Genomic DNA, 1,153,433 nt, shown 5'->3' on the forward strand with positions numbered 1-1,153,433 from the left:
TGTTTAATGACAAACATTCAGTGGATCGAATTATTCTAAAGCATAACATACCTTCTGCCTTGAGCTGTACTTGCCTCCCCCGTTACGAGCTATCGCCTGTCGTCCGAGCCTATAGCTTGTGGCTGGAAGTTTAACAAATGGTTTAACCCTTGACAGAGAGCAGTAGTGCTATAGTAACTCATTTAGTACTTCTACACATTGCAAAATTTGAGGATATTATGTTAAAAACATTGTAAATAGGACTGTAGCCTAACCACCCATTGTACATGTAAAGGGCGCACGTAAATATGTATAAAGTGTTAACACTTTTTGCCACCTTCACTTACTCCATTATTAACTCATAAAAATAGTCAGCACTTTTTGTTCATGTATATTTGGAAAGATAATAAATGTATTTTCGAATTGGATCCAAAACTGCAATTCTAACGCAAGTCATAGTTGTCCTTCTTACCCTCAAGACAAAAAATGTGTCATTAAAATCGAAAAAAATGTTGAGTTCTGCCTTTTCAGGCTGGTATTGAAATACCACAAAATGGAGTACTGAAATGGCCGTTTACCAACTTAACATGGCTGTCACTAACAGACTTGAACGGTCAAATTGGAATACAATGGTCACTGGTTGGCTGATTGAGGAGAGTCTGGTCATAGAGTGGGTGCATGACGGTGAATTCAAAATTACTGCCCACCACTTAGATTTAGAACCTTTTCCTTCAGTCTTCACTGTCAAGCAGGAATGACATTTGGAACTAGTTCCAACTGTTTGGGATTAATATAAGTATTTCTTTGCAGCAAGAAAAAGGGAGCTCTCCCATAAAGCACTTAAAACATCGGTAAATCATGGATTGGAAAGAACTTTACACAGTTTGTTCATGTTTCAACTATGTGGTCAAAGAAATGAGTTGATTCAACAAAAGTAACAGTCCTAAAAGAGAGTGCCTCGACTTGTGCAACAATGGCCAAAAAAGAGCAATGGGTACATAGTTCGTCTTTGGCAGTGGACCTTTCCTGGAGACAAGAAGAAGCACCAATCAAGAATACGCCCCAGATTCCTTGCGATTTCTCAACAAAAGTGCACAGTTTGATATTGGTTACGTACTCCAAGGTTCGTTTTTAGTAGCAGGCAGTGGCATTTGGTTAGTGATCAAGAAAACAGGTTGTGCTGTGATGAATGACTAGCTGCAAAACACCCTGCTGACTGTTGAGCAAAGTTAACTAGTATTCTGTTCAACAGGTGAACATTTTGCAGAATGTTTGCAATTCTTTTGTCAGTCCTATCACTTGTGCCTCCGAAGCGTCCATGATTATTGTAGCGTACTATCATCTGTTTTCTATGTTCACTGTATACTGCTAGCATATGACATGCTCTCTTCTTCTGACTTAGAACAGCCACACAGCCCTACAGCGAAGGTAAGGTCGCATTTGTCCAGTTTGGTGATGAACATTGGCACTAGTTAAGGAATGGTGCCCAAATCAAAGAATAGTGCAGAAGATACTCCCATTGTTGTGGCATCCCCCCTCAACGCGCGCAGCTATCCTTGTTGTCATCGTTGTAACTCGTTGACTGTTTTGTGTGGCAGAGACAACCCTACTCGATCCTTCAATGTGGGGCCTTGCTGGAGGATTCTCGAGTTTCCACGTTGCATCAGATCTGAAAGCATTAAATACAACTCAGTTAGTTATCAGGAACATATAAGCTCAATATCCTTGGGTAGTAACCCTGGGAGATTAAAGGTAAAGTTCAAGAAAAATGGGTGTCCTAGGTGCAAATGTTGGGGAAGCAATATTTGACAACAAGTACTGTTGACCAAGAAACGGAATAGTGGCAACTTTGAGGAGAGATGTGAAAGAGGTCAGTGTATTACTATAACAGGAAACTCATACTTGCTATCAAAAGCTGTGCGTCAATTCTCCCATGAGGTGAAAATATAATTTCATGTTCAGTTGTTGGGATTGCCTCTTTGGATACAACCATCACAACCAAAAATACATTTTCATGCGAAAAAGACTAATGGAAAATTCAGTTGTTAAAGTAACCAATCCATCACCAAATGTAGGAACAAGACATATTTATTTTGGACCATAATTTGTTGTCCGAACTCACTTGAAAAACCACTTATAGAGCTGGCGAAATTAAGCAAATTTGAACTATATTCCCATTCTTTACAACACCAACAACTGGTAAACAAAGACACCGCAAATTGTTTTAAAAATCTTCACATTGTTGGGGTGTGTTCCACTGAATAACCTGTATAGAGTTCTCGTCATTTCAATGGCCGATCCTCCGATTAAGTCTTTTTCTTGTCACCATGATAAGATAATTGAGACCACTCCACACTTTGCGGGGAACATTGAACAAAAGTAATGGGAATTGATGACCCATTCCACAGCGGTGTTGGCTACACTCGGCCATCTTCTGTAACGTTTTTGCTGCTGGTGGTGGCAATAGAAGCCAGGTAATTCTGTATGCAAGTAAGGCCTGAGAACCAGTATCACACTTACTGTAAAAATATTGTTGATCTGAAGATGTTAGTTACTCGTACAATCCTTATGTACCAGAGCCTAAAAATTATTTGAGAACTTTCATGTAAGATTGCGTCATGAAAATGTATACAATGGAAAGAATATCATCAGCAAAAATATGTTCTATGTGGGTTGTTTACCAAGAAGATCCCTCTACTTCTCACATATAGAAAAATAGATGGGCAGCAGTGAACAACAGGGATATTTTTCACCAAATATTCTGAGTAACACTAAATAGACAACATGCGCTCTAAGAAGTCACTCAGAACCCTCAGGTGACAAGATTTGCAATGCAATAGGTCTCACATTAAAGTTAAAGCTCTTGGAGTGGAACTTGGCAGTGTTTTTTACTTTTGTTTTTTCATTTGCATGCTCTGTTCTGTTGCTTGCAGATAGATGGCCATGGAGGCACTGTGACAAACAGCAAGGGAGCGAGAGGGATAGAAAGGATCCTAGCACGTGAGAGCAGTGCTTTAAGTGATGAGAAAAGCTGGGATGGGCGATTAGGGAGGTGGTGGTGGGGGGAGTTTAAGCTGCAAAGCGGGAGGGTGTTGGGGGACGGAAGACGGAACAGGAGCCCTCAAAAAACAGTGCCATGCCTACAAAAATGCACACTCTATAACAAGAATTTGCAATGCAATAGGTCTCGCATTTGTTGCAGTTGGAGCTACTGGGATTGTAAATGGCAGTGTTTTTTATCAATGTTTTTGTTTGCAGTGGAGTGATTATTTAAAAATTACACACTATACCATATTTTAAGCTATTCTAGCAACTGTACAGTAAAGCTATGGCTATTTTAACGTAAAGGAGTGTGAATGGATGAATAAAAATACAAAAAACAGGATCTAAAAATTTACGATGGAATGTATAGCAGGGGACAGGGACTACCGATCACAACAAATGTACTTGAAGTGATTGGGGCATCATATGCAATAAAAAAATCGGTAGTACGGGGTGTCAGCGACGCTTGTGCAAATGTTGTTCAGCTGGTGAAGTGGTCAGCTCTGTTTGCAGATGCAAAGTGGTGAAAGGTGAAGTATTCAGCTCTGTTTGCAGGCACAAAGGGATGAATGGTGAAGTGGTCACTCTCTTCAGCGGTGAACATGCTCTTTACTGTTGCTCATGGGCATCAAGAGACTCTGCCAGGTCTAAGGCATTCCAGAGACCTTATATGATGGCTGGGGTTTGTAAATGAACCTACATTAAACACCACTAAGAGATGAAGCGATTTCTGCAACATCACATGATTTTTCTCCAAAATGTGTTTTTTCAGTTTTACTTTTTGGATTCCTGGGATGCTCTGGCATAAGATTCCCGGTTCCACCATGATTCATTTGGTACAGTAAATAAACACAATAACCAAAAATACTCTCAAACTGCAGTTTAACGGAGACGTGGTTTTCTGTGTAACAGACAAACGCCTGACCATGGTCCCAGCAGGGATACGTGCCACCTAATCTAGAGACACTTCTCTCACAGGAGTTGTGCCAACTCACCTGCAGCCAAAGCTATGGGTCACGGGAAAATGGGATGGAGAGTATGGGGGGTACAGGGAGAGAGAGAAAGGGGGCACAGGGAGAGAGAAATGGGGGCATGGAGAGAAATGGCGGACCGAGAGAGAATGGGGGAAGAGAGGCTGGAAGGGTGAAAACGAAAGGGAGAGAGGGCACTAGTGAGGGGGGTACCGGAAGGGGAAGGAGGTGGACAGGTGATATACATTTTAAAAAGCAGGTCTTTGGCAGTAGGTAATGACTGCTGGCAAGGACCAACACCCGGAAAGGAGGTTTGACATCCGAGCCCCCACTATTATAATGTGAAACTATCATGCACTACAATATCACAAAAAGGTGCTAGTTTTCCAAAGACACATGACCCGCCTGATGTACACACTACAAGATTCTTATAAGTCCCAAGAACATAAAGACAAATTCATCTGGCACATTGGAAAAAAATTATACTTTTCAAATAGCCCTCCGTATTAAATTTGCTCCATTTCTACGCTCGGTTAACAGATATAACTACTACCCAATCAATGGTATTCAATTGATCCACCTCGGAAGAATGAAGGCTGAGACAGACTTGCCGGGAGTGTAACCTCTGCCCCTTACAAGTGTACGTCTCACTGAGCCCTTCTGCCGGTATTGTATTGGACAGCTGGTTACAATTCGATCAGTTGAGCCCCTTATGTGTAGCCTTTAAACAGAAACACAGCAAAGCCAGCTTTTGTATTCGCCAGATAACTAGGAAAACCAGCTATACACGAGGCGCAAGCAGCAACCGGAGTCACAGAGGTAGAGAGACCAGCCTTGGCTCCTCCGGTTATGAATAACTTAACATCCACGTACCTACCAAACATGAATGTGTCCTTCTATAATGGATGTGGTATACATGTAAAGTGCTCCAATACCTACGGATTGAGTTTGCGCTAAATAAAAAAACTAAAAAATAAATACAAACACCTAACAGATCTGTTCCAGGTCAGGCAGCGGAGTCATAGTTCGCCCGACCCTTGTGAAGACAGAGCAGCCGTCCCTGAAAATCAACAGGGCAAGGGCGAGGATGTGGTCCGTTGGCTAAACTGCCGACTTTGGTGCTGGAAACCAGAGTTTGAGCCCCGAGGTCGCATCAACATCCTGTGATTCTGGGCAAATCACTTAATCTCCCCGTGCCTGAATGTGTAATGTAAATACGGTGCTCGTGTAAAGCGCTCCAATAAACTTCGGGTCGAATTTGTGCTATATATATATATGCAAAAAAAACAAGTGCAAAGGCAAGTAACACTACAAGGACATGTCGCCAGCTAGTCACATGCACTCATAACCATACCTACAGGCGACACAACAGCACAGTGAACCCATCTGCCCAACACCGGACATTTTGCAACTTGCTTTTATATGGTGTACGCATAATTATACATTTGCCACACTTGCCTCATACCATCATCTCCTGCATATTTTTCCTTTTCTCGCATAATTTAGCCAACCCTGCCAGTTATACTATAATAAAGTAAACAAACTAAACAGTTCACAGAACTTACCCCAGTAAAACAAGCGTCTTCAAATAGGGCGTGTCTCCAATGAATGTCGCTGATTCGCCTTCTTTGAAAATGTTCAGTGCTGCACGTTTAAATAGAGCATTGGATGCACGAAATATATCACTAATAGCACTAAGTTAACAAAGTAATTGCTAAAAATGTCCTAAAACATGCCGCCCTAATCATCGCTTGCCATGCAGCTTTTATGACTAATGAAGGCGTGGCGGTGGCGCCAGTAATATGCCTGCTCCCGATCAGAACACAGAAAGTGAGAATTATCACAGCATGAGACCCCACAGTAATCATTAGCACAGCATGTCGACAGGCGCCCCAGGCTGCTGGAGCACTCAACTATAATTAATGCGCAGCACGTCTTCCGGAGACGAGCACTCAACTGGAATTAACGCGCACAAGCTGTTCCACTGTGAAGCGCGTTCACAGATCAGAATCGGCTCGTGCCCAGACCAGAATCGGCTCGTGCCCAGGTCTGTCTCCCTTGGGAGTAAACACGGCAACAATAGTCTCGTTGGCGGCAGCGCTTCGCGCTGCAACGCCAGCGAGACCTAAAAAAAAAGTAAGAGAGGGGGGACTAGGAGCTTGGGAAGGCCTAGGACCCATGCTCCTTGGGTTGAAATAAATGCAAACATAAGGGTCACTGTTCCTAGAGAGGGGAAGGAAAACTATCTGAAAGTTGGATAGATTGTGAGGGACAGTCAACAAGACTGTTTCATGTTGCCCTCACACATCCCGAGAGATGTAATGCTTCATCACAGGGCAGTTGCTCCTCGGCGGGCCGGCTCTGCAATGACCTATGGGTCCCCCAAAGGGTCACTTTAGCTGAGATCTTTTGTGTTTTTTGCTATTTGATGAGTGCAAGTAGTATGTAAGTGGGGTGGTATTGGGTGTGCTGTGATGCAAGTTAAAACTGATTGGTTATATCACCTAAACATTTAATACATGGATTCCACTGTCAGACTAAAAAGCCTCATAGGTTAGTGCTACTAATGAGGTAGTATTGTACCCTAGTAGTCTGGTGTTTGCACCCTTAATAGAGTCAAACTCTGGTCAACATGTTTTGCGCCCCTAGTGGTCAAAAAGGAATGTAGCGCTTCTTCAGGACAATAAATAAGGGTGAATTTCCTACCCCACACTTGTGTCAAAAGATGTACCCTAACAGTGTTACCTACTTTGTCTTGGTGTTGGATGTTCACTGATTTTGTATGAGTGAAATCTAAGCCTAACTAAAATGGCCCTGTAACCTTTGTTTTTTTCAATGAATTTCAGTTTTTTAAAATGTTATGTCCTAACTAGTATCTGTAACGTTTGAGAGTTGGTATGTGAGTGGCTGTATGGGTGTGTGAGTTGCTGTATGGGTTGGTGAATGGGTGTCTCAGTGACTCTATGGTCTGTGAGTGGGTGTGTTTGTGGTTTTGTGGGTGAGTGAGTGTGTTTGTGAATGAGTGGCGTATGGGTCTGTGAGTAGTTTTGTGGGTGTGAGTGGGTTTGAGTCGCTGTATGAGTCGGTCAGTGGGTGTGCGCGCGACTGTATGGCTCTGTGAGTGCATGTGAGAGTGGTGAGTGGGTGTTTGAGTGTCTGTGTGGGTGTGTCAGTAGCTGTGTGAGTGACTGGGTCAGGTTGAAACCTCACCTGCCCCTTTTATCCAACAAGAGTCCACAGTTCTGCACAAAATGTCTACCCAACTGGAGTACATTGTACTGGCTAATTAGTAAGTGCTACCTTGTTGGGTAAATGTCTAGTACAAAATTTACACTACGACTGCATAATGGACCATGAGGAAATGTCTCCAGTGATCTTGTGTGCATGTAATTTCGGATATGTGATTGTTCTTCGAGGTCTTGAGCCAAAAATCTGTGATAAGATGAATCCTTGCTAGAGAAGACGACAAGACTACAACTAGGGGAATCTCCACCAAACAAGGGTACTTCCTTTTAACTCTTATGAAGTAATGCTTCTTTGTTTGGTGCAGATGTGCTCGCCTTCCTCATTAGGGAAATACACTCGGGCCATTTGGCAAGCTGTCCATCAACGTGGGAAAAAGCGAGAAGACCTTGGCATACTACTAAGGAAAACGGGGCAGGGCAAAACAGGCGGAACTTGCAGGTGATTTTGGGCTTTTGCATACTCCGGGTAATTAAAAGGGAAAACCATTGACTACTTTCACCAGGAGACAACAAGAAAGAAACCACTTTTCACAGTCACCCCAGATCAGATCGCGATCCAAAGGATGAATGATGCATTCATCTCCATTAAGGATTTTAGATCGTTTTTAAACGTAGATTACAGGAGGAAACACACTTGCTTTGCCTTCACTAAGCCCAAGAAGTTATGATCGCTTGCGCTGTACTGAAGTGGAGCTTCAACTGGGGCACCTGCTATGTTTTAATTTGTAAGGGCTTCCTGTTTAGGTTTATTTTCTGTGAAACTAGCATCAGGGCCAGAATGAAACCTCATTTTTTCCAAAAAGAGTCCACAGTTTTGCCGAAAATGTCTACCCAACTGGAATACTTTCTACTGGTTAATTAGTAAGTGCTGCCTCGTGGGGTAAATGTCTAGTGCATACTCTATACTGCAGCTGCATAAAGGACCACGAGGTAATGTCTCCAGTGACCTTGTGTGCATGTGATTTCGGCAAAGTGATTGTTCCTGCAGCGTCTTCATCCACAAATCAGTTATAACATGAATCCTCGTCAAGAGAAGACGAGACTACAAAGTGATGACTCTCCACCAGAGGTACTTCCTTTTAATGATATGAGGTAAGTGCTTCTTTGTATGGTGGAGATGTTATCAAATTTCTCTGAATCAAGAATGCGTCCCCAAAATCAGTGGGAAACGCGCTCGGGGCATTTTGGTAAGCTGTCCATCAACGTAGAGAAAGGCATCAAGACCTTTGCATACTACTAAGGAAAATGAGGCAAGGGCCAAATAGGCGGAGGTTGCAGATGATTTGGGGAATTTAGATACTCAGGGTAAATACAAGGGAGAAACACCGACTCTGCTCTTACCAGGAGACAAGAAAGAAACCACTTGCCACAGTCACTACAGATCAGATTGCTCTAAAATAGATCAACGATGCTTTCACCTCCATTAAGGATTTCAGGAAATTTTTCACTGTGTAATACAAGAGGAAACACACTTGCTTTGCCTTTCCCAAGACCAAAAAGTTAGGATCCTTTGAGCTGTAAAAAAGGGGAGGGGGGCAACGCGGCCATTGTTGTAGTACACTAAAAATCATTAATTTTCATGATTCATAGTTATTCTTAATGCTTGATCGAACTCCCTTAGCATACCACTCAAATGGCTTAATTCAAAAATATAATCAATTAATTAACAATCCATTTTCCATTTTCTCAATCTATTTCTATCTAGTACTCGATTATGTACATCAAACTTATTACATCGTACTGGTGTTGTGCACGAGGTTTATGTAATACACGATTTCAAGCAAAATTTAAAACATCATTTAGTTGCATGATTCATAATTCTTTTTAATGCTGGATCACACTATGTATTTTTTATATACGGTTTACCAACATTGATATGTCAACTATTAACACACTGGTTGTAACGCCATTGTGGCTAAGTTTTCAATTTTTGCATAGTGCTTTATTATAGATCTCTAACATATTTCATCATAATGATTTTTGGTGCAAAATTATTACTGCTTAATAAAGCATTCCCTCAACTCATGAAGAAAATCATTTGACCTTTGTTTATTCCAGCATGTTCATGTGATTCACAATAATTCAAATCCAAATTTTAGGAAATCACAACTATTTTGGGAATCAATTTTTCAGCATACACTAATCTCTTATTGGAAGATGAATTATCCTGACATTGAGAATTGCATCTCATATTAAAAACTAGCTGAAACCAGTGACATTTGTCCATTCATGATAGGTCCAACAGTTTGGAACCAATTCCTAGTTCATAATCTTGACTATAACTCTTCGTCCATATTTAAACCTTTCGGGGGTTTGCAATACAATTTGATAATGTTTTTCATTTCTAGTGCCCTCAATCGTTTCTCCCAGTCTCCCCCTCGCCTATTATGCGGTATTGCATCAATTACAAAACAAGTGATCTTACTGGGGTCTTTGTTATGGTGGATCGCACAATGCCGAGCCACCGGGTATGAGGGGTCATTATTTGCAATTGCTTGCATATGCTGAATAATTCTTTTACACACCGGCAGGGTAGTGCTGCCGATGTATCTCAGCCTACACGTACACGCCTATAGAATGCACTGTGGCCCAACTTGACTTAAATCGCTCTATGGCAGAGTCAGTATTTTTCCCAAATAGGTGGGATTCATCCACAGTACATCTCTAAGGGCAGCCTACACATCCATAAACTGTCATCATCATAATGTGGCAGTAAATCATCTACAACATGATCATCGTCATCTTCTGTTGGAAGTAAATTCTGGTCAAAATGGGAACCATAAACCTGAAGGAGCCTCTGAGGACAGCTCCAAGGTAGTGGGAGTGTATTATTTGAAGCGGTCTGAACCGGGTGCACAGGAGTGAAGTCCGAGTGCGACCTTGGTCAGGGTCTATACAGATTTGGTTCATGGTATGACATTGTTGTCATCACCAGACATCCCTCTGGTACCGTCAATATTGGGACCGGCGTCGACAGAAGACGAACCAGTGCATGTCTTCGGGCTGGAATGGAAGTTGGCACAGGAGTCTGTGCGGAACCCCGAGACGAGTTCTAGGGGTTTAGACAACAAAGAGGATGGATTTGCCAGCGGCAACCCTACTGAAGGCTCCTGTGGACTTCTGCAGCCCAAAGGATTGCTAAAGGAAGCTGGGACAGTGCACAAATATGCAGCATGGCCTTCTTAAAAGCCTCAATCTGCTGCAGAGTCTCCAATAGCCCTGGGAACTTGGACATCATCAGAATCAACTAAGTAATTGACTCTTCAAATGGGGGCAAGGTCGAGTGGCACATTGTAACTTCTCTTTAGATAGAGAGAAGATGTATGGTGTTCATTCCCACTTTAGCCTGTGTTTTCTCTTAGACGCAGACTTCACTATACTGGATGACTTTGACCCTGAAGAAGACCTGTTGCTTGAGCGGCCTCTAGAGGTAAAAGGCCCGCACCCTTGCTTTGGAGTTGGACTTATGTGAGGTCTGTGAATTCTTTCGATGTTCAGCTATATGAACTTTCGCTATACAGTCTTGGAGCACTTTTGGGTACATGAGGCACATTCATTATATGATTTGGAATCGGAAACCAAGTAAACTTGAGATTGCAATAGACAAAGCCTGTATATGAAAGAACATATCAACGCTGTTGCAAAAAAGTGCCTTCTACACCCTAAAACCCATAATAAAAGAATAAAACATTTTATTCCCTCTGAGGACTTGAAGACTGTAATCCAAACCCTTGTCCTATCCAAGCTGTTCTACAGCAAAACAACGATCATGTGCATGCCCAAAAACCCACCTTCTGCCAATGAAGTCCACACTCAACACAGGAGCTATACTGATCTCTGGAGAGAGACGATTCAACCACATCACTCCCACCCTCAAGAAACTCAACTGGCTACCAATCGAAGTGAGAAGTATATTCAAAACAGCCTGCATAACACACAAAGCTGTTTACCCTGGTAAGCATCACATACCTTGCTAACAAACTCACTAAAGCTGGCCAAAAAAGACCACTACGAAGTTCCAACACCCTTCTCCTCATCCCTCCATAATTCAAGAAAATCAAGTCCCTCACTTGATCCTTCTTGGGTAACGCCCCGAGAATTTGGAATGCCCTTCCTAAAGAACTGCGTGACAACCAATCCTACCTTTACTTCAAGAGAAATGTAAAAGAAAATCTCTCCTCAATAAATTCCTAAACCAATCCACCTAATTTACCCTGCCTGACCTACCAAGTACCCCATTTAACAAACTCACTGATCACTCTGAATTCAATCTCAACCCCTCCTCTGGATACCCCACCACCATATACTGTACTAATATTCACTCCCTTCTTTTATCTTGACCCTGTAAACAAGCCCTGTTTTGATGCTTCCTGCCCTATATTGTATGACTTTTCTCTTCCTATATTGTATGACTCTTTGCTGTGCCTACTGTAAACGATGTAAACAATGGACATGTAATTCTTGTAAAACTGTATACTATGGTTATAGTTCTTGTAATCAATCTCTGTCATTCTTGTAAAGCGCTCTGATGCCCTTTGGTCTAGTTTGTGCTATAAAAAACTCAAATAAATAACACATCAAAGGCACAACACATGAGGGTCAGTCACAAACATCTGTTTTCGACAGTCACAGCATGGTTTGAAACCTGTAGCTTTATGTGGGTGCATCGTTTTCTTGCCCATTGGAATTTAATTTGAAAAACCTGCCAAACTGTCGAAAAAGCAATGCTCATGTACTCTATCTAACCACAGACTCCACATGGCCCTCCCACTGTCCTGTTTTGTTGAGTGATCCCCTTTCTATCATTTTAAAAGGTCCCAAATTAGAGATGTGTACACTGGTATCAACAGTTATTTGTAATCCATGTCAGAGGGCACTGAAAACGTTAATCAAGAAATTGACGTTGGGATGCAGGGGTTATATAAGACTCCGCTCTATCACTTCCTGGTTGGAAGAAAGCCTATTCAGAGCTGCAGGATGCCACTTAGAGGGATGTAGCACTGCTATGAAATCTTCCGTACTCAGTATGGCATCTGGGGAATATTCTCAAGGTGAGGAATCTGCGGCCAGAAGTATGTTATGTTATGTTTTTTAACAGTAATTTACGGATACTCGGAAGTGTCCCGGCGCGAAAAGCCTATGTAGGGGAAAGCGGAAGTTGCGGCGGCAGCTAAACGATTTAGTCAAAAAGCAGGGTTTTCAGCTGCTTCTTGAACATCCTAAGATCGTGATTATTTCTGAGCTCAAAAGGCAGACTGTTCCAGGCCCTCCTATTCTGGCAAGGCGGTAGCGTGGAAGTATCCATCCATAAGTAACAAGCAACTCGTCAAGTGTAGCCCACCCTCTAAAATTGGCATGATTGCTTTAACAAATTATGTCCTCAAGTCTTAAGACCTAGAGCTTAGTAAATGAAGTGATATGTTCATAAGATGGTTTTTACAACATCAAACTTACAAATCAACATCATAACGAGACACACTAAACCACAAATAAAACAACTGACAAAAGACTCCTTGTGTCTTTGCACAAGTATTAAAGTCCTACAGATGTCCATTCTCCCTACACATTGTTTGGCACCACTGGTAGGTTTCTGTCAAACCGCTTACCTTTGTTTATATGCCAGGATCTTGTTGTGTTGGACAATGCAGTCTTCTGTGTTGGACACCTGCTGCAAAATGGACTTCCCTGTTTTTCCTTGGAAAATAAGGTTTTCCTGTATCAGTCCCTTGCTTTGGTCTAGCAGAGCAATAGCATAGTTGTTGAAGGAGTGGATCCTGTTTCTGGTAACCTGGAAGTGAACACAAATAGCACACATATTAAACAAGTGTCATTGATTTGAGACATGAGACAGCTAAAAGTAAGACTAAGAGTCTTTAGATATTGGTGGGAGGCCATTTTCTCTGACAAGGAGACAGAGTAAAATACTTAGTTTCCCTAACGGAGATGCCACCCGCTGAACTTAGAAATGACCACAAAGCTGGTGGTCATTTTGAAAGCATTCGCAGGGGCTAATGTGATGGCAGTTCCTGTCAAGGCTTTTCACATTTGGCGAGGACTCCATCAACATGAAGGGAGCCTTCCACCAAATAGTTTTCCTTCTTATTTTCAAATTTAAAATCCCAAAGCGAGATATTGCCCTTGTCGCAATGCAACTCATTTCCCATCATGAGGGGTCCTTTTTTGTTTTTCACTATCCCTTATCTCCAGGGTTTGCCTGGTGGTGACAGAAAGTAAAGAAACAGCTGTATAGCCGCCCATCCTAATTAGGCAGACAGACATATAACCAATTCTCGCCGTGCCCTTACTCCATTTGACTGTTGAAAAAGTTTGGCTATGGTGCTGATGAAGTAGTCACCACCGTAGCCAAACCTATTGTCCTCCCACATTTAAATCAGGGGCGGGGGGGGGGGAAACCACTGTGTTGGCAGGGAGGAAACTCCTCAGGGCTGCAACCAAGTTCTCTCTCGTCCAACATCGAAATCGGCCCCTTAGTTACTTTACTGTAAAGGTGATTCTCCAGCATAGTTTCTTTCACAACACTCACAAACATTTGGACATTAAAGCCCTCATTAAGAGTGGCCCAAAAAAGGGATGGATTTCCTCCACCCCCTGTGTTACTGATTCCAGGTGTGCCAGTAACCCAAGTACTAGTAAGTCTAGGGTGGGGAAAATCTGGCTCATTACGAGTTGGACCCAGAAGGTTCCCTAAGAAATGAGAAATCACTAACACAGTTGGTAACTCTGTGTTCGATTCTCGCGTAATTCCTCATTTTGGGTCAAAATTTTACCCAGAGATCACCAGGTGAAAGTTAAGAGATCTGTAGGGGTTCCGCACATCTCGTAATCACAATGGGGGTGGTAACTGCTATTACCTGCCCTGTCAGAATTAAGAGGCCACTTGTGATGAGGACGTATGTCTGGTTAATTCTATGTGATAGGAAAAGCATTGCCAATACTATTTGCATTTGCTGATATCAAAGAAATTGCTAAAGCTAAAGTCACAGAAAACCAGACATTTTACATTGTGATCATTTGGTGATTTAACAAACATGTTTACATTACTAATCTAAGCCTTACAAATCTGGTGAGTTGACATTATACTAACTATAACAAGCAATTCACCAGAGGCATAAACAAAACTATACATGTATCAACTCATAGGCAACTCGCCATAAGCAAAATAAAAGTTCCAAAAACAATACACAAAGTAAACACTTACGAAGAAGGGTTGAACTGAACTGCACCACAAACAAGAGGATATGGAAGGAGAGTTGGTGAGTTCAGCAGGCCTCAGCAGTTCAAATGTAGTGCTGAGGTGGGCTAGTGGGAGATTATCCCATTTGAGTTAATTTACCAGGTTAGATACACAGAGTTGTTTAGTACAGACTTAGAATATGCCATGAGGCACAATTTTTGAAGCAGCAAAAAGAAATTTCGAAAAATGCTGCATAGCCACATATATTTCTTACACGTGGCTACTGGATTGATGTGGGCGTGTTTGCAACCGGGGATGACCGCAGCTTAGTTCAGTGATATAATAAACATTTTACATGTACAAAAAACATGTCCGCAAGACTGGCCCCACAAAATGAAACAGCTAATTTCCGAGAATTCATTCAGTGACATATAAATGTAAAGAAATTACTCTTTATGTAAGCAACAGCACCACAGTTTACACACTAAGCCCAGGACCAGGGGGCGTACACTAAGACTGGTGCAACAGGTTCAGTGGCACCGGGGCCCAGAGCGTTGTGGGGCTATTGATCCTTGATAATGACTGCATTTAATAAACACAGCAGCAGTCAAACGGGACATTTTCCTTGATTACACCAGGACATGTGACATCCTTGATACGCTACAGTCCAGAACATCTTGTAGAGCAACAAATGAGTGCTGAAGAAGGGTCAGGCGGTTTTTGAGGCAGTAAAAGGAGTCTAGAGTTATGCAACATTTAAATGTAATGTGTACAAGTAGCTAGGCCAGAAACCCTTTTCAGGGGGGGGGCAGAATGGTCTGAGCAAGGTGTAACACCACTGATTAACCGGAAAGATATGTTGACAAATACTCTTACATCAAAGGAAATAGAAAAATGTTGGGTAACTCCTTTGACTCATTTGTGAGACCCAAATGAAGCCAGAGTCTCAGATAGTCACATCTTCGTTCTGGGTGGGGCATTAGAAAGCATGCACACTACTGCGTATAACTAAACCAAAAATATACTCCTTGCTTGATCGGTATGTAGGGTACCTACTGAATGAATAAAGGATGCAAGGATAATCCTTTTTTAAAGGCCGAAACCCTCTCACCCATGTTTGAGTGGCATGCTTCATCACAGGGCTGCTCCTTGCACCTTCATAAAGAGTGCTGGTGCGAATAACTACCTCAAGATACTCGAACTTCACTATCTTCTAGACAACAGTCAATCATAATTCAGAAAGAACCACATCACCGAAACAGAACTCGTCACGGCCACGGCCATCGATGGCATTTGAATCATCCTACACTAGATCCCGGTGTTTTTACAGCAGTGCTCCTGCACGCCGCTAAGTGACGTTGTGTGTTTCTGCATTGGTATTATTCTGCCCCAGAATTGAAGGAGCAGAGCCTGCACACTGATGTAAGTTTCTTGAGTGTTCTTTCTGCGCCCTTGGACACAGAGCACAAACCAATAGTAGATACCTATGTGCAGCTCCCAGTCAGTGATTTGCCTTTGATGTTTTACCATTCCCAGATTCATCCGGCGCCAGTAGGTAAGCACAAGCCGCGGTTGGTAGCCTTTATCTCTACTAAAATAACGAGGCCTTACTGTGTTTAAGAGCCATATTTCACCATTTAACCCACGGTATTCCTCACTATTTACGGGATGCCTTCCAGGTTCTAGCATGACTTATTTTTTCTGGGTTTGCGGAATTACACACGCCCTCCCTCACACTCTAAGCTACGAATGGCTCCCCATCCTTCCTTTAAGTTTTTCTAGATTTTGGACGTCTGGTGAATTGGTAATGCCTCACACGCGTTTTCCGTGTCAGTCCTCTCCTCATTATCCCTCATTAGATGTTTTATGCTGTCATCCATACTAGGTTTGACCTGAGACGCTGTAGGATCCTCGGACCCACCTCCCATTATGTATTTGAATGATTTTGTCAAGGTGACCATCTGCACCTTCCCTTGGTTTGAGAACTCTCAACCCATTACCATATGCTTGGAGGGTCACGCTAAAGTGCATGGCTGCACCAACGCCCATGTTCCGAGTAAGTTTTTATCTCGATCTCTGAGGCTCTGTTTCCCCGAATTTGTCCCCTTTTAAACTAATGTTAGCTCTCTTTGACCTAGGAGCTTTAAGGAGCCCTTCAACTACTCCACCCAGCCTGATTCCTCCTGCTGTTCAATTTTTGCTAGCTACCATCTTGTTACTTTTAGCATTCACATTCAGCCTGTGGCTCTCGATTCATACTGAGTACTCAATCTCTTCTAGCAGCTCGCTCCAACTGTCCTGAAGAAGACCCCATACTAAGGATCTAACAACTTTGCGTACTGGAAGGGGTCGAAACGTGGACTTTGGTTATTTCTATTAGCAAGCGCTAACGACTGTGATGTGTTCTCAGCGTACATAGACTGCTATGTTTTTGTCAGTGATTTGCCTTTCCTTAGGCTGGACAGGCCCTATTATGTAATATGATGTATATATGGCACATTACCTCTCCTCTTCTTCCAACTCTCACTAAACACATTTACCCTGAACACTTTACTTTTCCTTCACCCTGAGCACCATATAAAAAAATTACTTTCTGTCTGTATAGACAGCTGTTATGTCTTCATAATTTATGTTGATACTTTGAGAATAAACAGCATTGAATGCAGAAGTACTTGTATAATCTTGTGAATTCTTTCATTTCTCTATATGGTTATTTTGAAGTTCTATTGCTTTTGTGACCAATTTTTTACTGTACTACAAACATTACATACAGCACACTGTAAAGCTGTTTGTGACTTATGTTAGTGTCTTCCAAAAGATTATAACCAACTTTATAAAAAGTTTTGCAGCAAGACACAGCATCACACAGTGCAATGTGCTGTCATTGTACATGTATGACATAGCAACAAGCTCAAACATTAATAAATAATATGCAACATTGAGATATCAGAGCGTTAGCCCATAGTAGCTGCACCATTTCCCCCATATATGCTCATGCTTCTTAGGGCAGCACCGAGCCTCAAAAATTGGCTTCTCCTGGTGAGTACACCATTCCAGTCCTGCACGCCACCCCCAACAGTGGGAAGCTTCTGTTGTTTCCATGCACAGGCTATGTCCTGCTTGGCAACCAGGCAAGTCATCTCCAGGAAGACACGCTCAGCTCTGGGGCTCCCACCTCATCCAACAACCCAAGCCGGGCAATACGCAGCATTAGCTCCAAGGAGCAGCCTAAGACAGCCAAAAGGATATGACCAGCCTCCCTCCAGAAGGGCCTCAGCACCAGACAATCCCAGGCTACATGATAGAAGTCCGCTGTGGGGAGCACACACTGGGTGCATGCTGCTTGTACATGGGGAAGAAAGCCCTTCGGGGTGAAATATGCCGCGTGCAAGTAGTTAAACTGTATCATACGCAACCCCGTCGAAATCACTTGCTCACTCAGCGCCATACAAGCCTTCCTCCAGTTGTTTTCGTCCAAGTCCCCCACCCAGGACGCCCACCTCTGTCGGGCCCTCCCAAGGCAATCAGGGACATGAATTACTAGCGACCTGTAAATCGCTGCTATAGCCCCTTGACCTAGTTTCCCCTGGAAGATCTTTGCCTCAAACGGGCTGTACTCGGCAAAGAGTCCTCCGGCAAGTCGTGGGCCACGGCGCAATTGAAGATACCGAAACAATTGCGAATTAGTCAAGGAGTATTTGACCGTCAACTCCTGGAATTACATAATGCCCCCCCTCATAAACATCTCCGAGGTATGAGATCCCAATACGGTCCCATGGCATGAACCACTGCAGGGCTGACCAAGTCACGTTCCTTGCCATAAGGTGGTCATGCGGTTAGGCGGCGGTTCCAACCTGTAAGGCGAAGGGCAAACCTCCGTCTTTCAGAAGATAATGCCACAGCCCTTTGCCTTTTAGTAGTTAGCTAATATCTGTTTTTTTTTGTTTTTTTTTTTAAAAACCTTTATTTGTGCATAGTAAAGGAACAAATACGGGCCTACAACCATCAGGCCGGCCACAATACGGTTGAGCACAGAGACAAACAATACATCCCCTGTGCGTCAAGGTCAAGATTAGCAACGATTCAGGATTCATACACTGGAGGGATCCTTGACACCGGGGGAAGGAGAAGTGAAGGTTAATTTTAAGGTTTTCAAAAAAAAATTTTATCGGGAAAAAAGTCAGTAAAGGATAGAAACAAGGAGATTCGAGTCCGCAAGTCGACTTCATACACTGGAGAGCAGCAGCATCATTAAAACAGCCATAGAAATCTCATACAGTAAGGCGATGCAATTAGATAACAGGATCATTACAGTAGTAAATACGCACCCCCTAAAAGCCGCCCCCACTCAATCCACCCCACACCCGGACCCCGAATCGAAACAAGTATAGCGCAGAGACATGAAAGAAAGAGGCCCATAGAACTAAAAAAGAAACAGTAAATTACCCCCCCACCCTACACCAATGCGGAGGCTATGGCCTACCCCCCCCCAGCATAGTGCCTGTCGCCCAATGAACCCGAAATATAGACGAGAGAGAAAGTAGGAATAGAGTAAAGAAACTAAGAGAAGAAAGAAGAAAGGAGGCGGGGAGGAGCCCACGTATCCTCAGGAGCGCCCGACACCACCGGCCAACCAAGCCTCCACACACTGAAACCCCACTACACCCAAAGGCGGTCGTGGGAAGATAGCATGTAACACCACGGAAATGAAGGCAGACAGATCGCGACGAGTGCGCACAACATAAGTAGACAATTCCAGTCCCAGTCCAGCCCGGCCGTGAAGCCATTATGATAGAAAGTAATCTAGCCCTGGCCCGATCGCGGGCGTACGATTAGACCCGCCCCCTCGTGAATGCCCCGCATCCCGAACAGACAAAGACAATATGGCCACTTGGGAGAAGATGGAGAAGTAGAGTCACAAAATGGCCGCCGATCATCTATTGAGGTCCCCCTGCACACCATATAAAATCCAGACCTGGCTTGTAAAGTACATGAGTTCCACATAAAAGGAGTCGTAGGCCACCGTGAACAGTTCCTCGAGGTAGCCAGGTGTAGTTCGGCTGGAAACTCCTGCGGGCACGGTGAGGCAGGCAACAACAAAGCAGGCAACAATGACCGGGGAAACAAAGTATCTGCCATTGAGCAGGAGAGCGATTGATCCTGAGCGCCGGGAAAGCCAAATGCAGACACCAGTGTAGCACCGTTATACCCAGTCGTTGCTTCCCCGCAGGAGGACCACAGCACTGGCAGACTCACGTCTTGTTGATCACAAACGGGGCGCTCACGGCCCGCAGCAGACAGTGTAGAGTCGAACCGCTCACTCAGCGTTTGCAAGCCGACACACAATTGCAGACGAAAGTCCCGCAGGGCAGCCAGAACGGAGCCGTATGTCAGCGGAAGCTGCGTCCCCCCAACGGCAGCAATCCGGGACGGCACTGGGGAGCTGGAGTCTGGTAGAGGGAGGGCGAAGCGGGCAGCGGGCGAGACCGGAGCATCACCCCCCAGCAGCGAGCAGGCAATCAGCGCCATGTTTTACCGTTGAACGGTACCGTGGCCAGGGGGGGGATCGTGACAAGGAGGCAATTCCCAACAGGTCTGCGCCGCAACAGGTGAAAGCCAGCAGTCTCTTCCCCTCCCTCAGGCTCTCTTTGCAGCCGACTAGACCATAGAAGAAGGGGGTCTGCAGCCTTCTACAGCGTGGTCCACAGAGCGGGGTAGGAGACCCGCCACACCGGGGCTTACCCTCTGGCTCCAGCCCATCAGATGCAGGGTACAGGAGGTGTCCGGGCGTCTCTCTCCCGGCTCTTCTGGCGACCGTGCGTGGCGTGAGGCGGGATCGGGACCTCGGGCTCAGATTTGCACCAGCGGGTCCGGTGACTGCAACGATTCCAGGGGGCCGGCCGAGGCCACAGTAGAGCAAGGGTCCAGGGCGGGGAACAAAGGCACCAAAAACTCCGGCATCCGGGCGGGCTAAGACTTCGGGAAAGCGGCGGCGCAGTCAGCGCGTCGTCGCACGCGTTGCACCTCGAAAATCGGCAAGGATAGGAATCAGGATGATAGTCCGAGGCCAAGGGCCGACGGAGCCGGGCGCTCAAGCGACTGCTCCGGTCGCCATCTTGGCTCCTCCTCAATATCTGTTTTTTTAAACTTATTTTTATTATACTACTGAATTGTTAATCACAGAAATCGTAACATTCTACATTTACTCGTAATCTGCCCATAGGCTCTCAACATGGATTACATTGCAATATGCGTGTTGCAGCAGGGTTTCCTCACCCACTCATCATTTATGTCTACTGTCCACATGTACCAATGATAAAAATAGGAATCATACAGTATAAGAGAAAAAAAACATAACATTGCGCAGCAGTGACAGGTGAATTCACTTTAAGTATTGGAATTAGCAATCTGTTAATGATCTATTTCACGGGATCGGGCGACCGCCCATCATTCAGGGCTCATTTGACCAGTGTGGTAGAGGGTCCCACTTCTAAGCAGTATCTGACTCTCCTGCGCATGTTTGTCCGGGCTATCCCTTATCTCTGTATGTGGAAAAGAGGTGTTTGGATGTGTTCTTTGTGTAGTATTCGATTCTAATACCAGTTGTGAGTCTGACGTTCACAACCCTTCCAAGATGTGTCCCCAGCATTCTAAGTCTCGCTCGGCATGTTCGTCTGTGCGTACTGTTTTTAGACGACTTTCCTCCACTACCCCCCACTCCCTCATGTCTGATAGCCATGTGTTAAATTTGGGAGGAAGTGTTTGAGTCCAGTATATCACAATGCAACATTTTGCTAATACGAGGCCTAGGAGGGCGAATGCGTGTCTGGTGCGTGTTCCCTTTTTTGGTAAAAGGAGTACCCCTAATAGGCAATGTTTAACTGTTTGTTCTATCCGAACTGCTGTGGTAGTATGGAGTGTCCGAATAACTTGATGCAGTACCTTTGTAACCTGACACAGGTCCAAGACAAATGCAAGAATGTGGCAGGGTCAAAGCTGCATCTGGGGCAGTGGGAAGGGCGTGTTGAATTAAAGCGAGCTAGTTTCTGAGGGGTCAAATAAGTTTGATGCAAGTAGTGGAACTGGGTAAGTTTAAACCTAGCATTACAAGCTATCTCCTGGACCTATGCAAACGCCCTCTTCCATTCCCCTTCCGTGAGAGGGACTGTTAGGGCAGCAGACCAACTGTCTTTGATCTGTGAAGTCTCAGTAATGGAGTCTTCCTTAAGGGCCTTATATACAGGAGATCAGGCCTCTCGTTGACCCCGGGTTAAGCAGAAGGGCCAATGTGTGCAACTCAGCTGGCTCATCCAGAAAGGAGGGCCACATTTCCCTGACAATATGCATAATCTTGGTGTATTGCAGGAAGTGTCCTTCAGGTATTTGTTACCATTCCCTCGCTTCCTCATACGTTAGAAAGGTCCCATTAGCTAATAGATCCCCGGTCGTTGATCATCCACCCCATACCACTTGGAGATGCTCATACCTGACTGAATTTGACAGTACCCCTGCAACCATTGCAGGAGGAGTGAGGACGTGTAAGGCGCCTTACGGACCACCCAGGTGACCGCCCGTTCCCAGATCGCTGCCACCCGCCAGACTATAAACAGGCATGAGCTGGGGGCCCGAGTGCCCATCATCAGATATTTGGGTAAATCAGAATCGGTACTGCGGTTCACTAGTAACGCTTTCTCCATTATGTGTCCCTCCATACACCAATGTACTGCATATTGAAGCAGCAGTTAGCTAATTTCTTACTCTTCAAGGATATGTGAAGCCCTTCACATTTACGCAGGGAATTTTGACTGAATGCTTTATCGTCATTAGGAGATATGAGTACAGATTTGTGGACAATACTGTAAACAGCATTAAATGTTAATACTAAAAGTAATAAATGAGAGAGATGAATGACTACATTTATTTAAAGAAAGGAACGGTTGTTTAAGGAGCTGAACAAAGATGTGGAACCCAAAGTAGACCACACTAATGGCCTACATATAAAGTAGGCAAGGGGCATGAATGGTAGGTGAACCATGTTTTTGTCTTGAGAGATGCCTTAGCCCTCTCTGGAATAGGAATAAATATTAAGCTCAGATTTACAGCAGGGACCATAATATAATTTCAAAACAACTGTGAGACTTCCTTCATCCGATTGAACTACTTATAACAATAAAGGGAAATAGTGATGAGTGAAACTGGTCACTCAAAAGAATTTCTGTGTCGCTAGCATAAGGAGTCCAATCTACAGAGTATGACTCCTACAATTACCATGATTCTTGAAGGCACACATCACAGAACAGGATAGAATTTGCAGATTAGATCCTCATGTGGGGGAGCTTGTGGACTCTGGTTGTTATTTATTCAAGAAGGCTATCAGTTCTGAGAACTGGTCAAGGTGTTGATCAATATATTAGGTAAATCCTCATGATGGCTGGAGTAATTCATAAATCACATCAGGGTATCAGGAATTCAGAGAGCAGTAAAATATAGTGGCATCCTATCTTCCCTCTGTATATCTCCTACGATGCCTTAATGGATATATTCTAGAACTAAATGGAAAGCCACAAGGTATTATACGATCAGCTTTTACATGTTTGCAGTAAAGAATATTGAGGAGAAGCTGTCTTGGTATTTGTTGGTTTAGTGGGCTAACTCCACTTGAATTTGTTTTAAAAAAGCTTAACTTGAGGACACCTGAAAGGAATTTCTGAAGAAAGGGTGACAATTTGAGTTGACTCCCTCCTGTAGGCCAAAAATTAAGTTACAGTTGAAAGAAAATCCTTCCAAGGTAAGAGAGGACCAATGGGCACTTTATTGTCACTGTTTTTTTTATCTCTACTCTGAGACTGTCAAAGTGATGTGAGCCATTTCAATACCATAAGGAAAGGTTTACGTATCAAGAACAATAGTTTTGCAGCTTGACAGTTTTCTGGATTCATATACTGTGCATTTTAACGCCCACCTAGTGGTTGGATATGTATCTCTATTTTCTGTTTCTCTCATTTCTTTCCTATTGAGCATCACCCAGAGGTGGGCAGTGCCAGGTCCCTACTATGCCTCAACATAAGCTTATAAAGGCCTAACAATTGGACACCTTCTTTAGACTATTTTTTTCCTTGATGTGGTAACCTAACTCTATTATCACTGATATCAGCACCACTGCAAAAATAAGGACCTCGGGTCATGCCATGCTTTGTACAGTCTAATCAGCGCCAGGTGGACTGGTAATCTGGGATCTTTGGCTCAGTGCCAGGAGCTGGCACCAAGGCAATAAAACTCAAGCAGCTATTATGATCAGGCCAGGGACTAGAGTTGAACTCAATAGGGTTGTTTCCTGTAACCCGAAACAAATTAATAACCATAGTAAGTTTAGATCTATGTAAGCCAGAGCTCAAATAATCTTGCTTCAGGAAAGCTTCTACTAAGCAACCAATAATGTCCAAATCTGTATATCATACATTTTATGCGTCCACAAACGCAGCGGTCTGGGGGTGGCTATTTTGTTAACTTTCCTGAAGAAGTGATTTAGGTCTGACCACGCTGTTCCATTTTTAGATTTAAAGCTAAGCAGCCCTTCGAAAGAGCAAACACGGTGGACATTAGAAAAATCCTTATTAATGCAGGAAGGTTGGATTGCAGTCATGGGTGGGCATTAGAGGAATGTATCTAGAGAAACGTTGGCACAGCCTCCAGTATTACCGTTTGGAGGGCTTGTAAGGCCATCATTCGGAGAAAAGCGATCTCCTATACAGCTCAAGTTAACAAATTGAGATGAGAGGAAATCGCTGCCCTGCAGCCGGCTTTAGAGCTAGCTCATAGGAAGGACTACATTTTTCACACAGTTAAGTCTAAAGCTAATTTGGTGTAGGCAAGTCAAAGACTTCTTCACCTCCAAGGAATTGTTCAATCAGAAGTCTTACTTCCAGAAACTCTACGAAGAGAGCAAATATGTAGGGGGCTTTTTGGCATGGTTTGTCAAAAAGAAACTGAACCAGGGAGCCATTAAAGCAATCTTTGATGAGGAGCAGAATCGCACTGTGATGGACGCCAATCAGATTGGCAGGGTGTTCTTAGATCACTATGCAGATCTCTATGCTTCTACAATCAATCCCTCACCTGGGTCAATTGGAGCCTTTCTGCACCAGATTGTTGTAGGGATTCTGCGTATGCACAGAACTATGCGCAGGAAACCAGAACCTTAGAGAATTGTGGTGTACCAGAAACTCCCCTCAGAACTAAGAACCCCTTATCCGACTAGCTTAGTGTCACATTTGTTATCCGAGATTTAGCTCGGCGGTCCCAATGTATAGACAACCCAGAACATGCGACTTAGTTATTCTCAGGAATGGTGGAAACCCGAAATACCCGTTTGCACATATATATCAGTCCACAACAGAATAACTAAGACACAGTAAAGTTTAAAGAATTTATTCATAAACCTCGAGTCCTGTTATACAGTACTTTGGCTAACATAAGCAGACAAATGGTTAAGATCATTACCATTAGCATTGTTACAATTCCATAGAAAATGAAAGGAGCGATCATATTAATAATGACAGTGGAAAACAACCACCCTCCTTTCTCTAGTAACTAATAAAATATTATTAGACTATTAGAAGGTCTCATAGGCTTGCATAGGGGACCCCATACCGTATAGATCAGCTTAGGTGTATCACATCACAGGATCAGCTCAGTGTTCTCTGCAACAGCTCTTCGATCGAATGCCCTCACAATATGCTGCGCTGTAATATTAAAGCCCACGACTTTCTGGTATTTGCAGCTGCGTGCATGTTATGACTAAACAGTGGTACGATCACCCTGAACACAATCAGCCGGCACCGTCTAGTGTCCTAGAACAGTTCTTTACTTGATGTACAGACCAAGGGCACTAGCAACTGTTAAGGATGTATAAATAACATTCACTTGAGACAAGAGCGAGTCTGCAATTCTCAAATGAATAACATGTAACAACAGTGTCGGGTGCAAAGGCAGCAAAAGCAACAAGATGGCTTTCCAACAGCTAACGTGATTTAGCTAACTTAGCACTGTAAATAGGGAGTGGCCTAAAACCATGTGACAAGATAAAGCTACCCTCACTGAATAGTGATCTTCGAGTAAGGGTGGGGGCTCCCATCACAACCACATAAATCAAAGACACCATCAAACTCTTGCCAAATGCCAAGGCTTGTGGCAATGATGGCCTACCGGCCAAATTTTATAAACTATTTGCAGTACAGCTAGTGAATATTTTAGCTGTACTATTCAATGAAATCCTGGAAGGATGCAAAATCCTTAAGGAGTTCACGGAGACGGTTATTGTAAGCTTCCTTAAAAAGGACAAATCTCATGAACAACACTGTTAGTACCATCCAATTAGCCTTTTAAATTGCGATTATAAACTGTTCACCAAAATCATGACATTAAGATTAGCTCCTTCTGCACTATTGGTAGTAGATGGCGACCAAAATGACTTCTAGCCTGGGAGATCAACGACACTAAAGACAAACTTCCTTGTGCAGGCAAACAACTATTATTCTACTAATAATACTAATGCTGCAATACTTATGCTCGATACCGACAAGGCTTTTGATTGTGTGCAATGGGATGTACTGTTTGCCATCCTACTTCACTTTGAATTCCCCTCTAAACTATTTGTACTGTTGAACAATCTATACACCAAGGCTGTGGCCAAAATTATGATCAACACCCAAGCTGTAGGGCTTATTCCTATATGAAGAGGCACAATACATGGCTGTCCAATGTCACCTGTGCTTTTTGCTCTTTTTTTTTTCTTTAGAGACCCTTGCGAAGGCTCTTAGGCAAGACTCCAAAATTCAGTCTCCGCTTCCAGGTGCCCCAAAAGTAAAGCTGTTCGCTGATGATATAATTCTTTATCAAGCCGGCACAGGTTGCAATATTTGAAACACCTTTGTCAAAATAAAACTTTTTCAGATATCGGGGGCTATAAGATCAACCACCCCAAATCGGACGTTCTTCTATATCATTGTCCTCCTTCAATTTTACCCATGGATATGCAACAGCACATTCCAGCTACTCAACCTATTAGGTATTTGGGTATGTTTGTCTCACATAAGTTTTCAGATTTCTTTAAGCTAAATTACATCCCCACACTTAATAAGTCGCGCCTATCACATACTAATTGGCACAATTTACAACTAAGCATTCTAGGGTCTGTAGCACTCATTAAGATATAGATCCTTCCCTTGTTTACCTTTGTCTTTATAAATGTTTTGATAAAAATTCGCCTATCGTTTTTAATTGAGATTGACCAAATTGTGTGTCATTTTTTATGTGAAGGGTAGAAGGCCCGCACCAAACTTACTACAATCTGGCTCAACAAAGAGGATGGAGGTTTGGCACTTCCACATATGAGGAAGTATTTGGACTGGTTAAATCATGCCATGACCGAGAATAGCCGTCAAACTGTTTTTACCTACAATGCATCCTTAGTGAGGTAGATACCCAACTTCTCGTCTTTTGAAAAATCCAGAAACTGCCGAAACGCTCTCAAAATAAGTTCCCGCATATGGTGGTTAGCAAGTTTGTGTGACTCCAAGATGAGCATCAGTTTCCCTTACTACACCCTTTGATGCCATTGAGAGGGTGCACGTTTTAAAGCTTACCTTTGAAGTAGAGTATTATGGAAAAATGGAAAAGGGCAGAGTACACTAGGTTCGGCATTTTTCTATTGGCTGGGCACATAAAAGCTTGGGATCAGGTGACTGAGCGGTAATGTCAATATATTGCCTACCCTCACACTCTCCTATTTTCAAATTAGTAAGTATATACACTCTTATACAAGTGTATCTAGTGTAGCTAAAGAGCATATGAGTAAAGCCCATTTTGTGAGGATGCTAACGGGACTGGGCAATTAGTATCTGGTACTGTATCTCTACCTACATTAATCGGTCGCTCCTGTAGCATGTGCCTTGATTTCACAATGCATAGAGGGCAAAATGGATTTCGGTTTCTGGGGCCGTTACAATTTCATGGACCACAAGGCGGTCCGAGGAGCAAACTTCAAAAGAATGGGCTTCTATTGTAAATGGGCACTTTATTATACCCCGCATCGCTTGCAGCAAATGCTTCCAGTCACGTCGGCGATATACTTACGATGCGGGTACTCTCAAGGTGATTGGCCCCATTTTGTGTTCCTTTGTACTGCATTATCCATCTTTTGGCATAAGACCTGTGCTTCAATCAGTGAATATCTACAATCCCAGGGGGCAAGATGGCCGCAGACAGGCTGGACTGAGTAGTCGCTGGTGACCTCTTCCATCGGTAGCAGGAAAACAGTGATGCCTGACGACGCGCTGGTTATCATTACTTAGACCCCCTGATGGCTCGGACCTGCAGTTGGTACACAAATCTACTGCCGCTGGTCGGACCTTCAACTATAGTGCCTAAACTATCTGAGTTGGTCCGGCTGAAGGAAGGCTTCGTGAGATTTTGGAACGCCTGTTGGAATACCTGCTGTTCCCTAAAATTACGTTATACACAGGCCTGCAAAATGCCTCCGCGCCCTACTAAAGTTGATAAACTGAAGGAGAAAGTAAAGGATCAAGCACATTCCGGCAAAAATCCCCCCTTGAAAGAGACAAACGAAGTGACGGCGGCGACTACAAAGGAATTGGGGGCGATACGAAAGACAACGGCTTCGCAGCGATCCAAGAACATTGAGACACAGAGGACAGAGAAGATCATCGCAACCACCTCTACGGACTCAGGTAGCCGGTCAGATGGCACCACTGGGGTAAGGAACCAGAGGCTGGTAAACCACGATGATGGGACAGAAAAGATGACGAGAGCGGATAAACTCAAGGTAAAGGGCAGGGAGACCCCCCTCAGACAGCCTACCTTATCGGAAGTATTGTCTGCACAACCTGTGGCACCAGACGCTCGGCGAAGCGAAACAAACAGAATCGGCGGTCTTGGCGTTCATGGAAGCGTCCTCGAGGACGCGCGAGGCACGTCAAGCACAGACGCCCTCGTTGCTCAGCAACAGCAGTCCCAGCAATCGAACAACATCACCGGGGCCCAGGAGCAGGCTGCGCTTCAGACAGACACTGACTCTGCCTACACACATACCAAGCATACCGAGGAGCCCCAAGCAGGTAGTGCAATTTCGCAGGAAAAGCGGAGTGTGGATGCAGAAATGATGGAGGTAATTATGATGCTCGAGTCAGAGTTGGGTGCTCCTAAAGCCCCCCAAACGGTTGAAAAGGCCAAGGGATCTTTGCTCACGGGTGGAAATTCTATAAATCTGGCAATAGGGGCAGGACGGCTTGAGCATAAGGAGGCTGAGATAATGGAAAAAAGTGATCTCGGTGAAGGTGAAGGGGAGAGATTTTTCTCCCTCAATGAAGACTCAGACTCTCTCTCAATGCAACCTAGCGAGGAGATAACAGAAGATGAGGAAGAGGAGGAGGCGGAGGGAGCTGAGGAGTTTTTAATATCTGACTCTAGCACTTCTGGGGGGGAAAGTGGTTTAGCTACAGGTAACGACTCGACCTTGAGGAAGAGACAGGTAAAGTCCAAACTAAGTGTTCATCGGGCTGGTTCATTGGGAGGCATAGAGAAAGGATTGCTGTGGGATTACTCAGGAACCTCCCAGACATATCAGGAGAATGAAATCACCGGCTCACCGACACAGAATGCTCCCTTTGACACCCTGCTCAATATGCTGAAACAGATGCAAGTAGAAGCTAGGGTTGTTAGCCGGAAAGCAAGGCAAGACGCAAGGAAAATACAATCCTCACTGAGGAAAACTAATAAACTTTACGAGGATTTGGTCGGCAGAGTGACGGAGGTGGAGGAGCGCACAAGTAAGCTCGAAGATGACCTTGGAAGTTGGCAGACTTTTAAAACAGATCAAGTAAAGCTTACAGAAGATTTACAATGGAAAATGGAGGATTTTGAAAACCGCCAACGGCGGAACAATGTTCGAATTTTGGGTGTGGCAGACGGGGTTGAAGGGCAGGACATAATGCGGTTTATTGTTAATCTATTTAGAGGAGCTTTCCCGGAGTCTCAGTGGCAGTGGAACAGGGAAATTCAGAGAGCGCATAGGTTTCCCTTTACACTCAAAAAGGGAAATGGGGTAGATGGTGGAAGGAAGACATCTTTCCCGCGAGCCATCTTAGTCTATCTCGGATAGACTAAGATGGCTCGCGGGAAAGATGTCCTCCTTAGACAGGAAATCATTGAGAAGGCTAGACCTAACAACAAAAGATCATTTGAAGGCATCTCCTTCTTTGCTAGACCGGATCTCTGCCATGTGACGGTTGAACGGAGGTGGAGGCTGAGGCAGTTGATCTCAAATTTTCAGGAGCTAGGCTCTGAGGCTTATCTTTTGTTTCCTGCCAAATTGAAAGTAATCACTCAGGGAAGAGTCAGGATGTTTTTCTCTGAGATCAAAGCCCAGCAATTTATGGATGATCTGAAAAAAGTATGAAAAAGTATGGCTCACAGGGAGGATATGTATATTTATTGTAAATCAGGGGGATAGAAACCCCTTTTTTTAGTCTTAGGTGGCATTAGCTTAATTTAGCATAAGACTTGAGAAGAAGATGGGAGAGGGATGCGATTATTAGCAGCCCGGAACCGGCTACATATAGGTCTCATTGACCTATTTGCCTGTAAAGGGGAGGGTGGGGGGGGGTCCTAGGGAAGGGAGGGGGAAGGGATTGGGTGGGGGGTGGTCCACCTTGGGTTAAAAAAATCGGTGTTTTTTCTGGGTCTATAGTGCACATTTTAATGCACATTCTTATTTTCTCTTTTTTTCTGTGTGATTCTTGGTATATGCAAATTAGTTGGTACAGACGGTATCAAAGGAATCTAGCTCATTGTAGTTTTCTGATGCTTATTTTCTGGCTGACTAGATGTAGGAACCCCGCTGATCTCCTGTAATGCCTTGTAAGATTGCTTCAATTAATGTATGTGGCCTGAATAATCCTGGGAAGAGAGTGAAAGTAGCAGGGCTGCTGAGGGCCTTGAAATTGGATCTGGTTTGCCTCCAAGAAACCCATATTGAGGCAACACAGATCTACCTTTTAAAACAACTTGGTTTTGATGTATTAGCAGCAACTAAACAAGGGACTAGAACTAGGGGGGTAGCTAAACTAGGGAGAAAAAGCGAGTTGGTGGTGCACCGAAAAAGTGAGGACCAATGGGGGAGATGGGTGATTGTAGACTTGAGCATAAAAGGGGTATGGATTACATTAGTCACAATATATGGCTCCACAGAAGATGATCCAGATGTTTGGCAGTTTATGGATTTGGAACTGGCGCAGTGGCCAGAACCCATTATATGCTGTGGAGATTTCAATATCCATGATCCAAGGAGTACCTTTACAGAATCCAGGGGGAGTTACCTAGGGAGGAAGAGGAAGACATTCAGAGCCCTGGTTAGCATGGTTCAACACAACTCCCTTGTTGATCCATGGATAAAGTTCCATCCCTTTTTAGATGGTAGTACCTACTTTTCGGCTCCGCACAAAATTCTGGTTAGGCTGGATTATTTTTTGATTTCTAATTCCTTAATTTCTCACTCAAAAATAGAGAAACAGCCTAGAATTGTCTCGGATCATAGCCCTCTAGTTTTAACATTAAATTCTACACATATAAATGTTAGGAAGTCTCAGTGGACTTTTGAGCGAACACTCCTAAAGGATAGTGCCTATCAGAAGCACATGGAATCTTGGATAAAGTTTTACTGGGATGCTAACAGAAACACGGCCCCCCCTGGTGTGGTTTGGGATTGTTTTAAAGCAGGGGTTAGAGGAGAAACGTTGAGTTACGTACTGGCTAAACAAAAAAGGGAAAGAAAACATTTGGAGGATATAAGGCTTGGTTTGTTGGCAGCAGAAGAAAATCTTGCTAGAGCTATAAGTCTGGGTCTTCCACTTGAGCCCTATTTAGTTAGTATAACTGCCCTTAAAGGAGATGCTACGGAGGGTATAAGTGTGAAAGCCGCTGAAAAGTACCTGGTGCATAAACAAGGTTCCTACGAGCTGAGTGAGAGAGTTGGACATATACTCGCTGTCAGAACTAGGCAGCGTATAGCCACGGCTGATATTAAAGAAATTTATGATAGTCAGGGCAATCTAGTCACAGATCCTGATCTTATCCGGGAAGTGTTTCGGAAGTTTTATGCCAAACTTTATACTCGGGATGAGGAGAGTAGCTTCACAGAGGAAGAAGCGGAGCGGTATCTTAGGGACACTCTAGCTCCCTCCCTGCCCTTACAGGATAAAGCGGGACTGGATGCTCCTTTTTATCTAGATGAGTTTAAGGGAGCTATCGGGAGCTTACCCTCAGGGAAAGCGGTGGGCCAGACCAAATCCCGGTGGAATTTTATAAATTGTTTCAAAACATTTTAATCGTAGATATGTTTAATGTTATGCTACATACACAGAGGGGGGGGGCTCTCCCCCGGAGTCCTGGGGGGCGGCAGATATTATAGTTATCCCCAAAAAAGGTAAACCTTCGACACTCCCGGGCTCATATAGACCTATCACCCTTATGAACTCTGACATAAAACTTTATTCTAAAATGCTGGCAATGAGGCTTGCAGGTAACATAGAGCAACTAGTAAGTCCTTCACTGCACGGTTTTATACCAGGCAAGGGAACTACTCAGCATGTTAGGACGGTCATTACAATGTTTGATGTCGCTGGGTCCCTGGGTGACCCTGCGGCAGCCTTGTTGTTAGATGCTGAAAAGGCTTTCAATAGGGTTGCCTGGTGATTCCTTTGGGCAGTTCTGAGGTGGAGTGGTATTGGAGAGGGCTTCGTAACAGCTATTCGAGCTTTATATGACGGTCCAACAGCTAAAATTAGAGTAAATAGAGGGCACTCGGATGCAGTAGCAATATCTAGGGGAACGAGACAGGATTGTCCCTCATCCCCCCTGCTATTTGCGCTATTTTTGGAGCCTTTCTTACGAAGATTGGAAAGAAATAGAGAGATTTCCCCAATGGTCTCGAATGGTTGTGCAATTAAAATACTGGCGTATGCAGACGACGTTGCCATACTCACCCCGAATCCGGAGTTGGCTATTATAGAGGTCGAAAGGGAAGCTAGTATGTTTGGGCAAATTTCGGGTTACAGCTTGAATAGATCTAAGACCCAGATAGTCAGGAATAAATATATCTCTTGTATCGATACTAGGATCGCTACTTCTGTTACTTATTTAGGTATAGTAATAGCTGCAAATTTGGATACTCTTGTTGAGATTAATATAACCCCTCTGCTTGATAAAGTTAAAACGGATTTGGATAGAATTAATAATTTACATCTTTCTTTAGTAGGCTGTACCAATGTTCTAAAAATGAGTATTCTACCAAAGTTTCTTTACTTATTCAGAGCGATCCCGTTAACTTTTGAAGCCAAGTGGTTTAATATATTGGAAGGTATCCTCAATAAGTTCATATGGGCCCATGGGAAAACTCGTAGGGCTTACAGATTTATGTCTTTACCGAGAGATAGAGGGGGCTGGGGAGCCCCGGATTTTAGATTATATTATTTGGCCACCGCCCTCCAGTATATGCAGGGCTTAATCGGAGGAGGGGGGATACTACAGAAAACTGCTTTCTTATCTACAGATGTTTATGCAATTTTGTTGGGAGAAGAGGCAGAAAATTGCTTTTTATATTATACTGATCTTGGGCATTTTAGAAGCAAGCAGTTCAGGACTCTCAACGCGGCCATAAATGTATGGAAGGTTTTTCTGAGGAAGACAGGACTTGGTAGATATAATAGATATGTTAAATTATATAATAATAAGTCGTTTCCCTCAGAGATTTTCTCAGATAAAGTTATGGCCGCATGGAACCGAAAAGGAATCAACCAAATTGGGGATTTAAGAGATGATGTGGGTGTGGTACTGTTTGATGTTCTGGTAAATAAATATGATTTAAATAGGAGAGATTTTTTTAAGTATCTACAAGTGAGAAGCTTTTTGGGTGATAAACGGGGCGGCTCAGCAGGCTATAAGGTTGATGACTTTCTGGAGACTTTAATTAAGGGCAGTTTTCACACTATTAGGTCAGCGTATGCGCTACTAGTCCAAACTAAAGTGGATGACCTGGACAAACATAGGCGTAAGTGGGCTGAGAAGCTTGGAGGAGAAATAGAGGACTTTCAGGAGTCGCTGGAAATGGGTAGGAACATCTTATGCTCAGCACCTTTACAATCTCAGCATTATAAAACCCTATTCTCATTATATCATACGCCTGCTAGAATTGCTAAATGGGGGGGTACAACTGGGATAAGCTGCCCCCGATGCAGGGCCTTCGACGCAGATATAGTTCACATGTTTGCCACCTGCCCGCAACTATATACCTTAATTGGGGATATAGAAGTTTTTCTGGATAGGGCGTTAGGGTTACAGATCTCCCTATCCCCCTCGCGGATTTTGCTCGGAATAGGACACGATGGAAGTAGTAATGTAGAGAGGGAGTTTGTCTTTATGGCAATGGCAGTGTATAGATTTATCTTAGCCAGGGCTTGGTTAGATAAATCCCCTCCGCCCATGCGACTATGGCTAGCAAATTTAATTGCTACATTTAATCTGGAAAAATCTATATATGCAAAAAAAGGCAGAGCAGGGAGAGTTCAGGGTATAAGAATTTGGGAGCCTCTCGCGAGGTGGAGGGAGGGGATAGGATAAGTGGGTAACACTTGAATTAGGGTTCGGTCAGGCTTGTTTAGTTGGAATATATGTTATATAAAATGTTATATAAAATGTGTAAAAAGGATCATGATGTGTTAATGAACAAATGAATGTATTAAATGTGCATCGATGAAAGTATAAAATAAAAAATATAAAAAAAATAAAAATAAAAAAAATCTACAATCCCAAACAGAGCCTGACTTGCAGCGGGCTCTATTTGTGATTTAGACATCCAACCCCCATTCAACACTATGACAGCAACAGTATCTTTTTACTGACTCGCTGGTCACTAAGTCGTTAATTCTTCAACGGTGCAAGTCTTCTATTTCCCCCCATCTTCGAAGCATGGGCAATAAAAATGGGTTGGGTAAAACAGTGAGAAGAGCTTTATGCGCTATGGGTGGGTGCGTTGAAAAAAGTCAAGGGAATTTGGAATAATGTAAGTGTTGAAATCGATTCTCCCTGAAGTTCCCATTTCCTATCCCCCTAAAAAAAAGGTAGACTAAGGCGAGCAGCCAAACTCTTAGGACTTCTCTTTTGAATTTTTGCACTGCGAGTGATTCAAATTAATGTGCTAACCAAAATGCATTGAAATGATTTGCTTGATGCCGGATTATCAATGACAATATTTTTTATAAAAGAAGAGTAATGGCAGTACCAGGATGAGGCTGCACGTGAGAGTGAGGGCCAACCTTGGTGGTGAAATTCGCTTCACTTTCACTAGTAACCTTTTAATTAAGTGTTCCTCCATGAGTATATGTGACTACAGCAGAGAGGTGCACTCATATAGACTCATAAAATAGTTTTTCAGCAAATAAATGCATCAAGCACTTGATGATGGTTGTGTCTCCTGTCAGGTTGCGCAGCAGGTAGTCATTTGAGCACCAGAATATAAATCTGGTCCGTTTAACTGCAGGGTATGTGTGTAGTAGGCTATCATGTCTCCCTCAGAACTTCCATGTACCTAACTGGAAGCAATAGGCGGCCAAATTCTAGGGGGCATAGTCATCAAAGTAAATCTGCTAGGTAGATGTATACTTGCTATTACATCCAGCAGTAACATTACACTTCTTTTTATTATTTACCATATCTGAGTGTGAATTTACTACTAGCTGTATACTCGCATGTCCAACAAACCCTCAAAACTGGGAGTGGAATCTGCTAGAACAAGATTTATGAGTGTAATTTTACTCCTAGTAGCTTTCAATATGTAGGCCGGGTCTCCACTATTGGTTGAAAGATCTACCTTTGCTATAGGCAAAAATAGCATGTTTAATAATTGTGACAGAAATTACGATTATTTTAATTTAAAATAAGGCTGTAAATTAACTTAAAAAATATTATTAACCTAAAACTAAAATGTTACAGTACATTAATTCATCACATTAAATGTGTTCTAATGAAATAAAATATATTAAGTACATTTTTGTTTATTATTTATAAGAAAAAAATCCCACTCATTACTATTTTTAGATGCATTATTTAGTAAATTATCTTTAAACAACAATTTATATAGTAATTTATATCATTTAAAATAATTAACGGAATATAACTTTCCATTATATTCACTGAGCAAACAACGGTTTATGTGCTGTTCTAGTTAGGTGAAAATGTCAGTCAAAACGTGACATTTAACATTTTGAAAAACACAAAAATTCACCACTAATAGTTTACTGAGCTAACTAGAGCTTTGTGCCTCACCCTGTCCAGCGTTATCATCAATTATGCCATTTGAAATGTTATCAGTGATGTCATCAGTGTTATAATTGAACATGGCATGAGTGATGCAATCTGTGAAGTCAGAAGCAGAGAATGGTGGGAGCACAAGTATAGTTAGCTCGGTAAACATGAACAGGAGGCTCCGGGAGGGCTCCAAAAAATATTTGCGCATATTCATGGACTGCAAGAGCGACCACGCCATCTCCAGAGAAAATTGGAATCCGTGACCACCTGAAAAGGGCAGCGACCAATGTCGTCATCTTGAAGACCCATGTTGCTGACAGTAGGCCAAAGGGAAGAACTCCAAATTGATAGTAAGTTGTGCCCACCTCAAACTGCAATTACTTCCTGTGGGATTTCAGGATTGGTATGGGGAAATACGTGTCCTGTAAGTCGAGTGACACCATCCAGTCTCTCAGTTCCAACGTCAGAAGAACCTGAGTTTGGGACAACATCTTAAATTTCTCCTGCCAAAGAAAAAGGATCAAGTAACTGAGGTCCTGGATCGGACGATGACCGCTGTCCTTCTTTGGGACAAGGAAGTCCTAGGAGTAGCATCCGTGCACAATTTCCTGCTTTGGCACCAACTTCACAGCTCCTTTTTGTAGGATCGCTGCCACCTCTTGCTGCAGGAGAAGGAGTTCCAGCAAAAGGTCTGGCGCGGGGGAGGGGGGGCGTTTGAATTCAGGGAGGTGTCTGTTGGAAGTGAAGGGAATACCCCTTTTCTACAATTTGGAGGACCTACTGGTCCGAAGTTATTGTCTTCTAGGTATGTAGAAATGGCGACACCGGCCTCCCACTGCTGGAAAAGGGCAAACTAGAGCTATTTCCCTCTGGTGGCGAGGGTAGAGGAGTCATTTATGGGTTGAGAGGGGGTCTGGTCTGATCTTTTCCTTTTCAGTGGTCCCTGTACTGCTGCACGAAAGGGTTATATTTCTGCTGCTTCACAATGTCTGCTTGATGATGGCAGACATTAGGTCTTCTTCCAAAACCTACAAAATCCCTGGCACTCTCTCTTTGGGGGCTGTAATACAAAGGATTGGGCAGTGGCCAAGCTGTTCTTAAAATGCTTTAATACAGAGTCTGCTTTTTGTCCGTAAAGGTTGGAAGCTTTGAAAGAGAGGTCTATCAGGGTCGATTGGAAATCATTAGAAAACCCAGGAGTCTAGGGCAATGTACGCATATGCACCACCACTGATGTCCCCATTGCGCTAGCTACTGAGTACGCACCGTCAAGACCAGACAGGATAACTGTCCCGAAGCCGTCTGACCATCACTTACAAGGTCCATAAAGTGTTTCTGGAGGTCGTCAGCAGTTTGGGAATGAAGAAACTGGAAATGTCCAATGGGATGTGATTATACCTGAATAAGAGGCAAGTGGCACTCAGGAACTAAAAAGCTAGACTCCCAGCAGCAAAATCCTTCCTGGACTCTCTGTCAGCTAGGGCCAAAGGTAAGGATTCCACAGAAACATTTAAACAGAAAGCTGCTTGAATAACCAGACATTCAGGGCAAGGGTCCTCTGAAATGAACTGAGGATCACCTAGTGCTGATTGTATGTTTTGGCTATCGTCCTGTTAGCACCTGGAATATACAAGGGTTTGGTCCAGGTGGCAAGGACATGATACAGTATGGCTTCATTAAAAGGAAGGAGAGGCACTTCTGAATGGGATGGAGTCTGAAGGACATCTGTTAAAATGTTGCGTCTTTGATTCCTACAGGGAGCAGGGATAGGCCCAATGTTTCTGTGGCCTTCCTAATGGTGGTATGATATAATGACACTTCTGAGGGGCGGAGGACCGAAGGGTCTGAAATTCCAGCCTTTGTGAGGTTTCGCGCCCACTGGCCTCTACAAGCTCTAGAAATCCCTCAGGGATTTCACTGGGGTCTCCTGCTTAATTCTGATCAGAATCCATTTCAAAGAGGTCATTTAAGGGTAGCTTTTCATCTTATATTACTGCTCCTACAGAAGACAAAGTGCTGTTCTTCTCGATCTCTGAAAGCTCTTTGAAAATTGTAAAGCGGTGGAGCCATTTCTGGAGCTGGTTATGGCGTCGGTATTGACATCGATGGTTTCAGAGCTACGATTGGGACCCGTGTCGGTGGCGCAAAGGGTCTGCCACTGATTGGGGCAGGAGGGATGCAAACGATGCTGGGCAAAGAACCAATGGGGAAAATCCGCAGGGCAACCCAATAGGACCCATTAGGACCGGAGGCACTACAGAAGGACCACAGCCCGCCTGAATACTTTTAACATGGCACTCAAATATGGTACCGGAAAATCCAGGTTGCATTGTGCGCTGTATGGAGGAGGCACCGGCCCTGAAGAGGCCTGAATTTTGACCATCTGTAGCTCATATTAGGATCATGAGGGATGAAAAGAACCCCTCCGAGACTTACCTCTTTTTCTTTTCACTACTTATCTCCTCTTCTTCTTGTGCTTGTGTCAGGAAGACCTCGAAGTCATTGACCCAGAAACCTCAACCTAGATCTGGATCAAGGTCGTAACTTGTGTTTGTCTCTCCAGTCATCCTTTGCCCGGGCCATAAAAAGTTTGACTTCCTGTTCATTAAAGCACACTTTGACATGACTCACCGACCTGAAAGTTAGACACAGAGGCAATTTGACATTTGACTCCTGCACAGTCTTTACACCATTTGTATCCTGATCATTTGGGGGAGTGGGGTGGGAGAGGGACAGGATGTTGTTGCACTGTTTTATAAGATTAAACTCTCCGAAGAGTTCTGTCTTGAAGGTGGGGGTGCTTTAAGGGTCTTCTTTCGTCACATGGAATCACCTCTGGCACGGATACGTTAATGCCCCTGCTGTCGGGGGAGACCTATGGAACAAGTTTTTACATACCAGTCTAGCACCTGGAAGGATACTCTAGAGGTGAAGAATCTGCAGGTAGAAGCATCTATAACAAGAGTCAGGACAGCTGTCCGAAACCACATCTCTATAAACTGCTGAGTTAGAAAAGGTTTGGGGGAGTTAGAAGAAAAGGTTTGGGGGAGAGGCTCCTCCCTATGGAATTCGCCTTCACACTGAAGAAATATTATAAAAATGTAGGAAATTCCTGAACTTGAATCTCTTCTATGAGGCTTCTGACCAGCACACCAGTTGACAACACTGGCTATGGTTATTGCTGTTATTATGTCTGCTGATTACCCTCTTACCCGCTCTCTGTAACCCACTCCCATTTACAGCTCTCTCAATCACCTTTTAGGCTACACTGAAAATATAAGCAAAAATAAATAAAAATGTATATACAGGTGACCAGTTCAGTATACAACATCATGCTCTTTTCAAATGGTCACACATTTGTCTTTGTCAATACTCAGGGTACAATTCTGTGTTTTCTTTATCTACTGAAATACATTATCTAAGACATTTCTGCTTCCCTGACACTGAGTGGCACGATCATATTGGCAGAAATATGTTGACCATTTGAAAGACAGAGAAGGGACAAAATATCCCTAAGATGTCATTTTTGTGTTTTTTTTCTCATGAGATGAGAGGCATAAAAATAAATTACATAAATTATGTTCCTCTATACAATTTTAGACTATTTAAACCCCTTAGTGAAAAATTATCTTCATCACAAAATAAAGTATCTGTATAGCAACCTTAGTATCAGAAGCTCACTGTAGAGCAGTAACTACAGTCAGGATTGACTTGATGATCAAGCATGCCACAAAATGTATGTGGGAGTCTTGTATCTTTATAACAAAATATTTCTTAGCCGAAAAGACACTCATAAATAGGTTGGTCATGAATAATAATGCGACGAGCAGATTCCATTACAAGGACTGGCATATTTTAGTCAGGTATGCAGTTCTGTTCTTATCTGTCAAGTCGTTAATAAATGCCCATGAAATTTGTATTAAAAACATTTTTAAATGTTACTACTACCAGTCCTGCTCAAAATCTAAATTTTCTTCAACATCTGTTTTAGGCATCTTAACCACCTCATCAGATCCACATCAGTCGCTTTTTAAATGTATGGAGACGATACTCGAATTTCCATTGGAACCTTCAAAGAAAAAACAAAAAATGCCACAACTTGCACTATCTGCCTCAGATATATTTAAAAACCGAGTCTTGTTGAGAGCAAACAAAACATGGATACACTGAACCAAAGACAATTGCCCAAACTCCTTTCGTAATCTCAGCAACGTGCTCTGTCCTACCATAATCTCACCAACTGTGATGCAGCAACTTAGCTGTGTTGACGGATAATCATTTTTAATGTTCTGCTGATGCATTCGCAACAGAGATTGCTTGTTCTTGTTTTTAAAGAGAATTAGTTATACATAAGAGAACTGACCATACTCCTCCTCACTCCGATCCTGTTTTTCCCTCTTCTTGTGTTTGCTCCTTCCCTGCTCGTTTGTTCAGGTTCTTCTTTTTAGGTCTCGCCTAGCATTGCAGCGCGCATGCGTTGCACGCGTAGCGAGCATATTGAGGTAAAAGTATTTTAGGAGAGGGACTTGTAATCCAGCCCATGCTTTCTATTGGGCAATGTCAATATTTATTTAAAACCCTGTGTTCTCATTGCTCTGCAGGGTTTTTGGTTACCGCCCTGTGGCTTTTTTGTACATGCCCTTGGGACACCGAGCCTACGGCGTCTTTCAGTATTATGGTTGTTCTGTTATCTGAGGAGACGTGCTAAACTAAGGTTCAGGCAGAGTTCAACAAGGCATCTGCTTTCCAGGCCGTCATGCGCGTCTTCTCTTTCCCTCCCCTCCCCTCCCCTCCCCTCCCTCCTCCACCCCCACCCCACTCTCTCTGATGTTTCTCCCCCTTCCTCAAGTGCTGTGTGGGGCGCACCGGCAACAGCTTGTTCAAAATCCCGGGACAAGGAGCAGAGACAGCGTTGGCTCCTTTATATGGGAGAAGGTAAGCGGGAAGTAACGCAGCTCTCTTCACTCCCACAATGCTCGCAGGACCCTTCCACTGCACACAATCTATCAATGCACTAAAAGCATGAATGGGGTAATGTTACTCCTTTCTACACAGCGGTATCCTTGAGAATAAAGATGCATACTGGGTGATGGTTTAATGAGTAGGGCGCCTGCCTGATGCATATACTATACTTTTCCGTCACTAATATAGACAGTCCGTAAACACTGGAATGCATATATTGCTGATAAGGTAGCTCATTGGGTTGCGCGCCTGCTGAGGTGCCATTTTACTTCTCTACATAGCAGTGATTCGAGCATATGAATTACTACTTGTTAATAGCTCCTTGAGTTTTCTGTTTAGCTGCTGTCGAGGTTGTTGTAAATCACTGGCTAGTGGCCCCAAATAAGGATGCCTAATTAGGTGATAATACCTCTATGGGCTGCACGAGGCGCTGGATGTGCATCAGCTTGGGTAATAACGTGCATATTTGTGGAAGCAGGCCTCTTGGCGCTATCGATAGGCTAGCAGGTATTTATTGTTACCCAACGCAGTGGTACGCATCTTATCACCCTAAGAAGGATGGATGGCTGATTGAACCTGCCGGGATTCGAACATTCGAACATTTTCCGGATGTGGCTGCATTCAGCCAATGAACTACCAGACCTGGCTACATATGGGGCATTAAGAATAGCGTAGCTCTGTGGGCTGCACAAGGCGCTAGATGTGCATCAGCTCGGGTAATAACGTTGCCATGAATGATAATTTCAAATTTAGCGGCCCTGCTTAATGACTGGCTGTACTTCAGGAATATGCCCAACACGTCTAAAAACGCTCAAATAAGAGTATAACTCGTCCGTGCCTACCAAAAATAAAATGAAGTTTCTGGGCATATCACTTAATCCTCCGTGTCTACCAAAAATTAAATGAAGATGTCGTTGTTCAGTTTAGCAATACAGAACGCCCAAAAAAATATAAGTTACATCAACAATAGTGAACTGCTGCAGAGTTAAGATTTTTTTCTATTCTCAGACTGAGGACGAAAATAGAGAGTCTGATACGGACCTGTCTTGGCTCCTGCTTTTACCAACTGCCGGTGGTGAGCATCGGCAGGACCCTGCCCATTTAAAGCCCTGTGTGATATGCTGTTTTCAAAGGTGTGTTTTACCTAAAGCGCCATATTGCAGCCTGCAACACGGGGAGGACAGGGGTATTCCGACAGAATGTGGGGCTGTGCATCGGGTAATTTTTGCTATAAATGATCATTTCAACTTTAGCGGCCCTGCTTAATGACTGGCTGTACTTCAGGAATATGCCCAACACGTTTAAAAACGCTCAAATAAGAGTATAAGCGTATCGGCTCCGAAGCCCAAAAGCTTTGTGGGCCGAAGAGCAAAATAAACAGCAACTATAACACAGAATCGCCTCAGCCCGGAGCAGTTAGCACACAAAAACCGATGGAAAAATAAAAACAGCCAGCTCGTGTCCTGTATGGCAGGGGGGATAAAGCCAGGCGTGCTTGTGCACAGGGGCTTTCTAAAAACGTGTTGTGTGGCTCATATTTCGGTTTTCAATAAAAGGACCACCCACCACGAGCTTGTTGCGTAATGGCTACAGCTGCCAAAGTTCTCAGTCTGTTGGCTTCATAAACAAGAATAACTGGTTTTGACACACTCACTGCACTAAGTCAGTGACTTTGCGATTCTAGCAATATTAATTGTTATACAGTATGAGATAAGCATGGATAAGCATTATAACACCTAGTAGTGAGTGACCCAATGAAAGCTCGAGCCTTGCTCAATCCAGGTGACCGGCTCTGGCTCAACTCGAGTTTTTCTTGGACCCTCAATCTAAAAAATAAAACAAAACTTAATGTGCTGTCTGCCTAGTACTCTCACCTGAGACGAGGGGAGGGGATCTTTTAGACTGACTGATCGTAATAAAGCAAAATGTGAGCTCTTTGCAGTTTCCTTCAGCAGAACTCTTCACTTCTAGTTCAGTGAAGACAAATAACAAGGGGGTCTCTGAGGCGTACTGATTTGCTAATTTGTTTAATTGCCTTCACTGAGGTGTTGAGTCTGTCATCAGGAGTAATTCTTTTTAAGTGAGGGAAGCTATGAAAGCAGCATAACAATTTCTTGAAACAATAATTGTGTTAAAGGGATTTAAGGTGTGATAAGGGTAATTGATTTAGCTCTAGAAAAATAAACACGAAAAAAGTGTGGAAGGGTTTCTAAAAGGGGTGTGGCCTATGCAATTAAGGGCGTGGTTTAAACAAAAACTAAATTTCTGTGATTTTAATAGTGTGCCACCTAACTGGTATTTTGGTGCCTCTGCGTACTTTTTGTTATTGAATTGCAATATATAACACAACAGATGGCATACACCTAAAACCAGGCAAGACTGTTGGCTTTCTCATTGGTTGTTAGATACTTAAAATTAACGAGTAACAACAATCATTCTGTTGTAAATAATTATTATTGAAAATATTTCAATTCTGAAATTGAGACACTGAATTAAACATTACTGAGGACTGGAAAGGTTAGTAGTCTTCAGAGTCTCAATTACTCTTATTGTGTGCTCTTTTTGCTTTCCACATCTCCTCCACCCGTCATATCTTACACCTCATCTCTTTCTTCTTCAGCACCCTCTTTTAACTCTCTCCTGAATGCTCTCATTACCATCTCCTTCCCTTCATAACTCCAAAACACACAACGCACCCACTCAGCTGCACGCACAGCATTTTCTTTTACTTCTCGCACAGTCATTATTTTGACAACCGTGTACCTCCTTCCCACACATTTGCACAGAATCACAACTCCAGTTGGAATACATGACCATTGCTGTGTGTGCTCTGCAGAGCAGCCAAGGGTTGGATGACCATGTACTATGAACACCTTTCTGACCACAGACCGGAATTGTGAAAAACTTACATTCAGGCTCCACTTCAAAAATCTCAATCGTGCCTATTACTAAACATTTGGAGGCGATTCAGTTCAATGTATGCACTATACAAGAGTGATTTATCACACGAAAAAAACACAAAAACACCATAATGGTGGTAGTAAACATTCTTAGGGACTGCAAGACTAAAACAAGCATTGGCATAGCCAATAGGTCTCGCCTTTGGGCCCTTATAAGAGTTTTGCCATGCAACAGTTGCATAACTAAACACTTATAAGGTCCCAAAAGCGAGACCTATTGGTTATGCCAAGCAGCCGGCCGTGTGGCCATGAAAGTGATCACGATCAAACATCAAAGCGGCCGTGAAGCCGCGAAAGTGAAAGCAATCGCGGTCAAGCGCTGCGCGCGCCCGCGCACATGCACTGTAACTCTAGGCTGGCCTGGTAGCACTTTTTGGAGCCCTATCAATAAGTCTCGCCAGACCAGCGCATGTGCTGGGTCAGGCGAGACCTAAAAAATGTGAAATATAAATGGGCATTGCATCACTGGCATGGATTACCTTAACCTTTTTTATATTCATTGTTCAGAAATCGATCAGTGTTTTTACCAGTAGAGTTAGGGACAATAATGTAGGGCCCGATAGAGACCCATTTCAATGTCTGTTTTTAATTCCTAGGTAGGAGGCCAAGAAGTTCCTGACTCACTTAAAGCCCTGCACAAGGCACTGTCATTTGGTTATATAATGAGGAGAGAACTGAGCAACTGGCTTGTCTTAAGATTCACTCAGTGCTTTAAATCGGACGCTACTGACATGTATGAGTATCGGCACCTCTTATTTTTATCACTCTGAGTACCGGCACTTCTCTATTGCAAAGAGTACACCGGTAATCATGAATGGTAGGCTTATTGTTTGCTAGCACTGGTGAGCACTAGGCTGTCAGGATTGTAACCGGTCTCTGACAGACAATAGCTCTGAGCTGAGCCACACTCAACTATTCTGCGTGGGCAATTTGCATAATGTCCGGGTCTTCAATATCACGCTGTGTTTGGCAGAGGAGGGTCCATTAGAGCCCTGTGCTGTTAATCACATTCCACATTCACACTATTGTGTAAATCAGTGCAAATACAGGAATCGAGGCAGCCAGCTGACAGTGGCAATTCAGAATGCCATGATAGGAAAGGAGTTTAAAATGGCCTTAATCCCACCTGAGACTTTTGTGCGAGTTTCTGCTTATGTTTGTGTCTTGTGTGTGCATGTTTTTGTGTGAGATAACAGTGAGAGAAAGAGGGAGAGAATCAGGACACTCTCAGGAGATATTTTAAAGAAAATGTGTAGAATGCTGTGTGTACAGGTCTGCTAGTTTTTTCTGAGTGTGTGCATGCTTGAAAATATATAGAATTGTGCCAAACAACAACAAATTACAGTAAGGCATTAAGAAGAAGCAAATATTACAAAACAAGGAAATGTTAAAATATTGCTGAGTTTGGTTTTCATTTTATGTAACAAACTAACCTGTTTTATTAACTTAACGCATTTTTCATGTGTTTTGGTATGTGCTGCATTTGGTATAGAATTAATTAGGTATCATCATGTCTTGCCCTTAGCCCGACCCTTACCCTGCCCATTTGCCACAGCTGTAGCTCATTTTTTCCCATTTAATGCACTGGGTTCACTCGTGGCGTCTTTGGCAGGAAGGAGAGTTGGGGGTTCATGAGCGTTTTTAACTTCGGGTTTGGAAGCCATCACTTTTGATAGATGGCACTCTGTGCAGTGATCTACTCTGGTGTGCAGGGGTGAAGCTCATCCACATGTTGGGGGGGTTTGAGCTTTTTGGATTTTAAGGAGTTTTTATCATGTTTTTTATAGACGTTTGCATAGCTGCCAAGATTCCCAGGTCCACGGGTGCTTAGTTGGTCCCAGGGTGCTTGCTTCTGTTCCAGGGAGGACCTGGCCTCGCAGTTCGGGCTGGACTGTTCCTATGAGGAGCAGGGTCAAGACTGATTTGCATATAGCTTGGTCCAAACTGGGGTGATATAGTGAGCAAAAGAACAATGGATTCAACCCAGATCTTTTGACTGTGGGTGAATGGTGGAAAGTTTCAGCACTCTGTCCATAATTTTGTTGTGTTTGCTATGTTCGCTCCAAGGGTATCCCTAGACGTGGGTCCGTTGCTCATTGTGCTACTGGATTCAAGCTAGCCAGGCTGATGATGAGTGATATCCCGAAACCGGTCCGAGAATGGTTGTTTCTGGGCCAGGGAAGACCTGGCCTGGCAGCTTGGGCTGGACTGTTCCCATATGGAGCAGGGCCAAGATGGATTTGCATAAGGCTGGGTCCAAACTGGTGTGGCATAGTGAACAAAAGAACGATGGATTCAACCCAGATCTTTTGGCGGGGTGAGTGGTTGAAATGTTTCAGCGCTCCGTCCGTCATCTTGTTGTGTTTGCTGTGTTCCCTCTTAGTGGCGATAGGTATGCCTAGACATGGGTCTCACGCTCACTGTGCCACTGGATTCAAACTACCATGAGGGGTGATATCCCGAAACCGGTCCAAAGATTGCTTGTTTCTGGTCCAGGGAGCATCTTGTTGTGTTTGCTTAGCTAGTATGTTCCTGTTTTTTTTTTCTTCGCATTGTGGGACTTGGGAAATGTGTCACGTCTGTGTTTGATGGATGATCTGCAGCTCAGCTTATGCACTGGCTAGTGTGGACACCTTTCTCAAGAAAAAATAGAGCCATTTGTTCATACTCTGGAGTTTAACTGTGTTAAACTTACAGTTAAAATGAGAAAAACACAGAATTTTTTATGATTTTAACCTTGACATAACTTCTTGACAATTCCAATAAAATGCTGGCTAGATGGCCCACCCTAGAGACAAGCCAGACCGTTGACTTTGGTCGGCTCTTCCTATTTCTTGGTTTGCCTATTATGACAACACTATTTATTTTACACCCCCTCCTGAAAATGGTGTTCACAATCAAAAATGCAGTTTTACAACATAAAATTAATATATTTATAGTCTTTAAACATGTGCATTCAAACTGCGAAGGCAGCAGCCATGCTCTCGCTGCGTAGTGATGTAACTAGTGGTGCATTATAAATTATTTTTTTAAATTGAACCGAACGCTTCCACATTAATTCTGCATAGCTGCCAAGGTTTTAGATTGCTTATGTGTGACATTTTCATAATTACAGTGTAATTATGAGTGACATTCAACAACTATGAGTGACACTTTTTTAAGAGCTAAATAAAGCATATACATTCATATATAAAGTTCCCCACAAGGCTGATCATTAAATCCAAACTCTTATTTTCAAAGGTAAATACAAAATTACACCTCTCCAAAGAAACATAACTGTCTAACTAACTAACCAGTGTATGCCCCTTCTGGACTGTCTGCTACTTACCCACTGATGGGAAATGCTGGCGCTCAGCTGGAGTGGTTTCTAGCAGTGGTGGACTGCTGTGCTCTGCTACATTACATTTGCCTCAATGCTGCTCAGTCAGTGCTTTACTTTTTTGGCCCTGCTGGCATCGCACAAGTCAGCGGACCCGCACATGTTACTTACAGCCAGCTAGGGCCCTGTATTATAATTTCTGCAACATAACGCCGACGAAAGTACCGAACAGAGCTGAGCGGGCGGGGCCAACCCGGGTGACTCACAAATTCCCTTCTCTTACTTACGCTTTCGAAATAGGAACCAAAGCGGAGAAACGAAACTAAATGTGCGGACCGCGCGACTACATGAAAGCGGACCAGTGAGCAGCAGCGACCTCGGCTTCGACTGCAGCCCGAAACTTCACACATTACTCCTACTGCATCCGGGATAAAATACCCTGAAACTCCTTCCAAGCTGAGGAGGCAGAGTAGCCCAAACTCTGAGGTCAAATGAAGCGGCGCCCCGAGCTTTGCAGCAGAAACCCTTGCAGCTCCGGAGCCACAATACCATCGCTATAGGCAGACCTGCAACTGTAATGTTGCGCAACGGACCGAACCATTGCCCGAGGGTCCGCGCGCGTGTGTTAGGGTCACACCCCCCCCCCCCCTAGCGTAGCCGGAGTTGGGTGAGCCCGACGTCCCCTCGGACGGCACGCACAAATGTTAATAAAAAGCCCAGGGCTCTGGGCGTGGCAGGCATTACACTGACCACCACTAGCACACCTGTGTCCACGAGTGTTTCATTGATAGGCCCGGGGCCCGACATTACAGCAACCAGAGTACCTGCGTCACCAGCTCTGCAACGGGGATACCCTCGCCCTTCACCCCGAAGGCGGAGCCTATTATACGGCAAGAATACCTTCACTGAAAGCGGTGGTTAGCGGCAGAATACCTCGACCCTGAGAGCAGCTCCTGTTCTGTCCCCATAACACCGGCTCTGCAGCCAGAATACCCTCTCCGCAGAGTAGCTGGAATACCAAAACACCGCAGGCGGCTTCGTCTGGGCAGCAGAACGCCATAACCCTGAAGGCATCTTCAGCTCTGCAACCGGAAGAGAACACCTTCATCCGCAGGTAGGCACAGAGGTGCACAACTCCCTGGCAGAGCGGCGGTATGGCAGCCTCAGATGAGGACTATGCGGTAAACCTGGGCTTGCTTCACTGCTTCCGCCCTCGGCTGAAAAAGATGATTCTGGCGGGACCGCTGCTGGATTATTTGTTCTTTTTGGGTAAAGACGTAAAGGAGCAAATAAAAGACACAGAACGGAAGAAGGGTAGAATGGAGGCCGCCGATCTCCTCCTCCAGAGAATCGTGGAAGTGCCGCAGCCGCAGAGCTGGTTCCCCGCGTTTGTCACCGCCTTGAGAACCTCAGGGTGCACCGGGGCCCTCCAGTACTTGCACCCTAATAAGCTCCCTTCGCCTTCTTTGGAAGCTCAGAACGACACTTTCGAGTACCTGTTGACAATCCTGAGCCCCAGCATCATAGACCGGCTGTCAATGGAACAAGTTGAACGCTGCCTTCAGTGTAGACTCTGCAGCCAAGATGACTATGAACACATAAGGGCAACATTTATGAAGTGTGGAACAAGAGAAAGTGCAAGGGAGCTGCTGAGCAGAATAGTGCTAAAGCGTGACTGGTTTTCTCAATTTTTGGAAGTTCTCCGAGACACTGGCCTGGTGGATCTTGCTAACGAACTAAGTGGATACACAGATGAAACTAGGGAAGGGACTGGAAAAAAGAACATCAATAAAATAAAACTAGAACATGCTCAAATGGAAACCAACGGCAACATATCTTTGGAGAGCTCCGGTGAAGGCTCTGGAGTACTTTCAGACTGCGAAACCAGTTTGGTAGAAACAAGTGTAAGCACTATGAATGGAAGCCTTGAACAAGATGATGAGAGTGACTCTGATCTAGAGGAAAGAGCAAATAAGAGTATCGCCTCGCCTGACTTCACTATAAAACTTCGGGATTATGAAATGGAGGTTGCAGGGCCTCCTTTGCAAGGGGGAAATGTTATAATTTGCCTGCCTACAGGTAGCGGAAAAACCAGAGTGGCAGTTTACATAACCAAAGAGCATCTGGACACAAGGAAAAGAAATCAAATGCCTGGAAAAGTGATTGTACTTGTAAATAGTGTACCGCTCGCTGAACAGCGCTACAGCAAAGAGTTCTCTCCATACCTGAAGCAGTGGTACAGCGTTACTAAGGTAAGTGGTAAATCCCAGCACAAGATCTCATTTCCTGAAGTTGTTTCTAAAAACGACATAATTATCTGCACAGCACAGACACTTGAGAACTCGCTAAGCAAAACAGGCACAGGTGAAAAAGGAGTGGAGTTATCAGACTTTTCCTTAGTAATAATTGATGAATGTCACCACGCCCAGAAGGGAGAGGTCTACAATGATATCACACAATACATCAAACATAAGAGGGAAAATAAGAAACTAAGCAAAGAAAACAGTCCACTAGAATGCCTTCCTCAAATCCTGGGACTCACTACATCACTGGGTGTCGGAGATCTCGCAACCACGCAAGAAGCTCAACAACATATTCTGAAAATCTGTGCAACTCTTGATGCCAACAGAATTATGACCGTGATAGAGCATTCGGCTCAACTGAAAAATAAAGTAAAGGAACCTTATAAAAAGGTTGAGACTCCAGGAGAAAGACAAGAAAATCCATTTAGAGATAAATTCACTGTAATAATGACAAAGATCCAGCACTATTCCGGCATTGCTCCAACTTCAGAGATTGGGACCCAAACCTATGAGCAGTGGCCAGTGCAAAAGGAGAAGACGGATTGAATTATTTTACAAGAATGAGAAAGAGCTTGTAACTGTAGCTGTAAAATCAGATTATAAAAATGAAAAGCTCCCAAAACAGAGACAAATTATTATGGAGTAATTTACAAAGAATGAAGAAGCCAGGGGAATTATCATCACAAAGACTCAGGAGAGTACTTTCACCTTGTTACAGTGGATAAACAAGAATAAAAAATGTTTAGAAGTAAGAGTGAAGGCGGGCTACCTTATTGGAGCAGGAAGCACTAGTGAAGTCAAACCCATGACTAGAAATGAACAAAAAGAAGTAATCCACAAGTTTCACGTTGGCAAAGTAAACCTCCTTGTTGCTACTAATGTGGCAGATGAAGGTCTGGACATTAAGGAGTGTAATATTGTTATCCGCTATGAAACTGTGACTATTGAAATCGGGATGATGCAGACCCGAGGTCGAGCCCGAGCTGATGGCAGCACCTATGTTCTGTTAGCCTCAAATGGATCTGGAGTTCAACAACGGGAAGTTGTTAATGCATCTCGTGAAAAAATGATGCACACAGCAATTCAAAATGTTCAAAAAATGTCCTCCGAAGACTACTAGTCTGCATCATGCGTGATTGAGTTACCAGACCTACATAAAGTATTTGTGAATGAACTTGTGCTCTTTTTAACGAAATATAACTCCCCACAGAACCAATTGTTGTTGCATACTACTAGATTTCTCAGGTTCCGAGGGATACTGGGTCACCCCATTACTATTAATGCTCCGAAGACTACAGTCATGTGATCCATGAGTTTCAGGTGCAATCATTCAGTGAAAAAAATTAAAATGAAGAAAAAGAACTGCACGAAATATCAAGGAAATCCTTCATTGGGATATTTTATTTACCAACACTGTAATGTGTTGGTGTGCACAGAAGAAAAAATCAAGGTGATTGAAAACATGCACCATGTTATTGCCAACCCAGAGTTCAAACATAGGTACATAGAAAGAGAGAAAAACTGTCAAACTATGAAACAAATGGTGAAATCATCTGTAAAACATGTTCACACCAATGGGGAACTATCATGGTCCACCACGGACTGGACCTGCCTTACCTAAAAATAAAAATGTTCGTAGTGGAGTTTAAGGATGAGAACAATTCAAGTCATAGTTACAAACAGTGGTGTGAGCTGCACATTAGCTTTCCACAATTTGAAATCAGAGAAATAGAAATCAGCGATGACTATGAATAATTTTGTCAACAATAGAAAATAATTACCTGTTACTGTTATAAATGTTAACATCTAGCATGCAGTCTCTAAATTGCAAAATACAAACACAGAAATTTTTTCTCATATGATTGCTGAAAAAATAATAAGGTAAAGTATATCATTCAGATATACGTTTAAAGTTTTATAGGGGGCAGGTCGGGAACATCCTATATGAAGTATTTGATTTAGGGGATGTGTCCTTTGCAGTCTTGTAAGTCGGAATGTCTATTCTATTCCACATTTGATCAGCTAATAAAGGGAATAATCATATTGATTGTTAATTCAGGGTTCATTCACAAGGCGTGAGAATTTTAAGTCATTAGCGACTTTAAATGTATTTATTAAATCCATATTTGCTAAGCAGAATAATTATTGTTGACTATTGTCAGTTGTGAGCCTTGGTGTAGTTTGAGGAATTCTACTGGAAAAAGCTGCCTTTTTTAAGGTTCACTCTATTATAGTCTACGCCCTTTCTCTAATTTCTTTGCCCTTCCTTACCTGACCACTTTATAGAAAATACTTAGTTTAACCTTTACTTGGCACAAATACGTAAAAGATACTGCACCCTTTTACCAATGAGCTACGTTATCAGGTTAATGGATTCTCACAAAAGAACTGCCAATTATTCATTTTGTAGAGGGGGTGATGATGTGCAAATAGGATATTTTAATATGGCACTAGCATGTATATTCTTAAACATTGTAAATATTTACTACGCTATATTAGTGGTAAGAGGGCACTGAATTGTTAGTGATTAAACCGTTTAATATTTGAGAGCCCTAATCTTTGCATTCATTTTTGAATAATGTTTGCTGCCTTAGTTTTGGTACTTCTTCACATGGCGAATAAGTACGGCTTCTTTTTTCATTGCTCCTTCTTCCAATGTATTAAAATGATTGCCTTCACTGGAGGTCACCATTTCCCCCAATTTGGCCATTACTGGCCCCACTGCTGGTTGTCATTTGTCTCCTTCATCATCCTGTTTATTGCAAGCTCCCGTTTCCACCAACCCGTAACATTGGTCATTGCTGCCCCAGTGCTATATTAATCCTTGCCTTCCTTTCAAATGATCACTGGCCTCCACCTGCAACACCATTCCTCTCAATGTAAACACCACTACTTCCACTGCAGCAGTCATTACTTTGCCAACCTAGTGCCAGCATTTTTACCCTTAGCAAAAAACACACAAATGATGGACGGAAAGCAGAAGAAATCAAACATTCACGCCCAGTCAAGAGATCTGGGTTAAATCCATTATTCTTTTGCTCACCATGCCACCTCAGTTTAGACCCAGCCATATGCAAATCACTCTTGACCGTACTCCTGATGGAAACAGTCCAACCCGAACTGCCAAGCCAGGTCCTCCCTAGACCAGAACCAAGCATCCTGGGACCTGTTTCAGGGTATCACCCCTCATCAGCCTGGCTAGCTTGAATCCAGTGGGAAAGTGAGCCCGGGATCCATGTATGCGCATTATCCGGAGCACTTAGGCAGAGAAATCAAAAAACACACAAATGATGGACAGAATGCGAAATAAATCAAACATTCACACATTGGGAGCAGGGTCAAGACTGATTTGCATATGGCTGGGTCGAAATTGGAATGGCATGGTGTGCAAAAAATACGATGGATTTAGGCCCAGATCTCTGCACTGGGGGCGAATGTTTGACATTGTACAGCATTCCGTCCATTAATTGTTCTTTTTTGCAATTCGTCGTCCTATGTGGGGAGGATATGCCCAGCCGTGGGTCCCATGCTTACCATGCCACTGGAGTCAAGCTATCCTGGCTGATGACGGCTGATAGCCAGAAACCGGTCCTAGGATGATTGTTTCTGGTCCAGGGAGGACCTGGCCTGGCAGTTCGGGCTGGACTGTTCCCATGGGGAGAAGGGTCAAGACTGACTTGCATATGGCTGGGCCTAAACTGCAATGGCACGGTGTTAAAAAAAAACCTGGCCCAGATCTCTGTACTGGGGATGAATATTTGACTTTTTTCAGCATTCTGTCCATCAATTGTTCTTTTAGCATGGTTTCCCTTATCATAACCATGGAGGTCATTACTGCCAGCCATTGAGATTGATATTGCACTCCACCATTTGAGTTTACTGACAATAATAAAGCAGTCTTTGCTTCTCAAGCTTCACTCTGATCCTCATTGACTCACTGCCCCTCTATGCCTACCTCCACCTGTGGTCATTTTTGCCATTTCCCAGTATGATTATCAGTGACCATAATACTGTGGTTGTTACTTACGCAGCCACAAAGTCTTTATGATTGCTAATGTCATAATGCCATATCTATGGTCATCTCTGCCCTCTCAATGTAACCATTTTTACACCATATTGCAGTCAATACTTGCCAACCTCTGTCAAAATCCTCATTGTCTCTCTTTAAATCTCGGGGCTATTTCTCCAAACACCCTAAAAAAAGTAATTACAGCCAAAAGTTTAACATCACACTTGCCTCCGACAGACATGCATCAGTATTACTCTCCACTATGATCAACCTCCCTTCCCTTCAGGTATGACCGTAAATGCCTCTTTGTTGTGGGCATCTCTGCTACCCCGACTGTGAGCATTGTAGTCCACCACATCGTGATTATCAGTGGCCCCTCTCTGTGGTAAGCACGCTTCCCCTTCACTGGAACCATCATTAACAATGGTTAACACTGGGGCCCTATTCACAAAGGTAAACTTGCATGTGTCGATTTGCTTACGTCAAAACTTGCTACTGCACCTAATAGTAACTTTACACTTTTTTTGCTATTTGTTTCAGAGTGTTAATTTACTACTAGGGGTAGACTTGGATGTTTACACTCCAGCTAAACAAGGGGTGGAACCTGACGGCACAAGACTTACGAGTGTAAAGTGAATACAAATACTTTTTCACACATGTTCAGAGCTCTCTGCCACCGGGGCGGAGATCTCCCTATATTAAAGTATAGAGAAAAATAATACAGTTTAATATTGATTAAATAATATCTTCTATTGTGAAACATAAATGTAAATTAACCTAAAATAATAATTATGTAACTACAACTAACAAAATAAAATGTCACAATATAGTATCTCATTAGATTAAATGTTTTTATAAATAAATACGATATTTTAATCTATATTAAATTATTATATTTTTTTGAACATTTAATTAATTAATTTTACTAGTTCAAAAAAGGGTTTTATTTATTTTTAAGAAATACAGATGTGTAGTTTGTGAATAGCAAAGGCTTACTCTTTTGTGGGCGGGTGTTTTTATTTGCATGTCACTCCCTAAGCCCCTCCTAACCCGTTTAAGCCCCGTCTTACCACTCCATAATCCCCTCCTATTTATTCGCACGTATTCCCCATATTCCCTCCACGCGCCCACGTTCCTCCCACATTTATTATTAAAATGTATACCTATGTGTGCAGAGACCTCCACAACAGGCACAAAGAACTCAGCTCAGAAAAGACAGCAGAGGTTAGGTCTCTGCAAGTCGGTTTGTGAGTAGCATTTTGTGGTATGTGAACATACTACAAAGTACAACTTGTGAATTGCCCTTGTGGCTGTCTATGTTCGTGATTGGTCTCAATTGGGTCAGTCTTTCCTCTTATTACTGTGGCCTCCGCTACCACATCCCCCCACCCCCAAGAGCTTGTCAAAGATGCTCTGCTGTCGTTCACTGCCTCCAACTTTGGTCATCACTCCCCCCCACTGGGGTTTTTACGGCACTCCATGGTGGACCTCACTCACTGACCCTCCCCAGTGTTCACCTCACTCACCATCAGACAAAGTGATCGTCACCCACCTCTCCACTGAGACCTTTACTGCTGCAGCACTATGGTCATTATTTTTCTCTTGCTTATACACTTATTGACCCATTCAACTGTGGTCATTGTTGCCGCCCACAAAAAAATCGAATTGCCCTAACACAACAAACCTAATTGCCACACCAGTAAGATCACTGCCCACCTCCTCCCTTGGTCATCAGAATTGCAATGATCAACACTCCTTCTGCCCAAACTACTATCACTACTGCTTCGACTGTGGCCATCCCAACCTCACGTTGTGATCACTATGGCCACCTCCCTGGGTTCATCACTGACCACCACTTGCACTGATTAGATGCTACAGTGGTCACCATTGCTCCTCTTCTGGCTGTGATTATCATTACCTCAATTGACATTATTGCACCCCTCATTACAACCGTCATTTTTAAATTGTTGCAGTTCTCGTTGCTCCCGGTTGCAAACTTCCCCCCAGCATCCTCAGTGTGGTCACTATTGTGGCCAGAATGAAACTAGCGTTGCAGAACCAATAGTTTTGATGCTCACACTAGAGTGCTGACAGGAGCAATAGAAATGGCTGTTGCAGTGCAAAACAACACAAAAAAAGAGGGATTGGTCTGTATGCATTGTGACTGTGCGATAAAGGATTAAATGAATGATGACAGAGTGTGCTTTTAAGATGTAAAATCGTCTTCACATGTGGTACCGTCAACCCTGCAAGCCTAACATGCACCCGAGCACCACGTACTGGTGTGTAGGTGAACGTTGGGAGCCGGCAAACACTAACCACTTTTGTGTGTGGAAAAGGCCGCTTTTTTGAAACAGGTGCAATTTACTGGCCAACCGCCTTACAAAACTAAAACCTTGCCATACATCCAGAGTACTGCCCCTATCCCACCCCCACCCCTACGATCCCCCCAAACATGCCCACCTTGCAGCTAACTCATTAACTGTATAGGATTTCAACATTTCCAAATGTAATCCCTCTACATCCTATGAGTATCTCTATGAACCTGTAAGTAACCAAATGTCCTAGAGTGAACCTTTAACTACCTGCCTACCCTCCCCTTGCACATGGATCCCCTACTGGCAATGCCAAGCAACTTCTGCAAACTCCTGTCAAACTTTGCATGCTGCCCCAATGCACCTGTTCAAAGCAACAAACCCCGGCCCCTGCACACCTGTTTCAACTCACAGCCCCAAAGTAGTCAACCAAAAATTCCCCCACTCCCCCGAGCTCTATTTAAAGGGACAGGAGGGCGGGACAAAGAAAACCATTGACAAGGGTTACCAGCCACTAGGTCACCTGAACCTAAAATGGTGGCTGGTAGCCCAAAATGCACCCCTAAATAGATGTTGGGCTATCTTTGGGCTGGTATATAGGCCAAGACAAAATGGCAGTCGTTAAACTGCACCACCCTCCCAATCTGCCCAGGCGGCAGACTTCCTTCTGGTCAGCTGTCCCCCAAACCCCCCTTGTGACTTTTGCCTTCTCTGCTGGGGTCATGCATGCACGCTGCTGTACAGCAGAAACAGGTGCACGTGCTGTGGAACTCTCAGGCATTGGTGGTGCGGGACGGAGCCCCTGCACTGAAGCAGCCATGGAGCCAGGCCTCTCGCTGCTGGGGAGCTGTGGCCTGGTGCTGCACACTGGCAGTGAATCTGGGGTACAGGCTGTGGAATGGGGAGCTATGTTTACACCTGAGGGGCACAACAGAGAGGTGTATGAGGACGATGCTATGCTGTCTCCTCGTGCAGTGGTTTTAAGACCTTACAACATCTGGAAGAACTTTAGGGCGAGTTAAGAGTAGGAGGAAGCACCTCACATCTTTTGTGATTCTTAAGGACACAGCCAAGGTCCTGAAGCCTCACTGTGCAGCTGTCGAGGATCTTCCTGCTTGCAACTCCTGCCCCCCTCTAAAAGTCTACGCATTAGGCGTGGGTCCAACTTGCACATGCTAAAGGCTATCCTGCCCAGTCATGGTTCTAAAACCATGTTGTGCGTCTCGTGAGGATCTTCCTGACTGCAATCACAGTTCAGGGTGCCCAGTGTCAGTACTACTTAGCCTGGTCTACAGGCTGCACAAACACTGCCCTCTGTCTTGATGTGACCGAGCTGTACGGTCTGCGCCTTTAGCAAACTACAGCTTGCCCCTGCTCCATCCATGCATGTATACACCTTGCATTGACTGAGCGGAAAGTACATGTGCAGAAAGAACCATGTACGAACTGCTAGGCAGTGTACTAAAGTATAGACTGCTAGTTGCAGCTGTGTGTGTTGGTCTTACATTACATGCATATACAAACAGCTACTACAAAATGCACTTATGCATGCTATTTGAACACATGTACAGACTGCAAACGTTGATTATATGCATGCACAGTGTTAATGCTTTGTGTGCAATGCATAGAATAGGATTTTATGTCTGCTTGCTGCAGCGCCAATTTACGTATATACAAACTTCCCACATTTGGGTTTGCCCATACCGATTTCTCATACTTTGCTTTTGTGTATGAATTGTTGTACAATGCACAAGTATAGGTTACTGCAACATCAAGTTTATGTACAAATTGCTACTACATTGTGAGCATTCTCAGATAACTTAATCTGTCTATGTGCGTGTACAGACTGCGCATACAACCCACAGACCCAGACTGCTGATTCAGTGTGCACACGTTCATAATACTCATACTTTGTGCACGTGCACAGATTGTCCATACGGTTGTGCACATATGTCCAGACTTCTCTGGGTTTGCTTATACATAGACAGACTGCTCATTTGAGTTTGTTTGCACTTGTGCATGCTGCATACCGATCACTGAGCTCATGCTCAAGCTTCCACTACAGACCTCATGAGCAGGGTGATCCTGTAGGGTTTTGTGACAGCTGCTCCTACAGGTCTCATGCACGTACTCACTCCTCCTAAACGTCTCATATACTACATACCCACGCAGGTCTTGTGTGCAAGCAGCTTTTCTAAGACTGCATGCAAATGCACTCTCTGCACATGCATGCTTCGACGGCTCATTCTCTGGGTTTAAAATACAGTCTGCTTGTGCATGATATCTGTGTGCACACAGAGATTCTTAAGTGCACACATGCCGTAACTGCACTTGCAGCGCATATGTGCCTCATAAGTGTGAACACTTATAGTCTGCATAAAAGCACTATAGGGGCGGAGCTTATTTTCAGGTCTTTGTGCATGCACTTTTCACTGCACAAGCCACTTTTATACCACACTGTGGTTAGTAGGCTGCCTATAGCTTATGTTGACTCTTAAAAGAACATTGAGAAACGTGCCCACCTCTCTGAGAATATGTGGTGTTGCTCCATTTGTATTTGTCAGGATATGTAAAATGCGCCTTGGTTTTGTCGACACTGGTATCTTCTGTCCGCCATTTGATTTTGTGACTCTAACAATTGACGTATCCGCATTGAAAAAATCAACAGATGAGTCGGCTCTGTGAAATACAGACCTCTCCCATGGACTTTGCGCTCAGAGCTCAACAGAAAGTGCCCAACCCATTGGTCCATCTCACCAGCATGTATTAAACCAACAGGTAGGCAGCTAGAGAGATAAATAGTTTTAAAACCGAACACTTCACCTTTTGAAACTTTGTCTATGTTCCAAATCCTTATTTTTAGTAGTTGTGAGCTATCCCATTCATGGGGTTCAATCTTCTAACTTTGCTGTACGTGGATTAACATGTTCCAGGCTGCTCTCCAGGCAGTGCCTTTGTGTAATTTAAAGATGTTCCACACAGCAGGGCCCGTCTTCAGCCTGGGGCATCCACAACAGAAGCACAAAGAGGTGTGAGCTTTCTGCACTTGTCTGTCATCTGCCAAACTGAATGTGTGATCAAAGAATACTGATCTGGGCTTCTCCTAAAGGGTCCCATTCACCCTCCAAAACAGAATCTGCAGGCTCACGCATTACTTCTATCAGCTACCAAAGGGCAGTGCTTCAGGAGGTCTAATCAGCCGGCCCTTAATAACTGAATAGCTAAAGGGAGCCCTGTGACCATCCCAGTCACCCTAGTGTATGGATATCCGCCCTCCAGCCACAGGAATGGAGGCAATACACTTTCACTGCAATGTTAACCACAGGCATCCAAAATAGATCCCACTTTGCCTTATAATTAATACCGTGAACCAAAATAGACGAACATCAGAAAACGTCAACTCCTGCACTTGCAGAACGTCAGTTTTTGATGTTGCTTTAGTTACCTATCTATTTCCTCACATTGCTATGATGTTAGGGTTACTGCTTCCTTTGAGCGCAACCTGAAAGCTCTTGAGACTTCCCTATATAGGCATCCAATCATTACTTTACGTTTCCAACACCTGAGCTGATCCGCGCTCCTTGCTGAAACAGTGGTCTAATGGCAGGTTAGCAGTTGACAGACTGTTCTCTGTAAATAGAACTGTAATAGATGAAAACTACTTTCTGAAACATTACAATACTAAAACATTTATGAATACAGAGATCAATAAGTTAAGTCTCATAGGAAGGAGTGCCACAGGATGTTTAAGTGCACACAAGGGCATGGGTGCCTATCAAAAGTGCCTAATACAGCACTATCTTCACATGCAAATAATATTTTTTCTTCCTACAGTCTTACATCCTCAAATTGCATGATGTCTCAAAAAAGCATAATCTGTATTTCTAAAATCCAGCATGAAAATTGACTGCTACTCAAAACTTGATTGTCGCCTTAACTTTCTTTCAAATGGCCCTCTTCTTCCCTTCCATCCTTTCCATGCCTCTCAGTACGACCTTCTCTGTGTCACAAGTCTGTTTGCCATATTTTTTATTAATGTGTTTTTGCAAATTGCCCACAACATATTTAAAACATCATAATCTCACCATCTTTGAAAGTCATGGACCTGCAAGCTAACAATACCTAAATCTCTTCTAGCGCATCTGTTAACCACGCCAACCATCTGCATGACCTCATATACACCACCCGCCCCACTAATTATCTCACGTAAATCCTATAATTTTTTTTTTTTTTTTAAAGACCTTTATTGAGAGATACACAATACACAGCTGACAACCTACAACCCAGTGGGCCTGCAGCGGAAGTAATCTTATAAGTGTAGCCAGATAACACAGCCCTGTGCCGTCAACCCGGGGGTACGGCAGCGTTAATAAACAAGTGTATCAAATTGTAGGGAAGAAGGACATATGTCTTAGGTCTTAGTTTCTCTTAGAACCACTTTTAACACAAGCATGTGCCCCAACAGGCGTAAACGTATCTAACAGTCAAAACTCCCCCCCCCCCCCACACTTCCAACTAACGGTCCACACTGTACGCACCGTAGACCTGTACTTCCCGGTGGTGCGACCTACGCATCACTATCTTAACCCTCGGAGCGTCAAGAGCAGTGGTATATTACACATCCCCGGGGTCTGCCTGTTCGACAGATGGAGGCACACAAATGCCCCCTCTGAAATCATTCCACTTGGACCACACCTCGACCCACTTACGGGGGCACCCTCTCGCCACATAGACGGTCTTTTCCTGCAGCATGCACCAGTCCATGTCTCTGTTCCAGTCTGACAATGTGGGCGGAATAGAACTTCCCCAGAGTCTAGCTATGTTCCTCTTCGCCACCATTTGCCCGAGCGTCACCCAGAGCCTCCCCTTTGGTGGCAGGTCCGTTGGCAACTCCTATAAATTTAATCTACCACAAAGAAGCTGGAGTGAATGCATGGAATGGTTTGCTTGAACACATAAGACTAATCCTTAAACCAATAATAATTGCATATATTACGTTACTACGCATACTAATACCATGCATGCCATTACAAAGTGGGTATTACTACGCAAGTACCTTTACAACGACCTACCATTACAACGCAAACTTTTACCACGTATGCGCCTTTACCACGCATGCCATTACAACGCAAAGGCATGCGTGAATCATTATATATATATATAATCTACTGGCGGTCGCCAGTAGATAGTTATAGTTACAACCTAGTTTCCATAGGAAATCTCAACATTCTATTTTGAATAACTTTGGCGCCGGTTGACGAATCCTCGCGAAATTTTCAAAACTAATGGGGCGCTCCGTTCAGCTCCTACCCTGAAAGTCTCGGGGTGATTCGTCAAGCGGGCGCCGAGAAAAAGGGGGGGTCCCAAATCGCGTTTTCCCCATGCATTTTTCCATAGGACCTTTAGTCGCAGCTACAGCCCAAACGGCTGAACAGAATTACGTGGAATTTGGCAGAGAGGTAGCCATAAGGTCAAGGAAGTGCCTTTTGCAGGTCTGGTGTAAATCTGTTCAGTATTTCCTGAGAAAATAGCATTTAAAAGCATATCAATATCTATACGCGCACCCTGCCGTGCGCGAGCGCATTTCTGATTGGTTGTTAGATGTCGGTAAACATTCGAATCGGTCGAAACCAGGAAGTGTCGGCGGCCATTTTGTCTCTCGCAGTCTGAGGGGGTGAAAAACAAAGGTGGAGAACGTGAAAAGGGGGCAGAGTGGACAGTTCCTGACCCCCTAACCTTGGTCAGGGGGTCACAGAAGGACCCCCAAGGGAGAAAAAAACAATATATATATATTTTTTTTAAATCGCGAGGTGCGCGCACCCAGCGCGCACTGCGAACCGTGTGCGCTCGGTGCGCGAAGCGCACCATGTGCGCACGGTGCGCGCACGGTGTAAAACCTGAAAAAAATTAAAAAAAATAAAAACATAACTTAGCATTTAAAAAAAACGTACAAATTCACTGAAAAAACCATAGGTTTCACACACGTTATAGTTACGAATTAGCATTTAAAAAACCTTGCAAATTCACTTAAAAAACCATAGGTTTCACACAAGTTATAGTTAGCTGGACATTTCACTCGTAAAAAACCAATGAAATTCCCCCGTTATAGTTACTGCAGGCAACTATAACTCACGCGACCGCAATCCTTTGCTGATGACGTCAGATATTACATCACTGATGACATATGTGTCTTTCTGAAAAATAAATATTTGTAATATATGTATAGCTAAAGATTAATGGAAGAAGACATGGGTAAATAAGTGTCTAAATACAGTGATGTAATATCTGACGTCATCAGCAGAGGATTGCGGTCGCGTGAGTTATAGTTGCCTGCAGTAACTATAACGGGGGAATTTCATTGGTTTTTTACGAGTGAAATGTCCAGCTAACTATAACATGTGTGAAACCTATGTTTTTTTAAGTGAATATATATATATATATATATTTGTTTTTTTAAACATATATATTTTTAACCCCCTTAAACCCTAATGTTACCCTTACCACCTCAATACCCATCCCCACCCTAAAATAACCCTTTTCACCACAATACCCATCCTGAACCCTAAATTTATCCTTGCCACCCCAAAACCCATACCCACCCTAAACCCTAAAATTACCCTTTGTCACCCAAAACCCATACCCACCCTGAACCCTAAAATTACCCTTGCCACCCCAAAGCCCATACCCACCTTAAACCCTAAAATCTCCCTTGCCACCCCAAAACCCATACCCACCCTAAAATGACCCTTGCCACCCCAAAACCCATACCCACACTGAACCCTAAAAATACCCTTGCCACCCCAAAACCCATACCCACCCTAAACCCTAAAATTACCCTTGCCGCCCCAAAACCCATACCCACCCTAAACCATATACACTACTTACATGTAAAATACATATACCTGTATGCCGTTACAATGAAATTTGTTGTAAAGGCATGCGTGATAAAGGCATATGCATTGTAATGGCATGCGTTGTGATGGCAGTGCATTGTAATGGCACGTGTGTTGGAATGGATGCTATGTACGTTGTGATAGATTTGTTGTAATAGATGTTTCCAATAATAATCAATGACACAGGTATACCACTAACCTTGGGTTCCGGACAAGTGTGCTGCCCAGCGTAAAGTGCTTCAACGCATCATAACGGGTGGTAAGTGCTATATAAATGCAATTATAATATACAATGTAGGACATTAGGACATAAACCTGAGGCTCACCTGTTTGTGAAAAGAAGGCTTGGCATTGATTTTATTTAGAGCAGGAGTTCTGTAATGATTGCATATAACATCAGGGTAGTAAGCGCTATATATAAATGCAATTACAATACAGGGTGCAAAATTGAGGCTCATCTGTTAGTGTACGGAAGGCTTGGTATGGATTTTATTTGGAGCAGGTGTTCTGTTGTGTATAATTATTGCATATAACTATCTTGGTCATTGAGAGGTCCAGTACGAAGGCTAGCTGTCATTGAGCATGAAATGAGTAGAGCCTGTCTTCCATTAAGAAACGAGCATTGGCAAAACCAATAGGTCTGGCGCTATTTGGGGGTGCCATTATCTGTTTTGTTTTGTCATTGTTTTCAAAAACATTATTGTTTGGGTCTGCAGGCCAGCACCAATATTAAAAAAAAAAAAAAAACTGGCAAACAGCAAAAAAGAAAATTTGATCTTAAAAAGCATACATCATCATAGTAGTTTGTGACACATAAAGGGTCTTCTTTCTATGCAGAAGAGTTCCACGTGGAAAGAACAGAATACAATCACTCACAGCAAAGTAAGCTAATGGCTGAAGTGGACTACTCCACTGCCCCATGGTGTATGCTGTAGTGGGCAGAAATTATGTGAATATCACAATGACAGACCAATGGATGAAGAAGGCTGGCTATAAGCCCTTTATTTAAGTATATTATATAAATAATTTTAGTAAAATCAAAAGGTTTTGGTTAGTGCCAGACCCAATAGACAATCCTCTTAGATGTGAACATACTACATAATTATCTTCTGTCGCCAATGTATCCTAATGTGTTTTTTCTTAGGAATAAGTGTTTCTTCAATAATTACTTCTCTTATTAATTCCCAGTACATCATATGGCTGTAGTAATACCTTGTTTTAATTATATAGAGCATCTTGCCAGGGCAAAAATAGTAAAAATACAGATGTTACTAGAACACAATGTGCTTGCGCTCTCCAAGTGTAACTTGGCCTGTCCAAGATTCAACCTTGGGCGATGCAGATCATTGTTAACTTGTGCTACCAGAATTACCAGTACTGTCAAAAAAATCGTATCCCTCAGATATATTTTGACAGGTCAAACCCGCCAATATTTATGAGAACAAAAATCCCTTGTAAATACCAGGACAGTGGTAAATAGATGCAAAAAGTCCCTAAATCTGCAGGGTAGTCCCCATTATAGGGGAAACACTCAAAATTGGTTCTATTCAATACACCCAATGAATTGAAACCCAGTAGAGTGGGATTTTATCTGATGTGATGAATATCGCAATTACAGGCTGACTCGTAAGTCTGTTGTCCAGACTGGATATTTTACAACCCAGCTACTCCTACTTTCAATGACATGCAGCTGATTAAGTACTCCTCTGGGCTCATCCTTGGTTCCTGGATTAGAAAGCAGTAGTCTTCATGTATATCAATAATATTCAATGCTACTTTGCCTTCTTTCTACCATGTTCCCCCAAACCCATACAGGTCAATGAAACTGGTGAATATGCACTACCCTTTTATTTTCATTAACCAACATGCGATGTTGGGGGTGGGGGAAGAAAGATGGAATTAACCGGTATGCACATGCGCTGATATTTTTACTTCACTTTATCATGATGATCTGGGAATATCTGATTCATGGGGTGAGTCCTACATGCTTTAAAGTTGGTCTGCTCCCTATATGCGCTATGCTCCTTTCCCCTTTGTCACTGGGTTTTCAGGGTTCCTGGCGTAGCTTCAAATAAAGTACAGCTAGCTCCCCCACTTCTTTTAGAACATATAGGTAACTTACACTTTTGAGTTAGTTTACTACTTTTTGGCTTTTCACAAAGTACGAGTGTAAATTTACTCTAAAAGCTTAACTTACATGTCTCCACCAATGTGAAAGGCCTGGGGGCTATTCACAAACCGCAGGGGTTATTCACAAAGGTAACTTACACTTTTGAGTAATTTATATATGTAAGTTACTCTTATGATTTTGAGTAATTGGCCGGAGCAGCACAGGAGAGGAGCCTTTCCCACATGGCACGCGGCAGACCCACTGGATGCAAGCAATTGGTGGCCAAGCAGAAAGTCCTGTGAAAGGTTGTGGCAGGTGTTTTTGGCATTGGCCTTCTTCTAGACTCAAACATCGGTTGATGTGGCCAAGCCCAGAGGCTTTACCAGGCCAGGTCCTTAAACTCCAGTGAGTCTATTGGGGTCAGTCGATTGGGAACGCACAAGGCAGGGTCAGTCCTCTACTCCTTGTGCAGGACTCTGGCCATGGCAATACACTTCCAGGGGCTGATCAGGGAAGCACCAGCAGTGACCTGATTGGGCTCCGTAGTCTTCAGTGCCTCAGCTGTCAGGCACTATTGTTATCACGCAGCACTTCAGCTGCCAGGCGCTATCTTACGCATGTAGTGCTGAGAGGTGGCAGTCTTGAATCTTCATAGCAGGGTGGCCCTGGGGCACATCTGTGCAATGCAGGGTCTTCGACTTGTTATGGAGCATCTTGGTGCACTTCAAGTTTGGTAGTTGTTACTTCTTGGGGCCACACTGCGCTTATTGGAATCAGTGCCAAGGTCACACCAGCCACGTTCTTGGAAAAAAAGAAAACATACACACACAACCCAACACTTATCCAGGCTTCAGTAGAGGCTACCTATCGGGCATATCTGGAGCCTTGATGGTGACAAATGGGATAATGAGATCGGCCAAAGCACTTTGGCAGCATCACAGCTCTTTCAACAATGCTGCATAGACAGATCAGTGATCCCGGTCTAGTCAGTCATCTTAGATGACCAGTCTCTACTGGAAGGAACCCTATGCCACAGCAATTTCTACAGTCACTTCGTCTGTCAGCTTCTCCTCCAGAGTTGGCACTTTCCTCCCTCTTGCACATACAGGACTCCTTGGTTCTCAATACAAGTTCAGAAATTCCTCAAGGTGATGTTCCCTCACTTCTGTGGAGTTGGCTGGCATATGCACACAAACTCTTGGTTGCGCAGCAGTCCTCTGAATGCTCTGCAGAGTATCTCCTTGGTTAAAGAGAACTTGGAACTGGAATAACAAGTGGGTCAGTGACTTCCATTTTTATATGATTTCTTACTGAACTGTTTTGCATCATTTTCTTTTTCATGTCTCCCTGCTAGGCGATCTTACTGACCTAGCCTGTACCTGAAGTGATGCTCTTCACAGCAAGGCAGTCCCCCACTGGAGCACCCACCACAGAGGTTCAAAAGAGGTGTGAGTAGGCGGCACTCTGGCTGTTTATATTCACTTCTGACAGAGATCACAAAGTGATGCAAAGGTCTACTCCTCTTCAAACAAGCTCCTCATCCATGACAACAAATACTGCAGTCCTCAACCTTCACCACTGCCATCCACCAAATGGCAATTACAGGAAGATTAACAACCCTCTGTAAGAAAGGACCTAAACAACTTTGCCAGTGGCAGGTTTCCCCTCCAATCTCAGGAATGTCAGAAATAAATCCTTTCTGCTATTCAGGGAAACGGACCTCCCCTCCATCGTGTACACAGGTCTTGGACAGCGGCTTCCAAAATGGAACGCAGAGGCCTGTGTCACTCTGGCTCATTTGGACACTCATGTACAGCTTACTAACATGCAAATGCTCAGTGCAGAGGATCTCGGCCCTAGGATTCCAGGTGCACCTTGAGTAGCAGTACATTCAGATGAATGGGCCAGCAGGCTTGCATTTACAGGACACATAAAAAGGCTTGGTCACTATAAGCATTAAAAAATACATGGTATGCTCCCACCACCGCACCACAAAAGTGAAACCAATGACTGGGACACTAGACTTTCGGTCACTATGAGACCTTGCTTTGTGTGCCTGTCCAGGCTTAGGACAAGTAAAGTATCTATGTAGCCAAGAGCAGCCCTAACCCTTCGTGCACATGCTAGATCTGTGCGCAGTGAGGCCAAAAACCAGGTTCACAGATTCTCTTAGTTTTAGGCACGCAGAACAGAGGACTTGACTAAACACCATGCATGAGACATTGTGTATCTAACAGAGGTTGGGATACAAATACCTCAAACTGAAAATGAACATTGTACAAGACTTTAAGGCACTACAGTCATTTCAGTATGGCAACCTGGTAACATGAAACACACACACATCCTGATGAGTACCGCTTAACACGGCTTCCCTACTAGGAACAACCCTTTGGATGTCATGGGAGAGCTCTTTGTTGCTAGTGAGAAAAGTTGAGATGATCATGGTGGGCCGCCCACAGGAACCAGGAGGACCAACCGCTTGAGGACGTGCAGGTGCTGTCACAGACTGGACACATCATAATGAGCATCAAGGCGAAGCATGGGTGTAATATGTCAGTCACCAAACCACATGCAGTGAGTGAAAAAAACTGGGAGACATTCTAGGAAGAAAAAAATCAACTGGATCTGGGAAGAACACATCAGAGTCAAACATACCCCGAAAAGATCCGACATGACAAAAGAGTGCTTACTAGAACACTGAAAAAAGGGTTTGAAGGTGGGAACAGAGGATTTCATCAACAAAATAAGTTGTGATGAAGGATGACACTTGAAGCAGAGGTAGCATGTAAGAGAAACTACTTCTTGCTCCTGGTGCTCCTCGAGGAACAGATCAACTGACAGAATTCAGTCACTCCTGTAACATCCTACACCAACATGGCAAAGTATTCGAGTGCCCAATGCGAGGGAGAAATTACTTAAAGGTTCTCTCCCACATCTCTCAAACAGGTCATAATATGGTACAACAGTCAACAACTAAGGTCATGACCAGCATTTGAGCAATATGTGCAATAAACACAGATCACAGCCTTAGTTTGGGATCCTATTGGGAAGAACTGTACTGTAAACACTGCCTACAGTCTAATTTCACACTCTAATGATTTTTTTATTCAAATGTTTTGCATGCGCTTAGGACAGAAGCCACTTCATGCCATTGTTAAAAACTAGAAAGGAGGTTCACAAGCAAAACTGTTGCTTTCCCCATCATTAACATGTCCAGGTCTGTAGTAGGTTTGGATCATCTGCTAGCTACTAAATAGTGGTCTTCATTGATAGTTGCTTTGCACACTTCTAGCCCATGCCTCCTAAGGTGGGAGATCGTCTGAGAGCTTAAAGAAAGGATGGGAATACCTCTTTGAACAGGCTTGTTCTGGGGGACACATTGTTTCACAGCTCAGCATAGAGCTCCCTGATCGACCTCTTTCCATGTTTGTTGTGGTTAAAACTGGATTCTGGAGGCTGTGGCCAGGAGTCAAAGATAGCAGATGCTTAGACATGGAGAGCCCTGGACCAAGCCCAGAATCCAGTCCTCCCAACAGCTGGAACACCATCCAGGGCCCTAGTGGGCCAGAAACACACTGTCCCACACCGAGCTCTAGGGAGATCGCACTTAGCCCTGGTGTTTGGTGAGGCCCACTCGGCTGAACATGGGCCATGCCGTGGGGCACAGATAAAGGCTGTCAGACCAGTGACTGCTCGAGCACACATCGAGCAGTTGTGGTTCTGATGTCTCCAGGTAACAATGGAAGTGGCAGTCTGTCAAGTGGATGGCTCTCCTCACTGGGCACAACCGAGATTAGGCTCGATTTTGACATACCAGTCACATTATGGATCTGGAGTAGCTTGTCTTTAGTGTCCTGCTTCTCTGCCTTGCTGCTCAGCCAGTGTGGATGTACTGTGGAATGTTGGTATGTGTGGTGAGGTAATAGAATGCTGGAATGCCTGTGGTTGGAGTGTCTGTTGAGAGGATTGGCTGAGTAGCAAGGAGGCTGTTCCTGGTGGGCTCTACTTTACTCTGTACGGATGACTTATTCTATATCTGGTTCTGTACTGCTTTATGATTGAAACTTACCTACAACTAAGAACTGTATCAATAAAGCATTCTTCTTTATATTTCACCTCGACTACATGGACTCATTACATTTGGCGACGATCTGGAAAGAATCTACGTGTACCTTCTCATGGATTACAAACTTCAAAATATAAAGAAACTACAAGGTAACTACAGGAACCTACTCAAACTTTAAGCTACGAATTTTAAAGAAACTTGGCACCCTTGAGCCCCACCAGTGACCCTGCTATCGGTCGCCCACAACTGATGTGTGTCAGTTTCTGCCTGCTGTTCCTGGCTGCTGACCTGCTGTCTGCCATTTCCTGGAACACCAGTCGCCCACAACTGGAATGTGCCAGTTCCTGCCTGCGTGTCCTGCTGCTTCCCTGTTCTGCGAACTGCCTGCCTTGATGACTGCTTGTTCTGCTGTCATTGGAGATCTGTTTTCCGTTCTTTTTCCTACCTCACTACTGGATCTGTGCATGGAGCTGATCCCTCTGAGATTTGTACCAAGTCTAGGCAATGCTAGAAATATGGAGTTCGGGGGCAATGATCGAGCCCCCGCTGTTTTCTGTGGACCAGGTTATGGTGCAGTCTGCTGCTCGCTGTGCAGTGTGTCACCCAAGGGAATTAATAGTGCATTTTGGGAATTGCTTTGTATCTTCATTGGAAGCTGTTGCAGTGCTTCAATTTATTGGAACCACAGAGTCATTAACTTCAATACTCGCGATATTCAAGTGCTTATATTTGTTGTGGTGATGCCTCATGCCGGTATTCTGTACTTATGCCGTGAGTACTTTTCCAATTCCTACATTGGCACTTTGCCTCAGTGCATTTATTAAAGTTTTAATGTGCCATTGCCATTTTTAACGTTAAAGACAGTTGAACCGTCACAGTCTTACTTTTAAATATTTTCACACGCGCGCACAGATCCTGCGTGCGCGCTTACGGTCATTATGCAGCCTTCATGTCCTTGTGACGTCTCTCGTCCTGCATTGCTTCCTCTGGACGCCTGCATGCTCCAACGTGCCTGGAGCCATCCGGCACGTTGTCACAATACGTGCTGCCATCTTGCGTTTGGAGGCACCATCTCTTCACAGGAGTCACTCTGTTCCTTTTTTGCCAGCGACGTTAACATCACTTCTGCGACGTTTGTTTTCAAGAGTAAGTGACTGATTTTGTTTTCTCACTCCACTGCACGGGTGTCAAGTTCACTGCTTCGTGGTGAGTGTGCTTCGTAAATGACTTGCTTGCTGTATCATTCTTTCGTTAGCCATCAGACGTTGCTGCAGCTCTACAGGACTCCAAGTTACATTCTATATTTAGCCACCAAACCAGCGTCAGACCAGTGACTGCTCGAGCACACATCGAGCAGTTGTGGTTTTGATGTCGTCTTCAGGTAACAATGGAAGTGGCGGTCTGTCAAGTGGATGGCTCTCCTCACTGGGCACAAGCGAGATTAGGCTCGATTTTGACATACCAGTCACATTATGGAACCTACATTGATCTGAGCTCAGGTTGTTCCCCTTGCATATGAGCATCGGAGGTGCCAATGATAGGACTACTTAAGCATGCCTGTTTGCAACTGGGGACACCAAGATTCAGCAGTTATGATCCTGAGAGGGGGCCCAGTCAAGCACTCCTTGCCTACCTAGACACACCGGGGCTCTGGTGACCTGAAACCAGGGAGGGCCCATACTTTGTCAGGGTCCAGCAGGCAGAAGCATACCTCCCGGCACCACTTATGAAAAGACTGCAACTTGATGTCTGAGACCAAGGTGGCCACCCAAACTACATATAGCAAGCCCCAGTGGGGCAACCCAGGGACCATCTAGTTTTGAGACTAGGTGCTCCTGGGGACTGAGACAGGGTGGGAGGGTTTAAACTCTGAAACAGCACAGTAATTACGTATGCACACCTCAGAACCTGCAGGTGTGCCTGCAGTGGACCATATAGACCAGTTAAAAAAACCTTCCCAGTCTCAAGCACCCAGAAATAGGACCTACAATAAACCTGCTCATGGCCTGCCTCAGATGAGACGTTGCCCCCAGTGACCTCGAACAACCAGCAGCTAGACAGGGGCGCTGAGGGAGTGGTCGGTGACTATCTCCTCCAACAGCCTGCTGGCACACTTGGGGGAGGGGCTTTGGCTTGAACAGAGGTGGTGATGTGATGATCCCCCCCAAGTGACACAGCACTCATCAAAATGCTGGAGAGGCGGCTAATTCCTGACCATACACAACTTTAGACCTGGTCACCTAGACCCAGATTAGTTTTCTAACACAGCACAGCAACAGAGCTCTGCAGATATGACCCGTGGAAAGACATAGAATGAACGAACCATGACATATCTACTGCATCAGACCATACGTGTGGGAATATCATGGACGATAGAAGTGGCTTAGAGGCAGCCCCTGGATGATAGAAGTGGCTAAGAGGCAGCTCCTGGTTGCTAAATGTGGGGTAAATCCCGACCAAGGCATCAATAAAGATTTCTCCCTACAAAACATCTGGAAAACTAAGGTTGACATTCAAACAATCAAAAAGGGTCTCAGCAGCGGCGCCCAAGACATCTGGGAACTGCTTCGACAATGTGGAAAAAGGTCTCTACGAGCAAGTTGATGACTTCGACCACATGCAGCAATGTATTGTTGCACTCAGAGAGCACCATATCGTCCTTCAGGAGAAAAGCAAAGACATCAAGAACAGATCACAATGAAATAATATCCGCATCCAGTGTATACTCATGATGATACTGAGCAGCGACCTATCAGAATATGTCCAGAACTTATATGACCAACATCGGGGCCCTAGCAACCATATCAGAAAATAGAAAAGCAAGAGCATCTAGAAGAACAATAAAAAACAGACAAACTCAAAGCCCGGCAGAGAGGAGATTGCAGCACGTAACAAAAGCATACTGAGCCATTTGCGAAGGGTCCAGGAATGCCCCAGATTTTCTATATCCCAGCCAAGATCCAGATGAACTATAAAAGCAGATAGGTGAATGGCTATTGTGTTGGTTGCCACAAATCTTGACCTTAGAGAGCAGTCCGACTATCGGGCTGGAGCAGAGGGGCCTGGGTGGGGACTAGCAGATTTGAGTCGACAGGGCTGCAACACCTCTTTTTGGTTAAAGGTTTTTGTAAGGTTTGGGAGGGGGATATAAAAAAGGGTGGTGAAATGCTCGAGCTCTCACGCCTGCCAATCTTTCCCACTTACCAGCTTACTACATGGTTAGAGAGCTATGTTTCTCTAAGGTCCCTAAAGTCATTTGGTGGGGGGGAATGACACCATCATCTAACCCACACATGTCGTAGGTATGCAAGCAAACAGCAATGTCTGCCTCTTACCATAAAAGGCCCATACAGTAGTGCCCGCAATGGCTAGAACCCCACAATTGAAGATCACTTCATATAATGTTGAACATGTTAAATATTTGAATAACCTTAAAAAGTATTTGAGTGTTGTTGGGTACTCACAAGATCAGAACCTAATATAAGCCTCTGACAAGAGACCCACCTGTGAAAACAAAAGACCATCACAGACTTAGCTATATGCATTTCCCAGTACAACACCATGCGGTTGCCCTCAAGAAGACTAATCTGTCATACATATAAATTTGTTAAGTGGCAAACCGTTGACTACTCAGAGGTTGAATGGAAATGCTGATTACAATAGCAACTATTTACATCCTAAACGTAGGGCAATTTTGCGATGTACCCTCCAGAAACAAAATCACACCAACAGGTAAGGGGGGGCACCAGTCTTATCAGCCTCTTGAAATGCCCTACTAAATGACCTGGGATTAGTCAATTTGTGGTGCCACAAAAATCCATGACAGACAAGCTATTCCAATTTCTCAGCTGCAGCTGCCCACCAGAAATATGAATGCACAGATCTATGTTCTACATCTTGCATCCAGACTAGTGCTGAGGATTCACGAGGTAGAGAAGAGGCCACAAATGATCCAATGGAGATTAAGATTGAGTGGCTAGAGAAATGCAGGAGACCTCTGGTACCTAAACCGCTCATTCTTGAAGGACCCGGTCACCCTTTATGAAGTACAAAAAACTATAAAGAAGCACCTTACTTTAGCTGACAAGCTTAACCAGAGGGTGATCTGGGATGCCCTACAAATGGTTGTAAGGGGGACACTTATTCAGGGGCTGGTTGTCTCCGCAGCACAGAAATTTGTCTTTCTTTAGATAAAACTGATACCCCATGGAACAGAAACACAAACCAAGCCCCAATAAGAAAACTGAGAGACATTTGGCTTCTATAAAGGGCCAACTATGCACCCTAGAATACGATAAAGCTAGCTACATCCTCACTAGAGTTGGAGCTCGGTTACACGAGGGAGGAAATAAAGCAGGCACTTTGTTTACGAATACCCACGAGCACAGATTCATTGTGGAAATCCGAGATACTACAGGGGTAATCTAAACAGTCAGTGTTGGCCAACTGTGCTAATTTCACACATATTATGAGCAGTTATACATGGGGTCCCAAACAGATCCAGCAGCAATACAAACATACTTGCACTAAGTCTCTGACACTGGAGGCTGAACAATTGGATGAGTCCATTTCGGGTAATAAGATCCTTTTGGTGATTAAAAATCTGAAGTTGATAACAGCGCCCGGCCCAGATGGACATGTACTACAATTTAATTAGCAATTTGGTTCCTTGTTGACCCCACGTCTTGCTGAGGTCTTTAACTGCCTGAACTGGCTCCAGGGGCTGTCCCGGTCCGTGGCTGAAGCAACAATCGTCCAGATTGTAAAGCCGAATAAAGACCCTCCCTTGTACACATCATATTGCTCAATATACCAGCACCCTCTGCTCAATAGGGCTGAAGCAGAAACATCACAAGGAGGCAGAGTGCTTTGTCTCTAGATGCAGTGAAAGTGTTTGACCGGGTGGATTGGGGCATGATGAAGGCAGCATTTGCTAGATATCCTGTATTGGGTGTAGATTCAACGGCTTCAATGACACACTCTACACTTCACCCTGGCCAGAGTACGCATTGATTGTTACACCTCCCTAAGGATAGAGATCCAGAGGGGTACAAAACAACGCTGAACCTTTCGCCTAGCCTCTTTGCACTCTATTTAGAACCACTCTAGCAAAATTTGTGGGAGAAACAGCGAATTCATGAAATCAATTTTCAACAAACTACATTTTTGGTGTCAGCCTTTGCTGATGATATTTTGCTATATCTCACCACACCTAGGCACTGACGGAATTGAGCACTATTAGAGGAAATTCACACACTGGCAGAACAACACAATCTTCACAAATCAGAGACTGGTACTAGCAGGGGGGCAAAAATTGACTGCAACTTTATAGGTCGATACTCCCTTCAGATGGCATCTACAGGGGCTTATCTAGCTGGTTTTTTTTTAAACTCCCAACCTGTATGAATGTACAAGGAGCAATTCTAAGACTTTACTGATGGCAACTAATGCTCTCCTGAACTTGTGGCATTATCACCATTTATCATGGCTGTGGTGGATAGCGTCACATAAAATGTTGATCCTCCAGAAGATATTATACATCTTCCTGGTCCAATCTCCCCCTCTTATTAAGGGTGAGATTTCACAGCTATAAGACATTTGCAGTGCCTTCGCATAGGGTGGGGAAAAAATATGATTACATAAATGAGTATGCACGACACATCCTAGATAGAGAGTACTGAGTTTGCTAGATGTACGCCACTACTATGACTCACCTTAGGTACGCTATTAGATCGAAAGGCTCCTGTGAGAAAAAGACAATGTGGAGCTGTTTAGATCAAAATCTAAAAACCCGTCCACTAGGGGAGTTCTCTAGTTCCCCTAGGGACAATGGTGTCAGAACATAGATGTATCTCCCTAAACCAGGGGAATCGAGGGGTATTTCTGATGCCTTGACTTGTACCATACTAGGGAAATGTGTGCTTTTGATGATATCAAACCTACATATCAAATCCCCCACAGATAGACAATGTTATTTGCAATCTAGACACTGGGTCACACTGCTCCAGAAGGCCACCAACAGCATTTGAAAAACCTTTACCACAAAGAGGCATTTAGCCTCTAGATTCTATGGTATATACAGCAATCGACGTCCACAGTTAGACTTAATCTTTTGTAGGTAAGGGGAGAAAGATCTCAACATCACACTAACTCCTAGGCTTTGAGATGCCACCTATACACGGGCAAACACTTTAGCACACAAGTACAGGGGCAAGAAAGGCTTTACAAAATATGATACCTCTGCCACTAGACCCCTCACAATTCCATTTAGTAGATAAGACATGCCCTAAGAACTGACAGACGCAATGTGGAGAACTGGGCACCCATACCCATATGTTCTGGTCATGCTCCAAGCTCAAGGGGTTCTGGGAGAACATGCTAAATAGAATATCCCGAGATAACTGCAAAGAGGTAGTTAGAAGCCCAGCGTCAATCTTTTTATTCAATCTTTTTAGTTGTCCAAGTAGTTGCCACATATTACCTTACTCAATTATTACTACACTCAATCAGAGGGGAAAACATTCTAATATGCTATTTGCTGCTAAGCAAACCATTTTCAGGCTGTGGGGTAAGGCAACTTCAGAACAGTGGCTCCTGGAACTTTGGCAACTATTTGTCTGAGAAATTAGTATATGATTTCAAATGGGAGGCCCACAAATTTAACAAGTTGAGAAACCACCCATTTCTAAAATCTTGCAGTCCCAGGCCTTCTGGACAATGAAATGTATACACTAGCAGCAAGCCCAACATAAAGCGTTTCTCAGGGGGAGGGGTTGGATGGAGCTTGTGATTTGGACTAGATATATACTACAACATTGGTGTGTCTGGGGAAAGTTCTGGGGGATAAATGTGGGGGGCGGGGCTGTTTGTCCTACGTTTGTGGCAGGTATGCTTGCCCAAGTTTTTTATTATGAAAACTCCATATAAAATTATTGAAACCTAAAATTGGCTTCTGTAGCCTGATTTTCCTTGCTTCTTCTCATGTTTCGTTTCTGCAGGGACGGTGAAACTAAAACCAAGGCCCTCGCCTGCTTTGAAGGTCAGTACAGAAAATGTAGACTTTTACTTTCATAACAACCTGAAGCCAATAGAGGTCTATCAGAAATGAAGAGGGGCAATTCAATTTCGTTATAATGAAGCACAGTACGGCTGCTTGATTTTGTATTCTCTGTAATACTGAAACCTCTTCAAGGTTCTGGCACAGACAATGTTGAATAAGTTGTGATAGAGCAACAACAGAATCTTCTCAGTAATATGAAACAAAACTTGATATTTTTAACACTGTGTTGATTTAAGTGGCAAAGAAAAGCACCAAAGGCCTAGGTTTTTACTGCACGAGTAGAAAATATAACGTCTCTCTGTTGTTTTGGTCAAACGAGTAGCATACTGTTAACTGAGAGATGCCACATAGACGTTAGTCTTAGAGCTGTTCAGTCAAAGAAAGGTCCCTACCATTCCCAGTACATATGTTTCAGGAAGGCAGAGACTATTCTCCTAGGATGTCAAAATATACATGAAGTTGAATCTCTGTGTTTGACAGATCTCCTAATGTACACTGACCACTAGCCAAAAATCTATGTTTGTAAAATCTCTGAGGTTCACACAGGCTTTGGTCTTGACAGTGGTCAATGATCACTACTTGCAGACACAAAACATGGACTGCTAACTGCACTTGTGATCCATGGTTGGTGGCCTAAAATTGCAATCTGATGTGAGTGATGGTAGAAGAATCTGACTGGTAAACTAACGAGAAAGGGAAGTTGAATTCCGTAAGGACCACACCGAATGATCTACAAAGCCAAACAATTTTTCACTAAGGTTAGCCTTGGCTCTCCTTTGGTAGGGTCGCCCAAACAGCATGACAATTCCTAGAGAAATGTGTATCAGGTGTTGTGTATCAAAGAAACCAAACAATCATATCAAAGAAATAAAGAATGTTCAAATCAAATTTTGTTATAACTGTAAAAAATTATGAAAAAAAAGTTAAGGGAGAAACAGGAACTAGATGTACTGTTATCAAAAGTGTTCACTAACTGGTGAGGCCTCGGTACAGTGAAATATGGATGCTCTTCTTAAGAGCTCCCAGCCCCAGAAGGCAACGTTTGGTGAATCCTTGCTGTCAAGGGTGCAAAATCACATTACAGTATGTAACAACTACAGCAGAACTGGAACACTGTTTAACAAGCATTGGCAAAACTAATATGTCTTGCCTTTGGGACCTACTGGCTTTGTCAATGGTTTTAGCAATGCTGTACAGCATGGCTGAAGAAGAATTAAAAAAAAAAAAAACTGCACAGTCACCCACATAATTTTGAATGCGCAACCACCTACAAATAGATGAAGGAGCGCTTTTCTACTTTTTATTTAGTGATCAGAGTTTGAACAGTAAATAAATATTACAAAAAAACAAAAGGCGTTTAAAAAAAAAAATGTGGTTGAAGGGAAGCAACCCAGGGGCACGAGTGAGGGGAACAGGCATGGATGATGCGGGTGGGGGAAACAACATGCAGGATGTGGGTGGGGGGGCGGAGAAAAGCAATCGGGTGATAGAGAAAGCAACGAGGAGCACGGGGAGGAAAGCAGATGACTAAGAAAGAGCATGGGGAGGGCAAATAATGGTGTGAGAGCAATGTGGATCTGGATGGAGTAGTACACAGGCAAGAATACAATGCAGAGTGAAGCACACAAGGGCAAGTACATCGCGGAGGGGGTTGGGGTTGAAGCACGCAGGTTAGAGTGAGCAACATAGGGCACAGGGGGAAGAGAAGCACAGCATGGAGACAGCTGAAAAACGGGGAGGCGTGGCTAGCTAGCCGAAATGGCGGACGCGGGTCCGTTAAGCTTAAGCCGTTCATCCCCCAACTCCAGTAATTTCTCCTGACATCCCCGTACCTGCAAGCTGAAATCTGGTGGCGGAAGGGCTACTGCATCTGGCAAACTGTGCCCGAACCTTCTGATTCACCGGAGCCGCGGCAGCGGCGGTGTAAGTGGTGCGGCCTTGCCAGCTGTCAGCCCGCGCGCGGTTCCCCGAACTGTGAGAAGGCTGCCAGCACCTGCACGACGTAACCAATGGCGGCAGAGGACCCTAGCCCCCCGTCGGAACCGAGTGGGCTGCACGGGGGAGACACTGCGGTCAGCGGTGAGCATCGGACCGCGCGGGCCCCCACCCCCGGAGTCAAGATAGCTGCGGTGTGTGATCCGTGGTTTCGCCTGGCCGGAGGAGTGTTTCCTGCGTGTAATGAAGACCCAGAGGCCGGAGGTGAGCGGGACAGTGACTCGCGCCGCCATCGGGTGAATCTGGGCGGCGCTGCACCCGGCAGGGCCCCCACCTGCTCACACAGCCCCTCTGGAGGCGACACAGCCCGGAAGCCAGGGGCCTTTCGGCAGTGGTGGCTGGCTGAGTTTGTGCCTGCCCGGACTTTGACACGGGGCACCAGCAGGGTTCGGCGCTGGAGGGTAACATAATGCCACGCACTGGACACCTTCCGGAACACTGAAGGTATAGTCCCTGGTGAGTCGAGGGGGCCCCTCATGCACTGTCAGGACTGATTAGAGTGTGCGGCCAAGACGTGGCGGGACTGCGTAGGGCGGGCGCAACCAGTGGGGATACCTGGAGAGGCCTGAGCAGAGGTGGGCCGCCCGCACCAGTTTGTAGCGCCAGCAGGAGCAGCCCCTGGCGAAAGAAAAGGGGAGTCAAGTCCAAGGAGAGTCACCTGGGGGACTCCGCCGGGACTGCCCTGCTACGGTCCGACACCCATACCACCACAGTGGTCACGTACGTACCGGCTGGTGCCTGGACGTGTGGCACCACGGTGCTGCGCCCTAGAAGCGGTTGTCAGCGCGGGGTGGCGCGGGCGGGAGCCCTATGTTCACACCGCACCCAGGAGGATGTTGACTGGTGATCCCTGTTGCTGCAGTGGTGGCCTCCACAGAGTAAAACTGGAGGGTGCAGAGGCCGTCCTGGGCGAGCGTAGAAGATAACAAAATCCACAGTCTGCGCACCTGAGGTTCAGCCACTGGAGAGGGAAACACCCACGTGGGCTGCCAATCCTTGGGACCAGCGTGCCGCCTGCACTGGCTTGTAGCTGCGCGGCGTGACAGCCTCACTCCTTGGCTTAGCAATTGCCGTGATCCGACGCCTCTCCACCGCTGACAAACTTGAGACGGAGCCCATATACAGTCCTTGCAGGCTGATACCCGAGCACTGATCACAAACAACAGGGAGAGGTCGTCACACTCTGTTCCGCCGAACCATAACCCACATGCGGGAGCGGCCTTCCCTGTCAGCCATCTCTCTGCTGGCACACCACCCCGCTGGTGCACACCTGCGAATGCCCACGGAGCAACAGCTTGTGATGGGCCGAATGAGAGCCAAGATGCAGCAGAGGCCATCACGTGGGAATGCCCTGGATCCTACGAATCCGAACACTGGTGGAGCGGCAGAACCTGCGACCACGGCCCTAGCAGCCAAAATGGACTTTGTTCTTGCAGCAGTGGAAAAGATAGGCGATGCGCTGGAACACACCAGAACCTCCCTGGAGACCAAGATAGACAAGGTCACTTCAGACTTCACCCTCCTCCATGCTGACCATCGTAAGCTGGCCGAAAAAGTCACAGCGCAAGGCCAAACAATTAAGGAGCTCCAGCCTATCACGCACAGTCACGCTGCTGCGCTGCAAGACCTAATGGATCGTGTTCACGATCTGGAAGACAGAGCGGATGATGCGGAGGGCCGCTCCCGCCGCAACAACAGCCACGTGGTGGGCCTGCCGGAAGGAGAGGAAGGAAGACACCCGGAGCAATTCACGGAATGTTGGCTACGCGATCTCCTGCCTCAGGGAATACTGTCACAGCAGTTTGTGGTCGAGAGAGCCCACCGCATCCCGTCTCAGAGACCTCAGCCGGGAGCCAGACCACGGCCGTTCATCTTCAAGCTGCTCAATTATAGAGACCATGATGCGGTCCTCCGTGAAACACGCAAGATGGACAACCTTAAAGTAGGCGGCAACCCAGTTATGCTCTTTCCTGATTACACAGCTCGAGTACAGAGGCGTAGGAGCAACTGCACGGCGGTGAAACGACAGCTCCGCGCCTTAGAACTACCTTACTCATTGTTGTTTCCAGCCCGACTGCGTGTTGTCACTAAGGAGAGGACCCGCTTCTTCGACTCACCAGAAGAGGCGTGGGACTGGCTTGAGGAGTCGGGACTGTGGTCGGGCGTGAGACCTTCGAACTCAGAGGGGGACGCCTCGACGGGCAGGAGAACTCGGGGACGACGGCGGCGGGGGACAATGAAGACCGCCCAGCCCGCGACAAACGCCCGAGTCCGGAAAACATGCGAAGGGAAAGAATGGAAGCCCTAGAAGCAGTCTCCATCCTCGGCTCCCCACACACCCAGCGGCTCCTCCTCGCCCTTCACAGAAGTATTGGAAGATCTCGGATTACCAGTGGTGACTCCGCAAACTGCAGATGACATAATCTGAATTGTCTCTATCGCGATAGCCTTCAGCATGGACAGCTCATGCAAGTAGATCACTGTCTGTTAACTCTGTGTTTTGGCTGTAGTTAGGTAGAGGGATCGGCCTACTGCACGAGCTGCAATGCCCGGATTACACGGTGGCAGAGTTGCCAGTGCACGCCCGCCACCGGTCAGGTTCCATACAACGTCCCATGGAGACGGGGGGAGGGAGTGAACGTGAGGGGAAGCACAATCGCCTGGCTCGCCGGCCCGACTCACAGTCTGCTGGGTCCCGCGTGACGCCACCGATGTTCACACAGATGACACATTACACGTACAGGAGCAAGGGGGGCGGCCGCAATACGACACCGCTAGTGCGCGCAGTCCGCCCCAGATGTTACACCGTTTTTAGTTAATCGGTTATGTTTTTTGTTGCAGGACACCGACATGACATTACCTGCCCTCGTCCTCCACGCCACCTGGGCCTGCCCTGGTCCCGGCACCCTCACTGCATCGACTCACCCGGGATGGCGCGCACCGACATAATCACGTGGAACATACGAGGCATGTACACACCCGCACGTCGCTACTCTATTTTCGCATATCTTCAAAGACACTCCGCTGCCATTGCCCATCTGCAGGAAACGCATATGACACAGCAGGAGCTAGACAGGCTGCCCAAGCGATGGAGGGGACAATTATATGGCACAACATACTCCGCACACGTGCGGGGCACACTAATCTGGGTGAGGGCTGGTACTCCGTTTATTTGTACAGACACAGTGATAGATCCTGCAGGCAGGTACACTCTGGTGCGTGGAACGCTTAATGGTCAACAAATCCTGTTGGGTTCCATTTATGCTCCAAACACTGACCAACCCTCATACCTAGTGCAACTGTCCACGACATTAGCTCCCTATGCTGGGCTCCCCTGGCTGTTGGGTGGAGATTTCAACTCGGTGCTAGACGTACACCTAGACAGGTCCTTTCCACCCCTCCGAACAACAACAGCTGTTTCAAACGCACAGGCCCTCACAGACTGGCTATTACACTGGGCGTTACTGGATATGTGGCGTCACCTACACCCCAATGACCGTATCTATTCTTATTACTCAGCAGTGCACGACATTTACGTGCGGTTAGATAGGGTGGTGGGCTCCCACACACTAATCCCGTTGATCGAGGATGCGGAATACTTAGGGCGGACACACTCTGACCACAACCCCCTGAGGCTGCGGCTGAACTGGGAACCTGATCACCCCCCTGTCCCCACCTGGCGTCTCCAATCAGTTGCACTGGAGGATCCGGAATTACGTGCATCCCTGGGGACGGCTATTCTGGAGTATTTTGAGCTGAACGACGGGACGGCGACTAACACATTGGTGGAGTGGGACACCCACAAAACGGTTATCAGGGGCCACTGCCTCGGTGCCACGTAGAACATATGCAAAAATCTGGCGCTGTCACTTACTCGCATTGAATCGCAATTACTCCAATATGAATGGGAGGGCGAGGGCGGAGGTCGCCACTCAATCCACCTGGCGCGCCTTCGGGCACGCTTGCATTGCCACAACTATACAGCCCACACGGCCCGTACAAATGCCAAAGCCGACAGGGCGGGACGCTTACTGACCTGGGTGCTCCAGCAGGAGAGCAAACATGTCCCAATCGGGGCCATACGCACGCCTGAAGGGACACTGGTATACACGCAGCGTGAGATGCACGCGGTGATGTCCGACCACTACACACAACTGTATCGAACCGTGGGGCGCTGCTCTGGGCCTGATCTGGACAGATTCCTGGAGTCTGTCCACCTGCCCACGGTCCCTGAGGACCACCAAGAATCGCTCGACAGTCCCCTCACTTTGGAGGAAATCGGGGAGGCGATCGGCTCCTTGGCCTCTGGGAAGGCGCCGGGGCCGGATGGCCTCCCTGTTGAATACTGCAGTGGGGGACGCAATGCGGAACACACACTCAAAAGTCAAACTATGCTGCTGTTCTTGGTTATCGGGGTTTTCTTGAGTTTTGCCCCCCCCTTCTCTTATAATGTTCTTTTCTCTAACATCTGTGCATACATGTATCCTGAAGACTTTAGGTAGTCTCTGTAGACCATACTACTGGAACTATGTCACTAATACATGACTTTGTTTATCCTATCTAGATTCAACGTGTCACTAAGCCATTACACGATGAATGTTGCCTGTTTATAAGATGTAAAACTTTTCAAAACAATAAAAACAGATTTATAAAAAAAAAAAATGTAGACAGCTGAAAAACACATGCACTCTTGTAGAATGGTTAAGATTAAAACTTAGATACCCAAAAGTAAGCAGTGGATGGACACCAGCACATTGGCAATGCTTATGGGGAGGGAAAAGTATAAAGATACAATAGGCAAAGCCACCGAATAAGAAGCAGGCAAACGAGAGTGACAGTATAGCTCACCAATGGCAAGCAATGGGCAGGCTGCAAGCGCTCTAAGTTCTTGGTAAGTCCACACAATATGTCTTTTGCAACCAGATATATGCGCTAAGATCAACCTAATAAAATTCTCTTCCAGAAATACATCTTTTTTCAACATGAGTTAACCTGAAATCCATGTTTTTGTTTACTAAGCTATATTGGTTTAGCTCCTCAACGAACTGAATACAAAGCATTGCACTTTTCAGTTGAATAGAATAGAGAATAAGACACCCATCCAGAGGCTGACCTGCTGAGTGCATAACTGATTAGCAACAATACCAGACTTTGTTTGAGTAATTTTCTCTTTCGAATAAGCATCGATACAGCAAATATTGGCAAAGCCAACATGTCAAGCCTTTGGGACCTATTGATGGAAGCGACATAGAGGGCAGCAAATGAGGAGAGAGCGACGTGAAGCTGGGAGAAAGCCACTATGCGTTCAGGGGGTGGAGTGGGGGAATAGGAAACACAAATGGGCAGTGTATCTTGGCGGGGGAACATGGGCGAGAGAGAGCAACACGACCTGGGTAGGGACAAGAAGTACACAAGTAATACTGCTGGAAAACAGGCAATCTTGTGGAGTGCTTCAAAAAAAGAAAAAATAGATGCTGAAAAATGAGCAGTGAAAGGACACAGGTAATGTGCACATGCTCCAGGCCAGCTCAAACACAATAAGAGGAAGTAAAGCCCATACAGAATAACAAATAAGAAGTAAGCAAATGAGAGTGACAATAAAGCCAACCAGTGGTAAGTAATGGGTAGGCCAAAACCCACAGTAAACTGACAATAGGACGTTTCACCTACCGACAGCTTGCACTGTTTGGTAGGCAAGACAAAACAAGCATTTGCAATGCAATAGGTCTCGCATTTGGTGGAGTTGAGAAATCTGCTGCAGTCATCTACAGGACACTGTTTTAAACACATGTTGAGGCTGCAGTCGCCATGCACACGGAGCCGAGGCAAGAAACAATTAAAGCAGGCCATGGTCATATAAAAAAAAGCAAAAGAAACTAACAAACAGGAGGCAGAAAGCAATTACAATAAAATAAGCGGGCGCCGTGCTGAAATTTAAATTGTAAAACCAAAGGGGATGATGGACGGAGTGTTGAACATTGCAAGCACTCACCCCCAGTCAACTGATCTGGGTTTAATCCATAATCATTCTTTAGCTGACTCCATCACCCTAGTTCAGACATGGCCATATGCAAATCAGTCTGACCCTGTGCCTCATGGGAACAGTCCAGCCCGAACTGCCAAGCCATATCTTCCCTGGACCGGAAACAAGCATCCTGGGACTGCTTTCTGGCTAATCAGCCGTCATCAGCCAGGCTAGCTTGAATCCAGTGGCAAAGTGAGCACGGGACCCACGTCTGGGCATACCCTGCCAACTTGAGTGAACAAAGCAAACCCAAAGGGGATGACGTTAAGTACAGTTTTAAATTATTAACTTATTACAGTTTTAAATGCTTCCCACATTATCTGGTGGGAGTGTACCGATCCCTAATTTTCCTGAAAATAGAGCTCCATTGCTTCGTGCAACGCTTTACGGAACTCCGGGTTACGGAGGTGCCAGGGGTTAATGGGGGAGACTCTACCCACCCAGTGTTGACCAATAACAAACTGGGCCCATATCGGGGAGTGATCTGAGATGCCCCGCGCCATGTGTCTTACTTCCTGAACGTGTGCAACTTGGGACGCTGGTATCAGCAGGTAATCGATTTGTGACAGGCTATGATGCACCCCTGAGTGGTAGGTGTGCTGGATACTGTCAGGGTGAAAAGCCCGCGAGACATCGATCAATTCTAGGGTCTCTAAGAATTCTGGCAACCAACGGTTCAAGGGGCCTAGCTCTCAGGGTGGGTGATGGTCCAACGTGCTCGAGACCACAGAATTAAGATCTCCTCCCACTATCAGGAGGACGTCTAGGATTGATAGCAGTATAGAGCCCATGTCTTTGAATGTAAGCCCCTGGAGGCCGGGTGGCACATACTCCGACATCAGGGTCAATGTTTTCCCGTCCCATGATTCCTATGTATCTACCTCATGTATCAGTCCATGTTGAAGCTATTACCATTGGAAAGGAGTTCCTCAGCAGTATTCCCGCTCCCCTCGAGCCCATGGTGAAGCCCGAGTGTGCCATCAGCTTGTATCCCCACCTATTTAGGGACTTGCAAGTGTTACCCACCAAATGCGTTTCTTGGAGCAATACCACGTCTGGGGCGTCGCTTAATATGTTGCAATACTACACACCTTTTAACTTTGTCCCCCAGACCATCAACATTCCAGCTCATCAATTTAATACTCTTTACCCATTGCGTACTCATCAGGACCTACGTGTTCCCAGCCATGCGTCGCGATGAATCTATGGCACCTTGTCGATTCAACACAAACAAACAACAATTCAACAGCCCAAACCAACTACCCCCCTCCCTGTTTCCCTGCACTCTGGTCTCGAAACTGCCCATTACTCTCTTAATGCGGAGTGCCTCTCGCCCAACGACTAAACTAAAAGAATAAAACTGGGGGAGAATATGGTGTCCCGTACCTCCCTCCCCTCTCCAATTATACGGTCCATTAAGTTCCCCGGGTAGGGTTAGGCCGCAGTATCATTACAGTTTACTAGTCCAGAGCCCTCAAGTCTGTGACTGCCCCAACGGCGTTCTACCTGCTCCTGCATCAGGCAGGCAATGTTCGGTGGCAAGTTGGTGTCGTCACGGTCATCACTCCCGACTCCAGTTGCAATTGTTCAGCTTGGTCAAGCTCAGTGTCAGCGGGAGTTGTGCTCCGCTGCGTCTCTCCAGCCGTCCAGCCACTCAGCTGCGGTCTCTGGGAAGTCAAAAAATCGTGTTTTTCCTTCGGCTTCCACTCGGAGCCGGGCCGGGAACAGCATCGCGTATTTCAGGCCTTTTTCTCAAAGACTGTTTTTGACTGTCTCAAATGACCGCCTCTGCCTTTGTACCGCCTGCGTGAAGTCCGGGAAGAAGATGATTTCCGTGTTCTCATACCTGAGCGGTGGTGCTACTCTGGCCGTTTGTAGGATAATGTCTCTGTCTCTGTAGTTCAATAGTCTGGCCAGTATCGGACGTGGGGGGGCCCCAGGTTTTGGGCAGCCCCCCGGAACCCTGTGGGTTCTTTCGATCACAAAGAGGTTTGATAGACCTTTTGGTTGTAGGTGGGCAGTGATTAGGTTTTCTACAAAGAGATCTGTAGCTTGTCCCTCTGCGTTTTCCGGTACCCCTAAAATGCGCACGTTGTTGCGCCTTGTGCCCCCTTCATAGTCGTCAAGCTTGCTTTCTGCGAATTTCCAGAATGCTTGTAGTTCCTGGACATCATTTTGCAGCTGCATGGTATCGCTGACTAGACTCGTTGTGGTAATTTCCAATTGCTTGACCTTTTCCCTGTTTGTTGCGAGGTCCGCCCTGATGAGCATTACTTCAGAGGAGAGCGTGTCCATCCGTTGTTCCATGGATGTGCGTACCCCAGTGATTGCCTACATGGCATCCTTTAATGTCAGTTCCGGGACCTCACCCTCTGCCCCCCTCCCTCCGTCGGCTTATCTTTAAGTTGCTGCTGCTCAAATAGTGCCGCCTTTGGGCAGGTATATTGGTCCAGTTTGTTGTGCCGGGTGACCTCAGTGCCTCTCGCAGCCGACATGATGATCTGGTTCGACTTCGCCTCAAGCCCGAGGCCACACGGCTGGCAACAGCATTTCTTGGTGCAGTCCGTCCTCCACTTAGAAGGGGGCGTGGGGGGTAAGGCTGTACTTAGTTTTCTGTTGGCGGCGGGGAAACCACTACGCTTTGTCACTGGAGAGTAGAGCTTGGCGCTATTTGAGTTTTAGTTTGTCTCCGCTCCACTCTGGGCCACAAAACCCTCTCCTGTGATGCCCTCAACACTGGTATCTTACTTCCCACCAGTGGGCCTACATTGCGGATTATAATCTAGCCAGAGGCTAACTTGAACTTCAGGGAGTGGTACCTTTACTGCCGGGGCACCCCCAGAGTTCACGCTTTATACCACAGGTTCCTTGGGACCGGCCGCCCCCACAGACTGCGGTGCTACTTTTGGGTCTGGCGAGATCCACCAGAGCATTGGCACTCAGTAAGTCTGCAAGGGGAGGAGGAGGAGGTGCGCCCCCGCTGGAGTTTGGCAAGTATAGTGGGGGGATATTGAGGTCTACCTGTCACCCAAGGCAGTTTCTCTTTCCCCGATCTTATCCTGAGTTGTGTGCACACCAGCCGCCCACCCCTCGTGCTCCAGGATCACTGCCTTCGATCCTTTGTGGGGTGTGCTCCTCCAATTCCTTACTGCGTGATACAGGGCACCTCCATTGGGTTCAGCGAGGCCTGAGGGCTCCTCGGCCTCCCAGGGGGCCTTTATTCAGATGTGGCCTCCATACGGCAGCGGTCTTTACCCCCTCACCATCGCCGCCTCGCCAGCAAGATTCCAGCGCTTCTGCTGCTCCTCCGAGTTCCGTATGTGATGCGGCACCGCCGGGCACAGTCGCACTCACCGGTGATCTCACTTTCCGTCCCACAGTAGTGTCCGTGAAAGTGCCGACCCGATCTTCAGGGTCCGCGACAGGCTCTCGCCACCTTCCGCTTGCACACTTCTGGGCACGGCCGCCACTTTAGGTCCCGGCTGCAAAACGTTTTTTTGATACATATGCCCCTTTGGTGCAGCTACTTGGCCTCTCCTCCCTGTAAGAGAAATCATGTCTCTGTGGTACACAGGGTGCACTCGGCATCAAAGGCAGACATCTGGGAGAGATGACCTTGGAACACATGGAGCTTAACACTGCACTAGCAACCACCTGCATGTGATGACCGCAGAGAGGGAGCCATTTTGAGGTCAGGTGGCATAATCTGACTGTAACAGTGTACATTGCAGTGGCCATTTGAAGGCAGAGATGTGAACGACAGGGAGCTGATCATAAGTGCAACTTGGGACAGGGGTACAGTGCTATTTCAAAATCCTCAGATTCTCCTGCCCCAGAACATCAGCTAACAGGTGGCAATAAGGTATAAGATGATTATAGCAAATATTTCACTGGAAGGAGGTGCCGTAGATTTGGTTTCTTCTGAGAACAGATTATTATAAGGGGGAGGATTAGATATCCCTTCTAGTTTCCGGGGTGTGCTAAAGCTTTGCTACAGTCCTAAGTGAACTTGAGATGAGGGGAGGAGTGTAGGGAGTAGAAGACTGAAAATGTAAGGAAGGCAATGTTGCCCCTGGGTTGGGATACTGGGCCAGGACAAGATCAATATAGTAACAGTTCTAAAGTCAATCTATATTAAGTAAGTGTAGGTGGGTTTATTGTTGGTTTTGGGTCAAGAGCAAGGAGTCTGTTAAAATTTAGAGAACAGTTCTTGGCTCCGTTCACTATGGCTACCACATAGAGAAGTTTTTTGTGAACACTGCATACTTGGTAACCAGTATATTGAGAATATTTCAAAGGGAATATGAATGTTGCTGTTGTGCTAAGATAGGAAATCAATAATGTTTTTAAAGATTATTTCGCATTCTGGTAGCCTTGTATTTGTTAAACTTTTTTCCCCAATTCATTTTATTTATCAGTGCTCAATCAGCAGTACATTGAAATTATATCATACAGTATCCCATTGATCCATTAGTCAGAATGTACGATGGTCACATCAACAATCGACTTTCGAAACCCTCATAGCACAGTTATATTCACTTCTCCTACCTAAACCTAGGTGTCTCTATCTACAAACCTCAGTATTCCTGCCAATCCCCCATACCTTCTCCCATTTAGGCAGGCATCCTCTACTTAGATAAATGATATATTCTGCTCTCCAGCGCCAGTCCAGATCTGTTTCCCAGTCAGCTACCCTTGGGGAAGAGACCAACCCTCCCTGCCCCGTACTACATTACGTTTGGCCACCACAGCGGCCAGCGCCAACCATATTTCTTTTACATCTTGGCCAGGTTGTATCCCCAGGGATAAGTAGCAGATGCCACATAGCTTCTAAGAGACCCTCCAGCCCGACCACCTCTGCCATAATCCTTCCTATTTCTGTCCAATATTTATGAATGAACGGACAGTCCCACAGCAGGTGGTAAAAGGTCCCCTCTGGTCCACATCCTTGTTGACACAATGAATTCCCAGCTCATCCCAAGCGATGTAGCAGTGGCCTGGAGTAGCAAGTTCTATGTAAAAATCTTGACTGGCTCGGTATAAAGTGAGACCGTATGGCCACCTCTCTACTCTAAAAGCTGGATCAACTCGGTCTCCAAAAACCCAATAATTCACTGTGACTAACTGGGCGGTCCAATAATATTTCTTAACATCAGGCATCGCTATCCCTTCGTCGTAAACTCCTCTCTGTAACTTCTGCAAGGCTACACAGGAGGTACCGCCACTCCACAACCGTAGTTCTAAATTTACCTTCTGGAAAAAAGCTTGCAGGAATGGAAAGGGCATGTTTTGAAAAAATGTATAGCAGGCATAGAAGAGTCATCGATTTAAAAATGGACACTCGACCCATCAGCGAGAGCGGAAGCATCCGCTAATTCTGGGCATCTCTACAGAATCGGTCCAATTGAACGGCCAGGATCTTAGCATAAAAGGTCTGTGCCTTTCTAGTCACGTACACCCCCAGGTGTTTAAAACCAGTCATTTCGATTGGGACCTTGTATCTAGAGGTCAATCTTTGGAATTCCCCCCCACCAGCGGGAACAACAGGGACTTGTCACAATTTATACGATATCCTGAGTAGTTCCCAAATACGTGGAAAACCTGTAAAATCCTATTGATGGAGTGCATTGACATCGTTGCATATAATACGACATTTTCTGCATAGAGTGAGATTCTTTCATCCCATTCTCTATCCGCTGGGATGCCCCATATAAGGGGATCTTGTCGGCTAGGCCGCCAATGGCTCAAGGGCCAAAGCAAAGAGCCTTGGGGACAGGGGGCAACCCTGTGTTGTACCTTTTCGGAGGGTAAACAAAATGGACACCAAGTTATTACCTCGTATTCTTGCCAGTGGATGTGCATTGAGAAGCTTGACCCCTCCCCATGAACTTAAGCACAAAACCAAGACGTGTTAGAACAGCAAAAAGATAGCTCCATTCCACGCAATCAAATGCTATTTTAGCGTATAGGGACAGAAGAGCCGCCAGTTCGGTAAAAGAGGATTCTGTCACATGCATGATCCCATATAACCTTCTTAGATTCAATTGTGTTCCCCTACACAGCATGAATCCAGATTGATCTGGATGAATCAGGGATGTAATCACTTTTCGCAAGCGACACGACAGAGCCTTGGCCAATACTTTTGCCTCATAGTTAAGCACTGAGATGGGTCTATACGTCCCACAGTCCATTGGTGGTTTACTCTCTTTAGGATTCACCACTATCACCGCCATTCTTTGATCCTCTGGTAAGGTGCCATCTTTCCTGACCCCTTGAAACATATTTAAAAGGTGTTCCGCTGTTTTGTCCAACATGCACTTGAATAATTCCACTGGTAGGTCATTTGGCAAACCACCTACCCAGAATGCAGGATGCGCGTAACCGTACTAATTTCCTCTACCGCCAGGTCTCTCTCTTTAACATTTCATTGTCTTCCTCTGTCAGCTGGGGGAGGGTCACATCCTCAGAAATACCTCACAGTCAGAAACTGACATCTCAGATGTGGACATATATAGAGCCTCATAATAAGCAGCGAACGCCTCTGTGATCCCGTTCCCATGGTGTGCCGCTTCCCATCCCCATCCACTATTTCTGGGACCCATTTACTTCCACCATCCCTTTTATCTAGCCATGCCAGCAGTTTACTAGCTTTATCTCCCACATCGTATAAGAGATGCAGGTGGCCAAAAGCCTGAGCCAAAGCCTGAGCCCTGGCGCTGTTTTCCATCAATGCCATTAATTTGTGTGGTCGCAGTCTTAACTGATGTCGCAATGTGGGTGAGGTGGTCTCCGCCCACCATATGGGGTCTCCAAGCGAGTGATGTCGCGATCCAGTGCGATACCTTTCAGTTTTTTCTCTTTCTTAATTGCCCCATTTGGGCCTGGGCATGGCCTCTATTCACTGTTTTGAACGCCTCCCACATCACTACAGGTGAGCTCACTGACCCCAGGTTTTCTTTAAAAAATAAAGCAGCCCATTCCCTCATACTTGATTTAAATCTCTTATCTTTGAGGAACCACGGGTCGATCCTAGGGGGCAAAGCGTGGTTCCTCATCGGACTTTAAAGCACAGCTTCAACCGGTGAGTGGTCTGACACTCGTTGCGCCATGTGTAAGGCCCTTTTAAAGTCGCTCAGGTGGTTAGTCTGTGCGTTCAAATAGTCTAAGCGGGCCAGGCTCCTGTGTGCCGTCGACAAGTGTGTAAATTGCCTGGACTCTGGGTGCTCATTTCACCCAGGCCCATGGCTGATAGAAAATAGTGGGCCTGGGTATCTCTCAGAAGCCGCTCCCTCCCAAACATTCAATTCTATGGTGACCACATCATTCATATCCCCTCCAAAAAACCAACTTCCCATCTGGTAGCTGCAGGAGCAGCAAGCCGGACGTAGGTGAATTTAGTTTGGGAGGAGTATACACTGAACAGAGGTTAAGGGTCTGCCCCTCCCATTGGTCACTCACCGCTACATATCTATCTAGGGAATCACCCCATGTCTTCGTGGGGGTAAAAGGCAGTGCCCTCCTGTATAAGACCCCAACCCCACTGGAACCAGCGGTGTAACGCGCATGTGCCACCAATGTATTTCTTGTAACAAAAATGACGTCTGGCGCGTGCCTCTTAATGAACTGCAAAACCACTGTTCTCTTTATCTTACAGTTGAGGCCATTGACATTCCAGGACTAGATTTTTAGTGACTGCCGCTGGGCGCCAGATATATAACTAGCAAGTGTCATAAGCTCATGATCGAATGTTTCCCAACTATGGGGTGTTACCTCCTCCCCTGGATCCGCCTTGTAGTGTAGCGTAGGACCGACCCCCCACTGTAATTGAGCACTTACATTCCAAACTTTTGCATTACAATAACAACACAACTTTCCCCAACTTTAAAACTGTCCCCCCCCTCCCTGCAACTCTGCTAGATAGGTCCTGCACTTCCCCCAACTGCAGAGCTCCTGTGGCCCAAACAATAACATTCACTGACAATTAAGGAGGGTACCTTGGCTCCGCCGTTAACGACCTACCGAGAAATGCATTCTTAGCCTATACCCCTGTGGCTCAGTTCTGTACATGAATTCAGAGCTGCCCTTAAGTCGATGAGTGTCCTGTGTAGTATCACTGGAATCTCTGCGTGCATCACTTCCCAATTTATCTCCTCTCATCAAGAATCAACCAATTCCCCGGCCCCTGGCCAAAGTGTAACCATAGTAACACACCTTCTTACCTCACCTCCACTTGGCCCCTGGGCGGGGGTCCGCTGTATTTCAGACTTTTTGGGCTTTAGGATTGTGGATTATGTCCAGATATCAGGGCCAGGCAAAAACACAGAGCGGAGCTCAGTTAATGTGTGGTCATCTTCGGCTGAAGCCTAGCCACGCCCCCATTTGTTGAACTTTTTGTATGATTTTCTCATGTAATTCCCATACACTGTATTATCTGTTCCAGCCCACGTGTGTCCATTTGGGAAGTTACACCTAATCATCCAAATTGCAGTATTTAATCTAGTTAAGTGACATGCACGCTCCACTTATTCTGCTGGATTTTCAAGGAACATTGTGCACTAAGGCAACCTGGCCACCCACTAAATATATTTCCCTAACAGAACTTTGAGATTTAGTTATTTTGTTAACCTTGAGGTTTGAAGAATAAGCTAGATCTGCAGTTGTGGAGTTTACTCTTTTAATTACAAAAGGATCTGAAAATAGCTTCAAAAGTCCTTCTTGGGCAGCAAGTACTCTGCAGGCAAGCATTTTATGTTCTAATGTACACCTACCGATAAAGTTGTGGAATTAAATTCCATCTGCCCCTAAGATCAGTGGTCGAATGTCTTCAGTTTAGCTGCCCATTGAAAAACTAACTCAGTCCTCAGATTTGTAATCGGAAACCTCATCTTATGTTTGTGTGTCTTTCATTGTGTGCAGTGAATGAATCTTACCTTTTCTGCCTTTAAAAGTTTATTGTGGACAAGGGTGTCCAACATAGATCGAGAAGGACTGGTTCCTTTTCAGATTTTCAGTTAATTACATGAGGTACTGTACAAGCTAACTATCTGAATCAAAGTGTGTGAGTGGTTTTGATGGTGTGTGAGTTTTTTTTATCTGGTGGGTGAATATATGTACGTAAATGTCTTTACACTGGGAAGACGGACTCACAACCATCTAATGGAGTACAGCCATGTCTGTGTGAACAGGAGCCACCAATGGTAGCACAGGTCCATCCTACTGGGTTTGCCATTCAAAGGATGAGATTCAAATGCCCCACAGAACACAAGATAAAGCTCCCCCAGAGACAGGAGAGCAGGCTATGAGTGAATACTGCAGGGGAGAAAGAAAGTGGTTGAGATGGTCACAAATGGATGCCTGGGGGTGAACAGGCAGCGGATAATAAGGAAAATGCTACTTACCAGTATGCATCTGTTCTTGGCATTTACAGGTACATGCATCAATGTAGGTTTTTGCGATTCCTTAATTGCGATTATTAAGGAATCGCAATTAAGAAATTGCAAAAGCCTATGCATGTTGGAATCACTATCAAATTAGCGATTCCCAAACATTCCTTAATTGCGACTCGCAAATTGCGGGTCGCAATTAAGGAACGCCTTCCCATTCATTCCTATGGACCTACAGGCCCATAGGAATGAATGGGAGATTGCATTCGCAATTTGCGAGTACCAATAGGTACTCGCAAATTGCGCATGCAATTTCAAGAGTGCAAGGGTGCCAAAGGGACACCCTGTTGGACCCCTGAAATTGATTTGTGCACACGTTGCGCACACACATGCCCCAAGGGCATGTGTGTGTGTGTAACCTACAACTTTGAAAAATGGACTTTAGTGCATTTTTCAAAGTTTTTGCAAATTACCATCAAGTACAAATTGATGGTAATTTGTGCCCCCTATTAGCAAAATCGCAATTTGCGATTCCATCATGCATTGCATTTAAGGAATCGCAATTTGCAATTCCTTAAATGCAATCGCAATTTAAGAAATCTCAATATTCTGCGATTTCTTAAATTGTGAGAGGGTGACAGGTTGATGCATCGCAGAAGCCCTTTTTGCGGGTGCAAACGGACGATTTTTGCAAATCGCACCGTGTTCGCTCGCAAAAATGGTTGATGCATGTACCTGGTAGAGCTGCAGAGTCGTATACTTTTGCATGGATAGCCATCTGGTGTTGGGCTTGGATGTTTGCAGTTTGTTTTTGTCCTGGATGAAGTGTTTGTAGTCTTGAGGTTGGTTGACTCCTACCTAGGACGATAGTGCGCATGGGTGTCAACTCCATCCTTAGATTGTTTTTGCCACGAGGGGTTACGATGGAGTAGTAAGAAGTGCAAAGAGATGTCCATGTGTAATGTATCTAAGTACGATAGTACTGGAACAGATAGAGGTGTCCGGGGAGGCGGGTGGGCATATACGAATCTGCAGCTCTACATGCCAAGAACAGATGCATACTGGTAAGTAGCATTTTCCGTTCGAGGCATATGAGCTGCAGATTGTATACTTTTGTATAGACTATACAGCAGTTACCTCCTTAGCGGTGGCTACCTGTATCTGTTGCAGTGGTTTGAAAAAGTGTTTTTTATACAGCCTGGCCCACTCTAGCTTGTTGTTTTGCCAGCACATCTACACAATAGTGTTTTGTGAAGGTGTGTGGTGTAGCCCAAGTTGCTATTTTGCAGATGTCATCTAAGGGAATGTTCCCTAAGAATGCCATGGAAGCCCCTAGTTTGCGTGTGGAATGAGCTCTAGGGGGAATGGTTAGTGTGCGTTTGGCTTTGATATAGCAGATATGGATGCATTTAACAATCCACCTTGCAATTCCTGCCTTTGAGATGGGATTGCCTTTATGAGGTGGGGAGAAAGCCACAAAGAGTTGTTTGGGCTTTCTAAAGGATTTTGTTCTTTTAATGTAGTAGAGTATTGCTCTTTTAACGTCTAACGTGTGAAGAGCTCGTTCTGCCATGGAGTCTAGTTGAGGGAAAAACACTGGGAGTTCAACAGACTGGTTGAGATGGAAGGCAGATATGACTTTGGGTAAAAATGCAGGGTTAGTCCTAAGAACCACTTTGTTATGATGGATTTGTAAAAATGGTTCTTGTATGGTTAATGCCTGGAGTTCACAAACTCTCCTGAAAGATGTCATAGCAACCAAAAAGGCTACCTTCCAAGTGAGGAACTGTAGTTCGCATTTGTGGAGAGGTTCAAAAGGGGGACCCATGAATCTTGTAAGGACCACATTTAGGTTACACACTGGAGAGGGCGGGACTCTGGGTGGGATTATTCTTTTAAGTCCTTCCATAAAAGCTTTGATAGCGGGCACTCGAAACAAAGACAAATGTCTGTTTTGGAGATAGGCTGCTAGGGCAGCTAGATGTAGCCTAATAGATGTATATGCTAGGTTACATTGTTGTAGATGCAAGAGGTAGCAGATAATGTTCTGAATAGAAGCATCTAGTGGATTGATCTTGTTGTTTGTGCATGAATGGCAAATAGTTTCCATTTTGCTGCATAGAATGCTCTGGTGGTAGGGCGTCTAGCTTCTTTAATGATATTCATACAGTCTGGCGGAAGATTTAAGTAGCCAAACTCTAAGACCTCAGGTGCCAGATCGCAAGGTTTAGTTGATTGGGATCTGGATGTCTTATCTCTCCATGGTTCTGAGTAAGGAGCTTGGGTGAGAGACGTAGTTTTTGATGAGGCACTACTGATAGTTCTAATAGGGTTGTGAACCATGGTTGTCGGGCCCATGTTGGAGCAACTAGGATCATTGTGAGGGAATGATGTTTGAGTTTCCGAAGCACTAACAGAATGAGTGGGAGAGGCGGAAAAGCGTAAGCAAATTTGCCTGACGAGTTCATCCATAGCACATTGCCTTTGGACAATGGGTGTGGATACCTGGACGCGAAGGTTGGGCATTTTGTGTATTGGTGTGTGGCGAACAGATCTATTTCTGGATGGCCCCACTTGCGAAAGAATGGAAGGAGAACTTAAGGATGAAGTTCCCATTTGTGGATCTGCTGTGTCTGATGACTGAGCAGATCTGCTATCTGATTGTGGACACCTAGGAGGTGTTCTACAAGCAGATATATGTTTTGCAGAATGGCCCATCTCCATATGCTATGAGCTAGGTGTGAAAGCTGCCGAGAGTGTGTTCCCCCCTGTTTCTGTATGTAATACATTGCTGTCATGTTGTCTGTACCGACCAGAACAGCTTTGTCTAGGAGGTGGAGTTGAAAAGATTTTAAGGCTAGGAAGATTGCTAACAATTCCAGGTAGTTTATGTGGAATTGTCTTTGTTGGGGTGTCCATATGCCCTGGATCGTATGGGTTTGAAGATGAGCTCCCCAGCCAGTGAGCGATGTGTCTGCTGTCAGCACTGTCTGTGGAACCGGGTCGAGGAACGGCCACCCTTTGGAAAGGTTTTGTGTGTTCCACCACTGCAGAGAGCGATGGGTGCGGTTGTCCACCAACACCAGATCTGTTTGCTGACCTTGAGCCCGGTTCCACTGACGCGCTAAACATTTCTTAATGGACGCATTTGGAGTCTTGCATAAGGGACGAGGAGAATGCAGGAGGACATCATCCCGGTTAACGGCATGAACACTCACGCTGGTAGTGAGTGTTGAGGCTGAAATTTTTGGATTAGAGCCTGTATGGCGCTTATTCTGACTGGATTGGCGTATGCTAGAGCTTTTGAAGTGTCTATTGTAGCCCCTAGGTATTGTTGTACATTGGATGGTTGGAGATGGGATTTGGCGAGGTTTATTCAGAATCCCAAGCTGTGAAGCAGTTGAATTGTTTTGTTTGTGTGTTGCACACAGTTGCTGTGTGATTTGGCTTTTATGAGCCAGTCGTCCAGATAAGGGAAGACATGAATTTGCCGTCTTCTTAAGTGGGCTGCAACTACTGCAAGGCATTTGGTGAAGACTTTGGGTGCTTTAGTGACCCCGAACGGAAGGACTTTGAATTGGTAGTGTTGACCATCTACCACAAATCTGAAATATTTCCTGTGAGTGGGGTGAATGGCATCCTTTAGATTCAGAGTGGAGAGAAAGTCGCCCTGTTGAAGTAGTGGAAGCACCTGTTGGAGAGTGGCCATGTGGAAGTGGTCTGACTGAATGTAGAGGTTTAGTGGCCTGAGGTCCAGGATGGGCCTGAGAGAGCCGTCCTTCTTTGGAATTAGGAAGTAGAGGGAGTAAACTCCTGTGCCTTGATGAGGCAAGGGGACTGGTTCTATTGCATGTTTTTGTAATAGAGAGAGAACCTCTCCTTTGAGAAGTGTTAGATGTTGTAAGGAGATTGGGTGCTGTCTGGGATTAATGTTAGGGGGGTAGAAGTGAGTTACAGGCAAAAACCATACTGGATAATTTGTCTTACCCACTTGTCTGTTGTGATGGAATTCCAGACAGGTAGGAACTGTGAAAGACGTCCCCCGACAGGAGTGGAATAATCGGGAGGAAGTGGAGGAAAGTCACTGTTTAGTGGTATGAAAGGTGCGGCTGTTGTTGCCGCGATCTCTCCCCTTATTATTGTTGCCTATGTATCCTCCGCGAAAGTATCCTTTGGGGGATGTTTGAGTGGGGCTTTTGTATGAGGAAGAGGGCTGTTCTGAACCCGCGGTTTTTGAGCCGGCTCTGTAGAAAGAGCGGCGAAAAGAGCCTCTAGGGATAGGGAACTGTAAGGCCCCCATAGACTTAGCAGTCTCGGTGTCCTTCCTCTTTTCTAGGGACGTGTCAACTGTAGTTCCGAAAAGATGCTCCTGATCAAACGGCTGGTTTAAAATAGCAGTCTGAACCTCCTGCTTGAATCGGGAAATCTGGAGCCAGGTGTGTCTGCGCAACAAGACACTAGTATTGATTGCCCGAGATGCGGTATCGGCTGCATCCAACGCACATTTTATTGAGGTGTTGGTAATTAATTTGCCATCTTGGATAAGATTGTTGGCCTTTTGCTTGTACTGGTCAGGATGGTGTTCCATGAGCTTTTCAAGCTCGTCGTAGTGGGCTCTGTCGTATCTGGCCAATAAAGGTTGGGCATTGACGATATGCCAATGGTTTGCGGCCTGTGACGCGATACGTTTCCCTGATGCGTCAATTAATTTGGATTCCTTATCAGGAGGTGGGGTGTCACCTGTACCCTGTGAGTTTGCCAGCTTATGTGCATTAGTTACCACAAGGGAATCCAAGGGGATCTGACCTCTGATATAAATTGGGTCATTAGGAGCTGCCTTGTATTTTTTATCCACCCTGGGATTGAGTACACTGACTCTGTCTGGGTCCTTAAAAACTTCTGAGGCATGTTTTATCAAGCCTTTTAACATTGGCAGGTTGATTGTTGTTTTCTGCGAGGGTGCAAAGGTTTCCAGCAAAAAATCTTCTTCTAGGGGGTCGGAGTGTAAGGGAGCTCCATGGCATTGGGCAGCTCTGGTGATTAGCTGCGCGAACCCAGTGTTGTCATCTGTTGGTGACGGCTTAGATGGATAGACATCCGGTTCATTATGTGGGTCAGGGTCCGTATTGAAGTCCTCCCAACGGTCTACGTTATGTGGGATGGTATGTGAATCATCATTATCATCCCCCTGTGGATCTGTATCCCCACCTACATCATCATCAGTATCTGATGTGTGAGGTAAAACTATAGGTTGCGGGGGGTGTGGTGGAGAAATCAATAAGTGTGGATTAACTGGAGGAGGAGAAGGAGGTGGGGAAGTGTTAGTGCCCATGTCCTGTCTCTTGGGAGGTATTGAAGGGTCCTCTGAAGAGTCCAGTTTCCTCTTTTTTGGAGGCTTGGCGACTAGTTTGCCCATGTTTGGCTCAATGAACAAAGTTTTTTGTTTTGGGTCCGAAAAATCAGGCTGAGTGGGCAAAATGTCTTTGTTCGGTGCCGAAGATTTCAGAACCGAGCCATACTTGGACGGAGTCTGAGAGTGTTTTTTCTGATCCGAGGCTTTTTTGGGCTCTGATGAATTTTTGGAGTCCGAGGTCTTTTTCAGCTCCGACGACTTTTTGGAGTCCGAAGCCTTTTTCGGCTCCGAAGATTTCTTCGGATCCGAGTCTTTGTCTTTGGTATGCTTCGACGCCGAGAGCTTCGACGTCGACGAAGAGTCTTTGCTTTGTGGCTTCGGTGCCGGGGACGACTTCCTGGTGCCGTAATGGGGTTGACTAGATCCCGAGTCGGAAGGCTTATGTTTCGGTTTCATAGCCAGGCCCAAGGGCGGGGCGTCTGAAGTATGTTGTCGGTGTCGACCCCAACCATAGGGCGAGGGTGTTAACGGGGCCTTCGTTTTGTTTTTGGGGAGAGGGGTTTCTGTACTCATGGACCGCTGAGCCAGGGTGACTGTCTCCTCTTCAGCTTCGGAGTCATCAGCTTCGGAGATGTAGATGTCTTCTTCGTCACCCGATTGTTCAGGTTGGATTTCGGGATCTGCTCTGAAGACATCTGGAATCGAGCTGCTTCCGCGAGACATTTTGTGACGTCGAGCCTGACGATCATGGATGGTTTTCTTCGACCTAAACGGTGCAAAGGCCTGGCAGTTCTTTTCTTGGTGCTCCAGGGAGAGGCAGAGATTGCACACTGCGTGCAAGTCTGTGTGTGAGAACTTAGCACCACACCTGTGGCATTTTTTGAAAGGAGTCCTTTCCATTGACTGCGCGCAGCAATGTACATCCGAACCCGATGGCGGAAAAAAACAATCTAAGGATGGAGTCGATGCCCATGCGCACTATCGTCCTAGGCAGGAGTCATCTACCTCGTGACTACAAAGACTTCTTCCAGGACAAAAACAAACTGAAAACATCCGAGCCCAACACCAGATGGCGATCTATGCAAAAGTATACAATCTGCAGCTCATATGCCTCTAACACATATTTCCCAAGCACTGAGAATGAGGGGTTGCATAAAATTCCATAGATTTTGAGAGGCCGAAGGAGATGGGCAACGAAACAAAGGAAACTGAAAGGCTTCAAAAAGATTGGTCTTCAAAATAACGCACACTCTTCCCATACATACTGACTTTGATCCTTATGTCTAGAGTGATTGTGTCCAGGTGTAATCTCCTCACATTCTGTTTTCTTGTTCAAGCGCTCCTTCAAATTCTTTTATAAAACATTTTGTCTACGCGCCAACCGCTCCCCCGCTGCTGAAGGTGGCAATAACGTACTGGAAAAGAGCATTGGCTTACACGAAGACATGTACTCCATATGCACCTAATATACCATTACTTGGTATAACTGCACCCCTGGGAACAGTTTCACGGAGACATCTCTACATGGGCGGAGGCGGGTCTAGATACTGTTGGTATGTTGTTTGCAGATCACACACTGATGAACCACGACACATTTGTAGAGGAGAGGGGGGTGCTGAATTCTCTGTTTCTGCTACACGCTACCATAGTGCGATATATTAGAACCACTTGGGCTCCTGCTGGTGAGGAACCTCCGACACACGCACTGGTCCATTTGCAATACTTAATGGGGAATGGCCGCCATTTGATTAGATGCCTATACCAGGGTATTCGGTCACATGCAGGAATGTCCCTACAGACACTCCGGGATAGGTGGTCAGCAGACCTGAATAGGGTGTTTACTGATAAGGAATGGGATTCTATACTAGACTATCCCAGAAAGGTGTCCCGTAATGCGAAGTTTAAATTCATCCAACTTATGATTTTACATCGTGCCTACTTGACCCCCCGCAGGCTAAACGCAATGTATCCGACCGCGGCGGACGCATGCCCACGATGCAAGAACCCTAGTGCTGGCCTGCTCCATATGATGTGGACGTGTCCGCGTTTGCGGCACTATTGGGCGGAGGTGCACGAGGTCCTAAGGGAGGTGGTGCCGGGAGGGCGAGGTGTACTGGCGGAACGTTCTCTACTGGGGTTGGGTATGAAAGCCAAAAGTGGCAACCCCATTATCAGATTTGCTAACTTAGCGCTAATACTGGCAAGGCGTGCAATTACTAAACGCTGGAAAACTGCTACGGCACCGTTGGTGATGGAGTGGCATGGCGAGGTGGTGAGGTGGGGCAAAGCAGAGGGCGCAGAACTTAAGAGGGAAGAAGACCGGGGAATGCGCAAAAAGCCCATCTCCTTAGAGTGGAATGCGATACTGGAAGACTTTAAGGCGAAAGAATTGTAAGGGAGATGTAGTCGGGGTTTGGAGGATACGGGGTCCTGCATTTATGTATGAACAACTGTGTGGGAGGTGGCTAAGACGTAATCATTGGATCATATACGAAATGTTTATATGCAAAAGAGTTGCTGCTAGTCCGACCTTTGTCTGAGTGTGTTGTATCTTTTTACTAGCTACATGCAATTTATGAGGGTTCATGGGGAGGGAAGGGGGGTTATTTGGTGTAGTTTTGTTTAAAGTGTCATGGCCTGTGATTTGGATTGTAATATGTCAACAGAATGTATAATGATTAGTACAACTGCTCAGGCAGTTCGGTAATGACGGACATATTTTTTGCAATGTATGTTATATGTGTGTCATGACAATTAAAACCTTAATAAATATATTAAAAAAAAACAAAAAAACATTTTGTCTAAGTTGAGCCTCTCTCACCATAGGTGATCTTGAGCAGTTTTCTCTTGCACCCTGTGATTATACATTAAACATGACATTGTCGTATTTTGAAAGTATAATGACCTCAAAATTTAGAGACTCTCTAGTGTATAGAAAAAACACTGTTCTCTTAGTCCAGGCCAGCATCTCTTAAAAAAGTATTATATCGTGTTTGAAAAAAGATGCTAGGTGAAAGGCTCTAAAGAAAGGAGGTCAAAAGGGATGGGTCCATCATTATCCAGGTCTCTTAATCAAATTGCCTGCAGTATCTGTTGTTGTGCACGATGACCTTTAGGTTTTTTATGTCTATAGGCTCAGAGACAATCTGCATTGGTATGAAATTGCACAAATAATAAATGTATCTTTTTTCACATGAAAGGAAAAACAAATACTCTATAGATGACAGAAATATTTTTGTACTAGCATGCACAACTGCACACCAAGAAAATGTTGCTCCAATTAAATGCTTCCTTCCTAGCTCCCCTCTAGCACCGCCCCCAACTTTCCCCCTTCACTCACAACTCAAATTGATGAGTACCTGTAATTATCTTTACTATTCAAAGTACTGGATATATATGATGGACCTAGGCTATAAACTATCTGATTTCAAGAACCTATGTGATGATCATGAAAGCTAACTGTAGGCTACTGTATGTGAGATAAGCATGAGGGTTTCAGGAACACGTTAATGACCTTTGGCCATGGATTATAATCCAATCCATCAGCCAATCAGCTCCAGGTTTTAAACTTTTTACTTCAGTCATAAATAATGGAGCCACCTATTAAAATATCTAATTCATTATAGAGACTCAGGTTTCAGGTTTAAAAAAAAAAAAAAAATATTTTCAAGGATTTTCTCAAAACAGCTAAGCAGACTTTAACAAGGGGCTGCCGACTCAGCCCTATACATGGGTTTCGGCCGATCAGCGATGCATGACACAAGGCTAAATTCACGTCGGCCCTCTGCTGGCATATGGGGGTCACCGACTCTGTCCTGCAAACTGGCAACGGCACGATTAGTGCAACAGCTGTTTCCTCACACAGAGAGTCCACTCAACAGGGGTCCTCACTCAACCTTGCTCCCTCCAACACCCTCCTCTTCCTCACAGGGCACACAGATCTTGGCAAGCAGGCATGTGCTGGTGCTCCAGGCTCCACCGCAGGTGGTCTTGGATCCCCTGGTTGAAGTCTCCCCCAACCAGCAAAAGACTAGCAGGCCTTGGCACTAGTCCTGGTCACAGGCAGAAGTCTTACAGAGTTTCCGCTCCTCACACAGTCCGTCTGGCTGCTTGGCAGATGACAATTTTCAAGGTCTCAAACTCCCTTTCCTTTAGTCAATTTCCAGACACCAAAATGTGATTTGAGGTATTAGTCTTTGAAGTTTAATGGTGGGGTTCTGCATCTTTTGAAGTGTCCAATACTCTACACCCTCTTTGTTTTGAAAATCAGTCTATCACAGCAGGAGTGTTTCCAAAGCTGATGTGCCCACAACACAGGCCATGAGAGTAACTAGAGCTCACACCTGAATGTCAGCTACAGTGATATGTGCATCAAAAGGATATTCCCAGGGCTCCCAGCCCTACTATTTAGGATTCTCTTATCAGTCCCATCTCCATCCTGAGATGTGTCCAGGGCCCTTCCTTGTGACCTCTAACTGAATCAAAGAGTACCTGTTGAAGTGTACATGGTAAGCGTCACTCTCCCCTCTCCACCCAGCTTACAGGAATTCAGAAATACACAAATCTGTCTGGGGTATCTCTCTACCTCCTCTCCATGTTTCATAATGCAGGCCTGGGTCTCCCAAAATGGAAGCCAGGGCCCTCCATGTATTGTACCATCTATATGCACACATACACCCCATGCATGTAAACAGCATACACGCACTGTACTGAATCATCCCTTGTACTGCAGCACTTACAGGCACACATACATCTAGCATATGCATTTAGCATGCTGAACTGCCCAGCAGTGTATCCTTCATGTACTGTACCACCTATAGGCACACATATATCCAGCATATGCATTTAACATGCACGGACTTTACACTTCCTGTATTATACCATTCTCACATACACATAATCCTAGCACATGCACTTATCCTGAATACACTGAACACCACAGCACTACATCCTTCAGGTACTGTACCACTCATAGGTATATACCCATCCAACACATGCATTCACCAGGCATGCACTGCTCAGTACTGCATTATCCATGTATTGTACCCTTCCCAGGGACGGTATAAAGATAGAATATCGACGGGAAAATATCGACTAGCATTAATATCGTGGTAAGAATATCGACTGTGAAAAATATCGTAATAGAAAATATCTTTTTAAAAAATATCGTTTCGTGAGAATGACAAAAATATCGTCATAAAAAAATATCGATGAACAGAATATCGTTGATCAAAATGTCGTTTCATATAATATCGACAGAAAAATATAAGTTGTTATAAAATTTATAAAAAAATATGTATTATGTTTTTAAAAAACTTACAAAACTCCTACTAGTAATAATATGTGTTAAAAAATATTTTCTACAAAAGAATTGTTAAAATTTTAGTAGCGGGTTATTGGTATTATAGGGGATAAGGGTGGGTAGTAATTTAAAATTTGGTTTTTAAAAAATTTATAAAATATAAACAAATTAGAAAATATTTAAGAAATCCAAATTTTAATTTGAAATTTCGAATTCTTCACGAAATTAAATTTGTAATTACATTTTATAATTTCAAATAAAAATTTTAGGAGCGGGTTTTTGGTATTATAGGGGATTAGGGTGGGTAGTAATTTAAAAATGTAGTGTTTAAAAATTGTATAAAATATTAATAAATTAGAAATTTATAATGAAATCAAATTGTAACCTCGAAATTTAAAATTTTACACGAAATTTATTTTTTAATATTAATAAAAAATATTACATTAATATTGAAGAAGCGTTATTTTGGTATTATAGGGGAATAGGGTCTAAAAAATAATTTAGATAGAAAAATTTATATTGTTTACTAACCTGCACATTTCCTGACTTATGTTGGATTGGAGTTAGAATAGTAAATTATTATAAAATATAAACAAATTAGAAAATAATTAAGAAATTTAAAATTTAATTTTAAATTTCTAATTGTTTACGAATTTAAATTTGTAATTAAATTTAAAAATTTCAAATAAAAATTTTAGGAGCGGGTTTTTGGTATTATAGGGGATTAGGCTGGGTAGTAATTTAAAAATGTAGTCTTTAAAAATTGTATAAAATATTAATAAATTAGAAATTTATCATGAAATCAAAATTTAACATCGAAATTAAAATTTTTACACGAAATTTATTTTTTAATATTAATAAAAAATATTAAATTAATATTGAAGAAGCGTTATTTTGGTATTATAGGGGAATAGGATCTAAAAAAGAATTTAGATAGAAAAATTTATTTTGTTTACTAACCTGCACATTTCCTGACTTATGTTGGATTGGAGTTAGAATAGTAATTTATTATAGTTTACTATCCAGCACTTTCCCTGAGTTATGTTATGTTTGGAGTTAGAATAGTAATTTATTATGGTTTACTATCCAGCACTTTCCCTGACTTATGTTGGATTGGAGTTAGAATAGTAATTTATTATGGTTTACTATCCAGCACTTTCCCTGACTTATGTTGGATTGGAGTTAGAATAGTAATTTATTATGGTTTACTATCCAGCACTTTCCCTGAGTTATGTTATGTTTGGAGTTAGAATAGTAATTTATTATGGTTTACTATCCAGCACTTTCCCTGACTTATGTTGGATTGGAGTTAGAATAGTAATTTATTATGGTTTACTATCCAGCACTTTCCCTGACTTATGTTGGATTGGAGTTAGAATAGTAATTTATTATGGTTTACTATCCAGCACTTTCCCTGAGTTATGTTATGTTTGGAGTTAGAATAGTAATTTATTATGGTTTACTATCCAGCACTTTCCCTGACTTATGTTGGATTGGAGTTAGAATAGTAATTTGTTATGGTTTACTATCCAGCACTTTCCCTGAGTTATGTTATGTTTGGAGTTAGAATAGTAATTTATTATGGTTTACTATCCAGCAGTTTCCATGACTTATGTTGGATTGGAGTTAGAATAGTCATTTATTATGGTTTACTATCCAGCACTCTCCCTGACTTATGTTATGGTTTACTATCCAGCACTTTCCCTGACTTATGTTATGTTTGGAGTTAGAATAGTAATTTATTATGGTTTACTATACAGCACTTTCCCTGACTTATGTTGGATTGGAGTTAGAATAGTAATTTGTTATGGTTTACTATCCAGCACTTTCCCTGAGTTATGTTATGTTTGGAGTTAGAATAGTAATTTATTATGGTTTACTATCCAGCACTTTCCCTGACTTATGTTGGATTGGAGTTAGAATAGTAATTTATTATGGTTTACTATCCAGCACTTTCCCTGACTTATGTTGGATTGGAGTTAGAATAGTAATTTATTATGGTTTACTATCCAGCACTTTCCCTGACTTATGTTATGTTTGGAGTTAGAATAGTAATTTATTATGGTTTACTATCCAGCACTTTCCCTGACTTATGTTGGATTGGAGTTAGAATAGTAATTTATTATGGTTTACTATCCAGAACTTTCCCTGACTTATGTTGGATTGGAGTTAGATTAGTAATTTATTATGGTTTACTATCCAGCACTTTCCCTGAGTTATGTTATGTTTGGAGTTAGAATAGTAATTTATGGTTTACTATCCAGCACTTTCCCTGACTTATGTTGGATTGGAGTTAGAATAGTAATTTATTATGGTTTACTATCCAGAACTTTCCCTGAGTTTACAATTTATTTTTGATCAAAAGGGTATTTAGTCCTCTGGAACGCGTAGACCCTCGGTTTGAGTCGTCACATACTGTAACTACATATTCTGTGGGAAAGTTATGTCAATCCTGGCTGCGACATTCCACCTTAGCATCTGTCAAAGTTCATTTATCGAAGTTACATGACAAAATAGATTTGAATTATTTTGTTAAAGGTCCTGTGGGTGGCAGAACCAAAAGGTGGGCGTATGCTATTTACAACGAAGTGTGGAAATTTTCGCAAATTGAGGCGGCTTCAAGATTGAGAGCTATTGACCAAGCAAACATGGAAAAGGTTTTAGCCGTTATAGATAACAGCATTAGCACTCTCTCTTCCAGAATTTATACATTAGATAATATTGTTTCGTCAGTTGTTGATATTGTGCATGATGATATGTCTGTGTTATATAATGGTCAAAACCAGTTGCGTTCTGTTATGCAGTTTGCATGGACATTGCAGACGTTAAAGGCAGGGAGGGTCCCTTGGGACTATTTGAGCACTACATCGTTATTCATTCCTTTTAACATTACTGATAAGCAGCTATTTATGTCCATTAAAGATGCTACATATTCATTATTACATATTGAAAAATTAGAACCGTTACCTTTCTCTGTGGCGGAAATCAATTCAGTCACGTGGCTTATACACGGGTTGATAACTCTACCGTTCGCACTTCTTAAGTTTACGTCTTGTATGAAACATTATGCTCTGGGTAGATATGAACAGCTGGCCACCGCTTTCATACATGAGGTTTGGTCCCTCCCCTTTACGTATAGATGTACTAGGGACGGAACTGAGGTTTATCTGAAGGGTGAGGAATGTACCACGACACCAGATCATTCCTTGGTATGTAGGCACATTCAATTACACGGTGCATGCAATGTACAAGCCCCGATTTTGGCCTGCGTCCTACGAGGTGTCCCAGTGCCTGTGATTACGCCTTCTTTGACGCTGCTTGCAAACAGTAGTTATTTAATTTTGAATAATGAAGCTTGCTGCGGGATGTTAGTGGGAATCCCATATATAGTAACTGTATCGCAGAGGGTTGTCTGCTGCAATAATGTTCTCTTTTCACCCCCGCACGGGCGACTGGATGTTTCCATCTGGCCTTCGATTCCAACCTTGAAAGCAGAGTTCAACAAGTTGAGCAGAATAAGAGCTGTATTGTCCCAAAAAGAGGTGTCATTGACTTCCTCTCGTGAAACATTTGTCCTTCACGTTGCTAATACGCGCACTGAGGTACAGGCGGTTTTGAATACTGACCTCCCCCTACATTTCGGAGCTTTGATCCTAACTATTTTCAATGCCTCGTCCACGACCGGCCTGGCTCATTTTTTTAAACTTGTAGGCTCAGGCCTCGTGACCGCTTTCCAAACTATTTTTGGTGTGATTCCGGCATTTTTTCATTCGATTTTCTCGAGCATCTTTGGAGGTGTTCCGCTGCTTCTGGCGCTGGTGGCAGGTGTGCTGCTTTTACTTTTCATACTACGGAATGGCTGCTGTTTCTGTGCCACACGAGCACCTGTCCCGTCTGCATCTTCTTCGTGATAGGATGCTTGACTTTTATGGTACTCTGCCATTGGCGACTTTAAGCCTGGCATGTGGATTATCCTTCAGGTATTCCTACTTCACCTGCGTGCAACCTGTATTTCACTGCCTGGATTGTCCCTTTGAATGGCCTCTGGATTTGTGCTTGACCAACACGGTGTCTCCGGTGCCGGATTTCGATCGACTGATGAGGCCCTTAGTGTCTCACGAGTTGGCCTGTTCTGGTGTCCGGATTATGGCTTGTGGTGCGGCGCATGGTATCCTGGGTAATTGGGACATATCAACGGCTGCCTACGACTTCTTGGCTATGAGCTATTTAGAGGAACATTCTGGTTGCCCTCTGATTGTGCTAGAGGCTCCGATGGTTGAAGAACATGTATGTTCCTTTTCTTTAATTAATTGGATGGCTGAGACTTTTAGTGGCCCTGCAAACGATTTTTTGTTGGAAGCAGTTGCCACGTATGCTGCCTATACATTCATGGATTAACTGAACTATCCTCCTTTGCGCCTGTGCTACTGGACAGCAACCTAGCGCAGTATTCATTTTTTTTTTCTAATCATTGTGTTACTTATAGTATTTGGATGATAGTAGTTGTTAATATATGAAGTAAATTGTACATTTACTTAGCAAGTTTAAATAATTTTTGTCAGCTATCTAAGTAGACATGGATAAGGTAGTTAATAAATGTTTTTACATGTAAGTTTCTGGTCGTTGTTGATAAGTTCAACATGTTCTTTTTTCACTCTAAAGAAGAACACTTTTTAATTTAGGGAGTTTATCTACTTTATGCTAAGTTCGAATGAAAAAAGCAATGGGATTTTACTTACTTCAAGTGTAGTATGACGTTTTGTAGTTGTAGTCGTAGGTTTGTATTTTCTTCTCTCAGCAAGGTAACCGTTTTTCTCCAAGTTTGGCCCAAAAATGGTAAATTACGTTAAGTGTATAATTGTTTTTATATTAGTGAGTTAATTAATGGTAGCTTTTGATTGGTTCAATTAGTGAAATTTCAAAATCATTGGTCGAGAACGTTATTTTGAATTAGAAAACCGTTAAATAATTATATGTGTGAATAGTTTTGTAAAGTAAAATAGTTTAAAAAAGTGTGTAAAATAAAAGAATAGTGCATATCGAGTTGGTAATAAAAAGACGATATTTTTTGTATATTTCTATAAGCAGATAGGTCGTCGATGTTAGTGTAGTCGATATATATGTCTAAGGTCATGTTATTTAAAATAAAGTCGATCATGTAGTAGTCGATATTTATGTTGTCGATATTAGTGTGAACGATATTAGGGTTGTCGATAAAAAAAAAATCGATATTTGTGTGAATCCTTGTTTAAGTATAGGATGACGATATTAATGTAAGCGATATTTTAGTGACGATATTTATTTCTGACGATATTTATGTTAACGATATTCCATCATGGAACCCCCAGGGACACATAGAGCAAGCGCAGATACACCACCTCAATGCTGCGCAGCACTTCACATCAAACTGATGTAGGCAAAGGGTGAGTTAGGCAAACTGCAGCAGAACTTTACAAATGAGTGAGCCAGTATGCCTCACTTCAGTCACACAGGATAGAAAGGACTTGTTCACTCCTACTTATCACTACATGGTATGCTGCCACCACCACGCTTGTGAGGCTTAACTTTTAGTAAAGGTGGTGCCCTTACACCACTATGAAGGTAGCGCTTTGGGCACAACTTCCGGTCCAACAATACCGCAATTCGTGAGTCAGTGTTAGGGATTCAGACAACAGTGCATTTTGCCACTCAGGGCAGGGGTGCACATCCATTACCATGCAGAGGACTTTTTCATCCCAAGAACATGTCAAAACATATTTCAGTTGCTCAAACGCATTCTTTACAAAGTTTGGAACAGATAGGTCAGCAGCAGTGAAAGTCACAGACCACTAACATTTGGATTTAAAATTATGGATGCGGCATTAACTAACAATTTGCTATTGCGAACTCCTTAATTTAGAAATTGAAAATGTGAGCTATGGTCAAGTTTATATTACTGTTCCTATTATTCGGCACTTTTCTCATTGCTTTCATGTATGGCATTTCTTTTTTTTTTTTTTTTTTTTGTGGTTCATTATTATTTTAGGCATTTATTTATATATTCTTCGTTTTGCAGAGTGAAAACGTGCTAATAACAAATAATAATGCAGGTTTAATATAGCACTTTATACCGCTTTCTCCCATTTCCAGGCGCTGTAGTTAAGACGTGTTGCCCAATTTAAAGGTACTCTCTTTACCAGCTTTTGAGCCATGGAAGGCTTAGTTGGTCGTGCTGGGATTCGCATTCGTGACCTGCAGCTCACAGCATGGGTGCGCTGAGACGGTATCCAGTTGAATGCAATATTGTGGGTGGTGCCGCAGTGCTAGGAGGTGCGGACATTTGCCCATCTGCTGGTACTTTGGTGTTAGTTCTTGATGGACATGTCCATGACAACGGGTGGTGTGTGCTGGCTGCATTTGGATGACAGAGGGAGGTGGCAGTTCTTGGCTGCTAGTTTGAGTAATCCTTGAAAATGTCTTGAGGGTTGGCAGAGTAGGCTGAGCCTTCAAGGAATGGTCCCCTTCTCGCTGCCCTTTCATCATTTGGCATCCATGTTGCTTCAGCCTGGTTTCACTTGGTTGATCAGTCTGGGACATGGTGCTCCTTTTTATAGGAGAACCATGATTGTTTGCTACTTTTTTTTTTTTTTACAAAATTCAAAAAATATACAGAGATGGGCCTACAACCTTCAGGCCGGCCGCTAGCAAGCAAGAGGAGCATTGGATACAAACAATAGCGCCCATGCCGCGGCAAAGGGAAATGCACAGGAGTTAGAAGCGGTGGTAGCCACACCATCCGGGCACACATAACGGTTTCATTTTAGTATAAATAACAACAAAAGAACAAATCCACAAGGCAACCCACAATCAGAAACAGCAGCATGTGCTCCCCTAGCGGGGGGGGGACCCTACCAATCCATAGGAGTAGCAAGGGGGGGAAAAAGGGCAAGACTGGGATTAGGTGGACTCAGTGCCCGGGACCGGGGAGATAAACTGGCTAAGGGGATGGGGCCGGTGACGGATCGGGCAATAACGGCGGGGTACAGATTCCCCCGCGGTAGGCGTTCCAGGGGCCCCATACGTTCACCCATGTCCCAGGCTTACCTCTCGCAACATACACCACTTTTTCCCGAAACATGCACCAATCCATGTTATCCTTCCATGCCGAGACAGTCGGGGACCTCTGGGAACCCCACAGTTGAGCTATGTCGCGTTTGGCCACCATATATCCCAGAGTCACCCACCGCGTCTGTGGTACCGAGTACTCGGTTGGCTCCCACACATTCAACAGGCATCTCCTCGCTTCGGGCAGCAGCGACACACGCGTAACCACCCGCAGGACCTCATGCACACCACGCCAGAATCGCTCCACCTCCGGGCATTCCCACAAAATATGGAAAAAGGTCCCCAAAGAACCACACCCACGCTTACACAACCCGTCTACAGCATATCCCATACGCAGTAGCCTTGGCCCCGTGACATAGACCCTATGGAGTACCTTGAGCTGGACGAAGCGAAGGCGGGCCGGTATGGCCACCTCTTTCGGGGAGGCCACCGCCGACACCCAGTCCTCGTCATCCAGCTCCAATCCATCAGCCACCCATGCCTCACGAAGGTTAGTCAGCAGTCCCGAGCGGTCATTGATAAGTTTTTTATAGATCAATGAAATCGTGCTGTCCGGTACATGTCCATCTAGCACTCTATCCTCCAGAGGGGAGTACTCCGGGATGGAGGCAACGTCCGGGAATACGGAGCATAGTGCATGATGGATCTGCATATAACGAAAGTACTCCCTGTCCTGCAACTGGAATTCTGTCCGTAGCATCTCGAACGTTTTGAATCCCCCCCTCGTCCAGAGATCACCCACCCTGCTGATGCCTATCATGTCCCACTTTTCAAAGCCCTTCGAGGTCCACAGGGAGCCCAACTGCTCAGATGCGTATAGTGGCGACGCCCGGGGCAAACGACCTTTCCACCCCATCGCCACATTAGCCGCGTGCCACACTCGTACCATGACACGAGTGGGGCCCGTCAGACGTGCGTCAAGCGAGCCGGAGTACAGCGCTCGGTTATAATCACCACCCGGCAGTAAAATCTTATCCATTTCAAAAGCCGGGTTTAGAGCGGGCCCGTACAGGCCGTGATTAATCGCAGCCAGCTGGGAGGCCCAATTATACCGTTTGATATCCGGGAGGGCGATCCCCCCGTCATACCACGGGAGCGTCAGCTTCGCCAAGGCGATACGCGGTCTACCCTCCCAGAGCAGTCGGCGCTGCAAACTCTCCACCTCGCGAAAGTAGCGCGCCGGGACGACGTCCATTGTGTTCTGCAGAGCGTACAGGAAACGCGGCAGCGACATCATCTTAAACAATGCCGCCTGGCCGAGCGGCGAGAGCGGCAAGCGCCTCCAACGCGCAACATCCTCCTTCAGGCGCTGGAGGGGGGGGAAGCAAGTTCTGACTATATCGGGCCTCCGCGTCCAGGGTAATGAAGACACCCAGGTACCGAAATCCCCGCGGGGCGATCTGGATAGGACAGCCCCGCGGAAGGATAGGGTCCTCCCCAGAGAGAACATAGACGCACGATTTAGCCCAGTTGATGATAAGGCCGGAGTTAAGACCAAATCAATGCAATACATCAACCAGCACTATCAGTGATTTACGTGGGGAAGCCAGGTACAGGAGGATATCGTCAGCATATAGAGATACGCGGTCCTCATACTCGGGGGTCCAGCAGAGACCACGAATAGAAGGTTCCCACTGCAGCCACTCCGCCAGGGGCTCCAAAGCGAGCGCGAAAAGGAGCGGCGATAACGGGCAGCCCTGCCGCGTGCCCCTGCCCAGCTCGAACGAGGCCGACACTCTACCATTGACCACGACCTGCGCCAGCGGGCCAGAGTACAACAATTTTACCCAACTGATGAATCCTGGGCCAAACCCAAACTTCGCGAGCGTCGCCCAAATATAGGGCCATTCAAGCGTGTCAAACGCCATAGTGGCGTCCAAGGACGCCAAAATGGCCGGCTCTCGTATGAACGGGACACGTGCGAGCACCCCATGCAAACGCCGCAGGTTAAGCGCTGTATTGCGATGAGGGATGAAGCCGGACTGATCCTGGTGAATCAAGTCACACACTACGCCGACCAGCCGATTGGCCAACACCTTGGCGAGGATTTTGGGCTCTGCATTCAATAACGAAATAGGCCGATAGGATGTGACCCGGTCCCGTGGCCTCCCCTCCTTATGGATAACCACGATAGTAGCTAGACGCTGGTCTAGCGGGAGGGAACCCGCCGAGTGGGCCGCGAGGAACATAGCACGGAGATGTGGCGCCAGCGTATCCGGTCGCAATTTATACAACTCGATGGGAAGACCATTAGGGCCCATGGCCTTGCCGGAAGCGACCGATCGTATGGCGAGGGCAATTTCTTCGGAAGTTGGAGCAGCGTCCAACGACACTCTGTCCTCCTCCGAAAGGGAAGGCAGCGCGATATCCCTGAGCAGGGCGTGGGAATCCTCTTCAGAGCGGGAGGACACCGGGGAATACACCCCACGGAAATAGTCTGCAAAGCAGGCGACAATTTCTTCTGGTTCAGTGACACACACACCATTCTGTTTCTCAATCAACGGGACAACTCGACTCGCTCTCTCCTTTTTGTCCAACCATGCAATCAATTTACCAGCCTTGTCACCCACATCATACAGTCTCCCCTGTTGCTCTCTACTGAGGCCCCTGGCCGCCTCCGTGATGAGGGCCTTATAAGCCGATTGCTTGAGTCGAAGAACATGTAATTTGTCATCCGTCACCCCACATTCTAGATCACCCTCCAACTCGGTTATCTCCGCTTCAATACGAGTCACCTCCTCCCGCTCGCGCCTCCGGGAATGGGAAATAAGGGACAAGGCCTCTCCCCTGAGTACCGTCTTGAACGCCTCCCACAATGAGATCGCTGATGACACAGACCCCACATTCTCGTCAAAGTAGCGCTTAAGGGATTTAACCAGCTCTGCACGAATGGTGGGGTCACGCAGGTACCAGGGATTAATCGGGACCACCCTACCCTCTCCCCTCGGAAGAATATCAAAGTGCAACAAGAGTGGAGAGTGGTCCGAAATACCCCGTGCCAAATGGCGCACCTCCCCTATCCTCCCAAAGTGCGCCGCCGGAACCAGGACATAATCTAGCCGTGAGAGACTACCATGAGCCCCTGAATGGAAGGTGTACTGCAGCTGCGTGGGATGTTTCAAACGCCAACAATCCACCAGCCCCAAGGTATCCAAGAGGCCAGACAACCAGGCCTGGGCACGGGGGAGATCCCTAGGGGGGTGACGATCCACAGTTCCGGAAACCACAGCATTAAAGTCCCCCCCCACCACTAGAATCCCCTCCGGAAGGCCAAGGAGGAGGCGCCCCAGATCCGCAAAGGTGGTCGTCTGCAGCCCCGGCGGGACATAGACAGACACAAAAACGACCACTCTGCCCTCCATTCTACCCACCAAAACCGTGTAACGTCCCCTGTCGTCATGGTGCACCTCATCAATCTCCAACGGGAGCGAGTTCTTAACCATAATGCCCACACCCCTTGAACCAGACGTGAAGCCCGAATGGGCCACAAGGCGGTAGCCCCGTCTATTCATGGCACAAAAGGAGTTGCCAATGAGGTGTGTCTCCTGCAGAAAAACTATATCGGGCGAGATTCGCTTCAAGAACTGCAGGACCACACCTCGTTTTATCCTGTCCCCCAATCCATTAACATTCCAGGACAACAAGCTCAGTACCCTACCCCCCATCATAAACAGAAGCGATCACTCGTCCCCCAGAGAGCACTTTAGAAATGATACAACGATGCTTTTGCCTTGTGGTAGAAACGAACAACACCCCACCCCAACAAAACTCCCCCCTCCCTGCACCCCTGCATGAGCCCAGACAGCCCCCCCAACTTGCAGTGTGCCTGTCGCCCCTATATAGTGAAACTAGCTAGACCCCCTAGAGGAGGAAAGAGCACCCCTTCTAGACCCCACACAACCTCCAAAAGAGGGGAAAGAACAAAGACAGAAGCTTTGGTCGAAAGTGGCATCATAATCGTCCAGAGTGAGGTCCAATATCCACCCCTCAGTCCCGATCCAGTGGGCCGTCTCCTCCCGCCCCCCCCCCCACCATCCCGAGCACTACCCCCAGACAGAGTGTCCAGCCAGTCCCCGGCCGCTTCGGGACGATCAAAAAAGTGCGTGCGACCATTCACCTCTACCCGCAGCTTGGCCGGGAAGAGCATGGCGTATTTTAAGTTCATGTCCCGGAGCCGGCGCTTAACACCCAGGAAACTCAGTCTCTGTTTCTGGACCGCTTGAGTGAAATCGGGATAAAAGTTCACCTCCATATTTTCCAGCTTCATCGGCCCTTGCAGTCTGGAGGCTTGCAAGATCGCGTCCCTGTCCCGAAAGTTAAAAATCCGGGCAATGAGAGGCCGCGGAGGGGCTCCGACCTTCGGCCTTCCCCCAGGAACTCTGTGGGACCTCTCCACTGCAAAGAATTTACTCAGTCCCCTAGGCTGGAGATGGGTAACGATCAGGTCCTCTACAAAAAGATCCGCCGCCGCTTCCTCCCGTCCCTCGGGTACTCCGATGATGCGGATGTTATTCCTCCGGGCCCGACTCTCGGAATCTTCCAGGCGCCGATCCATAAGCACACTCGCCTGACGAAGTCGGCGCACCTCCATTTGGAGGGCCGCCACCTCAGTCGTGAGGCCCGACGCGGTGTGGGCCAAAGAATCGACCCGGTCGTTGGTCTTGGAGAGATCAGCCCTCACCAGGTTGACATCCACTAGGATCGCGTCGATTTTATGGGCTAAGGTGTCAAACCGCTGGCCCACCGAGGCCTTCATCTCAGCAATGGCGCCCATGACGTCTTGCAGAGTCAACTCTGTGGGCAAATCCGGGGCATCCGGAGGGCACTCAGAGGACTTGTGCGGTCCACCGGGAGATCCTTTCGGGAGGGTGTAGCGGTCCATGATGTTGGCCTGATGTGCGGCGCCACGCCGGGTCGACTTGGCCTTCAACCGATCGCCATCTTGTTTCGTGGCCATCGTCGCGGGTCTCACCCCCTCACCAGCCACGCAGTAAAAGGCAAGCAATCAAGGCCACGGGGTCCGGGGGGTCACCCCAGGACGGCGGAGCGGGCCACAGCAGGCAGGCAGGCTGGGTCACCCAGCGAGGCCACCCCAACACAAAGAGCGCCGCGATCCCACTTGCAAAGACGGCAAGGGGGCGCGAAAGTGAAAGTGAAAGTGCGGGGTACGCGACTCGCCAGGCCCAGCCCACCGTTGTTGTTCACTTTGCCACCGGGTCGCCCCCAAACGCGAGTCCGGGGTCAGGAGCGAAGGAGGCCGCAAACTTCAATCGGTGCTCACTCCGGCACGCGAGGTCCGATTCGAAAACGGGAAACGGGTACCACCTCGGCTCAGGCTCACCGACACAGTCCCCTCAACCGATGCAGGATGAAGACAGGATAAACGTAGGAGGTCGCGGAGGTCCTCGGGAGCCTCGCACCTACGCGGCCATCTTGGTTGCGCGCTAGGCTCCTCCCCCCATGTATGGCATTTCTTGATGAATCTATACCAAACTTTCCAAAATAATTTCTTAAACACTTTGAATTTGTTTGCAAAATTAGGTGAAGGTAGGTGAACTGGTGTACAACCAAGGAGGCAACAGAGGAGGTAAAAACTAATCAGGTGCCATATTTAAGGATCCCCACCCTGATAGTGGGGAATGTTTTGTTGAAAGTGCTCCCACCACCAGGCTGGAAGCTCTTTTGCCAAAACGGTTAGACTGGACAGTTGCCATGTTATAGCAGCAGTTGAACATTTCTTTTGTTCTCCCAAATTTCTGTAAAACAGAATATTAATGGCCCTGAGACACAGGAAGATATCTTCCTTTGTGTGGGGGCCAGTAATTAATTGTCCAGCCTGGGATCTCCAGACCTATCATGGTGGTCTAGGTTAGGAAAAATATAAATTCAAATGCCTGCCTTAAATAGGGCCGGTCTTCCAACACATTGATCCAGCAGCTCCGTTATGAACTTGGTTCTGGATCACAGACTTCCAAGGGCAGACCTAGATGAAGGTTCAACATTGGAAATGTAGTGGTTCCCCTGTCTCTAAATGAAATCGGGAAACATCAGATTTGGCAGTATGAAATACCCGTCTGTTTACAATAGTTATCTTGTCCGGCCAAAACCAAAATGATCTCCTGGGACACTTTTTAGTCGTCCAATTCAAATTTCTATGTACTTGACTACTTTACAAAACCCCACCAAACTACCTATGCTTTCGCACCTTAATTTGCTGTAATGTTGTTTAAAGATATGGTAAAATTATGGTTAAACTGTTACAGTGTAATCAAGATACTTATGCACACATATACTTTCATGTGTATATGTTTTTTTCATGAATTTCTATCACGTCATGTTGAATATTTCTTATTCCTTTTTTTGCTATGTCGTGATTGGAAATAGACTGAATTGAATCTACAATTATTCCTGTATTTGAGCTACCATGTAGTATTCTACAAGTAGTTAGACAAAGAAGATTGATCAATTGGTTGTAAAGCTGCAAACTATTCCTGGGGATTTTTAAAAATACAAAAATGCATCTAAAATAGGGACATAATCATCAAAGGTGCCATAGCACTTCTAGTTGTCTTATACCACCCAACCAGGAGGGAGGGAGCACAACTTTCATGCTTGCATTACGGGCCCAGTGCTCATTTACGACAGCAAAAGCATTTTTAATTACGTAAGTGCCTTTGTTTCAACGTACCTTGCTGTGGGTACTTAAAAACATTCTCTTTCACTCTCTGACTTTGTGTGAGTCCTAGGCTTGTGTCATCAATTGTAGAGTCCTTGTATTATGTTCTCTTCTTGTGTTGCTGCGCATATAACCTTGGTCTTGCAATGTTGCGTGAGGTTGTTATTCATGTGGCGGTGAGTGTTCTGGGGTATGAAGGTGGACAGTTGGAAGTAACGGAGGAGGAGCCCGCTGCCAATGTAAGTGGCATGGTTTCAAGTATGAGTCCAAAATAAACACTACACGTCTTACCTTCCTACTTTCGCAACTTGATTTAATACTTTTTTAATTTGATTTCAAACTGTTGTTTATATTATGAAACATGTTTGTTCCAGTCAAATGGCGTTCGACTCACTGCAGAGACTGCCTGAGAAATTAATTGACCTTTAAAGCACAAGCGACTGTACATCTCCACTTGTGATTATTCTGACCTACGTAAAAGCCATGTAGTAAATGTACATAGGTATGTACATGTTCAAGAGACCAGAATTAGGGCATTTTTCTCTACCGAAGTTTGAGCAGGATGCAGCCTCACATTTAATGCCTCATGGAAAGTAAGAGTTAGAGCAATGATTTGTCGGTCATCCCATTAATTTTTTACACCATTCATGTGCAGATGTTGATGAGTTTGTCTCAATAGAGGCTCTAAGCTACAGCTTGCAGCATTAAATACTACTAACAGTTTATTTTATGGTGGGCATCACGTCAACAAAAACCTTATAACAATAATAATGATTATTTCTGTCTTGTGCTCAAGTTGCTGCATCCTGTCACTCTTGTTTGGAATTTTGTCCTCTTAAACCTTTAGCACAGTGTTCCTTCTTAGTAATATTTGAGTTTTCTGGGATGTGTCTTGGTACATAATAGATCTAGCTTAAAATGCTTCTTTGGACATGTGTAATCTAGGCAAGTTGTAATATTAGGGTAATAGCGGAACCCAGTAGACAACATTTGCTCTTATTCAACCATGTTTTGGATCCCTTTTGGGCCGACAGACGTATATTTAATATTTCTTCAATCCAGTCGACATATCCTACACAAATCTTTTCTCTAGCAAAATACTCCATCATTTCACAAAGCTTCCAATAATTGTGCACCTTAATTTTGTAAATAAAAAGTTTCTAATTCATTGCAAGATGACCAACTATCTTGACACTGTGTCCCCAAGGCCTCCATCTCAATGCAAGTGTACTTCAATGTATTTTTTTCTGATAAATAAAAGAATCCCAAAAATGGTGGCTCACAGTAAGAGACCACATAGAGCTATCAACATTTACCACAGAGAAAAGAAAAGCATTGGAAAAGATCGGCCCTGCTGCAAGAAAGTCTCATACACACCTTCATGTCTGCGGTTAGTAGTAAATGGAGTCCTCTTCCATGGTTTCCGATTATATCATTCTCTATGATGACTCCATCTCCCTTCGAAGTCACTCCATGACTGTTGTTGTCGTAGATGCCGTTCCCACGTAGCTCCACCCTGCATCCTGCCTCAATCAGTGCACCACTTGAACTGTTGCAGGAGATACTGTTGTTGGCAATACGCATCAGCTGAGAGCTCTGAAGTACAGCGATGCCACTGTCTTGGTTGGCATGGATGGCATTGGCTACGATGTTGAGTGCCTCATTACTCTTGATGTACAGTCCAGCCGCTATCAATAAGGAAAAGTGCAAATTAAATGAGATGAGGTACTTCATCACAGATGGAGTTTGCATAAATCAATGGCATTTAATCAAGACATCATAAACAACAAAGCTGTCACAACGCAAAGTTTTAGTAGTGCCCTTAGGACGTTCTATTATGTAAAAGTTTTATACCAATGCACAATAGAATACCCAGCCCCCTTCCTAGCGTGCCCCATGCAAATGAGGAAATCCCTTTGCCTCTGCATCCGGGGCGTATTACAGACGCGGGCACAGATGCAAAGAAGCTGTCAGCGCACCCCCTGATGACAGCCCTCTGGAGGGGGTAAAGGGAGTCCTGTGGACCACCCAGACATCCCCTTGCAGGCAGGTGCAGTTACTGACTGCACCCGCCTGCAACGGGATCTCTAATCCCCCTTCAAAGTTGCCTGCACTGGAGTGGCTTCAAAGCAGCAGCAAGTTGACGGCTGCCCTGGGGGCAGCGCATTCACCATAATGCGGTGCATTGCACTGGGCGCACCTCTTTAAAGGTGCGCCCAGCCCAATGAGGGAAAAGTCGGCTCATGTATAATGCGGCCCCACATACGCTCTTTGCAGCAAACCACTCAGACACTCGAATAAATCCTTCCAGCAAACATCCGGTCATAAAATAAATGAGAACCTTCTTCGGATCTTCGTGTAAATTACCTATTTTGTAATTAGGCTAAATGGCTGGCAGTGATTTATTTTCTTGCGGACCTTCGCACTTTGATTGAGTAAGAAGTGACATTTAGTGAACTGTGATTCTGAAGACCTAACCGGTTCTTAAAATGGTTCTTTGGCCATGGCACTGCTGCACTGGAGCACGCAGACGTTTCAGCAGAGCCGATATAGTCGATCAAATACATGTTGATAAATACGTCGGAAATGTAATTCCCTGGCCTTCCACCTACATGGTTGTTTGTCTCCCTAAAATGCGTTTTCAGGTAATTTTGTTAATGGCTAATTTGAGGTATGATTTTATGCTGGTTTAGCTGCTCAGTAGGAACATTTGTTATTTGATACGCTTACTTTCACAATTTTGCTTCTAATTTGTATTGAAATAAAGGCCATATAAACTAAACGGCCCTGGTGAGGTTCCCAACAGTAAGTGCGCTGAAACCGAAACATCAACGCTCTTAACTTGAATTACTCTGTATTAGAGAAATTAGCTTTCAGCGTAGAATACAATTTATCTGTACATGGAATGGTGCTTGTACTCGATGACCTTTCAATTATGTAGCAGTGTGAAGAGAAACCCAGATATGGACCAGCTGCTATTCCTCTAGGCTGTAGATTCCCTTCCAGGCTTTACTCAAGCAATCTGTCTCCATGTATAAGTTCTTATGCTGATGAAGTGTGTGTTAAAACTAAACATACATTCTCCATTCTTTAAGTCTGCATAAGGCGCTATTCCTCAATAATCAAGCTACTCCTAAATAGGAAGTTATTTGTTTCAAGATCCCTGCTTAAATTTCGAACTGCGCTGAATAACTAAGAAAGCCTTCTGAAATAAATTCTCATCAGGGGTCATTTTTAGGTCTCGCCTGAGCCAGCGCTTTAGTGCTACTCTGGCGAGAGCTATAGAAAGCAGGATTTGGAAGTGCAAACTAGTGCTTTTCAGGCCGCCAACTACAGTGCATGTGCGCCGGGCGCGCGCACCATTTGTCAGCCTGCTGATCACTTTCGCGGCCACTTTGATGTTCTCAGTGAGCCGCGCGGCCACTGAGAACATCAAAGCGGCCGCTAAAGTGCTCACCATATGCTAGCCTTCCCTGTGTTGCTTTAGCAATCACCGCCCCCCCCCCCCCTCCATGTTACCCTTTCTCTTTCATGGCCGCGCGGCGTTAATTTCACGGCCGCGCGGCCAATGCTTGTTAAGCAATGCTTGTAGTAGTACTGCAAAAGCTCTACTGTGCAAGGCATAGTTCCCCTTTCACAATCTTCGTGCCACCGTGCGAGGCCCGAGCACTTTGCACTTAGCGCGGCACCCAACCTCACCTCCGCTCAAAATACAAGACTTCCGTTTCTGGGTCTCCCCGGCTGCTTGGAAACACCTTCTCAGTGAGCGTTGCAGCGTGTCCTTTGCTATGTTTGCACTGCACTCTGTCCTCACCGCATCCAAGTCTTCACTTCAGTCCATATCACCAAGCAGTCGATTGAAAGGGGCGCCGCATATTCACAGAAAACGTGTGCTCTTTGCCCAGGAAACTGGCTTAGCATCGACAGTAAAAATACATTTTAAAAAACGCCGCAGACATGGCATATAGCTGGAAACCAACAGAGGTTAGTTGAGAGACGCTGGCTGAAGCGCCCGGTGTACACTCACTTCACAGGCAGTGGGAGCGCGATTGAAAAGAAGCCTGTAAATATTGTTTTGGGCAGTTTCCGATGCGGAAAAGGATACTGCAGACGCATTACTGTGAAAGCACTTAATTCTATGCAAGTTATTGAGTGTTGGCCACACATGATTGAAAGCCCAAGAGAAAGTCCAGTCCATAGTCACCCGCACAACGCAAATCAACTTATTTTGAAAGCAATGACTGCCATGGACATCAGTCTACATTCGAGAATGTCTCTTGAGCATATGATCTGAATGGATACTACGCTTCTTTCTGTTGTAATATTTTCTTTCACAATTCTTCTTCCCAAGAATAATATGATTTTTTTTAACCTACCAATCCGCCTCAAAACTTCGGCCCCAACTGCAGGTTGTGATCTTGGAGCAGGCCTAGCTATCTTATTCCAGTGATTACTTTATCATTTCTTATTCACCGTGAACACCAGTTGTGATTGTTTAAATAAAGCAGCACTTTGGGATTGTTATACTTTCTGCATGCATCCCTTTACAGCTCAAAAAGCAAGGCTGAACAATTGACTCGAGCGTGGTATGCTGCGTTTCTTTCCCAATTTAGAACAGAAATGCCATGTGAGTTTCTCTGAGAGATATGTGCCTGTGGTGTCTTCTGTATAAAATAATTAACCTCCATATCCTGTGTTTGATTGCTTTGAGAAACACTTTGAGAATTCTCTCAGCATTTCTGTGAGAGATTTGGCTTTGTTTACAACCGGAAGTGGAGACGGGGGAGAGGAATGCATGTGAAACTGATTTACACTTCCAGAGCAGAAATTGTTTAGGCAGAAAAAGAGGGGATAATAATTTCCACTGACTGTTTTGTTCGGCTTTTGGCTTCCTGCCACAGGTTGCTCATTTGCAGACGGCAGATGTGGGGCTCTGGAAACCCCGGCTCTATCGCAGAAAGCCATCGAGGCACGCAGGTAATAGATTATAACTAAAAGGTGTCATATGTAGCATGGAGAGAAATTCATGACATTCAGTGACATTCTGCAGACAATGTTCAAAACTACACAACGGAGTTGGAGGATGAGAAATAGTGAGGATGGGGCAAGTGGCCGAGCAACATTTTTTTGTTTCACATGTAAACTTTATATGGTAATACTCAAAACTCTGCAAAAAAAAACATGGTTCCGTCTAGAAATCACTGCCTCTTTGGGGTCTTAACGTTACTTACTTCAGCTCTCTAGCATGTTGTCTACGTTTGTAATAATGAAAGAGGATAAGAAAACATTTGAAGCCTGGCATCGACTTGTGAGCAACTGGTATTCCTCCAGTTTGTGTTAAAAGAGCTGCCTCTGAATTAAAAAATAAGGAGCATTGGCATAGCCAATAGGTCTCGCCTTTGGGACCTTATAAGTGTTTAGTTATCCAGCACAATATCCTTGGTGCAACAAAATCAACTGTTGCATGGCTAAACACTTATAAGGTCCCAAAGGCGAGACCTATTGGCTATGCCAATGCTTGTTAGGTCTTGTGTTAGTCAAGACCTTTTGATTTTACTAATATTATATATATATATATATATATATATATATATATATATATTATACTTACTTAATGGAGCTTTCACCCACTTCTATTCATCCACTGGTCTGTTCTTGGGTCATTCGCATTTTGCTTCCGCCCACTACAGCAAACTGAATGGGGCAGTGAGTCAGCCCACTTCAGCCACTGACAAACTACACTTTGAGTGATTGCATTAAGCCTTTTCACAAGGAGCACATCCTCCTGCAAGGCAGTTATCTTGAGTGGCAGCACTGTTTTAGGTCTCGCCTATGCAGCACTTGCGCTGCCTCTTCGAGACATGCTGTATTCAGGATTTGGGCATAAAGTTCAGCCCACTTTCCGCCCATCTTTTTAATTAGCTCCTGTCCATGTCCTTAGTAAATGGTGGCTTTTTATTGGTCAATAGACTTAGTAGTCCCTCCTTAGTATCACCTATCTCTTCTTGTAACGAACCAGGAGGCCACTTCTGTTACATGTGTTGTTACTCACTAGGTTTTGATTACAGCCTCGGAGCACTATTTTCTCAAAGGCCTTCAGGCAGGACACAAACTTGGTCCTAAGCAAGATTGGCTGTGGTTACTTTACTCACTAGCGCATCTCACATTTATATGAGACCTTCCATAAATGTCCCTTCATCAGCTCCACACACAGTACAACCTAATCCGAAATTGATATAATAATTCTTTTGTCACATTTCACAGCTACTAATTGTATATATGGACATAGCTATTTGAATGTACTCATGCTACTGTCTTGCATACAATGCATTATGGGTATGGTAGATTTACCATATCTTCTGCAGGGTGGAGTACCATAAGTGGCCAAAAGAGGTTCCATTAGGCCTCTTTTGGACACATTTAGTACTGCACTCTGCAACATGGCTAGGTAAAAAAACATTGGCATTTATAATGCGAATAACTCCAACAAATGCAATAGGTCTTGCATTTGTTAAACTTAGAGCTGTTGGCATTGAAAATTACAATGTTTTTTTACTTTTGCTTTTTTGTACCATTGGGAATAGTACTATGGAAATATAACAACTCCATTGCAAATTTAAAAAAAAGTAAAAAACATTGTTATTTTCAACGCCAACTGCTCTAACTTTAAACAAATGCAAGACCCACTGCATTGCAAATGCTTGTTATACTTTATTATCTCATGCCAATGCTGCTGTAAATCTCTTTTGAAGCGGCCTTTGTTTATTTGTCTGACTGCAGCTATTTCACAGCATAACAGATTATGTCCATTTGAAACTGTTTTGTCTTCTTTCATTCTTGCTGTCTTGCCTTTCTTCCATTCTTTTTTTTCTTCCTTCCTTCCTTTTCATCCTTCCTTCCAGATTTCCTTTGATCTTTCTTGCCTGCTGTCTTTCCTTCCTTCCTTCTTGCCAGCTTTCTTTCCTTCTTTCTTTCTTGCCTTACTTCTTTCTCTTTCTTGCCTACTTTCCTTCCTTCCTTCTTTCTTCTTTCTTTATTTCTTTCTTAACTGTTTTCTTTTTTCTTTTCTTTCTTGACTTTTTCTTTCCTTCCTTCCTATCTGTCCATCTTTCTTTCCATTTGTCCAGTCTTCTTTCAATCCTCCTTTCTTTATTTCCATCTGTATTACCTTTCTTGGCTTTTTTTTCTCTAATTCTTTCTTTCCTTCCTTCATTCATTCATTCCTTCTTTATTCTTTCTTTTTATTTCTTGCCTTCTTTCGTTCCAAATTTCTTGCCTTTTTGTTTCCATCTTTCTTGTCTTTTTTCATCTAGCCCTTTTCTTTTTCTTTCTGTCTGTCTTTTTTTGGGGGCTTCAGTCTTGCAATCCTTCTTGCTTTGTTGCCATCTTTCTTTCTTTTTTCTTCTACCTGGCTCATTCTTCTTTTTTCTTACATCCCTTCTTTCTTTGCTTCTTTCTTTCTTTTATTTTCTTTGTTTGTTTCGTTCTTTGTCTTACCTGCCTTTTTTCTTTCATGCCTACGTTCTCAAAGTCAGGATGCTAGCAACCAGTGCTCGACCAACTTGTTTTCACCCACGCACTCCAGCATTCATCAAGGGGCAGTACATCAGCCCATTTCAGCCACTGGCTGACTTCACAATGAGTTACGGCATGCTTTCCTTTCACAGAGCTCAAATCCATATACAAAGTAGTTCTTTTAGTGCCAGGGAGTACTACAGTAATGTATTCTTTTCAGAGACAACAAACAAAAAACGATTTTGCCTTTAGCCAATGTATTTTTTCAGCTTCCTGAACAATAACGTTTTGCAAAAACCATGACAAAACAAAACAAGAATGGCCAAAAAGTTGGCTGCCAAAGCCAGACCTATTGGGTTTGCCAATGCTTGTTAGTGTGATAACAATACCCAGATGCCTTTTGGGTTGGAATCGGTTTGCCCCATTGCCTTGTAACTGTTTTCTGAGCTTACCAGCAACAGTTTCTAATTGATCAATGAGGAGCCATTATTAGACATCATGTCAAGGAGTTCATGTCCCTCAACAGTCGAGGTATAGACCGTACTGCATCCTCCTCTCCTTCCAATCCAGAACACTCTGGCCTGTGATCAAATACCACATTGGTGTCACACCTTCTACATACTAAATAAAGCCAAATTTTGAATTATAGATACTTACAAAGTAAACATATGGGCCATCACATTGTGTGAACTATTACTCATTAATAATGGAAATGCACGTAATGAAGTTCTCAATAGCTTACTTCTGCTTGAAGGGCTGGTATTCATCCTGGAAAACATTCACTCTCTCCTAGGGTTATCAAACTAGGGATTTGAAACCCTGCTATAAAAGCTTCCTCGCTGTTATCATTCAGTTTCAAGGTGGTACTAGCCAGGTTCCATAAATTCATGAAAAAAAAACTTTTCCTCCAGTGAAAACTGTACACTGAGTGAACTGTGAAATATGTCATATCCCATCAACATAATGTCAGAGCCCATCAACAAATTCAAACACATTGTACACATCTTATGTTTGCCGGTCTAGAATTTTTAAGAGAAGCTATGGAGGGGTCACTAACTAACTAAAAGAGAAAAGATCAGTTTTTTCAAGATCCAACTCACCACCATTGTGGTTTATGCTGTTTGATTCAATGAGCGCCACACTGATTGGCCGCCGGGAAGAAAAACGATCATCGTCGCTGTCCATTTCGTTTTCCCAGTTGGCCGCTTCCCCTTCATCATTGAAATTTTCATTCCCACCTTGATTCAACAGATAGTCATTTGCATCATCCTTACGGCAGTACACAGCAATTCCATAGATGCTATTGTGGCCAATTTGGTTGCTGGTGACATGCGGAAGGCTGGATGACATTATCCACACACCACAACCTTTGTTACCTGGGACATTCAAACGAAAATAAATAGTGATTAAGATGGTCACATTTTAAGTACTAATTCTACACTGTAAATGATGAAAAATGAAATAAAGCTATAATAAAAAACTCTGCAATTGGTAATATTTTGCCATTATGGGCACTTATGCCATCCAGTATGCTTTGCTGGATAATAGTAAAATCTGTTATAAAGAATGTCAGAAGTCTTAGGCAAGTTAACACAGTACAAACAAAATCAATAATCATTTTTATGCCACTGAAGAAAACAGTAAATTCCTCCAAAACTTTTGCAAATGTCCTCAGAATGTTGGCAGCAAATGGAAAATTCTGCAACCACCCCTTCTACTGCCACACATCCACCCCTTTATTCAGAATTGAACAGATTATTTTATAGTGTCTGAGATTTACTGACAGGAATGTGGTTGGGCGCACCTGGAAGTCGCACGAATGGCGGGCGACAGCTGATTAGAATTTTCAAATTTAGGTGTATGCAATACGCTACCCTGGGATTATCAGAAAGTCTCCATGCTGGACAGGAGAGCTGAGTTACCAAGTACCAACGTCTTACTCAGTGGTTACTGTGTAAGATCCACTGAAGAGTGGCACCGCCAAGAATTATTCAGTGTGATAATGGGTATGCCTTTGAGTTATTCCCAGAAAATTAGTAGGATCATCTTGGGTGTGGTAAGCTGAGTGAGACAGAGCTGACCAGATTTTACCAGAAAGTTGCACAGAGGTTACCAAGTAGGGTCCCCTCAGAAGTGACAGACAAGAGACTCTTGTGAGATTTTTTGAGGAAGCAAGAAACATCCATTCAGGAGCGTTGCAACAGAAATGAAACTTGAATTGTGTGCCCCACAGAGATGGATGTGAGGTACTCAGGGGCAGCACACCAAAGAGAATGACCAGGATAATATCTCTGGGATAGTTGGAAGATCTCTGATTTAGCAGTGTGTTGCAGAATGGAAATAGAGTGTGTCAAGAGTTTGGCCAAAGGCACTTCCAGGTCTTTACAGAGCGCAACAGGGAAGCTGCTGAAGAAATAATAACTCATGATTATATATCACTTCGTATCACACTTATGCATTTTCTAAATGTACATATTAGGTGTTACTATTTCCTAAGTTACTGGCTTTCGATTTACAGACCTTGAATAGACGAAAGGCTTAGTCCACTTTGCTAGGAACTTCAGCTCACTGACTATTTTAGCACCAAACGTTTAACGTACTGCACCATCCTGCCAGCTAGAGGTATTCTTTGCTTCAGACGCTCTTAGCTGAAGGATGTCTAGGAGATGGGATGCCCAAAGGAGGACCCAGAAGATGGACCAGACTGTAATCATATATTTCAAAGTAGTGAAATAGGATCCCCAGGAAACAGAGAACACCATTTTGGTTAGACAGGTTGTTCTGTTATCTCAGGCATAAAAGCAGATGTATATTCAGCAAAACTCCAATTATGCAGGGTTTCCAGCATAGGAAAACCAATCACATCCATTTTGAAAAGCACACAAGGTGGAAGGGAACATACAAGTGGGGTGCAAAGAATAATTGCAACCCAGCTTCCCTTAGGAAGTTTGCTCACTTTGGCACAGGAAATCCGGGCCAGGTGTACCCATAAAGATAGCTTAGTGAATACAAGACTCTGATGTATGTGTGTGAATCTTGGAAGTCATGGGTTCGAGTCCCAGTAGGACAGACTAAATTTTTCATTCTGAAGAGATTTATAAAATGAGTACCAACGAGTTGGATAATACTCACGATCTTTAAACTTTAAGTGCAACATCAAATTCTAGGTAACACGCTAACATTATTATCCTGTTTCAGCAGTTAAGAACACCTGTGGATGAAGTATCAAAGGAATTCATAGGTGGTACACATACTCTTTGAAAAATTTTAATTTGGATATCTTTCATGCATGCAGGTCACCTGTTGCCCTCTGATAATATTCATCTTTTGCTCCTGCTCTCCACTATCGGCAAGCTGGAGCTGCCTTTCTATTCCTACATGGGTGATCCACCTATAAATGCTCTTTTCTGGAGGATTCCGTACATGGGACTCTGCTGGAAATCCAATGAAGACCTGGTGAATGATTTTAGCTAAATGACGTAAAGGCAGAACTGACATACTGAGTCAACCTCAAAGATCGTTAGCACACCTGTTACGCACACCCAACACTGTGTGAGGAATGTGGGTTTCACCACTGTCCTGAAAACGGAGTGTTCACGGGTGGTCAGTGACTCAGACTGTAACAGAGATCAGGATGAGAGTGGATGAGCAAGTTGGAAAGAGAATGTCATTAGTTAATGCCCAATTGGTCTACACTGCTTTCTAGCTACTCCGATGAGCTTCCTGAAAAAACTGAAAAAGAGTGTATTTTGGCCACCAATGAAACAAAGGCTCTACTTCAAAGACAATTAGTATGTCCATAAATAGCTCTTTGGCACTGTCCCAGTCTATCAAAGAGATAGGATCTCTAACTCTCTCGCTTGGTCAATGTCATCATGTACTGTGCTCCCCCATTCTTGCTGGGACACAAGTTTAGCAAAGAATCATCCTGTGTGCTCAGACCTCAGTACTCCCTGACCCACCCGCTGCAAGAAGACTCGCACCATCTGATGTTGTACTGAGCAGCAGTTGGCGCTTACAGTCATTAAGTTTGTATTAACTGTCAACAAATTTTTACGCTCCCTCAATCACTTAAATAATTTGAATCTAAGCATAACTATAAAGCAGCTACATACTGTTTACTTCACAGAGTGTTAGTATCTGTAAGATGCTTTCATTGCTTAGTGATCCAAATTACTGGTGCTAAGGCAAGTTTGAACAATCCTCAGATTGTTTTACTGCTCAGTCTGAAGGGCATGATGATGTTTAACTACCCCTAGCATATTCTCAACAACTCAAAGAGGCACGTATGCTGTACAGAAGATATTTTCACTTGTGAATACTTAAGGAAGGGCTGACTGCTGAGCTTGAAATGCGTGTGTTCGTGAGGAGTGATGGAGTGCGGGTCACCAGCTCTGGTCTCACATTCACCAATACTCACCTGGGCCCAAACCACATTCATATCGTGAGCAAGTAGAACCCCGCTGGCATCAATTTTGAGAAAAATTTCCTGTAACTTTGTTATTCACCTTTACCAGGTTTTACCAATTTGATCATATAGTTTCCTTCCTCAATGAATCAGGTTGCTAAGTTAGTTTTAGGTAGGATGACATTTACCTCTTTACTCTAAATAACCACAGACTCAAGAAGTTTTCAAAACCTTTATCTAAAATTAATCTGTGAGTCAAAATTCAATTACAGTAACCACCTTCATTTCAAGAGGCAAATAATTCATAGCAAAAATTAAAATGATCAATGATGACGGTACCTGAAAAGGAAAGAAGGGGGAAAAGGAGAGAAAACAGGCATAAAGGACAGATTTAGTATCAATTCTTATGTTTTCCCTTATTCTGATTGGTTGGGATGAGGAGGTGAGTTCATCACACCACTTAGAATTTAACATTTTCTCCATGAACCATTGTCTATGTGCCCGCGCCTTAATTTTCTTTTCCATAGCTTTATTCCCACACGCATTTCACATTATTCAGTAAATTAAACATTTTGTTCAACATTGTTGCTTTCGCTGGGGTCATTGGTTGAGTTCCCCATGCTTCTTCATTCACGGTGTCCATGGCTGAGTGACATGGGTGCCGTTATTGTTTTCGGCCAATCTATATGAGCATGCGTGTAGTAAGGATTATAGTCACCCTCCAGGCCCAAATAAGAATTATTAACAAAGTCAGAAAAAGACACGTTAGAACACAGGAACAAATGATTTCACTGTATACCACTTATCTCTACTCTATCCCCATTTACTTATTTTAAATCATTTGCATTAGTGTTTAATACGACTTGCGAGTTTTAGTTTATCAGCAGCAGGTGCATTAGCATGTGAGTTCAAAGCGGCCATTTTTAGTGCCATTACGCAGCTGCAAAAGTTTCCCACCAAAAGTGATAGAGTCATACTACGTAGACGCAGTAGATGCATGCGCAATAGAATTCCCGCGTTTGTCGGCCATTTTAGGACCTTCAAGTTACGGGTTAGTAATGCACATAGAAAAGCTTCCCCTAGAGAAAAGTGTTCATGATGTAGTGCGGTTTTAGTATTCACAAAACAGATTGATTACATTATTACATGTTATTTGAGAGGATTGAATCCAAGCAAGTTTCTTTTACGAATCCTTGCTCCATCAGGAGCATGTGGGGTAAGTTGAAATAATGCCTTATGTTGTACAGCAACTGATTTTATAATAAAAAACTCGAATTGGAAAACAAACTAAAGGACTTTCTTCTTTCTCATGAGCCTTTTTGTAGGCAGATATTTGCTCAATGTGATTAAGCAAGTTTACTTCTGTGTCTTCAGACTGAAACAGGCACCTATCTACTCATTGGTACCTCAAAACACCGGGTTAACTACCGTTATTCAATTCATGAGAAGAATTTTACACTCACCCAGTATTGTAGGTTCTCCCCATTGTAGGAACATTTTTTGTTAACATTAGGTACTGAATACAACACACACTCACCAAAGTTTTAAATAGGGACTAATCTATGTGGTCGATTTAGAATGACAATTGTGCCTTTACCTCCTAACGCTAAAGTAATTTACTGGGAATTCAATTGATTTCTAGCAGAAAGTTCCATGTACTGAAGCCTCAACAGATGAGCATTGACAGCCAAATCACCCATGAAGCAACTTAGTGGCGGCTTCAGCTTTCCAATAATGGAGAGCAGTTTCAAAGTAGGAGCCAGTATATTTGTAAATGCTTTATAGAAGGATGTGGTGAAGCCATCGGGACCTGGTGCATTCTTGACCAGTAGCTCTGAGATGGCTCATTTAACTTTATCTTCTAATATCGGTTCCTCCAATGCACTCAGTGTGTCTGGCAGGAGTGGTGGGAACGTCACACTGCCAGGTACATGTCCTGCCCACAAGGACACACTGTTTCACCTGAAACAGGCTTGACTAGAACTCGACAAATGTCTCTATTACACTTGACCTCATGTATGTGTAGTTCTATGGCCGTCGTGTACACTCACCCCGTCCTTTACAGGCGCAGACTGTTCAAGAGCAATTGATTAGTACAATTTGTCCGAGTACCTTATGTAGGTGACCTCCCTTACGGCTCCTGTTATGTTACAAAGAATTTGGTTTTCCTGCGTTGATTTCTCCCAGTTTTCTCCAAAGACTCCTCCTTTTCTTTCTCTTCCTATCCCAGATCATCGTCAGGATTATTTGCATAGCCTCATTGTCCCTTATTCATCACAGTCTCCCAATGTCTTCCATACCTCATTGTTGCTTTTGTCCTTCGTGCTCTATGGGTACATCTGCCACGCCCTCCTTCTTACATCACCTATTTGCCTATTCACAGAGACAGTGAAAAGACTTCTGCCCTGCTCTCTCCAAGGCAATGTAAGAAATTGAGTTCTCTTATATTTGCTTTCCTATAGCTTCTGTTGATCAAATGCTTTATTTCTCAATATTTTATAGAATATTAATACTTTGTTCATCACACTGCTTATTTTAATCTCCAGTATTTTGTTTTTAATAAACAGTGTAGCGCCCATGAGGACAACAATTCCAGTGCTTGTAGAGAAGCATCTGCCCTAGCAGACCTAACACTGGGGCACTTTTTACGGCCAAAGCCCCCGGTGCATAGGGAAATTGGCTTGTTAACTGTTTAGAAATCGCATATATCTGAGCTTTTTCTTCGTTTATGTGTCAGTATGACAGAGGTATGTGTGTACTCCTGGGAAGAATACTCCAGTACCAATCAGAGCTGAAGTGCATGTGATGTTATCAGTGGGATGTTGAAGTTGACACTAAGTGAAAGCAGTAGTTGAGTTCTAGAGAGAGAAGACAGGTGTAAGGAGCTGAGCACAGAATGGGTGGATGCCAAGAGCTTCGGTTTTGATGCAGGTAAAAGTAACAGTAGCTTGCATGCGTGCAGTGCCTGGTGTTAGCGCATATTTTGACAATTATCAGAGGCCTTGCTCAGACTTATTCTGAGAGAGGTCACAGGCTATGGAGACCACAAATAGACATGACTCATCAACCATGTAATTTGGCAACAAGGTTGACAGAGTGTTTTAAAATAAAGTCAATGTATATTCAGAAGCCTACCTTAAGACAAATCAGGTTTACCAAAAACAACTAAATATAGCAGAACTGACAATACAGTAGTGATAGAATCATTATTAGGAAAGGTGCAGCATGAAGCACAATTAATATTTGTCTTAGTATTATGAAAATGGCACTGCCACCATGGCCTTACAGGCACCTTTCATCTGTGATTGAACTTTCTTGGTCCAGACGATCTTTATCTGGAAACCCTTCTCATCTAGCATTAGGAAAGTCAGTTCCTACCTCCAATTCCAGGGAGCAAAAAACACTTGACAACCAGGAACATGCCACGTTTACAAGAAAGTACTAAGAATAAACAGCACCATCAACAAGAGAAACAATGAATATGTAGAGAATGTCCTCTCTTTACTGCAACCAAATCTTTGACTAGTTATGTTGTCTTACATGGTGAACAACCGACTGAGTAATAAGTACCTTTTTGAGGGAGATCGTCCAGTCCCCTTTTCTGACATCAGTTTTTGTAAAATTTCGCCCCATTTATCAGCAACAGGCTTCATACCTATCCCCCTTTTGCCCTCTCTGGCAGCACCATAGTTTCCTAGCCCGCTTCCTGGATTACCTGAGTTGTGCAATAAAGTCAGGCTGGAAGGATGCCAGTGACGTTTCATGTGAGTGATTGCCCTTTTTGCCAGTAATAATGCTAGATAAGTAAACCTGTTGCCAGTTTTCTTACCTTCGGAGTGGGGGGAATAGTCCCAGCATACATCCAATTGGGCTACACAGTCCCTCGCTCCCATTAATTGATGTAATGCAACTTGTAACTTCTTCCCAGTATGCTGTTATCAGGGGGCAGTCCCACATCATGTGAAAGAGGCTTGGTTCTGAATTGGAGCAGCTGGGTCCTCGATCCACCCATCAAGTAGCACCCTCCATTGAAGGTGCCTTGAATGCATTCTCTCACCAGGTGCTGTGCAATCCCAGGCTTAAAAGGGCACCTATTTAAAATGTTGAGGGCTGCGAGTGGGAACGTGCATGATTTGTCCCAATTTACACGGATTACCTCAACACTCAACACTAAACTCAAATGATCAGTCACATCAGCCCTAGCTAGCAAAAACTGTATAAGGACATCACAGTATTTCAGGAAGACACAAGTAACAACGCCCAGTACAATAGCACACTCCATTGACTGTACAACAAACTAAGTGACATCCCTGGGGACAGGAAACATTTGTAGCAATAAATGTTTTATTGCAAGTTAGGAGACAGGGATATTGTGTGATTTGAGGGTTCTTCACAATGTGTTGTGGAACACAGAAGTTAGTATTTAACAAGAACTGTTGGCAGTGAACTGAAAAAAACACAAAGTGCTGGATTCTGGGACCAACTCTTAATTATTCAATTATTTTAGCAAATTAACCACAGCCTGGCAGGGCTAACTCTGTCTTTTACCTTTGATGGTAGACAAAATGAAGACCCCCTGCATCATCGTTTATGCAGTGTATAAATCTCAGTAATCATAAGGGTACTAAGGCTATTCCTTCCTTAACATAGCTTGCACGAAAGTAAACAATGAACCATTTTTTTTATATTTAAAACAGCTGTCTAACACAAGAAACGGCAGAGCTATCCCTCGAATTACACAGCTCTAGGTATTAACAGAAATTGAAGATTCTGCTGAGGGTCATTATGGCCACTTGGTCCTGCAGTACTTCCCGGTGTAAAGTTTGCACAGAACCTGAACACACCAATCTAAAAATCAGTAGTTTCTTCCTTTGCTCTGGTGGGAAGCGCCTGAAGGTCCTCCAGAGGTTTCTTTTTGGCCAATACATAATACAGTTTGATGCAGAGGGTTATTCCACGGGACAAAGTCCATTTCAGGACCGTCTTTCCTTTCTTCGTACCACGACCCTAACAATCAGCTGATCACGCACCCGATACTCCTTAATGCTATCAATTTTTAAAATAAGGGCATGGGGTGGATCCACCAGATGTAGCATCTCCTCCTCTTTTGATGAATGTGGTGGAGAAAATAACAAAGGACGTGTGATGATGGACTGCCCCTTGTGGCAAGCTGACGCCACTTTCCGAAGAAAAGGCGCAGGCACCTTAATCACCAGTTTTGTCAGGGGGGAAAGGAAGCATGAATGCTAAACTGACAAGGCTTGCAGTTGGCTCATGTGGCGCGTGGAGTGATGGCCATGAGGAACCCGTTCTTCAGAGTTAAGAGCTTGAGTACAACTGTGAAGAGGTTCGAAAGGAGCACACATCAAGAACATTAGAACCAAACTGAGGTCCCAGTGCGGCATAATCTAGGTGGCAGGTAGAAACATATGTGAAAGACCATTGATCAGTGCTCAGTTTGAGCCGGTGGTGCCCACCACCACTCTTTTTATAGGACCAGCACTATTTTTCCTCAACAAACTTTGATCCAGAGCAAGAAAGAGTAAAAGATGGAAAAAAACAGGGACAAAGGGACAAAGCAGGGACGGAAAAGAACGAGGAAGAGGGTTATAAAGAGGCAGGAAGTGTCTGGTCGTCGTTTAAAGGGGCAGGAGGTGGAATCAAGACTACAGCCTTGGTATTGTGGGAGCGGGGTACCCCTAAAGTCTTACACCCTAAAAAGATGGGTGGATCGAGGACAGTGTTAACCTCAATTTTATGAGGCAATGTGTCCCAAGATAAGGTGCAAATCACCATATCAAAAATACAATCAATTAAGAAAGCACTGACTCAGTAAGTGAGTTCCAGGGCAGAAGGAAGGTATTCACAAGGCTTTATGACAAACATTCAAATGGTACAATAAAGGAAAATGAAAGTGCAAATGCATATAGTAATTGGCATGTAGGCTCTCAGTAATAGGGCATTACAGAATAGGCAAAATAAAAAATAATGCAAGTCCCATATGAGCAGCAATATCATTAAGAAATCAGACAGCATCCTCAATAACATGGGAAAGGTCCCAGGCTCAGCCACAAATTTGGGGGTTTATACGGGAAACCTCCTCTTAAACTAACATTCAATGTGCAGATTAATCATGGTGTGAGCAAAAGAATTTAAATTTCAGCAAATCAGCCTCCAGAAACACGGCACGAGACCCCACTCACCCTGTATGTTGCAGTCTAATACAGAGGTTGTGTTGCTCATCAATACCTGGATCGACATATCGTTTCTTTGAGGCCAGCCATATGTCTCCCAGATCCAGAAGATTTCTGTGGTGTACCTCTGATCTTTGCTTCATCAAGGTGACCTGCCCAGCCTAGCCCAGCATGGAGACTACTCTGGAGGGGGGAGCAAAACAGCCTGCCACACTTCATATTTGTGTCCGTCATCTACCACCAGCGGTTCTAAGCCCCCTCGCAAAAGATGCAGATTTTCTCTAAAAGGAATTTCTTGTGCAATCATAGATTTGACTGAAGGGCCTGTATATACCAATCAGCAAGAGGCACCAGGAGGATGCACAATGCCAGGAGCCCAAGCAGCCACAAAGCCAGCAAGGCTAAAACAGAAGCTCTTCCCCAAAACACCAGCATCATAGCTTGAATTTCCTGGATTCTTTGAGAGGACGAGAAGACCTTCATGGCAACTGTGTCCACAATGATCTCAATAAAAGCAATCCTTTCACCGGCTAGAGATGGGATTTGGGTTCACTGACTAAAAAATTCCAGGGTGGACCATAATGACAATGGCATCTTTAGGTGGTCCAAGACCAGCTGAGGCAAGGGCCAGCCTTCAGCAGGCAATCCTCAATGTGTATACGAGACCTGATAAGTGGTGCCGCAACCATCAGATATGATTTTTGTAAAAAACTGAGGGACTGAGGTAAGTCTGAAGAGTAGTACGCAAACTGGAAGTGGTCTGACCCTACAACTTGCTGTTGGTCTGTAGGAATAACACATGAAGGCATGTGCTTTGCAGGTCCAGGGACATCCTCCAGTCCTTGATATTCAAGGCCTCCAGAACCCAAGCAAGTGCCATCAATTTGAACTTCTCCTTTCTAAGGAAGGAGTCCAAGAGTATGAGTCAAGGGAGCCTAATTAAGCCTAAATGGCATGGCTATGGTACCCAGGGTCACGAAACTCTAAGGACCATTTCCTATGGGGGTTTTTTTACACCTATTTTTTTCACTTTTTAATAGTCTTCTTCTCAATGGAATCTATTTCATAATCTTGAAAAGGTCACTTAAATGAAACGTGTCAGCTGTTTCTGTTGATGACACCTTTTTGCCTGATTAAGAATAATATTGTCTTCTTCGTGTTCTATGATGGCCTAACATGGCATATGCAGCTAGATTTCCATAAGTACTATCTAAAATGTAACAATAAATGACTTGCATGTTCAACTATAATTCGATTGTGCAATACATTTCTACATTATAAAATACGTGCCTTGTGCTCCAGCTATAAGATGATTTTTATTGCAAGCTGGTGATGTTCTTGACCTCGCCAGCAATACACCTGCTGGTAGCAAGGGTGCAGTCTTTGCTAGCAATAGCCTATACCTAGCTTTATTTACATTGTACACCTGAAAATATCAGCCACAGTAATTTGTGAGGTGAAGTTTTTACTACTAGAACTACCTTTGTGATAGTATATGTATCACAACTGTGCAACCAAACATAATGGGCTCAACACAGTGGACTAAGTACATTTTCACAAGGAATCCAATCCCTAGTCTTACTTGCAAAGTAAGACCATAAGGTTGCAGCTGATCTGACCATGCATTCCTTTAAACAGCTACGCACAGCGTCAGATAAAAACCTGATGTCCATCCTCCAGCCAAAGTGATGTCATTTTAAGGGTAGATGTGTTCAATTTATATTGAATAATTCCATTTTAATCTACTTTGAGGCTCATTTGGGAAATTAGGTTGTACCTCACTGCATAGATATAACCCTTTCTGCTCAGGATTTACTACAAAATGAATAATTCATCAGCAATGCATAATGTATCAGCTCTCAGTAAAAGAATTTCTTAACTTAGGACCCGTTTTGCGACAAGGTCAATGGCATCTTGTTAAGCGAGTGTCCTGTTATTACTAGGATACCATGTGGTCCAAAGCTGTGTCCCACGATAAGTACAGGGCAGTTTATTATATTATTGGTCATGTCTAGGTTTAGATCACACTTCTATTTTTTCATAGAAATTTAAACCTGACAATCATGTTTCATTTTAGGTCTGGGCTGGAGACAGTCTGTAGTTTTCTAGAGCCAATACAAGCAACACTTAACACATACTTTTAAGGGCTTTTTGCCAGCTCTCTTCAGCCACTGCTTGTTGGAAGTGTCATTCACGTTTTCAGTCAGTCCCCAGTTAGTATGCAATAATGCAAAGGGTCAGCTCTTTTCAGCCATTAGTTTTGCAACCAGTGCATTCACATTTGGGGTTAGCCCAAGTGATGTGGCATTAGAGAATGTGAGTAGAGGCATTTTACCTCTTTACTTCTTGTTACACCGACGGAAGAGAGAACACAGAGTCAAAAGAGCCCGCCTTTCTCTTTAGGAGTGGTCATCTTGGAATGAAGACTTCCGGCATCAAAAGCAACAAAAGCCATGCGAAAAGCAAAAGCTTACTTGAAATGGGATCCAGAAAGGTCTGTAAATTCACTAATACAGTTATCAGGTAGTACTTTCAAGAAAATGTTTTTCTTAGTGTGGGAAATCTATGAATAAAAAAAACATGTTTCTACATTGCTTCTGGGGGTGCTAGACTGTACTACATGTGCACAGATTGTACACAAGAGTAATTATTTACTGTTCCTCTTTGCAAAGGGGTCTCTCCTCCGGGCACTTTGTCCCACTCCAGCCACTGCACTTTATACATCTGAGCTGTACATTGATGGGATTTTCTGGATCGCAAAGCCCAGTGTGAAACACTTTACTCACCTCCGTTCGCAGATCGCACCACAGCCACTAGCACAAACAAGTATTTCTTTCCACCTAGCAGAGTGACTTCTGAGATGGTTGAAAGGATAACTACACACGACTCATCACCTATCACACAACGCTGCATGCAAGATGGGGATGCTGGTAAGAGCCCCTGTCCCCTTTCCTTGCAGAGCTGCATGGCGTGTTTTTAAAAGTGGGGTGAACGATAACCCCGCGAATGGCTAAGAATGACATAGAACAGGTTGTAAGCTCTTAATGGCGGAGGGGGGGGAGGGGGCAGGCACAGGTACACAAATTCCTTTTAGTCTTTCAAACATTTATAGACTATCAGCAGAAAAACACCACCAGGTCCACATATTTTGATGTTTTCTTACCCTTACTTGTAATTTAACTTTGTCCTATCCCAGTTCATACTGCTCTCTGAGAGTGACATCTTCTTTTGCCAGTTCTGTGATCTGCATTCCAATGTACTGCAACCTTTTGTCCTCCAACCTAAGCCCATTACAACAAAAAACACCTTCACCTAAAATAGCCCAGGCCTTTTTGCTTTGCCAATGCGGATTGTAATTTGTTGCAAATCCACTGGATTAATTTTTTTAACAATAGAAAGTTGTTATGCTATGTTGTTGACAGTTTTGTGCGTGAACCGCTTCAAGGGCTACATTTTTAATTCAAAATATTGGAATGACGGAGGGGCTTTGCCTCCTGTCGGATACCCCATGTTTGTGAATCGGCCCCAAAAGCCACAGCAGGACTAATTATTCCGATCATTATATTGTGACAGGGTCATCTTAAGCTTTTTTTTTTGGGGGGGGGGGGTTACAGGGCAAGGCATACTTCAGAGGCCCCTGTATGGAACGACTTTACATTATACTACCCATTTTCTGCTAATTTCAGTAATGCCAAACAATATTGAATAAGACATTTAAGATTGAGATACAGAAATAGTCAAGAGAGAGAGAGAGAGAGAGAGAGAGAGTTTACTTTCCGAGGGGCCCCTTGGAAGGTGGGGGCCATGGGCAATTGCCCACTTTTCCCATGCCTTAAAACGCCTCTGGTTGCAGGTGCATAAAGTCAGTAATATACCGCAGTATTTTGAAGCAGCGTTTTTGCCACACCAAACATGCATCAATTCCGATACGCTTGTTATCAATTATTTTGCTCTAGCGACTGACAGCAATCATTTTGCTGAAAATACACTTTTTTTTTACAAGCACGTTCGAGCTGCGCACAGGTCGCCTTTACCTGAGTATTAAACATGCTCCAAGGCACACACTCCCCCGCTGCAACTACAATTGGTAATGATAACGATTCAACGTTTTTAACACAGCTGTGACCTCCAAACTGATGCCTGCAATTGGCTTTTGCACAGAGCACATTTCCCCTATCTGCCATCCCTCGGGGGATAAAGCAGCAAGCTGATAATTGGCTAATTACACGCTTCATACAAATGAGATGACCGTAAACAGTCAAGGTGCTGCACGAGAAGGCTGGGCTCCTCTTTCTGTCATGACTCGCTACCTGCCGACATAATATTCCAATGCCTCAAACAATTACTGGCAAAATTAAAACGTCTGACTCTAATGTGCAAGCTCTTACAAGCGCAGACATGCGGTTTGTTTCTGTTCGCACATTAAAGCCAGACTATTGTAATGAAGCTCTTTCGACACAGAGACTTAAGAGTGCTTTCTTCTCAATACCCGACCTCCCTTGCGGGCACCCGCAAGGAGCCTCATACTGCAAGATATTCTCAAAAAGCTGCCACTCCGAGCATTTCCTCGCTATAGGCAGCCTTCATTCTATGTTGTATAGTTATTGATGCAGGATGGAACAAGGACCTATGGGAGAGGAGGGGCATGATGACCCACTCGAGGATTTGCCTCTGGTGACGTATGATCCCTACGCAAACTCAACAATGGTAATAATTAGCATAGTATATTCCCAAAACATATATATATATATATTATCTACTGGCGGTCGCCAGTAGATAGTTATAGTTACAACCTAGTTTCCATAGGAAATCTCAAAATTCTATTTTGAATAACTTTGGCGCCGGTTGACGAATCCTCGCGAAATTTTCAAAACTAATGGGGCGCTCCGTTCAGCTCCTACCCTGAAAGTCTTGGGGTGATTCGTCAAGCGGGGGCCGAGAAAAAAGGGGGGTCCCAAAACGCGTTTTCCCCATGCATTTTTCCATAGGACCTTTAGACACACCTACAGCCAGAACGGCTGAATAGAATTACTTGAAATTTGGCAAAGAGGTAGTCCTCAGGTCAGGCATGTGCCTTTTGCATATATGGTGTAAATCCGTTCAGTAGTTCCTGAGAAAATCAAAAGTAAAATCATATACATATCTGGGCGGAGCCTAACCACACATCTCATTGTGAGATCTGATTGGCTGTCAGCACTTCATCCAAGAAGTGTTGGTAGCCATCTTGGGACCAATATACATGATAGCACCTTATTAAAAAGCATTGCAGTTAATAGAAGGTTTTAAGACTTTAGTTACATTATAAATCATTTGTTGATGGTACCATACTCATTTTAGGAATTGTAGTATGTTCTAAGGTGATTTTACCAGGTGAAAAAGCCTCCTGCTGGGATATCATGAATCATGTTTGAGAGAAAACTATTTTCACATGCTTTTCCCACAGAGGTTTGGAAGGTGATCTGTAAGCTAAACTGAGAGCATATTTTCTGTAAATTCACATTATCTTTCTCAGTCATGTGAGAATGAAGTCTGACATTCTCAGTAAAACATGTACATCCAACAAGGGCAGAGACTGTCAGTTGATTCCTTTGTGTTCTACTGCAGCTTCCCAGAGTGTTCCAAAGAACAACTAGAGCGCTAACAGTCTTACTTATGACAAAGGTATGGCACACCTGAAGCCATCTTGATTGGAATAAAGTGGTAACATTTAAAACATTTAATTTAAAAAGGAACAAAATGAGAGGGTTCATTTTGCCATAGAATGTATGATTAGTGCTGCAGAAAGAAAAATGAGGGCACATTTTGAGTGACTTCTCAAATCCTCTTCTATTTCATTAAAGAATTCTGACATGCAGACTGAAACATGCACTTTCAATACCAGCAGCAGACTTCCCTGGTGAGCAGTAGCTTTACTACAGTGATCTAGGGCCTCATGTAGGTAGCCAAATACCGGTCGGTAACGGCCGATTTTCGGTAAATATGCCGTTACCGACCGGTATTTAGACAAGTGAGATGTAGGAGGCCAAAAACAACTTTTCGGTAAATATGAAGCGGTAAATACCGATTCATAATTACCGAATCCTAAAATACCGATTCATATTTACCGAATACACATTTACCGATTCGGTAAATATGAAGTGGTAAATATGAAGTGGTAAAATTGAAAATGACATGTAGGAACAATCGGTAATTAAGAAATCCATGAAATTCGGTAATTAAGAGTCGGTAATTAACACTGAGTGAAAGCAGGTGGTAACCATCAACAGACCATATAAGCAATCCCAAAATGCAACAGCGTGGACAACATGGCCGCTCTGTATGTCATTGCAAGGCGCCTACGTCTACAGGCAGCAGGTCTGAGGATATGGAGACGGGAGGAACAAATCTACAGACAGCGCATCACACTCTTCCAACTGACTGATGCAGAGATACATGAAAGGTACAGGCTACACCCCCAAACCATCATGGACCTGATAAGGGACCTGCACCCACTCCTGGACCAGCCAACAAGAAGGGCGCATGCCATACCACCACATGTGCAGGTGCTCTGCAGCCTACATCTACTGGCATCCGGCAGTTATCAGGTGGTGATAGCTGCGGTGGGTGGTGTATCCCAGAGTTGCCTGTCCCGTTTCTTCAGGAAGTTCCTGGATGCCATGATGCAGAGAATGCACCACTACATCAGCTTCCCAAACACACAGGCTGAACTGCAGAAAACTAAAACTGACTTTTATCACATGGCACAGTTCCCCCATGTCATTGGCTGTATTGATGGCACACACATCCCAATCTGCCCACCAGCTGACAGAGAGCACATCTACAGGAACAGAAAGTCCACCCACTCCATCAATGTGCAGGTGATCTGTGATGCAGGGAACATCATCACTGATATTGTAGCGAAGTTTCCTGGGAGCACCCACGACTCTTACATCTTCCAGAACAGTGGGATCTACACACGACTGATTGCCGGAGAATTTGGAGAGGGATACCTGCTAGGTAAGTAACAGTGACGCCCCATGAAACCTGCAAATCATAGTGTATAGAGGCATGAGACTGATGGTTCCCTTTTACTCACCTAGGCGACAGTGCATATGCCTGCCGGTCATTCATCCTCACTCCCTACCTACACCCATCAACCCAGAGTGAGAGACGATACAACGTGGCACATAAATCAACACGCAATGTGGTGGAGCACACGTTTGGACTACTGAAAAGCAGGTTCCGCTGCCTCCACAAGAGCGGAGGCGCATGCCAGTACACACCCATCAACTGCTGCAAGATCATTGCCACTTGTGCAATGCTGCACAACCTTGCCACGAAGAAAGGTACAGATGTGGAACTAACAGATTTTGAGGACAACGAGGATGAGTCAGGCCAGCCAGAGGGCAACGCAGCTAGAGTGCCAACTGCAATAGATGGGAGAGAGAGACGGGCAGAGATCACATGCAACTATTTCTGAGTAAGTAAGGGGACACAGCCAGTTGTGGTATGTCATGACGTAGTTTTAATGCGGCACTACGCCATGAACAGAAGATCAAGCCAATCTGGCAACATTGCATATATACAAGGAGTAAGTCCAGGGTTACGTCACCCATTGGGAAGTGGCTACGCAGGGCTGCATCAATGTTTGCGCATACGCGCTGCAGTGTGGGATGGCCCGGCTTGAGCATCCTCACTACAGCCAACCCCAAGCCGCCTGCTGCTCCTGCGTGCTTCTGGGACGGGGGGTGTGATGCTGCTCCTGCTGCTGGTGTCGATGCTCTCCGCAGCATCCCCTCCAGCAGTCGTCGCCGCCTGACTAGTTAATAGCACCTCTAGTGCACTTGTCACCTGCACCATCCCCCGAGACACGTCGCTGCAGCAGTGTGTCAGGCCCTCCTGCATCGACACAGAGCGCCGGCAGAGTAGAGAAGTGGCAGTTGCCAGACGGTTGAGTGCCCTGGTGGTAGTGTCCCTCCTCTGCCGTTCCCGGCGCCGTGCATCTATGTCAGCATCTAATTTGCTGCACAACTGCTGGATTGACTGGGACATGTCCCGAATGCCCGCTGCCATAGCGCTGATGTTATTGTCCATGTTGACAAATGTAGATTTCATGAACCGCATATGCCTCTGGACTGACATGACTGCCTTTGTTTGCAGGCGCTGTTGTTTTAACATTTGGCCCTCGAGCCCCGAGAAGACACCATGGCTGTCAATGCTTGCTGGTGGACTCTGGACACGCGACCTGTGGCGCCCTCTTGCTCCCGTCTGTGCTCCCTGTGAGGTGTAGGGCACAGTGGCATGGCTCCCATCCTGGGGCATAGTGATTTGGTCAGGGCCCCTGCTGTTTCGTCAGACGAGGTGTCTAAGGCTCGCAGCCTGGCGGCAGGACGCCTCCTCATTCTCACACCTGCAGGCGGTGAGTGGCGATGCTGGCTCTGGGTGAGGTGATGCTGGCTCTGGGTGAGGTGATGCTGGCTCTGGGTGCGGTGATGCTGGCTCTGGGTGCGGTGATGCTGGCTCTGGGTGAGGCGAGGCTGCCTGTGTTGGTGGTGCGGCTGCCTGTGGCCCTGCTCCCTGGGCTGAACTTGTGCTGGCCAGAGGTGATCTTTGTGGCCGGTGTGCCCTCTCTCCTGCAGCATTCCCTGTCCTGCGTGATGTCACATCTGTGGACAGAAATGCAACATCGGCTCAGTGTCCCCGAAGGGCTGCATTGCAAGCATCACAATAAATCATTTCACACTCCAAAATGTCCTCTGCCTCCTTGTGCCTCATGTGTGTGACATGCCTTGTTGCCCTGTGCTATTTACTTCATGGTTGGGGTTTCCCTGACTACATCTCCCAGAATGCATTGCCTGTCTGCACTAACACATGGACTGGAGTGGGATTCTCATTTCACAATGGGGGATGTGGGATAGGGGTAGGGGGGGCTACATTGCTGTGCATTCGTCTTACCTTGTTGGGTGGCGGCTCTGGCAGAGCTGTCAGCATCCCCAAGACCCACGACGCTCTCTTGCTCGATTGTGGCCCCCACCAGCTCCTCCAGTTCGGTGAGGGCAGGTGCCCTGTTGGTTCCACCTCCAGTCTGGCTGGCCTCCTTCTGGATTTCCCCCATCTTCCTCTTGGTTACAATCCTCAGGTCATACCAGCGCTTTTTGAGGACCTCTATGTCCCTGTGGGTCACTCCCACAGCATTGACCTGCGCCTGGATGGCCAGCCAAATATTGCGCTTTTCAGCCTCAGGCACTTGCAGGGACTGCCTCCCAAACAGCTTCTGGTGCTGCTTCACCACCTCCTCCACCAGCACCTGGAGTTCCTTGGGGCTGAATTTCAGCTTCCTCCTCCTTTCCCCTCCATCTCTCTGTGTCCCCTGGCTGGACATGATGTTATTTTTGCTGCACGAACAGGCACTGGCTCCCTGCCTCTCCTCTGCACTCCAAGCCTCTCCAGGGTCTGTTAATTGTGTGCACCTGCCTGGGTGTGGCCACTTCCTGGTTGGGTGGGGTGTGGTTGCACAGGATTGGCTATTTCATCAAGTCATGTGATTTTTTTTTACCGATTCGGTATTTTCCGAATCGGTAAATACCACCGCGGTATTTACTGATTCGGTAAATACCACCTCGGTATTTACCGATTCGGTGAATTCCGATTCTTGATTACCGAATGTTACCGATTCGGTAATTGTTACCAAATTTTTACCTACATATAACTTACCGATTCTTAAATACCGATTCGGTACGGCTCGGTATTTAAGAAGCGGTAATATTTATTTACCTACATGAGGCCCCTAATGAGCAACTAGAGTGCTAACATTCTGAATTTATGGCAAATGTGTGACACATCTGAATGCCTTTTTCATTGAATCAAAGTAAAAAACTGACAGTATGCCTACTGAGGAGACTGCAGTAAATGAGGAACTTAGGAAACTTCATAACAAGTCTCCCAAGATGGCCACCAGAGACAAAAGAGCCCAAATGTAGCGCAAATATCACCGAGATGTAGCCCAAGTATAGCCCAATGACAGAAATCCCAGAGTGTTTTAAAGAACAACTAGAGCGCTAACAGTCTTACTTATGACAAAGGTATGGCACACCTGCAGCCATCTTGATTGGAATAAAGTGGTAACATTTAAAACATTTAATTTGCAAAGGAACAAAATGAGGGGGTTCATTTTGCCATAGAAATTATGACTAGTGCTGCAGAAAGAAAACTTAGGGCACATTTTGACTTCTCAAATCCTCTTTTATTTCATTAAAAAGTTCTGACATGCAGACTGAAACATGCACTTTGAATACCAGCAGCAGACTTCCCTGGTGAGCAGTAGCTTTACTACAGTGTTCTAATGAGGAACTAGAGTGCTACCATTCAGAATTTATGGCAAATGTGTCACATCTGAATGCCTTCTTGATGGAACCAAAATAAACAAGCATTGAAAATGCAATAGGTCTCGCCCTCGTTTAAGTTAAAGCAATTCTGTTTGTAATTAGGTGGCTTTTTAGCTTTGATTAGTGTTTTTCAAAATGTCATGTAAATAACATGCATATCTGTATATGTATGCAGGCATTTATATTTGTATTTATATAGATATGCAGATTATATATATGTTTATATATGTATGTATATACATATATATACACATACATATATATAAATGCATATATGTGCATATGTGTGCGTGTAGAGAGAGGTAGAGAGGTAGAGATGTAGAGGTAGAGACGTAGAGGTAGAGAGGTAGAGGTAGAGAGGTAGAGGTAGAGAGGTAGAGGTAGAGAGGTAGAGAGTAGTAGAGAGAGAGGTAGAGAAAGGTAGAGAGGTAGAGAGTAGAGGATGAGTAATAGAGAGTAGAGAGTAGAGAGAGAGTAGTAGAGAGAGTAGTAGAGAGTAGTAGAGAGAGTAGCAGAGAGTGAGTAGGAGAGAGTAGTAGTGAGTAGTAGAGAGTGAGTAGTAGAGAGTAGTAGCGAGTGGGAAGTAGAGAGTAGTAGAGAGTAGTAGAGAGTGAGTAGTAGAGGGAGTAGTAGAGAGTAGTAGAGAGTGAGTAGTAGAGAGTGAGTAGTAGAGGGAGTAGTAGAGAGTGAGTATTAGAGAGTGAGTAGTAGAGAGTAGTAGAGAGTGAGTAGTGGAGACTGAGTAGCAGAGTAGTAGAGAATGAGTAGTAGAGAATGAGTAGTAGAGTGAGTAGTAGAGAGTAGTAGAGAGTGAGTAGTAGAGAGTGAGTAGTAGAGAGTAGTAGAGAGTGAGTAGTAGAGATTAGTAGAGAGTAGTAGAGAGAGAGTAGTAGAGAGTGAGTAGTAGAGAGTGAGTAGTAGAGAGAGAGTAGTAGAGAGAGTGAGTAGTAGAGAGTAGTAGAGAGAGTAGTAGAGAGTAGTAGAGAGTGAGTAGTAGAGAGTGATTAGTAGAGAGTAGTGGAGAAGTAGAGAGTGAGTAGTAGAGAGTAGTAGAGAGTGAGTAGTAGAGTGAGTAGTAGGGAGTAGTAGGGAGTAGTAGAGAGTGAGTAGTAGAGTGTGTAGTAGAGAGCAAGTAGTAGAGAGTGTGTAGTAGAGAGAGAGTAGTAGAGAGTAGTAGAGGGTGAGTAGTAGAGAGTGAGTAGTAGAGAGTAGTAGAGTAGTAGAGAGTGAGTAGTAGAGAGTGAGTAGTAGAGAGTGAGTAGTAGAGAGTAGTAGAAAGTGAGTAGCAGAGAGAGTAGTAGAGAGTAGTAGAGAGTAGTAGAGTGAGTAGTAGAGAGAGAGTAGTAGAGAGTGAGTGGTAGAGTGAGTAGTAGAGTGAGTAGTAGAGTGAGTAGTAGAGAGAGTAGTAGAGAGTGAGTAGTAGAGAGTAGTGGAGAGTAGTAGAGAGTAGTAGAGAGTAGTAGAGAGTGAGTAGTAGAGAGTGAGTAGTAGAGAGTGAGTAGTAGAGAGAGTAGTAGAGAGGGAGTAGTAGAGAGAGAGAGTAGTAGAGAGAGAGTAGTAGAGAGTAGTAGAGAGTGAGTAGTAGAGTAGTAGAGAGTGAGTGGTAGAGAGTAGTAGAGAGTAGTAGAGAGTGAGTAGTAGAGAGTAGTAGAGTAGTAGAGAGTAGTAGAAAGTGAGTAGTAGAGAGTGAGTAGTAGAAAGTAGTAGCGAGTGAGTAGTAGAGAGTGAGTAGTTTAATTTAAAAGGAACACAATGAGGAGGTTCATTTTGCCATAGAAATTATGATTAGTGAGGAAAAAAGAAAAATTAGGGCACATTTTGAGTGACTTATCAAATCCTCTTCTATTTCATTAAAAAATTCTGACATGCAGACTGAAACATGCACTTTCAATACCAGCAGCAGACTTCCCTGGTGAGCAGTAGCTTTACTACAGTGATCTAATGAGCAACTAGAGTGCTACCATTCAGAATTTATGGAAAATGTGGGACACATCTGAATGCCTTCTTGATGGAATCAAAGTAAACAAGCATTGAAAATGCAAAAGGTCTCGCCCTCGTTTAAGTTAAAGCAATTCTGTTTGTAATTAGGTGGCTTTTTAGCTTTGCTTGTATTAGAGTTTTTCAAACTTTCATGTACATACCATGCATATGTATGCATATATGTATATGTTTGCATGAATTTATATTTATATAGATATGCAAATTATATTTATATGTTTATATATTCACTGAAAAAACCATAGGTTTCACACACGTTATAGTTACGAATTAGCATTTAAAAAACCTTGCAAATTCACTTAAAAAAACCATAGGTTTCACACATGTTATAGTTAGCTGGACATTTCACTCGTAAAAAAACAATGAAATTCCCCCGTTATAGTTAGTGCAGGCAACTATAACTCACGCGACCGCAATCCTCTGCTGATGACGTCCGATATTACATCACTGTATTTAGACACTTATTTACCCATGTCTTCTTCCATTAATCTTTCGCTATACATATATTACAAATATTTATTTTTCATAAAGACACATATGTCATCAGTGATGTAATATCTGACGTCATCAGCAGAGGATTGCGGTCGCGTGAGTTATAGTTGCCTGCACTAACTATAACGGGGGAATTTCATTGGTTTTTTACGAGTGAAATGTCCAGCTAACTATAACATGTGTGAAACCTATGGTTTTTTAGGTGAATATATATATACATACACGGTTATAAATATGGAACTACATTAAAAGTTAAAAAATAAAATGCACCCAATTTAATTAATACATACAATAAAGAAATATAGTTGCACTGGGTAGTTATATTTCGGATGTTTCCATAGGAACATAGTTTTTTGGGTTTTCTAATAACTTTGGCACCATTTGATGAATCTTAAAAAAAAGTTATCCAAACAAAGCTCATCTACTCCAGCTCCTTACCAGAAAGTTTCGGTGTGATTCGTCAAGGTTGACAAAAAGGGAGGGTCCCAAAACACGTTTTCCCCATAGGATAATTGAACAGCAATGCGGCAAAAATGGCTGAATGGAGAAGACAAAACCTGGCAAAAAGATAAATCTTGGTCCAGAAAACGTGCATTTTGTCATTTGATGTAAATCCGCTCAGTAGTTTTGGAGAAAATAAGATTTAAAAAAAAGTATATTTCACACCGCAGAGGATCTGAAGACATGGCATATCTAGAGATAAAATCTACACCACATCAACAAAAATTTGGTGGCAGCCAATTTTTGACTCAGGGACTCAAGCCCCAGTCCTGAAACAAATATAATAAAACATATAGAGGGACAGGGTAGGGCTACCCTGCCGCTCTAAGCCTGGTGGTCAGCCCCAAAAACATTTTTTTCAAAAACGGGACCGTGGATCAAGGAAAATCTGTGATACTGTTTTAAAAAACCACGGTCTCACACTTTTTAAAAATAAGCCTCCAGGGGCTGCGTTTTCTGTTTGATTGAGGAGTGTGGTATGTGGCTCCCGTCCCCCACCACTGGGCCGGTATGTTAATTATTGGGGAGGGGAGCAAGCGGCCCACCTCCCCAAGTTTTCCTGAGGTCCCAGAGACACCATCTCCTGTGGCAGATTTTAATTTTAGGGGAGAGTGGTGCGGTCCTTGTTGAGGCCCCACCACTCTATTCCAAGGGGACAATTATGTTTTCTAGGGGAAGGGGCATACAGACCCTGTCCTCTAGCCTCATTGAAGCCCCTGGGGCAGCAATTTAAATTTTGAGAAGGGGGATGTCCGGCACCCCTCCCATTGCCGTTCACCTGGCCCTGTGACCCCATCTCTGTGGCCCAATGACAGCTGCAGGGTCCAAGGGACCCCATGCCCCAGGACACTGCTGTGTTCCCTGCCCAAGAGAGGGCAGGCAGGTAATATAACTTTATTCCCAGCCCGCACTCTCCTGGGCAGGGAATACATCCTTGCTCACACCCTGGACAAGACCAGAGAAAAATGTTGCTCTCGCCTGGGTGGGAGTAAAGTAAAAGAGTCACCTCCTGCCTGCTTCACAGTGGGTTCTGGCTGGAGAGCTGGTAGGAGCCACTGGGGCTTTGGAGCTCCCACCTGCAGTCTCAACCAATTTAGGCTGTTGTAGGTGCCCCGGGTGGATACCCAGGCACCCACTTAAAAAAAAAAAAGAGCCAACTCCCACAGACACCCACTATAGGTGCCGGCTGGGGACTCAGCAAGGACCGCAGGAGCCTTGGAGCTTCCCTAGCGGCCCCCAACATTTGGATATCCTTAAAAAAAAAATAGTTGGCTCCCGCCTTCATCCAATATGGGTGCTGGTTGGGGAGATAGCGAGGTGACGCCGGGGTGTTGGGGGCTCCCTCTTTAGACCCCAACATTTGGATATGTTGTGAGTGCCTCGGGTGGGTACTGGGGCATGATTAAACAAGTATTGGCATAGCCAATAGGTCTCGCCTTTGGGACCTTATAAGAGTTTAGCCATGCAACAGTTAATGTTGTTGCAGTAAGGATATTGTGCTGCATAACTAAATACTTAAAGGTCCCAAAGGCGAGACCTATTGGCTATGCCAATACTTGTTTATACCCTAGACAATGGAAAGACATCCACCACAGCACACAACCTAAAAGTTAATTCCTACACCAAGGCTAAAAGAGAAATAAGAACAATTCTCTGTAGAAAAACTACTAACTTCTAGAATCCAGGTTGTCCTTGTTCGACTCAATTGCCTTGATTGTACAACTTTTTTTTTTTTTTTTCCAACTTAAACCTTAAAGCTTCTTACTTTCTGGAAAGCCCTCGCCTCCTCTCTCGAAAGAACAAGCCATGCCTGTCCAGTTCGCAGCGTATTTCACTAATAGTATGACTGGCTATGATTTCAAGTAATCATGGGGCTTGCTTCTAAATATGGCCTGAGGCAACCCCAACACATCGGAGGACTGGGGGACACACCTGAACCTAATGGATTAAACCAAAACTAACGGGCCTTCTTCACACACCGGGGGCAAGGGCCAGAGCTTGAGGGGGCAAGATGCGCTCAACGAGCAAGGCCAGAGCCCCAGGAAGGCTGGGGTAGCGCACCCATACAAGTTCTCAAGATTCTAAGGCTCTCAAGTGGCGCATCCATGCCAGGTTATTTGCTTCGAATTCGGTGAACGTTTGCCTAGATTGCACAGTAGCATGAACAGGACTACATGTCCCAGAATGCAAAGCAAAACTGGATAAGCTACTGGAACATTAACCTGTGAAACTTGAGTGCTCTGCCACGCGAGAATGGTGCCACTACAAAACGGTCATCTTCTGACACTAAGAAAACGAATTTCAGGAAAGAGGGGGCATCCAGCAGCGAACGGCACCTCAGAGCGTTATGAAGGCTGGGTCAATCCGCAGGGGAACGGGAAAGGGCACCACAAATTCTGGGTGTAATCACAGCTATTAAACATGCTAGACACGCCAAGGAGCAGGAACCAGATCTGAAAGAAACGTGGGTGCACCCAAAGCTGGCTGGTACACACGCCAAAGTGCAGCAACGGATGCCATGAGGAAGACCCCGTCCTACTCTATGCACACAGTCCGGGGCATCTAGAGCTGCTCAGGACTCTAAACTGCGCCACATGTGCTGCGCATGTGCTCCTCGTGCACCCAGTACACCTCTGCGAAAGCAGCGCGCGCCACCACTTCCTACAGCACTGGGTGGCGGCTGTGCAGATAAGTGCCACAAAGCTGCCGAGGAGCACACTGCCGGCGGGGATGCCGCACTATCGACTCCATGAAAGGGCACATATGCTGCAGCGGTGAACGTGCTGCGGACCAGGCTGCCGGGAAGTGACTCATTGCAAAAAGGTGCAAGGGTGACGTAGAGGGAAGCCAACTAGGCTAGAACAACACAGACTCGTGGTGATTAAGGTACTTGGGCGTTACCGAAAACTAACTATTTGAGTTGGCGGTTGAAATTGGTGAACACTGCAAAAAGTGAAAGCAATGCAATCACGCTCCAGTGGGCGCTGAAAGCACTGCAGGGTTGCGCGCGCGCGTGCCGGCAAACACGCGAGTGGTGCGTGCGCAGCACCGCCAAAAGTGAAAGCAATGCAATCACGCTCCAGTTGGCGCTGAAAGCTGGCAGCTGTGCACGTTCACGCTCGCGTGAACGCAAGCGTTAGGCCAGCACTGGTAGGACTTTGAAATCCCTTATACTAAATGTCTCGCCTGAGACAGCGCATGCGCTGGCTCAGGCGAGACCTAAAAATAACAAAAGAAAGAATAATAAATGAACATCAGGCACTGGCAATTTATTATTCACTGCATCTGCAAGGAGCACCCCATATTGTTTTCTGCCTGGTGGTGCCATAGAATAGGCAGAGGCACTACCAGCCATTATTTAAGTGTGGGGACTACAGGAAGTGCAGTAGCACCCCAGCAACATTAAAAAACACAGCAAGTCTCCTGGCTCAATGAATCCATGGCCCCAGGAGAGCTTACCATATTTTGTTTTCAAAGTACTCAGAGTTGTAGCTGTGTGCTGCTCAGATGGAGTGCAGGGACCCCTTGTTATGTGTTCTATGGTTGCATTTTGACAAAGGCAATAGTTCTGCTTTATACATGTTGATATGCTGAACCCTTGATAAAGCCAATAGGCCTGCTTTTTATATTTTGGCATTCTGACCTATTGACTAAATCAGTAGGTCTGCCTTATTTAAAATTACACCTGTTACATTGTTGTAGTCAGGGCCGTGCCCTTCTAGGGGCAAGGCACCAGTGGGAGGTTGGGCGCCCAAACCAACCTGGCAATGGGCATCTTATTTTACGTTAAAAAAAACATAGCAATTCACTGAACAAGGTTAAAGTGATGTTATAGTTAGGAATTGTAATAATACATTACTTTAAATTTTTAAAAAACTTTCAAAATTTATTGAAAAAAACAAAGGTTAAAGGAACATTATAGTGAGGTGAAATGCCACTTAAAACATTACATTTCAAATGAACAAAACCACTGAAATTCACTATAGTTATCTCAAGTTACGATAACTCACCCCCTCGCCATGCACTAATTACCTCCCATGTTACATTACTCATGACATTACTTATTACATCATTAATAACATGACTGCAACATATAAAATTTCATTATTGATGACGTCATTGTTCAATGCAGGGGCACGAGCGAGGTAAGGTACTAAAATCTCAGTACTTTACCGAACTCTAACTTTACTTTAACCTTTATTTTTTCTGTGAATTTCTAAGGATTTGTAATGTAAATTATGATATTATTACCATATCTAACTAAAATGACACTTTAACCTCTGTCTTTTTCAGTGAATTACTAGGGTGTGCACAGCAGGAAATTGCACACTCATTTGTGGTTGGTTCCCTAAGAGTGATCAGATATTCAGGAAGGGTTCAATACAGGGAGTGGCTGAGTGCAGTAGGGTGTTTGCAACCTAAGGAACTTTGGGTGTCTAGAGGGGGTGGGCTCTCTGTGAAGTGTGCAGGGGAGAGCTGTGGGTTGGGTTAACCACCCCAGTGTGGTTGGTTCCATACGAACGATCAGCTATTAGCGAAGGGTTCAGTACAGGGGAATGGCTGTGTGTAGTAGGGGCTTCACCACTTAAGGGGGCTTGGATGTCTAGAGAGTGGACTCTCAAAGGAGGGGTATACAAAGGGCAAACACCGTGCACAAAAGGTACTTGCCCACACGTGAGTAGTTGGTTCCCCATGAGTGATGAGCTACTCGGGAAGGGTTCAGTAGGGAGTGAAGGCTGTGTGTAGTAGGGGTTACATAAGGTGTACCTAAGGGTACTTGGGTGTCTAGAGGGAGTGGCATCACAGTGAAGAGTTGTGTACAGGGCAAAGGATCTGCATAGTAGGGGCTAGGCCAACTAATGGGGCTTCAGTGTCTGCATGCAGTGTGCCCTGAGAGGAAGTCGCTTATCAGAGAAGGGTTCAGTACAGAGTGAAGGGGATGAGTAGTAGAGGCTAGGCCACCTAATGGGGCTTGGATGTATTGAGGGAGTGTGCTCTGCATGAACAGTTCTTTACTGAGGCTGTGCGTAGCATGGGCTGAGCCGCTCAAGGGGCCTTGCATGTCTATATGGAGTGGGCTTTCCATGAAGGGGACGTGCAAGGGTAAAACTGTGCACAAAAGGTACTTGTTTACCAGTGTATCATTGGTTGCCCACTATAGACCAGCTACCGCAAAATGTTTGGTACAGAGTGAAGGCTGTGTGTAGCAGGGGCTTGAGCATCCTTAGGGGATTAGGGTAGAGAAGACGCTGGGGGGGTATGGAGATGCCCGATTGCAGGGTTGTGGTAGGAGGTTTTGGAGGTCTGGGAGCCTCCAGAGAGAGGATCTGAGGAGGACCCTGATGCTCAAGAGGATATGACTGAGGGGAAATGGGCTGGCTACCCGAGGGAACCACCTGGGGAAGATGATGTACACGGCACCGTAAAGTACACTGATCAGCGGCGATCTGACCCTCCTGCTTTGTGGAGAGGCTGATGCTGGGTCTGCCCCTCTACATACCAGTGCTGCCACTCGGTTGCTGCCGCTGGGGTCCTCCACAGTCAGCCCTGGGGTCTCCAATTTTGGATTAGGCTTTATATGAATTAGCAGAAAGGAGGGATCCCTGACCTGTGTTGGTTGATTTGTGTTTCTTAGTTTGCTTCTGCACCCCCCTCTTATTATTCTTTTTCTTGCGATCTATACATATTAGATGACACTGTTTTCTCCTACTCTTTTTACTGAATTACGCTCTGCCTATGTTGAAGGGTTCGTCTCAACAGCAAAGAGTGTTGGGGGCTTTACATAAATTGTATATGGAGCTTTGCATGGCCGACCACTGTCTATATCCTGATTGACCATTATGAATCTGTTATGCCTTGACAACTGATGCAATGCTGTATATCTGTCTGCACCCTCTGGTGTTTATTATACTTCCAGATAAACAGACGTTTAAACAAAAGTAAGAGTGTTAGGATGTCTAAAGTGATTGTGCTCTCCCTGAAGGATTGAGCAAAGGGAGAAGGCAGTGTGCTGCAGATACTTGCCCACACAAGTCATTCATTCCCCACAATAGTTCTGTTTTCTGTGAAGGGTCCTGTACAGGCCAAAAGCTGTGCATAGCAGCGGCTTAGCCACCTAAACGGCCTTGGGTGTCTAGAGGAAGTGTGCTCTCCATGAATTGTTACTGCTGGAACTTTTTTTTTTTTTTTACTTTTTCAGTGATCCAGCAGTACTCCTGCAGGACCCAGCACATACCCCCATGTGGTCTCATGGAACTCTCATGGGACCACTTGAGGGTTCCCCCTGTGTCCTGTAGGAGTAATGCAAGACCCGCTTGATGAATTTTATTTTTAAGTTTATTTGGGTCTTTGTAAGGAGGTTAAGGTACCACTACCCTGGCCCGTATAACTTCATTTTATTTTTTATTTTCACGACACATGCAATGGGACAGATATGGCCCATGGGGTCAAAAAAGCCTACTTGTCCAATCAAATCCCTCCAATTTTTGATTGTAGGGTCCTGCAGAACAACCATCCAGACACTGTTTAACTTTAATTTCTCAAAAGCGGCTGAACAGATTTACACAAAAAGCACACTTTCTCAGTAATTATCAAGCTTTCTGCCACAGTTGGTGTAATTCTGTTCAGCCACTGTAGTGGCCAGGTATATAGTTATATACAACCAGTTTAATGTGCATGATTCAAAAGACCTTTGGAATGTAAACAGTCCAATGCAAGCACTCTATAGAGGGCACACTGATACACAAATGGCCAATAGCATATGGTGATGGAATATTATTCTTCTGGGTAAAGGCCCAAGTCCCCGCTGTTTATAAGCTGCTGTCTCTTGCAAAATGCTATCAATTTGAGCTGATACAGCAAAAAAATGATGGACAGAATGCTGACAATGCAAACATTCTCCCCCAGTCAAAAGATCTGGGACCGATTTCAGGGTATATCACCCATCTTCAGCCAGGCTAGCTTGAATCCAGTGGGGCAGTGAGCAAAGGACCCATGTCTGGGCATACCCATCCCACTTAGGGCAAAAATTGTTACAGCAAACAAATGATGGACCGAATGCTGACAATGCAAACATTCTCCCCCAGTCAAAGGATCTGGGTTAAATCCATTGTTCTTTTGCCCACTACGCCACCACAGTTTGGACCCAGCCATATGCAAATCAGTCTTGACCCTGTGCCCCATGGGAACAGTCCAAACCGAACTGCCAGGCCAGGTCATCCCTGGACCGGAAACAAGCATCCTGGGACCGGTTTCAGGGTATATCACCCTTCTTCAGCCAGGCTACCTTGAATCCAGTGGCGCAGTGAGCAAGGGACCCACGTCTGGGCATACCCATCCCATTTAGGGCGAAAAGTGTTACAGCAAACAAATGAGGACGGAATGCTGACAATGCAAACATTCTCCCCCAGTCAAAGGATCTGGGTTAAATCCATTGTTCTTTTGCCCACTACGCCACCCCAGTTCAGACATGGCCATATGCAAATCAGTCTTGACACTGTGCCCCATGGGAACAGTCCCGACCGAACTGCCAGGCCAGGTCCTCCCTGGACCGGAAACAAGCATCCTGGGACCGGTTTCAGGGTATATCACCCTTCTTCAGCCAGGCTAGCTGGAATCCAGTGGCGCCGTGAGCTAGGGACCCACGTCTGGGCATAGCCATCCCACTTAGGGCGAAAAGTGTTACAGCAAACAAATGATGGACGGAATGCTGACAATGAAAACATTCTCCCCCAGTCAAAAGATTTGGGTTAAATCCATTGTTCTTTTGCCCACTACGCCTCCCCAGTTTGGACCCAGCCATATGCAAATCAGTCTTCACCCTGTGCCCCATTGGAACAGTCCAGACCGAACTGCCAGGCCAGGGACTCCCTGGACCGGAAACAAGCATCCTGGGACCGGTTTCAGGGTATATCACCCTTCTTCAGCCAGGCTAGCTTGAATCCAGTGGCGCAGTGTGCAAGGGACCCACGTCTGGGCATACCCATCCCACTTAGGGCGAAAAGTGTTACAGCAAACAAATGATGGACGGAATGCTGACAATGCAAACATTCTCCCCCAGTCAAAGGATCTGGGTTAAATCCATCGTACTTTTGCCCACTACGCCTCCCCAGTTTGGACCCGGCCATATGTAAATCAGTCTTGACACTGTGCCCCATGGAAACAGTCCAGACCGAACTGCCAGGCCAGGTCCTCCCTGGACCGGAAACAAGCATCCTGGGACCGGTTTCAGGGTATATCACCCTTCTTCAGCCAGGCTAGCTTGAATCCAGTGGGGCAGTGAGCAAGGGACCCACGTCTGAGCATAACCATCCCACTTAGGGCGAAAAGTGTTACAGCAAACAAATGATGGACAGAATGTTGACAATGCAAACATTCTCCCCCAGTCAAAATATTTGGGTTAAATCCATCGTTCTTTTGCCCACTACGCCACCCCAGTTTGGATCCAGTCATATGCAAATCAGTCTTCACCCTGTGCCCAATTGGAACAGTCCAGACCGATCGCCAGCCAGGTCCTCCCTGGACCGGAAACAAGCATCCTGGGACCGGTTTCAGGGTATGTCACCCTTCTTCAGCCAGGCTAGCTTGAATCCAGTGGCGCAGTGAACAAGGGACCCACGTCTGGGCATACCCATCCCACTTAGAGCGAAAAGTGTTAGAGCAAACAAATTGAGCTGAAGCATAATGAGAGCATGCAGAGATCAATATCAGTCCTTAGGCTGCAGTCCATCAATTAAGCTGAGCTACTTGTCACCATCCATATTCTAGGCCCATGTTCCTGATGAACTTAAGATCTTCTTTGACCTTCTTGAAACGATAAACTAGCTTTCACCATCAAAAATCTATAACTCTTAAGGAGGACCCCTTAAATTTGTCAAAAAAGAACAATTTACTTGCCTTCAGTAACTTTCTTTCTGGTGAATACTCTATCTAACCATGAATTCAGCACCATGTGAATTTCCCACAGGTCAGACACAATCAGCAAGAGTCAAAAGCAGTGTTTGTGTGCCAGTAGGTAGCGTCGTCTGCTTTAGAAGTAACAAAAGGAGCCACATAGAAGTACCACCCTTGCATGCTTATTTCAGATTCTTTCTTGAACTCTTCCATGCCCTTAGATGCGGATACTGCGAATTGAACGAATCAGTGTGCAGATTCCTAGATGTTTAGATGGAAGAGACCCATACCACCTAACAGGGAGGTGGTGGGGAGTCTGTAGTTCAACTAGAAAAAGCATTATCAAGGGTAAGTAGCTAGTTCTTCTGATGGCTACTTCTAATTGCATAATTCTTATCTTATGAACACGTACAAAGCAGTACCTCCCAAGTACGTAGTACTGTGGTTCAGACTAAAATGTCCTGCGTGACGGAGCGCCCAAAAAGAACATATTAACAGACCCAGCCGTCGAGGAAGCAGAGCTTCATGAAAGTGTACACTGATACCAACGTAGCTGCGCCAACGCAGTAGTAGCAGCCTTGGCCCAAGTGCAGAGCACATAGTCCTTCTGGAGGCTGCTGCTTACCCAGTGCGCAGCAGATTTTAATCCAGAGGACTCTCCATCGAGAGCTGGTCTGTTTCTGCACCACCATGCCCTTCTTCTCCCCAGAGAAAGCCACAAAGTGCTGATCGTCCACCTGATGTTCTTTGGTATGTCTTTTAAAAAACGGAATACTCTCTTGGGGTCCAAACTATGGAGTCTCTCATTCTCTTTTGAGAGATGACGTGAAGCAAAGAAGGTTGGGAGGGTGATGGTTTGTCCAATATGAAAAAGCGGTAACCCCCTCTGTAAGAATGCAGCTGAGTCCTTAACACCAGCTTGTCTGGAAAAAGGTCACACATGGAGGCTGGACCAAATGGGTCTGAAGTTCAATCGCCTGGAGTATGAATGTTATCGTAACCAGGAAGGCCATTTTTAAGAGTGGGTAGGAACAATGGACAACTGTGCATTGGTTCAAAAGGGGTACACATTAGAAAAGTGAGAAGAAGATTTAAGTCCAACTGTTGGATCACAAAAGGTTTGGATGTGAACATATGCTGCAAACCTTTTAGGAAACACATTGCAACTGGTGATAGTTGATCCAGCAAACATAAAAAGGACCAACAAGTAAGCTTTAACTGTGACTAGAGCAAGATCTTGCTGGGACAGAAACAAAGCAAACAACAACACACCTGACATTTTTGCCTGAAATGGGTCCAACTGACGGGAACTGCACCAAGCCACAAACTCGCCAATATTTAAGGAAGTCAAAATTACAAACATCAACATCAACAACCACAAGAGGAAGATCAAAGCGAATCAACTGTCACTGCTCAATCTGCAAGCATGAAGGTGCAGAACCTACTTGCTTCTCTGACAGAAGGTCCTCCCGAAGTGGCAGCCTAATCAGAGGAAGGATGCTAATGAGCAGAACTTCCAGGTACCACACTCTCTTGGCCCAGTATGGAGCCACTAGAATGACTTTGGCAAGGTTGTTCCTGATCTTCATCAGAACTCATGGCAGAAGATGTAGCAGGGGGCAGGCATACAGTCCTGTGCTGCACTCTAGATGGAAGGCGTCTCTTGGAAACTTCACACTGCGCATTCTCAGCATTGACAAAGAGAATGAGCCGGGATTCTCCCCACTGTCTGTACATGCCCTTTGTCACCTCCAGGTGTAACCGCCATTCATATTCTGCTAGGCGGCGCTGGATGAGTTTATCAACCCTGGCGTTTACAGAACTCTGCCAGGTGGTGTACCACCAGGGAAAACCCTTGACGATTCAGCCAGCTCCAGAGGCATAGAGCCTTTTGGCACAGGACCCACCATTGGCTGTGGTGATGGCTGTGAAAACCTGCACCAGCAATCCCTTGATGGCGGGCAGGAAGGAATTCAATGTCAAATGAATACCCACAACTCCAGCAAACTCATGTAGAGGGAATTTTACTTTAGAGACTAGAGTCCTCTGATCACCACCTCTCTAAGATGAGCACCCAACCTAGTAGCGACCCATCCGTCACTACTGTCAAATCTTGATGGTGCAGGGAGAGGGATCTGCTGCATGTCCAACGGTGGTCGAACAGCCACCACTGCAGGTCTTTTGCAGTGTCCTCCGACACATGGATGCAATCTGACAGGTTCCCTTGGTGCTGGGCTCACTGAGACTTCAGGTCCCACTGCAAAGCTGGCATGTGCCATGTGGCATGGTCAGCGAGCAGCATGCAGGAGGCTAGTAGGCTCAGAAGCCTCAGGGCCATTCTCATGGAGACCCAGGACAGAGGTTGAAATATCAGGATCATAACCCGAATGCCCTGGACTTGTTGGCCTGGAAGAAAGGCTCAAAACATATTGCATCCTGGATGGCTCTGATGAAAAGGTGCTTCTGTAAAGGAATCAGATGTGACTTCGGTAGATTGACAACCCCAATGACGTCAAGAGGTTCTCAGTTGTCTGCAGGTGGTCTGTGACTAACTGTGGTGAATGCCTTCAGCAGCCAGTCGTGGAAGTAGGGGAAGACTGGTACCCCTGACCTTCGCAGATGGGCAGTAACCACAGCCATCCCCTTTGTGAACACCTGAGGGGCAATGGTGAGGGCGAAAGGGAGCTCGACAAACTGAAAGTGGCTGTGGCCTACCATGAATTGCAGGTAGCATTTGTGGGCCTGCAGCACGAGGCTGTGAAAATAAGGATTTAGCTATCCAGAATCCAGGGCAGAAAGAACCTGGGCAAGGGTGAGCATTTAGAATGTGTCCTTGCACAGGAAAGCATTGAGAGGACGAAGATCTTGAATAGGAAGGAGGCATCTGTCCTTTGACACGAGGAAGAAGCAGGAATACCACCCAGGTGCTACTTCTGAGGCTTGCACCCTTGCTATGGCTGCTTTGGCCTCCATTTCCTGGCATCAAATCGACTTAAGGTCCTCTGAGAAGTGGTTTGATGTAGGTGGGAGGTGTAGTAGGTTGAAAAGGAATGGCAGGGCTTAGCCCTTATGTACAAACTGGAGGACATATTTGTTGGATGTAATGTGTTGCCACCCCTGCAGGAAGTGACTGATCTAGCCTCCTACCAGATGGCTGTATGCCAGTAGGGGAACGCTAAAAGGGCTTGGAGATTGTGACCAGAGGTGCGTAAGACTGAGACAAGCGCTGCCTCTGGTGTCCAGGTCGTTGTTCATTGTGGATGACCTTTTTAGGTATATGCTCTGACCTCGAAAGGACTGGAAAGCCTGCTGAGCAGGCAGTGGACCCAGGTGTTCTCAATACTTCAAGTCCCTGGCATATCCCCGAAAAGGAACCGCAGGTAAGACATCACCCTATGTCCCATAGAGGGCTTAGCAACCTAGTAATTAGCTTGTGTGAATCGACCTCAAGGCAAGGGTGGCTGAGGAGAACATACCCTGGCCAAATGCATCTATCCCTTTTGACGCCTTGTGAAGGGAAGTGTTTGAAAGGCATTGGAGTTCACCCTATAGATGGACACTGGAAACACCAGACTTTCAGAGGTTTGATGCCTTTTAAGAGGTCCTTGTCTCCTGAAACAGGTCTGTGGTGGAGGTGATGTGTTGGTTGATTGGGGGGCCAGAACATGGTTTAGCTCAAGTGCCCAGTAGTGAATCAGTGAGGACTGTATTGAAGGAAAGATTAGGTTTAGTTGGTGCCTGGCCATGGTGTAGAATCTCTGACAAAACATTTATCTTTACCCCCATAGTGGGAAGATGGAGGCCAAGGACCACAGCAGCCCTTCTGATCACTATGGAACAAGATGTGCTGTCCTCTCTTACTGGCACAGGAGGGAAACCAACCCAGTATTGTGTGAGGTGTCAAGTCCACTAGCATGCAGGAGGTCCATGTACAAGCTGTCATCATCATAGCATGAGGCAAACTCGTCTCAATCCCCACCACTGTCATTTCTATAAGGCTGGCTCTGGTCAGAGTCTGAGCTAAAAAGATGGCACAGAGTCTGTGCATGACTGTGCAGCAGTGTAATCACCTTTAACTCAGAAGCACTGCTTTTGAGTTTTTCTGGATCCAGTCGGATACCTGGGGAAATTCACAAAGTGAGTAATCTGCGGTTAGACGTATCCATCAGAAGCAACATTTCCAGCAAATGCCTGCTTTGGATGATGTGACAAATAGAAAATGGTAAGGACCGAAGCAAATTGCAATCATACAGGAAAGCAATGCACATATTTCTTAGCCAACGATAATGAGAAAGAAGGGTGCGATGAATGTGATAGCTTTTGTGTGATGCTATATCTCATTCGTTAAATCTTTTGCTAATCTATATTGTTGATCATTTGCTTTGCAGTCCAAAAGTGCATAGTGATTGAAATGGATACATATGAGTAAGCTGTGAGGTTTGCCGCTCTCACACTCTTGCACTGAGGTAAAGGCGGCTCTCTTTGGAAATCCTTCATTTAGTAGGGGGTGAACAAATCAAGAACACAAAATTTTTTTTTTAAACCAAAAGCCATACTTACAATAAACAATTGACTTATTAAAATCTACCACCATTGGCATGGGTCATTTAACAGTATAAAATACACTCATGCTCCTTAAAGTGACAATTAGCTCCCAATACCAAAGGTTTTTGAGCGTTGCACGACATTAACACCAATTTGGGTGTTGTTTAACCGAACTGGTTTCCAGACGAATCAATCTTTGTGATAGAATTATTTGCCCAGAATCACCTCTGGTTTAGGGAGCAGCCCTGTTTCTCTACACCCAATAGGAATGAGGGTGTTTTACAATATAATTTAAAAAAATAGCACAGTGACAAGGAAACAAGACTCAATATCGAACCCTTAGGGTAAAAAAAAACCTGCATATGAACGAAATGCAAAATCATCACTGAAGGCAGTGTATGAAATGATTCATTGCATACATTAGTTTAGGAAAAGGCGAACAGTACAGGTTTTTGGGTTTCCTGGTGGTAAGGAGGGTGGATTCCAGTTCAGTGCTTAGAAGTATGGAGTTCCAAGCAGTAGTACAAGACTCGTGATGCAGCGGAGTTTACCAGCTCTATACACACACATACACACAACTCTCACTTTGGGCCCATATACATTCATACATTCAATGATCTAGCAAATATACGCTGGTCATCAATTTTGATTTACCTTAGAGACCTGTTACACCAGTATCATTACCATTCCATGTCTCCTTATGTAAATGTACTTTGTCGATAGATCTAGTTGTAGATTAGAATAGGAAGGAAATAATAACACATTTAACCTTTATTTTAAGAACCACAGACACTGTAGGAGTTTTAAAGATTTATCTGAATTAATAATTTTGTGAGTCAAATCAGAATACACGTAGATACACCAAAATTCTCCATCAGAAAAAATAGTACAGTTAGCTTATAATCGAGTAACATTAAATACATTCTTGTGATGACAGTACCTGAGGAGAGAAAGAACAGAGAGCAAATATGGAGCATAACCCCACAGAACTGTATGTACCTAGAATGGTGTGAGGACCTAGACATCAGAGTATCAAGGATTCAGAACAGGTTCAGGACCGGGAAGGTGACCTCTGCTAGTGCAACACCAGCGTAACACCCGTCTCTGGTGCTACTCTCTCCGGCTCGGGCTCGTCCGGAACCCTTCCTAGATATGCCTCCTCGGTTATGCCACGATTCGTCCCTAGTGTTGGATTCTTCAGTCAGATTACAGCAAAATCAGGCAGCATCTCAGCATATAGCATCAGCATCTCCTGTGGAAGTGTCTAGTGTGTCTAACTAACTAAAACTTACTTCTGTTATACCAATTCGAATGTATGATCCACCCCCAAATGTTTAAATTCTATGTACACCCCTTAATTTGATTGGGCCAGGCAGTGGAGTGAGGACATCACACCATACTAAGTGCAATAACCTTCTTTAGTTCTATTGTCTAATTCCCCGCCCCTTAATTTTAATACCCACAAGCTTTATTCCCACAAGCATTTCATATGTGGATCAATAAATCTGTAGTACAATGTTTCAGCTTCTTCCTTTCGTAGGTTCAAGAGTTGAGGTTCCCATGTCCTTGCTGGGCACATGTTTTGGCAGCCATTCAATGACATCACTGGTCTCAGGACAAGGATGCAACACGCATGCGTAGTTGTCGCAAAGGGATAGGGACGTCGGGCACCCTCCAAGGCCCAAATACGAGCTATTAATAAAGTCAGAGAAAAACATGTTAGAATACGAAATTAAATGAATTCACTGTATACCTCTTACTTCTACTCTAACCCCATTTACTTAATATATCTTTTGCATTAATAGCTTAGTAAAACTTGCACAGGTTAGTTTCAGCTTGGCATGTGCGTTAATGCGAGGATTTCGAGCAGCCATATTAAAAGCTATTGCGCAGCTGCAAAGATTTCCCACCAAGCGACAGAGACGTCATACTACGTAGTTGCAGTAGACGCATGCGCAGAAGAGTTCCCGCGTTTTTTGGTGGCCATTTTAAGGACACTCGGGTTACTGGTTAGTAAAATACATAGAAAAACTTCCCCTAGATACAATATGTAAAATGTGGTGCAACGTTAGTACTCACAAACATGTTGGTTATAGTATTACAGGTTAGTCAAGAGGATTGCATACGAGCAAGTTTTTTTTTCAAAACGAAACCTTGCTCCATCACTCGTGAAAGACTGCTTCTGGGGAAGAGATGTTAAAAACCTGGTGTCATGGTCTACAGATCCGCTTTTCATTCAAGGTGTGTTTGATGATGGCCCACAAACAGGGACATCTAAAGGATTGTTGGTGCCCTGGAAAAATATAATTTTACTGGCTCCTTTTCAGGACAGCTTTGAATTTATCATCCAATTTCAGGTCTTTCATGTCCTCTTTGGCCAGGTCACTCACTAACAGTGTACAGGCACATATGTCCAAATTCGGTGTTTAGCCAAAATATCGAGTTTTAAATTTCGACCTACAATAATATCGTGTTTTTAATATCGTAGGTACAGAATATCGAAGTCAAGAATATCGATGGACAGAATATCGATCCCAAGGTAAGTAATATCGAAGTTAATAATATCGAAGTAATTAATATCGATGTAAGTAATATCGTAAGTAAAAATTTCGATGTCAATAATATCGATATTTATTTAGTGTAATGTCATTTAATATGTATTTTATTTGTATGTTAAAGATTATTGTAATGTATTTTAATACATTTAAAAATAAATGTTTAGAGATTTATAATTATTTTACATTTAATTTAGCGTTTTAGTATCAGAGCGGGTTGTGGGTTTATAGGGGAATAGGGTGGGAAGTAATTTAATTATAATTAATGAATTAATATGTATTGTTTAATTGGTATTTATGAATAATTAATTGGTAATTAATTAATAATTGGTAATTAATTGATTAATTAATTGTTAATTAATTATTAATTGTACAATTATTTTATTAATTGGTTAATTATATACATAATAATTAGTTTATTATTAATATTTATTTATTGTTATTGTTAATTACTTAATTGTTAATTAGTAATTAATTGGTGATTTAATTTTATTAACCCCTTCCATGCTCATGACGGAACGGTTCCGTCATGAGCCACGGTTGAGCTGTCCTCATGACGGAACCGTTCCGTCATCGGCCCGCCCGCGCACGAACCCTTCAGCACCGCGGCGGAATTCGCCCAGCGCTGAAGGGGTTAAGTGATTAATTGATAATTAAATTAATTATGTGAATTTTTATGTGTAGTGGGTTGTGGGTTTATAGGGGAATAGGGTGGGAAGTAATGTAATTATAATTAATGAATTAATATGTATTGTTTCATTGGTATTTATGATTAATTAATTGGTAATCAATTAATAATTGGTAATTAATTTGATTAATAGAATAATTAATTTTTAATTAATTATTAATTGTAAAATTACTTTATTATTTGGTTAATTATATAAATTATAATTAGTTTATTAATAATATTTCTTTATTGTTATAGTTAATTAATTGTTAATTAGTAATTAATTGGTGATTTAATTTTATTAAGTGATTAATTGATAATTAAATTAATTATGTGAATTTTTATGTGTAGTGTGTTGTGTGTTAAAGGGGGAATAGTGTGGGATGTAATTTAAATTTATTTATTTAAATATTTATTTTACATAATTGGTATTTAATAATATTTTTTTTTTAAAAACATTGTTAACATGCAATTTTTTTATAAGAAATTATTGAATTGGTTATCATGTTAATAGAATCACTATGCTATCTAGTGGTTTCCCAACTGTTTTACTATCTGGAGTGGGAATAGTAATTTTTACCCCTACGCTATCCAACCTTTTCTCTACTGTTGCACTGTCTGGAGTGGGAATAGTGCATTTTACCCTTACGCTATCCAACACTTTCCCTACTATTGCACTCTCTGGAGTTGGAATAGTAATTTTTACCCTTACGCTATCCAACACTTTCCCTACTATTGCATTCTCTGGAGTGGGAATAGTAAATTTTACCCTTACGCTATCCAACACTTTCCCTACTATTGCACTCTCTGGAGTTGGAATAGTAATTTTTACCCCTACGCTATCCAATGTTTTCCCTACTGTTGCACTCTTTGGAGTTGGAATAGTTATTTTTACCCCTACGCTATCCAACGTTTTCTATACTGTTGCACTCTCTGGAGTGGGAATAGTAAATTTTACCCTTACGCTATCCAACACTTTCCCTACTATTGCACTCTCTGGAGTGGGAATAGTAAATTTTATGCTTACGCTATCCAACACTTTCCCTACTATTGCACTCTCTGGAGTTGGAATAGTAATTTTTACCCCTACGCTATCCAACGTTTTCCCTACTGTTGCACTCTTTGGAGTTGGAATAGTTATTTGTACCCCTACGCTATCCAACGTTTTCCCTACTGTTGCACTGTCTGGAGTTGGAATAGTAATTTTTACCCTTACGCTATCCAACACTTTCCCTACTATTGCACTCTCTGGAGTTGGAATAGTAATTTTTACCCTTACGCTATCCAACACTTTCCCTACTATTGCACTCTCTGGAGTTGGAATAGTAATTTTTACCCCTACGCTATCCAATGTTTTCCCTACTGTTGCACTCTTTGGAGTTGGAATAGTTATTTTTACCCCTACGCTATCCAACGTTTTCTATACTGTTGCACTCTCTGGAGTGGGAATAGTAAATTTTACCCTTACGCTATCCAACACTTTCCCTACTATTGCACTCTCTGGAGTGGGAATAGTAAATTTTATGCTTACGCTATCCAACAGTTTCCCTACTATTGCACTCTCTGGAGTTGGAATAGTAATTTTTACCCCTACGCTATCCAACGTTTTCCCTACTGTTGCACTCTTTGGAGTTGGAATAGTTATTTGTACCCCTACGCTATCCAACGTTTTCCCTACTGTTGCACTGTCTGGAGTGGGAATAGTAATTTTTACCCTTACGCTATCCAACACTTTCCCTACTATTGCACTCTCTGGAGTGGGAATAGTAATTTTTACCATTACGCTATCCAACACTTTCCCTACTATTGCACTCTCTGGAGTTGGAATAGTAATTTTTACCCCTACGCTATCCAACGCTTTCCCTACTGTTGCACTCTTTGGAGTTGGAATAGTAATTTTTACTCTTACGCTATCCAATGTTTTCCCTACTGTTGCACTCTCGGGAGTTGGAATAGATATTTTTACCCCTACGCTATCCAACATTTTCCTTACTGTTGTTTTTGTTGAAGTTGGACTAGTAGTTTTATTGTGTCTGATATTAAATATGTTTTGTAATATTTTAGCTATTGTAATATATAATTAATAATAAAAAAAATTCAAATTAAAATTAATGATTATTATTTGCTATATGTAATTATTTAATATTTATTAATGTTATTGTTTTATGTGTATAGATGTATTGGTAATTTAAATAAATATTTAATAATTTATATGTTACAGAAATTATTATTAAAAGTAATTATTAAGTAAGTGTATATATTATATATTATATATATGTTTAATTAAAGTTTCATTTAATTATATATATTTGTTATAAATTTTACATATTATACAATATATTTAATTATGTTTCTTTGATTTATAAGTATTATTTTGTTTATTTTACATATATTTTTAAACTAAAAAAAAAACGATATTTTTGAATTACGATATTTTTGACATCGATATTAAATTATCGATATTTTTGTACTTACCATGTTGTAGATAGGATGTCGATATTCTTGACCACGATATTTTTGTTGCGATATTTTTGTAGGTCGAATTTTTGTCTTTCGAAATTATGTCATACAATCTCCAAATTCTAAATGTGTTTACATCTAATATTCAGGGATAGTGAGGTGTATTTTCAATGCGGTAACACAGCAGCAGCTCACTAATATTACTGCAAATAATTTCTGTGACACCCTCCCTTTTCTCATATGCGAGGTCCCGTTTTGATCTAAGAGAAACGGGTTTTATGGATTTTGCATAAAACAAACACATTTCCATGCAAAATGTCTGAAATAGACCCTCACACGTCACCCACATTAAAAATAAATTAAAGGAAACGGTATTTAAAACAATCTGTATAAAAATTATTGAAGGCTATTGGGGCAAGACCCTCTGCAGAACAGAACTACCTCTAATTGCCCCCCCCCTCCACCCCAAGGCTGGGGGAGCCCACTTTGCCAATGCCTTAAAATATCTCTGCCTACAAATAGTTTTACTAGGCATAAATTGAACAGTTTACCAAGCAAACTCTCTTGCACTGGCATTTTCCTACCACCACCTTCTCAATGTTTACAGCGTACATTTGTTGTGTCACCTTTTTGTAATTTTAAGTAGGTATTGTACAGGTTTCCTTCGCCCTGTGTTCATGTGATAGAGGGGGTGAATGAACAGATTGATGAATGTAAGAGGAGTAAACATTCAGAACCTTGATGTGGCACAGTGGTCATCTGAGCAGGCCCTTGATGGTCAGCTTTCGAGCGGCATACTGCATACAGATGTTTACAGAGTTCAGCTATACTAAAAGCACATTAAGTCCAAATCGCATAACATTTCAAGAACAGTATGGCTGGAATGTTTTTTCTGTTTATTACCGTAAATGGTGTTGCCTTCTATTAATCCTTTTCCTCGCTCACCAACCACTACCCCATCGGAGTATCCGAAGCAAATGAGGTTACTTCTCAAGACTGGGTCTCCTCCTCGTCGGATGTCTGCGCCACCCCACTGATTTTCACGGATGACATTTTCTGGTGTGCGGAAGAGAGAAAGAGGTGTATCCTAATCTTAAAACTTTCATCGAATCAAAAACTGGCAAGAAATTAACATACAAAAGAAAATGGTAATGAAAAATAACCTCAGTGTTTATGGCAATCTGTGCCGCTTATCTTCTCCACTCAAGACCCAGGTTTTAGTGTCGAGATTCTGCAGTTCACCTTCCAAACTAACAGGTGATGGCCAATATCAACATTCAGTGGTGCAATAGGCAAGAGATTTGGAAAAGTAGGAAATATATTTCGAGGAATTCAGGAATTCACAAACATCCACAGGAGTACACATAGAAATAAGTGCAAGCCAGTCAGGGATTTCCAGTTCCATTCTTCCTGTGCCAGGCTTACTGCTGGTGATTGTCTGCAAGAGTGACAACCCCCTGGATCTGTCTAGTTTTCTGCATTTGCATACAAAATCGTTTTTCACTCACAAGGAAATATATATATATATATTTTTTATTATTATGAAGCACCATACCCTGCAACCCCAGGAACTATGGGACTTCGCTATTCGTAACAAAATATCATAGCAACAAAGTAGATTTTAAAAACATCCATTTAAAGGTTTATTTACAGCACATACATTGCTAAAGGGACATTATGGTTCTCTACTACAATAACATAGAAACATTTCTTAGAGAAACATACAGAAATTCCCACAAAAACCTTCAGTTCAAGTGGTGGCAGGGGTGGCACCTCCGCTATGGTGTAGGAGCGTCGCCCCACTGCCTTTCCGCACTGTAAAAAAGGTTAAACAAAATTATATTAACCAGAGGTTATTATAATTTTATTTTTCGCTGTTGAGGCAGTTTCGCGGGGCAGCGCAGGTGGGGGGGGGGGGGGGGGGGAGTGGTGGCACTCTAAGTGCCCATGACAATTTGGCCAGCCATCTTGGAAAGTATTCAACCCTTACGAATACTTAAATGGGCTGATTATGGTCAGCTACCCAACCATAACCCATCTGTGCTGTTTACGATCTGTCAAATTTCACCACGGATGTGACATCATATGATCGTGCCATTCGATCTTCTTTCTACCTCCTCTTTTGCCTCCCTAATTTTCACCTCTTCTCCCTCGGTCTACCATCAGTCTCTCTCTTTCTCCATCTATCGCTTTCTTTTCTTTTTTTAAAACAAATTTTATTGTGTCAATTTAGCCATCACCATGCAGAGCCCTGTAATCCAGAGACATCTGCCATATCCTTCATACATGTACATACTGGCAACAGACAATTGTATATTCAAAAACCCTCAACTACCCTTCTCGAATCCCCCCTCCCCCCAACACCCTGTGATTGTACTTCCTCCACCTAGTCCTGCCCTCCCACTTCCATCCATCACGCTCTCCCCTTGCATCGTTCGCACGCCCGCGTTGCCCCCCCATGGCCACTGACTCCCATGTACAGCTACCCCTATGGGTTGATCTCCCTCTCTACCGGGGGCTCCAGCCAAATTCCCCGATAATCTGCCCACCGTTTCCAAATCTTATAATGCTTGCGTGGGCACCCCCTGGCCACAAAGACGGGCTGCTCTAGCCCCATACAAAAATCCAAACCGTTCTTCCATCCTGTCATGGAAGGGGCTCGTGACGCCTTCCACTCCCTTGCAATATCCCGCTTGGCCAGGGTGAACCCCAACAACATAAGATGTTGTTTGTATATGTTACCCCCATGTCCTCCATGACGTGAAGTATAGCCAGGCGCGGCGATCGGGGGAGCTCCCACCCCAGCACTTCCGAGAGGCACGCCAGCACTCCCTTCCAAAACTTATCTAGAGATATGCACTGCCATATAGTGTGGAAGAATGTGCCCTCCTCCCTGCCACACCTCAAACACTCCGGGGATGCAATCAGTCCCGCCCGCCACAACCGCGTTCTCGTGAAATACACCCTGTGGAGGTACTTGAATTGAACCAACCGGAGCCTCATGGCTATTGCGGCACCTCGCGGGGCAGCCAGCGCCTCCCTCCAGTCCTCCTCCTCTAGGGCGCCTACGTCTGCCTCCCAATCCCCCCGAAGTTTGCTCAGCGTGGGGGAACTGTGTGTAACCAGGGATTGATATATCCTGGAAATCTTTTTATCCGGTAGATCCCCCATGAAGACTTTCGCCTCCAGTGGGCTAAAATCGGGAAGCGACTCCAGTCCCACCAAGTCGGGCGATAGGGCGTGCCGGAGCTGGAGATATCTAAAAAATTGCTCTCGCGGCATATGGAACTCCCTCTGTAACTCATGAAAAGATTTTAGTGTCGTCCCTCTTGTTACATCACCCAGTGTTGAGATACCAATATCATCCCATCCCTTGAAGCCCAGTAGTGCCGCCAAATGGGGTAGGCGCCCATTATGCCACAGGGGGGTCTCCTGAGTCAGGGTTTGCCACCATCCCATACGGCGCAAAGCTTGCCTCCAGATTTGAAACACTACCTGTGTGACCGGTGGCAGCGCACCTCTCAACGACGCCGAGTATAGGAGTGTATGCAACGTGTGGCGCCCCATAAGCTGCCGTTCCAGCGCATACGCCGGATCTCCCCTCTCCCCATACCACCATTCGTTAAGAACGAGAAGGTGCGAAGCTTGGTAATATGATAGGATGTCCGAGGTCGCCAGCCCTCCACAGTATGTGGACAGGAAGCACGTTCGTATAGCCACGTGCACTCTACCCCCGTCCCACAAGAATTGCCCTAGCACCGAGTTCACCTGTCTAAACCAACCGGGCTGGATCCTGTATGGGTGGTTCTGTAGCTGATAGAGGAGCCGAGGGAGCGCCACCATCTTAAATATGGCCGATCTCCCATACAGAGTCAAGGGCATACGAGACCAGATTTTAATGTCTGAGTGGACGCGCTCCCACACCGGAGCCACATTCCGCTCCCAGGAGACCGCCGGCACATCCGTCAAGAACACCCCCAGGTACTTCAGTCCCCCCACCGCCGACTGAACTGAGGAAGCCCACGCACCCACTCTTGTGCGCTCTCCCAGCGCCCACAAGGTGGACTTGCGAGGGTTCATATACAAGCCTGACGTTTCCCCAAAAACTTGCATGATGTGCAGAAGCCGCGGCCCCGTCCTGTTCACATCCGTAAGAAAAAGTAGAACATCGTCTGCATATAGCGCAATCCGATCGGACAGACCCGTGGCCCATTCAAATCCCCGGACCTGCGCATCCATGCGTATCCACCTAGCCAATGGCTCCATAGCCAGAGCGAAGATATACGGAGACAAGGGGCACCCCTTCCTTGTACCGCGTCCCAAGGAGAAGGTAAGAGAGGATGCCCCAGCCACCCGCACCGCCGCCGTGAGCTCCGTGTAGAGGAGCGTTATGTATGAGAGAAAGCGAGGACCCAGATTAATTCTACATAGCAATGCGAATAGGTAAACCCAGCTGAGGGAATTGAATGCCCTATCCATATCAGCTAGTAGGCTGCCACTGCCACTGCCACCTGCGCTCTCCGTATGTTGTGTCTAGTTGCCCGCTGGGGCATGAATCCCACCTGGTCTGGGTGCACCAAGGTGGTGATATGTGGCAAAAGACGATTTGCCAATGCTTTCGCCAATATTTTAGCCTCCACATTTAATAGGGAAATGGGGCGATAGGAGGCATGTTGATCCGGGGGTCGACCTGGCTTATAAAAAAACTCCACTTCCGCGTGCCTCCAGTCCGCCGGGAGCACCCCCCTTTCCCTGGCCTCCCCCACGACTGCCCGATAATACGGGGCCACTGGCGTACTGTATCGGCGGAAGAATTCGCTAGGAAACCCATTGGGTCCCGGTGCCTTGCTCGAATTGAGCTCCCCCAACGCCACACCCAGCTCTTCGTCTGTCAAGGGGGCCTCCAACTGGTCCCTCACCTCATCCGACACCCCGATGGGAGGCAAGTCCGCAAGAAACTTATCTATGGTGGCACCCGGTAAACATTCCCGCGGGGCGTACAAGTCTGCAAAGTAGGCAGCAAAGCTCTCAGCTAAAGCCGAGGGATCTGTAATGGGCCTCCCTGCCGAGTCCCGTATGCCCGGTAGTTCCTGGGCATGGAAGGTACCCTGACAGAGACGGTGCAGCATTTTACTGGACTCGTCCCCCCATTGATATACTCGGCTGCGCGTCGCCAGCCAGATCTGCCGTGCCTCATCCAACAACAGGGCAGCCGATGTCTGCTGCGCATATATCCATCTATCTCTTTCGAAACCTTTTTATTGCCCCTAGTCTATCCCTTCCCTCCATTCTCGTCCTTCCAAAATACTCTCACCAGACACATTCTTTTTCTCCTTTCCCACCTCTGCTCTTTCATGCCACGAATTTTCCATCCTTTACAACTTCTTACGTAACCTTCACTTCTCTTGGCCCTCTCCCTCTTTTCTCCCCGTCATCCCCCCACTCCTTCTCCCTGCTATTTACACCCAAATCACCTGCGTATCTAGATTTGCCATCTACCCCGCATACTCCTCTACCTCCAGGTGCCTTCTTTTCTCCCCCCAGCCTGGCAATAACCCTCCCTTCATTCCTATCAAACCTCCTTTCTGTACCCCTACCTTGCATCTTTTTGCTCCTTCACCTCTTCTCCTAATAGTTCCTCTCTGCCTCTTCTTCCTTCCTCTTCTCCAATTTCCTCTGTTTCTCCCTTAAATTTGCCTTTTTCACCTGTCCCACTCCCCTTCTTATTCTCACTTTCTCTTGGTTATCACCAGCCCACCACTCCTCTCTTTCACTCCTCTCTCCAAGCCTTTCTCCTCTGACCCTACCCACTCTTCCCTACTCTCCATCCACTCTCTTGCGCCCTCATTCTCTGCCTTCATCCTTCTTTCCCCTGCGATTTAGTTCCTTTCTCATCTCTCACAAATCTCCCATTCAGCCATCTCCTCTCACTGCCTGCTCTCTGACACCTTTCCTCTCTTACAATCTTTTCTGTCAGTAGGTTCTCTCTTCTTTACGCCCTCCTGATTTAAATCCCCTTCACCGACAAGCCTTATATTGCCCTTTCTCATAACCCTATTATCTTCTCCATCACTGCTTCTCTGTTTCTCCTCCCTCATGGTGGCCTCTCCCTTCTGGCCCAACTGCTTCCTCTGTTTTCAAATATTCCTCCTCCCCACACTTATTTTATCATCTTTCCCGCTCATCCACTGCCTCGTCTCTTTCCCTTCGGATCTCCCTCCACAGCCTATGCCTCTACACCCTTGTCTTCTCATCCTTTCTTGCCCATTCTCTCTCCTTCCCATCTAAACATCCATTCTTCCCTCCTTTTTCTCACCAACCATCTTTCACTTATTTTTCTTATTTCCTCATTCATGCTTTCCGCCTACCCCTCTTCTTTCGTCTCTTTCACAAATTATGAATGGGCGAGCGGGAAGAGGGGTGTATGGAACAAAGCAGTTCCTTATTAAGAAACCGTTACAGACCCCCCCCCCCCCCAAATATGACTGGTCATCACACAGCTAAATCATGCAAATTGTCTCCTACCTGTTATTTGGCCTCTTCCATTCTCATTTACAGCAATGCCTGCAGCAAGCCCTTGAAATATGTGGTTCCCACTACAATAAACAAGAAAAAAACAATGGGTCACACAAACTGCAACAATATGAAACAAAGAAAACAGATCTTTGGTCTCACGATTTAAATTCCAGTTGACATTAAAGGAATTCCACGTTGGTAACTTTAGGAGTAAAAGCTAAAAGAACAAAGAAGACTATTTTCATTCAAACCCTACACACCCTGATCAAGCTTCCATCAATTTATCGTCTCTCAAACACTCTGTGGTGGCTAGTCTTGTGTAGCATGTGTAAAAGAACAGTCCTGTGCACACATACAATTCATTAAATCAAAAATTGACATGAGTAAGTACAATTCAACAAAGAAAACATCCATGTATAAATTAGTAATTCCGTTTAATAAGCATATCCAGCCGACACGTGTTTCATCGTGGGACGTGTAAACCACGACTCTTCAGGGCTGAAGCTAGTGCCAAAATGACAGTAGATACCCTCCACCGGTGATAATTCCAACCCGGTAGGGGACGCAAAATTGTGAGCGAAGGGTCAGTCGATCTGTGCAAATAAGTATCGTCTCTTCAAAATTAAGCAACAAGGATCAAAGATGACTTCATGCCGCCAGTCACGTAAAATTCAGTTATACAAATAAAGTATCCTTAAAGAGTAATTCCAGCTCGTATGTGTCAGGTAACGTATTTGTTAGAACAAGTCTGAGCAAACAATTGTATGTGGAACGAAGTGTCAAAGCGTCCTGGCGGCATCTATTCCGTATGCGAGTAATACGGAATAGATGCCGCCAGGACGCTTTGACACTTCGTTCCACATACAATTGTTTGCTCAGACTTGTTCTAACAAATACGTTACCTGACACATACGAGCTGGAATTACTCTTTAAGGATACTTTATTTGTATAACTGAATTTTACGTGACTGGCGGCATGAAGTCATCTTTGATCCTTGTTGCTTAATTTTGAAGAGACGATACTTATTTGCACAGATCGACTGACCCTTCGCTCACAATTTTGCGTCCCCTACCGGGTTGGAATTATCACCGGTGGAGGGTATCTACTGTCATTTTGGCACTAGCTTCAGCCCTGAAGAGTCGTGGTTTACACGTCCCACGATGAAACACGTGTCGGCTGGATATGCTTATTAAACGGAATTACTAATTTATATATGGATGTTTTCTTTGTTGAATTGTACTTACTCATGTCAATTTTTGATTTAATGAATTGTATGTGTGCACAGGACTGTTCTTTTGCTTAGTTTTAGGTCAAATTTATTTGCCCTATACAATTTGAGGGGTTTAGGGGTCTCCCCTCCCTGTTTTGCACCATACAGATATTCAAGCTCACTGTACCTACGTTTATCTGCAGAGCGCCACTACTTCCTAATTTTTGAATACCCTGTTCTAAAATTTTTGACATTGTGTAGCATGTGTGTCTCTAGGTGATCCAAGTGTCCTGCGTGTCTCTGCGTGATCCAAGTGTCTCTGCTCAGCTATCTGATGATACCCTTTCAGAATACATGTATACCTCAGGAGTTAATCTGTGAACTTGAGCACAGACATTCTGCTGGGTGTTTGCTGCTAATCATCTGGACCCTGTATGAATTGTTGTTCTGCTCTGAAGAAACATCCTTCCTACAGAAGGATCACAGGCTGGTTCTTGAGTGCAGCAGACACCTCTTTTGTAGATGTTCAGTGGTGTTACATATGCACAGCCGACAGCGGCGTGCTCATGGTGGGGTGCGTCCGTTGAAGAGGAAGCATATAGCTGGTCCTCGCGATCAGTGCTAGGTGAGTCTTCTCTTGTGGCATTCGTCAGTGCTGGCATCTCTTCTGTGGCTGGCTGTTGGTCTATTCTGTTGGCCATGTGAAACACCAGCCTGGGAAGACGGCACATAGGACAGAAAGGACAAAAAAGAAAGTGGTTCTTCACATGCCTAAAAGATGCCATTCTTGTGAAAGAGTGGCTTGCCTTATTTCATCCAAGATGGTAGCCTTCTAAGTGTTTGGCGTCTAAAGTTTCAAACCAAGATGCTGTTAATTCTATTTTCCTGTGATACAATGGCCTGCCTGGATCACTATAAGGAGGCTTTACCTTGAGATGGATGTGTTGCAATGCAATAGTGCACCCATTTTTTGCTGCATGCTTTACACAGAAGCTAAAATAAAAGTACTTTACGTACTCGTTAAACTCATAAAGAGCAGCAAAGGAAAACTAACTTGAGCATCCGTTATGGATGGAAATTTCAAACCAGAGCTCCAAAGTAGCTGAACGAACTGTTCTCAACACCTCGCTGCCAGAAGCTTTAAATAGGGAAACTACGGACTGCTTCAGTTTCCTTCTCCATCTTCAAAAGATTGGGATCAAAAACCATTCGACGACAATCATGGTCGGAAGATAAATAGCAACTGGCGTAGCATGCGCGCCTGGCTGATCCTAAATAACTACGCAAAGTATGGACCCCAACCAACTCGGAGTCTCTCTTTTTCTAAGAGTATGAAACACAAACTGATGCAGTATGGCAGGCGGGCAACTAGAGCCAAATTTCGGGGGGGGGCTGAAAAAGATTTCGGGGGGGGGGGGCTAAGTCTTCCAGCCATAGGCAGAATGGCTGTAAGAAGGGGTGGAAACACAAGAAAAGCCTCATTAACGAGTAATTGGTCTTTTAAAGACCCGTGAAGTACTCTGGTGCGGCTGCAATTAGACGGACGCCAGCCCGCGAGGCTGTCTCAGCCGGGCTGTCTCACACGACGGGGGGGGGGGGGCTGAAGCCCGGTGAGCCCAATGGGTGTTGCGCGCCTGCAGGATGGGCTTGGAGGCCAGCTCACACTGGAAGGAAGTGAAACACCCGCCACTAACTGTAGGTTGTGCAACCACTACAGGGAGTCTGTTATTCATACGGTCTGCATATGCCCGGTGTTATTAAAGGAGGGGTGGGTCCTTTTAAATCCCCCTTTTAATTAGTTGAGACTGTTCTTGAAGGCAAACAGAAATGACTTGTTACCAAGCGACGCGTGATTGTAAAGTAGATAGGAACTAAAGGCAAGGCTTTAAGTGGGATGAAAGAAATGGGGGGGGGTCCTCTCAAAGGGGCGTGGCCAATGTAATTAAGGGCGTGGCTTAAAACACAAACTAAAAATCTGTGCTTAGCACAGTGTGCCGTCCGACTTGTATTTTGCTGTTTCTGTCATTGCATCCAGTTATATGATACAAGTAACATCATACCTACAATAAGGCTTTGTAAATGGTTGTTAGTTGCATAACCTAAATAAGCAGCAACTATGGCTTGCATATAATATTGGAAAAGATTCCACTTAAAGCCCTGGTGACACCACAGCTGCTCCCGAGTTTCAAAAAGAGAAGGGAAATCCGGAGAAAAAATTACTTTCTTTAAAGGACTTCCCTTCCCCTAGAACACTCACCTGGCATGACGTCATGTCGTCACTTCTGCACGAGTGAGAAGTGAGCAGTGTGAGCACGCGCACATCCCTGTGCCTGCTGTCACTGCAGTCTGGATAAAAACACAGACCTCCAGTGCCAGGGCACAAAACAGAGCCCGATAGAGACAGGCCCGGTTCTAGCGGGTGGGCCGGGTGGGCCGGGTGGGCCAGGCCCACCCAAACATGAGCCTGGCCCACCCAAGTAGGAGCCTTGGCCCTCGCAGTGAGGGCTTGAAGGCAGGCGCGCAACGCGCTCCCCCCGCCGAGTGTGTCAGCCCGAGCCGAGACAGCTTCCTGGGCGCACACAGACAGTTTTAGAGATTATCGCAGCCGCACCCGAGTACTTCACAGGTCTTTAAAAGACCATTTACATGTTAACGAGGCTTTGTTTATTTTTTCACCCCTTCATCTCCACATGGCGAAAGGCGACAAATCCTTTCTTTGACAATGGTAACCTTTGCCTACTGTTTTGCTGTGTGGATATTTCTTTTTCTATCCAGCGCAGGAGAAAATAAGTTTGTTTATTCCTGTTCACCTTTCCTGACCCCTGCAGCAGCTTATCACATCAGGCTGTGACACAAAGTTGGACTAATGGAGTAGGTATGGAGTAGGTAAGAGAATGTGTTGCAACATTTTTTTCTTTTTAAAACTTGCACAGGCCCAGTAGGACACATACTTCGTGTGTGCTTCATTTAAACAGTTTTTATCATTATCATGGCCGATGCAGGACAACAAGAAGACAATACATACTGCCCAGATAAAGCTGGTGATTAATGATCCAGCTGGAGAGCAATCATTTGTCTGTTAGTAATTTTTAAATGCAGATGAACTGTATTTTATGTGGAAGCTCAGAGGGTTACTGCCTTTGTCACAGAGATCCTTGTGTTACTTGCAGTTCAGAAGTTACAATCCAAACATAGGACAGTGACCAATGAACTGTCATCAAAGAGCTGCATACAAACATGAATGATATAGTTAGAACTTCACTTTTTTTGTTTTGTGATATAGTTAGAACTTCCCCAGTCTTTCATTATTCTAATGTTGCTAAAAAAGAGTATGTTTGGGCAGATATACATTTTTATCAGTAAAGCTGACCCCATGAAATACTATTTAAATCCTAAGGTAGTATTTCCCCAGACCAAACCCTCTTAAAATATACTGCACACCAGTATGGATGACATGTGATTCATACACCTTGTAATCCTCATTGGCTTATGTGACATTCCCTGTAGACTGATTTACATACTTGTATGATGCATTGTCTCTGTATAATGTGTGCGTGGTGTAACGTACTGACACACACTACACTGATATGAGTAGCGCTATACAACAAATGAAATGTATATGAGAGAGGTGCTACATAAAGATGAGGGGCACTGTTGTAGGGTGGCAGTGAGGGAATCCGAGGAGGAGGTAGTGGGAGGGGCTATGGAGCGATGAGGGCACTGTTGGAGGGTGGCAGTGAGGGAATCTGAGGAAGAGGTCATGGGGTGGAGGGGTAGCTAGGGAGAGATGAGGGGCACTGGTGGAGGGTGGTAGTGAGGGAGTCTGAGGAGAAGGTCACGAGGGGGAGGGGCTACAGAGATATAAAGGGCACTGGTGGAGGGTGGCAGTGAGGAAATCCGAGGAGGAGGTCATAAGGGGGATGGGCTATGGGGAGATGAGGGGCACTTGTGGCGTGTGGCAGTGAGGGAATCCGAGGAGGAGGTCAATAGGGGGGGGCATGAAGGGATGAGGGGCACTGTTGGAAGGTGGTAGTAAAGGTATTTACGGAGAAAGAGGTTATTGATGCTGCGACCAAACAGACTTTTGCATCAGCGCTGAAGCCAGCCCTGTCATGGCCTTTCTGTTTTTGTTTATTTAATTAGCAGTCGGGTCTTTAGGGCTACTGTGGAACATACTTTAAAGTACTTACTAATTATATTTACTGCTATATTCAATGTTTTAAGTTTGAAGGTGATTTTACTAATGTTTTTACCGGGAAAAATTAAAGTGGAGCCCGATGGTGCCTGATATGGGGCTGGGGCCCAAGGTCAGCTGTGAGATAAGGTGCACTGGAGAGGAGTAGTGGATAATCAAGTCTGTAAGGGAGTGCGTTGCAGAGTCCGGGGTCAGGTGGAGGTAGTAATGAAGATGGATTCTCCCTGAAGGCTCGCAGAAAGGGAGCCCGAGAAGTGTCACTTGCCTGATACTCCCACCTCAGAAACCTCCTCTTCCCATCAAAGGAACATCAAAGGAACATTTCATGGAAAAAAAACTTTTTGAGAGTGATAATATTTAGAAAGAGATTTGGAAAAGAGTGCGTTTTACTAGGCCTTGTAAGACTAAGAAGAGATAAAGGAGGGCCCTGAAGCAGGCCTGCCTAGACATATATGCAACAAATCGAGCTCGCAGTGGCCCACCCAAATGCACCCTTGGCCCACCCAAATAAAAATTCCTGGAGCTGGCCTGGATAGAGACCTGTTTCGAGACCCCCTTTAAAAACCTGCCGGTGCTCTGCCCCGGTGAGACCCGGCCCACTCAAAGCCCTGACTAAAGGGCAGCGTCTTTTGCCAAACCATGTTGAACTATCTGAGGGGTCCGCAAATCTGTCACCGGTGGCAAAATTAGCTTTGCAACTACCTCTTGCCATGCGACTTGTGAAATTTATGGGGTCCTGTGAGAAGGAAGCTAAGGGTGGCATCTCATGTTAAACCACGTTAAACTTTCAAAGGGTTGGGAAATTTGCCTTAGGGTCTAATATTAGCTCCCCGTTATAGTTGGACAGGTACGTCAGGAACTGAATCGGTGCCCGCCAATACCTGTTGGTCAAAACTGCACTCTGCACTTTACCACTATCCATTTGTTAACATTAGCACTTATTATTTGAGTATCCACTTTTTTTATCAGTCGGTTTGTAGTGTTTTAATCCGTTCAGGAATTGAATTAACCAGAATGTGTATCGTCATTTTGTGTTTTTTTTTTACTTTATATGTATGGTTTTAATTAACTACGGCATGAGATAAATACACTCGAACGTGGTTGAGTACAAAGTCAGTGGTGGTAAGGTAATTGTATTTAGCATGGTTTGCCTGGGACAGGAGCATTGTTTCAAATCTGCCTATGGTTCTTGTGTTTCTGTCTCCTTTGCCTGAACAAGCCGCACACGTGTAGGGCCTTGCTGTTTTGTTTGGATGGCACATGTTTATTGTGCTCAGTGGCACATGTAGTCCATACTACAACAGATACTCCAGAATGGATGCCTATGTGAGGTTGACTTACGTTCTTTTGCCATTTCTGCTCCTGCCAATGCATAATATGCCCTGGCCCAGGGATGCACTGTCGCCCTCTAAGCTGGGAGGGGACTGGAAATAGCTGAAGGGTGTGAGGCTCTGTGCTATGCTAGCTTCATTGCAATCCACACTGTTATGCCAACACACGTGCATTTATTGGCAAGGCAGTGTGCATTTTCCTATGTGTGATGACAATGATGTGTGCAATAGGTTCCTTGTGTGGGGCGAGTGTAGGCTGCACTTGTGAGGGAGTGAGTGTGTTTGGCAAAACCCACTATGACATTCCAGTTTCTATGTTCGATGTACATGATGCTTTTGTGACGATGAGGACAGGCTGCAAAAAACCCAGTCCTGATACACAAGAAGTTCTTGGTGTATAACAGAGTGCGAAATTGCCAGTTTTGCTATGTATGCACTTGATGTCATGTGCACAAAACATGAGTGTATGCTCAGGTAGATAATAACATACTATTGTTGTACGCTTGAGAAAGTACAAGTGGTGTGACGCCCAGTGTCAAGCTCCAGTTACCTACCTTGGGTAATATTCTTACTGTTGGATTCACAGCTTCTGACTGACTTGTTAAGGGACCCTCTCCTCATACATCAGACCTACTCTAGTGGCCTGCCATGGGTTCAAATAACAAATCTGTCGGAAGGAGAATGCATTAGAAGCCTGGCCTTATACCGGAGGTTCTGGTGTTAAAGTTCTAGTCTTTTTCAATCACTATTACCAGAGTGACGTGTAGTTGGGTCTATACCCGTAGGTTAAGCTGGGTACTTTGGATCCAAACTGCTGCAGGCCAGCATCTACTTTGCCTTTACTATTCTGGCTATCTATCATCTAATTTAAGGTCCCCTCGTTGGTTATGAGACTTTAAATTGGCCAAGGCAATAGTTTGGTTCAGCAAGTATGTCACTAAACAACTATGTTAAGGTCCCTGGGGTGTGGCTAACATGGCGGCCGCATTGGACTCTGCTTGAACAAGCTCTGTGCCAGACCCATCCATTATTCCTATGACATTTGCAGCATCCGACCTACTAGAGCACACTCCGGCCAGGAACCGACTTGCCCGATCTTCTCAACGGGGTGAGAGTGCCGCAGGGCGAACTTGAGCCTCCCTACGTGCTGCTACAGAGCAGGGCCCTTGGTGCACATCCTCTGCCATCCCACTGTGGTGCACTCCCATTGCGGGTGTGCGGGGGCTGACTCAGCTTGGCTGCCATTTCCTAGGATTCCGCACCCACGGTCTGGGACGGAGACTGCCGTCACGGGCTCGAGGAGCCTGAAAAAGGCACACAGCCCCCAGGAGACAAATCCACCACTGGAGCTGCGGCACTGAGCCCGCAGCACACCAGGACCGCCCTTATGCCCTGTTGTGCTACGCTGGCCTAAATTGAGACTGGAGGTCGCGCGTACCAGGTGCCACCAGCAAGAGTGTGTGCCTTCAACGGGTCATTTTGCGGACGCTGCGGCCTGCCCATGGTTGCCCGCAAATTACTGGAAGTGCAGGTACTTGCTGGGGATGCGTTATTGCTTCCCGCTGTTATTGCTTCCCCCCACACATCAGCATACTGTGGCTTGCATCTCTTGGGTACCCTACTGCTGCGAGCTCCCCCTGGGCGTGAACACTGCATGCTGAGTACCGAGCCAGCTTATAAGGCACACACCTAGCTGCTGATTCTGGATATAACCTGTTCTTAGCCTACTGACACTGCTATTCTACCATCCCAGGGCATTCTCACGTTGCCAACTAGCCAGTGTAATCACAACTGCTCCTGCAGGACCCAAAGGGTGCCTTGGACTGTGAACAGCCGTGAACTGCAGTGCCCTGGCTTTACAGCATGTGCCACCCACGCACGTTGCCATGAGTAGCTGGCGCATCTTGGAGCATCACCGCTAACTATATCACACCATCTCCTGCCTGAAGTTAGCGAGCCACATCGGAAATCATTCGTGGCACTGGGCATGTGACTGGAAGCACAACACTGGCTGCATCACAGACTCTCATTGTCACAGTTCCCTCTGTAACGCAGTGCGCCTTTCTTCTACGCACACTTCATAGGTACGTTCCCACCTTTTTGCTGCCCAGCAGTGATGCTCTCCTCCGTTATGCCTGACCTGGGATGACCTGTTGTACGGGAGGGCCCGGGGTTCCAGTTGGGTTGCCCACCGCACCGGATTGAACGGGCGGACACATCTACCTTCTCAAGTGGGCCTCACTGTGGGCCGCATCGTGGGCACGACTTCCTCAGTACTAACCGCACATGCCCAGTGTTCTTAGAAACCCACATTACCACAGACTGTGTGAACCTGGCATGACCTACCTCCTACTTTTTGCTTTCATTGCACCGTGTCAGGAAAAACCAGGACTGCCAAATTGCAGATCGCGGCGCTCCACACCACGGAGCCACCCCAATGCCCGCTGAAACCACGATGGGTGCCTTGCAGCACCTGAAATTTACCCTGTGCAAACATTTGGAACAATCTAAGAAATTGTTGCACACCATCCTTGACACTAAAAAGTTACGAAAGTTGACGCTGTATACCTGGATGTAAACTAGGTGAGTGGGTGTCTGAATGGCTGTATGAGTGTGTGACTGGCTGTGTAAGTGGCTGTATGGGCGAGTGAGTGGCTGTGTGAGTGAGTGTTTGGTTAAGTGAGTTGGTGTGTGAGTGTTATTGGAGAGTGAGTGTCTGTGTGAATGTCAGTATGGGCGAGTGAGAAGATATGGGAGTGCCAGTGTGGGTGTGTGAATTGTTATGTAAGTGGTTGTGCGAGTGAGTGACTGAGTGAGTGAGTGCTTTTATGGGTGAGTGTGTTGCTGTGCTGAGAGGATATGGCTGTATAGGTGAATATGTCTGTATGTGAGTAGCTGTGAGTACATGGCTGGGTGAGTGAGTTTGGGTTTGTGAGTGGCTCCATGGAGGAGTAAGTGGCTGTGTGAGTACTTGTATGGTTTTATGAATAAGTATGTGAGTGGCTGTGTGGGTATGTGAGCGGGTGTATGAGAGGTTGTATAGGGGTGTTAGTGGTTCTGTAGATGATGCTATCAGCGATGTCATTTGAGATGTCATCAGTGATGTCACTGACCATGTCATGAGTGATGTAATATGTGAGGGCATAAGAAGTGCATTGCGGCCGTAGTGGGCATGGGTGGGGGTGGGGTGGGGACGGGATGGGTCAGCCAAGCACTTTGCCTGGGCCGGTTGTGGTTCCCAGACCGGCCCTGATTGCGGAGCACAATTTATAGTTACCTCGGGTAACTAGAACTGCTGAATTTCAATGGTTTTGTACGAGTGAAGCCTAACTATAACGCCCTGTAACCTTTGGTTTTTTCAGTGAATTTCCATGTTTGTTTAAATGCTAATTCCTAACTATAACGGCCCTGTAACCTTTGTTTTTTTCAATGAATTCCTATGTTTTTTACAATTCTATTTCCTAACTATAACATTCCTGTAACCTTTTTTTTAAGTAAACCTATATATATATATATGCTTAATGCTTACATTTAAGATGTAACCAATACCCACCCTAAAAATGCCCACCCTAAACCCTTTATAGAAAAACATTTCACTTATATATATATATATATACTTACCCAATACTTACATCTAAAATGCATATGCCTTTACCATTCATGCCTTTACAACAAAATTTGTTGTAAAGGCATACGTGGTAAAGGCATATGCTTTGTAAGACCCTTCGTTGTAAAGGTAATGCTTGGTAATGGTAAATGCATGGTAACGGCCACGTTGTAACGGCAATGCGTGGTAACAGCCGATTTATAACAGCTGTTTCCCCCATTGAATGGGAGCCGAGTCCCTTAAAGGTGGGGGTAGCCACTAGCAGTGTGATGGAGGAGCAACTCTAGCGACTGCGCAAGCAGAGGCTGAAGCAACGCTGGGTAAACACGAATACAATCGGAGCATGGCTCAATTACACTCGGAAGTGGAACGCTCGGGAAGGTTATTGCCATGGCTCATGAAGGAAGACCACCAATGCGCCCCGATTGGGGCACTCCGTCTGGATGGCATGATTATCACCTCACAGCTGGCCATTAATGCTGCCATCTGTGAGTATTACCAGGGGTTATACGCTGTGCCTTCTCTCCCTGCGTTGGAGCACATCCGCTGTCCATTGGTGGCTAGACTGAACCCATTACAGAGAGTGATAAGCTTGATGAGCCCCTACAACTAGAAGAAATACGAGCGGCCATTTTGCAAATAGCCCAGAATAAGACTCCAGGCACCGACAGATTGCCGATCGAGTACTATGCCACCTTTCGTACTCAAATGGTTCACCATTTACTAGACGTGTTTACTGAATCCAGAAGCTGGGAACTCTCTGGGCCTCGCTGTGTGAGGCCCTGATCGCCGTTCTCCACGAGCCAGACAGTAAACCCTCTGTTCGCTCTTACCGCCCTCTCTCATTGTTTTGAGAAAACGAAGCAGAAGGGCACGATCATGTGTCCATGACAAACAACCAGTGTGGGTGGGCACAAATGCATAAGTTATCATCACATACATCATCAATAGTGAGATGGAAACTCTTAGGTATGCAATAACAATCTGGCATTTACAGATATTAGTGTCAATCTATCAATCAAATCAACTTTATTCGGATGGCACGCAGCCATAAAAGTATGAAATAAAAATGAACCAATCTAAAACCAGAGACCAATCAGAAGACTACTCATATATATGCAATTGTTATGATTCAAAACAGCCTGCGTATAACATCTATAAGAAGGCTTACTTAAAGTGCTATGTGCTTTAGGACACTAAAACAGTACATTAATCTGATTTTCACCCTTACGAATTAAAATTCTGCCTTATAAATTAAAAAAACAGCAGCTTAGACTAAGTGCATTAAGTGTATGGAGCATGTTCAGCCCTTAAAAATAGGATTACATAAAAACATGTTTCATCATCACACATTTGTTTTAGAAAGAGTAATGACTAAGTACAGTGTGCCAAATTTCTGGACTTAATAAAAGGTATTACAAACATTTTAGCATCTTTCTGATAAAAGCCACAGAAAAAAGTAAAATGAAGCACTGAATGTTTACAAATATTATTACATAGGCAAACAAGCGATTCTAAACTGTGCTGAAAACACAGGAAAGCAAAGTAGGTATTTTATTGCCTCTGCCCAAAAGCAGAACAGTAAATAGCATTCCTGCTTTCCTCTCCCGGTATACAAGTAATTGCTGAGGGTATTGTCGTGGTTCACTGAGAGATCAGTTGAAATGGAGGTTTTTGAAATTTCCGTGCTTAACCTTTTCTCCCGGGCGAGAGTTAGCAATAAAAATCGAACTTGCTTCCTGCCCAGAGTGGCACGTTTCAGCGTTAGTAATTGCTGGGGAAGCTCAATGGAAACAAAGGATTTTTGTACAAATGCTAGCCACAGAATATCAACATCTTTATCACAGACCAAACAATCTTTATATGGCTCTCGTTATTCCAAATCGAAAGCCATAGCAAGGGGGCGGGGGGAATTTAACTATATCGCATATATAGCTTAGTCCCATCTCGTTGCGGCAGATCAGGAGAGATGATGATAGGGGCACAGATAACAGCTTACGACAGAAGCAGTTTTCTTCGGATTGGATAGCTGATGAGTCAAATGTATCATTAGGCTTGGGCAGAAATATTCTAATTTCCATCTTTCGACATCTGTGGATTATAGTATTTAATCCACCCACCCCAAATTTTTTTAAATTTACGTAGGCACCCTCTACTTCTATAAGTAATGTCCACTGCTGTCATGTATAGGTCCACCCCAGCCCTCCATTCTGACATAGACAGTATTTTAGAAGCTCCCTAGCGTTTTGCCACATCCTTTTTCGCCACCACTAATTTCAAGTTACAGAAGATTAGCTTCGCCCGTGGACATGCTTATCAATGGGTATACCAAGAAGGACGTATTTGGCTTCAACAGGTAGATTTGCTCCTACCACTTTACCCAGCTCTTGTATTATATTTTGCCAATATAACTGTATAGATGGGCAGGTCCACAGTGTATAAAAGAAATACTCCCTCAGCCCCTTACGCCTCAGACATTCCAGGGGTATCACTCTTCCAAACTGGGAAAGCGTGTTTGGTCAAAATAAACCAGATGAAGGATTTTGAGTTGGATGAGCTTCCGTCTGGATTGCCCTCTCATTGTTGAACCTCGACTATAAGATCCTAGGCAGAGTCCTAGCGAACCGTCTTGCCCCTATCATCAACACTCCGGTATACACTAACCAGTCGGGATTTATCACGGGGCATAGTACCTTCACCAACATACGCCGGCTGTTTCACTTAATTCAAGGCACTTCCGTTGACGCCTCCTCCCAGGTTGCAGTCTCATTGGACAATGAAAATGCATTTGACACATTGGGATGAGATTCCCTCCTTCTCACCCTTGACTCCATGGGATTTGGACTAGGCTTCCTAGGGTGGATTAAAACTCTATATAACAGTCAGCCAGCGAGGGTCAAGACTGGGCAGCTGATAATCGACAATTTTAACATACAAAGAGGCACCAGACAGGGTTACCCACTCTCGCCGCTTATCTTTGCCCTCACCATGGAATGGCTGGCCCACCATATTCATGATGTGGGTGCCGTCCTCCCAGATCTCATGCGGTTACTAGATGATTTTGGTGAAGTTTACGGGCTGTGAGGTAACTTGCCTAAATCCTAAATGCTCCCTTTTTGCACCCCGCCCCGTCATGCAGAAGACCCCCCCTTGGGAACTCATCTTAAGTGGAAGCTATGATACCCTCAAGTTCTTGGGAGTCCAGATTTACCACTCGGAGAGAAACACCAGGGAGGGCAATCTCGATAGAGCAAGGGGCTCCTTCCGTCCTTCCTTGCGTTTTTGGAGGTCACTGCCCCATCCCTATTGGGCCCAGTGCTAATATCCAAGATGCTGGTGCTCCCCACCTCCCTTACTTCTTTGCAGCGCGTCCCATGCTGTTCCCTAGGAGCTTTTTCTGTGGGCTGCACTGATTGCTGCTCAAATTAGTATGGAGCGAGGGGTGAAGCTGAGTCGCGCTCACTACACTGCAGCGCCCGTTGATTGAAGGTGTCGGTGCACCCGACTTTAAGTTGTACTATGCAGCAGGGCAACTACAGTGGCCGATGGACTGAAAACGTACTCCCACATGCCCCAAACTGGCATTGGTTTGTGCAGTACTCAGTGACGTAACTATATACACGTGGTTATATGATCCAACTATTCGCTCTTGCCGGAAATCGAGCCAGATGACCGTGGCCTGTACATGCTGGTGCTGATTCGTATGCAGTAAAGGGCCTCATCTGCCATACTCCCTGGCATTAGTGATCCTTACATGCCTAACCTCTGCAGCCCAGTTCAGCAACAACAAGTTGCCCCTTGGAGAGAAGCTGTGGTAGATCAACTGGGGGAACGTTATCATGAGGGTTCCACCATGTCCTTCCAGGACATCATGGGCAAGTACGGCATACCATATCATATACCTGCCGCTGTGCGACACTTGGAGTGCTGGCGACTATGAACCCCCCACATCTGCCACGTTGCATGTGACCCTCACACACAATGGGAAAACTCATGCAATTAACATTCTGCACACTGCCCTTAACTCAACCCCGTTGGAACGTGCAGTGGGGACGCAAGCCAGGTGTTACCCCAGCCCATCGCAAACAAATCTTGGTCCTGAGCACCCCAATCAGTGAAAGATGTTTTCCGTAACTACAGATTTTAAGTCACACAATTTAACTATGTGCAACGCTCCAACCTCTCCTTGAGCCGATAAAGCGCAAGTATCCCACCCTGACCCCGGATTGTCCCTGATGTCACCTACCGGACGCAAATTCTATCACATGGTATGGGATTGCCCGATATTGCACCCGGTTTGGCAAGCAGTAACTACCATAGTAGCGGAACTTGCTGAGTACCAACTCAAACCTACACCCGAATCCTGTTGACTAGGGCTGCATGCCCGAACCAACGGTGACAGACACCTCCACAGATTTATCGATCTGGTGTTTGTCCTCTACAATAGACTGATAGCAATGGCATGGAAAACACCCGCCCCGACCTACACTGCTGGCTGGTCATACTTCTCACATGGACACAAGCAGAAACCAACATCCTCAGGTTACTCCGATCGTTTGGGGCCTCACGTACGGGTGGGGAGTGCTGGGATACTTTCCTGCTACATGTGGAGGCAAACAATTACACTCGCCAGCCCTGAATTGTGTTGATTGAAATAGTGACTATTCGCACGCTCATGCATCTGCCGTGCAGTGCTTAACTTGAGCCGGTAGTTTCCGGTGCTCGGCACCGGCACTTAATTGTCCGCATCCGTACCTATGACAGTCTGCCACTTGGTGGCGGTGTTTCTGGACTTCAAAGATGAGCACAACAACTGTTGTTTATTAATTCAATATACATTAAGAATGACTGATACCTGCCTTTCAATTGGTTCAGGGGATGGTAAGGCCTCCAAATTTCTATTTATAAAAGGCTTTGATGTGATAGCTCTGCAGGAGACATGGTCTAACATGAACAGTTTCTTTTTAGAAGGACATAAGACCTTCTTTGTGCCTGCCATTTCATTTAGGGCGGGAAGATCTAAGGTTGGTCTTATAATTTATGTCTCTTTAGCAGTACACTGTCACTGGACGGTGTTGTCTACCGATAATCCTTGTTTGCAGGCGCTGTTATTTTCTCAGGGGACTGACAATCTGTTGTTATTGAATATTTATAATGACAGCACTGTTTCTTCAGATGTTTGTGATATGTCCAGGATGGCATCATTTTTAAGAACTAACACCCGCGATGTCCTACACAAGGGCCACCTTATGATTGCAGGAGATTTTAATCTTCATTTATGCGGGACCCAACTGTGCCCAACCTCTGTGACATAGGATGCCCGCGTTTGAAGGACATGCATATAGAACATAACAAGCAGGGAGACATTCTCAATACCCTAGTCAATGAGTTTGACCTGACCACGGCAATGTGCCTGTTGGATCGAGGTAGAAAACCTATCATTCCCACCTTCACAGGGAGGGGGAGCACATCTATTATAGATTTTATTTTTGTTTTGCATCCCTTTTTCTTTTTTTGTTGAACTTCTCTATTGAAGATAGTATTCACAGTGACCACAACCCACTTTCTGTTACGACCAGCTGGCCCCTATTAGGGAAATCTAGGGCGACTGTAGCCAGGGAGACATTAAAGGCATCAGATCAGGGTAGAAGGTTAAGGTGGGTACAGATAACCCCAGACCTTTTTTATCAGTCTCTCCTAGCTAGGTGTAAGACAGAATTAGATATCTGTGAAAAGGACAGGTAGCGCCGGGGAGCATTCTCGAGGCCTTCTCAGTCATTTCACATACCATTGGGGAATTATTATGGGCCCCATCCAGGTATTTGATGGATCAAGCCCCGAGATGATTCGATTGGAAATGTTCTAGAGCAGCTAGGAAATTGAGGGGGCATTAGGCACCAAATCAAGGGATCCTGTAGTGGTTAAAGCCAGTAGAGGGCTATATAAAGCAGAACTAGCTAGGCGTGAGGCCGAGCTGATGTTAGCACCCTAAAAAACAGCAAAACGTTTTGGAGCATCGTTAATAGCCCATTTTTGGTAGGAGATGCTGCACAGCCACCCGACACACATTTTACAGAAGAAGAATGGGTTGGTTATTTCGAGGAAATGTTTAGAAGCCCGACAGAAGTCAGCTTAGACGATAGTAGGGAAGAAGGGAAATCGGCCCTTACTGTCCAGAAACAAGGCTTCTGGACCTGCTGGTATTCCCACGGATCTTTATATTTCCAACACTCAGCTGTGTGTGCCTGTTTTCACTTCAATTATCAATGCAGCTATAAGAGGTGGTCCGCCTAGTACTTGGGCTACATCAACTATCGACTCAGTTTTTAAAAAAGGCAATAGGAACAGTACCCTCTTTTACAGACCAATATCGCTGTTGGACTCGATGGTTAAGGTGGTGGGACGCATTTGCCTGGAAAGGTTAGCTTCATGGGCAGATGATAACAGTATGGATGCCGTGGTCTGCCGGTATTACGATATGCGGATGACGCGGTCCTTATGGCTAGGACTGCAAGGGGGTTGCAAACCCTACTTAATTCCTTCCTGGCGTTTATGGAAGACCAGGACGTGCTAGTGAATAACTCCAAGTGTTATGTGATGCAGATGGGACATAGCTCAAGTAAGCCTTTTAACGTCAAGGTTGGCTCTAATCCAATTCCTAAGACTAGAGTTTTTTCCTATCTGGGGGTTATGTTGGATGCCAAGATAAATTAGGGTCCAATAAAAAACAGTAAGCAAGAGGGATTTCTGTGGTTAATACAGCCATTTTTAATTTTGCTTCCCGCTTGGGCAAAAAAACCATTGTTGTACTCCTGCAGATCTATAGAGCCAAGTGTATAGCTCAGGTGACATATTTTAGAGAAATTTGGGGCTATATCTCTAATGACAAGCTCCAAAGAGTTGAAAATAGGTTTCTTAGACAGCTTTTACGTGTACCTCAGGGAACCCCCACTTTTATGGTACATGAAGAATTGGGTATGACCTATTTGTCAGACCTGTTGTCTTTTCATCTTCTACCTTATTGGCTCAAAGTATGGTTAAGTAATAGGACTGTCTTAAATAAACAGATTCTAAGGGATTGTCTCGCCTCAGACAGTGTTCATTATATTCCCTGCTTTAAATACATACGGGAAGGATTTAGCAGTTTAGGAAGAGTGGATCTCTTTAGTAACCTGGACATAATTAGAAGTAAAGACTTGCTTTGGGCCAAGTATTCCTTCTTTAGACAGCGGGTAGTGGCCAGGGAAGAATGCAAGCTAAGGAAGCCCAGTGTACGTAGATTTATCATTTAGAAAACTGTAAAATCACCGGAACCATGTCTTTTAGGGCTTCCCAGCTCATATGATCGTTTTTTACTGACTAGATTTCGTTTTGATCTATTTTATCTTTTTCTTGCTCATCCACGAGGGAGTAATAAAAGCGATACTTTGCTGCCCTGTGGCTGCGATGGCAAGTCTCCACAGGACATGCTTCATTTTTTAATGTTCTGTAGTAATTATGAGGTGCTGAGAAAGACTTATTTAATCCCTAATTTAAAAACAATGAATTTTAAACAAGTGTGTCCTGCTTTTACCTTTTTATCAATGCTTTCAGGGACCACGGAATGGCATGTCCTTAGCTTTTTAAAGGCCACAATCAGGCTCCGATCGAGCTGTGACTAAGTAACGACTGTGGGGCTGGCCTGTACGTGAAGTTACCTTGTCTCTTTTTAACTGTATTATCTGTATTTTATACAGTGTGTACTTTTGGTTGCCTTGATTTTATGTAATTTGACTTTTATGTTTTTTTCTACAAAAGCTGAACAAAGTGTTACTGATTGATTGATTGACTAACACCTGCTGCCAAAGCCATTCTTTTAACTTTGGGGTCCTGAAATTGTCAGAATTGTCACACTTGTAGGAGTGGGACTTATTAGTTATGCTGTTACTATAATTGACATTGGCAATGGGCAGTGCAAGCGGAAGTGGCCTGCTGACTAGAGCCCTGGCACTCACTTCTTTTACAAATTAAGCACTACTGCCGTGGCTTGCCTGGTCTTGTGACGAACTGGCATGTCTGGATACTAACGCGACACCCAAACTTTCCACGCAAACCATAAAGGGCTCTCTGCAGGCCCCACCTCACTTTCCCATGTACGTCCACCTCATTATAAATATGGGCTCCACACCTTCCCCTTCCCTCGCAATCTGTATGCCTGTACACCCTGGCACCCCCGCACCCTTGCCAGACAACTCCAGGCGTTGATGGTCCCTCCCGCTCTACCCATATTATGCACCACAAGACAAAACCGCCCTAAGCAGGCTCCACGGTATTACTAGTTCTGTTTCATTACTAAAGTGTTTTGCCCACTCTGACACATGTCATATCCTGACATCAAGATATTGTGAAATGTAACAATATATACAGTTGTTTTCCACTGTAGGTATGTTGTGTTTCAATGTTGTGCATTTATTTTGAATATGCTACTTACCAGTATGCATCTGTTCTTGGCATGTAGGGCTGTTGACATTCATATCTGTGCATAGATCGCCGCCTAGTGTTGGGTCCGGATGATTGCACATTGTTGTCCTGGAGGAGTCTTCGAAGTATCACGAGATAGGTGGCTCCTCCCCTGGACTACAGTGCGCATGGGCATCCTCTCCATCCTTAGATTATTTTTCGCCATTGTGGCAGTGATGGAGTAGATACAGTAAGTGATGACCATGCTATACAGTAATTCTGAGTGCTGCAGCCGCCACAGGCGCCGGGGAGGAGGGTGGGCGATATGAATGTCAGCAGCCCTACATTCCAAGAACAGATGCATACTGGTAAGTAGCATATTCAGTTCGAGGCATGTGGGCTGCTGAATTCATATCTGTGCATAGATTATATAGCAGTCCCTCCATTAGCGGCGGCTGCCCGTGCCAGCTGCAGCAGTCTGAAAAAGAGTTTTGAGAACAGCCTGTCCTACAGTTGCCTGCTGTTTTGAGTGTACATCTACACAGTAGTGTTTGGTAAATGTATGTATAGTGGACCATGTGGCTGCTCTACATATTTCCTGTAAAGGAATGTTTCCTAGGAAAGCCATGGACGCCCCTAACTTTCGTGTTGAGTGGGCTCGTGGGGGAATCGTTAATGTGCGTTTAGCTTTTTGATAGCAAATTTGAATACATTTAACGATCCATCTGGCTATCCCTGCTTTGGAAATGGCGTTGCCCTTGTGTTGTGGAGAAAAGGCAACGAAAAGTTGTTTTGTTTTCCTAAAATCCTTTGTTCTGTCTATATAGTACATGAGGGCTCTCTTTATATCTAGTGTATGGAGCATTCTCTCTGCGACATTTTGCGGATTTGGAAAGAAAACAGGCAGTTCAATAGCCTGATTCATGTGGAACTGCGATATCACTTTAGGCATGAATTTGGGGTTGGTACGTAGTACAACTCTGTTTGCGTGAACCTGTATGAATGGCTCTTGAATGGTTAGTGCCTGGAGGTCACTAACTCTTCTTAACAAAGTGATTGCCACTAAGAAAGCTACTTTCCAGGTGAGTAATTGAATCTCACATGAATGGAGAGGTTCAAAAGGTGGACCCATTAATCTGGTGAGGACCACATTGAGGTTCCACACTGGTGCCGGTGGGTGTCTTGGGGGAATCACTCATTTGAGTCCCTCTAAGAAGGCTTTGATGGCAGGCACTCTGAATAAAGAGAGGTGCTGCCTCTTTTGAAGATAGGCTGCTATCGCGGTTAAATGTATACGTATGGAGCTGTATGCCAGATTGCATCGATATAAGTGTAAGAGGTAGCAGATGATGTTTTGAATGGATGCATCCAGCGGGTTAATGTCATTGTTGTTGCAGTAAATGACAAACCTTTTCCATTTAGCCGCATAGCAAGCTCTGGTTGTGGGTCTTCTGGCCTCCTTGATGATATCCATACATTCAGGTGGCAGGTTTAGGTAGCCAAACTCTAAGACTTCAGGAGCCAGATTGCCAGGTTCAACTGTTGCGGATCTGGGTGCTGAATTTCGCCATGGTTCTGCGTTAAAAGTGCAGGTGTGATCCGCAGCCTTTTATGCGGCACCACGGAAAGTTCTAGAAAGGTGGTGTACCATGGTTGGCGTGCCCATGTTGGAGCAACTAGGATGAGCGTCAGTGAGTGTTGTCGCAGTTTGCGTGCCACTAGCGGTATTAATGGCGCTGGGGGAAAAGTGTACGCAAATCTGCCTGACCAGTTCATCCATATCGCATTGCCCTGCGACTGTGGGTGCGGGAACCTGGCGGCAAAGTTTTGGCATTTTGCGTTTTCCCTTGTGGCGAATAGGTCTATCTCTGGATGACCCCACTGTTGGAAGTACGGTTTGAGTACTGATGGATGTAGCTCCCACTCGTGCATTTGGTGGCTGTGTCTGCTGAGCAGATCCGCCATCTGGTTGTCTTTGCCTGGGAGGTGTGCCGCCATGAGGAACATGTTCCTTTGAATGGCCCACTTCCACATGCTCTGAGCCAGATGAGACAACTGTGGAGAGTGTGTTCCTCCCTGCTTCTGTATGTAGTACATGGCAGTCATGTTGTCCGTCCGGATCAACACGACTTTGTTGCATAAGTGTACTTTGAATGCCTTCATGGCTAGGAAGATTGCCATCAGTTCCAGAAGGTTGATGTGCATCTTCTTTTGCTGTGTCGTCCATAGTCCCTGCACTGTGTAATTGAGTACATGAGCTCCCCATCCCTGGAGAGAGGCGTCCGCCGTCAGTATTATTTGCGGAACAGGCTCTTGGAACGGTCGGCCCTTGCAAAGGTTTTGTGGATTCCACCAATGCAGAGAGTTGTATGCCCGACCGCTCACCAACACTAGGTCTTTTAATTGTCCTTGAGCCTGATTCCATTGACGTGCCAAGCACTCCTGAAGCGGGCACATATGTAGTCTCGCGTGCGGGACTATGAAAATACAGGAGGCCATCATGCCTATCAACTGCATGAACACTCGCGCTGGAAGGGAGTGTTGAGGTTTGAACTTTGTGATCAGCAGTTGCATGCTGTTGATCCTCACTAAATTTGGCTGAGCTGTGGCTGTCAGAGTGTTTATGGTCGCGCCCAGGTACTGGCGTACGTGTGCGGGTTGAAGATGTGATTTTGGGTAATTTAGTGAGAATCCTAGACTGTGAAGAAGGTGAATGGTGAGGGACATGTGGCTGGCACATTGCTGGGCTGACTTTGCCTGAACAAGCCAGTCGTCCAGGTAAGGGAAGACGTGAATGTGCTGTCTCCGTAGATGTGCAGCCACTGTCGCTAGGCACTTGGTTAAGACCCTGGGTGCCGTTGTTACTCCGAAGGGGAGAACTTTGAACTGGTAATGGTGATCCTGAATAGTGAACCTGAGATATTTTCTGTGCGATGGGTGTATGGGTATGTGGAAATACGCATCTTTCAAATCCAGTGTGGCTAGGAAGTCTCCCTGACTGAGTAACGGTAGAACCTGCTGTAGGGTGAGCATATGGAAATGCTCTGACAGAATGTAGTGGTTGAGGGGTCTCAGGTCTAGTATAGGTCTGAGAGATCCGTCCTTTTTTGGGATTAACCTTTTTTGGGATTAAGAAGTACAGAGAGTACACCCCTGTCCCTTGTTGGTTTACGGGCACGACTTCTATTGCACCTTTTGGCAGCATACTTAGTACTTCCTGCTGCAATAATGCCAAGTGCTCTACGGACATAGGACGGTGCTTTAGCGGTATGTTGGGTGGAGTGGACGTTAATTCTAGACAGTAACCATACTGGATAATTTCCCTGACCCACCTGTCTGTGGTGATGGACTTCCAGACTGACAGGAACTGTTGGAGTCTCCCCCCGACAGGTTTTATGTGGTCGGGGGGCAGGGAGAATGCGTCACTGTTTGTTTTTGGGGGAGGACCTGGTGTTGCCGTACCCACGTCCTCTGCCTTTGGTGCTGGATCCACGATATCCACCTCTATTGTTTTTATCATAGGTACTTTGCGTACCCCCTTTATTGTACTGCTGCTGGGACCCCTGACCTCTAGCTGCTCCTCTATTCCCGGGGCGACGAAAGGAGCCACTCCGAACCTGCTGTGACTGCAGAGCCCCCATTGATTTTGCAGTTTCAGTGTCTTTTTTAATTTTTTCGAGGGTAGTGTCATCCTCGGGGCCAAATAAAAAGTCTGGGTTGACCGGTTGATTTAAGATATTGTTCTGAATTTCAGGTTTGAAGCCTGAGATTCTTAACCATGCGTGCCTCCGCAACATTACGCTTGTGTTGATCGCCCTTGCTGCAGTGTCGGCTGCATCCAGTGCGCATTTGATGGACGCATTTGTAAGGAGTTGTCCCTCTCTGATAAGGAGCTCTGCTGCCTCTTTGTATTCATCTGGCAAGTGTTGTAGCAGTGATTCTAGAGTGTCATAGTGTGACCTATCATAACGGGCCAGGAGTGCCTGGGTGTTGGCAATGCGCCAGATGTTTGCCGCTTGCGCTGCTATCCTTTTGCCTGATGTCTCCAGCCCTTTGGACTCCTTGTCGGGGGGAGGAGCATCACCCGTTGTTTGTGAATGTGCTCGTTTGCGAGCATTAGCAACAACCATGGAGTCTAATGGTAACTGACCCTTAATGTACATAGGGTCTCCGGGTGCAGGCTTGTATTTTTTTTCGATTCTGGGGTTCAACACCCATGCCCTGGTTGTTTGTTTAAAAATGTCTTTTGCAGGTTTGAGAACTCCCTTCAACATTGGCAGAGTTTTGACGGTTTTCTCAGAGGAGGCGAATGTGTCCACTAAGAAATCTTCCTCTACAGTGTCAGAATGGAGTTCCACTCCATGATTGGCAGCAGCCCGTTCTATGAGGGCATTAAAGGCAGCAGTGTCCTCTGTGGGAGATGTCTTTATATTATAAAGCTGCGTGTCAGGAGTATCTGGTGCGTTACCCTGGTCGGTGGGGTCATCCCATGCCTGATCTGGGTCTTGCATGTGATCATCAGGATCGATATCCACCGGGTAGGTGGTATCATCCCCTATATAGTCCTCTCCGGCGTCTGCCTCTGAATGCGTAGGAGAAAAAGACGGTGGGTCCTGAAGGAAGGGTTGAAAGGTTTCATGAAGCACTGGTGCGGAACCTGCCAGCAGTTTTTGTTTCAAAGGAATCTTGTATGAGTCCAAACCCTTCTCTGGTGTGATTTTCCGCTTGCGGAGCATCAGCCTACCAGTGTCGGCGTCGATAAAGTGTGCCTGTGAAGGCTCGATATCGATTTGTCCAGTGGATAGTGTCTGTGTTCGGTGGACTCGTGTCCGAATTTCGAACATTTTCGGTGCCTTTGGCGGCGGCAATCCAAATGTGATGTGCGCCGGCGCCGAGTGTGCTTTTGCGTCCTTGTGCGTTTTGGGACCAGACGTAGGTTGGAGGGTTGCCCGGTCCCTGATGTGTTGCAACGACGCTGAGACCTGTTGCAAGGTGAACGCAGATGGCGCTTTGGAACCGATAGGCACCTTGGAGGCAGGCGTCGAAGCGGTATCCGACTTATTCCCAGTCTTTGGGTCGTCGATCCGAAGGTGGGTATCGACGCTCCTTGGAGCCGATGATTTGGCAGGCGCCGTACCCTTTGATGTCGACGCAGACGGATCGACCACCTTGACCTTGGTGGGTTGGGCCGTAATCTTCGGTGCCATAGGCCGAGGCGCCTTGTGGGGACCGAGGGCCTTCTTCTTTGGCTCGGCGCCGGAACCCGTCGTGGTGAGCTCGGCACCGAAATCTCTTTTGGTGTGTTCGGTGCCGATGACCTGTGCCGGCGTCGAAGGAGTGGAGGGCTTCGAGGCCTTCGATCCGATCGCAACCAGTTTCACTTTCGGTTTCGATGTAACCGGTGCGACGGACGGTTTCGGTTTCACTGAAGGAAATCCAGTCGTCTTCGATATTAATGGCTCCTGTGAAATATTCGAGGCCGGGCCTTGAGGCGGGGCCGAAGAACTGTGTGACTGATCTTGGGTAAGGCCCGCAGGCGATCCCTCGACCTGAGCCTTATGACGACTTTGTCTCTCGGCCTCCGTATCGACGGGTTGGCCTAGCTCTTCGCTGGAGCTATCTTCCTCGGCCCCAAGGGCCTCATTGTAGTCTCCTACCTCGTCGACGACGTCTTCGTCCTCGAAGATCACCTCATCATCGTCTTCCAATCGGGATTCATGTTCGGAAGCGTGGCTGGAGTCTATGTCTTCTACGCTCTCGGCTTCCTCATCCTCGGTGCTGAAGATGTTGACCGGGGCAGGCGCCGATGGCTGTGCCTCCAATCTCGCTGCCCGTCGATTCCGCAGAGTCTTCTTTGAGCGGAACCGGGCGCAGGCCATACATTTCGACTCATCATGATCCGGTGAGAGACATTTGTTGCACACCGGATGGACATCGACGTGTGGGTATTTCACATGGCATAAAGGAAATCTCTTGAAAGGAGTCCTCGATTCCATCGTCGAGGGGTGATCAATGTTCGGAGCGAAGCGGATCCGAAAAGCGTGAAGAAGGTACTAAAACACAAAATAAACTGGTCGATACCGAACGCAAACAATACAGACGAGATCTAAAGGCCTTTTGGCCTTAAACTAAAGTTTCCGAACTTGAGCTAAGATAAGCACATCCGAACCCAATGGCGGAAAAAAACAATCTAAGGATGGAGAGGATGCCCATGCGCACTGTAGTCCAGGGGAGGAGCCTCCTATCTCGTGATACTTCGAAGACTCTTCCAGGACAACAATGTGCAATCATCCGGACCCAACACTAGGCGGCGATCTATGCACAGATATGAATTCAGCAGCCCACATGCCTCGAACATATGCGGTACTGTAAATGTACTATGTTGAAAACTCAATAAAACACCTTTAAAAAACAAACTATGTTTTGTGTTTACAGATTTCAACACTATACACCAGGTTGGAATTTGCGCTCCTTGCCCCAAAATGTATTCTTAATAGTCTACCACCAGCGCTGCCGAATGGAGAAGTTGCCAAATACCAAGGCTGTCTAGTTTTGATTTCACTTCATGCCTCTTTCTTCAAACACACAACACTTTGTCTCTTTATCTCCCACTTGCAGTTTCTTTTTGATCTCTGCTCTCTCTCTCTTGTTTTTTTCATTTTTCTCCTTTTCAGCCTCTCTTTCTCTTGGTCTGGGTCAAGGCCTCATGATGAAAAATAACTCCTCGTGTCTGCCACCTGCAACCACATGCCCAAATCAAGACCTGCCTACTATGAACCACATGTGCAAGAAGATGGTCGGAACTTTTTGTGGAGACTTCACAGCTCTACAATTCTGAGCCATTCTTCTTATTGAAATTTGGTGCAATGCGGGAAATTATCAACAGCTAGCCTTTTCAAACGACAACCTCCGCCAAACCACTCTGACCCAGTGGAGTCTTTTCTGTCCACAGATATCACCATCATGCCACATACGTTTAGAATGAGCAGCTGAATAATTATACAGTGCATACAGTGATGGGACACTGAAGTGGGAGCAGTACTGTTACCATCCCAGATAAACCGAGAGATCGGAAATGTGTTAGCAATGGCAAATCTCCCTTACCATACCGGATAAAAGTGCAGACGATAATGATTTGCAACCGACTGAACATATATATCTATATCTATCTATATATATATTCACTGAAAAAACCATAGGTTTCACACATGTTATAGTTAGCGGAAATTTTACTGATAAAAAACCAATGAAATTCCCCCGTTATAGTTAGTGCAGGCAACTATAACTCACGCGACCGCAATCCTCTGCTGATGCTAATACTGTATTTAGACACTTATTTGCCCATGTCTTCTTCCATACATTTTTAGCTATACATATATTACAAATATTTTTTTTTCATAAAGACACATATGTCATCAGCAGAAGATTGCGGTCGCGTGAGTTATAGTTGCCTGCACTAACTATAACGGGGGAATTTCATTGGTTTTTTATCAGTAAAATTTCCGCTAACTATAACATGTGTGAAACCTATGGTTTTTTCAGTGAATTTGCAAGGTTTTTTAAATGCTAATTCCTAACTATAACGTGTGTGAAACCTATGGTTTTTTCAGTGAATTTGTACGGTTTTTTAAATGCTAAGTTACTTTACGCCATTCGTGGCGTGTGCGCCCACTTAACGCAGTTCGTTCCGTGCGTGCACAGTGAGCACTCGGTGCGCCTCGCGCACCGTGCGCCCACTTTACGCAGTTAGTGCCGTGCACGCACGGTGGGCACGCGGTGCGCTACGCGCACCGCGTGCCCACGTTACGCTAGATGGGCCATGTACGCACGATGTGCTTCGCGCACCGTGCGCACATGGAGGACATATGATGCACTTCGTTTTGAAAGGTAATATTTTAATTTTTCGCACCACATATAAGCCATGCACAAATGGTGCCCTTCGGGCACCATTTGCACACGGGGTGGGGTGAGTGTGGATATTTTTTTTTATTTTTATATTTTTTTACCGTACGCGTACGGTAAGCGTAATCGGCGAAATTAGCGAAAAAATAAAAATTCCGTTTTTGGCCTTGGGGGATCTTTGGGGACTCCCTCAACATGGCTAGGTGTTTTGGAGCTGTCCAAACAGCCCCTTTATATGTGTTTGGTCTTTGTATTTTAATCATCACTCTCAGTGCGAGAGAGAAAATGGCGGCCGCCGCTTCCTGGTTTCGGCCGATTCGAATGTTTACTAAGATCTAAGAGCCAATCAGAATCGCGCTCGCGCACGCCACCGTACGCGTACGGTAAGCGTACCCTAAGCGCACCGTAAGCTGGCTCAGATATATATATTGATTTAAAGGCTATTTTCTCAGAATCTACTGAACAGATTTACACCAAACCTACAAAAGGCACTTCCTTGACCTGAGGACTACCTCTCTGCCAAATTTTGAGTAATTCTGTTCAGCCGTTCGGGCTGTAGCTGTGTCTAAAGGTCCTATGGAAAAATGCATGGGAAAAACGCGTTTTGGGACCCCCCTTTTATCTCAGCCCCCGCTTGACGGATCCCCCCGAGACTTTCAGGGTAGGAGCGGAGCGTAGCGCCCCACCTATTTTGAAAAATTCGCGAGGATTCGTCGACCGGCGCCAAAGTTATTCAAAATAGAATGTTGCGGATTTCCTATGGAAACGTGGTCCTAACTATAACTACCTACTGGCGACCGCCAGTAGGTAATATATATATATATATATATATATATATATATATATATATATATATATATATTGCTGAACAAAATGATAGGCCAGACATTTTTTAATTAGAAACATTTCACTGTGATGCTACTATTGCAAGTATACAATGGAGACTACTATAAATAGTCTACAATGCACTAAAAGTGGAGAAACCATATACAAGAAGAAAAGCAACCCTAACATTTCATCATAGATCGCAGAGTATAACAGCAGCGATTTTCTGCACCAGAAAGGCGGTAAAAGTTTCAACAAATGTTAACAGCTTAAAGAAAGACTCATGTCTTGGCTCCTATGTTTGCTGTGCGAAGGAAGCCCATATATATGACGATGTTATTCATTACAGATGCATTCTGTTTCTTCGCACAGCGGACCAAGGGCACCCAGCAATCCCTGCTACTGCCTGCCAAAAGAGTGTTTATTATGTTTAAAAATAGAAGAAGAAACGGGGAGGGTAAAAAAGCAGATGAAGAAAAACAGGAGAGAAATAACGCGCTTCCATTGCCGCACAGCGCTGTAACCTACCTCACGACCGGATTTCCATTGTATAAAATATAAATGCCAGCCTCCTTGTTCCCATATATCTGATTGCTGCGGATGACGCCTTTTCCGTTGCCCAGGACGACGATACCTGAACGAAGGCCACTGTGTATCTTATTGCACTGATGGTTTCCAGCAGTACATGAAACAAAAAGATATGGATCGGTACAAACGCTATTCATTTTTATAAAAACAACAAACGTCACAAATGATGCAATGGGCTAAAATATGTCAAGTACACTTACTAATGAGCCACCTCTTATTTGAACAACTGAGCATGCAGGACACGCACCTTTACCATACATATAGACAGTGCTCGGTTCTGTGTTAGCTGCATGAGAATATAGCAGTGTTGTAAGCAATGATACAGGTTAGGGTCATAGAGCACTTCTAATTGTCCCAGACTGCCCCTCCTCCACTCTACAGCGACACTCCCCAAAGCACTGCATTTGCAAACTCAGAAAAAACACCAACATGTGGACCTTCTGTAGAGTGCTGGGTTGGAAGAATTACACATTTACACTATTCGTGAGCTCGAGTTTATGTTGCAAAGTGTACCTTTTGTGTTGAAGCGTTAGCCAAGTCTAACAAACAAAAGATACGGTGGGAATACCTACCTGGCAATGGCTGAGGAGCAACAAAACCTGAAAATCAAACTATGTCATTACATTGTCATGTGACGAGAAACAACTAAAGACAGACTTCTCTTGTAAGGCTACCTGGACTACATTCAATTCATTTGTCATCATTTCAGGCTTTACTGTTGAATAATGTGCTTAAGCGTGAAGATAATCTGAGAAGTCAGACTAACCTATCAAGTAGTCAAAGTCATTTTATTTCGGTTTATTAAAACCATAAATTACACATCACAAATGAATGAAAAGATTCACACAGAATTAAAACAATAACGTCATTCAGAGGACAAGTACCAGCCCATATTATCTAGTTCATTTGCATCCCGACAAATGCCTCTTCCATAAAACCGGGTATAATGTGCAAATGTGACAACGCAAGGTAGGCTAAAAGTGCACGGGTAGCATAAGTAAGAAACAAGGAAAGAGTCAACTATTTCAAGGCAGCAGTGACACCCCATCTCCTCTTGTTCCACATAGTTATCTAATGTCTTACACTGCTTCTTTCATAATACCAGATATAAAGAACAAATGTGACAAGATAACATTGGCTAAAGATGGAAGACATCAAGCTAAAAAACATTTACTCGACCCCCTCATCTCTGTTAAGTAAATATCAGTATTTAATGTAAATGACACAAGCTTACGAGCATTTCGATAATTAAGTACCCACGTACCATGATTAAAGAAGAACGCCCTGCAAAGCCTAAATCCAAACAGCAGATCCAAGATCATGTGCCCATTTTTTAATTCCAACATTAATTCTAATGCAGTGTCTAAGTGGCCTCATTCACTAATGGGTTTATATAACCTGTACCCTTGTAAACTCAAATCAACTTGACACTGTACCCATGAAGTTTAATTTCTTTAAAATAGACTGTAAAGGCTCTGCGCCTGCTATCTGCAACTCTGAAGTTCTCTTATGGCTGGCAAAACAAAACCATTACCTATACATTTAAAGCAGGATCCACACACATATAATAAAGTTCATACCCTCACCTAGAAGCACCAACAACTTCACAGCGCAATCAAATTTGTCAGCTTTTCCTAATATGTACGTTAAGCTATGACATATATTAAAGCTGACGTAAGGTGCTCACGGTGTTGCACTACTACTCGCTTAGAAGTCTCTCTTGATTTAGTCTTGCAGTGATCAAACCTATTTTGTAGAAAAGCCAGATCAGTCAAAGTTAATAACTGTCGCAGGCCTCTTGTATTTCACCACCCACGTGGATGTGATGGAAAGTGTTCCATGTGGAGGCCGTAAACCTTTACCAGTCTGTTGGTGGATATGTTGTAGTGCTTCTGGAATCGTATGCTTTGGTGCTCTGGAGGAAGTCCAATATGTTGCCATCATCCTCATACTGGTTATCATCGTAATAGTCAGTATCCCCAGTGTCAGACTGAGGGGCATATGTGTCTGATTAGGTATATTGTTAAGTCTTGGGTGGTGGAAAAAGATCTGCATGCTCTGGCTTAGAGAGCCTTGTCGGGTCCAATTATTTCAATCCTCCTTTCGATAGAGGACAATGTGGTGGCTATGAGGCTTAAGTGCATGTAAGACCTAAGCAGCACTGTCTTGTGACATCTTGTGGCGGTGACCAGAAAAAAGAGGCTGGATGCTGCAGAACCAGAACAGGCAGTGGAGGGACATGCACGTGCAAGGAGTATCAAAAGCTATTGGATTAATGTGCTTGTTCAATAGGAATGGCAGATGGATGATCAGAGGCAAACAAAGCATAAGAGGCTTTGCATGATGAAGATATGGCGCAGCAAATTATTTCCTATTGTGCGGCTATGGTGATAACAGGTGCACATGAATAAGCTACTAACCTTCGCTAATGCTCATTCTGGAGGATACTCTAACTGCCGATTCCTCAACTTAGAGTACTTTCCATGAATCAGGCTGGATGTGGAAACGTTCCTTCAACAGTGCTTCCGCGCGCCTGAAGCCACCCCATCAATGCAATGTGGGAAGAGCAGTCAATTGGCCTCTCTATTATTCTAGAGATGTTGCAGAGTATTTCGAACGAATATTTTGCAATGACAGGACAGTTCCAGATCATACAGAAAAAATTGCATTTGCTGGCACGGCATCTGGGGCATAAGGGTGAGGGAAGTTTGCCCACTAGCCCTAGTATTTTAGGAGTACAATAGGGATTGTGCAAGTAATTCAGTTGTATGAGGTATAGCCTTGAGGAGATAACCAGCTTGAGGTAGCCAACTTAACGTCCCTACAAATACTTTCATCTAGGGGACCCACCCAGCCATCCCATCGTTCCTTAAGCACTGTGAACCGGTCTGATGTACTGATAAATCAGGATTTATAGATGTGTATTATGCCCCTCTACCTAATAGGCCTCAGTTGATTTTGGCTACAAGCAGCCTGTGTTCGGGAGACGCGCTCAAGGCGGACTGGCGGGCCGTTTTCTGCAAGATATAATTGTAGGTACCTGTAGAATTGGGTTCTGTGGAAATCAAGTTCTGTCTAAAGAGTTTAAAATGATTTAATTTGACAGACAACCCCAAGATTCAAAATGCTGATGAGATTCCATTGTTCAAAAGCTTCCAGGCGACCTCTGTTAGGAATTCAGCTGTCCGGCCCGAAGGTGTCTCCTACATAAGCCTGGGGTCCCACTTGAACCAAGGCAAAGCAAGCTGCCAACTCAGGAGAACCACCCTCGTAACCTCCGGCAGTGAGTCCAGAAGGGGGTCCACATACAGAAAGTCTAATAAAGTGTTTTGACCGAGCAGAGATATCTCAACACTGGGTCTTCTCGCCACCAAATAGACGGTCATTTATGAATCTGTGATGCCCAATAATATTGCTGAGGGTCTGCCATGTGCATTACTCTGTAATAAGTCGATTGTGTGCATTTGTTGAGTGCAATACGAGCGATCTTGATTGGTCTGTGAAAGGAGTGCTCCCTTCCAAACAGTAAGGAAACCAGGGCTTGAGGGATCATTAAGGGGATATTTTGTAGCATATACAGAAATCGCGGCAGCGCTACCATTTTGAATAGTGCTCCCATGCCAAAAATAGTAAGGGGGAGGTTTGACAACCTATTCACGTCCTTCCGTGTTCGAGTCTACTGTGTGGTGAGAATGAGGTACGCGATGTGAAAACTTTGAATGTAGTGTTCTGTACTGCGATAGGGAACAAAGCCACATCGATCCAGGTGAACAAGCGAGGTAGTAGTCTGTTGGCCAAGACACTGGAATAGATCTTGAATTCATGCTGGAAATGGGACAGTACCATGGGCATGAGCCTGGGGACATCCTAATTTAAGGGTGAAGACAATGGTGTCCAAATCAAATTCAGAGGGAAGAGGCCCCTCTCTATGGCTTTCTGGTGCGTACACACTAGGTGAGGAGAGAGAGTTGACCGGGGAATCCTCTGGCTGTGGAAAGAGGAGAGGTTCCCCATTGTAAGGAGTACGCTACCATTCCTCGGAGTCATCTGTTCCGATGTGTGGAACGGGGGACACGTGACACAACCCACCCATAGGAGTCTCCCGATCGGGGAGAGGAAATATACGGGACAGAAAGTCAGCGCTTCCATTCTTGGTCCCCTTACGATGTCGTACATCATAGACATGGGCTGTAAAGAAAGGAACCACCTAAGGATGCAGGGATTATGTCCCTTATTTCAGCTCATACATTGGAGAGGGGCGTGATCGGTGTAGAGGGTGAAGCGACTCCCCTCCGAGTAATAACGGAGTTTGTCCACAGCCCATTTTATGGCGAGACACTCCTTCTCAATAGTAGGGTATCTCTGCTCACGGGTAAACAACTTCCTACTCATTACAAGCATTGGCATAGCCAATAGGTCTCGCCTTTGGGACCTTATAAGTGTTTAGCCATGCAACAGTTGATGTTGTTGCACCAAGGATATTGTGCTGCATAACTAAATACTTATAAGGTCCCAAAAGCGAGACCTATTGGCTATGCCAATGCTTATTTATATAGAGCTCTTGCTTTAGTCAGGCCCTTCAAAAGTGTGCAAACCATACAGTGATGTCCAAAGAAGGGAAAAAATATATTTTCACGTATTATATGTCACCTGTTCTGATGTGATGTGATGTGTTATGATTACCGCGGCAGAGGGAACTCCCCACTGGAAAAGCAGCAGGTGGCTCTTTATGTTGGAAGAAAGCCACTAACCAATTATCAACGCAATTAACTGCCTTTGAGGCATATATTAACAGCCCCCACAAAAAGCCAAGTGACAGCCATGCCTCTGATCTAACTCATTAACACTTACTAATGACTTTCTGCTTTGGGGCATTCTACCTCTGTCACAATCGCCTTTAAAGTTTTCACTGAACAACAACCCTTTTACTTAAAAGCCAAACAAACAACCGCTTTCCTCACTTGACACACTGCAACGTTAATGACTCATAACGTCAAACCAGCGCGCTCAAGTTCCCGGATAAAGAAGAAGGGAAAACATTTATGTGGGGGGTTCAGAATAAAATAATTACTTAAAATGTCTCAGTTCTCTATTTTTTAACCAATGAAAAGGCCGGAAATGTATTCAGAATATTTACAGGCGCCATATTGATTATCATTAATGTCTTTTAATAATCCAGTCTCGCGTTCGGCAGTTTGACGGAAGCAAAAGATGAATCGAATAAATTAAATGTCTTTCAAGCTATTCAACCTAATAACTGAAATGAGCATTTTCGCGGGCTTTTCATCCCAGTCTCCAACCGAAGACCCTTTCAAAATCACATATAATATGCTTTGACAGATTTCTACTCTCCCACTCATTGTTACGGTCTCCAGAAGTCCCTATCAGACCAACTTTATTTCAAACATTCACAGAAAGTTTAATGTCGGCATTGTCTTACCAATAAATAACGCCGTGAGACACAACTTGTTTGGACTAGTTAGACGGCATTCTCCAAGAAAACCACAAAGTAGCTCATTTAAGGTACATTTAACGGAACTATTCAGGTTTCTTTCCTTGCACGACAATTTTTAGCACCTCAAAGGAAACTGTAAGAGTATCTATTTGTCTTTCTCAAAGTGATTGACAGATCAGCTCCAATTAGTTCAAAATTACGCTATTACGAGCGTACAAAAACCCAACTCCTTTCATCTTACTAAAATAGTGGAGTATGTTCACAGTCAATAACTTTGATCACAAACATTTCTCTACCATGCCTGACTTGTTCCCTTAGAATTGTGAAACGTTATGGTTAAAACATTTTTATATAAAAAATGAACCAACTGTTTTTTCGTTTCTGAAAGGCTAATTCAAGAATTAAAAAATGCAATATGCTGGAAGCAGAAGTAATTCCCAAAGAAAAACAAGAGATGTTATATACATCACACACAGTAATGGTTTCCCATAAAACAAAGCCACCGTTTTACAATGTACCATGGCATATAGGTCTATGCAGGCACTGGGTTATGATGAGGTAAAGTGTTGGGCATTATGGAAAGTGGGCTCTCCGATGAGGCATGAGGCACGTTGCAAGCAGTGGCATAGTAAGGGCGCCTCTGCCCTAATGCGAGCAATGATAACAACCCAGGGGTCATGAGTGAACAAGCGGTCTTCACTTTTCAAGCACTTGCACTCGTGCTTGTGGCGGCATCCACCTTGCGGGAGCGAGTAGAGGCCATATGTTTGTAATTAACGTGGCCGCGCCGCTGCTCGCTCCCGCAAGGATGATGCCGCCACAAGCACGAGTGCAGTGCTTGAAAAGTGAAGACCGATGGCTAAAGGCCCTCTCCTAGAGCAGCGCATGCGTGCTGCCTAGGCGAGACCTAAAAAGGATCGGGTGCTCCGTGCGCTCAGGGGAGAGTTGTGAGAGGACTGCCCCCAACCCACAGTCAGAGGCATCGGTGTGAAGGATAAAGTGTTTAGTGAAATCGGGAGATAAGACTGGACTAGTTGTTATTGCCCTTTTCAGGCGAAGGATTTCGAAGGGTATAATAGATACTTACATTTGGCCTCTTTCTTTAGAAGATTAGCAAGAGGACCTACTATTTCGGAATATTGGGGAATCAACCTTCTATAATACCCCAACAACCCCAAAAAGGCTCTGAGTTCTCTCTTCGTGGAGAGAAAAGGAGTATCCATGATAGCTTTCACTTTCTCTTTCTGTGGTTCTATCACTCCATTTCCTAGTACATAACCCAGGTACCTGACCTTATTGAACCCCAAATTGGATTTGTTTAAGTTCACGTGTAGACCGGCACTGAGTAGGGTTGGATGATCTCCTGACAGTGTACCAATTGGTCCTCCCAGGTAGGGCACAATATCGTCTAGATAGGCCGACGAAAAGTTTTGGTAGTCATGGAGCACGGTGTTCATGAACCTTTGAAAGGTAGCGGGTGCTCCGTGAAGACTATACGGGAGGACTGTAAATTCGTATAACCCATCCGGCGTGACAAAGGTAGTCTTCTCTTGATCCCTCTTCCGTAGGGAGACCTGCCAGTACCATTTTGTGAGGTCTAGCATTGTTATATACTGAGCGTCTCCTAATTTCTTTATTAATTCGGCGATCCTCAGTAAGGGATACAAATCGAACTTGGACATGGAGTTCACAGCCCTAAAATCAATGCAGAATCTAATGGAGCCATCTAGTTTGGGGACCAGGACAATGGGGGACGACCACTCACTTCTGGAAGGACTGATAACTCCCATCTCTAACATAGCCTTGACCTCATCTCTGACGGATTGTCTCCTAGCGGCCGGAATGCGGTAGGGTCGTTGGTTAATGACCTTACCAGGGACTGTCTCAATGACGTGTTCAATTAAGGATGTTATCCCTGGGACGTCTGAGAACAGAGAAGAGAAAGGGCACAACATTGCATCTAAAGATTGCTGTTGCTGGGGGGATAGGGAGTCATTTATCACTAGCTGGGGAAGAGTACACGTGGCGTCTAGGGGTTGGCAATACAAGATGTGAGGATTTAGGAAGCGGACCCAACCATTTGTTTAGCAGGTTGATGTGATATGTTTGTACTTTGGAGGGCTTTACCTGAACTTTGTAAGTGGTTTTACAATACCCACCACTTTATAGGGGCCCATCCACTCTGCCTTAAGCTTACTGGAGGAGGACGGAAGTAAGACCAAGACTCAATAATTGATAGCTAATTGCAGCCATTTCTTTCCTTTATCATAGTGGTACATCTGCCTTTCTTTATGTTTTTCCAAATTGGAATAAGCGAGATCCCGCAGTTAGCCTATGCGGGATTTGAGGTTTTGGGTGTACTCGAGAAAACCCCAGGTCTCATATTCCTCTTCCTTCTCCCATGCCTCTCTTGTCATTTCCAGAAGCGATCTTGGCTGCCTTCCGTATAACATCTCGAAGGAGGAACAGCCAAGACTGCTCTGGACCGGACTACGTACAATGTATAGGGCGAGGGGAAGAAGTTGGTTCCAATCTTTCCCTTCGCCCCTAAGCATCTTTCTCAAGGTTGACTTCAGAGTGCCGTTGTATCTCTCTCCAAGTCCGTCGGTTTGCGGGTGATAAACCAACGTCCTGATCTATCTGATGTTCAGGGTCCGACCCACACTCCTTCATGAGACGAGAGACAAAAGGGGTGCCCTGATATGTCAAAATCTCCCTGGGGAAGCCTACTCGAGAGAAGAGCTCAATGAGTTTCTCTGTGATATTCTTGGTGGTAGGAGCACACAGGGGAAAGGCCTCAGGGTAGCGAGTGGAATAATCTACAATTACCAGGGCGTATTGATGCCCTTTTTTTGTTTTAGGTAAAGGACCGATTAAATCCATCCCTACCTGTTCAAGCGAGTTCCTGATAATCAGGAGTGGCTGTAGGGAAATCGGAGGAGGTCAGTATGAGCTTCTCTTTTGGCAGACCTCGCATACCTGGCAGTATTTCTTTATGGCCCCATACACCCCAGGCCAGTAAAAATGTCTTAGCACACTCTGTGTTGTTTTTTCTGCCTCTGTGTGACATGCTGTAAGGTGAGTGTGAGCAAAGAAGAGTACCTGTTCCCTAAAGGCTAGGGGTACCAATAACTGGGGGGGATCGTCCGTTGTGCTTTTCGGTGCAAAAGCCCATTGTTGACAAAAAAATGGGGATAAGTTATGGGTGTGGTGACGTGAGGGGTCTGTGCTGCTTTCCAGGCATTTCGGAGGATGAGGTCATTAGTTTGGGCGTACCTGAAATTCCTGTCTAGGAGGCAAGGTTCCGGGGTGATAAGGGCAGTATGTGGTGGTTCCCCAGAGCCACCCCCATTTCTCCCATCCCTCTGGGATTGTAGGGTGGTCAGGAACATCCACAAGAACCCAGAGTTGTCAGTCCCTATGATTAAATCCTCGAGGAGGTCACCCAACACCCCCACCCGGATGCTAGAGGGGGACCCATGGACAGGGTGGAGGGATACTTTAGCTACAGTGTATGGCTTAATATCCCGGTGTATGCATCGTATGTGCACCAGGATGTCAGGCATGATCTGACTGGTGTCAACCAGATCTCTCTGGATGACGGACTGCCGACATTCGGAGTCCAGTAAAGCCATGACCCATTGACCGTTTACTTGTATACTTACATAAAAGGCACTCCCCAACTCGGCGGTGTATAGTATTGATCTCGGGATAGCCGACATCCATTGGTTCTTCCATAGGCTTTTTGTGAGGACACTGATGGGCAATGTGGCCCCATTCACCACAATCAAAACATTGGGGACCTCGATGTATTGGTATATCAGTTTTATAGGATCGGGATCTCAGAGGTTCAGGAATAGGTTTATTAGGGATCTTCTTGTCATGCTTCCCTTCAACAGGACGGCCCTCGGTTCTCCGTCTCCCAAAGAGGCACACAAGGTGGGGCCCTGGAGAACATAGTAGCCATCTCAACTGCCTGTTCCGTGGTGAGGTGCGTGTGCTGTCTCAGCCATCTTTGTGTGTTGTACAGAAGGGCCTCTAAGTACTGCTCCAAATATATGAGGTCCATTATATCTACTTTGCTGCTTTCTGAGGGTTTTGGGGTTTTCGCCTGGGGCTCCCGTTTCCCTGCGGAAGCACACCCGGTAGGATTCAGCGTCCATCCCCAAATGGTCCAGAATGATGGACTTGATGTCAGCATATGGGGTGTTGCCTGTAGAATTTGCTACTTTGTAGGCTGCTTGCACCTCGCCAGTGAGAAGAGGCGCCAAGAAAAAAGGCAATTTCTCGATGGGCCAACCATAGGCTTTTGCTGCCCGTTTGAAATTGAGGAGGAATGCATCTGGATCCTTACCGGTCACATACTTTTGAAGTGATATACCTGGTGGGTCCTGAGAGCTACTTTTCGTCTCTCGCATTCTGGAGGTCACTTGGACTTGGTCCTCCGCGACCTTATGGAGCCCTTTTAAGTGTGCCGCCATCGTGCTATTGAATAAGTCCCGGTCAGCCTGAGCCGAAGACATCTGGTGCTCCACGGCCCATTCTAATTTCTCCTGTCCTTTCATGATATGTTGAATCTGGGCGTCCATTATTTCGGTACTAATGGACAATGTGCCCGCATTCTCCAACAATTGTAAGCTTCCAAAAGGATCGAGGTCTATAACAGAGTTTGTATGTGATTCTTTTATTTCCTTGCACACACAACGCCTCAAATGTGCCAGTATTTGAGAAGGATAATGCTTTTTATCCTTCCTCAAAAGTCCTTTTCTTAGGCTCCAGTCTCCATGGCGCTCCGTTTTCTCCCAAAGAGGATTCATGTTTCCCTCGGAATAAGAGAAACACAATTGTGGGTAAGAGGAGCTTTCTACATGCTTCCACCAAATGCAGGGAGTGAGGGTTCACCCGGTGCTGTGAATGGGCTATGGACGTGCGGTTTGTGAAGGAGGGGAAGGAACAATCGGATGGATAGGGTTTAGAGAGCAGGTCGCCCGCTATTACTGACTTTCTCCCTCCTCCCGACCCACCCTGAGTGCCTCGCACGTACCTCCAGGAGCGTGGCCCGGTGAAGCGTGGGATCGTTGGCCTCCTGGCTCTCTTGACATCCCTCTCTCTTCTTCCCAGGACGGGTTTCCCTTTTCAGCCATTGGCTTGGAGCCGATGACGTATGGTCCGGGAGCGGGGTCCTCTGGCGGGAGTTCCCAATTAAAGGAACCTCGTCTGGAACGCGAAGGCTGTAACCCCTGCCGGGAGCTCCGACACACAGTCCAGTCCGGGGAATCCTCTAGCTGTGGAAAGAGGAGAGGTTCCCCATTGTAAGAAGCATGCCACCATTCCTCGGAATCATCTGTTCCGATGAGTGGAACGGGGGAACGAGGGTGACACTATCATAGAGTGGTGAAATTGGTCAACATGTTTCAGCCTCATGCCCTCAGCAGAGGTGTGGCGGTTTTCTTCAGGACCTTATTTGTTTAATGCAATGTATATGACCAAATGCAAGATAAAGTAAACAAAACTTATTAGTAGTGATATACAGAACAAGTGGTTGGAGTGGGGGGGGGGCACTCAGTCAGGATGCCACTGATGTTTAACCCGCTAAAGTAAGGAAACAAACCTCTGCTTAACCTTGGCGCAAACTCAAGGGAACGTCGAGTCCTGTAGTTCTCAATCTCTGATAGCGCGGATAGAAACTAGACAAGTTAACCATACAACTAAGTAACTTGTAATGCCCATTACCCCCTCCCCAATTGCCCCCACCACACACTTCCACCCCAGAAGCACCTGTCGCCCTAGCTACTCCTAATTAACAAGTTCAACTTAAGAGTCTTATAAGGGCGGAACCCTCACCAACAACTTGCATTACATAAGGATACTGTGCTGCTGGAGAACGATAGACTAAACAAGGAGTGCAAGCAAGTTCAACAGGACATCCCGGCAGTTGGTAGGCAAATGGAGATGAGGGCCCAAATGGAATCACACCAACAGGAATAGAAGCAATGAGGTGTTCACACCGGGCGCATCTTCAATTGAAAGGCTCTGTATGGCCTGTTGCCGCCATTTCTAAGATCCTCATGTGGCTAACTGGCAATGCCAACCTTCGCTTGTCTCCAGTGCCAGTCCTGGGACCGAGGGGAGAGCCCCGGCTGCTGCTGTGACTGACCTTTGGCAAGTTGGCTCCTACTTGACGTCGGAAGAAAAATGAGGGCTGGTTTGTTTGGACGGGTACCAGTGCTCCCTAGAGAGTGACCGCCATCTTGGCCTCCCAAGCCATGGTCCATTAACTTTCATTTATAAAGATGAAGTCAGCCTCAAAAAGATTAAAAGATGCTAACTTATTAAAATTCAATCTTATTGCTAGAATACTGACAGAGCACATCATCATAACTTTGTTCAGATATCTGTCAATTTTACCAAAACAAACGATGAGGGATGTTTTAAGGGTGAGGAGCGTGGTATGTTGCGGGGAGGGGGCGCAGTGACTCCTCCTTGTCCAGTAAGCACGCCACCCTTCCCTTTAAGAAACCCCAAAAGACGAGTCCATGAGTGATGAAGAGACGGACTGCCATTGAAACAGTAAACGGAATATTAAAGTTGTTCTGTTTGCCGTTTTAATATGACAAAAGGCTTCAGTCAGTCACTTGAGTCCATGCGGCTTCTAATATTGGTGATTAGCAGGTGTACCATGCTGGTTACAGAAAAAGTTGAATGAAAAGAAAATAGAGTTGTTTGAGCTGCGCGGCTGTCATTGTGTAAGATTAAAGGCAGTAGACAATTCTGTCCCTCAAGACACAGTTCTGAACTAAGGCGACAGATGGATAAGGAACACACCCACCGACTAAGGCACAGTTCTCCCCACTCGCACCTTACCTTCATGGGTAACTGGCTAGATGAGGTGGCTTATGATTTTGTCGCTTAATGCACGCAGTTCGGCAGGGTTCAGACACTCCAGCAGACCACCCATTCAGTGTCGCTTAGCATGGACATGGCTGTTAAACACCGTCCCAGGATGGAAAGCAAGTGAAGCAAGTTGTGGATAAGCTATGAAGCAGGGAAAAAGCAGCCGTGGCGAGCTCCAAAGAAGTTTTATTTATGCAAGAGCCACTGACACACAGGTTGCAGTAGCTTGAAATGAAAGTCACTTGTGAATCTCTCCTCTATGAACACAAACCAGATCTAAAGTAAACACAGGGGCGGAGTCTCCATTAGGGCTCTGGGTCTGCGCCCCCTTGATATTCCTTAACATTTCTGTACAAATATTAAATAGATCGATTTATTAAAAGATACGATCGTATCTCTAAACAAATCAATGTATTTTAAGTCTGGGCAGTGCTTCCCAGGTTGCCTGCCCCACCTTGCTCTGAAGCAGGAGACAGAAGCCAGGCAGTAAATCAACATTCTGAGCTGGGACACACAACACAGGGCTTACTGTTCTAAAGCCCTTCATAATTAATCATTGCCATTGGAGTCCATGGCAGTATTCTCTATAGGCCAGTGACGCTCTCAGCATCATGGTTTGGGACATTGGAGTCTCCCTCCCTGCTGAGAGCTGCCTTCGGTCATCACAGGCATAGATCCCACCCTTTCCCATTTGTCACAGGTTGGAGTGGAAGCATGCACGTGTGTTTTGGTGCCTTGTCCTCGGTAATGGTAAGTGTTAAAATGCAATTCTCTGTTATGTATATTTTTGTGAGACCCCTCGCCACCTCCTCCACTGCAACACCCCAGGCCCTGGCTGCACATGGACGGCCCTGTTAGAAGTGAAGCTGCAGCATTTATTCCCCATGAAATGGATGCAAAAGACGAGCAGGCCAGGGTTCTTGTACCCTTGTGAAGTTAATCCAAATATCCGAGTCAAGCCAAAGCGAGAGATATGTGCTTACAGAGCTTACATGGATGTCAGAAGAGGTACGTACACCGTTCAAAAATAAAGCTCTGCCGGTTCTAACCCAGCGGCACCTGCCATATAAATAATTCAAAAGAGCCAAAAGGTTTGAAATTCAGATAGCCCCAGAGAGGTCTATTAATAATATGACACACGAGCAGAAAATATGAAACGCATTTGAATTTTAGTCAAAGCTTTGGTGACAAGAGCAGCTCATTATCTGAAGCTCAGGTCAGAGGAGAAAATGAGTGAGAAAGTAGAGGGGGATCAGGGGTGAACATCCAGCAAGCACGCTCTGTTAAGAAGCTAGGCCCTTGACCCTGCTTGCAGGTCAGGCCGCACCCATCGACGCACAGCACCTCCGCAGTGCCCGTGCCTCTCCCCCGCTGCTGCCGTAAGTTCACCGCTCCTCCTCTGTATGTTGTGCCTGTTGTTCCAGTAACTCCGTAATTTTGTTGCCCATTTTTCCTTCTGTGCCCCTTTCGCTATTGTTGCCCAATTCCCCTTCTGTGCCCCTTTTCTATTGTTGCTCACTTTCCTTCTGTGCCCCTTTTGCTATTGTTGTCCACTGTTTTAATATTCTGTGTCACTTCGTGCTATTGTCTTTCTCACGTGTTCTGTGTGGTTTCTCACCCCCCCTTCTTTGCTGCCAGTATCCCACCCTTCCCTCCGTTCCCGCCACTGCTTCCCTGCGGCCCCGCCCCCTCACTCGCCCACTCACCACCCCGCTCCCGCATCCCAGCTGCTCCTCCCTCCCACCTCTCCTTATATGAAGGCCGCGCAGCGGCCGCACACAGCGGGCGTGCCTTAGGCAAGCCCGCCTGCGCCCGTTCGCACCTGGACCATGCCCAGCACCAGAGCCCCGCAAACGCCATGATGCCCGCCTCTGCTACGACTCCAGCACCCTCCACGCACTCAACGCCGGACGATCACGCACCTGCTGCCTGGCTGCCCCGAAGCGCACCCAAGGACCCTTCACTTGCCGGAACTGCAGCTTCACCAGCATCCGGCCCGCCAACCCTCCTACCGAAGAACCCAACTTCCTCAGATGCATCCTGCTCAACACCCGCTCCGCCCGCAAACACGCGGGGACCTACTCGACACCAACGCCCCAGACATCGCCTTCCTGACGGAGACCTGGCTGACCCCCTCCTCGGCACCCGACATCGCCATAGCCATCCCGGAAGGCTACAAGATCACCCGCAAGGACCGCACTAACGGAGTAGGAGGAGGAATTGCCATCGTCCACAGAAACACTCTCAAAATCTTGCCAGACACCGACGACACCCTCAGCACTGCCGAATACCTGCACTTCCAGATCCACAACGACCCCAACACCACCCTCAGAGGCACCCTCGTCTACAAACCCCCCGGACCCCGACCACAGTTCAGCGACTCCATCGCCGACTTCATCAGCACAGATGCCCACGCCTCCACGGACTACAACCTCCACGGGGGTCCTGAACTTCCACCTCGAAAACGACTCTAACTCTTCCACCCTGATCGACAACCTCGCCAACCTTTGACTCAGACAACTCGTCACAATACCCACCCACTCCATCGGCCACACGCTTGACCCCATCTTCTCAGCAAGCACCCACGTCTTCTTCAACCGCACCACCAAACTCCACTGGACCGACCTCTGCTGCATCCACTTCACCTTCCGGAAACCCACCACCCACCACCGCACCCAGCAGATGCCTCGCTGCCGCTGGAGCAAGGTCACCGAGGACCAGCTAACCACCGCCCTCGCCCAGAGCCCGCCCGCAGACCCAGCCGACCCGACGCTGCAGCCTGCAGCCTCAGACAATGGATCGACGACTGCGCCAACACCCTCGCCCCGCTCAAGAAGCCCCCCAACACACACACCAACATGAGAGCCAGCTGGTTCACCGAAGACCTCCAGGCCTCCAAGCGAACCTGCTGAAAACTAGAAATAAACTGGATCCGCAAACGAACACCCGCAAGCTACACAGCCCACAAGAATGCCACCCGCAGACACCACCACCTCATCAGATCTGCCAAAAGGACCTCCTTCAAAGCCCGCCTAGACAACAACGCACACAACAGCAAAGAGCTCTTCAACATCGTGAAGGAACTCTCCAACCCCAGCTCCAACACCAACGACATCCCACCGTCACAAGACCTGTGCGACTCGCTGGCCACCTTCTTCCATCGCAAGATCACTGACATCCACGACAGCTTCGACGCCATCACCACCCCTGCAACAGCTGAGACCCCCGCTCCCACGACCACCACCCGCACCAACCGCCTGCTCGCCTGGACCAACATCAACGACGACGACACCATCAAGATCATGAACACCGTCCACTCCGGATCCCCGGAAGACTCCTGCCCACACCACATCTTCAACAAAGCCAGCAGCACCATCGCACCCCATCTCCGGAAAACCATCAACATCTCCTTCGAGACAGCGACCCTACCGGAGAGCTGGAAGCACACAGAGATCAACGCCTTACTCAAGAAACCCAAGACGGACCTCAAGAACTTCCGACCCATCTCCCTGCTCCCGTTCCCGGCGAAGGTCATCGAAAAGGCCGTCAACAAACAACTGACCAGCTTCCTCGAGAAGAACAGCATCCTGGACCCATCCCAGTCCGGGTTCCGCAGCAACCACAGCACCGAAACCGCCCTCATCGCCTCCACCGACGACATCAGGACCCTGCTTGACAACGGAGAAACCGCAGCCCTCATCCTCCTGGACCTGTCAGCCGCCTTCGACACGGTCTGCCACCGCACACTAAGAACACGCCTCCACGACGCCGGAATCCAACAGAAGGCTCTGGACTGAACCACCTCCTTCCTCTCCGGTAGAACTCAGACCGTCCACCTCCCCCCTTCCGCTCCAAAGCCACCGAGATCATTTGTGGCGTACCCCAAGGCTCATCTCTCAGCCCAACGTTGTTCAACGTCTACATGGCACCGCTCGCCCAAGTCACACGAAGGCACGACCTCAACATCATCTCCTACGCCGATGACGCCCAGCTGATCCTCTCCCTCACCAAAGACCCCCACACCGCCAAAACCAACCTCCACGAGGGAATGAAGGCCGTCCGCGACTGGATGAGAAACAGCTGACTGAAGCTGAAATCGGACAAGACGGAGGTCCTCATCCTAGGATCCACCACCTCGGCCTGGGATGACTCCTGGTGGCTGACTGCACTAGGAGCACCCCCCACACCCACCGACCACGCACGCAACCTTGGGGTCATCCTCGACTCCACCCTCTCCGTGACGAAGCAGGTCAACGCCGTCTCCTCCTCCTGCTTCAACACCCTCCGCATGCTTCGCAGGATCTTCAAGTGGATCCCCACCGAAACTAGAAGGACGGTCACCCAGGCCCTCGTCAGCAGTAGACTGGACTACGGCAACGCACTCTACTCAGGAGCCCCGGCCAAACTCCTGAAACGGCTCCAACGCATCCAGAAAGCCTCTGCACGCCTGATCCTCGACATCCCTCGCCACAGCAATATCACTCCCCACATGAGAGCTCTGCACTGGCTCCCCATCAACAAGAGGATAACCCTCAAGCTCCTCACCCACGCACACAAGGCACTCCACAACACCGGACCAGCGTACCTCAACAGCCGCCTCAGCTTCTACACCCCCACCCGCCAACTCCGCTCTGCAGACCGCGCCCTCGCTAACGTCCCCCGCATCCGAAGAGTGACCGCCGGCAGCAGATCATTCTCCCACCTCGCCGCCAAGACATGGTACACCCTCCCCATCCGCCTGCGACACACTGAAGACCTCCTAACCTTCAGGAGATTCCTCAAGACCTGGCTCTTCGAACAGTAGCAGCGTTCCCCCCCCAGCACCTTGAGACCCTCACGGGTATGTAGTGCGCTCTACAAAAGCCTTGATTGATTGATTGATAGGCCAGCACCTTTAAATCTTAATATAGAGTCATGTACATCTTAAAACAAAAATCGTGATGATTTGTTTTTAATTATACTGGCAATTATGTGTTAATGGTTTGAAATGCATGGTTTCTTTTTTTAATTACAGCAGCTTATTTTGCTGTTTTACAGAATGGGCTAACAATTTCCTACAAGGTTTGACACGATTGCCTCATAGTAGTGTACAGAACCATTTCATTTAGCAGACCCTGCCTCCACCACTTTTGAGTTATGCTGTTGTGTTTGTGCTAATGTACACCATATGAGCATTTATTTGCCTGCCTCGTGAATGTGGAGAATGTCATTCAGCAAGAAGTCAGACACCCTATTGGGTGAGTAGGTGTCACTAGCTTTTCTGTCCAGGTGGAAGTTACCATTACTTTTCGCCCCATCACTTTCAGAAGTCACAAGCTGCAACTAAGTAAATATGCCATGACACACTGGAGACACGAGGTGGTAATACACAGGACAGATGAGGGCAATGTGCATGAGATTGGAGCACGAAATACAAGGGTGATTCACATATACGTAACTATAGTGACCGATAGATATGGGAAAATTACGGGGCAGGCCTATTCTGCAGCCAACTGTTTGTGACTGAAATCACTACAGAATAAAACTTTGTTCCAGCTCTTACGGCACAAGAGAAAGGCATATTCGCAGTGATGTGAGGGGATCAGCTGGTAGCATAGCACAGTAGAACATAGTGGCAGCTAGCGTATAAACACGTCCTACACTAGAAGGGAAAGAATTCAAGAAAGACTTCATGAAACGTGGTGTGTGTTAGTTTCAAAGATGACCACCACGTTTTCAGCGCTATGGACTCCTTTGCAAGCATTTGTTCCTTTTATGGATCTTTTACTAACCCTCGCCGATATATTGAGGAAGCCTATTCCCAATTGTGTGTTATTAGGTACACAAAGCTTGCATAAAAGCAAAAACATTGTAAAGCCATCCACCGCAAAACGTTTTCATTTAGAGAATTTCCAAATTGACCCTCCCCCATGAACTCAAAACAAAAACGGGGAATAAGCGGGTGCCTGACAGCAGAGCTCAGGGCAACTGAAAACATCGAGCACTTGTGCTCTTTACACAAAGGACGACGGGCGGAAGGTGTTGTTCTGGGAAGGGTACGGAGATTAAGTGAACGTTGGAGAAGAGCATGTACGGCCTACAACAGCAGGCATGAGAAAGTGATTTAAGAAAATAGTGCTCACAGGCTGTAATTAAAACATCTAGAGTAACAACACACGTAACAGGGATAGACCTCATGGGAGGTTACAACAGGAGAAAAGGGGGTACTAAGAAGGGACTACTAAGACTATTGTCAAATCAAAAAGCAACCATTTACAAATAACAGTAACAGGAGTCAATTGAAAAAATGGGCGGAAAATGGGCAGAGCCCAAAGTCCACACCTGAATACAGCAAAGCTCCGAGAGACAGCGCAAACGCTGCATAAGTGAGACCTAAAAAGGAATAATAGGCACTCCTTCAGTGGAAACACACACCTTCTGATGAATTAAAGCTTGTGGAGAGGAAGATTAACATAGGAGTGGAGCCTAAGACCCTATCTCTGTAGAGATTCTTAAATATGTTTTTCTGGTGATCACATAAGGTATATCAACTGCTGTGCTGCCAAGCCAGGCTTAAAAAGACTTGGAGGCCTCATGGACAGGGCGGACCTATTTAAACGAAAAACACTCCCGTGGAATTCCTCTTTAATGGGGCTTTTTGTTCATGCATTTATCTCTCATTGGTATGTGCACGTATGCAGTCATCTTCATGAATCAACTTTTTTTTGGAACCTGTGTTTCTTAATTATTTTATCACAGCATTCCTGCTAATGCAACCTCTCAGGCTGCTGCACACTCAGAAGTGAAGACTCACAACAATTATAACTAATTAGTCCAGGTAAAGGTTATTTTCGTTTTCTATGAAAAGCTAAAAAACACAATATACCAACTAGAGAGGAACACTACTAAAAACGGCGTGTGCTATTTAAAGCCAGGGTGATTTAAGGGTGATTTAAATATTGAGTGGTTAAGAACTGCTAACGATTACTAGCAGTGAGGACCCTCAAGACAAAAGCATGGGTGTAGGGCAAGGCCCCGCAACCCCAGTGGTGTGGGGGGCCCTTCGCATTAAATGTTCAGATAGAGGCCCACAGACCCTGCCTGCTTGCAGCAAAAAAACATTTTTAAAAAACAACAAAAAACACCAACATAGAAGTTACAGCGTGCAGGCCTGCCAAGTGACACAGATCCCAGGGTGGAGGTGTATGCTTGAGTCGACTCAGCGGACCTTAGAACAGAAAGGTAATGTCAGGTTGGAGCCAGCGATTTTATCCAAGGAAGAGAGCTATCTGCTGCTATTTTCACACATCTTAATTTGGGGAGAAAGAGGCACAGATCACCAAATGCTGAGCTTATTTTTGAGTCACTTTGACTACTAAGGCCTTGATCGACTAGCAAAAGGCTAATTAAGAATTTATCTTTTGTTTGAACTTGTTTAAAATGAATATACATAAGAAATTACCAGTATCAGAGGGTTTGCGCCTTTCCGAATATCCACGCCAGCCTCTGCGTTGGAGTGAATGACGTTGTCTGCAATCAGGCCCCCTGCGGCCAGGCGCATGAATATTCCAGATGTTTTACAGTGAAAGATTTCATTCTTTAGCATAACAATCTGTGGGGGAAGGAGAAAACATTGGTTACCACCATTTTTCCGTTATGTATAATTCAAGCTTGTAGTTTATTCTATCTTTGCGGCCATTACAGGAAATAAAAGTGCACTTATAAATGATTTCAGTTTAGCTACTGAGGAGCCCGAGTCAATCTCTACAGGGACAACTAGCCCCACCCATGCTGAACAAGTGCTCTGCAGTCCAAAGACAAGCTCTGGATCGGATGGATAGGAGGCATGTGGTTGCAGGAGGTGGGCACGAACTCAAGACCAAAGGCAAGGGAACAGGCAACAGGGAGGGAGAAAGAACCCAGAAGAGCGAGATAAAGCAATAGGAAGTGTAGGGTGGTAAGATGTATTAAAGACTATGCCGCCTTGGTATTCAGCAACCCTAGCATTTGGCAGCACACACCATGCATCTATAAAAACACATCAAAATCTTAGCTTAGGTTGTGGCATAAGTCACCGCACACTAAATCGTTCCCAAAGAACAGGTGCTCCGCTTCCAGGGCTAACCATACCGACAATACCCTAATTTAATAATTATACAACATAACAAAAGAGAGGCACTCTGTAAAATACTGTCTAAAAGAAAGAAATATTTTTTATAACCATGAAAAAACAAAGTATACAAAAAAAAATTGTAGTGCAGGAGTCCTAATTAGTCACATCAGTCCAACTTGTATAAAGAAATCAATCAGCTGATTTGGTTGGTTATAGCTGAAAAAAAGTAATCCAGATTTTGTAGAGATCCAATTCGTTGGTCAAGATACCATGGACAAATATATGGTTATGTTTAAAAGTTCATTCTTTATTTTCGTCTTGTCATGCACAATATGGACATGGACACAGTCAATGCATTTCGTCCCCTACATATTGGGACTTCTTCAGGGCATAAGAAAAAAATTTAACATGTTCCCATTTGTAGTCTATAAGACTTCGTCCACCAAAAGATCCCAGCAACAGTTCATCTTGTTTCAAACAGTAGCCATGCGTTCTTGTGTTCGCTGTGTGCAAACTGAATTCTGGTAAATCTGGATTGCATTTGGATTGCTGCTCCATCACACGTATGACATCTCTTAATTTCACCCAGAGATTTCTGCTGCTAAATACAGTCAGCATTCGGGATGAAAGGCAAGCCCAAAATGAGGAAGTAGCAGAAGAATCCAACTCGGAATTAACTATTGTCCTGGCTATTCATCATTTCTATGGGACCCTCGAAATCTAACTCGCACTGTGCTGGATTTTCCCCACCCTGGGAGTTATTGGTATCCACGGTCTCAATAACTCCAGGGATGGAGAAAATTGGACCCATTTACTGGGCCACTCATAATAAGGGCTCAAGAGGCCAAAAAATAACTGATAATTGTGGACACTTTTTTCCTTTTTAACTAAGGGGAGATCCTCAACCCACCCAATCCCACCATTGCCCGACTCACATCCTCGCATTATATTTTGTGTTCTCAATGTGTTGTCAGGCACTTCCATTCTGCTGATGGTGACCAATGTTTGGACTTCTTATTCCTCTCCTGACTACCAGTTTGGTCTTGGAGAGAAGACGTTCATTTTATTTCTATACAACAAAGACAGGTGGGAATTATCTCTTTAGCAGAAGACAAAATCCCTGCTCCGTCATGGAACCATCTGATGCAGCAATAAAATTACTAAATTACATTAGGTAAATTCATTACTTTGAGTCCGTAATTCCTTGTTCCACTCATTACAGTGTGAACGGTGCGTCTGACTTCACAGACAGGCAATCCCATGTCCAAATCAAAACTGATACCACCGGAGGGAGGAGCCTAGCGCGCAACCAAGATGGCCGCGTAGGCACAGGGCTCCCGAGGGCCTCCACAACCTCCCACGTCTTTCCTGAATTTATCCTGATTCTATCGACGGGCTTCTACGGGCGAACCTAAGTGGAGGTGATACCTGCTGTCCAAATTCAAATCGGACATCAGGAGCCGGAATAGTATCGACTCCAAGTTGGCGGCCTACTCCGGACCTTGCCCCGGACTCGAGTTGGCGTGGTGCCCGGGCAGAAAGTGAACAACAACGGCATGCAGGACTTGGGCCGGTGCGCACCCCCTACTTTCACTTTCGGTTTCGGGTCTCCTCGCTGAACCTGAGGGGCCTTGGATTGTCATCACACATTTATAGTGGGACGATTGGGTAACCTGCCTGCTCTTGGACACTAGCTGGGACTACCCTTTGGGGTCTCCGAGGCTTCCTAGATTGGTTCTCCGGTGCTCGCTCATCGTGTTGGTGGCCGACACCCTTGACGATCATCAGACAATGGCGGCTAGATTGGACGGAGATAAGCAAAAATCCAGGACGACTAGGCGGGGAGCTCATACCCAAGCTAACAACATGGACCGCTATACCCAGTCGAGAGGTTCCCCTGGTGGCCCGCATAAGTCGCCGGAGAGATCCAAGGATGGCCCGGGATCGTCAACGGAGTTAACATTGCAGGACGTCATGGGTGCCATCGAAGAGATGAAAGCGGCGGTCGGCCAGCGATTCGATACATTGGCCCATAAATTGGACACAGTTTTGATCGACGTTAAACTAGTCAGAGCGGACCTTTCACAAACGAATGAAAAGGTCAAATCCTTGGGTCTGACGACGTCGAGTCTGGTAACGGACGTGTCTGACCTGCAAGCCGAGGTCCGTAATCTGCGGACGTCCACTGCTTTGTCTGTCGGTCGATTGGAGGATTTTGAAAGTAGGGCTCGGCGGAATAATGTGCGCATAATCGGGGTGCCGGAGAAATCGGAGGTCCCTGCTGCTGACCTCTTTGTGGAAGACCTTGTGATCAACCATCTCGCACCCAAAGACTTGAGTAAATTCTTTGCGGTTGAGCGGGCCCATAGAGTTCCGGGTGGTAAGCCTAAACCGGGCGCTCCCCCACGGCCCATCATCGCCAGAATTTTTCATTTCAGGGACAGGGACGCTATACTGCAGGCCTCGAGGGTGAGTGGGCCGACGAAGTTCGAGAACACTCATATAAGTTTCTACCCGGACTTCACACAATTGGTCCAAAAGCAGCGACAGGAGTTCATGGGTGTCAAACGGCGACAGAGACATGGACCTGAAATATGCGATGCTCTTTCCGGCCAGGTTGCGGGTTGAGTTTGAGGATCGGACGCACTTCTTTGATCGGCCGGAGGAGGTTGGAGATTGGCTTGATACCCTGCCTCAGCAACGACGTCGAGAGGGACAGACCGAGGGGAACGGAGCGGGCGCGGCTGGACAGGAGTAGACTTTTGGTTCCCGGTGACTGACTATTGTGATGGCACTTCCATATTTTGGTTTGGTGTTTCTATTCAGCGCCTTATCCTTCAATGCCCGGGGGTTGTGGGGTGCTCAGTGAGGCTCTTTCCTCCTCTGGGGTTTTCTTTTTGTAGCATAGTTAATGTTAGGGCGACAGGCACACTGCAAGTTGGGGGGGCTACATGGGCTCACGCAGGGGTGCAGGGTGGGGGGAGTTGTAACGGGAAGGTTGGTGGGGAGGGGGGGAGTTGGGAATGTTTGTTTGTTTCACAAGGCAATGTGAGGTTAGCTGCTGATTTGTTCTGGTTGTGTTCTCCGGGATGTGGGCATCATGCACGGGAGCTGGGTGGGGGGTAAGGGATTGAGAATACTTTCGTGGAATGTGAACGGACTGGGGGATAGGATCAAGCGCGGGGTGGTGTTGCAGTTTTTGAAACGGATCTCGCCCGACATTGTTTTCCTGCAGGAGACACATCTGATTGGGAACTCCTTCCATGCCCTGAATAGGCGGGGCTATCGCCTTGCTGTTCACTCTGGTTTCACTTCTGGCTCTAGGGGAGTGGGTATCTTGGTCAGGGCCTCTCTCCCGTTGGAGGTGGATGAGGTGCTCCACGATGATAGAGGGCGATATGCAGCATTGGTGGGGAGATGGGAGGGTAGAGCTGTTTCGCTCGTTGCTGTTTATGTGCCACCGGGATTGCAGGCGGCTACATTTGCGGATTTGGGGCGTTTGGTCCTGGGACTCCCTGGGGGGGTTCTGGTGTTAGGGGGTGATTTTAACGCTGTTGTATCCGGTATGGAGGACCGTCACCCCCCAGGGATCTCCCTAGAGCCCAGGCATGGCTGGGTGGCTTTCTAGATACTTTAGGACTTATAGATTTCTGGAGACTGATGCACCCGGGACAGGCACAATACACCTTCCACTCGGGGGCCCACGGGAGTCTCTCGAGACTTGATTATATACTTATGCCAGCGTTCCAGGCTGGAATGATCGGGGAGGTGCGTCATTTGGCCCGAGGTATTTCTGACCATTCCCCTCTATGTTGCAGATGGAGGTTGTTCCTGGGGCAGAGGGAAGAGTAGCGCCAATTAACCCCTGGTATTTACGTAACCCTAATGTTCGCGCTGAACTGGTTAAGTCCATTGATCACTACTTCAAAGATAATGAAGGGTCAGTGTCGTCTGCTGTCTCCCTATGGGAAGGTTATAAAACGGTGATCCGGGGGCATGCCTTGTCTCTTATTTCCCATGCTAGGAGGTGCGGGAGGGAAGAGGTGGTCCGCCTGGAAACTGACATAGCTGAGATGGAGGGGGATTTGGAGCGGGGTGTCACGGATGAGAAATTGCACGTTCTCAGCCTTAAACAGTCAGATTATAGAGCGCTGGTCACGGATGCTGCTAAAAGGATGAGTAGAGAGCAACAAGGACGACTGTATGATGTGGGAGATAAGGCCGGAAAGTTGATTGCTTGGTTGGACAGGAAGGAGAGAGCGAGTAGAGTGGTGCCGGTTGTGGAGAGAGTGGATGGCGTGTGTGTGACTGACCCGGTAAAAATTGTTGACTGCTTTGTGGATTACTTCCGTGGGGTATACTCTCCGGTCTCTGGGTGCTCGGAGGAGGACTCTCATCTGTTACTTAGAGATATTGCATTGCCGTCCCTCTCGGAGGCCGATAGCATATTGATGGAGGCGAAGTTGTCGCCGGATGAGATTGCTCTGGCCATTCGCTCGATCGCTTCTGGTAAGGCCATGGGTCCCAATGGTCTCCCCATTGAACTATATAAGTTGCGTCCAGATAAGATAGCACCATATCTCCGTGACATGTTCCTCGCTGCACGGGCGGCGTGCTCCCTCCCCCTTGACCAACGTCTCGCCACCATAGTTGTGATACATAAAGAGGGGAAGTCGCGAGACTGCTGTGCCTCCTACAGGCCTATCTCGTTGTTGAACGCGGAACCCAAAATTCTGGCTAAGGTGTTGGCCAATCGTCTGGTTCGGGTCGTGGGCGACTTGATTCATCAGGACTAGTCCGGTTTTATACCTCATCGTAATACCGCCCTGTACCTGAGGCGGTTGCATGGCGTGCTTGCTAGAGCGGAGTTTATGCGTGAGCCGGCCATCTTGGCGTCTTTGGATGCTACCATGGCGTTCGATACTTTAGAGTGGCCGTATATTTGGGCTGCGTTAGCGAAATTCGGGTTTGGCCCTGAATTCATTGGGTGGGTAAAATTGCTATACGCTGACCCATTGGCGCAGGTTGTGGTGAATGGTAGGGCGTCGGCTCCCTTCGCGCTGGGGAGAGGAACGCGGCAGGGCTGTCCATTGTCGCACCTCCTCTTCGCACTTTCTTTAGAGCCTCTCGCTGCCTGGTTGCGTTGGGAGCCGTCGTTGCGGGGCATTAGATGGACGCCGGAATTTGAGGACCGTGTCTCCCTTTATGCGGATGACATCCTTCTGTATCTCACCTCTCCTCGACAGTCGCTAATTGTATTGGTGGACGTATTGAATTCCTTCGGTCGTAATTCTGGCCTGGTTATCAACTGGGCCAAGTCATGTGTTTACGTCCTCTCGTCCCCTCTTGCCGCGGGGGTGCCCTATTCAGATTGCTACATTGGGGTTCAAATATTTGGGGATCTTCATATCACTGGACCCTGCGGTCCGCTATGAGCGAAACCTTCTCCCTCCACTCCAGCGATTGAAGGCCGACGTCGCGAGGTGGCGACGGCCTCCGCTCTCGCCGCTCGGACGGGCGGCATTGTTTAAAATGATGTCGCTGCCTCGTTTTTTGTACGCTTTACAAAATACGCTGGATGTCGTGCCGGCCCGTTACTTCCGTGAGGTGGAGGGTCTTCAGCGCCAACTGTTTTAGGACGGGCGACCGAGGATCGCTCTCGCCAAGTTGACACTCCCTTGGTATGATGGGGGTGTTGCCCTCCCCGATATTAAAAGATACTATTGGGCGTCTCAATTGGCGGCGGTGAACCACGGGATATACGGTCCTGCTTTGAATCCGGCCTTCGAGATGGATAAGTTATTACTTCCGGGCGGGGATTACAACAGGGCACTGTATTCGGCGACTCCGGATGCACGGTTGACAGGACCAACGCAAGTTGCGGTACGCGTGTGGCATGCGGCGAATGCTGCGATGAGGTGGAGGGATCGCTTGACTCGAGCGACGCCGTTGTATGCTTCCCAGCGTTTGGGTTGTCTGTGGAAAACGAAAGGATTTGAGAAATGGGATATGATTGGTATAAGTAAGGTGGGTGACCTCTGGGCGAAAGGGTCCTTTAAAACGTTTGAAATGCTCAAAACTGAATACAAATTAAATGATAGGGAGTACTTTCGATATGCACAGGTCCACCATGCGCTGTGTTCGGTTTTTCCGGATGTCGCTGCTATCCCAGAATATTCCCCGTTGGAAGATAGGGTGTTAGACGGCTATGTGCCCGACAGCACTATTTCCCTGATCTATAAAAAACTTATTAATGATCGTACGGACTTGCTGACCCATCTGCGGGAGGCGTGGATGGCCGACGGATTGGAACTGGACGATGAGGATTGGGTATCAGGGGTGGCCTCCCCGAAAGAGGTGGCGATCCCGGCCCGCCTTAGATTTGTGCAGCTGAAGATACTCCATAGAGTGTATGTCACAGGGCCTGGTTTGATACGTATGGGTTATTCGAGGGATGGACTGTGTAAGCGTGGCTGTGGCTTGTTGGGTACCTTTCTTCATATCCTATGGGAATGTTCGGAGGTTGTACGATTTTGGAACGGGGTACATACTGTAATGGAGGAAGTCACGCATGTCGCTTTGTTACCAGAGGCCAGGAGGTGTTTGCTGAATGTCTGGGAACCAAATGACTATAATGCGGCGCAGACACAGTGGGTGACTTTGGGGTACATGGTGGCTAAGCGCAATATCACACAGTTGTGGGGTTCCCCGAGGCCGCCTACGATTTCGGTATGGAAGGAGAATATGGATTGGTGTATGTTCAGGGAGAAGACGATGTATGTGGCGAGAGGCAAGCCTGGGAGGTGGACTAAGGTGTGGGGTCCATGGAATTCCTATCGTGGGACTATCTGCGCTCCGCCTCTGCCACGAGAGGTCGACGTCGCTTTGTCCCCCTAGCCGCACATTCTACGTAATTGTGCATGCTTTGTCCTCTTCTCCGCCGCCTCCCACTACCACCTCCTGTCAAGAGTTATTCTAGATAATGTGGATCTTCCCCCGTCCTGGGAAGCGCACGCTGCTATTTCGGACTCTCATTGCCTTGTTTGTGTGTTATTGTTGTTTTTTTTTTTCCTTTTTTTTTTTTTTTTAGAAAATATGAAACCGTCCTTTTCGATTGCCCTTGGACTATGGCCGCGCCCTGTTATATGTGCTTTCGAACTTTCGGGAGCTCTTGCTTCTGACTCATTTGAATGTATGGAGTTGCCTTGCTGGCTCCCGAGCTTTCTAGCGGCCGGCCCTTGTGGTTGTAGGCCCTTGTTTGTATCTCTTTAATGTGTAATAAAGGTTTCTTCTTAAAAAAAAAAAAAAAACTGATACCACCCTGGGAAGTACATCCAGATACAGGGTAGAGCCCCGAGGACCGCTAGATCGATTGTGTGTGGTAGGGCTAAATTGTAGGATAAGTCCTAATTGGGAGAGGGTGAATGGAATGGGGAATAATGGAATCACCCAATGTAAATTTAGCCACCAATTCTTCGTCCCATTTCTTGTTCTATGAAGCCCCATTGCTCAAATCATCACACTGTGGAGAATATCCTTTAGCCCAGCTGAACCTAATATTCACATCATGAAAAACAGGTTCCAGACTATTAGTTGCAGTGATAAAAAGAAAACATGTATTTAGGAAACTTTATGTATATTTCACAATAGCAGGAAGAACAGTAGATACAAATCCACATGTCACAATCTCATCAACTTGTACCAGATAATGCTTTGTGAAAGCAGAGGGTGGTTCCCAGGTAGCCGCTTTGCAGATCTTCAAAGATGCTCCCTGAACCTTTGCCCAAGAGGCAGATTCAACGAGTAAATCGTCCCTGTATGCCAACTGGACAGGGATTGTTTGGGATTCTATATGCTCAAGAAGAAAATCAGAGGGAAACCAAGAAGAGTGGGGCGATGACGGTAAAATAATCCATGCCACTTAAATCTACATAGTGGCACTCTATGCCACTCTGCTCTAAACCACGGCACGCTACTTCAAAACACTCTACTCTACAACATTTTATTCAAAACCAACACACTCTACACCACTGCACTCTACGCAAACTGCTTCTGCACCACTGCACTCAAAGCCACTATACTCTACAACACTCTACTCTACACCACTGCACTCTATGCCAATCTACAACATTGTGCTTTACACCACCACACTCTATGCCACTCTATTCTGCTCTGCACCACTGTACTCTACGCCACTGTTCTCAACACCACTCTACTCTGCACTCTGCACCACCCTACGCCACTCAATGCCAATGCACTCTATGCCACTACACTCCAGTCTATGCCACTTCACTCTCTTCTGAAACAATCTTCTCTACGCCACTGCACTCTAAACCACTTTACCTCACACTGCTCCACTCCACTTTATGCCACTGCAATTTCCTCTGTGTTACTCCACTGTACTCTACTCTGCACCACTCTCTTTGATACCACTCCACTCTACGTGACTGCACTCTACACCACTTTACTCAAAACCAATATACTTTACGCCAATCTACTTTGTCCTGCTGTTCTTTATGCCACTTCACTCTAGAGAACTCTAATCCACTCTACGACACTCCACGCCACTCTACAACCCTTTACTCCACTCTAGGACACTCTACACAACTCCCTCGATGCCACGGATTGGCACTTTACTACACTCTATTCTACGACACACTACTCCACTCTAGTCCACTACTCCTCTCTATGCTACTTTACAACACTCCACTCCACTCCACTCCATCCCAGTCCACTCCAATACACTACCCCATTCTTGCCACACTGGTCCACGGCAATCTACTCCGCTCTATGGCACTCTACAACATTCTGCTCCACTCTATGCAACACCCTCTACAAGACTCCTCTCTGCCACTCGACTACACTCTATGTCAGTCCATTCTACGACACGCCTCTCCGCTCTATGCCACTCAACTCTACGATACTCTACTTTTTACTCATCCAAAAGCCTCCTCCTACTGCTACGACCTAAAAAAAAAAAAAAGTCTTTCAACACCCCATCAGGGTAACAAGCGCTATGTAAATGCAAACCTTTTTTCGCTTTTCTACCACTAATTCAACACTAATCCTTATGGGTTCCTGAGGAGCGTGCTACTCGCCCAAAAAACGCTTCAAAACCCCATCAGGGGTAGCAAGCGCTATATAAATACAAACCTCTTTCCCTCTTCTATCCCGCCACCTACCCTTCTCTATCTAAATAACTGAATAACATATTCACCACTCAAATTACTTCATATTTCACTATACTAACTTTGAACACTAATCCTTTACGGGTTCCGTAGTAGCGTGCTACTCGCCATAAGAGCGCTTCAACACCCATCAGGGGTAACGTGCTATATGAATGCAAAACTTTCTTCCCCTTCTCTCCCTCCGCTATCCTTCGCACTCCAAATAACTGACTAATATCCACCACTCAAATTACTTTAATATTTCACCATACTAATTCACCACTAATCCTTTATGGGTTTCCGGAGTAGCGCGCTTCAACACCCCATCAGGGGTAACAAGCGCTATTTAAATACAAACCTTTTTTCCTCTTCTATCCTTCTGCTATCCTTCCGAATCCAAATAACTGACTAACCTATCCACCACTTAAAATGTACTTGCATGTTTCACTATACTAATTCAACACTAATCCTCTATGGGTCCTGGAGTAGCGTGCTACTCACCGAAAAAAGGGCTTCGACACCTCATCAGGGGTAGTAAGCGCTATACAAATGCAATTACAATACAATACTCCACTCTACGCCCTTCCACTTTACAATACCCTACTCCCTTCACGAAACTCCACAGCATTCTATGCCACTACTCTCAACGTCACTTTAGGACACTCCACTTCACTTCACTGCACACCACTCTACGACTCTCCACGCCACTCCATAACACTCCAGTCTACTCCACTCCATTCTCCTTTACGTCACTAACTTTTAGCCATGCTAAACAGCAGCCATGTTGGTGTACAACATGGCTAAAACATATTGGCAAAGTCTATAGCTCTTAGGCGGGACCTACTGGCTTTGCCAATGCTTGTTGAATATCTACTGTTTAAGGATGGCTCAAGTTAGAGGCTGGAGACAGCTTACCAAGGTAGTGAAAATGTACTGAATGCACTCCTATGACTGGAGACCCAGACACTTAAGTGAGGGAAGATGAAGAACTGTTCTTAGATTATTGTGAAAGTTTTGAAATTTAAATGTTATGCTGGTCGGTATAGGCCTTATAGCACTTTCTGCTCAATCCCTCACTTGTACATTTGATCGATTATTATTGTCATCATTCACTGTGTTTGGCATCCTTACACCAGATTAGGCCTTTGGTATAGTTCTAGTATGCATTTTTACATTGCTTTTCTGTATTCTCAAAAAATTCTATACACTATTGTGGAGAAAAAAAAAACTGACTGAACTGTTGAGCAAGTCACTGTTCTCAGCACCTCTCTAAACGTGGAGGAAGTCTGGCACTGATACGGGGAAAAGCCTTCTTTCATGTTCTCACTAGTTTTATTGGATTAACTGCTCTTGCCCTTTTCCTACACGCACAGTTGGAAGATTCTCAGCAGCAGATGAAAGGAAGAGCTGTAATTAAGCGAGCGTGTGCAGCGCGACTGCTGACAAACGAGGCGCCACGCAGAGCCGCTCCACAAGAGAGCAGTAGGCATGATGGCGGGAGCTAGGACACTCCCTTTCGCAGAAAGTGTATGTGGAGAAAGATGCAGTGTGGCGCCTGACATTTTAAATCCCAGTAGAAGCAAATTCAAAGGATATTGAGGCGCCTTCATTATGAGCCCTCAGAGAGCGAGCACGTGAAGTAAAAAGAAAAAGATGACATGGGATATGCTGCCGAGTTCTTTCAAAGATACTCGGTTGGAAAATCAAAACATTGCACAGTACCCGTATACAGCAGCAAAACACTGCTGAACATTAAAAAAACAAAAATTATACACATTTCGGTAGGCCTGGGCAGAGTTCCGCTTAAACCAAAAACCTCTGCTGCACTATGCGGAGTTTCGCAAGGGGCAAAGAGTATAGGTCGTGCCGTTTGTGCTGATTTTTAGCACAGGGTGTTTGTCCCGCGCTGGGAAATTCCAGTGCGAATGGCACCAAGTGCAGCGCAAGAGGACGCTGCATCTTTCTGCTGCTCAAATAGATGTTCTACTCAAGCGTCAGCTTCCTCAGCACAAACGGAAGGTTTCTCAACGCAAGCGGTCGCAACCATCAGCGATCGGCCGCATTGAGAAATCTCGCTGGGAGGGGGTCTAGCGTTGGATTTTCCTCCCTCGCCAACTTAATGTTGGCGAGACGGGAAAAACTCAGCGAACGGAGCGGAGTTTGCCACCCAGGCCTAGTTTTCGGCAGCGCCCTCTATGGAACATTTCCATTTCTCAGACACTGACTAGCTGTTGAAGTGGTTAGATAACATCGCCTGAAGTTACCACACCCCCATGCAGGGGACCCACCTCCATCCTGCAGATTAGAAGACCATCATGATAACATCTATTGCAGATGGGGCTTGGTTGGGGAGAGGGTCGATTTCCCTCCACTCAGATATCTGCAACCACCCTGAAGAAAAAGCAAACCTTTAGCTAGGCACTGGGCTATTTAATCTTTACATTTTGAGGTCTGGGTTGTCAGTGCAGTTCTCTTCAAGTCCTACTGCTTTCAATATACACAGAGTGGATGTTTGGTCAGCCTCCTCAAAAAGTGCTTATTTTATTTGGACCATCATCTTTCATTTATTAGCTCCAAGCATTTTTAATTGCACCTTAGAGCACCCTAAAATAGTATTTGTTTCCACCGTCATGCTACTGGCTGTTTGGTGTTGCATTCCGCCTACTGTGCAGTGACTGCATTGAAAATGCAAAAGGGGCAAATTCACATCTAAAAAAAGCACATTTGACTATCCTCCTTTTTAGCACTTTCAATACCCTGAGTGCACTGTATACTGCTATTTTTTTGTTTTGTTTTTACAGTGGAATGCATTTTTGAATCATTTTATCATGAATTGAGTACGAGCCTTATACTAATAGGCCCTACAAATAGCTTTTTATCACACAGCCAATACAACATGCCCACCAGCAATACCACAATTACCAGTATCACACCACCTTTAATACCATACAACCGCAGGCACAGGCCCCAGTATCACCACCACTACTACCAACAGTCACACTATCAATACCACCACTGTACCACAAATACCACTCTCAATACCATTGCACCATCACCACTTTCAACACCAACACCACCACAATACCAAAGTCTACACCACAATACCATCAGTATGATACCACCAGCAATATCACTACTACCACTAAAGTACCTAAACCATTTCCACAATGACAACACCAAAAGCAACACCATCATCACTACCTCAAAACCACCAATGCCAATATCCCCACCAATACCTTCCATTAATACTGCCTTCGCCACCAAAGCCCCTACCACCACCACTGCCATCAATATTACAATTACCTACACCACCATCAATACCACAGCACCAACATTACTTGCACCACAACCAGCACTGACACAGCAATAGGTCAGGCTTTCAGGTGCTAGCACAAGGAAACTTCATGTCTGCATGCTTTTGTTTGCTTGGATAGTTTACATTAAATTCAGACATCCTAGCTTTGTCAATGGTTGTTTATATTGTTACAATACTCCTCGGAAAACCTGCTAGACTAATGTTACTAAATAAACGTAATTTCACTGAAAGAAGGTCACAGCCAGTGCACAAATGACGGATAGTAAATTAATAATATATCCAGGAGTAACTGACAAACCATCCTCGAATGTTGGGAATCATCGTCAGTGGGGCCTGACCTCGGACCAAACACAAAACACCAATGTAATCTATTCTAATTACTTATGTAAAACGAAGGTAAAAACATCGCAATATGCGCCCCGATTTTGTCCACTAGAATAAAAATAAAGCAACTTGAAAAGACAATTACTGGGGCAACTTTTGTTGCAAACACAGAAACACTTCTTAAAGCTGGAACGGAAACCTCAGGTCTAGAAGGAGAATTTTGTGAGCCTTATGCACCAATACTAGCTTTCATATTACATTGCAGCCTGCGTCACTTGCATACTGTATGATGGAGGTAGATGTGCCACCGAAGGCTCGAGGCTGGTTGGAGCCAGATGACTGCCACTGGTCTAGCCTGAGAACCGCTATTTTTTATTTTCGCAGATTTATATAGCGCGAACTCGACCCAAAGGTATTGGAGCGCTTTACAAGAGCACCAGTTACGTTACACGAAGACACATTTCTGAATCCAAATAACTGACTAACCTATCCACCACTCAAATTAATTTCATATTTCACTATACTAACTCAACACTAATCCTTTATGGGTTCCAGAGTACTGTGCTACTCGCCGAAAAAGCGCTTCGACGCCTCGTCAGGGGTAGTAAGCTGAATCGACGTCGAGGCTCCAACCGGTTCTCCAGCTCCAAAGTCGGCAGCTCTAGATGTAAGGCTACATTCTCTCCCCAACCTATGGCCCTCGAGCCAAAAATGAGCCGAGCCAAGCTGTACATGAGTGATTGACTGACATCTCCAGCACAGGGCATGGGTCACGGGGGTGGGAGGGGAGTGATCGGAGAGGAAGCGTCAATGCAGCAGAGAGGAAGAGAGACAGGGCAGAAAAAGATGGACAGTGCTTAGAAAAAGGCAAGGCAGAAAGGCATACAGGTAACAGAATAGCGAGGGGCATGTGGGTGAGAAATGAGAGGGAAATTGGCATGGGGACGATGAGAACTCTGAAAGGAGAAAAAAGCAGGAGGAAAGACACTATTGAGTGAGGGGTGACAAGTTAGTGTGAAAGCATGAAGGGCTAGGACAGAGTCAAAAGTATGACATAGACTGTATGCACTACCAGTTTATCAGGGCATCAGACTATCACAGCATGCCTATAACCACCAACGGTTAAATCTGCCACTGCATGCCCAGTTGGCACACTTACCGCTTTCCTTTCCTACCATCAAGCTTGTCTCACCACAGCAGTGATATTTGCTGGCTTGGTTCATGCTTCACTCTTGGAGCTAAACTGGATATTCTCTCTCAGGTCTGGCACGTCCCTTACCACAAAGGTTTGCCCACATCTACTTCATAATGGAAGAAAGATGCCCCCCTTCCTCAAATCGGAGACATGGCCAACCAATTGTGGTTCTGTGACTTTTGTCACAGATCAACCTTGATACGAAATTCTGCACTAATGGATCTCATTCACACTTCTCTCACATGGTCCGAGGACGGTTCACCAACATCACCACGGTAGTGCTCTGTGGACTGACTTTCCACAGATTTATTTACCGGTAAAAACTGTTTTCTTATGTGCGAACCCACAAAAAACATATCTTCCGTCTGAGCATTTCCGATCTGCCCAAAGCATTTCAAAAGAAATAAACAAATAGAAGACTCTTCAGTGTTAGGGGGGCTAGACTAGAGACATGATACTGTTCCTTGCAGACAGGAGTTTGCTGTTAATAAAAAAAAATCCCAAACCCAGTCCATTCTCTTGCAAAGGTTATCCAGAAGATTGAAAATTATGGTAAATATTTGAGACTGATGATTATTGATTTATGATGAGGTTCACTTCAGAGTCACTGGTGTCTGCAGAATTGTTAGATTTGAGATTGCCTCCAGCAATGATCACATTCTGAGGTACTGGACATGAAAGGATTATACAACAGGAATTTTAAGAAGAAGACAGTGAAGACAGAGAGGATGTGGAGGCAATTCCCAATTGCTCTGGCAGACTGGGGACAACAGAATATGGTAGTCCCTAAGCTGCTATTCTTGGCTTTAGGGGAATCCATCTGAATTCCCTTCTAATTATCCTTCAAAAAACTTTGGATGCCGATGACATTAATTTGGACAGGTAAGACTTCAAGAATCAATGGGTCTGCGCCATTATTAGACAGACTGTGGGCACACATTACTCTACAGAAAACGTTGCTCTTGTTACACATGAAGAGCAGCGACTCATAGTGCCACACTAACCAACATAGAAAATAAATAGAAAAATATTTTTTTATTTTTAAGCTCATGAACACAGGTAAGAACAGTAAGTCACAACAGTGTCCAGTAATGGTCGATTGCATACCATTAATCTTCAATTTACCAACAACAACAACAATCTTTAGTCGGCAAAAATTTACCATCAATGACACAAAAAAGTACAATCATATAAAGTCTTTATAAATGAAGGAAAAATAGATGAATAAAATCTTTTAAAGTAATAAAATTAAGTAATCTTCAATACTCCTGGAGCCACCTCCTTGTGCACTTCCTAAGTTACTTCGCGAGGATACAGCAAGCCCATGCCGCCTATTGGATGCAGAGACGTGAAATTTGCAATGTAATGGGACATATTAGAGACTCCACCCAGGATAGACATGAACACACTGGAACCAAATTTCCAACTCTACAATATTTGCCACCTTCAGTTATGAAGCAGAAAAGCCATAACTGTCTCCCCAGAATCAAAAATAGGAGCCTAGAACAAACTGAGTGGCAGCGGTTGAAGAATTCACAGCCTTCACTCCTCAACTGAGAGAAGACACAGAAGGCTGAAAATCCTTTCAGGCGTACTCATACTTGAGCAATAGGGAAATACCAGGATGGCACCCTGTTAACTCAAACAGGGGGGAGGTAATCAACATGTACACAGGAAAGAAAGAAGGAAGAGCACAGACCGTCACAGAACTTGCCTCGAAGTCACTGAAGGGAAGAGCAGAGTAACCAAACTGGGGTTCCACTGTCTGAGAGAATAGGCAGAACAAATAACTGCGAACCCCAGTTCCCAAATTAGAAGCAAATGGGAAGGCTCAGATGAACAAAAACTAAAAGAGTCTTTTCTAGTAACCTCTTCTAAAATATAAAAAAAATAGGAGACACAAATCACTCAAATCTAGAGATAGAAGCCAGTGGGGATCTTTGGATCGCCAAAGACCACCCCCTGAGCAAACACACAGCAGAAAGCGACATCCCCTTCAAAACATCCCTAAACATCCCTGAAAGACAACCACTGAAACCTCCAGGTTGAAGAGCAAGATCCTCTTGACCCTAAAAGTGGTACAACATGCCAAAAGTACAACAGGGCCAGCACCATCAGGCGCCCCGCAAGGGGCATATGACGGAGGACTGAAAAAAGACATGGGCAGTGAGAAGAAGGAAAGCCCAGCAGGCAGCAACTGTTATAGAGGACCAGTAAAAGCAAATGTGCTGTTGAGGGAGAAAATAAATTATAAACAGCTGAACCGGTAACATGCAGAATACAATTCCTACTGGTTGGTCCCACTTTAGAGAAGTAATGGAAGGAAGGGTGGCAGGAGGACCCAAAACATATAACTGGAGCCTGCAAATGCCACCAACCAAAAGGCAGTTACTATAATAATCCCAAAAGGAGGGTCCCAACACGCAATTTTAATCCAAGAGAACCAAGCTGGAAGGGACCTGCAAGTGGCTAACCAACTGCACCTTTTAACATCAGACATGATGAAGGCTGGGTCAGCAGAACAGAAGTATCATGTGAACTCACCAGTTTTGTTCCAAATAACTCTATTGATTTCTTTGGACTAGTTATACATAGCGGGAAGAATACAAAGGCATACTGGTAGTACAATGGTTGCTGCACAGAAGCTAAACAAGCAGTAATGTTATGTCATACAAGAGTCATGCATGAACAACATATTAATAGTTAGAGAGCAGGTATTGCATCTTTTGTTGTTGCTTTACCTCAGATATACATTATTTGAGCTCTGTCAGCTATAGAGTCTCTAGTGTTACTGTTTAACTTGACACTGGGGAGGGAGGAAATTGGAAGGAAGAGTGGAAGTGGATAGCAAGTTGGACCCCGGTCTATAAGGTGCTATTCTGGGGTGTTCCATGGTGTCTTACCAAAATGTTCTAGTGTGTAAGAAACTAAGTGATTAGCAGCTGTATTAATGTGTTGCTCTGAGCTCCTCGGTGTTGTGCTGAATGAAAGGGGACACACAATAATCACAGGCAATAGGGAGCAAACAAAAGCTTCCGGACCACCCTAAGGAGGACCTGGAGTCAAAGCACAGCATAGTGTGAGGGACCATCTCTCCATGGAAAACAAACATTCCGGGCCAACCAAAAAAACGGAAAATACAGACCCGCAGACTACTCTCAAGAGTAGACCGTACACACTCCAAAGGCAAAAAACAACAGTAAGTACTTTTCGAGATATTCATTTTTAAAGTTTGCTAAATAAATCACTTTTGTGCGCAATTACGCACCATTGAAGTCAATGGGAGACAATAGAAAAATGCATATAAAATCATATAGTTGAATTTCGAGGTTCACCTTCAGGATTTAGGTAAGTAGCAAGGCCAGGTCCAATGTTCCACCAGCGGATTCTCAGGAGCCTCCGGGATGCGGCTGGGAGCAGGGTGCTGAGGTCATTAGTAGCTGGTGTGCTACGAAGAAGGGGGACACCTGAAAACACACTGCAAAAGGGGACTTGAAGGTAAGTCCGAGGGGTCACACTCGAGGGAGCAGGTCGCAAGGGCCTAAGGACCATGGGAGGCCAGCTGGTTCGTTGGTTCCCAGGCCGGGCGGGTTGGGTGCAGAGCTGATAGGTCAGCTGGGCTGCGCGCGTCATGATGTCCTCGCAGTCAGGGGCAGGCAGCTTGGAGAGGCGTTTTCAGGGCAGCTTTCTAAGTGGGTCTCGACGTCCCCCGACGGGTACTTGCCCACGGACAGTTAAAGTTTGGCTTGGACTCTTTGTCTCAGTGAATGCTGCATAGGGTCCAGTACCCCAGGTATTGGTGAGGCACAGCTTCGGTAGATCCTGATGTCTCCATACTTGGAACCGAGACAGATTTGATCCTCTGGGGCTGGTGACCCACTTTCGATTCGGGTGCTGCATCCGAGTCGCTGGGGAGCAGCAAGTCAGGAAACTGGATTCTGCAAGTTCGGTGCCTGTGAACTGCAAGTGAGTAGTACTTCTACTTCTACTAGAGGGACTCCCAGGTTCCTGGCAGCCTCACAGTTGCAGGACGAGACAGCTCACCACGATTGCAGAGTCCTTAAGGCAGCAGGCAGGGTTTGGCACCAATTATTTGCAGTAGGTCTTCAGTCCTCGGGTCAGCAGCACTTCTTTGTCCTTATTTTTTTTTGTGTCAGTCGAATCTAAGTTGCAAGGTCCAGGGATGCCACCTGAATACTAAATTTAGAGACGTTAAAGGGGAAGACAAGTAGTAGCCAATGGGATACCTCCGTTTAGGTTGTCTACACCCTCTCAGTGACCACTTACTGTGGAAAGGGACACCACTCAGACCCTAATTAGCTAATTCTTCCTCAAAACAAGATGGAGGGAAATGAAAAGTGGGCTCCACAACACCTGCCCCACCTTCGGGGTGGTGCTAGCTGAATAGGCACCTACCTCCTAACTTAACTAATTTTCCCGCCTATCCTTCCCCCAAATGTGGAGCAGGACATGGGGGTTAGCATCCTCCATTATCAAGAGATGCCTGGGTCGCTTTTCAAATGCGGCATTGCCTTTGAAGCTTCCCACCTTGGGATGCCTTTCCTGCCTGGGGGAGGTGTGAAGCACCTCTGTGCAGAGCAGGCTTTGTTCCTGGGCTTTGATAGCGCTGGCCCTCACCCCATGAGGTCAGAAACATGTTTGGTGGTGCCAGGCTGACTAAGACTAGTCAGAAACCACACCAGTGCTTGGTAGATTTTCAGGGGACCCTCTAAAGGGTCTCCTGTGTTCATATATTAATAAATCCAACACTGGCATCAGTGAGGATTTACTGAGATGTTTGGTGCCCAACATCTTAGGGTACAGTAAAGCCATCATGGAGCTAGAAAACTGTGTCTACTTGTTGAGTATGTAACTCTGCTAATAGAAGACCATGGGGGCAGAGAGAGTCAAAACCCAGCTCCATTGACACCTCCATATAACCAATGTGGAGAGCAAAATGGAGAATATTAGCAGCAGGAGCCCGGCTCATTGAAAAGAAGCCATAAAAGTCCTCAGGCCAAGTTGAAGCAACATCATCGTTCCTTGTATTAAAATGTAACGGTGCTGAATTCCCAAGGGTGGGAGGTGTTTGCCAGCAACACTCAGAACACCCAAAAGCAGATCTCTGCTCCGTGATACATAACAGGAGATTGTGTATTACCTGGACATAGTCCCAACAGCTGGAGAGGAGGCAGCGTCATCCATCTCCACATAATTCTCACAGGAACGACATAAGATGCACACTTAATTCCTGCCAGACACTATAGATTCAATGAGGAGGTAAGTTGGAGCATCGATGGCTCAAAGAAAGTCGAGAAACCATTTCCTCAGAGGCAGGCAAAGAAAGGAGGAGTCCTTTTTATGGTCCCTACCCCGGAGAGGGGAGGAGTTACCCAAAGAAACAAGCTTTGGCAAAGCCAATACGTCTGGCCTTGACAACCTGTTGGAATGGGGACGTTTTTTCCAGATTTTTAGTTGCAAGCATATGCCACAACAACAAGAAAAGAAACCAGGCTACCTTCTAAATGCTTGAAAGAGAAATTTCGATTTTTTTAAACATTCACTGGTGTGGCTATTTTATTACAAACACCTTAAAAGAACAAGCCTTTCAGTTGTGCCATGCTTTTTACCATTATTTTTTATGAACGCAACCAAAGGAAATCATCATCCAACCAAGCTACTATGTCACTGTTACAGCAACTTTAAAAGCAGCTATTTTTCTGTTGCGCTTCAGGTGCCCAGCTAGATAGTGACTTATCACCGGTCTCTTTTTAGGTCTCGCCTGACCCAGCGCATGCGCTGGTCTGGCGAGACTTATTGAGAGGGCTCCAAAAAGTGTTACCAGGCCAGCCTAGAGCTGCAGTGCGATTACTTTCACTTTCCCGGCCGCACGGCCGCTTAGATGTTTGATCGTCATCGCGATCACTTTCAATTTCGCGCCGCATGGCCGCTTTGCATAGCCAATAGGTCTCGCTTTTGGGACCTTATAAGTATTTAGTTATGCAACTGTTGCATGGCTAAACACTTATAAGGTCCCAAAGGCGAGACCTATTGGCTATGCCAATGCTTGTTTAAAGATAATATACAAACATAAAATGAAAAAGCACACTTTGAAAGAGCTTGGTCACTGAAGAGAAAGGAATTATTTTAAGTGGGTATGAAGAATGTGCATAAGCACCGTGTAGCCACTGAAAGTGAAGAGAGCAAATGGGTAAAGTGTGCTGACCCAAAATCCTATGCTGTAGAAAGTGGAAGCAGAATATGATGACAATTCAGAAGACCAATGGATGAAGCATGCTGATCAAAAGCCCCTCTATGTATGCATATTATGCATAAATGCTTTGGAAAAAAATAGACTGACAAGACTTTTCAAAGGCCAGATTTTAAAATAAATGAAAGCAAGATTGGCCTTTCTGGAAGGTACATTATCTCACATATTAGGATGTGGCCGACTTCAAAGCTGGGGAACCAGGTTAGAGTCTGGCGGGAAGCTCAAGCATCCTATGATTCTGGGCAAATCATTGAATCGCCGCAGGCCTAGAAAATAACGTGTCCGTCTGTAATGCCACTAGTGCTAATTTAAAACTCTCTGATACCTTCTGGTCGAGTTTGCGCTATATAAAATTGCAAACAAATAAATAAATAAATATATATATATATATATATATATATATATATATATATATATATGTATATATATATATATGTATATATATATATATATTACCTACTGGCGGTCGCCAGTATAGGTAGTTATAGTTAGGACCCTCTTTCCATAGGAAAACCGTAACATTCTATTTGGAATAACTTTGGCGCCGGTCGACGAATCCTCGCGAAATTTTCAAAACTAATGGGGCGCTACGCTCCGCTCCTACCCTGAAAGTCTCGGGGGGGATTCGTCAAGCGGGGGCTGAGATAAAAGGGGGGTCCCAAAACGCGTTTTTCCAATGCATTTTTCCATAGGACCTTTAGTCCGAGCTACAGCCCGAACGGCTGAACTGAATTACTTGAAATTTGGCAGAGAGGTAGTCCTCAGGTCAAGGAAGTGCCTTTTGTAGGTTTGGTGTAAATCTGTTCAGTAGATTCTGAGAAAATAGCCTTTAAATCAATATATATATCTGAGCCAGCGTACAGTGCGCTTACCGTATGCGTACGGTGGCGTGCGCGAGCGCGATTCTGATTGGCCCTTAGATCTTAGTAAACATTCGAATCGGTCGAAACCAGGAAGCGGCGGCCGCCATTTTCTCTCTCGCACTCTGACAGGGGGTTGAAAAACAAAGTGCAAATCATGTAAAGGGGCTGTTTACACAGCTCCCAAGCACCTAGCCATGTCGAGGGAGTCCCCAACGATCCCCCAAGTGAAAAAAGGCAATTTTAATTTTTTCGAAAATTTCGCCGATTACGCTTACCGTACGCGTACGGTAAGAAATAATATTAAAAAAAAAAATATATCCACATTCTCCCCACCCCGTGTGCAAAAGGTGCCCGAAGGGCACCTTTTGTGCATAGCTCATCAGAGATAAACAAAACATATATTTTACCTGTCACAACGATGCTCATCATATGACCTCCATGTGCTCACGGTGCGCGAAGCGCATCGTGCGTCCATGGCCCATCTAGCGTAACGTGGGCACGCGGTGCGCTTCGCGCACCGCGTGCTCACTGTGCGCGCACGGTGCGCGAAGCGCACCGTGCGCGCACGGAACGAACTGCGTTAAGTGGGCGCGCACGCCACAAATGGCGTAAAGTAACTTAGCATTTAAAAAACCGTACAAATTCACTGAAAAAACCATAGGTTTCACACACGTTATAGTTAGGAATTAGCATTTAAAAAACCTTGCAAATTCACTGAAAAAACCATAGGTTTCACACATGTTATAGTTAGCTGTACATTTCACTCGTAAAAAACCAATGAAATTCCCCCGTTATAGTTAGTGCAGGCAACTATAACTCACGCGACTGCAATCCTCTGCTGATGCTAATACTGTATTTAGACACTTATTTGCCCATGTCTTCTTCCATTAAATTTTAGCTATACATATATTACAAATATTTTTTTTTCATAAAGACACATATGTCATCAGCAGAAGATTGCGGTCGCGTGAGTTATAGTTGCCTGCACTAACTATAACGGGGGAATTTCATTGGTTCTTTACGAGTGAAATGTACAGCTAACTATAACATGTGTGAAACCTATGGTTTTTTCAGTGAATATATATATATATATATATATATATATATATATATATATATATATATATATATATATATATATATATATATATATATATATATATATATATATATATATATTACCTACTGGCGGTCGCCAGTAGGTAGTTATAGTTAGGACCCCTTTTCCATAGGAAATCCGCAACATTCTATTTTGAATAACTTTGGCGCCGGTCGACGAATCCTTGCGAATTTCTCAAAATAGGTGGGGCGCTACGCTCCGCTCCTACCCTGAAAGTCTCGGGGGCATTCGTCAAGCGGGGGCTGAGAAAAAAGGGGGGTCCCAAAACGCGTTTTTCCCATGCATTTTTCCATAGGACCTTTAGACAGGGCTACAGCCCGAACGGCTGAACAGAATTACTAGAAATTTGGCAGAGAGGTAGTCCCTAGGTCAAGGAAGTGCCTTTTGTAGGTTTGGTGTAAATCTGTTCAGTAGGTCCTGAGAAAATAGCATTTAAATCAATATATATATCTGAGCCAGCTTACGGTACGCTTACCGTAAGCTTACCGTACGCGTACGGTGGCGTGCGCGAGCGCGATTCTGATTGGCTGTTAGATCTTAGTAAACATTCGAATCGGCCGAAACCAGGAAGCGGCGGCCGCCATTTTGTGTGTTTCACTCTGAAAAAAAAGAGTGAAAACAAGAAAAGGGGGCAAGGAGGAGAGTTACAGACCCCCTTACATTTGTGAGGGGGTCAAAGAAGGACAGAAAAGTACAAAGAAAACATTTATGAATTTTAAAAAAAATCACGGGGTACGCGTACGGTAAGCTTACGGTAAGCGTACGGAAGAAAAAAAAAATAAAAAAAGAAATGAAATGCAGATTTAAGAGTTTAGATATTAGGGGGCTCTAAAAAGAGCCGTTGTGTTTATGAAGTGATTTTTTAAGTGGTACCTACAAGTAAGTACCGATGCAGAGTCTAAGGTTCAAGAGGAAGACTCTGTTCCCTTCATCATTGAAGTGCACACCATCTCCTCTATAAATGTCTTGCATGTCATAACGCAAGTTGTTGTGGTAAATGGCACCCATACCATAGTCACGGAGGAAAGCAGAAACAGATTTGTTGACGTGCTTTCTTGCTTTGTCAATTTGCGGACAGAAATGATTGGACCAGTTCCATTTTTGCCTTTGGCATATGTTGGAAAACACAAAGGCAGTTTTAGGGAAAAGTGAAAACAGTTGTGCAAAGGTGTCCTTCATAAGCATTTCCAGACCTACCCCAGTCAAAGTGCCTAGGTCATTGCCACCACAGTGCACTATTATGAGGTCAGGGTGTTGGATTTGCATGAAGGATTTCACCAATGGCATCAATTGGTGCCACTTTAACCCTCTCTGACCAATCCATTTAATGTCTACATTTGGCAAAGCAAGGTCTCTCACCATACCTGTTTTCTCTGCAAACTTTTCACTCCAGAAGACATAGCTGTGCCCTACAATCCACACTGTGAACATCTTCAAAGGAGAACTGGATGCACTCAGGAGGTGTCTTTCAGTAGAATGGCAATAAGAAAAGAAAGACAGTTTGGAAATGGAGGCATACATATTTTTTTCAAAACAAAAAGAACTGATTGGCTGTTTCATACCATTCTAGAATAAAAACTAGGCTGTATGTGTAAATTAATAGAAGCATGTTTTGTATTGGTACAAAAAAATGTGTTACCAAAGAACAGTACTATGGATTTGCTGTTAGGTTTGAAAAGTCAAGCACTCTTGCTCTGTGGAATTGAAACATTGTGTGGCGAACTTCTGACCTAACTCCACACAGCAGTGTTCCATGAGCTGTTGCTATGGTAGCAGGCAGAAGTCAAGTTGGGGGAAGGGTACTAGGCAGAAGTCAAGTTGGGGGCAGGGTACTTTTGGAAAAGGGTTGGTTTTCAACCAATAGAAATGTGTGATTACATTTGAAAAAAAGGGGGAAGCACTGAGATTTGAAACTTACATGTATATGTGTGGAAAAATAGAGGGAAAGTTTGCCATTATCTGGTTCTGCTGAGAGGAGAAAGGTGTAGAGAACAGAGATCCTGGCTCTAATAATCTGCTGTTTGAGTGCCACATTTCTTTCACAACTAACTAATTTTAAAGGTGAGTTTAGAGTTTGAGAGGGGATGTATATGGTAAATTAAGAAATGAATAATAGAATTGGAATTCCTTTTGTAGAAGTTGTGTTTATTATTTTCTGTTTTGGGAGAAATTTAAATGTGAGGAACATGTAAAATAATATAGACTATTTTTTCATGATAAATTAAGGTGTACTGGTAAAAATAAGGAATACTTTAAGGGTTTGAGGTTGCAGTCAGTAATGCAAATACATTCAGCATCACTAAGGCTGGTTTCCCTTGCTGGAGTGTAGGCAGTCACCGAGGATACACATGGTGGTGGTCTGAAAAAGCAGTTTGGACATGGGCTTTTTAAGAAAATCTAAAAAGTGGATTCATAATGTGTCAGTCTGTAAAAGTGATTTTCACTTGCCCAAAAAAAAGAAGAGCAGTAAGTGTGCTTTCAAATTGGCAAAGAAATTTATTTTCTAGCAGATCTGCATAGAGACCTCACCGCCACGGTCAGATATGACCGGCAGGGCAATTCCACGGATAAAATTGGAATCACTAACGGCGTTAGGCAAGGATGCATTTTAGCCCCCCTGCTTTTTACTTTATATATTAATGAATTGGGCCCCACACTAATTAAGTCATGCAAGGATATTCCTAGGGCAGGCAAATTTGAGATTCCAGCATTATTGTATGCTGATGATGCCGCTCTCTTAGCACGTACGGCTGTAGGGCTCCAAAAGCTTTTAGATTCTTTTGCTAAATTTATGATTGCACTTGATCTTGGAGTGAACTACTCCAAATCCCATGTGATGTTTGTGGGCTCTATCCCAAAGAGAGTTAAAACCATGTCTTGTGAAGGTCATGTTCTATCTCGGGTCTCAAGATTCCCTTATTTAGGTGTCATTTTTGATGACAAGTCTACTTGGGCCCCACAATTGGCTGCCAAACGCAATGCATTTGCTAGGGCCACACTTGCTGTCCTTGAATTTGGACGCAAATTGGGGGTGAAGCCCATGCAAGCCATGTTGAAGGTCTACGTAGCAAAATGCACCTCCATTGCATTATACGGGGCAGACCTGTGGGGTTTTAAAAATATTTCTGATCTACAAGTTGTAGAAAATAGATTCCTAAAAATCACTATTATCCCTCCCATGTTCTACATCAAGCTATATAGTGCATCAAGAGTGTGGGATTGACTACTTAACTGACCGTATAGCCATTGCCCCACTTTTGAAATGGCTCTCGATATGGCTAAATCCTGAACTAGAATTGAACCATGCAATTTTAAAAGATTGCCTATCCTTAGAGTATGGCAAAACTATACCGTGGTTGAATCAAATTAAAACTCTAGAAAGGTATTTGGGCCGACCTGAGTTATTTGAGAATCCAAGCACTATAGTAAGGGGGGATCTAAAATGGGCTAAAGACACACATAAACAGAGGGCTATGTTAACAAGGGAGGAAAGAGAATTACTCAAACCCACTGTAAAGGCACATCAGCTGATTACTACATCTAACAGTTTAGAGCCTTACTTGGGTATTGTCAATAAGATGGACCATCGTTTCTTATTAATTAAGTTCAGATTGAACAAATTCCATCTCTTATTGACTGACTCCCCTGGTTGGACTAAGGAGAAGGATTTGGGGATCTGTTCGTGCGACAGATTCTCAATAAAAGACACTATGCACTTTATCTTTTTCTGTGAACACCTGTCTTTAATCCGCAAAAAATACATCATTCCTCTTTTAAAAAACAAAGGCTTTAAACAGGCGAAACCAGCTCTCATGCATCTTCAGATGTTGGGTTCTCCTTGGGAAATATTTAATATTGCCACTTTTTTAGTAATCTCAATGAGATTGAGGAAAAAGATCACATGGTTATAGTGTATATCTTTTTATTGTCGGAGTAAATATTTATTGTAATTTTATGTCTAATGTTTTTTTTTAAATGGTTGTACTGTTTTATGTTCAATGTACTTTTATGGTTTTTGCTATGAACCGAATAAAGTAATTTTGACTGACTGACTGACTGACTGTGTCAGTCTGTAAAAGTGATTTTCACTTGCCAAAAAAAAAGAGCAGTAAGTGTGCATTTAAATTGGCAAAGAAATTTTGTTTTGTGACTAATGTGAAAACATGACTCTGTGTGCAAATAGGAATTACAGGCAGAGATTTATTGCGTATTGCTCTGGTGATTTCACAGTTGCATTAGATGGAAAGGGGGAGCGATTTTTTGGTGCAGAAGCAGACTCTTAGCACACACCCAGCTCCTGTCCATGGATAATCATGCACAGTATTTACAAGCGAGTGGGGTTTTCAGGTTTCAGTCTGTAATGCAAATACATTCAGCATCACTAAGGCTGGTTGCCCTTGCTGGAGTGTAGGCAGTCACCGAGGATACACATGGTGGTGGTCTGAAAAAGCAGTCTGGACATGTGCAATTTAAAAAAATCTGAAAAGTGGTTTCATAATGTGTCAGTCTGTAAAAGTGATTTTCACTTGCCAAAAAAAAAGAGCAGTAAGTGTGCTTTCAAATTGGCAAAGAAATTTCGTTTTGGGACTAATGTGAAAACATGACTCTGTGTGGAAATAGGAATTACAGGCAGAGATTTATTGCGTTTTGCTCTGGTGATTTCACAGTTGCATTAGTAGGAAAAAGGGGGAGCGATTTTTTGGGGGAAGAAGCAGACTCTTAGCACACACCCAGCTCCTTTCCATGTATAATCATGCACAGTATTTAGAAGCGAGTGGGGTTTTCAGGTCTCAGTCTGTAATGCAAATACATTCAGCATCACTAAGGCTGGTTGCCCTTGCTGGAGTGTAGGCAGTCACCGAGGATACACATGGTGGTGGTCTGAAAAAGCAGTCTGGACATGTGCAATTTAAAAAAATCTGAAAAGTGGTTTCATAATGTGACAGTCTGTATTAAGTGATTTTCACTTGCCAAAAAAAAAGAGCAGTAAGTGTGCATTCAAATTGGCAAAGAAATTTCGTTTTGGGACTAATGTGAAAACATGACTCTGTGTGCAAATAGGAATTACAGGCAGAGATTTATTGCGTTTTGTTCTGGTGATTTCACAGTTGCATTAGTAGGAAAAAGGGGGAGCGATTTTTTGGGGGAAGAAGCAGACTCTTAGCACACACCCAGCTCCTGTCCATGTATAATCATGCACAGTATTTACAAGCGAGTGGGGTTTTCAGGTTTCAGTCTGTAATGCAAATACATTCTGCATCACTAAGGCTGGTTGCCCTTGCTGGAGTGTAGGCAGTCACCGAGGATACACATGGTGGTGGTCTGAAAAAGCAGTCGGGACATGGGCTTTTTAAAAAAAATCTGAAAAGTGGTTTCATAATGTGTCAGTCTGTAAAAGTGATTTTCACTTGCCAAAAAAAAAGAGCAGTAAGTGTGCATTCAAATTGGCAAATAAATTTCGTTTTGGGACTAATGTGAAAACATGACTCTGTGTGCAAATAGGAATTACAGGCAGAGATTTATTGCGTTTTGCTCTGGTGATTTCACAGTTGCATTAGTAGGAAAAAGGGGGAGCGATTTTTTGGGGGAAGAAGCAGACTCTTAGCACACACCCAGCTCCTGTCCATGTATAATCATGCACAGTATTTACAAGCGAGTGGGGTTTTCAGGTTTCAGTCTGTAATGCAAATACATTCTGCATCACTAAGGCTGGTTGCCCTGGCTGGAGTGTAGGCAGTCACCGAGGATACACATGGTGGTGGTCTGAAAAAGCAGTCTGGACTTGTGCAATTTAAAAAAATCTGAAAAGTGGTTTCATAATGTGTCAGTCTGTAAAAGTGATTTTCACTTGCAAAAAAAAAAGAGCAGTAAGTGTGCATTCAAATTGGCAAAGAAATTTCGTTTTGGGACTAATGTGAAAACATGACTCTGTGTGCAAATAGGAATTACAGGCAGAGATTTATTGCGTTTTGCTCTGGTGATTTCACAGTTGCATTAGTAGGAAAAAGGGGGAGCGATTTTTTGGGGGAAGAAGCAGACTCTTAGCACACACCCAGCTGCTTACCATGTGGAATCATGCACAGTATTTAGAAGCGAGTGGGGTTTTGAGGTTTCAGTCTGTAATGCAAATACATTCAGCATCACTAAGGCTGGTTGCCCTTGCTGGAGTGTAGGTAGTCACCGAGGATACACATGGTGGTGGTCTGAAAAAGCAGTCTGGACATGGGCTTTTTTTAAAAACTGAAAAGTGGTTTCATAATGTGTCAGTCTGTAAAAGTGATTTTAACTTGCCAAAAAAAAAAGAGCAGTAAGTGTGCATTCAAATTGGCAAAGAAATTACGTTTTGTGACTATTGTGAAAAGAAATGTAGATATATATTGAAATAAAATAAAGGATTTTTTTTTTAGTTTTTTTCAGGTATTGCTGAAGAGCAGTGGACAAAATTTAAGATGCCTACAAAATCCAGAGTTCAAAAAACGCACAAAAAAAACCTATATTTGAAGACAACTGGAGGACCAAAGTTAGTAGAAGATGCTCATGTTGGGAAAAAGAAAAAATCTTCTGGTAAGCAGAAAAAACAATTTCTAAAAAATATATTCAAAAGAATAAAAAATGTACAAAATGTCTGTACTCAAAAGGATGTTTGGAACAAAAAAGGAGAGGAAAAAATTGACAATTTAGTTAATGCAAATATACCTTCAGCAACTGAAAAGATTTATATAAATAGAAAAACAGCGTTTAAAGAGATACGTAGAAAAATGTTTCAGAGAAGAGTTATGTCCAATTTGATGAAGGATGTGAAGAAATATAAGAAAAAGACAAAGTTTTATAAAAGAAAAAAAGAAATAGAAGCCATTGCAGCAAAGGCATTAGAATTAAAAAGGAAACTATTCATTTTAATTTTGAATAGGATGCGTACATTAGACAAAATGGTTAATGTACTGAAATCACATAGCAAAAGGAAAAGAGTAGTGAACAGAACAAACTTTTGTAAAGTGTTTTTAGGAAAGTGGATGCATAGTTCAAGTAGTGAACCTTTTTTTAATGAAGAGAGCTATTTTCAAAGTAATAGTTTGCTGCATGCAGTTGACACCAGAGGTCGTTCTTACGAAGTAAAAAATGGTTGCATAATGGAGAAGGAGATAATGGTTCCAAGAGATGAGGTACAAGTGATGGCAGATGAGGCTATGGGGAGACGTCCTAAAGCCCCAGTGTACACTTGGAATTGTAGTAGTATTTGCACTGTGCGTCAGGAATCTATTGACAAATTTCGAGAGTTTCTAAGAGAATATAGTAAAAAAAGTATAAAACAGAAGATTAAGGTGCTTCAAAGTCTGGATCCATGCAGAGTGAGAGAGAATACTGGTTTGCAGGGTCATTCTCTGGCTTGTCTATCTAGAAAAGTGTGCAATAGTGTTTTCCATCATTTTAGGATGCTGGCTGTTCATCATACTGAAATGAGAAAGTTTGTGAGACGGTTGTATTTTGCCAAAAGTCCAGCAATAAAGTTAAATGAATTGAATAGGGCTCTGTTCCGAGGAACGGTATCAGATGTAGAGAAGGTTGTGGATGAAATTCAGTTTTGTTACTTTGGTCCTGAACAAAACAGTGCAGAGAAGGACACAGTAAATGAGGAAGAAGTGGAAGAGAATGTAGAACCCTCTGTAAGTAACACATTTAATGATCATATAACAAAATTTGCAATAGTCTCTAATGAAAGACCAAATTTTACTTGTATTTGTTGCCGCAGAACTCATTATAGAAAACAAACTAGGAATGTTGATCTCTACAGAAAGAGTGAAAATGAAGATAATTATAAGTGGAAGGATTTTGCCACATATATATTTCTAGAAAATTGTTTTGATTTGGGTGAAGATCAGCGTATTTGTAAATACTGTTACAACAAGTTAGAGGAAAATAGAATGCCGACCAGAGCTGTACATAATAATTTAGAATTGGATGCTATTCCTGCTGAACTTTCTGAATTAAATACATATGAGTCTATACTCATTCAATGTGTTTATCCGTTCCAGACCATAGTACGTATGGAGCCCAAAACTGGTAAATTGCCTCCTTCTGATTTACTGAGAGGTTTAAAAGGAAGAGTGGTGTATTTGCCCTTGGATTTGAAAAAAAATATGGAAACTATTGATGCGGATACTTTGGAAACTGAACCATTAATTATTCTGGTTAATGGTGTACCTACAAAGAATAAGAAGATTTGGCAGGAGCTGGTAGATGTGAGGAAAGTACAAAGAGCAAATTTGTATTTGAAAAGGAATAACAAATGGTATGAATCAATTTATATAGAAGAAGAAGAAGAAGAAGATTTACAAGAAGACACAGAAACACCAACTGGACAAATTGAAAAAGTGGACAAGTCAAAGGAAGAAGAAATTTATGAATATTTTAGCATACATCCTCTTCATTCAAAAGAAGTTATGGGAGATAATATTGATCTCTTTCAGATGAAGAAAGCAAAAGGAACTCCCGTGAGTGTATGGGAGGAGAGCTTGGAAGCTCGATGTTTTCCCCAGCTGTTTCCTAAAGGAAAAGGAGGACGATACGATGAACGTCCAGAACAGATTCCAGCTTCTGAGTATCGGACTACAAGACTATATGCTGAAGATCCCAGATTTCGACAAAGTATTCCTTATTTGTTCCATCTTTTATTTGAAAGCGACTTGTCTGCACTGTCTTATGCAGTAAATCACATTTTAAAAAGTGGAGTACATTTACAAAATGTGTCTGCTAAGGATTTTATGGAGAAAGTGCAGCACCGAGATGATCATTTGGAAACACAACTGATCAATCTGATGGCTTGTCAGCGTGGGACAAATGAATATTGGTACCGACGCCATGGTGAACTAAAATGCATGTTACGGAATTTAGGAACACCAACATGGTTCGTTACCCTAAGCTGTGCGGAGTACGCTTGGGATGATTTACTGGATTTTCTACGAGAGGCAAATCCAAACATTAAAAACATTGAATACAAGACAGCAGGAGAACTGTGCTCATTGGATCCGGTTAATGTTTGCAGATATTTCAATCATAGATTTGAGGCTATGATGTCCTTCATCTGCAATAAAAAAAATCCACCTCTTGGAGAAGTAGTAGATTTCTTTTGGAGAAAAGAGTACCAGGCAAGAGGTGCTCCTCATATTCATATGCTGTTGTGGATCAAGGATGCCCCAAAGTTTGGAACAGATACTGATGAAGCAGTGTTATCTTTCATTGAAGAATATGCAACATGTGCTATACCAAAAAGCACAGAAGAGAAAAAGTTAAAGGAGCAAGTTTTACGTTTCCAAAGTCATCGGTGTGGAAAATACTGTCGACGGAAATACAAGAGCAAAGATAAATACTACACTAAATGTCGATTTGGATTTCCTAGACCTGTTCTTTCAAATGGAAGAGTCAACAGTTTTATGTCAGCTGTGAGACATACTATCACAAGGAAATCACCTAAGAATACCTACAACCTAAAAAGAAAAGAAGAATCCAAAAATATAAATGACTACAACCCAGTCATTTTATCCATGTGGAACGCTAACATGGATATACAGTATGTAGCTGACAATTCCATTGCTGTTGCTCGATATGTAACGTCTTACATTACGAAATCAGAAAAAACAGAATTGAAGGAAATATGGGAAGAGATTTCTAACGAGAAGACTGTCAGTAAGAAGCTGTACAGTTTCAGTTTGAAGATGTTATCGCATCGAGAAATTGGATCCTACGAATGTTCAGATAGGTTATCTTCTGCAAGTCTCTACTCGAAGTCAAGAAGAATAATTTGGGCAAGTTTAGGCCTTGCAGCAATGAGAAATTGGGTACTGAAATCTGTTGGAGAAATTGAATATTTGGCCGAGAATGACCCAGAAAGTACAGATATTTTGAAATCAAACATGTTGGACACATATTATCCCAAGAGAAGTCAACATCTGGAGAACATGTGTCTCTATGAAGTGCTGCAGAACTACATTTATTCACGGAAAGCCGCAGAAGACATCAACAATGGAAAATATAAAGTCGTTGGTGAGGAAGGATGTTTGGTGAAGCAAACAAAAGGAAGTTTGATAAATCACAGGAAGCTGAGTTGCGACACTACTGACAAGAAGGAATTTTACTACTTGGCTCTTTTACAGTTGTTTAAACCATGGCGTACAGAGGATGAACTACTGGGAGAATTTCAAAGCTATGAAGATTCTTTTAATGCTTGCAAAGACAGCATACAATGCAGTACATTCTCAAGTTATCTGCAAATGTTAAATGAAGAAATTGAACAGGAAACTACAATTGCAGCAGAAATAGCTAGAGACAGTTCTCAGGACAGCCAAAGTTCAGGAACACTCAGTCAAGATCCCCTAGGACAACCAATCGTTGAAAATGAAGCATCAATAGCCATGAATGAAGTGGAAACGGCTATGAATCAAGCTCAAGAAGAATTTATAGACTTAGAAAATTTGGAAAGACAACTGAATCAAGAGCAGCAACAAATTTATGAAGAGATCAGAAGCAAAATTGAACACGGATTTCTACATGAAAAAAAAGAGTGCTCATGCACATCATTTCATCCAATCAGGATGTATGTAAGCGGACAAGCTGGAACTGGAAAAAGTTTCCTTATAAAAGTCATCAGAAGCTACCTACAGCAAAAAACAGATTCTACTTTGTCTTGTGTGGTTACTGCTCCAACTGGGTTAGCAGCATATAACATAAAAGGAATCACTTTACATCGTTTGCTAATGTTACCAGTGGAGCATGAGAACAAAATACAATACAACAAGCTAACTGGAGAAGCATCCTTGGAAGTTTCAAGAGTATTGAAGAAGATGCAAGTTCTCATTATTGATGAGGTGAGCATGGTATCAAACTTAATGCTTGCCTTTGTGCATTTAAGAATGCAGCAAATTTTGAAGACAGACTATGACATGTTATTTGGTGGAAAACACGTCATAGTTTTTGGAGATCTTTTGCAACTTACTCCAGTTAAAGGACAACCAGCGTTTAGTACTGTCACACATGAAGACACGAAGAAGTCATTGGGAAGCATCGGAAATACAAATATTTGGTCCTTCTTTGAGTACAAGGAACTTACTACTAATATGAGGCAAGCAAGCGATGAAGAATATGGAAGTATTCTGAAAGATATCAGAATTGGACTACTCACAGAAGTTGGCAAAAAAGCATTACAGAGTCGGCTGCTACATAATTTATTTCCAAAGGAAGAAATAGTTGCAGAGAAGATATACAAGAACATTGCAGAAAACAAAAGTGTCATCTGCTTAATGCCAACTCTACGTGAATGCTCAATATTTAATGAGGAGCTTTTGAAATTGGAAAAGGAAGAGATCAGGAAATTGGAAGCAGTGGACAAAATTGAGGATGGAAGAATTACTGTCACAGTAACAGGCAAACTGAAAAATAAATTGGACTCACTAGAGAAGAACATCTCCAAAACAGCTGGATTAGAAAAAAATCTATATGTTTGCATGAACTGTAGAGTATTTTTAAGAAGAAATTTGGATGTTGAAAAAGGTTTAGTTAATGGAGCTATGGGAAGAGTTGTGGGTTTTATTAATTATCAGAAAAAAGATGGAATTGAATGTTTAAAAATAAAATTTGATCAGATAGAAGAAGTTAAAGATATTTGTCGTTGTACAGTTCGTTTCATGCTTGTGAAAGACTTATATGTACGTAGGAAGCAGTTTCCGTTTTCTCTAGCATATGCTGTAACTATTCACAAGTCTCAAGGATTGACTGTAGATTGTGCATTTGTGAACATTGGTTCAACTGTATTCAAAGAAGGTATGGCATATGTTGCTTTGTCACGAGTGAAAACATTATCAGGTTTATTCATGATAGACTTTGATGATTCAAAAGTTAGTGCTGATACAAACTGTGTAAAGGAGTATAATAGATTAAGAAGAAGCTATGCTCCTCATTTAGGTCAGTATCCTGTGTTGGAGAAACGTGTAGTTTCTCGTAAAAGAAAAAATGAGAATATCTGTAATGAAGATGTAGAGAAGAGGAAAAAAAAGAGGAGTGATGTAATTGCAAGCAAAAAGAAAAAGGAAAATGAAGAACAGGTTGTAGGATGTCATTTTGAAAATAGCTCTGGTGTCAACTGCTACGCAAATGTAGTGCTGAATGTTGCATTTTATCTGGAAAGTTTGCAAGAGCAGATAATAGTAAATCAGGGAAAAAGATTCTGTTCTGAGCTGAGTCTCCTTTTTCAAAAGCTGAGTAAAGATAAAACTCAAATAGAAAGTGCTACTGAAATTAGAAAACTTTTAGATATATGTTCAGGACGAACACAGTTTTCTCAAAATGTACAGCAAGATGCACAGGAATTCTTGATGTATTTTCTTCAGGTACTGGAAGAAGAAGGGGTTCCCATTGAAAATGTATTTGGTCTTCCTTATAAATGGGAACATAGTTGTGAAAACTGTTATAATATATGTGGCTCTAATGTTGATAATGAAAGATTTATTTATTTGACATTGCCAGACAGTAAAACAGTCACTTTTGCAAAATTAGTTAAAGATGCTAATCATAGCATGAAATGCGGTGAGTGTAAATCTGACATGTTTTCAACATTAATTTTAAACGAATACGGAAAGTATGTAATTTTAATGATGCAACGATGTAGAGCTGATGGTTCAAAATTGGATACTTTAATAAAGAAGTTTACAGGACAGCAATTATCAATTTCAGGAAAAACTTTTGTAACTGTTGCAATAATTTTCCATGATGGACCTACTGTTACTTCTGGACATTACACAGTTTATCTTAAATGTGAAAAAGGCTGGACACTGTGTAATGATTCCCAATTGATTTTCAAACAACGTTTGCCTTTTGATTTAGCAAATTCCTATCTAATCTTCCTGAAACCTAAATTTTAGAGAAACTTGGCAAGATCTGGACAAAATAATTTTACCATTTTACTGGATTACCATTGGAAATTTCTAAAAAAAAGATTTTTTAAATTATCATTTGGCCTAATGGAAAGATAACCAATTGTAATGTTGACTTTTTTAATTTTTAATGAAACTTTCAAAAACCAATAATTTAGAGATAATCGGTAACATCTGCACAATTTAAATTTTGGAATGTTATTGGAGTGCCATTGGAAATTTTTTCAAAAATGATTTTAAAAATTACTATTTGGCCATGCGGAAAAGTAACCAATTCTATTGTGGACTAATTAAATTATTAAAAAAAAATTCTTGAACCAAAATGTTACAGAGAATCGGTGAGATCTGGACAAATTAAACTTTAGAATTTTATTGGATTACCGTTGGAAATTTAATCCCAAAAAAATTTTAAAATTACTATTTTGCCTAAAGGAAATGGAATCAGATGTATTGTGGAGTTATTTGAGATATAATATTGTGATTATACTTCTGAAACAAAAATATCAGACGGTATTTTAAAGAAATAAGTTTTGTTTTTTGATGATATTTTTTTAGAATATTATGCATTTCTGTAATGTTAAGTTTAAGTGAGAAGAGATTCTGGGCTTTTTTAATACAATCTTTGAGATTGTTATTTTTTTTTTGCCCGCTGTTAAATGATGAATGCAATTGCTTTCACAATTTAAAGTGAAATGCAATATATTCTGAAAACAGCAAAAATAAGGCAAAAATATTTTTTTAAAAATATGTAAATACGAGTACTGTATTTTAAAATGTTTAAAAAATATTAATACTTTTTTCTTTTTTTTCAGATTGATATAGAAAATTTTCGAAAACTAGACCCATTTTTAAAGGAATTTTTTTTTTAAAAACAAATGAATAAATATTTTTTTGAGTGGGTATGGTAAGTCAATAATAATAATTGTAGTGTTTCAAAGTCCTTGTAATGTGATTATTGATTTTTAGTGTTTTTAAAAAAAAAAAAAAAAAAAAATTACGCGCACCGTACGCGTACGGTAAAAAAAAAAAAAAAAAAGTTTTTAAAAATATCTATAAAAAAAAGATGAAAGATAAGGTTGGCTCTTAAAAGAGCCGTTGTGTTCATGCAGGGAGAGAGGAAAGAAAGAATGGGAAAATTAGTCTCTGTGACAAGTGTGCTGATCTATTTTGAGGTCCACTAGGGAAACACTGGTCTCCCTATGACAAATTAGATCATGACAAGAGGCACATCGAATATCAACCCTCAGAAATCGAGGGTTAATTTCCAGAGGGCCAGCAAAAGGAGATGCTCCCCCCACAGATGAAGGGCTCACCTGACCTGCAGAAGAAGGAGTCAGCCCTGCAGATGATGGTCCAGGCTGAGCTGCTGTGGATGTGCTTGGTTGACTTTCTGAAGGGTTACCTCCAAAAAGTCGAGCATGTGTCCTTCTGTGTACATCCTTGAGGTGTCTCTTCATGGTATGATTCCCAAAGGAATACTTCCTGTCAGGATTACCTCTTGAAAGTACACGCTTACACAGCTTGCAAGTTACTAAGGGTGCATTTACCTTTTTCTGGCCTTCAGGAAAAGTAAAATAATCCCATACATAAGAGGTCTTTTGTTTCCTCGCTCTCTGCCTCAAGGTAGTGCTGCTAGTGCTAGCCTCACTCTCAGAAGAGCTCTGCTGTTCTGCCATCGTATCACAAAGACAACCCAGCTCCTTCTCCTAAGGGATCACAAGCAGAAATGAGGGGAATGGGTGTGGTGTAGGAGAGTTCTAGAACTGAAAGTAGTTTCAACCAATCAAAAGTTGTGTTTCATGATCACATGACCTACCGTACGCTTACGGTACGCTTACGGTACGCTTACGGCAAAAGTGCGCATGCGCGTAAAAAAGACACGCGCTTGCGCGCATGCGCATAACAGTCACTACCCGACACTTCCGCGTAACGTGCGCGTGTAGCGTACACGCGTACGCGTCCCACGCGGAGTACGCGCGGCTACGCAAATTGCGTAACTATACGCAAACAGCGTAGAAAAATTACGGGCGTTGCGTAAACCGTACGCTTACCGTAAGCTTACGGTACGCATACTAAAAAAAAAAAAAAAAAAAAGGAGTAAAAGGTATTGCTAATAAATTTTACCTTTTTGTATTGTAAAATATTTGTAAAAAAACATATTATAGAATTTTAAAAATTTAACCACAGTCTTAAAAAAAGGATAGAAATTTTTTAAAAAAAAGATGTAAAAAAAATAGAAAAAAATACATAACTTAGCATTTAAAAAACCGTACAAATTCACTGAAAAAACCATAGGTTTCACACACGTTATAGTTAGGAATTTGCATTTAAAAAACCTTGCTAATTCAATGAAAAAACCATAGGTTTCACACACGTTATAGTTAGGAATTAGCATTTAAAAAACCTTAGAAATTCAATGAAAAAACCAAAGGTTTCACACACGTTATAGTTAGCTGGACATTTTACTCGTAAAAAACCATTGAAATTCCCCCGTTATAGTTAGTTAAGCTAACTATAACTCGCGCGCCCGCAATGCACTGCTGATGACGTCACATATTACATCACTCATGACATGGTCAGTGACATCACTCATGACATCACTGATGACATCTCAAATGACATCACTGATGACATCACTAATGACATCATCCTTGTGATAGAGTGGCAGACCTCCTCTCACCCTAATATAACCTTTGATACACACATTCATAAAAAGAGACTAAACTTTTCAAAACAATGGACATACCAATACCAGATACAACAACCTCTTCAGTAATTCTAAGATCCACATACACATCCACTCATTCACCAACAGTCCTATACAGTCACTCATACATGTACTCACTCATCATATGTACTCATACACCTATACATCCTGTTACACAATGCCACTCATCCGTAGAGTTACTCACACACATAGTCACTCATGCTAATAAAGAATCAAACATCCATTTACTTGCATATACAGTTATACACACACCACCACACTTACTTCTACAAAAACTTACACATACTTAGTCTTTTAAACAATCACTTATAGAAACACATACTTATTCATACAGGAACTCTTTCAATCTCTCACTCTCACATATACTCACTTATATACACCAATAGTCACATATACTAGTTTAAAACATATGTAGTTACTCATAAAAACACTGTAGAGACAGTCATTCACTCACTAACACACCCAAACACACACTCATCCACCCATGCAGTCCTGCACACATACTATCTTCAACACATACAAACAGTAAGTCACTCATTCATGCACCTATGCACTACGTAATACCCCCATCGAACCATAAAGACATCAGACACTTATACTGATACCCAAAAAACCAACTAATAACCTATATAAACACTGATGTAGCTGCTCACCAACCCATGCAGCCACTTATACACAAAGTGAAAGACTGATACAGATATATACATATTTAAACATTACTCACTAAGCCATGTATTCACTATGATACACCTAATCAGTCAGTTACACAATCAATTTTTCAAAAACAAATCATCCATTTAGACACTTATATACCCATTTATTCTTCCATCGACCTTGAGATATACATATATAAAACATATTTAATTTTCAGAAAAACACACATTCACTGGATGATGTCATCAGTGATGTCATCAGTGATGTCATTTGAGATGTCATCAGTGATGTCATGAGTGATGTCACTGACCATGTCATGAGTGATGTAATATGTGACGTCATCAGCAGTGCATTGCGGGCGCGCGAGTTATAGTTAGCTGAACTAACTATAACGGGGCAATTTCAATGGTTTTTTACGAGTAAAATGTCCAGTTAACTATAACATGTGTGAAACCTATGGTTTTTTTCACTGAATTTCTAAGGTTTTTTAAATGCTAATTCCTAACTATAACGTGTGTGAAACCTATGGTTTTTTTCACTGAATTTCTAAGGTTTTTTAAATGCTAAGTCCTAACTATAACGTGTGTGAAACCCATGTTTTTTTCAGTGAATTTGACTCCTACAAACAGGGCATACTGACACAACTCTCTAGAACAGATCACTATCTGAGATTGCCCTCTGATCCCACCAAAGAAATTCAAAAACTCATCCTTGATATCACTGAAGAAGGCCTAGCCCAAGGCTTTCTGACCAAGAATGAATTTCAATTTCTCTACACCAAAAGTCCCCGTACACCAGTAATTTACACCCTACCCAAGATACATAAGAACCCCACCACCCCCCCGGGTCGCCCCATTGTGTCGGGTTGTGGCTCAATCTTGGAACCATTGGGTAGGTACATTGATTTCTTTATCAGAGACTTCGTCCCTGTCACTCGATGCTACATTAAAGACACCATGGCCATGGTTAATTTTATAGAGGGACTTCCCTTTAATCCCCTCAGCGATCTCCTTTGCACCCTCGATGTGGAGTCACTCTACACCAACATTCCCCATGATGAAGGCATTGACGTAATAAGATCCACTCTCAATACTAGGCCACAACCTCATTCAGTCCCTACCTCCTTTATCATTCACCTTCTCAAAATCTGCCTCACTAAGAATTTCTTCCTTTTTGACGGTACATTTTACCAACAAGTGAAAGGAACCAGTATGGGCGCAGTTTTCGCTCCAAATTTCGCGATACTGTACATGGATTGGCTAGAAACCAATACCATACTATCCCCCCATAATCCCTTCAGGCCCTACATACAAGAATGGAAACGTTACATCGATGATATTTTCCTTATATGGAACAGTAACACAGACCACCTCGCTCAATTCCATAACTGGCTTAATCATCACAGCAATGGTTTAAAATTTACTGTTAACAGCAGTAAAGAACAAATAGCCTTCCTGGATCTAACTATCATTGCTCACAATGAGGGTCTCTACACCACCCTTTACCGCAAACCCACTGAGAAAAACACTCTTTTGGCATACAGCAGTCACCACCCCAGAGCCCTTCGCGACTCACTTCCATACTCACAATTCTTGCGGATACGGCGCAATTGCTTCTTCAAACAAGATTATTTTTCTGAAGCTAACCTGCTACTCAAAAAATTGACTGACAGAGGTTACCCACGTAAATTAGTCAAGAGATCGCTAAAAAGCGCCTGGTATTGCCCGAGGGAAACTCTACTCACTCCCAAGGATAAGAAACAGAACGACAAACTTGTGTGTGTTACTACTTTTACACCCATTTCAAGCATAGTGAAAAAATGTATCAAGAGACATTGGCCAACACTGAATGCTGGAAATCTCCATATAGAATGCCCCCTCTTTGCATTTAAAAAGAACAAAAGTATTAAGGATCATCTAGTCAGGGCCGCAATTCCAGAACCAAACAGGGACTCTACCCTTAGAACCTTTTGCAATCTACCACGACTGGTGGGCCACTTCAAATGTACTAGCTGTAGTGTCTGCTGCCTCACATTGGATACTAAAACCTTCGTGCATGCTAACATTAACGTCACCTTGAACAATTTTTCTAATTGTAACACTAATAATGTTATATATGCCATAACATGCCCGTGTAATTTGATCTATGTGGGACAAACTACGCAGAAAATCAGGATTCGCATCTGTCAACATAGAAGCAGAATCCGCTGCAAGACGGCTAACGCTCCTCTTGTTGAACATTTCACACAACTTAATCATACCGAGGACGACTTGACATGGCAGGTGATCAGCGTTATCACACAGTCCACAAGGAACATGAATATTGCATCTGTCCTCAACAAAGAGGAACTCAAATGGATAATTCGCTGTGATAGCCATCACTCTGGACTGAACCGACTTGAGGACTCGTCTAATCTACTCTAATCCTTGAATATCTCTATGTGTACACTTAGCCATACGCAAAATTACTGAAATGTGTTTTCTCTCTAATTTTATGTACCAAGAACCGAGCATGTTTCCGGCTTTTCCATGCCCTATACCCCTTTCTTTCCACTCCCTTTGTTATAACTGAATAATTGTAACACTATACTAACAAATCCCCCCTGTCTTCCTTTCTCAACTGTTCCTCGCCCCTCATCCTGAGGCGCTACTTTTCATACTACTTCTTCCCTATCTGTTTTACCTTCGCATTTCTTATCTCTATGGGCGTCCTTGACCATTCCATCATGGCCGCCCTCATATCCCACCCCACCTTGGCCCTCTTCGCTGTCGATTACTGGGCGGTTCTATTTCCCAGTGCACTTCCGTCCCATTGAGGCTCCATTCACACAGCCCGCACCCTGACGCTTAGCCGGATCCTCGCAAGCTCCTCAGGTGAGACACACTCGCTCGTTCACTTCCTCTTCCCCCATTTTACTCGCCCATCCTCACTCAATTCCCTCCCTCCCTTTCACAGGTTATCGCGTTATTATACGGCTTGCATCGTAACTATCAACATTCTTCTACGCTTATATTTCCCGGACTACCGCCCCACGGTGAGTTTATTTCCTCATGTCCCGTTACCATCACTCCACCCCCCACCCCCTCCTTGCTCACTATCCCTTCCTTCTCCCCACAGGATGTAGGTTTCCGAACACATCGACAAGCCCGGTCGGGCTGCCTCGGAATTCCCATCGTTTTCCAACTCAGACCTGACTCGCAATTTACGGACCAAATTACCTCTCCCATTACTTCACCGCTCCCCTGGTAAGCCCTAGCCCGCTTTTTTCTCCCCCTATCCACACATTCATGGCACTTCCTCACCTCCTCCTAACCCTCCAATTCCCCTGCAGGCTCACTTTTCCGCCCACACGGAATTGCGACATCCGTCGAGCCCCGGTCTGAGACGGTTCTGACGGGGCGCTTCATCTAATCAGTGTCTCGCCATATCTCTGGTAAGCCTTTGCCCAACTCTCCTTCACTTGCACCCTGCGCTCCCGCATTCCTCCCCCGCCTTGACTCTCCCTCTCCCCTACAGGCTCTAATTCCCGCCTATACCTCATTCCACGTATTCCGGACTACAACACTAAGACCGTCTAGTGTTGGTTTTGACGCGGCTGCGCATCTTATACTACTTAATTGGGTCATCTTCTTCCCGTTCCGGGCACTGTAAGTTTCGACCACCATTTGAATTATTTCTCTGCACCACCCCCTTAACTTTCCTCTCTTCTCGCATATTACCTTAAGCCACTCTCCCTTCGCCTTCCTTTACTCTTCCTATGCTCTCTTCCTAACTTTGCATATTGTTATTTTTCTCCCCCTCCCCACTAGGCTACCTCCCAGGCAATTAATTATCATGCTCTTGTCCTGAAGAGATCCCACTACTCGTTAAGGGATCGAAACGTCGTCGACAACCATTTCTAAACTCCAGTGTATTGCAAAATTGAAATGTCGGAGTATGAAATGTTTTACTGACTTTTTGTTAACAATTACCTTTGAGCACCAAAAAGTCACCTTTTAAATCACTTGCCTGGGTACCGGACATCGGCTGATTTCCTATTACCCTGCCACCAACTCACTCACTGGTTTACTTTTCACACTATTTACTGTAATTTTCTAGTTATTTTTGCATTGTCTTCAAACATAAAACCCAATTTTTCATTGAACTAATTGTGGCACTTTAAATTACTCGAATTGAATGGGACCACTGTTCCTTTATAATAATGTTTACACCCTTGGTCCCTTCTGACTCCTAGGGTCTCCTTGTTCCTTATAATCGTCATCAGTGATGTCATCAGTGATGTCATTTGAGATGTCATCAGTGATGTCATGAGTGATGTCACTGACCATGTCATGAGTGATGTAATATGTGACGTCATCAGCAGTGCATTGCGGGCGCGCGAGTTATAGTTAGCTGAACTAACTATAACGGGGCAATTTCAATGGTTTTTTACGAGTAAAATGTCCAGTTAACTATAACATGTGTGAAACCTATGGTTTTTTTCACTGAATTTCTAAGGTTTTTTAAATGCTAATTCCTAACTATAACGTGTGTGAAACCTATGGTTTTTTCACTGAATTTCTAAGGTTTTTTAAATGCTAAGTCCTAACTATAACGTGTGTGAAACCCATGTTTTTTTCAGTGAATTTGCAAGGTTTTTTAAATGCTAATTTTGTTTTTTTTCTTCTATTTTTTTAAACATATTTTTATTTTAATTTTCTATCCTTTTTTAAAGATATGGTTAAATTTTTAAAATTCTATAATATGTTTTTTTTAATATATTTTATAAAATAAACATGTAAAATTTATTAGCAATACATTTTTTCCTTTTTTTAAAATTTTTTTTTAGTACGCGTACCGTAAGCTTACGGTAAGCGTACGGTTTACGCAACGTCCGTAATTTATCTACGCTGTTTGCGTATAGTTACGCAATTTGCGTAGCCGCGCGTCCTCCGCGTGGGACGCGTACGCGTGTACGCTACACGCGCACGTTACGCGGAAGTGTCGGGTAGTGACTGTTATGCGCATGCGCGCAAGCGCGTGTCTTTTTTACGCGCATGCGCACTTTTGCCGTAAGTGTACCGTAAGCGTACCGTAAGCGTACGGTAGGTCATGTGATCATGAAACACAACTTTTGATTGGTTGAAACTACTTTCAGTTCTAGAACTCTCCTACACCACACCCATTCCCCTCATTTCTGCTTGTGATCCCTTGGGAGAAGGAGCTGGTTTGTCTTTGGGATACGATGGCAGAACAGCAGAGCTCTTCTGAGAGTGAGGCTAGCACTAGCAGCACTGTCTTGAGGCAGAGATCGAGGAAACAAAAGCCCTCTTATGTATGGGATTATTTTACTTTTCCTGAAGGCCAGCAAAAGGTGAATGCACCCTTAGTAACTTGCAGGCTGTGTCAGCGTGTACTTTCTAGAGGTAATCCTGACAGGAAGTATTCCTTTGGGAATCACACCATGAAGAGACACCTCCAGGATGTACACAGAAGGACACATGGTCATCTTTTTGGAGGTAACTCTTCAGAAAGACAAGCAAGTACGTCCACAGCAGCTCAGCCTGGACCATCATCTGCAGGGCTGACTCCTCCTTCTGCAGGTCAGGTGAGCCCTTCATCTGTGGGGGGAGCATCTCCTTCTGCTGGCCCTCTGGAAATTAACCCTCGTTTTCTGAGGGTTGATATTCGATGTGCCTCTTGTCATGATCTAATTTGTCATAGGGAGACCAGTGTTTCCCTAGTAAACAACAAAATAGATCAGCACACTTGTCACAGAGACTAATTTTTCCATGCTTTCTTTCCTCTGTCCCTGCATGAACACAACAGTTCTTTTAAGAGCCAACCTTATCTTTCATCTTTTTTTTACATATGTTTTTAAAAACTTTTTTTTTTTTTTTTTACCGTACGCGTACGGTGCGCGTACCTTTTTTTTATTTTTTAAAAAAACACTAAAAATCAATTATCACATTACAAGGTCCTTGAGAGACTACAATTATTATTATTGACTTACCATACTCACTCAAAAAAATATTTATTCATTTGTTTTTTTTAAAAATAGTTTTAAAAATGGTTCTAGTTTTCGAAAATTTTCTATATCAATCTGAAAAAAAAGAAAAAAGTATTAATATTTTTAAAACAATTTATAATACAGTACACATATTTAAATTTTTTTCCAAAAAATATTTTTGCCTTATTTTTGCTGTTTTCAGTATATATTGCATTTCACTATAAATTGTGAAAGCAATTGCATTCATCATTTTACAGCAGGCAAAAAAAAATAACAATCACAAAGATTGTAATAAAAAAGCCCAGAATCTCTTTTTACTTAAACTTAACATTATAGAAATGCATAATATTCTAAAAAAATATCATCTAATACCAATAGTTATTTCTTTAAAATACCGTCTGATATGTTTGTTTCAGAAGTATAATCACAATATTATATCTCAAATAACTCCAAAATACATCTGATTCCATTTCCTTTAGGCAAAATAGTAATTTTAAATTTTTTTTTGGAATAAATTTCAAACGGTAATCCAATAAAATTCTAAAGTTTAATTTGTCCAGATCTCACCGATTCTCTGTAACATTTTGGTTCACGAAAATTTTTTGAATAATTTATTAAGTCCACAATAGAATTGGTTACTTTTCCGCATGGCCAAATAGTAATTTTTAAAATCTTTTTTGAAAAAATTTCCAATGGCAGTCCAATAACATTCCAAAATTTAAATTGTGCAGATGTTACCGATTATCTCTAAATTATTGGTTTTTCAAAGTTTCATTTAAAATTAAAAAAGTCCACATTACAATTGGTTATCTTTCCATTAGGCCAAATGATAATTTAAAAAATCTTTTTTCTATAAAATTGCAATGGTAATCCAGTAAAATGGTAAAATTATTTTGTCGAGATCTTGCCAAATCTGTCTAAAATTTAGGTTTCAGGAAGATTAGATAGGAATTTGCTAAATCAAAAGGCAAACGTTGCTTGAAAATCAATTGGGAATCATTACACAGTGTCCAGCCTTTTTCACATTTAAGATAAACTGTGTAATGTCCAGAAGTAACAGTAGGTCCATCATGGAAAATTATTGCAACAGTTACAAAAGTTTTTCCTGAAATTGATAATTGCTGTCCTGTAAACTTCTTTATTAAAGTATCCAATTTTGAACCATCAGCTCTACATCGTTGCATCATTAAAATTACATACTGTCCGTATTCCTTTAAAATTAATGTTGAAAACATGTCAGATTTACACTCACCACATTTCATGCTATGATTAGCATCTTTAACTAATTTTGCAAAAGTAACTGTTTTACTCTCTGGCAATGTCAAATAAATAAACCTTTCATTATCAACATTAGAGCCACATATATTATAACAATTTTCACAACTATGTTCCCATTTATAAGAGAGACCAAAAAAAATTTCAATGGGAACTCCTTCTTCTTCCACTACCTGAAGAAAATACAACAAGAATTCCTGTGCGTCTTGCTGTACATTTTGAGAAAACTGTGTTCGTCCTGAACATACATCTAAAAGTTTTCTAATTTCAGTAGCACTTTCTATTTGAGTTTTATCTTTACTTAGCTTTTGAAAAAGGAGAGTCAGCTCTGAACAGAATCTTTTTCCCTGATTTACTATTATCTGCTCTTGCAAACTTTCCAGATAAAATGCAACATTCAGCACTACATTTGCGTAGCAGTTGACACCAGAGCTATTTTCAAAATGACATCCTACAACCTGTTCTTCATTTTCCTTTTTCTTTTTGCTTACAATTACATCACTCCTCTTTTTTTTCCTCTTCTCTACATCTTCATTACAGATATTCTAATTTTTTCTTTTACGAGAAACTACACGTTTCTCTAACACAGGATACTGACCTAAATGAGGAGCATAGCTTCTTCTTAATCTATTATACTCCTTTACACAGTTTGTATCAGCACTAACTTTTGAGTCATCAAAGTCTATCATGAATAAACCTGATAATGTTTTCACTCGTGACAAAGCAACATATGCCATACCCTCTTTGAACACAGTTGAACCAATGTTCACAAATGCACAATCTACAGTCAATCCTTGAGACTTGTGAATAGTTACAGCATATGCTAGAGAAAACGGAAACTGCTTCCTACGTACATATAAGTCTTTCACAAGCATGAAACGAACTGTACAACGACAAATATCTTTAACTTCTTCTAACTGATCAAATTTTATTTTTAAACATTCAACTCCTTCTTTTTTCTGATAATTAATAAAACCCACAACTCTTCCCATCGCTCCATTAACTAAACCTTTTTCAACATCCAAATTTCTTCTTAAAAATACTCTACAGTTCATGCAAACATATAGATTTTTTTCTAATCCAGCAGTTTTGGAGATGTTCTTCTCTAGTGAGTCCAATTTATTTTTCATTTTGCCTGTTACTGTGACAGTAATTCTTCCATCCTCAATTTTGTCCACTGCTTCCAATTTCCTGATCTCTTCCTTTTCCAATTTCAAAAGCTCCTCATTGAATATTGAGCATTCACGTAGAGTTGGCATTAAGCAGATGACACTTTTGTTTTCTGCAATGTTCTTGTATATCTTCTCTGCAACTATTTCTTCCTTTGGAAATAAATTATGTAGCAGCCGACTCTGTAATGCTTTTTTGCCAACTTCTGTGAGTAGTCCAATCCTGATATCTTTCAGAATACTTCCATATTCTTCATCGTTTGCTTGCCTCATATTAGTAGTAAGTTCCTTGTACTCAAAGAAGGACCAAATATTTGTATTACCGATGCTTCCCAATGACTTCTTCGTGTCTTCATGTGTGACAGTATTAAACACTGATTGTCCTTTAACTGGAGTAAGTTGCAAAAGATCTCCAAAAACTATGACGTGTTTTCCACCAAATAACATGTCATAGTCTGTCTTCAAAATTTGCTGCATTCTTAAATGCACAAAGGCAAGCATTAAGTTTGATACCATGCTCACCTCATCAATAATGAGAACTTGCATCTTCTTCAATACTCTTGAAACTTCCAAGGATGCTTCTCCAGTTAGCTTGTTGAATTGTATTTTGTTCTCATGCTCCACTGGTAACATTAGCAAACGATGTAAAGTGATTCCTTTTATGTTATATGCTGCTAACCCAGTTGGAGCAGTAACCACACAAGACAAAGTAGAATCCGTTTTTTGCTTTAGGTAGCTTCTGATGACTTTTATTAGGAAACTTTTTCCAGTTCCAGCTTGTCCGCTTACATACATCCTGATTGGATGAAATGATGTGCATGAGCACTCTTTTTTTTCATGTAGAAATCCGTGATCAATTTTGTTTTTGATCTCTTCATAAATTTGTTGCTGCTCTTGATTCAGTTGTCTTTCCAAATTTTCTAAGTCTATAAATTCTTCTTGAGCTTGATTAATAGCCGTTTCCACTTCATTCATGGCTATTGATGCTTCATTTTCAACGATTGGTTGTCCTAGGGGATCTTGACTGAGTGTTCCTGAACTTTGGCTGTCCTGAGAACTATCTCTAGCTATTTCTGCTGCAATTGTAGTTTCCTGTTCAATTTCTTCATTTAACATTTGCAGATAAGTTGAGAATGTACTGCATTGTATGCTGTCTTTGCAAGCATTAAAAGAATCTTCATAGCTCTGGAATTCTCCCAGTAGTTCATCCTCTGTACGCCATGGTTTAAACAACTGTAAAAGAGCCAAGTAGTAAAATTCCTTCTTGTCAGTAGTGTCGCAACTCAGCTTCCGGTGATTTATCAAACTTCCTTTTGTTTGCTTCACCAAACATCCTTCTTCACCAACGACTTTATATTTTCCATTGTTGATGTCTTCTGCAGCTTTCCGTGAATAAATGTAGTTCTGCAGCACTTCATAGAGACACATGTTCTCCAGATGATGACTTCTCTTGGGATAATATGTGTCCAACATGTTTGATTTCAAAATATCTGTACTTTCTGGGTCATTCTCGGCCAAATATTCAATTTCTCCTACAGATTTCAGTACCCGATTTCTCATTGCTGCAAGGCCTAAACTTGCCCAAATTATTCTTCTTGACTTCGAGTAGAGACTTGCAGAAGATAACCTATCTGAACATTCGTAGGATCCAATTTCTCGATGCGATACCATCTTCAAACTGAAACTGTACAGCTTCTTACTGACAGTCTTCTCGTGAGAAATCTCTTCCCACATTTCCTTCAATTCTGTTTTTTCTGATTTTGTAATGTAAGACGTTACATATCGAGCAACAGCAATGGAATTGTCAGCAACATACTGTATATCCATGTTAGCGTTCCACATGGATAAAATGACTGGGTTGTAGTCATTTATATTTTTTGATTCTTCTTTTCTTTTAAGGTTGTAGGTATTCTTAGGTGATTTTCTTGTGATAGTATGTCTCACAGCTGACATAAAACTGTTTACTCTTCCATTTGAAAGAACAGGTCTAGGAAATCCAAATCGACATTTAGTGTAGTATTTTTCTTTGCTCTTGTATTTCCGTCGACAGTATTTTCCACACCGATTACTTTGGAAACGTAAAACTTGCTCCTTTAACTTGTTCTCTTCTGTGCTTTTTGGTATAGCACATGTTGCATATTCTTCAATGTAAGATAACACTGCTTCATCAGTATCTGTTCCAAACTTTGGGGCATCCTTGATCCACAACAGCATATGAATATGAGGAGCACCTCTTGCCTGGTACTCTTTTCTCCAAAAGAAATCCACTACTTCTCCAAGGGGTGGATTTTTTTTATTGCAGATGAAGGACATCATAGCCTCAAATCTATGATTGAAATATCTGCAAACATTAACCGGATCCAATGAGCACAGTTCTCCTGCTGTCTTGTATTCGATGTTTTTAATGTTTGAATTGGCCTCTCGTAGAAAATCCAGTAAATCATCCCAAGCGTACTCGGCACAGCTTAGGGTAAGGAACCATGTTGGTGTTCCTAAATTCCGTAACATGCATTTTAGTTCACCATGGCGTCGGTACCAATATTCATTTGTCCCACGCTGACAAGCCATCAGATTGATCAGTTGTGTTTCCAAATGATCATCTCGGTGCTGCACTTTCTCCATAAAATCCTTAGCAGACACATTTTGTAAATGTACTCCACTTTTTAAAATGTGATTTACTGCATAAGACAGTGCAGACAAGTCGCTTTCAAATAAAAGATGGAACAAATAAGGAATACTTTGTCGAAATCTGGGATCTTCAGCATATAGTCTTGTAGTCCGATACTCAGAAGCTGGAATCTGTTCTGGACGTTCATCGTATCGTCCTCCTTTTCCTTTAGGAAACAGCTGGGGAAAACATCGAGCTTCCAAGCTCTCCTCCCATACACTCACGGGAGTTCCTTTTGCTTTCTTCATCTGAAAGAGATCAATATTGTCTCCCATAACTTCTTTCGAATGAAGAGGATGTATGCTAAAATGTTCATAAATTTCTTCTTCCTTTGACTTGTCCACTTTTTCAATTTGTCCAGTTGGTGTTTCTGTGTCTTCTTGTAAATCTTCTTCTTCTTCTTCTTCTATATAAATTGATTCATACCATTTGTTATTCTTTTTCAAATACAAATTTGCTCTTTGTACTTTCCGCACATCTACCAGCTCCTGCCAAATCTTCTTATTCTTTGTAGGTACACCATTAACCAGAATAATTAATGGTTCAGTTTCCAAAGTATCCGCATCAATAGTTTCCATATTTTTTTTCAAATCCAAGGGCAAATACACCACTCTACCTTTTAAACCTCTCAGTAAATCTGAAGGAGGTAATTTACCAGTTTTCGGCTCCATACGTACTATGGTCTGGAACGGATGAACACATTGAATGAGTATAGACTCATATGTATTTAATTCAGAAAGTTCAGCAGGAATAGCATCCAATTCTAAATTATTATGTACAGCTCTGGTCGGCATTCTATTTTCCTCTAACTTGTTGTAACAGTATTTACAAATACGCTGATCTTCACCCAATTCAAAACAATTTTCTAGAAATATATATGTGGCAAAATCCTTCCACTTATAATTATCTTCATTTTCACTCTTTCTGTAGAGATCAACATTCCTAGTTTGTTTTCTATAATGAGTTCTGCGGCAACAAATACAAGTAAAATTTGGTCTTTCATTAGAGACTATTGCAAATTTTGTTATGTGATCATTAAATGTGTTACTTACAGATGGTTCTACATTCTCTTCCACTTCTTCCTCATTTACTGTGTCCTTCTCTGCACTGTTTTGTTCAGGACCAAAGTAACAAAACTGAATTTCATCAACAACCTTCTCTACATCTGATACCGTTCCTCGGAACAGAGCCCTATTCAATTCATTTAACTTTATTGCTGGACTTTTGGCAAAATACAACCGTCTCACAAACTTTCTCATTTCAGTATGATGAACAGCCAGCATCCTAAAATGATGGAAAACACTATTGCACACTTTTCTAGATAGACAAGCCAGAGAATGACCCTGCAAACCAGTATTCTCTCTCACTCTGCATGGATCCAGACTTTGAAGCACCTTAATCTTCTGTTTTACACTTTTTTTACTATATTCTCTTAGAAACTCTCGAAATTTGTCAATAGATTCCTGACGCACAGTGCAAATACTACTACAATTCCAAGTGTACACTGGGGCTTTAGGACGTCTCCCCATTGCCTCATCTGCCATCACTTGTACCTCATCTCTTGGAACCATTATCTCCTTCTCCATTATGCAACCATTTTTTACTTCGTATGAACGACCTCTGGTGTCAACTGCATGCAGCAAACTATTACTTTGAAAATAGCTCTCTTCATTAAAAAAAGGTTCACTACTTGAACTATGCATCCACTTTCCTAAAAACACTTTACAAAAGTTTGTTCTGTTCACTACTCTTTTCCTTTTGCTATGTGATTTCAGTACATTAACCATTTTGTCTAATGTACGCATCCTATTCAAAATTAAAATGAATAGTTTCCTTTTTAATTCTAATGCCTTTGCTGCAATGGCTTCAATTTCTTTTTTTCTCTTAAAAAACTTAGCCTTTTGCTTATATTTCTTCACATCCTTTATCAAATTGGACATAACTCTTCTCTGAAACATTTTTCTACGTATCTCTTTAAACGCTGTTTTTCTGTTTAAGTTTAACTTTTTAGTTGCAGAAGGTATATTTGCATTAACTAAATTCTCAATTTTTTCTTGTCCTTTTTGTTTGAAATCATTCTTTCCTGTACAGACATTTTGTACATTTTTCCTTTTTTTGAATATATTCCTTAGAAAATCTTGTTTTTGCTTACCAGAAGATTTTTTCTTCCTTCCAACATCAGCATCTTCTACTAACTTTGATCCTCTAGTCGTCTTCAAATATAGTTTTTTTTTTTGCGTTTTTTGAACTCTGGATTTTGTAGGCATCTTTAATTTTGTTCACTGCTCTTCAGCAATACCTGAAAAAAACTAAAAAAAAATTCCTTTATTTAATTTAAATATATTACTACATTTCTTTTCACAATAGTCACAAAACGAAATTTCTTTGCCAATTTGAATGCACACTAACTGCTCTTTTTTTTGGGCAAGTGAAAATCACTTTTACAAACTGTCACATTATGAAACCACTTTTCAGATTTTTTAAAAAGCCCATGTCCAGACTGCTACACTCCAGCAAGGGCAACCAGCCTTAGTGATGCTGAATGTATTTGCATTACAGACTGAAACCTGAAAACCCCACTCGCTTGTAAATACTGTGCATGATTATACATGGCAAGCACATGGGTGTGTGCTAAGAGTCTGCTTCTTCCCCCAAAAAATCGCTCCCCCTTTCCATCTAATGCAACTGTGAAATCACCAGAGCAATACGCAATAAATCTCTGCCTATAATTCCTCTCTGCACACAGTCATGTTTTCACATTAGTCCCAAAACGAAATTTCTTTGCCAATTTGAAAGCACACTTACTGCTCTTTTTTTTTTGGGCAAGTGAAAATCACTTTTACAGACTGACACATTATGAAACCACTTTTTTCGATTTTCTTAAATGCACATGTCCAAACTTCTTTTTCAGACCACCTCCATGTGTAACCTGGGTGGCTGCCTACACTCCAGCAAGGGCAACCAGCCTTAGTGATGCTGAATGTATTTGCATTACAGACTGAAACCTGAAAACCCCACTCGCTTGTAAATACTGTGCATGATTATACATGGCAAGCACATGGGTGTGTGCTAAGAGTCTGCTTCTTCCCCCAAAAAATCGCTCCCCCTTTCCATCTAATGCAACTGTGAAATCACCAGAGCAATACGCAATAAATCTCTGCCTATAATTCCTCTCTGCACACAGAGTCATGTTTTCACATTAGTCCCAAAACGAAATTTCTTTGCCAATTTGAAAGCACACTTACTGCTCTTTTTTTTTTGGGCAAGTGAAAATCACTTTTACAGACTGACACATTATGAAACCACTTTTTTCGATTTTCTTAAATGCACATGTCCAAACTTCTTTTTCAGACCACCTCCATGTGTAACCTGGGTGGCTGCCTACACTCCAGCAAGGGCAACCAGCCTTAGTGATGCTGAATGTATTTGCATTACAGACTGAAACCTGAAAACCCCACTCGCTTGTAAATACTGTGCATGATTATACATGGCAAGGACATGGGTGTGTGCTAAGAGTCTGCTTCTTCCCCCAAAAAATCGCTCCCCCTTTCCATCTAATGCAACTGTGAAATCACCAGAGCAAAACGCAATAAATCTCTGCCTATAATTCCTCTCTGCACACAGAGTCATGTTTTCACATTAGTCCCAAAACGAAATTTCTTTGCCAATTTGAAAGCACACTTACTGCTCTTTTTTTATTTGGGCAAGTGAAAATCACTTTTACAGACTGACACATTATGAAACCACTTTTTTCGATTTTCTTAAATGCACATGTCCAAACTTCTTTTTCAGACCACCTCCATGTGTAACCTGGGTGGCTGCCTACACTCCAGCAAGGGCAACCAGCCTTAGTGATGCTGAATGTATTTGCATTACAGACTGAAACCTGAAAACCCCACTCGCTTGTAAATACTGTGCATGATTATACATGGCAAGCACATGGGTGTGTGCTAAGAGTCTGCTTCTTCCCCCAAAAAATCGCTCCCCCTTTCCATCTAATGCAACTGTGAAATCACCAGAGCAATACGCAATAAATCTCTGCCTATAATTCCTCTCTGCACACAGAGTCATGTTTTCACATTAGTCCCAAAACGAAATTTCTTTGCCAATTTGAAAGCACACTTACTGCTCTTTTTTTTTTTGGGCAAGTGAAAATCACTTTTACAGACTGACACATTATGAAACCACTTTTTTCGATTTTCTTAAATGCACATGTCCAAACTTCTTTTTCAGACCACCTCCATGTGTAACCTGGGTGGCTGCCTACACTCCAGCAAGGGCAACCAGCCTTAGTGATGCTGAATGTATTTGCATTACAGACTGAAACCTGAAAACCCCACTCGCTTGTAAATACTGTGCATGATTATACATGGCAAGCACATGGGTGTGTGCTAAGAGTCTGCTTCTTCCCCCCAAAAATTGCTCCCCCTTTCCATCTAATGCAACTGTGAAATCACCAGAGCAATACGCAATAAATCTCTGCCTATAATTCCTCTCTGCACACAGAGTCATGTTTTCACATTAGTCCCAAAACGAAATTTCTTTGCCAATTTGAAAGCACACTTACTGCTCTTTTTTTTGGGGGCAAGTGAAAATCACTTTTACAGACTGTCACATTATGAAACCACTTTTTTCGATTTTCTTAAATGCACATGTCCAAACTTCTTTTTCAGACCACCTCCATGTGTAACCTGGGTGGCTGCCTACACTCCAGCAAGGGCAACCAGCCTTAGTGATGCTGAATGTATTTGCATTACAGACTGAAACCTGAAAACCCCACTCGCTTGTAAATACTGTGCATGATTATACATGGCAAGCACATGGGTGTGTGCTAAGAGTCTGCTTCTTCCCCCAAAAAATCGCTCCCCCTTTCCATCTAATGCAACTGTGAAATCACCAGAGCAATACGCAATAAATCTCTGCCTATAATTCCTCTCTGCACACAGAGTCATGTTTTCACATTAGTCCCAAAACGAAATTTCTTTGCCAATTTGAAAGCACACTTACTGCTCTTTTTTTTTTGGGCAAGTGAAAATCACTTTTACAGACTGACACATTATGAAACCACTTTTTTTGATTTTCTTAAATGCACATGTCCAAACTTCTTTTTCAGACCACCTCCATGTGTAACCTGGGTGGCTGCCTACACTCCAGCAAGGGCAACCAGCCTTAGTGATGCTGAATGTATTTGCATTACAGACTGAAACCTGAAAACCCCACTCGCTTGTAAATACTGTGCATGATTATACATGGCAAGCACATGGGTGTGTGCTAAGAGTCTGCTTCTTCCCCCAAAAAATCGCTCCCCCTTTCCATCTAATGCAACTGTGAAATCACCAGAGCAATACGCAATAAATCTCTGCCTATAATTCCTCTCTGCACACAGAGTCATGTTTTCACATTAGTCCCAAAACGAAATTTCTTTGCCAATTTGAAAGCACACTTACTGCTCTTTTTTTTTGGGGCAAGTGAAAATCACTTTTACAGACTGACACATTATGAAACCACTTTTTTCGATTTTCTTAAATGCACATGTCCAAACTTCTTTTTCAGACCACCTCTATGTGTAACCTGGGTGGCTGCCTACACTCCAGCAAGGGCAACCAGCCTTAGTGATGCTGAATGTATTTGCATTACAGACTGAAACCTGAAAACCCCACTCGCTTGTAAATACTGTGCATGATTATACATGGTAAGCACATGGGTGTGTGCTAAGAGTCTGCTTCTTCCCCCAAAAAATCGCTCCCCCTTTCCATCTAATGCAACTGTGAAATCACCAGAGCAATACGCAATAAATCTCTGCCTATAATTCCTCTCTGCACACAGAGTCATGTTTTCACATTAGTCCCAAAACGAAATTTCTTTGCCAATTTGAAAGCACACTTACTGCTCTTTTTTTTTTGGGCAAGTGAAAATCACTTTTACAGACTGACACATTATGAAACCACTTTTTTCGATTTTCTTAAATGCACATGTCCAAACTTCTTTTTCAGACCACCTCCATGTGTAACCTGGGTGGCTGCCTACACTCCAGCAAGGGCAACCAGCCTTAGTGATGCTGAATGTATTTGCATTACTGAGTCCAACCTCAAACCCTTAAACTATTCTTTTTTTTTCCAGTACACCTTAATTTATTGTGAAAACATACTCCATATTATTTTACATGTTCCTCACATTTAAATTTCTCCCAAAACAGAAAATGATAAACGCAACTACAACAAAAAGAATTTCCATTTCTATTATTCATTTCTTAAGTTACCACATACATCCCCTCTCAAACTCTAAACTCACCTTTAAAATTAGTTAGTTGTGAAAGAAATGTGACACTCAAACAGCAGATTATCAGAGCCAGGATCTCTGTTGTGTTCACCTCTCTCCTCTCAGCAGAACCAGATAATGGCAAACTTTCCCTCTATTTTTCCACACATATACATGTAAGTTTCAAATCTCAGTGCTTCCCCCTTTTTTTCAAATGTAATCACACATTTCTATTGGTTGAAAACCAACCCTTTTCCAAAAGTACCCTGCCCCCAACTTGACTTCTGCCTAGTACCCTTCCCCCAACTTGACTTCTGCCTGCTACCATAGCAACAGCTCATGGAACACTGCTGTGTGGAGTTAGGTCAGAAGTTCGCCACACAATGTTTCAATTCCACAGAGCAAGAGTGCTTGACTTTTCAAACCTAACAGCAAATCCATAGTACTGTTCTTTGGTAACACATTTTTTTGTACCAATACAAAACATGCTTCTATTAGTTTACACATACAGCCTAGTTTTTATTCTAGAATGGTATGAAACAGCCAATCAGTTCTTTTTGTTTTGAAAAAAATATGTATGCCTCCATTTCCAAACTGTCTTTCTTTTCATATTGCCATTCTACTGAAAGACACCTCCTGAGTGCATCCAGTTCTCCTTTGAAGATGTTCACAGTGTGGATTGTAGGGCACAGCTATGTCTTCTGGAGTGAAAAGTTTGCAGAGAAAACAGGTATGGTGAGAGACCTTGCTTTGCCAAATGTAGACATTAAATGGATTGGTCAGAGAGGGTTAAAGTGGCACCAATTGATGCCATTGGTGAAATCCTTCATGCAAATCCAACACCCTGACCTCATAATAGTGCACTGTGGTGGCAATGACCTAGGCACTTTGACTGGGGTAGGTCTGGAAATGCTTATGAAGGACACCTTTGCACAACTGTTTTCACTTTTCCCTAAAACTGCCTTTGTGTTTTCCAACATATGCCAAAGGCAAAAATGGAACTGGTCCAATCATTTCTGTCCGCAGATTGACAAAGCAAGAAAGCACGTCAACAAATCTGTTTCTGCTTTCCTCCGTGACTATGGTATGGGTGCCATTTACCACAACAACTTGCGTTTTGACATGCAAGACATTTATAGAGGAGATGGTGTGCACTTCAATGATAAAGGGAACAGAGTCTTCCTCTTGAACCTTAGACTCTGCATCGGTACTTACTTGTAGGTACCACTAAAAAATCATTTCATAAACACAACGGCTCTTTTTAGAGCCCCCTAATATCTAAACACTTAAATCTGAATTTCATTTATTTTTTTATTTTTTTTTTCTACCGTACGCTTACCGTAAGCTTACCGTACGCGTACCCCGTGATTTTTTAAAAAAATCAATAAATGTTTTCTTTGTACTTTACAGTCCTTCTTTGACCCCCTCACAAATGTAAGGGGGTCTGTAACTCTCCTCATTGCCCCCTTTTCTTGTTTTCACTCTTTTTTTTCTGAGTGAAACACACAAAATGGCGGCCGCCGCTTCCTGGTTTCGGCCGATTCGAATGTTTACTAAGATCTAACAGCCAATCAGAATCGCGCTCGCGCACGCCACCGTACGCGTACCGTAAGCTTACCGTAAGCGTACCGTAAGCGTACCGTAAGCGGGCTCAGATATATATATTGATTTAAAGGCTATTTTCTCAGAATCTACTGAACAGATTTACACCAAACCTACAAAAGGCACTTCCTTGACATAGGGACTACCTCTCTGCCAAATTTCTAGTAATTCTGTTCAGCCGTTCGGGCTGTAGCTCGTTCTAAAGGTCCTATGGAAAAATGCATGGGAAAAACGCGTTTTGGGACCCCCCTTTTATCTCAGCCCCCGCTTGACGTATCCCCCCGAGACTTTCAGGGAAGGAGCGGAGCGTAGCGCCCCACCTATTTTGAGACATTCGCGAGGATTCATCGACCGGCGCCAAAGTTATTCAAAATAGAATGTTGCGGATTTCCTATGGAAAAGGGGTCCTAACTATAACTACCTACTGGCGACCGCCAGTAGGTAATATATATATATATATATATATATATATATATATATATATATATATATATATATATATATATATATATATATATATATATATATATATATATATATATATATATATATATATATATATATATATATATATATATATATATATATATATATATATATATATATATATATATATATAAAGGGATGTGGAATTCCTATAGCCCGACGCCCAGGACATATTGTTTGGGGTCAAGGGCAACAAGTTTTCATGTGTATTTTGGCCTTGGGACAAGTAGGCCCAACCCCTTGCAGCACAAACCCTTTGGGTGCCAGTTTGCAGTACCACATTATGGATCAGGGAAGGGCACTGTCTGCAGTTGAGGTAATATTTTTGTCCATATGTTAATGCCGTTCATACTTATATCTATTTTTCATTAATTGAAAGTCTTTATCATTAGGGTTAGCGCTCTAAATATATGTAAGCTCTGACTGCACTACTGACTGTGGTTGCAGTATAAAAATGTGTACACACTTTTTCAAAGTTTAGCAATATGAGGCTATGTATAATGCTCCCAGCATGCTCTCTGATTTGATGCAAATATTTGCAGAAGCTTAAAAGCAAGATTGATGATTCTTTGTTTTCAAAATAAAAAAATCATAAAAAATGAAAGCAGGAAAAAAACATTTTGCTAAACTACTGTAAAATTTCAGGTACCATTTCTTTACAGCATTATTTAGTAACATGTGTTGATGCAGGCTAGTATTTCCCAAAAATATTCATAATGGAAAATTAGTGTAACCAGTTTCAATAAGATTATGGAAAACAAAAATAAACAAGCATTGTCAAAGCCAGTGGGTCTGAAATTGGTGGTCAACTTTGTAGTTTTGTCAACGTGTGACTTTTTTTGGCATGGTTTTTGTAAAACGAGCTGCCGGGCCCTCACCATTATAACAAACATTGGAAAAAGGAAATTTTTTTTTGGTTCCAAAAAGCACACGCTGCCACAGTAGTTATTGGCACTGGACAAAACTACTTTGTGTGCCGATGTGCTCCTTGTTAAAGAGCAGAATGCTGTCACTCACAGTGAAGCCAGCCGATACAGAGAGAGACAGAATTATAATAAACGCAAAAGGTCACGGTCAACGCCAGACCAAATCAGGGGGCCAATTATCAAAGAAAGTCTCAAAAGTGCACCCCTGGTATATGTCCTTACATTAAGTGTAGCTATACGGCTTTCATGAATTCCCAAGAATTTACAGATTAGGACAAGAATTAGTACTCCTGGAAAATATTTGTGAACTGCATTTTAGCATGAGCAAATATGCATGTGTATATTTGCTCTTGCGAAAATCTGAGTGTTTGCAAGTTCACTTTCCCTCTAACAACTTTTTTCCAACTCTGGAAGAAGGTTTACGTCTGCCATTGTCAGGAATACATTTCCAACATTTCTCAGTATGGTAAAGATAAGAGAAGAGTTGTTGAAAACCCTTAAAACATGCAAGTTAGTAGGTTTGCACAGACTCAAAAGGGCATTCTAACCCTGGCACTATTGCTTACGTCTACCTTCAGCCCCAGTATGTAGATCTGCGGAAACGTGGCAACATAAGGGGGTTGCAAGTATTCAAACACTACTATGGTATGAGCCTTGGCATAATCAGAGAGGCTATATCCGAGCTCTTATATAATGAGATTGCTGCCATAATTTGTCACCGCACTACATGGCACCAAAGGGACAAGTGGATTTTGTTTAGGGCAATTAGATTTATGAAGCAACCGGCCCCATGGACAAGTAGATATTTTATTAAATTCCACACCCCTGTATATATATATATATATATATATATATATATATATATATATTAAGGAAAGGGAAAATGAAGCTGCCCCAGAAGGTAATGTACTATGGAATGGCGATGAGGAAATTATGAAAAAGAAAACAAATTAACATTCTCCATACTTTCACTGTGGAAAATAGAAGAGATCATCGCGACGTGATTAGAATCTGATAAGTAGTTTTGATTGTAAGCTGCCCACATTTAGAGACCACTTTGTATGTGGATAATTTATTGATAACAAAATGCTGCTGGGCAATAGGGAGGAAGTTATGCTGCAACCACCAAACTATACTGCATAAAAACATGAAGCGCGATTGGAACGTCGAGTTACCAGTTGATGGGACAATAAGTTAAAAGGTGAGCACCAATGTTCTGCAAGGCAACCCACTGTGGTAAAAATGACAGTTAAAGTTGATTGGCAGCATCTACTATAGAAGGAACATTAAGTAGAAACTATGTCTACCAGAATGCACAGCGTGCTCGAGCCCAGCGGGGCGAGTATTTAATATGGCGCAGGTGCGCCTGGAACTGTTGATGCTAATCACTCAAGCCGACGCCAGTGATCAAGGGCGAATCTATGCCCGAAACATGTTTGGAAACAACTGAGGCTTGCTGAAGAAATGCTTTTAAAGGACACTGTCTGCAAACCTTTTTGTCGGTCAATAAATGGATTAAACTTACAAGACGTGTGTGGCCCTCAACGCGGAGCAATATATATATATATATATATATATATATCTGCCCCAGAAGGTAATGTACTATGGAATGGCGATGAGGAAATTATGAGAAAGAAAACGAATTGACATTCTCCATACTTTCACTGTGGAAAATAGAAGAGATCATCGCGACGTGATTATAATCTGATAAGTAGTTTTGATTGTAAGCTGCCCACATTTAGAGACCACTTTGTATGTGGATAATTAATTGATAACAAAATGCTGCTGGGCAATAGGGAGGAAGTTATGCTGCAACCACCAAACTATACTGCATAAAAATGAGGAGCACAATAAACTATTTTTTCAAAATGCCACCTGATCAGTTTGTAAATTAATCCTCACTCGGCATTCAAATGCCCTGACCCTCTATTTTTTCTTTTATTAGCCTGCTAACTTTATGAGGCCACGTTTAGTATTCTTTTACACTGGCATTATATTACTAAACTACCAAACCTTGTAACCTTAACCCCAACATCAAACAAAAGCAACTCGTTCACCATGTTTTCATGAATCCCCAACATAGGGTTTTGATATGACTGCAAACCTATGGATAAAATGTTCAATATGAAATGGTCAGCGATGAATTGCTGAGACGTGGTGCAGATGAAACATTACAAACATGATGATTATACAAGCAGAAGAAAAAACTGTGGAGGGGCTCTCTAGAGCCCTGTATGATCAGATGATCTGTCTTCCAGTACTGCCAGATAATGATTTTGAATCCCTACTCAAGTTCAAAGCTATCCAACTACAAGCCCAAAGTGAAGAAGTATCAGCCCAAAATCAGCCTAAAGTTGTAACACTCAATAAGGCAACCCCAGCCTTCAGGAAACGTTTATAAGCATAAATGTAATATGTATTCAGGTAAAAAATGTAGAACCGACTGCTTAAATTATTAAATGCATTATGATTAGGGCTCCCGGTTTTAAAGTATTTGTTTTTTTTACATTTCCGTCTGTATTTATCCATATTTATTTTTTGGTACTTTTATCTGTTTTTATACATATTTATTTGAGTTTTGTGAAACAATAAAGCTGAAATTAGTATAGTTTCACATTTATTTAACTAATAAATATGCACTCATGCTTGGATGTCTGCCAGGTTTCAATGATACGAACACGCACAGAAGATAAATCAATGCACTTATATGAAAATATGCACATTTCAGTATCAACCTTCTGCATATCTAATGCTGTTTAAGCCTCATTACTAAAATTATTTTATTTTTTTACCCCCTTACCAATCAATCCACAGTTATTGGCCTGGCAGTCATGGCAAAGTGTAATTAGAATCACTCAAAAGGCACCTAATTTCCATTTTTATCCACATTTAAAATTACAGACAAGAAAACAAATGTTTTTCTGTCAGTATTTATCTGTAAAAATCAGTAAAAATGGAAAACAGGGAGCTCTAATTTTGATTTAGGAATCAAAAAATGATCACTCGCCTCTCGCAATGTAAGGCAAGGATATTCTAGCACTGGCTGTGGCAAGTTTAGCTGTACAAGGGAGTTATGCAGGTGGAGCATTGAAAGTTTAATGCTACGCAATATTATTAATCATATACAAATCTGTATGTTTTTGTGTGGCTGTATTATAGCTTTATAGCCCGCCGTAGCGGGCTACACCGGCTGTTAAAGGCCCGCAGCAGCGTTAAAGGCCCGAGCCGAAGGCGAGGGACTTTAACAAAGCAGAGGGACTTTAAAAGCCGGTATAGCCCTGCTACGAAGGGCTATAAGGCTATTAGAACATTCTGCCACTAGAGGGCAGAATGTTCTAACAAAACAAAGCCCTCAGGGAGCGCAAGGGGATTGAAATCCCCTTAGGCTCCCTGAAGTCTTTGTTCACAGCCAGAGCTGTGAACAAAGACACATTGGAATGTTGGAGCTCCGGGCTTATACCAGCCATTATAAGCCCGGAGCACTCCATTGTTTTCAATGGAGCTCCCAACGTTCCAATGTTCTAATTATGTATAAAGAGGTCACAATCTATATAACTGAAGTATAATCATTAGCTTGTTGCATCCTTATGTTTGTTGATCAATTTTAGAGGAGTCCTAACTGCTACTAAGCTTTAGAGGCTCAGGTTTCCATTGCTAACCTAATGATGTTTTTGAAATTGGCTTTCATGTTTTCTTTTTCTTTCAGGAATGAGAACATTAAATAATTAGACGAGCAGCTTGTTTGCTTGTTTAGTGATTTCCTTTTAGTAATCACTTTTGCTCTCCAAGTTTCATGTTTTAGACATTTTAGCCTGTCTTTATTTAGCAAGGTCTTATTTTTCACATTTCCTTTGTACAATACTGTCATAGGAATAAGCAGTACATGTTGCTTGTTTTCACCAGCCTTTTTCCTCATGTTCTGAACATTTGGTTCAAGGCCAGAGCGTACAAAACAAGACAGTGCACGGTTATGTTGTTTGTTAGAAGGCAGCACCGCTTCTAACATCTAGACTCAACATTGTGCTAGGGCTGCATTTCTAACCCTGTGGTTGTTATTGTATTAAAAGTGTCCTGACCCATTTTGGTTCAGAGAGGAGCATTCCAGCTGTGATGACCATTCTGGAACATCTGAAGTGCTCGATATGCAGCCGTGGGCAAGCTGAGCTTACATCTCAGAACGAGGGATTTCAAAGGTACGATAATATCCAGCTATGGGGGCTAAGGCTAATCTTAGAATCATGCAGATAACACTATCACCATGCTCTCAGAGTAGGGGTAGATATAGATAGGGAAATAGTTTTAGCATGGTTAGAATATTTATTCTCTTTACCATGTTCATAATGCTGGTTATATTATTCTGCTTCATTTGCTTATTAATTGCAGTTCATATATTGTATGCAAGATTACGATGGTTGCAATAAAAAGGCCTTCTGTACCATGCAGCCTAGACCACAGATACATTCAAGGCCATGCAGCTGTGTATGCCCTTGTTCGATGATGGGAACAAAGGGAGCTTTCCAGCTCTAAGGAGATGGCGAAACCTGATTGGTCCAAGTTTGTAGGCAGTCAGTGGGAGGACATTCTGAAGAAATGTACAATGCATTTTAATTATATGTTTTAGAATATTGGTTAGGAGGTCTTGTCCTGACTTTGCTGAGGGAAAGTTCCCTAACTCTGCTACTTGAGACCTCATATCCCTAAGTACTTGAATTAGACTCTTGAACATTTCTACCCTTTAGAATAAACCGTAAATTGGTTTATTTCAGTCTGACACCTTCTGCTTGGGATTTCCCCGTCATCTTTCAATGCTTTATTTAGAATACGAAAGTTCCTTTATGTAAGGATACTAACTTTGTTTTGCATTTTGCACTTTGTAATGATTTGCATTGTCCTTTACCTGATATATCTAGGAGGATTCATTAACAATACTGAGTTTTATGCTTATCTGAGTGATGGAGTTACTGAATGAATAAAGCATGTAACGTTGACTAATTTTCTAATAAACCTTCATGTGTTTACAAACAATCCTCTCTGTAGCTCATGTGGAGCCAAATACGTTTGATGTAATTTGAAATTGATGTAATGATGAGAGCACTTTCAGCTAATAGCCAACGGTCCATACAACCAGTGGAGCAATCTGTTTGATGACTACACCTGAACAATATGGTATAGGAAACGATGCTGTGTCAATTGGTAGCAAAGAGATGGTTTAATAGTTAAGTGTAGGGAGCTAGAAAATACCAAGTAACAATTAGAATTTGCCCCAGCTCATGTCCCTGAAGTCCATGGTCCAGTTCAGAGTATTACCAGTGTTCTGACTTTTCTGAAAGTGGTTGAGGTGTTCTAGGAGTGAGTACAAGCAGGGCTATGCTTAGCTAATTGTGCCTTGTCCAGCTTTACGGTGTTCGTGCGGATGCTGTGTGCCACACGTTCTGGTGTCTGCTTTTGAGTCCAAGAGGGTTGAGAAGCTGGATGTGGAAATTAATGCGCTTCTTACTAAATTGACGTTGGTTATCACACTTGAAATAGTCAAAGATCCCGGGACAGCTAAAAAGTATATTTTGGTTTACCTTGTCTGTGTAGGTTTTGTGGTGTTGGTCCATGAGGTACCATCGGCCACACAAGTGACATAGGGAACCATTAAACTACGAATGTGCGGGTGTGCCAATAGCAACTAGAGTGTGTAAACCCTTAAGTACAGAGGAGAAGCTACGTTCGTCAAGGTGATTTCCCGCTGTCGACATTTCAGTTGTGTGTGTGTGTGATAACTTCTGGAAATCGTGATTCCCAATTTATTTCTTGAATGAGGCATAACCTTGAAATTCTTTAGTGGAACAGACAATAGTTACTTTATTTTCATCTTTGCGTTGTACAATATTGCTTGTACGAAACTAATTGTGAAGGGGGCGAGCCGCTGCGAGGTACTACAAGCACATCACAAGGTTCTGCACTGGTATTGGTTGGTTGGTGCGCATGTCGCACTGGGATAGGTCAATATGTCAGCAGGTGTAGTGCTGTGAAAGGTCAGTCTAGAGGGCACTGCACTGAGACTGGACAAAGCTATTATTAAGTATTACATTGTGGTTCTCTGTAACTGCTGCTGAATTTCATTGAAGCTGTTGGTTTGATACACCAAAATAAATTTAAAATGAAATATTTTAGGACACTGAAAGATTTCCTTAGAGGTGAAATATGGGTTCTTGCCTGTGAGGGCGAGGAAGATCCTCCTGAAGGCTGGCCGGTCATTACATGGCAATAAATGTTGGTCTTAACACATGCATTTGACTTAAAAAATGGAACTAGATCACTAAGAAAGAAGGGTCCTTGCAATTTCCTAGAAATTGCACTTTTAACTTAAATATAATAGAGAAGTATTGTATGAAATAACAAGGTAGCAAGGTATGAGACTTTGAATGCACAGGAATGTGCCACACATGCAAAAGACACAAAGAAATATCAGACCCCACCTAAAAGGACAGTACGTAGTTGCATGGATACATAGTGGGATGCCGAACAACAGGTATGGAGGAAAGACAAGTTTGAGGGAGTTAGGATGTATCATGTATTGACAAATAATAAGGCAGAGAAGACGAAAGAAAGCACAAAAGGAGGGTGATTCAGATGTGCAGTCCAAGGCAAGCATAGATAGCGATTCTAGTGATGACCTCCTGCAGGATTTGTTAGCGTCCCAACCACCTTCATATAATGTAGTTCAGCCAGCTGGAAGGAATGATCCAGCCAGGGGTAATAATGCGACGGCACCCACAAACCAGGATCAACCTCAAACAGTAACAGCACCCACTATTGTCCCAGTCATGACAGCAGGAGCCCCCGTTATTCCTACTCTTCCTACGGCCCCAGGTTCACAAGCGATTGTATAAGTTTCAAGTACACAAGGAGGTGCTACCACACCAAATGTATCTGAAGTATTCTCAACACCTGGAACACTAAACATTACTAGATTTACAGATATGGGAACCAGGCCCCGGGTGCAAGTAACACCACGTGGGAGATAAACCACTAAGGAGATTGTTGGTAGTCCCACAGTGCAAGATGTCACAAACGCACTAGATGTTGTTAGGCTAAAGGTAGACTTGGATGAATTTCTCAAAGAAAACTTGGATGAGGGATATGAAGATGGATATCATGAGGGGGAACTTCAGTGCCTGTGTAAATAAGTTACCGAACGTGTTACTGAAGCCTATACATATTAGAAAGAGCAGCTGCTGAATGTAACGTTGATTTAACTAAGAAACCAACCACCCAGAATAATTTTAGAGTACTCATAAGGGTTGAGCCGTTAAATAATATTCTTAAAGCAGGGCCAAACGTAAACAAACTTGCAAGACGTATATACATAATAGTTGATCAGCACTCTCTAAGATGTACTGCCCTTCTAACGGAAATAACATCCATTCCACAAGAAAGTTCATAAGTCCATGTCTTCAATCAATGTTCTCTCGATTTTCTTTTCATACGTACCATTAACAGTAGAAATTTGCTGTTAAAAATTGCTTGCAGCCAACGTTTTCCGTTCGTTGTGTACTTCTTCAGACCACTAATTTAAGTGGTAATATTTAGTGAAGACATCCATGTTTTACAGTTTACAAAGTTCCATCCTGTACTTCGCTCACTTTTTTGGAATATGTATTTATAGGGTCCTTTGCGTTTTTCATATTTGTGTATGCTCCCATTCAAAATATCTCAGTCCAATATCCTCCATCGTCTCTTGATTCTAGAGTTCCTTCATACCCCAATATATAATGCAAGTCTAGTTCTGAAACAGTATATTATACTGTACAATAGACCCAATCTGTCTTATATCTCAGGAAGTCATCACTGCACCATGCCCATAATTAGAGCCACGAAGGAACTCTAGGCTCAAGGGACGTTGTAAGATATTGGACTGTTCAGCTATTCTCTATTAACTATGGGTTAACATCATGCATTTTACTGGTTCAATAATTGTATCCTTGGCCCTTCACATTGATCTCAAAAGAACAAGACTTCAGCGTGCATAACAGTGCGGCACTAGTAATCTGACATTTAGCAAGAACTGTGGGCCTCAGCGTACAAAGCCATTTTGCAAATGCAAATTACAGGGTTTGCATTTGGAAAATGCCATTTTGCTATGTGCATAACCCATTTTGCAAGTTGAAAAAGCATTTTTTGACTTGCAAAATAGTATTACAGACCCATTCTGAAGTGCAATCAGGAGGGAGCCTCAAATGAGAGTCCCCTATTCCAGCGCCATAGTGTGGGTTGTATCCTTCCACTTTTCTTTTAAACTTTTGAGCCCATATTACGATTGTACGCCCCTAAGAAAATGCGCCTGGGGCAACCGCCACTGCGGCCCCTCCCCACGCTACACCACTGCCTTCTTATTGTGATTTGGAACGGTATATAGCAGTGATTTCCAACTGCAATTGCAAACCACTGAAAAGTTACCAACACCTCACAGGCTGCCAAGTGGAAGCTGTCCATGTTTTTGTACCACAGATCCTTTGACTTTTTGCTTACAGAGGATACCGCTATTCCCCTGTAAATTATCTGGAGAACAAAGACTGCATTTGTAAGAATATTGACATTTGCGTATCAGTAATTCAATTGTTACATCATTATACAAATTTCCGCCAGCTTCCACAGATTAATACATCCTTCTAAAATCAAGGAATTACTCGTTGTCATCCAATTTGAACACTAACGTTGCTTAGCAGCGACACACGGAAATGTAGTGACAGATAGAGGCTGACAGATTTTTGGAAGCTGCAGTGATCAACATTTGCTCTAACATTTGCTCTGATTATGTGGGAAGTTTGTTCTATTGGCCACATTGGAGAAGAATATTCTATCCACAGAGAAGTACACACATCAAGCACTTACATGAGGCACTGTAGATCTGAGACACTAAAAAGGTTATCGAAATGGAATGCAGAAGACAAATTTTAATGGTGGGCACACGCACTTCTCCATTCTTCCAGCAGAGAATCTGGATTTTGTCAGTAAGCATGTACAACAGCAGCCTGCTGGACACCAGAGTCCATTAATCTGCAAACTCAGCTGGAACAGTGGAATCCACAGAACACTGCACAAGATTGCTAATGGAGCTGCAATGGCCACAACTGGGTCTGCTCAGACAGGGATTCAAATTCAGAACAGAACGTAGCTAAATATATCTGCTGAGTGCAGGCGTCTCAAGAGTACTCTATGGTTAAAGAAGCTGAATTTAGCAGATGTATGTAACAGAATACAAACACAAGCCCCACAACCATCTACCAGCTTCTTGCAATTGAGAAGAACCAAGGCTAGGGCAGGTTAGCCCCTCTGCATGGATGAAACCTGGCATCAAAACTGTCAAGACAGCCAGCAGAATTTACAAAATGGTGTAGTTGGTCAATGGCCACTCCCCAGCAAGTTTGGCAGATTGCTGGGCGACAATCATTTCTAAAATGATTCTTGCTTCTTCCTGAAAAACGTGCTGATAAGCAAAGATGCTGGGACTGTACCATTATTCTGGCCCTCAGGTGCATCACAGTATTCAATAGGTAGGTTCTGATTTTAGCAAGTGTGCATATTAAAGATTTTGGGAGAACGTTGGACACGAATAGTTCTAGCTGCCTACTGCGTATGTACTGGGGTAGGCAACGGAGCGATCCCGTGCATTTTGCTTCTGGGAGCCTCAGTCTTGAGACCCAGCAAAAGACTTCAGTGTACATTGCGGTTTCATAGGCAGACATACTGAATTCACAAGGCACTGCTATAGCTGCGTCCAATGCACACCGATATATATTTTGATACATCCACTCGACACTAAACTTTATGAAGGGAGTCTCCAACCAGCAGCTCGTAAGCTACTGGTAGCTCTCAAGCTATCTGTAGGTACGTCTCCTGCGTGCAGTCCAGTGAACAAAATTAGAAGCTTTTGCTTGGCTGAATTAATACATCTAAGTCAAAATTGAAAAGCATGCATTTGAAACGACGATGTGTGCATTTTCAGAATTCATAAGCTGATGTCTGGAGGAAAACGGTCGAACTTCCAAATATATTTAAAGCCGAAATTTAAAGTGATAAAAATCAAAAGGTGTTGTGGAGACTATTACAAATATTATCAATTTGGTGCAAGGAGCACTGCAGCTGTGGCTATGGGAGGCACTCCACATTGACAAAGCGTTTTTTACATTACTGCTGGCAACCTTGTCTGATGCATGAGGTGATCAACGCACTCTACAACATACCCCTACAGCTCCCAAAATCTTAACATAACTACTGCCGCGCACTCACAATAAATGATTGAGAATATCCCCCATGGCATCGGGGGAGTAAAAACAAGATATGTAATAGGGACCTCTCTCTCTCCCTCTCACGAGCGAGAGATTATTGCACAGCTGAGATGCTTGCACTACAATGATTTGCGTCCGGTATGAATTTTTTTAAAAAGTGCAAAGCTGCAGGGGTCTGTAGCCCGCGCTAGGTCTCTTTTGATGTGCACTGAATGGCTTGTATCTCGGGGTCTGTATATTTAGCACGTTCGCGCATGTGTCGCCTCGGGAGGGGTGGGGGGGGAGCAGTATTACCCCACTTTTGCTTGGCCGGATCGCCCCCCTGTCCCAGTGCTGACAGCCCATGAGGGCTCAAGTGGTTTTAAAAGGCAGCGAGCTACACACGCAGTGATACCACCTCCCAGGCTTGTTCCTCTTCCGATTAAAAGCACCAGTTGAGGGTGTCCCAGGGCTTAGATCTTCAGCAGTGAGTCATTGCCCACCTAAACTTTCTTTGGTTGTCTCCCAATCCTTCTAATAGCAGTACTGTGTCTGCCTGGCCTTTCTGGGGAGTATGTCTTGACTAGTTAATCTAGCGTTTAGTTTGGTCACCACTTTCCCTACTGCAAGCACTATGGAGGGTTTTAATGACTCACAAGGGTACCCCCTTGAATATCTGCCTTTTGATGACTTTTACAAGGTGTGGATGCCTAAATCTATAGGGCAGTAGGGGAGGCCATGGAGCCTATGGAGCAGAGCCTCTCCCAGCAACTAGCGCATGAATTCGCCAGGTTAGGAAGTTTGGCCTACCCATTCACTGGGTCCCAGCCCCCTGTCCAACCTTCTGATGGGAATGAGGCCCCAGCTAAATGCCACAATCAAGAGGGGGTGGACCAAGACGCCTTCAAGCCCCTAAAGCACGCCTCTCTGAATCAGGACCCTCCCCCTTCATCTCCTGGAAATTCCCTAGACCCAGCTCCGTTGCCCCCTTTCCAATTCTCCAGACCTGGATGATCCTCATGGGGATACCGATGATGACCAGGGCCCATCAAGAACATTGTTCCTTTCTTCCCTCCCATCCTCGCTCAACCCCCCTACTCTGAACCCTGGGTCTGACCTACTGGATCGTAATGACATAATTCATACCAGGTCGGCAGAGTGGGCCCCTTCAGAGAAGGCTTCCTTTTACGTGGCAGCGTGCCTCCGGAAACTTCTGGAGAAGGAGGAAGGTGTCTTTGGACTCAGAACTTGATCCCACCATGGCCACCTTCCTGTCCAAGTTTATCAAGGATCCCAAGAAGGGGACTGATAGGTCCTGCAGTTGTGCTAGGATAAACTCCTGGATGCCCTGGCACCTTGACAAACTTTTTTGATATGGCCGAGGATGCCAAACGTAGTTTCTGTATGGGCGCAGCGCACCATTATATTTCTTGGCAATGCTAATTGTGCTTTTTCGGCGGAGCACCGATGTTCTTTTCTTATCAGAGTTAACCCCAAACTGGGGGATTTTGCGATTTAGAAGGCCGGTGCAGTTGCTCAGGGGGGCCTCTTCGGACAGCCCTTCATAAAAGAATTAGGTAAATTTGTGAACACTTTTACTTTTTAGGTCTCGCCAGACCCAGCGCATGCGCTGACCCAGCGCATGCGCTGGTCTGGCGAGACTTTTAGTGAGGGCTTAAAAAAATGCTGCCATGGCCGGCCTAGAGCTTGAGTGCATGTGTGCGGGGGTGCGCTTTGCGTGCCTCTCTCCACGCTTCAATTCCCTCCCCCTCCCCCACCACAGATCTCGTCACTCTGCTGGCCTCATTAAGTGCATCATGATCACTTTCACACACAACTCCCGGGCTTCTCTTGCGTTTCTTCCCCCACTGTTCTTCCTTTAATTCCGGCTTCTGCGTCAGCTTTTGTTTTCTCTTTCCTACCATTCCCCGTACTTCTCTTCACCTACTGATTCTCCCTCTCACCTTGCGTCTCTTTCACTGCTGGTTTCTCTCGTCCTATACTGTTGCTCTTCCCCGCTATTACCTCACTAAGGTAATAGGTGCATCTGTCCATCTCGTTTTTCTCGCTCCTTTACGTTGCTCTCCCACTTGCTGTTTCTGCCTCCCCTTCTGTTTGTCTCTCCCTGTTGTCTCTCCTTTTTCTCCCTCCACTTCTGTTACTCTGCCTTTCTCTCTACTCCACCCCCGTATTTTTTGTGTTGCAGTCTCCCCCCACTTCTGTTTCTCCGCCTTTCCCTCTACTCCACCCCCGTATTTTTCTGTTGCAGTTTTTATATGGCAGGAGCTCATCCGAAGGTACTGTAACGCACATATGGAGCTCTAAAACAATGCTTCTCAAACATTTTACTTCGGTGGGCCCCTATAATTAATAATAGAATCCAGGGACGGACTAGGAGTTATTATTGGAAGAAGTGGAAGCACAACCTTAGCAATTTCGATGAGTTGCTACTCTAAACAGGACGTGGCGCGCTTCTGGTTTCAGCATGGCAGCCGCACGCATAACTTTACTTTAATTTCTTCTACAAAATGCCATGCTTCCAGTTCCAGGGGCCTTTGATCAGCGCGGTAGCTGTGAGCACAACGCTCGCCTCATGGAGATTTGGTCACAGATAACACGGTTTGTCAGGGAAAATGCTTGGATCACTTTGAAATGTGAACACTGCACGAACACATTCCTGTATGTGAAGTAGCATGGCAAGTCTGACTTTAGGTGTAGAGGTGGTTCTCGATGTTATGTTATGTTATGTTATGTTATGTTAAAAATGCGTTTATATAGCGCTCGGCTACTCTAAAAGAGCGTCCCGGCGCTTTCCACTTACAGCTACAGTGTATAACAACATAACAATAAGAGCAGAGGCGCCAAAAGAAAAAAGGAAGAGAGTCCGCTTAAACAGAAAAATTAAAAAGCCAAGTCTTCAAATTCTTCCTGAATTGAAGCAGATTGGAGGTACTCCGCAGTGCCAGTGGGAGCGAGTTCCACAGCTGGGTGGCCTTGTGGCTGAAAGAGCGCCCCCCAATCCGTGCCTTCCTCACGTGTGGAACCACAACCGTGAAGAGGGATTCCGAGCGCAGTGAGCGGGCAGGACGATAAAAGGCCAATCTCTTCTGGAGATAGCCAGCAATAGAGAGGTAGACAGTACACGCTTAAGTGCTTCAGGTCTTGCAAGAGGAATGGAAGCCCTACTGTATACTTGTATTTTACGCATGTTATACTTTTTAATAGAGAAATTGTGTTTCATGGACATCGTGATCATGGCCAGGTGTTCATATATTATACTTATTATGAAGAAGTCGACTTTCTATAATGCACTCAATCCCGCTATCCCCTATAACAGAAGCAGGCACTGTTAACAGATTTTGAAGCTTTCTGTGGTTATATTCCCTTTCACTGTGACAGCATACATATACTTGACAGTATACAGAGAGTATATATAGAGCAAACAATGAATAAGTGATGTATACAGGGTATTTATTTATGTTTCGATTTTCTTGTATAGAGGTTGCAACCTCGGCTATTTAACACGTAATCAACCTAATAAATATGAAGTTACAAGAGCAAGTGGACAATGGTGCCCGGCTAGGATCAGTTCAACATGTTTGAATTGTTTTCTTAAACGAGTTTTGACAGTCCAACCCCTTGTGCACTCTAAAATAATACCGCCTTAGTCGCCAATATGAAGAGTCTTGTGTTAGTACATTAAATAATGCCCTATCCTGTCGCTTTTTAAAAATCTTTACAGTGCGACATTTTGACAAAAAAAAAAAACGAGCTAGTAAACGGAGGCGTTTTGTACCCCCTTGTCAGGCAGTTTGTGATTTTTATACTTTGATGTAAGCGGTTCTATTTGATTGCGTGCAATATGTGTGTGCGTGAAATGGTGTGGGTGTGTGCAATAGTGTGTGTGTGCAATAGTGTGTGAGTGCGTGCTATAGTGTATGTGTGTGTGTGTTTGACTCGGTGTGTCCCGCAAGAGTGTGTGTGTCTCTATCAGGTATCCCAAGGCCTGCGGATAAGACTACCCCAGCCAGTTGCAGAGCTTCATGACAGCAACTGTCCAATGAATCACAGATGCTGTCTCCGGGCTGCTTTTTCTCACAGTGAGTCTGGCATTCTTAGTACTCAGACTGAGAATAATAAAATATTTCCGTCGCCTAAGCCCATTACCTTCCACAGAGCTCTCTGTGCAGCCAAACCCCAGCAGGGCTCGGTACACCTAAGCATCATTCTAAAGGGGCACAGTGCGCGAAACACTCACCAGGTCTCCGTGCACAAAATATCTCTAGGAATACTGACTGTCCCACTGACCTCTGCACACCAAAGCATCTCTAGGGATCCGTGCACCCAAGTATCCACAGGGCTCTGCACGTCTAAAACACACAAGCCTATTTATAGGACTTCTCAATCTGCAGGGCCCTCTTCTGTGCACCAAGCAGCCACGGAGACTATGCACAAAACACACACGTTCATATATATCTAAAAGGCTGTCTGCACCAACATTTCTATTGGGCTCTGTGCACCAAAATAACTATGCACTCGTCCCCCTGAACAAACAAGCATTGGTATAGCCCGTTTGGTGAGCTTGCTCGCATCCTATTATCAAACAATTTTTCCTGGCCTCCTGCATTATCGGGCCCTTTCACACGTGAAAGTGACTCATTTGCGGAAAGGGCTCATGTACTTGCAAAGGGTGGCCCTCTCGCAGGAAGCGAAAGACGAAATAGGTTGGTGGCTTGCCCACATGGATGTCTGGAATGCGAGGGCGATTTAGGGCTCCGCCACAGATCTCATTGTCGAATCTGATGCCAGAAGGTCTGGATGGGGCACCAGGTGTGGGGAGTTCTCCACAGGAGGTGTTTGGCCCCCTCTGGAGAAGGCCCTGCATATCAATTGTCTGGAGCTTGTGGACTGCTCCTTTGAGGTCTGATGTTGGACCAGGGACAGGATACAGTTGTGCATTCTCCTCAAGATGGACAACATATCAGCCATCCGATATATCAATCATCTAGGAGGCACATGTTCCAAGACACTAGCGACCAGCTTCTGGTAGTACTGCCTACAGCACTAGATTTCGCTATGGCCGACTACTTGCTGGGACAGGAGAATCTAGTGGCAGACTGGCATTCCCACAATTTTCTGGATTCCAGTCTCTGCAAGCTGCACCCAGAAGTCTTTGCATTGATTCAATTGACTTGGGGTCCTTTCTCGATCGACCTGTTCGCATCCTGGCTGGACCATCAGTTGTCCAGGTTCCTCAGTTGGAGGCCAGGCCCGATGGCAGTAGCCATGGATACATTCCTTCAGGATAGGAGTATGGAGAAGGGCTATGCATTCCCCCCTTTGCAATGATCTCACGGGCTTCGGAGGCAAGGAGCGGAGGTGGTGATGGTCACCCAGCTCTGGAGGTCTCAAGTGTGGTTTCCGGTTCTTTAGGAACTTTCTTGGGATTTTCCAATCCGACTCCCCCTGTTTTGTCCCTTCTTCTGAATCTGGATCAGATTCCAAATCCAACGGTTCTGGAGGAGTACCTGTCCTTAATGGCATGGCAGATTACATGGGCAGATGGTCTGTCCCTGGCCTTTCACAAGAAGCTGAGGATCTCCTCTCTAAAGCATAGGCCGGGAGAACAGTCAAGCGTTAGACGTCAGCTTGGACGCGATGGACCGGTTGGTGTGTACGACAGGATTGTGATCCCATGGTGGCCTATGTAGTTCAAGTGCTCAACTTTTTGGCTTCCGAAGGTTTAGCTTAACGCACTATTAATACCTTCAGGTCGGCCATCTATGCAGGTCATGTTCCGGTTGACAGCTCCCCTGTTGGGGAACATTCTTTTGTGTGCCGTCTTCTCAGGGGGGTTAGGTTGCCTCTTCCTCCGGAACGTAGGTACTCTGCCCTTTGGGATGTCAATCAGGTTCTCAACTTGTTTTTGTCCTGGCAACCAAACAGATTTTTATCCAGGAAAGAGCTATCTGTGAAACTAGCGATGCTCCTCTGTCTCGTCTCATGCAGACGGGTTTTGAATGTTAGAGCCCTGGATATTAGGGGCAGGTCTTTCTTCCCCCCAGGGGTTTCTTTCACTGTCAGCAGATGTGCCAAATGCCAGTGTCATCTCCTATCTGCCCTTTCTAGATTTTACGAAACTGTGCGTGGTGTAGGGCCTCAAAGTGCATAAGGAAATGTCAGAACTTTTGATTGTGCTCTGCACAAGGTGATCTCCTCTCCTACTATAACCCATGGGTTAAAGTGGTTGATGCAAGAGGTCGGCATAAATTTGAGGAATTTTGGGGTGCATTCTGCCCGTGGAGCGTTCGGCCTTCAGTTTGGGCACAAGATTGGAGGATATTATAAACGCAGCAGACTGGTCATCTGATTCTACCTTTAAGAGGTTTTTATTTTAAGCCTGTGCTGGATATGGCTCAGTTGCTGGTGGATAAGCTTTGAACATGCATAATTCTTGTCTCCCGTCCTGACATATAATGAAAAATTTCCTAGCATCCGTAACAGAAAGTTTAATTCTATTAAGGACTCAGGGACAAGGAGTACCCCACCCTGGGATTCTGATCCATCTTACCTCCCTGTGCCTAGTAAGTGTTTAGGTTTCTCATTGAATCTGTTAAACAAAAAAAGAAAAAAAAAATCTTAATGATGTTGTGCTTAAATCTTGATCTTACATTTTGAGAGTTTATAAAGCTATTGTGTCCGAGTGTGCGACCTTTGTGTAACTACTCCTGTTTTTTCTCAGGCTGGGATTTTACCAGACAGGATGCTTTATTCTGGATGGTCGGCTTGGCTCACGCGACGAAAGAGGACTGTATGACCATGATGATGGACTATATGGTAACACGTGGAGTCCTGATTGGCTATTGTTTTGGACTGTTTGCCTATTGGCTTGAACTATTGTGATCGTTACCCTATTCCCTAGAACTCATGGGAATAGTAGTTTTTTTTATATGCTGTCTGAAAATGGCTGATGTTAATATTATAGCAAAGATAGTATGCATAACACTCGCCTCCATATGCTTAATTGAAAGCTAGGACATTTTTCATTATCTCAAACCACAGCTTAGTACCCAGCAGCAAAACATGTCAGTTGAGAATTTAGGGCTTATTGCCTTACACGCTGTATGAAAAATAGAAAGGCCTTAAACCTAATGTGGTGACACACCGGTAACCAGTGTAGTCCTACCAAAACTGAAGCTATATGCACTCTTCTACCTATTTTAGTCATGAGACAAATTGCTACATTTTTGTAGATGCTGTAGAATACCAAGTAGTTATTTAGGAAAGCCAAGTTATATTCGACTGCATTAGTACAACTTCAAAAACGCAAAGGAATCCTACAACATTTATGCGTTTAGATTGCGTTTGTTATGCTTTACAGATTGAAGCAGTTTCTGAGGCAAGCTACCTGCAAAGTGTTCAACCAATAGAATCCCAGGAATTTGAATCCCAGCAGGAAGGAAGAAATATGGAAAAAAAGGGCAGGTGGCAGGGTGGGACTGGCCTATGGGGCAATCAAACAGTGCTATAGGCTGGTCTGACAGGTCAGTGTGTAGGCTATTTTTTTGGGCTGTTTGTGGATTCTCCCGATCTTTAAACAAACATTGGCTGCTGCAAGCTTAAATACATGCTTTCTTTCTTCCATACCTCAGAAAACACTTATACAGTAAGTTTAAAACTTCCCAAATTTGCAAACATGGACCACTTTTCTAGCTATCTATATCACTAAAGAGGGCCAATTTTATTATGGTGACCAGGCCTAATTTCTGTCCAAATGTGACCCAAAAAGACGGGACATGAACATCTAAAATCAATTATCGGATACTGTGGGGCCACTCACCAAGATCTTTGTCTGGCACAAGAGGTGGTACCTGAACAGATAAAGATGCTTTAGCAAACTAGGGTCAAACTGCAATACGTTCACAGGAAAACACAAGTTTGGCTACCTCTAAACAATGCAGAGTGAAGCTGTTGACAAAGATTCAAAATTAATGAATCAACTTCTACAGAGATAGTCTAAAACACAAGCTCTTCTTGTGGGGGACATCATGAAAAAAAAATAGCTGTTTTTTCCTCTTTAGGTAATGTTCAATCCTCTCTTTAAAATTAATTCAACCTAACAATAAGGCAGAGAGCTACATTCCTCATTTTTTTAATTATAGGTTTCAGCACAAGTACCTACAGAATATGAAACAGAGCCACATTTCTAACTGGTAAATCAATAGTAGAAAAGCACATTTCTATAGTATGTATAGGCAATATAGGCACATCCAACAAACATGTATTTAAGAATGAGTTGTTCAGGAAGAGACACCTTGGTACATCAGCATCAAATAAAGATACTGAATGCAATGGAGACAAGGGTGGTAGGAAATAAATAAAAAACATGGGAGTGGCTTGAATCACAGCACAATTGTGTTTAGTGACTTATTTAAAGAACAAATTGGATGTCAATACATTAATATTAAGTGAAGGTAGAAGATGGGGAACAGTGATGAACAAACTTGCTAAAGTTGATGTTATAAACTTCAGCAGAAGAAAACTATGAGAAACGCACGAGAATATGCCTCGGCACCTACTTTTAAACACCAATTTTTGAATATGAAAAAACCCTGTAATCACCCTTTCTAAATTGAAATATCAATTTTAGACACTTACTGAGTGTTAGATCTGGCATCTTTGGCTTGGTTTCGTCTGACTTTTTGCCTTCAGACCTCCTGTTTTTGTGACTTCGTTTTTGCTGGTTTTAGGAATTGGAACACTTTCCCTCTGCTAATCAAGGCTTAAGTGCTTGTACTCTATACTTTAAACATGGTAACATTGACCTTTCTACAATTGGCATATTTAATTTACTTATAAGTCCCTAGTACAGTACACCACATGTACCCAGGGCCTGTAAATTAAATGCTAATAGTGGGCCCGCAGCACTGATTGTGCCACCTTGTTAAGTAGCCCTTTATTTCAGGCCTGCCAATGCAGAGCCTGTGTGTTCAGTTTTAAACTGCTATGTCAAACTGGCAAGTTTAAAAAAAAAAAATGTTATTGATTTTGTGCATTTACAGAAGAACAACCAAGTACAAGACATTCTTATACAAATCACAGCTTTGGCAGTATACCGACATTCTGTACAAATGAAAAACAACCCATATGCCAGCACATAGCATTACAAGAATTTGGCACTAGAGAGATACACAGACATGGCATCACATCCAAGGGCATCCTACAAGAGGATGAACAATACAGTGGCTCGCCAATCCCCAGAGAGGACAAATTGTAATTAGCCATCTAACCCACCTTTCCTCACCCATTTGATACTGTTAGCAGATAAGCAGTGAGTGGACCCCAAATATCACGAGGCCTGGATGTAGTGGGCTATTCCTCAACATAACACGTTAGTTGGTCCCGACAATATGTCAGGTCCTGCAACCCGAGCTTGGTAGATGGCGCGACCCTACTCCCCCAACCCATGGACACTCTGCGTTTAGCAAGTAATAAGGATATAGCTACAAATTTCCTATGAGTTGGCATGATGCTTGTTACAGCACCCAAGAGACAAAGCTGCGGAGCACAAACTATGGTGAGCCCCACCATCATCTGCAGAATTGGCGTGATGGACCTCCAGTACTCATGTACCTTTGGGCAGTCCCACGCTAAATGATAGAAATTGGCACCTGAGGCTCCACAGCGCTTCCACTGGTCAGAATCCCATAATCCATACTTATACAGCTGAGCTGGAGTATAATACAGTTGGTGTAAATATTTAAAGTGCACCAGTCGCAGGTTCCCATTCGATGTCAACTGGCCCGGAAGACGACAGCAGGTAGCCCATTCCTGTTCAGAGAGTGGTTCAGGGAGCGCATCATTCCATTTAGAAAACGCGGATATTTCCATTGCGGCCACTTCCCCTTGGGAGGCATTATATAGTCTTGTGACTAACTTGGCTCTAGATGTGGTAACGTATATAAGTGGCAGTGCTTCTAATGTCTGTGGTTCTGCAGGGAATTGTGGCTATAGCATACGCACCCTAGCGTAAACAAACATCTGCATGGTTTTGGCGCTCCCCCCTATAGGTACATTATCTGACGTTACAAACTGCCCCCCAGGAAACGCATCCACCATGTTGATCAGCGCCATGTCACGAAGAGTTCTTAACGCACCAGCTTCTTGTGTGACAGAGAGCGCGGAGTGGTGCAACAAGGGCATGCCAGGGGCATATAACGGCACTTTCCCTGCCCGCTTTCCCAGCTCATGACTGGCCCTAGCTGTAGTTTGGACAGTATCAAATTCCCCTTTCTCATAGACTGTATATTTGTTAACTATCATAGCTTTAAGTGGCAAGGGGTGCACCGCACCAGCCTCCACCGCTATGTGCGGTATTTAAGCCGGGTCATGCTGCCAATAATATGAATAATGGGCCTGCGCACAGAGATAGTATAAATGAAAGTCTGGCGCTGCAAACCCTCCTTGCTCATACGGAAGTGTAGTATTTCCCATCTGAGACAAGGCTTTTTACCTCCCCACGCCAGCGTGATCAAGAGAGAGCGGAACTGACCAAAAAAATGCTGTTAGCTGCACAGGTATGTTTAAAAATAGATATAAAAAGCATGGTAGTACTATCATCTTCATGAGTGCTATGCGATCTGCAAAGGATAGAGGCAGTTTAATCCACCTACTAATTTGCCCCTCAAGTCACGTGACGGCCGTACCATAGTTAGATTGTACTACCGTTTGGGGATCCCTATGAAGCCAGATACCTAAATACTTCACAGTGTCCGTACACCAGGCTAAGGGGTACTCGAGGTCAACGTGGCATGTGCCATCCGTAAGGGACAATGGGCCATATGTAGGTAGCCCAATACCGGTCGGTAACGGCCGATTTTCGGTAAATATACCGTTACCGACCGGTATTTAGGCTTTTGAGATGTAGGGGGATCATTTCTGTATTCGGTAATTTACCGAATCGGTAAAATTACCGAATCGGTAATTTTACCGATTCGGTAAATACCGAATACAGAAATGAGATGTAGGGGGAGTGTGTGGTGGGTGTGGGGATTCGTTATTTACCACCAACTGAAAGTTGGTAGTAAATGACGAATGTCTCTGTTAATGCATTATTTGGCCCTTAGATGTGTGCAATGTGGCAGACACACATGCCCTCAGGGCATGTATGTGTGCCACATGTGCACACATGCAGGAATCAGGGGTGCAACAGGGTGTCAATGTGACACCCTGCCACCCTTGATTGAGCTCCCCCCATTACCGATTCGGTATTTACCGATTCGGTAATGGTAACTGGCTTCCCATTGATTCCTATGGGCCTCCTGGCCCATAGGAATCAATGAGATACAGGTTACCATTACCGAATCAGTAAATACCGATTCTAAAATACCGACACTTACCGAATCGGTATTATTTTACCTACATTACATTTACCGATTCATAAATACCGAATCGGTAAAATTCGGTATTTAAGAATCGGTAAATGTAATTTACCTACATAAGGCCCAATATGAGCGATTTGGACCAGTTAATACCCAATACAGAGAACCTTTCAAATCGTATATACTCCCAAATAAGCTGTGCAAGGTGTGTAGCGGGGTCACGGACATACAACATCATGTCATCGCACTTTTCCGGTGGTTTATCAGACTTTAACAGTGTAATCACGAGTGCCTAACGCAAAGTGGGCGTCAGGCATTGCGTCTCATATGCTTCCTCATATAACTGGAGAAGATAGGGGGCAAGCAGATCTATATATTCTTTGTAGAATTCCGCCGGCAAGCCGTCGCACCAGCAGCCTTCCCATTCGGCAGTGCAACAATTGCGTCCCGGAGTTCATCTAAGGTAAGGGGATGCATTAGGAACTCTTGCTGCCATCGCGAAAGCCACACCAACGCCACATCATCTAAATATTGCGCAAGTTCCGCCTCATCTGCTGCTGGACGATGTGCATACATCGCCGCATAGTACTCCGCAAAGACCTTAAGGATATTGGGTGTATCATAATGTGTAACATCGTCTGCAATGATACCTTTGATCAGAGAGGTCTTGTGATGCGGCTCGACAATACGGCTGGCCAGTGCCCTACCCGGCTTGCCAGCTTCGCCATAATACCGAGCAGTACTGCGACGCGACATATGTCTAATGTCTAATTTCTAGCTCCGCCACCTCGTTATACTCTGTAATTTTAGTTCGTATACCCGCCAGTATACTTGGGTCTGCTGTTTGCTCATAACATCGTTCGAGATCGGATAATTCTCTCTCAAGTGTAGTCATAGTGCGGCGCAGGGACTGCAACACCCCAGCCTGCAGACCTATACAGACCCCCCGGATAGTCACTTTAAATGCTTCCCAAAGCGTTCCGATAGTCTGAACCGATCCCGCGTTGTGCAGGAAGTAGTCTGCTATAGCCTCACGAATGCCCTCACAAAAAACCTGATCCTGCAGAGAGGTCGATTGCAGTCGCCATTGGAATTGAGAAGGGATGTGAGATGGCAGAGACATACTGAAGAGCACCGGGGAGTGGTCAGACAATGTCCGCGGTAGATGTTTAACCTGTACAGCCCACGTGGCGTCATCTTGTGTGACTAGCCAGAAATCAATACGTGACCAGGACTGACGAGCATAGGAGTGGTATGTACCTTCCCGGGAAGTTGGATGCCTCAACCGCCAGAGGTCCGTAAGCCCCAAAGACACCATACCATCGCGCACAGACACCATGGCCTTCCTAGGGGGAAAGTCTACTGACGACATTCTGTCCAGCGCCGGATTTAGCACGGTGTTAAAATCACCACCACAAATAATGGCTGACGGGGGTAGTTTATAGATCTTGCCCCATAAGGTGTCATAAAAAGCAGGATCATCTACATTTGGCTCATAAAGGTTCACAAGAATTAACGACGTGCCAGCTAACGTACCCTGCACTATAATGTAGCGCCCTGCATCATCCTCTTCTACATGTATAGGTACAAAGGGGATGCCCTTTTTTATAAGAATCATTACTCCCTGTGCATAAGAGGAGTAGGATGCCGCTAGCCTCACCCCGCCCATCTTGCTGCAACAGCGGTGGCAGTGCGTCTAGTAAGGTGAGTTTCTTGTAAGAAAGCGACATGTATATGACGACGATCAAGATAGGCCAACACCTTCCTCGGTTTTTTGGGGTTATTGAGTCCTCTAACATTCCAACTCAGCCACGATAGTGTGGACGCCTTGGAATCAGTCATGTCTTTCTAGAACAAAAAGTATAACCATGCTATTGCACAACTGAAAGAAGTATGCATACAGCTTGCTCTGCCAATATACTGCATTTAAAGCTCTAGGACTGCGACAGCATTCCCCAACAGATCCCACCCCCCACAGCAGCATAAAAAAATGCTGCGAAAACCCCGGTCCAACACAAAAACACAGACACACAATTGCGTCTATAAATCCTTGGAACTATCACAAGGAATTGAATGAAACCCCCTTACAATGGCGCTATAGAGCACCAGAACAAAAGGAAAAACATTGTGGGGAATACCCATACTGTCAGCCCCCTGAGTTAACAGGGTGGGTCAAGACCAAAGTGATAGGCCAGCCAACCCGCAGCAGATAGACAGTCGATGCGCCCCCTGCATAGGATTCAAGACAAATGCAGTCAGATAAAGCACACAGCCTGCAATACACAAGTCTAACACAGTTAACAGGTGGCATATTACAATAGAGCCTAGCATGTGATACCTGAAAAGAACAGATAATGACTAATAACCAAATAAGGCACTGACACTATTTGGCCACGCTAGACAGTGGGCAACCTGATCCGTTAATGACAGTGCAACACAATGAAACTAACACGTCAATGTCCAGGTGATCAGTCCTCAGAGTCCGAGCCAGCGCTCCTCACACGACTGGTTTCCTGCCGCCCAATCTGCCGAATATAGTGAAGTGCATCTTTGGGCGTCGTGAAAATACGTGCCTTTCCCGCATGCTGGATTCGCAGACGGGCCGGGTAGAGCATGGCATACTGGATGTGGAGGGACTGCAATTTCTTTCTGACAGCTTGAAACTCTCGTCGCGCCTGCTGCACAGCCACAGTAAAATCTGGAAAAAGTTCAACCATCATTCCCTGATAGTCAAGAGCGCCCTTCTCCCTGGCCAGACAAAGTGCTGTGTCGCGATCCCGATAGTTCAGAAGCCTGGCTATGATAGGGCGAGGTGGTGCTCCAGGTACTGGGTGGGCAGCCAGGGAGCGGTGAGCCCGTTCCACTATGAACACCTTGGAGAAATGCTCCGCACACAGAAGAAATACCAGCAGTGTCTCAACAAAGGATTCCATGGGCCCACTGTTGGTGGTCTCCGAAACACCCGTAATGCGAAGGTTATTTCTCCGAGACCGAGCTTCAATATCCTCATTCTTTGCACAAATCACCTCCAGAAGCTTCCTCAAACTGGCACAGGAGGAACTGACATCCTCCAAGCGATCCTCCGTAGTTGATATCCGTTGTTCCGCCTCTGCTAGTTGCGTGCCATGCTTATCTATTTTCGCTGTCATGTTGTCCATGCGTAAATTAATGTGATCAATTTTGGCGTGTATAGAGCGCAAACTCTGTTGCATGCTGAACATCAGATGCTCTAGTTTCACAATTGATCCTGCTTCTTGATCCGGGTCTGCATCCGGGGCACTAGGGGCCGAAGCTTTCGCTGGTTTTACAGCATCAAAGTGCAACTTGCCTTGCTGCCTGTCTGTCTGTCTTCCCCATGTCGGCTGTGACCCAAACAAAGAGCAGAGAGGCAGCCGGGACCTGATCACCACAGACTCCGAGCCCAGCGGAGGAGTGAACGTGAGCCTAACTCCCAGCACTTATTATACCACCGTATGAAAGGACTAATGTGTGCCTTCAATATTTTTTTGTTTTTGTTTTTTAAAGACCTTTATTTCAAAGTTACACAGTACACAGCTCAGAGCCTACAACCCTACGGGCCGGCCGCAAAGGTTATACTCTTACAGGTAGTCTGATCACACAGCCCTGTGCCGTCAACCCGGGGGTACGGCGGCGTTAAAGGATGCGAGTGTATCCTGTTGTAGAGGAGGAAGTTGTAGGTCTCGTTTTCTTTTTTAACACCACTATACATCATGAGCATAGTGCCCCAACAGGCGCAAAGATACCTAACAGTCAAACTCCTCCCCTCCCTTCCCCCCCAAACTACGGTCAACACTCAGGGCCCCGTCTGTATTGCACGTCCCGGTGGTGTACCTCCGCGTCTTTCTCTGAGCACTCGGAGCAACAAGAGCAGCAGGAGTTTACCCATCCCCGGGTGTGCCTTCAATATTGATTTGCATGCAGCAGACCAGCATGCGCTCCGCCCCCAAACCCCGAAAGCAATGAAGCACCCCAAGCAGTCACAGGCCAAGTTGCAACACAAGACAGAACCTAAAAGCACTGGAGCAGAGTCACTACTGTTCAGACCAGTCAGATGGCCAGGCTAGAGTTATCAGAGAGCCATGGAAGAGCATGCCCACAACTCCAGAAATATTGCAGCACTCAAGAGCCAAGCCAGAGATCACAGCAACGCCCAGGGTAAACAGCCAGCATCACCCCAAAGCAGTCTGCTCGGATTCACACAAATGGTATTACATATAGTGACATGTAGCCCACAAAAGCATAGTTCATCCCAGCAGTAGCAGCACACAGAAGTATATGGAAAGCACCAGGCATCAAAAGCAGCAACCACCAGCTACGATGGCAGTCCACTCAGAGGCCCAGTTGGAGGCAGTAAGAGAGCTACAGTAGTAAAAGCTGAGGAAAGGGCATCCACTTAGCTGGATGGTGCCCAGCATGCAGGCTATTTGGCGGATTATTGTCTTGACCAGCAGAGCAGCACTAAAGTGTGGCCATCTTGCTCCGGGCTCTCTAGCGCTGTCAACCTGGCAAGTTAACCCACTTGCCAGGACCAACATTTTATCTTTATTTCACATAGGTCACCCCTAAGGTAGGACATGGTCAGCCATGGGCATGGTGTAGTATATTTAAAAAGTAGGACATGTAATTTTTAAGTTTTACATGTCCTGGTAGTGAAATACGCTCACATTTGTTTTTCACTATTGCAAGGCCTATGTCTCCCAAAGGATAACATAGGGATTGCCTTATAACATTTTAGTGTAATTTCCAATTGGGGAGAGATGGGAACCCCAAATTTGGTGTCTCTGGAATCACAATTTGAAATAAATACATTTTTTGGTGAGGTTGGATTTTTTAATTTCAATTCTGATAATGCCACTTTTAGAAAGTTGGTGTTTTCTTAATGTAACCATTTGGTGCCTTCTGCCTGTTTCTGTTACACGTCTGGGGTAAGCGACAGCTGGCTTTGTGCATTCCCAATAGACACCCAAAAGGAGGTTAGGTGTGACTGATGGGCCATCATGGGCAGGATGAAAGGGAGAAGCTGACTCTTACACCTCAAAGGGCAGTGACCTGTCCCCACACAAAGGACTGCATACTCCCCTGTAGTGAGCCTGGAGACAGGGAAGGCAAAGCAGGGACTTGTGCACTTCAAAGGCATCAATTTGAAGTCTCCTCCACTTCAAAGGCCCAACTGGGTAGAAGCACTGGACCTCTGACACCACCAACTCAGAGCACTTCTGACACTGAGGACATTCTACAAGGAAGAAGGACAGATGTGCTGCAGCAGGGACTGCCACTCTCCTGGACTGCTTTGTTGTGCTTGCCTGCGGCCCTCAAGCATCTGTGTGAGAAGGACTGGGCTCGCATCTCTAGAACCCAGAAACTGAGTATCTCCAAGGGCTTGTTGGCCTGCCTCCTGTTCTGAAGTCTCAGGGATATCAAAGACTTCTATCCAACCTAAAACCAGTACTTGGTCTTTGCTTGCTGCAAGTCTTGCTCTATCAAGTGGTGCTGACCTAGTCCTGGGCCCTTGTAATGAGTATAAAGTGCTGCATCTGCCAGAATGGACGCATCAACACCGTTGCACCGATCGGAACCGACGCAACGCCGCCGTTGCAGGAACCAGATCAACGCATCGTACTTAGAACCGTCACATTGCCTGTGGAACCACCGCTTCGGAACCGGCGCATCGCCACCACTATGTGAAAAAGATCGAAGCATAACCTCTACATCGTGGAGACACGTGGCATATCGCATTCAGAACTGCTGCACCTGGGAACCAGTGCATTAGTCACGGAACCGATGCATCACTGCCATTGCGTGGAGAAATCTGGCACTTCACCCCAACTGCATGGGGACCACTGACACATCTGTCGTCTGCACCCTGGATCTCATTGTTTGCGACCAGGACCATAGTACATTTGCTCAGCGGACCCTGTGTGGTTTCCGCATACAGCCCGCTCTCTGTCGTGGACAGTCTGAACTCTTGACTTTGTCCTGGTCCATCACGACCTTTAAATACTTCCTGCTTTTAAGTGCTACTTTTGCATTTGATCTTTAAAAATTCATATCTCGACTTCTATTGACTGGAATTTTGTTATTTTGTTCTTGTTTTATTTATAAAATTATTATTTATTTTTCTAAACTGGTGTGGAGTCGTTTTGTGGCGTTTTCACTGTGTTACTGTTTGATGAGTTTTCACAAATACTTTGCATATTGCTTCTTACATTAAGCCTGACTGCTTTGTGCCAAGCTACCAGAGGGTGAGGAAAAGATCATTTAGGGTGTGTTGTACCTTACCCTGACTAGGATTGTGGTTCCTCCTTGGACAGGGTACATACATCTGCCAACCAGAAACCCAATTTTTAACACTGAGTTTATAGAGTGGACTCCAAGAAAGAGTCATTCTAAGGGCACAACCTCATTTGTCTTCTAATTTATTGTACCTTAGTTTCCATACATTATTCTGCCATTATCTGACCAACTGATGTTCTTTTTAGTATAATATGTATGTTGTAAAGTGTTACGATGTTCTAGAGAAATTATACTAGGAAGGTGGCCCATAATAGAAGCATTAAAAGATTTAGGAAGGTATTAAATGTCTCTAAAAAGAACAGCTGGATTTCAGAGACTTCTGCTTGGTTTAAAAAATTTAACATTTCTTCTTCATGATATGTGCCGAGAACATTTAAAGAGGACCCGGAGCAAATCTGAGCACACAAATCCCTTATATTTTTCTGCAATTTGAGGTATTCTTTAGCACAACACAGACTAAACAGGTTTACGTCTGTTTCCATTCAATAAGTCTGTAATTCATCAACTCAGAGAAAAGCAACCAATTGTTTTTGCATATCCGCCGCATTAATGAGCAACTTCTTCCAGGTGGTAATTAAATTACACTTGCTTTAGTTTCTCATTTAGAATGCGATTTAATTCACTCACCATATTAAAATGACAAGCCAGGCAACAATGGTGTTTCCGATTCAATTTCCCTCTAGTACATTCACCACATACAGCAGCACTGAGAAAGTGACTCTGTTACCCCGCTCTAGGACAGCCCCTCCATTTACGGTTCATTTTGCCTAGAGGCCCCAAAAATAGAGGCCTTCTTCCTATCTATAACCAAATATTCAACAGAGCACTACAATGGCAAAGGATAATTAAAAGTAATGAAAAGACACAAGAAAAATATATCAACATCAAGTACAACACTACTATTGTCTGTAATCTTCAAAATTAGTGCATATATAGCAACTTTGTATGAGCCGATGCTAGCACCATAACTACTTTCCAAATGTCACATATTCCATTTACTACGTGGATACCTTTTTGCACTTACAGGCTAGAGCAGTGGTTCTTAAACGTTGGACTTCTGTGAACTCCACTTAATCATTACTGTAACCCGGGGAACCCCCACTGTATCAATATTGAAATCTGGGTACTAATTACTGGAAGCCTATGACCCCAACCTAAACATTTTCGATAATTTGACTGCAAAACACTGTATAAAAAATACAGAAACAAATATTCATGCAAAAAATATACAAATGATTAAATATTATAATTAATTCACAAACATAAAAAAAATCTACATTTTAATGGGAAGGTTGGAGCCTTTCTAAATTAATTTGCGGCCACTCATCATCCATATTATAATCGATTTGATGCACTTTCGCTGCTCCCAAGAATCAATATGAGGATACTAACTTAATTTTTAGCCTTCAATTTTAAATTCCTAACATTTACATAATGTTATACATTTTTCAATTTTGCTTCTTTATTTATATACGCTTTATTGAATTGTTAATAAAATTAAAGTTTCTATGCAGCTGTGGACCACCTGAGAAGGCTTCACAGATCCCCGGTCCACAGGTTAAGAACCACTGCATTAGAGTAAACTGGCTTTAAGAAGTCTGGTGGCCGTTTTCATATAGTAAAAACATGTATCATCATCACCGTCACTTAAACAGTATGCAATTATTTAAAAATAATCATAAAAGCCCTTTCTGTGCACAAAAAAGAATCAGTCAATTCAGAATGCTCAATGGCATACTGCAGACAGTAAGAAGCACTCAACAGTATTACAGACTACAGGATTGTTTAGGATTGAAAAAAAATAAATGCAGGTTTACCTTTATAAATATATTTTAAGAACGGGAATTAATAAGCGGCACGGAAAAGGTTAATAAAATCTACAAAAGAAGACAAAATGCATCAAAACCAAACATCTAAAGTCCTGTCTTATGGAATAAGTTTATTAAAGTAATTGTATGATGGGTATCATTGTGCACATTGCAGTACACCACCCCTACCCTGGTGGCAGCATTGCCTTGAGCTATATCAATCATTAAAGTCCTATCCTTCATTATAGGCCCTCTCCTCCCAGGCCTCTATGCCTGCTTATAAATTCGGTAGAGAAGGTTTAAATTTGATATCGCTCTGAGCAGTAGGCAATAATGGTAAATTTAAATTAATGAATAGAATAGTTTCGAGCCAAGAGAGACTACATCCAGTTTTGGTTTTGCTTCTTTTCCAATGACTGAAATCTTTATAAACAAATGGACTTTAACCTTTAATCAAACAATCCTATTAAGTCCTGTTCCCTATATAGGACACCTTTTTTTGGTAAAGCTATGCATATAGTGTTTTATTTAGCCAAAAAGAACTATAGAGTCTATATATAACGGAATGGCCCATCCTTAGTTATAAGGATGACATTTGAGCTATGACCTGATGATGCAAGAGATTCTTTCAGAAGCAAATAAAGAAAGCAATATAGTTTTGAAAGTTTAAACTCTTTTCGAGCTCGATAAATTTGCTTCCAAGTAACATTCAAGTTTGTCATGTAGGGGGTTTTTGGTCCCAGATGAAGTGAAAAGGCTTCTCTGGGGGTGAGGCTTCACAGGTTTCTAACTTGCAGCTACTCTTGGAAACTCTGACACTGACGTTGGTTCCAGTGGAAGGAGCTATTGTTAGGATGATGATAATAATCGGGCCTGGGAGATTGGTCGGAATCCTCGGTGGGGATCTCTCCAGGCCTGTGGTACAGTTGGAGATCCTATGCTGGCCACCTTCTGGCTTTGCTGGCCTCCTTCTGGCTATGCTGGCCTCCTTCTGGCTATGCTGGCCTCCTTCTGGCTATGCTGGCCTCCTTCCGCTATACTGGCCTCCTACTGGATGACCTAACCGCCTGGGCAAATGAAAAATCAATTATCCCCATCAATCAAATGGGTTTTTGCAAGGGCATGGGAACAACAACGAATATACTTGCCCTGTCCCTACTAGCAGACAGCGCCAAATCAGAAAAATACCCTCTCTTTCTGTGTTTTATCGACTATTCATCAGCTTTCGACAAAATTGACAGGACCAAAATTTGACACAAACTTGAGGAAAGGAAAATACCATCTGCCCTTCTAAATCATTTAATACTTTTACAAACCAAGACGTGGGTCTAAGTAAAGCTAGGATATGGAAATTTCCTGTCCAGAAAAATTCCAACAACCATGGGGCTTTAACAGGGGTGTGTGTGGACCCTAATGCTCTTCAACTTGTATATGGCTGACCTATCGACAGAACTGGACATTTGTAACTTACATGCGCTAAGGATGGGAGGGCTCCCACTTTCCAACCTGCTGTCCGCAGATGACCTCGTGCTGATTAGCCGAACCCCCATCGGTCTTCAACACCTACTAGACACAACTAGTAGATACTCAGCAACCAAGGGTCTAACCATCAACTACGATAAAACCAAGGTAATGAGATTATATCCAAAAAAGACATCCTCTAATTATCGCTGGCATCTCTCTGCCACAACAATAGAAAAAGTTGAAGAATATAAGTACTTGGGAGAGATAATAGATAACAAAGGCACATTTAACACACAAAAAGAAGCCATCAAAAGAAGAGGCATATCAATTGTGGCAGCTTTAAAATCTATTAAACACAAAAGCGCCGGCCCAAGCCTCATTTCACTGCTACAAGTCTGGCAAGAAAAGCTCATTCAGCTATAACTTATGGGAGAGAGTGCCTGAGGGGAAGAGATGCAGCCATTTTAGACAGAACTGTCTCAAGAGCGGCTAGGATGATTTTCAAGCTACCCAAGTATGTCTCGCCAGCCCAAATAAGGCTGAAATTCGGCCTGCAGATTCAAGAAATCGCCCGCAAAGGAGCCTACGTCAAGTGCTGGCACACGATTAAAAAGGCCGAAGCAGGAACACTGAACTCCCATCTATAGAATGAAATTCACTCTAAGAAGGAAACTGCAGCCATGAGATACCTGACCGCATCACTAAATCGTCTGGGCCTCGAGGATCTCCAAAAGACCTCAGGGACCCATCAATGTTTTAAACAACCTGTAAACTAGACCGTGCAAATACTATCCCTAGTAGAGGATAAGGCGGCACTTACAGAAAGGGCCCATGGATAGTTCGCTGTGCACAGCTACGTTAAGCCTTCTCCACAACCCTATTTAGGCGTGGAATTCAACAGGAGAAAGAATGAAAAAAAAATACTTTCATTTTCAATGGGCATTCTACCATCCCTTTGGCTCAAACTACATGCCATTTATGCGGTGAAGTAGATGAGAGTATTACACTTATTTTGTACCTGCAGAGAACTACAGGTCGTACGGCGGCAGCTACTAAAGCCCTTCTTTTTAAGTAGGGGGATAAGAACCTGCAGACAAGCAGTGAAGGCATCCCTTGGAGGTGGAGACATACAGTTACTGTGTCGCTTTGTGTGGTTTATGGAAGTGGTAGGCGAAAAAGCTCTCGCATCAATTGACTAGCAATCCTTACCATCACGGCCAAAAGACTCTTTCAGCCCCCCCCCTTCCAGTTAAAATCATATTCCCTGGTTAACCGCCATTCAGAAGATAGACATTAGTAACACACCACTGCTGCTGTTTTTAAACCAACCGAACGTTGTACAGCTGTCCCTAAACAGAGACCTAAATATTGATTTTCTTTTGTTCTTGATTTTTAACTATTACGTTTCCGTGATCCCTATCTCCTTTTTTAATTCTTTTTAAGGCACCTTAAACGTCAGTGCCCGCAAACCCTTTGGAAAGTCGTCTGTACAAAGAAAGGTCAGAAGAGTTTGCCGATTTATGGCATTTGATAATAATTACAGATTACTGCATCAACTATTTTTATACAATGAATGAATGTTTTATGAAATGCTCTCCCGAATTATTTTTTTTCCACAACATAATATTATTGTTGACAGACAAGACCAAGAGAATGCCTCACAGGGCATCAGCAATGTGCATAGAAGGCGACAAACAATGATGTCAACATTTTCAACAATAGCATGATATCGTTCATACACAGAATAATTTGAGAGGAAAAACTTTAACGCAAAGACAAACAACTGTGCCACAGAACATATGTTTGAAGAATAAGAACGTCTCTTATATAGGGAGAGTTTTAGCCACCCATAACCACAATCAGCATGTGTACTATATATATTCCAGTCCAATACATTCATAGCAATGATTATTCAGTGGTAGGTGGGGGTGAAGGAGGCTCCAGATATATCCCCCTATAATCTGCCAACCTTTGCCAAATTTTGAAGTGTTTCAGAGGGCACCCCCTTGCTTCGAAGACCGGGATTTCTAGGCCCATACAAAAGTACAAGCCCGTCTTCCATACCCCAAACCACCCAGATCCTCCGTAGTATGTAGCATGGCTAGTTTCGGGGAGGAAAGAACGTCCCATTCCAGAGCCTTAGATAGGCATATAAACACCCCCATCCATAACCTCGACAGTGTAGGGCAGGAACACAGTGTGTAGGAAAGTACCCTCCCTAGATCCACATCGCAAACAATGCTGGGATGCAAACAAACCAGCACGCCACAGTCTGTGCCTAGTGTAATAAGCTCAATGTAGATACTTAAACTGGATAAGGCGCAGCAGGCCGCTATTACTGTACTTCGTGGGGATTCCAGAGCCTCTACCCAATCATCATCTTCCAGGGGACCCAGATCCTGCTGCCATGCCTCCCTTATTTTATGTAGTGTGGCGGGCATGTTGTTGATAGGTGTACAGTAGATTCTGGTAATCTTATGGTCTCCCAACTCACCCATAAATACCTTCACCTCAACGGGGTTAAATTCGGGTATCTCGGTTAGGTGTGATATGTATGGAGTGAAGGCATGTCTAAATTGAAGATATTGGTACAATTGTGTGTGGGGCGTATCATACTCAATTTGTATGTCAAGAAAGGATTTGAGGGTGCAGCCACGTACAACTGCCCCCACCGTGTCTATCCCAATAGATTCCCAACCCCGAAAGCCGGACAATCGTTTCCCTGGTAAGCCTCTCCCACCAACCCATCTGATGGAGCGCAGACTTCAAGATCTTGAAGATCGTAGCGGTTGCTGGAGGCAGCCCCCTAAGCAGCGCTGCTGAATAAAGAACCATGTTTAGGGCATTGTCTCCCAGCAGCATACGCCGGGTCTCTGTGGTCGCTGTACCACCAGTCATTGAGGACGAGGAGGTGGGAGGCCATGTAGTACGCTTGGACGTCTGGAGTGGCCACTCTGCCGGAATCCATAGAATCGAAGCAGGTTCTAAGCACCAATCGTGATGCACCCCCCAGCCCCCAAAGAAAGCAGGCTAGAATAGCATTTAGTTGGCAGAAACACGTTGGCTTTATTGGATAGCGATGATTTTGCAATTGGTAAAGAATATGGGGTAAGGAAATCATTGTAAAAATGGCAGACCTACCAAAAAGAGATAGGGGCATGTGGGACCACACGTGCGTCTGATCACTCACTTGTATCCACAGGGGGGCGAGGTTCTTGTGCCACGTCAATGTCTGAGATGTTGAAAGAAAAACGCTCAAATACTTAAAGCCACTTTTCTGGACTAGCACTACCTCCCTTGACCAGTCATCCAGGCGATCCCCGCCCGCAGCAGCCACAGAAAGGATTTCCCCCGATTCATATATAGGTCGGAGGTCTCGCCAAAGATCTGTATAATACGAAAAAGGCCCAGACCAGTCCTATCAAGATTCGTGAGAAAAAACGGGACATCGTCCGCATATAGTGCTATGCGATTGGAAACTCCCGGTGCACATACGAAGCGGCGCATCTGCGTTGTCTATTCGTATCCAAGCCGCGAGGGGCTCCATGGCGAGTGCAAAAAGGTAGGGGGGAGAGTAGGCAGCCCTGGCGTGTCCCCCCGCCCAACGGGAAAACGTCTGGAAGCTGAGTCGGCCACCCAGACCGAGGCAGCTATGTCTGTGTATAACAGGTGAATAAGATTCAAGAAACGGGGGCCAACGTTTAGACAGCGAAGCAAGGCAAAGAGATAAGTCCAGCTAAGGGAATCGAAATAATTATTCATATCCGCCAGGAGGAGTGCAGCTGGGCACCCGAGTCTATCAACTGCAGCTAAACATTATGCGCACGTCTGATATTATTCCACATGGCACGGCCAGGCATAACGCCTGCCTGATAAAGGTGAACCAGATCTGCAATATGTGGAACCAGGCGATTAGCGACCACCTTGGCCAAACGTTTGGCCTCCACATTGAGCATAGAGATTGGGTGGTATGATGAGAATTGTTCCGGGGGTAGATCCGGCTTTAAGAACACAACAATCTCTGCATGCCTCCAGCCGGCGGGAGACTACCACTTTCCACGGAAGCCTCGAGAGCCGCTAAGTAAGGTTGTAACAATTGCCAGTAATATTTCTGGAAAAACTCGCAGGGGAAGCCATTTGGGCCTGGCGCCTTTCCTGCTCGCAGATCTAGCAGCGCAGTCACCAGTTCTTCCACCGACAAAGGTGCACCCAGAGTCTCTCGCACCTCATTAGATGGGGCCCGAGGAGGAAAATCATCAATGAATTTCTGATCTAGTTCCGCAGGGAGAACTTCATGGGGAGCATATAGCTCTCCCAATTTTTAATCATGAATTATGCTGCTACTTTGTAGTAGAGCTTAGGGGCCCATTGTCGACATTTGCTAACTTAGCATGAGCTTTGCTGCCATGAGGCTGTTTTTGCGCATGACACTGCAAGCATATATTTCAATAGACTCTGTTTGTGTCCTGTTCACATGAGAACTGTCTGCTTTTCGCGTTCTCTGCTGTGCTCTGAGGTTTAGTCTGCACACGATGTACAAGGTCGATCAACAATGACCCTTGTTATTCTGTTCTGGTCAGTCCCTCGCACCTAGACATAACATACTACTCACAGCTGCACTACTGGAAATCGCGTGCTTTAATATTGCAAACGAAACATGTGCTTGTCCTGAGATGTGAACATTTCATCTAGGACTTGAGGTACGGGGTCTGATGACAAAGCCCAGAGGTCTTCTTTTTTATAATAAACTATTTCTTACAACGGGGAGGGTGGTTAGGTCTCTTAGTCCCGTTTCCACTGTCTTTTATAAAATTATATCCCCGTTTGTATTCTATGGAATTGTGACAATGCTGACTATATTGTGTTTATGAATTTTGTTGCTAGTAACGGCACGTGTTCTGTACCATAGAGCGCGTTAGTTAAAATAAACATTTTAAACTAAACCGCGTTTGTGGACAAGTATGAGTGAGTGAGCGAAAGAGTTGTCTGGCTCCCGCAATTCCCAAGAGAGAGTGACGTGTTCTGGGTTGTCTAATCATTGGTAGCTTCGCTGTAGTTGGAGAATGAATGAGACACTATAGCTAGTCGGTTTGGGATTTTGGGTACTAATGTGGTAGGTTGGTACACCCCTATTCACGGAGGTCTCGTTTTCCTGTGCATAGTTCTGTATATGTGCAGAATCCCTGCAACATGGCGCCGCCAATGTTTGGTCTGGTTCTCATCTGCGAGAAGCTTGAGTAGTGCTTGTGCTTGTCCACAATTCCCTCACTTCTGCCTCCGGAGAGAGCTGTGACGGTGTAGCCTCCTATATTGACATTTTTATAGGTTCTTTCAAGCTTGAATTAATAAAAAAAGTTTTGTTGTGCTGCCGATTTATTAAGATGTACTTTTTTGCTTTTAGTCATGGCGTATAATATTTCGCTACATAATCGCGCTGCGCTCAGGGATTATTTACGACTCCATGGCGTCCCTGATGCTGGAGTAGACCTGATTTTTGTAGTAGAGGCCGATCCAGCATACCACTTCGAAGTCTTTTACTTTTGGGTCACCTTTCCGACCGTGGAATGGACAGATAACCTGTTCCATGAATACACTGACACGGCTGTTACGATCGCGTATCAGCCATATCGGACCCTTGAGGTTCCGCTCACAGCTTGGCAACACCAAATTTGGTTTAATGGTGCCCCCTCCACACGCATACATGCCGGTCCGTTTAGGTCCTTTGTCAATTGACGGGGCCACTTGGCCGGTGTTGGCTGGGTATACCCCTCACCCACGTGCGTTGACGGCGGCTACGCTGGCCGAACTACGCGTGTTACATACTTCACTGATAGCAGTACATAGAGCTGTTATTCAGTTCATGTCGCGCAATTACCAGGTGGCTCCACCTGGAGTTGCTGCGCAGCCTGCAGGATCTGGTGGTGTAACTATCAGTTCCGTCATGGTTAATTTGGTAATGGGCAAGCGTCCAACAAATAAGGATGAATTGCCTTATTGGCTTGCCGAGAAATTTGGACAGCTTGGGGCTCTTCTCCCAATACATCTCCTGTAGATATACACCAAATTTTTACTATTAGTTTGCCGAAAGACTTAATTCCCGAGCTAGCTGATTGTAACACCTGGGGCAAGGTGTTTGCAGCTGTGTATTCAAAGTGTTTCGGCACTCCCTCTATGACTGTACTCCCCTCCATGATTAAGCGTGTTAAAGATGAGCATAGTGCCGAAGCGGCTGTGTAATTGGGGATGAGACTGGTGGGAGTGTTGGACGTGGTTGCTGATATGATCCTTGCCAATGTCAAGGGCGATGCAGTAAGCTTTCAAGTCGCTAACGGCTTGGAGGCTATCCCTGATGAAGACAAACCACGCTAATTACCAAAAATTATTGCAAAAGCTTATAAAACCATTGGCCGCAATAGTTTGGGAGTTAAGCCTTATACTCAAACGCAAACACAGTCTCAAACACAACAGAAAGCTCAATCTGACACAGGCGTCCAGTCTTTTCTAAAAAAAAACTGGAAGAATAAAAATCGGGGGCAACAGCAACAAAAGCAAGGGTAGCGTGCTGGGTCACCGACACCTGAAGCTTCTGAGCGTACTTATGACTTGCGCGACCGCGCGAAAATTAAGACTCCTGATAGATTTCAGGTCCCTGATCAGCGTTCTCCTCCTTCACAGGACTCATCTGGCTTGCAGATCAGTGGAGGGGAGCGCCAGGATCGTGGCAAAAGTCATCTTGCGCCACAGGGACGTGATCAGCCTCGTCAATTTGATGGCAAGGGGAAACAGGAGGAACAACCACGCTTCCGTGCCCCGTTTCAAAAGAAAAAAGTTGCCGTTTTGACAGCGAGATATGCCTCAGACGGTGAGAACCAGACTGCTGGACTGGACTTGGGCGGTGACTCTGCTCGATAGCGCAGTGTAAGTTACCATAGTGAGGGAGGCACTGCATCTCTGTCTGGAGGTGACAGCAACTGAAACTTTCATTACTGTGGAAAAAGCCACCCCGGATCGGCTGTATAATATGGTTTTTCGTATTAAGGGTGACATTGAGGGTGTCGCCACATGCATTTTTTGGGAGAATCTGACCGCTTCATATGACATTTTGTTAGCAGAGGCAGATTGGCCCCCACCTTTTGTTCTGGCCGCAGAACGAGGAGAGGACGTGATACTTCTGAGTTTTTCGCGTTATGTCCCCAAAGAACATGCAGATGCTTTTGCAGCTGGGTGGGCTTTAGCCTTGGTGCCGGCACTGTACCGTAATCAGGTGGGCTGGGATAAAGATTCACCGCCACACGAGATTCCATTGCGGTCTATGCCTCAACCTCAACCCCAATATCCCCTCCGATGGGAAGCCAAAGGTCCCGTTTCTGACATTCTAGCTCAGAGTATCAAGGAGTGATTGAGACATGTGTGTCGCCAATTAATAATCCTCTTTTTACTGTATCCAAACCTGATGGGTCTTATCGCATAGGTTTGAATTATCGGCATTTGAACTCTCATTGTTGTATGTTTGTGGTACAGAATACCCATAGCTCTGCTCTTGTTGACAGTATAGTTCGTAAAAATATAAAACAACACTAGACATTTCCAATGGTTTTTATAGCCACAACCTGTCCCCTGAATGCAGTCAATGGACCGCCTTCACGGCCGGTGGAAAGCAAAAAAAAATCTGGCGTTTACCTATGGGGTATAGCAATAGCTCCTTGTTAGACAGCATTGACCCAGATGCGTATTCGTATGTTGATGACATTTATCTCACGGACGACGATTTATGGCCACATCTATGCCGTGTTGACCGCATAATTCTTGAGTTTGCGAACTACGGATGCAAATTAAATTTTGCAAAATCACACATCGCTTGTTATGCGGTGCTCTTTTTTGGGCTATGAGCTCAATAACAAAGGTAGGGGCTTAGAGAAATGCGCATGTTTGCAATCTCCGACCACCCTGAAAAAACTTCAGTCTTTGCTGGGATTTTTGAATTTCGGACGATCTTACATTCCCGAATATGCCCAGCATATCAAGCCTCTTTATGCCTTGATGCAACCAACCTTTTCAAAAGCCAGCTGGCTGCCGGAACATTCAGCTATTTTGCATTCTTTACAATCTGATTTGCTAGAATCTAAGTACTTATTGACACGTGATAACCACACAAGCTTGTTGATACAAATTGCACCAGGTGCAGTGGGTTTCACTCACTTGACTTACAATGAACGTGACACAGTACCTATCACATACAAATCACACTTATACACTTCTGCGAGATGCAGTTTTCGACAGTTGAGAAAGTTTTGACAGCTGTACAGATGGCGGTCCTGAAAGAACGCGCACTGGCACAGGTGAAACTCATTTTAGTGGTTACGCCTTACCCTGCTTTAGAAGCGGTAACAAAGGCAAGTTTGTCAAACTACAAAGCATTACATCCCCGTTGGATACAATGGGCTACTTCTTTGACGTCTCCGGATGTCACATTTATTTTTGACCCCTCTCTACAGATACAGGAGTTCTTGCAGTATGAACACGTTCATCCACCTCCTCTTTCTTTGCTTCCTTTGGAGGAGTACGCATGTATCATCTATACCGATGGTTCGGCTCTACCGGCCACTTGTTCTAAACATGCTTATTTGGCAGCTTGTGCTATTGTGGCTGGTACGATGGTGAATGGTGAGTTCAAGTCTAATATAGTGCATACTCAGGCACTAGGGGACTGAACCGCTCAATTGGCCGAGCTGCGCGCTCTGGTTCTTGCTCTCGAGTTTGCAGATCCAAAGGTGTCAACTCTTATTGTATGTGACTCATATTACTGTGTTCAGTCTTTCAATGACAACTTATTCTTTCGGTCTCAAAATGCTTTGGGTTCGAGTGGCGGATCTTTAACGTCATCTTCCACTCACACATGTTATTCATACTCTTGGCCACCAGCGTGTGGGAGCACACGCTGTTGGGAATTGTTTGGCTGATGAAGCGGCCAAATCTGCAGTAGCCACGTGTTCTGTAGCAGCCATAACAAGGTCCATGACTAAGATTGATAATGATATTTTGGCAGAAATTGCTGCAACTTCGGAGGGCTCTAATTATCCACAGGGATTCCCTACAAAGTATTATTATCAGTTAACTCCCAAACAAGTTCCTTTTGCTAGAATACCTGACGTTGGAGATAGGCTGATTCCCAACGCGGAACGCAGACAACCTTTAATCAAGACCGCACACGAAGGTATGGCTTCGGCCAATGCCGGTGTGTTGGCGACTGTTTCTATCGCGCAACAACGTTATTGGTGGCGTGGTTTTTATAAACAGACCCAAAATTACGTACTTTCTTGTGATATCTGTCAGAAAATTAAGCCTTCTATGGTAACCTGACCACCACAAACACCGCTTTGCAATGCCAATCGCCCTTTTGCTTGCGTGTATCTTGATCACTGCGGTCCATTTTCTTCTGATACTGCATATAAATAAATTTTAGTTGCACTAGATTCCTTTGGGTGTGGCCACAACGCAGTGCTGACGCTTGAAATGTCATCAGGGATTTGCGTGTCTTTGTAGGGATTTTTGCCTGTGGCACCTTTCATTCTGACCAAGGTCCAGCTTTCGCCTCTAAGGCGTACAAGGATGCAACTAAGTGTATAGGGGTGCTGGTGCAGTTTTCGTCTCCATACAGGCCTGAGGGCAACTCAATTGTGGAGCGAATGAACCGTGACTTAAAGCAACCCTTGACAGCTAGAGTCTTAGGTACTGGCAGGAACTGGTTAGCCCACTTGTATGGAGTCCAAAGTGCACTTAATAATCTCACTAGAAGACCTCTGGGTTGGTGGCATTAAAATGTTTGTGCCAGACCTTGATGGTCTAGACGTTGCGGCGGCTGCCGCGACCTTTGACGTAGATGATCATTCTACTATGATACAGAACCTACAAGAGACCCGTGCCAGTCTTGCTACTGAACATTTGTCATCAGCGAATGATGTAGCACTCCTGAATCCGGTGGTTGGCTGGCTTCCTAAAGTTGGAGATCTGGTCCGAGAAAAGGTGGAGAACAAAAAAGAATTTGGTCCCTCTTATCGTGCCCCGGTTGCAGTGCTTGGCCTAAAGGGTACTCGAACAGTGATTTTACCTCCTCTTCCTGGTCGCAAAGACAACTGATACATTTCAGTAGACAATGTCAAACTACAACATCTGGCTGATTCTGAATAGTGTGACGCCTGCTGTTTCATGTCCCACAATTACAAGAATTCATGAAAGTGGCACGTCTTCCAGTTCACCACGAGACATTGTCATTGAGATGGAACCTATTGTTGATCCTTCATCTATCCCCACAGCTTCCTCTTGCAACCCGGAGGCTGCATACACATATCCCACAAGTGAGTCATTGCATGATTTGCCGAATAGTCCTTTGCACCATGGCAGTTTTCCTTATGACTCGTCCTCCAACTCCTCAAGTGGCCCAACCAAATTGACTTTTTTTTTTCTCCTGGTTTAAACAGACTTATTTGGTCCCTCCATGGACATACGTCTGGTTGGACCTTATCCTGATTTTTCTTTTCATGTCGATTGGATTTGTAACTATTCGCCTGAACGCTCTGCTGTAAACTTGGTTGACGGTGTTTTGGCCCCCCACTCATCTTCCCACATCATGAAGCGTGACCAGACTATGATGGTATAGTCTGGGATACAGTGGATTATCAGGTCCATGGTCCGACTGAGATTATCAATGTACCATATCTATTTAGTGTATCTATGGGTGATGTGGTGACACAGGACATACGTTCTAATGATTGGGATGTGCATGCAATACAGGCCTTGTTTTCTGATTTAAAGAATTATGCTGATTTTGATGCTGAAGATTTATATTTGAATTCTACCAATTATGCCGATCTGTTCTGTTATCAACATTTTGGGCATCATTTCCTACACAAGACTAATACATTACATCCTGTGGTTAATTACATTCAGTGGGAACATTGCCCAACACCGTTAAAAGGGAGCTCAAAAACACTTATAAATAAGTTTACATACTTTACAGACTTTGATAGGTCGAATCCTGAGTCGTATTATGTTAAACTGAGTGGTTCTTCCTCTCCGAAAGTCATGTTGACCCACAGTAAATTAATGTATTCTAATTCTTTTCGACATGATCTGTCTCTAAAAGGTTATTATCATTGCAAGGACACAGTTGATTTGAAATCAATCTGGGGTTCTAACAACTGGCAAGTGCGAGACAGTGAGGCCTTACATCATGCCTGCCTCATCCCAGCCCAAATTATATTTTTAAATACTACAGTATACCAAACTACATGCTTTTGATTGGCTACTTCAAAGAAAATGAACGGCCCTGCTATTCCCTCTTTAGCTGAATATAATAATTGGCGCTCATACACAAATTATACCATTGAAGCATTACAAACTTTATTTCAAAATAATTAATTTAACATATCTGGAATGGATCCCCTAGGGTGGTTACCTAGGGGAGGCCAACTCCATTTTCATAACACTACTTTAGGTTATTTGCAAGACAGACCTGACCCCAGATTTTCTGATTCCCATTCTGTAAGAAACTAAATGGTTGGTAAATTATGTCAACAGTGGTTGCAGCACTCTTCTCTATCAACTGTTAAACAACAATTATCGTTGTTATCCAACAATATTAATTTGGCCGAATTTGTTTTGGGACCGAGGGCTCCTAGGACAAAAAGATGGATATACGCTGCTTTCAATGAAATTTGGAAACTTTGCCAAATTGAGGCAGCATCTTGTTTATGGGAGATAGACCAAGCTAACTTAGAAAATGTTTTAGCTGTTTTCGACAACAGTATTAACAAACTGTCTTCCTGCATTTATGGATTAGACAATATTATTTCCTCTGTTATTGACATTGTGCAAGAAGATGCGTCTCGGTTGTATCATGGTCAAAATCAATTGCGTTCTGTGATGCAATTTGCACGGACTTAGCAAACTCTGAAAATGGGAAAAAGTACCGTGGGATTATTTGAATGCAACTGATTTGTTTTTGCTGTTTAATTTAACACACAAACAACAATTCATATATATGAAAGATGCTACCTACACTCTTCTTCACATTGAAAAAATAAATCCTTTACCCTTTTCGGAAGCGGACAATGACTCTGCTGTTTGGCTAACCCATGGGGTTATATCTCTGCCTTTCTCGCTGTTTCAATTCACTTCTTGCATGAAACATTACCCTTTAGGCCGCTTTGAACCCCTTGGAAGCGGTTTTCTGCATGAACTATGGTCTTTGCCTTTCACCTATCTATGTTTCAATGGACGATTCGGAAGTATATCTTACCAGCGAGGACTGTGATTCCACAGTAGGTCATTCATGTGTGTAAAAACATAAAATTGCACGGCGCATGTAACGTTTCGGCACCGAACCTCGCTTGTGTTTTAAAAGGTAAGCCAGTTCCCGCAATAACTCCACTGTTCACTCTGCTTACTAACGGTAATTATCTTATTTTAAATAACCAAGAATGCTGCGGCTTGCTTGCTGGAATACCATACATTGTTACGGTTTCACAGCGCGTAATTTGTTGCAAAAATGTGCTTTTTCCGCCCCCGCGTGGGCCGCTGGATGGTTCTGTTTGGCCTTTAATACCAACTTTGAAAGCAGATTTCAACAAGTTGAGCAGATTAAAGGCACTTTTAACCCAACAAGAAGTACCCCTTACATCCGTGCGAGAAACCTTCAGCCTGCAGGTGGATAGCACGGCTACTGAAGTTCAAATGCTTCTAAACACAAACCTCCCACAAAATTTTGGGGAGCTCATCCATCGCATATTTAATGCATCTACTACTCAAGGCCTGGCACATTTTTTTTTTTTAAAGCTGTAGGCTCTGGCCTTATTACGTCTTTTCAGACTATATTTGGTGTAATACCTGCATTCATTCATTCTATTTTTTCCAGCGTCGTTGGTGGGTTTCCTTTAGTACTGGCGTTAGTCACTGGAATCCTGCTTCTGCTGTGCCTGCTCCGCAATGGCTGCTCCTCTTGTGCTACTACACAGACCGGGCCGGCTCCAATTGCTCCGTGACCGACTGCATGGATGCTTCTGTGCGTTACCAATGGCAACAATCAGTGTATCTTATGGGTTGTCATTCCGTTTTGCATACTTTAATTGCATGCAACCCGTCTTTTTGTGCTTGAGATGTGATTTTCCATGGGCGTTGGATTCATGCCTTTCCAATACGTCATATCCGGACATGGATTTCGAACAGCTGATGAGCCCCTTAGAGGCTCATGAGCAGGACTGTTCCGGGATTGGATTAATGGCGTTTGCAGCTGCACATGGAATTTTGGCTCAATGGGATATCTGTGCGGCTGCACAGAATCTCCTACTTCAGAGTTATATTGAATATCACGCAAGTTATCCAGCAATGCTAATGAAGGAACCCAACTATGAGGAACTCTCTTGTTCATTCACCTTGTTAAATTGGATGGCGTCTCTTTTTTCTATTGACCACAATGATGTCCTTTTGGAGGGTGTTGCATTCCTTTGCTCCTACACCTTGATGGATTAACCGCATACATGGTCAGCCGGCATCATTTGGGTTTCGGATGCCTTTTTCCCATTATATTTTTTATTTCGATTCTTCCAGAACCTTGTTTTTTATATTGACTCTCATCTTTGCTTTTTCCAGTTTTATGGACACGCCTATTAATATCTGCTCACGCTTTTTGAACTCTGTTTTCGTCCTATGCCTATATTCGATGGACTTACCAGGGGGAGGGTGTAGTAGAGCTTAAGGGCCCATTGTCGACATTTGCTAACTTAGCATGAGCTTCGCTGCCATGAGGCTGATTTTGCGCACGACACTGCAAGCATATATTTCACAAGAGTCTGTTTGTGTCCCGTTCACATGAGAACTGTCTGCTTTTCGCGTTCTCTGCTGTGCTCTGAGGTTTAGTCTGCACACGATGAACAAGGTCGATCAACAATGCCCCTAGTTATTCTGTACTGGTCAGTCCCTCGCACCTAGACATAACCTACTACTCACAGCTGCACTACTGGAAATCGTGTGCTTTAATATTGCAAACGAAACATGTTTTGACACTTGGAGAGACACCTTTCCAGAGAGAAGAGCTGTGCTTGTCCTGAGATGTGAACATTTCATCTAGCCCTTGAGGTATGGGGTCTGCTGACAAAGCCCAGAGGTGGTCTTTTTTTATAATAAACTATTTCGTACAACGGGGAGGGTGGTTAGGGCTCTTAGTCCCTTTTACACTGTCTTTTATAAAATGAAATACCCGTTTGTATTCTATGGAATTGTGACAATGCTGACGATATTGTGTTTCTGCATTTTGCTGCTAGTAACGGCACGTGTACTGTACCATAGAGCGCGTTAGTTAAAATAAACATTTTAAACTAAACCGCGTCTCTGTTTATTCGCACTGTGGACAAGTATGAGTGAGTGAGTGAAAGAGTTGTCTGGCTCCCGCGATTCCCAGGAGAGAGTGACGTGTTCTGGGTTATCTAATCATTGGTAGCTTCGCTGTAGTCGGAGAACGAATGAGACACTATAGCTAGTCGGTTTGGGATTTTGGGTACTCATGTGGTAGGTTGGTACACCCCTATTCACTGAGGTCCTGTTTTCCTGTGCATAGTTCTGTTTATGTGCAGAATCCCTGCAACAACTTATTGTTTTAAACTGAAATTGTAAAGGTTTTTTAACCAAACAATAAATAATTACTTACTTACTTACTCTCCTTCATTATAGGCCCTGTCCTCCCAGGCCTCTATGCCTGCATATAACTCCGGTAGAGAATGTTCACATTTGGTATCGCTCTGAGCAGCGGACAATAATTGTAAATTAAAATTAATAAATAGAATAGTTTTGAGCCAAGAGAGACTACAGCCAGTTTTGGTTTTGCTTCTTTTCCAATGACTGAAATGTTTATCAACAACTGGACTCTAATCCTTTAATCAAACAATCCTATTAAGTCCTGTACCCTATATAGGACACCTTTTTATAGTAAAGCTATGCATATAGTGTTTTATTTAGCCAAAAAGAACTCTAGACTCTATATATAACAGAAGGGCCCATCCTTAGTTATAACGATGACATTTGAGCTATGACCTGATGATGCAAGAGATTCTTTCAGAAGCAAATAAAGAAAGCAATATAGTTTTCAAAAAGTTTAAATCCTTTTAAAACTAGATAAATTTGCCTCCAAGTAACATCCAAGTTTGTAATGTAGGGGGGTTTTGGTCCCAGATCAAGTGAAAAGGCTTCGCTGGGAGTGAGGCTTCACAGGTTTCTAAATTGCAGCTACTCTTCGAAACTCTGACATTGAGGTTGGTTTCCGCGGAAAGAGCTATTGTTTGGCTGATGAAAATAATAATGGGCCTGGGAGATTTGTTGAAATCCTCGGTGGGGGTCTCTCCAGGCCTGTGGTACAGTTAGAGCCCCGTTAGCAAATTGACTAATCTGTCCAATCAAATAACAAGATGCAATGCCTTCCCGAAGAGGCTCAAAACGGAGATCCCCTAGCATCTTGTAGTGGTTAAAATAGACCTCGTTCCCTGTAACCACTGCAGGCTTCTCTCTGTGAAACAAGATGCCAGTGGACTCTCCCAGGACCGTAGATAGTGCGGAAACAAAGAAGAAAAGATTATGGCTAGAGAAAAGGAACGGTGACACCCTCCACAGAGAGAAGAAGCCGCCACAGGTACAAAAGCACGGAGAACATTAGATTTACACTGGCGGAGACATGCTACATAAAGAAAATATGGTAGACTGGCGAAAGAGCAAACCCAAAGGGCCTCAGGTTCCAAGTCCGACTGCAAGGCAGCAACGTTCTGTGGCTGCCTGAGATGGGGAAATTCTCATTATGGCTACCCTTCCACACTGAACTCAAACTCTTTAGACTGGAGGTGACCCTTAAAAAATATTAAGTCATCGATTTTACACACAGAGGGTAACGTAAGCTCTCTAGATGTTATGTTATGTTATAACGTTTTATTGAGCGCGAACAGCTGCCCCAGCAACGAGGCGTCCCGGCGATGAACTATAACGATAACCTGAGGGGGGAGAAGGAAAGGACGGGCTGTAGGAGATTAAGATGGGGAGAATAGAAATGTTTTGATCGCTTTGCGGAAGGCCAGCAGGTTAGTCATGGAGCAAATGTGAGGTGGCAGGGAGTTCCAGAGTCTTGCCCCCAAGACTCTGAAAGAGCGACCGCCCATTCTGCTTAGCCTTATACGTGGGGTAACCATCAAGTTTTGACCCGAGGAGCGTAGGGCCCGCTGAGGGGTATAGGGCTCTAGGAGTGGACGCAGGAGGCCAGGACAGTCAGTCTTGAGAATTTTAAAAACAGTAGTGGGGGCTTTAAACTGAACTCGGGCTTCCATGCGCAGCCAGTGTAGTTTCTGGATGGTGTTTCTTGCAGAGCACCTACGTGGGAGGCCTACAACTGCCCTGGCAGCAGAGTTTTGTATACGTCGTAGCCGCGCCATCTCAGCTTTATTAAGGCCAAGAAAAAGGATATTGGCGTAGTCCAGTCGAGCCAGGATGGTAGATTGGACTATCATTTGGCGCGTATGGTGGTCAAAAAAGCCAAGGATCGGATGAAGGCTCCTCAACAGGCCCACACAGGTGGCAGCCAGTTTCTTGGTGTGGGTCTGGAAATTAAGAGATGCGTCCACCCAGACACCAAGGCTTTTTACCACGGTTTGGGGGGGGGGGGATAGGGCCCAGTGCGGACGGCCACCAGTGATCAGTCCAATAGTCAGGATTTTTACCCAGAAGCAACACCTCTGTTTTGCCAGCGTTCAGCTGGAGGCAGTTGTGTGACATCCAGCGTGCAACTGCCTCTAACCCGTTCTTGAATCTCGCCGCTGAGATCGAGGGGCCTTCAGTCAGAGAAATGACGAGCTGGGTGTCGTCGGCGTACGACACTAGCGTCAGGTCCCATTCTATTGCTATATCAGCGAGAGGCTGGACATAAAGATTGAATAGGGACGGGCTGAGCGCCGATCCCTGAGGAACGCCTTGCTCTATGGGGTAAGGCTGGGATATGAACGGGGGGGCAGAGACCCGGAAAGATCTGTTTGTCAGGAATGATCGAAACCACTCTAGAGCAAGGTCTTTGATACCTATGGCTTCGAGACGTTTTAGTAAGATAGAGTGGGAGACCGTATCAAAGGCTGCGCTAAGGTCGAGTAAAATCAGCGCAGCACTTTGACCGGCGTCCAGGATGTTCCGTAGGTGTTCGATGGTGGTCAGCAGGGCGGATTCGGTGCTGAATCCTGGCCTGAAGCCGTTCTGTGATGGGTCTAGAATTTGGTGTTGCGTCATGTAGTTGGCTAGCACCTTGTTCACATGGGCTTCTGCCAATTTTGAGGCCCATGGAAGCAATGAAATTGGTCTGAAATTTTCTGGTTTTGATGGGTCTAGGGTGGTTTTTTTTATGATTGGAGAGACCCAGGCCTGCTTCCAACATGTGGGAACCACCGCTGAGGAGAATGATAGGTTAAGTAGGGTAGTCAGAGGAGGAAGGAAGAACTCGAGAGATTCTAGGAATTTAGCGGGTCTCATGGCGTCTGTGGGCGAGCCAGATTTGACTTTAGTGCACAGTTTGGCAAGTTCGTCGTGTGTTAAGCTGGGGATGAGAGACAAACTGGGACTGTCTGGCAAAGGCTCACGTGGTTTGGAGGTATCCGGGAGATTCTGAGGAAAGGAAGTGTAGATTTTCTTTACCTTTTCCGTAAAGAAGGTGGCAAGTTCCTCGCATTGTTGTGCAGAGGTAATACCAGGGACAGGATTAGAACTATCTTTAAGTTTATGAACAAATTCAAAAATAGTTTTTGAGGGATTCCCGCTGGAGCTGATTGCTTCCGCGTAGAAGGAAGCACGGGTGGTGCGAACCGCCTTGTGGTACGATTTCAATTTTCGCAGGTAAGCAGCTTTGTCGGTGTCCTTATATTCTTTCCTCCACTGGCATTCAGCTCTTTTGCAGTCTTTCCGCATGGTTAGAAGATTTTCATTGTACCATGGGTTAGATGGAGTGTTACGGGTTTTAGTCTGTTTTGCTGGTATTAGGGAGTCTAGTCCTAAGTTGATCCAATTTTGAAAGGCCGCGTAGGCGGAGTTAATATCTCCGTCTGTGAGGTTGAGGTGGAGGTTGCCTAGTTTACTAGTAAGGTCGCTAGGTGCCAGTTTATGCCATGGCCTCTTGTATCGGGAATTGGTGGTGTTTTTCACAATCGAGTCTCTGATTTTCAGGGAGAATTGGATAAGAGAGTGGTCAGTCCACCCCATGGGTTTGGGGGGGGCAGCCGAGGCATCTGAGAGGTTGGAGAAAACTGGATCCAGTAAATGCCCGGCAGAGTGAGTGGGAGTTTGGATGAGCGGGTTTAGCTGAAGGGCTGTGAGGTCTGCCTGAAGGTTCTTAATAGTAGGATCGGTCAAGGAGTCGAAATGTAAGTTAAGGTCTCCCAGGATGGTAAAATTAGGAGAGGATATCACTAGAGTGTGAGCGACATCTAGGAATTCCTCAATGAACCTGACAGTGGGGCCAGGGGGCCGGTAGATATAGAGTCCGGAGAGGGTGAACTGGGGACTAGTGGAGATTTTGAATCTTGCGCTTTCACAGCCCCAAATGGCTTCCTTTTCAAAAGTACAGTTGTATGATGATTTGTAAATAACAGCTATCCCCCCACCCCTGGAGTCTCTATTGATGGTTTTGATGGAGAAACCCTCGGGCAGCGAGAGATTTAGGATGCTGTTTTGGTCATCGTGGAGCCAGGTTTCGCAGATAAACATAATGTCTGGATGTTCCTCTGTTATAAGGGTGAACACATCGGTGTGATGTTTCACAAGGGATCTAACATTAAGTTGGAGGATGGCAAGGGTGTATTGCTTATAAGCAGTGGTATTGTGGCTGGCTAGCCCGGGTGAAGATGTCAAAAAACAACACGGCTTGCAGTACAGACCTGTTTGCCCAAGGCAGCCTTCAAGTTTATCGCATCTTGAGTCTGGTTTGAGTGCGAGGAGGGACTTTCTATCGTACTGCAGTAAATGTGGTACGAGTTGAGCAGGGGGACTGGCGAGAGGCGATGGTCTGGCGATGACGGGCGCAGACGGGCTTGCCTTAGGCGCGCAAACGGCGCTCCCGCTGCGCTCGTCCGCTGCGCTTGCGTGGGAAGCACATTTAGGGAGAGGAGGGGTGGGCGTGGCCTGTCAGGTGGGCGTGGCCTCGCGACTGGCGATGGCGGCCGACCACAACAAACTCCACGAAGCAGCGCTAGAGTCCGCTGAATGTGGAATACCTATAAGGCAAGCAGCCCAGCAGAGAGCTCAAGGCAGGAATCAAAGTTTTAAAATATGTTACAACACAAAAGAACAGTTTTAAAAGAATGGCGCGTAATTCCTCCGGCTTCCGCCTCAGAGGTGTAGTTACAGAGAGCGCACTCGTGATTCAGCGCGTTCTTATCGGCGGGAGGGGTGGGCGTGGCCTGTCAGGTGGGCGTGGCTTCGCGACTGGCGATGGCGGCCGACCACAACAAACTCCACGAAGCAGCGCTAGAGTCCGCTGAATGTGGAATACCTATAAGGCAAGCAGCCCAGCAGAGAGCTCAAGGCAGGAATCAAAGTTTTAAAATATGTTACAACACAAAAGAACAGTTTTAAAAGAATGGCGCGTAATTCCTCCGGCTTCCGCCTCAGAGGTGTAGTTACAGACATCAGCCAGGCAAGCTCTACAGAGCTTGAGGAGAGGGCTGTGGATATTGTAAGTTTGAAAACTGTGTCGTCCTCTCTATCTCCAACTTCAAGAGTAAGCTGGAGTTCCTGGAAAATATTGGAGGGCCACAAAGATTGGCATATTGGGATTTCCAACCATGGCCAGTACAAAGGACTTGAAGCCTGGGGTGTAACAACAGCTACAGAGGTGGTCATTGAAAGCAATATGACACTAATGTCTTTAGTGAGCACAACACCAGGCACCTGTGGAGGTCTGGTAGACCCAGCGACTGTCTTAGTGCATATGGCCGATCATCGGTAAGAGAGCTTGCGGCTAGAGCAGTGGCTAAAAAAGCAATATATAGTTAAATAGTGCTACATTACATGTGCTTCCAGATCTAAGCCTCGCCATGCTGCAACACTAAAGAGGCTTGCAAACTATCAAGACAGCACTTTTCATGCCAACCTGTGGGTTCGTGATTGGGACATAACACTTATGTTTTTCAGCCTTGACCCAGCTATGGACTTCCTTTCATCAAAGAAGGGTTGCACTATATAACTTGAAAACAAGGAGGTATTGCTCTCTGTTGTTGTAGAGTTCCAGGTTATCTGTGGTCTGGGCTGCTTTGATTACATTCTAGATGTTTGTAGAGGGGGAGATGATACATTAAGGTGCAAGTGCATGACTTATTGGGTGTTTGTGTGATTAGGTAGTACTATTATTTTGAAAAATGTTTGCATTAGTTTATGTATCCCTTCTTTCTTAGGTCCCACCCCTTGTTCTTGTTGTGGGATGGTTCGGGTGCTGGTGTTTCAAATCCAGTGACTGTATATCTGAGGTAGTGTAGGTTTTGAAATATTACTTGAATTATCAGTGTTCATATATATGGACTTCTGAGAAATATCGGCTGCCTTGTGCAGTTGTTTAATTAAGATGATTAAAACTAAAAGGCAACTCCAAACTAAAAGTAGCTTTCTCATAAAAGAGATAGTGAAAAAGGCATGCTTTTAAAATCACAAGGGCTAAAGGAACAAATCATATGGAATGTTTATGTACAATCTACCAAAACATACATGTAAAAAACTGAGGCCAGTTATAATGGAGATGGTAATGGGTAGGAAGGCAATAGATTAGAACAACCTTGTCATTAATAAAAGTCTATGAGTAACGTTGTCTAGTTAGAGAAAAAGCTCACATTGGAATTAGCACATTGGACTAAACTGAGAGCTATGGGCGATATTTTACCATAAAGGCATAGCTTGTTAGGCATGTGAAGCGACAGGGGACAGTTAGAGATGTTTGTTTTTCAACAATATTTTTCACTAAGGTAAAGTGAGGCTAAGATTTCCACTAGAACATTGTCAGATGAAACTTCCCAACTGGGGTAAGATATGCTCTTCACTTACACCACATATATTTGTTTGTAATTCTAGGCAAACCATATTATGAAGTATCATCACAAACTGAGTAAGGCCAACACTGCTATAGGTATCCTATATTTTGAAAATACATCCACATCCTCTGCAAGGTAAGTAAATAAGTCCAGCAGTTAGAACCCTCCTTCGACCACCTATATGACTAGAAAGAGGATTTAGAAACATCATGCTGGAAGAAGGGGAAGATCGTTGGATAGTGTCATAGCTGGAATGTAGGGTCAAATGAAGGATGGCTAGGAGTGGAAAGAATGCCAATGGAAGGTTCCCACTCACTAAGAGGGGACTTAGTTGGGCCGAGACTGAATGTACTGGAAGATAGACTGGAATTGCATATTGTGGTTTAAAGCATTTCGAGAGCAATGGAACAGAGATAGGGAGAAGGTCACGAAAAACACTTGTGGAGGAATGGTTACTTATAGGGAGCAATGTTCTTTTAATTTTTCTTCTTACTTTGTTTGGGAAGATCTGTCTGAGGTTAATGTGGGATGAATTGTTGAAAGTGGGAGTAAGGTAGACAAAGGAGAAGAAGAGCAACTCAAAAGAAATGTGATTTACTGAGAAAAGGTCCAAGAGGCAAATAGTAAGATACACACTAAAGGACACTGGTAAAATTTAAGACACTGACATTTAATGTAAGGGGAATTAAGTATATTGCTAAAAGAACAAGTGTGTGTTTTGGGTACACAAAGCTGACATAGTGTTTCACCAACAAACTCACTTGGAAAGGAGAGGCTTTCTAAGAGTTAACCAGAGGCTCTACAGTACACAAATACATTTCAATGGATACAAAAAACGTGGTGGGTAGCAATTTCATTGGCAATATTATTAAAACCACAGTTATGGAGACAGTCATAGACCTTCAGGAACATTAAATAATGACCAAATGTAGATCAGTGGTAAGAGGTCGTCACTTAAAAGTCTGTACATGTACCTAACCAAGGTAACAACCAATGGCTACCAGACAATCACAAGGGCACAGTGAGGCGGAAGATACTGAGGAGGTGGATATTAGTAGTGAAGACCATTGAACCTCCCGGTACATTCATCAGCTGTTAAGCCTTCCCTTGATGCCTGTTTCCTCTCACATAATAGCATATTTGAACATGGTGGGAATCAGTTCCAAATTGGGGAACCTTGATTGGCTAACATTTACTATGGATTTTGATGTTATTTTTCTTTAGGCGACAAGGGCCCCTTATCCCTTCTTTATTGATGATTCTACTACCTTATGCACTCCAGCTATACCATTCAACTCAGGCAGAGTGAAGGGTGGGTAAGCCTTTCTTATTTCAGATCACACTGCAAGTCGGGTTTTCTGGTATATTCATAACTCTCTGCACTACCAGCTGGTTTGTTTAAAGGGTGCAGGATCCAATGAGATTTTAATGGTGAATTATTATAATAATTACTTTAACCTAAAGCACTCTGTCATCATCAAATCCCTAAGCCATGACTTAGCCAATGAAGTCATGAGGTTTATACATGATTGGTCTTTGCTATGGCTAGAGATTGTAAAGTGCAAACATGGGAGTCTACACCCCTTCATGTGTGTGAGGTATCCAGTGCATTGGACTGTGAACAACCCCATTTACAACTTAGGGCCAGATGTAGGAAGCCAAATAGCGATCGCAAACGCCGAAATTCGCAGAATTTCAGCCTTTGCGATCGCAATTTGGCTTTGAGCAATGTAGGCAAGATTAAACCTACTCGCAAAATAAGGAATCGCAAAATTTGCGATTCCTTATTTTGCGATTGCATTTAAGGAATCGCAAATTAGGATTCCTTAAATGCAATGTAAGTAGCACAAAAGAAAGTGCACTTTGGCCTTAAGGAATCGCTAATTGCCACCAACTTCAAGTTGGTGGTAATTAGCGATTTCCTTTACAAAAGCACTTTTTTGCTTTTTTAAAAGTGCCATGTGGCACACATTCATGCCCTTAGGGAATGTATGTGCGCCACATGTGCACACATGCACATTTCAGGGGTGCAACAGGGTGTCCTTTTGGAACCCTTGCACCCTTGAAATTGCGCCCAAAATCTGCGAGTGCCTGTTGGTTACTCTCAAATTGCCGGCGCAAATCCTATTCATTCCCATGGGTCTCTTTACCCATAGGAATGAATGTGATGGTATTCCTTGATTGCGAATCTCAATTTGCGATTACGTTAAGACTTAGGAGTTGATTCTCCAATTGTTCATTTTCTGGCCCGGTTACATGCCGGCACGGCCACCTGTGTCCGTTATGGCAAGGGGGCACATCAGGGGTATGTCCTGGCCACTTTTCTTTTTACTTTGTATATTAACAAAGCAGAGAATTTAGTACGGCTAAGAGGTGCCTCAGTACTCCTTTGTGCCAATGATGCAGTCCTTATGGCACATACTGTGAATGGCTTGCAATCATGGGGCGGAAATATGGGCGTATAGTGTTGCTGAGGTATTTCACTAAGCGAAAAATCCCTTCCTTCGAAGGCTTTTGTTTGTAACTAAATCAACATCTTCTTTTATTTATCATACTGAGGTTCGACTAACTTATGTAGAGGATCTGATAAAGCCCTAATCATTGGCATTGCAGTTAAGGATTTGGAGTAAAAAGGAAACCACGCTTAATCGTAAGATTATGCTGGAGTGTCTTTCGCTAGACCATGGTCACTTCGTACCCTGGATGAAATAGATTAAAAGAAGCTTTGAAAAGATTGGTGTACAAGGTACATCCTCATCAGAAGCAGGAAATCTTTGCATCAAGGAAATGTTAAAATATAAATTTATGGAGAAATGCAATGAGGATGGGCTATTTCTAGAGGCAAATCAATCCACTGTTGATACTTATATCCCATCTGTCCCTATAAATTTGATTGAACCGTATCTCAGATGTGTACTTATGTCTATCATAGGTATTTTCTGACAAGGTTTCCTTTTATCTTTGTTCATTTTTCATCAACTTTCCCAGAGAGAGACTTTAGAATGTTGCAAACGTTTTACACTGCTCAATCAAAATAAGGAATCAACTGTTACCTAGAATGTGTTTTGGAAATAGAACATCTGCACCCATGCCCTAAATTGCTATAAGTTTTAATTCTTTGCAAATAAATTGTATTTTATATCGTCCATTTTATGTCTTTTATGGCCAATATGGGCTGAATAAAGAATATTGACTGACTGACCTACTAGATATCCAGAGGAAGCGGCGAGGCCTTGCGGAAGGGGAGTTGATAAAGAGAAGACATTTTTAATCAAAACTTTGACTGGGGCCTTGACATATTGGGTCGCCTTGGCAACACACTTGAAGGAATGTCCCTAGATGTAAAAGACACTGTAAGATGTAGGATTAATCAATGGCTGGCACGAACGGCATCCAAAAGAGAGTGACTTTACCTTTTATGCTTACGAAACAGGTGCCATAACAATATCAGACCACTGCATGGCAGAACTGAATTTAAGAAAGTTTAAGTAGGTACCTAGATACAGAAGAAGAAATTAGGGAAACATGCACTACATAATGCAGAAAACCGAGCATAGGTAGCACTAACAACTAACACACTTGATACGTCCCAGAGCACTATGTGTTACACTTTAAAGCTGTTGTCAGGGTGAAACATATCGCCCTTGCAGCACTAAACAAGGAATGAACTGAAATCGTTCTGTAAAAGTTTGAGCTAGTGAAGCCAAAAATGCACACACAACATCCTGTACTTGATCAACTTTGAGAAGGGTGACCGACTCAGTCATTATTTGTCAACAAATCTAACAAGCATTTGCATTGCAATAGGTCTCGCATTTGCAAGAGTTTAGGCTATTGGCATTGTAAATGACAATGTCTTTTATTTATCTGTCTTGATAATTAACACATAAATAAAAGGCATTGTCATTTACAATACCAATAGCTCTACCTCTTGTAAATGCGAGACCTACTGCATTTCAAAGAAGCGGCCGCCATTGTCCTGGGCTGTTTGGAAAGTGAAGGCGCGTATGGCGCGCTGAATGTTGCAGGAAAGCATGTCATGCCTGCAGTAGGAGAAACTCTTTTTTTAATATTTTTTTTTATTATTGCATGATGTCATAATTACAAATATCAATATTTGTCATAGCATACCAATTTAACACTTAGATAATAAAAGAAAAGACGAAGTAAAAAGAAAAAAGAGAAGAAAACAAGAGAACAATAAATTGCAAATAAAGATCATCACCATGCATAATTATTAATTTTTATCCACCCACTACCTCCCCCCACCCACCATGCAGGAGTTGTGCAGCATCCCTTATCTTCTAAGAAAATCCTCTATCTTTCAAACCATTTAGTCATTGGTTCCCAAATTTTAAGCCCTTTCATCCAAGCCTGTGTTCCTCTTTTCTCATAAAAAGCTTTCACAAAGTTATAATTAGCCGTCAAGCGTGACAACCATTGATAAATTTGGGGGGGAAGGATCCAGCCAAGCAGATGCCAAGCATAATCGTAGTATTGCCATACAGATAAACAACAATTTTTCTTCCAGTTTCCCTTCTAAATCCGAATCAAACCCTAATCCAATCAAAGATGTAGAGAGAACAATATCATTCCCAAGCACGTCCCTAAAAAAAGTTGAAATCTCTTGTTTTAAGTTATTTAAACCACTACATGTAGCAAACATATGGTTTAAATCCGCCTGATATAACGAACATCTAGGACATAAAGTCCCTCTCCCTGTCCCCCATTTTGCTATTTTCTTTGGGGTATAATAAAGTGAGAAGCAAGATTTATAATACTGGGCCTGGAGTCGAGCCGGGAATAATATGTTTTGCGCTAGTTCTATTGAGTGATTAAATAATTCTTCCGAGATTCTTATTTCTTCTTTCCACTTTCTTGTACGAACTTCTAAATCATCTGGCATTAGTTGATTAAATAGCTTATATGTAGCTCTAATAAGTGGAGGTTCAATCTTTCTCACATTGTCTATAATATAGTTATTGCCAAAACCACTTGAGCCTCAGTAGGAGAAACTCATTAAAGAAAATAGTGCTTACAGACTAAATAAGACATACCAAGTAACAACCGAAGTAAAAGGGCCAGTCCTCATGGGAGGATATAAATTAAGACAAGGCGGTACTAAAGAGTGACAAACAAGCCTATTATTTAATCAGAAGCCAACTTTTACGAAGGACAATGACACAAGCCAATGACAAATATGGGAAGAGAGTGGGCGGGGCTTCAAGTGCATACTCAAATACAGCATGCCTCGTGGAGCAACACATGCGCTGCCCAGGCTCGACCCAAAAACGTACTGCTGAGACTGAAAAGGAAAACAAAAGGACACAGTAACAAAGAGAGCACCTTATTAGTAAAAAGTCTGCAAGCTACAAGAAACAGAGAGCTTATTTTTTTGTACTGTAGTATTAGGTATTTGAAGGCAGGGAGAAAGGCAAGCTCTTCTGGGACATTTTTGTGCAACTGTACATTGTGGGGGAGGAACAACTAGAAGACCAAGAAAACATGTTGCAGGTGCTCAACTTCTTGACCAAAAAGAAAAAATGACTGAGCCTTTTACAACTGAAGAGACACAAATGACTATAAATATTTCAAATACCCTTGCCCAGATTGGTTTACAAGACAATTCAATACGATTTTTATGACCCAATTCGAAACCAAAATTGACACGTGTTTTAAAACATGCCAACATGCCAATAAGGAACAGCGACTCAAACCATGTATGATCCAGATATTATAGTCCTACATAATCCAGGTAGAAATCTCTCTTGAAAAAGTTATCATACAGGCAAATTACATTATTGTACCTTGACATCAAAATACATGTGAAAATCCTGGCTGATAGACTTGCATTGCCCCTTATGGAAATAATAAACACTGACCATTCCAGTTTTATTGGGGACAAACATTCGATAATATTAAGAGGGCATTTCACCTTGGCAAAAAATCCAATATTAGAATGATACTGGCACTAATTTTTCCCTTTGACGCCAAAATAGCCTTTAACAGGGTGAGCTGGCTCTTTTTTAAAAGGGCGAAGGAAAGATTTGGCCTCAGAGAACAATGCAGAAGAATGCAAGTGACCCATCTACCAAACCAAAAGATTGGATACAGGTTAAGATGATCTTTTCAGACCAATCAAAATGAATAGGGCAATAGTCTAGGGTGCCTGATGTCCAGTTTACTGTCCGCAATGGCTAATGAACCTTTTCAAAATTCTAAGAACAGGGTATTCAAATATTAGGAAGTAGTGGCGCTCTGCAGATAAACGTAGGTATAGTAAGTTACAATATCTGTATGGTGCAATATTTTTTTCACTCTCCTTTTCGCGGATGAGTAACAGTTCGAGACATATTGTGAATATGGCACTAGGACAATGGCTTTTTTAGCGAGGGCTGATCTACTATCAATCATGAGACTTTTTGTAGTTTTTATATTTACGAGACGTCATCGTAATTACTTTGAAGTCTGTCTTCTTCCGGGTACCATTTGGTTTATTTTTGTTTACGCTCTAGTGTTCCGGTACTTTCCGGCTTTATAAGCACTTCCGGGTCAGAATTCTGTGACACATTAACATACGGAATATATGCCGCCAGGCCGCTCAGACGCTTCGCTTCATTCGTAAGTAATTAGTTAGTTGCTACTCTTTTTCGTTGTGTAGTAGACGAGAGAGATGTGATTCTGACATCTCCTATCTACTTTGAGTATACGCAATGGGTGACATTAACTTCACCTAATGTGTTTTCCGTTGTGGTTTGCATTCTAGATAATGGATGGCATAGACTTGTCTTAACGAACACGTCACCTGACTACTATTAGCGGGAATTACTCCCTAAAGATACTTTTTATGTATATCGGATTTTACGTGACTGGCGGTATGAAGTTATTTTGATCGTGGCTGTTTTACTTGAAGGTACGATTTGTTTTCTTGTACTTACGTTTTTTTAGCACTAATCGTTTGCTTGTACTTACTCTTCTACGCTTTCATGTGCTGTCTACATTGGGTGTATTATTTTTTATTCATACAGATACGTAACTAATCTGTGCAGTCCGACTGACCCTGTATTTACCCTACCGGGTTGGAATTATCACCGGTAGTGGGGTAAGACGTCCCTATTTACTGTGTTTTACACGCCTCGCTTTTCATTGTCTTGGTATCTGTGAACACTTGTTTATTTGTTGTTTGTACTGTTTTACTTTACAGCATCTACTGCTAGTTTGGCATTAGCTTCAGGTATGGTTTTGGGTGTACATTTGTTTAGTTCTTTTTTACCCTTGGGACTTAGTTTTTGATTCGCTCCACATTTTCGGGTTTATTGGTGATATTTAGTTGCTTTTTCCTTTCTTCCTTTCCTTTTTTGACTTTACACCGATTGGTGGTGTAGGCACTTTCTACACCTTTATCTTATTATTACTTCAGCACCTTCTTGGAGTTGTGGTGTTTTCTTCCTGTATATCTTCGCACTGATTTGATATACTACGTTTGTAATGAGCAATATTTTGTAGTATCGCTCTGCTTATGGCACTTGTCTTAGCATGAATCGTTTTGTATTTTTTCCAGCCCTGAAGATTCGTGGTTCACACTTCCCACGATGAAACACGTGTCGGCTGGTTATGCTTATTAAACGGAATTTTCAATTCATATATGGATGTTTTCTTTGATGCATTGTACTTACCTGTATCGATCGTTGATTATATAATTGTATGTGTGCACAGGACCGGTCTTTGGCTACTGAACCTTTGACAATGATGATCATGCATTCACTAAACATCTGAAGACTGAACTTTGGGGGAGAGACCCAAACATTTATTTCTTCACAGACGACATATTGTGGAAATGTGCCTAAAAGTGGGTACACTGGTGCAGGGTCACCCTCTTGTCCACAGCTCCAGAGACCAACAAAATAGAGATCAGCACTGGAGTTGGAATAAATAACAAGTTTATTAATCACTCATGAGTGGGACCACATCCACACAACACTCTCAAGTGCTGCATGTGGTAGTACACTGAATTCACAAACTGTGTCCCTTTTATACCGGTTTTCTGCAATGTAAGCATGCGAACAGAAATAGGAAGAACAAGTTTTAGAAATAGTTATCAGCAAACAAGGGCAGATGAATAACCACTTTGTCAGCAAAGTGGGAGTGGAGCAAAAATACTTATGGCAGCAGTAAATGGTCGACAGTTAACATCTAAGACCAGGTGCACTAGCAGCTACAAACCCCCAGCATGTACATTGCTTTAGCTGAGTCAGGAAGTCAACTAAAATAGATAACACAAGCAGAGTGAAAAGACGAGCAGCAGAGGACGGAAGAATTACGAAGGAAACAAAATGAACACCACAGCCAAAAACGCTGTCGCTTATGCTAAGTAAAATATTACACATTTCCACAGACGACCATTTTAGCATAAGCTAAGATATTTTCTTATGCTTCAAAAGGGGTACGATAAACATCATATATATCAACTAACATTATATCGCTGACTTCTCGGTCTATTGCTAAACGGGCATTTACATTTTGGACATTCGTTTTAGATGGTAGACAAGTAGTACAAGTGGAAATACAGAGGGAACAAAGCATCGGCCAGCATTGGATACATAAACAACAAGAAAAGAGAACTGCAATAATTATGAATAAGGCAGATAATATTTTTAGACCCCATACAGAAAATATGTTCCAGAACCATCAAGCCCAAGTCCATGTTCCTGAGTCTTGATGTATCTCAGTAGCTATTTTGTGTAGTTTGGAGATGACCGCATATACAGAAGGTGAATTGTCCGGTGTGAAGACACAACAGCTGGATCCGATGATACAGCATGCTCAACCTCGATCAGCCAGAATAACATCTAGAACAAGTCTATTCTGCAAAGCAACCATGCGGATTGATGCTTGTTCTTCTGTCAAGTTCCCTAAGGCCGCAGTTGTCTGACTGATCACTGCTTCCATTGTACGGGTGAGGCGGCGGACCAGCTAACTGTTCTGTACTGAGCCAACAAAAAAGAAAAATCCTCTGTTAAAGTCTATATTGTTCCCATGTGGTCTCTGTCTGGTCGACTACAGAGACATCAATTGCACGTTTTCTCCTACTACCAGTATGGTGATCGAACAATTACAAATCTTGATGGTAGGTTGGGGGAGCTAAAAACACAGGTGGTAGAAGGAAGGCTATGTAACATGTACCAGACCAGCCTGGATGTAGGAAGTAGTATGCCTTAGTTCCACAAACAAAATAAGTGTGACGTGATGCAAGGAAGCTGCTTTGGCCTCTCGCAGACATCTGCAACACTGTAGTACAGTTACTGTGGCCCACTGGCACATCTACTGTACTTTGTACACAAAGGGGGCCAGTGGTCATGGCAACAGAGATAACAAGGGATCCATTTCCTTTAGCCGACCTAGAATTTAGATACACATAGTTTGTTGCTGCACATCCTTTACTATATTCTTCCATTTCTAAAGCAATCCCTTTTGCTTGTGGGTCCCCATCTTCGTTGGGGTAACAGACTTTGTTCATTAAAGGCATATAGAAGTTTGAACCAAGATGGGCATGAGCCATTGTGAGAGAATGGCAGCGGTGACAACGGGATTCCTTTTATGTTTTGATGAGGAGGAATCTTGCCACAAACCCAACAGTTAGTAGCATTGCTTAGCTGGTGTGTCTGATGCAACATTTGAAGAAATGAATTGTTTCTCAGATTTTGCTGGTATCCCTGTTCATGTTACGGCAAATCAAAATGATGGTGCTCTTTTGCAGCAAGTGATGTAACAGTAATGTTAGGTAAGGAGGCTCCAGGCATTACTCCCTTCACTACCCACATTAAAGTAGCGATGACAGCATCAGTCAAAGTCAGACCAAGGATGCAGATTGTACAGCTGTTGCACATTGTCACAGCGATCTCCTTCTTCTTAGGCGAGCTCATTTTCATCGGCTAACAACAAAATAGATGATGCCCTAAGGTCATGGGCAGGCATTGGTTTCTTCACTAACGTTGAGACGAGCAGTCACTAAGAGGCTACCCCCTTTGTAATCAGTCTTTAACCACCCAGGACAGTGGCTCAAACAGTCTCTTTCTGTAATGAAGTATCTTTCTTCCTGGATCGAAGTAGGTATCTAGATGCACCACGGATCGTGTGGTCCGGGAAGACTTCCTCAGGTCCTTCAGGTGACGCAGCTCGTTTTCTCTCAGTCACCAAAATGTCGCGATGATCTGTCAGCACAGCAGGGCTCACGAAGGAAGAGCTTCCTGCACCTGCTGATAAATAGAAGACAATCTGTCAGTTAACTGGGACAAATAGTCACTCATCAACATGTCTGGGGTACCTAATTCTGGTGCAGAACAAAGGGCTTGTGTAACTGTTGGAAGACGCTCTGGCACTCAGCAGTCCATGGGAGGGGCATCGGAGTGTCTTTAGTCAAAAGGGCCAACAAAGGTTTAATAATGTGCGAAAAACTGCCTACAAAAAGAAGTGAGGCCAACCAGTGCACGAACATCCTTCAGAGTGCGGGGTACAGGAGTGTCTAGAATGGGCTGAATGCGGTCTGGTGTGAGTGAACGTCCCTCCTTAGACAGGAGATGACCTAAATAGGTAACCTGCTGTCTACAATATTACAATTTCTTTCGCGAGACTTTGTGATGATGGGAGGCAAGAAATGATAACAATAACAGTGTTCCTTCTTCACACTAGGTAAGGACGCCAGAGCGGCATCCTCATTGATAAGACAGGATCTCTCAACCATTGGATAACTGTTATTTAAAATAACACGCACACCTTCCGGAGAACAACGTTTTGTAGCACGAAAATATTTAAGCATATCGATACCCACAATGCTGTCCGGCGTGTTAGGGGAAAACAAAAATGGACATGCTGCAGAGAATTTGTCAAGTCCAAATTCAAGTAGCTGTGAAAGCGGGCTAGGTGTAGGTGTCCCATCGAATCCTATCAATGTTATCATTGAGCCGGACAGGGGAGCCCTAGGAACCAATTTTTTAGACAGAGCACTACAGGTAGCCCCTGTATCAACTGGAAACCGATCAGTAGATCCCAAGACGTTTGCATCAACATAAGGACCCATTTGATCTACTGGCACCTCAACCGGTTTCTTACCCCATCCTAGGCATCCCTATGCATAATCTGAATCTGCAAGGGCATCAGCAGAATAATCAGACATTTGGTATTTAGTTCGTCTATCAAAAGTATTAGAATCATTTGGTCCTTGTTCAACTGCCTCAAACCTGGGATGAGCTCTTGTACCTCCCGTTTCCTGAATTCCCTGGGCGTCCTCTCACACTACCCCTACCCTGTTGGTACTGCTGACCTCGCAAAAGAGGGCACTCAGAACGCCAATGCCCAGTCTCTTTACAATAAGCACACTGATCAGGGGACTAATTTGCTCAAGGGAGAGGGGGCACGCCAGGTTTATACATTGCAAGTCCGCCTCTTCCACCTCCCCTAAATGGTGGACCATATACTTGAGCCAACATAACTTTCGTCTTTAATTCTTTAACCTTCTTATCCTCCCTGCCGCTTCCTGTTCCTGTCGTTCATAATATTGGGCCATAGTCAAAAGGGAAATTGGGGAAGACATGGTCGAAGAACCCCTGCTGGCCTTTAAGCGACTAGCTATTTCTGGTAACATATTAGCGACAAATTTGTCAACAAACAAATGCTTACCCGTATCATCGGCCAATGACTGACCACTAAAATCATGGAATGTCTCTTCAAATCTTAAAAAGAAATCAGAAACCAACTCATCCTTTTTCTGTTTACAGGACGCTAACGTAGTCCAATCTATTTTCTTAGGGGGTATGAGAATCTGTAATTTAGTCACAATAGCTTTAGGAAGATCTAATATCTCCTTCTGAGGTTTCTGCGCAGGCTCCCTTTCCACATCTATTTGTTCTAAATGTTTCCAGGTATTACCATATCCTACATTGTCATCTATTTTACGTATCGTTCTCCACATATCAGGAGGCAAAATAAGCCCGAAGAACATATCAATATCTGGCAAGGTCATAGTGCAGAAGCTAATTGCTCCTTCCACCTCCTCATAGAAGGCGGTAGGATTTTTCCAGGGCACGGGCAAAGCAGCTTTAAGAGCCATCACGTCAGTTCTACTCCAAGGAGTGTAAACCCAATTATATATAAAATATCCCTTTGCATCATCCGAAGTTTTATCATCATTGGTTCCCGCACCCTTCGGAGGAACATACAGGGGTGCAGCTTCACGCATTGGTTTTATAGCAACTGTAGTACTACTGGGTGCAACCTCTTCCACCGGAGCATCTACGTCCTGTGCTTGAGTTTGAACTGCTTCTATACCTCTCTGTTTTCTAGCTAATTCTTGCTCCTTTCGTAAACGTAATGTTGCGTCTCGTATTTTAACCACTCGTCTAATCATATCAGATAAGGACGAAAAAGGGAAAGTCCCCTCTGTTAATCGTTTATAATCAATATTTATATCAGCTGGCTCTAGTTCCTGAGAAATTTGTCTATAATCAAATATTACCTCCCAAGCAAATGTTTCTACAAAATAAAATTGCTCCATATTTTGCCACTGTTGAACCATAGCTACAATGACAGATGCAGTGTGAGGCTGATGAGCCTCCTCTCTAGCAGCGGTTTTTAATTTATCTTTTTCTGCTTTAGTCAAAGTAGAGCGAGTCTGTCGCCCATCTTGCTTATCTTGTTCTTTGTCGTCTGAAGACAAATGCTCGTCATCAGAAACCTCATCAGGGGCACTTGGAGTGGGAAATTTATACGGGGGTGGGGGGCGTTCTAATAGGATACAGTAATCCTGAGGTTTATTAAGTATGGGATAAATAGGGCGCCTAATAGGGTACTGGCCATTTACCTCTAATCGACTTTCCATATCTTCTTTTTCTATTTTTTCCTTCTTTTCTTTATTTTTTTAATTCTAGCGCTTTTTGATACATCATTTTTCGTTGTTCTTTTTCTGCTATAGCTTCTGCTCTCTTCGCTCTCTCTCGTATTTCTTTCTCCCACATACGCACACAATCAAACATATTCTGCCTACTTTTTCTAAACACTGCTCTACATATTGAACCTTTTTAAAATCGAATGACCTATTCACTGGCCATTGCAGATCAGAAACTTTCTTTGTGTATTTGTTCCACAGTGTGCCGTACATTATGGACGAAATACCATATTTGACATACATGTCTCCATTAGGTGTCCCCTCTGGGGGAGCCGGCTGACTTTGTTCAAAGCTAAATTTGGTACCACCAGGGCAGCAACACGAACAGGCATGCTTCATAAATATATGTAAAATATTACTACTCCAAACAAATATTTCAAAAGGAGAAAAATCTCCACATTACCTGCCTTCAAACTTTGCAAAGGATGGATAACAAATCTAAACAAAAAAAGGCCAGGCCAAACAAATCAAGAGTGCCGCTTCAGCGATCTTACCAAACAGAAGTCTATAACTCCCACCTGCCGATCTCTTGGTCGACCTAATGGTCACTTCAAAATTGCGCCAAAGAAAACCCCAATTGAGACCGGCCACAACCTGGAGGGTCAAATCCGGAAAACCGAAAAAGTCACGTCGGCCTGCAAAGACAAAGGTCTCCTCGTGCAGTGCGCTTCCTCAGTAAAATTTCGATCCTCTGTCAAGACCACTCCTTCGGACGGCCGTGTCTCCGATGTGGCCCCACGTATCGGGTGCCAACTGTGGACATGTGCCTAAAAGTGGGCACACTGGTGCAGGGTCACCCTCTTGTCCACGGGTCCAGAGACCAACAAAATAGAGATCAGCTCTGGAGTTGGAATAAATAACAAGTTTATTAATCACTCATGAGTGGGACCACATCCACACAACACTCTCAAGTGCTGCATGAGGTAGTAAACTGAATTCACAAACTGTGTCCCTTTTATACCGGTTTTCTGCAATGTAAGCATGTGAACAAAAATAGGAAGAACAAGTTTTAGAAATAGTTATCAGCAAACAAGGGCAGATGAATAACCACTTGGTCAGCAAAGTGGGAGGGGGAGCAGAAATGCTTATGGCACCAGTAAATGTTCGACAGTTAACATCTAAGACCAGGTGCACTAGCAGCTACAAACCCCCAGTACGTACATTGCTTTAGCTGAGTCAGGAAGTCAACTAAAATAGATAACACAAGCAAAGTGAAAAGACGAGCAACAGAGGACGGAAGAATTACAAAGGAAACAAAATGAACACCACAGCCAAAATGGCTGTCGCTAATGCTAAGCAAAATATTACACATTTCCACTATACTGCTTTAGTTGACTGACTGGAGAATGTCCGTCTCTCCATTGCTTAACCTACTGCAACCTTTATGGACTTCTCAGGTTGTGATTCTGATTCTACATACAGCAGAGTACCCAAAGAATAATCCTGAATGGTGTTTCCCTATCCACCTAAAGAAGACTCCGTAAAATACCTGGGTGTCCACATTACCCAGCAGGTCACCAACCTCTTTAAAATTAAAATGCTACCGCTGACAGAAATAATGAAATGAGATCTTGACAAATGGAGACACGAGTATACATTTAATGGCTTGAAAGGGCAGTGGTGATAAAGAGGGTTATAATAATGCTCTGCCTCTTCCTCCTACAGTTCCAGGCTCTGAGTGTTAGGATAGGAACTTCAATTTTCCAAAAACTGCAGAAACTCCTGATAACATCTCTGTAGCATGGAAGGATGGCAAGGATGTTGCTGCAGACGTTCATAAGACCCAGGCGAATGCAGGGGAGGCCTACACCCTCTAGACATCAGAAACTACTACAGAGCAGTACAGCCAAGGATCCTAAATGGCTGGTTGATGAGAGAATCAAATTGCCTCTGGGTACATTTGGGCAGAGCAGTGGATGGCAGAGCATCCTGTGATAATTTCTGGCTTCACAAAGCAAAAAGGCTAAAAAAAACTAACACTGTACTTGTATTTTTACTGCACTATAGAGGTATGGTACTCCATAGCTGTACCTTTCCCTCTCTCATTGCACTAGTCATCTCAATCTGGATTTTACACCTCCATAGTAAGGGACAGATTATAAGATAGAATGACGGCACTGGGCAACTCATCCAGTAATTAGGACTGCCACGACATAACCGCTCACATCATTTGAGCATTTAGTAACATGGTTACGCTGCAAGTACAAAAAAAGCAGTACTAAATGGGATGGTGAGAAACATCACTGTGAAGATAAATATAAGATCAAAGAAGCAAGAGACTTTGGAGGATATATATATATATATATATATATACACACAGGAAATTGGCCTTAAATGTCTAGGATAATTCTTACATTGACTTAAAGGCCATCGAAAAATAATTCCCAGTTATCCAACAGGACTGCAGTTATTAGCAATGAAAAAAGTACTTTTACAAGGGAACAGTAAACCCCACAATAACTACAGTCATTGGATGAGTTTTATCCTTCTACCTCTGAATGTAGTGGAGTATTTTTTTAGGTCTCGTTTGATAGTGCAGCTGTCGTAATGCGATCATCCTTAAAAGGCGCACTCATGACTATTACAGAGGCGGACTTTGGCTCCTCCCATTTGTTGGTAGCCACAATAACATGTATTGATTAGGCAGAAGTTGTGTGGTTCCAAAAAATAAAGATCCCCCTCTACACAGCTTTGATTACTTTCTTATTTATCCAGCTGCCTCAGCCGGCACCCCGGCACCAGAACGGTTCTCTGAGCTTGAACTTTTGGGGGGCACACACAAGGCATTGTAATGCTGTTAAAGTGTCTTAGATAACTAGAACATTTATAGAGTTTTTCTCTAGCAGCAGCACAGATGGGAGGAGGGCAGTCATAATGCAGTCTCAGCACCCTTCCCTTCCATCATTAACTTTAGACTTCAGTTTTGTGTTTGAGAGCAGTATGGGATGCCCAGCGCTATACTTATCTGCTTGGATTTTTAGGTCTGGCTTGACAGTCCAGCTGCAGCCTTATGTGATAAAAAAAAACAGATTCAGAGTACTAGCTTAGACTCAACACACAAGTTGGTTACCCAGAGTAGAGAATTTGATTGGCACAAATGTTTATGCTTCACCTAAAAAGACTGCTTGTATTGCACTTTTTGACTTGCAGTAAAGTTTATACTTGTTAAGCATGACTAAGTTGGTTATGATGACAAGCCAGTTATCGTGGCTATATTCTTGACATGTTTATTATGAGATGTTATGATATAAGCACTAGTTTGGCACATTTATCGTGAAAAAAATTATGTTAGAATCAATGGGAATTTAGAAACAATACACATTTAAGGGCTGGTTGTTATTACTCTGTATTAAAGCCAACAAATAGGTATTTTGTTACATGGAATCTCACAGATTACCGTAGAAGGTAAGAGTTTTGATGCTTGCAACACCCTCTGACAAACTGAGGGAATAGGTGATTTGTACTGTCAGAGCCTTCTTATCCCTCTTAGGAGACAGAGTATTTTGCTTTCCCAAATGTCATTTTCTATACTGTTTAATTTTGACTGTATGCCTGTCAGTTGTCTTGTGGCCTTTGTTGGTTATGGTGTCAAAACAATGGTAACTGTTAGATGCTGGAATGGTTCATTAAGAAAAAGTATGTAGGTCAGATCTGTTTAATATGAAAAGTTTTGGTAACGCAATCACCCAGACTTATTGCTTGCAAAAATAACATGTGAAAGTCAAAACGCATTTAACCCCTTCGCTGCGGCGCGAATTCCGCCGCAGCGCTGGGGGGGTTTGGGGGCAGCACGGTGGCGCGGTGCTCTTGACGGAACCGCGCCGTCATGAGTCACGGGCGAGCTGTGCTCATGACAGCGTGGTACCGTCACGACTCCGCCCACTCTCTAATTCGCCCGCACAGGCGGGGAATTCGAGCCGCGTGGGAGGAGCGGCTGCTCCATGACGGAACCACGCCGTCATGAGCACACGGTGCCCGTGGCTCATGACGGCGTGGTTCCGTCAAGGGCACACAAGGGGTTAAGAGTGGATTGTTTTTTCTCTATATTAAAGCCTTCAATAGGTATTTTGTTACATGAAATGTCACAGGCTTCCTTTGTAGGTAAGGATTAATTCTGGTGTTGGTTATCACCCTAAGGTCGGAAGGTTTGCAGTGTAATAATTCTTGCTAAAGTATCTTCTTTGCTGTTGTTAAAGGTTCATTATATATAAACAATAACAACTCTAACAATACCAACAAGTAAAACCGCAAGGCCACATCTCCCCTTCCTTGAAAGCCCTGCATTGGTTATCCGTTGCCAGAAGATCTACGTTCAAGCTGCTTTGTATCACCCACAAAGCGATACATGGAACTGGTCCGCTCTTCATCAGCAATAAAATCACCAACACATTCAACAAAGGAATCTAGAGGGGGGCCACACGTCAAAATCCCAAGATACAAGAAAAAACACAAGGGGTGGCACATCATTCTCTGTTCAAGCAGCCAAACTATGGAACTCTTTACCACCCCCCCAAACATATGATCCACGGATAACCACCTTATCTTCAGAAAACTAATCAAGAATTGGCTCTTCACCACATAACCACCATAATCAAACAGACAGAAATATGTTTAATCTCTCTCTGTATATAAGCATTGATTTGTACTATAGATATGTACCTCTATTTGTGTATTGCTTTGTATAAACGTGTAGAATAATTATGTGTATAAAAAAATATATATATTCATTAGTTCATTAGTTCTGCTTAACAAATGTACATATTACTGATAGTTACATTATTCTATGTTTTTAACTTGAATGTAAGTGACTGCATAAATAAGTAAATCTTTATATCATAACTATTTATCTACAATTGCTTCACTATTGATCTATAAATATATATATATTCACTTAAAAAAACATAGGTTTCACACATGTTATAGTTAGCTGGACATTTCACTCGTACAAAACCAATGAAATTCCACCGTTATAGTTAGTTCAGATAACTATAACTCGCGCGCCCGCAATCCACTGCTCATGACGTCACATATTACATCACTCATGACATGGTCAGTGGCATCACTCATGACATCACTGATGACATCATCCTTGTGATAAGAGTGGTGGTCGCGCGAGTTATAGTTATCTGAACTAACTATAACGGGGGAATTTCATTGGTTTTTTACGAGTGAAATGTCCAGCTAACTATAACATGTGTGAAACCTATGGTTTTTTAAGTGAATTTGCAAGGTTTTTTTAAATGCTAATTCCTAACTATAACGTGTGTGAAACCTATGTTTTTTTAAGTGAATTTGTAAGGTTTTTAAAATGCTAAGTTATGTATGTATTATTATATTTTTTATATATTTATTTTACAATAAACTACCTATGTATATAGTTATAGATTGACTGTATCCTGTAATATGGAATGGCTCGTTTAAAATGTTTTTTTTTTTTAAGGTTTTTCACCGCGAATTTTTGAAAAAAAAAAAAATGTTTTTTTCACCCTTCGGGCTCCTTCAGGGACCCCCTGACAAAGGCTAGGGGGTCAGGAACTCTCTACCCTGCCCCCTTTTCACGATCTCCACCTTTCTTTTTCACTGTCACACACCAAACACACAAAATGGCGGCCGACACTTCCTGATTTCGAACGATTCGAATGTTGACTGACATGTAACCACCAATCAGAATTGCGCTCGCGCACGTTAGGGTGCGCGCACCGTGCGCACACGGTGCACGCACGGTGCGCGCTTATAGATATTTATGTACTTTTAAATGCAATTTTCTCAGGAACTACTGAACAGATTGACACCATATATGCAAAAGGCACATGCCTGACCTGAGGACTACCTCTTTGCCAAATTTCAAGTAACTCTGTTCAGCCGTTCAGGCTGTACCTTCGACTAAAGGTCCTATGGGAAAATGCATTTTGGGACCCCCCTTTTTTCTCAGCCCCCGCTTGACGAATCACCCCGAGACTTTCAGGGTAGGAGCTGAGCGGAGCGCCCCATTAGTTTTGAAAATTTCGCGAGGATTCGTCAACCGGCACCAAAGTTATTCAAAATAGAATTTTCAGATTTCCTATGGAAACACGGTCCTAACTATAACTATCTACTGGCGACCGCCAGTAGAATATATATATATATATATATATATATATATATATATATATATATATATCTCTCCAACACGATCGTATTTTACTCGTTCTTGAAAAGACGATGCCACAGCCACGTAATCCTTTTCACAGCGTGTTTAATTCAATCGTATTTAGCCAGTCACTCAACGCGTTTCCTTTGTCACATATATATATATGAATAAATACAATTATTTAAAGTACAACTACACTTGAAAGCCTGAGTTTATTTAATTTTTTTTTAATCGATATATAATACCTTCTTTCACGCATCTATATGCCTTCCATGTGCTTATGGATCTACATATTTATTACTTTTGGATCTATATATTTATACTTGTACTTATTTATTACTTTTCTTCTAATTCAGCATATCCAATGTACTACCCTATTTTTCACCCTATACCGCTCTCAGTATATCCTCTACCTCAACTCTATGACTCATCTCAAACCTCCTTCTACTACTCTTTCCAAAGCACTAACCTATCTCTCACCCTATACCACTAGCAAGAGATCCTCTACTTCCACTTTCTCATTCATCCCAAATCCATTACCACTACTATGATCCCCAAAATAACCCTTTTGAGACTCTTTCCTACTCAACCCCTCCTTGCATCATCTCATACCTCTTTTACTATTCCAATCACCAAAACAAGCCTTTCTAACCCCTCTCTCTGACTCTTCCCCTTTCACCTCCCTTTTACTCTTTCCCTCCCCCTTCCTCTTACTCATTCTAAGTCTCGACCTACTGCTATGAGCTCCAAAAAAACAAGAACATTTTCTAAATCCAGCCTTTTACTATCCCTCCACTATCTTTTTCAATCCAAAATACAGACTAACATAGCCACTACTCAAATTTATTTCATATTTCACTATACTAATTCACCACTAATCCTTTATGGGTTCGGGAGTGGCGTGCTACTCGCCGAAAAAGTACTTCAACACCTCATCAGGGGTAGCAAGCGCTATATAAATGCAAACCTTTTTACCTCTTCTATCCCTTCGCTATCCTTCTCAACCCAAATACTAACATATCCACCACTCAAATTACTTTCATAGTTCACTATACTTATTCACCACTAACACTGTATGGTTTCTGGAGTAGCGTGCTAATTGCCGAAAAAGCACTTCAACACCCCATCAGGGGTAACAAGCGCTATACAATTGCAAACCTTTTCTCCATCTCTATCCCTCCACTATCCTTATCAATCCAAATAACTGACAACATATCCAGCACTCAAATTACTTTTATCTCTTCACTGTACTAATTCACTACTAATCCTTTATAGGTTCTAAAGTAGCGTGCTAATTGCCGAAAAAGAGCTTCAACACCGCAACAAGGGTAGCAGGCGCTATTTAAATGTTAAACCTTTTTCTCTCTTCTATCCTTCCACTATCCTTCTCATTCCAAATAACTGACTAACATATCCATCACTCATATCACTTTTCATATTTCACTATATTAATTCACCACTAATCCTTTATGGGTTCCAGAGTAGCATACTACTCTCCAAAAAAGCGCTTCAATGCCTCATGAAGGGTAGTAAGTGCTATATAAATGCAATAACAATACAAATGTTCAAAAGGAATGATAAAGATACTTATTGCGCATGGGTGGAAGGAATATGAAGACACCATAAAGCAAAGTGAAATACTGGAAAAGGAATTAGAGGCCTGTAATGATAAACAGGAGGTTACATCCTCCAAAGACAAGCTGGAGACAAGAATATAGAGGTATGAAGATGGCATAAAAAAACTTAAACATTCGAAGTTTCCAAGAGACAAAAATTACTAAAATAATGCTGTGTCCTTACTTTTGTAAAAAATGTGATCAGACTGTAACTACTGAGAAGACACAAGTGCCACTGGAATCTAAAGATGGAGAAACATCAGACAACAGTTCGGTCATGAGTTCAGATATGAACAAGAACCGTTAAACACCAAAGAGAGTCTGACTATGAGAAGGATCTGTTGAAACGTATGCAGGATACTGCAGCAGGCTGACTTGTAGCACCCAGACAAACAAGATCCAGAGATCTAGAAAGCGAAGAAAGAGGAAGAGGGAGAGGAAGCAGAAGAGGAGGTAGGTCCAACAGAGCAAGGGGCAGAAGATAATCCTCAGTGGAATAGCAGATAACACCATGAATTTGACAACTAAGGAACTAACACAAGAAATGAGAGAAACACTCAGCCTCGGCCTTTCTGATTATGTTCAAACAAGAAATTATCTGGTTAGTTTCACTCACAAACTAAAACTAGCCAAAGCCAAGCCTAATAGAACAACAATGCAGGCAAAAGTGTCCACAAAAATGGACATACCATGGACAGTGGGAGTCGCTGAAGGACTCTGTGATAAATTTGATCTAGATAACAATAAATCACAGAAAGACACAGGAGATACCCCGAAATCATCAAAACCTTGATTGAAATGGGTTTAAAAACCAATTTGAGTAGCAATACTAAATCTAAACATAGATCAAGAACGGTTTTTATCTTACCATATGATGCCATTGATACATTCCATGAGGTAACAGTAAAGCAATTGAAACATCTGAGAAGACAAATGTATGAACAACAGCAGATACAATAGAATCTAACTTGGTCACAGATGAAAACCTTATGCACCCTGAGTACAAGAATGGATTGTGTAATAAAGCCGTCATACAAAGGGGACAACATAGTACTGAGGGACAGGAATATGTATATAGATGAAACCCTCCACCAGTTAACGGATGAGAACTGGTATAAGATATCATAAGGACCTCATTGAAAGATATAATGTAAAATTATTTGCCTGGAAAAGAGAAGGGATTTTAGAACAGGAAGAATTACAATTCATAAAAAAAGGGGGACCAGTAATATCCATGTTTTATCTATTACCGAAAGTACACAAAGATAGATGTAAAGCACCTAGAAGTCTTATTGTATCAGCCAAAGGAAGTCTCCTTGAAAGAACCTCAGTATATATTGATCACCTTAATTTTCACTTTGTTGAGACGTTACCATCTTATATCAAGGATAGCACAGATTTTGTAAAAAAAGATCATGGACTGGGTGCAGTAAAACATTTTCTTAGGGCTAGACCTCTGACAACATTCAAACACGGCAGAATGATTATTGATATGATTGAATTTTGTCTTAATGAGAATATTTCTGGTTTAACAACATCTTGTACAAACAGATACAGGGGTCAGCCATGGGCACCTGTTTCGCCCCCAGCTAAACCAATTTGGCAATGGGCTGGTGGGAGGAACAGATGTCCATGGACACCGCTATGGAGGAGCATCTCAGCTACGTTATATCGACAATGTTTTCCTAATATGGGATGGGCTGATAAAAGAAATTATCGATTTTTGCAAATGCCTGACTGATAACATGAATTTGAAAATCACTATGACAGCAAATCATGAGGCTATAGACCTCCTTGATATACATGTTGAAGTATCAGAATATAAATTGTTAACATCCTTATTCAGAAAGGAAACAGCTGGGAATACTACTTCACATGCCTTAAGTACCCATCCAGGCCACATGAAGTGGAACATCCCATATGGGAGCTAGTGAGATTAAAGAGAAACTGAAGCACTGAGAAGACATTTAGGGAAGCACAAGAAGAGATGATCAAGAGATTTAGAAGTAGGGGTCAACCAGATAAGATACTCAAAATAGTGATCAATAGAATTGTCATAATATATAGGGAGAAAGTCCTCTATAGCAATATAGAGATACAAGAAGTACCACCCAGAAAATGTACGAAAAATGTAAGAAAATAAGAGCACTGCGAGGGTAATCATCACCTACAATGAAATGTCCAGCAAGGTGGCAGATGTACTAACAAGGAACAGGGACATTCTCAGAAGTGAACAAACAATTGAGAACTTATTAGGGAATACACCCAGCATTACATATCGAAGACGTAGTAACATCAGAGACCTGTTAGTTAGGAGCCACCTTCAAACTTAAACGCAGACACAGCTGACCTGGTTGGGTGGTTAACCCAAGGGTTTATTTCTGTGCACTCGATGTAAGTTGTGTCAACATAGTCCCAGCAGGACCATATACCCTGTGCCCTTCAAAGCCAAACCAATTGAAATAAGGAAGCATATAACATGCAAAACAAACCACGTGTTGTACTGTATAGAGTGCCCCTGTCCTAATAGATACATTGGAAGCACCATTTTCCAAGTAAAAAAGCGCATCTTAGAACATACCAGAGTGATTAGTAACAATGATCAAAAGTTTCCAGTGGCATAACACTTTAAAGATAAACACATGGGTATTAGACAAAAATTAATTTCTTTGGTCTAGATAAAGCCAGGAAACACCAAAGAGAAGGAGATCAGATGTTAAAACTACAGAGATTAGAATCAGACTAAATCATCAGTCTGGAGACAAAGGACCAAGGTGACTTGTAGAGTAGTGAGGAACTGACAGTACATCTAGAAGTGTTATCTTCCTATTGCATTCTCCCATCATAGCAGGTGTTCAGTTCTTGTGTGTACCTTAGTTTTTTGGGTTTTTTTTAAGTGTTAGTTCTGTTTATTTATTCGGAGTCACATTATTGATTTTGTTCATTTTTTACATCTATGGTGGGATATTGTTTTTCATTTATAGATATATATCCATAAGATGTTGACTTGGTAGAACTAGAGACACAAACAGTATTATGTATGATCGTGATATTTTTCATGTTTATTACGATAGCGTGGACTCCGCCAATAGAGACATGCTCAATAGGGCCTTGACATTTGTGTATTTAATTTTGTCTTTTCCCCTACATGACATGGGTTTGCCCACTAGAGCTTCATTCAGCAATTGGATGCCTGGGGGACCCCCCTCCTTGTATGTGATTGTAATGCATTAGTGTGCAACTAAGCAACCATAAAAGATTTGCCATCCCTCTGAAATCAAGAGCATAAACAGTGATGTATGTACGAGGTCAAAACCTTCTGAGTAACTCTTCTAATAAGATGGACGTCAAAAGGCAAAGATGTAATGTCAAGCGCTTTTTTGAATCTTGTGTTATTTTGTATATGAAACTTCCTGGTTCTAAATGACTATACAAAGATGTGAATTGTATTTTATAAATCAAGACACCGATTGTAAATAGGCGAATGAACAGATGCACTGTGATACCTGTAGCATTTACACGATGACTTTTAAGCTTGTGAGCACATGTGAACTTTTTTCTTTAAAAACCACACGTAGAATGACCATGCCCGTCCATGAGCATGGGTCCAGGTCGGAAATATTACCTACTTATAGTTAGGACCTAGGGATGCTGAGGGACCTTGGTGGCCAAGAAGTCCTCCTGGTACCTCCTGTAAATCCCCACCCCCTTTCTCCACCACTCTGCAAACAAGATTACTAGTTAAAAAAAAGAAATTCAAAGAAAAAAAACAAAGGTTAGAGGGATGTTATAGTTAGGAATTAGCAATTAAAAACACTGATGTTCAAAGTGATCTATAATGTCACACACATATAACCAAAAGACACAATGAAAAGGTTTTTCACCATAAACAAAAACTACAACCAACTGGGATAATTTCGAAGCTGGACTATTAATACATGCAAACATTTCTAACATTAATGTTATCCCCATAAAGAAATACCTGCTGGTCATCATGGATCACATCAAGTAAAGTATGTTGGAAAGGAGATGCAAACAATTTGGAGTAAAAATTATAATGCTTTTTAATGAAGATATTGGGCAATAAATGGAACAGAGTGCTACATCCTTCTGATACTTACATACTATGGTGATCAATACTTCTTACCATAAGTTCCGGATGGTCGCTAATAAAAACAACTGTCTTGACATGCTGTTAATACAACTTCAGATATTTTACACTGCAACAGTTTCTCTATTTGTATTGGAAGCCTGTCTGGGCCAGAGGCTTTACCATTTGTTGCAGAAATAATGTTGTGCCTTCCCTCTTTTCTTAAAGATTAAAGTAACTTTCTAATCCTATCTAATGAAAGGGAGGTATCTGCAATTAATGCTATATAGGACTGTAGAGATTCGTAATCTGACTCAACAGTTTCAGTGTATAATACATACCTAATAATAATTTTGGAATGCATTAATAATCTATTTCAGTATGCAGTCATTTATACCTTCTGAATAAATAGGAGTGGTTTGCTCCTTCTTCCAATTTTGCTTTGTCTGGCCAGCTATTTTCCAATTCTTCATTAAAGTCATATAGTTAGGTTCTCACCATCTTGGCTGTAACTTTCATATGACTAATTCTTTATTTGGTTTTGAGCTTCAGTCAGATATGGGAAAAATGGGGCATGCACTCGCCCATTCAAAATCTTGAGGGGGGGTTTGACAGGGCTGTGTCCTTGCACTGTTCCTTTTTTCGATCTATACGAATGGTGTGGAGAAGGCCCTGCTTGGCGCAACCCTAGACCTTCCTGTATCTGGCTCTATTCAGCTGCCAATATTGGCTTATGCTGACGGTGCAGTTCTGATCGCCAGAACAGGGTTAGGGCTTCAACATCTCATTACTGCCTAATTCTTTATTTGGTTTTGAGCTTCATGAAATTTGGTAAGGTAGCTGCACTGTAAATTCAAATCTTTCTAGTTTCCTAATATTTCTTGTAGATTTTGCATTTTACCTAATGATTAGTTCGCCATGTACCACTCTTTATTAATTTTTTTAATTAGAAAAATTCGTTATCCACCCTCTTAAATATGCTTTTAGTAAATCTCAAATTATTAATGTGTAGGCCGATCCAATGCTGTAATTAAGGAATCTATTTGAGTTTTTAAATATGACTTTAACGTCCTAAATTACTGAGTTTTAAGACTTCAGAAAAAAAGAAGCAGTTACTCCAATCGTAGTTTCTTGATTTGAGGCTACCCTCAATGAGACCCGTGTAACTCGTAATTTATTAATTTAGCTCATTGGGATGTGAGGTTACTGTAGCAAAGTAATTTCTAAATTTGATTCTTTAAAGATCTGAAATATAGCAAGCCACTTTACCTGGCAGTAAATCACTTATGTTCCGTGAAGGGAAACTAAATTTCTTGTTACTCATACCTGAGATGACTAAGAGTGAAATGCCTTTTTTAATCATGAGGACTTCTTGATTTTTCGCTCTCCCTTTTTCTCCCTTCTCTATGTACACTACTTATACAACACTCTTGCTTGTCACCCTAGTAAGAACCTTGCAAAACCATCAAAGCTTAAGGTATTCAGAACTACCATGGAATCTGGGCATTCATCAAGCACCAGGAACTCTTCCTGTACACTTAGTGAGACTCTTCATTTTTATATAGTAACTTTTGGATAAGAGAAAATTAAATATTATGTAAAAGTTTTCCTGCTTCTTTTGTTGAAAAAAAAAGTTTTTTTTTAATTAGGAAAGTACCAAAAGCACAAATACCGCAAGCATAAGTGAATATACATTAACCATACATGATTTTATGCATTAAAAGAAACTTCTTTGTCATACTGCCATTATGAAATTCCATAACCATATTAGACAAATCAAATTTCATAGCATCTCATGTAGGTAATCTGGAATAAGAGAGAAGAGTCGTTAACTGACCGGTGCCAAAATCTTCATCAGCTGATGTCTACGAGGGTTGTTTTGGATAATAGTAAATTCCAGATCACAGGCAAATTCCTGCCAATGTGCTATATGGTGAGTAAACAAACTTTACTCCGCATGCGTTACAACGCATGTCATTACCCCGCATTATTTACTCCACAAAAACTTTTACTACGCAGAGCTTTACACCACAAACCATTACAACGCATTCCCCATTACAACGCCCCAGTGGAGTTAGACTAGTAAATTGCATTGTAATGGACAAAGAGTTGTAATGGATTGCGTTGTAAAACTCTGCGTTGTAAACGTTTTTGCAGAGTAAAAACGTGGGGTAATGGCACGCGTTGTAAATGCGTGCAGAGTAAAGTGTCCTATTCTTTGTGGTCTGGTGGTTCCTGGTGTAACCATGGCCGTGCAATACCCAATCTAGACACTGTGACAGCAAAAACGTATATCACAGCCAGATTTGAAGGTATAAAGGGTGCGATACCAAGCATAATTACGTCAGAGTCATGGCTGACGATTAACTGCAGTAAATTAATAAGTTGATTGAATATGGCATGCCAGAACGGCAGTAAGACTGGGCGGGCATGAGTCAAAAATATGAGTTGTATCAGCTTCCGTCGTCTCACAATGAAACAGTAGGATGTCTCCCTGAAGCCCATTTAGAATAATCTGTATGGTGTATAATACAGATCATATTGGATCTTGAATGACTGAACCTTCAGGCAAGATACATTGAGAGCACTGTGGGCCACCTAATTACTGAGCCCAAATATCTTCTAGGAAGACGGGGACGCCCAAACTCATAGTCCACTTATTCGCCAGATGCTCTCAGTGACTTTCGCATTTCCTGTTGCACAGTAAAATTGCCACCCAGTGCCGGCGGAGAGGGGTAGGTTTGACGGCTCACATCCTGGAGCTTAATGGACACTACATTGTAGATGTCCTTCTATCCCGCCAGATACTGAAAGAAGCGATACTTTAATCACTGTTAGGTCGCTCTGTGATACTGTGGGTACCTTACTCACAGCGCTGATATGTGGTAGGTAGATTACACACCCACCAATTTGTGTAGAAAGTTGAACCACTAGGTCCTGATGAATTGCCACGGATGCTCCTGACCAATTGGCATGAAACATGTTGACCCATTAGGTTGAGGGTAGTTAAACTGACCCATAACTTCAGATAGCTGCCACTCTTTCCCCATTTTGAATCAGGTGGATAGCCAGTTTGAATAAAAGTGTCTTTGGACTACCCAAGTTATTTTAATCACTTCTCACCACATCTACACTTCCTAGGCCCCTTACCCCCACTGCAACAAACGGCAAGGAACAAAAGATCTCCACCAAAGAGCCCCTCTATGGGAGCCCGTCGGGTATTGCAGCGCTGACCCGACGAGGAGCAGGCCCATATGATGAAGCATGACACCTACCTGGCTGGGTGAGTGAGGGCCCTAGTTCCACCAGGAGGAATTCCCCTCCTCTTGACTCATCCAGAGTAAGCACACACTTTGTGTGTTCCTGACATATCTCCCTCCCTTGTCCTACCACCAGAGGAACTGCATACCCTCTATTTCTACTGCTCAGTAAAGTTTGACAGAAGATCCACATAGACTCGGGGCTTGTCACTAAAATGATTTAAAAAACAACTATGCTCTGCACCCACCGCATTGGAGTAGAGATGCAGAAGAAAGCCTCTTAGCTGCACAACACAAACTAAATCAGAGTATAATGGGCCCATCCGTTCTATGCTTAAATGCCGTCAATCACGCATGTAGTTGTTGTGTACAAAATGTGGCATATTGGGATTATGCCATAAGGATGTACATTGGTTAAACATTGGGACATTACACCTCTATCTGATGGCCAGCCAGATCTTATCAAAACCAAATAATGTTTTGAACCTTGTTGTGCATTTAAAATAGGCCGTGGCAGGCGCTGAACTGTATCAAAAGCTCCAAAAGTCAGGATGAATCCTGCCAGATGCCATTCACAAAAGACCAAGACAGTTTAAAGTCTAGTCACAAAAGATGAAAGAAAGAACCGCCATAGTGAAGGAAGGGCCAAACCACACAAATCCCGGAAACGTTTTAAATAGCCAAGTGCACAACGTGGTTTTCTGACCTACCCTATCAATTTCTGCCTGGTTGCCCTCTTAATTAGATTGCATCTCCCGATAAGTCCTAAGTGAAGTCTGTCCCATTTCCGGATTAATACCAGAGATTTATGAAATAGTGCATCATAATTGAGACTAATTACATCCTTCATAATGGATGTAATCCGGAACTCCAAGTAAGTGACAAAGCTGACATACCGAGGTTCAGGAGCTTCTGGGAACACATGGGTTTTTCGATGTTTAACTTGAAACTAGAGATCTTGCCCAATTGACAGGCTGCACATTTGCTGCATAAAAGGACCTTTTGCCGCAGCTTCTGTTAGGATGGCAATATCGTCCACAATTGCAAGGGCTTTTGCATCAAAGGTATGAAGCCACAGTGAGGGTATTGTATTTAGACATTCTAATGACTGGATATATGGTTCCAAGTAAGTGAAAAAAGCTAATGAGAGGGGACGGCCGTGATTTGATCGAAATTTTACCTATAGAGACAACCCAGTATTCACTCTCCTGCTAGACCTAATTGTGCTTTTGTGGGGCCACCCTAGGGCTAACGGGAACGTGCACTGCCCTCTCCTAGGGAAACACCTCCTCACCAAATTTCTTCTACTGGTCAGATTAACCCTGACACCCCACTGGAAGCAGCTGATCCCTCTACAGCCTGGTCTATGGTGGACACACGTTTAGCTTATCAATTATGATGAAAAAACGGACTGCTTTGCTAGCTGATAGAAAGTTACATTTGATGGAATATGGAAGCCTGTTAGGGCGCATATAAAAACTCAGGTTGGAGGTTGGCGGATGGTGCAACAGCAACATGTCCCCGACTTGGTGAGAAAGGGTCCCCGTCATCAAATGTCTGGCTTCTCAAAACACATGGGATCCAGACAATGCATCTGCACTAACTGGCCCTCAGAGCCTGCGGACCATTGCCCCCTCTCCTTTGAGAAAGACTGGAGGGCCCTATTGTGTGTTGTGTATCGTGGGGAGAGGATGTAGCCTTACTCTAGATTTCCGACTTTGGAACTGGGGAACCAGGTTAGAGCATCGCCGTGGGCTCAACATCCTGTGATTCTGGGCAATTCACTTAATCTGCCTGTGCCTACCAAAAATGAATGTGTCCTTGTGTAACATAACTGGTGCTCATGTAAAACGCTCCAATACCTTCGGGTCGAGTTCGCGCTACATAAAAATGCAACAAGAAAATGCTAGTGCGCTGAATTTTGTGATATGACCCTCTTCTCCCAGCCCCAGGAGGTTTCTCACTGGGTCCCCTCTTGGCCTCTCGTCTTTATGCTAACATGTCTTATTTCTTGATAGTGCACTAGGCCGGTGTGTTCTTAATGTTCTGTGATGTTATCCACAGAAATCTGAAATAAAGCGTCGAATAATAAAATAAAAAGACCACATGAAAAGAACAGGGGGATGTAAACGTTACTTTGTAAACTGAAAGTACCCCGTGAAAAAGCAGGCCACATTGGCAGCATTTAGATATCCTGAAACATATAAATAAACGTCCTCGAGCTTTGAAAGCCCATGCTGGCCATGTCCTCGAGCTTTGAAAGCTGCGAAAGTGGTAAAATTAATCATCACATTCCTGCCATAATGCAGGGTTTGAAACTGATTAAACTGGAGCAGTAGGCGTATTCAGTGCAAGGTACTACTTTACATTTAGCTTGACCTAGCAGAGGCTTAGGGAAGAAAGGACAAAAGACATGGTCTCCTAGATTTCATATGAATTTTCTTCTCAGAATGACGCTAAGGCGTTTGAACATAAAGGCGTGATGTGACACTTGCTACGAAGGTTACAAGCATTTTTCAGCAGCTGGTACCCGTTTTTCTTTTAACAGCATCTCTTGAATTCAGTGACTAATACAATTATCAATTTCAATAATACTTTATTTCGACCTATTTCGGCCATAAAAGTAGCAGTTAAAACACAATACAATAAAATACACAATAAGAGCATCATCAGTTAAAAAAGAAAAAGAAACATTTTTACAGCTAACACCCCAGATTAGTCTAGGCACTGTTTCGAATTAAAAAACTCCTTTTTATCCAGAATGCATGGAGATACTTAGAAAGTGCAAACACAATGTAAGCTGCTGTATTAGATTTAAAGACTCTAAGTGCATCTGCTTATTTACGAAAACCCAGGTTCCTACATACAGGTATAATCCAATGCTTCCGGGCTCTGCTGTACATGGGACAGAAGAAAAGGATGTGGCATTCATTCTCTAAATCCGTGCTACAGCCAGGGCATTTGGAAACACCGGAGCTAGACCACTTGTTTGTGAAGCATGCAAGGGGGAGGCAGCCAAACCTCCATTGGATGTATAACTTTCTGGCCAGTACAGGATAAATTACATTTAAATAGTCCTCAAAGGAGTATACAGATTTAAACTCTAAAAATGAATTTACCATAGGACCGATACGTGAGTTATGCAGCCATGCACTGGTGCATCTAGCTCTATGTGACTGGGTAAGCTGTTTTCCTGAGATCTCACTGCAGACAATCGCTGGCTGATGCCACAAATCCACAAGACCCATTAACGTTAATTCCTGTTTGACATAGGAGAGCCAGGGGATGTGCACAGCTTTGCTCAGATTTAATACTTCCTGCAGTTCAGTTCTATATTGTGTGAGTTCAGGGGTTAGCCATAATCTCCTCCAGAATCTGAGGGGTTTAAGAGACCGTTCCTCCTGGATTGGGAGAAGGCCCAGGTCAAGCCGAAGAGGAATAAGGGGGGTACTCTGCGGGAGCATTAGCAGCTGCCTCAAGAATCTATTCTCCGCTTTAGTTAATTCGGAACTCACAACATACCCCCATAGTTCCCCCCCATACAGGGCCGCTGATCTTGCCCTGGTTTTATAAATTTCTAAACCTGGGCTTATGGGCCTATATGATGAGGCATTGTTCATTTTCAAAATTCCACCCGCTGTTTGAGTCAGTTTAAGCTGGGATTTTAAGAGATGAGGCACCCAGGAGAGGTTTTCGCTCAGCGTGACACCTAGATATTGAAAGGTCTGCACTCTCTCAAGCGAAACTGTGTCCAATATAGGAGGGGGTCTGGTGCGTCGTGGGGGATTAAAAATCATGAATTTAGTTTTGTCTACGTTGATTTGTAGACCATGATCAATACAGAATTCATGAAACCCAACCAATGTGCGCTGTATCCCCATGGGTGACTTAGCTAATAAGAGAGTATCGTCGGCGAACATTATTGCCGCGATTTTCTTACCTGCCAGCCTGGGTGCATCGTTGTTTAGGACTGCATCCAGGCGAGAGATCAACCCATTCACGTACAGGCAGAACAAGGTGGGGGCAAGGACACACCCTTGCCTAACTCCCTTGTCTACCGGGAACCTTGCGGACAAAACTCCTCCCCTCGCACACCTGACCTGCGCAAAATTCTGTGTATGCAATCTCACTAATATGTTCAACAGAGCATTAGGTACTCCCAGGTCCCGAAGAACAGCCCACAATTTCCCCCTAGGCACGGTGTCAAATGCTGAACGGAGATCAACGAACACCATATAGAGGCTGCCACCCTCTATAGTGACGGTCTTCCAGTATAGCATAGCTAGGCGAATAGCTGATCCGTGGTGGATGTTTTACTCCTAAAACCAGCCTGATAGGGTGACAAAATATTATTCTCATTGATCCACTCTTGCAGGCGATCTAAAATAAGTCGCGCAAATATTTTTTGGGGGACATCAATGAGACTGATAGGTCTGTAATTTGCTGGGAGCAGAGGTGACCCCTTTTTGTAGATAGGTATAATCTCTGCTCCCAGCCACGACCCGGGGACTTCTGCGCCTCGCAAGATGTTATTAAATAGAGCGCACAGATACGGTGCCCAAATCAGGGGCTGGTCCTTAAACATATCTCCTGGTAGTTTATCTAAACCTGGGGCTTTGCCCCACATCATTTTTCCCAGGGCAATGATAATATCATCGTGGGTGAAGGCCAAGGTCTCAACCTCATCATCTCCAGGTACAAGAGGATAAAAATGCAGAACATCTAAGTCTGAAGATCCTGCATAGAGAGACTTAAAATGGGATTCCCAAACCCCTGGGTCTAGATTCACTTCTAGAGCATTGCGGGGTTCAGCAGTCCCATTATTTACAATTGCCCAGAATCTCCGCGAATCCTTACTAGTAAGTGCAGAGGCAAGATCGTGCCAGCGCTCCCAGTCCCAGGCAATTTTTGCCTGTTCCATTACTTCCTTATAGGAGCGTCTGAGGGCGCGAATAGTTAAACTATCCGTACCATCCTTAATTGCGTTTACCAAATTGGTTTTTGACTTCCTACACGCAGCATTATACCAGGAGGAAGGGCGGGGCACCATAGGTTTATTGGAGGTTACAACTGGATTAAAAATATCGGATAATGTGTCCACCAAATCCTGATGAAGAGTGAGCATGTTCACAGAGGGAACAGAATGCTCTTCCGCGATCAGGATGTCCCTTGCCTTGGTGAGGAAGGGGAGAATAGTTAGATATAATCTAGGGAGGGCATCCCTCTTATCTTGCAGTTTCGCCCATTTGACACGCCGCCTATTATTAGATAAAACAAGGCCAGGGTCAGATGGCAGTTCGGGTTGTCGCTTTAAAACAAGAGGAGATATCATCTTTAGCGCCAGAGCATTATGATCGCTATCAATCCTGGGCAGTACCTCCAGATCCACGATCTTTGGCCAAAGCCTTGTCTCGACCATAACGTAGTCTAGATGAGATTCGTGATCTTTTTTATTGTACGTGCATCTAGACGGAATGTCCGAGGGTTTCCTACCGTTGACCGCCCTAACTGAATTGTGAAGGGTAAGAGACGTAATCTGTGTAGCTAGTGGGGACCAAGCCTTAGCAGGAGCAGAGTTGCATGGAGGAATTCCCCAGAACTCATCCTCTTCCAACAGGGCTCCCTCATCCATCCCTGGTAGGGGCTCATAATGGCAGTTGAAATCACCTGCAATTATAAACTGAATCTCCCGATTCAAAGAGTCGAGAAAAGCTGAAAGTTCTCTGATGGTTTGAGATTCCCTAGCCAGTGCTGTGGGGCGGGAATAAACATTGATTAGGGCTAGTTTAAAAGAGGGTTGCCATGTCAGTAAGACACATAAAATGTCAACCGAGTTGGTCTCTATTAATTCTGCTTTGCAACCCAGATGGATACCAACCCACGTGGACAGGCCGCCAGACGGCCTCCCAATGCCTCCCCAACGTGCCATGGTATTAAAGGCCACGAACCCCAGTCTGTGGGCTCCCTCCCTAGCCCAAGTCTCTTGAAATAAAATCACATCGTAGGTGTCTACAAAGGAGCCCCATTCAGGGCACTTAAGTTTGGTGCTAATTCCCGCCACGTTCCATGATATTATGGACATGTGCTGGACGTGGCTATTGGGTAGAGATGGAAAGACAGTCGAATGGGGTAGACTCTGCGATGGGTTGTGTTCGATGGGGTCCTCAGGAGCAATGGTGTCATTGGCTAGATTTTCTGTGGGGTGTTGCTCATTGAGACTGCAACCAATACTCTCTAGGGAGTGACCAGAGCTAATCCCTCCTGGGGGAGAAGGTACCTCCCTGCTACAGGGAAGCATGTTGCCTTCATGAATTGACTCAATCTGGTCGGAAGCCTGAGTCCCGTCTAGCGACCATATCAGTCAGTCCACCTGATCTAACTGGCTATATCTGTTGTAAAGGGGGATAAAAGTGCGGGACAAGGTGTGAGCTTCTTGCCTTGGTTGCCCGACACGCCCCCTTCTGGAATGGGGTACGAGGGACCATTCAGTTTCTTGGCTATCTGCAGATTGACTAGGATAGAAGGAAGAAAGAGGGCATGTTGCAATTTTAGTTTCATGGTGGGAAAATCCACCCCTGCAAATGTACTCCACTGTTTTGGGGTCCCTAAAATTGACTAAGACACAGTCACCTTGTATAGTTTTACGGGTATGCCCTATCCAGCCCACCCTTCTAACCATAATAATCTCGCTGTTGACATGGGGGGGCAAAGGCCTGTGGGTACACAGCCATTGCATCGTCTTATTCTTTAGGGAGATGTAATCTTCTGTGGTGGCTTCACTTATTTCAGGGACACCAGTGAGAACGACCACAAGGGGGCAAGATTCGGGAGGTAAATCAATTGTCAAAAGAGGCCCAAGTACCTTTCCCAGATCTCCCCTTCTTGTCACACTTCCACTGACACTGCCTTTTGCCACCAGAGCGGATGCTGGAATAATAGGAGCAGAAGGTTGGATGTTAATGGCCCTGGCTTCAGTTTGGAGGGGTGCTGGGTTGACAATATGGGCAGAAGCTGCCTGATCTGTAGTAGGGTGGTTAGACAGTTGCTGAGTGTTTAAATTATTTGAATTGTTTAAGGGTGCAGCTGGGGTTATCCCATCCGGCCTGTTATTGTGGTTGCATTTGCAGGAGCATTGCAATTGTGTATTATTATGGACATTTCCCTGTGCTCCACTGATAATAATCTCAAGCTGTGCCAGGTGAGTTGTTATCCTATCTAACCTAGTGAGAATAGGATCGAGTAGGGTGTGCAACATTGAGTTAAGTTGCAACGATGTTACAACCCCTTCAGTTTGTTGTGGGATGTTGGATGAAGCGCTTGCATCGACCATATCAGTGGGGGGAACTAAGTGCGGGGAGCATAGCTCAAGATCTTCACTTAACCTGATTGGAACTTCGGTGGTTGGATTATCCCGGCGCTTTGAAGTTTTCTTACCCCCAAAATGAATTCTTTTCCCACTAGGAGCTTTAGATTTATTCTTCGAAGGCACTATCAGAGTTTTATCCTTCTTGTTGCGCAGGATAGGGCCTGAGCACGGCGGTGGAGGGGAACTAATTTTCGGTGAAGTTGTTAGTTCATCGCAACTCATGGTGTCACTTTGTGGAGTGTCATCAATAAATTGGGTCAGTGGGAGTGCAGATGATTTGGCGCCTGTACAATTAGGAATACCCTCAATGGCTCGGGGAGTACAAACAGAAGCTAAGGGACCCAGAGAAGATCGTCTGGCCTGAGCAAGTTCTTGCGAAACCCTTCGTTCCATAAGGACTATGCCCTGGTCTATCACTGAGTTAGCTCTGATGATAAAGTTATCTAGGGTGCCCGTGAGATTATCATTGCGAGCAGGAATGCTGCCCGTTTTAGAGGCCATTGCGCTAAGCTCAGAGTATGGGGGAAACAATTACGTTGGAACGTTAAAGTACCCGCAGCTATGACAAGCAATGCCTAACACCCACTGTGCCCACTAAACTCTAACAACCCGCGTACAATACAACAGTATGGATGTAAAGCCCAAATCAAACCTGCACCCAAGTCCGTTAAATTGAAAGGGACGTGGCCCGGTCCGGACTCTTGCGGGCTCGAACGGGCTACAACGGGCCCGCCCTTGGCCCGGGCTTCGCCCGCGCTGCGATCCGCGCTGCGGATTCACGTGGACGGGACTAAGTAGTGAGGAGGGCGGGGCTTCAGGAAGAGGAGCAGGTGGTAGGGCCTGCGAGCGGCTCCCGCGCAGCGGGGGCCGCGAGGCGTGGCGTCGGAGTGACCAGCGGGAAGAGGAGCAGGTGAGCTGGATTAACGGAGCGCAATGCTCCCAGGTCCTCGCAGTCCCGTTGTGTTAGGCAGTCCAAGGGCCCCACAAGCACCGTAGCGTCCTGGGCAGAGAGAGCAAAAGGAAGACCCAACATTCAATACGCCAGCCGAGTTTTTAAATAGTGGTGGTAGGGCCTGCGAGCGGCTCCCGCGCAGCGGGGGCCGCGAGGCGTGGCGTCGGAGTGACCAGCGGGAAGAGGAGCAGGTGAGCTGGATTAACGGAGCGCAATGCTCCCAGGTCCTCGCAGTCCCGTTGTGTTAGGCAGTCCAAGGGCCCCACAAGCACCGTAGCGTCCCAATATCACCGCACGTCTCTCCCAAATTCGAGGCCGAATTATCATCTTATAAATAGTGCGTCACGAATGTGAAGGAGAGCTAGGGCTCAAAGGAGGACACGTCTTATGCCCAACTCTAGCTACGCTTGTCAGTGTCCTTTAATGAGAAAGCTACGGGAAACATCCTTTACCCCGCATGCGTTACTCCACAGTGCCATTACGCCGCAGTTTTTACACAGCAAAATCTTTTACAACGCAGTACTTTACACTGCAAACTATTACAACGCATTCCCCAGAGTCCCGCTACGGTGGAGTTAGAATAGTAAATTGCGTTGTAATGGGGAATGCGTAGTAATGGATTGTGTTGTAAAGCCCTGCATTGTAAAAGATTTTGCGGTGTGAAAACTGCGGGGTAATGGCACATGGAGTAAAAGTGTGTGGGGCAAACTATTCGAAAGCTACATGCCGGATGAGGCACGACAACGTGGTTTTGCACACTGGTGAAAAATAGACTATTCTTATGTGGTGAACACCACTGCTTTTAGGTAAAGGTGTCCTCAATAAGTCAGGACGAGCCTGACGTGGGCAAAACAGTGCATCTGGCTCAGCTCTTGGACACAATTGAAGGACGAGTCAGAACTATGACATTAGAACGAATGCCTTTACCACGCAACGGTAAGTATCTACTTTCTATAGGAAAAGCGTTTTTTGTTTTGCTAATACCTTTGGCGCCGTTTGACGATTCGTCACAAAATTTTCATAACTAGTTTGCCACTCACTTCAGCTGCAGTCTGGAAAGTTTTTGGGAGGATTCGGCAAGCGGGAACCGAGATAAAGGGGGCAACCCAATAGTGTTTTCCCCATGCAATTTCCCATAGGGATTTTGAATACGACTACAGTCCAAACTGCTGAATGGAATTATACAAAACTTCGTAGAAAGCTAGCCTTTAGCCCAGAAAGAGCTCTTTTTATCACTTGGTGTAAATCCGTTCAGTAGTTTTTGAGTTATTAAAAAAAAAAAGATTCATAGATATCGAAGCATGCGAATCCTCCGCGGCCCCTCCCCAATTAATAATTAAATAGGTCATGGTAGATGGGGCCCTCGGGCTAATATTGGCCAGGGGAGGGGGGGCTGCATGCCCTTTTCCCCTTTGTATTATGGTCTGGCCCCGGAAGAGTGGATCCCAGGGTCAGAAATTGGCTGCTCGGGCGAAGAAGTCCACTTTAGTCCTGAGGTCCTCAGGAGGCAAGAGGACATCATCCCCCCCACCAGCAGTGCACCGAGAGAGAAAGGGGGGCTCTGACCACCTCTCGGCAATCCCACTGTGTGGGGCCTTACTGGAGGGAACAGGATGTCTTGTTGGCCCACAAGTATCTTCAGCAGCCAAGTGGACTTCATCACTCACTCAGCAGTGCCCCATAAGGTGCTTTTGCAGAGTGGAGGCGAAAGGGGTCATGGCCTCGGCCAGGCTCCCAGGGCCTGGCCTAGTTTTAGGTCTCGCCTGGCGACAGCAGCGCATGCGCTGCACTCGCCATGCGAGGGCCTTTTGTAATCGATTCAGCCAAAGCTAAATATGCACGCGTACGGATGGACAAAGATGTGCACGCGCACGCCGATGTGGACAGGCCAACGCCATTTTGTTGAAATTGCAGCCCAGAGTTTACTTGAATGCAGCCCACTGAGCTGATGCACGCCGCTAGTTTGTAGTTATATTTATCGCAAACTTAGCATGAGGGCATTAAAGGGCTTTACACAAGAAGCGCAAGCTGGACATTAAAGCATACTTTTTTGTATCTTTATGGCACGGGGAGATGAAATATCAGCGTTGGCTCAACATCCTGTGCTTCTGGGCAAATTACTTAATGCCCCTGAGCCATAAAAACAAAAACAAAAAGTATGCTTTCCTTTCGTGTAAAACTTCTGCTTATCATTTAAAACGCTTTAATGTCCTCTGGCCAAGTTCGTTCTATAAAACTGTCAAAAATACAGATTACGCTATGGACTGCACATATCAGTAGAACTTGGCCGAAGGGCACTATAGCGCTTTACATTGCAGAAGAAAATAATGACATTTTAAAGACCTGCATCGAAGCCCCACCCCCAAACACGCCACTACCAGACACACCCTAATCAGTTTGGTGAATACTGACAACCCTCATCTTCACTTTAAAGCACTCTGATGCTTTGCGTAAACACTGTGGAAATTCATGTCTTAATATTGTGCTTATGTCAGCTTAAACAGTCAGAAGATTCAGTACAATTTTGAAGGTATTTTCACTGCATTTTATGGCATCCGAAATACCGTCATCTGTTTCTGCTTTATTGCGTTTCCTCAGGCTCTCTGATTAATGGGCTCACCCTGCAAAGGAGCGCTCCACGGGAGCATGGCCCTCGGATAGCGCACTGAAATGGTCAATTTCCTCATACCGCATTATACATAAGAGCTGCGACTTTTCTTCATCAAATTCATGCCTGCCTTGTATCTGCACCGCACTATCAACCCTTGGATAGAGCAGAGATGGCCTCTGGACAGTTAGCACCGAGGGCTCCTTAAGTTGGTGAGTGAAGGTGGAAAGCGGAAGTTGGTGAGGGGCTTGCACAGACAACAAGCATTTGCAATGCAATAGGTCTCGAATTTATGCGAGTTTGAGCTATTAGCATTGTAAATGACAATGCGTTTTATTTATGCTTCAAAAACCAAAACATAAATAAAAGGCATTGTCATTTACAATGCCAATAGCTCAAACTCACGTAAATGCGAGACCTGTTGCATTGCAAATGCTTGTTTGTAATGCTGAAGGGGGGGCACGCAGCCCCCTCCCCTTGCCTATTTCGGCCCCGGGGACCCCATTCTTGGGGCCAGGCCTTCACCATTTTATTTTTAATGGGTAGGGGGATCAGCGTGGCCCCCCTCCCTGGGCCAATATTGCCCCTGGGACCCCATCCCCAGGGCACGGCCTCTGGTGGGGACCGTGGGGGGAGCCTCAAGGCCCCAGCTGGCTTCCCGCCTCCTGCAGGAGCCACCATTGCTTTTGGACAGAGGGAGCTGCAAACATGCATCTCCCTCTGTCCAAAAAATTCTGCTCCGCTTCATGGTAGCAAGAGGATTTTTCATGCTCTGGCTTCTATGAAGCAGACCAGAGTTTACTATGGCTTGGCCGGAGCAGTGCTCCCATCATGCCAAGGCAAACTGCAATGTCCCTGGGGTGGGCACCCCAGGACATTACTGGAGCCGGCCCTGGGTGGTGGGGTCCCCAAGGGCCATGGTGGGCTCCTAGAGGGGGGCCGCGCAGCTTCTTCAATATAGCCCCGGGGAGGTGGTGGTCCCAGGGGCAGCAGGGGGCGCATGGCATCTCCACATTTAATTATATTAGCCACCGGGAGGTGGCAGTCCCCGGGGCTGCGTGGGAGCTGGAGCCCCCATGCATTATTTTTACATATAGCCCCAGTGAGGTGGTGGTCCCCGGGGCTGTGTGGAGGGGGCTGGAACCCCCGCGCATTATTTTAAATATAGCCCCATAGAGGAGTCTGTCCTGGGGGCTGCGGAGGGGACACGTGCCCCGCCCCTTCACAATTACAGTAAGTTAGTCCCAGGGAGGTGGCAGTCCCTGGGACTGCGTGGGAGGGCTGGTGCCCCTCCCACACATTATGTTTTAATATAGCCCGGGGGGGAGGTGGTACAACAAATCCTCTTTAAGACTACAGGTCTACATGCAGTGTGTTTTACCCCAAAACTCGTGCTCAAAGGGCCCCTGTTCACTACGCTAGAGTAAGAGATGCAATATTTAGGTTCTCTCTCCACTACCCTTGCAAGAGAAGTTGAGCATGGTCTTTTCAATCTTTCATGATTTAGTAGATCACAGTTCACTGCAGCTTCTTTCAGTAATTGTTGGTGATTTTTCCGAATCAGTGTAACCCCAAATTGTGAAAATGGAGGTGCCCAGGAATACCCAGGTGTGGTCGAGCTCCGTGCAGGGCCTCAGCTGCTAGCTTCACCTTTATGACAGCACTTTTTGGTGGCAGAGGCACTCATTTCATTCCGGAGACAGACCTGCCAACTCATGAAACGTTTTCACTGTGCGAAGGGGAGGGCAAGACCTTAAAGGGGGCAAAGCTCAAGTCACCTTTAAATTCACTGCCTCAAAGCCCCCCCACACCCCGCCAAAACCAAGAACAAAGTTTCTGAGGCTGCTGCCTGTAATATCGTGGGTGGCTGGGCCCACAATACAAAGAATCACGCAGCACACAGGTCTAGTGTTAACAGTTAGTCAGGAACTAACTCCCGCCCAGAGCCCTGGGCTTTTTATTACTTTTACTCACGTGGTCTCGACCTCCGTCGAGCCCACTTACACTAACTCATATCTGGGGGTGTTTGCTGACAAACCTTCCCCCTATCGTAGCGAAAGGCGTGGGCTGCCCCATCGTCTCTCGCGATATTACATTCCTCCTCAACCAGGAGACAACAATGAAATGAACATAAACATCATAAACATTCGCTTCCAGTCCTGACCGTTGGCTACCGGTCGAGTAACAATAAAATGAAACAGTCTTACTTGGGAGCTGGCGGCAACTGCTCACCCTGGCTGCGATCCGACGCCTGATCGCCGACTAGCCACTGGTCACATAGTCCTTGTACTTCTGGGAGATCTTGGGGCAGGGCCGGAGGTTGTACCCTTTTAAAGAATGACACATTGCGGGTCACAGTCTCGGAACCTCTCCGAGCGGTCAACATGGTACCCTTGACGGCAGTGACAGTCCATGGATCTCGTTAGAACAGTGTCCGGAACTTTCCTCCGGGGTGTCGATCCTGCACCATTACCTGATCGCCCACGGTGATGGGGCTCTCTATGGTGCGTCTCCTCTGAGATGCCGCCTTGTTAGTCTTTGTTCGCCTGAGGTCTGATAGATTCGGAGGATTTGCAGCTCGTTCCCATGTAGAGTGATGGGGAATGGTGTCGGTGACTGTTCGGCCAAAACACAGGCGGCTCGGGGATATGCCTGTGGTGCAGTGAGGGGTGAGTCGGTATTACGAGACAAACTGATACACAGCTCGCTCTAGGTTGAGTCCCTCTGACAACGCGATCTGTATGGTTTTGTTCAACGTTTGCATCAGGCGCTCTACTTCGCCGTTGGCCTGAGGCCACCGAGGTGTAATTTTGCGGTGTTTTATCCGATGGGATGCTAGGTACTCGGCGATTTCCATGCTGGTGAACGGCGGTCCGTTGTCAGTCCGGAGTTCTCCAAACAGCCCGTGAGTGGCTATCACCTTCTCGGGTTTAGGGATGACTTCGGCCGCGGACGTGGATGAGACGAACTCTACCTCAGGGTATCTAGAGAAGTCATCCACAATCACCAGCATGTGTCGCCCGCTTGGAAGGCTGCCGAAATCCGCGCTGACTCTATCCCATGGGCTGCTGGGACTTGCTTCTGTGACCACCGGTGCTGGTCTGCTTGGGAGACTCGTGGCGAGGCATGCAGGGCAGTGCTGTATGAGTGACTCAATTTGATAGTCTAGGCCTGGAAACCACACTTTGCTCCGAAGTCGGTTCTTGGATTTGATGATCCCTTGATGCGCTCCATGGGCAAGGAGTGCCGCTTGTTTGGTGAGGCTCGCCGGTAGGACTAATCGCGGGCCACGCAGGAGACACCCTTCAGCCGACACCGACAACTCGTGACGGACCTGGTGTAGCGACTTTAGCGTGGCTTGAGTTGTTGCAGTGCGCAGGGGTGACAGGTTTTGGAGCAGCCGCCAGTCTCTGGAGCCGACCGCTTGTATCGCCATTTGAAGGCAGTAGTCATCTTGTGTAGCCGCTATGACTTCCTGCAGTGACATTGGGAGGGGTTGAGATCGTTTGACTACCATCCGTACATAGTCTTCTGTGGCGGCTGCTTCTTCGGCTTCAGGAGGGGTGACTGGCCGTGCATGCCGCGATAGGAAGTCTGCAGGGTTCCGCGTGCCAGGACGGTATTCCACCTTCAGCTGGAATTCCTGTAGTTGCAGTATCCACTTCTCAATCCGTGGAGGGGACGGAATGATGAGTCTAGGAATAGCGGAATTAGCGGCTTGTGGTCAGTTATGACCGTGAACGGGTGGCAGTATAGATAGATGTGGAAACAGCGGGACCCTCACAGGATAGCTATGGCCTCTCTTTCATTTTGTGAGTAGCGCTGTTCAGTAAGAGTTAGAGTCCTGCTTGCATAGGCCACTGGCGCCCAGTTCCCGCAACTCTGGCGTTGCGCCAACACGGCCCCCAGACCAGTGGGGCTGGCATCTATGACCAGTTGGGAGTCATGGCGCGGGTCAAAGTATACGAGGGTTGTGTCAGCGGACAGCGCAGCTTTGGTTTGCTGGAACTCTTGTTCTTGTATTGGGCCCCAGGTCCAGTGGGCAGTGGTCTTTGTGAGCTCTCGCAGCGGGCCCGTCAGATCTGATAGGTTCTTGATGAACCGGCCACAGTACGTGACCATCCCCAGAAAGCTGCAGACTCCGGTCACCGATTTGGGGGCTGGCGCTTCTTCAACATCCTTGACTCTGGCGGGATCTGGCCCGATGCCTCGGTCCAAAAATCGATATCCAAAGAAACTTATGTCTCTGCGTAGGAATTCGCATTTTTCCTTGTGGAGTGTGAGGCCGCGGTCTCTCAGGCGTGTGAACACCGCGTTGAGGCGGACAATGTGTTCTTCTAGGGAGGGGGCGTGGACCAGAATGTCATCGCTCACATTGAGCACCCCTTCTAACCCCTGCAGGACAGTTTTGATTATGTTTTGGAACACTTCGGCTGCGCTGGAGATCCCGAAGTTAAGGCGTTTGTAGCGCCACAGGCCGGCATGGGTGGCGAAAGTCGTGATCGGACACAATTCTGGGTGGAGTGGGACCTGATGATACCCCGACCGAAGGTCCATCTTCGAGAACCACTTTGACCCTGCGAGCTCGCCTATGATGTCATCCACCGTGGGCGTCAAATGGCGTTCCCGCTTGATGGCGAGGTTCGGGATTCGCATGTCAATGCATATGCGGACAGCGTCCGGCTGCTTTGGTTTCTTCGTGACCATGATGGGGGACACCCATGGGGTGGGGCCACTCACACGTTCAATGATGCCAGCCGCTTCCAGCATGCGGAGTTCTGATTCCACTTTCGGTCGGAGGTGGAAGGCAATCCTCCTGTGTCTGAGAGCTACCGGGGCTACTGATTTGTTGATATGTAGACAAACTGCTGGGCCTTTGAGGCACCCGATCGCGTCGAAGAGTGGTGCGAACTCAGATATCAACCTGTCCAGATCATGCGCTTGTACCGCGAAAGCAAACTGGATGAGGCGCAGTTCTTGGGCTGTGCGACAGCCGAGGAGGAATCCTGACCCCTCCCTGGACACGTAGACTTTGGCTGACTGGTGGAACTCGTTGTGCGAAATGTCTGCTTGAAACACTCCGCACATTCGGAGTGGGGTTTGGGTCCCAAAAGCGTACACCTGGACGTTTGTGTTGCGGAGTGCCGGTGGGTTGGGCAGTAGCCGGTAGGCACTAATGGCCATGAGGTTGATTGTGGCGCTGGTGTGGATGAGCGTCGTCACTGGATGCCCTTGCACGTTAACAGTGCACATGGGTGCGGCTTGTGGCGACGCCGAGAGGGCATGTAGCATGTGCACTACGTGCACCGTGGCGGCTTCATCATCGTCCATGTCTCCGCTCGATGAATCACCCGGGGCGGGCTCCAGCGCACGCACTGATCTAGTTGGGTCTTGCGACCGCCTCGAGGGTCTTGAGTGACAGACTTTGGAAAAGTGATTGATTTTTCCACAGGCACTGCATGTTTTCCCTTGAGCCGGGCACGCGCCGTCGTGTGGGAGCGGGCCTCCGCACCATCCACAGAGGCGGAGTTCCGGGTCCTTGGGCTGATGGTCTTCTGGGCCTCTGCCTTGGGCCTTGCGGATTGGGTTGAATCGCACACACTGGTTCCTCTTTGATCGCTGCCGGAGCTTTCAGTTCCATATGGGCCGCTCTGGCCTTGGACAGTTCTTTGGAGCATCCCACTATCCTGTGGAAGGGGGGGATTGGGGAGAACATGCAAGCACACTCATTTAGGATTGGTTCCAAATTCGCAGGGCCAGCAGGGGAAACTTGTTCCAGAGATGCTAGACGTAGGGGGGCAGCGGTACTCTGAACGGGAGAGGTATGGGGGATCAGGATAGTCACTGAGTTGCCAACTCAATTTCCTGATTCTAGGACCCCTACGGCTCGCTGCAGGAAAACACCCATAGCAGACACGGTATTCACAGGCTCCTTGGCAAGGGATTCCCCAGCATACGTCTCCCAATAATAGCAGCCCAGGGGACACTAGGAAATTGCCCGACCATGTCCTGCAGGCTATGCAGTTGAGAAATTTAATGATTTCCAAGGAAAAAGAAAAAGTGGCCACTAAAATGGCAAAAAAGCAGAGGAGACATATCCAGCAACACTGCGAGTTTATGACAGTTAATGACAAGGAGGTAGGGAGGCAAGAAGGGAGGCAAAAAGGCTCAGGCCATTACTCCCACCAGTTCAAACACAGAGCCCAACATGCTCCTTAAAAGAGAAAAGGGGCTCTTACCTGCGCAGAAATGTCAACTATGAGCCCAAGACAAAAGTCCTCCAGGTGTTAATCCTGATGCAGCCTTCCGCAGCAATGCCAGAGGAGCTCCTGCTCTCCAGATCGTATTAGGGGATGATGCTGGAAGAACGGCCCAAGAACAGAGAACCAAGAGGGGGGCCCAGCCTCCTCTGGTCTCTGACGGGCGCGGATGGGCATGCTCTTGGCCTGGGCTTTGCTCGTGCATGGCCCGCGCATGTTACTCACTGCGGGAGGCGCTCAGCGCCTTTTCGGTGCGCGGGTCAGCTGTGTGCAGGCTCCTCCTCCTCCAATCGAATTTCACTTGAGTTTCTGGGACACCGAGTCCCTAGCCACAACGAACAGCAACAAAGCCTCCAGGAACAAAAATGATGTGCCGCGGGAGGTGCTCAGCGCCTTTTTGGTGCGCAGCGTGGGTCAACTGTGTGCAGGCTCCTCCTCCTCCAATCGGATTTCGCCTGAGATTCTGGGACACGAGTCCCTGGCCACAACAAACAACAACAAAGCTTCCAGGAATAAAAATGATGTCCTATTAAGTTAGGTTGTTATAAAGGGCAAGGGCTATTAATAGGTATAGCATTACAGATAGATTTAGGAGACGTGTTAATCTAGGAAAGTGTCGTTTAAATGCATTTTCTTCACAAAGGTATATGCTACAGACGCGGCTAAAGTAGCTTGGACCCGGCAGGATGTTCTACTGAGCTGAGAAGAAGAAGAATCTGCAGGATTGATTTCCAATTGCCCTAAATTGTCTGGAGTGTTGTGTGAGGAGGATTGAATGTGGGGTGGTCATAGTAAAAATAGCTGTGATGGGGGGCCTGGCTGCACCATAGGCAATTATATATTCGCTGTAACTCGTTAAAATTCAATAAACATAGTTTAGAAAAAAGTGTATGTTACAGGAGTGTTTTTATTGTTGTCAATATAATGGCAGTTTAAATGTTTGTTTCTGATGAGTCTTCCTAGTGGGTTCTTCATAATGGTATTTCTTTTTATTAAAGTATGACATAGATCCTTACTTTAAATCTATTTGATTACAATTATAATACATTAGCACTGCACAATTCCGCAGCATTTGTCAGTGTTACTTAGATATATTTTAGGGTCTTATTCATCACATACTAATATATATATATATATATATATATATATATATATATATATATATATTCAGTGAAAAAGCCAAAGGTTTCAGGGGCGCTATAGTTAGGCTCAGATTTCACTCGGACAAAACCAGTGAAATTCAGCAGTTGTTACCTGCACCAAGTATAACTTCTGCCGCGCAATGCACTGCTTATGACCTCACATATTACATCACTCATGACATGGTCAGTGACATCACTGATGACTTAATTGATAACATCTCACATGACATCACTGATGACATAACTGATGACATCATGCAGTGAGTGAAAGTGTTTCATAAACGTTTCTGAAACTTAAGGATATATATTAAGCTACAGCATAAGTTAAATTCCTATTCTTTCTGCACTAGTCAATAGTCATACTATTTCTAGCATTTGTCATCTGAGTGGCTGTCTGACTGTCTGTATCAGTGTGTGAGTGGGTGTCTGTGAGGCTTTATGGGTGTCTTGAGTGTGTGTGTGTGTGAGTGGCTGTATGGATGTGTTAGTGGCTAATTCAGACTATTCCAGACCCCAAAACTATAAGAATGGCTTGGGTGGCAGTTATTAGTTTTGTTAATGTATATTCAATTAATAAACAGCCATTGTGCTCATCCCTAATTAGGCAGACAGCGCCACCATGTGGCAGACTGTCACAAGAGCCGGTGCTGACATTTAAGTGCTGGTGCCAAGCACCGGAAACGACCGGCTCAAACTTAAGCACTGTGTATTACTTTGAGTGCATCTGTGAGTGGGTGCATCATTCTAAGAGAGGGTCTGTGAATGTTTTTTTTTTCTTATTGTTTGAGGGATATTCGCGAATTTGCCGCAATGTTACATGGGGGGGCTCATGCTGGTGGTTGCAATGAATTTGCGAATATCACACATCAAAAAAATCTGTTTAGCGACAAATTGTACACATGTGGAGTGCCTGGAAGATGCTCACATGCCCCCCTGGAGTCAGGACACATTCAACCTGACTCCTTATACCAACTTCTGCCATTTGATATCAGCATCGGGGGGTGTTCCAATGAGGTAAAATGGTGGCTACAACTCTGCTCAGATTGCGGCCAGCCAATATCCACATTACTGTTGTTGCGTGCATTCGCAATTAACCACGAAATAGTTGTGAATTAGCCATGATTGCAGATATCCTTATTCGGTTTTCTCTATATTTATCAACTACTATACTGATTACACCATGTAACAAAAAACATAATCTATGGACCAAAAGCTAGCTTTCTGATAAATTTGGTGCAATTCAGTCCAGCTTTTCGGGCGGTAGTCGTGTTCAAAGCTCCTATGGGAATTAACACGGGGAACACACTTTTTTTGACACCCTCCTTTTTCTCTGCCTCCAATTGACGCATTGCCTTGAAACTTTCCATGCCCTACAAGAATGATCGGCACACGTTTTAGGGAAATCTTACATGAATATTCGTCAAACTGTGCCAAAGATATAGGCGAGTCAAAAAATACTTTTCCTATGGAAACATGGTCCTAAATATAACTACGTACGGACGACCACCAGTAGGTTTTGTATATATACTTTGTATCATGTTCTAACACATCTAAATTATTGATAAGGTAATTCAATTTTTTAAAAAAAATCATATTCACGCATTTTCCGTTTTCATTCCAGTCAGAAAAAATACAATGAACAAAGAAATCTCGGATTTTTAATTAATCATTTCTTGAAACCGTCTGGAAATCCTATGAATTATGCTTTTTTTAAACAGTCAGCATTTGGCACAATTTTTTATTATCAGCACTATTCTTCAAAACATAATAACTGACTTAAGCTGATCGGCATGCGCATAAAAGGTATATCTTAGAGGATCAATGAAAAGCTTAAAATCGAATAAAATTTAGATACAAGCACAATGAATTATACTCAATTTCTGAAGGAATAGCCTTTACAAAAGATGGCACATAAAAATAAACGCTCTGGGTACAAACAACAAAGCGCTCTTTCATATTGATTTGACATGTCCCACAGCGGGACTCCACTCTGTGACTGCTCACACTGGGAGAGATGGATAACGTTTGACACGATTTCCTTTAGTGATGCATTGACTGTTCATCAGCTCATCATGTTCCTGTTGTTCCTCTCTCTGCATGAGTAACCACAGAAATTGTAGTTTGGTCCTCGGCCCCGTGCTGTGTGCCTGCTTTAATTTGTGTTATTTGCACAATGCAACACAATCCTAGTGTTTCCCTATCCATTGATGCTTATATTCTGGAAGCGGTGGGGGAGAGGACATTTGTCTGCTCAGTTTTCATTATTCTGTTGGCAAATGAGTAAAGAACTAAAGAAGTCATTGCTGGTAAGATACAGCCACCTATCAACTACACTACTCTCAGTGTTTATGTTGTAGAATATATAAGGACAGGGCCCAAGTTTTGTTTAGAAGCCCGCTGCATGCACAGCAGAACGCCAAAGTTGCTGAATACCACAGGGGTCTACTTTTAATTCTACCTCATGTCTCTTCCTTCCACTACCCTACACTCCTGTCTCTTTACCTAATCATACTAATTCTTCTCATCCCTTAGTCACTTTTTTCTTACATTTCTCTTTCTCCTGCTTTCTCCATTTCTGCCCTTGTCTCCCTAGTTCTGGGTCAAGGTCTAATTAAGAAAAATACATCCCAGTCTCCAAAAATATGTAGAAGTGCTTACTACCTGCATCCATTGATACAAATTTAGCACCGCCTACTTCCAATATTGTGTGCTTGCTTATTAGAGATTGTTGGACTTGGCCCTTTTTGGCTGAAGTTCCTTAAACTTTTTGCCCTCCTCCTAGACCTTTTCCTGACATTGTGTTGCCGACTTAGATACTTTGGGCACTTTGCCACTGCTGATCAGTGTCAAAGTGCACGTGCTCCCTGTATAAAGTGTTATGGTAATTGGTTGTCCATAATTGGTATGTTTGTCTTACTAGTAAAGTCCCTAGTAAAGTGAACTATGTGTGCCAGGGTGGTAATGCAAATGCCACTAGTGGGCCTGCAGCACTAATTGTGCCATCCACATAAGTAGCCCTAAAAATAGATCTCAGGCCTGCCACTGCAGTGCCTGCGCACAGTTAGTTAACTGCCTTGTTGTCCTGACAAGTGCACCCACTTGCCAGGCCTTATTCTTCCCTTTTTATGTACATCAGACACCCCTATAGTAGGCCCAAGGTACCACCCTGGGCAGGGTGCATTGTATGTGAAAGGTAGGACATGTACTGAGGTGTGTACCATGTCCTGACAGTGAAATACTGCCAAATTTGTTTTTCACTGTTGCAAGGCCATCTTGCCCATAGGACAGAATGGGGAATGCTGGGTCCCATGTTTCCAGTATATCTTCCCATAGGCATAAGATGGAGAGATGAAGTTAAGTGTGCCTGAAATCAGAATTTAATAATGCATCTTTCTATGAAGATGGTTTTTAAATTGTGTGTTTAGAAACCACACTTTTAGAAGTGGCTGGTTTCTTGTCCTGACCATCCTGTGTGCCTCTGCCTGGTTGTGTATTGACTGTCTGGGTTTGGATGTGACAGGGTCTGGGGAGTGTCCTGACACCAGGGACGAGTAGGTGAGACAGCACAGGCTGGCCTGAATTTGGTGTGGTGGGAGGAGTAGCACCTTTGATGCGAAGAGGGCTGTGCTGCTGCCACAAAAGAATGTCTCCACCTTTTGCAGAGTGTCTGGGGTCCAGACCCTCACTATCAAAGAAAGAAGGACTGCACTGGCAGGAAGACACCCAGAACTGGTTTGGACCGGGCTCAGAGCCCCCTGAACACAAAGACTTCAAAGGCATTTAGGGGTATAAATGTAAGAGCTGAAACCCTGAACTCAAGACTGAAATCCAGACTGAAAAAGGATTGAAACTACTTTGTGATCAAGAGGAACCTCTGCGAAAGGAGAACAGCTGAAGAGACTGAAGAGAAGGACTGCCCTTGCTGTGTGTTCTGGGGCTGGCCTGCAGTTTGCTGATTTGACTAAGGAGAGGAAAAGGAATTTTGCTGTGTGCTGTGTCCCCCTGCTTTAGAGGACTTTGCTGTGTGTTGAGTCCTGAAGATACTGGTCTCCAAGGGCCCGAGGGGAACTGGTCCCCTGTTGTGGAAACTCAGGAACATCAAAGTTTCCTACCGTGTCTCAGCGATGCTTGGTGCGTGTGCTTTTGCACGCCTGAGACTGCCGTGTGGTCCGTGGTGCTGTTTACTAGGTGCCCCGTGATCGCATTGCCCCCGCAGCGTGAAACATCGTCCACGCAGCTGCATTGCTGTTTGTGGCCCGAGCCGTCACAGTAACTGAGGGTGTAAGTAAAGATCGCCACCGCCGGCCCGAGCCGCAACTTGCTATAGGATTTCTTGAAGCTAAGGAAGTTGCAAGGTGAAAAGGATCGTGGTCGTTTCTCGCCAAGAGGAATCTGCCCAAGAACGTCAACGAAGGAGAAGGCAATGCCGTAACCCATCCAGCTACAGCGTCGCCTAGCAATGGAGCTGCAACGACGTCGGGGCCGCCCAGCAGGACGTCCAATGAGCAGAGAGAGAAAGGGAGGCAGCGCACACCCCAGGTAATGCTTGGACTCCGGTCGGGAGCCACAAGCATGTGTGGCCTGGGGAGGCATGCAGGAGGAGTACTGGAGTGCTCCGATCTCTCATTCGCTGCACCGCGTTAGATGCGCTGAGTCCCCGAACGGCCCGTACCTGCCCTGCAGTACTAGGGCCGCCCCTTTAAGCTTATGACCGATGTCTCTGCTATTGGGGCCTAGTGGTGCCCGAGTTGACCGCGCAGATTGGCTTATAGCATTATTCCTTGCATTACGAACTGCCCAATTCTTGCATTACGAACCGCATTATTCTTGCATTACGAACTGCCTTATTCTTGCATTACGAACTGCATTATTCATACATTACAAACAAAATCTATCCTATGCATAGCTCCAGTAATACAGCATTTTCTACTCTATGTGATTTTCCAAAGCTTACACCCGAAACTGTTGAGCACCTACTTGAAGGAGTTAAGTCAGGATCACCCATGAATCCTTGCCCTTTAAAGGTTCTTAAAATTGCTAAAGCGGCACTCATTCCGGATTTTACCACAGCCTTAAATTTAGCCATCTCCCTGGGCCAATATCCTCTGTCCTGCAAGGCGGCAGTGGTTAGGCCAATTTTAAAAAAGCCCTCATTAGATCCGTCTAATCTAAAAAACTTCCGTCCCATTTCCCTTCTGCTGGTCCCAGTGAAGATCTTAGAATCCCATTTGAATTTTCACTTGAGTGCTTACTTGAGGGAGCATCAAATCTTGGATGGCTCCCAACATGGATTCAGAAGGTCTCACAGCAAGGAGACTGCCCTCACTGCGATATTTGATAACATACGAGTTCAGGTGGATGCAGGGCATACCACCCTTTTGATTTTACTCGATCTTACCGCAGCATTCGATACCCTGTCTCCCTTGAGATTGGTGGAGTGTCTCAGGGAGATAGGTGTTGGAGGCTCGGCCTTGGACCTGCTTGCCTCCTTTCTTGGTGAGCGGTCTCAAACTGTTAAATTGGGAGGTTTTTATTCGGATTCTACCCCCCCTTGTTTGCGGAGTGCCTCAGGGCTCTTCCCTGAGCCCTACTTTGCTTAAATCTATGTGGCCCCGCTTGCAAGGGTGGTGAAATCGCTTGGGCTGGAGGTTTTGTCTTATGCGGACGACACCCAAATAATGGTGTCTATCACGCAAAATGTCAGTGACTCCGCTCAGAATTTTAAAAATTGGATGCAGGCAGTCTCGTCATGGATGGTACAAAACTGAATGGCGAGAAGACGGAGGTCCTGATTTTTGGGGATAGGACAGACATCTGGTCTAGGGAGTGGTGGCCTGATTCTTTGGGTACCTGCCCAATTCCTGTCTCCCAGGGTAAAAACCTGGGAGTTGTGGTGGATGATTCCTTATCTCTGAATTTGCAGGTCTCTAGGACAGGAGCCACCTGCTTCGGTCTCATTCGGCTCATAAGGAAAATCTCTCAGTTCCTCTCAGTTGATGTCCATAAGAAAGTGGTGGTTGCATTAATATTGTCCAGATTGGACTACTGCAACGCCCATTATTTAGGCATCAATAAAGGCCAGCTGCGCCGCCTGCAGCTGGTGCAGAATGCCACTGCGAGGCTGGTGATGGATTTATCTAAACATCACTCGGTCTCGTCTTCTCTTCTTCCGCTGCACTGGCTCCCGGTGGATCGCAGAATTATGTTTAAGACCCTCTGCCTCACCCACAACGCCTACTATGGCCTGGGCCCATTGGGCATCAAGGCCTTATTCCAACAGTATGCGCCCTCGAGGAACCTTAGGTCAGCAAAAAAGAATCTCCTCACGGTTCCTAGGTTCAAAAGAATGAGATGGAGCAGGAGAGCTTTTTCTTTTGCTGCTGTCAATGTGTGGAACTCTCTTCCGGATGTTCTTTCAGGGCAACGATCTCACACAATCTTTCGAAAGTCCTTAAAGACCTGGCTGTTTCCTGAGAGGTGGGTTTGAGTGGGGTTCTGTCTGCCTGTGTATTGGTTTGTATTTCAGTGCCTTGATGCCCTTGGGCTAAGTCTGCGCTTTAAAAATCCTCTATTCATTCATTCATTCATTAGTACTTGCATTAAGGACTGTTTTATTACTACATTACGAACTGCATTACAAACTGAATAGCATTGCATTAGGACTGCATTAGATCATCGTGAACTACTCATTAATACTGCAAGACCCTACAAGTGATTGCTGGCCTAATAACCGGCAAAGTGAAATATTACGAATACGCATATGTTGGATTTCTATCGTTTGGTCTCATTGTATTCCTTTTGATAAAGATACCGCTATTTTTATAAAAACCAGTGTGGTGTCCATTTGTGGTGCTATCACTGTGTTACTGGGAGTGTGGTTGCAAATACTTTACACATTGCCTTGGAGATAAGCCTGGCTGCTCATGCCAAGCTACCGGGGGGTGAGCAGGGGTTATCTGAGAGTGTGTCCCTCGTTTCCCTGACTAGAAGCAAGGGTCCCTATTTGGAATAAGGTACCTACCTCAGCCAACTAGAGACCCCCAGTTCTAACAGAGATGATATGCTGCAACTGGTTTAATGAGATCCTCAAGGTGAAGAATACTATGCGAGTATCTACAAGTAACCCACAGTACCTGTGACTGCCGTTACTCTTGCCTCCACTGTAAAACCTATGAAAAGTCCAGGAACACTCTAAGAACCTAGAAAGATAAGAACATGTAATCTTTATTTCACAAGTGTTTTTTCTTTCACCTACCGTTGCTGCATCCCTGTGTTGCTAGCGGGGACACTAAGGGGTCTCTGGAAGCAACAAGGAACGAGAAGTGGAAAAAAAAACCATGCAAATTATACAAGTCATGAATGCTGACCATATACTGAGACATGGGCACATTCGCCACCTCGTGCCACTAGTGATAAACTGTCTGATCGTCTCTGGGGTGATGGAGAAGTAAAAGAGGAAAATACCTCATTCTAGATAACCAGGCCTCCACAGGGCCTCTTTACTCACAAATAATGTTGATAAAAGTTGGCACTATTTGCATAATCCCTAAGTGCAGAAATGGTGTATGAGTATTACCAGTGCCATTCTCTTTCTTTTATTTCATATCACACATGACAAAGACACATGATGATTTTCAGCTGAACCTTTCTACGGAAAAAAGGGTGAATTAAATCTGTACAGACAGCCATCTAGGTTCCAAGGTACAATTAGATCATCCACAACTGAATTATTCGTAACAGGGAATCTTCTATGACCCAGAAAAAACACAACATTCCTTCTAGACGTGCTGATCAGCAGTAGCACTTATAATCAGGTCTTTAGAAACCCCAATACTGCATTCATCACCATATCATAAGTAAACCATTAAAAGAGTCAATTTTGGCATCAATGTTATTTTTCTTGTGTACCAGTTCACATCTAACGCCTCTTTTTACAAATAGTTTAGGAAATATTAGTATCTTAATTCAATTCCCCCTCCACATACTTAAAAAGTACCCAAGTCTCCCCTTCTGAACTGGGAGCTTATGCGTAATTTACCTAAACATCCTGACACAGAACCAAACTTTTATAGTAGTTTGTGCACTGATGTCAGTGCTTTGAGACAGATCAAGGAGAATCAGAGGATCATAAGGAGAGTACCAAACTGTTAGCATCGTCTGTGTGTTATATCCTCATTTAGGTGTAATGCATTCTCACCTTAGTTTCCCTGATGCCTGCTGCTTCAGCCCGAGTGTGTGATGTAATGGAATGTTGGTGAGTGCCTGACCAGGGACAGTGTCAGTTTCAGAAAGTGGGCTGAGCAGTAGGATGCTGCTCCTGGTGGGGCGTATGCAGAGGCATGTAAATTCATCTTATAACTTGTAACTATGATACAATCTCTTCAATAAATCCATATCTTATTACCTACGTGACGTGCCTACCAAGGAGCTATCTTTGATTACAATACTGGTGACGACTGGAAACTAACTTACACGCGAAAGGAGATGTAAAAGTAAGATAAGGTCTACAAGAAACAAAGAGCAATAAGATGAAGATAGGTGAACCTATGAAAAAGAATGAGAGAAGAGAGAGTGAAGTGTGAAGAAAAGAGAAACGTCCTGAAAAGTTCCACCAGCGTCTTTTTCACCAGACACCTGGAGTCCTTAGTGATCTGGTGCATTTGACCTGTTTGAGTTTCAAAGTGCATCCTGATTAAGTGTGATTTTGATGCCAACAAGAATGAAGTTGGTGTATACAGCATTATATCACCATGGCAGCACATGCCAGTGAGGAGTGAACCGGCAGTACAGATGAAAAAGGAATGCAGCAAGTGTGAAGTGTGCAGCAGCCTGCAGACTGTAAGGGCAGCCTATTTCACATTGATTAACGGACAGTGTTCGATTAGCCCTGGAAGTGCTGTTTAACTTTGCCCATACGGAGACAGCTTCAAAAATGTGTGGGGACGCACAGAGAACACTTGCTTTGAAAGTGTTGCCGTTATCGTAAGGAGGAGGCCATTTGGAAGAGTGTCCAGTGCCGGCTGGTGACATTTGAAAGTGGTGAGGCGTAAAATGATTGTCGTAATGAACTGTGGCGAGCGGGAGTAGCAAGCGAGCCCGAACAACCTACGGGAGGTTCGGGGGTGTTCGGAGGGGTTCTCCCCCCACGAAGTTTGAAAAAAGAGTGACAAATGGTGCATTTTCAAGCAAATTTGAGAAAGCAGGAATGTTAATAAAGCAATTGTGAAAGTGCAGTTATTACATTAATAAAGAGATGGCATATAATAACATAGGTAGCTGCTTATTCAGTATAACCAAGGTCTTTCCGCCCGCTGCTCCGAGCATTCGTGCTCATGTTTCTAAAACTAAAATGCTGTAAAATATGTGTGTGTGACGTGCCAAAAAAAACTAAACGTGTGCGTCACCATATTTCCTTCACATCCTTCAGGTTTATCTTTCAAGCCCAAGGCCATTGCACACTGCTCACTCACTGTCAACAAATTACTATGCAAAATGGTTTCCTATTGGAATACACATTATCTCACGTTGCAGGAGCTTATTTGTTCAGCGATTAAACATTTTGTTTATTGCTTTTCCTGTATGCCCGTGACATCTACATGCTTGAGCAGACTCAATTAGCTGCTGAAGCTAATATTCTGTATTATTATCTGTATACATATCTTGTTATCTTCACCTGTTATCTTGTTGTTGTGTCTCTCTGTCATAGAGTCTCTCTATCACAGTGTTATCGGGGATCCTCTTTTCTCTCCTTATGAACTATAGAGGCAAGGAAGCCTGCAATTCGCTTGGTGAATACATGAGACAAGAAGTACCATCTAGGCGCCCAGCCCCTAAGAATTGCCATTTGATTGAATGGCGCACAAAAGAGTCTCTCTGCGGCTCTCGGTCTCTTCCTTTCTCACCGTCTCTTCCTCTGTCATTGTCTTTCTCCCTCACTCTCTCCATCTGCCGTTCTCTCTCACTAAATCTGTCCTCCTCTCTCTCTCTCTCACATTGCGCCTCTTTCTCCCCATGGTCCCTCTCTCCCATTCACTCTCTCTCATTCACCCTTCTCTTTCTTCCCCCTTTTTTCTCTTTACATTTATCTTCCACTTCCTCCACTGACCCTTCTTTCTCGCTCTCTTACTCGCTGACCCCTTTATCTAGCTAAATGTATCTCAATTCGGTCCAAAATGCACTATTATTTGGATGATTTAGCGATGTATAAAAGTTGGCAATATGCTCAGAATGTATCACAATATGGGCACCGGTATGTAGCACTTTACAAAAATCACAATAAATGAAATAATAGAAAAAAATAAAAATCTTCATAACTTTCAAAATATTGCCTACGTTTTCACATCTTTTTCAGTCCTCTATAGTGCGACTATATGATTGGAAATATAGCAACTGAGACTGGTAGATCAAAATTGAAATACAATGCTTCGAAAGCAAATTAAAGATCTGATGACATGATGGTGAATATTTTTAGGTGAGTGTAAATATTCTCCTTTAAATAGTTCGCGGATTTTGAGTGATTGGTAATTGATTTTAAATAGGCATAGTGAAAGTCTTTGTAAGACCTTCCTTTCTATATTTTCAAGTTACTCTCAACAGTTTTCATTACGCAGTAAAGAATATTTAAAGTGCCACATTAGAAGTAAACATATATGTTGTCAGCAAGAGAGGCAAATATGTCATTAAGTACTTCATATTCACTGTGAAAAACTTTGTTAAATTGGCATTGTGGTTATTTTCTATAATCACATAGTAACCTATTTAATAAACAGACAATCCCTGAAAAACTAAACTTTTAAAGGGACTGAACACTGAAGTTTGAAAGTTATGGTTCACTTAACCCTTCCAAGTGACCGAGACCTCATAGATGTCACCACTAAGTGATAACTCCGATGAGTGATGCAGATGTCCTGTCCATAGGTTGACGTTGACCAGGACCTACTGTTGTGGTCTGTTTCCTTTCTAAATATTGCCTATATCATCTGTATGGAATTTTATGCATATCAGGCTTCCATGGTAATAATACAAGCCTGGGAGTTTTCCAAAGGAGCTGTCGATGTAACAGGAATGTTTCCCCGTCCTGCGAGTGCTACGAGGCCCCATCAATGATGGACTGAGCACTCTACAAATGACTCTTAACTGTTAGAATAAAGTGTGAGGAAAAATGTGCGCCGGTGTTTCCTCCTGCAAAGGGAAAAGTGCACTGGCACCTTGAAAAAGCTGGTCCACCTAGCACCACTGCACTGTTGGCGCGTGCACTGGGAACACGCATCCGCTGTAACACGGGGCACTCCCTCAGTCAACTCCAGGGAACAGATTTGTGTGTGCGCCGCAGTGCAGAATGGGGCAGCGCGCCATGGCCAGAATGGGGCCCCAGGTGTTACTACTGTGTCAGTGGTGTGACTGTGACACATAGTCACAGGCTGCTCCTGCAACATGTAGTGAGGGCTTCTAGGAACCTGTGTCAAGCCCCTTCGGTAGTTATTCCTTCTATGATATAGTAGGCGCCGAATTTGCTGTGTGGTGTAAACTAGACTGTGCCAGGTTACAGCTGTGTTTTCAGGCGATTGCAAGAAAGAATAGTGTGGTGTGTACATTATAGGCATGACACGTCTGAGCTCCACTGAAGGTAAATGGCACTTAGTTCAGACATTGAAAAGCAGAATAAACACGTTGTGTGTCTAGGATACAGGTGATGTAAGGAAATGCTAAAGTGATGCACAGATCTTCTGCCCGAGTCCATCATTGATGGTAGTCTAACAGTTAGGGGGGGGGGGGGGGGGGGATTGGTTTAATTAAATTAAAATAAAACTTACCTTCTCCAGGCCGCCTCAGCTCCTGGCCGGGTCCCGATTCGCGCTTTTTCTGCTGCTCCAGTCCTCAACAGGAAGCAGCCACCCACAGGTAGCCTGACTCCTCGCCACGAATCACAACGCTGCAACGGCAGAGTTGTGATTGGTGTGGTGCAGGCACGCAGCGCCCCAGCCGGGCGCCTGATCGGAGGCGCTTTTCTCTATGTAGGCTGCATGCAGCCTACATAGAGAAAAGGGAGAGTGTGCATGACTGCTTTGGTCGGCCTCAGGCCGACCAAAGCAGTCAGGGCCCACAAAAGTGGGCAAGCTACTCCCCCCCTGCCCTCAAGCAGGACCGTCCACCCGCCCATCCACAACCAGGCACTTCTGCTTTCTCGCAGTGAGGGAAGCAGAAACATAAAATGGTATTTTTACCATTTTATGTTTCTGCTTCTCGCACTGCGAGAAAGCAGTGAGGAGACGCCCCCACGCCGCTATGGAGGAGCCGCCACTGAGACTGTCAGAGAGGTGAAATGACCTGCATGAGGAGTTGCTGCACGTGTGGACGGAGAGGTGAGAAATATATAATTTTGCCCAAGTTGTGATACCTGTCATGAGCCCGGGACCCTTGGCAGGTGTGGAACTGTTTATTATTGATTCATTGTGAGTCCGGCGTAGAGTGACTGATTGCCGTTGCTTGGAGACATGTACTGGTTGCTTATTTATTTAAATGCATTGCCATGGTGTGACACTCGCAGGAAGATGGAGCGTACAGCACGTTTAGTGAAACCAGGTGAGCGAGTGTTCACAATGAGACAACACTTGAGTGATTCTGTGCGCTTGCCACAAGATAGCCAGGCACGCAGGTGTCATTAAGGTTGGAAGCAGTCTGCGTGGCTTGGTTGCCAATTTTACTGTGACAATGGAACGGGGTGAAGAGGCACCACATGCGGGTTCAGGCAACGTATTGTTGTGAGGGCATGCTCCCGAATGGTAAAGTAACAGCGATTTTCCAGCCTATCATGCTGCCAGCTTTTGCACATGTGCACAGTTATACTGGGACTTATCTGAAGTGAACAAATTAGTGTGACTATAACTACTGTAAAAGTTTAGGTGCCATTTATTTGTAGTATCATTTAGTAAAATGTGTTGATGTATGCTAGTATTTCCCCAAAAGATTCACAATAGAAAATCAGTGTAACCAGTTTTAATAAGATTATGGGAAACAAAAGCAAACAAACATTGGTAAAGCCAGTAGGTCAGAAATTGTTGGTCTGCCTTTTGGTTATGTCAACATGTGACTTGTTTTGGCATGGTTTTTGTAAAAGCTTACTGGTGTGGGAGCTGCCGGGCCCTCAACATTATAAAAAAAAATTAGCAAAAGCAAAAATAGTTTTGGTCTCAAAATGCACACATTGCCACAGCAGTTCCTGGCACCGACTGTGTGTCGATATGCTCCTTGTGAAAGAACAGAGTGTGCTGTCACTCACAGTGAAGCTAGTGGATAGACAGAGAGAGAGAATAAAAAAAAAAAAAAAGGTTATGGTTAACGCCAGACCCAATTAGGGGCCCCATTATTAAATAAAGTCTCATAAGTGCACCCATGTCCTTGCATTAAGTGCAAATATACAGCTTTTGTGAATTCATAAGACTTTACAGAAGTAGGCCAAGAAATAGTACTCCTAGAAAATATCTGTGAACAGCATTTTAGCATGAGCAAATTTACAGGTGTAGATTTGCTCATGCAAAAATGTGAGGGTTTGCAAGTTCACTTTCCCTTCCCCTATTTTTTTTCCCAACCCTGGAAGATGTTTTATGTCTGCCATTGTCAGGAGTACATTTCCAACCTTTCTCAGTATGGGGACCGATTAGAGAAGAGTTGGTGAAAACCCTTAAAACATGCAAGTTAGTAGGTTTGCACAGACTCAAAAGGGCATTCCAACCCTGGAACTTTTGCTTATCCCTACCTTCAGCCCCAGTATGTAGAGCTGCGGAAACGTGGCAACATAAGGGAATTGCTAGTATTCAAACCTTACTATGGAAGGAGCCCTGGCATAATCAGAGAGGCTATTTCAGAGCTCTTATAGAATGAGTTTGCTGCCATAATTTGTAGCCGAATGACATGGCACAAAAGGGACAAGTAGATTTTGTTACAGGACAAGTAGATTTATGAAGCAACCTGCCCCATGGACAGGTAGATATTTTATTAAATTCCACACCCCTGCATTGTGTAGGAAAAGGAAAAAAAACTGAAAAATCCTTACTGGGTGGCCCGTCTTGTGCTTGCCACCTTTCAAGGAAATGGTGATGGGGCTATTCTCTTAGTAGCTTTATGCAGAAAGAGAGAAGGATCATTTGGCTGTGATGATGGATTGGGGAGCCTTCAGAAAGAGGAAGGACTATTACATTGGGTTCATGTTAGTTCTGGAGTTTTGGAAATGTGTTCGGGTGAGGAGTTGCACAACGGGGTGGAGGACTTGACTCACTTGCAGAAAATATTTTAAAGTTATGATCGTCAAGTGTATTTTGTTATTGCGATATTGAGTATTTAAGTACTATAGCATGTTTTACAATTTTTGTGCAATGGTATGGAATGTGAGCTGCCAGAATATTTTCGCTTAATTATGCATGTGTGTGCCGTCGTGTGTGTATAGCAGAGGGGAGAGTAGGTCCTCAATTTTACAGAGAATAATTGTTAATGTTGTTACTGTCATACTGTGTTGAATTAATTTATTTTATGAATTCCGTGCTGAAATTGCATATGCAGAAGAGGGTGTGTGTGCATGCAGTGTTCCTGCATGGTAATCAGTGTAGAGTAAGGATGAGCGAGGGTTGGAAGTTACCCTTTTGACTGTTGTTTCAGTGTGGGGAGTATTCCCTGGTTTTGTAGAGTTCAATTCTATGTAGTATCTTTTGCTACAAGGAGGAGCAAGGTTGGAAGATACCCTTTGCCTACTGTTCTTATGCATGAGTGTGGTTGAAAGAGACCCTTTTCCATGTCCACAAGATGCCCTCGGTTTCGGGGATGAGTGTGGGTTGTGAGACACCCTCTGCTTTGCCTACTGATGTAGTGAGGGTTGTAAGATACCCAATTTGTTATTAGCGAGTGTGGGTTGGTTAAAAGTGTATGTAGTGTCCTGTTGCACAGGTGAGCGAGGGTTGAAAGATACCCTTTTTCCCACTGTTTGAGTGAGGGTTGTAAGACACCCATTTTTGTTATCAGTGAGTGTGGGGTGAAAGAGACCCATTTCCATATTTATGTAGTGTCCTGTTGTTCGGGACGTGTGAGAGTTGAAAGATACATAGACACACAACCCTTGGAATTATCTAAGGGAGGGAACGAGAGGCTACGGGGTTTTCAGGGTGAGCTGGCCTCCAAACCTATCAAATGCACACACAAAAGAAGCTACCCTGAAATATTGGTCACTTACATAATGTAACCGTATCCCTGCAAAGCACTATGTAGGTAGAGTGCTGAGCATTTAAAAAAATGTTAAGGGCTGTCCTCACACACCACCAGGTGTCATGCTTCATCATAGGCAGTCTCCTCGCTCTCTAGAAACCAGGTATGATAGAGAGCGGGCCAACACCTGGAGACAGGGAGGCATTAATCTAAGTGGGGGCCCGTGAAGTAGTGATTTATAAAAAACAATGTATTACCCCATATTACATTTAATCGCAGGGTATTACTTGGTGTTAAAAACTAGTAGGTGGAGATTAGGGGAACTATTACCCCATCCCACCCTTATCGTCAACATGTTTCTGCCATTGGCCCAGGTGGGTGAGCGACATTCATCAGGACGGAAATCGGGCTCCTATCTTACTAATTTGGTTACACGTATCCCACCCTTATCGTCAACATGTTTCTGCCATTGGCCCAGGTGGGTGAGCGACATTCATCAGGACGGAAATCGGGCTCCTATTTTACTAATTTGGTTACACGTTACCATTATGTTAGGGTGACCTGTGTCATCCTCTATCTAAAACTGGTATTCTTTTATACCAGTAAAACAAACATAAGTTTTCTTGTTCAGTTAAATGAGTATTTTTGCAGGCATGGGATAGAAAACATCATACACACCATGCATATGCAAAAATGCATGTGAGTGTGAAATCAGGTGACACTGCAAACGTGAACACACTATCAAAAAGCATAAATATATTCATGAGTTGTGAGACCAGCTCACAATCTTACCCCAATATAGGGTCCTAATTGCCCCATGGGAGGAGGGTAAAGGGATCCCTGTAGTCACACTCTGAGGAAGGTAAAGGTGGAAATGTAAAAGTAGATGTGATAACGATTTTTTTTTTTTAAGTTTGACAAATATGCATTCCATGTTAGATACTCCATTTTGTATTCATACTCCCACTCATGCTCTTTCTGTGAAGACAGTCCTTAAGATTTTTTTTAATGCTCAGTACTTTACTTACCTAGTGCTTTGCAGGGATACAGTTACATTGTGTAAGTGACCAATATTTCAGGGTTGAAAAATACCCATTTTGTTGTGCGCAAGATGCCTGGTCTTACGATGAGTGTCAATGGAAGAGATTTAAGATTCATTTATATGTTCACAATATGGCCTGTGTTTGGGATGAGTGTGGGTTGGAAGAGGCCCTTTGCTTACTTCTTGGGTGGGGGTTGAAAGATACCCATTATGTATTTTTTATTATTTTCTAAGGGGGAAATATGTTATATCCTCATTTAGGTGTAATGCGTTCTCACCTTAGTTTCCCTGATGCATGCGGCTCAGCCTGAGTGTGCGGTGTAATGGAATGGTGGTGAGTGCCTGGCCAGGGGTAGTGTCAGTTGGAGAGTGTGTGCTGAGAGCAGTAGGATGCTGCTCCTGGTGGGGCGTATGCACAGGCATGTAGATTCTTCTTATAACCTGTAACTTGTAACTAGGATACAAACTCTTTTATAAATCCATATCTTATAATCTATGTGGCGTACCTACCAAGGAACTATCTTTGATTGCAACACTGTGCTGCTGAAAAAACAAACTTTGACTTTAAAACCTCCAACTTGACTGCCAATGGCTCAAGGAAAAGAAGAAAAGGGCTGGGACATAGGTTAACCCTCACTAGTGCCATTTCTAACCTGAACTGGAGGTGAGCCTGGCTAAGGGGGACAAGCATAGTGTCTGGACTGCGGAGATAAACTGCGCATGAAGGTTAATCTAGAGTTTTGTGTCCCCCAAAGAGTTAATTTAGTAAATCAAAGATCTTTAATGCATCTGACAGTTTTATGTCCAAGACCCTCTTTAGGATTACCAAAAATCTAAACAGGCAAAACATATGGCAAGAGATTTACCTATGTGGCGCTCTGCCCAAAAATTGCATCACTCTAGGTGTATTATGCAGGATGGCACAGTGAGTTGTACAGTCATCGTTGAAACATGCAGTTATCAGAAGGTCACAAGTTAGAACCCAAGCAGGGCCGATTTAGACTTCCATCTGTCAGCGGTGGGTTAACTGAGCACCATTAAATTTGGTAACGTTTGTGTCTAAGAACTTTGGGTATAATTTTGAATCGGCCTTCAACAAACCTAATGAGCAAACAGAGAAGCTTGACACTGCACTGTTGCTTGAAAAAATGTAATACAGAGATATAGTGGCTCCTTGAAAGGAGGGAGATGTGATTCCACCACTCTGAGCTTTTCTACACACTATGATGATGGATTCAACCCAGATCTGTGACTGGAAGACCTGGCTTGGCAGTTCGGGCTGGACTGTTCCCATGAGGCACAGGGTCAAGACTGATTTGCATATAGCTGGGTCTGAACTGAGGTGGCAAAGTGAGCTAAAGAATAATGATGATGGATTCAACCCAGATCTGTGACTGGGGGGTGACAGTTTGAAACGTTTCGGCGCTTCGCCCATCATCTCCTTGTGTTTGCTCTTTTCTACACACTTGCCAGAATGGTTCTGCAGCCTGCTGACACAATTTCGTACAACTCATTTGAAATCACATCGGGACCTGTAGCTTGTTTTGCCAGTACATCCAGATTGTCTCATATTTCAAGACTCTATTTAGAAGTAGAAACCCAACCGCGGCATGAATTTGAAAACTGTGTATACGACAGGTTAATGTGAAATCAATATCAGAATATGAGGCTCTCATGAGAGAACAGATCACCACGTATTATGCCACTACCAACAGGAGAGGGTAGAGCTGACTGTAAACATTACACTGATCGCAAAAATTTGACTCAGACTAAATATGCCCAACTTAATACAGAGGACAGCTATTTTTAAAAAAAATATATTTTTTCATTGGCATTTTGTAAATAACAAAACACAGAGGACAGCTATTGACAATTATGTGCTGTTCGCCTCACCAGGGTTGAGGGTAAGGAATTGCCTCAATTAAGGTCAATCTGTGTGGACTATTTGCCTCTTGGGGGTGCAATTAAGCCAAACACATATCTAATCGACACTATGCATGTTAGGAGGACTAGATACAAGATCCTGTGTGTCTATCATCAAATGTGGTACTTTTTACAGAAATTGTTTAACAGTATCACGTTCTATAATCAATATACTTTGTTAAGTTGCAACCCGAACTTACCATCGTCTCTCCATAATAGTTCTCGGGGGTGCTGGGCAGAGCTGGGCTTCTGCATATTAGGGCAATACCTGGAGGGCACTACATTAGTATCTTATTAGGTCCTTCAGCGTCGGTTTCCTTTTCCACGTCAGGGTTTTCTGACACCTCCAATTGCATAACTTCAAACAAAATCTGGCAGCCAAAGACCTTAACTGTTCCCAGGATGATTTTCTTGACTACCTAATGAATAGCCAAAAAATGACGAATGATAAAATGATCCATCAGGGCAACACTGTGGAAAAGGGACATATTTTCCAACTCAGAGGAGAAAAGTGGAGACAGTATCTGGGAGTTGAGGTATCTTATACTGAGATTAAGAGCCGAAACACTCTAGCACAATTCAGCATTAAAGTCCATCATTTTAAATTTTTGATTTTTTTTTAATTATACCCATTATCTTCTATGTAAGATGGAGGTAAGGCAAGATGAGAAATGCTTTCGGTGTGGGACAGCAGGCGCAGGTAGTGTACAAATGTTTACCTCTTTTCTAGGTATACGCGAGTATTGGGACTTCATTTTTTGCAAAGTGAAGAAGATCACTCACACGTTAGTGATCTAGGATAATAAGACGATTATTCTTGGATATTCATTGCTGATCCCATCTAGAGTAACTGGGATTATGTTTTTTTGGCTATTTCTTTGGCCGCGCTAGTTATGACTCGCTATTAGCCATCGAGTGAAGCCCCGCACCCACAGTTTGGTGGCAGGAGGTCATGAATCGCTGCACTTTGGAGATCTCTATTCTAGAAAGTGACAGGTAACGATCTAGATTAGGCCTTATCTGGGACCCCATTAGAGTTTGGTTCTTGCCATGACCACTACTCTCACATCGTACTGTATGATACAGACTTTTCGCCTGCTTTCTATATACATATATGTTTTAGTTGATGCACACTGCACTTTGTCACCATTATGTTTAAATGTGATAATATATTTATTAATGTAATATTAATGAGAAATTCTTCTTTTGCTCCTTTCTGGTCATGAATTGTTTTTTATTGTGATAGTTTTCCTGATTAAATAAATGAAAAAGACAATGACGTGCCACGTCTATTGCTCTCCGCTCCAGCTTAAAGACGCCATTTCCCCAAACATACTCTCCCAGGTAAAGAAGACACACACCACACACATTTCCATAGCCATATGTTTTAGCTCTGTCTAGTTTTAAGAAAGAATTGGAACAATTTAGCTGTGCAGTTTATATAGCTATTTGAGATGTGTGTTAACTGGGGTGGTAACCGTAGAACGTTTAGAGCAAATTATATGTTATTTCAATATTTAGATTGGCTGACGTAAACATCACTGCTTGCATTCAGAGTTGTTAGTTAATAATTACCATTTAGTGGTCCTAAGAGAGTGTTACAAAGAAGAAAAATGACTTTAATCATGGTCCTCCAATAGGAAGCATTCACAAATAATGATGACCCTTAAAAACGTAATGCTCCTAAGTAACTTTACAGTTTGATCTCTAGCCATTTATAATGCATTCACCAGTGATGAAGGAAAGCTCTAAGGCAACCTCAGGCAACCAACCCCTCGCAACATAAAGCACACTAGAAATGGAACTTCGTATAATCCGATAACTCGCTAAAAATATTTCTAAATGCATTTAGGGAAGATATACAGGAATCAATGGTCACTGTCCAAATTTCCACGTGACGACTGGAGAAAAACCATGATGAAGTGGAGCTATGACTCACTTTCAGAGCCCGAAGCCCATTTGGGGGGTGGATCCTTCTAATAAAAGCTCCCCGGAGCTCTGGGAGTTGAAAACTCTACTGTGTCTCTGGGAGTTGAAAACTTTGCTGGATCTCTGCGTGTGATTAATTTTCCTGGCCATCTGCTTAACCAGTACTGTAATTGGGCTGCTACTGTCAGGCACCGAGTACCTGCACCTCTTTATTTTGAGAGGGAGAGTACCTGCCCTTCTCAGCAGAGGTGCACTCCTTTTACTTGGGGAGTACCGGTACTTCTCAGAACCATGTAGGTAATCTGGTGTCGGGTTCCGGCACTTCTACATTTTCATTTCAAGCACTGTGCCTAACTCAATATTGGGCTATAGATGGCAGTTGCCGTCAAGAACTACAGCTGCGGATTTAAGGCTTGTAGAAGTCTATAGATCACAGAGGGCATCTTCGATCAATCTTGGCATTTATTAAAGCTTCAGCTTAAATCATTAAAATGACCTTTTGCAGATGTATGAAAGGGCATTGCATGAAACAAAGTGTCAGTCATAGAAGCTACTATAAACTGCAGATACCCACACAGGACTACGAAAACAGTAAACACAACTAAAAAACTACATATATATATATATATATATATATATATATATATATATATATACACACACACACATATATATATATAGTTTTTGTTGCAGAGGAAAATATTTGTACTAAGTTTCTGATCAACAATTATTGACTGAAGCTGAGGTACCCAAAAACATTTACGTGCTCAGCAAAGGCAGTAGCAGAGTTATTTCTCTTTCTGACTACATCGCCACGGCTACAGCATGGGGCAGTACATTTTTAAATATATATTTTTATTATCTTGTCACAGGACATGACATTGTTAAGGGTAACTAAATATAAATAAGTTATTATTTAATTAAATAATAGGATAAAAATAACAAGCACTGGCAAAGCCTGATCCTCCCATTCACCTCAAAAACACAGCAGCACAATGTAACCTGGAGCCTACCAGCTCCCCGGCGAAGCTAACTCAGGCCTCTCACAACACAGAATTACTACCAAATGTAACAGGAGCTGCTATACTCTTGAGCAACACCGGCATTAAGGGGCTACCTGTCCCTCTCAGCCCCACAGTGGTTATACACAAATACACAAGGGATCTGGGGCCATATGTATCAAAGGGTTTTACCCATTCTGTGTCTATGGGAAAATGTGTTCATACATATGGCCCTCAGTCTCTCTACGGCAGGTGGAACGCTTAGGGTGTTATTAATGAACCCACGAGCCCAGGGGCTAATCAAAGACCTTCCTCTAACGATTACAAACTTAGAGTAGAATTAACGAAGGCACAAATCTCAGTGTGGTGACTGCTGGATACATCACCAGGGAGATGCTAGCACTTTGAACAAACATACAAGAGCCCGGCAGGGATCATCATAAAATGGACAGTCAGCCAAAACGTAAGAGAGCAAAAAAAAAAAGGGTCGTAATAAAAACCTTGGCAGAATACCCAATCTTTAACAGAAGAAACAGAATACCCTCTACTGCCCATGACCAAGAGCAAAGAACTGCCACAGACTCGGGCGGCCCTTGGTGAAATGGGCTCAACGCAAGAAGTTAACAATGAGAATCCAATATCCAGCAGTGCAGGAACTGCTCAGGAAGTAGCTATACTGGACACTTTGGACCCAGTTGCGGTAAATAATCCGGCTCCTCATGCAACTCCTCTTAGGTCAGCATGCCAGAGTGGGCAGGTCATAAAATAAACAATCAGTGCTAGGGTGTCTCACACCACTCCTAGGGTCGAACAGAGTAACATGGAAGAGATCATAGTCACGCGGCCTAGGACTGAGGCTGATTCCACCAACTTACAAATGCCTTACACTAGATTGGGTTATGCCCCCATTTCATGAGAGAAACTGCAGCTGCTATCTCCAGGGTCAGGAGGGCTTAACTGTAGTTGGAGTCATGCGCTGGTTCTCAGGAGGAATCACAACACTCACAGGTAGCAACCTGCATGTTACTCTACACGGAATTTTTATCTAGGGTCCCGTTTGACATCTTACACAGGGGCAACATCCTCAAGCTAATCCGATTGATTGATAGACATACTTAGTTAGGTCACATAACAAGACATAGTCTCATTAGAATTCATCGACCCAGGACCAGGACAGCATCATGGAATGACCAAAGTAACCTGGGGGTCTACTGTGTTGGCTCAGGTGGTCTTGGAAGAGGCTGACACTTTTAGACTTTGGGGGATTATAATCACCTTGTCAAGGAACCCACATGTCCTGGAGGGATTCAGGAATGATGGAACAACATTGACTCAACCTAGGACCATCTATTCTATCTTAAGCTTTAAGCAAATCCCCAGGTCTTTCAACACAACAAGCTGGTAGGCCCCTTGGTAGGTCTTCTCCAGGCTCTGAGGTGGCAGCTGAATAGGGCTGGTTGTCGGGGGTTTTGAATTTGTCTAGGCTTCTACAATGACAAAGCACCTACTCCACCCACCCCACAGACTAGGTTCTTAGGGTATGCTCCTGGAATATCAACGGCTAAGCAAGCAAGCTGAAAGACCCTGAAATCCTCCAATACCTCCGTTCCTTTAAAAAATGCTTCTCCAAGAGACCTGGTCACAGGTGACACTCTACTCGGAGCGATATACTAACGTCTTTGTACATGCAATCAAAAACACAAGAATGGGCGATGCAAGTGCAGACTTGCAATATATGTATCCGCTATCAGTGCAATCGAATGCCTGGAGCAGCAAAGCAACAAAGCGAGTCTGCAAGAAGTAGGTATGGCACTTAAAACATCAAATGGTCTAAGGAAAATTACAATGGTGAACATTTATATCCACCCAAATGTAAGATCAAGGGCAGAGCTTACTGACAAGCTGATAGACCTTATTTTGGGCCAAAGGACGGAGAGGCACGCCAATGATATATTTATATCAGGCGACTTCAATAGATGGCTAATGAGCACACACGCCAAATGAGGTCACAGAGGTGCAAGACACACTCTGGATGACACCCTATCAAGAAACTCCTTGCTGGCATACAGAAGACAAAAGAGGTCAGACTTTACATGGCAACCTTGAACATCTCGGCCTCAGGCACTAAACGGCCGAATGTCTCCTGACAAGCCACCCTGTCTTACTTCGTACGTAACTTCATCTGAGGCATCTCTTATCGATTACACCTGTGTGAGTCTTCCCCTGTTGCACGCTATACCAGCTTATGGCTTCAGGGGGGCAGAATTGGAAAGTGATCATCTACCACAAGAGATAACCCTGGAAATATGCATGGAAGACCACGTACCAGCAGCGGAACAAGGAATCACAGGTTAGACAATCAATCTTAAATGCATCAGATGTACTGCTGCCACCCTCTTAACACAGGTCCATGGAGCTAAACAATTAATGCCATCTACATACACATCAGGCGAAAACCCTGTGACTAACTGGGAAAGATTCACTGCAAAATTTGCAAATCACCATGCCAAGTCAGTCCCTGCTAATAAGAAGCACCATGTGTACAATAACGACTACTTCCAAGGACGGGGGAGCAATGCCATGATTAGGAGCACCAAAGGGAGGGTATACCATTTCTGGACAGTTCTCATAAGGTCACCAATCCTGCACAATCTTCGGGATGTGAGAAAACAGTTAAAAAGGGCCAAAGGAAAATACAAAGGGAGCACTGGGACTCCTTCTGGGCAAAGCTACTGTATGACATCAGGACAAACAACTCTGCAAATTTCTTGTAGACAGGGAACAGAGTCAGCAGATCTTTTCCAAGCGTGGCATTCTCTAACATCTCAGCATCAACCTGGTGTCATTTCTTGCTTGGTCACTTCAACTCTGAGGTACAGCTGGAACCAACAAGCACACATGAAGATGACTCAGAGCCTGCAAAAACTCTGCCAATACTACACAAGGAAAGGACCAAAAATCAACCTGTTGCACCATCACCACAAGTATAGTTCAGAGGCAAATTGCAAAGGGCCACAAAGAAGGGACCCCGGGTCATAACGGAATCCCAGCAATCATATAGAAGGATGACTCACCTTTCTGGGCAGCTCAATTAACTCTGCCTTTTAATTTCACTATACTGCATTATTGCATCCCCACCCCATAGCATGGTTCGTTCCTCACACCAATCTTCAAGGGAGGGGACAAAGGGGACAATGGAAATGATCGCCTGGTGGCTCTAATAGACAATGACACCAAATACTTTGCAGGAGTATTATTGGGAGAGTGACAGCACTGGGCAGAGGTTAACACCATCATACCGCTAAAACAAACTGAATTCACCAAGCAAACAGGGACCTCAGTTACCATCATGTTACTTTCCTTGCTGACTCAGCAAAGACAAACAATCATCTGGTTTGTTTGGGCTTTATCAATTACAAGTCTGTGTTCTACAGGGTGGACCGGGTGGGACTCTGGCAGAAATCGGCCAACCAGATTATCCGACACTGCTTGTTAAGGGCCCTGGAATTAATGCACATGAACACATGAGTCAGAATCAAAATTGGGGATGGCTTCCATTTATCTAGGCCAATTAAAACAACACCAGGCCTGAAGCATGTCTGCTTCCTGGCCCCAACTTTGTTTAATCTGCATCTATCAGATCTTACTCCCATGCTATAGGCAGTCAACTCTCACTTGCCCAAACTGGGGGGTATCCAGCTTTCTCAAATCTCCTGTATGCAGATGACCTAGTCCTTATTAGCAGAATCAAGATTGGTCTGCAGCACCTTTTTGATAAAACCTTTGCCTGCTCAGTAAACAATGTACTGACTATCAACAGAAAGAAAAAAACACTAGTAGTCCAAGTTAAAATGACACAGAAGTACACTTGGTCCCTAGGAAATGAAAAAATTGGACTGACAAAAAGCTTCAAAAGTATCTTGGAGTCCATTTTAACGGGAACAGAAGATATGTTGACCACCTCCAAGAAATAAGAAAGAAAGGCAATGGTTTGGCCTACGTCCTGAGGGTTCTTTACAACAAATTATAAGGCCCAACGCTTACACAGATCTTGCACATGGTCCAAACAAAGGTCTTCCCAACCTTAGCCAATGGTAATGAGGCACTTAGGCTATGGAATAGAGCAATCCTAGACAAAATGATACTCAAAGTATATAGGTCAATCTTCCAACTATCATCTTACACATCTCCGGCCCGAACAGGCTAGAGTTCGGTATAGCCAAACAATCGTTGGCTCTGATGACGGCATTCAGGATGTGCGTTCCCAAACTAAAGCAGGCTACGGAAGGCTCCCTTGGTCATCATATCTGGTCTGAATTGGAAGGAAGGCCAATCTCCCCGGCAGAGATTTATCTGTACCAGGCCCTGTGCACCCTTGGTCTAACCAGTGTTTGGGACTCACCTTTAAGTCACCCGAGTTAAAAAAAACCTGGTTAAATCTAGCACACAGTGCTTGAGGACAAAGACTGCCTGTCCAGATGTAAACATGACTGGATAACACTTTGTAGTTATATAAGGCTGAAGCTACAGGGCTACTTAAGTGAATGCTATAGCCATCAGACCAAGGAGCAGTTCTTGAAATATAGGCTGGGGTTATTACTTAGTCTAAGACATTACCCCCATGGAAAAGATGGGAAGGTCAAAATATTTGTCGGCTATGTGACCAAGGGCAAGAGAACATCATTCATGTACTCTGCTTGTCCGGCTCTCTGATGGACCAGTGGGAGCTCCTGCGAAGAAAATAGAAAGATCGAGGAATAAGGTCATGCAGGGAGGAAGTAATGGCCTGGTTGGAACCAGCAAACACTATGTGGGACTGTGCAATTCCTTTGGCGATTCGGGGAAAAGGCGGGGCCGGGGCATTAGTGGATGCTGGGGAGGAGGAAACAGCTTAAACTGCTCAAGCACCTTAAATAACTTACTTGGCATGACCAACCTGCAGCACTGGTGAGGTTCCTGTAGCGCCAACAACTTTGTACTTGGGACTCAGTATATGGGGTGGCTTGGTCGGGGGGGTAGACGATAAAAACATAAAAGCCATCTGCCGCTGATCCTTGATGACGCTGTTAAATCTGTCCAGTAATTTCTGCTTAGAATACAATGGGTACTGGCACCCCAATCCCCATAAAGCAATGTGCACTTCAACTGCTGCACCTGCACTTTTAAACCAATAACGCCTATTGCACTTTATATAGCAAAGTGGAAAGCTGAATTCCCAAAGTGGGCCGAATGTGAGGGAGTAATTAGGTTACAAATAGCTATGCGAACCGAGAGTGACAGGGCCCTGGAACGGGCGAGAGCTTGGGAAGCGCTCGTAGTGGCACTTACATCTCCCGAAGCGGAGGGAGATGGCACATCTGTAGGCGACTCTGTGGCAGCTATGGGCTAACGCATAAGCAACTCTAAGACCACTTCGATCTGAAGCCTCATGTTTAGTAGTGGTGCTTGCCAAGCAAGCCAGGTGACACTCAGGGGCAGCAGCCTCCTATACGAATTAGTCGCCCTACGGAGATAGTTCTATTGGCTTATTACAGACTGCACTTAAGTGACACGCCTGGGGGGGTGGGGGAGGGAAGGGTGGGGGGCTGGATGGGGATGAGAAGTTCCATTGGTTGCAAATACTTGTCGCGATGACTGTATGCAATGCCTGAACAGTTGATATGGCCATCATAGGGTGCTCCAGTTATGCCATAAATAACCTGATTTGCACTGTGACTTTGCTACCTATCTGGGGTATGTAACCGAAACCACCCTTATTTTGGATGTCTGAAAATCAATAAAAATGGTTTAAAAAAAATAAATAAGTAACACCTATCGCACTTTACTTGCTGCACTCCCATCCAAATTCTTACACTGATTAAAATAATAGCTATAAGAGCTAGGTGTGCGCCTCCCAGGGGAAGGCTGGGTATTCCCAGGCAACCGCGCTCCATGTCCAAGCAACTACAAACTGTTTGCATCGACCACCAAGTCGTTAGGCATACTTAGCTATGGGGCCAGCAATCCTCGAGTAGCATGGTAGGTAGAAAGTCCTCTCCCTTAGACCGGATCAATTAAGGATTTGGCAAGGAGGTTTATGCTTTTTAAGTATGGATTTAAAATAACCTACAGGAGATAAACCCTACTATATGTTTTAAGCTGACCGCTCGACATGTATGTTTTATGTACTTTTAAAGTATTTTAAATGCATGTTTTATGTATTTTAAATGTATTTATACTGTGCACTATATTGCAACGGTTTTAATAATCAAGCAATTAAGAATTCTTCTTGATAGTGCTGTGCAGTAGTTGGTACAGTTGTTTGCTGTATTGGTTTGTGGTTGATTGTAGTGGAGGGGTCTATTAGTGGAGTGGTTCGGATTGTGGTTGTTTGTAATTGAGTGTTATGTGCTTATTATTGTGACTGCGATGGGCATTGGTTGTTTTTAAGTAATGTGCGTAATAGGTAACTTGTTAGTAACGTTTTTATTAATTGAAAATAGTTTCTTTCTTTAACCTCTTCAGTGCCCCGCCCTTTCCCCGCCCTGTGCCGGGCCTTTCATCAGCGGGCGGGGTTCATGACGAGATAGTCTCGTCATGGGCACAGCGCAACCGAGCTCCATGACGAGACTATCTCGTCATGGGCACTGAAGGGGTTAATGAGTGACAATCATTTTTATTTCTTTTTGTATTGCATTTTAACGTTTTCATATAAAATGTAATTTGTACAATCTTTTTAAAGCTGTATGGCATTGCACTTACAATATTTTATTTGAATTTCTTCCGTTTATTTATATTGTGGCAATTTCTTTTAAAAGGTCTTTCAGGTATCCATTACAAAAAATTATTTCACATGTAATTTGTAGATGTGCAATTAATACTAGTCTTCCACTTGTTGATTTATAAGGAACCAATCCATTGATAGTTGAATACTGATGTCCATTGTTTTAAAGTTGTCATTGTTTGCCACTTGTATTGTTAACGTGCTTATTTCCTGGGTCGTACTTTCTATGCCATATATGTGGATCATTATTGTTTCTGGTGGTGCTTCTGTTGTATGCTTGATGTTAGATAAACCAATTTAACCAAACTCCCGTCAGGTGGGAACCTCTTGATCTGAAATGCTGGTAATATTGGGGCAGGGTCAGAGACCTTACAAAATAGATCAATGTTTCTAAATGGCCAGTAACACTGGGACAGGGTTGGTTATGTGACAGTCTAATGCTACTGAAGAGACAATAATATTGGGGCACAGTCAGTGATTTGGGCGACAGTGTGTTTCTGAAGAGCCAGTAGGGTTGGGATAGAGTTAGTCAATCATGAGATACTTTGGTGCTTCTAAGGGAGCCCGCTATACAGCAATCCTAGCTGTTATATAATCTAATATAACAAAAAGCTCCCGTCAAGTGAGTGCATTTTAGTTCGAAAACCAGTTTGATGCATTTTACAAAGCTTTCACAATATTATTTTATAAGCAATATGGCAATGCTAGATATTAGATAACCTAATTTAACAAAGAGCTCCAGTGAGGGGCACTCGTAAGTCAATTTGGTGCTTCTGAGTTAGCGCCAGTAATTTAACAAACACCTCTTGTCTGTTGAGCGCTTTTGTTGAAAAAGCCCATCTGATCCATCTTGACAAAACTTTAACAATACTATTTTAAAAGCAGTTCAGCAATGATTGATGTTAGATAACCACATTTAACAAAGAACTCAGATCAGGTGAGCGCCTTTTCATGTAAAATGTTAGTATTATTGGGGCAAAATCAAAGACCTTACAAAATAGATCAAAGTTTCTAAATGTACAGTAAGACTGGGGCAGAGTAGGTTACGTGGCAGACAGTTTATTGCTGCTGAAGAGCCTATAATATTAGGTTACAGTGAGTGATTTTTGAGACAGTGTGTTTCTGTAGAGCTAGTAGGGCTGGGACAGAGTTGGGCACTCGTAAGACAGTTTGGTGCTTATGAGTTAGCGTCACTAATTTAACAAAGAGCTCATGTCATGTGAGCATGTTTTGTTGAAAAACCTTGGCTGACTCATCTTTACAAAGCTTTAACAATATATTTAAAGGCAGTATGGCAATCCTTGATGTTAGATAACCTTATTTAACAAAGAGCTCACGTCAGGTGAGCATGCTTTGATCAAAAAGCAATCACCACAAAAGAGGAAAAAAGGCTACATTCCTAAAACACAGGCAGAAACAAACGAAAACTAGGGTGAGCGCTTTTTAGTCAGAAAGCACGTAAGAGGCATTTTTAGAAAGCTTTTTTATTTTTAAAACAAAACAAAGCTTGCTGTTAACTTCCCAAATTTAAGAAAAGACTCACGCTGGCTGAAAGCATTTTGTTCCGAAAGCACGTTCAATATAACTTTACAAAGCAATTCTTTTGATAACGAATACAGCGATACTTTGATGTTACATGAACTCCTGCCGGGTGAGCGCATTTAAAACAAAAAACAAACAACACAACAGAGGAAGAAAAGGCTACATTTCTAAAACACAGGCCGAAAGAAATTGTGCACCAAAACAAACTAAATGCACAGAAGTGGAAGGCTACAAGTAATAGGGTCATGCTCCATGGGAGGGAGCAACACAGGAGGGACAAAGAAGACAGATTAACCACATGGAAGCAAGCCTTTTCGAAGGACACGCAAAGTAAGAATCAAAAGCGATGTGTGGGCTGTAAGCCTACAGAGTGGATTCATCATGTCTTGAAGAGAGAGTGCATGTGCTGCCTAGGCAGGCCCTCAAAAAAGAGGAAATGCCCGCCAGTCCAATATAATATAATGTCCCACACGTGGCACCCAATGATGTAGCAGCACTTGAATCAGTGGTCCTTAAAGAAAAGCAAAGTATTTATAAGGAATATTGTTGATCTTTAAGCCACTTACTTCATAACTCTTGTGCTTGTTGGGTGATATGGAAAATGGGGAGAACCAGAGAAAGATAAGAACAAAAATGTATACACTGCTGACCAATGGCTAGTGATCGTGCAACACTGAAACAGTGATTTTCCCCTATCTTAAATAGAATAGGAAAGAGGAATGCATAGAGATTTCCACAGAAAAGCAGCAGAGGAACCTATAAATGCTCCAACAAGCACTGGCAAAACAATGGCTCTGGCTTTCATTTTTATCTACGAGCCTAATAAAAACTGCCAGGCACACTGAATGTGTACTATCAGCAGGGCGCCAGTGACAGGACCAGGGTGATCAGGCCTCGCAGCTGAGTGTGATTGCTATCATCCCCAAAGCTCCACTCCTCTGAAGGCAACCATTAAAGCAAAGTTCTTTGTGGTGTGCATAACAATTTATATGTTTTGTAAGTACTTGAACAAAGTTGTCTTGCAGTGAAATAAAGTAACGCACAAGGATAGCTTTTTGTACAAAAGTCACATAAAAGATATCAAATTGCATGTAACAGTAAGTGTGATGATGAGTTTTCTTTTTTCATGCAATTCAATGGAAGCACTTCCTAAGAGCGGGAATGGTGCACTAAACAGCAAATAGCATGGCAGAGAGACTGTAATACTCCTCTAGGCTGATTCAAGAGGTCTTTGATAATGTCTCAAACCAATGGCTGAATTAGGATCATCCATGCAAACCAGTGGTTTGAAGTGTTGTTACCAAACGCCCACTCTCTTTTGAACATACGAAGTTGACTTTGCCAGACCTAATAAGGAACTTTGGTGTCCTCCCAAATCGTAGAAGGAAGGAAGTGCCTTTTGTGTAAAACTGGTGTAAATAATAGAACTGCAATTCTCATCTTCTAGTTCAAATCAAGCCATGCTGGGTAAAGCATAAATTGGGCCATTTGTCAAATCTCAACTGAATTTTTCTGTCTAATTAACTACAATTTTTCACTGCACTATTATTCTTACACATTCAAAAGTATTTAAACAACATATAAGACACTCACTGTAAAACAATTACTTAAACATGCTTTTAAACAAATGCATGGTCAGAGTCACAAAGTAGACCTACAGTCACAACTGCACTGGATTACCCCAAAAAAACAGAAATAATTCTATTCTCTCCTAACAGCAACCAGCTCCCCATCCAAATCTGGCTCTCTGACCTAAATGCTCTTAACTGCTCGCTCTCCTTATCAAACTCAGCGAAATCACTTGGTTTCACTATTGACAACAAACGTACTCTTAATGACTACATAAAAAACTCGGCTAAAGGAGCTCTCCTCACTCTCCGACATCTTAAAAAAAAAAAAACCTTTATTCCAGCTGACTACTTTAAAGGGGTTGTCCAATCACTTGTTCTCTCCAAAATTGACTATGGCAATGATATCCTCTCCGGTACCCCCAAAGTACATCTTGCCCCCCCTTAGATCCGTGCTTAACCTAGCTGCCAGGCTAATCACGGACTGCAAGCATTTTGACCATATCTCCCCTGCCCTCAAAGCCCTCAATTGGCTACCTGTTGAAGGAAGAGCCTCCTACAAGACTGCATGCATAACACACAAAGCTCTTCACCAACAAACCCCCTTGTACCTTACGAAAAAACTCAAAAAAGCAGGCTGCTCCCATACGATGAGAAGCACTAATGCCCTACTCCTTGTCCCCCCTCTGTTAAAAAAGAAATCCACACAATTTCGGTCCTTCTCCAGGAATGCCCCAATGATCTGGAATACTCACCCTAGGAATTTGCGCTGTAACCCCTCCTACCTCAGCTTTAAATAAGACGTCAAATCCCACATTCTCAACAAATATTGGGGTCCTTAACCTCGCCTCTGCCCCCTCTAACAAGCCTCCACCAATCTGGTTCCACTCCTCTTGACTCCCTCTCCCGCCCCCCCTTGAATCTCCCTTTGACGTTACTTCCTTCTCCTCAAACTGTTCTCCCCCTTCTATACTATCAATCTTTTCCTTCTTCCTCGCCAACCAGCCTCGAACTTTGACGTCCCCCCTGCACTCAACTATCAGATGTATACTCTGTTTTGGTCATCGTACCAAAACAGTTTCGCTTGATAGCCTTTAATCATGTAATTTATCTCCTGTTAGTTTTATACTGTTCCTAGGGCAAATAGCTTTTCTTGATAACCCTGCCCCTATTTAAATAGCTTTTTCCCACTTGTTAAATTAATTTGTCTTTTATCCTGACGTCTATGTCTGTATCCTATGAAAAAACTGTTGTACTGTAACAATCTATGCTTTTTTGCATATTTGTAATGTTTTCTTTTTTTATCTTGACGTTTATGTTTTTTATTCTTTTGAACAAACTATTTTCTCTAACAATCAACGCTCATGTAAAGCACTCTGATACCCACGGGTCCAGCCAGCGCTATATAAAACCTCTGAAATAAATTAAATAAATAAATTACACATTTTCTGGGTTTCACGGAATCTCAAAGAGTGCATCTAGAAATCTAAAAAAAAACAAAGACGTCTATCCATAGTTTGATTTCGACTCTCCAAACTCCTGTTGATTATTTAATAGATTTATGTTAAGAGCAAAAACGAAATTGTATATTGTTCCCATTGATTCGCTACGTAGAAAACAAAATCCTTCCTGCGTCACTCTCGGCAAATATGGGTGTTTTGGGGATCATCCCCAATCCTTAACACTTTCACTTAACTTTTTTATGAGCAAAATTAAGTGCTCATTTGGGTTGGGAAATGTCATTGGAAATGTTTGTAAAAAAAACACAAACGATGAAATTTGTAGTTTGTCCCCACCATTCCATTGCTACTCCCTGTCTTTCCCTTCAAACCAAAAATGTCCACATCTTTCCCACACTTAGTCTGCAGACTACCAGACCACCCTGACATGCCAGACACTTTTGGGGGCCCTGGTTATCAAACAGAAATCATCTAGCGCTATCAACTGGTCTTTGACTTGTTAGTTGTCTCATACACAGAGCAGGCTTGCGTTAAAATCTATAAATACATATTATGCCACAACAGCAGGGCCCTGAAAAAAAGGCAGGGCCTGGGGATTACTGACCTTCTGTTTGGCCTTCGACCATTGTTGTTAGTTCCAACTAAACTCTTAAATGCGGACAGAACATTATTCTGTGCATCAGGATTTGAGGTTTGGGTGTAGATGAATATTTTGTGCCCCAGATTCCAGACAGATGAGCACAATATTCTCGTTAACAGTCGCAATTCCTCTAAACTGTGTGTTAGTACAAACAAAACAATATATTTCCATCACAGCAACCTGAAATATTGTCAAACCTCTTTTCTTTATGTTTGGCCCCTCTGTGGATCATACACAAAACCAGGCCCAACAACAGCTAGAGAAGAATCTTCATCCAAAGCAGACCCTGTCAGTCTCACTTCTCCGCCACTTCAGAGAACCCAAAGACAAAATGTCAAGAATCACCTTTATCAAGCAATTGGATCCTGTGGGAATCATTAAGCTAGGGTCACACCAACAATCACTTGCTTTGATGCGGCAAACGTATATGGCACAATAATACATAACTAGATCAATTAATAAATATAGTTTACCATACCTTGCTGTTCTGTATGCACCGGACTGCGTAGGTCAGGTCCCTGAAGATGCATCCTTCCAACCTGGCTTGCCCCTGAGAGCAGATGAATACTCCACCCTTTCCGTCCCTAAAAAGGCATTTCCGCACGAGGCATCCTTGTAGCGTGTTGGCCAAGGTCTGGGCCTCCTTGTCCCGCTGCATTTCCTGCTGCAAGCTCTTAAGTTCCAGGTCATTCTGCAGCGCAAGGAGCCCGTTAGTTTGGGGCCTGCACTGAATCGACTTTGCAAGCATGTGGCTTAGACCATGGGACTGGTAGGATAACTTGTACACAGACTGGTCGTCATCCTCGTTCTCGCTGCCCGTGCTCAGCTCACTGTCGCTGTAGTCAGTGTCAAGAGTCAGGGCCTCTTTCTCTTTATTAGGACAAAGGGTCCTGTTAACCTCATTGTCCTTCTCACAGGCATTCTCAACTAGTGGTTGACTTTTAGACACAGGAGCTAAATTACTAGGGTCTCCGTGGACTACTATCTCACATGTCCTCATCTGATTGGCTGGAGGGCCACCAAGTGCCTCCTGGCTAATTTGGTTACAAAGTGCAGGTTCCTGTGCATTTGACAAAACTGATCTTGACTTGGCTAAAGCCGCCAGGTGTTTGCAGGCCCAGTTCTTGTCCGAGGTGGGCAAGCCCTCCACCGTCACTGAGGCGTTGTCACTGCCAATGAACTCGCAGTTCTCAAGGACGCACAGTGCCACACTATGGATGTTGATGCTCGACAAATTGAAGGTGCAAAACTTCACCTGGCACGTTCCCGGGGCATGGATCTGTAACTGTGCATTCTCGAAGTTGCAATTATCAAACTGGACGTGGCCGGATGACGTCTGCAGAACAACGATAAGAGAGGAGTAAATGAACACATTGCAAAGCAAAGCACACGCCTGCGAATGCGATTCTCTAGCAAAGCACAACACATAAATCAGAACAAACAAAAAACACAATCTGTTCTCTGCAGAATAAACTGATTTTCCAATTCCATTTTCAGAGGCCTTGCACCTTATTACCAACTCAAGGACTTTTTTTTTTAACAACACATATTTCGAATTGTTTTCCTCTTTTATTTACAATCGTTGACTCCTGGTGACTTGAAATCATCATTAATTAACAAGCTGCTTATAACGGCTTAGTCTTAATAAATCACACGCTTAAACTGTAGGAAGAGAGGACTAGAAAAATAAGCCACCGCGACACGTTCAACTGCCTCTTAAAATCAACCTTCCTGTAATTATACTGTGCTCGAGGGCACTGGAATTGTGGCAATTAAGGGCCAAATTATGCGGGGGGGTGGGTTGATTCAATTACTACCACAGTATGTGCATCCTTATGACGCATACTCTGCCCTTTATTCTCGCGTATTATTTCGCTATTTTGCAAACTAAACGTGCTTAAATACTGCCTGGGCAAAGATTTCATCTAATGTGTATCAATTTAATACTTGAATACAGCAATTATCGGAAAAATGATTGCTAACCTTTGCGAAAGGCGTGCTATCAGGGCCCTCTCCTCGCTCTAACCTTCTTTCCAACCATTTACCTCCCCTCGCCCGCTGCTCTTTCCCTCCAATTCCACTCCCCCCTCTCTCGAAACCCCCCCGCGTGCCTTCAGCAATCGATTTCGGGGAGTTGGGGAAAGCGAAAGAGGCCAGGAGAGATCCTGTGCTTTCAAACCTCAAATGGCACCAAACCACAGGGGAAATGCCGATGGAATTCAATTCCAGTAAGGCCCTGCCTGCCACTGTGTGGCACCAACGTGACGCACTTATTTCTGGTAACTTTTGATCCAGTGACCTAGAAATATATATTTTTCAAATCTGCAATTGATGCAGCAACTGCAATAGGGGGTATGTGCAATACAAATCCTTAATTATGCTAAACGCTGCGACCACAGAATGGCACAATTCCATTGACCCCAACTCTACTGTATGAAAGCAGTGTAATATAACTGGCGTGAAAAGCAAAGGAATTCACCGAGATGCCAGGGTAGGCCGAAGAAACATCACACGCCCTGTGACCTCCACCTTTACTCACACACACATACTTACACATACACACAAATTCTGACATATACACTCCCATCCGCAAGCACGCACAAAACATACATTTAAAACTTTTTTTACTTACCTCAGCTGCCAAGGAAGGACATATTTCAGCTTACAGTACTCCATTTTTATTACACTATTAGTTTATAAAAAAAATGTTTTATTCACAATTAGTTTAATAGAAAACTGACAGAAAATAAAGAGTGTAGCCCAAGTCACACCTGTGTTTCTGGCACTGAATTTGCCACCTCTTAAGCCAAGGGTCGCAAAGGCATGCTAGGAGTAGCAAGGGCAAGCCAGCGGTGGAAGCTGCGATCCCTGGCGATGCCTAAATGACGTCCAGGGTGAAAAGGAGCACAGAGCACACCAAAAAACTGCACTCAGCTGCCCCTCACACTTGGCATCCCATCCCCATGTCAATGGTTGCCACACATTCGACACCCCTGTGTCAGACAGTTGTTTCAGTGCCTCGGCTGCTATCCACGCCGGTGGTTATGTGGGTAGCCCATGGGTGGGTGGCCCTGGACATAAAAAGTGACTATTCAGAGACTAAGCTTCAAGAGTAGTGTCAGGCCTATAGGGGAAACAACGTTTACAACACTGTCTGCACAACGAGGTTCCTTTACAACGTGGTCGTTACAGCGACCGCGTTGTTACCACCCGTAACATTACATTGCAAGTCGTTTCAACGACTTGCTGTAGGGGGGCACACTGTTGTTGGGTTTACAATCCGACACCTTCCCTGCTGTTGCACAACCTGGAGTAGGAACAGTAAACAATACTATTCTCAAGTCCAGTGCGCCCCCTACAGCAAGTCGTTGAAACGACTTGCGATGTAATGGTTCGCGTTGAAACAACACGGTCAATGTAACAACCGTGTTGTAATGGAATGCGTGAACAACGCATTGGTTGTAAAGAGCCATATTCGGCCAATAGGTGCCCGAAGTACTAACCCTGCGAAATGTGCAATAAGCACAGCATGTGCCATAGACATAGATAGATGACAATCATAGACAACACATATTAGGAGGACCTGGTAATATGACAAACAAGCCACACTGTGTTTCATATGTTCATAAAGTAGACAATGGAAAAAAACACAAACAAATCTTCTTATCAAGCTCAACAACACAATCGTTTTCAGAAAGATCTGCATGAATTTGAATCAGCATTAAAGCTAACGTCAAATATTTTGAAAAATGAAATCACTAACATTTCAGACATCATAATTAATTTGTAAACTAGACCAGTTTGCAGTGGGAGTGGTGAAAATATGACACTACGGGATGCTTTAAGGGGAAAAAAAACATGCAACACAACCACGGCTCCCGGTTTTATGGTGTTTATTTTTTGACATTTCTGACTATATGTATCCATATTTATGCTTCTTCATCCTATTAGTATTCTGCACCTATTTATTTTTTAGTATGTGCGTAACTGCAACTCTTAAGAAAATCATACCAATTAAATTTTTTTAATTCCCTATGCAGTCGATTTACACTACTACTGGCCTAGCAGACAAAAGTAACAGCAAAGAGAGACAGGGCTAATTTTATGGTCAGGCCTGGTGAACCATGCGCAGGCTAGTGCATGCGCTCTCGCTTTCAAGACACTATTGTTTACAAAAAAGAGCTTGAGCCCGCCCATTACTTACCATTCGTTGGCATCATTATCACCCTTCATAATTGCCATCTACTTCAGTATTGCATTGTTCCGGAGTCACTTCCTTTCTTTGTATAGCGCATGGATGAAGTACGAATAGATTTCTCTTAATTAGCCTCTACCTGCCGCTCACTATCTTTGAGGTACTATATTTCTTTATTTACAATTTTTTATAGCGAAAACTCGACACGACCTGGAGGTATTGGAGTGCTTTATATGAGCACAAGTTACATTACACAAGGTCGCATTCATTTTTTGTGTTTGTGCTTTTGCAGGCAGAGTTCTGGGAACTTAGTACTTGATAGCAATTGTGCAAGGACTACCTCCTTGTGTGTGCATTTGTTTTGTCCTTTTCTCCATACCACTCTACTTTACTTCACTCCATTCAAACCCATTCCAATCCGTTCCACTCCAATCCAATACACTCCAATCCACTCTAATCCAAGCCACTCCACTCTGCTCTAATCCCCTCCGCTCCACTCTACCCCACTCCATTTCATGCCACTCCCCTCTGCCCCACTCCACTCTACTCTACCCCACTCTGCTATATGGCACTCCACTATACAACACGCTACAACACCCTAATCTATGACACTATATGCTACAACACTGTACTCTACGACACTCTACTCCACAACACTATATGCTACGACACTCTACGCTACGACACACTACAGCATTCTACGCCACTCTACTCTATTACGCTCCACTATACGACACTCCATACCACTGTATGCCACGCCGCTCTATGAAACTAATCCACTCTACTTCACTCTATGACACTCTAATTCTCTCTACAACACTCCATGCCAATAACTTTTAGCCATGCTGAAAAGCAGCCACACAGGTGTACAACATGGCTAACGCACATTGCAACCAATAGCTCTTGCATAGGTGAGACCCATTGGCTTCGTCAATGCTGGTTTGCTCTTTTAGGTCAGTGGTTTTGAAACAATTTTCAGATTGGGGGTGCTGGTATCAATACTGCACCACTGACTTCAGAGATTGTGAAAAATCCAAGCAACACACAAACGTATAGCAAATGAGTCATGCCAATTCGCCAGTAGAGTGGCATGGGTGTGGTAAGGAACCAGTAGTGCATTTTGGAGCACACTGTTGCAAATGTATTACTGAAGCATGGTGTGAAGGTGCACCATCAATATTTTCCCCTAAAATAGGCACATAGTTCGAACTGACATGCAGTTTTACTGATAAAACCACATAGGGCACAAAAGATAATGTGTGGAAATCGGCTTTCATCACATATTTACCATTTGCACATCACCAATTAAAGTGAATTTTTTTTTTGCAAATCTATTTTATTGATTTTATGTTTTAACACAAACAATTTCTGCATGCAAGCAGGACCGGACTTTTTGGCTTGTATCATAGGTGTGGTACATGTACACTCGCATGTTTCAGTTGCACTATCAAGACAGCACCGAGTAAAGTGTCTTGATTTGTTTTTAGCCTAATCAAATTTTTCTTTCCAGCACACTTAAGAATTACAAAAAAATTTGATTCATTTGTACTTTCCTAATGCTGGTACATTTTGAAATATCTTTACAGGTATTTAGAGCCATTTTAATGTTGTGTGTTAGAAAAAAAAGACATCCTACAGTCTTTTCCTTTCACACTCATGGTACCCCAGCGAGATTGTCCGATTGTTCACTTTACATACTCTTCTAACTTTGTAGTCAGAGAAATACAAATAAGCACCAGTCTCCATGTAAAAAGAATATGCAGCAATTTGTAAGAAGGATATCCTGACATTTGACCTTTATCTTTGAACGTGGCATGACAAAAATACATTTTAAAGGCTTTTTTTTCCTCCACCTTCTGAACTCCGTGCACCCTCCCCAACACAGGAGCCTCATTTTCAGCGCCTGTGTTTTAGGTTTATAAAAATAAATACAAGCTGGGCATGTGGAGGGGTTTCTTTGGGAGGAAGGGGTAGAGGACAGTAAAGCCTTGTATGACGATGATATACTGCTGTTCGTGGCTCACGCGGGATCCACAGACTCATACATTTCAAATGAGTGATCTCTAGGGCCAGGCCGCTGGCCTGCAAGGAAATTGGTCTGAAACCCTATTGGTGCCCCTTACGGGCGCTATAGATATTACAGACTAGCAGACTCAAGTACCCATCCGTTGATTGAACTTTAAGTAATTGGTAATACATATCGCGCTGCTCCCGGAGCTGAGAGGTTCCTCACGTTGCCCCCTTGATGACCAGAATGTAGGTGAATTGGGGAAATGGGCTAGACTCCTCCTCAATATTTTTGGCAGAGCAGCATTATTTAAAAAGATGGTCCTGATGCGCTTTCTATCCATGTTCCAAAATTAGGCATATGCGATTCCCACAAAATGGTTTCAGGGGATCCAGGGCACCATACGCACTTACCTATGGACCAAAAATGTCCCCTGTTTAACGTTTGGGCAACGTAACCAATCTACATTTGATGGGGGAATGGCAATTACAGACCTAAAACTATATTTGGGCAACTCAGCTTATTGTGGTAAACAACTGGCTCCAGGGAGGGTGAACTGACCCCGCCTTTCAGACAGAGGTGTGAAGTTGACAAAATTAGGAACATACTTTATGGGCACCCATCCCTGGTGTGGAGAGCGACCCTGCACTGGACACAGTGGGACAGAAAGATCATGCTGTAGACTCCCCCATGGAGAGGGCAGTGGCTGTGTCCAACAGCACAAATGGAGGACATTAACAGATGGGTCCATATTGGTATTTCTCAGCTAGGGGATATCTAGCCTGGAACTCACATGAAGTTGTATCAAGACCGAAAAGAGAAGTTCCATCTGACTCAATCTCAATTCTATAAATACCTCCAGCTCCAACATACCTTGATTACCCTTCAGGACCCTAGTGGAACAACCCCCATGGCTCAGCCCATTGGAGGCCTGACTGCTGGAAGGAGGGTCAGGAAAAGGTGGCATTTCCTATATGTATAAGTCACCTGTCATTAACTCACCAGAACTGTTGACGCAACTGAGATCTAGAAGAGAAGCTTTGGTAGGCCTAATGGTAGACAGGGTTTGGAGGGAAGCCCTTATGACTCAGAGAGAACTAGGGGTAACCTCCAAACTATGATTGATTCAAATCACTTATCTATACACTACATAGTCCTCCTGCGCACGGTGAGGGGGAAGAGGATTTCCACCAGATGGTCTGGACTTTCCTCATCATATCCCGATAATGGGGATCTTTTTTTCACATCTTGTCACAGGTTTTGGAAAGCCCAGGAGAGTAGACAAGACATATTGCCCTCTTGGGGCTGAGGGAGGACTTGGAGGGAGTTGCAAACAGTATCCAAGGGAGGTGGGACTGGCTTAGTAGTAATGAAGACCCCTCAGTGGGATTTTTCTTTGTCAGGTGAAATGACCCGGAAGGTGTTGATCTCTCCAACCAAGCAGTGGGAGGGGTGATTGAAAAACCAGATGTTGAAATTTCTTTGGAATCAATGTATAGATGTATGTTGGATCACAGGGTGGAAACACTGTCAGAGAATGTGAAAACTCATATGGCTTGCCGCAAGCTTCAAAACACGGTCAGAAGATTGGTCAAAACTTGTAACGACTTCACAGATAGAATGGCTGAAGCCGAATTTCGGCGCTGGAAGATCAAATGATGTGCAGATTAAACTTGTGGATTTGGAAAATAGGCTTCGTAGAAATAACCTTAGAATTTTGGGAGTCTGAGGGGCAAGACGCTCGTAAATTTGTGGTGGAATTGTTTGAAGAGGGTTTTGCTGAACCGAAGGAGTGGAATTGGGCTGTGGAAGTACAAAGGGCACACAGATTCCCATTCAAGCAACGAGTAGCGAAAGGAGGACAATCTGAACAGAGACCACGGGCGACCTTGATTTCCTTGAACAATTTTCTGGCGTGGCAGGCGTTATATGATTTGGCACGACCTGATAAGAAGAGGATGGGGAAGGGAACGCAATTTTTTGTCAGACCGGACTATTGTCATTATACGGTAGAGAAAAGGTGGCAGCTGCGTCAACTGATTACCCCCTTTCAGGCAAAGGGGGCACAAGCTTTTTTGTTAAATCCTGCCACACTTAAGGTTTTATGTAAGGGGCAGACACGATTTTTCATTTAAGAGATTCATGCTAGGGAGTATTTGCAGTATCTTTGATGAGATCTTTGGTTTTGTAATAAGTGCTCTTTTCTTTGCGGCTATTATGCATGGGCAAAATGTGACTTGAGAGAGGACGTTCTTCTTTTGTGTTCAAGGGAGGGTAGTAAGTGTATCCTTAGAAGGCAGTAAATACTCTGGGCTAATTTAAACTGAACCAGGAATAAGTGGGGGGGATGGGTGAGCACAGGGTGGTTTACACACCGTACATCACAAGGGCTATTAGCCCTATTGTCTGCAAATTGGGGAAAGGGTGGCGGGAGGGGGAGGGGTAGGAGGAGGCACGAGGGTGTTGAGTGAGGGAATTGGGGTGGGACACGGGGAAGGGATGGGGAAACAGGGGGGTACATCAAAATTTTTTAAAAAATCAATCCACAGCAAAGTAATTCTAGCCAATATAAATTATGTACAAGTCTGTGAAGCCAAGATCAGTAGGGAGCCAGTTAAATTAGGTAAGATATATTGGATTAATGATGGTTAGTGGGGTACGTATATGTTCATTTAATGTATGTGGCTTAAATAACAACAATAAGAGGCGAAGGGTAGCTGCAGATCTGCGTTTAATGAAACCGGACATTTTGTGTATACAGAGACGCATATACCTTGGGCAAAATGTAAGGTGATAGAAGAGCTGGGATATTCCCTTCTTGCTGCGACTAGGCAGACTATTACTAACAGGGGAGTTGCAATTTTGGCAAGAGGTGGGATTAGTGGGACTGGAAGGATAATGACGGACAACTATGGAAGATGGATGATCGTGGAATGTGTTATACAGGGCACTAAGATCACAATTTGTACAGTTTATGGGTCAAACTTTGATGAAGCTGCTATATTGGAGACTTTGAATGTAGAGCTGGCTTTGTGGGCTACCCACTTGATCTTGTGTGGGGACTTTAATATCCATACAGATGGGCAAGTTTTAGACGATAATAAATATATGGGTCGAAAACCCAAAGTCTTTAGAGCTTTAAAGCAGTTATTGAAGGATCATGGGTTAGTCGATGTATGGACGACTTTAAATAATTCAGACCCGGGTTTTACTTTTTATTCACATCCTCACCACAAATTGGTGAGACTTGATTATGTATTTATGTCTAGGTCATATATTGTTGGAGCAAAAATGCAGGTATGGCCTAGGATAACGGCACGGCAGATCATGGCCCATTATTGTTGGATTTGTATAGCTTTAGTCAGGTGAAGGTTGGATGGGCGTTCACGTTTAATAGGAAATTACTAATGGATAAAGCATTTATTGATCATATGCTTATTTGGGCTTGTCAACTTTTGGAGGTGAACAGGGGATCCTCCTCTAGTTCTATAGTATGGGATACTCTTAAAGCGGGAATACGCGGAGAAGCACTTAGTTATGGATTGGCCAAACAGAAGCAAGGACAAATTTTGAAACAGCAACTTCTCGGGGATCTAAGGAATGTGGAGCAAGAGATGATACAGGTGAATAAGCAGGGATTAGAGGGTATGGAAATACATACTAAGATTGCTTGTAAAGCTAAAATAAATGCGATATGGTTTAAGGAAATTGCCAATCAATATAAAATATATAAACAGGATAGAAATGAATATGGGGAAGCTACGGGTCGATGCCTGGCACAGAGGCTAAGAGTAAGGCAATCTTCACAGATAATACATACTATGTTAGATGCGGCCGGGAATACAGTCGAAACAGTGGAGGGGTGTTTTATGATTTTTATCAAGAATTATATACGTAGGGCGATTTTGATGAGCATGAGATAGAGAAGTTTTGCCAACAATTGGATTTGAGCAGGCTAAGTCATGAAGAGCAAGGGATATTAGAGGCGGCTATTACTATGGAGGAGTTGGAGGAGGCAATGGGGTCTTTGGCGAATGGTAAAGCGGTAGGGCCAGATAAACTACCACTTGAGTTGTACCGGTCGCTCTTTCAAGTATTGAAAATAGACATGCTGAATACAATTCAAGAGGGCCAAATCGGGAATTCGCCTCTTTCTTCGGACGAGGCTAATATAGTTGTGTTCAAAAAGAAGGATAAGCCCCCGAATCTGCCAGGAGCATGCAGGCCAATATCCCTGTTAAATGCAGATGGTAAAATATATGCGAAGATACTTGCCAACAGGTTGGCGCGAGTAATTACGCCGTTGGTATCTATATATCAACATGTATTCATACCCTTTAGAAACACGTTAACCACATAAATAGGGTGGTTACTCTTATAGATAATGCTAATGTATATCAGAAGAGGTTCGGGGTGATTTTTCTTGACGCAGAAAAAGCGTTCAATCGTGTTTCATGGTCATTTTTATGGGCTATTATGCGGAAGATAGGGTATGGGCGGGGGTATATTAGGGCTATTCAAAGTATATATAAGCCACCTCGAGCGAGGATTTGTGTGATGGGTAAGGAATCAAAGCAAGTTCATATTAGTAGGGAGACAAGACAGGGATGTCCTTGCTCCCTGTTGTTGTTCGCTATGTACATCAATACATTTTCTTGTCAGACCCAGCGCAAGCAATAACGGAGATAGAAAGGCTGGCTGAAAAATTTGGTGCGGTCTCTGCCTAAAAATTAAACTCTCCTAAAACGCAGATAGTGTGTACCAATATGGCCTGTCCGGGAGAGATACGGGTAACTGACGAAGACAGCTATTTAGGTATTAAAATTAGAATGTTCCTGCAAGATTTGATAGCGGTAAACTGGGGAAATATAGTTTCTGGGATTAAACAGCAGCTTGACCGGTTGGAGTGTCTGCATCTTACGCTGGTGGGTAGATGCAACGTGTTTAAGATGATTGTCCTTCCTAAAGTTTTTGTATTACTTCAGGGCGGTACCGCTTGAATTAACGAAAATACAACTGCAAAGGGTACAATCTATTTGTGATAGGTTCATATGGGGACAAAGGAAAGCGAGGCGAGCCTTTAAATGTATGATGCTACCACACGACGGGGGGGGGGGTGGTTGGTTACTAACTTCTCTTTTTATTATTATGTATGTATACTTCAAAATATATGGATTTTGCTGACAGGGGAGGATGCGGCAACCGCAGAAACACCATCCATATATTAGTTGTTGTTAGGGGCAGAAGCCAGAAATTCTGTAGTAAAATTTTATGAACCAAGTTATTTAAAAAAACACGATTTAAGGTATTGATTTCAGCATACAAGGCTGGGGATTGGTATGCAAAAAGCTAAACATTCCACAAATTAGTTATTATACATTGTTAAATTCAACATCTAAATTCCCCGCTAAATTTTGGGATTATAGGATGTTGTGCTGGAGGGCTAAGGGGATAAAACAGTTAGGAGACTTATATGAGGGGAGAGTATTAGCCTCATTTTCAGGGCTAGTTGATAGATACAGACTTCAACAAATAGAATTATTTTAATATTTGCAAATTCGCGATTTTCTATTTAAACCGCATATGCATACGGGAATAATTAGGGTCCCGATAGATGAGGCAATTAGAAGATGCGCAAGGATAGCAGTCTTGTATGCCATGTTAATTGAGATACAATCAGATGATTTAGCTGTTCAAGATGGTAAATGGAGTGAACGACTTGGGCAGGAAGGCGAGTATATGCAGAGATCAATCGATACTGTAGGGAAAATATTGATGTCAGCAAATTTGAAAACAATACTTTAAGACTATATTTGATTTGTATCATACTCCAGAGAGGATGATGAAGTGGGGTGGCGCTAATGATGGGAAGTGTTTTAGATGTAATATGGATAGAGCTGGCATTGTGCATGTGTTTTATGATTGCATCTCGCTTTTCCAATTAAAGCTACAAATAGATCTGTTCTTGTCCGAAATTACGGGGATACCATTCCATATGACAAAAGAAGTTATGCTATTGGGGGAAATCTTCTAATTGGCCAATTGGCATGTAAGTTTAGATACATGATTTTTATTGCAGCCATGGTTGCAAGGTTATGTTCAGCTTCATGTTGGCTACAGAGGGAGGCTCCTTCGTTTGAGATGTGGAGGGCCAAATTCTATAATGTTTTTAATCTGGAATATAGCCTTTATTGTTTGAAGTCACCTAAACGGAAAAAATTGGGTATTCATATATGGGCCCCAATGATAGAAAATATGACCCGATTGTCTGATCATGGCAAATGAATATTTGGAGGTTGGTTTATTTTCTTTTTCTTGTGGTGTTAACATGTTTATCTGAAGAAATGTCTGTGATATGACTATGTATAATTATGTATACGCTATGGATTGAATAATAAAAAATAAATACAAAAAATCTGATCCTGCCTCCAATAGAGTGGTCAGTGCATTATTGGCTTGATCCTCATCCTAGAAAGGACTGGGGCTTGTTTAAGGGGCGGTGAGCCATGGTGTTATGCCAACTCTCTGTAGTAGTCTTGAATGGGGCAAACCGTTGAGGATACTAGCTTGCAGAGGTAGAAAGGCCTAGGGAACACGCTGTGGCCCTGCTTTCTTTAAAACGTTCCAACGCTGAATCAGACATCTCGCTGAATAAGCAACGTTCATCAAACGGCATGTCCAGTGTGAAGAAAGTACTTTGTGGCATCCTATCCATCCTGGATGATTTGAGCACCACTGACCCGAGATGTCTCTGTAACTGTCAACAAGATCTTGCCAACCATGTCCCATAAAGCATGGGCATATGTCCTCCAGCAAACAGCTGGCATTGACTGACTGGAGGGCCGAGGCAAACATTTGCTTTGTGAATGCTTCGATTTGTTTTGACTCTCTTTCTATGGGAGTCATGGGGAATGATTTGGGGTTCACCCTAATGGTGGAAACCTGAACTTCCAAACTTTCTGGTGCAGGGTGCTGCATTAAGGGTTGCCTGGCACTGGCCTGTGGCATATAGCAACCTTGCAGTTCAGTGGTGGTCAAAAACAAGGCTTATAGCAAATGAGAGTAAGGGATCAGATGAAGTTCATTCAGGTTGCAAAAGTTCTGTCAGTACATTAGTTTAGACTTCCATAGTTCGCAGTATTAAATCCAATACTGTCTGCCTCATTGCCACACCAAAGGAGATACTATTTTTTTGTTGATGGTCCAGGAGGAAAACACAATCCATAGTCCTGAGAAGTGTCCAACCCACTGGCCTTCTGAAAGTGCAAGAATAAATTGTCATCATGATAGTGTTGGTGAAATAATCTCTCTCTCACCTCCGTAGTAAAGAATTGTAAGTTGGTGGAGCCCTGTGGTGTGGCTCGGAGGTCAAGACATGGTTCTGTCTGAGTCGCACTGAAAAGGGGCCAGATGCGTCGGAATGACTTCAGGATGCTACTTCGACCAGGGTCAAGATGAATTCAGCTCAGAGTCAAATAGGACTATGGGAATGGGGTTTTTCATCCATTCCCATGCCAAAGGAACCGTCATGGATTTCAGTGCTGGACATAAGTTGGTATGAAGTCCCCTTGCCTCTTGAGGGTACCTTGGGGCCAACCACCCGTCCTGTTACCTCCAGTAGGTCCTACACAGCAGAACTGCTGAGAAGTAAGAGGCCACACCCCCTTTCTCCACCACTCTGCAAATGTGCCTACCGATGTACCACTAGTTGGGGGATAAAGTTCCCTTGGCTTCAGAGGGACCTTGGGGGCCAAGAAGCCCTCCTGGTACCTCCTGTAAGTCATACGCAGCAGAATTCCTGAGAGCTGGCTGGATGCCCAGCCCCCTTTCTCCACCACTCTGCAAACGTGACTGCTAGGTAAAAAACATAGAATTTCACTACAAAAACACAAAGGTTACAGGGACGTTATAGTTAGCAAACAGAATTTTAAAAACCTTAGTAATTCACTAAAAAACCCAAAGGTTACAGGGACGTTATAGTTAGCAAATAGTATTGAAAAAACCTTAGAAATTCACTAAAAAAAACAAAGGCTACAGAGACTTTATAGTTAGGGTCAGATTTTACTCATACAAAACCAGAGAAATTCAGACGTTATAATTAGCTACATATTAACTATAACTTGCGACCCCGCAATGCATTGCTTATGACCTCACATATTACATTACTCATGACACGGTCAGTGACATCACTGATGACATCTCAAATGACATCACTGATTACATCATCCACAGCATCTCTGATGCACCCATTCACGCCCCTATAGAATCTTTAATACACCCACTGCCACTCCCACACAACCATTCACAAGCCCATTCACACAGGGATACCAGTACTTACACACCCACTCACTGATTCATTGATCTACACACACATCCACTCGCTCACCCATACTGCCACTCATAGTCCCTCTCACTAATAAAGCCACTGACATATCCACTCACATCCATACACGCACTCACACACTGAGTGAGTCACCCATAGAACTACTCACACACTTACACACTCACCCATAAAGTCAATCACATAGCCACTTACTCACCCAAACAGTTACACACCTACCCACTTACTCATACAAATAGTAACACATACTCCGCTATACAGTCACTGACAGAAGCATGCACTCATTCATATAGCAACTCTCACATTCACCCACTCATGCATACAGTCACTCATATACCCCGTCACTCATGTATACTGCCTTGCATATACTCAGTTACTCACCCATATTGACACATGCACTCAATCACTGACACAGCTATACAGACACTCACTCACACATACAACTTCTCACACATGCAACAGTACCCCATACATCCACTGACTCACCCACTCACTCATCCATACAGGCAGCCACACACCTCCTCACCCACAAACACAGACATCCAGACAACCATAGAGGAAGTCAGACAACCAATCAATCACCCATATAGCCATTTACGTACCCACTAACACACTCATACACCCACTTGGACATCAATTGACAGACAGATACACACATTCACACAACCAGTCACTCATCCATACATTCACTGAGACACCTAATCACTTACTTATACAGTCTGTCACGCACCCACTGAGTCATACATACAGTCACTCATACACCCACTGATTTACCAATATACCTTGGTATATATATATTTAACACTCAAAAACACTCAAAGTCATTGGATGAAGTCATCACTGATGTCATCAGTAATGTCATTTGAGATGTCATCAGTGATGTCACTGAGCATGTCATGAGTGATGTAATATGTGAGGTCAAAAGCAGTGCATTGCGTGAGTGTGAGTTATAGTTAACTCAGCTATCTATAGCGGCTGAATTGCTTTGATTTTTATGAGTAAAATCTGACCCCAACTATAACGTCTCTTTAAACTTGGCGTTTTTTAATGGAAAAAAAAATAATATATATATATATATATTTATAAACACCTATAGATATATCTATACATATATATAGGCTTTCCTGTTTTCAGTTTCTATTTTTGGTTAATTCCGGTGGTTATCAGTGGTTACATGTTTTCGTGCCATTAAAAACAACAGAAACAGTGTTTTTCTGGTGTTTATGGAACTTTTTGCTTTTATTATCACTTGCTTTCTGAACTGATAGTGCATGGTATATAGACAGTGTATGTACAGTGTAAATGAGGTCTAAATATATTTTTACAAATCAAACTGATTGTAGTACACCATACAATACTTCTTCAGTGAGTCTTTGGTCATGCACGCTATCTCTTTCCTTCCCATGTAAACTTTTCTCTGTGAAAACGCCCTCTCAACATTGGCACTTGAGACAGGCAACTTCAAAAATAGCCAGTATACAATTTGCTAACTCCGGACACTGACATAGCTTTCCATGCCAATACTGGTGTACCTAAAGATTGTGATTCTCTGTGACAGGTTCTGCAACATATGCGTTGAACTGGGCGCATACGCCCTCAGAATTATTAAAGCGGTCAAAAATCAGGCAGCACTTTTGAAACTCCGGAGAAAATTTCCCTTTAGGGAAGGGATCTATAACTTGTGCAGAGTACCACAGTGAGGCTTCATTGCTAAGTGACACAGTTGGGAAGACACTTTTGTTGGTGCCACACAAAGCATAAAATTAGAAATATTTGTGTCTGTGCATAACAAAACAGTGCATTAGACTGGACTAAAAAGTCAATAGCATTCTTCAATAACTCTGAAGATTGTAAAGATGCTTTCAGCATACCATCTAAAAAGTGGCAAGGATCTCATACAGGTCATCACACAACTTTTTCATATACGTAGCTGAATCACTGCAAATACAAACAAAATCACTCCAATCTTTGTTGAACTTGGTAACAACTTTTTGCAGCATCATTCCAAGTGACACCGCGTTCCATGTTTTCCAAAGGTTTGGTGTCATGTTTTCACCAGTATCCCAGATGCTTTGTTACTGCACTCTTTTCACATATACCTGTCACTATACCTTGCATTGAATGTTTAAAGCCTGGGGTGTTTGGCAATTCACCTACTTTCAATACGGACTCCCTAGAAAAGGGGGCTGATGTATCAAGGGTTTTTATCTATTCTCTGTGGGTAAATGTGATGGTACATATTGGGAAAGATTCTTATGAAACCTATATTTTTCCTATCAATGAAAGTACTACATGTAGCAAAATTAAGGGATTTATAAAAAGAAAACATATTTAGTTGAATTCTTATGTCATCACGAACACGAACCTCCAATGTTAACTCTATTGAGATTCCGTGTTTTACTGCTCTGAGCTATCTTGTAAGTCAGTGCGATCAGTTTTTTAATAGATATCTGTTTCTACCCTAGAACTAGTATTATAATAATGGTGATAAATTAGAAATATATATATAGTTCAACATAAAAAGGTTACAATAAATAAAGCCTAAGGCATAAATACATGGTATCTTGATAATTATCCACACCCATGCATCTTCTAAGTATCTCAGCCGAGAATCTTAGAAGATGTCACTGACCATGTCATGAGTGATGTAATATGTGACGTCATCAGCAGTGCATTGCGGGGGCGCGAGTTATAGTTAGCTGAACTAACTATAACAGGGGAATTTCAATAGTTTTGTACGAGGGAAATGTCCAGCTAACTATAACACCTCTGAAACCTATGGTTTTTTCAGTGAATTTCAAAGGTTTTTTATATGCCAATACCTAACTATAACGTGCATGAAACCTATGGTTTTTTCAGTGAATTTCAAAGGTTTTTTAAATGCTAATTCCTATCTATAACTTATCTCTGAAGATATCATGAAAAGCATTCTTTTTTAAAAGTAGGGTGCACATTAGTTTTGTGGAAAAGCATCTTTGTGAGTGGTTAAGAAAAAGCAGTTTCAACGTGAAGTACATATCATAGGATAAAATTTGCTCAGCTCAACTACACATGCTACTTGCATTTGGAAGGCACTGTTCGAACTTAAAACAATCGTTAAATTTTAACCTGCACGTGTCATTAAATGTTCAAGAAAATGTTACACAAAAATATCGTAAAGTTTAAAAAAAATGATGAACTTTTAACCTGCACGTGTTGTAGAATGTTCTAGAAAGTGTGTTGATAGAATACGTTGCATCTCTGACTTCTATGTGTTGTTGAATATTTAAAAAACGGTTCATATGGAAAATTAAAAAGAAACCAATAGAGAAGTTTTGAAACCTAAAAGAATCAAGGAACTATTCTAATTTATTCTTTACATGTATTTATGTGTGCAGCAACAAAATTATAGACACAACCGCACCAGGAAGAGGAAGAAGCAGGGAGTGGGGGGATGAGGGGAGATGGGCACTATGGCACACATGCACAATTAAGTACAGCACAAGTATAGACAAACAATGGCCAAAATGAAACACACCAACAAGGAGCACAAGTCACACAACCCGCCAACATCGCACCACTGAGCGAGCATAGAAGTGAAAACCACGCTGCATTCATACAGGATGTGTACAAAGGCCAGTCGTTGGTGTTGTGGGATGTCTGCGACCGTGGTCATCAAGGATGAGATGCCCAGCATGTGGCACATGGTCGAATTCACTGTGTGTCATGTTGCCAAACGCCTGCTCCTCCCTCCCACGAGCCCCCACACTTTTGTACGGTGAGCTGTTGTATCTCGTACGGCACGCCATTGTAAGGCCTATTTGCGCATGTCCTGCTACATTCCAACAACAACATCACAGTGCCGTTTGGAGGTGGTACATGCCACTTTACAACATCGACTGCTGCGGCTCTTGTACCAGGCCACACCAGAACACAGAGACACACTTACCGCACTTCCTGTTCACAGACATGTCCGTGACACCCCGTTCCCCTTGCCAGATAGGCACACCCCTCCACTGACCTGTGAACCCCAGACCAGCACACGCCAGTTGTGCGTGCAGGAGGATGCGTACGTAGCTACACATCCAGGCTCACTGCCAACGCTGAGGTGACAGCACACTGTGATGTTGCAGGGCTCGTGCCTATCATGCTAAGACAATGACCACAGGGACACACTTACTAAAATATGGGTTTGGGGGGCATTGGCGGTCCTGGAGTTGTTGAGATGAGTCTTCTGGACCTCATGGGTATCCCTGTATCATGCTCATTGACTTTGTGGCACATGTGGGTGTTCTGGTGTGGCTCTTGGCTGTGTTCCCTTTCATGGTGCAGGTAGTTGTCCTGCTTAACACCAGCAGAAAGCAGGTGTAAAATCCCTGGTGCTAACGTGTCTTATTGCAGTTAGTGTGAAAGTTGTGATGCGATTTTTTTCGTATGCAGAACAATATACGAACTGAGCAGTGTATCTCGTCAAGATCCAGCACCTGACGCACTATTCCCAATCAATATAAATACAATGAGATTTCTTAATAGATTTCGTGTGTACACTGTAAGTGCAGCCAATACCTCAGTGCAATACAATACAGGATTTTAGTATTTAGAATAAATCGCAAAGGTGCACCTCATGTCTTTTTGCACGGGAACGGCTACTCTCCATTTCATTATCAGCACTTTAACGGAAGTAAAGTTGAGATAAATCTAACACACTATTCAGAAATTGGTGCAAACTACAGATATCACTAGTATTCCAGCGATAAGTGCCCCACAATTTAACACCATGGTGGACTCCATCAAATAACAGTAATAAGAACAAGAAAGAGTCACACAGCAGTTAAGACAACAACCAAAAACATTATTAATTTTTTTTTCAAACTTTATTTTTTATAATAATAAATATATAAACGATAAACTATTTTCAAACTTTATATTTTTATTAACATAAATATAAACAATAAACTAATAAACAAAATGTAACAACAATAATACAAAACAACAAAGCAGAACACTCCTGTGGGAACCACGGATGTCGACGACAGACCTGGAAAATCAAAAAGATTGTTAAAAAAAACAACAACATGGTATTCTTAACAAAATACCACAAGAAACAAATCACAGATATATAAAATGTATACAGCTAACAAAATTGTATAAGTTTAACTTACAAAAACTGTAAATGTTGCCGCTTTAAAATATTTACTGAATCTGAGGAAATTATTTTGCAGAAGGCACCACGCCTACAACGTTTTTCATCAGTGGTGAAGAAATTTAAAATTTTTTCCAAGGGGCAAACGAAGACCAATGCCAAAAATACTCGTGCGGCACAGCAAGTATGATGAAACACCTAAGGACCCTTCATCCAAACAATCTTGCACGAGAAGAGTGCAAACAGATGAGAAACACTCCTGTTCTGTATCTGTAAAAAAGAATCACAAATAAATGTATATTAATAACTTTCAAATTTATACTACTCCATTACTGTACAAACACATTTTATATAAAAATTGACTAAGAAACTATAGCCCTGAACCACAAGTGTGACGATCATTAAAACACTACATGCATAGAGCATACTATTTTGAAGCAGTTCATGCCCTAAAGCCTACCTCACTAAGACTACATGCTAACTGACTAAAGGATTACAGTACTATAAGGAGACACACTGGGTGAATGACAGGGTGTTTGCTAGAAGAGTATGAATACTAACTAGAGAATTGAAGGTGTGAAAGACAACTGTGTAGGTGATTAGAGGCCTGCATCAATATTGCATAGGCATTTAAAGCAGTCCATGTGCTAAGGCCTGGCTCACTGCATGACTACTTGGGTACGGACTGAATGATTAGAGTACAGCAAAGGAGAGTGCCTAGGCAAATTTATAAGTGCTAGGATTTTCGCACAGGGAATGGATTAGTACTTGGTACTGAATGGGTCACTAGAGGAGTGCAAAGGCAGTCACAAGTGCTGGACTGTATGGATACTGACTAGGAAATTGAAAGTGTGAAAGACAAGTGTCTAGGTGGTTAGAAGACTGCATGCATAGTGCATAGGGGTTTGAAGCAGTCCATGTGCTAAGGCCTGGCTCAGTGTATGAATACTTAGGCACTGACTGAATGATTAGAGTACTGCAAAGATAGTATCTTGGTGAATTTATAAGTGTTTGGGTTTTAGCACAGTGAATGGATTAGCACATGGTGCTGAATGGGTCACTAGAGGACTGCAAAGGGAGTGACAGGGTATTTCCTGGAAGTGTATGGATACTGACTAGGGAATTGAAGGTGAAAAAGACAATTGTGTAGGTGGTTAGAGGACTGCATGCATAGTGGATAAGGGTTTGAAGCAGTCCATATACTAAGGCCTGGGTCACTGGATGAGTACTTGGGTACTGACTGAATGATTAGAGTACTGCAAGGAGAGTGCCTGGGTGAATTTATTAGGGTTTGGCGCAGTGAATGGATTAGTACATGATGCTGAATGGGTCACTAGAGGAGTGCAAATGGAGTGACAGGGTGTTTGCTGGAAGTGAACGGATACTGACTGGGGAATTGAAGGTGTGAAAGACAAGTGTGTAGGTGCTTAGAGGACTGCATGCATAGTGGATAGGGGTTTGAAGAAGTCCATATTCTAAGACCTGGCTCTGTGCATGAATACTTAGGCAGTGACTGAATCATTAGAGTTCTGGAAAGAGAGTTTCTTTGTGAATTTATAAGTGTTTGGGTTTTAGCACAGTGAATGGATTAGTACATGCTGTTGAATGGGTCTCTAGAGGACTGCAAAGGAAGCGACAGGATATTTCCTTGAAGTGTATGGATACTGACTAGGGAATTGAAGGTGAAAAAGACAAGTGTATAGTATGTTAGAACACTACATGAATACTGCATAGACATTTGAAGCAGTCTATTTGGTACTTAGAAACTGACTAAATAATCAGACTACTTCTAGGACAGTGCTTAGATAAAACTTTTACATTTTCAGTTCTGCCACAGTGAACAGAATAGTACATGGTACTGCACCTTAGTGTCAAACCCTGACTCATGTTATCAATGCATATGCAAAGACTAGCTTCTAATGCTACTAAAACTTGACAACATGAGAGGTTTTAAATTAGTTATCTGTCAGCAAATACACGATGTTACCAAATGCCTCTTTCACAGTGGTTCTCAAATGCACACAGACTCACAGTGTGGTTCTAGACAAGCACCATTATCCCTAGGAGTTTACCAAAACTCATTCACTACAGTGGAAGTGGTAAGCGAACTGCACACAATCTTCATATTTCAGGACTGCACTTTTATGTCAAAGCCTGACTCATATAATCAAAGCATAAGCAAAGACTGGCTTCTAATGCTACTAAAACTTCACAACATGACCGGTTTTAAAACAGGTATATGTCAGCAAATACACGATGTTACCAAATGCTTCTCTCACAATCCTTACCCAAATGCACACAGACTCACAGTGTGATTTTAGACAGGCAACACTACCCTAGGAGTTTACCAAAACTCATTCACTACTCTGGAAGAGTTAATGGTACTGCACACAATCTACATATTTAAGTACACCACATCAGTGTCAAAGCATGACTCATTTAATCAACGCATAAGCAAAGACTGGATTCTAATCCTATTAAAACTTCACAACATGACACGTTTTAAAACAGTTTTCTGTCAGCAAATACATGATGTTACCAAATGCTTCTCTCACAGTGATCCCAAATACACACTAACTCACAGTGTGATTCTAGACAAGCACCACTATCCCTATGAGTTTACCAAAACTCATTTACTACAGTGCAAGTGGTAAGGGAACTGCACACAGTCTACATATTTCACAACTGCAATTTACTGTCAATGCCCGACTCATATAATGAAAGCATAAGCCATAACTGTCTTCTAATGCTACTAAAACTTGACAACATAACATGTTTTACAACACTTATCTGTCAGCATATACACGATGTTACCAAACACTTCTCTCACAGTGGTTCCCAAATGCACACAGACTCACAGTGTGATTCTAGACAAACAACACTATCCCTAGGAGTTTACCAAAACTCATTCACTACAGTGGAAGTGGTAAAGGAACTGCATACAATCTACATATTTCACAACTACACTTTAATGTCAATGCCTGACTAATTTAATCAACGCATAAGCAAAGACTGGCTTCTAATGCTACTAAAACTTGACAACCTGACTGGTTTTAAAACAGTTACCTGTCAGCAAATACACGATGTTACCAAATGCTTCTCTCACAGTGGTTCCGAAATGCACACAGACTCACACATTTCTTCATCTAGAAGTAGTACTACATTTTAGTATAGAAACACAACATAACTCATTTCACAAATTCATAAACAATGACTGGTTTCTAATTCTACCAAAATATAAAAACTGCACAGTTATCTGTCTACAAACACATGAAAAACACAAATGCCTATCACAGAATGGTTTCTACATGTAGAGAAAAAAAGTACTCCCTACACTTTAGCAGGAAAAATACATTAGTCTGATTAAAATCAAAATAGTCTACATACTTCCCCTCACAATTAAACAACTCATCTTTCAAGTTCTTTTGTAGATTAAGGAGTAGATCAATCATTCACCATATTTTCTTTTACAGAATCTCTGCACTGTGCACCTCTCAGCAAAAGCAAAGAATGAAAAAGTTTCCCTTTCATTTTCCACACATATACATGTAAACATCAAACCACAATCCTTCGCACATAAACTCAAAAGCAAACACACATTTCTATTGGTTAAACATTTCAACCCTTTCCAACTGTAATACATTTCAACCCTTCCCCCAATCTGCCTTCTGCCTGTTACCATAGAAACAGCTCATGGAACTCTGCACTGAGCTCACAGGTCACAAGTTCAGCACACAATGTTCCTACACAAGGCAGGAAGTGTGCTTGACTTTTCTACATATCAGCTTATCATATATAATGTTCCTTACAATCTGTTTTTGTTAACCAATAACAATCATACCTTTAAAAAACAAAAATATACACCCTACCTTTCAGTGTAGAAAGTTGCTATACAACCAATGATTTCTTGTCGTTTTTCAAAAAACGTTGCCGTGGATCCGCGCACCCACCGCGAGAGAATCCGTGCATCCAACGCGATAGGATGCGCGCACCGTGCGCGTATTTCGCCGCTTTTCTTTTTTTTAAAAAAAGGGGGCCACAGGGAGTCCTTCTGGGACCCCCTAAGCAGATCTAGAGGGTCAGAGTATTTCCACTCTGCCCCCTTTATATCTTTTACACACTTATTCCCCTTCCATCTTCAGCCTCGCTTCTACCAAGGCAGAAAATGGCCGCCAACAGTTCCTGGTTTCGAATGTAGAGAGAAGCTCGACAGCCAATTAGCATTCAGCGCGCGATCGGGAAGGTGAGCGCTCGGTTCGGGGAGGGTGCGCTTACGGTGCGGGTATGGTCCGCGGATCCTCCGCAGCCATAGATATCACTAAATTTTTTACCCTAATTTTCTCAGGAACTACTGAACAGATTCACACCAAATATGCAAAAGGCACGAGTCTGAACTGAGGACTACCTCTTTGCCAAATTTGGTGTCATTCCGTTCAGCGGTTTGGGCTGTAGCTGCGACAACAGATCCTATGGGAAATTGCATGGGGAAAACACGTTTTGGGACCACCCTTTTTTCTCGCCCCCCACTTCACGGATCACCGCAAAACTTTCAGGGTAGGAGCGGAGCGGAGCTGGCCAAAAGTTTGGAGAATTTCGCGAAGATTCGTCAATCGGCGCCAAAGATATTCCCAATAGAATGTTGCGGATTTCCAATGGAAAATAGGTCCTAACTATAACTATCTACTGGCGACCGCCAGTAGATAATATATATATATATATATATATATATATATATATATATATATTCACTGAAAAAAACCATAGGTTTCAGGCACGTTATAGTTAGGAATTAGCATTTAAAAATCCTTAGAAATTCACTGAAAAAAACATAGGTTTCAGGGGCGTTATAGTTAGCTGGACTTTTCACTCGTACAAAACCATTGAAATTCCCCCGTTATAGTTAGTTCAGCTAACTATAACTCGCGCGCCCGCAATGCACTGCTGATGACGTCACATATTACATCACTCATGACATGGTCAGTGACATCACTCAAGACATCACTGATGACATCTCAAATGACATCACTGATGACATCATCCTTGTTATAGAGTGGCAGACCTCCTCTCCCCCTAAATGGGATTAAAACTACCTCTTAAAACGCGCCACAGGGCATGTTTGCACACGTCACCTCAGGCCTCGTCCCCTCCCTTCCACACTGTGTAAACACGCCCTGAGGCCGTTTTAAATTGGGTGATTAAGTCCCCTTGAATCCTGAGGGTCCCTAGGGGCAAAATAGCCCACTAGGTACGCCCAGTAAGCGCCATTGCAGAGAGGTGTAAAAAGGGGCACGGCCTGCACCACCTCTTTGCAACGCAGAGCAGTGGCGCTTACTGGAAGCACATGGTGGGCTAGTTGGCCCCCAGGGTCCCTCAGGAGAAAGGGAATTATTTCCCCAACTTAAAACGCGCCACAGGGCGGGTTTGCACACGTCACCTCAGGCCCCGTCCCCTCCTTTCACCACTGTGTAAACGCGCCCTGTGGCCGTTCTAAGTTGAGAGATTAAGTCCCCTTGAATCCTAAGGGTCCCTAGGGTGAAACTAGCCCATTAGGTACCTCCAGTAAGCGCCACAGAGCTGCGTTGCATAAAGGTGTAAAAAGGGGCATGGCCTCAGAACACCTGTCTGCAACGCAGCTCCCTGGCGCATACTGGAGATACCTGTTGGGCTAGTTGGCCCTCAGGGACCCTCAGTATTGAAGGGGAATTAATTCCCCAACTTACAACTGGCCAGGGGGCGCGTTTGCAGAGTGCTGCAAGGAGGGGGCGTGGCCTCCGGCGCGATGCCGGGCTGTGTGGCCCCCCTTCTTTTTTTAATTTATTGGCCCTTGAGACCCCATCCCCCAGGGCCTGCACCCTAATTTCTTTTGTTGAAAAAAATACATTTGGCCCTCCCAAGGCCTTAATCGGCCCTGGGGGCTCCAACCCCCGGGTCATGGCCTTTTTTTTTTTATTCTTTAGGAGGGGGGCTGCGTTGCCCCCCTCCTCAGGCCACTTATGGCCCGGGGACCCCATCCCCCGGGGCCGGCCTTTGTTTTTTATTATTTAAAAAAAATATATATTTATAGAAACACCTAGGACATGCTGGACAAACCGTATGTACCTATCACCATGACGATTTTATCACCATGACGATTTGCGTGATATTCATTAAAAGGTGACTATGCGTACAATGAATCCACGTGGAATGTATTTACACCGCTAGTGAAGCTCTGACGTGTCTGACGCCCTACCGTGCCTAATCCCGGTGCCCCCCCGGTGGGTACTCTCCAAGTAGACACCCTTGTTGTTTACTTATATACACATGGGTAGCTATTGATGGGCACATTTAATACACACGCACACTAAGCCATTCAAAGGGGATTCGACAAAAATTCGACCAAACTATGCAAGAAACCCCCTCACGGTTAATAAAACACACACCCACCGCCGGATGTGTAATACTTTTTATTTTACTCTCTGGAAAGAAGACGAACCTCACTTGAGAGTCACAGCGTGCTCCTGGCTGAGCCCAATGCTGTGTTACACTCACCAGTGCCCGCCGAGTGCCACACACCTCTGTGTTGTATTCCACCAGCTAGTGCGTATACTATGACACTCTCTAGCCCATGTGCACTGTAACACCACCCCGTGAATATGTCATGCCACACTTGCCTTCGCACGGGTTATATTGCCCCATCTAACGTGCCTTCCTCGATGCCTATGTTATAATGCACAGCGCTATGCCATACATATTACAATCTGGGATCCATATCTTTGTCACAGTGCATATGCAACGTTACACCCCCAGCACATATTTTATATTACAACTTTAGAGACTAGTTAGGTTACACAACACAGCCCTGTGCATATTACAATCCAAGGCGCATATCGCATAGTACGCGCTAATGCCTGTGCTATCTCACGCTCTCCAATGAATCTGTCATTGCGCACAATGTATTGCATATTATATTTCACGCCCCGGTTCATCTTATATCACACTTTTTGGTGCATAGTTTATACCATATACTGTATCTAGTTTTCATTTTTAATCGTGCTCTCAGGACTATGTTCTATATAACACTGCGTCCACCTACCCTTTTCACGGACAATTCCATTTTGCGATGGGGGGTGGAGGGTCAGGGGGTGTTTCTGCCAAGTGAGCCCAGAGTTACAGTCACAAACGTCCTCTTCTTCCTGAATAAAAGTGAGATTATGCTGCATACTTGTTCATATTTTAGGAAGTTCGCACAGACACACATTTTAAAAACAATAAAGTTCCTAATACCCACCTTCTCTGAACAGTTAGCTTGCTGCCCCATCCACCTCCTCCCTATCATCTGTTGTTTAAATCCATGGACTAGCCTCCTCCCTACTGCCATGCATGGTCTGTTGTGCAGCCACTGCCCTCCATTTAGCATGATGTACCAGTCCACTCCTCCTGCCCTCCATTGCCCAATTCTATGGCCCATAATTGACCTTCTGCTTAGCCTCTGTGCTTAGCTTGCTGCCCCTATTCTCCTTCTCCCTGCCCTCCGATGTCTTTGTGCATGCCCCAGCGCCATCCTTTTTGCCCACCATGTTCCATGGACCTGCCACTCCTATCTACTTTGAGTGTTCTGTTGAGCTGCCACTCCCCTCCCACCTGCCGAGCATTGTCAGATGACTGTAACCTGTCCCTGCCACCTCCACCCTGCCTGTCCACATGCCATGCCCCTATCCCCTTCCTCCTGTCCTCCATTGTACATTTTACTGCCACACCCTTCTGCCCTCCCTGGTCTGTTGGGCTGCAACTGCTCCTTCTGCCTGCCCCGCGCGGCCTGTTGTGAGGCCCCTTCCCCTGAACTCTCTTGTCTGTGCCCAGGTCCTGACCCTCCCTTCTATCCTCCATGGTCCTTTGTGCATGCCCCTGCACCCTCCTTCTTGCCCATCATAGCCATTGTGCTGCCACTAACCCTCCCGCTTGCCATGCATGGTCTTCTGTGCTGCCATGGCCCCTCCCACCTTCCCTGTGTGGTCAGCTAGCTGCCCCTGACCCCCTCCCACTTCCCCTCCATGGTCTGTGTGTATGCCATCATAGTCTCATTGATGCTCTCCATGGTGTGTCTTGTTTCTAGTGCCCATCCTGCCTGACCTCCATGGTCATCTTGCTGCTCCTGCCCTGCCCACTTGCCCCCAGCCCTCTGTTTCCATTTGCAGACCCCTATTCCCTCCCTCCTCGCTTGTCTGTTCCATTGTAATACCCCTGATTCGTCCCTCCTCCCCTTTATGGTCTGTTATGCTGCAGCTTTCTCTCCTGTCTGTCCATTATGGTCAGCTAGCTACCATTGCCTCTTTCCCCTCTGTTCTCTGTTGTCCCCTGTAGGGTCAGTTTGGTGCACCTCTCCATGTCCCTCCTGTCCTCTGTTATCCGAGTCCATGTCCCTACCCCAATTCCTCCTGCCTACCATGATCCAATGTACCATACTTGCGAACATTTTGAACTTGGTAAGAGGGAGAATTTGAAAAAAAAACGGTGGTATTGATTTTCCCCTTTGAGTTACATTGAAAAAGAGGAGATTGTAGACAGGAGACAGATCAAATAAAGCCCATTTGAGCTTAAAAACATTGGACGCTTCCTTGCTGAAACGGGTCTGTTGGCATGTATGGTTGTACTACCACCGCCTCTTCCTTCTGCCCACAATGGTCTATTATATTGCCACTGCCTCTCTTGCCAGTTGTGTATTGTTGGTTTGTTGCCTCTGCCCCCCTTTCCACTGACCTTCATAGTCTGTTGTGCTGCCACTGCCCTTCCTGCCTGCCCAGTGTGGTCAAATTGTTGCCTCTGCACTCTCCTACCTGCCTTCAATTTTCAGAGTCCGTGCCCCCGGCCTCTGCCTCTCAACAGTATCCCAACGAACAACTAGATTGCTAACATTCTATATTTATTACAAAAGTGTGGCACGCCTGACGTCATCTTGATGTAATCAAAACTGTAATACCTAGAGCATTTCCTTTAGAAATTACATATATGAGAGGGTCTTATTTGCATCAAAATTATGGTTAGTGCTCTAAAAAACTAAAATAAGGACATATTTTGCGAGTTTTCAAATAGCGACAAAGAACTTTTAAATTATCTGTAATCTTTGCTTTTTTATCCAGTTGACCACTTGATTAAATGTTGCACCTAGGGGAGAGGATGTGGTGTTACTTCCAGAGCTTCAGACTTTGCAACTGGGGAACCAGGTTGGAGTTTCTGCTTCAGCTCAACATTCTGTGATTCTGGTCAAATCACTTAATCTCCCCATGTCTACAACCAAAATGAATTTGATCTTGTGTGATGTAACCAATGCTCATGTAAAGCACTCCAATACCTGACAAGTCTGCACTATATAAAACTGCAAATACACAAAAAATAAGTGTTTTGTACACTTCTGTCATTGGGCTACATGTGGGCTACATCTAGGTGATATTTGTGCTGCATTTGGGCCCTTTCGTCTCTGGTGGCCATCTTGGGAGATTTATTTGTTATGAAGTTTCCTAATTTCCTCATTTACTGCAGTCTCCTCAGTAGGAAAAGCTTTCAGTTTTTTACTTTGATTCCATCAAGAAGGTATTCAGATATGTCACACATTTGCCATAAATTCTGAATGTTAGCACTCTAGTTGCTCATTAGATCACTGTAGTAAAGCTACTGCTCACCACGGAAGTCTGCTGCTGGTATTAAAAGTGCATGTTTCAGTCTGCATATCAGAATTTTTTCATGAAATAGAAGAGGATTTGAGAAGTCAAAATGTGCCCTAATTTTTCTTTCTGCAGCACTAATCATAATTTCTATGGCAAAATGAACCCCCTCATTTTGTTCCTTTGTAAATTAAATATTTTAATTGTTACCACTGTATTCCAATCAAGATGGCTTCAGGTGTACCATACTTTTGTCATAAGTAAGACTGTTAGCGCTCTAGTTGTTTGTTACAACACTCTGGGACATTCTGTCATTGGGCTATACTTGGGCTACATCTGGGTGATATTTGGGCTCTTTTGTCTCTGGTGGCCATTTTGGGAGATTTATTTGTTATGAAGTTTCCTAATTTCCTCATTTACTGCAGTCTCCTCAGTAGGAAATACTTTCAGTTTTTTACTTTGGTTCCATCAAGAAGGCATTCAGATGTGTCACACATTTGCCATAAATTCTGAATGTTAGCACTCTAGTTGCTCATTAGATCACTGTAGTAAAGCTACTGCTTACCAAGGAAGTCTGCTGCTGGTATTCAAAGTGTATGTTAGAATTTGTTTATGAAATAGAAGAGGATTTGAGAAGTCAAAATGTGCCCTAATTTTTCTTTCTGCAGCACTAATTATAATTTCTATGGCAAAATGAACCCCCTCATTTTATTCCTTTGTAAATTAAATGTTTTAAGTGTTACCACTTTATTCCAATCAAGATGGCTTCAGGTGTGCCATACTTTTGACATAAGTAAGACTGTTAGCGCTCTAGTTGTTCGTTAGAACACTCTGGGACATTCTGTCATTGGGCTATACTTGGGCTACATCAGGGTGATATTTGGGCTACATTTGGGCTCTTTTGTCTCTGGTGGCCATTTTGGGAGACTTACTTGTTATGAAGTTTCCTAATTTCCTCATTTACTACAGTCTGCTCAGCAGGAAATACTTTCAGTTTTTTACTTTGATTCCATCAAGAAGGCATTCAGATGTGTCACACATTTGCCATAAATTCAGAATGTTAGCACTCTAGTTGCTTATTAGATCACTGTAGTAAAGCTACTGCTCACCAGGGAAGTCTGCTGCTGGTATTGAAAGTGCATGTTTCAGTCTGCATGTCAGAATTTTTAATGAAATAGAAGAGGATTTGAGAAGTCACTCAAAATGTGCCCTAATTTTTCTTTCTACAGCACTAATCATACTTTCTATGGCAAAATGAACCCCCTCATTTTGTTCCTTTTAAAATTAAATGTTTTAAGAGTTACCACTTTATTCCAATCAAGATGGCTTCAGGGGTGCAATACGTTTGTCATAAGTAGGACTGTTAGCGCTATAGTTGTTCTTTAGAACACTCTGGGAAGCTGCAGTAGAACACAAAGGAATCAACTGACAGTCTCTGCGCTTGTTGGATGTACATGTTTTACTGAGAATGTCAGACTTCATTCTCACATGACTGAGAAAGATAATGTGAATTTACAGAAAATATGCTCTCAGTTTAGCTTATAGATCACCTTCCAAATCTCTGTGGGAAAAGCATGAGAAAATAGTTTTCTCTCAAACATGATTCATGATATCACAGCAGAAGGCTTTCTCACATGGTAACATCACCTTAGAACACACCACAATTCCTAAAATGAGTTGGATTTATCTATCTGCAGCAAAAACTGCTCTGCACTTTTGCAGGCTTCTCACAAGTCTGTGCCATGGGAATTTAGAGGTCTGCATGGCTGGAGTATTCTGGAAGATGGCTTTGTGCATGATGCACATTGATCTGAAAAGGGCTCTGCATCGAAAGTGCAGTGAGACGAGCAATCTCAAAACTGGAGAGATATGATGTTGTCTAGAGCAACCTTTTATTAGGCAGGAAGTGGTCTTTTGTAATCACTAGAGATGTTCAAGTACTTTAGCCAGAGAGGCTAGGTAGACTGCTTTGCTATAATCTAATCTAGGCTGGATTAAGGCATCATTCACTGACAGATGGAGGTGAGAATCTATAAAAGGAAGGATTCTTTTCAAATATTTCAAATGGAAGATACAGCTGCAGCAACCTTGGTGACTTGGTGGAGTGACTGGAGAATATGAAAATATGCCATGTTTCATCAACTGTTAGGGGCCACAGGGACGAAGCACCACAGTATACGGCCAACAGATGCTATTTTAATGATCCGCGTTCACAAGAGCAAGTAATACTGCAGCTTTTCAAAGTTTCCACAATTTAAGGAGCATTTGCAATGCAAAAGGTCTCGCATTTACGTGAGTTTAAGCTATTGGTATTTTAAATGACAATGCCTTTTATTCATGTTTTAAAAACGAAAACAAAAATAAAAGGCATTGTTATTTGCAATGTCAATAGTTGAAACTCGCATAAATGCGAGACCTATTGCATTGCAAATGCTTGTTAAATTAGTGAGTAGAAACGGTCTCATTCGTCCGGCGCGGCAAATTAATTAAATAAACAAGCGCGGCCACTAAAGTAAAAGCAATCACTAATTCTGTGTTTACTGACCCAAAGAGATGGAATTTTTAGAGGGGATGCGTTAGTGAAGTGAATATGTGGTGTGAGTGAGCCGGATATAACACGGGCCCAGGATATGAGCCACCAACTAGTTGAAGACATGTGGAGATGCAATGTGTATTTTGGGTTTTGCAGGAGCCAGTAATCTCTGATGCATTAAGTATGTACATAGAGAGTGTGGCCATGATGGCCTCGTAAATGATTGCAAAAGCTGAGGTTCCCGTGCAGTTTTATCAAATTATTCAGCATTGGAATGTTTCCATGATTTAAAACACGAAATGCAGAAAGACAGGTTAAGATGTGGAAGTATAGAAGCTGATGGAGAGGTTATTCGGAAGAATAATGTGAAGGCAGTAAAATGAGAATCACTTACAGTTACGCGACAGAGAACCAAGATGGCAACAATGGGAAGTACCTTTATGTGAGACCAGGCCAGGGGTGTTTGCCCCAGAAGAGGCACCAAAGAAGCCAGTCTATAACCGACATGGGCACAAAAAAGTAGGTGAATCTGTGGATTGGACATTTCTTACCCTAGTGCTGCACAAGATTGGATTTGGTCTCAATTTCTTTATATGATATTAGCAAACTATCAAGACCCCAAACCACGGGTCAGTGTTAATAGTGAATTGACTAGACTCTTCAAGTTAAGCAGAGGAACCCTAACAGAGAAGCTTGCTTTCCCGGCTCTTTGAACCGAGAATCAAACAATTAGAAAAGACCAGAGGATCACAGGAATACAGTTTGGGGGGGGAGAGACACAAAATATCATCGATATAGATGTTTCTGGAGATATTAACGCTAGTAGCACACTTAGGATTCTATTGGTTAGGGGTATACCCATCAATAACCCTCCTATTACCTGGGTATCTGAAACACAATTTGAAGAAAATTGGTAAGGAGGAAAGATTGAGAATTATTTTTGAACAAGGACACCTTTAATTATCCTGTCATATGTGTATATATTCACTTTCTTATTTAGCTATTTTATCATTGAGCTTATAAAAAGAACATATATTTACAAATAACACCTCTAAAACAAAAACAAAACTAAGGCTACTGTCCACCATGAAATATTTCCTATTGTGGAGCCACCCTTCAATAGTATGGACTACCCAGAAGGCTCATACATTGTGTATAGGAAAATCACTCTCCAAGAAAATCAAAGAAGCAATGTGAGACTGTTACATCCACAGAAAGTTCAATTGATTTGTAGTCCTTCTGTACAAAAAACTGTCGACGCGGTCGCGTTTCAGTCGATCTATTTCTTATGGCCTCTTCAGGACAAAAACAACAGCAGCATTCTACATAAAGAAAAATATTAAACTCTAATACCATATACAATACAGAATGGCCAAACAATTACCCTTGCCGGTATATATACAGGTCTCATTCCCTGTGAAACATGCAGAAAGTACCACCACCACAACAAAATCACCGAATCCAGTGTGACGTGAATCTCAAAAAAAAAAAATCAAAATTCCTCAACTTTCGCAGGCATGTGCGTGCACCCTATGTGACGGAAACATCATTATACACCCGTGTATCTGCTTCCCAAAAGCATATATACTAGCGTATTAAATCCCGAGGGTCTATCATTCTGCAAACGGATATGCTCAACACTGACCTTAGCTATCAACCCTCACTCCGGACATCCTGCATGGAATCAACTTGCTACTTGGCGGTGGGGTATGGGAGGGGGTGAAGTTGACCCCTAGCCCAACTCAAACTGAGGAAGAAACGGGGGTTCAAGTCAACCTCACTTTAACCGGAAAAATAAAATAAAGTCCAGCGAAGGACTACCCTGTCACCCAATGGATCGAATATAGTACCTGGCTTCGATGTCTTATCGCTAAGCTAACGTCAGGTCCACTGTAGAGAGTACCATCCGCCGTGGTGTGCACGCTGCATAAAAGAAAAGCGTACAACAAAACACACGGAGATAAATAAAGGAATCTAAACTAATCTAGACGACACGGAGCTGAGCACCAACTCCTCTTACCTTGTGAATCTTCTCTTTTTCTCTACGGTCTAAATCCCGTCTGTCCAAATTCGCTGTCCTACTTAGAATCGATGTACACAGGAGTGTACACGGAGCCATATTTCTAACGATCAGCAAAGACAAGGGACTACCGCATCCCCCCAACGTGGGGTGAAATGTATCGGCCATTTTGAAGTGGAGTGAGAGCAAAGGCCCACTAGTTATATACATGGCTTTCTCCCTAGTTGGGGACAACACTATTTGTCGATTTAAAAGAAATAAAAGGTGAAAAATAATTATGTGCAAAAATAATTCAAATTAATAAGAACAAAAATAATTAAAAAATATATATAGCAACGGTCAAAAACTTAACTGAAACGAGTAGTTGCTGATTCGTAGAATCAAGCCTAATCAAACTATAACAAATCTACTCAAAATCAAATTAAATAATTATAAATAATATAAAGGGACACCACCATTACACCCCATGTGTGCAGAAAACAGAGTTGGAGAACTTGTAGACATCGCGGCTCACATTCTGAACAAAACATATAATTATGAACATTTTACATAAACACCTATCTACACAGTGACTGCACATGTCAGGTATTAGCTGACTGAATCTGATAACCCTGCCAGATTGTACATGGAAATCTTCAACTCTACCGATCTTATTGTATCAAGGCCCATAATTCGTCCCTATCATATAAACCATCAATGGCTGTGCGATACTTCTCAATCAACCGTGCTTCTAGGCGATTGAGGGTGTTCTGTAACAAAGCTTTATTCATGGGACGCATGACCGTTAAAACGGTCCACCTCAATTCGTCTTCCTCGTGTCCCAGTTCCAGGAAGTGCTGGACCAGTGGGGCACCTAGAATTTTGCACCGTATCCGTGATTTGTGTTGCTGAATTCGTAATTTAACTGCTTGAGTTGTTTGACCAATATAAGTTTTTTTACATGGACACTCAATTGAGTAAATCACATTCTTCGTGTTGCAATTTGAAAAAGTCAGTTGCACATGTTTTTTATCTCCCATAGTTGTAAATTTGGAGTCATTTGTCTGAGGGCACACCACGCAGTTCTGACATCTGAAGTGACCCTGTACTGGTGGCAACCCCATCATAGCTCTTACACCTTTAGGGGGTATTGGTCTAGACGCTTTAACTAGATGTTCCCTAAGGTTCTTTCCTTTCTGGAAAGCAAACAAAGGTTTGCCAAGGCCCAAGTGCTCAACCAACCGCCAATTTCTCTGGATAATTTGTCTCACTTTGTTAGCTTTCGGATTATATGTTAGCACACAAGTAAGCAGATCATTCTTAACCTTACTTTTCGGTACAAGTAGGGATTCTCGGGGCGTAAACCACGCTCGTTTAAGAGAATTCCTAACTAATTTCTTCGGATATCCTCTATTACAAAGCTTGGTCTTCAGGATGGCAGCATTGTCAAAAAAATCATTTTTCTTTGAACAATTGCGACGGATTCTAAGGAATTGCCCATAAGGCAAATTATCCCTAAGGTGTCGGGGATGTCCTGAGCTGTATGCCAATAGTGTGTTTCTATCGGTGGGTTTGGTAAATAAACTCACTTGTAGAACTCCTTCGTTGTTTTTTATCCAAACATCCAGAAAATTAACTTGGCTGTCACTTACACTTTTGGTAAATTTTAGATCTTGTGTCCGTGTATTCAGCCAATTGTGGAATGATTCCAGCTCTTCTACATTTCCATTCCATATCAAAAATATATCATCGATTAATCTGACCCATCTTCCGATGTGAGCAAAGTATGGGCCAGATTCATCGAAGATAAACCGGGTCTCAAAGTGATCCATAACCAAATTCGCTATCTCAGGGGCGAAGCTACAACCCATTGCTACGCCTTTTACTTGTAAGAACAGGTCTTCTTTAAAGTTAAAGAAATAATTTTTGAGACATATTTTGGCCAGGGAGATCAAAAAGTCAGTCGGAACTTGGTGTGGTCTGGGTCTACTGTTTAAAACCACCGTCATGATTAAGAGTGCCTCATCTTGGGGGATGTTTGTATAGAGGCTTTCGATGTCGAAAGTAACCAAAAAACTTTGGTTACTATCAAACATCGAACCCTCAACCTTAGCAATAAAGTCCATAGTGTCGCGTACATATGCTTTTGTCTCTGGGACAAATGGTTTTAAAAAAATGGTCAACATACTTAGCCAAAGGTTCCAAAATGGAACCGCAGGCTGAAATAATCGGCCTCCCTGGTGGTTTGGTGGCATCTTTATGTATCTTCGGCAAGACATATAATGTGGGGACTTTTTGGGTAGTAATGTTCAAAAACTCGAATTCCTTTTTACAAAGGAACCCATTTTCAAGTGCTGTATTGGTCAAGTGCAATATTTCTGCTTTCAGTCGCGCTGAGGGATTATTTGCCAGAGCACGGTAATGTAATTGATTACTTAGTTGTCTACTGATTTCCTCATCGTAATTTTCCGCATCCCATAACACGATTCCTCCACCTTTGTCGGCGGGTTTTACATCCACAAGGGGATTATTGGCTAAATCCATAAGTGCCTTATGTTCGTCTCTAGAGAAATTAGGTTTAAAGAAAGATCTTTTTGAGTGCAGGCCATCTAGCTCCCTAAGTATTTGATTTTCAAACAAAAGGATTTGCTCAGGCATAGTTGCATTTTCAGGACAAAAGGTTGATTTATTTTTTAATCCGCTGGTATTACTCTCAGAGGCTTCATTGAATTCTGAAAAGAAGACTCTCAGTCTTACTTTCCGGAGGAACCGTAGGACCTCTTTTTTGGTGTCAATAGGGTTCTGTATAGCATGTGGAACAAATGACAACCCTTTGTTAAGCATTTGGGTCTCAATTTCAGATAACTGGTGTTTAGACAGATTATAAATCGGTATTACTTCATGCGTTGTTACAGATATAGTAGATGTTGATGGGTCTATCTCCGATAAGCCCTTTGTCTGGTCCGGAAGTAATTCTGTTCTTGAATCTGCTGAGGAGCTGGGGGTTGCCATATTTGTTGGCCTCGCCAGTTTCCTCTGTATCCTCTCCCTGCCTCTGCCTAAAAAAGGGGGAGGTGCACGTGAGTATTGGTAATATTGAGGATACGGAGGAGGATAGGACCCAGTCCCCTGGTCTGAATCTGAGGAAGAATTAGAAAAAGTGATGAATCTGGATTGTGACCGTGTTCTATATTGAAGGTTCAATGTGCTTGGGTTGTTATTTTTATAAAAGTCTTCCTTGAGGTAAGGGTAAAATGTTAAGTTGTCAAACCCCTTAATATCTCTAGTGACTTTTGAAGTTTTTGCACTGATGGTTTGGTTTTTGAAGTCAACAAGTGTTTTTTCTATAGAATCTAGGAGTGTTTTTGCATCCTGGATAGTGCTGTCACCACTAATTTCTTCCTCTAACTTTCGTATATCTTTCAGTTCTTCTTCGCTAATTCTTAATGCTGTGTGAATAGATAAGACAAGCCAATCTCTGGAGCACTTTGTACCAACTCCACTGAAATCCAAGAGATAAATTTTATCATTTACAAAAATAATCGGGATATTTTTTACATGCAGACCTACTGGAATGGTGTTAGATTTAAGATATTCAAGTAGGACCTGTGCATGAAGTGGTGTCCTGGTATTTTTCTTTCTAAGTTGTATTAGCTTTTCTCCTTTGTCTGTGGTGATGTTTGTAGAGTCACTTATCTGTCCTCCTAATAAAGAGGGAATCAAAATCAATTTATTAATCTCATCTTCCGAGAAACTCACCATATGAGGAAGTGCCATAACCCCGAGGGGATCTCAATAACTACCCTCCTAGTGTGCAGTCACTAACGCAAAAACAAAAAACTTTACAACATATATATAATGCTCGTTCATTACTTATATTCTTACACCGAGTGAATTAATTGTATTTGTACTGCTACCCTCACACTTGAAAAAGTGTAAAAATACAATTCTATTGGTTAGGGGTATACCCATCAATAACCCTCCTATTACCTGGGTATCTGAAACACAATTTGAAGAAACTAACAAAACTAACAGGTTACTTAACTTCTGTAATGCTCTTTCTAATGGATACTCTAACACCAGATTCCTCATCTTTGAATAGATACCAAAGCAGTACCTTCTCAGGTGGTGGGGCTGTGGAGTGGACTCAGTCCAATAAGTCTTGCAGGACCGAGCAGATAAAATGTCCTTCCCATTGAACCTGGTAGTCAAGGCAGTAGTGCTTTGTGAACGTATGCACTGACCCAGACATCGCAGGGCAGATTTCAAGGGAGGCACTCCACAAGCCAAGGCAGCGGTAACAGTCTTTGCCCTAAGGGAATTTCAGAGGTTGCTTCTTGGCGAATGTGTAGCAGATCTTAATGCAGAATACTCTTCTGCACATTCTTCCCTTTCTTTCCTCTAGAAGACCCCACAAATAGTTAATCACCAACTCAATGGCCCTTGGTAGAATCCATGTAGAAGCTTAAAGCCCATTTAAGGTCAAGTCTATGAAGACTCTTCCTCTTTCACAAACAGAGGGTGACCCAAGAACTCAGGCAGAGTAATGGAATGCCCAACATGGAAGGAAGTCACACCTTTTGGCAAGACGGACGTCTGAGTCCTATGAATCAACTTTTGGGGGGAAAAGGTGGTATAGGCCGGTTGAACTGGAAGTGCCTGATGACGACTCACTTGATGGGTGGATGTAATCTCATTGAGGAAAGCGGTCCTAGGAGACCCAACAAGCAGCTTTGCATTAGCTAGAAGTGTGTATACATGAGAAACATCAAGACTAACAAAATGTTACACTCTGGCATCACAAATGGTTTGGGAGGAAAAGTGTGTGAAACCTTTTATAAATCTTATCAAGTCAGGTGACTAAAACAAGAACAGTTGATCCGGCAAACGTAGAAAGGCCAAAAAGACAGCAAATAACTTTTAATTGTGCCCAATTACAAGACAAAGGAATGCCTGACAGCTTTGCCTGTATCTGTATGTGGTCAGTCTAGCGAAAACCGCACTGTCCGTGATAACAGCATTGTTTGTGATAACCAGCACCAGCCCCTCCCTGATTGACGGTAGGAGGGTATTCACAGCCACATGAATGGCCCACAACTCCCAACACATTAGCCTCTGACGGAAGCCCGGCTCTACAACTGCGCATTTCTCTTTGGCCGGCCTAAAACGGCCAGCCAATTCGACATGCGCACTTCACAGTGCACATCACTCCGCCCCATCTGTCACGGTGCGGTCCCACCCCTCCGCTTCCTACTCACACTGGCTCAGCCAGCAGCTGGAAAAAGAACTATAATAAAATATAGTTGCTGCTGGCTCGGAGCCAGTGGGGTCACGCTCCTCCTCTGCCATTGTGGAGGAGCCACAGCTACTTTACAGTACAGCAGGGACCCATCCGTCACCATTGTCAGCTCCAGATGGGGAAGGAAGAGGGGCCTGCTGTTTTACCAATTGCAGTCGAGCAGTCACTACTGCAACTCTGGATGACATTTGCCAGATTTTCTTAATGCCGGGCCCAACGGAGTTTCGGATTTCATTGAGGAGCTCTCATGTCCCACATGGAGAAGCTGATTATGAAGATGCAGGAAGCTAAGAGGCCTAGAAGCCTCAGAGCTGCTCCCATCAAGATCCAGGATTGAAGCTGAAACACTCCGAATCATAGGCCAAATAACCTGGACTTGCAGAACGAAGACCCTGAACTGCACTGTGTCCATGATAGCTCCAATGAATGAAATGTTTTCTAAAGGAGTCAGGTGCAGCTTTGGCTCATTATTAGTGAACCTCAACATTGTCAGGAGGTTCTCTATCGTCTGGAGGTGATCTACGAATTACTGTGGCAAGCCCATCTTCATCAGCTAGTTGTCGATGTAGGGGAAAACTGGCATACCCAATCTCTGAAGGTGGGCAGCAATCACCACTATTACTTTCATGACAACCTAAGGGATGCTGGCAATACTGAAAGGAGAGTAACATTTGCACCTGTTACAGCAGAACAGACAGGTTCTCTTCTGAACTTCGGTTTGAATCCAAGGGAATATTTGGTGGGGCACAGCTTTGTAAGAACCATCTACCATACTTGACAGATCACCACCATGAGAGGAAATGATGGATGCTGCCTTCCACTGGATGGGCATGCACCACTATGGGCAAACTAAAGTGGTTTGGAGGAGGTTGCAGCAGGGCAAGAGGAAGTGGAGGACTGATGCACCTGCTGACACCCATGCTGTCTGCCAGACACACCACCACAGCCTCAAAACGACTAGGGTGACTGCTGTAAAGGCTGGGAACGCTGTCTGTGGCTGTATACCATCCATAAGGAATAGCCTCTGAACTTGTTGAATAGGTGTGGGAACTGCTTGGCAGGGGCCAACACACCCAAAGAGCAAGCCATGGCTCTACTTTCCTGAAAGCACTCAAAAGCAGAGTCAGCCTTCTCACTGAAAAGTTGTGACCTATCAAAGGGCTTATCAATGAAGGAGGCCTGCACATGCCAGAAATTCTTGGAGGGCATTGACATGTGTCGATGAAGTACAACACTCGTGCCAACTGTTGCCTCATGGCAATCAGGAGTATCTAGTCCAGTGCAGATAACATATTTGGCTGCGTTTTGTCTATCAAAAATAGTAGGGAAGGTGTTGGACTAGTAAATCATACTATTCCTTAGCTTAGAGTGCCATCCAGCCCAAGTCATTGTAATGACTTGCGTTGTAATACCAGAGTTGTAAAGGTATTGCGGCGTAAACACCGCGATGTAACCGATGTTTCCTCAGGAAAACATATGCTTGCAAAGTTTCAATCTTCTTGGATTCCCTTTCTGAGAGAGATGTTGGGGATGAAGTGGAATGGTTGTGACCTGAACCACAAGGCTTTCTGTAGTAGGATGTTTGGCAAAAAAATCAGGAGCACCTTGAGCCGCTCAGTGATGCCTGCCCACCTGCCTATTTACTGGTTAGTAGGAACTGTGCTTTGTCCAAGTAGCCACAAAGGGATCAGTGAGGGCCTTGTTAAAATAAGAGCAAGGGGTCAGAAGTAACTAGCCCAGGCATCAACATTTTTGTCAGGACTTTGTTTTGATCTCAACTGAAGGCAGCTGTAAATCTACAACCTCAGCTGCCCTTCAGACCGCAAATGCAAGGAGGCACTTTCCCCCATTGGTGGCCCTTCCTCAGGAGAGATTTTTAGCGTACTGGTCTCTTGCAAATCCATGTAAATGGCATCATCTGAGTAGTATGAGTGTGTGGGAGGGGGACATCCTAACCACCACCATCATGATCTACATTTTGGGGCGTCCATTACTCTGAATCAGAGCGAAAAAGATAATTGAGCCTCTGCTGAATGGACACCTTGGTAGAGGCACCAGATCAGAACCAGGATGGATGACAACCGGCTGCGCATCTATAATCTTGTAGCGTGAGAACAGTTGAAATAGAGATAGGCATTAGAACTGGCATTGAGGTGGGCCAGCACAGGTGTTGTAGACAAATTAGAAACATGTACGGTTGTTGTTACAGAGCCTAGAGTGGGCACCAAGGGGTAAGACGGTGCCTAGGATGGGATCTGGCGGTGGTAACCCGACTGTTGGCCCCTGTGCTTGCTTGAGCCCAGAAATCTGCAGTATGGCCTTCGGGAAGGCTTCAATGTGCTGCAGCGGTGCCATGGCTCAGGAAACTCAAGGGGCACTAGTATTAGCTAAGATATCTACCCCACAAATGGTTAGTTAAAATAGAAGTCAAAGCACAAACAAAAAAAGCAAAATGGGATTCGACCCCATTGCGCAAATCTGAACAGAGAAAGCATAATGATCTCATCATGTGAGCCGTTCCCTTTTCAGAACTCCGGAGGACTTTAGACAAGATGTTGACTATGTGCAACAATGGCCTCAGGAGGGGGACAAAGACAGAGCATGCGACTTGGATCGCAACTTATGTGAAGGTAACTGCAACTTCTTGTGTTGGGTGACATACAGTTTTGCCTCACGGCCCTGGATCGCCTTGAGGTGCACGATGACCCATTTTTCGCATGACTCTGAGTTGTGAGTTGTGTTCCGAGCCCAGACACAAGAAATACCTAATGCAGGTTTGTGACCAACATTTGTTTTCTGCAGTTAAGGCATGATTGATAACCTGCATTTCTGGGTGGTGACATTGTTCCCTAGCACACTGGAATTCGTTTTTAAAAGTAGGTAGAAAGGAGGGAAAATTGTAGGCTGAGCTTCGGGTCATTGTCGTAAAATGCAAAAAGACAGAAACTGACATCAGCGCACAGGGAAGGAGGCATTATGTGCGGCTCTGCTCTGTCACCTTGAGGGCAGTCTAGAGCTAACACACAGCTGCATGGCATCACCTAGTGGCCTGCAGGAGCAGTGCAAAGAAAAGTTTTCCCGATTCAGTCTGGATCCTGGGGAGTATTCTAAAGTGAGGAATCCACAGTAAGAAATATCCAACAGAAAGGTTATATTGAATAGTACCTGTGCAAATCAGCACAAAATATTCCCACAGACTAGTGAGCTGTGCTAGAGGCGCTGTGATGTTACAGATGATTTTTATCACATATGATGGGACTGTCCTCACATTAAATCATTTAGGGCAAAAATGTCAGCGGCCATGAAACAAATACTGAGATATTTGCTTCCTACTGATTTTATCTTTGTTGTACTGGGTTTGGGTTCAGCAGAACTGGAACATCAGAGAAAATCTGATCGCCTCATGATGGGGAATTGTCTGGGAGCTGACAAAACGATGCTAGCCTCATACTGGTAGGAAAAGGAAACACCCCCATTGGAACACTGGTACTTGAGACTATGTCTTTTGTTAACTATGGTAAAGTTGATGGGGTACCTGAACAGTCACAAGTCCTCTGAGGGACAAAGGGTACCTGTGATCAGATTCCTATCAAAAAGCATCCCATGTTGTTCATTCTCACTGTGGCTAAGAAAGCGTAATCTATTCTCTTAGTATACAAGAATCACTACAAGGTTAATACAAGATCCCAAAGAGATACAATTCCCCAGAAAATATACAGATGATATACAGTAACTATTAGAAGAAAAGCAAGAAAAAAACTTGATGAACTGTAGAGGATAAGCAGGTAGGTACGTGCGGGTATGCAGGGAGGGGCAGCTGGGGAAGGAAAGTCATTAGGTGAAAGAATAAGAATTATCCTTAAACCATACAGCAAAATACCAGATGAACAATATAATATGACAAATATCAATTATGTGTTGGATTATTTTCAAATTCTTGTATGTTAAAAAAAAACAAAAAAAGGATCTAATTATAAAACAAATTGAACATAAATCGCAGGTGCTTATTGGTCTTTCTTTTTCCAAACACTTTATTTATTGAAAAAACACGATAACATGAAACAATTGATTACAGGATAAGACAATGTACTCTTCTTTTCCAGCAAATACAACTGCATCTTGCATTTGGCACATGTATACATAACATTCACTTACAGCCCCCAAATCACCCTCCATTCTTAGTCATTCTTCTATATTGGCAATGTAAACGGGAAGCAATTCTGAAATAGGAGGATTAGATTGAGATAATATTCGAATTTCCTGTTTTTATAACCCTCATAGAATTTCCAATCCAATCCAACAAGCTTTATTTGACGCCAAGTCATAAAAGCACAATACATACATTCAGTAAATACTCAATAAGAACACAATAAATATACAAAAATTTGAGCTGTGGAATGGTACTTCAGACACCAGCAGGGTCATAAAAAGGTAAATCATTTTAAAATTACATAAAGTCAATAAATTCGTTACAAGACCTTAAATGCCAAAATTCATGGTAAAATCACAGTAATGGGACGCTTTCTTAGATATTAATCTTGTCCTGTTCGAGATGACATATAACCCTTCATGGTGCTGCAAGTGCCTTCGATCTGGTAGCCCGTGACCATCCAAGGAATTTTGCCACTGCAATGGCGATGGAGGCTGACGTGTTCGCATCTTCGCTCAGTCTAGTGCCCAGTGTCCTACAAATTGGTGTCAGCCATGATCGACGCGGACCATCATATGCAGGACAGATAAACAGCAAGTGGGCTACTGGCTCCGTCTGGGCCTTGCACGTGGGGCTTATTCTGTCGCCATCTATAACTCACCTCGCAGTGTAGGACTTTATTGGCTGTGAGCCTACCCTGAACTAGAAATATAGTTTCCGATCATGAAGTTTTGTTATAATGTCCCAGTACTGCTCCTGGCAGGGAAATGGTTTAAAATCCATAAAACAGCCAGTAAGAGAGGCCGTATCCGCATTTCTATAGGTGTTATGGATGATCATGTCCCAGTATTTTTCTTTTAGAGCCTCCTTAGGTGGGAAGGGTATACCTAAGGGGTTTTCCCAGAGCATTTCCAAGCCTATGCTTACAAAGGTAGATCTGACCTCCCTAGCCATCTGATTCAATGGAAGCGGTCAGCACTAATTAAATCTTTAAGACCTGCAGCATAGGTTGCCAGTTCGGTGGTGCACCAGATTCTTCGCCAGTATAAAATAGGCCGGAGTCTTACTACATCTGCCAATGCTTTTTTACCTAAGTCATATAGTAGTGGGTGTACTGGGGTACTTTGTGGGAGGCTCGTGATCTTGAGAAAAAAACTTGGCATCTTCTCGAAACCCCCAGAGTTCCGCTCCGTATAGGGCGGAGCTAACCACCTTCATATTATACATTTGAAGCACTGGGCTGACTGGTTTTGTCAAAGAGGTGTTATATTCAGTATGTAAGACTCCAGATAGTTGTCGGTGCTTCAATGTGGCCATATCAATGTGTCCGTCCCACCTCATATCATTCTGAAGTATAACCCCCAGATAGGTGAAGGAGCTGACTTGTTCTAGGGGGCGGCCATTCATGTGTAAGCCTCCTCTAAATCCCTTGTGCGGGTTAAAAGCCATGAGTTTGGTTTTGGAGACGTTAAATTTCCAATCCCCGCTGTAAGCAAAAATCCCCAAAAAGATTCAATGCGCGCTAGAGACCACCAACAGTTTTTGAAATAATTAATGATTTGTCAGCGAACATTAAAATTGGGATTTTTACACTGGCTAGAGCTGGAGCCTTAGTTGGGGTAGACTCTAAAAACTTTGCAACCCCATTAATAAACAGGGAAAACAATGTGGGCGCCATAACGTAACCTTGGCGTACGCCTTTCTCTATAGGAAAGCGATCAGTTACGTTGCCCTGACAGCCCCATCGGATTTGAGCAAAATTACCCTTGTGGAGTCTAATAATAAGGGAAAGCAGTTCAGGAGGCACCCCCAGCTCCTGCAGCACTATCCATAATTTCCTGCGGGGCACGAGGTCAAAAGCGGACTTAAGATCGACAAAAGCAGCCTATAAGCTGCCATCGCCTAGGACCACCGTCCTCCAGTGTATTAGCAGGAACCTGAACACCGGATCATTTGTACTAATACGCGATCGGAACCCTGCCTGCAACGGGGACAAGATACTCCTCTCATCAATCCAATCCTGAACCTTATTTAGGACTAGCCGACCCAAGATTTTTTGTAGAGAGTCAATCAGGCTGATGGGTCTATAATTACCTGGGAGAGATTTATCCCCTTTTTTAAAAACGGGGATGATCTCGGCCCCCTTCCAGGAATCAGGCACCAGAGTGCCTTGGGCAATTGTCTTTGCTACTAAAACAATGTATCGGCACCAATTTTGTTTGTCGTGAATAAATATATCAGTCTGGATACCGTCTGGGCCGAGAGCTCTTCCGCCTGTTACCGCTCCTAAGGCGATAAGAACGTCAGACGCTTCAAACGGAGTGTCTTGATATAACAATTGCGGGAGTTCAACTTCATCACCCTTGGTTATGTTACTCGCGTATTGGGGGTTTAAATGATTGACCCATTGCTCCTGGGCTACATGATTTTGCGGTGTAGTCGGATGGCCTCCCCTACCCCATTTTACTATGTTCCAAAGCAGCTTACAATTATTGCTGGAGCAAGCTGATCTGATTTCCTGCCATCTACTTTCATTCCCACGCTTTTTTTGCCTTTTCCTGGGCCCTCCTATATTTTTTCCAAGCTGGCCGTACCATGGCGGGATCACCTGCCTTAATCACAACCCATAAAAGCCTGCGGGCCATGGTACATTCCTCATTGAAGCAGGGTGATACTTTGGTTCATTGCGGACCATTGCCCTTTCTATGCCTAACAAAATATGAGCCTAATTGAACAAAGAATTTATTGTGAGTATCAATTATATTACCGTAGGCCTCAGACTTGGCTGCACAAGCCTCTAGCTCGACTATTGTCTCGTCTATACCTACATTAATGATTGCTAGGATTTCAGGCTTTGTTGCTATCTGTGCCCATTTTAATCTCTTCATATCATTAGTAGGGACCACCTCAAGGGTGGTCACCGTGCTGCATGGCCAAGTGGGTGTCCGCTCTGGAAGTAAATCAAAGGTCGCACATAAGGGATTGTGATCACTCTCTACTCGATCCTCCACAATCATGTCCCCAAAAACATCCCATAGCCTTAAGTTAATTAGAAGGTGATCTATGCCACTAGAGCTACGACCATTATTGAATGTAAATGCGCCGTGCCTATCTGAGGTGGAACTCCCGTTTACAGCCCAAAGGCCTTTTTCCAAGCATATGTCAAATTAAAGTCACCTGCTATTAAGACTTGGGAATCTCTAGAATACAAGTCTAAGAGGTCATCGACTGAGTGAACCCCCAAAAACAATCCCTCGGTTAGTTGATGAAGGGGGTGTGGGCTAAAAAGCACTTGGTTTTCAAGGTCATAATTATGGAGAGAATTTGGGGGTTCACTCAGTCGGTCACACGCAATGTACTGCACTCTTTTAGTTGAAGTTGATAAATTATGTTGGGTGATTATGAAGGTGATTCAATCGGAATGTTTAGTAATTTGTTTGTTATGGAGTAGATAATTCAAACAAATATTTTTTCATGGGGTTTAAATGTTATGTGATTGTAATATATACATCTTTATAATTTATAGATACTCCTGAGGAAGGTTTTGCTGAAACCGAAATGCATTGAGTAAAGGAAATGTACCGAATCTGGTGGATATTTGGAAATTCGATACATATTCATGTATAGGCCTGGATGGGCAATACACTGAGTTTAAAAACCAAAAACGCCACGAATTTCATCTTTTGACGTGATGTTTCTACAAAATGGATAAAACATGTTTAAAAGGAAGGAAATGAATATGATAAAAATTGGATTACTATGTTGGAAGAGTATTAATTTGAAAATACCAATGTGCATACGCTGTGCAACCCGCGCGTGACCTGCTAACACAGCGGGCCACCACTTCTTAGAACATTATGTCCTGGTGTGAAAGGAACGGCACACCATTCACGGGTGCTGCACGCAAAATTGAAAAGAGGATATTCTTATAGTAGTGTGAAATACACAAGGTGTGCTTCAGGACACTCTCCGTCAATTTAAGTATCCTGTCAGGTAGATGGGCTCCGTATGCCATGTTTCCTGGAAGAGGCAGATGTCATGACCCTCAATGAATGTAACCCAATCAGGGGAGGTGATCTTTGTCCTTAGCCCTGCAATATTCCAAGATATTAAGGCTAATTTGTGTTGTGCAGGGCCAGGTGCTGGTGCTGGGTCCCCTTCTATAGTGTTAGATACTATGCCACTGTAGTTCTGCTTCTCTTCATCAGGACTTAAACTTTCTGGGGGAGGTCTACAAAACTGAACAATACCACTAGGGAAAACCTGGTGGCTGGAAATGGGGGCTGTATGAGCAGCGGAATTGATAACCGGGTCCAGAATAGTTTGGGGAGCGTGAGATATAGGGGCAGTAGCAGACTCCGAAACAATATAATGGTCTATCTGTAGTCTAAAGAAGTGCCACCTTCTAGGTGATTGTGCAAATGCCTATCAGCTTGATTGCCATGTCTGACCAACGGGGATCGTCTTAACAGGATGGAGGAGTTGCATGGTGGGCAGGTATGGAATTCCAGGGCAAGAAGGTTTTCAGCCAAGTCTATACCAGTCAAGGAAAGCTCGATGTAATCTAGTGATTCTGTGGGCAAAGAAAACCTCCGAGCCCTGAGTATGTCGTCTCGCATAACCGAGCAACAATCCCAAACCTTCCGAATCCAGTGGGTAACTTTATTGATCAATGAGTCTGCGTTTTCAAATCCATTCCGAGGGTCGAACTTAGGCACATTAACCATATAGATTTTAGATGCATCAGCCAAACTCGAAGCAGTTGGCTTAGTAAGGCTAAGTTGAGTAATATGAGGAATATGATGTGCAGGAATAGGTCCATGGTGACCGAATAATCTCTGGGTCGGCGGCAAATTAAAACTAATGTTCCTATAATTAAGGCTATCGGTGTTTGAACTCGTTTAACCAAAGAAGTAAGATTCTACATCATCAGCTTCATAGCCCCCATTTCAAGCCTGAGGTAATCAATAAGGTGGTAGGTATCCTGAGATTCTAAGCTAGGCCCTGAGCCTGGCCCTCTACCAGGTATCGACTTCAGTGGTTGCTCGATTGCATCTTCCCTATCTGCATCCTGCAGGTCTGATAAAGGTAGAAACCTATTAGTACATGGAATTGTGGGGCCAGGCTGTTGGGAAACTACGTCTATTGTAGTGGTGGAATGATGACAGGTTTCCTTTCCTGCAGATGTGGGCTTGGTGCAAAGTGTAGTTGCCCCTTTTCTTGATGGTTTCTGAAATATTATAGGGGCTGCTTCGAGCTTTGGGCTTGGTGGAAATGGGGGGCTGGTGAGTTGCTTTGTCAGGGCTTGGATGCTCAGGTGAATCGGCCCCCACGATATTTTCGCATTCACTGATGAGGGGGTCTATGCGATCTAAAACACAATTGCTACCTGGGTGATTCAGGGTTTTCCTAGCCTTTTCATCTTTATCAGACCTACCAATAGGGTTTCCTCAACAACTCCCACTACCCTCCATACATTTTACTTTTCCCCATCTTCCTACCCGTTTTGACTAAAGACAGATCAAGGACAAGCCCCCCCCTAGAGCTCCCACGTCTGTTTATAAATTACTTAAGCCCAGATAATGTCAAAAGAAATAGGACAGAACTTAACGTGCTGTACTGGGTAAAGATTTAAACTTAAAACTATTTAATCATTACACGTGCACAGATTACGTAAGGAAGAAGGAAGCATACGCTGGACACAGTCACAATACCTTGGAAAGAGGTTGTTAGTCTCAGTGGTCTCAGCCCGAGTGCCAGATGAAAAGGGGGTGGCCCAGCACAGCCTCTTCCGGGCTTGGACGGGTGCAGACGGGCCCGTCCGCGCGCGTCCCATGCTGCGGGGGCCCGTGCTGGTTTTTATAGCATCTCCAGGCACTGACCGGGGCTGCGCGCGGCTCCTGCCGCGAGGACTGCGGGGCCCTGTGGTCTCAAGGGACTCGGGGCAGCAGAGTGGCCAACAACAGAAAAGAGCGAGTCTCATGCTGCGGGGGCCCGCACTGGTTTTTATAAAGGCTCCAGGCACTGACCGGTGCTGCGCGCATCTCCTGCCGCAAGGACAGCTGGGCCCTGTGGTCTCAAGGGCGTCGGGGCAGCAGAGTGGCCAAAAACAGGAAATAGCATTTCATCAACTTTACTTGAGTGCATTTTTCTCATTTATTAACACACAATTTAAATTATCTTCTGTCCAAGCAAGAGTTCACCGTTTTGGCACCACATGAAGACAGCAACAAAAGGGTCAGACAGAGAAGGGACTGCAGTGCCAGCTGCATCTTTGTAGCATTGGTGTGAATTTTGAGCGCTTTTTAATTTAATAGGACAGGAGGGGGCATGCAACTGAGGGGGTGGATGGGGCAAGCAACAATGGGGGAGTGGCAGACCCCACATGCAACAACGCTGGAGGAGGGTGAGCAACAATGTGGGAGGGGAGAGGGAGGAAAGGGAAAAATTGAAAAAAAGTACCTCTGAAAGCAGCGAGCAGTGTAAGGACACTGGGTAAAGGAAGCAGTACTTAGGTAATACTCAATGGTAGGGATGAACCCCGAAGAGGAAGTAAAGCCGGCACTTACAAATCGAAGAGAAGCAAGAAAATGAGAGTGATGATGAAGCCAACCACTGGTAAGCAAGGGTCGAACTCTAAACCCCTAAGTAAATGTCTTGCAATCAAACAGTGCTTGCGCCGTCTCAAGCGAGACCTAATATATAGGGTTTGGGAAGCAAGGTAGGAGGGATCGGAAAACTGTCAAAGAGGCAAAGCTGCCCACCAAACATACTGAAGAGCATATAACAACCGACAGCGCCCTCAAACCATTTGTGTCCTGCTTGAGGGGAAAGCTTGCAGAATCTTTACCACAATGGTAAGCATTTGTACCTTTAGCATGCAGTTCTTTACCGCTTAGGCAAGTCTTTAATTATGTAACATACTTTTTATGCTATTTAAAAAAGGGAAGATTTTAGAGTTTAGGAATGGGTAGAGGTAAAGGAAGGCGATGGTGACTTGAGGGTTCAGGGGTGAGAAGAGGAAAAGGGAAGTAAGGCCAGTAAAAAGAGGCTTACTTGAAATACGTTTTGAAAAATCTGGATAGCACACAATGAGCCTAGGGAGTGGTGGGCCCAAGACAGAAAAGCAACAATGAAGGGGCAATAAAGCAGCTAAAAATGAGATAAACCAATTTAGGAGCATGTATAACTAACATGCAAATAAACAATACACACTCACAAAAAAAGTATCCCAATCCAAGCTCAAGCAGCGGGGAAGAACACAAATCAAGAAATCAATCAGTACGTGGTCCATGTTCCAGGAAAATAAATACACAGAGACATAGTGAAGCTGATTTGCAGAGAAACGCTCTCACCAATTAAAAAGAAGAAGTTAAGACTGACAATGAAGACAACAAATGCTAAGTAGTGGGTGGGCTAAAAGCCCCTTTTAGAGATTTTTTAAGAAACAAAAGATCTTTGCAGCACTGTCTCAGGTAAGACCAACAAGGGCTAGCACCCGGTGGAGGGGTAATGCTAGGGCATTGCCCTAGCAGTCAAGAGGTTAATGGATACAGTTCTTCAGACAGAACTCAAACATGAGTTTCGACTTAATCGACGTTAACAGTGAAACGTTCCAAAAGCATATTTAGCAAGAAAATTATAAAAATACAAAAAATAATAAAAACGAGTTTTCATTATACTATTACTCATTAATGCTTACTTCCTACATTGAATTGTAATTGTTCTTCTAACCATGAAAATATAATATACATTAAATAGCACTGATATGGTTGACTTGAACCTTGTGTAACAACTTCCCGATTAGAATGAGAGTGGTGAGAGGAGTAGAAAAAGGATCTCCAACTCATTCCTACAAACATATGTCAACATACAGAGGCAAACTCTTGGCTACTTCTATGACTGAGAATTTGCCAGCATGCTTCCGTTCTGCTAACCCCCAAGCGGTTCAGCAGGGATCAACAAGTGATTAACCACTGTACTTCACGAAATTCAAAGAGTGGCATAAAAGCTGTCATTTCATTTCTCCTCAGTTGACTAAGGACGTCATAAAAACCAGCCGGGCACCTCTTATCACTCCAAGTGGAGCGAGGCGCCTCTTGGCTCTAATTAACATGGCTGGCGGCGGCCATTACCCTTCGGCTGCGCTTCCACGACTCGTTTCTCAAAGGGCAGTTGTACTTCAAATTATTATTAGTCTCTGACCGCTTTTCTCTGCCACTACAAAAACATAACCAAGCAAATGAAATGTTCACTGCAAACAGTTTTTTTCAATGGGATGGAACGTGAATTTTGCTAATGGGCTGGTGGAACAGCGACTGACCGGCTATCACGTAATCCTTTAAGCAAGACTCTTATCAATATTATTTATAAAGTACTGCTTGACGTTTTGCGCAGTACAATAAGAGAACCAGGGTGGGGTGGGGAACCGAAGAGCTGATCAAACTCCCTCCCGGAAATATTGTAGGAATGAGCATTCTCGTGGCAACTCTAGTGAAATAGGATTCTAAATGTATATTCCATGTTCGGGAGTCAAACGGTACCTGAGAGGCTCATCGCAATGTTACTCAAATGCTGGGTGTGCCTCGCAGATGCCGGATGCTCCTAGTTGTGGGTGTGACAGACAGTATATGAATAACCTACAACAATAGGGCTTTGGGGGGGGGGGGGGCGGCCGTCCAAGGGAGGCTCGCCCCCCCCCCCTCCCAGGGGTTTTTTTGGCCCAAAACCAGCCCAACCCGCACCCCGTGCTCCACGGGGTGCGGGTTGGGCTGGTTTTGGGCTACTTGGGCTGGTTGGGCTCTGAATAGGCTGCTTTTGGGCTGGGGGCATTTTGTGTTGCGGTCCACCATTTTGGTGGATCGTGACACAACGGCCGGCTGGGTGGTTGGCGCGAGCTTTGTGAGCCTGGTTGTTGGCGATTCTTGTGGGGCCTGTGGTCATGAGCGTCGAGCGTAGTGGCATATTGTGCTGCGTTTGTTCCTGCGAGCGGAGCGACGTCCTGGGTATACAGAGGCGGCGGGTGCGAAGTGATCGGCAGGTCGTGTTTCAGTGGTTGTGGTGAGGCAGCGGTATGGCGCGCCATGACGACCCGAGGGTTGTGGAGGCCCTCCGCCTCCTTGCTGAAGCGGCCCGACGCAAAGGTGAGGCCTCAGCGGCGCGCCGCAGCGAATCTCGCGTGCGAGCCGCGGCGCGTTGGGAAGCGTGTGGCGGCGTGGGGGCGTGGCCGCATGGCACGGCGGAGGCGAGGGGGAGGTGGGGCGGGCACCGCAGCCTGTGCTGCAGTTTGTGGGGGGTGGGGGGGTTCACCAGGTGCGAGGGGGGCAGGCTTTGGCAGGAGAGGCGGTGCAGGCAGGGGGAGAGGGTGACCAGGATGAAGGCTTGCGGCAGGGGGGGGATGGGGGAGCGACGGCAGTGGGTAGGGGGGGTCGGTCCTCCCCATTACTTATTGAGAGCTCGTGGGGGAGCGTGGGGGAGCGCTGCGGCTAGCGGGGGATGCTCGGGTGGCACGAATGCAGAGCCCGGGGGGCGCAGGACGTGGGGGGGCTTGTGGTAGTGGCAGAGGGGGGGTGGGTTTGGAGGGGTTGTCTTGGAGGTGCCGCGCGGGGGGGTCAGACGGGGCATCGGTGGGAGGGGCATGGGGAGCAGGGGGGCGCGCACGGGGGGAGGCCTGGGGGGCACTGGCGGGGACACCGGGGGCCAGGTTGGGGGGGCTGGGTGCGGCCCAGGGGGGTAGGGCAGTACGGCGGGAATTGGATTCCCTTGAGTGGAGTGAGGGGGAGGAGGGCGTGGGGGGCGGTTGCTTGGGGTGGGGGGAGGGACACGAGGGCATGGCGATCGACTACTTCGCGGCGCGGGGGTCATTCGTCCTGGGTCGGGAGGGGCGGGGGGATGCGGGAGGGTGGGGGGCGGCGGCGGGCCACTTTAACCCCGGCATGTTGGACTCCACCTCATTGTTTCCACAGGAAAGGCTGGTGAGGTGCTCGGGAGAGCTGCATGCGGCTCCAATCCGCCGAGGGGATGGGCTGCCTCTGCCTTATGCAGGCGGTTGTGCTCCAGCGAGGGACCTGGCAGCAGTGGCACACGAAAGGCAGGGCGGTAAGTCCCCGCCAGCCCCACCCCGACGGGTCGATGCGGCCACTGGGGGACGGGGGCAGCGGTCCGTCCGATCAGATCGGGACCCCAAAGAGCGTCACACCAAGCGGCGGAGGGAGAGTGTGGATCTTAGCAAGCTGTTACACACGTGTAGGGAGCAGGCTGGTTTGAGCAGGCTGGAGCCCGTGGAGGGCGGCCTATGGCAGGACCACGGGGTAGATTATGAGGATGGGGGAGTGCCACTGGATTATGAGGAGGAGAGCGAAGAGGAAGGGGAAATACGTGAGCGGGGGGGAGGAGCGGGGTGGGGGGGAGCGGAGTAATGCTTGTTCTAGTACCTTACAGGAGGCGCCCCGTCGGAGCAAAGCAGCGAGAGTGACGGCTCCCCATGTTCCACTGGTGAGGTGGCGGGATCCGGTGCGGACACCGACCTTGACGCCAGGTAAGGCGGAGAACGGGGCGGGGAGGGGTTCAGGTGGGGACACGATCACAGTCTCGGTCGGCACGGATGCTGGGGGGAGGGGGTCTGCGTCTGAGTAAGGGCACGTACGTGCGCGACGTGGGGGTGGGACCAGATGGTGCAGGTTCTGCAGGGGGGGGGGGGCTCTGCAACCCCGGACGAGGATGGGGGGAAGGGGAAGTGCGGAAAGGAGGGCAAAGAGAGCCATGAGCTGCCGTTGCGCAAGCTGCCCTATATGGGCATTACGAAACCTTTGGGGGCGCACTTGTCGTTGGCCACTAAAGAAAAGATTTGGAAAGGGGATTACGTGGACATCCTGAAGCTCCTGCACAGGGAGCTGACGACGAAGGAGGGGTCCAAAGAGGAGGAACAGGAGTTAGCCAAGCGGCCGAGGGTGCCCCTGAATATAGAGAATTGGTCCGCGGGGTTTTTGATTTTCGCCAGTGTATACTGCGAAAAATACCCAAAGCGGTCCGTCGCCCTGTTTAAGTACATGGACATGGTCCGGAGGGCACAGGTTACCTATAGGGGATACGCGTGGTCACAGTACGATGAGGAGTTTCGGGCGCGTTTGGCCTGGGATCCGAAGGCGAAATGGGGGGGGAGATCGATTTGGATCTGTACCAGCAGACCATGGGGGGGGCGAAGTTTGGCAAGACAATCTATACGGCGAGTGGGCCGCATCTCGTGCCCCGCCCCTTTCCCAGCCGCCCCACCCGTGGGGGGGTGGGGCAAGGCGAAAATACCAGGGGGTCCCCAGTGGGAGCGTGCTGGGATTTCAACAAAGGTCTTTGTGGGCGACAATACTGCAAATTCCGGCATGAATGCTCCAAATGTGGGAAACGTCACCCGGTGGTGCAATGCTGGGGGACGGGAGGCAACCAAGGGCAGCAGTCCGCTCCGGGGGGACAGCAGACGGGTAGTCGGGAAGGCCGGGGGGGACAGGGGACTGTGGGAATGGGCTCATACGCCGGTTAGACAGGATTGGTTCGAACCCCTTCTGGCGTCTTATCCACGGACCGAGGACGCGGGGATGATATGGCGGGGGTTCCGGGAGGTTTTCCAGCTGGGAAGGGGCGTCCATCAATGATTACATTGTGGCAGAGTTGTCGTCGGTATCGTACTCGTCAGTGGACGTGGCGCGGCGTTTGGTGACGGCGGTGGGGCCGGGCGCGATCACGCCTAAGTGCGATATCAAGTCAGCGTTCCGGTTGTTGCCAGTCCACCCGGATCATTATCAACTGTTGGGTATACAGTTTGACGGCGCCATTTTTGTGGACAAAGCGTTGCCAATGGGGTGTTCGATTTCTTGTGCTTTGTTTAAGCGCTTCAGTACCTTCTTACAGTGGGTGTTTACATGGCGCACAGGGAAGGAGACGATGACGCACTACCTGGATGACTTTTTCCTGGTGGAACTGCCCGGTTCGGCGGAATGCCAGCAACAGCTGGACAGTTTTACAGAGTTCATGGACTACCTGGGTGTGCCCCTGGCGCCAGAGAAGACACAAGGTCCCAGCACGGTGCTGTCATTTTTGGGCATTGAGCTAGACTCGGTGGCCATGGAGGCTCGGTTACCGGAGGAGTTTGGTGGACGACATGCTGGGGCAGCGGAAGATGACGGTTCTGTTGGGACATTTTAATTTTGCCTGCCGGGTGGTGTGGGCAGGGCGTACATTTTGTAGACGGCTGGGTCGGGCCCTGGCGGGGGGTACATTGCTGCACCATAATATGCGATTTTTGGCGGGCATGAAAGAGGATCTGCGTATGTGGCGGGTATTCTTGGTGCATTTTAACAGGATCCCGATGGCTCCCCCAGAGGATTGGGAGTGGGGTGTCACCATCTCTTCGGATGCGGCAGGAGTGGGCAGTTTCGGGCTTTTTTGGCAAGGGAGGTGGTGCGCGGAGGAATGGCCGCCGCACTTGCAGGGCGGAGGGAGGAGCATCGCGTTTTTGGAATTGTTCCCGTTGGTGGTGGCTGTGACGGTGTGGGCGTGGGAGCTGGCACACAAACGTGTGATTTTCAAGGTGGACAATATGTCAGTGGTCCATGTTGTCAATCGGCAGTCCGCTAGGGATCCACAGGTGCTCAAGTTGTTGCGGGTGTTTGTGCTGCGTTGTTTGGAGCATGACATCTTGTTTCAAGCACAGCATGTGCCGGGGGTGGACAATGACATTGCGGATGCTTTGTCTCGTTCACAGTGGCAGAGGTTCCATGGGCTAGCCACGGAGACGGACGAACGCAAGACGCCAGTGCCAGCGGGGATGTGGTCAATAGGAGAGAAAGGGTCATACAACTGGTAAGAGGGTCGGTGGCCAGGTCAACGTGGAGGGCATACGAGCAGGCGTGGCGGGAGTTTTTAGACAGTGGGGCGAGGAGGCAGGGCGATTAGGGGGTTCGGTGTGAGCAGGTTGTTCAGTTTATGTTGACGTTGATGGATAAGGGTATGTCGAAGGCGACGATTGCGGGTAAGTTGGCGGCCATAGCATTTATGGGGAAGCGGTGGTGGGGCTATGCACCGTCAGCGGGGGAGTTGGGCGCACGCTTACTGGAGGGCTGGGTGTGAGAACGAGGTGCCACGGCTCGTCAGCGTCATCCCATCACAGGGCACATCCTACAGGGTGTGCTACAGTGCCTGCCTAGTTTCTGCCATAATCGGGAAGAGATTCTTTTGTTTTCCGTGTATTTTGGGGCCTTCAGGGTGTCCGAGCTGGTGGGGCAGATGGGAAAGCCCGGGGTTCGATGGGAGGATGTGGAGTTGCGGGCCGGGGAGGTGGTGGTTTGGTTGCAGCACTCGAAGACGGATCAGCGGGGTGCGGGGACCTGGGTGTTTCTGGGGCCCGCGTCGGAGCAGGTCATCTGCCCAGCGGAGTGGGGGGGCGGTTGGCATTCCGGTTGCGGTCGGTGGAGGGGGAAATATATTGCCGGGTCGTGGGGGATCGGGTGACGGCGGCCCAGCTGCTGTGGGTTCTGTGGCACGCCCTGCTCGGCATGGGTGAGGAGCCAAGATTCTTCGGGACGCATTCCTTTCGGATAGGTGCGGCAACGGATGCGGCTCGCCAGGGGTGGGGGAGGGAAGACATTATGCGCTTGGGGAGGTGGAAGTCGGACTGTTACCAGACATACGTTCGGTTGCAGCGTTCCGGGGAGGGGGAGGAAGTAGGCAGAGAACTTCCTTTGTGCTGACATGTGTCTCTTTCTAGGTGCGGTGGCGGGGCCGGACGTGGCCGGGTTGTCCATCCTCATCCTGGGCCACTCTTTCGTCAAGCGAGCGGAGCGATATGAATGGGAAAGAGCAGGAACCTTAACTTAGAATTGGATCCTAGGTTGTTTCGCTGTCAGGGACGGGGGGTATGAGATGGCATGAGCTTTTTCCGGTGCTGAACGGGGCTGTAAAGGGGAGAGTTTGTCCTGATGTTTTGGTCATACATTTAGGGGAAAATGATTTGGTGCAGTGCAAAGGCCTGGCGTTGTTGAAGCAAATGAAACGGGATTTGCTGGAGATTCGGACACAGTGGTCAGGTTGCTACGTTATTTGGTCAGAATTCATTCCACTGAGAATTTGGAGGGGGGCTGAGCGCCCGGCGGCCATAGATAGGGCACGCCGGAAGATTAATAGAGACATGCGGGTTTTTTGTGACAGGGAATGGATAGGTAGGATGGAACACCCGGAATTACGCTATGCGGCAGTGTACTTTTTTAGAGAAGACGGGGTGCATTTGTCTCGGTATGGCATGGAGTTATATATTATTCAGCTGAAGGAGGCGTTGGACAGGGCCGTGGGTGTGTGCAGGTACCCGAAGTGTCAGGAGGCCTAAAGGGGGTTCGGAAGCCAGCAGTTCCGACTTTCGAGTGGCGTTTTTCCTAGGTCATTGGGGATATATACTGAGCTATGGTTACAGTGGGATAGAACATAAGAAGTTACCTAGTTAGGTAGGGTAGGAAAGTTAGGAATTGTAAGTTGTGTTATGATTGTTGCAGGGGGGGAAACTATTTTAGGGGAGGGGGTGGGGGGCCAGATAGGAAGGCTAAATTTAGTGAGGATTAGTTTTGTACGGCACAGGCCAAGGTATGTTTTTATGTAAGGTGCACCTGTTTCCAATAAAGCTGCCTTTTTCACACCAACAAGCTAGCCTGTGGTATGTGCTGCCCCCCCTTAGGGCCCAAACTACCTTCAGGTCACTGTAGTTCCTCATTACGGCTTGGCAACAAGCAGAATTTGTTCACGCTACACACCCACCAACCGCAATTTTGATTTTCTCCTTGCTTTTGTGAGAATTATTGATCTCTTTGACGTTTCGGCAGGTTTGCAAGAAGCGGGCTGCATTATAGCTTGCCGTGGACCGGGCCAGAAATAACTTCTAAGCTGCAGGCTTCTGTTTTATTATTGAGAAGTTGATGAAAGGCTAAGGGGTGTTGGTAGGCGAAGCGTAAGGCCCAAGGGTGTTGCCACGGTATGAAATCAGAGTACAAGGCAGGATCTGAGTAAGCGCACAGTGCGGTGTCACGTCATCACTCCGGTGATGCCTTGGCGGCAATCTTTCTATGGATACTACTGTAGGCCAACATACCTTTGCAAGGTAATCCAGTCACAGCGTTCACCTGTATCTTTTGATGGGAGCCGTAAACACCCGGATCTCCTACAGAGTCATCATTACTATTAAGGCAGTGCTATTAAAGGGAGAAATAAGGGTTTATTTTAAGCCGTTCTGCTCACATATCCTCACGGTGATAGGCACACCTGCCCTTCAACAAATTGCAAGTAAGGTTTAACAGGCACATTCAAAGCACTGTAGGTCAATTTGTGATCATCAGAATCGGCTCAAATCTGACACTCAATCTGTTGTTCACAAAGTATGTTCGCTTCTACTGAGTGCAAGAGATGAGCTCACATCTGTGCTTAAGAACTTGTGTGCTGACGCTGTTATAGCACCATGTGACTCTTCAGAATGGGTTTCCTTCATTGCAATGGCAAGAAAGAAATCTGGGGAGGTCAAGCTTTGCGCTGATTTGCGCTCCTTGAATATGAACATCTTTGCTGATTGCTACACCCTCCCCACCCAACAAGTATTGCTTGTCAAGCAGGGGGAGCTAAATCATTTTTTATCGTAGACTTGCGCGCAGCGTTTTATCAGATACTGCTCATGTCAGACTTCATTTGGGGTGTACCTCAAATTACCCTTTGGACTAGCTTCTGCAGCTAACGGCTTCCAAAAACTTATGGGCAATTTGTTGGAAGACATCCGCGGGGTTCAAGCCTACCAGGATGATATACTGGTCTTAGCAAGTTATTGGGAGGCACACAATGTGATTGCACAAGGTATTGTCTGTTTAAGCCAAAGCAGGTATGACCATAAGAAAGGATAAGTACAGCTTTGGTACAAACCATTTGGAATACTTGGGGCACATGGTCTCACAGGAAGGTATCAAACCAAACTTTTCTGTGATCAGGGCAATTCGGGAAGCAGCTCCTCCTAAAGACAGGGATGCTCTGCGGTCATTCTTTGGCCTAGCAAAGTACTATGCCCGTTTTGTGAATGGCTATGCACAAATTGTGGCACCCTCACATGCTCTGTTGAGAAAAGGGAAAATGTTTGCATGGGCTAACAAACTTTTTCTATCCTTTGGAAGAATTAAGGATCTGATTTGGGTCCCTGCATTACATCCTTTTTGGGATGATTGCAAATGTTTCATTAATATCGGTGTGAGTTTAACTGGATTAGGGATGACCCAGAGGCAGTGGGTATAAACAAGGTACACACTGTGTCCTCCGTATCTAGAATGCTGAGGACCGCAGAAACACATTACAGTACAATAGAACGTGAGGCTCTTGCCATTGTGTGGGCCAGCAATAAATTCAGGACTTACCTGTGGGGACGAGAGTACGAGTTTTTTACTGATCACAAACCTCTCATGCATATGTTAGCTGGAAGTGGTTTGGGGGAAGGCCTCAGTGAGGCTAGTACGTCTATTGTCCAAGCTGCAAGTAGGTATGCCTTTGCTTCCTGATTGTTTTGTGGGTCTTACTTCCATATTAGGAACTATATTCTTGCTATACAAGATTGTCTACCTACTCAATTACGGATTCCACATGAACAATACCTTTTCTGTAAATCCGCTTTCTACAATTTGCTGCTGATTTGAGTGATTGTGAGTAGTTGTATATTGCTGCTGAATGCCATATTTCCTACATTTCATTGAAGGCACATAACTGAATGGTAATGCACCTTTGTATTTCCTCTTGCATACCGGGTCTCACATCAGGCTATTCATCTCCCGAGAGAAAAAGGTTTTTCTCTCACGAGTGGAGACTGAAGAGGCCTTCCTGTGATATTCCGCAGCATTTATTATTAGATGTGTATTCTTGCGAAGTAGTGGTTCCTTTCACTCTTTGTGAGTCTGCGCAAGGAGGAGTGGGTGGACTGTCATCGCCCCCGCTGGTTTTGTTCCTGAAGGTTAGTGGCTGTGCTATCTGCTAAACTTGCAGTGTGTTGAGGATCCTTGGGGAGGGGGATGAAGGAGAGTAAATGGGAGCATGGAAGCGTCAATTAAAACTCTCCTCTACCAGTGCAGTGGCAAGGGGAATACTGAAGAAGGTCTGGATGCTAGTCAGCCACTTCTAGTGCACAGACGGTGGTAATATTTAATATAATGTGAAACAGTGAATGCGAGGTGAAACCTGCAAAGGGTGATCTTGTGGGGAAGCTGGCAATATTTCTGCCTGGAACAGCATATAAATCAGGGAAGTCATGCTTGGGTGCCACATGTGGAGTGTACCTTCTGCAATAAAGAAGTTGCTGACCACAATAAATGAAGATTGCACAAACTTGAACCATTCACTCCAATTTAGAAGCATAGAGAAAAAGGAAATAAGCTAAATTACACCAAAAAGACACACATTCAATAAGGGGAACCAAGGATATGAATTAAGTAGAAAAAGGAAATTTAAATGTTAATGGTATTCAATGGTCACGGTAGACTGGGACCAAAGTGTGATTTCAGACCGACAGCGATGGAGGCAGGGTCGATACAGAAAGTAGACTGGTAGCGGTAAAAGCCTGGAAGTAAAAAAGTCAAAAACGTTTTTAAATCCCACTTGAGAAAGGGACTTTGTCAATTTTTGAGAGGAAGCCACCGCCATGGAATTGAAGGCCGGATACTTGAAAGATCTTGGTACTGTTGGAGCTCCGGAACATTGGAGATTTCTTACTGAAGAATTTCTAAGTCCTAAGGGATCATTTTTTTCACAGGTGAGTGGACCTTTGTGCAGGTCAAAACCGAAATTGAATCCAATGCTATAAAACTGCAGACTGGATACTTTTTTGTAGCAGGTCGTGCTTAAGTTTTGAAGCTCTAAAGGAAAAGTAAAAAAAAAATTAAAAAATCAAACGTTCTTTTGGTGCCCAACAACTTCAAGAGAGCATTTCCAAATGCCTCCAGGACCTCAGGGGAGACCCTTAGAGACTCTCAGGGTGTCAGGCAGAGGTCAAAGGCAGGGTCCAGTTCTACTCGTCAGCCTTGCACTTCAGGGAAGAGGCCACTTGCAGCTTGTTGTGTCCCTGTAGACACGCAGGTGGTCAGTCAACCGGCCCTTGGAGTTCTTTTCTTTGTCTTGGGGACAACTGGGAGCAGGTCTAGCCCTTCAGGTCCCCTCACTGATCTCAAACAGTATGTGCAGTTCTTTTGTTCTTCCACATGTACACAGTGTTTTAAGAAGGTGCCTTGGGGTGCCATATTCATGCCTGGCACCAGCTAGTGGGTGAAGTGACTCATGTGCATTCCCTAACCAATGGGGTACAAGTTCCAAGGGGCAACCCTACCCACTTTTACAGTAGTTACCGTTTATCTAACTGCAAACAGGCCCAAAATGCTAGGGCAATGTCAAGATGGCTGAAGATTTCTGCCACACTAAACATGAACTCTGAGACCTAGGGGGTGTATGTCAGGGTTCTATGGAAATCACCACTATCTTCCCACACCTAACACTAAAATCCTGTTTGAAACCACCCCTAGACACACAATAAAACAGGAGGCACAAGTAAAGTAGGAGGAAAGTTAGATCTTTCAGCAACCTAACGGGATACACAAAAATTGTGTTCTCGGACAGACGTGTCAAGCAGACATTTACACTAATGTGCCAACAGGATAGTAACAGCCCCCATCCTGAATTTTCTGCTGAGCTTACAGGAGTTGTTCCTACCCATTCCAGATGACCTGTCAATGAAAGTGGTCTATTGTGTGGCTCCTCGGAGGAAGTTCACACCTCATTAAGGCAAAGCTCTTGATTGTCTGCTGCTGAAGAGCTAATGTATATGAGCCTCCAGGATCTTCAGGCAGAGAAAAGGTAACTTTTTATAACTTAGTTTACTTAAATATTTATTGAAAATACAACTTTTACATGGAATTAGGCTTTTAATAAATATAAAATAAAAAGAGTGACTGAATTTCTTTTCTAACTAGTTCCAAACTCAAGATAGCAAATTAATATTTTTACTGGTAATCTAGTTCACTGCCAGAGCTTTCACAGTGAAAGTAGCTTCCAGGGCCTTGTCACTGTAGGAACATGGCAACATTAAATTTCTACATGTCCCATTTTTAAATGGGCTAGCCTATTGTACCCATTGGCTTCCTTCATTTTGAGTGACTACACAAAGCCTGCGTACATTGTTCAGATCTGGCTAAAAATACATTCTCTCTTCTTTAGTGACAAATCTGGTGCGAATTGTATTTTATTTTATTAATTTTTATGTTTCAACTTAACATCTGGCTATTTATTTTGCCTGCACTTGGAGTGTCTTGTTAGAAAGTGGTTTATTTTCTGTCATCTTTTTAAGGTTGCTATTGCAAAGTGTTTTACTGACGTAAAATTCAAGGTGCCTGCAATTTGAGTGTTTGGCTAGCTGGTGATGTATTCTGGTCTTGAAAAAAGATTAATAAAATTACTATATCAGGGAACATTTATAAAACTTTAACCTTTTGATTGTAAGCATATGGTGGGTACAAGGTTTTCTTCTCTTTTTGTCATATATGCTTACAAAAAAGAAAAATATAACCGTTGTATCTGGTTGCAAAGGCCAGACCTATTAGATTTCCAAATATTGTTATTTATTTAATACTTATTACACCGATCGGAACCTAATAGGTTTCATAGGTATCATTTTTCAAACCCTTAACTAAGATAACCACAATGTACACTTTAACGACCAATCCAACAATCAGTCAATCAAGCAGGCGTTTGTTAAGCGCGACTAATCACCCGTAAGGGTCTCAAGGAGCTGGGGGGGGGGGGGGGGGGGTGCAGGTTCCAGTTCCTCAAGGATGGGGTCTGTCGAAGAGCCAGGTTTTGAGGTTTCTTGCGAAGATGGGGAGCGATGTTGTCTGTCTGAGGTGGAGCGGAAGGGCATTCCAGACACTGGCCGTGGGGAAGGAGAAGGAGCGGCCTCCTTATCTGGTCTTTCTGGTGCGGGGGACCACGGCGTAGGAGAGCTGGGCTGATCCTGAGGTCCTTTGGGGTGCGTGGAATTTGAGTCGGCTGGTCTGGTGTCGTGGAAGGCCTTGTGAGCGTGGGTGAGCATCTTGAAGGTGACTCTAGCCTCGATGGGGAGCCAGTGGAGTGTGTGCAGGTGCTGGGAGATGTGGCAGTGTCTTGGCAGGTTGAGAACCAGTCTTGCGGCGGTGTTCTGGATGTTCTGTAGCTTGCGGGTGAGGTTTTTGTTTGTTCCGGCGTAGAGTGCGTTGCCATAGTCGAGTCTGCTGGTGACCAGGGCGTGAGTGAAGGTCTTTCTGTGTTCGAGGGGGATCCATTTGAAGGTCTTAGGTAGGAGTCGGAGGGTGAGGAAGCAGGAGGATGAGACAGAGTTGATCTGGCAGTCAATTTTGAGCTCTGAGTCCAGGATGATTCCCAGGTTGCGTGCATGGTCCGTGGTGGTCTGCGGTCTTCCGAGGGCGGGGGGCCACCAGGTGTCGTTTCAGGCGTCGGGGTTTGGGCCCACGATGAGTGCTTCTGTTTTGTTGGTGTTTACTGGTAGGCAGCTGTTTTTCATGCATGCCTTCTCGAAAGTTGTGTCTGGCGGTGTTGGGTTTGTTGGATAGGAAGAGGATGAGTTGGGTGTCACCTGCGTATGACACAATGTTGAGTCCGTAGGTTCTGATGATGGGGGTGAGTGGAGCCATGTAGACGTTGAAGAGCGTAGGGCTGAGGGAGGAACTCTGGGGGACTCCGCAGGTGGTTGGTGTAGGGTCCGAGTGGAAATGGGGGAGTCTGGCCCACTGAGTTCTGCCAGAGAGGAAGGAGCGGATCCAGTCGAGGGCCTTGTCCTGGATCCCTGCGTCGTGGAGTCTGCGTATTAGGGTGCGGTGAGAGACTGTGTCGAATGCCGCTGAGAGGTCGAGGAGGACGAGGGCTACTGTTTTTCCTTTGTCCAGTAGGGTGTGGATGTCGTCTGTTGCGGCGAGGAGGGTGGTTTCTCTACTGTGGTTTTTTTCTGAAGCCGGATTGGGAGGAGTCGATGATGTTGTGCTCTTCGATGAATGTGGCGAGTTGTCTGTTGATGGCTTTCGCTGGGAACGGGAGCAGGGAGATGGGTCTGTAGGTTTCAAGGTGAGTGGGGTCCGCTGAGGATTTCTTCAGGAGTGTTTCTAGTCGTCGGCGAACGAGGCGGTCACAAGGGAGCGGTTGATGGTGTGGGGAAGCATGGGTGCGATGGTGTCGGCGGCTCTGTTGAAGATGTGGTGGGGCAGGGGTCCGTGGGGCCCCTGAGTGGATTGACTTCATGGTCTTCAGTGGGTCTTCGGTGGTGAGGGCTGTCCAGTTGTCAATCGCCGTCTTCCGGGTGTCGGGGGTGGTTGGTGAGGGTTCAGTGTGTTGGTGGTCTTCGTCGAAGTTGTCATAGATGCTCTTTATTTTTGTGGCGGAAAAAGGTGCCGAGTTTGTCACAGAGAACTTGTGAGGGAGGGATGTCTGTAGACTCGCTGGTGGGTTGGGCAAACTCCTTGATGATGCTGAAGAGTTCTTTGCTGTTGTGTGCGTGTGTGGAGATTCTGTCTTCAATTGCTTTTTTCCTCGTTTTTCTGATGAGTTGGTGGTGGGCGTTGGTGGCGGCTCTGAAGTTGTTGTGGGCTTCTTTGGATTTGGTGTTCCCCAAGGCCTTTTCGAGGCGGCGGCAAGTGCGTCTGGACTCTCGAAGTTCGGTGGTAAACCATCTGGCTTTCTTGGCGTGGGTGTTTTTGTTATTCTTGAGGGGGGCTATGGTGCTGGTGCTGTCGGAGATCAATCTGTGCAGGGTTCGGCCTGCGGTGTTGGGGTCATCGTTTTCTGCGATGGTTGGGGTGGAGTTGCTGAGTGAGGAGGTGAGCTGGTCGTCAGTGATGTTGGTCCAGTGTCTTTATTGGGAGCAGGTGCTGGTGCCTGTGGATGGTGGGTGTTCTGAAGGTGAAGTGGACACAACGATGGTCAGTCCATGGGAGTGCGGTGGTGTGGCTGAAGGAGATGGAGTTCCCGGTTGTGAAGAGGGGGTCGAGGGTGTGTGCTGCTGAGTGCGTGGGTTCGGTCACGATCTGGCAGAGCCCAATGTTGCGGAGGTTGTCCAGGAGGGATGTGGTGTTGGGGTCCAGTTGGTTGTCGAGGTGGAAGTTGAGGTCTCCCAGCAGGGTGTAGTTGGTGGATGCAATGGAATGTGGGGTAATGATGTCTGTGATGAAGTTGGCAAAAGCTCCGCAGGGTCCAGGGGGTCGGTAGATGAGGGTTTCTTGGAGGGTGGTGGTAGGGATGGCCAGTATCTTGAAGTGAAGGTGTTCCATCAGGTCTGTGGGCTCGTCGGGGAGTGTGCTCAGTCGGAGGGTGGATTTGTGGAAGATGACGATTCCTCCTACAGGGCGGGTGGGGCGGTCCTTCCAGGAGATCTTGTATCCCGAGGTGGTTTTCGTCCATTTTTGGTGACGAACGCTACGTCCGGGGTGGTGCTGTCGAGGAGGTCCCAGATTTCGGTGGCGTGTTTGTGGAGGGATCGGATGTTGAGGAAATGCATTGCAGGGTCTTCGGTTCGGTTGTGTTCTTGTGGGTGGGTTGTGCTGGGTCCGTGTTCTTGGCGGTGCACCGCCGTTGGACATCTGAGGCACCAGCGTCGACAAGGTCGCCAGACATATAGTCTGGTAGGGACAGGATATATGCCGACCCTTACGCGGAGTGCCTCTAAGCCCAAGGTTTGACGAGGGGCCCCCCAACCCGGATCAACATCGCAACTAGTAAGGTACTTTTAAATCGAGCAGTGGCGAAGGGAGAGGTATACAACTGACATTTTGGGAGCGCCATTGGGCTTAATACGCAAGACAGGACAATTACCATCAGAACTGTAATAACACCTTTGAAATACTGAAATACTCCCGAACTATGGACCTCGCATTAACATCAAGAAGTGAGAAAGCCATTGGCAGATGAGCAGCCAATCCCGTTCTTCCTTCTAGCCACTGCGTCCAATGAGAAACCATCTAGTAGTTCAAGTACCGACACTACCATGCTGTTTCATTCCCTAAAAGCGAGCAGAAGAAGGCAGAACGCCGAAACGCGTCCTCGCTGGATGAAAAGTTGAAGGAACCCCGAGAGTGCAGTGTGTCTCGAACACGGGACATGGGAGCTTTGATGTTTAAAAATGGATCTACCTCCATTCTGTTATGCACCCGTCAGCAAGAGTGCAGAACACGCCAGAGGTGGAAAACGGAGCGTTGATATTTTTGCGTGGTGCACCGCCGTTGGACATCTGAGGCACCAGCGTCGACAAGGTCGCCAGACATATAGTCTGGTAGGGACAGGATATATGCCGACCCTTACGCGGAGTGCCTCTAAGCCCAAGGTTTGACGAGGGGCCCCCCAACCCGGATCAACATCGCAACTAGTAAGGTACTTTTAAATCGAGCAGTGGCGAAGGGAGAGGTATACAACTGACATTTTGGGAGCGCCATTGGGCTTAATACGCAAGACAGGAAAATTACCATCAGAACTGTAATAACACCTTTGAAATACTGAAATACTCCCGAACTATGGACCTCGCATTAACATCAAGAAGTGAGAAAGCCATTGGCAGATGAGCAGCCAATCCCGTTCTTCCTTCTAGCCACTGCGTCCAATGAGAAACCATCTAGTAGTTCAAGTACCGACACTACCATGCTGTTTCATTCCCTTAAAGCGAGCAGAAGAAGGCAGAACGCCGAAACGCGTCGTCGCTGGATGAAAAGTTGAAGGAACCCCGAGAGTGCAGTGTGTCTCGAACACGGGACATGGGAGCTTTGATGTTTAAGAATGGATCTACCTCCATTCTGTTATGCACCTGTCAGCAAGAGTGCAGAACACGCCAGAGGTGGAAAACGGAGCGTTGATATTTTTGCGTGGTGCACCGCCGTTGGACATCTGAGGCACCAGCGTCGACAAGGTCGCCAGACATATAGTCTGGTAGGGACAGGATATATGCCGACCCTTACGCGGAGTGCCTCTAAGCCCAAGGTTTGACGAGGGGCCCCCCAACCCGGATCAACATCGCAACTAGTAAGGTACTTTTAAATCGAGCAGTGGCGAAGGGAGAGGTATACAACTGACATTTTGGGAGCGCCATTGGGCTTAATACGCAAGACAGGACAATTACCATCAGAACTGTAATAACACCTTTGAAATACTGAAATACTCCCGAACTATGGACCTCGCATTAACATCAAGAAGTGAGAAAGCCATTGGCAGATGAGCAGCCAATCCCGTTCTTCCTTCTAGCCACTGCGTCCAATGAGAAACCATCTAGTAGTTCAAGTACCGACACTACCATGCTGTTTCATTCCCTTAAAGCGAGCAGAAGAAGGCAGAACGCCGAAACGCGTCCTCGCTGGATGAAAAGTTGAAGGAACCCCGAGAGTGCAGTGTGTCTCGAACACGGGACATGGGAGCTTTGATGTTTAAGAATGGATCTACCTCCATTCTGTTATGCACCCGTCAGCAAGAGTGCAGAACACGCCAGAGGTGGAAAACGGAGCGTTGATATATATATCACGCTCAATTCCCGTCTTTCCTCCCCTTCACTCACGATCGGGTGCTCAATAGTGCGGTGACGGAGACCGCACGGATCGGCAAAATCCTCAGCTCGCGGCACAAATGAATGGACCAAGCACTCACAGGAACAGGTTTCCCAAGATTTATTTTGGGTTCTCTCACACGACCGAACGCGTTTCGGCTGTCGCCTTTGTCAATGGTGGCCGGCGCCGGTATGAGACACACTTAAATCTGTATGCATTATTAAACAGAAACAAAGGACACCAACCTTACTTAGGTTAGCGGTGTCGGCCATTACTAAACATGTTATTTGTTACAGCATAGCAAATGTATATCAGTGCGAATGTATGTACATAGGCATTTAGCATTCGTATAGCAATCAGTTAGTATTCTGCCCTGAATGGGCTTTAATGTACATATTGCTACTAGTTTCCAATGAACCAAATTCACCATTTTATGCCCTGAATGGGCCTTGGTTCATAATGCTAGTCAATCTGTATGTTAACGGTAATGATCAACCGCCCTCAGTATCTACACCGGTTGATTAATTCCAACTCTTAATGTGATACTAGTGCCATTAAATAAAAACATATTTTCAAAAGGAACATTCGCAAAAGCAAATATTAATAAAATTGACTTTACAGATGTACTGCCATTTCCTCACCACTGTTGAGACCTCCTGGTTTCTTGGTCTGGTTGTCAATAATGTGTCTTGACTCTAATCTGCGTAATAGTAGCTGTCTGTTTCCCCCTCTTACATTCATGGGTACTTGGTCTAAACAGAAAATTATATATATATATATATTCACTGAAAAAAACATAGTTTTCAGGGGCGTTATAGTTAGCTGGATATTTCCCTCGTACAAAACCGTAGAAATTCCCCCGTAATAGTTAGTTCAGCTAACTATAACTCGCGTCCCCGCAATGCACTGCTGATGACGTCACATATTACATCACTCATGACATGGACAGTGACATCACTCATGACATCTCAAATGACATCACTGACGACATCACTGATGACATCATCCAGTGACTGTGTGTTTCTGTAAACTTTAAATATGTTTAATATATATAGAGAAAGGCGTATTGAAGAATGAGTGGGTGTATAAGTGTCTGAATGGATGTTTTAGTAGGTGCGTGACTGACTCTATAAGTGAGTCATTAAACGTATCTTACTGAATGCATGGGTTAATGACTAAACTGTGTGAATGTCTGTATGTGTCTGTCTGTTGGTGTGTAAGCGGATGCATGGTTTTGTGAATAGGTACATGAATGTCTATATAAATTATTGATTGGTTGTCTAAGTGTCTGAGTATCTGTATGGGTGCCTGAGTGTTTGGGTGGGTGGGATGTGTGTGACTCTGAGCATAGATGTGTCAGTGGGTGATTCACTGGGTGCATGGTTTCAACACTAGGTCTGTAATGGACTGTATGGGTGGGTGAATATGTGTATGGTTGTGTTAGTGTGTGAATATATATTTCATTAGTACATGTGTAATTTACTACATATTTGAACGGCAGTATATATGTATGTTGGAGTACAGAAATGACTAACTGAGAGTGTGTGATAGTGAGAGTGGCTGTATGGATGAGTGTGTGCTTGTATCATTGATTGTATAAGACCATAAGAATGTTCTAGTATTTGTATGAGTAATTGAGCTTGTGTGTGCATAACTAAATAGGTGAGTAAATGGCAGTGTGATTAATTATTTGCACGACTGAGTATGTGTGTGAGTAACTCTATGGATGAGTAGCAGTCCAGGAGTGTCTATATAGGTGTATAAGTGCATATAATAGTCCTGTACTGAGTGACCATAAGTATGAGTGACTGTACGGGTGAGTGAGTGGATAGGTGTTTAGACCTAAGACTCTGTGATGGGGTATGTACTTATTGGTGTTGGAGTGTCTATAGTTTTGAGAGTGGCAGTATGTAATTTAGAGTGGGTGTATCAAAGGTTATATTAGAATGTGACAAGATGCATCAAATGATCACATGAATGACGTCATCAGTGATGTCATTTGAGATGTCATCAGTGATGTCATCAGTGATGTCACTGAACATGTCATGAGTGATGTAATATGTGACGTCATCAGCAGTGCATTGCGGGGGCGCGAGTTATAGTTAGCTGAACTAACTATAACGGGGGAATTTCTACGGTTTTGTACGAGGGAAATGTCCAGCTAACTATAACGCCCCTGAAACCTATGGTTTTTTCAGTGAATTTCTAAGGTTTTTTACATGCTAATTCCTATCTATAACTTATCTCTAACCTGTGATTTGTAATGATATTCATAGGATTTCTAAATCTTTATTTTTCGGTGTATCAATTCCTTTATTTATGTTTTCTATATTGTTTTTCACGATTTTTGTAAGTTTTTTTTAATTATTTCTGAAAAAAATTAATAAATATGATTTGTTTTTAATGACTTTTTGTTAAATATTTGTAATTTTTTTGACTATTTTTATATTTATTTTTTAATATTTTTTAAACTATATTTTTAATACTTTATTATTATTTTTTTCAATTATTTTTTGGATTCGCGCACCCTATGCTCACCTTTCTCGATCCCTGCGTGGAACATAGTTGCCATTTTACGATTGTAGTGTAGGATCCGCGTACAGTGTGCATTGGGTACGTATTTCCGTGCGCGATTGCTATGCGACCGGTACGCGACTCCAAGCCCATAAGCGACACGTACGAAGTACGTTACGCGACGCTCGCATGCTTCCGCGAAACGTCATGTGTGTGTTTGACGCGGTGGGTGCGCGAATCCCGCGAAATATTTTAAATGTCATAAAACACATATGTATGTATTTCATGTCAATATTAAATGAAGACATAATCTAAGCAACTCATAAAATTTATATATTTTTACTTCTAATCCTATATTGCTTTTAAATGCAATTTCGCGGATTCGCGCTTGGTGCGTGCTGCCTATACGCACGGTGCACGGATCCCATGTGACCTGATGTTTATCTCCCAAAAATTTCAGTTTTTTTTCCTTGGAGTCGCGCACTCAACGCGATAGGAACCGCGCACCCTACGCAAGAGAAATCGTGCACCCAACGCGCTAGGATGCGCGACTCCTAATTTTATCGTAAAAAAAAAAAATAGCCCCTATCACTAATTTTTATTATCCCTGGGGACCCCATCCCCTATATAAAAAACTTTGGGGATCGTGGGGTGAGCCCCAACGCCCCCACAGTCCCAGCCGGCTCCCCGCGTCCTTCAGGAGCTGGCATTGCTTTTCCACATGGGGAGCTGCTGACATGCAGGTTTCCCTGCTCTCTCTTTCAAAATCCAAACAAAGTTTGCTATGAGATGGCAGGAGACTCCCGCCCTCTCATAGCAAACAACAGTGTCCTGGGGGTGGACACCCCAGGACACTGTAGGAGCCGGCCCTGGGGGGTGGCGGTCCCCAGGGCCCTCGAAGGCTCCAGGAGGGGGGCCACGCAGACCCCTCCCTCAATAAATAAAGACCCGGGGGTGGTGATCCCCGGGGTTTGGGGGGGCCGTACAGCCCCCCACCCTATTTATTTTCTAGCCCCGGGGGTAGCGGTCCCCCATTAATTTTTTACGCATTTTGCCCCCGGGATTTGGCCCCCCCAGGGGCTAATTATTAAGGAAGCACTAACGACCGCGCTTCGTTTTTTTTTTTCTACGGCCGGATCCGGGCACCCTGCGCGCATTTTGCCGTTTAAAAAAAAAAAAAAGGGGGCCCTGGGAGTTCTTCTGGGACTCCCTAAGCAACTCTAGAGGGTCAGAGTATTTCTACCCTGCCCCCTTTATATCTTTCACACACTTATTTCCCTTACTTCTTCAGCCTCGCTTCTACCGAGGCACAAAATGGCTGCCAACAGTTCCTGCTTTCGAATGTTGACAGACACTTGACAGCCAATTAGCATTCAACGCGTGATCGGGAGGGTGCGCTCAGGGTGCGCATAGGGTGCTCGGATCCTCTGAGGCCATAGATATATATGTACTTTTAACTCTAATTTTCTCAGGAACTACTGAACGGATTTACACAATTTAAGCAAAAGGCACAAGTCTGAACTGAGGACTACCTTTTTGCCAAATTTGGTGTAATTCCGTTCAGCAGTTCGGGCTGTAGCTGCGTCTAAAGGTCCTATGGGAAAATGTATGGGGAAAACGCGTTTTGGGACCCCCCTTTTTTCCCGGCCCCCACTTGACAAATCACCCTGAGACTTTCAGGATAGGAGCGGACCGGAGCTGGCCAAAAGTTTGGAAACTTTTGCGAAGATTTGTCAACCGGCGCCAGACTTATTGGGAATAGAATGTTGAGGATTTCCTATGGAAAATAGGTCCTAACTATAACTACCTACTGGTGACCGCCAGTAGGTAATATATATATATATATATATATTCACTGAAAAAACCATAGGTTTCAGGGGTGTTATAGTTAGCTGGACTTTTCACTTGTACAAAACCATTGAAATTCCCCCGTTATAGTTAGTTCAGCTAACTATAACTCGCGCGCCCGCAATGCACTGCTGATGACGTCACATATTACATCACTCATGACATGGTCAGTGACATCACTCATGACATCACTGATGACATCTCAAATGACATCACTGATGACATCACTGATGACATCATCCAGTGAATGTGTGTTTTTCTGAAAATTAAATATGTTTTATATATGTATATCTCAAGGTCGATGGAAGAATAAATGGGTATATAAGTGTCTAAATGGATGATTTGTTTTTGAAAAATTGATTGTGTAACTGACTGATTAAGTGTATCATAGTGAATACATGGCTTAGTGAGTAATGTTTAAATATGTAAATATCTGTATCAGTCTCTCACTTTGTGTATAAGTGGCTGCATGGGTTGGTGAGTAGCTACATGGGTGTCTATATAGGTTATTAGTTGGTTTTTTGAGTATCAGTCTGAGTGTCTGCATGGTTCGGTGGGGGGTATTACGTAGTGCATAGGTGCATGAATGAGTGACTCACTGTTTGTATGTGTTGAACACAGCATGTGTGCAGGACTGTATGGGTGGATGAGTGTGTGTATGGGTGTGTTAGTGAGTGAATGACTGTCTCAATAGTGTCTTTATGAGTAACTACATATGTTTTAAACTAGTATATGTGACTATTGGTGTATATATGTGAGTATATGTGAGAGTGAGAGATTGAAAGAGTTCCTGTATGAATAAGTATGTGTTTCTATAAGTGATTGTTTAAAAGACTAAGTATGTGTAAGTTTCCGTAGAAGTAAGTATGGTGGTGTGTGTATAACTGTATATGCAAGTAAATGTATGTTTGATTCTTTATTAGCATGAGTGACTATGTGTGTGAGTAACTCTATGGATGAGTGGCATTGTGTAACAGGATGTATAGGTGTATGAGTACATATGATGAGTGAGTACATGTATGAGTGACTGTATAGGACTGTTGGTGAATGAGTGGATGTGTATATGGATCTTAGAATTACTGAAGAGGTTGTTGTAACTGGTATTGGTATGTCCATTGTTTTGAAAATTTTAGTCTCTATTTTTGAATGTGTGTATCAAAGGTTATATTAGGGTGAGAGGAGGTCTGCCACTCTATCACAAGGATGATGTCATCAGTGATGTCATCAGTGATGTCATTTGAGATGTCATCAGTGATGTCATGAGTGATGTCACTGACCATGTCATGAGTGATGTAATATGTGACGTCATCAGCAGTGCATTGCGGGCGCGCGAGTTATAGTTAGCTGAACTAACTATAACGGGGGAATTTCAATGGTTTTGTACAAGTGAAAAGTCCAGCTAACTATAACACCCCTGAAACCTATGGTTTTTTCAGTGAATTTCTGAGGTTTTTTAAATGCTAATTCCTAACTATAACGTGCCTGAAACCTATGGTTTTTTCTGTGAATTTCAAAGGTTTTTTAAATGCTAATTTCTAACTATGCCTACAGAGATAGGACATGTGAAGAAAGAAGAAAAAATGCACAGAAAGAAACAAAAGAAGTGCAGAAAGAAGCAACAGAAGTCCTCAAATACGAAGATAAGTGCAGGAAGAAGGATAACGTGCAGAAAGAACAAAAAGAAGAGCAGAAAGAATCCTTGTTGCAAAATCATCCTGTACCCTCAACTTTTTCAGACGGATACTGGTGGTAACTGAGTCTGACTAACCAGTCCTAGAGCCAGTGCTATGTTAAAAGACACTTAGAATACAGTGAAAACACCTACATACACTAGGGAACATTATGCGTTGGGGTCCCCCTGTGATTAGCATGACCTCCTCTGTAAGCCCCTAGTGTATAATAGGGCATGGGGATTAAAACTACCTCTTAAAACAGGCCACAGGGCGTTTTTGCACACGTTAACTCAGGCCCCGTCCCCTCCCGTCACCACTGTGTAAACACGCCCTGTGTCCATTTTTAGTTGGGAGATTAAGTTCATTTGAATCCTGAGGGTCCCTAGGGTCCAACTAGCCCACTAGGTACCTCCAGTAAGTGCCACAGAGCTGCGTTGCAGAGAGGTGTAAAAAGTGGCACGGCCTGGACCACCTCTCTGCAATGCAGCTCAGTGGCGCTTACTGGAAGCACTTGGTGGGCTAGTTAGCCCCCAGGGGCCCTCAGTATTGAAGGGAAATTATATCCCCAATTTAAAACGTGCCATAGTGCGTGTTTGCACACGTCACCTCAGGCCCCGTCCCCTCCCTTCACCACTGTGTAAACGCGCCCTGTGGCTGTTCTAAGTTGAGAGATTAAGTCCCCCTGAATCCTAAGGGTCCCTAGGGTCAAACTAGACCACTAGGTACCTCCAGTAAGCGCCACAGAGCTGCGTTGCAGAGAGGTGTAAAAAGGGGCTTGGCCTCAGAACACCTGGCTGCAGCGCAGCTCCCTGGCGCATACTGGAGATGCCTGTTGGGGGCGCGTTTGTTGGCCTCCGGCACGATGCCAGTCTTTTATTTATTTTAGTTTTTTAAGAAGGGGGGCTGTTTGGTTCCCCTTCTTATTCTAATTTATTGGCCCTGATGACCCCATCCCCCAGGGCCAGTCTCCTAATTATATTTTTTTGACCCCAATCCCCAGGGCCGGCCACTGTTTTTTATTATTTTTAAAAAATATATATTTATAGACACACCTAGGACATGTTGGACAAACCGTACGTACCTATCACCATGACGATTTGCGTGATATTCATTAAAAGGCGACTATGCATGCAATGAATCCACGTGGAATGTATTTACACCACTAGTGAAGCTCTGACATGTCTGATGCCCTACCGTGCCTAATCCTGGTAGACACCCTTGTCGTTTATTTATACAAACATGGGTAGCTATTGACGGGCACATTTAATACACATGCACACCAAGCCATTCAAAGGGGATTCGACAAAAATTCGACCAAAACTATGCAAGAAATCCCCCTCACGGTTAATAAAACACACATCCACTGCCGGATGTGTAATACTTTTTATTTTACTCTCTGGAAAGGGGACGAACATCACTTGAGAGTCACAGCGTGCTCCTGACAGAGCCCAATGCTGTGTTACACCCACCATTGCCTGCCGAGTGCCACACACCTCTGTGTTGTATTCCACTAGCTAGTGCATATGCTATGACACTCTCTAGCCCATGTGCACTGCAACACCACCCCGTGAATATGTCATGCCACACTTGTCTTCGCACGGGTTATATTGCCCCATCTAACGTGCCTTTCTCGATGCCTATGTTATAACGCACAGTGCTATGCCATACATATTACAATCTGGGATCCATATCTTTGTCACAGTGCATATGCAACGTTACACTCCCCAGCACATATTTTATATTACAACTTTAGAGACTAGTTAGGTTACACAACACTGCCCTGCGCATATTACACTCCAAGGCGCATATCGCATAGCACGCGCTAGTACCTGTGCTATCTCGCGCTCTCCAATGAATCTGTCATTGCGCACAATGTATTGCATATTATATTTCACGCCCGGTTCATCTTATATCACACTTTTTGGTGCATAGTTTATACCATACACTATATCTAGTTTTCATTTTCAATCGTGCTCTCAGGACTATGTTCTATATAACACTGTGTTCACCTACCCTTTTCACGGGCATTACATTTTGCGATAGGGGGTGGAGGGTCAGGGGGTGTTTCTGCCAAGTGAGTCCGGAGTCACAGTCACAAACGTCCTCTTCTTCCTGAATAAAAGTGAGATTATGCTGCATACTTGTTCATATTTTAAGTAGTTCGCACAGACACAATGTTTTAAAAACAATAAAGTTCCTAATACCCGCCTTCTCTGAACAGTTAGCTTGCTGCCCCATCCCCTTCCTCCCTATCCTCTGTTGTGTGAATCCATGGACTAGCCTCCTCCCTCCTGCCATGCATGGTCTGATGTGCTGCCACTGCCCTCAATTTAGTATGATGTACCAGTCCACTCCTCCTGCCCTCCATTGCCCAATTCTATGCCCCATCATTGACCTCCTGCTTAAACTCTGTGCTTAGCTTGCTGCCCCTATTCTCCTTCCCCCTGCCCTCCGATGTCTTTGTGCATGCCCCTGCTCCATCCTTTTTGCCCACCATGTCCCATTGACCTGCCACTCCTATCTACTCTGAGTGTTCTGTTGAGCTGCCACTCCCCTCCCACCTGCCTAGCATTGTCAGATGACTGTAAGCTGTCCCTGCCACCTCCACCCTGCCTATCCACATGCCATGCCCCTATCCTCTTCCTCCTGTCCTACATGGTCCATTGTACTGCCACACCCTTCTGCCCTCCCTGGTCTGTTGTGCTGCAACTGCTCCTCCTGCCTGCCCCGTGTGGTCTGTTGTGAGGTCCCTTCCCCTGAACTTTCTTGTCTGTGCACAGGTCCTGACCCTTCCTTCTATCCTCCATCGTCCTTTGTGCATGCCCCTCCACCCTCCTTCTTGCCCATCATAGCCATTGTGCTGCCACTAACCCTCCCACTTGCCATGCATGGTCTTCTGTGCTGCCATGGCCCCTCCCACCTTCCCTGTGTGGTCAGTTAGCTGCCCCTGACCCCCTCCCACCTTCCCTCCATGGTCTGTGTGTATGCCATCACAGTCTCACTGTTGCTCTTCATGGTGTGTCTTGCTTCTAGTGCCCATCCTGCCTGACCTCCATGGCTATCTTGCTGCTCCTGCCCTGCCCCCTTGCCCCCAGCCCTACTCCCTCCCTCCTGGCTTGTCTGTTCCATTGTAATGCCCCTGATCCGTCCCTCCTGCCCTTTATGGTCTGTTATACTGCAGCTTTCTCTCCTGTCTGTCCATTATGGTCAGCTAGCTACCATTGCCTCTTGCCCCTCTGTTCTCTGTTGTCCATGTGCATGGTCCTGTCCCCTCCCTCTTGCTTTCTATGGATTGTTGTGCTGCACTCCCGTCCTGCATGCCCTGTGTGGTGTATTGTGCTGCTGCAAACCCTGATGCCTGCCCTGCAGGGTCAGTTTGGTGCACCTCTCCATGTCCCTCCTGTCCTCTGTTATCCAAGTCCATGTACCTATCCCATTTCCTTCCATGATCCAATGTACCATACTTGCGAACATTTTGAACTTGGTAAGAGGGAGATTTTGAAAAAAAACTGGGGTATTGATTTTCCCCTTTGAGTTACATTGAAAAAGAGGATATTGTAGACAGGAGACAGATCAAATAAAGCCCATTTGAGCTTAAAAACATTGGACGTTTCCTGGCTGAATCGGGTCTGTTGGCATGTATGGTTGTACTACCATTACCTCTTCCTTCTGCCCACAATGGTCTATTACATTGCCAAAGCCTTGAAGGAGGGTAGATTTTGTATCACAGGGGGCCCCTGGCCCGTTCTGTCCACACCTGAAGTATGAGACCCTTGTCCTTGCCCTGCCAGCTGCATTTGTAGGCCGTATTAAATTGACCAGCGGGTCCTGTGTTGCTATATAATTATCCTGAGACATCCTTACCACTCAGCCAGCATAAAACCCCTGTGTAGGCCCTTCTGTTCAATATGTAGGCCTCTTTGTTAAATTGACCATAGCTCTGCAATTTTAGTGTATAGCAGTCTGAAGGCAGGTCTGCGAGGCCTTCTGATCCAAACTAGTAGCCCCCACCCTACCCGAGTGCTCCGTGCTCGGTATCAAAGTTCAACATCCCCCTGAAGCTGTCGACATACAGTAGGCTGCATCCTGGACTGGTACTTGCTTCCTGGGCAGGTTTCCCGCTTTTAAGGAAGTGGCAACCGCAGAGCGTCAAGTTAGGAGAACTGAGGAGATTTTATACATGAATATATTGAATTCCCGTACAATACCCATTATTTTCTGCTTGCTCTATGGAACTTACGATAAGCGATTGGCCTGAGAGACTGACCTTTTCACCCAGTCCATTGTCAGCATTAAGTGGGTAAATGACGAAATGTCTGGTAAAATCTGCAGACGAAGCTTTTGGGTAGCATACGTAGGTAGATGTAGCGTGCAAAGGAGCCCACAAAATGATATAAAAAGGGAGCACCCACAGATATCGACGGACTACCTCGCCGTCTGTATGTAGGTTAACAGGCAGTGCAGGTTTTCCCCAAGAGCTGGGAGCTCTTGTCTTCCTTTGCTTAAAATGTCTTGCTCTGCTTTGCTTGAAGTATCTTATTCTATTTTACCTATATGAAATGTCATGTTATGTTTAACCATTGTTCTCTTTACTTTTGCATTTAAAAGATTTTGTATTGTAATTGCAGGAATGCTTGCTCTAAGAGTAAACGTGAGTGTTCCTAGGTAACATTTTCCTTGGTGTAACTTGTTTCTCATGATGCATTTATAGATGTGTTTTCTCTCTCTCTCTGTCAGTACATTAATTGAGATACAGAGAATATTATGACAGCTGTATGATTATCTGGATTCTGTATTTTGTACTTTATGTCTCTATTCTGCGGTTTCTTTGAAGTTGCATCTTCTCATTAAACTGCCATTGTATTCTGCCTCCAATTCCATGTCTCATATGTCTGTTTTCTTCATTTTTGGAGCAAGCGTTCCTAGGCACCCCGGCTCAAATTAAGGTGCCCCTTTTGTCCCTGACTCACTCTCCTGCTCAGTTCTGTGGTGGCTCCCGGGGATCTGGGGACCGCCCCTAGCTTCCTTGACCCGTAATAGATCTTCCCTCCAACAGCCTCTCTTGCAAGTCCTGTATTGTTGGTTTGTTGCCCCTGCCCCCCTTTCCACTGCCCTCCATAGTCTGTTGTGCTTCCACGGCCCTTCCTGCCTGCTCAGTGTGGTTAAATTGTTGCCTTTGCACCCTCCTACCTGCCTTCAATTTTCAGAGTCCGTGCCCCTGGCCTCTGCCTTTCAACAGTATCCTAATGAACAACTAGATTGCTAACATTCTATATTTATTACAAAAGTGTGGAACGCCTGACATCATCTTGATGTAATCAAAACTGTAATACCTAGAGCATTTCCTTTAGAAATTACATATATGAGAGGGTCTTATTGGCATCAAAATTATGGTTAGTGCTCTAAAAGACTAAAATAAGGACATATTTTCTGAGTTTTCAAATAGCGACAAAGCACTTTTAAATTATTTGTTATCTTTATGTTTTTTTATCCAGTTGACCACTTGATTAAATGTTGCACTTAGGGGAGAGGATGTGGTGTTACTTCCAGAACTGCAGACTTTGCAACTGGGGAACCAGGTTGAAGTTTCTGCTTCAGCTCGACATTCTGTGATTCTGGTCAAATCACTTAGTCTCCCCATGTCTACAACCAAAATGAATTTGTTCTTGTGTGATGTAACCAATGCTCATGTAAAGCACTCCAATACCTGACAAGTCTGCACTATATAACACTGCAAAAACACAAAATAATAAGTGTTTTGCACACTTCTGTCATTGGGCTATATTTGGGCTACATCTGGGTGATTTTGGGCTACATTTGGGCTCTTTTGTCTCCGGTGGCCATCTTGGGAGATTTATTTGTTATGAAGTTTCCTAATTTCCTCATGTACTGCAGTCTCCTCAGTAGGAAATGCTTTCAGTTTTTTACTTTAATTCCATCATGAAGGTATTCAGATATGTCACACATTTGCCATAAATTCTGAATGTTAGCACTCTAGTTGCTCATTAGATCACTGTAGTAAAACTACTGCACCATGGAAGTCTGCTCCTGGTATTAAAAGTGCATGTTTCAGTCTGCATGTCAGAATTTTTTAATGAAATAGAAGAGGATTTGAGAAGTCACTCAAAATGTGCCCTCATTTTCTTTCTTCAGCATTAATCATAATTTCTATGGCAAAATGAACCTCCTCATTGTGTTCCTTTTTAAATTAAATGTTTTAAGTGTTACCAGTTTATTCCAATCAAGATGGCTTCAGGTGTGCCTTACTTTTGTCATAATGAAGACAGTAAGCGCTCTAGTTGTTTTTAAGAACATTCTGGGACATTCTGTCATTGGGCTATACTTGGGCTACATCTGGGTGATATTTGGGCTACATTTGGGCTCTTTTGTCTCTGGTGGCCATCTTGGGAGACTTATTTGTTATGAAGTTTCCTAATTTCCTCATTTACTGCAGTCTCCTCAGTAGGAAATACTTTCAGTTTTTTACTGTGATTCCATCAAGAAGGCATTCAGATGTGTCACACATTTGCCATAAATTCAGAATGTTAGCACTCTTTTTGCTCATTAGATCACTGTAGTAAAGCTACTGCTCACCAGGGAAAACTGCTGCTGGTATTGAAAGTGCATGTTTCAGTCTGCATGTCAGAATTTTTTAATGAAATAGAAGAGGATTTGAGAAGTCACTCAAAATGTGCCCTAATTTTTCTTTCTGCAGCACTAATCATACTTTTTATGGAAAAATGAACCCCCTCATTTTGTTCCTTTTTAAATTAAATGTTTTAAGAGTTACCACTTTAATCCAAGCAAGATGGCTTCAGGTGTGCCATACGTTTATCATAAGTAGGACTGTTAGCGCTCTAGTAGTTCTTTGGAACTCTCTGGGAAGCTGCAGTAGAACACAAAGGAATCAACTGACAGTCTCTGCCCTTGTTGGATGTACATGTTTTACTGAGAATGTCAGACTTCATTCTCACATGACTGAGAAAGATAATGTGAATTTACAGAAAATAAGCTCTCAGTTTAGCCTATAGATCACCTTCCAAACCTCTGTGGTAAAAGCATGAGAAAATATTTTTCTCTCAATCATGATATCCCAGCAGAAGGCTTTTTCACATGGTGAAATCACCTTAGAACATACCACAATTCCTAAAATGAGTATGGTACCATCAACAAATGATTTATAATGTAACTAAAGTCTTAAAACCTTCTATTAACTGCAATGCTTTTTAATGAGGTGCTATCATGTATATTGGTCCCAAGATGGCTGCCAACACTTCTTGGATGAAGTGCTGACAGCCAATCAGATCTCAGGATGAGATGTGTGGTTAGGCTCCGCCCACATATATATATGCTTTTAAATGCTATTTTCTCAGGAAATACTGAACAGATTTACACCAGACCTGCAAAAGGCACTTCCTTGACCTTATGGCTACCTCTCTGCCAAATTTCAAGTAATTCTGTTCAGCCGTTCGGGCTGTAGCTGTGTCTAAAGGTCCTATGGAAAAATGCATGGGGAAAACACGTTTTGGGACCCCCCTTTTTTCTCGGCCCCTGCTTGACGAATCCCCCCGAGACTTTCAGGGTAGGAGCGGAGCATAGCGCCCCACCTATTTTGAAAATTTTGCGAGGATTCGTCGACCGGCGCCAAAGTTATTCCAAATAGAATGTTGCGGATTTCCTATGGAAACAGGGTCCTAACTATAACTACCTACTGGCGACCGCCAGTAGGTAATATATATATACACACATATACATACACACACACACACAAATAAAATTAATTTAAAATACAACAACACTTGAAATCCGAAGTTTATTTAATGCATCTTTGATCTATATTTACTACCTTCCTTTATGCATTTATATACCTTCCATCTACATATGGATGTATATATTTATTACTTTTCTTCTAATTCAGCATATCCACTGCAATACCCTATTTCTCACCCTATACTGCTCTCAATGTATCCTCGACCTCAACTCTCCCATTCATCCCAAACCTCTTTCTACTACTCTTTTCAATGTACTACCCTATTTCTCACCCTATACTTCTATCAATATATCCTCTAACTCATCTCTCACTCATCCCTAAACCAATACCGCTACTATGATCCCAAAAATATCCCTTTCTACACTATTCCCTACTCTACCACTCCTTGCATCATCTAATACCTCTTCTACTATTCTGATTCCCCAAATCAAGTCTTTCTAGACCCTTCCCTCAGACTCTTCTGCCTCCATCTCCCTTTTACTCATCCCAAGCCTGCTCCTACTGCTATGAGCTTCAAAACAAACAAAACAAGCATTGGCATAGCCAATAGGTCTCGCCTTTGGGTCCTTATACGTATTTAGTTATGCAGCACAATATCCTTACTGCAACAACATTAACTGTTGCATGGCTAAAGACTTATAAGGTCCCAAAGGCGAGACCTGTTGTCTATGCCAATGCTTGTTTATTACAGTTGCAGGAGCAGGGCATTAACTGGGGTGGAAAAAAATGTGGGTATCTAAAAGAAAAGTAACTTTGTAATTAAAGGTGTGGCTAAAATACATAAACACATTTCTGTGATTCCTGTAGCGTACCACACTGACTGGTGTTTAGTTGCCTCTCTGACGTTTCAGTTATTGCATTGAGGTATATGACACCACAATTAAAATACACCCCACCATTCCTCCACCAGTGGACGGTTATCTGAACCTTTCACATAGACTCTGGGCTGTGGCTTAATTTTTGTTTAAGACCGCAAAGGTTACAACAACAAGAGGTTTTACTTACAGGGTGGAGTGTTGTGAATAATGATAGGGAGGACCTGCCCACCGACTCCACAAAGGACCATAAAATATCGGCCTAGACACGCATTAAAAGAACCTAGAAATTCTGAGCATATGGCCGCAAACCGAGCTTCCAAGTCAATCATGACGTGCAATCCAGTAACACTTGCTACATAGTGATTCGTAGTCTGACACGTGGGAAAACGAGACTATGCATCCAAGAATGAAAGGTGCAGATTACTGTCAGACTGAGTAAATGTGAAAGGATGTTGCAATGAGAGCGACTTTGAAACTCCATTACTGTATAGAACATGAAGGTGATAACTGACTCTGTGTGTTCATGCACTTATGCTTGTTTTGCTGACTTATGAAGGATTAAAGACTGAGTGACGCCACTACAATTGGAGTCCATGACCACAGGTTCATCTAGTGAAACGAGGCCAATGTGAATGCAAAGGCATTGTGTGCAGAAGCAGCCAGTCGAACTGATCCATTCATTAAAATTCTCACAAATAGGAGGAAGTGAATGTTTTTTGATGAAAACAAGCTTGCTTTTTTAATAGTGTTTAATATATTTAAGTTATGATTGACAAGTGCAACCATTCGTTAACAATGCCTACCTAAAATTGATTTGTCTATAAACACAGAAAGATGACGCAACATGCCAGCGCCTCAGAAATGCTTGAGAAGCTGAGGCAGAGCCAACTAAATAGGCAGGTTTCAGCTATTAGTATCCGTAAGGTAGCTCAGTAGGTTAATGCAGTTCATAAATGTATCTTTGCATAAGGTAAATGCCACATGATCACATGCTGTTGCTTGCAACTGTATGTTCTTTAAGCTTCGTACATGTAAATCAGTACACAACCTGTGTTCTTGAGATATGCCTCTGAATGCATATCTGCACAGGTGGGGGGTGGGGGGGGGTGAGGGGAGGTAATAGCCTTGCATTTGAGAGTGCTATATGTGCCAACTTTTTAGAACTGGGAAGTGGGAGAATTTTGGAAATAAAATCCGGGGAATGTAATTTCCCCGATATACTTCTATTAAAATGAAGGCCATTTCAGGCAGAAAAGTAAAAAAGCCTTTTTTGTTTCAAACATCCAGAGTGTTCCGCCTGAATCTGATCTATTGTTATGTATGGGGTGCACAGACAAAATGTTTATTGTGCATGAAGGCTCTATAGTCAGACCCAAGGCAGCCAACCCCTTTCACAGCCTGCTCCTGCATGTGACTTGGACATACCTGGCAGCTGTCCCGCCTCCCAAGCCATCAGCTATTTCTGGTTTCATGTTTTGGTGGTTCCTCCATTCCTGTTGGCAATTGGTTCCTAACGAGCCTCAGAAGGACGAGAGGTGGAGGTGAAAGCCTGGTGCAAAGGAGGAGGGAGCTGGGGTGTTTCCGCTGCCAGGGGACTGACAAATGGTAATCTCCAGTGTTTTCATTAGCCTGTGTAGGCAGTGCATCTGAGGGGGAAGGTCACGAGTGTTGGTGTTTGAAAATGCACTCAAAAATCTTTTTTGCATTTTTCTTTACTGATTTTTCATGTTATTTACAAAGTGACACGTATAAAAACAAGGTGGGTAAAGGATCATACCCATCTAGTAACGAGAAGGAAAGCTTGTCTTGCACCTACTCGTGGCTACTCTAGAAAGCAGATGTGAAAATCGAAGATACATGAACGACGAAAACAGGATGAATCGCTCCACTGGCGCTTGTTATTAATACCATTGCACACAAAAACTAAGAGGAAACACAATTAAAAGATCGGAGATCACAGTGGGCATCACTTGCAGACATTAGAAACAAAACACTGGAAACGGATCAGGACACAAAAGCAACAAGCATTGGCCGCGCGGCAGTAAAAGTAACGCCGCGCGGCCGTAAAAGCGAAAGTCATCACGATCGTGATCGCTCTGAAAGCGAAAGTCATCGCGATCGCGATGACGCGCTGAAGCACAGTTTTCAAAGTGCTGCTGAAGGCTGGCGGTTCGCGCGTGCACGATCACGTGAACGCAAGCGCTAGGCCAGCCAGCAGCACTTTGAAAACTTACATACAAAATGTCTCTTCGAACCAGCGCATGCGCTGGGCTCAGCGAGACCTAAAAAGGATTTCTAAATCTTCTAAATCCTTCCCTCTTCTATATCTCCACTATCCTTTTCAATCCAAATAACAAACTAACATGTCCACCACTCAAATGAAAATTCATATTTCACTTTACTAATTCACCACGAATCCTTTATGTGTTCCGGAGCAGCTTGCTATTCACCAAAAAGGCACTTCAACACCCCATTAGGGGTAGCAAGTGCTATATAAACGCAAACTGTTTTCCCTCTTCTATCCCTCCACTATCCTTCTCAATCCAAATTACTGACTAACATAACCACCACTCAAATTACTTTCATATTTCACTATACTAATTCACCAGGCTTTGACTCCAAGTCGTGCAAGCAGTGTACTCTGACGCACCCGAAGGCAATCCAGGAACGCAAAGCCAAGCTGTATGTCCTGAGCACCAGTGCTTGAAATATAGAAGTGCAGGTACTCTCTAGTTAGAGTACCTGTTTGCTCCTGAGAAGGGCCGTACTCCTTCACTGTAATGTATTGCAGCATTTCTGAGAAGTGCAGGTACTCTCCCCTTCAAATTAAAGACGTGCAAGTGCTCAGTACCAGATAGTGCATATCCAGTTAACGCACTGCCGAGCACCCAAGGCAGTCATATAAAGGCGGTTCCAGCTCTAATTCAATGACATTGACCCACACCTGCTCAAAGTCAAGGACCTGAATCCATTCTCGCAATCAGGCTGGTCGCGCTGCCCGAACCTTCACGTAAGTCGAAGTAAAAAAAAAAGAAAAAAGAAGTCTCAACGGGCTTCATCCCAGCCTTGCTACTCTCTCTCTGAGAAGTCACGAGGCTGTCAAAGTGCCCGCGGTTTTGCTCCTGGGCTGCTGCTGAGGAACAGATTCTTCAGCGGATTTCTGGATCCAACAGTGACACCACAACAAATTAAGACTTTAAGAAGACTATGCGCCGCATGTATGTGGCTGGCCCCAGTACATTCTGACTGATAAGAGAGCACCTGTGTCTAGGAGCTGCCCTCCTGTGCTCCAACAACTCTTCGGATTGGACTCTAACCTTAGCCAACAAGCTGTTGGTAATGATGGTGGTGACAAATTTTCTCTACAACATGATGATGAAAATCTTTCTATAGACCGATAAGAAGCCAGTAGGCTGAATACTTCCCATGACAAGGGGCTGGTCTCCCTCCAATCCTTTCACAGAAGAGTCTGTTTCATTCTCCGTTTGATGGGCGGCTGAAGTCTTAGATCTTCAATTGACTTCTGCGGAGGTAAAAATTTAACAAACTCACTGAAGTCTTGCAGTCTGGGCAATCCTCATCTGAATCCCTGTAGCCATTCAGCAAGGCCTTGACCAACACTCCAATGGGCACTTGGACCAAAACCTGCTCTTGTTCACCAGCAGGGAGACAAGTGGCACGTCACTGCAGACCTGCTCCTAGTCACCTTGCCTTTCTAATGCAGCATTTAACTCCTGAGAGCATGGTAGTACAGGGCTGCACTAGCAGGGTGCTGTCAAGTACATCATCTGGTGAGGCCTAGACAGTTGGCACTATGGATGAGATCCACAGGCTTCTTGGGTGACGTCTAGGTGTTACACATTGATGTGCCTCGTGACTTGTCTTACATCTTTGGTGAGAAGACTGACTCTGCCCTCATACACATTAACAAGGGTAGAGCTACTGCACACTTTCCCCACCTGCAAGGCAGTATCCTGAACAGGTTAGTCCCTTTAGAGGTATCCCTAGGGGCTTAGCCTTCAGGCAGGGTCAGGACCCTCCACCCCAGTAACAGGCACATCGGCCATTTCGGGGTCAGAGTAGTGTATCTGGCAGACAGCGCCCAGGCCAGCAGAGGCAACAAATGTCCCGCTCCCCATCAGCTTCCAAGCTGCTTTTGTTAACCAATAGCGGCACACAACCACCCTGTGGAAAGCAGGTTTAGTAATTTTCTTCACGGGTAGGAAGCCATGACTTCAAACAGATGGGTCCTGCAGACAGCCTAATGGGGCTACACTCTACCATTCCTTTCTGCCCGCCGCCTATTCCATCTATGTGAGTGGCTTTCAGAGGACAATTTGTCCATGTTGCTGCAGGAAGTTCAATATAGTTTGGAGAAAGGAGCCATAGAGAGGATCACATCCTTGGAGATCGGAACTGGCTGTTACTCCCCATTATTTCCTAGTTCCGAACAACAGTGGAGACCTTAGCCCTATTTAAGGTCTTTGACTGCACAAATTCTTACTTTGGTAAGACCAATTCAAGATGCTCACGTAGGCCCAAGTCCTGTCTGCTTCGGTCCAGGAGATTGGATGCTGGCTTTGGACCTGCAGGTCGTCTATGTCCATATCCCCACCCTGCAGGCGCTATCTGTTGTTCAAGGTAGACTACAAGCATTTCCAGTTTGCTGATGGATTTTGTCTCCACTGTACCCCGGTCACACCTGAAGACCCTTTAATTCACTGTAAAAGGAATGACAAGTTAAGATGAGGCGTTACTAAGACACCCTTAGCCTTGCTTCTTGATGACTTCTTATCACTTTGGACGTATTGCAGGGCGGAACGTGGCAGCCATCTTCCTCATTCATTTTTAGCTCCAGTGTACATATGCAGTCAAATATACAAACAGTCACCTTATTCCTTTTGGTCAGTAACCCGGGGCCAAAGGTGTCCTAGGTGATTCTTCACTTTTTTGTCAAAGGTGGGATGTATTGTATTGTAATTGCATTTATATAGCGCTTACTACCCCTGACGAGGCATTGAAGCGCTTCTTTTTACTTTCAAAAGACCTGTAATTTGAACTCTGAAGTTGGTGGCTGTGCACAAGTTTCAGTGGCTAAGCTTACAATTTTGTCATAAATGCACTGAATTTAAAGTGAGGAAGCTAAAAGTTTAAATAAGTGAGTCGTTTAAGTGTGTGATGTAAAATTATAACCTCTTACCTTTCTAGCTACTTTAGATCCCTGGTTATTAAGGTGGGCAAGAAACATCAGGCAATTTGGATCAAACAGGCCGGAGGCAAATTAGGGTCATGTCATCTAGTGAGGAGGGAATGCACCAGCTCTGATGGCTGAAAAGGGGAGCTTTTTGTCATCATGCACAGACAGTGGCGATGAATATGTCCTGGTACTCACTCACTTCCTATCGAAAGGCAAGCAGGTTACAGAAAGAGCTCAGCAGGAAGGCCACTAGGTCCAAACTCAAATCAGCCTTGCCAGGTACCTTATGACGACAACAGCAGTGCTGTGAGAGACATAGACTTGGCTGTAATGGTATTAAACTCTCAAATGAATTCTTTCATGAAACCAGTCATGTGTAGTCTTTATCTGCTCGGTTTATACTTGACACTTTCTGCTTAAAAAAGGTAAGTACAGTAAACTTAGTTTGCATAGGTGATAACGAATTATGCACAGTCAGGGACAAAAACAATCAGTCTTGAAGTGCCTCAATTAGAAATTGGGGGAATGTATTTTCCCCATTGACTATATTGTAGCAGAGGTGCATTTAGGCAGGATACACCTAAAATAAAGCATTTTTTTACTTTAAAAATCAGGAATTTCACAGCTGAATCGGGTCTGTTGGCATGTATGCAAATGTGACAAATTTGCCATGTGCCTAACTACAAATGCCACAGGCTACCTGTATTTGTAATATGGTGGACAGGATATTAGTCATGTTTGTGGTGGAGTAACTTCTGCCAAACTCTAAATCAGGCCCAAGAGGTCAAGCAACTCAGTAAGCAGGGTGAGAACCACAGGGATGAGGCAAGTCCCGTGTTTTGTATTTATTTAATATTGTTAGTCCTTTGAATGGCAGTGTTGTACACAGCATTATGTGCTAGATAAGAAGTTTTGGTTTTTAGGTGGTTACATAGAGGTAAGTGATATATGATGAGTTGAGAACTGGGGTGAAGACACAGTACAAAGTATTACCTCTTCATACATATCATGTTATATATTTACTTCAGGGTACATAATCTCTAGGATTCTGAAAGTACAATTACACTGAGACAGTAACTATGATTAGGTTTCGTAATAAGCCTGGGATATAAAATGTAAGGAGACGGGTGTTGAGGACTCCTTTAAATTCTGATACGCTCATTACGAGTGGCCCACAATTCCCGGTTGGGCAGGAAACGTGATGTACCAGCCCATCATTGTATCCTAGGCTACAGAGGAATCAACTTGTGATGCCATGTTAATACTAATCCCCAATGCTACCAATACCTGGAGAGTGGTAGTACCAGCCCTTAAACCTGGGACTTTCAAAATGACGGCTTGAAGAAGATGAGAGTTCCTTGGCTGATTTGGAAGAGCCCACGGTGCAAAAGCCAGAATAATTCAAATAATTTGGGTAACAATAAGAGGTTGAGGTAGGCTAAGGGTAAGAGGTGATTGTAGTGTGCTTTAGGATTATTCAGGAAATATGGGGTATGCAGTGCCACATAGGAATTTAAACACTGAAGCTAATTCTTAATTGAGACCTGTATTTGGCCACCATTCATCTTGGCAAGGGTACAGTGAGGCTGATGACAGACTGAGAAAATTGTATATTGTACTTGTGGCAAATTTAATGAATCTGTCCAGGAGAGTGAAAGAGCGTCGGGTAGTCCTATAAACAAGCTGTTACAATAGTCCACATTGCTCACGATCAATGCACATATTAAGAATGTAGTAGACTGGAAGGTAAGATGGAGCGGATTCATTCGATATTAAGATTAAGTACAAGGAACCTAGTATCTGTGGTGGTAGAGGTGATGAAGAACTCCAGGCGCAAGCCGGGATGGAATAGGGCTCCTAAATTCCTGGCTGTGGGGATAACAAATGGTTAGGGTAAAAGGTTAAAGTAGCAGGGTGGGAGGCAGCGGCCACTGAGGATGGAAAGTAGATTATTTCAATCCTAGAAAAGGGTCAGAGGGCCATTCTGTTATGGAAATCTGAAATAATTTCTGTTAGCATAAGCTGAAACCATCTTGGTTATGGCATCCATTATGTTGGCTTTGTAATTCTCCCATCCACTGCTGCTCCTCTTTTTCTCTGTCTGTGCTGTCTATTTTAGTTGACTTCCTGACTCAGCTAAAAGCAATATGCATACTAAAGAGTTTGTAGCTCCCGGAACACCTGGTCTCAGACTCAACTGTCAATCGCAGCCAAAGTGATTTTTCCGGTTTTCTTGATTTGACCCTCCAGGTGTTGGCCGGTCCGGACTGAGGTATCCTTTGGCGTTATTTTTGCAGTGACCATTAGGTCGACCAAGAGCTTGGCAGTTGGAAGTTGGAGACTTTGGTTTGGTAAGGACGCTGAAGAGGCACCCTTGATTTGCTTGGGCAAGATTCTGGTTTTGTTTGTTTGATTTATCCTTTGCAAAAGATAAAGGCAGGTAAAGTGGAGATTTTTCTCTACTTTTGAATATTTTGGAGACGTAATATTTTACAAAAACTTGGTAGCATGCCTGTTCCTAGCACACTCCGTAGGTTGTGTTGCTGTCTTGGTGGTACCAAAATGGATTTAGAAAGTAGTCAGCCGGCTCCCCCAGGGGGGGACACCTAATAGGCATATGTACATTAAATATGGTATTTCTTCCATAATGCATAGTACACTGTGGAACAAATAAGCGAAAAAGGATCCTAATCTACGATGGCCAGTGAATGGGTCATTTGATTTTTTTTAAATTCAGTATGTAGAGCAGTGTTTGTTTAAACATAAGAGTCGACAAGATATGTTTGATTGTGTACGAATGTGGGAGAAAGAAGTGCAAGAGAGAGTGAGGAAAGAAGAAGCTATAGCAGAAAAAGAACAGTGAAAAACGATATATATCAAAAAGCATTAGAATTAAAAAATAAAAAGATGAAAGCAATAAAAGAAACAGAGGAAAGGGAGCGTCGTTTAGAGGTAACTGGCCAGTACCCTATTAGGCGCACCATGTATCCCATACTTAATAAACCTCAGGTTGATTCCATCTTGTTAGATCAACCTCCGCCACCGTATAAATTTCCCTCTGCCCCTGAGAATGATCTTTCTGAAGAAGAACATCTTTCTTCAGTTGATAAAGACTTAGATAAGCAAGATGGGCGGCAGACTCGCTCTACTTTGACTGTTGATGAAAAAGCCACTATCAGATCCACTGCTCGCAAAGAAGCTCATGGGACTACTTCTGCCCCAGACCTTGTAGCGATGATTCAGCAGTGGAAGGATTTAGAACAGTTATATTTTGCAGAGAAGTTTACCTGGGAGGTAATACTTGGTTTTAGAAACGTTTCTATAAACTTAGAGCCCACTGATATCAATTCTGATTATAAACAATTAAATAATGGAACTTTTCTTTTTTCAAATATACCTGATTTAATTAGGCGAGTAGTTAAATTAATACATGAAACACTACGTTTAAAAGCAGAGCAAAAATCAGCTAGTGAAGTTAAAACTGCACAAACAGTTCAGACCCTAGTGCAGAAAGAAGTTGTTTTGGGGACAGACAATGACCATAAGTGATACTGTGGTTACTGTAAAACCGATGCGAGAAGCTGCGCCTTTGTATGTTTCTCCGAAGGGTGCGGGAACAAGTGCTGATAAAGATTCAGCTGATGCAAAGGGATATTTTGTCTATAATTGGGTCTATACTCCCTGGAGTAGAGCAGATGTTATGGCTCTTAAAGCTGCTTTGCCTGACCCGCTGAAAAATATGGCCTCTTTCTATGAAGAAGTGGAAGGAGCCATTAGTTCCTGCACTATGACCTTGTCAGATATTGATATGTTTTTTGGACTTATTTTGTCCCCTGATATGTGGAGAACAATTCGGAAAATAGATGATAATGTAGCATATGGTGATACTTGGGTGCACATTTAGAAGAAATAGATGTGGCTAGAGAGCCTGAGCAGAAACCACAACAGGAGATATTCGATCTTCCCAAAGCTATTGTAACTAAGTTAAAAGCTCTCAGACCCCCTAAGAAAATAGATTGGACAACGTTAGCGTCTTGTAAAAAGCAAGAACAAGTCAGTTTCTGATTTCTTTACATGATTTGAAGAAACATTCCATGACTTTAGTGGGCAGTCATTGACAGATGACATGGGTAAGCATCTGTTCGTCAACAAATTTGTCGCTAACATGTTGCCAGAAATAGCTAGTCATCTAAAGGCCAGCGAGAGTTCATGGACTACGTCTTCCCCAGTTTCCCTTTTTACTATGGCCCAGTATTATCGTCAGGAATTGGAAGCTAAAGGCAAAGAGGATAAGAGGGTAAAGGAGTTAAAAACGAAAGTTATGTTGGCTCAAGTATAAGGAGGTGGTGGTAGAGGCGGACGTGCAGTGTACCCCCTTTCTCTCGATCAACTTTGTCTTCTGATCAGTGCGCTTATTGTAATTATGAGAGGACGCTAAGGGAATTCAGGAAATAGGGGAGGAATATGAAATAGTCCCAGGTTTGAGGCAGTTGAGCACGGGCCAAATTATTTTAATACTTTTGACAGACGGAATCAATATCAAATGTCAGATTATTCGGCTGACGCTCTTTGGGATTCTGATTATGCATAGGAATGCTTAGGAAGGGGGAAGGAACCGGTTGAGGTCCCAGTAGATGAGAAAGGTCCCTATGTTGACGCAACAGTCTGGGGTTCTACTGATCGGTTTCTGGTTGATACAGGAGGTACTCATAGTGCTCTGTCTAAACAATTGGTTCCTATGGCTCCCCTGTCTGGCGCAATGATAACATCGATAGGATTCGATGGGACACCTACATCTAGCCCACTGTCACAGCCACTTGCATTTAGTCTTGATAAATTCAATGCAACATGTCCATTTTTGCTTTCCCCTACCGCGCCAGATAACATTGTGGGTATCGATATCCTTAAACATTTTCGTGCTACAATACGTTGTTCCCCAGAAGGTGTGCGTGTTATCTTAAATGATAATTATCCAATGGTTGGGAGGTCTTGTCTCATTAAAGAAGATATTGCTTTGGCATCATTACCTAGTACTTTATGGGCTACATCAGATACTGATGTAGGACAAATGGTTATTCCACCAGTGCATATTCAAGTGAAGGAAGGTGCTTCATTGCCTCGATTGCCCCAATATAAAATATCTTGGGAAGGCAAAGAAGCATTGATGCACATTGTTCAGGATTTGATCAAGGTGGGGGTTGTTGAAGAAGTCCCTTATAACATTTGTAATAGCCCTATTCTTCCTATATTAAAAAGAGACACTGATACTAAAATTTACAGATTCATTATTGATTTGCGGGAGGTTAACAAAATCGTAGTGCCCCAATATCCGGTAGTTTCTGACATCACGACTCTTCTTACTATGGTTCCTCCTACTGCCACTACATTTAGTGTAATTGATTTGAAAAATTCGTTTTTTTCAATACCTATTCACCCTGACAGCCGTTATTTGTTCAGCTTCACTTTGAATAATAGATCATACAGGTTCTGTAGAGCTCCACAAGGGTATACAGAGAGTCCTAGCATTTATAGTCGGGCATTGAAAAGGCAGCTTGATTCTTTTCCTGGCCCGACAGGGGTGGCTTTTATTCAATATGTCGACGACATCTTGCTGGCTGCCAATACCCCTGAACAGTGTAAAAAAGGAACAGTTATTATTGTCATTTCTTGCCTCTCATCGTCACAAAGTCGCTTGGAAGTAATTGCAATTTTGTAGACATCAGGTTACCTATTTAGGTCACCTCCTGTCTAAGGATGGATGTGCACTCACACCAGACCGCATTCAGACCATTTTAGACACTCCTGTGCCCCGTACTCAGAAGGACGTTTGTGTACTGATTGGCCTTACTTCCTTTTGTAGGCAGTGGATCCCTAGTTTCTCATACATCATTAAACTCATGTTGGCCATTTTGACTAAAGACACTCCGATGCCTCTCCCATGGACTACTGAATGCCAGAATGCCTTCCAACAGCTACGTCAAGCGCTTTGTTCTGCACCAGTATTAGGAACTCCAGACTACACTAAGACTTTCACACTCTATGTACACGAGAGGGAAGGTTGTGCCCTCTCGGTTTTAACACAGACACATGGTGATAAACAGCGTCCTTGTGCATATTGCTCAGCTGTCCTTGATCCAGTTGCCCACGTGCTGACTGGCTGTTTTTGAGCAGTGGCAGCAGCACCTGTGTCCATACATCAGAGCGAGGGAATAGTCTTGTCTCATAGATTGTTTGTGTTAGTACCTCATTCAGTCAATGCCTTGCTAAATCAAATGAAAACACAGCATCTGACTAGTGCCCGTTTGACGGGATATGAACTGACACTTTTGCCCCTCATATCACGTTGAAAAGATGTTTGACTCTGAATCCTGCTACATTATTGCCACTTCGAGCTACTCAGTCTCAGTCACAAGAGTTACATGACTGTATATCCCTTACAGAAGAACAAACAAAGGGTCGTGTTGATCTACAAGACACACCTCTTTCTAATGTTGATGGGGAATTGTGGGTTGATGAGTCCTGCCTGATGTTGCCTGATGGTACTACATCTGCTGCTTATGCAATTACAACACTTCAGACAGTAGTTGAGACGGCTCGCATCCCACAGAAGTCAGCTCAAGCAGCTGAGTTGATAGCACTGACAAGAGCATGTGAGCTTAGTACAGATTTGCTCGTTAACATTCACACTGATAGCCGATACGCCTTTGGAGTGGCTCACTTCACATGGGACACAAATAGTGCATGGGGAATTAGTACATAATCTCCTTACTGCCTTGACCTATCCTAAGAAAGTAGCAATTGTTAAATGTAGCGCACACAAGAAAGTGACTGATAAAATAGGAGCAGGCAATGCCTCTGCGGATCACACAGCTCGGGAGACCGCAATGCAGCGAAGTACCACATCTATGTATGTAGTCAAATCACAGGCTGAACGTTGGCATGATGCCAGGCAAGAGGTCCTGGACATGCAACAATCTGCCTCTGGTAATTAATTAGACCAATGGTCCAGGGAGGGAGCATTGGATGAGGAGGGCTGTTGGAAGAATAAAGAAATGACCAAATGGAAGTTACCCACAGCCTATTTACACCCCATGATTCATATGGCACATGGGCCGGCACATGTTGGAGCATCCTCAATAGCAAAGCAACTTATGTAAGTTTGGGATCATCCAGAGATTGTCGGTACGGCTAAGAAAATAGCCCAGTCCTGTCTGATCTGTCTCCAGTATAATCCTGGAAAAGGAACACGAACTCCAACAGGAGGGTTTGCAATACCTACTGCACCTTTTGAGGTCCTGCAAATGGATTACATCCAGCTTGAGCGCTGTAACAACCTGAAGTATGTCTTGGTAGTGGTTTGTGCCTTCAGTAAATAGGTGGAGGCATACGCTACGAAAGATAATACCGCTCTTACTACAGCAAAGGTGCTCCTAAAGGAGTTATTTCCCAGATTCGGCATTTACCGAGTTTTGTGGAGTGACAACGAACCCCATTTTATTGGGCAAGTTGTTGAGTATCTCATGGAAGGGTTGTGAATTAAGCAGAAGTGTCATGCTGCTTTTTACCCACAATCAGCAGGACTAGTGGAGCGTTACAATTTTACCCTGAAATTAAAATTGGCCAAGATACAGGCTTCCACATCTTTGAAATGACCTGATGCACTGCCTTTAGCATTGCTATCTATCAGATCAATACCACATACACGATCTGGCCTCACACCGTAAGACGGGGTCTTCGGAAGGCCAATGAATATTTGGGGGATTCCTAAGCCATGCCCTACACATGATGTACCCTATGGATTGATGAATGACTATTTGTCTCAGTTGACTGACAGTTTTTCTTCTATTTATCAACAGGTTTGGGAGACTTTTCCAGACAGGACGTAAGGTGAGGGCCACTGCTTACGCCCTGGAGACTACGTTGTAGTCAAGTCTTTCCAGAGAGCCAGTTCTCTAGCACCGAGATAGCTGAGCAGGTGCTGCTGGCTATCTGCAGTTCGAGTGACGAACCGGAAGAACTGGGTCCACGCGACACACTGTTGAAAAGTGTTGCAAGGCCTAGTGAGCCTAGCTGCGTTGGCAGATCACCGCGACATCCTGGTCACCGAGAAAGGACAAGCCACGTCACCTGAAGGATCTGAGGAACTCTTCCCGGACCACACGATACCTGGTACATCTCGATATCAGCTGCAACCCAGGAAGAAAGACACTTTGTTGCTGAAAAAAACTGTTTGCGCAGTTTGGGGGGTGGGTGGTTAAAGACTCACTACAAAGGGGGGTAGTCTATTAGTTATTACTCGTCTCAACGTTAATGAAGAAACCAACGCTTGTCCAGGACATTAGGGCACCATCTGTTTTGTTGTTTGTCGACTAAATAAATATGCCTAAGGAGAAGAAACCAACTGCTGCAAGAGTATGTTGCAAAAGAACAATGATTGCTACTGGACTTACCTTGAATGTTATTACTGTTGCTATAATAACATGGATTGTAGAGGAAGTAGCTCCTGTCCGAAATCTACTGACTGCTACTACTCCTGTCCCCATTGAACATCATTATTTTACTCTCCCTTATCATGAGCAGAAGCACAAAATACTCACTGAAATCCACCAGGATTCAGGGACTTGGATTTTGACTGGATGGCTATGGAACATGTTTACTGTATGGGGTTGGAAACTATTGTCAGCCCTATTTATTATTTTTGATATTCTTTTTACTTGTTGCCTATGTATTGAATGTGGCCCAATGCTCTGTTCCCTATGTATTTCTACTTGTACCACATGTATACCGACTAAACGAAATGTCATAAATTTAAATGCTCGCTTGGCAATGGACCAAGAAATTACTGAATTAATGCAGATAGATGTGCACGATGTTTTCCGTACTCCCTCAAAAGCATAGAAAGATGTCTTCAGCATATGCTAAAAGGGTCGTCTGTGGAAATCTGAAATAATTTCTGAAACCATCTTGGTTATGGCATCCATTTTGTTGGCTTTGTAATTCTCCCATCCACTGCTGCTCGTCTTATTCCCTGCCTGCGCTGCCTATTTTAGTTGACTTCCTGACTCAGCTAAAAGCAATGTAGCTGCCAGAACACCTGGTCTCAGTCTCAACTGTCAATCTCTTAGTGCTGCCATAAGCACTCCTGCTCCCCCTCCCACTTTGCTGACTTAGTGATCTCCCATCTGCCCATGTTTGTCGGTAGTTATTCCTGTGTATGCTTGTACCTTCTATTTGTAACTACATGCTTACTCTGCAACAAATTCTGTATATAAGGCCTGTGTTCTGGGACTTCAATGTACTACCTCAGGCAGCAGTTGAACGTGCTGTGTGGACGTAGTCCCACTCATGAGTGATTAATAAACTTGTTATTTGAATTCCAGCTTCAGTGCCAATCTCTACTTTGTTGGTCTAAGGACCCGTGGAAAGGGAAGGGTGACCCCTGCACCGGTGTGGTCATTGAAAAGCACATTTCCACACAGTGTCTTGTGGTAGTGATCCTCAATAGGGATAGCAGTTGAAAGATGTCTAGGTGATAAAGACTAAGCGTTGTAAATATACAAATGATAGAAGTAAACAAAAGAGAATTTCACCAAGGAACACTGGAGTGAGTGAAAAGAGGGAGTTCTGGGGACTGAACATTGAGTCATAACAGCTAGTGAAGGGAGGTGGGTGGAGTTTGATGTTGAATGTGATAGGTATCAGAATGGAGAGATACCCAGAGGAGCAAATGTCATACTAGAGATTGTATGCTCAATAGTGTTGATTGATGTCGACACCAAGTAAAAAGAGAACTTAATGAGTTTGGTGGGCATAACCCAAAAAAAATCACATGCATGAGGTTTATATTTGGAGTGCAAACATGAAAGACCAGAGAGATGAGGGTTAAGTGGTTGGTGTTTTTAAAAAAAATACCATAATGTAGGGATTTAGCCTGAGAAGAGGAAGTCGATAAAGAGCGAAATAAACTGTAAAATAAGACTATTGGTTTTCTTAGTTAGTGGGTGAAGGGATCAGCTAGGGACCAGGTAGACGACTGATTTATTGGGTCTGGGGATGAGCACTGTAGGTAAGTTGGTGCCAAGATAAGTTCAGCAGAATACTTTATGTGTAGTGAGGAGTATTATGAGAAGGGTGTTGAAGAACTTACTTACCCCTTTGGTAACGTTCTGTCTGGTAGACACTAAATCTAACTGCTGATTCCGCACCTTAGAATACTCTCTAGGCGCTATACTGAATACGAAAACTTTCTCACTCCGGGCTAGCTCTGTGCCACCCCCAAAGTGCTGACATCAGGTTCTTGCTTGACTCTTTCTGCACCCTCAGACTTTGAGTGAAACAATTGATGGTACCATTGTGCCAATTCCTAACTTGAAACATTTTAAGATCTGAAAAAGAGGCCACTCGACAGAACGTGGAGGTGAGAGGGAGACGAGGCATAAGCAGTATCCACTAGAACGAGAGTTACCAAAGGGTAACTTGTTCTTTTGATGAATATTTCTAACCACAGATTTCTCATCTTAGAAAAGATACCAAAGCAGTTCCTCCCCAGGTCGAGGGTCTGTGAGTGGACTCAAACCAAAATGTACTGCATTACTGAAAGTGTGAAACATGCTTCCCAGTGGACCTGGTCGTCAAGGGAGCAATGCTTACTAAGTGTGTGCACAGACGCCCAAGATGCAGCATGGCAGCTATTAGGGACAGCCACTCAACTTGTCAAAACATTGATAGCAGCCTTGGTCCTTGTGGAATGGGCTCTCAGACCATCTGGAGGCTGCTTATTGACCAGTGCACAGCAGATCTTAATGCAAAAAGGCAAGAAGACAGCCCAAGTGCACAGCCCCAGTTTGTCTGGAAAAAACAGGTGCAGGGTAGTTGCACAGAAAGTGCATGAAGGTCACTCACTCAAGAAGCTGAAGTGATAGCAACAAGGGAGACAGTCTTTAGTATCAGAAGACACAACAAGCAGCTGTGCATCAGCTCCAAGGGAATACACATGAGAAATTTCTTGACTAAGTTAAGGTCCCACTGTGGCATCACAAACGTCTTGATAGGGAATATGTATTTTAAAACTGTTGTGATGAGATGTATTAATGGAAGTTTGGTCTGGCAAAGGTAGAAAGGCAGAAAGGGCTAACAAGTCACCTTTAAAAGTGCAGACTGCGACAATCTGGCTTGCAAACTCCACATCAGACAACAAATTTGTCCCAGAACCGGGTGCAAATTATTTCGTGGAAGGCTGCATGGCGGGCAGGATGACATACACCACTTCAGGTGGCAGATCCAAAGCTGCTGTTGCTCAATCTCCAAGCATGGCGGTGTAAACTGTGAAGGATCGGGTAAAGGACCCTGTCCTGCTGCTATGACAGGTCATCCCAAAATGGTAGCCCGATCAGAGGGCAGAGGCTCATACCCAGAAGTTCTGAGTATCACATTCTCCTGGCCCGATCTGGAGCAAGTAGGATGACTTGTGCCTGCTTATTTTTATTCCTGATTTTTTTTCAGAACTCGGGGCAGGAGAGGCAGGGGAGGAAATGCTTACAGGAATCCTGTGTTCTATCCCAGTCAGAATGCATCTTCTAGCAAGTATCTTAACAGAAACTCTAACATGCAAAACGATTGACACAGTGCATTTCCATTGTGGTGAAAAGATCTAGCAAAGATTGTCCTCACTGTTGGAAGCTATCCTGCACTACCTCAGTATGTAGACGTCATTTGTGATAAATAGGATGCTACCGATTGATGTCCACCCCGGCATTCAAGGTTCCCCCAGGTGGTTCAAGATCAGGGAAAAAAATCCTTTGATGCTCCAACGAACTCCTGAGTGAGAACCTGCATTAATCTCTGCTTGATAGATGACAGGAACACCTTCAGGTCGAGAAGAATAGCCCACAACTCCAGAAAATTGATCTCAGATGGAGGGCCAGCTTCATATTTGAGTTTATTGAAGGCCACCTCCACAGATGACCTCCCCAGCCCAACAGTGATGCATCCATCACCACCGTCAGCTTTGGGTGTGGAAGGGAGAGGGTTTGCTGCCAGACCAACCGCAGATTGTGTGCAGTTTCCTCTGAAATCTGAGTGGTAGCGGACAGATTTCCTTAGTACTTGCCCACTGAAACTTCAAGTTCCGTTGCAGATCCCGCAAATGCAACCTGGCGTAGTCGACAAAGAGGATACAGGAGACTAAAACGCAAAGAAGCCTCAGAACTGTGCAGGCCATTGCTGGTGATGGACAGCGGCAGGGAGGAGGAGTGGTGGGCACTGCAAGTACGAATGTCGGTATGGCTGGTTGTCTTGCGACGGCCAGCCTGATGTGCACTTTAGATCTCTCCAACCTGAGCTCTGTTGCACAACCGGGTGGAGAACAGGCACAGGCTCCCATTCCCCAGTACCAGAGTGAGCACCAAACCAGCCAGCAACAACCAATCCTGGCGCTTTTCTCATGCTGGTTTATAGTATTATAGAGCTGCGTCTGGATTGGTTAGGGCAGCTCATTGGATTCTGTGTGCCTGTGATAGAGCCATGGACTGTCGGGAGCACAGCATAGAGGAAGAGGATAAGTACACTTTTCAATTATTATTTTTTAAGTGCTGACTCACTGACAGGCACTGTGGGAAACTCGCAACTCCAGAGCCCTCAATCGTGGCCCGTTATAAACCCTATTTGGAACGAACCACAATTGAGAGATTTGGCTTTGAGGCTAAAGGCATTGCAGGTTTCTGGCAGTGCCGGTCACTGGGGCAAAATATTTTCCCCCATGCTTCCGCACCACTTTTATTTGACAGCAGCCGTCACTGAGAAAGTGTTTGGCAGGGGTCAAAAGATCCAGAGAGTGTGCTGTATCCCTACTCTCTTTGAAACATTCCAAAGCTGAATCTCCTTATCCACCATACAGCCATGAGCCAATGAAACACATATTCATGAGGGATCTGGATGTCTAAAGACTATACTTCTACAGATTCGAATCCTGTAGAGTGCATCCACGCATGGTGACAGAGTACCATGCTGTTGCCAAGTGCCCTTCCCAGGGAACTAGTATTAAGGCCAGCACGAATCACATATTTGGCTGCATCTTGACCATCCTGAGTGATCTAGGACATGCCCAGTGAGAGCTTCCCAGTGGCCCCAGAAGACCTTAGAGCCTCACTCACTCAGAGGGCATGCGTTTATCAGTCCCATAAACAAACTGCATTGACTGACCTCAGTGCTAGGTTAGCCACGATATTGCCGCAATCCTTTTAGAATCCATATCCAGGGGGTTATTGGGAATGAACTGGGGTTTACCTCGAGGGTTGAAGCTTAAACAACCAGACTCTTTGGAGAAGGATATGTAGTGAGAAATCTGGGTCGCCAGGCAGTGGCTGGTACTGCCTGGCCACTTGCCTATTCACCGGTGGGCAAGAACTGGGCCTTGACCAGGTGTCCATTAAGGTGTCAGTGACGGCTTCATTGAACGGAGAAAGGGGTCAGATGTGGTTGGGCCAGGTTGTAAGAACTCCGTAAGAACATTTGTTTTAACCTCAATAGAGTGTAGATGTAAGTGCAAATGGCGAGTTCAATCCTATTCTGGGGAAGTATCAAGCCCATTGGCTTTCTTGTAAGTCCATGTAAAACTTGTCACCATCGTAACAAGGGGGTAAATTATCCACATCCCCACAATCATCATCTTTGGGTTGTGGCAAGCTTTGGTCAGAACTGGAGCCAAAAATATAATGAGGGCACATCTTCTCTAGTAGGGGCATGGGACCGGAATCAGGCTTTATGGTGATCAGTAGCACTTTAGTAATATTGATGCAAAACATCGTTCAGGATTGTGCTAATGTCGGCTGGAAGTCACACATCAGCACCAGCACTGGCTTCTCCTCTAGCAACGTCCGCACTGGAGTCGACAGGGGAGGGACCGATGCAAGTCGTGGAGCTGGGGTAGAAGTCTGTACCAGAGCTGGCATAGAGAAAATGGTAGGTCTAAGGGGGTCAGAAGGTGCTGAGGATGGGTCAACTGGCAGTACCTGACTGAGGACCCCTACAAATCCTCGGGGCCCAAAGGTGCACTAGAGGGAGTTGAAAGAGTGCTAAACATCTGCAAAGTGGCCTTCTTAAAGGCCTCCCTCTGTTGCAGCATTGCTGATGGCCTGGGAAATTAAGGGCGTACAAGGCCAACTGAGCAATCAGCTTCGCAATTGGAGGGAGACTGACTGACATGTAACACCCTTGCGCCTTCTAGTTAAATAGAGAGGGGCGGGATCGGCTTGCTCGCCTTGCTTTCTTGTGTTTATGTGTGGACTTCGGCTTAACGGAGGACTCTGAGCGGTAAATTAACCTCACGTGGTCACAACCTTGGAGGACAATACGCTCCCTCGACTTGGAACAGGAGCAGGGCTTATGCCATATCTGCAAAGATTTCCTGTATTTGCTGACGTACAGCTTTGCTTCCCGGATCAACTTTGGGTGCATGACGGCACACTTGTCATACGACTTCGAGAGACACCTAGCGCAGGTTTGTGACCATCATCTGCTTTCTACAGTCATGGCATAAACTGTGTTGTTTTATGAGGGGACATTGTTTCGGATCACACTGGATTTAGTTTAGAAGTCGTCGAAAGACAGACAAAATTGGAAACGGAGCTCTGGATCCTTTCTGTGAGGCCCAGAAAGAAAACAGCTGAGGTCAGCTCCATCAACCCTTCTAGGGCGGTATGGTGCTATAGCATTGTGCCACCTAATGGCCTGCAGGACCATTCCTGGAGAAACGTTTCCCAATCCAATTTGGCACCTGAGGGGTATTTTAAATCGAGGTAAGTTAAGTTAGTTTGTAGATTTATATATCGCGTTGCTTATCACCCGTGAGAGTATCCTGGTGTTGTCCATAGACATGGGGAGACTAAGTTATTTGTCCAGAATCACAGGATGTTGCGCTGATGCAGAGACTCAAACCTGGATCCCCAGCTCCTGAGTCGGCAGCTCTGGCTGCTGCACCAAAAATCTGTGGTTTCAAACATTCATCAGAAAAATGCACCAGTTTGAGAAATCCCTTGATACATGATATCCTACCACTCTATTTTTAAAGTTTAAATGACACGTGATTCTAAATAAATTTGTTCAAATTATGCACCCTCAAGATTGACTGCAGATTTAGAAAAACGCAAAAGAATTGCAAATGGCATTAGAAGTTTTTATGCATTAAATAATTTTTGGAAATGTAAAACAATGTATCTGCAAATGTTCTTCTTTCTCCTGTCAGCTGTCCTGAAATTTCTATATAACCTCAAAATCAGTTTTATGTATTGGCTTACTACGGCAAATAATAATGTGCTATGCTATGATGCCCTATTTGCACAAATATAAAACTTTAAAAATAAATAGAATGTAATCAATATTTATCTTGGCACTCTGGCTGGGAGTTATGCCACAGTTTGTGAGAATAATGTTAACCTACCATTAGGCCTGGAGTAAATCTTTTTGAGATTCATGGTCATCTACATTTTGGGAAAATGTATTTCAGTCTTAAGCAATTTCGAAGGATATTTTATTTTTCAAAACACATACTCATTGGTCATCATTTAACTATTGCCCTTCAATAGGCCCGAAGACAAGACTGGAGAAAGAAATCTCTGGTAGCACTTCTTCAATCCTTATGAATTTATTTTATTGATTAGTGGTGTCCTTTGTTCCAAGTCTCCACCTAGCTCCAGAGAATACAAAACGTTTGCTTTCTGACAATTCGCATAGCCACATAAGCTGTGTTATTCAAGTGTAAAAACTCTTCTTTAAGAGCCTCACAGGGTGGCTTGTCTGGCTCAGCATGCCACAAAGACATTTTTGTTTCCTTAAATTTTCAAATGGGAGATTTTAAAGTAAGGAAGATTAAGGGACACTTTATATTTTGGGTACTCCTTTACTTAGATTATTACCACCACAGTGACTTTTGGGGCATTTAACATTTTTGGGGATAAATATATAGGTCTATGATGTTTCTTTCCAGAAGGTAATTCCAGATATCTCGCTCTCGCTGGGTTAAACTTCATGAATCACAAACTCATATTCATATAATATCGTTGAAAACAGATGTTGTAATGTCAAACAACTGAACTAGCCCTCTCACCTGGACCCCCCTGTTCACTGAAATTATATCCATCTTACATATTAAAGAAAACAGTACAACAATAACTTCACTTACCTAAGGAACACTCACTTAACAGAAAACAAATCATTATGTGTAATTCACTGAATAAGCATTCTGACTCGCCAATACTCCAAATTGAGTAGTTGCTTTAATACTTTTTGTGATGACAATGAACTAAATAAAAGAGTGCAAATGAAGTCTGAAGGAATATTATTCCTCAATACTGTTTTGCAGTGAGAGGATTGTCATATTAAAAGGACAATGTATACCTACCTTATAAACAATTGGTGTGAACCAAGCTGGCATGAAGACCAAATTGCATAGCCGGGTTGTTGGACACTGCTGGTCAATGCACACCAGCAATGCCACATCTCCAAGTTTCCCCTTGCCCACAATCTCCACGGGTACCTTCACAGCAAGTTCATTTTGCTCTTCATAAACCCCAGGCAACAGCATGATTCGATCATATATGTTGGCTGAAGCCAAGGCACTCCTCAGGGTCTCATACTCGCAACCAGACCCAACAAATATAATCCGCCTGTCTTTTTTCCTCCGGAACAAATAAAAACAGTTGGAGGATTCCAGTTCATGTGTATTTTTGGACCATGTCTTGGCTGCTACATAGTGCTGCTTGAAGGCTTCCCTCCAGGACTGAGGCTCAACATCTGGTTGGTTTGGCCAGTTTGGATGCCGACACTCTATGCAACCCAGGCACAGCTGTCGCCATCTTGTGTTATCCAGGCTGAGGACAAGCTCACGCCAAGACCTACAAACCCAACTGCAGCGACCAAGTTCTGGTAGAGGTAGGTATGCCAGTATCAGACGCCACAGTTCCAGTGGAAGTCCACCAACCTCCATAATCACCTAGAGGTTTTAGGAAATAAAAAGTATAAATAAGAAAGACAAAGCAAAGAGTATCATACGTTTTATAATCAAACAGTAAATGCAACAGAAAGAAGGTTTCGAAACACATTTACTTCTAAAACCTCCATTAAAAAGAACATTTCAAATATTGCAACCTATTCTCATTTATTCTTTGAAAACATTAAAACTTTCCTATTCACCATCATCGTATTTTGTGTAATTAGGAGGGTGGCCAAAAAAGATGTGCCTCCATTAGTTCTGCAGATGAACATTTCCATTGCATTTGTATCTTAAGTCTGATGAAAACGTCCACCACAAAAACCCTCTCCTCAGCCCCCGCTCCCTTTTGTCACAAGCTGATAAACATTTTATGAGAGCAAGTTGCTGCCCCACAAAACAGAATTCACAGCCTGGTGATGGGGAATAATTCAAGTATGTCAATCTATGAAAGGTCCTATGCTGAAGAATATACAGTAAATGCGCAGGTTTTATGCTATATTCACATACATGGTTCCCACTGAAAATCAACCAGTTGTGTGAATGCCAAAATCCAGTAACAGCAAAGTTTTCCAAAAACTCAAGAAGGACCAATTCACAAAGACCCGACATAAAGTCAGAAATCTAATCCTGTAAAATGAATCCTAGGTTTAGAATGGGTTTTCTACTTTTTAGGGTTTCTCCGAGTCCCCGAGTGTGCTTCAAGACATTTACAAGAGTTTTAGATTTCTTGTGGTTTGTAAATGAGTAAAATTACCACATGCAGAATTTGCAAATGAAGCAATTCCACTACAATGACAAAATGTATTCCTAAAACAAATATTTTATTCAGAATTTGTAGATTCCACCTCCTGGTCGTACTCAATATTGATTTAATATTGATATTAAAAAAGACAGGTGGATAGACGTGGACTAGGAGGTTAAAGAGTTCTCAAAAGGATAATACCCCAATCAGACTCTGGAAAAGGCTCAGTCAAAAGACTAGAACCATTGCAGTTTATCCTTACCCCATCAGTAATATGCAAACATGAAACTGAGATAGGATAATCAAAAGCGTTGGGCAAACCTAATAGAAACAGCATTGCTAGAGGACCTCCACTGGCGATAAGCCAGAAGTGGATGACTACATTTGGCAATGTCTATACCACTCTAAGGACAGAAGTGTGGCCATGCTGAATCAGGTACACTCTGGTATTATGGTGAGTTTGCTGAACTGCCCATCATTAGTAAAGTACTTAATATCGTTGTGACCAGTCATTTTCAACCGGCCTACATTTTTGTAGGTCCTTGAAATCAAGAGATGCTTTTCCCTGGAGATGGGTAAAACCAGCAGAATTAATTATTATTTTTATTTAGGTTTTTCCGCCGGCGGGTAAATTTCAGCACAAATGGAACACAAGGGAACCACTTACAGCTCCTTTAAATAAAGAGAGCTATATAATGAAAACAAAGAATTGCTACTTATAATATAATGACATCCGACTTTGGAAAGCTGGAGGGTCGAAGTAATTTTTTCTGATTCTGTGTTCCAGTACTTTTAAATCAAACTGAAGTATTCATTCCAGGACAATACCAAGGGGTTGAAATAAATGAATTGAAAAATAAGTACATTTCATGTATAAAAGCTAATGATGAAGGCATTTTGTTTCAGCCTCATCTTGCATCACGTTAGTCCAACTTCTGTGGACTCCCTCTTTCTTTATAATTTAGTCTCTGAGTTCTACTTAAACACTACATCCACATACAGGGTGAATTCCCCATGCATGGATGTGCGTATTTATTTTTATTTTCTTTGAGGTTTTGTAAAGTATTACAAACTACCCTGTTGTAGAAACGTTAAGGAGATTTATATAGATAGTGCAAAGCCAGCTACATAGCTTGTTATACAAGGTAGAGGGAACGTACCATAGCCATATCATAACCATGAGTTTTACATGAGTTCATGTTTTGGTCAGCTGTTCATTTTATTAAGTTTATAGCATAAATTGTAGTCTAGGGTTGTGTTTGTAAAACTGTCATTTGTCAGAATTTGTGCATGTAATACTATTGCTTTGGTGGCGATCCCTGGCAACCTCCTACCCAGGGCACTTCATTATAAACCCAAACCTCAGGACTGTCAACACATGACACCACAGATCCAACCCCATCACTACACACTACCACCCCTAATCCCACAAAAGCACCTTAAAGGAATTCATTTTTCACTGCTTCACTACGGTCCTCCCCACCAATACTTCCACACCCCGGCATCACCACTCACTGGAAGTACATTATCACCCCAGGGACCATCTTCCATCTTCGAGCCGCACTACCAACCAACAACAATGCAGAACCATCTTGGGACCACAATACTGCACTGCAACCACCAGTGCCCAATCACCCTTATAGCATCCCCATCCATCATTATCAAACTACACCACACAGTACCGCACTATGGTCCCAACCTTGGATTAGCTTCGCCAAAAAGGCAAAACCACATCCAGCACCACCCTACTTACATCATCAGTGTGCTAACACTCATGCTGCCTAACTACTAATGCCACATCACCACCTTACAACCCCAGAACAGTTTCAACCCCCAACATCACCAGCCAACTACCCTACAACTGCATGCCCATCAGAGTACTAACACACCACAGCAACAGTCACTCTTGTACCCTACAATTACATTTATAGAACCTTTCACGGAGCAAGATGTCTAGCTATTTTTTTACAGTGCCAAGTCTTTTGCTGTTGAATCTGAATGTGCCATTTTACATTGTGCATCTTAATTTTTTTTGGGGGGGAGGGGCGTAGGTGTCAGGAGGAATGGTTTGCTAAGGACTCTCTTTTCTAAGCCTTCATTACCCGTGTGAGCTGGCTGAGTGCCCATCAAACCTAATTATTTCCTTTTGCACTTAACAGGTCTATTCACTAGTGACGTTTTCTAACCTTCTGTGACTGATTATGACTGTTTAATAGGGTTCAGTAAGAGTCTAATGGAGGCTGGTGCAGTTCTGAGCGTCTAATAAGCAGTACTATATAAACGATGTTCCGGGCTCTGTGAATACAGCGCAAGACAGAAAAATTCACATTATTTTCTTGCAGAATATGACTGAAAAGACTACACCGAGTAGATTTTAACAGCGTTTAAGCGTTTAACGATAGGAGGAACAGTCTCGGAGCTATAATAGAGTTGGAAGGGTGGGTCCAAGGCTCCTATCTGGCGAATTAATGCAGAACTGTACATTTTCTTTCCTTTTAGTTAGTTTACTCCCGGTTACTAAGCAGCAAACAGAAGAGAATTGACCGTCATTGCTAAGAGAGGTGATTTACAAAGACCGCAATCACCGAAAGCTACCAACGCCAAAAAATGTATTAATTAGTTTGCTGACTATTAGGTTGGACTTATAATGACTCTTGCGCAATTTATGGCAAACACATACATATTCTATGGAGCTTTGGTTCATCCTCCTTCAGCTATTGGCTCCTTTCATTTAGTAACCTTCAGCCACTGGCAGGAGACATGGCAATCACATCTCACATCAGCCAACCGGCATTCCAGGCTCACCTTCTTTCTACTGGCTTCAATGGAGGTGGACTGGTACATCCAATCAATGCATGAGGGCTATTTTACATCTCAAAAGTACACATTTAATTAGTTATCGCATCTGTGTACTTTATTCACAAAGCAAGCTATTTTTAGTTGGTTTGCAGTGCATTTGGAATTTTTTTATTGCTTTTTTCAGGCACTAGAGTGCGAGCATCCAACTTACTGGCTTTGCCAAGCTTGTTTGTAGGAAGGCGTTTAGTACACACAGCAAATACGGGTTCTTTTACGCTTGTCACCTGGAAAAATGCAGCAACCTTTTGGGGAGTTAGGTTTACCATGAGCAAGAGAGTACAAACCATTTGGCCTGGTGCAGATACAAGCACTTTTAGGTTGGTGAACATTGTTTTTTTAGAGAAACCACTAACCTTGGGTTCTAGAAAAGCATGCTGCCCTGTGTAAAGCGCTTCAACGCCTGGTCAGGGATAGCAAGAGTGATTTAAATTCCCTTACACAGCATATCCCTCCTGGCCCACACTAAAAATAATAATACCATAACACCCAGTGTTCAGACTGTTGTTCATAAAGATAGCACAGTAATTCCCTTGTACTGCTTGATACCCTTACACTCACATTAGACAAATCTGCTACAGGTCATGTCTCTCACCCAATACGGTACCAGTCCACAGCAATAAATAACCCATTACATCACGCCACTACCCATTCGAAGACCTTAATGCAGTCCCAACTGCAGGTCCCGATAAGCTACATCCTATGACTGCTTCTTGACTTCTACCAATGATAATCAGATATGTGACGATATTAAAGTCCATCTCCGCAGCTCTCCCCACCACCACGTCTCCCTTCAACCTATGCCTGTTCAGAGCCATAACCTTTAAACAAAATATATCCGAATGGACTATTAGTTATGTAACCAACTAAGTCAACTATGATCATAAAAATACCATAAAGGGACGTGCAGAGCTGTTAAAAGCTGCCTGCTCTCTCACACCTCTTCATTCATCACACTGCTAAGCGCTGCGTCCCATAACACGATAACCACACTTCAGGGGTTATCACACATGGCATGGAAACAATTCCCACATTAGATCAAAACAAAGCCAGCACAATCCCAACCACACACCCTACACTGTGTGGCAGGCTACCCATGTAGGCAAGTACGTCACCATCCCACACTGGGGTAGTAAGCACTATGTAAATGTACTAATACAAAATAATCAGACAACATAGGGGTTACAGAAAACTACCGATGCAAATGTGCTGTTCTATCTGCGGTTTTATTCAACTTTCACCAGAATGCCTTCTCAAAATTTAGTGTTGGCAGCATCAACGGTTGCAACAACGCAGGAAAATTCTATGCATGCCTTTACCACGCATTTTTTACCCCGCATTTATTTCGATTGCATATGCTTTTATAACGTATGCCTTTAACACAAATTGTTTATATATATTAGTTATATGCATAAACAATTTATTCGTGGTGGGAGACCCCCACTACCCTCAAACTTATCTTAAACGCGTGATAAAGGCATATGTTGTAAAAGCATATGCGTTTTAAAAACATACGTGGTAAAAAATGCGTGGTAAAGGTACAACGTGGTAAAAACCTCGTTGTAAAGGCTATTTCCCATCATCAACACGTATTCAGTTGTCAGTCATGTTCCAGTTCCGATATTTCAAACTTTAAAGTGGGTCATAAATGCATGCGTTTGAGCTCGTTCCCGAATTTACAGACCTGTTGCTGTGGTGTGACTTAACACATACCCTTGTTCGGTATCCCTGACTCTAGTGAAACAAGCATTGACAAAGTCAATAGGTCTGGTGACATAGTTGGTGTGAGCGCCACCTCTATCCAAACTTAAGATAATGTTACACACTTTGTGTACTCAACACACATTGTATACTTGTGACGCAAAATTTCCCTCAGAACAGTATATTGGCACTAAGTAATAGATGTTTATTTTTACCCAACTCAACAGTACTCATTTTATCGACCTCCGAAGGATGAAAGGCTGAGTGAACCTGCAGGGATCTGAACCTGTAAATATGAGGTCAAACACAGATTCCTGCAGTAGATGCATCAGTACACTAAACCACTAGTTTTGGCATAAAGTTCCTGGAATATGCTCCCTAAAAAACTAAGGATTCAATGCATTTAGAAATCCTTAAACCAATGTGGACCTAGCTTTTCCCAAATTAAAGCATGAGAGCCAATTGAGTCATAGTTATTTATGTGGCCTATTAGACGATCACTCACATACCATTCCCATACTTCACTAAACAAAAGTTACTGCTACATAGTGCTGCACTGAGACAACTCAACTGCCACCCTAGTCCAACAATTCAAAATAAATAGAGTAGCAATGAACTTGACCAACCCGCAAATGGGCAGGAAAGTGCTACAATACAATACTGTACTGTGCTCTTTGTGACTGCACACACTTCTTCTGTGCCCACCTTTGTCTGTTCATAAATGTGATATAGTTTATATGGGTGTAGGGGGCGTGGCCAACCGTGGAAAGATGGCGGACGTGACTTAGAGCCGCTCCGCCGGACAACCCACAATCTGGCCCCATTCAGCCACTGGCCTTACCGAAAGCCTCACTGCCCGTGGGGCAGAGAAGGAGAGGAGGTTTGGGACTAGCGGGGCCTTTTTCTCGGTTGGGAACGACACAGGGACAGTCAGGTGTCCTGCATCAGGCCGGGACCTCAGGAGAGAGGGCTACCCCCGAAGACTGGACGCGTCCCCTTCCTAGGTGAACTTTTTCCTGCCAGCCTCACCCCCCCCCCCACCGGCGAGTCAGATGATTGGCACCCCACGCTAAGCATGAGGCCGACAGGACCACCGGGAGGGGGTGGAGACGGTCCTTGGAAGGCGCATTGCGCCAGATGGGGATGAATGGCCTGGATGATTGAAGGACACCCCATCCAGACGAGGTCTAACCCGTCGGAGGATGTACTGGTGAATGGGGGTGGCCTGGAACAATGCAGCATGATGGGCTGTAGGCGACTCACATAAAATACTGATGCGCAACCCTCCTAAGAGTGTAGAGGGCGGAAGGGGGTAACCCAGGTGAGAGCACAGCGCACCCCCCACCAATGACAAGAGACCTATGAGGCTGGGGGACTTTCCTCCCATTTTCGGCATGGACTGCAGTGAACTGTTCAAGAGAGCTGGTGTCAGAAGACAAGCGCTACTCCCATGAGGGTGGAACTGACTCAACTCTGCCCAGCGGGCCTCCCGAGGTTCACCCTGGCCAGAGTCTATTGTTGCGCACATGGTCTTTCCAGATTGAAGGAATGGTCCTCTCCCCGGAGCCTAGGCCTTGACTGGAAGCGTGTGGGACTGCTCGTGCCCCTCTTACAGACAAGCAATAGCCATATAAAGGCTTGAGGGTTGAGGTGGGTCCCGGATGCGGAGGCGCAGTGATGGATACTAGTTGTCCAGGCAGAACTTTTGACTGTAGTGGGGTTTTACTGTGCACAGGTGGGACAATAGCAGGAAACAGCCATCTGTCTGATGGATGAAGTAGACCAGCCCAAGAATTGCCCTTGTTAGAGGGCGCTACAGCTGCTTGTGTCCCCTTTGGGTAAAGGAGGTGACATTCTACCAGCCTGTGGGATGAGGCTTGTCCAGACCTTGACACAGAGGCGATCCAACCTGCCCATACAGAGTTCTCAGCCACTTTGCCCATTCGGGTTCAGACAGCGTGGGCTCTCCTGCAGTTTGGACTGAATGTGCTACCCAGGTGAACCTGGAGGTAAGTCCAGTGTAAAGGCAGGTCCATACGAACTTGGGGAGTGGATGTGCTTCCACCCCCCTCAACCCCCTTTTCTTTTCTCTTCTAAGCCCTTGTGGTCTGTAGGAAGCAACTAGATGGAGGACGATGCATATATCCTGCATGGGGCAGCGAGGGTCAGGAAGCTTCCGCCCTTTGGGTCGCCTGGAAGCCGTGAACCACGGTTCGGACTGCATTGCCGCATCACAAGCCGAACTGGTGATGGATCAGGCAGATGCCAAATTAGACAAAACGCTAGCAGCAATTGCAGACACTAGGCAGGATCTGGGAGGCAGAGTAGATGCCGTTTCAGTGGAACTTGACCTGCTATGAGACAATCAGAGAAAGCTTACTGCGTGCATCACGCACGCCAAGAGAACACTCAACACTCTTTAACCTGCAATGACAGACCGCGAGGGGAGGATCAAAAGCTTCTTAGCTAAAGTTTACAAACAGGAAAACAGAGCGGAGGACTCAGAAGGGCAGCCGCGCCGCAACAATATCCATACCAGTGGCTTTTCAGAAGGTGCGAAATGATCGGACCCTGTGGCGTTCTTCAAAGCATGGCTGGCACAGTCAGTATCGCCTCATTACCTGGTGGAGTGCCCACTGGGTACTGGTGAGGTGGCCGCTGCCAGGCGCACATTCTGAGGCAGGTCGTGGCCAGATTGATGAACTAGAGAAATAAAGAGACCATACTGCAGGATGCATGCATCAAGGGCCCTCTTGCTGATGGCAACACACGTATATTCATATTCCCAGATTACACCCTGGCTGTAAAGCGCTGCAGAGCTTCGTTCCTGCGAGTGAAGACGAAGCTATGGTTGGCTGGTCTTAATTACTCATTGTTGTTTCTGGCCAAGTTGAAGATCATCGTAAACTGTTCCAGCTACTACTTCACTTAACCTACAGACGCATGGTACTAGGAAGAACAGCGATGCTACGAATTATCAGAACCCAATACACCGACAACATGAACACGGCTGACTGGTGCATGTCGCTGATGAAGACGCCAGAGACATGAGAGTGGAGACATAGGGGTTGCTGGAGCCCCTCTTCTTGCCCAGGCTTGCACAGAGCAGATGCTGGCGGGAGCCACCAACCTGTGGGTGGAGTGACGCTCCCCTTCCCAACAGATTCTTGAAGAGATACCATCTGAGGCAAGAGCCAGCAAGTCAGAAAGGAGTGCTGCCTCTGTGGTCCTACCTGTCATGCCACAGACAGTGGAAGTAATTGCCTGACCCATCTGCAGTCTGATGTAGGAAGGCCCCGTGGAATGGTCTTTTTCTCCCCCTTCTGCACTAGGGAAGTGTGTGACATCCTCCCCCTCTCAGATTGAGACTCTATGCCTTCCTCCCTCCCCTCAGATTGAGGATCTATCTGCATGACCATCTCCCTCCACCTGAGTAAAGAATAGTCACGCTATAATCGAGAGATGGGATCAGTGGGGCTAGACTGGATGGCTTTCAACATCAATACAAAGATGGACTTCTAAAAGGTCGTACCCCATTCTTCCCTACTTATTAGGCAGATGTGCACTGGTTCTAGGCGAGATAACAGTGGTGAGCAGACTGGAGGTCTGCGCCAATGGAAATGTACATGGTTTGTTTGGGCAGTTAGATGTTGCTCTGCAGTCCTGGAGTTGGGAGTTCTGTTCTTAGTTTTTATCAAGCCAAGCAGCGCAATTGACACCAGCCAAGAGAGCTGCATACCCGTGTGTCAGCGTGCCCCGTGAATGCACCTCTGACAACTCTGCCCCCTTGTCCCCACTTTGTTAGTGGCTGGTATGGTTATATTGCACTTACTAACATAGAATATCTGGGGAATAGGGACAGCGCGCAAGAGACATGCAGTACAACAGTACACCAAAAGGAGAGCTGCCCAGATAACATTCATTCAGGAAACCCAAATACCTAAAGGAGAAGACATCCACTTAAAAAAAAATCATGGGGTGGTCAGTATTATAGCACCACATACTCGGGATTTGCCCAAGGGGCCCTTATATAGGTGAGGCCTCAGTGCTCTTTAAGAGAGCGATAACAGATATAGACCCCGAAGAGCGTTATGTCTTTGAGGAGGGACAGCTGGACGGTAAGCCCCTATTACTGCGAAGCATTTATGCTCCAAATGTAGTGCAGTAATCCTTCTGGGCAAGCTTCTCTGCCATACTGACCAGATGGGCACATATATCCTGGATCATAGGGGGAGATTTTAATTGTGTGCTGAACCCTCATTTGGACTGATCACATCCTCCCCAGCTGGCCTCGCCTGTGGTGGCCACTGTGACCAATGTGTCCATGAGGCTTACACGTTGCTTCCTAGCAGATAGCTGGCCTCGTACTACATCCAGCCACCAGAGAGTACTATTGTTACTCATCGCCGCACGAGCTTCACGTGCAACTTGACCGCATCCTCTGTCACTATGCCACTCAGCTGCACGTTATGAGTGCCAAATACCTAGGGAAAACCCTATCTGACCACAACCCACTTCAGGTCCAACTAAGGTGGAGGGTGCCAATTCCTACAGTACTGACCCTGTGATTACAGCCTACTGTACTGGAGGATCCGGTATTTCGGGACTTGACAACTACTGCACTGTCACATTACCTAACAGACAATTGGGGCACTGCTACCACTCTATTTTGACCGAATGGGAAGTCATGAAGTTAGTTTTACGGGGTCATTGCATATACACAGTGAAAGACACGTGAGCTGCCCTGCACTGTGATGTGGTCCGAAGAGAGGCTTCACTAGGAGCCCTTGAGATTGTAGCATGAGGGGACCCTGCTGAGAAACCAGCGCTGATTGCAGTGAAAGAGCACCATGCTCGCCTTACTGAATTGCAGAGGTGCCTGGACTAAAGAGCATACCAGGCTAAAATGCATGCTGAGGACGACAAACTAGGCCAGCTATTGGCATGATTATTGAAGAGTGCCGTGGCGATCACTCCCATAACAGCGATACAAGTAGCTTTGATGCAACTCACCACTAGCCAAACTGACATACATACGGCGTTCACTGCCCATAATCGTTCACTCTATGATACCGGCCCGGTAGACGGTCAAGTCAAAATCTGAGAATTCCTCAGCAGGATTACACTACCGGTCACTGAATCAGTAGGGAGGGAAGAACTCAACACTCCCATTACGGAACAGGAAATCTGAGGTGCCATCGGGGGAGCTGCCACAAGTAAGACCCCGGAATTGGATGGGTTACCCATCGAGTTTTACAAAGCATATGAAGTCCTACTGGTTCCGAAGCTGTTAAAACTATATATGGCTCCTCTCACTGTGGGCGGCAGCCCCCAACACTTCGAGAGGCTTTACTGGTTAGGCTGCCAAAATCTGGAAGGGATCCCTTAGAGATGACTTCCTATCGGCCCCTGTCTACACTGAGTACCGACTATAACATACTGACCAAGATCATCATCGTAGTGAGATTTCTCGAACAACTTTCCCACCTGGTTCATCCGGACTAAAATGGATTTATATATACCAGGTCAGTCCAGTACATGCAATATCTGCAGACTAGAGAGTGTTGGGAAATACACCAGCTTGGTGACCCTATGCGGAATGCGAAGTGCTGGATTTGGAGAAAGCGCTCAACACTGTTGACTGGGAGTACATATTTGCAACTTTAACCACAATGGGCATAGACGGAAGACTGCAGAGGCTCGTACAGGTCCTTTAATCAGAGACCACAGCGTGTGTAAATACAGAGCAGTGCCCCGCGGCCCCCTTCGAGTTAGTGGAGGCATTTCCTTTCCTTTCTCCACTTCTATTCTCCTGGCAAGCATTGGCACAGAGGGTTAGACAGCAGTGCCAGATTTGGGGTATATCACTGGAAGGGACTTTGCAAGTAATCTCGCTAGATGCAGACACTGTATTGGTTTATATGAGGGACATACAGGAGAGCATTGTTAAGATAATGGACATATTGACAGAGTATTACGTCGTCTCTGGACTAGGGATGAAATGGTCGAAGACTTATTTATTTCCTTTTAACACGGAGTGCCTGCCTTAGATATTTGTGGTCGATGTGTATCCCCTTAGAAGGGAGGGTTAGTGTCCCTCGAAGTACCTTTTGTACCCTCCATGCAATTCTGGGGGCTTCCTGTGGAATAAGGGTAGGTGTAGAATAGCACTGTTCAAAATGCAGCTCGAGGTGGAAAGAGGAGGCCTTGGAGCCCCAAATTTCGAACATTACTACTTTGCAGCACAATTCAAGTCAAACAATCAATCAATCAATCAATCAGGGGTTTATAAAACGCTGCTACTCACCCATGAGGGTCTCAAGGCACAGTGCCCTACTTGCTGGATGACAGGAAGGTACATGGAAGAATTGGAGCTGGTCTCCGGGTTCCATGTGCAGCGGGTGGTGAGAGAAGCTTTCTTCCCATGGAGGCGATCTCTCAGTGGGACAGTGGCCCATTTTGAGTGGCCTACAGTAGTTTTCAAAGGAGTTTACGCCTCATGGTTAATATGCCTCAGTATGCACCTGGGATTAACCCTGGGGTACCTGTTCCAGGATTGATCATTAGTCCCTTTAGAGCAGCTTAGAGATGACAGGTGTTTCCTGGCTGGGCACTTCCTGGCACATAGCCAGCTGGTGGCTGAACTTGGACGACTGTGGCAAATCATTGCCACAGAACCTGATCAACACCAGCTTATACACATCATGCAAACTGTGGGCGAAGGCTGTCACATGATAACAAGGCTAAGGAGAGATCTTTCACATGCATCACAGGATCCCTTCATAACACTTCACTTCACAGGGCCTGTAAGGGGAACATAGGGCAAAACTTAATGCAGAAGGATGGGACAGGGCCCTGCTACACCCATATAAGGTCTCCAGTACATACAGCACAACGTTCTGCACAGGGCTTACCTAACTCCGGCAAGACTCCACAGGATCTGTCCTGGATCCGCATTAATCTGCCCACAGTATATGGAGCCAGGGGCAAAAAGGCACACATGTCCTGGAATTGCTCGACAGTCAAAGTAATGCGGCTAGAGGTCACGGACAAACTCGACGACATAACGGGTCGCACTGATCTAAATAATAGGTTGCGTGGCATGCTGGGACTGTATAGGTGCAGGCACACTGGGGGTGCTGCCAATAGATTCATAGACTTACCGATGCTGATGGTCCGTGGACTGCTCACCATGCACCGGAAAGCTAAAGTACTGCCCGGGTGGGCCAATGCAGCGTGGAAAAGTTTAAGTGGGGAAGAGCTAAGACAGTGGCGCTGCGGCATGAGGAGGTGTGAGGGCTACGTAAGAGAACCACCGCTATAGATTGGGAATGTCTATGGAGGGCTTGCGGACACCCCAAGTTACACCTTGGCGAGCCAGAATGAGACCGTTGCTTCGTTAACATGGTGCATCCCCTTTTTGCTTACTGGCCCCTCCCACCCGCGCCTGCGTGTTCAGAAGATGGAGGGGTGGATAGTGTAACGAGGTTGCACACCATGCGTTCACATTTACCAGATGCTAGACCTTATACTAGCAGGGCTAAAGAGCCGGGAAACTGAAGGGACTATTCCACCACCTCGAATTGTTCCAGGTGCGACTGCTGCTCACTTGGCTTGTTTGAACTGTTCTATATTTGTTGACTTGAGGAACATTTAGCTCCTGATTGACTCGGAAAAGCATAGCATGATTACAGCAGTTGCGGTGGGATTACTGGTTGCATTGATGTGTTTACTCGGCCACAATGTGCTGGCCTGCATACTATGTTGCTAATGTCAAAAACCCTAATAAAGATGGCTAAAAAAACTGTTTATATGGGTGTAACTGTTCCAGCTGCCCTCTCTCACAACCTCTCAGCCATAACTTAACAGCAACATGCGCTCAACCTCCTCTGCCTAGTTTCTTGAAACTCGATGGAGTGGCACTCATTCTTTACAATAACCCTCCAGGTGACTTATCTTTCAAAGGGAAAAACCTGGGATCACATACATGAATTGCAATGAAAAAGTAATTGTGGTACAGAACCTGGAGAAACGTAGACAACGTGCAAGGTCACTGTGGGAGAGACTACATCATACTGCCATGCATTTGACATCAGTCCTACTTGCTAAAATAGGCAATCAGGATTTTTTCCAACATTAAGGTCAGATGACCAACAACTCTACTCCGACTAAAAAAACTGATAAATTTAAGAAAAAATAGCATAGTTTACTATTAGAAACATTTTCCTGTATCATGTGGTCTGTGAGGACAGTGAGAGCAAGAGAGAGATATGGAGAAGACTGATATTTAGATGAGAATGGAAATAAAGATGGCGACAGAACGAGAATGCAGTGCTGCTGGCCATGTATGGCACGTGTGTGTATTTGTGAGTGAGAGGGAGCAAATAGACGTCAGTTGCTCATGCTGTACCTATTAGGAGTGAAACTTGAGAACATATTTCATTGTAAAAATCCAAAACTATTGACTAAGTCCATGCTTGTTTCATGTACTGCGACAGTTATCGGCAATACATGGGCATCAGAAACGTAATCGAGCCTAGAGCCCGCTCACTTGCGTTGGCTGTTGCAACGAGTCAGGGGTATCTGCTCACTTGGGTTGTTCTCCGCTTTGCAGATATACTTCATAGATTTGCAAGTGTAACCCACCAGTCTTCTAAATCTAACCTCCCTAACGTTAAGGGGGCCACCATGCATTTTGCATCTTACCATAGGTTCAAATCTTTCTCCAAAGCGAAAATAGATTCCCTATTGGAGAAATCCTATCCCTATCACTTCCCTCCAAAAATACGGGGCATCTCCCCTTCCTTTCCCACCCTGTGGGAACGCCATGGAAAACTTAGGTAACCATTTAGAATTTTCGCTGTGGTCTCCATGCCCTTTGCAAGTAACAAAAGGCTCTGTGAATGGGTCGCAATAACACCGACTCAATGTAACATGTGAAGCCTGTTTACTTTACCCACAAGAACTGTCCGCAATGACAGGAATTTATTTACAAAGCCGCTTTTCACAGTTTTAATTAATGGACTGCAGGTGAGAGACGCTTCAGTCTCTTCAGGAAATTGCCTCCTCGCCTGTCCTGTCAATAGCCTTGGGGCTCCCCTATTCATCTCCAGTCACCTTCCCTCCGCGTGCTCCTCTCGTCAGCCGAGAGCCCCTGCTCCATTCATTCCTGTCAGGCAGACTGTGTATACAGCTGCTAAGCATTCAGCCAAGCCTGGCAGGCAATGCGAACGTTTTGTTGATGATAAAACCAAGATATTACCTCGGTCGATATAGCACGCTGAAGGAACCTCCTAGCTGTTGGAGAGCTATATATATATACCGAATCCAAAAAATGTTATCACACATACAAATGTGGGAAAGCACGTTTCTGTAATTTTCATCTATTGCAAATCACACGCGTCTATTACGTGCCAAAGGATAATTGTGCTAAAACACGACCAAAAACAGTAGATCGGGTCCTTTGGATAATACACTCAAAAAGCGTACTTTCACCGACAAGGAGTGAATAAATCATGATGCTGGTATTTTCTTGAAGAGATAATGACGGGTTAAATGGCCGGTTCTAGCTTTGAGAAGCTGTTTGACCACTGAAAAAAATCGCCTGATGAACGAAAAAAAACCGGAGATTTAGAGGCACATGGTATCTCGACTCAAACTGTCTAGCACGGGTGAGCTTTATAAATATATTAATACAAGAAAGAAACCCACAAATGGAGAGGGCACTCGAGCCTGGAGTGAGAGTGCGCCAAGTAAGAATATAAATGTGTTACCAATGACGCAAGCTGAGGGCGCCCTAGAGAAGCATGCTTCCATCTACCATCCTCTTTTACATGGCCATGCAACACCCACAGTTTTCTGGAACCCATGTTCTTCCGTAATCATGGGTTTGGAGGCTGAGCCACCTGACGTCTATCCACTGGGTAAGGGGGGGGGAACAACCTTTACAACGCAACTTTTACAACGCACTACACTTACAACGCATTTTTTACAACGCAACATCCACTACAACGCATTCCATTACAATGCAGGACACTACAACGCATTTTTAAAAACTACCTTTACAACGCATTCCATTACAACGCATACTACCTTTACAACGCATACCATTACAACGCATAATATTACATTAAAACCCCTACACTATCCAACACTTGCCCTACTGTTGCACCCCCTGGAGTTAGAATAGTAATTTTTACCCCTATACTATCCAACACTTGCCCTACTGTTGCACCCCCTGGAGTTAGAATAGTAATTTTTACCCCTATACTATCCAACACTTGCCCTACTGTTGCACCCCCTGGAGTTAGAATAGTAGTTTTTACCCCTACACTATCCAACACTTGCCCTACTGTTGCACCCCCTGGAGTTAGAATAGTAATTTTTACCCTTATACTATCCAACACTTGCTCTACTGTTGCACCCCCTGGAGTTAGAATAGTAATTTTTACCCCTATACTATCCAACACTTGCCCTACTGTTGCACCCCCTGGAGTTAGAATAGTAATTTTTACCCCTATACTATCCAACACTTACCCTACTGTTGCACCCCCTGGAGTTAGAATAGTAATTTTTACCCCTATACTATCCAATACTTACCTTAAATGCAATGTAATATTATGCGTTGTAATGGTATGCGTTGTAAAGGTAGTATGCGTTGTAATGGAATGCGTTGTAAAGGTAGTTTTTAAAAATGCGTTGTAGTGTCCTGCGTTGTAATGGAATGCGTTGTAGTGGATGTTGCGTTGTAAAAAATGCGTTGTAAGTGCATGCGTTGTAAAAGTGTGCGTTGTAACGACATACATCCGGTAAGGGGTGATGCGGTGACCTATCACCCTAATTACAGTTGAGCGGGCAAGAGCGCAGCAAGGGACAACACCGTGCTTCGAACTCAATTGGGAGGTTGATTCCTGAGATCTAAAGCCAACAGATTTTGGATATCGGGGGCTACAGTAGCGGTTCTAGAAGGCCCCCCCCCCCCCCGAGGGGAGTCTCGCAGGTTGGCACCACAATGGCCACCGGGGACCCAGAAAAACAGTTTGGGCAGCTTCAGTGCACTCACCAAAAAAGGAAGATTCTGCCCCTCCCTGGGAAAGAGCGCGCGCCAAAGGTGTCGCAAAAATACATGGCCTATAGGTGGCCAGGTGATGTTTTGAACCCTCCCAAATGGGGGGATGCCACCGCATGCCAGGAGGGGACAATGTGGGGTTATAAGCGCACCGCCACCCCAGCAAAGGCCACTTTTGGAAGCTGAGGGTGATGCGCCGACCAACTTATGAGAAACACCCACCCACCCACACTGAGCAACAGCATTACTGTAACGCAAAAAGTAATTCATACATGTTATGCAAAATAAACAGCAGCCCACATCTACCACAGGAAACAAGACACGTGTTGGCAAACTTTATCGGAAAATATATGTGAAGAATGCCATGCATGGTAGTTTGGGAGTGGGCCCAATGCGGAGGTTATTAACCTGGGGTCTGTGACGCCTACTCTTAGGTCTGCAACTGCTTAGACAATTATATAATGCTAGCATATTAATGAAGTATATGTACATATAAAACCAGCCTGTAAATTAAAAGAAAATAACATTTAGAATGCTCTAAAGGAATTTGAAATTGGAGTCTGAAAATCAAGTTAGTATCCTTAGCTCGATTAGTTGAAGCAGCGCAAATAAAGCAAACAGAATGTAGCACAGATCAGAGGTGGGAAACGTTCTTTAACCTGCACAACATCGACCTGCCTTTACAATGCAGTCACTGCACAGACTGCGATATTACCACGTGCTACTTTAACCCGCAAGTCATAACAATGACTTGCTTTAGGGGATGCTTTGTTGGACTGGTGTTGGATTTTTAAGTTCAACACCTTCCCTACTGCTGCGTAGGCTGGATTTGTAATAGTAAATTGTACTATTACAAAGACCAGCACCCCCTAAAACAAGTCGTTGTAACGACTAGCGTGGTAAAGTAACACGTGGTAACGTCGCAGTTGGGGTAGTGACTGCGTTGTAAAGGCATGCAGGGTAAATGCATGCGGGGTTCCATCATACAACCATCAGCAGTTCTCTAATTTTTTTATTCTGTGGACTCCCTATGAATCATTCCTGGAATCCAGGGACCCCCATTGAGTCATAATTGAAAGCAGGGGACCCCAGCCTAAGCTCCATGATTTGAATCTCTAAACAATACACAAAAAATACAAAAACAATTTGTTAGAAATGGGATTTTTGGTAGGCTAGGGCATGTGCCAAAGCCAGGCAGAAACCACCACTGTAGTCAGGATAAGGGAGTTACACTCCTAAAATAACCCCTGCTCACCACATTGGTAGTTTGGCACGAGCAGTCAGGCTTATCTTAGAGGAAGTGTGTAAAGCATTTGCACATAGCCAATAGTAATACAGTGTAAGCACTATAAAAGGACACCACACCAGTTTAGAAAAATATCCAATATTTTTATATACTCAAGACAAGCCCAAAAATGATAAAAATCCACAGTACTTAAAAATATTCAGTTATCAAACTATGCTTGATAAACAGTTCCTTGATGTCAATAGCTCCGTCCGAGGCTATCACGGCATCATGAGCAAACAAATCCAAACAGTTCTGGCTGACCGCAGTGTCCCGGGCCGGCTTCGGTGTCGGGAAGACCCGCAAGCAGTACCTTTTAGAAATGCAGGGCGTCGGCGACCTCTCGTTGAGCTTCCGAGACCAGGGTTGTGGTGCGGCGTTGCGGCAGTGCCCTCTGCGGTGCCTTCAGGACACGGAGTCGGCAGTGGCGACATAGACGTCGTCGGGTTGCTTTCTCTTCTGTTGCAGCACAAAACACACAGTCCCCAGTGCTGAGGGCAGAAGAGCTTGAAGTCTTTGCTGTTCCTGAGACTTCTTGAACAGGGGGCAAGCTCTACCTCAAGCCCTTGTAGAAACTCACAAAAAGAAACTCACAAAAATAGATTGCAGAAAGTTCAGTCCAGTCCTTTCACTGCCCAAGACAGAAGCAGCTACTGCAGGCCAACACAGCAAAGCACACAGCAAAGTGGTAGTTCCTCTTCACAGCTTCTCCAGCTCTTCTTCTTGGCAGTCTTATTGGTCCAAAAGAGTTCTAAAGTTCAGGGGTCTGGGCCCCAATATTTATATCCCAAAATCCTTTGATCTCTTTGGCTGAGTGTGTCTGTGCCCAGCCAGAACCAGTTCTGCCTTCTCTGGTGTGACTTCCTGGCAGGAGGTGGAGACGGCATGGCCAGAAGCAGACCAGGCCGTTCGAGGTGCAAGGAAATCTCCTCCCCCTTCCCCAATTGCAGCCCAGGTCTATCCAGTCCTTTCCTGCCCCACCTAGACTATCTGGAGCCACTCCTGATCCCCAACCTTCTGTCATCCAAAACCCAGACAGGCAATCCACATTCCAGCAGAGGTACACGGGAGGACTGAGCAATAAAATACCTACGTTCTAAAAGTGGTATTTTCAAACACAGACTGTAAAAATCACCTTCACTAAAAGATGCATCTTTAGATTTTGAGTTCAGGCATACTAAACTTTATTTTCTTACCTAATTCCACAGGCCAGTTATGTTTATAAGATGTTATAAACAAACTCCCCATTCTGTCCTATGGGTAACAGGTAGCCTTGCAATAGTAAAAAACGAAATTGGCCGTAATTCGCTATCAGGACATGCCACATACACCAGGGCATGTCCTACCTTTCACATACACTGCACCCGGCCCACAGGGGTACCTTGAGCCTACCTTAGGGGTGACTGACATGTAAGAAAAGGGAAGGTGAGAGACTGGCCAAGTCGACATAGCAGTTACAAACTGCGCACAAACTTCGCAATGGCAGGTCTGAGTTACCTTTTCAGGGCTACTCATGTGGGTGGCACAATCAGTGCTGCAGGCCCACTAGTAGAATTTGATTCACAGGCCCTGGCACACTCAGTGCACTTTACTAGGGACTAATAAGTAAATCAAATATCAAAACATGGAAACACCAATCCATAACACAATTTACCACAGGAGCACTTGCACTTTACCACTGATCAGCAGTGAGAAAAGTGCACAGAAACTCTATGCCAGCAAAACAGAGTCAAACCGGGAGGTCAGAAAGCAAAAACTCAGGGGAAACACCCCAAAAAATGCCAAGTCTAACACAATTATACACCAAGCAAATGGGCAAATGTTGAAATATTTTGTTTAATACATAATCAAATATAGAAAAGGTTTCAAATTAGACAATTCTCAACTATAATGATATATTTTTTATTAATTTTAATTAAAGAATTTTGATTTTTTTTTCATTTTGTAAAACAGTCCCAGACCCCACTGAGTAGGCCTTGTGGACCCCCAGGGGTCCTCAGACCACAGGTTAATAACCAATGACATAGACAATTGGTGACCTCAATTAAAAGCACTGATACGCACTGTCGAAAAGAGAATGCGGCAGTCATTTCATCTTTTAGAAATAAAACCACATTTTGAAAAGCTACAATCTTCCCATTAAAAATTGTATTTTTGCATATTTTTTTCTTATGAATTAAATAAAACCTTTCATAATATGTGCATTTTTGAGGTTTGAATAGTAGAAACTTCTTAGGCCAAGGCCCTTGGCTTCCAGTAGTGATTCAGTGGGGGTCCAAAGAAAACAAAAGGTTCATGAAAATCTCTGGTTCAGAGCTGATACACAGCAGGAAAGCTATGTCGTATTGTCTATTCACATCTCTCAAGCCAGCTTGGGTGGGTAAACATTTTCTGTTCTCGTACTCTATGAAGGAATGACCAAGCCCCAGGAGACTCTTGAGATCCTTTATCTCATAACACTTGTCTGCAATGGACTTTGCTGTACCCTACTGAAATAATTATAAAGGATGCCAAAGCCCTCACTAGAGGCGTAGCTTGGTCAGTAACATTGGGGGGAGTGTGAGCTTCAGATTTTCCAACAATCATCCTGCCATATAATGTTAAAATGCATTATACGACAAGCAGGGGTTATGAGAGGGCCTAAGGGTCAGTGAAAGGAGAGACAAATGCAGATTGGAAGGAGTACGAAGAGCGAGAAAACTATTTTTTTGGTAAAATAACCAACATTCGCATGGACTTTTAAAACAGATAGAGAGAGAGTGTGTGTTTTTTGTCTGCGTGTATGTAACATTTCCTGGTGAAATCCAACAGATACCTCATCATACCTGACAAGGCATCTGTACCCAACTATTTATCAGAAAATACATTTATTAAGGGGGGTACCACCCCGAATACCTCCTGAAGCTGTGCCCCTGGCCCTCACCCACACTGGTGGCCAGACACATCAGAGGGGTGCTCCTTTATCTACAAACAGCGTTCCAGTAGGCTCAACTCTGCCTGGGCTGCACGGTATAGCCAAGAGACCACATGTGCGGGTTCCGCACCCTGCAATAATCCATGTAGTGTATGTAGTGTGTGGGGGTTCCTGGGGGGGAAAGGTCGGAGTGGCAGCCTTAACGTTGTGCCTAAGTCTGATATATAAAAAAAATCTCCAGCGGCGTAGGCGCCTCTCCACATAGCAATGTCCAAATAAATAACTTTAATAATATATCGAGATCATGCCTCTGAATTTTCAAGTATTTTGCAGGATATCGCATGTCGCCAATTATCTGCATCTGTGAAAGGATGTGGTGTAAAGGCCTGAGCTTGCGACTCCAGAGCTGGTGGGAACCAGATTTGAGTTTCGACATCAACATCCTGTGATTCTGGGCAAGTCACTTAATCATCCCGTGCCTGCAATTCAGTGCCTTGAGACCCTCACTGGTGATTTGCTCTTTACAAACCCTGGATTTATTCATTCATTTAAATTGCCTCATAATATTCATCAAGCAGGGGAGGGAAGATCATTTAGGTGCACTGTCACCTCCATTCTGTGACCCAATGAACTAGGAGGTAAAAATACACGGGGCAAGAGAAAGCTATGACACTGAGGTGCCAGAAAATACAAACTACTGGGTAGCAAGGCTCACACAGACAACCGCAGGAGAAATTATCAAGGATTCATAATTCTGTAGCTGGGACATGAATATCTGATAAACAAGTTCTTTTCTTAGAGTCAGGAGAACTCAAGTGAACAAGAGAGGTGGAAAACAACACAGAGTAAGCAACAGGCTTAAAATGAATGCAGAGGCAGATGCCAAGAAGGGGAATGGAGAACCGTGCGGCTGCCAAAGCCTCCTGAAAGGCAGCAGTCTTCAATTTCACTGCAACAATATCCACAGACCAGTAAGGCCTACTGCAGAGCAAAGCAAGCTCCCAGGAGAGGATCAAAGGCTCCGAGGGCTTACTTAATTTGCTGTGTGTTCTTAACAACAAAAGATGACAACATGCTTTCCTCTGAGGTACCCAAGTTTCCTTGTGATGCCCAACTTCCTAAAACCCACACATAAAATAAACTAAATGAAGATGCATGCACATCAATCCGCTCTGCCGAAGAAACTTAGTGATCACCTTTTGTTCTAGAATTGATGCTATATGCCAAAGGATCTCAAAGAATGAAATGTATAATATTTATCAGCTCAGTAAATTCTTGCACTTTCTTAATGTGAAACAGCCTACTATATCTTCGGTCACCAGCAGCGCATGGCGAGCCACAAAAGCAGCGTTGCCAGCTAGGGGACTGCCACTTATTTACAGCTATTTAGCACAACAGCAATGTCCTTAGAGCTCAGTTCTTTATAAAAGGGCTGGGGCTATTCGAGGCCACAAAGGAACAGCATGTGTGTGTTTCAATCAGCTGAACAGGAGAAGAATATCTCCCCGGCAATTTGTCAGCACTGGCAGTACACACAGCTGAACAATATGGCAATTATGTAAAAACAGGCTAACGAGAGAACAAAATGACTATCTGTATTTTACAAGTAGAACTGTGCAGTTTCCTACCAATGTACTTCAGACTATCAATTGTGGAAATCTATTGTGTGCCGGTTATGCACCTTCGCCATAATCCCTAAAAGACCGGACAAGCAGTCCCAAAACAGCTTGTTTTTTTAGGTGTCGCAGGATCCCAGACCTTTAGATTTTACTAAAGTTATTTATTTATAAAGTTTTACATAGCGCAAACAAGATCCCGAAGAATATCAGAGCACTTTACAAAGGAAGGAAGGAAGGACATAAATCCAATATCGACAACAAGTAAGAATGCACAACAGGAATAATCGCATAAATCCCAGACCAATAATCGCATAATTCCCAGACAAATGAATCAAGGAGAGTAGTACAATAAAAGGTATGTGGCAGGCTACAAAAGGGGGTATACAAAGCGGAAAAGAAGAGCATAGATCCAATATCGACATCAAGTAGGAATAAACAACAGGAATACTCGCATGTTGCCCAGACAAGTGAATCAAGGAGAGTAATACAATAAACAGGAATATAACGAGCTATGAAGGGGGACACACAATGCGGTAAAGAAGACCAGTATCACATGAAGGTACAATGGTTGTAGGAACAATGATTTCGAGCAAGTGATCCTAGCCCAAGTTAAGGTAAAGATTTGTTCATTAGGAATCTTTTGGCTTCCAGTTTGAAAGCAGTCGTTTGAAGAGATTCTGTGTATTTCAGGTGAAAGAGAGTTCCATATCCTTGGGGCAGCGCCGGAGAAGGCTCGGGGACCGGTTCTCTTTTTGCTAAGGATGAGTGGTTTCAGGAGGAGAGTGATAGCGCTTCTTGAGGCTCTCCCACCGCAGGATAATTCAAGCTTTTGCGCTATGTACCTAGGAGTTTTGAAATGCAGGTCTTTGTGCGACAGAACGACAATCTTTAACTGAATTCGAGCTTCGTAATGCAACCATTTAAGAGATTTTAGGATTGGGGATAGGCGCTCATTTCGTTTGGTAGCTGTGACCAGTCTGGCCGCAGCGTTCAATGATGCCCTTAGGGGAGCCAGGGTGTATTTGGGAAGGCCACAGAGCGTAGCGCTGCCGTAGTCCAGCCTCGGCAGCACCAGTGCTTGCACCACCTGCTTGAAGTCCTTTTGTGGAAGGAATGGCTTGATGTTTCTGAGTGTCCTCATCATGTGATTAGCTCCCTTACATACATTGCTGATATGATTTTTCATAGTCAGGTGTTTGTCCAGGGGGATTCCGGGAGATTTCGCTGAGTCTATGATGAAAGGGGTGCAATTGAAGGCAGTGAGGTGATTCAGCCAAGGGAATAGCTTGGGGATGTGGTTCGGGGGAGAGATGAAAAGGAATTCAGTTTTGGAGGGGTTGAGCAGTAGATAGTTCTCCGTTAACGTAGTATTTAGGGTAGTGTTGAGTAAGATGATGAGATTTTAAAATAAAGTTGTGTGTCGTCCGCGTACATATGGAAGAGAATGTTTGTGGAATTTAGAGAATTAGCTAGTGGTTCCAAGAAAAGGTTGAAAAGGATAGGAGATAGGGCGGACCCTTGGGGGACACCCATGAGTACTGGAGAGGGCTGGGAGTGGTTTGCGTTGATTCTTTGTGATCTGTGGTGAAGGAAGGACAAGAACCATTGTAACACACACAATATACATACAAATAGAGTATTTCAGCCAGCCCTCTTCACTCATTGGTGTGTTATTGTGTCATTCACTGCAGAACATACTTTGTGACAGCCCACTTCAGTCATTGGCTAACTTAACTATGAGTGAAGACGGTCTGCTCTTTCGCTAGGAGCACTTATACCCACAAAGAAATTCCCTTAAGCGCCATGGAGTACAATGGCAATATGTGCTTTTTAAAACCCAAAATGCATTTTTGCTGTTAGAAAAGTTTTTTGTTTATACTGGTAAGGGCCGGGCAGCTCCTCAGCAGTAAAGGTTTCCCAAAAAATTACAGAACAAAACAAACATTGACAAAGACAAAAGACTGGCAGCCAACACCAGGCCTATTGGCTTTTTTTCATGATTTGTATGTAAGGGATGAGTAATCAGTGTTAGAAAGGCATGTTCTCCTCTGCAGTTGACAGGACTGGGGGTTCACTTTAAATTTTTAATTACAAATCTTCGATTCCACTTGAAAATATTTCTTACTTAGGTGCTCACCATGTTAAGGAGGTCCTAGCGGCTAGCATGGCCTCACTTGGGAACCATTCCCAACAAGTATATTATACCCAAATGCCACGTCATTCAGCATATCAACTCATTATTTGTTTTCTTTTATTTAGAGTTATTTTATAGCGCTACTAACCACAGCCAGGCAGCCTCAAATTGCTGAAGGGTAAACATCCTTTACAACGACTGCGTTGCAACACAGTCTATTACCCTGAATTTTTAACTCCGCAAAAACTTTTACAACGCAGGGCTTTACATGGCAAACCATTAGAACACATTCCCCATTACAAAGCCCCTTCAGAATTAGAATAGCAAATTGCGTTGTAATGGATAATGCGTTGTAATGGAATGCGTTGTAAAGCCCTGCGTTGTAAAAGATTTTGAGGAGTAAAAAGTGCGAGATAATAGCAAGCGCTGTAAACACGTGCGGAGTAAAGAGACATATTTGTGCTGAAGACCCGATACATATTGGTTAAGAATATGCTGAAGACAAGCAGGTAACAACAAAAACCCAAACCCAAGCTAATGATATTATTAGGAGTTGAACCTAGGATGGCACCCACTAGCTTTCGGAGTCTCACAAGCAGGTCTGGGCCCAGGCACAGAAGAGACAAGTACGGGGAAAGTTAAGAACTGGACTGCCTGAATAAGTGCGTTTTTAGCCTCCTTCTGAATCTGAGAAAGTGGGACTGAACAGGAAAGGGGTGTATTATAGACAAGAACCTTGCATGTAAAGTGTTCTGCCACCGAAATGCATTTAGTATTACAGTTCAAAGGACAATACGCTGTGATTAGCAGAATAATAGTCTTTTAGTTGGTAAGTGATGAAGAACTTAGACAACAAATCTGGCAATTGGCCGTTCAGTACTTTGTGAAAAAAACAAATGGATTTGAAATGTGAACTTTCCTTCAATGGAAGCCGACGGAGGCATCCTAGCTAGGTGAACTGTGATCAAATCAATTCAATACAAATAGAAGGTGGCATTTGGACGTATTGAAGTTAAGAGACTGATCAGTGAGGAAGGCCAATGTATAGGCTGTTGCAAGAGTCAATGTGTTAGATCACCAGTGTGAGTACAAAGGCAATTTTCTGGGAGAGGTGTATGAACTGGAAGGATACCTCTTAGCAGACAGAAATGCTGGAAAGCTAGTTTTGAGGCAGTGTTGATTTGAGGTGTAAAGGTAAGATGTCTGTGGTGTCACTGCATTGAAGTTGTAGTCCCTTACCATTGGCTGAGGGGAATGCCCGTGAAAACAGATTAGGAGAAAGGCTTGTTTTCTTATCAGTTCAAATATTTATAGAGTAACTGCACGCTCCAACCATGCATTATCCTCTGTTATGCCGTTTTTGATGCATAGTGAAAATCTATAACTACTGTGCTCTAACAGGTTGACCTGTGCGGCCTGGGTCCCTTGCCTTGCTGTTGTGGGAATCCAAAAAGCAGAATATACCTTATGCATTCTGGCCACCTGCACTCCTTTAACTCATGAACAAGATAGCAACAATACACTTGGATTTAACTATGCCCAAACTGACCCTTTCACTCTTCCCAAACTGCTTTTTGTGGCAGTTCAAGTTCATTTAATATAGGTAGCAAGATTATTATAGCACCAGAACACTGTTTATGTCAAGAAAGGGGTGCAGCTCAAAAGGAAAGGCCACAGCAGAGCTTTTAGCTATGGGGCGTCAATCAACATATGAGGCAAGTGGAGGGCATGCATGTACTGTATTGTATCTTTAGTTTTGCACATCTAACAATAATGTGACCTACGGCAGGCACCAGTATGCCACCCTTAACCTTTCTAGCGCTTGTGATGCCTCTGCATCCCTTGTATACCAGGATTTTCAACGTGTGTCTCAAAACAACATGGGGTTCGAGCGCACCTCAGACTATAACAACCTTCTATAGAGAGAAGGCATGTCACATATTTTGCAAAAAGGCCGTGAATAGGATCTCAATGCCCCCTACTAACTATCCATTACAATGTGCAGCTTAACATCAGCAAAGCAGTTGGACCCGTGTAACAACAGTAACAGTTCTGTGAAAATATTGCATTATTGTGGACTATTAAAACAGAATCCGTAAGCACCGCAAAATCTTTGATTTACAGTGTTGCCAGCACCAGTAGTCCTCTGGTTCTGCACAGTATAACCAAGACTGCAAACATTTGGAAACACTGTGCCAAATGTATTCTGAAAGTAGTTTCCAAAAGCGGTCACAAATTCTTAAACGACTTTTTGCGACCACTATTTTATTTTGCTAACCAACCTTTGGACTAATAGGTTGGTTCACAAAAGAAATGAATCATGGAGGTGAGGCTGAACAGCCTACCTTATTAACATTCGTGAGGCAGGTTGCAATTTGTGAAGACCTGTGATTGGCAACATTCACGCAGATTAGAGCCCGCAAGGAGCCGGAGACCGCCATCCCTGAGATCGCTTTCCAAAACAGAAAACGATTCAGCCTGTGTTCCTTATACGAACCTCGGATGCTTTATTTTCCATTTCAGACATCTTCAGTGAGAAATGGTGGCAACTCTCCCTGAAGAGGGCCATTCTGATTCTCAAAGGCGAAGGAGTGCAAAGGGGGGACCCATTCTCCTCTGCGAATCAGTCACCACTCCAACTTGTAAGTCAGTAACTGACCAGTGGTTTGCGACCGGAACTACACTCAATACATAGTTTACTCAATGACAATTTGGAAGCGATTCCCTTAACACACCCCTTATAGATTGCGAGTCAGTAATGATTTCTAAACATATTTTAGGATTCGGGTTTAGTAATTGTCAAATGTGATTAGTACATATGTAAACGGCTTTTGCATCGAAAACCCTGTATTTTACTGAATTGGACGGCTTGCCATCGCAGAAACTCTTTGTACCTTCGGCCCATACATTATAAAGGCAGCCGTGGCAGGAAACATGACAAACCTTCCAAAAGATCGCTTAACTGATTTCCTGGCTGGATATCAGATACACTAAAAGGGCACAATGAATTATCCATAATACTTAACAAAAAGTACTATTTCTGGCAAATTTTAATTAAGAGTCACCACAGCAACTTCAGATGAGGAGGCTACAAGTAATGTTGCGTGGGGCAACAAGAGCTATCTGGCATGGTCAACATACTCATCAGAATAAAGCCAGTTCACCTCCCCTTCCGACAAATTAATAAGCATCAGCTTGCCAACACTTCCCATTTTGTTCGATAAAACCACCTGCTATCTTAAGTTATGGCTCATTTAATTTCCTGCCTCTAAAACAACATAACAGGGCTGTACCAGTCAACAGATTGCTACACTCTCTGAATTATGATGTCTTTTTGAATATTGAGACGTTAGTGCATGTTTCTATTATTCATAAAATACACATTATAGGCACAGCAGGGCTTCATTTTTCATTTGTCTTTGACCTATTAGGTTGCATTTATTATTAATGTAATGCTTAGCAGAATGGTTTGTTTGTCAAAACAGTGCAGTGACTTCTAGCTTACATTCATCAAAAATTCCCTCAGCTAGAAGCTCACGTTTACTTAGTTTGCAGTAATATATTTTGTTTAAGGCACTTACTACAAATAAGAAACTACGAGCTTCCACCTCAATTGTTTTTTCACAAGAGCAAAAGAGAAAACTTTTAATTATAGGGACACTTCCAATTTGGAAGTGTTCGATAAACAATTTAAAAAACAGCTGTGTGCTGTTCCTCTTTTACCCTGGTGCAGACAAACAACATTCAGTTTAGGAAAGGACAGACAGCACTCATCAGCTGTGAATATCAAGGCTGGCGTATGATATGCTGGCTGGGTTAGCCAAGGTGGACTGTGCTGAGACAAATGGAAAAGCTTGACTTCTTCGAACATTCTCAAGCCCAAGGATGGGTTAAAAATAGACCAACAACTGAGAGTCTCGTCTCCCAGTGGAAAGCAATAGTGTTAAAAATGCATGAGCGCATGAGGCGAAGGAAGAAGGAGCAATCTGGGTGCAAAAGAGATCTCCTTTCTGGAGGCTATGTGGGGGCACCTGCAGGAATGGGGCTATTCCCCAAATCTGTTCATGGGCTGAGCTTCCATGTTTAAGACTGTTTCCCTTTCCAAGATTCATTATACAAGTATTACCGCAGATATGCAGTGCATTATTTCACAGGTCGACAGAGTGTGTGCTTATTCCTTTGAGAGGGGTCATAGGTAAATGCTACGACATCGCGTTTGAGAAGGACAGAGCTTGGAACACATTTAGTCATTATTTGGCTCTCCACCTTAATGTAATAAATGAGAGGCTGTTTGAACAGCAGGACCACTCTGCTAGATGTCAGAACTATGAGGTGGTTAACTAAATTATCATGAATGTCTTATATTGCAAGTAGATCCCAAGTGTTGTCCCCCTGGCCACCTGGGGTATCGCAACACAACTAGCATGGGCCCCCAACATCCCAAACATAGGAGGTAAATTAACAAGAGAGACCCTCCATGGAGAGAGAGCCTTCCTCCATGGACAGGGAATAACTGTATCTGGTAGAGGACCTCATAGGGTTAATGGAGTGCAACAGGTCCAGTCCTGATTGATACACTTCTAGCAGCCAAGGGGTGGCTGCCCTTCAGCCCCAATATGACATCCTGTGGTGGGCAACAACAGCAATGCCATTATATATCTTGTTGGCGTCTAACACAGATCACTGTGGGCATGCTATAGGAATCTGACCATGTGGACAAGCCCCCACCTCTGTTTGCCCTATTCCTCCTGTTCCTGGTCTATTCGCAGGACTGGATTCAAGGACCCATGGTCCAGAGTTCCCAAATGAACATGGGATTTCAGAACCTGCCAACTATCTTAAGTGGTAACCCATTAAAGAGCCACTCCCTGTCCTAATGTCCTACTTTTCTGCCCTACGATAGGCCAGGGTATATGATCTTTCAGTTTACAATGTACAGATATAATTGATAAATTGTTGTAATTTCAGTTGTGTTGTTGCAGATCTCTGCTCTGTAACTGCTGCATGTCCTACACGTAACTGAATGAACTGGTACCTGATTTTACCTCTATGGGAACTACCTTGAGGAGTTGCATGCACTGCATATCTACACACCAACTTTGGCACCCTGAACTAGGTTTTGTGCTACACAGCCTGAAGAAAGGCTCATGAAATGTGGAATTGTAGCAAGATAGTGGTGCAAGGTTTAGGCAAACATAATATCTACACTGCATCACAGCCTAGGGCATGGTTCAGCTGTGAATCAATCTGAGCCCAAAGCATGTCTTAACTGAGCACATTGGACTGTCACACTATGAAAGTATGAAACTGAGCTGGACACATATGTAAACCTTTTCAGGTATGCTATATAAAGTGTGCCTTTTATTGGCATGTAAGTATTACTATAGCGATTCTCCTTTCTTTCACATGGTCACTCTCATTCGGCGATCCACGCCCCTGTGTTAGGTGCTCCTTCGTGCATTCACATGGCAGGTACAGTAGAGTTCCATGCTGCTTACGGTTAGTAGTGGCGAAGCTCAAGCCAACAATTAAATGGTTTATCGCCCTTCACCAGAATCTACCCCAGAGGGGAATTCCCAGTGCAGACCACTGCTAGAATTTCAGCGTGTTTTGCCTGTGCCAAGGAGTGGGTGGTGGTTGCATTATGTGTTTGGGGAAGGGGGGGGGGGGAACAAGGGGCTCATGGTTGCCATCCTATAATTGAGCCCCGAGGTGGCAAAGCTCACAGTGAACAAGCTACGCTGCAGGAGATTGCCAGTTATACAAAAGTCTATATATCAATCCCACAGCCATTCTTGTCCACTTGAAGGGTTTATGGGAAGGAGGTCTTGGAGAGCTGATAGAGGAGAATGGTGGGATGCCGAAATGGTAGAGAAAGAAGTTGCTGTATCACCAACATAAGAGCAAAAGGTCCAATAATTTCCTCAATGTTAGCTGGAGTAACAAAATAAAAAATATCACTACCACCCATAAAAAACAATTCTGCTATTACCGTTTCTTTTTGCCGACAGTCCAGCTACATAACGTTTGATGTATTTCTGTGGGCCTGGTAGCAAGCAGAGTTGACAGTTGATGTTGCATACCTGTTACTGCATTCGTGAGCACAATGCATTGAATGGGTTGAGATCCTACCTGGCATAGCATTGTACTACATCTCCATGCAGTGCAGAGGCTGGCTATTATCACCTGCCATGCACTGAGGTGAGATATTATGGCAGTGGTCTCACCACCCCTACTTTACTCAGTCTTCGTCCTAGTCATTGATTTGGACCTATGCGCACCTCTCACTGGAAAGAGAAACAGGAAGTGAAATATTTCCACTGGCCCTAAAAAGGGTGCTATTAGGTTAGCTTCCTTCCCTTCCATTCTCAGCATGCCTCCTCTGCTGAGCACAACCTACTCTGACAATTGCACGTTTCACTAATCTATATTTCAGCAAATGTCCCACAACTCATTTACAAGATCACAAGCTCTCCTCCCTTTGCTGAAAGTCATATTTATGCAACCTAACAATACCAAAACCCCATTAACTTTTGTATTAATCCCACCAACCATGTGTTTGAGCTCACCGCTCCGACTAATGATTGTGACCAACCGCTAAAACTTTAGTCCGCCGTAAAAAACTGAAATTACTCCATGGAATGGTTTGCTTTGAGAACACAAGACTAATCCCAATAAACAACAAACAGTAACCAATAACACTGAAATAACCATCAACCTTGAGTCCCGGAGCAGCATGCTGACTGGTGAAAATCGCTTTGCCGCCTCGTCAGTGGCAGTAAGCGCTATATAAATGCAATTACAATACAATAATCACACAATACAAACATTTACAAACTTAAATATACTCAGTCTCTCATTCACTTTTCACGTCCATTAAATGGTGGGATGGGACTTGAGCGGTAGTTAGCACAAATGGGTGGGTAACTCAGTGAAGGTAGTAACTAAACAACTGAATTTTGTGTCCTTTTAGGTTTTATGACTTAGTCACTGAATCAGTCAACCTTCAACTCCTTTTTAATGAGAGTCGCTGTGATGTCTTATGATGATGGGTTGACAGGTTTCTGATGGTCTATCTGTGGGTGTATGATGGCAGATGTGTTGGCCTCTGATCTGGGGTCAATAGGAGCAGCAGGGTGAGTCTGTGAGCATATTATGACGGATATGTGGATGTCTGATGGTGGCTGGAAGTGTTGGCATTTATTGGTGGGTGTGGTAGGGTATGCCTGTGTGGGCATTTGATGGTGTATGTGTGGTCATCCAGTGGTGGGTGGCATGTTTGATAGATAGAAAAGAGATCTGAATATGTGGATGGGCGAAGGCTTTGCCATGTTTTCAAAATGCAGTAAAGGATTTCTGCTGTGTTTTTTCATTAACTGTTTTATATAGTGCCCCAGCACAATTAGAGGACTGGGGGTATTTTACATTGCAAAAATGATAGAGCAACTTAGCAATAAAACCAGGATGTAGAAGGGAGGAGTGGAGGAAAACAAGGTATTAAGGAACAGTCTATGACAGATAAAAGGCAAAATAGGTGATCCTTTAGGTGCCATCTGAACTGAATTAGCGATGAATTGATCCTTATACAAGCAGGCAATATGTTTTTTAAAAAAAAGGCGCTTCTCTAGAAAAAATTTAGTGCTGGGCTTGAGCCATTCTAAATGTAGGCATGCTGAAATATCATGCTCCTCTTTCTACCTCAACTTTGAGATCTTAAGTAGGTTGGCCAAGTAAGGTGGCAAGTTAATGTGCAGGGCGCTGTTTCTTAGTCAACCCAGTTTGAAATGCACTCTTGCATCAATTGGTATCCAGATAAGATAGGGGTAATATGATTGGTTTTTCTAGTTGCGGAGAGAAGTATGGCTCTGAATGTAGACTATCCTTCAGAGGATTCAGGGAGGATTGACGCACTCGCCTGCAAGAATGGCGTTTCAAAAGCCAAGCTGTGGGAGGAAACAGCAAAGTCGTAATTTATTTTTAGTGCATAGATATGGTAGTTTTATTCCTTTTGGGGGAATCATTGAAAGGGGTGAGGGTGTCATGAATGAAGCACAGTGATTTTGTTTTTGGGGATAGGCAAGGAGACAAATCCAAGAGTTTAAGTTGGCTGAGGAGCGTCAGATCCAATTTATTCTTCAGATTCAGGGGTAGGACGGAAACTCTTTTTAGAAACTAAGATTCAGAAACCTGTTGGCCATACCACATCCAAGTCTGAAGGGGACAGGTTTAGACTGACTATATAATTTAGGAATTATGTTTTTAGACAGAGTTGGTATCCTCTGCATGCTGGTAAATGGAGACTCCTGTTGCTTTTCAAGGCGAACTCAGTGGCTCATGAAACAGTATGTGGAGCAATACAGAAGCCTGAGGCGTGCCACAAGCTATGCTATCCCTCTTTAATTTCGCAGACACAGGAAGGGAGAGGGTGCAAGATGATTTGTAATATCATCAATGACATCACATGTGAAGACGTGAGCAGTGCTTTGCGGTGAGTTTGGTTGCGTTGCTAATCGTAATTGGCGAATTTTCGCTGTTTTTCAACTCAAACTTGTAGCTATAAATTCACTTAAACCATGTCTTTTAGTCGATTTTGCAGGTTTTTAAAACAATTCTGAGGCAAAGGTAACTATGATGTACCTTTAATAAAGTGTTTTCAGTGAATACACATATACATGTGTTATACAGTCAACAATAGCTACTCTGTGGTTATGGTTCAGCCACGCTTTTCAAAGCTATCTTTGGCACCATTTGATGGATCTGCATGAAATTTACTCACCATCAGCAAAACTTGCTAAGGGTGTAGCAGGTTGGTGGGAGGGAATGTTAGAGAACTGCAGCGAATTTATGCCACAATCTGTAATTTTGTAATCGGTCATTGTAATACAGATATCTCAGTATATATATCTGTCTATATAAACAAAAGGTATAAAAAACGTCTGTCATTTCCAATGTCAACAATACAAACATCACCATTATACTCACTGTAAACCTCATAAATGCACCCCATAAGGGAGAAAAGTGTGGCAAAATGAAAAAGAATACCCACACATTTTGGCAGTACATTATCTGGTGAATGCTTCTGTAGATAACGAGCGAAAACAGGACTGTAATAGTTCTAGTTTGTGTTTTTGGTCAAACTATTCTTCTTGTAGACTTATGTGAATGTGGGATTTCTAAGGGCTTCTTTAGTAGGTAAAGCAATCATTTTCAGAATATTTGACTACGATAATATTTGAAAGTGGAAATGCTAGATACTCTGCAACTCAGAAGTGTTGGTTCACTTCAAAACAGAGTCAGTCCATGGAGGTTAGGTTTTTTCCTCCCCAACTTTTAACAACTTTCACCAATGCCACCACTAGACAAGATCTCAATAGTTATGCCTACAAACGACTTGTAACCAGCAGTTTGAATTATTTTTTCTCCAAAATTAAATTAGGACTACATTTTCGAGCACTATGGAAATACAGTATTCATGGAAGCAATATATACCTCTCCAGAGCCTCGGTCCATTCTATTTGCACAATTGACTCACATCCCGACACAGGTTTGCGAAGTATACAATAAGTGATGGATGGAAAGCTTGAAGTAATCTCAATCACTGGTAATTACGTGGGTCACATCCCAATCCATCGTTATTTTGGGCACAATACCACCTCAGTTTGGACCCAGCTATATGCAAATCTGTCTTGACTCTGCTCCAATGGGCACAGTCCAGCCCAAATTTCCAAGCCAGGTCCTCCCTGAACAAAAATACAAGCAAGCCAGGACCGGCTTCGTCCTTGTTATGGGCTCATCAGCCGGGCATAGCTTGATTCCAGTGACACACTGTGCACAGGACCCACGTCTGGGCATACCTGTCCCACTTAGGACAACATACAGATGTATACCAAAAACAAGCAGTTTGGGCTGGGCTGGGCTGTATCAATGGGAGAAGGGTCAAGGCTGATTTGCATATGGCTGGAGTACAAACTGAGCTGGCACAGTAGGCGAAAAACAATGGATTGGAATGCGGCCTGAACGATGACCAGTGGATGAGATTAATTCAAGCATTCCATTAATCACTTTGTTTTTTAATGCCCTAAGTGTTATGGGTATGTCCAGAACTGGGTCCTGTGCTCAGTGCCACTGGAATCAAGCTATACGTCGCCAATGAGCCTATAATAAGGGTGAAACCAGTCACAGATTGCTTGTGTTCTGGTTAAGGGAGGACGGCGCTTGGCAGTTCAGGCTGGACTCTTCCCATGGGAGTAGGCTCAAGGCTGAATTGCATATGACTGGGTCCAAACTGAGGTGGCATGGTGAGTGAAAAATTATGGATTGGAATGCAGCCCCAAGGGATCCCCAATGGCTGAGATTAATGCAAGCATACCATCCATCATTTTCATTTTTTTACACTAGTTTGTGGCAAGCTCAAATGGTCAGGGATGAAAATTCCCAGCCTCGGGTGACTGTGTGGACGTTTAAGACTAAGATTAATAAAAAGCTGAACATAATTAATAAGATACCGACAATGATCGTCCCTGGGGCAAGTCAAAAACAAGGCGCCCCCACAGGGAGGGACACTTGGCCATACAAGCTGCAGGCGCTGCAGATGGAAAACAGCAGAATGTCACTATGTCTAGAGCGGAAAAACTCTTTGCAACAGAGATGATCTGCGGTAAGTTCCACTGCAAATAACTACTGGAACGCACGCTTTTCACAGCTCTAGACACTGATGCAGAAACATTAGTATGCTCAACACCCCAGGATTTCAATGCCCTTTACGTGTATTCCCTCTGCACAGCAGTTGATAATCCTTTAAAAAAAAAAACAGGATTCCATTGTTATCTACAGACAATAAAAACATCAAAGCAGCCAGCACCAAAACTGCCCGTGCTCCTCGCTACTACGTTTTCTATTTGAACGCGTTTAAATTTTACCTTAGTTTCAAATAATAAACTATCTTCTCACTGTTGAGAATACACAACGTTAAAAAGTCTGTACAAATGGGAGGAAATTATCCCAATATCTGAGTTTGGGGGACTGTTTGTATCCTCCTACGTTTCTTGTGCTGCACTGTTTACTTAAAGTAGAAACAAAATCGATGCACTTTGAGTATGTTTCCCTTATCCTAAGATTCCCATGAGGCGAGGAAGTGCCTACAATTAACCTTCAACATCATCCGTATTTAAACGACGTCTAAAAGATTATAGTTGCTTATGTGTGGCAGGAAGACAGACAGACAAACACCCTGCCCTGATGTGCCCCTCTGCGTGCTCTACTGCTAACAAAACGTAGGCATGGCAACCAGTCTCTGGCATCCCCAGAGAGGGACAGCAGTGCGCCGTGGGGTGGGTATTCGGCTTGCAAGTGGAATCACTTGCAAATTACGAGACGTGGCACTTTTGAAGATGCATGCACTCTAAAGGCAGTTAATTGTTCGTGTAGGGACACATTAATGTACCGTGACAGTATCTTTAGTGCAAACAGTTTCAATGTGTCATTTTCTCACATGTCTAGCTGCCTCACAGAAACACGTTGAAAGTTTATGCTCCATAAAACCAAGAGAGATGGGGCCATGGCACTGCTTGACTCACAGCAGGTGATCGATCATTCTTACAACAAGGAATTATTAGATTCTCCTCACACCTAACTAGCTTGAACACCCCAAAACCTAGATCAACTATTTAATATCACCCTTTGATTCATGCACACTGGACTACTTCCAACACACCCGCAGAACGGTTTAAGAATACTATTTCGAAAGCATGTTTGCTCTGATACCTTTATTGCAGTGCCAAAAAGATTACACAGATGTTAGTTACAGCAGACCACCTTTCAGTGTAGCTGAGCCCTCCTTCGCGTTGTCATGATTTGCAATAAGGGCAAGTGTGAGACATTTACATTCCTGTCCCACAGCATCCACTTAACACATACTGTACGAGTTTGTTCATACCTTGTAATTATAAAAAAAAAGACTCATAGAAGCACGAAAGATGGAACAGAGAAAATTAATGCATTAAATTTACGGCTAGCAAAGTAGCGCCGTGCTTGCAAATAAAAACAGCCCAAAGCATTTCACCAGAGCAAAATCAATCTCAGCCGCAAATGCCTCCATGAAAATTAAAACAGAGGATGCATTAACTCACATTAAATAAAGATCATGCGTCTCCATGAAGTTTCCTGGTGGTATAACAAACAGTAAGAGATAAAAGAGCGTAAACTCCTGCCTTACCTCAGCGCATCTCGGAGCGCTAGCTCACCGCGGATGCTGGGGCTAGAGCCAGCGGTGCTGTGCGCGGATCCTGCAGCCGCTGTTACCATAGCGCGCAGGGGAGGCAGGCATCGGAGGTGGCTTCAGAGCACAGCAGAGCTCGCAGACCATAGAGACCGCCTGGGAGAGGGCCATTTACTCACATTGTTTCTCTGCTGCAAACGAGCTCTATGGTTTCCGTGTGATCACATGGCCTCGAAGGCAGGGAATGTTGGGAAATTGTTGGAAAATAGATCGGATTACTGCTGGGTGGATTTTAGCGAGTGTTGGTTGGCTTTGGTGAGCTGTGTAATTAGCTGTGTTAGGTCTGGTGCTCTGTAAGAGAAGCATACGAGAAGCAGCAACCCATCTTATCTACGCGTCTACATTGTTACTGGCTTTGAATATGTTAAGACTGCAATATAATTCATTCCCGGTTTATGTGTCCCCCGTTTCTACCACGAACCGGGGAAACGTTTCTTAGAATAACCCCTTTGTTGCTGAGAAGTTTTGGAATTACCATACTGGAAGCATTGCTCGGCTGCAAGTTACGCCTCATTTATTTAGCCAGTTATGGGCTTGTAATAATAGCATGTTATGATTCTGGAATTAGTAGATTTGTAAACATGCAGCGCTCTGAAAGACAAACAGTCAACCCTGACTGAAGGTATCACACATGACGTGGCCACCTGGCAGCGTAGCGAGATTCGGGGCGGGGGCCGGGATTGTGAGTTTCAAACTTCCAATTAAAAAAAAGCTGTGAGGTTGGAGGGTGAGATGAGCAAACAGCTATGAGATGTCGGAATCCATCGAGTGATGCTGACTGTGTTTTTTCAGCATACACTTTTTAGCCTAGAAAAATTTGCAGTAAAATGGATAGTTCAGCACCATTCCCCCCCCCCCCCCCCCCCCCGGATTTTGTTGGTGGGATAACCCACACCTTCGTGCAGAGGGTCAGACATTCCAGTTGTGTTTCAGATCATTAATACTAGAATTAAAACATTTTCCAGAGTTGTTTTCATATTACATACTGAGCGCAATGTCCTTGAGTGCGCTACAGCACTCCTTTCTGAAGGTGCACAGGGCTCAAACAGGAACAGTGCAATCTATTATAATGAATACGCTGCCCCCAGGCAGCTGCGAACTTACACTTGCCCTGGGGGCGGCACATTCAGTGAAATACAGAGCGGTTGCTTCAAAGCTGCACCATGTTTATCTCTGAAGGCAGCCACCTAACTTTAAAGAGGGGTTAGAGATCCCCCTTTAGATGGGTACACTAAGTGACTGTAGCAGAGTAGGATCTGCGTCACATGTTTACCCCCACTTTTTGCTGGTGTTTCACTGTTTTTTTACTTTACTCTGGCCGGGACCCTGCTATTCAGGGCCCTAGCCTAGCTGCTTCCTCTCTAAAATGATTCCATGTACTTTAGGTACATTACAGATTGGATCTGAGGTGCCCTTGTAAGCCCCTAGTATATGGTATACTATGTACCCAGGGCATAGGTACCCCAGAGGCCTACCAGGGGCTGAAGCATGTATCATGCCACCCCTGGAAAGCCACCCAAAATGACACCACAGGTCTGCTACTGCAGCCTGGGTAAGGAGGTGCATGCACCCCTTACTGTGATAAAGGTTACCTATATCACTATATATATACACACATATAAACCTATAAGTCACTCCTATGGCAGGCCTTATCAATCCTGAAGGCAGAGTGCTTGGTTCTTATGTGAGAGGGTGCCCCTGCATGAGCAGGACCCCTCTGCAGCGTTGGGAGACCCTTCTCTGATGCTGTTTGTAGTGCAGCCTGACCATATACTCTTAAGTGCATTATAACCAAACGGTAAATGCTAACTTTGGACTGGCTGCACAGAAACATATTGTGTTTGGTGTCAAACACCTTGGAATCATACCCCCACACCAGTAACTGGTGTGGGAGTATGATCCCACCCTTCTAGAGGCAGAGACATGACTCCACTGGTATACCCGGTAGAAACTTAATAGAGCCCTGGCATCACAAAATGGATGCTGCAGCCACAGACACAAGTCTGGTCTCCTGCTGCTGACCGAAACTCTGGCAGGGGAGGCCTGGACAATAGGTTTATTGTCACAGGGAGGTGTAACCACCTCCCAGACAGGCTTATGTGTATTGGGGCTGGGTGGGAGCACTCTCTGAGTACTTTGAAGTTCTGCACTGGGGGCACATTTGGTGTCCCTGTGCATAGTCCAGCTCAAACCGGTTCAGGGGCTTCCAGCCCCTGCTCTGGCGCAAAACTGGACAAAGGAAATGGGTGTAGCCACCCCTCTTTCCAAACCCTCCCATAGGTGGGTCCCCAGAGTATGTTGTCCAACCCCCTCCCTTAGTATAAGTATGGGACCCCTGTTCTTAGGACTTTAGATTACCTTGGACGAAACTCTGAAGCTGAATCCTGGACCTTCGACGCTCTGCTCAAGACCAGAGGACTGAAGAAATCTCCCGTGGGGTCAAGGAGTGACTCCCCTGCTTGGCAGGCACCAACGAAGCAATTTGCCGGTCTGCAGTATCGAAGCTCCCGCCGGACTCCGAAGTATTTGCAGCCCAGGAAGAGGATTTCCAGACATCTCAGAGGCCAACCCGAGTCACCAGCAAAGCTGAGACCCGCAGCCCTCGTGAGTAGCGTGGAACCGGAACTCCTGGTCACCGTGCATTTCTACGAGTGCATTGACTTCTTGACGTTTCTTGAAGTCGTGCTTAGACTGACTTGTAGCCCCCACCTCGAGCACTGAATCCACCGAAGATTGTCAGCCTGGTCATTCCGAGTGACCCGTGGGCCGCCATTTTGTGTTTCGTCTCGAGGTCCCTTCGCGATCCCTGGTCCGTTGACTGGTGGGTCCCTGAGGGGGTAACTTTGTATTTCCTTGGGCTTTCCTGGATGCGCCAGACGTGCCCTGACTCCCTACCAAGTGGTGAGTCCCACAGACCTTGCCGGACTGCACCGAAGCATCTTTCTCGTTTCTGCGTGGGTTGCTGTTGCCAAGGCTTGTTGTGTCCAATCCGGGCACCGACGCTGCAGCACTCGACATCCTTCATGGGACAGCTCAAATCCAGCTCCTGGTCATCCTCGACGCCTCCTGGTCCTTGTGGCTTGAAGAGTCAAGCTTCACCTCTTTCACCTGAAATCACCCGACATCGGTGGGCATCTGCTCATCGCCTTCCTGGTCACTGGCAAGTGGCCCAGACACTGTCCCCTCTGCTTTCAGGTTCTTCTCATCTTCAATCCAAGCTTGGATCTCTTCGGACACTTCGCATCTTCACGGCAGCAGCACTTCTTCGTCAGCTCCCATTGAAATCGACGACGTGACCCGACACTAAAAGACACCTATGCACCCGGCTTCACTGGGTGAGGTAACACGAGTACTCCGCTGCTCCCGTGGGTGCTAGCCCTAGAACTACCAAAGTCCAAAAGGGTTTGGCCCTGACTCATTTCTAAGTGTCCCTAATCTTTAAAAATCTAACCGCGTCTTTCTGCATAGAAGCTAACGGGAGCTTGTGGCTGTGTTCACACACTGCACACAGCCTCCGTGGGTCCCCTGTGTCACTACTTTGGGTGGTTCCTTGGGGTCCCAGTGATTCTACAGGCTCTAGGCCTTGTGGCTAGTTCAGTCGTGGTTCTTATACCACTATTTTAGTATATGGTTTGGCTCGCCCCTAGGGCCTGACGTGTATTTGTGCTATTTTACTGTGATTATTGAAGTGTAACTTATGTGTTTTGACCTCTAGTCTCATAAAGAGAGGGTGTGTTTAGTAATACATACATATATTTTATATATATACCTGGTGTGGATATCTTTCATTTATTTACTCACGAGATTAGAGACTGGTAAAACAAGCTGCTTTACATTCCTTCAAGGGCAAGAAAGCAAAAGACACACAATTGATGGACGGAATGCAGAACAAATCAAAACATTCACCCCCAGTCAAGAGATCTGGGTTAAATCCATCCTAGGACCGGTTTCGGGGTTTCAACCCTCTTCAACCAGTATAGCTTGATTCCAGTGGCACAGTGTGCCCAGGACCCACGTCTGGGCATACCTGGCGCACTTAGGGCAAGAAAGCTCTTTTGATTGATGGACGGAATGCAGAACAAATCAAAACATTCACCCCCAGTCAAGAGATCTGGGTTAAATCCATCATTCTTTTGCTCACCATGCTACCCTAGTTTAGACCTGGCTATATGTAAATCAGTCTTGACCCTGTGCCTCATGGGAACAGTCCAGCCCGAACTGCCAAGCCAGGTCCTCCCTGGACCGGAAACAAGCATCCTAGGACCGGTTTCGGGGTTTCAACCCTCTTCAGCCAGTATAGCTTGATTCCAGTGGCACAGTGAGCCCAGGACCCACGTCTGGACATACCTGGCGCACTTAGGGCAAGAAAGCAAAAGACACACAATTGATGGACGGAATGCAGAACAAATCAAAACATTCACCCCCAGTCGAGAGATCTGGGTTAAATCCATCATTCTTTTGCTCACCATGCCACCCCAGTTTAGACCTGGCCATATGCAAATCAGTCTTGACCCTGTGCCTCATGGGAACAGTCAAGCCCGAGCTGCCAAGCCAGGTCCTCCCTGGACCGGAAACAAGCATCCTAGGACCGGTTTCGGGGTTTCACCCCTCTTCAGCCAGGATAGCTTGATTCCAGTGGCACAGTGAGCCCAGGACCCACGTCTGGGCATACCTGGCGCACTTAGGGCAAGAAAGCAAAAGACACACAATTGATGGACGGAATGCAGAACAAATCAAAACATTCACCCCCAGTCGAGAGATCTGGGTTAAATCCATCATTCTTTTGCTCACCATACCACCCCAGTTTAGACCTGGCCATATGCAAATCAGTCTTGACCCTGTGCCTCATGGGAACAGTCCAGCCCGAACTGCCAAGCCAGGTCCTCTCTGGACCGGAAACAAGCATCCTAGGACCGGTTTCGGGGTTTCACCCTTCTTCAGCCAGGATAGCTTGATTCCAGTGGCACAGTGAGCCCAGGACCCACGTCTGGGCATACCTGGCGCACTTAGGGCAAGAAAGCAAAAGACAGACAATTGATGGACGGAATGCAGAACAAATCAAAACATTCACCCCCAGTCAAGAGATCTGGGTTAAATCCATCATTCTTTTGCTCACCATGCTACCCTAGTTTAGACCTGGCTATATGCAAATCAGTCTTGACCCTGTGCCTCATGGGAACAGTCCAGCCCGAACTGCCAAGCCAGGTCCTCCCTGGACCGGAAACAAGCATCCTAGGACCGGTTTCGGGGTTTCACCCCTCTTCAGCCAGGAAACCCTGAAACCGGCCCTAGGATGCTTGTTTCCAGTCCAGGGAGGACCTGGCCTGACAGTTCGAGCTGGACTGTTCCCATTGGACACAGGGTCAAGACTGATTTGCATATGGCTGGGTCCAAACTGGAATGGCATGGTGAGCAAAAAAATGATGGATTTAGGCCCAGATCTCTCTGTACTAGGGTGAATGTATGACATTGTTCTGCATTCTATCCATTAATAGTTCTTTTTGCATTTGTCACCTCGTGTGGGACAGGCACTCTCCATGCCACTGGAATCAAGCTATCCTGGCTGAAGAGGGGTGAAACCCCGAAACCGGTCCAAGGATGCTTGTTTCCAGACCAGGGAGGACCTGGCCTGACAGTTTGGGGTGGACTGTTCCCATTGGGCATAGAGTCAAGACTGATTTGCATATGGCTGGGTCCAAACTGGAACGACATGGTGAGCAAAAAAAACGATGGATATAGGTCCATATCTCTGTACTGGGCTGAATGTATGACATTGTTCTGCATTCTGTCCATCAATAGTTCTTTTTGCATTTGTCACCCCGAGTGGGATGGGTATGCTCAGACGTGAGTCCCATGCTCTCCATGCCACTGGAATCAAGCTATCCTGGCTGAAGAGGGGTGAAACCCCAAAACCGGTCCTAGGATGCTTGTTTCCAGTCCAGGGAGGACCTGGCCTGGCAGTTCGGGCTGGACTGTTCCCATTGGGCACAGGGTCAAGACTGATTTGCATATGTCTGAGTCCAAACTGGAATGGCATGGTGAGCAAAAAAACGATGGATTTAGGCCCAGATCTCTGTACTGGGGTGAATGTATGACATTGTTCTGCATTCTGTCCATCAATAGTTCTTTTTACATTCCTTCAAGACTTAGCCTGAAGGCTGCTCTCCGTAGCTACCACTAGGATAGCTTTCAATAAAGGTTGTCTTTAACCTATAACCAATAAGAGGTTGTTTGGACTGATACAAGGTGCCCACTATAACTAGTGGACAGGATATATCAGGCCAACTTCTCACAGTGACTGCACCCACCTGCAGGGCAATGTCTGGGGAGTCCGTGAACCACTTTTTCACCCTCTGGAGGGCTGCCTTCAGGGGTCACTTTGCGCAAGGAAAGTGCACCTCCTGAGGGATTATTTACCTCAGCCCTCACATTTGTAAAACGCTCATTTGCATGTGGCCATGCCTGCAGTCAAATTAGAGAACATCCTCTGAAGAAAGTGCTGGTTCTGCTCGTGCACCAGTGCTATCAGTATTACAGAAGGATCGCAAAAGCATCTCTGGCACCTTCTGTAATATAGTGTCCTGGAGACGCACTAAGCAGGCGCAGTGCTAAAACAGCCCCAGGAGGGTTGTTTGTGCTTTTTACCTGCTGCCCATTTCACACACAACCCCCCTAAAATAAAACAGAAATGAGAGTTACTTATATTTACATTGTACTCCTCTAACCCATAATGTATTGATATTGGGGGCCCACATTTTCAAAGCCAGATTTATGACCAAAAGTGCTTCAATTACTTACCAGTAACTGCCTTACTCTGAGTCCAGTTCCCTTTCTTCCAGTCATTACAAAATGAAGCCATTCCGCCTTGCTAGATATCAATTATCATGTCATATCCAACATAAAAAGACCCTCCCCTCCTCCTGTTCAGTTACAAGACACAAATGACTCAACTTTGATTGACCTGGGAGGGTGGAAAGGGATGTAATGATTGGAAGCGAGGGAACAGGACTCAGACTAATGCAATTACCAGTAAACAATTGGAGCATCACCTCATCGCCCTTACCCTCACTTCCCCTCATTACAAAATGAAATATACAAAGCTATATCAGGAAAGCCAAAGGTGCTGTCAAAACACCAACTGTATTGATCACATTAGACCCAATAGGGAATACCACTATTACATCTTAGTGGGTAAAACTTTAGAAGCAAAAACGTCATTGAGTTCTACCTCTTGCACAATTCTATAGTGAGAAGAAAAACTCAATGGAGAAGCCCAGTTAGCTGCTCTACAGATTTCAACTTTGGAGGCCACTTGAAGCTCAGCACCTGAGGTAGACATACTCCTAATTGACCAGCCTTGTGCCCCTCAAGGAGATTCCTGTCCTACAGACTCATAAGCCAAGGATATCAAAGACCTAAGTCCTCTACTCAGAAGAAGCAGAAGGGTTAAGCTCCCTTTTACCTGGCCCAAAATTTACAAACAATGACTCAGAGAGCCGGAAAGGCCAAATAAGTCAAAACTCCGAACATCAGGATGGTGTAGTCTGATCTCATCCTCGGTAGTAGAAGTTCCTCCGCTGTAGCAGGAGAATTGAAAAATGGTGGCAAACGTACCTCATGTTCCTTATGAAAACTGGTATTAATTTTGGGAACAAAGGAAGAGGTGGCAAAATCACTCTGTCTCCAAACACTCCGCAAAAAGGATGCTTGAAAGATAAAGATCCCAACTCCCCCAAAGGCTTAGCTGAAGTTATTGCCCCAAGAAGAAATACTTAAGAGTCAAGTTCCGATATCTATACTCTCCAAAGGTTCAAAAGGAGGATCCATGAGAGCCTCCAATACCAAAGAAAGATCCCAGGTTGATAACTGTTTGCCGAGGAAAGGAAAAATGTTGCTCAAACCCTTAAATAGATGAGAAATCAAGCCTCCCTAATCAGAGAGGTTCTACCAATAACTTCTGAAAGCTTTGATTGCCGCTAACTGTAGTTTCAAAGTAGACACCTTCAACCCTAGGAAAGCTCCATCCTGAAGAAAAAAGACATCACTGAAAATAAGTCTGAAGTAGTAAGATCTAATTCCTTATAATGACCCCATCTGCTGAAAGAAAGCGAACTCCACAAGTACCTTCTGATGGGGACAAAAAGGCACAGAAGATGGAATCTCACTGCTGAGATTGTCCACCAAGGTGTTTATGAATTGCTGAGCAAAAATCAATCTAAGCTCGGACCAACAGGGAACAGCCTAGCCACAGTCCTCAACAGAGAATGAGACTTGGTTTCTCCCTGATGGCAGACAGTGCACCGTTCTGATTTAAGTGTTTACTCTCTTGAGATCTAGAACCGGTCTGAATGATCCTGAAGCTTTTTGAATCAAGAATAAGATGCAATAGGTACCTTTTCTGTATTCCAAAAAGGGAACTGGCGCAATTCCTTTCTTTCCCAAGAGCGCTTGGACTTCCCCCCAAAGAGCAGCAATCATAATTGGATTATTTGGGACTGGAGTATGGATGGCACCACATTCGGGAGGCAACTTGAGAAAGTCTATATGCTAGCTATTTCCGACGATATCCAGTACCCATTGATCCTTCACACTGTCCTAACCATATCTTTAGGAAATGCAAAAGTTTGCACCCTACCAGTTAGGTGTCATCTGACCAATAATTGTCAGGAGTTCTGTTTAGAAATGCCTTGCTGAGCATTATCATCTGTTTTGAAAGGAGATTTCCTCGGCTGAAACGTCTTCCGTGATCAGAAAAAGATTTCGAATCTTTCTTGGAAGAACCATAGGGCGAATGTCCCCAATAGCTTGGGAAGAAGAGGATTTCCCTTTATACGGCATCGCATGATTCCAATTCTTACAAGCTTGTATAATCATACTATCTTTCCTTCAAATGGGATCTTTAGAAGTGCCACTTTCTCAGAAGGTTCATCCCTCCAGAGTCTCATCCACAGACTCCTTCTTGACAAGACCACAGACCCTGTAGCTATAGCAGAGGCTTTAAGGACATTTGAGGATGTGTCTGCCAAGAACATTGTGGACATGCTCCATGTTCACCAACAGTCCTGAATAGTCAATATCTTCCAGAATAGCCTAGCCAACTTCTCAAAATCTGATACCAAAGATTGAGCAGCATAGGCAGAATACATTCCAGGTTTGAAGGCTAAGTTTTCAGCAGCCAAAGCTTTCTTTAATTTTCTCTCCACCTTCTTATCTGTAGTATCCAAAGGGGAACAGTCTTCAGGATTAATAGAGGTTCTGCCAATGTGGGTAGGATGGCACCTACTTTGATACTGTCGGGAAGAGAGCCCTCTCCATCCTCCAAAGTATACAGCTTCTACAAAATCTGCTATTCTGAGGCACGGTCTAGCTCTTGTTATTCCCCAGTGGTCAAGTCTCCCATCCAAAACTGGAAGATTAACATATTGCGCAACAAAACTCCCTGAAACCTCCTGAGAAGGAAAGTAAGTAAATCCCAAATTTTGCCTTATACGTTGAAGAATGTCAGGCACCTCTTATCTCTGAACGTATTTGCCCGATGATGTAGAAGGAGTTTTGGACTCAGAGACAGAAGAAGCAGATGGTGAATAAGTGCCATCCTTTTTAGTACTCTGCTTAGGTTTCACTTTGGATTTCTCTTCCAAAACTTTAGACACTGCTGCATCAATCATAGCCTGGATCTCAGCTGCCAAAAGTAAAGCTGGAGTGCTCCTGGGCGATGCAGGAGGCTCCAGAGGCCTGCCATTCTTGGCTGAGATGGGGCCCTCCTCCTTGGAAGACGACAAAAACTTGCCTTTTCTTGGATGTTCTTTTCCCCACCATCATGGCCAAATAATGAGAAGTAGCAAAGAAACTACCTTAAAATTATAGTAACTATAACAAGGCGAGAGAACCTATCCGAATGAAGCATTCCCTTGCCCCAGTCAAATTGTTCCCCAACGACAACCAATGAGAAAAGAACCAAAGTATGTAAATAAGGCTTAAATATAAAGAAAGTGCTAGTTATTTTATCAAAAAGCACTTACTTTCTTCATTGTACCCACATCCTCGTAACTGCATGGTGCTGCTACCTCCGATGCTGCCTTTTCGAACCAAAAGAACAGCACCATCCACAAAGAGCCAGTTGTACTCTGTACTGGTCGCCCACCTTGTGGACTTCCTTAATGTGCCATGACCAAGACAGAAGTAGTGCCCAACAATCCAACTACATAACAAACTCCAAAACTCTTCCTGTTTGTAGCCACAGCACCGCACACAGTAGATGGGGGAAGACGCGTGTGACAAAATGGAACAGGAGGAGGGGAGCATCTTTTTATTTTGGATATGACGTGGTAATTGATGTCTGGTGTGGTGGAATAGCCTCATTTCCTAATGATTGGAAGCAAGGGTAAGGACAGTGAAGTAATGTATACCTGTCACACCTACTCCAAAGAGTACTTAGCATTTACTACTGCATAATCGTGAGTCATAACTTCGTATAATCATGGAGTAGTGAACTCTGAAAGGGGTGGGAAGATCAACCAGTATCTGCTTTGAGAGTTCGTGAAAGCCCACCTCGTGAAAGCCCACCAACTTGTAATCAGATCACTGACATATTATTAGAATCAACTATTTAGTGTAACAGAAATATTGTGTCAAAATCATAGTTTACAAAAATATTGATTTTCTAATCTATTCTTATAATGGTAAGTACAAAAATATTGAAGCAAAAATATTGTGTCACACTAATATCACTAACAAACATACCAAAATATTGCTTCTAAATATATATATTATTTAAAATAGTAAATCTTTAATATTTTAATATATACCATTAATCTGTAAATTTAAAAAAATCACTAATATTTTATACTTTATATCAATTTATACTGGGAGACGGACAAGAAGCTTGGCTTCAGAAAACTACCAAAGTGGCCAGCGTGACTTTACCTCGGTAGGACGAGCTCCGCAAAGCAATATGGGGCGTTGACGTCCCTTGCATCTAAAGACACCGATGCGGCAAGTTATTGTTTTTGGAAAAAGGGTCCAGAGGCCAATAGTACCTTTGAGTAGATCAGAATGGCAGCCAAGTATGACATTTATGAGACAGGACTGAAATGAAAATAAACTGTACGTTTTAATTTAGCACCATGCTAGAAATGTCTAAACTACATATCCCATGATGCCTGTGCACGAATATAAGCAGAGGAAATACCTTCATCAAAGACCACAACCACTTGGAAAAGACTGTTGTCGAAACGCGTTGTGGGGTCTGGAATGCTGCTGATTGAAAAAAGAAATGTGCCAAAGCCTCTGGTAGTGCAGCGTCTCCATTGGTGAACAATTAGAGGTCTGTGGTCTGATACCCCCAACGCTGCACCGGCAGTGAGAGTGCGCCGCTTTTAGACCACTTTGATAAAGGTTTTACACATATATATATTCACTGAAGAAAACATAGGTTTCAGGGGCGTTATAGTTAGCTGGACTTTTCACTCGTACAAAACCATTGAAATTCCCCCGTTATAGTTAGTTCAGCTAACTATAACTCGTGCACCCGCAATGCACTGCTGATGACATCACATATTACATCACTCATGACATGGTCAGTGACATCACTCATGAGATCACTGATGACATCGCAAATGCCATCACTGATGACATCACTGATGACATCATCCAGTGAATGTGTGTTTTTCTGAAAATTACAAATGTTTTTGAAAAATTGATGGTATAACTGACTGATTAAGTGTATCTTAGTGAATACATGGCTTAGTGAGTAATGTTTAAATATGTAAATATCTGTATCAGTCTCTCACTTTGTGTATAAGTGGCTGCATGGGTTGGTGAGTAGCTACATGAGTGTCTATATAGGTTATTAGTTGGTTTTTTGAGTATCAGTATGAGTGTCTGAGTGTCTGTATGGTTCGGTGGGGGGTATTACGTAGTGCATAGGTGCATGAATGAGTGACTCACTGTTTGTATGTGTTGAAGACAGCATGTGGGCAGGACTGTATGGGTGGATGAGTGTGTGCATGGGTGTGTTAGTGAGTGAATGACTGTCTCAATAGTGTCTTTATGAGTAACTACATATGTTTTAAACTAGTATATGTGACTATTGGTGTATATAAGTGAGTATATGTGAGAGTGAGAGATTGGAAGAGTTCCTGTATGAATAAGTATGTGTTTCTATAAGTCATTGTTTAAAAGACTAAGTATGTGTAAGTTTCTGTAGAAGTAAGTGTGGTGGTATGTGTATAACTGTATATGCAAGTAAATGGATGTTTGATTCTTTATTAACATGAGTGACTATGTGTGTGAGTAACTCTATGAATGAGTGGCGTTGTGTAACAGGATGTATAGGTGTATGAGTACATATGATGAGTGAGTACATGTATGAGTGACTGTATAGGACTGTTGGTGAATGAGTGGATGTGTATGTGGATCTTAGAATTACTGAATAGGTTGTTGTAACTGGTATTGGTATGTCCATTGTTTTGAAAATTTTACTTTCTATTTTTGAATGTGTGTATCAAAGGTTATATTAGGGGGAGAGGAGGTCTGCCACTCTATCACAAGGATGATGTCATCAGTGATGTCATCAGTGATGTCATTTGAGATGTCATGAGTGATGTCATGAGTGATGTCACTGACCATGTCATGAGTGATGTAATATGTGACATCATCAGCAGTGCATTGCGGGCGCGTGAGTTATAGTTAGCTGAACTAACTATAACGGGGGAATTTCAATGGTTTTGTACGAGTGAAAAGTCCAGCTAACTATAACGCCCCTGAAACCTATGGTTTTTTCAGTGAATTTTGAAGGTTTTTTAAATGCTAATTCCTAAGTATAACGTGCCTGAAACCTATGGTTTTTTCAGTAAATTTCAAAGGTATTTTAAATGCTAATTTCTAACTATGCCTACAGAGATAGGACATGTGAAGAAGGAAGAAAAAACGCACAGAAAGAAAAAAAAGAAATGCAGAAAGAAGCAACAGAAGTCCTCAAAGACGAAGAAAAGTGCAGGAAGAAGGATAACGTGCAGAAAGAACAAACAGAAGAGCAGAAAGAAGCCTTGTTGCAAAATCATCCTGTACCCTCAACTTTTTCAGACGGATACTGGTGGTAACTGAGTCTGACTAACCAGTCCTAGAGCCAGTGCTATGTTAAAAGACACTCAGAATACAGTGAAAACACCTACATACACTAGGGAACACTATGTGTTGGGGTCCCCCGTGATTAGCATGACCTCCTCTGTAAGCCCCTAGTATATAATAGGGCAGGGGATTAAAACTACCTCTTAAAACGTGCCACAGGGCGTGTTTGCACACGTCACCTCAGGCCCCGTCCCCTCCCTTCCCCACTGTGTAAACACGCCCTGTGGCCGTTTTAAGTTGGGAGATTAAGTCCCCTTGAATCCTGAGGGTCCCTAGGGTCCCACTAGACCACTAGGTACCTTTAGTAAGCGTCACAGAGCTGCGTTGCAGAGAGATGTAAAAAGGGGTACGGCCTAGACCACCTCTCTGCAACGCAGCGCAGTGGCGCTTACTGGAAGCACCTGGTGGTCTAGTTGGCCCCCAGGGTCCCTCAGGATTGAAGGGGAATTATTTCCCCAACTTAAAACACGCCACAGGGCGTGTTTGCACACGTTAACTCAGGCCCGTCCCCTCCCTTCACCACTGTGTAAACACGCCCTGTGGCCGTTTTTAGTTGGGAGATTAAGTTCATTTGAATCCTGAGGGTCCCTAGGGTCCAACTAGTCCACTAGGTGCCTCCAGTAAGCGCCACAGAGCTGCGTTGCAGAGAGGTGTAAAAAGTGGCACGGCCTGGACCACCTCTCTGCAACGCAGCTCAGTGGCGCTTACTGGAAGGAAGCACCTGGTGGGCTAGTTAGCCCCCAGGGGCCCTCAGGATTGAAGGGGAATTATTTCCCCAACTTAAAATGTGCCATAGGACGTGTTTGCACACGTCACCTCAGGCCCCGTCCCCTCCCTTCCCCACTGTGTAAACACGCCCTGTGGCCGTTTTAAGTTGGGAGATTGAAGAACCAGGATGAATTAGGCCTGGCGGCGCAGGGTACGCCTGAAATCTTCTGAGTTCGCCTTCTAAATGTACAGAGACACGGAACACTCTGTTGGCATAGGAACTTCAATTTATTAGCTGCAGCTAGGTACAGTTGTCCTAGAAGTACATCAGTGGTAGGTTCTCAGGAGACTGCCACTTCAATCCGTGGCTCACAGTCTTTTATAGCGCTTGAATCCCCTAAAGCAACAACCCCCTCAATGTGCAATAAAAACAAACAAATCATCCACTAGCAAACATTCTTTGTACAAGATACAGGATAATAGGAAATAGAAATTCCTTCCCTAGGGTCGTGTTTTTTACCTGACCCTATAGGCCAGGTGGCATGAGCATTCCTAAGTTAAATTAATTTACAACAGGTCGTGTTTGCGTGTTGCAGGTGGTGATTCGTAAAACAATTGGAGAGGCAGAGAAGGATCACCAAGGGTCAATAGATGGTTATCACGGGAATTAGTTGCTTCGAGCCGGGTCTCAGAATGTACTTTGCTCAGAGAGACAGGAAAAGGTCGTTTAACATCAGGGGCGGCTGGTGACATTTGAAAGTGGTGGGGCGTTAAATGATTGGTTTACTTCACCGTTGCGAGCGAGCGTAGCGAGCGAGCCCGAACCCCTATAAGGAGGGTTTGGGGGGGTTCTCCCCCCGAGAAAATTTTGAAAAAAGAGAAGAGAAATGGTGCATTTTCAAGCAAATTTGAGAAAGCAGGAAGGCTTCTCGAAGCATCTTCTACTTGACTTTATGCTCCCAGATCTCAAGGTCTTCTGAATAAACTTATGTTTAACTCTGAGAACAGTTGCTTTCAATTTAATTTTGTTACCTGCATGGCCACAGTCAGTGCACATTAAACATTTTATAATGGATGCTTTTACTCGATGTCATCTTAGTTTTAGTATGCAGATCCCCCTTTCGATGCATTATGCTTTTTTATGTAAAGTATATTAATGCCAATGCAGCCTAGAAGCACTCTAGAAAAGCATTAGGTCAAATAACTGGAATAAATAAATACCTATAAAGGACTGTATTACAGTACAACGTTACTTAGCATAAAACATAACAATCCTAAAATCTGAAATTTGGCTAATTTCAGTTTTATATTCACACTTTTAGTTAACTTCAAATAATGGTCAGTCCCATTTCAACAATAATGGCCTCTTCTGTTTTTAGTTCATTGCCTTTTCACATTCTCCCCATGTCTGCATGACGTCTTGTCTTTATGCTGCTGATTCCTGCATGGCAAAGCAGTGTGCTGCTTTGAATTTTTCCAACCTGAAGTCCTCTGCTTCCTGACTACATACCCTTTTCATTTTCCACCATCTAAACATCCCTCTGCAACAGCATGTTTGTCCCGTAATTTATCATATAACTTCAAACTCTTATTACAAAAAATCTAATTTTCAAAGATGTACGTAGCTCGTGTTATGCCTCGTGGCTCATCTAGCCACAAGGCAATGCAGCACATTCATCACCTGCATGCATAGTGGCCATGTGAACTCAAGTGGTCATGATGGACTATGTCATTAGGAGATGGCGGTGCAAATTCAATACTAACGTTCTGAGTGAGGTAAAGCAAAGGTAAGGTAAGCTGCAGTGTGTCTTACCACTAATTTCTTATGTGGCCATTTATAAAGAGGATGTGAGGAGCAGAGAACACACTTCGAGGCACTTTAGATGTTCCACGGTGTTTATGCTGGTATTCAGTGGGAAATTTAAAGAAGAATCAATGACAGTGGGCACAGCTCGATATTCTTCAATGCTATCACCAGCTGCAAATAGTTTAATTGAAGCCAAGATGGAGCACTTCTAAAAATCATGTTTTCGGGCTCTCTCCTTAAGTGTGGGTTCAATGCATTCCACAATCTAGAGCCCAGGTCTCCATGTTTAATCCGATTGAACGCTCATTGGGTAACAAAGTGTGCTGATGCAGAAAGCAGGATTCTGTATGGTATTAGACTTTGAAGGCATGTGTATCTTAACCATCTACCTGAATAGGACTTGTTGATGGAGCTTATGTCCACTGAGAACCAATGTAGTGTTTTCAAGCTGGCGTTTGTGCTCATGCACCTTTAGGTGCGGGCACAGTCTGACAGCTCAGCTCAGCGGAGAGGACTTTGCAACCCGTCAAAGAGCTTATTTGTGAGCCTAGTGCACTTGATGGTGTAGTAACGAAAACGTGCATTTGCGTTTCAAATGTCCGATCCTGCAGCAGCACACTTACAAAGCCCACACATCATGTGTGGGCTTTGTAAGTGTGCTGCTGCAGGATCGGACATTTGAAACGCAAATGCATGCACGTTTTCGTACATGCCAACATTTCAGAAGAGCAAAGTGGGAGATGTAAAAAAAAAAATCGGGAGAATGGGGCCTTGAATCGGGTTACTGTCATGTGTGACACATGACAGTAACCCGATTCAAGGCCCCATTCTCCCGATTTTTTTTTTTTACATCTGCCACTTTGCTCTTCTGAAATGTTGGCATGTACGAAAACGTGCATTTGCGTTTCAAATGTCCGATCCTGCAGCAGCATGCACTTCCAAAGCCCACACATAACGTAACCCGATTCAAGGCCCAATTCTCCCGCTTTTAGCAGCAATGTAGATGCATGTCCGCACCACCTAGAATCTCAACAGAGAACAGAATCTAATTTACCTTTCTCGACAAACACCACGGTCACGATGGCACTGGCAGTCACGTCAGACAGTCACGAGTCCTCGCCGACCGTCACACGAGTCACACGAGTCACGACGGGTCCGGGAGAGCTGACACACACTGTACACTGCCGCCACGAGGTGTGTATGCAGACAGTGTGGCACCGCGTGCGTGATGACGCGACGGACTGCAGAGAGTGCGCTGCGCACCTCATGGCCAATCACTGTCACTGTGTTCAGACATAAGCCACAGTGATTGGCCATAGTTGCGCGGCACCCAATGCAGTTTCGTCCTAGGCTGCCACGCGGGGTCTGAGACTGTCTCAGGCTCTCAGCCAATCCAGAGACGCTGCATTAGCAGCGCCTGCCCTGGATTGGCTAAAGAGCACGGATAGGGCTCGCCCGGATACCGAGAGAAGGGGCTGCTGCATGAGGCAACCCTCGGCCTCTCGGCCCCCTCCTCTCAGTACATAGTACATGGCAGACAGTGCGGCGAATGCGCATGCTCGTGCTTGTCGTGAGACAAACTCGAGCATGCGCAAATACATTGCGAGCCGCTGTCAGTCAGTGTCAGTGCTCGCCCCCCGGCCCCACCCCCTTGATGTCCCGACTCCCGGCCGCTACACAGTAAGAGGCAGAGCTGAGCTTAATTGCTGGATTTTCTGCAAGCACACCGCGTCGTGTGCGTGCGTTAAAAGGGGCTCCGCCCCTGCGCCCCAATGGACGCACCGCCACTGTTTAACATGCTACAGTACAGAGTATGAAAGAAACGCTACGAAGGTCGCCGGTGCCTGAGTGAGGGCAACATCACAATGGTGTCAATGCGCAAGATGGAGCCGTAATCAAATTTCCTCAAGATTAAGCCCCCTTGAATCCTGAGGGTCCCTAGGGGCAAAATAGCCCACTAGGTACATCCAGTAAGCGCCATTGCAGAGAGGTGTAAAAAGGGGCACGGCCTGCACCACCTCTCTGCAACGCAGAGCAGTGGCGCTTACTGGAAGCACCTGGTGGGCTAGTTGGCCCCCAGGGTCCCTCGGGATTGAAAGGGAATTATTTCCCCAACTTAAAACACGCCACAGGGCGTGTTTGCACACATCACCTCAGGCCCCATCCCATCCATTCACCACTGTGTAAACGCGCCCTGTGGCCGTTCTAAGTTGAGAGATTAAGTCCCCTTTAATCCTAAGGGTCCCTAGGGTCAAACTAGCCCACTAGGTACCTCCAGTCAGCGCCACAGAGCTGCATTGCATAGAGGTGTAAAAAGGGGCGTGGCCTCAGAACACCTGTCTGCAACGCAGCTCCCTGGCGCATACTGGAGATACCTGTTGGGCTAGTTGGCCCTCAGGGACCCTCAGTATTGAAGGGGAATTAATTCCCCAACTTACAACTGGCCAGGGGGCGCGTTTGCAGAGTGCTGCAAGGAGGGGGCGTGGCCTCCGGCGCGATGCCGGTCTATTTTTATTTTTATTTTTTTAAGAAGGAGGGCTGTGTAGCCCCCCTTCTTTTTCTAATTTATTGGCCCTGGGGACCCCATCCCCCAGGGCCTGCACCCTAATTTTTTTTTTGTTGAAAAAAATAAATTTGGAAGGGGACCGCGTGGCCCCCCTCCCAAGGCCTTAATCTGCCCCGGGGACCCCAACCCCCGGGTCATGGCCTTTTTAAAAAAAAATTCTTTAGGAGGGGGGCTGCGTTGCCCCCCTCCTCAGGCCACTTATGGCCCCAGGGACCCCATACCCCGGGGCCGGCCTTTGTTTTTTATTATTAAAAAAAACATATATATTTATAGAAACACCTAGGACATGCTGGACAAACCGTATGTACCTATCACCATGACGATTTGCGTGATATTCATTAAAAGGCGACTATGCATACAATGAATCCACGTGGAATGTATTTACACCGCTAGTGAAGCTCTGACGTGTCTGACGCCCTACCTAATCCCGGCACCCCCACCGGTGGGTACTCTCCAAGTAGACACCCTTGTCGTTTATTTATACAAACATGGGTAGCTATTGACGGGCACATTTAATACACACACACACCAAGCCATTCAAAGGGGATTCGACAAAAATTCAACCACACTATTCAAGAAACCCCCCTCACGGTTAATAAAACACACATCCACCGCCGGATGTGTAATACTTTTTATTTTACTCTCTGGAAAGGAGACAAACCTCACTTGAGAGTCACAGCGTGCTCCTGGCTGAGCCCAATGCTGTGTTACACCCATGAGTGCCCGCCGAGTGCCACACACCTCTGTGTTGTATTCCACCAGCTAGTGCGTATGCTAAGACACTCTCTAGCCCATGTGCACTGTAACACCACCCCGTGAATATGTCATGCCACACTTGCCTTCGCACGGGTTATATTGCCCCATCTAACGTGCCTTCCTCGATGCCTATGTTATAACACACAGCGCTATGCCATACATATTACAATCTGGGATCCATATCTTTGTCACAGTGCATATGCAACGTTACACTTCCCAGCACATATTTTATATTACAACTTTAGAGACTAGTTAGGTTACACAACACTGCCCTGTGCATATTACACTCCAAGGCGCATATCGCATAGCACGCGCTAGTGCCTGTGCTATCTCGCGCTCTCCAATGAATCTGTCATTGCGCACAATGTATTGCATATTATATTTCACGCCCCGGTTCATCTTATATCACACTTTTTGGTGCATAGTTTATACCATATACTATATCTAGTTTTCATTTTCAATCGTGCTCTTAGGACTATGTTCTATATAACACTGCGTCCACCTACCCTTTTCAGGGGCATCACATTTTGCGATGGGGGGGTGGAGGGTCAGGGTTTTTTTCTGCCAAGTGAGACCGGAGTCACAGTCACAAACGTTCTCTTCTTCCTGAATAAAAGTGAGATTATCTTGCATATTTGTTCATATTTTGAGCAGTTAGCACAGGCACACATTTTAACAACAATAAAGTTCCTAATACCCACCTTTTCTGAACAGTTAGCTTGCTGCCCCATCCACCTATTCCCTATCCTCTGATTCCATGGACTAGCCTCCTCCCTCCTGCCATGCATGGTCTGATGTGCTGCCACTGCCCTCCATTTAGCATGATGTACCAGTCCACTCCTCCTGCCCTCCATTGCCCAATTCTATGGCCCATCATTGACCTCCTCTGTGCTTAGCTTGCTGCCCCTATTCTCCTTCCCCCTGCTCTCCGATGTCTTTGTGCATGCCCCTGCTCCATCCTTTTTGCCCACCGTGTTCCATGGACCTACCACTCCTATATACTCTGAGTGTTCTGTTGAGCTGCCACTCCCCTCCCACCTGCCTAGCATTGTCAGATGACTGTAACCTGTCCCTGCCACCTCCACCCTGCCTGTCCACATGCCATGCCCCTAGCCCCTTCCTCCTGTCCTCCATGGTCCATTTTACTGCCACACCCTTCTGCCCTCCCTGGTCTGTTGTGCTGCAACTGATCCTCCTGCCTGCCCCGCGCGGTCTGTTGTGAGGCCCCTTCCCCTGAACTCTCTTGTCTGTGCCCAGGTCCTGACCCTCCCTTCTATCCTCCATGGTCCTTTGTGCATGCCCCTGCACCCTCCTTCTTGCCCATCATAGCCATTGTGCTGCCACTAACCCTCCCGCTTGCCATGCATGGTCTTCTGTGCTGCCATGGCCCCTCCCACCTTCCCTGTGTTGTCAGCTAGCTGCCCCTGACCCCCTCCCACCTTCCCTCCATGGTCTGTGTGTATGCCATCATAGTCTCACTGTTGCTCTCCATGGTGTGTCTTGTTTCTAGTGCCCATCCTGCCTGACCTCCATGGTCATCTTGCTGCTCCTGCCCTGCCCCCTTGCCCCCAGCCCTCAGTTTCCATGTGCAGACCCCTATTCCCTCCCTCCTGGCTTGTCTGTTCCATTGTAATGCCCCTGATCCGTCCCTCCTGCCCTTTATGGTCTGTTATGCTGCAGCTTTCTCTCCTGTCTGTCCATTATGGTCAGCTAGCTACCATTGCCTCTTTCCCGTCTGTTCTCTGTTGTCCATGTGCATGGTCCTGTCCCCTCCCTATTGCTTTCTATGGATTGTTGTGCTGCACCCCTGTCCCGCATGCCCGGTGTGGTGTATTGTGCTGCTGCAAACCCTGATGTCTGCCCTGTAGGGTCAGTTTGGTGCACCTCTCCATGTCCCTCCTGTCCTCTGTTATCCGAGTCCATGTCCCTACCCCAATTCCTCCTGCCTACCATGATCCAATGTACCATACTTGCGAACATTTTGAACTTGGTAAGAGGGAGATTTTGAAAAAAAAACTGGGGTATTGATTTTCCCCTTTGAGTTACATTGAAAAAGAGGAGATTGTAGACAGGAGACAGATCAAATAAAGCCCATTTGAGCTTAAAAACATTGGACGTTTCCTGGCTGAAAGGGGTCTGTTGGCATGTATGGTTGTACTGCCACTGCCTCTTCCTTCTGCCCACAATGGTCTATTATATTGCCACAGCCTCTCTTGCCAGTCCTGTATTGTTGGTTTGTTGCCCCTGCCCCCCTTTCCACTGCCCTCCATAGTCTGTTGTGATGCCACTGCCCTTCCTGCCTGCCCAGTGTGGTCAAATTATTGCCTCTGCACTCTCCTACCTGCCTTCAATTCTCAGAGTCTGTGCCCCTGGCCTCTGCCTCTCAACAGTATCCCAATGAACAACTAGATTGCTAACATTCTATATTTATTACAAAAGTGTGGAACGCCTGACTTCATCTTGATGTAATCAAAACTGTAATACCTAGAGTATTTCCTTTAGAAATTACATATATGAGAGGGTCTTATTTGCATCAAAATTATGGTTAGTGCTCTAAAAAACTAAAATGAGGACATATTTTCTGAGTTTTCAAATATTGACAAAGAACTTTAATATTATTTATAATCTTTATGTTTTTTTATCCAGTTGACCACTTTGCACTTAGGGGAGAGGATGTGGTGTTACTTCCAGAGCTGCAGACTTTGCAACTGGGGAACCAGGTTGGAGTTTCTGCTTCAGCTCAACATTCTGTGATTCTGGTCAAATCACTTAATCTCCCCATGTCTACAACCAAAATGAATTTGATCTTGTGTGATGTAACCAATGCTCATGTAAAGCACTCCAATACCTGACAAATCTGCACTATGTAACTGCAAATACACAAAAAATAAGTGTTTTGCACACTTCTGTCATTGGGCTACATGTGGGCTACATCTGGGCGATATTTGTGCTGCATTTGGGCTCTTTTGTCTCTGGTGTGCATCTTGGGAGATTTATTTGTTATGAAGTTTCCTAATTTCCTCATTTCCTGCAGTCTCCTCAGAAGGAAATGCTTACAGTTTTTACTTTGATTCCATCAAGAAGGTATTCAGATATGTCACACATTTGCCATAAATTCTCAATGTTAGCACTCTAGTTGCTCATTAGGTCACTGTAGTAAAGCTACTGCTGACCACGGAAGTCTGCTGCTGGTATTAAAACTGCATGTTTCAGTCTGCATATCAGAATTATTTAATGAAATTGAAGAGGACTTGAGAAGTCACTCAAAATGTGCCCTAATTCTTCTTTCTTCAGCACTAATCATAATTTCTATGGCAAAATGAACCCCCTCATTGTGTTCCTTTTTAAATTAAATGTTTTAAGTGTTACCAGTGTATTCCAATTAAGATGGCTTCAGGTGTGCCATACTTTTGTTATAAGTAACACAGTAAGCGCTCTAGTTGTTCTTAAGAACACACTGGGACATTCTGTCATTGGGCTATACTTGGGCTACATCTGGGTGATATTTGGGCTTCATTTGGGCTCTTTTGTCTCTGGTGGCCATCTTGGGAGATTTATTTGTTATGAAGTTTCCTAATTTCCTCATTTAATGCAGTCTCCTCAGTAGGAAATACTTTCAGTTTTTTACTTTGGTTCCATCAAGAAGGCATTCAGATGTGTCACACATTTGCTATAAATTCTGAATGTTAGCACTCTAGTTGCTCATTAGATCACTGTAGTAAAGCTACTGCTCACCAGGGAAGTCTGCTGCTGGTATTCAAAGTGCATGTTTCAGTCTGCATGTCAGAATTTTTTTATGAAATAGAAGAGGATTTGAGAAGTCAAAATGTGCCCTAATTTTTCTTTCTGCAGCACTAATCATAATTTCTATAGCAAAATTAACCCCCTCATTTTGTTCCTTTGTAAATTAAATGTTGTAAGTGTTACCACTTTATTCCAATCAAGATGGCTTCAGGTGTGCCATACGTTTGTCATAAGTAGGACTGTTAGCGCTCTAGTTGTTCTTTAGAATACTCTGGGAAGCTGCAGTAGAACACAAAGGAATCAACTGACAGTCTCTGCTCTTGTTGGATGTACATGTTTTACTGAGAATTTCAGACTTCATTCTCACATGACTGAGAAAGATAATGTGAATTTACAGAAAATATGCTCTCAGTTTAGCTTATAGATCACCTTCCAAACCTCTGTGGGAAAGGCATGAGAAAATAGTTTTCTCTCAAACATTATTCATGATATCACAGCAGAAGGCTTTTTAACATGATAAAATCACCTTAGGACACACCACAATTCCTAAAATGAGTATGGTACTATCAACAAATGATTTATAATGTAACTAAAGTCTTAAAACCTTCTATTAACTGCAATACTTTCTAATGAGCTGCTATCATGTATATTGGTCCCAAGATGGCTGCCAACACTTCTTGGATGAAGTGCTGACAGCCAATCAGATCTCACGATGAGATGTGTGGTTAGGCTCCGCCCAGATAAATATGTGATTTTACATTTGATTTTCTCAGGAACTACTGAACGGATTTACACCATTTCCAAACTAATTCCTTGTTCATATCAGCTCCTATGTTGAAAGTTTGGGGGTGATTCGTCAAGGGGGGGCCTAGAAAAAAGGGGGGTCCCAAAACATGTTTTCTCCATGTTAATTTCCATAGGAAACTTTAGACAAGGTTACAGGTCGAACGGGAGAACGGAATTACTCCAAATTTGGCAGGGAGAAGGGTCTTGGTCTAGACAGCATGCTTGTTTTTATTTGGTGTAAATCCGTTCAGTAGGTTTTGAGAGATATCGAAATTTACAGATATCGATATTTGGGAATTCTGCCATCTGATTGGCTGAGGCGTTACGAGCACAAGCTTGCTGCCTATTGGTTGGGAGCGCTGAGAGCGGTTGCAACAAGGAAGTGTTGGCCGCCATTTTGTGATTCTGTCGAAGCGGGTAAGGGGAAAAAAGGGCAAAAAAAGTAGTTAAGAGGAGGGTAGGAGCACTGTAACCTCTGTGAGGTGTTTAGGGTGTGCTATAGAGGAGGTGTGAAGCGAACTACTCATACCTACCGGTCTGAAAGTGCTGGATACGGAAATTAAGTGAGGTATTGCTTAGAGTCTGATGCTGCTAAGGTGAGCTGCTGCGGGAGTCGGGGATGAAAGCGTGAGCCTAAACTGTGTGTCTTATGGTGTGAATTCATGTGCCCTGGCCGCTGCAGCACACCTGAGGAAGTAGTGTCAGCATGTGTTTATACCTACTAGGACGAAATACTGACTCTACTGGTTTGAAAGTCCTAGTTTACGGAAAATATGTGAGGTATTGTCTAGAGTCTCATGGTGCTAAGCTGTGGTGCTGCCGGAGTCGGGGATGAAAGCGTGAGTCCAAACTGTGTGTCATATGCTGTGAAGTCATGTGCTCTGGCCGCTGTGCCACATCTGTCAAGTAGTGTCAGCATGTAGTTATACCTACTCGGAGGAACTTTTGTTTCGAACATTGTAACTTGTGTATGGTGATTAGGGGGTTTTATACAGGGAGTGCAAAGGTAAATTTGCGCGTATCAAACGTATCAAATCAATACGGTATTTGTAAAGCGCAAACTGCTCACCCCTATGGGTCTGAGGGCCCTCAAGGCCGGCGTGGAAATTATGTGAGCTATTAAGTGAGCTATTGCCCAGAGTCACATGGTGCTGAGCTGAGGTGTCCAAAGGTGTCCTTCATAAGCATTTCCAAACCTACCCCAGTCAATGTGCCTGGGTCATTTCCACCACAATGCACAATAATGAGGTCAGGGTGTGGAAGATGCAAAGAGGTTTTAACCAAAGGTAGCAATTGGTGCCACTTCAATCTTCTCTGTGCAAACCATTTAATGTCCACATTTTGTAAACCTAGGTCTAAGTCAATACGTCTGTGTTCTGCATACCTCTTGCACCAGAAAATATGGCTATGTCCTCGATCCATACTAGCATTTTGAAGGTATGGCTGGACGGTATGGAAAGATGTCTGTAGCTCCTGCAGTTCCTTGGTAGAATAAGAGATATGTTTAAAGGTGGGGAACTACTTTTTTTTGCCATACAAAACGATATGTGATTGGGAGATGAAAAGCATTCTTTTTTAAAAGTAGGGTGCACATTAGTTTTGTGGAAAAGCATCTTTGTGATTGGTTAAGAAAAAGCAGCTTCAACGTGGAGTACATATCATAGGATAAAATTTGCTCAACTCAACCACACCTGCTACTTGCATTTGGAAGGCACTGTTCGAACTTAAAGCAATCGTGAACTTTGAACCAGCATGTGCCATTAAATGTTTGAGAAAAGTTTGCAAAAAAATATCGTTAAGTTTTAAAAAATTGATGAACTTTTAACCTGCACGTGTTGTAGAATGTTCTAGAAAGTGTGTTGATAGAACACGTTGCACTTCTGACTTCTATATGTTGTTGAATATAAAAAAAACGGTTTATATGGAAAATTAAAAAGAAACCAATAGAGAGAAGTTTTGAAACCTAAAAGAATCAAGGAACTATTCTAATTTGTTCTTTACATGTATTTATGTGTGGAGCAACAGAATTATAGACACAACAGCACCAGGAAGAGGAAGAAGCATGGAGTGGTGGGACGGGGGGAGATGGGCAGAATGGCACACATGCACAATTAAGTACAGCACAAGTATAGACAAACAATGGCCAAAATGAAACACACCAACAAGGAGCACAAGTCACACAACCCACCAACATCACACCACTGAACGAGCATAGAAGTGAAAAGCACGCTGCATTCATACAGGATGTGTACAAAGGTCGGTCGTTGGTGTTGTGGAATGTCTGCTCCTCCCTCCCATGAGCATCCACACTTTTGTACGGTGCGCTGTTGTATCTCGTGCACTCGTACGGCACACCATTGTAATGCCTATTCGCGCATGTCCTGCATTCCAACTACACCATCCAACCATCCAACATTCCAACTACACCATCACAGTGCTGTTTGGAGGTGGTGCAGGCCACTTTACAACATCGACTGCTGCGGCCCTTGTGGCAAGCCACACCAGAACACAGAGACACACTTACCGCACTTCCTGTACACGGACATGTCCGAGACACCCCATTCCCCTTGCCGGATAGGCACACCCCTGCACTGACCTGTGTACCCCGGACCAGCACACGCTGGTTGTGCATGCAGGAGGATGCGTGCGTAGCTACATGTTCAGGCTCACTGCCAACGCTGAGGTGACAGCACACTGTGATGTTGCAGGGCTCGTGCCTATCATGCTAAGACAATGACCACAGGGACACACTTGCTCAGATGCGGGTTTGGGGGGCATTGGCAGTCCTGGAGTTGTTGCGATGAGTCTTGTGGCCCTCATGGGTATCCCTGTATCATGCTCATTGACTCTATGGCACCTGTGGGTGTTCTGGTGTGGCTCTTGGCTGTGTTCCCTTTCATGGTGCAGGTAGTCGTCCTGCTTAACACCAGCAGAAAGCAGGTGTAAAATCCCTGGTGCTAACGTGGCTTATTGCCGTAATTTGTTTCGCATTGCAGTTGGTGTGAAAGTTGTGATGATTTTGTTCGTGTGCAGAACAATATACAAACTGAGCAGTGTATCTCGTCAAGATCCAGCACCTGACGCACTATTGCCAATCAATATAAATACAATGAGATTTCTTAATTGATTTTGTGTGTACACTGTAAGTGCAGCCACTACCTCAGTGCAATTCAATACAGGATTTTAGTATTTAGAATAAATCGAAAAGGTTCACCTCGTGTCTTTTTGCACTGGAACGGCTAGTCTGCATTTCATTATCAGCACTTTTATAGGAAGTAAAGTTGAGATAACACACTAATCAGAAGTTGGTGCAATCTGCAGACATCACCAGTATTCCCGCGATAAGTACCCCAAAACTTAACACCATAGTGGACTCCATTAAATAACAGTAATAAGAACATGAAAGAGTCACACAGCAGTTAAGAGAACAACCTAAAACGTTATTAATTTATTTTTTCAAACTTTTATTTTTTTATAAACATAAATATGTAAACGATAAACTATTTTCAAACTTTATTTTTTTATTAACATATATATGAACGATAAACTAATAAACAAAATGTATCAAAAATAATACAACACAACAAGGCGGAACACTCCTGTGGGGACCATGGATATCGACGACAGAGCCGGGAAAATAAAGCACAAAATAAGGGCGTGTGTAATGGGCATATCAAAGGAGAGAGACACAGAGAAACAGAGAAGGAAAAAAAAGTCAGAGAGAAAAAGAGAGGGAAGGAAAGAAAGGGAGTGAGAAAGGGAGAAGGAAGAGAGAGAATTAGAGAGATAGAAGGAAAAGAAGGAAGAGAGAGAGAGAGAGAGAGAGACAGACAGACAGACACTGCCGCCCCTGCGCATCTATGAGCAAATAATTACCTGTTGCCACCGGAATGTGCAGCAATGGGCACTCCACGTGCCCGTCAAAACATCCACGCATCCCAGATATGTCGCTGAGTCCTGAGTCATGAATGACGGAGACCACATCAGCTTCTCCGCGGATCTCACAGATGTCGCTGAGTCCTGAGTCATGAATGGCAGAGACCACATCATCTTCTCCACGGCCCGGCAGATCTCACACATGTCGCTGAGTCCTGAGTCATCAATGGCGGAGACCACATCAGCTTCTCCGCGGCCCGGCAGATCTCACACATGTCGCTGAGTCCTGAGTCATCAATGGCGGATACCACATCAGCTTTTGGGGCCGCTAAGCCTCTGGAACTCAAGCCCGTGCCACGTGGTGGTAGGCCCCTGATGGCCATATGAGCTTCGGGTGGCACTAACCCTGTGCATCTGGAGTCTGCGCCAAGGGGGTGGTAGGCCCCTGACGGCTATACAGATCAGGGTGCGACTAACCTTCTGCGCAACTTTTCAAAAACTCTTTATGGTTGAGACACGTGGAGTGTCCGCCATCTAGTCAGTACTGGCAATAAAGGATGTGATGTTGTCGATCTATTATATTTGCGTGGTCACATGGCCTGTGACGCATGTGCCGAATGGGTGTGATGTGTGTGCAAACCTGCCCTCAGGGAGTGGCCGTGAGATGTTGAGAACTAGACCACTAATCTGCACATCAACAGCAAGTACGCCTGTGTCAGGTAGCTATGTGGGGCCAACGTCGGAACGTAATCGGAGTGGTGCACGACGGAACAGGGCAGGGATAGCTACAATGATGCGGACGGCTCGTAGTACTGCGTCTGTGAGTTGAGCGGACGGGCCGCAGCTGTCCCTCTGCGAGTCTGGGTGCGAACTGTTCATAACTCACACTACATAAGTATTTAAAAAACATTTTGTGATTCAGTCCGTCAGCTGGCATTTGTGAAAACATATCGGACTTCTTTCTGTGATAGATACCCCTTTGATGCTGCCTCTCCCCACATCAGCAGGTAACGCACCCTCTTCCCACATTACCATCATACCCCCAACAACCTTCTTCGGCCTGGAAGTGTCCTTGTGCGGTTGGACAAAGAAGAATCTTAGTCATGTATAGATTTACATCTAAAAAAATTATTTAAAGAAAAGAACAACAAATAAGTCTGAAGGGAGTCTGGTGCTGTGGTCGCTGCCACGAAGTTGGGGTCACTGTCATTCAGGACTCAGGACACAGTTACACATGTGGGATCAGGTTGTGTTAAAGAGGTTAGTGGCACCAGAAGCATTGAGACTGTATGAGCCTGTGATGATGCTTGGTGTGGACGGGCTGCACTTGGAGCAATGTGTCTTGGCTACTGGACTGCGTCATGTGGAATCAGGACTCTATCTGAATTGTGAGGCCTACTGACCGTAGTGTAGGCCAGAGGTAGCGGTCAGCAAGGGCCCACAGCCACGTGCATACGTTAGTAGCCCCACTGGCCTGCGTAGTGCAGGTTCAGTGGCACCACGTGTTGCCGGCCTTCCATATGCAAATACCCCTCACTAATCGAAGGGAGTGTGGTGCTGTGGACGATGGCACGAAGTTCGGGTCACTGATGTTCAGGACTCAGGATACAGTTACACATGTGGGATCGGCTTGTGTTGAACAGGGTTAGTGGCATCACGTGCTGTTGGCCTTGCATGTGAAAATATGCCTCACTAATCAGAGGGAGTCTGGTGCTGTGGTCGCTGCCACGGACTTGGGGTGACTGCCATTCAGGACTCAGGACACAGTTACACATGTGGGATCGGCTTGTGTTAAAGAGGGCTAGTGGCACCACGTGTCGCCGGCCTTGCATATGGAAATAAGACTCACTGATCAGAGGGAGTCTGGTGCTGTGGTCGCTGCCATGGACTTGGAGTGACTGCTATTCAGGACTCAGGACACAGTTACATATGTGGGATCGGCTTGTGTTAAAGAGGGTTAGTGGGACTACGTGTCACCGGCCTTGCATATGGAAATATGTCTAACTGATCAAAGAGAGTATGCTGCTGTGGTCGCTGCCACGGACTTGGGGTCACTGCCATTCAGGACTCAGGACACAGTTACACATGTGGGATTGGCTTGTGTTAAAGAGGGTTAGTGGGACTACGTGTCACCGGCCTTGCATATCGAAATATGCCTTACTGATCGAAGGGAGTCTAGTGCTGTGGTCGCTGCCATGGACTTGGGGTCACTGCCATTCAGGACTCAGGATACAGTTACACATGTGGGATCGGCTTGTGTTGGACAGTGTTAGTTGGCACCACGTGTCCAAAATTCAAATTGCGAGGTCTGCTGCCTGCAGTGTAGACTGCCGAGTGTTTTTTTGTACTTGAAAATTAATTTGGTTATTGTACTAAAGCTATAACTGATATTAAAAATGTTCAAGAAGAAAGGATACTAAAAGGATATTATGTAGATTTGAGGCCTGTAATAGTTACTTTCGTAGTGGACTCTGTAGTTAATGAATGAAGAAATAATTTTCATTGTGAGCCCTACTGAGTGCAGGGTAGGCGTATGATGAAAAGATGAAATAAGTGTAGAATACAATGACGAAGTGTTGGATTTTCTGAGTACAATCTTGTTGTTAGAAAACAGGACACAGTTCCACATGTGGGATCGGCTTGTGTTGAAGACGGATTAGTGGCACCATTTGTTGCCGGTCTTCCACAGTGTAGGCCAGAGGTAGCGGTGAGCAAGGGCTCACAGCCACGTGCATACGTTGGTGGCCCCACCGGCCTGCGTAGTGCAGGTTCAGTGGCACCACGTGTCGCCGGCCTTCCATATGGAAATACCCCTCACTGATCGAAGGGAGTCTGGTGCTGTGGTCGCTGCCATTCAGGACTCAGGACACAGTTACACATGTGGGATCGGCTTGTGTTGAACAGGGTTAGTTGGCACCACGTGTCGCCGGTCTTCCACAGTGTAGGCCAGAGGCAGCGGTCAGCAAAGGCCCACAGGCAAGTGATGTTGACTTGATCTGCACAGATTGGGAGCAATTGGTCTTCTTAACCCATTATAGTCTCTTTCACAATTTGCGCCGCTTCTAATCTTGAATTGTGAACCATGTAACCCCAGTGTAGGGCGGCGGCAGCGGTCAGGATGGGCGCACAGCGACGTGGCGTTGAGTTGAGCTGCACAGTTAGTGGCACCTGGAGTACTCAGAGTGTGCGCACCCTGTGATGATACGTGGTTCCAGCGGGCCGCACTGGGAGCAATGTGTTTTGTCTAATGAATTCTGCCTTGATGAGGCCACGTGGCGATGAATTATGGTGCAGTGAGTTAGTAGCACCTGAAGCACACAGCGATGATGCGTGGTCTGGGCGGGCCGCACTGGGAGCAACATGTCTTGCGAACTGGACTGCGACATCTGCAATCGCCACTGCATCTGAATTGTGAGCCCTGCTGTCCGCAGTGTAGATCGAAGGCAGTAGTCGGTACAGACATAAGTCTGCGGTGCAGTGCCGCTGGGTTCGCAGGGGGCTGTGTCGAGGAGGTCCGCGGTTATGGCAGCAGCCACGTGCCACGGTGAGTGCTGCCGCTGTGACAGACTCGTTCGTCTTCCCACAGTGAACCACGCCTAGGGCCTGGTCTATTTATTCATACTCCTACGCTGGAGTGGCGTACGTTGGAGCAGCCCACTCCGCTTCCGCTTCCAGGGGGGACAACACAGCTACATGACCGAGATCTTCTCCACTGCCTGAGGTAACATGGTTGCATCCACTGTGCACTACACTACAAGTATCAATAGTAGATCTCCACATGGAGAGGTTTGTGCTTTGCATAGTGAGGTCTGTCCAGCACATTAGCGTTACACTTGGCATTGTGTGCTTTATTGTTGATGGGTGACTTGCCTCCTTCATATATAGTTGGTTGCCACATCTCCCAACATTCAGCTATTGTGTGGCTGAGGGGCATGGTGTTTTGGGAAGGTCCGTTGTCCTGTTTTGCGCTGCCTCAGTGGTAGTAGAGGGGGTGGTGTGGGGGGAGGTTCTGGTGGTGGTGGTGCTGGGTGCTGTGGCCTTGTTGGGTGTCGGAGCTGCATGATCAGTAGGTCTATCACGTGTTGGTCTTTAGATGTGGCTGTGAGTGGGGTCTAATTCACGGAGCAGATAGTCGACCTCCTTACACCAGTTAAAGGTTGATGTTAATTAGTTACTGCTAACTCGGCTTATCGCCTGCTTTTTGGATCGCATTGCAGATTGATTTGCTGGTCGTTGAAAATATGGGGAAGTGCTGTTTTCGTGTTTTTTTTGCACGGGAACACCTACTTTGCATTTCATTAGCGTTAGTTGTGGCTCTCGTTTGTGGTGATTTTGTTGGCGTAAGGTATCAATGGAAGAGTGGTGAGATTTGCAGTTTTCACCAAGTTGAGAATGGGATGATAATTAAAAAACACAGAAAAAAAGATAGGTTTAATGAACATTATAATTAGAAATTAGCATTTAAAAAACCTTTGAAATTCACTGAAAAAAACATAGGTTTCAGGCACGTTATAGTTAGAAATTAGCATTTAAAAAACCTTTGAAATTCAATGAAAAAACCATAGGTTTCAGGCATGTTATAGTTAGAAATTAGCATTTAAAAAATCCTTTGAAATTCACTGAAAAAACCATAGGTTTCAAATACCCATTTATTCTTCCATCGACCTTGAGATATACATATATAAAACATATGTAATTTTCATTGTCATGAATGATGTAATATGTGACGTCATCAGCAGTGCATTGCTGGCGCGCGAGTTATAGTTAGCTGAACTAACTATAACGGGGGAATTTCAATGGTTTTGTACGAGTGAAAAGTCCAGCTAACTATAATGCCCCTGAAACCTATGGTTTTTTCAGTGAATTTCTAAGGTTTTTTAAATGCTAATTCCTAACTATAACGTGCCTGAAACCTATGGTTTTTTCAGAGAATTTCAAAGGTTTTTTAAATGCTAATTTCTAACTATGCCTACAGAGATAGGACATGTGAAGAAAGAAGAAAAAACGCACAGAAAAAAAAAAAGAAATGCAGAAAGAAGCAACAGAAGTCCTCAAAGACGAAGAAAAGTGCAGGAAGAAGGATAACGTGCAGAAAGAACAAACAGAAGAGCAGAAAGAAGACCTGTTGCAAAATCATCCTGTACCCTCAACTTTTTCAGACGGATACTGGTGGTAACTGAGTCTGACTAACCAGTCCTAGAGCCAGTGCTATGTTAAAAGACACTCAGAATACGGTGAAAACACCTACATACACTAGGGAACACTATGCGTTGGGGTCCCCCTGTGATCAGCATGACCTCCTCTGTAAGCCCCTAGTATATAATAGGGCAGGGGATTAAAACTACCTCTTAAAACGCGCCACAGGGCGTGTTTGCACACGTCACCTCAGGCCCCGTCCCCTCACTTCCCCACTGTATAAACACGCCATGTGGCCGTTTTAAGTTGGGAGATTAAGTCCCCTTGAATCCTGAGGGTCCCTAGGGTCCAACTAGACCACTAGGTACCTCCAGTAAGCACCACAGAGCTGCGTTGCAGAGAGATGTAGAAAGGGGCACGGCCTAGACCACCTCTCTGCAGCGGAGTGGTGCTTACTGGAAGCACCTGGTAGGCTAGTTGGCCCCCAGGGTCCCTCAGGATTGAAGGGGAATTATTTCCCCAACTTAAAACGCGCCACAGGGCTTGTTTGCACACGTTAACTCAGGCCCCGTCCCCTCCCTTCACCACTGTGTAAACACGCCCTGTAGCCATTTTTAGTTGGGAGATTAAGTTCATTTGAATCCTGAGGGTCCCTAGGGTCCAACTAGCCCACTAGGTACCTCCAGTATGCGCCACAGAGCTACGTTGCAGAGAGGTGTAAAAAGTGGCACGGCCTGGACCCCCTCTCTGCAACGCAGCTCAGTGGCGCTTACTGGAAGCACCTGGTGGGCCAGTTAGCCCCCAGGGGCCCTCAGGATTGAAGGGGAATTATTTCCCCAACTTAAAACGCGCCACAGGGCTTGTTTGCACACGTTAACTCAGGCCCCGTCCCCTCCCTTCAACACTGTGTAAACACGCCCTGTGGCCGTTTTTAGTTGGGAGATTAAGTTAATTTGAATCCTGAGGGTCCCTAGGGTCCAACTAGCCCACTAGGTTCCTCCAGTATGCGCCAGAGAGCTGCGTTGCAGAGAGGTGTAAAAAGTGGCACGGCCTGGACCCCCTCTCTGCAACGCAGCTCAGTGGCGCTTACTGGAAGCACCTGGTGGGCTAGTTAGCCCCCAGGGGCCCTCAGGATTGAAGGGGAATTATTTCCCCAACTTAAAACGCGCCATAGGGCGTGTTTGCACACGTCACCTCAGGCCCCGTCCCCTTCCTTCCCCACTGTGTAAACATGCCCTGTGGCCGTTTTTTAAGTTGGGATATTAAGTCCCCTTGAATCCTGAGGATCCCTAGGGGCAAAATAGCCCACTAGGTACGTCCAGTAAGCGCCATTGCAGAGAGGTGTAAAAAGGGGCACAGCCTGCACCACCTCTCTCCAACGCAAAGCAGTGGCACTTACTGGAAGCACCTGGTGGGCTAGTTGGCCCCCAGGGTCCCTCCGATTGAAAGGGAATTATTTCCCCAACTTAAAACGAGCCACAGGGCGTGTTTGCACACGTCACCTCAGGCCCCGTCCCCACCCTTCACCACTGTGTAAACGCGCCCTGTGGCCGTTCTAAGTTGAGAGATTAAGTCCCCTTGAATCTTAAGGGTCTCTAGGGTCAAACTAGCCCACTAGGTACCTCCAGTAAGCGCCACAGAGCTGCGTTGCATAGAGGTGTAAAAAGGAGCGTGGCCTCAGAACACCTGTCTGCAACGCAGCTCCCTGGCGCACACTGGAGATACCTGTTGGGCTAGTTGGCCCTCAGGGTCCCTCAGTATTGACGGGGAATTAATTCCCCAACCTACAACTGGCCAGGGGGCGCGTTTGCAGAGTGCTGCAAAGGAGGCGTGGCCTCCGGAGCGATGCCGGTCTTTTATTTATTTTATTTTTTTAAGAAGGAGGGCTGTGTGGCCCCCCCTTCTTTTTATAATTTACTGGCCCTGGGGACCCCATCCCCCAAGGCCTGCACCCTAATTTTTTTTGTTGAAAAAAATAAATTTGGCCCTCCCAAGGCCTTAATCGGCCCCGGGGACCCCAACCCCCGGGTCATGGCCTTTTTTTAATTTAAATTCTTTAGGAGGGGGCTGTGTTGCCCCCCTCCTCAGGCCACTTATGGCTCTGGGGACCCCATCCCCCGGGGCCGGCCTTTGTTTTTTATTATTTTAAAAATATATATATTTATAGAAACACCTAGGACATGCTGGACAAACCGTATGTACCTATCACCAGGACGATTTGCGTGATATTCATTAAAAGGCGACTATGCATAGAATGAATCCACATGGAATGTATTTACACCGCTAGTGAAGCTCTGACGTGTCTGACGCCCTACCGTGCCTAATCCCGGCGCCCCCGCCGGTGGGTACTCTCCAAGTAGACACCCTTGTCGTTTATTTATACAAACATGGGTAGCTATTGACGGGCACATTTAATATACACGCACACCAAGCCATTCAAAGGGGATTCGCCAAAAATTCGACCAAACTATGCAAGAAACTCCCCTCACGGTTAATAAAAAACACATCCACCGCCGGTTGTGTAATACTTTTTATTTTTGCTCTCTGGAAAGGAGAAGAACCTCACTTGAGAGTCACAGCGTGCTCCTGGCTAAGCCCAATGCTGTGTTACACCCACCAGTGCCCGCCGATTGCCTCACACCTCTGTGTTGTATTCCACCAGCTAGTGCGTATGCTATGACACTCTCTAGCCCATGTGCACTCTAACACCACCCCGTGAATATGTCATGCCACACTTGCCTTCGCACGGGTTATATTGCCCCATCTAACGTGCCTTCCTCGATGTGTATGTTATAACGCACAGCACTATGCCATACATATTACAATCTGGGATCCATATCTTTGTCACAGTGCATATGCAACGTTACACTCCCCAGCACATATTTTATATTACAACTTTAGAGACTAGTTATGTTACACTACACTGCCCTGTGCATATTACACTCCAAGGCGCATATGGCATAGCACGCGCTAGTGCCTGTGCTATCTCGCGCTCTCCAATGAATCTGTCATTGCGCACAATGTATTGCATATTATATTTCACGCCCCGGTTCATCTTATATCACACTTTTTGGTGCATAGTTTATACCATATACTACATCTAGTTTTCATTTTCAATCGTGCTCTCAGGACTATGTTCTATATAACACTGTGTCCACCTACCCTTTTCACGGCCATTACATTTTGCGATGGGGGTGGAGGGTCAGGGGGTGTTTCTGCCAAGTGAGCCCGGAGTCACAGTCACAAACGTCCTCTTCTTCCTGAATAAAAGTGAGATTATGCTGCATACTTGTTCATATTTTAAGTAGTTCGCACAGACACACATTTTAAAAACAATAAAGTTCCTAATACCCACCTTCTCTGAACAGTTAGCTTGATGCCCCATCCACCTCCTCCCTATCCTCTGTTGTCTGAATCCATGGACTAGCCTCCACCCTCCTGCCATGCATGGTCTGATGTGCTGCCACTGCCCTCCATTTAGCATGATGTACCAGTCCACTCCTCCTGCCCTCCATTGCCCAATTCTATGGCCCATCATTGACCTCCTGCTTAGCCTCTGTGCTTAGCTTGCTGCCCCTATTCTCCTTCCCCCTGCCCTCCGATGTCTTTGTCCATGCCCCTGCTCCATCCTTTTTGCCCACTATGTTCCATGGACCTGCCACTCCTATCTACCCTGAGTGTTCTGTTGAGCTGCCATTCCCCTCCCACCTGCCTAGCATTGTCAGATGACTGTAACCTGTCCCTGCCACCTCCACCCTGCCTGTCCACATGCCGTGCCTCTATCCCCTTCCTCCTGTCCTCCATGGTCCATTTTACTGCCACACCCTTCTGCCTTCCCTGATCTGTTATGCTGCAACTGCTCCTCCTGCCTGCCCCGCGTGGTCTGTTGTGAGGCCCCTTCCCCTGAACTCTCTTGTCTGTGCCCAGGTCCTGACCCTCCCTTCTATCCTCCATGGTCCTTTGTGCATGCCCCTGCACCCTCCTTCTTGCCCATCATAGCCATTGTGCTGCCACTAACCCTCCCGCTTGCCCTGCATGGTCTTCTGTGCTGCCATGGCCCCTTCCACCTTCCCTGTGTGGTCAGCTAGCTGCCCCTGACCCCCTTCCACCTTCTCTCCATGGTCTGTGTGTATGCCACCATAGTCTCATTGTTGCTCTCCATGGTGTGTCTTGTTTCTAGTGCCCATCCTGCCTGACCTCCATGGTCATCTTGCTGCTCCTGCCCTGCCACCTTGCCCCCAGCTCTCTGTTTCCATGTGCAGACCCCCTATTCCCTCCCTCCTGGCTTGTCTGTTCCATTGTAATGCCCCTGATCCGTCCCTCCTGCCCTTTATGGTCTGTTATGCTGCAGCTTTCTCTCCTGTCTGTCCATTATGGTCAGCTAGCTACCATTGCCTCTTTCCCATCTGTTCTCTGTTGTCCATGTGCATGGTTCTGTCCCCTCCCTATTGCTTTCTATGGATTGTTGTGCTGCACTCCCGTCCCACATTCGCTGTGTGGTGTATTGTGCTGCTGCAAACCCTGACGCCTGCCCTGTAGGGTCAGTTTGGTGCACCTCTCCATGTCCCTCCTGTCCTCTGTTTTCCGAGTCCATGTCCCTACCCCAATTCCTCCTGCCTACCATGATTCAATGTACCATACTTGCGAACATTTTGAACTTGGTAAGAGGGAGATTTTGAAAAAAAACTGGGGTATTGATTTTCCCCTTTGAGTTACATTGAAAAAGAGGAGATTGTAAATAAATTAAATTTATTTATTATGTTTTGGCTCTCAAGAGGGCCACATAAACATATACAATACACAGCAACAAATACAGAGAAAATACAAGAATTTAAAAACAAAATTCAATCCGCAATAGCTATACATCAAAAAATCAATCTAACAAGGCCGGACAGACAAAATATCACCAGGGATATTAATAAATAGCTAAAAATCCTTTAAAAAAGTTAAAAATATAAGAACAGAACATTTCGTTAGGAGGACAATAAAGTGCATGAAGGAAATCCTTTAAAGTGACAATGCTAAGGCGGATACAAATTACTTTTAGCCATCGATTGCGCAAATTACGTAACATAGGACAAATCAATAATACATGCATACAGTCCTGGGTGTTCAGTTTACATAAATTGCACAAATCAGAAGTGCCATGCCATTTAGATAACAGTAGATTAAGTGGAATTAAATCATAGCGTAACAAAAACCAAAACCTACGTATCCCATGCGGTAGATTCCATAGGGCATAGGGTTGTGGCTGTTTCAACCTATAGGAGGAGATGAGAGGTTCCACATTCCTTTTATCACCAACTGATTTTTTATCGGAGAGGAAACAAAACTCCCACGAAGCCTCCTTGAGGACATGTTTTAACTGCGTGGAGGAGTAGGAGAATAGAACACTTTCATCAAGAGGAGATTGTAGACAGGAGACAGATCAAATAAAGCCCATTTGAGCTTAAAAACATTGGACGTTTCCTGGCTGAAACGGGTCTGTTGGCATGTATGGTTGTACTACCACTGCCTCTTCCTTCTGCCCACAATGGTCTATTATATTGCCACAGCCTCTCTTGCCAGTCCTGTATTGTTGGTTTGTTGCCCCTGCCCCCCTTTCCACTGCCCTCCATAGTCTGTTGTGCTGCCACTGCCCTTCCTGCCTGCCCAGTGTGGTCAAATTGTTGCCTCTGCACTCTCCTACCTGCCTTCAATTTTCAGAGTCTGAGCCCCTGGCCTCTGCCTCTCAACAGTATCCCAATGAACAACTAGATTGCTAACATTCTATATTTATTACAAAGTGTGGAACGCCTGACGTCATCTATATGTAATCAAAACTGTAATACCGAGAGTATTTCCTTTAGAAATTACATATATGAGAGGGTCTTATTTGCATCAAAATTATGGTTAGTGCTCTAAAAAACTAAAATGAGGACATATTTTCTGAGTTTTCAAATAGCGACAAAGAACTTTTAAATTATTTGTAATCTTTATGTTTTTTTATCCAGTTGACCGCTTGATTAAATGTTGCACCTTGGCGAGAGGATGTGGTGTTACTTCCAGAGCTGCAGACTTTGCAACTGGGGAACCAGGTTGGAGTTTCTGCTTCAGCTCAACATTCTGTGATTGTGGTCAAATCACTTTATTTCCCCATGTCTACAACAAAAATGAATTTGATCTTGTGTGATGTAACCAATGCTCATGTAAAGCATTCCAATACCTGACAAGTCTGCACTATATAAAACTGCAAATACACAAAAAATAAGTGTTTTGCACACTTCTGTCATTGGGCTACATGTAGGCTACATCTGGGTGATATTTGTGCTGCATTTAGACTCTTTTGTGTCTGGTGGCCATCTTGGGAGATTTATTTGTTATGAAGTTTCCTAATTTCCTTATTTGCTGCAGTCTCCTCAGTAGGAAATGCTTTCAGTTTTTTACTTTGATTCCATCAAGAAGGTATTCAGATATGTCACACATTTGCCATAAATTCTGAATGTTAGCACTCTAGTTGCTCATTAGATCACTGTAGTAAAGCTACTGCTCACCACGGAAGTCTGCTGCTGGTATTCAAAGTCCATGTTTCAGTCTGCATATCAGAATTTTTTAATGAAATAGAAGAGGATTTGAGTAGTCACACAAAAAGTGCCCTAATTTTTCTTTCTTCAGCACTAATCATAATTTCTATGGCAAAATGAACTCCCTCATTGTGTTCCTTTTTAAATTAAATATTTTAAGTGTTACCAGTTTATTCCAATCAAGATGGCTTCAGGTGTGCCATACTTTTGTCATAAGTAAGCCAGTAAGCGCTCTAGTTGTTCTTAAGAACACTCTGGGACATTCTGTCATTAGGCTATACTTGTGCTACATCTGGGTGATATTTGGGCTACATTTGGGCTCTTTTGTCTCTGGTGGCCTTCTTGGGAGATTTATTTGTTATGAAGTTTCCTAATTTCCTCATTTACTGCAGTCTCCTCAGTAGGAAATACTTTCAGTATTTTACTTTGGTTCCATCAAGAAGGCATTCAGATGTGTCACATATATGCCATACATTCTGAATGTTAGCACTCTAGTTGCTCATTAGATCACTGTAGTAACACACTACAATTCCTAAAATGAGTATGGTACCATCAACAAATGATTTATAATGTAGTGGCCTGACATATTCACGGGGTGGTGTTACAGTGCACATGGGCTAGAGAGTGTCATAACATACGCACTAGCTGGTGGAATACAACACAGAGGTGTGTGGCACTCGGCGGGCACTGATGGGTGTAACACAGCATTGGGCTCAGCCAGGAGCACGCTGTGACTCTCAAGTGAGGTTTGTCTCCTTTCCAGAGAGTAAAATAAAAAGTATTACACATCCGGCGGTGGATGTGTGTTTTATTAACTGTGAGGGGGGTTTCTTGCATAGTTTGGTCGAATTTTTGTCGAATCCCCTTTGAATGGCTTGGTGTGCGTGTGTATTAAATGTGCCCGTCAATAGCTACCCATGTTTGTATAAATAAACGACAAGGGTGTCTACTTGGAGAGTACCCACTGGCGGGGGCGCCGGGATTAGGCACGGTAGGGCATCAGACACGTCAGTGCTTCACTAGTGGTGTAAATACATTCCACGTGGATTCATTGTATGCAGAGTCGCCTTTTAATGAATTTCACGCAAATCGTCATGGTGATAGGTACATGCGGTTTGTCCAGCATGTCCTAGGTGTTTCTATAAATATATATTTTTTTAAATAATAAAAAACAAAGGCCGGACCCGTAGGATGGGGTCCCCGGCGGCATCAGTGGCCTGAGGAGGGGGGCAACGCAGCCCTCCTCCTAAAGAATTAAAAACAAACAGGCCATGACCCGGGGGTTGGGGTCCCCGGGGCCGATTAAGGCCTTAGGAGGGGGGCCACGCGGCCCCATTCCAAATTTATTTTTTTCAACAAAAAAAATTAGGGTGAAGGCCTTGGGGGATGGGGTCCCCAGGGCCAATAAATTAGAAAAAGAAGGGGGGCCACACAGCACTCCTTCTTAAAAAAATTAAATAAATAAAAGACCGGCATCGCTCCGGAGGCCACGCCTCCTTTGCAGCACTCTGCAAACGCGCCCCCTGGCCAGTTGTAAGTTGGGGAATTAATTCCCCTTCAATACTGAGGGTCCCTGAGGGCCAACTAGCCCAACAGGTATCTCCAGTATGCGCCAGGGAGCTGCGTTGCAGACAGGTGTTCTGAGGCCACGCCCCTTTATACACCTCTATGCATCGCAGCTCTGTGGCGCTTACTGGAGGTACCTAGTGGGCTAGTTTGACCCTAGGAACCCTTGGGATTCAAGGGACTTAATCTCTCAACTTACAAAAGCCACAGGGCGCATTTACACAGTGGTGAAGGGAGGGGACAGGGCCTGAGGTGACGTGTGCAAACACGCCCTGTAGCGCGTTTTAAGTTGGGGACATAATTCCCTTTCAATCCTGAGGGACCCTGGGGGCCAACTAGCCCACCAGGCGCTTCCAGTAAGCGCCACTGCTCTGCGTTGCAGAGAGGTGGTGCAGGCCGTGCCCCTTTTTACATCTCTCTGCAATGGCGCTTACTGGACGTACCTAGTGGGCTATTTTGCTCCTAGGGACCCTCTGGATTCAAGGGGACTTAATCTCCCAACTTAAAACAGCCACAGAGCGTGTTTACACAGTGGGGAAGGGAGGGGACGGGGCCTGAGGTGACGTGTGCAGACACGCCCTATGGCGCGTTTTAAGTTGGGGAAATAATTCCCCTTCAATACTGAGGGCCCCTGGGGGCTAACTAGCCCACCAGGTGCTTCCAGTAAGCGCCACTGGGCTGCGTTGCAGAGAGGTGGTCCAGGCCGTGCCACTTTTTACACCTCTCTGCAACACAGCTCTGTGGCGCTTACTGGAGGTACCTAGTGGGCTAGTTGGACCCTAGGGACCCTCAGGATTCAAATGAACTTCATCTCCCAACTAAATGTTTACACAGTGGTGAAGGGAGGGGACGGGGCCTGAGTTAACGTGTGCAAACATGCCCTGTGGCGCGTTTTAAGTTGGGGAAATAATTCCCCTTCAATCCTGAGGGACCCTGGGGGCCAACTAGCCCATCAGGTGCTTCCAGTAAGTGCCACTGCGCTGCGTTGCAGAGAGGTGGTCTAGGCCTTGCCCCTTTTTACATCTCTCTGCAAAGCAGCTCTGTGGCGCTTACTGGAGTTACTAAGTGGTCTAGTTGGACCCTAGGGACCCTCAGGATTCAAGGGGACTTAATCTCCCAACTTAAAACAGCCACAGGGCGTGTTTACACAGTGGGGAAGGGAGGGGACAAATACGCCCTGTGGCGCGTTTTAAGAGGTTGTTTTAATCCGCTGCCCTATTATATACTAGGCGCTTACAGAGGAGGTCATGCTAATCACAGGGGGACCCCAACGCATAGTGTTCCCTAGTGTATGTAGGTGTTTTCACTGTATTCTGAGTGTCTTTTAACATAGCACTGGCTCTAGGACTGGTTAGTCAGACTCAGTTACCACCAGTATCCATCTGAAAAAGTTGAGGGTACAGGATGATTTTGCAACGAGGCTTCTTTCTGCTCTTCTGTTTGTTCTTTCTGCATGTTATCCTTCTTACTGCACTTTTCTTCGTCTTTGAGGACTTCCGTTGCTTCTTTCTGCATTTCTTTTTTTTCTTTCTGTGCGTTTTTCCTTCTTTCTTCACATGTCCTATCTCTGTAGGCATAGTTAGAAATTAGCATTTAAAAAACCTTTGAAATTCACTGAAAAAAACATAGGTTTCAGGCACGTTATAGTTAGGCATTAGCATTTAAAAAACCTTAGAAAGTCACTGAAGAAACCATAGGTTTCAGGGGCGTTATAGTTAGCTGGACTTTTCACTCATACAAAACCATTGAAATTCCCCCGTTATAGTTAGTTCAGCTAACTATAACTCGCGCGCCCGCAATGCACTGCTGATGATGTCACATATTACATCACTCATGACATGGTCAGTGACATCACTCATGACATCACTCATGACATCTCAAATGACATCACTGATGACTTCAATGATGACATCATCCTTGTGATAGAGTGGCAGACCTCCTCTCCCCCTAATATTACCTTTGATACACACATTCAAAAATAGAAACTAAAATTTTCAAAACAATGGACATACCAATACCAGTTACAACAACCTATTCAGTAATTCTAAGATCCACATACACATCCACTCATTCACCAACAGTCCTATAGAGTCAGTCATACATGTACTCACTCATCATATGTACTCATACACCTATACATCCTGTTACACAACGCCACTCATCCATAGAGTTACTCACACACATAGTCACTCATGCTAATAAAGAATCAAACATCCATTTACTTGCATATACAGTTATACACATACCACCACACTTACTTCTACAGAAACTTACACATACTTAGTCTTTTAAACAATGACTTATAGAAACACATACTTATTCATACAGGAACTCTTCCAATCTCTCACTCTCACATATACTCACTTATATGCACCAATAGTCACATATACTAGTTTAAAACATATGTAGTTACTCATAAAGACACTATTGAGACAGTCATTCACTCACTAACACACCCATGCACACACTCATCCACCCATACAGTCCTGCAGACATGCTGTCTTCAACACATACAAACAGTGAGTCACTCATTCATGCACCTATGCACTACGTAATACCCCCCACCGAACCATACAGACAGCAGACACTTATACTGATACTCAAAAAACCAACTAATAACCTATATAGACACTCATGTAGCTACTCACCAACCCATGCCGCCACTTATACACAAAGTGAGAGACTGATACAGATATTTACATATTTAAACATTACTCACTAAGCCATGTATTCACTAAGATACACTTCATCAGTCAGTTATACAATCAATTTTTCAAAAAGAAATCATCCATTTAGACACTTATATACCCATTTATTCTTCCATTGACCTTGAGATATACATTATAAAACATATGTAATTTTCAGAAAAACACACATTTACTGGATGATGTCATCAGTGATGTCATCAGTGATGTCATTTGAGATGTCATCAGTGATGTCATGAGTGATGTCACTGACCATGTCATGAGTGATGTAATATGTGACGTCATCAGCAGTGCATTGCGGGCGCGCGAGTTATAGTTAGCTGAACTAACTATAATGGGGGAATTTCAATGGTTTTGTACGAGTGAAAAGTCCAGCTAACTATAACGCCCCTGAAACCTATGGTTTCTTCAGTGAACATATATATATATATATTCACTGAAAAAACCATAGGTTTCAGGGGCGTTATAGTTAGGAATTGGCATTTAAAAAACCTTAGAAATTCACTGAAAAAACCATAGGTTTCAGGGGTGTTATAGTTAGCGGGACATATCCCTCATACAAAACCCTAGAAATTCCCCTGTTATAATTAGTTTAGCTAACTATAACTCGCGCCCCCTCAATGCACTGCTGATGACGTCACATATTACATCACTCATGACATGGTCAGTGACATCACTGATGATATCACTGATGACATCACTGATGACGTCATCCATGTGAAAAATTAGTGCATCTTCTCACACCCTAATATAACCTTTGATACACTGACTCAAAATTTCAGACGGCCATTTTGACAACCATAGATACTCCAATACCAATAACTACTCACCCACTCATTGAGTTTTAAGTCTACATACATCTCCACTCACTCACCTGTACAGTCACTCATACTTACAGTCACTCTGTGCATTTATACACCTATATAGACACTCACACACCGCCAATCATTCATTGAGGTACTGACACATCTAGTCAGTCATGCAAATAATTAATCACAGTAAAATGTACTCACCTATACAGTTAAAAACACTCAAGTTCACTTACTCATAAAAATACTAACAAATTCTGTGTCTTCCTGCAGAAAAACAAACAGCACATGACACAGATATCCTTGCACTATGGCGCATACAGCCACTCCCAAAATCACACATTCCCACATATAGATAGTTATATACTCTTACACACATATACACTGCGTTTCACATATGTAGTTACTGACACATGTAAAACTGAGATATACATTCAATCACTAACACATCCATACATACACTCACCCAACCATACAGTCCATCACAGATGCACTCTTAAAAACATGCACCCACTGAATCACCCACTCACACATCTAGTCACAGAGTCACACACACCCTACCCACACAAACACTCAGGCACCCATACAGATACTCAGACAACCAATCAATAACCCATATATGTTATGTTATGTTAAATTTAGCTTATAAAGCGCACGTACGCCCGTAGGCTTCATGGCGCTGTAGGAGGTTTTCAGAGCATAACACAACAACAGGAGGACAACTTAGAACGTCTAAGGATAAGCTTCTCTAAAAAGCCAGGTCTTAAAGGCTAGTCTAAAGGCTAGAATATCCTCGTGTGACCTTAACGAAGTTGGCAAGGAGTTCCAGAGGGAGGCAGCAAGAAAATGAAAAGAGCTGCCGCCCTGACGTTGTTTCCTAACAACCGGCACCATGAGCAAGTTTTTGTGACCAGAGCGGAGGTTGTGGGAGGGGGTGTATCTGGCAAGCAGATTGATGATAAATTTGGGGCCTTTACTTTGTAATGCCCTAAAGATAATGCAGCCGGTTTTAAAAGCCGCCCTCTGGGCTACCGGCAGCCAGTGCAGGTCTGCCAGGCCTGGCCTGATGGGCTGCCATTTAGGAAGCCCACAGATCAGCCTGGCCGCCTTATTTTGAACCAGCTGCAGCCTCTTGAGCTGCCCGGCTGGAAGGCCCAAATATAAACTATTTGAGTAGTCCAGCCTAGACAGCACAAGGGCGATGGTCACCTGTATCAGGGCAGAATGGGTTAGGAAATGGGCAATCTTTCTAATCTTGCACAGCTGAAAGAAGCAAGCGGAAACAACTGACCCTACCTGACTTTTCAGGGAGAGGTCTTCACTAAAGGTGACTCCAAGGCTCTTAACTGTGCGGGAATTGGAGGGGGGGTTTCCCATCTCCAGAGGCCAAAATTGAGGTCCCCAGCTGAGTTCGCTCTTCCCAGGCAAGATCAATTCAGTCTTGCCTGGGTTAAGTTTTAGGTGGTTAAGGCCCATCCAACTCTGGATATGAGCCATGACCTCCCTAAACTCAGTGACAGCATCCGGCGACCCCAGGGGGAAAACCAATTGTAGATCATCTGCGTAATTAAAGATCCACACTTTGAATTTCCTCAAGGAGTACAAAAGGGGACGCAAGTATAAATTAAATAAAAGGGGGGACAGGGATGAGCCTTGAGGGACCCCGCAATCGTTCTTAATTCTAGGGGCTGTGAAAGTGCCCAGTCTCACTGCTTGAGTCCGGTCGGACAAGAATGATTCCACCCAGCTCAGGGCAGCACCTCTAAGGCCTGCCTGCTCGACACGGCCGACCAAAATAGTATGGTCGACCGTGTCGAATGCAGCAGACAGGTCAAGAAGCACCAGTGCCTGGTGGACATCCCTGTCTGCGTTACACCGAAGTGTATTCTGGACTGCCAGGGTTACCGTCTCGGTCGAATGGCCTGGACGGAACCCAGCTTGATTTGGCTCCAGAAATCCAGTGGTTTCCACAAAGTTGGAAAGGCAATTGGAGACGTGAGCCTCCAATATCTTGGATAGGAACGGCAGCAGGGATATAGGACGATAATTTGATGAGTCCTGAGGGTCCAGGCCTGGTTTTTTAATTAGAGGGATTAGCAGAGCGTGTTTAAAGCCAGTAGGTACCCTGCCCTGGGTCAGTGATTTATTTAGTAGGGGTAGAATCCCCTGAGGGATAGTCTGACCGATTTCCGAGAAGATGTGGGGGGGGCAGATGTCGTTAGGGGATCCGGACTTTACCCTCGTCAAAAGTGAAGAAAAAGTTTTACCATCAATGACCGGGAAGGTATCTAATACAGAGGGATTGTAAAAGACGTCATCCAAAGGAAGTGACGTTGGGGAACTAGCAATGCTCGATTTGATAGTGACAATTTTTTCTCTGAAAAAATTATTCAGGGAATCACATAGCTTCTGCGTAGGAGCTATTGAAGGGGCTGTCCTGTCGTTGTCACAGAGTTCATTAACTATATTAAAAATATCTTTGGACTTGTTGGATGACGATAAAATTTTTGAGGAGAAGAAATTAAGTTTGTGTTGTTTTAAAATTTTTTGATAATTTTTCCTAGTGACGCAGAAGGTTTCCCTATCCTGTGAAGAGTAGGTGGCTCTCCACTGTCTTTCTTTCTGTCGTACCCCTAATTTAAGTGCTCTAAGTTCTTGAGTGAACCATTTGTGGGCATCATTACCTCTAATGTTAGGTAGGTATACAGAGGGGCCGAACAGATCTGCTGCATGGAGAAGCCAGGAGGATAGTGCCCTCTTGTCAACCTCCAGATCTTCGTCTAATGGGGGAAGGGTGTTGTTCAACGTGTCCATGAACCCAGAGCGGTCCATGGATTTCCATTTGCGGAACTCTTTACCCATGGGAGGTTTGGCCTTGTGCTGCCCTTGAATTTCTAGCGGGAACTGGATAAGATAATGGTCTGACCAGATGCAAGGGCTTATAATAGGAGAGAATGATGGTACGTTGTATGTCCAGATTTGGTCCAAGCTGTGACCCTTCTGGTGAGTGGGAGAGTGAATGTGTTGGACCAGGTTTAGATCTGTAAGCAGATCCCTCAGTTCTCCAGCTTGGGTGTCTGTGTCTGTTCTATCGAACCAATAATTTAAATCCCCCACTAGGACAGTTTTAGAGTGCTTTATTACATGGGAGGCCAGTTGTTCTGCCAAAAGTACTGGATAATTGGCCATGTATTGGGGAGGACGGTATAACAGAATTACAGTAAGAGCCCCACTCTCTGAGTCTAGTGTGATTACCAAATTCTCTGTGTTGGGGAGAGTGAGAGAAGGTAATTCCCGGAAATGAAAGGATTTCGAAATAATTGCTGCTACCCCACCTCCAGCCTTCCCTTGTGCACGGTTGGCAGTCAGAATGTAGTAGTCTGAGGGAAGTGATGCCAGAATGTCCGGCAAGGAATGAGGGTTGGTCCATGTTTCGGTCAACAACAGAAGATCTGGTTTTTCTTCCGTCAGGAAAAGGAAGATGTTGACCTGGTTCTTTATTAGGGACCTTGTGTTGAGGTAGTAGCATCTCATGTTATGTAGTAGTAGAGGAGCCGATCTAGGTTCATTCGGCAATGGTGGAATAGACTGAATATCGTCAGCCAGCAGGGGAAGGTGGGAGAGCCCCAATGTTTGTATACGTGTGCAAGTGTGCGAGGGGAGTGAAGGGAGGGCTATTCCTGAGGGGGAGCTAGGTTGTAGTGATAATAGATCATGAGAGAAATACCTCACAAAATGGCCAGGGGGGGTGGGCCCGGGTCCCGGTCGGCCGCGGACGGGCGCAGACGGGCTTAACTCAGGCGCAACTCCGGCGCGCCTTCGTCGCGCCCGCTGCGCTCGTCCGCTGCGCTGACACATATGGACCGTTTAAGTAGGGGCGGGACTCGGGGGTGTGGCGGTGATGTCACTGGCCTCGCCTCCCACCTCACCCGAGCAACCCGGCCCAAGATGGCGGCCCCTGCCGCTGCGAGCCCGCTGAAGCGGTCAACGCTCAGCCGAGCACCGGTGCACTCAGGAGGAGTGATCAGGTAGGTGTCCTGGAGTCCGGGGGAGAGACTGGGATCACAGGATAGTTTCCAGAGTTAAAAGCGCTCCTCTGCGCTTAATGCGGCGATGTGTAAAAAAAATTAAAATACTGACACTCATATAGCTATTCACAAAACCATGCAGCCACTTATACACCAACACACAGCACACAGACACATACAGACATTCACACAGTTTAGTCACTAGTCTGCAGTAAGATACATTTAATGACTCACTTATAGACTTAGTTACGCACCTAGAAAATCATCCATTCACACACTTATACACCCACTTATTTTTCAACAGGCCTTTCCCTATATATATTAAACATAATAAAACTGTTCAGAAACACATACTCAATGGATGATGTCATCAGTGATGTCATCAGTGATGTCACTGATCATGTCATGAGTGATGTAATATGTGACGTCATCAGCAGTGCATTGCGGGAGTGCGAGTTATAGTTAGCTGAACTAACTATAACAGGGGAATTTCTAGGGTTTTGTATGAGGGAAATGTCCAGCTAACTATAACACCCCTGAAACCTATGGTTTTTTCAGTGAATTTCAAAGGTTTTTAAAATGCCAATTCCTAACTATAACGTGCATGAAATCTATGGTTTTGTCAGTGAATTTCAAAGGTTTTTTAAATGCTAATTCCTATCTATAACTTATCTCTGAAGATATCATGAAAAGCATTCTTTTTTAAAAGTAGGGTGCACATTAGTTTTGTGGAAAAGCATCTTTGTGATTGGTTAAGAAAAAGCAGTTTCAACGTGGAGTACATATCATAGGATAAAATTTGCTCAGCTCAACCACACCTGCTACTTGCATTTGGAAGGCACTGTTCGAACTTAAAACAATCGTCAACTTTTAACCTGCACGTGTCGTTAAATGTTCAAGAAAATGTTACAAAAAAATATCGTAAAGTTTTAAAAAATTGATGAACTTTTAACCTGCACGTATTGTAGAATGTTCCAGAAAGTGTGTTGATAGAATACGTTGCACTTCTGACTTCTATGTGTTATTGAATATTTAAAAAAACGGTTCATATGGAAAATTAAAAAGAAACCAATAGAGAAGTTTTGAAACCTAAAAGAATCAAGGAACTATTTTAATGTATTCTTTACATGTATTTATGTGTGCAGCAACAAAATTATAGACACAACAGCACTAGGAAAAGGAAGAAACAGGGAGTGGGGGGAGGGGGGAGATGGGCAGAATGGCACACATGCACAATTAAGTACAACACACATATAGACTAACAATGGCCAAAATGAAACACACCAACAAGGAGCACAAGTCACACAACCTGCCAACATCACACCACTGAACGAGCACAGAAGTGAAAACCACGCTGCATTCATACAGGATGTGTACAAAAGCCAGTCGTTGGTGTTGTGGGATGTCTGCGACCGTGGTCATCATGGATGAGATGCCCAGCATGTGGCACATGGTCGAGTTCACTGTGTGTTATGTTGCCAAACGGCTGCTCCTCCCTTCCACAAGCCCCCACACTTTTGTACAGTGAGCTGTTGTATCTCGTGCACTCGTACGGCATGCCATTGTAATGCCTATTTGCGCATGTCCTGCTACATTCCAACTACAACATCACAGTGACGTTTGGAGGTGGTGCATGCCACTTTACAACATTGACTGCTGCGGCTCTTTTAACAGGCCACACCAGAACACAGAGACACACTTACCGCACTTCCTGTAAACGGACATGTCCGAGACACCCCGTTCCCCTTGCCGGATAGGCACACCCCTGCAGTGACCTGTGAACGACAGAACGGCACACGCCAGTTGTGCATGCAGGAGCATGCGTACGTAGCTACACATCCAGGCTCACTGCCAACGCTGAGGTGACAGCACACTGTGATGTTGCAGGGCTCATGCCTATCATGCTAAGACAATGACCACAGGGACACACTTACTAAGATGTGGGTTTGGGGGGCATTGGCGGTCCTGGAGTTGTTGAGATGAGTCTTCTGGCCCTCATGGGTATCCCTGTATCATGCTCATTGACTCTATGGCACCTGTGGGTGTTCTGGTGTGGCTCTTGGCTGTGTTCCCTTTCATGGTGCAGATAGTTGTCCTGCTTAACACCAGCAGAAAGCAGGTGTAAAATCCCTGGTGCTAACGTGTCTTATCGCCGGAATTTGTATCACATTGCAATTGGTGTGAAAGTTGTGATGTGATTTTTTTCATGTGCACAACAATATACGAACTGAGCAGTGTATCTCGTCAAGATCCAGCACCTGACGCACTATTCCCAATCAATATAAATACAATGAGATTTCTTAATAGATTTTGTGTGTACACTGTAAGTGCAGACAATACCTCAGTGCAATACAATACAGGATTTTAGTATTTAGAATAAATCGCAAAGGTGCACCTCGTGTCTTTTTGCACGGGAACGGCTACTCTCCATTTCATTATCAGCACTTTAACGGAAGTAAATTTGAGATAAATCTAACACACTATTCAGAAGTTGGTGCAAACGGCAGATATCACCAGTATTCCAGCGATAAGTGCCCCAAAATTTAACACCATGGTGGACTCCATCAAATAACAGTAATAAGAACAAGAAAGAGTCACACAGCAGTTAAGAGAACAACCAAAAACATTATTAATTTTTTTTTCAAACTTTATTTTTTATAATAATAAATATATAAACGATAAACTATTTTCAAACTTTATTTTTTTATTAACATAAATATAAACAATAGACTAATAAACAAAATGTAACAACAATAATACAAAACAACAAGGCGGAACACTCTTGTGGGAACCACGGATGTCGACGACAGACCTGGAAAATCAGAAAGATTGTTAAAAAAAAACCAACATGGTATTCTCAACAAAATACCTCAAGAAACAAATCACAGATATATAAAATGTATACAGCTAACAAAATTTTATAAGTTTAACTTACAAAAACTGTAAATGTTGCCGCTTTAAAATATTTACCGAATCTGAGGAATTTTTTTTGCAGAAGGCACCACGCCCACAACGTTTTTCTTCAGTGGTGAAGACATTTTTTACTTTTTCCAAGGGGCAAACAAAGACCAATGCCACCTTCTTCATTCGCAAGATTTGCCAAAGAGTTCTGTTACGAGGGGATCCTAACAAAAAATACTCGTGCGGCACAGCAAGTATGATGAAACACCTAAGGACCCTTCATCCAAACAATCTTGCACGAGAAGAGTGCAAACAGATGAGAAACACTCCTGTTCTGTATCTGTAAAAAAGAATCACAAATAAATGTATATTAATAACTTTCAAATCTATACTATTCCATTACTGTACAAACACATTTTATAAAAAAACTGACTAAGAAGCTATAGCCCTGAACCACAAGTGTGACGATTGTTAAAACACTACATGCATAGTGCATACTACTTTGAAGCAGTTCATGCCCTAAAGCCTACCTCACTAAAAGACTACATGCTAACTGACTAAATGATTGCAGTATTATAAGGATACACATTGGGTGAGTGACAGGGTGTTTGCTAGAAGAGTATGAATACTAACTAGGGAATTGAAGGTGTGAAACACAACTGTGTAGGTGATTATAGGACTGCATCCATGCTGCATAGGCATTTAAAGCAGTCCATGTGCTAGGGCCTGGCTCACTGCATGACTACTTGGGTACTGACTGAATGATTAGAGTACAGCAAGGAGAGTGCCTAGGTGAATTTATAAGTGCTAGGCTTTTCGCACAGGGAATGGATTAGTACTTGGTACTGAATGGGTCACTAGAGGAGTGCAAAGGTAGTCACAAGTACTGGACTGTATGGATACTGACTAGGAAATTGAAAGTATGAAAGACAAGTGTCTAGGTGGTTAGAAGACTGCATGCATAGTGCATAGGGGTTTGAAGCAGTCCATGTGCTAAGGCCTGGCTCAGGGTATGAATACTTAGGCACTGACTGAATGATTAGAGTACTGCAAAGATAGTATCTTGGTGAATTTATAAGTGTTTGGGTTTTAGCACAGTGAATGGATTAGTACATGGTGCTGAATGGGTCACTAGAGGACTGCAAAGGGAGTGACAGGGTATTTCCTGGAAGTGTATGGATACTGACCAGGGAATTGAAGGTGAGAAAGACAATTGTGTAGGTGGTTAGAGGACTGCATGCATAGTGGACAAGGGTTTGAAGCAGTCCATATACTAAGGCCTGGGTCACTGGATGAGTACTTGGGTACTGACTGAATGATTAGAGTACTGCAAGGAGAGTGCCTGGGTGAATTTATTAGGGTTTGGCGCAGTGAATGGATTAGTACATGATGCTGAATGGGTCACTAGAGGAGTGCAAATGGAGTGACAGGGTGTTTGCTGGAAGTGAACGGATACTGACTGGGGAATTGAAGGTGTGAAAGACAAGTGTGTAGGTGCTTAGAGGACTGCATGCATAGTGGATAGGGGTTCAAAGAAGTCCATGTGCTAAGACCTGGCTCAGTGCATGAATACTTAGGCAGTGACTGAATCATTAGAGTACTGCAAAGAGAGTGTCTTGGTGAATTTATAAGTGTTTGGGTTTTGGCACAGTGAATGGATTAGTACATGCTGTTGAATGGGTCTCTAGAGGACTGCAAAGGAAGTGACAGGAGGTTTCCTGGAAGTGTATGGATACTGACTAGGGAATTGAAGGTGTAAAAGACAAGTGTATAGTATGTTAGAACACTACATGCATACTGCATAGACATTTGAAGCAGTCTATTTGGTACTTAGAAACTGACTAAATAATCAGACTACTTTTAGGACAGTGCTTAGGTAAAACTTTTAAATTTTCAGTTCTGCCACAGTGAACAGAATAGTACATAGTACTGCACCTTAGTGTCAAACCCTGACTCATTGTATCAATGCATAAGCAAAGACTAGCTTCTAATGCTACTAAAACTTGACAAAATGAGAAGTTTTAAATTAGTTATCTCTCAGCAAATACACGATCTTACCAAATGCTTCTCTCACAGTGGTTCTCAAATGCACACAGACTCACAGTGTAATTCTAGACAACAACCACTATACCTAGGTGTTTACCAAAACTCATTCACTACTGTGGAAGTGGTAAGCGAACTGCACACAATCTTCATATTTCAGGACTGCACTTTTTTGTCCAAGCCTCACTTATATAATCAAAGCATAAGCAAAGACTGGCTTCTAATGCTACTAAAACTTCACAACATGACCGGTTTTAAAACAGGTATATGTCAGCAAATACACGATGTAACCAAATGCTTCTCTCACAATCCTTACCCAAATGCACACAGACTCACAGTGTGATTTTAGACAAGCAACACTATCCTAGGAGTTTACCAAAACTCATTCACTACTCTGGAAGAGTTAATGGTACTGCACACAATCTACATATTTAAGTACACCACATCAGTGTCAAAGCATGACTCATTTAATCAACGCATAAGCAAAGACTGGATTCTAATCCTACTAAAACTTCACAACATGACAGGTTTTAAAACAGTTATCTGTCATCAAATACATGATGTTACCAAATGCTTCTCTCACAGTGATCCCAAATACACACTAACTCACAGTGTGATTCTAGACAAGCATCACTATCCCTAGGAGTTTACCAAAACTCATTCACTACAGTGGAAGTGGTAAAGGAACTGCACACAATCTACATATTTCACGACTACACTTTAATGTCAATGCCTGACTAATTTAATCAACGCATAAGCAAAGACTGGCTTCTAATGCTACTAAAACTTGACATCATGACAGGTTTTAAAACAGTTATCTGTCAGTAAATACACAATGTTACCAAATGCTTCTCTCACAATCCTTACCCAAATGCACACAGACTCACAGTGTGATTTTAGGCAATCAACACTATCCTAGGACTTTACCAAAACTCATTCACTACTGTGGAAGGGGTAAGGGGACTGGACACAATCTACATATTTAAGTACAGCACATCAGTGTCAAAGCATGACTCATTTAATCAACATATAAGCAAAGACTGGATTCTAATGCTACCAAAACTTCACAACATGACAGATTTTAAAACAGTTATCTGTCAGCAAATACATGATGTTACCAAATGATTCTCTCACACTGATCCCAAATACACACTAACTCACAGTGTGATTCTAGACCAGCACCACTATCCCTATGAGCTTACCAAAACTAATTCACTACAGTGCAAGTGGTAAGGGAACTGCACACAATCTACATATTTCACGACTGCAATTTACTGTCAATGCCTGACTCATTTAATGAAATCATAAGCCATAACTGTCTTCTAATGCTACTAAAACTTGACAACCTGACTGGTTTTAAAACAGTTATCTGGCAGCAAATACACGATGTTACCAAATGCTTCTCTCACAATCCTTACCCAAATGCACACAGATTCACAGTGTGATTTTAGACAATCAACACTATCCTAGGAGTTTACCAGAACTCATTCACTAGTCTGGAAGAGTTAATGGTACTGAACACAATCTACATATTTAAGTATAGCACATCAGTGTCAAAGCATGCCTCATTTAATCAACGCATAAGCAAAGACTGGATTCTAATGCTACTAAAACTTCACAACATGACAGGTTTTTAAAAAGTTATCTGTAAGCAAATACATGATATCACCAAATGCTTCTCTCACACTGATCCCAAATACACACTAACTCACATTGTGATTCTAGACGTGCACCACTATCCCTAGGAGTTTACCAAAACTCATTCACTACAGTGCAACTGGTAAGGGAACCGCACACAATCTACATATTTCAGGACTGCACTTTTCTGTCAAAGCCTGACTCATTTAATCAAATCATAAGCCATAACTGTCTTCTAATGCAACTAAAACTTCACAACATGACAAGTTAAAACAGTTATCTGTCAGCAAATACACGATGTTACCAAATGCTTCTCTCAAAGTGGTTCCCAAATGCACACAGACTCACTGTCTGATTCTAGACAAACAACACAATCCCTTGCACTATACCAAAACACATTTCTTCATCTAGAAGTAGTACTACATTTTAGTATAGAAACATAACATAACTCATTTCACAAATTCATAAACAATGACTGGTTTCTAATTCTACCAAAATATAAAAACTGCACAGTTATCTGTTTACAAACACATGAAAAACACAAATGCTTATCACAGAATGGTTTCTACATGCACACACATTGTAGAGAAAAAAAGTACTCCCTACACTTTAGCAGGAAAAATACATTAGTCTAATTAAAATCAAAATAGTCTACATACATCCCCTCACAATTAAATAACTCATCTTTCAAGTTCTTTTGTAGATTAAGGAGTATATCAATCACTCACCATATTTTCTTTTACAGAATCTCTGCACTGTGCACCTCTCAGCAAAAGCAAAGAATGAAAAAGTTTCCCTTTCATTTTCCACACATATACATGTAAACATCAAATTACAATCCTTTGCACATAAACTCAAAAGCAAACACACATTTCTATTGGTTAAACATTTCAACCCTTTCCAACTGAAATACATTTCAACCCTTCCCCCAATCTACCTTCTGCCTGTTACCATAGAAACAGGTCATGGAACACTGCACTGAGCTCACAGGTCACAAGTTCAGCACACAATGTTCCTACACAAGACAGGAAGTGTGCTTGACTTTTCAACATATCAGCTTATCATATATAATGTTCCTTACAATCTGTTTTTGTTAACCAATAACAATCATACCTTTAAAAAACAGAAATATACACCCTACCTTTCAGTGTAGAAAGTTGTCATACAACCAATGATTTCTTGTCGTTTTTCAAAAAACGTTGCCGTGGATCCGCGCACCCACCGCGAGAGAATCCGTGCATCCAACGCGATAGGATGCGCGCACCGTGCGCGCATTTCCTCGTGTTTTTTTTTTTTTAAAAGGGGGCCCCAGGGGGTCCTTCTGGGACCCCCTAAGCACCTCTAGAGGGTCAGAGTATTTCCACTCTGCCCCCTTTATATGTTTTACACACTTATTCCCCTTCCATCTTCTGCCTCGCTTCTACCGAGGCAGAAAATGGCCGCCAACAGTTCCTGGTTTCGAATGTAGAGGGACACTCGACAGCCAATTAGCATTCAGTGCGCGATCGGGAAGGTGCGCGCTCGGTTCGGGGAGGGTGCGCTTACGGTGCGGGTAGGGTCCGCGGATCCTCCCCGGCCATTGATATCACTAACTTTTTTACCCTAATTTTCTCAGGAACTACTGAACAGATTCACACCATATATGCAAAAGGCACGAGTCCGAACTGAGGACTACCTCTTTGCAAAATTTGATGTCATTCCGTTCAGCGGTTCGGGCTGTAGCTGCAACAACAGATCCTATGGGAAATTGCATGGGGAAAATGTGTTTTGGGACCCCCTTTTTTCTCGGCCCCCGCTTGACGGATCACCGCAAAACTTTCAGGGTAGGAGCGGAGCAGAGCTGGCCAAAAGTTTGGAAAATTTCGCGAAGATTCATCAACCGGCGCCAAAGATATTCCCAATAGAATGTTGCAGATTTCCCATGGAAAATAGGTCCTAACTATAACTATCTACTGGCGACCACCAGTAGATAATATATATCCACCAATACCTTCCAACAAAGAAGAACAGGCACTCACAGGGTCTTTGTTAAAATGTATTTCCAAAGAGAGCAGAAGCGTTTTGGCGACTTTGCCTTTGCCAATGCTACTCATGCGAAAACAACACATCCAATTACAGTTTCTTATAAATACTTCAAACTGTACTTCCATTGGAGAACGCTACAGAGGCACATTGTAAGGGGCTTGCAATAAAGTTTGATTTTCAATTTCAGAGCCTCCATACAGTTATGTCCTATATTTATATGCCGTGCAACATTATGGTCATTTTGCTGTACTGGTGAGCCCAAGACCAGAGTCACAAGGCTTTCCGCAGAGAAGCTGCAACCCTACTTCTCCCTGATGATTTACCACATTGAGGTCATATTGTTTGTCAAGATCTGGACCAATAAACCACAAAGGAAGGGATGGCAGTCTCTTAGGCCTAGCAGAATCCCTCTCAGGTCAAGCAGAGTGATATGCAGAAACTGCTCTTCCAGAGACCAGAGGCCTCTGATCTCCAGTTCCTCTGGAGGAACACCCCACTCAAGGTTGGAGGTCTCCATCACCACCATGACCACAGCCAGTGGGAACTACAAGAACATCCCTGCTACCAGGATCTTATCCACACCCTAGCATTCTAGATACACTGCAGTGTTCTGGAACATTGTGATGGTATCTCCACTATGCTGGAACGACTGCCTGAGGATCCATCACTGGAGATGCACTAGCTTGCATGCGTGACCAGGAGGATGCAGGAAGCCAGCAGGTGGAGCTGGTGTAAATCTATCGGGACTTGATCCTGAGCTATTCCCACAGAAACAACAGAATAATGGACTGAATGTCTTTAATCCTTTTAGTATGTGGAGAGGTTTCAATAGATGTTGTGCCAATACTGCCCCCATGAACAAAACACACTGAGGGAGCTCCAGGTGAGATATGAGCACATTGATCGAAAAACACCAGAGATGCTGTTGACAGCAAGTGGACACTTCGCCTTCAGCAGCCAGTCATCTAGGTATTGAAATACAGGGATGTTCCAGCACCTTCATAAAGACTTGAGATGCCAATTGTAGTGCAAAAGAAAGGTCCGTAAACTAGAAGTGAATGGACACCACCTTGAAATGCAGGGACTTCCTGTGTGACTGCAGGATCGGCTTGGCAGTTCAAGCTGGACTATTCCCATGAGGCACAGGTTCAAGACTGATTTGCATATGGATGGGTCTAAACTGGGGCGGCATGGTGAACAAAAGAACGATGGATTAAACCCAGATCTCTTGACTGGGGGTGAATGCTTGATTTGCTCTGCATTCCATCCATCATCTGTGTGTCTTTTGCTTTCTTGCCCTGTGCGCCGGGTTTGACCAGACGTGGGTCCCGGGCTGACTGTGCCACTGGATTCAAGCTAGCCTGGCTGATGTGGGGTGATGCCCCGAAACCGGTCCCAGGATGCTTGTTTCTGGTCCAGGGAGGACCTGGCTTGGCAGTTCGGGCTGGACTGTTCCCATGAGTCACAGGGTCAAGACTGATTTGCATACGGCTGGGTCTCTTGACTGGGGCTGAATGATGCATTCGCTCTGCATTCCGTCCATCATCTTTGTGTCTTTTGTGTTAGGTGAAGACATCATTCTCTTGCACAAGTAAATTTACTTGTCAAATGGACAAAAAAAGGAGCACAGTTCAGGATCCGCGTTCAACGGGCAGAAAAGAAAGGAACTGATCTTAGCATGCAAGGTTGCAGCTTATATGCTGGTACACACTGTCACGTCTGGGGCAGAAATAAGTCAACACGGAGCCACATGACACCACCTGCGAGCACTGCTATGAAAAATTTGATATAACCTGATGTCTGAGGAATATTCCTCAAGGCTGGGTCTGGTGGCTTAGTGGACTAATGCGTCCACTGTAAGGGCCTGTTTTTTACCTCATGGTCACAGGTTCAAATCCCGGTGCGTCCACTCAGCCTTTCATCCTTCTGAGGTCGATACAATGAGTACCATTGAGTTGGGGAACAATAAACATCTATTATTCAGTGCCAAGATGCCGACGGGTGAATGTGCGCTTTACAAATAGTTATGTTATAGACTCAGTGTGAGAAATCTGCAGTTAGAAATATCCATCGGAAAAATTAAACTTCCAAAGCAAATAACCTTACGCAAAATTTACAACAGAAAATGAAGGGCCAGTTCCAGTTATGGTACATCGAAAAGAGTAGCAAAAACATGTACTTGAGGCTGAAGCATCCCTCAAATGCCTCCAAGTATTAGGAAATATAATTAGGGGTGGTAAAAAGTTGAAAATAACACATGACACTGAACACTAAGATTTACAGGTGTAACAGCTGAACCTGAAAGGGCTTGGATTAGCAACTGTCAGCGTGTGGCATTTTGAAAGCATCAGCCTGCTGATTAACAACTGAGAAAGAGACAGAGTTATCTGTCTACCTAGTGGCATGTGCAAGCAAATGGGAAACAGGAAAAATAAACCGCCAAACCAGATAAACTAAAACAACAACCAACAAACGAAAGAGATGGCTAGGTTCCCGTTCCATTAGGGTACAAAGAAAGGAACATCAAAAAAAAATATTGGAAAGCTAAGTTAGCAACACATGCATGATGTCCAATCACCTCTCTCTTTTTTTAAAAATTATTTTTGTTTCTCAGAAAGTCATGAGCATGCAAAATTAAATAATTCCATTGATATCATAAGGCTTACATCAGAATTCATTATAAAATTACTAAATTGATATCTGAAAGGTAAAACCCCATTACTTCTCTATCCAAAGGATCATAAGACATCCTAAATAGGTCATTCAATCATACAACATCTCTGATGTTAACCTGAAACTAAGCAATGAGGTTCCATCACATTAGGACACAATAAATTCCCACCAGAGCCTAAATAGAGAAAAAAAGACCTACTGTTCAACTATTCATAGCACCTGGATGCTTAATCTCCTATTTAATCAGAAGAACCCAACCAAATCAAGCCTTTGCTGTGTGCGACACATCAGGTAATAAACACTACTTATGGATCATGTTTTCAAGCACAATCGGGCATAGCATAGCAGCACCGAAACAAAAGGGGGTGCCACCAGGTACAGCCCTCCTCGTTAAGTAGATTTGGCATTTAGCCAATCGCCATGCCCCAGGTTATTATTCACCCAGTTAATCGTAGGGGACCAAATCGGTTTACCCCACCTTCTGGCCCTCTTTCTTTACAGTTGTATAGTGACCATTTCAAGTTACAGATACCCAAAAAACGTCCAAAATGTGCTAGCATAGCGGGAGCTTCTGCACTTTTCCACACCGTTGCAATAAGAAGCCGAGCTACTACCATTGAGCCAAAAATAAACTACGTCCGACTCAGATCTCATTCGCAACAGTTATCGTTGCCGAGGAGCATCATGATCGAACTAATTCATTTCTCTTTTCCAAACAGCTTCTTCCAAAATGACTCAATACCTTCCTTCAGAGACTGTAATCTTTATCAACTATAAAACATATGTGCTATATCGTCCGGACCTTCTCAACACCTTGGGCACTTGTTGTCTACCCTTTTACACTATCCAAACAACTTTGCCATTGTAAAATAGAGTCTAAACACACTTTTATAGTGTTGGGCCCTCAAAGAAGTGCCCAGTTTGACTCAGATAGTAAGATAGGCCAGGTTTACAAACTCCTAACGGATACGGCTTTGGATCACCTGGGGAAGGTTGAGTAAAACTGGCCCATCACCTCTCTATGGCCTTTGGGAATGAGGAATTAAAACAACTGATCTCTGAAACAGCTTTTATAGTGCTGCAATATCTTCCAAACATGAACACTTATGTTCATGATGACAGGCAATATTCAAAGAGCAACATCAGTCACAGCTGTCTCCTCAAGGAGTTTCTAGCAACGGCCTTATTTAAACCAGACACTCCAAGCATCCATTTAACATTCACTCTCATCACATATCGTGACATTCCTCACAACTCACTATGCATACACACAAGCTACCACGTAACCCTCTACATCAACACTATTAAACATCAATCCACACTACTAAACTACACAATTCCCTAATCTAATCCACAACAAGATCTCAAAACTTTGAGGTAACATGATGATCTCTCGTTGCCCTTCACTGAGGGGCATTTTTATGTAGAACTATTTCCTTTCACACATATGCCCTGATTCCAAGTTTGGCGGCCTGATCGCCGGACCACCGTTGCAGCGGTCGGGAGTATGACAGCAAGCCAGTGGTATCCCGACTGCCGCATTAAGAGTAAACCGCTGGGCTGGCGGTGTTGCTGCGTCAGCGCCACTGCTACAATATGCTTTGGCTCATAGAGAGCCTGCAACACATGCTGCCGCCATTGCACCGCCTCTTGCTCGTTGGTGCACTGTGTACCATGCACAATGTTGTGTATGGCACACAGTGCACGCATGCCAAGAAAGGAGGTACTAGCCCTAAGGGATCTGGTGAATAGAGTTCTACAATTTTGGACCTAGCACTGCAAAAGAACATCCTCTTATCTGGGCCAGATGGAACCTAGGTACAGTACAAAAGTCCAGGTTGGAGGATCTCAGGGGACGAGTAGGGATGTAAGATGTCACCAGGTACTGGATGTAGTGTGGCCCTGTTCTAGCTTAGGCCTTAAACATCTAGCAGACTGCCTTAAATTGGATCAGTTTAGAGACTGGCAGCCAATGCAGTTCAAGAAAGAAATGTGAGACTGAGATGTATTTGGGAAGTCGGTACAGCAGTCTGGCATCCGAATTCTGAAACCTCTGCAGTCGCCTCATAGATGCCTGGTTTATTCCCTAGTATTAGGCATTACCGTAATCCAGTATAGATAGAACTAAGGCCTGAAAAACGGTCCTCTGAGCAGATTGGGGGATCATCCAAATGGTCTTCCTCACCCATTTCAGCACATCAAAACAGGTAGAGGTAACTTTAGATGCTAGAGGTTTCATTGATATTTTGTCATCAAGAATAAAACAAAGGTTCTTAACCTTGGAAGACGGAGTGGGGAGAGGTCCTAGGGAGTGGGGCCAATGTTGATGGCCCCAAAGCTGGACATGTTTAACCAGGCTCATGACCTCTGTCTTATCACCATTCAGCTTTAGAGAGTTAACACTCATCCAGGTAGCCACTCGACTCGCCCAGGTTAAGGTCAGAGGGTCCACAATCCTGGGTAGATGACAGGGAAAATATAATTTGTGAGTCATCTGCTTACTAAAAATGGTCTGACCGCAACTCTCCACTATGTCTGCCAAAGGGCGGACATAGATATTAAATAGCAGAGGGCTTAGCACGCAGCCTTGGGGGACACCAGAAGTTAAGGCTCGGATTTCAGATCCAGCACTGGCTAAACAGACTAGAAATGTGCGGTCCTTAAGAAATGAAGTTGAGGCAAGGGCCTTTCCTTCCAGTCCCAAGAAAGATAGGCGTTCAAGCGAGATGGAGTGAGACACAGTGTCAAAAGCTGTGCTAAGGTCTAATAAAATAAGAAACCCAATTCAGGAAAGTTCTCAAGATCTGGCTCTTTGACTGAACCCCATGCCCAGACGGGTTACCAGCCCCGCTCCCATGTCCCCCCGTCGTCAGCACCTCGAGACCCTTACGGGTGAGTAGCTACTCTATACCAACCCCTGATTGATTGATTGATTGATTAAAGCATGGCTGTACCGCCCTCATCCAGGAGTCATCTAAGGTGTCAGTGACTCCAAGGAGGGCAGATTCAGTACCTGTCTTGCCCTGAAGCCCGACCGAGAAGGATGATGATCCACAAGAGTCTACCTTTGCCTCCAATGTCACCAAATCTATTAAGTTTTCACAGTGTGGCAACTGGCAACCCTGTCCCTTTAAACTCTTCTCCTCCCACACTCAACACCAAATAACACGCTGCACCAATATCTGCTTACAAATGTGTTATGCAGTTTACTCTTCTGCATATATTACAGCATACCCTACCAAAGTTACCTGTTCCCTTACCTCTATTGCATTAGCCAAATGATTAAAATTGTCACATCTACAGGAGCACTTCTTTTTATTGTGGAAAATGATTTCAGATTTCCTTTCAAAGGAGCTTTCCTTCGCTATACTACTAATACCCTTGAATATATCAATATTTACAAACATTGGTCCAGAGTTGTGGATCATAAAGAGGCAAAGAAACAGGAAGTCCAAAAGAGCCTGTTTGGCCAGGGGCAGACAATTTTCATTGCTTCTGTGCTCTAGGTTAAGGGATCAAATCACTTGCTGGACAACGATACAAACCTACAGCCTGAAAGGTGTATTATCAGTGCACACATATGCACTTCCTGCACAGGAAAAAGTCACAAGAAAATGCCCAAGGAAGAAAAGAGGCATAGCATAATCTACAAAACTGTAACAGCATGCCAGCAATACAAAAGTACTAAAGGACTAGAAACGAAGGCAGCAAGGGTGGATCCTAACAAGGTAAAGGGGGCTTCTCTCAACAACAATCTCTCTCTAGCACTCGAGTTTAATAAAGACGTGCGCACGCTGGCAGACAAACTGTTCTCTTCACAATGACTGAAAAGATCCAAGTTAACAATACTTAGGGAAGGTGATTTCTGTCTGAAAGGTCACGCTTTCCTCTAACTAATAAGAAGTCTCCAACGTCAGAGCTTCATGCAAGATGGTGCCCTTCGACGGCAGTAAGCGCCTTGAAGCGACTAAGCATCTTTAGCAGCAGAGGCTATTGTACTGGGCAACTGCAATGTATTTTTGCTGTTTTATAACAAAATCAGCAGCACATTAATAGGTGACATGTTATTAATAAGCTGCGATCCTTCCTTATGTTCCTGCCATTGCCCAGTGGCTCACTGCAGTAGATGTATGTCTTCCATTGCATCTGCCACCCTAGAACAATGCAAGGTGTATTTCATTTATTTGCTTACCGAATTGGATAAAAAGGGCACACTGCTTTATAGAAAACCACATTTTCAATGCAATAGGTCTCGCATTTACGAGAGTTTGAGCTATTGGCATCATAATTGGCAATGCCTTTTATTCATGTGCTGTTTTTAAAACAGATAAATAAAAGGCATTGTCATTTACAATGCCAGTACCTTAAATTCTCGCAAATGCAAGACCTATTGCATTCCAAATGTGTTCGGTGCCTGTGCTATATTTTTTTATTTAAAGCATTAGGAGGGAGCGTGTCCTGCCTACAACAGCAGGCAAGACAAAGCTATTTGAGAAAATAGTACTCGGAGGCTGTAATTAAAGCCTACCGAGTAACAACACAAGTAACAGGGGATTAGTAGTCCCTCCTTAGACAAGGCGGTACTAAGGGGGGACTACTAAGCTTATTGACAAATGAACAGCCACAGTTTATGGTGGTCAATGACACAAGCCAACGAAAAATATGAGCGCAGAATGGGCGGAGCTTCAAGTCCCTACCTGAATATAAGCACGCCTCGCAGAGCAGCACATGCACTGCCCAGGCTCAACCTAAAAATGACAAGTTTGTCTTTCCCTTCTGTGAAATACAGATCATGAATCATCAGCCGGAGAGTGCCATCTGTCAACCAGTCAATTTGAAATTAAAACCATCCATAAGTCTCCTTGCCCTGTGATTGTCTCTCGGGCATGCACATAGTTAGATGTGGAGGGATATTGTAGATGAAAAAGCTACTTACCTTCAGTAATTCCCTTTGTGATGGATACACTATCTAACCATGGGTTCCTTACCTTTAGAATATTCCATAGGTGCCAGACAGGATCTGGAAACTCTTCATGGCAGTGCTCCAGTGTGCCACTAGGTGACTCCACGCAGCTCTGTGTAGGCTTCGTTCCACCTGAGAAGTGACGGGGCAGAGCCGCATATAAGTGCCACCTCCATGCATCAACATCAATTTTTTGTTTGACTCTTTCCTCATCCTCAGACACGTAGCACAAAACAAGTGTTGGTACCAGTGTGAAGATCTCAATTTATGGACCTTATTAGATGGTAAAAAGAGACAACTCCAAAGAACTGGTGAGGCAGTGAGGAGACTGTGATTAGAGAGAGCATCCACCAGAAAGAGCATAACTGAAGGTGAATAACTTGTTTTTCTGATCGATACTTCTAACCATGGATTCCTCATCTTAAGAATATATACCAAAGTAGTACCGCCTCCCTGTGGGTGGGTCTGTGGAATGGATGATGCCAAAAAGTCCTGTAGGAGCGAACGGGTGAAGTGCAATTCCTGTCAGACCTGGCTGTCAAGGTAGTAAATCTCCATGAACATATGTAATGATAACTACGCTATGGCCTGACACATGTCAAGGACAGGCACTCCATGTACCAGTTCAGTGGTAGAAGCTTTGGCCCTGGTGGAATGGGCCCTCAACCGTGCCAGAGACTCCTTCTTGGCCAGTGTATAGCAAATCCTAATGCAGAAGACGATCTACCATGACAAAATCCTTTTCTGCACTGTGTTGTCTTTCTTTGCCCTATAGAACCCCACAAAAGGCTGACTGTCCACCCGATGATCTTGGTGTGATTGATGTAAAACCTTAAAGCTCTCTTCAGGTCCCATCGATGGAGTCCCTCCTTCTTCTTCAAGGAGTGAGATGGAGCAAAGGATGTTGGGAAAGTTATGGATGACCCAGCATGAAAAGCTGTCTCAACTTTTGGTAAAAAAGCCACTCTGGTCCTCATACGTTTAGTCTGGGAAAATGTTGGTGTAAGACAGCTGTACTGAAAAAAGCTTGGAGTACAATCACATGATGAGCCGAAGTCATCGGAGCTAGAAACACATTCTTCAGAGTCAGAAAACATAGTAGACTGCTCTGCATTGGTTCGAATGGCATCGACATGAGGAAAGTGAGGACCAGATTAAGAAACCACTGTTGGATCACAAAGAATTTCGGAGGAAACAAACATGTCAAACCTTTTAGAAACTTCTTCACAAAAGGTAATTTGAACAAGGACAGTTAGTCTGGTAAACATAAATAGGCTGAACCGACTGAAAAATAACCTTTAATGATGCTCTCTGCAAGTCCTTACTAGGCCAGAGATAAAAGAAGAATAAACAATCCCAAAAGACATCCAACAGTTTGGTCTGCAATGGGTCATTATTGCGAGTGTCAGACCAGGCAACAAAGTTGTCTCAGAGTCTGGTATAGACAGACGTTGTAGAGGGCTGCCTGGCTGCCAGGATCACATCCGCAACTTCAGGAGGAAGAATAAACCCTGTCAGCTGGTACCATTTAATCACCATACACGGAGGTGCAGATTGTGCAGGTCTGGGTGCAGGGCCCTGGTGGGGGTGTGTTGTGTCCAAAATAATGATTCCAAGGGCCACACTTACCATTGGCCCGCAATATTAGGTAAGAAGGAGCAGTTGGCAACGTGGAAGGTTCAAACGTTTATTAGCCACCACAGAACTCTATATAGAGGAGCCTCGTCGATCCTCACCCATCAGGTGCGCCGAGGAAGACTGCTGGCTCCTTGACAGTAACACACTTTTATACATTATCAGTACAGCATACAAAACCATATATGTGGAAAAGTACCAGTTAGTCCTGGCGCCCCTAATGAGCTCATGCCCATTTCTAGTTTCGGTTACACTTACAAAGGGTTACTATCTTTACAGAGAAGGTCGAAAGGGTAACTCCCTTCTCGTCCCAGGCCTAGAGGAATTTGCCTGATACTCCCTTTTAGCAGATGTGACCTTGCTTCTCAGCAACTCAGCCTGTCTCCTAATTAAATGCAAGGAAAGGGGAAAGCAGAGGGTGTGCGGAAAAGACCACGTGACTCCCAAGTGAGAGAGAGAGCCGCAATCCAATATGGAGGCGGTTCGGTTTCTCGGCCCTTTTTGTCGTACTAAACATAATCGGGGATCTCGAGCCGTTTAATACACCATAACGAGGTAAACTATCATTAGATATACTGCGCTAATCATATCGTAATATCTTGAATACCTCAGAACGGCCCTTTTAGCGCAGCATAGCTAATAACGGGGTCAGTCTTCGAAAATACCCTCATCAATCTGCATTAAGTCGTGCGTCTCCTTCTGAGCCCGCTGGGTATCTATTCTGGTTTGGACGGGCTCGGGCCTAGGGATGGATCGGCGAACTTGAGCGGCACAGTATGCACAGCAAGCAGGCCCGCACTGTAGACAAAGACAGCAGGTGAAAATGAACCCCACTATTCCTAAAAGAATCATAAATAACTTCCATCCCCAGGTGGTCACCAAATCCCAAAGCCACCCAGACAAGGACCAAGTACCAGTCTCGGTGTGAATTTCTGAAGCTAGCCGATGTAGTTTCTGAATGGCTAAATGGACAGAAGGGGCGGAGTCAGGTATATATACACAACAGGAGCTGCCGATGACTCTACAAGCTCCTCCGCGATCAGCTAGAATAACATCTAAAACAAGACAATTTTGGAGGGTCACAAGCCGGGTCGCCTGGAGCTCCACTGTGATATTAGTTAATATTCCTGCAGTAGTATTGACCACCCCTTCCACTACTCTAGATAGCCTCCTAACTTCTTTACTGTTGAGGATGGGTCCCCATATGGGCAACGCCCCTTTTATGATATCAACGAAGTGTTGGGCTGGAGTGTCAGTCTGGTCAGTGGCATCATTACTGGCGGCTTCAGCTTTTAGGCTCCGCCGATTTAAGGAATGAGATTTGTGATAATCGGAAGGAGCTATGTAGACCGGTGGGTAAAGAAAAGATAAGTAACATCGGCCTGCCCATCCCCTGGGTAGCCAAGTGTATGCATTTTCACCGCACACGAAATAGACATTGGGAGGGGTGAGTGTTGGGGGACTACTGAAAGTCTGTAGTTTATAAGTGTAATTACATCTACTATAACCTACAGAACCAGTACCCTGCACGCAGAAGGAGGAGGACGTATTCAATACCGGGACCGGAATGATTTTCTCGTCTGAGACATTTCGCTCCTGGAAATACTTGAAATACTCAGTAAAATTAAAGGTCATGAAATCCAACACTTCATCCCTCAACCAGGTATCATTCTCATGATCAGTGTATACGTTCATACAGGTGGTAGGATCAAGGGTACCATCCGTCCCCTCAGCATTAGGAGTAAAACCTTGGTGTGTCTCTATATAGGCTAAAATCAAGGCGTAATCCTTCTCTGAGAATCGACGTTCATCTATAGCGTAGTGTTCATATAGCATGGATAACATTTTAAACCAGGCTTCGCAACTACCTAAATAAGACAAGGGCATTGATATGAACAAATCTTGCTTATGCATCACTGACGGGAGAAGACCACAGACCCAACAATCAGTAACATTTGTGGAACTATGAGTCTGGTGTAGCATCTCAATGAAAGCATTATGCACATATGTCTGTCGGTGTCTCTCCTTATGGGGGGCAAAAGTCTGGAAATGATGTTCCTTAGGAGCAGGGGTAGACACTATCAAGGTGTGCAAAGGGTGGCGAAACTCTAGATATATAAACAGACCTAAGCATAGCACAAAGGATACAATCAATATAAAAATGAAAACAATTTTAACACGCAAACTCCATGAGGAGAACATAGGCAAATGCGGGGGAATGGTACGGGGTACTATGGGCCGCCCTTCTTCAGGGACAAAACGAACAAAAGGGTACATTTTCTCACTAAAAGTCCAATATAATCTCGGGAAAAGGGCTACGAGCAGTCCGACCTGCCGGAGGGGGCTTCTTTCCTGTGTCCGTATAGAGCCTCACAGGCAGACTCCTATTGTTCAGAAAAAGAAAAAAGAAAAACTTCTCGCGTTGGGGTCGCACTTGACGCAACCCTTGTTGAAAGGAAACTCCACCTGGGCCCCCACCAGTCCAACCAATGTCTCTACCTTCGTTCTGAACAGAGCTTTACTGAAAGTTCCATGCTCTCAACGAGTTCAGTCCAGTGTTCTACCAATCCTCAGGTCTTTGCCGAGGCTTCCAACTTCACTTGCCAAGGCTAGACCTGGGATTCCCTATTTCCGGGGCCGCAGGTGATATCGATCCCGACCAGGGGTGTCAGGATTCACAAACAAAGCAGGCACAATGGGATCAGACAAGGAGCTGGGCTCCTGACCAGACGCCTCACTCGGAGTAATTGAGTGGTCGCAAAAAGGGTCTTGCAGGCTCACAGCACTCTCCCCTCGCCCGTCAACTTCTCTGCGGGTGTCCAGGGAAAGTCGTTTCCTAGTGCTGGGTTCGCCCTGGTTTGGCAGGCCTTCCTCCTGGTCAAGCTGCTCCCTTGGCAATGGGAGAGGGACTCGCTTAAGATGGGAGATATGGATCCAGCGCTGCTTACCCTCAACTTTCACCGCCGTTCGTGTTGCCAGGAGCACCTGGTACGGTCGGGACCAGCGCGGATCCAAACTCGATTTTCGTTAATAGTTCCGAACAAAGACCCACAGTCCAGGTTCCACGCTGTGTCCGGGTCCCTCCGGCAGGGGCTGCAGTACGGCAGATATCTGTTGATGAATGGAATGGAGATCTTTAGTCAAAGCATACAAATAATCAGTCAACATAGGATGGTCGATGTCCCTGAAGGATTTGGGCCGGGGTACTCCCCACACGTTGGCAGGTCTACCAAAAATTACCTCATGAGGGGAGATACCGCTCCGGGAATGGGGAGTAGTTCTTACGGACAACAGGGCCAGGGGCAGGAGATCAGGCCATTTTAATCCTGTCGTGTCCTGAAGTTTAGCCAGTTTCAATTTCAGAATCCCATTATATTTTTCAACTAGACCCGCTGATTGAGGATGTCGGGCTGCGTGAAACTTCTGCTGAATGGACAAACCCTTGCATACATGCTTAACCAAGTCAGCATTGAAATGTGTCCCGTTGTCACTCCAAATCACCCTTGGCAACCCATATCGAGGGAAAAACTCCTTTACCAGATCTTTCGCGGTTGCCAGGGCAGTATTTTCCTTTGTGGGATACGCCTCCACCCATTTACTAAAAGTACAGATCACCACCAGCACGTATTTCAGATTGTTAACTCGTTCTAGCTGTATGTAATCCATTTGAAGTACTTCAAAAGGCAGGGTGGGCGGCGCAAAACTACCCGCCAAGACGGGAATGCTAACCCCAGGATTATGCTGGAGACAAATCATGCAATGCTGAACCAGGTTCCTAGCTGTCTCATGGATATTAACATTATACCAGACAGGATCCAATGTGGCACAGATGCCCTGGACCCCTACATGTGAAGGTCCGTGCGCCATAGTTACTACTGCATTTACGAATGCGTTTGGTAGTAACCATCTACACCTCTCTGACAAGTCAGTCCAACATCCATTCTCATCAAGCCTCCCCACCTGTTCTTGCCAGTATGCCAGTTCTTCCGGGGTCACCTCCTTTTGTAGCTCTTTCACACTGTCTATGGTGTTGTTAAAAACCCCTGCCTCTATCATTTTTGTTACTACAAGCATGGAAATGGTGTCAGACTGGGCTGTTTCCTTGGCGATCCTATCCGCAAAGGAATTTCCCCTCCCCACATCATCCACTACAACCTTGTGTGCACTACATTTCACTATGGGCAGGGTTTTAGGCAACGTTAATGCAGCCAGCAATCGGTCAACTAATGGCCCATTCTTTATCTTTTCGCCATGAGATGTCAAGAATCCTCTTTCCGCCCATAACCTCCCGAAGCTATGTGCTACACCGAACGCATATTGGCTATCGGTGTAGACATTTAGCTTCAAGCCTTTCCCCAACTCGCAGGCCCTGAATAATGCAACCAATTCGGCCGCCTGGGCCGACCGGTATGGTATCTTGGCTGCCTCGACTACCGTTTGCAGGGTAGTGATCGCATAAGCCGCAGCTGTCGTACCATCCGGTAATCTAAAACAGGACCCATCAACATACAATTCTCCTTGGGCATCAGATAGTGGGGTGTCAGTTAGATCTATCCGGCCCTTGGTTTCTTCTTCAGTTCGAAAAATACAATCATGTATGTCTTGTCCACCATCCCCTGAAGGGAGGGGCAACAGCGTGGCAGGGTTCAAGTTAACACATCGTTTGATCGTTATATGAGGTGCAAACAGGGTCAGTTCGTACCCTGTAAGACGCGCACTAGTTAAGTGCTGCGTCTGTGTCCTGTTCAATAATACGTCCACAGCATGAGGCACCATCACTGTCAGATCCGTATTCAGGACTAGCCCTTCCGATTGTCTGATCGCTACAGCCACTGCCGCTGCAGCCCTCAGACAACTGGGAAGTGCTCTGGCGACATTATCCAAAACCGCCGAGAAATATGCACAAGGCCTTTGCTTACCACCAAAGTCCTGTGTCAACACTGAAAGAGAACATCCGTCCACCTCATGCACATAGAGCACAAAAGGTTTCCGGTAGTCAGGGGTGCCAAGCACAGGAGCAGAGCAAAGGGCAGTTTTCAGAGCAGAAAAGGCAGTCTGGCATTCATCAGTCCAAGGTAAAGGTTCATGCACATCCTTCGTAGTTAGATACAAGAAAGGTTTAGTCAAGAGAGAATAGTTAGCAATCCATTGGCGACAGTAGGAGGTTATACCAAGCAAAGCGCGGACATCACGTTGCGTGCGAGGAACAGGCATGTTAGTTATGGTTGCGATGCGCTCAGGAGTCAACCGTCTTCCCTCCTTCGACAGGAGATGACCGAGATAGGTCACCTCCGGTCGACAATATTGAAATTTAGAGAGCGACACCTTGTTACCATGAGTGGCCAAATGCCGTAGCAGGGTAACCGTAGCATCGCGGCAACCCTGTTCTGTATCAGAGGCCACAAGGAGGTCGTCAACATACTGCAATAGGACATTACCTGGCGGCAATTGTAAAGAATCCAATACTCTTTTTAGGGCTTGGCTGTAGATACTAGGGCTTTCGGTATACCCCTGGGTGGCGCGACAGAATCTAAAGCTGCGGCCCCCCAATGAGAAACCGAACAAATGTCTGCTATCTGGATGTATGGGAATACTAAAAAAGGCATTCTTCAAATCAATCACCGAGAAAAATATTGCAGTGGGAGGAATCATGGTCAAAATGGAATTAATGTCTGGTACCACCGGATATTGGGGTACCACAATCTTGTTAATCTCTCGCAAATCAATCACAAATCGGTAGGTATCAGCATAATCAGGGGATTGGGGTACGGGGGCTCGTTTAAGAATCGGAAGAATGGGACTGTTACAGACATTAGAAGCCGTTTCCTCCACCACCCCTGTTCTAATCAAGTCAGAAATAATGGCCAGTAAAGCGCGTTCCCCTGCGGGGGCTATTTTATACTGTGGGATCTTCGGTAATTTGGCATTCTGTTTCAGGGTGATGGACACCGGGGGAATTTGTAGGAATCCTACGTCAGTGTCCCCCAGGGCCCAAAGATACTTTGGGAGTTGTGCAAGCTCAGGAGGTAGTGAGTCCGTTTTCAAAAAACATTGAACGGAGGGGATAGAGGTATTCCGGATGGTCAGATAAACTCCATCAGGGGAGCAATAGATGCGGGCTTGCAATCTTTTCAATATATCCATACCCAGGAGATTTTCCACACACTGGGAGGTGAGGAGGAAAGGTGATTCTATCGAAACCGGTCCTAGAGTAAGGGAAAGTGGCTTAGAAATGGGGCTCACCACCGGAGTTCCAGAGAACCCCACGGACATATTAGTCTGGCCAGACAGAGCGGCCCCCGGGACCAGGGCACGTGAAACAGAACTGTTCATAGCCCCTGTGTCAATCAAAAACTTTCCCGATGCATCCAACAATCGTGCATGGACGTAAGGTCCAGCTTGATCTATCGGGATTGACACATGCCCCTTACTCTGCCCTTGGCTGTCCTATGCTTGAGTATACCCGGCGTCTTCGTCCGTTACACGTCCATCATTGTAGTACTGTTTACCCTGGTTTTGGTCGAAATAATTCTGACTGTTCTCACCTCGGGCTGCCTGTTCTTGTCTCGTGTGTCCACCACGATGCCCACTCATCCTTCCCCGTCCGCGACCCCTTGAAGCCGTATTCTGTTCATATAGTAACGGACACTGCGCTCTCCAATGCCCCTCCTCTTTACAGAAAGCACATTGATTTATGCCCAAATCTGTTCGCCCAGCTGTTTGCGTCAGTCCCGCCCCTCTTGGAGCGAAATTCTGCAACCCTCGTCCTCTTCCTCTACCCCTCTCCACTTGCTGTAGTAACACTCGTGTTTTCAACTCTTTTGACTTTCTTTCTGTCTTATCCTTGCTCTCATTCTCCCGATGCTCATAATACTGAGCCATGCTCCGTATCGTGGAGGGCGTGGTGGTCGTCCAGGTACTCTCAGCTGCCTGTAACCGAGCCGATACCTCAGGTAGCAAATTGGTTACGAATCTATTGACAAATAAACGTACACCCCCCTCCGTTGCCAAGTCCTGTCCGCTGAAGTCAATGAACACTCCCTCAAACCTCGTGAAAAAATCAGAGACACTCTCGTCCTTCTTTTGCTTACAGGCCGTCAGCTTGTCCCAATCTACTTTCCTGGGTGGGATCAGTGAATGCATATAAGTTATTATTCTCTCAGGCAAGGCCAGTATCTCAGGTCGGGGCTTGTTCCCTGGTTTACGATCTCTATCCCAGTTTCTCAGTTGATCCCATGTCCCACCAAATTCCGTAACATGGTCCTGGTCATGTACCTGGCGCCAAATGTCCACCGGTACTAATAAGGCAAAGAATAATTCAATATCTGCCAACGTCATTACCGCTGACGAGGCGGCCTTGGTCAGTTCCTTGTAATATGCGGTGGGGTTCTTTCTAGGATCTGGCAACTGGCTTTTTAGGGATAGTACCTCACTCCGCTTCCAGGGGGTATAGACCCATTGTTCCTGGAACCGGGCGTCTACCCCGGGACGGGTAATGACGCCGTGGGCATCTACTACTGCGGCAACTTCTGGATGGAAGATAGGGTGCACTTCCCGCATAGGGAACTGGGAGAATCCGGCGGGAGTGGTAGACTGCAAACGAGCTCTATAAGAGACCAAAGTCTGTACCTTCCCATACACCTCCTCCGGTGTCAACTGAGATTTATGGACCTGATCAAGAATATCATATAGTATAGCCGGAGCCTTCCCTTCCTGATGTACCTGTTCCCACATAGAAATAAGACGGTTGGCCATATGCTCCAGAGCATGCTGTTGCATCACCGGTTCATAGTCCCTCATAGTACTCCAAATATCGGCAAGCGTATAAATGGGATGTCGCATCCACTGGGATGCTTGTGTAGCAATAGTTTCCCTTTCTTCCGTTCCCAAGGCCGAACGAGTGAACAACTTCCTACCCTCAGTGAGACTGGCCGGACGTAGCGGAGTAGTTGCAGCTGTTACCGGCGTGGTACTGGCGGAGGAGGAGGGCAGAACAGAAGGGGAAGGCATTGACCCCAGCGACAGCTGAGGGGTCCCGGCTGTAGCTGTCGTCAATAAATTAGGCAGTATGGCCATAACTTTAGACACAGATGTCGGTAACCGGGAGAGGTTCGGCAGGGAGGGAGGGGTAGTGGTGGCCGGGGGAGCCGAAGCCGAGGCCCCCAGGGACATATTTGGAGCCGGGGCCGAGGCCCCTGATACCTCCAGATATATCCTCTGTGGCACATAAGGGGGTGGTGGTCTGGTGTCCAGTAAATCCTCTATCTCATCTTCTGCATTCTGGCGGGTCACATAGCTCTTATCCACCTTCAGTCGAAATTCACGATTCATGCAATCCAATCCCCTTTCTACTCTGTCTCGGTCATAGGCCATAGCTTTCTGAGTAACATTCTGTCCTGCCTTGGCTCTGGCTACTTTCTCTTCCCTTATTCGCCGTTGTTTGGCCTCCTTCTGCCATGCAATGAGGGCGTCAAACATGGCCTGCCTACTTCGCCTAGAAAACAGCTGTTCCTGTAGGAACGCAATTTTCTTTTCATCAAATGAGCCCGTTTTGGGCCAGCGTAACTCCTCATTGCCCTTGGTATACTTATGCCACAGAGTGCAAAACAACAACGGAGAGATCCCATGTTTGACATACATAAAATGGCTAGGACTGCCCTCCGGCGGGGCAGGTTGGCTCTCAGCTAGTCTGGAGTCACTCGTTCGACAACAGCAGCCAAAACAATTCAATTTACTAAAACAAGACATTTTTTGTTGTTAGTTTTCAGACATGTATTCATAAACAACAGTCAACATGAATCATACACAACATACAATCAGTATCAGAGAACCAAGCCCGTCGACTCTGGTTCACAGTCCAAACACCAGACTGTACGCGGGATTCCGGCCACCCTCCTGGCTCACCACTAAGGCCAGCCCCAAACGAGGACTCGCCCCGTCAGGAGTATGCCCTGTGGCTACCCAGTCTAGGTCGCGGGTCCTTCCACGCACAATCTGTTTTTTAATCCTTCGGCGCGCCGTTTTTACTCAAATCAAATACAACCTGTACGTACTTCGAGTCAAACCACGGTAATGCTAACCTCGATCAAGCAAGACACCACCCTCCGGTGCGTGTCTTCAAATCAATGCACCGCTGTCCAGCGCGAGCTTCAAACAAATGCAATCCGTGTTCAAAATCAAAAACGCATCGTTCCCAACGAATGCTCTCAAATCAATCAAATAGCACACCGTCTTCGACGCGTGCCTAAACCAATAATGCACCGTGTACAACGCGTGCGTCAAAATCAAATCAATACTCACCGGGTGCACCCAGATACGAATGTTCGTTCTCCGCTGCCAACTCCTCCTGACCAAATCGATCCAGTTTCTGGGTTAAGCCCGTAGGACCCCGGTGAAGGGTAACTAGCAGCAGGGGACGTACCGAAAAGTCGTGCAGGGTGGGAGAAATCCTCAGGCTCCTCTCCCGCCAACCGGTCAGGATGCCCCCAACCCCACAACCCGAATACGGGGGGGGGAGACCCTTTCACGGGGTCCCTTCGTGGTCGCCAACTGTTGTGTCCAAAATAATTATTCCAAGGGCCACACTTACCATTGGCCCGCAATATTAGGTAAGAAGGAGCAGTTGCAACGTGGAAGGTTCAAACGTTTATTAGCCACCACAGAACTCTATATAGAGGAGCCTCGTCGATCCTCACCCATCAGGTGCGCCGAGGAAGACTGCTGGCTCCTTGACAGTAACACACTTTTATACATTATCAGTACAGCATACAAAACCATATATGTGGAAAAGTACCAGTTAGTCCTGGCGCCCCTAATGAGCTCATGCCCATTTCTAGTTTCGGTTACACTTACAAAGGGTTACTATCTTTACAGAGAAGGTCGAAAGGGTAACTCCCTTCTCGTCCCAGGCCTAGAGGAATTTGCCTGATACTCCCTTTTAGCAGATGTGACCTTGCTTCTCAGCAACTCAGCCTGTCTCCTAATTAAATGCAAGGAAAGGGGAAAGCAGAGGGTGTGCGGAAAAGACCACGTGACTCCCAAGTGAGAGAGAGAGCCGCAATCCAAGATGGAGGCGGTTCGGTTTCTCGGCCCTTTTTGTCGTACTAAACATAATCAGGGATCTCGAGCCGTTTAATACACCATAACGAGGTAAACTATCATTAGATATACTGCGCTAATCATATCGTAATATCTTGAATACCTCAGGTGGTATAAGGATCTGGCCAGAGTTCTCCCCATTGCAGGAAGATGCCTTGTGCCACCTCAGGGTGTAACAGCATTCATGATCTTCCAGAAATTGCTTTCTGAGTTTGTCCACTCTGGTACTCAAAGGTCCTTCCAGTTGGTTCACACCCAGGGAAATGTCCTAACTCTCTAGCCTGCTCCAGAGACTAACTGCCTTGCTGGCACAGGACCTAATGAAAGTACTTTTTCATTGTACTACATTCCTGACTTTTTAGCCAACCCTGAATTTCAATTTTTGGCCTACAGCATGTACCCAGAACTCATTCTTCGCTGAGTATTTTGTTGTGCCCTTTTAACATACAGGCAGCTGCTAAGAGGCAGCAATGATATAACAAATCTACAAGTTGAGACTTATGCTAATGACTGGTTGTATTGTCCTGGACTGTTTGACAAGTGCCAGAGACAGGACAGGTTAGAATTTTTACAAAAATTCGGACTTTCTTTTGCTTATTGGTTAGTTTATGATCAATAGTTCTACCTGGCTCAAATGTTTCGGTGTAAAACCATTGATAGGCTGCCCTTCAAGCCAAGATAAATGTTGAAGTTTCAGGAATTCCCCTTATTCTTTTTGGGAACTAAAACTATAGGGGAGATGATCTCTTATTCCAGAGGCTACTGTTCAAATGGACCCTACATTCTCCCTTCTTTCCCATCCTTCATTAGCTTAGACCAAATCAACTCCTCATGACCTTTTACCAATCACAAATTCTTTGCCCTCCTCCTTATTCTCTGGTCTTCATAGCCTGACTTAAAACCCAATTGAAATCCATTTCCTTTTCATAAAAACAAGCCCAGTGTCACAGCCTCTATACATTAACTGGTGTAAGAGTCTTTTCCCAATGTGCTATGTCTCCTCCTCTCACAGCCCCTCTCATTTTGGCCTTGCCAAGTCCATTCTTGAACTCCTTGAGCTCCTCCAACTCTCCCTGGCTGTGGACCGCACTGCATGAACGAATGCTTACTGCTACACTTATAGCATTTGTGCCTAAAACGGAAGTACTCCCTATTTCACATCACTTTGCGAAAAGCTCTGCATGCTCCTGTCTGTCCTGTTTGACCCCCTGCCTGTTCCACACACCTATTCCTGGGTGGGACGCCCCCATGGTCTTTTCTTGTTAGACACCTGATGCTGGCCCACTTCTTCAGTGCCAGTACCTTGATCCAGCATAAACTTACCTTTTAACAGTGTCACTTCTTTCCAGTCCGAAAGAATCTCACAACCAACTCCCACTGATTTAAGAGTAATGTTTGAACTGCTTTTAACATCCTCCAAATGTGTACTCTTACCTGTTTGCAAGATCAGGCCCAATTCAAAGGCTGCCATCCTTATGTCAGCTGTGGTTCCTGAGCAGCATCAGTGGATGTTGTTCGCCTTGCCTTGGAAATGTGTCTTTAAAAACACCAACTCTTCCCCTTCCTTAGAACCCTTGCGTCCTTGGTGAATTTCAACACTGCCACTCATGCTCTACCACACAGTCAACCTCCATTATTTCTTCTTCCATATCATCAGCCACTGTTTCATAATCCAAAAGAGATGCCATCTCCACTATGACACCACAACTCAGACATGCCACACACCTTTGTGAAAATTCTCCATCATCCACACCACCGCCACTAAATTCGTCAATGTATATGTCTTTGTTCTTCTGAAAGGAGCCTCACTTAACCTTCCTTTCTCTCCTTTCCATTGGTCCAAAGCCGCCATCGTGCTGGCCTCAGTAGACCGCGCCCTGCCTTCACGTCGGGGTTTAAGAGTCGCATTAAACTCTCCCAACTGGGATGCAGCCCAACTTCTTCCAGGGCCTTGCATATTGCCTATCTCACCTCCTCCATGTGCTAACCTAGCCTCAAGTCCCTTTGCTCCTTGCCCAAACCCTCTTCACCAACCCAAAACCATTGGCCTTATCCCAGTATGCCGGGCCTCCTCCCCACTGGTGGCAATGCTGTGTTCCACCCGCGATCTTCCTTGTCTAGTTGCCAATGCCTGTAACTGCCCACACTCCTGCTCTCAGCCATAGTCTGTCCATATTGCTCTTTCTTCTCCCCCTCTACTAAACCTCCATAAATTCTCCCACATCCGGCAACAGAACCCACCACCTTAAACATTATCTCCTCTTCACCGCTTCTTCTTGGGTTTTCGCTGCCCTATTCCTCACCTGCCTAGTGTGGAGCAGCAACCTCTTCCCAGACATCCAGGCTGCTCTAATCCAACCTCTACGATTCCGCTCTGTGCCCTCCCATGTAGTGTCTCTAACACACTGCCCCGACCTGCCACATCCACAGGTCTGCCCTTCCTTCATTCTGATGGTATTCCCTGGATGCTGGATTTCACCACTGCGCTCACCATCATCAGCCTGCACAGCCCAACCTGCACTCCACTGCTCTCTGCCACTGGCTTATGCAGTGGGTAGTTGGCCACATGGCCAAGACTCGAATCAGGTCCTTCATCCAAACCCCCACAGGCGCCCAATGTTTCCTCAGGAAATCTGTCATGGTAAAGCAGTAGCACAGATTGAAGCATGAGCAGAGGCTTCCCTGGGAGTACCACAGATCTTTGTGAGAGATCCGTCCTAGGTCCTGTGGGTCCTGCCAGACTATTGCAGTATTTCACCAGAGGGCCACACTGAGCACTGTGGATGTGCTGCACTGTGGCACAAAATAAATCAATGTGTATGAGGGTCAGAGTGTCTCTTTCCTGCCTCCTTATATCCTATTTTCCAAACTTTTTCACGGGATGGGGAATGAGTCCCCGAGTCCTGTAAGGCTGGCTGCAGCAGTTTATTCTGAGTTGTGGCCGGCCAATCAGATCACTACGGACTGGGACCTAGAAGGGGATGGGACATCATCAATCAATTTTTAATGTGGAGGGGGGCTAGAGGTACATCAGCACTCTAGCAACATAAAAAAACAATAAGCCTCGTGTGTCATTAAATCCATGACCCGAGAAGAGCTTACCATATTAATTTATAGCGCTCCTGGTTTGAGCAGTATGCTCTTCAGCTGGAGTGCTGGGCACTCTTGTAGACTAGTCAATTTGTTGCGGAACCTAGAACTAATTGCAATACAATTTCTGTAAGTGGATTGTTATTGAAATTTTTCCGTAGAAAACAATGGTGAAAAGTCTACCACTCTATCATGACGCGTTAATCCAATATGGCGGATTTTTCAAAATGGCTGCCCATTATTTGAGATATAGGGTATAACTGTTTCTATGCCATGTGCGGTATCATTTTATATGTTTTTTAGGGACGGGAAAGTCAAAAATAACATAAAAAATTGTTTCTGATGACCATAATATCAAATAATCCCGGAATATGTCAGATAGACAAAGTTTGTATAATTTTTTCGTTGACTTATATGACAAAGTGTGAAGGAACGTAAATATTACAATTAACTTTTGAAATAAAAAGTTTGCTATTGTTTTGTAACTTTGTTGTTATTGTTTGTTTTTTTGTTAATCTGTCTGTGCTATGGCCAAGTTTTTAAGCCATACGTGGGGTATCAGAAGGAAGGCACTTTCGAGAGCACCTCAGAAATGGTCAGGTTGACCCCTATTCTAAGTTGCTTTTTTGGGTCCTAATGATCAAACTTAGGCTACCCTCACTTGCACTAGATGTTGCACAAGCACTTTATTGTTGATTGATTGCATAACCTGATTGCTTGGGGAGGACCCTTAGGTTAAACCCGTGACATCCTCTGTTCGTTGCTGTAATTATTATTTTAACTAGTTTTTATATTTTTATTCGTGTTTAATTCAAAAATCCTATTTTTAAATGTATGGAAGATTTTATGATGTATAACTATGAATTTTACGTTTGTTCTTTGTAGCTTTTATGACTTGAATAGTCGAAATAAAGCTTATGATGATGATGATGATAATGTAATGCATGTCAGCATGAATTTAGTTCATGTACTTTTGTCCCCATGTGCCCCCCTCGTCCATAGCTGGCAGCTGCCACTGGAAAGCAGATCAGCTCCATTTATGTCAATGTAGTTCTCATACCATACCCACATCTTATTCAACTTATTAACTGCATTTGTGCGTTTTGAATATATTCTTTCCCTGTAAAAGTTTTAATTTAATTTAATTGATTACCTAAGTTTAGTAATCACTAATCTTGCTACCAATGTGGAAATAAACCACCAGCACCACACTGATTTGGATTTAATTCCCAAGTGTCTAGAAAAGCATGCATGCACTAACCTTGTCTTTCTTGTTACAGGCTTGACAATAGTGGGATTTGTGACCAATGTTTGCAGAAGAAAACTAGGTGAACGAGAGATGATAATGAATTGCACAGTAAATTCTTTTTTCTCCAGGAAACAATTTGGTTCTAGATACAATCTGGTGAGTTTTGAAAAGCCAAGTAACTATCCCAAGTATTCACACTTCCCTCAATTACCTCGCAAGTTTCCAAGAATAGTGGATAATATTGATACATAGATGGGCCAGAGAAAGGGGTTCTCACTAGAAGACCAACGCTCAGACACTGCATCTGCTGGATAACGTAGTCTCAATGCCCTTGATTGCTAACACATGTAATTTGGTAACTTTGTGCTCCCACACTTGTGTAGAAATGGTCCAAGCAGGTCCTTTTGTCCTATGTAAACCAGTACAATCTATTAAATGTATCGCTTACTGGCTACAACAGTATCCACAAGAAAGACCACCAGCTTGGTAGTGATTGTCCAGGTTTACCCGGATTATGCATTTAGAATTGACAGATCAATTTTAGCATGTTTAATTTTTCATCCAGTTACCAATATCTCTCCTCAGGCCCATATCCTTTCGATTCAACTACTTTTTGCCCTACCACTGCTGGTGGTAATGCTCAAAGATGGTGCTCTGGAGGCAATGGAGTCCGACCAGCATGATGCCTATCCTGTCTGTGGGTGTAGGTTGTTTCTTCCTGGTGAATTAAGGTAACATATTGGCAATACCAGGTTTTTAGACAGTGCAGCACCATCATCCAGAAAATATTCTGGAAGTTTACTTTTGAATTCTTCGCTCAGGCCAAACTAGAACATGCGGTAGGCAACCTGTCACCCATTGTCCTGGTTTGGTATGAGTGAATCATTGTATTATACACTTAGGTATGCAGCCTGAATATTAAATCCAGGATATCTACTGGCTCAAATATTGAGGACAAAATATTGAATCCAAAATATCAAAAGCTAAGTATGTATAGATTTTAGATATCGATATTTGGGAAATCTGCCATCTGATTGGCTGAGGCGTTACGAGAAAAAAGGGGGTCCCAAAACGTGTTTTTTCCATGTTAATTTCCATAGGAAACTTTAGACAAGGCTACAGGTCGAACGGGTGAACGGAATTACCCCAAATTTGGCAGGGAGAATGGTCTTGGTCTAGAAAGCACGCTTTTGTTTATTTGGTGTAAATCCGTTCAGTAGTTTTCGAGAAATATCGAAATTTACAGATATTGATATTTGGGAATTCTGCCAACTGATTGGCTGAGGCGTTACGAGCACGAGCTTGCTGGTGATTGGCTGCGAGCGGTTGCAACTAGGAAATGTTGGCCGCCATTTTGTGATTCCGTTGAAGCAAGTAAGGGGAAAAAAGGGAGAAAAAAGTGGGAAAGAGGGTAGGAGCGCTGTGAGGTTTGTAGGGTGGGTAGGGTGTGCTATAGAGGGAGTGTGAAGCAAATTATTTATCCCTGCTTGTGTGAAAGTACTGTTTTGCCCACTGTGAGATGGTGCTGAGGTGAGGTGCCGGTACACTCTGGGATGAAACCGTGCGGCTAAACTGTGAGCTGAGTGCTGTAAAGTGATGTGCTCTGGGCGCTGTAGCATAGTGGGCGCTGTAGCATATCTGTGCAGGTGCTGTTAGTATGTGTTTAGAGTATAGCGGGAGTGGGAAGCAAAGTACTTAGTGGTATCGGTATGAAGACTCGGGGATGAAACTGTGAGTGTAAGTCGTTAGCTTATTGCTGTGAAGTGATGTGCTGTGGGCGCTGTAGGATACTGGCCGCTGTCACATACCTGTGTAAGTAGTGTTAGTGTGCGTTTATTCTATACAGGGAGTGTGAAACGAGCTACTCATCCCTATTGGTCTGAAGAGTCGAATGTAGTGTTTTAGGAAGCAGGAATAAAGGAATAATCGTGAAGAATATAATGCAGAATGTTGCAATGCCAGAGAAGGAAAATGGTAAAATTAGTTTTGTCTAAGAAAGTGGTTTTGTGTAATAAAGGGATGGAGTTTGAAAATTATATAGAAAGTGTCTTTATTTAAGTGCCATAATTGGACCCACTGGTAGAAGAGCTAAGGTATCCAGCTGTTGCAAAGTTGGACCACTACTGCTGTATTCAAACGTAAGCTCCGGCATCGGTGAATTGTATATTGCATGTTACAGTTACATGCAAAATAAACAATAGCTATTACACTTGAATGACTCTACATTCTATAAAGAAAATAAAGGTAGGATACGATTACCACATGTATCGTTTAAGAAAAGAAATAAATAAAAAGAAATTGCAAAATGTTGTCATCAAACTTTTTATGTACCTTGGCAGTGCTTTTTTGTAACAGAAAATTAACAACAGTAGAATAGTTAGCAATCTGTTGCACAGTAGATTCAATGTGGTGCGTGTCAGAATTGGTACTAGTTCTACCCACATTGGAACTTTGAGGATGAATACAAACATTTTGCTTCTGAGAAGCACATTCGGTACCTTTGTAGTCAAACCGTACATTATTGTCTTCAGCTGTTTCAAAAAATCATTCCTGTGTAGAGAGCTAAGGCATCGAGCTTAGACAAACTCCAATTGCTTCTGCTGTAGTCAAATCAAAGCTCCTGCATCAGTGAATTGCACATTATGGTGCCGATTCCGATCCTGGAGAAACCGGGTACGAACCGTCGGACGGAGCATTTTCTCCTTCCGACTCGTACCCGGCCAAAAAACATTACAAAAATGCAAGTACGATTCGCATGGAAACACTATTTCCGTACGAATCATACAAAACACCGACCGACGAAAATATACATACAAATGTGATCCGGGAAAGCGCCGACGTGACGTCGGGACGCATTCAGGCGTCGTTTCACGAACCAGGAAGTACGATCTGCACCCACGTCACCCCGCACGGATTATATTCTCCGGCTGCCAAAAACTGCTGGGAAATCAGGACGACGCGCACAAGGAGCACCTGTACAAGATGGACAGCCATGGACCCAAACCTACGTGTCATCCCAGCCCTCATAGCAGTCCACCTGCTCTACAGGAACCACCGCAGACGCCGCAGAAGGTCAGAACAGCACCCAGGGGCAAAGGGGGGGCAGGGGCAGGACACATAACCCCCACCCAAGTCCCAAATCAGACATGCCCTGGACATACCTGACCTGCAGGACCTGGTCACCTCGAGGGGGTGGGGGCGTGTCCAGCAACGCAAGCGTCCGCCACAATGGAAGTGGATGTTGACGCGAAAGGGCAACACAACAATTCCGGTACGTACGTACACACGCCTTAAGAGCGTGGGTACGGGTCGTACCATGCCCACCCCTACGTCGCTCCAACAATGGGTACGGGCCGTACCGCCATTGTTGGAGTGACGTAGGGGTACGCGTGGTACGACCCGTACACACTCTCTTAAGGCCTGGGTACGATGCGGACCCCTACGGCACCCCAACAGTGGTGGTACGCACCGTACCCACGTTCCAAAGGCATGGGTACGGGCCGTACCCAGGCCTGCAGAGCGTGGGTACGGGAATGTACGGAGCATACCCCCACCCGTGTATGTATGGAGCGTACCCCCACTCGTGTATGAATGGAGCTTACCCACACCCCACCAGTGTATGTACGGAGCGTACCCCCACCCGTGTATGAATGGAGCATACCCACACCCCACCAGTGTATGTACGGAGCTTACCCCCACCCGTGTATGAATGGAGCGTACCCACACCCCGCCCGTGCATGTACGGAGCGTACCCCCACCCGTGTATGTCCCGAGCGTACATGCCCAGACACAGGAGGGGTGGGTGCAGAGTCCTCCCAGCAGTGCCCAGACATAGGAGGGGTGGGTGCCTATTTATTTATTTATTTATTTTTAATATTTGTAAAGCGCTGCATATACCCGTAGGCGTCTTGGCGCTAAAAACCAATATTGACTAAGGAAATGTGAGGGGGTAAACCAGTTAATTGAACAGATGTGAGGGAAGAAAAGAAAAAGAGGTTAATGAGAGAACAGCCAGGTTTTCAAGAGTTTGCGGAACTGAAGCAATGTAACACTTTGTCTGATGTTAAGGGGCAAGGTGTTCCAGAGTCTGGGGGCCGCCACCAAAAAGCGTCGGTCACCCCAGGTAACTGTTTTGGTGCGAGGGACGACCAGTTGGCTAAGAGTGGCTGATCGTAAAGCTCTTGTGGGTTTGTAAGATTGTAATTGGTCTCTTAGAAAATGTGGTCCTTGATTATTGATTGTTTTAAATACTATGCAGAGTGATTTGAAATGAATTCTTTTTTGCACAGTAAGCCAATGAAGATCTTTTATGTTTTTGGAAATGGGTTCAAACTTTGTTTTGCCGGTAAGAAGGCGAGCTGCCGCATTTTGTATTGTTTGAAGTTTTGCAATTACTCTGGTTTGAGCATTGAGAAATAGCCCATTGCAATAGTCCAGGGATGAGAGGACCAGGGCAGAAACCAGTGTCTTAATGGCAGAGTCAGGGAGAAAAGGGCGTATTTTCCGGATGATTTTTAACTTCAAGTGTGCTGTTGATACTGTTTTGTTGGCGTGGTTCATGCAATTTAGTCCATCATCAAAGATGACACCAAGGTTCCTAACCTTCGAGGTGGGCGTAGGAGGAGTACCGAAGGTCTCTGGCCACCAACAGGTGGACCAGGCTGGAGAGAGTGGACCGAAGATGAGTACCTCGGTTTTTTCCGAGTTTAGCTTTAGGCAGTTTGTAGCCATCCAGTCTCCTATATCTAGGAGCCCTTTCTTAAATTTTTCAGCTACTTGCTCTCCGTCGCCTTTAATCGCCAACACTAGTTGGGTGTCGTCGGCGTAAGAGGTTAGGCTCATCCCATGTGCTTTGATGGTCTTAGCAAGGTCCGACACATAGATGTTGAAAAGTGTCGGACTCAGGGATGAGCCTTGAGGAACTCCGCAGGGAGCAGAGAGTTGAGCTGATTGAAAGGGTCCCAGAATGACAGCCTGCGTTCTTTTGGCTAGGAAGGACGCTATTAGGTTTTTGGCAGTGTGGCAGATGCCAAGTCCTTGGACACGGTCGACCAAGGTGTTGTGGTCGACCGTGTCGAAAGCCGCTGATAAATCTAGCAGAACCAGTATGGCAGTGCCACCCTGGTCCCTGATGACCCTGATATCATCAGCGGCTTTGATCAAGGCTGTCTCTGTCCCGTGATGTTTTCTAAACCCAAACTGCGTGTTGTCGAGAAGCTGATGTTTTTCAATAAACTCGGAAATCTGGGTATTCATGATTTTTTCAATCATCTTTGCCATGAAGGGTAGACTAGCAATTGGTCGATAGTTTTTTAACTCACTTTTGTCCAGTGAGGGTTTTTTTAGCAGAGGTTTTAGTAAAGTGTTTTTGAGAGGGTCCGGATAATTGCCCGACAGCAATATTAAATTGCAAACCTGCGTGAGTGCCGGTATAATGGCATCCATTACTGGTCTAAGTACAGATAAAGGGCAGGGGTCCAGGGGTGAACCTGATTTAATGGTAGATAATGTATTTTTTATTTGGTCCGGGGTGACTAGTTGGAAGCAAGGGAACGTGTTAGCTGGGGGGAGAATGGTAGATGAGATTGAACCCGGAGGTGATTTGGAAGAGAACGCCTGGTAAATATCATCTACTTTAGTGTAGAAAAAGGAGGCAAGAGAGTCACACAAAAATTGTGACGGGGGGGAGTGAGATCTGGGGAATTGCCTGATAATGCTTTGGTGATTAAGAATAGTTGTTTGCTGGAGTTCTTAGCTTTCTCAATTTTATCACTGTAGTATTCTTTTTTTGCTTCCGCTATCATGTTTTTGTATAGTGCTAAGGAACTCTTATAGACAGATTTACTACTAGTATCATAGTCTTTTCTCCAAGTTCTTTCCTTGCTACGATTTATCTGTTTTTGTGTCCTTAGTTTGTCATTGTACCAAGGTGCGGTGGGTTTAGCTCTATTACTAAAGTGTTCTTTAGAAGGGGCTGATTGGTGTGTTGCCTGGCCCATCCAGTCGTATAATTGCTGGAGCGCTAAATTGGGGTCTGAAGCGAACACTGGGTGGGTTTGTTCTAGTATGAGCTTCAAATCTTCTTGATTTATATTTTTCCAATCTTTAAAAGATTGTTTAGGTATAGGTTGAGGATTATTATTACAGTGATTATTGGTGGCTATATTTGCAAAAATTGCAGAGTGGTCGGTCCAAGGCATAGGCAAAATATTGGTGATTTGCAGTCCTTCTAGGTTAGAAAAGATGGGGTCTAAAATGTGGCCTGCTTGATGGGTAGAGGATGTGACAAGTTGTTTTAGCCCTAGAGTACCTAGATCAGAGATGAGGGCGGCAGAATCGGTAAGGTGACCTAGATCTAAGTGAAAGTTCAGGTCACCTAGAACCGTGAAGCTACCTTCTGTGGCTACAGATTCCATCATGGTGTTTATGTTGGACAGGAAGGTCGTCTTTGATCCTGGAGGAAGATATATTAGTATACCCTTGAAATTAAACAGGGGTGAAATGTTGATAGCAAATTGCATGGCCTCACAGGAAGTGGATGGAATAGATGTCGTTCTGACAGGATATGAATCTCTGGCAATTATGGCCAGCCCACCCCCTCTTTGTTTAGGCCTGTCCTGACAGTAGGCTTTAAATCCCTCTGGAACGGCGAGGACCAAGTCTGGCTGTGAAGTATCATCTGTCCATGTTTCGGTGATAAACAGTATATCGAGTTTAAAATCAGTTATCAGATCAAATATTTCCTGCCTATGCTTACCGAGTGAGCGAGCATTTATAAGGGCTATGGAAGTGACAGCACCTACATCATGTTTGGTTGAAGAGCCGTTAGTTTGGGGAAGTATTAATGGGATAGTGTCATAACAGTGAGGGCAAATGATGGCAGTATCCTTATGGATCTCTGAGGGTTTGATTTTTGAACATTTGGCCATATTGAGTGGTCGAAGCGCATGTAGGTTATGGCTGGTGTATGTTTTAAAGTCTCCTGATACCTTTTGGGCAGGGGTTATGGCCCTGGGCCCGGTCCCGGCGCGGACAGGCGCAGACTGGCTTGCCTCTGGCGCGCCTCCGGCGCGCCGCCGGCGCGCCCGCTGCGCCCGCCCGCTGCGCGGACGGGAAGTGCCTATACTTTTATACATCGAGGGGGCGGGAAGGGGGGGAGTGCTGGATAGACTGGAGCGCAGCCCTTCCCTCCTCAAGATGGCGGGTGAGGTAGGAGAAGTCACGTGACCGCGACCGAGAGGGCAGCGCTGTTGGGGATGAAAGCTGCAGTCGCGCTTTGCAGCGCGCGATGATTTATAGAAGGTAAGCGCCAAGGTTTAGCCACCCAAAATGTATTTAAAAATACATTGAACTAATCATTGCCCTATGCACGGACAATATCAGCTGGTACAAGTGCAGGTACAAGTTTTAAAAATAAAGGATAGAGAGAGAATCCCCCAGCTTCCGCCTCAGGGGAGAGCAATATTAAAATAAAGGTTCACTCCCAGCAGTGCCCAGACACAAGAGGGGTGGGTGCAGAGTCCTCCCACCAGTGCTCAGACATAGGAGGGGTGGGTGCCTATCACTCCCAGCAGTGCCCAGACACAGGAGGGGTGGGTGCAGAGTCCTCCCAGCAGTGCCCAGACACAGGAGGGGTGGGTGCAGAGTCCTCCCAGCAGTGCCCAGACATAGGAGGGGTGGGTGCCTATCACTCCCAGCAGTGCCCAGACATAGGAGGGGTGGGTGCCTATCACTCCCAGCAGTGCCCAGACACAGGAGGGGTGGGTGCAGAGTCCTCCCAGCAGTGCCCATGGAAAGAAAAGGGTGGAGTACCCACAGATACAATGGCCACAAATGTTAGTCAGGTGCCCAAAGACCCTGCAGAACACGTAACACATGTGTGCGAGGCTGGGAGTACAGACATGCATAGTGTGTAAAAGGTAACATGTCCACATGAAGTAATGTCAATAAACTCCATACACAAGTACAGTGACCACCAAGGATGCCACTAATGATGCAGGTGGAGACATTGCGCAGCATGCATGGCCAAAGTTGAACGGATCCGTCACACACCAAGGAAATGTAGACACAGCTCAGCACAACATTATGGAAACACCCTGCAGGGAAGATGACAGGGTCCACAGAGGGAGGAACACACCTTGGGACAATTTCACAATACAGTAAGAACACACATGAGCAAAGATTATTTGCAGAGCCCTTGTGATGGCACACAGATACCAGGGTCCACCCCATGAGCAGCACACCACAATATTTCCCAGACACCTAACACATTATCACCACCCCAAATCATGGAGCAGCACCACCAACAGCAATACCAGAAAAGCAGTAGTGTACAAAGGAAAAAAAAACATTGCTTTATTCAGCATGAAAAAATAAAATTGTCAATAAAAGTGCAATATGTACAAGGCCCATAGGGCTGTCCATAGTCCAATTCCTGGTGGGGGACACATAGGGACGCGTGTCCCCTAGCTTGCCTGCACAGTTCATACCTCCTTTGCTTCCACAGGGGGGGGGCATCATGTGGGGGGGAAGGACCAGGCAACGCAGGGACAGGAGGGGCAAGGGCAGGTGTTGTGGGTGCAGGGACGGAGGACTCCACCACAGGGGGTGGGGCAGCGCCAAAGGTGGTGGTGAGAATGGCGCTGCACATGGTTGCAAGGTCCCCCCGCGTCTCCCCTGCACCCGAAGGAACCACAGGCCCCAAGGAGGGGGTGGGGTCGGAGGGATGGGTCGCAGCACTACTGGGGGAGGGTGTAGACAGGGGGGGGACTCAACTACCCTGACCGGGGACTCCTTTGACCGCTTGAGGGGTGGTGTCACTTTGGGGCTCAGGGACAGAGCGGCCATGAAGGAATCTTTATTGGAATCATGGCCAGGAGAGCTGAGGGGAGAGGATTCGGAGGGAGTGGGTTTTGAGGAATGTGGACTCCCACTGTGGCTGCGTGTCTTCCGTTTGCCCCCCGACCCAGTGGGTGTGCCTACTTCACCCTGTGTGTGTGTGAGAGGAGGTATGCGCTTGGCCTTCCCTGGTGGTGTGGTGCCTGTGTCTGGTGGGGTGCGTGCATGGGGACGTCTGGGTGTGCGTGGGACAGGCATGGGAGTGGGAAGTGTGGATGGTGCAGGGGTAGGGGGGGGACGCAGTGCTGCAGGAGATCCACTGCTGCAGTCAGTGTCGAGTCTATGGACCTCAGCAACTGGCGTTGGTCAGACTGCGCAGCTGAGATGCCTTCCATGTATGCCTCCATCTGGGTGAGCACTCGGGTGTGGGCATGGAGGACATTAAGCATCGCAGTCTGACCAACCTGCAACTGGCGCAGGATGTCCACAGACTCGGCATTCACGGCAGCAGTGGAGACAGGGGCAGGGGGTGCGGTGCCTGGCAAGAAGGAGACACGTGGTGACCTAGCACGGCGGGAAGGGACCCGAGCAAGTGGGAGGCCGGTGATGGTAATGGAGGGGGCGGGTTGAGATGGAGTGCTGCTTTCAGCTGTGGGAGCTGCCTCCGTCCCCTCTGGGAGCTCAGCCTCGGACCCGTCAGCGTCATAGTCGGTGGTGGTTTGACTGGACAGGTCCTCCGCTGCACTCCCGTCGGCCTCCGTGCCACTCGATGTGCCAGACAACTCTGCACTGCTGGCACTGGTGCTCGCTCCCTCCTCACGGTCCGTGCCCGTGTCTCCCTCGGAGTCCCCCGACGTTGCTTGGGGCAAGGTGAAGAGACAGGAAATAATCAGACACCTGTATACATATGTCACATGAGTCAAATCTACATAGGTCACAGTGCATAGCCTGAAAAGCAACATGAGTAACATCTACAATACAAGGTACATATGTAGGCCCTGCAACACACAGTTGGTTGACCCACCATGCCACTGAGAAACAATGGAGAGCATGACACAACAGCAAATTACTTGATATTAAATTGGACAGAGGAGCCAGGCTCTGGGGACAATCGTGCACAGCATCTGCACCACACAGCGTTGCCAAAAAAGAGATGAGCAGGAACCATGTATATTAACTTTTTGCACATGCTGCAAAGTTAATACATTAAACCATGCCCAACATGACTGGGTCACTGCACCTTGAGTGTATGTGCAGACAAACATCACACACAGGCCAGACCTAGCAAGGAGACTCCATATTTTGACATGTAGGCCTTGCCCGCACAAACCACCCCCTACCTGAGACACTGTGATTGAGACAGAGGAAGTACTTACACCTCTTACTCTGGGATGAAAACACATGGCCTGCACTAAATCCTGATTGTACACAACCTACCCCTGGTGCGCCTGTCCACATATATCATTGACAATCAACCATCATCAGATTGTCGTACCAATACACACAGGCACTGCCCACTGTGAGTATGCACAAGCAAAATTGGGTCACACTGTACAGTGGACACATGTAGCACAGTTTATGTAAATACAGATGAGGCCAAGGTACAATGCCACAGAGCCCAACCTTTGCCGAAGACACAGAGAATGTCCACATTGTTGGATGACACACATGATACCTAGGGAAAGGTGCCCCAGGGCACGGTAGTGGCCACACTCCTCCATGGTCCTGGATGGATATGACTGCAACTGAAGCAACCGTCCCTGCACTATGCATTACTCCCACTCATGCACATCGTGTCAGAGGGCACAACATTGGACATGCATGCTGTAAGGCAGTACACTTTTAAGACACACTCCTATATCAGGACTCACCATCTGTGCCAACTGACATGGACCCCACAATGACTGAACTGGCCAGGGCACAGGCAAGGTCCCAAAACCTGTTACACACCACTCCCACACATGATGCTGCAAGCATTGGGCACTTGGATTAACTGCCAGCCTAGATAACCTTGTGCAAGAGTGACTACACACAGACCAGGGAACACATGGCAAAGAGGGGAAGGGAGGGAGAACAGCACCGGTTTACTTAGGGGAACAGGATATGCACTGCACATTTAAACCCTGGCAGTGTATCGCTGCAACTGCGCACTTCCAAAAGCTGGTCACACACAACAAACACACATGTACCTACCCCCTTCCTGCTGCTGCTTCTCCCGTAAGCACCTATCCAAGTCGGAGAAGACCACCGCCAGCACACGCTTATGGATGTGGGTCAGACGCCGGCGCCCACGGTTCTTGTGGCTCTCAGGTGATTCCCCCAGCAGGACCCGTGCGATCCTCCTCGTCCAGCACCGGATATCCTGCCAGCGTTTCCTCACCTGGGCTAGGCGCTGCTTCCGACCCTCCGTAATCCTCACGGCACTGACGGCTTGCTTCCATATCTCCCCCTTGGCATGGACGCCTACCTGTGAGGGTGCAAAAGTGAGAATACTTTAATACACCTGAGCAATGACACAGAGACACACATATTAATAATTTTTCTTGTTTGAACAGGCCATGGTATGCAGGCAACTCATTGCACCTTTGTCATAGGGACATTATCCTCTGGGGAAGGCCAAATGCACTACGTGGCATTGAAAGTACACAGGTGGCATGAGGAGTGCCACACAATCAATGATCCTGGATCACACTGTGCATCACAAGCTACACCAGGATTATGTACAGCACCTCAAAGCAGTCACATGCCCCAGCCCACTGACGCAACCTCAGCAGAGTACACAGACACACACAGGCACAGGACAATCACCTGCCATTGACAACTGCGGGTACAAACCTCACTCTGCCCATGTGCCACTAGACTGGGGGGTGTCACAGGTGTGGGGCTGGCTCAGCACGGCAGTCACACAGCACTGCTCCCTGCTCACATCAGATGGGCAGGGTATATCCATCCCTCATGCAGCTGGCGTGCAACACTCCACATATGCACTCACCCACATGACAGGGGACTCACACACACACACCAATGTCCAGGGGACGAACACATCATTTGGACACTCTCAGCACAGGTACACTAAACAAACACACATCTATGGGTACTGTCACCTGTCACACTGGGGGGACCACAGAATCACATCCGGACTGTAGAAACAACATTCCCAGGAGGAGTAGCCAGGCTGAATGTTGCATGAACCATGCATTGATTGTCACAGTTAGCACTATGCAAGTGAGGAGTGCACACAGGAACTACAGCATGCTCTGCATGGGAGACATGAGGCATTCCCCACCCTGGGACCCACTCTAAACAACATTGCATGTCTGTCACACATGGACACAATGCCAGAAGTCACAGTCACAAAAAAGGGGCACAGTCTAAGCTAGTGGAGTCAGCACCCACCGTCAGCACCCACCTGCTCCCCTGGTCGACCATACAGCATGGTGTACTGTGGGAGGATCACATCCACCAACGCCATATTCTCCTCCATGGTGAATGGCTGGGCCCTCTCCACAGACCTGGACATGGTGCCAGAGGAATCACGAGCAGCAGCAGTGTTGTGGAATGAAAGGATGTGCAGGCAAGTGCTCTCTCATGGGACCTGGCTGCCTTATATCTGCCTTGCTGGCCTGTTTAATTTACAGGAGTACAGAGTGATTGGTCAGTCACATTAGCATCCTACGTTTCCTCCAATCCCTTTAAACCTACCCCAGTGAGTGGCTTTGCATGGTTTAAAAATTGAGCATGATGTCAAGTCAACAATCACTTTGCAACAAAGTATATTGTTTCCAACCGACTTCTGCTGGCCACCTGATGCAAAAATTCAAACTTTAAACTCGGTCTCCATGACAACCAGCATGCATTTAGGTCCTTATACTTGTCCCTCATGTGTCCCCTATGTTATTTCAATATTTACACACAGGTACGGTGCGTTCCACGGACGTAGGGCACCCCACATGCAGTGAAACGGATCGTACAGGCGTGTGTACGGTCCCTATCACTATGGGAGTGCTGGCGAATGCGTACGCCATAGTAATTCGGACCGTACACACGTGTGTACGGTCTGTCTTACTATGGCATACGCACACTCCAGCACTCCCATAGTGATAGGGACCGTACACACGCATGTACGGTCCGTATTACTATGGCATACGCATACGCCAGCACTCCCATAGTGATAGGGACCGTACACACGCCTGTACGGTCCGTATTACTATGGCGTACGCATACGCCAGCACTCCCATAGTGATAGGGACCGTACACACGCCTGTATGGTCCGTCTTACTATGGCGTACGCATACGCTTGCAGTCCCATAGTGATAGGGACCGTACACACGCTTGTACGGTCCGTCTTACTATGGCGTACGCATACACCAGCACTCCCATTGTGATAGGGACCGTACACACGCCTGTACGGTCCGTCTTACTATGGCGTACGCATACGCCAGCACTCCCATAGTGATAGGGACCGTACACACGCCTGTACGGTCCGTCTTACTATGGCGTACGCATACGCGAGCACTCCCATAGTGTTAGGGACCGTACACACGCCTGTACGGTCCGTCTTACTATGGCGTACGCATACGCGAGCACTCCCATAGTGATAGGGACCGTACACACGCCTGTACGGTCCGTCTTACTATGGCGTACGCATACGCGAGCACTCCCATAATGATAGGGACCGTACACACGCCTGTACGGTCCGTCTTACTATGGCGTACGCATACGCCAGCACTCCCATTGTGATAGGGACCCTACACATGCCCTCAGAGCGTATCTACGGTGCGTTTCACACCTGGCAGTGGTGACAGGCGGCACACAGACAGGAATAGAGCTGTCATACTTGGCCAAGGCTGGACATCAAGGCATTGTCTGTGCAGTACTACATGTGTCGGGCACAGGTGTGTCAGGCTGTGATGTGGCACATTACTCCTGAGGTGTGAAGCAAATAAATGTATGATGAGCTGTGTACACATGTCATGTGTGATGGTGCACTATGTGCCACACATCCCCTTCACTCATTTGACATGTGTGCAAGTAGTACAGACTTGTTGAGCCATGCGTCACTGGCATGGCACAGTCACCGACACCCGCAACTGTCCCCTGATGCCAGGTACACGGAATATTACACCTGAGATGTGAATGCCCGCGTTGCACGCTGTAACTATGTCATGTGTGTGTCATGTGTTCCCATAGGTTTGCTGTAGGTGTTTGGTCAAATGCATCGGCAGTTGCTGCAACCAACATGTGTCTGTGTGTAGATGGGCATGGCACACTGTTACGCACACCAGCCCACATGTGTAATCCGACGTAAGGTGTGTATGTATGCATCAACACGGAGTTTCAAAACAAGGACATATCTGCATACTCTCAATGTATGTGTGATCAGTCTTGACATGTACTCCTTCATGTCAAGGTGTGTGGTCTGTCCTTTTTCTATGACATGTGACCTGTGCCTCTAGTGTTCCGCAACCTGTCTGTATGATTAACATACTAATTCTGCACATATGCGGATGTCTGGCACTCCTGTGATGCGTCTGCCTGTTCACTCACACTGGCCCACAGCTAGTTTCATGCCATGTCATGTTGAGCTTGAGAATCCACGTTTGTGGCTGGCTCTTGGTAGGAGTGTCACCTGCCTGGCATACGTGTCCAGGATATGTTGCACAGACCTGACTCTGTATGTAGCATATGTGTATTGCCTGTTGAACATGTGCTCAGTACATTGACATTGGTGGTGTACTGTACTCACTCTTCGTTGTCCCTTCAAATTTACTGCAGGGCTCCGCCTCTCCCCCGACCAATGCCAGACTTGGCTGCCCTGAGGTAACGTGACTGTATACGCCGCTACCGCTTCAGCCAACCGTTGATTAAGGACTTGACCGCCCGGCTGGAAGCACACCTCCAACCGCTACACAGGTATCCTAGTGCACTGACACCCAAGATGAAGGTGATGGCAGCCCTACATTTCTTTGCCACGGGTACCTTTCAATATACCATTGCTCATGTTGGTGGCATGTCCCAAACCATGTTCAGCCGTGTTCTGCATGATTTTTTAGAGGCCATGTTGGATCACCTGGATGAGTTCATTAAATTCCCAAATCCTGAGCAGTTGACAGGTGTCAAGCGTGAGTTCTATGCCCTGGGAGGGATGCCCCATGTCATTGGGTCCATAGATGGAACACATGTGGCTTTGGTACCACCACAGGCACAGGAGGTAGCGTATAGGAACCGCAAGCATTACCACTCCATTAATGCCCTTGTGGTGTGTCTTGCCAACATGGTGATATCACATGTCTGTGCTCGTTTTCCAGGATCAGCACACGATGCCTACATCATGAGGCGTAGCAGGGTGCCTGAAATGATGCTGCAGCTGCGCAACGAACGAGCATGTATTGTTGGTGGGTATACTCTGGCAGTCCTGTATTTAGCGTCATCTTCCTGTCTTACTGCTTCTCCTGACCCACTTTTGTCCATGGTGTTTCCATATAGGGGACGCTGGCTATCCCAACATGCCATGGCTGATCACGCATCTCCGCAACCCCAGCACGGCTGCCGAGCACCGCTACAACACCGCCCATGGGCGGACCAGGCGAGTGATAGAGAGGACTTTTGGCCTCCTGAAGAGCCGATTCCGTTGCCTCCACAAAACCGGCGGTGCACTCCCATATGCACCGGTGAAGGTCTGCAAGATCTTCCTCGTGTGCTGCATGCTGCACAACATGGCAGTGGAGAAAGGTGTGCCACTCATCCTGGATCCGGATGAGCAGGACCATCCACCCGTGGAGGATGAAGGGCTTGGTGACGAGGCAAGTGATGTGGAGGAGGAGGAGGCGGTGGAGGACATCCGTAGTCGGCTCATACGCGACTTCTTTGCTTAGTGGTGAGTTCCAGTGTCTGAGTGTGCACGCATTGGGCCGTGTGTGGCATGTGTTGCAATGTGTGTGTCCATCTGCATGTCTGCAAAGTGAGTCAGAGGTGTATTTGGATGTGTCACTCGAGTGATGGTGCAATAGAAGAATGTTTTTCCAGAGTCATCATTGTCACCTAGCATGTTGACAACCTTATACATGTCGAGTACATGCACATGCATGCAGATGTGCTTCTTTTGGCTGACTCCTTGTGTGTCTCTCATCCACAGGTACTTGCGCATGCTGTCAGCTGGTGGCATTGTTGTGCTCCTGCTATTCCTCATGAACACAGCAACATGTGCTGAATCAGCGTTACATGCACGGACAAGTTTGAAAATCTCCTTAGGGTAAGGGATGCAGCACGGCTTTTTGGGTGTGGTATTTGTTTGGAATGTGTGTGCACTGCTCCTGTTCATGTTTGGTTACTTTGTATACATGTAGAATCACCATGGGGCACATGACATAGAGCTGAATTCACCTGAATTGATGGTCAGACTTGGTGACAGTCATCTGTAATGGGATACTGGATTGTGATGAAGCCATCAATGTGTGTAACACTGCCCTCGGAAACATACGGGTTGCACCGGGTTGACATGGTGTGTGAATTCCCCATTAGAGGCTCAATGGTGTATAGCAGCCTCTCCGTGAGCAGCAGGGGGTGTTTAGCTGTAACCCGTCACTTGTGTGCCAGTTCTATGGATTTCCAGCATCTGTGGTGCAAAGGGGGGTGCCAGTGTCGGTCCCACATGTTCATCCACATGACCTGTGTATGTGTTGACAGAGTTGCATTAGCATTCCGACACACATGACTAATAAAGGTGTCCCTCTGCCTCCAAGGTGCCTCATCTCTGTCAATGGTGGTCTGTTGCCAGTGTGCATGCGGCATGTCTGGCATAGTCATCAGAGATAGTGCATATGAGTCTATGTGTAGAGTAGCAATATGCAAGATGTTTGTCAGGGACTAGAATCTGTATTGTGCATGATGTCCATGGCTGTGTAGGTATTGTGGCATGTCAGTCTCCACGACGGCAACTGTGCTGCATGTGCATCCATTGTGTGTGTGTGCCATGTTGAACCAGACATTCCTTCCTTGACATACACCTTTTGCATAGTTCCTTCCTGAGATCCTTGTCTTTGTGTGCAACTTGTGGCAATGTTTTCTTGACATGGCGCATGCTGCTGCAGGCCCTGCAGCAAGGGCACCCAGTGTCCACGCAAACAAGCTGGTGTTCATCATGGATTGCTTGCTGACATGTGCTATGCTGATCAGCAGCATCTGTGCCTCATGCTGCAGCACACTCTGCATTATGCACAAGATCCCCAGTTCCATCCACCTCAAGGCAAGAGAGACCATCCCCCAGGTCAACTACAACATCCGTGTCTAATCCTACCATGCACTCTACGGACATGTGCGTTACAACTCCCATGATACTTGTCCACATCCAGGGTGCATCTGCACAGCTCTGCTTCTACATCCGGCAACCAAGCCACATCAACGTCCAACAGAGATGGGGGGAATGAATCACTGCCAGCTGCAGGATGACCTTCTCAATCCACGCACACACTCAGGATGCAGCCAATAACCACAACACAACCTTGTGGCACTGTGATCCAACACCCCATTGTGCCATCTCCATGCATCCAACCTTGGCCGGCCCACCATTCTCCACATCCACCTGACTCAAGCATGCAGGACATGGTTCTGCCACGTGTCTACACATACCTGGGAGTAGCACCGCAGGACACTCCACATGATCCCTGACCTCTGCGTATGACTGTTGCTCTTCTAAATAGGTCTGTAGGCACAGTTGTGCGTGCACCCACTCAGCTGGTTGGGCCCATCACGGGTGAGTATGGTGCTCCATGTCTGTATTGGATGATACATTGTGACCCATGTGTGTCCTGTGCCAGACTCAGACCCCAGGGTATGGATGGTTGGAGTTACTTCTGAAATCAGGCGTGGTTTGACTTTACAACACACACATGTAGTGGAATAATGCAAAATGACGGCATCATCTCGTAATTGTGATGATTTTTATTTGTGGTGGGGTACGTGTTTGGGGGGATGACAAGAGGTGCTTGGCGGGAGTGTAGAATCCAAAGTTCACAGGGGGAGTTGGTATCCTTGCCATTGGAAGTCATCAGAGTCTATGCCACAGTCTTTGTCAACATTGGTCAGACAGTGACCAGCAAGTCCATGTGCCAGAGAATGTCATGTGATGATGTGCTGCTGTTGGGCCAGATGGCCAGGTGCCAGGCCAGGTGACCTTGGAGATGGTGATGTTCCGCTGACTCTCACGGTCTTTTGCGTGGACGACCCACCTTCCTGCGGGGACCCTCAGAAGCAGGCCTTGACGATGCTTGTGATGCTCCGTCGGATGAATCCTCCTCCTCCTGATCCCTCCCTGTGGGTGGTGATGTTCTTCGCCTGGTGGCACAGGGAGGGTTGCCCATGTTTTCGGCAATCCGACTGAGTACACGGGTCATGTCCGTTTGCACCGCCACAAGCTCAGCCTGTCTTGCCTCCATCCGTCCTTGGTGTCACTGTTGATAGGCATGTTGCTCGGCCTGCAGGGTCTTCATCTCCTCGAGGGTCCCCTTGATGTCTGTGAGGGTGGACGCAATCTGGACCATGCCCCTGGTGTCACGCCGGTATGTGTCCAGGATGTTGCTGACGTGTGACATTACCGGTTCCTGAGCCAACTGGTCAGGTTCGCGCCTCCGCCGTCCTCCACTCCCACCACCCCTGCCCACTTGCGCCTGGCCTGCCGTTGTGGGCACATCGGGTCTCCGGGACCCCTGAGGGATGGCATTTGCGGTGTCGCCTGCCTCCTCCTGGGTGCCCAGAGAACCTTGTCCCTCCTGGACAGACTGGCTGTGTTGTTGTGTGCGGGCAGGGCTCCTGGGTGTCTCCTGGGATGTGGCAGGAATGGGGGTGGTGGTTGGCACAGTTGTACCTGACGCAGGTGCTGCAGGTGGTTGGACACCAGAGGGGCCAGGTTGGTCTGGGTCATCCACGGAGTGGTGAGAGTCGTCGCTGCCGGTGGGGTCCTCTTCACGCAGAGCCTGGTCCTGTGAGTCTTCCCCCCCCATCTGTTGGGGGGAGATCGACGACGTTGACCTGTGTGTGAGAGAGACAATGTTAATTGTGTTACATGCGACATCCATGTTTCATTCATTTTTGAGTTGGCACAGTTCCTCTGGGTGGTTGGATTTGGCTTGCATTCCTCTCACAGTGCACTTGTGCATGGGTATGTCCCTTGGCCACAGCTTTCGACACTTTACTTATGTGTGACACAATCTTAGTTGATGCATCTTTTTTGAACTCAGTCAGCAGTGTAGTGAGCGGGCGTAGCAAGCCATGCAGAGCCGCCTTACGTGTTGCACTGTACGTGGCCAAATGGTGTTTTTTCCATGCTATTTGAGAATGCAGGTAGGTAACTTAAGCATTTGTGACAGGGTTCTGACAAACACAGTGGACGGGTATACTGGGTGTAAGGTTAGGTTTGTGCCTGCAGCACGGATGTACTCGTGCACAGATTGACACATGGCCCAGTGTTTATCAAAGGTTAAAGGGGGGGTTCACGCACTGCCAAACCTTGTCTACATGCACACAGTCCACCTGTTGACGAGCGGACATGGCCACACCACCCAAGGGTGATTTGGTCTCCCTCTGTCTCCCTTTCTCCCTCCCTCTGTCAGCCTCCTCCCTCTGTCCGTCTCCCTCTGTCTCCCTTTCTCCCTCCCTCTGTCAGCCTCCTCCCTCTGTCCGTCTCCCTCTGTCTCCCTTTCTCCCTCCCTCTGTTACCCTCCCTCTGTCTGTCTCCCTGTGTCCACCTCTGTCTGTCTCCCTCTCTCTCCCCCTCTCCCTCCCTCTGTGTGTCACCCTCTGTCACCTCAGCCCAGCTTCCTGGGCACACATAGTTTGCAGGTCTTTCAAAGGCCATTGGCTTGTTCATGTGGGTTTGTTTCTTATCTCCGGGCACCCATTGGGCAGAGTGTCTGAGTCTGCGCTGCTGCTGTGGCTGTGTGTGCTGACACTCTTTCAGAGTGATGCGTCTTCATTAGCTGCTGTTATGTGCAAATTGTGCCTTCATACCCATGTCATCCTGCAACGCGGCCACCATTTGCAGGCAACACAGTACTGTGTGGGGACACACTGTTTGTATGGCTGTGCCCTAGGCCATGTGGGCTGAGGGCATTGTTGTGTGCTTCAGAGTTGCTCTATGTTAGTTTTGAGGCCCACCCTCCCGGCATCGGAGACATCCTGTCTTGTGTTGGTGTTTTGTGTGGCCTGTGACTTGGCATGGCCTTGCTTGGGGCATGGGGCATGGAGGCGCTAGTGGCATGTGTGTGTTTTTGGAGTGTGGTTGTGTCCGGTGCTGGCTTTGGGGGGTTGCGTGCATGATTGGTATTTTGGTTGTGTATGGCGTTCCCCCCATGTGAGCTGAGTTGTTTGTGTACTCACCAGGCTCTCGGACTCCTTCTACTCCGTCTACTCCCACCGGCGGCAGAGTGGCCATCACCTTCTCCTCCCAGGGATGGTAGTGTACCAGTCTGCGGGGCGGCCCTCCTCCAGTGATGTTCCCCTGGTTGTGATCGTCCGTCATTTTGCGGCAGACCATCCTCCGCAGATCGTACCACCTGGCTTGGCACTCATGCCTGGTCCTTCTGGTGGCCCCAACAGCATTCACAGAATTGACAATCCTCTGCCACATGGCTGATTTTTCAGATATGCTGGTCCGTCTGACCAATGTTCCAAAGAGCTGTGGCTCGACTCTGACGATTTCGTCGACAAGGACCTCCAGCTCCTCCTTTTTGAACTTTGGATTCTTGTTAGTGGGCATGGTGTGGGGTGTGGGTGTGGATGGTTGTGGGGGTGTTGGTGTGGATGGTTGTGGGTGTGTGAGTGTGGTTGTGAAGGTGTGTGTATGTGAATGTGATGAGGGGGTGTTTGTGATGGTGGTTGTGTGAAGGAGTGCAAGTGTAAGGTGTATTGATAGATGTAGTATGGTGCAGTGCATTGTCTCTGTGGTCTGGCAGTAGTGGATCTGTTGCAAAGGATCATGGTTTGTGTGTGTTGGGCCTTTTTATTGGTCCATTTGTGGGTGTGGCTGTGTTTGAACTTTGGGTGGGTGTGTTATAAGGAGTGTTTGTGTTTTGGGCCTCTGTTTAGCTGTTTGGCAGTTGCAGGTCAGTGTATAGGATGTATTTGGGCTTGTTGGACATGTTTTGTGGTGTTGTGTGCATCGAATTGACTCTCCTTGTGTTGTTTTGGTTTGTCCTGGTTCAGTACGAGTGTTGTTGGCATCTGTACGGTGCGTACATGGGCCATGTTGTTGTACAGTGCTGTCCTTTGCTATGGCTTAGTACGACTCGTACATGCGCGATGTTGGGTGAGGGTGCTGGTGTAGGGACCTGGGGTAGGGTGCGTACAGACACGGGCAGGGTGTTGGTCCGCACCGTCCATCGGTGGTGGTGTTTCGCACCGTACATACAGGGGGGGCTGGGTGTACGCTCCGTACATACACGGGAGGGGAGTTGGTATGCTCCATGCATACACGGGTGGGGGTACGCTCCGTACATACACGGGTGGGGGTACGCTCCGTACATACACTGGTGGGGTGTGGGTACGCTCCATTCATACACGGGTGGGGGTACGCTCCGTACATACACTGGTGGGGTGTTGGTACGCTCCATTCATACACGGGTGGGGGTACGCTCCGTACATACACTGGTGGGGTATTGGTACGCTCCGTACATACACGGGTGGGGGTACGCTCCGTACATACACTGGTGGGGTCTGGGTATGCTCCATTCATACACGGGTCGGGGTACGCTCCGTACATACACGGGTGGGGGTACGCTCCGTACATACACGGGTGGGGGTATGCTCCGTACATACACTGGTGGGGTGTGGGTATGCTCCATACATACACGGGTGGGGGTACGCTCCGTACATACACTGGTGGGGTTTCGGCGCGAACATCCGCGGCCGGGGGGGCGTTTGGCGCGTACATGCGGGGGCTGGGGGGGTGTTCGGCGCGTACATACGAGGGCTGGGGGGTGTTTTGCGCATACATACGGGGTCTGGGGTGGGGTGTTCGGTGCGTATGCGGGCACATGTCTCCATGGTTGCTATAGGAGTTCGGTCCGTACGGTGTTTTTTCCATACGTTTGTGAAATCGTAAGGACGGGACTGATCGTACTTGCGCGGTCGGACTTAATTTTTCCGATTCGTACGGTAAATCGTCTGGGGATGTGTCGGACACATTTTCCGACCCGAGGACGTGTGGGGAAATTTTCCCAATGCGATTCGTATGGACTTTTTCCCATGCGAATCGTACTTGGCAGTTTGTACGCTACTTGTACGATTCGTATGGTAAAAAATCCGGATACGATTCGTACGGGGAAAATTTTTCCAGGATCGGAATCGTCCCCTATATGTTACAGTTCTATGTGACCTACATAATAGCTTTTAGACATGAATAAATACATTGTATAATGAAAATAAAGGTAGTTTACGATTACCACACTGTGCCAGCCAGTTCCTAAACAAAGTCGTCTTTTTACATTTTTATCATGAGGTTCTGAGCAGAGGCTGACTTTGAGTAAAATTGTGGGAAAGGGCTTTGTGAATAACAGGCAGGCAGAGAGGTGTGTGCACAAAGAATAGACGTGGTTTCTAAATGGGTGTCAGGTTTAGGTTAATTTTGGAAGTAAATAGCGTATTTGCATAGGCCATACATCACCGATTCCTGGTTAGACTGGAGACGTAAGGGGGAATAATGAGGATAGAGTTCAAATGTCTGAGTATACTTAGAAAGTTATTATATCAAAGTAGTAGGATTGAAGTGTATGATAAAAAATCTAAAGGAAAAAGTCAAAAAAGATGGAAAAAAATCTATTCAAGATTAATGTGAGTTTCTTACCAGTCTTGGAGATTCCAGTCCAGAAGTTCTTCAGCTGCTTGAGATGCGTAATGTTACAAGAGGCTATTGTTGCCATCGTGTGAGAAAAGCGAAGCGATCCAATTCATATCCTCAAAGGGACAGTAATGTTCCTCGAATGTTGGAGCGGTAATTTGAATGGGCAGGCAATCTGCGATGTTGTGAAAGGTCGCACGTTGCAGGAGATCTTTCGCGGCTGCGCAGAAATCCCATTGCGCTGCAATTCCTTTTTGCATTGCAATCGCCATTGCTCCGCTGCCAGAACAATCACGTTCATGATTTTCAAGATACTCCATTACCTGCTGGATATCTGGAGCAATTGTTGAGATGTTGGCAAGGCATCCATCCATTCACCAGTCGAATGGGCAAGTTTTGCAATCAAACGATGGTTGTACGCATATTACATAAGTGTAGATAAATGTTATGTTGTAGCTAGCTCCGATAATAGATAGAGGCAGGCAGCCGAAAAGTTTTTTCGTTTTTATACAGTATTGATGTAGCTTGGCGTAGAGGCATATTCTGGTGGACATAGTTGTTACCAAAGAGAGCGTAGCCATTTCTAGAAGTAGACTTAGTAGTAGGATGGCCGCAAAGAGGGTGAGAATTATGGGCACTGTTCCTGTTATTCCAGAGATGATCGAAAGAATGTCTGAATGTAGTCTGGTATTAAAAGAAGAACAGTTTGAAAGCATATTAAAAGGCTGTAGGAGACCGTGTTAAAAAAGTGTGCCAGACCATGAGTGTGACATGTGTTGAAAATTGTGTAACAATTCACAAAGTGTAATTGGCGGTTCGTATTTAAAAGGGAGTGTATTTTGTTTGAAGTTCTTGGTATCTGCAGTCGATACATTTCTTTTGCAGAAGTGAGGGCGACTTCTGTTCTGAACAAAGGTGCTTTTAGTTTGATTTGTTTCTTGAAATGTGTTTTCAAACTAGGAATTGAAGGCCAAGTTGAAGTTTGGGAGTTAGTTTGTGTGGGTGGGAATATATATTGCCACAGGAAGTTACTGTGTTTGAAACAGTAAGGACATGCGGTATGCCAGCTCATATTTCGTAGGAGTGTATGTTATTGAGAAGCAGATAACTGTCGTTAGAAACCTGTGTGAATGTTGGTGTGATTGTGGGAGTTGGCGTCCTTTTAAGAAAGGACGCAAGATTGGTGGCTGTAAGCTTAGAAGCGCCGTGTAGTTGGACATTCTTGGATAGTAATGAATGACTGCCATTGTGGTCGCACTATTCACCTGTGAGAAAAACTTTTGTATGCTCTTTAAGACAGCGATATGTAAATGGAATAAGCCACTGCTCGTGAATAAATGCACTACCTTATATAATGACATTCAACATGACAAACAACATGTGCACGTAGCAGACTCAATGACACTACATACTGTGAGAACCGTGGCTAGCCATGTATACAAACTAAACATGGCATGGCACCTCTGCCTCACTATGCAGAATGCGGGGAGAGATGAGAGAAAAGTATGTGCAAAGGTGGCAAGTAATTCTCGATTATAAAAGTATACAACGCAAAGTCTTGATGGGATGTGCCGGACAGACTTGAGTATGCAGAGCACAGACATGTACATGTCAACATACACTGATGGTCTATTGAGTGAAGTGGACAGTGGACGCAACCATGATAGTACAGTCAGTAGGGAAGATTACGGAATGGTAGCGTGTACATGCCTCCTCCTCCCCCCAAAAGTTTAGGGAAGTGGGCTGGCTCGCCGTACGCAAGGCTAGCGTAGGGTTATGAATAAAAGGCACGTATCTTTGGGTGCGGTTCTCTTCTGGATTGGTGAACGTGTCTGCCAGGTCTGCGCAGCTTACACCGCCACGAGGCTTACGCTGTGAGTGAAGGTGGGTGCGTGAATGATGCTCTCAGCCTGCTGGTACTCAGAAACAGTCATGGCCGCTGTGATGCATATATGCCCACAGTCCACCTTTCGAGACCGCTGTATGTGAAAGAGGGCCAACCACGTGCCGGCGGAAGGTCCTGAGCCGAGGTCTGCAAGCTCAGAAGGCTACTGAGATTAACGCTGGCTACCGCGACACAAGCACACAGAGCCCAGCCTGAGGCCCAGGAGCGTGGAGTGCTCTGTATAATAGTAACACAGTAGTCCGACAGATACCGACAGTGGAACGGTGTTTTGATACCATAGTGGACGATGTTAGAACTGTATCTGAGAGCGGAGATGAAGGTACTCCCTTCGACGAGCTGCAACCAACTCTGGGTCCCAACAGTGGAGCGGTGTCTTGATCCCATAATGGATGATGTCCAGTGTTACCTGCTGCTGAGTTTTCAGAGAACTCCCTCCGTTGAGGTGCATCAGACTCTGTGCTTCTGTAGCTAATTGCTGCACATGATTATTGGGCTTGGTTGACTGCAGTCAGTGGAGTACACCGTGGTACAGCAGGTCGGAACAGTGAAACGGGGTCTTGATTCTATGATTGTGGATGTCAGAAGTTAAAGTCTGTGATGATATTGGTGTACCGCCTCCGATCAGGTGTAACCAACTCTAGGTCCGAACAGTGGAACGGTGTCTTGATCCCACAATGGACGATGTTAGAACTGCATCTGCGAGTGGAGATGGAAGTACTCCCTTTGACCAGCTGCAATCAACTCTGGGTCCCAACAGTGGAACGGTGTCTTGATGCCATAATGGATGATGTTAGAACTGCATCTGAGAGTGGAGATGAAGGTACTCCCTTTGACCAGGTGGAACCAACTCTAGGTTGCAACAGTAGAACGTTGTCTTGATTCCACAATGGAAGATGTCCGATATTGCTTAATTTTTACAGAACTCCTTCCGTTGAGGTGGATTAGACTGTGCTTCTGTAATTCACTGCTGCACATGATTATTAGGCATGGTTTATTGCAGTTGCTGGAGTATACAGCGGTACAGCATGTTCGAACAGTGAAACAAGGTCTTAATTCTATGATTGAGGATGTCAGAAGTTAAAGAGTGTGATGATTTTTGTGTATAGCTTCTGATGAGGCGCAACCAACTCTAGGTACCAACAGTGGAATGGTGTCTTGATCACACAATTGACGATGTCCGATATTATCTGTTGCTGGTTTTTCACAGAACTCGGTCTGTTGAGATGCATCAGATTCAGTGCTTCTGTAGTTAAGTGCTGCACATGGTTATTGGGCTTAGTTGACTGGTATTGCTGGAATACACCACGGTAGAGCAGGTCCAAACAGTGAAATGGGGTCCTAATTATATGATTGAGGATGTTAGATGTTACAGTTTGTGATGATTTCTGTGTACCCCCTCCGATGAGGTGCAAGCAACTCTAGGTCCCAACAGTGGAATGGTGTATTGATCCCACAATGGATGATGTTAGATCTGTATCTGAGAGTGGAGATTCCTTCTACCAGCTGCAACCAACTCTAGGTTCCAAAAGTAGAACAGTGTGTTGACTCCACAATGGACGATATTAGATCTGCATTTGAGAGTGGAAATGAAGGTACTCTCTTCGATCAAGTTCATCCAACTTTGTCTTGATCCCACAATGGATGATGTCTGATATTACCTGCTGCTTGGTTTTTCAGAAGTTTGTGTGTTGAGGTGCATCACAGTCTGTGATTCCATAGCTAACTGCTGCACATGATTATTGGGCTTGGTTGACAGTAGTCGGTGGAGTATACTGTGGTACAGCAGGTGCAAACAGTGAAATGGGGTCTTGATTCTATGATTGAGGATGTCATAAGTTAAAGTCTGTGATGATTTTTGTGTACCCCCTCTGATCAGGTGCAACCAACTCTGTGCTTCCGAATCCAACGGTATGTGGCTGTGAGTTGTGAATGACCACTGGATTTGGTGTAGACTGCAGTTTGCAGGGTTCACAATTTAAATTGCGTGGTGATTATTTAATTACAGAATCCAGTAGCTAAGTAATTAGAATGTCTATTGAAACATACACAATATTGTTTTAGTATACTTGCTTTAAGAAGTTTTTTTATATCAGTTATAGGTTTAGTGAAATGAACAAATTTATCTTGGAAGTCCAAAGGAACAGTGAATAGTGTAGACTGTGGAGAGATGAAATCCCAATTCGAATTGTTTTGATTTATTCATTGTAGAGTTCTCTGTAATTTATGTTGTTTTATTTTGTAAAGAGGGAGTGAGAAAAAGTATTGATGGTTGTGTGTGTGAGTACTGCTTTTAATTAACAATGCAGACGGTAGTGTTCACAATTCAGATCGAGTTGCTTTTGTAGATGATGCAGTCCTGTAAAAGAAGAGATTGCTGTAGTGTGCTCTGTCTGCACCACTCATACGCATCATTGCAGGCTCCGGAAACGTTTTCTTTGCTTCGTGTATTGCAAACTGTAGAGCTCAAGTCAATGCTACGTGACTGTGGGCCCTTGCTGAACGCTCTCTCTGGCCTATACTGTAGACTTCAGTGTTCACAATTGACATTGAGTCGGTATTGTAGATAATGCAGTCCTGTAGGAAAAGACATTGTTCTAGTGTGCTCTGTCTGCGCTACTCATACGCATCATTGCGGGCTCTGCACACGTTTTTTTGCTTCGTGTATTGCAAACCGTAGAGCTCAAGTCAATGCCACGTGGCTGTGGGCCCTTGCTGAACGCTCTCTCTGGCCTATACTACAGACTTCAGAGTCCACATTTGACATTGAGTGGGTATTATAGATGATGCAGTCCTGTAGGAAAAGATATTGCTCCAGTGCGCTCTGTCTGCACCACTGATATGCATCTTTGCAGGATCTGCACACATTTTTTTTCTTCGTGTATTGCAAACTGTAGAGCTCAAGTGAATGCCAGGTGGCTGTGGGCTCTTGCTGACTGCTCTCTATGGCCTACACTGCAGACAGCAGTGTTCACAATTCAGATGGAGTCGCTATTGTAGATTAGGTAGTTCTGTAGGAAAAGACATTGCTCCAGTGTGCTCTGTCTGCTGCACTCATACAAATCATTGTAGGCTCTGTACAGATTTTTTTTGCTTTGTGTATTGCAAACTGTTAAGGTCAAGTCAATGCCACGGGGCTGTGGGCCCTTGCTGAATGCTCTCTCTGGCCTACACTGCAGACTTCTATGTCCACATTTGACATTGAGTCGGTATTGTAGGTGATGCAGTCCTGTAGGAAAAGATATTGCTCCAGTGAGCTCTTTGTGCACCACTCATATGCATCATTGCAGGCTCTGCACACATGTTTTTTTTAGTTTGTGTATTGCAAAATGTAGAGCTCAAGTGAATGCAATGTGGCTGTGGGCCCTTGTGACCGCTCACTCTGGCCTACACTGCAGACAGCAGTGTTCACAATTGGGATTGAGTCGCTATTGTAGATGAGGTAGTCCTGTAGGAAAAGACATTGCTCCAGTGTGTACTGTCTGCACCATGCATATGTATCATTGCAGGCTTTGCACACTCTTTTTTGTTGCTTCGCTGACGACAAACTGGGTAGGTGAAGTCACTTTACGTATCTGTGGGTCCTTTGTGACCGCTCTCTATGGCCTACACTGCAGACAGCAGTGTTCATAATTCAGATTGAGTCGGTATTGCAGATGATGCAGTGTTGATGGCAACAGATATTGCTCCTAGTACGGCCTGTCTACAGCACGCATTATCGGTGGCTGTGCACATGCTGAATGCTTTTGATGTGGTTATGTGAGTGCACTAGAACTGATGGAGGATTTATGATATAATCTTTTTGTGTATTATTTCAGATCTATTGATTGTGTGTCAGTATACCACAAGTTGTTGTTCTTTTACGATGGAATTATTTCTGTATTATTTCACAGCTACTGTCCCTACCTTACTGCAGCATAAATTATTGATTCTTTTAATATTGAATCTCTGTGTGTGATCCAATGATTACTGTTGTAGTTGATGCTAGCAGCAACCATTGTCTGAAGTCCGGTTTAGACTTACCGCACATACATCCAGTACAGACGTCACTGGATATGTCACCATGATAATAAAAAGGAGTCGAGCGTACGTGCCCGTATCCACTTCCACTATCTATCTCTGTCTGTTTGTTCATTATCTATGCATGATACTGTCTCTGGGCCGTACTATATTACGTTGTGTTGTGGACAGCGTATGCAACCGTGTTACCTGTGGTATTGGAGAAAATTTCGCTAATGTTTCTTTTAGGTGTATGGGTATCATAGGTGGAAGGCTACTTTACAGAGCATGAATATTGATGAAAATGATGGTTGCATGTTGTGTGTAGTGTAAGACATGTGTATATTGCAAAAAGTTTTGAACAAAGCTCTCTAAGCAGAAGAGGTGTGTCTCATGAAATGCAGTACAGATATTGACTAAAATGGGTGGCGTTTTCAAACTGTTACAATGGGAAATGTTATGAACTTATGAAATGTTTTTTTATTATGGTTACATGGCAATCGCGCAACCAGTGCGCAATGAGACCGCACCCAATGTGATTTTGAGAAAATATATTTATTATAATATAAGTTTATTAGAGTTAGAAATATATAACTGTTTAAAATATTTTTAATTATCGCTTGCTCTCATATACACTTTAAAGGTTTTTAGATATAGTTTTGACACAAAAAAAATGAGGGAATGGCATATGCGGCGCGACATCTTATGTCTATGACGTAACACAGGGTGTGGCAGCGTGCACTCGTTGTATACGCAACACGCAGCAGGCGCAACCCTATACATACATGATGTAACGTGCGGCTTGGTAGTGCGTACCCTTGGCATACCAAAGTAGCAGCTGGCGCGACCTCATATGTACAAGTTGTTACGCGGGACGCAGTGCCACAAACCCGTCGGATATGAAATGCACATCATTTAAATGTGGTGGATTTGCGTGTTGATCGAGCTTGGTAGACTACCGGTATGGGACTGTAGTTTCTGTGGGGAAGATATAAAAATTATATAATTTGTAAAGTTTAAAAAAAGGATGATCGAGTTGCAAAATATTAAAAAACAATTTGAAAAAATATAGGTTTTATAGACATTAAAATATGAAATTAACATTAAAAAAACCTTTGAAATTCACTGAAAAAACTATAGGTTTTACAGACGTTATAGTTAGGAATTAGCATTTAAAAAACCTTAGAAATTCACTGAAAAAACCATAGGTTTCAGGGACATTACAGTTAGTTGGACATTTGACTCATATAAAACCAGAGAAATTCGCCTGTTATAGTTAGTTGAGCTAACTATAACTCACGCACCTGCAATGTACTGCTGATGACGTCACATATTACATCACTCATGACATGGTCAGTTACATCACTCATGACATCACTGATGACATCACAGTGAATGTGTGTTTCTGTAAAGTTTAAATATTTTTCATGGATATCTATGCCAAGGTCTATTCAAGAATAAGTTGATGTAAAAGTGCCTGAATACATTATATAGTAGATGCATGACTGAATCTATAAATCACTGATTGAATGTATGTTATTGAATGCATGGATTAGTGACTAGACTGTGTGAATGTCTCTCTTAGTCTCTCACTTGGTGTCACAGAGAGAAGGAGTGGTATGTGCATAATAAGTGCGCATGAAGGTTTGGCCGGTCGTATTGGGCTAGCCAAACAGTCATGAGCATTTTTCATATTCTCCGCCGGCTGTATTGCACAGCCTGGGTGGAGAACATGCACAGGCTCCCACCCGTCTGAGCGCCGCACCCCGGCGCTCAGACCAATCACAACGCTGTGTGCTTCCTGGTTCCAGACTCTGAATCAGGAAGAGAAGCGGAGAGACGATGGAGGAAAGACGGCGAAAGAGGTAGGTGTTTTCAAAAATTATATTTTGTTGTTTTCAACCCCCGCACCCGACCCCGTCACCCCCCTTCCCTACTAGCCACCACTGCTTTTGGGCACTTTTTTCCTCTCTTCTCCTTGACAGTAGACATTCAGGACTAGATGTGAAAATATCTGGTAACAAAATACCAAAACACTGGTCACAAATTGCGACCAGTATTTTTACAACCAGTAAAGAATTTTCAGAACCAACCTATGTACTAATAGATCAATCCTTAAAAACCCAAATTATAGTGGGTTGCAGTTTGACCTACCTCATGAATGAGGTAAGTCACAAATTGCAACTCTCTATGATTAGAGGGTGGAGCCCATCTCAGGGATCTTAGCCTGCTAGAGCCAGCAGTCTATCATGACTTTGATTTTAAATAAAGGATTTAAAACAATGCAGCCCTTTCTCCTTAAAATAAATGAGCTGCTTTTTTAAACAAAGTTTTTTTTTTAAGTTTATGGTTTGACAGTAGTACCCTTTCCCACTGCCTACTCCTGAACAAACTTTTGTTTTACATTCACAAAGTGGAAGGGGTCCTAAGGCCACCACTTTCATTTTTGGGAATGCATTACCATCTACTTTGAGGTGTCTGTTGGTAAATTGTCGATGTTTTTAGACCGGATTTTGTAAAACAATATTGATACATAAGATAATGATTTGGTAATTCGAAGGGATGCCTACAATACGCCCCTTCTAGAAACCATATTGTATCCATTCGGAATGACATTTTAGGAATCCAAAAAGCTTTTCCGACTCCAAAAATGAGATTGATACAGAGCAAAAAACTGTTTAACGATTGTAAACACCAAATTGGAGTAGTTGGGAGTGTTAGAGGGGCATATCAGCAACAACCGGCGATAATTATCGCCGGCTAGCGTGGATTTTTATAGCTGAGATAGCGTCCTATTAGCAACGCTCATCTCAAAAGCGATAAAAATCCTAGCGCTAACTACCAAACGTGTGATGATCGCTGGAAACCCAGCGATAATCCCACGAAGTTTGGCGATAGCTTGCTGATAGGGCCTCACATACTTAGCCATGATATCCACCTTCCATAGAATATCATGGCTAAGTCAGTTTCAAATCAGGCGTAAGGAAAGTAGCGATAACAGAGGTTATCGCTACTTTTCTTGTCACTATGCTGCTTTGCATGAGGCTTGATAATAGGAGAAATGTCGCTTAGCAACATTTCTCCCGTTATCCTGGGGAAGAACGCCCACTTTGCATCTCATTAGAGATGCAAAGATGGGCGTTAAGGGAAATGGAGAGAAGGCAAGTTTTCACGCGATAGCGTGACCTTGCAGATAAGGCGATAAAATTATCGCCGCTTTTGCGTCCGTTCACGGACGAAAAGCGCCGGTAATTTTCTAACGCCTGCTTGCTGATATGCCCCAAAATGCTTTGTACATTTGGGCCTTTCAACTTTCTGTGTTACTGGTGAAAAAGCTACAAACCCATATAAATAACGATCACTAGATGGCGCCCTTGTTCCAGAAGCGATTGTTTGTGCTGCATTTGGTAAAGTAAAATAACTTGGTTTAGTAGTCTGCACTGTTTCGTATTACAGATTTTCAAGAATTATTTTTGTTAACATTAAATGCGCATCTTTTTATTTGAGTAGCGATTTTCATACAGCTACAGAAGCAATAAAACGTAGTTCTAAAACAGGCGCACATTTATGCCAATGAAAATATTCATGGCCCAATAAAAATGCTGTTTGAAGCAAGTGCACTAATAAACAAGCCATCACCTATTTATTACTGATGTGCAGTCCTCAGATTCCTTATTACTGCCGGAGTCCAGCTAATGAGGGGAAACACTGCCTATTGCCGCGGGGTTTGCAGACTACAATGCCTTTACAGAAGAAAACAAGTCAGCTTATACTCACAAGGCTTCTTTATGTGATTTTACCTCAATGCGTGGATTTAACCCCTTGTGCCTTGGTTTTGTTTAAATACATTTGTTCATAATTGCATGAAGTAATAACATGGCATAAACCATATATGTATACAGGGCCGGCTTTAGCGTTGGTAGCGTCATGTGCCTCAATCTTTGTTGATGCCCCTAATGACTTCGTTCTCCCCTGATTCATTCACTACTACCCTTCAACAGTGCCCCTCATCTCTCCATAGCCCTCCTCTAACATATGATAGCGCTACTTTTACCAGTGTGGGGCATCAGAGCACTTTTACATCACACACACATTATATAGAGACAATGAATCATACCTGTGTAAATTAGTGTATAGGAAATGTTACACAAGGCAATGAGAATTACAAGGTGTAGGAGTCACATGCAATCCATACTGGTAGGCAGTATATGTAAAGGGTGCTAGGTCTGGAGAAGCAAAAAGTCAGGATTTAAAACGTGACACAGAGGTTAGGGTTTGGCTTTACTAATATGACTGTATTTATACTCAAACTAAGCCCTTTTAGCAACATTAGGATAATGAAAACTGGGGAAAACATAATTTTCCAACCTATACTTTGCAGTTTGCATGTAGCATGAGTTCATAGCTCACTGTGCTATATTAGCACTGTAACCTATGAACTGCAAGTGAAAAAACGGATCTATGTCACAAAATCAATAACCCACTGAGCTATCTACGAAAATTAAAATTCTGTGATCTGCATCGTAGTTGTCCTTTGCATCAATCATATTAAACCTGTGACCTGCTTTATTATGAGTCAAAAATACCACCAGACAAAACTCCGATCTCTCTCTGGCAGGTACCTTAATTACCAGAGTTATCTTGATATTTTTATTGTTGCATACAAATCTCTGGACACACAAGGAACTTGGCAGCACGTGCTTTTAAACATATGTTTCAAAACACAAGGAGGGTGGGAGCACACTGGCTCACATCCCAGCACTCAATTTTTGGGCAGCATTTCCGGCACCCCCAAAATTACTTGTTGCTCTCTAATGATGAAGGATAAAACCAGACACAGGTGTCTAGAGTTAGACAGCACTTCGGGGCACCAACAAGGATGAAAAATTAAAGACTACTACTGAAGTAAGAGCTATCATTCACTGCATCTGCCATAATGCATTAGGGCAGATTGAGTGTTGGAATGTGAGGCAGTGTGTTCCCACCCTCTTTATATTTCAAACCACAGCACCCCCTGAACTCGATGCCTAATGCGGTGGCATCAGTCGCACCCCCCTAAAGCCAGCCCTGTATGTATATCTGCAGAATATAATAAGCTATTTACTACCATTATTGAGGGAGCGGACGGACATCATGACCCACTGGAGGCTTCACCACAAGTGAGTCATGGCCTCTGACCATACTGAACAAAGTTAATGAATAGCACATTATATTCTGCAGATATCCATATATGGTTTATGATACTTTTTACTAATTAGAAACAAAAGTGAACAGGAATCCATGAATATTTAGTCATGTGTATAAATATTTAAAACCATTTAAAACTATATAAAAATATGCATATTCGCCAAATAATAAATTATCTTTTTCAATTTGTACCAAAAAGCCAATTAAACCCAACACCTCATTTAGTGGAATAAGAGTGCAGAGAAGCCTCCAATTCAATGCAACCACTGTCCTACAATACAAAAATTAAAAACTCTATCTCTCATGGGTTGCATTGAAAAAACACCGTAATAACATTAACTGTGCTTGTACCTTGATGTTTGCATTTTAACTGCGGATTTTTCTATTTCCTATTGTTCGCTTTCAGCTGTAAATTGCAAATTGTAATTGAAAGTTGTATTAATAAAGAGCTTACTACCCCTGACAAGACATTGATGTGATTTGTGGTGAGTACCACGTTACTCCGGAACCCAAGAATAGCAGTTAGTAGAGAAGTAAAATGTTTGTTTTTCTTTTCTTTGTGCATTTGTTGTGTTAGGTTTGTGCTCCTGATTTATTGCGTGCTTAGTGCAGTTTAGAGTAAGGATAAAATGATGGGAATGGATTTGAAAGGAGGAGTAGTAAGTTGTTTTTGTAAGTAGCATGCGTTTGCATGTTAGTTCAGTGAAATGGCTAAACAAATAGGGGAAAGTTTGAGAAGGATGTTTGGGGGCTCATAGTCAGAAAGGTTTGGGATAAGTCAGAGAGAGGATGAATTGGAAAAAGGTTGAGAGGAGGGTTTTTTTAAAACACGTTTTTATTTATCTATTTATATTTAGAAAATGGGATTAACTCACACTTACACATGTGCACATGAAACTTGGTAGGTTGTATTGACTGGAGAAAATTCCTCTAAATAAATACTCATATGTGCACAGAAGCAGTACTATTTACATGGACTAATATGTAAATGTATCTTGTTTCGAAGTATGTACATTTGTCATAGCAATACTTAAAGTTTTAGTAGTAGGCGCAAACTCCTAATGATCTGCACCTATATGTACATAGAAGGATTAATTATGACTTTGTGTGATATATATATGTATCTTGTGGTATAAAATATATTTGTTGCAGTATATGAATGTATCTGCTTGTAATAGGGAGCATAGTTCAATGGACAATGTCACATGTATACCACATGTACACAATAACTTCATCTCTATACTGTGAGAAGAATAGCTGGCCATGCCACACCTGAGTATACTCTTGTGGTACGCTTGAGTATAGTTGTCATGTGGGGAAGAGCCAACTCTTGACTAATCTTCTGAAGCTAAGATGGTCGTCAGTGGATCTTATAAGTCTGTATATTGAATTCCATAGGTTAGCTGCTTGAACAAAGAACAATGTTCCACTCATGTTTTTTTTCTTGTATGTAGGAACATTGATGGGGGAAGCCATTCTCGAGCATAGGTACTTTGTTGTATGTATTTGTTGATTTTCTTCCTGATGAAGAGTGGTCCCCTTGCCATGTATTGCTTTGAGCATGATACAAAGCAGATTGAAGGTAGATCTTCTAACAACGGGTAACTAGTGTAGGGCCCGCAGGGGAGATGTGTACAGGCATAGTTTTGCGGCAGCATTCCGAATTGTCATAGTTTACAGAGGTGAGCCTTGATGCAGACCATTAGCATAATCCAGTTTTGAGAGGACAAGAGAGGCAGTAGCTTGAAAGTTGTGAGGGGATCCTAGGAGCAGAAAGATGCATCACAGTGTTTCATTGTGAGAAAGCTTGATTTGGCTACCTTGTCCACTTGTGCATTGATTGACAGCTTGGTGTCCATGGTGATTCTGAGGTTTCGTAACTCCTTGGATATTTTTGGTGGTAGTCCTAGATTATGAGGCTAGGTGCAGAGAAGGTCATGGGTTTTCCAGTTGCCACAGGTGTGTATTTCAGTTTTTGAGGCATTCAGTTTGGGGTCGCTCCATGTCATCCATTGGTCAACAGCCTGTGGGAAATTGAAGATTTTTGATGTTACAATGTCCTTTGGGTTTTTCAATTTCAGAAGTATCTGCATGTCATCTGTATAGTTATTGCAGGTGAAGTCTAAACCATTGATGAGGTCTGGAGACGCTTTTATGTAGATGTTGAAAAGAATGGGTGAGATGATTGAGCTTTGAGAGGCTCCTGCTTTAATGCTGTATGGTTTAGAAGAGAAAGGAGGAATATGTATTATGTTTGTTCATTTGTGTAGGTATGAAATGATCCAAGCATGAGCTGTACCCTCTATTCTGGCTTTAAGTCCTTGGAATAGTATGTCATGATCCACTGTGTCAAAGGCTGCCGAAACATCCAAAAGAAGAAGGTAAGCAACTCCATTCTGGTCTATCGGACGGAATTCAGTTTGGAAGTCAGAAAGAATGGAACCGTCTTTATTGAATTGTGACATCTGGGCGAAGGTTGCTCTTTCTATAAGTGTGCCCAGGAATGGTCCAATTGCTATAGGTCTATATTTGTTGGGGTCTTGGTTGTCTATGGTAGGTATATTTAATGATAGGCATATATCTGCCTTTTTTAAGTCATTTTGGAATACTCCTGTTGTTAAGGAGTTGTTGATGAGCGTTCTGACTTGGATGGTCACAGAAGTTGATAGTAGAATGTTTTTGAAGATTTGAGGTAGAAAGGGGTCAGAGGAGCATCTTGCTGGCTTGCTCGGTTTGACAATATCCAGAAATTCAGTCAGCGATAGTTGTTTAAAGGAGCGTAGAGCCTGTGTTTGCCTTTCCCTGGAGGGTTTTGTAGGAAATGGGTTGGGGCTATTGTATGTATTTGCTTTAGTTGTGTAATGATTTACAAGTTTGTTACAAAATTCTTGAGAAGTGTGGTAGGTAGCTTCTGTGCATTTTGGATGACAGAATTTAATGAGTATGTGTAGGAAAGTAGAAACCCTATACCTTAATATTCATACACTGCCATTGCAGGCTGCATGTTTTGGTGCAGGGAAAAGTGAAGAGTCGACATGGTACACACCCCTGTGTGCTATGCCTGCAATCCACTGACTGAGGCCTAGGTAAGTCACCCCTCTAGCAGGGTGCACTAGTCCTCAGGTGAGGGTACAGCGGAATTAGCCCTGTACCCCTACAGTGTCTAAGCCAATTGCTAGACATTGTAAGTGTAGTAAAGCCATAAAGATTATATGGTTTGGGAGTTGGTCATTACAAACTCCACAGCTCCATAATGGTTTTACTAAAAACCTGGGAAGTTTGGTAGCAAACTTCACAGTGCATTAAACTCACACTGATGCCAGTGTGGGATTTAATGTAGAATGCACTCAGAGGACATCTTAGAGGTGTCCCTGAACAACGACCAGCCCTGGTGTGGTTCCTGAATGGCTGCCAACCATTTGCCACCACCAGACAGGTTTCTGGACCCCTGGGTAGAGAGCCTCCGCTCTCTCGGTCCAGAAACAAAGCCCATATTGGGCAGAGGTGTCATGCATCCTCACCCAGGATGGGCTGGGTCCATGAAGGAGAAGCTTCAAAGACCGGTCGCCTTTGTAAGCTGTCCCTGCCTTTTGCTGCCTCCAGCACCTGGCTCCCACCAGTTCTGCCCTCCACTTTGGGTGGGATAATAGGTGGGAATACCAGGCTAGGAAGAGAGGTGTGCCCACCTTTGCCAACTCCACCCCTCAGGTGGCAGAGGCGAGGTGAAGCACACATCACAGTCCCCACCATCTTGAAGATGAGGAGACTCAGCCAATTATAGAAAGGCTCATGCCCCCCTCCCACTGGAGGGTGGCACAATAGGGGATGTACCAACCCCAAGTAAGGAACCCATTAGTCCCGACCTGCACAGCCCTTTTAATGCCCCTAAATTTAGTATTTAGGGGCAACCCTGAACCTTTCCTCCTCAGATTTGAGGAAGAAAGAAGAAGGACCGAAGAGCCATGCTGACCCAGTAAGAAGAGGACACCTACTGCTTTGGTCCCAGCCCTACCGGCCTGTCCCGATTTCAACCTGCCTACAGCGAGAACCCCAGCAAGTCCAGCAGCCATCAGCCCACAGAGCCAAGAGGACCTGCCCTGGGACCACCTTTAAGACTTTGTCTCCCACGAGTGCTAGATTTGCTCAAGCAAATACTCACCCATGGAACCCGGATCTAGTCGGCTCCGCGATTTTGCACCAGTCTCCCCCCGACATCCACGGCCCGAGTTTGAGTGACTCAACACCACGAGGAGGTCTCCCCAGCGATCCTGACCTGGGATCTAGTGCTCCCGACCTCCCTTAAGCCTCAAGCCGACACCTGCAGCCTCAACCAGCAGGGTCTCCCCGACCGCGACCGGAGCTGGTAAAAAGACCCGATGCCCCACGGCCTTAGGTGGCCCAACCGACGGTGACCAGGCATCCCCCAAGAACACAACTTACCTCTCCAGCTGATGGTCGGCTCCAGGAAGTCTCCCTGCCCGAGCCTGCAGCATCTTTTCCGAACCGAAAGTCCCCATTGGCATCCATAGGGTCCCCGACGTGCCGTTGGCACACTGCAACCTGCCGCACCTGTGCCGCTGGTGGTGCAACTCCTGTGCTGATTGTTGGCCCCTGCGGTGCTGACCTTAACCCCAGGAGCTTTGCTCCCACACCCGAGTGGCCTGCTCGTAAGCAGTACCTGACCGAAGGGCCCCTTAGCCCCATTGGCTAACGTTGGGCCCCTGCAATCTGTACCTGGCTGCCCCAGTGCTGCTGGTGATGCAATTTCAGTGCCTAACTAGACCTTGCTCCTAACCCCCAAAACTACCACTCGTAAGACGTTTACTTACCTGTGAAACTCATTTTTCTCTCATAGGAACCAATGTTACAAGTTTATGTTAAAAAAAATTCTAAGTGTTACACTGCTGTTTTGTACGGTAAGAAAGTAACAATGCTCTAAACTGATAATTGTCATTCTTAACTGTAAGTGACAAAGTCTGGGGTGTGAAATCTAGGCATATCACCCGAGTGGTCAATGTAATCCAGAAGTAACAAGAAAGTAATCCAAAGTAATTACTGTGTAATTTAAACTGCTTTTTTTAAATTTATTTTTTATTTTCAAAAACCTTTATTTACTTATAGGAATTGTACAGGGCAAACCGTCTACTATCCATGTAGCAGTGGGGGGACTCTGCCTGACAGTTGGGCAGTCAAGTTATCTCATACACGGCCATTTAGCCGACATCCCGAAGGACCGGCGGCGTCTCAATAAATCAGCATATACAAAAGCCCAATCATGATCGAAGCTTCGACTGGAGATTGCACTAGTCAGAAACAGTATTAAACCCTAGGGTCTGTATCGTTTCTGAAAAGTGTGAAGAGCCACTATAACAGCATCCAATCAGCAAATGTAAAGAAAAATTTTTTTTGAGGAAAAAATGAAACAACACCTACACAACTAAATGGCCAAATCCCTTAATAGGACGAAATCCCTCACTCACCAAAGGTGACATGCTTCATCATATGGGATTCTCCATCCCAGAGGAAACACCTAGTTTCTCTGGGGGCTACAACTCCCTCACTGTGAGGAAGGAGCTCAGGGATGTTTTGATTGATAAAATATCAGGATATACTAAATCCACAAATGAAGAGCTAATGGAGTGAGTGAGAGCGCAGCGCAAAGGAAATATAATGGTGAGTGCAAGTAAAGTTTAAAACTAGCTCAAGAATGTGAGACACAACTTTATTCGTAATACATGCTTGGCTAGCGTTAAAATGGTAGCAACCTGACGGTCAAAAAATGTTTAAGACCGTGGTAGTGAAAAAACTTGTCAACATGTTTCAGCCATTGAGCCTAAAAGGAGGCACGGCTTTCATCAGGACAAAAACAGCTACTGCGTATAAGTGAACCCAAGTAAAGGATACTCTAGGTAAGCGTTCTTTAGATACGTTCAAAGATCAATGTGAAATACCCGTGAATACTGGGTAAGTCGCCACACCTCTACCTGGCAACCGCTCAGGAAGGGAGCACAGCTCTGTCCGTCGGTACGCCGGCGCTTCAGTGAGCCTGAAGCACTAGTCCCCAGTCTATGTCTCCGCCTACGGTTATGAATTCGAAGCATAAAAGTATCCTCCGGAGCCTGCACTCCTGGCTTAGTCCTGTAAGTTCTAATCTTATCACTAACCCCAACCACCCGCCCCACCCACCATACGCTGGCTGTCTCCTCCCGTCTCCCATCCCCATGTACACATGGTCGCAGTCCTATAGTCTCGGCGTGACCATCGGCCACACCCTCCCGCATTCAGTCTGCATACAACCTTGCGTTACTCATTCACCCTCTGAATTACCCCTATTTGGCGTCCCGGTCAGATCTGATAAATCCCCGTCCACACTCTCTTTGTGCGGGCATCCGTCCCAACTGACACTCCAGAGTCCCTCACAATCATACGCCCTCAGGGTCCTGAGCTTGTCACGTACCACCCTCGATAAAAGTGCACGCATTGGGTTCCTCTCTGTGTGCCTCCCCCTGGCCAGCCGTCTCAGTGACCCTGGAAGTCAAATACGTACTGTACAACCCCCAGAAGTTCTTGGGGCGACTTTTCGGCGGTAGCAATTCGCTGTACGTCTCCGCCTGCGTGCTGCAGTACAGCATATCGCTGGCACATCGCTTCCTAGTGGGAAGTGGCCCTCTCATCCAACACGTCGCCACAACTCGTCTAGCTATTAATAGCGCTATAACCGTCAGGTGCCGCAGTGCCAGTGGAAGCGGCCTGGAATACCCCAGCAACGCCAACGATGGGTCGGGTAGCATCTCTGTTCCCAAAATCTGGCTCTTAAACTGATTTTTGAACCAATACAAACCTGTAACAATTGAAAATGTATTCCCCTATTGCACTTCTTGAAATGTTCTATGATTGAAAGTCTATTTCACTTACCTGTGCCAAGTCCTGCTTAGTTCTAGAAATAAAACTTAAGTATACCTTTTTTATACTTACCTAATTGGTCTTGATTCTCTCTCTGAGTGTGTGCCATCAGACTTGATTGAGTGAATACAAGAAATGCTTAACGCACCCTTTGGTTAAGTCTAACTGCTCACCCACACTACCACAAAGAGAGCTGTTAGTACTTACCTAATTTAGCCTCTATTGTACCTCTGGGGTCTCCCAGGACTCTGTACACACAATACCTTACTTTGGTATAGTATATACAGAGCCAGTTTCTTACTTTGGTGGCAGCGGTGGGATGTAAAGCCTTGCATTTATTGGGCTAACTTAGTCAACCTCTGATCACATGAGAAGAATCCAAAAATTGTCTTTAGTTTAACTAATTTTTTGAATTTACAATTTTTTTCTAAATTACTAAAAGCCTTGATAGAGCCTTGAATTAAGCCCCTGTAGCATTTTCAGAAAAAGTACTAGTCACTGAAGTTAGGGTGGGGGGGGGGGGGGGTGAATTTGCAACACAGGGAATATGGCTGTGGAGCTCAACCTCACCCCTTAATCAAATCTAAGGCTTAGGGGGCTAAGGCTTCTAGGTAAAGCTAGAATAATAAGAACAGGGTCCAACCCTATCAGAATAGAACTCCTGGAGTTTCTGAGTTTCTGACAGAGTATGTAAAGGACCACCCCTATCCTGATGAGGAAGACACTCACAGGGAGATGGGGAAGGTAGTGAGGGGACGAGGCCTTTAACCCTGCACCTCACCTACTTAGGGAGGAAGGGAGCTTTGAGCTCCCCACCTCCAAGCCAGGAATTAGAGGGTCTAAGCAGTACGGAGGTAGTATAGACTCTGTACAAGACAGTGAAGACAACTTCACTGAGGAGGACAACATTTTAGCAAGGTTGACCAAGAGACTAGAGATAGAGACTAGGCTCCTATCTCTAAAGAAAGAGAGCAGGTATGGGCCTAGGACCCATCAATGGTGGCAGCAATAATAAAAACCAAGAGAGAGAAAGATCCTATGATCCTAAAATCCCCAAAGGGATTGCCTTTAAATTTGAGTATGGTGATGATACCAGCAAGTGGTTCACAGCCTTTGAAAGGGCTTGTGAAGCCAGAAAAGTGAGGAAGACTCACTGGGGGGCACCCCTTTGGGAACTGTTCTCTGGTAAGTGCAGATACAGATGTCTGACCCTTACTGGGGCAGAAGCAGAGTCCTTTGAACTCATGAAGGGCACCCTGATTTAGGGATTTGGACTCACTACTGAGGAGTAAAGAATTAAATTCAGGGGGGCTCAGAAATCCCAGAGTCAGTCAGGGGTGAAATTTGTATGCTACTCAGTAAAGACACTAGGTGGCTGGTTGACTGGAAGTAAAGTGCAGAATTATGAAGGACTTTATCATTTGTTTATAAAGGAACACATTGTAAGTAACTGCATCAATGAAAGGTTGCATCAGCATCTGGTAGACCTAGGTCTAAATCCTCCCCAAGAATTGGGAAAGAAGGCGGACCACTGAGTCAAGACAAGGGTGACCAAGACAACCACTGGGGTGACCAAAAGAAAGGGGTCACAAAGCCTCCCCAGGAGAAAGAGGGTGAGAACCCCAAAGATAAAATACAAGAGTCTTCTAAAGGCCCCCAAAATCCTGGTCTAGGGGTGGGCCCAAGAACTCTTCTCAGCCCATTAGTGGGTACAAGGGGAATCATTTTGATCTGGCTAAGGCCTGTAGCAAGATGAGACACCGAACTGGAGATCCTGCCTGTCCCAACAAACCAGCCTCAGTCCCCCTCCAGTTTCTACTGGTGTGGCAAATCTCTAGATGGGATCAATAGTGTGCCTAGAGCAAATCAGGGTTCACACTGAGGTTGTTTTAGTTTCTGAGGGGGAGGGAGGGTTAGCCACTTTGGCTGTCTGGCCCCCTAATTTAAAGCAATACTTTTGGTACCCCTTAGTGAATGGGACTAAGATAGAAGCCCTGAGGCATGTAGGTGCCAGTGTCAACATGGTGAGAGATACACTGGTTTCCCCAGAGCAATACTTAACTGGAAAAACGTTTCCAGTTACCAATACTGACAGTGTCACCACTAACCATGCCATGGCTATGGTGATATTAGACTATGGGGGGAGAGCAGTAGGGGGGATTTGCTGTCCTAAAATGGGTAGTGGTGTCTCCAAAACTCACAATTACCTGTCTGCTTGGAAATTATCTGTGAGTTCTGTGAGGGGTGTCACACTAGAACCATACCCTTCACAGTATTTCATAAACTTCTTTAGCACACTTTGCATTGTGGATTCGGTTGGAACAGAATTTTTTTATTTTGCCTTTTTGATTGCAGACTTGTATATTCTGTTGTGTCTGTGATGCAGCAGAAGACCTTTTCCTCTCACCCTTCACTAACTTCAGCATCTACACTGGGCCCTTAAAAACCTTTTCTGAATCCTTTCTCAACTGGATTTCTACTGATCACAAATTTACTCCATACCCATTGGTCCTCTGATTTATCTTTTTCTGTCGTAGTGAGGGGTGAGACTTCAGGATGTCCAAAAAACTTTAGCCACCCAATGAGGACCAATAATTAGTGGCCAATTCACAAGTTTGAAATGAAGTTCAAATACGCTACTCTCAGAACCGTACTGTAGAAATAAAGTATTGAAATTGGAAGACCCTAACTCCTGAAGGAGTTTAGTCTGACCAAAATGAAACAAACCAATAGCTCTGCTGTTGCCATGTAAAATAAAAACAGCAGGACTTGATGTTCTGAAAACAATCTGCAACTACCTCTATTACACATTTGAAATCAGTATTAGCACAGTTTAAAGAAAGAACATCAGGACACAATAACAGACTCAGACAATTTAGAAAGTTTAGTTATTGTATTAATGATCCAAAATAATGCATACAAGCAACATTTTAAGTAGCTCAGTTAAAATGCCAATAGCATGTAGTATAAAATCGCACATTATTCAAAGATTTTCAAAGAAGATGGTTTGAAAATTACAGATTCCCACTACCAATGGAGGCAGGTTGATGGTTTAAAAGGTGAAAAGCCTAATTTAGAAAAAGGACAAAGGAGCCAAGATAACGTCCACTAGGAAATGTCCATGCACATGAAAAAAGAGGAAATTTGAGCAAAATCAGGAAAGTTCAGAACTGGAATCCCAACAAATAGTCCAAAAGAGTTCAGTAAGCAACAACAAAAGAATACTTGTATTTAATTTGTTAAAATCAAAAAAGGGGGGAACATACCACCATGTGGTAGACAACGCCATTTAAAAGTGAAACATGCCCCTATGTGCTGGGCAGCATTACACAAATGTACATGATGAGTGAAATCAGAAAAACAGTTTAAAAAGGTGACACATGCTCCTGTATGCTGGGCGACATTACGCAGGTGTACTTGCTAAATAAAAACAGAAAAACAGTTTTTAAAAAGGGGAAGGATGGCCCTCGCATTAGAAGATTGATGCCAACAAACGACTGTCATGACAAAAACGCAGCACACGTTAAAACTTATGCTTATGTGAGCGTCTGTCCCCCCTATCGCAAATAAAGTGCTTAAAGCAACATAGAATAAAAGGGAAGAGGGAGGAAGGGAAACTGCAAAAAGCGCCAAGAAAGGTCTGGGACCGGCTGCAATATGTCCATATTTCCCAGTTCCTATTTTGCTGCAGCCTTCTTTTCGAGCTCTTGAGCTGCGAATGTCAGAAATGTAATTGTTTTGCAGGAAAGTTGGATCGAAGAGCCTCTAAGGCATTTTATCACGGCCGCTCTAAAGGTCCTGACTTGTGTTTCTGTTAGCATTGGCCTCAGAAGTATATTCCTTAAATTGTGTGGTGCCGGGCTGATACATAATAGATGTAATAGCGACTGTTCTCCCTTATCACAGAGATGGCCAAGTCCGTAGCCATTTTGGGGTGAGGTCTTTGGTCGGGAACAACCCCAATCTCAGTAGACTTAGTTTCCTCTTATAGTGATCTCTGAAGCATTCTTGTAAGTAGGGTTGTTGTTTCAATTGTTTGTACGTTGGCATCACTATCCAGGCATGACTTTTGCCAGCTACCAATGCTTTATCCATTTGGAATGATACTTGTTTAATAGCTTTGTTAGTAATTTGTTTAAAAGCGAGGTATGATATTGGTGAATGCTAAGCTTCCTCCAGGTTTAGCGAAACTAGCGCTTCCTCAAGAATCTTACATGTGTAATTATTCTGTCTAGCCTGGTTTTCGACCTCCTCCCAACAGTGATAAGCTAGCCTGTTGTCTTCAGCTGCCCTCATTCGCCAGTAATATTTGGCCAAGACACATTGTCTGGCCTGTATCTGGTTTGTTAGTCCATATTCCAGACGAATTTGCGCTTGGGAAATATAATGCGGAATTGAAAACAATTTTAAATAGGCTGGGCGCCAACACACATCTTTGCTTTAGCCCATTTGTTGTTAGAACTTTCTTTGTTATGCGACGACCATCCCCTTTTTTTTTTAAATTTATTTTTCTTTATTGCCATTAATAAGTACAACAAAATTGAGCTATACATCATCATGAGTAATACCGTTATTGGTTAACATCACATACCGTGCGCTATCCATTTACATTCCAAATTATACATTGAAATATATTTAAATCAAATCTCTTACAATGCCATTCGTATATCGCCATCTATTCTCCCCTCACAGAGACCCCCCCATGGGTAGCACAGCGTCAACATTTAGTCACTCATGTCTGGTTCTGAGTCTTCAGGTGGTGGGGCACATATATTTCACCAAAAGGTATTCCAGTTACCCCATACGCGTTTCCATTTTCGTGGGCATCCCCTCTTAATAAAAACTGCCTTTTCCGCCACCATGGTGCTATCAAGGTCTAGGCACCATTGCTGATGGGTGGGGGCCACCTGCCCCCCCCCAGTGTTGGGCGATGTTCCGTTTGGCCAATGCGAAGGTCAGTGTCACCCATTCCCGCGCCGCGCAGCAGAGATCTGTTGGCTCCCACACATTAAGTATACAGCTACGCGGCTCAGGGGGGACATCAACTCCGCAGACCTGGGTCACCGTGGCCACCACTGCCCTCCAATAGTGTTGAATGCTGGGACAGTCCCAGATGGTGTGATAAAATGTGCCTACAGATCCACAGCCTCTAAGGCAAAGTGGCGTATCTGCCTTCCCTATTTTGTGAAGTATCGATCTGGTGAAGTACGTTCTGTGCAGTATTTTCAACTGCACAAGTTTTAGTCTGGAGGGGGTCGCAACCTCTCGTGGGGACGCAAGCGCCTCCTGCCGACTTTGCTCGTCCATCTCACCTATCTCCACCTGCCATCTCTCCCTAAGGGTCTCTGTAGGGTCTTTCTGATTGTTAATCAGCTTGCGATATGTTAATGAGATCGCTTTTTTAGTCAGAGAATCAGTTAGCAAACGGTCCTCCAGAGGTGAGGACGTGGGCAGATCACTTCCCGGAGGTATGGCCCTTGTAAGGGCATGCTTTATTTGTAAGTACCTATATTGCTCTGTCTCTGCCATCTGGTACGTTGATTGGAGTTGCGCAAACGTGACCACCTCCCCCTTTTTCCACAAGTCGCCCACCCTGGAGATGCCTATCAGATCCCACTGTTTAAAACCTTTGCTCTTATGTAGCTTACCAAACCGGGGGGAGTCCCACAGTGGTGTATGTTGGGTTATCACCCCCTCCCACCCCAGTGCTCGCTGTGCTCTAAACCAAACCTACACCGTATGGGCCGTAGGGCCGATCAATTTGCTTGTTTTTGATTTATCATATAGGGCGCCCATTATTCCGACCGTGCCCATCATGTGTCTATCCATACGTAAAGCCGGTTCGTCCTGGGGGGCGTGCAGCCATTGATTGATCACTATCAGTTGGGAGGCCCAGTAATATAGATTGATGTTTGGCAGCGCAATGCCACCATCATACCAGCTCCGCATTAGCTTATGCACAGCTATACGATAAGGTTTCCCCGCCCATAGCAGGTGACCCACCTCCGCCGCAATGGCTTTGAAATATGAGTCGGGTATTGGCATGGGTGTATTCTGTATTGCGTAAAGAAACCGGGTGAGGGCCATCATTTTAAACAACGCAGCCCGCCCCAGCATTGTCAGCGGGAGGGAGTGCCAATTCCTCACATCACTCTTTAGCCTCTGCAGCGGCGGAAGTAGGTTACGTTCTGTAAAGTGTGCGTGGTTTGGTGTGATGTGGATGCCAAGATACTTAAAACCATTCGATGCTATCTGTATTTCAACCCCTCTGGGCAGGCGTGGGGAAGGGCCGTTGAGTATATATAGTACAGATTTGTTCCAGTTAAAGGAGTAACCAGAGACCCTGCCATAGGAGGTGCAAATGTCTAATAGGCTATTGAGGGAGCACTCTGGTTGTGTTAAATATAGTAGAATGTCATCTGCATAGAGGGAGATACGGTCCGCCCAGTCCTCTGTCCATTTCAGTCCTTTTACCACCGGGTCTGTCCGAATCCATGCCGCAAGCTGCTCCAGTACTAACGCAAACAACAATGGGGAGAGGGGGCATTCCTGTCTGGTACCCCTCCCCAGCGGAAAGTCTTTCGATAGTCGCCCGTTGACCGCTACCTGCACCAGTGGCTGCGAATATAACAGCTGTATCCATGCACAGATTTTGGGTCCGAACCCCAGGCGCTGCAGTACAGCGAAAGGAAATGGCCACTCTACCCGATCAAAGGCCATACTGGCATCCAGTGAGAGGATGACCGCCTCTTCTTGTATATCAGGCGCACTAGCTAGTATACCGTGTAGGTGTCTGAGGTTCAGCGCTGTGTTTCTGCCCGGCATAAACCCTGACTGGTCCGGATGTATGAGCGTCATTAAATGGGGTTGCAGTCTAGTCGCGAGCGCTTTTGCCAGTATTTTCGCTTCGGAATTGAGGAGTGAGATCGGCCAGTAGGAGGCACACTCCTGGGGGTGTTTTCGGGTTTGAATATCGTTATGAGTGTAGCCACCCTGTGATCTCTCAGGAGCATCCCTTCCTCCAGACTGGCCTGGTACATTCTTAATAAGTGTGGTACCAGTGTATCTGTCTCTCTTTTGTACCATTCCACCGGGATCCCGTTGGGTCCCATCGCTTTCCCGGTTTGAAGGCCCTTGATGGCCGCTGCGATTTTCTCAATGGTGAGGTCTACGTCTAATAATTGTGCGTCCTGCGGAGTTAATTGTGGGAGCAGTATGTCCCGGAGGAATTCTAGATTCTCCTCAACCGTCGCCGTTGCCATAGGAGTGTATACCGTTTCGAAATGCTGCGCAAATGCCATTGCGATAGCATCAGGTCCGTTATATTCTCTCCGGTAGATAACCGAAGGTGTGCCACCCAACGGCCGGCCCTCTCTTTTTTGTCTAGCCACGCCAGTAACTTGCCAGCCTTGTCCCCCGCTTCGTATATTGTATGACGTGTTTTTGCGATCCGAGTCTTGGCTACCTCCCATACGTGGTCTCTATATGCCTGTCAGGCTAAATGTAGAGCATGGGTGTTGATGTCATTGGGATCCGCTGCATGGTCACTCTCAGCGCGGTCTACCGCTCGTTCCAATTCTAATACTTGTTGTGCTAGTGCTCGTTTATGTGCGGTGATCGTTGAAATGGCCTGTCCTCGTATAACTACCTTATATGCCTCCCAGAGGACACCTGGAGACTCAACTGTATGTGTGTTTTCCTGAAAGTAGTGCTTCGTGGTCTTATGCATGGTTTTCCTAATCTGTGGAACTTTGAGGTATCCTGGGTAAATTGGGAAAATACGTCTTCGACCCCTCAGCTGCGAGGAGTATGTTAATAGTAGGGGTGAGTGATCAGAGATGCCTCTCGGGAGATGTTTGACCTCTTGTATGTTGTCTAACCCTATTTGGGCGGTGAGGAAATAGTCTATCCGGGAAAGACTATTGTGTGCTCCCGAGTGGTGTGTATAGTGATACTCTGAAGGATGACACACGCGCCAGACATCCACTAGGCCAAGTGCGTCTGTGAAATCTTGTAGGGTCTATGAACACGTTCCGTGACCTCTGGGGGGACATCGATCGCACGTGGCGTCCATTACTGTGTTAAGATCACCTCCCACTATGAGCTCCCCGGGGGGCAGGTCTAGCAGGAACTTGCCAAGGGCCTTGAACGCTAACGTGTGTAGCGCCGGAGGAATGTATACCGAGACAAAGTTAAAAACCCGCCCTTCCCATTGACAGGAGGCCGCTGCGAATCGCCCCTGATCATCAGTCCAGGTTGCGGTGAGGATCAGAGGACAGTTCTTACGGAGCAGGATCCCGACCCCCCTGGAGCCTGATGTGAATTCAGAGTGGGTCACCATTTTAAAGCCCCATCTGTCCAATGCCTTGACTGCTGTACCTACCAGGTGTGTCTCTTGTATCAGGGTGGCAGACAGGGCGTGTTTTTTGAGATATTGCAACACCAGGCCTCTTTTTATCTTGCTACCATGGCCATTGACATTCCAGGAGACCACTGTTAGAGGTGACCCTGGTGTGGTCACGTTGTTCGTTTGTGTCCTAAGAGTAGTGTCTGTCATAGCCTTATGGGTTTGGTGACGAGGACATGAAGGCGAGTCTTAGGCAGCGCTATATCTGGCGTGTGTAGTGACTTTTGTGTGACTAATTCCAGTAGATGTGTATATGCTCGTATGCAGAATGCAAAATAAGCAACTAAAAACATAAAACAAACTTCACTTAATGAAAAAAGAAAGAATGAAGAAAGAACAAACCCCCTCTCCTCCCCCCTCCCTGCCTCCCTGTCAGACGGATTCCCAACTGCCCGCCTCCCCAACAATGCATAGTGCTTTGATCCCATTAAACAGTACTTGCGTGCGGGGGGAGGAAGTCCGAGAAGCGCCTGGGTGTCCCCTTAATCAAAGACAAGTAACATACTATTAGTCGTATCATGTGTGAGCATCGATAGAGTTCCAGTGCGTCGTGCCATTTACATTCCGGTGATGCCGCTCGAATCCCGGCAGCGTCGGTCAATCTCCACAGTCACTTTATCTCTCTTATTCCGGTTCTTTCTGTGTTTACAGTTCGTCTTGTGCTTACTACTGATTACGGACTGGTCTTCACGTCGGGTTGATACTCAACAGTTTAAGGGCAAGGGACATCGCTGCCCAGCCGACGGTGCAGGGAAGCCTCCTGTTGTTCTCGACAGTCCGATCGTCCGCTTCGTTCCCCTCTGGGAGTCGTTGCGTATGCCTTCCTCCCCGTCGGGGTCCGCCTGCCCGTCGCCAGCCCTCCGCCCAATCCCATGCCTCCTCCGGCGTGTCGAAGAACCACGTTTTCCCTTCCGCCACTACTGTCAGCCTGGCAGGAAATAGCATGGAGTACAATATTTCTCTGCTTCTGAGTTATTTTTTTACCTCCATGAAGCTTCTTCTTCGCTTTGTGACCGCCGCGGTGTAATCAGGAAAAAATGAGATCACCGAGTTCTGGATTCGCAATGGGGGAGCCACCCGTGCAGTCTGTAGTATGACGTCCCGATCTCGAGAATTGAAAATACGGGCGAGGATAGGCCTGGGGTGTGCCCCCGGTTTAGGCTTGCCTCCCGGGATCCGATGTGCCCTCTCCACTGAAAAGAAGGAGGAGAGCCCCCTGGGCTGAAGCTGGGTTTTGATCAGTTCTTCGACATAGAGATCCATGGCTTGACTACCTACGTTCTCCGGGACTCCCATGATTCTCACATTGTTGCATCTAGATCGCCCTTCCTGGTCATCCAGTTTGGCCGCCATGATCTTGTTGTCAGCTTCTAATTGATGAACCTTCCGTTGTAACTCGCCTGTGTCTGTCGCAAGAACGGTCGTCATCTTCTCCACCTTGGTGACTCTAGTGGCCATTTTCTGAAAGTCCGCTCTCAGAAATGAGACATCTGAGGAGATCGATCCTACTGTGGTTTGCAGGTTCATAAGGGCAGACATTATATCTTCAAGCGTGACTTTGGGCGATCCTTCAGATGTGTGGCCTGCTTCCTCTGGGGTCCATCGCTCAGGCATTGCTGAAGAGTCTTTAGCATATGCATATTTATCCAATTTGAGCTGCAAAGTCGTGCGAGGTTCTTTGCCCCCCATCTCTGGCTGATCACCAGGGTCTTAAGGGGCCTATATCCCACCACTGGGCGATATTCGCCGCCGCCTGCCGTGTGCCAGCAGGACACTCACAGCCTGTCGGTTTTGCCGGGCACCCAGTAAGATGGGAGGTGGGCAGGACAATAGCCACCTCAGCCGACGCAGGCAGGTCTTCTCCGTGCGTATCCAGGCAGTGTGGGCCCGTTACAGGGTGAGATTGGGAGTGGAGCCGCTTACACTCACCTCCGGATGTTCAGTGTCCTGTATAGTCGATTCCTCCTAGGCTGTGAGTCATCACCGCATGCCGCGTGTCCCTCCGGGCACCCACTACTCCTGGGCTCAGTGATATTTAATAGCTTGTAGATCATGCCAGATGAGCCCTCGCTGGACCTCCAACCAGCTGGCTCTCACGCCCACCGGTTCTGCACTGCGCCGCTTGCTCCCTGTATGTCCAGCAGGTTAACCAGCCCATGCGGGCACCCACACTACCAGCGCTCTCCAATGCCCCCCTCGACACCACCACGTCTAACCAGCAACACTCCTTTCCGGCCCCGTTACTGAGGCCCACACTTCTATCCGGTTCCAAGACCACCTCGGACCCAACCTCTCCAGCGCCGCAATCCGCGTGGTCACACAGCACACACCTCGGAAATCTAGGAAGCTCCCTGTACTTTGCCACTTCGTGATGTCCTTCAGGGCGTAGTGTTGTAGGTGCAGATCACATGTGTGGGCCCCAGTCCGTCACCATCCCGGCAGTACAGCCGACCAGCACTGTGCCTCTCACCCCACCCCTCGGTTCAAGGGACCACGCCGCCACCTGTGCTCGCCTCCTCCGTGGCTCCCCAGAGAGGGCAGGGTCACGGGAGCCAAACCAGCGCCGTAGCGCCGCTGCGTCTGGGGCACCGGAGCATTCGCGTCGGTCTCTAGGCCTTCGCTGACGCTGTGATTTGTGCACGCTCCCACCGGGCCTTACATAAATCGAGGCCGCTGCTTCTCCCTGGTTACTAGGCCGCTACACGCCAGCGGCTCCAGTCCCTTGTGCGACGCTGCTGCCGAGCCGCAAGCAGGGTCGGAAGATGCATCATGCCTTCCGCTACACATAAATGTCTTTGAGGGCGGATTTCTTGCCAGATAGGACTTCGGAATATATGGGGAACTTGCGCTGGTCTCGGAGCTCCTCTACGCCGCAGCCATTTCTCTCGGCTGCAAGCCACGCCCCCGACCATCCCCTTTTTTATTTGGACCCAGGTGTGCGAGAATAAGTTGATGATTGCTCCCAATAAGTTGGGGGGGGCACCCCAAGCTTTCATTTTGGCCCATTGTTTGGATCTTGGAACTTTATCAAAAGCTGCTTTAATATCTAGAAAGCATGTGTAGAGGATGTTAGAATTGTCAATTGCTTTCTTAGCTTAAAGGGTTAGTGATGATATGTTTGTTAGGGTGCCCATGCCGGCCCGAAATCCTGTCTGTGTTTTTGGGATCAGGCTTTTTACTACTGACCCAGGTCTCCAGATCTACCAGTAGGTTGGATAGATCTTAGCCTCAACGTCTATTAGGGCTATTAGCCTATAGTTGTTTGGGTCTGAATGTGTCCCTGATATGTAAATCGGTTGAAGGATGCTGCCCCTCCAGGATTCAGTAATGATCCCGGTCCTTAAGCTGTTGTTAAACAAGGGGGATAAAAAGCTGGACCAAAATGTGGGATCTTGCCTGAACAAAGCGTTTGTGAGGCCGTTTGGCCCAGGAGCCCCGTCCGATCTCAAGTGATTTATTATGGTCATAACCTACTTTGGAGTTATCTGGGCTGTTTCTTCTCTTTGCTCCAGAATAGCTAGCTCACTACTTACTTTTTGGGTTTCTCTGCTTGTAATTTGAAGTTTGATTTTAGATAGCTTTTTTGAATCCATGGCTGAGGCTTCCACTGATGGCAGATTGAAGGTAGGAGCTAATCCTTTTTGCGTGCTGGCGCTCCAAGGCTTCTGATTTCGTTCTCAAACTGAAAGTCGGTTTGTGCTTTGTTGGGATGTCCATTATGCTGTCCGTGCTCATGTCCAGTGTGATGTTATATGTTGTGTCGATGTGGGCGCTCCAAGTTTGATCTGTCATATCTGAGTTAAACTGCTGATGTTTGCCGTTTAGCAAGAGATTTATTTTTGCCCAAAACTGTTTTGAATTTCTCAGCTTGCTAGCATGGAGCATGGTGATCTCAAGGTTTACCTTATATATTTGCTTGGCCACCTTGATTTCACGTTTTAACTCCTTTTTAAAATGTTATATTGTTGTGAGGGTTTCTTGTGACAGTTGGGGGCCTTTGTTCGAAATGACCTTAGGTGAGTGTTAAGACGCGTTTTTATTGCCCATATTTTTAGCGTATACCACTGCCCCCCTCCATTTCTTGTTGTTTTGTGGCCTCTGTAATTGATTTGATATCTTTTGTTAATGTTGACTACGAAAAACTCCCAATCCTTTACAGTGTCTTGATCTTCTACTGGGTGTGATAGCAATGAGCGGCATGTCTCCATTAAATTGGTAATGTTTTTTTCGTTCCAGTTTAAGTCGTTGTAAGTTGAAAAGTTGCGTGTTCAATGTTAGAGGATTCGCCTGCTCCGACCCTTTTGGGGTGATAGATAGTATAAAGATCTGGGGGTAATGGTCGCTTTCAACCCGTTCCAGGATGTGGAAATCTGTTATATGGGGAAATAGATCGGGGTCTACTAACGTAAAGTCTATTGTTGAGCCTGTATTCCTAGTGACCCTCGTAAAAGCTGCTGGTCTATCCAAGGGGCCCCTACCGTTTAACGTGTGCAGAAAGAGGTTTTCCAAATTTGCTGCGCATTTCTTCCCCATGGTATCTTTTTTGTATTGGTTGCCATATTTTGGCTCTATAAAGCTCGCTAAGTTTCCCTCCTGTCCTTGGATTAGGTTCATATTGAAATCACCTGTTATCATCATATTGTCACTTGGGTAGGTACATTCCAGCATTGTAATTGCCGCTATTCGTTGCTTAATTCTTTGCTCCTATGTTTTCCAGGTGGGTGCATATATTGATTCAGAATTAATAGGCTCATGGAAGGTAAAATCTCGACTTTAATGTATTGCATTCATGTGGAGTCAAGATCGATGCTAATGTCTCTCCAAATGAAATCAGTGGATATAAAGGTCGGTAGCCCTCCTTTTGCCCTACCATGCAGTGCCTCCTTTTGTGCTGGAACAAAATGTTCTTTGTAACACATGAATGACAAGTTTTTTGTCTGCCAGGTTTCCTGAAAGAGAAGTATGTTATGCTGTTTAATGAACTCTATGAAGTCATCTTCTTCTAGCTTTGAGCTTAGACCGTTGACATTCCAAGAGCAGATCTTGCAACCCTGCACTTTTCCTGATGCTTGGCTTTAGTAAGCAAGTTCATTGGGAAAGAAAAATCAAATCATTAAGTTTAGGTTGTCTGCAAGGAAAGGAGTTCAAATCGATCAGCAATTACAGCAGCAGCTGCAAAAGCATCCCAATTCGTCGAGCAAAAAGAGCGGAAAATGTAAAAGCTCTTCGATCCCCCTCCTTTGGGGTGTCGTTCTTTATCGTATAGATGATGCAGTTGAGACATCAGTTCCCACCAATTCACATACAAGGAATAAGACTTCATTCATAGTTAATGTATTACATTTAGGCATAAACAGTTAAAGTAACATTTGAAGAAAACATGTCAAAGCTCATTTCATTAGGCCCTCAAATATTGCATCCTAAACAAGAGAATTTCATTCCATTTTAAAATCCTTATTTCTTTTAGTAACTCAACTCATTATTAATAATCAAAAGATAATAAAGTAAATCAAACATTTCATATTAAGAAATAATAGTGGTATTGCCAGTGATTATTATATCAAAATGAACAATGCAAAAAATGGCCTACTCATCCGAATTTCAAAAATAGGAGCATGTAAACTAATTCTAAAAATCATTAGGACAAAATAGTTTTCATTAATATATGTTCTTTATGATGTTCAGTACTTATACTGAAAGTTTCAAACATGCTGTCATTACCAAAATTGATTTGCACCAATGTCGAGTTTGTTGGAACACTCTGCAATTGAAATCGGTAGAATGCTAAACTTCTCATGAGTTTTCATTACACCTTTGTTATTATTATAAGGTAAATAGTTACTACACATCTTATTCTTTATTATTTGATTAATCCTACTGTTTCTAGCTAATCAAACACGCTTTTATGCTGCTGATAATTCAATGTTTTCTCTGTTTTTGTGATGTTTTCGTCAAAGTGTGTAAAATGCACGTTATGATTTCAGTGTAAAATCTAGTATGCATGTTGAGTAAAGAATAATCAATATCTAGCCCTTACATATCTTTGTAGGCATATCTTGTCTGAGGGTTGTTTCTGTGTGACTTCCACAAAGTTGACAAACCTAGTTGTGAGCGAGGACGATCTCCTCGAGACAGAGGATCAATGTTCGTCGACAAGCACAAACTCCCAGGCAGTTCAAGGGGTCGCGAATCCAACACTTACCCTCTCATTAATAAGAAAGGTGCTTAACCACAGCATAATATTTAGCTTTTCACTGTGGACAGGGTTGATGACATTATGAGAGTTAAGCTCTCTGTAGCTATGGTGCTATGCAATGCTTTGCCATTCATGCAATGAAGTGGTGCAGCGTTTCATGCTATGCTATCCAACTTTTGTGACTTTGAGCCTGAATGTTGTGGTTTTTTTGCCACAAGAATTACTCCAGGTTTTATCCGGTGAAAACATCCAGGGAAACCCCCACAGATTATGTTAAATACCAGACATCTTGGAATCTTGATTTGAAGATGAACTCATATTTGTGCCCGAATCTGGATTGCCTTGGAACTGGGGCCTATGTCTCCAGCCAGGCAGTGTCGAAGGTTACATGAACCACCCTACATACATGTGTAGTATTTTTTTGTGCTACATAAGTAAACCCACAAGTGCTTACACATCATCCTAAAGAATAAATGGCAGTGTGCAAACCATCTTCTTTGTTTCATTGGTTAATGAGTCAAGGATTCTATGGTGCCCAAGAAATACTCGGTTATTTCATAGTGCATGCAAGGCGGCAGAGACGGGGCTCAAAGATGGCACCTGAGAGAAAGGAATAAAGTATTCTTTTTCTGTCTTCCTACCCTATATTTAACAATAAAGTACTCATGAGTGTGCTGCTGCAGCTTTTTTTGAACAAAATAGGTATTACTGAAAATTTCAACCTGTTACTGTGCCAATTGGAATGAAATTACAGCTTCAAACAATATTTACATTGAATTATGCCACCCATGCACCTGACTCAACTATACCCAACTAATGAGCCTTATTAAGGGCAAAACCGATCTTGAATTGCTTGTGTTCTGGTTCAGGGAGGACCTGGCCTGCCAGATGGTGCTGGACTCTTCCCATTCGGAGCAGGGTCAAAATTGATTTGCATATGACTGGGTCCAAATGTTGACATGGTGTGCTATGTGGAATCCTTCCTCAAATCCAAATTTTCTCAAAAAGCCAATCCAATCTAGTTATTGAAGGACACCTGGAAGGGGGTTGGGTTTGTCCGTCGTGCGAATCAAATTATTCTGCTTTGTGACCAGTCAAATTGCAATTCCCACATTGGAAGTGAATCGTTGGGTGATTATCTGAACTTAGATTAAGGTTGAATTGGAAAATCAAAATCAGTGGATAAGAGAGCGCTCTTGCTTTCTAAGTCCTGAGGAGAACCCTAAAAAATAACAGAAGGGTTCGAAACGTGACAACTATTTTTCATCTACCAAACTAGTGCATTGTAAATGTGATATTACTGAAGCTCAAAACCAACACAATCTTCAAGTATGTGCGATTTTTCCCTGAGCACAGTAAGGACACTGTTTTGGTTTCTGGCCCTAACAGTAGGGAGCTAGAAACACTGGACAATAATGTATGCTCCAAGGGTAATTTTTCAAAAAACAGAACCTAGGCTTTAAATTTATTTGCATGTAATGTTGCCATTGCTTTTGTGTGTTTTGTATATATTCTGTGATTTGCTTTTATTGTAAATTTTGTGTTACTATTGTACCTGTGTGTTGAAAAATTCATAAATGTTCCGGTTTCTAAACATATGAATGGTATACCTAAAAAGGGTATTTTTTTTTTAATGAATAAATAAATGGTGATCATGTCAACTGAGGTGTGTGATCATGACTTTGAATGATAGTGTCGAGTTATATCAGTATTGACACTTGTGTTGTTTTTCAACTTTTAGAAAGTTGTCATTTTCTTACTTTAACCATTATGTGCCTCTGCCTGTCCCTAACAGGAATGGGTCATGGTGACATTTGGGCTTTGTGCATTCCCTCTAGACAGTCACACAAAGGGAGCTGATGAAGTGTGCCTTGAATCTCCTGATGGGCCATCATCATGCCAATAGGTCTTCCTGAGCTAGAGTGGAGGGAGGAGTTGACACTTGCACCTGAATAGGGCTGTGCCTATCCCCACACACAAGCTGCATATCCCCCTGAATGAAACTTAACCTGATTTATAGTTAAGCGTTTATTATCTCTCCTACTTTTCTATTTGAATGATACTCTCCTTACACTCCATCCTCTACTTCCCTTAGTGCTGCTGAGTATACACTACTCTATCCCATTCTTGACGTCCTTACTCTCTACTATACTTCAGTAAATTAACAATACATCTTCTTACAAATAATAAACTATCCTTCTGGGCACCATTCAAACAATATCTAACCTTTTTCACTCCTATTTACTCATTCCACTTCTATAAATCACAAGTTCTCTTTCTGTGTATCCTCTTCTTGCAATGTAACATTATCTAACTTCTTCCACCCTATTTACTTATTACATTTTTCCACTTGCATAAAATCACCCCAATAAGAACACTTAACTCCTGTTAACTTAACCCACCAATAGAAACTGGAGGAATGCTTTAATATCTTCATAACACAAGACTAAACCAGGAAACAACAAATATACAACAATAACTAATAACCAGAGTTAATCACTAACTTTGGTTTACCGAGTAGCGTGCTACCTGTCATAAAGTGCTTCAGTGTCTCATCAGGGGTAGTAAGCGCCAAATAAATGCAATTACAATACAGTGACGGAATGAGTTCTAAGGTAATTGCCATTTTAGCTTTCAGAACATTCTCGCAGCTCATCCAAGATTAAACTGAAAAACATAATTCCACCCACAATGTAAATTGCCTGAAACCTCGTTGTACTTTCACACTTATTACCTCTCCTAAATTGCTGTTTCAAAATGTAGCCCACCTTTAGACTGCAATAGATAATCCTTCCTTTTTCACAAGTGTTTTGCGAAATAAATTAATTCTGATATTAAGTATATCTTTAGCCATTAGATGCCACCATTAAGGAGACACTCAATAAGGGGCACTTCTTTCTTCCATTTAATTTAAACTACACAATTGTTTCCTGCTAAATTCAGACCTTTTCTATTTTAGTGAGTGTAATATGGCGCACACATGTATACGCTCCCCGACCCCACATTGGAGGTCGAGGAAATAAAAAGGGGTGAGCCCAGGCCTGCACAGTGAGTGTGGAGCAGGTTAAAAAGCAATTCCTGACTTCCATGCCTTCTTTATAGTCATGTGCCCAAGCTCGGGGGCGGGGTGATTTCTGCTGCAGTACAGTGCAGACAAGGGGAGCTGCCTCATGACGTTCCAGCTTCTCAGACCTGCAGTCAATCCATCAAGTGGCCTCTAACGCGCTGTCCACACGAGCAGCGTCCATTACCCAGCTGTTTTGGGCACTTTAGCACAAGGCCTTTTCAGAGACAGTGGACACCAGCTAGGCTTGCGTGACTGTGTGAGCATCCATGAACCATCTCCTAGCCAGGCTTGACCTAGATCAGGCTTTCCAGCCTGGTGCAAACACGCCCCAGCCTCTCGACGCCTATGGTTAACCTCCACTTACCATGAGCACAGAACAGCAGGTGACTGTGCAGGCCGCACCACCGCTACAAGGCCCTACCTCTCCATGGCACACACGACACAGAGCCTCAGCCTGCCCACGTCATTTGCGGCTCTTCGAATCCGCTGTTTCCATTCAGCGAGCAAAGTGATCCTGCGACAGCCTTTCTCCGCTGGCTCACATAGGTGATGCGCCTTAATAACTACGTTAAAGCCACCAAGGAGACCGATGGCAAAACCAAATGCTACATACTTCTACATTATGCCAGAGTGGGAAAATTTCAAACTGTTCTGCAACCTTTCTGGGACTGGTGCGGATGACGCATATTTTGACCTCCAGATGAACCCTAATTTTGAAAGATTCCAACTGCAGGAAGCCAGCCAGTGCAAGGGCACATTTATTGACGTGTTCTGTGCTCGTTTGTGAGAACTCGCCAGCACCTGCAGAGAAGACGATCTTCAGAAAACATAGCCCGTTCAGATTATACCAGGTTTCCGATCCGTGTGCACAGACGCCACATCCTCAGCAAGCTCAACATGCCCCGTGATGAGATCATGACGCTCGCCGCTCCCACAAACTGTCCAATGATCGAGCAGACCTAATTGTGCTGGCACTGCAGAAGCTTTCAGTCATTCCCTAGCCCGCATCAAGACCTATCAATGCAGAAATGGCAGGGAAGAGCTCAAAAGGATCCCCACGCTGTAACATCCATGGTGCTGCCCCTGTGGGAGTAACCCTTACAGACCAGTGCGGATACTGCAGGTTTCGCCCCTGGCCACCTTCCGACTGCCTGGTTAGAGAAAAGACTTGCTGTGTGTGTCTTTGCTCCAACAACTTCGTAAAAGTCTATTGTGGTGGTCATCAAACACCCAGGGTCCAAGGACGTGGTGTGCCCAGACACCAAGCGTTGAAAGCAGTTTTGCACGACCAAGCTTTGGACCAGAAATACGTGGCGATCAGCCCCAACCCCAGGTGCGCCGAAGTTGAGTTAGATGATGATGAAACCTTCTTAATCTTAGACACTTTACACCCAGAGCGACCTGCACAATGTGCCTGCAATTCCTTCCAAGTCGGAATTAATCACACCTCGGTCACAACCCTCATCAACACGGGAGCATTGGTTAACAACACCAGCCTGGCGCAATTCAGCAACCTGTTCCTGCAACCCCCTTTAAGGCCAACAAAAGACTGATTCTTCATTATTGGAAGTTTCCCACCCATCTTACTAGTGGGAGTCTTCACCCGCTCGGTATCTTGTGGCACGCACTCATGCCGGGCAAGATTCTTTGTTACCTCCTCAGACTCTGAGACACACCTCAGCTGCAGCACTGAGGAGGGCCTGCATCTCATTCATTTTGCCACTGCCATCTGGGACATAGCCAGGGATATTGATCACATCCTCCGTGAATTCCCTTGACTCTTCTCTGGCCTGGGCCCCTCAAAAGGGACGCCTCTGTCCCTCTGCATCAACTCGATGGTTTTCCCCATTGCCCGAAGACCCAGCATAGTCCGGCTTCACCTTCTCCCTGCAGTGAAAGCGGAACTGCAAAAGCTGGAAGATGCTGGTGTCATTGAAAAGGTCTCTGACCTGACCACATGGGTATCTCCCATGGGGGCCGAGACCAAACCCAAGCATTTGCGTTGCATTCGAATCTGCACAGACAAGCACCTTCCCAATCAAGCCATAAGAGAGAGCGACACATATCTCCCACAATCGACGACCTAATCGCTGACATCAGTGCCTCCATGTATTCTTAAATCTAGTTCTGAACTCGGTGTAGCATCAGTTTGAGCTCTATGAGAACAGCAGACACATAACAACTTTCTTCGCCCACATCGACAATAGGCAAAACTTTGGAATATCATTGACGGCGGAGTTTTTCCAAAATGCAATCCATGATGTCTTTGCAAGCTTGCAAGGGGCCATCTATGTCAGTGTTGATATTCTCATCCATGCACCCACTTTTGATAGCAATCCCTGCCGCCTGTATAGAGACCTCACGAGGATTGATGTGGCCGAACTCCTTCTCAATTGTGCAAAATGTAAATTCTTTTTCAAGGCGATGGAGTTATATTGATATATCTTCTCAAACCCAGGAATCACAGTTGATCTCTCCAAGTGCACTGACATGGTGGAAGCAGCCCCACCATCCTCCATGACTGAGGTCCGGAGCTTCATTGGCCACACAACATACTGCAGTAGGTTCATCCCCAACCTATTGATGCTGTCAAGCCCACTGAGATGCCTCACAAAAGCATCAATACCATGGGGGTGGGGAACACCAGAAGATGTTGCCTTTCATGTCATCAAAAAGGCACTCTTCCTTGAAACCATGTCGGCTTATTTTGACCCTTCAAAGGACTCTGAACTTGTTGTTCATGCCAGCCCCATTGGCTTTGGAACCGTTCTCATGCAGCATTCTGGAAATGACTGTTGGGCACTGTTAGACCTGTCAGCCCTTTGGGTGGTCCCTCCTCATCATTATTTATTTTGTCCCACTTTTGCCTCAAACCCTGTTAGAATTTTTCCTTTTTGGGAACCACCTGACTTTTTAGTGTTGATGCAGATTCAGGGAGCCATTTTATCTACCCCTGGAACTTCTGTCTGAGGGCCTGGAGCACAAAATGGTGGCCACCTGTGACATCATCAGACCCACTGGAACCTACCAGCACCTTCCAGAACATTCCAGAACCCTGTGACAGTTGGAGGCGGTTTAGAATGTTGGGAAGCTAAGACAGGGAGTTGACAGTTGGAGCTGGCAGTTGGCACCTGACTGGTGAAGAGAGAGCAGCAGAAACCTGAAGGAGGAAGGAGTGAGGCAGCAGGGGTGGAAACTTGTGCCTGGAGTGGGGTCCATAAACCCACCCTTGATACTAGTCCCTACTGACTGAGCCCAGCCTGGAGCCCTGTGTGGGAAGAAGCAAGAAAAACCATCTTAAGGACCTGGACAGCAGGAACAGGCCTTAGAAGCAAAGAACAGCAAAGTTCTGACATGATTATTGGTTTTCCTGGAGACCGACGTCGAGAAGCCTAGAGACCCGGAGCCCGAGGTAGAGAAGCGGCGCTGACTGGAAAAGCAGACGTCGTACCCGGAGCCGCCAGAGGTCGAGAGAGGGCACCGACGGAGGTCGTAGAGAGTACCAGAGGTCGAGGAGGAAGTCACCCGAGGTCGAGTGAGCGGCGTCGACGGGGGAGTGAAGTCCGCCGGAACTTGAGGAGAGGAGCACCGGAGGTCGGGAGTGGAGGTCGCACTCCGGAGTCGCCGGAACCTGAGGAGAGGAGCACCGGAGGTCGGGAGTGGGGATCGCACTCCGGAGCCGCCGGAAGTCGACATCGAGCCAAGGCCGGCCGACGTCATCGAACCTGAGGTCGCCATCGGACCGGAGCCGCCCGAAGTCGACATCGAGCCAAGACTGCCCGACGTCATCGAACCGGAGGTCGAGATCGAGCCGAGGCCGCCGACATCGAACCGGAACCGCCTACCGGCGTCGTCAAGAACTGACATTGCGCCGAGGCCGCCGACATCTAACCGGAACCGCCTCACGGCGTCGACACGACTCCAGCGGCGTCGGAGCTTCAGAAAAAGGGCAGTAAGTGGAATAGAGGGCGCCTAAGGCCCTGTGGAATCCTGAGAGACTACCCTAGGGGCTAGAGAAGTGCTGGAACCAGCTTGATTGTGCCAGGGGTGAGCTGAGACTAATTCAGAGGGGTTGTGTAGAGTGAGGGAGCCAGGTCTCTAGAATTCCCCCCCTTGATCTACCTCAGTTTAGGCCTCAGCCTTGTCCAAGCCAGGGAGTAGACACCCTCAAGCCATCCATCTAACCACAAGCTGTGACTGGGCCAAATCAGCCCATAGAAATCTAAATGTGATCTGATTCTATAAGTGTCACTGTCAGCTTTTAATTATTTATTGAGAGCACTGTATTTATTGTATTTAACCTATCTATTGCTTCACGGTATTTATTGTTCCACAGTATTTATTGTCGCACAGTATTTATTGGCTTGCAGTATTTATTGCCTCATAATATTTAATTGCCTGTATGTAATGCACTTATATTTATGCCTTAATTATTTATGATCTTCCCTATTTATTGAATCATTAAGACAGTATTTATTTGACGTACCCTTCCACAGAAAAAGCCTTGTATATGGTGATTGTGTTATTATTTATTTAATCAGCAACTAAGAGAAAAAGAAGATAAACAGAGATATTTTCATAATTTTTACGGTGTAGAGTCGTTTTTGGAATGGATGCACGCATGGTTATTGTATGGGTATGACGTATGCTTAGCACGGTGCCTGATTCCTGACCACTCGAGCCAAGCTACCACTGTGTATGTCTGGAGAGACCCCGTTACCACCACCCTTTCCGGTGTGGGAGTGGAGAATTTCCAACATAATTGGTGTTCAGTGGTGGGATAGAGCTGTGCCTACGTATACTCAACAATAACTGTGGGTAGTCCATAGGCCTACACCGGGAGTTTTCTCCAAGCGGACTTCCTAATTGTGAGTTTTTGTTTTTTCCAAATTTACTCTGGTGGTGGGAGGAGGTATTATAAAAGGTACCCCCCTGCATAGCTTCTGCAAATAACTGTCCTCTGACCTGAGTGGGCAAGATGGAGTTTGTACTGGAGAATTTAGAAACGTACACTGTGGCCCAACTCAGGGAGTTTTGTCAGCGGGAGGGGGTGTATTGTCCCCAGGAGCAAAGAAGGGTGCACTCCAAACCAGCTTAAGGGCTTGGGGGGAGGCACGACGAGAAAGCAAGGCTGAGGAGGAGGACAGGGATAGAGAGCCCGACAGTGAGGGAGCTGGTTTGTACCAATCTGAGGTGGGGAACCTGTTAGCGGGGCCCAGGACACTTTCTAGGAAGGACAGCAGTGCCTCTAGCGGTGGCTTGTCTGAAGTGGAGTTAACAGACCGGAGGGAGAAAAGACAGCTCACCTGGGACTTAGCAAGGCTGGAGAAAGAGAAGGAAGAACAGAGGATGGCTCATGAGCTGAGGTTAAGGGAGATAGATCTCCAGATCCTACGAGCCGGGGCACACCCTATTCCTAATGGTAGCAGCGAAGAAAGAGAGTTCACCAGGGAACCCAAACCCTATTTGCCGAAAGACATAGTGGCTAGCTATGGGGTGGGTGACGATATCGCCAAGTGGCTAGCGGCCTATGAGGTCTCGTTAAGGGCCCATGGGGTTCCAGAGAAGTACTGGGGAGGGGGATTGTACAAGTACATGCCTCCAGCTGGTAGGGATGCATTATTGGCCCTCGAGGAGGATGAGCAGACCCACTACCCCACCATGAAACTGGCGCTCATAAGAAAGTTTGGACTAACACCCGAAAAGTACAGACAGAAGTTCAGGGGTAGTCACAAACTGGGCACACAGAATTGGGTGGACTTCCTGGACTATGCAAAGAAGGCACTAGAGGGTTGGATTCAGGGCAGTGAAGTAAGGAACTACGAGGGGTTGTTTGATCTAGTACTGAAGGAACACCTGCTCGAGAAATGTTTCCCTGAACTGCGTCAACACCTGGTGGATAGCAAGCTGACCAGTCCCCGGAAGCTTGCTGAGGAGGCGGACATTTGGGCTAGTACCCGGGTGTCCACAAGGGGGACTGGAGGGGATACTCAAAAGGCCGGACAGGGCGCCCCCCAGAAGAAAGAGGGAGGGGAAAAGAAAAAGGAGTTCTCCAAAGGCCCCCAAAATAATTTCCAAGGAAAGGGAACAGGATTCACCCCTAGGGCTAACCCACCCAGAAACCCTAATCCTGGCCAGAGTCAGCAGCCAAGGGTTGTCCATTGCTACGAGTGCGGTGGCGTTGGACACTATAAGGGAGATCCGAAGTGCCTGAAACGACCACCCCCTCCCATTGGAGGAAAGACCCCCGGAGTAGCTAGTGCAGTGCTCGGGGAGGAGATGCCCTTAACTAAGGGAAGGGAGTGGGCGGGTGTCACTTTAGTGTCCCTGGGAGAACGGGAGATGGTTCCTAAGATCCAGGTGCCCGCAAATACCGTAAAGTATGGGCAGTGGGTCACCATCAACGGCCAAAGAGGGGAGGCTCTGAGAGACACAGGAGCCAGTATGACTATGGTATGTAGTCAACTGGTGTCTCCAGAGCAGGTAATTCCCGATGTACTCCACCCAGCCGCGATGGCTGACGGCAGAACAGGCCACTATCCAGTGGCTGAGGTTCCCTTTGAATGGGGGGGGGGTTGCAGGTTCACTTCGAGTTGCCGTAAGCCCTGCCGTGCCAGTCGATTGTCTACTGGGGAATGACATGGAGCACAATGCTTGGAAGGAGGTGGAATACCGGACTCATACTGAGATGCTGGGTACACCTGACTGGGCCTGTGTGAGCACAAGGTCCGCGACTACCCGGAGAGGGAGTTCGTTTCGGCTGGAGCCTGGAACAAAGGCCCAGCCAGCTGCCAGTCAAGGGAAGAACCGAGGACAGGAGGAGCCTGCCTCGGCGTCCGCACCCCGTAGGACGGATAGGCCACCGGAGGTGGTGGACCAGGAGTCTGCGGTGGGGGATGTTACCAAACTGGAGGACCTACCCATCCCGGCCGAGTGGCACGTGGAGGGAGGCCCGTCCAGGGAGGAATTCTGCCAGGGCCAGAGGGAGTGCCCTACCCTTGAGGGGCTAAGGCGTCAGGCCCAAGCCCAGGCAGCAGGGAACGTTGAAGGGAACTACAGTGTTTACTGGGAGGATGGCCTCCTCTACAGTGAACCCAAGGCACCCCTACACGGATCGTCACGAGCCTTGGTAGTCCCTCAACGTTATCGAGCCTTCCTTCTGGAGTTGGCTCACGAGATCCCATTGGCAGGACACCTGGGGCAAGACAAGACCTTCGCCCGTCTTGTCCCCCACTTTTATTGGCCTCAAATGAAAGTGTCGTCCGATACCTACTGCCGGACATGTGTGTCTTGCCAAGCCAGTGGGAAAACAGGGGTGAAGCTAAAAGCTCCCCTGGAACCACTTCCTGTCGTTAGCACCCCCTTTGAAAGGGTGGGCATCGACATTGTGGGTCCGTTAGATCCACCTACTACAGCTGGTCACAGGTTTATCCTGGTTCTGGTGGATCATGCCACACGGTACCCAGAGGCAATACCTCTGAGGACCATAACAGCACCTGTTGTGGCTAGGGCCCTGATGGGAATCTTTACCCGAGTGGGTTATCCCAAGGAAGTTGTGTCCGACAGGGGGACCAACTTCATGTCAGCGTACATGCGGGCCATGTGGAAGGAGTGTGGAGTGACCTACCGGTTCACCACTCCTTACCACCCTCAGACCAATGGTCTGGTGGAGAGGTTTAACAAAACCTTGAAGGGCATGATCAGAAGTCTGCCTGAAAGCCTGCGGAGCAAATAGGACGTCCTCCTACCCTGTCTACTCTTTTCCTACAGGGAGGTGCCACAGAAGGGAGTGGGCTTCAGCCCCTTCGAGCTTCTGTATGGGCACCCTGTACGTGGACCTCTCAACCTGGTGAGAGACGGATGGGAAAGAACTCCCAGAAAGCTTCCCCAGGATGTGGTGAGCTACATGCTGGCCTTCCGGAGCCAAATGGCTAAGTTGTGGAAGCAAGCTTCTGACAACTTGGAAGCCAGCCAAGCAGTGATGAAGGCGTGGTATGACCACAATGCTCACCCGGTGGAGTTGGAGCCTGGCCAGAAGGTGTGGGTGATCGAACCAGGAGAGCTTAGTGCCCTCCAGGATCGCTGGTCAGGACCCTTTGAGGTGTTGGAGAAGAAGGGTAAGGCTACCTACTTGGTGGACCTGAAAACCCCTCGTCAGCCCCTACGGGTGCTGCACGCCAACCGCCTCAAACCCCACCACGAGAGGCCCGAAGTCATCTTGATGATGGTGACTGACGGAGCAGAGGACGTGGAAAGCGAGCCTCTCCCCGATTTGTTTGCGTCTCAAGAGAAGGATGGGTCGGTGGAGGGAGTGATTCTCTCCCCATCTCTAACTCCTGAACAGCAGGAGGACTGCCGCCAGGTCCTGGGACAGTACTCTTCGTTGTTCTCCCTTGTTCCGGGTAGGACTCACCTGTGCGTCCATGACGTGGACACAGGAGACAGCCCACCTGTGAAGTCCAAGATCTACCGGATGTCAGACAAGGTGAAGGCCAGCATTCACAGTGAAGTCACTAAGATGCTGGAGCTATGAGTGATTGAACCTTCTAGCAGCCCCTGGTTTAGTCCGGTGGTACTAGTACCAAAAGCTGCACCACCGGGTGCCCAACCGGAACTGAGGTTCTGTGTGGACTACCGGGGACTGAATTCAGTAACCAAAACTGATGCTCATCCGATCCCTAGGGCGGATGAATTAATTGACCGGCTGGGAGCTGCCCAATATCTAAGTACCTTTGACCTTACTTCTGGGTACTGGCAGATCTCTTTGACTGATGGAGCAAGGGAAAGGTCAGCCTTCTCCACGCCCAATGGCCACTACCAGTTCTGTGTGTTGCCCTTTGGGCTCAAGAACGCACCTGCCACGTTTCAGCGCCTGGTAAACCAGATCCTCACCGGAATGGAGAGTTTCTCTGCTGCTTATCTGGATGACATAGCCGTCTTCAGTAACAGCTGGGAGGATCACTTGCGTCACCTGCAAGCTGTTCTCCAGGCCCTGAGACAAGCTGGATTGACTATCAAGGCCAGCAAGTGCCAGATCGGGCAGGGGTCGGTAGTGTACCTTGGACACTTGGTGGGTAGGGGAGTGGTGCAACCCCTCCAGGCGAAGATCGAGGCCATCATGGCCTGGGAACCCCCCAAGACACAGACTGAGGTCCGAGCTTTTCTGGGCCTCACGGGATATTACTGCCGCTTCGTGAAGGGGTACGGTACCATTGTAGCCCCCCTCACGGAGCTCACGTCCAAGAAACAACCTCGACGGGTAGTCTGGACGGAGGCTTGTCAGCAGGCCTTTGTGAGACTGAAGAAAGCCATGTGCGAGGCCCCGGTCTTAAGGGCCCCAGACTTTTCCAAGGAGTTCATTGTCCAGACGGATGCATCAGAACATGGCATTGGGGCAGTGTTATCGCAACTCAATGAAGAGGGTCTGGATCAACCCGTGGTCTTCCTATCCCGGAGACTACTTCCCAGGGAACAGAAGTGGAGTGCAATAGAGCGTGAAGCCTTTGCAGTGGTATGGGCTCTGAAGAAGCTGCGGCCATACCTGTTTGGCACGCACTTCCTGGTTCAGACCGACCACAGACCCCTTCGTTGGCTGATGCAGATGAAGGGGGAGAATCCCAAGTTGTTGAGGTGGTCTATTTCCCTACAGGGAATGGACTTTCAGGTGGAACATCGGCCTGGAGTGGACCACGCCAATGCGGACGGTCTCTCAAGGTATTTCCGCCTTAGTGATGAGAACTCCCAAGGGGTTGGGTAGCTCTCCCCACTTTCAGCTGGGGGGGGACGCGTGTTAGACCTGTCAGCCCTTTGGTGGTCCCTCCTCATCATTATTTATTTTGTCCCACTTTTGCCTCAAACCCTGTTAGAATTTTTCCTTTTTGGGAACCACCAGACTTTTTAGTGTTGATGCAGATTCAGGGAGCCATTTTATCTACCCCTGGAACTTCTGTCTGAGGGCCTGGAGCACAAAATGGTGGCCACCTGTGACATCATCAGACCCACTGGAACCTACCAGCACCTTCCAGAACATTCCAGAACCCTGTGACAGTTGGAGGCGGTTTAGAATGTTGGGAAGCTAAGACAGGGAGTTGACAGTTGGAGCTGGCAGTTGGCACCTGACTGGTGAAGAGAGAGCAGCAGAAACCTGAAGGAGAAGGAGTGAGGCAGCAGGGGTGGAAACTTGTGCCTGGAGTGGGGTCCATAAACCCACCCTTGATACTAGTCCCTACTGACTGAGCCCAGCCTGGAGCCCTGTGTGGGAAGAAGCAAGAAAAACCATCTTAAGGACCTGGACAGCAGGAACAGGCCTTAGAAGCAAAGAACAGCAAAGTCCTGACCTGATTATTGGTTTTCCTGGAGACCGACGTCGAGAAGCCTAGAGACCCGGAGCCCGAGGTGGAGAAGCGGCGCTGACTGGAAAAGCAGACGTCGTACCCGGAGCCGCCAGAGGTCGAGAGAGGGCGCCGACGGAGGTCGTAGAGAGTACCAGAGGTCGAGGAGGAAGTCACCCGAGGTCGAGTGAGCGGCGTCGACGGGGGAGTGAAGTCCGCCCTCCGGAGTCGCCGGAGACCAAGGTGAAGCGTGCCGGAGGTCGGGAGTGGAGATCGCACTCCGGAGTCGCCGGAACTTGAGGAGAGGAGCACCGGAGGTCGGGAGTGGAGGTCGCACTCCGGAGTCGCCGGAACCTGAGGAGAGGAGCACCGGAGGTCGGGAGTGGGGATCGCACTCCGGAGCCGCCGGAAGTCGACATCGAGCCAAGGCCGGCCGACGTCATCGAACCTGAGGTCGCCATCGGACCGGAGCCGCCCGAAGTCGACATCGAGCCAAGACTGCCCGACGTCATCGAACCGGAGGTCGAGATCGAGCCGAGGCCGCCGACATCGAACCGGAACCGCCTACCGGCGTCGTCAAGAACTGACATTGCGCCGAGGCCGCCGACATCGAACCGGAACCGCCTCACGGCGTCGACACGACTCCAGCGGCGTCGGAGCTTCAGAAAAAGGGCAGTAAGTGGAATAGAGGGCGCCTAAGGCCCTGTGGAATCCTGAGAGACTACCCTAGGGGCTAGAGAAGTGCTGGAACCAGCTTGATTGTGCCAGGGGTGAGCTGAGACTAATTCAGAGGGGTTGTGTAGAGTGAGGGAGCCAGGTCTCTAGAATTCCCCCCCTTGATCTACCTCAGTTTAGGCCTCAGCCTTGTCCAAGCCAGGGAGTAGACACCCTCAAGCCATCAATCTAACCACAAGCTGTGACTGGGCCAAATCAGCCCATAGAAATCTAAATGTGATCTGATTCTATAAGTGTCACTGTCAGCTTTTAATTATTTATTGAGAGCACTGTATTTATTGTATTTAACCTATCTATTGCTTCACTGTATTTATTGTTCCACAGTATTTATTGTCGCACAGTATTTATTGGCTTGCAGTATTTATTGCCTCATAATATTTAATTGCCTGTATGTAATGCACTTATATTTATGCCTTAATTATTTATGATCTCCCCCATTTATTGAATCATTAAGACAGTATTTATTTGACGTACCCTTCCACAGAAAAAGCCTTGTATATGGTGATTGTGTTATTATTTATTTAATCAGCAACTAAGAGAAAAAGAAGATAAACAGAGATATTTTCATAATTTTTACGGTGTAGAGTCGTTTTTGGAACGGATGCACGCATGGTTATTGTATGGGTATGACGTATGCTTAGCACGGTGCCTCATTCCTGACCACTCGAGCCAAGCTACCACTGTGTATGTCTGGAGAGACCCCGTTACCACCACCCTTTCCGGTGTGGGAGTGGAGAATTTCCAACAGGCACCCATCGCATTTGCCATCAAAGCCCTCGCAGACACTGAAAAACATTATGCCCACATTAAAAAAGATATCAAAGAAAATGAATCAGACAGAAAAATTAACTGGTGCTAAAGTGTTTTTTAATCACACAAGGCACCTGATGCACATTTTTAAGGAAGCAATTTACAGAAAACATTAAAATATGTTGTTGTTGTGCCCAACTGAGTGGAGGGGAGGGAGGAAGGTGACGTTAGGTGAAGTAGTGAGGCAAGTGACAAACAATACTCAAGGGTATCACAATCAAATTGTTGGGCATGCTATTAAATGCCACACATTCATAGTATAGTTCATAACAGATAGATTACAATCATTTACATAGCCATGTACAGTAGAAGATCACAGTGCGAGATGCGCTGTTGATGATACTGGCATCAATGATGTGTCGACGTTTCGACCCCTGATACAATGTAGGTTGGTTCTAATCCTTACTGACGGGGTCTTCCTCAGGACAAAAGTGAAAGTGAGGGCAGAGGGGCACCGTATCTGATATGGGGGAATGCCTAGTAGGCACAACGTTTCGTCAGGGTCGATGAGGCTTCCAAGGCTCCAAAAAGGATAGGAAAAAGTGATGAACACTCAAGAAGAGGAGATGAAATCCATACTATTCCTTCAAAGCAGTGTGAATGCTGCTAGAAAAGCCATGGCCAAGCCATCGGTCCAAAGATGAAAACAATAACGAGTAACTTCCAAAGCTTGAATTCAATTAATCCTTATTGGTCGAGTGTCTCTCATACTGTTCTACACCCAGGTCCCAGTGATTTTGGATATACCCTTCTTTATAACCACATTGAAAAAGAGGCTCTCGCTAGCAAGTAGGGCTGCCACTACTTTCACCTTTATCTTTGTGGATGTCCTTTCTGAGTCATCAAGGACCATAAAACATTGATACCCATCTTTGCAGGCACCGCGCCTCATCCACCACCCTGCATTGAGAAGAGGGTCATACAGCTCCATAAATATCAAATAACAATAGGAAGCAAACCAAGGTGTGGAAATCCCGCCAACTATCTCTCACGACACCCCTGCCTACTGGCAGATGGCTCCTCTAGTCCTTTGTCTGATGTGGCTCCTCTAGTCTTGTCTGACAGCCACTCAGTCGCAGAACTGGCTAGCCCTAAGTCTGTAGCCCTACAGGACGTCTCCAACGCCACTGCCTCAGAACTATGTATCTAGAAGGATGGGCGACAGCTGAGTCCAGGAAGTGGAAGGACTTTCTCAGAGACAAAACAAATATGATGACATCACCAAGTATGACCTCTCCATCATCTGTAATATCTGCCACAAGCTTAGCACCACCCCTCTGGGCCTCCTCCAGCGGTCCCGCGTTGTTAGCACACATGGCATTACATCGCAAGTCGTTTCAACGACTTGCGCTAGGTGGCGTGCAACACCAGGGAATGTGTTGGATTTTAAATCCAACACCTTCCCTGCTGTTGCGCTAACTGGAGTAGGAATAGTCATTTATACTATTCCTAAGTCAAGCACGCCATCTAGCGCAAGATGTAATGACATGCGTGGTAACAACGCGGGCGATGTAACGAACGCGTTGTTACCTACCACGTGGTAACAACACGTGTTGTAACATCACATATTCTCACTTGCCATCATCCACAGGAAAATCATGTCTCACTGGTCCCAGGTCAATGGCGAGGTCGAGAGACCGATGGCAATGCTCAGTAAAGCCATCCAGATTGCGTGTGAGCAGCAATCAGATATAGAAGAGCTGTACAAGACAACTGATGCCCCGGAGAAAAGTTCCAGTTCTCTTTTGAAACATGACCTCTCAAAGTTGTTGCCAGAAACGATACCGTGGTGATGGCCAAGAACAACCCAAATGGTGTCATGAGAAACATGTCTGCCTATAACAAGTGGCAGCCCCAATGAACCGATGGGCCAAACGAGCAAACGACACACCCCAATAAGCAGAAGAAGTAGATCTAGTGCTTACTCAGGTGGGAGGTCCCCCCAGGTCCCCCCCATCACCGCAAGCGGCGACACAACTCAGCCCTGAAGCAGCCAGGTCACCAGAAATACCTGAACCTCCCGCTGTGCCACTGACAACTAGGGGTCATCCATATCGGCTGAGGCACACCATCACGAGGCCTAAGAAACTAAGGACCATGTACCTGACTGATGGAGTGTATCGCCAAAGGTGGCACTCGCCACAACTCGAACTCTTAATGAACAGGAGTTCCAATGATTCCAGTTGTTTGTTCTTAGTTGAAGGTTTTGTAGGAATGTAATATGGTGCAGGAGCACACCCAACGCCATGACGTACACACGCACGCACACCCTTATTCCACGTTGGAGATTGAGGGCGGTAAATAAAAAGGGGAGAACTCCGGCCCACACAGTTAGTACTGAGCAGTTAAGAAGCACATCTTGCTTCCCATGCCTTCTTCATAGTCTGGCACGCAAGAGCTGGGGTGCCCAGTTATCTGCCGCACTACAGTGAGGTTGCCATAGACATGGCAAGGCAAGGCAAGGACTTGTTAGGATAATGTGGTTATGGGGTTATCAGCTCCTCGTTATCAATTGCTTTGATTGAGGTATTGCTGCAGGATGTCATTGGCATTTTCAGAACAGAGACAGAGAGTCTTACTATTTTGCAAAACTAGCTCACAGGTCCCGAAACGGACCTTCTGCTGGTGGTTGAGAGACAGTGTTTTGCCTTTCGTTACCTCAGATTAGGCCAGAGTGGTATTTTCTCTCAACTCTTCAAGTGCAAATCAGTTACTCACATGCAGTGACAGATGACTATCTAAAGTGGTGGGGTGTCTGCGATGGAAGGTAGGGGGTCTGAGGGAAGTAATAACATACATGTAAAAAAATAAAAGACTTACCTGCTGTACCACTCCGCTACTGCTAATGACCACCTGGTTGTTCCTCTCGTCGGGCCAGAAGAGGATGGGCCCTCAGGGCACAGGCTGCCCACGGAATCCAAACTCTGCCCTCATAGCATGAGAGGAGTGCCAGGATTGGTCTGAGCGGCCTCGTTTGCTGGTCAGACAATGAATTGGAGCCTGTGGCTTTTCACTAACTCAGTTGTGTAACACAGCTGGGTTGGAGAAACATAAGTGCGCATTTGTGTTTGACCGACCTAGGACGTCCGAGCAACCACACAGCTGCATTCAAAAGTGCGTACTCCTCCTACTCCCTGAAATGCCCGGCCCGCCCTATAGTTATTGCAGGGCTCAGGAAGAGAGCATCAATAAAATGATGATAACATTGTGCTATTATCATATTATTTATCATCTGCTGACGCGGGCTGTGGGGCGACTCTCCTCCGCCATTACGGGGGGGGGGGGCGCCCCTGCTTACGTGAACCATAAGGAACTCCGTGCTGGTTTTAGTTTGTGCACCTAATGAAGACTAGTGTGCTTTCTTGCCTGATGGAGTTTGTGAGGATGGACCTAAGACCTGAAGCAGTCAGCTGCTCCTGGGTGCAAAGCTCTGGTACTTTCGTATTATTTCTCCCTTTTTGTCTAATCTATAGGGGCATATATTGGCCATCATCGGCAAGAATCAGAATGTTGCCATTAATATAAAGACACCTGGTATCTTCAATGCAAATGTTAACATTCTGTAACTCAGGCTAGCTAGATAGTCCATGACTCGAAGGCACGTGTCTTTTTTGCTTGGCATGGACACATTATTACAGTGTTTAAATGACACTCAACAAAAGGTAGGCCTCTGGATTGCGTGACAAGAGAGGTGTGGCGCAAGGTGCTATGTACATGCTGCTCACTGTGTTAGTATTTGAGATGGGATTGAAGTACATTATTTTGAGATATTTTCTGCAATGAATTATTTGTGTTAGCACTTAGAGTGATATTTCTAACAAGCTAGTGAAGCTAGTGGTGCAACATATTTATTTTATTCTTTTTTTGACATTCAGTTGGAAAATATTAACTTCTCTTTGTCTGGTTGGTTGATTGCTTGTCTGCATTGGTTGGTAGTTGTAGTTGTAACTTTAAGCCTTACACTTTTTTATCTTTCCAGTTCCATGTTCTTTTTTCTGGTCTTAATATTTGTGTTGTACAGCGAGGAGCTGCACTGGGCATTTTTTATGTCTTTATGTTGTTTCTATAGGAGAGATATATCTTACATCTTGTCTTCCAATGCAATGCTTAAAATGTTGGAGCTTGGAGTATGTATGTCAGCATGGGGCGAACAGGCACTTAGGCGGAATCTGGGATAGGATGAACAGGGAGGCGTGTGCTGCCCTTTGTGCATTAAAGAGCAATCGGTGTTTATTGTAACCAATTTCCAAATGAAACCTACACTAACAGCTATCTTTGTAGTTACAAAAACATGTTACACATTCTGTGTATCATTTGGTATGCATGCGGACTGTTCTATGTCTGAAGCCTGTGCTATATGCTTGGTCTGTGTTATCAATATATCCTGCGTTATCTGTCAACCACAGGCATCTGTTCCCTCTCTACGTTTTTGATATCATGTGCTTTCATTGGGTCTTTGGTGTCATGTTTATGCTGTTTTGCTTGTACAGGCTGTGCATTGTGGTTTGCCTGGGAATGCCGTGCAACCTAGTGAACCAGTTTTACCTTTAAATTCTCTTGGCTACCATATATGCTCAGTTCAGTGCATGTGGTCTCGGCATTATGTGTATCCTGCAATCTGGGTAGTTATAGAGACGTGGTGCCTCAAGGGCACTGGTGTAATCCTGGTAAGTATTGTGTATGATTGGAACACAGGAACCATGTACTACCTTCAGATCAGTGAATTGCCAAGTGTCACACCTTTATGCTTTGACTTTTTAAGGCCCAGCAAAGATTAAAGTCATGACTTACTGTTGGAGGGTTGCAAGGGATAAAGTATCAGAATGAGGATGCACATGTATTAAATATTATGGCCAAGCAGGGTTATTCGTTTCTTATTATTAAATTAACATGCCCAGTAATCTAAGATGTTCATGGGGCTTGCAACACTGAGGTCCTGGTTCACAAAGGGCCTCCACACTTGTGGTGGATGCCCCGCAGTTGCGGGGGAGTCTCCGCCCTTGTGGTGGAATTTCTGCAATGAGAATCTGCCCTCGACTGTGGAGACTCCCCCATGACTGCGCAGAATCCACCATGAGTGCGGAGGCCCTGTGTGAATCAGTCCTCAATTCTCTGAATGCATAGATAGGTTACTCTGTAACTTGCTGTGTTTTATACATCTGATCACCAGTCAAGGGACAGATAGCCTCCTACTCCACAGGGAATAGGCCTGGCTGCCTAAGAACTCCCAACCCCCACTAATCCTGCATCGATACTGAAGGATTGCTGCTGAGTTTTTAAGACTATTATATTGGGCAAAAGGGGTTATTCCTGAAATTGACTGCATTACATTTTCATAACTGTTGTGTTACACCTGCGCTAATGTGTCCCTAAAAGGTACACACATAAGGTGTTCAAAATGTCACACATAAGTACATTGAGAATATGAAAATGTCACACATAGGCAAACCAAAGTCATGGCAGCTATGCACACTCATACTCTTTAGTCTTTGTATCTTCTCTATGGCACAGGATTTGGTCTTTATAGAATAGCTGTACATTGTGTTATGTGTCTCAGGAGCATTTGACAAGGGTAATACGGTTTGACCCTAGAATGGTCCGTTGTACTCTAGGTCGAGGCATACTGGGTCCAAATTGGGGGACCTGGTAAGAAAAATAACAATGGATTAAACCCAGATCTGTGATTGGGGGTGGGTATTTGAAATGTTTCAACACTTTGTCCATCATTTTATTTTGTAATGTTGCTATGTGCACCCTAAGTGTCTAAGGATATGCCCAGACATGGGTCCCTTGCTTGCTGTACCACCGGATTCAAGCTAGCCTGGCTGATGAGGGGTGATACCCCAAAACAGGTCGCAGGCTGCTTGTCTCCAGTCCAGGGAAGATCTGGCTTGGCAGATCGGGTTGGACTGTTCCCATGGGGAGAAGGGTCAAGACTAATTTTCATATGGCTGGGTCGAAACTGGTGTGACGTGGCGAGCAAAATAACAATGGATTAAACCCAGATCTGTGAGTGGGGGTGAGTGTTTCAAAAGTTTCAACACTCTGTCGATCATTTTATTTTGTGATGATGCATACTGAGTTCAGTCATGTTGGAATCTGTTGGTCATTCATCTGCCTCTTCCTGATCTGTATCTCGCAGGTCATTGTGGTTCGTTTTGCACCCTTTGAACCTATTCATGTAAGACACGTTCCTCATTATTTTCATGCCATTTTGCTTGACAGAGATCATAGTTCCTGTTCTAGATACCACTGTCACTGTAGGGAGTTGGAAACCACTAGATGTTGGCAATGCTGGAGCTGCTGTGTTTTCTCTTTTCTTGCAGAATATGTTTTTAAACTTACTAACCGGTGTTCTTACTATGCAGATCACCACCTAAAGATTTGACTCGTGTCCCTTAAAAACCTCTGGCATGCCTAAAAGTTAGCCTCCGAGGGCCTAATTCACATAGTTGTCAATCTGCAGTTTTACACCCACGTGCGAGAACCGATTTATGTCTTATATGGGAATTCACAAACATTCTCAATAGGGCTTCTGGTAGGCTGCGCCAGGCTCAGGTTTGGGAGTGAACTAACTATTGGGACGGTCTTGTCACATTTTTGTTTTTTTCTCTGAGCTTATGCACATTTCTTTTAGAGGTTTGTAAACTTGCAGAATTTAGTTTGTTCCTTTGCTTACATTTTTTTTTAAACTTCCTTTGAAATTTTTAATGGCAACTACACTGGCTGAATGAAAATATGGCTAGACAATTTTAAGTTTCATATACATAATAGACTTGTATACTCCACTTTCATTCCAAATTCCAAATGCCCTCAACACCTCCTTTCTGTCATTGAACCACATACTTTATTTCAGGACAACCACGTTATTCAACTCTAGAACGTTCACACTTAACTCTTCCTTTTCTGTACCTACTCTTCATTTTCATTCACGATTCATCCCATTGCTGCAATATTTGATGGTTGTATAAAAAATATATTGTTTGACAAAGCTTCACCTCGCACGCCAGTTTAAGAGGTTAATAACAATAACTATTTATCAGGCAACATATTTCTACGAATTTATGAGGCATTTTTATATCTTACTTTTTTTATCAATATTCTTACAAAACAAAAACAATTAGAAAACATTGTAATTGAAGTTGTTTTCTTTGCCAGTAGATGGCAGCATTGCATTGATGTATGTGAAACAAAATCCTATTATTTCTATATTATGTACATATAGGCGGCCTGAGTGAACTTCTGTTACTCGACAACGACAAATGTTTGTGCAAGTGGCAATTTAGACCAAAGAACACATCTACAGAGTGATGTCTCCACTTTCAACGGCGAAACAGCGAAAGTGAGGGGGAAACTGAACGTGGGGTTGCTGCTGGTGAACCCCGAGAGGTTATCTCTATTTTCCTGCAGCAAAAACAGGAGGGATTTTAGACCAGGACGGATTTGGGATCAGAGTGTTTATGGTCGCAAACGCTCCAATTAGACGTTTGCGACCATAAAACAGATTTTTCAGCTGCACTTATCCAGTTTGGGAATGGACACTAATTCTGCATCTGGCAGGGGTGTTTGGTAGGCGCCCTTTCCAGATGCCGAATCAGTCAGTATACTGTGTATTAATGTTTTGTAACCAAATTGCAGGTTCAATTTGTGAATTAAAAAGAAAATGTTTGTTGGGGAATAGGCAGTGGTCCATGGTACCACTGCCAATTCTCAATCAAGGAGTAAAAAATGCTAATCTTTTTAAACAGAATCCTGTTTCCTTTAAGGAAAAAGTGCTACATTAAAAAAAAAAGTTACTTTTTTTTTAAAAACGATGAAAGATATGGTGATGTCCCCCACCAGGCCACTATCTCTGCGAAGGCCTCCAAACTGCAAGTAGTCTAAATTTTCAACCTACCGCATTTTTATTCATGAGGTCGGTCGGTTTGCGACACACTACAATCCAGAATTTTATGAACTGATCAATTAGTACATAGGCGGGTTTCTGAAATTCTTTGCTGGTCGAAATTTGCAACCAGTAATTTGCTATCAGCAGGGCCGGACTGACTACCGGGCGTTTTGGAATTCTGCCGAGCAGGGGGCTGATTTCACTGCGGTGGGGGCTGATTTCGTTCATGGAGACCTGCGTGTACTTCGAAATAACTAAAGCAAAACAAATTTCGTTCAGTACACGCAGGTCCCCATCAACGAAATCAGACCCCAGCTCAGCAGCATTCCAAAATGCCCGGTAGTCAGTCCGGCCCTGGCTATCAGGTATTCATACATATGGCCCTTACTATATTCAATTAGGGACTATGGGCCTTATTTTCATGCAATGCATTCAGTAAAACTGGTCGCAATTTGTGCACCGACTTTTACTGAATACATTGTTTTTTTGCGAACCATCTTATGTTCAAACATGTTGGTTTGTAAAATTCCAATTCATAGGGCGGCACAATTTGACCGATCTCATTAATATGCATGAGGTTGTTTGTTAACTTCGACCCACACAAATCGCTACCATCACAGGGATGGTGGCCTGCTGGGGTCACCTCACCACTCTGCCTGTGCTGCTTCTAAATAAAGCACATTTTTATTTAAATACAGCCTGTTTTCCATAAAGGAAAATGCAATGCATTAAAAAAAAAAAAGTTTCTAAAACGTTTCTTTACGAGCAAGCAGTTGTCCCCGGGACAACTACCTACTCCTAAAAAATGTTTTTTATCTCATTTACAAAGAGGAAGGGGCCCCTAAGAAGCCCCTTCCTATTTGCGAGTGGGTTACCACCTCCTTTGAAGTATTGGTCACCTATCAATGATTTGCGATCGCAATTGTGGTTGCAAGCCATTGGTACATGCCATAAGGAATCGCAAACTGGAATGGATGCTCTAAGAACTTCCCTTTCAATTTCGATTCGGTATGTAGTCGCTATTATGAAATTAGGTAACAATTTGGGTTTAAAACATAGCCAAAGGCTATTTTATGGCGCAAAGCCTTCAATTTCGTGATTTGGAGCCTTTGCAGCCCGCAAAATAGCTTTGAATGTAAGACTCTCTATTTCAATTCCAGCAGCTGCAAACTTCCTCTTGCATGTTATTCTTTTGCTTCTTGGTGCTCACTCCTCCGTATGCAGACTTTACAATAAATAGGAAAAAAGGGAAACTCCATAGATCATTAGTGACATTAGCAACAAAGAATGACTGAAGTTTGGGCTGGTTCTAAATGTGAATGGCACCTAAGACAAAAAACAGGGGAGGGAGAATATCCCATTGACCCATTCACTGTATATTATGTACTGATTTCATAAATCTGGCAGACAGCAAAAGGGGTCTCTGCCAAATTTGATGCCTTCAAGATATCAGAAGGCCTTGGTTCCTTATTTAGAGTTTTGTGCAAGCCGGACAGCCTGCCAAAAAATGTGTTATTTGGCTAATTTACAGTGTATGGTATCCCTATGCATGTAGAGCGATGGGACATCCGCCACATTTTGACAAACGTCCCTCATATGCCAAACTCGAAATAAGGCCATACGCGAGTATCTGAGATAGAACTAAAATCTTTTCCATTCCGCTTCAAGTGAATAGAAAATGTAAACTGGCATGGTTCCCAATCAGTTTAGTTTGTTCCTACACTCAGAAAAAAGTACTTTTTACCGGTTCTCACAACACCATGAAACACATGGTAACTATCCTAATAACATCTTTGAAATTACAGTCTAATATATTAAGCTAGAAAATTAAAATCTGACAAATTAAAGTTTCATCACATGTAGAGTTTGTCTCACTTAAAATATAATTTTCTTCTGCGTTCTTGTAAAAGTCATTGTGTTAATCTTTGGCAGTATAATTCAAACAGTACAATCAAATGTCCACATTACCAAGCCTTTCATGGCAATGCTGTCACTGTAGAAAGTAACTGTCAATGCATATGGTACTATAGTCTCAGAAGTGATTTTGATTATTCAGTGGTCATCATTACCTGCTAAGTGTACTACAAGAAAGTCGACGTTTTGATATCGACCCACAAGATTGTTGCCTGTGGAATATCGACTACCATTATTTTGTCTTTGTAAGTATATGTAGGTAAGCGCAGATTTACTCTTCTTAACTCTACACCCACTCACCTTGATGATATGTATTTTCACAGAAAGTGGATGTTAAGGTAAAACTAATAAAATACAATTAAGTTAAATAGTAAAGTTAAAAATAGTACATCTAAACGTCCCTGAAAAACGTGCATTGACACTATATATAGGTGTGTGTATCTGTATGGGTAAATGGCTGTGTGATTGACTGTGTGGGTGAGTGACTAGGTGTGTGAGTAGCTCTATGGGTGACTGATCCAGTGTGTGAGTGGCTGTATGGATGTATGAGTGGATATGTCAGTGGCTGAATTAGTGACTGAGTGGGTGTATGAGTGGCTGTATGGGTGAGTGAGTGGATGTATGTGTAGATCTATAAATCAGTGAGTGGGTGTGTAAGTATTGGTATGGGTATGTGAATGGTTGTGTGGTAGTGGGAGTATGAAAGGTTCAATGGGGTGTGAGTGGGTGCATCAGTGATTCTGTGGATGATGTCATGAGTGATGTCATTGACCATGTCACGAGTGATATAATATGTGACATCATAAGCAGTGCATTGCAGGGGGGACAAGTTATAGTTAACTCAGCTATCTATAACTGATTTTGTACAAGTGAAATCTGAGCCTAACTATAACGTCCCTATAACCTTTGTTTTTTTCAGTGAATTTCTAAGGTTTTTTAAATGCTAATTCCTAACTATAATGTCCCTGTAACCTTTGTTTTTCTCTGTGAATTTCAAGGTTTTTTAAATGCTAATTCCTAACTATAATGTCCCTGTAACCTTTCTTTTTTTCTGTGAATTTCAAGGTTTTTTAAATGCTAATTCCTAACTATAACATTCCTGTAACCTTTGTTTTTTCAGTGAATATATATAGCGTTTTATGGACTGCCTGCATCGTGAAACTGCATAATTTTAATAAAGTTTTTTCAACAGCCCCGGAGTGTGTCGCGCCTATCCTTACCTGGGAGAAGGCTTTGGTGGTGTATGTAGTCAGCAAGCTGGTCGCTGACGTACGGCAAACCCCTTTCGGTTTGGAGCACCGCGGAAGATCAGAAATTCGGGACGCTTGTATGGACTGCAAATACGCGGAGCCCCCCCAGCAGCTTGTATTACCACTTGGTGCTATTGGCTGCAATGGGGAGAAAGGAGGAATCATTTACTGCCTGAATAAGGGGTCTGTTGGAAGCCTCTATTTCACCTGACTGGGCACTCAAGCTGGAGTGTGGCTCGGAGCCGACAAGTTTGGGGCATCACCTGGTGCTTGGAGTGATTCTGCCACTGTGTAGACTTCCATCCGGACTACACTATCCAGCATGCATCTGCCTGGGAAGGTGTCGTCACGATGCAGGTATACCAGTTAATTGGAGGAGGGGCGAAACATCACCTGATTGGGAGTGGTCTTATTACCATCGGTGTTAGTGCCTGACCCCCAGGAAGATTATGGAGACCGTGAAACCGGCACTGAAGAAAGCCAGTTAGGCTGAAACGCTTCTGCCCATAGCGTTTCATGGACTGCCTGCATTGTGAAACTGCATAATTTCAATAAAGTTTTTTCAACAGCTCCGGAGTGTGTTGCGCCTATCCTTACCTGGGAGAAGGCTTTGGTGATGTATGTGGTCAGCAAGCTGGTCGCTGACGTACGGCACACCCTTTCGGTTTGGAGCACCGCGGAAGACCGGAGATTTTAGACTCTTGCATGGACTGCAAATACGTGGAGCCCCCCCAGCAGCTTGTATTACCACTTGGTGCTATTGGCTGCAATGGGGAGAAAGGAGGCATCATTTACTGCCTGAATAAGGGGTCTGTTGGAAGCCTCTATTTCACCTGACTGGGCACTCAAGCTGGAGTGTGGCTCGGAGCCGACAAGTTTGGGGCATCACCTGGTGCTTGGAGTGATTCTGCCACTGTGTAGACTTCCATTCGGAGTACACTATCCAGCATGCATCTGCCTGGGAAGGTGTCGTCACGATGCAGGTATACCAGTTAATTGGAGGAGGGGTGAAACATCACCTGATTGGGATTGGTCTTATTACCATCGGTGTTAGTGCCTGACCCCCAGGAAGATTATGGAGACCATGAAACCGGCACTGAAGAAAGCCAGTTAGGCTGAAACGCGTCTGCCCATAGCGTTTCATGGACTGCCTGCATCGTGAAACTGCATAATTTCAATAAAGTTTTTTCAACAGCCCCGGAGTGTGTCGCGCCTATCCTTATCTAGGAGAAGGCTTTGGTGGTGTATGTGGTCAGCAAGCTGGTCGCTGACGTACGGCACACCCTTTCGGTTTGGAGCACCGCGGAAGACCGGAAATTCTGGACACTTGCATGGAGTGCAAATACGCGGAGATCCCCCAGCAGCTTGTATTACCACTTGGTGCTATTGGCTGCAATGGGGAGAAAGGTGGCATCATTTACTGCCTGAATAAGGGGTCTGTTGGAAGCCTCTATTTCACCTGACTGGGCACTCAAGCTGGAGTGTGGCTTGGAGCCGACAAGTTTGGGGCATCACCTGGTGCTTGAAGTGATTCTGCCACTGTGTAGACTTCCATCCGGACTACACTATCCAGCCAGCATCTGCCTGGGAAGGTGTTGTCACGATGCAGGTATACCAGTTAATTGGAGGAGGGGCGAAACATCACCTGATTGGGAGTGGTCTTATTACCATTGGTGTTAGTGCCTGACCCCCAGGAAGATTATGGAGACCGTGAAACCGGCACTGAAGAAAGCCAGTTAGGCTGAAACGCGTCTGCCCATAGCGTTTCATGGACTGCCTGCATCGTGAAACTGCATAATTTCAATAAAGTTTTTTCAACAGCCCCGGAGCGTGTCACGCCTATCCTCACCTGGGAGAAGGCTTTGGTGGTATATATATATATATATATCTTACGTACTGGCAGTCGCGAGTAGGTAGTTATAGTTAGGACCTATTTTCCATAGGAAATCCGCAACTTTCTATTTGGAATAATGTTGGCGCCGATTGATGAATCTTCGCAAAATTTTCCAAACTTTTGGCCAGCTCCGGTCCGCTCCTATCCTGAAAATTTCAAGGTGATTTGTCAAGCGGGGGCCGAGGAAAAAGGGGGGTCCCAAAACACGTTTTCCCCATGCATTTTCCCATAGGACCTGTTGACGCAGCTACAGCCCAAACTGCTTAACGGAATTACACCAAATTTGGCAAAGAGGTAGTCCTCAGTTCAGACTCGTGCCTTTTGCTTAAATGGTGTAAATCCGTTCAGTAGTTCCTGAGAAAATTAGAGTTAAAAAGATAGATATATCTGGGCGGAGCCTAACCACACATCTCATCGTGAGATCTGATTGGCTGTCAGTACTTCATCCAAGAAGTGTTGGCAGCCATCTTGGGACCAATATACATAATAGCACCTCATTAAAGCATTGCAGTTTGTAGATGGTTTTAAGACTTTAGTTACATTATAAATCATGTGTTGATGGTACCATACTCATTTTAGGAATTGTGGTGTGTTCTAAGGTGATTTTACAATGTGAAAAAGCCTTCTGCTGTGATATCATGAATCATGTTTGAGAGAAAATTATTTTCTCATGCTTTTCCCACAGAGGTTTGGAAGGTGATCTATAAGCTAAACTGAGAGCATATTTTATGTAAATTCACATTATCTTTCTCAGTCATGTGAGAATGAAGTCTGACATTCTCAGTAAAACATGTACATCCAACAAGGGCAGAGACTGTCAGTTGATTCCTCTGTGTTCTACTGCAGCTTCCCAGAGTGTTCTAAAGAACAACTAGAGCGCTAACAGTCTTACTTATGACAAAAGTATGGCACACCTGAAGCCATCTTTATTGGAATATAGTGGTAATACTTAAAACATTTATTTTACAAAGGAACAAAATGAGGGGGTTCATTTTGCCATAGAAATTATGATTAGTGCTGCAGAAAGAAAATTAGGGCACATTTTGACCTCAAATCCTCTTCTATTTCATAAAAAAAATTCTGACATGCAGACTGAAACATGCACTTTGAATACCAGCAGCAGACTTCCCTGGTGAGCAGTAGCTTTACTACAGTGATCTAATGAGCAACTAGAGTGCTAACATTCAGAATTTATGGCAAATGTGTGACACATCTGAATGTCTTCTTGATGGAACCAAAGTAAAAAATTGAAAGTATTTCCTACTGAGGAGACTGCAGTAAATGAGGAAATTAGGAAACTTCATAACAAATAAATCTCCCAAGATGGCCACCAGAGACAAAAGAGCCCAAATGCAGCACAAATATCACCCAGATGTAGCCCACATGTAGCCCAATGACAGAAGTGTGAAAAACACTTATTTGTTGTGTATTTGCAGTTTTATATAGTGCAGACTTGGCAGGTATTGGAGTGCTGTACATGAGCATTGGTTAGATCACACAAGATCAAATTCATTTTGGTTGTAGACATGGGGTTGAGCTGAAGCAGAAACTCCAATCTGTTTCCCCAGTTGCAAAGTCTGCAGCTCTGGAAGTAACACCACATCCTCTCCCCTATGTGCAACATTCAATCAAGTGGTCAACTGGATAAAAAAACATAAAGATTACAAATAATTTAAAAGTTCTTTGTCGCTATTTGAAAACTCAGAAAATATGTCCTCATTTTAGTTTTTTAGAGCACTAACCATAATTGTGATGCAAATAAGACCCTCTCATATATGTAATTTCTAAAGGAAATGCTCTAGGTATTACAGTTTTGATTACATCAAGATGACGTCAGGCGTTCCACACTTTTGTAATAAATATAGAATGTTAGCAATCTAGTTGTTCATTGGGATACCGTTGCGAGGCAGAGGCCAGGGGCACAGATTCTGAAAATAGAAGGCAGGTAGGAGAGTGCAGAGGCAACAATTTGACCACACTGGGCAGGCAGGAAGGGCAGTGGCAGCACAACAGACTATGGAGGGCAGTGGAAAGGGGGGCAGGGGCAACAAAGCAACAATACAGGACTGGCAAGAGAGGCTGTGGCAATATAATAGACCATTGTGGGCAAAAGGAAGAGGCAGTGGTAGTACAACCATACATGCCAACAGACCCGTTTCAGCCAGGAAACATCCACGTTTTTAAGCTCAAATGGGCTTTATTTGATCTGTCTCCTGTCTACAATCTCCTCGTTTTCAATGTAACTCAAAGGGGAAAGACAATACCCCAGATTTTTTTCAAAATCTCCCTCTTACCAAGTTAAAAATGTTCACAAGTATGGTACATTGGATCATGGTAGGCAGGAGGAATTGGGGTAGGGACATGGACTCGGATAACAGAGGACTGGAGGGACATGGAGAGGTGCACCAAACTGACCCTACAGGGCAGGCATCAGGGTTTGCAGCAGCACAATACACCACACAGGGCATGCGGGACGGGAGTGCAGCCCAACAATCCATAGAAAGCAAAAGGGAGGGGACAGGACCATGGCCATGGACAACAGAGAACAGAGGGGAAAGAGGAAATGGTAGCTAGCTGACCATAATGGACAGACAGAAGAGAAAGCTGCAGCATAACAGACCATAAAGGGCAGGAGGGACGGATCAGGGGCATTACAATGGAAGAGACAAGCTAGGAGGGAGGGAATAGGGGTCTGCACATACAAACAGAGGGCTGGGGGCAAGGGGGCAGGGCAGGAGCAGCAGGATGACCATGGAGGTCAGGCAGGATGGGCACTAGAAACAAGACACACCATGGAGAGCAACAGTGAGACTATGATGGCATACACACAGACCATGGTGGGAAGGTGGGAGGGGGTCAGGGGCAGCTAGCTGACCACACAGGGAAGGTGGGAGGGGCCATGGCAGCAAAGAAGACCATGCATGGCAAGCTGGAGGGTTAGTGGCAGCACAATGGCTATGATGGGCAAGAAGGAGGGTGCAGGGGCATGCACAAAGGACCATGGAGGATAGAAGGGAGAGTCAGGACCTGGGCACAGACAAGAGAGTTCAGAGAAAGGGGCCTCACAACAGACCGCACGGGGCAGGCAGGAGGAGCAGTTGCAGCACAACAGACCAGGGAGGGCAGAAGGGCGTGGCAGTAAAATGGACCATGGAGGACAGGAGGAAGGGGATAGGGGCATGGCATGTGGACAGGCAGGGTGGAGGTGGCAGGGACAGGTTACAGTCATCTGACAATGCTAGGCAGGTGGGAGGGGAGTGGCAGCTCAACAGAACACTCAGAGTAGATAGGATTGGCAGGTCCATGGAACATGGTGGGCAAAAAGGATGGAGCAGGGGCATGCACAAAGACATCGGAGGGCAGGGGGAAGGAGAATAGAAGCCGCAAGCTAAGTACAGAGGCTAAGCAGGAGGTCAATGATGGGCCATAGAATTGGGCAATGGAGGGCAGGAGGAGTGGACTGGTACATCATGCTAAATGGAGGGCAGTGGCAGCACATCAGACCATGAATGGCAGGAGGGAGGAGGCTATTCATGGATTCAGACAACAGAGGATAGGGAGGAGGTGGATGGGGCAGCAAGCTAACTGTTCAGAGAAGGTGGGTATTAGGAACTGTATTGTTTTTTAAAATGTGTGTCTGTGCGAACTACTTAAATATGAACAAGTATGCAGTATAATCTCACTTTTATTCAGGAAGAAGAGGACGTTTATGACTGTGACTCCGGGCTCACTTGGCAGAAACACCCCCTGACCCTCCACCCCCATCGCAAAATGTAATACCCGTGAAAAGGGTAGGTGGATGCAGTGTTATATAGAACATAGTCCTGAGAGCACGATTGAAAATGAAAACTAGATATAGTATATGGTATAACTATGCACCAAAAAGTGTGATATACGATGAAACGGGGCATGAAATATAATATGCAATACATTGTGCGCAACAAGAGATTCATTGGAGAGCGCGAGATAGCACAGGCACTAGTGCGTGCTATGCGATATGCGCCTTGGAATGTAATATGCACAGGGCAGTGTTGTGTAACCTAACTAGTCTCTAAAGTTGTAATATATAATATGTGCTGGGGAGTGTAACGTTGCATATGCACTGTGACAAAGATATGGATCCCAGATTATAATATGTATGGCATAGCGCTGTGCGTTATAACATAGGCATCAAGGAAGGCACGTTAGATGGGGCAATATAACCCGTGCGAAGGCAAGTGTGGCATGACATATTCACGGGGTGGTGTTACAGTGCACATGGGCTAGAGAGTGTCATAGCATATGCACTAGCTGGTGGAATACAACACAGAGGTGTGTGGCACTCGGCGGGCACTGGTGGGTGTAACACAGCATTGGGCTCAGCCAGGAGCACGCTGTGACTCTCAAGTGAGGTTCGTCTCCTTTCCAGAGAGTAAAATAAAAAGTATTACACATCCGGGGGTGGATGTGTGTTTTATTAACCGTGAGGGGGTTTCCTGCTTAGTTTAGTCGAATTTTTGTCAAATCCCCTTTGAATGGCTTGGTGTGCGTGTGTATTAAATGTGCCCGTCAATAGCTACCCATGTTTGTATAAATAAACAACAAGGGTGTCTACTTGGAGAGTACCCACCGGCAGGGGCGCCGGGATTAGGCACGGTAGGTCGTCAGACAGGTCAAAGCTTCACTAGCGGTGTAAATACATTCCACGTGGATTCATTGTATGCATAGTCGCCTTTTAATGAATATCACGCAAATCGTCATGATGATAGGTACATACGGTTTGTCCAGCATGTCCTAGGTGTTTCTATACATATATATTTTTTAAAATAATAAAAAACAAAGGCCGGCCCCGGGGGATGTGGTCCCCAGGGCGATAAGTGGCCTGACGAGGGGGGCTACGCAGCCCCCCTCCTAAAGAATTAAAAAAAAAAAAGGCCATGACGTGGGGGTTGGGGCGTGTTTACACAGTGGGGAAGGGAGGGGACGGGGCCTGAGGTGACGTGTGCAAACACGCCCTAAGGTGCGTTTTAAGTTGGGGAAATAATTCCCCTTCAATCCTGAGGGTCCCTGGGGGCTACCTAGCCCACCAGGTGCTTCCAGTAAGCGCCACTGAGCTGCGTTGCAGAGAGGTGGTCCAGGCCGTGCCACTTTTTACACCTCTCTGCAATGCAGCTCTGTGGCGCTTACTGGAGGTACCTAGTGGGCTAGTTGGACCCTCAGGATTCAAATGAACTTAATCTCCCAACTAAAAACGGCCACAGAGCATGTTTACACAGTGGTGAAGGGAGGGGACGGGGCCTGAGTTAACGTGTGCAAACACACCCTGTGGCGCGTTTAAAGTTGGGGAAATAATTCCCATTCAATCCGGAGGGACCCTGGGGGCCAACTAGCCCACCAGGTGCTTCCAGTAAGCGCCACTGTGCTGCGTTGCAGAGAGGTGGTCTAGGCAGTGCTCCTTTTTACATCTCTCTGCAACGCAGCTCTGTGGCACTTACTGGAGGTACCTAGTGGTTTAGTTGGACCCTAGGGACCCTCAGGATTCAAGGGGACGTAATCTCCCAACTTAAAACGGTCATAGGGCGTGTTTACACAGTGGGGAAGGGAGGGGACGGGCCCTGAGGTGACGTGTGCAAACACGCCCTGTGGCGCGTTTTAAGAGGTAGCTTTAATCCCCTGCCCTATTATATACTAGGGGCTTACAGAGGAGGTCATGCTAATCACAGGGGGACCCCAACACATAGTGTTCCCTAGTGTATGTAGGTGTTTTCACTGTATTCTGAGTGTCTTTTAACATAGCACTGGCTCTAGGACTGGTTAGTCAGACTCAGTTACCACCAGAATCCGTCTGGAAAAGTTGAGGGTACAGAATGATTTTGCAACAAGGCTTCTTTCTGCTCTTCTGTTTGTTCTGTCTGCATGTTATCCTTCCTCCTGCACTTTTCTTCGTCTTTGAGGACTTCTTTTGCTTCTTTCTACATTTCTTTTTTTCCTTCTGTGCATTTTTCCTTCTTTCTTCACATGTCCTATCTCTGTAGGCATAGTTAGAAATCCTCTGAAATTCACTGAAAAAACCATAGGTTTCAGGCACGTTATAGTTAGGAATTAGCATTTAATAAACCTTAAAAATTCACTGAAAAACCATAGGTTATAGTTAGTTCAGCTAACTATAACTTGCGCGCCCGCAATGCACTGCTGATGACGTCACATATTACATCACTCATGACATGGTCAGTGACATCACTGATGACAGCACTGATGACATCTCAAATGACATCAGAACTCCTGCATGTAGAACATGACCGACATACTGGAGAAGCAGATGAATCACATTTAGAAATGCATTCTGTTGTAATAACAGCTCTATTGCAAATAAAAAAGGGACTTTGTAATACAAGAGGCTTTAGAAGTAGTGACTATTTTTTTTTTAACAGATTTTATTTGTCAAAATACCACATAAGATGCAGACCTCTGAAACCCAGAGACAGCTGCTGCATGAAAGATACAAAGGAAATTGACTTTGAACATTTTGCATAGTTAAGAACAGGAGAATATGAAAGGCAATACAAATAAAATCAATTCCTGCAAATAACCAACTTCCCCACCTCCCTCCCCACCCCCCAGTGCACCGTCTCCATGTTCCGGAACAACATATTACTGACCCAAGCTGCCATCAATCTACACAAAAGCTCAACATCCACAATACCATTATCTACTAAGGAATCGCGAACCCCACATAGGGGAGTGCAGGAAACGGGAGGGCCAACTGGTTACTCCGGGTCACGACCCCGGTTCCCCCGCGGTGGCTCCAGCTCCAGGCCTCCATAGTCCGCCCAGCACCTCCAGACCTTATAGTGCTTCCTAGGGCACCATCTTGCTTCAAAAATAGAAGTAGTGATTATTTTAAGCCAACATTTGTTCCAGAATTGTGCAGGAAACAAAACAGATAGATCAGTCCCTATAATTAATTCAAGGGAACTTTAAGTTCTTACAGAAATAGGCAACATTAAAGTCTTGTATATAAGAGCGGATTCAGGGATAGAATAATTGTGAATCATATCTAGAGGTGTGGCAGGTAGAGCTGTAAATGAGGTAGGATGCAAGTGGTGTGTGGAAAAATAGAATGAAGAGAGGAAGAAATTAACTTGTATTCTTTAAAAAAAGGAATCAGGTAAATTATATAAAAGGTACACTAGAGTTATCAGTCACAAATTGACGAACAAACATAATTCCCTTCTCATTCCAGTGTTTGAAGTAAAAAGATTTATGATGAAACTTAATACATTTATTGTACCAAATTGAAGAAAAAAAACAGTTGAAAATCAAGATTAGCATAAAGCAATGAAAGTAACAAATGATGTGAGCACTTAAAAAAAAGGGATACTTAGGTATAAACGTACAGTTAGACATATGAAGAACATCTATGAAGGAAAAATAATTCAATAAAGATCGTTCAAATGCAATTCATCATGGAGTAGGAGACTCTTAGAAATTATTATTCAGAGAATACAATTGTCAAATTAAAAAAGCAGGGAGATAGTGCTTAAAATCAGGGAATCGTACTCCATCCTGACATTTTGAACGTTTGGAGTTTTGGAAAGAGCCCTACGTGATCACTTATTATTCCATTGGAAGTTTGTAAATTTGTTTACAGTAATTGGGGATCTCAGAGGGTAACATAGAAATAATATAATGAACATGTGGTACAATCATAATTTTATTTGTACTGAGTCTTCCCTACCAGGATAAATGCAAAGGAGACCACGATACAAGTAAGGTTTTTTATTTGGATTTCAACAATGCATAGTTAAGACAAAGAGTGTTAGAAATGGTAGTGGAAAACCAAACACCAAGGTACTTCATTTTGGCGGGACACCATGTGAAATCAGCACTGGCAAACATATATTGCTAGCAGTTGGAGTTCAATGGTAATATTTCAGTTTTAGAAAAATTAAGTTTATATTCGGAAAGGCTGGAACAAAATGACATTTCTTGTATAAAAGGATCAAGGGAGGTTAAAGGATCAGACATATAATGAATTATGACATCGTCTGCATAGGCAGGTAGCTTAACCTCAAGGGGACCTGTTTGAAACCAGAGATGAGTTTATTGCAACTTATGCATTCAAGGAATGGTTCACGACAAAGAACAAATAATGAAGGGGAAAGGGGGCAGCCTCTATGTAAAGTCAAATAATGAGAAAAACAACTGTTAACAAAAATCCTAGCACGAGGGTCAGACTACAATAATTTTATAAGTAAGATAAGGTTTGGCCCAAAACCAAACCAGCAAAGGGTAGTAAACAAAAATTGCCAGTTATTGTTATCGAAAGCTTTTTCAGGGGCAAGTCTGCGATAGGAGTGTCACATTTTCCAGTCAAAGCAAGAATATTTGAAAAAATCCTGGCATTACCTGCAGCAAGTCTGTCCTTAATAACACCAGATTGATCATGGTTAATATGAACAGGTACAACAGTTTCTAAACAGAATGCTAGAATCTTGGTAAAAATTTTACAATCATAATTATTCGGGGGAAATGGGCCTATAGCTTTTACAAAGTGAGGGATCTGTATCCGCTTTGGGGATAGTGGGAATCAAGGCTTCTAAAAAGGAGCCACTAGCCCTTGATCAAAAAGAAATATTTAAAAAGCTCAAATAATTTGGAGAAAAAAATTTGGAAACTGTATAAGTAACCTCAATAGAGAATATACCTGGACCAGGTGCCTTAGCTCATTTTTAAGGATTTAATTGCCCCTAAGATCTCTTGGAGTGTGATGTCAGCTTCTAATTTAACAAATACATGTGAAAGGGAAGGATGCTTTGGAAGGCCATCAAAGAAGTGTTTTATATTAGGTTATGAAGGGCTGGTATCTTCTATATATAATGGTTTATAAAAGGACTGGAAGGCTTTGGAGATATCTGAGGTGGAGGTTAAAGTGATATTGTCAGATTCATTGAGAATAAGGTTAATAGTCTTACGTTCTGTTTTTATTTTTGAATAGTTAGCTAGCATTTTACTTTTTTTGTTTTGGCTTCCTTTAAATTTAGATTTAACTTTTAGCAAGATGTTACACTCATCAATGGTCGCAAGTTTGTCATGACTAGGTTTGAATTTGTTTAGGTCATGCAACATTGAGGAAGTTTTGAAAGTAAAATACGCATGTTCAAGCATCATAATTTATTGAAGTAAAGTGAGATATTGATTATTCAACCTTTTTTCCCTTCTGGCAGAATAAGCTATGGTGAAAGGTCTAAAGTATACCATAAAAGCATCCCAATTATTAAAATATGGATGTGTCAGTGGATTTGGTAATTTAAAAAAATCTTGAATATAAGCAGTGGCTTCAATTCTGAAATGTGTATCAGATAGAAGGGAGTTAATAAATCTTCATTTACTAGTTTTGGAGTCAGCGTGTGAAAAATCAAAGGAAGTCAGTACTGGTGCATGATGGGAGATAAAAAATGAGGCTATTTTGGAAGATTGTATAGTAGGGAGTACGGGTTTTGTAACTAAAATATAATTAAATCTGGACATTGTATGATGTACAAGAGAAAAGAAAGGAAATTCGAATTTATCATGATTTCAAGTTTTTCAAACATCAAATAATGGTCGGGCGTGTGATGGCTGATTGGAATACCTTATGAGATTTTTCTGGGTTAAATTTACATTCAGGACCTGATTTAGATCTTGGCAGACAGGTTACCATGTCACAACGGTGACGGATATCCCATCCGCCGAAATAAAATCCCATATGGTATTATGGGATTTATATTTCAGCGGACTAGATATCCGTCACCTTTATAAAGGAGCAACCTGTCTGCAAGATTTAAATCAGGGCCATACACTTTCTGGCCGAAAAGGAATGCTGTCATTGACTAAATATTATTGGGGTTACAAATATTAGCACCTTTTTACTTTGCTAATATGCCAAAAATCTAGGTCTGGTTTGACTGGGCCCTAAATATTAAACAAGGAAGTATGTTTATTATGAATGATGGCCTTGACCAAAACCCATCGGGCATCGGTACTGCATTCAGTAGATACAACTTTTGCTTGTAATGATTTATGAGAGAGAATGCCAACACCACCTTTGCGATCAACAGCTGGAGAAAACAAACTTGGCCTACCCATTGTAATTTCAATTTAACCGACTAAACAGTGTTACAATCAATTTTTTGTTTAAAGGCAATTTGAGAATTAAGCTTGGATAAATGAGAAGGTACCTTTTGTCTTTCAACTGGATGCCCAAGTCCTTGGATGTTTCACTAGACAAGGTTGAACATGTTGGACTCATGAGGATAAGGGTACAGAAATATGTGTAACAAGCTGTAAAAAAGGAAATGAAAACATAATGACACCATATATTAAAAACAACGTACGAAGTGAATGGGGCAACACATTAATTCTGAATATTATACAAGCGTTCACAGAATAGAGTTAGAAAGACGACACAACATAGAGGAGAAAAGAGACATAAAGAAGCAAAAGAAGAGGCAGTCCAAGGATAAAAATCCAGATCTGGGAAGGGAAGTATTGGAAAGTAGTGTGTGACATGTCTACATCATAACAAGAAGAACAGCAGAGAGAAAGTAAATGAAGTTATGAACAAAAATCCATTATTCAGTAAATATGGAGGAGTAAATCAAACAAGCACAAGCTAAAATCTTAAAGATTTCTGAACATTAGTATGCAAAGCAGGAAGTGAAATGGACTGAAGAAACAATTTAAATTTAACAGGGTCATCAAAAGAACTTGAAGTGGCCTCATAGGTAATTTTGCATAAGCTGGGATGAAGTATGCCACCGCGTATGTTCAGTAGTTGCATCTGAGGTCGCAAAGCAAGGACCTCCTTTTGTCTGACATTTATCGCATTGGAGAAGTCTTGAGAGATGAGGATATTGTGGTGAACAAAACAAGTCAGCTTTTTCCTTTAGTGGCTTTCAGGACACGAAGAAGAACCGGAAATTCAAGAAAAAGCATAATAATTCCCAGAGTTTTAGATGATTGGTGATTGAGTTGGCCCGGATAATGGGTTCATTGCGTATTAAGTGGAGGAGATGTAGAGGGGCCAAGGATTTCCGGAAGTAACTTCTTTAGAAAGTAAAGTAAATTAGGACTCTCAAGAGCCTCTGGGAGACCATAAAGGTGAAGATTATTATGACAATTCCTATTTTCCAAACACTCGGCATGACTTTTAGGTTTGAGGTTCACTTGTTCAAGCAAAGGGATCTTAGTGGCCATATTATGAAGTGAACTAACATACAGCTCCATTTCAACCATTTTACTCTCCATAATGATCCATCGATTCTCAGTTTGCTGAAGTTTCTCATTCGTGGCACAGATAAATGGTTGTAAGTCCCTCACCTCATCAAGAATACTATCTGAAACTGGATTGTGCGAGGACATAATGGGGGTTGTTTTTCATTCTCTTAGATTTTGTGCTGGAGAAAGTGGCTTTAACTGTTGCAAGGAGGTCGCTGGCCATTTTGGTGTGGTGGGCATGATGATGAGGTATTTTCTCTAAAGATTTTGCCCTGCTCATATAATGAGATAGGCCGTGTATGTGGAAATGAAATGTATGAAACAAACCAGTTAGTTTGAAAAACTGTAATAAATACCATATTTTGAGCTGAGGAGAGGTATAAGTTGTAGGTTCATATTTTTAAAAGCAGGAAGGCTCTTCAAACCGTTGAAAAAGAATCTCTAATTTATTAAATATTAGAGACAGTTTGTGGGGTGAATGAGAAGAAAAAAGCAAAGGCGACCTACATTATGAGGCAAGTTGCAGTGAAAGTATTATCAGCATGGAGATGTAGTCTCTGGATGTCTTTTGTAGCTATTAGGTCCTGGTATGTATGAGAAGAGTGAAGAAGATGAAGAGATGAAATGGGAGCGGCACACTGACAAGAAGGCAGCTGATGACGTCATGCCAGTAATCACCGCTGTGGCACCAGGGCATGAAGGAAGCAAGATAAAGCAGCAACTGTGTGACTGCCTGGTCTAGGAAGTCAAGTCAACCTCAAAGACATGCCCTTGTAAGACTAGCGCAGCCTAAAAATGTCATTAATAGACAAAAGGGCTCTAAGAATTGCTGGAACTCAGCAGTCCACTGCCATCCTGAATGGTGTGGAAGCCACACCCCCTTTGATTTACTTTTCTAACGCCAGTCAAACAAACACTGGAAAAAGTGCATACATTGTTGGGGTGAGGAGACTAGACTTAAAATTCTAACTCCAGTTTAACAAATATTGGGGAAAGTGGATACATTTGGGTAAGATGGTCAGATTTACTATTTTAACTCCAGTTTAACAATCATTAGGGAAAGAGAATATATTTGGGGGAGTACATTAACTACATCCAAATAATATAATTACCTCTTAAAAATATATTTTTAAACATTTATACAAATTAAATATCATAATATATTTTGTTTTTAAAAATGATTTGATGTTCTTAGAAATGTAGAAATAAATAATATATGTAATAAAATAAAGATATTAAAACATATCTCAAACTCACCCATAAAACACACATTAAAGATTTCTCTATGACTTAAAATAATTATTCACCAAATCTTTTTAGACTTGAGAAATATAAATGTTGATTAATAATAAAATATATTATAAAATAATATTTATAATATACAAAATAAAAATAAAATAATTAAATGACAATTTAAAATATTAACCTAATTAATATATTAATCAGTCATTATCAATTTTAAATTATTTGATTGAAAAAGCTACCCATTCAATCCCTCAATAAACCCCATGCCCTACATTTTAAATGTAATACCTAAGTCAATAAACAATAAAAATATAAACGCTTGAGAATATTAACCTGTTAATCATTAATATTAATATTTCTTGTTAAAAAAAACATCCATGCAGTACCCCAATAAATCCTACTACCAAAAGTTAATATTGAATATAAATAAACATTTTAATAAACAATTAAGCAAAAAAATAACAAAAGATCAATCATAATCAACACTTTAATCAATCTTAATAAATATACATCTAATACAAAATGTTACCCACCCAATCCCCCAATAACCCCAAACAACCAACATAAAAATTGAAAATACAATTAAAAAAATTAAACATTTAAGCAAATGAGTAACAATCAAAAGATGTAAATTAATAACAAATGTATTAATTCATATAGATTGATATACAATTAAATTAACTACCCACCCAGTTAGCCAGGGAACCCATATAACCTGAAAAACATATAAATGACAATATGTTTTCTTTTTACAAATGAATTAAAGTAATAATTTTACAATAATTAATGTAGTAAAATAAAAACATGAAACAATAAAATACTGCATTGTAATAAAATGTATAATAAAGAGAACTATATTTTAAACTTCAGTATAATAGTAAACTAATTTTAAAATGATACACATGCCATTGATTATATATTGGTCCACGATATAATGATCTAGTGATATTTTTCAGTAGATATTTATGTGGAATATCTTTATAGCACCATGTAATGATCCGGTGATAGTTTTCAGTAGATATTTAGGTGGAATACCTTTACAGCACCAGAAGTAGTCATTCATGCTTTCTCGGGGGTTTCAGCAGGACATATTTCATTCGACTTAAATGTTCCAAATTGTATAATTATTTTAGTCAACAAAAGACATTGGGCCAGATGTATGTACTTCCTGGTCTCAAATTCTAATAGCAATTTTTGAATACCTCTTGGGATCAGTGGCGGCTCCTCTGCTATGGTGGAGGAGTGTTGCCCCACTGCTTTCTCACAGTGCAAGAAGCAAGAACATAAAATGGTAATAACTGAAAGTTATTACCATTTTATGTTTCCTTTGTGGGTGGGCGGGAGGGTGGGGCTGCTCTGCTAATGGAGCAGAGCAGGAGGGGAGTGGTATGCCCAATCCTAAGTGCGCAATGACTGTTTGGTCGGCCCTCTCGGGCCGCCCAATCTATTCATGTGCACTTTCAGTGTTCTCCATGCAGGCTGCATTACAGCTTGTATGGAGAACATACCTACCCCTCCAGTCCCTGGCTGAGCGCTGTGTCATGGCGCTCAGACCAATCACAATACTGCAATGCAGTGTTGTGATTGGCTTAGGGGAAGGAGCCTCGCTGCCTGCTTCCTTTTCCTGTTGGAGGCAGGCGAGCAGGAGAAGAGAAGACGCGAGACCCGGCCTCAAGGTAAGTTTACCTTTTTTTTTAACCCCCCTCACCCTGTGCAACAAACCCGCGACACCCCTAACCCCCCCACAGCCTCCTCTGGAAGAGCCAGTGAACTTTCTGCAAATTGTGCTAACCGTTCTATTTCAGTCCTTTATCAGCCTCCTGTTTGCTACTGAAGGCCCTGGGAAAGAACAGCAGGCAGGAAACCTTCTGCCCTCCTGCACCACACCACATTTTACTGTGGGTGGGAAGAAAGCAAAGGAGAGTAGAAGTGAGACCATTTTGTTATGTTTCCTGGCCTACGTATTTACTCCATGACTTAGAAAGAAGTCCATCAGTGCCACCAGGGTGGAGGCACACTAGGAAGCCTACCTTTGAGTGAAGGAAGATAGTGTACCACAAGACAGCATGACATTATACTAAAAAGAGAGAAAAATGCCTTTTTATTAAATAGAAGAGAGTGCTTCCGTAGCAAAGTGAAATTGGACCTGGTATGCCAAGCATGCTTCCACTGTTCCTGCCAACTGTCACTATCTAATTTACCCACCCGGGCATTAGGGACAGTTCGTGAGCATTATAAGCTGTGCCTGGGCATTTAAAGCTGTGTCTTGACATTTTAGGTTGCGCCGGGACATTGCAGGCTATTTTGAACCATTTAGACCATATCTGAATATCTGAGGTTGTGGTTGCTGATTTCGGATTGTGTCTTGGTAGTGGCTGGGAATCAGAGTCTGTAATTGGAAACTTTAGGCTGCACCTTTTACTTATAGGCGGTGCCTGGGACTGCAGTGGCTGTATTTGTGCATTTGATGTTGTTTAACTGGGTAAAATAAAACACAATACCTCAACATCTGTGTTGCAGATAGGCATTTAAAGCAGTGTGTGAAAATGGAAGGCTGTGCAGGGACCTCTGAGGCTTTGTCTGGGCACTCAGTGGCTCTGCTGTTGTATTAATTGACTGTGCCTGACTTTATGCTGACTGTGCCTCGGCATTCAAGATTGTCATTGGATGTACAAGGATTTCCTCGGACTTCTCTTGACTGTGTTGGATATGTGATTGGGAATGTAATGGCAGTACCACATAATGGCTACGCATCTGATATTACAAGACTATACACCCTGCACATCATGGGAGCACCCTACTTAATCTGTATGTGATAACTGAGATAAACTTTATCTGCTTTTGTTATTTTATTAATCGTGGTGGTTGATAAACAAAGTGGTTTTACTTCAATTATGTCACCTCCCATGATGTCATCAAGGAGAAAAGTCAAGTGATGCAATTTTCTGTCATTTTATTGGGCTGGTCCAATGGTCCTAATGTCTTTTCCTATGATGTGTTTGGCACGTGATGTCACTTTTAGTACTTGGCAAATCATCTTCCATGTGGCTGAGCAGGCAGTACACCAATGCTCATGGGATGTTGTTATCTGTTGATCTTAAGAGCAGAGTCGTAGTGAATGCCCCGCCCAAGCAGCTGAAATGGGAGCTGTCACTAGACCAGATGGGCTGGTGAACTCAGTTCCACTAGAATATTAATTAATTGTGTATGGGTCTCTCTTGTCTGTGGCATGCAGACAAAATGCCTCTAAATAACACTCGTATGGAATACCATGATAGAGGGTTGTAGGTCGTGTGCTGACATGCACAGTAAAGGGAACATGGAAAGCGAAATTTTGAAAATAGGGGAAAATACAGAGATAAGGGAAAAAAGTGAATATGAGATAGAAAGCTTAAAAAGAAAAGGTAAGGGTAGAGAGAAGTTGGGGAGAGGTGTTGGCCTAACGGTAGGGCGCTCGACCTCGGACCTTGGGAACTGGGTTCGAGTCTCGGTAATGACGCTGAACATCCTGTGATTCTGGGCAAATCACTTAATCTCCCCGTGCCTAACAAAAAATGAATGTGTGTCCTCATATAACGTAACAGGTGCTATGTAAAGCGCTCTGATACTTGATTGGATTCGGGTCAAGTTCACGCTATATAAAACTCTGCAAAAAAAATAAAAAAAAAAATAAGGGTGAGTAAAAATAGATGTGCTGTTAGAAAGGTGAAAGAAAGACTAGGAGAATGTAGGAAGCATGAAAGGCAGGAAAGAAACATAAAAGGAAAGTAGGAAGAAAAGGTGAAATGCAGAATGGAAGGGTGAAAGAATGAATAGATGGGAGGGTGAAAAGATGGCTGTAAGGATGACCGCATGAAGCCAACTCTTCTAAGGATGGTCATGATTGCTCTATTTGCATGCCCTGTGTGATTAGAAGTGTGGTACAAGCAGGGCCGGACTGACTACCGGGCATTTTGGAATGCTGCTGAGCTGGGGTCTGATTTCGTTGATGGGGACCTGCGTGTACTGAACGAAATTTGTTTTGCTTTAGTTATTTCGAAGTACACGCAGGTCTCCATGAACGAAATCAGCCCCCACCGCAGTGAAATCAGCCCCCTGCTCGGCAGAATTCCAAAACGCCCGGTAGTCAGTCCGGCCCTGGGTACAAGTGGGGGTATTTTAATTTTCTTGCTACTTCCTTGGTTGAGAGTAACTTGCATAAACTACTTCGCTAAACTGGAGCCTGGATCCAGACACCACTTTCAGCATACAATCTTAGATACCCTAATGTGTATTCAGTGCAGCTAAAAGCTTCAAGTAACAAAAGTAAACAAGGTCAGGAAGAAGCTACTCACCCCACCATTGCCTTGCACCACCAGGCAGCCCTGGAAATAAGGAAATGAAAAAAGTTACAGTTCAAGAGAGGAGAACATTGTAGCTGCGTTCAGGAGAAGCTGTAGGCTTGAGCAGATGTAAGGAGCAGCTACCCCGGAGATGATACACAGCGCATTACTTGGGGAGCTTATGAGATGCGGCCAAAAGTGTATCACTTCCGTTCAGAAGAAGAGCGTGAGAGCAAGAAGTGTGAGGATAGGTTATGGTCCGGATGAGGCTAAAATGCATCATTATTATTGTAGGTGTCAGTACTGGATAGTGTATTTGGATTTCAGCCAAAAACAAGTGTTCTGCTGAAGTTAAATAGTTGGGTTTTGAATGAATAAAAAGAAAACTAGATAAACAGAATAAATAAAAACTTCTATCAGGGCGATTTAGAGTTTTGCTGGTGGACAGTAGCAGCCGGCACAGGTCAACGTGGTGAGGAGGGGCGAGGTGAGAGGGGGGACGTCGACAGATGACGGAATAGGTATATTCAAATAAATAAATAATACCTAGTCCAATTAACTCTTTGGCGGAGTTAATTTTGCACCATGGCTGACCTAGGTAGCGAAGCGTTGCCACAGGGGGCATACCTGCTGTGGTGGCACCTCCAATTAGGGCATTTTCACCACTGCTGAAGTGGACGAGGGAAATGTCCGCCCTCCACTAAATCAGCCCCATATGTTCCCTTCTTGCTCTAAATTTTACGCGCTTATGAAAGTCTTAACAAATTATCAGCAAAAAAGAGGTTGGTTCACCGCTATTTCTCAAAAAGACATTTTGGAATCTATGTGTTTTCTAGTGGTTTGTTTTCCCAGTACTACAGAATTAGGAATGTCATGCAGACTATGTAATACTAGTGGTGGCTTGAAGGGAATGGTGGTGGGTTGGGGCGTAGATTGGGAGGTGGGGTTGGAAAAATAAAAAAACAAGACTTACCTGCTAGTCGCTGGTCACCAGATATTGCCTCTCCTCCGTCCTCGCTGTTCTCCTGGCAGCACACAGGCTCCCAGATTCCCCATGCTAATCACAACGCTGCTGTCACCAACATGACAGCAGCTTCGTGATTGGTCTGAGCATCGTGGTTCGGCGCTTAGACAGGGAGTGGGAGCCTTTGCATGTTCCCCACCCAGGCTGTGCCATGTAGCCGGGTGGAGAACATGCTCAATGTGCATGCCGGTTTTGACGGCCCAAGACGGCCGGTTAAACCATCATGCACACTTAAGGTGCACATTATACCACTCATCTTCCCTCTGATGCGCCAAGCCCAGACCCGCCTCGACCCACCCTACCCTGGCTCCAAGCTCCACTAAAAATAAAATGATAATGACGTTCTGTTATTATCATTTTATTTTTTCTAAGCACTGCTTCGAGAGCTGTGGGGCAATGCCCCTCCTACTTAGCGGAAGACCTGCTGCTGTAAAAATATGGAGGAACATATGCAGAGGGCTGGCTATCCCCGTTCATCATGGATACAGCTCAGTTACCCATTCAAGCTCCGGTTCCCCTTCACTGAAACATGCTTTGATCAAATTTGTGGTTACTGTAGGGAGTGAAGTGTAAAAGTTGTTGCAATCACTTTTCATGGTGATTTTGTTTATATGTAACCATTCCCTGAAATAGTATATCAGAGATCATTACAATATAGAAACGCTGCATTTTGAGCGGTCCCTAGCCAGTAGATATCTAACAAAATGATTCATTGCCAGAGGCTGAGGTAAACCTATAGGCAGTAACAACCCAGATATCACTTACGCTTTGTTTAATTTAAAGACGCATGAGAAGATCAGACTTCAAAATGGAACTAGAGTGCTAGCCTAGCGCAAAGAATGAGCCAGCAATGGGCGGCATCCTGGGTCAGAAGAATCCCGCAGTCTGTGAGAATTATTTTAGCTTGGACAATCCCCCTTCACAGAAGGTGTTTGTGAAAGCAAGATGGTGGCGTGAACCTGCACCAGTCTACGTGCGGTGGGTACGTGAGGTGCACGGAGCTCCAGAGGAAATCTGCTCCTGCAGTCGGAGGCCCGGGGGCTCCTGTAGCACGGCCCAGGGTCCTGGAGTGGGTCTCAGTGGGACCCAGCAGCAGAGAGCGGCAACAACACTGGCTGTGGGTGGGGCGGGGCACTGGAGCTTCCCCAGAGGCCTGGCCACAGTGCAGTGGGTGCACATACGCCTGTTTAATATTTGGAAGGGGGGCGCTGACCCTAGCCCTTATAGTGATCGTCTGATCACCGGTCTAGTGTTTAGCATTGTGCCTCAACAACACTCTACACCCATCCCTCACAGGCGTCACCAGTCAGGTGACCCTGACAATAAAAGGGGCCGAGTGCACGTGCTCGTGGGTTCAGTGACTAAATATCGAGGGACAAAATATCGACTACACAAAAAATCGACACCAAAATATAGACGTACAGAATATCGACTCCCTATCTACAAACAGGTAAGGACTAAAATATCGATTCCAAAATATAGACTGTCAAAATATAGTTAGCCAAAATATCGAATTTTTTAAATGTATTAAAAATAATATAAAATTAATTAAATATTAAAAACAATTAAATAAAACATACATAATATAATATAAAAAAGCTTAAAATGTAAACATAATATAAGTAATTTTAAAAAGTCCAGATTTTGTTGGATACTGAGAGCGTAAAAATTACTATTCCCACTCCAGTGAGTGCAACAGTAGGGAAAGCGTTGGATAGCGTAGAGGTAAAAATTACTATTCCCACTCCAGTGATTGCAACAGTAGGGAAAACGTTGGATAGCGTAGGGGTAAAAAATACTATTCCATCTCCAAACTGTGCAACAGTAGGGAAAGCGTTGGATAGCGTAGAGGTAAAAATTACTATTCCCACTCCAGAGAGTGCAACAATAGGGAAAGCGTTGGATAGCGGGAGGGTAACAATTACTATTCCCACTCCAGAGAGTGCAACACTAGGGAAAGCGTTGGATAGCGGGAGGGTAACAATTACTATTCCCACTCCGGAGAGTGCAACAGTAGGGAAAGCGTTGGTTGCGCAGGGGTAAAAATTACTATTCCCACTCCAGTGAGTGCAACAGTAGGGAAAGCGTTGGATAGCGCAGGGGTAAAAATTACTATTCCCACTCCAGTGAGTGCAACAGTAGGGAAAGAGTTGGATAGCGGGAGGGTAACAATTACTATTCCCACTCCAGTGAGTGCAACACTAGGGAAAGCGTTGGATAGCGGGAGGGTAACAATTACTATTCCCACTCCAGAGAGTGCAACAGTAGGGAAAGCGTTGGATAGCGGGAGGGTAACAATTACTATTCCCACTCCAGAGAGTGCAACAGTAGGGAAAGTGTTGGATAGCGGGAGGGTAACAATTACTATTCCCACTCCAGACAGTGCAACAGTAGGAAAAGCATTGGATAGCGTAGGGGTAAAAAATACTATTCCCACTCCAGTGAGTGCAACAGTAGGGAAACCGTTGGATAGCCTGGAGGTAAAAATTACTATTCCCACTCCAGTGAGTGCAACAGTAGGGAAAGAGTTGGATAGCGGGAGGGTAACAATTACTATTCCCACTCCAGTGAGTGCAACAGTAGGGAAAGCATTGGATAGCGTAGGGGTAAAAAATACTATTCACACTCCAGTGAGTGCAACAGTAGGGAAAGTGTTTGATAGCGGGAGGGTAACAATTACTATTCCCACTCAAGTGAGTGCAACACTAGGGAAAGCGTTGGATAGCGGGAGGGTAACAATTACTATTCCCACTCCAGTGAGTGCAACACTAGGGAAAGCATTGGATAGCGGGAGGGTAACAATTACTATTCCCACTCCAGAGAGTGCAACAGTAGGGAAAGCGTTGGATAGCGCAGGGGTAAAAATTACTATTCCCACTCCAGTGAGTGCAACAGTAGGGAAAGCGTTGGATAGCGCAGGGGTAAAAATTACTATTCCCACTCCAGTGAGTGCAACAGTAGGGAAAGAGTTGGATAGCGGGAGGGTAACAATTACTATTCCCACTCCAGTGAGTGCAACACTAGGGAAAGCGTTGGATAGCGGGAGGGTAACAATTACTATTCCCACTCCAGAGAGTGCAACACTAGGGAAAGCGTTGGATAGCGGGAGGAAAACAATTACTATTCCCACTCCAGAGAGTGCAACAGTAGGGAAAGTGTTTGATAGCGGGAGGGTAACGATTACTATTCCCACTCAAGTGAGTGCAACACTAGGGAAAGCGTTGGATAGCGGGAGGGTAACAATTACTATTCCCACTCCAGTGAGTGCAACACTAGGGAAAGCATTGGATAGCGGGAGGGTAACAATTACTATTCCCACTCCAGAGAGTGCAACAGTAGGGAAAGCGTTGGATAGCGCAGGGGTAAAAATTACTATTCCCACTCCAGTGAGTGCAACAGTAGGGAAAGAGTTGGATAGCGGGAGGGTAACAATTACTATTCCCACTCCAGTGAGTGCAACACTAGGGAAAGCGTTGGATAGCGGGAGGGTAACAATTACTATTCCCACTCCAGAGAGTGCAACAGTAGGGAAAGTGTTGGATAGCGGGAGGGTAACAATTACTATTCCCACTCCAGACAGTGCAACAGTAGGGAAAGCATTGGATAGCGTAGGGGTAAAAAGTACTATTCACACTCCAGTGAGTGCAACAGTAGGGAAACCGTTGGATAGCGTAGTGGTAAAAATTACTATTCCCACTCAAGTGAGTGCAACAGTAGGGAAAACGTTGGATAGCGTAGGGGTAAAAATTGCTATTCCCACTCCAAAGAGTGCAACAGTAGGGAAAGCATTGGATAGCAGGAGGGTAAAAATTACTATTCCCACTCCAGTGAGTGCAACAGTAGAGAAAGAGTTGGATAGCGGAGGGTAAAAAATACTTTTCCCACTCCTGAGAGTGCAAAAGTAGGGAAAGTAATGATTTAAATTTAAAATAAGATTACATTAATTATCAATACCGATAAAAAGTTAATTAAAAATAATTACCAATTATTAACAATTAATTACCATTTAAAAATATTAATTATCAATTTATAAAAATGTATTACCAATTAATAATAATTAATTACCAATTAAAAATTAATTATCAATTATCAATACACATAAATAAAAACATTAATATTTACTTTATTACAATTAATTTACTTCCCACCCAATTCCCCTATAAACCCACAACCCACTCCCAATAAGAAAAAATACAATTAACATTATTATCAATTAATCAATCAATAAAAATAATTTTGCAAATAATAAAAATTATTTTGCAATTCATACAAATTATTTACCCATTAATACAAATTAATTACCAATTATTAATTAATTATCATTTAATTATCAATACACATAAATAAAAAATTAATTATTTACTTTATTACAGTTAATTTACTTCCCACCCAATTCCCCTACAAACCCACAACCCGCTCCTAATAATACCAAATACAATTAACATAATTATCAATTAATCAATTAATATAAAGTAATTACCAATTAATTAAAATTAATTACCAATTAATAATTAATTATCAATTAATTAACTACCAAAACATATAAATATAATTAACATTTAATTAACCATAATTAAATTACTTCCTACCCTATTCCCCTATAAACCCACAACCCGCTACGGAATTAAATTACGCAATAATTAAATTACATAACATTCATTTGTTGAAATAAATTAAACATACATTACAAAAATAATACATCATTTTAACACATATACTACCATACATAACACACAAAAAAAATTCGATATTATGGTAATCTATATTTTAAAATTCGAAATTATGGTATTCTATATTTTTATAGTCTATATTTTGGAAATCGATATTTTGTACCCCAATTTCGATATTCTGACCTATCTATATTTTGATAATTCGATATTCTGTCCACTCTAGATTTTAACTTCGATATTCTGGGCAGTCGATATTTTGGAATCGATATTTTGGGTGTTTACCGTGCTCGTGGCCATTGCTACCCAGTAACCATCTGAGTCTGTGTCCATCATTCTAATCTGCCTGTGGGCCTAGGGCACAGCAATCTATACTATCACATTGGCGACGAGCGGGCTAATCCCGCGTGGTGTGCAGCTGCCTTTTTGAAGGTGGTGGAAGGGGGAGGGTATTGCCCGTGTTGAGGGCACCCCCTGGAGCAGGCGAGGGAAGCGCCTAATCGCCTGCGGGGTATGTGAAGAGCCCCAGGTGTGAAGACGGTGATCGGGAGCCCACCCGCACCGGATGTGCCCGTGAATACTTGGCGGCACCCCACCGCAGTGAGACTTGCATGGGGAAAGTGAGAGCCCAGTGCGGCGGGAAAAGGAGCCGGTGGCATGCCCCTGCCAGCAGACTGATCGCATGCGAGGCATGCTAGGAGCCTGCGGCGTGACCACTGCCACCGACCTGCTGAGGCCCTGAATGAAGAGCGAGCCGAGCGGAGCCCACCCGCATCGGTCGCGACGACATGCTGGGCAAGAGGTGAGCCCACGGAATGTAGGAGGGGCCATGGGACTGTGAAGCGAAAGTGAAGCGACCCCGGACGATATGAGGCCAGCGGGAGCCCACCCCGCATCTGCGGCAAAAGGTGAACACTAGCCCATAGTTAGGCTACATAGTGCCCAGGCAGCAGCTCCAACCTCCACCCCGCGCAGCGTGTCAACTGAGTGAAGCTGCTGCAGGTGGGAGGGGAGCAGAGAAAAGAAAGCGTGCGGCCCACGGCAGATCGGAGTGCGCCAGCACCCCCCTGCGCAGTCCTTGAAGAGAAAAGGCCTGCAGCTAGGGGTGGGAAGGTTTAAAAGTGAACGGGCTAACCGCTGTGCTTAACAAGTGAGAGGATGCAGGAGGGGGAGTAGCGTGTGCCCTAAGACTCAGCAGATGTCCGTTGTGCCCTCCCGCATGCCCCGAAGGGAGGAAACAAAAGAGACTTACCGGGAGATGACAGGAGGCCCTGCTGCGAAGCGGTGTGCGGCTTGGCGGCAGTTGACAGGGAGTGTGCCTTATACCTGAGGCAGAGTCTGCAGCCGAGTAGAGTCTGGGTGCTGCACCAGTGAAGCACGGGGCTCTGCGCACTGGCGATATACTTTACCCAACAGCCCAACTGAGCCGCTTGGAGGAAATGGTGGCAGCGCCACCTAAAGGCTGTGAGAGGCACCCTGATCTTTGGGGATGGAGGCGCCAGCCTTGGAGGAACGGTGCGAGGGCGGCATGGCGGTGCAGAAATTGCGATGGAGCACTCCCCTCCCCTGCCTCGGCGACGCCCAGATAGGCAGAACAATGTGCAGCACCACGGAACCGAGTGAGGTTCCAGGAAACGAAGGAGAACGACCGTGGACTTCCAGAGTTAGCCCTACAGTACCATGTAGTGGCTGCCTTGCGCTACCACGGTTAGGAAAAGGACTATAGTTTAAACACAAGCTTGAAGCAAAAGGAACCAATTGCTGCAGCCTATGATCTGTGCCAGGGAAGAAGTTTTCTACATGTATGTTGGTTAAGAGGGCATGTACACACTGCAGAAGTAGAGGCAGCTCCAGGCTGGTTAAGGAAAGTAAAACGAAACAGAGGACAAAGATGCCAGGTGTGATACAAAGCAGCTCTGGGATAGGTGTTACACAGAACAGTGGATGAGGGAAAATCAACACTGCATAGGCTGAGGTGGCAGACCCCCCCCCCAGTGCGCCTGTAAGAAGATTTCACATAGGGCAGGCTGAGAGGGTTGTGTGAGATGCGGTGACACCTACTGGCCAGGGGTGGTCACTGCAGATGAGATGCCATCAGAGACTACAACATGTAAATGGTAGGAACGATAGGGGACACAAGCCTCAAGCCTGGTGAACAGAAGATGCGCAGCATGGTGCCCAGTGGCAGAAGCAAGCCACTGCAATAGAAAAGAAGGGGTGAGCAACACTCACCAGCAGTACGAGCACCTATCTGTGGAAGGGAGCAGCTTGCGTGCCCTGTGGGAAAAGTTCACCACCGCAAGTGACCAGCGAAGACGAGCAAAGAGTGCACAGAGTGACAGTGTGCAGAAGAAGTACCCCGGACGCGGACGATACAGGAAGAAGCTCGAGAAGCGACTGAGGCGGAGGCCGGTCAAAGATCAGTGACTGCCGAAGAGGTCAGCAAGCAGTGACCGCCGAAGAGGTAGAAAGCAGTTACCGCAGAAGAGCTCAGGGAGCAGTGACCGCAGAAGAGGTCAAGGAGCAGTGACCGCCGAAGAGGTCAGAGAGCCGTGACCGATGAAGAAGTCAGAGAGAAGAGATCTGACAAGAAGTCCGGCAAGGAAAATGACCGAGGGGTCCATGAAGAGGATGCCCGAGGAAATGTCGAAGACGAAGACCAAGGAGAGGTCCGGGACGAGGACCAGGAGGAGGACAGAAGAGAAGTCTGGCAATATCACCGAAAGTCAGATGTAATTGAAAGAAAGAAGGTCGCGATGACAGGTCCAGTCACAGAGTGAAGTGAAGGCAGTGTCCTAGGGGAGGACAAGACCAGGGAGACACGTGTGGAGTGCACACTACACAGAGAGGCCTGGCTAGGGCGAACAAGCAGGAGAGAAGACCAGACCGCGTCGCGAAGGAAGGACAGAGAATATAGAAGTGGAGTGGCAAGATGCCATTGGGAGGAAGAAAGCTGAGTAGAAGTGTAAAGAGTTGTGTGACAGGTCAACTTACAACCCAGAAGGAAAACACCTGAAGGGAAGGTGAAAAGTGCATGAACATCAGAGCACAGGGCCTGGACCCAACATCAGGGACACGGGGAGTAAACATCTAGCTACGACATTTACCTACGAGTCCCCATATCTCCTGGTAACGGCAGAGGCGAGCAGGAGGGACCATTGGTAACACCCACCTTTGGGATAGAACGGGCTACCGTGGATATCCAAGGGGCAAAGGCTTCAGGGACGCCTGTGGCAGCGGGTCCCGACATGAGAGATGGATCCACAGCCACTCGTCTGCAGGTCCCAGGAGGACGAAGGTCTTGTGCGAACGGGCAGGAGCCAACAACAACCCTCTCAGGTGGAGCGTGGGACACGAGAGGTGGCCCGTAGCGATTCCTCCAACGTGTTTGGAGTGACACGGCGGAAGTCCACCCGGTCCAGTGGAAGCCTCGCAGAAGAGGGCCTCCGGGTCATCCTGTGAGAGTGGATACCCATGAGAGAGGGGCATCAGTGAGAGGGACGTCCTGAAACTGCAAAACTATCTGCAGAATCTCTACTACCCGTATGGAGAGAATACATTAACCATGCCTGGGCGGTGGAACACAGCACACACATCATCCACCATCAATTCACATGTACCTTCACTGCACGTGGAACAGAAAGACAGAGACTGAGGAGTACCCGTCCACTTCGTTTAGTCCAAGAAAGACTAGATCCACAGGGCACCCTGTCATCGTGCTAAAGAGAACTAGTGATCCCGACTGCAAGGATACCATTGTCGGCGGTTGGCAAGCAGTTAAAGAGACTTCGTGGAAGTTTTGTTATTGCATTGTAGTTTGCTTTAACTATGTTTCCTTCCCACATGTTTGGACTTTGTTTTGACGTTTCAGAAAGAATGGGAGGGATGTAGTGATCGTCCGATCACCGGTCTAGTGTTTAGCATTGTGCCTCAACAACACTCTACACCCACCCCTCACAGGCGTCACCAGTCAGGTGACCCTGACAATAAAAGGGGCAGAGCGCACGTGCTCGTGGCCATTGCTACCCAGTAACCATCTGAGTCTGTGTCCATCATTCTAATCTGCATGTGGGCCCAGGGCCCAGCAATCCAGACTATCACAGCCCTCTCTGCTGCTCTACTGGGCCCATCTCGGGCAAGATGTCCACAACCTGGCTTGATTCCCCCCCTGTGCAGCGCAAAATCTACCTACTGACTACCGCACGCAGCCTTTGCTCACCACCACCTGGCCTTCTACCCCTACAGCCATTACCAGCTAGGGGATCACTCCAAGCCCAAGATCACCACCCGTGAGTGCAACAACACCCTGAAGGCCGGCGCTGAAAGCAAGAACCCCAGCAATGGTGAAAAGATCATGCTCTGTTAATATGTAATATATATTTGTCCAACCCTAATTGCTTCAACTTTCCCTAAAATGTAATCTTGATTGAATTTGCAACTTGTATAAAAAAATCTAACCACTAGTATCTGCAGTAGACGTATGTACTTACTACCATTCTTATGCGAGTCTAAAGTTAATCTGTTTCGTATCTTTTATGTAATTAATGTATTCTGAAGTCCTTAAGTAATGTAACTGGTTATATTGTAAGGCGCTCTAACTCCTTTGGGTAAAATTCGCACTGTATAAAAATGCATAAATAAATCCATTGCTGCTTTCGCTGTGTTTTAAAACAGTCACCTCAAGGGGGCATCTGCGCTCCACTAATATTGCAGTACCTCGCTAAGTAAGGTTTCATACAACAAAAGTGGTTCATCCGTCGCCACTCTATGATCCATTATATCGCCTTGGAAAATTGAAAACATATATGAAAGGAATTTATGAAAAATGAAAAGGTTCAATACATTTGTAAAGGGCTTTGATAGCTGAAATCTCTCATGGAATTTATGAAAAATGAAAAGGTTCAATGCATTTGTAAAGTGCTTTGATAGCTGAAGTCTCTCCTCCTGCTCAAGGTAAGGCATTACACATATTCACTTTGTAAGTAAACCCAGGAAGAAAGCCACTCTGGGTTAAAGCATTGTAAGTGATAGAAAAATATCATTATTGGACTCGCACCCCTCTTCTGTCTAAACCCTTATGTAATAATTGTATGGGTATGAATAATAGCTCCTAAGCTATTGAAAGGACAAAGTGGAGTTGCTAATAACTGTAATACACTAAACTGGTAAACTATTACATATAAGCGGTATGATATGATATACCTTCAATGTGTTAGCGAATATTCAGTTAGCCTCTCACAACAGACAGGTCTTTACTAAAGGGCTCAGTCACTGAATTTCACCCAGGTGAAAAATCGAAAGCTCTTCACTGTTTACGATGCACAGCACCATCTGCCATCAGGGCATACTGGTGTAACTGAGCAATAGCACACAGAAGTGACTCTAAGTCCATGACAGTGCGATTCTGCATTTGCAAGTTAAGGTGTTCCTCAGAGTGGCTAATATAATATGCAACTTTTGGTGATTCATTCATGTATTTGTGAGGGCGAGTCGTGTAAAACTTCGGGCGGCTGACGAGTTGTACACCAACCACTTCGAAGGTTTGGAAATGTAGGTCTAAATTTACTATAGCTAAGGACCGGTGACCGATGCAAAGCTGCATAAACGTCGGCACCATTCAACTTTTTTGATCAAAACCTACTTAGTGCTTAAAGCTATTATGATTGTATTGTCAAAAACACTTTTCACTGTGCAGGATCAACCAAAGAGGGAGTAAAGAGGAGGGACCAGCGCGCATAGGCCGCGGATTTGGGAAAAGTTAACTAAATTGATGTGACCTGACTTGGTGTGAAATTCTAACTGTGAGAAGTTGGCCTGGTATATGCTGTCCACTAGGTATAGTGGGCACCTTGTACCAGTCCAAACAACCCTTATTGATGATAGGTTTAAAGACAACCTTTATTGAAAGCTATCCTAGTGGTAGCTATGAAGAGCAGCCTTCAGGCTAAGTCTTGAAGGAGTGTAAAGCAGCTTGTTTTTACCAGTCTATAATCTCCTGAATGACCAAATGAAAGGAGAACCACATCAGGTATATATATAAAATATATGTATTTATTACTAAACACACCCTACTAGTCTCTTTATGAGGCTAGAGGTCAAAGCACATATGTTACAATCAAAAATCACAGTAAATTAGCACAACATACGATAGGCCCCAGGGGGGGACGGAACCATATACTAAGAAAGTGGTATAAGAACCACGACTTGCCTAGACACAGTACCTAGGGCATGTAGAATTGCTGGTACCGTACGGAACCACCCAAGGTAGTGACACAGGTGACCCACGGGGGACGCGTGCAGTGTATGAACACGGGCACGAGCCCCGTACAATGCTATGGGAAAGTCGCGGTTGTAAAATTAGAGTTTAATGACACTTAGTGGTGGACTAGGAACAAACCCTTTTGGACTTAGATGGTTCTAGGGCCAACACCCACGGGAGCACCGGAGTACTCATGTTACCTAACCCAGGGAAGCCGGGTGCATAGGTGTCAAATGGCGTTGGGCGTCTTCGTCGATTACAATGGCGAGATGCTGCAAAGTGCTGCTGCCGTGAAGAAGAGAAGTGTCCGAAGAGATCCAAGTCCGGATTGAAGATGTGGAGAAGTAGAGGGGACAGAGTCTGGATCACTGGGCAGTGACCAGGGGCACGATAGACGAGTGTCCACCGATGTCGGGTGCTTCAGTTGCAAGAGGTGGAGCTTGACTCTACAGCCACGAGGACCAGGAGGCGTCGAGGACAACGAGGAGCTGGATTCAAGCTGTCCCACAAAGGATGTCGAGTGCTGCAGCGTCGGTGCCCAGATTGGACACAATAAGCCTTGGCAACAGCAAACCACGCAGGAAGAGAAAAGATGCTTCGTTGTGGACCAGCAAGGTCCTGGGGACTCCCCAAGTGATGGAGAGTGAGGGCACATCTGGAGCAACCAGGGAAGCCCAATTAGTCTTAAAGTTGCTTTCACAAGGACCCGCTAGTCGACGTACCAGGGATCGCGAAGGGACCTCGAGAGAAAACACAAAGGTCCAGCTCACTGAACACTCGTGGAGTGTAGGTGGGCAATCTTCAGTGCAAATGCTGCTCGGGGTCAGGGTTACAAGTCACCCAAAGTTCAGTTGAAGAGGTCGCCTCTAAGCTGATGCTTCTGCAAATAGTGGCTGTGTCCAGAGGTTCAGGTTGCACGGTCTCCACGAGGGATACAGGCCTCAGAGTTGCAGAGCACACAGATCTACCTCAGAGACCACAGGAACCCACCTCCTGTGCTGCAAAATTCTTTGGAGTCCTCAGGAGCTTTGGACATGCAAACCGGACTGTTGCGTCTTTGGTGCCTGCCAAGCAGGGGAGTAACTCCTTTACTCCAAAGGAGATTCTTCAGTCATCTGGCGTCGTGCAGATTGTCAAAGTTCCAGGATTCAGTGTCAGAGTTTTGTCCAGGGATATCTAAAGTTCTGTAGTCAGGGGTTCCTTCTTTATACCCAAGGAAGGGGATGGATATACTCTGGGGACCAACTTACGGGAGGGTCAGGAAAGAGGGGTGGCTACACCCATTTCCTTTGTCCAGTTTCATGCCAGAGCAGGGGCTGGTAGCCCCTGCAACCGGTTTGAGCTGGACTATGCATAGGAACACAAATGTGCCCCCAGTGCAGACTTCAAAGCACTCTTGGAGTGCACCCACCCAGCCCCAATCCACTAAGGCCTGTCTGGGAGGTTATAACACCTCCCTGTGACAGGAAACCTATTGTCCAGGCCTCCCCTGCAGGAGTATTGTCCAGCAGCAGGAGGACAGACTCGTGTCTGTGGCTGGCAGCATCCATTTTGTGATGCCAGGGCTCTGTTAGATGGTACCGGGTATACCGGTGCTGTCATGTCTCTTCCTCTAGAAGGGTAGGATCATACTTCCACACCAGTTACTGGAGTGGGGGTATGATTCCAAGGTGTTTGACACCAAACACAACATGTTTCCGTGCAGCCATCCCAGAGTTAGCATTTACCGCGATGTTGTAATGTACTTAAGAGTATATGGTCTGGCTGCACCACAGACAACCCAGGAGAATAGATGCCGAAGGCTGAAGAGGGGCTCTGCTCATGCATGGGCACCCTCTCATATAAAACCAAGCACCCTGCCTTCAGGATTGATAAGGCCTGCCATAGGGGTGACTGATAGGGTTATATGTGCAGTGATAGGTGTGATATAGTGAACTTATATCTCAGTAAGGGGTGCATGCACCACCTTACTCAGGGTGCAGTAGCAGACCTTTGGTGTCATTTTGGATGGCATCCCTGGGGTGGCATAATACATGCTGCAGCCCCCGGTAGGCCTCTGGGGTACCTATGCCCTGGGTACATAGTATACCATATACTAGGGACTTATAAGGGTACCACAGAATCTAATCTGTAGTGTACCTAAAGTACTGGTAATCAATTTAGAGAGGAAGCAGCTAGGCTGGGGTCCTGAATAGGAGGGCCCCAGCCAGACTAAAGTCGACAAACAGTGAAACATCAGCAAAAAGTGGGGGTAACCATAAGAAGCAGATCCTACTCTCCTACACTAACAATAGACAAAACAGATGTAAACAATTGGAAATCGGAATATTTCATTATATTCTAATGCATTAGGTGTATATTTTTGTGAAATTACACACTTAACGGGACTTAGTCTTAGCCAGTTCTCGTTGCATAGGAATTTATATTCAAGGTGTGCAGTGCAGCAAATGAGGAGATCCCACTGGTTTCCGGATCCGGCAAATATTTCTGAGCCAGATCTGAGATCTGGATGAGCCAATAAAATATGCTGAATTTGTCCTGGTGTAAATTTCGGACAGCAGTACAAAATTCAACAGCGTCCGCACATTGTCTGATTTCTATTTGAAGCAGGAAACGTACAGGCAGCGAGGGAGTTTTCTCCTTTTCACTTCCAGCTGTGTCTACAACAAAGGCATGATTTAATGGGACATCAGCCCTTCTTTTGTTCAAGTATCATCCTTGCCGGGCACCATCTGGAGTCTAATGCCAAGACACCAATGCAATGAAAGGAAACAAAGGCACACAACTTATCAATTCACAAGCACTTTAGAGAATATATGATTTGGAGGCATGTTTTTGACTTTGTCCAACACCCCATTTAAGAGATGTGCATGTATTATAAGAATGCCAGTTGTATTAGTGTTTAAAAGTAATTTAAAAAATAATGATATAAATTGCACGTACAAATGTATTTATTTATTTGATTCTTTAATAGTGCTACTCATCCCAGTGTATGGTATTAGAGTGCTTTACATCACACACAGAGACAATAAATCAAACAAGTATGTAAATCAATGTGCAGGACATGTTACAAAAGACGATGAGGGTTATAAGGTGGCGGAGTCACATATTGTCCATACTTGTAGACATTATAGCTCAGAATTATTAAGGACATTCATTGTCCTTGCTTGATTAAAGGGTTGTACAACGTTGCAATGCATGCTTTTACTACGCATGTCTTTACCATGCATTTTTTACAATGTATGCATTTACTATACACCTGCCTTTATCATGCAAATAAGCATCAATATGTTAAGTGGAATATATATTATCTACTGGCGGTCGCCAGTAGATAGTTATAGTTAGGACCACGTTTCCATAGGAAATCCGCAACATTCTATTTGGAATAACTTTGGCGCTTGTCGACGAATCCTCGCGAAATTTTCAAAATAGGTGGGGCGCTATGCTCCGCTCCCACCCTGAAAGTCTTGGGGGGATTCGTCAAGCGGGGGCTGAGATAAAAGGGGGGTCCCAAAACGCGTTTTTCCCATGCATTTTTCCATAGGACCTTTAGACACAGCTACAGACCGAACGGCTGAACAGAGTTACTTGAAATTTGGCAGAGAGGTAGTCTACAGGTCAAGGAAGTGCCTTTTGTAGGTTTTGTGTAAATCTGTTTAGTAGATCCTGAGTAAATAGCCTTTAAACCAATATATATATCTGTGGCAGCTTACGGTGCGCTTACGGTGCGCTTACCGTGCGCTTACCGTACGCGTACGGTGCCGTGCGCGAGCGCGAATCTGATTGGCTGTTAGATCTTAGTAAACATTCGAATCGGTCGAAACCAGGAAGCGGCGTCCGCCATTTTCTATCTCGCACTCTGAGGGGGTGGAAGAAAAACAAAGGCAAAAAACATATAAAGGGGCTGTTTAGACTGCTCCCAACCACCTAGCCTTGATGAAGGTGTCCTCAAAGAACCCCCAAGGCCAAAAATTCAACTATAGTTTTTTTCGAAAAATCGCCGATTACGCTTACCGTACGTGTACGGTAAAAAAATTGGAAAAAAAAAATATCCATATTCTCCACACCCCGTGTGCAAACGGTGCCCGAAGGTCACCATTTGTGCATGGCATATTTATATACAATTGCACTACAAAAAATCAAACATTACCTTTCACAACGAAGCGCATAATATGTCCTCCATGTGCGCACGGTGCACGAAGCGCATTGTGCGTACATGGCCCATCCAGCGTAACGTGGGCACGCGGTGCGCGTAGCGCACCGCGTGCCCACCCTGCGTGCACGGCACTAACTGCGTGAAGTGGGCGCGCGGTGCGCGAAGTGCACCGCGTGCTTACCGTGCGCGCACGGAACGAACTGCGTTAAGTGGGCGCGCACGCCACGAATGGCGTAAAGTAACTTAGCATTTAAAAAACCATACAAATTCACTGAAAAAACCATAGGTTTCACACACGTTATAGTTAGGAATTAGCATTTAAAAAACCTTGAAAATTCACTGAAAAAACCATAGGTTTCACACATGTTATAGTTAGCTGGACATTTTACTGATAAAAAACCAATGAAATTCCCCCGTTATAGTTAGTGCAGGCAACTATAACTCACGTGACCGCAATCCACTGCTGATGCTAATACTGTATTTAGACACTTATTTGCCCATGTCTTCTTCCATTAAATTTTAGCTATACATATATTGCAAATATTTTTTTTTCATAAAGACACATATGTCATCAGCAGAGGATTGAGGTCACGTGAGTTATAGTTGCCTGCACTAACTATAACGGGGGAATTTCATTGGTTTTTTATCAGTAAAATGTCCAGCTAACTATAACATGTGTGAAACCTATGGTTTTTTCAGTGAATATATATATATATATTAACTACTGGCGGTCGCCAGTAGGTAGTTATAGTTAGGACCATGTTTCCATAGGAAAAATGTTTGTTGACTTGCTTATATCTTTGACACAATTTGATGAATCTTCATTAAAGTTTCCAAACAAAGTGCACCAGTGATTCTAGTTGTGCATGGAATGTTTCAGGGCGATCCGTCAAGTGGGGGCCGAGAAAAAGGGGGTTGGCAAAAACGTTCTTTTCTTATGTTAATTCCCTTAGGAATTTTAGACACGACTACAGCCCGAACCTCTGAACGTAATTACACCAAATTTGGCAGAAAGGTAGGTCTTGGATCATAAAGCCCCCTTTTTGTTATTTGGTTTAAACCCATTCAGGAGTTTTGGAGATATAAAAAAAAACGAAATTTGTATATAGAGAGACGTGGATCCTCCGAAGATCCAACATTCCCCATGCTGATATCCGATTGGCTAACAACACTTCAACCAGGGAGTGTTGGCAGCCATCTTGGGAGTCAGCCTCAGCTGAGACACCCCTCAAAAAATTAAAAATTGAGAAAAGGGGCCAGAGTAGGAATACCCTTGCCCTCTAGCCCAGGTCCTGGGGTCCCCATTGGACCCCGCCATGGCAAAAACCTTTAAACAAAGAAATTTGCCACAAAATCATGATGGAGTAGCAAATCCGTGGCAAAAATAAATAAAAAACAAAGAATGGGCTCCCGCACTTGTTTGAATATTTGTCCTCGGATGGGCCAGGTCCCGGGGACATATTTCTATTGTAAATAAGAGGAGAGGGGCGCATGATACCCCTTCCCAATGGCCAATCTTGGCCTAGGGGCCCCCCACCTCCCCGGGGCTGACTGAGTGTTACAGAGGGTTTTCTCAGGACTTCTTGAAAAAAATGGAGGGGGCCATGCAGACGCCCTTCATTGCCCAAATGGGCCCTGGGGAGCACCACATTCCTGTGGCCATGTATATTATGAAGGGAGAGGGGCCACTTGGCCCCCCTCCTGGACCATATACGGTCACGGGAACCACCTCCTCCCCGTGGATGGACTGTGCTATTTAAATGAGGGGGCCACTTTGTCCCCCTCCTTGAGCCACTAATGCTCCTCGGGACCTCCACTCCCCTAGGCCAGCTGCTGCTATCTGTCGAGATGGCCACCCTTGGGAGATAGCAGTTTGCTTTAATTTCTCAGGAGTTGTGACAGGCCCCACCAAGCGAGAACAAACAGTAACTTGGCGCCCAGCAAGCGGGGGCTGTCAAATTGCTCCCACTTGCTGGGAGCGGAGTTTTCATCTATTTCCTTGTCTGCTGTCATGCAGTCAGGAAAACAGATGAAAGAGTGCTCACACACACAGGGAGCTGTATTTCCAGTAATGCCAGCTCCCACAGAAGGCGGTGAGCTGGCTGAGACCAAGGGGGCCTTGAGGCTCCCCTGCAGTCCCCAACAATACACACTGGTTGCCCTGGGTGGGGCCAGTACACCCAGGGAAATGTGGCTGGGCCCTGGGGTCCCCAGGGCCGAAATTGGCCTTCAGAGGGGGTGCTCACCCCCTCTCCACATTGCAGCAGAGGGCAAAACAGAGGACAGAAATATTTGCAGAAAACACAAAACACAATAGAACAGTGTAAAACAGAGGGCAGAAAAACGAGCAGTAAAGGCAAAAAGGAGGGCCGAAAAATGAGCAAAAAAGGCAAACCAACATAACAGAGGGCAGAAAAAAGAGCAGAAAAGGCAAAACAGAGCAAAAGAGGGAAAAACAGAGGACAGAAAAATGAGCAGAAAAGGCAAAACGGAGGGCAGAAAAAGTAGCAGAAAAAGGAAAAAGAGAGGGCAGAAAAAGCAAAACAGAGCAGAAGAGGGAAAAACTGAGAGCAGAAAAACAAGCAGTGAAGACAAAAGGGAGGGCAGACAAATGAGCAGATAAGGCAACACAGAGGGCAGAAAAACGAGCAGAAGAGGCAATACAGAGGGCAGAAAAATGAGCAGAAAGGCAAAATAGGGCAAAAAATGAGCAGAAAGGCAAAAGAGAGCAAAAAATGAGTAGAGGAGGCACAAACAGAGGGCAGCAGGTAGACAGGCTGCATGCTGCAGAGGGAAGTAGACTGTGGGCAAGCTGAACAGGAAAACTGTCGTAGGGGGAGTTGGCACAAGGACCATCCTAATTTGTGGAGAAACTAAACCTCTATGGGAAACACTTACATATATAAACATCACAGGTGAACCAATTGTAGCTCCACTTCTGTAAAGGACAAATGATCATGACCTCCTGGGCTTGACAAAGGCAAAGCCAGTGTGCTTTCTCATCAATTCCACATTGAAGACGATCTGATAAGTTTCATGGAGGTGAATGAATCGTTGAACTATTGGAGTGCGATATATAGTCATTGTGACAAGTGGGTTCTTTCTTGTTCTTACCTGGTGAGCGCAAATTCCATTGTTCCCCTTTAAATGATTAAGAGTATGGAAATTTGCAACATCACCTGAACTTCTGCCTGTTTGGGCCCGCCCCATCCATCTTAGTAGAATGCAATGGTCACTGGCCTTTTGCTAGGATGATGGGCAGCTTACCAAAAGGCCCCCAAGTGCTTTTCCCACCGATTTTGGTGATGTGTTCTTGATGCTGAGGATTATGAGGACATCTCCATCTCCATCAAACAAAGAAGCACATGCTTCATACAGTTAAGAGGAAGGACCCTTGTTTGATGGAGATTTACCTCTTTGTACTTTCATCGTCTTCTCTATAGGAAGATTCATGTTATCACAAATCTCTGGCTAAAGACGCAAGAGGAACAATCACATTGCCAAAAACGCACACAAGGTCATTCCATTACGCAACTGTAGTTTAGAATATGAATTGGACATTTAACCAAGTAGGTAGCGCTCAGTAATTAACCAGTAGAAAGTACTCCACTTGAGTAGTTATTTTGTGCAGAGCTGTGGACTCTTTTTGGATAAAGAAGCAAGTGTGGTTTTGTTGTGACCCTGTCACTGACACAGCTACTGACACACAGACACTTAGACATCCACTCTCACATTCAGGCACCCACACAGCCACTGATAGACCCACTCGGACACTGATACACCCACTCACAGACCTGCTCAGATATTCACACACCCACTCATAGACCCACTCACACACCCACTCACAGACCTACTCAGACAATCTCACACACGCTCATAGACCCACTCAGACACTCATGCACCCACTCACAGATGCATTCAGACACTTACACCCGCTCACAAGCCCACTCAGATACTCATTCACTTACTCACAGACCCACTCAGACATGAACACTCACTCACAGACCCACATAGACACTCAGGCACCCACTTAAAGAACCACTCATATTCTCTCACACCCACTCAGAGACTCGCAGACCCACTCAAAGATTCCCACACCCCTTAGAGACCCACTCAGACCCTCATGAGCACCCTCATAGACTGATTCACACATTCATGAAGGCACTCGAAACACCCACTCAGACACTCTCACACCCACTCACAGACCCACTCAGACATTCACTCAGACACTCATGCACCCACTCAAATACCCACTCAGCCACAACACACCCACTCACAGACCAACTCAGGCATTCACACACCCACTCACACACCCAATGAGACACTTATTCAGCCATTCAAAGATCCACTCACACACACACATACCCACTCACACACCCATCGAGACATTCACACACTCACTCACACATCCACTGAGACACTTATGCACTCAATCACCCACTCACCCTGAAAGGTTACAGTTGGGAAAATATAAAAACCTTAGAAATTCACTTCGGTTATAGTAACGTTATAGTTAGGAAATAACATTTAAAACAATTAAGAAATTCACTAAAAAACAAAGGTTACAGGGGCGTCATAGTTAGAAAATAGAATTTTAAAAAAAACTTTAGAAATTCCCTGTAAAAACCAAAGGCCATTGGGGCATTATAGTTAGGCTCAGATTTCACTCATGCAAAACCAATAAAATTCAGCAGTTTTAGTTACCTGAGCTAAGAATAACTTATGCCCCCTCAATGCACTGTTTATGACCTCACATATTACATCACTCATGACATGGTCAGTGACATCACTGGTGACATCTCAAATGATATCACTGATGACATCATCCACAGAACCACTCACACCCCCCCTCATACCCCTATACAACCTCTCATATGCCCACTCACACACCCAGACAACCATTCACATACCCAGTCACAGACCTATAGAAGTACTGACACAACCACTCAGTCATCCATAGAGCCAGTCACACATCTACTCATTCAGTCATGCAGGTGCTCACACAGTCACTCAACTATACCGCTACTCATACAACCAGTCAGTCATCCATACAGCCACTCACAAAGCTACACACTCACCCATACAGCTACTCACACACCTACTTATTCACCAACACAGCCACTGACATACCCACTCACTCACCCATACAGCCTCTCAATACAACCACCCACTTACCCATACAAGCACTCTCACACTCACTCACATACCCACATACCCACTTACATACCAATTCACATATCCATACAAGCACTCCCACATCTGCTCACTCACCCATACAGACATTCTCACAGACACTTACTCTCCAATATTGCCACTCACACACCAACTCACTTAACCAAACACCCACTCAAGTAGCCACTTACTCACCCATACAGCCATTGACACACCCACTCACTCACCAATACAGCCACTCACACAGCAACTCACTCACCCTCACAGCTACTCACACACCCATCTATACACTCATACAGCCACCCACACACCTATACAGCCACTCAGATACCAACTCTCACATGGGTACACACAGTCACACAGCTGCTCACATAATATATGTTAGAAGTAGCATCACTTATTAGTAGTACACCTAGTATACTAATTTAACTTTTGTAGTAGCTTAGTATAAACGTTAAACAATCATAAACTGTTAAAAAATACTTGGATGATGTCATCAGTGATATAATTTGAAATGTCATCAGTGATGTCACTGCCCGTGTCATGAGTGATGTAATAGTTAAGTTAGGTAACTGCTGAACTTCAATGGTTCTGTACAAGAGAAATCTGAGCCTAACTATAATGTCCCTATAGCCTTTGTCTTTTTCGGTGAAAAAAATAAATAAAATATATATATATATATATATATATATATATATATATATATATATATATATATATATTAAACCACAGTTTGCCCACAAACGGAGCTGCACTCAAAAGCAGGCGAATCCCATCACGCAGATTTTCACGAAGGATTCTTTATTCCAGCAACTGGTTACATCACCAAATATTTCATTTTGCGCCCTACGCGTTTCAAAGCTTCAGTGCTCCTTGTTCACGGGCTGGATTGCAATGGGCAGGTGCAGGCAATCACGAGTCACAAATGCGATATTTATCCTCCTCTGATGGACCTCAACGCCTTCTGGGACTTGTAGTTGCTGTTCATGTATTACCCTGTATGGGTTCTGCCTTCATGCCGTAATATTATCAAACTCTCGAATAGAGCCTCTGGATCGGTAAACAGTTCCATCATGCTACAATCCTGCTCTTCTGCTACACGCCTTCAGTAATCTGAAAACAGCAGCCCACTTTCATTCTCGTGGCGGTGCAAGCTCCCCGACCTGGACTGGCCGGAAAAATTAAACCACAGTTTGCCCACAAACGGAGCTGCACTCAAAAGCAGGCGAATCCCATCACGCAGATTTTCACGAAGGATTCTTTATTCCAGCAACTGGTTACATCACCAAATATTTCATTTTGCGCCCTACGCGTTTCAAAGCTTCAGTGCTCCTTGTTCACGGGCTGGATTGCAATGGGCAGGTGCAGGCAATCACGAGTCACAAATGCGATATTTATCCTCCTCTGATGGACCTCAACGCCTTCTGGGACTTGTAGTTGCTGTTCATGTATTACCCTGTATGGGTTCTGCCTTCATGCCGTAATATTATCAAACTCTCGAATAGAGCCTCTGGATCGGTAAACAGTTCCATCATGCTACAATCCTGCTCTTCTGCTACACGCCTTCAGTAATCTGAAAACAGCAGCCCACTTTCATTCTCGTGGCGGTGCAAGCTCCCCGACCTGGACTGGCCGGAAAAATTAAACCACAGTTTGCCCACAAACGGAGCTGCACTCAAAAGCAGGCGAATCCCATCACGCAGATTTTCACGAAGGATTCTTTATTCCAGCAACTGGTTACATCACCAAATATTTCATTTTGCGCCCTACGCGTTTCAAAGCTTCAGTGCTCCTTGTTCACGGGCTGGATTGCAATGGGCAGGTGCAGGCAATCACGAGTCACAAATGCGATATTTATCCTCCTCTGATGGACCTCAACGCCTTCTGGGACTTGTAGTTGCTGTTCATGTATTACCCTGTATGGGTTCTGCCTTCATGCCGTAATATTATCAAACTCTCGAATAGAGCCTCTGGATCGGTAAACAGTTCCATCATGCTACAATCCTGCTCTTCTGCTACACGCCTTCAGTAATCTGAAAACAGCAGCCCACTTTCATTCTCGTGGCGGTGCAAGCTCCCCGACCTGGACTGGCCGGAAAAATTAAACCACAGTTTGCCCACAAACGGAGCTGCACTCAAAAGCAGGCGAATCCCATCACGCAGATTTTCACGAAGGATTCTTTATTCCAGCAACTGGTTACATCACCAAATATTTCATTTTGCGCCCTACGCGTTTCAAAGCTTCAGTGCTCCTTGTTCACGGGCTGGATTGCAATGGGCAGGTGCAGGCAATCACGAGTCACAAAGGCGATATTTATCCTCCTCTGATGGACCTCAACGCCTTCTGGGACTTGTAGTTGCTGTTCATGTATTACCCTGTATGGGTTCTGCCTTCATGCCGTAATATTATCAAACTCTCGAATAGAGCCTCTGGATCGGTAAACAGTTCCATCATGCTACAATCCTGCTCTTCTGCTACACGCCTTCAGTAATCTGAAAACAGCAGCCCACTTTCATTCTCGTGGCGGTGCAAGCTCCCCGACCTGGACTGGCCGGAAAAATTAAACCACAGTTTGCCCACAAACGGAGCTGCACTCAAAAGCAGGCGAATCCCATCACGCAGATTTTCACGAAGGATTCTTTATTCCAGCAACTGGTTACATCACCAAATATTTCATTTTGCGCCCTACGCGTTTCAAAGCTTCAGTGCTCCTTGTTCACGGGCTGGATTGCAATGGGCAGGTGCAGGCAATCACGAGTCACAAATGCGATATTTATCCTCCTCTGATGGACCTCAACGCCTTCTGGGACTTGTAGTTGCTGTTCATGTATTACCCTGTATGGGTTCTGCCTTCATGCCGTAATATTATCAAACTCTCGAATAGAGCCTCTGGATCGGTAAACAGTTCCATCATGCTACAATCCTGCTCTTCTGCTACACGCCTTCAGTAATCTGAAAACAGCAGCCCACTTTCATTCTCGTGGCGGTGCAAGCTCCCCGACCTGGACTGGCCGGAAAAATTAAACCACAGTTTGCCCACAAACGGAGCTGCACTCAAAAGCAGGCGAATCCCATCACGCAGATTTTCACGAAGGATTCTTTATTCCAGCAACTGGTTACATCACCAAATATTTCATTTTGCGCCCTACGCGTTTCAAAGCTTCAGTGCTCCTTGTTCACGGGCTGGATTGCAATGGGCAGGTGCAGGCAATCACGAGTCACAAAGGCGATATTTATCCTCCTCTGATGGACCTCAACGCCTTCTGGGACTTGTAGTTGCTGTTCATGTATTACCCTGTATGGGTTCTGCCTTCATGCCGTAATATTATCAAACTCTCGAATAGAGCCTCTGGATCGGTAAACAGTTCCATCATGCTACAATCCTGCTCTTCTGCTACACGCCTTCAGTAATCTGAAAACAGCAGCCCACTTTCATTCTCGTGGCGGTGCAAGCTCCCCGACCTGGACTGGCCGGAAAAATTAAACCACAGTTTGCCCACAAACGGAGCTGCACTCAAAAGCAGGCGAATCCCATCACGCAGATTTTCACGAAGGATTCTTTATTCCAGCAACTGGTTACATCACCAAATATTTCATTTTGCGCCCTACGCGTTTCAAAGCTTCAGTGCTCCTTGTTCACGGGCTGGATTGCAATGGGCAGGTGCAGGCAATCACGAGTCACAAATGCGATATTTATCCTCCTCTGATGGACCTCAACGCCTTCTGGGACTTGTAGTTGCTGTTCATGTATTACCCTGTATGGGTTCTGCCTTCATGCCGTAATATTATCAAACTCTCGAATAGAGCCTCTGGATCGGTAAACAGTTCCATCATGCTACAATCCTGCTCTTCTGCTACACGCCTTCAGTAATCTGAAAACAGCAGCCCACTTTCATTCTCGTGGCGGTGCAAGCTCCCCGACCTGGACTGGCCGGAAAAATTAAACCACAGTTTGCCCACAAACGGAGCTGCACTCAAAAGCAGGCGAATCCCATCACGCAGATTTTCACGAAGGATTCTTTATTCCAGCAACTGGTTACATCACCAAATATTTCATTTTGCGCCCTACGCGTTTCAAAGCTTCAGTGCTCCTTGTTCACGGGCTGGATTGCAATGGGCAGGTGCAGGCAATCACGAGTCACAAATGCGATATTTATCCTCCTCTGATGGACCTCAACGCCTTCTGGGACTTGTAGTTGCTGTTCATGTATTACCCTGTATGGGTTCTGCCTTCATGCCGTAATATTATCAAACTCTCGAATAGAGCCTCTGGATCGGTAAACAGTTCCATCATGCTACAATCCTGCTCTTCTGCTACACGCCTTCAGTAATCTGAAAACAGCAGCCCACTTTCATTCTCGTGGCGGTGCAAGCTCCCCGACCTGGACTGGCCGGAAAAATTAAACCACAGTTTGCCCACAAACGGAGCTGCACTCAAAAGCAGGCGAATCCCATCACGCAGATTTTCACGAAGGATTCTTTATTCCAGCAACTGGTTACATCACCAAATATTTCATTTTGCGCCCTACGCGTTTCAAAGCTTCAGTGCTCCTTGTTCACGGGCTGAATTGCAATGGGCAGGTGCAGGCAATCACGAGTCACAAATGCGATATTTATCCTCCTCTATTGTAGCATGATGGAACTGTTTACCGATCCAGAGGCTCTATTCGAGAGTTTGATAATATTACGGCAAGAAGGCAGAACCCATACAGGGTAATACATGAACAGCAACTACAAGTCCCAGAAGGCGTTGAGGTCCATCAGAGGAGGATAAATATCGCATTTGTGACTCGTGATTGCCTGCACCTGCCCATTGCAATCCAGCCCGTGAACAAGGAGCACTGAAGCTTTGAAACGCGTAGGGCGCAAAATGAAATATTTGGTGATGTAACCAGTTGCTGGAATAAAGAATCCTTCGTGAAAATCTGCGTGATGGGATTCGCCTGCTTTTGAGTGCAGCTCCGTTTGTGGGCAAACTGTGGTTTAATATATATATATATATATATATATATATATATATATATATACACACACATATATATATATTAATTACCTACTAGCAGTCACCAGTAGGTAATTATAGTTAGGACCATGTTTCCATAGGACAAGCATTTTTTGACTTGCCTATAACTTTGACGTAGTTAGACCAATCTTCATGATTTTTTTTTTAAGTGTGAAGATAGGTTTTGGTAGCCATGGAAAGTTTGGGGGTGATCCAAGCCAAAATTTATAGTGATATCTCTGGCTGCGGATATTTCACGGTGGTTTCGCGATTATTTGCGAACGCACGTTCCAACGGGAATGCTCTGATTGGCTGGACAGAACATGACCGGAAAATGTGACTGGCATTTTATCTATCAGGAATGGTTCCCGTGGCTGAACATTTCTGTAAAAGCTAACATAAGGGGTTAGAGTGGAAGTACTCTTGCTGGAGCGGGTAGTACAAAATGTTGTATACCCCCCATTCTGCATGTTTATATTAATCAGAATAATCAATTAATGGTAATGTTATTAATCTGTTTGAAGTGATAACTCACCAATTATATTAACAAAATAATTACACATGGGATTTGCATTTTGAATGGCTAAACTAATTGTATACTAATATATGTACGCATACTAATGGTAGAAAATTAGAATATTGCATGATATATGTTGCTTTTGTGATGTAATTGTAAGTTGCACCAGATGACATCACTGGGTGAATATAAACGCTTTGAATGTTGCTATTATGCTAGATTATTACTTACACATAGGGGAATTAGTGAGGGTTTAACATTTATTAGCCAATTCAATGTTTTAATTACGTTTTTGTGTTTGTTTTACTTAAGTTGACCATTTGGGCCTTCGTAAAGATGGCTGACTGAGACACACGACGCGACTGCTACAGTCCCACGAGGTTTTGGGTGAAGTGCGCCTGTGCCACCACCAGCAACAATGGCCTCGTCCTGACCCCAGGAAAGATGTACCAACCAAGGTCGGACTGGGGGAGTTGCCAGGACTACAAAACAAAGAACTGTCTTTAAAACCGGAACCAGCAAGTACGATGACTTAATTTAACGGACTATGTGAGAACTTTACCAAGTGACCCCAAATCCGCCAATCAGGACTGTCTAAAACTCATTCTTGATACATTTTGATGTTAGTTTCATTATAAAAGTGGGTAGACAAAGCGAATTAGGAAGTCCTTTTTTGAGCGAACTTTCATTTTCCTGATGTTATGCTGACGGAGAAGACGGTGACTCTGCTGGACAGCTGTTATCCTGAATCTTTGAGAGACTGAATTGCGGCCTGACTTTGATGAATTTAAAGATTTTTCCACGACCTGACTGACTTAGAGGACAGCTAATAGCCAGATTAGGTAAATATGATGTTCTGCGGTTTGGACAATGATTTTCTAAAATTTGCAATTTAATTAGATAAACGATGCTTTGATTAATAGACACATGTGTTGTGTTGATTATTTGAAGAAATTAGAGAAAAAGAGAAGAGCATAAATAAAGAACTGAATTACCAAATTACAAAACCAACTAACTGATTCATCGCCAAATGAGGGGAATATCACGAGATTTGAAGCTAATAAAGACAATCAATGTATATTAGGGTTTAGGTGAAAAGATATTCCTTTCATGTCAGCGTTTGGAGACGTATTCCTCTAGGGAAACAGACCAATGAAGTGTGAGTGTTGGTGTTATGAGCCCCACCAATGAATGTATTTGAGTTAATATGTTATTGCGATATTTTGTCTGTGACGAAGGGGGGATTTGACATTCCACACTGCATCACTCTGACCTCATGTTTGAGAAATGGGGGTGCTAGTGGCACAAGTTTTGTGTCCAAAATAGATTTTTTTAATCTCTTCAATAATTGCGACGACACCGCTACCCTCATGTATCATCGCGAGGACAGAATATTTGTGGAAATATAAGAAAAATCAGTGAATCATTAATACACATTGTTATAGAGATTTTATGAGTTTGATAAACGTTTTTATAGAGTTATTCATATAGTGAGTTATTTACTGTGATGGTTAGAATTAATTATATAGTTATAATTTTCGAATGTGGTGGTGGTTATTGAATTCCTGCTTTTGCTCTCCTCTTTTGTGACGTAACCGCAGGAAAACGGAAAATAGGTTTTAGAGATGCTTGTTCTAGAAATATACTAGAAAAACATGAGTTTGAACTGTACGGTAATAAATGCCTAGTGTGCAAAATACTGTAATATGTGTACATATAAGTGTTTTCACTTTATGGAAAAGGCGTGACCCTCGTCGTTAACGGCGATGTTGCGATGTCCCAAATAACGGTAAAAACAGAAAATAGGTATGACAGATGGGTTTAAAAGAAACTTAGTACAAAAATATGAGTTTAAACAATATAAATATGAGTTTAAACATGCTTTGAAAGTAGTATGTATATAGTAAAATGTGTAGTGCAATGTTCAGAATGGATCTTTTTACATATTATTTTTGGATGGGTTGGTGGCCATTAAATGTCTGTTTTTGTTTTCTGTTTTTCACGACGTGTCCACGGGGATCGCGACGCTGTTGTGAAGATCCCCAAAAACTAATGGGAAAAAAAACCTTTAGAAAAAAACTTCACAATATTTAGGGCACTAGGGTGGCTCTGGTTGTGTATATGGCTGTTATACATAAGACTTGATGCACTTGATGCAGAGTTTCACGGTACTTAGAAACACCCTGTTGCCTACATATGTATATCTTATTGGATGCTGTCAGCATGAAAGTGAATACAATTAGGTAGTGTGTTGGATGCATTAGAAAGAAGTCTTATTATTGGCTGTTGTTTAAAAAAGAAATGTAATACAGACATGGATATGCTTTTGAATCTGTGGAGTAAAGCACACCTGCTGTATCTTACCTGGAAGCTACATGTTTGTTCTAGAATGTGCTGTGAACTTGTGACCTACTGGTTCCACTGGGTTGCTAGGTACACTGAGCTAAGAGTGTATTGGGGTGAAAGGGTGTTAAAGACACAGATTTTTTTTTTAAAGTTGAGGAGTGATGACACAATTTAAGTAATGGCAAGTTTTAATTTCTAACTCAGGACTATATAATAAACTGTTATCTAGTATTTAAATTTCAGAAAAATGAACCTAGATATAGGTTTAAACTCCCATTTATTTTGTGATTACTCCATGATGATTGCGAAAACGTGCCGACAGGAACTTCGTTTTAAAGAGAGGGGAAGGGTTAACAGATGCTAACCATTCACAAGTGGAGATGCACTAGTCTAAAATGAAAGACATGATTTAATTTGCTGCCTTTCTCATGATGATAGAGTGGAAAGTTGAAGAGGATGCCATTTTGGAGTTGCTTTGTATGAGAGTGGTGTACCATTCTTGTGCTTAGTTTTTATGAATCCTAACAGTGTCAAAAGTATCCACAGAGAGCTAAAACAACAATATAATCTACAAACTCAATTTACTGGTATGTACATAACTTTTTTATCCTTTAAAGAAACTACATTAGAAATCACTAGTGGAGGTTAGGGCATGATGTCATGCCAGGTGAGTGTTGTAGGGGAAGGGAAATCCTTTAAAGAGAGTCATTTTCTTTCTGGATTTCCCTTCTGTTTTTGAAACTCAGGAGCAGCAACATTGTTGTGGTGCCATCAGGGCTTTAAGTGTAAGCTTTTTCAATATTATATACAAGCCATAGTTGCTGCTTATTTATCTTATGCAACTAACAGCCATTGACAAAGCCAATAATCCTGACTTGTTGTAGGTATGATGTTACTTGTATCATATATCTGAATGCAATGACAGAAACAGCAAAATACAAGTAGGGTGGCACACTATGCTAAGCACAGATTTTTAGCTTAGGTGTTTTAAGCCACGTCCCTAATTATATTGGCCACGCCCCTTTGAGAGACCCCCCAGTTTTTTCATCCCACTTAAAGCTCTGGAAATAGTGTAGTCGAAAATAAAAGATGAGAACATGTCCGTCTGTATATGAATTAGAAAGAAGTAATACTTGTTAGGTATGCATTGGGAAGTGTTTGTCAATGTGGTTTTTAACTTACATGACCGCTTTGCATATGCGTAGATGGTGAGATATGGTTTTTGTGCTTGCACATAGCTATATATACAGTGGGACTTTTGAGTTTACTTAAAGATGCAGAGAGGTATATATTTTTGGAAAGATGGCTAGAAGGTGTACCTATATTAAGAAATCACATATATGTTTACATGGTGAGCTATGTTCAGTAAGGTTGATGAAAATTTGATGTATAAATTGAGGGATAGTGCTTTTTCTTTAATCATGGTTTGTATAAAACTGAGGAGAATTAATAGTGCAGAATGCCTCAAGAGTTCTTGTGCTAGATTCATTTCGAGTGTAACTTTTGTTTGAGATATGCTGAATATATGTTTTAGAAGCAGAAGAAGTATTTGAGAAATGATGTAGGTACGCCATTTGCAAAATGTTTTGTGCTTTGAAAAATTTCAAATTGTTGTTTTGAGTTTTAGAAACTTACTAATGCATGGCATGCTTAGTAACAAAGCAACGTATGTTTCTAGAGAGTCATCTATGCAATTATATATCAAGTGTGAAACCTATACTTCACTCACACATAGCTCAGAAGACAAGCATACAATGAAACAGGTAGTTTGATACTGACAGGAGAAGATAACCAATGAGTCAGAGATATAGTGACAACAGTTATGTATCTAAAAGCAATGAAGGTACTTTTACAGTCAGTCAGGCAGTATTCAGGCACTCATGCAATCATCCAGCCACTAGTCAGGCAGTCATAAAATCAGTGATTCACTATCCATGGAGTTATTCTAGTACCCAGACACTACACATGTACTCTTGCAATCGGGAAGGCAGAAATTATGTAGTCATTGATCTATGCAGGCACTACCTATACATTCATCTAATCACCTAGCATGAACCGTAGTGTGAGAATTCAGTTCCTGTCATCGACATCGGAGGCGTGCCTGGACTGAGAGCTCCTGGATCCAGTGCCGGGTTTTCGTTGTGCCCACGAGTGCAGAGCTAGAGCCAGGGAGTGAGACTGCGAGGCTGCGAGGTGGCGCGAGCGGTGCAGCGGTGCGGTCCGGGGCAGGCTGCATCGTGCCTGTGCTGCCTGAGACCGCGGGCCACGGAGCTGAGTGTCGGTCCCTGAGGTGGGGGGAGAATCAGAGGAGTGACCGAATCTCAGAGATGGTGATACAGCTAGCGGAGTCAGCAGAGCCCCGCCTCCACCCTTAACCCGGCTGGTTTGCTGCAGCAGAGGATTGTGCAGGTCTGGCGCCATATGTTGCAGAGGAGCAGAGTGTAGAGTGCCGGCGGTGCATCTGCGTGGAGCGGCTGCAGTGGAGCAAGAGAGGCCCTGCAACATCAACCCAGGTAGGACCCCAACCCAACCAGCTGCTGGGGGCTTGCAGGGGGGCACGGAAGGCTTGCTCTAAGTGGAGCGTTCTAAGTGGAGCGTGGGACACGGCGCGTGGAGCAAGGCACACTGCAGATAGCGGGCGGGCTGAGGAGGTTTAGGTGGCTCTCTGCAACTTTCAACAGACTCTGTAGTGTTGAACAGGTTCCACCCACTTCACCTCTCTTCACCCCATTCCATCTTACTCCACCCTGGCACAAACAATCAAATAATCGAACAAACAAACCAGGGAATAAACCAAGGAGCAGAAACTGCCAGCGAATTCCATCATTAGAATATGGTAAAGGCCTGGTATAAGGAACAAAAGTGACAAGAGTGACAAAAGCAACAAAAAAAGACAAAAGAGACAACAAAAGTGATAAAAGGAGACAAAAGAGATAAAAAAGAGATAACAACCTTAGGAAACTCCATAACAGCTAAGTCAGCTAAGTCAGCTCATAACATCTTGCGCACAACAATGCGTTCAGGCAAGCTAAGGCAGCAGGCAGTAGCAAACCCTGCCAAAAGAACGAGGAGAACAACCACGAAGATACCAAACAAGGGAAGTGTCGAAGCTCAGATGGGGGCAAAGGAGGAAGCCTACAATCTGATTTCTCCACTTAACACCGGCCCACAGCTCTTACCAAATGGCATGGCTAGTGGTGCAAGCAGTGACCCTATCTTGCCCAAGCAAAGTCACCAACTTAAAATATACACAAAATGTTCAGTTATAAGGGATGCCGGGCCGGTATTGTGCTTAAACAATAATAATGTAACCAATCTTCCTGAACCACTTCAACCAATCAAGGTACACCAGACGGAACACCAGATGGTACAACAACAGCAGTGGCCAAATTGCAGGGACTGTGGAGATTCATCAGTCACTGGCAAAAGCCCCAGAAGCCGCGACGCAAATCCAACAGATGCATCAGATGCAAGTAAAGAGGCAATGACCCAAGGAATCGAGGGAAGCAAACACCTAAGACACGACGATTACTAACAACCATATCCCTCCTACGTGTGCTAAGGAAGGATCCTTGGACAAAACTCCACCACATCATTTGGGAGAAGAGGGGGAAGATTTGGAAGTACCCAAGTATTTTCCCAATACCATGACCAACACCTCCCCAAATGGAGGTATAGCTCTCCCCCGATTCCTACAGCGACCCAAAACTCTGCCAGAGGCCAAAGTGAAGGAGAAACCCAAAGAAAATCTAATCTCCTCGGGCACTCCTGACCAGGAGTTACCTGAGCCCAAGGAGGCGATCATGGCCAACGTGGGCAAAGTGGGTAGCAAAGTCTCCCACAATATGACAACAAATAATGAAGCCGAAAAAGCAGTATCTACACTCAATTCTTCCAGGCAAGATTGGCTGGTTCGACCAACCTTGGAACAACTTCAAGCACAACTTGGTTTCGAGACTGCTTTAGCTCAATCCAACAGCAATACAGAGGGGGCACCAACACGAACAGCAACGTCTCAAGACATCGAACCGGAAACATCATACCTCACACCAGAAGAATGGGAGGAACAGGTCGCTTCATATTCCATCGCCCCCGGAGGTGAGCCACAAGGAAAAAATATTAGCTCCCCAAAACCTAAAATCGAAAAAGGACAAATCTCAAGACAAAGACGACATCTGTTCCACATTGCTGCTCACAATGCAAATGTCTGTGAACGCAATGCAATACCAATCAGACAAGATGGACCTCCAATTGTCAGTCCTCAATTCACTCTCCATTTTCGTTGCCAACGATAAGCTGGCAGACCTTAACAATCTGATCGAAGAGGCCTCAGTCAGAGACACAACTAATTCAGGCTAGCTGCACCTGCATAACAATTGTGGACAAGCTGGCAACACTACCATGGGCAATGGATAACCTTCTCACCGAAATAAGAATGTCAGTGACAAACAAACCACCCAATGGATCGGCTCAAATGAGCAACGGCGAGCAGTCGTTAAAAAAGCAAAGTAAAAATCCAAGAACCCAGGCACAGGTTCATCAAACTGCAGCTCAGACATCAAATGGAAGACAGCCCTGGGAGGCAGCGGACCTACCAACATCAGGGACACATAATAGCTCACTGAGCCAAAGAGCCACAGCATTCCCAATGAGTAACACCTTGCACACCTGCAAATCCTCTGAAAAACATGTTCCGACCGAAGGTGTACAATTATCCTCCAAACAGCGGAGAAAACAAAGGAGGAAGGGGCAAAATCAAAAACCAACGCAGGCTTTATTACAAAGCAGGGGCGTAACCCACAGCCCCAGGAAAGTGCCAACTGACGATCAACAAGATTCCTCAAGTAGGGAGGAAGAAGCTACGGACCCAGGCTGGGAAAGAAGAAAGAGGCCAACCCAGGAAAAGGCAATAGAAAAGGAAGAATTCATATCCCCCAATAAACTCATAACAGATGGCCCGAGCATAAACCGGAGCATAGAAGACTGCGCTCAATAGGGGAACCATCAACAACAATAAACTCACGCTCAGTGACCGACTGGGCACTTACTAGGCCACACAAGGCACAGTAATATCATCAACAAGAGAACCCACGGAACCAGCAGGCACACAAACAGCCTTACAGGGCATTGTACGCTCAACCGGAGAGATAATTACAACACCAGCTCTAAGTACAAAGACAGTCCTAGCAAGCAATAACAAGCTCCTCGCCCTGGTTAAATTACCATGCGAGACACCATCGTCAACAGAGGTCTCAACAGCAACACAGAGCATCTTGGACCAATAAAAAGTGCCTCCAGGCGCAACAACAATAATCATGTTTCACCCTGCGTATATATCGAAGGGACGGGTCGATACACTAAACAGGGGCAACATTCTGCGACTACTAAAACCACCAACCTGGAGTCAGTCAAGTTTGTAGAATCACCAGACCGACCTGGAACAGAAGCAACGAAAACAGTCTGGGCTACATCAGACCTAGCTGAGAGAGTCTTAAGGGAACAAACCAGCTGTAATGCCTGGGGCATTCAACTATGGCCATTTGTAAAACCAAGGTATCCAGACCCTTTATTGGCCGAGTTAAAGAGCCAAGAAGATGAACACCTTTGTTCTGGACAACCGAGCACACGATCATTCTCAGTATTGAGAGGGGCACGCAGCAATATCGTTGAGCACAGAGAAAATGGAGAATTTAACAAACCAAGGGCACACTCAACTAGAAGTAAAGCCACACAAGAATGGAGCTGGTTATCCAGGACAATAAACACCAAACCAGAAAGCCCGTAACATTCCAAGTTTAACGCACCCATACCTAAAAACTCCCTGGAAGTCTGTTCTTGGAACATCAACGGTCTGGGAGAGAAGACCTCGGATCCGGAACTGCAATCTTATCTGCAGAAATTTGATATCATTACGCTCCAAGAAACATGGTGTGAAGTACCAACTGCACTGCATGGCTTTAATTTGCTCTACTTACCGGCAACAAGAAGCGCCAATTTTGGCCACAATAAGGGAGGCCTAGCGATATACAGCTCCATAAAGAGCATCCATGCAGGAGAACCATTGCCATACAACGTAGCTCCACCCAACGCAATGCAAGCACTCCGAATTACCTTACAGGGGACGACAAAAAAAGAGTACATAATACTCGTAAATCTTTATCTGCACCCACGCGACAAAATCAGTCAACAATTGAAGGAAGAACTTGTGAAAATAATAACGTAGGAGAAAGCAAACAGTTAGATCATCACAGGGGACTTTAACCTAAATATGCTCAACAATAGAGCAGAGCACAACCACTTAGAAGAGGATCCATTTGCATGGGAGGAAATAACTCAAGACAACAATACAGATGGAAGATCCACAAAACCTTCCCAAAAGCTTCTGGCGTTTTTACAGCAATCGGGCTTTTCAGCACTTAACAGTAGGTTTCCAGGAGCTCGCCCACAGACAGCAAAATTTTACAACGCAGCAGCAAGGACCACAATCAACTACACATTCTGCTCTTGTTACACGTTTTTAAAAGTAAAAGACTATTACAACTGGCAATTTAGTTTTCAGCGATCACCTGCCCCAGGAAATTATGGTAGAAGAGCCATCAACATGCAAATTGCTCCCAGCAAATACACTCTGCTCGGAAATCACCAATAATGAGAAAAGAGTGAAATGCAGAACCAACGAACCCGTAGGCCTCTTTTCCCTCGTGAAACAACTTCTTGAAGAAGTGGAACTAGCTGACCTTGATAGAATAGGAAGCTGGGAGGCGTTCACAAATAACCTACGGAACAGCTACAGAGACACAAAGGGACGCTCTTGAAACAGGAGAACAGCTCACCCTCAAAATCAACAGTTAGGCCACAATTCCTGGAATAATGCTGAATTAAAAAAGATAAAAGCATCAATAAATCACACACTACGTAGGCTGAAGAAAGACCCAACAGCATTGCAAGAACTGAGGCAGCTAAAAGCCACCTGCAAAAAACTAACTTGCCGAATTAAAAAAGAAGCTGAAGAGCCTCTTTGGGCCAGACTCCTGCACGACATCAAATACAACAATAGTGCACACTTCTGGCAGAAGATTAACGCTCTGTCTAACGTGCAGGGCCAGGGCATTAATTTACACATCACAGAAGAGGCATGGACAAGCTACCTCGAATTACATTTTAATAAAGAACAGATTCCCCAAATTTTCTCAACTAACCTCGCACCTACCATGGAAACTCGACTGCCCCAGTCAAACTTCAATGCAATACTGGTACAGGATCTCATAATCACGAATACACAAATCTGCAAAAGGATCCTGAAAGGCAGACGTGAGAGAGCTCCGGCTCCAAACGGGATCCCGCCCATACTATTTAAACAAGATCCTGAATTCTGGGCCTCAGTTGTGGAAATGTGGATTTTCCTGATCAGTTATGTCCCCTATCTTGGACCCCAACGGTTCTATATGCATGTTACAAGTACATGTATGTTCCCTCCAGTTCCAGTTTCTAAGACGCAAACATATGTGTGTCTACCGTCGACATGTTCTCTGTCAGATCCGCCATCAATGGGCTGGATATTCGATTCCTAAGTATGAAAGGCCACCGACTTTATATGGCTAAGTTACTCCATTTTTACAGTTCAGGCAAGTAGGCCCGATTCTGTCCTCAAAGCCTTTCCCTGCTCTCTGTCTTTGACAGCTTCAGCTTGAGCTCGCATCTGTATCCATGAACTTTGTCCTACTCCCTGTGCAGCTAACGGTGCCTGCCTCGGCCAGTTTTCGCATGCCTGCCAAGAAGCTGTATTTCACCTTCGAATTATCTATTTTGCTCTTCAGCCGATGCATTCCTGTCAAGTGATTTAGGTAAACATTTCCTTTAGCTCACAAGCAAGGACTCAGCCTTTCCGTCCTCCTGCAAGTGATTCATAGCCCTGCTGCCATGGAAAGTTTTCTGCCCCTCGCATCTCATATAGACACTTAGACGCTTGTACACGCACACACAGTTAGTATAGAATAGATTCTGTCCGAGAGTCCTTCCTTGTGGATAACATAGTTCTCCAAACATAGGATGGTAGATATGATTTGGGATTAGGTTGACTTGACCCCCCAGACTTCTCGTCTCCACATGTAGAGCTAAATGTCAAGTCCCCTTCACCCCCTAGTTGCACGTCAATTACACGTCATGCTGCTGCGCGCGCATCTATGCCAAGTATTATCTTATAGATCCACCTATGTCTGATAATGCAAACCAATCATGTTTCTTTTATTCCTTATTACGCCTAGTTTCGATGACGTACCTGTTTTGTCACTCTTCTTATCAAATGTTACGCCTTCTACATTCGTTTCATTGTAATGCACTTATTATAAAAATACATGTCTGTCAATAAATTATTGTACTTCACTTCCTGAACCCTCGTGGTGACGGAACCTGAAGGCCGCGACTCGAGTCGGCCATTTTGAATGGAATAAAGCCCATTTAGAAAACCTCTTATACCACGGATTCTGCCTCTTGTTATTTTGAGCTATTTTACTTTATTTTAGGATTCCGTATGAAATTCAGTCCGGTATTTTATTTACCACATAATGGCGCCCGAATAGGGACACTTTCTCATCTCACGCGCCGGCGGTGCGTTGCAGGCCCGGTCTCCTGCCACAGCTGGACGGACCATAAACGCGTACCAGCAGGATTTCCTGTAAGCTCCCTCCGGTCAAGCGGGGGCGACTGAGGCTGCGATCAACCCAGACGAGGCGGTGAGAAGTGCGAAGTATCCCGACCAGAGCCTAGCTGAGAGAGCAAGATCCGAGGTATACAGAGGCCCACCAGGTTTTCCGAAATCCCGATGTCCAGAGGGTCCGCTGTCCGCAGTCATTGAGTCCTGTCCATTCTCTGAGGCCTTCCGTTTCAAGGAGCTACTCGGTGAGTACCATCGCCGGGGAGGCGTGTTGACGCGCACATAGGTTGTGCCGGTCAAGACGGATTTGGGTACACAGATCCGGTCTGCACTGTTTAGCAGTGTATATGTACTGTTTAGCAGTATATCAAGTATTCCGAAGTATTCAGTTATTGTCAAGAATTCAGCGTGGTGATTAGTTAGGCAGACTGTCATCATTGTCGATCATTGTTAAAATGTTTAATGTTTAATGTTTAAAGTATTCAGAAATGTCTTGCATATTGTGGTATGAATGATTGTTCATTGTTCACCGTTCATTATTGTGTTTTTTTCATATTAAGTAAATTCAAGAGTAAGTATCAGATCAGTTGTAAATATGCCGCTCTTCTCGAAGTTAAGACAGATTACTACCAGAAAAGGGGTGCTTGAAGAAGCAGTTCCTATTCCTCCTAGGGACACTCCAGGGCATTTTATGTACCATAAACATGGCTTAGATGCCATATTGTTTCTTGATCTATGGGTAGATTATACCAAGGGATTACCGGAAAGTCAAAGGTGGCCCATAGCGGGAACCTGGGATGCAGAGTGCATCATGAAAGTGGAGGAAGAGTTATGGAAAAGAAAGGTCAGACAGTCACAGAAAGACGCTGTTGAGTTATGGCGTAAAGAATCTCATAGACGAACAGAAAAAGCACGTAGACAAGAAGAGAGGAGTAAAGAAAGTTCAAATAAAGTTCAAGAAAATATATTAATTGAGGAAGGTATCCGAGTGAGATCAGAACAAGTAAATAGACAAAGAAATGCTCTTATGAATGGTATGTATCCCCTACTAGCCGAAGGATTACCTAAGGCTGCTCCAGAGATACCAAAAGACTTGCCACCCCCATTATTTCCAATTAAGGTACATCCAAAGGGGCTTCCCAGAACCGCAGAAGATGTTTTTCTTTCCTCATATCTAGATGACGCAGCTCCCGAGTATGCTAACGCCGCACCACATAGACCGTCTGGCGGAGGGGTTCAACGTCAGGATCAGGTATCTGTCCCCGTGCAACAGCAAGTTCCGACACAAGCGTCGGCAAGCACATCTGTTTCCGCATCTGTCTCCGCAGTCGACTCTACAGAGGTATCGACACCCATAGTTGCTGTGTCACGTTCAACGAACCCATTCACACCCGACGCCCCAGATAGGGCCACGGGAGGTGCTAGCAGTACTTTTACACCACCTAGAATAAATAAACTTGTCTTTCAAGAGTCAGCACATTCACGTACACCTAAATTCGTAAGTGAACGTACGCTTAAGGAACTCCTTGTAAATTGTAGATATGACCCGGTGGTTGGTAAAGAGGACGAAATGGTCCTGGCATCATTACGTATCAGGCGAGCCGCAGAGTATTTAGCGAGGTTACCAGGGATGACTACGCATCTAGACAACATATATCATTTTGTTCAAACAGGACGAGATCCAGGATGTATTAACAGAGCTATGGAATTCCAGAAAGTAGAGATACAGGGGGAACTGTTACGTTTCCTCATAAACTGTATGATCAGAAATCAAGATCGTCCGGGGGTAGACCCGAATGCAATGCTTATTCTTACAAGATGGAGTCAGAATATATCAGAAGGGAGACACGATAAGCAAAATTGTATAATAGCCATGTGCCGAAAAATACGTAAAGAAATAGAGCGTATTCATGAAGAAAGATTGGGAACAGACGAGTTTGAGCAAGATGAAGTGTCCGAATCAGGGAATTCCGCAAGACAGTCAGAGACCATAGCCTATGTAGGCAGAGGAAGATCCTGTGAAAATACTAGATGTTTTCCTGATCCAATACATTCTGTATGCCCAAAAAAACAGCAGAACGTATCCGACGCCTGTAATAAATCTGAAGTCTCCTGAACATTCGTTTCAAGCCGCAGATAAGATACTACGAGAACGAAGGGGTTACCACCTCCTCGATTCCATGGATGAGCAAGAATTAGCCAGATCAGCCGTTCACTGGATTGACAGTCCTGAAAAATACGGTGATGAGACCGTAGCACACACGTTTCTCAATCTCAGTACAGATGAACAACGCTTAGCTGGAATCTATATGATTCAGCAACTCCTCATATTATATAAGTGCCAACATGCTGACCCTGGTCCTTTACCTGATATATTAACGGAACTACTCACAAACAGATGGAGAGGTTCTAGTAACAAGCTAATTAAAGAGATATTAGTGTCACGTAAACAGTATGTCCTTTTTGTAAGTCCGGATTCTCTCTCGCTGCCCCACAGAGAAAGAACGCCGTACTATATGGATAGACAAAATCCTTTACGAGAAGTGCACCCAATAAAAGGCGAAGACAATGAGTTTCACCGTGTATTTGTTTACACACCCATATCAAAAATGGAATTATTAGAAATGAAGAAAGTAGTACCTAGTCATGACAAAGACCCAGCGGGTTTCCACCGAGAAATTAAAGACATGTTACTGATGGGAGAGTACACCTTTCCTGATATTATGACGATATTAAAGGTGCTTTTGCCTGCTGGCATTTATGAAAAACTGAAAGAAAAAGAGTGGGAAGTAGGAGACCAAAAGATAGACTGGACAGCATTAGCAGAGGAAGAAAGGGGCCGAACTGCAGGTTCGGGGCTCGGGGATAAAGTTAAACTGTTACCAGGTTTACTAGTACAGGTACTGCCACGTTTATTAACTACAAAAAAGGAAGATTGGGGTGCAATCACAGCCTGCAAACAAAAGCAAGATGAAGACACAAGCGATTATTATGCTCGATTTGAAAAATGTTTTGGTATAAATAGTGGTATAAAAGCAAGTAGTGACTCATATCCACATTTATTTGTGACAAAATTGGTGGAAAATGCATTGCCCCCAGTAAAGAATAGAATATTGAAATTCGAGAGTACCTGGCAAAGTAACACTCCGTCGCAAATGCTACAAATGTTACAGTATCATCACAATAGAATTAGGGATGAACAAGAACACGAGCATAGACGCATGAAGGATACAAAAATGAAAATGCTAGTTTCTCAGACAGTACCAGCAGATGGTCACAAAAAGGGTGTGACACATTCTGGTGATTCTGCAATTCCTGTAAAGGGAACCTGCAATTACTGTAAACAACTAGGCCATTATGTACATGATTGTCCAGTCCTGAAACGTAATATAGCTACGGGTATTGCAAAAGAGAGACCACGATTAGTTAGACAAGATCAGAATGAACAAGGAGCTATGCAGCATGGACAGTCCATGCCAGTTCAGCAACAGTCCATGCCAGCCTCACAGCAACCCATACAGTTTGTGCCAGCTGCACCACCGTTGCCTGCTCCTGCCACACAAACAACAACACGACAAATGTATCAGACTGCACAGTATGAATACCCTGAATATCAGCATTACGCATGAACCAGCCTAGAGAGGGAAGTTGACTTACCGCTCATCGAGATTCCTGTAGATCAAGAAGGACCTTATGTACATAGTGAATTATTAGGTCAAAATAGAAAATTCTTACTCGATACAGGGGCAAGTCGAACAACAATAAAACGTAGTGAAGTTCCAGGGGCACCCCTCTCAGGCTCTCAAAATGTTTCCCTTGGTTTTTCGGGAAAACCTATTGTTAATGAAGTATCACAGCCTCTACCACTTACGATAGGACCTTTGACACGAACTACAGATTTATTGCTTACTAAATCATGCCCAGAAAATCTGTTAGGAATTAAAACTCTGAAAGCACTAGGAGCCATAATATGTTGTTCTCCAGAAGGAGTAAGGTTGTTTTTACGTGATTTTAAAGGTCACTATGTGTCTAGAGACATGGATCCCCGACTACAGACTTTACCAGTACATCTATGGGCACAAGGCCCTACGGATGTTGGCTGCATGAACATTACACCCTATCGAGTTACATTGAAAGCAGGAGTGGTACTACCACGAATGCGACAATACAAGTTACCGCATGATGCTGTAGTGGCTTTGCTGAAAATCATTGATGAGCTGATTGCCCAGGGAGTAGTTATAGAAACAGACTCCAATATATGTAATTCACCGATAATTCCGATTCTTAAACGAACTGACCCTACTGCCCCACCAGTATACCGATTGGTTATTGATTTGCGTGAACTAAACAAGTGTATTGTACCACAATTCCCTGTGGTCCCTGATATATCATCATTGTTGACAGCAATTGATTCCGAAGCAACATTCTTTACTGTAATCGATCTCAAGAATGCCTTTTTCAGCGTCCCAATAGATCCGGAAAGCCAATACTTGTTCGGATTCAGTTTAAATGGGCGCAGCTTTAAATTCTCACGCGCTCCCCAAGGATTTACAGAAAGCCCCAGCATCTACAGCCAAGCACTGAAACGAGAACTTGACAGTATCCACATACCAGTCAATACTGCACTGCTTCAATATGTCGATGATCTGCTGATCACCGCGAGAAGCGAGCCAGAATGTGAAAAAGCTTCTCTGACAGTTTTACATTTCCTAGCCGACAAGGGGCACAAGGTGTCCCCTTCTAAGCTGCAATTCTGTGTTCAGCGAGTTATTTATCTTGGTCACTCGCTGTCCAAGGAGGGAAGGCAGCTTACACCAGATCGCATCCAGTTAATTGCTAACATGTCAATACCCCAGACACAAAAGGAGGTGCGAGCTTTCATAGGCCTCACTTCATATTGTAGGCAGTGGATCCCTCAGTACGCATTTCTAGCAAAACCACTCATTCAGTTAACCACACAGGAGGCAGCCACATCGACTGTTCTCCCTTGGACTCAGGAACATACACAAGCTTTTGAAAGCCTAAAGGAAGCTTTATGTCAAGCACCTGTTTTAGCAACACCATGTTATAGCAAACATTTTACACTCTTTGTTACAGAACGCGAAGGTACTGCCTTGTCAGTACTCACTCAGGATCAAGCAGGATCACGCAAGCCATGTGCTTATTTTTCCAGTACATTAGATCCCGTAGCTCAGGCTTTGCCTGCATGCCTGAAATCAGTGGCAGCGACAGCTTTAGCAATCAGACAAAGCGATGCCATAGTATTAGGACACCCATTGACAGTACAAGTACCACATGCAGTAGAGGTTCTTGTGAACCGAACACAAACACAACACTTGACCATAGCAAGACTTACCGGTTATGAACTGACATTGTTTCAACCACACATAGAGATCCGACGGTGTAATACATTGAATCCTGCTACACTATTACCTGTAATTGGAACAGACCCACTAGCTCATGATTGTGTTGAAATCATTGAAATAAAGACGAAACCTAGACAAGACTTGACAGACGTTCCATTGTTAGATCCAGACCTGACGTTGTATGTAGACGGATCGTGCATGAGAACAAGTACAGGAGATTTAGTGGCCGCGTATGCAGTCACAACAGACACTGAAGTTATTGAAACAAATTGTATAGATACTTTGTCAGCCCAAGCAGCAGAACTTATTGCTCTAACACAAGCCTGTATTCAAGCCACAAATAAGAAAGTTAATGTATACACTGACTCACGTTATGCATTCGGAGTTGTACACGACTTCGGCGTGCTGTGGCGAGAGAGAGGTTATTTAACCTCCCATGGTGCCCACATTCAGCACGGACCCCTCATTCATGCTTTGTTAGACGCAATACATCTACCCACTGCTATATCGATTATGAAATGTAAAGCACACACGAAGGTTACTGATACCATTTCTCAAGGCAATGATTTAGCTGACAAAACAGCTAAACAGACTGCTCAGAATCGCACATTAGACATGACAAAGCCAATAGTTCAGACACCAACACAGTGTATGACAATTAAGGACCCCGCACTTGACGTAATTGACATACAGACACATGCCACAGCAGAAGAAATAAAGAAGTGGACTGAACTAGGAGGGATCCAGACAGATCAAGGATGGATGACGAAGGAGAAATCTGTATGGTTTCTCCCTGATTCCATGGTTCAGGCCATTATAGCTACAGTTCACAGTCCAGCACATTTAGGAGAGAAGGCTATGCTAGACAGCATTCAGCACATTTGGTTCAATAAACATTTACGAGCAGCAGCTAAACAAAAAGTTCGTACCTGTATGATATGTTGTCAGTTTAATCCAGGAAAGAGTGTTCCCGTAGAGCAGGGTGGATTTCAGCCTCCTGACCATCCTTTTGAAGTCCTCCAGATGGATTATATTCAGATGGAACGTTGTCGAGGATTCAAATATGTTCTCGTAGTTGTCTGCGCTCTCTCCCGTTGGACAGAGGCGTATCCCGTATCAGATTACACTGCCTCGACTACTGCCAAGCAGCTAATTAGAGAATTCTTCCCACGGTACGGTTTACCACGTGTTGTATATTCAGATAACGGTCAGCCTTTCTCATCCGAATTAATGAAACATGTCTCACTCTTGTTGGGATATCAGTGGAAATTCCACTGTGTCCGACACCCCGAGGCAGCAGGTCTCGTGGAACGACATAATCAACTTTTAAAAATCAGATTGTCTAAAATATGTCAGGAAAAAGGTGTGGACTGGATAGTAGCCTTACCAGTTGCGCTATTCTACATGAGAATGGTAGCACACTCTCGAACAGGGCTATCCCCTTATGAGGTGATCTTTGGTAGACCACCGAATATGTGGGGGACGCCTATACCCCGTAAAATAACTGATGTTGACTGTAATATGCTGACAGATTACCTGGCTTCCTTGATGTCTGCACTACAATCTTGTCGTTCACAGGTAGTCGCAGCTTTTCCTGACAACACCGAGGTGAAACCTCATGACGTAATTCCCGGCGATTATGTTCTCGTCAGGAATTTTGATCGGAAAACCCAACTGGAGCCAAGGTGGAGGCTTCCTAAGTTGGTCCTGCTGACGACCAGAACAGCTGTGAAGATCGAAGGGAGGAAAGGCTGGGTGCACTCCAGCCATATAAAAAAATTTCATGGACTTCCTCCTGACACAAACAGTACTCCCCGTGTGTCTTCCCCCATTGACTCAAAGCTACCTTTGGCTGAGGCCAGTAGCACCGAACTCTATAAACAGAAACTCAGGTCCAGATCTAAACTGTCGGATGATTTGATTGTTTAAGTCCTCTCCAAGGTGAAGCGGTTGAATCTGTCCCGACATGTATCCCTTAGGTCTGAATCATGTAGAGTCCAGAATCATAATGAAACGACATGCTTATTGTAAATCACTGCGTAGCCACTGTATTGTGACTTTATTAATTTTGTTTTTCTTGAGTTTTTTAATAGTTACTGCAAGTATATTGTTGCATATGTATTATCCTGTTTCTAAACGTGCTTTCAATATAACTGATGAACATTCTTTTAGTGACCTACCCCCACATGAGTTGTCCTATAGACTTGCGCTGCGTAATAACACATTCATTAGTATGTTACATCATTTCCATCAGACTAGTAATGCCACCAATTGTTGGGTGTGTGGCCGACTTCCTCCCTATCAGAATACCAAAGGAGTTCTGCCTTTCTTTCCACATCCGTTCACACACAATGGCTCCTGTGGAGCATGGTTTAGTTTATTAAATTCCATAGACCCAGACACAGCAGTTTATCAACAACACTGGATATGGGGAAATCTGAATATAGTTTTATTCAAAGTCTGTCACCCCAATAAGGAGGGTCACCCCAGTAGAACAGGAACTGATTTAGAAAATGAAGTGTATAAATTAGGTAATTTTACGCCTAATCTTATGATTTTGAATGTTAAATCCGAAGTTGAACTAATTCTGCCCACTATGTCTGTATTTCCAGTTAAGGGTGAATTATGTGTGAGAAAAGTTGGTTCCATACATATGGGCCATAGCCAATGCGTTACTATAGTAGAATATAGTGATCAAGGTAAATCTTCATTTAGAGCTTCTCGCCATTCTTACTTTATATGTGGTCAGACGGCATATATGCGTCTGCCTCTAGATTGGGATGGTACCTGTTACATAGCATTCCTTTTGCCACCTGTTTTCCTAGCTCCCCCTGATTATTATCGAAATGTTCATTTAGTACACAATAGAGAGCGAAGAGATCTCCCAGTTGTCGATTATACTGAGACAGCATGGGACAAATATGTAGATTTCAATAAAGGTATCTTTCCCTATATAGGTACTATATCAAATAGTAAGCTGATACACAGACTCACCAAGACTCTTGAAGCTGTAGTAAACGAGACTATAGCCGCCCTAGGCAATCTGACAGAGGAACAATCAGCGATGAGAATTGTTGTTCTCCAGAATCGTCTTGTCCTTGACGTCATCCTGGTCGATAGGGGCGGAGCTTGCAGGGTCATCGGATCCAGCTGCTGCATATTCATACCAGAAAATTCGCCATCTGTATATAAAGCTATAACACGCCTTCATAAGATTGTAAGCCAGATACACGAGAATCCAGGCACTTGGACGTGGTCCGGGTGGTTTTGGAGTGTGATATCAGCCTGGGGATGGAGAGTTCTATCCTTCCTAGGTATTGGCCTTCTTATGCTCTTCAGTTGTTGTTTATGCCTGCAATGTGGACCAGCGATTTGTGGTCTGTGTGCCACATCATGCATTCCATATCACAGTTCTCGTTCAAAATACTGGAAGAAGAAGGAAGAAGAAATGATGCTCCATGAGCAAATCGATGGAATAATGAAGATTGATGTCTCTTGAAGGGCAAGAAGGGGACAAGGAGGGAATGTGGAAATGTGGATTTTCCTGATCAGTTATGTCCCCTATCTTGGACCCCAACGGTTCTATATGCATGTTACAAGTACATGTATGTTCCCTCCAGTTCCAGTTTCTAAGACGCAAACATATGTGTGTCTACCGTCGACATGTTCTCTGTCAGATCCGCCATCAATGGGCTGGATATTCGATTCCTAAGTATGAAAGGCCACCGACTTTATATGGCTAAGTTACTCCATTTTTACAGTTCAGGCAAGTAGGCCCGATTCTGTCCTCAAAGCCTTTCCCTGCTCTCTGTCTTTGACAGCTTCAGCTTGAGCTCGCATCTGTATCCATGAACTTTGTCCTACTCCCTGTGCAGCTAACGGTGCCTGCCTCGGCCAGTTTTCGCATGCCTGCCAAGAAGCTGTATTTCACCTTCGAATTATCTATTTTGCTCTTCAGCCGATGCATTCCTGTCAAGTGATTTAGGTAAACATTTCCTTTAGCTCACAAGCAAGGACTCAGCCTTTCCGTCCTCCTGCAAGTGATTCATAGCCCTGCTGCCATGGAAAGTTTTCTGCCCCTCGCATCTCATATAGACACTTAGACGCTTGTACACGCACACACAGTTAGTATAGAATAGATTCTGTCCGAGAGTCCTTCCTTGTGGATAACATAGTTCTCCAAACATAGGATGGTAGATATGATTTGGGATTAGGTTGACTTGACCCCCCAGACTTCTCGTCTCCACATGTAGAGCTAAATGTCAAGTCCCCTTCACCCCCTAGTTGCACGTCAATTACACGTCATGCTGCTGCGCGCGCATCTATGCCAAGTATTATCTTATAGATCCACCTATGTCTGATAATGCAAACCAATCATGTTTCTTTTATTCCTTATTACGCCTAGTTTCGATGACGTACCTGTTTTGTCACTCTTCTTATCAAATGTTACGCCTTCTACATTCGTTTCATTGTAATGCACTTATTATAAAAATACATGTCTGTCAATAAATTATTGTACTTCACTTCCTGAACCCTCGTGGTGACGGAACCTGAAGGCCGCGACTCGAGTCGGCCATTTTGAATGGAATAAAGCCCATTTAGAAAACCTCTTATACCACGGATTCTGCCTCTTGTTATTTTGAGCTATTTTACTTTATTTTAGGATTCCGTATGAAATTCAGTCCGGTATTTTATTTACCACACAGTCCTAAAACCGATCTTTGACTCAATTTTGCAAACATCAACTGTACCATCTTCATGGAGGGGCTCGATTATTTCTCCCATCTACAAAAAAGGCAATAGGAGTGATCCGAAGAGCTATGGCTTGGTAGCTCTTCTGGATAATGAAGCCAAATATTACACCGGCGTACTCCTCCAAGAATTAACGACATGGGCCACATAAATCAAAGCAATACCCTACAACCAAACCGGTTTCTACTGGAACATGGGCACGGCCACCAACATTTCGGCCCTTTCACTAATGATAAACGCTGCACTAGTAAAAATCAGCCCCTGTACATGTGCTTCATCAATTATAGCTCCGCGTTTGACCATATAAATAGAAATATTTTGTGGCAAAACTAAAAAGGCTAAGAATTCCATCACTGCTTCTAAAACAACAAATTATTTTGCATAGTAACACCTGGGTGCAAGTAAAGCTGGGGGTTGGAGACAACTTAACGAAAAAGATAAATACAACCTCAGGATTAAAACAAGGCAACGTGCTTGCCCCAATACATTTGAATCTTTTTATGGCTGAGCTTTCAGTCCAACTCAATGAAAGCAACTCACATGCCCCCAAGCTAGGAAGCCGTCAGTTATCCAATCAACTATATGCAGATGATCTGGTGCTTATCAGCCAAACACCTATTGGTCTACAGCGCTTGCGTGACATTACATTCCAATATTCGGAGGCCAACAAACTAAGTATTAATCAAGAAAAAACAAAAGTCATGTGTGTAAACACCCGGAAGAAAAAAATAAAACATCATTGGTTCCTGGCAAAAGTCAAGCTGGAAGTCGTACAAGACTACAAATACTTGGGGGTTATGATTGATAACAAAGGTAACTATAAAGCACAATGTGAGGCAATAAAAAAGAGGGGGCTAATAATAGCAGTGGCATTAAGAAACCTGAAAAACAAGACCGCTGGACCAAGCTTCCTCCCTCTGACCAGGGTGACACAGGCTAAACTAATTCCATCAATCACCTATGGAAGGGAAGCCATGAGAGGGAGAGATGTGGAAACACTGAATGGCACCATTGCAAGAGCCTTGAGAATAATATATGGGTTGCCAGGATACACATCTCCGGCACAAATGAGGCTTGAATTTGGGATGCAAAGACAAGAGCTTGCCCACAAAGGAGCTTTCATTAATACCTGGTACAAAATCAAAAAAGGGCAGCCAGAAACGCTAAACTCCTATTTGTGGCGGGAACTAGAAGCCTCAGAGACCTGCCCAGCTAGACATTACTTGGATACTGCACTGGACCAGCTGGGGTTGAGGCAACTCTGGGAATCGTCAGGGTCCATGACAAGCTTCAAACAAATAGTAAATAAGACTGTCAGAAGTGAATCCATCGTACAAGACAAAGCCGTCTTGACAGAACACTCACACGGCTGGCTCACTGTAGAGTCTTATAGCAAAGCGATCCCCCAAGCATATCTCCAATCTAACTTCTCCAAAACCACAAAAGAGAAGTTCCTGAGATTTCGGTTAGGCTTATGGCCAGCAATCTGCACATCACCTGCCTCCATGGCTACACCCTCTGAAGCTGGCAACTTGTCGTCTTTGTGGGGACAGAGAGGAGGACATAGTGCACATCATAACCATATGCCGGGAATTATTGCAGGAGCGCCGGTCTCTACTTAGACCAATCTTCAACAAGAAAGAAATACAGTCCTGCAGGCAAGCAGTGCTGGCAAGCTTCTCAGGTGAAGACATCCAACTAAGCTGCTGCCTTGTAAAATTTTTAACTGATGCCGATCTAAGACTAAATAAGATACAACCAGATTACTTGAGAAGCGGCATTGTAGCCGGGTTGGAGCAGGCCCGTTAATCCACCATGCAAAAGTCTCTGACAGCGCCTCTTATAGCAAGTACTAAGCACTCTTGTACACCCAAGCCCCGAAGAAAAACATTAACGGGCTAACCTCGGCCACTTTGCACTGAGCCATAAAAGTTGTTGCTGCACCACGCACTTTTAAACTTGTACTCAATCGCCCTCCCTCATTTTGCTGCTAAGACTCTGACTAGGGGGGCTATTCTACCCTATGAACGGCTGCTAAATCGCCGCTTATAAAAGATGAAAAATCTGGACTTTGACCCACCGAGGCTGGGGAACTGGATTTCTTTGCGATTTTTACTGTGTTCTTAATTGCGGCTACTAGCCTTTTAAATGGAAGCTTTACAGTTTTAAAAGAGATGGTCAATTTTGTAAAGGTTTTAACTAACTGTACAATAAATACATTACTTACTTGCTTAATCACCTAGGTACTAACTATTTCCTTATGCAATTAACAAGGCTGTAACTATTCAAACATTATAACATTTGCGCAGAACCTATGCAGACATCTAAATACCCTTTTACAACCCATGCAGTCATTGAAATACTGAGGCACACAGGTGCGCTGATGAAACACTCAGGAACTACTCATGCACTCATCTAACTACATAGAGAGTACCATTGTAGTAAACATATCACCCATCCAGTACCTATGCAGTAATTTAATTACTAAGGCAATAGTCTTGCACTAATACAATCACCCCAGCAGTACACTTATTTTCATCCAATCTCTCAAGCGTTAACAATGGTCTCATGCAGTCACTCAGATACTAATCATGCACTCATCTAATTAGCCAGGCACTACTGATGCACTTATTCAATTATCCAGGTACTACCCATGTCATTATCTAAACGTCCAGGCACTACCTGTTCAATCAGCTAAAAAAAAATAGGCAGCATCCAATCGCTGAAACACTATTTGTGCATTCAGGCTAGGTGCTATGCATGGACTTATACAATCATGACTGCACTATCCATGCCCTCTATAAATCACCTATATACTATGTATACACTGTTGCAATCATCCAGGCACTAGAGGTGCTCTCATTTAATCATCCCACCAATATCTATGCATGTATTGAATTATTGAAGCATTAGTCACGCACTTCTCTAATCATTCAGCCTCTACTCATGCACTCATCCAAACACCTAGATACTAGTGGTATACTCATGCAAACACGCAGGCAGTAAATATGCAGATATGGAATGATCCATGGAGTTATGACATAGTCAGGGAATCATCTAGGCGCTACTTGTATCCTCAAGGAATCACCTAGGCACTACCTATGCACTCATTCAATCATCCAGGGAGTATTGATGTATTCAACCACAAACCCATGTATTTACAAGTTTTACTGAAGAATATGTAGTCTTTTAGAACCATGTGGAAAATTATATATGCAACCTGTCACATACTCCTTGCAAGTACTCAGAAGAATTAGTAAGCTATACGGTTGGATATAGATTAATGTGCACATTTTTATATGCAGCATTTCCCAAAATTTTAATCTAATACATTTAAGTAGAAAAGTTACTAAATACACCAGTGACACAGTGGTAGAGAGGCGCACAAATAGCTCTAATGGTGAGATATGATGCAGATGTGTTGTAGGACAGGGTGCTAAAATGTTAAAGGATAACTAATAAATAAAGTATTGTGTTTTGCTTTGGGTTTGCTATATTGAAGTAAGTGCATGTAGTAATATAGCTAGGATCATCTGTAGATTTAAAACTGCACCATACCATAAAAACTGTTTTTGTATTATGTGTAAGTCAGTAGTAAAGTAGTTTGTACATTGTCGAGGCTAAAAATTAAAATATATACTTTTTTTTTTTTTTTTTACAAAACAAGATATACATATCTACGCACAGTTAGACTGCCTACAAAACCTCAGACAAAAAAGCATAAGGAGCAACTACAGTATCTATGCAGAAATGAGTTACAAAAGGGGCAAAATGCAGAATGCAGAAAAAGTGCTGAAAGAAAAAAGAGCTCCTGGTAGGAGGACAAATTCATTTCTTAAAAATATATGTGGACATTTGCAAAGATTACAAAATAAAGAAAATACAATTATGACTATGAGAAACAACAAGAGTGGACAAAGTGTAATTTGGAAGAAGAGAAAATATTGTAACAAATATGGACACAACATAACCAGGAGACAGAAGCAGTTTAAGGAAATCAGAACCAGGATATTTCATAATAGAGTGGTTGTAAATTTAGTGAGAAATTTTAAAAAGTGTTGATGTAGGAGAGATACAGCAAAACAGAAAGAAGGAGTAGAGAGAATAGTTGATAAGGCCTTTGCTTTGAAGAGAAAGCTTTTAATTTTGATTCTAAATAGAATCAAGACTCTTGGCAAAAAAGTGATGTGCATGAGGAGACAAAACCAGAAGAAAATATTAGTGAATAGTGGAGAATGGATACATACTTCTAGTAAAGAGCCTTTCTTTCATGAAGAAAGCTATATCCAGGATAACAGATTAGTTCATTGTATTGATGAAAGAGGATGATGTTATGAAATTAAGAATGGTAGCCCTATAGCACAAGAGGTGATGGTACCTAGAAATGTAGAAGAAGTTATTGCAGAAGAGGTACAAGGAAGGCGTAGTCAGGGTCCTGTATACAAATGCAGTTGTAGTAGTGTTTGTAGAATTAGACAGCAATCCATTGATATATTAAGAAAATTCCTATGTATCTGCCCAAGGTGAAGTTTAAAACAAAATAAGTTATACCACTCAACAATGCGAACTTTAGTTAGGATGCTGTACTATGTGAAAACACATGCTTATGTATAGGAGAAATGAATAGAGCACTTTTGCATGGTAGTATGGCAGGTGTAGATAAGGCTTGTGGTGATGTGAAGTTTCGTTTTTTTGGTCCTTAGTAGAATTTTAGGGAAAATGAAGGGTTGTTAAGAGGAGGAGTTGCAGAACAGGACACATATATTACAGTTGATAGTTTTAAAGAAGAGATTACAAAATGTAACACAGTGTTGTCTAAAAAAAACAGAGTTTGTTTGTATATGTTGTCGATGCACTTACAAGAAGATTTAAGTACAGACTGTTGATATATATTTAAAAAGTGAAAAAGTAAATAATAACTGGCAAAAGTTAGCTGTGTATTTATTTGTAGAGGGACGGTTTGACTGGTCTATACGGCAAGTTATATGTAAGTAGTGTTACAATAAATTAGAAGATAATAAAATGAACAAGACATAAATATTAGATACCCATTTTGTAAGATAAAAAAATGCCTGCCAATGTAGAAAAATGATGAAGGGCTAAAAAGATCCCAAAAAATGTATTATTCTTTGTAGCGTTGCGGGCCGTTATGGACTGCAGTATGATGCCATCGGGGAAAATTACGGAGCCAAATCTTTAAGTTGAGATTGGACTTTTGAATGGACTCTCTGCTTCGGTGTTGTGTGACTGCTTTTGAAATTGAGGGTCCTTCAGCTTTGCATTGCCTTCTTGCTACTTGCTATGAACTCCTCGTAAAGAATATTCTAGATAGACACATGGGCATGTCCTTCTTATTCTTTTAGTTGAAAAGTGTATTATCCAATGATATTCCTTTCTTTCCCGGTGATATGATTTTCTGTTTTGTTTAAAAAAAAAGAATTGTGGTTTTGTAAAGTTACGAAAAAATGTTTGTTTTTTATGGCAACTAAAATGGCAACTGGGACGGGGGAATTTGATAAATGTGCACTGCGAAATGTGCAAAAAATATAAAAAGGTAAAGCAAATTATCATGTATGATTTTTGGCAGCATTGCGAATAGCTGTAACACACTGCTCACCAGCTCTTAAAATAACAGTACAGTCCATGCAATACAGGGCCATTCTTGAAAACTCTGGAGCCATATTTGCTGTAGTAGTCTGTACCTCTGAAGGGACTTTCTGGCTGGGAAATGTTGCTGCTGCCACTGATGTAGATGGTCCTCCAGCTTCCCCCTGCTTGATTGGCAGTTGGAGACATTTTTGATGATAGGTTTTAAGATGATATAACATGAAAGTCGCCCACATGAATTAAAAATAAGTCTCCAGCCAAAATCTACCACCTGCTCACAATAAAGTTCTCGAAAAGAAGATTCAAGAAGGAGGAGTGGGTATATACTTCCTATTCATTTTACTGAAAAGTATATTAACCAGTTATATTCCTTACTTTCCCGGTTGTGTGATTTTTGCAGATTGTGCATAGCACTAGTTTTGCAGAAATGTTTAATTCCCCATGGGTTTGGGTAACAATGGGTAGTTTAATGGGTGTTTAGTAGGTATGTTTTATTTGTGAGTTTAGCTGTTGTGCTATTTTATGCAACTGTTCTTTTTTATAAATATTTTGTTAAAGTTAAACCAATATGTTACTAAACAGCTAAACTCAAACTTTGTGTAAAATATGTCTAAATATCTGTTTTACAATTTGTAATTTGTATTCGTGACTACTAATGTCATTGCGACCTCCGGTGTTGCTGTGAAGAAACAAAATTTATTTTTAATTTAGTTATTTCGACAAATGTATACAAAGGGGAAAGTTAAATTACTATCTTACTAATTAGCTACACTGAAACCTTATGCAACATATGTCTATATATGTGTGTTACACTTTGTTAAAAACACCCATATTCGCAGTGTGTCCTTGGCAATGGCACTCATACAATCATACAGACACTATCTGTGCATTCATCAAGGACGTCCTTTCTCCTCCAATCTGCAAACGCGTCTCCTGTCATAGTACTAGTTGGGGGATGAAGTCCCCCTGGCTATTGAGGGTATTTGGGGGCCAACTATCCTTCCTGTTACCTCCAGCAAGTCCCACGCAGTCAGTTTGATAAGAGGTCTTCGGAGACCATGCCCCCTTTCTGCACCCCTCTGCAAATGTGTCTCCTGGCACACTACTGGTTGGGGAATAAAGTTCTCTTCGATGCTAAAGGACCTCGGGGACCAAGAAGCCCTCCTGGTAATTTCTGTAAGTCCTGCACAGTGGGATTCCTGAGAGCTGGCCAGAGGCCCGCCCCTTTTCCACATCATTCTGCAAACACCATTTCTACTTAAAAAACATGGAAATTTACTGAAAAAACCAAAGGTTACAGGTAAGTCATAGTTAGGAATTAGCATTTAAAAAAACCTTAGAAATTCACTGAAAAAAACGAAGGTGACAGGGCTGTTATAGTTAGGAAATGGGATAAAAAAACTTAGCTATTAACTAAAAAAAACAAAGGTTACAGGGACATAATAGTTAGGCTCAGATTTTACATGCACAAAACCAGAGAAATTCAGCAGTTATAGTTAGCTGAGCTAACTCTAACTCATGCCCCCACAGTGCATTACTTATGACCTCACATATTACATCACTTATGACACGGTCAGTGACATCACTGATGACATCTCAAATGACACCACTGATGACACATCCAGTGACTGTGAGTGCTTCTAAAAAGTTTATGAGTGTTAAATATATTTACACCAAGGTGTATTGATGAATCAGTTGATGTATGAGTACCTGTATGGATGATTTAGCGGGTGCTTGACTGACTGTATACGTGAGTGATTATGCATGTCTCAGTGAATGTATGGGTGAGTGACTAATGTGTATGAATGTCTGCATCAGTCTATTAGTCGGTGCGTAAGTGGCTGTATGGGTTTGTGAGTAGGTACATTAGTGGCTGTATGGGTTATTGATTGGCTGTCTGAGTATCTGTATATGTATTTGAATGTCTGTGTGGGTAGGTGAGGGGTGTGTGACTTCCTGCATGGATGAGTGAGTGGAGGCATGCTGTGGGGGTGCTGAGTGATGCTGTGGTGGTGCTGAGTGATATTGTTGCAGCGCTGAGTGCTGCTGTGGCGGCCCTGAGTGATGCTGTGGTGGTACTGAGTGATGCTGTGGTGGTGCTGAGTGATGCTGGGGTGGCCCTGAGTGATGCTGTCGTGGTGCTGAGTGATGCTGTGGTACTGCTGAGTGAGGCTGTGGTGGTGCTGAGTGATGCTGTGGTGGCGCTGAGTTTGTTACACTGTGCTTAAAAACTGTTGTGTAAGGAGAGTTGATTTCCGTGTGAAGCGCTATAATGCCCTTGGTTCAAGTTTGCGCTATAATTATGCGGGACAGGCAAGCGGGTGTGGCCTAATGTAATGTAATCGGACAATATCAGGTGAAAGCACTACGTATTCACTGATCAGGGAGTGCTTCTTCTTATGACAAATCTCCTAATATCACACCCGTTGCGGCTAGGGCTGCGGATGTTAGAACTGAGTAACTAGGTTAGAATCTCGGCTCAGGCGCAGCATCTTGTGATTCCGTGCAAATCACTTTGTTACACTGTGCTTAAAAACTGTTGTGTAAGCGGAGCTGATTTCCATGTGAAGCGCTATAATGCCCTTGGTTCAAGTTTGCGCTATAATTATGCGGGACAGGCAAGCGGGTGTGGCCTAATGTAATGTAATCGGACAATATCAGGTGAAAGCACTACGTATTCACAGCTCAGGGAGTGCTTCTTCTTATGACAAATCTCCCAATATCACACCCATTGCGGCTAGGGCTGCGGATGTTAGAACTGGGTAACTAGGTTAGAATCTCGGCTCAGGCGCAGCATCTTGTGATTCCGTGCAAATCGCTTCGTTACACTGTACTTAAAAACTGCTGTGTAAGGGGAGCTGATTTCCGTGTGAAGCGCTATAAATAATGCCCTTGGTTCAAGTTTGCGTTAAAATTATGCGGGACAGGCAAGCGAGTGTGGCCTCGTGTAATGTAATCGGACACTATCAGGTGAAAGCACTACATATTCACAGCTCAGGGAGTGCTTCTTCTTATGACAAATCTCCTAATATCACACCCGTTGCGGCTAGGGCTGCGGATGTTAGAACTGAGTAACTAGGTTAGAATCTCGGCTCAGGCGCAGCATCTTGTGATTCCGTGCAAATCACTTTGTTACACTGTGCTTAAAAACTGTTGTGTAAGCGGAGCTGATTTCCATGTGAAGCGCTATAATGCCCTTGGTTCAAGTTTGCGCTATAATTATGTGGGACAGGCAAGCGGGTGTGGCCTAATGTAATGTAATCGGACAATATCAGGTGAGAGCACTTCGTATTCACAGCTCAGGGAGTGCTTCTTCTTATGACAAATCTCCTAATATCACACCCATTGCGGCTATGGCTGCGGATGTTAGAACTGGGTAACTAGGTTAGAATCTCTGCTCGGGCGCAGCATCTTGTGATTCCGTGCAAAACGCTTCGTTACACTGTGCTTAAAAACTGTTTTGTAAGGGGAGCTGATTTCCGTGTGAAGCGCTATAATGCTCTTGGTTCAAGTTTGCGCTATAATTCTGCGGGACAGGCAAGCGTGTGTGGCCTAATGTAATGTAATCGGACAATATCAGGTGAAAGCACTACGTATTCACAGTTCAGGGAGTGCTTCTTCTTATGACAAATCTCCTAATATCACACCCGTTGCGGCTAGGGCTGCGGGTGTTAGAACTGGGTAACTAGGTTAGAATCTCGGCTCAGGCGCAGCATCTTGTGATTCCGTGCAAATCGCTTCATTACACTGTGCTTAAAAACTGTTGTGTAAGGGGAGCTGATTTCCGTGTGAAGCACTATAATGCCCTTGGTTCAAGGTTGCGCTATAATTATGCGGGACAGGCAAGCGGGTGTGGCCTAATGTAATGTAATCGGACAATATCAGGTGAAAGCACTACGTATTCACAGCTCAGGGAGTGCTTCTTCTTATGACAAATCTCCCAATATCACACCCATTGCGGCTAGGGCTGCGGATGTTAGAACTGGGTAACTAGGTTAGAATCTCGGCTCAGGCGCAGCATCTTGTGATTCCGTGCAAATCGCTTCGTTACACTGTGCTTAAAAACTGCTGTGTAAGGGGAGCTGATTTCCGTGTGAAGCGCTATAAATAATGCCCTTGGTTCAAGTTTGCGTTAAAATTATGCGGGACAGGCAAGCGAGTGTGGCCTAATGTAAAGTAATCAAACACTATCAGGTGAAAGCACTACATATTCACTGCTCAGGGAGTGCTTCTTCTTATGACAAATCTTCCAATATCACACCCGTTGCGGCTAGGGCAGCGGATGTTAGAACTATGTAGCTAGGTTAGAATCTCGGCTCAGGCGAAGCATCTTGTGATTGCGTGCAAATCGCTTTGTTATACTGTGCTTAAAAACTGTTGCGTAAGGGGAGCTGATTTCCATGTGATGCGCTATAATGCCCTTGGTTCAAGTTTGCGCTATAATTATGCGGGACAGGCAAGCAGGTGTGGCCTAATGTAATCGGACAATATCAGATGAAAGCACTACGTATTCACAGCTCAGGGAGTGCTTCTTCTTATGACAAATCTCCTAATATCACACCCGTTGCGGCTAGGGCTGCGGATGTTAGAACTGGGTAACTAGGTTAGAATCTCGGCTCAGGGGTGGCATCTTGTGATTCCGTGCAAATCGCTTCATTACACTGTGCTTAAAAACTGTTGTGTAAGGGAAGCTGATTTCTGTGTGAAGCGCTATAATGCCCTTGGTTCAAGTGTGCGTTAAAATTATGCGGGACAGGCAAGCGGGTGTGGCCTAATGTAATGTAATCGGACAATATCAGGTGATAGCACTACGTATTCACAGCTCAGGGAGTGCTTCTTCTTATGACAAATTTCCTTACATCGCACCCATTGCGGCTAGGGCTGCGGATGTTAGAACTGGGTAACTAGGTTAGAATCTCGACTCAGGCGCAGCATCTTGTGTTTCCGTGCAAATTGCTTCATTACACTGTGCTTAAAAACTGTTGTGTAAGGGGAGCTGATTTCCATGTGAAGTGCTATAATGCCCTTGGTTCAAGTTTGCACTATAATTATCTGGGACAGGCAAGCGGGTGTGGCCTAATGTAATGTAATCGGACAATATCAGGTGAAAGCACTACGTATTCACATCTCAGGGAGTGCTTCTTCTTATGACAGATCTCCTAATATCACACCCGTTGCGGCTAGGGCTGCAGATGTTAGAACTGGGTAACTAGATTAGAATCTCGTCTCAGGCGCAGCATCTTGTGATTCCGTGCAAATCGCTTCGTTACACTGTGCTTAAAAACTGTTGTGTAAGGGGAGCTGATTTCCGTGTGAAGCGCTATAATGCCCTTGGTTCAAGTTTGAGCTATAATTATGCGGGACAGGCAAGCGGGGGTGGCCTAATGTAATGTAATCGGACAATATCAGGTGAAAGCACTACATATTCACAGCTCAGGGAGTGCTTCTTCTTATGACAAATCTCCTAATATCACACCCGTTGCGGTTAGGGCTGCGGATGTTAGAACTGGGTACCTAGATTAGAATCTCGGCTCAGGCGCAGCATCTTGTGATTCCGTGCAAATCGCTTTGTTACACTGTGTCGAAAAACTGTTGTGTATGGGGAGCTGATTTCCGTGTGAAGTGCTATAATGCCCTTGGCTCAAGTTAGCGCTATAATTATGCGGGACAGGCAAGCGGGTGTGGCCTAATGAAATGTAAACTGACAATATCTGGTGAAAGCACTACGTATTCTCAGTTCGGGGAGTGCTTCTTCTTATGACAAATCTCCTAATATCACACCCGTTGCGGCTAGGGCTGCGGATGTTAGAACTGGGTAACTAAGCTAGAATCTCGGCTCAGGCGCAGCATCTTGTGATTCCGTGCAAATCGCTTCGTTACACTGTGCTTAAAAACTGTTGTGTAAAGGGAGCTGATTTCCGTGTAAAGCGCTATAATGCCCTTGGTTCAAGTTTGCGCTATAATTATGCGGGACAGGCAAGCGGGTGTGGCATAATGTAATGTAATCGGACAATATCAGGTGAAAGCACTACGTATTCACAGCTCAGGGAATGCTTCTTCTTCTGACAAATCTCCTAATATCACACCCGTTGCGGCTAGGGCAGCGGATGTTAGAACTGGGTAACTAGGTTAGAATCTCGGCTCAGGCGAAGCATCTTGTGATTGCGTGCAAATCTCTTTGTTACACTGTGCTTAAAAACTGTTGTGGAAGGGGAGCTGATTTCAATGTGATGCGCTATAATGCCCTTGGTTCAAGTTTGCGCTAAAATTATGCGGGACAGGCAAGCAGGTGTGGCCTAATGTAATGTAATCGGACAATATCAGATGAAAGCACTACGTATTCACAGCTCAGGGAGTGCTTCTTCTTATGACAAATTTCCTTACATAACACCCGTTGCGGCTAGGGCTGCGGATTTGAGAACTGGGTAACTAGGTTAGAATCTCGACTCAGGCGCAGCATCTTGTGTTTCCGTGCAAATCGCTTCATTACACTGTGCTTAAAAACTGCTGTGTAAGGGGAGCTGATTTCCATGTGAAGCGCTATAATGCCCTTGGTTCAAGTTTGCACTATAATTATGTGGGACAGGCAAGCGGGTGTGGCCTAATGTAATGTAATCGGACAATATCAGGTGAAAGCACTACGTATTCACAGCTCAGGGAGTGCTTCTTCTTATGACAGATCTCCTAATATCACACCCATTGCGGCTAGGGCTGCGGATGTTAGAACTGGGTAACTAGGTTAGAATCTCGACTCAAGCGCAGCATCTTGTGTTTCCGTGCAAATCGCTTCATTACACTGTGCTTAAAAACTGTTGTGTAAGGGGAGCTGATTTCCATGTGAAGCGCTATAATGCCCTTGGTTCAAGTTTGCACTATAATTATGTGGGACAGGCAAGCGGGTGTGGCCTAATGTAATGTAATCGGACAATATCAGGTGAAAGCACTACGTATTCACATCTCAGGGAGTGCTTCTTCTTATGACAGATCTCCTAATATCACACCCGTTGCGGCTAGGGCTGCAGATGTTAGAACTGGGTAACTAGATTAGAATCTCGTCTCAGGCGCAGCATCTTGTGATTCCGTGCAAATCGCTTCGTTACACTGTGCTTAAAAACTGTTGTGTAAGGGGAGCTGATTTCCGTGTGAAGCGCTATAATGCCCTTGGTTCAAGTTTGCGCTATAATTATGCGGGACAGGCAAGCGGGTGAGGCCTAATGTAATGTAATCGGACAATATCAGGTGAAAGCACTACATATTCACAGCTCAGGGAGTGCTTCTTCTTATGACAAATCTCCTAATATCACACCCGTTGCGGTTAGGGCTGCGGATGTTAGAACTGGGTACCTAGATTAGAATCTCGGCTCAGGCGCAGCATCTTGTGATTCCGTGCAAATCGCTTTGTTACACTGTGCTGAAAAACTGTTGTGTATGGGGAGCTGATTTCCGTGTGAAGTGCTATAATGCCCTTGGCTCAAATTAGCGCTATAATTATGCGGGACAGGCAAGCGGGTGTGGCCTAATGTAAAGTAAACTGACAATATCTGGTGAAAGCACTACGTATTCTCAGTTCAGGGAGTGCTTCTTCTTATGACAAATCTCCTAATATCACACCAGTTGCGGCTAGGGCTGCGGATGTTAGAACTGGGTAACTAGGCTAGAATCTCGGCTCAGGCGCAGCATCTTGTGATTCCGTGCAAATCGCTTCGTTACACTGTGCTTAAAAACTGTTGTGTAAAGGGAGCTGATTTCCGTGTAAAGCGCTATAATGCCCTTGGTTCAAGTTTGCGCTATAATTATGCGGGACAGGCAAGCGGGTGTGGCATAATGTAATGTAATCGGACAATATCAGGTGAAAGCACTACGTATTCACAGCTCAGGGAATGCTTCTTCTTATGACAAATCTCCTAATATCACACCCGTTGCGGCTAGGGCAGCGGATGTTAGAACTGGGTAACTAGGTTAGAATCTCGGCTCAGGCGAAGCATCTTGTGATTGCGTGCAAATCTCTTTGTTACACTGTGCTTAAAAACTGTTGTGTAAGGGGAGCTGATTTCCATGTGAAGCGCTATAATGCCCTTGGTTCAAGTTTGCACAATTATGTGGGACAGGCAAGCTGGTGTGGCCTAATGTAATGTAAGCGGACAATATCAGGTGAAAGCACTACGTATTCACAGCTCAGGGAGTGCTTCTTCTTATGACAGATCTCCTAATATCACACCCGTTGCAGCTAGGGCTGCAGATGTTAGAACTGGGTAACTAGATTAAAATCTCGGCTCAGGCGCAGCATCTTGTGATTCCGTGCAAATCGCTTCGTTACACTGTGCTTAAAAACTGTTGTGTAAGGGGAGCTGATTTCTGTGTGAAGCTCTATAATGCCCTTGGTTCAAGTTTGCGCTATAATTATGCGGGACAGGCAAGCGTGTGTGGCCTAATATAATGTAATCGGACAATATCATGTGAAAGCACTACGTATTCACAGCTCAGGGAGTGCTTCTTCGTATGACAAATCTCCTAATATGACATCCATTGCGGCTAGGGCTGCGGGTGTTAGAACTGGGTAACTAGGTTAGAATCTCGGCTCAGGCGCAGCATCTTGTGATTCCGTGCAAATCGCTTCGTTACACTGTGCTTAAAAACTGTTGTATAAGGGGAGCTGATTTCCGTGTGAATAGCTATAATGCCCTTGGTTCACGTTTGCGCTATAATTATGCGGGACAGGCAAGCGGGTGTGGCCTAATGTATTGTAATCGGACAACATCAGGTGAAAGCACTAAGCCCAGGATTTGTGTGCACGCGCTAAAAGGAAATAAAAACAAGCATGCGTGCCTCGCGTGGCAGCAGGGGGAGGGGAGAGAGTAGGAGGCCTGCGCCGGATTCCCCTGCGGGAGCGAGCAGCAAGGCATGATAATTGCTAGCATATGGCGCCGCTGCTCGCTCCCGCAAGGGAATCACCAAACGTGCACATGTTGCCATTGAAAGCAATGCAATGAGTGCACGTTTTTGGCCTCAGAACCGACTCGATTGCTAAAGGTCTTTTTCCTAAGCAGCGCATGCGCGCTGCGTAGGTGAGACCTAAACATGTGGGTGCCGTTAGCATAAGATACTACAGGAAAACCAAATGTTTTCATAAGCCTAGCCAGCGGAGTGACATAAAGATTAGAAAAGGGTGGGACTTAGGGAGGATCCCTGAGGCACACTGCACGGTAGGGAGAAATGAAAATGAAATGAAATGAAAAAAATATTTGTAACGTGCACTACTGCCCGAAGGCATCTATGCACTGGCCTCGAATAGGTAAACTGCGCAGAAAAGGAGAATAAAATTAGAGATTAAATAACCATGTTTTAAGGGCCTTCCTGAAGCTAACAGATTGGTAAGTCCCTTTCAGCGTACGAGGAAGAGACTTCTACAGTCTGGTGGTGCCTACAACAAAGCCTCAGCCGCCCCAGTTGGCTTTCCTAAATTTAGGCACAATGAGATTGTGTTCTGCAGCGGACCGAAGTGGTCTAGGCAGAACATACCTTTGAAAGCAGTTCTTGAAATAATCAGGGCCATTGCCCTGAAGAGATTTGAAAACAATGCACAATGCTTTAAAATCTGTACGCTTCTTAACTGGAAGCCACTATAGATGACTGAGTGCAGAAGACGCAGATTTGTATTTAGGGATGCCTAAGAGAAAGTGAGCAGCCGCATTTTGTACAACTTGAGTTTTGGTCAAGGATTTCTTCCTGATGTTTATAAACAGGACATTGCAGTAGTCAATCCTTCAAAGTATTAAGGCAGACATCACTGTTTTTTTAAACACAGGATGAATAAAAGGAAAGCTTTTTCTAAGGAGTTTTAAGGTGGAAAAAGAGGCTGATGTAACAGCATTGAGCTGTCCCTCAGAGGATAGGTTATTGTCAAGATTCCTTGCTTTAACAAGTGGGGTAGGTAATGTTCCCAATTCCTGTGGCCACCAAGTAGGGGACCAGAAAGTGGTGTTTCTTCCAAAAAGTATGACCTTGGTTTTGCTAGAATTAAGCTGTAAGCAATTTGAGGCCATCCATTTTCCCACTTGGAGCATACAGTCCTAAAAGCGCAAGTCAGTCTCATCAGGGTTGCTGGCTGCCGATATCACAATTTGTGTGTCATCAGCGTAGGACCCCATTGTGAATCCATCAGTTTGGCCAGCGGGCCAGATAAATATTAAAAAGAGTAGGATTTAGTGTCGACCCCTATGGTATGCAGCATGGTAAGGCAGAGGTAGGGGAGCAATAATCTTCCAGAGCAACAAACTGCTCACGATTCTCAAGAAAGGATGTGAGTAGAGCTAGGACATGACCCTTTATCCCTGTAGCTGTAAGACTATCCAAAAGTGTGTTCTGATTGACCGTGTCGAACGCAGTGGATAAGTCCAATAGGACTAATGCTGCACTGCCTCCAGTGTCGACCGTTTGTCTCACTTGTTCTGAAGGTGTAATCAAGGCAAGTTTGGTAGTGCGCTGGCCTCTGAAGCCGAACTGCATTGAGTCGAGAAGTCCATGGGTTTCAACAAATGCTGAAATCTCTGCATTCACTGCCTTCTCGACAATTTTAGCTGGAAAAGGGAGTCTAGATATAGGTCGGTAGTCTGAATGGTCCGGACTGGGTTTTTTAAGGAGAGGAAGAACAGATGCCAATTTTCCATATATTAGGAAATATGTCAGAGGTAAACATTTGATTACAAATATTCACCAGACACTTGCCAATAGGGTATGGAGCTAGGTGTACCACTTTTGGGGGAGAGGGGTTGAGTGTCGACCCTGATTTGGTTTCATAGATTAACTTTGTGACTTCTGCAGCCGTAGGTAGCGGGAAAGAATCAAAACAGGGGGTGCATAGTGATTCCCTTTCTTGACTGGCCGTACAATGAGAGGGAAAGACGCTAGGACACAGGTCAGAGTCTTGCTGAGGCTCCTCAGTAAGCGTTAAGGCAGCTGCCGTGTTCTGTAAGAAATTATTATGGACAGTTCTTTTTTTATACTGAAAAAACATAGCATTCGAATCACAGAACGCTTGACTCACTTTTGTGTTTTTTATTTATGGTAGCTTGACAAGGCTTTTTACTTTTGCGAATAGTTCTTTTGTTGGAAGAAAGGGTTAAAGATGACTTCACTCAATGCAACAAATTGTTCTTGCTTTGACAAAAAAGATTTCAGGAGAGCAAGCGCTGCTCCCCTGATTCCTATGGAGTGGAGATTTTTTATCAGCATATTGTGATTGACCATGTCGAATGCAGCAGAGACATCTAAAAGAATCAGGGCAGTGTTACCTACTTTGTCCGAAGCAGATCTTATATATGGTCGGACGCATCGATCAGGGCTGATTCAGTCTTGTACTCATGTCTTAAACCCAAATTGGGGAGGGTCGAGAAGGTTGTTGATATTAATGAAGGGAGCCAGTTCTCTGCTAATGGCCTTTTCAACTATTTTGGCCAGAAAAGGGAGTTGTTGTAGTTTGGCCGACTCCCACCTCTGCGCCCCACCCGGTGCATTGCTCTGGCTGCACCACTGGTAGCTACACTCCTCAATATGTGCATGCCTGGGTGTCCCTGCTTTATTGCCTAAGAAGGTGGGAGTATGTGTCTTCTGATCTGGCATGGTTTCTGTTATTTATGTTTATCCATATGTTTCCCTAACTAAAGTGTGTGTAAGTGTGCGTAGGGGGTTCTCAGATTCATTAGTGATGGGCAGTTAGACCAGATGCCTAAGCATGAGATGTTATATAATATACTAAGCAGAACTGCAATAAATTATATAAGTACGCTATAGCCTTTCTCCATTAATCACCTACAAGGTGCAGTGATGTAATGAAGTTGTAGGTATTTAATTGTTTCATGTGATAATTTAGGCATTGAGAGCCAATCTTATGTTGTTTGCAGTGTGAACTCTGACATAGTTGAGTTTCTCTATTGATACCAACTCATCTACAACTGTATGTTACGTATGAGTCCATGATTCTCCCCCTAAGCTGACCTTATGGACTGTCTGTGCAGGAAGAGTCAAGGAAAACACATACAAAATATGCAGTGCTTAATTTGTAACATGATGAGTGCAGTTGCTCAAAGAACTGTTCAAAGACAGTGGCCGGTGCTATTAAATGCCCTGGGCCAAAGATCAAGGCTGTGTTGACCAGAATCGACCTCATGGTTCTTAAATCCACTGCCAGACACTCCCTGCCCCTTTATCTTACTCTTACAGTCTGTTGCTTTCTTCCTTGTTGACATTTTTTCCGTCTTCTCTTCCTTTCCGTTTGTGTTTTCCCCTCTGTTGCTCCTGGGAAATGAGAGACGGTGGGGCCCACTGACAATCACCTCAGATTAAACACTGGAAGTGTTGCTCTCCCTCAAAAATAGCAATTTTCATGGGACACTTTGCAGCACTACTACCCTCCTGACTAAATAAATAAAAGATTAGTTGGGGTGCTGCTCTTTTTCTATTAAAACCAAAACAAATGGTGCTCTGATGTTCTTCTGCATCTCCTTCAGGTGCTTCTTACCCTTATCATACCCCTGAATAATGTGTGGCATCTTGCCACCCTGCCACACCTGTGGGGCTCACTCTGTGCTTGCCAGCAACTCATACAGACAGAGGTGCTGGCATCCTGACTGTGGTCTGTTGCCAGGGAGCCCAAACCGTCCCTGGCAATTTTGCCAGACCAGCCCCTGTGGGGTGGGGGGGGGGGGGTTTGCAAGTGTGAAGCACTGCTGATTTTGCAATAATGTAGCACCACTCTAAAACCGGCCCCTAGTAACAAAACCAGCCCCCACCACTGCAAAACCATACCCCCTTCCAGCCTCCCGGGGAAATGCCCGCTAAGGCCAGTCCGGCCCTGTCTGCTGCTCCTCACAGGTCTGCACAGATCTAAGAGGGAAGGGAAGCTGGCTTTGTAGTGATAACAACACTTAATGACCTGGTATTGTCCACTCCCCTGGGTTTGCTAGAGACTTTGGGATGGTGGTGGCTCAGATTCTGCCCCTACAGTGTTTCCATGGAGACTGGGTGAAGGTGGGAGAAGACATTGGTGAGGGTCATTGAAGAGCTTCCCAGAATGCTGGTGTCACTGCATGCAAAAAACGTGTTTTATTTTCATTGATGTAACGTCCCAGCCGTGAACAAACAGCAAAAGATTTAAATGAGGACATCAACGGTTTACTAAAAAGACATTCACAACAATGGTGGTAAAGTGCTTTATTATAGTTCATGGGTGAGCTCTAATTATTTAGCTATATAACAAACAGAAGATATACCATCATCTCCCCTTACTCATGAATGCCTTTGTGAATAGCCTCCCGCCCCCTATTTTTGAGAAATCCGACCTGTCAAGTCTTAATGCACACCAGTACCTGTGGTAAAAGTCTAAATCAACAGTTCTTTAACCTTTTGACTTCTGTGGACCTCTCCGCCCCCCACAGACTCACTACTGGAAGCCGGGGAACCAAGCAAAACAATTTCTACTTCATGAACCTCAAAGCAATGGAGTAAAAAACAAGTATACATCAAACAAATGCACACATTATAAATATTTAATTTAATTCACAAACAAATATTATATAAAAATCGACATTTTTATTTTAATAAGAAATGTTGGAGCTTTTTAAAATGTGTTTTTAATTCAAAAGACAAATTGTTATGCTAAACTCTAGCACAGTGGTTCCTAACCTTTGGACATCGATGGCCCCCTACTAAATCACTACTGGAACCAGCGGCACTCAACTAAGCAATAATGTTGTGCTTTTATGTAATGTTAGGAAATATCACCTTACATTCACACCTCTCCTCCAGTGGCGGCTGGCACAGTCCAGGGGTAGGAGGGTGGCGGGCAGTGGGAGACAGGGGCTAAATAAAACAAAAATATACTTACCCCCTTGCCACGTCTCTCCTTCGTCATCTCTCCCGGCCGGAACAGGAAGCACTCAGGCTCCCTCTAAGCCAATCACAACTCTGCAATGCAGCGTTGTGATTGGTCTGAACGCCGTAGATCGGCGCTCAGACGGGTACTGCGGGCCTGGGCATGTTCTCCACCCAGGCTGTAATGCGTGCATACCTGTTTGGCCGGCCCAAGATGGCTGGCCAAACATTCATGTGCACCACTCCTCCCCCTGCTGGCTGTGATGACAGCCAAGCCCCGCCCTGCCCCGCCGTGCCAAGCTGTTGCAGCAGTAAAAAATAAAATTATCATAACAATGAGTTATTACTATTTTATTTTTCCTTTATTTACACTTTTGCAAAACAGTGGGGCAACGCTACTCCACCTTAGCAGAAGAACCACCACTGCTCTCCTCCCCTAATGTGGACAGAACCCTCAGGGCACTTTGTGTGGAAGTGCTCGGTTGGGAAAGAGATCATGTACTGGCAGATGCCCAGGTCCAGCACTGAGACCCTGAAACAACACAATCCACTGCTGATGACAAAAATAAGCTCTTATATCAGAATCGTTTTTACCCTAGTCCAGCAGCTGGATGAAAAACAGATTTTGTATTCTAAATTAATCTGACAAAGCAGTAGACATTTCTGATTTCATAATCATGCCACTTTCCGTATTGAGCCTCTTGAACTTTAGCTTGACATGCCTAGAGATGTTGTGCGTTACTTCAAAGTTTTGTTTTGCAGGTATGGAGCTACAATGCCTGGAACATCCATAGGGATGTCACTGATGATGTCAATGGCAAGGTGACATATGATGATGATGTCATTTGTCATGTCATAGGTGACATCAAGTGTGAATTTTTGAGCAGTTCATTGGGGTGTGAATTAAAATTAACCATAACTGATGAATTTCAGTGATTTTACGTGGATGAAAATTATTAAAGTGATGTCAGTTTAAATGTGTTTTTAGTGAGTGTCTGTGCTTGTTTAAGCACATTTGACAGTTTGTACACAGCATTAACCACAAATTACCCTTAACAAAGATATGGCAGTGACATTTTGGGGCTTCTTTAGAAGATACTAAATCATGATATAATGTACTGAGCACATGCTTTGCCTGTGTGAAGGACGCTTTCAGTACAGGGAATAGCTTGCAGCTAAGCCCTGCACTAGCCCCTATGCCCCTGAGCTTAAATTACATAGCGTTCAGCAGTGCAAAACTGGGCTCTGGGCACACTGCCTAGCTTCCAGCATCAGCAGTGCAGGGCCTTTAGGCCATGCACAGCAGGGTATGCTAGGAGTGCCCTGCACCAGCAGCCATTCCTCTGAAGCTCTTTGCACATCTTTCATAAGCGCACAGAGTGCACAAGACACAAAAACTGGCATGAGGCAGGGACGTTTTAACAGCTTTATAGGCCCCAGGGCAAAGCAGTGCACTGTGCCCTGCCCGCTACACGACCGCTCACAGGACTAAAAATGTTGAATGGAAAATTTGTGTTAAATTCTGGTCTGCATGGGACCCCTATGCTCATCGGGCAACAGCCCAGCGTGCCCATGCGTTAAGATGGCACTGCAAGGGGGAAAGCACTGTGCTAGCTCCTGTACCTCTGATGCAGCTGCCTTCAGCTGTGCACAACAGATTCTGGGTTCAGGTCCTATGCCAACCCCAGTGCCACTGAGCCCACTGAACATGATTAATGGCCTTCTACATCAGGCTATGGAGACAAAGCCATGTCTGTTCAGTGGCGTCCGGCACTGATCAGGGATGGTGAGCAGAAAGGCGGGGGAGGAGGGAAAGGGAGTGAATAAAAAAATGAAAGCTTACCTCCTGTCCGTGTCCCGCGTCATCCTCGTCGCGTCTCTCCACTCCGGAACAGCCGGCACAGGAACAGGAAGGACACAGGAAACATCCAGGCTCCCCAGAGCCAATCACAACGCTGCAATGCAGCATTGTGATTGGTCTGAGCACCTTGGTTCAGCGCTCAGAGGGGGAATGGGGGCCTGGGCATGTTCTCCACCCGGACTGTAATGCACCCTGGGTGGAGAGCGTGCTATGAGCGCATGAATGTTTGGCTGGCCCGAGACGGCTGGACAAACATTCATGCACACGTAGGGAGTGAAAACCAACTCCCCTCCCATGTCCTTCAGCTGAGCAGCCCGCCCTGCTTCCCAAAGCTGCCGTGCCTGCAATAAGACAAAATAAAATGATAATAACATTTAGTTATCATTTAATTTTTTCTTACACTGCCCACTAGCAGTGGGGCGACCCTCCTCCGCCTTAGCGGAGTAGCTGCCACTGTGTCTGTTGCCATTTCCTGTACCAGCCCATGTGCCATCAGGCCTACTGTGCACAGCATACTGCAGAGGGCATTGGGTGCACTTATGCCTGATCTGCCACTAAACCAGCTGCACGTGGTAAAAGGCTCTCCACTGTGGTGTCTGGGTGCAGTGCTGCCCTGTGTCATCCCTCCTCGCACTGAGCCAGCTGTGCTTAACCTTCACTGTATGGAGCGGGTTCTCGGTGCAATCCCAGCCACTGTGCGCAGCTGTTGTTGTGTGGAGTTGGCTCTGGTTGTACTTCTTATTCTGCAGCCAGGCCCTGCATCAGCCTCAGTGCCTCCGAGCTAGCTACTCAGCCAACGGCTGTGAGCACTAGCTGTGAATGCAGTACCTGCACTAGCACCAGAGCATGAAATTCCATTGTGCACAACCTTTGTTCATGCTCAGTGAGCTCTGGACAAAGAGCTTGGCCTATGGCCAAAACCTGCCCAAGACCACATCTCACTGAATTTGGATGTGCGCAGCAGACTCTTTGCACATGGCTTGCTTACATCTAGGCTTGGGTCAGGCCCATATCCACAGTGTTTGTTTTTTTAGTCTAACCTACATTTTAAAGAAGTGTAGGCCCTGCTTTAGGTTTACAATCCCAGTATATGAAGAACACACATTTTTTTATTGTAATATTTATTTTTAGGTGCTATCTGCTTCTCTGAGATCTGCCCTTCACAATGTCCAAGGTCAGGCTACACTCCTCTGCTCAATTACACTCTTCTAACATCATTTTCCAGAACACAGGCGTTGGTGCCTTGCAATCTTTAGTGCCTGCATCAACAGACTATTTCACTTCCTGACCGTCAGTCAGATCATTTGGGTTCAAGATCCCTCTGAGGGTCTGAGAATTGGCATAGAATCTTTCCTCATCCAATTGGGGTTGTTTCTTTTTAAATTTTGAGTCCTTGAACTGGTCTTGAACCCAGACCTAATGGGTCTAGATAAACTGTTGTCTTTACTCTTACAAGCTTGCATGACATCTATTTATAATGCAAAAAACTCAAATGTTACTGAAGGGCTGTATGAGAAAAAACACAAAAAGGCCCTTTGATGGGAATAGTTCTAGTTTCATGCGATGTTTGGTTTAATTTCGTTCAACAGTGTTTGTAGCAGCAGAGGGAAATTTCTGAGGGATCTTGAATGTGTAAACACACTTTTTTGACCCCCTTTCAGTTTTCCTATCCTAGACAGGTCTGCACAAAAATTGACATACCAAAAATGAGACAGTTGTGGTAATTGACAGATTCATTAATGTGTGAGGGCAGGAGCAGATTAGAGTGACATTGCACATTCTGTGGAATGTGGGATGCCAGTGGTTCCAAGGGTTTAGGCTGTGGCAGTTGGGGCTGGAGTGAGGGTGCTGGCGGTTGCATATATGTGTCCTCAATCTGAATAAAGGTCAGTTGCTGAAGTAAGTTTGGACTCCCGCTCTTTCTAATAGTGGCGATGAGCGTGGAGCGAACACCTGCTGGGCTGGCAATCAATTCCAGCTGCCATCTCCTCTGCAATTGTCAGTCTGCCACATGTTGGCAATCCATGCTGCTGTCGGCAAGGCGCCATAGGGCAATGTAGAGTGCCCATTGAAGATAATGTGGCACCTGCATTTTCGGCGATTTCTGTTGTTGGTGAAGTGTATTCCCATTGATGCGAGCTCCTGGTGTTGTGTGCAGCTGACATTTTGGGTCGTGCACTGCTGAGAACCAACAGTAAGCAGCACTGTGATGTGGGAATACGTTGTGTCATGTGCGGCCACCATCTTGAAGTCAGGCTGGTTGAAGGACATTAGAAGTGATACCCTCTAACCTGAGCATAGCCGCCATTTTGACATTGGGCAATTCTAAGAAAACAGTACCAAGCTTTTGTTTTTCTTCCATAAATTTAATTTTCATAATTTACAATTATGAATTACTGTATCCTCATTGGTGGGTGTTGTTTAATTATTTCCACAGTATTTGTAATTATTTATTCACTCACAGGTCAGTTACTGTGTGAGGTCATTATTATGGATGGAATATTTCCTCTGTCGCCAGTACCGCCTGCAAGAGTATCATCATAGTGTGGAGTATGTGCCTGGAAAGAGAAATGTGATTGCAGACTACCTTTCCAGAATGCCTTTGATGAATGAAGCTGAAGATGTTTCCGATTAAGATGAATTAGTGGTATGTACTGACCGTCAAGTTTTAGACATGTCAAAGAATGTTATTTATGAACAAGAATGGAAAGATGCCCTTGAAGGGTATACTGTATTGTCACAAGTAAGAGGTTACCTGATTGATTTTTGGCCCAGTGCTAAGTGTGTTAGAGCTGAGTGGAGCCATATTTGCATGTGGCATAAGAATTGACATGTGATGAGGTTTGGTGAGAAGGATTGGCCAGTTGGTTGTTCTGGTAGACTTAAGACAGAGGATTCTACAAATAGCACACAAAGGATATGTATGTATAAGGGCAATGAAGCGCAGCGTAACGGAACTGGTTTGGTGGCGAGGAATTGATAAGTCTGTTGAAGACTTTGTACATGAACAGTAGAAACTGACATGGTTCCATGGACTAAATTGACATTGCAAGCCCGCTTAAGATTCCTTGTGAGTGTCTAAAGTATGCATTGGCATTAATAGACTACATGCCAAAGTTGCCTGAAGTTCCTTTTGCTAACATATTGAGACACACACAGTGATAAAGTTTTTGCAAAGTATTATTTGCAGACAGGGCTACCCCAACGAGATTGCTACAGATAATGAGACGCATTTGATGCCTGAAGACATGGAGAGATTCTTATCTGAGTATCATACTGTTCACACCCGCACGTCATTATATCATCCCTGGAGTAATGGGTTGGTGGAACGTTTCAATCGTACATTGAAGGATCAATTGCAGCTTGCTGCTACAACAAGCTAAACTGGCAAGGTGTAGTAAGGGACATGTTGTGGGCGATGCGATCCACCCTTAATACCACATCAGGCATTGCACTATTTGTACTGTTAAGTGACATGTTCCTGGGTCTAAATTGAAAAGGAATTAGATAGGATACTAAGCCATTGATCTTGCGATTATTGGGAAGGTGGTTGACGTTAGAAAGAAGGTTCAGGGTGGCTATTGGGTAAAGGTTTGTGGAATGTGAGATGCCAGGTGTTCCAAGGGCTTTGGTTGTGGCAGTTAGGGCTGGAGTGAGGGTGCTGATGGTCGCATTCCTGTATACTCCATTTGAATAAAGGACATTTGCTGAAGTTTGGACTCCCCTCTTCTTTATACAGTGCTAAACATATTTGCAAATAAAAAGTGCCTTTCCTATTGAAAGAAAGATATAACCGTAACTATATATTTGCTATTGCTGTGTAATTACTTAATGTATCAATATATATCCCCTAAAAAAACAAAAGTTGAAAGAGAGTTCAGATTGATATGTTCATATTAGCATCATCATAAAACAAATGAAAAGTAAAAACATTTCTCAAGTTAAGGTGATACTGTCACCTCATGTCCCAACCCCACCACAGTAAATCCACATTTACTATTGCCCTTGTTATTACCTGAAAAAACTACAAATAACATGTTTTACAGAATATTGCTTGTTTTTTTATTAGTGTGTTACAAGTTTCTTGAAGGCCTGACTGATTTATTGAAGTAACACCCTAAAGTATTGTTGAATAGTGGCTGTGTGGGTTCATGGTGGTAGTTTTGGTGTTAAATAATGGGAGTGCAGGTGTTTCATGGTATATGTGTTTATATATGGAACTAAGTATTTGAATGTATGATGGTAGTTGTGCTGGTGTCTAATTGTGTCTCTGTGTGTATATGACGAAGCATGTGTCACTCTGTTATTACTTGACTGAAGTTAAAATGTGATGTGATTCACTAGGTTTAAAAGTGAGTAAAAGTATGTCTGATTGCATGGCTAACCTTTTCTGTTGGATGTGTGTGTGTATTCTGGTTGTTGTATATATTTACTATTACTTATGCCTGAATGCACCGATATGTGTTGATTTATGATTGTCTTTGTGTGGATGTGGGATGGAGTGTGTTTAGGATTCAAATGGAAGATGCATAGATGTGGTCTGTGGGCATATTATTTTTGATTAGATTATTTATTAATATGTTTTCTCTAGCACTCCTCCAGATGATATTAAAGCACATTATGTAGAACATTTAGCGATATTTGAGAATTTTAGTTTTCAGAAGAGGAAAGATGAAAAGACCAGTGGGATATCTAGGTTGATGGTGGAAAAAGATGAAAACCAAGAAAAAAACATCTGGAAGAAAGGCACAGGGAGAAACTACACCGGGGAAAGCCTGGAAATGCATCCCTGCATCATTGCCATGCAAGAGGGGCACAACATGACCTTTAACAGCGGGGGATGTCTCTTTCGGAGTCTTTCGTGGGCTTTTGTCATCTAAATAAAGCATATGAATGCAGCTGTGTGGCTGAGTGATAGGGAGTATATGGTCATACTGTGTTTTTGTATACACATGTAAATCATTCAGACCTGGCTTTTCCAGTCAGATCTGTAATGAGTGTTTTTTTTACTATCCTTCATCAGGCTTCAGCTGCAGGACGCCTGTGTTTGTTCGCACGCTCTATAAATATCTTTTCATTCATTAATTTTGTTGTGTGTTCATATTGAAGGTAGGTGGATGGCTGTACGATGATGGGCGTGTTGTGATTTTTATGATAATGTAATTTCATGGTGGGTAGATGCACATAAGAAGGTCAGTGTTTTTTTCATCCTATTGGGTATTTCTGCCTGCATGATGTTCAAACGATGAAGTGTTTACTGTATAGTGTGTGAGTTTTAGTTTGAAAAGGCGTGTGATGCTGTGAAGAATGTATGCTAGGAGTGGGAGATAGGTTGACTTATTGAGTGGGATAGAGACACGGATTAAAGGTATCAACTGAACTTGAAAATGTCTTTACTTTTAATTTTTCATTACAGAACTACTATCAATATCTTAGTCAACTTTAACTGTCTTTCAACTTTCACTTTCGTTTTATGGGCCTGATTACGAGTCTGGCGGTCTTGCTCCGCCAGACTCGTGGTGGTCCGTCTGCTGCATTACGACCTGCAAAGTTGTTGCGGTGGAGGACCGCCGGCTGTGCCAGGGAATAGTTTTTTCCTGGCAATGGCAGATGTGTGGCACAATGCAGTATTCTCAGTAGGACTGGCGCAGTCCCGCTATTACAAGTTCCGCTACCACCAGCCATTTCATGGCTGGAGCCCCACCATGAACAGGCTGGTGGTGGTGGAACAAAGAGTTCCCTACAGGGCCCCCATGCCCCCAACATGGAGATATATTCATGCATGCTGTGCCCCCTATCTGTATGCCCCCAAAGTTCCAGCACAGCATGAATGACACCAACATGGGAAAGGCGAAGGACAGTCCGCCGTACACGAGTTCAACTCGTAATAGGGTGGGCGGTCCTTGTGAAGATGTGGCACAGCTGTTCCGGTGGCGAGCCGGCGCAACTGCGCCAAACTCGTAATCAGCCCCTTAGAAAATGTCATTTGTTTTCAACGAAATTTTGATATAAATATCTGTTGTACAAATAAGATGAAAATAAGCTTTACATTTTGTAAACTATTACTTAAGTTTTGTATGAATGTCTTAGATATAAAATAAACAAAATTGTTTGTGTCTATATATGGTGGGGATTATATGTTGTTAGGCAAGCTGTATTAACTGTGTATATTTTTATTTGTTTTCAATCTTTACAAATATTATCCAAAGAAAAACGTTTGAATAATACATGATAAATGTCAGTTATTGTTCACAAGCAATTGAATGAGGTGCTACAGCGCATGATTGAAAGGAGCCTTTAAAAAAAAATTCATTAAATATTTAGTAATTTAATATGTGTAGGTGGTGACATAATTGTTTTTCACCATTCACTAGTAAATGTATCTGATTGTGCGTGTTTTTTAGAGGATATGTATTTTATTAATATTTTATGTATGGTAAGTAAACAATCATCCCAATGATATTAATGGCTAACATATATAATGTAAATGGCAGGTCAACATTTATAAAACACATAACTGTACAAAATTCGACAGCACAAGTCCCATTCATGCTAACTCGGTTAACATATGGGACATTCCCATCATGTGAGTCACAGGAGCAGTGTATACGTTTTCACTGTCTCTAGGACCACCTTAATTGACAGAGTAAAACCTCTGCATCTTTGTTAATACCCCAATTTCAGTTTCTGTACAGGTGCGCCCTATACCTCTCCACCTTTCTTTGTCAAGTATCCATGGAAGGGATGCCAGAAGTCTTTTAGTATGGAGGTTGGGGCATCAGGAGCACATATCTGTGGCTTCTATGTAGTAAATAGGGACCTTTACCTAATATGTCTCTGATGGAGCAGGCTCCCGTCCCCACCTCTCTTCCACCATGCATTGGTAAACATAAGTCTTATCTCTACAAACCTCTGTATTGGTACAGGTAAATCTTGCACATATCCAAGTATTGGTATGAGTAGGGTGGGTGCCAGCCAGTGGTGTAATGCAAATTGATGAGGCTCCCTGTAGAATGTGATGTGGAGCCCCGTAGTCTCCCACACGGGCAGATATGGATAAGTTACTTACCTGTAATCCTAGTTCTCTTCCAGGGGTATCCTCATCAAAGTCATAAGCACTGAATATTCCCGCCCATGTGCAGGGACCCCGTAAATAATAAAAATTATATATGAAGACCATATATATACAGCTCTGTATATGTATACACATATATTATTTTTTCCAAGCAAATGCAGCCCCCATAGAAGGCTAAACAATGTATATACAATTGTCCAATAATGCATCATAGGTATAAAAATACACCTAAATCTTTTTTTTTTTTTTTAATGAGGTAACACACTCATAACAAAGGAAAAAAGAGCACTGTGCAAAACACAGAACCATCAAACATTGTTAGCCTGCAGGCTGCATTGCAATACAATACCATAGAGACTGAAAAGCCTTGTACAGGTAAAAACTGGCACCGTGCCTTTAAGGCAGCCCTGACTCCAATATCCCATCATGCCTCAGGGGTGACAGTTGGGTCAGTTGTTCTTTGCGGGACTGTAGTCCTACATACAAAGATATATTTCCTCCATGTTAAATAATACAAAACTCAGAATTGCCTGGGGAGGCGGGTGGGTTGCTTATGACTTTGATGAGGATACCCCTGGAAGAGAACTAGGATTACAGGTAAGTAACTTATCCTTCTCTTCCAGGGGATCCTCATCAATAGTCATAAGCACTGAATAGAATAGCAAGCCCACCTTCCACCTGCAGGCAACTGAGAACTGCACTATACATGGAGAAATAAACCATTGACAAAAATCAGTTATTGAACAGATTCCTCAAGGAGGCTTGCCCTACTTGAGTGTCTGCTCTGGTGTCTGAGTCCAGACAATAATGCCTCGTAAATGTGTGGACAGATCTCCAAGTGGCTGCCTTGCAGATCTTGGAGAGTGGGACATTATTGAGAAAAGCAGCAGTAGCCGCCTGGCCTCTTGTGGAGTGCGCTTTAGGCCGAGCGGCCAGTGGCTTCTGCGCTAGCTGATAAGCCAATTTAATGGCTGACACAATCCACATAGCAATGGAACGCTTAGATGCAGCAAAACCTGTGCGGACAGCACCATAGTTAACAAATAAGTGGTCAGCCTTCCTGACAGCCTTAGTCCTATCTAGGTAGAACTTTAGAACTCGCTTGACATCTAAAGAGTGCAACGCCCTCTCAGCTGGCGATGAGGGGTTGGGAAAAAAGGTAGGTAAGGAGATAGTCTGGTTAACATGAAAATCTGACACCACCGTCGGTAAAAAGGATGGATGAGTTCTCATCACTACCCTGTTCAGATGAAAAATAGTATAGGGCTCTTTAGAACAGAGGGCCTGAATTTCGCTCACCCTACGTGCTGAAGTGATAGCTTCAAAAAAGCTGTTTTCCACGTAAGGTGCTGCAAAGTAGCTTTATGTATGGGCTCGAAAGGAGAACTCATAAGTTTTGATAGAAACAGGTTCAGCTCCCAAGAAGGTGATGGAGGCCTTACTGGGGGGTAAACTTTTTTGAGCCCCTGCAAAAAATCCTTAACCACCTGCAGCTTGAAGAATGACTGCTGTGAAGGGGAGTGCCTATATGCTGTAATGGCAGCTAGGTGAACCTTAATGGAAGAAAATTTCAACCCCAGTCTGGCTAAGTGAAGGAGATAAGGCAAAATCACTTCCTCCTGACATTTTGTAGGGTTATACTGATGTTGCATACACCATACATAAAACCTCTTCCACTTACAGAAATAAGAGTGTCTTGTAGAAGGCCTTCTAGCCTCCTTCAGTATGGTCATACACTCCTGAGGAAGGTTTAAATGGCCATACTGGAGGACTTCAGGAGCCAAGCTGTTAAGCTCAGCGAGGGAAGACTGGGATGGTAAATCTTCCCCTGCCTCTTGGTTAACAAGTCCGGTCTGCACGGCAGGCGCTTGTGAGGTCGGATCGACATGTGGAGGAGATCCGTGTACCACCACTGCCTCGGCCAGTCTGGTGCTATGAGGATCATCTTGGCAGATGAGTGTTGCAGCTTGGTCACCACCTTGGGGATCAGTGGGAGCGGAGGAAAAGCGTACACAAATGTCATTGAGCAATCGATCAAAAGGGCATTCCCTATGGATCCTGGTCGATGGTATCTTGAGGCGAAGCCTCGGCATTTCGCGCTGTGTTCGTCCGCGAAGAGATCTATTTGCGGACGCCCCCACTCCTTGAAGATGCCCTCTAGTACCTCGTCGTTGAGTACCCAGTCGTCTGGATCTTGAAAATGACGACTGAGCAAGTCCGCTTTTACGTTGAGCTCTCCTGGCAGGTGCACCGCCTTTATTGAAATGTTCCTTGCTAGGCTCCAGTGCCACAGGGACTGAGCCTCCAGCGAGAGCGTCCTGGATCGAGTACCCCCCTGTTTGTTCAGGTAGTACATTGTGGTGGTATTGTCCATTTGTACTAGAATGGGACTCGTCCTGATAGCTGGCAGGAATGCTTTGAGGGCTAAGTGGACTGCCCTGAGTTCTAGCATGTTGATGTGGTACAACCTTTCGCTGCTTGACCACCGTCCTTGAGTCTGTAGGGATCCCAGATGCACACCCCAACCCTCCAGGGATGCGTCGGTGATCAACGTCTGAGATGGGGGTTCTTGATGAAACGGAAGCCCCACCTGTAGATTGAGTGGTTTCAACCACCACTTGATTGATTGCCTGGCCGCTGAGGAAAGACAGACTGGTTCCTCCCACAGTGAATTCCTTTGGTCCCATTTGTCTTCCAGATCTTGTTGGAGAGGACACATCCTCAACCTGGCATTGGGCACCAGGAATATGCAGGATGCCATGGCCCCCAGCAGAGACGAAATCTGTCGCGCTGTAGAGAGCTTGTTGGTCATAATCTGTTTTCCTTTGTAGATCAGGGATGACCGTCTCTCCTCCGAAGGAAACACTTTTCCTACTGTTGAGTCTATAGTTGCACCGAGGTAGTGTATCCTTTGGGTTGGTGTGAAGTTGGATTTGTTGAAGTTCACCCTGAACCCCAATCTGTGACACAGGGTCAGGCAACGTCCCAGCTATGAGTGCACACTCTGAGGCGATGGTCCTTTTATCAGCCAATTGTCGAGATAGGGATAGACGAAGACTCCTGCGCGCCTCAGTGCAGCCGCTACTACTGCCATGCGTTTTGTAAATACTCGAGGGGCTGATTTCAGGCCAAATGGTAGGACCTTGAATTGGTAGTGAGAGGTCCCTACCATGAACCTTAGAAATTTCCGATGAGACTGTAGTATGGGAACATGAAAATACGCTTTTTGCAGATCCAGCGAGCACATCCGCATGGGAGAAGTGTAGCTCACTGGTTAGAGGAGGCATACCCTGAAGCAGAGGTCAGACCCGGGACCAGGGTTCGATTCCCGACACGGCAGGGTCCGGAGCCCAATTGTCCACGGACTCGATAATTCTCGCTTCGGTGCCCACTCTAAGCATGAGTTCACACTATGCAGCTCTGGGCAACAAGCTTGCTTAATCTCCACAACGGCCCCCCGCGGCGGGATGCCTGGCTTTCACCTTGGGGATGCCCAGTACAGGTTATCTCACAGGGAAAAACCAGGACGGGTTCCCAATGCAAGCGCCGAGATGCCCAAGGGTAAGTCGAGCGCTATATAAGAACATACATACATATAAGAACATACATACATACATCCAATCTCCTTGCCGGAGATGCGGATATATCTGGTGAAGCGCAAGCATGCGAAACTTTTCCCTTTGATATGCTTGTTTAGTGTCTGTAAGTCCAAGATGGGTCTGAACTCTGCTTTTGCATTTCTTTTTTGGATCAGAAAATATCTGGAGTAGACTCCTCTTCCTCTCTGCGCCCTGGGGACTTTTTCTTTTTTTTAAAAAAATTTTTTTTTTTATTGACGAGTAACATGACACAGATATCCTTCATACACTCAACCATAATTTTCATCAAATACATTATCTGCATCATGACTCTGATTTTAGCAGAATTGACCACCCCCCACCCTGAACCCACCCAGCTACCCTTGAGGGCTGAGAGCTAGAGATAAAAGAAAGAAAGAAGAAAGAAAACATCCCGTTAAATTCATAACTAATTAGATAATATACATGATACAAACATAATTAATATACATTGCTATCATACTACATTTCAAGAATCAATGGTTTACACAATCCAACCAATTAATCAAAGGAGCCCAAATCAATTCCCCATTTCTGCGGGCTCTTGGGCCTCTCCTTCTAAAAACCAACAGCTCCCACTTCCCTATATTTAGAAATTTGCTAAACCATTCATGTTCCGATGGAGGGGATGGATCTAGCCAAACAGTTGCTAAACATAATCGGAGTACAGCCATTGAGACAAAAAATAACTTTTGCTCGTGGGGCGTCATATCCACTTCAGTTACCCCTAATATAACTGCCTGTGATGAGAGTGGAACTACACGGTGAAACAATATTTCCAGCCATCGTTCAACTTTGTTGAACAAAGGAAGCAAATTGGGGCAAGAAGAGAACATGTGAATAATATCAACCGCAAACTCACCACATCTGGGACAATTAGCTCCCATAGTCCCCCCCCATTGATGAATACGCTGTGGGGTTATATACAAATTATACCAGGTTTTGAAGCATTGAACTTGGAGATTTGCGGATAGGGTAGAGATGTAGCTAAGCCGTAATGATTTTTCACAGACCTCCTGCCCAACATGCAATCCTGTATGCCATCTGCCAAAATGTTTATCCAAATCGTCTTTTCTTTTTTCGTTAATCATTTTATAAATTGAAGATATTGTGGAGTGCCCACCTTTAATAGCCTCGAGTAACGAAATAGCAGTCCAACTAACCATCCTCCGAGAGAAAAAATCCCGGATCTGTAAAAACTTTAAAAAATGTTGATTACCAAGAGTAAATTTCTGTTTTAAGTATTCAAAAGTCCTTACCCCATCCACCGAAACCAAGTCCCCTAGCCTATTGACCCCGTGGGCCCTCCATTCTCTAAAGTATCCATCAGCAAAAATTTGGGGCAGAAGAGTATTACTATTAACTGGAGTGTATAAATGTATTCTACCAATATTAAATAATTTGCGGATAGATGTCCAGATTTTGAAAGCCGCAAATAGACCTTTAAACCTCACACGTTTAAAATATGCAAAGTCTATATGCTTAAATAAGACCCCTGAGATTTCCTCTCCATACACCAGTTTATATATTGAATTTTCCCGCTCCTCAAAATCAGGGCAATCTAGCAATACAGGAATATGTCTCAAAGTGATAGCCCAATAATAAATCTGAATATTAGGCACAGACCAGCCCCCCCTTTCTCTTGGTAAAGTCATAAATTTAAAGGCACGTCTGGGTCTTTTCCCTGCCCAAAGAAACCATGAAATAATACGTTCGATTTTTTTAAACCATATTAAATCGAATAGAACGGGGATAGCTCTGAGGAGATACAATATCTTTGGCAGAAAAAGCATCTTTATAACATTGCATCTCCCCATAAGTGTTAGGTAAAGATTATTCATCCGCCGGGCATCTTGTTCAATCCTACCCAACAAAGGATTCAAATTAATCTCCACAATCACCTCTGGATTTGAATTTATTAAAATCCCAAGGTATTTAGCAGTCTCAGTAACCCTAGAGTCCACCAGTAAGATCTTATCATTACAGATAATTTGGGTTTTGGATTCATTTAGATGATAGCCAGATAATTTGCCAAATTGAAATGTCAGTTTTTGAATTTCCACTAAAGCGGTTTCGGGTGAATCTGTTAAAATAGCAAGATCATCTGCATAGCCCAGTATTTTAGTTTCACCACCCTTAGATCTTACTGGACTGATCAGGTTGTTCAAAAGAAATTTTCTAATTAAGGGATCTATATAAATGGCAAATAATAAAGGGGAACAGGGGCAACCCTGTCGAGTACCTCTTGAAATATTAATAGTTCCCGATTGTGTGCCCATAATTGAGATTTGCGCGGTGGGTTGTCTATACATAATTTGTATTGCAGTAATGAATCTTTCTCCTAACCCATAATATCTTAAAACCGCCCATAAGAAGGGCCAGGAGACCCTATCAAACGCCTTCTCCGCATCTAGCAGAATTAAGGCCATAGGGTCCCCTGAAACCCTAGTATAATCAAAAAGTGTAATAGTGCGACGAATATGATTGATTGTTTCCCGACCTGGGACAAAGCCGTGTTGATAAACAGAAACCAGCGACTTGATCACACCAGAGAATCTCATGGCGAGCACCTTGGCATAGATTTTGACATCACTGTTAATAAGCGTAATAGGACGGTATGAGCCCATGTCTGTAGGATTTTTATCTTTTTTTAAGAATGTTATAATTCGGGCCTTTTGCCAGGACTCAGGGGAAGATTCCCCCATCTGGACTATCTTAAATAGAGCCAACATAACAGGAGTCAATTGAAGGCGGAATACTTTATAGAACTCTCCTGGTATGTAATCTGGACCAACAGCTTTCCCGCCCGGGAGCAGATCTATAGCTTGCAAAAGTTCTTCCATACTTATTTCAGCTTCTAATGCGTCACGTTCTTCCGGAGGTAGTGTGTCAACCACAACCTCCCGTAAATACTCTTGTATTTCCCTCTGATGCAAATCATTATCACTTATATCTTCACTATACAAATTTTGATAAAATTTTTGAAAAGCAAACAGAATATCCTTATCCCCGGACACCAAACCAATATCTGGATCTTGAATATTTTGAATACGCGTGGCTATTTCTCTTTCCTTGATTCTTGAGGCTAACAAGTGCCCTGCTCGCTCACTATTTTCGAACATTTTGGATTTCCAAATTAAAAATTTACTGGCTGCCTTAGCCTGAGAAATTTCAATTATAGCTGATTTTACTAAAATAATCCGATTTTGGGCAACATCGCTATCACCACCCGTCCGTATCTGACTAACCAGATTCTGCTCTGCTTCTGCGAGTGCTGTATATAATCGTTGCAGTTCGGCCTTTTCTTTCCTTTGAGATTCCCAGCCAAACCGTGTTGTTTCACCCCTAACCCCTGCCTTTAATGTATCCCAGACATTCTGTATATCTGTACTATCAATGTTTTCTTCTAAAAACCTTGTAATCCATACAGACATATTATCAATATATCCTGTATCCCTAAGTAATGCACGGTTGAACGTCCACGCGTTAATTTGAGTCCTACAGACCATAGTGTTTATTTCAAGCAAGAGCGGATTATGGTCAGACATTACTCGTGGAAATCTAAAAATACCAGAGCCCTGAAGTAGTACGGGTGAAGCAAAAAAATAATCCAGCCTTGAACATATCCTATGAGGTGCAGAAAAATATGTAAAGCCGGGGTCAGCCGGATAAAAAAAAGCCCATGCATCCGTTAAACCATGCAGATCTATTAAGTTTTTTAAAGCACGATATACCCTAGGCTTCCTCCCCGTATAAACACTCCCTAGTTGATTTAAGGTGCCAGACTCTATATTGATATTCAAATCTCCGCAAATAATAAACGGAGATGGCCAACCTATCAGCTCTAAGCTGAGCCAATTAACTAAAGTAGGGTCATCCAAAACAGAACCATAAATAGAACAAAGTGTAATATTTTTGCCCTGGAAGTTACCATGTACTATTACCCAACGACCTAAGCTATCCGCAGCGGAACGGATAATATTAACCTTTCCAGGTCTAACTAGAATTGCCACACCCTTGGTCTTAGCCTCAAGTTTAGTCCATGACACAAGTTGAAATCCCTCAATCTTCAAAACTTTATGCTGACTGGCCTCAACATGTGTTTCCTGTAGGCAGAGAACATCCGCCCGCAAGAAGCGCAAATCTTCACTTATCCGGCGTCGCTTGGACGGATTATTAAGTCCACAAATATTTATTGATAAGATTCTTAAATTAGCCATACAGAAAAAAAAGAAAGATACATCCAGTAGTCGTTTCTAGACCCCTCATACAAACCCAGCTTTGGTTGAATTATCATAACCATCGACTCCTGATTTCTCCCAAAACAAATCTCTGTCCGCAGCCCTTCACCCCTCAAAGGCTTTCCCCCACCCCCCCAAAAACAGGCAAAATAGGTCGAATGACCCATATGATGGCTTCCCTTGCCCTTGCCCGAGTGACCCGAGGCCGCTCCCCGCCTCTAAAATCCACTATTCAGCATACCATAGAGACAAAAAATATAAAAAACCTCCGTGTATAATACATTAATGACATCTCTAGCCTTCCCCAAGTCCTTTAAGATATTCTTCAGCCTTAATTTCTGAAGTAAACACCCGTGTTCTGCCAGAAAATATAACCTTCAGACGGGCGGGGTTCATTAAGAACACCTCGCACCCTTTCTTTTGAAAAGGAGTAATCAGTGATCGGAGTCGCCATCTCCTTTCAACTGTTGAGTGGCAGAAATCAGGGCGAACAAAAAAAGTGTGCCCTTCTGCAGATCTTTTGGCATCAGGTCGGGCTTTCTCAAAGATAGCTTGCCTCAGTAGAAAATTCCCAAAGAAAATCAAAATTGCTCTCGGTTTGGCTCCCGGTTCAGGGCTCTTTTTCAAAGTTAAGGGAAACCGATGGACTCTCTGAATCTCCGAGTCCCATGCCCATTGGGAGAGTTCAGGAAAGGCGGCTTTAAATAATTTTAAAACAAAACCTCTAATATCCACACCCTCAACATTCTCTTCTATCCCCAATAGTCTAAGGTTATTTCTTCGCAGTCTATTTTCGGAATCCTCAAGTTTCCACATTATGTCAGCCAGTCTATCATCATTTGAGGTGGTTTTGGTATCAGTCTTTTGTAATCCTATCTCAAGATCGACAATTCTTTCTTCCAATGCAGTGGTCCGGGCAATAACCTCAGAGCATGCTTTTGTATTTCTTCGAATAGCGCCCTGGATCTTCATTGTAGCGAGTTGAGCCCTTTTATGTTCTTGTCGAGCCTCCACCTGTATTGTTTTTAGCAAAGCGTAAATCGCAGAGTTAGAGGGAGGAGAGTTAAATTCCACATGATCTTCGCTTTTTTTGTCCCCCCCCCACAGCTGCCAAACTCATTGCAGCTTGAGAATAGTCCCACTGAAGTTTGCTGCTGATTTCTGAGCCATCAGTATCCTCATCCTCTATACCGCTCTTTAAAGCCATTTTAAGGTTTTTACCCCGGGTAGAAGCCTTCTTCGAAGTACTCGCGGTTCTCGGGGGGCTTTCGGGTTCACTACTGGAAATTGAGCTTTCAATTAACGACTCTCCCTCAGACTGAGCATCCGTCTCTTCTGCAACAGAGAAGAAGCTGTCGCCATCAACCAATTCCAGCGGGGGGGCCTTGATCTTTTCCGCCCTCCCGCCTATGGGGGTTTGAAATGCATGAGGAATTATGGCAGAGTCATCTAGCCCCTCATATCTCTCTTTATTGATTACTCCACCGCTTATTTGAGGAGCATCAGCCTTTGGTAGTCCCGAAGGGCATTCAAAATTATCCAGACCCCCAACCGGTTTAGCATCCCCTTCCTTCATTTCAGTTACCAAATCCAAAGAGCTTTCATTTCCCTCTATTAGCGAGCCTGCAGTTTGTGCAGCAGACACTGTAGAGACCTCTGACTGATTTTTAGCCACCCTGTTCTTCTCAGTAAACATCCCGGGGACCGTTAGTGGTTTTGCCAATACAGAGCTTTCCAAAATAGAGGATGTTGTTCCTATTAGATTCGCAGCCTTAGCAGGGTTATTACAAGGTAGTCTCTCAACGACTTTGTCCGCCTTGTCTCCTAGCTTTCCTTTAGCCAGAGAAACTTTAATCGTACTCGCACTCACCGCTGGCGTCTTTCCTGCCGGCTTCCCCTTTTTATCAGCAGCCGGATTTTTCTTACCCCCGACAGCAGAACCAGCCGTCAGCAGCTCACTTGACAGTTTGACAGCAGCAGCAGAGTTTCCGTTTTTGCGGGTAGGCATCCTACCAAACCCAAAATCCTCGTTCTTCCTTTTCACCGCGAGCCACACCCGCCAAGCCTTCAGGTGCGCGCGGCTCAGAGAGGCGGAGACAGCCCGTAGCCAGGGCCCGTGAACACAGCGAACGGTGAGCATGGAGTGTTTTTTTTTCTCCCAGGTTAGACTTGATCTGAGCGAGATAACAACTCCGTCGGCTATAGTGATGTATCCGTCAGCAATAGCAAGTTATCGCAGTAATAGACCGGGGAAAGGCTTGTCTTTAGACCATAGTCGAGTATGCGAGAGACAGCTGTTCAGACCCGGCAGCGGGAGCGACCTTCACTCGGAATCATGCGGCCGCCATCTTGCCTTCAGAGGAGAGATGATTTTTAATGAACATCCTGAGCCTGGGGACTTTTTCTATTGTTGATTTGAGCAACAGGGTCGCTTCTTCTTCTCTTAACCTGTTGAGGTGCTGAGATGATTGTACCGGGTGGACCGAGGGAGGAGGACTCCGGAAACGAAGCGAGTATCCATGTCGCAGTATATTCAGAACCCATTTGCCCTTTGTGATGGATTGCCACTCTGGGAGATGGTGTGCAATACTTCCTCCCACCGGAGCGGTGGACGGCATTGGAGGAAGCAGGCTCTCATTGCTTTCCTTGAGCCTTGTTTCCACCACTGGCCTGGCGGTTATTTCCACGTCCCCTGGTTGATCTATGGGACTGAAATTGCTGTTTCTTTTGCCCTTGTTGATCCTGGTTTTTCTGCCAGTGAGGGGTTTGAACCCTCTGCTGGTAGCTATGCCTGTTGGTTCCCCTACGGCGACGGAATTCTTTCTGTTTCTCTAAGCCCACGGCTTTCATGGTGTCGAGCTCTGACTTCATCCGAGCCATCTCATCGTCCGCATGAGAACCGAAAAGCGAACTACCCGAGAAGGGCAGATTTAGAATCCTTGCCTGTGCTTCCGGTTTCAAAGCTGTCAGCCTCAGCCAAGAGGACCTTCTGGCGGAAATCCCGTGAGCATATGAGTGCGCTGCCAACGTTGCCCCATCCGCTGCCGCGCTGATCACTTGGTTTGAAACGAGACTGCCCTCGTGCAGGATCTCTTCGAAGTCCTTTCTGTCTTCGGAAGGCACTTTTTCTATAAATCGCTGCAGGGAATCCCATAGTGATCTGTCGTAGCGCCCCAGAAGCGCTGAGGCACTAGCCACTTTCAGACTCGAGGCCGCCGAGCCACATACTCTTCTGCCCCAAGAGTCTTGCGATTTACTGTCTTTATCCGGCGGCACTGTAGATGATGATACCACTGAATGCGTCTTTTTGGCAGCAGCTGTAATCACCGAGTCTGGTGGAGGGTCCGCCTTGACAAACAGAGGATCCTCGGGGGCTGGCCGGTATTTTTTAAGAATCCGCGCCGGCGCGGATTTGATAGACGCTGGCATTAGGAAGATGTCCATTACTGGTTTAAGCAACCCAGGGACTAGCGGCAACACTGGACGAGATCCGCTCTCTCATGAAGGGTCTCGAAGATGACCGAAGAGGTGGTTTCTTGAACAGGCAAGGGAATGTTCAACTTAGTCGCCCCTCTACACAGCACATCCTGAAAAGTGGTGATATCGTCCACTGGCGACACTCTAGATGGTGGAGTATCTGTGAGTGTAGGTGAGTAATCCCTTCTGGACGAACGGCTTGACAAGGAAGATGAAGGAGACCTCTGTCGCCTTCTCCCCGATCTGATTGATTCTCTCCTCTGAGAAGTAGACCTGGATTGCCTTCTGGGCGAGCGTGAGCGCCCTCACAATTCTCTTCCTCGAGAATGGGATCTTGCTGGTCGTAATGTTTGATCCAGAGTCCTTAGTCTTGTTAAGGACTCCTTAACCGCCTGAATCATGGAAGGATTCGGAGGCATTTCCCTGACGGGGCTCTGAGGTAGAGCATGGCCCTCGTCTTGAGATGTATGCTCCACCGGAGGAACTGGAGAGACACCCAACAGTTTTGGTGATCCGGATCTTGATCTTGAATCCTGAGAGGCTGAAGGGGAAATGGAGATCGGACGCGATGAATCGTGCTCCGATGTTGTGTATATCACCCTATGAGGAGACTTGCGTCTTGATACTTTCCTGAGCGTCAGACGAATGTGTGATGTCTCCTGGTATCCCACCTTGGGGGACCCTCTCAACGGTGATAGGCCTATCACCGGAGACCTGAACTTGGACGCCGAATGGATCACCGACGATGTGTCCTGCCTCAACATCGAGAGCCTTGTCGTTGACGGAGGGCTTGTCCTGGACGGAGGTCTAGAACCCAACTGGGAAGCTGGCCTCAACGTCACCATCTTCTCCGGTCTGGAGAACTTAGACGACGGAGGCTCCTGCCTCGACGTCGAATTCGACGGAGGCTCCTGCCTCGACGCCGACCTCGACAGAGGCTCCTGCCTCGACGTCGACTCCGACGGAGGCACCCGCCTCGACGTCGACTCCGATGGAGACATCCGCCTCGACGTCGACTGATGCAACGATGACCTGTGTCTCGGCGTCGACAGCACCTTCGAAGAGGATCGCCTTTCTCTTGACGGCGAATCATGTCTCGACGTCGAGGATCTTGCAGGATCTTTTGACACCGATCTGTGCCTCGGCGTCAACGTTGATTTCGACGTCGAACGCCTGTGGTGTTCCTGCGACGTCGACTTCTCTCTTGGCGTCGATTTTGACGTTGAGCGATGTCTTGACGTCGAACGGTGTTTTCTCGACGTTGATCGGCGATGAGCCTCTTTCAACGTCGAAGGATGTTTTCTTGATGTCGAAGTAGCCGACGACGAACGAATGCGCTTCGCCGCGGATCGAGCGTCGACGTGGACTTTCGTTTGGATCCATGACTCCCCCTGGACTCCTCGCCTCTCAGCGACGATCCCGCCGCTGGAGTCTTCGACGCCAAGCCCGACGCCAATGGAGAACAGACAGGGACCAGCTGCTTCGACGACCGCTCCGAAAGGCCATAAAGTCTAATTCTCTCTCTCTCTTTCAAAGTCCTCTTTGAAAGGTCCTTGCAGTGACGGAAGGATGCAGGAGAGTGAGACTCTGGGAGGCAGACAATACACACCTCGTGATGGTCTGAAGAGGCCTTCTTTTTGCCACAGGATGGACACGGCATGAATAAAGAAGGCATTTTTCTGACAGAAAAAGTTGTTAAATTTAGTCAGAAAACACAGATAAACGCTTCCCTGATAGAGTTTTCCAGAGGAAGCCCAAAAAATTACTAGAAAAGTAACCAATTCTTGACTGAAAAGTCAAAAAAGAAGAGAGCTGAATTCCAGGGTCCTGACAGAAGGAGCCGGAAAGAACAACTGACCCAACTGTCACCCCTGAGGCATGATGGGATATTGGAGTCAGGGCTGCCTTAAAGGCACGGTGCCAGTTTTTACCTGTACAAGGCTTTTCAGTCTCTATGGTATTGTATTGCAATGCAGCCTGCAGGCAAACAATGTTTGAAGGTTCTGTGTTTTGCACAGTGCTCTTTTTTAGTGTGTTACCTCATTAAAAAAAAAAAAAATAGGTGTATTTTTATACCTATGATGCATTATTGGATAATTGTATATACATTGTTTAGCCTTCTATGGGGGCTGCATTTGCTTGGAAAAAATAATATATGTGTATACATATACAGAGCTGTATATATATGGTCTTCATATATAATTTTTATTATTTCCGGGGTCCCCACACATGGGCGGGAATATTCAGTGCTTATGACTATTGATGAGGATCCCCTGGAAGAGAATCATTGGTTTTGGGCTCAATGGGTGCCCATGAAAGGCTGAGGTCCCCTGAAAGTGTTGGGGCCTGCCTGCCCCGCAGGGGCTGCAGGGGTCTGTGGAACACCCTTTCCATGCCCTTTCGCTGGGACTCTCTCTGCCAGCAATATGTACTTAACACTTTTGTAATTCTGTTTGTTTCTCCTCCGGAAAGGAGATTGTCTTTCCCAAGCATCTGTTTCATAGTCCATGCCATTTCACATATTCTGCCAGCAGTAGACTGTTCTGAGGAGATTCAGCCCCAGAGAAATTTTCCCTAGCTGAGTGCAGGTACCCTGAGAAGCATGTGCATTTGAGAACAGTTGCCCTCACTCACCCAAAGGTGACATGCTTCATCATTGGGCTGTGCTCTTCAACAGGCTGGTGCTGCAATGCTTGGCGGGCCCCGCAAAAGGGCTCTTTCTTGGAGATCTTTTAATAAAATCGCCAACTGTGCACAGTAGGACAGGGAATGATGTGTCCTACAACGCAAGAAGATTGGTGAAAAGTGTGAGGATAAACTCAACTGTCTACCGGGTATTGCAATTTTTTTTAATGTGATATTCCTGGTTGGTGTCGAGCTTAAGGGGAAGGCAGAGAAACTCAGGATATGTCCTGTCTCTGCAAATGAGCATGTGTATCGGTCACCTATAGACCTGCTAGTAAGCTGAGGTCTAAGTCATAGGTCAACATGCTTCATGCCTTAGGTAGATGTAGAGCGATCTGGTGGCATTTCATCACGACCAACAATTTATACAAGCAGGTAGATGTGACCTAATCTTCTCCACAGAGTTAGGAGCTTAATGACTCAAAGTCCCACACCGTGTATAGGTGAAGGGGTGCCGACGGACATCTTACTGCCACTAGTGAGCACTGTTCTAATAAAGTGCTTGAATTATGATAACCTGCATAAAAACAAAATGAAAGATGTATGTATGAACAAACATAAATAAAAACTCATGGTGAATGTGTCTTTAAAATCAATCATGAAAGCACACTCCCTCCACAAATGTACCACATATTGACAGTAGCGTTCTTTTCCAATGCCACTCATACTGCCAAAGTGATCTATATAAACTTGCGCATAGATAAGATCAAAGGGTTGTGAATCTAATAGAGGGCTAGGCAGACATAACATGCAACAAATCAAATCCTCACCCTCCTGCAATTCAGGGCAACTCGCCCTATCCGATTGCAAGGATGCCAACACAGTGCGACCTGCATCGAAAATGTAAAATAGACAGAGTTCATCATGTGCATTAATCCAGCTCATATACAACAGCATTTAAACAGGCCCCCCTGGAAAAAATACTCACTGCTAGATACAAAGCCTTGTTGTGCCCTCACTTACTTGTCAAATCTCGACAGCACCTACTAGCACCTACCCCTGTCCTCACCTCAGACAAAGAGCCCTCTAATGGCCCCCCCCCCCAGGCTTTGCAGCGCTCGCCTGGCGAGAAGCACAGCCCAATGATGAAGCATGTCAACTTCAGGTGAGTGAGGGTAACTGCTCTCAAAGGCACATGCTTCTCAGGGTACCTGCACTAAGCTAGGGATAATTTCTCTGGGGCTGAATTTCCTTGAAACAGTATACTGTGATTTGACTTCATTTGATTCTTCTGTCAGGAATGGATCACTGTTAAATTATCAATCACAAAAAGACCGACGTACATAAATATCGATGTGAAAATATCGTATACAAAAATATCGCCATCCTATACATAAACAAGATTTGACACGAATATCGATATTTAAATATCGCCGTAATAAATATCGTGAACAAAATTATCGACTACAAACATATCTATAACAAAAATATCGAAACATTTAAATTATAAAGAGAAACAACAAAAATATCGATAACACTAATATTGACTTACAAATATAATTATAACTTATACAAAAAATATCGATAATACTATTCAACATTAAATAAACACTCCTTACAACCTTATAATAATTTTATATATTAAAACAAATAATATTAAATAATACCAACATATATAAAATTAATATATATTTAAAAGAAATATAAAACAATTATAAAAACGCTAATAAATATATCAATTCACAAAAGCTATAAATATACTCACTAATACATAATTATTCACATATATATAATATACTACAATTAGTAACGTTATTAACAAATATTTTTAAATAACTACAACAAATAATATATTATAAACATCAAACAACACATATATTTACCTAATTAAAAAGTAACTGCTACAAAATTCAAAAAACATATTTCAACCAATGATTTTAAACTAAAAGAGTACAAACCAATTAAAATTGAGAACTAATTAACTAAACACTATAAAAACTAAGGGGCCCATTAGTATGGCGGTCGGAAAACCACCCCGACCGCCATGGAAGCGGCATGGAAGCAGAAAACAACCACCCAACTGCATCGTGGAAAAACCGGCATCCAAATTAGGAACATCTGCCAAAAAACACCGACCGCGGTGGAACAGGGCCAAGAAAAACCGCCCATAGCGGGCAGTGATAGTCAAAATCCGTTCGCGGCGGTCGGATATGCAGCGGAAAAACACCAACCCACCGCAAGCATAGCGGAGACACCGCACGGGAAATTAGGATATCCCCGATGGTCCCGCGGTACGTACTGCTGTGTCTGACCGCCGCGGTCGCACACTGGGATGAATGGGAGAGCCAGCGGAAGAGCTGCAGCATAGCCACCGCTGGGGACGACCCGTGAAAAATATGGCGGACGAAGCAAAAATCCCACAATAAGGCCAGAAAGTGCACACAGCAAACTAGCCATGCCCCCCAAATACACAAAACACACCCCAATGACACAACCACATGGCAAAAATTAAAATACAATTCCCAGGACAACACACCTGACAGCAATACCCCATTTGGACACACCCACATAGCTGAGTATAAAACCAGCCCCTTCCTTGACCACAATCCTTTGCAACATTCCAAGACTGAAGGCCACCAACCCTCACAACAAAGGATAGGCAAAGCAACACAACAGCACTACTCACACCACACACAGCATCATCACCACTTCCACACCTACACTACTAACCCCCTGCACATCACATACCATACACATCACAACCACACCCACCACTCACACTCCTGCACCCACAACCACTTTGCCCACCACACACCATGGCAACACATAAAATGCCCAAATTCACAGAGAGTGAGTTGACAGTCATGGTAGATGAGATAGTCAGACTGGAACCACAACTGTTTGGTAGCCTGGTCCAACAGACACCATAAGCCACAAGGACACAAATGTGGGCAAGGATAGTCCAAAGGGTCAATGCAGTAGGGACCACCCCGCGATCCAAAAAGGAGATCATGAAGCGGTGGCATGATCTGAAGAGGCTTGTCAAGGAGAGGAGAAGCAAGAACCGTGAGCTGGCTCAGAGGACTGGTGGTGGCCCTCCCATTCCACCAAAACCATTCACACCATGGGAGGATAAGGTGCTTGTCATACTGCATCCAGAGAGTCTCACAGGAGTAGCCGGGGGAATGGAGGCTGGTAAGTACAAACAAATGACTACCACCACACCGCTATGTACTGTCTTGCACAACTACAAAGCTACACCACCTAGGACAAAGTCTATCCATCTGCATCACACACTCACAAAAACATGTACCACAGGTCAAACATTCACCCACTTCCATTCATCCCAAACATAGCTACCAACATTACCATGGGGGCATGTGTACAGACAGCCAGCACTACAACTCCCACAATGCCCCCTGTCTCACAGCCTAACAAGATGGAACCTTCACCCCACCCCACCCCGAAGCAGTTGGAAGCCATTGCAGTACACCAAACAAACTTACAGGTAGGTAGCCATCTTCCCTGGGAGGGTGGTTGTGGGTGGTAGGCCTGCACCACTACTCCCACCATGCCCCCTGTCCCACAGCCTAGCAAGATGGACCCCTCCCCCACCCAGAAGCATGTGTCAGCCATTACATTACCCTCATCAAACTAACACGTAGGTAGCCATCCTCCCTGGGAGGGTGTTTGTGGGTGGGAGGCCTGCACTACTACTCCCGCCATTCCCTCTGTCCCACACCTGAGCATGATGGAGCACTCCCCCACCCAGAAGCAGTAGGAAGCCATTGCAGTACACCAAACAAACTTACAGGTAGGTAGCCATCTTCACAGTGAGGGTGTCTGGGGTGGGAGGCCTGTACCACTACTCCCACCATGCACCCTGGCCCACACCTCAGCAGGATGGAGCACTCCCCCACCCCACCCAGAAGCATGTGTCAGCCATTACATTACCCTCATCAAACTAACAGGTAGGTATTCATCTTCCCTGGGAGGGTGTTTGTGGGTGTGAAGCCTGTACCACTACTCCCACCATGCCCCCTGCCCCACACCTCAGTAGGATGGAGCACTCCCCCACCCCACCCAGAAGCATGTGTCAGCCATTACATTACCCTCATCAAACTAACAGGTAGGTATTCATCTTCCCTGGGAGGGTGTTTGTGGGTGGGAGGCCTGCACTACTACTCCTACCATGCCTCCTGTCCCACACACAAGCAAGATGGACCCCTCCCCCCACCCCACGCAGAAGCATGTGTCAGCCATTACATTACCCTCATCAAACTAACAGGTAGGTAGCCATCTTCACAGTGAGGGTGTTTGTGGGTTGGAGGCCTGCACTACTACTCCCATCATTCCCTCTGTCCCACACCTGAGCAGGATGGAGCACACCCCCACCCAGAAGCAGTTGGAAGCCATTGCAGTACACCAAACAAACTTACAGGTAGGTAGCCATCTTCCCTGGGAGGGTGCTTGTGGGTGGGAGGCCTGCACCACTACTCCCACCATTCCCTCTGTCCTACACCTGAGCAGGATGGAACACTCCCCCACCCAGAAACAGTTGGAAGCCATTGCAGTACACCAAACAAACTTACAGGTAGGTAGCCATCTTCACAGTGAGGGTGTCTGGGTGTGAGAGGCCTGTACCACTACTCCCACCATGCCCTCTGCCCCACACCTCAACAGGATGGAGCACTCCCCACACCCCACCCAGAAGCATGTGTCAGCCATTACATTACTATCATCAAACTAACAGGTGGGTATTCATCTTCCCTGGGAGGGTGTTTGTGGGTGGGAGGCATGTGCCACTATTCCCACCATGCCCTCTGTCCCACAGCCTAGCAAGATGGAACCCACCCCCCACCCCACCCAAAAGCAGTTGGAAGCCATTGCAGTACACCAAACAAACCTACAGGTAGGTAGATATATCATTCTGTCTCATGATACCACTGAGCAGGATGTAAGCCTCCACCACGCACACACAGATGTGCCATATCATAAAGCCAAAGGCGAGCACATAACAGACAAGTAGCCAGTACGTCCACCCACACATTTGTCACAAAATAAATGGTGCCATATGACAACACCAGCCCTCTACTTGCACAAATATGCACATCGACCCCATTGCCATGCACAGTGTGCACCCAGGTAAGCTAAGGAAACTGTCACAGCTACCAAAGTGTGACACACCAATGCACATGTAGAAGAAAGTCTGGGCACATTCATGCACAGCACCTATTGACATGTGCATCGCCATGGGGACAGTCCAACAAGGACCATTCGAGAAATATTAAAGCATGTGTGGTGGTTTAAATCAAGATATGCACATGACCGGACAAAGGTATGCAGAAGATGACAATGGCCAGTCCATGGCCAGATGTGACATCTTCAAGGTCAGACAAATCAACAAAGAGTCCACAATGATAAACATGTGCCAGTTCCTAGATGGCAACAGGTCCCTGTAAACATAAATTATGCACGGCTCGCATGGTATGCATTGACACCTCACACCATGGACAAGTAATGCATGTACCACTGCATCATGTCAGGAGGCACAGTAGTGCACATAGGAAACAATGTGATGATCAGTCAATTGTGCAGTGTACAAATAGTGAATGACACGCAGCTAACACAAAGCTTGTGGAGTGCACTACAATGACCATTTCCCATCTGATCCACAGGTGACCAACAACTCACTGCAGAGGACAACACCAGCAACCTGCAGAGCCAATCTCCCCCCCCACCCGCCCGGTACATGGACTCTCGGATGTTGACTCCCAGGGTTCTATGGATGATGAGCTCGAAGCCGGCCCATCTGGTGTGCCAGGGAGCAACAGGTCCCAGGACCCCATCCTCCCCCCACCACATCTGCGGCAATAACAACTTCACTGCAGACCCCTGCTGTTACGGCCTGTGCGGCCACCGCCACTACCATCAGCACCATCAGCACCATCAGCACCATCACCACCAGTGCTGCCTGCAACACCCTCCCTGTCCCAGAGGATGACCACCCCACAACACCAACTGAGGAGGGCAGGGAGAGGATGCGGGTGCCCACAGTGGTGAGGCAACAGGTCCGAGGCAGCAGGGTAGGTGGGAGGGGCAGGGTCACCCACAGACACCAGGAGGCTGGGACCCAATCCCTGGAACACATCACCAGAGTCCTTGGCGCATATGAACAGGCCCAGGGACAAACGGGGCGGTCGGACGAACTGTTACGCGAGCTCATCCTGCTGATGAGGTCCATCGACACCCGCATGGGACAAATTGTGGACCTCTTGGGCCAGCAAGTGGCGGTACTGAGGGACAGGCCTGCACCACAACCAACACCTCCACCTCCCTCTGGAGGGCCGCAGGATGACAGTTCCCCATCCTCCCCTGCGCCCACAGAGAAAGGTGAGTCCTCAGACCTCACTGGCCCTGCAGCAGGCCCCCCCCTGCCAAGCGATGAAGGGGCCGTCCTAAGAAGACCATGGGAGTATCTGGAGGCAAAGCACCTGCCAAACGCCAGTCACGGAGCCATGGACTGTCCTTCCCCACACTGCCTTGTGAATGTCATCTGTCTGTTGGACAGGGTCACCACATCAATGTGGTAACTACTTGACTTTCAACTCACTGTTCCACCACCACCTCAATGGAAATGTACACCCCCTCACATCAAATCAAATCAGGTGTTTGTTAAGCCCGACTACTCACCAGTAAGGGTCTCAAGGCGCTGGGTGGGTGGGGGGGTTCGCAGGTTCCAGTCCATCATGGAGGGGGTCTGTCGAAGAGCCAGGTTTTGAGGTTTCTTGCGAAGATGGGGAGCGATGTTATCTGTCTGAGGTGGAGCAGAAGGTCGTTCCAGGATCTGGCCGTGCAGGAGAAGGAGCGGCCTCCCGATCTGGTCTTTCTGGTGCGGGGGACCACGGCGTAGGAGAGCTGGGCTGATCATAGGGTCCTTTGGGGTGCGTCGAATTTGAGTCAGCTATTCAGGTATGCTGGTCCGGTGTCGTGGAGGGCCTTGTGAGCGTGGGTTAGCATCTTGAAGGCCACTCTAGCTTTGATGGGAAGCCAGTGAAGTGTGCGCAGGTGTTGGATATGTGGCAGTGTCTTGGCAGGTTGAGGACCAGTCTTGCGGCGGCGTTTTAGATGTTCTGTAGCTTGTGGGTGAGGTTTTTGTTTATTCCGGCATAGAGTGCGTTGCTGTGGTCGAACCTGCTGGTGACCAGGGTGTGAGTGACGGTCTTTCTGTGTTCGAGGGGGATCCATTTGAAGGTCTTGCGTAGGAAGAGGAGGGTGTGGAAACAAGAGGATGAGACGGAGTTGATCTGGTGGTCCATTTTGAGCTCCGAGCCCAGGATGATTCCCAGGCTGCCTGCGTGGTCCGTGGGGGTGGGCGGGCTTCCGAGGGCGGGGGGCCACCAGGTGTCATTCCAGGCATCTGGGTTTGGGCCCATGATGAGTACTTCCGATTTGTTGGTGTTTAGTTGTAGGCAGCTGTTTTTCATCAGTTTGGCGACGGCTTCCATGCCTTCTCGAAAGTTGTGTCTGGCGGTGTTGGGTTCGTTGGATAGGGAGAGGATGAGTTGGGTGTCGTCTGCGTATGACACAATGTTGAGTCCATAGGTTCTGACGATGGGGGCAAGCGGAGCCATGTAGATGTTGAAGAGTGTAGGGCTGAGGGAGGACCCCTGGGGGACTCTGCTGGCGGTAGGTGTAGGGTCCGAGAGGAAAGGGGGGAGTCTGACCTGCTGTGTTCTGCAGGAGAGGAAGGAGCGGATCCAGTCGAGGGCCTTGTCTTGGATTCCTGCGTCATGGAGTCTGCGTATTAGGGTGCGGTGAGAGACTGTGTTGAACGCCGCTGAGAGGTCGAGGAGGATGAGGGCTGCTGTTTCTCCTTTGTCCTGTAAGATACGGATGTCGTCTGTTGCGGCAAAGAGGGCGGTTTCCGTACTGTGTTTTTTTCTGAAGCCGGATTGGGAGGCGTCGAGGATGTGGTGCTCTTCGATGAATGTGGCGAGCTGGCTGTTGATGGCTTTCTCAATGACTTTCGCTGGGAACAGGAGCAGGGAGATGGGTCTGTAGTTTTTGAGGTCGGTGGGGTCCGGCGAGGGTTTCTTCAGGAGGGGGTTGATCTCAGCGGGTTTCCAGTCGTCAGGGAACGAGGTGGTTGCCAGGGAGTGGTTGATGGTGTGGCATAGCATGGGTGCTATGGTGTCGGCGGCTCTGTTGAAAATGTGGTAGGGGCAGGGGTCCGTGGGGGCCCCGGAGTGGATTGACTTCATCATCTTCAGTGTATCTTCGGTGGTGAGGGCTGTCCAGTTGTCGATCGCTGGCTTCAGGGTGTCGGGGTTGGTTGGTGAGGGATCTGTGTGTTGGTTGTCTTAGTCAAAGTTGTCGTAGATGCTCTTGATTTTGTGGTGAAAAATGGTGCTGAGTTTGTCGCAGAGGTCTTGTGAGGGAGGGATGTTGGTGGACTCGCTGGTGGGTTGGACGAACTCCTTGATGATGTTGAAGAGTTCTTTGCTGTTGTGGGCATGAGTGGAGATTCTGTCTTCAATCACTTGTTTGGTGGTGGGCATTGGTGGCGGCTCTGAAGTTGTTGTGGGCTTCTGTGAATTTGGTTTTCCTCCAGGCCTTTTCGAGGCGGCGGCAAGTGCGTCTGGACTCTTGAAGTTCGGTGGTGAACCATCTAGCTTTCTTGGCGTGGGCGTTGTTGTTTTTCTTGAGGGGGGCTATGGTGTTGGCGCTGTCAGAGATCCATCTGTTCATGGTTCGGGCTGCAGTGTTGGCATCGTTGTTTTCCGCGATGGTTGGGGTGGAGTTGCTGAGTGATGAGGTTAGCTGGTCGTCGGTGATTCTGGTCCAGTTTCTTCGTGGGAGCAGGTGCTGCTGTCTGTGGATGGGGGTGTTCTGAAGGTGAAGTGGATGCATCGATGGTCAGTCCATGGGAGTTTGGTGGTGTGGCTAAAGGGGATGGAGTTTACTGTTGTGAAGAGGGGGTCGAGGGTGTGTCCTGGTGAGTGCGTGGGTTCGGTCACGATCTGGCAGAGTCCAATGTTGTGGAGGTTGTCCAGGAGGGATGTTGTGCTGGGGTCCAGTTGGTTGTCGAGGTGGAAGTTGAGGTCTCCCAGTAAGGTGTAGTTGGTGGATGCGATGGTATGCGGCGAGATGATGTACGTGATGGAGTTGGCGAAAAAGTCAGCGGGGTCCAGGGGGTCGGTAGAAGAGGGTTCTTTGGAGGGTGGAGGTAGGGTTGGCCAGTATCTTGAAGTGAGGGTGTTCCATCAGGTCTGTGGACTCCTCGGGGAGTGTGCTCAGGCGGAGGGTGGATTTGTGGACGATGACGATTCCTCCTCCCGGGCGGGTGGCACAGTCCTTCCTGGAGATCATGTATCCTTGGGGAATGGCAATGGCGATGTCCGGTCCCGAGGTGGTGTTGGTCCAGGTTTTGGCAAAGGATGCTACGTCCGGGGTAGTGCTGTTGAGGAGGTCCCAGATTTCAGTGGCGTGTGGAGGGATCGTACGTTGAGGAGGATGCATTGCAGGGTCTTTGGTTTGGTTGTGTTCTTGCGGGTGGATTGCGCTGGGTCAGTGGTCTTGGCGGTGCTGCAGGTGTGCCGGCAGTGGTGACAGCTGAAGGGTCTGTGGGTGTCGGCTGGTGATGCTAGCTTGCATTGTTGTTGCGGCCTGGGTTGAGAGCGTGGAGTGCCGCTGGGTCATAGCGTTGGCGGTGCAGAGATCCAGGGTTCCTGGTGCTGGTCGCAGTCGGGTCGCGGACAGCGCAGATGATCTTGCCTTTGGCGTCCCGGCGACGCAGCCACGCCATTAAGTAGGGGTCAGGGAGGGCTGGACAGCTGGGAGGAGAGGAGGGAAGCTGGATTGGGCCGGTCGTACTGGTCGTGCTGGGAGGAGGGACCGCGGGGGCAGCAGCGGCGGGGAAAAACGGGCTGAAAAAGGCAAAAGGAAAAAGGCAAAAAGAGAGAAAAGTGCAAATAAGGCAGCAAAAGTGCAAGAAAGAGTGGAGGAAAGACACAGAGGACACAGGAGAGTGAAAAGGGTAGATTGAGATGAGGGTAAAAACGAGTGAAAAATGGAGAAAAGACACAGAAGGAGAGTGAAGGGGAGCTTGAAATGAGGATAAAACGACAGAAAAAGTGCAAGAAAGAGTGGAGGAAAGACACAGAGGACACAGGAGGGTGAAAGGGGGAGATTGAGATGAGGGTAAAAAACGAGTGAAAAACGGAGGAAAGACACAGAAGGAGAGTGAAGGGGGGAGCTTGAAATGAGGGGAAAACGACAAAAAATGGAGGAAAGACCCAGAAGGAGAGTGAAGGGGGGAGATAGAAGTGAGGGAAAAAACGAGTGAAAAGGAGAGAAAAAGCGGAGCAAGAGAATGGAGACAGAGGTCCACTGGACCACCAGGGATGAGGCACAGGTGAAACCCTAGGGGTGGAGGAGGGCCTCAAACACCAACACTCAAGAGGGCAGGGGCTTGGGGGAAGGCCTCACTTAATAGTGAAGCTGCGAGGGAGGGAGAGCAATTTCACTGACAATGAGTCAGTGGTCTTGCTCGCCTGTCCCCGCCGCGGCCGCCATTAAGTAGGCTGGACAGCTGGGAGGCAGGGAGGGGAGCTGGATTAGGTCGGTCGCACATGTCACCAATGTAAATAAAAAATCCTTACACACATGTTGTTGTGTCTGCTCCGTCTTTATTGCAGGATGTATAGCCTTCAACATGATCACAATATACCAGGTGTATTGACCGCATGTCGGCAAGGAGAAGTTGAAGGCACCAAGAAAAATACAACAGAACAACATTCCATGGTCTGGGTGTGGCATCACAGACATCATACAACACCTACCATCAAGATAACCCAACATGCACACGTCACAATGGGCAACAAGTGTCAACATACACGTCCTGTAGGTGTTCCAAAGTGACCTGTCCCAGAAACATTGCCAACCACTGCTGAGTCTACGACTGGCTGATGTCACAATTCTCACATACCCCTTCATGACAACAGCAATATCAGCAGACAATGGGTATGTTGCACATAGTCACCCACCTTCAAGTGAAGTAGCAGGTGATGAGCTGTTCACGCAGGTCAACACCTTCCTCCTCTCCACTGTCTTCATCACTGGACACGGGTTGGTTCGCAGGCTGGGGCCTTGGGTCCTCAACATCATCCAGGAGCAGGGGAATGCCTTGTGAATGGCTAGGTTGTGGCGCATGCAGCATGCCACCACAATCTGACACACTTTCCCGGGCGAGTATGCCAGTGCACCTCTGGGCTTGTCCAGGCAGAGAAAACGTGACTTGAGCAGACCAAAAGTGCGCTCCACCACACGACGTGTCCTCCCATGGGCCTCATTGTAGCGGACTTCAGCCGGGGTCCTGGGATTCCGCAGTGGGCTCAGCAACCAGGGACGTTTGGGATATGCAGAGTCACCTAGGTATGACAAACACAAATAGACATTGCAACGTCACTGAGGCATAGGGCAGCAGGTCACACACACAGCACGCCCTACGACTAGGCATACTGACACACAATCCATGCACACTCGGGAAGCAGATTAGCCATCAGCTGGGGCACAATGCTGTTCCGCAGGATGTAGGAGTCATGGGCCGAGCCTGGGAATTTGGCACACATGTGGGAGATGAATATATCTGCCAGGCACACCACTTGCTTATTTATGGAGTAGTAATGTTTGTAATTCCTGTAAATGTGCTCACTTGCCTGTGGTGGCACAAGCCCGACATGGGTGTAATCAATGGCCCCAACAACTTGGGGGATGTGTCCGAGGGAATAGAAGTCTCCTTTCACAGCTGGCAATTCAGCACCCCTGGGGAAATGGATGTATCTGTCCTTGTATAGCATCATGGTGGACAGAACATCACGCAGCACCACACTTGTGACATCCCACCAGTGCTGGCCACTGTCTCTTGGAACGATCCAGTGGCAAAAAAATGCAGGGCCGCCATCACCTTATAAGTTGGGATGAAAGCTGTTGGATATGTCCGGTGAGGCTGCAGGTGGGGCTCCACCATATCACAAAGGGTCTTTAGGGTGGCTCTATCCAGATGGCATTTCCGGATGTTCGACACATCCTCCATGTCCTCCAGCACTGTCAAGTGACGAATCAGATTTGGCCTCCTCTTAGTTGAGATGAAAGTGGACACATGTCAATGCAATACATCATGAGATGGGCACAGCATCTCACATTCTGGAGGACAAAACGACAACAATGACTGCCATAAAAATTGAGTTACAGACCAGATTACATGTAGGGACACCTTCAGCTACACAAAGGGCATACCTGTCAACTTACACAGAACAAGTACCCCAAACACCACCTTGGTCAATGTGAATGCACATAGGGATATGGCCACATTTCACATGGGCACACCCGGGAGTATAGCATTGAGCATATGTGTAACAAATCAACCCCACTGTCTCCTACCTAGCTGCTGTACAAGTCACACCTTCGTGCGTCATTTCAACCTGGCACACATCCACCACACAATGACCACAGTCGGCGCAGAAATGACGAATGTGTGCATGAGCAGACATAAGAGGCCATGCAAAATAGATCATTCATTGAGACGAGCATTGCTGTGATTGTCACTGCACCTCAACACATTGACATGTGTACACATTGTAGAGTCCAGAACAACACTGTCCTGCCTACACGACCATCAAATTTATAAGTGACATGTGAGGGAGTACAGGCCAATCTACGAAATCACACACACAAACATGGCATGTGTAGTCACCAGTAGAGTAAATGGAACATTGGCATTGTGTGCACAATGATGTGCCATTGACCATGTGGGTACTGTACACTGTTGATGTTTTCCATATGGCCATTGCCATTGTATGGTACCCATATCGCGGTAGCTACCGTCTGGCCCCGGCGGTGTGTCACCAGCACCCCCATTCACACAAGTGCAGTAGTGATTGGCATGAAGACATGGGGAAATGGCGGTGGGCATGCTCTGCCACCTGAATGGCGGTGCCTCGTGTCAATGTATGGCACCCATATCGCGGTAGCTACCGCCTGGCCCCAGCGGTGTGTCACCAGCACCCCCATTCACACAAGTGCAGTAGTGATTGGCATGAAGACATGGGGAAATGGTGGTGGGCATGCTCTGCCACCTGAATCGCGGTGCCTCGTGTCAATGTATGGCACCCATATCGCGGTAGCTACCGCCTGGCCCCAGCGGTGTGCCACCAGCACCCCCATTCACACAAATGCGGTAGTGATTGGCATTGAGACATGGGGAAATGGCGGTGGGTATGCTCTGCCACCTGAATTGCGGTGCCTGGTGTCAATGTATGGCACCCATGTCGCGGTAGCTACTGCCTGGCCCCAGTGGTGTGTCACCAGCACCCTCATTCACACAAGTGCGGTAGTGATTGGCATGGAGACATGGGGAAATGGCGGTGGGCATGCTCTGCTGCCTGAATCGCGGTGCCTCGTGTCAATGTATGGCACCCATATCGCGGTAGCTACAGCCTGGCCCCAGCAGTGTGTCACCAGCACCCCCATTCACACAAGTGTGGTAGTGATTGGCATGGAGACATGCCCAAATGGCGGTGGGCCTTCTCCACCGCCAAAATCGCGGTAGCGCACACCGTGCCCCAGCGGTGTGTCACCGCCATGGAGCATGCCCATACAGCCAATGGGAACCTTGATTGCAGTGTCATGATGCAATTTTGAAGATCGCGGTAGGCGTGCTCCGCCACCACGGAGGCGGTCATTGGATGCATTTGAAAGATGCACCATCGCGGTAGCGCACACTGGGCCACAGCAGTGTATCACCGCCATGCAGCATGCCCATACAGCCAATGGGAATCTTGATTGCGGTGGCATGATGCAATTTTGAAGATCGCGGTAGGCGTGCTCTGCCACCGCGGAGGCAGTCAGTGGATGCATTTGAAAGATGCACCATCGGGGTAGCGCACACCGGGCCACAGCGGTGTGTCACCACCATTGAGCATAACTTTACAGCCAATGGAACCTTGATTGCAGTGGCATGATGCAATTTTGAAGATCGCGGTAGGCGTGCTCCGCCACCGCGGAGGCGGTCATTGGATGCATTTGAAAGATGCACCATCGTGGTAGCGCACACCGGGCCACAGCGGCGTGTCACCGCCATGGAGCATGCACTTACAGCCAATGGGAACCTTGATTGCGGTGGCATGATACAATTTCGAAGATTGCGGTAGGCGTGCTCCGCCACCGCGGAGGCGGTCATTGGATGCATTTGAAAGAGGCAGACCTGGACCACCTATTGCTGCAGCTTGGCACCTTTGAAACAACCCCAGGGGGCTATATATGTGTGGGAGTGAGCCTCACATTTCCACTGCTCCCAGAGCCTGCTGCCTGAGACCCCTCACCTGGTGCTGCCTCCAGGGACTGCTGCCTGAGACCCCTCACCTACTGCTGACTCCAGGGACTGCTGCCTGAGACCCCTCACCTGCTGCTGCCTTCAAGGACTGCTGCCTGAGACCCCTCACCTGCTGCTGCTTCCAGGGACTGCTGCCACATACCCCTCACGTGCTGCTGCCTCCAGGGACTGCTGCCTGAGACCCCTCACTTGCTGCTGCCTCCAGGGACTGCTGCCAGAGGCCCCTCACCTGCTGCTGCCTCCAGGAACTGCTGCCTGATACCCCTCACCTGCTGCTGCCTCCAGGGACTGCTTCCAGAGACCCCTCACCTGCTGCTGCCTCCAGGAACTGCTGTCTGAGACCCCTCACATGCTGCTGCCTCCAGGGACTGCTGCCAGAGACCCCTCACCTGCTGCTGCCTCCAGGGACTGCTGCCTGAGACCCCTCATCTGCTGCTGCCTCCAGGGAATGCTGACAGAGACCCCTCACCTCCTGCTGCCTCCAGGGACTACTACCAGAGACCCCTCACCTGCTGCTGCCTCCAGGGACTGCTGCCTGAGACCCCTCACCACCCAATTCCGCCACTGTTGTCTGATGTCCACAGTGATGGCAAGGACATAGAAGATCCATGCCAGTCCCTTCATGAGCGAGGAGCTGGAGGTCCTGGTGGACAAGGTGCTCACACAGTACCCAAGGCTATATGGTGCCCCAAATGTTGTGGTAAGTCCTCAACAGTGGGGGGGAGGGCAGGGGGGCACACATGTGGTTGGACTGATGCAGTATGTGCCTGGGATTGTGGGGTTGTGTCATGCATTGCCTAACATGCTGTCTCGAGGGGGAAGGTGTGTGTACCCAAAGGCACAGGTTTCCCAGCCTGCACATGTCTGTATGAGTGACCTGTGTCATGTTGTCAGCCATACAGTGACACAGAAGGTTGTTCATGCAGGAGTCAGGACACCGATTTCTTGGCTGAATGGCTGCGTGTGCCCCTGTAGTCCATCTTAGTGTGAGCCCACATGGCCAGCACAGTCCCTGTAACAAGAATGGTATGCAGTTCCTAATGTGAATGCAGGCGAACGTGTGTTGAGAAATAAGCTCTACTTAAGAGTAAGTAGTTGCACAAGAAGGGGAGAAGAAACTTTTCCTTGTTGGAAAAAGACCCTCACACACCCAGCCAGCTAGAGATCATGCTTCATCATCGGGTCTGCTCCTTATCGGGGCGGCGCTGCAATCCCCGATCGGCACCCGAGATGGGGCCTTCCTGGCGGAGATCTTTTTTCCAAAAGCCGGTGGGTGAAATGCGTGTGAGGGCCCTAAATAGTGTAGGTGATAGTGATGTGTAGGAAAAAGTAAAATAGGGGAGAAGGTCCACTTAGAAAATTTTAATGAACGTGGCCCCTACCCTAATTAAAAATGAGACAAAACAACGCTAATCCCAACTCTAAGGATGTCGGTTAATTGCGTCTGTCAAGCGGTCAACATGTTTCTTGCCCTTGAGTCTATTTGATGGCAATTCGTCAGGACCAAAAGATCTACCTACACTTAAATGGTGGTGGTCTATAGTACAGTATACAGGTGACCACCCTTACAGCACCCAAAGAAAGTGTGGTACCTGTAATTCTAAAAACACAGCCTGCAAGGTAAAAGACAAAATTACAATACTAGAAATTCAAGTCATAGTATATAGGATTTGTAAATGACAATACATGCAACATAATGATGCAAACCGCATGCTAAACAGGATTGCTAGTGGCATGCATTATGACGTGTCTGTCATACAATTTTGAAACAGTGAGATAAGACAATAAAACGGAGGAACGAAGGCAGCAAGAGGAGCACACAACAAAAAGTAACTCACCCCATTAGGGTCATTGATGTGTGGTATCAGATCCGGCTAGTGGAGACACTAAGGTGTAGTGTCCTAATATAAAATAAAAAGCAAAACGAAGAAAACAAGAGAGACATAGTTGATGCATGAAGAACTATACAGAAAGTCCCGGGCTAATGCGCACAGGGTCGAGGAGGTCACACAGTGAATCTGCGTGTCCAGTAGGTAAACACTGGGTTCGTTGTGAACTGTAGTGGTGCCAAGCCTCCAGGTGAGGCACACAAAGTAAAATCAAGTGCAAGGGACCCAGGGGGGCTGAGCGCGGTACCCCGGCATGGCGCCGGTCAACAACCCCACACTCACCGAAGTGAGGTCAGGTGTGCAATCAGTGCGCCCTTAGGGGCCCCGCGTGGGCTTTTTTAACCTGGGACTGCACAAGAAAAAACACCGTGTTGAACGATGAGGGCATGATAACCACGCGGACAGTGCCGGCACAGTCCCTGCCCACAGAGACAAGGACACATCACTCCATTTACAGAGTATTACATCAGTCTTTTCTCATTGCACTCCAGCTATGGGCCATCTCAGCACTGTAAGTTGCACACGACCGGCCTTGTGATGAGGATTTTGGATTTGTGAGATCATGTCCCTCAATGTTACAATCATGACACAGTTATGTAATGACAGGGCAGGTACATTGGGGGCTGCGCAGTCTTGTACACAGTGAGTCCACCCCCAGACACAGGTTGATATGTGATGTATGTGTTGCTCAACCCAACAAGGGACTGGAGATGTGGGCAGGCTACATAGGTGTTTCGGGGCTGGCATCCTGCATGTTTGTGAGATGTGCAGGGACTGTGTTCCCCCTCACACCTGCATGCATTTACATCAGCTTTTCCCAGGCAGATGTACCATGTGAGATGTACTCTAATCTCTGATTGACATATCATTGGATTTGTGATGAGTTTGTATCTTGCTGCTATACTGATAGATGTCGGTACATAACACTGTGTCACAGATCATTTCCCCCTCTTGTCTCCCATGCCTGCAGCTCAAGGTACACCAGTGGAAGGCCGTGTGGAGGGCCATTGCAGCCAAGGTGCGAGCTCTGGGGGTCTCAAACCGACGCCGCACCCACTGCCACAAGAGGTGGGACAACATCAGCCGACTGGCAAAGAACGTGGCGGAGATGACCCTAGTGTTGCTTCCTCGCACTGGGCGTTTGGCACGGCGCAGTATGACACCACTAATGGGGCGCATCTTGGCGGTGACACAGCCTGAGCTGGATGCACGTTTGAAGGAGCATCAGCAGCAAGCCAGGGTGAGCATTTGAAGAGGGTGACTTTGGCTGGGAGTGACTGCATGTGTACAGAGCCTGTGCCAGCCCTGGCCTATGTGATGTTGGTAGTGTGATGCAGTGGCACGTAAGTGGCTGCTGGGCTGGGTGCCGGTGTCATGCATTTGCCATTCCTGTACTTACAAAGGTGATTTGAATGCTGTGCATTCCCATTGCATTCTGAGTTGTGCTCTTCAGGTTTCTTCTGCATTGGGGTAGTCTTGGGAATCCCATGGGAGGGAATAGCAGTGTTCCCGATCTAAGTGTGCCTTCATCAATGCGTCCATTGCATGCACCCTGATTGTGGAGGCCTAGACATCTGACAACAATGTGCACCAGTCTTTGGGCCCCAAAGTACAACATGGTGGGTGTCATGGGCTATGGCCATTGTGGACTGTCATGTTGTAGTCTGTGTCTGTGTTGTCCCCTCCTGTTCCATCCAGATCTGTCAGTGGCAACAAGTAGTGTGCCCCCATCATGTCCCTAGGTGTGCTCAGAGCTAGTTGTGTGTCTGGTTGAACAGAGCCACAAGCAGGGTGTTGTGCTACGTGGTCATCACACGGCTCACTCATGCCTGAATTTCCCGTTTCCACGCACTGTTTGAGTCTATATAGTGAGTTGGCACAATGTGATTGCACATGGTGGTGTGCAACATGTAGATCTGGTCATCTTTTGTTAGGCATTGCTTGCATATGTTAGTTCTGTTGCTGCCACTGACCTGACCCTACATCTCTCTCTCTCATGCAGCATCTCCTATGGTCACAGAGGGACAGGAGACGGACGCCAGTGGGGGTGAAACTAGCATGACAGCTGCACAGGAGCCCAGTGACACATATGTCACCAGCGCCTCAGAGGGGGACAGGAGTCTGCTGGAGGAGTCCCAGCCTGAGACGCAAAGCACCACATCATCTGATGCCAGCGGGGATGCATCCATGTTGGAGGGCACAGGGAATGGGGACTCTGCATCGACTTCCACCACACAGCGGCCATTGCCCACCCTCCCAGCCACTTCCTCTGGTGCTGCCCGTATCCGCCTCAGTAAGAGGGGAAGAGTGTCCTTCACCCCTGGCACCGCTGCCCCTGTCCCCCCTGCTGCCATCAGTGCTGAGTCTGTGGACCTTTTGCGCCAGCTGTGTGTAGGCCAGACAGCTCTCCTCAATGCCTTCATTGACCATGCCAAAAAATTGCCATAGGTGGTTGCTTTCATGGAGGGCATACATTCTGACGTGGGTGGGCTGCACCGGACTGTCCAGGCTTTGTCCTCCACAGTGACGCCTGCCCTTCAGGCACATACTCACAGTCCAGCTCCGGTCCCTTTGTCCACCCCCCTGGCAGTAGCCAAGTCTGACGATAGTGACCACGGTCCACATACATCAAAGTCATGATATGGCACACGAAGCACACAGCAGCAACAACCCAAGCGGTCCCGGGCGCAGACACCATCCCCAAAGAAGACCAAAGCCACCCCAGAGCGCTGAGAGAAAAGCCCGCCAGGCGACACCAGGGGACAGAAAGCAAAGCAGCAGACCTCAGGCACACAGGCCTCAGAGGCATCCCCATCCAAGGACTCTCCTGTCCCTAAAGCATCTCGCAAAGAGAATCATACAGTTTCTGTGCCCACCGAGGAGGTGGTGCATGCCAAGGGTACACCTAGGTAGGGCTCCAAGGCAGATTTACACACCACCTCGACTCCCATTCTAAGCCCAGTGAAGCAGGGGAAGGAGGGCACTGTAGGGGTGACACCTAGTAAACAGGGGAAGGGGGGGGCAGAGGTGAAGCCAGGCAAAGCGTTCCGCTGGATCCAGCACATCGCCAGAGGGGGTGCCAGCGTCTGCACCTGATGTAGCTTTGGTGGTGAGTGTTCCTGTTGTGCCCACACCACTTCCCATTGATCCAAAGTCAGGCAGGCCATTTAGGATCCCCAAGAAGTGGAAAGGCACCCCTCCACAATCTCCCAGCCACACCGTATCTCCCGTTTGCATGACTCTGCCTCCACGTGCCACTACACCACCTGGTCCAAGGAGCCCTCCAGCTTGCCAAACCACTGATAGTTCTACCTCAGCTGGTCCGCTCTCTCCCTGGTCAAGTGCCCCGACAGTCCCCAAGACACAGCCAGCTCCCAGTCCGCATGACAACCAAGTCTGAGTGGTAGTCACGCTCACACACCTGTCTCTCACACAGGTGGACCTGTACTGCACATTGTTACCCCCTGACTGTGTTGCTGACCATGGAAAGGTACAGTCGCACACACTCCCTGTGCAGCTTCTCATGGAAATACTCTGCACTTAGCCCTGGCCACTGGCCTTGTTGTTCACTGCTGTTTTGCCTTTGCCTTTGCAGCTTCTCATGGACATACTCTGCACTTAGCCCTGGCCACTGGCCTTGTTGTTTACTGCTGTTTTGCCCTTGCCTGTGCAGCTTCCCATGGACATGCCCTGCACCCTGGACTGGCCACTGGCCTTATTGTTCACTGCTGTTTTGCCCTTGCCTGTGCAGCTTCTCATGGACATACTCTGCACTTAGCCCTGGCCACTGGCCTTGTTGTTCACTGCTGTTTTGCCCTTGCCTGTGCAGCTTCTCATGGACATGCTCTGCATTTTGTGCCTTACTCTTCTCATGGTGCCTATCTGTGCAATATGTGAATAAAGACAGTTGCTCCTGTTGTCTATTTTGTCAGTGTCCTTACTGAATAAAGTTATTTTGCTGTGTGCATATGGTTTACTGTGCCACATGGTCTGTGTGCCACTTCAACATAGTCAATGTTTGGGCTCACTTACTCAGTTTTTTACAGGGGTGACAGGGTCTTCAGTTCTTCCTGACCCAGATACTTGTGAGGGCAATGGTGTCAATTTTCAATGGGAAGCAGTTGTCATTTTCTTATTTTGTTCATGTTGGCTACATTGTACACATGTCAGGTTGGGGGGCACTGCCAGCACAGAGTGGGTTTCTGCACACAGTATTGCAGGCAGGCTGGCCAGGGTCATCATGTATGTGTATTCTTCCTTTATGTGTGTCCAGTGGTGTATGTGTGTGGTCATCTTGTGATGGCCAGTCATCCTAGCCCCATGGCTTACTTTCCATGTGTGCTCTTGGATGGTCAGGAAGTGTGCAGTGTGAAGGGGGTGAGTTTGTCGGGAGTGTTGATGTGTGCATGCCCCTGCATTGTCAACTACACACATGTGTCACCCAGGAGTTGAATGCCTGTTGTTTTGATTGTTCAGCCCTGTGGATGTGGTTGTATACACATGTGTGAGTTGTATGTTGTGCACTGTGCAGTGTGTTGGTGTGTCCTTGCAGTTCTGTCTGACTCCTACTTGTTGTTTTTGTCACTTGTGAGTATGCAGAGTGTGTGACAGGCAAGTCAGTGTTGTGTTTTGTTGCACATCCATGTGTCTTGTTACTGTTTGTGGAGACTGTGCAGACCCGCTGTTCCACACTGCCATTGTGGTTGTGTTTTCTCATGCACTGCTATCACATGGTGCCTTTTTGCCTCCAGTATGGTATGTTGTGTGTGTTGTCATACCATCCCCTATCTGTGCTTCAGATGCCTAACCATTGTGGATCTGCACTCCCTCTCTTTGTGTATGGTACACTCCTGCCATGTCCCCTACTGACATGCAGTACACTTCACTTTTGTGTCAGCTGTCCCCTTGGTTTACATGTGTGTGTGCCTCCCCATCGCTTCATTTGTGACACTGTGCTTTGTGGTGCAGTTCTTTGGCCAGGATCAATGTGTCACTCAGGGCATTTCACCAATGGGTTGTATGTGATGTTCGTGTGCTGTTTGGCAGTCATGGTTGCTCCTATGCAGTTCAACTGTGTGTGCTGCCCAGTCCTCTGGTCAAGTTGTTTCCACCTTTGTGTCCCAGACTTGTGCATCTGTTGGTGTTGTGTTGGATGTATGTGTGTTGGCTGTGTTATTGCTTCACTTCCTGGGTGTGCTGTTGTCTTTGTGCTGTGCTGATTGGTGTTGTGTGGGTTGATGTTCTGTCACTCATGTCTGTGTGTGGCTGGTATGCTTGGTGTGCACACACTGCTTGTTGTGCATGTAGTGCTGTGTGTGCATGTTGCCTTGTAATTGCCTGGTGTCCATCCCCTGATGTCTAGCTGTGTTTGCTATGTGATTTTTCTGCCTGTGCATCTTTTATTTGTTTGATGTGGCTGTGTTGTTCTGTGATGGTGCACTTCTTGTGTGTGTTGTGGTATGTTGTCTATGCATTGTTCCTGAGTGATGAAGTTGTGCACTCCTGTTGTGTCTATGCTCCCATTGCCTTTCCACAGTTTAGCTGCACAGGGCATGTCTGTTCTTGTTGTGGTTCTGGGTGTGTTTCTGTTGGGTTATGTGTTTGTCTGTTGTTTCTGTGCAGACATTTGTTGTGACATCCCTGTGTGTTTGTGATGTTTGTGGCTACCCCCTGGGTTTGTGATTGTTTCTGTTTGTGTTGACTGGCAAGTATTGCCAGCCTTCAGTGTGATTGACACTGGTGCTGTGTGCTGCTGGTGTGAGGGGGGTATGTGTGTAGATTCCTACTGGTGTTTGGCAGTAATGGAGTGTATCAATTGTCCCTGTGTGTAGTGCTGCTAGTGTACTCCTGTGAAGTAGTTGTATAGATGTGTGGCTGTTCACAGTTTGACTTCAGGGCCTTCCTTTCATCCTTGTGCCTATACATGGTTTGCCTTGCTGTCTCCCTGTGTTGTTGCACTGTGATGTCTGTGGTCTGACCTCACTGACTGTACCAGCCATGTGTGCTTTGTTGGTCTGCGGGTGTTGTTCTCTGTTCCTTGTCTTGCATGTGATGTACACATGCTTCTTGTGTGTCTCCATGGCCTTCCATTTGTGTGCAGCCCACTTTGGTTTTCCTATTTGTTGTGCTCCATTGCTGTTGGCATGTGGGGTGTATATGTATCTGTGTGTCAGTCTGTGGTATGTATGTGTGACTATGCAGGCTGTGTGTCCATTTGGATGTTTGTTCCTTGAATGTGTTCATTTGGTACTTGTACTCATTTTTGTTTCCCTGAGTGTGGTGTTGTGGTGGTGTGTGTGTTTCCCTGGCCCAGTGCTACTGTGCAGTGTGTTGTGTGTTCCTGTGCAGTCACTCCTGCAGTGGCTGTCTCCCTGGTTGTTTGTTGTGTGGTGCAGGGTGTGGATTCACCTGGCTTGTTGTTGTGCATGGGGGTGCACAGGAGAGGCACATGGCATGTGCCTTCATGGGGTGTGCTAGTGTGTGGTGGGAGGGGGTGTGGCCCTGTGGTCTTTGTGCCATACCCATGCCTGGCACTGGCCCTGCCTTCTGCATTGTGCGCATGTATTTCCTTGTGTTGACCGCTGCGGTGATGTGACCGGGACATTGCTGCATGGTCGCGGAAGATGTGTGTCCAGGATGCAGAGGGGTGACTTGGTGGCAGGTGGGTGATGTGTGGGTGCCCTTGTGGATGTGTTCCTGTCCCCACCAGGGTATCTGATGTGGATTTGGACCCTGTGTCAACCCATGTGTTGTGTGTTGTGTTTGTGTTATTGCGTATCTGCGGCGGCGTCCGCGGCTGTCCATGAGTTTCTGGTGATGTATCAGGTGCAGCACCGGAAAAACATGTAGCGCTGGATCTATGGCGGTTGTGACCGGGTGGCGTGGGCCAGGACGCTGGTTTCGCACTCCGCTGTCGAGCTTCCGTCGTCTCTGGTTAGGTGGTTTCTCTGCTGCGGTACGTCTGCTTGTTTGGGGCATCCTAATTTGTGGAGCGGGGCGGACGTCATTCTGCACAGCGGTGAGTCTCCATTGGCTCTCACCGCCACGGTGGTGGGTGCTCTTTGATGGCGGTGCACGTCGCGGCGGACGGGAAATGGGCTATGTTTGGCCATACTAATATGGCAGACGTGAGGACCGCTGCTCGCGGGAAGAAAAATGCATTTTTCCGCATCGCCGTCACTGCGGTGGTGCCATCACCCGACATCCTAATGGACCCCTAAGAATTAACATAAAATAAATTACCGTTTATCGGCCAAACACGGAGGGAGAGTGTTACTTTGCTGGAGAGAGAGAGAAAGAAGTTCTACAAAAACTACTATAACAGATTATACTACAGCACAGGTAAGAAAAAGCATTTTTTTATTAATATAAATGCCTCAACCTCCTTATCTTAACTACCTAAATTAATAAAATGTTCTCTTCTTTTTAAAACAAAACTAAACTTGCTAACAACAACAGCAAAAACAATAAAATGCAAATGTGATTAACTACCTCATCTTATTCTACATGATAAAAAACATGAACTATTAAAAAAGCAACTTTACCTAGAAATAAAATAAAATTGTCTAATTTTGTTACATGCTTAAAAAGAGAAAACAAAACGAATAATAACATTTTTCTTCACAGCTTTGACTAACTGCATCTACCAAAGAACATCCACCGAATTAAATACATCTACTACAAAAAGTAAGTATACTTTTAGTGTAACAAAATAATTAAGACAAAGAAACTAAAAATAACCTCTAATATAATGAACATAAACAATTTTCTACCCCATCTACAGAAATTACAACTGTGAAACTCAAAAAGCAGCAAATAAAGCCATCAACATAACAGAAAGAACAATATTGTAAGTATTTTCTTTAAATTACTAATAAAACAAGCATATTTAAAAATGACAAAAGCATATTTACTTAACACATATGTATATATCTTCACAGATATACCCTAGAGATGGCTGAAGGAGCATACATTATTACATCGCAAAAGGGAAAATTAATGCTTTGCTACATGGGTTATACCTACACCCAAGAAAAGGTGAAAGATGATAAAACACATTGGAAATGTAGCAATTACTATTCAACTGCATGTTATGGTCGAGCTACAACTATAGATAACAACGTTGTGAATGTTAGAGAGCACAAACATCCACCCAATGTGACAGAATTAGAAGTAAGGGAAGCCTTCAAGAAGCAAGCACAGGCTCCCAACAGACAAGCACTGAAATCTTGAAAAATGTGTTGACAAAAGTACCGGAACATGTCACAGGACAATTGCTCTCTATCGCCAACCTGAAATGATTAATAGCTAAAACTAAAAGAGCTTCTGATCCAACTCCACCCACCCCCCCCAAACCATTCAAGAAATTGAAATACTGCCTGAATATACTATTACCCACAAAGAGGACAAATTCTTGATATATGAGAACCAAAGTAAAGATAAAAGAATTCTTGTTTTTGCAATGAATAAAAACGTGCAAAAATTGAAACACTGTGAAACATGGATGATGGACGGAACTTTTCAAGTGTGTCCAAAACCATTTTACCAACTTTACACCATTCATGGTGAATTTCAGGAAACCAACATTCCCTTCATTTATGCATTGCTGCCAAATAAAAATAATCCCACCTATATTGAACTATTAACAACAATAAAAGAATTAACTGATAATTATTATCCCATAAGGATAATAATAGATTTTGAACTAGCTATGATTCAAGCTATTCTTAAAATATACCCACATACTGCAATTCAAGGGTGTTACTACCACTTTAATCAAAGTATGTAGAGACACCTCCAAAAATCTACCTTAAGTATAGAGTACTCAACTAACAGCAACTTTGCATATCAAATTGAAAAATGTATTTCACTAGCATACGTGCCAACAACAGAAGTAGAAAATTATTATAACTTGTTAATAGACAGTCCTTTCTACCGCATTAATGAAACAAAATTAAGGGGTCGATTATAATGGTGGACGGATCGCCACCGCCCGCATGGCGGTGGAGATCCGCCCGCCATAATCCACTGCCCGCCTCCCATCTGCCCCCTGCTACATTACGATGGTGGGGGGACCCCGGCAGACAGAAAGACCGTCTGCTGGTTTTCCGCCGGTCGACTCATCGACCGGGCGGAATATGGGCATGACATGGAAGCGGTGTCTGCAAGACACTGCCGTCCATATCATGATGCAGGCGTGCTTCAGCCTTTCCATGGCGGCATTGCCGCCATGCAAAGGCTAGCGGTCCTTGCTGTTGGGGGCCCGTAGTGGGCCCCCAGGGGGGTGGGGGTGCACATGGGGGGTACCCATGGTACCCCCCCTGCATTTGCATGTACAATGTGGCAGGCACCGCACGGTGCCTGTCACGTTGTGCATTCAAATGCACAACTCACATTTTTAACCTTGCGGCGGGTGCTGCTGGCACCACCACCCACCGCAATGTTAAAAATATGGGATGCGCCTACCAGTGTGGCGGGCGCATCCTAATTTCATTGACGGGACTGCCGCACCTATGGCGGGCGGTCCCTTCAGCCCTTACGGTGGCGGGCGGACTTTATCCACCCGCCATCGCAATCGACCCCTAAGTCCCTCATTGGATTACTTTGAGGACACCTGGGTGGGGAGGTTGCATCGTTCAGGTCACCATATACAACCACAATTTCAAATTCCCTGGTGGAATGTCTATGCCAGCACTATTGCACAAAAAGCAAAAACTAATAACGCTGTAGAAGGATGGCATAATGCCTTCCAGGCCACAATAGGGAGAGGGCAACCAACACTCCACAAACGTATACAATCAATTAAAAAATAACAACGTTACCAAGAGCTCAGAGTGGAACAATCTCTGAGTGAAATAGGACCAAAACTGAATAAACAAACAATTAATATGTATGAATACCTCCAACAAAAAACAAGAATGTATCCAGATATCCAAGGTCTAGAATACATAGACATGATAGCAAAATCTATTCTTTAATGTAAAACAAATAGCAAACATTAAAAACATATCAAACACACAACCAAAGTATTTAAATTTTTATATTAGTTAAATTATGTCATGAAATTTTCTATATAACTCAATGTCATATGACATAATATTACTAATAAAAAAATGAAAATCACCAATAGACATTGCCCACCCTCAATAATATTAAAAACAACTTACAGTTGTGTAGCTGTAGAATATCCTCGAAATAGATTAATTAAAAAACAATCCAAGGCAAAAATAATCCATGTAGTAACTAAATACCCCAAAAAATGGAAAAATACAACTGTAGATAAAAAATCCAACGCAGCCATCCTCTCGATAAAGAAAGTATAAAAACCTGAAAATATTTAGGGGTCAATTCTGATCCGGGTCGGACAGCTCTCCGAGAGCTGTTCGTAGCCTTACCTTGCGACCGACTTGTACCCGGAGCCGGTCCGTCCGGGCGAGGAAGTACGATGTGCATAACTGACAAAAATCCGACCGACACGTAGGCTGTGATTCAAGCCTCATTCTCCGTCCGAGCCGTACCTCCGAACGCTGAACCGAGTCGCCCGGAAGCAGTACCCATAGCAGGTTCCGTCCGGACAAGTACGATGCGCAAATCATACGTGCCGGACGGGTCGCCACGTACGGCACGTAACAGCATCCGGAAAAGAAGCATATCAGGTACGATTCGATCCAGAACACAATCCACGGCTACGAGACGGACCAGCTTGCAAAGGGTATGAGACGGAGCAACAAGCAGCGTGCACGAGATGAACACATCATGAATCCCATCGCGCAGGTCATACCAGTACTGTACATCTATGACCGGATTAGGAACTGACGCGGACGGCACAGACGGTAAGTCAGACACCCACCACACAAACAAACGACACGTACCCGCAAAATGTCACACACACACAGGGGATCCATATCCACCATAGAGGTTTCATGGCCATCACCACTACCACCCCCACTCATAGGGCTTATGTTGCACATCACTCCTGCCACCCCCACTCATAGGGGGTATGTTGCCCATCACATCTGCCACCCCCACCCATAGGGGACCTGTTGCCCATCACTCCTGCCACCCCCACCCATAGGTCTTATGTTGTCCATCACTCCTGCCACCCCCACTCATAGGGGGTATGTTGCCTATCACTACTGCCACCCCCACTCATAGGGGGTATGTTGCCTATCGCTACTGCCACCCCCACCCATGGGGGACCTGTTGCCCATCACTCCTGCCACCCCCACCCATAGGCCTTATGTTGCCCATCACTCCTGCCACCCCCACTCATAGGGGGTATGCTGCCTATTACTACTGCCACCCCCACCCATAGGGGACCTGTTGCCCATCACTCCTGCCACCCCCACCCATAGGGGACCTGTTGCCCATCACTCCTGCCACCCCCACCCATAGGGCTTATGTTGCCCATCACTCCTGTCACCCCCACTCATAGGGGGTATGTTGCCTATCACTACTGCCACCCCCACTCATAGGGGGTATGTTGTCTATCACTACTGCCACCCCCACCCATAGGAGACCTGTTGGCCATCACTCCTGCCACCCCCACCCATAGGGCTTATGTTGCCCATCACTCCTGCCACCCCCACTCATTGGGGGTATGTTGCCTATCACTACTGCCACCCCCACTCAAAGGGGGTATGTTGCCTATCACTACTGCCACCCCCACTCATAGGGGGTATGTTGCCTATCGCTACTGCCACCCCCACCCATGGGGGACCTGTTGCCCATCACTCCTGCCACCCCCACCCATAGGCCTTATGTTGCCCATCACTCCTGCCACCCCCACTCATAGGGGGTATGCTGCCTATTACTACTGCCACCCCCACCCATAGGGGACCTGTTGCCCATCACTCCTGCCACCCCCACCCATAGGGGACCTGTTGCCCATCACTCCTGCCACCCCCACCCATAGGGCTTATGTTGCCCATCACTCCTGTCACCCCCACTCATAGGGGGTATGTTGCCTATCACTACTGCCACCCCCACTCATAGGGGGTATGTTGTCTATCACTACTGCCACCCCCACCCATAGGAGACCTGTTGGCCATCACTCCTGCCACCCCCACCCATAGGGCTTATGTTGCCCATCACTCCTGCCACCCCCACTCATTGGGGGTATGTTGCCTATCACTACTGCCACCCCCACTCAAAGGGGGTATGTTGCCTATCACTACTGCTACCCCCACTCATAGGGGGTATGTTGCCTATCACTACTGCCACCCCCACTCTTAGGGGGTATGTTGCCTATCACTACTGCCACCCCCACTCATAGGGGGTATGTTGCCTATCACTACTGCCACCCCCACTCATAGGGCTTATGTTGCCTATATCTACTGCCACCCCCACTCATAGGGGGTATGCTGCCTATCACTACTGCCACCCCCACCCATAGGGGACCTGTTGCCCATCACCCCTGCCAGCCCCATCCATAGGGCTTATGTTGCCCATCACCCCTGACACCCCCACTCATAGGGCTTATGTTGCCCATCACCCCTGCCACCCCCACCCATAGGATGGGTGATGCGCCACACATCCATCATACACCAACATTAGGTATGTCAGCAAAATACATCCCCCCTAACATCATGACAACAGTGTGTAGTCTGTGACAAATGCCCACAACAGTGATTATGACTTCGAACATACAATGTAACTACCATCACATGTGTGACCAAAAACTGAGTGTGGCCTACACAAGGCAAGCATCACTATAGCACAGTGTCAATGTAAAACTAACACCCCTCACTGTGTAGAACAAAAGTTAAGTGTGTGGTTCCAAACTTTAGCAAATGTTGAGCATTGTGGTGATGGGGTCCAAACCCCCCTCATCACAGTGACCAAAAGGTAAGTGTCATCATGGTCAAAGCTGCAAATGCCAAACAGCATGTATGATTCCTGGTCCCAACACATGAAACACTTTTGAGGCAAAGTAGTGGTTGTGTCCCATACCCACAGAGATGTGGTGAGGCTAACTTTGCTGTGAAACCCTAACATACTCTCGGCCATGTGCAGACAAGCACCACCCATGGGGGCTGCACATGGATACAGTGTACAATGACACAAAGCAGAAGTGACCATCACAAAGCATACACACATCTCGAAAATAGACACACAAATCAAAACATCCTGTGTAGACTGTAGGTGTCAGGTCACAAACTCCCATTCCATGCCAGCAATGGGACCTAACAACCAGGATGAATGTGCAGAATGATGTGATATGACTCACAGGGACAGCAGGGTAAATCACAAAAACAACATCCAGACAATGGCCCACAACAGTAATACCAATGCACTGGTGCAGATGCAAAAACACAAACTGGCAACCTCACACTGCACATCTGACACAACATGTGTGTGTGTGTGTCAGTATCCCCAGGCAACTACACAACACATGAGGGTGGCTGAACCACAGTGAGACAGATGTGGACACAGTGCCATACAAAAGTAAACCATCAATGGACCCCCCTTGTGGGCAATCAGGCATTGTGAGATGAGAGGGAGCACAACAGACACATGTGACACAAGTTGGAATGAACAGCAACTAATACAGCAAGAGACTGACACACAACAGTACTACCCCCAGGGACCAGACATTGGGGTGACACAAGCATGCATGTTATGTCCACTGTGCTAAAGGTCATACAAACTGTGAAACCCAGACGTGTCCTGTGCCACAAACATACATCACACCTACACAAACACAAATCACTCAGCATGGCCCGTCATCCACGGACAAACGGGAGCTAGGGGCCACCCATGCAAACATTTACATCAGTCCACCCTCAACACCACACACCCTGAACTGCACCAATGTGCATCTGTGAAGCCCACATGGACAGGTGACATTGCACATGCACCCATGACAAACACAGTAATGTTTGGAGGAACTAAGGTGCACAGACTCATCACACAAGGACAGTCTACAACCCTGGTGAATGACAGACATACTGCACAGTATGCGGTACATGGCCATGACGTCAAAGCTCCCATAACCTTCAGAATACCTGCCACACTCCCAGGAGAATGCAGAAGCCAAGGAGAGCCACAAGGCAACCATGCTGACTCCTGCCAACATTGCAGCCCTGAACCGGATGAGTGGGAGCAGTCACACACACATACACATGTTTCAATCACTGAAAGGTACCACCTAGGGACAACTACATGATATAGCGAACAAAGAAGTGCCTTGGGGTCCCCTGACTGTGTCCCATCTGCGTCTGACCACATCATCACCACTCAGATCTGACAAATCCCAATGATGAAACACCAATTAACAGTAGTGTGTCATGCACCCCCACATCTGGTAGCCCATGGCAAAGTTGTGGGATGAACACAGTATAACTCAGCAAGCATCAACAACAGGAACATATCAAGGGAACACTTCCTGTGTATGGAAAGGGATGTGGACACACACACATGCTCACACAACACACACCATGGACCCAGGCAATGTCACGGAACAACACACTTACTTGAGGGGACTCAACTCCTGTGGAAGCTCAGCTGTGCCAAACATAGTCCCAGCAGGGCTCAGTCATGTCAGCAGAACACTTGGTCAGTCAGCCATCAGTTACCAAACAATATAGGCTCTGGTCACAACAGCCTGCGTACGGGAGTGTCCCTTAAGTCATCTGAACACACTCAATACATATGCCCAGCAAGTTGCACAGAGGACCCAGTTGCTCCTACACCAATGATGCTCACACTTACATGTCCAGTGGAGATGCGCCCACAGTCAGGGAAATAGACAAATTGGACAATGGAAAGCACATCATATGTGCATGTGTGCAAGCCACAGATGTGACCATGCAAATGAAATGTTTACAGAGATGTTCACAAATTGTTAATCATGACACACCCAGTTAGCTACAAAGGATGATATGGATACCGACCAGAATAGGATACATATATCATGGACCACATGGAGTACCTCACATCAACACCTCAGTATTCAACATTGGAAATCCGGCATAACAACTGCAAGTTCATGCTAAACATCATCAACATAATGTAAAGCTAAATCAAATTCACAACGATAAAGAAAAATGCCTTATTCAGCAATTTTTAAATGCAAAGTCCTTTCAAAACAAAGGCCAATGGCCAGTCCATATCCAAATGACAAAAAGTTAACGAGTGACAACTGTCACACGTTGCTTTCCTGCACTGGTAAGGACAGGGGACATCCCCTCGGAGGGGCATACATGGGGGCAGGCCAGGCACTGCAGGGACAGGATCAGGGCACAGCAGAAGGAGGCAGTGAAGGGGTGGTGGATGCAGGAGAGTCACTGGCAACTGCAGTGGAGCTGACTGAAGTAGTGGGTGCAGTCACAACTGTGGGGGCACAAGTCAGATGGGGTGGGTGCCGGCACAACTGCAGTGGGCAGGTCAGATCGAGTGTACTGGGTCCCCACTGCAGTGCCCAAGTCAGACGGGGTGGTCGTGGACTCCACTGCTGTGCCTAACTCAATGGGAGTGGAATGGGGTTCAGGTGAGGTCAGCAGGACAGGGGGGGACACGGTCCCCACATCAGTGGCACAAACTGTCTGACCGGGGGTGGTGGGGGTGGAAGAGCAAGTGGTAGGGGGGGAGGGCCTCAGAATTTTGGGGATGGTGTATCTGTGGGTGGGGGAACCTGGGGCAGGGTGTGGCGGGGGAACCTGTGGCATGGTGGCCTGGGGGATGGAGGACGGAGACTTCGTCGTGGAGCTGTGGGCGGGGGTGTGGTCTTGCTCTTCCGGCACCTGGGGGACTTGCGGGTGGGGGCCTCAGTCTGACTGCACCTGGGGGAGGGTGTCCGGGTGTGAGGGGCACTTCCCTCTGTGTGTGGGGACTTCCTCTTCCCCTTGTAAGCTGGATCTGCTGGGTCGGTGGGGAAGAGCGCAAGGTCACAGAGGAAGAGCTTCTGTGGAGATGGGGTTGCAGGTGAGGCAAGGGAAGGGGGCTGGGAGGGAGAGGTATCGGAGGACTGCGGAGTGGTTGTGAATGACTGTGTGTGTGTCTGCAAACCATCCCCTGTGAGTGTGGTATCAGTCCCCTGCGCTTGCTTGTCTGCACGCCTAGCCCTTGGTTTGGGTGTTTGTGTGCTGCCCGTGTCTGTGGGTTTGTGAGAATGTGCTTGGGACAGGTAGGGTGCTAGGAATCGTGGGTGGTGCAGGGGTAGGAGGGGTGCGGGACTGTTGGAGGAGGGACACTGCTGCCGTCAGGGAGGAGGCCACGGACTGATTGGTCATCTGTAGGGCAGACATGCCCGATGAAATGCCCTCCATGAGCAATACCAGTTGTGTCAACAGACTGGTGTGTGCATGGAGGACACTCAGCATTGATGTCTGCCCAACATGGATCTGTCGAAGCAAGTCCACAGACTCCTCACTCAGGGTGCAGGGGCCACAGGGGCAGGGGGTGCGGTGCCTGGCACAAAGGAGACATGCTCCCAAACACGGGAGCCTCCACGGACCTCTGAGATGGGAGCCGATGGGAGGGTGGTGATGGTGGTGGTGGGGGCGGTGGCGGGGACAACCTCACTGGCTGGGATTTGGTGGCAGCTGACATCCGCCTCCACAAGGGAGTCATCCTCCGAGCTGCTGTGGCCCTCAGCTGGGGTGGATGTTGCTGAGGACTCCTCGGTGTGGCTCCACTCGCCCTGCGTGCCACTGGGTCCCTCCGACTCCTCGCCTTCTGTCCCAGTCAGGCTCTGTGGCTCCTCCTGGTCTGTGGAGCTGTCCCCTCCTGTGGCCGTGGATGTATCTGGATAGAATTAGGAAAAAAGAGAACAACATCAGTCACCTGCACTGACTGCACAAACCACAGTGAGTACATCACATCATAGGGCAAGCCCTGGCATCATCAGCTGAACACTGCTCAAAGTGTTCACACTGTTTAGAATAAGCCAATTGTCAGTCTCACCATCAACCATGGCACTCATATCCCTCCTGGACTTGCACCCATATGTCTGTTGCATGTTGGATGCTAATACCCCAATGTGCCGACATGCACCACCTACACATTTGTTGGACATACAAGTGAACATGTAGGAGTATGTCACTATACACACATCACATCTCTTGCCACTGACTCAGTACAGGTGTCAGGATGAAGGGATGGCCAAAGTCTCATTTCACATGCTTGTGATGCATGCCAGCAACACAGAGTATGATGTTCTCATGTCCTGATAGTCAATGCCACAATGGGGTGCATGGTGCACACTTGAACACAAAGCAGGATCACTCATAGTAAATTAAATGCCATGGCACTGACATGCCTGGAAGTCAGTCAACACTGTCTCCTGTCACAGGGGCAGGGCATCCAGACAACAACAGTATGCAATGTGTCACAATCATAGCTCAGGGGTAAAGCAAACTGCAGCTGACAAGTGCACTTGCCCATCCCCTGCAAACAACATATCCAGGACCCAGAAGACCCCATATCATGCAAATTAGACATATGAGTCTCTGCAAACACAACTCCATGTACATTAGCACATCACAGTCTGCCGTGCATCTAACCCAGCTGCCTGAAGTACACAGTTGCATACACCGTTGTGCGCTGTCAGATGATCACACACCTATATGTCACACAGGTCTTGTCTCTCACAGTCACATCTCAGATGTCCTGCTGACCCTCAAAATCATGGACACCCCAGTTGTAAATAACAGGAAGCCACACCGTAATGACACAGAGGCAGACACCTTAAGGCACATGTCACTAGAAAAATAAAACGGGGAGGAGGGTTAGCAATCATAGCGAAGGAAAGTTTTAGAATTAAAACCTCACATAAAGGTAGCACCCCAGACTGCGAAACATTAACTTTCCAAATAAAAATCACAAACAACTACACGTTTAATGGAATACTAATATATAGACCACCTAGTGCAAAAACTCCCTTAATAGACTTGTTAAATCCATGTCTTGAATCTAGTGTGTCATGTCCAGACTATACCATCTTAGGTGATTTCAATCTGCATCTAGAAAAAAATTCAGACCCTAAGATAGCAGCATTCATTGATGCAATGGCAAACTTCGACCTGAAACATAAAGTACTAATAGGTACTCACAATGCCGGACATACGATAGACGGTATCTTCACATCATGTCAGAGCCTAGACAAAATTGACACTCTCCCAATCCCATGGTCAGACCACAAACTAGTAAGATTCACACTGGAAATTAAAGAGGACACTGGAAGACCGGTGGAGCATATTAAACAAGCAACCTACCGTGACTGGTCCAAAATTGACAACCAAGCATTTATAGAAAAACTCCAAATATCCCAGCCTACATTAGACGATAACAGTAATATAGCCTGCAAACAATTTAATGAATGGATAGAGAAGGCAGTCGATTTGACAGTCCCACAAAAAAAGGCTACACTCAAAAGAAAAACCCCCTCACAAGCAGAGAATAAATGGAGAACTAATTACGATACCCAACTCAGACAAGAATACAAAGATACCCTAAACAGCTACAAAAAACTAATAATAGCAGAAAAAAGTAAATATTTCGTTAAAAAGATCAACGAGTCAAAAAACTCCAGCAAAACCCTCTTTGATACTGTCAAAAAACTATCAAAGTTCGAAAACAACAACCCAGAAGCACTGTCATCAGAATTCTGCAACACACTGGGAGAATACTTCGTGAATAAAGTCTCATCAGTATACGAATCCTTTAAAAACCAGAACTCTGAGACAATAGAAAAGGACACATCACAGCCACCAATTCAACAAGATCAATCAGTTTTTAGATTTACACCACCTACAGCCGAACAGATTGAGAAAGAGATACACACTACCAACTCAGGCAGCCCAATGGACCCTTGTCCACCCAAAATAATGAAGGTTTGTTCCATACAACTAAGCCGAGTATTGGAAAAATTATTCTCCAAAATTATCAACACCAATATCTTCCCAGATGATTGGAAGATGATATCTATCAGGCCACTACTGAAAAAACCCAACCTAGATTGCGAAAATCCCAGCAATTATAGACCTATAGCCAGGATCCCTTTTGCCGCAAAAATCTTGGAGAAACTGCTAAATAAACAGCTATCCCAACATCTGACGGACGGAAATTGGCTGGATCACTCCCAGTTCGGTTTCCGGGTAGAACACGGGACGGAGACGGCTCTGATCACAGCAGTGGAGGAGCTTAGGCAAATAATGGACAATGGATCGAAGGCCGCTCTGATATTACTCGACTAATCAGCGGCCTTCGACGCGGTCAGCCACGAAATCCTTATTACACGGTTAAAAACAGCATACATACATGGCACAGCATGTGCTCTCACAGCCTCCTACCTAGAGAATAGAACTTTCTCAGTAGAATTAGGAGAAGCGAAATCCAAGCTGTTCAATCTACCATGCGGAGTCCCGCAGGGCTCATCGATGAGCCCTACTCTTTTTAATTTGTATGTAGCCCCACTTGCACAAATAATAAGGAACAACGGCTTCACTCCTATATCCTACGCTGACGACACCCAAATTGTGGTGTCAATAAGCAAGGAGGTACAGGACACAGCAGAAAAATTTCAAATCTGCATGACAAAAATCAGTCAATGGATGAAAATGAATTGCTTAAAACTAAACAGGGACAAGAGTGAGGTCATGATACTAGGAAGAGACACAAACATATGGTCCCCCATATGGTGGCCTAAAGATATGGGAAGATGCCCAGAGTCGTCAGAAAAGGTAAAAAACCTAGGGATCATGTTAGACACTAATCTTTCTTTCGACGCTCAAGCCAGCAAACTAGCTTCGTCACTCTGGTACATTCTAAAAATGATCAAAAAGATTCTACCGTACTTACCGTATGATTCACGCAAGACAGTGGTGACAGCACTAGCCTTGTCCAGACTGGATTACGGGAACGGCTTATACGCCGGAGTAAGGAAGAAAATCCTACATAAACTACAACGCCTGCAGAATGCAGCAGCCAGGTTGATACTAGGAATACCAAAGTTCGAACAAGTAAGCCATAAACTAAAAAATCTGCACTGGCTACCAATTGTAAGTAGGATACACTTTAAATCATTATGCTTAGCGTACAAGGCACTAAACGGAATTGGATCTCAATTTCTAAAAACACATCTGCAACTATATGAGCCAAACAGATTACTCAGATCCAGCCAAACGAAATGCATCAGGGTCCCTAGATTTCGGAAAACCAACTGGGGCGGAAGAAGCTTCCTGGTACACACAGCAAGAATATGGAACCAACTACCTCTAGACATAAAAACTAGTCCATCCCTGAAATCCTTCAGAAAGGAAGTTAAAACATGGCTTTTCTCTACACATCTGTAGTCAACATCATCAGACCCAGTGGTATATCTCAGCGCCAAGACGCCCTCGGGCAATCGCGCGCTATACAAATAGACAAATCAAATCAAATCAAATCAAACTAAGCACAACCTGTAAGTTGATACACAGGAGTGGGATTACAGAGTGTTTCTAAATGCCCTTGAGTAGGCAAGACTGCCCAGGTCTACGTGAAACAGTGTTTGGCCCTGGACAGTAGTCAGATTGCTAAGCAAGTGTGACATACTTGATATACATACTCCTGAGGCCCACAAATTGGAGTCCCCTGCTGCATGGGTTTGTTTGAAATACCCCAGCCACATGTGGTGAGTCAGACCAGCAATTGGAACACATATCAGGGGCACACACAGATCACATGTCAAATAACAGGCATTGGGCAAACAATTGAACCACCCATGAAACACACAACAGAGTCACTGGAACAGTTGCTGTCCGGTAGCTGAAGCATAGCTTACTGCAGGGACACAGTGCCCTAGTGACACAAGCAACAGACTGTAGGGGCCACACCTGTGGAACAGATGAGTAGGGTGCATCACACAATTGAGGGACCTGAGTATTGAACTACAAGACCTACGTAATGTGGATGTGTGACCAGGCCAAAAGACTGCAATTAGCATGTCAGACATAGTACACAGATTAGGCATGGACTTACCCCCTTCTTGCTGCTGTCTGGCCTTCAGCTGCCTATCCAGGTCCGGGAAGACCACCGCCAGGATCCGGAGGATGTGGGGTCATGGTCCGGTGTCCGCCCCTCCTGCGTGGAGGTGACAGCTTCAGCTGTACTCTAGCTATCCTCCGGGTCCAGCCCCGAAGGTCCTGCCACCTCTTCTGGCAGTTGCGGATCCGGCGCTTGTAGACCCCACCGAACAGACTGCCCGGGCGATGGTCAGCCATATCTCCTGCTTCTGGTGGGCATCAACCTGTGAGGATGACAAAGTTAAAAGTACATTAAAACACATGCCCCATATTTGTGCTGCACACATTTGGATACTGTTGGACCCGGCCTCGTGGCGTGGTCTTAACCCTCTTGGATTGTGCTCGTCCCCCCGCACTGGCCTACACGGGCCGCCCTTTCAGGCCGCCAGGGACCCCTCCTCCCTTCGAGGCCCCCTTTGGATTGTACCCGTTTTCCTACACCCACCTCAGCGGCCCCCTTTTCCAGGCCGCACAGGGACCCCTCATCCCTTCGGGGTCCCCCCCATGCTTGCTCCACGCACCAGCCCACGCAGCCCGGCTCCCTCCGGCCTCGGCCCCAGCGAAGCCCCGACATCGAGGCACCAATATCTGGCCAGGGGGCACCGCATGGCCACTTCACCACTCCTGGAGGAGGAGAGTTTCGATGGGACCCCCCACCGTCCCTCAACACCTAGGTGCGATCGTCCTCTGGCCTCCCCAGGCCTGGCGCCCCTCCCGCTGGGCGTCTGGCCTCTCCCAGCCCGGCCTCTCCGCCCCCCAAGCGCAAGAGTCCGGACATCAAAGGGCTCCAGACCTATATCTGGGGCAACTCCGCAATGGGACGGTAGTTGTATCCCGGAGTCAAGAGCCCTGCTGATGGAATCGCGGCTGACCCTACGGAGAAGAACTCTTGCTTGAGACTATACCACGAGCCCTGCTGACTGTGTCGCGGCTCCACCTTATTGAGACAAGGAACCTCACGGAACATCGGGGCCCTGCTGACGCTGTCGCGGCCCAACCTCGCTGAAACCTCCCTCGGAGCCCTGCTGACGTCGTCGTGGCTCAAGCTGAACTGAAACCCCTTAAGAGCCCTGCTGACCTGGTCGCGGCTCGAACTCCACGAACTGATCGCCAGAGCCCTGCTGACGCCGTCGCGGCTCGACCACTCCGAGATCCGGAGCCCCTCCAGCTTGAGGATCAAGAACTGGGCCCAAGGTACTCTCGTACCAAGCTGCTACTAAAGACTGTCCCGCTACCCCGTCCCTACCCAAGACTTTGAGACTCTTGTGGATCCCTCGATCCCCCCTTGTACACATTGATAAACGTAACTTCTTAGATGCTGATAAAGAACTGCTTGTCTTGATAAACATCCTCGAGTCCTGTGTGGTGGTGTTACTGTGCTAGTACATTATAGGAGAAGGACCTCTCCTAGGAGGCTTCTCAGCAGCGCTCGGCTACTTCGTGCAGTGTGGGGGCCCCTCTGGGTGGTCTCTCTGGCTCCCCCGAGGTCCGCCTTCCAACAGATACACATGTCATCATCACAAAGGGAAATGAGTTACACAGGTAGTGCAATCATGGGGAAGGACAAATCACCTGCATGTCTGACATGTTAATAATGCCTGGGAAGTTTAAGCTTGCACTAATGCACTTTAGCAGCAGAACACCTGTTCATTACATGTACCTACACACTTTGGGTGATGAAAGTAGTCAGTGAGAATGCTTGCCACTGGTGTACACACTGCAGTACTGCTAGTCAGACAACATGCGCAATTATGAAGTCAGTGGACTGCACACTCACCCGTTCCCCTGGTTTCCCATACAGCTTGCTGTACTGTGGAAGGAGCCCATCCAGCAGGGCCCGGTTCTCCTCTTCAGTGAAGGCTGGGGCCCTCGCCAGAGTATGTGCCATTGCAGGAGCAAGAGGATGCGGAGACAGCAGCAGTGGTAGCAGGGATGTGGTCCAGGAGCATGTAGTGCAGGCAAGTGAGCTCCCTGGGGGCCAGAAAGCCTTCTATCTGTGCTGCAGAGGCAGAATCTGTGCCATGTGTCCCAAGTGATAGGTCCAACACGGATGCATTGTATGATTCTGGCCAATCCATGGAAATGTACGACTCGTACACGCCTTCCGCATCGTTCAAATCTTCACCTTCATGAAACCCTAGGAATTGCAACATTGTTGTAGGCATACAACTGAATTTCCAGCGCACAAATTGTAGAAGTTTTGAATCCGCATCCGTCTCCATGACAGTCCAGAGCCAATGGCTGCACCCGGCTCGGTCAACTGACTGTACAACGCGTATTTTGAAAATACACATGCACCCGTCTCAATACGATTCAATGGCCAAGGCGTACGCCTGTCTCGGACCATGCCTGCCCGACGCGTATGCATGATAGTCACCCGCGTCGGGCCTCATTGCAGTCAATGGCAAAGCGTACGCAGGGCTCGGTCATGAACCGTGCAATGCATACGCATTGTCACCCACATCGGACCTCATTGCAGTCAATGGCAAAGCATACGCACGGCTCGGTCATGAACCGTGCAATGCGTACGCATTGTCACACGCGTCGGACCTCATTGCAGTCAACGGCAAAGCGTACGCACGGCTCGGTCATGAACCGTGCAATACGTACGCATTGTCACCCGTGTCGGACCCCATTGCAGTCAATGGCAAAGCCTATGCACGGCTCGGTCATGAACTGTGCAATGCGTACGCATTGTCACCCGCGTCGGACCTCATTGGTGTGACTATTCGATGGATTCAACACACAATTACTTGCCAGGGACACCTTTGCACACCTACCACACTACAGCATTAGCCACACAGTGTCCCATGGCATGTAAGGCTGCATTCCCTGTGTGTTGGGGGGGCACATTTGGTTTCTTGGGTGGCACTTTTGTTCAGCCACTCTCAGGCTGTGCACGTGTACATGGGGGCAGAATCCTTTGTGTGTCGTGCACATTACCACTGTGATGTGCAAATGTACAGTAATGGGCATGAGTCCCAGACAAAGGTTCATGTTGGATATGTTTAGGACATGTCACATACACCCTGAGTCCTGGGGTGATGGCATGTACGTCAGAGTGAGACCTGTTGCCACAATTCTGATGTGCACCCACAGTCTGTGTGCATGTTGTGTCTCAGATGTGTCTGATCAAATGTCCCCAATGGGAGACAGTCTCCACATCCATGTGGTATATGCATCTACCTTGATGGTGTTTGTGTGTCTAAGAGACGTACATGTAGGGCCTGCAGGGACAACAGTGTCCACTACCTGTGGGACTCACGCTTGCCTTGTGGTGTGTACGTGATACGCCATGTCCATGGCAGTGTCGATGTGGCAATACAGGGACCCTGGGTATCTGCATGGCAAAGATCTGTGATGCCTGGGAGACATCAGGCCTCACTTGTCACTGTGGTGTGTGTTTGTAACGTCACAGCAGTACATAGGCCGGGTGACACAGCCAGATGATTGGCCATTGCACTACATGGGACTCATGTGGACATGTGGAATTGAGATGTGAGGTGATGGTCATGTAGGTGACATGTGTCCATGCCCAACAGCACACACCTCAGTACATTGTGTAATATCATGATCTATCATGTGATATTGAGCCTGGTCATGGCCACATGGGTGGATGAACCGACAATCTTCCTTTATTCATCTCTGTTCTGCAGGGCACCAGCTGTCCATCGACCGTTCCCAGACATTGCAACCATGCAGGAACGCGACTGCATCCAACGGTAATGCTTCACCAGGCCACTGATTGAGGAGTTGGCAGAGCAGTTGGCGCCACATCTGCTACCTGGCCGGACATACCCTACAGCACTGACCCCAGAGGTGAAGGTGATGGCAGCCCTGCACTTCTTTGCTACTGGTACCTTCCAGTACACTGTGGCTACAGCAGGTGGTATGTCGCAAACTATGTTTAGTCGGGTGCTACGCGATGTCTTGGAAGGGATTTTGCATTTCCTTGACCTGTACATCAAGTTCCCTAGCCCAGCTGAACTCCCAGAAATAACGGATGCCTTTTATACACTGGGGAGGATGCCGAACGTCATCGGATCTATTGATGGGACACATGTGGCCCTGATACCACCACAGGCACATGAGCAGGCATACTGGAACAGGAAACATTTCCACTCGATCAATGCTCTGGTGGTATGTCTTGCAGACATGTCTATCACACGTGTGTGCACGGTTCCCTGGTTCTGCGCACGATGCCTACATCATGAGGAGTAGTCGCATTGCAACGCTGATGTCACAGATGCCAGCTCAGCATGCCTGGCTTGTCGGTGTGTACTGACTGTTTATCATTGTGTATGTTTGTCAATGTTGTATTCCGCACTCCTACAAAACTCAGCTACTTGTTCATTTTTGTGTGTGTAGGTGACTTCGGATACCCCAACATGCCGTGGTTGCTGACACCCCTCAGGAACCCTGTGACACCAGCCGAGATGCGCTACAATGAGGCACATGGTCGGAGCAGGAGGGTGATTGAGCGGACATTCGGCCTCCTGAAAAGCCGCTTTCGCTGCCTGGACAAGACCGGAGGGGCCCTCCCATATGAACCTGTAAAGGTGTGCAAAATAATCCTTGTATGCTGCATGCTGCACAACATGGCAGTGCGGAAGAAGGTGCCTCTAAACCAGGATGACGATGACGATGACCAACCTCCGGCACCTGTGGAGGATCCCGGCCTGGGCCAAGATGCCAGTGATGATGAGGATGAGGGTGACGTCCGCTCACAGCTCATCAACAACTTGTTCACCTGAATGTGAGTTTCCAGGGTTGTTATGTCAATGTATGGAGTTAGCCTGGAATGTGTTGTGGCTGCTCTGTTGCTGTCTGAGTGTGTCTGTGTGTCACTTGACTGGATGTGTGCAGTGATGTGTCCATTCAGGTGGTGTGTACTCCACAATAGGGTAGTACTGCTAACTTGTTTTTGTGTAGGTTTATTATGACATGTTTTGTGCATGTGTATTGCATTTCTCTCCTGTTCTGCTGTGCTTTTGACTGTGTCTTGTGTCTGTCCTTCACAGGCTAATTTGCCTCTTGTTTGTTCAACACTGACCCCCAACACCCAGAATCCGACACCAGTGTGGGAGTAGTTAATTGATATCAAGTGATGTGCCACACCCCCTGGACTACAATTCTCAGACACTCTGTGACTGTGTGTCCACCGTAACATACAATTGCCTTGCAACTATATTTGAATAAACATGTTGCTGATGTGTAATGAACCTGTGCTATGCTTTGTTAGGTGCGTTGTCTGTCTTCCCACATCTGACTGACATTTGCTTACCTCACCTGTGGACTTGTTACCACTGACTGTGAATAGGTGTTGTGGATGTGCATACCTATGTGTTTCAGGTCAACATCATTGTGTGTGATGAGTGACATGGCCATGGTGAGTATGTGTTGTGTTGCCACAGTGGTGTGTCTCCCTCACATGTGTCACATCACCATAACTCACCTAACGTTGGTCACATTGTTGCAGTATTTGGCATGCACTGTGTTGTGTGGCAGATCGACTTCTCAATGACACATGACAATTTGGAATCACAACAGAGGCAAGTATGGTGTACTGGTGATTTTATTTTTGAACATGTGTGAGGAAAGTGCACAGGATGGTGGGTGCTGTACATTGGTTTTGGAATCCAAAGTTCACATTAGAGTTGGAAGTGCTGGTAGATGAAATGTCCAGAGTAAAGTCCACAGTCATCTGCTACATTGGCCCAACATTAGCCCTCCATGTCATGTGGGTGAGTTGTGTGCGATTGAACAAGGTGAACGGGTTGCGCACAAAGAACATTGTCCAGAACAGGTTTAGAGGCCCTGGGGCATGTGCTGGGACATCTGCCTCTCACATGTCCTTCTTCAGATGACCCCTCTTCTTCCTGGGGGGGATACTCAGGTGCAGGCCTCTGCGGTGCAGGGGACTCTCCGCCAGAGTCCTCCTCCCTCCCTGTGGCGCTGGCAGACGGTGTTGCAACAGATGTTGTGGCCACACAGGGAGGTGTGGACAGGTTTGTGTTGATCTGGCGGAGGCATTGGAGTATGTCCTGATGCACTGCAGTAAGGGCATCCCACTTGGCCTCCATGCGGGCATGGTGGGCAGCCTGCTCATGTTCCATGTCCTTGAGGATCCCCACTACCTGGCCAAATCCTCCGGTGCTATCCTGGTACGCATCTATGATGCGTGCCAGTTAGGGGTCATCATGCAGTCCAGACCCCTCTGCAAGGCATGCCCTCTGCCTCCCACCCCTCCCAGCACCCCTATCCACACGGCCAGGACCAGCGGCGGGACGCACAGGTGACACTGGGACCCCCTGGGTGGTGTTGCTGGTGATGTTTTCTGTAGCTTCCAGGGGGTCCTGTGTACCTGTGCTGTGGGTGTTCAGTGGCCTTGATCTGTCCGTGTTGGCGGGGGTGCTCTGTCTGTTTCCAGATGCTGGAGGCGTGGGTAATGGGGGTGCAGATGTTGATGCTGCTGGTGCTGCATGATGACTCACACCGGAGGGGCTAGGTTGGTCGTCGTCATCCGAAGAGGACAGAGACAGAGTCAAACCAGAGAGCTGAGTGTCCACCAGAGTCTGGGCCTGGGAATCCTCTTCATCTGGTGCTGGGTCCCCAGCACCACCTGTGTTTGGAAGAGACACACAATGTGAGTTATGTTTCTACAGGCATCAATGGTTCACAAACATGACATTTTCTACTGTACGAACAGATGACTGCCTGTACACTGCTTTTTTCCAGCTTGTCACGGACAGTGTTTGATATTGTTGTTGCCCATTTTCCAGCAGGGCCTTGTGCTCCCCACAACGGAGCCCAGTGTCAGACATCTTGTCAGTCCCTTCCCACTCCCTGTGACGCGAGCATGGTTCAGTGTATGCTTGCTGGGCCATGTGGGTGGGTGTAGATTGTCTGTGACTGCGACTCCCATCATACTCTTGGCTACACCCCCCTTCCCAGTATGCCCATACTTCCTCCCTCTTGACTCTGCTTCCCTGTGAGGGGGTGTGACAGCAATGGCAAGATGGCTGACTGTGAAGTCCTGGTGTTTGCTGTGGCCCATTTCCCAGCAGGGCCTTGTGCTCCCCACAACAGTGCTCAGTGTCAGACATCTTGTCAGTCCCTTCCCACTCCCTGTGAGGCGAGTATGGTTCAGTGTATCAATCAATCAATCATAGGCATTTGTATAGTGCACTGCTCACCCTGAGGGTCTCAAGGCTCTGGGGGGGTGGGGGGGAACGCTAGTGCTCGAACAGCCAGGTCTTGAGTTGCTTCCTGAAGGCGAGATGGTCTTGCGTTGTCCGGAGGTGGATGGGGAGGGAGTTCCATGACTTGGCTGCCAGGTAGGAGAAGGATCTTCCTCCGGCGGTGGCTCTGCGGATGTGGGGGACGGTGGCGAGAGCAAGGCTGGCGGAGCGGAGCTGGCGGGTGGGTTTGTGGAAGGTCAGGCGGCTGTTGAGGAACTTGGGGCCCAGGTCGTGGAGGGCCTTGTGTGCGTGGGTGAGGAGTCGGAACGTGATTCTTTTGTTGACGGGGAGCCAGTGCAGGTCTCCCAGGTGTCCGGAGATGTGGCTGTGTCGGAGGATGTCCAGGATGAGTCGTGCTGAGGCGTTCTGGATCCGTTGGAGTTTCTTCTGGAGTTTGGCGGCGGTGCCGGCGTAGAGGGCGTTCCCGTAGTCCAGCCGACTGGTGACGAGGACCTGGGTGACCGTCTTCCTGGTCTCGGTGGGGATCCACCGGAAGATCTTTCGAAGCATGCGCAGGGTGTTGAAGCATGAAGACGAGACGGCGTTGACTTGTCTGGTCATCGAGATGGAGGAGTCCAGGATGAAGCCTAGGTTGCGTGCGTGGTCCGTTGGCTTGGGGGTGGCTCCCAGGGCGGGGGGCCACCAGGAGTCGTCCCAGGCAGAGGGTGATGATCCCAGGATGAGGACCTCTGTCTTGTCTGAGTTCAGTTTCAGGCGGCTGTTCTTCATCCATTCGGCGACGTCTTTCATCCCTTCATGTAGGCTGGCTCTGGCGGCGTCCGGGTCGCTGGTGAGGGAGAGGATCAGCTGGGTGTCGTCGGCGTAGGTGATGATCTTGAGGTTGTGTTGACGTGCGATGGATGCGAGAGGGCTCATGTAGATGTTGAAGAGGGTGGGGCTGAGCGATGACCCTTGTGGAACGCCGCAGATGACTTTGGTGGCCGCTGACCGGAACGGGGGAGGCGGACTCTCTGGGTTCTTCCGGCGAGGAATGAGATGATCCACTCCAGGGCCTTCTCCTGGATGCCGGTGTTGTTCAGGCACTGTACCAGGGTGCGGTGGCAGACAGTGTCGAGCGCTGCGGAGAGGTCCAGGAGGATGTATGCTTGCTGGGCCATGTGGGTGGGTGTAGATTGTCTGTGACTGCAACTTCCATCATGCTCTTGGATACACCCCCCTTCCCAGCATGCCCATACTTCCTCCCTCTTGACTCTGCTTCCCTGTGAGGGGGTGTGACAGCAATGGCAAGATGGCTGACTGTGAAGTCCTGGTGTTTGTTTGGCTACAAGTCCAAAGAGAGCCACTGTGCTTCACACAGCAGCACCCAGTATGGGGTATCTTTTGATTATATTTCACAGAGGTGTGGGTCAATGCATTCTACCCGGTGAGTTGCGTGGAGTTTGTGTTGGGGGGGGGGGGGTGTCTCCACATGCTGGTAAGTATGGTCAGAGATGTCAGTCCTCCTTCCCACCCGGCCAGACATCCCACCATGACACGTGCTGCCAATGGAGGGCATGCAAGTTGTCTTTCAGGATGTCAGTCAGTGGTGTCCTGCTTCTGATTTGCGCACATGCCCTACCAGGGCCTTGTGCTCCCCACAGCAGGACCCAGTGCCAGCCATATTGTCAGTCATTTTCCACTCCCTGTGATGTGGGCATCTTTCAGAGAGGTCTTGATGGGCCAATCAGGAGGGGGAGCATTATCTGTGAGTACAAACCCCATCATGCTTTCGGATACACTCACTTCACCTGCATCCCCACAATTCCTTCCTGTCAGTCAGCTGCACTGTGAGGTAGCGTGTTTGTGGTAGCAAACTGTCTAGCAGTGTCTATTTATCGTTGTGCCACTGGCTTGCTTTATTTGTTTGTAGGTTGGTGCATGTCATGACACATTTCCAAGTCACTATGAGATGGCAGGTATTGTGTTTGTCTGACTGGCATACACATCTTGGGATGATTGTCTATTGGTTACTGTAGCTTTGCTTGTGGTGCATGGTTTCACTGTCCCCTTGCCACACAATCTTGGGTATGTTGTTTGTGTACTCACCAGGCTCTGGTATTTCGGTTAGCCCATGGACACTCTCTGGTGGTAGGATGTCCCGCACCTTCTCCTCCCAGGTCCTGAAGTAGACTGGTTTGGCAGGAGGGCCACCGCCGGTGCACTGACTCAAGGTGTGATCTTTTTCGCTGAGTTTCTTGACCCTCCTGCACACGTCATACCACCTGTTCTGGATATCGTCCTTTGTGCGGCTTGCTGGTGCTTGAGTGTTCACCTTGTTCACAATCCTCGCCCACATCTTTGTTTTCTGTGACATGGGGGTCCTTTGGACCAATGTACCAAACAAATGTGGCTCTACTCTGATGATCTCGTCTACCAGCACTTCTAACTCTCTACCTGTGAACTTTGGATTTTTCTTTGGGGGCATGGTGATGGGTGGTGGTGGTGAGGGATGTGTGTGTGAGGGTGCAAGTGAGGGTGGGTTGGTGTTGGTTTTGCTGGCTCTATGTGTGTGCGCTTTTGGATGAGGTGCTGATGGTGTGTGAGTTGTGTGATGGGTGAGTTGTGAGTGTGTCTGTGGTTGCTGTGTGATGGCGATTGCTGCTGGCTATGTCTCCTGTTTGCAAAGGATCATGGTAGTGATTGTAGTCCTTTATATATTTGGAGTTGTGGGTGTGTCTTTGTCCCAGGTTTTTTTTATTTGATATTTATTGGCTTTGTCATTGTTTGTTTGGTCCTTTTTTGTCTTTTTTCCTTTGGGTTTTGTAGGCATGAAGGAGACGTTCATCTGACAGAAACGGACGCTGATGTCTCGTGCGGGCTTCTCCGCCTCATTCACATTGCCTATCTTCTGTGTTTCATACGCGTCGGTCGCGGAGATCTCTATTACTTGTGGGCCCAGTTTTCTCTGCGTGTCGGTCGTGCGGCTTGGTCTCCGTGCGAGTCGGTCTGGGTTTCCACTCATTGCATCGTACTGCGCGGATCGGACATCGTGGGTACGGGTCGGTCGGGTTCATTCTGGGTTTGTGTCGGTCGGTGAAAATCGCGTCGGTTTTCCGTCCGGTTCACTATTTTTCCTACGGCTCGGTCGTACGGCTTGTATTCCGTATGTGTCGTTTGTAATTCACACGTGTTGCATTGTACTGCAGGGGTCATACGGCGCTGGTCCGTGTCGGTCGGTATCCGGTACGGGTCCGAGTCGGTCGGTACGTTTTGCGGCCGGAATCCGAATCGGCCCCAGGGTCATCAACAGTCTGTCTAGCCCCAGTCTTTATAGTGACATTGATGTTTGGTGAGTGATGGGCCACATGTCGAAAATGAGGGGAATCTCTCCATAGCGACATCTCAGGATGCTGGGCAGTCCCCATGTGTCCTTTGGTAATGGGGATAGAAAAAGGGTTGAACCTAAAATGGAGCATCAGGTTTCCTTCTTTTGTATTGTCTAACACGCATTCAATCTCCTCTTGTAAAAGTGATATCTTTTGCATGGTGTCAAATGTCAGCATATATTTTCATCTTTTGTTCACTACCAAAGCCCTTAGTGTGAATCTCTTTCTCATTCTTAGATCTGAGATTGGTCCATTGGGGCAGCTTGGTCATCATGGCTTTTCCAACAACATTCTGTAGAGTACTCATGAACCATCCTACCAGGTCATTGACCTGGGGCCAAAGAGGAGTACTTTTTAATGCTTTATATTGAGGTGATTTAAAAAGTCTTTAAATTCTCGACTACTGAAAGGTGAGCCATTGTCAGACTTTAATACTGGAGGTACACCCCATGTTGCAAAGATGCCATCTAGTTTTTGAAGGACCTTTTCATGTGCGGTGGATGAAAGGTCTTCCACCAATTGAAAACAGGAGAATTCATCAACAGTGACTTGAAGATGATGTCTATTCTCAAGAGGTCCAACAACATCAATAGCAATTGTCTCCCAAGCATGATGTGGCAATTCTGACATTTTAAAAGGGTGCTGAATGACTTGAGATGAAAGACAGTTGTATATGTGACAAGTCTTTAATTCTTTTTCAACCCTTTCATCGAGATACAGAATCCAGACCCTGTCACGGAGAGCTCTCTTGGTGGCAACTATTCCTCGAAGTCCCTCATGGGTGACATCGATTGCTTGTTGTCATAGACTCTCAGGAATAACAATTTGAGTACCTTGCATAATGAGGCCTTCTTGAGTTACTGAAAGTTAATCTCTTAGTTTTTTTAAACTTTAAATGCTAACTGTCATTAGTGAAAGGTCAGGAGTGCTGGGTCCCTTATTGATGAGCAATAATGTCTTTCAATCTTAACATGCCACTATCTTGGCTGGTGGCAGAGACAATTTGTTCTAAAGACATGGCAGCTGGTGTGCTCAATTTCATATTACAATTGATGTAGGCCTCTGCTGTCTTAGATGAGGTACCAGGGCATTGTAATGGCCCTCTTAAAAAATAATCAGCTGGATTCTGATCTTTCCCTGGACAATGAATAATCTCATAGTTGTATTCTTGCAACCTCTAACTTCTACATTCAATTCGAGGAGGCATTTTGGCTTTTAAATTCCCAAATATCGTCAATAGTGCTTGATGATCATTCACTACAGTGAAAGGCTTTCCGTATAAGAAGACATGGAAGTATTCACAAGCCCAAACCAATGCAAAACTCAGGTTGTGAGTAAGCACATTCTGTTTGTGACAGGTTCTTCCGGGCGTATGCCATGCTATGTCTCCGGGCATTTGGCTCTGCACTGTGGTGTGCAAGGACTGTGCCCAACCCAACAGGGCTAGCATCAACTACAAACTCTGGGGTCGATTCCGATCCTGGAAAAAGGCTGTACGAATCGTTGTATGGAGCGTTTTCTCCATACGACTCGTACCCGGTAAACTTTTCTTACAACCTAGGAAGTACGATTCGTACAGAAAGCCTTTTTCCGTACGAATCGTACAAAAGACCATACGGGTAAAAAAAACACACCGATTCTGATCCGGAACAGCTTGTACGCGACGTCCAGACATATTTAAGCAGCGGTTTCCGGCCCAGCAAGTACGATTCATCCCTACGGCACTCCGTACGGCTCTTTTTTTACGGGAGCCAAACACAGCCAGAACAGCAGAGTCCTACGCGAACCGCTACGCAACGGAGCCCCGGTACGCGACGTACACACCATGAACCCCATCGTACATGTCATCCCGGTCCTCTTAGCCTACGACCTGGTGCACCGGACCCTACGCACACGCCGCAGAAGGTGAGAACAACACCCAGGGGCCAGGGTGGGGGTGAGGGGCAGGAAACATACCCCATACCCAAATCCAAACCTATAATATGGAGCCCATACATTACCACCAGGGTCTGGTCACTTGGGGGGGAGTGTGCAGCAACCCCTGCATACTGCTACAACGGAAGTGGGCGTGTACGGTGTGTTGCACACGTACCCCTACAGCACCAGTAGAATAGTGATACGGACCGTACACACAAAATGAATGCGTGGGTACGGTGCATTTCACACGTACTCCTACGGCACCAGTAGAATAGTGATATGGACCGTACACACACAATGAATGCGTGGGTATGGTGTGTTTCACACGTACCCGTACGGCACCAGTAGAACAGTGATACGGACCGAACACACTCAATGAATGCGTGGGTACGGTGCGTTTCACACGTACCCCTACGACACCAGTAGAATAGTGATACGGACCGTACATACGCAATGAATGCATGGGTACGGTGCGTTTCAAACGTACCCCTACGGCACCAGTTCAATAGTGATATGAAGCGTACACATGCAATGAATGCGTGGGTACGGTGCGTTTCACACGTACCCCTACGGCACCAGTACAATAGTGATACGAAGCGTATACACGCAATGAATGGTACGGTGCGTTTCATACGTACAGGTACGGCACCAGTACAATACTGATACGCGTACACACGCAATGAATGGTACGTTCCTTTTCACACGTACAGGTACTGCACCAGTACAATAGTGATACACGTACACGCAATGAATGGTACGTTGTGTTTCACACTTACAGGTACGGCACCAGTACAATAGTGATACGCATACACACGCAATGAATGGTACAGTGCGTTTCACACGTACAGGTACGGCACCAGTACAATATTGACACGCGTACACACGCAATGAATGGTACGTTGCGTTTCACACGTACAGGTACGGCACCAGTACAATAGTGATACGGGTACACACGCAATGAATGGTATGGTGCGTTTCACACATACAGGTACGGCACCAGTACAATAGTGAAACGAAGCGTACACACGCAATGAATGCGGGGGTACGGTGCGTTTCACATGCTTACAATGGTGATCAGGTCCGGTTCTAGAGGGCGGGCCGGGTGGGCCTGGCCCACCCAAACATGAGCCTGGCCCACCCAAACATGAGCCTTGGCCCTCGCAGTGTAATGCCACTGATGTAATAAAAACTGTTCAGATAACTGATGATTTACGATCCTGCTGCAAAGAAACCATTTGTCTGTTGGTAGTTTTTAAATGCTGATAAACTGAATTTTATGGGAATAGCTCAGTGGGTTACTGCCTTTGTCACAGATATCCTTGTGTTACTTGCAGTTCAGAAGTTGCTATCCTAACTTAGGACAGCGACCTATGAACTGTCATCAAAGAGCTGCATTCAAACTTCGCTTTTTAGTGTTGTGATTTAGTTAGAACTTCTCCAGTCTTTCATTATTCTAATGTTACTAAAAATAGTTTTTTGGGGCAGTTATACATTTTTATCAGTAAAGCCAACCCCCAACCACTGGAGTACTCTTTAAATCCTGAGTTTGTGCTTCTCCAGACCAAACCCTCTTAAAATATCTTGCCCACCAGTACAGATGACGTGACTCCTACACCTTTTAATCCTCAATAATTTATATGACTTTCCCCGTAGACTGATTTAGTGTCTCTGTATAACATGTGCTGTTATGTCAAGTACTGTAACACCCTACACTCATATGAGTAGCGCTATACAACAAATGAAATGCATATGAGAGAGGGGCTACGGAGAGATGAGGGGCGCTTGTGGAGAGTGGCAGTGACGGAATCTGAGGAGGAGGTAATGGGGTGAGGGGAGCTACTGAGAGAAGAGGGACACTAGTGGAGGGTGGCAGTGAGGGAGTCTAAGGAGGAGGCCATGAGGGGGAGGGGCTACGGAGAGATGAAGGGCAATGTTGGAGGGTGGTAGTTAAGTTATCTACAGAGAAAGAGGTCATTGGCTGGGGCACCACAAAAGACTTCCACACCAGAACTAGAGCCGGCCCTGTCATGGCCTTTCTGTTTTTGTTTATTTAATTAACAGTCAGGTGATTAGAACAACTGTGGAACATACTTTAAAGTGCGTGCTAATTACATTCACTGCTATATTCAATGTTTCAACTTTGAAGGTGATTTTACTATTGTTTTCTACTGGGACTAATGAAAGTGGAACTGGATGGTGGCTGATATGGTGCTTGGGCAGAAGGTCAGCTGTGAGATAAGGTGCAATGGAGAGGGGTGGTAGAAAAGTGGATAATCAAGCCTGTAAGGGAGCGCGCTGCAGAATTAGGGGTCAGGTGGAGGTAGTAATGAAGAAGGTTTCTCCCTGAAGGCTCACACAGAGGGAGCCTGAGTAGTGTCATTTGCTTGATACTCCCACCTTAGAGACCTCCTCTTCCCATCAAAGGGACATTACCTGGAAAAAAACACTTTTTGAGAGTGATAACATTTAGAAAGAGACTTGGAAAAGAGTGCGTTTTACTGGGCCTTGTAAGACTAAGGAGAGATAAAGGAGGGCCCAGAAGCAGGCCTGGCTAGATATATAAGCGAGAAATCAGGCCAGCAGTGGCCCACCCGAATGCACCCTTGGCCCACCCAAATTAAAATTCCTGGAGCCGGGCCTGATGGTGATACGAGGCGTACACACGCCAGGAATGGAGGGCTGCGAGTCGCACAAGGATATCCATCAAGTACTTGTCATTGCATACTTTCATGTGCAGGCCCTAGGTGTGGCAGCCAGTGATATTGCACAGGTCATCTCATCTAGTTGCACAATTGATGTGTGATGACCTCTGGACACATGTCATGTGTGATGGGGCACTATGTGGCACACATCACCTTAACACTTGCCACATGTGTGTCTATAGTCCAACTGTGTCATGCACAGCAGCAGTGGGATGGTACAGTCATCAACACCCGCAACTGTCTCCTGATGCCAGGGACAGGGACACTCTATCAACTGACATGTCACAATCAGCGTGCCCCTATGTGACTATGTCAGGTGTGTGTCATGTGTTCCCATGAGCTTGCTGTTAGTGTTCCGTCAACTGCATCTGCTGCTGGTGCATCCAACATGGGTCTGTGTGGAGATGGGCATGGCACACATCTACGCACACCATGCCACATGTGGATTCCCACGGCTGTAGGGTCTGTGTGCATCGGACATCATATTTTCCCAGGCATACATGTCTGCGTTGTCTCAATGGCTGTGTTTTTCTGTTGTCACGTGTACCCCTTCATCGCAATGTGTTTGATATGTACATTTGACATTCCATGTGACCTGTGCGTGTGCCTTGCAGTCAGCTGTTTGGATGAGATGACATCCTTCCAATGCAGCTATCTGGATGTGTGTCACTCCGGTGATATCTCAGACTGTTCACTCATACTGGCCACCAGCTCATTTCAGGGCGTGTCATGTAGACTTGACAATCAACAGGTGTATGTGGCTTTTCGTAGGAGTGCAGCAAGCTGGCATATGTGTCCTGGATGTATTGCACACACCCGACTCCATAGTTACCTGATGTGTAGTAGCAGTTTAGCATGTGCTATGTTTATTGACATTGATGTTTGCAGATTCTCAATCTTCATTTTTCCAAACAATGTCCTGCAGGGCACCGCCTGTCCCAAGACCAATGCCAGACTTGGCTGCCATGAGGGAACGTGCCTGCATCCGCCGTTAAAGATTCACTCAACAGTTGATTGAGGACTTGACAAACAAGCTGGCACCACACCTCCAACCGCGACACAGGTATCCTACTGCGCTGACCCCCAAGATGAAGGTGATGGCAGCCCTACATTTTTTTGCCACAGGTACGTTTCAATTGACCATAGCTGATGTTGGTGGGATGTCACAGACAATGTTCAGCCGTGTCCTGCGTGATGTTTTGGCAGCCATGTTGGAGCACCTTGATGAATTCAGCAAATTTCCTACTCCTGATGAGTTGACAGATGTCAAGGGTGATTTCTATGCCCTGGGAAGGATACCCCATGTCATTGGGTCCATTGATGGGACACATGTGGCTTTGGTACCACCACAGGCACAGGAGCAAGCCTATCGCAACCGAAAACATTACCACTCAATAAATGCCCTTGTGGTGTGTCTTGCTAACATGCTGATTTCCCATGTCTGTGCACGTTTTCCAGGATCAGCACACGATGCCTACATCATGAGGCGTAGCAGGGTGCAACAAATGATGCTGCGGCTGCACAACGAACGAGCATGTCTTTTTGGTGTGTATACTCTGTTTGTCCTGTGTGTTGCGGTATCTTTGGCTCTTACGGCATCTCCTGACCCACTTATTTACATGATGTTTCCATGTAGGGGACTCTGGATATCCCAACATGCCATGGCTGCTGACACCTCTCCGCAACCCAAGAACAGCTGCAGATCACCGGTACAACAATGCACACGGGCAGACCAGGCGAGTGATTGAGAGGACGTTTGGACTCCTGAAGAGCCGATTCCGGTGCTTTGACAAGACAGGCGGGTCCCTCCTATATGCACCGGAGAAGGTCTGTCAAATCTTCCTCATGTGCTGCATGCTGCACAACATGGCAGTTCAGAACACAGTGCCACTCATCCTGGATCCGGATGAGCAGGAACATCCACCAGTGGAGGATCAAGGGCTTGGTCACAAGGCTAGTGATGAGGAGGAGGAGGATGATATCCGGAGTCAGCTCATACGCAACTTCTTCTCATAATGGTGAGTCACTGGGTATGAGTGTGCAAGCTTGTAGGATTGAGTGGCATGTGTTGCAATGTGTGTGTCCAGCTGACTGAATGCAAAGTGACTTTGATGTGTGATCTGATGTGTCACTCGAGTGATGATGTCATGCCACACAGTTTTGCGGAGAGACTTTCTTTGAAATTTGCATGTTTCCAACATTGTTCATGTTTCGTAACTGACCATGTGTGCAGCGAGAATTGTTTTAGGTGACTTCTTGTGTGTCTGTCATTCCCAGGTTTTTGCGCCTGTTGTCTGCTCGTGTCATCTTTGTCCTCCTGCTATTCCTCATGAGGATTGCAACGTGTGCTGAATCAGCGTTCCATGCACGGACATGTGGAAATGTCAGTTTGGGTAAGGATTGCAGCAAGGCTTTGTGGTGGTGGTATGGGTTGGGTATGTGTGGGGACTGCTTCTGTGCATGTTGTGGTACCATGCATACATGTCTTCTCACCATGGAGCATATAACATGTAGCATCACTCCCATGACATGATAGTCACCCTTCTTGACAGTCATCTGTAGTGGAGTGTGGAGTCTGATGAAGGCATCAATGTGTGTAAACCTTGCCTCTGAAACATTGCGGATGCTACTGGTAGACATAGTGTGGGATATCACAACAACAGGCTCTATGGGGAATTGCAGCCTCTCCGTGTGCAGAAGAATGTGTTTGGCTCATCCCCTTCACTTGTGTGCCAGTTCATTGGGATTTACATCATCCGTGTTGTGAAGGGGGGTCCAGCGTATGTCCCACATGTTATGTCAACTGACCTGTGAGTCTGTTCATATGGATGCATTTCCCTTTGCGTGAGTTTGCGGAATAAAGGTGTTCAGCACAATCCAAAGTGCCTCATCTCTGTCCAAGCAGATCTCTTGCCAGTTTGCATGCGTCATCTATGGCATAATTGTCAAAGATTGAGCATATGGGTGTATGTGTACTTCGGCAACATGCATGCAGTTCTTCATGGCTAATAATCTCTATTGTGCATGAAGTACCTGGTTGTGTATGTATTTGTGCAGGTTGCTCCCCACAACGGGACGTGAATGCCTGCTGATGGTGTGTCTCCTGTGCGCAGCTCCGCATTTTGTTGCCTGATCCTGTGGCCGTCATTTTTGGTGATTGTTCAAAAAAAAATTCGGAGTGACCCATGGGTAACCTTACACTCCTTCCTTTACATACACCTGTTGCACTGTGCCTTTCTGACCTCCTTGTCTTTGTGTGCTACTTTTTGCCTAGTTTCTCACCCCTTCCGCCTGCTGCTGCCTCACCTGCAAAAACAACAATTGATGGACAGAATGCAGAACAATGTCATACATTCACCCCAGTACAGAGATCTGGGCCTAAATCCATCGTTTTTTTGCTCACCATGCCATTCCAGTTTGAACCCAGCCATATGCAAATCAGTCTTGACCCTGTGCCCCATGGGAACAGTCCAGCCCGAACTGCCAAGCCAGGTCCTCCCTGGACTGGAAACAAGCATCCTAGGACCGGTTTCGGGCTTTCAGCCCTCGTCAGCCAGGATAGCCTGATTCTAGCGGCATGGAGAGCATGGGACTCACGTCTGAGCATACCCTTCCCACTCGGGGTGACAAATGCAAAAACAACAATTGATGGACAGAATGCAGAACAATGTCATACATTCACCCCAGTACAGAGATCTGGGCCTAAATCCATAGTTTTTTTGCTCACCATGCCATTCCAGTTTGAACCCAGCCATATGAAATCAGTCTTGACCCTGTGCCCCATGGGAACAGTCCAGCCCGAACTGCCAAGCCAGGTCCTCCCTGGACTGGAAACAAGCATCCTAGGACCGGTTTCGGGCTTTCAGCCCTCGTCAGCCAGGATAGCCTGATTCCAGTGGCATGGAGAGCAAGGGACTCACGTCTGAGCATACCCTTCCCACTCGGGGTGACAAATGCAAAAACAACAATTGATGGACAGAATGCAGAACAATGTCATACATTCACCCCAGTACAGAGATCTGGGCCTAAATCCATCATTTTTTTGCTCACCATGCCATTCCAGTTTGAACCCAGCCATATGCAAATCAGTCTTGACCCTGTGCCCCATGGGAACAGTCCAGCCCGAACTGCCAAGCCAGGTCCTCCCTGGACTGGAAACACCTCACCTCGCCTCACCTGCAGCACCGCCCCACCGAGTGCCCTGATTCTGCAACCCACACGCCTCCAAAATGCTCCTCCCTTCCCCCCTCCACCCATTCTAAATGCAGTCAGCAGCTTGTCTGTGCCACTGTTGGGCCAACGCCGTGCCAAAGGCAGGACCGTCTGCGCCTGCAACGTGCACAGTGCATGACCCTCTGGTCCTTGCATGACCCACGTCATACAACAGGCTCATGCTGCAGCCACCCTCCAAGCAATGTCCTCCAGACAATCAACCACCTGCTATCAGGCAACCCCTAAGCGCACACACAACACCTTCGCATGCTGAGTATGCAACTCCAACTGCCTACACAGCGCTGCCCCGCCTACCAGACCCTGTCAGAACAACCAGGTCATGTGCCTCCTACTCCACACCCGCTCCGTCCACCAGCACGCCATTGGACTCTGTTACCTCCTCAACACAACAGCCCCACGCATCACCTTCATGACAGTAACCTGGACAAAAGCATCCTCAGCACACAACTTCTTCATTGCCATCTCAGACGGATACAAGATCACCCTCAGGGACGGCACCAACAATCCCAGAGGATGAATTGCAATTTATTCCCAAGTACACCCTCAGAGTCACAAATCCGGTTTTGCACCAACCCCCTGGCAACCCTCAGAGTAACACTCATCTACAGATCTCCAGGCCTACATCCACAATTCCGCTAAGCCATCAACACGTACATCTGCATGCACGCCCTCACCTCCACAGGCTACATGTGTCTGGGGGCCAGTAACTTCTTGCTGGAGGAGAACCACACCACCATCCATCATTGGTCCATCAACATTTGCATCCACGTCTCCGACAAGCAACACACTGCCCCACACTCTGCTACCGATACCCCAAAGATGCTTGATGTAAGTCACCACAGACAAGCTGTGTGGGGCACTCAAAACAACACCACCGCCATACCCTGCAACCTCACACACTGGATCAGCAACTGATCCAACAATCTTGCCACATTGACGGACTTTCCTGGGAAGCACAACAACAGTTAAGCCACCTGGGACATGGAAGCCCTACTGGACTCATACAGATCTAGCCGGACTCTTGTGCAAACCTTGCAACACAAAGAACCATCAGTTACCTTACAGCCTTGGAAAACGCCACACACAGCCATCACCATATCATCAGCAAGGACAAGTGGAGATCCTTCAGATAGGGCCGAGGCACCAAAACACACGACATCAAGGAGCTCATCAGCATTGTGAGTGAACTGACAGCAGCTCTCTATCCAAAAGACACCCCACCCTTGCAAGGCAGATCAAATCCCTTGCAACTTTCTACCACTGCAAGCTCATGGCCATACACGACAGCCTTGGTACACAGAGGCAGACAGCACTATTATCCACAGGACAAACCCCCCTCAGGTTCTGGACTCCTGTCAGCAGCAAATACACCACCTGCCTCATGTGCACCATCCACTCTGGCTCTCCATCAGGCCCCTTCCCACACAACATCTCAATCACATCTTTCCCCATCCTTGAAGCCCACGTCCAGTGCATCATGAATGTCTCCTTTGAGTTTGCCACATTCCATGGGAGCTGGAGGCATGCAGAGACCCAGGCCGTTCTTAAACAACGGACGGCAGTACCGCAGGATCTCCTGGAACATCACCCTGCTTCCCTACCCAGCAAATGTCATCAGGAAGACACTCAACGAGCAACTGACAAACTTCGTCCATGCAAACAGCTCCAGGCAACCGGCACCAGACCATCTTCCACAGTAATCACACCACTGCAACCGTCATAATTGCCACCACCAACAACAACTTTGCCCTGCTCAACAATGGTGAGACCACCCCCCTTGACCTCTCAACGGCATTCTACACCATGTGCTACCACACTGTCAGCTCACACATCACCAACACTGGTATCCAGAGAAGGGCCCAGGATTAAATCAACAAGTAGCTCACCAGCAAGGCCCAGGGAGTCGACCTCCACCTTGCAGCATGTAGTACACTGGGGTCATCTGGACCATGCCCCAGGGCTCATCTCTCAGCATGACAATCTTCAATGTCTCCATGACCCCCCTCTCCACCATCACATGCGCACACGACCTCATCATCATCTCGTATGCCCTTGACACCCAGCTGCTCCTCAAACTCACCAAAGACCTAGCCATTGCCAGATCCACCCTTCAAGAAGGCATGAGATCCGTTGACGAATGGCTGAACATCAGCCACCTGAGGCTGGACTTGGACAGGACTGAGGTCATCATCTGAGGATTGTCCCCTTATGGCTGGGTCAACTCCTTGTGTCCCACCGGCCTGGGCACCGCACCAGCACCCAGTGGCCATGCACGCACGCAAGCTGGTGTTCATCATGGACTCATCGCTCACAATTACCATGCAACTCACCACCATCTGTACCTCATGCTGCAACACCCTCCGCATGCTGCAAATGATCCACAGATAGATCCACTCCAAGGCAAGACAGACCGTCCCCCAGGTCCATGACACCAGCCGGGTCAACTACAGCACCGCACTCTACGGAGGAACAACAGCAAAACTGCAGGAGAACTTGTCCACATCCAGGGTGCATCCGCACACCTCATCTTCAACATCCACCGCCCCAGCCACATCACCGTCCACCTGAGATAGCTACAATGGCTCACTGTCTGCTGCAGGATCACCTTCAGACTCATCAACCACACTCAGGAGGCAGTCCACAAAACCAGACCCAAAACCGACCTTGGACGTCTGTCATCTAACACCCCGTTGGCCCAACTCCGTGCAGCCCACCTTGCCCTGGCCACCATTCATCACATCCACAGAACAACTGCATGCAGGCGATAGTTCTCCCACCTCACCAAACAGACCTGGCACTCCCTCCACGGGCACCTCCACATGACCCATGACCTCTGCGCCTTCCTGATACTCTTCCAAATTGGTCTGTCTGAGCTGTATTGCAAGCCCCCCCTCAGCAGCTTGAGGCCATCACGGGTGAGTATTGGGCTCCATGTCTGTATATGATGATACATTGTGACCCATGTGTGTCTTCGACCGGACTCAGATCCAAGTGTATGGATGGCTGGAGTTAGTTCCACACTCAGGCATACTTTGACATATCCCCACACGTATGTTGTGGACTCATGCTAAATGACTGCAACATAAAATTTCAATTATTAATGGTTTTTATTATAGGTCTGGGGCGTGATTTGTGCACAGGAAAAGGTGCAATACAGGGACCATAGAATCCAAAGTTCACAGGGGGAGATGGGATCCTTGGCATTTGAAGTCAGCAGAGTCCAGACCACAGTGTTTGGCATCATTGGTCAGACTGTGACCACCAAGTCCATGTGGCAGATGATGTCAGTCAATGAGGTGATGCTGTCGCACAAGAAGGCCAGGTGCCAGGCCAGGTGACCTGGGAGATGTAGATGGGCCGCTGCCTCTCACGGTCTTTTCCGTGGATGACCCACCTTCCTCGGGGGACCCTCAGATGCAGGCCTTGACGATGCTTGGGACTCTCCGTTGGACGAATCCTCCTCCTCCTCCCTCCCTGTGGCTGGTGGTGGTCTTCGCCTGGTGGCACAGGAAGGGTTGCCCATGTTGTCGGCGATCCGATGGAGTGAATGGCTTGTGTCCCTTTGCACCGCCAGGAGCTCAACCAGTCTTGCCTCCATCCGTCCTTGGTGTTCTTGTTGACTGGCGTGTTGCTCAGCCTGCTGGTTCTTCATCTCTGTGATGGTCCCCTTTATCTCTGTGAGGGTCCCCACTACCTGGCTGAACTTCCTGGTGTCACGCCGGTATGCGTCCATGATGTTGGCTATGTGTGACATACCGGTCCCTTCAGCTGGCTGGTCAGATTCTCGCCTCCGCCTGCCTACACTCCCACCACCCGTGCCCACACGAGCCTGGGCTGCTGTTGTGGGCACATCGGGTCTACGGGATCCCTGAGGGATGGCAGTGGCGGTGTTGTCTGCCTCCTCCTGGGTGCCCGGCGCACCTTGTCCCTCCTGGTCAGACTGGCTCAGTTGTTCACTGCGGGCACGGCTCCTCTGTGTCTCCTGGGATGTGGCAGGAATGGGGGTGGTGGTTGGCACAGATGTTCCTGAAGCAGGTGCTGCAGGGGCTTGGACAGCAGAGGGTCCAGGTCTGTCGGGGTCATCCGCGGAGTGTTGAGAGGCATCGCTGCCGGTGGAATCAGGTTCCTCCTGAGCCTGGGACTGTGATTCTTCACCCCAATTGTTGGGGGGAGATTCATCACGTTGCCCTGTGTGTGAGAGACAGACAATGTTAATGCTGTTTCATGCAACATCCTTGTTTCATACACATTCAAGTTGGCACTGTTCCTCCAGGTAGTTGTATGTGCCTAGCATTCTCCTCAATGTTCACTTGTGGATGGGGATATTGCGGGGGACAGATTGATATGTTCTCCTGAGTCTTTGACATGTAGATTTTTGGCTTGGATGCTTCTTCGGCTATGTATTGGTCTTGTTGTGTTACATGTCCATTGTGACAGTGGGTAAATCCATTGCCTGTCCCGGGGGTGTCTGCTTGTGTAAGGGGTGTGTGTGACAGGGCCTGCTGGTGGGTGTAGTGTGATTTGGCACTGGGGCTCCCAGGTGATGTAGCTGTCCCCCCATGGAGCATGCTGCCATGACAGTGAGTGTGAGTTCCTGTCCTAGATATCTGACCTTGTTGTCTTGGTGTTTGTGTTTTCACTGGTCACAGGAGGGCCTTGTGCTGCCTACACCCGGGCCAAGTGTCAGCTATCTTTTCAGTACTTTCCCAATCCCTGTGCATTGCGCATGGTGCATGGGTATGTACCTGGGCCATATGGGATGAGGGCAATTGTGTCTGATTTGGAGTTCAACAATGCGTTCTGTGACACCCACCCTCCCAGCATACCGGACATCCATTCTTGGGTTGGTGCTTCGTGTAGCATGGGACATAGCATGGCCTCGCTTTCTCAATGGGGCATACACATGTTAGTGGCATTAGAGTTGTTTTTGACTGTGGTTCTGGCCGGTGAGGGCTTGGGGGTAGTTGCGTGCATTTTGTGTAGTTGGGGTGTGGATGCCATTACCCCCATGTTACATAAGTTGTTTGTGTACTCATCAGGCTCTGGAACTCCTTGAAGTCCATGTACTCCCACCGGCGGAAGCAGGGCCATCACCTTCTCCTCCCAGGGATGGAAATGTACTGGTCTGCGGGGCCCACCACCTCCAGTGATGTTGCTCTGGGCGTAGTCGTCATTCATTTTTCGCTTGACCGACCTCCGCCGATCGTACCACCTGGCTTGGCATTCAGTCCTCGTTCTTCTGATGGGTGCAACAGCATTCACCCTATCTACGATCCTCTGCCACAGGCGTGATTTTTCGCCTATGCTGGTATGTCTGACCAATGTTCCAAACAGCTGTGACTCGACTCTGATGACTTCATTGACAAGGATCTCCAACTCCTCCCTTGTGAACTTTGGATTCTTGTCTGTGGGCATGGTGTGGGGTGAGGGTGTGGATGGTTGTGGGTGTGTGGGTATGAATGTGAAGGTGTGGGTCGGAATGTGAAGAGGGGTATGTGTGAAGGAGGTTGTGTGAAGATGTATATGTTAAGGTGGATGGGTGCAGTTTTGGTGTGTGATCGCTAGCTGCAGTGAGTCTGTTGCAAAGGCTCATGGTTTGTGTGTGTGGGCCCTTTTTATTGGTCCATTTGTGGGTGGGCCTCAGTTTGAATTTTTCGTGGGTGTGTTATAAGGGGTGGTTGTGAGTTTGCCCCTCTGTTTGCCTGTTTGGATGTGGCCAGGTCAGTCATTTCCATGTTTTGTGCACTGTAGACGTGTTTTGTGGTGTTGTGCGTGTCGAATAGGCCCTCCTTGTGCTGTTTTACAGTGTCTGTGGTTCAGTACGGTACAGGGGTTATTGAGTCGTACAGGCACACACCCCCATGCATTTTGTATGTACGGTGCGTACACCGACATTGCGTATGTACGGTGCGTACACCGACATTGCGTATGTAAGGTGCGTACACCGACATTGCGTATGTACAGTGTGTACAACAACATTGTTGCATACAACAACATTGCGTATGTACGGTGCGTACACCGATATTGCGTATGTACGGTGCGTACACCGACATTGCGTATGTACGGTGCGTACACCGACATTGCGTATGTATGGTGCGTACATACGCGATGTTGTTGTAAGGTGCGTACATATGCATGGGGGGCCTGTACGACTTGTACCCCTGTACGACTCGCACCCCGGGAACAACTTTTCCCAGGATAAGAGTCGTACAAAGTTCGCTTCGTAGCGGGTAAAGTCATTCCCCATGTACGGGACGTTTTCCGTACAATTCGTAAATCAGAAAGCCGGTCCGGATCGTACTTGTACGGTCGGACTGTATTTTTAGGATTCGTACAGAAAAGTGTCCGGGTCCGTCTCGTACAACTTTTCCCGATCTGATTCGTACCGATAGGGCAGATCCGTATGTATTTTTCACGTACGAATCTTACTTCATGGGTCAGACGGGACATGTACGATTCGTACGGAAAAATTTAGGGATACGAGTCGTACGGAAAAAAAGAGGGGTATGTGTGAAGGAGGTTGTGTGAAGGTGTATATGTTAAGGTGGATGGGTGCAGTTTTGGTGTGTGCTCGCTAGCTGCAGTGAGTCTGTTGCAAAGGCTCATGGTTTGTGTGTGTGGGCCCTTTTTATTGGTCCATTTGTGGGTGGGCCTCAGTTTGAATTTTTCGTGGGTGTGTTATAAGGGGTGGTTGTGAGTTTGCCCCTCTGTTTGCCTGTTTGGATGTGGCCAGGTCAGTCATTTCCATGTTTTGTGCACTGTAGACGTGTTTTGTGGTGTTGTGCGTGTCGAATAGGCCCTCCTACAAGTCGTACAGGCCCCCCATGCATATGTACGCACCTTACAACAACATCGCGTATGTACGCACCATACATACGCAATGTCGGTGTACGCACCGTACATACGCAATGTCGGTGTACGCACCGTACATACGCAATATCGGTGTACGCACCGTACATACGCAATGTTGTTGTATGCAGCAATGTTGTTGTACACACTGTACATAGGCAATGTCGGTGTACGCACCTTACATACGCAATGTCGGTGTACGCACGTCCAACTTTTCCCGATCTGATTCGTACCGATAGGGCAGATCCGTATGTATTTTTCACGTACGAATCTTACTTCATGGGTCAGACGGGACATGTACGATTCGTACGGAAAAATTTAGGGATACGAGTCGTACGGAAAAAAAAAATACAGGATCGGAATCGACTCCTCTGTATGTAGTCTCTGATCAATGTAGGCCCTTTCAGTGGCCCTCTCAATGGTTTGCTTGATGTGTTGGAAGCTCTTCTCACACTCACGTGACCAATAAAAATATAATTTTTTTAGTTCTTGTATTGGTGCAATGACCGTAGCAAAATCTTGTATGTATCTCGAACAGTAGCTGGCCAGTCCAAGAAAGGATCATAAAAGAAATGTCTTGAAGGGGATTTGCAGTGGACAATGCTTGAACTTTTGGTGGATCAGTTTCATTCTCTCATCAGAAATGACATGGGCAAAGAATTTCAAGTTTTTTTTGTGGAACTCATATTTGTCGGCATTCAGAGTTAAGCCTGCATTGGTCATCAAAGGACATATTTGTGTGAGAGCTTTGCGGTGTTCTTTCTGTGTGGCTCCAAAACCTAATACATCATCACTATAGTTAAATTCATTTACTACAGGTGTATGATACATCAAATGACTTCTTGGAAAAGTTCTGCAGCAAAGAATACACCAAAAGTCAATTGCTTATAGCAAAACAGACCAATTTGCTTAGAAAAGGTTGTAATGTACCTGGATTTTTCTTCAAGCTCCAATTGATGATGTCCTTTATTTAGCTCGAAATCGAGAGAAGAACTTTGCAGCATTCAATTGAGTTATCATATCAGCAATGTGCGAACTAGGATTTCTCTCTCTCTCAATTGCCTTGTTAACCTGACGCATGTCAACACATGTGCATACAGGTCTTTCTCTGTCTCATATGGGCACTGCTACAATGGGAGAAACCCATGATGTTGCACTAGTGGAGTGTTCAATAATGTCATGTTTAAGTAACAAATTAAGTTCCTTTTCAACAGCATCTTGCAAGTGAAACGCAATCCGTCTGTGTCTTTGAGCAACGGGATGAACATCCTCATTTATTTTTAACCTTACTTTCATTGTTTTGAGTTTTCCTAGCACATGAACTAATGATGGAAATTGACTTACAATTTCATGATGAGCATTCATATTGTAGTTAACTGAAATCAGTTGCATATCAGCAGCAGTATTAAAACTCAGCAAATAGGCACTTAAAGCTGTTCCTTGAAGTCCATGAATAGGCGCTTGCACCATGTTTTTCTTGTATTTCATTGTGGCTACAAAGTATCCTTGACTCTTTAAGAGGGTCGAAGCAGCCCCTGTGTATAGTTTTGTTTTTTACTGTTGTGAAATCAGAGACAGTTCTTCTACTCAGGCATGATATTTATCGACTCATCACTGCCAATTATGAATAGTATCGCACACCCATTTATTTTTAGAGTGATCTTCAGACAATGTTTGAATGTGTTTGGTGTTTCTTCACTTAGAGTTTCCTTCACTTTGAGTTTTTTCTTACATTTGACCAGTCCCACATGTGCATGTCTTTCTGAGGTAAACATCGACATCGCACAATTATCATTGTCACTTTCAATGAGAGCTGAGACTGAGGACCTCTTTGTAGATGATTTAGATGATGATCGACTTCGTTTGGTGTCAGTTTGTCTCAGTTGATATGACCGCTTGGCCTTGTGGGAGCACGTCGAACGTCACTGAGGTGGCGTTCCGTTCGGTTGGTCATTTTGTCTTCACGCTGTGAGACTCTTACTTTTCTCTGCACCCTGCAAATCATCACAAAATGGTTTGTGTTACCACAGCTGAGGCATGTTTGTCCAATGGCTGGACATTTACCTTTGTGTGGAAATGACAATCCACATCTGTAAAACGTTCTCTTTTTCAGAGGAGACATCACCTTGTGCCCCTTAGCCTTGTACCTTGGCTACATTTCATGCTCATGACTGACACACTTTGGGTATCTCCGGCCTCCATGTCAGTCGCTTGACAATCAGCACTCTCTTCAGCCCGAGCAGCCATGAGGACTTGGTCTAAACTCAGAGTTTCCTTCAGCATTCTTTGTCCAAAGGAATCTGACAGATATCTGTTGATTACTCTAAGGTGGGTAGCCTTCTCGTCAATCAATTCATTGAATGTACAGTGCTTGACCAGAACATCCAGTCTCTTCACAAACTCATCAATGGTCTCACCTGGCCTCTGGCTCTCTTGACTGAATATGTATCTTTCATAATCCACATCTGACACTGGATTAAACTTGAAATTCAAGTCGTTTTGATTTGTTCGTATGTCACTTCACCCTCTTGTGGTATCTTTTTCATGGCTTCTTTCACTCCTTCACCAGCCATGTTCCTCAGATACTTGATAATCTTTTTTATCATCTTTTTCATCTATTGCATCCAGTGCTTAGTTTGTAAGATATTAAGTGCAGGTGCTCAAAATATTTTTTAGAAGGCCACATCCACTCCTCCCAACTCCACCTACTTCCTCCCCTGACTGACCAAGTACAACACCTTCACAATGAGACACAACTATCAATGTCGAACAGCACAGTGACATGCATCACTGACTCACTCTTTTAAGAGCTGGCATTAGCAAAGGTGTTGCTCAGTGCAACAAACATTTTTGGTGCCCCCCTCCAATGTCCTTCTTTTCCACGGATTCCCTTACTACCACTCTCCATTAGTGCCCCTTATCTCTCCATAGTTCAGGTCAGTCTCTCCTCTCTCCCAAACATTTCATTAGTTTTCATGCAGCTGCTCCTACCAGTGCAGGGTGCCAGAGCAATTTATACCACAGACACATTGTACAGAGACAATGAATCATCCTAGAAAATGTTTTTAAAAAACAATGAGGATTATAAGGTGTAGGATCACGTCATCTATAGTTAGGTAGGCATTATATTTTAAGAGTGGTCTGGAAAAGCACAAACTCAGGGTTTGAAATGTACCACAGTAATTGGGGTCATCTTTACGAATAAGAATGCATTTTTACCCAAACTAACTAAGGACAGTTGTTAGGCCACTGTGTGGAATAGGATTGTAATTTATGAATTATAAGAAACCAAAGGATCTCTGTGACAAAGCAGTAACCCACTGAACTATCCACATAAAATACAGTTCTGTGACATCCAAATACACATTCTTTGCCACAGGCATGTTAACCCTCTGTGCTACTGGTGAGTTAAAACTTGCACTACACAAAACTCTAATCCCTCTGCAGCAGGAACATTAATCACTACGTTATCTTTCTTTGACTTACCAAGGAGTCACTGACAGTGGTGGGTAAATAATGTCTGCTGCCTCGGGATGGTCGATGTAGCTGTAGTCTGTGGAGTCTCTCACGGCAGACAGCTGCTCTGACTGCCATGATGAAGTACTGGAGACAGCAGTCAGTTACCGGTCATAGAGGGCAGACTGCCGCAGTGAAAGAGATGATGCTCGCTCTTTTCTCATCAGATACTACTGTACTGCTTTGCATCTAATATGCAGCTATAGATTTAAGTTACTGTGAGAGGGCATGGCATGACACGCTGTCTGCAGAGCGCTGACTTGGTCTGTAGACACTCCGCGCCAGCTATCAACGTGAATGGCATAGCCGCCAGCAAACCTCCAAAAGCAGGAGGGCACTTCAGGGCAGCACATGTCAAGAGGTTACTGGTGTTCCTTACTGTAATTCCTTCGGCGGCAGCAGCAATTCCTGGTGGTAATCTTTAGGAATATATGTCAATTATGTTGTTTCACTTTTTTTAAATATATCCATGTTGCATATCTCTTTTGAAAAATATATGAATGCAATGCACATAACTGCTCAACTTGAATTGTTAAGAATAAAAAGTACAACAAAGTTCTAAAAATATTTTTTTCAAAGCAATTTATATTTATGCAAACAACTGGTGCTCAAAAAGAAAAAGAAAATAATTTTGTATATTTGGTTGTTGAAATGTGTCGTGCTGTGGATCTGCCTTGATTATGAGCCCATTTGAGGCCGTTTGAAAAGTATTAAAGGTCTGACAAGAGTCTTTCTATAGTTGCAGGAAGGAGAATATACAAAGATTCACACTTTTGGTACGATTAGTTGTATCATCTGTGGTGAGCTATATTATTTTATTTAACAATATTGATCACTAATTAATAAGGTGAAAACAACAAGTACCGTTAAGGCTAGCACATGCACTTAGCATATGGGAAATTAGTTGTGTGCCAGCAAGGAATTGCATGATACCACGTATACTGCACTATAAAATACAGTGGACGTTTACACCTCTTCACTGATGCATGAAATCACCCATGCTTTGTGAGTAGAATTAAATAAACTCTGTATTTTGAACTTTATATCATATATGGGACCCTGCATGATCACTCAAGAGGCATTACATAAAACAAGTCTCCATGCTTATCACTCATGCATTAAAAAAAGTTCTACTGAAAACTATAAATATCCTTAAATTTAATAAATGTTATTCTGTTATCCAGAAGGCCTGTCATTCCCTGATGAAGACCTTGCTATAATAGCTATTGCATTCTCGTTTATAATAGAGGTCGAAACACATTGGCAAAAATCCTGGGGAAGAAGTTTGACACCCTTCTCTCTATACAAAACAACGTACATTTCAGAATAGGCTTTCAGCCCACTTGCAAGGGAATAGAATGACACAGGTCCCAATGCCACTCCAAGACGCTCCCGCCGCCAAGATGTGAGCTTGCACAACTAGGAAACCCTCAGTGGGAAAGGGAAATGGGAGAGAGAAGAGTCTGCCAAGTCTTCACCCGGTCTTCCTTTCTTTCTGAACACACGTCTTGGTCTGGTTTTCTTGGTGTATTCTGGGTGAACCTGAAATAAGATTTCAAATTTGCATATCACACTGTTATACATTAACCTTTAGTTAACTGTAATCTTTATACTTCATTACATACGTGGTGTATGCTTGGTCTGTGCCTCTCTTCTTAAATGGTGTTATGTTATCACCTTGATAATTTTGTAACAAACAATACTTATGAATTCCTGATTTATTCAATTTTGTCGATCTATTTAGGTAGTGAATATATTTCTTACCTATTTCTTTTGTGTGTTAATCTTTTAGATTTGTATCTAATCCTGTACAACTTCATAAAGACTAATATATCTTTTTATTCTTTTTTCTTTTCTCTTAGAAGACTTTTCCTGTGAATTCTCAACGAAAGGAACCCTAAATAACGGTAATTATAATTTCCTTAAGAATCTATTTGCAACTTAGCTTCCAGCTTTCTACCAATAAGCCTCCTACTTGGACTAAAAGCAAACGCAATAATAGTTTCTTTAAATAACGGAACTCCTCTCAATAGCTGCTCAGAATGCTCACGGAAAAACTGTTGCTCCTCAGTAGCTTCTCTAATCACCGCACTACAATAAGTGTTTACACTGTTGCTTCACAGTAACATCACTAACACCGCACTACTATAAGCGGTTATACTGTTGCTTCACCGAGAACTTTTCACTAAACACGGGGTTCAACTTATACTGTGCAGCTGACTACTTTGTTTTGTCAAATGCGTCAACAACTTATCACGGAACAGTCTTACTTTGAACTATGAATACTGCTCCGCAACCGGCTCTGAAGAGAACTCTTGACATGACGAAAAACTAATCGACGAGAACGCCACCCTCCACCCTGACTAACTGGTTTTGCGACCGCAATAAATTCCGCTGCCGGTCCCTCTGGAAACTCAGGTGAAGTGCGAGATTCCAGAGGGAGCGCCTCGTGACATTCTGATTGGGCCACCTGTGATGCAACTCTAGACTGCTGACCCTGATTTTCCTTAATGGCAGCCATCTTAGAATTCTGCTGGATATTTCTTATATTGTTCTGCACCCTTTGTAGAGTATGACGGGGGCTCTTAAAGTAATGGTATTAATTGATCTCTTGTTTAACCCTGAGCGAAGATGGGTTCTGAAGAGTACACCATTTGTGGACATTGAATAGTGCCAAGAGTGACCCCAAAAAGAAATCTTAGGTCAGGCAGAAAGAGAGAGGAACTCAAAAAGACATGTCTTCATCCCCAGAAGGGAATACATTAGGTGTTGTGAGGTGAAAGTAAACTGGACACTGCACACTCCCACGTTGTTCATGGGGTTCTGGATTTTGTTTAACAAATAGTTTTCAAAACTTTTCTTTATTGTTTTTTTTTTCCTTTAATGTAAAGGTGTTCATGTAGTACAGTTTTTTGTTAATTGAATTAAAGGTTGTTTATAGTGTTAATTGTCACATGTTTTGCAAACAAAAAGACCAAGAATGAATGAAAAACTTTTGATAAAAATAATTGCATAAAATAAAGATGAGGTTAATTTTCAAACACACTGGATTCATGTGGATGTTGTGTCAAACAAGTGAACATATATTAATGGCCATGTGGGGTATACAATTTTGATGATATATAGTCTCTGCATCGTAGCACATGAATTTCAATTTGATTTGTACTGGAGTATTGCTTTTGCTGCTTTTATAATCTGGTTGCATCTGCCTTTAGCGTTCTTACTCCTTATAGCATATGGCATTAATTTGTGTTGTGGCGCAAGACCTTTTTATTTACAGCCATTTCGTTCAGTTCTTAGCCACCGACTCAACATTGCTTTCAAGCATTTTAAACAGGCTGGGGTTGTGCTGGGAGCCAGCGTCAATTCTACACTTTGACTGCGGCACACATGGCATGCACAAGCAGTTTGCTGGACCACGGCAAACTCTCAGGAAGAGTGCTTTCAGTGTACAGGCTTCAGATCCCCTATCTCGTCACCAGTTGTAGTGTCGTGCCAGCCTAGGCACGCACTAATAAGTACGCCACACACAGAGAGAAATTTTGCACGTCTTTATTCTGATTCCTTGTAAGTCAGAACTCAACATTCTGAGCCTACCTTCAACTCATCAGTCCAACGCTTACCTCCCAGTCCTACGGTGTACAGTGTAAACTGAAAGAGCTCCAGCATTCTTTTATTACAAGACACTACAGCAGGCACCTCAAATATTTGCGACAGATGACTACGGATTTTGTGGGCAAGCCATTCTCCGCCTTAAGCAGCCATCTTGGTTGATGGCATTCTGGTGCCTCATGGATATACCTTTTACTTCATTTCCATTCTTCCCTGTAACTTTGAAGATACATTATAACATTTCTTTTGACGTGGAAAATTTAGGACATTCCTCGGTGTACACGGTAAAGCAGCATGTGCTGAGAATGCGTGATTATGATCCACCAAGATAAGGGCATTCCCTTGCCAACCTTGGAGTGTGTGTTTTGTGTCCTTTGTCTGTGCTTTTTGTCTATTGTTCTCAAACAATGGTGAAAAGTTGTTTGATGCAAAGTAAAACTCCAAATATCTCACTGAGGTGTTGTGTGGGTCATAAAAAAGTATGATTATGGTCTGCTGGTGCACACCCTTTGGGTGTGGGTAGGGTGGTTCTTGTGTTTGTTTTTGCACATTGTTTAATTCAAAGTAGTGTTAAGCAAATATCAAATACTTATGTCTGACAGAGTTGTATGTGTCAGACAATGCATGATTATGGTCCATCGTTGCCTGGGCATTGCCCACTGTGCCTCAGGGTGTGTTGCATGTCGCAGGGGTGACTGTTTGTGCATTGATTGGGAACACCAAAAATAGTGCAAAGTAGTTAGAGCAAAGTGCAACTTAGTATGTCCCAGTGAGGTGGTGTGTATCAGGTGACTTGTGATTATGGTCTGTCAAGGCCAGTGCTTCACCCATGCTGACCTCAGAGTGTATGACGTGAGACTCTTCTATGTGTTCTTTATCCATTGTTTACAAATACAAATATTAATGCAAAGTAGCTCTGTGCAAAGGGAAACCACAGTTAATTGTTGTGTATGTCATTAGACCTGTGATTATGGTCCCTCAGGTTCTTGGCTTCCCCTACACTGTCCTTGTGGCCTTTTGGTGTGTCCCTACTGTGCACTGTTTATCCGGTGTTCACAGAAATCAACAATGGTGCTAAGTTACTTGGTGTAAAGTAAAATTCCATATGTTTCAGTGAGATCTTGAGTGTACCCTGGTAGATATGATTATAGTCCACTCAAGTGTGGGCTTTTCCCACACCCACCCCAGGTGTTGTCTGTTGTTTGCAAACATACAAAATGGTGCACAGTGTTTGAAGAGAAACTCTGTATGTCCAGTCATGATGCTGTCTATGTCAGGGAAGGTGCACCAATGTGTGGACTTTGTGCGTGTTGCCCTTGAGGTGTGTGTTGTGTGTCTATTGTGTGTGTTCTTAGTCTATTGTTTGCTAACATCAACAATAGTGCAAAGTGATTTAGTGCTAAGTAAAGAACGGTGTGGCCCACTGGGTTGTTGTGTGAGTCAAGGATATATGATTATGGTTTGCCATGGCACTTGCTTCACCTGCGTTGATCAGGTGTGTGTTGTGTGTTCTTCGTGTTTATTGTTTACTGTTGTTCGTAAGCACCCAAAATGCTGCAAAGTGTCTTGTTGCAAAGTTAAACTTGAGATGGCCCACATGAGGCTCTGTGTGCATTAAGGGGAGTCTCATTAGTCTACCGCACCACCCTTTATCGTGGCAGTATGCAGTAAATCATCAAAATTCACTGAAAAAAACTGTTCAAGTGAAGGTGCAGTTTCATTCACTCTAAATACCTTAAAGTATGTTAAAAAAAATTCAATGCTCACTTTAAAAAACACACTGTTAAAGTACATTTATTAGTTTATATTTCAACAGAAAACGTCCTGTAATTACCCAGTTGTGGTTAGTGTTGCAATCCGTATTTTGCACAACAGCCATGCAAAACATACCCCGCGCACGCAACGCAACGTTAGTTAATTTGAGCTCCCCTAAAATGGTGCTTACTTACTGTCTTGCAGTTTACATCAAACACCATAACGGAATCAGTTGGGGAACCGGACATACCATAGATATTTGTCTTAGAATTCGGAAGAAATACATTTCAGCATATTATTGAGTTTATAGTTCCTGATTAGCAGCCAGAAAACAAACATATGTAGGAAAGAATGCCAATGAGCAGTTTAACCTGATTATTTTATGCGAGCAAACAGCACCTGAACGCAAAATTCAATTTTTTATGTAAGCACATGAGAGAGGCATGGAGCCATAAAGCATCCTTGATAAGTAGGCGTACAGAGTGTATGTTTTTTCTCTGTATTTATTTAATCAAGTGAGTTGGAAGTGTTTAGAACAGCAGGATGCCGCTGGAGAGCAATCAATAAAACCCTAAGAGCTCTTTCGAGTGCTAACGTCTTTATTTTATTCCATACATACAGCGTTAGCCTCGGATTATAAAAAGCTTACTGCCTGTAAAATCTATTTTAAAAACTCTCAGAATGTTGTGTTATGAATGCATGAGTGCTCGGCAGTTGTAGGCAATATTGAGATACTCTAATATATTAGTCAAACTATCGAAGAGGTAAATGCACATAGAAAAGCATAGATTCACTGTTATTACTGCCACACACACACACACGCACGCACGCACACATTTTCCATTGGATATTTTGGTACGCAATATTTTCGATACTTTCCTACTCGATATTCTGTACCTCATCCTCATCACTTTCTATTTGAGATGTGTCATTCTACGATTAATTCAGTCGGTGTAATTTCCATGTGAAGCAAAGGTGATTAGGTCCACACAACTGAAGTGTCAGTCTCTGTGTCTTTATTTGTACTGTTGGTTGTATGTAGATTATTAACCACAGAAATATCGTGCTACAAGCAGTGGCAGTTGGTGACCCACAAAAATGGTGGATCTACATAAATAACATTAAAAACATACAACATTTATAAACATTTACATTTAAAAATGAAACAAAAGTTTCACTTACATTTTTAGCCTGCAGCACGTCCTCTGTGCTCTCCAGACCCCAGCTCATTACTCTTCAGAGTGCTAGGTACTACAGCTCTCACAGGTCCTTATCCAATCCAGACACTGCTCTCATGCTGCATGAATGAACTGTCTGGATTTGCTGGAGCAGGCAGCCTCAGAGCTCTGAAGAGCACTGAAGGCTTGTGCCTGCTCTCCAACCAAACTGTCTAAAACTGCCAAGTTGAAGAGGTTGAATTGCGCATGTTGGTTTGGCAATAGCAATACAGCCGGCCAAACCAACATGCGCAATTCATACTGTAAAGGCCACTCATCATTGCTGCCAATCAGCAGCAATAATGCACTAGCCCCGCCCTACCCTCTCCGTTTGGCAGAAAGCCAGAAAAATAAAATGGTAATAAAATCCCTATGTTACCATTTTCTTTTTCCAGCTTTCTGCGCAGCAGGGAGGCAGCTCTACTCCGCACCCATGGAGGAACCGCCGCTGGCTACAAGAACACCATAGCAAGAATCTTGACAACTAAGCTATTGTGGAGTATTTATTGGCAAACATAGATTTACTCTTCTTACCTCCACATATAGGTAACTTGAAGATATGTATCTTCATGGTACTTCTAAGTAGAGCTAAGTATACTAAACGCATACTTATCTATGTATACTTGTAGTTGTGATATTTTGGTTGCCAATATTTGAGCTATAATATTTTCCTAGCTGGAAATTTAAAATTCCATATTTCAGTACCATACCCCACTCATAATGCTTAATTTGATCTGGTGGTTACAGGAGGGGCCCACTGGCACTCAGTTTGGGACGGCACTTATGTTTCCTCAGCACTCTCTGACGCAGAGCGCGAGAGAGAAAAACAGAAAAATGGGCAAGAAGGAGGAAGAGAAAAATGGAAAAAACAGTGACAAAGATACAAAGAAATGATAAACATTAACCTGAAAGAGTGAGATAAAGTGGCAGGGAGTGTCTGGTGGAAGATGAAAGAGGCATGCCATGGAATTGGTAATGTCGGTGCCCTCAGTTGGTAGCAGGGCGCCGCTCCAATGGATACCACGTGGGGTGATAGCGTGAGGCCTGCAACAGAGACACAGGAGACACAACGGAGGGTCTCTTTGGTTCAGCGCAGGCCCTCTCTCCTTACCCCCTGGCCGTTCCCCGCTTTGATTACATTTAGACTACATGGTACAGGGGTTATATCGAACTTACAGAAACCTGGACGAGTACCTCTGAAAATCCCCATGCCCAAATATACATATAATGAGGTCCATGAATGTCAACAGAACAACTAGAGCGACATTACAAAATCAAGTCTACACAGCTTTGGCATTCGACAACCCTGGCATTCAATAGCGCTGGCCACAGGACTATGAGGAAAACTCTGGGCCTAGACACTTATTCTTTTACAAATTAAGTCCTGCCACTTGTAGTTTTTCACCAATATTTGTAACTACATTTGGATTAACAAAGGATGTGAAATGTTTTCGAACTGGCCACTGCATGCAAATGTTGTTTCTGCAATTGTCTGGAAGCGCAAATATCAAAGTGAAATTGTACTAGCACCAGTGCAGTCAGTGATGGAATCCAGCTGGAATCTGGTGCAAATATCTACTGCGACAAGACCAGCGGCTGCTCTTCCATTATGGCGGAGTAGCATCGCCCACCTGCTGTGAGTGCAGCAGGCACACACATTAATAAAATGGCACTAAATACCATTTTATTAATGTGTCTATGGCTCACGCTGTTACAGCACGATGGCAGGGGGCGGGGCTAATCATTTCGATTGCACTAGTAATGCAGCCCCCTTCCAGTGTGCAGGTCAGATTGGCTGGCTGCCTACAGCAAACCAATATGACCTGCGTACTTCAGGGCCTGCAATCCCAAGGCTGATAAACAGTCGAGGGATGGGAGCTGCAGGCCCCAGCCTCAAAATGAGTACTCCAGCTGCAGCGCAGCTACAGGCTTGTCTGGTTTTGGATCGACCTAGGGCAGGCGTCCTTCCTTTCTGCCCGAGGAGAGAGCCAGAGTCTGTGAGGACACGGAAATGAGCGTTGGGTGGCGGGTAAGTTCTTTGTATTTTTTTATGTGTATTGTCTGTTTTCCTCCTCACCTTCCCGTCAGCCCCTCCCGATCCGCCGCTCCACTCCTACACCAGCCGCTCCTCGACAAGACGTGGTTCCATCTTGGTTCTCGCAAATACCTTCGCGTGCATCGGCGTGCAATGTCCTGACACCAGAATGCAGCTGCACCTGTGCACATCCTATGTGTCGTCCTCTACAGTGAAGAGATGGAGCCTAAAGAGGCCTGGGGAAAATGTTTGGGCTAACCCTGCCAGCACATGTGGTTTCAAATACTTTGCTTCCAGATTTCTTTTTGCTCTAATAGAGTTCAGGAGCAGTGCAGGTGTCGGAATCCACGGGCAGCACAACAGCACGGATGGACATACGTTGCCCTCAAACTCAGAAGCCCATCAGTTGAAACAAAGACATACTCAACTTGTCATTCCATCCATAATATGGTAATAAAAACAAAAAAAACAATGTATATAAGTGTTTTACAATAAGACTTTTAGGGTAGTTAGAGAGGTAATGACTGGTTATACGCCTCAAAATGCAACTGAATTATTGTTGACAAATTTGAATTAGTTTATTTAAGTACCCTGCGCAGTACTGCACATTTTCTCAATTTTAGAGAAGAGAAAATATTCTGTTAACCTTCAAGTATTCAATTATATATTTTAAGTCTTGGTGCAAGTGCCACATAAGGTACCAATCTAGTTAACCAGGATTAAAACTTGTGAAACTCAGCTTAGTCAAATATCTTTGCAACAAAACCATTTGAACACCTAACCACATTACTATCATTTGAACCTGTGAACAGCTCATTACATCCACTATTCTGTAGCAGGCATATTAGCTATTTTATGATTATTCACACCAGATACCAGAAGATTGAGCAGAGATCCTTTGCTGCAACAATCTCGTTTTTGTTCAGGGCTGAGCACCAAGACCATGCTGATAGCAGCTATAAACAACAAAAGTCTCACATTGGACATTGGTGACAGCATCATCCTCTTCCTACTTGATCTTTCTGCCGCATTTGATGCGGTCTCCATAACAACCTGCTTACCAGAATTAAGTATATGAATACAGTGTTGAATTGGTTTGCCTAATTTTTAGGTCAAGCCAAGACAGCTCTTGCGCTGTCTGGAAGATCTGTTGTATGTACTTTGTGTGGGCTTTGGAGCATATCACCAGGACTTGTCTGCTTCCGCCTTTGCTTAGGGACTACTTTTTTTCTAGCAACTGCCTCTATTTAACTGTCTTGATAGAAAACCACCAGCAGAGGTCAGCAAAATACCAGAATTGCTTTCCCTAGGATAATGTGCTTCATAGCTAAAAACTTATAAGGTCCCAAAGGTGAGACCGGTTGCATTGCAAATGCTTGTTAAGAGAGCACATGAAAGCTGTCTTGTTGGACAATTCCTATTCAATCTCTATATTGCTCCACTTGACCACCTGATTGCTTCTTTTGGTCTTTCATTTTTTGACACTCAGATTATTTTCAAAGATCTTAGCCCCCTTTCAGAGGCTCAGACCTTGCTCAATCATGTCTTGTTATTCTAGTCAGATAGATAACTTGGAATTGTGTTCTTGGGATGAAAGGGAAAAAAACACAACTTTAATTTTAGCCGCAAAGCAAAGAGTTTATTTTCTCGATCGAGAGGGAAGAATATAAATCACTATTCAGCTGTGACCTGAAGCTTTGCGTTGCACATGGGCATGCAGTGAAATATATACTGTTTTCGAAGGTAAACACGTCACATGCATAATAATTATTGATGGAAACTTCCAGCAGAAGTCTTTGTTAACAAAGGCAATACTATTCTACAAAAATAATGAATCACATAATTATAAGAGTCTGCACCTGGGGTCTGAAACTAGCTTGGGGTCCTTGCCTTGTCTGGGTCTGAAGCGTGAGATACCACCCCTACATGTCTGGGGTTCTATGAAGCCTAACATCCTGGCTGCCTTGCATGTCTATTCTACTCTTATCAACATATTTTATTAACCCTTTCAGTGCTCATGACGGAATGGTTCTGTCATGAGCACATGCTCAGAGAATCCCTCTGTTGCCTGGGGAGGTGGGTAAGAGCTCCCCCAACCTCCCCAGGACTATTTTTAGTTTTCGTTGCAATGACGATCGTGCTCATGGCACGCTATCGTCATTGAAACAAAAACGAAACTGAAACTTAGTTTCAGTTTCAGTGCTTGTGGGGCTATCTCAGCCCCCCGAGTCCAAAATACTTGGGAGAGTTATCATTGGAAAGGGGAGAATCTCCACTTTCCAATGATAACCTTCCCTAGTGGATCCCTGCTTGGGGATCACCCACGGAGGGCGATCTCCAAGCAGGGATCCACCCACTAGCACCAGGGATGGGGGAGCGGCCCCTTGGGAAAGGGCCTTTTCTCCCCCATGTTTTTTGGGCCAAATTCAGTCTTTCTACCCCCATCTTAGTAAACCTACCAAACCCACACATTTCTGCAAACTAGAAACTCGGGGGAGTCCAGCAAGGTATGGCTTTCGTGGGTCCCCCAACATTTTCCTACCCAGAATCCCCTGCAAACCTCAAATTTAGCTGAAAAAATCACTTTTCCCAAATTTCTGTGTGGGAAAGTTCTGAAATCTACGTGATTCCACACATTTCCTACCACCCAGTGTTCCCCAGGTCTCCTGATAAAAATGGTACCTCACTTCCGTTGGTGGGTCAAGTACCCGCTACAGGCAAGGGCCCAAAACGTATTGAGGAGACATCAAAATGACCTATCACAAAACAACATGGTTTTGCAAGGGTAGGCCTGGGTTTTTGGACCCGGGCTCGGCGGTCATCTTGGGAAACCTACCAAACCCACATATTTCTGAAAACTAGACACTCGGGGGAGTCCAGCCAGGTATGGCTTGGGTGGGTCCCCCAACGTTTTCCTACCCAGAATCCCCTGCAAACCTCAAATTTAGCTGAAAAAAACCTACGTTTTTTCTCAAATTTCTGTGTGGGAAAGTTCTGGAATCTACGTGGATCCACAAATTTCCTACCACCCAATGTTTGCCCAGGTCTCCCGATAAAAATGGTACCTCACTCGCGTGGGTGGGTCAAGTACCCGTGACAGGCAAGGGCCCAAAACATATTGAGGAGACATCAAAATTACCTCTCACAAAACAACCTTGATTTACAAGGGGGCTCACCTGGGTTTTTGGTCCCTGGCTCGGCGGCCATCTTGGGAAACTTCCAAACCCACACATTTCTGAAAAGTAGACACCTGGGGGAATTCAGCGAGATATGGCTTGCATGGGTCCCCCAACATTTTCCTACCCAGAATCCCCTGCAAACCTCAAATTTAGCTGAAAAAAATCACTTTTTTCTCAAATTTCTGTGTGGGAAAGTTCTGGAATCTGCGTGGATCCACAAATTTCCTCCCACCCAGCGTTCCCCAGGTCTCCCGATAAAAATAGTACCTCACTTGTGTGGGTAGGCAAAGTGACTGAAACAGGAAATGGCCCAAATCATATTGTGGAGACTTCAAAATTACCCATTACAAAACTACCTGGTTTTGGGGGGGGCACCTGGTTTTTTGGCCCCGGGCTCGCCGCCATCTAGGGAAACCTACCAAATCCACACGTTTCTGAAAACTAGACACCCCGGAGAGTCCAATGAGGTACGGGTTGCGTGCATCCCCCAAAGTTTTCTTACCCAGAATCCCCTGCAAACCTCAAATTTAGTTGGAAAAAACATATTTTCCACATATTTTTGCATGGAATCATCGTGCTGTCACAAATGTCCTACCACCCAGCGTTCCCCTTGTTCTCCCGAGTAAAATGATACCTCACTTGTGTGGATGTCCAAAGCAGAATTGGCTAAAAACGCATTTTTTTAAAAAAAGTGAGCGGTTAGAATTCTCGGGGCTATACTCTAAATCCCTATGTTTTGGGCTCTTCCTAGTCACAGGCCTTTGGCCCACAAGTGAGGTTTTGTTTTATTAGGGAGAACAAGGGGAACGCTGGGTGGTAGGACATTTGTGCCGGCACAGTGTTCCCACGTAAAAATATATGGAAAAAGTGTTTTTTTTCTGCTAAATTTGAGGTTTGCAGGGGATTCTGGGTAGGAAAACGTTGGGGGACCCACGCAAGCCATACCTCGTCTAGTTTTCAGAAATGTTTGGGTTTGGTAGTTTCCCAAGATGGCCGCCGAGCCCGGGGACAAAAACCCAGGTGACCCCCCCTTGCAAAACCTGGTTGTTTTGTGATAGGTAATGTTGATGTTGCCTCAATGGGTTTTGGGCCCTTGCCTGTCGTGGGTACTTGACCCACCCACGCGAGTGAGGTATCATTTTTATCGGTAGACCTGGGGGAACGCTGGGTGGGAGAAAAGTTGTGGATCCATGTAAATTTCAGAACTTTCCCACATAGAAATTTGAGAAAAAAGTGATTTTGTTTCAGCTAAATTTGAGGTTTGCAGGGGATTCTGGGTAGGAAAACGTTAGGGGACCCATGCAAGCCATATCTCGCTGGACTCCCCCGGGTGTCTAGTTTTCAAAAATATGTGGGTTTGGTAGGTTTCCCTAGATGGCCGCTGAGCCTGGGGCCAAAAACGAATGGGACCCCCTTGCAAAACCAGGTTGTTTTGTGATAGGTAATTTTGATGTCACCTCAATAGGTTTTGGGCCCTTGCCTGTCGCGGCTACTTGACCCACCCACGCGAGTGAGGTATCATTTTTCTCGGGAGACCTGGGGGAACGCTGGGTGGGAGGAAATTTGTGGATCCACTTAGATTCCAGAACTTTCCTATACAGAAATTTGAGAAAAAAGTGATTTTTTCAGCTACATTTGAGGTTTGCAGGGGATTCTGGGTAGGAAAACGTTAGGGGACCACGCAAGCCATACCTCGCTGGACTCCCCCGGGTGTCTAGTTTTCAGAAATATGTGAGTTTGGTAGGTTTCCCTACATGGCCGCCGAGTCCGGGGCCAAAAACTCATGGGACTCCCCCTTGCAAAACCAGGTTGTTTTGTGATAGGTAATTTTGATGTTGCCTCAATAGGTTTTGTGCCCTTGCCTGTCGCTGGTACTTGACCCACCCACGCAAGTGAGGTATCATTTTTATCGGGAGACCTGGGGGAATGCTGGGTGGGAGGAAATTTGTGGATCCACGCAGATTCCAGAACTTTCCCACAAAGAAATTTGCGAACAAATTATTTTTCAGCAAAATTTGAGGTTTGCAGGAGGTTTTGGGTAGGAAAACGTTGATGGACCCACGCAAGCCATACCTCGCTAGACTCCCCCGGGTGTCTAGTTTTCAGACATGTGTGGGTGTGGTAGGTTTCCCTAGATGGCCGCCGAGCCCAGGGCCAAAAACTCATGGGACCCCCTTGCAAAACCAGGTTGTTTTGTGATAGGTAATCTTGATGTTGCCTCAATAGGTTTTGGGCCGTTTCCTGTCGCGGGCACTTGTCCTACCCACACAATTGAGGTACCATTTTTCTCGGAAGACTTTGGGGAACACGGGGTGGGTGGAAATTTGTGGATCCACGCAGATTCCAGAACTTTCCACCAAAGAAATGTGAGGAAAATTTGTTTTTAACAAATGTTTAGGTTTGCAAGGGATTCTGGGTAACAGAACCTGGTGAGAGCCAGTCACGTCACCCCATCCTGGATTCCCCTGGGTGTCTAGTTTTCAAAAATGTATAGGTTTGCTAGGTTTCCCTAGGTGCCGGCAGATCTAGAGTTGAAAATCTACAGCTAGGCTCTTTGGAAAAAGAGGGTCAGTTTTCACTCTGGAAATGTGGTGTGTCCACGTTGCGTTTTGGGCCGTTTCCTGTCGCGGGCACTAGGTCTACCCACACAAGTGAGGTACCATTTTTCTCAGAAGACTTTGGGAAACATGGAGTGGGTGGAAATTTGTGGATCCACGCAGATTCCAGATTTTTCCACCACAGAAATGTTAGGGAAATGTGTTTTTTTGGACACATTTTTAGGTTTGCAAGGGATTCTGTGTAACAGAAATGTATAGGTGTGCTTGGTTTCCCTAGGTGCCGGCAGAGCTAGGGTTCAAACCCTACAGCTAGGCACTTTAGAAAAAATGGGTCAGTTTTCACAAAATGTGGTGTGTCCACGTTGCGTTTTGGGCCTACCAACACAAGTGAGGTACCATTTTTATTGGGAGACGTAGGGTAACACAGAATTGTAGAGCAACTGTTATTGCCTTTTGACTATCGATGCATTTCTGCCTTCCAAATGAAAGACGTGTAAAAAATAAGTTATTTTGAAAAATGACCTATAATTCTCATGCTAGTAAGGGTACTCACAATTTTGGAAATGTGCAAATATCTACTGTTTCTAAACTCTATATTTTTTTCCTGTTCCATAAATACATAGGTGTCTTTCATACCGATTTTTCCATGTATATATTTTCCCAAATGAATTGCTCTATACCCGGTACATAATAAAAAGCCATTGCAAGATGCTGCTCAGTTATTGGCTCAGGGTTCGTCTGGGTCTAGGTGAAACTACAAGTCCTATATATCCCCACAACCAGAAAGGTCCAGCGGATGTAACGGTATATTGCTTTCAAACAGTTCTCATAATTTGAAGAAGTTACATGTGAAAATGTTGCCACAAATGGCTGCTTTTTTCAACTAATTTTCAATGTTTCCTATATTCAACTGTTTCTATAAAGAAACCTTGAAGGATCTACACAAATGACCCCTTGCTGAATTCAAAATATTGTCTACTTTTCAAAACTGTCTAGCTTTCCAGGATCTCTTATTGCTTTCATTCCCATTTCTACCATTAACTGGAAGAAGGTTGAAAGCACAAAAAATAGCAAAAATAGGCTATGTCCCAGAAAATGCCAAAACTGTGTAAACAAATGTGACTTTCTGACAAAGGTCTGCTTGTCCCTGAAAGCTGGGAAGATGGTGATTTCAGCACCCGAACCCCTTTTTTTATAGCATTTGCCGGGGAAAAAACAGACGCTTTCATCTGTAGCCCTTTTTTCCAATTCCCCCCCCCCCAAAAAAGGAAATTTGCTGTATTTTGGCTAATTTCTGAGTCCCCTCCAGGGGAATCCACAAACCCTGGGTACTTTTAGAATCCTCATGATGTTGGAAGAAAAGGACGCACATTTGGCATGGATACCTTATGTGGTCAAAAAGTTACAGGGGCCTAAGCGCGAACTACCCCAAATAGCCAAAAAAGGGCTTAGCACAGGGGTGGGAAAAGGCCTAGCAGGGTTAAACATGTGTTCCCTACAAAGCAGGCATGTGGCCTTCACGGCTACTGTGGCTGCCTAAATGATTTCCCTTGTCTACGAAAACATGCATTTATTTTCTACTCTTCTAATGTTAACCCTATTGGTGCTGCTTTTAACTCTGCTATTGTAGCACGGCTAGGCCTGTACTGATTTCATAATACATACATTTGTACACGTTTTCCAGCTGAGGTCGGCATTGAAACATACACACTTTCTCCATTATTTACGTTTATGCCTGAATACCTCAAAACTGAAACACACTGGTGGCCTATTCCCTTGAAACTGCACCAAAACCAGTAGAATCAGCCTGTAATCTGGGAATCAAGAGTCACATCCAAGTGTTAGTTCGTGTTGACGGTATTCAGAAGATTCAGAAGATTGCTCCTCTTCTACCTTTGGCTGGAAGAGGATCCTGGCCAAAGCCTTAATAGTGAGTAAACTGGACTATTTTAATTTGGTCTACACAGATCTTCTAGCGTTTATGATCCACATTTTACAACTTGTACAAAACGCAGAAACTCGACTGATTTACAACACGTCCAAATTTGCCTCTGCTTCCTCACTGCTTTGATTCTAACATTGGTTGCCTGATTATAAACGTTTCAATTTCAAAGCACTATGCTTATGCCACAGAGCTTTATTTACCTTACGGTCCCCAGGAGTAAGTTATTTGTTTTTTTACAAACCCAGGTGCAATTTGAGATGTTCTTATTTTTGAACTGTTACTGTCCGCTGTTTAAACAAGCATTGGCATAGCCACTAGGTCTCGCTTTTGGGACTTTATAAGTATTTAGTTATGCAGCACAATATCCTTGGTGCAACAACATCAACTGTTGCGTGGCTAAAAACGTATAAGGTCCCAAAGGCGAGACCTATTGGCTATGCCAATGCTTGTTATTTTTTGTTCTTGGGGGAAACCGGGCTAGTGTCAGGAGGGTCAAGGGTGAGTGCCAGGGGGGTTGAGGAGTTAATGCCAGGAGGGACAAGGGTGACCGTCAGGCCAGGGCGGTGAAGAGTGAGTACCAGAGAGGTGAGGAGTGAGTGCCAGGGAGATGAGACGTAAGAGTCAGGAGGGTCAAGGGTGAGTGCCAGGGAGGGGAAGGGTGAGTGCCGAGAAGGGGAAATATGAGTGCCGAGAAGGGGAAGTATGAGTGCCAGGGGTAACTGCCAGGCCAGGGGGGTGAAGGGCTAGTGCCACAGAGATGAAGGTTGAGTGCCAGGTCAGGGGGATGAAGGGTGAGTGCCAGGGAGATGAAGGTTGAGTGCCATGGAGGTGAGACGTAAAAGTCAGGAGGGTCAAGGGTGAGTGCCAGGGAGGCCAAGTAGTGAATGCAAGGAGGGACATTGGTGAGTGTCAGGGAGGTGAAGGATATGTGCCAGGGAGGGGAAGTATGAGTACCAGGAGGGTCGAGGGTGAGTGTCAGGGAGGTGACAGTTGAGTGTCAAGGAAAGTCAATGCTGAGTGCCAGAGAGGGAGAAGGGTGAGTGCCAGTGGCGAGGAGTGACTGCCAGGCCAGAGGGGTGAAGGGTGAGAGCCAGGGAGGTGAGGGGTGAATGACAGACTGCAAACAATAGCGAGCTGAGGTCTAGAAGGAGGTGCAGAGATCATCACCCGGTGTGTGCCAGGCTGGGACACACCAGTGCCAGGCCAGACTTGGGTGGATGCAAGAACCTCTGAAAGGCGGGTGCCAGATCACCCGTAACCTTAGTACAGGAGTGGGGTGCGCAGGAGAGAGTGAGGGTGTGTCCGTTTATGAACTCAATCTGTTTGTTTTGTAAAGTGCCAATTTATGAAAAGAATAATCTTGACGTTGGAGCGCTGCAAAGTAACGGTGCCCGGCTGCTTAGCGTGTGGTGGGTGGGTGGTTGGAATGAACGCGATGATGCAATGATTACGTGTCACTGCTAATGTCCCATGTAATTCTGCGTTTCATTGTAAAGCACTCTAGCACCTTTGTATAACATGTGCGCTATATCAGACTGCATGAATAACAGTATAACTATAGACCTAAAACTACAGGCGCTCCAGAAAACAGGTGAAAACTGAACTTTTAAACTCACTCACAAGTGAGTACTGCTTAGAAAAGAGGTCGTGGCTGATTGACATGGATACTAGCGACCCTTGGGAGCCACCCTGCAGACCTTCCCCCTGTCGAGAACTCCAGCGCAGCCAACTATAGCATACAAGCAGCGTATGCTGTAAGTATACAACAAATAGAAATACAATATGCATCCGAGGAGAGAGATGGAAGAGTGAGCAGAAAACGGAGAGAAAGGGGGGGCTAGCTATATACATATATATCTGTTCGAGCTACACTTTGAAATGCAAAAATAAACGCCATCACAGCAAGCAGTTTCAGCATATTTAAGTCCGTTTCTCTGTTTGGTGCCTGGATGCACCCTCGAGCGGTAACTAGCACTATATATATATATATATATATATATATATATATATATATATATATATATATATATATATATATTACCTACTGGCGGTTGCCAGTAGGTAGTTATAGTTAGGACCCCTTTTCCATAGGAAAACCGCAACATTCTATTTTGATTAACTTTGGCGCCGGTCGATGAATCCTCGCGAATTTCTCAAAATAGGTGGGGCGCTACGCTCCGCTCCTACCCTGAAAGTCTCGGGGGGGATTCGTCAAGCGGGGGCTGAGATAAAAGGGGGGTCCCAAAACGCGTTTTCCCCATGCATTTTTCCATAGGACCTTTAGAACGAGCTACAGCCCGAACGGCTGAACAGAATTACTAGAAATTTGGCAGAGAGGTAGTCCTCAGGTCAAGGAAGTGCCTTTTGTAGGTTTGGTGTAAATCTGTTCAGTAGATTCTGAGAAAATAGCCTTTGAATCAATATATATATCTGAGCCCGCTTACGGTACGCTTACCGTAAGCTTACCGTACGCGTACGGTGGCGTGCGCGAGCGCGATTCTGATTGGCTCTTAGATCTTAGTAAACATTCGAATCGGCCGAAACCAGGAAGCGGCGGCCGCCATTTTGTGTATTTCACTCTGAAAAAAAAGAGTGAAAACAAGAAAAGGGGGCAATGAGGAGAGTTACAGACCCCCTAACATTTGTAAGGGGGTCAAAGAAGGACAGAAAAGTACAAAAAAAACATTTATTGATTTTTAAAAAAATCGCGGGGTACGCGTACGGTAAGCTAACCGTACGCGTACGGTAGAAAAAAATAAATAAAAAGAAATAAAATTCAGATTTAAGTGTTTAGATATTAGGGGGCTCTAAAAAGAGCCGTTGTGTTTTTGAAGTGATTTTTTAGTGGTACCTACAAGTAAGTACCGATGCAGAGTCTAAGGTTCAAAAGGAAGACTCTGTTCCCTTCATCATTGAAGTGCACACCATCTCCTCTATAAATGTCTTGCATGTCATAACGCAAGTTGTTGTGGTAAATGGCACCCATACCATAGTCACGGAGGAAAGCAGAAACAGATTTGTTGACGTGCTTTCTTGCTTTGTCAATCTGCGGACAGAAATGATTGGACCAGTTCCATTTTTGCCTTTGGCATATGTTGGAAAACACAAAGGCAGTTTTAGGGAAAAGTGAAAACAGTTGTGCAAAGGTGTCCTTCATAAGCATTTCCAGACCTACCCCAGTCAAAGTGCCTAGGTCATTGCCACCACAGTGCACTATTATGAGGTCAGGGTGTTGGATTTGCATGAAGGATTTCACCAATGGCATCAACTGGTGCCACTTTAACCCTCTCTGACCAATCCATTTAATGTCTACATTTGGCAAAGCAAGGTCTCTCACCATATCTGTTTTCTCTGCAAACTTTTCACTCCAGAAGACATAGCTGTGCCCTACAATCCACACTGTGAACATCTTCAAAGGAGAACTGGATGCACTCAGGAGGTGTCTTTCAGTAGAATGGCAATATGAAAAGAAAGACAGTTTGGAAATGGAGGCATACATATTTTTTTCAAAACAAAAAGAACTGATTGGCTGTTTCATACCATTCTAGAATAAAAACTAGGCTGTATGTGTAAAATAATAGAAGCATGTTTTGTATTGGTACAGAAAAATGTGTTACCAAAGAACAGTACTATGGATTTGCTGTTAGGTTTGAAAAGTCAAGCACTCTTGCTCTGTGGAATTGAAACATTGTGTGGCGAACTTCTGACCTAACTCCACACAGCAGTGTTCCATGAGCTGTTGCTATGGTAGCAGGCAGAAGTCAAGAAGGGGGAAGGGTACTAGGCAGAAGTCAAGTTGGGGGCAGGGTACTTTTGGAAAAGGGTTGGTTTTCAACCAATAGAAATGTGTGATTCCATTTGAAAAAAAGGGGGAAGCACTGAGATTTGAAACTTACATGTATATGTGTGGAAAAATAGAGGGAAAGTTTGCCATTATATGGTTCTGCTGAGAGGAGAGAGGTGAACACAACAGAGATCCTGGCTCTGATAATCTGCTGTTTGAGTGCCACATTTCTTTCACAACTAACTAATTTTAAAGGTGAGGATAGAGTTTGAGAGGAGATGTATATGGTAAATTAAGAAATGAATAATAGAAATGGAAATTCTTTTTGTTGAAGTTGCGTTTATCATTTTCTGTTTTGGGAGAAATTTAAATGTGAGGAACATGTAAAATAATATGGACTATGTTTTCACAATAAATTAAGGTGTACTGGAAAAAAAAAGAATAGTTTAAGGGTTTGAGGTTGGACTCAGTAATGCAAATACATTCAGCATCACTAAGGCTGGTTGCCCTTGCTGGAATGCAGGCAGCCACCCAGGTTACACATGGTGGTGGTCTGAAAAAGCAGTTTGGACATGTGCATTTAAGAAAATCAAAAAAGTGGTTTCATAATGTGTCAGTCTGTAAAAGTGATTTTCACTTGCCCAAAAAAAAAGAGCAGTAAGTGTGCTTTCAAATTGGCAAAGAAATTTCGTTTTGGGACTAATGTGAAAACATGACTCTGTGTGTAAAGAGGAATTATAGGCAGAGATTTATTGCGTTTTTTTCTGGTGATTTCACAGTTGCATTAGTAGGAAAAAGGGGGAGCGATTTTTTGGGGGAAGAAGCAGACTCTTAGCACACACCCATGTGCTTGCCATGTATAATCATGCACAGTATTTACAAGCGAGTGGGGTTTTCAGGTTTCAGTCTGTAATGCAAATACATTCAGCATCACTAAGGCTGGTTGCCCTTGCTGGAGTGTAGGCAGCCACCCAGGTACACATGGTGGTAGTCTGAAAAAGAAGTTTGGACATGTGCATTTAAGAAAATCAAAAAAGTGGTTTCATAATGTGTCAGTCTGTAAAAGTGATTTTCACTTGCCAAAAAAAAAGAGCAGTAAGTGTGCTATCAAATTGGCAAAGAAATTTCGTTTTGGGACTAATGTGAAAACATGACTCTGTGCAAAGAGGAATTATAGGCAGAGATTTATTGCGTTTTTATTTGGTGATTTCACAGTTGCATTAGATGGAAAGGGGGAGCGATTTTTTGGGGGAAGAAGCAGACTCTTAGCACACACCCATGTGCTTGCCATGTATAATCATGCACAGTATTTACAAGCGAGTGGGGTTTTCAGGTTTCAGTCTGTAATGCAAATACATTCAGCATCACTAAGGCTGGTTGCCCTTGCTGGAGTGTAGGCAGCCACCCAGGTTACACATGGTGGTAGTCTGAAAAAGAAGTTTGGACATGTGCATTTAAGAAAATAAAAAAAGTGGTTTCATAATGTGTCAGTCTGTAAAAGTGATTTTCACTTGCCAAAAAAAAAAGAGCAGTAAGTGTGCTTTCAAATTGGCAAAGAAATTTCGTTTTGGGACTAATGTGAAAACATGACTCTGTGTGCAAAGAGGAATTATAGGCAGGGATTTATTACGTTTTTTTCTGGTGATTTCACAGTTGCATTAGTAGGAAAAAGGGGGAGCGATTTTTTGGGGGAAGAAGCAGACTCTTAGCACACACCCATGTGCTTGCCATGTATAATCATGCACAGTATTTACAAGCGAGTGGGGTTTTCAGATTTCAGTCTGTAATGCAAATACATTCAGCATCACTAAGGCTGGTTGCCCTTGCTGGAGTGTAGGCAGCCACCCAGGTTACACATGGTGGTAGTCTGAAAAAGAAGTTTGGACATGTGCATTTAAGAAAATCAAAAAAGTGGTTTCATAATGTGTCAGTCTGTAAAAGTGATTTTCACTTGTCAAAAAAAAAGAGCAGTAAGTGTGCTATCAAATTGGCAAAGAAATTTCGTTTTGGGACTAATGTGAAAACATGACTCTGTGCAAAGAGGAATTATAGGCAGAGATTTATTGCGTTTTTATTTGGTGATTTCACAGTTGCATTAGATGGAAAGGGGGAGCGATTTTTTGGGGGAAGAAGCAGACTCTTAGCACACACCCATGTGCTTGCCATGTATAATCATGCACAGTATTTACAAGCGAGTGGGGTTTTCAGGTTTCAGTCTGTAATGCAAATACATTCAGCATCACTAAGGCTGGTTGCCCTTGCTGGAGTGTAGGCAGCCACCCAGGTTACACATGGTGGTAGTCTGAAAAAGAAGTTTGGACATGTGCATTTAAGAAAATCAAAAAAGTGGTTTCATAATGTGTCAGTCTGTAAAAGTGATTTTCACTTGCCAAAAAAAAAGAGCAGTAAGTGTGCTATCAAATTGGCAAAGAAATTTTGTTTTGTGCCTAATGTGAAAACATGACTCTGTGTGCAAAGAGGAATTATAGGCAGAGATTTATTGCGTTTTGCTCTGGTGATTTCACAGTTGCATTAGATGGAAAGGGGGAGCGATTTTTTTGGGGAAGAAGCAGACTCTTAGCACACACCCATGTGCTTGCCATGTATAATCATGCACAGTATTTACAAGCGAGTGGGGTTTTCAGGTTTCAGTCTGTAATGCAAATACATTCAGCATCACTAAGGCTGGTTGCCCTTGCTGGAGTGTAGGCAGCCACCCAGGTTACACATGGTGGTGGTCTGAAAAAGCAGTTTGGACATGTGCATTTAAGAAAATCCAAAAAGTGGTTTCATAATGTGTCAGTCTGTAAAAGTGATTTTCACTTGCCCAAAAAAAAAGAGCAGTAAGTGTGGTTTCAAATTGGCAAAGAAATTTCGTTTTGGGACTAATGTGAAAACATGACTCTGTGTGCAAAGAGGAATTATAGGCAGAGATTTATTGCGTTTTGCTCTGGTGATTTCACAGTTGCATTAGATGGAAAGGGGGAGCGATTTTTTGGGGGAAGAAGTAGACTCTTAGCACACACCCATGTGCTTGCCATGTATAATCATGCACAGTATTTACAAGCGAGTGGGGTTTTCAGGTTTCAGTCTGTAATGCAAATACATTCAGCATCACTAAGGCTGGTTGCCCTTGCTGGAGTGTAGGCAGCCACCCAGGTTACACATGGTGGTGGTCTGAAAAAGAAGTTTGGACATGTGCATTTAAGAAAATCAAAAAAGTGGTTTCATAATGTGTCAGTCTGTAAAAGTGATTTTCACTTGCCCAAAAAAAAAGAGCAGTAAGTGTGCTTTCAAATTGGCAAAGAAATTTCGTTTTGGGACTAATGTGAAAACATGACTCTGTGTGCAAAGAGGAATTATAGGCAGAGATTTATTGCGTTTTTTTCTGGTGATTTCACAGTTGCATTATTAGGAAAAAGGGGGAGCGATTTTTTGGGGGAAGAAGCAGACTCTTAGCACACACCCATGTGCTTGCCATGTATAATCATGCACAGTATTTACAAGCGAGTGGGGTTTTCAGGTTTCAGTCTGTAATGCAAATACATTCAGCATCACTAAGGCTGGTTGCCCTTGCTGGAGTGTAGGCAGCCACCCAGGTTACACATGGTGGTGGTCTGAAAAAGAAGTTTGGGCATGTGCATTTAAGAAAATCAAAAAAGTGGTTTCATAATGTGTCAGTCTGTAAAAGTGATTTTCACTTGCCAAAAAAAAAAGAGCAGTAAGTGTGCATTCAAATTGGCAAAGAAATTTCGTTTTGGGACTAATGTGAAAACATGACTCTGTGTGCAAAGAGGAATTATAGGCAGAGATTTATTGCGTTTTTTTCTGGTGATTTCACAGTTGCATTAGATGGAAAGGGGGAGCGATTTTTTGGGGGAAGAAGCAGACTCTTAGCACACACCCATCTGCTTGCCATGTATAATCATGCACAGTATTTACAAGCGAGTGGGGTTTTCAGGTTTCAGTCTGTAATGCAAAAACATTCAGCATCACTAAGGCTGGTTGCCCTTGCTGGAGTGTAGCAGTCTGGACATGGGCTTTTTAAAAAATCTGAAAAGTGGTTTCATAATGTGTCAGTCTGTAAAAGTGATTTTCACTTGCCAAAAAAAAAGAGCAGTAAGTGTGCATTCAAATTGGCAAAGAAATTTCGTTTTGTGAGTATTGTGAAAAGAAATGTAGTAATATATTTAAATAAAATAAAGGAATTTTTTTTTAGTTTTTTTCAGGTATTGCTGAAGAGCAGTGAAAAAAATTTAAGATGCCTACAAAATCCAGAGTTCAAAAAACGCTAAAAAAAAAACTATATTTGAAGACAACTAGAGGATCAAAGTTAGTAGAAGATGCTGATGTTGGGAGGAAGAAAAAATCTTCTGGTAAGCAAAAAAAAGATTTTCTAAGGAATATATTAAAAAAAAGGAAAAATGTACAAAATGTCTGTACAGGAAAGAATGATTTCAAACAAAAAGGACAAGAAAAAATTGAGAATTTAGTTAATGCAAATATACCTTCTGCAACTAAAAAGTTAAACTTAAACAGAAAAACAGCGTTTAAAGAGATACGTAGAAAAATGTTTCAGAGAAGAGTTATGTCCAATTTGATAAAGGATGTGAAGAAATATAAGCAAAAGGCAAAATATTACAAGAGAAAAAAAGAAATTGAAGCCATTGCAGCAAAGGCATTAGAATTAAAAAGGAAACTATTCATATTAATTTTGAATAGGATGCGTACATTAGACAAAATGGTTAATGTACTGAAATCACATAGCAAAAGGAAAAGAGTAGTGAACAGAACAAACTTTTGTAAAGTGTTTTTAGGAAAGTGGATGCATAGTTCAAGTAGTGAACCTTTTTTTAATGAAGAGAGCTATTTTCAAAGTAATAGTTTGCTGCATGCAGTTGACACCAGAGGTCGTTCATACGAAGTAAAAAATGGTTGCATAATGGAGAAGGAGATAATGGTTCCAAGAGATGAGGTACAAGTGATGGCAGATGAGGCAATGGGGAGACGTCCTAAAGCCCCAGTGTACACTTGGAATTGTAGTAGTATTTGCACTGTGCGTCAGGAATCTATTGACAAATTTCGAGAGTTTTTAAGAGAATATAGTAAAAAAAGTATAAAACAGAAGATTAAGGTGCTTCAAAGTCTGGATCCATGCAGAGTGAGAGAGAATACTGGTTTGCAGGGTCATTCTCTGGCTTGTCTATCTAGAAAAGTGTGCAATAGTGTTTTCCATCATTTTAGGATGCTGGCTGTTCATCATACTGAAATGAGAAAGTTTGTGAGACGGTTGTATTTTGCCAAAAGTCCAGCAATAAAGTTAAATGAATTGAATAGGGCTCTGTTCCGAGGAACGGTATCAGATGTAGAGAAGGTTGTTGATGAAATTCAGTTTTGTTACTTTGGTCCTGAACAAAACAGTGCAGAGAAGGACACAGTAAATGAGGAAGAAGTGGAAGAGAATGTAGAACCCTCTTTAAGTAACACATTTAATGATCACATAACAAAATTTGCAATAGTCTCTAATGAAAGACCAAATTTTACTTGTATTTGTTGCCGCAGAACTCATTATAGAAAACAAACTAGGAATGTTGATCTCTACAGAAAGAGTGAAAATGAAGATAATTATAAGTGGAAGGATTTTGCCACATATATATTTCTAGAAAATTGTTTTGAATTGGGTGAAGATCAGCGTATTTGTAAATACTGTTACAACAAGTTAGAGGAAAATAGAATGCCGACCAGAGCTGTACATAATAATTTAGAATTGGATGCTATTCCTGCTGAACTTTCTGAATTAAATACATATGAGTTTATACTCATTCAATGTGTTCATCCGTTCCAGACCATAGTACGTATGGAGCCCAAAACTGGTAAATTACCTCCTTCAGATTTACTGAGAGGTTTAAAAGGTAGAGTGGTGTATTTGCCCTTGGATTTGAAAAAAAATATGGAAACTATTGATGCGGATACTTTGGAAACTGAACCATTAATTATTCTGGTTAATGGGGTACCTACAAAGAATAAGAAGATTTGGCAGGAGCTGGTAGATGTACGGAAAGTACAAAAAGCAAATTTGTATTTGAAAAGGAATAACAAATGGTATGAATCAATTTATATAGAAGAAGAAGAAGAAGAAGAAGATTTACAAGAAGACACAGAAACACCAACTGGACAAATTGAAAAAGTGGACAAGTCAAAGGAAGAAGAAATTTATGAACATTTTAGCATACATCCTCTTCATTCAAAAGAAGTTATGGGAGACAATATTGATCTCTTTCAGATGAAGAAAGCAAAAGGAACTCCCGTGAGTGTATAGGAGGAGAGCTTGGAAGCTCGATGTTTTCCCCAGCTGTTTCCTAAAGGAAAAGGAGGACGATTCGATGAACGTCCAGAACAGATTCCAGCTTCTGAGTATCGGACTACAAGACTATATGCTGAAGATCCCAGATTTCGACAAAGTATTCCTTATTTGTTCCATCTTTTATTTGAAAGCGACTTGTCTGCACTGTCTTATGCAGTAAATCACATTTTAAAAAGTGGAGTACATTTACAAAATGTGTCTGCTAAGGATTTTATGGAGAAAGTGCAGCACCGAGATGATCATTTGGAAACACAACTGATCAATCTGATGGCTTGTCAGCGTGGGACAAATGAATATTGGTACCGACGCCATGGTGAACTAAAATGCATGTTACGGAATTTAGGAACACCAACATGGTTCCTTACCCTAAGCTGTGCCGAGTACGCTTGGGATGATTTACTGGATTTTCTACGAGAGGCAAATTCAAACATTAAAAACATCGAATACAAGACAGCAGGAGAACTGTGCTCATTGGATCCGGTTAATGTTTGCAGATATTTCAATCATAGATTTGAGGCTATGATGTCCTTCATCTGCAATAAAAAAAATCCACCTCTTGGAGAAGTAGTGGATTTCTTTTGGAGAAAAGAGTACCAGGCAAGAGGTGCTCCTCATATTCATATGCTGTTGTGGATCAAGGATGCCCCAAAGTTTGGAACAGATACTGATGAAGCAGTGTTATCTTACATTGAAGAATATGCAACATGTGCTATACCAAAAAGCACAGAAGAGAAAAAGTTAAAGGAGCAAGTTTTACGTTTCCAAAGTCATCGGTGTGGAAAATACTGTCGACGGAAATACAAGAGCAAAGAAAAATACTACGCTAAATGTCGATTTGGATTTCCTAGACCTGTTCTTTCAAATGGAAGAGTAAACAGTTTTATGTCAGCTGTGAGACATACTATCACAAGAAAATCACCAAAGAATACCTACAACCTTAAAAGAAAAGAAGAATCAAAAAATATAAATGACTACAACCCAGTCATTTTATCCATGTGGAACGCTAACATGGATATACAGTATGTTGCTGACAATTCCATTGCTGTTGCTCGATATGTAACGTCTTACATTACGAAATCAGAAAAAACAGAATTGAAGGAAATGTGGGAAGAGATTTCTCACGAGAAGACTGTCAGTAAGAAGCTGTACAGTTTCAGTTTGAAGATGTTATCGCATCGAGAAATTGGATCCTACGAATGTTCAGATAGGTTATCTTCTGCAAGTCTCTACTCGAAGTCAAGAAGAATAATTTGGGCAAGTTTAGGCCTTGCAGCAATGAGAAATCGGGTACTGAAATCTGTAGGAGAAATTGAATATTTGGCCGAGAATGACCCAGAAAGTACAGATATTTTGAAATCAAACATGTTGGACACTTATTATCCCAAGAGAAGTCATCATCTGGAGAACATGTGTCTCTATGAAGTGTTGCAGAACTACATTTATTCACGGAAAGCTGCAGAAGACATCAACAATGGAAAATATAAAGTCGTTGGTGAAGAAGGATGTTTGGTGAAGCAAACAAAAGGAAGTTTGATAAATCACTGGAAGCTGAGTTGTGACACTACTGACAAGAAGGAATTTTACTACTTGGCTCTATTACAGTTGTTTAAACCATGGCGTACAGAGGATGAACTACTGGGAGAATTTCAAAGCTATGAAGATTCTTTTAATGCTTGCAAAGACAGCATACAATGCAGTACATTCTCAACTTATCTGCAAATGTTAAATGAAGAAATTGAACAGGAAATTACAATTGCAGCAGAAATAGCTAGAGACAGTTCTCAGGACAGCCAAAGTTCAGGAACACTCAGTCAAGATCCCCTAGGACAACCAATCGTTGAAAATGAAGCATCAATAGCCATGAATGAAGTGGAAACGGCTATGAATCAAGCTCAAGAAGAATTTATAGACTTAGAAAATTTGGAAAGACAACTGAATCAAGAGCAGCAACAAATTTATGAAGAGATCAAAAACAAAATTGATCACGGATTTCTACATGAAAAAAAAGAGTGCTCATGCACATCATTTCATCCAATCAGGATGTATGTAAGCGGACAAGCTGGAACTGGAAAAAGTTTCCTAATAAAAGTCATCAGAAGCTACCTAAAGCAAAAAACGGATTCTACTTTGTCTTGTGTGGTTACTGCTCCAACTGGGTTAGCAGCATATAACATAAAAGGAATCACTTTACATCGTTTGCTAATGTTACCAGTGGAGCATGAGAACAAAATACAATTCAACAAGCTAACTGGAGAAGCATCCTTGGAAGTTTCAAGAGTATTGAAGAAGATGCAAGTTCTCATTATTGATGAGGTGAGCATGGTATCAAACTTAATGCTTGCCTTTGTGCATTTAAGAATGCAGCAAATTTTGAAGACAGACTATGACATGTTATTTGGTGGAAAACACGTCATAGTTTTTGGAGATCTTTTGCAACTTACTCCAGTTAAAGGACAACCAGTGTTTAGTACTGTCACACATGAAGATACAAAGAAGTCATTGGGAAGCATCGGAAATACAAATATTTGGTCCTTCTTTGAGTACAAGGAACTTACTACTAATATGAGGCAAGCAAGCGATGAAGAATATGGAAGTATTCTGAAGGATATCAGAATTGGACTACTCACAGAAGTTGGCAAAAAAGCATTACAGAGTCGGCTGCTACATAATTTATTTCCAAAGGAAGAAATAGTTGCAGAGAAGATATACAAGAACATTGCAGAAAACAAAAGTGTCATCTGCTTAATGCCAACTCTACGTGAATGCTCAATATTCAATGAGGAGCTTTTGAAATTGGAAAAGGAAGAGATCAGGAAATTGGAAGCAGTGGACAAAATTGAGGATGGAAGAATTACTGTCACAGTAACAGGCAAACTGAAAAATAAATTGGACTCACTAGAGAAGAACATCTCCAAAACAGCTGGATTAGAAAAAAATCTATATGTTTGCATGAACTGTAGAGTATTTTTAAGGAGAAATTTGGATGTTGAAAAAGGTTTAGTTAATGGAGCTATGGGAAGAGTTGTGGGTTTTATTAATTATCAGAAAAAAGATGGAATTGAATGTTTAAAAATAAAATTTGATCAGATAGAAGAAGTTAAAGACATTTGTCGTTGTACAGTTCGTTTCATGCTTGTGAAAGACTTATATGTACGTAGGAAGCAGTTTCCGTTTTCTCTAGCATATGCTGTAACTATTCACAAGTCTCAAGGATTGACTGTAGATTGTGCATTTGTGAACATTGGTTCAACTGTGTTCAAAGAAGGTATGGCATATGTTGCTTTGTCACGAGTGAAAACATTATCAGGTTTATTCATGATAGACTTTGATGACTCAAAAGTTAGTGCTGATACAAACTGTGTAAAGGAGTATAATAGATTAAGAAGAAGCTATGCTCCTCATTTAGGTCAGTATCCTGTGTTAGAGAAACGTGTAGTTTCTCGTAAAAGAAAAAATGACAATATCTGTAATGAAGATGTAGAGAAGAGGAAAAAAAAGAGGAGTGATGTAATTGCAAGCAAAAAGAAAAAGGAAAATGAAGAACAGGTTGTAGGATGTCATTTTGAAAATAGCTCTGGTGTCAACTGCTACGCAAATGTAGTGCTGAATGTTGCATTTTATCTGGAAAGTTTGCAAGAGCAGATAATAGTAAATCAGGGAAAAAGATTCTGTTCAGAGCTGAGTCTCCTTTTTCTTAAGCTGAGTAAAGATAAAACTCAAATAGAAAGTGCTACTGAAATTAGAAAACTTTTAGATATATGTTCAGGACGAACACAGTTTTCTCAAAATGAACAGCAAGATGCACACGAATTTTTGATGTATTTTCTTCAGGTAGTGGAAGAAGAAGGAGTTCCCATTGACATTTTTTTTGGTCTCTCTTATAAATGGGAACATAGTTGTGATAATTGTTATAATATATGTGGTTCTAATGTTGATAATGAAAGGTTTATTTATTTGACATTGCCAGAAAGTAAAACAGTTACTTTTGCAAAATTAGTTAAAGATGCTAATCATAGCATGAAATGTGGTGAGTGTAAATCTGACATGTTTTCAACATTAATTTTAAAGGAATACGGACAGTATGTAATTTTAATGATGCAACGATGTAGAGCTGATGGTTCAAAATTGGATACTTTAATAAAGAAGTTTACAGGACAGCAATTATCAATTTCAGGAAAAACTTTTGTAACTGTTGCAATAATTTTCCATGATGGACCTACTGTTACTTCTGGACATTACACAGTTTATCTTAAATGTGAAAAAGGCTGGACACTGTGTAATGATTCCCGATTGATTTTCAAACAACGTTTGCCTTTTGATTTAGCAAATTCCTATCTAATCTTCCTGAAACCTAAATTTTAGACAGATTTGGCAAGATCTGGACAAAATAATTTTACCATTTTACTGCATTACCATTACAATTTTGTAGAAAAATGATTTTTTAAATTATCATTTGGCCTAATGGAAAGATAACCAATTGTAATGTGGACTTTTTTAATTTTTAATGAAACTTTGAAAAACCAATAATTTAGAGATAATCGGTAACATCTGCACAATTTAAATTTTGGAATGTTATTGGACTGCCATTGGAATTTTTTTCAAAAATGATTAAAAAAATTACTATTTGGCCATGCGGAAAAGTAACCAATTCTATTGTGGACTTAATAAATTATTCCAAAAATTTTCGTGAACCAAAATGTAACAGAGAATCAGTGAGATCTGGACAAATTAAACTTTAGAATTTTATTTGATTACTGTTGGAAATTTATTCCAAACAAAATTTTAAAATTACTATTTGCCCTAAAGGAAATGGAATCAGATGTATTGTGGAGTTATTTGAGATATAATATTGTGATTATACTTCTGAAACAAACATATCAGACGGTATTTTAAAGAAATAACTATTGGTATTAGATGATATTTTTTTAGAATATTATGCATTTCTATAATGTTAAGTTTAAGTAAAAAGAGATTCTGGGCTTTTTTATTACAATCTTTGTGATTGTTATTTTTTTTTGCCCGCTGTAAAATGATGAATGCAATTGCTTTCACAATTTATAGTGAAATGCAATATATTCTGAAAACAGCAAAAATAAGGCAAAAATATTTTTGGGAAAAAAATGTAAATATGTGTACTGTATTATAAAATGTTTTAAAAATATTAATACTTTTTTCTTTTTTTTCAGATTCATATAGAAAATTTTTGAAAACTAGAACCATTTTTAAAGCTATTTTTTAAAAAAACAAATGAATAAATATTTTTTTGAGTGAGTATGGTAAGTCAATAAGAATAATTGTAGTCTCTCAAGGACCTTGTAATGTGATAATTGATTTTTAGTGTTTTTTTATAAAAAATTAAAAAAAAGTACGCGCACCGTACGCGTACGGTAAAAAAAAAAAAAAAAAAGTTTTTAAAAACATATATAAAAAATAGATGAAAGGTAAGGTTGGCTCTTAAAAGAGCCGTTGTGTTCATGCAGGGACAGAGGAAAGAAAGATTGGGAATATTAGACGGTACGACAAGTGTGCTGATCTATTTTACTGTTCACTAGGGAAACACTGGTCTCCCTATAAGTAATTAGATCGTGACAAGTGGCGCACCGTACTTCAACCCTCGCAAACCGAGGGTTAATTTCCAGAGGGCCAGCAAAAGGAGATGCTCCCCCCACAGATGAAGGGCTCACCTGACCTGCAGAAGAAGGAGTCAGCTCTGCAGATGATGGTCCAGGCTGAGCTGCTGTGGATGTACTTGCTTGTCTTTCTGAAGAGTTACCTCCAAAAAGATGACCATGTGTCCTTTTGTGTACATCCTTGAGGTGTCTCTTCATGGTGTGATTCCCAAAGGAATACTTCCTGTCAGGATTACCTCTAGAAAGTACACGCTGACACAGCCTGCAAGTTACTAAGGGTGCATTCACCTTTTGCTGGCCTTCAGGAAAAGTAAAATAATCCCATACATAAGAGGGCTTTTGTTTCCTCGATCTCTGCCTCAAGACAGTGCTGCTAGTGCTAGCCTCACTCTCAGAAGAGCTCTGCTGTTCTGCCATCGTATCCCAAAGACAAACCAGCTCCTTCTCCTAAGGGATCACAAGCAGAAATGAGGGGAATGGGTGTGGTGTAGGAGAGTTCTAGAACTGAAAGTAGTTTCAACCAATCAAAAGTTGTGTTTCATGATCACATGACCTACCGTACGCTTACGGTACGCTTACGGCAAAAGTGCGCATGCGCGTAAAAAAGACACGCGCTTGCGCGCATGCGCATAACAGACACTACCCGACACTTCCGCGTAACGTGCGCGTGTAGCGCACACGCGTACGCGTCCCACGCGGAGTACGCGCGGCTACGCAAATTGCGTAACTATACGCAAGCAGCGTGGATAAATTACGGACGTAGCGTAAACCGTACGCTTACCGTAAGCTTACGGTACGCGTACTAAAAAAATAATAAAAAAATAGAAAAAAAGTACTGCAAATAAATTTTACATGTTTATTTTAAAAAAAATATTTAAAAAAAACATATGAAAGAATTTTAAAAATTTAACCATAGTCTTTATAAAAGGTAAGAAAAATAAAATAAAAATATGTTAAAAAAAATAGAAGAAAAAAAAACAATTAGCATTTAAAAAACCTTGCAAATTCACTGAAAAAACCATGGGTTTCACACACGTTATAGTTAGGACTTAGCATTTAAAAAACCATAGAAATTCAGTGAAAAAACCATAGGTTTCACACACGTTATAGTTAGGAATTAGCATTTAAAAAACCTTAGAAATTCAGTGAAAAAACCATAGGTTTCACACATGTTATAGTTAGCTGGACATTTTACTCGTAAAAAACCAATGAAATTCCCCCGTTATAGTTAGTTCAGCTAACTATAACTCGCGCGCCCGCAATGCACTGCTGATGACGTCACATATTACATCACTCATGACATGGTCAGTGACATCACTCATGACATCACTGATGACATCTCAAATGACATCACTGATGACCTCACTGATGACATCATCCTTGTGATAGAGTGGCAGACCTCCTCTTCCCCTAATAAAACCTTTGATACACACAATAAAAAATAGAGACTAAAATTTACAAAACAATGGACATACCAATAACAGTTACAACAACCTCTTCAGTAATTCCAAGATCCACATACACATCCACTCATTCACCAACAGTCCAATACAGTCACTCATACATGTACTCACTTATCATATGTACTCATACACCTATACATCCTATTACACAACGCCACTCATCCATAGAGCTACTCACACACATAGTCACTCATGCCAATAAAGAATCAAACATCCATTTACTTGCGTATACAGTTAAACACACACCACCACACTTACTTCTACGGAAACTTACACATACTTAGTCTTTTTAACAATCACTTATAGAAACACATACTTATTCATACAGGAACTCTTTCAATCTCTCACTCTCACATATACTCACATATATAAACCAATAGTCACATATACTAGTTTTAAACATATGTAGTTACTCATAAAGACACTATTGAGACAGTCATTCACTCACTAACACACCCATGCACACACTCATCCACCCATGCAGTCCTGCACACATGCTCTGTTCAACACATACAAACAGTGAGTCACTCATTCATGCACCTATGCACTACGTCATACCCCCCACCGAACCATGCAGACACTCATACTGATACTCAAAAAACCAACTAATAACCTATATAGACACCCATGTAGCTACTCTCCAACCCATGCAGCCACTTATACACAAAGTGAGAGACTGATACAGATATTTATATATTTAAACATTACTCACTAAGCCATGTATTCACTATGATACACTTAATCAGTCAGTTACACAATCAATTTTTCAAAAAGAAATCATCCATTTAGACAGTAATATACCCATTTATTCTTCCATCGACCTTGAGATATACATATATAAAACATATTTAATTTTCAGAAAAATACACATTCACTGGATGATGTCATCAGTGAGGTCATCAGTGATGTCATTTGAGATGTCATCAGTGATGTCATGAGTGATGTCACTGACCATGTCATGAGTGATGTAATATGTGACGTCATCAGCAGTGCATTGCGGGCGCGCGAGTTATAGTTAGCTGAACTAACTATAACGGGGGAATTTCATTGGTTTTTTACGAGTAAAATGTCCAGCTAACTATAACATGTGTGAAACCTATGGTTTTTTCACTGAATTTCTAAGGTTTTTTAAATGCTAATTCCTAACTATAACGTGTGTGAAACCTATGGTTTTTTCACTGAATATATATATATATATATATATATATATATATATATATATATATTACCTACTGGCGGTCGCCAGTAGGTAGTTATAGTTAGGACCACGTTTCCATAGGAAATCCGCAACATTCTATTTTGAATAACTTTGGCGCTGGTCGACGAATCCTCGCGAATTTCTCAAAATAGGTGGGGCGCTACGCTCCGCTCCTACCCTGAAAGTCTCGGGGGGATTCGTCAAGCGGGGGCTGAGATAAAAGGGGGGTCCCAAAACGCGTTTTTCCCATGCATTTTTCCATAGGACCTTTAGAACGAGCTACAGCCCGAACGGCTGAACAGAATTACTAGAAATTTGGCAGAGAGGTAGTCCTCAGGTCAAGGAAGTGCCTTTTGTAGGTTTGGTGTAAATCTGTTCAGTAGATCCTGAGAAAATAGCCTTTAAATCAATATATATATCTGTGGAAGCTTACGGTGCGCTTACCGTGCGCTTACGGTAAGCTTACGGTAAGCTTACGGTACGCGTACGGTGGCGTGCGCGAGCGCGATTCTGATTGGCTGTTAGATCTTAGTAAACATTCGAATCGGTCGAAACCAGGAAGCGGCGGCCGCCATTTTTTCTCTCGAACTGTCAGGGGGTGAATAAAAAAGGTGGCTAATGTGAAAAGGGGGCAGGCTCGACAGTTCCTGACCCCCTAGCCTTGGTCAGGGGGTCCCAGAAGGACCCTCAAGGGCAAAAAAAAAAAAAATATATTTTTTGAAAAATCGCCGTATGCGCGTAGCGTACGCGCACGGCGACCTGCGGAATTACGCGTACCGTGCGCGCACGGAAAAAAAAATTTTGCGAAAAGGGAAGCTTAAAAAAAAATAAAAAAAATTGTGAGGTAAGGTTGGCTCTTATAAGAGCCGTTGGGTTCATACAGGGATGGAGGAAAGAAAGAATGGGAGTATTATGAGCGTCTACAAACATGCTGGTCTATCTTATTGTTAATAAGGGGAAGACTGACCTCCCCAAAAACAATAAGACCACCACATTTTGTACACCTCATTTCAACACTCGCAAATCGAGGGTTGATGTCCAAAGGAAAAGAAGAAGGTGATGCTCCAACAACAGAGGAAGGGCTCAGCTGAGCTGCCGATGATGTACTCGGCTGAGCATCTGAGGCTGGGCTCTGGTGACTTACTGAAGAGTTTTCTCCAGTATGTCGAGCAAAGGTCCTTGGGTGTTTGTCCTGAAGGTGTCTCATCATAGAGTGATTTCCAAAGGAATATTTCCTACTTGGATTTCCTCTTGATAAAACACGATCACAAAGTATGCAAGTGACCTTTGGAGCATTGACCTTTTTCTCCCCCTCTGGAAAAGTGAAATACTCCCATACAAAAGAAGTCTTTTGTTTCCTCCTTCTCTGGATCATGGTGGTGCTGCTGGCCTCACTCTCAGAAGAGCCCTGCTGTTCTGCCATTGTATCCCAATGTCAATCCAGCTCCTGCTCCTAGAGAATCACAAGCAGAAATGAGGGGAATGGGTGTGGTGTGGGAAGAATCTGGAACTGAAAGTAGTATCAACCAATGAAAAGTGTTCTTTCAAGCAGTAAAGAGGGGAATGGGTGTGGTGTGGGAAGTTTCTGGAAGTGAAAGTAATTTCAACCAATAAAAAGTGTTCTTTGTAAGTCACATGACCTACCGTGCGCGCACGTGACGCTTACGGTGCGCTTACGCAGCGCTTACGTCACTTTCGCGCATGCGCATTACACGCCCCTGCGTAACCGCGACGTTGCTTCCGGGTGTACGCGTACGGCACGCACGTATCACGTATCGCGCATGCGCATTACACGCCCCTGCGTAACCGCGACGTTGCTTCCGGGTATACGCGTACGGCACGCATGTATCACGTAGGCGCGCTGCACTAATTACGTCCAGAGCGCGTAGCGTCAGCTTACCGTACGCGTATTTTACAAGCGCGTAGCGTCAGCTTACCGTACGCGCACGGAAAAAAATGCATAAAAAAAAACCTTTCGATAATGCAGGATATAGTACATAAATTATTAAAAAAAGGCTTACAAAAAATGAAATAAAAAAAAATTGCATTAAATTATAATAAAAATATAAAATCGAAATAAAAAACCACTATCCACATTGACCCCACCCCCTGTGCTTTTGGTGGCGTTAAGTGGGCGCGCACGCCACGAATGGCGTAAAGTAACTTAGCATTTAAAAAAACGAAAAAAATAAACTGAAAAAACCATAGGTTTCACACACGTTATAGTTAGGAATTAGCATTTAAAAAACCTTGCAAATTCACTGAAAAAACCATGGGTTTCACACACGTTATAGTTAGGAATTAGCATTTAAAAAACCTTAGAAATTCAGTGAAAAAACCATAGGTTTCACACACGTTATAGTTAGGAATTAGCATTTAAAAAACCTTAGAAATTCAGTGAAAAAACCATAGGTTTCACACATGTTATAGTTAGCTGGACATTTTACTCGTAAAAAACCAATGAAATTGCCCCGTTATAGTTAGTTCAGCTAACTATAACTCGCGCGCCCGCAATGCACTGCTGATGACGTCACATATTACATCACTCATGACATGGTCAGTGACATCACTCATGACATCACTGATGACATCTCAAATGACATCACTGATGACATCACTGATGACATCATCCTTGTGATAGTGTGGTAAATGTTCTTTTACCTGGACTGAATTTCATACGGAGTCTTAAATAAAATAGCTCAGAATAATAAGAGGCAGAATCCGTGGTATAAGAGGTTTCTGAATGGGCTTTATTCCAAAATGGCCGACTCGAGTCGCGGCCTTCAGGTTCCGTCACCACGGGGGTTCAGGAAGTGAAGTACATACTTTATTGACAAGAAGTAACTTTTATAGTCCATACATTATAATGAAGTGAATACAGTAGGCGTAACAATTGATAAGGACATTGACGTGTGGTCCGCGTAACCGAAAATGGGTGTAATAATGAGTAGAAAGGAACATGATTGGTTATGACGTAATACATAGGTGGGTCTATAAGATAATACTTGGCATAGATGCGCGCGCAGCAGCATGACGTGTAATTGACGTGCAACTAGGGGGTGAAGGGGACTTGACATTTAGCTCTACATGTGGAGACAAAAAGTCTGGGGGGTCAAGTCAACCTAATCCCAAATCATATCTAACATCCTATGTTTAAAGAACTATGTTATCCACAAGGAAGGACTCTCGGACAGAATCTATTCTATACTGACTGTGTGTGTGTGTACAAGCGTCTAAGTGTCTATATGAGATGCGAGAGGCAGAAACTTTCCATGGCAACAGGGCTATGAATTACTTGCATGAGGACAGAAAGGCCGAGCCCTTTGCTTGGGAGCTTAAAGGAAATGTTTACCCAAACTACTAGACAGGAATGCATCGGCTGAGGAGCAAAGTAGATAATTCGAAGGTGAAATACAGCTTCTTGGCAGGCAGGCGAAACTGGCCGAGGCAGGCACCGTTAGCCGCACAGGGAGTAGGACAAAGTTCATGGATACAGATGCGAGCTCAAACTGATGCTGTCAGAGGCAGAGAGCAGGGAAAGGCTTTGAGGACAGAATCGGGCCTACTCTGCCTGAACTATAAAAATGGAGTAACTTAGCCATATAAAGTCGGTGGCCTTTCATACTTAGGAATCGAATATCCAGCCCATTGATGGCGGATCTGACAGAGGACATGTTGATGGTGGACGCACATGTGTTTGCGTCTTCGAAACTGGAACTGGAGGGAACATACATGTGTTTGTAACATGCACATAGAACCGTTGGGGTCCAAGATAGGGGACATAACTGATCAGGAAAATCCACATTTCCACATTCCCTCCTTGTCCCCTACTTGCCCGTCAAGAAACATCAATCTTCATTAGTCCATCGATTTGCTCATGGAGCATCATTTCTTCTTCTTTCTTCTTCCGGGATTTTGAACGAAAACCTTGATGTGGAATACACGATGTGGCACACAGACCACAAATCGCTGGTCCACATTGCAGGCATAAGCAGCAACTGAATAGTATAAGAAGGCCAATACCTAGGAAGGACAGAACTCTCCATCCCCAGGCTGATATCACACTCCAAAACCACCCGGACCACGTCCAAGTGCCTGGATTCTCGTGTATCTGGCTCACAATCTTATGAAGGCGTGTTATAGCTTTATATACGGATGGCGAATTTTCTGGTATGAATACGCAGCAGCTGGATCCGATGACCCTACAAGCTCCGCCCCTATCGGCCAGGATGACGTCAAGGACAAGACGATTTTGAAGAACAACAATTCTCATCACTGATTGCTCCTCTGTCAGATTGCCTAGTGCTGCTATAGTCTCATTCACTACAGCTTCAAGAGTCTTGGTTAGTCTACGTATCAGCTTACTATTTGAAATTGTACCTATATAGGGAAAAATACCTTTATTGAAATCTACATACTTGTCCCATGCCGTCTCAGTATAATCGACAACTGGGAGATCTCTTCGCTCTCTATTGTGTACTAAATGAACATTTCGATAATAATCAGGAGGAGCTAGGAAAACAGGTGGCAAAAGGGATGCTATGTAACAGGTACCATCCCAATCTAGAGGCAGACGCATATATGCGGTCTGACCACATATAAAGTAGGAATGGCGAGAAGCTCTAAATGAAGATTTACCTTGATCACTATATTCTACTGTAGTAACGCATTTGCTATGGCCCATATGTATGGAACCAACTTTTCTTACACATAATTCACCCTTAACTGAAAATACTGACATAGTGGGCAGAATTAGTTCAACTTCGGATTCGACATTCAGAATCATAAGATTAGGTATAAAATTACCTAATCCATACACTTCATTTTCTAGATCAGTTCCTGTTCTTCTGGGGTGACCCTCCTTATCAGGGTAACAGACTTTGAATAAAACTAGATTCAGATTTCCCCATATCCAATGGTGTTGATAAACTGCTGTGTCTGAGTCTATGGAATTTAGTAAACTAAACCATGCTCCACAGGAGCCATTATGTGTGAACGGATGGGGGAAGAAAGGCAGAACTCCTTTGTTATTCTGATAGGGTGGGAGTCGGCCACACACCCAACAATTAGTGGCATTACTAGTCTGATGGGAATGATGTAACATACTAATGAAAGTGTTATTACGCAGCGCAAGTCTATAGGATAATTCATGTGGGGGTAGGTCACTAAAAGAATGTTCATCAGTTATATTGAAAATATGTTTAGAAACATGATAATACATATGCAACAATATACTTGCAGTACTTATTATAAAACTCAAGAAAAACAAAACTAATAATGTCACTATACAGTGGCTACGCAGTGCTTTACAGTATGCATGTCGTTTCAACATTGTTCTTGATTGTTCATGATTCAGACCCAAGGGATACATGTCGGGGACAGATTCAACCGCTTCACCTTGGAGAGGACTTAAACAATCAAATCGGCCGACGGCCTGGGTCTGAGTTTTAATTTATAAAGGTCTGTGCTACTGGCCTCAGCCAAAGGTAGCTTTGAGTCAATGGGTGAAGACACACGAGGAGGACTGTTTATATCCGAAGGAAGTCCATGAAATTTCTTAATGTGGCTTGAATGGATCCAACCCTTTCTTCCTTCGATCTTCACGGCTGTCCTTGTGGTCAACAGGACCAGCTTGGGAGTCTTCCACCTGGGCTCCAGTTGAGTCTTTCTGTCAAAGTTCCTCACAAGCACATAATCACCCGGGATTACGTCATGGGGTTTCACCTCAGTGTTGTCAGGAAAGGCTGCAGCTACCTGTGAACGACAAGATTGTAGTGCAGACATCAAGGAAGCCAGGTAATCTGTCAGCATATTACAATCAACATCAGTTATTTTGCGTGGTATAGGCGTCCCCCACATATTTGGTGGTCTACCAAAGATCACCTCATAAGGAGATAGCCCTGTTCGAGAGTGTGCTACCATTCTTATGTAAAATAGTGCAACTGGTAAGGCTACTATCCAGTCAACACCTTTCTCCTGACATATCTTAGACAATCTGATTTTCAAAATTTGATTATGTCGTTCCACGAGACCTGCTGCCTCGGGGTGTCGGACACAATGAAACTTCCACTGATATCCCAGCAAAAGTGAAACATGTTTCATTAATTCGGATGAGAAAGGCTGGCCGTTATCTGAGTATACAACACGTGGTAAACCGTACCGTGGGAAGAATTCTCGAACCAACTGTTTGGCAGTAGTCGGGGCAGTGTAATCTGAAACCGGGTATGCCTCTGTCCAACGGGACAGAGCGCAGACAACTACAAGAACATATTTGAATCCTCGACATCGTTCCATCTGGATATAATCCATCTGGAGGACTTCGAAAGGATGATCAGGAGGCTGAAATCCACCCTGCTCTACGGGAACACTTTTTCCTGGGTTGAACTGACAACATATCATACAGGTACGGACTTTTTGTTTAGCTGCTGTTCGTAAATGTTTATTGAACCAAATGTGTTGGATGCTGTCTAGCATAGCTTTCTCTCCTAAATGCGCCGGACTGTGAATTGTAGCTATAATGGCTTGGACCATAGAATCAGGAAGAAACCATACAGATTTCTCCTTTGTCACCCATCCCTGATCTGTCTGGATCCCTCCTAGTTCAGTCCATTTCTTTATTTCTTCTGTTGTGGCATGTGACTGTATGTCAATTATGTCAAGTGCGGGATCCTTAATCGTCATACACTGTATTGGTGTCCGAACTATTGGCTTTGTCATGTCGGATGTGCGAGTCTGAGCAGTCTGTTTAGCTGTTCTGTCAGCTAAATCATTGCCTTGAGAAATGATATCAGTAACCTTCGTGTGTGCTTTACATTTCATAATCGATATAGCTGTGGGCAGATGGATTGCGTCTAACAAAGCATGAATGAGAGACCCATGCTGAATATGGGTCCCATGAGAAGTTAAATAACCCCTCTCTCGCCAAAGCACCCCGAAGTCATGTACAACTCCGAATGCATAACGTGAATCAGTGTATATGTTAACTTTCTTACTTGTGGCTTGAATACAGGCTTGTGTTAGAGCAATAAGTTCTGCTGCTTGGGCTGACAAAGTATCTATACAATTTGTTTCAATAACTTCAGTGTCTGTTGTGACTGCATACGCGGCCACTAAATCTCCTGTACTTGTTCTCATGCACGATCCATCTACATACAACGTCAGGTCTGGATCTAACAATGGAACGTCTGTTAAGTCTTGTCTGGGTTTCGTCTTTATTTCAATAACTTCAACACAATCATGAGCTAGTGGGTCTGTTCCAATTACAGGTAAAAGTGTAGCAGGATTCAATGTATTACAACGTCGGATCTCTATGTGTGGCTGAAACAATGTCAGTTCATAACCGGTAAGTCTTGCTATGGTCAAGTGTTGTGTTTGCGTTCGGTTCACAAGAACTTCTACTGCATGTGGTACTTGTACTGTCAATGGATGTCCTAACACTATGGCATCGCTTTGTCTGATTGCTAAAGCTGTTGCTGCCACTGATTTCAGGCACGCAGGCAAAGCCTGAGCTACGGGATCTAACGTACTGGAAAAATAAGCACATGGCTTGCGTGATCCTGCTTGTTCCTGAGTGAGTACTGACAAGGCAGTACCTTCGCGTTCTGTAACAAAGAGTGTAAAATGTTTGCTGTAACATGGTGTCGCTAAAACAGGTGCTTGACATAGAGCTTTCTTTAAGCTTTCAAAAGCTTGTGTGTGTTCCTGAGTCCAAGGGAGGACAGTCGATGTGGCTGCCTCCTGTGTTGTCAACTGAATGAGTGGTTTTGCTAGGAATGCATATTGAGGGATCCACTGCCTACAATATGAAGTGAGGCCTATGAAAGCCCGCACCTCCTTTTGTGTCTTGGGTATTGACATGTTAGCAATTAACTGAATGCGATCTGTTGTAAGCTGCCTTCCCTCCTTGGACAGCGAGTGCCCAAGATAAATAACTCGCTGGACACAGAATTGCAGCTTAGAAGGAGACACCTTGTGCCCCTTGTCGGCTAGAAAATGTAAAACTGTCAGAGAAGCCTTTTCACATTTGGGTTCGCTTCGGGCGGTGATCAGCAGATCATCGACATATTGAAGCAGTGCAGTATTAACTGGCATGTGTATACTGTCAAGTTCTCGTTTCAGTGCTTGGCTATAGATGCTGGGACTTTCTGTAAATCCTTGAGGAGCGCGTGTGAATTTAAAACTGCGCCCATTTAAACTGAATCCGAACAAATATTGACTTTCCGGATCTATTGGGACGCTGAAAAAGGCATTCTTGAGATCAATTACAGTAAAGAATGTTGCTTCGGAATCAATAGCTGTCAATAATGACGAGATATCTGGGACCACAGGGAATTGTGGCACAATGCATTTGTTTAATTCGCGTAAATCAATAACCAATCGATATACTGGCGGAGCAGTAGGATCAGTTCGTTTAAGAATCGGAATTATCGGGGAATTACATACATTGGAGTCGGTTTCTACAACTACTCCTTGGGCAATTAGCTCGTCAATGATTTGTAGTAAAGCCACTACAGCATCTGGTGGTAACTTGTATTGTCGCATTCGTGGTAGCACCACTCCTGCCTTGAGTGTGACTCGATATGGTGTAATGTTCATGCAACCAACATCAGTAGGACCTTGTGCCCATAGATGTGTAGGTAAAGTCTGCAGTCGGGGATCCATGTCTCTAGATACATAGTGACCTTTAAAATCACGTAAAAACAACCTTACTCCTTCCGGAGAACAACATATTATGGCTCCTAGGGTTTTCAACGTTTTTATTCCTAACAAGTTTTCTGGACATGATTTAGTAAGCAATAAATCTGTAGTTCGGGTCAAAGGTCCTATCGTAAGTGGCAGAGGTTGTGACACTTCATTAACAATAGGTTTTCCTGAAAAACCAAGGGAGATATTCTGAGAGCCTGAGAGGGGTGCCCCTGGAACTTCCCTACGTTTTATGGTTGTTCGACTTGCCCCTGTATCGAGTAAGAATTTTCTATCTTGACCTAATAATTCACTATGTACATAAGGTCCTTCTTGATCTACAGGAATCTCAATAAGGGGTAAGTCAACTTCCCTCTCTAGGCTGGTTCATGCGTAACGTTGATACTCAGGATATTCATACTGTGCAGTCTGATACATTTGTCGTGTTGTTGTTTGTGTGGCAGTAGCAGGCAACGGTGGTGCAGCTGGCACAAACTGTATGGGCTGTTGTGAGGCTGGCATAGACTGTTGCTGAGCTGGCATGGACTGTCCATGCTGCGCAGCTCCTTGTTCATTCTGATCCTGTCTGAGTGGTCGTGGTCTTTCTTTTGCAATACCTATAGCTATATTACGCTTCAGGACTTGACAATCGTGTACATAATGGCCTAGTTGTTTACAGTAATTGCATGTTCCTTTTACAGGAACTGCTGAATCTCCGGAATGTGTCACACCCTTTTTGTGACCATCCGCTGGTACTGTCTGGGAAACTAGCATTTTCATTTTGGTATCCTTCATACGTCTTTGTTCGTGTTCTTGTTCATCTCTAATTCTATTGTGATGATACTGTAACATTTGTAGCATTTGTGACGGAGTGTTACTTTGCCAGGTACTCTCGAATTTCAATATTCTATTCTTCACTGGAGGCAATGCATTTTCCACTAATTTTGTCACAAATAAATGTGGATACGACTCACTACTTGCTTTTATACCACTATTTACACCAAAACATTTTTCAAATCGGGCATAATAATCACTTGTGTCTTCATCATGCTTTTGTTTACAGGCTGAGATTGCACCCCAATCTTCCTTTTTCGTAGTTAATAAACGTGGCAGTACTTGTACTAGTAAACCTGGTAATGCTTTAACTTTATCCCCGAGCCCTGAACCTGCAGTTCGGGCCCTTTCCTCTGCTTCTAATGCTGTCCAATCTATTTTTTTGGTCTCCCACTTCCCACTCTTTTTCTTTCAGCTTTTCATAAATGCCAGCAGGCATTAGCACCTTTAATATCGTCATAATATCAGGATATGTATACTCTCCCATCAGTAACATGTCTTTAATTTCTCGGTGAAAACCCGCTGGGTCTTTGTCATGACTGGGTACTACTTTCTTCATTTCTAACAATTCAATTTTTGTTATGGGTGTGTATACAAATACACGGTGAAACTGATTGTCTTCGCCTTTTATTGGGTGCACTTCTCGTAAGGGATTTTGTCTATCCATGTAATACGGCATTCTTTCCTTGCTGGGCAGCGAGAAAGGATCTGGGCTTACAAAAAGGACGTATTGTTTACGTGACACTAATATTTCTTTAATTAACTTGTTACTAGAACCTTTCCATCTATTCGTGAGTAGTTCAGTTAATATATCAGGTAAAGGACCAGGATCAGCATGTTGGCTCTTATATAATATAAGGAGTTGCTGAATCATATAGATTCCAGCTAAACGTTGTTCATCTGGACTGAGGTTAAAAAACGTGTGTGCTACGGTCTCATCACCGTATTTTCCAGGACTGTCAATCCAGTGGACGGCTGATCTGGCTAATTCTTGCTCATCCATGGAATCGAGGAGGTGGTAACCCCTTCGTTCTCGGAGTATTTTATCTGCGGCTTGAAACAAATGTTCAGGAGACTTCAGGTTTATTATAGGCGTCGGATACGTTCTGCTATTATTTGGACATACAGAGTGTATTGGATCAGAAAAACATCTAATATTATTACAGGATCTTCCTCTACCTACATAGGCTATGGTGTCTGACTGTCTTACGGAATCCCCTGATTCGGACACTTCATCTTGCTCGAACTCGTCTGTTTGTAATCTCTCTTCGTGTATCCGTTCTATTTCTTTACGGATCTTTCGGCACATGGCTATTATACAATTTTGCTTATCGTGTCTCCCTTCTGATATATTCTGGCTCCATCTTGTAAGAATATGCATTGCATTCGGGTCTACCCCCGGTCGGTCTTGATTTCTGATCACACAGTTTATGAGGAAACGTAACAGTTCCCCCTGTATCTCTACTTTCTGGAATTCCATAACTCTATTAATACATTCTGGATCTCGCCCTGTTTGAACAAAATGATATATTTTATCTAGATGCGCAGTCATTCCTGGTAACTTCGCTAAATACCCTGCGGCTCGTCTGATACGTAATGATGCCAGGACCATTTCGTCCTCTTTACCGACCACCGGGTCATATCTACAATCTATAAGAAGTTCCTTAAGCGCACGTTCACTTATGAATTTGGGTGTACGTGAATGCGCTGACTCTTGAAAAACAAGTTTATTTATTCTAGGTGGCGTAAAAGTATTGCTAGCACCTCCCGTGGCCCCATCTGGGGCGTCGGGTGTGAATGGGTTCGTCGAACGTGACACAGCAACTATAGGTGTGGACACAGCCATGGAAGTACCTATAGGGACAGATGCGGAAACAGATGTGCTTGCCGGAACTTGTGACTCGACTTGTTGCTGTAGGGATACGAGTGCTGGATCTTGGCGTTGGATCTCCCTGGTATGCGGTCTATGTGGGGCGGAATTAGCATACTCGGGAGCTGCGCCATCTAAATATGAGGAAAGAAAAACATCTTCTGCTGTTCTAGGGTGCCCCTTAGGATGTACCTTAATTGGAAATAATGGGGGTGGCAAGTCTTTCGGTAACTCTGGAGCAGCCTTAGGTAATCCTTCGGCTAGAAGGGGATACATACCATTCATAAGGGCATTTCTTTGTCTATCTACTTGTTCTGATTTCACTCGGATACCTTCCTCAATTAATAGATTTTCTTGAACTTTATTTGAACTTTCTCTACTCTTCTCTTCCTGTCTACGTGCTTTTTCTGTACGTCTATGAGATTCTTTACGCCATAACTCAACAGCGTCTTTCTGTGACTGTCTGACTTTTCTTTTCCATAATTCTTCCTCGACTTTCATGATGCACTCTGCATCCCAGGTTCCCGCTGCGGGCCACCTTTGACTTTCTGGCAATCCCTTGGTGTGATCTACCCATAAATCAAGAAATAATATAGCGTCTAGGCCATGTTTGTGATACATGAAGTGCCCTGGAGTATCCCTAGGAGGAATAGGGACGGCTTCTTCAAGTACCCCTTTCCTAGTAGTGATCTGTCTTAATTTCGAAAAGAGCGGCATATTGACAACTGATCCGATACTTAATTTTGAACACACTTAATACAAAAGCACACTAATGAACAACCATTCATACCACAATATGCAAGACGTTTAACACATTAAACATTAAACATTAAACATTTTTTAACCTTTAAAATAAGCAGCAATGATGATCGTCTGCATAACTAATCACCAAGCAGAATTCTTGACAATAACTAGATACCTCGGAATACTTGATATACTGCTAAACAGTACATATACACTGCTAAACAGTGCAGACCGGATTTGTGTACCCAAATCCGTCTTGACCGGCACAACCTATGTGCGCGTCAACACGCCTCCCCGGCGATGGTACTCACCGGGTAGCCCCTTGAAACGGAAGGCCTCGGAGAATGGACTGGACTCGATGACTGCGGACATCGGACCCTCTGGACATCGGGACTTCGAAAACCTGGTGGGCCTCTGTATACCTCGGATCTTGCTCTCTCAGCTAGGCTCTGGTCGGGATACTTCGCACTTCTCACCGCCTCGTCTGGGTTGATCGCAGCCTCAGTCGCCCCCGCTTGACCGGAGGGAGCTACAGGAAATCCTGCTGGTACGCGTTATGGTCCGTCCAGCTGTGGCAGGAGACCGGGCCTGCAACGCACCGCCGGCGCGTGAGATGAGAAAGTGTCCCTGTTCGGGCGCCATTTTGTGGTAAATGTTCTTTTACCTGGACTGAATTTCATACGGAGTCTTAAATAAAATAGCTCAGAATAATAAGAGGCAGAATCCGTGGTATAAGAGGTTTCTGAATGGGCTTTATTCCAAAATGGCCGACTCGAGTCGCGGCCTTCAGGTTCCGTCACCACGGGGGTTCAGGAAGTGAAGTACATACTTTATTGACAAGAAGTCACTTTTATAGTCCATACATTATAATGAAGTGAATACAGTAGGCGTAACAATTGATAAGGACATTGACGTGTGGTCCGCGTAACCGAAAATGGGTGTAATAATGAGTAGAAAGGAACATGATTGGTTATGACGTAATACATAGGTGGGTCTATAAGATAATACTTGGCATAGATGCGCGCGCAGCAGCATGACGTGTAATTGACGTGCAACTAGGGGGTGAAGGGGACTTGACATTTAGCTCTACATGTGGAGACAAAAAGTCTGGGGGGTCAAGTCAACCTAATCCCAAATCATATCTAACATCCTATGTTTAAAGAACTATGTTATCCACAAGGAAGGACTCTCGGACAGAATCTATTCTATACTGACTGTGTGTGTGTGTACAAGCGTCTAAGTGTCTATATGAGATGCGAGAGGCAGAAACTTTCCATGGCAACAGGGCTATGAATTACTTGCATGAGGACAGAAAGGCCGAGCCCTTTGCTTGGGAGCTTAAAGGAAATGTTTACCCAAACTACTAGACAGGAATGCATCGGCTGAGGAGCAAAGTAGATAATTCGAAGGTGAAATACAGCTTCTTGGCAGGCAGGCGAAACTGGCCGAGGCAGGCACCGTTAGCCGCACAGGGAGTAGGACAAAGTTCATGGATACAGATGCGAGCTCAAACTGATGCTGTCAGAGGCAGAGAGCAGGGAAAGGCTTTGAGGACAGAATCGGGCCTACTCTGCCTGAACTATAAAAATGGAGTAACTTAGCCATATAAAGTCGGTGGCCTTTCATACTTAGGAATCGAATATCCAGCCCATTGATGGCGGATCTGACAGAGGACATGTTGATGGTGGACGCACATGTGTTTGCGTCTTCGAAACTGGAACTGGAGGGAACATACATGTGTTTGTAACATGCACATAGAACCGTTGGGGTCCAAGATAGGGGACATAACTGATCAGGAAAATCCACATTTCCACCATAGGTTTCACACACGTTATAGTTAGGAATTAGCATTTAAAAAACCTTGCAAATTCACTGAAAAAACCATGGGTTTCACACACGTTATAGTTAGGAATTAGCATTTAAAAAACCTTAGAAATTCAGTGAAAAAACCATAGGTTTCACACACGTTATAGTTAGGAATTAGCATTTAAAAAACCTTAGAAATTCAGTGAAAAAACCATAGGTTTCACACATGTTATAGTTAGCTGGACATTTTACTCGTAAAAAACCAATGAAATTGCCCCGTTATAGTTAGTTCAGCTAACTATAACTCGCGCGCCCGCAATGCACTGCTGATGACGTCACATATTACATCACTCATGACATGGTCAGTGACATCACTCATGACATCACTGATGACATCTCAAATGACATCACTGATGACATCACTGATGACATCATCCTTGTGATAGAGTGGCAGACCTCCTCTTCCCCTAATATAACCTTTGACACACACATTCAAAAATAGAGACTAAAATTTACAAAACAATGGACATACCAATAACAGTTACAACAACCTCTTCAGTAATTCTAAGATCCACATACACATCCACTCATTCACCAACAGTCCAATACAGTCACTCATACATGTACTCACTCATCATATGTACTCATACACCTATACATCCTGTTACACAATGCCACTCATCCATAGAGCAACTCACACACATAGTCACTCATGCTAATAAAGAATCAAACATACATTTACTTGCATATACAGTTATACACACACCACCACACTTACTTCTACGGAAACTTACACATACTTAGTCTTTTAAACAATCACTTATAGAAACACATACTTATTCATACAGGAACTCTTTCAATCTCTCACATATACTCACATATATACACCAATAGTCACATATACTAGTTTTAAACATATGTAGTTACTCATAAAGACACTATTGAGACAGTCATTCACTCACTAACACACCCATACACACACTCATCCACCCATGCAGTCCTGCACACATGCTCTGTTCAACACATACAAACAGTGAGTCACTCATTCATGCACCTATGCACTACGTAATACCCCCCACCGAACCATGCAGACACTCAGACTGATACTCAAAAAACCAACTAATAACCTATATAGACACCCATGTAGCTACTCACCAACCCATGCAGCCACTTATACACAAAGTGAGAGACTGATACAGATATTTACATATTTAAACATTACTCACTAAGCCATGTATTCACTAAGATACACTTAATCAGTCAGTTATACAATCAATTTTTCAAAAACAAATCATCCATTTAGACACTTATATACCCATTTATTCTTCCATCGTCCTTGAGATATACATATATAAAACATATTTAATTTTCAGAAAAATACACATTCACTGGATGATGTCATCAGTGATGTCATTTGAGATGTCATCAGTGATGTCATGAGTGATGTCACTGACCATGTCATGAGTGATGTAATATGTGACGTCATCAGCAGTGCATTGCGGGCGCGCGAGTTATAGTTAGCTGAACTAACTATAACGGGGCAATTTCATTGGTTTTTTACGAGTAAAATGTCCAGCTAACTATAACATGTGTGAAACCTATGGTTTTTTCACTGAATTTATATATATATATATAGATATATATATATATTCACTGAAAAAACCATAGGTTTCAGGGGCGTTATAGTTGGCTGGACTTTTCACTCGTACAAAACCATTGAAATTCCCCCGTTATAGTTAGTTTAGCTAACTATAACTCGCGCACCCGCAATGCACTGCTGTTGACGTCACATATTACATCACTCATGACATGGTCAGTGACATCACTCATGACATCACTGATGACATCTCAAATGACATCACTGATGACATCATCCAGTGAATGTGTGTTTTTCTGAAAATTACATATGTTTTATATATGTATATCTCAAGGTCGATGGAAGAATAAATGGGTATATAAGTGTCTAAATGGATGATTTGTTTTTGAAAAATTGATTGTATAACTGACTGATTAAGTGTATCTTAGTGAATACATGGCTTAGTGAGTAATGTTTAAATATGTAAATATCTGTATCAGTCTCTCACTTTGTGTATAAGTGGCTGCATGGGTTGGTGAGTAGCTACATGAGTGTCTGTATAGGCTATTAGTTGGTTTTTTGAGTATCAGTATGAGTGTCTGAGTGTCTGTAAGGTTCGGTGGGGGGTATTACGTAGTGCATAGGTGCATGAATGAGTGACTCACTGTTTGTATGTGTTGAAGACAGCATGTCTGCAGGACTGTATGGGTGGATGAGTGTGTGCATGGGTGTGTTAGTGAGTGATAGACTGTCTCAATAGTGTCTTTATGAGTAACTACATATGCTTTAAACTAGTATATGTGACTATTGATGTATATAAGTGAGTATATGTGAGAGTGAGAGATTGAAAGAGTTCCTGTATGAATAAGTATGTGTTTCTATAAGTGATTGTTTAAAAGACTAAGCATGTGTAAGTTTCTGTAGACGTAAGTGTGGTGGTGTGTGTATAACTGTATATGCAAGTAAATGGATGTTTGATTCTTTATTAGCATGAGTGACTATGTGTGTGAGTAACTCTATGGATGAGTGGCGTTGTGTAACAGGATGTATAGGTGTGTGAGTACATATGATGAGTGATCATTCAAAAGGGGTTTGGGGTGGTGCACCACCAAATTGTTTGTAAGTATATTACACCAAGTGGTCAGTAGTTGGTATACAAAAAGTCTTTATTTTAATTTAGTTGTTGAAACAAAGCCTCAGCCAACGCGTTTCGTTCAGAATGAACTTCGTCAGGGCTGGAAAAATGTAGAGAAACATAACATAAGTGGACGCACCATACATAACATTTAAAAAATACATATAAAAGACACCATTTAAAAATTAACACATACTAAGAGAAAGTGCACAGGACAGATCATGAATATACATTATGCTGTGGATATGCTAACATTGCCACACAAAACAGTACTGAAAAACGTGACATATAACCTTACAAATGAAAACATTACATTAATAACAGAGGAAGCACGAGTGTGCCGCGGTAATTTCCAAATCGAGTATACTTTTGAATTACTAAAACGGCTGATTTATTCAAAGGTGTCCCCATCTGGAGCATCATTCCTATATCAATTGTTTGTGTCTTTCTACCCCATCTCGCCACATCTGGTATGGAGGATTTTATCATGAATAGGGGAGAAAAGAATGGGGGGGGGGGGACATGTGTGTATCTACGTTATTCCACACTAGGAAGGGCCCAGGTTTACCCTGAACTATTATGTGTGAAGATAATAAAAATAAAGCAAGTAGAATAGGTAAACAAAAGCAGGAAGCAAGCTAATAAGGAAACATCTCCCGTGGGGAGACACGTACCATAAGTAGAAATGCGAGTGCAATCCAATAATAAAACCGGGGTTCATGTAGACCAGAAGCCGTCTCTCGGCAGTTTGTGAGACCGTTGTATTTTTGTTGAGTAAACAATCCTGTTCAATCATCCAGTACCACCTTGATAAGGGCACTGTACACGTATCTGTTAAAACAGAATGGATGAATATAAATAATTGTCGCTTGTTAAGATTTAGACTTTGTCCGAACCTAATATAAATCCAAAATCCTGAAGTCCCATTCTGGTGTGTCTGATTTAAAAGAGTAAAAAAAACGTCTATGAACTTCAAAACACTACATGTAGGCTATAATTTATGAGTTTCAAAACATTAATCAAACGCAAAAAGACCAGAATCACACAAATCCAAACTGCCAATGGCATTGGTTCGTCAAAGGAAATAACAACACAAGTATAAATTCGGCCCGCATGTGATGTGCGGGAACCCCTGTCAGTAAAGCTGGCATTGCTTCGTCAAAGGAAATAACAAAACAAGTATAAATTCTGCCCACATGTGATGTACGGGGACCCCTGACTAGGCAAGCAGTGTGTCTGCTTTTTGGACACAGACGTAGGCAGACTCGTGCCTCCGCACGGGAAATCAGAAAGCCTATGTGAGGTCCCATTGCATAATAAACCACAGAAGTTAATATACTGCTTGGAATAGTCTATCATGTGACAAAAAAACCAGTCCGGCACCTGAGTAATCCAAGCGGCTTGCGCAGCGAAAAAAAAGTTAAATAAAAAAGGTCATCGCAAAACATAGCAAATGCGTGTAGATACGCCCAAAGATCGAGTTGTATAAAGAACTTTAAAAAAGTAGCCACCTGTCACAAAGCCGGAGGAACAAATACGCCCAAAGATCGAGTCATAGAAAAAGCTTTAAAAAAGTGGCCCCACGCCAAGAACTTCATAATGGAAGACCCATGCCATACACCAAAAGCAATATAAAGTTAACACTAGGTTCACCACATACCTGTGACGTGACGGTAGTCCGTGCTCTCCCCTACGAGTGTCCCGTAATATGACCGAGGCAGACGCCGGGTTATAACAACCAGCGTACGTGTACAAAATCTACGCACGTCATCGCGTATCACAGAATTGAAAATGGGCGTGTAACGGGCAGCCAATGATGGTCCTGCTTAAGCGGTTTCTAAGGAAACCCGGTTGTATATCAAACGGGCTGACGTGAAGGTTTGGATAGAAACGTCAAACACGTCAAGTCATGTCAGGAGCTGCCAGAGGGTGTGTCAGGGGTTAGCCAATGTGTGTGGATCAGACGCTGCGTCAGAAGTTTAAAGCGCGCCAGATTTGAAAGACAATGATGCAATGTCAAGATCTAAGAAAGCGCCCGTTTGTAAAGAAACAAGCCCATGGGTTATAAAAAAACAGCGCGACGTGGGGTAAACACGATATTGAAAAAGCAAAAAGAATGCCCAGTTACAAATACAGGGGTTGCATGTTTAGATAAAAACGTCAAAGACGTTTAGACAAGTCAGGAGCTGTCACGGGGTGTGTCAAGAATAAAGCCAATGTGTGGTGATCAGACGCTGCGTCAGAAGTTTAAAGCGTGCCGGATTAGAAAAAACAATAATGCAATATCAAGGTCTTAGAGAGCGCTCGTTTATAATGAAACAAGCCCATGGGTTGTATAAAACAGCGCGACGTGGTGTGGGTGAAAAGGGCGTATCTGTGAGCCGCCAATATTATCAGAGTAAACACGATGTAAAAGATGCAAAATAAAAATGCACAGTAAGGAATGCCAGTTGTACATGTTTAGTAAAGCCTAGTTAGTAAAAAGTTATGAACCAAGTGTGAGTCTTTATATGAGTGGGGCAAAGGCGTCAGGTGTAGCATGTAAATATAAGCACATGTAAATACTACAATGTCTGCAGTGCTGAATATGCCAGAGTACATAAGGTCATATTAACCTGTCACCTCCCAAAGACATTCTCCTAATTTAGGAGCATGCCAGAGGGGTGAGCCAAGTGCCTACGATCACTTGAAGATGAGAGTCTCTGTGAAATGAGCAAGCTAAACAATCCAAAGGGGGACCATAGAACACAAGAAGTAGGGAAGGGTGATGGAAAGTAACCAGTCTTGAAATGATTTTTACGAGGAATAAAAAAGAGAACATGTTAGATGATTTAAGGAGCACAATGGTGGGTGGGATGTACCCAAGGGATTTAAAGGGACACGTATGTATAGTCCTACTGTGTTACAGAAATATTAGGGCTTAGTACTTATGCCAGGTGGTAGCAAATTGGTGCATACATGTACAAAAATCTATGGGCTTCTCCTTATTCCAAAAACTGGGCGCATGCAGTGCCAGACTATCACCCATCTGCGAGGGTGAGCTCAAGTGAGGAAATAATGGAATTCATGGTCCGAATTGTGCCCCATGGTGACCGACCGTAATCTGCATATCCATTTTGATTCTATCTGTCTCAATGTGAGGTCTCTATTACCTCCTCGTTTGTTCACAGGAATGTGGTCTATACCAAAGAAAAGAAAGGACCTGTCACTCGGGTGTTCCCTATTGTAATGTTGCGTCATGGGATATCGTGTATCATTGTTGATAAGGGCTCGTCGATGTTCTTGAATACGGGTTTTCAAACATCGTGCTGTGCTCCCCACATACACCTTACCGCATGGGCACTCCAGTATGTATATGACGTATTTGGTATTGCAATTGATGAAGTGCCTGATGTGATGTGTCTTACCGGTGTTGAAACTAAATTCTTTGCATTTGTTACGTCCCAGAATGCATACATTGCAAGAGGTACATGTAAAAAAAACCACCGGGGGCTTCGGTAACCAAGTGTTGTTTGTCTTCTGTGTGGTCACATAACTTGGACATAGAGACCTTCTCAATGTACGTCCTCTTCTATACACCAAAGAGGGTTTGTCACTAATGATAGTGCGCAATCTGGGAATATCTACCAGTAGGTGCCAATGCTTTCTGAAGGCTTTGAAAATTTTGTCACTGTGTGCAGTATAGTTTGTGAAAAAACTGATTCTTTCCCCTGTTTTGTGACTTGTGCCAGAGTTCCTGGTGACCCCTCTATCAGTTTGCAGGAGAGTCTGAGATCTGGGAAGTTTTAGGACTCTACGTTCAGCTCTATCTAATACATTGGGAAGGTATCCCCTATGTTTGAAGCGCTGTTTGATGTCATTGATGTTCTCCCTAAATCCTTGTTCCTCACTGCATAGCCGTCTAGTTCTTACCATTTCCCCATATGGGATGTTGGAAATGACGGAGCTAGCATGCGCACTTGAGGCATGTAAAATACTGTTACATGCAGTCTTTTTTCTGAACATTGTGCTGTGTATTGTACCCTCTCTGATGTAGAAATGGATATCCAGAAAGTCAATATTTTCTTTGCTATATGACATCGTTAATTGTACATTAAAGGAGTTATTATTGAGGTATGTTAAATACTCCTTGAGCTGGATTTCTGAGCCTGACCATAGACACACAATATCATCTATGTACCTCCCCCAGAAAACGATGTAATTAGTCCAGGGGGAGGCATTCCTGCTCCATGCGTGCTCCCTCTCATACCACCCCATGAAGAGGCCCGCATAAGAGGGAGCAAACCTGGTACCCATGGCTGTACCTTGGAGTTGGTGGTACCACCTTTCATCATGTTTGAAAAAATTATTCGTAAGGATGAGCTCGATCATTTCCATGATCATGAGGTTATATGAATAGTGGTCAGCCCCTTCCTTGTCAAGGTAATGGCGGACCGCCAATAGTCCCAATTCCCTTTGTATACAGGTATATAGTCCTACCACATCCAATGTAACAAACATAAGGTCATCGGACCATGTAAAGCCATTCAGTTTGACAAGAATATCCTTGCTATCTTTAAGGTAGGAGGGAAGATTGACTACATGTTTTTGCAGTGTAATGTCAACAAATTCAGACATTCGTTCTGTCGGAGATCCCACCCCCGAGATAATTGGTCGGCCTGGGGGGAAGTTCCCACCCTTGTGGACCTTGGGAAGGATATATATGCAGGGGAAGCGTGCCTGGTAGACAAAAAGGTATCTGAATTCATTGTCAGTTAACAGGCATTCGTTCTTCCATTCTGTCAATCGGCCATTGATAGTAGTCTGTAAATTTTTGATGGGGTTATACTCAATGGGCTCATAGCATTGCTGATCTCCTAGTTGTCGTGCTATCTCATCCATATAATCCTTAATGTCCATTACCACCACGTTACCCCCCTTGTCGGCCTCCCTGATCACAATTTAATTATCCTTCTGTAATCTATTCAAAGCCTCCCTCTCTAACCTGGTCAGATTGTAACGATTTTGTCTATGTGGGCCAGTGCTCTCCAATTTATATAGTTCCTCAGTGATCTTTTCTCCAAATCTATCAATGTTGGGATGATACCCCCCTTGTGGTACAAACATAGATCTGCATTTCAAACCAGTGTCACGGTTGCAATCCTCAGTAATATCTAAATCATTCAAAATAGTTTGTATGTCAGGCATCTCATCATCCTCTATTGATAATAGAGTTTGTACATGTCTAATGTCCTCAATGGTTTTATCAGTGACAGAGACATTTGGAACATGAGGGACAGGATAGGCTGTTTGCTGTGAAAAAAACTCTTTTAATTTTAACACACGAAGAAATTTGTATAAATCAACATGTACATCCACTAAGTCACCATATTGAGTTGGACAAAAGCCTAGTCCTTTCTTAAGAACAGTGCATTCGTTCACGTCTAATTCCCTGTGTGAGAGGTTGATGATTTGAAGATCCATTGGTGAATTCTGGGCAACCTCCAGACTAGTACTAACCCCCGTGGTGGAAAGTCTAGTTTGGCTCTGTGGGACCAGGGCCCCATCCGTTCTTAATCCTTCTTGGAGCGCAGTCGCATATTGTGACTGTCCGCTCTTCCTGTTGCGCCTCCCGCCTCTCCTTGTTTTCTGGGACCCTTTCTCTGTTGTCTGTCTCCTTCCCTTAATCTTTCCAATTCCTTCTGGAAGTTGGTTGCTCCTACCCCTAAAGGGATCTCACTATTTAATGGGGCTGAGCTGTTACTTTCGTTGGAGGTGAGTGAGGTTGTACTGTTAGATCTATTATCCGTACTGTCTTCTCTAACTCTTTTTCTATCTCCCACAGTGTTGGTATTGTCATACCTTTTCGCAAAAGTATATATCCTACCATCCCTGTAGTCTTTGTCATCTCTTTTAATTTTGCGCATCTTCTTGTCTCTCAGATATTGCTGATGCTCTTCTATTACTTTATTAAGAATAGCATAATTCTTTTCCACTAGCTCTTTACATTCCATAGCTTCAATTACTTTTTCTAGCTCATCAATTTCTTCCTGCAATTTCTGCCCCTTTTCACTTGCATGTTTAATTAGTATCCTCATCATGGTCTGTGAGGATTTTTCCAAATTCTGTTCCCACTCTCCCAATAGTGTACCACTTAAATCCTCAAACGTGGGAAAGATGAGGATTCGCAGCCCCCTGGGGATTTTATTGTTGTCGATGTATTGTTGGAGAGTCACACCGTCCCACCAGCGGGCAAGTTCTTGTTTCTTTATCCTTTCAAGTTTAGCAAAGCATGACCGTAATCCCGTGTCTTGTTGTTCCACAGTGGGTGCAGAGGTAACTGCGCTGAATCCTTTCCCAAATAGGTCCTGTGCAATCTCTTCTCTTCTGTCGATGAGTCTAGGCATGTTTTAAGGTATCAGGGGATACGTAATGGAGTGCAGGTCAGTCCAAAATAAATTTGAGAAAAAAACAGGATTAACGGCGGACTCCAATGACTGCACCTCCTTACTTAGTTCCCAGTGTGTGTAGAATAATATTAGTTGATGACGGTGTGCATACTAACACCCCAGCATCCGCCGTTAGTGGATGCCAACTGCCAGGCAGATCAATGAGAATTCAAAAGGGGTTTGGGGTGGTGCACCACCAAATTGTTTGTAAGTATATTACACCAAGTGGTCAGTAGTTGGTATACAAAAAGTCTTTATTTTAATTTAGTTGTTGAAACAAAGCCTCAGCCAACGCGTTTCGTTCAGAATGAACTTCGTCAGGGCTGGAAAAATGTAGAGAAACATAACATAAGTGGACGCACCATACATAACATTTAAAAAATACATATAAAAGACACCATTTAAAAATTAACACATCGATTTGGAAATTACCGCGGCACACTCGTGCTTCCTCTGTTATTAATGTAATGTTTTCATTTGTAAGGTTATATGTCACGTTTTTCAGTACTGTTTTGTGTGGCAATGTTAGCATATCCACAGCATAATGTATATTCATGATCTGTCCTGTGCACTTTCTCTTAGTATGTGTTAATTTTTAAATGGTGTCTTTTATATGTATTTTTTAAATGTTATGTATGGTGCGTCCACTTATGTTATGTTTCTCTACATTTTTCCAGCCCTGACGAAGTTCATTCTGAACGAAACGCGTTGGCTGAGGCTTTGTTTCAACAACTAAATTAAAATAAAGACTTTTTGTATACCAACTACTGACCACTTGGTGTAATATACTTACAAACAATTTGGTGGTGCACCACCCCAAACCCCTTTTGAATTCTCATTGATCTGCCTGGCAGTTGGCATCCACTAACGGCGGATGCTGGGGTGTTAGTATGCACACCGTCATCAACTAATATTATTCTACACACACTGGGAACTAAGTAAGGAGGTGCAGTCATTGGAGTCCGCCGTTAATCCTGTTTTTTTCTCAAACATATGATGAGTGAGTACATGTATGAGTGACTGTATAGGACTGTTGGTGAATGAGTGGATGTGTATGTGGATCTTAGAATTACTGAATAGGTTGTTGTAACTGGTATTGGTATGTCCATTGTTTTGAACATTGTTCTTTCTATTTTTGAATGTGTGTATCAAAGGTTATATTAGGGGAAGAGGAGGTCTGCCACTCTATCACAAGGATGATGTCATCAGTGATGTCATTAGTGATGTCATTTGAGATGTCATCAGTGATGTCATGAGTGATGTCACTGACCATGTCATGAGTGATGTAATATGTGACGTCATCAGCAGTGCATTGCGGGCTCAGTGAATTTCTAAGGTTTTTTAAATGCTAATTCCTAACTATAACGTGCCTGAAACCTATGGTTTTTTCAGTGAATTTCAAAGGTTTTTTAAATGCTGATTTCTAACTATGCCTACAGAGATAGGACATGTGAAGAAAGAAGAAAAAACGCACAGAAAGAAAAAAAAGAAATGCAGAAAGAAGCAACAGAAGTCCTCAAAGACGAAGAAAAGTGCAGGAAGAAGGATAACGTGCAGAAAGAACAAACAGAAGAGCAGAAAGAAGCCTTGTTGCAAAATCATCCTGTACCCTCAACTTTTTCAGACGGATACTGGTGGTAACTGAGTCTGACTAACCAGTCCTAGAGCCAGTGCTATGTTAAAAGATACTCAGAATACAGTGAAAACACCTACATACACTAGGGAACACTATGCGTTGGGGTCCCCCTGTGATCAGCATGACCTCCTCTGTAAGCCCCTAGTATATAATAGGGCAGGGGATTAAAACTACCTCTTAAAACGCGCCACAGGGCGTGTTTGCACACGTCACCTCAGGCGCCGTCCCCTCACTTCCCTACTGTGTAAACACGCCCTGTGGCCATTTTAAGTTGGGAGATTAAGTCCCCTTGAATCCTGAGGGTCCCTAGGGTCCAACTAGACCACTAGGTACCTCCAGTAAGCGCCACAGAGCTGCGTTGCAGAGAGATGTAAAAAGGGGCACGGCCTAGACCACCTCTCTGCAACGCAGCGGAGTGGTGCTTACTGGAAGCACCTGGTGGGCTAGTTGGCCCCCAGGGTCCCTCAGGATTGAAGGGGAATTATTTCCCCAACTTAAAACGCACCACAGGGCTTGTTTGCACACGTTAACTCAGGCCCCGTCCCCTCCCTTCACCACTGTGTAAACACGCCCTGTGGCCGTTTTTAGTTGGGAGATTAAGTTCATTTGAATCCTGAGGGTCCCTAGGGTCCAACTAGCCCACTAGGTACCTCCAGTATGCGCCACAGAGCTGCGTTGCAGAGAGGTGTAAAAAGTGGCACGGCCTGGACCACCTCTCTGCAACGCAGCTCAGTGGCGCTTACTGGAAGCACCTGGTGGGCTAGTTAGCCCCCAGGGGCCCTCAGGATTGAAGGGGAATTATTTCCCCAACTTAAAACGCGCCATAGGGCGTGTTTGCACACGTCACCTCAGGCCCCGTCCCCTTCCTTCCCCACTGTGTAAACATGCCCAATGGCCGTTTTTTAAGTTGGAAGATTAAGTCCCCTTAAATCCTGAGGATCCCTAGGGGCAAAATAGCCCACTAGGTACGTTCAGTAAGCGCTATTGCAGAGAGGTGTGAAAAGGGGCACAGCCTGCACCACCTCTCTGCATCGCAGAGCAGTGTCACTTACTGGAAGCACCTGGTGGGCTAGTTGGCCCCCAGGGTCCCTCAGGATTGATAGGGAATAATTTCCCCAACTTAAAACGCGCCACAGGGCGTGTTTGCACACGTCACCTCAGGCCCCGTCCCCTCCCTTCACCACTGTGTAAACGCGCCCTGTGGCCGTTCTAAGTTGAGAGATTAAGTCCCCTTGAATCCTAAGGGTCCCTAGGGTCAAACTAGCCCACTAGGTACCTCCAGTAAGCGCCACAGAGCTGCGTTGCATAGAGGTGTAAAAAGGGGCGTGGCCTCAGAACACCTGTCTGCAACGCAGCTCCCTGGCGCATACTGGAGATACGTGTTGGGCTAGTTGGCCCTCAGGGACCCTCAGTATTGAAGGGGAATTAATTCCCCAACTTACAACTGGCCAGGGGGCGCGTTTGCAGAGTGCTGCAAGGAGGGGCGTGGCCTCCAGCGCGATGCCGGTCTTTTATTTATTTTATTTTTTTAAGAAGGAGGGCTGTGTGGCCCCCCTTCTTTTTCTAATTTACTGGCCCTGTGGACCCTATCCCCCAGGGCCTGCACCCTAATTTATTTTGTTGAAAAAAATAAATTTGGCCCTCCCAAGGCCTTAATCGGCACCGGGGACCCCAACCCCCGGGTCATGGCCTTTTTTTTATTTAAATTCTTTAGGAGGGGGCTGCGTTGCCCCCCTCCTCAGGCCACTTATGGCTCCGGGGACCCCATCCCCCGGGGCCGGCCTTTGTTTTTTATTATTTTAAAAATATATATATTTATAGAAACACCTAGGACATGCTGGACAAACCGTATGTACCTATCACCATGACGATTTGCCTGATATTCATTAAAAGGCGACTATGCATAGAATGAAGCCACATGGAATGTATTTACACCGCTAGTGAAGCTCTGACGTGTCTGACGCCCTACCGTGCCTAATCCCGGCGCCCCCGCCAGTGGGTACTCTCCAAGTAGACACCCTTGTCGTTTATTTATACAAACATGGGTAGCTATTGACGGGCACATTTAATATACATGCACACCAAGCCATTCAAAGGGGATTCTACAAAAATTCAACCAAACTATGCAAGAAACCCCCCTCAAGGTTAATAAAAAACACATCCACTGCCGGATGTGTAATACTTTTTATTTTACTCTCTGGAAAGGAGACGAACCTCACTTGAGAGTCACAGCGTGCTCCTGGCTGAGCCCAATGCTGTGTTACAACTTTAGAGACTAGTTATGTCACACAACACTGCCCTGTGCATATTACACTCCAAGGCGCATATCGCATAGCACGCGCTAGTGCCTGTGCTATCTCGTGCTCTCCAATGAATCTGTCATTGCGCACAATGTATTGCATATTATATTTCACGCCCGGTTCATCTTATATCACACTTTTTGGTGTATAGTTTATACCATATACTATATCTAGTTTTCATTTTCAATCGTGCTCTCAGGACTATGTTCTATATAACACTGCATCCACCTACCCTTTTCACGGGCATTACATTTTGCGATGGGGTGGAGGGTCAGGGGGTGTTTCTGCCAAGTGAGCCCGGAGTCACAGTCACAAACGTCCTCTTCTTCCTGAATAAAAGTGAGATTATGCTGCATACTTGTCACACATTTTAAAAACAATAAAGTCCCAATACCCACCTTCTCTGAACAGTTAGCTTGCTGCCCCATCCACCTCCTCCCTATCCTCTGTTGTCTGAATCCATGGACTAGCCTCCTCCCTCCTGCCATGCATGGTCTGATGTGCTGCCACTGCCCTCCATTTAGCATGATGTACCAGTCCACTCCTCCTGCCCTCCATTGCCCAATTCTATGGCCCATCATTGACCTCCTGCTTAGCCTCTGTGCTTAGCTTGCTGCCCCTATTCTCCTTCCCCCTGCCCTCCGATGTCTTTGTGCATGCCCCTGCTCCATCCTTTTTGCCCACTATGTTCCATGGACCTGCCACTCCTATCTACTCTGAGTGTTCTGTTGAGCTGCCACTCCCCTCCCACCTGTCTAGTATTGTCAGATGACTGTAACCTGTCCTTGCCACCTCCACCCTGCCTGTCAACATGCCATGCCCCTATCCCCTTTCTCGTGTCCTCCATGGTCCATTTTACTGCCACACCCTTCTGCCCTCCCTGATCTGTTGTGCTGCAACTGCTCCTCCTGCCTGCCCCGCGTGGTCTGTTGTGAGGCCCCTTCCCCTGAACTCTCTTGTCTTTCCAGAGAGCAAAATAAAAAGTGTTACACATCCGGCGGTGGATGTGTGTTTTATTAACCGTGAGGGGGGTTTCTTGCATAGTTAGGTCGAATTTTTGTCGAATCCCCTTTGAATGGCTTGGTGTGCGTGTATATTAAATGTGCCCGTCAATAGCTACCCATGTTTGTATAAATAAACAACAAGGGTGTCTACTTGGAGAGTACCCACCGGCGGGGGGGCTGGGATTAGGCACGGTAGGGCGTCAGACACGTCAGAGCTTCACTAGCGGTGTAAATACATTCCATGTGGATTCATTCTATGCATAGTCGCCTTTTAATGAATATCACGCAAATCGTCATGGTGATAGGTACATACGGTTTGTCCAGCATGTCCTAGGTGTTTCTATAAATATATATTTTTTTTAAATAATAAAAAACAAAGGTCGGCCCCGGGGGATGGGGTCCCCGGGGCCATAAGTGGCCTGAGGAGGGGGGCATCGCAGCCCCCTCCTAAAGATTTTTTTTTAAAAAGGCTATGTCCCGGGGGTTGGGGTCCCCGGGGCCGATTAAGGCCTTGGGAGGGCCAAATTTACTTTTTTCAACAAAAAAAATTAGGGTGCAGGCCCTGGGGGATGGGGTCCCCAGGGCCAGTAAATTAGAAAAAGAAGGGGGGCCACACAGCCCTCCTTCTTAAAAAAATAAAATAAATAAAAGACCGGCATCACGCCGGAGGCCACGCCACCTCCTTGCAGCTTTCTGCAAACGCGCCCCCTGGCCAGTTGTAAGTTGGGGAATTAATTCCCCTTCAATACTGAGGGTCCCTGAGGGCCAACTAGCCCAACAGGTATCTCCAGTATGCGCCAGGGAGCTGCGTTGCAGACAGGTGTTCTGAGGCCACGCCCCCTTTTACACCTCTATGCAACGCAGCTCTGTGGCGCTTACTGGAGGTACCTAGTGGGCTAGTTTGACCCTAGGGACCCTTAGAATTCAAGGAGACTTAATCTCTCAACTTAGAATGGCCACAGGGCGTGTTTACACAGTGGTGAAGGGTGGGGATGGGGCCTGAGGTGCCCTATGGCGCATTTTAAGTTGGGGAAATAATTCCCTTACAATCCTGAGGGACCCTGGGGGCCAACTAGCCCACCAGGTGCTTCCAGTAAGCGCCACTGCTCTACGTTGCAGAGAGGTGGTGCAGGCCGTGCCCCTTTTTACATCTCTCTGCAATGGCGCTTACTGGACGTACCTAGTGGGCTATTTTGCCCCTAGGGATCCTCAGGATTCAAGGGGACTTAATCTCCCAACTTAAAAAATGGCCACAGGGCGTGTTTACACAGTGGGGAAGGGAGGGGACGGGGCCTGAGGTGACGTGTGCAAACATGCCCTATGGCGCGATTTAAGTTGGGGAAATAATTCCCCTTCAATCCTGAGGGCCCCTGGGGGCTAACTAGCCCACCAGGTGCTTCCAGTAAGCGCCACTGAGCTGCATTGCAGAGGTGGTCTAGGCCGTGCCCCTTTTTAAATCTCTCTGCAACCCAGCTCTGTGGCGCTTACTGGAGGTACCTAGTGGGCTAGTTGGACCCTAGGGACCCTCAGGATTCAAATGAACTTAATCTCCTAACTAAAAACGGCCACAGGGCGTGTTTACACAGTGGGGAAGTGAGGGGACGGGGCCTGAGGTGACGTGTGCAAACACGCCCTGTGGCGCGTTTTAAGAGGTAGTTTTAATCCACTGCCCTATTATATACTAGGGGCTTACAGAGGAGGTCATGCTGATCACAGGGGGACCCCAACGCATAGTGTTCCCTAGTGTATGTAGGTGTTTTCACTGTATTCTGAGTGTCTCTTAACATAGCACTGGCTCTAGGACTGGTTAGTCAGACTCAGTTACCACCAGTATCCGTCTGAAAAAGTTGAGGGTACAGGATGATTTTGCAACAAGGCTTCTTTCTGCTCTTCTGTTTGTTCTTTCTGCACGTTATCCTTCTTCCTGCACTTTTCTTTGTCTTTGAGGACTTCTGTTGCTTCTTTCGGCATTTCTTTTTTTTCTTTCTGTGCGTTTTTTCTTCTTTCTTCACATGTCCTATCTCTGTAGGCATAGTTATACATTAGCATTTAAAAAACCTTTGAAATTCACTGAAAAAAACATAGGTTTTAGGCATGTTATAGTTAGGAATTAGCATTTAAAAAACCTTAGAAATTCACTGAAAAAACCATAGGTTTCAGGGGCGTTATAGTTAGCCGGACTTTTCACTCGTACAAAACCATTGAAATTCCCCCGTTATAGTTAGTTCAGCTAACTATAACTCGCGCCCCCGCAATGCACTGCTGGTGACGTCACATATTACATCACTCATGACATGGTCAGTGACATCACTCATGACATCACTGATGACATCTCAAATGACATCACTGATGACATCATCCTTGTGATAGAGTGGCAGACCTCCTCTCCCCCTAATATAACCTTTGATACACACATTCAAAAATAGAAACTAAAATTTTCAAAACAATGGACATACCAATATCAGTTACAACAACCTATTCAGTAATTCTAAGATCCACATACACATCCACTCATTCACCAACAGTCCTATACAGTCACTCATACATGTACTCACTCATCATATGTACTCACACACCTATATATCCTCTTACACAACACCACTCATCCATAGAGTTACTCACACACATAGTCACTCATGCTAATAAAGAATCAAACATCCATTTACTTGCATATACAGTTATACACACACCACCACACTTACTTCTACAGAAACTTACACATACTTAGTCTTTTAAACAATCACTTATAGAAACACATACTTATTCATTCAGGAACTCTTTCAATCTCTCACTCTCACATATACTCACTTATATACACCAATAGTCACATATACATTCACTCACTAACACCCCCATGCACACACTCATCCACCCATACAGTCCTGCACACATGCTGTCTTCAACACAAACCCTGAGTCACTCATTCATGCACCTATGCACTACGTAAAACACCCCACAGAACCATAGACACTCAGACACTCATACTGATACTCAAAAAACCAACTAATAACCTATATAGACACTCATGTAGCTACTCACCAACCCATGCAGCCACTTATACACAAAGTGAGAGACTGATACAGATATTTACATATTTAAACATTACTCACTAAGCCATGTATTCACTAAGATACACTTAATCAGTCAGTTATACAATCAATTTTTCAAAAACAAATCATCCATTTAGACACTTATATACCCATTTATTCTTCCATCGACCTTGAGATATACATATATAAAACATATGTAATTTTCAGAAAAACACACATTCACTGGATGATGTCATCAGTGATGTCATCAGTGATGTCATTTGAGATGTCATCGGTGATGTCACGAGTGATGTCACTGACCATGTCATGAGTGATGTAATATGTGACGTCATCAGCAGTGCATTGCGGGCGCGTGAGTTATAGTTAGCTGAACTAACTATAACGGGGGAATTTCAATGGTTTTGTACGAGTGAAAAGTCCAGCTAACTATAACGCCCCTGAAACCTATGGTTTTTTCAGTGAATATATATATATATATATATATTCACTTAAAAAACCATAGGTTTCACACATGTTATAGTTAGCTGGACATTTCACTCGTAAAAAACCAATGAAATTCCCCCGTTATAGTTACTGCAGGCAACTATAACTCACGCGACCGCAATCCTCAGCTGATGACGTCAGATATTACATCACTGTATTTAGACACTTATTTACCCATGTCTTCTTCCATTAATCTTTAGCTATACATATATTACAAATATTTATTTTTCATAAAGACACATATGTCATCAGTGATGTAATATCTGACGTCATCAGCAGAGGATTGCGGTCGCGTGAGTTATAGTTGCCTGCAGTAACTATAACGGGGGAATTTCATTGGTTTTTTACGAGTGAAATGTCCAGCTAACTATAACATGTGTGAAACCTATGGTTTTTTAAGTGAATTTGCAAGGTTTTTTAAATGCTAATTCGTAACTATAACGTGTGTGAAACCTATGGTTTTTTCAGTGAATTTGTACGTTTTTTTAAATGCTAAGTTATGTTTTTTTTAAAAAAAATTTCAGGTTTTACACCGTGCGCGCACCGTGCGCGCACGATGGGCTTCGCGCACCATGCGCGCTCTGTGGGCACTCGGTGCGCTTCGCGCACCGAGCGCCCATGGTTCGCAGTGCGCACAGGGTGCGCGCACCTCGCGATAAAAAAAAAAAAAGAAATGTATTTTTTGTCCTTGGGGTCCTTCTGTGACCCCCTGACCAAAGCTAGGGGGTCAGGAACTGTCCACTCTGCCCCTTTTCACGTTCTCCACCTTTGATTTTCACCCCCTCAGACTGCGAGAGACAAAATGGCGGCTGACACTTCCTGGTTTCGACCGATTCGAATGTTTACCGACATCTAACAACCAATCAGAATTGCGCGAGGCTCATGAAAGTGCTTCGGTACGACATCCAGGGTATCTCCAAGCCTGCAATTGGCTGCCCGGTTCGCCTTGGAGGAGTCTAGCACATCTCCAGCCTCATCTATGCAGAGACCCGGGGTGTACTTGAGGTCTTTCTGGAGAATGTGATCCAGGATGCCGTAAACCTACAACAAGCACGTCAAGAGGAAGACCATTGCCTAAATGGTTGTTGCCTATGTCCGGAAGCGCCAGGGGCCCGCTCTGAACAGATTTGGTGGTTAGATACTTCTACATACTCCCAAAGTAATAGGATTATGAGAAAGAGGTGATTGGCAGGTATATATTCACAATATTCCTATCTATATGTGCCACATAGTAGGGGGGTATAATTAAGGCAAAATCTCTCACAAGCAAAATCTGACGTCACACAAATGTTGTCAAAGCCAGTTAGATGTGTGCATTTTGGCTGCCGTGTGTAGAATGAATTTATATTTTTTAAAGATGAGGAACCTGACTACACTTGAGTATATAGAAAAGAGAATCCCTTTTACTTCTGGAGGGGGAGGGGGGAGTCGGGGGGGGGTTAAACACGTTTTCTGATAATGTAGTTATGAAATGTTTTCATGTATGCAATTCTTACTGTGTTCGTAGGTTCAGCGGCTTATCTTCAAGGGTCATCTCGGTATGTGCTTCCAGAGGGAGGGGAATTATCTCAGACGGTGTAAGAGCCCAGTTCTCTTCAACCTCCATGGCACGCACAACTTCTGCAGCCAACGGTAAAAATAAACCGAGAAAATATTGAGAAACATGAACAAAAGCGTACAGGTCCCAAAACAATACGTCACACCTGTACCTACATAGAAGATTGTGGAAGATAGAAAAACCACAGAAAATAGAATATTTCTTAACTTCATAGAACACAGTAAAGAACTTCAAAAATGTGTCTGCCTACATTTCGGGGAGATACAACTCCAGAAAGGATGGGGATGTACAAACACATTTCAGATGACAGTAAAATGGCAATGCAAGGGTGACAATAAACATCATAAGGGGACAAGGGCGTTTAGCCTGCAAAGGTTTGAGTGACACATAACATATAATTGAAGATTCATTTGCTCCTAGTATAGCAAATGGGAAGAGATTCGAAACAGTGGCCAAAAAATAAGACCAACGTGTGTCGTTAAATTACACACAAAAGACTACTGTGGATAATTCATACTTACGTCTGCATTATCAGATGTCTGTTAATTACATCAAAGAAATGACTATTATTTACAGTGCTTAGAAATCACAGAACTGTGGTATGAAGTAATACATAATAAAACAAGTTAATGTATTACAGTCACAGTTTACTTTACAAACATAATTGGGGCGTGAAAACTGCTAGTGCTACCAACAGGCAGGCTCAGGACAGAGCGATTTGTCTGACTCAGGATCACTGCGGTACGCCTGGAGAGCACGGAACATCTATGGGTCCCTTGTGGATAAATGTTAATGCACTTCGACAGCTGCACTGGACCTTTCAGTTTATTCCATCATAACTGGTACCAGGCTCACACTGGTACACGGCTATACTTGTGAAACCCATGTGCTATAAAAATGCTAAATAACACCATCCATGTCCTGATGCACCTTGAAAGCGTAAAACTATAGCCCAAATATCCAAGTACCTTTGTATGCATATGCCTTCTCGCTCACACCTCACTGCATCGACTGTATGAAAATGTGCCTCATCGTACCCCTCCTCCACAGACTGAATTATCTTGGCTCTCATTCTACGCTACGCTTACCTAAAGCACCACAGCGCAGCATCATACTTATAGCCGTCTATGCGCTATACAAATTCTAATAGCAGAAAATCTAGTCCAATATACCTCACTACATTGAAGCCCTAAACGTAAGATTACTGGATGACACCATCATTAATTGCTAAAACAACACAATTCTTCGTTAGTGACCATTTCCTTTACAAATCATAATTGTACCAGAAGTGTTCGTTCAATTACAGCAACTGAAGTGAGCAAGGGCTACAACTGCAAGAATGCATACATTGCTAAACCCTACTCACAACACGCATGTCTCTACATTACTCTACTAGACACAGGTGTACTCGACCATACCGCGCTGTACCTCTGTTCTAAACCGCTGCGCTCAAATTAGGATGACCACATGAGAACAGTTCGTTCTTTGAGCTTGAAGCCGGTTATCATTTACACTCTCTAAACACAGGTTCAGTTCCGTGAATAGCATGTTGAGCGGGTCAGAGTTTATGACATCTCAAAATACTGGTAACCAATCAGAGACAAAGAGACATAGTCTACACATGGCGAATCCTGGTCAAAATACTGGGTTGGTTGCGGGCCTATACACTGTCATTGGCTAAAAGAGTTCCTGTCATTTAGCAATTGGCTATCGGGGTCCCGCGAAGCCGTACCGCGGCTTGTGATCGGCTGGCTAGGAGAACGTGCATTGGATGTCTGAAGCAGCATGTGCCCCTGAGCAGAAATTACCTACAGCGCTTCCACTTCCGTCAGTGGGCGGGTTTGGATTGGGTGATTATGCCTGTCCGTCTCTACCAGAGGACATCTAGGTCTGATGCAACGGGGACACCCGGGGACACGCAGGACCAGTGCCGGTGAGTAGACGCTGCGGAATGGCAACGTTAGTATGAGTGGATTCCCCACAGAGGAGCTCCCGTGGTACTGTCCGCCGCCGATAGCCACCCGGCCAGTAGTGTCACTCTCTGCGGCCCCGCTGTTGTGTGTATATTTGTACTTCCTTTATTTCAACACCCGCCCTCAGGAGCACTGCGGCTCTGCGCCCGGAGTCCAGCTCAGTGCTAAAGAGCGCCTCGGAGTACAATGTGCGTGCTCTGACAATCAAAGACGGCCGACACTTCCTGGTTTCGACCGATTTGAATGTTTACCTCTAACAACCAATCAGAATTGCGCTCGCGCACGGCAGGGTGCGCGCACGGTTAGCGCATATAGATATTGATATGCTTTTAAATGCTATTTTCTCAGGAAATACTGAACAGATTTACACCAGACCTGCAAAAGGCACTTCCTTGACCTTATGGCTACCTTTCTGCCAAATTTCAATTAATTCTGTTCAGCCGTTCGGGCTGTAGCCGTGACTAAAGGTCCTATGGAAAAATGCCCCCCTTTTTTCTCGGCCCCCGCTTGATGAATCACCCCGAGACTTTCAGGGTAGGAGCTGAACGGAGCGCCCCATTAGTTTTGAAAATTTCGTGAGGATTCGTCAACCGGCGCCAAAGTTATTCAAAATAGAATTTTGAGATTTCCTATGGAAACTAGGTTGTAACTATAACTATCTACTGGCGACCGCCAGTAGATAATATATATATAGATATATATATATATATTACCTACTGGCGGTAGCCAGTAGGTAGATATAGTTAGGACCTATTTTCCATAGGAAATCCGCAACATTCTATTAGGAATAACGTTGGCACCGAGTGATGAATCTTTGTGAAATTTCCAAAACTTTTGGCCAGCTCCGGTCCGCTCCTATCCTGAAAGTTTCACAGTGATTCCTCAAGCGGGGGCCGAGAAAAAAGGGGGGTCCAAAACGCATTTTCCCATGCAATTTCCCGTAGGACCTTTAGCCGCAGCAACAGCCCGAACTGCTGAACGGAATTACACCAAATTTGGCAAAGAGGTAGTCCTTAGTTAAGACTCATGCCTTTTGCTTAAATGGTGTAAATCCGTTCAGTAGTTCCTGAGAAAATGACATTTAAAAGTACATATAAATCTATGGCCTCGGAGGATCCACGCACCCTATGCGCACCCAGTGCGCACCCTGTCGTGCACAAGCTGTATTCTAATTGGCTGTCAACACTCCAAATCAGGAAGTGTTGGCAGCCATCTTGTGCCTCAGTAGAACCGAGGCACAAGAAACCTAAGAAACAAATGCGCAAAACGCGAAAAGGGGGCAGGAGAGAAACACCATGACCCCCTAGGCCTGCTCAGGGAGTCCCACAAGGACCCCCAGGGCCAAATCCCGGGGGCATTTTAAAAAAATAGTGTGGGGGTCCCAATCCCCCCCACCCTGCCCCAGGCACCGCCACCCCCCAGGGCTTAATATTATTGGGTGGGGATCTCAGGCACCCCCAGCCCCGGGGACCGCCCAGCCCCGGGGACCGCCAACCCCCCGGGGCTTATTAATATTGGGTGGGGGTGCTCTCAGGCCCCCCCAGCCCCGGGGACCGTCACCCATCAGGGCTACAAAAAATTGGGTGTGGGGGGCTCTGAGGCCCCCCAGCCCCAGGGACCGCCACGCCCGTGGCTGCTAACAGATGTGGGAGGGGGCCACGCGGCCCCCCTCCTGGAGCCTTGTTGTAGCCCTGGGGACCGCCACCCCCCAGGGCCGGCTCCTGCAGTGTCCCAGGGTGACCACCCCGGACACTGCTGTTTGCAATGGCAGGGCGGGAGCCTCGCGGCTCCCACCCTGTCATTGCAAAGTGCTTTGCTTCATTGAAGTGAGAGCAGGAAAACCTGCTCTCGCTTCAAGTGAAGCAAAGCAGATTGCTTTTCCACATGGGGAACAGCATGTTAGCTGCTCCCATGTGGAAAGCAATGCCGGCTCCCGCAGGATGCGAGGAGCCGGCTGGGACCGTGGGGGGATTGGAGACCACACCACGGCCCCCAACGAAGAGGGCCGACCCCAGGGGATGGGGTCCCCGGGGCTAGTAGTAGGCCGGGAGGGGGGGCACGCAGCCCCCCTCCTCAAAACATTAAAATAAAAGGCAAAAAAAAAACACGCCCCGGGGGATGGAGTCCCCGGGGCAAATTATGGCCCCCTTCCCGATTTTTTTTTTTTAAATAAAAAAACAAATTGGGGACAGGCCCTGGGGGATGGGGTCCCCAGGGCCAATAAATTAGAATAAAAGGGGGGCTACACAGCCCCCCTTCTAAAAAAATAAATAAATAAAAAGACAAGTTCGGGCCGGAGAACACGTCCCCTCCTTACACCACTCTGCAAACGCGCCCCCTGGCACGTTTGCAGAGGGGGAGTTAATTCCCCTTGAATACTGGGGGTCCCTGGGGGCCAACTAGCCCACCAGGAACCTCCGGTATGCGCCAGGGGGCTGCGTTGCAGAGAGGTGTAATGAGGCCATGCCCCTTTTTACACCTCTCTGCAACGCAGCTCCGTGGCGCTTACTGGAGGTACCTGGTGGGCTAGTTGGCTGCCAGCGGACCTCAGGATTCAAGGGGACTTAATCCCCCAACTTAAAACGCGCCACGGGGCGCATTTGCACAGTGGTGATGGTAGGGGGCGGGGCCTGAGGTGATATGTGTGCAAACACACCCTGTGGCGCGTTTTAAGTTGGGGAATTCATTCCTCTTCAATCCAGAGGTCCCCTAAGGGCCAACTAGCCCACCAGGTACCTCCACTAAGTGCCACGGAGCTGCGTTGCAGAGTGTTGTAAAAAGGGGCGTGGCCTCTGAACACCTCTCTGCAACGCAGCTCCCTGGCGCATACTGGAGGTGCCTGGTGGACTAGTTGGCCGCCAGGGGACCTCAGGATTCAAGAGGACTTAATCCCCCAACTTAAAACACGCCACGGGCGTGTTTGCACAGTGGTGAAGGTAGGGGGCGGGGCCTAAGGTGATATGTGTGCAAACACGCCCTGTGGCACGTTTTAAGTTGGGGAATTAATTCCTCTTCAATCCAGAGGTCCCCTAGGGGCCAACTAGCCCACCAGGTACCTCCAGTAAGTGCCACGGAGCTGCGTTGCAGAGTGTTGTAAAAAGGGGCATGGTCTCTGAACACCTCTATGCAACGCAGCTCCCTGGCGCATACTGGAGGTACCTGGTGGGCTAGTTGGCCCCCAGGGGACCACAGGATTGAAGAGGAATTAATTCCCCAACTTAAAACGCGCCACAGGGCGTGTTTGCACACTTCACCTCCGGCCCCGCCCCCTTCCTTCACCATTGTACAAATAGTCCTCTAAAATCAGCCGAACTACAAATTCCGATTTTTTCACCTGTTATCAGGAGAGAACACAGGGCTGTATCTTTTAGCCCAGCACTGACCCTGAAAAGTAATTCTAAGCATACTTACCAGTAACTTGTATTTCCTTCCATAGGAATCCTTTGGGTGGTTTTCACCAGAAAAGTTTCTAAGTGTCCATTTTTGAAACGTACAAATATTCCTCTAAAATCAGCCGAACTACGAATTCCGATTTACTCGCCTGTTATCAGGAGAGAACCCAGTGCTGCATATTTTAGCCCAGCACTGACCCTGAAAAGTAATTCTGAGCGTACTTACCAGTAACTTGTATTTCCTTCCATAGGAATCCATTGTGTGGTTTTCAGCAGAAAAGTTTCTAAGTGTCTATTTTCACAAACTAAAAATATTCCTAAAAAATCGTCTGTATGACTTAAACACATTCTTTCAACTGTTTACAGGAGATTCACCAGTGCTGGAACCAGGATCCACCACTGAGTAAGAAAAAGTAACGATAACACTACTAACCTGCTAAGTGAATTTTCTGCCATAGGATAACATTGGTGATTCTATGTGAAAAAATTTCTGTCAACTTTTAAAATACAATAATATTCCTTAAAAATCACTACTGTAACCAAAACGCTTTTACTCAATTGTTTACAAGAGATGTCCAAGGACTGAATCTAGGATCCAGTCCTGTGGTTAGAAAAGTAATCCATAAAGTAACTAATTGCATTTGACTGGAAATTCACATTGAGCTCAATGTTGCATTGTGTTTGAAATTGTGTTGCCCATTGCAACAACTGTAACTACTGTACTTAAAAGTCTATTCCCTATTTGCAAAGTATTTAAACCAAAGTAATTCATTCTGAGAAAGTATATTTTGTATTGTAATGTATAATGTAATTATAATGTAATTAAATAAAAAATCTTAAAATGGTTTAAAAAATGTAGTAAATCAGTATCAAAAAAATCAGTATAACAATTAATACATTAAAAATTGTCATTTACAAAACATTTGAAATTCACTGAAAAACCATAGGTTTCCGACCTGATATAGTTAGGAATTAGCATTTAAAAAACCTTTGAAATTCACTGAAAAAACCATAGGTTGCAGGCCTGATATAGTTAGGAATTAGCATTTAAAAAACCTTAGAAATTCACATAAAAAACAATAGGTTTTAGGGGTGTTATAATTAGCTGGACATTTCACTCGAACAAAACCATTGAAATTCCTCCGATATAGGTAGTTGCACCAACTACATCTCGCGTGCCCGCAATCCACTGCTGATGATGTCACATATTACATCATTCATTACATGGTCAGTGACATCACTGATGACATCTCAAATGACATCACTGATGACATCATCCACATGACAATCAGATAGATACACCTCATCATACACTAGTATAACCTTTCATCACTCACTGTAAAATACAGAGTGCCAGATTTAAAACCATTGACACACCAATACAACTTTCTAAACACCCACTCAGTGATTCCTAGATCTATACACACATCTAATCACTTACCTATAGATTCACTCATACATGCTGTCAATGATCAATAGAACACGATCAAATATACTTATACACCTATATCGACATTACACACCAACACACATCCTAATCACTTATGAAGTCATCCTACTCACTTATGCAAACAAAGGATCATGTTACTTTTACTTAGCTATACACTTATAAAAACACCACTTCATCTATTCACATAGATAATAACTCATACTTAGTGTGTTATAAAAACACTATTACAAGTATATAGTTATCCATACAGTCACTCATACAATCACTGACACATACACTGGCTTTTATTTTTCTAGTTTGTTGGACATGCACCATTGGGACATATATTGGCTCATCACCACACCCATAAAGATATTCACTCACCCAAACAACTGTTATAATATGTAGTTTTAACTTCATATACCTACTGAATCAACTATTCACACATCTTTGGGCAGACACACCCCCCCCCACCGAACCACACACACATTCACTCTCCCATACAAATACTCAGTTAACTAATCAATAAATAATATAGACTTTCACGTAGCTAGTAACCAACTGGTGCAGCAGTTTACACAACTGACAAAGTGATACAGATATTCACACAGTTTAGTCACTATCCAATATATTTAGTGAGACACTATAAATTAGTCAAGTAAACAGTCAATCACACTGCTACTAAATCCTCCATCCAGATATTTATATTTATATATCCACTCATTCTTCAATGCAAATTGCTATTTATATATAATACATATTTAAATAACGAACCAAACCACATTCAATGGATGATGTCATCAGTGATGTCATCAGTGATGTCATTTGAGATGTCATCAGTAATGTCACTGACCATGTCATGAATGATGTAATATGTGACATCATCAGCAGTGGATTGCGGGCGCGCGAGATGTAGTTAGTACAACTAACTATATCGGAGCAATTTCAATGGTTTTGTTCGAGTGAAATGTCCAGCTAACTATAACACCCCTAAAACCTATTGTTTTTTCAGTGAATTTCTAAGGTTTTTTAAATGCTAATTCCTAACTATATCAGGCCTGAAACCTATGTTTTTTTCAGTGAAATATATATATATTACCTACTGGCGGTCGCCAGTAGGTAGTTATAGTTAGGACCCTGTTTCCATAGGAAATCCGCAACATTCTATTTGGAATAACTTTGGCGCCGGTCGACGAATCTCGCGAAATTTTCAAAATAGGTGGGGCGCTACGCTCCGCTCCTACCCTGAAAGTCTCGGGGGGATTCGTCAAGCGGGGGCTAAGAAAAAAGGGGGGTCCCAAAATGCGTTTTTCCCATGCATTTTTCCATAGGACCTTTAGACACAGCTACAGCCCGAACGGCTGAACAGAATTACTTGAAATTTGGCAGAGAGGTAGTCCTTAGGTCAAGGAAGTGCCTTTTGTAGGTCTGGTGTAAATCTGTTCAGTAGTTCCTGAGAAAATAGCATTTAAATCAATATATATATCTGAGCCAGCTTACGGTGCGCTTACCGTGCGCTTACCGTAAGCTTACCGTACGCGTACGGTGACGTGCGCGAGCGCGATTCTGATTGGCTGTTAGATCTTAGTAAACATTCGAATCGGTCGAAACCAGGAAGCGGCGGCCGCCATTTTGTGTATTTCACAAAGGGTGATAACTTGAAAAGGGGGCATGGAACAGAGTTACAGACCCCCTAACATTTGAAAGGGGGTCAAAGAAGGACAGAAAAGTACAAAAAAAACATTTATTAATTTTTTTAAAAAATCGCGGGGTACGCGTATGGTAAGCTTACGGTAAGCTTACCGTACGCGTACGGTAGAAAAAAAAAAAAAAGAAGAAAAAAAAATCAGATTTAAGTGTTTAGATATTAGGGGGCTCTAAAAAGAGCCGTTGTGTTTATGAAGTGATTTGCTTTTTTAGTGGTACCTACAAGTAAGTACCGACGCAGAGTCTAAGGTTCAAGAGGAAGACTCTGTTCACCCAACATCAGTGAAGTGTACACCATCTCCTCTATAAATGTCTTGCATGTCATAACGCAAGTTGTTGTGGTAAATGGAACCCATACCATAGTCTCGGAGGAAAGCAGAAACAGATTTGTTGACGTGCTTTCTTGCTTTGTCAATCTGCGGACAAAATTGATTGGACCAGTTCCATTTTTGCCTTTGGCATATGTTAGAATACACAAAGGCAGTTTTAGGGAAAAGTGAAAACAGTTGTGCAAAGGTGTCCTTCATAAGCATTTCCAGACCTACCCCAGTCAAAGTGCCTAGGTCATTGCCACCACAGTGCACTATTATGAGGTCAGGGTGTTGGATTTGCATGAAGGATTTCACCAATGGCATCAATTGGTGCCACTTTAACCCTCTCTGACCAATCCATTTAATGTCTACATTTGGCAAAGCAAGGTCACTCACCATACCTCTTTTTTCTGCATACTTTTCACTCCAGAAGACATAGCTGTGCCCTACAATCCACACTGTGAACATCTTCAAAGGAGATCTGGATGCACTCAGGAGGTGTATTTCAGTAGAATGGGAAAAAGGAATGAAAGACAGTTTGGAAATGGAGGCATACATATTTTTTTTAAATAAAAAGAACTGATTGGCTGTTTGATACCATTCTACAATAAAAACTAGGCTGTATGTGTAAATTTATAGAAGCATGTTTTGTATTGGTACAGAAAAATGTGTTACCAAAGAACAGTACTATGGATTTGCTGTTAGGTTTGAAAAGTCAAGCACTCTTGCTCTTTGAAAATGAAACATTGTGTGGTGAACTTCTGACCTAACTCTAGACAGCAGTGTTTCAAGAGCTGTTGCTATGGTAGCAGGCAGAAGTCAAGTTGGGGGAAGGGTACTAGGCTGAAGTCAAGTTGGGGGAAGGGTACTTTTGGAAAAGGGTTGGGTTTTCAACCAATAGAAATGTGTGATTACATTTGAAAAAAAGGGGGAAGCACTGAGATTTGAAACTAACATGTATATGTGTGGAAAAAGAGAGGGAAACATTGCCATTATCTGGTTCTGCTGAGAGGAGAGAGGTGTACAGAACAGAGATCCTGGCTCTGATAATCTGCTGTTTGAGTGCCACATTTCTTTCACAACTAACTAATTTTAAAGGTGAGTTAAGAGTTTGAGAGGGGATGTGTATGGTAAATTAAGAAATGAATAATAGAATTGGGATTCCTTTTGTTGAAGTTGTGTTTATCATTTTGTGTTTTGGGAGAAATTTAAATGTGAGGAACATGTAAAATAATATGGACTATGTTTTCACCATAAATTAAGATGTACTGGTATAAATGAGGAATACTTTTAGGGTTTGAGGTTCCAGTCAGTAATGCAAATACATTCAGCATCACTAAGGCTGGTTGCCCTTGCTAGAGTGTAGTCAGTCACCCAGGTTATACATGTTTCTGGTCTGAAAAAGCTGTTTGGACATGTGCTTTTTTAAGAATCTGAAAAGTGGATTCGAAATGTGTCAGACTGTAAAAGTACTTATCACTTGCCAAAAAAAAGAGTAGTAAGTGTGCTTTCAAATTGGCAAAGAAATTTCGTTTCCTGACTACTATGAAAACATGACTCTGTGTGCAAAGAGGAATTATAGACAGAGATTTATTGCGTATTACTCTGGTAATTTTACATTTGCATTAGATGGAAAGGGGGAGCTATTTTTTTCTGCAGAAGCAGACTCTAAGCACACACCCAGCTGCTTATCCTGTGGAATCATGCACAGTATTCACAACCGAGTGGGGTTTGAGGTTGCAGTCAGTAATGCAAATACATTCAGCATCACTAAGGCTGGTTGCCCTTGCTAGAGTGTAGTCAGTCACCCAGGTTACACATGTTTCTGGTCTGAAAAAGCTGTTTGGACATGTGCTTTTTTAAGAATCTGAAAAGTGGATTTGAAATGTGTCAGACTGTAAAAGTACTTATCACTTGCAAACAAAAAGAGTAGTAAGTGTGCTTTCAAATTGCCAAAGAAATTTCGTTTTCTGACTAATATGAAAACATGACTCTGTGTGCAAAGAGGAATTATAGACAGAGATGTATTGCGTATTGCTCTGGTGATTTTACATTTGCATTAGATGGAAAGGGGGAGATATTTTTTTATGCAGAAGCAGACTCTTAGCACACACCCAGCTGCTTATCCTGTGGAATCATGCACAGTATTCACAACCGAGTGGGGTTTGAGGTTGCAGTCAGTAATGCAAATACATTCAGCATCACTAAGGCTGGTTGCCCTTGCTGGAGTGTAGTCAGTCACCCAGGTTACACATGTTGCTGGTCTCAAAAAGCAGTTTGGACATGTGCTTTTTTAAGAATCTGAAAAGTGGATTTGTAATGTGTCAGACTGTAAAAGTACTTATCACTTGCCAAAAAAAACAGTAGTAAGTGTGCTTTCCAATTGGCAAAGAAATTTAGTTTTCTGACTAATATGAAAACATGACTCTGTGTGCAAAGAGGAATTATAGACAGAGATTTATTGCGTATTGCTCTGGTGATTTTACATTTGCATTAGTAGGAAAGGGGGAGCTATTTTTCTGCAGAAGCAGACTCTTAGCACACACCCAGCTGCTTATCCTGTGGAATCATGCACAGTATTCACAACCGAGTGGGGTTTGAGGTTGCAGTCAGTAATGCAAATACATTCAGCATCACTAAGGCTGGTTGCCCTTGCTGGAGTGTAGTCAGTCACCCAGGTTACACATGTTGCTAGTCTCAAAAAGCTGTTTGGACATGTGCTTTTTTAAGAATCTGAAAAGTGGATTCAAAATGTGTCAGATTGTAAAAGTACTTATCACTTGCCAAAAAAAAGAGTAGTAAGTATGCTTTCAAATTGGCAAAGAAATTTCGTTTTCTGACTAATATGAAAACATGACTCTGTGTGCAAAGAGGAATTATAGACAGAGATTTATTGCGTATTGCTCTGGAAATTTTACATTTGCATTAGATGGAAAGGGGGAGCTATTTTTTTCTGCAGAAGTAGACTCTTCGCACACACCCAGCTGCTTATCCTGTGAAATCATGCACAGTATTCACAACTGAGTGGGGTTTTGAGGTTGCAGTCAGTAATGCAAATACATTCAGCATCACTAAGGCTGGTTGCCCTTGCTGGAGTGTAGTCAATCACCCAGGTTACACATGTTTCTGGTCTGAAAAAGCTGTTTGGACATGTCTGTACTGGAAAGAATGTTTTAAATAGAAAAGAACAGGAAAAAATTGAGCATTTAGTTAATGCAAATATACCTTCAGAAACAATAAAGATTAAGTTAAACAGAAAAACAGCGTTTAAAGAGATACGTAGAAAAATGTTTCAGAGAAGAGTTATGTCCAATTTGATAAAGGATGTGAAGAAATATAAGTAAAAGGCTAAATTTTACAAGAGAAAAAAAGAAATTGAAGCCATTGCAGCTAAGGCATTAGAATTCAAAAGGAAACTATTCATTTTAATTTTGAATAGGATGCGTACATTAGATAAAATGGTTAATGGACTGAAATCACAAAGCAAAAGGAAAAGAGTAGTGAAAAGAACAAACTTTTGTAAAGTGTTTTTAGAAGAATGGATGCATAGTTCAAGTAGTGAACCTTTTTTTAATGAAGAGAGTTATTTTCAAAGTAATAGTTTGCTGCATGCAGTTGACACCAGAGGTCGTGCTTATGAAGTGAAAAATGGTTGTATAATGGAGAAGGAGAAAATGGTTCCAAGAGATGAGGTACAAGTGATGGCGGATGAGGCTATGGGGAGACGTCCTAAAGCCCCAGTGTACACTTGGAATTGTAGTAGTATTTGCACTGTGCGTCAGGAATCTATTGATAAATTTCGTAAGTTTCTAAGAGAATATAGTAAAAAAAGTGTAAAACAGAAGATTAAGGTGCTTCAAAGTCTAGATCCATGCAGAGAGAGAGAATACTGGTTTGCAGGGTCATTCTCTGGCTTGTCTATCTAGAAAAGTGTGTAAAAGTGTTTTTCATCATTTTAGGATGCTGGCTGTTCATCATACTGAAATGAGAAAGTTTGTGAGACGGTTGTATTTTGCTAAAAGTCCAGCAATAAAGTTAGATGAATTGAATAGGGCTCTGTTCCGTGGATCGGTATCAGATGTAGAGAAGGTTACTGATGAAATTCAGTTTTGTTACTTTGGTCCTGAACAAGACAGTGCAGAAAAGGACACAGTAAATGAGGAAGAAGTGGAAGAGAATGAAGAACCCTCTGTAAGTAAGACATTTAGTGATCACATAACAAAATTTGCAATAATCTCTATTGAAAGACCAAATATTACTTGTATTTGTTGCCGCAGAACTCATTATAGAAAACAAACCAGGAATGTTGATCTCTACAGAAAAAGTGAAAATGAAGATAATTATAAGTGGAAGGATTTTGCCACATATATATTTCTAGAAAATTGTTTTGAATTGGGTGAAGATCAGCGTATTTGTAAATACTGTTACAACAAGTTAGAGGAAAATAGAATGCCGACCAGAGCTGTACATAATAATTTAGAATTGGATGTTATTCCTGCCGAACTTTCTGAATTAAATACTTATGAGTCTATACTTATTCAATGTGTTCATCCGTTCCAGACCACAGTACGTATGGAGCCCAAAACTGGTAAATTACCTCCTTCAGATTTACTGAGAGGTTTAAAAGGAAGAGTGGTGTATTTGCCCTTGGATTTGAACAAAAATATGGAAACTATTGATGCAGATACTTTGGAAAGTGAACCATTAGTTATTCTGGTTAATGGTGTACCTACAAAGAATAAGAAGATTTAGCAGGAGCTGGTAGATGTACGGAAAGTACAAAGAGCAAATTTGTATTTGAAAAGGAATAACAAATGGTATGAATCAATTTATATAGAAGAAGAAGAAGAAGATTTACAAGAAGACACAGAAACACCAACTGGACAAATTGAAAAAGTGGACAAGTCAAAGGAAGAAGAAATTTATGAACATTTTAGCATACATCCTCTTCATTCCAAAGAAGTTATGGGAGACAATATTGATCTGTTTCAGATGAAGAAAGCAAAAGGATTTCGACAAAGTATTCCTTATTTGTTCCATCTTTTATTTGAAAGCGACTTGTCTGCATTATCATATGCAGTAAATCACATTTTAAAAAGTGGAGTACATTTACAAAATGTGTCTGCTAAGGATTTTATGGAGAAAGTGCAGCACCGAGATGATCATTTGGAAACACAACTGATCAATCTGATGGCTTGTCAGCGTGGGACAAATGAATATTGGTACCGACGCCATGGTGAATTAAAATGCATGTTACGGAATTTAGGAACACCAACATGGTTCCTTACCCTAAGCTGTGCTGAGTACGCTTGGGATGATTTACTGGATTTTCTACGAGAGGCAAATTCAAACATTAAAAACATCGAATACAAGACAGCAGGAGAACTGTGCTCATTGGATCCGGTTAATGTTTGCAGATATTTCAATCATAGATTTGAGGCTATGATGTCCTTCATCTGCAATAAAAAAAATCCACCTCTTGGAGAGGTAGAGGATTTCTTTTGGAGAAAAGAGTACCAGGCAAGAGGTGCTCCTCATATTCATATGCTGTTGTGGATCAAGGATGCCCCAAAGTTTGGAACAGATACTGATGAAGCAGTGTTATCTTTCATTGAAGAATATACAACATGTGCTATACCAAAAAGCACAGAAGAGAAAAAGTTAAAGGAGCAAGTTTTACGTTTCCAAAGTCATCGGTGTGGAAAATACTGTCGACGGAAATACAAGAGCAAAGATAAATACTACACTAAATGTCGATTTGGATTTCCTAGACCTGTTCTTTCCAATGGAAGAGTAAACAGTTTTATGTCATCTGTGAGACATACTATTACAAGAAAATCACCTACGAATACCTACAACCTTAAAAGAAAAGAAGAATCAGAAAATATAAATGACTACAACCCAGTCATTTTATCCATGTGGAATGCTAACATGGATATACAGTATGTAGCTGACAATTCCATTGCTGTTGCTCGATATGTAACGTCTTACATTACTAAATCAGAAAAAACTGAATTGAAAGAAATGTGGGAAGAGATTTCTCACGAGAAGACTGTCAGTAAGAAGCTGTACAGTTTCAGTTTAAAGATGTTATTGCATCGAGAAATTGGATCCTATGAATGTTCAGATAGGTTATCTTCTGCAAGTCTCTACTCAAAATCAAGAAGAATAATTTGGGCAAATTTAGGCCTTGCAGCAATGAGAAATCGGGTACTGAAATCTGTTGGAGAAATTGAATATTTGGCCGAGAATGACCCAGAAAGTACAGATATTTTGAAATCAAACATGTTGGACACATATTATCCCAAGAGAAGTCAACATCTGGAGAACATGTGTCTCTATGAAGTGCTGCAGAACTACATTTATTCACGGAAAGCCGCAGAAGACATCAACAATGGAAAATATAAAGTCATTGGTGAGGAAGGATGTTTGCTGAAGCAAACAAAAGGAAGTTTGATAAATCACAGGAAGCTGAGTTGCGACACTACTGACAAAAAGGAATTTTACTACTTGGCTCTTTTACAGCTGTTTAAACCATGGCGTACAGAGGATGAACTACTGGGAGAATTTCAAAGCTATGAAGATTCCTTTAATGCTTGCAAAGACAGCATACAATGCAGTACATTCACAACTTATGTGCAAATGTTAAATGAAGAAATTGAACAGGAAACTACAATTGCAGCTGAAGTAGCTAGAGACAGTTCTCAAGACAGCCAAAGTTCAGGAACACTCAGTCAAGATCCCCTAGGACAACCAATCGTTGAAAATGAAGCTACAATAGCCATGAATGAAGTGGAAACGGCTATGAATCAAGCTCAAGAAGAATTTATAGACTTACCAAATTTGGAAAGACAACTGAATGAAGAGCAGCAACAAATTTATGAAGAGATCAGAAACAAAATTGATCACGGATTACTACATGAAAAAAAAGAGTGCTCATGCACATCATTTCATCCAATCAGGATGTATGTAAGCGGACAAGCTGGAACTGGAAAAAGTTTCTTAATAAAAGTCATCAGAAGCTACCTACAGCAAAAAACAGATTCAACTTTGTCTTGTGTGGTTACTGCTCCAACTGGGTTAGCAGCATATAACATAAAAGGAATCACCTTACATCGTTTGCTAATGTTACCAGTGGAGCATGAGAACAAAATACAATACCACAAGCTAACTGGAGAAGCATGCTTGGAAGTTTCAAGAGTATTGAAGAAGATGCAAGTTCTCATTATTGATATAGGTGAGCATGGTATCAAACTTAATGCTTGCCTTTGTGCATTTAAGAATGCAGCAAATTCTAAGGACAGACTATGACGTGTTATTTGGTGGAAAACATGTCATAGTTTTAGGGGATCTTCTACAGCTTACTCCAGTTATAGGACAACCATTGTTTAATACTGTGACACATGAAGACACAAAGAAGTCATTGGGAAGCATTGGTAATGCAAATATTTGGTCCTTCTTTGAGTACAAGGAACTTACTACTAATATGAGGCAAGCAAACGATGAAGAATATGGAAGTATTCTGAAAGATATCAGAATTGGACTACTGACTGAAGCTGGCACAAAAGCATTAAAGAGTCGGTTGCTACATAATTTATTTCCAAAGGAAGAAATAGTTGCAGAGAAGATATACAAGAACATTGCAGAAAAGAAAAGTGTCATCTGCTTAATGCCAACTCTACGTGAATGCTCAATATTCAATGAGGAGCTTTTGAAATTGGAAAAGGAAGATATCAGGAAATTGGAAGCAGTGGACAAAATTCAGGATGGAAGAATTACTATCACATTAACAGGCAAACTGAAAAATAAATTGGATTCACTAGAGAAGAACATTTCCAAAACTGCTGGATTAGAAAAAAATCTATATGTTTGCATGAACTGTAGAGTATTTTTAAGGAGAAATTTGGATGTTGAAAAAGGTTTAGTTAATGGAGCTATGGGAAGAGTTGTGGGTTTTATTAATTATCAGAAAAAAGATGGAATTGAATGTTTAAAAATAAAATTTGATCAGATAGAAGAAGTTATAGACATTTGTCGTTGTACAGTACGTTTTATGCTTGTGCAAGACTTATATGTACAAAGGAAACAGTTTCCGTTTTCTCTAGCATATGCTGTAACTATTCACAAGTCTCAAGGATTGACTGTAGATTGTGCATTTGTAAACATTGGTTCAACTGTGTTCAAAGAAGGTATGGCTTATGTAGCTTTGTCACGAGGGAAAACATTATCTGGTTTATTCATGATAGACTTTGATGACTCAAAAGTTAGTGCTGATACAAATTGTGTAAAGGAGTATAATAGATTAAGAAGAACCTATGCTCCTCATTTAGGTGAGTATCCTGTGTTAGAGAAACGTGTAGTTTCTCGTAAAAGGAAAATTGAGAATATCTGTAATGAGGATGTAGAGAGGAGGAAAAAAAGAGGAGTGATGTAATTGCAAGCAAAAAGAAAAAGGAAAATGAAGAAGAGGTTGTAGGATGTCATTTGGAAAATAGCTCTGGTGTCAACTGCTACGCAAATGTAGTGCTGAATGTTGCATTTTATCTGGAAAGTTTGCAAGAGCAGATAATAGTAAATCAGAGAAAAAGATTCTGTTCTGAGTTGAGTCTCCTTTTTCAAAAGCTGAGTAATGATAAAACTCAAATAGAAAGTGCTAGTGAAATTAGAAAACTTTTAGATGTATGTTCAGGACGAACACAGTTTTCTCAAAATGTACAGCAAGACGCACAGGAATTCTTGATGTATTTTCTTCAGGTACTGGAAGAAGAAGGGGTTCCCATTGAAAATATGTTTGGTGTCTCTTATAAATGGGAACATAGTTGTGAAAACTGTTAAAATACATGTGGCTCTAATGTTGATTCTGAAAGGTTTATTTATTTAACATTGCCAGACAGTAAAACAGTCACTTTTGCTAAATTAATTAAAGATGCTAATCATAGCATGGAATGCGGTGAGTGTAAATCTGACATGTTTTCAACGTTAATTTTAAAGGAATACGGACAGTATGTAATTTTAATGATGCAACGATGTAAAGCTGATGGTTCAAAATTAGATACTTTAATAAAGAAGTTTACAGGACAGCAATTATCAATTTCAGGAAAAACTTTTGTAACAGTTGCAATAATTTTCCATGAAGGACCTACTGTTACTTCTGGACATTACACAGTTTATCTTAAATGTGAAAAAGGCTGGACACTGTGTAATGATTCCCAATTGGTTTTCAAGCAACGTTTGCCTTTTGATTTAGCAAATTCCTATCTAATCTTCCTGAAACCAAAATTTTAGAGAGACTTGGCAAGATCTGCACAAAACAATTTTACCATTTTATTGGATTACCATTGGAATTTAAAAAAAAAAAGATTTTTCAAATTATCATTTGGCCTAATGGAAAGGTAACCAATTGTAATGTGGACTTTTTAAATTTTTAATGAAACTTTCGAAAACCAAAAATTTAGAGAAAATCGGTAACATCTGCACAATTTACATTTTGGAATGTTATTGGATTACCATTGGAAATTTATTCAAAAAAGATTTTTAAAATTACTATTTGGCCATAAGGAAAGGTAAACAATTGTATTGTGGACTAATTTAATTATTAATTCATCTTTCGGAAACCAAAATGTTATAGAGAATCGGTAAGATCTGTACAATTTAAATTTTGGAATTTTAAAGGATTACCATTGGAAATTTAATCAAAAAAGAATTTTAAAATTACTATTTGGCCTAAAGGAAATGGACCCGGCAGCAAGAGGCTGTTTAGGCATATCGCGGGTGTAGAGCAGCAAGGGCGGTGTGCCATTTTGCTCCCACCCCCCTACCGGGATCCATGAGGCTTCTAACGGACTGGCCTCTCTAGTAAACTCGTTCCTCTCCCCATAATTAATTATTTTACTTGGCGGAGTTCACACTATTCAGTGTTTTTTTGTTTTTTCACACATCAGCCCACGGTTGGGTGGACCTTAGCGAATTCACACCACCGGGGCTGCGCACATCCCCCTCTGGTCCTGACGAATGCCCGATTAACACTCCATGAGGCAGAAACATGTTGACCGCCACGGAGTGAACCAGGTCTTTTATTTTTTTGACCCTCACTCCTTTTTACTCCTTTCCATTTAAGCAAAATTAATAAAGTTTCTTTTTGACTTGATTGGATATTTTAAATTCACTTTCCCCACACAACCAACCCAGCTCCGCAGTAACCTGGCGTCGCAGCACACTGGGATGACATTCGGTCGTCCCAGTGGAAGCCCAATGATGAAGCATGTCACCAACCAGGTTGGTGAGTGAGGGCTTTTTCATACCCACTGGGTATTTCTCCATAGTGGCCAAACTTACTTCCTATGAACATAACGGTTCACAGGGTATCTGAGGCTCGTTGCTCGATTGATTGATGTACTGCATTGATTAGAGTGCCCCCTGTTTCATATTTTTGTACACTGGCTTTGTTGTTTATTGCTAAAGGAAATGGAACCAGATGTATTGTGGAGTTATTTGAGATATAATATTTTTGTGATTATGCTTCTGAAACAAAATTGTCAGACGGTATTTTAAAGAAATAATTATTGTTATTAGATGATATTTTTATAGAATATTATGCATTTCTATAAAGTTATGTTTAAGTAAAAAGAGATTCTGGGCTTTTTTAAAACAATCTTTGAGATTGTTATTTTTTTTTGCCCGCTGTTAAGCGATGAATGCAATTGCTTTCACAATTTATAGTGAAATGCAATATATTCTGAAAACAGCAAAAAAAGGCAAAAAAATTTTTGGGGAAAATATGTAAATACATGTACTGTGTTATATAATGATTTATTAAATATTAATACTTTTTTCTTTTTTTTCAGATTGTGAAAGAAAATTTTCGAAAAAAACCAACCATTTTTTCAAGTAATTTCAATTACATTTTAATTAAAAATTAAATTGTTGGGTGGGTCAGGTAAGTCAGAAATTAGATGGTCCCTTTCTTCCAATTTTTCTCAAACAGATTTTTAGTATTTAGTTAATAATTCCTCAAGGATCTTGAGATGTGGAAATTGATTTTTAGTGTTTTAAAAAAAAAAAAAAAAAAAATACGCTTACGGTAAAAAAAAAAAAAAAGTTTTAAAGAAAAAATAAAAAAAAGTTGAGAGGGAAGGTTGGCTCTTAAAAGAGCCGTTGTGTTCATGCAGGGACAGAGGAAAGGAAGAATGGGAACATTAGCTGGTAGGACAAATGTGCTGGTATATTTTGTTGTTAATAAGGGGAAGACTGGTCTCCCTATGAACAATTAGACCATGGCAAAATGAACACCGCATAGTAACCCTCGCAAACCGATGGTTCGTTTCCACAGGATCAGAAAAAGGTGAATCTGCCCCCACAGATGAAGGGCTCTGCTGAGCTTCCGAAGAAGGACTCAGCTGAGCTGCTGTGGACGTGCTTGCTCGACTTACTGAAGGGTTGCCTCTAGTATGTCGTGCATGTGTCCTAGGATGTACATCCTCAAGGTGTCTCAACTTAGGTGCCAATTCCGATCCGGTAAAAAAATTCCCCGTCCGACTCGTATCCGGATTTTTTTCCGTCCGAATCGTCAAAGTAGCGTACAAACTGCCAAGTACGATTCGAACGGAAAAAAGTCCATACGAATCGCATTGGGAAGATTTCCCCACACGTCCTCGGGTCGGGAAAAGTCACCGACACGTCCCCGGGCGAAAAACCCACCGTGCGGAAAAATAAAGTCCGACTGCGCAAGTACGATCCCTCCCGTCCTCCCCATTTCACAACCGTACGCAAAAAACACCGTCCGAACCGAACTCCCATAGCAACCATGGCGACATGTGCCCGCATACGCGCCGAACACCCCACCACCCCCCCGCCCGCGTATGTACGCACCGAACCCCCACCCCAGCAGTGCATGTACGCCACGAACCTCCACCCGTGTATGTACGCCCCGAACCACCACCCGTGTATGTACGCACCGAACCCCCACCCCAGCCGTGTATGTACGCACCGAACCACCACCCGTGTATGTACGCCCCCGAACCCCCACCCGTGTATGTACGCACCAAACCCCCCCCAGCCGTGTATGTATGCACCAAACCCCCCCCCAGCCGTGTATGTACGCACCGAACCCCCACCTGTGTATGTACGCACCCAACCCCCACCCCAGCCGTGTATGTACGCACCGAACCACCACCCGTGTATGTACGCACCAAACCCCCACCCCAGCCGTGTATGTACGCACCGAACCACCACCCGTGTATGTACGCCCCCGAACCCCCACCCGTGTATGTACGCACCAAACCCCCCCCAGCCGTGTATGTACGCACCAAACCCCCCCCCCAGCCGTGTATGTACGCACCGAACCACCACCCGTGTATGTACGCACCAAACCCCCACCCCAGCCGTGTATGTACGCACCGAACCACCACCCGTGTATGTACGCCCCCGAACCCCCACCCGTGTATGTACGCACCAAACCCCCCCCAGCCGTGTATGTACGCACCAAACCCCCCCCCCCAGCCGTGTATGTACGCACCGAACCCCCACCCGTGTATGTACGCACCCAACCCCCACCCCAGCAGTGTATGTACGCCCCGAACCCCCACCCGAGTATGTACGCACCGAACCACCACCCGTGTATGTACGAACCAAACCCCCACCCGTGCATGTACGCCCCCGAACCCCCACCCGTGTATGTACGCACCAAACCCCCACCCGTGCATGTACGCCCCCGAACCCCCACCCGTGTATGTACGCACCGAACCCCCACCTGTGTATGTACGCACCAAACCCCCACCCCAGCCGTGTATGTACGCACCGAACCACCACCCGTGTATGTACGCACCAAACCCCCACCCCAGCCGTGTATGTACGCACCGAACCACCACCCGTGTATGTACGCCCCCGAACCCCCACCCGTGTATGTACGCACCAAACCCCCCCAGCCGTGTATGTACGCACCAAACCCCCACCCGTGTATGTACGCACCACACCCCCACCCGTGTATGTACGCACCGAACCCCCACCCGTGTATGTACGCCCCCGAACCCCCCCCCAGCCGTGTATGTACGCACCGAACCACCACCCGTGTATGTACGCACCAAACCCCCACCCCACCAGGGAATGTACGGACCGCACCCCCACCAGTGCATGTACGGACCGTACTGACGCCAAAAAAACACGTACTGAACCAGGACAAACCATATTTACACAAGGAGAGTCAAGTAGAGTTTCCCCACACCACCAAACATGCCCAACAACCCCACAAACATCACATACACTCACCTGCAACTGCCAAACTGCCAAACAGAGGCCCAAAACTCAATCACTCCTCATAACACACCCACACAAATTTCAAACACAGCCACACCCACAAATGGACCAATAAAAATGGACCACACACACAAACCATGAGCCTTTGCAACAGACCCACTGCTGCCAGAGCCCACAGACGACCCACACCACCATACTTGAACCTCACACTTGCATACCTTCACACAACCACCTACACAAACACCCCCTCATCACATTCACACACACACCTCCACTACCACACCCACACACCCACAACCATCCACACCCACACCCCCACAACCATCCACACCCACACCCCCACAACCATCCACACCCACACCCCACGCCATGTCCACCACCAAGAATCCAAAGTTCACAAAGGAGGAGCTGGAGATCCTTGTCGACGAAATCCTCAGAGTCGAGCCACAGCTCTTTGGGACATTGGTCAGACAGACCAGCATATCCGAAAAAACGGCCATGTGGCAGAGGATCGTCGATTCTGTGAATGCTGTTGGGACCACCAGAAGGACCAGGCACGAGTGCCAATCCAGGTGGTACGATCTGCGGAGGACGGTCAAGAGGAAGATGACTGACAATCACAACCAGGGGAACATCACTGGAGGAGGGCCGCCCCCTAGACCGGTACAATACCATCCCTGGGAGGAGAAGGTGATGTCCACGCTGGCGGTGGAGGGACTACACGGACTGCCAGGACTCCCAGACCCTGGTGAGTACACAAACAACTCACCTCACATGGGGGGGATGCCATACACAATCAATCATGCATGCCACCCCCCCCAAGCCACCACCGGACACAACAACACTCCACAAACACACACATGCCACTAGCGCCTCCATGCCCCATGCATCAATCAGGGCCATGCCAAGTCACAGGCCACACAAAACACCAACACAACACAGGATGTGGTCGATGCTGGGAGTGGGGGCATCAAAACTAACACTGAGCAACTCACAAGCACACAACAATGCCCTCAGCCCATATGGCCCAGGGCACAGCCATACAAACTGTGTGTACCCACACAGTACTGTCTTGCCTGCAAATGGTGGCTGCCATGCAGGATGACATGGGTCTGAAGGCACAATTTGCACATAACAGCAGACAATGAAGATGCATCGCTCTGATAGAGTCTCAGCACACACCGCCACAGCAGCAGCCTACACTCAGACACACTGCCCAATGGGTGCCCGGAGAACAGGGACTAACTCACATGAACAAGCCAATGTCCATTCAAAGACCGGCTAACTGTGTGTGCCCAGGAAGCTGGCCTGAGGTGACAGAGAGTGACAAAGAGAGGGAGGGAGAGGGGGAATGAGAGGGAAGGAGACAGAGGGGGACACAGGGAGACAGACAGAGGGAGGGAGTAGGGTGACAGAGGGAGACCGACAGAGGGAGGGAGGAGGGTGACAGAGGGAGGGAGGAAGGGAGACACAGGGAGACTAAATCACCCTTGGGTGGTGTGGCCATGTCCACTCGTCAGCCGGTGGACTGTGTGCATGCAGACCAGGTCTGGCAGTGCCTCAACCCCCCCTTCCGTAGATGAAGACCGGTCCATGTGTCAATCTGTGCACGAGTCCATCCGTGCTGCAGGCACAGACCTAACCACACACCCAGTATACCCACCCACTGTGTCGGTAAGAACCCTGTCACAAATGCTTCAGTCCCCTACCTGCAACATCAAATTGCCTTGGCAAAACACCATTTGGCCACGTACAGTGCAACACGTAAGGCGCCTCTGCATGGCTCGCTACGCCCGCACACCACACTGCTGACTGTGTACCCAAATAGATGCATCAACTAAGATTGTGTCTCACACATGCGTAAAGCCCTGACAGCTGTGGCCAAGGGACATAGCCATGCCCAAGTGCACTGTGAGAGGAATGCAGGACAGATCCAACTACCCATAGGAAGAGTGCCAAATCAGAAATGCATGCAACATGGATGCCACATGTGACACTGTTAACATTGTCTCTCTCACACACAGGTCAACGTCGACGAACACCCCCCAACACTGGGGGGGAAGTCTCACAGGACCAGGCTCCGCGGGATGAGGACCCCACCGCCAGCGATGACTCTCACCACTCCGTGGATGACCCAGACCAACCTGGCCCCTCTGGTGTCCAACCACCTGCAGCACCTGCGTCAGGTACAACTGTGCCAACCACCACCCCCATTCCTGCCACATCCCAGGAGACGTCCAGGGGCCCTGCCCGCACACGACCACCCAGCCAGTCTGCCCAGGAGGGACACGGTCCTCCGGGCACCCAGGAGGAGGCAGGCGGCAACGCAGATGCCATCCCTCAGGGGTCCCGGAGACCCGATGCACCCACAACGGCAGGCCAGGTGCACGTGGGCAGGGGTGGCGGGAGTGGAGGACGGCGGAGGCGCGAACCTGACCAGGCAGCTCAGGACCCGGTAGTGTCCCAGGTCAGCAACATCCTGGATACATACCGGCGTGACACCAGGGGCATGGACCAGATTGCGTCCACCCTCAATGACATCAAGGGGACCCTCCAGGAGATGAAGACCCTGCAGTCCCAGCAACATGCCTGTCAACTGCAACACCAAGGAAGGATGGAGGATAGACAGGCTGAGCTCGTGGCGGTGCAAACCCAAATAACCGGTGTACTCCGTCGGATTGCCGACAACATGGGCAACCCTCCCTGTGGCACCAGGCGAAGGCCATTACCAGACACAGGGAGGGATCAGGAGGAGGAGGATTCATCCGACGGAGCGTCACAGACATCGTCACGGACTGCTTCCGAGGGTCCCCGCAGGAAGGTGGGTCGTCCACGAAAAAGACTGTGAGAGTCAGCAGAACATCACCATCTCCCAGGTCACCTGGCCTGGCACCTGGCCCTCTGGCCCAATAGCAGCACATGACATTCTCTGCCACATGGACTTGCTGGTCACTGTCTGACCTATGTTGACGAAGACTGTGGCATGGACTCTGACATTTTGCTACGGCAAGGATACCAACTCCCCCAGTGAACTTTGGATTCTACACTCCCGCTGTGCACCTCTTGTCATCCCCACAAACCCGTACCCCACCACAAATAAATTAATCACACTTACAAGATGATGCCGTGATTCTACATTATTACAATACATGTGTGTGTCGTACAGTCAAAGCATGCCTGATCTCAGAATTAACTCCAACCATCCAAACCGTGGGGTCGCAGTCTTGCCCAGGACACACATGGGTCCCAATGTCTCATCTGATACAGACATGGAGTACCATACTCACCTGTGCTGGGCCCAACCAGCTGAGTGGTTCCCGCACAACTGTGGCTACAGACACATTCAGGGGAGCAACAGTCATGCGCAGAGGTCAGGGATCATGTGGAGTGACCTGGCTTGCCGCTCCCAGGTATGTCTAGACATGTGTCCCTACAATGTGCAGCATGCTTGCGTCAGGCGGATGTTGAGAATGGTGGCTAGGCCAAGGTTGGATGCATGGAGATGCCAGAATGCAGTTTAGGATCACAGTGCCACATGGTTGTGTTGGGGTTGTGGGCTGCATCATGAGTGTGGGCGTGGATCGAGAAGGTCATCCTGCAGCTGGCTGTGAAACATTCCCCCCATCCCGTTTGGACGTTGATGTGGCCTGGTTGCCCGACGCAGTAGCAGAGCTGTGCAGATGCACTCCGGATATGGACAAGTACCATGGGAGTCGTAAGGCACATGTCCGTAGACTGCAGGGTAGGATTCGACACGGATGTTGTAGTTGCCCTGGGGGATGGTCTCTCTTGCCTTGAGGTGGATGGAACTGTGCATCTTGTGCATAATACAGTTCCCACTCCCTGACAAACCCCTAGCATCTTGTCACTCTACACATAGACACATATGCACCACCTATGAAAACTATGCCAGACATGCCGCACGCACAGTGGCAACAGGCCACCATTGACAGGGAAGAGGCACCTTGGAGACAGAGGGACAAATTTATTAGTCATGTGTGTTGGAATGACAATGATACTCTGTCAACACATACACAGGTCATGTGGATGAACATGTGGGAGCAACACTGGCACCCCCCATTGCAACACAGATGCTGGTATCCCATTGACCTGGCACACAAGTGATGGATAACAGCTAAACACCCCCTGCTGCCACGGAGAGGCCGCTATACACCATTGAGGCCCTGATGGGGCATTCACACACCATGTCAACCCGGTGCAACCTGTATGTTTCCGAGGCCAGTGTTACACACAATGATGGCCTCATCACAATCCCCAATCCCCTGCCACATGACAGTCACCAAGTCTGACCATGGCTCCAGGTGAAGCCTGCCCCATGTCATGTTCCCCATGTAGGATCACCATGTATGCAAATGGAACACACATGAACCGGAGAAGTGCACACAGACTACAAACAATTCACACACCCAAAACGACGTGAGGCATCCCTTACCCTAAGGAGATTTCAACACTTGCCCGTGCATGTGACGCTGAATCAGCACATGTTGCTGTGTTCATGAGGAGTAGCAGGAGCACAACAATGCCACCAGCAGACAGCATGCACATGGACCTGTGGAAGAGAGACACACAAGGATTCAGCACAAAGGAGCACATCCGCAAGCATGTACTCAACACGTATCATGTAGTTAACATGACAGGTGACAATGATGACCCTCAGACAACATCCTTCCATTGCGCCATCACTTGAGTGACACTTCAATACACACCACTGACTCACTTGGCAGACATGCAGATGGACACACACATTGCAACACATGCCACACACGGCCCAATGCGTGCACACTCAGACACTGGAACTCACCACTAAGCAAAGAAGTTGCGTATGAGCCGACTCCGCATGTCCTCCACAGCCTCCTCCTCCTCCACATCACTTGCCCCGTCACCAAGGCCTTCATCCTCCACGGGTGGATGGTCCTGGTCATCTTGATCCAGTATGAGTGGAACAGCTTCCTCCACTGCCATGTTGTGCAGCATGCAGCAGACGATGATGATCTTGCACACCTTCACCGGGGCATATGGGAGTGCTCCGCCGGTCTTGTGGAGGCACCGGAATCGGCTCTTCAGAAGTCCAAACGTCCTCTCAATGACTCTCCTGGTCCGCCCATGTGCGTTGTTGTAGCGGTGCTCGGCAGCCGTGCTGGGGTTGCGGACAGGCGTCATCAGCCATGGCATGTTGGGATAGCCAGCGTCCCCTACAAGGAAACATCATGGACAGAAGTGTGTCAGCACAGGCAGTGAGATTGGAAGATGACGCCAAACACTGAACTGACAGAGTCTACCCACCAACAATACATGCTCGCTCGTTCCGCAGCTGCAGCATCATTTCAGGCAGCCTGCTACGCCTCATGATGAAGGCATCGTGTGCTGATCCTGGAAAGCGAACACAGACATGTGAAATCACCATGTTGGACAGACACACCACAAGGGCATTAATGGAGTGATAATGTTTGCGATTCCTATACACCACCTCCTGTGCCTGTGGTGGTACCAACGCAACATGTGTCCCATCTATGGACCCAATGACATGGGGCATCCCTCCCAGGGCATAGAACTCACGCTTGACATCTGTCAACTGCTCACGATTTGGGAATTTAATGTACTCATCCAGGTGAACCAACATGGCCTCTAAGAAATCATGCAGAACACGGCTGAACATCGTCTGGGACATGCCCCCGACATCAGCAATGGTATGTTGGAACGTACCCGTGGCAAGGAAATGTAGGGATGCCATCACCTTCAACTTGGGTGTCAGTGCACTGGGATACCTGTGGCGCGGGAGGAGTTGTGCTTCCAGCCGGCCAGTCAACTCATCAATCAACCGTTGGCTGAATCTGTAGCGGCGTATACAGTCCCGTTCATGCAGGGCAGCAATGTCTGGCATACGTCGAGGGAGAGGCGGAGCCCTGCAGTGAAATGGAAGGAACACCTAAGAGTGAGCACTGTACAACAACATCGTCAATGCACTGAGCACATGTTACACAGCCGATACACATATGCCACGTTGTGAGTCAGGTCTGTGCCACATTTCCTGGACACGTACGCCAGTCAGGTGACACTCCTACCAAGGGACAGCCACTAACGGAGGGGGGCAAGATCACGATGACATGGCATGAGACTAGCTGTGGGCCAGTGTAAGTGAACATGCACACGCATCACAGGATTCACAGACATCCACACATGTGCAGAAGTAGTATGCGTATGGTACAGACAGGTATTTGGATGCGATATGCACTCGTCACATGTCATAGGAATAGGACAGGCCACACACATTGCCTTTGAGGAGTACATGTCGAGACAGAACATACATAGGGAGCATGTGGATATGTACTTGTGTTGATACTCCGTGTAGTTGCATACATACACACCTCATCGCAAATCACATATGTGGGCTGGTGTGCGGAACAGTGTGCCATGCCCATCGACACACAGACACATGTTGGCAGCAGCAACTGCTGATGCATTTAACCACACACCTACAGCAAAATCATGGAAAGACATGCCACACACATGACATGGTTGCAGCGTGCAACGCAGCCATACACATGTCATGTGTAATATTCCATGTACCTGGCATCAGGGGACAGGTGCGGGTGTCCGTGACTGGGACATGCAAGTGACTCATGGCTCCACTAGTGTGTACGACATGCACACATGTCAAAGGAGTGCAGGGGATGTGTGGTACAATGCGCACCATCACACACGACATGTGTACACAGCTCATCGTACATGTGCTTTGCCCACACCTCAGGGGTAAAGTGCCACATCACATCCTGACACACCTGTGTCACACACATGTGGTATTGCACAGACAATGCATTGGTGTCCACCCTTGGCAATACCTGTCCGCTCCATTCCTGTCTGTGTGCCGCCTGTCACCACTGACAGTTGTGAAACGCACCGTACATACGCTCGGAGTGCGTGTATAGGGTCCCTGGGCCAATATTGCCGCTGGCGTATGCGTACGCCACAGTAGTACGGACCGTACAAGCGCTTGTACGGTCCGGATCACAATATGGGCGCTGGCGTATGCGTACGCCACAGTAGTACGGACCGTACAAGCGCTTGTACGGTCCGGATCACAATATGGGCGCTGGCGTATGCGTACGCCACAGTAGTACGGACCGTACAAGCGCTTGTACGGTCCGGATCACAATATGGGCGCTGGCGTATGCGTACGCCACAGTAGTACGGACTGTACACGCGCTTGTACGGTCCGTACTACTGTGGCGTATGCATACGCCAGCGCCCATATTGTGATCCGGACCGCACAAGCGCTTGTACAGTCCGTACTACTGTGGCGTACGCATACGCCAGCGCCCATATTGTGATCCGGACCGTACAAGCGCTTGTACGGTCCGTACTACTGTGGCGTACGCATACGCCAGCGCCCATATTGTGATCCGGACCGTACAAGCGCTTGTACGGTCGGTATCACTGCTTGTGGGGTGCCCTAGGGCGTGGAACGCACCGTACCTGTGTGTAAATGTATGAAAACACATAGGGGACACATGAGGGACAAGTATAAGGGCCTAAATGCCTGATGGTTGCCATGGAGACTGAGTTAAATTTTTGAATTTGAGCACCAGGTGCACAGCAGAAGTCAGTTTGAAAGAATCTACATTGTTGCAATGTGGATGTTGACTTGACATCATTATCAAAACTGAAACCATGCAAAGCCACACACTGGGGTAGGTTTGAAGGGATTGGATGAAACGTAGGATGCTAATGTGACTGACCAATCAATCTGTACTCCTATACATGAACAGGCCAGCCAGGCATATATAAGGCAGCCAGGTCCCATGAGAGAGCACTTGCCTGCACATCCATTCATCCATGACCACTGCTGCTGATAGTGATTCCTCTGGCACCATGTCCAGGACTGTGGAGAGGTCACAGCCATTCACCCAGGAGGAGAACCTTGCCCTGATAGATGTGATCCTCCCACAGTTCCAGAGCCTGTATGGTCGACCAGGGGTTCAGGTGAGTGCAGACTCCGCTAGCTTAGACTGTGCCCCTTTTGTGTGACAGTGACTTCTGGCATTGTGTCCATGTGTGACAGACATGCACTGTTGTTTGGAGTGGGTCCCAGGGTGTGGAAGGCCTCATGTCACCCATGCAGAGCATGCTGTGTTTCCTGTGTGCACTCCTCACTTGCATAGTGCCTACTGTGACAATGAATGCAAGGTGCATGCCACATTCTGCCTGCATACTCCTCCTGGGGATGTTGTTTCCACAGTCCTGATGTGATCCTGTGTTCCCCCCAGTGTGACAGGTGTCAGTACCCATGGATGTGTGTTTGTTCAGTGTACCTGTGCTGTGAGTGTCCAAAGGCCGTGTTCGTCCCCTGCACATTGGTGTGTGTGTTAGTCCCCTGTCATGTGGGTGAGTGCATATGGGGAGTGTTGCACACAAGCAGCATGAGGGATGGATATGGCCTGGCCATCCGATGTGAGCAGGGAGCAGTGCTGTGTGCATGCCGTGCTGAGCCAGCCCCACACCTGTGACACCCCCGTCTACTGGCACATGGGCAGAGTGAGGTGTGTACCCGCAGTTGGCAATGCCATGTGATTGTCCTGTACCTGTGTGTGTCTGTGTACTCTGCTGAGGTAGCATCAGTGTGCTGGGGCAGGTGACTGCTGTGAGGTGCTGTACATAATCCTGGTGTAGCCTGTGAGGCACAGTGTGATCCCTGGTCAGTGAGTGTGTGGTACCCCTCATGCCACCCGTGTGCTTTCACTGGCACGTAGTGCATTTGGCCTTCCACAGTGGATAATGTTCCTATGACAAAGGTGCAATTAGTTGCATGCATACCATGGCCTGTTCATAATGAGGATTGTTCTATATGTGTGTCTCTGTGTCTTTGCTCATGTGGTATAATGTATTCTCTCTTTTGCATCCTCACAGGTAGGCGCCATTGCCAAGGGGGAGATCTGGAGGGAAGCCGTCAGTGCCGTGAGGGGTACAGAGGGTCGGAGGCGGAGCCTGTCTCAGGTGAGGAAACGCTGGCAGGACATCCGGTGCTGGACGAGGAGGATTGCACGGCTCCTGCTGGGGGACTCACCTGAGAGCCGTAAGAACCGTGGGCGCCGTCGTCTGACCCACATCCAGAAGCGTGTGCTGGCGGTGGTCTTCCCCGATATGGACAGGCGCCTACAGGAGAGGCAGCAGCAGGAAGGGGGTAGGTACATGTGTGTCAGTTGTGTGTCCCCAGCCAATGTAAGTGTGCAGTTGCATGGATACACTGCCAGGGTTTGATTGTGCAGTGCGTCAACTTCTCCACAAAGTAGCACAGTGCTGTTCTCACTCCCTCCCTTCCTCTCCTTGCAATGTGTTCCCTGGTCTGTCTGTAGCCACTCTTGCACAAGGTTATTTAGGCAGGCAGTTCATGCAGGTGCCCTATGCTATCAGCATCATGTGTGGGGGTGATGTGCCACAGGTATGGGGACCTTGCGTGTGCCATGGCCAATTTCAGTCATTGTGGTGTCCATGTCACTTGGCACTGATTGTGAATCACGACATAGGGGTGTGTCTCCAAAATGTACAGCCTTCCAGCATGCATGTCCAATTGTGTGCCCTCTGACATGATGTGCCTGAGTGGGAGGCCTGCTAAGTGCAGGGACGGTTGCTTAATTTGCAGTCATGTCCATCCTGGACCATGGAGGAGTGTGGGCACTACTGTGCCCTGGGGCACCTCTTCCTAGGTATCATGTGCGTCATCCAACAATATGGCCATTCACTGTGTCTTCACCATGGGTTGGGTAGGGTGGCATTGTACCCTGGGCTCAACTGTTAGGACCTACAGGTTGCTACATGTGTCCACTGTACAGGGGGACCCATTTTGCTTGTGCATACTCACAGTGGGCATTACCTGTGTGTGTTGTTGAGACAATCTGATGATGTGTGCCTGTCAATGATGTGTGGACATGGCCACCAGGGGCTGTGTGTGTACAGTCATGAATTAGTGGAGGCCATGTGTTTCCATCCCAGAGTAAGAGGTGTACATACTTTCTCCGTCTCAATGGGATTGTCTCAGGTGTGGGTGGTTTGTGCGTACAAGGCCTACATGTCAGAAGCTTCATCCTCCTTGCTGGGTTTAGCCTGTGTGTGATGTTTGACTGGACATACGCTCAAGGTGCAGTGACCCTGTCATGTGTGGCCTGGTTTCATGTATTGCCTTTGCAGCATGCGGCAAGAGTAAATGGATATGATTCATGCTCATCCCTTTTTGACGACGCAGTGTGGTGCAGGTGCTGTGCACATTTGTCCCCAGAGGCTGGCTCCTCTCTAAAATTTCAGGTGCAGTGATTTGCTGTTGTGTCATGATCTCCATTGTGTCTCAGTGGCATGGTGGGTCGAAAAACTGTGTGTTCCATGGCCTACATGTGTACATTGTTGTGTAGGTGTTACTCCTGTTGCTTTTCAGGCTATGCAATGTGACCTATGTATATTTGACTCATGTGACATAAGTGTACAGGTGTCTGATTTTCTCCTGTCTCTTCACCTTGCCCACAGCATCGCCGGGGGACACGGAAGGAGACACTAGCACGGACCGGGAGGAGAGATTGAGCACCAGTGCCAGCAGTGCTGTCCTGTCTGGCACATGGAGTGGCACGGAGGCCGAAGGGAGTGAGGCAGAGGACCTGTTGACTGCCAACACAGACTATGACGCAGACGGGTCCGAGGCTGAGCTCCCAGAGGTGGCGGAGTCTGCCCCCCCAGCTGATGGCAGCCCTCCACATCCCCCCGCCACCTCAGGTTCCATCACCGGCCTCCCACATGCTCGTGGCCCTTCCCTCCGTGCTCGGTCCCCACATGTCTCCTTCCTGCCAGGCACCGCACCCCCTGCCCCTGTCACCACTGCTGCGGTGAGTGTGGAGTCTGTGGACATCCTGAGGCAGTTGCAGGTTGGTCAGACTGCGATGCTAAATGTCCTCCATGCCCACACCCAGGTGCTGACCCAGATGGAGGCATACATGGAGGGCATGTCGGCTGCGCAGTCTGACCAACGGCAGTTGCTGAGGTCCATAGACTCCACACTGACTGCAGCACTGGATCTCCTGCAGCGCTGCGTAACACCCCCTACCCCTGCCCCATCCACAATTCCCACTCCCGTGCCTGTCCCACGCACATCCAGACGTCAGCGTGCACGCACCCCAACAGACACAGGCACCACACCACCAGGGAAGTCGAAGCGCACACCTCCTGTCACGCACACACAGGGTGAGGAAGGCACACCCACTGGGTCGGGGGGGAAACGTAGAACACGCAGCCACAGTGGGAGTCCGCATTCCACACAACCCACTCCCTCCAAATCCACTCCCCTTAGCTCTCCTGGCCAACAGTCAGTGACAGCATCATCCACTGCGAGTGTGCCCCCCAGCCCCAGGATGACACCACCCCGCAAGCGGTGGAGGCGGGACCCGGCCAGGGGAGTTGAGTCCCCCACCCTGTCCACACCCTCCCCCAGTGGCGCTGCGACCCATCCCTTTGCCCCCCCCCCTCCTTGGGGCCTGTGGTTGGATTGGGTGCGGGGGAGTCGCTGGGGGAACTTGCCAACGTGTGCAGCGCCATTCTGTCCTCCACCTTTGGCGCTGGCACCCCCCCTGTGGCAGAATCATCCCTCCCTGCACCCACAACACCTACCCTTTCCCCTCCTGTCCCTGCGGTGCCTGTTTCCACCCTCCCCCCTGATGCCCCCTCTTCTGTGGATGAAATGGACTTGTGAACTGTGCAGGCAAGCTAGGGGACACACGTCCCGATGTGTACCCCCCCCCCGGACTTTGCTGCTGGGCTGGCCCATGGCCCTTGTACATAGTGGACATTTTCTCAGATATATTTTCCTGCTGAATAAAGCCTTTTCTTTTGGTTTTGCACACTGATGCTTTCCTGGACTTGCTGTTGGTGCTGGTGCTCCCTGCGTTGGGGTGGTGATTATGTGTTAGGGGTCTGTGAAATGTTGGAGTGTGCTGCTCATGGGGTGTACCCTGCCATCTGCGTGCCATCACAAAGGTCTCTGCCAATGGTATTTGGTCATGTTTGCTCTCACTGTATGGTGACATTGTCCCAAGGTGTGTTCCATCCTCTGTGGAGCAGGCCATTTTCCCTGCAGGGTGTCTCCCAAATGCTGTGCTGTGCTGTGCTGTGTCTACATTTCCTGGATGTGTGAGGGTTGCCGTTCAATATAGCCATGCTGGCTCAGCGATGGCTCCGCCTGCATCTGGGGTATCACCCTTGTAGGTCACTGAACTTGTTGATGGGGTGTATTGTCCTATGTCTGGGCACTGCTGGGAGTGATAGGTACACACCCCTCCTGTGTCTGGGCACTGCTGGGAGTGATAGGCACACACCCCTCCTGTGTCTGGGCACTGCTGGGAGGACTCTGCACCCACCCCTCCTGTGTCTGGGCACTGCTGGGAGGACTCTGCACCCACCCCTCCTGTGTCTGGGCACTGCTGGGAGGACCCTGCACCCACCCCTCCTGTGTCTGGGCACTGCTGGGAGGACCCTGCACCCACCCCTCCTGTGTCTGGGCACTGCTGGGGGTGTTTGGCACACCCCATTCTTATAGCAGGTTCGGTGCGTGCATACACGGGTGGGGGTTTGGTGCGTACATACACGGGTGGCGCTTGGGTGCGTACATACACGGGTGAGGTTTCGGTGCGTACATACACGGGTGGCGCTTGGGTGCGTACATACACGGCTGGGGGTTTGGTGCGTACATACACGGGTGGCGCTTGGGTGCGTACATACACGGGTGGGGGTTCGGGGCGTACATACACGGGTGGGGGTTCGGGGCGTACATACCAGGGTGGGGTGGGGGTTCGGTGCGTACATACACGGCTGGGGGTTTGGTGCGTACATACACGGGTGGGGGTTCGGTGCGTACATACACGGGTGAGGTTTCGGTGCGTACATACACGGGTGGCCGGGTGGCGCTTGGGTGCGTACATACACGGGTGTGGGTTTGGTGCGTACATACACGGGTGGGGGTTCGGTGCGTACATACACGGGTGAGGTTTCGGTGCGTACATACACGGGTGGCGCTTGGGTGCGTACATACACAGGTGGGGGTTCGGGGCGTACATACCAGGGTGGGGTGGGGGTTCGGTGCGTACATACACGGCTGGGGGTTTGGTGCGTACATACACGGGTGGGGGTTTGGTGCGTACATACACGGGTGGCGCTTGGGTGCGTACATACACGGGTGGGGGTTCGGGGCGTACATACACGGGTGGGGGTTCGGGGCGTACATACACGGGTGGGGGTTCGGGGCGTACATACCAGGGTGGGGTGGGGGTTCGGTGCGTACATACACGGCTGGGGGTTTGGTGCGTACATACATGGGTGGGGGTTCGGTGCGTACATACACGGGTGGGGGTTCGGGGCGTACATACACGGCTGGGGGTTTGGTGCATACATACACGGGTGGCGCTTGGGTGCGTACATACACGGGTGGGGGTTCGGGGCGTACATACACGGCTGGGGGTTTGGTGCGTACATACACGGGTGGCGCTTGGGTGCGTACATACACGGGTGGGGGTTCGGGGCGTACATACACGGGTGGGGGTTCGGGGCGTACATACACGGGTGGGGGTTCGGTGCGTACATACACGGGTGGGGGTTCGGGGCGTACATACACGGGTGGGGGTTCGGGGCGTATATACACGGGTGGTGCTTGGGTGCGTACATACACGGGTGGGGGTTCGGGGCGTACATGCACGGGTGGGGGTACGGGCCGTACTTCCACGGGTGGGGGTACGGTCCGTACATACCCCTGCCCACTCTCTGCGTGCCTGGGTACGGGCCTTACCCATGCCTTTGGTGGGTGGGTACGGTGCGTCCCCCCATTGTTGCGGTGCCGTGGGGTCCGCACCGTACACAGGCCTTGGGGGCGTGGCTACGGGTCGTACCACGCGTACCCCTACATGACCCCAGCAATGCTGGTACGAGCTGTACCAAGGCCTTTCTGACGTGGGTACGGGCCGTACCGCCATTGTTGGAGTGACGTAGGGGGACGCGTGGTACGTTCCGTACCCACGCTCTTGCGGCCTGGGTAGGGTACGTACCGGTTCGCGTGACCATCCACTTCCGTTGTGGCGGACGCTTGCGTTGCTGGCCTCGCCCCCACACCCTGGCAGTGTCCAGGCCCTGATGGTCAGGTATGTCCAGGCCATGTGTGATTTGGTACCATGTGTTGGTGTTGTGTGTCCTGCCCCTGCCCCCCCCTTTGCCCCTGGTTGTTGTGCTGACCTTCTGCGGCGTCTGCGGCGGTTCCTGTACGCCAGGTGGACTGCTAGGAGGGCAGGGATGGCACGTAGGTTCGGGTCCATGTCTGTTCGTCGCGTCCAGCTGCTCCTTGCGTGTGTCGTCCTGATTTCCCGGCAGTTTTTGGCAGCCGGTAAATATTTACCGTGCGGGATGACGTCGGTTCGAATCGTACTTCCTGGTTCGTGGAACGTAGGCTGGATGCGTACCGACGTCACGTCGGCGCCTTTCAGGATCAGAATTGTGTTTAGTTTCTGTTCGGTCGGTGTTTTGTTCGATTCGTACGGAAATGGTGTTTCCGTATGAATCGTACTTGCATTTTCGGATGGATTTCGCACCGGGTACGAGTCGGACGGAGAAAAGGCTCCGTCCGACGGTTCGTACCCGGTTTTTACCGGATCGGAATTGGCACCATAGTGTGATTCCCGAAGGAATACTTCTTTTTGGGATTTCCTCTCGAAAGTACACGCTGGCACAGCTTGCAAGTCACCAAAGCAGCATTGACTTTTTTCTCACCCTCTGGAAAAGTAAAATACTCCCATATAAAAGAGCTCTTCTGTTTCCTCTTTCTCTGCCTGATGGTGGTGCTGCTAGCCTCACTCTCAGCAGAAGACTGCTGGTCTGCCATCGTATCACAAAGACAAGTCAGCTCCTTCTCCTAAGGGATCACAAGCAGAAATGAGGGGAATGGGTGTGGTGTAGGAGAGTTCTAGAACTGAAAGTAGTTTCAACCAATCAAAAGTTGTGTTTCATGATCACATGACCCACGGTGCGCGTATGGTGCGCTTACGGTAAAAGTACGCATGCGCGTAAAAAAGACACGCGCTCGCGCGCATGCGCATAACAGTCACTCCCCAACACTTCCGCGTAACGTGCGCGTGTAGCGTACACGCTTACGCGCCCCATACGCAGTACGCACGGCTACGCAAATTGCGTAACTGTACGCAAAAAGAGTAGATAAATTACGAACATTACGTAAACCGTACGCTTACCGTACACTTACCGTACGCGCACTTAAAAAAAAAAAAAAAAAAGAGGAAAAAAGATTTTATATGTTATACTAATATATCTTACCAGTTTGGTAAAAAAAAAAAAGAGAAAAATTGATATATTGCAGATTTTTTTTATAAAAAAACATAGTGTTTTAAGAGAATAAAAAGATTAAAAAAAAAAAAACTTGCTTTTTTTAAAAAAAAACACATTTAATATAACAATATATTATAAAAAATCATAAAAAATCAATAAAAAAATCATGGGAATCACATATGTTATAGGTAAGGATTAGCATTTAAAAAAGCACACAAATTCACAGAAAAAACCATGGGTTTCACACACGTTATAGTTAGAAATTAGCATTTAAAAAACCTTGCAAATTCACTGAAAAAACCATAGGTTTCACACATGTTATAGTTAGGAATTAGCATTTAAAAAACCTTGCAAATTCACAGAAAAAACCATAGGTTTCACACACGTTATAGTTAGGATTTAGCATTTAAAAAACCTTGCAAATTCAGTGAAAAAACCATAGGTTTCACACACGTTATAGTTAGCGGACATTTCACTCATAAAAAACCATTGAAATTCCCCCTTTATAGTTAGTTAAGCTAACTATAACTCGCGCACCCGCAATCCACTGCTGATGACGTAATATTACATCACTCATGACATGGTCAGTGACATCACTCATGACATCACTGATGACATCTCAAATGACATCACTGATGACATCATCCAGTGAATGTGTATTTTTATAAAAATTAAATATGTTTTATATATGTATATCTCAAGGTCGATGGAAGAATAAATAGGTATATAAGTGTCTAAAAGGATGATTTGTTTTTGAAAAATTGATTGTGTAACTGACTGATTAAGTGTATCTTAGTGAATACATGGCTTACTGAGTAATGTTTAAATATGTAATTATCTGTATCAGTCTCTTACTTTGTGTATAAGTGTCTGCATGGGTTGGTGAGTAGCTACATGGCTGTTTATATAGGATATTAGGTTGTTTTTTGAGTATCAGTGTGAGTGTCTGCATGGTTCGGTGGGGGGTATTACGTAGTGCATAGGTGCATGAATGATTGTCTGTCTGGTTGTATGTTTTGAAGACAGCATGTGTGCATGACTGTATGGTTGGATGAGTGTGTGTATGGGTGTGTTAGTGAGTGAATGACTGTCTCAATAGTGTCTTTATGAGTTTCTAAATATGTTTTAAATAAGTATATTTGACTATTGGTGTATATAAGTGTGTATATGTGTGAGAGTGAGAGATTGAAATAGTTCCTGTATGAATAAGTATGTGTTTTTATAAGTGATTGTTTAAAAGAGTAAGTATGTGTAAGTTTCCATAGGAGTAAGTGTGGTGGTGTGTGTATAACTGTATATGCAAGATAATGTATGTTTGATTCTTTATTAGCATGAGTGACTATGTGTGTGAGTAACTCTATGGATGAGAGGCATTGTGTAACAGGATGTATAGGTGTATGAGTACATATGATGAGTGAGTACACGTATGAGTGACTGTACAGGACTGTTGGTGAATGAGTGGATGTGTATGTGGATCTTATAATTATTGAAGAGGTTGTTGTAATTGGTATTGGTATGTCCTTTTTTTGAAAATTTCAGTCTCTATTTTTGAATGTTTGTATCAAAAGGTTATATTAGGGTGAGAGGAGGTCTACCACTCTGTCACAAGGATGATGTCATCAGTGATGTCATTTGAGATGTCATCAGTGATGTCATGAGTGATGTCACTGACCATGTCATGAGTGATGTAATATGTTACGTCATCAGCAGTGGATTGCGGGTGCGCGAGTTATAGTTAGCTTAACTAACTATAACGGGGGAATTTCAATGGTTTTTTATGAGTGAAATGTCCGCTAACTATAACGTGTGTGAAACCTATGGTTTTTTCACTGAATATATATATACACACACATACATACACAGGAAGAAAGAGATACAGAGAGAAGTGTAAAGGATGGAAGATTAGAAAGACAATACATAGACACACATATACATACAAACATACATGCAGGGAGAGGCTAGATAAAACGCGATTGTTTCCAAGTCCACAAGAGAGGAATAAACTTTCTCTCTCGTGGACTTGGAAACAATCGCCTTTTATCAAGCCTCTTTAACTTAAAGGGTGACCTTGAAATAGCAGAGTAAGAGGGCAGCTCCCAAGCTCCTTGAAGGGCGCGTAGATCGTCTGTGTTTGGCTGTATGTGATAATCCCTCCTGAATTATGAAACCATATCCAGCGCCCTGATGCCCTCGAGCGTCTGATTTTGTAGGCGCTGCACTGCGCAGCCTCACAGCTGGTGCAGGAAATCAAAGCAGTGAATGGGTTTAAAGAGAGCCGGGCAGACACGGGGCTCAGAGGAGAGCAGGGCTGAGGGGCAAACAATGCTGCCTGGGGGGTACCAGTGAGTGAGATGGCAGGAGTGTGGGTGGGTGGACACAGGGATGAGAGCAGAGGCAGCTAAAGCTGCGACTGACATTGTGTCGGGGCAAGAGGGTGGGCATAAACCGGAGTAGAGGAGGGTATAAAGCTGGGACTGTGGTGCCAGTGACTCAGTGAGCACAGGGGATGCAGAAGAGCTGCGAGGGGTAAGGCTTTGATGGGAAATGATGGTTAAATCTGGCGCGGGTCTGTGCCTGCGAGTCGGTAGGCAGAGGGAGCATCGGGCAGCACAGACCCCAGCTTCCTCACATGCTGCGAAGGGGAAACTGAGCACCATTGCACCATTGAAAATGGAAATCTGAAACAACGATTAATAGTGGTCAGTGTTTGACTTGGTTGAGCTGTTCAGTCAGTAGGAATGTATATGTAATAGGATCCGAAATGTCAAACTTAATCCACTTTTATGCTGAAATAAAAAAAAATACTTGTTCCAGTTTTCACAAAAGGACTTCGCGGGTTTCCGACATTCCGCAGTGGCGCACAAGGTGAACAATGCTTGTGAATATACACTGCTGCAACAGTAGTTTATTTTTATTTTTATGATGCACGCTTTCCAAAATTAGGCACTCTTACACACAAACGAAATGAAAAGGTTTCCAAAAAAGGCAGTTAACATTTTCAAGCAACGGAAGGTTCCGTTTTCATGTTTAATGGCCGCAGCTATTATTTGGACAAGGCGTTTGGATAACACACACTACGCTGTGCAGTCAAGAGGGAACGGCAGCCTCTAAATCTGCAAGTTTACGCTCTTAGCTAGGTATGGCACAGACTAGGGATGTAAAACAGTATATTATCAGTGATGTAAAACAGAGTACATGGATTACCGTTAAATCTTCATATGTGTTTAGGAACGAAGAGAGTGACAAGGGTGGTGCCTGAGTAGAGGTTATTTTAGGCTAACAGATGCCTATTGATTAATCTGTATGGCCTTTTACATCAAGCATTGGCTCATGGAGCACATCAAAGCGGATATCATAACCTAACCGAACATAACATAGCATGACCTAACATAGCATAACTGCAAGTCTGGTAAATAGTCATGTTTCATTTTCCGGCCTTAACTCCCATCAGAAAAATTTTGATAGTTGCGTGTGTGATTTTCAGAGGCTGCTTAGGGCACGAGGAAAACAAAATGGCGACCTGACAGAATTTCAGTGACTACACTGAAGAAGTGCAGGTAAACAAAAGGACAGCGCAGGTTGATGTTCAGGTTAGTGTACACTATGACTAGCTCTATCATTTAAGGAAAGGCGCAAATGTGAAAGAGCACTTTAAAGCAAAATCACACACGAAGCAGAAAAACACATGTAGGGCCGGACTGGGAACCAAAACCGGTCCTGACAAACTGACAAAGTGCTCGCCCCCCCCCCTTCCCCCCCCCCCCCCCCCCCGAGGTGCGGCCGAGCTGTTTGCCAGGGCCGCTTTTCGGCCGATTTTGTTACAGGGCAGATTTTGCAGCTATGCTGCAAAAACAGCACAATAACAAAAACGGCCCCCAGGTGCCCAAAACCGGCCCCCACCTGTGCGGCGCACCGGGGAATTGCCCGGTGCCCGCCACGGCCAGTCCGCCCTGCCAGGATGCCACCGAGCAGTCTGAAGCAATCTGCATGCACTATGCAAAAAGCGAGCTCTCAGGAAGGAGTTCGAACTACAAGCGCTTCAAAGGTTAGGACTCTGGTAGTTGTCAGGCTCTTCCTGCTGGCTTCTGAGATACTTCCCACTTCCAAAGTCTATGAGCATCATTTGGCAAGATTCAGGACCTCGTACCAAGGAAAATAGTTTTGAACCAGGAATTATAATAGTAGACTTATTCTACAGATTCTTCAAATCGTTTTCAAATTTGAACTGTCATCCCTCAGAATTACATCGACCACAGTAGTGGCCTTGAATTTCGAAACAGTGTTTCTGTCCCCTGTCCTTCAAGCTTGATGGATTTTTGATTTCAGTTTGTTGTGTGATTAAACTAGAAATTGCAGCAACATTCCGGAATCTAAGGTCCTGATTATGAGTTGCTTGTTATATTGCAACCTGTGTATAAACCCCAGTGTGTGCACAGCTTGCAATTGAGAATTAAAAGGTATTTAACAGATCCAATAATTATCGGATGTGTTAAATACTCAAGATTTGTTAAATTTCAGCAGGGCAAACCTCCCAAAATTGAACAGGGGAAATGTGTACTGTATTTACCATACCATGAGGACTTTGGTGTGTTAAGCATCAAAATTAGCACATTTCCCTCCAATAACTTGTAATGCTTCCTTCACCAACCATAATCTTCATTACTCCGATTCTTGCTTTCTCATCGCAGCGTTTAGTAACACGAGCACAGTTGTCCTAGCCCAGTGGTTGCTACACTGGCGTAACGAAACTCGAGGAGGCCTCCCTGCAAGGCTCGTCGAGGGGCCCCTTCCGGGCTCAATCAGGAGCTCTGCAGCCAGAGTTCTGTGCTGAGGGGCCCCCTAGAGCTTGGGCCCCCCCCCTGCACCGCGGGGGCTGCAGGGGCCTGTGTTACGCCCCTGGGTTGCTATGATGGTTATGCAGGAGGCTGTAGGGCCTGCCATTCCTTTATGGTCTCTCTCAGAAGGGGATGGGTTCAATGGTGAGAGTAAAAGTGGAACTCTTTTCATATTTCGGAGCTATGTTGCAATAGAGAGCCTGCCTGAGGGTTGGCCAATCCTCAATGAATGAACACTAGGATGATAAAGAAAGAATCAGAGTGAGGAAGATTATCTGTACGTACCCCCAGAATTAGTTAATAACCTCCTGCTTCCGTGAGATAAAGGATATCTCGAACCGAAGAAGATATTGGAGCGCTTTACATGAGCACCAGTTACATTACACAAGGACACATTCATTTTTTGGTAGGGACGGGAGATTAAGTGATTTTCCCAGAATCACATGATGTTGAGCCAGACACCGAGACTCCAATCTGGTTTTCCAGGTCCAAAGTCGGCAACTCTGACCGTTAGGACACATCCTCTCAGCTAATTGAATGACATTTGCAAATTATTCAAAGAGGAATATTTCTAGAACCCACCCTCCTTTCAATTGTTTGGCATGCTTTGCAGGAGGAAGGCGAACTAGCGGTTTAATGGATTTCGAACTGTTCCAGAACATGTCTTTAAGTGTTACCGCCATTAGTGTTTTATCAGCTGTTTGAATCAGTGCAAGACTTTCTGGCCTGCGTTTCTTGACAAAGTGGACTGTTAGCAGGGCTTTCATGATAAAGTTCCTCCAGCCCCACTCTGCATACATTACTTGTTTCAAAAAACCTTTCCCCGGAGAGCATTGTCCCAGTTTAAAGTGTCTTCCATTTTCTAATGTAAGTTTATCACCAAACCCTGCAGTTGAACACTAATGTGACCCATTAGAAACCGCTTTATAGGGAAAAAAGCGACATAAATACCTTAAATAGAACGTTCCAGAAAACAAACACATGACGAATGCGTAGTGCCGTACTGCTGGCTTGACACAGCAGGGCATCCACTCGTTGTCTGGTGGGGTCACAGAAGTATTAGGGATTGGATTTTGCTCATGAAAGGGTATGTCGTAACTCGTACATAAATCACGTCGCGTGATGAAAGAACTACTCCAAGTGAGCGGTGGGGGTGAAACAGGTCGCCAGTGCTGACAAAGAAACTCAGGTCACAGCGTTTTGCCTGTGGAGAAAAGAAGACGCTCGCCCCCCACCCCTTGTAGGAAAAAAAATGATTGGGCCCCCCCTCAAACATTTTCACAAATAATATATTTAACTGCCACTGTTTAAATATGGCTTGGCAATGTTTAGTTGTTTCTAGACATATTTAACCATTGCAGTTAAGTTCTGTACCTGTTTAAAAAATGCAATTAAATTCATGAATGCCAAACATGCTATTCTGGTCAGGCAGGCCTTAGTAATATGAAAAAGTATCCACAGTGTGATTATTAGAAATAGGGGTGGGGGTCTGAAGAATATTCTGAGTCCCTTCCCTTTTGATATAAAGGACAAATGATGTTAGTGATGGCCCCTTACAGGAGCAGCTTATTGCCACTAATTTTTTTCTCTACTAAAAACAAAGCACTGTTATCAGCAAAATGCTTGTTTTGGCCAGAGCCTGGCGCCCCCCACTAGGATCACTTGAGGCCCCCCTATGGGGAGCCACCCACCAGTTGAAGACCCATGCTGTAGATAAATTAGCTGACCAGGCCAACTGTGAGAACAAGACTAGGCAATACAGACTGATGCCCCATCAAGCAAACACAATAATGTGTTTTTTTGTTTTCATTTTGATATAGCGCAAACTCGACCCGAAGGTATTGGAGCGATTTACAAGAGAACCCTACATTACACAAGGACACATTGATATTTTTTTGTATTAAACACACAATTAACAATAACTTATTCTCATGAAGCATTTCTGCTTAATTAGGCGCTGAAATTTACGTGTCATAAAATGTAGCTATTTAATAACTTTTATTTCTCCAAAAGAAGGAGTTTGAGCTGACATGTTGTCAGGAATCCAGCACGTGGTCTGCAGATCATCGCAATTGTCTGAAGCCAGTTTAACTCACTGAGCCATCGGCTATTCCAACAGACTCTCCTTACATACAATGACCAAGCTTGTGTGTGTGTCTATAAATCAAACAATTTCTCAAATTTTAAATTACTTGAGAGCACATTCCAAAACAGTTTTGGACAAAATAAACAGCTTTGGTCCCCTGTTCCAGTATTGAGTGCCTAGTGATATGGGATGTATAGGCTGGATCTCAATATAGATTACATGCCAAGGGGCATTCCCCCTTTTTCAGACAATAACTGGTAACCTCACTACCCACTTTTGGTCCTTAGCTGCAGATATCAGAGGTCTTGAAAATTCTGTGAAGGGCAATGTTGTCTCAAGTCTCAAAGAATGCACCAGCAGGTCCCCGCACTGATCTGTAAGATCTCAGAGAGAGTGTGACAGGTGGGCCCAGGGCGAACAAAGAAAGAAACCTTCATGGTGAACAAATCCGCAGGTTGTCAGAGGCTAACTGCTGGAGGCAGAGTCCATTACGTGATCACCAGTGGGCTTAACGTCTGCTGTAGCTAGCTGACCTTGACTTCCTCATTGTGGTAACGCTTCCTTTCCAGCACACATCAAGCCCGAGGCCCCAGATTCTGCTTGCGCACTTCATCACTGCAGGTCCTTGTATGCACTTCAAGATGCATACTGTCACCCCTTTAGCTCAATTAAAAGGTTTGTATGTGAACGTTAAACGAGCTAAAAATTAGTAAAATGCTGGCGAGTCATTACAGGGCTCGGATATTTCGTTTCCTGAGAGAGACTTAGTTGTGGGAGGTGTGCTAGGAGACATCTGTGAGAGGTATGCCGGGTGGCATCTCAATAGGAACACTTAGATTGACAGAATTAGTGATTAAAGCTCACTCACACTGGAGTGGGCATGCAGATGCACAGCTGTGTATCTCACCTCTTGCTCCTACACCCATGTGTATGTGCAATTACACACTTGCAGCAACAGGATTGAATGAGTCTCTTGCAAACATACACTATGCAAACACGCTTCCCTCATAGGTCACACTGCACTCACATACTTTCTTTCCACCTCTACATTCACCTACCTTTAAAGCTTAAATGTCTGTTCTTCCTCTTTCTGAATCGAGTCACACATGGGTGCAGCAACTAAACTTAATATGTGAACAACTCTAGTCATCATGCAGGACATCGAAACACTTCCCATACGCCACATCACAGACACAGTCTTCCACACACTGATGGAGTACTGTGTTCCTCGTCCGCTACAGCAGTTTGGCACCTCCTCAGGGGTATGAAGTGCCGAATAACTGCAAATACAAAACTTTAAAGGAGGAAACTGCAGTCCCTCTAATAAATTTGTCATTCAGACACCTTGTTGACTTGAAGTTTGTGAAGTTATTCATGCTATCAGGTGTTTTTCACAACCTTCATTACCATAACTGAAATCACGGACTCTATACTTAAGAACACATGATTTGGGAGAAACGTTAGTTAGGAACTTCATTGTTAGAGATGGGCGTGGCAACTGGCTAATATATATAGACTGAAACTTAAGGAGGTTAGAAACGGCATAGTAGAGTACAAACCAAGTCTGACAACAGCTTTTGGAAAGGGTCATATGCCTATAGAACTGTGACAGTAAAACTACAGCGGTTCCGTAGGGTATAAGAATGATTTCTTCACATAAGCATAGGCAATTTAGATAGTATCATTCCATTTTATACCAAAGAAACACAAACCAAACCAAGAATTCAAACGAAAATTCACTTCATAAATATCAGTTACTCTTTTCACTGAAGATACAATCAGAATGCTTATTTTAGTTTCTAAGGCTGTCAACACAAACAGTGACATATAGTACAGTGAAGTAAGTGTTCAGTGACTGTGATGATGTGAACGCATTATATACAGGTGTGGATATAAATTATTTACAAACGATCAAACTGGATTTACAATTGAGGGGAAAAAAGGTCAGAACAGATTAAATCAATGTCTCCGGTAAAAGGGAAAAGTGAAAAGTGCTCATTATTCTAAACCATGAGATTTGGTGTAGCTGAGCCAACGTGTAACGCAGACGTTTCGACCCTGACAACAGCCTAATTCATAGATGTCATGGCGGGTCTTCTTCAAGGCTAGGGGGTAGTAGACAGCCTAAAAATAAAAGATTCTATCAGGGCTTGTGTTCGAGAACTACAGTGTCAAATGGCCAATTGGCAACACCGTCAAGGTGAGTTGCTCACCCAAATTGAGGTATGAAATTCCTCAGGGTAACCTATTCCAATCGAGGCTAGCAGGTGCCTAAAGGGAATCGGGGAGGGGAAGATTAATCTACCCATTCATGATGACGAATCATCTCGTAGAGCCATAGCATGGATTGAGGTCTTACCTGATGAGAATCAGGGACCAACGCTGTCCTGCAAGTCGCGGTTATGGCAATGTAACTGAAGTCTTGTTTAACAGTCTCAGGTAACTTCTTCCAGTTGAAGCTAAGGGTTGCCTAAAGCAAAAGGCAGAGAGGAAGATTAATCTACCTATTTGTATGGACAATTCATCAAATAAAGCCGTAGTGTGAGTTAAAATCGCGGTCATACCTGATGAAAATCAGGGACCGACGTTGTCCTGAAAGCTGTGATTTTAAAGTTGTAGCTGAAGTCTTAGTTTTCAGCCATGGGAACAAAGTAAATTGTCCTCCCTGGAAGGGGTTCAATTTCTGTAATTTAAAACGGGTAATATCAGGTCGACATGCAATTTGGCCCGAGTGCAATGGGGCGCTCGGATGCAGTCACGGAGCTCAAGTGATGTCTAAAGGGGCCCACTCATCTAATGGGACGTCCTACGGCAGCGGCAGTCTTGAGTGAGAATGCCGTTACCCGGGTTATTTAAGGCTCTAGATTCGATTAGCGTGGACGTTAGGGTGCCACCGCTAAGTGCAGTTAAGTCTATTACGCTTCCCGGGGGAGCCATGACAGGATGGCTTAAGCAGCGTCACAGTTAAATCCAAGAAGAGAAACTGTGCTCGTATTACAATGTTGATGGGGAGGTTAAAATATCGCCTCCTATACAAAGTGATAGACGCAATCAGTCAACATGAAATGGAGCATCACTGTGTCATGTACCAAATATCAAATTGCGACATAAATAAATAGTTCGGTCAACATGAGTTTAAGCATTATTATACAGTGAAGATCATATTCCAAAAATAACATTGCTCGACATGTGTAATGCTGTTGATAATTATGGGTTGTCTCATGTTTATGGTGTTTCACACATGGTGGTTGAAACAAGGCATATATGAAATACATTCTGTGAGCAATCATGATAGACAACAGCGTGTCAACTGTGGTTGAGACAGGGTATATGTGGACATCGTATCTTGAACTGACCGGCCCATAAGAACACAGGTAGGCTAATTGCCTCAAGCCTCAAAATACCAACTGTCCCACTTGTCTGAATGACTCTTCCTGTTCATTCAACCCATTTTCAACCGTGTTCAGAACATGTGTCCATCTACATTCTTTTAGGTTTAGGGACATGGCAACAGATCCACCCCTCGGGTGATTGTATCTTTTCTATCACCCACCATTTGAGGCTATCTGGTTGATGACCCATCTCGTTAAAGTGCTCAACCAATGGGGTCCCCTGTACTCGACACCTTACTCTGCTCATGTGTTGGAGCACCCTAGCTTTCACCTTCTGCGTGGTCTGACCAACGTATAGTTTATCACAGGGGCATTGGATTGCCTATATAACATTTGTATTGTTACAGTTTGTATGTAGTGGGAGAGTCCTGTTCTGATATGTAAAAGAAGTGCCTTCAAGTGTTTGGGGGCAAGCTTTGCAGCTGCCACATCTGTGATGGCCAGTCAATGGTGGTAGGTTGGGTTGACTTCTGAAGTCTGGTGGTTTGGGTGGATCTAAGTATGCCTTGACCACAAAGTCTTTGATGTTCTTTCCACTCTTGAACGCGAAGATTGGTGCATCCGTCGTGCCCAGTTCACTCGCGACCAAGTTTCAATACTTTTTAACTATCTTCTTGATTTCGTTGCTTCTAGGGTTAAAGGTGGTAATGCACACAATGTTTTCTTGCGCTGTAGCCTTTCAGTTTTACTTGTAGTAGGGAGTCACAGTGGCAATACCATGCCCGCTTTTTGGCCCTTTTGAGTAGTCCCAATGGGTAGCCTCTTTCCTTAAGGTGATCAGTTAGGATCTCCGTTTCTTTAAAAAAGTCAACTCTCCTGGTGCAGTTTCTTCGGAGCCCGAGAAATTGCCCATAAGGCAGGTTGTCCCTCAGGCTCCTTGGATGGTGCGAATCGTATTTTAACAGAGTGTTCCTCTCAGTTGGTTTCCTGTACAGGTCCATGAACAATACTCCATCTTCTACCCCAAAGGTTACATCTAGAAAGTTGATAGTCATATTATCGTAGGTCATCGTGAATTGAATGTCGGTGGACCGCTTGTTAAGCCACTCCTTAAAGTCTGTGAAGCTTGTTTCAGTTCCAGTCCAGATCATAATCACGTCATCTATATAACGCTTCCTGATGGCAATTTGGTTTATGTAAGGGTTGTCTTGGCTGTATAGGTGTTGATCCTCATAAGAGTCCATGAACAGATTCGCTAGACTCAGGGCGAATCCAACCCCCATCGCAATGCCTTTATACTGATAGTAGTATTGGTTCTGAAAAATGAAGAAATTCCTCTTCATAGCGATGTTCAGTAGGGATACTAGGAAATCAGTGGGTATCCAGTGTGGCTTTGGGCATTTTTCCAGTGTTTCCTTTGTGACCTCCAACGCCAACTCCTGTGGGATGCTAGTATAGAGGGATGAAACGTCCAGTATGACCATGAATTGTGTCTCTGTGTCGAACGGCTGTCCCTCAAGCAGTTGGATTATATGCTAAGTGTCCCTCACAAACGATCTAGTTTCCGTCACCCACAGCTGAACGAAACTGTCCAGATATTGGTTGAGAGGTTCCAAAATCGAGCTGCAGCCTAAAACAATGGGTCTACCTGGTAGCTTTTCAAAGTTCTTGTGCACCTTCTGGAGCGTATATATTGTTGGAATTCTAGGCACCTTTTTGTTAAGGAAGTCATGTTCCGGTTGACTTAGAAAACCTTGAGATAGACCCTCCCTTGTGAGATCCTGGATTAGTTTGGCCACTTCCAATGTGGGATCCCTTGGAATGGGGACATAGCTCTCACGGACGCTCAATTGTTGCATTATCTCCTCAATGTAGTCTGGCGTATTTTGTACTAGCACCGCTCCGCCTTTATCGGCTGCCTTGATCACGATGGTTCCATTGGCACTCAGTGTCTGTAAGGCCTGTTTCTCCTCTTTGCTAACGTTGTACTTGATAATTCTCCGATTGTTCAAGAGATCCATTGTTTCTTAAAACACAATCTGTTCATAAGCCAGAATTTTTTGGCTCATCAGGTGCGCAGCCGGGGTGAACGTTGAGGGAGGTCTAAAAGTAGTTGCACTTAGGCTGGGGTTATATTCCTTTTTCAAAAAGTAATATTTCAACCTGATTTTACGGAAGGACCTTTGAAGCTCAAGTTTCACATTGAATGATCGTGGGGGGCTGTAGGAACAAACGTTAGTCCCTTCGAAAGGATCCGCTTCTCGGCATCTGATAGAGTGTAATCAGACAAATTAATAATGGGATCCAGTGTTGTAATCATGGATCGAGCAGGGCAGTCATGAACCACAATTCCAGTATCTTCAATGACGTGGTTGTGTATGTTGGATGTATTACTAGATGATAAGGAAATTGATTGTGTGGTCTCAGGAACACTTATATTCATTGTGGTGTCTGGTTGTTCCTCACTCTCATGAATGTCATTTTCAGTCCTGGTTACCATCTGTATGTTTGCCTGCATGTTTGAATCTCGCCGTGGGATTCGGGTGTATAGAATCGGACACAAGAGTTGCCCCTCTGGTTGGTCCTGCCTCTGTTCCATCCCCGCTGTCTTTCCCAATTCTGCTGTGTCCTGCCCCCCCTGTTAGATTGGTGGTTGCCTTCCCCTAAAAATGCTAGGTGTCTTGATATCTGGGATTCTGGTGTCCTTGATGGCTAGTGGAGGCTTGCTCAGAGTCAGTATTTGAGCCACTGTCTATGGAAGAGTCAGAAAACGTGGCAAACCGTCTTGGACCCTGCCTGCCCCTATTAGTAAAGAAACCTTGATTGTCCTGCTGGTAGTACTCGTCCACCAGGTAGGGGTATGTCACCTTTTTGTCGTAGTTCCTTATGTCTTTTGCGAGTTTGTCTATCTTTTTTGTTGAGCGTCACTGTGTTAAATTCTGCTAGAGTCTTCTCTGCATGCTCTAAAGCTTCTTTTGCATTTGCTTGGGTCCTATCCTCGAGTATTTCCTTTTTTAATTCTGCAATCTCTAGTGTGAGTTTTTTTTACGTATTCGATTGCTGTCTCGACCCCAAGCACCATCCAGTGCCTGGAGCAATTATTTGCAACTAAACTGAAGCCCATGATGACGAATCATCTCGTAGAGCCATAGCATGGATTGTGGTCTTACCTGATGAGAATCAGGGACCAACGTTGTCCTGCAAGTCGCGGTTATGGCAATGTAACTGAAGTCTTGTTTAACAGTCTAGGGTAACCTCTTCCAGTTGAGGCTAATGTTTGCCTAAAGCAAAAGGCTCTCGCGACTTGCAGGACAACGTTGGTCCCTGATTCTCTTCAGGTAAGCCCACAATCCATGCTATGGCTCTACGAGATGATTCATCATCATGAATGGGTAGATTAATCTTTCCCTCCCCTATTCCCTTTAGGCACCTGCTAGCCTCGATTGGAAGAGGTCACCCTGAGGAATTTCATACCTCAATTTGGGTGAGTAACTCACCTTGACGGTGTTGCCAATCGGCCATTTGACACTGCAGTTGTGGAAAACACGCCCTGATAGAATCTTTTATTTTTAGGCTGTCTACTACCCCCCTAGCCTTGAAGAAGACCCACCATGACATCTATGAATTAGGCTGTTTTCAGGTTTGAAACGTCGGCGTTACACGTTGGCTCAGCTACACCAAGTCTCATAGTTTCGAATAATGAGCACTTTTGCCTTCTACCGGAGACATTGATTTAATCTGTTATGACCTGTTTTTCCCTCAATTGTAAATCCAGTTTGATCGTTTGTAAATAATTTATACCCACACCTGTATATAATGCGTTCACATTACCACAGTTACTGAGCACTTACTTCACTGTACTAAATGTCACTGTTTGTGTTGACAGCCTTAGAAACTAAAATAAGCATTCTGATTGTATCTTCAGTAAAAAGAGTAACTGATATTTATGAAGTGGATTTTCGTTTGAATTCTTGGTTTGGTTTGTGTTCCTTTGGTATCAAAATTGAATGATACTATCTAAATTGCCTATGCTTATGTCAAGAAATCATTCTTATACCCTACGGAACCGCTGTAGTTTTGCTGTTAAATACCCAGGTTCTGAGGGACACAGGGTCTCCCCATTGTATTTGTGAAATATAGAACTGTGACAGCTGTCCTAGTCTATGGTGTGTATTGTAAAGGTGCAGCATAGGACAAACAATATAAGAGACAGCAGAGAGTGCGACTATCTTATATGTAGGACCCACTTAAAAGAAGGATGTTTGGTAGTAAAACCTTACTAAATTGTGTAATAACATTGTGCTTCACTCAAAATACACAATGTACAGGCATTTATATAACAAGCATTTGCAAGGCAATAGATCTCGCATTTGCGAGAGTTTGATCTATTGGCATTGTAAATGACAATGCCTTTTATTTATGAGTTAGTTTTGAAAACTGATAAATGAAAGGCATTGTCGTTTCCATTGCCAAGAGCTTAAACTCTCGCTAATGCGAGACCTATTGCATTGCAAATGCTTGTTGCTCATGGTAACACTGTCTGGACAAAGATTTCACTTCATTAGTATCAAATTAAGAACCGAATACAGCAATAAGCAACTTAAAGATGACTAGTCAACACTTGCAAATGGCCTTAAACTGTGTGGGAACACGTCTCCATTCTTTTGGTAACTTTAGATCTGTTTGAGCTAGAAACACTTTCTTTTGTTAAAATCTGCAGATTATGTGGCAGATGATGGATTAGGTTGCAAATGCAGCGATTCTATAGTTATGCAAAAAATGCCACGGCCACTGAATCACATAATTTCATGGCCTTGAGTAAGGCATAGTGAGTCTCCTGCAGACTCATTAAAAAATCCTGTCTGGAGGAATTTTCGAATAATTCTCTCATCTTGGTGGAAGATTTTTAGTCCCCTATGAAAATTACTAAATTAACCTGTCAGTTACTATCTTTCTTTGACACAGCTTTACTGTCATTGTTGAATAAACATGGGAATGCAGATGCAAAACTATTTATAAATGATAGAGAAAGGGAGGTGGTGGAAAGAGGCAGCCATGGTTCCCTGTGATTATAATGCTGCATATGTGTGGAAAAATAAAGGTGGCGGGTTTTGCAGTACCCTGAAAGAATTCGTAACAAGCAGTTGCAATAGGTCACACAATTGCAAGATTTTGAGCTATTGGCATTGTAAATGACAATGCCTTTTATTTGTGTGTTTAAATAACCTGCAATTATAATAGGCATTGTCATTTACAATACCAATAGGTCAAAGTTTCTAAAATGCGAGACCTATTGCATTGCAAATGTTTGTTGTTTACAAGTGCCCCATGCTGTGCTTTCAGGTTAATAGAGGCCACTCCCCTTTCTTAAGTCGAACCGTGTCTAAAGAAAGGTCTGCAGCCGCTATTAAAGTGAAAGCGGGGTATGGGGAGCTTTTACCAAAAAAGCAATTGTTTGTCAAGTTGATGAACAAATACTTTTTTAAAAATGCGCCCCGTGTAAGCGCGCATGGCACACTGAATGCGCTGAATGTTGCAGGAAAGCATGTCGTGCCTGCAGTAGGAGAACTGCATTAAAGAAAATAGTGCTTACAAACTAAATATGATGTACCGTGTAGCAACCAAGTAAAAGGGCCAGGTCTCATGGGAGGTTACAAATGAAGACAAGGTGGTACTAAGGAGAGACTAACAAGCCTATTAACGAATCAGAAGCCAACGTTTACAAAGGACAGTGACACAAGCCAATGACAAATAGGGGTGGAGATTGGGCGGGCTTCAAGTCCATACTCCAATACTGCCTGCCTCGCAGAGCAGCGCATGCGCTACCCAGGCTCGACTTAAAAAAAGAATATGTGAATGGGAGAGTCCAATTCCTTTTGCAGAGTTCTTCACCAGGAAGAACTTTTCAGGAGTAGTGCTTTCAAAGCAAGGATATCACATGATTTCACAAAGAGTCTGCTTGGAAAAATGCACCATGCACAGCTTTCCATGTGGATCCCTTCAGGAGTTTGTGAATCCAAAAAATTATAAAAGTACACTTGGATGTAGATGTAAAAATCAGAGTGCAGCTTTACTACATTTCTTGTGAAAATACAGATTGTTCTGTGCAATATAATAATTCAACTATTTCCTATTTTGAAATCCTGCTTTTCTTTTTTTTAAAATGTCAACATCCTACTTACAAAATGAACTGATGATATAACAGGGTGTATATTCATCGCTGCACTGAAAATATTTTTTCTTTTAGTTTAAAGTTAGAGGTATTCGTTTTATCTGCCTTCCCAAATAAACAGCAACAACAAAAGGTGGTGGATGAATTGCTTGAATGAATCTCAGCTATTGGCATTTGCTCGGGCCGCATCCCAATCCATCATTTTTTTCCCACCATGCCACCTCAGATTAGACCCAACATATGCAAATCAGCCTTGACCCTGCTCCTCATGGGAACAGTCCAGCCCAAACTGCCAAACGAGGTCCTTCCTGAAGTGGAATACAGGAAACCTAGGACCAGTTTTGCTCTGATAAGGGCTCATCAGCCAGGCTAGCTTGATTCCAGTGGCACAGTGACCACGGAACCCACATCTGGACATACCCGTCACATTTAGGGCATTGGCTGCAATGACAACAAGGTGATGAATGGAATGCTTGAATTAATCTCAGCCACTGGCGGTTCGGGCTGGACTGTCCACATGAGGAGCAGGTGAAGGCTGATTTGCGTATGGCTGGGTCCAAACTGAGGTGCCATGGTGAACGAAAAACGATGGATTAGGATGTGGCCCAAGCAGTTGCCAGTGGCTGAAATGAATTCAAGCATTCCATACATCACCTTGTTGTTGTTTCCTAAATAAACCGCCACAGAGAAACACTTGGAAGTAATCTATGACTGCATGCACTGTGTGCTACACTTGTGAAAAACACAGTGAACTATTCAGCATGCTTCTTAAATCTAGAAGTATGTGTGTAGCCATCACTCACAAAGACAAAGTTGTAGTGCAAAATTAAAATGAGAAACAGGCAGCTGGGTATTTTCACCCTCATTTGATGATCACTGAATGAAATGTCACATTATGAATGATGGCTGCTGCCCCTCTGCTTCTTTTTCTCTTTCCCTGCCACTTCATGTTCTCTTGCTTCTCTCCTTGCCCTCCAGTTATGAATGTTGCTCACTTTTCACGCAGCAGTTTGTCTTATTAAACTTTGCTGAAGATTTCAGCTATGCACAGGGGAGAATGGAAAAATGTAAACATCCATCTTAAAGATGTATGGTTGCTTTTATTTCCTAGGTCTGTCCCTGCTTTTATCCTACAAGGGGTTGCAAGTGCAGTACCACAGGTCACGAGTGACAAACCAGAGTTCACAGCTTCGACCTCTGGCAACCCCAAATTGACATCTATGGCTGTACTTCCAGGAATCTTTTTTTTAAAGGCAGGATTGAGTTATGCATTTGCCAGTTATGTTGGTCGATAGATTTTTTTAAATTTCTGAAGGGGAAGTTCAACACTTTCATTATTATCACTATAGTTTAAAAACAAAATCATGGTCGTTATTTCAGTGTCTAAAATCTGCTTTTTATGTATGATCACCCAGATTATTCGCAGTTGTCTGGACTGTATTTATGCTTGTTTTAGGAATTCACCACTTCTGAGGAGTGCCTGTGCTTCCCCTCTTAAAACGTGCTGTTTATTGGAACTCTCTATTTCTCCTAATTATCTTCCCTATAAGTCCATTGTAAACGGTGCCTAAAGTACAACATGGCATGGAAAATGACATTTTATATGTACCCTGCAGTGTATAATTACACCACTCCTATATTTAACAAAAATATATATTTCTGCCAGGAGCATCTTTTCCTTTGACTAGAATGCGTTTTAAATGCATTGCAGTGACACACGGCAGGGAAAATGTCTCTGCCATGTAGGAAAAGCCTATTTTTTTGCCATAAGTCACCCTTACATATTGGGTTAGTGTGACCTCACAGGTAAATAAAAACCTAAAAACTATTTTGCTGTGGAGAATTTGGTTAGACTTTCCCAAAAGGCTACATGGGACTAAAATCTTTATTTTCTGCCTCCACCTAGGACAAGGCTAGTAACATTCTTCAAAATGATATCCTGCTTATTTTTTTAAATCTGACTTAATAGTGAAATCGTATTTTTCATAACTTAAGAAGAAAAGTAACTTTGTAAAAATGTACTTTAGGCTGCCTGATCCAAAACTGTTTTGAAGCCAGTTCTGCTGCTCATTGCATATACAGAGCAGGAATACACATCCTTGGCAGGGAGAGTTAACAATTGTGGCTCAGCAGACAATGGCTTGCCTCTGGACCGGGGAATGGGACCGCCCGCCATCAGTGCAGTGGTCCCGTTTGTGGTATTAGGATGCACCCGCCACACTGGCGGGCGCATCCTGCATACTTGACATTGCGGCGGGCGGTGCTCTCAGCACCGCCCGCCACAATGCCAAAAAGGCATGTTGTTCACTTCCATGCACAACGTGGCAGGCACCGCGCGGTGCCTGCCATGTTGTGCATGGAACTGCGGGGGGGTACCATAGGTACCCCCATGTGCACTCCTCACCCCCCAGAATCCCTGGGGGCCCGCTACGGCCCCCAATGGCAAAAACCGCCTGCCTTTCCATGGCGGCGTTGCCGCCACGGAAAGGCAGATCCCCGCCTGCATAGTAATATGGATGGCGGTGTCTACCAGACACCGCCACCATATAAACTGCTTTTCTGCCCGGTAGGCAATCGGGCGGAAAACCGGCGAACGGTCTTCCCGTCCGCCGGGGTCCCCACCGCCATGGTAATGTGGCAGGGGGGAAATTTGCAGCGGGTGGAGGTTTTTTGGCGGGCGCAACGCCACCGCCATACGGGCGGTGGCAATCCGCCCGTTATCCTAATGGACCCCTTAGTAGGGATTGGCTATCTATGAGTGGACATTAACAGTTGACAAAACAAAGGGTAGCTTTAGCACCACCTCTTTTGACTAGTAGATGTCAGGGAGGGGTTTTCCTGGCATTTATAGCACCCTCATAAACAGCCCATCCTCAGTCACATTAGGGGAGTAAACCAGTTCTGCCACCTATCACACCTTCAGAGCTGGAATGCACATCCTGGCTGGGAGCACTAACAATTCTGGCTCATAGGACAAAGAATGACCCTGGGCTCAGGAAAGGCCAGTAGGTATTAACCACTGACCACTTAGCAGGAATTAGCTAGCTGGGAGTGGACAGGTGCAGTTAGCAGAATATTGGCAGCTTTAGTACTGCTTCTTTTGACTAGAAGCTGACAGAGTCAGATTTTCTTATTCTTCACCAAGGCCCTCCTAGAAGGTCAAGCCCCAGCTAAAGTAGGATGGAAACTTTTGAACCTGTCAGGTAAATGATTACTAAGAAGCTGAAGATAGTCCTGCCTGAAGGCTGTGGGGTCCTGCCATCTTGAAACAGAAACTCTTGGGTAATTTTACACTAAGGCAAAGTGTCAGTGCTACAATGCAGGTGGCAAATGCAAGAAGATTATTAAGATTGGGTGGCTGAATTTCTCCAATCACTGGCTTGCACAGAGATTAAATCTGGCATTTCCATCACCACATGTCAGAACATTCCTGGACCTGGAAAGACTCCATCTGAAGAACAAGGCACGGCTAGAGATAAAATGCTTACTTCTGACATCTGACTACTACTGAAAGAAGATGAATCACACAATGAGTGAAAAACCCCTGAGTCTTGCTGGCACTCAAAGACAGGTACTGCTCTCCAAGGGTCAAGTGGCTGGCCTCCTGTTTACCTGCTTCAGGAGCACAAAAAGCAGATGGACTCCTGACTCCAAGAGGGCCCAGGTGACTAAGGAGGGTAGACCCTGCAGGAGACATGGCTGAAGAGAGGCCTGGTGTCTAGATGCCTGCCCTGAGGGATTAGGGGTTGCAGTAACGACCAGAAGAAGCTATCCCAGAAGATGGAGACTAAGGGGCTGACTTGAGTTTGGCAGAGAGGGTACTTTGTCACAATGGAGATGGAGCCACCTCTCTGCCAAACACACAGTCTTCCCATCTGATTCAGAGGCAGGGGGATCTTAACTATGTTGATGATGGGAACTACTCCATCTCTGTCGCCAATGTAGTCCTCCAACTACCTGCCCAAGGTTAGCTATCTGACTGCAAGCCCAATTTAGAGTGCGCAATCAGATGACTTTGTTTTGCTGTCCATGAGGGACAGTAAAAATAAAATAATGACTCTTCACACCATGGGACAAAGCTCCCATGTTGTGGGATTCATCAGGTTTTAATTTTACAAAAATAAACTCCTGCTGTGGGAGTTTGTTTATGAAAAATTAAAAACTGAGTAAAAGATTAACAGGCGGTAGTCCTGTTTGATGGAGACATCAAACTTTTAAAACATGGACAGGAACTGCATTGATGGTGGTTTCAGTCAGTGTCAAGAATTGTCTGTGGGGTTGGTGAAGAACTCTAGATTTGTTAAGTGGAGGTCCTTGGGATGGCGGGGGCAATGTCCGCCAAAGTCTAAATCATCTCTTAGGTCTGGAGGTAAAATGTTTGACCGGAACAACCTACTTGGTGTATCCGATGTCCGCTCCATCACAGTCAGCCAGAAATTGTACCTAGATTCTAGTCCACCATTGACTGCTTTTCTTCATAATTCTTGACTTTTTGTAGGTGGTCAAAATGTAAAAAATCTATATTTTTGGTCCCCCTCAACCTATTTTTAATGATTTTACTATCTTTATCCTCATTACATTTTACTCTATTTTGTCTACACTGGTTTGGAAATTTTGTTGTGTTGTATTCTTTACTTTGAAATTGTCTGTACTGCTTGAGCTAAACAAACCCTTCTCTGGGGTTTGCTTGCCGCTTTTACCTCAGCTACCCAGGGTTGATCATATTCTCCCAGAATTGCTTTTTGACCTCACCAGGGTGGGTTTATTGAGTTGGCAGGGGTACCCCCTCCAAAATTATTATCCCAATTTCTGACAGAGGACAGTAAAAAGAACAATTGAAAGATGAAGAGTGACATCTGTGTGACCCAATCAAAGATTTTAATGCAGAAAAAAGTATTAGAAATATGTATGTTGTAAGTGTTTGTTGTTGGAGAGGTAATGTCTCCTCAATCTCCAGGGGATGTGCTCGAGTGGGTAAGTTGCACATTTTAGTGTCAAGAGTCTCACGTTTGAATTCCCATTACCATCCTTGACCAGGTGTGTGATACTGGACAAATTGCTTTGTCTCCCTATAAATTAGTGCGCTTATTTTATTGTGAGCAGATCTATGTAATTCAGCTCATAGCAGGGCCCATAGCGGGCACTGGGCGTTTCCCCGATGGGTTGGAAGGGTGGGGGACAGTTTTGGACCAGTGGGGACCGTTTTTGGTTCTGGGGGCCGGTTTTGCAGCAGTGCTGCAAAATCAACCCCTTATAACAAAAGCGCAGCAGCAGTGTTTTCCACCAGCACTCCCCTTCCGGGGCCGGTTGGATGTAATTGCCAGGGCTGGTGAGCAATCCCGTTCGGGCCCTGGCTCGTAGTGTGGAATAAGCAAAACAGTTCTTTGAACAAATAATCATTTATCCAGGGAGCTGGTGTATGACCAAAGAGCATGTGCAAGGTTTAAGGCATTAAAATAGATCTGTTAATGTCTGGCGACTTACTTGCAGCGATGATTGTTTCTGTTTGACAGTTTGAGTTTGTTTGTTTCTCTGAAATCATTGTAGAATACAAATGCGAGAGTTACAAGGACACTAAGGAAACTTTAGGAGAATAGGGATTTCATACTTGCAGTCTGCATGTCTTCATTTTAAATCTGCTTTAGAATTCCACTTATCAGTATGGAGTTCAAAGTGGTTGATATTTGGAGGTGGATTTGTGAGTTTTTGCCCCTCGCATTGACGATGGGGTGCCGCTCGTAGGCTCAGACTTTGGTTTTTACATTCTTTTATTGTGAACTCTCCCTGGAGGAGATAACTGGTCATTGCTCACGCATGAGTGCTTTCCACGAGGAACTTTCACCGTTGGGACTGCGAGGTCCAGTGTGCTTTGCTAAGCCATCACTCGCCGCACCTGGGTCCTCTTCCTGACTCCACCCCGCTGCCTACTTAACGCCTCGCGGCCCCCGCTTCGCGGGAGCCGCTCGTAGGCTCAGACTTTGGTTTTTACATTCTTTTATTGTGAACTTGCCCTGGAGGAGATAACTGGTCATTGCTTACGCATGAGTGCTTTCCACGAGGAACTTTCACCGTTGGGACTGCGAGGTCCAGTGTGCTTTGCTAAGCCATCACTTGCCGCACCTGGGTCCTCTACCTGACTCCACCCCGCTGCCTACTTAACGCCTCGCGGCCCCCGCTTCGCGGGAGCCGCTCGTAGGCTCAGACTTTGGCTTTTACATTCTTTTATTGTGAACTTGCCCTGGAGGAGATAACTGGTCATTGCTCACGCATGAGTGCTTTCCACGAGGAACTTTCACCGTTGGGACTGCGAGGTCCAGTGTGCTTTGCTAAGCCATCACTCGCCGCACCTGGGTCCTCTTCCTGACTCCACCCCGCTGCCTACTTAACGCCTCGCGGCCCCCGCTTCGCGGGAGCCGCTCGTAGGCTCAGACTTTGGTTTTTACATTCTTTTATTGTGAACTTGCCCTGGAGGAGATAACTGGTCATTGCTCACGCATGAGTGCTTTCCACGAGGAACTTTCACCGTTGGGACTGCGAGGTCCAGTGTGCTTTGCTAAGCCATCACTAGCCGCACCTGGGTCCTCTTCCTGACTCCACCCCGCTGCCTACTTAACGCCTCGCGGCCCCCGCTTCGCGGGAGCCGCTTGTAGGCTCAGACTTTGGTTTTTACATTCTTTTATTGTGAACTTGCCCTGGAGGAGATAACTGGTCATTGCTCACGCATGAGTGCTTTCCACGAGGAACTTTCACCGTTGGGACTGCGAGGTCCAATGTGCTTTGCTAAGCCATCACTCGCCGCACCTGGGTCCTCTTCCTGACTCCACCCCGCTGCCTACTTAACACCTCGCGGCCCCCGCTTCGCGGGGGCCGCTCGTAGGCTCAGACTTTGGCTTTTACATTCTTTTATTGAGAACTTGCCCTGGAGGAGATAACTGGTCGTTGCTCACGCATGAGTGCTTTCCACGAGGAACTTTCACCGTTGGGACTGCGAGGTCCAGTGTGCTTTGCTAAGCCATCACTCGCCGCACCTGGGTCCTCTTCCTGACTCCACCCCGCTGCCTACTTAACGCCTCGCGGCCCCCGCTTCGCGGGAGCCGCTCGTAGGCTCAGACTTTGGTTTTTACATTCTTTTATTGTGAACTTGCCCTGGAGGAGATAACTGGTCATTGCTCACGCATGAGTGCTTTCCACGAGGAACTTTCACCGTTGGGACTGCGAGGTCCAGTGTGCTTTGCTAAGCCATCACTAGCCGCACCTGGGTCCTCTTCCTGACTCCACCCCGCTGCCTACTTAACGCCTCGCGGCCCCCGCTTCGCGGGAGCCGCTCGTAGGCTCAGACTTTGGTTTTTACATTCTTTTATTGTGAACTTGCCCTGGAGGAGATAACTGGTCATTGCTCACGCATGAGTGCTTTCCACGAGGAACTTTCACCGTTGGGACTGCGAGGTCCAGTGTGCTTTGCTAAGCCATCACTAGCCGCACCTGGGTCCTCTTCCTGACTCCACCCCGCTGCCTACTTAACGCCTCGCGGCCCCCGCTTCGCGGGAGCCGCTTGTAGGCTCAGACTTTGGTTTTTACATTCTTTTATTGTGAACTTGCCCTGGAGGAGATAACTGGTCATTGCTCACGCATGAGTGCTTTCCACGAGGAACTTTCACCGTTGGGACTGCGAGGTCCAATGTGCTTTGCTAAGCCATCACTCGCCGCACCTGGGTCCTCTTCCTGACTCCACCCCGCTGCCTACTTAACACCTCGCGGCCCCCGCTTCGCGGGGGCCGCTCGTAGGCTCAGACTTTGGCTTTTACATTCTTTTATTGAGAACTTGCCCTGGAGGAGATAACTGGTCGTTGCTCACGCATGAGTGCTTTCCACGAGGAACTTTCACCGTTGGGACTGCGAGGTCCAGTGTGCTTTGCTAAGCCATCACTCGCCGCACCTGGGTCCTCTTCCTGACTCCACCCCGCTGCCTACTTAACGCCTCGCGGCCCCCGCTTCGCGGGAGCCGCTCGTAGGCTCAGACTTTGGTTTTTACATTCTTTTATTGTGAACTTGCCCTGGAGGAGATAACTGGTCATTGCTCACGCATGAGTGCTTTCCACGAGGAACTTTCACCGTTGGGACTGCGAGGTCCAGTGTGCTTTGCTAAGCCATCACTAGCCGCACCTGGGTCCTCTTCCTGACTCCACCCCGCTGCCTACTTAACGCCTCGCGGCCCCCGCTTCGCGGGAGCCGCTCGTAGGCTCAGACTTTGGTTTTTACATTCTTTTATTGTGAACTTGCCCTGGAGGAGATAACTGGTCATTGCTCACGCATGAGTGCTTTCCACGAGGAACTTTCACCGTTGGGACTGCGAGGTCCAATGTGCTTTGCTAAGCCATCACTCGCCGCACCTGGGTCCTCTTCCTGACTCCACCCCGCTGCCTACTTAACACCTCGCGGCCCCCGCTTCGCGGGGGCCGCTCGTAGGCTCAGACTTTGGTTTTTACATTCTTTTATTGTGAACTTGCCCTGGAGGAGATAACTGGTCATTGCTCACGCATGAGTGCTTTCCACGAGGAACTTTCACCGTTGGGACTGCGAGGTCCAGTGTGCTTTGCTAAGCCATCACTTGCCGCACCTGGGTCCTCTACCTGACTCCACCCCGCTGCCTACTTAACGCCTCGCGGCCCCCGCTTCGCGGGAGCCGCTCGTAGGCTCAGACTTTGGCTTTTACATTCTTTTATTGTGAACTTGCCTTGGAGGAGATAACTGGTCATTGCTCACGCATGAGTGCTTGCCACGAGGAACTGTCACCGTTGGGACTGCGAGGTCCAGTGTGCTTTGCTAAGCCATCACTCGCCGCACCTGGGTCCTCTTCCTGACTCCACCCCGCTGCCTACTTAACGCCTCGCGGCCCCCGCTTCGCGGGAGCCGCTCGTAGGCTCAGACTTTGGTTTTTACATTCTTTTATTGTGAACTTGCCCTGGAGGAGATAACTGGTCATTGCTCACGCATGAGTGCTTTCCACGAGGAACTTTCACCGTTGGGACTGCGAGGTCCAGTGTGCTTTGCTAAGCCATCACTCGCCGCACCTGGGTCCTCTTCCTGACTCCTCCCCTCCCGGTTACTTGAGTCACGCCCAGTCTTGCGTGAGCGGGACGCGTGCGGGGCGCTGTCCGGGGCAAAGCCCGGGCAAAGGGCGGGCCCATTTAAGCCCGTTCAAGCACGGACAAGACCGGGCCGGGCCCCCTCCCTTGGCTCTTGTTTACCGTTGTGGCTGTGACGCAAGACGCTTGACATCATGGATACCCGAAGTAAACCTACGAAAGTACAACCTATGGTTGTAGGGACTTTGGACAGTTTTATTATTAGGGCAAACGCCGTTGTAGAAAACAAACTGAATATGCTAGAAAGGCGCCTGTCCGATAGGATTACTAGTACTAGAAGGTCTTCGCTGGGTTTACTTGCATCTGTTAGGTCCCCTGCCAAATTGGATGAGTCACATACAGCTCTCATGGATAGTATCGATCAAACAATTGATTCGGTTCTCCAAGATCTCAGGACTAGCACTTCCTCATGTAGAGATACACTCCAACCTATCCTTGAGTGTGTACCTCCTCCTACATTTGAAATACTATCTGATCTAAGGAGTAATTCCAGGTCGTTGCGTGCTAAAGCGCTTCGTCAGGGTGCAGTCCCCAAAAGAAAAGGAGATGGGAAGTCCAAACGGGGAAAAAAAGCGAGATTGGATTGCTCTCATATTAATTTACTAAGTACACCACCTGTAACGGTTACCAGGCCAGTTTTATATCCTACGGTAACACTTAATCTAACCCGAGTGCAAACCCCTCCTCAATCCCAGCCCTTGTCGCCTTCCTCAAATTCGGGAGAAGGGTCTGAAGGGGGGAATGACTGTCTTGCAAATACTCTAAATAACGTCCTGAAGGGATTCCTCACCCCCCTGATGGCTAGGTTTTATACCATCGATGCAAGGTTAAAAGAAATAGAAAGGGTTATAGCAGCTACAGCTATTCCTTTGGGGAGCAGGGAAAAAATCCATAATGTGCCCGTGAAGAATACGGGTGACTCTCTGCTGCCTTCTTCTTCCAATACTTTAGCTACAACAAACCTTTTTGCTAGAACTGGATCTATTCCATCTAGACTATTATCATTTATACCTAACTCTTCTCTTCCCATCACTCCTATCCCTCTGCCTGCACAAAGCCAATTACTCACTTCGATAAGGAGTCCCATTCGAGTATCTAAACCAAACCCAACAGAAGTAGGGAAAATTCCTAGGGATTCCGGTGACCGTATCCATCAAGAAGTGGCCACCGTAAGATGGAAAAATTTAATAAATCTTCCTCCTGAAGCATCGCCCTATGTTATAATCCTAAATGGTGTTCCAGAGCTGGTTAATCCCGCCTCAGAAAGCTATGCCTCTCTTAAAAACAAAGTGATTAGTTGGCTAAATACGCATAGGCCTCTCCCCCCAAATATGAGTTCTGAGGTTTTAATGGTTAGGAGGGTCCCCTGGTTAGGAAGTACTATAAAGAAAATTAAGGGCGACTGTATTTTGGTGAATTTTAGCAATCCCCAGACTGTATCATACATTCGTAATTGGTTGGGTAATACGGGAGGTACCTCTATCAAATCCCTCCCACTGTCTTTTCTCTATCCTCCAACAAATATCCATACCCAGTTCGAGAATGCCGAAAACTGGATTAGGGTTGGATCCAGCCCAAATGGCAGAAGTCAGAGGCACATTCGTTTTGATGTGCCCACACGAGGTGATTACTCGTGTACTAATAGGTACAGCTGCCTTGAAGAGGTTGACTGACTAAGTCGAGAGGATGGTATTTGTAATCCCCCTACTGAGGTTGTGTCCCCTCCCAAGCTACAGTCTCCCCGTCTTGTCCTTGCTGATACTCACTTAACTTCCTTGATGAATTCTAGTGAACCCCTTGCGCGTAAAAAATCTGATGTTACTGCAAATGTTCCATCTATATATAAAATCCTTTCGTGGAACATAGCTGGTCTTGCCAACAAGCTTACTTGCCCTGTATGGGGCTCCTTCATAGACCTCCACCACATATGTTGTTTCCAAGAAACATGGGCAAGGCAAGAACACCTTCGTATGGGGTTTGCTTCCTTTTCTATTCCGGCCAGGTGGGGAGGCAGAGGTCGCCCTTCAGGAGGTTTAACCATTTGGGTTGCTACCCATTTGGGCTGTAGTGCCAGGATTCTAGAAACAGGGTCTGATGATGTTCTCTGCTTGCTACTGGATTGGCGGATAGGCCTTAAGCTAGCAGTGATTAACGTGTATTCAAGACCCGTGAATCTATGTGCGGAATCTGGGGTTATTGATGTTTTATCAAATGTTTTAACTAAGATCCCCGAGGGTACTATGTTTGTTATAGGTGGAGATCTTAATTCCCACTTCGAACCACTTCAGGGGTTGTTGGACCCAATAAATCAAGAGGAGGATGAAATATGGCAAATTCCACATGTGGTAGGCCCAATGGTAAGGTCTTGGGCCCCCCTGGCCGTTCAAATTACCTCCCTAACGATGGCCCATTCGATTAGGGCCTGTAATGGTCGAACAATATCTGATAATCCTTCAAGGCCTACGTATAACAAGTCGGGGAGAGAGGCCAGACTTGACTATATCTTCGTCCAGTGTAAAGAGTGGAATAGAGTCTCTGACTTTAAGGTGGTATCTAGGGGGGAGAGCGATCCATAATCCCTTGATATTGGATTTTTCTCTATTAGGTCTGTGTCCTGGCGATTCTTTACCTTTACCCAAATCTGTGGCATCAAATAGAGCTATTTTGACCAACAATAAACGCAGAGTTAAATGGGCTAAATTGGCTAGTAATCCAGGGGAACTATCTCAAGCGTACGCTAGGGTTGGCCCAGCATTGGTTGATGTACTTATCCTTATGGAGCAGCATTCTTTCCCTGATTTTTATGGAAAACTGGCTGATGTTAACAAAGCATTATTTACCAGCCTAGCAGATATATTAAATCCCATCGTCCCCTGTACGAAAAGGACATGCAGACGGTACCAATGGTATAACAGGGCATGTAGATTGGCTAAGAGTGACCTGTTGGATGCATTAAAAAATAAAGCTAACAGGGATGTTATCCAACATAAGAGACAAATTTATCGGAATTTAATACATCATGCCAAGCTTGAGTGGGCTACAGAAAACTGGGCTAGGCTAACATCTGCCCTTTTGGCTAGAGATTCGCAGAGATTCAGGCTGATCGTGTCTACCGGTACAGCTGAACCTGATCCAGCAGTAAAACCGAATATTGCCCCTGAAATATGGGAAGAACATTTTAGCACCCTCTACAAGGGGGACTATCCCTGTTTGGACCCCCTTATCCCTGAGCTTTTGCTGTGCGATGTTGCTGGCCCAGAGCAGGTTAACTTTACCCTGAGCGAGGTTCAACATGCCATATCTATGCTTCCCGTGGGCAAAGCACCTGGGTTGGATGGGGTTCCTGGTGACCTGTATAAACATGAACCCAGAGTCTGGGCGCCTTATCTCTCAACAATATTTAATGCAATTGCCGGGGGTATGCCAGTTCCTTCTACTTGGCTGGGCTCAGAAGTAGTCCCCATTTTTAAAAAGGGGTCGCCTTTGCTGCCCGGCAATTATGGGCCTATTAGCCTGATAGATTTGGTCAGAAACTCTTTGCAAGGGTAATCCTAGACCGTCTTTTGGACTGGATGGAGGAATTTGAGATCCTGAGTCATTACCAGACGGGGTTCAGAAAGAGCGTCTCAACAACTGATCAGATTTTTAGATTGAGTATGCTCTTCTGGAAGACAGTTAAGGTGGAGGGGGGATCTCTTTATACTGTTTTTGTTGACCTGCGTGCGGCCTTCGATTTGGTCCCACGCAGGAAACTTTGGACTGTGTTGCAGAAATTAGGAGTCCCAGCACCTCTTTTGCAAATCATAATACGTCTCCACACCAATAACTTTGCGAGGGTCAGATGCGAGAGAGAAGGAGACCTATCATCTAGTTTTTCCGTTGACAGGGGTGTAAGGCAGGGGTGTGTTTTGGCACCAACCCTGTTTTGCCTCTATGTAAACGGACTCATCTCCCACTTGAACGCGGTCCCGAACAGAGACGCTCCAAGACTCGCTGGTACAGGGATCTCAGCTATCATGTTTGCTGATGATACCCTGTTACTCGCCAAGACACCTATGGGCGTCCAACGAGTCTTGGATGGTTTTGTCTCTTTTTGTTCTGACCGGGGGCTAGAGATAAACACGGCTAAAACAAAATTTATGATTTTCAACCCCCCTAAGTCATCCCGCCCTAACCCGGTTATTCATGGTGTCAGTCTTGAGAGAGTTCACACTTTTGAGTATTTGGGATTGACTTTAAACGAAAAGTTGACTTGGTCTCATCATCAGACAAAATCAAATGTAAAGTTAACCCAAAAGGTGGGGGGTATTATAAATTTATGGAATAAATCCATGATACATCCCATTGGTCCGCCACTTGAAATTTATAAAATGCAGGCGCGCGGGGCAATAACTTACGGTGGTGAATTGTGGGGTCACAATTGTGCCCCTGAAATTGTTGCAACAGAAAACAAGTTCCTACGGAACCTGGCCGCTCTACCATTGAGTTCACCACTTCTCCCTCTCAGGTTTGATCTGGGATTAAGATCAGTAAAGGATGAATTAGGTTTGAAGCCCTTAACTTTCTGGAGGCGACTTTGGGTAACCCCCGAACTCTCGAGTTACCGGCGTGAATTTACGGAACTATTTCAACATCCAACTGTACGGAAAATTCCATGGCTTAAATATATAAAGGATGAATTAGTTAGGCTGGGTTTATCGGCCTTGTGGACAAACCCGCAAGAGGCCTGTAGTAGTATATCTCGCAAAGATTTGGTTATAACGTACTATGATTGCAATTTGACTGCTTCTCTAGCAAGTGATACATTGGGGATAATGTCTAGTACATTTTTAACAGTTAAGGACTACTATAAGCTGGAGACAGTCCTGGATGACATTAACCCCATTGGTCTCAGGAAACTATTTCTCCAATGGAGATATAATGCTTTGCCAATTAGAGCCCTTACTAGCAGTTGGCACCCACCTACTTCTAAAAATTGTCCAGCCTGTACTGAAGAGCTGGAGAATGATATTCATGTTATGTTTTTTTGCCCATCCTATGTGAAATCTAGGAAAAAGTGGATCATTCCCATTTGCAGAAATTGGGGTTTTAGGCATCATTTGGATGCCTACCGATTAATGAAATCTGATTTATCCCCTCTAACTGTATTTGCTATCAGCAAGTATTTAGCTGCTGTGTGGAATATTAGAAAAACTTTTGTGACAAACTGAAATCTTGTTTGGCATACATGAAGTTTTTAATCTTGAGTAATATTCTTGTAGATGACGTAATTTTCTTTCCTTTTCTAGAACGTTTTGTTTATTGTGTAAAGATATGGTGCTTTGTATTGTATTTCTTTTATGATTTATAAAGTCGAAATAAAGACAACGAAACGATAAAATAAATTGAAGTAAAACATTATTATAGTTTCCTTAGAGATGTTGTAAACATATTTAATGCTTCAGTTGAAAAAAAATAAAATCTTGTTTCTGAATGTGAAGGTTGTATGGTAAGGATTTGTTTGGCGCATAATCAATAGAGCAGCTGCTGAGTTGCCTGATTTAGCACACTCAAGCGACATTTGCCATGCTACTACTAATCTCAACCCACATGCTGCCAGTGTCATTAGGCCAACCTGCAGAGGTCTAGGAAGGTGGCAGTGCAAGATAGATAATGTCAAAGTCGTGCACGTTTCCAAAACTGGGGGCATTTTAACAAGGGTGGCTCCTCCATAACGGCGGAAGAGCGTCGCGCCATTTGTCAGAGTCAGCGACAGAAAAATAAAATGATACTAAAACAACATAATTTTATTTTTCTGTGACTGGTTTAGATATTCGTGTAGGGCGGGGCAGGGCCGTGAGGAGTAGTGGGCACTTAGAAGTGTGCATGTAAGTTTGGCTGGTCGTCTTTGGCCAGTCAAACAGACATGTGCATTTCTATTTCTCCAACCCAGCAGCTGGGTTGGAGGAAAGCCGCAGGCTCCCAGGGACTGTCTGAATGGCAGAGCAGGCCAGTCAGACCAATCTAAGAGAGCAGCATACAGATTGGGTAGGGAGCCTGCTTTCCCAGAGACTGCTCGGAGATCACCGAGGCGGGGGTCCGAGGCAGCCGCAGTGAAAGGAAAGGCAAGTTTCTTTAAGATTATTATTTTCCTTGCCCCTCGCCTCCCCGTCTGTCCCCCAATCCCCCCCACTTTTGTTTTATGGTGGCCGCCACTGACACTTTTTAAGGACACAGATACATTGAGGGCAAGGCATTGGAATGACTCCAAAAATCGAGAACGAAATGGAACCTTAGAGGTAGGCACTCTAATGTAACTGCAATACTAATTTATTGCTTTGGGATAACTTCTGATTTTCCAGAGTCAATTGTGTTGATGGTAGTAGTGAGGACAAACTTTCATTTTTACTCCAGGTATTAGTAGAAGGGTTGAAACTCGGATACAAGTGAATGCATACTATGAACACATTTTCTAGTGCTGTCGAAGTTTGCAGGTTTCTTGACAATTGGTGAAAGATTCCTTTGGTTCTGTGAAGGTTGGGCATCCAAAGTCGGGAAGAAAGGAAATGAAAGAATAATGTCTCTACAGATGGTTGTGTAGGAATCGCACCTTGTTGTTTGATGTAGGAGGATAATGTGCCTCACTGACATCAAATTGCGCCCTTCCTTTTCCACTGGGACATTAATCTGGGAGGCTACCAAGCCTTCTGGTGGCTATATGAGTGTGGTGCAGTGTTTTGAGGTGCCTAGGCCCTCCATCTTGGTGATTGTAGCTTCCTGCATGGGTTAAGTGGCTTCCCCTATGACTTGCACTGCATGGTGCTTTCAGAGGCCTGGAGTGCACCCACGACTGGACTGGGAACCGAAACTGACCCTGGCCCGGGGGGGGGGGGGGGGGCGTTGGGGAGGAATTTATCATGGAAAGTACCACTCCCGTCTCACCGCTGCCGCTTTTCTTGTAGTTACAGGCTACCGATATTGCATCTCTGCTGCAAAACCTGCCCCCACCCTAGCGGCCCACTTGGGAAATGCCCAGTGCTTGCTACGGCCAGTCTGGCTCTGAGTGCTACCCTCTCAAAGCTTGTTGTCACTTTACCTCGGTTCTGAAGTATACTGAGTTGAGAATTTTTCTGACCTTAAAATAGGGTTTGCAAGATTGGGGGAACGGGGTAAGAGGTGCTAGTCCTTCCCACATTTGTAGCTGAAGCTGAAATGCTTGGTCTCTGTGCTGAATCTTCCTGTTTTTGTGACTCCTCTAGAATATTGGGTACGCCCAGGGTTCGTTGTGTCTGGCCTATCTCAATGCTTTGATTTAGGGGGAGAGGGGTGAGGAGTGACTGATCCTGAGGATTACTATCTGTTGGATGGATCCACGTCCATTGTGCAAGGGCCCGCAGACATCAGACATTATACCACTATAACGACTACTACTTACTACTCACTGAATACATTTAACACCTCATATACAAAAGGCCCTCTAGGTGCTGGTCATAAGTTGACAGTAGCTTTGGAAGATTAATGCAAACTATGGATTTCTAAGCCTATAAAGCTTTTTTTAAATTTAAAGTAGATTCTAATTTAAGGTTTCACACTTGCTGACCAAGCATGATCTCGTTGAAAATGAGTGATAGCTGTGTTCCCAGGACCGAGGTGGTGCAGAATGTGAATAAATGCACCACCTGAGAGGGCATGTCTCCCAAGCCACTCTTCGGTTAATTTGGGTTGCTGCAGTGGTAATGCCGAGCCAGGGTTTGCGTGCACAGCTGAAGCAGGAGTTGTTTTCTTGGTTTTCAGTCCGGGAGAAGAAGTACCACCCGGTCCTCAAGGTCCCCATATACCTTTCTCTTGGATGACTGTCAACAGGAACAGATAGTTCAGTGAAACCAAACTTTACAACCAAATGGAGATTTGAGCAACGCACTTAACCTCTCTCTTCCTTTCCCGAAGATGAAAGTAAAGTTATAGGACCAACTGACGTCAGGGAGGTGTGGTACTCCTCTGTTCTGCAAGACTTCTGTGAGGTGAAAAGACCGCCTGACTCTGGCTGGTGCGAGGGAAGCTGCAGTTCCTCCTTTTCTGCCCATGTAGATTCTATGTCATGTGTAGTCTTGCCGTCCCTAGGCCTTCAGTGAAGCGGGGCAGAGTGTATAGAACTTTCTGCAATGCAATGGGCAACCTGTTCAGACACTTTTTGGAAGATGTTAGACCCCTAGACCTTGCTCTCTCAAAACAATATCATACCAAGTCTCCCCAGTGTTTCTCATGGCAGTTGGTGCATTGTGCACCGGGAGGCCTTCTCAGCACTCTTTGCCACTGCTGGCCAGTAGGCACAAAGAAGGCATGGTGCTTAGTCTACATAGCCACCAACCAAAGGTTATACTGACCTAAACAATAAACCACCCTGCCACTCTTTCCTTTCTGTGTGACAGTGGCCAGATGGACATATGTTAAAAAGGGTGCATGTGCAGTATTTAAAAGAAGAGTGTGTGTATGTGTGAGAGATCGAGTAGGGGGTTAATAGGTCTGTCACATTACTAGACTACAGTACAGAAGATCAAACGGTTGATTGGGCACTGAAAATGTACCTGTTTCTTCCACAAATGTCTAACTACGTACAAGCGGTAGTTTCCTTAACATACACCACCAGTAGCGAACATGCCCTCCCCCACACCAGGCACTATACTGGGCAATTCCTGCCCAAGTCAAACCACTTTGAATATATACCACTGGAGGTATTTTGTGTATCTCCTGTCGCAGAAATTAACCATGATGCTTGAACTACAAAACTACAATCCCGTGGCACGTTACATGAAAGATACCTTATGAAAAGTTTAGTCGTTTTGAAACTCCTTCTTTTCCCCTTAACTAATGCCCTTTCCACATCTGCCTCGATGCACTCTTTAACACAGTTGTTCTCACCCCGAGAGACCGATAAATCCATGAAACAGAAGGCTGGGTCTATCAACGTGACTAAACAGGCCAACAGGGAGAAGAAAATGAGGAGCAATGCACACAAAACAATGCAGATATATACGGATGGCATCACATTCACGCCACAACAGTTGGCAACAGCTGCCAGAATGTATTGTTTGCTAACACTATATCAGTGTATTAAAAAAGGCCTTCTTACCCACTGGCTGGGAGGGTCACTGGAGAACTCTTCGCCCGTGGTCTGCTGAGGCTGACTGGGCATTCCTCCATGCTGGGATATGGAGTTGCTAAAATACAGTATGACAACGAGATTGTGTAATGTACCCTGCATCTACAATCAGCACTCACGCTAGGTTGCCATCCTAACCCCTTTCACCGTCCTCTACATATATTTCGTGCCCATCTAGGGGCTGTCAATTGCTTCGAGATGTGGGTGATACCTTTAACCTGTCCTGACGCCCTTATCAGCAGCACTGTAGAACTAATGCGAATCAATGTTGGTTAAAAACACACATAAAATGGCTGTCGTGTCCAGGGCCTCTTACAAGGTGCTCTAATATGTACCTCGGTGGTTTTTCGCCTTCAAGATATATCCGTGGACTGGATGCGACGAGTTCACAGGAGCGACTAAGTCTCTCGCGCTTCAGGTTTAGCTGCACACTGCTTTCAAGCTAGGAGTATCATCCCCAACCTGTTCTGGTTTCATTGCGAAGGTCAATTTGCAAAGAAAGCAAAGAGGCGCGTGCTCGAGATGACGCACTGGGTGCAGAGGGCGCGCATGGAATGTGGCAGTTGGAAGGGACTGCATGCATGCTAACGAGCAACACCTGCAGCGTTCCCGCGCTTCCGAATCAAGATTACTGAGCTCAGTGTGCAATGCAGGGTTGTTCACGAGGCAGCCCTGGGTGAAGGTGGCGCATGCAACACGAGTATACCACGTGGCATGGCAGGCGTGGACTTGTTTGTCTGCAGTATGTATCTGTTGTTTGAATACCCTCTGCAAACGGCTAATTAAATCTATATTGTTGCATTAAGAGTACTATTGAACTGTGAAAAATGACCATCTGTTTTAGAAACCCCCTCCCACAGCTCAGGGCCCAGTATATGCTCGGCTGCCAAGTGTTCACATTCCATATGTGACATCTAGCACTTGTCCTGCCTTCCCAACTAACAGTGCTATAGAAAGAATTGAAAGTGGTGTGGATATGAAAACCAACACTGGGCGAAGGTGGCACGCACGGCACTGGCAGGTACCTAGAATACACGTGGCTTGTACCTGCGTACTTATCCACCACTATCTACAGCTGCCTAATAATGATTTTGACTTTAATGAAAAAAGTACAAGTTGGATAAATGCAGTACCTGTTGTTCCTTCCTCCCCCCACATTTTAATGTGCATCATCAGGATGGGTCAAAAGAGCAGAGGGAGCATGTAGTGTGCCAGAGAAATGAACCATGGGCAGGAAAACCGCAAGAACCCGGGGTTGGGGGTGCAGGGGAGCACATACAGAGAGTGCATGGAAGAGACAGACTACTGACATGATGGGTTATAAGAGCGTGGGGGGGGCTACATGAACTGCTAGCACAAAAAGCTGGTAAGCTGGGTCAGGAGAAAAGGGACCCATATGCAAGAAAAGCACAATGGAGGAACGGATCAGACAAGCACAAGGCACTAGAAGTGCGGCATTCGCTGAAAAATAATATGAACGTTATGTGATACCCTGAACAACATCTACCAAGACGCTGGGGGGTAATGGCGCCGTTACATGCAAGCAGTGCGTTCATACCCACTTTCATTAGAAGGGCACACTACAGGAATGGCGAGCTAGCAGCATGAGCTGGAAGCACACAGATGCTGTCTGCTAGAAAGGCACACCGGAGGAACAGGCACTTGACAGTATGGTTTGAATGAGCGTTAGAGGCTCATGGTGAAAAGGGATATTGAAAGAACATGGGGCCCAGAACAAATTGGAACTTTGCCGCAGGGACCCAGCTGAGATCAGATCATTTTACACTTCTAAATGTAGGAGTCCAGTAAATGGGCACACTGCCTAGGAAAGAGACCTTACAGCAATTGTGGGTGATAAACAATATCATATGTCTGTGCCATCCTACAGTTTTTCTTCCACTATGGGGCTGAGTGTGCTAACACTGCTAAGGCACACGGAGGAATATGTTGGACTGCAATACAAGTTTGATCTGGGTTTTGGTGCACAGGAGTAGCCAGAAAAATGAAATAACCAACCCCTCCCACTTTAAAGTGAGCGAGCACAACTGTTCACATGCAAGCCAGAGAGAATTAATCCCCTGATGAAAATTTGAAAAAAAGGGTGCAAAATGATGCATTTAGCTGTATGAAAGGAATTTTGTCAAAAAATTTAATTTAGCCTTATTGAGTTCTTTCTTCATGCTTGCCTCTTTCCATCTTCTTTCTTTCCCTATATTCTTTTCATCCCGCCTGTCTTTCCATTCATCTTTCTTTTCTACTTTCTGTTTTTACTGTACTTTTTTCATTCCTCTTTTATTATTCATTCCAATTTTCTGTCAGTGCAGACTTTTATTTTTCCATCACTCATTCTTTTCATATGTCTGTTTTTTATATTCATATTTCATTTCTATCCATCTCTTTCTCCATTCTGTTTTGTTCCTTTGTTTTCTTCTCATCATCGTCTTGTCTTTCCTTCTCCTCTTGATTCCACTCTTTTTACTTTTTGTCCTTGTTCCATTTGGTAATTATTTCTCTTCTCTCCTTCCATCACCCCTTCTGTCTCTCATTTCTTGTTTCTTTCTTTAATTTTTTTCTGATCTAATTTCTTTTCCTCCTATGTTTATTTGTCCTTTCCATCTTTTCTTGTTTCTGCCATACTTTCGATCATAAATCTATTCGCTATTTCCTTCCTTTCCATTTCTTCTTTTTCGTCTTTTTTTCCTTATCACCATTCTTTTTGCTATTTTTACATCCTGCTTACTTTTCCTTACCATCATTCCGTATTTCCATTCGATTCTCCTTTCCTCCTTGGTGCTCTCACTTCATTTTCCACACACTTTTTTCTTTACCAATTTTTTTGCTTCTTTGGCAACTCTGTCATGGCAATTACTCTTTCAGTCTTTATTAATTTCTGATACTGCCTTGGAATGACCTGCAAGCCACAAATCAAAGTTAGAAAGGACCATAAAACAATTTAATCTGCCCCAGCGGCATCCCAGTTTAAGGTGGTATAATGGATGCTTTAGTACGCTCTTGTCTTAATGTATCTTGATAATTTAAACTAAATTCCAGCTGCTGTAATGACGTTCATCCTGTACACCCTAATTTGATAATGCACACAACTTGAACGACGATCAGTGGGGAATTGTGAGGACCCTTAAGGGCATATTTACAAGTTAAGTGCTGGAGCGTGGCGTTCTCCTCCTTGGCCTAACGCCATGCTTCGTCACTTTGGAAACGCAGGGCTGGGGGGGGGTTGGCTGGCACCCAAGGAACATGGCGGCGGTTCCGTGACTCTCGTAGAGGCGGCGCGGAGATGGAGGGACATTGCAGCACTCTTCCTCAACACAAGCCGCTGGAAATGGACGTACGGATATCGGAACTCCGGCGGAGAACAGGAATGTAAGTTTCCTGCAACAGCTGAGCCTTTTCCAGCTTATGCTCCCTCGTTGCTGAAACAAGCTGCTCTGTTGGTATGACGGCCTCCATTTTAATCACACACGAGCGCTGGGAAGAGTCGTTTTCCAGCGCTCATTTCCCTCACGGACCTTTATATCCTGCAGTGTCGGTACAGGCTGTTTAACTGGAACCATTCTGTTTTTTGGTTATTTCTCCACTCCTGAAGTGTAAAATATTCACTTCAGTGATCTTTATTACTTGAGGTCAATGAACATTCTGCAGTTGGGGTGACAGAAGCCTGGGTTTTAATTTCTTTTTTGTTTTTTTACAAAGCTGCATAAACTTTACCTGAGCTTTATATATCTTGTACTACACTGGAGTGTGTCTGGTCATTTTAAGGATTTAGAAGGTAAAATATTTATCTCAATACTCCTCATATTCTGAAGCTATTTAAGACTCTGCCACTTAGGTAACAGTAGTCTGCTCTCCATATTGATCAACAGCAACTTTGCCTTAGCTTTCTACCTTTTGCATTATACTGGAATATGTGATATACCATATAGTGCCTTCCTTCCTGTATGTTCTCAAGAGAAATTACGGAGCTGCGCAATAATTAGTCTCCACAGGTCTGCTCACTCATTGTTTGCTCTGAGAAGTGTCAGGGACCTCCCCTGCATTATCTTCCAGAGTCCTACGGTAGGCTGCCTTCTCGTATGGGCAGACTGAAAAAGACAAAATCTCTGCTGGCACCTACAACTCAAAAATGTATAGTTTGTTCGAATTATAACGCCCTTTTTGCCTCATTGGAGGACTCGTTGAACTCGCCACTCAAAGGCGCTTCTTCATCCAGCCTCCACGTTCCTTTTACAGTGAACAAAGCGGCATCCAAAAGGCTGAAAAAGACCCTCCCTCCCCGCCAAAGCAGACTTTGACCGTATCTATGGACCTTCTCTTAGAAGAGATTTGTGCTCTTCTTCCTTTCGTAGAGGAGACAAATTCCAAACTACAAGTCCTAACAGATGGTTGGACAAAGATGGAGGAAAGAATCACCAAGGTTGAACATAGAGTGGAATCTCTAAATTCATTCTGCTTTAAAGTGGAAGCTCTTCAAACCCAGGTCACGTCTTTGCAAAAGCAGATTGAAAATCTTGAAAATAGGAACAGGTGAAATAACCTTAGAATTTATGGTTTAACAGAGGGATCGGAAGATTCTATACATTTTTTCAAGTCATTTCTGCCGAAAGTCTTGAATCTACCAGAGGACACTACCCTAAACATTCAGCTTGCTCATAGATTGTGCCCTTCACATACAGCGTCTTCCAGCACGAGAAAGCCAAGAGGAGTTATTCTGTATTTTCTTGAATACACTGATCTACTTAAGGTATTGGCAGCAGTTAGATCTGCAAAACAAATGTAATTATCGGAAAACCATCTCTTCTTTTCAAAAGGCTATGCAAAATCGACAGCAGACAGTGAGAGAGTTTCTCGCTATAAGACCGGCTCTTCGGTCTATTGGAGCACTTTTTGGACAGCTTCACCCTTGCCTGTTCAAAGTAACTTTTAACAACAATACTACTACATCTGAAGATCCAGCTAGACTAAAAAGATTCCTTAATTCATGTAGTACAGAAATTATGGACACTTCAAGTTCACGTTCTAAATAATATGTATTGCCACTTTTGAGTCTTTAAGCTCTCCTTTGTCTGTGACGACTGTTAGTTGAAATAATAGAATATGTTCTACTTAGCAAAAATGCTTAGATAGTTCTAACCAATTTTTTCTCTTTGCAAGTTCCATCTCCGTATTGTCAGAATTTTCATCTTGTATGTCGTTTGTCCTGAAGTCTTCCCTGCTTCACCTCACGGAGTCTGGACAGGCCATCGTTCCATGTGGCACCAACCCCCCCCCACCCCTTAAATGTTTTGGACGTTATGTAGGCACAGTCTTTTTTCTTCTAGTATTTCTAATAGCAAGTTTTCTTATTTCTGTGTCTATCTGGTTTTCTGTCTTTAAACCAATTGCTTATAATTGTTCTTTTTATAATTTTTCCTCTTTTTACCCTTTTTTCTCTTCCTCTTTGTATCTATTGGTTTTTATTGATATCACTTTCATACTTCTCGCAAGGTTTATATTCTCATTTGTGTTTCCTCTTATGATATTTTTAAGCTTTTGTACTTTTCCTATTGTTGTGCCTTCTTCTTTCTTCTCTTCATCTCTCCTTTGTTCTGTCTCTTTTTTTCTTCTGTTTTCTGTCACTTCCCCTTTCTTGCTCTATCTGGTTTTATGTCTCCCGTTTGTGCCTGAATTATTTCCTCTTAAGATTTGCATATAAACCTATCACAGTTACTCATGACTTGGTTGATGTTACAATTGTTTTATGTTTTTGGTTGGTTTGTCTCAATCATTATCCTTACTATGCATTCATGTCACTATTTCCATGTTTCTGAAAATTGTCTCATGGAATGTCAGAGGTTTGAAGTCTCCCATTAAACGACGTGTTTTAACACATTTATCTAAATTAGAGGCTGATATAGCTCTTCTACAAGAGTCTCAATTAATGACAGTTGAGTATTTAAAGTTAAAAAGAAATTGGGTAGGAGAGGTTTTCTTTCCACCAGGGGGTGGTAAACAAAATGGGGTAGTGACACTTTGTCACAAATTGATTTCTGTTAAATTACTTTCTCAATTTTCTGATGGTGATGGAAGATGGTTATATACTAAATTGCAAATTGGAAGTGCTCCAGTTTCTTTGCTCAATGTATATGCTCCCACTAACGGTGATCCTTCTTTTTGGTCCTCTCTATCCCAACAAATTTAGTCTTAAATTGACGACAATTTCAACCTCACTGGAGATTGCAATAAAATTGTTGACCCTTTCATAGAATTCATTAGTCTCCTTTAAATCACACAAATCACATAAAATATTTCTCGATGTCATACAACAATATAAGCTTAATGATGCCTGGAGAATCTTTAACCCTGTAACAAGGGAATATACCTTTTATTTTCCGACTCACCAATCACAATCTCGAATAGACCACTTTTTCATACCACACAATGTAGCCCAATCTTTGAGAGATACGGATATCGGAACAATTTTAATATCTGATCATGCCCCATCTCTATCAAATTGGATATACTGTCTAAATCTAATACACCCAGAAGATGGCGTTTTAATAACTCTCTCCTTCTAGATTTGTCCTTTAATTCCTCTTTTTCCTCATTTTTTATTGAATATTTTTCTTTAAATCAGAATGATAGTTTACCATTTTCTGTTATTTGGGACACATTTAAAGCAACAGCCAGAGATTTTATTATCGGATTTGTATCTAAAAAGCATGTAATTTCACGCGAAAACACTAAACCACTAAAGATCTTTTGGCAAAAATAAAGAAACTTGAGCACTCATATTATTCCTCGAAAGGATTGATTATCACAACTCATTAAGGCTAAGTTCCAATTCAATAAGGACTGAACTGATAATGCCTCACTCTATTTTTTTTAAGTTGAGTGCAAAATGTTATGGCGGCCAAAACAGGGCTGGTAAGCTTTTGGCAAATTATTTAATGGTTCAAAATAACAAGCTTGGCATCGAATCAATTCTGGATAAACAGGACACACTAAGGTTTAAAGACTCAGAAATATTAGATGAATTTCTCCTTTTTTACAAAGAGTTATACAAGCCAAAATACACACCCTTAGATCTTGATATTTCTCAGTTCCTTTCAAGCATTCTACGCTCCTATGATTCCCAAATAGATTACACTCTTTTAGAATCTGACATGTCACGACAAGAACTCCTCAGTGCACTACAAACACTCAAGAAGGACAAGGCTCCAGGTCCAGACGGGTTCACAGTGGAATTTTTCACACATTTTGCACCTCTGCTTCTCCTCAAATTACACACCCTTTTTAATTCTTTTCAGCAGTCGGGCAAATCCACTGGCTCTTTTTTAGAAGCACTAATATGTTTAATTCTGAAGGACGGAAAGGATCCCAAACATTGCAAAAACTATAGACCTATTCCTTTGGTCAATATTGACTACAACTTTTTCTCTAAAACCTTAGCATTACGTCTAGAATCCTATCTCTCTCAATTATTAGGTGCAGAGAATGATAACACATCTTCTTATTTTGACTTGGGAAGAGGTGTGCGTCAAGGCTGCCCACTGTCTCAATTTCTTTTTAATTTAGCTTTAGAACCCTTCCTGTCCAGAATCCGTCAAAACAAAGATATCCAGGGGCTTAATGTTGAAGATAAACAAATTAAATTGGCAGCTTACGCTGATGATATATAACTATTTATATCTAATCCACAATCCTCTATTCCTGCTTTCTTAAATGAGGTGAAGCTATTTGCTTCCGTCTCTGGCTATAAACTAAATGAAGATAAATGCAAAATATTACCTTTGACTAAATATACATTCAAAGAAGATTTTGCTATTTCAAATTTTACTTGGAATTCTAAACATTTACAATATCTAGGATTTCTTTTTGCCCCTCCAATTTCAACAACACATTCTTTATGCATGGAAAATTGTATACAGAGAGTCTCCACATTAACTTCCATATGGCATCCCTTATATTTGTCATGGTGGGGGCATCTTGATACCATAAAAATGATGCTCTCTCCTATAGTATTGTACACAATCTCTAATATTCCAGTTCCTATTCCCTCAAAATTATTAAGGAAAATTAATTCCATATTGACATCCTTTTTACGGAACACTAAAAACCTCATATGTCATTATTAAGACTCACAAAACCAAAGTTAGAAGGTGGGGTTAATTTTCCTGATTTCCTCAATTATCATAAATCTTTCCTGCTTCGTCAAGCCTCGAGATGACTTTCTGAACCTCAATTGGAATGTCCTTTGTGGGTGGAACTTGAAAGTTCAGATCTCTCTCCTTTCTCTTTTAAAGAATATCTTTCTTTCACCCACAAACCACAATCTCTTTCCACTCCTATTCTTAAACATACCTGTAAGCTTCTGGAATCCAATCCAAAATTACTACCTACAGATTTAAATTCTTTTGTTAACTCCACACTATGGCATAATAATTTTATACTGCTCCATGGCAAACCTTTTTATTGAAAGTCATGGAGACACAAAGGTTTAATTTGGACGCAAAAACTTTTTCTTCAGAATTAAATTATGTCTTTTTCACAGGCTAGCCAACTTTTTGATTTTCCATCTTCTTATCAACCTAAATATACTCTACTAAAACAATACCTATCTGCTGCTTATACTCAAGTTTTACCTTTCAGCCATCCCACCTCTCACCCGGTCAATAGATTACATACTTTTTTATTCTCATGTCCTAGAGCGCCTACTATTTATACTTACCTTCGTAATCTACTTATCAATAGAGAGAAAACCAAAGTAGAATTATCTTGGGAGGGGGATTTAGAGGTGGATTGGCCAGTTTCCTTTTGGAACAAAATATGGTCTAAAATTAAGAAATCATCCAGGGTGGCAAACACCACACAAACATTATTTTTTATTTATAATAGACTTTTATTGCATCCGGTCACTTTGCATAAGAGGCATACTAATGTCCTCGATACCTGTTGGACATGTTCATCCTCTTCTGCTGATTGGATCACTGACAGAATATCGACACTCACAATATCGAGGTACAAAAATATTGACGCAAAAATATCGATGTACAGAATATCAAAGTTCTATCTACATAATGGTAAGTACAAAAATATCAAGAAAAAAATATCGTTGTTTAAAAATATCGTTGTTAAAAATATTGCTTTTTTAATGTTTAAAAAATAATGTAAAATAAAGTAAATAATACATATAATAAAAAAAACATAGTTAGAATTTGCCTTTGAAATGTGGCTGTATCTTGTCAGTAACTTTAATTTGGAACTGGGATTTCTCTTTCTCCTTGTTTTCCAACCACCAACTGCCACTTGGAGAGATGGTAAGAGGGTCTGAAAGGAAAACCGCATCTGGGCAGAGCAGTCTGGGTACACCATGCTGCTGCAGCAGATAGCTTTGGTGGGCGCATTGCCAGGTGCTGATCCACTCTGCCAGTCCATTAAATGTTTACCCAGGGATACAGGCACACACAGTGTTATGCACAGTGGACTACAAGAGATCAGCAGCCAGCAGCCCTCGACAAGGTACAGTGAAAAATTGCACTCCATGTACGTCCTTACTGTGGTGCATGTGCCCCCCCTACCCAAACTGAACTGCATAGCAATCAAGAGGTAGAGGAGCACTGTAAAAAGTGTTTGTTTACAGACTGTTAGAGTAACTTTGTGGCATGAAGGTAGTGAGGAAAATGTTACTCACAGGCTGCCTGCGGAACTATCTTTTAAAAATCCCTTTCCAAACTATTAAGTGCTGGTGCCACCCCCCATCTACCACCAAAATAAACTAACTGCCCAGACTTAGGGGTCCATTACGATGGCATCGCAATGGAGCCAGGGACTGACCGCCGAAGTTGCGGCAGTCCCACCATGTGTATTAAGATGCGTTCGCAACAATGGCGGGCGCATCCTGGTCGTTTAACATTCCAGGTGGATCTGCTGGATACAGACCCGCTTACAATGTAAAAGGACTGTGCACAGCATTGCCATGCACTACAGGGCAGGCACCACGTGGTGCCTGCCACGTAGTGCTTTGCAATGAGGGGGGTACCATAGTTACCCCCCATGTGCACACCCGACACCCTGGGGGCCTGCAATGGACACCCAACAGCAAGGACCGCATGCCTTTCCATGGCCGCCGCCATGAAAAGGGGAATCTCCGCCTGAATCATAATATGGATGGTGGTGTCTTGCAGACACCGCCACCGGAAAGGGGAATCTCGGCCTGAATCATGACATGGATGGTGGTGTCTTGCAGACACCGCCACCATATTATACCCTTTTCCGCCTGGTCGACAAGTCGACCGGCAGAAAAGCGGCGGACGGTCTTTCTGGCCGCCGTGGACCCCTCAGCCATACTAATATGGCGGGGGGTCATTCAGGCATGGATGGCGGGCGGATCGCCCCCGCCGGGCCAGCGGTGGCTACCATCGGCCCGGCGGGTGCGATCCGCCCGCCATCCTAATGGGCCCCATAGTTTTTAACCAGCATTTGGAATTTTTAGAAGCAAAACTACAAGCTTTCCCCTTGAGAACGCAAGATGCTGTTGATAAAAACTGCTGGACTGCCTAATGGACGCTGAATCATTGCTACACCATTTTAAAAAAAGAGAAAAAAAGTTTTCTCTGTTTTTGCATTTATATAGAGCTTGCTACTACTTGTCATGGGTAATAAGCGCTATATAGATGCAATTACTTACAATATAATCAGGGCAGTTGGAAGTATGTGATTGTGTGGCCATGGCTTTTTTCCCCGCATGTGCCACAAAATTCATCATCTGCTGCATAGTCTGCATATTTTACGCCCCCAAAAAGTTGTTTCTAGCTTTAAAGGTTACATTTTCACTCATGGCAAGAGATACGCACCGTTCTGTGCAGTGGACTGTGGGAGGCTCGACAAGGAGCAGTAAAATAATGCACCCCACGTACATCCCTACTGTGGTGCACATATCCCGCCCTACTCAAACTGAGCTGCATTGCAAACAAGAGGTGAGACGCACAGTGATGGGCTGCTCTCCTCAGTTGCCTGTTTACAGGCTGTTAGAGGAACTGTGTGGCATGACAAGTCGCAGGGAAAATATTTCTCAGAGGCTGCCTGAGGGACCATCTTTAAAAAATCCCGGTCCAAACTATTAAGTGCTGCAGCCACCCACCATCAACCACCGTAACTAACTAACTGCCCAGACCCCCTGTTTACCAATATCACTATGCACATTCTTCATTTTTAGCCAGGATTTGGAATTTTTAGAGGCAAAACTGCAAATGCTCCCCTTGACAATGCAAGATGCTGTTGGTAAAAAATTATTGATGCCTGATGGACACAGAATCATTGCAACACAATTTAAAAAAAAGAGAAAAAAGTTCTCCCCTTTTTTCGCATTTATATAGAAATGCAATTACATACAATATAATCAGGACTTCTAACTTTACTTCTACTAAATGCCTTTTGTGAATACCGAAAGTCGTAAAGTTAGGATTTTGTCTCAGTTTAGTAGTAGTAAAGTTAGGAGTCTTAACTTTACTACTACTAAATGCCTTCTGTGAATACCAAAAGTAGTAAGTTTAGGATTTTATCTCTGATTAGTTCTATGAATCGGCCCCTCAGTGATACGTGTTGCTGCGCAGTGGAACGCCCTTTGGAAAGGTTGACCAGTCACCTTACTGTTGCTTGTGGCTTTGTTTAAGGGTAAAACTGGTACTAATGAGGCACACCCTTTGCCCAGACAGTGTTAACAAGTGTGAAAATGACAAAATAGTGAGGTAATACTATCAGAACATGTTCTGCATTGTGCTGCATAATTTGCATGTTCCTAATTTGGTCAACCCTGTCACATAATTTGGCACTCTCCTGCTACATAACTCCAGTGGCCTTGATTATAATTAGTCATTTGTGCTATCTTTTACTTGTAGGTCTGAAGTTAACAGCCAGGTTGGGAACAGGGCAGAGATCCTTTCAAGTGCAGATGATGCCTCAGTCACTGCAGTGTTAATGAGCAATCATCATCTCTCCTTTAAAAGAATGAGGAATGCTAAAGTACAGGGCCCTGCACAACCAGAGCCCCCCTCATGGGGTCTGTGAACTAGCATATTATAAATCACTGTTGACCTCGGCTCCTCCCTTTCCAGCAGCATGAGAAGCTGAACATGTCTCTCTTAAGATAAGAAAATGTTTTCTCTGATGCCCGCTTCCTAAGCAGTGTTCTGCCCAGGCTTTCCCCCAGACAGGCACATATGAAGCTCCAGCTTGGACTATGGCATACACTGTGGGGGGGGGCTAAAGTCTTTTTAGCCCGATGGGCGTTGTGTGCTTGCTATATAGTGACAATTTTACCTAGCTAAGGGCCATATGTATGAAGGCAATTTTGCGATCGCAAATGCCGAAATTCACAGAATTTCGGCATTTGCGATCGCAAAACAGCAGTGTCATATGTATGACACAAACCACCCCATGCAAAATAAGGAATTGCAAATTTTGCAATTCCCTATTTTGCGATTGCATTTACGGAATCGCAAATTGCGATTCCTTAAATGCAATGTAAAAAGCACACAAAAAGTGCAATTTGGACTTAAGGAATCGCAAATTACCACCAACTTCAAGTTGGTGGTAATTTGCGATTTCTTCGAAAAATGCACTTTTATGCATTTTTCAAAGTGCCATGCGCCACATCTGCACCCATGCTCATTTCAGGGGTGCAACAGGGTGTCCTTTTGACACCCTGGCAGCCTTGAAATTGCATTCCCAATTTGCGATTCTCTAATTGGGAATCGCAAATTGAGAATGTCTTCCCATTCATCCCTATGGGCCTCTAGGCCCATAGGAATGAATGGGGAGGTATTCCTTAATTGCAAATCGCAATTTGTGATTCGCAATTAAGGAATATGTAGGATTCGCAAAATTTATTGCAAATCCTACATACATAGGGTTTTGTTTGCGATTCTCAAATAGCGATTCGCAAAAAATCGCTATTTGAGAATCGCAAATGGGCATTTTCATACATATGGCCCTAAGAGAGGCGAGGAAAATCTAACTGACAGATCAAATGAAAAGAAAGAGAGTAGTCCGGGCTGTATACTCGCCCCAATTCTATTCACCTGATTTATTAATGGTGTGATTGACATCTTACATGACTGTCACAACGATTCTCCTAAATTGGCATCCATAAAATTCCAGGTCTGTACTTTGCAGACGACACCCTGTTAATTTCCAAGGCTACTATGTGTGCCCAAGTCATGCCTGACAGTTTTGCCAGTTTCTGCAAATCCCAAAGTCTGGAAATTAATCCAAGTAAGACAGAATTTGTGCGCTTTTATCCACGTAGATAATTTTTGGGAAAATTGAGACTGGGGAACACAGAGTTAGAAAGAGGGAAACATTTTGTTTACCTGGGGATGAGGCTGGCAAATGCAATGTCCTGGCACCCACAAATTATTAAGAGTGCTATGACCTACCAACAAAGGCTTTTTTCTATTCTGAAACTACGTAAACTTTCTGCTTTTCAACCTATAACTCCAATCACCGAGATATATCAAGCTAAAGGCCTCGGTGCTGTGCTCTTTGGTTCTGATGTTTGGGGCGATTGCAACTTAACCAGCCTAACCAGAGTTGTGAGGCCTTTGCTTAATATTCCTCAAAGCGCCCCAATCACTCCCCTGAGACAGGACCTGGGTCTGAAGAACAATGCTCATGTGGCCAATCTAAACCTCTTTTGTATTGGTTAAGACTGTGGTCATGTGCCCAGTTGGAACTTTATAGGAACACTTTACTTCGGCTAAAATGATTGGATACTGACAGCAGATTACCCTGGTTTAGATATGTTAAATCCTGGTTCTATTCACTTGGCCTACCCAAAGTCTGGGATAATCTGAAATGTATATACAAACATTTAATACCGTTAGTGGAAAAACCGATATTGGCAGATTGTATGTAGAAAATGGTTCCAGTAGACAAAACGGGGGAGTTTGGTTGGAAGATTTTTAGATTTCAAACAATCTTGGGAGTTTGAGCCTTTCCGAGATGCAGTAGAGCCACCAGAAATATTGTAATAGTGATTGTCTGCCACTGACTGGGTGTGAGCTAATACCTGAGGAACAACTGTTTGTGTAGTTCTCAACAACGTGTTCTCCATTATTGCCGAATTGGCTCTTTCCCGCACTGATCTGTTTGGGTTTTGTGGGATATTCCTTAACAAAATGGCTCCTCTTGTCAGCAGAGACTGTTCCTTTGCCTCTTCTCCATCACTTCCTTTGGTTCCAGCTCTCAATCTCCTCTAGGTTGCAGGGTGTCTCTCAATCGATCATGGCTGGTGGCAGCAAAGTAAGGCCCTGATTTTAGTGGCTAGTTCTTCAATTCCTGTGTACACCCCATGTTTGTGCAGGGTCGGAATTACAAATTGGGTGGTATTTACAGCATGTGGTAATTACCAGGTGTATTAAATATCTCACCCTTTAATAGATTTTGGCAGATCAAGCCGGATGAAATTTAACAGGGGAAAAGTATATTTACCGTACCCTGTGGATTTTGCTGTGTTCAGGACCAACATTCACATATTTTCCCTAGAAACTCATAATGGGTTCTACATATTGTAATACTATTAATGCTGGCACACATGTAGCACCATCGCTATCATGAGAGAGTGTTCCATCATTTGCATGGAGGCGTGGCCTCAAGCAAATGAAGGAATCACTTTGCCTCTGTGTTCCCGCCGTATTACCGACATGGGCGCAGAGACAATCATGCCTTTAGGAGGAGTACTGAAAATGCTTACCAAAAAGTTGGCACACTTACAGTGCGCCTGCTCATGGCAGCCTTCTGGGAGTTTAAAATGGGTCACAAGGACCACCCCAGACATCCGCCTCACTCACTGCACTCACCTGCATTAATAGTATTACAGAAGGGGACACACAAATGTCTGTGGCCCCTTTTGCTTTTACTTAGGCTGTTTACCACTTTAATAAAATTCACGTGTGGACTAACAGCACCTATTTTATATTTCACTCACATCTACACACTCTAGGGCCCCTTACCCCAACTGCACCCTTCGGCAGGAATAAAAGATCCCCGCCAAAGAGCCCCAATATTGGGTGCCCGTCAGGTATTGCAGCGCTGACCTGACGAGGGGCAGGCTCAAATGATGAAGCATGACACCTAGCTTGCTGGGTGTGTGAGAGCCCTAGTTCCAACAAGGGATTTCCCCCTTTTGTTCTCGACCTGCTTCACTGACGACCAGGCCCGATTTTCTTTGACATATGACAATACATCTTTCCCCTTCTTTTCTTTGTTAGAGGAACTCTGTACCTTTTTGCATCGCCCCTTCAGTAATACCATTGGGCACAAAGAGGGGGGACACACCCGTTGCGCCCCGGGGCACAATGTATAATACGGTCCATGGAGTACTCTAGAGATTTACTTTTATAGAAGTACTATTTTCCCCTGCAACTGCAGGCTGAAACCCATCCAGGCCTGGCTTAGCAGTGCTATCAGAAGAGGTGAACAAATGGAGTTATTATGATTGAGTGATAGTACAGAGTGAGACTATATTGATCCACTCTGTGTGAAGCATCCAACTCCTTGAAGAACAGTCTAAGGATTTAATAATTGCTGCTAGATTGGCACATTTGTCCATGCTGCCTGGGTGTTAGAAATGTTGTGGGACACTCAAAGTGTCTGACTCAGTGCCACACATAGGCAGTGTTGAACGTGTGTGCACATTATTGTATAGGACATGACCTTTGCCCCCATCTTCTGCTACATCAGTTGTTCATATTAGTATACATGTTATTAGATCCTTCATTCGTACATCTCTATGATAGTGTGCTTTCTAGCTACTTCTGAGAAGTACTAGACGTTTGATAGAGGAAGGAATACTAACTAATGACATTTTTGTACACATCCTTTATTATTGTTATTGCCACAGTTAAGTGCTAAATATGCCATTATTGATCAACACACTCAGTACAAGCTGGGCTTATAATAAAATCCTCTGATAACGCTAGTCCAAAAGTCTTGTGCATGTGTTGAGTTGGGGGAAATGGTAATGCTATCTCATCTAACCTCTCCATCCCATAATGGGACGGTTTGGGGTCCCAGTAGGGATCAGTTCTCAGGCAACCTACAAGAAAGGATTTGTGGTATACCTGCCTGTTTTCTCTGATTTGCACAGTTGCCAGATATACTTTTAATTTTGGGAGCCAAAAGAACTTTAATGGTGTGACCAAGACTTCCTGGCAACAGCAGTCTGGAGCCAAAACACAAGATACCTACAGTTGCCCACTAACTTGCCTAGAGAGAAAAAACACAGCTTACAGACTCCTGGCAGTATTTTTTTCTCTTGCCTACAGAGTTTTCCTTGACCTGCACACTAGTTCTACTAATCCCTCAAATTCACAATTGTTCTGTTACCTCAGAGCCGTTGATCAGTGGATGGCATGGAGACATTTCAAATTGAATGCTTCCAAAATAGGAATACTCACATGTGGCGATTGGAAAAATGATGACCCACTCATCGCTTGACGATCTGGGAACCCAACCTAAAGTATCCAAGGAAGTATGAAACCTCGGAATTACCATGAACTCCAAGCTATCAATGAATACCCATGTGGACAAACTAGCAAGATCAAACTTCATTACTATAAAAACTCTGTGGCTCATCTTTACCCACCTGGGATTTACGCACAATGTCCAGGCTATTATCTCTCTTGTTCTGTCTAAACTCGATTACGCCAATAACCTCTACCATGGATCATCTTTAACAACTATGAAAAGACTACAACGGATTCAGAACTCTGCTGCCAGACTACTCTTACATATAAAGGCACAAACCCACATCTCCCCTGCCTAGAAGGCCCTACATTGGTTACCGGTTGCCAGAAGATCCGCATTCAAGCTACTTTGTATCACCCACAAAGCAATACAAGAACAGGACTACTTGTCATCAGCAATAACATCACCAAATACATTCAAAAAAGGAACCTCTGCTATAGATTGGCACCTTGCCTCAAAATTCAACCATTCAAGAGAAAAACCATAGATGGCACATCCTTCTCTGTTCAAGCAGCCAAACTATGGAACTCTTTACCCCCATACATAAGATCCACGGGTAACTACCTTATCTTCAGACGACTACTCAAGAGTTGGATCTTTCCCACATAACCATCATCCTCAAACATATACAGCATATCCCTGTGTATATAAGCATTTATTTGGAATATATAGTTATCCTCACATATGTGTATTTCTTCATATAAAGGTGTATAATAATTATGCTTATAAATATATAGATGTTTGTTAGTACTGATTACCAAATGTACATATTACTTTTGGTTATATTATTCCTTGTTTAACATGTATGTAGGTCACTGCATAAATAAGTAAATTTTTATCATAACTATTTATCTACTATTGCTTCACTATCGAATTACTCCAAAAATTATTATGCATTATAAAAACAAAAATATTAGCTTAAAGTACAACACTTGAAAGTCTGAGTTTTTTAATCCAACTTAAATCTACATATATTTCCTATGTTATACATTGTTCCCTTCCATGTACTTATGTATCTTTTATTTATTACTTTACTTCTAATTCAGCATCTCCAATGCACTACCCTATATCTCACAGTACACCTTTCTCAATATATCCTCTACCTGCACTCTCTGATTCATCCCAAACCCCATTCTACTACTATGGTCCCCAAAATAACCCTTTCTAGAATCTTCCCTCCTCTAACCCTCCTTGCATCATCTAAAACCTATTTTACTATTCAGATCTCCCAAACAAGCCTTTCTAAACCCTTCTCTCTGACTCTTCCCCCTTCACCTCCCGTTTACTCATTTCAAACCTCCTCCTACTGCTATGATCTAAAACAAAAACACTTTTTAGATCCTTCCCCCTTCTATCCCTCCACTATGCAAAATGTTGCAAAGATTGCCCTTTTCAATCCAAATAACAAACTCACATGTCCACCACTCAAATTAATTTCATATCTCCCTATACTAACACACAATGAATCCTTTTGGGTTACGGAGGAGTGTGCTACTCGCTGAAAAGCACTTCGATGCCTCGTCAGGGGTAGTAAGTGCTATATAAATGCAAATGCAATTGCAATATCTGATGGACAACAATGATTGGAAGCTGCACCCTCCTGTGTTTCAGTGATTGAATGGACCTTTGCCTCTACATTGAACACTCAACTCGAACAGTTTTTCAGCTGAAGGCCAGGCCCACTAGTGTTGGCCATTGACACTTTTTACTGTACTAGTTCAGGTATCTGCATTATTTGTTTTGCCCTTTCCTGATGATCCCCAGACTGACGGCTCAGGTAGCAAGACAGGGAGAGGAACTGTTCTAGTGACTCCGCTGTGCTGAGTGCAGCTGTGGTTCCTGATCCTTCTGGAGATGTGTTGTGACTCTTTTGTGATGTTACACTTGTGACCAGACCTTCTCAAGGATCTCCTGTAATGGTCTCATCCTCTTGTGAACTCACGGAGCCGGTCTCCCGTGCATGGTGAATTTCGTGAGTCGGTGGCAAATACAGGGACTTTCTAAACAAACAAGCGCCTTTCTATAACAAGCAAGTGTGGGTAAGTAGCACACATAAATGTTACTATTTGGCCTGGAGCAGATAGCCCTTTTGCTGCAATGAACATGGTGTGGCTCCCAAGGAGGCAGGAATGCCTTAGGTCTTGAATTTTATATTGGAGTTCGAAGGCGATGGTTTGGCTTATAAGTCAGTTAACATTTTCTGCTCTGCCATCTCCGCGGGTCATACCCCTATTGACGGCAAGTCCGTCAAGGAGTATCTGATGGTAGGAGTTTGCTTTTCTAACCCTCCTTTACCTTATTATTGAAGTCTATGGGATGTTAAAGTAGTTGTAAAGTTTCTAGATTGAAGCCAGATAATGAGGATTAAGAAAAAACAATTGTCGGCTAAATTGGACATGCTGTTATGCCTAATTTCTTGTCGATGGGTATCAGGCACCAAAGCCCTAGATTTAACTGGGCGAGTTGTTTCACCTGATGGTGTGCTGTTTTTTATTTCTAAACTTAGTATGTCTAATTTGAGGGTTATGTCTTACCCAGCCATTCCAAACAAAAATAATTGTGTGTTGCACAATGTCTGAAAGTTTATGAGGATGAGACCAGAATGCTTCGGCAGGGTAGTAAAGGCCAGTTGCTCTTCAAAAAGCCTTTAATCTGGAAACTTCTGGTACTGGGGCAAGATGGGCCAGATGGTTATGTCTGAAGCTGGCATTGATGTTTTCAGCTTTGAAGCTCATTCAGAGCAGGGAGCCATGGCTTCCAAAGCATATACACTGGGTTCTCATCTGGAGGACATATTGACTTAGTTGATTGGTCTACATAATCTACATTTAAGACGTTCTTTTATAAACCAATTATCAATGTTGCTTCAGTTGTTGTAGGACAGCTTTGAATAAGCATGATATGAAACTCCAGTCCTGCTATAAAATACATTTTGTTCTAGCTTATGCATAAAAAATGTACAGTTCTATTAAGGACATGGAGGCAAGGATTTACCCATCCATTAATACCTTCAGATACAGATATTATTGGTTTGTTAGGTACCATCATTGCATGTTTAATGTTGCCCACCCTACTTTTATGTGATTGTATACTGGACATAACGGTTAATGACAAGAGTTACATTTTGTTTTCCCTTGTAGGTACAGAAAAGAAGCAGGAGTGAGAGGAGGTGCTCATGGACAGTCAGTATGGAAAGTTGGAAGAGCCCTGTCTTCTTGTACATGATAGCAGTCAAAATTTGACAGCAAGTACTGGTCAGAGCAAAGTTGATCGTGGAGCGTACAGTTCAGATGAGACAGAACCGCTACTAGATAGGTTTTTGATTGGTGGACATTTGATACTTGTTTTTTTATGATCTGATGTTATTCTTGCAAAGAAAGAAGATAATGTCAGCCCTATTTGGAAGATATACTGCTTGGTGATTGGTGGATGGTTTACTGACTCTTTTAATGTTTATGGAAAATGTAGATTGTATTAAATATTTTTTAATTGGCTGCCATTTGTTACTGTAAAGAAATGAGAAATAAGAACCATATTCCTCTCCTCCGTGTCCTTAATAGAGTTACAAATTCTTGATTTCTAATCTAGAATTAATTTTACTCTTTTGGTTTTGGGCTAGTGTTTGAAGGACGTGTGCTTGTTGTTCGCCTATTTTTAAGAGGGATTATAGTTGTTTTGGTTTTTATACCCGGCAACACCACAGCAGATAAGGAGCAGCAAGCAGGAAGCATAGCGAGACAGACGGAATCTGGAACACAAATGGAGGAGCAGATACATAAGGCAACTGGTGGTCATGGTACTGTGTTTTGGGGTCATTTGTAGAAGGCAAATTGGATGGGGTACATAGAGGTGGCCTCTGGGATGCAGTTGGAGAATGTCTCTCTGGACAGGCAAGGAAACTAATTTTGCCATTGGCATGGAGAATTTTCTCATTGTGTGTCAGGCCTATTAATTGATTCCCCTGTCCAGGAATGCCATAACTTGTATACCAAATATGGAAATGCAGTCTTCTCACTCTAATTAGGGTAGGCAATCATCACTATAAGCTGGTGGTCCTATGGTGGATAGGTTGCCAGGTCAAAGTTTTTTTTTGGCACAACTAGCTGAGGCACTGTCTTTGCAAACCTGAACAATGCCCCAATTCTAAATAGTGCAAGCAGACTTGCACATTTGATAGGGCTGGAAAACCACTGATTTCCGGAAGTTTGTCTAGTCAATTTGTTTATTGTTCTTTGCATTAGCCTTGACAAAATACATTTTAGAGCATGCAAACATGATAAAAAGAGATAATGGGGTTACATAGCTAGCGCAGCCATCATGGCGGACGCACTCTAGATGAGCTCCGCTCTTCACCACGAATATACAGCATTTATCCTACAGGACATCCCCCATCCAGGGACACACGCTTCCCTCCCTGTGTTTCCTGCCCACCCTGCTGCCATAAAAGGAGAAACTGCCATTGGGAGAAGTGCAGAAACGGTGCTGTGATCTACATCAGAGAGGCCTGGAGTTGGGCCTGTTGCCCAAGCGGCCCAACTGCTGGTCTGGACCCTCTGGCTGGTGGCGTGGCGCAGAGGAAGATATCACAGTGAGCCCCTGCCACGGTCTGTCAAGTGAGGGCTCGTGGTGCTACAGACTGTGGTGCTCTGGGGTGCAGCGTGCCTGCCTACCCCAGCGAGGCCGAATGAGGAGTGCAACGCGGCCCAATGACTGGGACAGACAAGGGCACTCACCAGCACACTGTGAGTGTGGAGTCCCCTGAGAGCTGCTGTAACTGAGTGGGGGCTTCTCAGAAGGGGCCACAGATGAGTGGAACCTACTGTACTTGGGCCCCGGCCATAGAGACACTGCGCTGCCGCCTGCGGTACCCCCCCATCTGCTAGCGCCTATTGGAGTTAGGTCTGCAGCGACACAGGCTGGCCCTTAATTAGGAGCACTACCACTGCCTGCTCCCGGCTCCACCTGCGATGAGGTAAAGTGGCACCTTGCTGGTCTGTGGTCGGCTGGAGCCTGCAGACGAGCGAGCTGAAGTTGTGAAGTGTCGCCTTATAGGAAGGGAGAGTGGGGCATCCCTGGGAGACGTGCTGCCCCTGTGCAGTTGATGATCGTGTTGCAGTGCAACTATGGTCCCCCCCAACCTCTGACTGGACTGGGTGTGCAGTCGCCTGGAGGCCCTGAGCCTGCTTTTCGGATACATGCACACATATGAGCAACTCACAAGGCACGCTCAAATCTACCCTGAACTGGCATAGACCTGGGCCCAATGGGTGACTGCTCCTACTCCTATTACTGTCCTTTCTTGTTCAGGTGGCTGTGATTGTCCATGTGGCTTACCATGTTATGTACTAACAGGGCTGCTCTTGCTAACGTGCCTGTAGACCCTGAATGGTGAAGGTAAGTGGACCTTACCCGCACTGAGTGTGCTGTCAATTGCTACATTGGGACTAAAGCGGCCGCACAGAACTCCCCCAGATCTGAGCACCACACAACTGGCACCAGCTGGCGCAGCATAGCACTGGGCTGGTTTCTGTGTGCATTGAATGCTACCACGGGTCTAAAGCCTTCTGGCTGCTCATGCTGCCGTGTCCCTCCACTTGCTTAGGACTGACAAGTGGGCCCCAGCCTGTGGCGCAGAGTTGCATCATCCCAAACACTTGGGTCTCAACGCGATGGGGTGTCCACGCATACATATCACTAACCAAGTGATCCCCTATGCTCCAGGATTGGCAATGCTGGGTACACCTAGGCCTGGGGGGACACATTGAAAGCTGCACTGGCACCATGGCATGCATCTTACACACACTGGGGGACCTGTACAGGAATCGTACATTGGCAATGTATGAGATGCTAATGGAGGAGGAAGGCCAACGTCCCGGTTCACTTTTTGCTTTACAACTCATTACTTGGCACGCTGCGGCACCACTGTGGTGATGTGACCACTGAACTGCCCATGCATCTCACAATTCAATATCTGCATATGATGGGTGGAGGCAGATACCTCATACGCTGGTTCACTGATTCACTCAGCTCCCACACCACTCCATAGCTTCTCCCTTTGCGTCACCACTGGGAAGTGGATTTAGCACACCCCTGCACTGAGAAGAAATGTGCAGCCTTATTGGAAGGCCCACGACACTTGCCATGCAACGCCCAATTCAAGCTCATTCAGCTTCACATAGTACGTAAGGCTTATCTCACACCTGCCAATATCAATACATCAATAGGTTTATCACAGGGCAGATGCAGCTTGCCCACGCTGTTCCCATATAAATGTTGACTTACTGCACATGCTTTGGTCCTTCCCCCGCTTACAGACATACTGGACCAGCATCAGCTCAAGCATATCTGCCTGCACTGAACGCCCGGACCTGCAGAAGTGGGAAATATGCCTCCTGGGATTGTTTCGTAGGAGGAAGAGACATTGGGTTATCTCAAGCTTCCTAGACTAGGGTTTTATAGTGGCTTAGCATCTTATTACTCGTAGATGGAAATCCACGGAACCCCCACCGGTCACAGCTTGGGAGCATATGATGCTAAAATGGGCACAAGCAGAAAGCGTATCCCTGCATAGAGAAGACACACTTGGACTGAGAAAGTACTCAATTGCTACTTACTGGGACACCATTTTAGCTGATGTTGCTTATTATATACATAATGCCACCCCTCATGCACACTCTTACTGAGGTCGTTGCAGTTGGATATTCCATACAGCAAATGATTAAAAGAGATAAAAAATGATTAAAAGAGATAATGATTCACATCTTTAAAATACTCTACAAAACAAAAAGCAACGTAGAAAGCATGGCCGGCGCAACCACCCTTTTTCAGCTAGCATAACAGTGTAAAAAAAAATTTAAACAGAGAATAATCGATGTTAAAATAGTACAGGTTAAAAATCAGTCATTTTCCACTTCCGACTCATAATCCAAGCACTCCAGATATACATAGAAGCTGCATGATAAATCTCTGGATGGTCTGTCCTGACAGAGAGCTAAGACATCTAGCCCATTTGAAACATTATAAGTTGAGAATAATGGGGTAAGCCATTTCATGCGCACACTCACTACTTTAGAGCAGAATAACACAAAATGGCTGATATTTTCAATTTCCCCACTGGTACATCACACAATTGATAGTTCCCCATGGCATTACTCCATTTGGCAACATAGGCCTTCAATGGAAAGGTCCCAGGCAGAATTTCACATATAATAAGCGCTGTGCTTCAGGGTAAATGTTATCCAGATTAGGTTCAAAGCCAACAACAGTTTTGTGCTTTAACAATCCATTTACCCGAGTCCCACTCTTAATCGTCACACATATATTTTTTGTTTTTTATACTGCCAGTATGCTTCCTTATTCCTAGTTATAGTTTCCCCTTGAATCGCAGTGGGATCCTTGCCAGTTATATCCAATTTCAGCAACGATAAGGTGCTTCAAACGTAAGCCCCTCAAGGCATCCCAGATGGTCCCCGGTAAGAGGCTACTTCCCTTATGGCATCCCCCAAAAATTGTCTGCTAGTCAGTTTCTCTGCAGGCCAACCCAATAAGTTATTGGAGCCAGTTGTGGGCCGTCTAAAATTGGGGTTGGGGGTGGGCCAGGTCGAAGGAGGGAGGAGGTATGTGGGGAGGGTTTGGGAACTAAAAGAAAATAAATAAAAAAACGTACCTTAATGCCGTCGCCGCCTCCAATGCATCAGCTCCTTCTGTCTCTTGGCACAGGCTCCCAGCCTGCCCTGCCGCCAATTCTGAAGCTGCTCTCACATGAGAGCAGCTTCAGGATTGGCCTGAGCGCCGGCAACTTGCGCTCCCAGGCAGACTGGGAGCCTGTGCCTGCTCTCTCCAGCCCCAGCAACGCAGCTGAAGCTGGAGAGAGCTTCACTGCGCATGAGGTGTTTTGTCAGCCTGAGACGGCCGGCCAAACACTTCATGCGCAGTGAAGGGAGTGCCCACCACTCCCCCACCAGCAGTATCATCCCCTGGACCAGCCCCCAAGACTCGTCAGAGTTCTGGGGCAGGTCCAGGGGATTAAAATAAAACGATAATAAAACAGGTTTTAAACCAGTTTTATTATCATTTTATTCGCTGGTGGTGGCTTGGGGGGGACACGCTCCTCCGCTCTAATGGAGCGGCTGCCACTGATTGGAGCTAAGGCAATGATTTTGAAAATATGTTTAACCCCTTCTGTGCCACGCCCTTTCCCCCTCCTGTGCAGGGCGTTTTATTAGCGGGTGGGGTTCATGACGAGATAGTCTCGTCATGGGCACAGCGCGACCGTGCTCCATGACGAGACTATCTCGTCATGGGCACTGAAGAGGTTAATGCCCAATTCCAAATATAGTGCAGCTATAGGCATGCCTAGACCCAACAGCAATATTGCTCTCGGAAACCTGGTCTCAATTTTTGGGAGTACAGAAGAATCTGCATAACTCCATATTTTTGCTCTGTATATTGCTGCTCTACACTGCCTTTGTTCTGTATACATGTAGTAGTGAACTCAGTGACTGCCCCCTATCCTTTGCTCACATCTAATGACTGTGGCTGCATCCTGCATTAATATTGCAGCTGCCTTTTGTCTGTGCTGTCTCCAAGTCAGTTTAGTGTTGCACCATATCCCAAATTAGTCAAAATAATTTACTGTTCTAAGATCTCACTGTTAAACCAAAAAAGAGCACTTTATCTCAGTCCTGAAATGGCTTCAATATAATGGATTTAGCTTTGGAAACATTGATGATCAAATGTTTCCTTCCACAGTAGTCAAAGAAGCCCTTAATCAATTTATGCATAGAAAGCTCGGTAGAAGAAAGCAGGACCACATCACCTGCATTTAATAAAACGGAAACATTTGAATTGCCGAACCACTGGCAATCTAAATTCAGATTGACTTGGTAAAGTCCAACATCATTCAAAGAGCAGGGTGCCAGCCTATACCCTTACCACACACCAGGAGTTATCAGTAGACTTTCCACACATTCTCTCGTAGACCCATAGAGCACCTGAACAAATGTATCGCTGTGCAAGTTCTGCAAGGTTATAATCAGATACTGGTGCAGAACCTGCTGTTGTCATGGTAGCCAAAGCACATCCCTATCGACAAGGTCAAAAGCTGATTACATATCAATAAACGATAAAAACTATAGGACCTTCCTTTGCCTGGTGTACTTTACACATATAGGGGCATATTTATGACTTTTGTGGCGCAGGGCAGCGCAGCAAGTCACCCTACTGCACTACCCTGCATCACAGGAAAAGGACAGGTATGTGCAGCATTTATCCAATACGGCGCATTGCTTCCCTTTACTCTTGCACTGGTGCGGTTTTGCCAGCCTAGCCGCAATCCAGTTACTCTTGCATCATGGTCCAAGGGTGCCTGAGTTGTAGGCAGGATTGTTTTGTGCAGGAATAAGCACCTTCCTGCACAAAAACAAACCTGAGATGCTTTTCCTCTTTCAATGTGTGGTGCCGAATGCAGCACACATAGAAAGAGGAAAAACAAAAACATGAAAAAAGCCCTATTCTCTCTGAAGCCAAGATTACGGTTCCAGAATCATCTTCTGTTGGCGGTAACACAGAAATTAGCCCTGTCAAAAATGGTCATACTGCCCCATCTCCTATACTACTTTACTCACCTCCCCATCAGGTCCCTCGTTCCTTCTTTCAAGAACTAGATACCCTCCTGGGGGAGCTCATTTGGGGGAACAAACACCACTAGGTCACGTTGAAAAAGCTGTAGCTACCAGTAATAAAAGGGTGGCCTTGGCGCCACATCTTTTGAAGCATGCTACTTTGTGGCCCAGCTGCAGTGGGTATTACCGGACGAAACCTGGTTGAAACATGTCAGGGGATCTCTGCTCCCCAGGAAAATGTCATCATCCCCATGGTCTCTACAGACGACGATAGCCTGGATATGCATGGCCAGGGTCCATTTCCTTCCTTGTGGCCCCCGCATCCCACTCTGCCATGGACCTGAGGTGCTGGCACGAGCGGTCATTAAACACGGTTGGTGACCTCCTTGCCGATTGCCACTCACTCACCTTCGATCATCTAATCTCTGACTATGGTATGCCACCAGGCCAATTTCTCACATATGGAAAACTACGCAGCTCCTGCCAGACCCTCTGGTCCACACAAGATGAGGGGCCACAAAGCCATAGTGTTCTGCAAGTGTTACTTAACTATAGGGAGGGGTGCCACCTGATCACTTGGATTTACATAGCGTTATGGGAACACACTGGGCTCCCACTGACAGCACTGCACGGCAAATGAGAAGATCACATCGGGAGGGCACTTCAGGATATGGAGTAGAAGTCCTTGGAATTCCCTCAGCTGGTTTCTCGGAAAACTAGATTTAAAACATTCAGTTTTCCATTCTCCATTGAGCCTATTTAACCCTGGAACAGCTCAACCGCTACTTCCCAAATGCGGACTTGCGAAATCCCATTTACTAATCGACAAGCTGTCAGATACGAGAAAGCCCGACACCTTAGCAAACGCCCACTTTCAGCAGCATGGGACACTCTTAGCGACCAACAGACCACTAACTCCTCCCCATGACCTTAGCAGGGGCCCCTCACAGTCCCAGCTAGACCGTACCCAGACCCCACCTGTGCACGACTCTGTTTCGCGATCCACATTCCGTCCCCCCACCCCACTCCAACGCCACCTGCAATCCACCTCCATGATACTCCCAGGCACGCTGGGCTCATGACTGCCTCCGCTCTAGCAGCATGATCCCGGCAGGAGTCCTCAAACAGTTCTTGGCAGCTGCTATCCCATACCATGACCCTTCTTCCCCATACCTGGCCCAGGCTTTCCCTCTTTCCCAGTTCAGGGGGAAATCTCCCAGCATGGTGGTCAGCCTTACCTACACAGGGCTGCAACACACAGACACCCTCACTACTCTCTGGAGCCTACCATTCATGACAATCTGCTTAGCGGTACTCTTGCCAATGTATTTTTAACAGACTATACAGTGTGTAAGCGCCACTCTGGGATCCCCTATTCAGAGGGATTATATTGCCTCTGGGATCCCCTATTCAGAGGGATTATATTGCTGTATCCTCATGTTTCTTCTTGAAAACCCCAATTAAACCAGTTATAAAAAAATGGATCAATGAAGCAGGGGCTATACAAGCCCTCCCAAAGATTGGGGGCAAACATCACCTGGTGACATAGAGACCATATCTAGCCCCCGTTATTCTTGATTTCTCATTCTTCCCTGGTGCAATCAAATCTCACTCTAGGTTGTCCCTGTCCGGAGATCCTTCTGTTGAGGTTCTGTAGCGATCCGAACCCGTGTATTCGGTATCGTAGTACTGACACGATTTTGGTACCAATGAACCGTAAATGATCCATTATATGCATGACAGTGTTTTCGCTGCGCAACTAGCATGAATTCACTGAGAAATAGGGCATTCTGTTGTTAAGTCATGGCATCCATTTTAGTTACGGCATCCATTTTGTTTCTTGCCCTCACATAGTCAATGAACGGGCGATGACCCCGGCAGAATCACCTTGTTAAGGATACGTAAGCTCGAGCCCCGAGAAAGGCTGACGCTGCATGACTAGGCAGAATCAAGCTGCCTCCCTTGCCTGAGGCCAGTCCTGCTATACTGGTTCTCGTGTCCATTGTCCTGACTGAAAGGCCGAAGACGGTAGCCATGCCCGTTTATGATCCATAAACACCTCTTATCCTACTTTTCAATCCTTTGCACCTGGCTCTGCTCCTCTCCTTCTGGGCTTTTACAATGGGGAGGTTATGATTTTTATGATGGGGAGGATCGGGCAAAGAATGGAAAACTGACAAGGGGACCTGATCGAATACCGAAAACCCACGACTAATTATTGTTTGATGTCTATTTACTGTTTGTTTGGGATACCGGGTTGGGCATGAGAAATATTCGTGTAATGTTGCCTAAAGACATTTTTCGTGTATTTAAGGAACAACCCACTTAATGCAATTTGAACAGTCTCGTAGATTCTGCCTCTGTGTGGTTCCTATGACTTCTGTGTCCCTGCAGTAAATAAATCTTGGTCTCTGACGCCACCATCGAGAAACCCGCGTCTCTGTTTATTTGTGCACCGAGACAGGAAGGAACTCAGGGGTCTTCGGGTGTTGTTTCCCTGACACCTCTGGACTCTTAAAAGTCCAGAACCTCAAATTGGCGCCCCACGTGGGGCGACGTCATCCGGTACCGGTCCAAAGCCTGAAAAGTTTGAGGAGTTTCGTGTGAAGATTCCGGAGGGAGGTACCCCGCTTCATCGATCCCTGCATGTCGTAAAAGTGGCCCGACGATCTCTTCCACGAGGGTTCCCGTTCCCAGACGGCTACAGAGGACCGCTGCCCTGACTGTCGCCCTGTCTTGGACCCGAGGTGCAGACCTTAGTACGGCGAGACGTAGACGGGTTCTCCTTGGTGACGTCTTCCACATTTCAGTTAAGTATTAAGTGGGTTACGCTCAGTTTGGTTGTTCTTTGTTGCTCTGGTTTAATTCGTAGATTATCATTGGTTGCTCTTGTTTAGATAATCTTTGTTTTGGTATTGGTTCATTTTGGTAGGCCTAAGTTCTCTGCGCATTTTGGTTGGAATTTGTCTTTGTTTGTCATGACTAACAGTAGTAATTGTTTCCTGTCCTGGTTACGTTGCAACGGGGATTCCCGGTTGGAGGATTCGTGTTCGGTTCCTCCGATTGGAACTCCTACATATGAGCTCTATTGTAAACATGGTGTAGGTCCTATTGCGTATAATGAAGTATGGGTCCGTTATACCAGAAAAGATGGTGTCCTTAGTTGGCCACCGCATGGTAGCTTCGAAAGCGAAATTCTAGACAATCTAGAAATGAAGTTGTTTAAAAGAAAAGCCCGGCCGGCAATGTTTGATTCTTTTCGCGTATGGCGTAAAGAAGCCAAACAGAGAGAAATTAGGAAGACGAAGAAAGAACAGAAAGAGAAAGGGTTGACTTTAATGGAGTCTGCTAGGCAGCTGCATGTCAACGAGACTGAGAAAGCAATAGAGATGGCGAATAGAAAATATAATTTGGCAATTGATAAATGCTACCCTGTATTGCCATCTTGTCCTACTAAGCCGATAGAGGACCATGAAAAGGATCCTCTGTTGTCTTACCTGTTGAATTCACCTCCACCGTATGCACAGGGTATTGCAGCACCACAGTTACTACCTGTTGTACAGCCAGCTGCTGGTCAGCCTGGAATAGTTGCTCCACTTCCTTTGATTCCAGCTCCTGTCCTTCCCGTGGTTAATGTTCCTTCGGCACCCCCTCTTCCTGGGTCGCCTGTTCCGCCTTTGCCTGTCGTTTCGCAAACTGCTTTACCTGCTACTCCCACCCTTACTATTTCATCTGCTCCAGCTGCCCTGCTCCCGAACATTCTGACTCCGCTTTCCGTTCGTCGGAAAATAACCGACTCTGTAACTAATATCTTAACTCCTCTCTACAGGTCTTTAATTGGGACCCCCGTTTCTGACTCTATACAGAGACGTAGCCAGCTTCCTGGTCCCCAGGAACGAGAAATGTTAGATTCGACAGCTCTTAGGTGGATGTCAAAAGCTGCGAAGTATGATGCACGAAGAGTCTTAGATACCTTTATGCAATGGAATGAACCAACTCAACGTTATGTTTTTGACGTGATGTGTTCCCTTGTGCGTGAGGAATGGGAAGATGATGACTTAGATTCCGTCCCCTCTGATCTGGTAAATGTTCAGCAGAAATTTGCCGCAGGAATGGTGATAGGTTCAGAAGTAAGGGGAGCGATAGAACTGATTTTAGCTTATAGGGATGATTCCCCTCTTCGAACGCCAAGGGACCCTGATGGTTCACCGATTACTAGGAAAAGACGAGGTCAATATCCGATGAGGGAAGTTCCACTGATATGGCGTGATGCAGTTCAAGCTGATGGGGCTAATGGTATTGCAGCTGCTCCGGCACAATTCCAGAGAGTGTGGATACACATCCCTTGGAAGCGGGCCGAAGTATTAGCAGTAAAACAAGCGCTGCCGGACCCGCGTAAAAACCCTGCTGGTTATTATAAAGAGTTAACGCAGACAGTTCAAGCGTGCGTCATGAATTTGGCAGACATTGAAATGCTATTTGGCAATGTAGTGCCACAGCCTATATGGGCCAAGATTCGGCAAGAGAACCACCCAGTCACCCTAGGAGGTGATTGGCCAGCTATTGTAGCGGCAGATGCGCAACAAGTTGGCGGTGCTAAACCTGAACCTCTGATTGCTGCCTTACCTGGCAGAATAATTAATCTGATGAAAACGCTGGTGCCAGCGTTACGAGTTAATTGGGATAAACTATCGGCATGCAAGCAAAAGAAGGACGAAAGCGTCTCTGACTTTTTCACTAGATTTGAAGAGACCTTCGTAGACCACAGTGGGCAAGATATGAGTACTGAGGGAGGCCAGAGGTTGTTTGTCGACAAGTTCGTGTTTAATTTACTACCTGAGCTTAGTAACAAGTTAAAGGATTCTGAAAGTGCATGGGCTGTGTCGACGACAGCACAGATACTTGCAACTGCTCAGTATTACGAGAATAGAGAGAAAGAAGAGAAGGAAAAGTCAGAAAAGAAGACAAAAGATTTGAAGACTAAAGTACTATTGCAACAGGCGTATCCGCCTCGCTCGAATCAGTCAGATTCACAGCAGCGACCCCAGTTTCAGCAACAGCCACAATTCCAGCAAGGGACGTCCCAAAGATTTAATTATGGTTTTTCCCGACAACAGTTAGCATGGAATCAGTGTGCCTATTGTGAAAAGGAGGGTCACTATAAGAATGAGTGTCCGGTACTGCACGCACAGACTAGTGGTGTCCCAGCTCAGAGAGGTAATGTTGGGTTTATGCAAGCTCCTAGAGGTAGAGGACGTGGTACAATGACACCACAGGCCGATCGCCCATCAAAATATTTCGATCAGCGAAATGTACAACCTGCGCAACCGGGTAGATCTCCACAGTATCATGTTGAAGATTATTATGATCATAATGAAGAGATTCAGAGAAGCGAGTACTAGGACAGCCACAGGCAAAGAGAGGGAGTAGTATCAGTTCCAGTTGATCAGAGTGGACCTTATGTCGCAGTAGTTACATCAGGCGTGGTCGAACCGTTTCTGTTGGATACTGGTGCGGCAAAAAGTTCAATTATGCATGCGAAACTCCCTGGCGCACCTTTGTCTGGCTTAACGAACACTTCAGTAGGTTTCTCAGGCGCCCCTGTTCACAATCCTGTTTCTAGTCCTTTATCAATTTCTATTGGGCCATGCGAACTAGAAGCACCCCTTATCCTAACAACCGGTTGTAATGAGAATCTGCTTGGTTTAGATCTGTTGAAACGCCTGCATGCGACACTGTACTGTTCTCCTTCAGGAGTACAGCTCACATTAGGCAAAAGAGTCATCTCTCCAATGTATATGTCGATGGATAAGCTCCCACCGGAGCTGCGTTCTCTCCCTGATACTCTTTGGGCGACTGGTCCTAACGATGTAGGCCTCTTGGAAATTCCCCCTTATGTAGTAAGCCTGAAAGCAAATGTTAGATTCCCATGAATCCCACAGTATCGGATTTCGAATGAAGGTGAACGTGCACTTTTGCTGATCGTGAAAGACTTAATACAGAAAGATGTGATAGAGGAAACTAGAGGGAATGTCTGCAATAGTCCTGTTCTGCCGATTTTAAAACGCACTGACCCGTCCAAACCTCCAATCTACAGATTTGTGATTGACCTCAGAGAAGTTAACAAAATAGTGATTCCGCAGTTTCCTGTGGTACCCGATATCACTGCATTATTGACGTTGATTCCTGCCTCAGCCTCATGGTTTACGGTGATCGACTTGAAGAATGCCTTCTTCAGCATTCCGATAGCCGAGGAAAGTAGAGACATTTTTGGTTTCTCCTTAGGAGGTCGCAGTTTCAGATTCAAACGCGCTCCACAAGGTTATTGTGAGAGCCCTTCAATTTACAGCCAAGCATTGAAGAGTCAATTAGATGCCCTTGTACTACCTCCTGGTGTTGCTCTGATCCAATATGTAGATGATCTTTTACTGGCTGCTGATGACAAGGAAACTTGCAAAATAGCTACAATTTCTTTATTACGTCATTTGTCAGACTTACATCACAAGGTTTCACCTTCTAAACTGCAATATTGTTGCCAAGAAGTGACCTACTTAGGTCATCTTTTGTCAAAGGAGGGAAGAAGGTTGACCCCAGAGAGAATCAAAGCAATTTCGCAGATGACTGTACCAAGCACACAGAGAGAAGTACGTGCGTTTTTGGGTATTACGTCATACTGCAGGCAATGGATCCCAAATTTTTCTCTCATGGCAAAACCATTGGTGGCCCTGACTGGAAAAGGTGTTCCGAGCCCTTTGCCATGGTCTGATGAATGTCAACAGAGCTTCTCCGACTTACGTGATGCGCTGTGTTCAGCTCCTGTGTTGGGTACTCCTGACTACAGTAAGCCGTTTACTTTATATGTCCATGAAAGAGAAGGTTGTGCGTTGAGTGTATTAACGCAACAATTTGGTGACAAACAGCGGCCTTGTGCATATTTCTCATCCACATTAGATCCGGTAGCCAGAGCATTGCCAAGTTGTTTAAGAGCTACAGCAGCAGCTGCAGTGTCTATTCGACAGTCTGCTGGACTAGTCATGAACAACATGTTAGTAGTCATGGTTCCACATGCTGTGGATACACTCATGAATCGAACGAAAACTCAGCACCTCACCAGTGCTAGACTATCAGGCTATGAGCTGACGCTTTTGGCAAGTCACATTCAGATCAAGCGATGCAACATATTGAATCCAGCAACGCTGTTGCCGACTACTCTGGAGTCGAGTGATTCAGAGTCCCATGATTGTTGTTTCAGAACTGAGGAAGAGACAAAAGGTAGGATTGATTTAAAAGACACTCCGTTACTAGATCCAGATGGCACTTTATATGTCGATGGGTCATGTTTTAAACTACAGAATGGTGATGTGACGGCCGCGTATGCAGTTACGACTTTGAGTACGATTGTTGAGACCGCAAGAGTAAGTCAGAATTCTGCCCAAGCTGCAGAATTAATTGCACTAACAAGAGCGTGTGTTTTAGCTGAGGGAAAGAGAGTGAATGTGTTTACTGATAGCCAATACGCCTTCGGCGTAGCACATAGCTTTGGACGTCTGTGATAAGAAAGAGGTTTTCTCACGTCCCATGGGACTAAGATCCAACATGGACAGTTAGTCAGCGATCTATTGGAATCTCTGACCCTACCGAATGAAGTTGCGATTGTGAAGTGCAGTGCACATCGAAAGATTACGGATGATGTTGGCCGTGGGAATGCGTTCGCTGATGAGGTCGCCAAAGAAACGGCCAAGAACATGACGAGCCGAATGTACGTTGCAACCTCTGCAAGATGGATTGCTGAATCAGGGATGTGTGAGAATACGATTGAAAGTGTGAAGACAATCCAGAATGAAGCAACTGAAAATGAGAAGAATGAATGGAAGGAGAAAACGGGTAAAATGGATTCAAGTGGATGTTGGATTGATTTGTCTGAGCAGCAGCGTTGGATGTTACCTGATGCGTATGTGCTCGCAGTAGTCACGATGGCGCATGGAGCGGCGCACATCAGTTCGAAAGGGATCTGTAAAATGTTAGCTCCAGTATGGAAGAATGATGGAATTACTAAGTGTGCGGAAAGAGTGGTGAAAAACTGCATGATATGCCTGATGCATAATCCTGGCAAGGGAACCCCAACCCCAACTGGTCATTTTGCTCCCCCTTCTTGTCCCTTTGAAGTGATTCAGTTGGATTTTATCCACATGGACAGGTGTAACAATCTTAAATATGTCCTAGTGGTAGTCTGTGCCTTTTCAAGATGGATTGAGGCATATCCATTAAAGGATAACACTGCTATGTCCACTGCCAAAATCATCCTCAAAGAATACTTCCCCAGGTATGGTATGCCACGGATTGTTTTGTCGGACAATGGAAGTGAGTTTGTAGGGAAAGTCATGAAGAGTGTGTGTACGGGTCTGGGTATCACCCAGAAATTCCACAGTGCGAATCACCCACAGTCAGCAGGTTTGGTTGAAGGGTACAATGGTACCCTGAAGCTGAAACTTGCTAAAATTCAAGCTTCCACTGGTCTATCTTGGCCAGATGCACTGCCTTTAGCTCTACTGTCCACCAGAGCGACTGTACACTCTCGAGTAGGGCTTAGCCCATATGAGATTGTGTTTGGTCGTCCTGCTAATGTTTGGGGAGTCCCTAGGCCAAGGGAATTCAAACAGATCGAATATCCAATGTTGATTGATTATCTTTATGACCTGACTGCTAAACTAAGCCTTATTCATCAACAGGTATTCGAATCCTTGCCTAAACTGCCAGAGAGTCCAGGCCACACGTTGAAACCAGGTGACCAAGTGGTGGTGCGGAATTTTGAGCGAACCCGGAACCTCCAGCCAAGATTCGTGGGCCCGTTCCAAGTGCTCCTAACAACGAGAACTGCTGTACGCCTAGCTGGAAGGAAGAATTGGGTGCACGCTAGCCATACGAAGCGTGTCCCTTTCCCACTCCCCTATGACAACTGGGTTAGACAGGGATTTGGTGTATCCGAGACAGAACCTGTTCCTAGGCTCATCCCTTTCAGTGATGCAGAGTACATAACGAACCCACGAACTGAAACGCAGAACTCTGACACCTCAGCAGGAACCGCTCCTTTGAACCCTGGACAGAGTGTTGTACAAAGTGAACATTTGTCACCTGTGGAGTCGAACATTTCTGCACCTGTAGACCAGCTATTTCAAGATCAGACAAGACCCGGGAAGTACAGATATAATCTACGTTCTCATGCTATGAACTAATGACATTGCATAATTACCTTTCTGTTTGAAAACTGTTTTGATCTTATCGCATTCCATTCAGTCAGGAAGTTTGCTCTAAATTTTTATCTTTTTGTTTTTGTTGTTCTCTCACCTTGCCGTCTGGGTTACCGTAGGGTCGTAACGTGTGCCTTGTTTTAATTTGCAGGGAACCAGACACAAGGTCGGTTTCTTCTGTTTACTTTGGGAACTCCCAGGGTAGACAGAGGCAATTTTTTAACAGGTACAAACCATCCGTTGCGAACGGTTGTAGAAGATGGAGCTTCCTGAACTGCGACGGGTTAACGTCATAAATGTGCACAAGACAAAACTATATGACATATTGTATAGCAAATGTTTTCTAATACAATGTGCTCTGACACTTCTGATTGTTTTAATAACTTTGGTAGGCGGAATTATTTTTGGTATTCAGTTGATCTTTACACCTGTTACATCTTCAGTATCTCCCCATGTTCCCGTTTCTCCGACTGTTGTTTCTCTTCATTCTTTCCATCCTTTTCCTGCCCACGAGCAAGCTCGACGCTCTGAGTTTATAAATAACACTTTCATTCAGCTCTTGCACCAACATCAACTAGTGGTTAACACAACAAACTGCTGGGTGTGTGGCTTGATACCACATACCATGGACAAGGGCATCCCTTATCTGGTTCTGCCCTTTAGTTATAATGGATCATTCTGGGCATTTCAGACCATGTTCGCTTATGCCCTAGAGACCTATCCTCCACGACCTCCGCGTTCCACTAGGTATAACTCCGCTAATAGAGCCTTGGTAAAAGGAATCACTGACATGGTTAGAGACGTCAATAACACTCCGTTCATTCCCAAGGATGAATTGCGAGTTTACATGGGTTGGAATGTCACGGAATATGGCATTACTTTGGGTGAGAACAAACGTAAAAGCTCGACTCCGATCTGGGTCGTACCCCACCAAGGTCAGGTCTGTTTGCAAGGAAATGGGAGGAATCCGAAAGCTCGACTAGGGAAGAGTGACTGTATCGAAACATACGTTTTCCCGTCACAGTCTTCCCCTGCATTTTTAGCTGCTAAGGGCACCTATTTTGTTTGCAAAGACAGAGCATACACATGGCTGCCTGCTGACTTCTCAGGCTCATGTTATATCGCTCAACTGTTACCTCCGACATACACTGCTGCACCGGACTATCACAAAACTAGAGTTGTGAGAGGTGTTTTCAGTAAAGAAGATACTGCTGGCCAAGAAGCAGGAGACTTCTTCAAAGGTTTCCTTCCATTCTGGGGGCCTATGGCCAACAGTAGAAACTTACGTCAACTAACACGGGTAGTTGAATCCACTATCACCGAAACTGCGGGTGCCCTTAGTAACCTGACAGCTGAGCTTCAAGCGGATCGCCTCATGACGTTACAGAACCGTATGGTCCTTGATGTGTTACTTGCAGATCGAGGTGGGGTATGTAAGATGATCCAATCGAGTTGCTGTGTTTTTATCCCAGATAATGCGCCAACGGTATACAAGGCCATCTCTAAGTTACACAAAATCTCTGACTCTATTCATGTAGAGGAAGGTGACTGGTCATTAATGGGATGGTTCTGGAGTCTGTTATCTGCGTGGGGATGGAAGGTTCTGATAGTCACTGGTGTTGCGTTGGTATTTTTATTTTCATGCTGTCTCATTGTTCAGTGTGGTCCTGCCTTATGTAGCCTTTGTGTTTCGACATGCGTAAGAAGACCACCTGTTTTTAGAGATGCGCCACGGGATAGAGTAATGCTTCAGCAACATATCAGTGACCTGATGAACATAGAAATGGACTCTGACATAGAGTAAGTTATTGCCTATGTAAGGGCAAAAGGATGGTCTGAGGTTCTGTAGCGATCCGAACCCGTGTATTCGGTATCGTAGTACTGACACGATTTTGGTACCAATGAACTGTAAATGATCCATTATATGCATGACAGTGTTTTCGCTGCGCAACTAGCATGAATTCACTGAGAAATAGGGCATTCTGTTGTTAAGTCATGGCATCCATTTTAGTTACGGCATCCATTTTGTTTCTTGCCCTCACTTAGTCAATGAACGGGCGATGACCCCGGCAGAATCACCTTGTTAAGGATACGTAAGCTCGAGCCCCGAGAAAGGCTGACGCTGCATGACTAGGCAGAATCAAGCTGCCTCCCTTGCCTGAGGCCAGTCCTGCTATACTGGTTCTCGTGTCCATTGTCCTGACTGAAAGGCCGAAGACGGTAGCCATGCCCGTTTATGATCCATAAACACCTCTTATCCTACTTTTCAATCCTTTGCACCTGGCTCTGCTCCTCTCCTTCTGGGCTTTTACAATGGGGAGGTTACGATTTTTATGATGGGGAGGATCGAACAAAGAATGGAAAACTGACAAGGGGACCTGATCGAATACCGAAAACCCACGACTAATTATTGTTTGATGTCTATTTACTGTTTGTTTGGGATACCGGGTTGGGCATGAGAAATATTCGTGTAATGTTGCCTAAAGACATTTTTCGTGTATTTAAGGAACAACCCACTTAATGCAATTTGAACAGTCTCGTAGATTCTGCCTCTGTGTGGTTCCTATGACTTCTGTGTCCCTGCAGTAAATAAATCTTGGTCTCTGACGCCACCATTGAGAAACCCGCGTCTCTGTTTATTTGTGCACCGAGACAGGAAGGAACTCAGGGGTCTTCGGGTGTTGTTTCCCTGACACCTCTGGACTCTTAAAAGTCCAGAACCTCACTGTGCTTTGTCTTCCTCTTCATAACATTGAAATGTTTTAAACCATGAGATATAGGCTTTTCCTCACAGGCAGATTTATGGTATATGACAGCTGGTTAGGCATCCGATACAGAGCTGGTGGTTGCCATTGATGGGACTGTACAACATGAGCCCGCACTTTGTGTTCTGCTCGCAGTTTGCCCCTCTCTTTAAATAATTGTTTAAGAGCATAAAATGAGTTGGCCACCTTCTTTTTCCTTTTTGCCCTTTTAGTAGTTCCATAATGATGTGTTTCAGCGTTACTAGGAACACAACCGTTCGAAGTTGGGTTTCCAATCTCTTCCTTCTCCAAGTCGGGCAGGCTTCGTGGCCTAAGTCTCTTTGCGCAAAAAACTTTCTTGAGATTTGATTTGAAAGGTTAGACTATAGCTCAGTGTTTATGAATGTGATTACACCATCAATGTGGAGGATTCATAATCTCAGCCCATTACAAATTTCTCCAGCAGGGAAAGTATAGATGTCCATGTATTTTGGAGGACCACAGCAGTTCTGAGAGTGTTTATTTTCGTTAGAAGGCTAATGCAACTTGAACCACACATTTCCCTGCTATGCTGCCAATGATAGTAACTACACAAATATTAACCATCTCACTCCTACACGTGAGACAGTTCAAACTATTTCAGGCCCTCTTCAGCTATAAGAATGGCTTGGGCAGCAGGAATAAGTATACTATGGTGCTGATTACGATGCGGCCCAGAAAGGCTCCGACCAATGGTCGGAGTCTTCCTGGCCCCATCGTCATTGGCCCCTTGGTTTACTTTCCGACCTCCGCATTACAATGCTGTCAGTCAGAAAGTAAATCGGCCTGTCATTCCGGCTGGCTTCCGACGAGTTCCTGGAATCTGTTGGCCAGTCGGAGCTGGCACGTAAGCCCAAAGGATGGGCCTTTCCGCCTTTGGGATTACGATTCAAGGTTTCCAACATGGTTTCCATGCTGGCCTGTCCGACATGGAATCCATGTCGGAAAGGGTGTTTGAGAGCTCCTAGCAGGGCCTCCTTGTGCATGCGGCCTCCGGTTGGGGACCTGTTGATCCCTGCACCTTGAGGTGCCTGCCACCCGGTGCAGGGATGAGCAACACGGCCGTATGGGATTCTGCGAGCAAACATTGTTCAGTCGCATTGTAATTAGCCAGTCGGGACCTCTTACCGGTCGGTCGTTCCCAAGACCAGGGCCGTACAGGGAACTGAAAAAGGCCCTGGCAAAGAGCTCTGCCGGCCATGGAGGGGGAAAGGATGTGTGCTAGTGGAAAGCTTTGTGCCGCTTTCGTTGCAAGGGGCCGATATTACCGCCCCAGTAACAAAAGCGGCCCCCAGGGGTCTAAAACCGGCCCCCAACCTGGTGGTCCACTGGGGAAACGCAGGCACCCACTACAGCCAGTCTGGCCCTGTAAACAATACGTCACGCAGCACAGCACGTGTAGTGTAGGTGAGACCTCAAAGATCCTGTGGGGAAAGAGATAACACTACAGAGCCAGAATCTGGCACCATCTAGTGGTATTAGCTGTGCTAGCTGCCTGGTCATTAACAAATACGGCAGCTTTCATTAAAAATAAAAAAAATAAAAAATAGCTATTCATAAACGGCGCAGTAGGCTCTCAAAAAGTGCGGGTTCCGGCTCTCACTTCTGAAAGGACTGTTCGCCGGAAAACCAAAGCTGTGTGTTGGGTAATTTGTGACAGGTGATGAGGCCCTTGTTCAGAACTGCTGGCAGTAGATTGTCTGATCAGGAAAAAACACATTTAAATATGATCACAGCAAGTGAAGCGTCAGAACCGATAGTGCTCTGGTGTTCGACTAGGAGTTGCACCTCTCAGAAATCAGACTAAATCCGCTCACGTAGGAACCTGTCTCCTTGATTGAGTTGTTTCATTAACTCTATGAATCGAGACAAGAAAAAACACTTGGGGAAACTGGCGAGTTTCAGAAGCAAAGAGTGAATTCAAAGAGAGAGTTTGAAGGTTATGCAGTGAAACGCTCCCTTTCTACAGTTAATTAGGGCTGCAGGGACTATCTGATACAGGAACATTTCTAGGTCATTCTGAGTTTCTTTTAACCCTCAGCAAAATAAAGTTTTACTCTATCACATTAGTGTATACTTTTCATCTTGCTGCGTGTTTTTGTGCTCTGCTACCTAAGAGAAATCAAGCCATATTGAGGAAAGTAAATATAATATAGATGTTCTGTTCTGGTATTCAAAACTTGCATTTGCAATTCAGGTGTCTGTAGCTTTCTTTCCCAGCTCATGCAAGTGGTAGGGGAATTCCCCTCGTGGACCATACCTAAAACATACAGTGGGTTTAGAGTCCATCCACTGCTTACAATTGGTTGGCTTTATTTGATGGCTCTCTTTCTTCTTCTTGTGTTTGCCCCTCCCCTTGAGCATAGACTCTTTACTGTCCTTTAGATTAGTTGACTTGAATCCTTCTACTGCTCACATTTAGGGAACTATTGTTTTTTTGTCTTGCAGTACTCTATGAGAGTGCACTTGTTCCATTTCTCTCTATTGTATGCTCCTTCCCCTCAAATACATGCCCCCAAGCAATCTCTTACTCCCACCTTCCTCCACTTACTCTCTCTCTCTTGGGTGCTGCCTACTGTTTAATAACCGCCCGACCCCACGTGCTCTGTGTTGTTCCCTTCTCCCCCACAGTTTTTCTTTTTTAGTGAATCACCTCCCCCATGGATTAAGGGCCCGATTATGAGTTTTGCAGTGTCGGAGCAGGCTGCCATGCCGCCACCCTGTTCCCACACCACCAAACAGGACCGCTGGCCAACCCCCCGATTATGAGTTACCTTGTGGTCTGGTGTAGTGTCCTAGCAGGGACACGTTCTAGTGTTCCCACGTGTGTATCCCACTATACACCCACCCACCACAGACGTCACTGGGTCAGGTGACGCTGCTAATAAAAGGGCCGAGCGCACGTGCTCGTGGCCAGTTAACCCACTACCCAAGCATGTGTCCTGTGTCCGTTATTCCCAGCATGAGGGCCTAGGGCCCCAACATCACATTGGCGACGAGGCGGGTATTCCACCCGCGTGTGCAGCCCCCGATCTGCGCAACAACCACCACCAAAAAGAGGGAGAGAGCTGCCTGCAGTGAGGGCACCCTCCCCCTCCCTGGGGGAAGGCGCGACGCGCCGAGAAGCCTGCGGGGCGAAGCAGAGCCCGCAGCGTGTCCGGTGGCGACCGGGAGCCCACCCCGCGCCTCAGGCGTTTTGCCGCTGTGACCCTGGTGGAGGGGGAAGCGCCCCGAAGACAAGCGGACCGATCGGAGCCCACCCGCATTGGCCGCGACGCCGTGAGTCTGCAGGCGGAGGTCGGGTGCCCACCCCGACCCCGTCGACCCTGCCGCTGTGCCCCGAGGTGCCCGAAGAGGAAGGCAAGCCAAGCGGAGCCCACCCGCATCGGCGGCAACCACGCGGAGCCCACCCGGAGTGAAGCGACGACGCTAGCACCCATCGCGCAGCGCATGGTAGGAGAGGCTGCTGCGGCGGGGTGAGATAAACAAAAGGGGAAGTGTCGAGCGGGAGCCCACCCCGCATGTGATCGAGGGGACAGCCCACGGGGCATGAGGAATGAGTTAAGCGGAGCCCACCTGCAGCGGTATGCGTCGGCAGGCGGCCAGCGCTGCCAAGAAAGAGGCACCGTACCAATTAAACCAGCGGGTGCCTACCCCGCACTAAGGAACATGCCGGCACCCCCTCCCCCTCCCTGCCGCGCGAAGACTGCAAGAAGCTGCCGCGGGCAGGGAGGACGATCGCAAAAGTGAAGAATGGCCGCCGCCGGCCATCTGGATCATGCCCCCCACCCTGCAGGGCCCCCGGCGGCATGAAGGAATGGAGCATTTCTCCCCCCAACTTGGGCACACAATGCTTTGACCTCCGCAGCTGACTGGAAATGCCTGTGCCCCCCCCCCCCCTCCTGCCTTCAAATAAATACAAGTAAAAAGACTTACCTGCTGGCCTGCACTCCACTGCTCTGCTGATAGCTCCACTCCTTCTGTGCTCCACCGAAGCCTGCAACAAGGAAGACAACTCAGCAGAAAGTTCTGGCAGCCAAGAAGGGTGCTGCTGCATGGAGGAAAGCAACACTGCCATCTAGTGGCCACTGGTGGTACTGCAGCAACAGAGAAACAAACAAGCCTGCAGCAAGCCAAGGAAGTCCAGCAGCCACAGGAGACCGACGGATCGCAGCGCAAGGAAGAAGAGGCAGCAAGGCACGTACCGCAAGGTCCGACGGGTGCGCGATGGTGAGCGCACGGGAACGCGACGGAGGCGCACCAGACTGCGCCAGAAGCGCAGGAAAGAGACAGAAGCGCAAGGAAGAAGAGACAGTGTGCCGCAGGGATGCAGCGCCATCCCGCAGCGACAAGGAGGAAGAAAAGGAAATGGTGTCAAGCCACATCCACCCCAGCAAGGACTGCGCTGTCGCCGCATCAAGTGGAGCGAACCCTCGAGCGAACTAAAGGACTCCGCGCAGATGTACCCCGGACGCGGAAGGTACACTGCAGCGCCTACAGGAGAGGAACCCACTGAAGAGGATGGGCGCAGCAAGTATCCAACACTGGCGGGCAAGGATGTCGAGCCACACCCAGTGGCGCCAAGAAGCCACCACATCAAGAGATCATAGTACAAGGAGCAACGCTACACTGAAAATGTACCACGACGGTACGAAGAGTAGCACGCACCAGCGCCTGACAAGGCAGCGGACACAGGTAGTCACACGACGTGATGCACCTCGTGAAGCCGACCAGCCAAATGGTCGCACCACAAAGGCCAAGCCGACCTGCCAAACGGTCGCACCACAAAGGTCAAGCCGACCAGCCAAATGGTCGCACCACAAAGGCCAAGCCGACCTGCCAAACGGTCGCACCACAAAGGTCAAGCCGACCTGCCAAACGGTCGCACCACAACGGTCAAGCCGACCAGCCAAATGGTCGCACCACAGAAGCCGACTCGCCAGGAGTTGCAGAAGGAGGTGACCGACGCACGGGTCAATGCAGCTACAAAGCAAGAGGTCTGACGACAAGACCGAAGATATCCTGCCAGTGATCGGCAGCGCGGACCGTCAAGTGGTCCAAGAAGCTCAAGAAGAACCAAAGTAACTGGTGAAAAGGAGAAGAACGAAGTGGACCAAGAGTATGGCCCCACGAACTTCAACCAAAGTAACTGGTGAAAAGGAGAAGATGAAGAGAAGGTCACGACCCTAACTCGGAATGCTGAGGAAGATGGAGAGAGTGTTCTCGGACGAGGACAAGACCAGGGGGAACACGTGCAGAGTGCGCGCGCTGCATGGAGAAGCCTGGCCAGACCAAGAGGAGAACAGAAATGGTCCAGAGTAGGTCGTGAAGCGAAGGGAAGAAGATATGGGAGTGGCACGTTTGCCACTACAAGAAGAGAAGGAAGATGACATCAGAGTGGCACGTCTGCCACTAAAAGAAAAAGGGGAAAGAAAGATCTGAGTGGCACGGTTGCCACTGCAACTAAAGAAGAAGTCAGAGTGACATGACACACTCACGGAGAAAGAAATAGAGGAAAGAGAGAAGAGTGTGGCAAGACTACTCACACCTCAAAGACAAGGAAGGTGACAAGCGTCAGAACACGGAGCGCAAGTCCTGAAGAACACCCGTGGCACGGAGAGAAGATCATCTGCTTGACGATGCTTTCAGCACACCTGGGATATGCAGAGGTGAGCAGGCCGGACCATTCGGAACACCCACCTTTGGGGTTACACGGACACTGGTCAATGCCAGCCGTGGTGACTCAGGGGCAAAGGCCTCAGGGATGCCAGTGAGAGAGAGTGTCCCCGCGACGAGAGATGGTCATCAGCCGCCCTTCAGCAAAGGTCCCAGGAGGATGAAGACATCGTGCGCAAAGACAGGAGCCAACAGCTACCCTCCAGGTCTGACTGCGGAATCTGAGGTGAAACTTGTCGTCTCCTCCGCACCCGCTTATCGGCATGGGAGTAACACGATACAGGACACTCAACCCAGGCCAGATCTGATGAAGAGGGCCTCGGGGATATCCCGTGGCAGGGGAACACCTGCGAGAGGGGCATCCTGGTGAGAGGGGTGTCTTGCGGACGACCCGTCTTTTGCAAAACAGAACACACGCCACAGTTAAAGAAAAGGACTGGACTAAAAGATGAACGGCAACATCTAGCGGTGAACGACAAGAACTCAACTGTGTTTGTCGCCAAGAAAGTAAAGCGAAGAGAAGGCTGTGAGAACAACTTCAAGGCAGAGCCGTCAAACAGACTGGATCCATCGAGCACCCAGGCTGGTGCCACAGTGAACTGGTGATCGTCCGCGACAGGGAGAACATCGTCCGCGACAGGAAGAACATCGTCTGTGACTCCACGCTGCTGAAGCGTGAGCGACTCTGCAGAAGTTTGGTCACTGTATTACATCTGTATATATATTTCTTTCTCCCCTAGGTTGAACATTGACTCTGGGTTTTTGTTATTAAAAATTGGGAGGAATGTAGTGTCCTAGCAGGGACACGTTCTAGTGTTCCCACGTGTGTATCCCACTATACACCCACCCACCACAGACGTCACTGGGTCAGGTGACGCTGCTAATAAAAGGGCCGAGCGCACGTGCTCGTGGCCAGTTAACCCACTATCCAAGCATGTGTCCTGTGTCCGTTATTCCCAGCATGAGGGCCTAGGGCCCCAACATCACAGTCTGGCAGGCGGTCCTTTGGCGTTCCCACGGCAGTGCCTTTTAAAAAGGCACCGCAATGGGAGCGCCAAAGAAAGTTCCTGGACGCCATGGATGGCGCATTTTCCCTGCAGTTGAGGTGGTCCTTTCACGGTCCAACCGCCGTACTCGTGATACAGCAGTTGGACCACTTGTGCTGCAGTCCCCAACCACCACCGCACCTCCCCCGGAGGGTGTGGTAGTACGATGGATCGCCAAACTCGTACTTAGGCCCTTAATCTTGTCTGAGGCCCCCCACCCACTGCCAACTGCTTCTCGTTAAAGATGTCTTTTTTCCATTTTTGAAGGACCGAGCAGCTCTCATTTGCTGGCAGGCCACTTCATTTTAAGAAATGCACTTTTGTGCAGGTGAAAATGTGTTTCTTTATTTACCACCCCATGTGATGTCCGCCACCTTAGATGGGTAAGTAAAAAAACGAAATAAAATGGCAACAGTTTAATAGGTTCATGCATACATAGCTATATATGTCATCACACATGCATGCATGTCCCCAATGTCTTGGCCGTATGACGCCATGATGCTTACACGCTCATGCGCGTTTCATGTCATTGTGTCTTGTTTTGTAGACGGTGCTATAGCATTGAAATAACTATTCTGCTTTTTGTCAATGCTCCTCTGTATCAGCAAAATACACCGATAGTACCAATAGACCATAAATGGGAGAGTTATTGGATCTGTCAATGCTTGTTTCAGAAGTGATTTGGTTAGGACTTCTGCCATTGCTCACTTTCTATACTGGAAGGACTTTGGGTGCAAAACAGAAAGTAGACACACAAAGGAGTTACTGCTGACTCGAATTGGAGAAGAAAAATGAGTTGAGGTGGGATAAGTGTCTCCAAAGGGACTTTGTAGAGGCTACAGTACCTTTGCGTTGCAAGTGTGAATGACTGACGTATGCATCAAGTGTGGACGCAGACCTTCTGGGGTGACAATAAGATTCTAAATGGATCCGACAGTAGACCTGAAACAAAATGAGAGGGGAACAACCCTATAATGCACTTCACCATGAACAACACTTTTTCCATTGAAAAACCACATAAAGCAAGTACTACAGCAATCTCTACTTTTTTTCACTAACCTTAGGAAAAGGGCAATGACTATTGCAAGCAAACAAGAAATAACTATAACCACAGTTACTGTGTCCCGAGTATTTACCTGTGGCTGAGATTAGGACTGAGGTGATGGACAGGGATGTGTCCTGAGTATTTACCTGTGGCTGAGATTAGGACTGAGGTGATGGACAGGGATGTGTCCCGAGTATTTACCTGTTGCTGAGATTAGGACTGAGGTGATGGACTGGGATGTGTCCCGAGTATTTACCTGTGGCTGAGATTAGGACTGAGGTGATGGACTGGGATGTGTCCCGAGTATTTACCTGTGGCTGAGATTAGGACTGAGGTGATGGACAGGGATGTGTCCCGAGTATTTACCTGTGGCTGAGATTAGGACTGAGGTGATGGACAGGGATGTGTCCCGAGAATTTACCTGTTGCTGAGATTAGGACTGAGGTGATGGACTGGGATGTTTCCCAAGTATTTACCTGTTGCTGAGATTAGGACTGAGGTGATGGACGGGGATGTGTCTCGAGTATTTACCTGTGGCTGAGATTAGGACTGAGGTGATGGACAGGGATGTGTCCCGAGTATTTACCTGTGGCTGAGATTAGGACTGAGGTGATGGACAGTGATGTGTCCCGAGTATTTACCTGTTGCTGAGATTAGGACTGAGGTGATGGACTGGGATGTGTCCCGAGTATTTACCTGTTGCTGAGATTAGGACTGAGGTGATGGACAGGGATGTGTCCCGAGTATTTACGTGTTGCTGAGATTAGGACTGAGATGATGGACAGGGATGTGTCCCGAGTATTTACCTGTGGCTGAGATTAGGACTGAGGTGATGGACAGGGATGTGTCCTGAGAATTTACCTGTGGCTGAGATTAGGACTGAGGTGACGGACAGGGATGTGTCCCGAGTATTTACCTGTGGCTGAGTTTAGGACTGAGGTGACGGACAGGGATGTGTCCCGAGTATTTACCTGTGGCTGAGATTAGGACTGAGGTGATGGACTGGGATGTGGCCCCAGTAATTACCAGTAGCTGAGATTAATTCAAGCATTTATTTAGTCACCTTTCAATAGTTTCACTGGTGCCAAACCATTAGCAGTCAGCGTGCAAATGATTTTGTTCTGGGATCTTGGAAATCATAGGGCAGGAGGCCCTTCCAGTAAATCCAGTCATAATGGTGGCTGGAGGCTAGAAAAAGAAAGACAGTGCCGGGCACTGATATTGGATTGAAGATACCATCTGCAAATTGCTCTAAGTGAGAGAGCGAAGTGAGTAAGCCTGACCCATTATAGAGAGGCGGGGGGACAATGTGTTTTTTTAAAGTCACTGTCTAGGGCACTTTATGGTATAATTTTCAAAATGACTTGCTGACAAGTGTAAGACTCTCAAAGGGCATATATGGAATATTTTAATACTTTGATGGTGGTTATGGTGTGCCCAGAATGGCTAACTCCCTTCGCTAGGAGTTTTAGGGAAAGGGGTTTCTGACCCCATAGATAATTTGAGAAAATGATGGCATTCAAATTTCAGCACAATTTTCCAAATATATATATATGAAAAGGCATCGCTGATGCTTTCAGTGGTTTGCTATAAAGGCAGGTGGGGGGTACGGTGCAGAAGTACGGGGGTAGGGGGTACGGTGCGGACATACGTGGGAGGGGTGCATGACGAAAAGGGGGCCCGCTATGCGACGTACACGCCATCACCCACATCGTACGTGTCATCATGTACGGTGCGTACCCCAACGTTGCATAGGTATGGACCGTAAACCCCACCCCCGTACGTCCGCCCGACCAGCAGTGGCGATCCACACACCATAACTGCCCGCCAGATCGCCATGGTAATATGGCGGGGGTACTGCGGCAGACAGAAAGACCGCTCGCCACTTTTCCACCAGCAGGCAATTGTCACTGCTGGGAGGAAAAGGCCCACAATATGGCAAGGCACCGCCATCCATATTATGATGAGTGCAGTGGGCATGCCTTTCCATGGCGGAGAATCCGCCATGGAAAGGCATGCAGAGAATGACTTTGGGGGCCCGTTGGGGGCCCCCGGGGGGGGTGGCTGCACCAGGTGGCATGCCCCTTTAACATTGCTGCGGGTGATGTTTACAGCACCGCCCGCCACAATGTCAAATTCAAGAATGCGGCCGCCAGTGTGGCGGGTGCATCCTAATTTGCCTTGTGGGACCGCCACACCTCTGGCGGTTGGTCCCATTTTCCGTTACGGTGCGCCCGCCATCGTAATGGGGCCAATAGAGTGGAGATTACATAGAATACAAGTACAAACATAATTTAACATAGCTCAGATGGTACATCACGAACATATACATAAAGAGTCACATATTGCACATAGAACTTTATAAGCAGGAACACAGCATGCAGGGTTCTGATGACACGTAAAACATAAATGTATTTGAAACTGAATAAATGCACCATATAGAAAACTACTGAGAATAACTCCAGGACAGAGTACATATGGAATACAGAGGGCATGTAAAGGCAAGTACACAAAGTTGGGTAGTGTATATAGTTTGTGTAGAGCAACAATTCCACATGAATCAAAACACAGGAGCACAGATAGTATTCGAGGTACACAGATTAGTGTAAGAAGAGCACACATATTGAGCACGAGCAGACGAGAGAGAAAAAGTGCTGAACAGAGTACTTATAGAGTGCTGTCAAGGAGTGTTATCGCTCTCTAAAGACCTACTTCAATATAAAAGAGCTGGATACAAGTATAGAACACTGTATCAGTAGAACAGACATGTCAAGGAGTGTGCAGGTGAAACAGAGAAGAAAACCATGGTAGTTTGAAGGTGTGAAGGGACAGTGAGAGAGTATACAGATAGAGAATGTAAGGGAATAGAGAGAAAATGGAGTTGAGACATTGGATAGAAAGAGATAGGCATGGGTGGACTGGCAGTATAAAGGCGAGGAAGGCTAAGTAGAAGACTGTGGATGGAGAACATAGGAGGGTAGGGATGGAACACAGAAGAAGGGGAAATTCTCTAAAGAAGGAAATCAGTGGGATAGAAAAGAAAAGCATCGGAGGCACAGTTGAGGGGGAGCAGTAAGAAGAAACCAAATGGGAAGGGAGAGCATAGGAGGAGGTACGCAAGGGACAGCAGCAGGAGAAGAAAGTTTGGGGCAGTGTTAGATTGCCCCAGATGGACCTGCTTGAAAGTGCCAGTATATGGACCGTTATTTTTTGGTCCCTTTACAATCCACGAGACCAAACAAAAATGAGGACCCCAGTCTCTCTGCTTTCTCCCCTAAATTGTTATGGTAAGTACTTAGGTACATCCCAGATTGGATACTGGGGAACCCTTATAAGTCCCTAGTATATGGTACTAAGGTACCCAGGGCCTAGGGACCCCAGAGGTCCCCTATAGGCAGAAGCATGCATTAGGCCACCTATGGGAGACGATCTAAACTATCACTACAGACCTGCCATTGTAGCCTGTGTAAGCTGGTGCTAGCACCACTTACGAAATATATAGGTTTCCCTATATCGAAGTTCACTGCACATAAAAACCTATAAGTTACCCCTACAGCAGGCCTTTTCAATCCTGAAGGCAGGGTGCTTGGTTCTAAGAGTGAGGGTGCCCCTGCATGAGCAGGACATCCCTACAGCCTTTGGAGTCCCTTGTCCCGGGTTGTAAGTAAGACAGCCATGTAATATATAGAGGGGCACCGCGTCATTACGTGATGACCATCTCGGAACTGGTTGTAAAGAACCCTGTCGTGTTTGGTATCAAACATGTTGGAATCATACCCCTCCACCGTAAGCTGTGTGGAAGGTATGATTTCAAGCACTGTAAAGGCCCTCTGTTAGGTACTCAGTGCTCCCAGTACCAGTCTTCTAGACCCGGATAGCAAACTATGGCTCGGGGGATTGAAGTTTCGTATCAAGGCTATTAATGTACCAGAAGCATATCGACAAACTGGAGCAGATAATATTTCAATCTTTATGACCTCGGAACAGGGCCTCTGGCAGCCAGCGCCAATCGGGCTTTACAATGGATTGGCTCTCTGTGGCTAGCTCACCACACTCTGTTAGAGAGCTGCTTCGAGCTGATCTTAATATCGAAAATGGTGGATTTACTGGTTGGATAGCAGGAACCAAGGCACTAGTTAAAATTGAGGGGTACAGAAGATCGGTAGGTGTTACTAGGTTTATACCACAGCTGTTAAATTGCTCTTTCTGTGCTAGTACCAGGTCCTTTATTGCTTTGGTTGCCAAGGTTATCAAGGTTGTTTTAATTGATCGGTTTCTGTTACTGGGTTTAAATCCAATAGATGTTATGTCGCTGGATTCCAGTTTGCTTAATTCTGGAATTGATTTAAAAAGTCTGAGAATGTTCCCACGATTCAGAATGTCGTGCGGACCTTGGGAAATATACTCCGGGACTAATAACAGTTTGGTCTGGGTCCCTTCTTTGCACAGGTGGCTCTCTGTGGGGACGAGGGTAAGAACTGGGGATTTTACGGTGCTGTCCTTCCCCATTGGTTTCCAAAAGGTTTTTGCAGGAAGCCTGTCTTTTTGCTAGAAAGGTTTGGAGACACTTTGTTAGAGATGGTTATACTGCTAAAGGAGTTAGGACTTGCTTTGTTAAGAGTGATTTTACACTTGGTGGTAGGACCCTGGGTCGTAGTTGGAATTGGTCGACGCCTTTCCTCTACGTCGTGGCTGGGATTACCTGCAGCGTGTGCTAGACCCTCCGAGTTCTTCCCTGGTCTCGTCTTGCCTGCTGTCAGCAGGATAGATGTACTAGCACCAGGGGTGGCCAATAAGTTGTCATTTGTGGGTGACGAGCGGCCCTGATCTGTTTTCGGGCTCCTCGTTGGGTGGAGGAAGGCCTCCTTTTGGTGATGTTTGGAGTGTAGGCTTAAGAACTTCAATTTGCTCAGACAAAGTGTTTGATGCAAGTTGTGGGTTTGTTGATATAGTTTTTTTATACAAACTTGATTGTTGGTCCGAGGGCTGGCTGATAATGGAACTAGTTGTGCTGGATGAGCCCAGTGATAAGTTAGAGGTATTTTTTTTAAAAGTAGTGGTTTATTGTGTTTCGACTTTCAGTTACTTGTCTTTTGTGGTTTTTGCGGAGTCTTTCTTTTTCTCTCTTGCTCATCTTGTGGAAGTGGGCCGCGTTTACTTCTTTGCCTGTAGGAGGGCTGGAGCTCTCAGGAGCCATGTTGCCGATTGAACATATGCTCTTCAAAGGAGTCACTTGATTTAATTTTAAGGAGGTCGAGTTAATTGTTGAGGATTGACGGATTATGCGGTTTGTTTTGTCCACGTTTTGAGATTCAAAAATGGGGTTGGTAGTGCCAGGGGTTGTTAGTTTGACAGATCTCGAACTTCCTAACAAAGTTTTGTTGTTAGCGGGCCTTGATTCCTGTTGTTTGGTTTCTGAACAACTGTGTCCGATACCAAGGGAGAACAATAATCCTGGGATGGAATATGGGACTGCCCTGATAACAGGAGTTTCTTGACTTCAGTTAAAACTGACGCAAGGAACTCAGGTAACAAAGAGAGGCTGTCGATTATTGGTGAACAACAACATACCGCCTGCACCAAGTGGGCTTTAGATTGTGCTTTTGTGATCAGGGTGTTAAGGCCTTCTAGCTTTTGGTTAATCCCGTCTGTGAACACGGCAAGTGTGTTTAGGAGGTCCACCTGCAAGTCCAATTTATAGGAATGATAGTTTAAAGCTGAAACTGTTGATTGGAGTGTTTGCAAGAGTTGAGACCAAAGAATGTTCTCGTTGTTCGAGTAGCAGCTCTCAGTGGCAGGAGGCTTGTTGTGATCGTCATTGAAAAAGGACATGTCAAATAAGTTTTTAATGATCGGGCTACCTGTTGAGGGGCCCGTGTGGTTGTGCTGGTCAGGTGGCTCCGGTATAAATTTTGTGGGTGATAGGAGGTCCTCACATAAAGTAGGCCCTGTTTGTAATTCCCTTTGGGCGATTAATGCTGGTTTACTCTCAGCTTGATCGTCCAAAGCCGTAATCGTGGTCTGTGCATTTGGTGTTAACGGTGGTGGCGTGCTTGTATTAATAAACAGCTGGTCGTCCTCCCTTAGGGCAGTATTTTGAGGCAAGACTGGTGTTGGCTTTACATTGGCTGATAGCTGGTTGTGTAGGAACACAATAAATCCCTGTAGAGGCGATGGTGAGCAGCTCTCGATAGCATTTGGAGCTGGGTATTTGTCCTTCGTTGGAATTCTTGAGGAGGATGTGTTTTGAGGCAGACTGATGCCTGACCTGTGGGGGCCATCGTGAATCATAGGCTCTACTTGGTTTGAGTTCCGATCTGAGAGCTGAGGGGCGACTGTAGCTTCCAGCGCAGTGCTGCACGGAGTATTTGAGTTAAAGCCTGGCTTTTTTGTTGCTGCAACGTTTTTAAAGAAAACCCTCAATGTCGCTCGTTTGGGGGAAGTGGCCACACGGACTGTCATGCCAGGTTTGGAGCTGACAGAAGGTGATGGCCCGACAGTGTAGGTGGACAAAAAGTGCCGGGGAAATCGAAAGGTGAGTTGATGGTGACTGAGCATGTCCATGTGTCACACTGGGCTGAGGTATGTCCAGGGATGGTGCTTCCACCGTGTCTGAGTTATCACTTAGGTACTCTTGCCTTATAGCTTTGGGTAGGGGTTTGGATTGCAATTTCCTGGTTTTCCCTGACCTCATTGCAGGGTTGTAGTGGGGTAGTGAGGTAGTATCTGGCAGTTCACCTGTAATGCCTCAGTGCCTCAGTCCACCAGTGCCCTAATACCTCAGTGGTACCTCTGTGGTGCCTCAAGAGCACACACTGGTTAGGTGCCTTCCCTGCCTGGGGAAGTTAGAGCAACTGGGGCAGCCTGAAGTCCACAAGGATGAATACGAGGAGCATGGGACCTCCGAGCAACCGCTCCACCAGTCACCACCCAGTCTAGTGGTGAACCTATCAGATGCTACCCTGACACTGACTCCAAAAATTGTGCTGGGAAAGGGACTGGGATTTGTTCCCACTCCCAATATGGATAAATTCAGACTCTGCTGCGAAATTAATGAATTTATTCGCAAGATCAAGCTGAAAGTCTTTTTCAAAGACAAACAACCTATAACTACCCAGGAAGGTGACACAGGACTACAACGGAAATCCCACTTCACCCCACCATCAGCTAATATACCAGTGGAACTACTGGCTTTCGAAAAGGCAGTTCTCAAGGAAGTGAGCAAGATAGACCCCAGAACTATCAAGATCTTCCACAAAAAGGTGGAACAAGAAGCAATTCAACTTCTAGCCAACGATAACCAAATCACAATAAAACCAGCAGATAAATGGGGAGCGATTGTCCTCCAGAACACCACTGCATACCGCAAATAGTGTCTAAGACTCCTAACAGACGAGAGGAATTATATATGAATAAGAGAAGATCCTACAGAATGACTACGTATTGAAATCGCCAGCCTGGTTGAAGCATCTACAGTAAATGATTGGATGACCAAGAAAGAAGGCGAATGTTTGATAAACACCAACCCAACAACACCGTATTTTTATACGATACCAAAAATACATAAGTCCTTAGACAACCCACCAGGAAGACCGATAGTCTCCGGTATTGGATCCATCCTGGAACCTCTTTCCAAGTTCGTGGACGCATTCCTTCGCCCGCTCATAAAAGGAACAGGAACTTACTTACAAGACACCAAGGCGGTACTATGCCTTCTCCAGGACCTCAACTTCAACCCCACGACATGTATACTCATTGGGTTGGATGTAGAAAGTCTCTATACTAGTTTACCTCATAGGGAGACCCTTAACATCATAGAGGAAGTCATTTTTGAACAAGGAAGCTATACCACACTCCAAGACATGTTGTCTTGGAATGCTACAGGATGGCTCTTACAGAGAATTTCTTCCGCTTTTAAGAGACCCTAATCTGCCAACAGCATGATACCAGCATGGGGAACACCTTTTCCCCGAGTGTGGCAGGGCTTTATGTTCACCATCTGGAGAAGCGTAAGATACTCAACAACACGAATCCTTATTACAACCATATATTGTTATGGAAGAGATACATCGACGATGTGTTGCTCATTTGGGAAGGGAATGAGTCTGATAGAGCGTCATGTGACTCTGAAATTTGTAGGGGGGGCATCATATTCACCGTTAGCCAGCACCCGCATTTTAATCGATGTATGTTTAGAAGTGCCATAGAAATGTATTATTAGAGTTCGTTTAACATAGAGGTGATTAGAAATGTAATAACGCTTTTGTGAAGATCAACGTTGCAAGTTAACGTGAATGTGTTCAGTAAAATGCATAATGATTAGTTTTCGTGCAATGCAATGTATTAGGTTAAACGTGTGCCATGTTAAAGTTACATGTGTAGATTGCTTATTTACGCATATGAGAATAATGAACTAATGCTTAGAGTGTGATTTAATAGTGTGTTTAATAGTGTAAAGGCCTGATCGCATATACTTTAGAAGAGAAGGCCTGTTCCTTTCTTATGTTAGCTAATGTTGTAGGCCGAAAATGATTCCCTTGGTAAAGGTTTTGGGTTGCAGGGAAATGTAAAATCTTAAAGACGTGAAATGGTTTCTCGTTACCATGTTTCTGTTGCAAGGACATTTAGCTCGTTAGAGAGACTAGGTCTTTGTTTTAGGAGTTAGGATGCTGTGAGAAGCCAACAGGGGAGTGCATTGGAATGTGGAGATGATACTTTCAGCGGAGAAGGTGCTTGGGACCCAAGGTCAAGCTAACCGTCGTTGGACACCAGACAAATTTGTGGAAAACTACCGAGAGAAGACCTGGCTGAAGAGGTGTGCCGAAGGGTGTGTTTTATGATTTTGGGGTTTTGTATTAGGGACAATGCCCCGTGGGTTGAGCAGATGAGGTTTAGACGGGAAGCTAGAAGGAGCATCTTAGATCGAGCTCTGACTAAGTGAATGTACTTCTTAGGGAGTCTTCAATTCTGACACCTTTTCCTTGATTCTCTTGCCTGGGATGGGAATGCTAAGTAGGGATGTCACCTTAGAGACAGTGTAGGGATAGAAATGTTTTTTCCTTTTGACTGATGACTCCCAAAATAGATATTGGTCTAACTATCATTTTCTTGATGATTTTGGAATCGGTAATTCTTTTTGTTTTGAGTCGAATGAGGATCCTGCGTAGGCTTGCTTTCGTGTTAGTGCCCATTTACCTTCTACACCTGCTACTGAGGTGTTTGCATGTTCAACTGTTTTTGGTTGTAATAAAATCTTACAAATTTTAGATTCAGAGTCAGTGGTCCTTTCCAAATGAAATCTAATTTTGGTAAATATATTTTGATAATTGTATTCATCCCCTCTACGCTATTTGGCAGATAAAAAGATCCTGGCGACCTGTGAGGATTCTTGGAGATAACCAGGTAGGCAAGAATCCGGTTCTATCAGTATGAAGCCACCAAATTCATGACCTGGCTGAACTTACAGAACCCTTTTCTGAAATTTACTCACACAATGAGCAGGTCACAACTAGTTTTCCTGGATCTGAACAATTTTGCAACAGGAGACTCACTAAAAACCACCACACATTTTAAACCAACAGCGAAGAACTGTCTCCTGTTGTATGACAATTTTCACCTGAGACAACTAAAGGAGAACTTCCCCTTTGGACAGTTCCTACGCCTGCGGAGAAACTGCATGGAGAAAGAGGATTACAAACTACAAGCAAGAGAACTGTCTGAAAAACTGATTATAAGGCAATACACCCACACATAGTGAATAGAGCAAAGAAAAGAGCGGGTAACAATCATAGAGAAGCGCTTCTTGAAACTCATCAAGAAGAAAAATCTGTGACTGACAAGAGACCGATCAGCATCACCACATTTAAAGTAGCATCAGACAAGGTGGCCAAGATTGTGAAGAAACGTTGGCGTATCTTGAACAGTGGAAGTTTGGACATTCTGAGACCAATGTTTTCCCACAGGAAAGGAAAGACATCCTAGTGCACACACGCCAAAAAACTACAACCCACAACGAGGGTAACAAGAGAGTCTTACAGACCTTACCCAACGGACACTACCCATGCAATAACTGCAGCGTATATCACCTGACATCACCCACCAAAAGTGTGGTATTGAACAGCAACATGGTCTGGGAAACTGAGAAAATTCACAAATTGCAATACCACAGGGGTAGTTTATCTAATAACTTGCACATGCAACCTCCACTACGTGGGCATGACCACGAGGAAGGTTAGCACGAGGATAGTTGAACATCGCAGTAATATCAGGTGCAAGTGGGCAACCGCAAAAATAACCACACATTTCATTGAAAAACAACACACCCCTAATGATCTCAGATGGGTGGTGTTGGAACACATGAAACCGACAGACAACCTGGAATATAAACTCCTAGAAAAGGAACAGTGCTGGGTGTTTAAACTACGCACGGACACCCAGGGTTTGAACGACAACATTCCTTGGGGACAATTCACAAAATAGGAAATGTCTGAACTACAGGAACATGAAACGTGAAAAAAACACATAGATGGCGCCACCCATGTGACCACTCTGGCCATACCTCAATACACAAATTTTACTGCACCCTAGCCACCCCTTACGGAAGTAACTGCCACCCTAGGGGGTTAATGCCACCCAAAGGAAACATTTCCCAATTAATTCTGCAAACAACGAAAAAATGTCCAACTCCATTCCCAACATGGGCGCCAATTTTGCCAAACTCGGGGGCCATCTTTGGTACAATTACTGCTCTAGCATCCACCCAATGACTAGGCGGAAGTAACACTATTTAACCAGGTACCTGTGGAGAGACGCGTTAATATGTTGTCACCAGGGGTACGAGTAGGTGAATCACTGCCGAGGCATGCTCAGCTCAGGTAAGTGCCACGTTTTTCCTCCCATCAGCGCAGCCACAAACAGATCGTTTCTGGCGGCAAACATGGCAACAACGGTCAACCACGGCTCCTGTTTTCTCACAAGTTCAAAGAGGCGCTACTGTCCCAATACTTAACCATATCTTACCATCCTTTCTGAGTGTGACTACGATCCCCTCAACCCCTCCAGACCATGGGGCAATTCTGAACCTCATTTAAAGTATGTACCTGCGCAACAAGCATTAACTTTTTGTGGTTTTACATGTGGTTTGTCATGTGGTGTCTATGTCCATGTTTTTAACACTTACAATTCATTTAGAATCTCCCTAGGAGACGACGTACGCACGTTAACTCCACCAATAAGGCACGATGGAATAGACGACAGCGAAGTTATTTCACGCACAACGGACGATGTTTGAGTGCGATCTAGACGCATTGTGTTGCATGCAGTTGAACACCTGCCAGAGCCCTGGCAGGCACATGTATCTCTAACATTGCTCTGTTTTATTTCCTACAGATACTACGATCCATAGAGTTAAAATCGTATGCATTATAGTGCACAAACAGTAGGTGTGGCACATCACTTACCACTAATTATTTATTTACCTCACTTTTTAGGTCACTTAGGAGTGGAAGGCACAGGGCTGGCACCTGTGTGGTCCTAAGAAAGAGCCGTGGGGAGGCTCGAAACATGTTGACCAACACTAGAGACTTTTAACTCATTATGGTTTCATTGTTCTCTAGTACCCCTGCTTTTAATATACCGACTAGGAGCTAGAATAAAATATTTCGCCCGCTAGCAAGGTACTTTTAATTTTCCATCCACTCCACTAACACTGCACTACACATAGTCTCTTATTAGTGCTCCTACGTAATCTTGCAAGTCGAAGCACGCCTCAATCCGCAGTGGATTGAGAGGACCCCAATGATGAAGCATGTCGCCAGTGGAAAACCCTGGTGAGTGAGGGGACTCAAGAAAGCAATTGTTCTTTCTTGTCTGAAACCAGACCTTCCAACTCGACTTGATTTGGGGTCAAACACCACCCTAGCTAGGTTCCATATCCTGTATTCCGTTTTTTCTGTGTACATATTATATATATATATACATTCACTGAAAAAACCATAGGTTTCAGGCACGTTATAGCTAGGAATTAGGATTTAAAAAACCTTAGAAATTCCCTGAAAAAACCATAGGTTGACATCATCCAGTGAATTTGTTTTTTTCTGAAAATTAAATTAAATACGTTTTATATATGTATATCTCAAGGTCGATGGAAGTATATATGGGTATATAAGTGTCTAAATGGATGTTTTTTATGAAAAATCGATTGTATAATTGACTGATTAAGTGTATCTTAGTGAATACATGGGTTAGTGAGTGTTAGAAGGCGAGCTCAGAGGAGCCCGGAGGGGGCCCTGACTATCCTGAGACCAACCCTCGAGGTATCGTAGCCGGGCACTGGCGGGAGACTCCTCAGGGGAGGAATCTCGTATCTAGGATCGTACACTCGGCACCACACGACAAAGAGACGCCACACCGTGAGTTCTTAAGAACAAATCTTTATCAAATCGGAGTCGTAGGATCTTTATGATCAGCACGGCAAATATATACAAGTGGAGCACGGGCTCATAGAGTCTCGGGGGGGGTAGGAGGTAGCGTGACAGTCTTTGGGGAGATGGATCAAATGCAGGGGCGTACCCGGCGCACAGCTCACAATCCTCGAGCTGGGGGATACGCTTGTCGTCGTCGGGGTCCGGCGGGACCAGGAGAGTCTGTGGGAGCCGCGAGTCACTCAGCAGGGCTCAAGCAGAAGTTCGGAGGTCTTACGATCTTTCGGGGAGCCGCGAGTCACTCAGCAGGGCTCAAGCACAAGTTCGGAGGTCTTACGATCTTCAGGGAGCCGCGAGTCACTCAGCAGGGCTCAAGCACAAGTTTGGAGGTCTTACGATCTTCAGGGAGCCGCGAGTCACTCAGCAGGGCTCAGGTGTTTCCAAAGGCGAATCTACCGGATAGTCCCAGAGCACCCCTTGTTATAGGTCGACTCCTCTTTGATGTCCGGAGTCTGTGCAGGCAGGGGTCTTGTCACCTGGGGGTCGCTTGTCGGGTTTTCCTGCCATTGTCTTTTGATCCTTTCAGGGCCGGGTCGGGAGGAGTCCCAGACACCCAGCAGGCGTGAAGCCAGCCCTTGGGGTGGCCGGATGGCCGATCGAAACCCACCTTCCCAGGGGAGTTCAGAGGTGCGATGGAAACTGCTCCTCCCTCTCTTATCCCAATGGGAGCGCGATGTCCTCCCGCCGGAGTGGCGCCTCTAGGCCAGGGTCGCGCTGGGGCCGGGCGGCCATCATGGTGCATGAAGTGGGCACGCGGGCCCGGTGTGGCCGAAAGGAGGAAGGCCACGGACGGGGAAGTCCGGGTCGTGTGTGTGTGTGTCCTGGTGGGAAGGATCGGCTAGGCCGTGTGCTCGGGGGTTGCATGAGGTGCATGGGTCAGGATATGTGGTGCGGGGACAGGGATGGCCATGCCATGAGGCCGGGTCTAACATGCGTTCCCCCCAGCTGAAAGCCGGAGAGAACTACCCATCTTCTTGGGGGTTCTCTTCGCTGATGCGGAAGAACCGGGAGAGGCCATCGGCGTTGGCGTGGTCAGTACCAGGGCGATGTTCCACGGTGAAATCCATCCTCTGGAGGGAGATTGACCACCGCAGTAGTTTGGGGTTTTCTCCTCGCATCTGCATGAGCCATCGCAAGGGGCGATGGTCGGTTTGGACTTTGAAATGGGTGCCGAACAGATAGGGGCGTAACTTCTTGAGGGCCCAGACTACGGCGAACGCCTCACGCTCTATGGTGCTCCATCTCTGTTCTCTGGGCAACAGCCGTCGGCTGAGGAAGGCTACGGGCTGGTCTTGGCCCTGGTCATTCACCTGGGACAGGACGGCCCCAATGCCATGCTCGGAGGCGTCCGTTTGTACCACAAACTCCTTGGAGTAGTCGGGGGCCTGGAGGACGGGGGCAGTGCACATGGCCGCTTTCAGGGCATCGAACGCCTCTTGGCAGGCAGAGGTCCACTGCACTTTCTTGGGTTGTTTCTTGGACGTGAGTTCTGTGAGGGGACCGACCAGGCTGCCGTACCCCCAGATGAATCTCCGGTAGTAGCCCGTGAGGCCCAGAAAGGCTCGGACCTCCGTTTGGGTAGTGTGTGGTTCCCAGGCTAGGATGGCGTCGATCTTGGGCTGTAGAGGGGCGACCTGGCCGCTTCCGACCTGGTGCCCCAGGTAGACTACTGAACCTTGCCCAATCTGGCACTTGCTGGCTTTCACGGTGAGGCCTGCCTGGCGCAGGGCGGTTAGCACCCTCCGGAGGTGCTGGAGGTGCTCACTCCATTCGGAACTGAAAACTGCGATATCGTCTAGATAGGCAGCGCTGAACTTTTCCAGCCCGGCCAGGACTCTATTTACCAGTCGCTGGAAGGTGGCCGGGGCATTTTTCATCCCGAAGGGCATCACGCAAAAGCGGTAGTGCCCATTCGGGGTGGAGAAGGCGGACCGCTCCTTGGCTCCTTCTGTGAGCGCAATTTGCCAATAGCCGCAGGTGAGATCGAATGTGCTGAGGAACCGAGCAGCCCCGAGTCGGTCAATGAGCTCGTTGGCTCGGGGAATGGGGTGGGCATCGGTTCGGGTGACTTCATTGAGTCCCCGGTAGTCCACGCAGAAGCGGAGTTCTGGGGCGACACCGGGGGCAGCTGCCTTCGGGACCAGGACCACGGGGCTGGCCCAGGGACTGTCTGAGGGTTCGATCACTCCCAAGGTCAGCATCTTCGAGACCTCGGCTTGAATGCAGGACCGGACCCGATCAGGGACTCGGTAGGCTCGGTGTTTCACCGGTGGGCTGTCTCCAGTGTCCACGTCATGGACACACCAGTCGGTGACTTGGGGGACCAGAGAGAATAGGTCGGAAAACTGCCCTGGGAGCTGGCGGCAATCCTCACGTTGCTGGGAAGTGAGGGATGGGGAGAGGTTCACTCCCTCTACGGAGCCATCCTTCTCTTTGGTACACAGGAGATCAGGGAGGGGATCCGACTCCTCTTCGGCCCCGTCATCGGTGGCCAGCAGGAGGCTCAGTTCCGTCCGCACAAAGTGAGGCTTGAGGCGGTTCACGTGAAGGACCCGGAGGGGGTCCCGTGGTGACTGGACGTCCACCAAGTACGTGACCTGGCTCTTCCGCTCAATCACTTTGAAGGGCCCGGTCCATTTATCCTGGAGGGTGCAAGGTTTCACGGGGGCCATGACCCATACCTGCTGGCCCGGCTGGAACTCGACCAGAGTGGCATTCTGGTCGTACCAGCGCTTCATCTCTTCCTGGCTCGCCTCCAGGTTGGCCTCGGCCAGCTCTCGGAACTTCCTAGTCTGGTTCCGGAGGGTCAGGACGTATCGGAACACATCTCGTGGGGTGTTTCGGGGCGCCGCCTCCCACCCTTCCTTGACCAGGCTGAGGGGCCCCCGGCCGGGGTGTCCATAGAGTAATTCAAACGGGCTGAACCCCAAGGATTTCTGGGGGACTTCCCGGTAGGCGAACAGGAGGCAGGGGAGCAGGACGTCCCACTTACGCCGGAGGGGCTCTTCCAGGCCCGCGATCATTCCCTTCAGAGTCCGGTTAAACCGCTCTACAAGGCCATTTCCTTGGGGGTGGTACGGGATGGTGAACTTATAGGACACTCCACATTGTTGCCACAGGGACGTCATGTATTTTCAGACGAAGTTCGTACCGCGATCGCTCACGACCTCGCGGGGAAAACCTATACGGGAAAAGATTCCCATCAACGCCCGGCCCACCACGGGGGCTGTGACGGTGCGCAGGGGTATGGCCTCAGGGTATCGGGTGGCATGACCCACCAGGACGAGGATAAAGCGGTGACCTTGGGAGGTTGGGGGGTCCAGGGGCCCCACGATGTCAATCCCGACCCGTTCAAAAGGGGTACTGGTGACAGGGAAGGGTTGGAGGGGAGTCTTGCGCTTTCCTCCACTCTTCCCACTAGCCTGGCACGTGGGACAGGACTTGCAGTGGGCTTCGACATCCGCTTTCATTCTGGGCCAGTAGAAGTGAGCCACGAGGCGACTGTAGGTTTTATCCTGGCCCAAGTGGCCTGCGAGGGGGACGTCGTGGGCCAAGCCAAGGAGGAGGTCTCGGAAGCGTAGGGGTACCACCAGCACCCGGGCGGATCCTAGCTCCACCGCCTTCTGCTCGCTGTACAAAAGGTCATTTTCCCAATACACCCGGTGCGTTCCAGTTTGGTCGCCCGCGGCCTGGGCCTCTGCTTGTTGCCGGGGCCCGACCAGGGAAGGACAGGTAGCTTGCTCCCGGCAGAACTCCTCTCGGGAGGGTCCCCCCTCGTGGCGCCACTGGGCCAACTCGGGCAGATCGCCTAACTCGGTGACCTGTGCGGAGTCGGAAGGTGGGGGTTCGTCGCTGGTGACCGACCCTCCTTGTGGGGGGATGTGGGGCCCCTCGGCGGGGACCATCCTGTCTTCTGTGGTCGGTGCGTCTTCGACTTCCCCAAGGGGGTCAGTCGGGCTGCCATAGATCGGGTGGTGGCGCACACCCACTCAGGGAGACCCATCATCCCTAGGTGGGTCTTGCGCTCGACTTGTTTCCAGGGGGAACTTTCCAGGTCGTTCCCCAGGAGACAGTCGACTGGCTGGGAGGTTCTCACTGTGACTTTCAGTTTACTGACCACCCCTCCCCATTCAAAAGGCACCAGGGCTACCTTACACAGACTTTCCGTATTGTCAGCGGAAATTACCGGGCAAAAGACGTTGGGGAGGACCTGGTCTTTGTTGACTAAGTGACTGAGGACACCGGTGATGCTGGCCCCGGTGTCACGAAGGGCCTCTACTTGGTGGCCATTGATTGTTACGAGCTGCCCATATTTCTTCGAGGGCAGGAGGCTTCCAGGGACCATTTCTCTATCTCCTAATGATACTAAGGCCATGGCGGCGGGTTCCCACTCTACGGTCTCCTCAACCTCCTCCCCCAGTGCTACATTGGCTATCTGTCTAGCGGGGGGTGCTGTCGGGGTGATGTGTGGGGCCATGGGGCATTCAGGGTCGTTGGCGTAATGCCCGGGCTTCTGACAACGGAAACAAGTGATGGTCACCCGGTGCCCCCGTCTCACGGGTGGGCCGGATACAGCTGGTGGGGGCGCCGGGAAAGGCGGAGGTTGGGTTTTCGGGGGACTGGACTGGGACTCTCTCTGCCCTCCCTGGTTCTCCCCCCCTCTCTGACGGGGTGGTCCTTGACTGGCTCGGGGGTACTCTCCTATGGGGCCCCGGGAGACCCGGGTGTTGGTCCAGCGATCCGCCTCGACAGCCAGCTTTCTCGGATCCGTGAGCTTGCTGTCGAGCAGATGCTGGCGTAGTTCCACAAAGCAGTTCGCAGCCAGGTGTTCCCACAACATGAGGTTGGTTAGTTCTTCTAGGGTGGTTACCTTGCTGCCCTTGATCCACCCATCGAATGCACGGCTTACTCCACCCAGGTGGTGCCCGGGATCTTCCTGCAGTCCCGGAACCGCTGGCGGTACATCTCCGGGGTGAGGCCGTACCTTGTGAGGAGGGCCTCTTTTATGTGGTTGTAGGAGGTCTGCATGGAGGTTGGTAGGTCGAGCAGGGTGTCTCTCCCTTCGCTCACAAATCGTCCCCACAACCCGGCCCCCCAATCCTTCTGCGGGACCCGATGGGAGGTCATGGCGACTTCGTATGCCCTGAACCACTGTTGGATGTCATCGTTTTTGTAATATTCTTTGACCACATCCTTGGGAATGTGGACCTTCTGCTCCGCCGGGGAGGCCGCCTCTAGGTTTCCCGGGGGCCGCGCTTCTTCGCTTTTTGCTTTTAGCTCCATTTCCTTCAAGCTGCGTTCGTGCTCCTGTTGAAGTCTCCTTCCTTCGTGTTCCCGTTGGAGTTTCTTCTCTTCTAGTTCTCCTTGTACTCGCATCTGTTCCACTGCTAGCTTTTTCTCGGCTAATTTCAACTCGCCCTCGATTTTAAGTTTGGCCAATTCGAGTTCGTGATGGCGACTTCTCTCTCTGTCTGCGAGTTCCTCCGGGGATAGGACCCCGTCTGGTACGAAGCTTCGCACCTGGTTGCTGCTGCGTTCTCCTTGGGAGGCTCCAGCTTCGTCGTGGAGCTCCACCGCTCCTTCTGGGCGGGGGGCTCCAGAATCCACCCAAGCTTTCAGTGCCTTCTGCATGTCTTCTTTGGTGTTGAGACCAGTGGTAGCGATTTTTAGTTCTTTGCAGAATTGCTTCAGTTCTCTGTGCGTGTACTCTTCCAGTTGTTCCGCCTGGAACATGGTACTGGTGTCGTTTTCTGTGAGACTCATGGCGTTTCCTTCTGCCATCTTTTTCGGTAGTGCGTCAGCCGTTCACGGTACGATCTCTAGATTATGGGCCCGAATCCCTTCGCTTGCCACCAATGTTAGAAGGCGACCTCAGAGGAGCCCGGAGGGGGCCCTGACTATCCTGAGACCAACCCTCGAGGTATCGTAGCCGGGCACTGGCGGGAGACTCCTCAGGGGAGGAATCTCGTATCTAGGATCGTACACTCGGCACCACACGACAAAGAGACGCCACACCGTGAGTTCTTAAGAACAAATCTTTATCAAATCGGAGTCGTAGGATCTTTATGATCAGCACGGCAAATATATACAAGTGGAGCACGGGCTCATAGAGTCTCGGGGGGTAGGAGGTAGCGGGACAGTCTTTGGGGAGATGGATCAAATGCAGGGGCGTACCCGGCGCACAGCTCACAATCCTCGAGCTGGGGGAAACGCTTGTCGTCGTCGGGGTCTGGCGGGACCAGGAGAGTCTGTGGGAGCCGCGAGTCACTCAGCAGGGCTCAAGCACAAGTTCGGAGGTCTTACGATCTTTCGGGGAGCCGCGAGTCGTTCAGCAGGGCTCAAGCACAAGTTCGGAGGTCTTACGATCTTCAGGGAGCCGCGAGTCACTCAGCAGGGCTCAAGCACAAGTTCGGAGGTCTTACGATCTTCAGGGAGCCGCGAGTCACTCAGCAGAGCTCAAGCACAAGTTCGGAGGTCTTACGATCTTCAGGGAGCCGCGAGTCACTCAGCAGGGCTCAGGTGTTTCCAAAGGCGAGTCCCAGAGCACCTCTTGTTATAGGTCGACTCCTCTTTGATGTCCGGAGTCTGTGCAGGCAGGGGTCTTGTCACCTGGGGGTCGCTTGTCGGGGTTTCCTGCCATTGTCTTTTGATCCTTTCAGGGCCGGGTCTGGAGGAGTCCCAGACACCCATTAGGCGTGGAGCCAGCCCTCGGGGAGGCCGGATGGCCGATCGAAACCCACCTTCCCAGGGGAGTTCAGAGGTGCGATGGAAACTGCTCCTCCCTCTCTTATCCCAATGGGAGCGCGATGTCCTCCCGCCGGAGTGGCGCCTCTAGGCCAGGGTCGCGCTGGGGCCGGGCGGCCATCATGGTGCATGAAGTGGGCACGCGGGCCCGGTGTGGCCGAAAGGAGGAAGGCCACGGACGGGGAAGTCCGGGTCGTGTGTGTGTGTGTCCTGGTGGGAAGGATCGGCTAGGCCGTGTGCTCGGGGGTTGCATGAGGTGCATGGGTCAGGATATGTGGTGCGGGGACAGGGATGGCCATGCCACGAGGCCAGGTCTAACAGTGAGTAACGTTTATATATATATATATCTTCCAAAAATAGCTTTCAACGTCCTTCCACCGGAGGTGTGCAAGGGGAGTGACAGGGTGTTTATTGGAGTATATAGATACTGACTGGGCAATTGAAGGTGTGAAAGACAATTGTGTAGGTGGTTAAAGGCCTGCATGCATAGTGGATAGGCGTTTGAACAAATCCATGTGCTAAAGCCTGGGTCACTGCATGAGTACTTGGGTACTGACTGAATGATTAGAGTTTTTTGTAACCAGTTATGTGTCTGAAAAGACATAAAGTACCCAAAACATTCTCTCAGAATGGTTCCTAAATGCATACAGACTCTCAGTGTGATTCTAGACAACAAACACTATCCTTTGCATATTACCAAAACACATTTTCTTGTCTGGAATGGGTAAACGGAGTACACACAATCCACATATTTTACTACTGCACATTATTTAGAACCCTGACTCATTTTACAAATACATAAGCAATAACTGGTTTCTAATTCTACCAACGTGTGAGAACAGGATAGGTTTTTAAGCAGTTATATGTCTGCAAACACATGTAATACCCAAATCCTTCTCTCAGTACAGTTCCTAAATGCACACAGACTCACAGTGTGATTCTAGAAAACAAACAGTATCCCTTGGATTTTATAAAAACACATTTACTATTCTTGAAGAGGTAATGTGAATGCACACATTCCACATATTTTACTACTGCTCATTAGTGTATAAGCCTGACTCATTTTACAAATACATAAACAATAAATGGTTTCTATTTCTACCAAAATGTAAGAACAGGATAGGTTTTTAAGCACTTATGTGTCTGCAAAAACATTAAATACCCAAATGCTTCTCTCACATTGGTTCCCAAATGCACACAAACTCACAGTGTGGTTCTAGACAAACAACACTATTCCTTGTACTTTACCAAAACACATTCACTAGTCTGGAAGGGGTAAAGTGACTGCACAGATTCTACATATTTCAATACTGCACACTACCGTGAAAGCCTGACTCATTTTCTGAATGCATAAGCAATGACTGGCTTCTAATGCTACTAAAACTTGACAATATGACCGATTTTAAAACAGTTATCTCTCAGCAAATACCCGATGTAACCAAATGCTTCTCTCACAATGGTTGCCCAAATGCACAGACTCACAGTGTGATTCTAGACAAGCATCACTATCCCTTGCATTTTACCAAAACACATTTAATAGTCTACAAGACGTAAGGTGACTGCACACATTTCACAAAATTTTCTACTACACATTTGTATAGAGTGCTTTTGTCAGAATGATTCCTAATTGCACACAGACTCACTGTGTGATTCTAGACAAACAACACTATCCCTTGCATTTTACAAAAATACATTTACTAGTCTACAAGATGTAAGTTGACTGTACACATTGCACAAAATGTTCTACTACACATTAGTACCAAAATGTTTCTCTCAAAATGATTCCTAAATGCACACAGACTCACTGTGTGATTCTAGACAAACAACACTATCCCTTGCATTTTACCAAAACACATTTCATAATCTAGAATGAGTACTGCATTTTAGTGTAGAAACTTAACTCATTTCACAAATACATAAACAATGACTGGTTTATAATTCTACCAAAACATGAAAACAGCACAGTTATCTGTCTGCAAACATATGAAAAACACAAATGCTTATCTCAGAATGGTTTCTAAATGCACACACACTGACAATAAGATTCTAGACAAAAAAAGTACACCCTGCACTTTAGCAGGAGAAACACATTAGTCTGATTAAAATCAAAATGGACCACATACATCTCCTCACAATTAAATAACTCACCTTTCAAATTGTTTTGTAGATTAAGAAGTATGTCAGTCACACACCAGAGTTTCTTATACAGAATCTCTGCACTGTGCACCTGTCAGCAAAACCAAAGAATGGTAAAGTTTCCCTTTCCTTTTGCACACATATACATGTAAACATCAAATCACATTGCTTCCCACATTAATTCAAAAGCAAACACACATTTCTATTGGTTACACATTTCAACCCCTTCCAAATGACATACATTTGAACCCTACCCCCAATCTGCCTTCTGCCTGTTTCTATAGAAACAGTTCATGGAACACTTAACTGAGCACACAGGTCACAAGTTCAGCACACAATGTTGCTAATCAAAACAGCAAGTGTGCTTGACTTTTCAACATATCAGCTTAACCTATATAATGTTCCTTTCAATCAGTTTTTGTTAACCAATAAGAATCATGCGTTTAAAAAACAGAAACATGCACCCTAGTTTTCAGTGTAGAATGTTGCCAAACAACCAATCATTTCCTTTCTTGTTTCAAAACTGCATTGTATCCACCATTTTAGAAAAATCTTACTTTTCAAACTGCCATTTCATTTACAGAGACCATCTGAGTGCATCCAGACCTCCCTTCAAGATGCTTAGAGTGTGGATTGTGGGACACAGCTATATGTTCTGGAGCCAAAGGTATGCAGAAAACAAAGGCATTCACAAAGATCTAGGTTTGCCAAATGTAGACATTAAATGGATTGGACAGAGAGGGTTAAAGTGACACCAATTGATGCCATTGGTAAAATCCTTTTTGCATCTCCAACACCCTGACCTCAAAATTGTGCACTGTGGTGGCAATGACCTAGGAACGTTAACTGGGGTAGGTCTGGAAATGCTTATCAAGTACACCTTTGCAGAATTAATTTCACTTTTCCCAAAAAACTGCCTTTGTCTATTCTAACATATGTCAAAGGCAGAAATGGAACTGGTCCAATAATTTTTGTCCACAGATTGAGAAAGCTAGGAAACATGTGAATAAATCTGTTTCTGCTTTTCTCCAAGACTATAGAATGGGGTCCATTTACAACAACAATCTGCGTTTTAATATGCAAGGCATCTATAGGAGACATGGTGTACATTTTACTGATGAGGGTAACAGAGTCTTCCTCAACAACTTTAGACTCTGTATAGGTACTTACTTATAAGTACCAAAATCTCTCAATGAACACAACGGCTCTTTTTAGAGCCACTCAAGATCGAAAAACGTAAGCTTAATGTTTATCTCAAAAATAATTCTTTCTTTTTTTGCTTGGAGTTGCGCACCCAACGCGTTAGGAATCGCGCACCCTACGCGAGAGGGATCGTGCACCCAACGCATACACACCAGGGACTGCAAGCGGAATCGTGCACCCAACGCGATAGGAGTTGTGCACCCAACGTGTGCACGCCAGGGGGCCGCGCTGAGCACTGCGCCGGATGCGCGACCGTAAAAAAAGAAAAGAGCACCTATCACTAATTTCTATTATCCCCATTCCCCGGGGCTTATAAAAGATGTTGTGGACCGTGGGGGGAGCCCCAACACCCCCACGGTCCCAGCCGGCTCCCCGCGTCCTTCGGGAGCCGGCATTGCTTTTCCACATGGGGAGCTACTAACATGCAGCTCCCCATGTGGAAAAGCAATATGGTTTGGATTTTGAAAGAGAGAGCAGGTTTCCCTGCTCTCTCTTTCAAAATCCAAACGAAGTTTGCTATGGGAGGGTGGGAGACTCCCGCCCTCTCACAGCAAACAACAGTGTCCTGGGGGTGGGCACCCCAGGACACTGCAGGAGACGGCCCTGGGGGTGGCAGTCCCCAGGGCCCTCGACGGCTCCAGGAGGGGGGCCACACAGCCCCCCTTCCTCAATACATAAAGCCCCGGGGGGTGGTGGTCCACCACCTGTTGAGCCCCCCCACAAATTATACTGGGAGCGGCTTTTGAGCCCCTCCCCATTTATATTGTAGCCCGGGGGGGGGGCTGGGGAGCCCCTCTGGCCCCCTTTAAATTTTAAAATTTTGCCCCCGGGATTTGGCCCCTCCGGGGGCTAATTATAAACAAAGCTCCGTTTTATTTATTTATTTATTTTACGGCAGGACCCGCACACCCTGCGCGCACTTCGCGATTTAAAAAAAAATAATAATTGGGGGGCCCTGGGAGTCCTTCTGGGACCCCCTAAGCAGGTTTAGAGGGTCAAGGTATTTCTACCCTGCCCCCTTTATACGTTTTTCACACTTTTTCCACAGACTTCTTCAGCCTCGCTTCTACCGAGGCACAAAAGGGCTGCCAACAGTTCCTGTTTTCGAATGTTGACAACCACTTAACAGCCAATTACCATTCAGCGCGTGATCGGGAGGGTGCGCTCAGGGTGCACATATATATCTATGGGCGCGGATCCACCGCGCCCATAGATATATATGTACTTTTAACTGTAATTTTCTCAGGAACTACTGAACAGAGTGACACCATTTAAGTAAAAGGCATGAGTCTGAACTGAGGACTACCTCTTTGCCAAATTTGGTGTAATTCCGTTCAGCAGTTCGGGCTGTAGCTGCGGCTAAAGGTCCTATGGGAAATTGCATGGGGAAACACATTTTGGGACCCCCCTTTTTTCTCGGCCCCTGCTAAACGAATCATCATGAGACTTTCAGGATAGGAGCGGACTGGAGCTGGCCAAATGTTTTGAAAATTTCGCAAAGATTCATCAATCGGTGCCAAAGTTATTGGGAATAGAATGTTGCAGATTTCCTATGGAAAATAGGTCCTAACTATAACTACCTATTGCAACAACTGTAACTACTGTACTTAAAAGTCTATTGCCTATTTGCAAAGTATTTAAACTAAAGTAATTCATTCTGAGAAAGTATATTTTGTAATGTAATGTATAATGTAATTATAATATAATTTAAAAAAAATATCTAAAAGTAAACAGTTTAAAAAATGTAGTAAATCAGTTTAAAAAAAATCAGTATAAAAATTAATACATTAAAAATTGTCATTTACAAAACCTTTGAAATTCACTGATAAAACCATAGGTTTCAGGCCTGATATAGTTAGGAATTAGCATTTAAAATACCTTTGAAATTCACAGAAAACACCATAGGTTTCAGGCCTGATATAGTTAGAAATTAGCATTTAAAAAACCTTAGAAATTCACTGAAAAATCAATAGGTTTTAGGGGTGTTATAGATAGCTGGACATGCCTTCTGTGAATACCGAAAGTCTTAAAATTAGGATTTTTCTCAATTTAGTAGTCCTAACTCTAAATTTAGGACTACTAAATTGAGAAAAATCCTAATTTTAAGACTTTCGGTATTCACAGAAGGTATTTAGGAGTCCTAAAGTTAGGAGTCCTAACAATACTACTACTAAACTGAGAAAAATCCTAATTTTAAGACTTTCGGTATTCAGAGAAGGCATTTAGGAGTCCTAAAGTTAGGACTCCTAACTTCTGTGAATACCGAAATGAGTAAGTGCCTTCTGTGAATACCAAAATGAGTAAGTGCCTTCTGTGAATACCAAAATGGTAGTAAGTTTAGGATTTTGTCTTAAGTTAGTTCTGTGAATCGGGCCCATGGTTTCTTCTGCGAATTTCAAAGGTTTTTTAAATGCTAATTTCTAACTATGCCTACAGAGATAGGACATGTGAAGAAAGAAGAAAAAATGCACAGAAAGAAAAAAAAGAAGTGCAGAAAGAAGCAACAGAAGTCCTCAAAGACGAAGAAAAGTGCAGGAAGAAGGATAACGTGCAGAAAGAACAAAAAGAAGAGCAGAAAGAAGCCTTGTTGCAAAATCATCCTGTACCCTCAACTTTTTCAGACGGATAATGGTGGTAACTGAGTCTGACTAACCAGTCCTAGAGCCAGTGCTATGTTAAAAGACACTTAGAATACAGTGAAAACACCTACATACACTAGGGAACATTATGCGTTGGGGTCCCCCTGTGATTAGCATGACCTCCTCTGTAAGCCCCTAGTATATAATAGGGCAGGGGGATTAAAACTACCTCTTAAAACAGGCCACAGGGCATTTTTGCACACGTTAACTCAGGCCCCATCCCCTCCCTTCACCACTGTGTAAACACGCCCTGTGTCAGTTTTTAGTTGGGAGATTAAGTTCATTTGAATCCTGAGGGTCCCTAGGGTCCAACTAGCCCACTAGGTACCTCTAGTAAGTGCCACAGAGCTGCGTTGCAGAGAGGTGTTAAAAGTGGCACGGCCTGGACCACCTCTCTGCAATGCAGCTCAGTGGCGCTTACTGGAAGCACTTGGTGGGCTAGTTAGCCCCCAGGGGCCCTCAGTATTGAAGGAAAATTATATCCCCAATTTAAAACGTGCCATAGTGCGTGTTTGCACACGTCACCTCAGGCCCCGTCCCCTCCCTTCACCACTGTGTAAACGCACCCTGTGGCTGTTCTAAGTTGAGAGATTAAGTCCCCTTGAATCCTAAGGGTTCCTAGGGTCAAACTAGACCACTAGGTACCTCCAGTAAGCGCCACAGAGCTGCGTTGCAGAGAGGTGTAAAAAGGGGCTTGGCCTCAAAACACCTGTCTGCAGCGCAGCTCCCTGGTACATACTGGAGATGCCTGTTGGGCTAGTTGGCCCTCAGGGACCCTCAGTATTGAAGAGGAATTAATTCCCCAACTTACAACTCGCAAGGGGGCGCGTTTGCAGAGTGCTGCAATGAGGGGGCGTGGCCTCCGGCACAATGCCAGTCTTTTATTTACTTTAATTTTTTAAGAAGGGGGGCTGTGTGGTTCCCCTTCTTATTCTAATTTATTGGCCCTGATGACCCCATCCCCCAGGGCCTGTCTCCTAATTATATTTTTTTGACCCCAATCCCCAGGGCCGGCCACTGATTTTTATTATTTGTAAAAAATATATATTTATAGACACACCTAGGACATGCTGGACAAACCGTACGTACCTATCACCATGACGATTTGCGTGATATTCATTAAAAGGCGACTATGCATACAATGAATCCACGTGGAATGTATTTACACCACTAGGGAAGCTCTGACATGTCTGATGCCCTACCGTGCTTAATTCCGGTAGACACCCTTGTCGTTTATTTATACAAACATGGGTAGCTATTGACGGGCACATTTAATACACATGCACACCAAGCGATTCAAAGGGGATTCGACAAAAATTCGACCAAAACTATGCAAGAAACTCCCCTCACGGTTAATAAAACACACATCCACTGCCGGATATGTAATACTTTTTATTTTACTCTCTGGAAAGGGGACGAACATCACTTGAGAGTCACAGCGCGCTCCTGGCAGAGCCCAATGCTGTGTTACACCCACCATTGCCTGCTGAGTGCCACACACCTCTGTGTTGTATTCCACTAGCTAGTGCATATGCTATGACACTCTCTAGCCCATGTGCACTGTAACACCACCCCGTGAATATGTCATGCCACACTTGTCTTCGCACGGGTTATATTGCCCCATCTAACGTGCCTTCCTCGATGCCTATGTTATAACGCACAGTGCTATGCCATACATATTACAATCTGGGATCCATATAGTTGTCACAGTGCATATGCAACGTTACACTCCCCAGCACATATTTTATATTACAACTTTAGAGACTAGTTAGGTTACACAACACTGCCCTGTGCATATTACACTCCAAGGCGCATATCGCATAGCACGCGCTAGTGCCTGTGCTATCTCGCGCTCTCCAATGAATCTGTCATTGCGCACAATGTATTGCATATTATATTTCACGCCCGGTTCATCTTATATCACACTTTTTGGTGCATAGTTTATACCATACACTATATCTAGTTTTCATTTTCAATCGTGCTCTCAGGACTATGCTCTATATACCACTGTGTTCACCTACCCTTTTCACGGGCATTACATTTTGCGATAGGGGGTGGAGGGTCAGGGGGTGTTTCTGCCAAGTGAGCCCGGAGTCACAGTCACAAACATCCTCTTCTTCCTGAATAAAAGTGAGATTATGCTGCATACTTGTTCATATTTTAAGTAGTTCGCATAGACACACGTTTTAAAAACAATAAAGTTCCTAATACCCGCCTTCTCTGAACAGTTAGCTTGCTGCCCCATTCCCCTCCTCCCTATCCTCTGTTGTGCGAATCCATGGACTAGCCTCTTCCCTCCTGCCATGCATGGTCTGATGTGCTGCCACTGCCCTCAATTTAGTATGATGTACCAGTCCACTCCTCCTGCCCTCCATTGCCCAATTCTATGCCCCATCATTGACCTCCTGCTTAAACTCTGTGCTTAGCTTGCTGCCCCTATTCTCCTTCCCCCTGCCCTCCGATGTCTTTGTGCATGCCCCTGCTCCATCCTTTTTGCCCACCATTTTCCATGGACCTGCCACTCCTATCTACTCTGAGTGTTCTGTTGAGCTGCCACTCCCCTCCCACCTGCCTAGCTTTGTCAGATGACTGTAACCTGTCCCTGCCACCTCCACCCTGCCTGTCCACATGCCATGCCCCTATCCTCTTCCTCCTGTCCTACATGGTCCATTGTACTGCCACACCCTTCTGCCCTCCCTGGTCTGTTGTGCTGCAACTGCTCCTCCTGCCTGCCCCGTGCGGTCTGTTGTGAGGCCCCTTCCCCTGAACTTTCTTGTCTGTGCACAGGTCCTGACCCTCCCTTCTATCCTCCATCGTCCTTTGTGCATGCCCCTGCACCCTCCTTCTTGCCCATTATAGCCATTGTGCTACCACTAACCCTCCCACTTGCCATGCATGGTCTTCTGTGCTGCCATGGCCCCTCCCACCTTCCCTGTGTGGTCAGTTAGCTGCCCCTGAACCCCTCCCACCTTCCCTCCATGGTCTGTGTGTATGCCATCACAGTCTCACTGTTGCTCTTCATGGTGTGTCTTGCTTCTAGTGCCCATCCTGCCTGACCTCCATGGCTATCTTGCTGCTCCTGCCCTGCCCCCTTGCCCCCAGCCCTCTGTTTACATGTGCAGACCCCTACTCCCTCTCTCCTGGCTTGTCTGTTCCATTGTAATGCCCCTGATCCATCCCTCCTGCCCTTTATGGTCTGTTATGCTGCAGCTTTCTCTCCTGTCTGTCCATTATGGCCCTGCCTCTTGCCCCTCAGTTCTCTGTTGTCCATGTGCATGGTCCTGTCCCCTCCCTCTTGCTTTCTATGGATTGTTGTGCTGCACTCCCGTCCCGCATGCCCTGTGTGGTGTATTGTGCTGCTGCAAACCCTGATGCCTGCCCTGCAGGGTCAGTTTGCTGCACCTCTCCATGTCCCTCCTGTCCTCTGTTATCCAAGTCCATGTCCCTACCCCATTTCCTTCCATGATCCAATGTACCATACTTGCGAACATTTTGAACTTGGTAAGAGGGAGATTTTGAAAAAAAACTGGGGTATTGATTTTCCCCTTTGAGTTACAGCCCTGGAACCTTTCGCCAGCTCACTTACCTGTTGTCCTTTGCCGTGAGGGGAACGGCCAACGAGATTACCAGCAGCTCTCCCCAGGCACTTTCCATTCCGCCGTGAGGGGAACGGCCAGCACAAACTACTCTTCCCGGCGGCCAGTGCTCTCCCCAGGCGCGTGCCAGTGACGTGAGCAGGCAGTGCCGGGGGAGCTTAAAGCCGTGTCTGGTGCTCCGCACCGCGGGACGCGCGGACAGCCCTGGAACCTTTCGCCAGCTCACTTACCTATTGTCCTTTCCCGTGAGGGGAACGGCCAACGAGATTACCAGCAGCTCTCCCCAGGCACTTTCCATTCCGCCGTGAGGGGAACGGCCAGCACAAACTACTCTTCCCGGCGGCCAGTGCTCTCCCCAGGCGCGTGCCAGTGACGTGAGCAGGCAGTGCCGGGGGAGCTTAAAGCTGTGTCTGGTGCTCCGCACCGCGGGACGCGCGGACAGCCCTGGAACCTTTCGCCAGCTCACTTACCTGTTGTCCTTTGCCGTGAGGGGAACGGCCAACGAGATTACCAGCAGCTCTCCCCAGGCACTTTCCATTCCGCCGTGAGGGGAACGGCCAGCACAAACTACTCTTCCCGGCGGCCAGTGCTCTCCCCAGGCGCGTGCCAGTGACGTGAGCAGGCAGTGCCGGGGGAGCTTAAAGCCGTGTCTGGTGCTCCGCACCGCGGGACGCGCGGACAGCCCTGGAACCTTTCGCCAGCTCACTTACCTGTTGTCCTTTGCCGTGAGGGGAACGGCCAACGAGATTACCAGCAGCTCTCCCCAGGCACTTTCCATTCCGCCGTGAGGGGAACGGCCAGCACAAACTACTCTTCCCGGCGGCCAGTGCTCTCCCCAGGCGCGTGCCAGTGACGTGAGCAGGCAGTGCCGGGGGAGCTTAAAGCCGTGTCTGGTGCTCCGCACCGCGGGACGCGCGGACAGCCCTGGAACCTTTCGCCAGCTCACTTACCTGTTGTCCTTTGCCGTGAGGGGAACGGCCAACGAGATTACCAGCAGCTCTCCCCAGGCACTTTCCATTCCGCCGTGAGGGGAACGGCCAGCACAAACTACTCTTCCCGGCGGCCAGTGCTCTCCCCAGGCGCGTGCCAGTGACGTGAGCAGGCAGTGCCGGGGGAGCTTAAAGCCGTGTCTGGTGCTCCGCACCGCGGGACGCGCGGACAGCCCTGGAACCTTTCGCCAGCTCACTTACCTGTTGTCCTTTGCCGTGAGGGGAACGGCCAACGAGATTACCAGCAGCTCTCCCCAGGCACTTTCCATTCCGCCGTGAGGGGAACGGCCAGCACAAACTACTCTTCCCGGCGGCCAGTGCTCTCCCCAGGCGCGTGCCAGTGACGTGAGCAGGCAGTGCCGGGGGAGCTTAAAGCCGTGTCTGGTGCTCCGCACCGCGGGACGCGCGGACAGCCCTGGAACCTTTCGCCAGCTCACTTACCTGTTGTCCTTTGCCGTGAGGGGAACGGCCAACGAGATTACCAGCAGCTCTCCCCAGGCACTTTCCATTCCGCCGTGAGGGGAACGGCCAGCACAAACTACTCTTCCCGGCGGCCAGTGCTCTCCCCAGGCGCGTGCCAGTGACGTGAGCAGGCAGTGCCGGGGGAGCTTAAAGCCGTGTCTGGTGCTCCGCACCGCGGGACGCGCGCGGACAGCGCCCGGGAGAAGCCCGGGACAAGGGCGGGACCGTCTGTGGCCGTCCGGGGCCGGAGGAGGCCGGGCTGGGCCATATCCCCTTCGTCCTGAGACTGTGAGTCACCACGGTGTTCTATGTTATTGATTTGTACTTGATTAGTACTAGGCACATGTTTCTGGATAAGTTTATTACCCACTGAAGCACAAGACCCCTCACTCACGGACTAGAGACTATTAACTGTTTGGATTGTTATTTCCACCTACTGTTTACTTGTGGCAGATTTATTTTCATATTGTGTGTATTAGCCCTACGTGATAAAATTAGGAAATGATGAAACGGGGAAGGAAAACAAACGCCAAAGCCCCTGCAACGCGGTCACACACTAAGTCCCTAGCTGTAGGTTCCCAGCCACTACCAACATTGACTGCTATCGATAAGATGCTGCAGCAGACCATCGGGGTTGTGGCTAATGCTATAGAGAATACCGAGAGACGGCTCTCCATTACACCATCACTGTACATTCCAAGTCAGGAAAGAGACACTTCGGTCACTATGACTGAGGCGCTGGAGGTTAGCTCCTTTATGACATCATCTTATATAGATCTACCTTCCAGTCAGGTGCCAATAGAAAATTCTAAGGATCCCCGAGATAGATCCACTATACTGGCTTCTCCCCCTGTTGTGAAGAAAAGGGTGGACACATGTAAGCCGTGCCCGAGGAATAAAAATAAAAATAAAAATAACACTGCCCCAACTAAATTAAACAAAAATATCCACACCAACCATGACCTGGTGACCCCATCCGAAAATCTGCGTGACGCAGCGCCAGGAATACCTTGTTGGGTCACTAATATGGTCACGGACCTACAAACTTCCTTGGAACGTACAATTCTCACTCAGCTTAAGCCACTGGTATCAAAACTAGATAAATTGATTTCTATGTTGAACACCAGAGGCGGGGGGAAAACTGAGGCAGCTAACTCCCAAAGATTGTCGGCCCCTCTTGGTATGGAAGCCCAACAAAATAAAGCTCCCTGCATTTTAGTCCCTGACACTACTAGCCAACCGGCACAGATTGCCAATACGGGAGTGACTAGGGATGCCCAAAAACCTACATCCCTTTCACCCCAAGACACTCTTAGTGATGGTTCCCAGCAAAGATATAGCCAACCTACAAAAACTCTGGCAAGTAAACCTGATAAAGTCCCGATTACGTTAAAGCAAGGCCAGCTGAGTAACAATATTAGCATTCCCGCAAAAGCTAATATGATACCAGAAGCTAATGCCCAGCACTTGCCTACAATAAATTTACCACCCGAAGCACAAACTTTTGTCGTTGCACTGGTGGGTGTTCCACCCTTAAGAGAGGGCAAAAGAGAAAACGAGGGTGAGTTAAAGAATAAGTGCATTCAGTGGCTCACAGTAAATAGGCCCCTACCAAGAGACATTTCAGGAGAAATTTTGCTGGCTAGAAGAGTGGGCTGGATTGGGAGGAACCCAAAGACTGTAGCAGGAGATGTAATAATTCTAAATTTTAGGGATGCCACTGCTGTACAATATATATGTAGTAGTGGCACTTATAAACAAAGCACACAAATATCTGCTCTACACCTCTCCTATTTCTATCCTACTCCTAGCTGGGAACCGCACTATTCTAGAGCCAGGATTTTTAATAGGGGGCACCACCTCCCACCCTGCAATTCGGAAAATAGAGGTATACATAGAGAAGGTTGGCCTATTCGTACTCCTCTCTACCCGCTACAGTCACATTGGAATAGATTCAGTGTACTGGAAGAGGTGGATTGACTCAGCTTGGGCGGAAAATTAGATCAACAACTCACCAGTAAAACTACCAGCTGGACAAGGGCCATAGAGGGTGCAGTACCGTTAGCAGATTGTATAAATAGCTCACATAACAGGGAAACTAATATAAATAGCTCGGACACTGAGAGCCCTGATGATTCGACACAAGGTTGCATAAAATTGGTCTCTTGGAATATAGCTGGCCTAAAAAACAAGTTGGGCTCCCCAGATTGGACTGCGTTTATGACTAAATTTGACATTTGCCTAATGCAGGAGACCTGGGCATTGGAGGATAGTAGAAGCCCGAATTTTGCTACCTATAATATCCTCGCAACATCACTAGGTAAAGGCCGCCCGTCTGGGGGATTATCGATATGGGTAGCTACACATCTGGGAACCCAGGCCGTACAAATACCAACAAAATCGCTGGATTTCCAATGTGTTTTGTTACAACCGCCAAATAACCCCCCAGTAGCACTAATCAATGTTTATTCGAGGCCAATCAGAAACGGTAAAGAATCAACCACACTGAATGAGCTGGCATCATTTATCTCAGGGCTAGATCCTTGTAATTCTATAGTCCTCGGTGGGGACTTTAACTGCCAGTTTGAACCATTGGGTGGGGTGGATCAGGGTGAGCAGGATGAGGTAGATGCGCTATGGCATATCCCAGACCCGGATATTTCCCCAGTCAGAGCTTGGACACCTTTGGTATTACAAGCAAAATCCTTCTGCCTTACAACGTCTCTGCGGGCGTGTAATGGGAGAATGGACTCTGACCGCCCAGCAGCAGGAACGTTTAACCGGACAGACAGGGTCTCCATCATTGACTATATAATGATTGAAGCTAAAAATTGGAGCAAGATAAAGAACTTTAAAGTTGAAAAAAGGCAGGATAGTGACCACAATGCTCTGACTTTAATTCTGAAGCCAGGGTCCTTCGGGTTAAAAAACCCTGAGACTACACTAAATGTGGCAATTCCTCCTTTTGTACTATCTAACAACCGTAGAAGGGTGAAATGGCCTCGTTTGGCGACGTCACCTTTACAACTTGCGAAAATTTATCAAACCGCGATACCCTGGATAACTCGGATGGCTGCTGAAACTGGGCCTACGCAGGTAGTGGAAATACACAAACAGCTAGTATTGGAACTGGGGGATGTTTTTTATCCAATAGCTAGAGCAAAGAGGTATGTGCCCAAAGCGTTTCCTTGGTTTAATACTAGGTGCAGGGAACTAAAAAAGAACCTTCTCGCAGCAATTAAATCAAAAAATAAACCCAGCACTCGAGATGCTAGACAAGCGTATAAGAAGGAGCTGTCTAGGAGTAGGTTGGAATGGGAAGAAGAGAGGTGGGAAGCGCTGAGGGACGCCTTGGTGACTAAGGACGCCAAACTCTTCTGGGAGCTAGTGAGTTCTTCTGTAGGAGGCAGTGGGGAATCTTTCCTGCCAAACATTGCTCCCTCAGTATGGGAAACGCATTTTGCCACATTGTATTCTTCCCCCTCGGACACCCCGGAGCCACTGAATAGAGCTCGGATAATGCAACCAAAAGACCAACTCTGTGTTTCATTGGATTTAAATCCTACACATGAGCATTGTCCTCAGCAGCCGTCAGACCGTGGAAACTACTCTGGCCACCTAAGAATTAGGAAGCAGATGACTACTGGAAGTGCTGAGGTTATCTCAATCAAAGAAGTAGAATCTGCTATTACCAGGCTACCCTCTAACAAAGCCCCAGGGCTAGATAAAGTGCCAGGCGATCTCTTTCGTTCACAACCTAAAATCTGGGGACCTTATCTAGTTGTACTATTCAATGCAGTCCTGACAGGAGCTAATTTACCAGATACCTGGGCAGGGGCTGAAATTGTTCCTATTTACAAAAAAGGTTGCCCTTTAGCTCCCTCGAATTACAGGCCTATAAGTCTCTTGGATACTACACAGAAACTTATGGGCCGGATTATACTAGATAGAATACTTGAGTGGGCAGAGGAGAACAAGATATTAAGTACCTACCAGGCAGGGTTCAGAGCAGGGATCTCGACCCTGGATCAGCTCTTTAGACTACAGGTCTTGTTTTGGAAAACCGTAATTCTGGGAGGGGGTAGTCTCTACCTGGTCTTCGTAGACCTACGGGCTGCTTTTGACCTTGTGCCCAGAGAAAGCCTATGGAAGGTCCTGAAAGATCTAAACCTCCCGCCTTACCTCCTAGAAGTTCTGAAGCATTTCCATAAAGAGAACTATGCTCAGGTACGCTGCGGGAAAAATGGAGAGCTTTCAGAACGCTTTCCTGTTACCAGAGGTGTGCGTCAGGGCTGCGCCCTGGCCCCCACCCTCTTTAGCCTTTACATCAATGGTTTGGTGGGTGAGTTGGATAAGGTTAAGAATGGTGATGTTCCCCGGTTGGCATCTGGACGGGTGCCTGCATTGATGTTCGCAGACGACACCTTATTGCTGTCTCGAACCTCTACAGGCATCCAGAGGGTATTGGATGGCTTTGTAATATTCTGTGCTTCGAGGGGGCTTGAGATCAACTTAGAAAAGACAAAGTTCATGATCTTCGGCCCCCCGAGGCGCACTCGCCCCTGCCCAGTCCTAAATGGCATCCCACTGGAAAGGGTTGGTACCTTCGTCTATCTGGGTGTTACCCTGACCGAAGATTTTGGCTGGGGCCCACAGGTGGTCAAATCTGCCCTGAGGCTCACACAGATAGCGGGGGGTATAAACAAATTCCAAAGGAAAACGCTATTTAAACCAGTCTCCCCTGGTCTCGAAATTTACAAAGCCCAAGCTAGACCTGCTGCAATGTACGGTGCAGAACTTTGGGGTCATACCCGTGTATCACCCCTTTCCAAGGTCGAACATACATTTATTAGAAATTTGATAGGGCTCCCTCAGAGCACCCCGCTGATACCCCTGAGACTAGATTTAGATCTAGAGCCTATCTTTGAACTTCTGGCGAGCAGACCCCTCTTGTACTGGAGAAGGCTGTGGACAGCGTCAGAGCTCGGCGATTACAGAGCCGAGTTTCTTGCAATTTGGGATCAGCTGAAGAGTAGAAACATACCTTGGCTATCCCATATAAAGGCCACATTATACCAGACTGGCCTCCCCCAACTTTGGGAGACCCCAGAGCAAGGCTGTCTGGCGGTAAAAAGAACGGAGTTGTTAGCTATAATTAGACAGCATAATCTGGACCAACTATACCGCCTGTCATCTATGGGTAGGTTGACAACGGAATTCCTGCAAGTAAAACTGACCCCCAGTAAGGAGGAGTACCTAGACTTGATCCAGCCGCCCAGAGCAAAGAAGTTATATACCCAATTAAGGCACGGCTGTCTCCCGATTGGGGAATTGACTTGCAAGTGGACGGGAAGAGGTGTGGGGGTTTGTCCCGTCTGTAATAAAACCAAAGAAGACCTTGCCCATGTTTTATTTTTCTGCTCCGCTTACAACAAAATACGAAGAGCCTGGCTCGTGCCATTGTGCAGAAACTTGGGATTAAAGCACTGTGCGCAAGCCTGCAGGATTTTACGCTATGACACTTCCCCCCCAATTGTGTTTTCTGTCTCCCGTTTTTTATATGGTATGTGGAGAAGAAGGTCAGCTCTGATAAATCAATCAACTACTAACTTTTAATATAAATGGAATTTTATTGTTCTTTGTTCCCACTTTGATAACTGCTGTTTAATAATCTTTTATCCAAAATACTGAATTATTTATGCATTTTATGTATATGTATATATTTTATCTGTGCTTTTATGGTCACTGACCGAAATAAAGCTATCAAAAGTGAAGTGAAAGTGAAAAAGAGGAGATTGTAGACAGGAGACAGATAAAATAAAGCCCATTTGAGCTTAAAAACATTGGACGTTTCCTGGCTGAATCGGGTCTGTTGGCATGTATGGTTGTACTACCATTGCCTCTTCCTTCTGCCCACAATGGTCTATTACATTGCCACAGCCTCTCTTGCAAGTCCTGTATTGTTGGTTTGTTGCCCCTGCCCCCCTTTCCACTGCCCTCCATAGTCTGTTGTGCTGCCACGGCCCTTCCTGCCTGCTCAGTGTGGTTAAATTGTTGCCTTTGCACCCTCCTACCTGCCTTCAATTTTCAGAGTCCGTGCCCCTGGCCTATGCCTCTCAACAGTATCCTAATGAACAACTAGATTGCTAACATTCTATATTTATTACAAAAGTGTGGAACGCCTGACGTCATCTTGATGTAATCAAAACTGTAATACCTAGAGCATTTCCTTTAGAAATTACATATATGAGAGGGTCTTATTGGCATCAAAATTATGGTTAGTGCTCTAAAAGACTAAAATAAGGACATATTTTCTGAGTTTTCAAATAGCAAGAAAGCACTTTTAAATTATTTGTTACCTTTATGTTTTTTTATCCAGTTGACCACTTGATTAAATGTTGCACTTAGAGGAGAGGATGTTGTGTTACTTCCAGAACTGCAGACTTTGCAACTGGGGAACCATGTTGGAGTTTCTGCTTCAGCTCGACATTCTGTGATTCTGGTCAAATCACTTAGTCTCCCCATGTCTACAACCAAAATGAATTTGTTCTTGTGTAATGTAACCAATGCTCATGTAAAGCACTCCAATACCTGACAAGTCTGCACCATATAACACTGCAAAAACACAAAATAATAAGTGTTTTGCACACTTCTGTCATTGGGCTATATTTGGGCCACATCTGGGTGATTTTGGGCTACATTTGGGCTCTTTTGTCTCCGGTGGCCATCTTGGGAGATTTATTTGTTATGAAGTTTCCTAATTTCCTCATGCACTGCAGTCTCCTCAGTAGGAAATGCTTTCAGTTTTTTACTTTGATTCCATCATGAAGGTATTCAGATATGTCACACATTTGCCAGAAATTCTGAATGATAGCACTCTAGTTGCTCATTAGATCACTGTAGTAAAACTACTGTTCACCACGGAAGTCTGCTCCTGGTATTAAAAGTGCATGTTTTAGTCTGCATGTCAGAATTTTTTAATGAAATAGAAGAGGATTTGAGAAGTCACTCAAAATGTGCCCTCATTTTCTTTCTTCAGCATTAATCATAATTTCTATGGCAAAATGAACCCCCTCATTGTGTTCCTTTTTAAATTAAATGTTTTAAGTGTTACCAGTTTATTCCAATCAAGATGGCTTCAGGTGTGCCATACTTTTGTCATAATGAAGACAGTAAGCGCTCTAGTTGTTTTTAAGAACACTCTGGGACATTCTGCCATTGGGCTATACTTGGGCTACATCTGGGTGATATTTGGGCTACATTTGGGCTCTTTTGTCTCTGGTGGCCATCTTGGCAGACTTATTTGTTATGAAGTTTCCTAATTTCCTCATTTACTGCAGTCTCCTCAGTAGGAAATACTTTCAGTTTTTTACTTTGATTCCAAAGGCATTCAGATGTGTCACACATTTGCCATAAATTCAGAATGTTAGCACTCTTTTTGCTCATTAGATCACTGTAGTAAAGCTACTGCTCACCAGGGAAAACTGCTGCTGGTATTGAAAGTGCATGTTTCAGTCTGCATGTCAGAATTTTTTAATGAAATAGAAGAGGATTTGAGAAGTCACTCAAAATGTGCCCTCATTTTTCTTTCTGCAGTACTAATCATACTTTTTATGGAAAAATGAACCCCCTCATTTTGTTCCTTTTTAAATTAAATGTTTTAAGAGTTACCACTTTAATCCAAGCAAGATGGCTTCAGGTGTGCCATACGTTTATCATAAGTAGGACTGTTAGCGCTCTAGTTGTTCTTTGGAACACTCTGGTAAGCTGCAGTAGAACACAAAGGAATCAACTGACAGTCTCTGCACTTGTTGGAGGTACATGTTTTACTGAGAATGTCAGACTTCATTCTCACATGACTGAGAAAGATAATGTGAATTTACAGAAAATAAGCTCTCAGTTTAGCTTATAGATCACCTTCCAAACCTCTGTGGGAAAAGCATGAGAAAATATTTTTCTCTCAATCATGATATCCCAGCAGAAGGCTTTTTCACATTGTGAAATCACCTTAGAACATACCACAATTCCTAAAATGAGTATGGTACCATCAACAAATGATTTATAATGTAACTAAAGTCTTAAAACCTTCTATTAACTGCAATGCTTTTTAATGAGGTGCTATCATGTATATTGGTCCCAAGATGGCTGCCAACACTTCTTGGATGAAGTGCTGACAGCCAATCAGATCTCAGGATGAGATGTGTGGTTAGGCTCCGCCCACATATATATATGATTTTACTTTTGATTTTCTCGGGAACTACTGAACAGATTGACACCAGACCTGCAAAAGGCACATCCCTGACCTGAGGACTACCTCTCTGCCAAATTTCAAGTAATTCTGTTCAGCCGTTCGGGCTGTACCTTGGACTAAAGGTCCCTATGGAAAATTGCATGGGGAAAACGTGTTTTAGGACCCCCCTTTTTTCTCAGCCCCCGCTTGACGAATCCCCCCGAGACTTTCAGGGTAGGAGCGGAGCGGAGCGCCCCACCTATTTTGAAACTTTAGCGAGGATTCGTCAACCGGCGCCAAAGTTATTCCAAATAGAATGTTGCGGATTTCCTATGGAAACACGGTCTTAACTATAACTATCTACTGGCGACCGCCAGTAGATAATATATATATTATCTACTGGCGACCACCAGTAGATAGTTATAGTTAGGATCGAGTTCCCATAGGAAATCTGAAAATTCGATTTTGAATAACTTTGGCGCCGGTTGACTTATCTTCGTGAAATTTTCAAAACTAATGGGGTGATCCGCTCAGCTCCTACCCTGAAAGTCTCGGGGTGATTCGTCAAGCGGGGCTGAGAAAAAAGGGGGGTCCCAAAACACGTTTTTCCAATGCATTTTCCCATAGGACCTTTAGTCGAAGGTACAGCCCGAACGGCTGAACAGAGTTACTTGAAATTTGGCAAAGAGGTAGTCCTCAGGTCAGGCATGTGCCTTTTGCATATATGGTGTCAATCTGTTCAGTAGTTCCTGAGAAAATCAAAAGTAAAATCACATATATATCTGGGCGGAGCCTAACTACACATCTCATCGTGAGATCTGATTGGCTGTCAGCACTTCATCCAAGAAGTGTTGGCAGCCATCTTGGGACCAATATACATGATAGCACCTCATTAAAAAGCATTGCAGTTAATAGAAGGTTTTAAGACTTTAGTTACATTATAAATCATTTGTTGATGGTACCATACTCATTAGGTGTCGCCTGACCCAGCGCATGCGCTGGTCTGGCGAGACTTATTGAGAGGGCTCCAAAAAGTGCTACCAGGCCAGCCTGGAGCTACAGTGCATGTGCGCGGGTGCAGACTTATTGAGAGGGCTCCAAAAATTGCTACCAGGCCAGCCTGGAGCTACAGGGCATGTGCGCGGGCGCGCGCGCCGGGCTTTACCGCGATTACTTTCACTTTCACTTTTGATGTTTGATCGTGATCGCGATCACTTTCACTTTCGCGGCCGCATGGCCGCTTTGCATAGCCAATAGGTCTCGCTTTTGGGGCCTTATAATTATTTAGTTATGCAACTGTTGCATGGCTAAACACTTATAAGTTCCCAAAGGTGAGACCTATTGGCTATGCCAATGCTTGTCTATTTATGTCCTCGTTTAGGTTGGCAGCTACTTAGCAGTTCTTGAAAACCGTCAGATCTTGAGAGACATCCTAGGTAATGTTTAGAAAAACAGAAGGAACGAAAATATACATCGCTCGCTCCATTCCAGTAACTCCCAGCTCGTTTTTAGGTCGCGCCTAGCGCAGCGCGCATGCGTTGCTATATGGGGAGTCTTCTTGTAAGCACTCAACTTTCCACAGACTTCTCTGTGGGATTTAGTTAACTCCCACAGATTTCATTGGATATAGCGTGTGTCTTTCAAAAAAGAAAGCACACAAATGGCCGAAGGCGTGTGTTTGTCCCACCTTTTGTTGAAATGTTCCCTCACATGGCCTTTGGGTCTCGGGAGAGAGCAGCAGCGCGCTTTGTCGCAGCTGCATTCCTTACATTCTATGCAGTGCATGCGCACCACTCACGGTCTTCTATTACTGGGCGGCACAAAATGCTTTTCTCCTGGCTGCTGTTGCAAGTATCTGCTGTTGCAGGAATCACTTTTTTAATATTTGTTTAACCAGCACCGCATATGCTGTTGCAGGCAGGAAACGTTTTTTTAAAAATGTTTTGGTGTCAATTTTTCTTGGGGCGGCATGTCTGTGCATCCTAAGTTGCCGTGGTCTTTGGCTGGCTTCTGTTAGAAGCCAAGTGCCACCACGAAGAGTTACACTGCCTTCATGACAGCGCTTTTCTTTAACAAGCCGCCAAAACTTCAGAGTGAGTTTCCCAGCGCTGTGTCATATAGAACCAGCCCCTTTGAGACTTCCTTGTTTCTGAGCGCTGTTCGCACTGACAAACTGGAGAAGGCGGGGTCAGCTGTCGAAAGGAGTAACTTAATTCTCGCCGGATCCCCGTTTACTCAACTGACCGCTCACTAGCCAGACATGTCAGCAGGGACACCAGCCGGTCACTGAGCTCAAGTGGAAGAGGAATAAGTGTTCATGTCCCCTGCACCCTGTGATTCTCTGCACGCAGGGACCCGTCTTGCGCGCTCCCCCGGCGAGAGCGCTTCAATGGAAGTTTACCTCAGACGCTAAGAGTCCAAGGGGGGAGGCGCAGGGGGGGCAGCTCGCCCAGTCTGCCTGCTGCATCAGGATGTCCAGTTCCCACTCTTCAGCTGGGTGGCTAAGGTATGGCGTTTCTTGGGCTTAGTAGTTAACGTGTTTTTGAATGATTTAAGTTGCGCATGTAATTCACCTGTGCGGCACCACTCTCAATCTCCAACAGAGCCATGCAGCTGTTAGCCGCATCCCCAGGCATCAACACAGAAGAAGGACACTCAGGAGGAGCCATCCGCAGCTCGCCATACAGTGATAGCCATTTGGGTTAGCACATATGACCTCTGCAAATGAGTGCTCTAGAAGAAAAATTACCAAAAGGCAATAATTAACAAAAACATAAAGATACAGTGATATAACAGAGTCTATGAAGACAGAACTATAATACACATGTATAGATATTTAATATCGAAACTTTTTATTACATCACAAATAAATAAATAAATAAATATGAATTTTTCTTGTTTTATTGAGCTGCACCTTTGGTAGTTGCTGAAAACCTCCTGCTTTTCAACATGGCTGTTAAGTATATCCGTACCAAGGGCCGTCTTGGCTCTCCATGCACCGTCCACATCACCACCCCATCCCACCCCAATGGACAACAGGAACGTTTTTATATGATGATTGATGAGCAGTGTAGTCACTCTCATCTATTCCACTAACCTGCAAGTGACAATGGGAGCAAGATTCTGCATGGTAATAACTACGAGTAAAATAGCACACCCCGGAGGCTTATGGGAAATGGAGTTCACAAACTAGTACTGCACACTTTCTAAGTCCACTTTTCAGGTGCTCCAGGCTTTCTCCAGAAGGTAGTTGATGATTATCCGACAGTTTAGTGACACATTAGGTAGTATGATAATGTGCTGCATGGCTAAACACTTATAAGGTCCCAAAGGCGAGACCTATTGGCTATGCCAATGCTTGTTTTAGGTATTGTGGTGTGTTCTAAGGTGATTTTACCATGTGAAAAAGCCTTCTGCTTTGATATCATGAATCATGTTTGAGAGAAAACTATTTTCTCATGCTTTTCCCACAGAGGTTTGGAAGGTGATCTATTAGCTAAACTGAGAGCATATTTTCTGTAAATTCACATTATCTTTCTCAGTCACGTGAGAATGAAGTCTGACATTCTCAATAAAACATGTACATCCAACAAGGGCAGAGACTGTCAGTTGATTCCTTTGTGTTCTACTGCAGCTTCCCAGAGTGTTCTAAAGAACAACTAGAGCGCTAACAGTCCTACTTATGACAAACGTATGGCACAACTGAAGCCATCTTGGTTGGAATAAAGTGGTAACTCTTAAAACATTTAATTTAAAAAGGAACAAAATGAGGGGGTTCATTTTGCCATAGAAAGTATGATTAGTGCTGCAGAAAGAAAAATTAGGGCACATTTTGAGTGACTTCTCAAATCCTCTTCTATTTCATTAAAAAATTCTGACATTCAGACTGAAACATGCACTTTCAATACCAGCAGCAGACTTAAAAAAGGGATGGCTAACGCAACACTCATTTTCATTTTAAACTTTTGGCATAGGCGTACCCGCCGACGCTACTTCATGGACCACAATTCTTTGGGGCTACACGGTGATAGGACTAGCAGAGTGCGGCCAATCGGATTTTTGTTTATATTCAGGCTCCCTTGAGCCGGTGGGGCTGACGAGCCCATGGCTACGCACCTGAACGCCTTGAGTGGTACTTTACCTGAGAATATTTTTTGGCAGCCTACGCAGCAACCCCACACACATACCTACTCCCTGCTGACGAGAGGCAACTACCTCGAAACACGTGTCCAGGGATGGCTAACGCGACACTCATTTTCATTTTAAACTTTTGGCATTGGCGTACCCGCCGACGCTACTTCATGGACCACAATTCTTTGGGGCTACACGCTGATAGGACTAGCAGAGTGCGGCCAATCGGATTTTTGTTTATATTCAGGCTCCCTTGAGCCGGTGGGGCTGACGAGCCCATGGCTACGCACCTGCGCGCCTTGAGTGGTACTTTACCTGAGAATATTTTTTGGCAGCCTACGCAGCAACCCCACACACATACCTACTCCCTGCTGACGAGAGGCAACTACCTCGAAACACGTGTCCAGGGATGGCTAACGCGACACTCATTTTCATTTTAAACTTTTGGCATAGGTGTACCCGCCGACGCTACTTCATGGACCACAATTCTTTGGGGCTACACGCTGATAGGACTAGCAGAGTGCGGCCAATCGGATTTTTGATTTTTACCAGCAGCAGACTTCCCTGGTGAGCAGTAGCTTTACTACAGTGATCTAATAAGCAACTAGTGTGCTAACATTCTGAATTTATGGCAAATGTGTGACACATCTGAATGCCTTCTTAATGGAATCAAAGTAAAAAACTGAAAGTTTTTCCTACTGAGGAGACTGTAGTAAATGAGGAAATTAGGAAACATCATAACAAATAAGTCTCCCAAAAAGGCCACCAGAGACAAAAGAGCCCAAATGTAGCCCAAATATCACCAAGATGTAGCCCAAGTATAGCCCAATGACAGACTATCCCAGAGTGTTCTAACGAACAACTAGAGCGCTAACAGTCTAACTTATGACAAAAGTATGGCACACCTGAAGCCATCTTGATTGGAATAAAGTGGTAACACTTAAAACATTTAATTTACAAAGGAACAAAATGAGGGGGTTCATTTTGCCATAGAAATTATGATTAGTGCTGCAGAAAGAAAAGTTAGGGCACATTTTGACTTTTCAAATCCTCTTCTATTTCATAAAAAAGTTCTGACATGCAGACTGAAACATGCACTTTGAATACCAGCAGCAGACTTCCCTGGTGAGCAGTAGCTTTACTACAGTGATCTAATGAGCAACTAGAGTGCTAACATTCAGAATTTATGGCAAATGTGTGACACATCTGAATGCCTTCTTGATGGAACCAAAGTAAAAAACTGAAAGTATTTCCTACTGAGGAGACTGCAGTAAATGAGGAAATTAGGAAACTTCATAACAAATAAATCTCCCAACATGGCCACCAGAGACAAAAGAGCCCAAATGTAGCCCAAATATCACCCAGATGTAGCTCAAGTATAGCCCAATGACAGAATGTCCCAGAGTGTTCTACCGAACAACTAGAGGGCTAACAGTCTTACTTATGACAAAAGTATGGCGCACCTGAAGCCATCTTGATTGTAATAAAGTGGTAACACTTAAAACATTTAATTTACAAAGGAACAAAATGAGGGGGTTCACTTTGCCATAGAAATTATGATTGGTTCTGCTGAAAAAAAAATTAGGGCACATTTTGACTTCTCAAATCCTCTTCTATTTCATAAACAAATTCTGACATGCACCCTGACACATGCACTTTGAATACCAGCAGCAGACTTCCCTGGTGAGCAGTAGTTTTACTACAGTGATCTAATGAGCAACTAGAGTGCTAACATTCAGAATTTATGGCAAATGTGTGACACATCTGAATGCCTTCTTGATGGAACCAAAATAAAAAACTGAAAGTATTCCCACTGAGGAGACTGCAGTAAATGAGGAAATTAGGAAACTTCATAACAAATAAATCTCCCAAGATGGCCACCAGAGAAAAAAGAGTCCAAATGTAGCCCAAATATCACCCAGATGTAGCCCAAGTATAGTCTGATGACAGAATGTCCCAGAGTGGTCTTAAGAACAACTAGAGCACTTACTGTCTTACTTATGACAAAAGTATGGCGCACCTGAAGCCATCTTGATTGGAATAAACTGGTAACACTTAAAACTTCATAACAAATAAATCTCCCAAGATGGCCACCAGAGACAAAAAAGCCAAAATGCAGCACTAATATCACCCAGATGTAGCCCACATGTAGCCCAATGACAGAAGTGTGCAAAACACTTATTTTTTGTGTATTTGCAGTTTTATATAGTGCAGACTTGTCAGGTATTGGAGTGCTTTACATGAGCATTGGTTACATCACACAAGATCCAATTCATTTTGGTTGTAGACATGGGGAGATCAAGTGATTTGACCAGAATCACAGAATGTTGAGCTGAAGCAGAAACTCCAACCTGGTTCCCCGGTTGCAAAGTCTGCAGCTCTGGAAGTAACACGACATCCTCTCCCCTAGGTGCAACATTTAATCAAGTGGTCAACTGGATAAAAAAACATAAAGATTACAAATAATTTAAAAGTTCTTTGTCGCTATTTGAAAACTCAGAAAATATGTCCTCATTTTAGTTTTTTAGAGCACTAACCATAGTGTTGATGCAAATAAGACCCTCTCATATATGTAATTTCTAAAGGAAATACTCTAGATATTACAGTTTTGATTACATCAAGATGACATCAGGCGTTCCACACTTTTGTAATAAATATAGAATGTTAGCAATCTAGTTGTTCATTGGGATACTGTTGAGAGGCAGAGGCCAGGGGCACGGACTCTGATAATTGAAGGCAGGTAGGAGAGTGCAGAGGCAACAATTTTACCACACTGGGCAGGCAGGAAGGGCAGTGGCAGCACAACAGACTATGGAGGGCAGTGGAAAGGGGGGCAGGGGCAACAAACCAACAATACAGGACTGACAAGAGAGGCTGTGGCAATATAATAGACCATTGTGGGCAGAAGGAAGAGGCAGTGGTAGTACAACCATACATGCCAACAGACGCGTTTCAGCCAGGAAACGTCCAATGTTTTTAAGCTCAAATGGGCTTTATTTGATCTGTCTCCTGTCTACAATCTCCTCTTTTTCAATGTAACTCAAAGGGGAAAATCAATACCCCAGTTTTTTTCAAAATCTCCCTCTTACCAAGTTCAAAATGTTTGCAAGTATGGTACATTGGATCGTGGTAGGCAGGAGGAGTTGGGGTAGGGACATGGACTCGGATAACAGAGGACAGGAGGGACATGGAGAGGTGCACCAAACTGACCCTACAGGGCAGGCATCAGGGTTTGCAGCAGCACAATACACCACACAGTGTATGCGGGACGGGAGTGCAGCACAACAATCCATAGAAAGCAATAGGGAGGGGACAGGACCATGCACATGGACAACAGAGAACAGAGGGTAAAGAGGCAAAGGTAGCTAGCTGACTATAATGGACAGACAGGCGAGAAAGCTGCAGCATAACAGACCATAAATGGCGGAGGGACGGATCAGGGGCATTACAATGGAACAGACAAGCCAGGAGGGAGGGAATAGGGGTCTGCACATGGAAACAGAGGGCTGGGGGCAAGGGGGCAGGGCAGGAGCAGCAAGATGACCATGGAGGTCAGGCAGGATGGGCACTAGAAACAAGACACACCATGGAGAGCAACAATGAGACTATGATGGCATACAAACAGACCATGGAGGGAAGGTGGGAGGGGGTCAGGGGCAGCTATCTGACCACACAGGGAAGGTGGGAGGGGCCATGGCAGCACAGTAGACCATGCATGGCAAGCGGGAGGGTTAGTGGCAGCGCAATGGCTATGATGGGCAGGAAGGAGGGTGCAGGGGCATGCACAAAGGACCATGGAGGATAGAAGGGAGGGTCAGGACCTGGCACAGACAAGAGAGTTCAGGGGAAGGGGCTTCTCAACAGACCGCGCGGGGCAGGCAGGAGGAGCAGTTGCAGCACAACAGACCAGGGAGGGCAGAAGGGTGTGGCAGTAAAATGGACCTTGGAGGACAGGAGGAAGGGGATAGGGGCATGGCATGTGGACAGGCAGGGTGGAGGTGGCATGGACAAGTTACAGTCATCTGACAATGCCAGGCAGGTGGGAGGGGAGTGGCAGCTCAACAGAACACTCAGAGTAGATAGGAGTGGCAGGTCCATGGAACATGGAGGGCAAAAAGGATGGAGCAGGGGCATGCACAAAGACATTGGAGGGCAGGGGGAAGGAGAATAGGGGCGGCAAGCTAAGCACAGAGGCTAAGCAGGAGGTCAATGATGGGCCATAGAATTGGGCAATGGAGGGCAGGTGGAGTGGACTGGTACATCATGCTAAATGGAGGGCAGTGGCAGCACATCAGACCATGCATGGCAGGAGGGAGGAGGCTAGTCCATGGATTCAGACAACAGAGGATAGGGAGGAGGTGGATGGGGCAGCAAGCTAACTGTTCAGAGAAGGTGGCTATTAGGAATGTTATTGTTTTTAAAATGTGTGTCTGTGCGAACTACTTAAAATATGAACAAGTATGCAGCATAATCTCACTTTTATTCAGGAAGAAGAGGACGTTTATGACTGTGACTCCGGGCTCACTTGGCAGAAACAGCCCCTGACCCTCCACCCCCATCGCAAAATGTAATGCCCATGAAAAGGGTAGGTGGACGCAGTGTTATATAAAACATAGTCCTGAGAGCACGATTGAAAATGAAAACTAGATATAGTATATGGTATAAACTATGCACCAAAAAGTGTGATATAAGATGAACCGGGGCTTGAAATATAATATGCAATACATTGTGCGCAATGACAGATTCATTGGAGAGCGCGAGATAGCACAGGCACTAGCGTGTGCTATGCAATATGCGCCTTGGAGTGTAATATGCACAGGGCAGTGTTGTGTAACCTAACTAGTCTCTAAAGTTGTAATATAAAATATGTGCTGGGGAGTGTAACGTTGCATATGCTCTGTGACAAAGATATGGATCCCAGATTGTAATATGTATGGCATAGCGCTGTGCGTTATAACATAGGCATCGAGGAAGGCACGTTAGATGGGGCAATATAACCCGTGTGAAGGCAAGTGTGGCATGACATATTCACGGGGTGGTGTTACAGTGCACATGGGCTAGAGAGTGTCATAGCATACGCACTAGCTGGTGGAATACAACACAGAGGTGTGAGGCACTCGGCTGGCACTGGTGGGTGTAACACAGCATTGGGCTCAGCCCGGAGCACACTGTGACTCTCAAGTGAGATTCATCTCCTTTCCAGAGAGTAAAATAAAAAGTATTACACATCCGGTGGTGGATGTGTATTTTATTAACCGTGAGGGCGGTTTCTTGCATAGTTTGGTTGAATTTTTGTCGAATCCCCTTTGAATGGCTTGGTGTGCGTGTATATTAAATGTGCCCGCCAATAGCTATCCATGTTTGTATAAATAAACGACAAGGGTGTCTACTTGGAGAGTACCCACTGGCGGGGACGCCGGGATTAGGCACGGTGGGTCATCAGACACGTCAGAGCTTCACTAGCGGTGTAAATACATTCCTCGTGGATTCATTCTATGCATAGTCGCCTTTAAATGAATATCACGCAAATCGTCATGGTCATAGGTACATACGGTTTGTCCAGCATGTCCTAGGTGTTTCTATAAATATATATATTTTTTAAATAATAAAAAACAAAGGCCGGCCCCAGGGGATGGGGTCCCCGGGGCCATAAGTGGCCTGAGGAGGGGGGCCACGCAGCCCCCTCCTAAAGAATTTTTTTAAAAAAGGCCATGACCCGGGGGTTGGGGTCCCCGGGGCCGATTAAGACCTTGGGAGGGCCAAAATCTTTTTTTTCAACAAAAAATATTAGGGTGCAGACCCTGGGGAATGGGGTCCCCAGGGTCAGTAAATTAGAAAAAGAAGGGGGGCCACACAGCCCTCCTTCTTAAAAAATAAAATAAATAAAAGATCGGCATCGCGCCGGAGGCCAGGCCCCCTCCTTGCAGCACTCTGCAAACGTGCCCCCTGGCCAGTTGTAAGTTGGGGAATTCATACCCCTTCAATACTGAGGGTCCTTGAGGGCCAACTAGCCCAACAGGTATCTCCAGTATGCGCCAGGGAGCTGCGTTGCACACCGGTGTTCTGAGGCCACGCCCCTTTTTACACCTCTGCAACGCAGCTCTGTGGCGCTTACTGGAGGTACCTAGTGGGCTAGTTTGACCCTAGGGACCCTTAGGATTCAAGGGGACTTAATCTCTCAACTTAGAACGGCCACAGGGCGCGTTTTCACAGTGGTGAAGGGAGGGGACGGGGCCTGAGGTGACGTGTGCAAACACGCCCTGTGGCGCGTTTTAAGTTGGGGAAATAATTCCCTTTCAATCCTGAGGGACCCTGGGGGCCAACTAGCCCACCAGGTGCTTCCAGTAAGCGCCACTGCGCTGAGTTGCAGAGAGGTGGTCTAGGCCGTGCCCCTTTTCACATCTCTCTGCAACGCAGCTCTGTGGCGCTTACTGGAGGTACCTAGTGGTCTAGTTGGACCCTAGGGACCCTCAGGATTTAAGGGGACTTAATCTCCCAACTTAAAACAGCCACAGGGCGTGTTTACACAGTGGGGAAGTGAGGGGACGGGCCTGAGGTGACGTGTGCAAACACACCCTGTGGCGCGTTTTAAGAGGTAGTTTTAATCCTCTGCCCTATTATATACTAGGGGCTTACAGAGGAGGTCATGCTGATCACACGGTGATCCCAACGCATAGTGTTCCCTAGTGTATGTAGGTGGTTTCACTGTATTCTGAGTGTCTTTTAACATAGCACTGGCTCTAGGACTGGTTAGTCAGACTCAGTTACCACCAGTATCCGTCTGAAAAAGTTGAGGGTACAGGATGATTTTGCAACAAGGCTTCTTTCTGCTCTTCTGTTTCTTCTTTCTGCATGTTATCCTTCTTCCTGCACTTTTCTTCGTCTTTGAGGACTTCTTTTGCTTCTTTCTGCATTTCTTTTTTTCTTTCTGTGCGTTTTTTCTTCTTTCTTCACATGTCCTTTCTCTGTAGGCATAGTTAGAAATTAGCATTTAAAAAACCTTTGAAATTCACTGAAAAAACCATAGGTTTTAGGCACGTTATAGTTAGGAATTAGCATTTAAAAAACCTTAGAAATTCACTGAAAAAACCATAGGTTTCAGGGGCGTTATAGTTAGCTGGACTTTTCACTCGTACAAAACCATTGAAATTCCCCCGTTATCGTTAGTTCAGCTAACTATAACTCGCGCGCCCGCAATGCACTGCTGATGACGTCACATATTACATCACTCATGACATGGTCAGTGACATCCCTCATGACATCACTGATGGCATCTCAAATGACATCACTGATGACATCATCCTTGTGATAGTGTGGCAGACCTCCTCTCCCCCAATATTACCTTTGATACACACATTCAAAAATAGAAACTACAATTTTCAAAACAATTGACATACCAATATCAGTTACAACAACCTATTCAGTAATTCTAAGATCCACATACACATCCACTCATTCACCAACAGTCCTATACAGTCACTCATACATGTACTCACTCATCATATGTACTCATACACCTATACATCCTGTTACACAGCACCACTCATCCATAAAGGTACTCACACACATAGTCACGCATGCTAATAAAGAATCAAACATCCATTTACTTGCATATACAGTTATACACACACCACCACACTTACTTCTACAGAAACTTACACATACTTAGTCTTTTAAACAATCACTTATAGAAACACATACTTATTCATACAGGAACTCTTTCAATCTCTCACTCTCACACATACTCACTTATATACACCAATAGTCACATATACTAGTTTAAAACATATGTAGTTACTCATAAAGACACTATTGAGACAGTCATTCACTCACTAACACACCCATACACACACTCATCCACCCATACAGTCCTGCACACATGCTGTCTTCAACACATACAAACAGTGAGTCACTCATTTATACACCTATGCACAACGTAATACCCCCCACCGAACCATACAGACACTCAGACACTCATACTGATACTCAAAAAACCAACTAATAACCTATATAGACACTCATGTAGCTACTCACCAACCCATGCAGCCACTTATACACAAAGTGAGAGACTGATACAGATATTTACATATTTAAACATTACTCACTAAGCCATGTATTCACTAAGATACACTTAATCAGTCAGTTATACAATCAATTTTTCAAAAACAAATCATCCATTTAGATACTTATAAACCCATTTATTCTTCCATCGACCTTGAGATATACATATATAAAACATATGTAATTTTCAGAAAAACACACATTCACTGGATGATGTCATCAGTGATGTCATCAGTGATGTCATTTGAGATGTCATCAGTGATGTCATGAGTGATGTCACTGACCATATCATGAGTGATGTAATATGTGACGTCATCAGCAGTGCATTGCGGACGCGCGAGTTATAGTTAGCTGAACTAACTATAACGGGGGAATTTCAATGGTTTTGTACGAGTGAAAAGTCCAGCTAACTATAACGCCCCTGAAACCTATGGTTTTTTCAGTGAATATATATATATACAAACATCACCAAGTGGCTCCATTCTAGCTCGCTTCCTAGCCAGTGCAGGCGTTCAGGGTGGAACCAAGCCCTATAACAATATACCACCAACGGAAAATATACGCCGCACTCCAGGAATTTTAATCCATCAATGTCAATACTTTATTCCACCATCACCAACCCGTTTAAACCACCAAGGTCTTGATAACGGTTGAGTGAGTCCTGCAACTATTTCCAATATTTATACAACTACCCATTTAGCCCATTATGAGGCATTCTGGGATATGTAGTTTGTCACAAAATACAATTATTTAAAAACATTGCATACCAATGCATACAAAATATTTACAATATCTTACTCATAGTTTGCATGTCATTTCGAAGTGTGTAGCCTCTCTATTTGAACTTATTAGGAGGTGTTTCCTACTGATTGATATTTCATTAACAATTCCTATGGGCTAAGTGCTTTATTAGGAATTTATATGACCAATCTATACCATGACTTTTGAACTCCAGATTAATTATTTACAATTTATATGGGCTAAGTGCCTATAAATGTAATACATACTTAATTGCCCCAATCAATATTGAAGTAGTAGAGGGTAGGCAAATTAATCCCTAAAAAATGTCTACAGGGCCAAAAGTAGGAGTTCTTGTATGAAAAAGGCAGGCAAAGTCTCTGCTCTACCAGTATCCAGCAGAGTCAACCTACTCTGATGGATACTGAAGCTTTCCTGGGAGGAAGTGTGGCCAAGTGTCAAGAGCTGCTGGCTATGACATTGGGGAAGCAGGTTTGAAATGTGACCCCAGCTCAGTATGCTGCGATTCCAGATAAATCACTTAATCTCTTCGTGCCTAACGTTTGTGCTATGTTAAACTGAAAAAAGATAGAAAGAGGGTACGGAGCCAGGCAGAGAAGATTGGAATGAAAGTTAATATGTGGTGGAGACATATATCAGGTTGTTATCTCGCAAGGCTCATAGTTCAGTGAAAAGCTGAACTAGGATTGAACAAAATGAGAACTATCCAATGTGTGCCATGCTGCTGTCCAAGCCTAAACAATGGAAGCAAGGTAGCCATCCTTGCATCACATTGTCTCTTTTTTACCCTGAAATATCATTCACTACTAATAATAAAAGTGGAAGTCATCTGGAAGAAAATTCCACAAGGGCAGGAGGATATCTCCTTGTGTAAAATAGAAAGAGCATAGTCTCTGGGATGTAAGAAAGGTATTGTGCTCACATGGAAGGGTGGGAAGAGAAGGGTAACATGGGGTAATCCAATTTGCTCTTGCACTCTCAAGGGATTAACAACCAAGGACTTTGTCTCTCATCCTCACAAGTGCAGGGTGCCAGGCTAGCTAGGGTCTGAGCAATAGAGCTGACCATGGTTCGCCCAAATGGTGCTTGTTCACCTTTGGGAGCCTTCTGGAGCACGGGAGGGTCTTGGGGCACAAACCTCGGCTCTGAAATTTGGCTTTCTTTAGACCTCTCAGGAGACAATATAATCAGGTCTTTCGAAATATTTTGTAATTTCTGCTAAGGCTGCCAGCCTTGTTAGCTTTCCACCTTCTTTCCTCATTCATGAGGGGCATTTGTACAGCAGTAGGCAGTATCCCTGTCTTTATAAAGGGACACGACGACTGCTCATGCCACCAATTTCCATTCTGGCCCATTTGGCATCATTTTACTCATTTGACAGGCTGGACATTTGCAGTTGCCTACATGTATTCATCCTAACTGTAATATGTGTTCTTCCCTCTCAGACTTCTTCCTCCTTCACGCAACTAGGTGCTGTGCCCCAAGACAAGATAGGAGCATCTCTCTAGTCACACGACACCAAAAACCTTCCCACAAGGGATCAAAACAAATACAAGTCGTAGCCATCCAAAAAACACACACTGGCACCCCACAGATATAAAGCGGTATATATATCACTAAAAAACACAAATGTACTTAGTCCAGTAAATTGAGCTATCAGGGGGAAGCGGACCATCCAGGAGTGCCAGAGAACTATTGCTGAAACCGCCCATCTTTCAAAAGAAGAAAACATGACAGAGCATTCTCCAGAGCGGCACCCAGAATCTGGAATTCACTCCCTCCAATGATTAGAAAAATTCCAAACACGGCAACATTCAAGAGGGAGGCGAAGATCTTCCTAATGAGCAAGTTCCTTCCCTAGGCAAGACTGTTCATCATCTGCATCGTGGTTTAAAAGCCGGACGTCGTATAGCCCTGTCAGACATGGTCACATCCTGCACAAAAAGACCACAAAAGACACCAAAACTAACCAAAGACTGATGCCAACTAAGGCTGATGTGGGTATTACCCCTACAGATCAACAACAAATTGAAAAGATAAAATCACCAGCTAGCTGCGAAGACTTCTTTGACAGTACAGGATTACAATAAATGGATCTCTGCAATACTGATGTAAAACATTCAAACGCTACATAGTGGAACCATGTGTATAATACTACTGTTATACCTTGTACACCAAACAGATCCAAAACTTTTTATTGTCGAAAAGGTTAAGGAAGGCATGTACCAAAATCATATATATTACTGCTGCTATACCCATTATAGTCTAAACTGTTTACCTCATGGATCTTTGAAGCGCTCTGATACCCGTTTGGGTCACGTTCGCGCTATATAGAACTCTAAATATAAAAATAAATAAAATAAATATATGCTATAATACAATACAAACCAGTGTCGGAAGAGAGCATTAGGAAAGGTGTTTCTGGCTTGTTGCAGCGCGCTCTAATAAAACGCACAGAATAACCATCATAGTGCACCAGAAAAATGAAAGAGCCCGCTGAGTGGGCTCTGCTCCTGGTTTGCACTGGCACTAACCTTTTTCCCTTCTGTGGTAGGGTACATTGTATTTTACAAGCTGGCTCTGATTGTTCATTGGACTTAAAACGTTTCTGTGATCTTCACACTTTCTTGGTATGCCGCTGTATTTTTGTGTATTAAACTGAGTGGATTATTCTTCTCAGATTAACTGAATTTTACACTATTTTTAATTGCAATGAAACAATAAAATCAGTTTCTGAAACTAATAATAGTGTAACCACATGCTCTACCAAAATAGCATAATACATAAGGTAATATAACTGCTTTAAAATAATGTTTTGTCAATGGTCCCACTGGCCCTGAGAACAGTCATTTAATGTATATATTCATTTGTGTTTACTGCGTAGAACATCAAGACACCAATGCTCAATGTACATTTTGGAACAGAGCAAATAAACTGACGTTTGTACCATTATAGCATTTCAGACCACTTTTAATTGATTTAACAGGAAGGACAATATTTCACTTCTGAATTTGGAAAGATAGGTTTTGGCTGTTTTGACAATAACTGGAGCTCACGAGGGCGGAAATGGAAAGTGTTGAGAGACATTCAGGCCTGTCCTCTCTATTGTAAAAGACAGTGGCGTCACTAAGCCGCAGGGAGTTAGATTTCAGATTGTCGTTTTGGGAAAGAGAGGGCAATTTTCTAAACTCTACTCACACACATCTGTGACCTGCCACAAAATGGAATTTAAGTGATATATAGCTTACTGGTACAATAAAAGGCTTGATTCTAATATTTAATTAATATGAAAGGATGACTGATGAGGTGCTTAATATTGGTACATTTATTGACCTTGGGCTAACCCCTGCTGATAGGATAATGCATTTCCCTCTAGAAAACCTCACTTGCTTAAAAAGAACATGTCTTGAAATGGAATGTGGCTAAAAAGTCACTTTCACTTTACAATCAATGCAATAGTTTGTCAACCAGCCAATCCATCCCTTCCCCCCCTTTCTTAATAACATATTTCCGAAAAATCTTCGCAATATAAGTGTGAGAGCATACTCGGAACGTTTACACTTATTTATCTGTATTTTCTTTCCTCCAGGGTGTCATTGGTCGGATAGCAAGCACTTGCGCACTGTTGAAGCGTTATAGCTGCCAAATTTCCCAGGTCCATGAATGACCCTAGCTAGTCCAGTCCGGTATATTTTTCTTAGAATTCTGGGACTTGCAGTCCTAGTTGACAGGCGAGTCCTAGACTTCTAGGAAAAACCGGGCCTGGCCTAGCTAGTCACGCATGGAACTGGGAAATTTGGCAGCTGTGGACTAATCTTCTAAACTAGTAATCAGAAATGCCTATTTAAAGAGAGTCCTTATGATGAAAAAGTGTTCCTGGAAATTGTGAACAATTCTGGGGTCACTTGAATCCAATTTTTCATTTCTAAAAAAAGGCACAGTCTTTCTGAGCAAGCTGCGTCTGGAGCTCCGAATTCCTAGTTTTCATTCCATCGCAAGCCAATTTCTCCCATCACCCCACAAGTTCTGTCTCTTTATCTCAGACTTGCAGGCTCATTTTTATCTCTAATTTCTCCCTTTGCTACTGTTTTCCCATCTGTCCCTAACTCCTTCTTTCACCCTTTTCTTCCTTTCTCTCTTTTGTTCTGAGTCAAAGTCTGATGATGAGAATAATCTGAATATCCCCATAAAAACTGCACAGATTCTGGAATTGGAAGAATCTTCAGGTGCATCATTTCTTTTTGAGTGGGTGGTAACATATTCCACTGAGCATGAGTTAGCATCAGAGAAGCCTGTGAAGGCCTGTGATCGTGATATTGTGGACGGGTAAGCACAGGGAAAAGTCCTGTCTCGCTATCAAGTCTTCTTTTTATTAGGCCTTTGTTGGACACAAAATTGTATACACAGACACCAAGGTCTTACCATATATAATAAATTCAATTCATTTACAGTAGTAAAGACACTTTGAATTACATATGCAGTTCAAAACCGACATGGGCATACTCAGCATTAAAATTTGAATTACAAGCTTCAGGAATTGTTCTGCACTCATGCTTTGGAAAATACGAACTGAGATATTTCCTGAGTCACACAGACTAACAGTAGGTGTGCTAAGTCTTGAGAGGCGTTGAGGTACACATTTAACACATAGGATCCAGTTGTTGTAATTTATAATTTCCTCTAAACTCCCAGATCCGGTTCAGTGAGAACCCCCGAGTCTACAGTTTATTAAAAACATCCTGACCTCCTTCTCCCTTTGAGCCACAGGTGAGTACTTGTTTGACAACGACCCACAATTAATAAAATCATGATTAAAGGTTTGATATTGAGTCTACTGACGAAGGATGGTTGTTTGATAGAGTGTGGGAGCAGTGGTTGTTGGTCAGATTGTTTGGCTGTTACAGATGTTTTTCGGGTACTGAAAGGAGTGATGTGGACGGGGTGCTGCCTGTGGATGGACTGTCGTCTTTGGGCAGTTACAATGCTGAGTCAAGCTCACCTGTCAAGCATGGCTTTGTTTTGGTTAAGATGAGTGATAGTGCATGTAGTGTGGTGACTCCAGGCAATGAAGGTGGGGGTACAGCCTTATTGGAGCTAAGACAAACTAGACCAAGAGGGACATCAAGCCGTATTTGTGATTATGTTTAATATTATTTAATTTTACTAGTAATTTTTTTTTTTTTAAAGAGAGGTGTGGTGTTGTATTGTGGCTCCTCTATAATGCTTTGTGTGACTCGAGCGCTGTTTTCCAATATAATCCTTTAACCTGGAGTTCTTGTTTAAAATTCGGTGCTGGTCAATTGGTCAGCAGCGCGCCCTTGGAAGGAAATGCTGTGGCTTTGTTGTATGCTTTCTATCGAATAAACACAACTTCAAATATTTGTCTGTGTCCAGAATTTCAATCTCATCAAATGAGCTGGCTCGAGGCTCACTATACATCTTTGGTGTAGTCCACAAGAGGTCGTCTGCAAACCCAGCTAAAAGATGTCTGTGGGTAATACCCCAAAAGCATCAGTAGGTAGTCACTCAAATAGAAGCTTGAAACGTCCTACCCGTTTCTGTTTTTCTGTGTACACATTATCTTAAATTTTCAATAATATATTTTTTAACTTCATGTTTATTTAATGTCACAGAATGGTGAGTATCATTTACATCAACCCACAAATAATGGCATCTCGGTTATCCTGCTCATCAGCTGTCTTATAATTCTTTCATATGCATAATACAAGTGGGATTTGAAAAGAAGTTTGAACATTTATATTTTAAATACATATTTTTAACAGACATTAAAGCTACTCTGCACTTGCTTATGAAAAATGAAGCTAACCGAACATAAAGAATTAGAATCTTTTTTTATGATTGTAGATCTGAATATGGCTTGGTAAACAATGTGAACAACTTATGAATTTCTTAATGTATGAAAATGATGTTTTTCCCCTTGGAAACGTATTGGTCCAAACATTTGCTAAATGAATGTGTTTTCAACTTTGAATCCGAATAATTATATCTGTAAATCTTTTGCTGCATAATTATCACCCACTTGTAATAGGAAAGGTCACATTGTTTGGAACGCTAATGATACGCTGCATCCCTGTAAGCCAATCAGAAGTGCAAGCTGTAGGGTTCGCGCATGTAACTTTTAAAGAACACATTTCTCACCCCTGAGAATCGAAGTTTAGGGAATGGCGGATATGAACATTTGATAGGCATTTTTAAATGTATTTTAAATGCAATAAAGCACTCAGTTCGTTTGATACATTACGCTTTTTTTAGCCTCTGCCATGCCTCTTTCTGGATGTCTCACAGCAAAGGCTGACAAACACATGTGCTAATGCAATAAATGCTCACTTGTGAAAAAATAAGAAATGAACTTTGGGACGGCCATGATACACAGGTCTCATTCGCCAGCAGACCCAGTGCCATTGCCTCCAGTATGAGAGCACCGGACAGTCTCCACATCAGGTGGGCGTATTTGGAAAGTGCCAGTTTCACAGGTTCATTTGTCAAGTTTCTGTGCCTTACCTTCAACCACTTGTGTGGCGCAATCACTGGTATACGTGTATTTAGATTTTTCGTTAATAAATGAAATAATACAATGTTCTTTAGTAATTTTTTATTTTTTATTTTTAAAATAAACAAGACACATTGACTTCCACTGACTGACAGTGGTTTATGCTAGTAAACGTCAAGCTAATACAATATTATTGCTGTACACACCCTGCCCCTAATCGCATCAATTCACATCATCTGGGTCTAACACTCCTTTCTCTGCCTCTTGACAAACTTCTCCAATTTCTTGTCTCTCTATGTCTGCACCTTCCTATTTCCTGCTGGGATAACTGACCACTTTACTTTCTTCAGCTCTGTTGGTCTTTTCATGATCTTCACCAGACCTCCAGTCCCTCTCGCATCCCTGACCGCTCACTGAGCTATGGCTAGCTGTAGATCCATTGGTCTCTTCCTCCGCAGGGCCTATCGGTCCTCCTGGTAGACTGTCTGCTCACTGAACCATGTCTGTCCGTTTACCTCCTAGTCCTTTTCTCATCTGTACCTACCAGTTTTTCGACAAGCCTCGTGGTCGTAACACCTATGACAGTTGTCTATGGTGTTCTATGGTGTGAACTGTGATGGACGAGAACTCCATAACTACCCTCTCGCCTACTCCTTTATGTTAGCCACCAGCCCTTTCCTACAATCCTTGTAATGCTCCCTGAAACCATTTCTGCAACATAAATCCCCCTACACCAGGCAATCCCCATTCTGCGCTCAGACAAGCCTCTAAATTCAAATTTGCAAATGGGTAGGATGTGATCTCTGCATTCTCAGGACTACATCACAAGAAATTCTTTCCTGAACCCCAACTAATCAGATCACATAACCAACTCGCTACAATTAGGACTTCAGTCACTTCCACGGACTTATGACTTGTAGCACCTGAGGGCCTTACCGTGGCATGACATTAGCAAGAAACAGTGGGGCATATGTACAAGGACTGGTGATAACTACCGCTAACGGTAGTTATCAGCAGTTTTCTTACCGCCGTGTACCACTGAAAACTATCGCCTTGTTAGCGACGTATTTACAAGACGTCGCTACATGGCGATAGCTTCAGGGATCAACGGTGAAAACCGCCGGTAACATTACTGTGATGGCGATAGGAATTCTGGCGTTAGATGATGAAAACTAACTAAAGGCCTATTAGCGGCAAAAAACGCAAATTAGTTAGCACGACGTGAGTTTTTTTTGCCTCTATAGCCAAAAATTGCCTATCAGTCGACCTTCAATGCAAAATATGCAAAAAAACAATGGAATGCAGTTGTAGCAGCCAGGGCCAAGTGCAGCACAGATCATCAACCCCCTCAAGCCCTCCAACATCCAGGATGACCAGCCAGAGTCCCAGGGGAATAGGAGATGCAGGGCTACATCTATGAAAAGAGGCGTATCGCGGTGCAACACCAGTGATGCATCACTTCTCATTGTACACTCTTCGTAACACCATGGCATCCAAAAACTTGAAACCGTGGACAGTCCCTGGGGCCCGGAGGCCTTGCTGGTCCTGCGTCTGGAGCCTGGATGCCACGCTGGTCCTGCGTCTGGAGCCTGATGCCTCGCTGGTCCTGCGTCAGGAGCCTTGATACCTCGCTGATCCTGCGTCTAGAGCCTGGAGTGGGACGTGGAGGTGCTGTGGAGTCGATGAGCAGTGGCAGTAGACATGAGGCACGGCGATCACACTTACCTGGTGGTGAAGTGTGGCAGGGGGCACGGAGGATGTTGCTGACCTGTGTGAGAAGACCGCCTTGAGCCGCTTGGAGCCGTGAATGGTAGAGGCGCTCCTGCGCACTAATGTAGGGAGGTCTGCATTGCGTACTACAATCCACCATCACACCGGGGTGTACGGAGGGGATTACCAATGGTAGCCGGTGCCTATCTCCTTCACAGGCTGGATGAATTTGTGCTGGCCTGACGCTGTGGAGGGTGAGGCCCCTGAGCTGTGTTCAACTTGTGTGGCGGGAGCGCTGCAACTTCACGCCTAAGGGGACCCTGCTGCATCACCTGCATCGGGAGGTTCCCCAGCAGACTTGGTGGCGACTGCTGTACCCAGGGCTTGTGAAATCCCACCTGGCTGAGGCTCCTGCTGGCTGAGTCACAGATTCGGAGAGAGTGCAGCTGATTGCGCCACGGTGTCAATGTCCAGGTAAGGAGAAGGTGGGACGCATAGAAGAGGAGGACCGGGGGTCGAGTCACCCAGGCCTAGCACATGGTGTGACGCACCCCCGGTGGCGGCTCATCCGCAATGACGGAAGAGCATCACCCCACTGCTTTCAAGCAGACTTAGTACACTAGGAGCAAGGAAGACACAGGATCTGACCTCAAGGTAAGATGTCTTTCATTTAAATATTTACAAAACCACTCACACACACACCCCCGCATCCCCGTCCCATCCAGTGTCCTTTCCGGTGTTTCCCAGCCCCAGCTGCCGAGTCCCCCCCGCAGCACTTCTCTATAGCGGGCGATGTTCGCCCATGAGCAGCGGGAGTACCACTGGTATGCCAAATGTATATATGACATTACAACGCATACCAATACATCACATTCCATTACAATGCATTCTAACACTACGGATGTATGACGTTACAACGCATACTTTTACAACGCATGCACTTACAACGCAATTTTTACAACGCAACATCCACTACAACGCATTCCATTACATCGCATGACACTACAACGCATTTTTAAAAACTACCTTTACAACGCATTCCATTACATCGCATACCACCTTTACAACGCATACAATTACAACGCATAATATTACATTGCATTTAAGGTAAGTATTGGATAGTATAGGGGTAAAAATTACTATTCTAACTCCAGGGGGTGCAACAGTAGGGTAAATGTTGGCTAGTATAGGGGTAAAAATTACTATTCTAACTCCAGGGGGTGCAACAGTAAGGTAAGTGTTGGATAGTATAGGGGTAAAAATTACTATTCTAACTCCAGGGGGTGCAACAGTAGGGTAAATGTTGGATAGTATAGGGGTAAAAATGACTATTCTAACTCCAGGGGGTGCAACAGTAGGGTAAATGTTGGATAGAATAGGGGTAAAAATTACTATTCTAACTCCAGGGGGTGCAACAGTAGGGTAAGTGTTGGATAGTATAGGGGTAAAAATTACTATTCTATCTCCAGGGGGTGCAACAGTAGGGTAAGTATTGGATAGTATAGGGGTAAAAATTACTATTCTAACTCCAGGGGGTGCAACAGTAGGGTAAGTGTTGGATAGTGTAGTGTAATATTATGCGTTGTAATGGTATGCGTTGTAAAGGTAGTATGCTATGTAATGGAATGCGTTGTAAAGGTAGTTTTTAAACATGCGTTGTAGTGTCATGCGATGTAATGGAATGCGTTGTAGTGGATGTTGCGTCGTAAAAATTGCGTTGTAAGTGTAGTGCGTTGTAAAAGTTGCGTTGTAAAGGTTGTTCCCCTAACACTACGCATATTGCAACAGTAGGGAAAGTGCTGGATAGCGGAGATGAAAAAATTACTGTTCTCACTTCAGTGAGTGCAACCCTAAAACTAACCCTTGCACCCCAAAACTCACCCTTAACCCTAAAATTCTTATTTGACCCCCAAAACACACCCTGGACACTGAAATTCATCTTTGCGCCCCCAAAACACCCCTTAAAATTCATATTTGACCCCAAAACACACCCCAAATTTCATCTCTGACCCCCAAAACCCATACCCACCCTACAACTTAAAAAACACCATTACTAACCTCTCAATGCATTGGAATGGAATGCGATGTAAAGGAACCTGCATTGTTGTAGCTTTGTTGTAAAGGCATTACGATGTAATGCCTGCGTTGTAATGGACATCTCCTGTGCCAAAGGCAAGCCATAGGGAAGCCCGTCTGCGTCCGTCTGCCCCTGGACAGTGCTCCGCACCAAGGCCCCTTCCTCTCGGGCACTCCACAGCTGCGACGCCAGCATCCTCCTCACCATCAACCTTGGATGCCACATCGCCTGCCAGGACCAACCTCTGCCCCTTATCGGACATCACCATCACTGACGGCTAGTAAATCAGCCGCAAGGACCACCTCGACCGTCCAGGAGGAGGCATTGCCATCACCTAAAGAAGCATACTCCGACTGACCACGCACTCTAATGACCCAATGGGGACCATAGAATACCTCAAGTTCCGGATCCAGAGCAACCCCAACCCCATCCTATGTGGCACCCTCATCTGCAGGCCCCCCAGGCCATGGACCCACATTCTCCGATACCATTGTAGACCTCATTGCATCCTAGGCTCTCCCATCCACTAACGACATCCTACATGCTTAACTCTACTTCCACCAGGACAACCTCAGTGACCAGAACACCACCCCTTCCTGGGGAAGCTCGCCAACATCAGACTCAAGCAGCTAGTTACCACAGCAAGCCACATAGCAGGACACATGGTCGAGCATGTCTCCTCTGCCAGCAGGAACTTCAACTACAGCCACACCACCGGACTCTGCTGGACCAACCATCATTGTATACATCACGTCTTCACCATGCCCACCGTACACCGCCGCCATCATCTCCCCACCTCGCAGCTGGATCAAGGCCATGGAAGAACTTCTCGTCAACTCCCTCAGCTCCACCACTCTGCCAACGCTTACAGGTGATAATACCGCAGCACGAAACCGCCACCAATGGATCTCCAACTGCGCCGACTCCCTGGCACCCCTCAAGAAAAGACCAGGCAAAATCTAGCACCACGTTACGCCGTATTTGCAAAGTGACGCATGTAGGCATATGCTTGACCTTGTGAAGCCCTGTGCCACATCATACCTGCATCAGGTATGATGTATGCAGGGTGTATGTTCCCATGCGACAAGGCCTCATAGGAGTGGCACAGTGAAATCCATCAGATTTCGCTGCAACAATTGTAGGACGGCACTGCGTCAGTACCCTACGCCTGCCTGATGGCAGGCTTAAGGGTGACGCAGTGCCACATAGTTAGACTTGGCATTTTTGGCGTATTTACCTGCGGTTTTGCTTTCTGCCCCCCGGTTTTGACTCTGTTTTTGCTGGTGTAACGTTTCTGCGCGCTTTTCGCACTGCAGATCAGTGGTAAAGTGCTGGTGCTTCTGTGGTAAATTGTGTTCTGATTGGATGTTTGACTTATTTGTCAGTCCCCACTAAAGGGCACTGCGGGTGCCAGGGCTTGTGAGTCAACCGCTACTCGAGGGATTGCAGCACGGATTGTGCCACCCACGTACATAGCCCGAAAAAGGTATAAGTGAATGAAGTTTGGTATGCCTGAACTCAGCATCTAAAGACGCAGCCTTTAGAAAGGGTGGCCTTTTCATTCTGAGTTCATAAAGGCCACTTTTAGAAAGTGGGTATTATTTTGCTCGGTCATCCCGTGTGACTCTGCAGGAATGTAGATTGCCTGTCTGGGTTTTGGACGACAGATGGCTAGGAAGCAGGGTGGCTACCGATAGTCTAGGTAGGTCAGGAAAGGGCTAAATAGACATGGTTTGCGATGGGGGGAAGGGGGAGAAGATTTACTTGCACCTCAAAGTGCCCGGCCTGCCTCTGACAAAGCCGTCTCCACCTCCTGCCAGGAATTCACACCAGAGAAGGCCCAACTGGTCTGGCCGGGCACAGATACCCTCTGCCTGGAAGATCAAAGGATTTTTAAATAAAAATACTGGGCCCCAGACCCCTGAACTTTAGGACTCATCTGGAACAAGAAGACTGCCAAGGAGAAGAGCCGGAGAAGCTGCGAAAAGGAACGACTGCTTTGCTGGGTGCTTTCCTGGGCTGACCTGCATTTGCTGCTTCTATCTTGAGCAGTGAAAGGCCTGGACTGGACTTTCTGCAACCTAATTTGTGAGTCTCTCCAAGGGCTTGAGGTAGAGCTTGCCCCCTGTTCATGAAGTCTCAGGAGCAGCAAAGACTTCAAGTTCTTCGACCCACAGCACTGGGGACTGTGTGTTTTGTGCTGTCACCAGAAGAACACCAACCCAACAACGTCTACGACGTCACTGCCGAAACAGTGTCCTGAAGGCACCGCAGGGAGCACCACCGCTCCGCAACCCTGGTCTCACTAACGACACCTGTTCGTGCCGCCACCGAACCGCTGCTCGCACCGCAACCTGTGGGCACCGCACACTGCACCGCCTTGCTTCACAAGGATGCCTGGGCCTGCCTGACGCCACCACTTCCTGCCAAAATCGATGCTGCTGCTTGCACCATGGTTCGAGGGCACCGCTCGTAAGTCACAGGGCGCACCGCCCTCATCCCGCACCACAGCCTAGGCCTATCAACGTCGGCGCCATTGACTTCAGTTCATCAACCGACTACAGCGCTTCAGCAGCGACGACGCCGCTGCTTGCACCGTGACCTGCTAGCACTGTGGCCAGCACCGCCTTATTCTCACACCGCGACCCAGGTCTCCCCGACCACATCATCAGATGCCGCCACCGAGCCGCTGCTCGCACCGCAACCTGAGCTTTGCACCGCAGCACCCGATGCCTGCCAGCGCTCCTGATTCCACCAGAGAGGAGCTCGACCTGCAACACCAGTGACTTCAAGGGCCCCAAAGCCCTGCATTTCTCACAGGTACTGTTTTGCAGGTCTTCCCGACACCGTAGCTGGCCCGTGACCCCGCGACTAGCCAGAACTGTTGGATTTGTTATTCATGACGCCGTGGTAGCCCGGACGGAGCTATCCCCACAAAGAACTCTTTTTAATCAGCGTATTTTTGGAACTGTATACTTTTAAGTATAGTATTGTGGATTTTTATCGTTTTTGGGTCTTGTCTTAATTATATAAAACTATTGGATATTTTTCTAAACTGGTGTGGTGTCCTTTTGTAGTGCGTACCCTGTATTACTGTTGGTTATGTGCTAATGCTTTACACACTGCCTCTAAGATAAGCCTGGCTGCTCTTCCCAAGCTACCAAGGGGGTGAGCAGAGGTTATTTTAGAAGTGTAACTCCCTTATCCCGACTAGAGTGGTGGTTTTTGCCTGGCTTTGGCCCACGCCCTAGCCTACCTTTTCTAACACACATGGATAGGCTTGCCCAGTCATTGCTGGAGTTGCGTCATGCTTGTGACACAACTGCAGCAATGCATGACTTTAGCGCAGACAGATACGTCAGGATTCTGGATTCTGTCATTACTTGCGCCATGGAGTGCTGTCCAGTGAATACAGCGCATCCATGGTGTTGCAAGAAGGGCGTAGTGAAAAGAGTTTCTACGCTGTCTTGTCGCAGCGCTGCAACACTTTTCAATGACTGAGGCTCAGGAATGCGCACTATCTTATTGATGGTGCGCCTTCCTGCCCTGTAGTTTTGTCACATGGCAGGGCAGCAACATTGCTTGCAGTGCTCTCCAGCACCAAAACCTGCTGAAATGAGGCCCCAAGTGTTATCTCCATTTTTAAGACCAGCTATTTTATGGTCTTTTGTCCTCAGTTCTTCAGTGGCATCCAATGTGATGTCCACAGTTTCGGAAGGCAATGTTTTTTGTCTTTCTAGCACATTGCATAGTAGTCTGGTGTTATCATTTAAATTTTGACCTTTCATAAAGTCTACTTGAGACCAACTGATCAGTTTAGGTAGAAATGGTTCTAGGCATTTGGATAGGATTTTGGAGTATATCTTAGCATCTAGGGAGATCAGCCTGTAGTTCCTTGCTAGATTGAGGTCTTTGCCGCCTTTTGGGGTGACAACTATGGTGGCTTCACTGGCTGTGCCCAATGGGGACCAAGAGTCAACAAAATGGTGAAATAGGTCCACCAATGTAGGGATTATTAGGGAGCAAATGCTTTGTAAACATTGGCAGTAAAACCACCCAGGTCTGGGGCTTTGTCTGATTTAAGGGATTTAATTGCAAGTTGTACTTCTGCTGCACTGAGTGGCAAAATAAACTTTTCTCTATCTGCTTGGGTGCTATATTTTTACCGGCAGTAGCCCATGGTGCAGTGACCTTTAAAGATAAAAAAGTTCACATGGCTGGTTAGAGCACAAGCAGCCTGTTTCCGCAGAGTGTTTCATCTTCCCAACTTAACCTCTCATGCCCAAATCCATATGGAATTTAACCTGTCATCTCAACACTGGATCTTGAAAGCAAGATTTATAGCCTATTGTCTAAAAAATAAAAACTGTACATTAAAGAGCTGCATTTAGTCCCTGATAAATAACCTTAGATCCACTTGGAGTGACTTTGTAACGCACTGTATGGATGCACTGGAAGCCCATGAAATCTGTTCCAGCTCGTTACCCACAAGTGTGGCAGTAAAACTGTTTACCAAACAAGCAAAGATCTTGTCAGCTGAACATGATGGGCTAGCCGTGAAAAATCTCTCCCATGGCAGCTGGGCGTCAAAACGTTATGATCGTGAAACCCTACCAAACTATTTAACATACCCCCTGAAGCCTTCAGTGAAACACAATTTAATGAGACTATTCTTTGGTTTAATCCCACTGATGGTGTATATGTATGGCCAGAGGTACAAGGAAGACACACCCTCCATGTGCCTCTTTTGCGGCAAAGGGGAAGAAACTTTAATTCACGTCATATGTATTTGTAAGATCCTGCTCCCACAGCGAATTCTTTGGCTGTGTCCCATCTGGCACATAGTTAATGTACCAACATGCCAAGAGGCACTAGAGGAGTGCATGAAAGGTGACTCCCCCCAGTTGGTCGCCCGTTTCCTGAAATTCCTGTCTGCAATAAAATCTTCGCTTCCTATTGAAGATCACTCAGAATTTTAGCCATGCCAGACATGAACTCTTTTTAACAGAAAATGAAAATTGTATTTCATACCTTTTTGTAAGAATTGCAATGATTTTAAGTAATTGTGCAATAAGATCTATCTATCTATCTATCTATCTATCTATCTATCTATCTATCTATCTATCTATCTATCTATCTATCTATCTATCTATCTATCTATCTATCTATCTATCTATCTATCTATCTATCTATCTATCTATCTATCTATCTATCTATCTATCTATCTATCTATCTATCTATCTATCTGTTTTCGTTTGTTGAAGAAGGTCTAGCATATCTAAATAGGTTCTACAGGCCTCTGGCAAGATCTGATAGTCAGCGTGATATAAGGATCTGTAGAAGTCTATAAACACGTCTAGAATTTTTGTGGGAATCAGTTTGTCTTTGATGGACTTAGTTTGTTTTTGGTTTTGCTTATGTTTCAGATAAGATGCAAGCATTTCCCTGCTTTATTCACCTCAAAGAGTTTTAGGCCTTAAAATTTGTAAATCCAGGTCCCAGCCTTCTCACTTAATCTATTTTATCTATATATTTTGTTCAATAAAAGATTGAGGGTGCTGGGATCGAGATTCACCATGTGGAGAGCCTAAAGTTTTTTTATTTCTTTTTCCAGGGCGCTTATCTTATTGTTATGTTCTTTATTTAGTTTTGCTTGAATATCTATTAATGTTCCCATGACTGTAGCTTTTAATGCATCCCAAAAGTTAGGTATCTCAAAGTCAGGTGAGTTATTTTCTTTGATATAGTTAAGGATAGTCATTTCTAAGCGTATCCTGTTATCTTTTATTGACTCATCATTAAAACGCCAAATATTTTTGGGGATTTTGAGATTAGTCCCTGATATTGTCAAAGATATACAAGAATGGTCTGATATCAGTCGTGGTAGAATGTCGGTCTGGCGAATGAGGTGAGTATGGGCACTCGATATGAGTAGGTAGTCAATTCTTGAATACGAGGAATGTGGGAATGAAAAACAAGTGCAAACTTTGATGTCAGGGTGTTGTAGTCTCCAACAGTCCTTCAGGTGGAATTTAGTACAGATATTTAACAAAGCCTTGTGAGATTCTGAAGAGTGAGGGGGGGATTTAGATTGTCTGCCTAGAATTAAGTTAAGAGGGAGATTGAAATCTCCATCTGCTATCGTCAGTTCATCATCAGAAATATATTTAAGTGTGTCACTCAAGGAGTCCCAGAATTCTGGCACATATGCGTTTGGGCCTTAAAGGTTGAGGAGGTAGATGTATTTACCGTTCTGGCTGAGTTTTATATAAGCTAGTCTACCCTCATCATCAGTTGAGTGAGATATTAGAGTAAGATTGGAATTCCTTGAAATGATTGTTATGACCCCATTTTATTTGTTCATGGCAGGAGAGCATATGATTTTGCTCACCCATCTATTGTTAAGTGATGCAGCTTCTTTCTGAGCAATCTTAGTTGCCTAGAATAGTATCAGATCTGCCTTAAGTTTAATTCTCAATTTTTTATACTCAACTGGGTGGTTTTGACCTTTAACGTTCAGTGAGATAATTTTCAGATTGTTAACCAAGGTTGTTAGCCATCATGTGGCTGGAGGTGACTGAATACATTAGTGTGTCTGGAAAGTCAAGATGTGGAAAGACTGAGGTACAGTGACCTCTAAAATGTGGGTGGTGTGTACCCCATGTCCTATACTCATAACTGGATTGACTGCAGTTTCTACGAGGTTTGAGTGGTGCATACGAACCGGAAATTGGTAGAAACATGAGTAATGTTTCACCATGTACACAGGTACGATAACCTAAACAAACGAAAGAAACACCCACTGTAAACACCCCAAAAAAGCACTTTGCTGGCTTGAAAGTAGGAATGCGGAGGGTACGTTCAATTCTTTAGGGAAGGTTGTGCCAGTGGCTTGTGAAAGCCATGTTACCACGAATGTAATTCAGGAGGTTTCAGAGACTTCCAAGCCCTCTGGGATGCGAATGATTCACAAATTGCCCCTACAGTTTCTGTCCTCCAGCTCCACTACCTCTTTGTGAAGGGTTTTCCCGGACATCTAAAGTATCTTGAGTTCTTTTTCCATTTTTGATGATGCGTCTTCCGTGACGCTGATTTGTTGTTCTGTGCCTGAAAGCTTGTTACTAATATTACTGATATTCACTCTTACAGTACTTAGTTCTAGTTGCATTGCATCAGTATTCATTTTAGTTGACTTGGCTAGATCATAAACATCAGTCAAGGATGACCCCACGTTAAGAAAACTGGACCAGGTCCTGGCAGCCATAGAACAATCTCGAGTGGCACTAGAAGGGAGATTCGGCGAGCTGTCATCAGACCTGGGCCTCCTCCGCGACGACCACAGGAAACTGGCGGACAAAGTGGCGCACAGCGCGCACCTTCTCCGAACACTGGAACCGCAGGTGCAAAAGCAGGACAACACGCTCCAGGACCTCCTCGCTCGGATAAAGGTATTGGAGACTAAGACAGATGACTTAGAAGGGCGCTCCAGGCGGAGCAACATCCGGATCATGAATTTGCCGGAAGGCATCGAAGGGCCCAATCCGGTCAAATACATCTCGGACTGGATAGCCACATTCACACCAGCAGACGCTCTCACCGCGTTTTTCTCCGTGGAAAGGGCCCACAGAGTGCCAGCCCGCAGACCGCAACCGGGCATGCCCCCTCGCCCCTTCTTGCTCAAACTCCTCCATTATCAGGACCGAGACGCTATCCTACGGGCAGCCAGACAGCGGGGACGGCTGCAGCTGGAAGACAAACAAGTTATGCTGTTTCCGGACTACTCCCGTGCGGTCCAGCAGCAACGGGCCACCTTCCTGGCAGTGAAGCGTACCCTGCGCTCGAAGAACATACAATATGCGCTCCTTTTCCCGGCCCGCCTCAAGATCATCTATGGAGGCGAGACACACTTCTTCACGGACCCGGAAGACGCGGCGGCCTGGGCGGGACAGCACACACGACAACCCGGGGATGGCCCCGGCCCTCGCCTGAACATGAAACCCGGGCGCCCGGGTCGCCGGACCCGCAGGGCGTCCTCCACGCCGCTTAACAGGCAGACTGGAACTACCACCGCCAGCTCTCCGGACCTCGCACAGATAATCGCGGAGCGGCGGAAGGCACTCCAGGCGGATGCCACCCTGAGTCCCCAGGATAGGGGCTCGGACTCGTAACGAGGCCCTCACATCTTTAGCTCGGACGACGAAAAGAGCGCATCGCCAGGATCACGAGAGGGCTCGATGACACCCCCTGTGGTGACCCCCCAGACCGCGGACACACTCATCTGACGAGGGGCCCGCGGATCGGGTCGGCGACAAAACGAGCACGAACGGCCCGGCAGACCACGTGGGACAGAATAACCACTGAGCCCGACACCGGGCAGGACATTTATAGACACCAATGATTTACGGGCACCCGCCAGAGCGGGAGTCGGCAGCCACTAGATTCACCACCCCCGCGCTTACGAACTAAAGCTACACCATGGCAACCAGTTTGGGTGCATCGCTTCGCACGAAGCGCCCCCAGCATTGGGACTGTTTCCCACCATTGTTACAGTTCATTTCCTTGCCCCCTATGTCCCTTCCCTGTCATTCCCAGAGCGGGCAAGACAACCTTCGCAGACGAGGCAATACACAGACGGACGGTAGGTGGTGGACGAGGGGTTGGGCGCGACGGCCGAGGGGCCCACACTGCAACAAGGACGTATACACATGACCTCCCACAGCATGTCTCACAACTCTCCCAACACGGACATAAAATTCCTGACACTTAATGTTCGGGGGATGCATACAGCCCGCAAGCGATATTCCGTTTATGCCTACATCAAGCGACAAAAGGCCCAGATAGCACTCTTACAAGAAACGCATCTGACGGCAGGGAAGGCGGACCGGCTACAGAGAAAATGGCGAGGCATCATCTGTGCCACGACCTACTCCGCATTCGCTAGGGGTGCGCTCGTTTGGATCAGACCGGGGGTGCCCTTTAAGGAGCAAAACAGACTCGTGGATAGAGAGGGCCGCTATGCACTACTGACGGGACTGCTAGAGGGCCAACAACTACTGATAGGGAGCATATACGCCCCCAACACAGAGCAGGAGGGTTACTGGGGCAAACTTACCCACACATTGGCCCCCCACACATCGGTCCCATGGCTCTTGGGAGGGGATTACAATTGCACCCTGGATCCACACCTAGACCGCTCGCACCCGCCACAAGCCCACTCGTCAGCATACAATTCCTTGTGGCATATGTAAGTTGGAGATGAAATTTGAGCCCCGAGAATTTTTCTACAAAATCTATTCTCTTCAATTTACATACCCCCAGACTTCAGCACCATAGGTGGCCGTCGATACACATTGCAATTGATATATCTGGGTTAAAGGTAACATCACTTCTGCTTGTTTTGGCTGCCGAAGGCTAATTATAGAATTAACCGATTGGGAAAGTTTGCTTCTGCTGTGGGCTACATGGACTTTCCAAGAGCCTGATTCTAAAAAAACTAAGCCCAGATAAGGAAAAGTGCTTGTGCGTGTTAGGGATTCGCTGCCCGATGTTATAGTGTTTTTTCGGGCCACACATCATTATATAAGATTATAGACCTTCTGGTACGTTATACCCCTTGAAGGACTCTAAGATCTTCTAAGGCGCAACTGTTAAAGGTGCCTTGAATTCAAAGGATCAGATGGGGCAGCAATTCCTTTTCATACTTGACCTGAAAACTTTGGAATTCTACGCCGGCCTACATGAGAAACAAAACAAATAACATCCTTTTCAGGAAAATGCTCAAGACTTGGCTATATGCCCACTAGCCATTCTGCCTAATACTGATTTGTCATCGCTGGTTATGCCTCACTCATCGCCGGGAAGCCTTTGGGTAGCCACGCGCTTTAAAAATCAGCATAACATAACATGAACAAATCCTCAGTAGTGAGATATGAGCGTTTCATGTCAAAATGTATTATGATAAAAAAATAGTACCTGTCGCAAAGATGTGCCCGAGCTGATTAAAGTGTAACGTACATGCACATAGGCCTGGCTGCTTGGCATGATGAGCCAGCTCTTCCTTCATGCATATATAGTTAAAGACGGAATTGTAACAACGCATTGTGATGCCATAGCACCATTTTTAACTGAAACCGTTTTAAGTATAACATTACAAATTAAGCTCTCTTAACTGAGAGCTGTGTGAAATCTGCAGGTCGTGGAACGTATCTCTGACAGGACTAACTCAATCTTTCATTAATCTACGGTTGATACTGTGATGGCAATTGACCTAGGGCACAGTAACATTTGTAACTCCACAACATTTCATCATTTGCAGCATCATGTGTAATGTAGAATAACATGGTTGTTATCAATTATAAGTATAACAATAATAATAACAAACATGTTACTATAATAATAACAATAATAATAAGAATAGTTGTCTCTTATTAGGTGTGGTGTTAGTCAAGACGTTTTGATTTTACAATAATTATATGAGTAATATAGTTGCTTAAAGAGGCTTTCGGCCAGCTTTCTCCATCCAATGAACTGTTTTTTTGTCCTTCACATTTTGCTTCCATCCACCACAGCAGACAGCATGGGGCATTGGGTCTTCCTACTTCAGCCACTGACTAACTTCACTTTCATTGATTGCATTTTGCTGTTTCGCAAGAACTGCATCTCTTCAGTGCCAGTGTTTTTTTTCTCACTTTATTATTACTTTAGTGTTGCCTTTGTGTTAGGAGCCTGCTTTTTAACAGGATGATATTGATGTGAGCACAGAGCACATTCCAGCTTTATCTGTCCCTGTCGCCTGCTAGTGCTTCAGTAAATTCCTTTTGGAGTGGCCTTTGCACATCTGACAGCTTCATTTCACAGCTTACCAGATTGCTTGGATTTATAAGTGCTTTTTATAAAGTTATCCTATTTTTAGTATGTCCGTAAAAAAACCATTAATAACTGGACTCCCGTATGTCATGCTGGTATGTATTTTAATTGAGGACTACAATTCTCCTTTTATATTAATTTAAGGGTCGATTACAATGTAGGTCAGAAAGCAGTCCGACCAATCGGTTTTGGAATGGTTTCCAACCGAATCGGATTCTGGGAGTCCGACCAACCGATTATGATGGTTCCGAACATCGTTCGGTCGGACTCCCATTGACTTCAATGGGAGCCTGTATTCCGACCGACTACACAGGCTTACATTGAATAAAGGGGTGGTTGGGGAAAATCGTGCACTCTTTAGCGGGCACCCCAAGGTGCCTGCCACACTTTGCATGGTTGAAAAGGGGGGACCCACGGGTACCCCCATGGGCCCGATTCGGAGGCCCCAGAGTAAAGGGGGGCCTTCTACAGGCCCCCAAAGTCAGATTCCGACAGCCGATCCGTGTTGAACGGCTGTCCGAATTCGACATCCTAGACCTGTACGAGTAGGCTTCGAACGACTCTGTTATTCCGAATGCCATTAGGAACCGAGTCGGACAGTCTGAACGGTTTCCGAACATCATAATCGGTCTATCTATCTATCTATCTATCTATCTATCTATCTATCTATCTATCTATCTATCTATCTATCTATCTATCTATCTATCTATCTATCTATCTATCTATCTATCTATCTATCTATCTATCTATCTATCTATCTATCTATCTATCTATCTATCTATCTATCTATCTATCTATCTATCTATCTATCAATAAAACCTTCTCCATCTGTCTTTGCAAGTCTCTTTATTTATTTGTAATAAAGATTTACAAAAACATTACAAAAGAGCATAAACAAACGCTAGAGGCTGGCGGCCAACACCATAACCAAAGTTAGCTGTATGGGTTTTGAGCAGACTTCATCCATGAGTCTGTTGTTGTGTCATTAAAATTTTATTTCCACCCACTCCATCATAAATCATGGGGCAATTTGTCAGCCCACTTCAGGCATTGGATGACTTCACGTGAGTTATGGCATGCTGCTATTTCACAAGGAGCACAGCCACACACAACCTAGTTCCCTTTGATGCCATCGACGGCTATGGTAATGTGCGCTTTTTGGGAAACCAATAAAATACTTTTGCATTTAGCTAATGCTTATTTTAAGCTTATTGAGGGCCTGGCTGCTTCCCCACCAATGAAGTATTGTGAAAACCATGACAAACCAAAACAAGAATTGCCAAAGCCAAAAAGAGCCCAACTGCTTTGCCAAAGCTTGTGTTATTATTGTTGTACTTATAGTTAATATCTATCAATTTATCATAATAACAAAAACAGCTATTATTATGAGCATCATTATTGTCATCTTGTTGAATAAGAATATGTACACTGATAACAATACAATTGCAACAACAACAATACATTATTTTTGTTGTTGTTGTAGTTATTATCATTCTTAGTACTATTCTTATTTTTATTATTCTTATTTTATTTTTTTTGTGACTAGGCACACCTTGCTTCTTACGACATTTGATCAGCCAATTTGGGTGCAGCACTGTCAAAGTCAACCTAATTCATGCATGTGCATGCAGGTGCGCAGGCATGCACGCACGCCTACACACATGCCCAAACAATGGCTCATCTCATCAATAAGAAGAAAACAGGCATTAGCAAAGCCAATAGGTCTCAACTATACAAGAGCTATTGGCTTTGCTAATGTGTTTTAGTCATGTTGTACACAGAGTGGCTGTTGTTCAGTCTGGCTAAAAGTTAGTGGCGTAGAAGAGAGTGGCATT

The 1,153,433-nt window shown here is 44.9% G+C and overlaps 1 protein-coding gene and 1 pseudogene across 1 annotated transcript; one reads left to right on the forward strand and one right to left on the reverse strand.

Annotated features, from left to right (window-relative positions):
* Nucleotides 1-319: 319 nt before the first annotated feature.
* On the reverse strand, nt 320-555,339 carry FBXO10 (F-box protein 10). Its single transcript, XM_085636503.1, has 11 exons — nt 555,190-555,339; nt 518,066-518,656; nt 414,437-415,294; nt 222,640-222,789; nt 202,790-202,926; nt 174,762-174,832; nt 169,140-169,292; nt 126,261-126,536; nt 119,023-119,333; nt 12,844-13,025; nt 320-1,648 (listed from the first exon to the last, which is right to left on the reverse strand). The coding sequence occupies exons 2-11, from the start codon at nt 518,648-518,650 to the stop codon at nt 1,471-1,473; spliced, it is 2,901 nt and encodes a 966-aa protein (XP_085492629.1). The 5' UTR covers nt 518,651-518,656; nt 555,190-555,339; the 3' UTR covers nt 320-1,470.
* Nucleotides 48,088-51,253, forward strand: LOC146866439 (interferon-induced helicase C domain-containing protein 1-like; annotated as a pseudogene).
* Nucleotides 555,340-1,153,433: the final 598,094 nt, after the last annotated feature.

This window comes from Triturus cristatus, chromosome 2_1 (genome assembly GCF_964204655.1).
Source record: "Triturus cristatus chromosome 2_1, aTriCri1.1, whole genome shotgun sequence".
Lineage (NCBI taxonomy): Eukaryota > Metazoa > Chordata > Amphibia > Caudata > Salamandridae > Triturus > Triturus cristatus.

Excerpts from the sequence above, each read along its gene's own strand:
- FBXO10 (XM_085636503.1), bottom strand. The coding sequence starts at position 518,650 with ATGGAGGTTGGTGGACTTCCACTGGAACTGTGGCGTCTGATACTGGCA. Across the intron at positions 174,833-202,789 it reads AATGGAAATCCGGTCGTGAG|TGGGAACCACATATTTCAAG; the intron begins GTAGGTTACAGC and ends TGTTTATTGTAG. Across the intron at positions 1,649-12,843 it reads ATCCTGGCATATAAACAAAG|ATCTGATGCAACGTGGAAAC; the intron begins GTAAGCGGTTTG and ends TAATGCTTTCAG.